Below are 1153433 nucleotides of genomic sequence, written 5' to 3' on the forward strand. Positions count from 1 at the left end.
CAGCGGATGCAGTAGATCACATTGACAGATATGCAGATGAACCCATGTCTAATGTGGAAGATTTGTTTTGTGCCTTGAATAGAGGTGATGGGGGGCGCGGTATAGGGGCATATGTAGCACTTCCTGTGGTTTCAGGAAAAGGTGCCGGGGGGGTGGGACCAGTGGGGAGAATGGCGTGGACGAGGGACTTGCAGACAGAGTGGTCCCAATGAAAGGCATTTATGGGGTGGGGAGAAATATATACCTTTGGTTGTGGGCACGGATTGTATGTGACAGAAGTGGTTGAGAATGATACGTTGGATACAAATGTTGGTGGGGTGATATGTGAGGACAAGGGGAATTCTGTCTTTATTTTTATTGTGGGGAACGGTTTTGAGGACAGAGGTGCAAAAAGTGCAAGAGATGCAGTTGAGGGCATTTTTGTTGGGCAGAGGGGATGTGAGGGCAGAGTTTGATGGAGGGATGGTATATGAGGACAGGGTCTTCACCTCCCCCCTCACCACCATTCAAGGCACAAAACAAACATTCCACATGTTATCTCTTACACATTCTTGGATATAGCTAGTACTTAATAAGGATTATTGATGTTCACTGGCATAAGTGCAGACTCCCTTCCAGTAACAACAATTTACATGATTTATGCCTTCGCAATATCAGGGAAAATGTTAGAATTTTACTGGTAAAGATGTTATGGTAATAAATTTCAATATGTTCAAGATTCAGTGCATGGTTTTGTGAAAGGGAAATCATGCTTGACCAATCTACTGGAATTATTTGAGGAGGTAAGAAATGCTTTGGATAAAAAGTGAATGTTCTCTGCTTAGATTTCCCAAAGACATTTGCAAAGTTGCCACTTCAACGGTTAATGGGAAAATAAAAGCTAATGGCGAAGGGGAAAGTAGATTGACTGGCAAAGAGGAAACAGAGGGTAGGTTTAAACCAATATTTTTCAGGTCAGCAAGATGTAACATCCTTATTCTAAGGGATCACTGCTGAGACCTCAACTGTTAACAATTTATATAAATGACATAAATGAACGGATAGAAGATATGGTTGCCAAATTTGATGACAATGCAAAGAACAAAGTAAGCTGTCAAGGGCACTCAAGGAGATTAAGGAAAAGATACAGCTAGGTTAAGTCATTCTTTATTTCTCCTGCCTTCTAGACCCCCAAAATCTTCTGAGTTCCTGTTACCAACTTTGCTTCATTCATACTTGGGTTACTCTTCAGGTTCCTATTCCCTGACAAGTTAATTTAAACCTGCCCCAACAGCACCAGCAAATCTCTCTACAAGGATATCAGGCTCTATTCCATTGTGGAGGCTCCCATATCCATGAAAATCTGATGTCCTCCTTTCTACACAAGTTCACTAACTATGTGTTCAGTCGATCGATCGGCCTGGACTTACGTTTACCAGAATGTGGCACAGGGAGTAATCTTGAGATTACTGCGCTTGAGATCCAATTTTTTGCTTTCTTTCCTAACTCCTGGAATCTTCTTTCAGGGCCTCTTCCCTGTTCCTACCAATAACTTTGTTTACAATACCACAGAAACACCCAACTGATCCCTGAGCTAAGGAATCTCCTGTCATGAATGCCCTTCCATTTTCCTTCCCCCATCAGCCCCCTCTAATTTACAGCTGAGTTGGCCATGGCATCATGAACCAGTCATTGGCTGGTCTCCTGTGAGGAACTATTGTCTTTACTGGTTTTCAAAATGGATGACCAATTACCAAGCATAGTGGTCTCAGGGGACTCCTGCACTATTTGTCTGGTTTTTGTAAACTACTTAATAGTCATCTGTTCCTTCATTGCTTGCACAATTCTAATCTGAGATGTAATCACCTCCCTATATTTGATATCTCCTGCCTTGCAGATGAACAACTGTGACTCCAGATGTTGTTCAAGTTCCATGTTGGAGAGTTCAGCTTGTACAGGGAGTGTCAGCTCTTGCAAATATATTTGTCTGAGACACATGGTATGCCACACATACCACAGGATCTATCCTCCAAATGGCCCTTCTGATCTGCCATCCCATAACTCTAAAAAACTATTTGTTACCCTTAGAATAAGGATGGACTTGCTACAAAATGTGAAAAAGACATTTCTGAAAAACAGAGAGATAAAGAAGTTTACAGACTCAAACCCAAACTAAATACCCAACTTCCACTTTAAATAAAAAGAAATGCTGACGAAACATACTTACCATCAGGCACTTTCTCTGCATTGTAACATCACAGCACAGATGGCCTCAGTTTAGGTAGGCATCTCGATTCACAGCTTATTTGCGTTCCCTTTCACCTCTTGCTCTCGTGACTGTACTTCGTGCAGGCCTGGTAGATCAGTGGTAAGCGCTGTTGCCTCACATTACTAGGGACCCAGGTTCAGTTCCAGCCTTAGGCAAGTATCTGTGTGGAGTTTGCACATTGTCCCCTAGTGTACTTAAGTTTCCTCCCACAATTTGTGTAGGTTAAGTGGATTGGCCATGCTAAATTTCCCACAACATGCAGGGTAGGTGGTTTAGCTGTGGGAAATATAGGCATTGGATCTAGGTGGGATGCTTTTCAGAGGGTCGATGTAAACAAGTGGCCTGTTCCCGCTTTGTAGGGATTCTGTGATTTTCTGAACACTTATTTGAAGTGCCTCTTTCCCCCTTTGACCCAAATTCTACTTTGACCCAAATTTCTGGTGACTCACTCTGGTGAAGTCTTCCGTACTCTGATAGTGCAGCTTAGTCTAACTATATTTTTTGTACAGACAACTCTGATAAGTCACTTTCGTCTTACCTAACTTCCTGCTATAGTAATCAACATCTAATTGAGGCAAGGAATTTCAAGTATTTGATATCTAAAGGTCACAATCAGGCTGCTATCTATTTAACTAGGCTTTTCTAACTTCTTTAAAACCTCTTGGTTTATTTGTCCGATTTAACTTTCAGTCTAAAATGAAACTTAAGAAGATGTATTAGCTGCACTCCCACTTTGACTCAAATTTCTGGTTACTGTTATCAACCAAAGAGCTGTAAGAACTGTATTGAAAATGTGACAGATGTCCTTTCTCGGAAGCTATCCAAACTTCATTAAATATAACCAGTTTCATCTCTGATCTACCTCATCAAGAGAAGCCTGGAGGATCTCATTGCTGGAAATGTTGTTCATTTTTATCGCTCTTCCTAACTCTGTGACAGTGAAACAGTGAGCGGCATGACAAAATGCCAGATATTTGGTTTACAGTTTTCGACCAACAACTTTCAAGTATAATTAACTTTACAAATTGATTTACAGTCATTTCAGAATAAACACAACTGCTTTCATTCTTTTGGTGATATATCTAAGTCTGTGGAGTAAACCATTCACTGTGCTTTGATCAAGTCCTTAATTTGCCAGTGAATACGTAGTGAAAACAAGTTTTCCATAACCTTTGAGTACGTATGGTGCAAAGAGATTGCAGAAACAAACCACTTGTTTTGTGCCCATGCATCCTATAATGAATGATTCTAAGACAATTCTGCCCATTATCATAAACTCTGGCACATTTTGAGCAACAATGCTGTGCTGTAGACTAAAAGACAAGATTGCTGAAGCCACTAGCTGAAAAGTGATATGAAGCTGTTCCTGATCTTATTGCCTAATCCATTTCCATTATTTTTGTCATTGAATGACAGAATTACAATATTGCAGAAGGATTCCAGCCCATCATGTATGTACACGCTCTTCAAATGAACATAACACCATTCTCTAATCTTTCCCCAAAAAACCTTGCACATTTTTTCTTTTTTAAATAAACATTGACTCGACTTCTTAAAGCCTCTGTTGAGCTTATTCCACCGCACTTCCAAACAGTTCACCCCAGACACAAAGAATTCATTGTGTGGAAGCATTCATTTCTCATGTCACATTTGTTACAATTTGCAAATCACTTTAAACCGGTGCCCTCTCAATTTTGATCCATTTATGAGAGGGAAACATTTCTATCTACTCTATCCAGGCCCCTCAGGATTTCAAATTCTGCCATCGGATCTCCTCACAGCTATATCCTTTCTGAGTAGAACAGTCCCAACTTCTCCAATAGATCCACAAGACTGAAGTTTCTCATTCCTGGAACCACTTATTGTAAATTTTTACCCAAATAATTGTTACTAGAACCTTTCCCACCATTGAAGTTAAACTGCTGGGTCTAATAAAAGTCGGGCTTATCTTTACCATTCTTTTGAACAAGGGCATAGTGTTTGGAAATCTCCAGTCTTCTGACATCTCCAGTGAGTCAAGGGAAATGTGAAAGATTACAATCATTGACGATGAAATTTTCAGGCTCACTTCTTTCAATATATTTGAATGTGTCTCCTCAGGTCGCAGTGTATCCTCTCAAGTGTAGGTATCAACAGTGTATCCAACATCTCCTCTTATCAATTTTAAATGTTTCCACTGATTAGATTTTCTTCCATTGTCACCACAGCCCAGCTAGCAGCTACCTCCTTAGCACAAAGAAACCAATACCTCTGGGAAATTGAACCCACGATGGCCAATGATGTCTTTCATCCATTCTTTCACTTGGTCCCTTGTTTGCTGTTCGACAGGCCTACAACTTTCATCATATTGATGATGAACGAAAACAGAACTAATTTCTTCTGGTCATTAACAATTTAGTTTTAAATTTTATGGTAGTTTTTAAAATAACAGACATTCCACGGCATTTCAAAGGAACATCTCCTGCTCCATTCATTCTGCTCAATTAGACAAACAAAAGGGCTAATCTTAATTCCACAATGGTGCTGGGGAAGGTGAAATGCTTAATCCATGTCGACAATAGCATGGGAAAATATCAGAACTCATTATGTGGAAAATGACAACCATCATGACAATCTGTCACTTTTTTGGTGCCTGTCAGAGGACCATAGTGTACCAACCAGCAAGCCCATCTTGCTGACCCATTTTTCAGAGGAAAAGAAAAGTCAGTGATTCTGTCCAGTAGCTTTCCCCTCAGGTTTCCACACCATCTGTGAAAATTTAAAAACATTTCTAACTGGCAGCTAGTGATTTAGTTGTGATTAGAGTAATTTTATTGCAGGGAAATGAATCTAATTGCATTCATTTTTCAATGCTATGCTATCAAATGGAAATGAGAGGACAGTACATTACAACTTCAATGGGTGGATATACATCTATTGGGTCCAATTTCTCATAACAAGTCACAATTGAATGAGCAAAGCCTATTTAAACTCATCTGTCTCAGAGACCATGAACAAAGTAGGCATGAATTTGACTCAAATCATTTAATCTCCAGAGGAAAGGGTGATGATGTTTCTTTCCACAATCCACAAGTAACTTCAAGAAATCAACAGAAAACCTAAACTCATATAGAAGTAAAATCCTGCAGATGGTAGAAACCTGGAATTAAACAGAACATGCTGAGGAAACTCAACAAGGTTACCAGCATCTGTGGAGAGAGAAACAGAGTTAATGTTTCAAATCCAGAATGACTCTTCCTTGGAGCTCCAAATACTGCATGAGTGGCAGATGTTTATTCATTGGCAAATGCACTTTGGCAAAACATTGCTATCGAGAATGCACCTATTAGTGCTGATTGATAGTTTAAAAACAGGATGTGTTAAATTTTAAACCAAGCAAGTTGGCTCCGATTGGTCAGGACATTGCTTTGACAAATGAACCAGGAAATGGCTGTCTCAGAGGTAGCAAGAACTGCAGATGCTGGAGTCAGAGATAATGAAGTGTGGAGCTGGATGAACACAACAGGCCAGGCAGCATCAGAGGACTGCGAAAGTTGACATTTGGGTTGGGACCCTTCTTCAGAAAAATGTCCAGCAGCTTTCCCCTGAGGTTTCCAAACCATCTGTGAAAAATTAAGAGCATCTCTAACTGGCAGCTCATGATTTAGTTGCGATCAGAGATTTTCAGAAAAAGCCAGCAAATGGCGTGTCACCTATTTTGTGTTGAAAAAGATGCAGTGCAGGTACATGATAACAAAGTGTGGAGCTGGATGAACACAGCAGGCCAAGCAGCATCTCAGGAGCACAAAAGCTGATGTTTTGGGCCTAGACCCTTAATCAGAAAAGGGGGATGGGGAGAGGGAACTGGAATAAACAGGGAGAGAAGGGAAGGCGGACCGAAGATGGATAGAGGAGAAGATAGGTGGAGAGGAGACAATCAAGTTAAAGAGGTGGGGATGGAGCCAGTAGAAGTGAGTGTAATTGGGGAGGTAGGGAGGGGATAGGTCAGTCCAGGGAGGACAGACAGGTCAAGTGGGCAGGATGAGGTTAGTAGGTAGGAAATGGAGGTGCAGCTTGAGGTGGGAGGACGGGATAGATGAGAGGAAGAACAGGTTAGGGAGGCAGAGACAGGCTGGGCTGGTTTTCGGATGCAGTAGGGGGAAGGGGAGATTTTGAAGCATGTGAAATTCACATTGATACCATTGGGCTGCAGGGTTTCCAAGCGGAATATGAGTTGCTGTTCCTGCAACCTACGGGTGGCATCATTGTGGCACTGCAGGTGGCCCAGGATGGACATGTCATCTAAGGAATGGGAGGGGGAGATAAAATTGTTTGTGACTGGGAGGTGCAGTTGTTTATTGTGAACCGAGGGAAGGTGTTCTGCAATGCGGTTGGTGGGGTCGGATTGCAGATGGCAGAAGTGTCGGAGGATGATGCATTAGATCCAGAGGTTGGTGGGGTGGTATGTGAGGACGAGGGAAATTCTCTTTTGGCGGTTATTGCGGGGACGGGGTGTGATAGATGAGGCGTGGGAAATGCGGGAGACACGGTCAAGGGCATTCTCAACTACTGCCGGGGGGGATTTGCGGTCCTTGAAAAACGAGGACATCTAAGATGTACAGGAGTGGAATGTCTCATCCTGGGAGCAGATGCAGTGGAGGCGAAGGAATTGGGAATAAGGGACGGAATTTTTGCAGGAAGGTGGGTGGGAGGAGATGTATTCCAGGTAGCTGTGGGAGTCAGTAAAGTTGAAATGGACATCAGTTTGTGGGTGGTTGCTTGAGATGGAGACAGAGAGGTCCAGGAAGTTGAGGGATGTGCTGGAGATGGCCCAGGTGAACTGAAGGTTGGGGTGGAAGGTGTTGGTAAAGTGGATGAACTGTTCAAGCTCCTCGTGGGAGCATAAGGTGGCGCCGATACAGTCATCAATGTAACGGAGGAAGAGGTGAGGTAGGGCCTGTGTAGGTGCGGAAGAGGGACTGTTCCAAATAACCTACAAAGAGGCAGGCATAGCTTGGGCCCATGCGGGTACCCATGGCCCCCTTAGTCTGTAGGAAGTGGGAGGCATCAAAAGAGAAGTTGTTGAGGGTGAGGACGAGTTCAGCTAGGCTGATGAGGGTATTGGTGGAGAGGGACTGGTCGGTCCTGCGGGACAGGAAGAAGCGGAGGGCCTTTCGGCCATCGGGAATGCAGGTGCATAGGGACTGGGCATCCATGGTGAAAATGAGGTGTTGGGGACCGGGGAATTAGAAGTTCTGGAGGAGGTGGAGGGGGTGTGTGGTATCACAGACATAGGTCAGGAGTTCCTGGACCAAGGGGGAGAAAATGGAATGCAGATAGGTGGAGATAAGTTTGCTGCCCCCTCTCTCCCTGTTTATTTCAGAACCGTCTCCCCCTCCCCCTTTTCTGATGAAGCGTATAGGCCCGAAACACCAGCTTTTGTGCTCCTGAGATGCTGCTTGGCCTGCTGCGGTCATCCAGCTCCATACTTTGTTATCTCGGATTCTCCAGCATCTGCAGGTCCCATTATCTCTGATAAATCCTGCCTGTTGTTGTTGCTATGACCAAAGTACAAGTTCAGGCCAAGAGCTTCAATATTTTTCTGAAATTAGTGGAGCAGATGCAGAACTGCTGCTGCACAGCTGCTGTCATGGTATTAGTGCAGTAATGTGTGTCAACTTGGTAGTTTTCTTTACAACTCAGTGAATCACGTTGTCTCTATTAATTTTAATAGCTTTGTGAGTACTTATGTATTAGTTATCAATGTGTTCATGTAAACTCTTTATAAATTAATTTCACCTTTTTTCTGTTGATTGATTTATTGATTTATTGTTGTCACATGTACCAAGGTACAGTGAAAAGTGTTGTTTTGCATGTTCAACAGGCAGATCATACCATGTAAAGTGCTTCAGGATAGCAGAACAGAGCACAGAATATAGTGTTACAGCAGTAGAGAAGGTGCAGAGAGACAGAGAGATCAGAATTAACATTTGAGAGGTCTGCTGAAAAAATCTGATAACTGCAGAGAAGAAGCTGTTCTTGAATCTATTTGTACGCTTATTCAAACTTTTATATTTTCTGCCCAACAGAAGAGGCTGGAAGAATGCATGAGCAAGGTGGGATGGGTTTGATTATGTTGGTTGCTTTCCAAAGGCAGCGGTGAATATAGATGGAGTCTAAATGTTTGATTTTGAGTGTATTGACTACGAATGTATTTATCAGTGAGTTATTGATCTGTTCATTTGCATATCAATTTGTCTGTTTTAAATGTAAATTTATGCCACCTTATTAGTTATTGGTGTATTTCTATGCACTTCTGCATCATTTAGAAAATTTATTCGTGTGTATTTCTTTCCTACTTTTCAACATATACACTCATTTCATAGTTAGTTCAAATCCTTAGTTTCTCCTGCTGACTGAAAAACAACAGTTTTGCACCTGGAAGAGCAGTACTTATAACAGGAGACCATTCAGCCCAGCAGGTATGCACAAGTTCTTTGATAAACACTCCAGCTTATTTCAATCCACTACCTTTTCACAAAAGTACTTCATCTTTTCCATACGTCACATTATTTATGGGATCTTGCCTCTTTATTGCAGTGTTTTCTGCAAGAATATCAAAGTGCTGGCACAATTAGAGCATCGACCAATGATCTCAGTATAAGAATTGGCAAAATGCTCCTGTAGTGGGAATGGCACCTTCAACTGCAGGCAGCTACACGTGTGCTCATTCGGGAACACGCATATGCAAATGGTTCCAAACACAATACAGCATCATGTAAACTTTACATGTGGCATTGTGGGCAAATTTAGTACTGCACATGCGCAGGGAAGTGCATGCAATTTTGCACTGGGTTTCAGTGGGGGGAGAGAGAACGCTGATTGTGGAACACTGGGGAATCCTATCAGAGGAAGAAGAGGCCCTGAAGCATGGGTGGAGGGCGAGAGAAGCACAACAAGGAGGGGTCAGGAACCAGAAACCCTCCTTCCCCTCTGTCTCCCTACTTTCCCCCCTTCTGTCCCATCCCGATCTCTCCCTCCCCCAGGCCACGCTAATCCCCGCAACCGCACAGACAGTGCTTGCACTGATGTTAGTTTAAACGCAGCCGAGTAAATTATCCTTTTTGGACGTGATCTGAGTAAACCAGCAACAGGCATTAGCAGTGAGAGATAATGGGAACTGCAGATGCTGAAGAATTCCAAGATAATAAAATGTGAGGCTGGATGAACACAGCAGGCCAAGCAGCATCTCAGGAGCACAAAAGCTGACGTTTCGGGCCTAGACCCTTCATCAGAGAGGGGGATGGGGAGAGGGAACTGGAATAAATAGGGAGAGAGGGGGAGGCGGACCGAAGATGGAGAGTAAAGAAGATAGGTGGAGAGAGTGTAGGTGGGGAGGTAGGGAGGGGATAGGTCGGTCCAGGGAAGACGGACAGGTCAAGGAGGTGGGATGAGGTTAGTAGGTAGCTGGGGGTGCGGCTTGGGGTGGGAGGAAGGGATGGGTGAGAGGAAGAACCGGTTAGGGAGGCAGAGACAGGTTGGACTGGTTTTGGGATGCAGTGGGTGGGGGGGGGGAAGAGCTGGGCTGGTTGTGTGGTGCAGTGGGGGGAGGGGACGAACTGGGCTGGTTTAGGGATGCAGTAGGGGAAGGGGAGATTTTGAAACTGGTGAAGTCCACATTGATACCATATGGCTGCAGGGTTCCCAGGCGGAATATGAGTTGCTGTTCCTGCAACCTTCGGGTGGAAATAGGCATTAGCAGTTCTCTGTTTAGCCAAATCTGTCCTATCGTTGTAATCTGGACAGATTCAGCACAATGGGAGATGACATATTACTTTCCATTGAATGCAATTCAAACATATAAAAGGGGCATGATGTCTTGACATGAATAAGAAGTGATCATGTTTAAAGGTAACAAGGTGTGGAGCTGGAATAGCACAGCAGGCCAAGCAGCACCTTAGGAGCATGAAAGCTGACATTTCAGGCCAGACCCTTCATCAGAACGCCTTCTGTGTTTATCCAGCTCTCCACTTTGTTATCTCGGATTCTCCAGCATCTGCAGTTCCTAATATCTCTGATCATGTTTAAAACTTTCTCGTCCGAGAAAACAACATCGATCCAGAATGAAATGCATTAGAATAAAGAATCTTCAAAAGACCTTGTAGGCAAGTTTTCCAGGAGATGTAACACTAAATCATGCAGAACAAGATGTTCCAAGTTTTCTTACTGATCTATAATGAATTGAGAAAATGGTTGGGATGCATCAGTTAACCTCCATCCCTTGGCTGAGAGGAATTGACAGGAAAATTGGGCAGATCCTGTTCATCATTGCATTTCAGTGACCCCTGGAATGGAGTGATGTTAAGAATGAGACCTGTGAAGCGAGCTAGCCCATTAAAGATCACTGTTTAGGCATTGGGTGAAATGCTGTGCTACTTGAACCCCGATCTCACATTCCTGCTTTCAAGTGAGATGGATAGAACCTAGGGGCCAGAGCAGACTGAGTTGGAGTAAAGTAGTGAAGGGGCAGAAAATTAAATTAGGAACAAGTACAGCAACAGATAATTGCATGTGTGACAATCTTATAGTGTTTTTTTTTGCTCAAAATAAAATGCTTCTGCAGAGCTTTGAAACTCTGGAGTTTCAAATAATGCTGCAATGGCTACCAACATTTGTTTAGGCTTAGATTCTTAAAAGGATAGACAAGGATGTGAGGTATGTGTAACTGATGACTGTATAATCTTTCATTTTGGAACATCGGTTGATCGTGAAATCGACAGCCTTCAGGAAAACGTATTGCACAACTCAAACACGCCAAGTAAAGCCTACAAAAAGAGCTGTCAAAGACTCGGTCCCCCTCTCTCCCTATTTATTCCAGAACCCTCACCCCATCCCCCTCTCTGATGAAGGGTCTAGGCCCGAAATGTCAGCTTTTGTGCTCCTGAGATGCTGCTTGGCCTGCTGCGTTCATCCAGCTTCACACTTTATTATCTATGTCAAAAACTGAGTTCACCAGCTTTCAGTTATGGCTACCACCAGATTCTTCCACTAGGGTGACGGCCAAATTGCAACCAGAATAAGAAGCATCAGTGTGGCGCCTGAGACACTGCAGGGAACCTGATGGGGGTCCTCAGCAAGAACACTGATATTGACCTGCCTGAAACCCAGGGTCAGAGCCAGGTGAGTGAGTGGGGATGAGTGGGGATTCGAGCACTGCTCTGAGGCCAGGATCCACGCACAGAGCTAATACCAGGCTTCAGGCTTTAGGCTCAGACATGCACAGGGTGACGGACATGACTTGAAAATCAAAAATGCCATAATTTCACAGATGTCTCAGGAGATCATGAATTATTTTACTTTAAATTCACATTTTTCTCAAATGTTATGGTATCTCTTGTGTTCCTGCCACCTCACTATTTACAAATTAAGTGCTGCATTTGTCTACAAAATTAAAGTCACTACACTTGAAAAGTAAATTGTCAGTTCTGAAACACATTTAGATATCCTATAGACATGAAAAAGCATTCTATAAATATAACTGCTCTAAATGTGCATTTAAGGAATTCTACCTAATGGAAAGAGAACATGAAAAAATACAATCATTTGAAAGCACATCAAAGCCACTATAACGAAATACTTCAAAGAACAATTCCTAAATTCTTACTTGGGCATTTTATTAGGATAACCAGTTCCTTATGGGATAAAACTGCAATTCAAATTCTGTTCAGCACTCCTACAAAGAACTTGTTTCTTTCTGTTCTACATAGTAAAGGATGAATATGGGACTCTACATTTTCAGTTGTTTCAATATGTATTAGTTACTTTTGATCTTCAGTGAATTCCATTTACGAGTATCCTCATGTATTTTCTTCTCTCTTTCACCTGCCTAACTCAAAAAATCATCTTGTACTAACCTTGTGATTAGCAAGTTTAAATGCATTTATACTGCAAGATTTGCAACAGTGTGAAGTGATTTCAGCTTCAAACCCACATTACGTTTATGCACTGGAAATGTAATGCCAAAGTCCAACTGTCTTTGAAGTTAGGATAAGGTTCTCATCTTCATTAAGTCCCAGTTCACTTTGCTCAGGTGTCTGGACAGGTTGCAACCCCTGTTCACCCATATTTACAGTTACAGTAGCATATGTGCTGCACACAATTGCTTCACATCAACATAACACACACTGCTTTAAAGTCTCTCATTTTTTCCCGAATACAAATTTTCAATGAGAAAGCATGATTCAAATCTCCACGGCCAAATTTCTGAGGAATAATTAAGGACTAGTTACCGTTGACTGAATAAATTAAAAAGCCAATATGCAGTGATTGTCATGTCAGTTGAAAGGCAGAAAGGAAGGGGAAAGAAAGAGAGAGAAAGAAAGAGCAAAGAGGAGGTACCCTAATAAAAATGTCCATGAACAAAATGAGCAGCCGGCAAAGCTATCCATACTTTCAGAGTCACTGGATGCAAAATGTTAACTCTACATTTTCTCTCCACAGATGTTGCCAGCCCTGCTAAGCTTTTCCAGTAATTTCTGTTTTTGTTGTTGCTGTTGGTAGCCGGCAAAATAGACCAGCCAGAAAATTTAAGTGCTTTTTTTCATGTGGCCAATGTGCAACAGTTTTGGAGACTGCGTGTGTTAAATTTCAGCAACAAGTCAAGCACCAGTGTCAATTTTGACCATTCCCATTCATATCAAAAGCCATAGAATTTCTGCTCGAGGTGGTGGTTTCATCAATGCAATTTACCCAATGCAACCAAATTTTAAGTGTATATTGTTGCAAAGTTGTGTAGACTACTTGTGAATTGGAAGTCAGGAAGTTAGAATTTGTTTGTAAAACTGATAGAGGGGGAGAGTGCATCCTCCCTTTATGAAGTAAGCTTGGAGATTTAGACAAAAATGTCTGCAAGCAACTGCAGATGCACAGACAATTCTGAAATTGAAATACATGTCTCAATTGGCTGTGTGTTTGGAAACCTAGTTTCGTTTACATAGAACATAGAACATAGAAAAGTACAGCACAGTACAGGCCCTTTGGCCCACGATGTTGTGCCGTGGAATAATCCTAATCCAAAAATAAAATTACCTAACCTACATTCCCCTCAATTCATTGCTGTCCATGTGCATGTCCAGCAGTCGCTTAAATGTCTAATGGCCCTGCTTCCACGACTACCACTGGTAAACTATTCCATGCGCTCACAACTCTCTGGGTGAAGAACCTCCCTCTGATGTCTCCTCTATACCTTCCTCCTAGCACCTTAAAACTATGACCCTTCGTGGCAGTCAATACTGCCCTTTAGATGTTAACACAACTGCATTGAATATCAGCCAATTAATTTAAGCCAGGCAGTTAGAGACAGAAAATCAATTGAATTTATATCTGATGTTATTGTCAACCTGGAAACAAGTCTATGAAAAGAAAATTGACAAGCCATCAAGGGTATATAAGAAGAGGGTTTTTGAAAATCAGGACGAGAGCGAACTGCCATCAGAAGAGTAAAACTCTAGCTCTCAGAGAAATCTTTAAGCTCTTTGATTAAGCACTGTCTAAAAGATGCAACGCCACTCTTAACGAATATTCTTGATGTCAGAATTCAACAGAGAGAGGCGTTCTTGGTGAGGTCAGTGGAGAGGGCACTGAGCTTTCCAGAAGATGCATCTTGACTGTAGTTTTGAGTGTCTAAACTCTATTTTTTTTTCTTATTACTTTGATTTATATAAGTGGTACTTATATTTGTTGGAACAGCATAACATTAGAATTTTGTTTTATTGGAGAATAGTTAGTAGTTAAGGGGGAATGGTTTAGTTTGTTAGTACTGTAAATTTGTTCACTTTTAGAGTTAGGTAAATAAATTGTTATTTGTTGATTATGCATATATATGTCAGGAGTTCATTTCATTTAAAGTCCCCTTTTGAATAGGTTATGAGGCGAGATAAGCTTCAGTTTTAATTATCAGAGGGGTTTAAACTCTTCTCTATAACAATATTAATTCCAACATAAATTGACTTCCTGCAATCTTGACAATTGATTTTACGATAATGGTTAGAAGTCAAACCCATCCACAAACTTGGTCATGATCCAGATCGAATCTGTGAGCATGGTGAATTTCAGCCAAAAGTTTAAGTTCACCTTTTCTTTTTAAGAGCAAAAGCACTGTATTCATGTCTTTTTTATGCTGTAAATACTGTACTGAAATATAATTGCTGAAGAATAAAAGTCTGGCAACTTGAACACTGCTGAGGAAAAGAGACAAGCTGTTGAAGCATTTTATCTTGCACCTAGAATGCTACCCATTAAGGTGTAAGGCCATTTTTGCATACAACTGTAGATTCAAATGTAGTAAACCTATCACCTACATGTTGGAAATATGCAATAGGTAGAAGGCTAGGAGTCACTAATCAAAAGGTTTTTTTGTGAAGACTGATGGAAATATGAGTGAGAGTTAATCATAGGGCATTCCCCCAGATCCCATCCATAAATGATACTGTGTACTTTCAAATTTACCATTTTTCAGTATGCTAACCGAGAAATCTGTGAATGCCTTCTGTACTATTGATTACATCCAGCCCACCTTGACTGATAACAACAAGATGATTTGCCAGCTTGTGTTTTTTTCACAGCAATACTGAAATATAACTAATTTATTAAGAAACTGCATAGTGTATACCAGTGAAATCAATACTTCTGTATTTAACCATTTTTAATGATTATAAATCAAGTTATTTGTATGTGGTTGATTTTATACTGCAACTAAATTGTTTACTTTTTATATTTTACCTATTTTCAGCTGTATCAATTAAACTGCCCAATTTATCACACTCTAAAACACAAAATAATTTTTGATGCAAATAAAGAAAGAGTAAAGTTCTATCCAAAACACTTGTTTCATCAAAGATGTTTTGTCCAGTAATATGCATGTAACTTTGAGTAGAAACATGAACGTTAATTGTAATTCAGACTTAGATTGCACAGAGTGCCTAAATCAGAAACACTACTGTGTAATGTTTCATGTAACGCGTGGAAGAACATCCCACCCAGACTTACCTCCTACCCTGTTCCCATAACTCTTCACTTACCATAACTAGTCCACCTAGCCTGCACATCCCTGGGCACTGTGGGCAATTTAGCGTGACCAATCCACCTAACCAATCATTGGACCTGTGGGAAGAAACCGTAGCAACTGAAAGAAACCAATTCAGACGCGGGGAGAATGTGCAAACTTCACATAGACAAGTACTGTTATCTTCAAAAACCTTCCTTCATGCTGCATGGCCTGCTGTGTTCATCCAGCTCTACACCTTGTTATCTCAGATTCTCCAGCATCTACAGTTCCTACTACCACGGAAAAATCAGTGCATTGTCTTGCAGGCAAGGTTCTGAAGGTCCTACTATACGGGGTGGCTCATAGACAAGACTTTCTGTCCCATCAGGACCAACAGTTGAGTCTATATTACCAGAACATGCCAGCCCGGTCAAACGTTGCTACCTTATACTCTGCCAGCACAAGTCACTCCTAAATCTCAAATTTACTCTATCTTTGTGACATTACCCTTTCCCCCAAGATTCATGCTCTACCTCACACTCACTCTTGCCTGCAACACCTTATATCACTCCCTGTCACCCTCAGCAACCTCCAATGCCACTAGCACTGCACACACTCTTAGCCGGCAGAGCACTTCCCCACCAGCACCAAGAGTAACAGCTGTGTTACCGGCCTTCATTTACAGAAATCTCTGTCTCTTATTCCAGGAGGCAAACAGCCAACAATAAGGCAAAAAGAGTCAAGATGAGTGGGGCATTGACTATTATTCAGCTCCTCACTCCTTATGAGGAGAGGGTCCTGACAGTGACTGCCGCATGCAACTGGTATCAGAGGCTCCTGTCAACGTACTGTTACAGGAATACAAGTAAAGGCCATTCCACTTGACTTGCTTGTGAGCTGCTAAAAACTGGCAAGTTTCCTGGTTTTGCATCTACATAAAATGACATGACAAAACGGTAATATTATGAGTTAAGTACTGTAGCTCGTAGGATTGAGCAAAAATCCCCATTATCTAAATTACTGGACAAGGCCCTGGACTTTTCTAAAATCTAAAATTATAGACAAAATCCTGAGCTCAAGCTGCAACAAATACATACATGAGCCAGAACAATTTCTCTCTGGGGCTATTGCCTAGCCTGGAAGTCCAGTTTACACTTCTACTCTAAGAGAACAATTCACCAAATCTAGCAGTCTGGACTGAAACTAACTTTTACACCTCAGGCAACCCAACACAGACTGCATGGGGCCTATACAGATACCAGACATTCAAGTTCAATCAACATTCATTCACAGAGATACTGAACATTCAACTTCAATCAAAATACATACTCTTAACTATTGGGAAGCCTACTGACTTTAAAGAGAGCACCAGCAACACAGGGCAAACCCAGATTTGGTACAAAGATAAGAGGCCCACTATTAGTATAATCATAGTGCCTGATCTCACCTGAGAGCTATCCCCACAGTATCTCTAGAAAAGGGATCCAAAGGAACTATCTCCCCAAGAACTGTCTCTAGAAGAGGAATCCCAAGCAGCTATCTTCCCAAGAGTTGTTCCCTAGCAGGCATTCCAAACAGCAATCCCCAGAAGAAGAATTATAACAGCTAACTCCAGAGGCTATTACCTCTAGAAGGGAATCCCAACAGCAATTCTGAAACCTACCAACGCAGGCTTGTTCTGAGCCAGGAGAGCCAATGGCAACTGATCACAACCAGCAGACCTCAAGAACCCACACCTTCTAAAAATCACCGACTGACAAACACCACAAGACCTCAGACAGAGATAGTGAGAACTGTCAATGCTGGAGTCACACAACAGGCCAGGCAGCATCAGAGGAACAGGAAAGCTGTCATTTCGGGTTGAATTCTTCAGAATTTCTGAAGAAGGGTCCTTACCCAAAACGTCAGCTTTCCTGTTGCTTTGATGTTGCTTGGCCTGCTGTGCTCCTCAAGGTCTCAGGCACTCCTGAGGTCAAAAGCCACCCACAGATCCATTAGGAAGTAAGGAGAGCCAAGTACTCACCTGATAAATCCACTACACATTCTACTGCATTAGCAGACTCAACCCAGGCTGTATGTCTACCCCGTCCAGAGCCTTTATTGAGGCACTGGATGCGGCAAGTGGGAACAGCCAGCAATGCTTCAAAATCATGTTTTAGGTTATTGACATACAGAGTTAATGACTCTATAGATCGCTTCAGTTTCCATTCATTTCTTTTCAAGAAGGTTTAGTCATTCCTCTTTAGGTAAATACTGTCTTCATTACCAAGGTCGAGTGCGGACTGGAGATGAGGTGCCATCATGGTCTGTAATGGAAGATCATCCTGAATTTTTATTCCTGCAACGCTGGACATTTTATATCTCTATTTTCTAAGATCTTATAACTGAAGAAGCAGTACCTATGAATCCTTGTAACTAAGATGGCACTTTAAGTTAACATTTCACTGTACTTACTTGAGTACGTGACAATAAAGATGATTCTAATTCTAATACACTTCTCTGGTGTGATGGTATCGTCACTTTCTTCTCACTCTTATCCAACATGCTATCACCATACTTTGTTTCCATTATTTTCATGATTGCTACTGTTAAACAATGCTCAGACTGAGTTTACTGTTGGTCTCAATCAACTGTGAATCAATTCCCAACCTGATTAATGGGACTGAATCCTTGTTTTAAATTTTCTGTATGGAACATTTACTATTTTATTGAACAAGTGTTGAATAGTTAACTTATTCCAAATAATTTTAACAGCTGGTTTGCAATTTTACACATAGGTTAAAATTAGCCTGAAACACGTCCATTGCACAAGTATTGAAGAAATTTTCAAGCTGGGCAATTTCATTGTCCACTTAACTCCATTCAAAAACCAAACCTCCAGTGACTAACAATACCTTTAATACTGGTACCGATAGTCCTTTTTTTTTGATACAAGTTTAAACTGAAATGGAAATATCCCAGCTGCTCAGCAATTTTTTGTTTGATTTTTATTGTCAATGGAAGATTATGAATATTTTTGGCTGATACTTTCCAACATTTCCATACCATATGCTACCAATTTTCACTAAGTCAGAATTGAATTTACACATAATTTGCTGCAATGCTAGACCTACATGATGGCTTAAGAATAAGTTTGCCATGTGAAATGAACTTTTACATTGTGGCAATGAAAAAGACGGCTTTCAAGAGATGAGTATTACAAGGGCAGCATGTATTGCCCACCCCTAGTTGTCCTTGAGAACTGGTGGTGTACTGCCTTCTTGAACTGCTGCTGTCCATCTGGTACAGATACTTACACAATGCTAATAAGAAGTGAGTTCCAGGATGTTGATCCAGGGATACATAAGGCATGGCAATACATTTCCAAGTCCAAATAGTGGGCCACTTGGAAAGGCACTTGTAGGTGATTGTGTTCGCATGTATCATCTGCCCTAGCCCTTCGAGATAGTCGCAGTTGTGGATATGGAAGGAGCTGTCTAAGGAACCATGGTGAATTTCTCCAGTGCATCTTGTAGTTGAGGCACACTGCAGCTGCTGAGTATCACTGATGGTGGCAGAGAATGTTTGTGGCTGTGATGCCAGTCAGGTGCGCCGCTTTGCCTTCTACTCTGTCAAACTTCATGAGTTTTGATGGAGCTGCAGACATCCAGGCAAGTGGGAATTATTTCATCTCTCACCTGACCTGTGCCTTGCAGATGGTGGACAGTTGGAGGTCAGTTATTTCCTGCAGTATTCCTTGGGTCTGTACTGCTCTTGTAGTCACAGTACTTATATTGCTAATCCAACTAATTTTCTGGCGAATGATACCCCAAAGAATGTTAATAGTGGGGCTTTCAGCAATGATAATGCCATTGGATGTCAAGGGGTGATGAATAGATTCTCTCCTGTTGGAGATGGTTATTGTTTGGTATTTATGTGGTTCAGATGCTCCTTCCTACTTGTTAACACAAACCTAAATATTATCCAAGTCACGCTGCATTTGGGCATGGACTGCAGTATCTGAAGAGTCACAAATGATCCTGCACACTATGTAAGCATCAGCAAACATTTTCACTTTTAAACTTATGATGTTAGGAATGTCATTGATTAAGCAGTTGCAGAAGTTTGGGCCTCATACAGGACTCTGAGGAACTTGTTTAGAATGTCCTGGAGATGAGATGACTGACTTCCAACAACCACAATCATCTTCCTATTTGCCAGGTTTGTGGCAGGACTGCAGATCTGAAACATTGGCTATGGACTCACTTGGCACTGTCTATCAGTCGCTGCTTACACGTTTTGGCATGCACGTTGTCCTGTGTTCTAACTTCATCCAGGTTGGTGTCTCATTTTTAGGTATGCCAGGTGAAACTCCTGGGATGCCCTCTTGCACTCTTACTTGAACTAGGATTGCTTTCCTGGCTTGATGTTAATGAGAGAGTGGGGGACATGCCAGACCATGAGGTTGCAGATTGTGTTCAAATCGAATTCAGCGACTGCTGACGCTCCATATCACCTCAGGGATGCCCATGAGTTTGCCAGGTCATTTCAAACTCTACACGATTTATCACAGTGATAGTGCCACACAGTATAATGGTGGCTATGCCCTGAAGATGGGACTTTATCACCACAAGGTTTGTGTGGTGGTCACTCTTATTAATATTGTTATTGACGGTGAGGATGAGGTCAGGTATGATTCTCACTCTTGTTAATTCTGTCACTACCTGCCACAGTCCCAGTTTAACAGTTATTTTCTTTGCACAGTGTACATTTTGCATCCTTACCACCATCAGTGCGTCCTCCAAGTAGTGTTCTATCTGGTGGAACACTGATGCATGTGCCAAGGGGTTGAGTGAGGTATTTGGTATTCAGGAGGCTTCCTTGACCATTTTTGACCTGAAGAGACTTCATTGGGTCTGGAGTCAATGTTGGGGAGGCCTCCTGACTGTATATACTGTCGTGCTGTCCCCTGTGCCACATGGCACAGGGCATACCAAGGTGACAGTGTTGTCTGGGGCAGTGTGTTAAGGTATGATTCCATGAATATGAACATGAAAGGCTAATGCTGAACTTTTCTGCCAGACAGCTCTCCCAATTCTCCCACTAACGCCCAGATGCTGGCCAACAGATTATTCCTCTTGCTAAAGAATATTAGTGAACCAGGTGAGTTTTCATTACAATTTTTTTTGGTTTTCATTAGATTTTTAATTCCAGATTTTTACTGAATTCAAGTCCCACAACCTGGTGTTGATTCAAACCCAGGTCCCCAGACATTATCCATGTCTCTGAATAAACAGTTAAACAGTCAAGTGAAAGTACCAGAGATGATGGGAACTGCAGATGCTGGAGAATCCAAAATAACAAAGTGTGAAGCTGGTTGAACACAGCAGGCCAAGCAGCATCTCAGGAGTACAAAAGAAAGTACCATTACGCCATCATCTCCCATGATGCCACTCAGTCGAGTGTTGCCTCGATGTCAAGGCCATCACTCTTAGCTCTTGCACTGTCTCTTTCCCTCCACCACACACGCACACGCTCACGCACACGCACACGCACACACACACGCACACACACACGCACACACACACACACGCGCACACACATATGCCACACAAACTCTCTCTCTCTCTCACACACACAAACACACACGCACACACACGCACACACACGCACACACACGCACACACACGCACACACACGCACACACACGTTAATCTATGGGATGAAGTTGTATTTACAGATACATCCTACTTAGTTCAAAAAGCACACAATTTACAGACAGTCAGTCAAATGTGGCATATTATAATTTCCTACTTTAGAAATAAAACCAGTCTGACTCCAAACCAAAACATAAACAGATTCTAGACAAGTCCTCACACCTGCCATGCATTGTCTGATCTAAAATGTCACCTCTTCTTTACACTGATGAAACCTTTAGTTTTCTCATGACAGTGACTTGAAAACAATTAGGGGATTTACATATTTTCATACTTGTCCATTAAAACCTTTACATATAAATTCTGTGACAGATATTACCTCTCTGACTAACACCTGAAGAAGGAGTGAAGCTCCAAAGCCTTTTGTTTTCAAATAAACATGTTGATCTATAAGCAGGTATCGTGTGATTTCTGACCTTGTGAATTGAAATTAGTCATCAAGTTCAGCACATAAATTACAGCATCTGTACTGTACCTCACAAGGAAGGAAAATACTCAGGAAGAGGAGAGAGTTGAAGGAAAATAGTAACACCCCTCCTGACCCCTCACAGCCTTTCCACACCATCTGCAGGGCGTAACCCAGGTGTCTGATCGAATACATAAAATACTCTCCACTTATCTTGATAACTCGTCCAATGGCTCTCATAGAACCTGACACAATCCATTAGAAAGTAACTCACGTAACTGAAACTCCATCCTTAAATATTGACAGCCACCACTACACATTAGTAGTAACATGTATCATCAGCAATAGCACTGACTGCTACAGTTCACCAAGGCATCTTCAATAGCACTTCTGAAACTGGCAACCTTTACCAGAAAGAAGGGGAAGGATTTTAGACACATGCAAACACCACCGCCAGCCTATTTACCAGCAAGCCACGATTTGAAACTATATCACCGTTGCTTGTGTTGCTGCATTAAATCCTAGAAATTCTTTTTTAACTGTGCTCTGGGTGTACATATATCAAATGGACTGAAATAACTCAAGATGTTAGGTGGTTTCAACTTTATAATATGATGGAGAATTTGACACGAACAAATAATGCTAGCCTTGACAGTGAAGCTCATAATCCATTAACAAATAAAAGTAACTTCACAGTGAATTTCACTTCACCAGATTTTCTTATGTTATGAAACAAAGAATTTCAGCCTCTCAGGAAAATGTCATGACTTTCAAAGCTGGATTTGACTCTCATTGCAAAATTGTACAAGTCCTGACATTTATCATACACAACATGTTTCTGATAGGTCCCAAGCACTATCCCTTTTAACATCGATAGAACTTTGGCTTTGGTAACCCTATATTTCCTCCTTGTGAGAATGTGTCTTGACTGTTGCCAAAACAACTCCTGCTTAAAATTAGTGAAGTTTTGTTACAGTTTTGGCTGCCAATCTTCAATTCCAATTCACATTGGACAGATGCATCTCGACCTAACTGAAATTAAGATCCAGCCAATCATGTATTTTTTGTTCTAGATTGACTCTTGTCCTTTTCCTAAACTTTTAAATCTAATAATGCATATATCATATGTTGTGTATGTACACGTATAGGTATGGTCACTTCCCCAAAATGTTCTGCTATTGACTCTTGACCCACCTCATTCCCCAGAACTAAATCTATCAATATGTCCAGAAGCATGCTGAAAATTCTTCTCAACACACTTCTTCCGAAATTCTTCCTCCTCTCTGCCCTAAAACAATCATAATCTAAATTGGTTCTGATGTAGTAGCCAATTAAAAACCCTTTCCACCTATGGAAACAGTCTGATTATTTCAGATTATTTACAAATGAGTCAACATCCATACTTTGTTAGAGCATGGTTATCTACAAATCCTGAGTTTATCACTGACATTACTCTCAGCCAAAATCAACAAGTAAACAAGGCAATAAAATGTGAGGCTGGATGAACACAGCAGGCCAAGCAGCATCTCAGGAGCACAAAAGCTTTTGTGCTCCTGAGATGCTGCTTGGCCTGCTGTGTTCATCCAGCCTCACATTTTATTATCTTGGAATCTCCAGCATCTGCAGTTCCCATTATCTCTGATACTAAGTAAACAAGGCAGCAAGGCAGACTGACCAATCATACAAAGCATTTTAAATTGAATCCTGTCCTGGTTGTGTATATTATCAGGGTATATCCAGAACAATTATCATTAAATGCTCAACAAAAGGGAAAGGTCTCCATTAACAGAGCCCTGATGCAGTTCAATCCCGGCTTCAAATAGCTGTAGAAGTCTTAATTTGCATTTACATGAAAATGTAACAAATTCTTGACACTGTTAATGGCACGCTTTGGTTCTTCTATGACTCAGTGATGAGCATCACAAATCATCCATCAATTTGTAATCATTTGCAACTCACACTGTACTTGCCTTTGATGACTGGGATTTTTAAAAGACTAATTTGGCAGAATATTGTGGACCAACCTGATAGCTTAAGAATGAGGCAGTTGAAAAACTGAAAAAACTTTATTAGAAGATCTTGCAGCAAAGAAGCCATTCTGTCCATCATGTACATGCCTGCACTTTGCAAGACTCTGCAGACTTACAACCTTTTTCTGGCTAACCCTGGCTCGACAATTCAGTCCTCTTCTTGTACATGCCCAATTGCTTTTAAAATTATTTAAACTATTTTAGAGCAACGGTGGGGTCTGACGTTACGTTATGTAGGCTGATCCCAAGATGGAAGGATGAGCAAGGGTATTCTGATATGGTGATTAGTTGTCCATTGTCCAATGGCTAGAGAACCTCAAATGGATGATTCATATCACATGAAATACCAGCCCCTAAAATATATATTTTATCAACAAGGACTCAGGGTCAAACTGCAGCCTCATCAAGTAACAGTATTTGCCAGGCAGCTGTCTTCTCCAGGTGGAAAATAAACCAGAAGAAGAGGCAAAAGATTCAGGAAAGAGATCCTAACACTTTGGCTCCAGAGCAGGATGCTGCCTTCACAATCATAATGAGATAAACTCAAACAGCGACCACAGCCTGTGTGTCTTCTAATATTAGAAAAACCATTCTCATTTATCACATAAACAAAGTGTACAGCTGGATGAACACAGCAGGCCAAGCAGCATCTCAGGAGCACAAAAGCTGACGTTTCGGAGGATGATACGTTGCATCCGGAGGTTGGTGGGATGGTATGTAAGAACGAGGGGGATCCTGTGGGGGTGGTTGTGGCAGGGGCGGGGTGTGAGAAATGTGTTGCAGGAGATGCGAGAGACGCGGTCAAGGGTGTTCTCGACCACTGCGGAGGTAAAGTTGCGGCCCTTGAAGAACGTGGACATCTGGGATGTGCAGGAGTGGAATGTCTCATCCTGGGAGCAGATGCAAGTGAGGCGGAGGAATTGGGAATAGGGGATGGAATTTTTGCAAGAGGGTGGGTGGGAGGACGTGTATTCTAGGTAGCTGTGGGAGTCAGTGGGCTTGAAATGGACATCAGTTTCTAGCTGGTTACCTGAGATGGAAACTGAGAGGTCCAGGAAGGTGAGGGATGTGTTGGAGATGTCCCAGGTGAACTTGAGGTCGGGGTGGAAAGTGTTGGTAGAGTGGATGAACTGTTCGAGCTCCTCTGGGGAGCAAGAGGCGGCGGTGGTACAGTCATCAATGTGACAGAGGAAGAGGTGGGGTTTGGGGCCTGTGTAGCTGTATAGCTTCGCAAGCTTCAAAATGTCCCCTTCCACCGCTGCATCCAAAACCAGCCCAGTTCTTCCCCTCCCCCCACTGCAGCACAAAACCAGCCCAACTCGTCCGCTCCCCCCACTGCATCCCAAAACCAGCCCAGTTCTTCCCCTCCCCCCACTGCATCCCAAAACCAGCCCAGCCTGTCTCTGCTTCCCTAACCTGTTCTTCCTCTCACCCATCCCTTCCTCCCACCTCAAGCCGCACCTCCATTTCCTACCTACCACCTCATCCCGCCTCCATGAACTGTCCGTCTTCCCTGGACTGACCTATCCCCTCCCTACCTCCTCACCTATACTGTCCTCTCTACCTATCTTGTTTTCTCTCCATCTTTGGTCCGCCTCCCCCTCTCTCCCTATTTATTCCAGAACCCTCTCCCCATCCCCCTCTCTGATGAAGGGTCTGGGCCTGAAACGTCAGCTTTTGTGCTTCTGAGATGCTGCTTGGCCTGCTGTGTTCATCCAGCTCCATACTTTGTCATCTTGGATTCTCCAGCATCTGCAGTTCCCATTATCACTTATTTATCACATGTTGTATGCTCTTTCTGCCTAACGAACTCATATATAGATCTAAATTTCTGCTTCTTAAACTTCATAATCTTTCTGGAAATTGCTCCAAAATCGTTGTTTGCTTATTTCTATGTAACTATGACACTGAATCCAAAATAGAACAAGATGAAGCAATGATTTACTTCTACATCTGCTCAGAATGCAGTCTCCACCACATTGGGAAGACCACACAAAGAGTGGAAACTGTGCTCGGTCTGCAGCACAATGCCAGCATTCTGGCTGTTTGCCATTTAATAAACTACATTACTCTCAGACTCGCATTTCTATCTGAGCTCTGCTGGAGTGTCCAGTGAAGCCCCATGCAAGCTGGATGAAAAGCACCTTACTTTCTGTTTGGGCACTTTATAGTCTTCTGAACTCAACATTGTGTTCATTAATTTCAGACCATGAAATCTCTATACCATTTTGCTACTGCAGTCCTCTGCCCTAAACTTGAAAGCATCCAGAGCTTTCAGCAGAAGTGACCTTTATTCTGCCATTAACATCTACTATTGGAAACATGGGTTCATAGAGCAGAAGCAGACCATTTAACCCTCAAACTCAGAGTTAATAAATCTACCAATCTCTATTTTGAATTTACTTAATTACTGTGCTTTTAGACAATTCTAAAGATTTATGCACTGAATGAAGAAATTCTATCAGTCTCAAATGGTTTGTCTTCATTCTGAGACTGTGACCCCTGGTTCTAGCTCTCACAGCTCCCCGTGCAAGAATCCTTTTTGCATCACCTTTGACTATTTGTCAAAATATTGTCAGTGAGTGTGCCTCTCATTCTTCTAAACTCCAGAGAATATGGGCCCAGTGTCTACCAACAGTTCTCACAGGACGGCCCCACCATCCCAGAAATCTCCTTGTGAATCTCTGCTACAATGCCTCTCTAGCAAGTATACCCTTCCTTCAGCAAGGAGATCAGTACTGCGCACAATACTATTCTATATAATTGAACCAAGACAGCTTTGCTCCCAGAGGCAAATTAGCACTCACTCTTGGAATATTTCTCTTCTCTTACCACTCCCTTTAAGTTTTATTCAGTGAAATCTGTGATCTCCAATTTCCTTCACCCTCTAATGAACCTTTGATATTTCTTTCTGTTCAATTTGCTCATCCCCATCTTTTTCTAAGGGAGGAAATCAATTGCTTTGCTCCTTCTTTCATCAAATTTGAAAGAAGAGTCACGTTGGACTTCAAATATTAAGTCTGTTTATTTTTAATCTTGCCAGAGATATTGCCAGTCCTGTTGAGTTTCTCCTGCACTTGCTGATTTTATTTCAGATGTCCAGTATTTTGCTTTTGTTTTAGAACTTATATAATATTCCTTCTCCATGTTATTTCTTCAAAAGTGCTTTAGTTCACACTCATCCATACTAAGCTGCATCTGTCATGTGTCTGCCCATTCGCTAGGTTTTCTACGTCCCCCTATGGCCTGTTATATTACCAAATTTTATTTTTTTAAAAATAAAATCATCATGAGATATGATCAACACTGATGAGAGGAGCATTTATTGCTAATCCCTACTGTCCTCAAGACGGTAATGGCGAGCTGACATTTTGAATCACTGCAGTGTGTTAGATATAGCTACACCCACAGTCTTTTGAGGGAGAGAGGCACAAAACTTAGGCCCAGGAACAGTTAAGGAACAATGGTATAATTCTATGTCAAGGTGGTGAGGTTCTTAGAAGGGTGTATGCCTGTGGTGGTGCTTCAAGTGCCAGCTGCCATTGTCCTTCTAGATTGTAGTGGTCATGTGTTTGGAAGTGGTTAAGTCTGACAAGCCTTGGTCAAAACTGATAGCCTTATATCCAAGTCCAGATAACTTTTAGAGAAGAGAATAATGATCTTCATCCCTGTATCATTAGGAGTCTTATTCAGTCAGTAAGACATCAAATCATCATACCGTTCTGACAGTTCTTCCTGAGCCAATGAATTACACTTTCCACAATACCAACTCAGTCCATTTAAATTCATTTGTTTTTATTTTGTTGTCTATTGCAACACATCAAAATCTTAACTTTATTACTGCCCTGAGTATATTTTAAGTGGTTGAAGCAATGATATTTTTATATCAATGTATGTCTGACAGAGCGCAAAGCAATCAGAAGTAATAATAATTTAAACATTATTCAAGTTTTCATCAACTAACTGCAATTTTCAAAACAAATACATTTATTTCAACAGAAAACTGTACTCATATGGAACACGGTAGCGAGCAGACAAATTAGTTTAATATTTTCTCAAGTGTTTGAACTTCATTAAGGACACTCTCACCCTGAACAGACAGAGCACATTTGGTATTCGTGCTCTTTGCCTGCGGATGTAGAAACAAAGTATTCATCGAACTACAGTGAATCAGCAAATCAAAGTGGAATAGAATTCATTCATGCCCAATCTTTGATGTTGAAAATCGGGTAGAGAAAATGGAATATACTTCTGCACTTATCATTGCCACAACTGTAGTGTGGCCCAGAACAGCTCCTGTGTGTGAGAGATAATGGGAACTGCAGATGCTGGAGAATCCAAGACAACAAAGTTGGATGAACACAGCAGGCCAAGCAGCATCTCAGGAGCACAAAAGCTGACATTTCAGGCCTAGACCCTTCATCAGAGAGGGGGATGGGGAGAGGGTTCTGGAATAAATAGGGAGAGAGGGGGAGGTGGAGCGAAGATGAAGAGAAAAGAAGATAGGTGGAGAGGAGAGTATAGGTGGGGAGGTAGGGAGGGGATAGGTCAGCCCAGGGAAGACGGACAGGTCAAGAAGGTGGGATGAGGTTAGTAGGTAGGAAATGGAGGTGCGGCTTGGGGTGGGAGGAAGGGATGGTTGAGAGGAAGAACAGGTTAGGGAGGCAGAGACAGGCTGGGCTGGTTTTGGGATGCTGTGGGGGGAGGGGAAGAGCTGGGCTGGTTGTGTGATGCAGTGGGGGGAGGGGATGAACTGGGCTGGTTGTGGGATGCGGTGGCGGAAGGGGACATTTTGAAGCTGGTGAAGTCCACATTGATACCATTGGGCTGCAGGGTTCCCAAGTGGAATATGAGTTGCTGTTCCTGCAACCTTCGGGTGGCATCATTGTGGCACTGCAGGAGGCCCATGATGGACATGTCATCTGAAGAATGGGAGGGGGAGTGGAAATGGTTCGCGACTGGGAGGTGCAGTTGTTTATTGCGAACCGAGCGGAGGTGTTCTGCAAAGCGGACCCCAAGTCTCTGCTTGGTTCCCCAATGTACAGGAAGCCACACCGGGTACAATGGATACAATATACCACATTGGCGGATGTGCAGGTGAACCTCTGCTTAACATGGAAAGTCATCTTGGGGCCTGGGATGGGGGTGAGGGAGGAGGTGTGGGGGCAAGTGTATCACTTCCTGCGGCTGCAGGGGAAGGTGCCGGGTGTGGTGGGGTTGGAGGCCAGTGTGGAGCGAACAAGGGAGTCACGGAGAGAGTGGTCGCTCCGGAAGGCAGTCAAGGGTGGGGATGGAAAGATGTCTTGGGTGGTGGGGTCGGATTGTGGATGGCGGAAGTGTCGGAGGATGATGCGGTATATCCAGATGTTGGTGGGGTGGTGTGTGAGAACGAGGGGGATCCTCTTTGGGCGGTTGTGGTGGGGGTGGGGTGTGAGGGATGTGTTGCGGGAAATGCGGGAGACGCGGTCAAGGGCGTTCTCGACCACTGCGGGGGGAAAGTTGTTGTCCTTGAAAACTTGGACATCTGGGATGTGCGGGAGTGGAATGCCTCATCCTGGGAGCTGATGCGGCGGAGGCAGAGGGATTGGGAATAGGGAATGGAATTTTTGCAGGAGGGTGGGTGGGAGGAGGTGTATTCTAGGTAGCTGTGGGAGTCGGTGGGCTTGAAATGGACATCAGTTACAAGCTGGTTGCCTGAAATGGAGACTGAGAGGTCCAGGAAGTTGAGAGATGTGCTAGAGATGTCCCAGGTGAACTTGAAGTAGGGATGGAAGGTGTTGGTGAAGTGGATGAACTGTTTGAGCTCCTCTGGGGAGGAAGAAGCGGCAGCGATACAGTCATCAATGTAACGGAGGAAGAGGTGGTGTTCGGTGCCTGTGTAGGTGCGGAAGAGGGACTGTTCCACATAACCTACAAAGAGGCAGGCATAGCTTGGGCCTATGTGGGTGCCCATAGCCACCCCCTTTGTCTGTAGGAAGTGGGAGGAATCGAAAGAGAAGTTTTTGAGGGTGAGGACGAGTTCGACGAGGCGGATGAGGGTGCCAGCGAAGGGGGACTGGCTGGGCCTGCGGGACAGGAAGAAGCAGAGGGCCTTGAGGCCGTCTGCATGAGAAATACAGGTGTATAGGGACTGGACGTCCATGGTGAAAATGAGGTGTTGGGGGCCAGGGAATTGGAGGTTCTGGAGGAGGTGTAGGGCGTGGGTGGTGGCACAGACGTAGGTTATGAGTTCCTGGACCAAAGGGGAGAAAATGGAGTCCAGATAGGTGGAGATGAGTTCGTTGGGGCAGGAACAGGCTGAGACAATGGGTCGACCATGGCAGGCAGGTTTGTGGATTTTGGGAAGGAGATAGAAATGGGCCGTACGGTGTTGGGGAATAATACGGTTGGAGGCTGCGGGTGGGAGGTCCCCTGAGGTGATGAGGTCATGAATGGTGTTGGAGATGATGGTTTGGTGCTTGGGGGTGGGGTCATGATCGAGGGGGCCATAGGAGGTGGTGTCGGAGAGTTGGCGTTTGGCCTCGGCGATGTAGATGTCAGTGTGCCATACTACCACTGCGCCACCCTTGTCTGCAGGTTTGATGGTGAGGTTGGGGTTGGAGCAGAGGGAGCAGAGGGCTGCCCATTCTGCAGGGGAGGGGTTGGAGTGGGTGAGAGGGGTGGAGAGGTTGAGGCGGTTAATGTCTCGATGGCAGTTGGAGATGAAGAGGTCGAGGGAGGGTAGGTAGCCTGTGGGTGGTGTCCAGGAGGAGGACTTGTGTTGGAGGTGGGTGAAGGGGTCAGGGGAGGGAGGGATAGGCTCCCGGTTGAAGAAGTAAGCGTGGAGGCAAAGGTGGCGGAAAAACTGCTATATGTCCAAACGTGACTGGTATTCTCCGACACCTCCTCCTACTGCCTCCTCGATCATGACCCCACCCCCAAGCACCAAACCATTAACTCCAACACCATTCATGACCTCATCACCTCAGGGGACCTCCCACCCACGGCCTCCGACCTTATTATTCCCCAACCCCGCATGGCCCGTTTCTATCTCCTTCCCAAAATCCACAAACCTGCCTGCCCTGGTCAACCCATTGTCTCAGCCTGTTCCTGCCCCACCAAACTCATCTCCACCTATCTGGACTCCATTTTCTCCCCTTTGGTACAGGAACTCCCTACCTACGTCCGTGACACCACCCACGCCCTACACCTCCTCCAAAGCCTCCAATTCCCTGGCCCCCAACACTTCATTTTCACCATGGACATCCAGTCCCTATACACCTGTATTCCTCATGCAGATGGCCTCAATGCCCTCTGCTTCGTCCTGTCCCACAGGCCCGTCAAGTCCCCCTCCACCGACACCCTCATCCGCCTCACCGAACTCGTCCTCACCATCAACAACTTCTCTTTCGATTCCTCCCACTTCCTACAGACTAAGCGGGTGGCCATGGGCACCCGCATGGACCCAAGCTATGCCTGCCTCATTGTAGGTTACATGGAACAGCCCCTCTTCCGCACCTACACAGGCCCTGAACACCACCTCTTCCTCCGTTACATTGATGATTGTATCACTGCCGCTTCTTCCTCCCCAGAGGAGCTCGAACAATTCATCCACTTCACCAACACCTTCCACCCCAACTTCAAGTTCATCTGGGACATCTCCAACACATCCCTCACCTTCCTGGGCCTCTCAGTCTCCATCTCAGGCAACCAGCTAGTTACTGATGTCCATTTCAAGCCCACCGACTCCCACAGCTACCTAGAATACACCTCGTCCCACCCACCCTCCTGCAAAAACTCCACCCCCTATTCCCAATTCCTCCGCCTCCGCCGCATCTGCTCCCAGGATGAGGCATTCCACTCCCGCACATCTCAGATGTCCAAGTTCTTCAAGGACCGCAACTTTCCCCCCACAGTGGTCGAGAATGCCCTTGACCGCGTCTCCCGCATTTCCCGCAACACATCCCTCACACCCCACCCCCGTCACAACCTCCCAAAAAGGATCCCCCTCGTTCTCACACACCACCCCACCAACCTCTGGATATACCGCATCATCCTCTGACACTTTCGCCATCTACAATCTGACCCCACCACCCAAGCTATTTTTCCATCCCCGCCGTTGTCTGCCTTCCGGAGAGACCACTCTCTCCGTGACTCCCTTGTTCGCTCCACACTGCCCTCCAACCCCACCACACCCGGCACCTTCCCCTGCAACCGCAGGAAGTGCTACACTTGCCCCCACACCTCCTCCCTCACCCCTATCCCAGGCCCCAAGATGACTTTCCATGTTAAGCAGGCGTTCACCTGCACATCTGCCAATGTGGTATACTGTATCCATTGCACCTGGTGTGGCTTCCTCTACATTGGGGAAACCAAGTGGAGGCTTGGGGTCCGCTTTGCAGAATACCTCCGCTCGGTTCGCAATAAACAACTGCACTCCCCAGTTGCGAACCATTTCCACTCCCCTTCCCATCCTTTAGATGACATGTCCATCATGGGCCTCCTGCAGTGCCACAATGATGCCACCCGAAGGTTGCAGGAACAGCAACTCATATTCCGCCTGGGAACCCTGCAGACCAATGGTATCAATGTGGACTTCATCAGTTTCAAAATCTCCCCTTCCGCCACCACATCCCACAAACAGCCCAGTTCATCCCCTCCCCCCACTGCATCACACAACCAGCCCAGCTCTTCCCCTCCACCCACTGCATCCCAAAACCAGCCCAGCCTGTCTCTGCCTCCCTAAACTGTTCTTCCTCTCACCCATCCCTTCCTCCCATCCCAAGCCGCACCTCCATCTCCTACCTACTAACCTCATCCCACCTCCTTGACCTGCCCGTCTTCCCTGGACTGACCTATCCCCTCCCTACATCCCCACCTATACTCTCTCCACCTATCTTCTTTTCTCTCCATCTTCGGTCCGCCTCCCCCTCTCTCCCTATTTATTCCAGCTCCCTCTCCCCATCCCCCTCTCTGATGAAGGGTCTAGGCCCGAAATGTCAGCTTTTGTGCTCCTGAGATGCTGCTTGGCCTGCTGTGTTCATCCAGCCTCACATTTTATTATCTTGGATTCTCCAGCATCTGCAGTTCCCATTATCACTGATACAATTTTCCCTTACACTTCTTGCTGCAACCTATACCTGTTTGCACTTACAGCTCACCAAACTTATTCATCTGTTTATATGTATGGATTCTAACCATATCTTTGTATTCCTTGAATTCCCAGTCTGTTCTGATCGCATTTTTCTAATACTTTCAACACACTCATTAATATACTTTAATTACATTCTCCTTTGCTTTATATTAGTGCCAGCCCTTCCAATTTATTTTAACTAATCTTAGCAAGATCAGTAAATTTCTCTTTGTGGACATTACCTCACCCTAGTTGGGGTGCTACCTGTCTCTTTTGAACAGATGCCTTTTGCCTTAAACTGGGCTCAATGCCCCTATAATCTAAAACCCTTTCTTTTGCATTATACATCAAGCTACATATTGATGTGCCCTATATTTGTATTTGTCCTATTACTGGAACTTGGTACTGGAAATAATCCAGCGGTTACAACCTGAAGGTTCTATTTTATGTCTTCCTTCCTAGCTACTGAAAGTTTGGCATTAGGAATTCAATACCTGAAATCGTGAATCCAGGGAGATGAAAAAGTGTGACCATGAACCTCCTGCATCCTTTGTAGCTGATTTCTCTCATCGTTCCCTCCTCTTCTACCTTTATACTTCCAGACAGCAAAGAACAATATTTTCACATTCTGTTGCAACTTCACTTGGAAGGGCAAGAAGGCCTCTCAGGATGACGAAATATCGCTCAAAACAAACACTTGCAGCCTCCAACTCACATACCGTCACCATGTGAATAAAACAGGCTAGTTCAGAGCAGGATCTGCATGTGATGAGTGACTAGCAATGAGTGAGCTGAGGGAAGGTACAGGGGTAGTTGAATTCAAGTGATGATTCCTGGAAAGTGAAGTTAGAATTCGGTTCTTCGGAGTCATTGGTGACTCAGATGCCAATGATGTTGGCTTGAACTACAGGAAACATTGATGAATATGCAAATGTTCACAATTGCTCAATGCTCTTCATGGGATTGCCAGATAAGCTCCATGCACAGATAAGAAGCAAGATGGGTCTTACAGTAAAGGATGTCACACTTTCTGAAGCAAAACTATCAGACGAACCCAGCGTCATCAGAAGAACTGCTGCTGGTCCGTCTGCTGAACTTTCTCCTGTCTATCTCACGTCATCTCTCTGGTTGCCTTGTGGACTGTCTCCAATCTATCTCACATTCTGTCTCCCATGTGTCCTGTGGATTACCTCCATTCTGTCTCTCTCTCACTGTCAACTTCAGTTTACTAAAACAATCAATTTTATTTCCTCCTTCTCAACAAATGCATTGGGTGGAATCTTATCAGGCTCTGAGTGACGTGGATTACAGCAAAATGAGTGGTAGAATTGGGCAAGATATTTGGGGAGCTATAACTCGGCGTAAATTCATCTTGCTGCTTCTTGTACACTTTTCTCAAGTAGCATGGCAAGGTTCTCACTCAGCTGTGACCAGTCGCTAATTAACATCAATTATTGCTGAACTCGCCACATGGCGCAATCTCACCAAATTCATCACATACAAACTAGCTGTTGGGTAAACTCGACACAGAAACCTGAATGGATTTTTATCAGGTCCAAGTCGCCACTTTCTCTAAAAGACCCCATGTTGGACACAGGGCGTCATCATCTTGAACATGCACCATGGGCACTGACTTACATGTATCCCACATCCAAAGACATTGGTGTCTAATATGTATCAGTCTTTATGAAACCTCTTGGGGCATTTCTGATGCACTCACAGGATGCTTGTGTACCTCCATGCTACAGCTTGGGTTGCAGCCGTTGCTATCATTGTAATGCTGCAGGGAGGACATTATGTGTGCTTATGGATTGGACCAGGCCGCATTCCCAGATTCTCTGCCTGCTGTCCTAGCACTCATCCATTCTGAGCTTACCTGGATCCTCACAGAATCTCTGATTTGCCTTGCCTTTTCAACCAGAGATACAGTCTTACATTGCTTACTGCTTTGTCATGCCCTTTAGGGCAGACATGTGATAAGGAAGCTATCCATGGTTTTAGGTAGACCTTAGTCCAGTCAAGGGGGATAGCCTTCAGACAGAGGAACTGTCAATGATAGCCTCCGATGCCAGTCTAGCACTTTTTAGAGCAGTCAGAGCCAGGATCCTTTGCTCATAAAGGGTGAGCAACAAAACAATAGGCATCATAAACTTGTCTTTTTATCCTAATACCTTTTACCTCTTGAAATGATAGAGAGAGGTTAGCATTGCGGGTGGGCAGCGCAGTAATTACAGTTGGTGCAAGTGAGGAGGTTGCCTGAGGTTGGGAGTAGGTCATGCAGAGAGCATGCAGGATTATTGATGTCACAGTTAGGGTGGGTTAGGGTGAGTGTCGAAGATGCCGCAGGCAATAATGAGATCGGCGCAGAGTGAGCATTGGTATGAGGCTGGTCCAGTAGCAGAGACAGGGTAAATGAGATGCATGGGAGACACAATGGTGGCACTTACCTTGGCCGTGTGGTGAAGGGCAATGACTTTCTTCCTATAGCGCTGGACATCCATCTCAACACGTGAAACTCCTTTACCTGGGTGGCAACTTCTGAGAGGGGCTGACATGATGTGGTGTCGTGACATCCATGTGGGCCCTGTGGAAAGACTGTGCACCACCTTGTCCAAAGGATCTCCATAAAGATTTCACGCTGCCTGGCAATGTTCACAGCAAATGTCAGAAACTGTACAAGGCAGCCTCAGACTGAGAGTGTTTGTCCAAGTATACAAATGGCCTTTAAAACAGGATACCTGTTGCAGGGATGCCAGTCAATTCCAGAATCTATAGTGTGTGGTGAGTTGCTCGGGGAATGTGTTGTAAGGTGGGGTAGAAACTGGATCTGATATTCACCATAAAAGCTGAAATGACAAAACTCACTTGGATGCATGACAAAAATCACACCATCAGTCTCAACTCACATTTAGCCAAAAAACTGTAAGATTCAACTCACTGTTAATACTTTACTACACTGTCTCTCTTTCCTACAGTTTAAAAGAGGTTGATGCTGCAGCACCTGATGTTCATAACAACTTTAATTTTCAAAGTCTAAATGCTGTTTAAGCTTTTTACCCTCATGTATTTTTCTGGTCAGCCTAGAAAACAAAGTTTTTCAAATGTAGTAATTCTTGCCTGAGAACAGTCTGCCGATGAAATCTTCCATTGAATTAATACTACTAATCAAACTCAGCCCATTCAGTAGATAATTAATCTTTAAAAACAATACAACAAAGACTACAGTCTTTCAGAATAGATGATGGATGACTGTCAGTTTGGATGATGTGTATTTCTTTGTATTTTTTCACTAACAGAATTAATTCAGTGATGCTCCAAATGCAAATTGGAAGGCACCTGCTGATTTCAGGCTTGAGGTCAAATGATTAGCTGTCTACAAGAACGTATGATAAAAGTATACATTTTGAAACCTGGCATGTTATTAATACGTGCAATTCATTAATCTTATTTCATGCCAAACAACTCCAGAGCAAGAAAATTATATAAATGCCAAAATAAATTAAGTACATAACTGTGCAAATTATAGAATAAGGTGCAAAGTTACTCTCATGTCTATAGGTACGTATATAGAAAAATAAAGAAGCTTTGTTTTCCTTGCTGAGAAATATGTATAAAGTGTTTTGCCTTTTATTAAGAGAATGCAATCTTTTAGATATGGGCACATTTTGTTTTGATAAGGAATTGGCTGAAAGAGATGGAGCAGCATGCATTAATTTAGAGAATTTTGTCAGATGGGAGATGCATTGAGTAACATATCCAATGAATCATTGGGATGCCCATAATTCTTTTCTGATCTTTGCAGATAATCTGCTTTCAGAAACCTAATGTAAATTGATTGAATGTATCACATGGCATAACATAATTCTTGTGTTGTCCATGCTTCGGACACTTTGATCAGTTTATGTATTAAAAACACTTTACCCAAGTGCTTCCATCAGTGAGACAGATAAAGGAACACAGAATCTGGTTTGAGCTTCAACTTGATTTTGTTAACAAAATATTCTTTCTTAAAAATACCATGCCAGCATTTCCCAAATTCACAGAATGTTTATCATCTATCTAGCTCTATCTGTCTGAAAAAGGATACTACCCGCAACAATCCATGTCTTTCAGCTAGCCCTTCAGAATCTCTTTCTTCTCCAGCATAAGACTTTCTCTCTTTTCCATGAAAATGGAACTGGCAGGTCAGGGCGGATCTTCTCCTGAGACTTCTTGGATTGCCACACAATCTTCTGCCATGAGTCTTCTCTGTTAGTCTACTCTGAGGGATGGCTTCCAGGTGTGTGTGTTTTTACTCCCCCTTAGCCCTGACCTTCCAGAATGTTCTGAGGCCAATGAGGTCATGAATTGAGTTCAAAACATCTAATGGGGTCACACCAACAACCCCCATTGTTGTCATCTCGTGGAGGCCTAAAGTACAGGTCTAAAGGCACAGGCTGATCAATAATTCTGTAATACACAACCCTTGGGCTGATTCTAACTGGTTCCCTGTGACCTTTTAAACTTCTGACTTTGGTTTCCATCCTTCTCTGTTGCGGATACCTGCTGGCTGCTATTTAGTTTGGCCAATTTTCTGTTAGACCCATGTTAGTCTGGTGTCAATTTAGAATGTTCACTTTTGAGCCAATAGTCACATGACCACAATTATCTTTCCATAGCAGTACTAAACATAAAATTTATCAAATCAAAGCTAGGCCTATAAAGCAAAAGACAATTTTACTGAAATAGAACAGATAAAAACAAAGTTCCTGTTTTGATAAGGAATTGGCTGAAAGAGATGGAGCAGCAGGCATTAATTTAGAGAATTTTTGTGCACATTACAGTAACTTGAAACTTTATGCTCTGCCTTGATGTATTTAAATTATTTGCCAATGTACATGGAAACCTTGAAAACAGATGTTAATTTATTGTATTGTGAACTATTGCCAAGGAGTGAAATTAGTATTGTTGCTTTCATAATGACTTCAGTGCAGGTAGCACTGTATAAATTATGTCTGAATAAATCTGGCCACAAAGAGGTCTCAGGGGAGTAAAAAGAATCAATTATTTTGCATTTAATCAGTGGTCCAACTCTTAGCTTGGCCTTAGACAGAACTTGTCAATCAAGAATCATTACAGAGAAAACAAATCCTGATTTTTGATCTGCTCCAGATGATTTCAAACTGATCATTTCCAACCTCCAAACTTTTACAGAATGTGAAACATTAAGAAACCAGCTCTTTGAAATACATTTGCTATTATTTTCAATGATCATTGACAGTGCATTTGGAATGAAGCGGAAACAGAGAAAAAAAATAACTTGCAATTGTGTGGCAATCACTACAGAATATCCCAAAGCATTTCATAATTAAATACTTTGTCCTTCATATACACTGTTGGGCAATAGAAAATGTACACATCATAGAATTTGTTGCTTATTCAATCACTGTAACTTTGCACAGAAATACACCATGGAAAGAAATTACAAGAAATCAAAAGATATCTGTTCTAGTTTGTTTTTATTAAGGTGTAAATGTTCATCAGTTTTCTTAGAGAATTCCTTACATCATTTTAAATAGCATCCGGGGATCTCTTAGGTCTGACAAGACACAAATTCTACATCTCATCAAAAGACAACAGACCCCATGCTGAAAACCTTGGTAAGATCAAGACAAGTGATAATGGGAACTGCAGATGTTGGAGAATCCAAGATAACAAAGTGTGGAGCTGGATGAACACAGCAGGCCCAGCAGCATCTCAGGAGCACAAAAGCTGACATTTTGGGCCTAGGCCCGAAACGTGTGTTCATCCAGCTTCACACTTTATTACCTAAGATCAAGACAAGCCAAGTTACCACAGTGTTACCAGACCATACAGCTGTTCTCTTATTAGAGAGAGACAACTGGTGGTAATTTAACCCGAGGGCCATCAGACCTCACGTGAGGGGAGAGGTTGAGAATAAGACAGCTTCATGGTTACCTCAGTCAGTGTGAGGATTAAACCCACTCTGTTGGCATAATGCTGCCTAGCAAATCAACTGCTCAGCTGACTGAGCTAGATTGACTCCCTTTGTTAAGGTAATTGAACCTTAACACTTTGTTCAATCAGTTCACCACTATAAATAAAAAAAACAACTATTGCATTGTTACATTATTTACTTTTGGATAACAAACTCACCATTTATTTCCACTGAAACCAGGGACATTACAGAGTTACCTCACATAATAAACTGCTTGGGTTCCTATCAAGTGCAATGGAAGCAAACAAATCTTATCGAACAAGTACTTCTTGATTCAGAGATTCCTCTGCCTTGCCTTGAAGTGTGAATATTAACCAGATCTTAAAATTAATTACCTTCCGTTGCAAACGAAAGCCAGTAATGACTGATCTAACCTTGTACGGGTATTGAGTTTAATGATAAAAAATCTAAATATTAAACTTTTCGAAGACAGAAATACCTCTGTCTTGACATATTTAAAGAATTACATCACAACTCAAACAGGAGCAGTAGACAATGTGGGATTTATTTATATTTTATTTTAATTTCAAATATGTTCATGGGGTATCTCAGCATTTATTGCCCATCTGCACTTGAAGTGTCAAAAGTGCCAGCTGTTTTCTTGAACCATTGCAGAGCTTGCTGAGACCTATAGTGCTTATGGAAAGAAAGCTCATGATGTTGAAGCACCATCAATGAAGCAACATTGATATATTTCCATGCCAGAATGGTTTATCTTGGAGGGAACTAGCAAGTAATGGTGATCCATGCATCTGGTCTTGTCATTCTAGATGTTTGAGATTGCAATTTTGGAATGTGCTGTTTGAGAAGCTTTTGAAAGTAATTGCAATCCGCCTTGAAGACGTTGTACACAGCAGACACTATGCATCAATGGTGCAGGGGGAGAACACTGAAGGTGATGGATGGCATGCCAATTCATGTAGTCTCCTTTATCCTGAATTATGTAAACTTTCTTCTGTGTTATTGGAGCTGCAGGCTCCAATGCAGGCAATTGGAGAGTATTCCATTTCACTGTTGACTTGTGACTTGTTGATAGTGTACAGGCTTTGGGAGTCAGGACGTGGGATACTTACTGCAGGATTTCCAGCCTCTGATCAGCTCTGGTAGCTACCATTTTACAACAGTTCAGTTTCTGGTCAATGGTAACCACCTGGATGATGAAGGTTGGGGATTCAGGGATGTAGATTGAATATTAAGTGATAAGATGGTTAGATTCTTGTTTGAGATGGTCATTGCCTGGCACTTGTTAGGCAAGCAAGGAACTTGCCATATATCACTGATGTCACACAGGCTTAGAGATAGGACAATAAAATGTGAGGCTGGATGAACACAGCAGGCCCAGCAGCATCCCAGGAGTACAAAAGCTGACGTTTCGGGCCTAGACCCTTCATCCTCCAGCATCTGCAGTTCCCATTATCACAGGCTTAGAGATAGGAATTGGTTCAGAAACTGAAGAGTCATGAATGGTGCTAACATTGCATAATGTTAGTGAACATTCTCAACTCTGGATCATGTCTGGAGTTCAGCTCTCCTGTCCATTTTTGGATCATGGCTGTAATAAGGTCAGGAGTCAAGTGTGCATCAATGGATAGGCAATTTCTTTGTAAGTGCTGCTTGATAGCACTGTAAATCACCCCTCTTATCACATTGTAGATGTTTGAGAGTAGACAGGGTGCAAGGTAATTGACTGGATTGGATTTGTTCTGCTTTTTGTGTACGGGACAGACTCAGGCAATTTTCAACATCGCTCAGTAGGTGCCAGCATATTGGAACAACTTGGCTCGGGGATGCAGCAACCACTGGAGCACAATTCTTTAGTGCTATTGTTACAATATTGTGATGTCCTATAGGCTTTGCTATATCCAGCTCTGTCAGCCATTTCTTGATATCATGTGGATTGTACCAAATTGGCTGAAGAATGTGATGCTGCAGACCTAGGGAAGAGGCCATGATGGATCTTTCTCTTGGTGATTCTGACTGAAGATTGGCAAAGCCACAAAACATTTATGACATACTAGGTGGAATAGGATATTATTTAATGAAAACAAAATCAGGACAAAGAAATATCATACAAACTAGTTAAAAAGGAAATCAAGTACTGAAATCAAGTTGAGCAGAAGCCCACATAAAGTGTGATAAATACTTGGAATGGTTCCTCCGAATGGGCCTGAAGGCAAAAGCTCCCATAGAATCCCTGCTGTGTGGAAGCAGGCCACTCAGCCCATCGACTCCGCACTGATCCTCCAAAGGGCATCTCACCGAGACTCACCCTCCCCTGTAAACCTGCATGGTCAATCCATCTAACCTACATATGCCTGGGAAACATGGGCAATATAGCATGGCCAAATGACCTAACACGCACATCTGTGGATTTTGGGAGGAAACTGGAGCACCCAGAGGATACTCATGCACAAAGAGAATATGCAAACTCCACACAGCCAGTCACCCAAGAATGGAATCAAACTCAGGTCCTTAGTAATGAAATGTGAGGCTGGATGAACACAGCAGGCCCACCACCATCTCAGGAGCACAAAAGCTGATGTTTCGGGCCTAGACCCTTCATCGGGGAGGGGGATGGGGAGAGGGTTCTGGAATAAATAGGGAGAGAGGGGGAGGCGGATCGAAGATGGAGAGAAAAGAAGATAGGTGGAGAGGTGAGTATAGGTGGGGAGGTAGGGAGGGGATAGGTCAGTCCAGGGAAGACGGACAGGTCAAGGAGGCGGGATGAGGTTAGTAGGTAGGAGATGGAGGTGCGGCTTGGGGTGGGAGGAAGGGATGGGTGAGAGGAAGAACAGGTTAGGGAGGCAGAGACAGGCTGGACTGGTTTTGGGATGCAGTGGGTGGAGGGGAAGAGCTGGGCTGGTTGCGTGGTGCATTGGGGGGAGGGGACGAACTGGGCTGGTTTTGGGATGCGGTGGGGGAAGGGGAGATTTTGAAGCTGGTGAAGTCCACATTGATACCATTGGGCTGCAGGGTTCCCAAGTGGAATATGAGTTGCTGTTCCTGCAACCTTCGGTTGGCATCATTGTGGCACTGCAGGAGGCCCATGATGGACATGTCATCTAAAGAATGGGAGGGGGCGTGGAAATGGTTTGCGACTGGGAGGTGCAGTTGTTTATTGCGAACCGAGCAGAGGTATTCTGCAAAGCGGTCCCCAAGCCTCCGCTTGGTTTCCCCAAAATAGAGGAAGCCACACCGGGTACAGTGGATGCAGTATACCACATTGGCAGATGTGCAGGTGAACCTCTGCTTAATGTGGAAAGTCATCTTGGGGCCTGGGATAAGGGTGAGGGAGGAGGTGTGGGGGCAAGTGTAGCATTTCCTGCGGTTGCAGGGGAAGGTGCCGGGTGTGGTCGGGTTGGAGAGCAGCGTGGAGCGAACAAGGGAGTCACGGAGAGAGTGGTCTCTCCAGAAAGCAGACAGGGGTGGGGATGGAAAAATAGCTTGGGTGGTGGGGTCGGATTGTAGATGGCGGAAGTGTCGGAGGATGATGCGTTGTATCCGGAGGTTGGTGGGGTGGTGTGTGAGAACGAGGGGGATCCTCTTTGGGCGGTTGTGGCGGGGGCGGGGTGTGAGGGATGTGTTGCAGGAAATGCGGGAGACGCGGTCAAGGGCGTTCTCAACCACTGTGGGGGGAAAGTTGCGGTCCTTGAAGAACTTGGACATCTGGGATGTGCGGGAGTGGAATGCCTCATCCTGGGAGCAGATGCGGCGGAGGCGGAGGAATTGGGAATAGGGGATGGAATTTTTGCAGGAGGGTGGGTGGGAGGAGGTGTATTCTAGGTAGCTGTGGGAGTCGGTGGGCTTGAAATGGACAGCAGTTACAAGCTGGTTGCCTGAGATGGAGACTGAGAGGTCCAGGAAGGTGAGGGATGTGCTGGAGATGGCCCAGGTGAACTGAAGGTTGGGGTGGAAGGTGATGGTGAAGTGGATGAACTGTTTGAGCTCCTCTGGGGAGCACGAGCCGGCGCCGATACAGTCATCAATGTAACGGAGGAAGAGGTGGGGTTTGGGGCCTGTGTAGGTGCGGAAGAGGGACTGTTCCACGTAACCTACAAAGAGGCAGGCATAGCTTGGGCCCATGCGGGTGCCCATGGCCACCCCCTTAGTCTGTAGGAAGTGGGAGGAATCGAAAGAGAAGTTGTTGAGGGTGAGGACGAGTTCGGCTAGGCGGATGAGGGTGTCGGTGGAGGGGGACTGGTCGGGCCTGCGGGACAGGAAGAAGCGGAGAGCCTTGAGGTAATCTGCATGCGGAATACAGATGTATAGGGACTGGACGTCCATGGTGAAGATGAGGTGTTGGGGGGCAGGGAATTGGAAGTCCTGGAGGAGGTGGAGGGCGTGGGTGGTATCACGGACGAAGGTAGGGAGTTCCTGGACCAAAGGGTTGAGGCAGCAGTGCTAACCACTAAACCACCATGCTCCAGTGATAGTGAGATGCTGTGAGAAGTGAAATTACAAATTTACATGTCAACTTGAACTAGATGAGTCAGGGAACCTACTTCATCTGCAGATATCGTTCTTCATTTATAAACAGAGATGCATGACAAACTTCCATTATTGGATCATTTGCCTGAATACCATGTGTGAAGGTTTTGTTTGACATACTCTTGGACTTAAATATACAATTCACCAACATGAAAATGTGCTTTACACTGTAACTTACTCCCTCTCATTATTTTCTGCTACTTTATTATCAGAGACCTATGATTCTCGTCATTGGTATTTATTAGCTGATTCAGTTCTTGTTCTTGAGGCAGTGAATTTGTGTAATGTAAAGATAATGTGCTTTGGATAGTCAATCACACCAACCCCTAGGCTGCTGGGTATCAAGATGAAAATTGCAGCTATTGCAGGAAGGATATAAAACAAAACTTGGAACATTAACAAGGCTTTGAGTACATTCAGTTTTCTAACAAACATGCACTTGCCAATTTACTGTAAATTTATTAATGGGTGCACCTTATTCAGGTATAAATATTTTGAAGGTTGCTTTGGGTGCCTTGAATACAAATGAGATTGTGATTGGGCTCCAGCAGACTGGTGGACCTGATTTGCAAGTTTGTCTGCAGGATTAGAGATTTCAAGACTTCCCATATATAAATCTGTCAAGTTCAACATTAAAGTTTACCTCAGGAGCACAAAAGCTGACGTTTATGGTTAAGCTCAAACAATGATAAAGAGCAATTGAGATTAATATTATGGTAGTCAAGAAGGAATAGGTAAACTTTAATGATAATGGGAACTGCAGATGCTGGAGAATCCAAGATAATAAAATGTGAGGCTGGATGAACACAGCAGGCCCAGCAGCATCTCAAGAGCACAAAAGCTGACGTTTCGGGTCTAGACCCTTCATCAGATGAAGGGTCTAGACCCGAAACGTCAGCTTTTGTGCTCTTGAGATGCTGCTGGGCCTGCTGTGTTCATCCAGCCTCACATTTTATTATCTTGGATTCTCCAGCATCTGCAGTTCCCATTATCATTAAAGTTTACCTATTCCTTCTTGACTGCCATAATATTAATCTCAATTGCTCTTTATCATTGTTTGAGCTTAACCATAGCTAGGTAAATAATTTGACTATCAGACCATTGTAATACTTTATGACTGGTTAATATTGTTCATTAACCAGAGTGATATGGAAATTTTGAGTTCCCAGCACATGGAGATTCTAAAACAGATTTAACATGACCAGTTCTCTCGGCCATTGTCTCAAAGACCGTCCAGAAATTAGCATTTTGAACCAAAGCATTATTTTGCTTTTATTTGTAGCAGTCAGATTCATAAATTGCCTCTTCAACTTCTCAGATTTATTGACTCTATTCTCTGATGGGACTGATGAATGATTCACAATTGTCTTTCACAGTTCTACTTTACACATTAATTGTTTAACTTGGCTTGCATGTCCCACTTGAATGGTTTAATGTAGCTCTGGAGACAAAGATCCTTTCAAATACTTCTTCAGGTTGAAGCAGTCTTCCATTCTAAGCCCTGGAAGGTATTAAAGGCTTTGAATAAACAATTGAATGATATTTGCTGAGTTAGCCAATACAACAGCCAACCATTTAGAATACAGAGGATGCAGGGAAGAATTGAAAAAGGAGACAAACTGGTCAAAAATCAAGAATATGAAAATAGATTTCAGGTAAAATAAAAGGAATAGTAAAGTCTTTCATAAACTTTTGTTAAAAATTACCGATAAGGAGCAAAAAGGGAAAACGTCCTTGCAAATCACATGACAAAATTAATGAAATTTAATAAAAACTGAACGAACTGCAGATGACGTAAATCAGGAACAAAAACAAAGTTGCTGGAAAAGCTCAGTAGGTCTGGCAGCATCTGTGAAGGAGAAAACAGAGTTAATATTTTGGGTCCGGTCACTGTTCCTCAGAAATTTAATGCCTGAATAAAAACTTACATGCCTTCAAACAGGAAAATTATTAACATCCTAGAGGAGAATAGGAGGTAGAGGTATTGGAGGAAGCGAAAATAGATTAAAAGATGTCCTGAGACAACAAGGTGTAGAGCTGGATGAACACAGCAGGCTGAGCAAAATCAGAGGAACAGGGAAGCTGACATTTTGGGTCTGGACCCTTTTTCAGAAGACCCCCATTTCTGAAGAAGTGTCTAGACCCAAAATGTCAGCTTCCCTACTCCTCTGATATTGCACAGCCTGCTGTGTTCATCCAGCTCTACACCTTGTTATCTCAGATTCTCCAGCACCGGCAGTTCCCATTAGCACTTAAAAGATGTCCTAAATTGATTGACATTTTTAGGATTGCTTTTTCTATTTTATTCCATTTTGTTACTTTTGATTCCAGAGCTCGGAGATATGTATGTGTGGATCTGCAAGCGGTGGATCACTGAATCCTGCTTCCACCTTAGAAAGATGCTCAGCAATGCATTTTGCAGGCAATTAACAAATGTCCACTGAGAAGTCAGTCAACAAGGAGCAGGAAGGTTGAGCACCCAATCACCAATGAGAGGTTGCTAGCCCTGGGGCACAGGGAGAAAGCAATCCATGAACCAGAACCCAGTCATGGCCACCCATTAAGTAACATCCCTGGGATGTGAAAATGCATAATTTGAAGGCACTTCTGAGGAATAGCTTAGAGTTGGAGGTAGCAGGAATTGTTGGGGAGTTGGTGTTCAGCTTCTGTAAGGTAGAGAGGTTTGCTAGCCAGCCTGCACCAGCACCTCCCAACACCTAAAACTTAGAGAAAGTTTTCAAAGAGACAATGCAAACAAGTTACTTCGGAGAATTTTCTGGATCAGTGTGTTCCTAGTGCAACAAGGAAGCAGGCTGAGATAACAAGGCGTGGAGCTGGAAGAACACAGCAGGCCAGGCAGCATCAGAGGAGCAGGAAAGCTAATGTTTTGGGTCTGGACCCTTCTTCAGAAATGGGGGAGGGGCAGCGAGCTCTGAAATAAATAGAGGGTGGGTGGTAATAGAAGGTGGTTAGTGGAGCAGATGGGTGGCAGGGAAGAATGACAGGTTAAGGAAGTGGGGTGAAGCTAGTAAACGTGAGTGTAGGTAAGAGATGGGGATGGGAATTGTTCAGTGATGAGGGAGGAGCGGATAGTTGGTAGAGAAGATGGACAGGTCAAAGATGCAGGGATGAGAGAGAGGGCTGGTCTTGGGATGAGGCCAGGGGTGTGGAGATTTCGAAGATTGTTAAGTCCACATTGAGACCATTGGGTTGTAGGATTCCAAGGCGGAATATGAGGTGCTGTTCCTCCAGTTTCTGGGTGGCATCGTTGTAACACTGGAGGGGCCCCAGGATGGACGTGTTGTCCAGGGAGAGGGAGGGGGAGTTGAAGTGGTTCACAACTAGGAGGTGTTGTTGTTTGTCGCAAATCGAGTGTTGGTGCTCCACAAAGCGGTTTCCAAGCCTCCACTTGGTTTCCCCACTGTAGAGGAGGCAACAATGGGAACAGCAGATACAATAGATCACATTAGTGGATATGCAGGTGAACATTTGTTTAATGTGGAAGGGTTTTTTGGGACCTTGGATGGAGGTGAGGGGTGAGGTGTAGCACTTCCTGAGGTTGTAGGGAAATGTGCTGGGAGTGGTGGGGCTTGTGGGGAGTGTGGGGTGGACGAGGGAGTCGGAAAGAGAGCGGTCCCTCCAAAAGGCAGATAAGGGTGGGAGGGAAACATGTCCTTGGTAGTGGGGTCAGATTGCAGGTGGTGGAAGTGGCAGAAGATGATGCATTCTGGAGGTTAATGGCGTGATACGTGAGGACAAGGGGAATTCTGTCTTTGCTTTTATTGCGGGGTGGGAGTGTGAGGGCTGAGATGCAGGAAACGCAAAAGATACGGTCAAAGGCATTTTCGACCACTGGGTTGGGAAATTGCAGTCCTTGGAAAATGAGGACATCTGGGATGTGTGGCAGTGGAAGCCTCATCTCGGGAGCAGATGCAGCAGAGGTGGAGGAATTGGGAATAGGGGATCACATTCTTGCAGGATGTTTGCTGAGAGGAGCTGTTGTCTAGGTCTTGCAGGAAAGTGGGTGAGACTTTGGGGAAACCAAGTGGAGGCTCAGAGACGGCTTTGTGGAGCACTTATGTTCAGTTTGAAAGAAGTGACAACACCTTCCAGTTGCGAACCACTTCAACTCCCCCTCCGACTCCCTAGATGGCATGTCTATCCTGGGCCCCCTCCAATGTCACAATGATGCCACCCAGAAACTGGAGAAACAGCACCTCATATTCTGCCTTGGAACCCTACAATCCAATGGTCTCAATGTGGACTTTACTAGCTTCAAAATCTCCCCACCCCGGCCTCATCCCAAGACCAGATGTCTCTCTCATCCCTGCCTTCTAGACCTGTCCGTCTTCCCACCCACCCAGACCTGTCTGCCCTTCCCTCCTCACTGGTCAACCCCCATCACAATGTCTTACATACACTCACCTTTACTAGCTTCATCCCCGCCTCCTCGACCTGCCTGTCTTTTCTCCACCTATCAGCTCCACTGTCCACCTTCTATCACTGCCTCCTCACCTCTCTATTTATTTCAAAGCCCCTTCCCCTCCCTCATTTCTGAAGAAGGGTCCAGACCCAAAACGCCAGCTTTCCTGCTCCTCTGATGCTGCCTGGCCTGCTGTGTTCCTCCAGCTCGACACCGTGTTATCTCTGGCTCCACCTTCGGCAGTTCTCTGAAGGAAGCCGGCTGTTCTGGATCTAATTCTGTGAAATGGATTGGGTTAAGCAGATTAAGTGTCGGTGAAGAACTGATTAGGGAACAATAATCATTCAGTTTATATTATGGTAGAAAAGAACAATGAGCAATTTACAATAAAAGTACTTAAAGGAAAATGGTTAATTTCGCTGGGTGAGGACTGGTCCACTACAGGATGCGCCTCTACTCACCCTGATTAAAGTGATTACGCAATGATAGCCATCTGCCTTTAATTCACAGTTAATTTGTGAATCAACATTTTTCAAATAATCTAATTCAGATATACAACAATGGAGTACCCATTAAGAATACATTGTACCCCGATTACTACTATCAATTCAACAATACTCAAGGTAACAAGGCACATGCCACTGTAGCCTCATCTTCTCCATTGGCCATTGACACAGTCCCAAGGATTTGAGGCCTTTTCGTTAGAGCTGCCATATTGAGGGTAACAACAGTAAGTCTGCCATAATTTTTCTGCTGAAGTGGAGTGAGAAAGGTGAAGAATCTGCAGAGGGTGGCTCCTGACATTTGCCTCATTTCCAAGGGCTATTTGAAGAGTTGTTTGGACCATATTATTTGAGAAAAGGATACAACACTCCAAATTCTTTATAAATGCAGCACAGTAGTTCTGTAGTGCTAACTTAAATCTGTCCTCAGTAAGGGCATAACTTGCAAATTCATCACAAAGGACCCCAAGGTTCAGCCATAGCTTCAGTTAATCTGTCTGATGTTTCTCATCGATCTGCATCCACTTTGCACAGAATGGCTGATGCTAAGGTGTTGTTTCTGGTGATACAGCTCTTCTTAGATCAGACTGGTACAAAATGCATCAGTGACAAGAAGTTACACATCCTGATGAAGAATAACAAGCAGCAACAGCTCAGCTGAAAGAAGGAGGAGGGTATTGTCCACTAAGGAGGTGCAGAGATCTGGGGAAACTTAACAGCCCACCATTTCTAGAGCTACTTAGCCAAATGGACACTTCATTTTTAAGCTCAGATTTCATATGTATAGTTGGCATCGAGCCCTCTGCTTTGCATCTTAGTCATTTCCAATAAGTGTTGTTAATTTTGCTGTGCATTACTTTTGTCATTATAAAGTTGTTGTTTTTCATGTGGATCTGATATCTCCTCCTCTGTTAAAGGTAAAATACATGTTCAAATATTCCCTACAGTAAATATCGGTGATAAATCCTGAGAGCTTCCCTTGGATTGTTTTAATGCATGTTACAAACATTATTTATGGAGCAGAGGTAGATTATTTCGTTCATCAAGCCTGCGCCACCACAAAATAAGACCATGGTTGACCTACCTGTACACTGACTTCCACATTCACCTAACCCTGAACACAAGCATAGAGATAGGTTGTTTCTGTCCACTATTGTATCCTTTTCTCTATAATATTGTCCTCAAACACCTTTGTTGAGATTTGTTGGAAATGGCAGAGTTAGAGTGAATGATACAATAATGATTATAATGAGAGGGCAGATGGCATCACTTCCCTTTTGTAGACAAAATCATTAATATTTTTACAACATAATTGTTTTATTGCAGCGGCCCACGCTGCAATCTCAATCCAGGTGCACTCATACTGATGCAGTGAGTCGGGGGGAGATTGATCCTTACTTGGTGACACCATCCAGCAGCTTTTGCAGGACAGCGTTTGCGAACATTTCAGAGTCACTGGTGGGCCTGACCAACGCACTCAAATGGGCAGTTACTGGCTTGCAGCTTCTAAAATATAGAAACATAGAAGAGTAGGAGTAGGTCATTCGACCCCCAAGTCACCCCAAGCCTGCTTTGCCATTCAATATGATCATGGCTGATCATTGAGCTCAATGACCTAATCCCACCTCCCTCCTTCTATTCCTTGATACCTTTGGCCAGAAGAGGTATATCTACCTCCTTGTTGAAAATACATAATGTTTTGAACAATCTTATTCTGTGGCAGTGAATTCCACAGGCTCAGCACTCTCTGTGTGAAGGAATTTCTCCTCATCCCATCTTAAAAGGTTTATTCTTTATCCTTTAACCATAATCCTTTGTCTGGGCTCCTCGATCCTCTGGAACACCCTTCCTACATCTGACCTTACCAGTTCTGTTAGAATGTTTCATGTGAAGTGGTAGCCAGCTGACCTTCAAATATGGTGCCACTGCCTTCAAAACCGTAAAGTCTAAAGCTGGCTTGCTCGCCATGTGATTTAACAAGTAACTCAGGTTAACAGCTTGCATTGATAATAATCTGAGAAGCACAGGGTCCAGTGAGATAACTCACTCCAGCACATGGCAGATTTGATGCTATCCAACAGGGTCACCGTTTTTTAAAATTCCAAACCAGAAAATACGGCCAGTTTGTAAGGCCAGTTCATAAAATAGATTTAAAATAGATAGTTTTCTAGATCAGCATGCTCATTAACAAAATGGGGTAGAAAACATTTTTGATCTACTATTGCACAAAAGGAAATGATTAGTTAATAGCCTCGTTGTAAGGGATCTTCTAAGGGAGAGTGGCCACAATATAACAGAGTTTTATATTGAGTTGACAAGTTATTAAGTTTAATATTAGAGTCTTAAATAAAATAAACAACACTGATATGAGGGGAAGGTTTGTTAATGTGGAATAGGGAAAAGTATAAAACAAAACTATGATGGACGAGAAACGTCTAGCATTTTAAAAATGAATGCATAAACTGAATCAAATTATGCGTGCATTAATGTTAAGAGAAAACATAAGAAAAAAAGTCCAGCTACAGCTAACAAGCATGAGTTCATGATAGCTTTAGGTCAAAAGATTATTTTGCTGTTGGAAGAGTAGGAAGCTGAAGAGAAGTTTAGAGGCTGGGAGAAGATTAGAATGCAGCTAAGACACACCAGGAAATTGACATTGTAAGAGAAAAGAGAATTTGGGACTAGACAAGTCAGACACATTTAAAGAAACTTATTTTTTCTTTAGTATGTAAGTATTAAGAGATCAGTGAAAGTAAATATGGATTCAATAGGCTCAGATGAAACTGGTAGGCTGTTGGTTTGTTCGCCGAGCTTGGCAAATGAAACTATAATGAGAAATAAGGAAATGGCAGAACTATTATACAGGGCAGCATGCTGGTTCAGTGGTTAGCTCTGTTGTCTCATAGAAACAAGGACCCCGGTTCAATTCCAGCTTTCGGTGAATGTCTGAGCAGACATTCTCCCTTTGTCTATATGGGTTTCCTCTGTGTGTTTCAATTTCCTCCCACAGTCCAAAGGTACACAGATCAGGTGGATTGGCAGTGTTATATTGCCCAGGGATTTGCAGGTCATGTAGAATAGCCAAGGGAAATGCAGCGTGATACAGTTGAGTGGGATGCTCTTTGGAGAGTCAGTGAATTGATGGGCCAAATGGCCTGCTTCCACACTGTATGAATTCTAAGTACTTTGGACTTATTGTTCAATGTATTGTCATGAACAGGAGCGAAGACTCCTCTGGGTAATAAACACTGTACACCTACAGGGCCATTTTCATCTCATTTTATGACACACTGATGTCCATTAATGGGAAATGCAATTGCTGGACTTCCAAATCTCACCTGAAAATGCTAAGGTCTTGTGAACTACCAATACTCTTGCCTGATGTGGAAGGTGCCTAATTCAAATTGTTCATTATTTAAGTGATGTAGATTTAGTAACTAGAGGGTTAACGAGAGCTATGAGTGATATGAGAGGAGAGCAGTTAAGATTTGGAACATGCTACTGGGAGAGGTGGATTCTATAGAAGCTTTCAAAGAGATCTGGATTTATGTTTGAAAGTGAGGAATTTGGAGACAACGGAGGGAGAACTGGACTAGCTGGGTAACTCTTTCAGGAGCCAGTACAGATATGATGGGTTGAGTAGCCACCTTCAGTACTATAAATTCCATGATTCTAGACAGCATACAATTTTTCGAGTCATCTTTTGCATTACTCTTGTCTGCACACTATCTCCGTGAATTTTGCATTGGTCCAGTTGATAAATGAATGACTCTCACTGAAGTCTTATATATAGAGCTTCCTTAAGAGCTCTTAATTTAATTATCTTTGGGCTATCTTATTAGATGTGACTTTGATGCTAAGTAAAGCTGACTGCCACAGTCAATAGTGCTGAAATCCTTCATGACAAATTTCCAAATTACAAGAATTTACAGCAATTTTATTAAAAGTGCATTCTCACTTATTTCTGAAAGTCTCGCAACTACCATTGAACTCAGTTTTTAGATTTTAAGGTCAAAATTGTCACCTTGAACCTTTATGATTCATCAAGTTCTATAGTGTCAGATATTTGGTGCTAGCTGCAGTATAAATTTTCTTGAAGATTACATTTAGACCTTTAAGCGTCATCCTAACTTGTTCACTGTGTCCTGGGTATATGATATGTGCAGATCTCGGACTGATTTTTCACCTATCCTTGCATTCAAAGTTATTTTGATCATCCTGCTGTCATTTTTAGGACCTCAAATCTTCATGTGCTGTATATCCCTGGCCATTCTTGTTTCAAACATGTCCGCAGGCTTTCACATATCTTACTTTGTAATAATTCTCTCAAATATTTTGCTTGAAGCGAAGGTACATTTTGGTTTGTCACAATGCAGCTCATCAGACAGTGTGCTGTGAGGAAAGCAAGGCAAGGATAATTGCACATGTGTAACAAAGCCTGCCAGATTGACTTTCCATTAATTTCGGAGGAAAAGTCCTTGGAGGGATACCCCTTTATAAGTTGCTTTCCAAGCTTTTTCTGTGACATGCACCAGACACAATACAATATGAATGGTCAGTACATTAAATTTATCATTACCATTATTCAAAATGGTTAAATTTAAGCATCCAGGGCCTGTGTGAAATGTTCAGATGAAGTAAAGTTGCTTCAAGGTAAAATATAATCAAGTGTCTTGTGGTCAAATTCTCACATCTACTTTTTGTTAAGATCATCAATAAAGTTTCCTTTTATATCCACAAGAATACAAACATATTTTAGGAGCAGAAATAGGTTATTAAGCCTCTCGAACCGACTCTACCTTTGAGTCAGATCGTGGCTGATCTGATGGCCTTAACTCCACTTTGTCCTCAATGATCTTTGGCTCCTTTCATAGTTAAGAATTTATTTACATCCATGATGAAAATATTGAACTCTGATCAATTGTCAAATGAAAAGTAAGACCTAAGGTTATAAGTCCATGTTTATTGGTGGTTTTTTAAAAATGATTTCAATTATATTGTAAAATAACCTACGCATAAATTCAAATATGTCATTGCAATGATACAAATCATGGTTGGGAATTGTCCATTCTGCTTCTGAAACTTGACTGAGTGTTGAGTAAAAGGCTTTTCATAGCCATTCCATCTCTAACATTATTTCAAACCACTTAGGGAGCCTTTGTGGAAGTATTCTGTTCAGCATGTGCATAATCTGTGACAAAAAATAGATTTTTAAACATCATGAATGGTAAGAAATATGAATTTATTCCAATTACTTCTTTGTTTTAACTAATACTGGCTGTTGAATGTTTTCAGGAATGAATCAGATTTCGTTCTTACAGCTAAAGTGATCAAACGGAATGGAGAGAAAGTTGGAATAGTGTAGTGAAATAAATCATTAGTTGTGATCATATTGAGCAGTAGCAAAGGCCCAATGGGCTGAATGGCCTACTCCTGTTCTTCTTTTCTAAGTTACCATGTTTCTATTCATTGATTATTTTAACTGTTAGAAGAAGTCAGGCTGGAATGTCAATGCTGCTCTCCAGTCTACACGTACTAATCCAATAAACAAGTTACAATAGAATGACCTTCCTGACGAACACAATTTAACTGGGCGATAGAGATTTAAAGCATACTTTCGTGCTGGGAAATAAAACATAGCTACATGAAACCGATAAATGGTTCTGTAAATAGGTTAGTAACAATAGATGGAATTAATTGTTGACGATCCGAATTCCTCAAATGCAATAACAGTGTAGCTCTATTGTGTTCTGGGCGTGGGCTGTCCACATTATCAGCTGCTTAGGCCTGCTCTGCATCACTGCATTCAGTACAATACGCGGCACTGTGCATTAGATGTGAGGTCATTAAGCTCCAGAAAAAAAATGTCAATAGTGTATGCTCCTGTGACATAATCACTACGCCTCCTGCGTTCCACAGTTTCTGAGCGCTCATGTGAAATTTGTGAACCATGTTGGACCCATTCTGAAAGGACAGTCTCACGACACTGAAAGGGAACTAGAGTCCATTTCCCAATTTTGTTTGCTTTTTAGTTGATTCATTCGGATGCTCACAATGTCTTTTTTTTATGCATGCATTGGAGATGAGCATCAGTGGCAATGCTCGTCAAGTTTTTGCCTTGAGAAAAAGGTGATGAGTCACCTTGTTGAACCAGTGCATGTGGCATGGGATAGGGACACAATATTGTTGTTAGGGAAGATTTTGACATAGCAACATTGGAAAGATAGTGACATATTTCAAAATCAGAGCAGTAACTTGCTTTAAAGTGTAGCTTGCAGATACTGCGTGCCCATGGATCTGCCCCTCTTGTTGTAGGTGGTAGAGGACACAGCTTGAAAGGTGCTGTCAAAGATGCTTTAGTGGGTTTCTGTGGTGCATCTTATGGCACATAGAGAATGTCTGCCAGTGATAAAGGCAATTAATGCTGAAGATTGTGGATGGGGTGCTAATCAAATAAGTCGATCTACTCTACGTTGCATTGAGCTTCCAGGGTGGTATTGCATTTACACAGGTATTCTATCATATTCTTGAAAAGTTCCTAGTAGATGGTGCACAGCTTTGGGGAGTAAGAGGCGAGTTATTGACTGTAGAATAACAACGCCTTAGCTGCACTTGCAACTGTTACAATTGTATGGTTTGTCCAATTTAGTTTTTAGCCAATGAGAACTCCAGGATGTTGCTGGTGGATGATTCAGTGACAATAATGCTGTAGACTATTTAGGGGAGGTATTTATATTCTCTGTTGTCTGAGTTGTTCTCTACTTGCCACTTACGTTGTGTGAATGCTATTTGATGCTTATCGGACCAGGCTTGATGCTGTTTTCTCAGATCTTTTAGCATGTGGTCAAAAACGGATTCATTTTGAGGAATCAAAATTGATACTGTGCAATCATCGTGAACTTATGATGGAAGGAAGGTCACTGATGAAGCAACTGAAGATGGTTGGACCTAAGTCACTATTCTTAAAAGGTCCTCCAGTGATGTCCTGGGGTGAAATGATTGGTCTCCAAAAAAATGCAACCATCTTCCCTAGATCTCATGAGGACTCCTACAAATTCAGAGTTTTCGTACTGATTGCCATTGATTTGCATTTTGGAAATGCAGCTTAATGGACTCCAGAGTTTAAAAAACAGGTGGGAAATACAACAGCACTTCATTGGAGGCTGCACTGATGATGTTACCCAGCAGTGTAATGATACATTTGTGGAACAACAACAAACCAGCTCGGTGAGCCAACCAATCACAATGTTGGTTTTGCACCTTGATTATCATTGTTGGTCAAAATCTGCCTCAATGGCGACTGTGCTTACTTTCACCTAACTTAGTGGGGAGGCGATGGCCTAGTGATATTATTGCTGGGCTGTTAATCCAGACACCCGGGTAATTTTCTGGGGATCCACATTAAAATCCTGCCATGGCGGATGATGGAGTTTGAATTCAACAAAAAAAAAATCTGGAATTAAGAGTCTGACTATGACCATGAAACCATTGTTGATTGTTGGAAAAACCCATCTGCATTTTTGGCACCTTTGAGGAAGGAAATTGCCATCCTTACCTGATCTGGACTCCATGCAACTCCATTCTCATAGAAATGTGGTTGGCTCTTTAACTGCCCTCTGGGTAATTACAGATGGGCAATATATGCTGGCCTAGGCAGGAATACCCTCATCCCATGAATGAATAAATAAAAAGAAAATAACTTGTGGAGTTCAGAGCATTTGACAACGTTAGGACCAAGTCTCTGGTGTTGTTTGGAGATGAGTGGCCCTCTTGAAAATCAAATTGAGCAACAGTATTACTGACCACTTGCTATTTTAAGGCAATGATGAAAACACCTTTTGTTACTTTGCCAAACCTATTCTATATCTCCCCATTTAGGGTGGTGGTACTGCACAACTCAGAATGGAGGCTGTCTTCACTGGAAAACTGAGATGTGGGTTCCATAAGCACTGCGAGGCAGATATTTATACCAATACCATCACGTACAGATGTATCAAGGAGAGGTAGCTTAGGGGGACAAGGCCTTATCTGCTGTTCATGTAGGAATTATAGGAACATAGGAAATTACCAAGGTCCAGATAGCTGGAATTCTTTGTCCAATCTACAACCTATTTCTTTTTATTTCTGCTTTAAGCCTTTCCTCAAAATCTACCTCTCCTCAATGTCCTAGCATTTCCTTCCACAGGTTGGTGTCAAACTTTGCTTCTTGGGACATCTTGTGACAAAAGTGCTGTATCTATAAAAGTTCTTGTTGATTCAGTTCTTTGCCTGAGACAAGTGGCACTGCAGGAAGAAGCAAAGGGTCAATGAAGACATGAAAGACTGACTTGGTTAGGGCTTAGAGCCTCATTCAAATCCATCCTTACAAAACAGGAATTCTTTGACTATGCCTGAACAGCTGTGACCTAGTTAACTTAGGTTTGAAAGGGAAGTTGGAGCAGGAATTTGAAGTTTGTTGCAGTCTGGAACTGACATTCAGTTTAGGGGCACAAGCAGGCACAAGGCTGTCAACACAACTGTTGCCTTGAATATTTTCACCGTAGGATCCTTCTAAGCCACAACATGCAAGTGTTACAATTCCCACATCAATTCAATGATTCATCAGGGAGACAAGATTTTGCTGCATTTTCTTAGAAAAATGACTTTGGCAATTTCCACAAGCAAATAGCCAGCAGCAGGAAGGTTCCACTTGTTTTTTTTTCGTACCTGGCTGTGTTGGGCACAGTGTAGGGAGTTATCAATGACTTTCAAGGATTTTGTCCCAATATGTAACAGCTGCAAGCTGCTTCATTGCTCACTTCCCTCAACAACTTTTGTAATTCATGTACTTTATGATATATGATAGTACCATTTATGATTGATGGTAAATAAATACTAAATGGAGAGCATCCAAGGTTTCTTACTGCTTTCCTGATTCAAAGTTTTAAGAAATGAATAACTGAGATGTTGTTAGAGATTTAACAAAATTTATACAGCTACTGAGTATTTGGTCGTATAAGTAATTAAGAAGCACACATCAATGCTTCAATATATTGGCAAACGTAACAGATATGCCAAAGGCAACCCAAGTTCTATCGTGCTCTGCTGTTTCCTGTAGACTGAACTAATACTTAAGTAGAGGACTGACCAGGAATTTGAAAATCTGAATAATAGACAATAGACAATAGGTGCTGGAGTAGGCCATTCGGCCCTTCGAGCCAGCACCACCATTCATTATGATCATGGCTGATCATCCACAATCAGTATCTTGTTCCTGCCTTATCCCCATAACCCTTGATTCCACTATCTTTAAAAGCTCTATCTATCTCTTTCTTGAAAGTATCCAGAGAGTTGGCCTCCACTGCCTTCTGGGGCAGAGCATTCCATATATCCACCACTCACTGGGTGAAGACGTTTTTCCCCAACTCTGTTCTAAATGGCCTACCTCTTATTTTTAAACTGTGTCCTCTGGTTCTGGACTCACCCATCAGTGGAAACATGCTTCCTGCCTCCAGAGTGTCCAATCCCTTAATAATCTTATATGCCTCAATCAGATCCCCTCTCATCCTTCTAAACTCAAGTATATACAAGCCCAGTCGCTCCAATCTTTCAACATATGATAGTCCCGCCATTCCGGGAATTGACCATGTAATCTGCAAAATGACAGGTCACTGCTGGGGCCTTATTTCAGACCCTAAATTATATCATGGAGAACAGGTTCTAGATGCTCCAGTGGAAAGACTATAGCTGCTCAGTTGTCTTCGGTTTTACTTACCATAAATGTCCAGAAATTTATATTTCCTGCAAACTAACCCAGTTCTTCTAACTGAGGTAATAATAAACTTCTCAGTATGCAATGTTATCATCCTTGCTACATCTGGACAATTATAGACCATAAGTTTTCTCTTTTCGTTGGCAGTTTGTTTATTTTGGTGGTCTTTCACTTGACATATTCACAAGAATCTGTCAAACTATAGATATCAGATGTAAAGCTTAAACCCTAGTGCCGTCAAAAACAACTATACATAGACACTCAAACCTCACAAAGAGTCACCTTGTTTAGGTTGCACAACTGTACTTAGTTTCTTTCCAGAAGACTTCTGCATTCACTTGATGTTATTTCCTTAGCTAATGTCTTGTTAACAAAGCTCACTCGTTTTTAAGTGTGAGCTCCATAAACTTCACTTTCACAACGTTCTATTTCTGGAACTTTCTCTTACCTGAGACAGATAAACTGCCCTGCTGCTCTTTTGTCCCAAATTACTTACTTCTACCTGAAAGAAACCTACACACGTGTCAACCTTTTGAATTATTCTGTCTTTCTAAAAGGAAAATGTTTGTCTCTGTCTCCCTGTATCATAAGACACATTGTTGCTAGGCAACAGCCTGTTTTTTTTGAGTACATTGCCTGAACTTTGTTTTGTAGTGAACTAATCATCTGAAAGGTTTTGTGCAACCTCATTCAAATGCATGCAAATAAATTATTCAATATATCCGCCATTTCCAAGAACTCCAAATTAAACAAAGTCCTTCCCTTTTTAACATACACACTATAGAGATTCAAATTAAATTCAAGTTGTAAATGATTGTGCCTACTTTAGAAACCAATTTTCCAAACAATTACGTCACGACATATCAAGAATGTTCATCAGAGTAGGAAAGGTTTAGTTAAATGTGCTTTACAGCTTTGTTTCACTTTGTTGCACCTTGCCTGTAATGGAGAATCACTATCACTCATTAACAACTGGCTGGATGGAAGGGCATTGGGCAGTCCCTCTTTTTTTGATCAAGATTGGTGTTTTTGCTGCTAGAATCGCCATGGCCTTAGAAACATCTGAACATCTAAATAAGAAAGATATCTGAACATAGGATTGTGACAATTCTCTGAAACAGCACTCCAGCATCTCAGCTAATTCTCAACATGTTCCTACTAAGAGTACTTCCTACATACAGAGGGTTGTGTAGCAACAGAACTATGGACATTATTTGCACTTCATTGTTGCTGGCTTAATTCAGCAATGCCAGCTCCAAAGAAATCACAGGATCTTTACAGCATGTTACAGAAGGAAGCCTTTCAGTCCATTGTATTTGACTTAGCTCCATGCAGGAGTAATTTAGGATCATTTAGGTTAAGCGTACAGTGGTCTTTCATATGTCTTAATTCTAATTTGTACTATGAATCACTATAATGTAAAGCAACTCTTTTTTATTCCTTGTTTTGCATCTAAAATTTGTACCGAGGTACTTTGTACCTAAAGTCCTGCTATGCGAGGCAAAATTGTAACATTTCACTGTACTCTTGTACATCTCTACCTGAGTACTCGCAACAATAAAGAATATTCTATGCTGACTGAAACTCTTTGCGCTGTCTAAATTATAAATCTCCTGTTGTTTATTTTACTCCATTGCACAATCACAAGTTGGAGTGATCTGGAAGTGAGATCAGAGAATGGGGTGGACCACACGTGTCAGTTGGAGGGTAGCAGCGATCAATGAGGGAGATTTTAATGGTGTGAAGAATTTGATAGTGGCCACTCTCTGCTACAGGGGCCAAGTTACCAAGCACGCAGTGTCGGAAGGCCTTCGCTCAAGAAAATCTTGCCTGCATCAGGTTATTCTAGATAACTCTGGCCAGACGATCAATGGGTACATGACCACAGTGACAACACTTAAAGAGCAAGGTACATCAGCTGATAGCACCTTGTTTCCTCTTCCTCATCCTCTGTTGATAACGATCACTCAATACTACCATCAAGTAGCAGCACCTTTGCATTGACAAATTTTGCAGAGCATAGGACATCACCAATGTGCACAAAGCTATTGGAGGACTATAATGGAGGGTCCCTCCGGAGCAGTCAAAGCAGTGCAGTTACATTTCTGGAGCCTTAGGGCCTATATCATGGTTGCCCTGGGCAATTAGTGTTAACGATTGTAGCTCTCCTGTACCTGATGGCGGGGTCCTGCTCTGCTGCCATAATCCAGATCTTTAGAAGATAAACTTTGTCTCTCAGGCAAAATGCAGATTGTCTGGCAGCAAGAATTGTTAAGGTATCTGAGGCTGCTTCAGATTAGAGAAGTCATGGCAGGTGCCTGAAAATATGCATGTGTTGTAGTGGTCACACAAGCCAAATGCATAGTGGAGTGGAATTCCTTCCCTACTCATGACTGTCTGGTATATTGGATCCTTGACAGCTACATGAATGCGCTCTATAGCTGAAGTAAACCTGGAGAACTTATGGTCCAACTGGCAACTTCTATGTTGTAGTGTATGTAGTCCCTGCTTGCATATTTCAGGGTATCTGTTACCTGAGCAAGGTTGTAATGGGTGACAGATTGAAAGATGCAGCAGATATTGGTTGCTGTCCCCTGAATACATCGCATACAAAGAAGGGCAGTCCCAGGGTTACTTTGACAAAAGTGGACGGCCACCTGCTCCTTCTGGTCTCAAATCCTCTTCCAATTGACTGTGGAGGTCTGTGGCTGTACGATAGCCCTGGCAAGATCAAGAAAGCTAAGCCTTTGCCTGTAGGCCCAGCTTACTGAATACCACCTTGAATACTAGTCGCTCAGTCATTCACTCAGAATTGCTTTGCTGCTTTGTTGCATGTATTGCGTTGCTTCTTTGAGGTCCTGCCCGAACCCTTTGGCAGCTGATGAGGTTCATTGCTTGAGCTTCCCTTCAATGGAGCATCTAAGCTCAGAGTGACTGGCATCCATGTCACTGTGGAACCTGAAGGGCTGTAATTCAACACTGAGTTGGCGCTTTGCAGTGAGCTTCAGCAAATTACCTCTCTGGCACAACTTTATTAACAGCAGTGTGACTGAGCTGTTGCTTCACCGACACCTCTCCTCCTGTGGTTGAACTCAGCCTAGGCAATGTCAGCCTTTACAGCTCTGAGTCACTGTCAGACTCAGCCCTCTGTGACTTCCCGCTGTGCTCTTGCCTCCCCCCCAGCTGGTGAGGCACAGACGCAGCATGCAGCCTGAAAGGTTTGAAAAGTTGTGGTGCAAAAATTGCTTGTAATTACTGCCTTAACAATCTTAATTGACTTCACTGTTGTTTTTACAAGCTCCTAACATCAGATACAGGAATTTCAGTTACATGGAGATACCAGAGAAGGTGGACACAGACTCTACTTCAGATGATGAATAGCTTGACAGAGTAAACAAGGAAAATCCGCTTCCAGTAGCAGAACCTTCAATAGCCAGATGAGACAAATGTAAGGAAATTGGCAAAATGTGAAGAAATAATTTAGTACCTGGAAATTAATTAGTGACTTCAAATGCGCCATCTGGAAGGTGGATGGAAGCAGATTCACCATTTTGAGAAGGAAATCAGGTGCAAATAAAAATCCTCCTCTATTGGAGAGAGCAAGCAGTGGACCTAATTGGCTAGCTGTACCAAAGAGAATATGCCGGCTCAATGGGTACAATCTTTTCCTTCTAGCTTTAGCATTTAGATTCTAAGTGAGGATGTTTGATTTTATTTCATTTTCAAGACCAGGAAATGTTTCCCTCACCCAGACAGAATTTTCTCTTTGCTATCTTATTAGATTAAAAAAAAAGCCACTTTTCTTAATAGGACCTCTGACAGAATTTTCAAAGCTGCCTCATGGAATGAAGTAGCTCTGCTGTCTGAGCTTGTTGCAAGTACTGTTCTGTGACTAGACTGCTTTAGCAGTATACAAGAGCTCTTTTAGAGCTGCTGCATTATATTATCTTCTCCCAGCCCTGACTCGTCCAGTGCATGAAATCATTTGCACTAGGACTGCCGTCACTTTACTTAAATGAGGTGACACCACTTTAATTCCCAATATTAGCTTATCGATATGCACAGACCAAAAAAAAAGTACCTGATTGACTAGAGGCGCCAGTGACAGCCTCATTATTTCAGTGAAAAACAGGAGCACTTTTAAAATAAAAGAAATCTGTACACTTGCGCGTACACTCTAAGGTGCTGGTTGAAATTGTGTTACAAGTGAACAATGAGTAACATTACTGAAAAATCAGTCAAGTTTTTACCTCTTGAACATTTGAATTAAAAGCAGAAGTACAATATTTGGCCCCTTGAGACTCTTCACCACTCAAGAAGATTTTGGCAGATCTGTTTCCTTTTCGAGTTTCATATTTTTCATCTGCCCATGATAATCTTCGATTCCGTTACCTTACAAAAACAATTACCTTCAAATTAAAAATATTTCACAACCTTTCTTTTACCTGTTGCTGAGGTGGGGAGTCGCAAAGTGGTGTCATCTTTTGAAAGAAAGGGAATTCTCATAACCTCTGTCCTAAAAAAGCGACCTTTCATTTTGAACTAGTGCCCCAGTATTTTGTGGTCAACCACAAGAGAAAACATCATTTCTAGAGATCCAGAATATAACTTGGATCTAAGATATTTCAAAATCAAAACCTAGACACATTTATGTAACTTTTCTGGAATCAATGTAAATAAGATTTGATACTTATAAAATTAAATTAAAATCTGCTAGCCTTCGATCTTCTTCTCTTTGTGTCACTATTTGGGAAGAGATTTTGGCAAGCTTGTACTATGATATAATTGAGATTGACTTTACTTATTTTGACATCTAAATTTTTAATCTGAAAATCTGTTGCCAGTACACAGTAATCTGGTTGGAGTATAGATGGAAGATTAAGTTTAGTTCATGCGATAGAACATGTTTGGGTTTCTGTCACTTTCCAAATTGAGGTGCCTCATCCCCATCTTGCTTGGCTATTTCTTCACTGCACTCGTGGCTAGAGTAATGGCGCACTGCAAGCACATATCTTGCTGCTACAGAGTCCTGGCCAGGTCCTACTTGAACACTTGCTTTCCTCTCCATGTGGTATGGGGATATAATGGCTCAGTGGTATTATTGACAGGCTATTAATCCAGACTCTCAGCTCATGTTCTGGGGACATGGATTCAAATCCCACCACAGCATGTGGTGGAATTTCAGCTCAATAAAAACAAATATAGAATTAAGGATCTCAAGATAACTGTGAAATCATTGTCAGGAAAAACCCATCTGGTTCACTAATGTCCTTCAGGGAAGGAAATCAGTCATCTTTACCTGGTCTGGATTATGTGTGACTCCAGATCCACAGTAATGTCGCTAAATCCTAACTGCCTTCTGGGTAATTAGGGATGGACTATAAATACCAGTTTGGCTTTTCATTTAGCATCCTGTGAGTGAATAAAAATAATCCAAGCACTCACGTGTTGGAGTTACGGCAATATTCAGAACGTAAATCAACTCATTGTGCCTTCACTCAATCTGAGCCAATGCTTGATGTCCCCTTGCCCATCTCTTACGGATGGTTCCAGAGGTTTGCCATTTGCACTGAAGCTTAGGAATGACCTGGTTTGAAGCAGTCCTCTGAATATCAGGGTCCTCAGTGCTCACGTTCTCTGTGAGCTGCAGGCACATGTCTGTAATGTGCTGACCAGAGTGTGACCTTGAGCCTAATCTAGGTCCTGTACCCATTGAGGTGAATTTCTTTATGCTGATAGCTGGTGCAGCTGAATGGCATGAATATGCTTCCTCTAACATTTTAAGCCTTCATCATCTTGAGGTGGTAGTCAAATGGAGCTGAGGAAAAGTAGCCTCCTCTTCCTGGTCATTCTTCTGAAACCTGCAGTGAAGAATAAAAAGTGTTAGTTGATGGTTCTGCACCAACCTTTTTCTCACCAATGTTTCAGGCATTAGTCCCATATGTCCCTTGATCAGCAGCAGACTGAAGCCATTCTCACTGCATTTCTGTGATTGTCCAAACTCCTAATCCATGGAGGCTTGGTCCATTTGTCCTCCTAATCACGGGATATTTCCCCTGCCCCTGACATTATGAGCACTGTTCCTGCAGATGGACATTATGATTCAATGTCACTCAAATGGATTCATAGCCACTTTATCAGCATGAATACCATTCTTGCTCCTTAGCCCACCCCTTTTAAACAATTGAGACCCACACTGCCCTGTAAATGGTACATCTTTTAGATAATGAAAGATAGTGGCTTCCACACTGTCGGGCCAATTTCCTTTCCGAAAATGTGTTTGCACGCACTTACACTGTGCAATGCTGTAATGAGTCCCACTCTGCAGTGATTGTACAGTGCCAGTTACTCTTGAGGAAGGTAGCAGGTCATTCATCCTCTTTCCACACTGCTCCCCAGGTTCTGCTGTGGACCTCACAGTTGCTAACCTGCACAGCAACGTCCTCCCAGGCAGCCTTGATTGGACAGGAGGGTGTCCTGCTGGGAAGCAGGGGTTTCTGCTTTGCCTGGATGATCTGGATCAGATCCTGCAGTGAGACATGGCTCCACTGAGCCATTCATGGGTGGGCAGTGGCAATGAATTAGATGTCCAATAAAATCCAGAGGGATGTTCCTGGCTTGAGCATAATAAATGTCTCTCTGGCTGTCCTTTACAAATGGCACCCTGTTCTTTGTCCTGTGAAATAATGGTGAAAGGTAACTACCATGCTACCCATTTTTCAAGCCTCATCATGCTTCTACTGCAAATATACCAGAATATCTGACTACTATGTAATCACACGTGAAGAGCTGTGTGGGTCTTAAATGCAAGTTACACTCACTCTTGACCCACTATCACGTTTGGATCTCATAGCAGATGGTTCCATCCTATCTTTCAGGCCAATGATTTTTCAGTAACAAATGGAAAATGTTACAAAAATGATTGATTCCTAAGCCATAGGAGAGTGTCAGAAAATGCAATAAAAGGAGATTCACTATGGAAGGCCTAATGTTCTGGCAATGGCACAAACATGGTCTATGCTTTTAGGAGGTTGAGCAGCTGCAATCTCAAAGCATTGAGAGAAAAGAAAAAATCAAAACCCCGAAAGCATAAAGAAACAAAAACGGAGCACAGGCTTCTATCCGAAATTATTGATCTAATGGTTCAGGAGTGACTAATTAAAAGATAAGTTGCTGCTTCTTGAGCTTTATAATCTTCACGTAAATGCCACAGAAGGCCAAGAGCAGAGACATCAGGATGGGGCCAAGATAGAGAATTAAAATGACAAGTGACTGGGTGTCCTGCAAAGCTGTCAGGCTAATTTAGAGGAGCCTGCAAATACATTCAATATATTAAAGGAATTATAAGCCAATCACTGGAAGGATTGTCTGGGGCTTTGGACAGTGGGAGGGACAAGGTCACATGAGAATGTGTTATAAGAGGAGTGGGTGTTGGGAAGAATTGTGGAATGCAGGAAACCTTTCATTCTATTCAGAACCACAATAGGATTCCCTTTGACCTCATCTTCACGCTTCCAAGCTGTGTTCAAAGGATCATCATCCACCAGCTACACACATTTGCGCCCATTCACTCTTCTGTACCCCCAACAGCCCCTCCTTTCTTTAGTGCACTCTTCCTCACGAATACAGGAGATACAGCACCTGCTCTACCATCTTTTAACAGACTGAGGGCACAATCGCTCCTTTCAGGTGAAACAATGAATTGCTAGTACCTTTAATTTGGTATACTGCAGTCACTACTCATAATTGAGCTCTTTCAGATTATGGAGGCCAATAACCAATCAGGTAAATGCTTTACCAAACACCTTGCACTTGTAAGCATGGATCCAAGCTTCTGACTATCACTCTAATTCTCTATTTGTTCCCACTCTTTCATCTATACACTTAACCTCCTGCACTAAACCAATGAACCTCAATGACAGATCAAAGAATGGTGCCTCATGTTTCAGTTAGACAGTTTACAGCCTTACAGTCGCAACGCTGAACTCAACAGTGAGCAATGCTAATCTCTGTGCCCATTCTGTTTCCTTGAATTTTGCTGGTTTTGCTTCACTTCTCTATATTTTCTCTTTTTTCATTTGCTTTTGAATGGAAGTTGCTCATTATTCCACCATTCACATCTCCTTCGGAGTCATCTCTGCTTCTTGACACATTTGCCATTTCTTGTGCCTTGCACAATGAGCACTAAATCTGTCACTAAACCTCTGCTGCCCTCAACTTATCATGACAGTCCCCCCAACCACCCTGACCATTGTTTTACCATCCTCCTTCGCTTTGTTTGCTTAAAACTTATCTCTAACTTTTTCTGGTTTTGTTGAAAAGCCATTGACCTGAAATGTTAGATAACAAAGTGTGAAGCTGGATGAACACAGCCGGCCAAGCAGCATCTTAGAGCACAAAAGCTGACGTTTCGGGCCTAGGCCCTTCATCAGAGAAAGGTCTAGGCCCGAAGCGTCAGCATTTGCGCTCGTGAGACGCTGCTTGGCCTGCTGTGTTCATCCAGCTCCACACTTTGTTATCTTGGATTCTCCAGCATCTGCAGTTTCCATTATCTCTGACCTGAAATGTTAATTAGTTCTACCTCCGAATATGTCACTTCCAGTTTTTTTCTCTTTTTATTTCATGTTCCCAGTATTTACCTTATTTAGCTTTAGTTGCATGAGCAATACCACAACTATACTGTGGATTTGTTGATTTGGAACGCTTGTGTGTGACATCAACATAGAATGGACCACATAAACTGAGTGTCTGGTTCAGCGTTGTACATTTAAGCGATTCAATGAAAGGAAACAATTCTTATCAAACTGGTTTGTTGCTGGAAGTGTTGATTCTGGAGGACAGAAAGGTGGGGTAACAGTCAGGAGTGGAAGACTGGAATAGAAATGGTGCCTTTAAACTAAAGAAAATGGAATTAGCTCGTTGATCTCATTGGTAAATATGGGAATGTTATACCAATAAAAGGTAGCAACTGACATGCCAAAAGGAAAGTTATAGCCTAATATTGAAAGGGAACTACAACTGGAAAGCAAAAGTAGAATCCACTTAAAACTAGCCTCTTAATTAGATGGTAAGGATAACTTTGTAAAATTGTCTCATTTCCTTGTGCAAGTGGTAATGCATTATGAGGCCAATCATTTTGTTATAATTTTGCTTCAACTGCTGATAATCTTCCAAGTGACAACAGGCTAGCTGGGTAACATCAAGGCAAGAGCTCAATCTGATGGCCATTCAGAAACAAAAATCATTTAAGTCAACTCAGATTTTGTAAATCTGTAATCAGTCATTTATTTGTTGGCAAACAAGATTCACTTTTACAACAAATATTAGTAATGAGGTCATTCAACTTGGAAACCATACAAAATGGATCATAAATTAAAAAAAGGAATGACAAATTGTGCTGCTAAGATCATTACTAAAGGGATGCCTACATCAACTAATTATCAAATAAATAAATTTCCTGTGAGGGAAGGAAAGAAAAAAAAATTGAGTTCATCTTTTTTTCACTTCAAAATAACTTTCATTTTAATAAGTCAATATTTTTTACCACCACGGTACAAGTGCCTAGTGCTTTGACTAGATTTAACACAAAATGATTCTACTTTTTATTTTTCCACATGCATGAGTTCCACTATTTTCTACCAAGACTCCTTGGTGACTAGAAGAGTACCTAGCTCCCTTTGTGGACTTTCATTGCTGATCACATTTATGAATAACATAGTGCATTGTAAACAAAAAGTACCTGCTGTAAATCCTAATTCTTAATTTTTTGTTGCTGGCAAAAAACATGACTTCACTTCAAAGTACACAGTGAGAAAAACCTAAAACAGTTTTTTTTTAAAAAAACGTTTTTTTCTTCGTATTTGTGATCACCTCACTATAAAATGAGCTTTATAAACTGTGATCTTCAGAGGAATTGTCTGGGGGGAAAAGCCCAACAGAAAGACTTATGGAAAAAAACACTGCTCCTACTAGCAAGACAAAACTTGCAAGACCAGCACAACAAAAACTGTCTTGTTCACTACATCAACAGGGACATAAGTTTGGAGGAAAAAAGCATACTACAATATATGTGCAATGTTGAGTGTCTGTACATAGAAATAGTTCAAAATTCTCTTGTCATTAGTTTTATAATCAGAATTATTACAGCGAAACATAAAGTATGTATCTAGCATATAATTTGAATAATTCCCTTTCTTGGAGATTGGAGAGGTTTCCTTTATGATTGTAGGAATTCTGCAGCTTGGTAAACTGCAGTATCTAAGTTGTGTGAGACAGTCACGACTGATATACAGTGGTAATAAAAACAAGGAAAAAAAAAGAAAGCAATCCATACCCTTGCACCAGTATAGCTGGCACTGACTTACACCAAGCCTCAGTTAGAAGTCCTCAAGAAAATAGACACTAGAGAAAAAAGGCTAAAAATTTAGCATTATTGAAGGAAGCAAAACTGAATGTCATTTCAACAAACACGTCCAACCCTCTCAATCAGTTCAGTAATTCTTTTTTGCCTTAAAACAGACTATTTCCTTATCAGTTGCTTCCCACGCAGTGCCTCACTAGGTTGGGTCTGAATATAAAATTTTTCAAAGTAGTTCAGCAGTTTATCAACAGCATTTAGATTCAAGCATACACACATTGTTTCACTTGGTTCTGGGCAACCAGAACAAGCTATCCAGGTTAGTCTTTGCCCCTATAGGCTAGTGACCAAATGTGATGGTCCTTTTGAATTCGCTTCAGGTGAGGAGCCTTCTTTGTTGGGAGGAACAATAAATCCATCACTGCTTCCACGTCCTAGCTGGTAGTAAGTATGAAGTTGCTGTTCATGGTTCCTGGAGCCCAGATTCGGCATACTTTTATAATACACATCATCACCGTCACTACTTTTAGTTGCTGGAGGAGCGCTTTGGGTCTGAGCAGCACTACCATCTGCCACGGGCACACCTGCCAAAGCAGGCATGCTGGTATACAGAGAATCCCTGTTGGGTGACTGCAGTTCTTCTGTGTGCTCATTGGTTAGCAAAGGAAAAAAGCTCTCACTGTGATCTTGAGGGATCCGTCTTCGGTTGGGATACTGGTGGGCCTGATGGTTCTCTACTGAATGCGCCCTTTGTGGCAACAAAGGGGCATCTGACTCCTCTCTAATGAGTTCCAGTCCTAGGCTTTCTTCGTGGTTAAATGAAGTGGCATCATCGAGAACAACTGCATTGTCTTCACTGCTGTTTCCAATGTTGTTCACTAATTTGTTCATGAGGTTCCTGTTCTGTTCATTGGAGCGCTCATGGTTGTTCATATAGGAAGGGATGTAGTTGGAGGTGAGTTCTTTCAGGATCTTTTTCTCTAAGGCTGTTTCATTGTGGTTGTACCCACGGTCAATAATTTGCACACAATCACTCAGGTATTCTCCACTGGCAATACTGTAGCTGTTGCCATGGTTACCATTCAGTGGTAGAGTATCCATGACACTTGTATCCCTCGCATTGTTCAGCAACACCTCTGAAAGATAAGACAAAGAACCACATTAATCATGACTATCGCTTTTGGCCTCTTCCGGGAATTAAAGGAAGATCACAGCATCTCGGGTAACAGGCTAGGTATGCTAAAACTCAAATTGTAATTGTGCAACAATCATTTCAAAGCTTCAGGAATCAATATAATCTCTAGTGAATTCATTAGTATGTTAGAAGGATGGCACACAAAGTGGACTCTAAATACAATGTAACTTCTTCACAGCATTGTTCATGGTGTTCATGATGCAATTGGGGAGTATGAGAATATGTTCCCACAGAATAGCTACAGAAAATATACTTCATTCAGTAGGAGAATCAAGAAAAGTGGGGGATGTAATAATAAAATTGCAGGTAAATAAGGAAATACTTATTCCTGCAAAAACAATTTTGAGCTCTTTGCCTCAAAGGTTGTGGATGCTTGAGGTATTTGGAGCTTCCCCCTCCTCCGCAAACATACGGTTGTTCAAAATGTAGCTGCCTATGTCTTAACTTGAACCAAGTCCCACTCATTATTGTGATCAGAGATAATGGGAACTCATCATTGCTCTTGCTGACCTACACTGGTTAAGCAACATCTCCATATTAAAATCCTTGTTTCTAAACACCACCATGACCCTAACCCCAATCCCTACCCCCTTCTCTGGAATTTCTTTCAGTGTTTCTCGATCCTCCCGGTTCTCTAATTCTGGCCTCTTGAGGGCCCTATATTTTATGTTGTGCATCATTAAACATAGTGCTAAACTCTAAATATTCCTCCCTAAGCCCTTCTAACTACCTCACTTTCTGCCTTTAAGACACTACTTTTGATCTACTTCCTTGACTATACTTTGGTTACCTGTCCGACTGTTTCCTTATATGATTGTCAATATTATCTTATGAAACCCATATGAACTGCTTTGAGTAGTTGTTCAAAAATGAACTTTTAGCAGAGTTTCATTGTATTGGGGTGAACCGGAAATGGGGAGCTGGGATGGGTAAAATGGAGTTGTCACACAGATAAGTCATAATCTATTTGGCAGAACAGGCTAAAGGAGTTGGAAGACCTCGTCCTGTTCCTCTGTTCCTAAAAAAAACTATTGCCAACCAATAAGGACAATCCTTTTCATGAAATCCGTTAAGCAAATTTAATGTTATAAATTATGTCAAGATTATGTCTTTGCACAGGGTTATCTGATGCACTGAGATATCAAAGTCCCACGATTAATTTTGGCTTTTGAGGGAAGCTCTATTAATTAGCAGCTTATATATTAATACATCAACTCAGACAGCACTTTTTAAACCTGTGATCTGCAAAGGCATAAAAAGGGAGCAGATGCATGGGAAAACCAACCCCAATCAAGTTTCCCTTCAAGTCACACACCACCTTGTTTGCATCTTTATTGCTATTCCTTCATTTTTTGCTCAATCATAATCTTGGAACTCCCCTCCTAACTGCATTGTGGGTGGTCCCATACCACATGGATTGTATTGGTTCAAGGTGGCGGCTCAAGGTGGACAGCTAATTCCATTCCAATTTTTAGGAAGGGTGGCAGGACTAAACCAGGGAATTGCAGACTAGTGAGTCTCACATCAGTGCCAGGCGAACTAATGCAGAAAATCCTGAAGGTGAGAAACAACTTTCACTTGGAAGGTCAAGGTCTGAATTGGGATAGTCACCATAATATTGTCAGAGGGATGTCAGCCTATCTCATTGAATTTTTCAAGGAGGTGATCAGATCTGTAGATGAGGGTAGTTGATGTTGTTTATATGAATTTTAGCAAAGCCTTTGACAAGGTCCCACATGGGAGATTGATAAAGGTAAAAGCACATGATATCCAGGGTAACTCGGCATGATGTCCAAAATCAGCTCGGTGGTAGGAGAGAGGGTGTTTGTGAAATCCGGTTATGCATCATAGGGATCAGTGCTGAGTTCCTCACTGTCTGTGACAAAATAGATTGGAATGGTGGGGGGGGGGGGGTTGGAGATCATCGGTAAGTTTGCAAATGACACAAAGATTGGCCAGCTGCTTAACAGCGACGAGAAAGGACTTAGGTGACAGGATAATATAGACAGTTTGTTCAGATGCGCAGATCAGGAGAAGATGGAATCTAATCCTGATGAATATAAGGTCAGCACTTTGGAAGAACTAACAAGGCAAGGGAGTACTCAATGACTGGCAGGACATTAGGAAGCTCAGAGGAATAGAGGAATCTTGGAGTGTTGTCCACAGACTCCTAAAGGTGGAAGGAAAGATTTACAGGGAGTTTAAGGTGGCATATAAGATACTGTCTTAATCAGTTGCAGCAAAGGTTATAAGAGGAAAAAGGTTATATTGAAGTTGCACAATACATTGGTCATGCCTTGTCTCAAGTACAGTGTGCAGCTTGGATCACCACACTATAGGAAGTATATGATTGTCCTGGTGGGCAGGCAGAGAAGATTCACCAGGATGTTGCCTGGGACAGTGTATTTTATATTTGACGCCAGGCTGGATAGGTTTTCCTCTTAATTGAAGTGTCAATAACAACAGAAGTTTTTTTTAAGGTGAAGGATAAGAGATTTGGTGGGGACTTTCTTTTCAGCTTGAGGATGAAAATCTGGAATCCAGGATGCACTGACTGGGAGGGTAGTGGAGGCAGGAAGCCTCAATGCTTTAAAGAAGTACATGGGCGAACACTTGAAATAGTATAAGATTCAAGGCTATGGACCAAGTGGAATGTGGGTTTAGTGTGAATAGGTCAGCACAGATTCAATGCACCAAATGGCCTCTTCTGCACTGCATGGGTCAATGGCCACCATCTTCTTCTGGGCAATTAGGGACTGGCAAAACTGTCTGATGTAGCCAATGATATACATATCCTGCAAAAAAAATTTAGAAAAAGCTTACTGCAATATTCATCACTGAAATTATAGGGCAAAACAATTATATAGTGGATTATAAAGAGGATCCAAACATAAAGTCTTATAGATGTGGCTTTTAAATAAATAGGAAATTTTGGGTTGTCATGACTTTCTCAAAATGCTATCAAGTATAGTTAGGATAATGCAGAACAAAAGTTGCATGACTGTCATTGTTATTCAATAGAATTATGTATTTATTAACTCAAATCTATATTTGCTGCATGATTTAGTTAAAAAAGACTACGTATTTAGAAATGCTAATTAAAGGATATGTATTGCATGATTTTTGACAAATTTATGTTTTGTTTTGAGAGGCAAAACCTGGACATCAGTGATTATTTTTAATTTAATTGGTTATATTGATTGCTCAGATTTCAAAGAGTTGTTGCACATCTAACTGGACACAAACGCCACAGATAATTTAAAAAGCACAATGGTGCATATATACATATATACGAAAAAAATTACAAACAGAGCTGACTGACAAAGATGAAATCCTCAATTAACAGCAAGACCATCCATTTGGAAAAAAAATAATGTACACAAAATGGTTCCAGTTGGTATAACTGAAGAAGCAAACATTTTTAAGTTTAAATGAAAAGAAATAAAATCATTTACTAAATTAAGCAGTTTCTGCTCAAGGCTGCTGCAACTATTAGACAGTCAAGGGCTGTCGTGGGAATTCTTCAAAATGTATTTCACATACTTGATCAATGCAATGAGGAGTTAATCCATTGAGATAGATATATTGTATTGGGTTATTTTCCTTAATTAAAGCATTTACCTATCCAGTAGACAGGTAATTCTATTCAATTTGAAAGGCCAATTTTGCCCCTCTTCCCTTCATCATAGAAGCTTTCCAGGAGTCTTAGCCAAACAATTCTACAGACCACCTGGGCTATGTGCAATGAACACAGAACTCAGTGCAATTAATTAAGAATTAAATTAATATCATATGAATGAGTTTACCCTAGCTCGTACTCACGTCACGGACAGATAGGAAATATTGTGCAATTTTTCACTTCAGTAATCTGATGCTTCATTTCAATTTAGATTCACCCAAGTCTAAAGTGTCTGTATGTATTGTCCACATTCTCAGGAATAGAAAATTAATGTCATAGGAATCTTCGAATATAATATTTATGTGCATTTTAGCCCTGAACAATACTGTGCTGTGTGGAAAATCTCAACTTTACTTAATGATGTGTGTGGACACATTGTGGATATTCCACTCAAGGTTAAGGCAAGAAAACTTGAGGGATAAAGAATTTCAAAATGGTTTTCATTTAATAAATGAATTGAAATCTCAAACATCTCAACCACTCTGTACATTCCCTTTGCAGAATTCATTGTTTTTCATCATTAAATAATTCAGTGACAATGGAAACCAGATTGCAACCAATCAATAATTACAGATATTCGGAGGTAATAGATGACGAGCAACACTGCAGAATAGAATACTGCCTTCCAGAAACTTCCGAATTAGACTTATCCAGACTTAATGGGATTCAACAAAGCTCATGGGAACATTAACAAAAATATATCTATAAACACTTCTGCACTTTTTGAAAAAAAAATCTCCTTGATCAACTCTCGTTATACCACAGTTATCGCCTAGATTTGGCTGGAAGAGAATGGTAACTAAAAGAATTACATTTGATATGCAATGTTTAGTTTTACTCCCATACTTGTCTCTCTGTAGGGCTCTAAAGGACAGCATGAAGAAAAGGAAAGAAAAAACACAAGTAAGCATACAGCGACAGTAGAAGAAACATGAATAAAAGCAAATAGATTGATGGTATGCAGAAAATATTTAACAAATCCCATCTTCACTACACATAATAAATGGCTAATTTTAATGTTTTTAAGCTGAAAACAAACAATAGCACAATTTTAATGATAACAAATGTGCTTGACCTACTCATATCAGAATCACTCATATATAACTGTTTCAAAAAGAGGGCAATCCTTTCACCAGCATATTGTTATCAAGTCAATAATAAAATTATGAAGCTCTGTTTGAATCTGGTTTTACTGATATTTTTATGAAACATCAATGTTGGAAAGGTAGAACTAAATTGATGATTAAATACCTGTGCTGGTGAAAGGGTTGGAAAATATAGGACCCCTTTGCTTGGCTTATAGAGGCTGTACTGAATAACTACCTAAATTTGTAGCTATCTTAAGACTAATAGTTCAGTCCCATCACACCAATGTTACCATACATATTGTTGAACATTTAGTCAGTAGTTTTCATGAACTCTCTGCACAGATTCTAGCCAGATGATCAGAGTTACTGCTACTTTAATTTACAAAAGGGTACATTTTCCACTGGCTTCCTCTGTTTACATCCAAACCTAATTTGGCTAGAAATTCAAAAACAAATGTAAAAAGATCATGTTAAATGTGTAACAATATATGCAGTCAAGCCTCCTTACCACAACAAGTGGAACATTCCAAAATACTCTAAATAATAAGTGTTCGACCCAGCTTCGATTAAGAGCTGGAAAAATGTGGTGGAAAACAATAAATTTAAGACAATTGCATTCTAAAATGAGGTTTGACTGATGGTAAACTGGTGAGAGACAGCTTTCTAGCTTCAAAGCCAAGGAGCAAATTACAGCCAAAACAAATGAATTGAAAATTGGTGAGAAATTAATGTTCCCAACAACCGATGATCATTGTCTACTGTGAAATAGAAGGATTGAATTGAAATGATCAAATATTCTGCTGTGAATTATTCTTCTTCAATCTAATTCTTTCGGAATACAGCCTCCACAGACCAGAGATGGGGTATTGCCACTATAGCTTAGTGAAACATTTGGAGTAGCACACCTTGTGTGTTGTACATGCTGACTGAGGGGTTGTTACAGACTGCTGATTCCCCAAGCAATGTGTTATAGGGATTGTTAGTGCCATGAGGACGAAGAAGAGCATTGGTTATTAGATGGTTAGCCATAGCCCCTGGAGCAGCCAGACAGAGAGAGACAAACAAAGAAAAAAGATCAATCAGGCAAATGTAGGAAAATAAAATATTCTTAATGGTAAAATTTGAAGTCACATCATTAAACAAGCTGAATAGAGTCAGACCTGAAATGTTGAAATTTACAAAAAAATTAATAAATGCTTTAGACAATGTAAATGCACTTGCAAATGGGCTAACACAATCAATGCTGATTTTCCTTATAACCTATTTTATAAAATAAACAGATTTAGCCAGAATTATTACTTGATTTCTTGGAATTACCCACAGGTAAGTTGTAATATCAAGCCCTTTGTATATAAAATAAAGCGGCAATCCAACTGATGTTTCTTTTCTGCAAAATTTAATCATTTCCATTCCAATTTGCAACAACAGCTTAAGGGTTTCATAGTTTATTACTTCAATTTTCCCAAGACCGAAGTACAGCTGAGAAATAGAGCGGTGACATTACAGAATAAATATGGATTTGCAGATAATGAAACAGAAGACAAGGAAAGCAATACTGGATATGTACTCCACAAAGTTTCAAGACATGAATCAATCTCATCCAAATGTAAACTTCAGGATCAAAAAAATGCACTTTTGGAGATAAAACTCTGCGTTAGTCACGTTCAGATTAAAGATGCTTATATTAGAATTAGGCAGTGTTTCACAGTGTGGAATTTTGCCTTTCTGCAAGGATGCTTTGCTAATATTGAATACTCTCAGAGGACTGCTGCTGAAAATCAATTTCCGTGGATGTTGTTAATTTGGGTGCACTCTGAAGATCTTATTGGCCTTGGATTCAGAGAATATTTCAAATAAATTAAATAGACCATGTTCTCTGTAGTACTGTATTGGTTGTAAATTTAAATATTGATAGGTTCTGTCTCAACCCAATTACAAAATAAAATGATGCAAGCCCAAACAAGGGTAGGTGCCCCATAATGGATTACACCCCTTCTGGTTATTTACTAAAAGTTATTTGCACAAGTACCTGACTTGAGTAGTAAAAGCCCTTTTTCCTGACTGCAAATCAAATTATTTATTATTGATATGTCACCAATTTGTGTACAGGTTTTTGACAAACTGCATTCCTCATTGGGAAATGCTTTGTTAAATTGTATTGCAAACCTGCAAACTTACCTCTTTAAATTTATCAGATTAAGTTCAAAGTGCTTGATACTTCTAAGACTATTATCCATCTTTCTGTGTTCAAAATGTTGACAATTATTTCATCCAATATGCTCCCAAATTTATAACATGCTCAAGTAAAAATTTATAAATAGTTTCCAGTATGAGTAAAAACAGATGGATGATGGCATTCATTTGGCAGTTTTACATTTACCAAATGCTACTCAGACAAAAATGAATTACTGTAAAATGTAACTTCCACTACAGGTTTTGTAACTTCAACTTGCAGCACTGGTTCTATACCAACTTGGACATTTAATAGAAAATTCACAACCAGGAAAAGTAAACTTCATTTATTTTCACATTTTCTTGATAGGTTTTCTTGAAGTTGAGCTCTCTTTTATGGAGACTGCAAATATTAGATAAATACACAATAAAATTTGAACGTTTTACGAATCTTAATGGATGTAGCAGTACATCAACAGCAACTCAGTAATGCATTAAGGCAGGGGAAAACATCACAACAGGCATTTAACACATCAAAACACGAAGTCCTTTGTACTATCACTAATCATAGTAAACACTCGGGAACAAAGGTTAGCCACTGCCATTTCAAAAAACTGTCAGAAACAAAACTTGCATTTCATGCCTATCAACAAAGAGAGTATTTGAATGCATTGAGGTCTTAGATGGCTCTGAAAATCTGCTTAATTTGTAGTGACACCAGAAAGGATGGTGCTTCATTAGTGTTGTTTGAGTGGAAGTTGTAAGACAAATGGATGTTTTAGAGGTCTATAAAATCTTACAGTACAGGAGGCTATTGAACCTATCATGTCTCGGTCTCTGGAAGAGCAGTATGTTTACTCCGCATACTTCTTGTCAAATAAGCACTAAGCTGTTCATATATTTTAAAGTCTCTTTTTGAAGTATTTATCGGATCACCTTCCACTATTTTTTCAGTATTCCAGATTCCAACAATGGTGAATAGAATAATTTCTGCTTACTTGCCCCCCTCGAGACATTTTTGTCAATGATTTTAAATCTTTGGCTGCAATTTTATCCTCCCTGGAGGTGGCGAGGCTGATGGCAAGGGTAATAACAATGCATGTAGACACTGCAGAGATACATGCTCACTTTTTGCCATTGCAACAATTAGGGTATGGAGGTCCACCTTTGGAACCCCGATTAATGTACACCCTTGAGTGTTCAAATAACAAACACTTCAGGATTTCAACCAGCCTCCCATCCAATTACTTGCCTTTCCAGAAGATGAGAAAGAAGTGATTGGTTGGCCAACTTGCCTCGATTTGACAGGGTGGAGGAGACGAGTGCTCTCCATTTGATGCAATCTGGCTTCAAGTGAGTGGCTGCTGAAAGCTAACCTCTGCTTTTGCCTCCAGTCTCCAATTTCCCCACAATGCCCAACCTGTGTGGTCTGAAAGAAAAAGGCTTACCTTCTTTGCTGTTAGACCCCTTCAAGCCAAGGCCTCATGCTGTGAACTTTGAGATCCAGAAGATCATGGCTAACATGACAAGGTGGGTTCCTATTGGCGCAATCTGTGATTCGCTGAGGGGTTCACCAGTCAGCTCTTGACAAGCTAGTTGTTCTCTGCGACAGCAAGTGTTTGAGGCCAAAATATTGAATACTTTCAGGAATTAGATAGATATAGTTCTTAGTGCTAAAGGGATCAAATGGTCTGGGCAAAAGGAGGGAACAAGGTGATGATCAGTCATGATTGTACTGAATGAGAGAGAAGGCTTGAATGGCCAAATGGCCTACTTCTGCTCCTATTTGTTAAGTTTCCACTGATATTAATTGAGCCTTGATATAGTGAGCTTTATTGTTGGAGGGAGAGGATGTCAGTGGCCACTGAACATGCCTGCTCCCATTGCTTAGGCCCAGGTTTTCCCCTTTGTTGCCTATCATTTCTGGATATTTATCTATCTGCCAAAGAGAATATAGTTTCTTTATTTAATAAAATGTGAGGCTGGATGAACACAGCAGGCCAAGCAGCATCTCAGGAGCACAAAAGCTGACGTTTCGGGCCTAGACCCTTCTTCAGAGAGGGGGATGGGGGGAGGGAACTGGAATAAATAGGGAGAGAGGGGGAGGCGGACCGAAGATGGAGAGCAAAGAAGATAGGTGGAGAGGGTGTAGGTGGGGAGGTAGGGAGGGGATAGGTCAGTCCAGGGAAGACGGACAGGTCAAGGAGGTGGGATGAGGTTAGTAGGTAGCTGGGGGTGCGGCTGGGGGTGGGAGGAAGGGATGGGTGAGAGGAAGAACCGGTTAGGGAGGCAGAGACAGGTTGGACTGGTTTTGGGATGCAGTGGGTGGGGGGGAAGAGCTGGGCTGGTTGTGTGGTGCAGTGGGGGGAGGGGATGAACTGGGCTGGTTTAGGGATGCAGTGGGGGAAGGGGAGATTTTGAAACTGGTGAAGTCCACATTGATACCATATGGCTGCAGGGTTCCCAGGCGGAATATGAGTTGCTGTTCCTGCAACCTTCGGGTGGCATCATTGTGGCAGTGCAGGAGGCCCATGATGGACATGTCATCAAGAGAATGGGAGGGGGAGTGGAAATGGTTTGCGACTGGGAGGTGCAGTTGTTTGTTGCGAACTGAGCGGAGGTGTTCTGCAAAGCGGTCCCCAAGCCTCCGCTTGGTTTCCCCAATGTAGAGAAAGCCGCACCGGGTACAGTGGATGCAGTATACCACATTGGCAGATGTGCAGGTGAACCTCTGCTTAATGTGGAATGTCATCTTGGGGCCTGGGATGGGGGTGAGGGAGGAGGTGTGGGGACAAGTGTAGCATTTCCTGCGGTTGCAGGGGAAGGTGCCGGGTGTGGTGGGGTTGGAGGGCAGTGTGGAGCGAACAAGGGAGTCACGGAGAGAGTGGTCTCTCCGGAAAGCAGACAGGGGTGGGGATGGAAAAATGTCTTGGGTGGTGGGGTCGGATTGTAAATGGCGGAAGTGTCGGAGGATAATGCGTTGTATCCGGAGGTTGGTAGGGTGGTGTGTGAGAACGAGGGGGATCCTCTTGGGGCGGTTGTGGCGGGGGCGGGGTGTGAGGGATGTGTCGCGGGAAATGCGGGAGACGCGGTCAAGGGCGTTCTCAATCACCGTGGGGGGGAAGTTGCGGTCCTTAAAGAACTTGGACATCTGGGATGTGCGGGAGTGGAATGTCTTATCGTGGGAGCAGATGCGGCGGAGGCGGAGGAATTGGGAATAGGGGATGGAGTTTTTGCAGGAGGGTGGGTGGGAGGAGGTGTATTCTAGGTAGCTGTGGGAGTCGGTGGGCTTGAAATGGACATCAGTTACAAGCTGGTTGCCTGAGATGGAGACTGAGAGGTCCAGGAAGGTGAGGGATGTGCTGGAGATGGCCCAGGTGAACTGAAGGTTGGGGTGGAAGGTGTTGGTGAAGTGGATGAACTGTTCGAGCTCCTCCTCGGCGCCGCCTCTTGCTCCCCAGAGGAGCTCGAACAGTTCATCCACTTCACCAACACCTTCCACCCCAACCTTCAGTTCACCTGGGCCATCTCCAGCACATCCCTCACCTTCCTGGACCTCTCAGTCTCCATCTCAGGCAACCAGCTTGTAACTGATGTCCATTTCAAGCCTACCGACTCCCACAGCTACCTAGAATACACCTCCTCCCACCCACCCTCCTGCAAAAACTCCATCCCCTATTCCCAATTCCTCCGCCTCCGCCGCATCTGCTCCCACGATAAGACATTCCACTCCCGCACATCCCAGATGTCCAAGTTCTTTAAGGACCGCAACTTCCCCCCCACGGTGATTGAGAACGCCCTTGACCGCGTCTCCCGCATTTCCCGCGACACATCCCTCACACCCCGCCCCCGCCACAACCGCCCCAAGAGGATCCCCCTCGTTCTCACACACCACCCTACCAACCTCCGGATACAACGCATTATCCTCCGACACTTCCGCCATTTACAATCCGACCCCACCACCCAAGACATTTTTCCATCCCCACCCCTGTCTGCTTTCCGGAGAGACCACTCTCTCCGTGACTCCCTTGTTCGCTCCACACTGCCCTCCAACCCCACCACACCCGGCACCTTCCCCTGCAACCGCAGGAAATGCTACACTTGTCCCCACACCTCCTCCCTCACCCCCATCCCAGGCCCCAAGATGACATTCCACATTAAGCAGAGGTTCACCTGCACATCTGCCAATGTGGTATACTGCATCCACTGTACCCGGTGCGGCTTTCTCTACATTGGGGAAACCAAGCGGAGGCTTGGGGACCGCTTTGCAGAACACCTCCGCTCAGTTCGCAACAAACAACTGCACCTCCCAGTCGCAAACCATTTCCACTCCCCCTCCCATTCTCTTGATGACATGTCCATCATGGGCCTCCTGCACTGCCACAATGATGCCACCCGAAGGTTGCAGGAACAGCAACTCATATTCCGCCTGGGAACCCTGCAGCCATATGGTATCAATGTGGACTTCACCAGTTTCAAAATCTCCCCTTCCCCCACTGCATCCCTAAACCAGCCCAGTTCATCCCCTCCCCCCACTGCACCACACAACCAGCCCAGCTCTTCCCCCCCACCCACTGCATCCCAAAACCAGTCCAACCTGTCTCTGCCTCCCTAACCGGTTCTTCCTCTCACCCATCCCTTCCTCCCACCCCCAGCCGCACCCCCAGCTACCTACTAACCTCATCCCACCTCCTTGACCTGTCCGTCTTCCCTGGACTGACCTATCCCCTCCCTACCTCCCCACCTACACCCTCTCCACCTATCTTCTTTGCTCTCCATCTTCGGTCCGCCTCCCCCTCTCTCCCTATTTATTCCAGTTCCCTCCCCCCATCCCCCTCTCTGAAGAAGGGTCTAGGCCCGAAACGTCAGCTTTTGTGCTCCTGAGATGCTGCTTGGCCTGCTGTGTTCATCCAGCCTCACATTTTATTATCTTGGAATCTCCAGCATCTGCAGTTCCCATTATCTCTGATAGTTTCTTTATTTACCCTTATTCATTATGTCAGCTGTTAAACTTCTCTATTTGGAGGAGATAGCACAAAAATTTGCAACCATTCCTCATAACCAAAGTCTACCATCCATTGCAACATTTGGTGTAAACCTTCCATGTAACCTTTCTAATGCTTTTTATATCTTTAATAAATTCTAGTTTGAAATGAACCGTAATAATTCAGCTGAACTGTAATCAGTAATTTGTAAAGTACTAGAATAAGCTTGTTACTTTTATATTATGTTCTTTGATTTCCAAACCAAGAAAACCATATATCTTTGTTATAAATACTTGTCCTACCACAATGTATGCACACTAAGGCCTCTGTGCTCTTCCATATTTTACAAATTCATGCAATTTAGTTGCCAATTAGTTCACCCGAATGCATTACTTAAAATCTGTTCATGGTAAATTCCAGCTGTGATGCTTCTATCAGTTTCTCCATTTCTATGTCATCCTGAAGCGTACCAATTTTCCTGATTATTATCTACAACTTTGCAAAGTGTTACATCTGCTGTTTCTGACAACTGAGTCAAGGTCACGCATATAAATTGAAAACTATATGGTCTAAAAATGACCTTTCTGATGAGCGCTATAGCAAACCATCTTTCAGTCTGGAAATAAAAACAAATCCACCACTTTCATTTCAAACTTTCACTGGTAGAGTTTGGAGTAAGAAACCGCAACTTTGATTAAAACTGACATTTTACCATAATATTTATTATTACAGCTTCTTAGTGTCCAGAATGTAACACAAACCTTCACTTGTACAAAGACAGCAATGGTAAGTCAGCAAATAAAAGAGATAAGTTTTTAATTTTTCGGAATAATTTTCAGCCTGTGTATTCAGTTGTTATATTCTTAGTCATTAATTATTCTTCAACCAAAGCTAGATTACACTTATTTATTATTTATATTTATATTTCCTAAGCCATTTTAATATAAATACAAATTAATTTCCATGTGATATTATATATATATATAGTTTATTAATTTATAGTTTTACTCCTCTATCTGACAAGCAACTTAAAAATTCAAAAGCAACAAATTATGTTTCTATCCAGAGAGGTAAAGATAAGTGATTTTTAAAAATTTAAACTTGAGAGGATTTCTACCTGTACATACAAATTGAGTAGTTCTGTTTGACTTCAACATTGAACCCCTGGTTACTGAGAATAAATTACATCTGTGTCATGCATGATTCATGCTGAATATCACATCAGCAATATCTGGTAATCACAAATTAATCCTGGGAATAGAGCTCATATGTATTAGAAAGTATTTTGCTCAAATAAATGCAACAAGGCTAAGAGAATGAAAAATATTGCATTGTGCACAAAGGTCAAGCCATAATTCCTGAAGGAACTTCATTCTATTTGACTGATCCTAAGTTTTTGTCAATCACAAACTCATACTGCCTGCAAAGGACATTTTAAGTTTCAACAAATAGGCAGTTCCTAGATAAATTGGATTTCAAAATGGTGAAAAATGGACACTATCCACTAATTATAAACAACAACCATAACAAAAACAAAGTTGCTGGAAAAGCTCAGCAGGTCTGGCAGCATCTGTGAAGGAAAAAACAGAGTTAACGTTTCAGGTCCAATGACCCTTCCCGAAACGTTAACTCTGTTTTCTCCTTCACAGCTGCTGCCAGACCTGCTGAGCTTTTCCAGCAACTTTGTTTTTGTTCCTGACTTACAGTATCTGCTGTTCTTTCAATTTTTATCCACTAATTGTTGTAAAATGCCACACAAGTGTCAAGTTTCACAGACCTTGGTTTTTTTCAATAAAATGTACATTACACCATACTCCTTATGAATATTTTTGTCAAGTAACAAATAGTCCACAATAAAGAAAATCAATACAGCACAAAGGGATGATATTCATAAATCATATAGCTTTAACTATTAGAAACAAGATGAGAAATTGCTGGAAAAATTCAGCAGGTCTGGCAGCATCTGTGGAGAGAAAGTGGAGTTAACGTTTCAAGTCCAGTGACTCTTCTTCAGAACTGAGTTTTAACTATTAGACTGTGTAGCTTAAAGCAAATAGACTGAAAACATTCCAGACTGCGTGCCAGTCTTCAAAAATTCATAAACCCTCAAATTTCTAAAAGCGAAGTGCCACAGTCAACAATGTTAATACTAGAAAGTCTTTCTTAACATACTCATTGGTAGACTAATGAACAACCTACAGCATGGCTACAGAGATTTACTGTGTTCCTGTACATGCCTAATTACAGCATGAAATATTTACAAGTGGCTTCTCTTATAAACGAGAAGGCAGGAATTTTTAATGAGAGAGTAGAAATATGATTTCATAAACTCTGAAGTGCAGACTTTTTAATACAATATGAATATACGCAAACTAGAGACTGTCTATGGGGATTACTATTTGTTAGTGAAATACAAGAAGATTGAAGTAAAATGTAAGATTTTCCTCCTGTCCATAATGTTCCACATTAACTAATATATTATGTAATCAAGAAATTAATAACCTTTGGCATTACATTTACTTTCTTTCTGATCAAGCGTTAAGTAAATCCCCGAACCTCTCAGTGAAACTATCTTACCTCAGATTCTGGCTCTGTAGCCAACACTGGGAAACTCATGTGTTAAAATCAAGAATGAATTTCTCCTAATCATCCTGTGTTTTTCACGCAATGACATATAACACAAAACCAAGATTCTTTACGTTTCTGAGACTGTATTTTTGTTATTTTATTATTATACATTTCAACAGAGCATGAAAGAGGCCATGCAGCTACCATGGCTATCTCAGTCCTTAGAAAAGGTAGAGATTGCTCTTTGCGCGTAGTCTTCAGTGTAAAATGGGTATACTGTGTTCAATCTGTGCTTGCACACAATTGAGCTAATCCAAGACAGGACTAACACAGCACGGACTTTGGCTCTGTCCCTTGGGTTACACACAATTTGTGCTGATGCATATGGGTCTGAGAATAATTGATACCTGTTCTAAAGAGTTTTCAGTCATAGACTTATCCCTGCAGTTCCCTGTATTTTCTGCAATTTTTATTTTTAAAATATTCAGTTGTTTTCCCTTTAAAAGCTAATTTTGATTTTGCTGCTATATCATTGCTTACTGTAAAGCATTTCATATACTAACATCACTTCCTGCATTGAAATTTTCCTTCAGTCTTTTCGTGATGCTGTCAGATGTATGATTTAATTATGAGGTCACTTTCTGCCTTCCATGACCTCCCTTTTTATTATTTAAAAGCTCTAACCAAACCACTCACTCATCGACTTCTACCCAATAGTCTCTTTTACTCTGGTTCTGTCCTTGCTTAAAAGTTGGACACGTCAAACAGCTTTTAATTTCTGATGAAATGTTTCAGACTTGAAAAGTGGGGCTGGACTTTTCAGCAGCCATTCAGGAATAGTGAGTGGAATTTTTGACCCCCTTCAAGGGTTTGTGATTTTTCACCCACGGCCTTTCAACTGTAGGGACTGATTTGCTCAGCAAGCCCATACCCTGCACTCCCAGCCTGGCTACCTTCATTATAGGGAAAGGTGTGCTCAAGTGATAGGATCCTTACAGTGCAGTACAGCTCATCAAGTCTGCACCAAACCTCCAAAGAGCATTCCACCCAGACCCCAACACCTCCTTCCCCACCTTATCCATGTGACTCCGCATTTACCATGGCTCATCCACCTGGATTGAACATCCCTGAACACGACGGGCAATTTAGCAAGGCCAATCCACCTAACTTGCACATCTTTGGACTGCGGGAGGAAACTGGAGCACCCAGCAGAAACCCACTGCAAACGCCATGCAGACAATTTCCCAAGGCTAGGAACGAATCCATGTCCTTAGTACTAAATACTGTGCCACCATGCCAGCCTAAATGCTGTGCTGTTCTCTGCAATCTTCAAGAATATATGACCCAGCTTTTAAAGAACCCATCCTTCAGGACCCCTTAGAGCTGTCATAAACTATATGAAGTCTATATCCATGTCAGTTATTGTACTTGTATGTCCATTCACACATTGGATAGAAATAATGAAACTACAGTGACAATGGCAATCTTAAGAAAAACACAATAGTGATTCATTCTGCTGTTTCCTAATAGCATTGTGTGTATACTACATACTATGGGCTGAAGTGGTTCAAGAAGGAAGGCAGCTTGTCAGCGGCAGATAGGAATGGCCAATAAATGGCGGCCCAGTCAATATTATTCACATTCCAGGAAAGAAAATAAAAAGAGCTTCCTCAAAGAATATCCTTTTTAGCAATGGCCAATAAGTGTCTATCAACTACACCGAAGCATCAACAGCAGAAATTGCAATTTATTTAAACTTCTGTTAAATCAGACTGAAATAAACATTATGAAGTTGATAATATATATCAGAGGACCAGAGCTGCTGAACAAGCAATATTTTCCTTGGGGCTCATGTGTTTTAACAAAGTAAGGGATATCTGGCTTGTTAGCCAAGAAACAAAATAGGGATGCTCTCTTCTGTCAGCTTCTCACAAGGTGTGCAGGATGAGTTTGCAGTTTTCCTGATTTTCATGAGTAGAAATCCAGGTGCAGTTTTCCTGACTTTTTGAGTGGAAATCCAGGTAGTGAATGTCATCTCACTCTTTACAAATGTAAATAACTGCACAAAGGCAGGTATCATATCACCATGCACGCTGTACATGGGGTGTGACCAGCCAGCTCGAAGCCGGCCCCTTGCCTGAGAAGACCTTCTGAACCTCCTGCTTATATCTGTCAGCCAGGACTCCCTGGTTGGTCCAGGTTAACATCCTCAAACAAGAATCCACCTGGTTCAAATCACTGCCTCATTTCCTGAAGATTTCCATAATTTTCATTTTATCACGTTTTTATTTCATTCAGTTAAATCTTGCCCTCTCATCACCAACTGCTTCCTCTGCAGCTCTACCATGCGCGACTTGTCAAAATATTCTTTCAGTTGTCAGCATGTCATAATATATGTTTGATAATTATGACTTGCTGGTTTGTGTTGTCTGAACTATACAGTCAGATCTGGCATAGTGGTAATTTTACTGGACTAATGATCCAAAGATATCAAAGTCTAACTCAGCAGCTGGGAGAATTGAATTCAATTAATTAAATACTGGCGGAAAATGCTAGTGTCATTAACAATGATTGGGAAACTAATGGGTTATCATAAATACTGCTTGATTCACTCATGTCCTTCAGGGGGAAAAAAATCCACCGCCCTTATGTGATCTAACTTATACATGGCTCCAGATCTATAGCACTGTGGTTAACTTTCCACTGCCCTCTGAAATTGTGAGACTAGCACCTTTTGTTGTATCAAGCCATTACAAAAAAAAGCACCAAGTGTGCCCCCTAATCTCATGAATTTAGAAATTCAAGGTGGCAGCTCAACCTTGACAGTGGCACTCAAATTCCTAGAATGAATAATGATAAAGCTGAGCTGAATCCTGTTATGACATTGATTTTTAATCTTTAATAAAAACACCAAGCTTTTTTTATGCCGACAGTTTGAGCTGTGGGTGGACTAACAGGGTTTAAGGAATGAAGTTTCATGGCTGTCAAGTTGAGCTCTATCATGCCACTGGTGTCGGTATTACAGAGGTGCCAAAATCATTCTGCATACTGCTTCTAGCACAGACTACTAGGTACCCTGTGTTGGGAAGGATGTAAGCTCCTGTGTGCTGTGCATGCACCGGCAACAACAGGAATATTCAGACTGTGAAGGCAATCAGCCTTTTTTGTTGGTTTTGAGTACAGTTGGAAACCATGTAGATCCAGTGAACTTCTATGCTAAATCCCTCAATGCACACTGAACTTCCTACGACGCTATTTGAAGGTCAAGCCAGTCAACCAATTTAGGTAAAGTCGTTTTGACCTCCACTATAGCTTGGTTTATGGAAGCACTGTGGATTTTTTTTGTAGTGTTGTGGTGAGTATGTGTGTACATGGAAAGAGGTCTGAGGTTTTGTGTAGCAGAAGCAGCGAAACTGACTTCAGACCTGTTACTACATCAAGCTTGCTAATAAGAAGACCACCACACGGCAACCAAATATAATTTGAATGGCTACAGTTCTGATCTGAAATGCACTACAAAATAATACATGTTGCTCTATCAATGCTTCTTAGCATTCCACATGTTTAACTTTCCAATATGAGCTTTTGGATGCTATCACAATGGTAGTGGTAGATCCAAGTTTCTGATGGTCTTCTGATGCAAATCCATAGCAGCTGGAACTTCCTAAGTTCTAAGATGGGCATAAGTGAGAACACTGCAGAATCAATGGTAAGATTTCTCAGCCAACTTAACCAACAACCTACACAGCAGTGTAAGATTTTAAATATTAAATGCTATATTAGGTCTTATGGGGAGTAATGGACGAGTAGGATCAGAAGAAAATACACCAAGACTAGAGAATATGGAAAAGGTCAGAAACCATAAGGCACAAGCAACTAGTATTTTGCATCACCAGTATTGTAAAGTTCTGTTGGAACGAGTACATTCTTGGACGTCTCAGGTTTCTAAAAGACTGAAATTTGCCATGACCATTCAGTTTTCTGATTCTAACTGAACAGCAGCAATGTGATGAGCAGAAAATCTATTGATAGAAAAAGCCTTACGCATTGTGGTACCTTTTTTGGAGGCCCTGGATAATTAGCTAGTTTTAATACGTAGATAACCAAGCATGGGCCAAGAGTTTTCTATTCAAATACAAATACACTTGGAGAAATAATTTAATATAATGCTGTTGTTTTAAGGTTTTAAATCTGTTGATGATGATTGACTTGAATTACAATGGCCTGGATTTTACAATGATAATGACAATGAAGCTGCAATGTTTGCAGAAATTATTCCACTGAACTGACAGCAATTTCTACATGAAACCCTCTGCTGAAAGATCATCAGAATGAAATGCTAACTGGTTCTTTTTCTCCATTCGTGCTGCAGGTCTGATGATCATTTCCAGAATTTTGTGACATTCTTTTTTTCTGATTTCCTGTCCCTATGGAATTTCCCCTTTACAGCAACTTCTGGAATGTACACACATACATGATAATGCAGGAATCCAGAAGATGCTGTCAGTGGATCTACACTTCTCCAGAATGTAATCAATGACAGTTAATAAAATTGATGAAAACTTCCATTTCTACGAGGGTTATTTTGCTGCAAGAATTCTTGAAACAGTTATTTTTCAACAAACCATGTTGAATGAAGAGAGGTAACAAAATGTGGAGCTGGATGAACACAGCAGGCCAAGCAGCATCTTAGGAGCACAAAAGCTGACATTTTGGGCCTAGACCCTTCATGAGAGAGGGGGATGGGGAGAGGGTTCTGAAATAAATAGGGACAGAGAGGGAGGCGGACTGAAGATGGATAGACGAGAAGATAGGTGGAGAGGAGAGTATAGATGGGGAGGTAGAGAGGGGATAAGTCAGTCCAGGGAGGATGAACAGGTCAAGGTGGCGGGATGAGGTTAGTAGGGAGGAAATGGAGGTGCGGCTTGAGGTGGGAGGGGGGGATAGGTGAGAGGAAGAACAGGTTAGGGAGGAGGGGACGAGCTGGGCTGGTTTTGGGATGCAGTGGGCGGAGGGCAGATTTTGTAGCTTGTGAAATCCACATTGGTATCATTGGGCTGCAGGGTTCCCAAGTGGAAAATGAGTTACTGTTCCTGCAACCTTCAGGTGGCATCATTATGGCACTGCAGGAGGCCCAGGATGGACATGTTGTCTGAGGAATGGGAGGGGGAGTTGACATGGTTCGCGACTGGGAGGTGCAGTTGTTTATTGCGAACCAAGCATAGATATTCTGCAAAGCGGTCCCCAAGCCTCTGCTTGGTTTCCCCAATGCAGAGGAAGCCACACCAGCTACAGCGGATGCAATATATCACATTGGCGGATGTGCAGGTAGAACTCTGCTTGAGGTGGAAAGTCATCGTGGGTCCTGGGATGGGGGTGAGGGACGAGGTGTGGGGGCAAGTGTAGCACTTCCTGCGGTTGCGGGGGCAAGTGCCAGGTGTGGTGGGATGGGAGGGCAGTGTGGAGTGGACAAGGGAGTCCTGGAGAGACTGGTCTCTCCGGAGGCATACAAGGGTGGGGAGGGAAAAATGTCTTTAGTGGTGGGGTTGGATTGTAGATGGCGGAAGTGTCGGAGGACGATGCGTTGTATGCGGAGGTTGGTGGGGTGGTATGTGAGGACTAGGGGGTTTATGTGTATTTTGGGCTTATAAAAAATTTTATAATTACTGTCATATTATACTCATGGTCCTGAATAACTAATTTCATATTTCTGAAGTGTGTGATTTCTCTCACGTTAAAAGAAGTTAATTTTCTAAACTTCTATCTTAATCCATCTTAATCATTATTTTGCTATCCAAAAAGTTCATTACAAGCTCTGAAGATCATCACTGGGTCTGAAATGTTATCTCTGCCTTCTGTCCTCATCTACAGTCACACCTGCTGAGTTTCTCCGGTAATTTTTGTTTTCGTTTCATATTGAGTATCCACATTTCTTTGTAATTTGTTTAACTTTAATTACAATGACAAACAATAACTTTTATTTTAACTTTGCAGTTTAGTACGTATAAATATTTCAAAATGATTAGATGATTAGCTCCTCACCCTCTCGTTAACATTGCCGCTGCTGGATGTCAACACATTCCCCAGATTTAAACAGTCATTGGACAAGGGAATAATCACACAACAGTCTTGTTGGCAGCTTTCTTCAAGGTCAGCAGCAAAATCAGCCTCTACCTGCAAAATCCAGCCTCCAGTCTGTCTTACTTTGAACCTTGTCTGGTAGTTATAGCCTCGAATCAATTTGCGAGAGAACTATTTATATTAGCTGACTGCCCCAAGCTGAAAATACGCTGGTCTTTGGTTCAAGTAGCTTAATGTCTTTTAAGGTAATTTACTTTCTGACACCTTACTGAAACTGATGGCACAATGAAAAATGAAATGCATCTGTACTCTTTAAGTATTAAAGTTTCGTACGTGGCACAGAAAATAAAAGCACCTATCAGAAAACAAATTAATTGAAAACTAAAAGTAAATGCTCCAATTAAATTTTAGGAGTTCTCAAATGGATAAAACTCACAATAAAACAAGCAACAACTATTGCAAAAATCCCTATGCATTGTTTGGAGCTAATGTGCAGCTAATCAAATTCAGTGGAAATCTACCAGAAAAAGCTTGATATTCACAAAATTCCTGACATTTCTGAAACTATACACTGAGAACATTCCTTAAGTGTTTTTTAAAAACTCTTCCCTCCTCCTAATCCATGTTCAAACATTATTTATGTTTTAATGGAAAGCAGTAGCAATTTAATAAAATTGTATCTTGACATGATATTTTGAACTGAGAATTTTAGCATCTCACTATATCATGTGTGTTTCATTAAACAGCTGATCAAGTTACTGCAGCAACGATCGACAGCAACTCCAAGTGTCGACTTGTTTTATCTTTCTCTTCTGGTCTTAAAAAGAGAATGTTTATAATGCAAGAATTTAGTACTTCACATAATTTTTGTTATTTTATCCAATGAAGTTGCCTTTTTATTTTGATTTATAATGGATCAACTCAGCAATGTCAAGTAAGTCAGAAATCCCACCCAGAACTATGACTCCACCATCAGTGGTATACTCTTTGTCTTTTTTGTCTGTAAAGGCATGTTTGGGAACGTTGGGCTGGGTACACGTAAGACGGTGACTCTATCACACAAAAACAGAGATTACAAGAGATTTATGCGTTTCTGTGAACTTAAAATAATAATGCCCTTCAATCTAGTTGCTAATGCGATTGAATGGCTTTTTTTTGTAATGGAAACTATTTGCATTTTATGTACTGACTTTTGAAATTAGCTGTAAGTGCCAAAGAAAAAAAGACATTTCTATGGCTGCGAAGTTGACATTTTTATTTTGCATTTTGCTTCAACATATAATGTATCCAAATAGATTTAGCTGTAGCCATTAAACTAATATATTCCTTTCTCCTTTAAGACTACACACAGTTAACTGATTCAAAATTAGATATATTTCTCTATTTTACAGTTGCAAGGGTAGAATTAGTGCTTTGGGCACAATCAAAAATTTAGGTGCAAATTACATTCAAGCTGTGCTACTTTTTCAAATTGAGCATTTTGGTCAGGTTTTCACTCAAAGTTACTTGAAATAGGAGACTATGTATTTCTTTTATGACAAACCAATGCAATTAGGCAGCTTTGTAGACTTTTCTTTAATTTGAGAAGTGACACTCCACAAGATGTTGACGAGTGATTTACTGATCCAGCTAGAAGTGAGCTTATCACTAAAGGTAATTATGAATATCTTCCACATGACTGGCATGAGACGCCTCAAGCAGGTGCTCGACTCCCAGCTTTAAAACAGCAGGTGAGCCCCAGATACATGGAGGGCCTGCTTCAGTGATACCCTTAAGGCTTCACTGGCAAAGTCCAGCATTCCCACTGACACCTGGGAATCACCAGCCCTAGATCGTCCAAAGTGGAGGAAGAGCATCCGGAAAGACATCGAGCACCTTGAGATTTGCCGTTGGGAGAAAGCAGAAGCCAGGCATAAACAGTGTAAGGAACGTGCTATCACACCAATGCCCCACTCAACCCTCTCCACGATCACCATGTGCCCCAAGTGTGACAGAGCCTGCAGGCTCACTTGAGAGTGGAACAGTGTCATCCCTGTGTGTGAAGGACAGCAGATGATTATGGTGAATTATTATCATCAGTATCTAACCGGCAACTTGTTTCATCTGATTTTTTGACAACTGAAAATCGCCTTAATAGATGACTGAGAACAATTTACAAGTTCACTGGGGCACAGTTGTCAGTTTTCTAACAAATTAAACATTTTTCAATATTTAAAAGCTGCCTATTGGTGTTCTCGTGCCTAATGGCTCAATTTTAAGAGCAATTTCAAAGATTAGTGAATGAATACAATTAGTAGAAACTAGCTACGGTGATTAATTCGATTTGTGAATGTGGCCACTTCTATGGCAGGACCTGCTTCCAGCACAGTCATGTTTATACCTATTCAAATGTTACAGTTTACAATGTTACAATTTGTATTAGATCTACCAAATCCGGTCACGTCGCTCCTATTCCTTCCTTCAGGAAAACAGTCCAGGCATGTTTTACTCCTTTTAGAAGCGATAACATAGGTTGATTAACTCTGGGTGGTTTTGTAACAGATGGAAATGGTTTACAAATTGAGGACAAGTGTGAAAGAACAACATTTATTTTAAGCAAATATTTGTTCATCCTCTTGAACGGAGAGTGAAATCAAAGTCCCAAGCTGTCAAAAATGACAGTGCAAGTTACTGAATGAAAACTACACAATTAAAGCACATCAATTAGAATCAGGCAATGAAGAACAACTGTGTGTGCAAACAGCTTGCTCAAATTTTCCTGAAGGATAATCTCTTCCTTTGTTTATTGCTGGGCTTCATCTGCTAAATATGTGCCAATTTATTTAAAACTAAAATGTGCCTGCTTGTTTATTTGTTTGTTTGGGAGAATGTAAAAAAAATTCACAAAAAAATGGTCCCAGCAACAAGGAACTCCGGTTACAGATTTGAAAGTGAATTCAGAGATTTGATTGACGTGTTCAAAATTAGAGGCCCAGACAGACAGGAACCATTCTTAGTGGCGCAGGAGTCAAAATTTGAGGATGTTGGTCTAAGGTGACTCAGGAAAAGAAGTGTGGTGACTTAGAAAACTTTTTTTTTCACACAGTGAGTAATTAGGATCTGGAATCTGTAATTGGGATCTTAGAGCATTGAGCCAGATTCAAATAATAGATTTTGAAAGAAAATTTAATAATTATCTTTTGAAGGGGATAAATAAATCTGCAGGACAGGAAAAAGCAGGGAAAGTGGGACTAGCTGGAAAAAATCTGAGAGGCAGCCAGAATGGACACAATAGGCCCATCAGCCTCTGTCTGTGCAGTAACAATTCTAAGATTATATTTGAGCAATTTTAGAGCTGTGCTTTTATCTACGCAGACAACCTAACTCATATCCTATCCTGTCTCACCATCAAACACGATCCACCAAACCACAAGAACTTACATCCATCTGTATAAATTTGAGGTTAATTTATGACATGTTCAAATTCAACTGGCATTAACTGAATGCCTTATTAACTGGAATGGTTTAATAATATTCTAAGTTGATGAACTCCCATGTAGATGTACTTTTGATGATACGTAATTCAACTTCAGAAACATTATGGGAGAGTCAGTTCCCCAACCCCAAACATCTCTTCCTGTTTTATGCTCAAACAGATTTACACAAATTTGCCATGAACTACCATAATCAGTCAATGTTTTAATACATAATTAAAAATTGCCTAAAAACTTTTGATATTGTTGAGATGAGTAGTATGCTATAATTTAGTTAATGTAAATAAGTTTATGATGGCAAAAACATTATCATTTAATGTTAAGCGGAGAGTAACTTTGTTTTAGGTTAGTGAAAGTGACAGATTTTAAAGTACATAAGATGACTTTTTTTAATATGTTGGTGTACAATGGTCAATTTCATTGCAAATTTAAAATTTTTCAAAATGCACTATCCTGACACCCAAATATTACGCGTTCATTTTTGGAGTCTCTTTGATTACCCTGCAAACATACATAACAGAGGAAACTCTCAATATTAATGCACCCTGGATGTATGTGCAGATGTCTGGGCAATGGTTGCCTCGTTTTAATAACTAGGGCAGTCGATTGCAGAAATCCAAAATATGTTTAATGCAACTTGCTCTGAAAAGTTAACAACATTTTCTTAGGTCTACACACACTTTGGGTGGATTGTACCAGAAAAAGAATCGTTTAATTGGACGGAAACTCTCAGCCACTAACTCTAAATTTGCTGGAAGCAAAGAAGTTACATTTTTGGCATGCTCTGAGGAGAATTATCAGGGAAAGAAATAAAATAAACACAGGTGGAAACAATGAGGGCTGTTGCTAATTGGGGGGGCAGGGGTGGGGGCACGTGAGTGGACATGGACAAAGTGCAATTCAGTCTTGCATTCCTCTACCTAAGGTCTCTCTCAGATGTAATATCGGTTGACTGACTTTTGCCACTGCTGTACGGTATTTTCTTTAGCTTAGTATTGATAATCCAATGCTCATCCAGGTTTCTTGATAAGAGAAAGCAGTTCAACTTCCTTTACAAATTATTACCCAAATGCTCAATTGTGTGTGTGACCAGGATACTGGGCTAAAAAGAATTGTGGTGCATTGACTATCATCATTCCCCAAACCCCAGCAATATTGCCGTTACAGTGTCACAGTTCCTTTGAAAGGAGGTAGTGGCAATCTATGTCTGAAAATGCAGATGCAACAGATCAAACAGCAAGTTATATGTATAAGTTGAATTATGGTCCAAGAATGGGGAAAAATCAAATCAAGGGCAGGCAACCAAATGAAGGTTCATTGTTTCTTTGACCTCAGTACATAAATAAACAAATGCAATTTGTGAAGAGTATAGTGTTGGAAAACCTTTTGGCTTAGTACATAGTATTCAATCACTTGTTTTTTAAACGGCGAGATTCACGTAAAAATACATTTCAGAGAACATAAATTATTCCATCAAGTTATCTTGATACCAAGTTGGTACCAAACAAGCCTTCAACATTGCAGGTAATCTAGACGACATGAGAGAAAATAAGCTCTTAATACTTTCTATTAGGATACTGCTGGTTAAAACCAGCGCAATACAATCCATTCCATCAATTAGTTGCACGCCATTTTGTGATAGATTTCCAACAGATTTGAAAAACAGAAGAAATTTTCAGCATGGATCATTGAAATGTCCTTGGTTCTATCTTTAAAAACACTGATGTTGAGTAAACATCAACAAAATGGTATTTCTTTTCTCAAAGCGTAGGGCATGTATTGGTATATTCAGAGATAATAATACTGAGACTTGAAACTCAAAGATTCCTCCTTTTTAAAGTTCACATGTAGTCTTGGGATTGCCTGATCTGAAAGCCAAGAAGTACCATCTGGATTCTCCAGGAAAAGTGAAGCTTGCCAAAAGTGTGAGCCCTAGATTAAGTGAGCAGCATAACAATTTTGATAGCCAGTAACAGAATGTCACTTAGAAAGGTTAAGAGACTTGAACATTTCGGCCGATTCTGATATCCCTGCAGAGTTTTAAAGTTTATATTTAAGTCACCTGCTGCATTTCTTAAATTACCCACATGAACCTAAACCGCTGCAATGATACCACAAAATATTTTTCGAGGCCTCTTCTGGAGAGTTTGCAAGGGCTACTAATTCATTTTCAGGGGTACGTTCTGATTTCTCCATAAGTCCTTCATTAAGTGAGACATAGACGCCAGCATTCCCTCTAAGCTGTGTGGCTGCACAGCCTCTCACAGATTTTCTCACAGCAATTGGCAGGCCAACACCCTTCACAGCACTAACATCGGAATCCAGATGTCACTGCTGTGCACAGACCTTGCAGAAGAAAGAAAAAAAAATCGCTAATGGGAATGTTGGCAGTCACGTAATAACACTATCTTCTGCATTATGGTGACCTGTAGGGGATTTGGACTCAGAAGCAGAATTACAAGAATTTATTAATATGCTCAATAATTAACAAACCCTCTGTTGAATATAAAGCCACAACACACAAGGAAGGCTTAAATTTCCTAGACACCACAGTGTTTAAAATGCCGCATGACAGATAGCTGTGAAGGAGCAGCAAAAGGACTTTTTCAACAAAGATATGCATTCCATAAGATGTTAATTCATTACCTGTGACTCCAATTTTTTTTTCCCAGGCTCCCAGATAGCCATTCCATTATTGAGAAGCTGTTCTTGGCAGCCTCCCTCCCTCCTTCCCTCCCTCTTTTCTTTACAACCATTGGATTATCCTCACCAACCTTGTCCCTTTTACAGTCAGTAGCTTCTTTCCTTTCCATCTCTAACCCTTTGCAGCCATTTGCTTCCTCTCTCTCTAACATCCCCTTTGCAGCCATACAACTCTCCCCATCACCCCTTCTCCCCTTTGCAATCATTTGCCTTCTTCCCCATCATCCCATTTCTAGTCTCTTCCCTTCACCCCCTCCCCTGTTGAAGTCACTTGCTGCTTCTCATCACCCATTTCCTCTTTGCAGCCATTCCCTTCTTTTCCCCAGACGCACCATTCTGTGATCACTGGTTCTGCCCTCATCGACCCTTGCTACTCTAGCTTACATGCTCCTCCCTTCCAATCCACCTCTCCCCTTCTAGCAATGTAGCTCTTGGCTTACGAAGGAGATGACCTCATTCAGCAAACTCTTTGACTATCATCCTGGTCTTGCTTAGCAGACTCACCGTCACCCTCTGGTCTACCCAGCTATGTTCATCACCACCATTCACTTTCTCATTACCCCTCCTTTTATTGGTTGGCTCCCTCCTACCCTTCCTGCAGGCAGATTTACTTGTCACCTTATCAGCAGGGAGAAGCAACCTGTAGCTACAGGAGTAGCTTCTTTCAAAATTACCCAATCCATATGTGTTGGGGGTTATCCCTGAGATTCTTTTCTCCCCATGTAACTTGCTTATCTTTGGTGGCAATGTCACCAGCCACTCCCATATACTTTCAGCACTGATAAACAAAAATACAGAATGGGATCAAAAGCATTTCTTTTCTTGGTAAGTGCACAGATATGTGAGAGGATTGGGTCGGGAGGGGGATGCCCTTCAAAGGGTCAGTGTGAACTCATGGGCTAAATGGCCTCCTTCCATATTGAATGAATTCGAACTATCGTCCTTTGTCTTTTAGGTATGATTCCACTCAGTGGTGAAAATTCCCCATGATTTCCAGTCACTGTAATTTTTCCTAGGGTTCCTTGATGCCACAAAGGATCAAATACTTTCTTAATTCAAGGCAGCTGTCCCCTTCTTGAGATCGGCTCTTTAGTCCATGTTTGGACTATGGCTATAATGAGATCAGGAGCTAAGTGGCCAGGCAGTGAGCTGGTTATTGTTGAATAAATTTCACTTTATTGCATTGTTGAAATAAAATTCTTCCATCACTTTGATCATGCTTGAAAATAGGTTGGGTTGGATCATTCTGCTTTTTACATGCAGGACATATCTGGACAATTTTGCACATTGTTAGGTAAAAGCCAGTGTCATGGAACAGCTAGGTGAGGGGTATGACTAATGCTGGAACACAAGTCTTCAGCACCCATGCTGGAATGTTGCTAGGGCTCATGGCCCATGTAGTATCCAGAGCTTCAGCCTTCTCTGGAAATGAAGTCATAGAGACATACAGCATAGAAATACTTCCTTTAGACCAACTCACTCCATGCTGACCAAGTTTCCCAAGTTAAACTCGTTTGGCTTGCCTGTATTTGATCCATATCCCTCTAAACCTTGCCTATTCATGTACCTATCCAAATACCTAATAAATGTTGTAACTGTAACTGCATTTACTACAACCTCTGCAAGTTTATTCCACATATGAACCATCCTCTCTGCGAAAAAGTGTCCCTCAGGCCCCTTTTAAACCTAGGGACCTTCTCCAAGATGAGCACTGACCTGGCACTTCTGGCTGGAAACATTTGCAAATGTTTCAGCTTTTCCTTTTGCAATGACGTTGGCAGAGTTTCAAAAACAGAAATGGTGAGCGCAGCCTAACATTTTTCTCAGCTAAGATCACCCCACCCATGTGCAAATTGGGTTTATTTTCAGTCAACCAATCCTTAGGGAAATCACTTTTGTATGTTGGAACAATACGTGTCACAGCTTGCTGGCAACAATGGGAAGCAGTCTTCCCCGTAACCTAGCAGGTCTGTCAGCACCTGTGAAGAAAACAAATATCAGAGTTTAACGTTTTGGGTCCGGTGACCCTTTCTCAGAACTGCCTCAGTTAATCCAAAACGTTAAACTCTGATTTTTTTCTTCACAGGTGCTGCCAGACCTGCTGAGCTTTTCCAGCAAATTTGGTCTTTGTTCCCGATTTACAACATGCACAGTTCTTTCGGTTTTTATTCCCCATAACTCACTCTGATTCAACTGATTACACGGAGACATTGGGATTTGGAGTGAGATAGTAGGAACTGCAGATGCTGGAGAATCTGAGATAACAAGGTGCGGAGCTAGATGAACACAGCAGGCGAAACATCATCTTAGGGGCTCAGGATCTTAGGCCTAGACCCGAAACATCAACTTTCCTGCTCCTAAGATGCTGCTTGGCCTGCTGTGTTCATCCTGCTCTACACCTTGTTATCTCTATTATTGGGATTTGGAGTTAAGGCTGCAGTATGAGGGAGAACATTTTTCCAAGTACTTTACATGCTCTCTGCCTGGCCCTTCTAAATCAGAAATGTTAATTTATGTTTGACACAAAAAAGGTTCTGGATTACCTCTAAAAGTTGTGCATAATGCATCTTTAAAAGTGCATTGATCAAAGCTCCATCACTGTTTCTCAAGACTTCTTAAAATTACTGCTTTCCTGACTTTGTCTAGAAAATCTATCTCACTGCCATGTGGACGTGTCCAGTATATTTCTCCTGATAATGTCATGGAATAGCAATTATCTGTATCACTTAACTCAGTCAGTTTAGTTAATTGCAATTCCTATGCAGAGTCGGTCTTAAATAGACATTGAAACACATAACAAAAACAGAAATTGCTGTAGAAATGCAGCAGATCGAGAAACATTTCTGAAGAGAAAACTATGTTAATGTTTCGAGAGCAGTGACACTTATTCAGAATGTTGGTTTTGGATTTCTAGCATCCACAATGATTTGTTTTATAAAAATACATAAACTTTGGATATATATGACAGTAATACACAGGACTGAAAGAGGGGTTTGAAACAAGTATCATACATCTTGTCAGGGATATCTACCACTGGGTTAACCAGAAGTCTAATCACAAAATCATGTTCTATAACTGGGAGACCAAACGTATTGGGTCTGCAAAGTTGATCTAACTTTTGCCAAGTCAGATTTTGAGAGTGCTTAGTAATGGTTTTACAAGAAGGAAGCTGAGCCCAATGTATTAACAATTTTCTTAAGAGGAGTCATGGTTTATCTGCAAGTTCTCATGCATCTAAAGAACTGATTTAAAAAAAACTTCAGACATTAGAGTTGGTCATTTTTTAAAACAGCCTTTCGGTCAAGATGTAAAGGCTGGAAGTATATATTATCATTTGTTTCCAGTTCCTAACTGCAAACGAGAAAAGTCACTTGCTTCAGCAAAATTTGAAGGTAGCCTAACACTTCTATTAATGCTTTCATCACGGGAGAAGTGATGAAGGACAGAAAACAGAGTTTTAGCCCATACCCACATCAATGGAAGGTTTATCTATGCCATAGGCATGTTCTGGTCTGTTTTCCTGTTTATTCAAAGCAATGCATTAGAAATACACACTGATGTTATAGTGTCAGAGGATTGTATGGCACAGAAAGAGGCCATTCAGCCCACTGTCTTTTTGTAACATTCACCCATTTTAATCCTGTTTTCCCATATTTGGCATGTAGCCTTACATGCTATGACATTTCAAGTGCTCATCTAAATGTTTGGCATCTGAGTTTGGCAGAGCTGCTCTGGTTAGTATTTTCAATATCAGGAATTCATGCTAATTTTTAAGGTTTGTATAAGAATGATAAATCCTACTTCCTGGAGCGGGAATCAAACCCAGGCGGCAGTGATGAAAGCAACAAACCCAAACCACTAAACCACCAGGTATACTGCTTTGATTAAAGAGGCTGCAATCAACTGACCTTCGTGCTTGGCAGTACAAACAGTACACCTGGGTTTACTCTGGGATTAGTGCACTCTCCAAAGCCTGCACTGTACAGCCTGTACATTAACAGTCTGGCAGTTCAAATTTATTTTGGAATACAACCTCAAGCTCCAGAAACAGAAGACTGGATCAGTATTGCAGCAATATTAACTTGTGCTTCCCTCTCCACCTCCTTGTATTGAAGGAATTATACATGGAATCATAGAGTATAGAAGGGGCCCTTCAGCCCGTTTTGAGTCTGCACTGATAAAAATATTCTAAATCTACACTTTCCTATTTTCCAGCACTTGGTCTCTTTCTTTGAATGTTATGACATTTCAAGTGATCATTCAATTACTTTTTGAAGGTTCTGGGGCTTTTCATGTCAACTAGACTTCCAGACAGTGCATTCCAGCTTTACAAGAAGTGCTGAATTAAAAAAAAATCATTAGTGGGAAGTGGGTGTTGCTGGCTGGCCAGCATTTCTTGCCGATCCCGAGTTGCCCATGAGCTGGTGGTGGTGCACTGCTGCCTTGAAACGCCGCAGTCCAGCTGCTGTGGGTTGACGTACAATGTTATGAGGGAGAGAATTCCAGGATTTTGACCCAGTAACAGTGAAGGAACTGCGATGTATTTCCAAGTCAGGATGGTGAGTGGCTTGGAGGGGAACTTGGAGGTAGTGGGGTTCCCAGAATTCTGCTGCCCTTCTCCTTCTGGATGGAAGCGATCGTGGATTTGGGATTTTTTGGTGAATTTCCGCAGTGCATCTTGTAGGTAGTGCACACTGCTGCTACTGAGCACCTGTGATAGAGGGAGTGACATGCTTTTGGATCCTGTGCCAATCAAGCGGGCTGCTTTTTCCAGGATGGCGTCAAGCTACTTGAGTACTGTTGGATTCTGCTCTTGAATGCTGCATGAGCCATGGCAGATCTCAATGCCTTCCATATAATCCTCTCAGACAATTTAAAATGTACCTCAATCAGTCAATGCAATCACGGAGGACCATTTCTAGCAGCAGCTCTAATCAACTTCTCAGTAATAGTTGGATTTCAGTATGTTGAGACTGAAGTTAATTTTTAACATAGAATAATAGGCACAAACAACCCTGTCAACGTATTGTTGATGTAACACCATGTTTGTCCTGAAGTAACTTTTGCATGTTTGAGTGATCGAGAGGAGCTCAGGCAGACACAAATGCCAGCTGGAATGATTTGTGTCAAGATGGATGAATCTTTAAAAAGGACATTTGATTCATGTGGAGAAATTTAGATCAAAGAAATTTAATTCGATAAGAACTCCATCTATCAACTGGATAAGTAAAAACAGCGAAAAAAAGTGAGACTGGTGGATAGGGTTTTGCAAAGTAAAAAAAAACTCAGCAACAAAAAGAATCAAAATGTATATGATGACTAGATTATGCTGAAATGTATCGAAAATAATTATCGAAAACTGAAATTTCAGTCCTTCGGTAAAATAAGCGATTTACTGGTGATTAAAAGGGGGAGAAGAAATAAGGTATATCACAAGATTTAGCAAGAGGGTATGCAGTGAAGAACATTTTGTTTTATAAAAAATGGTCAATATCGAGTTGTTAAATTATCAGACTCCTACTCATTCGTTATTCAGTTTTGAGGCTTCCAAAGTAAATTTAGAGATTGTATTGTGTTTGACAAGTGGAGAAGAAACAGATTTTTAAAAACATTACTAAGTGCTAGATAAACAAACAAAAATATCAAGTGCTAAATTGATTGTAATATTTATTTCTACTAATTCACATGGACAACTAATTGGGCAACATTGGATGTTCTGCAGAAGAAAAGGCAGAGATGGAGGCAAGCCAGTGGAAACCTAAGCCTTGAATAAATTTAGAATAAGACACAAATGTCTGCTTATTGAGGATTAGCATAACCTTTGGTTAATGAATTAATTAGATATTTCATTTTCTAATTTCTGAACTAATCCTTTAATCACTGAATTTCATTACAGTTCTCAAAATAAACATTTTTAATCATATCACATGCATGCAGTGATATTATGTTAAATTTTTTCACAGCGGTCATGGTGAAATGATTTTCTGGAATGCAAGACTTAAGGACAACTGTTCAAATTGTAACCAAGCCCACCATTTGGCTACAGATTATTTGACCACCAGCAAAAGTTCGTGAAATCTTCCTTGGATTTGACTAACCTCTGTTCAGCGATGCTGAGCTGTTGATATCTCCTGTGATAAAGGAAGATTCAGACTGTTTTCGAACTGTGTCATTCCACATCCTTCGAATTCGGCTCTAGAAGATACAACAGTCAAAAGACAAATGAGTCAGTGATTCCAATCTAGCAGGGAGATTGCATTAAACAAAGCAGCTTCAGAGAAGTCTCCAGAAACCTCTGCACACCCAATCTTCACTCACCTCTGAAATACAGATAGTACATAGTCAGAATGCCATCTCACAGGGTGTTACTTACTTCCTCGTCCCTGAAGTTTGCAAACCCAAAGAAAACAAAAGCACTTTGAAAAATCACACTCAAATAAAAACACTAAGCTGCCTCTAAATAGCAGTGTTAACATTTACTCATACAGCAAAAGTAGAAGGAACTAATTAAAAAGAAAACAAAGGTGATTTTAGCTCTAATCCTTTCATCAAACAAACAGCTGTTAAAACAGATAACGCCATTAAGCATTCCATGACAGATGAATCATTTGCAATTTTCTGGAGGAAATTTACAATGGCTCCCTTCCCAAAGATGTTTTACTCAATGGCGGTGCTCAACTGCTACAACTTTCTCCAATAGAATTCTTTCAGATGTGACTTTTACAGGTGAGTTTTGGGCAGTTTAGTAAAGCTGAGTCTGATCCTGTCCTCAGTTAATGTTTAACAGCATGAATCATTAATCAGCAGCAGCAAACAGACAGGGAAAAATCACTTCTGAACCAATCAGGGCCCGTAGTCAGGCTGAGATCAGGCTGTCACTGTAATTGTTGATGTAGTACGTTGCAATAGTTTGTTAGAAAATAATTGCACTTGTCATAAAGACAGTAACACTTCTCATATATGAAAACCATGGCCGGAGTTTTGGTAGATCAGATAGGCTGTCCAATGTTAAAATTAGCAGAAATTGTCTGAAATCATAAGACCCACCAAAAATAGCATTGTCCGTTTTTGCGGGAGTATGAATGCAGTTAAATTTGTGCACGGTAGTGTTTGGTTTGGAGGTCACTGATCACGTAAATCATAAGTTGCTCTCTCCTCTGTGTTACTGTAGTGAGACTGTGTCTTAAACTGAAATAGTGTAGATTAGACCAAGTGAGTGCAGATCTCATCGCTGGGGTACACTTTTAGAGGTGTAAAACCTGGAGTCTGAATGTCAGAAGGATGGTAATCTGCTTTTTGACAGAGATAAGGTGCTCTTCAGAGGGAGGTCCCTTTTGGTGGACATAAGATGGAATTTGGAATAGGTAAGAACCTCTTTGGGTGAGCCAATGTACCCTTTGGATTGTTAAAAGTAGCCACGATTATGCATAAAAGGTCCCCAACCTTATTGTTAGGCTGTGAAAGGGGCCTTTTAACGTAGTCAAGGCATTTAAATCTCCAGCTCTTTTAATCTTTAAAGAAAATCTGGAGAGTTAAAGCAAAATATATTGGTTTCTGTTTTAATTTTTTGAATACATTACCTTGAGAATTTCTATTAGACTGGATTTCTGCAGAATGAACAAGAATCCATTCTTACATTAAGCTTTCTTCCAGTACAGTTTGATAGCTTCAAGTGGTTTTGAACTTGAAGTGGGACTATGAATTCCACCGCTTATTTCACTTGAATGAAACATTTGTTTTTACAAGCCCTTATAGGAAGAAGGAATTGAAATGTTGTAAATGTATCTTTGTGAATAAGTCTTTTCTAGATATGGTGATGCTATTTAATGTGGATTTTGCTGGTAAAGTCAGTGTTTGCTGCTCATGCTAATTTCCCTTGAGTTGAGTGGCTTGCTTAACCATTTTGGAGGGTAGTTGGTATTTTACCATGTTATTTTAGATCTGAAGTTACATTTAGGCAAGACCAGACAAAGATGGGTAGATTTCCTTCACCACAGGACATTAATGAACTGAATGTGCTTTACAACAATCAATGATAGTTTCATAGCGACTATTACAGAGTCAAGCTTTCAACTCCAGTCTGCATTATTTGAAATGAAACAAGGTGCTGTGGTGTGATTTTAATCCATTCCCAGGTCAATAACCTGCAGCTCTGAACTACTAATCCAACAATATTATCAATAATACCCATCTTTCCCTTACTTTATTGAACTGAACTTTAATTTTTTTCACCTGTGCATGGGTCCCATGGTCTATGGATGGTAGACACTGGGTGAGTTGGCACAGAAAGTACAGGTTCTAAAAGATGTATAGGCGAGGGGTGTAGGTTGGCTTGGCTCTACAAGAATTGGTACTAAATTGGACTAGATGCTATTCAGGGCAAGATGGTGGATGCAGAGGCATGGCTTGACATGGATGTATGGCAGGCCAAGAGGATTGGAGTACAGCCATTGTGACTTAGAGGACATCTCAGGCCATGGGGTTACAGACAGGATATTATGTGCCTTCGACGGCAAAGTGTAGGGCAAGGGAAGTGAGCAATAATGACAGGAGGGGTGGCTTGTGCTTTAAGTTTTATTTTTAACTTTATAGCACGGTGCCAGAATCCCAGGACAGTGTTGTCATACATTTTGCCTACACCTTGGACATTCTCTTCAGGTATTCCGGGATCACCTCTTTCAATTTGAAATCCAGCCTGTGGTCCCTGCAGTGAAAATGGAATGCTTAGGCAGACACTTTTTTAAAAAAAAGTCGGTTCACGGAGTTGGGAATTTTCCCATCCTTATGCACACACCCTGGGAAAAAAAAATTGGACCAATGTTTCGATTAAAACTTTTAGCATGAGGGAAAAACTGTGCTGGTACTTGAGTACCGGGATGCATCACAATCTGTGTACAATTCTTTCACTTATGTAATTGGAGCTAGAGCAGGCGAGTTCTGCTTTGTTTTGTGTCTACAATGTCAAAACATAGCTGGAAGTGATGAAAAATAGCTTTTCAATGTGTTAACACTTCCTTCCGATTTTCTTTTCTCACGTAAACCACCTGATAGATCGATTTATGGCTTTTTAAAACAACAACTTATGTTTACACAGCACATTCATTTTACCAAAATGGCTCAAGGCATTTCACAGGAACATTACAAAGCAAAATACAATTCAGAGTTAGTAGGAACTGCAGATGCTGGAGAACCTGAGATAACAAGGTGTAGAGCTGGATGCACACAGCAGGCCGAGCAGCATCAGAGGAGCAAGAAGGCTGATGTTTCGGGCCTAGACCCTTCTTCAGAAATGGTCTAGGCCTGAAAGATCAGCTTTCCTGCTCCTCTGATGCTGCTTGGCCTGCTGTGTTCATCCAGCTCTATACCTTGTTAAAACAAAATATGACACTGAGTCAGGTGAGCAAATATTGGTCAGCATATGCTGAGATCTTGCAATCATAGTCAGATTGCCTATTCCAATTCCTCTTCTTTTAACGTTAGTGTTCAGCTCTATATTTCTATCCAGGAATTCCGATCCCAAATAATTCACCTGTTGTGTAGCATTGTCAGTCAGTGAGCTAGGTTTAGAGAGTTAAAATGTCTAGCAGCACAGCAAAACACTATGAGAGCTGCTGGAGAAGGGTAAGTATGGGATTAGTGAGAGTCATTTACAAGTCAGGTAGGTAGGTACCAGGTGTACAGCGTACGAGGTAAGTGGTGAGGTCCTCAGCCTAAGTGAGGGTGGATCTGGTGGGGCCAGTAGTAGCCAATGAGGAGCATGTTATGGTTTGATTTTGCCAGGGTGGGGAGGGGTGGGTGGGTTGTGGTGGTGGTGGTGTTGAGGAGTTTTGGGGATGGCTGGGATGTAATCAGGGCTGGTAGGGGACTGGAGGTTGGATGTGACGGGGAGGTGATGGTGGATAGAGACCACAGTGGCCAGGCTGGATTTTGGGGCAAGTGGCAACAAGGGAGGGGGCAGCCTTATACATTTCATAGAGTCAGACAGTAAAGAAACAGACCCTTCGTTCCAACCAGACCATGCTGACCAAAGTCCCAAACTAACATCATCCCACTCGCCTGTGTTTGGCCCATATCCCTCCAAACATTTCGTATTCATGCACTTATCTAAACGTGCTTTAAGTGTTGTAGTTGTAAATGCATCCACTATTTCCCCTGGAAGTTCATTTCAAATACAAACTCATGTGACAATGTTGCTCCCATGTCTTTTTTTTTAATCTATCTCCTCTCACCTTAAAAATATGCCCCCTTGTCTTGAAATCCACCATCCTAGGGAAAAGGCACCGGCCACTTACCTTATTTATACGCCTCATGACTTTATAAACTTCTATAAAGGCACCCTTTGACCTTCCATGCTCCAGTAAAAAAATTCCCAGCCTATACAGCCTCTTTTTATAACTCAGACGCTCCATTCCTGGCAACATTTGGTGAGCCATTTCGGAATGGGGAGGCAATGGCCCAGTGGTACTATCATTGAATGGTTAATCCAGAGACCCAGGTAATGTTCTGGGGACCTGGCTTCGAATCCCACCGTGGCTGCTGGTGGAATCTGAATTTGATAAATATTAATAATCTAGCAATGACCATGAATCTATTGCTGGCTGTTGGAAAAGCCCATTTGGTTCACTAATGTGCTTAGGGAAGGAAACTACCATCCTTATCTGCGTCTGGCCTACATGTGATTCTAGGCCCACCGCAATGTGGTTGACACATAAACTGCCCTCTGGGCAATAACTGCTGGCCTAGCAAGTGATGCCCTCATCCCGTGAATGAATAAAGGTAAAAAAATGAACCCTCTCCAGCTGGAAAATATCTTCCCTATAACAGGGCGATCATAATTGAACACAGTACCTCAGAAGAGGCCTAGTCAATGTCCTGTACAACCTCAACATAAACTGCCAACTCTGCTGGTTGTCAGTGGTCCAGCCCTGGGATGCAAGGGGCACTGTGAGGAGTAGTTGAGAGGAGGGGATTCAGCTTAGCAGTTACTTTTGGAGGTAGATTTTCAATCATCCAACTTTTCCTGGTCGGTTATTAACTTAATGGCAGTGGTACCTTCCAAATTTCTGCCTTTATTGGATTCTTCCTGCAGTTTCTACATGAAATGCGCTTGCCCAACAGAACCTTCAAATCCCTGGGCAACTCCTATGGTGCCTGATGAGCTAGGAATACACACAGTCCCAAGGTACAACTCTGGTCTTCCCTGTTCCAATGAGTATCTGGCTGTTGAATATGTGGCTAAATAGATGCAGATGCCAAGAAACATGGACAAAGAGATTGGGTTTAAGAAGTGACTAAAATGTGGCAGAGAGCATTACAGAGCAAAATACTGAACTTACAGCCAATACAACTGAAAGAACAACCGCTAATGGTGAAGCAATTATGGTAAGTAAGGAGAAAGAAGCCAGAATTAATGGAGAATGGATACCATGGACAACCTCAAAAATCATGGAGTTGGAGAAGGTTATGGAGATGGGGAGGGGCAAGGTCATGGAGGGATTTGAAAACAAAGATGCAAATTCTGAATTGAAGGTGTTGCTTGACCAGGAGCCAATGTAAATCAACAAGCCAAGTGCGAAGAGGGCATGCTGAGATTGAAGATGTAGACAGCACAGTTTCTGATGTTTTCAAATATACAGAGATTAGAATGTGGTGTATCAGACAGACATGTATTGGAATAGTTCACAGATTACTAAGGCGTCAAAGAGCATTTCAGTGGCAGAGAATCTGAAATAGGGTGAAGTCAATCTATAATACTGTCGTGAAAAAAAGGGGCTTTTTTCATTGCTCACACATGCAGTTAGAAGTTCATCTCAGAATCAAATGTGATTCAAAGTTTGCAAACAGACTGACCTAATCTCAAAGTATTTCATTGTTAGGTAACAGAGTTTAGAGTATGGAAGGGAAACACTTACTTCAGTCTTCCCAATATTTAATTGGAGAAAATACCCCCTCATCAGGTATTGGCTGTCAAATAGCAGTCTAATAAATTAGTAGGAACTGGTAGGAACTGCCAATGCTGGAGAATCTGAGACAACAAGGGGTACAGCTGGATGAACACAGCAGGTCAGGCAGCATTGGAGGCGCAGGAAAGCTGATGTTACAGGCCTAGGCCCTTCTTCAGAAGAAGAACCTGGGCCCTTCTGAACAAGTCTGAAGAAGGGTCCAGACCCGAAACATTAGCTGCCCTGCGCCTCTGATGCTGCCTGACCTGCTGTGTTCATCCAGCTGTATACCTTATTATCTCTAATGAATTAGCAACTGTGGAGGAGTCAAGAGGCTTGGTGGTGATTTGGAGCTGGACGTTATCAGTATAGATGTGAAATCTTGCATATAGACACAAACTAGGAAGGGCCTAATGACAGATACTTGGAGGACAGCAGAAGTAATGGTGCAAGAGTTGGAACAGAGTTATTGCAAGCAAGTCTCCAGTTACAATTAGATTGTTAAGTTTGGAAACAATAACATTTAGGAGAAATGAGCAAAAAAAAAGCAAATGCAAGATTGGATTGTCAGGATAATTTGCAGACATTGGCTTTTCTTTTAAATGATTTTTTCTCATTTACATTCTGTGAGCTAACTTGATTTTCAATTTTTTTCTAGGCAGCAGACTATAGTGTGAGGCAGTTAAACATTAAGATTGAGACGACTGAATTTAGGAAACTTATGTTTGGCCTCGCAGAGAAAATTGGGCTTTAGCTATGGGGGCATTAATGAAGAGTAATTACCAAAGGACAGTTTACATTTGTCGAATTGGGGAAAACCTATGGAGAATATTATCACATTGATCATAAGGAGTTGATTATTAGGGGTGTTTTGTCGCCTGATCAGAGTAGGCCAACATCACTGAGAAAGTACAGATCAACACAGAAGAGCTGTACCAATAAATTGTAATGGGGGAACATTAAACAGAAATCTGTTTAACTTGCAAAATGATTTTCAGTAAAAGGTTGCCATGACAGGACTATCTGACAATTAAAACCAGAGAGAGAGCTTAATGACGTTATGCCTACCTTTTGTCATTATTTGCTTTACCACTGTGCATAAAACTAGGTTAAGACATCAAAAGATCAATCACGAATGTGGCCTCATGGTACCATATACAAAATTTGTTGTTGTCAGCAACGGTCAGTGTCTTGTGCAAAATAATAAACAATGGCCGAATTCTTTTAGGATGGAAGGGAGGGGAGTTTCCCATTAAGGACCTTGTTTTTGTGCATAAGTTGAACCACAGATGTGTCTGGAATTCAATTAATGTGATTCATACACTTGAATGGTTGACTGTTACATTTCTAGTTCTCCAACATTTGGCCCAATAAATTAACACATATTCTACAAGAACGTAGAGAAAAGAGGCAGAGGCATTATTACTTTGATTTAATTATTCATTAGAAAATGGTGTAGTGCCACAGGACAGGCAGCCAGTGAATAGAGCCGTTGCATTTAAAATGTGGGGCAGACCATGTCCAAGGAATTTTAGATCAGTAGTAGGAAATATAATGAAATCCTGACTGAAGACAAGTAGGAGAATATCTAGAAGAAATAAATACAATAATGAAGCCACAGCATGGATTTCAACAGAAAAGATCTTGCTTGACCAAGCTTACTCACGTTTTGAGGAGAGAACCACTGATCATGGTTATACAGAAGTAATTTATATGGATTTTCAAAAAGGACTTCAAATTAGATTATTGGATGATCAATTAAAAAAAAGAAAAACAAATCATTTTGTTTCATTTGCAGAAGGATAGAATCAAGAAATAGGCAGGTTATGTCAAACCAAAAGCTAACCATAGATAGGTCTAATTTAAAGGGTACTAAACACATTTCCTGTCACCATATTACAAAAGCAATAGGGACATGAGAGGATGCAGAAAGTTTTACAAAGGTGGTACTGGGAAAATAGAAAGGCTGGAGCTCTTTTCTCGTGAAAAAGGAAGGCTAAGCAATAATCTAACAGGTGTCTTTAACATATGAACGATTTAATAGCAAGAATACAGAGAGAGAGTGTCTTCTCTTGTGAGGAGTGTGAACTAAAGGCCATCCATAGGGAATTCAGAAGAAATGTTTTTATATAAAGCATGGTGAGAATGTGGAAGTCATGACTACAAGGAATGTTTGTAGTGAATATTATAGATACATTTGGGGGAAATTAGAGAAGCATATGCGGCTTCAGGGAATAGACGGTTACACTGGTAGAACAGAAAAGTGAGAGATGGAGGCTCGTGGAGCTCAAACAGCTGCACGGGTCCGTTGGGTTGAATGATCTGTTTCTTTGTCACATATCTTACTTAACTCTATGCACACACCAAATCTTGATAATCTTGTCCTAAACTCCTAAATTGTGTTGATTATTTAACCATTTGTTAGCAAAGAAATAGAATAACTTGGATGGGGCCCTGAGAAATGTTGCTGAGTGACCATGACTGGTGTAGAGCAGGAACTTCCTGCATTCACCTGGACACCATTATCGCTTATCAGATAATCCCATAACTTGGAAATAACATGGCATTTAGGCTGGAGAAAATAAACTGTAGTATAGCCAAGTACCTTAGTGGTCAATATAAACAAACAGTCTTAAGATAAGCAGAGTCAATTACAGGAATGCATGGAGCTTTTGATAATGATTTGATTAAAAAGAAGTTGAGTAACTAGACACTTCCTCTGCTGTTCCACTTGTAGTTGTGTAGGATATAAATATGCTTTGCCGCAATCGTTCTCCTTGGAAGAAGAGACAGTGTAACAGGAGGAATTATGCATAGGACATCCAGCAATGCGGTAAAAAATGGGCCAGATTTTATCAGTAATTGCAAATTCGTGCAGATCACAATCAGGGATCTCTCATAAATGTGGAGTAGTACTTCCATTCTGACAGACCTCTTAACATGCAGAGCTGTCAGGGGGAAGACAAATTATAACCCCTTTTTCACAGCAGTCAGCTGCCATGTTCTGAAATTTAAAAGTCTAGGATCATTTTGATGGCTGAGACAAACATAAGCATGCAAGCTCTGTGTGGTTCTATGCTGTTCAGAGGGTAAGCTGCCAGATGGGTAGTGTGCCAGGTAAGAAGTGTACTGGTGAGGAAGGTATCAGGTAAGGGATACAACTTTTAAGGTGGGTCTGGGGAGGTGGGAGAAAGCAGCAGGTTGTCAGGCATGGAAGAGGAGTTGGGCCCCAGAGTTAGAGGATGCAGAGATAGACTGAGTGTGGAGCGGACAAAGGCGGGAAGGGCCTTGGATACAAAATGAGTGCGGCACGGTAACACAGTGGTGAGCACTGCTGCCTCACAGCGCCAGGGACCCGGGTTCGATTCCAGCCTCGGGCAACTGTCTGTGTGGAGTTTGCATGTTCTCCCTGTGTCTGCGTGGGTTTTCTCCAGTTTCCTCCCACAGTCCAAAGATGTGCAGGTTAGGTGGACTGGCCATGCTAAATTTCCCACAGTGTTCAGGGATGTGTAGATTAGGTGAGTTATAGGCGAATGGGTCTGGGTGGGATGCTCTGAGGATTGGTGTAGACTTGTTGGGCCAGAGGGGTTGTTTCCCATACTGTAGGAATTCTATGAGTGAGGGAGGGTAAGTTGCAGATCCCAAGCAAGGGAAGGGGGAGGCAGATCTGGAGTTGCTGGGGGCGATATCCTGTGAATGTTTGAGTGGTGTAAGTGATCTGGGGAGATGGATGTGTAGTTCAGGGTGTGAGGGAAAAATAGAGTCAGTGAAAAACTGATTCAGGAATTTATATATGTAATAATCTAACTTTCCCGACTATTTACCTGAGTTCATTGGAATCCTCTGAATTCTTAAATGGAGATTTTCAGAGAATTCTAAATGTAGAGTATCACCCAGGAGAATATTCAATTTCCTGGACAATTCCTTCAGAATCTGTGAAGATGGAGATTTCAGAGTCTCAGTGTACAACTCCCACCTATGCTATAATAATGACTGTCTGGCCAATGTGGAAATGTGGAAAATCTTGGCCACTGTGTCCAACAAGGGAGGAGTCCAATTTGAGGGAATTATTTTTTATTCTTCCTGACCGTAGTTTACCAGGATATACTTTCCAGAAACCTTGCAAAGGGAGAGTGACATTCGGCAACAATAGAAGATCCCAGGTGGATATTTTTCATTAGTTATTGCAAGTAAAGAAATTTTGGATTAGGTGAATTTCCATTTGACAAATCATTCACTTACTTGAGAGCCTGTAGAATAACGTCCAGGAGTTCGAGCACCAGATGTCTTTGCTGAACCAAGGGAGCTTTCTGTGCTTCTTTTACTGCAGCAGTGGGCACGAAAGCATTTGCCATACTCTTTTCTCACCTAGGCAGTAAAAACAACAATGAAAAAAATGGTAGCAGCATGGCTCAAACAGCGCACCAGATCTTGCAAAGCTAACTACAGCATCAATGGTTTCCATCAAATTATTGTTCATTCTACTTGTCATAAATTTAAACAGTGCTGTATTTTTGATGAAGATCAAGAGTCACAAAAGTCAAAACATATTTAGCAACTGGGATCACAATTATAAATGGACAATCATAATCAATTTCTATTGATTATTGGAACCCTAAGTCTAAGGAATTACTCGCTGTAGAGACAGACAGAAGCTTCGTTATAGTTCTTCACTGCTGTGCAGCCCCATTAGCTTGAAGATGCTATGTGACAAACTTTATGGATATTGTACACTCAGTTTAGTTTCCTCCAGTGTCATTTGTGCAGTCTTATTTATTATATTTAGACTGATGCTTGGCTGTTTGGAGACAACAGTCTAACTGAAAGATTTTTGCTGCTCCAGTTCATGATTATTAGAATTCCAAGATTACAGGCTGGTGATTACTTCCAGTTAATGTCTTATAACTCTAGTGCTTCACATTAGTCGGGTGTTCTTGTCAGCAAAAGCTGTCAACAATCATTATGCTTCACATCCTGAAAATACAATGATGCTTACAGACAGCTGTAGTATGAATGTGATGTTTTCAAATGATTACCCATAATACTAGGCAATTACACATGTTGCAAGCCAATGCTAAAATGATAAATTTCTGGAGCATAAATTCATTTATGTCATCATTTAGTGTTATGATACATTAGGTCCATGCAAAATCCACAACACCAAAAATTCAGGATTTACTTCAAAAGTATTAAGTATTTCTTCGACCAATCACCAATAAATGGGAATTAGTTAGCGTACTTAAGTCACTTTTTCCATTTCCACCCTATTTATATTTCTCCACATGTTGGAGTAAAATTCTGGATTGTTCTTCGTACCTTGCTAAAGTTTTGTTTCTAATTGAGGCGTGTCAGCATGACAGACTAATATCAGCATCCCACCAATATTTATTTGAGTAGTGTTGACTAACCAGACATAAAATGCTGAGATGGTAGTGCCGATAATGGAAACTTTTAAATAAAAATAATTTAAAGGTGGGTCATGAAAAATTCAAGTGACGGAGAAATGGCTATTTCCTTTGGCAGCTAAAAAAGATTGTTGACACACTGATTTGGAAAGGAATGATCTTTGTAGTTAGTGTCAATAACATGTTTTGCCTTGCTGGAGGGCACCGGGTACCTGTTCCTGTCAATTCCCACTAGTCCATTCTATATTTTATAGAAATGATTGGCATTTTTTCATTGACTCCTTTCCTGCAGTGGTTCCTATTCCGTAGCCCTGGTCAACTTTGATGTATTCATCAAACTGCAGAACTGTGCAACATGTCTTGGGATTCCTTCAACCTTATTAATATCTTTCACCATTTAAGAATGCCACACACGGCTTGCATACTTCAGGGATGGTCACTAAATGTTTGGCAAGCTGTAACTCTGGTATTAATGTTGCAGTACTAAGGATTCTTCCTCAGAAATCGAATAATCCTGTTGCTTTGGATGTCATCTATTGAATGTGGAATTCCCAATGAAAACTGTTGGTAAGATGAACCCTCAGGTACTGTTGTATATCTAGAATCATAAGAATCCCGACAGTTTGGAAGCAGGCTATTCAGCCCATTAAGTTAACACTGACCCTCGAAAGTGCACCTCTCCCAGACCCACCACGACCCAATCCTTGTAACCTTGTATTTCCCATGGCTAACCCATCTAGCACATCCTCAGACACTACGGACAATTTAGCATGACCAATCCACCTAACCTGCACCTCTCTGAACTGTGGGAGGAAACTCATGCAGACACAGGGGAAATATTCGACATCTCACAGAAGACCAAGGCTGAAATCAAGCTCAGGTCTTTGTCATTTTAAGGCAGCTGTGATAACAAGTGTATCACTGTATCACTCTACCTGTGGAGAATCTGATTATTTAAGTTAAAGCTACATATGTTGATGGATCCTTCTTATTGATGTTTATTGACATAACAGCTTTTGGTGATGAATGCCATCTCCCACAGGTCCTGCCACTTTCACAATCCCAGAAGATCATATTGCAATGAATTGATGTGATCATGAGTTTTCTGTGATGCATAAACCATGCAGTCATCTGCAAACAGTAGCAATATTCTTCATCTACAAAACCAGAGGCAGTGGTAAGCAGATGGCTCCATAAAATTTCACAGCAGCTCAAACCTGTTCACAACCAAAGTCCATGGCCATACTTTCTCATGCTCTCACACATACACACTCAGGGGTGATAATGCTGATTTGTTCCTCTCCCAGCCCAAGAGAACTGAAGACAATTGCACGACATCTATCAGCATCTCATTAACTTAGATCAACAATCACAGATCATGATGACTTTACTATAGTTAATAGCCTTACAATAGACTGTGAACTTTAAACATATTTACACATTGAGCATAACTGCAATACAGTATCTTTATGGTCCGCTTGAATTTTAAAAATTGAGTAAATTAATTATTCAGAAGTCAAAGAGGAGGGGATTGAGAAATGGAATCAGGCCATTTTGGTGCAAAATATTACAATGAAATTTACAAATGCAAAATTCTCTCTTCATTACAATCCAATCTTATCTGTCAGATAACAAGTTTAATCCTTATAAAAATGGTTTTCATGTTCATTGTTTAGTTTGCCGAATAAAATTTGACTACAAACAAACAAACCGATAGCAGGTCAGATATTGCTTATATCTCATTATTTAGCTGCATTTAGTTGCACAATTGCTATATTTTTGTTTTTAAGTCTGTCACTCAAATGGAAAATATTTAACTTTGTGATAAGGATAAAAATTGGATCCAATCTTGTGCAAAACTAAGTGAAGTGCTGCTTGACTGCTGAAACTTCCTGAATCCAAGCCTGAAGCCAAGTTCAGTTTGATTACATTCGATGTTAATAGCTCATGAATTTGGTCATCAGGAGCTCAGTAATGTTTATTAAGGCAAGAAATCTCTGTTCTATGTTCACCTGAATTGTGTGAAATGTCCAGCTATACGACTGCATTTCATGTTGGTCCATGTAAACTTGGGCTATGTTTGAGCAAAGAGTATTTTCAGTTTAATAACATAAGGGTAAAGTAATGTAATTTAAAAACCCATTAGTTTAGTAACAGTAAGTTGAAGTGCTAAATTAACAGGATCAGGGACCAAATTTAGGCATAAATAAAGCGTACAACAAGCAAAAGATTGAACTGGACAAGTACTAACATAGTAAGTTAGCCTAGTAGCACAGCACTTTATGTGTGTCTCCTAATACCTTAATGCATTAGATTCATTAAAGTAGTCAGTTACCTCCCAGGGGTCAACTTCATTTGGTCAAGAACATGCAGCCGATTTTGGAGCCACTGGGCTTGAGACACACAAAAGGGCTTCCAAGCCTGATTGCTGTTAGCATTGTTCTTGATGTCATTGAATGGAAGATGCTATGTATGAGGCTGGTTGAAACTATTAATATCTCCTATTTCCTATTTACAAATGAGATAAGAACATCATTTGCATAAGACACTGTCCATAAAACCACACCCTCACTTGAGTTAGTGTCTTCATGACAAAGAGAACAAGGCAAAACCAATATTTATGTTTCAACAATTTCGAGGGCAGTTCTGTGTTTAGACAAATTTGGGGAATGACCTGGATTGTGATTATTAATGCATAACTCCTGCAGTCCAAGAAATACAAGTGTCCAGTCTAGGACATTGCATTATAAGGTAGTAAGCAACAGGCTGATGTAGCGAGAGACATCCCACTGATTGGATTAGATAGCTAATTCACAGTATGGTGAATAGATTCTGATTGAAGAATGACTGTCATAATAAGCAATTTGCTAACATTTACAGAACAGTTTAGACTGCACATCAGGACAAAATCATGATTATACTTATGAATGTAAAGAGTAACATCTAGCTCCTATCTGAAACACATTCTTGTTATTTCTTCCCTTTTGGTTACATTTCATTAGATGCCTTAGTTTTTACAGTATGAATAGTTTGGTACATAAAGCCAAGGATGTGCTATTGAATTGAAGTGAAATCAGCTGAGACAGACAAGATAGTTATATCTGTTAACCTTTCAAGTAATAAACTGTAACACCTCTGTTACCATTAAAAATGATCAAATTGTTGATTAGGCTGTGACAGATGAAACTTAAGAGCCATTTAAGAGCCTGTGAGGAAGTTTCAAATATGGTTCGTTTTACGACAGAATAAGGATAAAAACTGATCTAAATTCATTCCCTCACACCTCTGGATTCTTCTCCAATCTGAACCTTTTGAGATTTCTCTGCTGCAATAATTCTTACCTCTTGCCAATTCCTAATTACAATCATTTCACCATTTGGTGTCTGTTCCGTTTGTCCTTATTTGACCCTCCAATCACAAACACTCTCTTGCTGTGTTTTCCTCCTGCATTACATTGCTTAAATCCTAGTTCCTTGATCAAGCATTTGGTGAACTGACCAAATGTGAGTCAGTATCATACCCAAACATATAATGGCCATGTGAAGTGCCTTGGGACATTTTGTTATGTTATAATATGTTATATATACAAATATAACTGTTATGACAATATGGATTTCCCTAATCACAATACAATCTGGCTCAAGAGTGGAGATAACAAAATGTGGAGTTGGATGAACACAGCAGGCCAAGCAGCATCTCAGGAGCAATTCCTCCCACTACCTACAGACAAAGGGAGTGGCCATGGGTACCCGCATGGGCCCAAGCTATGCCTGCCTCTTTGTAGGTTACGTGGAACAGTCCCTCTTCCGCACCTACACCGGCCCTAAACCCCACCTCTTCTTCCGTTACATTGATGACTGAATTGGCTCTGCTTCGTGCTCCCACGAGGAGTCTGAACAGTTCATCCACTTCACCAACACCTTCCACCCCAACCTCCAGTTCACCTGGGCCATTTCCAACATATCCCTCACCTTCCTGGACCTCTCTGACTCCACCTCAGGCAACCAGCTAGAAACTGATGTCCATTTCAAGCCCACCGACTCCCACAGCTACCTAGAATACACCTCCTCCCACCCAGCTTCGTGCAAAAATTCCATTCCCTATTCCCAATTCCTTCGCCTCCGCCGCATCTGCTCCCAGGATGAGACATTCCACTCCCGTACATCTCAGATGTCCTTGTTTTTCAAGGATCACATCTTCCCCTCCGCAGTGGTCGAGAACACCCTTGACCATGCCTCCCGCAACTCATCCCTCACATCCCGTCCCCACAATAACCGCCAAAAGAGAATCCCCCTCGTCCTCACATACTACCCCACCAACCTCCGGATCCAGCGCATCATCCTCCGACACTTCCGCCATCTGCAATCTGACCCCACCACCAAAGACATTTTTCCGTCCACACCCTTGTCTGCTTTTCAGAGGGACCACTCTCTCCGTGACTCCCTTGTCCGCTCCACACTCCCCTCCAACCCCACCACACCCAGCACTTTTCCCGGCAACCGCAGGAAGTGCTACACTTGCCCCCAAAACTCCTCCCTCACCCCCATCCCAGGCCCCAAGAAGACTTTCCACATCGAGTAGATGTTCACCTGCACATCTGCTAATGTGGTTTACTGCATCCGCTATTCCTGTTGTGGCCTCCTGTACATTTGGGAAACCAAGCGGAGGCTTGGAGACCGCTTTGCAGAACACCTCCGCTTGGTTCGCAACAAACAACCGCACCTCCCAGTTGCGAACCATTTTAACTCACCCTCCCATTCCTTTGACGACATGTCCATCCTGGGCCCCCTGCAGTGCCACAACGATGCCGCCCGAAAGTTGCAGGAACAGCAGCTCATATTCTGCTTGGGAACCCTGTAGCCCAATGGTATCAATGTGGATTTCACAAGCTTCAAAATCTCCCCTCCCCCACTGCATCCCAAAACCAGCCCAGCTTGTCCTCACCTCCCTAACTTGTTCTTCCTTTCACCTATCCCCTCCTCCCACCTCAAGCTGCACCTCCATTTCCTACCTGATAACCTCATCCCGCCCCCTTGACCTGTCCGTCATCCCTGGACTGAACTATCCCCTCCCTAACTCCCCAACTACACTCACCTTTACTGGCTCCATCCCCACCCCTTTAACCTGTCTGTCTCCTTTCCAACTATCTTCTCCTCTATCCATCTTTGATCCGCCTCCCCCCTCTCCCTATTTATTTCAGAACCCTCTCCCCCTTCCCTTTTTCTGATGAAGGGCCTAGGCCCAAAACGTCAGCTTTTGTGTTCCTAAGATGCTCCTTGGCCTGCTGTGCTCATCCAGCTCCACACTTTGTTATCTCGGATTCTCCAGCATCTGCAGTTCCCCATTATCTCTGGCTCAAGAGACGACTATGTGGAGGAGAAATGTTTGTGTCCTTTTGCTGGGTAGGAAGAGGTAGTGGTAAGGAGGAGGAAGAGTGGGGGGGGGGGGCGTTGCTGTGGCATGATCCCTGACTTCCACTTTTGCCTAAACTGTAAATGCCATTTATTTTATTGAGCGAGGTAGCAGGATTTGAACCTGAATTTATTTAAACAGGTGACTGTTTCCAAACAGGCAAAAAGCTTCACAGATTTTGATAGAAACTGGTGATTTTTTTTGCAGACATGTAAAATTAATGGCATTAGGGGTAAGCAATGTGTTCTCATTAATAAAGAAATCATTACCTCCCAGTTCTTAGTACTGAATGAGGAGTGACAAGTAGTAGGTGGAAAGGTCAATGATGGCAAGCATAACACTCATAGAAAGTGTGCTATTACATATCTGTTACTTGTGAATCATCTGTGGTGCCATCACTTCAGCTGAGGAGAGGATTTCAGAGTGTTTCTACATGATTTCTACTCGGGTAATATTGTGATCTATGCAAAATGAAAGGGAGTAGAGCAAATGAATGTGAAAATTTGGATAATCTTTTACGCTGGTTCAAAAGTTCATATGCACAAAGCAATCTAAGCCCCGAAAACTGACTTATCACTCCAAGGATGGGACAGAGAGTTTCTGCCAAGCAAACTCATTTAGGAGCATTTATCACATTATACTAAAATGGCACAGAGGTACCCCTGATAACATCAATCCATTGTTAATTACCTGCATCTGCAGTGACTAAGAGTTCACTGAAACTCTGCACAGATTGGTTTCTCAACGTGCTGCTACAGTTACTTTAAATTCAATTTAAATTAGCTCAAGTTCAGTCGATAGATCTGTCCTTGGTACATGGGACCTGTGACCAGCAGTCAATTTAAAATTATTGATTGCTATTTCTTCAGCTCCAGCAATTACCTGAACAAATTTTCAGTTTAAATTATTTAAAGTTTACACATCTTGAGGCTCCATTGACCATGTTCCAGTTAATAATCAATTATGATCAATAACCCAGGTTGATGGTGCTGAAACGGGAGATTCTCTTGTTCTAGCTTATGCTGAAGTGTTTGAGTTGAAGCGAGGGTTTAACTCTAAAACTGTTGCAGCGTCCATCAAAAACGAGGCATGGTTTGTAAAATGTCTATCTAACGGAAACGCCAGGCCCTACAATTTCCATCTGTTGTCACATATTGTGCCAGGTTCCAAAGCTACCTCTGAAGTAGGCAAATACAAGAATTGTTGTTGCTATTAAGTATCTGTTGATTTTAATGTACTGGTAATTCAAATCAACCAAAGATTTCAGTTTATCATATGGAGGATAGATCAAAAATACAAAACGACAAAATATCCTAAAGTTCTAAGTTATTTTGGTGTGAGAGAATCTTCTAGCTTCAGCTTAACCTTCAATTTATAGCTCCCACCTCCTCATAATACCTCTGTATAGAAACCAATCGTCAATGAGCAGCAACTTCACATTGTAATGATCTCATTAAGATTACAAAATACTTCAGAACAGGCAATCTTTGTGCTGACACATACACATTAAGTCATTAATAGAAAATTGATTACTCTGCAATTACTATTCCCTGACTTCAAGAGGTCAGAGTTCAAATAATAAACACTCAAATCTGAAAAGACAATTCAAGGATAGAAGAGTAAAGGTTAATAGCTGCAGATAAATAATGAACTCAGACAAATCGTTCCTGGTCCCCCTGTTGAACAATGAAGTGACTGGCTTATGGAATATTGTGACACATTAAAATCATTATTATGAAGATCACGAGGTGTCAGCAAATGTTTTGTTCCCAAGCCCCAACACAGAAGAGTTAGGAATATATTTCTTTGACATGCAAAACTAACCTTCTTCTGGAGGACACAGTGGAAAATGAATATAAACATTCCCTGCAGTGAGTTGAAAATGGTGAAGAGGTATGCCATGATAACTGTACTTTCATTAATGAACATAAGTCCAAAAGCCCAAGTTAGTCCAAGGAGGCAAAGGAGAGCTATGGCTCCTATGACCCACGATCTGCAAAGAATGGAAAACAAATGTCATTCAACATTATTGCACAATTTTCTTTCTAAGAAGTGTCTACTTTCATGAATCTTGGCTATTTTATCGAGTTGCAATTATGTAGAAAATTTTAAAGTCTGAAATCTATAACATTTTTTCCCAGAGTTCATGTTTAATTGCATGTGGATCGTTTAATCATGAGTTACAATAAATCAATGTGTATTTGTTGATCCAGAACAAATTATTTTTACCTTACACCATGGTATAAGACATGAACAAAGAAGTGACATTTTAACATATCTGGTTTTGCAAGCTACTGATGTAAAATAAAATGGAGGCAACTAAATCCAGGAATCACAGTAAGCTTAATAATTAATAATAGTACATGAATCACTTCTTAGAAGTAGCTTTCAGGTAATGAGACTACTCATTCAAACATAGTTTCCTGAATTTAGGTCTAAATCACAACAACACTGTCAGGGAACTGCAGATGCTGGAGAATTCCAAGATAATAAAATGTGAGGCTGGATGAACACAGCAGGCCAAGCAGCATCTCAGGAGCACAAAAGCTTTTGTGCTCCTGAGATGCTGCTTGGCCTGCTGTGTTCATCCAGCCTCACATTTTATTATCTTGGAATTCTCCAGCATCTGCAGTTCCCATTATCACTGTCAGGGAACACATCACTTTTCCCCTCCACAATGACCCCATCCAACACTCTCCCCAGAAATACAGGGCAGAAAAAAAATACCAAAAGAAAGCTAATAGAAGAACAAAATGGGGAAAGAAAGAAGAAATAAAAAAAATGACAGAAGAAGATTTATGGTTGGCAGTGAAAGAGAAAAACCAGCAATGGAGAGTAAAGATCATTCCATGCAGGAATGTGAATGACAACAAAGGAGAAGACTCTTCATCAGAAGAACAAACTGAAATTATTAATCCAGTCAGCATTCTATGCAACAGTTGTCACTTCATCCACAAGCTGCACATTTTGAGAGAACTGATCTCATGTTTCTACTGTATCATGTAGATTGCAAAAATTGTAAACATAATTTATTTTGTGAACTTTCAATTTTTTATACTTGATTACTGTTCAGAAATGTACATATTTATCTTAAATGCATCTTCTTCATTTTGATTCAATTATGCAATATAAGCAGGACATGATACATTTCTGAGCTGTACATAAAACGCCACAAGGTTTTAACAAAGAATTTAAATACTTTGCTGCTTAGCATCAATCACTGCAGTAAATGCAAGAAGCTTAGCAGGCTTTAGTAGTTTTATAATGTAACTATATCCAGGTGTATAACATGAAATATCAAAATGTGGAGGGAAACTCGAAACTGCTGATCCCTTCTAGACTTGTTGAAAGGTTACCATTAACCCAAAAGATCCTTAAAGGGATCTGGACATGATTCTCTGATTTGCTGCATTTATAAAATAGGTTTGCAGAACATCCTTAATAATCCATTGCTTACAAAAGCAACAGGCATATGAATATGTTGGATGGCAACTTAGAGGAATCAATCCAGGTTGCTAAGCAGCTCAGCAAATGTGAATATCTAAATAAATGTTCCCTACACAGTTTGCTCTTCCGTCTCTATGCAAATGACAAAAGCTACAATGAAGGAAAATATTACAGAAGGGGCCAAGTTTCAGTACATCTCAAAGGCCACACAACATGATGTTTGTAAGCCATTCAGACCATTCTTACTTGATGAAGGGCCTGTTATCCTCATAGCTAAAGAATGCATGGATGCAAAGACAAAAACACCAACATTAGAAAATAATGGTTTCAGCTGCAAATAATAAAAAAAGGAAGTTGAATGAACAGAACAAAACTCTTTCCAACCGTTCTACACCACCCAAGCAAATTGGCACACGGTACCAGGAAGCAGCCCTTCTTCATGATTAGCCTAGATTATTATTAGTGGTGATTACAATCAGCACCTCGACTGCTGAGTATTCCATCAGCCACCCCATAGGAAAAATGCTGTGGGCAGGCTAGAAAATGGGTTATGAATCTGGGGAATTTTAAAGTATTTCAGGAAATAGGTTTTAATAATCTTCTTTCAGTAAACAAACTCATTCAATCTCTTTCTATCAGCTTTGCTATTGTCACCATATATTTACTGCCAGTTAAGGACTCTGTGTAAGTGTGGCCTTAATGGAAGGTGCAGGGTTTCAAATCCATTGCTGACAACAAATGAAGTACTAGTTTCTGGGATAACATTTAAGTAGGATGTTCTCCTCTGGCAGGTGTGATAAATATAAAACTCACAATGCGAGTTCTGGGGATCCTTAAGACCTTCCCATAACACAAGGTAAAATACTTTGTTGTCTGTTCTAAAATATGATTAAGGCCATGGGGAGTGTTCACTTTGTGGCATGTCAGACTGAATTATCTCCTCAGAGTTTACACTTTTCTACAACAGGAAAATTCAAAGTTAGGATAACAAACGCAATGTATCATATTTGAGTGTCATTAACGTTCTGTTCTTTCTTTGTTGCATCTTAAACTTCATTTGCCATTAACTGAGTTGTGATCAAAATATACTGCTCCTAATCATCACAATTCTGAAACACATATTGGTAAATTTTCTTCAACATGTCATCAGCAGCAATGACAGGCTTTCCAGAAAGAAGTTATGTGAATCAGTCACTGATAAACAAAGTGGTAAATAAAAACTCACAAAGACCCCTTTGAAAGGGCTGTATCAATCTGCAACCTTTTCCAATGAGAAGGATAAAGGTAGCAGATTCATAGGAACATCATCACCTATTGCAAGGGTCAGTGCTTGCTCTACGCTGTTCACAAGTTATATCAATAATTTTATTGTGGTGACCAATTATAATATTTCCAACTTCGTTGATGACACTAAATTAGGTGGAAAAATAAATTGTAAGGACGATACGAGGAGCAGACAAGGACTTGGACATCTGAGTGATTGGATGTGAATATGGCAATAAGTCAAAGTTATTCACTTGGCTAGAATAAAAACAGAAAGGCAGGCTATTTCCTAAATAGTGAGATGTTGGGAAGTGCATGTTTCCAAAGGTACAAGTGTCACTATTCATGAGTCATTTCATGTTAGCATGTAATTGTAGCGAACAATAAGGAAGGAAAATGACATGTCCATCTTCGTCATTAGGGGATTTGAGTATTAGTTAAATGGTTTTGCTGCATTTGTTTAAAGCTTTGGTAAAATCTCACCTGGTGTTGTGCGTGCAACTTTGGTCTCTTTACACTTGGAGTGATATACATGTTACAGTAAGAGTACAGTGGAAGTTTACCAGAATAATCTCTGGGATGTCAGGATTGTTTGATGAGGACAGATCGATGAAGCTAGGTCTGTATTCTGTATTGTTTCAAAGAATGAGAGGCAATTTCATTGAAACTTACCAAATTTTTTTACAGGGCATCTTTGGGAGGCCAGGACAAGATACAGGGAAGCTGGTTTTCAGGCTGGTGAGTCCAAAAGCAGGGAGAAAATCACAGACTAATGGGTAGACTATTTAACTCAGTTAAACCGAGATGAGCATGAACTTTTGCACACATACATTATTTCTGGATTTCTGGATTAACGACATTAAGAGATATGGAGATTGTATGGGAAAATGGCACTGAGGTGAATAATTAGATATGACCTAACTGAATCGTAGCCTCCCTACCATGTGAAGACAGGCCATTCAGCCCACCTAGTCCATACCGACCGTCTGGAGAACGTAACGCCCAGATCCAGTCCCCTACCCGATCCCTGTAACCCTGCATTTCTAATGGCTATTACACCTTTGAGGTGACATTTATCAAACACCCTTTTGAAATCTCTTCTTGTTCCCACACCTCTGATATTCCCAAGAATTGATCATTGATGGTCTCCAATTTCTTGACTGCACGCTACCCCTCAGCAACATTATTCTCAAACTCAACCTCAAATTCCAAATGTATGTTACCAACACCTTTTTACGCTATATCACCACCACTCTTGAGCCACCACTGTTTCTAAATGATCAAGCTGCTCATTCACTAACCAGAAATGAATAAGTAGAAATTTCCCCCAATCAACTTTTAGCAGGACAGGAGCCTATGTCCCCATTTACGACCACAAACTCCACTCTCTTGTCTCTCCCGTTCTCTCCAGTCTCCTGCACCTCAAATCCCTCTGGGCTATCTGTCCTCCACTAATTCCTGTCTCTTGGACATCCCTGTTTGTCATCACTTCATTATTGCTGCTTGTCCTTTTATTTGCCTAGGTCCTAACCTCTAGAGTTTGATCCCTAAACTTCTCTGCTCCACTGAAGATGCTCCTTAAAACATACCTTTTTAACCAAGCTTTAAGACATCTGACCAAACATCTCCCTATACAGCTCATGTCCTGTTATGTTTTATAATGCTTAAGTACACAATTGTCAGCACCATTCACAATTTCTCAGATATCAAGGCAGTCTGTGTCCATTGGCAGCACAACCTGGACAATATAAGTGGCAAGTAACATTTGCATCATGTGGTCATCTGAAATATCTTCCCATGACATTCAATGCCACCACTGTTGGTGAATCTTCCATAATCAATATCCTATGGGCTACCATTGTCCTGAAACCCAACTAGATCAGCGATATAAATACTTTGGCTACAAGACCAGGTTAGAGGCTAAGAACCCTGAGGTAAGTAATTCACATTCTGTCTTCTGTTTATTGCAACAACTCACTGGATGACCTTGGCCAGCCATTTCAAAATCTGTGACCATGGCCACATTGAAGGAAAAGGGGAGCGGATGCAAGGCAGCTCTGCTACCTGCAAGTTACCCTGCAAGCTGCTCACAATTCTGACTGGGAAATATATTACCATGTCTTCAGTGTCACTGAATCAAAATCCTGTAACTTCCTATCAGCATTGTAGGTGTAAAACCTCCAGATGATTTATTGATAGAATCGGTCAAGTGGCTTCAACTGGTAAAATCATGGGCTTATTTTTGTTTTGAAACAAGATTAAATACATTTAATGTTTTATTTCATGCTCAGCCCCAGAATTCATCAAAGTAGACTGAACAAAATCAGGTTTGTGAAGCTGGATTTCCTAGAACGTCAAATGACTCATTCCACATCAGCTTAATGTTGAACTGGCGCTCAAAGTGATTTGTAAATAGCAAATGCACTGGTATATTTCAGGGCAATGTAGCATTAGCCAGAAGTGGGAAAAGAGTTAATAGGCTTCAAACTGTTGCAAAGATAAATGTCAAGTTGATAGAGTACGGAGAGACAACCATCACTGAATGACAAGAAGGTAGGTGGATCCAGCGATAAACACCTAACATGAAAGAAACAGACAGAATAAAGCATTTGCAAAGCTTTACAACTCTGTCATCTTCAACAAGCCACAGATTAAACAGTCAAATGTGACTGACAATTTTCTGGTTGAGTAATACTTTATGATTCCCTTGATATAAATCAAATTTCAAAAGCCTGAAATATACTTTCTTTTTTTGTAAATTACAGGGATATTTGACATGTGTGACAATATAATTAAACAGGGCTGCTGCAAATACATGTAATGCAATTTGGGTATAAAATCAGAAGAACCAACATTTTTCAATTACAGACTTTACTGGTCTTGAAATGGTATGAAAATAATTTTTTATGCATCTTTGATCATCAAATTTAAAATATTTGCTTCACTGTAACTGCAATTTTCAAAACTTATTCTGAGAATGTCTAATCCAAAGCCCAGTTACAAATCAGGGTTTCAGCAAAGCTTAATGGTTAGTAATAAATTTTGATACTGTGACTACCCGAACTCTGAAAAGCACTGAGGGGCATGAATACAGCTTTTGCCTTTCTAAGATTGAACTACTGGTTGCAGGCAGCATGTGGATTTAACCCAAAATTGCCACTCTGGTTAGATTTTCAAGTAATTGAAGTGCTGAATTAAGTGCATAACTTTTAGCATCTTTTCCCCAGTTGTATCATCACAACAGTTGTATGCTGGGTTTGTAATTATATAGTGCACTAAAATCACTTTAGGCAAGGTAACATGACATATACATTTGTGCACCAACTTTGCATTCATTTGGCTAAATTATGTAGAAGTAATCAGCAGACAGAATTACCAAGATGCAAATTATTGATTTTGTCAGACAACTAATAACTTTAGACAGCATATGCAAACAATTTGCATTTTTAGATAGCTTCTTCAGAGTTAACACTTCAAGGAGGTTAACAAAAGAGTCAGTAGTTGATGCTGAGCAGTAATGCCTTTCAGCTACTTGAAAGGGGTGAAAAGGAGTAATAGATCAGACTTCACCAGTAGTTGAATACTCTAGCGTGAGGAAAAAAGAGAATTTGCATCAGAACAAAAGAAGCTCTGCTAAGCTAACAAAATGAACAGCACATTAACTATAAGCTCTGAACTGGGTTTGGATGGACATAACTTACATATCAATTATTTTGAACATGTCAATTATTGTCACAAGGAAGAAAGATTAAACCCCTTCTTCTTTGGTGTCTTGGAAGAACTGTCCTTTTTCAATACTTCCATGGAATAATTGGCTGGATATAATATGTACCACGCGTTCCTGATTGTATCTAAATTTCAGTGACATTCAGCCAATCAGCTGGTGGAAGGTAAAGTATTAGCATGGCACAGTGAAGAGATAAAGGTACTCAGATTTATAAAGTGTTCAATAGTAAAGAAACATTCTCACAGTCTATTACAGTCTTATTAGTCAGGTTCATGTCAATATTGTAAATCCTCAGCTTTTCCTGACACTGTGTAATGATGCATTCCTAATCAGAAACATCTTGAAATATTCCAGACTTATTGATCAATTCAATATGGGATTTGGAGCTTCATACGTGCATTTGAAATTAAAAAGGATTTTTTTTCACCAAAGACAAGTCAATAACTTCAGCACCCTCAGAATATGAAAGTAGTGATTCTGTCAAGGATTTTCAGGCTGGTGTGCCTGATAACTGCAGGTTTGACAGAATTGACAGTAGCTGCTCAATTCCACACTTGGGAATACTTTGAGTGGTAAGCCATTTCATATAGCAATTCTAATATCAATATTTTGTAAGTGGAACTAGATATAAACCGATTTCTTATAGTATTTTGAGATTGTGCAGTGGGCGGGGGGGGGGGATGGAAGTAGAGTGCTTGGGGTGGTGATGTTGAGGGATGGGGGGGTTGGTCATGGAAGATGGGGCTGGGGAAAGGGGGGAGGAAGAACCATTACAGAGCAAGAGCCAGAGGACTGAGGTCATATAAAAATGACAGCTTGGTGCTGTGATCCGAGTGAACATGAAAGAAAATTCCAGGAGACTACATGTCAGTTAGTTTAACATCAATGGTGGGCAAGGGTTTGCAAGTAATAATCAGGATGAGAACAAATCAATGGTTGGGGAAGTTTGAGTTACTTAAGAAGGTGCAGCATGGATTTCTAAGGGGCAGATGTGTTCCACTAACTGATTTATTTTCTTGTAATTGCAGAGAAGGTTGATGAAGGGAATGCAATGGATATTGCCCGCATGATATTTTTAAAAGATCTTGACAAAATACCATATGGCTGGTTAACAAAACTGTGGCTCAGAGTAAGAAGCTGCATGTCAATTTGGATACAAAGTTTGTTTAAATTGCAGAAAAAGGGTAGGTTTTCAGACTGGAAGGTGAAAGCCGGTGGTGTTCGCCAAAGGTCTGTGCTAGGAGCACTGCATTATTGATATAAAAATACTTGAATCTCACAATCAGAATAGAATTTCAAAATCTGCAGATACTGCCAATCTGGAGGAGTGGCAAATTGAGTGTGATAGTAATCAACTGGAGCAGGGCATAGAGTGGTGGGCAGAATGTGGCAGACAATGGATTGACAAGTGGAAGATGAGACTTAATATAGCTGATGCATGAAGTACAGGGAAAGGCAGAGTAAACTTAATAGCATAGTTTGAAAGAATGAGCCAGATGCAGGGACTTGGGGGCCCAAGTGAACTGTTCCTTTAAGATGGCAGGACATATTAAGAAGATTGTTAGCAAAACATATGTGAAATTGCATTGCAAATTCATGGCATGGAGTACAAATGTACACAGGACAAGCTGAATTCTTGCAAAGTCCTGGTTGGGCCATAACCTCTGGTTACCAGGCGATGGAGCATATAAGGGTTTTTAAGGGGATGCTGAGGAGATCTAGCAGACCAGTTCCAGGGGTAACAGGATTTAACTACAATGTTGTATTGGAGAAGCTGGGCTTGTTCTCCTTAGAGCAAAGGGGGCTGAGGGTAGATCTAATAAAGACATATATGGTTATGGCAGGTTTACACAAGGTTGACAAAGAAAGATTTGTCTGATTGTGTGATTTATCAAGGACAACAGGAGGAAGAACTAAAGATTTGGGCAAGTGATACAAAGAGTAAAAGCTTTTCTTCGAGCAGTGAGTCATAACAGCCTGCAACTCAATGCCTACGTGGGAGTAGAGTGCAGATGGCAATCAATGATTTCAAAAGGAAATTGGAATGGTCTTTTATAGAAATAAATTACAGGGACAGAGCAGGGAAATGGGATTGACTGGATTTCTCCAAAGGGAGACAGCATGAACAAACTGGTCTGCATCTGCATTGCAATGACTCAATAATTTGATTCAGAGTTGGCTGCTTCAGATAGCAAGACTGCAAGGTGACTTGCTGAGCAGATGCTTAAGGCTTTTGTTAATAGGGCTAGAGTTATCATCAATCTCTTTAAATAGTTTCCCTACAAGCTCATGGAGAACCAATATAATTGGTAATCACAAATCAATGGGTTTATTTAATACTGATGACTGTCATTTCAACCCTCTTCAAGAGGATATTAACTCTTACCCTTGCCATTCCACATTAATGGAGCCATCGTAAAATCGATAGCTGAAACAAGCAAAGAGAAAAACACAAATAGAACAGAATTGTTCACATTGATTCCCAATGCATTGATACACATTAATGAACACTGTGAAATTAAAACAGAACAAAAAAATTGGACCATGAAGGAAAAAAAGGAAAAGTCACCTTGGAGAAACATTGACAAACATTTTCTTCCAGTTCCTTTCAAAGCACATTACTTTTGTGAAGAGATTTATTTTCCTGGGTTGAAGATGACCCAGATCAAAACTACATCTAATAGTTCCAGACAACGATATATAGAAAACAAAAGATAATTTTCAAAAAGGACAATGAATTCCATGGAGCTGATCTGTTTTGCTGAAATGACATTCCAGCAAGAATTTGGAGAAGGTATAATTTACAAAGTATGACAATGTCATGGATTAGTCAAAAAGTTTTGTACTACTTTGCACAAATTAACGTTTAAAGGTATTTAAGATAATGTACTCAGGCTTACCCAAAGAAATGTAGAAACTTTAACAAGATTGACAGCATTAAAAAGCATCCACATCAAGCATGGATACCTGTATTTGCTATGTAAGATTACTGGAGGCAGAAATGTACGTAATAGTGCGTTATATCAGGCATAATGCCACAATATGGGTTAAAAAAAAACCACTGTACATAATAATAGAATCAAAGTGCATATTTCTTCTCCCTACATCCTATTGGTAATTCTCCATTTCAGCATTGAGTGATAGGGACAAAACTTCATTCTGATCATCATCACTTGTATGACTACAAAGGAAATTACATTAGGTCTAAAGGAATATCAAGGGTGAAATTTTGCCCTTCCCGGTGTGGCATGAGCATGGTGAGCAAGTTGAGAAATATGGAAAAAAATGAATAAAATCAGAACTCAGAGTCGAGAAATATGTTCGCAATTTTCTTCTCAAGACGTAACTAGCAACTTCATAATCTGATCAGTGAATAACCATTATCTTCTTACAATTTTATTAAAATGCAAACACACCTTATTTCTTTGTCATTTCTTTTTATCCTCTCCTTCCCCAAAACTCAGTTCAAAATCACCTCAGCCTTTCAGTGTATGGAGCACAGGGACACTGGTATACAGCTTGAGTGCAGATACACACACGTCACATTTCTATATAGCCCTTAGCTCTTTATCCTTTCTCTCCCCAAAAATCAGTCCCAAGTTAGTGACTAGGAAGCACAGATACCTGGGAGGATTTGTAGTTTTGGAGGATGTAATAGACGACAATTATTGAGTGGTCACGATGCGTGCAATATAGAGACATGTAGCCTTCCTTGGTGAGTGATATGTGCACTGGCAAAATTAGAATGAGTGGCGAAGAGGCCACAGAAAGGTGGTGGATATACTTAACATCACACAACACAGATCAATGAATTTCTTCTGGCCCAGATCGGTATCCCACTTCAACCAAAAAGCAGCACCGACCTGGACTGTTATTTGAGGCCAGGCCGGCTTGATTTGGGGGTGTGCAGTTCCGAAGAAAGTGGACGGCCATTTTCTCCACCAGCCTGTCCATCAGCACCTCCACCCATACTGGTGCAGAACCACAGAGTGAGGGGTATTTTCTGGCTTGCACTGTTTGAAATGGTGGGCTGCTGGGTTTTAAATATGACACCAACGGTATGTATGCTGGAAGGTCCTGCCCATGGCAAGCAACACCATTTCTATGGCTGCATGGACCCGAAGAAGAGCACAAAAGAGCCCAGTGGCAAAATTAACAAAGTGAACAGCTGGAGATTGCATCAGAAAGATTAGTAAGCCATGGCATCTTTAATCTCACTCAATAAAACACCAAACAAAAACTAGAAAACTCTACACATGTTTCAGGCAGTTACATCTGCAATATGGTATGGCAACTAATCAATCTGAATGATATTTGACAGCCATATCACTAGCCCTTTCAACATCTTGCATAAAAGTAAACAGCCTCAGAAACTACCTCTTCTGAGTAAAATTCAAATCCCTTAAAGGCAGATAGCTATCTCACCCACTGCGTTGTACCACTTCAGGCTAATGGGGACTCTTCTTCCAAAGGACCATGGATAGAGCAAGTATAGCACATGAAAATGAAGTCTACGAGTTTTATAAGCACTCAGGCAAATACAACCCCAGTCAAAACATAGTTTCCAGATGAACTTGCTGGCTGGGCACCTGTATTAGTTTTGATTGAAAACCTTTTCTTTTCCACATGGGAAACTTTTACGTCTTTACAAATGTTCAGATCTTTCCATATCTGTGTTGCCCACACAGTTGATGAAAGCTTCTACTGAGCAAAAAGCCAGACTCACTGAAGTTGATCATTACATGCTAAAAGGCTATGGAGGTTAAATTTGCCCGACTAAATAATTTATTTGCTTGAAAGTGAACACAGTACAGAAAGTGCAACAAATAAAACAAAGGGTGAAAGCAGGCAAATGGCCCAGAAACTTTTCAATGTCATGTTCAGCTGAAGCCTGAGCACCTATTCTCAACCAGCAATGGTGCTTTTTTGTAAAAATGCTGAATTCTTAAGACATCCAAGTGCAACATTTTCACTGTCAAGTTCAATTCCATTAAATTAGTTTTTCTTTATCCTTCTCTCAAATGATTGCACATGAATAAAAAATAGTAATCAAATAATAATTTTCAACCCTGTGCCTCAGGCATACATACTCAATAAGCTATGGTCTGGTTATAGCAATGTCTTGATAAATATTAACTCCCAGAGGAAACAACATTTAATCAAATCCATATGCCTATCAATAAGACCAGAACAAATTAAAGAGATACAATGATTCCATCTTTCAGGACTATCCAGATGTTTGGTCAAAAAGTCACAGCTCTCTGATGACCACAACGTGTTAAATAATTGGAATGGAGAGTCTCAGTAAACTGAGATTAACAAGAAGCATCCCTGCAATTGGAAAAACAAGTCACGTCCACACATAGACGCTGACACGCACAGTTTTATGTGTATTGCTTCCCTTCTCACTGCACTCTTGAAGATGGGCTTATGCTCCCCTGAGAAGCTTGCTGGCAAGTGGATGGAGGAGTAAAAAACTGTACAGGCATTCCCTATGCCTATGTGCCTCCAGTGCAATAGTGGGGAGGCATCAGGTGGCCTGTTCACTCACCGGCCAATTAATGGACTCTCAAGGGCTGCTTCCTGCCATTGCTGTATTTTCTGTGATGCTCACTGCTGAGGCTGGTGGTGAGCAAGGTGCTAGGTACACATCTGCTTCACAGGCATCCTGTGCCTGTAAGAAAATACTTTCTTCCCCATCATTCTTCTCCAACCTTGCATTTTCTCTCTGTTTCTTCACCTCTGCAACATCAGCCAAATCCTGGCCTGTTCACTGCAACATCCCTACCTTCTTCAATAATGTCTGCCATATCTGTCTTCAGTGATACCTCTCTCCTGTATTACCTCTGTGCCCAGCTTCAGAGACAGTCACCTTTGAGCTCTGATGCAGTCCAGGCATTGACCAATGCTTCAAATGTTGCCTGCCATTTGATTAGACAGCAGCTCCTGGAGGTGGGGTGCAAACATCTCGTCTTAAACCACTGGATGGCCCTCTGAGCCATCAAATGGCTTTGGGACAAAGGTGCCAAAGTGAGGTGAGCTAATATGCTCCTAATATGTACATAGGGGCTGAAAGGTAGGTTGCTGTGGATGCAGCCATATGGGGAGAACAAGGATGAGTATAAAACTCCATCCATTGTTTTCCCAAAGGTACAGGGAATTCATCACCAATATACAGACAACTCACTTTCCTTCAAATTTCTATATAATTACTGAATTCTGAAGCATTAGAGCATATTGGTTCAAAAAAAAACCTTCCTCCAGAAATTTAAACCGGTGGAGCAGACTAGATTTCCTACAGCGTGGAAACTTTGGCCCAACAAGTCCACACTGCCCCCTGGACCATCCCACCCAGACCCACCCCGCCACAACCCACACACCCCTGAACAATACAGGCAATTTAGCATGGCTGATCCACCTAGCCTGCAAATCTTTGTCCTGTGGGAGGAAACCGGAGCACCTGGAGGAAACCCATGCAGACATGGGGAGAATGCGCAAACTCTGCACAGACAGTTACCCGAGGCTGGAATTGAACCGGGGTCCCTGTTGCTGTGAGGCTGCAGTGCTAACCACTGAGCCACTGTGCTGCCCTTAAGTAGTTGTGTAGTTCTTTATATCACATTCCATTGAATTTGAAAGGTCTATATTTCCACTGGATTTCCAAATATGTTGCAAAAGGAAATGAGCTGAGACTTGAAAGATAATAATCATTAATGTTGGTCATTAAGATTCACACTGGAGAATTATTGCTTCCAAAGGGATTCAGTGTGGGCTAACCTAACAAATAAAACAAAAGCCTCTTCCCATCTTTATTTGATGCTACGTTACGAGCTTGGAAGCAAACAGAGAAAAAAATAAGTTGAAAATAACGAAAGAAAATGCTTAATGCTCAGCAAGTCTGGCAGCATTTGTGGAGAGAGAAACAGAGTTAATGTATCAGCTCAATGACTTTCATCAGAACTGATTTTCCTTTTACAAAATATTTTAACTCTGCTTCACTCTTCCTTTGTGACCATTTTCAGAATACCATAAATTTAACTGCACACATTTGTTACTGTTCCTAGATGGGTCTTGAACATTGAGATGAACACATTTTAAACATAATATTTTAATACTGAGGTCAAGTCACGATGTTTTGTTTTCTGAATCGCTGAAAAATGTGAGAATTCTTCCATGGATACTGTGGAGAAAATCATGCTCTGACAATGCTGAGTGATGATCATATATTCCAAATGATAGTTCAAGAAACTTGCCTGATCCTCCATTTTCATTAAAAGCTCACGAAAGCAAGACTTGCTCTATGCCTGAGTGGAATTTGCTTCAAAATTCAGATTGTATTTGTGTAATGAATGGTATACAGGAATGCAGAGAGCACCCACACACATTCACAGACTTCTCTTCGACTAGCATCTTCTTTGTTCTTTTCAGAAGGACATTTCGTAAAAGCATGTGAAAAGTTTGAGAGCACTTTACATTTTAGGATCTGACTTTGCTGCTTTACGAGTACTGGGTACAGGCAATGAGAATTAATCACGGGTTTTTCATCTCTGAAATTTAAACCCAGGCTTAACTGATGGGATGGAACCCCTTTTGTGTACTAACTGTAAGGATTCTCTGAAGCTTGGATAATAGGAATTTAGTGCTTAACTCTCAGTGCAGAACTCTACTCAACTAGCCATCTAATTCAAATAAGTCAATAGGTGGCAATGGAAATGGAAACCATCACATTCATGTCAAGAGACCACTTTTCCAAGATGGAAGCTAAGTCATATTACTGGCTATGTGAAAGTTTCTTGGCTCCATAACTGTCTACGCAATATGTTAAATAAGGGTGCAAGGGTGAGAATGGGTTAATATTGAGGGCTGCCTTAGACACCACTCACTATGAAGATATTGTATGGATACATCATAAAAGAACCACTTACGATCTTGAAGGAGTAAACCTACCACCTGGTTACTTGCAATGAGTTGCTGAAAGCTAAAAAAAGCTTACTTATTTAAAACAAACGCGTTCTTCTCATGAGATTGCCTCCTGGCTTTCCTCTACCATACCAGAACTAATGCCTGCTTTTGATCCATCTTTTCCTCCAATGGATGCTGACAGCAAACTTCCTGCATGGGAGGCAATAATGCAGACTACCTCTTTGGTGAGTAATAAGGATTGCATAAACAACAGTACGCAGCAATACGGATTCCACTTAGCTGACATCTGTAAGCTGACACAGCTTTAAGAAGCCTCCCCAAACCGTCGGCCAGCACCTGGAAGAGCTGAATACTCATGAACCCTGCCGAAGGATCCTTTACGGCAAGGCAGAATCTATACTAAATAGTGAAAGCATTTTACACTTGGCTAAGGGACTTGCAACACAGGAGAGTTAGTAACTTCCTGGACCTGGAATGTTCGTCACTCCAAGACAGTTATCAATCAGAGACAATCTGTGGTGCAGTCCTGAATCTGACTTCAGCTCAGGAGTGAATGGATTTGGATCGAAAAAGGATAGATGAAGGTACTTTCTACATGGTATGAAGTTAAATGCAGTGGATCCTCAAAGAAACTTGGGGTTTCAGGTACATAGATCATTTAAATGTCACAAACAGGTACAGAAAATAATCAAGAAAGTTAATGGAATACTGGCCTTTATATGAATGATATCAGAGGCTTCAAGAACAAAGTTAGGATCTCAAGTGCATTAAGGAAAAATTAAATGAAAAGGTGCACACTGGGAGAGCTGCAAAGAAAATACTACAGCTCAACTGAACATTGTTGCCAAAATGAGTAGATATCAAATAACAATAAGGAAAATGAAGGGCCAGAGTTGCAATTCAAGCTGACGGCACAGACTCAAGAACACTGCAATGCCAGAATTAAAATGATAAAAGAGCAGATTAAAAGCCTCAGCAAACAAGGTGCAATGAACTTTCATACATATTATTGTTGTTTGGGAACGTGAGGGTTCATAAATGAAAGAAAAACGCAGTTCAGTTTTCAGTCTTGAGATTATCTGATTTGTTTTGTGATTTGTTTCGTCTAAGGGGTCAGGAAACAATTTTGTTCAGTGCGATCAATCAAACAGCAATTGTAAGAAGTCATGTGATTTTAGCAAAAAGAACATCCAGCCACAATTGCTAAGGTATTTGCTGACTTGGGTTAATGGCCCAGAAAACAAGTTGGGGGTGGGGGGGGGGGTGCAGGTAGTGAAAATAGGTTTATTCACAGAAGATGTAAGTAAGAGCGTCAGTGCTCTGAGTAGCCGTCATTGTGAGGGCATGTCCTGATCTGCTGGAAAAGAAAGCCGAAAGCAAAAGGTTGTGGGCAACAGGTAACGGGGAACTGATACCAGCTTCACAATCAAGAATTCTCACTCTTGAGTCAGAATGTGCATCTTGGCTCCAATGTTCTGCAAGGTAGAAAGAGTCAAACACAGCTAAATTGAAGAAAAAACTCAACCAAAAAATAGCAGTCATAGAATAGTAAGACAAGGAATAGATAAACAGATAAATAGATAAAGATAAAGGAATAACCAGGCAAAGGACAACCAGTTCAGGTGTCATACGGCTCCCTCGCAGCAGGAATTCATCTTGAGGAGGAGGAGGAGGAGCAAGTGGTGGAGGAAGTGGAGGAGGAGGAAGAGGAAGAAGAAACATACTAAGGGGAAGGCGAGGCAACAATGACTAAAATGGTAAGTGAGGGACAGCAAAAGAAAAAGCATGCACTGAGGTGATTATGAGTGGGAAGCCTGAGGATTGGAAAGCCTTTAAAAAATACCAGAAGGTAACTAATTCTTTGAAAATATTTTGACAAAGCAATGCACATGTTAGACAAAAGAGAGTCAGTGGACATGATCTACTTAGATTTCCAGAAGGCCTTTGACAAGTTGCCGCACTGGAGGCTGCTAAATAAGATAATAGCCCATGGTGTTAGGGGCAAGGTGCTGACACGGATCAAGAATTGTATCAGTGATAATGGGAACTGCAGATGCTGGAGAATCCAAGATAACCTAGTGTGGAGCTGGATGAACACTGCAGGCCAAGCAGCATCTCAGGAGCACAAAAGCTGACGTTTCGGGCCTAGATGAAGGGTCTAGGCCCGAAACATCAGCTTTTGTGCTCCTGAGATGCTGCTTGGCCTGCTGTGTTCATCCAGCTTCACACTTTGTTTTCTTTGGAAAGGCAAACAGTTTCTCTGATTAATGCCCAAAATTCAGTTCTTTATTCATGTGCTGGGGGGAGGGGACGAGTTGGGCTGGTTTTGTGATGCAGCGGGGAGAGGGGAAGAACTGGGCTGGTTCTGGGATGCAGTGGGGGAAGGGGAGATTTTGAAGCTTGTGAAGTCCACATTGATACCATTGATACTATTGGGCTGCAGGGTTCCCAAGCGGAATATGAGTTGCTGTTCTTGCAACCTTCAGGTGGCATCATTGTGGCACTGCAGGAGGCCCATGATGGACATGTCGTCTGAGGAGTGGGAGGGGGAGTTGAAACGGTTCGCGATTGGGAGGTGCAGTTGTTTATTGCGAACCGAGCGGAGGTGTTCTGCAAAGTGGTCCCCAAGCCTCCGCTTGGTTTCCCCAATGTAGAGGAAGCCACACCAGGTGCAATGGATACAATATCCCACATTGGCAGATGTGCAGGTGAACATCTGCTTGATATGGAAGGTCATCTTGGGGCCTGGGATAGGGGTGAGGGAGGAGGTGTGGGGGCAAGTGTAGCACTTCCTGCGGTTGCAGGGGAAGGTGCCAGGTGTGGTGGGGTTGGAGGTGAGTGCGGAGCGGACAAGGCAGTCGCAGAGAGAGTGGTCTCTCTGGAAGGCAGACAAGGGTGGGGATGGAAAAATAGCTTGGGTGGTGGGGTCGGATTGTAGATGGCGGAAGTGTCGGAGGATGATGCGTTGTATCTGGAGGTTGGTGGGGTGGGATGTGAGAATGAGGAGGATCCTCTGGGGGCGGTTGTGGCGGGGGCGGGGTGTGAGGGATGTGTTGCGGGAAATGCGGGAGATGCGGTCAAGGGCGTTCTTGACAACTGCGGGGGGAAAGTTGCGGCCCTTGAAGAACGTGGGCATCTGGGATATGCAGGAGTGGAATGCCTCATCCTGGGAGCAGATGCGGTGGAATTGGGAATAGGGGATGGAATTTTTGCAGGAGGGTGGGTGGCAGGAAGTGTATTCTAGGTAGCTGTGAGAGTCGCTAGGCTTGAAATGGACATCAGTTTCTAGCTGGTTACCTGAGATAGAGACTGAGAGGTCCAGGAAGGTGAGGGATGTGTTGGAGATGGTCCAGGGGAACTTGAGGTTGGGGTGGAAGGTGTTGGTGAAATGGATGAACTGTTCGAGCTCCTCTGGGGAGCAAGAGGCGGCGCCGATACAGTCATCAATGTAACGGAGGAAGAGGCGGGGTTTGGGGCCTGTGTAGGTGCGGAAGAGGGACTGTTCCACGTAATCTACAAAGAGGCAGGCATAGCTTGGATCAGCAACTCATATTCCGCTTGGGAACCCTGCAGGCCAATGGTATCAATGTGAACTTCACAAGCTTCAAAATCTCCCCTTCCCCCACTGCATCACAAAACCAGCCCAGCTTGTCCCCTTCCCCCCACTGCATCCCAAAACCAGCCTAGCCTGTCTCCGCTTCCCTCACCAGTTCTTCTTCTCACCCATCCCTTCCTCACACCTCAAGCTGCACCTCCATTTCCTACCTACCACCTCATCCCGCCTCCTTGACCTGTCCGTCTTCCCTGGGCTGACCTATCCCCTCCCTACCTCCCCACCTATACTCTCCTCTCCACCTATCTTCTTTTCTCTCCATCTTCGGTCCGCCTCCACTTCTCTCCCTATTTATTCCAGTTCCCTCTCCCCATTCCCCTCTCTGATGAAGAGTCTCGGGCCGAAACGTCAGCTTTTGTGCTCCTGAGATGCTGCTTGGCCTGCTGCGTTCATCTAGCTCCACACTTTGTTATCTTGGATCAAGGACTGGATGACTGGCAGAAGGCACAAAGTAAGGATATTGGAGTCTTTCTCAGGATGTCAGCTAGTGACTAGTGGACTTCTGCAGGGATCCATGTTGGGACTATAACTATTCAGGTTACACATTAATGATCTTGACAATGCATATGAGAGCACTGTTACTAAATATGCAGATGACATAATGATGGGTGGAGAGACAGGTACTGTTGAGGAAGCAGGGTGGGGGGAGGGGTGGTGAAAACACAGAAGGGTTTGAGCAAGCTAGAAGAGTGGGTAAAGCCTGACAGATAGGTGGAGAAGTGTGAAGTTAAGCACTTTGGTAGGAAAAATAAGAGGCATTTTCTCAATGGGGAAAGGCTTTAGAAATCTGAAACACAAAAGGACTTGGGAGACCTAATTCAGGATTCAGTTAAGGTTAACACGCAGGTTCATTTGGCAGTTGGAAAGGTAAATGCAATGTTAGTACATTCATTTTGAGAGGGCTAGAATATAAGAGCAGAAAAGTATTGCCAAGGCTATATAAGGCCTGGTCATACCGCATTGGAACATTATGAACAATTCTGATCTCAAAATCTAAGGAAAGATGTGCTCATGGTGGAGAGACCCAGAGGAGGTTTGTAAGAATGATCCCAGGGATGAAGGGTTTATCATACGTGGAGCAGTTGAGGACTCTGGGTCTGTACTCGTAGTTTTGAAGGATGAGGGGGGATCTGATTGAAACATAAAGAATACTGACAGGCCTGGTTTAAGTGGACATGGAGAAGATGTTTACACTAGTAGGAGAGACAAGGATCCTTTAGAATTGAGAAGAGGAGGAATTTCTTTGATTTGATTTATTATTATAACGTATTTAAGTACATCAAGGCAGCAGAACAGAATGCAAAATATAGTGTCACAGCTATGGAAAAGGCGCAGAGAAAGATCAACTTTAATGTATGAGAGGTCCATTCATAAGTCTGAGAACAGCAGGGAAGAAGCTGTTCTTAAATCTTTTAGTACGTGTTTTCAAAATTTGTATCTTCTGCCCAATGGAAGAGGGTGGAAGAGAATATAACCACGGTGGGCGGGGTCTTTCATAATGTTGGTTGCTTTCCTGAGACAGCAGGAAATTTAGATGGAGTCAATGGAAGGAAGGCTGATTAATGTGATAAGACTGGGTTGTGTTTACAACTCTCTAATTTCTTGCAGTGTTGGGCAGAGCAGTTGCCATACCAAAGTTGTGATGCATCGTATCGGATGCTTTCTATGATACATCTCTGAAAATTGGCAGTTCTTCAGCCACAGGGTGGTTAATCTGTGCCACAGAAGGTTGTGGAGTCCCAGTCATTGACTGTATTAGAGACAAAGATTGATAGGTTCTTGATTAATAAGGGGATCAAAAGTTATGGGGAGAAGGCAGGAGAATGGGGTTGAGAAACATATCAGTGATGATCAATTGGTAGAACATAAATGATGGGCCAAATGGCCTAATTCTGTTCTAATATTTTATGGTCTTATCGTGGTGGACCCAAAAAGAACACAAAATCCATTGAGATTAACTAAGTCAGCATATAAAGCTTGTTTCATGCTGATAACTGGAGAATGTATCAAGTGAGCCAAGACTGACTCTAACAAATATGACACGAGTAGAAAAGATGCACAGTAAATGAGTTGTTGGTATTGTGTGGCCAGATCAGAGGGTCAATGGCATAGTCATGAAAACATATTCTCAGCACTAACGGCATTTCATTTTCATGTACAACTTATTGGTGCATAATGAAAGACTGGTTATTCCAGCTTTGCTTTTGGAAAGGATATACATAGGACACTGGAGATTGACAGGTACACAGCCTGAGCTTGATCACTGGACTGAGGTCTTTAAAGGGAATCAAGGATCTCAAAGCTGATGACAGACATTATTACCTTACATTTTTCTCCACCAAACTGTTAGCTCAGGCTTATTCATTTCTAACCTGTTGCCAATGACTAATTCACAAGAGATAGAAGTGAAGAAATTACGTACCACCTCTACAGGTGCAGTCATCAAGGAGATGGTTACAAATGCATTGAATTTATCTTCTAGACATTCCAGACCACTGTTTGCAGCCAGTACTGAATTTGAACATGGTATGCACTTCCTGGGATTCCCAAAATCAAACAGGCAATCAAGCAAGGGTCTGGACAGCCAAGTAGCTTTGAAGAAGAATACTGGCTTCTGTACAGCGAGGTGAAATTACCGACCCAGCCAGTTTATTGTGGTTTATTACTGTCTCTATTGCTAATGGGCAGTAAGTTGAAGACTGAGCTCCCTATCTCACAAAAGAAATCGACTCCACATTTACATTCAATGGGGACTACCAAACTGTATGGAGGAGGGAATAGTGCTAACATGCACTGCATGCATACTCTATAATGTTTTTTCTGTTTTTTGTTTATTCATGGGATAAGGGGCATTGCTGGCTAGGCAGCATTTATTGCCCATCCCTAACTGCTCACAGGGCAGTTAAGAGTCAACCAAATAGCTGTGGGTTTGGAGTCACATGTAGGCCAGGCCAAGTAAGGATAGCAGTTTGCTTCTCTGAAGGGTATCAGTGAACCAGATGGGTTTTTCCCGACATTTGACAATGGTTTCATGGTCATCATTAGATTCTTAATTCCAGATATTTATTGAATTCAAATTCTACCATTTGCCACGGCGGGATTTGAACCCAGATACCCAAAACATTATCTGGGTCTCTGGATTAATAGTCCAGCAATAACACCATGAGGCCATCGCCAAACCCCACCCCTTCGGATGACCCACAGTGAGGCAGCTGATAAACTGGAGCCATTGACAATAGGTGGGGATATGGGCAGAGACAGGAACAGGAATCACAGCCCATGTGCCTCCAGCTCTGTCCGAGTACAGTGGCCCCACCCCTGATTAGAGCACAGCAGCATTGGAGCCCTGGGTTCTTGTTATTGAACTCTGGGTAACCCTCTGTCTCAGGCCCTGGTTTTGGGATTTTAAGAGAAAATCTACTCTCAGTCAATGAGCTGCAGGCATCTCAGCCCTCTGGGGATCAATTATCCACCACTGCTTGATTGGGATGGTCCCAACAAGGAACATCACAATGAAAGGGTCTCTCAGCTCTCACTCTGTCAGAAATAGCATCAAAATTGACAAACTTCAACTCAGAGACCTAACAATCCTCCAAGTCCAAACTGAATGCATTCTGGGAACAGTAAAAACTCAAAACGTGAATTTGTGAAGTATAACTTTCAATTAGTTGCTTACATTCAATAAATCACATCTGATTTAAGACAAGTGCCTCATCTTGTTAGCAAACAAGGTCAACCTACTACCTTAGATCAGTCAGGCCCTGAAGAACCCTGGCATAACAGAGGATGTAACAAACCTACCACAGGGTGAGTGACAGTGCCAATAAGCTTATATAATGTGGTGGGTCACTGGTGCGGGTTGATGATGCAACACCCCACACAGATTGAGGAATTTCGAGCGAGGGGACATAAATACATGACTAAATGGCAGGATTCTTAAAGGCAGAGCTGGAGAATTGGAGACTATGAAATGAATCACTTGATCTAATGACTGAAGCAGAGATCATGGATGGAATCTATTGAAATTTCTGGTGAGCGATAAGCAACAGAGGCGGGGGGGGGGCTCTGCAGGAGGTGAAATGTCAACCTCCTAATGGTGGGATGAAAGTTGCGAATTAAGTTGGCAGCAGATTAAAGGCCAAATGTGGCTCCTGACAGCGTTAACTGAGAAACTATGTATAATGCATTAACATGCATGCATATTCATCAAACGGCATCATCACCAGATTAAACTAGCTTTGCAATTAAGTCAGCAGCAAACAAGAAATGCATGCCTTCAGATTCATGACTGGGTAGAGGTGGCATAGAACAGAACAAAAGTTATTTTCCCAGTGAATTCAAAACGAAGAGGAGTTGCTCTGTTGGAATAAGGAACTTTGTTAGACAGGGGAGAGGAAGTTGGAGGGTTGCATCGCAGTCAGGTCGCAACTATCCAGGGAGGTGGCTACATGTGTGAGGGAGGGAGTATGTCGGTAGGTCTTGGGATCCAAGTGTGGCAGATAGGGAATAGATGGCAGTAGTTCCAACTCAAAAATCCTCTACTCAGACAGTCACAGTTATGGTGCTGGCTTTCAGAGAATTGATGCATGTGTCAGTGTCATTTATATCTGGCACCTGGACTCCTGACCCCAAGAGGTAATGATGGATATCCTGCATACCTCATGAATACAACTGGTTGAGCCACTCGACTGTACCTAGCTAATTGGCTGGCTGTAACGTGATTACTCACGGCCAACTGTCCTTCTTCTGAGTTGAAGACCTACTCACTTTAAGTCTGCACCGTTATGGCAGTCACCACTGTGACAAGATTCTGGCCCATTTCTCCACTTAAAAATGCCTAATGTGGGTTGTGAATGGAGAAACAGACATATGAATAAAATGGAGACATGGCATGAAAATTATTGCTCATTCTCAAGCGAACCACCAACACACTCTGAGAAGCTTGAATGATTTGTTACCACATTGCAAATTCTAGATATTTTCTAATCATCGTACTCAGAGATGTTATGACACATTTCTAGAGCAGATGGAACTTGAGCCCATACCTCCTGACTCAGACGCAGGGACGCTACCACTTCATCACATGGTGCAATCAGATATAACCGCCTGAAAGTACACGACACTGAGAAGTTGCAAATGGGAAACAATGCATTTCTTACTGATTCAGACAAAAACCATTGACCAAAAAGAGATGCACTAAAACAAAAGCATTTCTGATATAGAGTAAATATCTTAAAGCATTTGTCATGCGTGTGCAGATCTATTCAGTGCTCAATGGTACAGTTTGTTTGATGGAAAGTACAGGCCATGCATCACTGATTTTTTGCAACTTACAAGAGCTGGCTGTTAATGTAAAGGCAATGATTAATTTAGTTTTACATGGGTATAAAATTGAGGCATAGAAAGATATTCAAAGTCCTTTAGAAAGAGGGGCTCAATTTTATTACTGAATTTCTTTTAGCATTTTAAGATTAAATGATAACTGAATGGAATAATATATCAATGCATAGTGCAGTAAACCAAATTCCAATGAGGTTGTCCTACTGATTGGGGAGCTTTTGCAAAATTTGATTGACCTTTGAGAGTTTTATGCTGATAGTAAAACACCACCATATTCACGAGAACATACACAAGTTAATTATAATTTCTATAAAAATTTAGAACTATCCAAAGTTCCCTCAAGCTGGATGTCATGTTAATAAAGAAGAACATTCAAGTCTGATTAAACACTGTGTCAAAAATCATCCCTACGGCTCATTATGTAATCTTTAACAGACTTGCCTACTGTTTTGTAATTCAGCAACACATTGTCAGCATCATTTGTATATTTTGACAGAAATGAAAGCTTACTTCTACTCACCTTCAGCGTAACATTAGCAGAATTTTATGATGTACTGCCAGTGCGTGCCTTGGTGTGAATGCCCATAAAGTTCTCTGGGTGGTCCTCCCATCAAAACCTAGGGTCCCACCCTCATTTGGCCTCAGTCAGAGATCTTTAACAATACAGCTACTGGCAGGAGTGGAAGCAGTGCCTGTTCAGGCCTCAGGCACAAAAAAAAGGGTGGTCGGTGAGCGCCTCTCTTCTGGCTTTTTTCAACATGCAGCTGCACTAACTGAAGTGAGTAGGGCTTCAAATTAGAGGAAGAACAGTTGGCCATGACTAATCAAGTTACAGCCAGCTGAGTAGCTAGATACTGTCAAGGATCTCGCAGTGAGGCGGAAAGGTGAACCCCTCACTCCACCAGGTTTCACTTCTCCTCCTCACTGTGAAATCCTTCACATACCTGGTGCTGCACTCTGGGATTTAAGAATCTGGGATCTGCTTATAATCCCAGTCTTGCTGTTACTGACATTATTGAGCTGGTACCCAATTCATTTGCACTACAGCTCTCTGAGGTGGGTGTTCCATCTGAGTGGGGTGGGTGGGGCAACCATGCCATCTCCGGCTTATTAGCATCAGGAGAATGTTAAATGATTTTAGGTCTACTGTGATCACTAGTGATTTGTTCCCTACCCGCTCTCCGGGTGGGGGAGCATGAAAAAGTGCACCATTCTGTTCCCTATTTAAAGCTCAGGTATGGCTTCTCTTCAAACTACGCTAGCAGAATGCGAGACATCTCATTACATTTCCCAGAATACAACACAAATGTGGTTTCACGTTTTAGATCCTTTCTCTTTCTGGGAAGGAACACATTAATTGCTAGATAACAAAAGACAAAGGATGATCTTGTAAATTCCTGGTAGTCACTCGATACAGTGGCACCGGAGTGGATGACTTGTTACAACAACAAATCAATCCTTATTGATTAGTCTACAACAAATGCAGACAGCTAAAGAATAGTTGGACCAAGGACTCCAGCAGTGATACCCTGAAATAATTGGTACACAACACCCTCAACCAATTTTTTTTTTGGCTAGGTATGACTTATCCCCTTAATTCTCATCAACATTAACCGAGATGTCACGCTTCGTCAAATGCTGCCTTAATTCTCATGGGAATCCACTGTCATATCATCATTGGACAATCTGGGGCACAGTGGGCCTGGTAGAACACAAACTGAGCATTGCTGACCACATTATTAATGAGTAAAGGGGCCACCTTAAAGTGCTGTTGATAACATCTTTCATGATTTGCTGATAATCGACAGGGCTGATAAGGCCGTTATTCATCTGACTGGATTTATTCTGCTGTTAGCACACATAGCTGGAGAATTGTTAAAGTCTGTTAGGTAAATATGAATAGTGAAGATCTACCAAAATAACTAAGCTAGAGGTGTAGCTCTTTATGTTGTGAAGACTGTAGTCTTTGTGACCAGCCATTTCTTGATATGAAATGAGCTGCCTAAAGACTGGTTCCTGTGACGCTGCAGATATCAGGGGGAGGCTTATATGGATCAGCCTCTCAGTGTATATGGCTCAAGATGGCTGTGACTATTTCAGCCTTTTTGTCAGCCATTATTGGGTTGCTAACACTTGCAGCTCAGTCACAAGATTTTGCGTTCAAGTCCTACTCCACAGCTGGAGTAGAAAAGTAGCAGTTGACACCTGGGGCAATAAAGAAGTGCTGCAATGCTGGAGATGCTTTATTTCATACGAGTCATTAAACTGATGACTGACAACTTCCTCGGGTGGATGTGAAAGGCCTGGCAGCACTATTCTGAGGAAGAGCAGAAGGGCTGCCCATAGTGTCTTGACGAATATTTGTTCCTCAATTAACATCACAAGAACATTATCTGGGCAGATGCATTTGAAACAAGTAGTTTGACAAGGGTAAGATCAAGTATTTATTCCCCTCCTAAATCTGCAATCTCAGGACTTAGTCAATCAGGAAGAAGTGGTTCTCATAAGCTAACCTTGGTGACGTACACTGAAGCCCTCCACCCAGAGTATATTCTGTACACTTGCTTTCTTCCGTACTTCTTACTATTGGTGTACGACATGTTATGTGTATCATGCTTATTTGATGTAAGTATTGATGGAAAGAACAGCCACCTCCTTTAACTGCCGCAGTCTATGTAATGACAATACACCCACAAGGCTATTTGGAAGCAGGCTCCCGAATTTTAACCCAGTGACAGTAAAAGAAAAATGATGCATTTCCAAGAAAGGTTGCTGTTCAGTGTGGAGGGGAACGCGTCGATTGTGGTGCTTCTATGCAACTGCCTTTCATGGTGATGGGTCATAAGTTTGGAAAATACTGTTAAAGGAAGTTCTATGCGTTGCTAAAGTGCATCTTACACGCACTTTACTGTCTGTCATTGGTGAAGGAAGTGAATGTTGAAGGTGGTGATTGGGGTGCCAGTCAAGCAGGTTGCTTTGTCCTGGAAAGTGTACAGCTTTTTGAGTGCTATTGGAGCTACATTCAGTTAAGTGGAGAGTATTCAATTATACTCATGTCTCATAGATGGTGATCAGACTTTAGTGAAATACTGATTCATGTTTGAGGATAGTATGTTCTAATTATCAGATACTTGCATCTGGGAAATAAACACTGTTTCATCAAAGTGCCAAATTCTGATTTAAAGGAAAATGCATATAACTGTGTTAAGAGACAGTAGAAAATTCTGTTTAGCTGCTCTTTCAAAAAACATTTTAGTTGGATATTTACACGTGCATAGTATCTGACACTGGTCTGATTTCCTCAGGGCCAGCTCTCAGAGCGAACACAACCTCTGACACGCCTACTTATATCTGTCAGCCAGGGCTCCCTGATTGGACCAGATTAACAGCCTCAATCAGAGGACTCATATTCTATAAGGTCCACCTGGTTGACCTCATTACAATCACTACACAAGATGCTGGCGGTAGTGTTGGGGAAAGAAAGATTAAGTTCACCAAAAACAATTTTTTCTTTGCGTAATTTTGAAATTTAAAATTTTTCTAGCTGAGCAGAAAATAAGTGGCCATTCTTCAGATGTGGGTGGGGGTTGGGGAATGAAGGGAGCAGAATCATACACTGATGAATTTAATATTGTGCTACTCACAACCACTATAAACAAAAACAAAACAATTTCACTTGCAGGGCTGTCACACTAACCTGCCCTGAATGTGTGCTTGAATACCAAAACATCTGCCTGGCAGTCTGCTACCTGCATAAAATCCTGTTGCAAAGAAAACACCCCACAGAATCTCGCATTTTGTCCCTTTAAATTCATCGGAGCTGCTGGCTTCCGAGAGCAACGTGTTGAGATTACAGCGCTGATCAGATTCTCAAATTACAATCTAATGAACTGAACCACAATCTTTTTCTCAGTGTGTGCATGGGGCATGGAAATCATGCAAGGTCTTCTACACGTAAGAAATGTAACGAGTTTTGACAGAGTGGCCAGCGGAAGTGAAAATAAAGACGAGGGGTTGCACATCTGACAAAATGACTTGTGACATAAAATAGATGCTTGTTCAAAATTCAGGAGGAAAAGAAATGTTCAAATGGATATGATGTGGACTATCTTTCAAGTCACCCCATTTATAATCTTACCTGAAAAGGGAACTTGTGGTGACATTGCAACTGAGGAATAGACAGCTGGTTGACTGTTACTTAGCATGTTTTTTAGAGTTTGAATACAGTTCCAGCTGTTTCACAAATACCATTATCAATTCAAGGAATTGCGTGCCAAGGTGATAAAGTGCAATAAAAGCATACATACTAGATCAATAGTGAGATAGGTTTCACATCGGTGGCAAGTAACATCTTAACAGTACACAATCCTTTCTAGTTATTGAACAAAGTTCAAAGGATAATGCACTGTTCAATTCTTAAGTAACACAAAGCAGGCAAAAATCTGGGAACTACCTACTCATTTCTGGATTTTAAATTAACAACAACTTTCTTAAAGAAGAAAATGTTCATAGGAGTTGATGGTAGTAACTTACTTGATATTGTCCAAACAGCTAGATTCTGGCTTCAGCACAGTTGTATGATGGAACATCTTGTAAAGAGCAATCCCAAGAAATATCACATTTAACTGCAAATTTAAGAAATAAAACAAAATGAGGTTTCGTTTTTCATAATTTTAAAATGTCATCTCGTTTAGGGTTCCTCATGCTCTTCTATTCCTTTCAATTTTCTAGAGTAATAATCGCCATCATGGTAAGATCACTTTCCCTTGGGATTGTTTTCCTCTTCAATGGGAATATTTAAAATTAAAAATCAGTGCCATTCCTCTATCGCAGATCACAAATTTGAATGAATCTACATGCATTGATGCACTATGTATTGAGAATTCCGATGGTCTGTTGCGATTTCCAGATTCCTGGTGAACTGTTTTTTCGGAATCCAGTTGTAGCAGATTAGGAGAAACAAGGTGTTCACTGACAGCTTCAGTGGTAATTTTCAGAAATTCTGCATGAGTCAGAATTGGCATCATCATTAAAAAATTGCACAGCTATAATTAGGAGCAAAACAAACTTGAAGGGTCTACTTAAGGTCAAGGTAATCGGAGATTATAATGAACAATACTATGACATATTTTCATAAATTGGAGGTACTAAATGTTAAAACACCTTTTTTTTACATTTCTTAATTGGCTATTTCACCACAGTTATTCTTTATGGACCTATAGCTATAGAAATAACAATCATATTCTTTTTCATACTAGAGCCCTATAATTGCTCACTGTGGCTAAGTGGTCAGAGAGGATTATTTATTTTTAAAATGAATGTCTATAAATTAAGGGCGTACAGCAAAGGTCCAGTGAAAGTCTGTTTTGTGCCCTTGAAGGTGCTGTGTTAATTAGCAGCACTTACCATAATAATCAAGGTTGCAGGACCTATAAAGCTCCAAATGAAGTAGGTGTCGAGCCTCAACCAACATCTGTAATGAAACGCAAGGGACAGCATTCAAGGTCTGAGAGCAGGACATACATCAACAGCAGTGGACTGACAGAGAGGAATGTACTTTGCAAAATAAGCTGCTGAGAGCCAGGAATTATTACACCATTGTTCATTTAAATGTTGAATTATAGGCACATTTTTTGACAGCACAGTTGATGGAAGAAGATAATTAACTCTTGGAAAAGCAAGCAGAGAAATGGCACAAGAGTTGATGACAGCACATGTGCACTAGCACGTTCTTCAGCTGTCAGATAATCATCGCAGGGAAATAAAAACTTAACATAGCCATTGCATTTTCGAGCTTTAAGCTGCTTTCTCCTCCCCATTAACTACAACCTGTCAATCCTTTATTGAACGGGACTAGATCTTAGCTTTGGCCGAGTAAAACCTGATCCAAAATAAACTGAAGAACATGGTCTGAACTTTGATGAGCTGTGGTGATTCAGGTCTTAGGCTGTTAAAACTATGTCCTATTAAAAGCAGGAATAATTCCAGGCTTTAAAATATTGCGGAGTGCTCAGGCAGATATATGACCTTTAACTAAATTATTAATCACCTAATTTCCATTACATTCAGCAGGATCAAATTTGTAGTTCTCTTGAAAATTGCCTTCTTCATTCAGTTACATTTATATGATAAATGGATATAATAGGTTTGACAAGGCCAACTGAATAGAATTACAAACTTTAAAAAAAAAGAAAGGTATGGGCGTTCAAAATAAGAATGAAAATTATTAATCCCATAAACTTAGCCACATAAAAATTGCTTATATGTGCTGTTACTGGTGAGGAATTGCAGAAATATGGACAGAAGACTTCATTTATTTCAACAACGCATTCCAAAGAAGGATGTGGTAGTTGGTATTATGTGCACACAGGCAGAGTACTGCAGATATTCAAAATCTGAAATAAAAACAGAACATGCTAGAAATACTCAACAGGACAGGCAGCCTCCATGGAGGAAGAAAGAGGATTAATATTTCCAGTCAACAACCTTTCATGAGAGCTGGGAAAACTTAAGAGATGCAACAGGTTTTAAATGAAAAGTAGAAAGGAATGTATATTAAAAAATTTTTCTTGCGCAAATATTTCTATCAACTTCTGCTTTCATTCGCAAAAGATATTTTCTTTTGCACAAATAAAATTTTTTACAGTAGTACAGTTATTCAGAGATGTGTCTAGTGATTTTGATTGTGCAACAGTAACTTTAACCAGCTGCTTTTACTTGAGTACATCAGGAGTTTGAAGTTCAGAGCCTGAAAGGGCCAGGATTAGCGAGATGTAGAGAGCAGGAAAGCCAACGTTTCAGGCTGAGACCCTTCATCGGCTCCTAAGGTGCTGCTTGGCCTGCTGTGCCACCTGGTTACCTCGGATTCTCCAGCATCTGCAGTTCCTATTATCTCTTAGCGAGATGTAGAAGCAGGTCTGGTGGCTAGGCTGTCAATTTCCTCGCCCTATTCTATGGAACGCCCTGCCTGCCAATGTAGTTAATTCAGCCACTTTAGGGGCATTTAAACAGTCCTTGGATAAGCATATGGATGATGATGGGATAGTGTGGGGGAGGGGCTTAAATTAGTTCACAGGTCGGCGCAACATCGAGGGCCGAAGGGCCTGTTCTGCGTTGTACTGATCTATGTTCTATGTTCAGGCTTACTTTTCCCCTCACGGGGGAGAGGGCAAATGGGGGAGCATTGGGAAGTAATATTGGCTGGAATACAGATGATGGTTAGAAGCAGTGGGGGGGCGGTGAGGGGTAGGGGTGTGCAGGAATATAACCTTAGGCTGTGGTTAAGATGGTTGGTGTTTTTCAGTGAATTTGCAGCTCCCTGCATGTACGGCAGCCAGATAAATGAACAGAATGGATTTGACAAGTCCATCTGAACAGAATTACAACCTTTAAAAAAAAATGGTCTGGACGTGCGTTCAAATTAAGAAAGAAAATTAATTATCAATCCCGTAAACTTAGCCACATAAAAATTGCTTAAACATGCTATTACTGTTGAGCAATTGCAGAAATATGGACAGAAGACTTCATTTGTTTTAACAAAATGTGGAGGTAGCTTCTGTATTGGACCAGACCAAGCACCCTCAAAAAAAATCAACGAGATAAACTAGATCCTAAGCTTTAGATAATAAAGTGTGAGGCTGGATGAACACAGCAGGCCAAGCAGCATCTCAGGAGCACAAAAGCTGACGTTTCGGGCCTAGACCCTTCATCAGAGAGGGGGATGGGGAGAGGGAACTGGAATAAATAGGGAGAGAGGGGGAGGCGGACCGAAGATGGAGAGTAAAGAAGATAGGTGGAGAGAGTATAGGTGGGGAGGTAGGGGGGGGGATAGTTCAGTCCAGGGAAGACGGACAGGTCAAGGAGGTGGGATGAGGTTAGTAGGTAGATGGGGGTGCGGCTTGGGGTGGGAGGAAGGGATGGGTGAGAGGAAGAACCAGTTAGGGAGGCAGAGACAGGTTGGACTGGTTTTGGGATGCAGTGGGTGGAGGGGAAGAGCTGGGCTGGTTGTGTGGTGCAGTGGGGGGAGGAGACGAACTGGGCTGGTTTAGGGATGCAGTTGGGGAAGGGGAGATTTTGAAACTGGTGAAGTCCACATTGATACCATATGGCTGCAGGGTTCCCAGGCGGAATATGAGTTGCTGTTCCTGCAACCTTCGGGTGGCATCATTGTGGCACTGCAGGAGGCCCATGATGGACATGTCGTCTAAAGAATGGGAGGGGGAGTGGAAATGGTTTGCGACTGGGAGGTGCAGTTGTTTGTTGCGAACTGAGTGGAGCCTCACATTTTATTATCTTGGTATTCTCCAGCATCTGCAGTTCCCATTATCTCTTAGATCCTAAGCTTTATTTTGTTTAAAGGCAATTGTAAGACACTGTGTTCCACATGTGATTTGGTATCAAACTACCAATCTTTAACCAGAACACATTTTATTTTTACACTATAGTTATAATACAAACAAAAAGGAAAGAAGTGGTATAACTTTATTTTTGAAACACTTAACAAAACATTACTTAATTCCTACTCATCAACTATTCCAGTATAGCAGCATCCAATAAACACACCCTCGGCAAAGGCAAATTCAACAAAACAGATTTTCCTCACTTGCTATCTTCTTCAGTCCGAGAGAAAGGAAACACTGACAGTAGCAGAGTGAGAACTCAAGCTTTTGCAGCAGAGAGAGAGCTTTCTCTAGCAGCTTCAAGCCCAATAACCCCATTTTCAACAACTACAAGGAAAAACTAAAACGCTGAGTCTGAGAGAGCCTGGCTTCACCCACTCATGATTCTTTTATCTAATTTAAAATAAACTCTACTTTCTGATTTCTATGGAGCAGAGACCTCGACACCAGGACAGAAACAAGAGAAACAGGACAGAACAGATCCCTCTTAAAGGCACATTTTGTCACACTTGCCAGTAGCATAACAAGGGCCAGTGATCCAGGGAGACTGAGGGATCCTCTCTGTCTGCCTGGGCAGGTGACACAACAGCCAGAAGTCATTCTCTAGAGGACCCTATCTCCACTGCCTGTAGTGGTGACCTAATGGAAAAACCCATCTTTGAAAATGTCACAGTGAGAATTCCTCAATTATGCAGCACAGTTATTCACCTGTCATCACAGGCTGCTATTCAAGTGGAAAGTCCTCTGATTGGCCCATCAGCTTCAATTGAGTTTTAACTGAGCGGTGAGCCTGGCCATTACTTGGTTGGCCAGGTGAAAAATCACATTGGGAAACAACTTCCCACACAGTGCAAGCCAGGAACACATATTTCACACGAACAGTAGGATTCAGCAGTTTGCAGACTTAGTCCTGTTCCCATTTTTCAACAAAATGGCTGATTGCTGAAAATGACCAACTATCCTGATGTATGAAGGATGAGAGGTTTTGCCAAAATGGAGTTCTTTATTGACAAATGACAACCTGAAAATGACCCAGCTCGATGTATTCACCTCCATCTGTATTCTTCATGCAAATTTATAGCTGTGGTGTGATAAACGGTTATTAAATTATTCAAACCAAACTACTGGGAGCCCATGTTTATAAATTCATCAATAAGCCAGAAGTAATCAGCGCGTCTGGTAAGGGATTTTCAAAGCAAACTGGAAACTCACGCTGTTGTTGTCCCATAACTCCGGTAATCCACAGCAGCTGAAACAGCGACAATAAGTGCAGGTACACCATATCCAACAAGATAAAAGTATTTTTTGCGGGAGTGCTCACTTTCAAAGACCTCCACTAACATAATGTAGAGCTGAACACCCTCCAGGAACATCCATGTGAATGCAGCCAGGAAAAAGAAGTGAAGCAAAGCAGCAAATACCGCACAAGCAATCTGTAAGAAACAGATGATAGATGAACAAGATGGATTCTTTTACTACTAAACTTTTACAGTCTTTGTTAACGTCAAATATTACAATTATCACAATTTCTTCTGAATGACTAGCTGAGGTTACATGCGATAAAGTTCCTTACAGGCAGCTAATTTGCACGTTCACTGGTGGCAGAAATTTAGGACAAGTGTTTCCTTTATCTTGGTTGTTGAGTACGTAACCAACTCAAAAATCTCCATTAGTTCTATACAGGGCCACTGATTTTTGTTTTTGGTTAAAACATTTGTTTCCCCACCCGCCCCCCCCGTGCCCGAGAGGGCGTGGAGTAAGAATGATGGAAAAGAAATTTTCTCGGGTGAGAAACATACAAAGTGGTGCTTAAGGGAATACATTGGCAGACAAGGGCATTGTCCATTAAAGTTCAATTGTTGAATTCTTCTTTCTCCACCAGCATTGAGTACCTTCTTTTAATCGGAAAGCCTTTGTCTAACATAGCAAAAACAATGTTAATTGACTAGTTTTTGGCAAGGGAATGCTTATGGAATTTTAACAAATATAACGACTCAGCACATGACCCTCAAATGTCACTATAAAGATTTCTCAGTGGGCTTTGACTCACTTCACATCCAGCTTTCCAAAATCCATCAGTCATTCCTGGAATCATTAAACTTTATAGACTTTGGTTGTTTTGACTTAAAACACTTAAACACACAGTCAACCACCAAGAAAACCAACAGGATGCATCACAAACACTGGCATAAATTGACCATCAATCATTCCTTTAAGCACCAATTTGACTGCTAAGTAGACAGTTGAAAACTGCTGAAGAATTATAGGAACAAATCCTGCTGTTCACAATGCTTTACAAAAACAGTAATCTTGCCTGAAGAGTGATGGATTGGAAGGAAGGAGCGGCTACACTTTAATCATACCTACTCTGAGTGATCCTATTTGTCAAAAACAAGTGAGAAATGTTTGACAAAAGACGGACAAAATGATATTGAACAAGTTAAATCTTAGTTAAAGTACATAAGTTAGCTCATCTGAAAGTGTTCAGTGAAGTGAGGATTACAGAATGCAGAACTTTGCAAATAGCTTAATTACTGATTACGGCAAATGGTTTAGGACCATAACTTTACCTAATTTATAGCAGTAGTGTATATGAAGAGAGGAATAAAAAAAGAGGTGTAAGTGGTTCAAAAGTGGAGCAGGTAAGACACTTATAGTTACAATCACTGAGTATTATGTGATGTAATTTTCAACTTCTTCAATGAGCACCCACCGCTTGGTGTAGTACCCAACAATTTACTTCTCAGAGAAATCCAAAACAACTGAAACAAAACAGAAAATCAGGTTCCCTGGGTTTCTTCCCACTCAGTGAAGTTGGAAATTAACCCTTGTCTGTTCTGTCATATTCACTTTGGACAAATAAGGCATAAATTGGTACAAAAGAAGGTTGGGTTGCACAAGTATAGAGGGCAGTGTCTATTAAAATTTGGGCTAAGCCTTTCTGGGCTGAAATTATGAAACATTTTCTTGTAACAAACTTTGAAGGCCCCTTCTTGAATTGAGGCAAATTGTTTTAAATTAAGACTGGTTAACAAAAGTCAATCAAATGCTTTATGGAACATGGGACAAAGGTGTATTTATGGAGTTGAATTGCAGATCAGCTATGAAAGATGGAACTGATTCAAGCACTGAATCGTCTACTCCTATCACTAGCTTACTAGTGTTAAAGTTGGTCCCCGCAGGATTTGAGGCCAAGATTTTGCTTCTCAATGGAAAATTTGTCACTGCCTATTCTCTGGGGTGACAGCTCCACTAAACTGTACAAAGCAGGAAAGACGACAGTACTGTGTCCGTGTCCAAACTCTACGGTAAAATCCAAATCACCATGGTTTGGAAATTCAGTTAAGTTTGTTTTGGAGCTAAAGCTGGATGGCGATCGAATTGGAATGATTCAAATAGGGAATTGTTTAAATTATGTTCTAGGGATGTGATTTTTTCCTGGCAAGATACAATATGCCTAACTGCCTTTGAAAAGGTTCTTTTGAATGCCTTCTCAAATTACATCTGTCCACGTGGTGTAGTTGAATCACTTTGCAATTAGGAAGGGATAGAGTTCAAGGATTTGACACAGTGACAAATAAGGAGTGGTGGTAATTGTTCCAATTCAGGATGGTGAGTGACATGGAGGGCAACTTGCAGGTGATGGTAATCCCAGGTATCCACTGTCCTTATCCTTTCAGGTGCCTGACGTTCTGAGTTTGGAAAGTGTTGAAGGAGTTTTTGAGAGATGCACACATTTGTGGTTCTGGCTGGGATACTGATCAAGTGGCTTGGATTGTTTTGAATGGTGTTAAGTTTTTTTCACTGTTTTTGGAGCTGTGCTCATCCAGGTAAAGTGGACAATATTTTGTCACCCTCCTGATATCATAGAATCCCTACAGTGCGGAAACAGGCCCTCCTGCCCAACAAATCCATACCGACCCTCGGCATCCCACGTAAACCCATGCCCCTATAACCCACCTAAACTATACATCTCGGAACAATATGGGTAATTAAGTACGACCAATCCACTCAGCCTGCGCATCTTTGAGCTGTGGGAGGAAACCCACACATACACGGGGAGAGTGTGTAAACTCTACACAGACAGTTGCCCAAGGCTGGAATCGAGCCCTGGTCCCTGGCACTGTGAGGCTGCTTTGCTAACCACTGAGCCACCGTGCTGCCCCGTAAACAGTGATCAGGCATTTGGGGAGTCAGGAGGTGAGTTACTCATCATTGAATCTCCAGCATTTGACCAGCTCTTGAAGCCACACTATTTATGTAGCTCGTCTAACTAAGTTTCTGGTCAATACTGATCGCCAGCTCATTGACGGTAGTGGATTCAGTCATGATGATGCTGTTGAATATCAGGATGATTCCCTGTTGTTGGAGACAGTCTTTGCCTGATGCTTGTGTGACCTACACGTCACTTGTCACCTAGTAGCCCAAGTCTGAATGCTGTTCACATCTTGTTGCAAATGAGCACGCTTTACTTCAGTATCTGGGGAGTTGCAAGTAGGGCTGAAGATTCTGTGGTCACCAACAAGCATGCCTACTTCTGATAGACTGGAGGAAAGTTCAGTGATGAAGTAGCTGACAATGTTTGGGCCTAGGAAACTACCCTGAGGAATTCGGGCAGCAATGAACAGGCACTGCAACGTTTTCAGCAATGAGAATCATCTTCTTTCATGTCAATTAAGCCCCTAATGCAGAATCGTACCCCGCAAACAGTGTGCGCTGACTTGAAATTACAATTTTTTTTATTATGGCAAGGAAGGGCACATACTTGAGAGGTAACAAGGAAGAGAGCTTGAAGATGGGGCAGCTTGTAAGGAGTCAAGAGTGGGTTTCATTGCAGTACAGTAATGATAGGTGTTTTGCCGCCTGCAAAACTGACAGGCAGGGAAGTTGCATGACCAGGACTTAAACAGTAATGTAGTCAAGAGAACAAGAGGTGGCTTTCCTGGATGTGATGGCTTCTGATACAATATTTACGTTGCTAGGAGAGAAATTAGAAAGATAGGGAAGTTTGGCCATGGCTGGAGCAGGAAGCAATCTAGGCTGCGAATATCAGAATAGAATCATAGAATGATTCCAACACAGAAGAAAGTTATTCAGTCCACTCTGTGTGCGCCATCTCTCTTCAAGAGTAATGTCACACTGTGTCATTCCCCACCCTTTCACAATAGACCTGAAAATCCTTGCTTTGGCATGGTGAGCAAGGAGAAGGAAAAGATCCAACAGACAATGGCACCAATTCGTAGAGATTACATGAGTTCCTCAAACTCCTTTCTTAATAAAAAAAAGATGGGTGGGTACGGGGGGGTGGGGGGTGGTGGGCGCAATTTTTAGTGTATTGTAATGGGTGGTACTAGAGTAGTTTTAGCTGAGAAAAGCGAGACCTAACAGATTATGGCATGGACCAACACAAGATATCCTCTCAAAATTGTGACGTTGAGGGGAAATTGGAAGTTTTATTTACATGTCACTGGTAAATCGCAACATGACAGAAATCAACACTGGCCAAATAATCTGACTGGGGTCGAAGCACTAGATAGGGCAAGCAGTTTAGGAATAAAGTTTGAGAAAGTGTCATCCTTGCATCAGAACTAATATTTAAGTTTAGTAGCATAGTTTCTATCATTTTAAGTCATCTGAAAGAAACAGAATGCTCAAAACAACTATCACAAAAACACACACCGTTTACTATTTCTTAAGCTTTAGAGGAGAGAAGACAGAATCAATTACGTGGAACAAACTTTGTCTCCGCATTTTAACTTTTTCAACTAAATAGAGCAGCTTCAAAGTTGATAGTGAGCAAAGTTTCACGATATTTTAAATTGTATTCATTCACAGAAATATCATAAAGGTGAAACTGTTAAAGTTGTTTACATGTAGTCCTTTAAGAATGTGAATGAATGAGTTTCCATAACCTTTGACAGAATGAAACATTCCTATAAATGTTAAATTGATGTTGGTTGGTATGAAGGCACTGATCTGAGGCAGAGGCCGAGCATTCACAGAGTTTCCAGTGTAGTGAATGATGATGCAGATTCAAGCTGGAGTCAATAGTTCTGTAAAGATTGTCTGTCATCCTTACAAAATCGGTATGGCATTTTTCACGTGGTGGAAAATCAGAGAAAAAAAGAAAGATCTTTCAAGCACTTGCCAAATATATTTTGAGGGCTCAGTCCCAGGGCTATTGAGAGCTTGTTAATCTTAATCACATTGACAGTAAAGGCAATTGATGGCAATGGCTCAATGCATGAGAGACAAAACTTGATTGATAAGGGTTCTTTAAGGTTCTTCAGTCTTTAAATTTTTCAGTAGTTGGCCCCAAACATCAGCCTTGGCTGCAATGATCCTCCAAGACAGAATATCTTGCCCTCGTTCTCAAAGTTCTCGTATGCAGAACAATTTAGTTGAGAAATTGGTGGCTCATCATTTGGCAAAAGCCGATTTGTCCTCAGATATGAGTGAAAGAAACTACAAGGTCAGAAGTCACACAACTTCAACAGCTGACAAAGGGGCTGTGCTCCAAAAGTTTGCAATTTCAAATAAATCTGTTGGACTATAGCCTGGTGTCGTGTGACTTCTGATCTTGGCCACCTCAGTCCATCACCGGCACCTTTACATGATGAAAGAAACAATTGCATGGGGTTTTCTTTAACGTAAAAGGACTCAATATGATTGCCATTTTAATTAAGTCTATTAGGCCTTTAACTTTAAAACTAGACATGCTTACTGGTTGATCTGTACGATTGATTCCAATTAGGAAAAGCAACTCGGCCACAAAGAGGCTGATGCAAAGGTTTTTGTGAATAGTGTTTCGATCGCTCTGAAGTCCGTGAAAGAAACAAAAGGTGAAGATGCAGATCAGGAGGCACACAAGGGATATCAGGATTCCGACCCAGGTAATAACTTCTAGCAGCAGTTCGTGGACAGGGTCACTAAACTGCGAACACAATAAAGAAATTATCAATTAATAAACAAATATTATTTAGTGCACACAGTGCAGCAACCTATTCTTATTGCAGTCCGGCAGGATAAGCAAATAAATCATCCATCACAAATCATTGTTGCTACTTTTCATCTCAAAAACTTATTTTCAGGTTAAGAGCTACTCATGTGTGGCCTCCTAACCTTATGATTTCTTCATTGTAAATGTCTATTGTACTTACTGTACAGCACTGATTTTCACAACCATGCAGTAATGACAAGATATGCATGGAATCAAAGACTAATGAGCTATAATTGTCGATTTAAAGTTTTGTGAAGAAACAACTTGCTTTTCCATAGTGCCTTTCCATTCCCTCAGGATGTCTTCAAACATTTTACTGTAGATAATGCTTCTGAAGTGTAATTGTTGTGAAATGTCCACATTTACTTACGTAGCAGCACACTGCAAATTTTCTTTTCAGGCAGATTTGGTAGAGTTGGTCAAATTGCAAGAAAGTGCCCCACTCTCTTCAGAAAGTGCCACGGGACCTTTTATATCCATCTGTATTAGACTTGGCTCATTTGAAGCACTCCTGGCTCCAAGCCAAAGGTTTGTGTGTTCAATTTCTACACCATCAATCAATATCACTAAAATACACAGATTATCTAGTCATTATATTGAAGTTTGTGGTAGAATGCTGTACATAAATTGGCTACTTCCTTTTCTGTTTTACAGCCGTGACTACACTTCAAAAGTACTTCACAACTGGTAAAGCTTTATGACTTTGTGGGTTGTAAAGAAGTACATAATTGCAAGGTTTCCTTTTTTTTTTACCCTTTTCTTTTCCATCCCTGAAATTGTCTCATTATTTCTTAATAACAAAATATCATAATAGCTCACCAACTCTTAATAACTTGGCTCTTTGAACATACCTACAACTGCTGCCTCCTTTTCTGTCTCACCATTTTCCGAGCCCAACACCCTTGCTCCCTCCTTTTCATGCCCTCCCACCGATGCTCCAACTCACCAACATTTGCACTCATGGCTCCTTTCCAGTTTGCCATCTCTCCCCCTGATCTTTCAGCTTGCTGCCTCTCTTACTTGTCAACCATGTTCCTGCTCACTCTTTCACACTTCTTAATGCTCGCTGTGAGTGGGGGGTTTGTGGGAAGGGGCACAAAGAGGAAGGAAACGAGTCAGGGATTGAGAGGGTCTACAAGCGGCGTGTCAGGGACTGAAATGTTGAGTATGAGGGTTTTGGAAGGAAGCAGCAAATTAGATTACTGAGGAAACAAGTGCTGGGTGAGCACATACTTCATTGCTGCACACTGCAGTAGAGCCAGGTGCCAAAAGAATTGGAGAGAGAAACCAGAATTTGAGATCAGTTTGACTAACAATCAGGGGGAATGCGAGTGAAGCTTTCACTTCAGGTATGCATTCGAGTGTCCCTGACACTCCCAATTGTAGACTCTCTCAATTGCTGATTTGTTTCCTTCATCTTTGTGGCACTTCCCACGAACACCCACTTACAGTGAGATCTAGCTCTCACTTCGTAATTTCCTGTTATGGGAGAGTCCATCAGCTCTTTACCTATGGGTTAGTTTGGCAATAATCCTCATTTCACCATCAGGAAGTGCACAGATATAATAATGTAAGCATATGGCACTTGATGGACTGTTGCACCTTGAACAATGGCATACCTTAAAGGGAACTCTGGTCCTCAGTGGCAGAGAGACAGAATCTCCCCATTCTGAATCATTGCAGAGCTTTAATTTTCCAGGCATGAGGAGAAATAGGAGTTAGAGGTGGCTGCATGCCCCCTGTCAATCAGGTGGCCAACCAGTGACCTTGCAAGCCTTGATGGTGTAGTGATGAAGGGCATTGCCCCATACAACTGGGATTGAATTTCTTCGCACTTTGGCCACAGAAAGATTTACACTTACTCTTATAATTTAGAAGAGCAAAACATGGAACAGAGAGATTTCAAAGGTGCGGTTTCCAAGTATATTGAGATTCAACTGCCCATCAACCATGATCAGACAGAACCTTGCTCACCAAGGAAGTTCATTTGGACTGTGATTTTCAGTGACACCATCAGCTCAGACTGATCTGGGACACCAACACACTGCACATGAAAAGCTTGACCATCTCAATGTGCCGGACTTTAATGCTAAATAGTATCTGACTGCTCTAGAATTGCTAAGTTGCTATATTGTACAGTTTTATTCTTCTGCAAACCACGTGGGATTAGCCTGTAAAAATGATATTCCAATGACTTCTCTTACTGTCCGCAACCAAAGTAATTTATTGTACTTACATCTTTCTGTCAATGAAATGGTTTCATTTTATTAAGACATAAAACAGTAACACATGGCAGAGATCAAGGATAAGGAAATTTAAAGCTGTAGTGCAATCTTAGGTGTCCATAAACCTTTCAAGTTTTACTCTTGTGACTATGAAGTAAACTCCAACCCTCATAGCTATTTCCAACAACATTTAATCAAACACGACTTCAGTTGTTTTGCATTAAATAGTATAAATCTGCACCAGCACATTTTTAAAGAAAATACATAACCTTTCGTCAGGAGATCAGTGAAACTCCTGTGATTCATGGAACATTTGGAGCTCTACAGCAAATCTGTGCTTCACCACTGTTGTTGTATTAGCTGGCTGTTGAGATTAGCAACAGCAATTATGCTTGCAACAACATGCTACGAGCCTAACAGCTTGACTCAAGGTATATAATACACACTTCTGGGAATATATGCAAATGTGCTGCAAGCCCCTTCACCCAATAAATCGAGCATATGGATAGTGAGTTTCATTTTGTGTGTTAGAAAATTCATAACAGTGAAAGAATTGTGTCAGGATATTACACATACCAAAGTTACTATTTAGGCTGCACTGTAACAGCTGCAGTCAATGATCTATCATTGTAACAGCTAAAGTTTGGCTATTGAGACTTAACTGTACAACAGTGAAGCTGCAGTCAGCTCAGTTTTGGTGAAGTCAAAGTTTGGTTTGCTGCAGTGGGTTCTGGAGAAGAAACATTGGCTGGTTAGTTTCGGTTTGTTTGGATACTGATCTCACAATGACTTGAAACTAAGTGGACACAATAGAGAGTGATGCATGTCACCACTTTCCTGAAGATACAGGTTGATCTACGTTAGACTGCAGCTATTATCAATTCTTTTTCTTCTGACTCAGTAACTTTTAGCTGCCATGGCTGCCCAACTAACATCAGTTTTATCTTGTGGATGTTTGCCCAATGGAAGCTATGACCATGACTGACTGTTGACCTTTGTCCAACCCTCATAGCTCGCCTCCAAAAATTCTAGTACGTTGCCATTTGACTGGACTTTAAGTTAACTCTCCAGAGATAAAAAAAAGTAGCAACACTAACAGCCAAAAAAAAGTCAAGGCTGGGTAAAATAGAGAACAGCAAGGCAACTGTGGTCAATTTAACTGTTAGAATGGAGACTCGTTGATTTTAAACATAAATATTTCAGTGATTTGACCACAAGAGCAATATAGTGCTGTGCAACAGGTGCTGTACATTTGGAGACCTTTACATCATAACCGTATTATTCTGATTTTGAAAGTATACTTTATTCATAAAAATCATCCTTAAGCACAGAAAAAGTTCTGAAGAATATTTATATTCCTCAGAGCTTTCCTGCAGTTGCAATAAAAGGTGTTTTCTACTCCTGCAGAACTTTATTTAGATATATTTTGACACTCTGGGAGAGTCTAACACTGACCCTCACTGTACTTTGGTGGTAAGATCTTAGATGGTGCTCTTTACCACTGCATCTTGGTGGCAGCTTCTCTCAATTCTAGTGTGCCTCTCAACACAAAGTCCTAAACATTAGAATGTGCCAGTCTGCAATACTCAATTGAGGTCAACTCTTTACCTTAGAAGACCATCAGATTTCGGGCACACCAAGGAGTGTCATTCTGAGTTGATGGCCCTCCAGGTGCAGTTGCTGTTTGTCTCAGCATGCGTCCTGGGGAACAGTACACAGAGCACAGAGTCCTGCATCACAGAGCTGCTCAGGATGAACCTCAACAAAAACCACTGTATCTCTCTTCAGACTTTCTTTGCATCAGCACATTCCAGCAACAGATGTGTGACAGTCTTCCTACCAGTGCAGCTGCTTCAAGGGTACCATGTGGTTGTGAGACAGTGTGGATGTGCATGAAGGATTTCACAGGTTGTGCCTTCTCACCACCAGCCAAGCTACAGCTTGGTGATTGTTGGAAAATTCTAGCAATAAAGGCATTCTGCCAAATGATGTTGAAAGTCTGCTCAAGGAAGCATCTGACAGGATCAACTCTGTTCTTCTCTCACAGGGTCTCAAGTCCACTATGTGCTGACCACTTCCTGATGGACTTGTGGTCAAAGGTGTTTTGCTTTACAAAGTTTTCCGAGAGGGATAGGTAATGTGGAACAGTCCAACTACTTGCAGCCTTCCAATAACAATTGGACCCAACACCCCGCCCCCACACCAACACTGGGGACAGACAAAATCTCAGTACAGTGGCATATTGTGTTTGCACACTGAGGGTCTACATACAGCTTAACACAGCCCACATAAAAGTAACCATCAGGACAGGGTGGTGTTGGGTATATACTTCAACACCCCCACCACCCCACCCCTGCCATTTTATCCAGAGCATTGTACATGGTCCATCTTAGACCTCTAAATGAAGAGGAAAATGGTTCAGGTGACTACAGTGACGGAAGTTTGGGGAATGGGCCAGATTTACACCAATAACACCTTACACCCGGTTTTTTAACTGACATGGAAAGGTTGGGTTGCTACCATCTGCCCAGTTTCTGCCTCACCTTGATGCTACAGTCCTCCAACATTCTGCTTCAATCCCAGCCCCACCAGCCCATATGCCCAGCACCCTCAGATAAGCTGACCTGATGGTGAAGGGGATAAGTGATAGGTCAGCCCAGTTCCCAAAGAATGTGGCCTCACTCTTGCCTCGATTTACCGTGGCTCCTGAGGCCAGTTTGAACTGATCAGTCACTGATGCTCACGAATCTGTGCATTGAGCAGAAAACGGTGATGTCATCCATATGCAGGGAGGCTTTGACCTGCAGGCCTCTACAGCTTGGAATAGGCACCCCTCTCAGGCTCACATCCTCCCTGGTGGATTCAGCAAAGGGCTTTATAAAACAAACAAACAAGGCAGTAGAGGTAGAGTCAGCAAGCAACCTTGCCTGGGCCCAGACCAAATTCGGGATCCTTTCTGATGCCCACCCTTTGATTAAGATGGAACTAACAATGCTTGCATGGAGCAGTGGGGTCTAATTATGCCTTCCCTCCTCAAAACACATCCCTCATTTAGGTATGCAATACCCTGTCAAAGGCCTTCTCCTGGTCCAGGCTGATGGAGCAGGTGTCCATTCCCATTGAGCTGCGTTGTACTGAGCACCTCCTGGTTCCCAATGTCAGGAAGTGTGGTTTCACTGGACTCTTCATGATGCCCAAAGTTTCTGGATTGGCTTTGGAAGTGCTCATCTCTGTATCTTGGCTGGTGGTGAGAAGGCACAACCTGTGAAATCCTTCATGCACACCCACACTGTCTCACAACCACATGGTAGCCTTGAAGCAGCTGCACTGGTAGGAAGACTGTGGTCATCTCTTCCCCACTCTTAGCTCTTTGCCTCTTGTTCTGTTTGTGGCGATCCTCTCATTTTTCAGAAGAAGGGTTCGTGGTGTGCCCTTCGTACAACTGTTCTCTCTGCTGCTGGTCTGTGGTGGCCCTGTGTGATTGGAGGGTTTCCTTTTCAGGTTTCTCCTCACCACCTGCCACACTCTCTTCCTCACTTTGTTCAGTGCGTCCTCCTTTATTGATCTTTATTTTCAGGTGGAGGTCCAGTTAGTTTCTTTTACTCACAGACACCTTCCTTTCTCTTTCCGCAAGACTTGGCTTCCTCCTGGCTGTCCCTTTTCTCAGTTGGCTTATCATTGGAGGGTAGCTCCTTGCTATCCTTTTTGAGTCCACTGCTTGTGTTGCCACTTCTGGCCAATTGTGCTTCTGTACTCCATACCACCAAACCACCCACCCCCACCAAATAATGCAGATTTTGATCCCTTTGCAGTCCTTAGTCAGCTGTCCCTCCCATTTACGGTCATTTTGCAGTCTGTTGCCATTTTCCCTGACCTCCCGTACATTCAGCACATTGTAGACTGCCCCACAAATGTCAGGCAGCCTCAGTTCCATCTAATCGCAAAATTGGAAGGCAGGAGGACGACAGCCATGCTGACATCCACCTTCAGGGTCACCTTGACCTGCTGCTTGGTGGTCCAGATTCTGAAGAGGTCCATTCATCAGTACTGCCTCCTTAAAGCTGTATGCACCTTCCCGGGAAAGTCAGGACATCTGCGGCCAGAACATGGGAGTTGTAATATGACAGAGGGGTTGGACAAGGAAGCGGCCCTCCTTTCCCTCAAAGGACTTCAGGAGATGTGAACATTGTTTCATGCTCTGCAAAGTCAGAACAAAATACCTGGGGAAATCCTGCAGACAGAAAACATCCACTGTTTGGAACCCACAGCAATCCATGAGGATCCCCTTCATGAAGAAGATCTGATTGACCAGAATTCACTCTGTGACCTTCTTCATAGTCAGCCTGACTGTGCTTGGTCACCGTGGCCTGGGGCTTGGGCATTTGCCGAGGCCTTAATCCTGGTTGGCTGGACAATGAATTGGGATAAAGATCAATCAATTGGTGCTCAGCTCAACTGGCAATCCAATAACAAACCAGTGATGATCTCGAAATCCTCTGATGACTCGCAACTCAGAGCCTAGATTTAGTCTGAGACAAACCATTTCCCTGCAGCAATATTAAGTGACAAAGTGCCTCTCCATTCAGTGAATTCTGGTTTGTGTTTTATTATCAGGCAGAACCGTATGTATTCTTCGACTTTACATTGATGGTGACATCAGCAGAATGAAGCTATGGCTTCTCTCTTCCAACTAAATGTGATGTCACAAGTTCTGCACGCTTTTTAAAACTGGTAACATTTTACAGTTTGTATTTTATGTAGTTATAAAGCTATCAAACCATTGAATTAAAGAGGAATTTGAGGTCCATTTCAGCCAATTGGAAAGCTATGAGATATGTGTATACACCTCCTATCCCGGTCATAATCTCTTCCAACCTCTTCCATCAGGCAGAAGATACAAAAGCTTAAACACATATACCAACAAGTTCAAGAACAGCTCCTTAGGCAGGTGAATGGATCTCTCAAATTTCAAATCTAATGTCGATTGTACTGTCTGTGCACCTTCTTTGCTGTCATAAATTTATATTCCTCACTCTGTTCCATCACCCGATGATCTTTGTGTAGTATGATCTGCTTGTACTACATGCAATATGAACATTTTCACTGTACCTAGGTACATGAGACAATAATAAATCAAATCAAATGGAGAATAAAACATAACCAGGAATCAGGGCAGTAAAAGGTAAGAAAAACTGATTGACTTTACAGGAACCTAACACTATCTGTTTTCCCTAAACAACGTGTTTAGAGATATTATTACACACATCTGACACAAGAGGGACTTGAACTTGGGCCTCCCTGGTCCAGAGAAGGGACATACCAATGCACTACAAAAGGGTCCAGGAGCCTAACAGTGCAGCGTCTGAATTGGTTAAAATCAAGCAACTATTAATTGTTACCAACCGGATCAAAAAAGTGGCCTGAAGCCCTGATTGTATTGCTTTCAGCACAGGCACAGTAGTATCTGTAAATCTAGTTTCCTTAACACAAACATCACAATGAAAACATAGCAATGGCCTCAGATATATGGGAATGCATTTTTAAAAATCACTTTAAAGAAAGAGCTATCAAAGGACAAGACCAATTCATGTCAATGAAAGACCTTCTTTTTCCTTTTGTGAACATTGAAAATAAAATGCAGTTAGAGGCAAATAAAATTAAAGTGTGGGATGAGAATCTCAAACATGACTGATCAAAAAATAAAGTGAAAGGAATAAATCTTAAAGGTGCTGCTTGACAGCTTTTCCACCCTTAGAATAAACACATGGAGGGAATGAAACAATAAATAAAACAAATAGTGTACAAGTCTTGTAAGATAAACTTGCATTTGATGTCTTAAGATATTGAAATTTTTGTAGACATAGCTCTCTCACCAGTCATGTATCAACAATGCTTCAGCTTGTGGCTTTTGTCAGACTTTGCACAAGAATTCAAGCCTGGTGGAGTGTGGGGGCAGGAAAAAAGTTCCAGATCGTTACATGTTATTTGTTCATTGAGTAATAATATGCTGCTGGTGTTAGACAATCATTCAACAAGGTGGCTCAAAATCCAAGGGTTCTAACTAACTTTAGCTTCCAAACTGACTGAATTGATGGGATAAAAGAAGTTTAAACCAGACGTTAGCTCCATCTGTGGCTTAGCTCAATCTGTATATTACAAGAATCAAGAAGGGAGTTAGTGTGAAGCTAAAGACTCAGTACATGTTGAAATTTTTCACCTGCTGTCCTGTCTCCTTCACTTGGACAGACAGTGTTTTTCCATGATGCACTGTAAAACAGTTAATACTTGGCTTGATTCTTGGAAAATTCATTTCTTTTTACAGGCCCGGCAATACAATGCAAGTGGAGCCAGTTTTATTGAGACTATCTGTATTGGCAGACATTGTTTTGATTTCCACAATAAGCAATCTTCCAGAGCTTGGACATAAAGACATTTCTGGCCTGAAACTTACCTTAACATCTTTGTGTGCCATGAGGACAGCAAAGTTTGTCAGATGATTACAGGAACATGTGGTGTGCGTCCTGTTTGAGGCCAGCATTCTGCAACCCTGCGTGGACCAATATCCCGTCATTGTGCGCTTTGAGTAGCTCCAGAATGAGCAATTAGGGTTAAAATTGTTTTGGAGCTGAAACAAAAAACAAGGTAAACCTTTCAAACTGTGACAAGTACCATCTCTCCTCCTGTGAGCCAGTTCTTCAATACATTCATTCCTCAGTCAAGAAGCAATCTGTTACATGTCACATTCTCCATGCAGAAGCTATAAAATTCACATTGCTCTCAAGCACTTCACTATTACCAAATTAATTCTTTGGTTTTGATTAATTTGAAACCACAACTAGAATCAACTCTGTAACAACCATCTGCTTCATTTGCAATTCAGATCAAACAATTTAACAGTGCCTGCCAATTGTGTATTACTCTGACCCCATTTGATTATTAAAGTGGCAATGTCCACTGAACACTGAAAAAGAATTATGAGTCAGCAAGCCTGTCATTAGACCTTGATTTAATTGGAGCATGATGAACATACTACTTAGTTGAACCTAGTTGTTTACCAGGAACATTTTTAATAAGAACCTATTAAAAAAAAAACACAGGCAGCCAGCCTGAAATAAGAATGGAAAAACACTGTTGAGCAAACCTTAAAGCTCTCTGAAGGTATTACAGATACAGTGATCTAACAATAATACTGCTTGTTTGAAATTTTGGAAGTGTTTGGCAAATTTCTACATGGACATCTTCCAAATAAACAGAACATTTGTGAGTTGAGAGTAAAACCTGGGAGTGGCAAAGAGATAGGGGACTGACAACACTTTGAGAGTCACAGTAGAGGAGGGAAGGTGTCGAGAAGTGTTCTGCAGAAATTGTTACTAAATCCTTTCTTGTTTCTCATCTCCACAGTTTAGTAACTATGTCAGACTTGCAAACAACAGAAAAATGGGGAGAGCTGCGGGACACTGGATACAATGTGGACCTTTGGTGTCATTACATAATCAGGCAGACAACTCAATGTTATTAACAAGAAGCAAAAGAAGTATAGAATAAATGAAAAGTAGAAGCAAAGGGTGTATTAGACGTGAAAGATCTAAGTTGTTTGTGACGAATTTTCAACATGCTTTTATGCATGCATGCAAACAGTGTCAAGCTTTCTCTTAGAAATGACTGAGAGGAACAATAGTTTACATTACTGAGCTGACATAAAGAAGGAGCTAATGGACCTGATCAAATCTTTATAGCTGATATTGAAAACTACAATTGTTACACTTTGGGATTTCTGATAATGGAAGATCTTGATGAAATTTTAAATGAAAAACTCCAATATCAAGTTTCAAGCAGATCTCAAGAGAATAGAACATTACATTTGGGAAATCTAATTGCAGGGAGAAACTGATGTCTACACCTCAGAAAAGGCAGTGCCTTGAAAATATGTGCATCCTCCTCCTTTGTTGTGGTTATTATCTGAGTATGTGGCCCCAAACCAACTTACAGTCAGACCTGAAGGAGATTTTAAGATTTTACTGCACTTAAGAATGTCATCTCATTTTAAGCTTGTTTTGGAAAATGTGGCTGGAAAAAGAGATTAGAATAGTTAGGGGCTTGTTTTTGATTGGCACTGACTCAATGGGTTAACAGCATTTTTATGTGCTGTAGGCTTCTGTGGCTCTATGAAAGACCAATGTATTTGTCCACTATATTCATAGACTTTTTAAACTGCCATTTGTAGAATTTGAAGTAAACAGTTTGCCTGAACTTTATCACCTGATAGGTGGCACAGTGACTCAGTGGTTAGCACTGCTACCTCACAGCACCAGGGACCTGGCTTTGATCCCAAACTTGGGCAACTGTGTGTGAAGTTTGCACATTCTCCCCATGTCTGTGCAAGTTATTTCCAGGTGCTCCAGTTTCTTCCCAAAGTCCAAAGATGTGCAGGTTAGGTGGATAGGCTGTGCTAAATTGCCTATAGCGTCTAGGGTGGGTAATGCAGGGATATGGTGGGGCGTGAGTCTGAGTATCCATATCTCTGAAGACAGTGAAGTGTCTTGACTGCATTCTCCTTCTGGATTCCTCTTCAAATCAACCAGGGTCAGGCATCAGAAGGACAATTGAGCTGATGGGGTGAGGGATGGGAACATCTAGATAGAGTTGAGGAGGCTTAACAGTGACAAACTCGAATTGTTCTTGTTTGAAGTGTGGGCTCATATCATCTAGCTTATGGAGAAAAATTTGACTCCAAAGATAAGAAAAAGGCTACCATCAGAGAGGTGACTGTCAGGACAGACTGGCATGTAGACCTCAGGGTGAAGAGGCAGGTGGAATAGGTTTCTGCACAGCAAGCCCAGATCTGTCCTTGCTGTCCTGTCTCCAGGTCATGCTTTGCAACAGGTCCTGCCCTACAGATAATCTGAAAAGGTGTTGGAATTATAACAGGGCTGGGCTCTACAAATGAGACTGCCCTCACAACCATAATCACCATTACAGCCAGGCACAACGGTGCTCCCTTCGCACCAGAGATTAAACCGGTTTGTCTTCCCACTGAGATTCAGGCTGGGGGAGAAAGGTACTTTCAGAACGTGGCTTGGTCTTACGTAAAGGGAGAATGACATGACCTAGAGCAGGCATGAGATTAGGCAAATGGGAAGCACTGTGCACAAGTGACATAGGAGCAGAGGTATCAACCATTGTTCACCAGTTTTTACAGAAGCACGTCGCCTAGGCATCTGAGATGATCAATGTTTCCTCCCACAAACAGATCTCAGCTTTTCAGAGGTCAGGCCATCTCCTCTAATGGCCAAATGAGCTCTCCCTGTTGGCAATCAGATTATAGGAAACTGCCTTTTATGGTTGCTTATGACTCGATCAATGCCTAGTGTAAGTAAGGCAGTTTGGAATAATTGTGGTGTCAGAGTCAAATGTTAAAAAATATCAAAGTCTCCTAAAAAAGTAACCAGCATGAGTAATAATTTATGAGGTCAGCAAAAAGGGTCCAGGAGTCTTGCTTCATGCACACCTGGTGAGTCAGCCAGAATGGTACCCTGGAATTGTTTAATTAGCAGGGAAGTGGGCTGTTCTGTCACTCTGCTCATACCTCTGCTGTTCTTGAAGGCATCTTGTTAGCTGTCTCTTGTTAATGGTCACATTTAAACAGTGCTCTTATTGATGTTACCCTGGGAACAACCCTTGTTGTTGCGTGAGAAACATATAGCGCAGCCATTCAGATCACCAATTTCAGTGTCAAGGCTTCTTACCTCCAACACAGAATGCCCGCTGAGGTCTTTAAGCCTGCTACTGTCCTGAAGAATGGGCCAACTGGAGAAGACATCTCTGATCATATTTCAGAGATGGACCTTGGTGACTTAAATGAGGCACAGAGTGGGCAATTTGTTTCTAATCCCACCGAGTATGAGGCAGCTCTCAGTAAGGATGATGGCAACACTGCATATTTTGACCTGGTAAGCAGCAGGGTTGAGAGTAAAGGTGATTGTCCAGTAACGATTCACCACACTGGATCCCATGCTACCTCTGGGAGTAGATCCAGGACACCCTATAGAAGTCTTTGGAGTAAGGTGTCATTCAAAACTCATCAAATCCATACTCCTCTCTGATAGCCCACATGAGGAAGTAGGATAGAAAACTGAAGGTCTGTGTTAATTATTGGGCATTAAATGCAAAGAATCATAAGGATGCTTACTCTCACCTCCGACTGAGGAAGCACAGCAGGTTCTCAAGGAAGCAAGGTATTCCTGCAATCTTGATTTAACCATAGAAAATAACATTGCTGAACAAGACATTGAAATTATGACATTTGAAAAGGGCACCAGGGAATTTTACCAGAATTCAATAGTGCAATTTGGGCTCCATAATGCCGTGTCACTTTCACACATGTAATGGATAAAGTTTTTGGTGCCCTTAAATATTAGTACCTTCTTTACACCTGCAGGGGAATTGAGTGTTAAGGGAAGCTGGCAGGAAAGTGGAATCGAATCTAAGATCTTACTGAATGTTGGAGCAACTACACAGAAAGGATCAACCACTCCTGCTTCTATTTCTTACATTCCTACATCAACATGATAGATAAGAAATAACAAATTTATATTGAAATGGTGAAAAGAAAAATACTCTAATGGCAATGTGACTTCATCATATAAATGGGCTCATTGTTCAATTATCTTGCAAGTCATTATATCAAGTGTGACTAGTTGGCTGAAACGGAAACATGAAAAATATTGGCAAGTTTGTACCAACATTAAAATGAGTTACAGAGTTAATGAAAAAGTCATGCTGAAATTGAAATATTATCTCTACTTCTTTCTTCACAGATCTTGCCAGACCAACTGAGTTTTTCCTGCACTGAGATAACAAGGTGTAGAGCCGGATGAACACAGCAGGCCAGGCAGCATCAGAGGAGCAGGAAGTGTTAGGGTTAGGCCTAGACCCTTCATCAGAGTTTCTGACAAAACATCAGCCTTCCTGCTCTTATGATGCTGCTTGGCCTGCTGTATTTATCCAGCTCAACACCTTGTTATCTCAGATTCTCCAACATCTGCAGTTCCTTTTCCTGCACTGACTGTTTTTATTTCAGATCTGCAGCATTCACAGTATTTTCCTTTTATTAAGACTAGTTGACCAGTTTAATGTGCAAATATGGGGGCATTAGGCAGTGGTAGATTGGAAAGTGCTGGGGTAGTACAGGGAGACACACAAGTAGAAATGGGGTACTGAGCACAGAATGAGCTGATTTTTTTACTTACCTCAAGATGTTTTAAGGTAAAAATGACAGGGGCTGCCAAGTAGATTCGGTTGCTTTCTTTATTTATTGCTGCAGAGACGACCTGTGAGTTGACTATAACAGTGTGATTCGTTGACATTGCCTCACTTCCTAGCTTGAAGCTGGCATTCTCTGTAGAAAGATAGCTTCCCAAATTATTGTAGAGGACAAAAGCCACTCTTATCTCACCTGCAACAAAGGGATATGACATATCACCTTTACTGACATTTCAAAAAAATGGAAGTTCAGTGATTATTTAAACATAGATTGTATACTGTAATGGTGCTTGCTTGAAAGCCTGAATGCAGTGGAGTTTTACCTTACCGTGACTCAAAAGTTCAGGAAAGCTGACCTTTCTTGCAGCCAGCACAAAATATTGCAGTGTTTAAGTTAATTTGAATTCCAAAACCTATAAAGTAGTATTACATTCAGAAAGAGCCTCCTACCATGGTGAGAAATTTGCTCAAATAAAATATCTAGTCTACGTTCTACCATTTAATAAGATCATGGCTGATCTGTTTGTGTTTTGAATTACACATTCCCATTTACTGATGAAAATTGTTTATTCCTCAGTCTAAGAAGAATTTATCCACCTCCATCTTGGCAATATTAATAACCCTGCCTCCAAGGTTGAACATTCCCAAATTGAACAACCTTTTGAGAGAAACAATCCTCCACTCTGTTCTGAAAGGGCACTCCTCACTCTTCTAGCCTCCTGTGAAAACAAGCCCAGCTTGTCCATCCTTTCCTTATACCGATTCAATCTGGATATCCATTTAAGAAACTGCTTCTCAACTGTCTCAAACAGTTACATTCTTCTCTGAATAACAAGACCAAAGTACACACAGTATTTGAGATGTGGTCTCATTGATGCTCTGTGCAACTGAAGCATAAAGTCCTTACTTTTAGGTTCAATTCCTCTGGTGACGAAGGATAGCAATCTGTTAGCCTGATGTGCTGTACCTGCAAATTAACTTGTGGTGAATTGTGCACCAGACCCATCTAAATCTCGCTGCACTCTAAATTCGTTAGTCAACTGAATGATAGACTGCTTTTTCATTCTTCCTGCCAAAGTGAACTTTACATTTTCCCAAATATTTGCCTACACCCGCAACCATGTCCGTCTACATCTTCCTTTTGTCTTCTTTGTAACATAAAATCCCACCTATCTTGACATCAAACGTGAATCCAGCACTTCCTCCTCATCTAAGGTATCGACGTAAGTTATGGAAAGCTGAGGCTCTAGAAAAAAACAACTGTTGAATTCCACATGTTACATCCTGCCAATCAAAGGTCTATTTGTTCAAACTCAGGGATAGGAAGAACTGCCAATGCAGGAGTCAGAGATAACATGTGTGGAGCTGGAAGAACACAGCAGGCTAGGCAGCATCAGAGGAGCAGGGAAGATAACATTTTGGAAGGGTCCTGACCCAAAACGCCAGCTTTCCTGCTCCTCTGATGCTGCCTGGGCTGCTGTATTCCTCCAGCTCCAACCTGTTATTTTTGCATACTCTCTGTTTTTTGTCAGTCAGCCAATCTTCTGTCCATTTTAATATGTTACCCATGCAACGTGAGTATTTATATTCTGCAATATCCTTCGATACGGCACCCTATCAAATGTCTTATGGATAACCAAGGATTGTACATCTGCAGATGACCACGAAATCATTGTAAATACCTATCTGGTTCACTAATATTCTTTAAGGAAGGAAATCTGCTACCCTTACTTAGTCTGACCTACATGGACTCTGGACACAGCAACGTGGTTGACCATTAACTGTCCACAGGGATATTCAGGATGGGCAATAAGTACAGGCCGAACCAGCAATGTCCATGTAAAAACACTGATCACCCTTCCCATTAGTTAGTTTTAAACCTTCTCTACTTCATAAGTTATGTGGATCGCAAGAACCTGAACACAGTTCAGGTGTAAATGTTCCCAAGTATCACTTATGCCAATTCCAGATGCAATGGCCATGAACTCGAACCTGCTTTAGAGTCATAGAATCATAGAGTATTACAATACAGATACAGGCTTTTCACGCTGACCAGGTTTCCTTAACTGAACTAGCCCAATTTGCCTGTGTTTAACCCATATCCCTTGAAATCTTTTCCAATTATGTACCTGTCCAAATATCTTTTAAATGTTGTAACTGCACTCGCATCTATTACTTCCTCTGGCAGCTTATTCTACACCCAGACCACCCTCTGTGTGAAAAAGTTGCTCTTCAGTTCACTTTTAAATCTTTCCCCTTTCACCTTGACCTATACCCTTGAGTTTTGGACTCCCAACTGGAAGGAAAAGACCTTGGTTTTTAACTCTATCCATGCCCCTCATGATTTTATAAACCTCCATAAGGTCATCCCTCAGCCTCCTGTGGTCCAGGGAATAAAGAGTCCCAACCTCTCCTTATAACTCAAGCCTCCCAATTTCAGTAACATCTTTGTAAATTTATTTTGCACCACATCCAGTTTAATAATGTCCTACAGTAGGGTGGCCAGAATTGTATGCAGTACTCCAAATGTGGCCTTACCAATGTCTTGTACTGCCATAACATGACATTCCAATTCCTGTACTCAATCCTCGGACTGATGAAAGCAAGTGTGCCAAATGCCTCCTTTACCATCCTGTCTACCTGTGCTGCCACTTTCAAGAGACTATGTACCTGCACTCTAGCTATCTGTTGTCCCTTGACATTTCTTGTATTACTTATTCATCTCCCTAATGTGACATACCCTATGCCAGTTTAGATAAATTTCATAGATAACCCAAAGGTTATAACCTGTGAGGTTCTACCTTCCAAAATAGTTTCCAGTATCTCACATTCTCTAAGCAGAGCCTCTCTCCAGGGATGATACACTTCAGTTTTGATGATAGACTGAAGAAGTTGGGTCTGTTCCTCTTGGGAGAGAAGACTAAGTGTGATTTGATAGAGGTTTTCAAAATCATAAGTGGGTTGTATCGGGAGAACTTGTTTCAATTCAAGTGGAACAAGGACAAGAGGGCCAAGATTTTGACTTGTCTGCAAAGCAAAGTAAGTATGAAGTGAGGAAAATATTTTTCATAGCCCATAGTTAGGTTGTGGAATGCATTTCCTGGAAGTGTTGTGGAGGCAAGTGCAATTCAGCATTTGTGAGGACTTTGAACAATTAGTTGGATAAAAATAACGCACAACGGCACGGGGAAAAGGCAGGTAATTGGCACTAGGAAAAGATGTTCATTTAACGAGTCTGTGCAAGCATGATGGGATGCTGCTGGGCTGAAACGCCTATGTGCTTCTGTAGGACGAGCTGCTCCTTGTTGAAGGTATTGGTTTTGTATCCCATTTATTCAGGACTTGCTACGTATTTACATTCTCAATAAAGCGTACAATATGAAAACACTGTAACAAACTTCTAAGTATCTTAAATGTTGAATTTTTCCTTCTCTAACATGCTTGGGATAACTTAAAACTGATTTGTTACTCTCAAGAAATAATGGCTTTGAAAATGTTCTGAAATTCAATCAACTTTTCTGGCATAAGTAATATGGTACTGAAACATATCAGTATCTTTATCATCAGAGTGACATGTTGATGAAATTGATTCACTTCTATATTTCCTTCAAGTCCTAATTGAAGTTTGTATGCTGAAAACACAAAACTACAATTCCAACTTAATAAAATGCTGATTTCAAAATTATCTGCAGAATTTTTGCATTTTTATTGGACTGTCAGCTACGTCTAGATTAAATCGAGCTACACAGATGATTTACAATGATTTACTCCTATAACTAACAAGCAAGTCTGAATTCAAGTCCATAATGCAATTTCTGCACAAATCTCTGGAAATAATCGTCATGAGTTTCCTATGGTTGATCTTTAACACAGCCTCAACAAACTTTTTAGTGGTTAACTTTCAGCAATATATTTTAACATAGGCCCCAGGATTCTTGGGGAAGATCTTCATCTTCGCTTTCCATTGGAAATCAACTGGAGAACATCTGCTTTTGCCTGAACCTGCCCAGTTCTTATTCTCCTTAATCCTAAACTGTTTGTTTGTCTTTCAACTGGCTCTTGGGAGGTACTGAGGGACTCTTGCATTAATGCCAAACAGGTCCATATTTTAATGTGGGTGGTCTGCATATAAATATCATCAATGGCTACGCCCATAACAATTTAGTGATGAAATGGCACGGCACCATTGATAGCATGGACTTCCACTGTTGGTGGGAGCTCGACAATTATTCAGCCTAATGTCCACATTTGTGACCAATTCTCCTTCAGCAAGCTGCTTATGTGGAGAGAAGCGGTTATTTTTCCTTCCCAGAGTTTCAACGTTGCAAAGTTACTGCTTTCTACCAGCCCTTACTGAGACATTCGGATAGTCATGATTCCCAAATTCACATCTTTTACTTCAAGGAAATCTCACTTAGTGGAATCAATTTCAGTTAAATCTTACCATTACGACCATTCTTTTTCAGAGTGCTTGCAGAAAGTTGGATGGAGTTCCCATTCAGTCCATTTTGAGGAAATTGCAAATCTTCTGATGTTCCATCTGTGCTCAAGCGGGCAACCTCTAAAACTGTTGACATTGGAGCACAAACAAGCAATTAGTCTTGTGGAAACCAGACCTTACTAACATCCTCTACAACACACCAGATATTGATGTCTACTGATCCAGATCAGTACATTTATAACTATGTTTTCAAGTTTGGAAAAGGATATTGATAATATCTGAATAAGAGAAGGATGTTCTCTGATGGTGGCCATTTTTAAAGTGTCCTTCATAGAATATACAGCATAGAAGCAGGCCATTTGGCCCTATCTGTCCTTCTTAAAGTTTATGCTTGATTTGATTACTTCTAAATATCTCACATTATCAGTATAATTATAATATACTGATTATATACTATAAGACCATAAGACATAGGAGTGGAAGTAAGGCCATTCGGCCCATCGAGTCCACTCTGCCATTTAATCATGGCTGATGGACATTTTATCTTCACTTGCCTGCACTCTCCCCGTAATTCTTAATTCCTTGTGAGATCAAGAATTTATCAATCTCTGCCTTCAAGATATTTAACGTCCCGGCCTCCACTGCGCTCCATGGCAATGAATTCCACAGGCCCACCACTCTCTGGCTGAAGAAATGTCTCTTCATTTCTGTTTTAAATTTACCCGCTCTAATTCGAAGGCTGTGTCCATGGGTCCTAGTCTCCCCACCTAACGGAAACAACTTCCCAGCGTCCACCCTTTCTAAGCCATACATTATCTTATAAGTTTCTATTAGATCTCCCCTCAACCTTCCAAACGCTAATGAATACAATCCCAGGATCCTCAGCCTATACTAATACCATCAAATAACTCTTACATTACATTTATTTTTAGCTTCTCCTTAAATGCATCTATACAATCCACCTCAATACCTGTCTTCTCTATTATCGTGGAGGTCAGATTATCCTATTCCAGACAAAAGGCAAAGCTACATTGGCCGTTTACAAGCGGAAATGTTTGACTCCCACATGTGGAAGTGCAACGTTCTATTGCTACCACTAGATATTTTGATTGGTTCGGGTAAAGCGGGCAATCATGGGGCTGCACACAGCCCTTGCTGGCCACATTCTGGGACTGGGCATTTGAGACCTTCCACAGTCTCCATGGAATTGGCAGAATTATGAAGGCAAAATGGTTGATAATGGCTCAGAGGCATTATGGGATAGCCCTAGTCTGGAGCTAGTAACATAATTTAAAAAGAATTGACAAAGCCCTGTCATAATGAAATACTGCATGATGTGTATTAACACAATGACTAATAACAAGGTTTGGTTCTTAAGAGTTAATTGATCATTGAATTGACCAGGATTCAGTTCTGGAAGATAGCTTATACAACTGTGGGAAGTGATGAATGGGTGGAGGATCCCAGGATTAGGAGGACTTCAGATGTATTGAACTGGGCCAATGTCCAATGAACGAAGGCAGTCCTTCAAACATGGTCATCTGCATCACTCCTGCTTCAAAAGGCCATGACCCACTTTAGTCTGTCCTGGATTCTGGAAGTGGGCAGGAAGTGGTGGAATTATGGGCATGGCCATTCAAGAGATGAGACTGTGACTTCAGCAAATAGTCCAAATCCCGATGCCTGCCTCAAAGGGAATATTCGTCCAGCCTGCTCATATTTATCATAATTTTCAAAGTCAGACCAAGAAGTCTTCTCCCTGATTCTCTCTCTGGTGGTCTAAGGACAACACCAGAGTGCAACCTTGTGACTGCGACGGAAGTACATGATTGCACTCTGGTGTTTCCATTCAAAGGGACTAACTGGTAACTAATGAAGTGCATGCAGTATAAACTGTACAGGTTTCGTATTTTTACAGTGAAGGCCTTTTAAAACTTCGGCCAAACTGATTTAACCAATTTAAAAGGTTGCTCATTGCACAAAACTCAAAGCTGTGCTGGAAGGGGAAAACAACATTCGTGTATCAACACTTGCAGGTCTGTGGAGTTTAAATTTATTCAATGCATTTCTCAGAAGCCTGTGTGATAATTTTTCTGGACCAGCTGCAATTTGGTCTTTTGTTAAAAATAAAACTTAGTGAGGTAACAGCTATCCACTTAACAGAAAGCGATGTCTCCAATACTATCAAACAGCACTCACTGTCAAAAGAGAGGTTTCTTAACCTCTTTAAATATGTTATTGCGTTTCACAATGACTATACTCACGTATGTTTTCAGTGTTCTCTCGGACTCTGTCTGTCTTGAGCAGGTTGTCAGCAAGGACAAATGCGCCTTGCTCCACCGTATCAAGTAACATAGTGGCTGCTCGCAGCTGATCGCTTGTCATGAGGTCCTTCCATGCATCCAAGGCTTGAGGTTGTAAGAGATTGTTAACTGTCTCCACCATGGCCTGCGGTTCAGGGAAGAGAATAACACAGGATTGTAACTTTGCCTGTGCACATTGAGCCACGCATTCAATCCCCCACAGCCCAGCAGAAGAATCAGCCCCCACCTCTCCCCATGGGGGAGCAGAAAAGTAAAAGATGAACAGGATCCCCAAAATTAGGAAGGGCACTTGCAGCCACTCCCCTGTGTGTCTCTCGTGTCTACAGGGATCAGCAGTGAATCAAACAAAGAAATAAAGAAACCTACAGCACAGGAACAGGCCCTTCGGCCCTCCAAGCCTGCGCCGACAAAGATCCTCTGTCTAACCTGTCTGTGTCCATTTGCTCCCTGCCCATCCATGTACCTGTCCAAATATATCTTAAAAGACTCTAGCGTGTCACCTCCGCTGGCAACGCCTTCCAGGCACCCACCACCCTCTGTGTAAAGAACTTTCCACGCATATCTCCCTTAAACTTTCCTCCTCTCACTTTGAACTCATGACCCCGAGTAATTGAGTCCCCCACTCTGGGAAAAAGCTTTTTGCTATCCACCCTGCCTCTACCCCTCATGATTTTGTAGACCTCAATCAGGTCCCCCCTCAATCTCCGTCTTTCTAATGAAAATAATCCTAATCTATTCAACCGCTCTTCATAGCTAGCACCCTCCATACCAGGCAACATCCTGGTGAACCTCCTCTGCACCCTCTCCAAAGCATCCACATCCTTTCAGTAATGCGGCGACCAGAACTGTACACAGTACTCCAAATGTGGCCGAACCAAAGTTCTATACAACTGCAACATGACCTGCCAACTCTTCTACTCAATACCGTGCTCAATGAAGGAAAGCATGCCATATGCCTTCTTGACCACCCTATTGACCTGCATTGTCACCTTCAGGGAACAATGGACCTGAACACCCAGATCTCTCAGTTCATCAATTTTCCCTAGGACTTTTCCATTTACTGTATAGTTCGCCCTTGAATTTGATCTTCACCTCACATTTGCCCGGATTGAACTCCATCTGCCATTTATCTGGTCAACTCTCCAGACTATCTATATTCTGCTGTAATTTCTGACAGTCCCCTTCACTATCAGCTACTCCACCAATCTTAGTGTCATCAGCAAACTTGCTGATCAGACCACCTACACGTTCCTCCAGATCATTTACATATATCACAAACAACAGTGGTCCCAGCTCAGATCCCTGTGGAACACCACTGGTTACAGGTCTCCAATTTGAGAAACTCCCTTCTACAACTACCCTCTGTCTCCTGTTGCCCAGCCAGTTTTTTATCCATCTAGCTAGCACACCCTGGACCCCATGTGACTTCACTTTCTCCATCAGCCAGCCATGGGGAACCTTATCGAACACCTTACTGAAGTCCATGTATATGACGTCTACAGCCTTCCCCTCATCAATCAACTTTGTCACGTCCTCAAAGAATTCTATTAAGTTGGTAAGACATGACCATCCCTGTACAAAACCATGTTGTCTATCACTGATAAGCCCATTTTCTTCCAAATGGGAATAGATCCTATCCCTCAGTATCTTCTCCAGTAGCTTCCCTACCACTGACGTCAGGCTCACCGGTCGATAATTACCTGGATTATCCTTGCTGCCCTTTTTAAACAAGGGGACAACATTAGCAAGTCTCCAGTCCTCTGGGACTTCACCCGTGTCTAAGGACACTGCAAAGATATCTGTTAGGGCCCCGGCTATTTCCTCTCTCGCTTCCCTCAATAACAATGATAAATTTCAAAAATTCTTTGGTTCACTGTATGAAATCATGTTCTCTTTAATGGAAGTCCAAATTGGATGTGTGAAGAAAAGCTAGAATGTGAATACAGTTGTGACGCATTTACAGTCAATAGCTATTAATGCACTGACAGCAATCTTCTTGCATTGAACATCTGGGATAAAAGGCAACCTTGACTCTCTGTTAATCAGATTTAGCTTGAGTGAGTTTGTAAAAAAGAATTTTTTTTGCCCAAAGGTGAGAAGCTATTACCTTTGATCTATTTATTATAATTCAAGGAGGCTGGTTGAACTACAGTTTGCGAGTATTCACCACGGAACAATTTGACTTTTCCAGTGAACAATGCTACATCACACAGAACACTTGAGTGACTGAAATACATTTTTCCAGCATTTTAATACAATTTCATTTTTCTTTAAGGGGAATCAAATCAAAACAAAGACAAGAATATGGTGCAAACAGATAAGAAAGTACTACATGTATTTGCAAAATTGATAACCATAATCGGTGTAAATTTCTTTTCAACCTGTTCTCATCAATGGACAAGTAGTCTCGCTGTTCATACTTGTTTCTATGCAGACGGCCACGTCCTCACATCCTGCACAAAACTTATTACTTAAGATGTCAAAATTCATTAATTTTCACCAGACTTGAACATCCTCTTCCTGACCCTTTCACTTTCTGTGATGATAACACTTCGTGCCAATATTATATTTGCAAAGTAGTCCAATTGCCTTAACAGTTCAACATGTGAAGTCATAAATACCAGCAGCTTGCTGATACAAAATGAGATTTTAATGAGCATGAAGCATGGGAAAGTTTAAGATACAAACTTCGTCACTATGGCAAATCATTGTTTAGAATGAAAAATAATAAATAAACTATATTGGTTGAATAATAACTTCAGTTTAAGTAAAAAGCAATAACTTGAATTTCCATAACACCATTAATACAGTAAAACATATTAAGGTGCTTCACAGGAGCATTAACAAACAAAAAGGAACTGAGCCATTGGCAGAAATATTTGATAGGTGGTCGATCACTTGGACCTGTTCACTATTTTGGAATGGCTCTGGTCGTCAAATTTCTTAAGTATCACTCTCCAACATAAGTTCCTGCTGTATTTTGGGTGGGCGATGGGGTGGGGAATTGTCTCTAAATAGCACTGGTGTGGTTTACAGAGATAGTTTCCCATTTAAAACAATAGTTGAGTTCCATTTTGGCTGATTTTATTAGCTAGGAGTGGGAAACACATTATCTGTATATTACACTTCTTTGGAAAGCCCTGGACTTTGAGTTGAGGCTTGGGTATGTTGGAAAGCATCTCAGGGAGGTAGGATGCCCTTTTAATTATGTTCTGGGTGACAAAGTGTTCTTTGGGAGGGGTCAGGTACTTTAAGTGTGGTTGAAGGTGGACATCAATCTATGAATGTTCAAGAAAGTTGCATCAGAAACATACGAGAAGCAAGTATCAAAACCAAAGGACACAAGGAGCTGCCGAAAGGCACTGTCTAAAACAACTGTCCAAAATAGCTGGATAAAGAAACCACTTGACCAAAACTAACCATTAAGCAGTGAAAGCATTTGAAACCCTTGCCCTTTAAATATTTGAGAAAACTGTCTGAAATTGTTAAAGAAAAAGCTTACTATTTCACTTTTTCTGTTGACACAAGCATAAAGGCTAATCTTACTAAATTACTGATTTCATAACTTTCTATTCTCACAGTCAAGTGCCTGCCAATTCAGTTTCATTACAACTGCAAGTGGTTATAAACATTGAAACTATCAATTTTAATGATAGTTTTTTTTGTAAAGGATTAAAGGACATTAAATATAGTGAGTGGATATTTTCAATGAATGTGTCTTTTTTAGAATATATGAATCGTTCATCAGTTAATAAAGTTATTCTTAAACTTTATCTTATGACGACAGAATCCGCAGTTGCCAATGGTAGACAATTAAGGAAGTGGGAATGCAGAAGACACCACTGATAGAACAGTCAGATCACTGAGAGGTTTGAAAACAAGTGTAAACACAGTAAAGTATTGGTACAGAGGGACTGATGGAGATCTGCAAGCTTAAGAGTGATTAGTAAAAAAGGATTTACTGCAAGCTATGATGCGGGCAGCGTTGTTTTAGACAGCTCAAGTTGGAAGGTGGAAAATGGGATGCTAGGCAGGAGAGTAGTTGAATAAAACAAATGTTAAAAAAGTGAAAATTTCACCAGCAAGTGAACTGAGGGAAGGGCAAATATAATGAACTGCAGAGGTAGAAGTAAGCAATTTTATGTTGGAGCAGACGATGGTTGGTAACTCAGTTGTGGTCACCATTGTGGTACAGCTAATGTAACAGCCAATCTGTTCGCAACAAGGTTAAGCATACAATTGAGATGATTGGAATTTAGTGATGCTTACTCGCTCCCTTGGTCATGTTCCAAATAATGCCATGGTATTTTAATATTTATCGGGGAGAGCAGATTGGGCCTTGGTTCAATGTTTCATTTGAAAGCCAACACCTTTAATTTGCCTTGAAATTGTATTTGTGGCTCTGCAGTGGGACTTCAATCAGGAATACTCTTACTCAGAAGTTACAGTGCAATAGCAAGCCATGGCTGACATCTAAAGATGAGACAGCTGACCATTCCATGGCATATTGTTTAGAGTGAATAGCAAATGTTGTGCCTAATCTTTATCATGATGTGGAGGTGCCGGTGTTGGACTGCAGTCGACAAAGTAAGAAGTCACATAACACCAGGTTATAGTCCAAAGGGGTTTATTTTAAATCACAAATTTTCAGAGTGCTGCTTCTTAATCAGGTGAAGTGGAGAGAAGCGTATAGCTGCGTAATTTGTAGGTGAAGGGATCACTGCAAGGTAATTCCAGGTAATTAAGAGTGTCAATGGTGGATTCAGTCTTCACACAATAAAGTTAATGGGCAAAAAGTAAAGTTCTCAATTGATGACACTCTTAATTACCTGGAACTATCTTGCAATGATCTCTCCACCTTTAAATTTTGTACCTGTGCTCTTCGCTCCACATCACCTGATGAAGCAGCAGCGCTTCGAAAGCTTGCAATTTCACATAAACCTGTTAGACTGTAACCTGGTGTTGTGTGACCTCTGGTTTAATCTTCACCAGTTCACGTTAAGATTCGCTGACCTCGAGAATGTTCACTGTCTTGTGCATTAAAACACATTATCAAAGATGTCAATAATGCCACATTTGTGTCAGGCAGAAATAAGTGGTCACCTTTCATAGGGGAACAAATCAGATCAAATACAGGCAAATTATTTAAAATATCTGTAACCAATAAGAAATAGGAATTCAACAGACAATGGGAGACTGTTCAATCTTGCCATATCCTGAATTCAGCTGCCATCTTGAAATGCTATATCTGTTTGAAATTTACCCATGTCACTAAAATTTATATTTAAGAATTCCATAAAAACTGAATAATTCAGGATTTCATGCCAAAAATCCCAGAAAAAGGGTTTTCTAAGTCTACGTCTTGCTATGTTGGGAGTTGAGAGCTCAATATTGAGTTTTTGTCTGGAGCTTCATTTTAGGTTGACAAGCTTGGTGCATACACACTGATTTCTAGCAAGCAATCATCATCAATCACAGCAAGTTCCTTATCAATATGTTGGTTCCATGCATGGATTTGTATATGCAATAGCAATTAATTCACTCCCTTGGCTCTCGCTAACAAGCTATAGCTCATTCTGGCCTAGAAATTCTCAGCCAGTTATCGCTCAACCAAATTATCCTGTCTATTCTGCAGCTCCTTCTGCCACAACATTTTTTCTCTGCATCAAGTCAGTGTCTGTGCTGACACCTGGATTATTCCACTTGCTGTATCAGCATTCAGGACCGGCAGCACACCCGCAACTGGAACTCATATGTCTTCCCCAAGCAGCTCTCAGTATGAATTCAGAAGCTCCCAGCCATGCTCTCAGAACATAGTGCCAGTTTTCCTTTTTCGTGTTTTTAGTCCTTCCACCTTTTGCATGGCCAATATTTACCTTTCTCACTTTACGCTCTTGCATTCCTAACAGTATTCAATTTCTAGCTTCTCTGTGTACTTTTTGGCTTCAGTATGTCTGCTGCCTCCTCAGTGCTCCAACAGGACAATGCAGATACTTCCCTATGCTTCTACTCTCTAGCTGGCCCAGTGTTCCTACCAGTGAGCAACTGCAACTATATTTCTGACTACTCCTGGACACGGTGCTCCGGACTCCCACTCTCTTCCATTTTCAAAGCTTTCTCTTACTTATGGCTCCTACCCAAGGCCTCTCAGAGTTCACAGTCACAACTAACTTCTCTCTCTAAAAAAGCGATAATGTATCATTAAGGTAACGAGTCAGAATCATCAAGAAAAAAGATAGAGACGCGACAAACAAGAAGGGGCACAAACATTAAAAGAGGTAAAGATAGCTAATGAGAAAAGGCTTGACTAATGTGAGAGACAGATTTTCATTTTTGTTTCTGAGAACAAGTCAAAGGCAATCAATTATTTCCTGAGGGATATCTTTTCAATGTTGGCACATCCTAAAATTCACTGTGAAGAACACCAAGGGAAATCCACGAGTGTTGATGACAGACCAACCGTTTTAATCCTGGAGCTAAGACACTAGGGTTAAACAATGTCCTCCCTCCTGATCTACCCAGCCCAGTGAGTACATTCCTACCCTCAGACCTCTCATGATGGGTAACCTAATCTATTATATTTGCTGTTTACAAATGTGGTTTCCTCTACGTTGAAGAGACGAATTGCAGAATTGGTGACCATTTTGCCAAACATATATTATCTGCCCACAGAAATGACCCTCAACTTCCAATTGCCTGCTATTTCAACACACCACTGTGTTCCCTGGCCAAAATCTTTGTTTCGGGTTTGCTACAGTGTTTTAGTGAATCTCAGTGCAAGCTGGAAAGATGCGTCATGTTCTCCTTGAGAATCCTGCAACCTTATGGAGTCAGTATCAAACTCAATAGTTTTAGGATCTGCCTGAGCTCCTACTGTCATGTCCTTACCCCAATCCCCACACACTAGGGCTCGTCCTCACATGAGCTGCTACCAAAAGCAGTCGATTGTCAGACAATACCAATCCCCATTAACAGCTATTTATTCTCCTAGGCTGACCTTTACCCATTCCTTTGTCTGCCCAACTGTTTTTTTACTCTCTCTGGACTCTATCTCTACTCAATTGTTTTATCTTTCACTCCCCCCTGCCCCTTTCCCAGCATGCGCACCAACCTTTTCCTGCCTACAATCAATTCTGAAGAAGGGTCACGGGAGCCAAAGCATTAATTCTGCTTTCTCTCCACAGATGCTGTCAAACCTGCTGAGTTTCCCCAGCAATTTCTAATACTGATGGTTGCACCATTTTCTGGCTGGCTCCGATAAGTGTATGTGTATATATATGTGCATGTTACGAACTACAGCATTTTCCTGCACACGGGTATCTCTTGATCAATGGTTTAACATGATGTTCTGATTTTGGAAAATTTTATTAGCAAATGGGAACAATTTGGGCCAATGTAAAACAACTTCAGGAAACAGTCCAAAATGTGCCATTAGCTCTAGAAAGTGATTTCTTATTTTTACCATTTCAGATTAAAAACGGGGACTTCCAAAAGGCACAAAGAAACTCAAGACAGAGAAAAAATAACAAAATTGTAAACCAAACTGTGACAGAAACCGGTCATACTGATGGTGGTATTTGCCTTAATTACTGGACCCACAGGGAGGTTTTTTGAAATCGATCACTACCACTTTGTCTACACTGTGCCCGAGATCCATCCTATACACTGTGCCCAAGATCCATCCGAGATAACAAAGTGTAGATCTGTATGAACACAGCTGGTCAAGCAGCATCTTAGGAGGACAGAATTGCTTGTCTCAGTTAACTAAAAGGATATTTGCATGACAGTAATTAGTACATTTTACATCTCTAAATAGGCATAATCACTAAGGAACTCTCAGGAGTGGTTCAGAATACATTTAACCCATATGAAGGCTATGATGGAACTCCCAATCTCTAACCAAAGACTGTGTGACATTATCTGATTGAATAGACATAACGCAACTTCAACATGAACTCTTTCAGAGTTATCTCCTCACACAACACAGATAATCTGAAAGTAACGCCCCTTGTGGAAACACTTGACGTGGCTCTTCAAATTTCCTATTCTGTGGAACATTGCCATTCCATTGTTACTCAAAACACATTGCCATGGATGCAGCATCAATGCATAATTTCAGTGAACAGCACAAGCCTTTATTCTTTGAGACCACTGTTTACAACTTTAATATCAGCGAGATAATCAAATCACTTGGCATTTAGTACTTATAGGCTCAACAGCTGTGGACATCTGAAAATATACTCCATATTTGACTTAAACATAATTATTATTTCCAATAATTGATAAATTTATTGCCATTCTGCCTTATTCTCTGACGCAATTCCAGTTATCTTAGTAGCCAGCACGTTGGTAATGAGCTTGTCAATTTATTCCAATCAGTTTAAAAAGGATGTCAAGGCAAATGGGCCCTCACAGGATGATAGTAGAAGTCAAAAAGGCAGAGTTAATTAGAGGATTCTGAAAGTTGCTTGTCATGCACCACAGAACACCTCAACAAACAGTCAAATCAATGGCCAAACACAAAAACAGCATCCTCATTAATTTGCCTTTCATTTAATACTAAAATGATCTTTTACATCTGTCAAGGCTGAGGCACAATACAAAATGAAGATCTTTTCTGATTCAGTGCAATTTGTTCTGGTGCCTATTACACTTCAGTTTACCCCAATTAATAACTCTCTGTATTCCCAACACATTTTAAGTTTAGTGGACTCAAGTGTTACCCAAATTGGATTTTGGTGGCACTTGAGATGAGAAGTTGTAACATAAAAGTAAATAGAATCATTCAACAAGAAAATCATTTGCATTCAAGTGCTGATATGTCAATTTTAATCTGAAGAACAGTTATTTGATGATGCAGTTTCTTGCATTTGGAGTTTATTTTGATGCATTGAGGAAAGTAATAAGCAAATTCCAGCTGGATTGGAGGGCTACCTCCACACAACTCCGCTCATTCTCAGTTTTAGCTGGTTGTTAAATGACATTGTTGTAAAAGGTTACATGGCAAAATGACAGCAAGGGATCAGGCAAAGCACACTTATCAACATGTAATTCTGCTCACAGGTACTGCTGGTTAGCTCAAAAAACAGACACAAGGGATTTTATCAATAAATGCTGGAATACTGTGTTGTTAGCCTTGAGTTTGCTGATAATGTGCTATCTCCAGTGGAAATCTATAAGCAAGAAGTATACCACACTGGGGCAATCCATCTTCATTCTCTGTAGCATGCACCCTTCCCTGATGGAGAACTTTGATGTCAGTGGGCAGGCTGAAGACCATGCAAACTCAAGCTGCTCCTCTGTTCTCCTGGGAGACCATTCCTACATTTTCTCTGAATCATTCTCTCCTATTCTCTGTGCACTCAAATACAGGGCACTGGCAGGGTGCTGGGGGGTGACAAAGCAACTGTTTTAAATCCTGAATCATCAAAGTTGCCAGTGTCACTACAGCTGGACTGAAACACATCCTCAACTGATGTCCACAGCATGCAGTTTCGAGCAAGGCCAGTAGTCAACGGGTAGTGGTCAAGCAGGAATCTCTTGATTCTAATATTCCACTCCCTGTCGAAGGGCCATGGAGCTCAATAGTAAACAAGATCATCACAGAAGTAGGGCCACATCATTTCACGATAGAATCACCTTCTCTTCCCCCAACCAATCCAAGCCAGCTGATCGTGTGCAGCAATAGCTGTCACAGTGCAAAATAGCTGCACACCATCATCTTATGCTACCTTTTGCTCAATCAGCACAGCCGAAGCCATGACCACTTGTACTTATTGACTGCTCTGAGTGCTTACACAAAGAGATTCAGTGCGATGAGCCTTTTAATATTAAAGCAATTACAACAATTAGTGTGCAAATCAAGGATGGAAGGTAATTTCCCGTCTGGTATTACACCACAAAATATTTCTTTTTTTTTTCATTTTTGCACATATTTTCATGTTTAAAAGTATCCACACTTTGAAAAACCGTTCATAGTATTGACAAGCCATCATAACAGGAAACTGCCAGCAGCACCAGATGGGCTTTTGCGAACAGCGCAAATTATTTTTTTTTTTGCTGCTATGATGCCTCACTTTGTGGGACTGAAGCCATTACCGAGGGCACCAGCATGCAGAGAATGGCCTGCTTAGAGGAAGGGAAACAAACACCTTATGTCTAATTCCATGAGCCAACCTACAGTGCAATAAATTAAAGCAGATAATTTAACAGCCAGCAAGCCTCAGGGAGACACAAAGCACAGGAAAAATGCCATTGCACAAAAAGGTTCTTTAAATGGTGAATATGCACAGAGAAATAAAACAGTGGCTAAGTTACCTGAATGTAGGCCCTGCAAGAACGCTCTCTTTTCTGAAGCTGAATCCATAGAGCCAGCATTATCAATAAAACACAGAATATTGAAAAGTTAATGAAAACAGGAGGACATCTCAGGAAAAGAGTAAAAAAAACACGAGCTTCACTTTTTGAGTGCACAACAGGAAGAAAGAAAAACATTACAGAATCAATTGTAAAAACATCTCAGCCTGTGAGCCTCTACATTGTTTTTTTTCATGCTAAATTATCCTGTCTGTCATTCAACATAATTAGAAGTACTGTACATTTAATTTGCTCTTCCAATCCTAAACTTCAGTTACATGAAGAAACCTGATTATCTCAGTTTAAGTTACAGGATTTAATTCCTTCCCACTACAGAGTTCCAAAACATACTTAATTGTAGTTTCTTCAGTCCATTTAACAAAGATGGTTCAAACTACACCAAGATGTTCTCGGCTGTGTTCATCAATCACTTCAATCCGTTTGATTGAATCCTTGGCCCAGATATTTCGATCCGGATCTGCTCCCTATTTCCAACTCACATTAGACCAAAAATGCTTACCTTCCTCCGAATTTTCTGAGTGAATGGAGGGTTCTTCAGAACTGACTCACTGCTGCAAACCTCGGAGGGAACGACAGCAGAGAATCTTCACAGAAGCCATGCCCCCCTCCTACAACACTAACTTCCACATTCCAGCAACACTTCAAATGTCCCAAAGATTCTTTGAAAAGCTATGGAGAGAAGGTAAGTGTAAACGGGAATAGGTGAGTAAGGTAAGTGGGTAGAGATGCAGATAGGATTCTTTGAAAAGCTATGGAGAGAGGGTAAGTGTAAATGGGAATAGGTGAGTAAGGTAAGTGGGTAGAGTTGTAGATAATGTAGAGTGTCAGATAGGAAGAGACATAAGGTAGCAGGTGGGTCAGTTGGGAGGGTTTGTCAGACCTGTGCTAGTCAAGTTGAGTCAGGATGGAGAGATCGTGGTGGATGTTGCAAGTCGAATCAAGTCATGTAGCTATCCAGGAATTTAACTAGGTTTTTTTCCTCAGGTAAATATCCGGCTATTTTTGTACCAACTGAAGTCTCTAGCTCTGCTCAGTCTGACTCTTTCTTTTGCAGGATCGTATAGGCAATTACCACAGACTTCTTCCATTGGAACTTCCAATGAGGTGCTGTTGTGCAATCTGGGGCTGGGGTACATCCATTCTCCAACCATCCGGAAACCTGAATATCTGAGCCTTTGTCCGAGTTAAAAGAGGCAGAAGGTGCAGACATGTGGCAGGGAAGAATTTATGACTAAAGTGTAAAGTATGAAAATAGCTAAGCTGAAACAATGAACTCTGAGCACATAATTCAATGTTAACAGCTTTATTGTTAACCTTTTATGTTTGAGTAAGTTAATAGCCTTTTTCTGAGACATTCTGGAACCGTGGAATAAAAATGTCCATTAGTTGTACAATGAAATACAATGAATTCACAGAGCCTTGCAACATGGCTTAGATGAATGTTGAATTAACTAGATTCACAAGCCAATCAACTTGCAAATGGTTCTCACCAATCACAGCTCTAATACCTCCTGCACGCAATAGGCCAGTTTGGTTACTCAAGCTTGTGTCGAGTATGAAAAGGTTCAAAATAAGAAATAGCTACAAATGTAGTCAATACACCAACTAAAATGCAAATTAACACGTTAGGTTCAATGTCATTAAAAAAAGAATAATTTTGGTTTGTCATAATCCGTAGCGTTTACAGAGAATGAAGTGGAAACTGATTGAAACCATCCCATGAATTTTCTCCTCACTATTTTGTATAGCACATTTGATTAAACAGCTTTAGTTTACATCTGAAATCTTGTCATATCTCTTATGAAACTGCTAAGATGGTCATTTTGCAAGAAAAAAAATCACAGTTTGCAATGGGTTTGTATAAAGAATGTTTGTTAGTTCACGTTGCTTGTGTATATTTGGAGTTGAAACTGATATTGTTAGGAAGTTTTGCAGTAGTACACTCAATCAAATTACGGACCTCAAGTATACTGTGCACATATGGCCAGAAACAGAAATATTGTAGAAAATGTTTTCCTTATGTGCATTATGGGCCTTGTTTAGGGGCTGATGAGGACAAGGCTATCATGTAGTGTACACATGGGTTTCCAAAAGGTGTTTGATACAGAGCTGATCTAAAGACATGTAAGCAAAGTTAGAACTCATGAGATTAAATGAACAATGGCAACATAGATTTGAAATTTCCTGGGTGACTGGAAACAGTTGTTACTGGAATTTTTTTGGGATGGAGGAGGATTTTGGGACTGTACAGAAGATACCCAGGAATATGTATTAGATCCCTTGCTTTTATGACATATTTATGATTTATTTCTCGATGTGCAGTACACAGTTTCAAAATTTGGAGATGATACAAAGCTTATAAATGTTTTGAGCTGTGAGGGGTACGAACGTAGAACGTCAAAAAGACATTAGAAAGTTGGTGGACTGGGTGGACAGGTAGCAGATTCAATTTGAAGCAAAGAAATCTGAAGTGATTTGCTTTGATAACAGGAACATGGAGAGGTGGTATTAAATATAGACTTTTAAACTCTATAGGACGTTCAGGCAGACTGACCTGGATGCATTTGTGCATCAATCATTGAAAATGGTAGGACAAGCTGAGAAGGCAACAAATAAAGCTTACAGTATCTTAGCTGATCAATGACAGGACAAGATATTAGAGCAAGGAGTTCACATTCAACTTGTACATGGGACACTGGACAGTGCAGAAAAGTTGCTGGATGGGACAGCATTTCAATTTAGCATCTGGACTAATGAGTGACATCACACCATCCACAAATGTCTTGTCTGATATTCTAGACTATGAATAGGTTTGCTGAATTGTTGACGTTTTTTATGCAACTGAAAAGGCAGGAAAATAAGTGATAACTACAGGAGTCAACCCTTTGAAAACAATGTCATAACAAGGGGACCACTATACTGACCAAACAGGTCAAATTCCATTTTCATCAATTGCAATGAAAGTATTTTATAAAAATATTAACTAGTGGTATATCTAATCTTCAGCTGGCTTTTTTCATGAAAACTGTGGATTGGAACACTTTGCTATCACACACTTTGTAAGTACAATGTAAATTTCATCATGTACTTTTTTTTATTCATTCACTTTGCAATGAATGTTCAATTATTTGAAGAAAATCTTAGATTTAAAAATTGACATCACCTTCATCTAGATATCTGCTAATTCTCTATTGCTTATTGTTTACAGGCTCAGATAAATGAAAGATCTAACCCCAATTCTCCTACTCTTCTTTACCAATGCCAGGAATACAGACAACTCAATGGAAACCAGAAACTTTCCATGGAAAATGTAGCTGGAAAGGCATATATTGTTATTTCATGTTCCTGAGAACTGGCAAACTCACAAAGATCATTTAGGGCCTGTAATCTTAGACACAACTGGCACTCTGTAGTAAAACAGTCACAATATTAACTGAACAAATAAAATATCAGGGTATGATCTCAAAGCAAGTTTGGACTCAGACAGGGAGGTGTGAAGTTAAGTCAAACACACCCATATTTTAAGCAAAGTCTCATATTTTAATCATTAAGCCAGGCTCTATTGACTTGTTCATGCAGATTTAATGTTGCTCCAACATCAATTAAAGTGATAAAACATGGAGATGTTCATGGGTTGGAACATCCTAAATCATCTGCCACAATCATCTCAAGGGTTCCAATGAGAACAGCAGTCTTCTACTAACTTCAAATTGGACTGTGTAAAGAATCATATATCATGAGATTTTCTCTCATGTCTTGTTTACACCCACATTGTAAATGTGGTCACAGGTTAAACCAGGAGACAGGAAATTAAAAATATCAATCTGGGCAAGTATACTGTAATGACTAAATAACACATTGCGAGCAGAGAATGGTCTAGAGACTTTAATTAAAGTCATTTAAACAATCTTTTTTATGTTTTTTGGATCGTGTCTGTAGACAATGCCACCAGTTGCTTGACTTTCAGCTCAGGGTTTCTCAGCTCGAGGGGAAACTGTGAGTCAATGTGGAACAGTACGGAGACTGCGAGTTCTCAGCATCACATCTGTCAGGAGGCAATCACTTCACAGGCAGTGAAGGATCAGGGCACTAAGGAGGTGACCATCAGAAGATTTGAAAGAAGCAGAATGTCATCAGAGTGTGTGCCATTTCCCTTTACTTTAGCTTTAGTTGTATAGCAGCATAGGTTAATTTTGGCATCCACTAACTGTTGTCATTCCTTTCTAATTACCTTTACTTAGGCTAAAGGTTCAAATCAAAATTTCTCATCCTCAGTATAAATGTGAAATTCTCTTCCCTGGAGAACCCTTTACTGTGTGATTTTTAATTAATCCTACATCACTATACATTTCCTCATCTAAATTAACTTGTCTGGCTGGTTCCAAATGTAACTATCTAAGAAACTATCCCAGTTACTCCACATGAACTCATTATATTTGCCAATTTGCATAGTCCAATCGATATAAAGATTTTTTTCTTCTGACAAATCCATGATTCGTACTATGCATTTCTAAAAAGCCCATAATATTTTTTGATTTATACTCTGCCCCACAGCATACCCAGAGAACACAATCCAAATTAGAAAGTGCTTACACTAGTCCTGTTTATTTTCACATTGCAACCAATTCTACCTTTTGATCTTCTGAAACAAGAAATATAGCTCACTACTATACTGATCTAATCCTTGCACAGCCACACCATCTCCTTTTATTTTCTTGCCATCATTTCCAATGTCAAATATGTATTAATATTCAGTTCCCAGCTTTGGTCACCGTTCAGTCCCTTTAACTGTATGTCTCTAATGGCTACTATATCATACATATTTGGTTGTATTTATTCCACCACCTCATCTACCTTCATCTGGATGTTAACTGCATTCGGATAGGCCTCTGTTTTTTTTCCACTTTTTTCCCCCTATTTTCCAACACATTGCCATGTCAATTGGCTATTTCTTCATGATGTTTTGACTCTCAGAACCCACATTGCTACCGTCCACTATTAGGCTGAAAAAGGTATGATGACTCTAACAGCCATGTGCCCTATGAGGCAGCTTGCCCAGTTGAAGAAACTTATGTTGATCAACAACAACCTGTCTGATGGATGACAGCCTCCTTCAACATGAACTACTGAGTTGAGGTATTCAGGATGGTGACTCTTGGCTTAGAGAAACCAAGGGTAGGAGTAACTTTCTACAATATTATTCTTTATGGCCTTGGCGGCCAGGGTGTCATGTTAAGTCAAAATGACTGATTTTAATCATATTTATTTGCTGCCAGGAAGGTGATATCTTCATTTGAAGGGCTATTCTGGCTCATTATTCATCAGCCTCAACTGTTTCCAACTTATTCTTCAGCTCTAACCAAATCTATTGCAAATGAATAACTGCATTACTCTTAATGTTATTTTTTTTCAGTCTTCTAAGTATGCATCATTAAGCACCAAACTAGTTTGCTGTTGATTGTACAGAAAGTGTGTTTGTTTTAACATGCACTTAAGATTTTATAAACTTAAATGCTGACATTATGGACAATTTTAATACCTGGTCACTGAACATCAATATCATTCAGCATTGTAAATTGGATACGCAGGTTACTCTACTGCACCAAATGGTGTTTTGAGCAAACATCCGATGCAGTGTTGCAAATCAGTCATTACTTAAATACACCGTTTAAAATGGAATAACTAAAAAGGTCAGAATAAGTTTAATGAAATGCTGCAAAAAAACACTTTTTTAAAATCCACATGGCAACAAGACAGTTGAACTCGTGCCCTGAGCAAGATTGTTGAGAGCTTTTGACATTTTGCAATAAACTTCCTTGCACTGGAGGAGATCAGTGTTTCTTTGACAGAAAACTGCACCCAGAAGACTGTCATCATATCGGTTCCTCCTCAATCACAGCACTTTTATTAATGAATGTAGAATTCAACATCCTGCTTGGCTATCACAATTACAAACTCTGTTGGCATAACATATCAGTATACTTAGTCACATCCTGAGAATAAGATTCTTGTCCAAGATTTGGAACCTTGCTTAATTCTTTTGTCGCTGCATTATCTCCCCATTTAAAATCTGCAGGTTTGTGAAAGAGGAGAGGCAGTTTTTAAAAGGTATTTCCTTGACGTAGGCCAGTAGAATGGGAAATGTAGATGCATTTTCAATGCTTAACTGGTTCCTTTACCCAAAAGCACTTTGTAAATCTATGTTGCAACGTGCAGTCAGGACAGTCATAAGAGGTCTGCATTCTGCTGTGCAGGAGTCAGGTGAACAACAGACCAATATTGCTCTCCTGCTGTGTAAACTAAGCAGACCCCACTGTCATCTTATTGCAGTTAGACAATTTGCTGCCAACCTCATGGATAAGATACAGGTGTTCCACTTTAATGTGCACTGCAGTTTCATAAAAGTGATGTATTGCTATCAACTAATTATTTAAAGAAAAGCAAAACAGTTGAGCTCCCAGGAGCTTAATTTCCTCTGACACTGCATTACTTTACACGTTTTCACAAGCTTTCCTTTATGTGTTACTTTTATGCAAGTGTCGCGTAGTTTAGAGAACGCACATAGGAATTTTACATGTTTATGTTAAGTAAAGCCATCACAGGAAATTAAATCCCTGGCACCAATCTTAAATCAGAAAGATTAAAGCCCAACTCAAATATGTTTCAGCTGTATAAGAATCCTTGAATGGGCAGTGCAATTAGTTGGTTTATAGGAGACAGAAGCAGTTTGCATATAAATACAAATGACTTAAGGTGAGTGTTAACTCTAGGCCTGATTTTAAAAAGGAACTGAGTATCAGTCTAAAGTCTAAAAGCATATGAAAATTAGACAAATACAATACCTTTAAATATTGTAGCAAAGGATAATATTCAAGAAAGAAACAAACAATCTCACAGTATTTTGAATTTGCCTGAAAATTAAGCTAAATGAAAATAATATCTCTCAAGTAATTCTGCTGCATTTGTCTGAGCACATTATTACAGATTTTTCAATTAACCCATTGAACAACACATAAACTAGGGAAATTGAAGGTGACAATACCGTCCAATTACAAAGGCTTCCCCTATGTCTTTCCACCTAATGTACCAATAGTCCCGTCCAATTCAGAATGAATCACAGGATAAATAAAAAAACACGAGAACTGAATAAAGCCAATGCAAAGATGTAGATTTCCTACCTTGTTCAGGCTCCGAGCTGCACTGTCCTTTCCACCTGGAGTTAGGTTACGAAGTTGCATGTTGAGCAAATCGACTAACTGTTCCATGAGCTTGACAGAGAATAAAATATCACCAGCATGAATCAGGCTTTTTGTCTGCTCTGCAAGTTCTCGAGCAATATTGGCAGCAGCCTCCCCAGATCGAACCTGTGATTTTAAAAGGCACATCATCTTAAAAAGATACATTGCTTCCTTCCAGTCTGGAAAAAAATCATATAATGAGCCTTTTTCTATATATTTGGTCACCAATTTATCAATGCACTCTGTACAATTCTGTCTAAATGATGTTAATACTAGTCAATGAATACCAAAATTTACTTTGAATCTGAATTGGTCCTCTAATGTGGTCCATATCTGTGAAGGATGTGTTTGTTCTTTCGCTATCAATCCTCATGTGTCAAATATCTGTAGTCTTCTTTCCCAGTTGCTAAGAAAACCTTAATAGCTTGTTATTTTCTGTACTGGACACATTCAAATCTATAAACCATAGGTCTGAACATCTAAATTCTGTTTGGAGGTCTTTTGTGATCTAATTTAAACAAAGGAATTTTGTGGACATTCTGAAGATATGTCCTTTATTTCTGTTGCTTGGTATTAATCTGTTACATGCCCTGATCACATATCTTTCCCAAATGAGTTAAACTGGCCTTTCAAAAGGGATTTGTCTGCTTGCTAACAAGCTGTGTATCTTCAACACACTCTGACTCATTAATAAACAAAGATATTGAAGGAGGTCTCATGTACTCAAGCACAATTCAATCCTGCTGACCATGTATTTTACCTGCAGATTAATTGCTTGCTTACTGTTTACACATGATAGTTCTCATCAGTGTGATGCTTTCCAGGCCCATCCACCATGAAATGTTAATGATAACGGTGTAATAATAAATTTTCTCATCAGGTATTGATTAACTCCACAGGTTAGTTTACTTAAAGCAAAACAATTTCAAGTTATGAAACAGACATTACAGCAACAAACTGATTTGTGTGTGTCCAGCCTGTAGCCTAACTGGAAAGCAAAGTCACAATACCTAAAGTCTGTACTTCGAGTCCTGAAATGTGAATTTTCCTAAATCCAAGGTACACAATGCACAATTCCGACATCACATCCACAAATATTTTTCAGATTGGGGCATTTGCGGAATGAGTTTTAGCGGCAATGAGGCAGATTACATCTCTGTGCTTATACATAATCAGACCTACATATACCCAATCCCTGACGCCAAACCCACTTTATCTCCACTCCATGCTAACTAAATGGAAAATTAAATTTATTTTCTTTTTGTCTGGGAGAAGTAACACAAACATTTAAGAGCAAGCAATTAGGAAAATGTACTTATGTTCAAAAACAAACCTGTTTTATATAAAGAAGCAACAACAAAGTTCACAGCCCAAACTCTTAACAGTGTTGCAGAATTCTGTAAGAAGTAGAAGGAAGGGATCCGGATAACGTAAAAAAAAAGACCTGATTTTCCCATCCAGCGTGAGTGGGAGTTACAGATGGGGATGTGACAAAATCTTTATCGTAAATGATGCTAAGAGAATTATCTGAGAAATTGAAGATTATGCTGGACAATTCACAAAAAGTCATCATAGAATCCCTACAGTGTGGAAGGAGGCCATTCTGCCCATCGAGTCCAGGCCAACCCTCCAAGGAGCATCCCACCCAGACCCACTCCCTGCACCGTCCCACCCTAGACACCACAGGCAATTTAACACAGTCAACCTACCTAACCTGCATGTCTTTGGACTGTGGGAGGAAACTAGAACATGGGGAGAATATGCAAACTGTACACAGACAGTCACCCAAGGGTGGAATCAAACCTGTGTCCCTGGCACCGTGAGGCAACAGTGCTAACCACTGAGCAACCATGCCAGCCGTTTTGGACCCACTAAATGTCTCTGTCTATATCAGGGAATTCAAAGGGTTCTGCTGGAGTTAAGTAAATAGTTATTCAAGTGAAAAAAAAACAAACTATTAAATATCTTTGACTTCTGAGTAATGCTGAAACTGGCCCCTAACTTAGTTCATGCATTGCCAGCTCTACCTCCCCCTGCAGAGTTTGTGCACTCCTTAGACCCTGAAGTGACAACTCACTCCAACCAGGACGCATCTGTCACTGCCACCAGACCTCACCCCCTTTCACTGTTCTATACCTGGCACCTTCTTTGTCCAAGATAACAAGGTGTAGAGCTGGATGAACACAGCAGGTCAAGCAGTATCAGAGGAGTAGGAAGGCTGACATTTCAGGCCTAGACCCTCCTTACTAATGCACGTTTCGACCACAGTTCTCACAGTGATTGCGTGCAATGTTGAATGTTTAAATATCAGGGCACATCAGCTAAGATAACAAAGTGTGAAGCTGGATGAACACAGCAGGCCAAGCAGCATCTCAGGAGCACAAAAGCTGACGTTTCAGGCCAAAACCCTCTCTGAAGAAGGGTCCAGGCCTGAAACATTAGCTTTTGTGCTCTTGAGATGCTGCTTGGCCTGCTGTGTTCATCCAGCTTCACACTTTGTTATCTCGGATTCTCCAGCATCTGTAGTTCCCATTATCTCAGGGTACATCAGCTAACTGAATTAAAACAGGGACATAGTTTGCATTCTCCCAACTATTCTACTCTACAAGGTACCTGTCAGAAAGGGAGCATGCTCCTCATTGTTGAAGACGCCCTGATTGCAACCTCCTGGCAGAAATGTACAGGTCTTTTGTTGTGCCAAAACCATCAGAGTGGCAATTGCATGAGATTACCACTCCACAGAAAATCAAGCCCATTGCTTGAACAACACCATGTGAAACACAGAGGGCTGTGTTTCAATTTGAGCGATCATTTGATCGAGGGATAAATAGAATGAACTAACAGGCCTTCTTGCCCAGCTTTAATTAAAGAGAATTAGTAAAGCTTATGAAAAAGAAATTCATGCAGATGAAATTTTAGGCCTAAAAAACCATCCATATAGGATTGTAGAGTTAATTATATTGCATCAGTCCCACACAGAAGTCCTCTGTCATTCCGAAATGACTCTTCAATATAGGCAGCTACAGTTTTCCAACATCTGAATGTCTCCCATAGATCTGTCCATGCACCTGCTGACAATCAGTGGCAGCTATTCAATTAGGATTTAGGGAATTGGATCAGAGGCCCTATTTCAAACATTGATACAACATAAAAAGAACAAAAACATGTATTCTTCTGACTTTACTGAGTCATCTTCTAATGGAAGAACCTGGCCGGAGGGGAGTGAGAGGTATGGGTCAATGCGAGTGACTAAGGAGTCAGTTGTATAGTTACTCAGGAGATAAACCAGGTTTTCTTACTAGGTAAGTCAGATCTGTCTGCCCCTACCTCAGAGGAAAAAAAAAGTGCAACTCAGACCTGAACAGAGTCAGGAAAATTCCCAGCTCCATGATCTCAACCCACAATGAAATCTTCCAGAATTCTGGATTTTTGTTGTGGGGCTTCAGGAGAAAATATAATCTGTGTTGGGCAACCTTCCACACTGTTTGGAGGCAGTTGGGCATAAAGAGGTCTGGAAGAAAATGTCCCAAAGTTTGGTTTGTCGATGGGGTGGGTTTGATTATATATCCACTTGCAGCTGTCAAAGAAATGCAAACTGACCCACAAGTGAAAATGAAAGGTCAGAAATGAGTCATAAACACTAATCCCGTAATAATAACTAAAAAAAAATGAAAGAACTGCGGATGCTATTAATCAGAAACAAAACCAGAAATTGCTGGAAAAGCTCAGCAGATGTGGCAGAATCTTTGGAGAGAAATTAAGAATTAACAATTTTGGTCAAGTGTGCCTTCCTCAGAAGTAATAATCCTGTGATTATAATCCTCAGGCTCATGCCAATCCAGATTAAATACTACTTCTAAGGGCCAGAAGCGGTAAGTGCTCTGTTAGCTTGACAGTTCCAATGAATTTCAGCACCTTTTCTTTACACACATACATGTCGACTTTTAGGAATCCCAAAAGGCACCTGATGTCTCCCAAAATTTTCCTGGAGCCATGTTGTGAACTGAATCTCACCTATCAAAGGAACTCTGTTGAGTTTTGAACATTCTACTTAAGAAAGATCAGATGCATTCTAACATAGGTTGTTGTCTCTGTGAATAATGGATGCGTATGTTAGAATGCACCCATATCCCCCACTGTGAAAGCATTGAGGGCCTGTTTCAGGAATGGGACATCACAATTCTGCTGCCATTTTTGTGATAATGGAAAGCAGTTCCAATTGTGTAAATATTCAGGCCTCAGAACTGGTAATTGATAGTGGATATAAAGATGACTCTTATGAAAAAATGAAATAGCAAAGATTTAAAATGGTGGAAGACTGTGCATTTATTGTGCCTGGTTAATGTGAAACAACATAGAGTCATACAGCACAAAACAGAGCCTTCGGTCCAATTCGTCCATGCTGACCAGATATCCCAAATAAATCTACTGCCACTTGCCAGCATGTGGTCCATATCCCTTTAAAGCCTTACTATTCATTCAGCCATCCAGATACCTTTTAAATGTTATGTTGTACCAGCCTTCACCAATTCCTCTGGTAGCTCATTCCATACACGCACCACCCTCTGCATGAAAAAAGTTGCTCCTTTGGTACCTTTAAATCTTTCTCCTCCTACCTTCAACCTACACCATCTAGTTTTGGACTCCCCTGAAAAAACCCTATTCACCCTATCTATGTTTCTCATGATTTTATAAACCTCTGTAACGTCACCCCTCAGCATCTGATGCTCCAGGGAGGAAAGCCCCAGCCTGTTCAGCATCTCCCCATAACTCAAACCCTTCAGATCTGGCAACGCACTTGTAAAACTTTTCTGCAGCCTCCCAAGTTATTTAACTAAACATAAAGAAGACTGAATAAGACGGTTAAATTAGTAGAATACAAATGACAGAACATAATGGTGAAACAACGCAGAGCTTTCATCAGACTCAACCTTATAAACTGTGCTCATTTCTGATCTAGAAGCATACAAAATATATTCAAGGTCTTGTGGGGATGAGGTGTATCGGCCTAGCATCGAATGCCTAAACCAAAGGAAAGGGCTAAAACAAAACTTGAATGTGTCATCTTCAAAAACTTAAAACTGTGAGGCCTTATGGAATTATGGATGATGAAGAATTATCTAAACCTGGTACGCTAGTGTTTTAACCTTTGACATAGGGCAAGTTTAGCACAGATGCCAGAAAGCAGTTCATTGCTTGAAAAGTTATCAACATATGGAATGGACTCTCAGAAATGGTGACTTTTATTAAAAATGTGACTTAACTGAGAACTAAATTCAATCAGTGGTGATACAGCCTTTCAAGGCAACTGAAGCAAGTGAAGTTAGAATGCCTTTCTACTGTGATTGATCGGCCTTTGGCATATTTGGAATAAACAACTATGATGACCACAAAAGGGTAAACAGTTCAGAGAGAAGATCACGTTGGTCAAAGCCTGAAAACATCATGTTCTTGTTTAAGGGTGTAATAATCTTTTTTGGTTTTTACATAATTCTACTTGATATTTCTGTGCATTTTATGTATGCTCTGCTTGATTTGTTTGCTTTTCCACAATTCACATATATGCTGTTGGATACTTATCCAAACAAAATTATGCACAATGTGTTATGCATCAGTTTGAGAAAAAAGTTCTGAAGAAGGGTCTAGGCCCGAAACATCAGCCTTTCTGCACCTCTGATGCTGCTTGGCCTGCTGTGTTCATCCAGCTCTACAGCTTGTTGTCTCATTAATTTTGTGGATCGCATTGCTTTCTGGAAACTGGTCAAGTCAAGTTTTTTGCAGATCTCTAAATAACTGAGGGATTTACAAGGCTAGTGTTTTTTTAAGAAGGCAGCTCAGAATTAACCGCATTGCTCTCGGTATCGAGTCACACACAACAAGGACTGGATCTTCTTTAGCTTGCTGTGTGTTTGATCATAGACTGAAATAGAGAAAGCACTATTTCAAAACAAAAGGATTGAGGAAGGAATTGCTGTACATTCACTAAACAAGTTACTGAAATTTACCCTATTATGCTTATTCTGCTGTTTTGTTTAAGCAGTGGGGTGGGGGGGGGGGACAAGTTGTCGATGGGACACTCCCAGAGGTGTACAAAAAGTGAGATTTGGATGGCAACAGGTTGCTGATTGGTTTGAGGAGTTGTGACTAGCTGTGGTTGCTAAAGGCCACCAGCCCGACAACAACTATCTAATTGGCTTCTTGGTGACTAAACAGCTTAATAATGTGCAGAAGGGACAGATGATGTGCTTTTCTCTCCAGTAAAATACTTTAAGCCTGGAGAAAATACTTTAAGCCTGGAGAAGGCCACATTATTTCCTTCATCATTTGCTGTTGTCAGATGCTTTGACTGGTGAATAAGAGACTTTACAGTTAGTGTACCAAATGTCTGTATCTTGACCGAAGAGATCAAAAGAACCTGGAGAAGAAGGATTGAAAAATAGAGCATCCTGGCAATCTTCTTAGTGAGCCTGGTGGATGGTGTGCTTGAACTGCTTCCCCAGGTATTTTTTTTTTCTCTATCCAAAGCACTTTTTTTGTGCTGGTTCAATGAAGGTGGAATGGAGCTTTAGAAGCAGATTAGAGTTTTAACTGGAACGGTCAGTCACCAGTCCATAGTTGTTTAGCCACGGTTTGAATCCTTTTTTTTGCATTGAATAGTTATTCCTATTAAGTACAGAAATCTAGTCTGAATTTTCTGTTAGCCTAGGTCCGCACTTGGAGTATTGCGTACAGTTCTGGTCACCGCATTATAAGAAGGATGTGGAAGCTTTGGAAAGGGTGCAGAGGAGATTTACTAGGATGTTGCCTGGTATGGAGGGAAGGTCTTACGAGGAAAGGCTGAGGGATTTGAGGCTGTTTTCATTAGAGAGAAGAAGGTTGAGAGGTGACTTAATTAAGACATATAAAATAATCAGAGGGTTAGACAGGGTGGATAGGGAGAGCCTTTTTCCTCGGAGGGTGACGGCAAGCACGAGGGGGCATAGCTATAAATTGAGGGGTGAAAGATATAGGACTGATCTCAGAGGTAGTTTCTTTACTCAGAGAGTAGTAAGGGAATGGAATGCTTTGCCTGCAACAGAAGTAGATTCGCCAACTTTAAGTACATTTAAGTCGTCATTGGACAAGCATATGGACGTACATTGAATAGTGTAGGTTAGATGGGCTTCAGATCGGTATGACAGGTCGGCACAACATCGAGGGCCGAAGGGCCTGTACTGTGCTGTAATGTTCTATGTTCAGCTGACAAGTAAATGGGAAACTTTGTGTACTTTAATCATTCTTCAAAACTTTTGTGATGACTCCAAAAATGATAGGGCCTGATTTGCAGTGCAACACTCTATCCAGACATGACAACATAGGGACTAGACTGGGTACAGGCAGCAGATTTCTCTCCCTAACGGTTGTAAAGAGAAGCAGGTGTTGTTTTTGTCTATATAGTAATGGGATGGTCCCATACAGATTCACCAAGTGCCACAGTGAACAATGGCCACAACACCTCTTGATCACTAAAGGCAACACATTGGAAATCTGAAACAAACACACAGATTGTTGAAAAAACTTAGCAGTATCGTGGAGTGAGAAACAGAGTTGGTGTTTCGAGTTCAGTATGACTTCTTCAGAGTGACTTCTGAAGCTCTTCTTATTTTGAAGGAGATTCGTACTAAACTCTAAATGTTAAGTCTGTTTTTCTCTCCACAGACGCTACCAGACCTGCTGAGTTTCTCTGGCATTCTCTAGGTTTGACTTGAGATCATTCGTTCAGGCCTCTGGATTATTGGCTCAGATCAATAACATACAACAACAGCTACAGTGTTACAGCATTTTTTTTCAAGATTTTGATTGCACAGAACGTGCAAATACTGTTTTTGGGCTTGGTTGCTAATTAAGTACAGTTACTTCTGATATAGGAAATTACATAATGAAATTTTAATGAGTAAGATCCTCCAAACTATATGCATGACTCAAGAATCTGTTTTAATAATGTTGGTTGAGGCCAAATTGTTGGTAAGAACCCCTGCACCACTTTTCTTCAGAACATTATGGGAAATCCTTATACACCCTGTTGAGTGAGCAGCATTCCTAATTACTGCCCTGTGATTTCAGATCACATTTCTTGTTAAAGTTTCTGGTATGGGGCTTGAACCGACAACCTTTTGACTCCAAGGCGATATGTACCACAAAAACAGGAATGGCACTTAACCAATAAGCACTTGCTTTCCTAATGTCTGCAACTTCTATAGTATTTGCTTTAAAATAAAAATTGTGAATGCCCCTTCCAGGAGAGGATGAAAGCATATAAAAATGTTGATTTTTAACTTGCCTCCTTTAAAATAATGAAAGCAGACTCCAGTAATCTCAGATAGATAGATCTTGGCAATTTCAAGTACCAAATATAAAATAAAACTACTACTCAAGGGAATTAGAGCTAAAACAATTCAATTTATTAAAGCTGGACCACTTCCTTAAAATAAGTCAGATACACCAGTGCAGAAATATTACCTATTGTTGTAGCTTTAACACAAACATTGCAAGGAAAATACCTCTGCAACTCTATCAACAACCTGACTAACTTATCCCGCATTCAGGGAATATTTCATCATCTTGGTCGAAAAAGCGAACAAACTGAACTGACACAAATTATACCCACATTACCACAAAAGCATGCAGGCAAAACAAAACCTCAAAGTGAAGAAACTTCATGGTGAAAAGTCCCATCTGGTCTTCATTTTCTAATAAAAATCAATTTACAGCACCACTGCACATTACTAATATGGATTCAAGACAGAACAGATAGTTTAATTTTACTTCATTTTTTATCTGTGAAAAAAACTGCATCCCACATTTTATTGCCTTCTTAACGTTGATGAATGTTTATGACACATTAACATTTTTAAAAACAGCTGAAGAAGAACTGAATGTATTCAGATATCCACAAAATGAAGTGCTTATGGTACAGCTAATTAAGTTTCTACAGACTACAGCAAACCGTGACATGTATTTAAAGGGGCTCTGTTTTAGACTGAGCAACTGGCTCAAATTAATATTTCTAAATGAAGTAATACGGAAGCCACTTGTTCAAAATTTTAAAACACCTTTGTCTTTATATTTTAAGACAGACATTTAAGACTGTGCAAGGAGCAGACTACACTGAAATAAAAATAGATTTCATGTAATAACCTGCAAGTCTGCCAACAACTATGATGAGATAAAAAAAGGCTGATGACTTTTCATCTGAACTGAATCGCTTGATTTTCTGGGTTATGTTCACTGTTTTTCAGTATTTGTTTCTGACTTCCAGTATCCACAAATTTGATACTTCTAGAGTTTTCATGCTGTCATCTTGCAACTGACTGAAGCAGCAATTTCCGTGGCTTTAATCTTGCCCTCTTCAACTGGAGAAAAGGGACGGATGATGGAGTCATTCACCAGAAATCTGCTGCTCACACAGGCGATGAATGGAATCCAGACAATCTCCCAGGATGAGAAAACGAGGTGGGTGGGGCAGCTATGCGTGTGGGAGGCGAAGTATCAGTTTGCTGGTGGCGGGATGAAAGTTGGGAAGTATGTTGGCAGTCGATTAAAAGTGGAGTGTGGTTCCTGACACTAAATCAAGAATAAGCATGTAATGTATATCTATTAAAACACATGGTTACCAGATTGCAATTAAATCAATCGTAAATAAGAAACATGTGCCTTCTGATTCTCGCCTGGTTAAAAGTGGCATGCAGGGAACAATGTGGTCTTCTTGCAGAATCTGGAGGGAGTAGGAATTGCTTTCTACATATGTGGAACTTGATTCAATCAGGGGAAGAGGAGTGTGAACTGTTCCATTAATTTCACAGAATCCCTACAGTGTGGAAACAGGCCCTTTGGCCCAACAAGTTCACACCAATGCTCAGAGCATCCTACCTCGACCCGTCCCCCTGTAACCCACCTAATCCACTCATCCCTGAACACTACAGGCAATTAAGCATGACCAATCCACCTAACCTGCACACTTTTGGACAGTGCAAGGAAACCCGGAGGAAACCCACGCAGACATGGGGAGAATGTGCAAACTCCACATAGACAGTTGCCCGAGGGTGAAACTGAATCCAAGTCCCCGTTGCTGTGAGGCACTGATCTACCATGCCACCCCAATTAATCTTGCAACTAGCAGGACCAGCAGGCAAGTACAGAGCTCAATGATGACATGGTCAGGTGGCCAGGAGCAGAAATTGCTGCGAGACTGTTTAAGAGCTGCAATCAAGCATGCTGGGAACTTTGGTCAAACTAGTTTAAACTCTGATCTCAACTAAACTGCGGCCAGGACATACTGTGATGTGTAGTGTCCTGTGTTGACCAAATAAGGGAAATGTCATGACGTTCTCCAGACATACTGGCCCTACTGCTACCTTAATATAGAGTATGGAATGTCACCATTTATGGCATGGGGTACACATTTGGGACCTCTTTACCAGTAAATTCCATTGGCTGAGATCGAACATTAAGATCAGGCTTTAATCAATTCATTGGCTTAGTGCCAGAGGTCGCTCTGGAACGAAGCACATTTTAGATAAGTTAACAGAACAAAACAGACATTTGTTTTTCCCTCTCAGAGGAGGAGAAGGCTTCCAGACCACATTGGAAAGGCACGTGCGCTGAAGTTACTTTCAGAGAAGACAAAGAACCATGAGACGAGACGTGCACAGAGAACTCAGCTGGCCTCAAATCACTCAAATTAGGGTTGTGTTTAATTCAAGTGAAACTTGCATGTTTTGTATTGAGTGTTGGTGCTTAAAGAGTTAAAATAAAGAAAGGTTTGTTTAATTAAGTTCTGAATTGGTTTCATGCCTCTTGTCTGTCACACAAAGGAGCACCTGGCTGAAAGGTTTGAGTACTCCTTTTTGGGCAACAGTGACAGTTGGTGGCACTAGGTTGACAGACAGTTGATCAAGGGTGATGGATGATGGATCAAGGGTCAGAAAAGACAAAGTGAGGTAATGGAATGAGGATCAAGGATAATGGGAAAAAGGGCAAAGTTGATTGAGGGAGGATGCTGAGTGACGGCTTGCTTCTCCAGGGATCCATGTCCGGCAGGTGGGGGTGGGAGGTCAGAGCGAGCTCATGTTCCCGCTCTGAGACAGAGAGGCAGATACAATGACAATGTTGCCTGATAGGGAGTGGTGCTTGTCCTGGTGCAGTTTAAATATGGCAAACAGATCTTGATCATTACAAGGTAATAGCATGGTCTGTGGCTTTGTGTGCATTTGGCTGAGCCTTCAAATGTGTATTACTAACTGTCTGGCCACTGGTTGGATGCACATAGCCAGTTCTCCTGGCTCTAAATGTCAGTCATACTTGTTTCCAGGTCCACCATTGAGACATTCTTTGCTGCAAAAAGATTCCATTCTACAGTTACCTCCATAATTTCCCCTGCTACTTTCCCCGCAATAAAAGCTCCAAGGTCCATATTGTACAATTCCAACCATGGTGAGCAAAGGTACAAAGAAAACAACGTCAAATTGCGAATGGTTACTTAATGACAATACAAATTCTGCAGGAATGCAAAATGAAACACAATAAAACTGATTAAATTTGAAGACTTACTCTTTTTGACAGCAAGTTTATCCAAGGAGAACTGCAGTTACTTAGATCTGGACCTAATGGATCCCAGAGTCCTTCAGGTGACAAGCATGTGTAGGTGGCTATACCTGTAAACATTGAAAAATTGTCAAGTACATAATTGGAAATAGATTTCATTAGCAACTCCCTCATTTAATGAAATTTCAGGTACTTCTTTGTCATAAAGATTCAAATAATTAAATAAGAGCAAATAAGTTAGTGGCTAGCTAGTCTTTGTCCATACTGCTCCATAACTTTCTACTGGAGAACATGAAAGTCACCCTGCCCTTCCGACCTTCCTTTCCAGTCCCCAAATGCCTTGCTGCACTTGTTTTTAGACACCGAGATGGGGTAAGTGTCTCCAGAGTGCTGGCAAGTTTCACTGGAGCAGATTCCATCTGCTGGTTCACTATGGTTACTAACCCTGGAAAGCTTTTTTATCCAACAGCAATGCATATTTATATTAGTTCTTACCTTGGGATTGAACATAGAATGTGTTAGAATTCTGTCAAGTAATATAACAGGGCAACACTAGATAAGCACCCAAATTGAAAAATGTGTTGAAAATTTCTCCCCCCACCACCTCCCTCCACCTCCACATCCCCATTCCCTGATTTATTACAGTAGCAATTTAAATAGACTGACAATTTTTAACCATCTGTGTTTAATGGCTGGGACTTTTCATGGAATAAAACACTTTTTTCTAAAAGGGATAAACGTAAGATTAACACAGTGATCTCCTGACTAGGTTGAGACAACCGCATGAATCTAATGATAAGCAAGAATCTGCTTGAACTGAAATTAGTCTCATTACAAAAAAAAGTATTTAAACTTAGATCCGTATCTCCTGTTTGATTCACACCTTTCTTGAAAGTGGGACTAATGTTGATTTTTGTTGGTGCAGACTCAATGGGCAAAAAGACCTCTTCAGCACTGTATGATTCTAGGATTTTATATTGGGATGAAAGTGGTCTGCTTATTAAAAAAACACTGACGATGGGCATGGACATATTAAAGTGAACTGTATTTCAAGCAATATACTTTAAACAGAGAAAAAGAGAAGGAAAATGAATTGGGTAGCAACAGCACGAGAAGACCCTCTCAATCTATGCTCCTCTTAGCCCCTTAGAAAAGCAAATCGGAGAAATGCCCATTCACCAAGAATTCGGATATTTATACATGTCACGCTGTGAAGGATACATCAAATTGGTCATAGTCTCAAGGTAAAGCTAAGACCTCAAGTACTCTATTTTGGACCTTGTAAACTGCATATTTTATATCTTCCCATTTCTTTTATCGTACCTTCTCCCCTTTCTAACCTTTATATCTGCATTTGTGTATGCGTTTGATGCAACATTTCAGTATTTTTTGCAGGGTAAATAACAAAGCTCAATTTTCTTTCATTCAAGAAACCTCTAATTGGTTTCTTCATTTGGAACTACGATTACTTAACTGGTTTATGGCTGTGAATGAAAACAAAAAAAAACTTTGTTACAGCCAATTGAAGAGTTTGAAAAAAGAGAAGCCAGTTCACCCCTCCTTATCCAATCATAATAGATTTAACTCATCTGATTGTGGCAGACATTATTTGCTGTTCAATGTTAGCACCCCATAGATTGGTGCATGTGTCTATATTTATCAATCTCTGGTTTTCAGTACAGTTGCTGGAAAATATTATCATCTAAAATGAAAGACTACGGAAAAGGAATTATATTATATAGCTGTAATGATTGGCTAAAACTGGCCGATGGCATCGTCTGACACTAACATGAAACTGAGGTCGGAATCAAATCTGCCACAAAGTGAACAGAACTTCATAATGTGAGTCACACACACAGGCTCATAATTTGAGTATTTACAGATTGTGGAATTGATCAGATCCTAGACCAAAACTTACATCACTCTTTATGAGGGTTGAAACCCTTTTACATTAATTACAATCAAACAAACTGAAGTTAAATCTCATTAAGTTAATCATTTACAAGAAAATCACAGTTTAAAAATTTCAATCTGTTCAATAAGACCAGCATGGAGGTTCGCAGTGGGGGTGGGGTAAACATGAAATTTCAACAAGTTTCTTACCTATTGTTCCCAGAGGACATGGTCTTTTAGCCATCTCGCCTGGAGGAGTTTTGGGCCAAGATATATCACGTTTGTCTGTGGCTTCGCAACATTCAGCCCCCTCAGCAGGAAGATGTGATGCTATCGGTGTCTTCGTCGTGGTCCTAAGAATTAATGGAGGATTCTCCAATGCTGGGGTTGTTGTGGTCTTGATACTCTTTCCTGAAGCTATTGTTGTTGTGGCTATGGTAGTGGCCACCTTAACACTGGGGCTTTTTGTGACTTCCATGACAAATGACGAAGATGTTGATTCTGAAACAAGGATCCAAAATTATGGTCATCATCTGAGAACCAGCATTAGAGCACTCATTTACAGAACAGTTGGTTTTATGGTGACTAAATAAGACACATCTTATTTACATTATCTTATTTACATATGTACTTCTTATTATTGACATGGTAAACTTGCATTCACATCAAGACCATGGGCATCCCACTTCTGAATCCATACATTTTAAGTCAGACACTTAATTTTACAGTCAAGGAACAAATTGAATTCAATTTCACAGTGGAAGTAAAGTACTTTTCACACGGTAAAACATTCAAAAGTCAGACATACAAAATATAATTTGACTCTAAGCCACAAAAAGAAATGTTAGGGCAAATGATCATAAGTTTGGTCAAACAAGTAGATTATAAGGACTGGTTTAAAGAAGGAAAGAGAGATAGACAGGCAGAAAGGGTTAGGAAGGCTAATTTCGCCCTTTTGAGTCATGATATCTTCAGGCAAGGCTGCCAATGGTAGAGCAATTCAAAATCAGCATGTAACACGTTAGACCTGCAGATATCTCAAACGGATGTGGATTATAAGAGAATACTGAAAAGGGGTGAGACCACAAAGAAATCTGAAAATAAAGATGAAAATTTTAAAGTATGAGCATTGGTGAACCAGAGCCAGTGTAGGTTGGTGATCACAAGGTGGTGGGTCAATGGGATTTGGTGTAAATTAGGACACAGGCAAGGTAGTTCTAAATTATCTCAAGTTTACCGGGGCTGAGAAAGGAATGCACTGGAACACGTGCACTCAGGAAAGACTGATGATGCAAACATGTGACCGTAAACTCGTGTCTGGGTCCAGGAGTTTGAACAGTCAGACAGTCACCGAATCATGGATCTACAGCACAGAAAAGGACATTTGGGCCCACCGCATATGTACCAGTCAAAATAACCACTCAACTATTTGAATCCTGTGAACAAGCATTTGGTGCATAGAGATACTGGGAACTGCTGATACTGGAAAATCTGAGATAACAAGGTGTCGAGCTGGATGAATACAGCAGGCCAAGCAGCATCAGAGGAGCAGGAGGGTTAGGGTTGGGGTTGGTGCATATCCTTTTGTGCCTTGACATTGCAACTGCATATCTAAACACTTCTTAAATATTATGAGGGTTTCTGCCTCTACTGCCCTTTCAGGCAGTGACTTTTACATTCATAATGTCTTCTGAGTGAAAAGGTTTCTCCTTCAATCTCCTCTAAACCTGCTGTCCCTTACCTTAAATCTCTGCTCACTGGTTACTGATCTCTCCATCAAGGGGAAAGGTTTCTTCCTGTCAATCCAATTATGCCCCTCATAATTTTATACATTGCAATCACGTCCCCTCTCATACTTCTCTACTTTAACAAAAACAATTCCAACCTGTCTAATCATATATGATCTTGTTAAAATCAGTTTTCACCCAGTTGAGAACTTTGACTTCAAGCCCATCCTTTTCCATAACAGTCTAACAGAGTTTTGATTATTGGCTGCAAAATGCTCATCCATTGATACTTCAACCATTTGCCCAGCTTCATTTCTTGAGTCCAGGCTTGCCCCTCTCTTGTGGGGCATTCTACAGAGTGGCTTAGAAAGCTCTCCTGGATGCATTTTTAAGAATTCTGCTCTCTCTAAACCCTTTCCGCAATGACTATCCAGTTAATGTTGGGGAAGTTGAAATCTCCGACTATCACTAACCTATTACTTTTACGCTTCCCTGAAATTTGCTGACATATCTGCCTTGTTATTTCTCTCAGACTGTTTGGTAGCCAGGATACATTCCCAGCAATGTGACTGTTTTGGGTTTTATGTCCTACCCATATGGCTTCATTTGAGGAGCCTTCTATGTCATCTCTCCTTACTGTTACAATCAATCCCTGGATCAGAATTATAATTCTTCCTTTTTTTTCTCCTTTCCTGTCTTGCCCAAAGACCCTATTTCCTCGAATATTGAGCTGCCAATCCTGCCTCTCAACCGTCTCTCAGTGAGCAATGAAAACATTTGCCTATGTTTTAATGTCTGCTCTCAACTCATCTGCCTTGTTTGTCAGACTTCTGCATTAAAATAAGTATCATTCAACATTGCCAAACTCCCTTGTACCCTAACTGGCGTGTAATGTCTATGTCTTCCTGTCTCACCCACTGTCCCTTCTAATTTTGGCCATTCATCCTGCCGAACATTCTCTCTGGATCTAACACCCCGTCAAGTGAGTTTAAATCCTCCGCAACAGTACTAGCAAATCTCCCTGCAAGGAAATGCTCCTGTATTAGTTCAGGTGCAACTTCTCATTCTGTACAGGACCCACTGCTCTCAAAAATGATTCCAATGTCCCAGCTTTCTTCAACGTCAGATAATTATATCACTGAGGGGGATGGGGTCAATAGCCAGGGAATGGAATTTTGCGGTGATCACTGAAGACAATTGGTGTGGTGTGCTCATTGGAAGGAAGACATTGCTTCTCAATCAGATGTTGGACAATTTAGAGTCAATAACCACGGAGCACAGTTTTAAGGTAAGAAGCAGGAGATTTAGAGGGGATTTAAACCATACCCACTTTTCACATTAGTCTGCTGACACTTAAAAATCGTGGCAGTCAGTGACAATGAGGGTCAGGGTCTAGGGGAGAAAGAGGGGCTCAGATCTCAAAAGCTGTTGGGGGTGGGGGGTGCAATGCAGGAGGAGTAAGGAGGGTCTTGCCTGGGGTTTATTAGTGGTCTGGGCTAAGAATAGTTGAGGGCTGTATGCAATAAGTATGGGCTTGTTCATTAGCTCTGCCTGAATAACTACATATTTAAAGGATTCCCATGCACATATTCTATTTAACAGAGTGTGCCTGGTCAGTACAATACCTGCCCTGTAGTATCGTATATTTTATATCGCACGTTACAAGTATGGGAGAAAAAAAACTACAAAGTAATAGACGAGGGCTTATGAAGAAAAGGAAGTCTAACTAAATAATATTTTATGAACAAACGGTAAACAAAAGAAAGTGTTGTAGACATTAGTGCAGCAAAGAAAGGAAAAAAAATGGAAGAATTATGGGGCACGCAAATAAATACTGGAGTGTATGCATTGAGGGAACTACTGCTCACTGAGACCTGAGAGCAAGAAGCAAAGGAAAAAGTAATCTATTGAAGAAAAATTGACAAGCACACGATGAATTGGGGAGTAGATCTTAATTCAGATGGTATTGACTTTTGGGTTAGTTTATAATGCAGAAAGTTATCGGAACATTTGGAAATTTTTTCAGAGTGGTCAAGACTGTAAGCAGTAGAGGAATAATGCCTCAATTAAAATTCCCACTACGTCATAAATGAAAAACTGCAAACTGCCAAATATTAAGGATTTTTTTTTATGATTACAATCAGCAAGCGCCAACTGTTCAAATTACACAAGAGTTTTGAAACAGGCAAATTGATTAGTTGTGTTTCTTTGGAAGCTCTGTTTTCGGATCTAACAAGTTTTAGACAAATTCAGTTCAAGATACATCTTCCCTGATGTGATAGTCTCAATGATATACTCTCAGGTTCTAGCCAGATGGTGCAAAAAGTCGATCACCTGCAGCATCTTAATTAATCTCAAAAAACACTTATTAAAAATATATGGGTTTAATTAACTGTTGACTATGTTGAAAATTAGGCAACTCATAAACTAGACCCTGAGCACAAGTAATGTGGCTCTTCCTTTAAACTTCATATATGATGAGTAAAATATGCAACATTTCTGTCAGATTACACTGAGGATCTCACATTGATTATGTGCAACTGGATGATAAGTACAAAAATACTCCTGATCAGTGCAAAATGAAAGGATGGTCTATCAAAATTAAAAGGAACGAAAATATATTCATCTTTTTGCTGGATTGAATTGTTGCTTTGAGCCAGTTTCAGGCTTCTGTGGTGCTGTAGGAATGTTCCCACCATATTTTCTGTTTCCAAAGATGTACAAGTTAAATGGATTGGCCAGGCTAAATTATCCACAGTGTTCAGGGACGTGAAGGTTAAATGTGTTAGCCATGGGAAATGCAGGGTTACAGGGATAGGTCTGGGTGGGATGATCTTCGGAGGGTTGGCATGGACTTATTAGGTGGAATGGCCTGTTTCCATACTGTGAGGATTCTAATCTCTTCACAACCACTGGGATCATACTCAAACCATTAGTTTCTCGGAGCCCATATCCCCATCATCTCCCTGAAATACTGTTTCACTTTGGAGAATTTGAATCTCACAGAGGCTTCACTTCAGCTGACTCTCGAAACATACACAAAGCCAAGGTTATGGTGACCTTTGGAGTCTGACAAGCACAGTTAATATTATATTAATGGTTCTCGTCGACTGTACCACAATTTAATAGTTTGATGAGACAGTCTAACTGTTTTTTTGCACTTTGATATAATCCAGAATTGTTTTCTCAGTGAATGGTGTCTGTATTCAAATCTCTTTTGAAACAGAATTCATTTTTAAGCTGAGAAACAAAATACAGGAAACGCATGGGTTTCACAGTCATAACACAAGTTTTAGCCAATGATACAGTTGTCAGTGACGTCTCCTTGCTCGAAAAAGCCTTTATAACATTTGTGAAGCATTTGTCAGAAAAAGGCAAAGATTCAGAGTGATATATTTCACACGCTGAAGCACTGAGGCCGGGCAGCCTCGAACATTATAATGTCACAATGAATCCTCAAAATTATTTACCCGCTTTCAAAAGCTACGAAACTGCAGGTGCTGAATTTCATGTGACTGCACAAGATGATTAGTTAGAATCTAAAACAAAAACTGAGTTCAGGAGTATGACAGAGTTAAGCGTTGCAGCCGTTGTTGATCACACTCAGCTGGAGTCAGACACCATGCTTCTATGAAGTGGACTAAAGAGATTATTAATCAACTAAAGGTGGTGTTGCAGTTTCCCAGTCCATCTGTGGCCAATCTGTCTTGCCTGGAGCATTATGGATAAGCGTCCCATATGAAGTGAGAACATTAACACTTGGCTAGCTGTTCGATGTCAGTAAACTTTCTTAAAAAGTTAATGCTGCAATTGTGTCAAGATGCATGTTGTCTGACATTCGGAATGGAATCTTCCCAGGCCCTTTTTGACTTCGGTCCTGGTGAGAGATGCAGGAAAATTCAGTGACAGTACCAGTGAGGCACTTCCTCACATCAAGACTGAAAAGTTGGATTTTCCAACCAAGTCCGGGCCATCGCGATGAAATTCTCGCTTGTGAGTACTGAGGTGATATAAACAGGGATTATTGCACATTATTCCCTCCGTGTATTTGCTAATCTCACCTCAGTAATGTGCAGGCTCTCATTCACCCACCAAGCAGAAAGAAATTGGAGGTCGAAAGCTGCTGCATTGAAAATCAAAGCAGGTGTCTGGTAACTCCAGCTTACTGCTTGCTCCTCTGGACCTAAATCTTGGACACTCTGGAGAAGCATCTCAGAGTCCACTCCAGAGGAAACAAGTGCAAGCATTCTCATCCACTAATACTGGAACCTAACATGGACCAGCCTCACTAAATCGTCATGGCACATCTCCAACCCACTTACAGTACACCTCTTCACTACTCTGCTGCATTTTGGAGTACTTTAGCACTTATTATTGCAATGCTACCGCAAGGACACTCTATATGCTTGGACAGGTAGACCCAGGTCACAAACTGGGCCAAACTGCATGGTCTTTTGTTCTCTCAGAACTAACTCATTTTCAGCTGGATGGTCAGAGCATTTTTGCTTTGATTTTATTTTGCAATTTGGTCCCGCCCCTCGCTAAAGCCAACAGGCTCATAGTACTGCTATCTTGCCTGACCTTTTAGTGCAGACACAAAGGCAGTCTGTTTATCATGCATGTTAGCAGTGATTAATCACAGGGACGGGTATGTTGCTGTGTGGCATAGTACTATACCTGTGTTACAGCTGGCAGATAACATGCCAAGGGCACCACATGTGCTTTAGTAAATGATGTCCTTAAAAGTGAAGGGGAGTAATCTTCAGTCAAGTCAAGGGAGACCACCTTCAGTCAGTGAGTCCTGGCACATTAGGTCTAGGCCGGCCTCCTCAGTACAGGACTTGGGGAAATTCAGTCAGCTATTCAGTCACTAGTGGGTAGTCAGGGTCAGGTTCCTTCTTGTGGAGGGTGAAGAGTTCAACGTCAGGCAAACTACCATCCATCTGGGCTCTTTCTGCCCACTGCTGTCCAGGTTTAGTGGAGCTGGCCTATGAGGACAGACTGAATCAGGCAGGACTATATTCACTGGAATTTACAAGAATGAAGGGGGAATCTTGTAGAAACCTAAAAAAATTCAAACAGGCTACTCAGGGTAACCGTAAGAAGGATGTTCCTTCATAACAGGGAGTCCAGAACCATAGGTGACAGGCTAAAGATACAGGGTAGGCCACTTAGCACTGAGGTGAGGAGAAATTTCTTCACCCAGAGAATGAAATTCTCTGCCACAGAAAGTGATTGAGGTCAAAACACAGCCTGTTCAAGAAACAGATAAAATTCTAAGGGTTAAAGTGATCAAAAGTTACAGAGAGAAAACAGGGAAGATGGTATTGAGCTGTGAGATCAGCCATGATCATACTGAATGGCAGAGCAGGCTCAAAGAGCTGAATGGTCTGCTCCTACATGAGTCTGGGAGGTAGTTGCAGTAGTCAAAACAGAGTGAGGTGTGAAGTAGCAGAGAAAAGATGGTGGTACTTGCCACAGCAGATCAGAAGAACCACTGATCATCTTCCTACACTGCTGGGTGTTCTTCTAGATGGCTGAGAGTGCACTGAGGGTGGTGGTAGCCTTGTGCCAGACTGGCAAGGTCCAGTGTTGCAACCCTCTCTAATGGTCTTGGAGGTGGAGGATGGACATCCTTTGCACCAACCCATCCACCAGAAACCTCCAGGCCCCCTTCTGTGATGTGTGGAGCAATTTCATCTTATCTACCGTGTCTGGGGCAAATGTCATGATTTGTGCAGGATAGGTCTTGACCCTCAGCTCTTAGCACAACAGCCTTTTCACGACACTGGTGGCCCCAGTGGTCTCAGAATATTCCAGCATTGCTGAATGTTTTCACTTACAGTGGGTAGGAGGATTGTGTCAATGTTGTACAAAGTGAAGCACTATACAGGCATTGTACCAATTAATGTAGCGAGTTTGGAATGAAAGCAATGAAAATCTTGTCAGGTCTCACAGACAGAAACACTCCAGGAAATTTGACAAAAATATCAGCAGATTTCTGGCAAGATTCAGTCCTTAGTTTGTTATTTTGTATACTTTACTCCACAAGACCAAAATATACACCTTCATTTGCCACTGATCAGCTCATTTGGTGAGCGTCTTCATTGTCTTGCAGTCGAGCCTAACCTCCTCACTATTTATCATCCCACCAATTTATGTATCTGAGGTTGTCTCTGCTTGGAAGTACCCTCTCTCTTTTCAAGTTGAAGTCTTCTAATTGTCCCTTCAGCTCTGCGTGCTCACCTACCATCCTGAACTGCATGGCAAACATGTCTCCTGAGCGACTAAAGTGAGGGAGGCCATTCTGTGAAAATCGCAACTTGTGATAATTTGGGAGCAGGTTTGATGCACCAACCTCTTTATTTCCAATATCCGAGGGAGGAGGGGGGAAATTCAACTCTGTACCTCAACAACATGTAATCTGCTCATGATTACTGAGAGTGTGCATAATACATCACAAAATTAACAGCAGCTGGGAATTTGAGAAAATCTGATTATTAAATCTGATATTAATGAATTCACACTCAAGTCAGAGGTTTGAGGTTTTGAAATTACATCAGCTTGTGTCAATGAATCAGGGTAGTACACGAGAAAAGCTGGAAACCCAGAAAATGACAGCACCTTCTGGCATCCTCAAATAGTCACTCGGGAAATTAAAAACACTAATTTAATGGATAGGTAAATGTCAACCAGATTTACATTAGAAACCCATGGTGACAACTTTCATTAGCACAAATGAGACTTTCCTTTGCCTTCCAATGAATATATTGCTATAAAATTAGCCCCTGCAACTGACTTTTGCAGCTTCTAATACTGTGCTGCAGAATTGCTTATCTCACTTCACATAACAAAACTCACTCAATTCACATCACCAATGAATTTGTTATTTTTAAAATTAACATTGTGTTCTTTCTTAATCATTCCATCAGTAATAGATTCAATTTCTTTAATTGTTTTTACAACTCATTGACATAAAAGCTGACATAATATTCCTGGGAGAGAGATAATGGGAACTGCAGATGCTGGAGAATTCCAAGGTAATAAAATGTGAGGCTGGATGAACACAGCAGGCCAAGCAGCATCTCAGGAGCACCAAAGCTGACGTTTCGGGCCTAGACCCTTCATCAGAGCCTAGGCCCGAAACGTCAGCTTTTGTGCTCCTGAGATGCTGCTTGGCCTGCTGTGTTCATCCAGCCTCACATTTTATTATTAATATTCCTGGGAATTCATTTCACCACATCATTGTTTAAATATATTGTTAGTTCTATGTTAAATCTGGTCTCAGTGATGTTTCATGGAGGTTTAGCATATTTCTGCTTGACTTATCTTTAAGTCATAAGATTCTCTTTCCCTGTCAAACCAGTATAATCAACCATGTTAAATGACATAACTTTACGTAGCTGTAAATATACAATCAACAGAGCTCAACGGACTATGTCAGTGGAGACACCAACAAGCTCAACTCAAAAGGCTTTTTGCAGGAATGTTGTGTTCAGATTTCACAGGAGAGCTCCCCCAGTGGAAAATTATGATCTTGTGTGGAATTCAACTGTGGAGACCAGGAAGTCACAGCTTCAATCGTCTCCTCACTGAGGAGCAGAATCTTCTGTTTCTGTTGGTAGTGGGCTTGGAGGTAGAAAGGGCACTAAATGAGTTAGGATGCTGGCATACCTGAACACCACTACCTTCAAGCCTCCACCAGAATTAGGTCCGCGTCTGGATGCAAAGCTCCATAGTCAACAAGAACTGAAGTGGCAAATTAATGACGATTTAAAGGCTTAGTTTGCTGCCACTGGCATCAACCAAGCAGGAGCTGAGTCTGTTTTGCAATAAGGTGTTTGGGAGTGCTCCAGTCTTTGGACTTGTGGCACTGGCAGGGAGATGGTGGTACTGAAGGGAGGGCTTTCTCTTGATCAAAAACTGTCAGTGTCTGATTGATGGGCTAGGCACCGGGCAGTTTGGGAGTTTGAGAATCACCTCTCCTACCCTTGCTTCCACACACCCTCTCCTCAAGGCCTACGACCTGAGAAACCATCCCCACCAAATCATTTAAATTTATCCTCAGTCCTTCTTTTTCACTAATGCTTTCACTTTGGCTCTTCCTAAATCTCTTCCATCCTCCTATCCGAAGGTAGATTACATACTTATGTTCAAATATCCTCTCTGTCGGCCTCAAAGTGTTAACTTACTCAGCCTGCATGGACCTGGTGTAGCTTATTAAATTTATCTGATGTTCCCTTTCAGTCTCCTAGCTAATAATTTTATGGTACTGTTCAATTTTGTTGCAGCATTATCAAAATGCCTTGTTCTCACTTTCCTGCAGCTGAACTCTTATGTTCTTTGCATCTTCAATACAGCAATAATTCCACTTTTCTTCTACTGACCAGTTAAACTTAATGTACCTTGATAGGCCCGGTGGTTCAATACATCTCCTCGACCACTTCCTTGTTTTTAGTCTCTTGTAATGCACCTTTTTCCTCTGGTCATCATCACATGGATTTCACCCATGGATCTTTTGTTTTCACTGTAACTTAGTTATTTATGATTTAACGCTAGAAGTCAGCTGGCTATGAAAATCTTCATGAATGCTTTAAATGGTTTTCCTTGATCCCTTACCAATTCTCCAGATCCATTTGTCACTCATTTCCCCTGGCATTTATCAAATACAAGTGCTGGATGCAAACAATTCTCTCATACACTTTTAAACCGCCTTTCTTCTGAAAGTCCTACTTTCAACAATGACGTTTCAAGATCAAGACGGCCCTCTTTTCAAAACTTTATGATAAATATTGAAACATTGTAAACAAAAGACTAATTAGATTAATCAGTCCCTTTTGTTTCCCATTATTGGTTGTCACATCTATAATCGGTTTCATTTTTCATTTGTTGAGCTAGTTGGGGCAGAACAGGAGATGACCATTCGGCCCCTTGAGCCTGTTCTATCATTTAATTAACCTCATGGTTGAATGGTTTCTTAGCTTTGTCAATCTTAGTGGTGTAACCATGAATTTCTTGCCTATCAAAAATATAACTTCAGTTTTAAAATTTTCAATCAAGTGAGAGTGAGACAACTCTGAACTATTTGAGACTTGCAGAACTCTGATATGGCACCTTTTACTTGCTTTCAACCACCAGACAAAATTGCTTCTCTCTTATCTGATCAAGTCATTCACCCATTTTAGCATGTTTCAAAGGTAGATCACCCCATATCACCCATATTCGAGGGAATACAAGACACCAGTTACAAGTAACCAATTACCACAATTTAACAGTTTAAGCCGTAGTCATCATTTTGGGAAGGTTTACAGTGTAGATTTATAAAACTAACATATGTTTCTTGAGGTGTCATGCCCAGAATTAAGCACAGTCTCTAAATGGGATCTAGCAAAGGTTCACTTGTAATAACTTGTAACCCTATATGTTCCAACTTCCTTAAGAGAAAGACCAGAATTTAGCCAAGTTAGCTTAGTGATAGGCTGTGATATCAAGACTTTTAATAATGTATTTGAAAGTCAAAGGGAAACAGAATATATACCATTTAATGTAGATTCAAAAGAACTGAATTGGCATTATCCAGGACAATTCAGTGATCAATGATGCAAATCACAAAATATAGCTATTTTCTTTGGCAGCCCAAAGTACAATTTTCATAAGCAAATAGTTATTTCTAAGAATGTACGGTTAGGGTGAATATCAGAAATGGGAAAGATAATTTTTTGTTAAGGTCATGGAAAGGAAATCAGTGTTTTCAAAAAAAAACTGGACAAGAATAGGTCTGACAAAATGATATCAAGCTAAAACATCAACTCCATTACTCTTGCCATCAACTCCTTCTCTGTTCTTGGATGCCACCTGATCTGTTTTGCATTACCAATATTTTTTTGGGTTTAATGTTGATAATAGTTCAAGTACAATTTTAATTTTTTTTCAAGTTTCTATCAAACCTTCACTTTGGTTTAATTAATTAATTCCAAAACAAAAATCCAATTTTCTTGCATGGTTGCCATTCAAATTGAAAACTGTCAATTACCATTGATAATATAAAGGCATCAACAAGTGAACAAGACCATATCATTAACATATAGCAGCAGGTAATGTAAGGCTAGAAATGTAATAATTTAGAACAACTTCATTTGCTTTAAACAGCTACTTTTAAGATAATTATTAAGAGCTGATAACTCGTAGAACGATCAAGAATGAGAAGAGACATATTACCGGTAAATGATTTTTACAAGAAATAAATGTGATATATTTCATGTATGGAATGTGCTGGCTGGAGGTACAGTGTTTCCATCAAAGTATTCAAGAGGGCATTAAATAATTACTTAAATAGAAAAAGTATGGTTATGGAAGAAGGTTAGCAGAATAGTACAACATTACGATGCTCATTCGGGGAAGTAGTTCAGATAAAACAGACGGAATGGCCATCTTCTGCAGCTTAACAATTCTGGGATTGAAGACGTATTGGTTTCACGCAGCAATTGTAATACATTGCCTGAAAGGACAGTGGAAGTATACTTAACTGCAATTTTCAAAAGGGAACTGGATAGGATTTGGGACAGAACATCTTTACCCAACCATTCGGAATAAAGAGAATTAGGAATTATTGGATAATTCTCTCAAAGTGCCAGTATTGAAAAGATGTGTCAACTTCTTTGTGCATTGTATAAATTTAATTTGTATGTATGATTAGTCTCTCTAAAAGTAGTTGTTAGCTGGAATTTTATTAAAGCGTATGTGTATGTGTGTGCATCTGTGTATGTGTGTGTGAGTCAGCCACAAGAGTCAGGATAGTGACCTATACATTTTGGTAAAACTTAAGTCTTATTGGAAGTACACAGCAAGGCATGTCAGCTTTCATCAAGATAAAACAAACTATTTTTAATGCTTTGTATTGTGAATTTTGAAAGGGTTTGTATCTAAAGTACAATAACCTGCCTTTCTTTTTCAGAATAATCACTACCTTGAGCAATATCATGTCCTAGATCCACTGATTGGACATAGCCAAGTGATTCAATGCAGTTCTGTTTCACACAGATGGCTGATGATTTGTATCAATTGGAGTGTGGAGTTTCCAAATGATTTGTTCTTCTGGACATAGACCTTGCCTATGTTTTATATCAAAGAACAGCAAGTGGACAGGGAACAGCTCCAAGCCTCATGCTCGCCTATCCAAAACGTACGTAAAAGTCAACTGAGAGTTGAGCACCTAAGCTGTGGAGTGAATATGGATAACAAGTAGTCTTATAGTCACAAAGTGCTATTTGAATGCTTTTACATTTATGTTTTGGAAACTAAGCATTTTTAAAAAAATGATCTGTTAAGATATCTGGCTATTTGTTGTTTCCAAAACTATCTAGAATACATCAGTAAATACTCCAAATGAAAAGGCAACCAACAACTATTAGAATATTGCACTGCATATACCTGCCTGGTAGATTATTCAAGTCTATATGTCAAGAGGAAAAAATACTGTACATTTAGGATGCTGGACAAAGCTGTTCACTTTATCTGACACCAGTGTTCAGCTGTATAACTAGTGGTCACCCTCTAACTATCATTCTACCATCTGCTGCAGTGTTAGGTTGGAAAATCACTTCACGAGGGTTAGTTAACAGTTTCCAGCTGTCCTTCATTACACTGGGCCCAACTCAGATTCAGACCAAGGTCACAGCGTGAAACAAACCAAGCCACTGCACCACCTGAGCCCAAGCACTTCTAGCCTCCTCATTAACTGTTTGACATTGATGCAACAGGAACTTCATGAGCGTTTTCAGGCATCAGCACAACTCAGGTGGTGCAATTTGCAATATTCAGTTATTGTTTTTATTTTAAACTACATCACTAGGATGTTCAATAACTTACTCACGCAGCATCTTAAGGAAGAACTGGCTCAAATACAAAACATTTCATTTCATTAATGCTACTTGCAAGACAGAATGCCAGTGTGAAGCCTGCAGAAAGGTTACATGGTTTCCAACATGCATCCATCATCATTCAATGAGGACATACTCTGACTTATCACTTTCCTGCCTTCCTAGAAACTTGACAGAACAAAAATGCATTTCCAGTACTCTTCTTTTTAATTTAAAATTTGTTTCTCCAAATTATTGAGTCTTGCTTAAACGTCTGAGTGAACAGATCTTGAAAGCAAATCAGGCTGATGACATCGCCAATTCCTAAAGAGTTAAGTCAAACGCAGCATGCAGGCTGTACAAACCTGCAACTAGGTCACAGATTAAGAATTCTATGATGAGTAACTCATCTCCTGTCTCCTCAGCGCCTGCACATCATCAGCAAGTCAGGAGAATGATGACATATTCTCCACTTGACTGGATGAAAGCAGCTCCAACAACACACAAAAAAGTTTGACACAATCCAGGACAGAGCAAAATGTAAACCAAAAGAGCTGCGGATGCTGTAGATCTGAAACAAAACAGAAATTGATGGTAAAGCTTAGCAGGTCTGCAGCATATGTGGAGAGAAATCAGAGTTAACGTTTTGAGTTGAGTAGCCCTTCCTCAGACACTTATTGCATTCATCATTGATGTGCAAGTGGCAGCCGTGTGTACCATCATAAGATACATTGTAACGACTTACGAAAGCTCCTTTGGCAACACATTCCATACCCGTGTCCACAACCATATATGGGCAACAGATGCATTAGAGTGCCATCACTGGCAAGACAATACTATCCTAACTTAGATCTACATCACTGTTCTTTCATTGACACGGTGGGTATATCTATAGCACATGCATTACTGTGTTGTAAGAAGGCAGTTCATCACCATTTTTCCAGGATCATTATCGAAGGGCAATAAAGACTTCCATCCAGTGATGCCCGACAACAAAACCCAGGTAAATCACATAGAAAGCAGCAGCCTTGAAAGTAAGAGCTCAGAGAGACACTTGTGCTTTCATAGTTGAACTTTATCTTGCATTTTGTTACAATGCTAATAGTGACGTTTCTATCAATTCAATCAATCAAAAATATATTGCCCTCAAGAGCATAAAACTCTCCCAGCGGAAAAGCTGATAGAGACAGTGCGATAGGACACGCGAAATACATTCCACATACTACATTCCTGTCTCTGCCAGGCTGAAGGACCATTGCTACAGTAGCCCTGAGCATCTCATAAAAGGGAGAATTAGTTGGCAGTGCTGGTTAGAAACCAATTGACTTTTCCTCAAAACTGGAGGTGTGCAAGTGTTGACTAAGGGCTAAATTAGGCTTGGTGGCAGTTTCCTTCTCCTGCAACCAAATGGCTTTAAAGCACTTGCCATTCAGTCTCAGACTGAAATATACCTTCTTGGGCAAGATGCCAGAGTGAATTATAAATGCTAGGCAAGGAAAGACAAGAAATAGAAAAAAAAAATTGCAACTTTCAAATTGCACCTAAACATTCTCCATGCTTTCCCTTACCTTCAAGCACAGCCACCCTTTCAGGTGGCTCATTCTTAGTGAAACAAATACCTTGGCATCCCTAAAGTGGCTTTGTAGTTACCTCAACTATGAAAAGAAACTGCTACCAGATATATCTGAATTGCTTGGTACAGCATTTTGCAACTGTGAAATTAAATATTCAGCTTTAACAGTCAGCATTATTGAAGATGCTCCATTTGAAATATTCACCAATTCTTTAATGTTGTTAGAAAAATAAAGTGTTTTCCCAAGCTGTCTGTCTCAAACTAACCCATACGATTTGATTTTGCAGGCATCCTCTGAACAGATATCTGCCAATGAGAACATATTTTAAACCTATTTTAGATATCTCCGTGTGCCCATACATACTCCGCTGTTATTAAATCATTCAGCTTGGCTGCTTCCCCTTTCCCTCAGGGTTCTTGCAGTCTTGAAAGATCCAGTACTTTGGGGCATAGAACACCATTCTGAGCTGACAAATATTTCTGAGAAGAGGGTGCCAGTTTAATTTTTTTATTAGTAACCGGATTTGAAGTCTGTTATTAGTAGTAATTAAGCTCAAAAGGGAGCAATTACCTTTCCTTTGTAGGAAAGCAAATTGAGAATGACTTCAGAATCGGGGTGCATTTCCTTGAAGAATTTCTTGCTGTATTACTGCAATTTTGACAGGAGCCCAGTTCAACCCTTAAAAGGTGAACATTTGCAAAACCTTTGTTCAAGTTACACTGATGGAGCAGGGGAAGGTCTCAGGAAATTATCCTGAAAAGCTCAGTACAGAAATAGCATAATTCCATGTTTTGCTGCACTATAAATTGCCCTATAACGTTTCAATTTTATCTAAATGAATCACACAAATAACAGCATCAAAACATGTACGCTCATTAGGTGCCATTTTCTCTTGAGCAGTTGACAGAAGATAGCAGATAATATCACAACTGAATAAAAAGCAATATGCTTCACTAAAAACTCAAAACACCCATTTAACATGAATGTTAACTCATATGCTGTTTTTAATTCTAGTTCTAAAATGGGAATGGTAGGTGCCCAAGGAGTTTGTTCACTGGCAAATCAAACAGAGGAATTAACTGACTGAAAAAGTGAACTGTGAAAACATATTATTGCAAGAGCAAATAAACATCACTATACAAAACAAAAAATTCTCAAAGGAAATTAGAAAATCAAACCTTTCCATAGAGAGTGCATGATTGGAACATGGAATTCTTGTATCTGATGTTCATACTGTAACATTTGATGAATTTATTAAATTATTTATTCACTTCAATTGTTAAAGAAGTAATTAGATTTTGTTTGAAATGGAAAGCAGTGAAAACATCTGACAAGCAAGAAAGAGGGATTGCTAGGTGGCCATGTGAGGAAAGCACTACTGTAAATTGCAAGTCAAATGACCTGTTCTGAGAACAGCTTAATGCACGTATTTAATTTTCTTCTTTAAGAGCACTAGCTTGAACAGACCTTGATTACTTGTAGTTTTAACTAACATAACAGCAACATCATAGCTATCAATGAGAATCCACACAAGTCATGATGGGGAGCAGCAAAATTTGAAGCCACTGTACAACACTATGATACACTTACATGTCATTGCATACAATGAGTTTTCACTATTTTCAATACAAAACAAATCTTGTCATCTTCAAAAGCAAAGTCAACCTTGAGGCTCGTTAATGTTGGAACACTTAGAATAGATCGAGTGCTCATTTGCCGAAGACTACTCTGCCAAGATCGGCTATTATAAATTATGCAACAGAGGCTCAGTAATGGACAATAATATCTTACATAATTAAGTTATAATGGAAGGAACTTGCACACTGTTGGGTTATTAAATGCCCATTTATTTTCTCAGTGCCAGGTGCACAGATGATAGGGCATACAAATCATTTGGAAGATGTGCCAACATTGCTCTTTTACTCAAACAACCCCACATGCTCTGTACATTAGGAGGTAGCCACTATGCAGATAACCAGCCACCTGCTGCAAAGATTGCTCTCTGGTTAACTGCTCAGTCAGAAAGTGTAGACCAGTTATGCTCTGGTCATTGAGAACACAGAACCACACTTTAAAACAGCCTTGTACTTTGAATACCTCCAAGTAGCATTCAAATTTCCAGTCTTACTTCACATCCAAAGTGGCATAATCAATATTTCACACTGGTGACAACAGAAAAAGAAAGTACAATCCAAACAAATAAACACAGGATTACCCCGGTATCGGAAGGTTGAGAACTGTATATTCAACTGATAAATGAGCTCACCATTTTATGCTATTTCCATTTTTATTACACGCTGGCAACTTTACTAGTTTTCAGGTGACTGAGGTTAATGATTTACCAATGTTAGCAGTATACATGCCCACCATCAGCTTTTCAAGCCACAAGGCAGCTTGACAGCATGTCAGAAAAGGAACTCAACTCAAATGAGATACAGTCAGTCAGGTCAGAGGAAGGTGCAACTAGAGAAATTACAAACCATCGGTTAATACTGAAAGTGAACCTACCACTGCATTCACAGAAACCCGAGGACAAAACCTTTTAAGACAGGCTAATGGGTATTTAGAATCCGATTACCAACAATTTACAAATAAGCAGCTAAAATCAAGCTTTTAACAGACAGGTAGTTGAGATAATATTTGGAGAGATTCCAGATCACCCTTGGGGAAATTGTAAACAATAGCATTAACAGCATTTTGGTGTAATATTAACTCACAGAGCAGACAAATTCAGGTAGATCTGCATAGCTCAGCATCCCATGGCTACTTTTGACAGCCATGTCATTAGAATGGTCTGGAGAGAGATGCATTTATTTTTGTTGAGGTTCATTCTGAGCTGCTTTATGATATAGGACTCTGTGGCCGATAAACTGTTGCCAGGTTGTATACAGGGACTGAATGTCTGACAAGGAATTTTTCTAAAATATACTTTTACCATAAAATTTGCAAAAGGAAATTAAAATTAGACCTGTTTTCAAATTACAAAATAAAACTGCCTCTATACAGCATTTTCCAATCTTAAGTGCATTAAACATTTGTAATACTCCTAAAATGCACAATATACATTCTGTGCCAGGCATACAGCTCAAAGGTGAAATGTTTCAAATTATAAAATACAGGAAGTGCAGTTGATATTTTTTCCCTATGCCATGTGCTCTACTCTGAGATACCTCAATACAATAGCAAAGCTTTAATTTTTGCAAACTGTATTCCTTGTCATAGAATGTTAAATTGTGTTGTATTTTCAATCTCCTGGTCTATTACAGGATAGTGTGCAATTTGGACCGGAAATTGCAGATTGTGCTGCTCGCATGCATCTGCAGCTTTTCTTACAGGCAGTAGTGACTGAGAATTTGAAATATGTTATTGAAGGCAAATTTATCAGTTGCTTCATGCATCATGTTAACCATTGATACATAGTGTTACCACAGTGTTTTGGTGGCTGATACAGTGAATGCTTAAGTTCCCAATTAGTCAACAGCTGCAGCTAAATTTTTTATTGCTACATTTAAATCGTGGAAGTAGAGAGTTTTTCCTTGAGTAGCCAGTAATTTCAAGTTTGCTAGGTACCGCATTCGATTAAATGTTGTCTTAATGTCAAAAGCAGTTGCTCTCAACTCATTTCTAGAATTCAGGTCTTATGTCCGTGTTTGGATGACAGCTGTATTGAGGTCTGGAGCCCAGTGAGTGTTCCTGGCAGAAACCAAACTGGGCAGATTACTGGCAAGTGCCAATCAACAGCACCGTCACTGTTACTTCAGTGGCACAATTTTGGAAGGAATATAGTATCAGGAGATTTTGCAGCTTAAATTTTCTCCTTATTTTGCTGGATGTCCTTCGATGTCAGATATCAGCTTTTCTTTTCAGATCTGGCTATATTCTTACTAACTGAACCTTTAATAACTTTGTAAAAACCGAAAGAACTGAGGATGCTGTAAATCAGGAACAAAAATAGAAGTTGCTGGAAAAGCTCAGCAGGTCTGGCAGCATCTTTGAAGAAAAGATCAGATGACGCTTCAAGTCCACTTCTGAGGAAGGGTCTCCGGACCCAAAATGTTTAGATTTTTTTCTTCACAGATGCTGCCAGCCCTGCTGAGTTTTTCCAGCAACTTCTGTTTTTGTGCTATAACACCTTTGCTTCTAATCGATCCATTGTTCCTCTTCATGTTCAAGAACCTTTTGTGTCCTTTGCTTTTTGTTTATTTTTAGATTATTTCAGTGGAATTGTTCTTTTACTTTCCAGATCTCGAGTGCTTTTTCTTCTTAACCCCAACCTCCAGTCAGCAGCTCGGAGTTTTTTTTTGAATAGTACTACCTTTTAGTTTGTGATTGTTTCGTGCAATTCTGCTCCTCTTGCCTCACCCAGATTCTCATGTTGCAATGCAGTATTGCTTCCCATGCTCTGCAAATTCAAAGTGCCAAGGGGACACTTTCAGTACAAAGTTCAGGCAACCCAAAATACTAAGGCCAAATAAAGTTGGTGGGAATCCCAAAATTCTTGTGATTCTTATTCCCTTGAATAAGAAAAAAAACAGTCAATGTGACCTTGTGTGAGAATAAATTAATTAACGTTTCATGCATATAGCAGTTGCAGAGAAATCCCATTATACTTGATCTCAGAACACTCCCATGTGCTTTACAGCCAATTAACCATGATTGGAATACAGGTATTATTAGAATGGGCTAAGCATGGCAGCCAAATTACACATTGCAAAAACAGAAATGAGGTGTGTTGCAAATGCCATAGGATTACCATCATGCTGTACAACAGTTGTGCCAGCAAATTGGATTCGGCATGGTATTGAGCGAAAGAAGATAACAAAGTTGATTATTTGTTTGAGAGCTAAGTGGCCTGTGCTTTGAAGGTAGTCTATGAGCATCAGTTATTCCTTGTTGTTCTGAGCAACTAATGCTAAACGCACAAAAAGAAAGTACATATCAAGGATGAAATCTGATTTATTGCAAGACCATGAAATGTAACACAGTGCACGTGTCACAACCAGGAACTGGATAAAAGAATCAGAGTGGCAGAATATGTATTCTATTCTGAAGCTTTCTTTTGCGGTAGGTTCCTAATGTATGTAAGTGAAAACAGACAATAAAAATGGCTTTCCTGAGCAGTGGCTTTTGCTAATGGTATTAAGATGAATTGAAATCTTCAAGATTATGAAGTGGGGTTAACCATCACTGGATAGGAAACAAAACTTTTACCAACCCATACCAAACCACACAAAGCATCCAACAACATGTGTGCACCAACCACAACTGCAGAACGCAATGAGAACTGCAGCAGCTAATTAAATGCTGTGGCAACAAGAGCAGGTCAGAGGCTGGGAATTCTGCAGTGAGTAACTCAGCTCTGAAACATCCCAATGCTTGCACACCACTTACAAAGCACAAAGTAGGATAATGATGGAATATTCTTCCATTGTCTGCATGCTTCCAGCTACAACTATATTCAGGAAGCTTAACAGCATCCGGGACAAATCAACCCACTCGACTGTAACCGTGTACACCACCTTAAAGAACCACTTCCTCCACCACCAGTAAATAGTGACAGCAATGTGCACCATTTACAAGGTGCACTGCAGCAACTCACCAAGGTTCTACTGACCTCCCAAATCCATGACCACTGCTATGTGGAAGAGAAGCAGATGCAGAAGGAAAACCAACCATTACAAGCACCCCTCCAAGTCATTCACCATCCTGGCCTGAAACTGTTTGTTTGCTATTGGTTGGTTCAGAATCTTGGAACGTCCTTCTGAATAGCATCTGGGTGACCCTCCACCATGAGGACTGTAGCAGTCCTGGATTGTGGCTCACCACAGCCTTGTGAAGGGCACTTAGGGCTGGCCAAAAGTTCTGACCTCGACGGGATGTCCGCATCTTGTAAAAAATGAAACAAACACGACTGAACAGTTTCTAGAACTGATAAAATTCGACCAGCTTTTGTTCTTCCACAATACAAATGCTAGATAGGATTTTTAAAACTTCCTTCAATCACAAGCTGCACATCCAAGGCATGGCCACAGTAGTAAAATTGAGTAAAGCAGTGAATAGATACTCTGCAAGTATTTTAATTTCTCCAACATTTAGAGAGATAATACTCAGGTCAAAATTGCTTTGCATTGCAAAGTGATTTTAATACCTTTCAAGTTGGACTGAGAACATAACTGTTATTGCAGAACCTGACAGAATGCTGTATAAGTTATCACCCACCTGCTTCAAGAGATCTGCCCCCCCCTTTCATGATAATAGAAAGAAGAAGTCAAAAAGAGGACATTTGAAATGTTTTGCTGCAGGTCAAGTCAAGTTGAGACTCAAGGCATCAATTAAATAAATGATAGTACGTTGTACTGCAGTTGGAATGGTTTCCTCCCAGGCTTAAGTCATTGTAAAAGTATGTAGCTGAGGTACATGATACAGTAAGACTTAACCACTGTGGAAATATGTCAGAGTCTTGTCTGCTCACCAACAGAAGAATACCATTGGTTAATGTCTTCATTACTCGATTACCAATCTAGAGTTGTGCATTAACAATCTAGCAACACGAGTTCAAATCGCTACATGTAGCAAGAAATTTAAAAACAATTAATTAGATAGAAGCTTATATTGGTAATGTTATTCAAGGATCTCCCAGATTGTCATGTAAACTCTTCTGGTTCACAAATGTTCTTCGGGGAAGTGAGGCAATGTGCTCTCTGTGCTTGGTTTGGACAACAGGTAGAATTTTCCCTGCCATGGAAGTGGTGAGGAAGGGACGTAATTGACCCAGTTTGCTGTGAACTGTGCTCTTCTATACACTTACAGTTGATAGTTTTTGTAAAATGAAGCTGAAAGTTAGTCGAAGAACGGGTACTTTGTCAGCAGTCTCCACTGTCAAAACGCTTGGATAAGGGAGAATGGTGATGAAGTAGTAATGTCACTGGGCTATAAATCCAGAATCCTAGAGAAATCGTTTGGGAACAGGTGTTCACATCTCAGCATCCCAGCTGATGGAATATAAATTAAATTAGCAAGACTCGCAACTGTAAAGTGCATCTCAGTAAATACTTCATGAAACTACCAATGATTGTTGCAAAAACTCATCTGGTTCACTCATGCCCTTTTGGAAAGAAAATCTGCTTTCCTTATTTGGTCTAAACTACATGTGATTCGAGGCCCTCGGCAATATGGCTGTCTCTTAACTGCTTTCCGAAATGGTCCAGTAAACCACCTATTCAGGGCAATTAGGAATGGGTAGCACATTTTGGCCTTGCCAGTGATGGCCATCCCATACAAGAATAAATGAACAATTCATGAATGGAAAATGGCACGCAAGCCTGATCTTCAATTTAATGGAGTTGATTTTTCTGTAGTCATAAAATATACAATGAAAATAGCAATTGGTAAAAGCTGTGAGACAAATCTAGAAATATATTTTCAAACTTCCATCCCTGAAAGTCAACTCAGTGATGGTATTCTTCTCTCAGAAAGGGAATGTGGTGGATTCAAGCCCCACACCAGGATATCAGTACATGTTTCAGGCCAGCACATGAATACAGAACTGAATTTTGGGCATTAATCAGAAAAACTATTTGCCCTTCCAAAGAAAACAAAGTGTGAAGCTGGATGAACGCAGCAGGCCAAGCAGCATCTCAGGAGCACAAAAGCTGACGTTTCGGGCCTAGACCCTTCATCTAGGCCCGAAACGTCAGCTTTTGTGCTCCTGAGATGCTGCTTGGCCTGCTGTGTTCAGACAGCTTCACACTTTGTTATCTTCGACTCTCCAGCATCTGCAGTTCCCATTATCTCTGCCCTTCCAATGAAAACGACTTTTTTCATCTCTGATTTTCTTCGTAGAATCATAGAATCCCTACAATGTGGAAACAGGCCATTTAGCTCAACAAGTCCACACCTCCCTTCCGAACAGCATCCCACCCAAACTCACCTCCGCTACCGTTTCCCTATAACACATAATTTCCCATGTGTGATCCACCTAACATACACTCTCCTGGAGACTATGGGCAATTTAGCACGGCCAGTCCACCTAACCTACACATCTTTGGACTGTTGGAGCCAGCCCACGCAGACATGGGGAGAACATGCAAGCTCCACACAGGCAGTGACCCGAGAGAGGATTCGAACCCGGATCCCTGGTACTGTAAGGCAACAGTGCTAACCATTGAGCCACCGTGCTGCCCATTCTTATTAGAATGTATGTATATAAATGCTGGGTTCTGAGTTTCTGATGAGGCTGGAGGCTGGGAATATTGTAGCAAGTAGTTTGCATGTCTTTCCGATGTCTGTGCACAATTTGCAAGTCAGGAATACTCTCCAATTGATTAGATCTTTGCTGCTTCAACAACACTGCAGAGGCTTTGCCAACACCACCTTTAACATTTGCTTCCTGCACAACCAAGAATACTGCCACAACTAACCAAGGTGTCTTTCACATCATCACCTAAAAACAACTATCTGAATGAACAGGGACAAACTCTGTATGGGGAGACCAGTCCCAGCAGAAGCACTGTGATATGGAACAATGTAACTGTATTAGAATCTTGGAACTCCCGAACGGACAGCGCTGTTGGGAGCAATTTCGCTGCAGTGGGCTTGCAGCAGTTCAATAACGGTGCTCAACATCACTTTGTCAAGGAGTGTAAGGGACAGTCAATAAATGTTGGTCTAGCCAATAGCATGTACATTAAAACTAGCAAAAGATAAAGCTCAACGCATGAGTGTGGCCAGTATAAAGTCTGTATAAGTGTGCTTACACAATTAAAACTGCCACAAGGAGGGACTCAACTCAAACTCATGTCAGCAAGCTTCACTTGTGCTGTCGACAAAAACTCAATCTTCTTTCAACACGTCTCATTCTTTCATAAATGGACATGGCCCCATATATCTGGACTAAGTGGGGCTGGCAGCAAATTCCTTTATTTTATTTATAGAAGTTCATTCATGGTGATTCAAGAAAATGTGGTGGTCTGCAAATTCCACTGTGAGGTCTGCTCTCAATCATGTGCAGTATCTTTTTTAAGTTTGCTTCAGAACCAATTTAATTGCGGCCATTTAAAGAAAAAAATATTAAAGGCTAGGGAAATCTAGACGTACTTAACACATTAAGACTGGGATTCCGGTGAAATAAATGCCACAAGCACCATAATTATACACAGGGTAATCAATTGCAGTGTTTAGATTATTCTTTCTGCAGAACTATAAACACTTCCTCCTGAAAATTAAAAACTCAGGAGCTGAAAGTGCCTGTTAGATTGCAACTAAGCATGTTTTTGAGAGCTTGTGGAACATAATTGGAGGTTCAAATCTCTGACATAACTGAAGATCTGTGCACAACACAGACTACAGAAGGAGCTTCAGTGGTGGAGTTCGATTACAAGACAAAGCCACATCAATTATTTTGTTCCGCCTGCACAGAAACAGTTCTAACATTACACCTTGTCCTTGTTTCTACCATCCAGAGACTGCCATCTTCTTTCCCGTTCAAAAAAAAATCTGGTAGCTATGGGTCAACTAAAGCAAACCTTGTGCTTCATGATTGCTGTCTATCCATCTCCATTTTAATTTATAACAGTCTGTTTCACAATAATATGGTACCCATGTCCTTCCATTGCAGGCATTAAGCCTTCTAGCCTCTGAAACACTAAAGAGTGCTTTCTCTCTGAGCCATAATTGCGAGAGAAGATGATTCTAGAACTTACTATAGAGTGGGACTGAAAATCTCCAGAAACAGGAAATTATCATTAAAATAGCAAAGAAAGAAAAAAAAAGAATTTGTATAAACACTTTCACAACATCACAATGTGCCAGCATGCTTCACAGAGAAACAAATAACTTTGGAGTATAATCACAGCTGTAATGAAGTACGTGTTCTCGCCAAATTGCAAGCAGCCAAGATACCATGAACTGCAATGTGACTGTCATCACAGAAGCTGAGTTTGGAGGTTGGCAAGTATAAACATTGGACAAGACCTCCATGAGAATTCCCTTGTTCGCATTTGCTATCGTGTTGTGGAAATCATTACACTCTTCTGAGATGACAAATGGCCGGTGGAGGTGGGGGCATGATCTAATGTCTCATTAACAACACACCTTTGGTATTGGTGATAATGGGAACTGCAGATGCTGGAGAATGAAGGGTCTAGGCCTGAAACGTCGGCTTTTGTGCTTCTGGGATGCTGCTGGGCCTGCTGTGTTCATCCAGCCTCACATTTTGTTGTCACCTTTGGTATTGCATGGTGGTGTTAGCATTGAGTTCATGTCTCTGATTCAAAAATGACAGTGCAGTGCAGAGTTGCCATAAAGACTAGGGTGCTTTGGTAGTACCATTATTGATCAAGCTGGTCCCATGTGAAAGAAAGTGCCTGTTAGAATGGGTGTGTGGTATATGGGGAGGGAATCAATCAAAGGGAGAAAGCTGTTTAACTGCTCATGACAACATTGGTGGTCGTGGCCATTGTACTGTTCTACTGGGGGCAGTTCATCACACCGTCTTTGTGGAGAAACAGTTCTGTCTTGACATACCCATTATCAGGATACTCTTCATTATGTTGAGTGGCCTGGACACAATGCTAACTGGGAGAGATTTTGTACAGATTTAGCAACTAAACCCTGTGCATTCATAAGGCTGTGGACTACCACTAGCAGAATAGTATTCAACCACAATCTGTTTTCTCCACTCTGCCATTACCTTTGAGCCAAGGAATGAACCCTGGGATCAGGGAAGGCAGCAGTAGGGCATGCTAGGAGTAGCATCAGACAAAGCTAAAAATGGGGTGTCAACATGGTGAAGCTACAACATGCAATTATCTGCCAAAAGGCAAGTGATAAACAGTTAAGGAATCCCACGACCAATGCATCAGCTATGCAGTCCTGTCAAATCGTATCATTAACAATAGGGCAATTAGAACATCGGATTTTATAAATTAAATTTGCTCTTGGTTTATGAGTGCTGGTGGCAAGGCTGCATTATTACACATCCCTTGTTAGCTTAAGGTGGTGATGATGGGCCTTCTCCTTAAAACATTGTAATCCTCATTGGTGATGATACTCTCACAAAGGTTAAATGTAGGAAATTAACAAATGTTCTATAGGCTCAAGTATCATTGATGCAGCTTAGAGCTGTCAGCAGGAGCGCTTCGGAAATTCAAGCTGCATCTAGGGAGACTCTCAGATATTATCATGCAATCCAGCAAGGCTTAGAATGACAGACCTCAAAGACCATAAAGATAAGTGAGTCACACGAAGACTTCATTACAAAATTAAATATCAGTGGGGATAGATCTGACTGGTAACTGGTGACCAAGAAGGGGAAGTTTCCTAATAATCTGAAGAGGATATCTGGGTTCTTCCAAAAACTGAGAAGAATTTTAGTTGAGAAATGAGAAAAATTTTAAAATGTGAAGAAACAATGAACAAAAATTTGAAGAAAAGATGCATTACTATTTGTTGGTCTCTGTAGCCCAACCACACAGAAGAAAAATGGAAATAAACATTTCTGAACATACAAGAGCAGAATTATAAAATGAAAACAGTCTTTTTTTTGAGAAAACAGTTTTGCGTTCTCATTTGCTTGAATTCACAATTACTTTGGTTAGCATGTTTCAGAGTTGGAGCATTAGCCCAGTGGAAGGCCCCAGGCTAGCACTGTTATATAATGCCATGCATGCAAGAAGTTGCTCAAAATGGATGTTTTTTGGATTTGATAGGACCAATGACTGAATTAATGCAATCTGACAAACAGCTGAGCCTGGGGCACAAATCATGAAGCAGTCAGTAGCTTTTGAACTGTTTTGTGAACTATATATCTAAATTTAAACAAAGGATTTGAGAGCTGCTAATCATTTTCAGCATGTATTACCCTTTCACATGAGAGTGACAGGGATAAATGATTGAGAGAATCTCAGGTCAGTCTTAACAGAATAGTTCATTATTGTGTCAAAAGCTGAAATTAACCGATCAGAGCCCCCCTCCCTGCTGGCCTCCATCCATCCCTGAACAAGATCCAGTGGTTTCTGTTTCATTTAAACACATCATAACCTAATGGTATTATGTGAAGCTGCAGGGATTGCTTTGAGAAGGACACTGCATGCCCAAACAATCTTTTGCATTAATTCAAAAATTAAATCTTACTTTGAATCCCTACAGTGCGTAGAGCTCAGTCAAGTCTCGGCTCAATAATAGGGACGCCATTCCACACAATGCTTGCTCTGAAAGCAGTAGGTGTGGCAAACAGTTGGGGCTGCTGAGCTTGGAAGCGGTCACTGAGGTGGAAAAGTACCGAGGCAGGCTGAAGCCTGGCCACTTCAGTTCCTCAAGCTGCATCCCATTTGTTTGAGCCCACAAACCCTCAGCCTCATCCATTTTCATGGCCCTCATATCTTCCATTCCAGCTGAATGCAAACATATCTCCTCACTGACCGCCATGGCCCCTGGTGGGCTCAATGCCACCTGCACAGTCACTCAGCCAATATCTACCTCAGCAGTTTTCACAAATAAGACGAGAAAGAATAAATGAACAATCTATACAGATGTCACACCTACACACTCGAGAGTGGAAAATAAACAGACTTTAACCAACAAATCCAGTCAATGTTTCTAAATCTTTTGAAGTGGTCAATCTCACAAAATAAGAAATAACTTCATATTCAGTTGCCACATCATATTTAGATTATCTTTGAACAGCCTAATTAAGACATCAATCAAAATTTGAATTCCACGTGTTGAGATAATTGTTGCTTTTGAAATTCAACGAAACGTTCATAAATAAATTATTATAAGCCTTGGGGCAATATCAACAAGAAACTCTACTGAGATGTTCAAGTGGCACAGTGCTACTGTCCCTACCTCTATGCTAGAAGACTCAGCTAGAAGAACTGTTCTGAGGAAGGGTCACTGATCTGGAAACTCTGATTTCTCTCCAAAGATGCTGCCAGATCTCTTGAGCTTTTCCAGTAATTTCTGTTCTAGTTTCTGATTTCTTTTGGTTTTTACAGAATTTTTATTTTAATTTGTATGTTTTTCATTTATAATTGACACTGGTATTGATAAAAACTTGGATCTTAGAAGCTGCTTTTGCTAAAATAGTGTCATTGATTTGTCTGCCCACTTGTAAAGGTTGGTGTTTACAAATCTTGCTTTTTCCCTACCGCTGTATTCTTCTTGCATCTTGTCTTCAACCTTGTCTTTCGTGACTTTATTTTCAACTAAAATGTATCAAATTGACATTTCTCTTTGTTACATTTCATGCAATTTTTCTCTTCTCCACTAATCTACCCACTTTGTTTTCTAAAATATTGATACTGCAAGCAAAGTCCAGACTATTTTCTCTAATGCAGTGAGATGAGCGATGGTTTTAACACTGGTCCCTTGGGGACTAATTGGTGGGGAGTGGGAGATGGACCACAATGTTTTCAGCCCTGCGGACCGAAAAACAAGACTGAATTTTACCTGTGTTTGAGAGTGTCCCGACAACGGTGAGGCGGGAGGTGATGACCTGGTGGTATCATTGCCGGACTACTGATCAGAAATCCAGATAACGTTCTGCGGACCCAGGTTTGAATCCTGCCATGATAGATGTTGGAATTTGAATTCAATAAACATCTGGAATTAAGAATCTAATGATAACCGTGAATCCATTGTCGATTGTTGGGAAAAACCCAACTGGTTCACTTATTTCCTTTAGGGATGGAAACTGCCATCCTTATCTGGTCTGGCCTACATATGACTCCAGACCCACAGCGACTCTTAACTGCCCTCTGGGAAATTACGGACAGGTAATAAATGTTGCCTAACCAGCAACATCCTCATCCCGTAAATGAATAAAGAAAAAATAAACTTATTTTCACAATGCATTGGAGGGTGTGAAGAGCTGCTCACAAAAATATGGCACAGTGGTGCGAAAGGACAAAATAACCTGCCCACACACTCCCAATTAAGCTATTTTTACAACAGAATACCCTTTATTGTCACATGTACTCCAGTAATAGTACAGATATACAGGAGCACAGTGAAAAGTTTTTACTAATGTTTTTTATGGTGCCATCTTGGGTACAAGGACACAGGTACAAATCTTACAGAGTAAAAAGATATTGTTTTAATACAGAGTTAAAAAAAATAGATGAGCATGAACCAGTGAAGAAGTCCAGAATGATAATAAGTGACCGTAAGTACCTATGTCATCGTCCATGCCTGCAGGCCCAGAGCACAAGGCTGTGCTGCTCCACATAGTGCCATCAGTTGAGAGTTTCATCCTGTCTGAGCTGGAATTTTACCGGTAGCAGGGGAGCATGTTGCCATCTAGGAAGACTGCCAAGTAAATCCTGGCACACTGACTTGAACAGAAGGGGATGGCGAAAGGGTGGGGAAAAGGCTCCTCATCAGACACTCCCTGGCCTATGAGTAATTTCCTTTCAGCAACCTCAACCAACACCCATCCCTTGGCGTGGCCTGCCAGCCGAGATCCAGTGGCTCCCGAAGAACATGTTTTACTTTTTAAAGGTGTGCACAGTCAATAAAGCACTCTCATCCTCCAGGTGCTGCCCCAGTAGTGGTAGCAATGGTGCTCCCCAGGCTCTTCAGCTGCCAGATTTTTCATTAGACCACAACCGTTCAGGGTGGGCTGTTGTTCTGGAAATGCCAGTGACAGCCACTGACCTGAAAAATGTACCCTGACTCCAGCCACCCCACTTTCTATGCTGGAGGTAGGAAGTCTGGCTACCTCCGCATAATTTTGCCCACAATCTCTGCACATTTTTCACTGTTTAGACAACTTTATTTTTGCCATCACAGCCTCTTTGAAATCATTCATCTTAACTTCATTAATAAACCTCCTCTTCAGTATCCTATCAAAAGTCTTTAAAAATGGCAATACATTACTGTCTTCCGTTATCAATACTTATTTCCTCAAACATTCTATTCCATTTATCAAAGATAACATGACATTTAAAAAGTCTGCATCAGTATTTTTACATCCATGACTTTGTAGTTGACTGGTGCTTTTATCCTACAGTATAATCTCAAGAAGCTTATCACTTGTTGTTAGGTGATTGAGTTTGCTGGTTTATCCTTCTCTCCCCCCACCACCAACTTCCCACCCCCACAACATCCTGCTCTAGTCTTAGACAGAGGTATTGCATTGACAGAGTTCTCTTGGATAAATGCCACATCTTAGATTATGCAGCCACCTCTTCTCAAGTCTGAAACAGAGACAGGAGAATGATTATCCCTGTGAACGACTAATTGTAAGGAGGATTTTCTTCTGTATGGAGACATTGTGGGAGCCTCGTTACAGAACAAGGAGTTATGCAAGAGTGCTGTATAGGTAATGAGCTGAAGCAACATGAAAGCAATGTTAGCCCAGAGGTCTGGACCTGATTATTAGCAATCTGCTGACCCAGGATGTGGCTGGGTATGAACAAATTGATCTTAAGTTATGCACAGGATTTTACTTCTGCTTCTATATTAGAGTTGATGCCACAAGGAAAAAAATGTGGTGGATGCGGGCACAGTTACAATGGTTAGAAACATTTAGATGAATACACGAATAAGAAAATAAATAAAATTTAAAACATAAGAAATATAAAAATTAAGAAGTATGAAATGTTTGGAGGGACATGGGCAGGCAAGTGCAACTAGTTTAGTTTGGAATTATGGTCAGCATGGGCTGGTTGGACTGAAGGATCCATTTCCATAGTGTATGAGTCTATAAGGAAGTGTAGTCAGTCCCTTTCCTTTACAGCAAGAGATTAAAAACAACTCAAAGACATGTGTGGAATGTTTTATTTCTTGAAAACGTCTCAGTCAACATTTACAAGGGAAATTGCCTCCACCATCTTATCATGCAGCAATTCCATCCTCCAGCTGGCAATGAAGCTGCAACGCCTCAATTTTGTTATCCAATCCTTTAGGAAAAAGTGCAGGAAAAGTAACAAGAACAGAAATTACTGGAGAAACCCAACAAGTTTGGCAGCATCTGTGGAGAGAAAACAGAGTTCACTTTTTGAGTTTTGTAGGCAGTTCACTAGACTCGGAATGTTAATTCTGCCTTCTCTTCACAGATGTGCCAGATCTTCTGAGTTTCTGCAGCAATTTCTGTTTTTGTTTCAGATCTTCACCATCCACAGTTTTTTGTTTAATATTAATGCAGGGCAAGTTCTTCGCTCTTACTAAACTAACTTTCCGCTTTCCAATTTGCTGTGCTCTTCTTATTTTACTATTAAAATAATTTAAAATTCAGAAGTATATAAAAAAGGGTCAAATGTATACATAAGATGACAACTGAACTAAATCTACCCCAGTCCAATTATCTCCCGTATGGCAACGCTGCTTTAATTAAAATTACACTTAGTGCTAACTGCCCATATTCAACAATGTATACGATCAATACTTTAAACATATTAAAATAACCTAGTCAAATTGTTGCACAACTAAACTATTGGCAAGATATTTTCCAGAGCAAGGCACTAGAGTGCATGTGAAATGCTACCCTTAAATTATTTCCAATAGCTCAACAATTCTTTCATTAAAAGTTTCAGTTTTGAATTTGTGCTATATCATTTAACAATCAAGCACTGAGCTTGATTCACATAAAATTCTATAGTTCACTGTCTCGTTTTTAGGCTGTTTAAAATAGGCAAGCTGGTGTTTTGTTAAAGTAGAAGGCAACAAATTTTACTGCAAATTTGTTAGGCATTGCCATGCAAACATCTTATGTGAAAATAATTTTCCAACTTTTAAGGACATGAAATTAACATTCTGAATATGTAATTTGATAATCCATGTGTTTCCAGAACATAAAATTTAGTTTGGGAAAAATTTTGTTCATAAAATACGAAAAAGAGGCATAATGAGTTGGTAAACAAAACTTAGCGTAATTGCAATTCAAAAGATAGTCTGAGTTTACCCAAAAAGATCAGAGTTATTGTGTGAAAACTGTAAATAATAACTGGTCCCTTTTGGTACAGACAAGTTGCTGATATGAGTCTTCAGAAGGTTTGATTCAGGTGGAAGCTCGAGTGGAAACAGGTTTGAAAGCAAAGGACTAGAAAGGAAAGTTTTTAAAGCAACCATACATTTTTCAGGTCAAAGGACTGGTTTAAAATTGAGGTTAGTTTGCTTAAATTTCAGACATATCAGATGTTCTATATGGCTAGAAAGATAGATGATAGGAGGGTATGATTTGACTTTGGTTTTCTCTGGGTGTTTTCTGTAGCACTTATCTGGGTCCTGCAAGTAACTTTAAGAGACAGAGCGAACAATCCAATAGGTACTGTAAACCACTTTGTAAGAATCCAATGAAACACATGCCTGAGTTGGGATGTCCACTATGATGAGTTGCTTGAAGTGATTTTTACCTAGCCAAATACATGGGGTAGAAACCAAAGAAAGTTCATACTTCAGACAACAGCAAGAGCACTAAGGAGATTTAAAGAGAATGGCGGAGAGTTGGGGCACACAGCGGGTCGCTTCCAGGGTGTCACAGTGGCTCAGTGGTTAGCAGTGCTGCCTCACAGCACCAGAGAGCTAGGTTTCAATCCACCCTCGGTTGAATGTCTATGTGGAGTTTGCACATTCTTTATGGCCTTCATCCAGGTGATCCGGTTTCCTCCCACAATCCAAGGATGTGCAGGTTAGGTGGATTGGTCATGGAAAATGCATGGTTGCAGGGTTAGGATAGTGGGGTGGGATGCCTTTCAAAGGGTTGGTGGACCTGATGGACCAAATGGCCTGATTCACTCTGTAGGGATTCAATGATTCTAACTGCAGGAGCCAACAAGATCGATGTAACACATTGGGAAACTTTTCTGTGACATTAAAATCAGAACAGGAAGTGGGCTGTTGAGATTTTGAAATTCAAAATCTAAATGTTTCCAAAAGGAAAAAAAATAGTTAGTACTTGTTTGAATAACTGTGAAAATTTTTGTTTAAAATGTGAAATATTGTGGCATGGTGCTTTCGTTTAGTAGTGTGGAGTTCGAATTTCCTTTCAGAAGTTAATGGTCTCCCTTAAGATCATAATGTTAAGGTTTAAAAGGTAAAAACAAAGCAACAAAAGATGCAGTATAGTCATATGGCCAAAAGTGAATTACACGGCAGTATTTTAAGGGAAATTAACATAGAGAATCAATAGTCATGCGGTTTCCAACGGTACTAAACAGTGAAAATCAAAATAAGCTACTTGGACCCTGGGAATGAGCATCATCATTTGACACAAATGACCGTGCACATTTTTATTGCTTCCACTTTTGTTGATGATGTAAAATGATGTGGTGCATTCCAGAATTCTGGGCTCTTTTAGATGGAAATTTTCAAATATATATTGCTGCTATCCATGCACAATGGGTTGGGAGAACTTCATCACACTAACAACAGGGAAGTCCATTCAGTGGCTGGCTGGCACACAAACACCAACATTGTTAGCGTTTCTATAGAGCAGATGAAAGTCAGAAATGTCAGGGTGAAGAATAGTATGTCTATTGAATATGCTAAGTACCCGTGGGTCAGAAGTGGCAGAGGTCACAAATCCCAAGAATGAGCTCAAGCTCGGACCCCTGGAACAGCGGAGCTGCAATTCAGCTCTCCACATTCTCAGGGTAGTTACAATTCAAACTGTTAAATGAAGTGTCAAATTCAGTTCAGGTTTACACAATGCACTCATGTTCACTGGGGACAAAGACCAGAGATTGCCAGAATTTAAAATTATTTTTGCAGTCCTTCACATTCGTTAGGGATCAGAAGGTTTTCTCCTTGGATTGGATACAAGTTGGAGCTTCAGGAGGTGATGGAACAGGGCTTACTATAAAGATTAAAATACATCCACCACCTACTTTTGTGATGTTATTTGTACTTGAATCAGAAGTTATCAAATTTGGTTTACAACTGATCTGTACTTAAAAGGAAAGAACCACAGCCATATTTTCAATGACTTGCCCAATTTAGCTGCCTTTCAGAGTGTGAAATTTCACTGTATTATTTGGGAACTTATTAAGTCTACAAGCCACTAAAACTCCCTCAAACTAGCTTTCCGTCTGAAAGTAGAATTTATTTACTGAGAGCCTCAGTGGCAATTTTCAACAAACTATTTGACTCCTTGGTGTTGAGGGAAAACTAATATGATTTGCAGGTACTCAGCTACTGCCAGTGATTGTGATAAGTGCGTACATAGCTGGACACAGCTGTGGATTTCTGTTCTGTATAGCTTAGTTTTCTTTGGCTTGATACTCTTTTACATAAAGGTAATGCTACTTCAAAATGATTAGCTTTGCTATTTTACTATCAAGGCTATATCTTATCACAATACTTCCATAATTACTTTGGTTAAATATTAAAATTGACAGAATGACTGCAGAAGTAGACTACGATAACATAATTACAATTATAAAATTGGTTGAGTCTCACTCGTGATTCTCAAGTAAAATGACAATTAATTGAGAGAATGAGAGAGAGAGAGAAAGAGGCAGAATGAGAGTGAGAGATAATGAGAGCAAGAGAGATAAAACAGATGTTGTGTACCATTTTCCTGCACAAGGCTGGGTGCAAAAAGAAGCCATGACACACGTATAACGCTCTAGAAAGAATGCAATATGTAGTTTTCAACATATTGTACTCTCTATAAAAAATGTTGCATGGATGTGTTGCAACTTTTGTACAATATATGAGCAACAAAATATGTATGAAACTTAACATTATTTCTAGGTCGGCTGCTGAATGCTCACCATGTGTTTTCAGAATACATGGCTTGTAATTTTTGACTGTAAAAACAAACGTTTATGTTGTACAATCACTAACCTTCACTTCCCATCATCCAAAGGAAATTTATTTCCTACTATAATCTGAGCTACATGTTTGAGTACTCTCCAGCTCAGAGTTTCTGGTTGTCTGTGGGCATGCATGCACATACCAAAAGTGATGTAGAAGTTGATTAGTTAATTGTAATATTTCCTTAATTAAGCTCATATTGGAAAGGTAATGCTCAGTTGATTTCATCAAAAGTTTTACCAATTAAAAAATACTGAATATATAACATAGGTATTTGGATAATACAACACAATGAAATTAAATTTGTGGGAATTACTGCCTAAGTGTAAAAGCTATTGTTCATTTGGACAAATTGTCGCTGACAGTCCATGCTAATGAGGTCATTTTGAATGGTGCTTTAGAAGCAGTTAGCATAGAACTGGCTAGACCATAGGGTCATACCCCACAGACGTATTTCATTCAAAGAAGTACACATTTGGGATACTGTTACCCCTTCAGAGTGAATATAATCTGCACGCAACCTCTTACAAGAACAAGATTTGACATTGCTGTAAATAGGTGCAGTGGTACAGTTGTTACCAAACATGAGGTGAAAACAGCATTGAATGAGAACTGTTATCCACCATACAGACCTCAAAAACTGGGATATAAATCTGGAAGAGTGAAATGTCAGGGAGAGAATTTGTGTAGAGGGACTTGAAGCTTGTTTTTTTAACTTCAGCACAAGAGCACCAAATGGTAATTTTATCCCTTCTCAAATTAGAAGTGGAAATGGATGCTGACGTATATTTAAATTTGCTGCATTCAAGATGCAATGCACACTGTACTTCATCTGGGCAGAAACACGAGAATCTAGTTCAAATGTGGCATTTAATCTTGCTTCCAGAACTACTCTTTGGCTGGAGATGGCACATGTTGATTAGAAAATTACACCACTGGCTTTTTTGGGGAAGCCAAACAAAACATCGTCTTTGAATTTGATGTTGGTGTCATATGGACTTGATATCACAGATTCCTGCACTGTTCATCATATTGACTCACCTGATGCAGAATGAGCTTGCAGAGTTAAGCATATCTAGCCCATAAGCTTTAACAATCTAACTATATGGAAAGATTTTTGAAAAAAATAAACTCGCTTCAGATGCTTGTGTTTTTGGTACGAACTCTGCAGTTGTACTAACAGCCAAATTATCAGCTTTCATTTGAAACATTGATAGGACTTCTGGTATTCGCATATGGGTCATTAAACACAAAAATCCAAGAGTTGCTACCAGTGATTCTCTGTTCCTCCATGCAGTGTACTGTTGTTATTCTTGCAGAAGAAGGACTTAAATTCTTTATTTTATGTGAATGCCTGGTTGTCATACTATTAGTTTCAGTGTACAAATCATTGAAATGCCATGATGAATGAGGTACACTACAGTTTTGAACAGCATTTCCTTTTTCATTCTCAAGAGATATGGGCATCCAAGGCAAAATCAGAATTTGTTGATCATCCTTAACTGTTTTTGACCTGAATACTTGTTTATTCCATTTTTGACACCAACTAAAATTCACTGGCATTTCTGGAATCATTTGAAGGCAAAGACAGGTAAGAGTGGCAGATTTCCTTCCTTAAAGGATCTGAGTGAAGCAGATTATACACAACAAGAATTTATTGAATATTAGAAGCCCTGCAGTGTGGAAGAAGGCCATCTGGCCCATCAGGTCCACATGGGCCCTCCAAACAGCAGCCTAATTACTCTCAGTTCTCCTATCCTATTCCTGTAACCATGCATGACCCAGGAATAATCCACCTAGCCTGCATATTCCTGGACACTATGGGTAATTTAGCATGGTCAGTCCACCTAACCAGCATATCTTTGAACGGTGGGAGAAAGCCGAGGTACCCGGAGGAAACCCACACAGACACGGTGAAAATGTGCAAACTCCACCCAGGCAGTCACCCGAAGTAAGACTGAACCTGGACCCTGGCATTGTGAGGCAGCAGTGCTAATCACTGAGCAACAATGCTGCCCCGAACCCCACTGATGATTTTATCAATTCAAAATTTTGTGAATTAATACAAATCGACTAGCAGACTTGGTGAGATTTGAAATCCTGCTCCTAACAGCATTAACATGGGTATCTTGATTACAAATTGACTAACATTACTGATCAATCATTATCTTCTGGCATATTAATATTACTGCTGAACAATCACACTGGCTCAAAAAAGAATTTATAGTTAATTATAAAAATCCATAGCTTTGATACTTTAGTTTCTATCTTAATCCCATGTATAAATTTCAATCTTCATTTTGTTCTCTGTGAAACGATTAAAACATAAATATAACCAGCGCTTGTCACTTGATGATTTGCTGGCTGTGAGAATCCTTCCATGTGATTGGCTGATTAGCTTACCACTGTGGCATGCTGGAGATCATTTAGTGCTGATGCAAAAATGAAACTAAAGTCAGGAAAAATGGTATCCATGCCTTCAAAATCTCTAACTTTATAAAAAAAATTCGGTATTGAAATCACCACTTTGCCGCTTATTGTAAAACTCCAGGCCACCATTTTGCCATGCATTTTCGAACGTTTGGACTTAGGCATCTGCAGTCACACTGTCAAATGCATTCGATGACTCCCAGACTCAAAAGTTGGAGCAGCAACTACTGAGCGTCGCTCATTCTCATGGAAGTCATGCCTTGCCTTAACTCCCCAATGCGCAAAAGATCACATTCAGAACATGAAAAAAAAATTGCCGGAAGAAAATGACAACTAATATCAACTGTGTTGCAATTTTGGTGTTTTAAAGGTTTTAAGGTAAGAAGTTGCAAAAATGTAGCACTGTGGATATTTCTACCTCCCAAGGATTGCAGTGGCTCACCACCATCTCTTCCAGGGCAATGAATGGTAGGCAACAATGCATATACACACAAAAACAAATCAAACAAAAGCTGAATAAGTCTGGTCGTTTACGTTTATCATCGGAAAGTAACCACAATAACAAGGCAGATTTTTTAAAAAAATCCATAGGTACACTCATGAGCTTTGGGGAAGACAAGCTGTCACCCTTAACTGACTCCTAAAACAAAAGCAATACTTAAAAAAAAAACAGAAAAAGTGGTGTTAGAACTACCCAACAGATGTAGCAGTGCCTGTGGATAAAGAAATACAGTTAATGATACAGATTGGTGATCTTCTGACAGAATTTACCTTGTTCTCTTTTAATACGCTTAGAGAAATTAGAGACGGAGATTAAATTCTGCCTTGTCACTGTCATCCAGCTGCCACAAACACATTAAAAAACATCCCCATTTGTATGCTGGATAGCAAATGCTTACCATGATGTGCCTTAGGGCTCAGACAGTAATGGGAAAATTGTGCTCATAGTTAAATTTTCCACTGCACAATTTCTTTTCCTTATCTATTCTGTATTAATCTCTGTTTGTGGATTTTTGTGAAACAGAAGTTTTGATACTATGACATCAGCACATTCCAGGCATTACAATAGTGGATGAAACAAGAAAAACTTTGTACAATTTATATCACAGCTAGAATATCATCATCTGAGACCAGGGTGGGTGTATAGGTCGATAGTCGATTGCAGTACTGAGGGAATGCTGCACTGTTGGAAATGATGTCTTTCAAATGTAACATTAAACTGATAATCTGCTTGCCATTTCAGATTGATCTTGTCACTATTTTAAGAACAGCAGAGGCATTCTCCCTGGTGTCCTGGCCAGTAATTTCCCTCAACAACCATCATTATAACATTAATGTTGTTTGTGGAACACTGCTGCATGCAAATTAGCTTCTCAGTTTTATACATCAGAACAATTATAACATTTTCAAATTACTCCATTGGTTAAAAAAAGTCCTAAAGTCATGTAAGGCATTATAAAGATGTACATTTTTCATTCTTTAATACTAAAATTGATGCTGGATTCCTCAACACAACAATTTAATGGTTATATTGCTTTTATTTCAATAAAACATAACATTTTTACAACCAAACTGTTGAAGAAACTCAGCAGATGGAGAGAAAAAAAGAGCTGACGTTTCAATTCTAATATAATTGTTTTTCAGAACTCTACTGTAACTCTCGTTTGGGACCATTCTTAATTACAAATACTGTTTATCAACACAGAAATGCAACAGCATCAGAGCTTGATAACTGTTATCGCAAAATTAACCATATGAAACTGCTCAAATTAAAACCTCTTGTTGTTAAATCTGGTCAAGAGAGGCGAACATTTTGCTAAGTTATTCTGTGGTAGGTTCTGAACCTAAATTTTTAAATCAAATTTTCCCTGGAGATAACGTCCACGTCACCAATCACAATGCTGTCTGAATGGAACATGATAATAAATCTTTGAAAGATATTCGTTAAGATTAATTTACATAATGATCTATTGCATTATCCAATTTGTCTGAGTGACACAAATATGACGAAGAACATGTTTAATGTATATCACACAATCAATCAGAATTGTGCTGTCTGCAAAGACGGCAGTTTGGGTCCTTGTGAAAAACTGCAGTTTGCAATGTTTACAGTTTTTAAAAAGTGAAATTAGGTATTCTTACATGCATGGGAGAAGAATCACAACAACAGTAAACTAACCACGATTGTCTAAGATGGAACTAAGTGCTGGAGACAATATACATGAATGAAGAGTAACCAAATTCATCTGAGATGAAGACAGTGAAAGGGTTTGCTTATTGCCTTCATTTAAGCAACCTGAGTCAAGTTCTTCAGACCACAAGACGTAAGAGCATATGTAGGTCATTCAACTCATTGTCTGCTCTGCCATTTAATTAGATCATGGCTGATCTGACAATCCTCAACTCCATTTCACTGCCTTTTCCCCATGATCCTTCATTCATGTACTGATTAAAAGTCCATCTCAGCTTGAGTATACTTAATAACAGATTCTACAGCTCTCTGTTATAAAAGTTTTTATCCATTAATTAACGTCTGAGATGAGAAATTCCTCTCTCTGTCTTATATAGGTGACCCCTTATACTGAGATATTCCCTCTAGTCCTAAACTCTCCAACAAGGAAAAACAATCTCCCTGCATCTATCCTGTCAAATACTCTAAGAATCTTGTATGTTTCAATAAGATTGCCTCTTGCTTTCTAAGTGTCAATGAGCACAAACCTAAGCTACTCATACTCAAGTTGTAAGAAATCTCTCCACACATGGATAAACTCATGAACATTTTCTGGGCTATATCCAATGTCAGTATATATTTCCTTAAGTAACAAAACACTTCACAGTATTCCATTTTTGATCAAACTTGCATTTTTTACTGTACTTGCGTGACAATCCTACTTTTATGCTCCATTGCCTTTGAAATAAAACCTAATATTCATAAAATCATTAAATCATAGAATCTCTTCAGTGCAGACAGAGGCCATTTGGTCCATCAAGTCTGCACGACTGTCCAAAGAGCAACCCACCCAGACCCAGTCCCCCAACCAATCCCTATAATCTCACAATAAATATGGCTAATACCCCCTACTCTACACATCCCTGGACACTATGGGGCAATTTTGCATGTACAAACTACATAACCTGAACATCTTTGGACTGTGGGAGGAAATTGAATGCTAAATTCTACCATGTTATGGTCACTGTTTCCTTGGAGGTCTTTTACCCTGAGATCCTCTATTTTACATGCCTCATTACATATCATCGGATCCAAAACAGTCTGATCCCTTGTTGAACTCACAACATGTTGTTCTTGAAAACTGTCCTCAATACATCTATATATTTTTCCTTATGGCTTGCTCTGCCTATCCACTTTCCCAATCTCTATTAAAATTAAAATCACCCATGATTATTGCACAACATTTTTTACATGCTCCTAATTATCTCCTGATTTATTCTTTGCCTCACTGTATCACTACTACTAGCAGACCTATACAGTGTTCCTAGCACTGTCTTTTTCCCCTTTTTCTTTCATACTTCCACCAATATGTTTCATATCTGTTCTGATCCAAGATCATGAACAAGATCAAACTGGAGAACTGCTAAAAGTTCAATACTGGGTGGAAGTAATGCAAATTCTAAAGCACATGGCGAAACATTATCCTAAGTTTATATTAATTTCCAATAACCAACAAGTTTGCTGCAGGACCCTTTAATACCCTTTAACAAATATTATTTGTTAAATTTACCAACCAAGTCTCCTATTGGCAAATTAAAAGAAATCAGTGATGTCTAGCAGCCTATTGATGCTTCCTATCATTCCAGTTCAGGCCTGTTAGGATATTCACTCAATCTGGGGATAGCTTTTTTTGTGGGGCAATAGCAATGCCTTTGTAAATGTGATTCTAACAATGCAATATCTGGAAGAAAGTCTCATGTACTGCAGTTCTCAGTAGTTTTTGAATTAATTAGCATAACTATTGGACACCAACAGAGACCAAATTAATAGTAGAATTACTTGGGATTGGCTTTGTCACTTGAACATCAAGTTTAGTTTGTGTAAAAAAAAACATTGATTTCAATATAACAAACAACGGTATTTTCAGTGCCTAGGAATCTTTTGGAGTTGTGACAAAAGTCTATTGGGGTTTTCAGAGAGAGCGAGTCATAGTTGGCCTCTAATTTGTTACACAGCATCTGGGCTGGGAATGACAGAAAAAGTGAAACATACATTATTCCCCAACAACTTGACTAGCAGGTAAACTTTGAAAACAAACGGAGTTTAAGATGTGGACTGAAAGATATGGCTGACCGTTCACTCTGAAAATATGCACCAACTCAAATCAGGGGTAAGTTTCTGGAGGAGGGTTTTGGGGAACAGCAAATGGCCAGTCACCAACCAAGGTCAATAAATAACATTAACAATCTACTGTCAGAGATTGACTGATAGTTTCTAATCGGCTTGCAAAACCTGAGACAGGAGTGAGCAATCTGTCAACTGATCAGATTCAAAATCCTCTGGGCAGGTTTTGAGGCCTAGTTGCCTCCCTGGCGATACCTGTCACAGTAGTGATTCAACTGAATTTAGTTAAACTAATTTGAAACTGATTGAATCTGCCAGTGAGAACCTCTAGTTGAAGGTGCCCTTCCCTCACTCTCCAATCCAAAATGCAGTGTTTTGCTCTTTCCCTGCTATTGGCTCTCCAGCTGCTGGAGCCTGTCCATTACCCATGTTCTGTCTAAGCCACACAGCTGTGTGCATGTGCAACCACTCTGGAGGTCTGTATACAGAGACTGGTGGTGTCTGTGAAGGATCCTGAGCAATGGGTCTGCACCTCACAACCCACTAGTAAGCTTGCAGCATGGTGAAAATATGCTCAATACAAAGTGGTCTAGCAGTCTCCTATGTCACGTAGGAAGAACCAATAAAAACACTCAAAATTAGCATGTAGGTGATTTAGACACAGCCCTGGAAGTGGTTTTATTTTCGCTGGTATTTGCCTGAAGTTCAACTTAGTGATAGCAGATTGCTGATTGTCCCAGCTTCACAAAGAATAATACTGAGGGGCTGTCAAAATACAGCAGATGTGAGGATGTGGTCATGCAACTGATATGGTTGGAGAACTATGAGCAGTTTATTTGATATACGCAGCTAGAACTGTCTCAGATCAATATGCTACCAATGGAGCTTAAAGCTTACAAAGAGATTGCTAAAGTTTACAAGGATTTCCAGTTCAGCACATTTAAACCTTCATACTTGAGAAACTGAATCTCCCCAAGGAGAGCAGCAGCATAATTCAGGCCTTGGGGATAGGGGGACGGGCAGTTAATTCAACGTGAAGTCTTCTTTACCTAATAAAAATTCAGTGTCTGGTGCAGAAAGATCCAAATGTACAGCCTTTTATAAATTCTGCAATAATTCTTGGTAATACTTTTTCAGCATGGTGGGAGAGAGTAGTGATTTTGGAAAGATAAATTCAGCTTCAAAAAGTGTTTGAAATGGAGTTGTTAAACCGCACAATGGCACAGAATGAGGCCACTTGGCTGATCATTTCAGTGTCAGTTCTTGAAGGCTCAACTTGAAATTTTGAACACCATTGTAACCAAGTCTAAACAATTGTAGTTCACACCTAGAGGTGATTAAGGTAACAACATATTTCAATACATCCGATACTTCAACATATTGAGCACTAATTAACGCACAGCTGTAGCAGTCTGATCATCTGCAGCTCTACTTGGAAATTGTGGGAAATGAGGCACAAAGAAATTACATGGAACGGGATGAAACAACAACAGTTCAGAATGAGAATTCCAAAGCTTTGAGAGATTCTGCAGGCTGAATTTGCTGCATTCAAGCAATGGCAAAAGGAAGGAGAAACTAGGCCCAAGCTTTAAACCTTAAAGCAGTTTGAGTGTGCTGCAAGCAGTTTAGTCACCTTGACAGAGGAAAGCACACTAGAGGCTACCAAAACAAAAATCAACAAGCCCTACAAGGGACAACACATTTTTCCTCAATAGGCTCAACAAAAATAAAATTGACCTGTTTTGGACTACCAGCTTTTACTTTCAGATAACAATGCTATCTAACTGAAATACTTATCACTTTATTTTTTCTTAAGAACACTTGCTATAACTAAAACAGAAGCATGTTTTTAACCCATCAATCCCTACATTTCCATGGAACTTGCGTAAGCTGCAATGGGTAGATTCTGCTGAGTACGTTCAGCTTCCTGATCTAATATCTTGCTATGAATAGCTTATTTACTTCTTTCGTAAACGAAACAGTCATGATTTACATAACTAAAAATAAACAAAGGTGATCAAACAGGAATCAGTGATTCAGCCCTCGTGCCTGAACTGTCACTAGTCAAGTTTATAGATAATCTGTATCCCATTTCTGTCCAACTACGTTTTCTGCATCACTTAATACCTTGGACTAGCAAAAACCTATTAACTTCAGATTAAAATTATGAACTGAGCAAGCATCTACTGCTTTTAATTTGGGGTAATTACACAAATCTATCATTGTATTAGTGTTTTCTTGCTTCTCACATAAATGATTTAGTTCTGCCTTGCACCCTTGTTCTAGACTCCCTACCAGCCGAAATGAAATTTGTCTGTATCTGTGCTATTAATTTATTTATTTTTGTAGTGCAAGGTAACGAGATGAGACAGAAAATCTGAGGATCTTTTTGAGTGTGGGCTAAATTCCACAGATTTCAGATATTTTTGATCATTTTTTCTCAGGGATATTATGACACAGGTCTGAAGCAGGTCAGATTTGAACCAGGGACTTCTAGCCCAAATGTAACAACACATTCGCATAGTCTCAATAACTATGTCTATCTTGCTAATGAAACTTAGTCCTAATTGAGATTAGGGAATAAATACATGTTGTTAGGACTGACGAGTGGTTGATGCTGTACCTCTGTAAACCATATTAGGCCCTTAGAGCCAGTCAAGAAAAGAGATATGGTGGCAACATCACTCCACCTTCAAAAACCCAGATTTCAAACTCCAAAAATTTCATTCAAATCATTTCTTGAACTTTTCATCTGAGCTGAATACAAGCCAAGTTAATGTCATCTCTCCTCATAATTTAGCCCTTGGAATCTTGGTAATATTCGGAGGAATCTGCATTGCACTTTTTTTTTCAAAGCTAACATATCCTTTCGGGTAAAGGTAACGTTGCCATGATCCCAGAAGACCATAGGCTGCATTCTCAGTGTGGTTGAACCTGAGGGTCTCCACGTTCAGGTCAGGAGAGAGGTTGAGACGGAGAGTCCTTCGTGGTTACATCAGGAAGTGGAGGAATGGAACCCATGCTGTTTGTATCATTCTGCATGATAAACTAAGCAATCCAGTCAACTGAGCTAACAGAACACCTATTCTTTAGGGTATAGTGCCCAGAACTGGACATAGGACTCCCGATGTTATTTATCCCTAGTTTTATAAAGTTGGAGCAAGACATACATCCTTTTATCTTTAGCTATAATGGAGGTCCCATAACATCAGAGAATAATCAATGTTGTTGCTTTGTTTAAGAGGGAAAGCATATATAATCCAGGAAATGATATGGCAGTGAGCCTTAAATCAGTGATAGGGAAGTTATTAAAGAAGATTGTGAGGGGCAGGATTTACTTGCATTTGGAAAAGAATGAAATGACAAGGGATAGTCAGCTTGGCTTTATGGTGATCTTGCCTCACAAACATGAATAGGCTTTTTGAGGAAGTAACAAAGATGATTGATGATGGTAGGCCAGCAGATGTTGTCTACATGGACTTTATTAAAGCATTTGACTTGTTTCCTTATGGTAGGCTAGTCCAGAAGATTAACATAGGATCCATGGTGAGTTTGCAAATTGTATACAGAATTGATTTGGTCATGGAAGATAGAGTATAATTGTGGAAGGAATTTCTAAAATTAGAAACTGTGAACAGTGGTGTTCCGCAAGGATCAGTACTGGGACCACTATTGTTTGTAAGATCTATAAATGGTTTGGATGAAAATCTAAGTGATCTGATTAGTAAGTTGTTCATGACATGAAAATTGGTGGAGTTGTGGGCAGTGAGGAAGGTTATTAAAGGATACAGCAGGCTACAAACCAGATGGAAAGTTGGGCAAAGGAATGGCAAATGGCGTTTAATCCAGACAAGTGTGAGGTTACGCATTTTAGGAGGTCATTTGCAAGGCAAAAATATACAGTAAATGACAGGACCTTTAGGAGCATTGCCATACAGAGTGAACTTGCGGTGCAAGTCCATGTCTCCCTGAAAGTGGCAACTCAAGTGGATAAGATGGTAAAGGCAGCAGACAGCATGCTTGCTTCATCGAACTGAGTATAAAAGTTGGGCATAGAGTATAAAACTTGGTAAGTCACTGGCAGCTGTATAAGACTTTAGTTAGACCACATTTGGAGTACTGTATGCGATTTTGGTTGTTACACTATAACAACAATGTGGAGACTTTGAGAGTGTGAAAAGAGGTTTACCAGGATATTGTCTGAATTGAAGTCTATTAGCTTCAAGGAGAGGTCGGATAAACTCTTGGATTCATTTTGCTATAGTGTTGGAGGCTGGGGAGGTGATCATAGAAATATATAAAATTATGAGAGTCAGTGATAGAATGGATGGTCAAAGTCTTTATCTCAGGGTGGAAATATTAATTACTAGGGGACAGAGGTTTAAAGTGAGACGGGAAAGGTTGAAAGGAGATGTGCAAGGAAAGCTTTTTACACAGAGGACAGTAGGTGGTTATAATACGCTGCCAGGGGAGTTGGTCAAAGCAGATGCATTAGCAAATTTAAGAGGTATTTAGGCAGACACAAATATAGACAGGGAATAGAGGGATATGGACAATGTGCAGGCAGATGGGATTAGTTTTGAATCACATTAAGGTCGCCAACAGGCATGGTTGGATGGAAGATCTATTTCTGTGCTGTACTGTCCTATAGACTATGTTGTATTCTTGATATAAAATCTAGCCTTAAAGTTTTAAATTCCACTGGCTTTTTGCAAATTGTTTTCTTTTGTAGATGAATACAATAGTTTAGTGATCAGTACATGGACTTTGATGCTTCTTATGTTTTGACCAGTTAAAAGATACTAAGTTTTTTCGTACTGTAAAGGACAATGTATCGCCAGGTCCACACAGGAGTGATCTACAAAATGCAGATGTCAGAGTTTGTCTGCTAAATTGGGCAATATTAATCTAATTATCATTTGAAATATGGGACAAATTTCAGAAATATAACACTGGTGGTCTGCCTACACAAGAGGATGAACTGGTTTGGAAGAATCCATAATACTTCAAATTGTACAAGATCCATGATGTAAAAGGGCATAATGAAATGAATCAACAAAGTGTGGAGCTGGATGAACACAGCTGGCTAAGCAGCATCTCAGGAGCACCAAAGTTGACGTTTCGGGCCTAGGCCCTTCAAAAGAAAAGGGGGATGGGGAGACGGTTCTGAAATAAATAGGAAGAGGGGGGAGGTGGAACGAAGATGGATAGAGGAGAAGATAGGTGGAGAGGAGACAGACAAGTTAAAGAGGCGGGGATGGAGCCTGGAGAGGCGGGTATGGGTGGGGAGGTAGGGAAGGGATAGGTCAGTCCGGGGAGGACGGACAGGTCAAGGGGGCGGGATGAGGTTAGTAGGTAGGAAATGGAGATGCAGCTTGAGGTGGGAGGAGAGAATAGGTGAGAAGAAGAACAGATTAGGGAGGCGGGGATGAGCTGGGCTGGTTTTGGGATGCAGTGGGGGGAGGGGAGATTTTGAAGCCGGTGAAATCCACATTGATACCATTGGGCTGCAGGGTTTCCAAGTGGAATATGAGTTGCTTTTCCTGCAACCTTCAGGTGGCAACGTTGTGGCACTGCAGGACGCCCAGGATGGACATGTCGTCTAAGGAATGGGAGGGGGAGTTGAAATGGTTCGCAATTGGGAGGTGCAGTTATTTATTGCAAACCGAGCGGAGGTGTTCTGCAAAGTGGCCCCCAAGCCTCCGCTTGGTTTCCCCGATGTAGAGGAAGCCACAATGGGTACAGCGGATACAGTATACCACAAAGGCAGACATGCAGGTGAACATCTGCTTGATGTGGAAAGTCTTCTTGGGGCCTGGGATGTGGGTGAGGGAGGAGGTGTGGGGGCCAGTGTAGCACTTCCTGCGGTTGCGGGGAAGGTGCCGGGTGTGGTGGGTTTGTAGGGGAGTGTGAACCGGACAAGTGAGTAGCGGAGAGAGTGGTCTCTCTGGAAAACAGACAAGCGTGGGGATGGAAAAATGTCTTTGGTGGTAGGGTCGGATTGCAGATGGCTGAAGTATTCGAGGATGATCCGTTATATCTGGAGGCTGGTGGGGTGGTATGTGAGGACGAAGGGGATTCTCTTTTGGCGGTTATTGCGGGGGCGGGGTGTGAGGGATGAGTTGTGGGAAATGCGGGAGGCATGCTTGAGGGCGTTCTTGACCACAGCAGGGGTTAAGTTGTAGTCCTTGAAGAACGAGGACATCTGAGATGTACGGGAGTGGAATGCCTCATCCTGGGAGCAGATGTGGCTGAGGCAAAGGAATTGGGAATAGGAAATGGAATTTTTGCAGGAGGGTGGGTGGGAAGAGGTGTATTCTAGGTATCTGTGGGAGTTGGTAGTCCTTGAAATGGATATTGGTTTTGAGGTGGTTGCCTAAGATAGAGACAGAGAGGTCCAGGAAGATGAGGGATGTGTTGGAGAGGGACCAGGTGAACTTCAGGTTGGGGTAGAAGGTGTTGGTGAAGTGGATGAACTGTTCGAGCTCCTATCTCTAATGAAATGAATTATTTGTTTCTATTTCATTCCTAGCATTGTCTTAGAATGTTACATCATAAAAGGAACCATTCAAACCATTCTTTGTGTCCCATTCTTTGAACCAGCTATTCAATTTGTCTTATCCCCATCATCTGCCCAGTGGCTCCCTTCCCAAAAAATTTACATCTGTGACTTTTGGCTATGATCATTCCTGCCAGAGGACTATTTTCTGCTCATTTACTCTTCCATACGGCGCAAGAAGAATTAATTGTTTTGACTTGCAAGTTAATACATCATGCTGCCTGAAATAAAGCAGGGGTGTTCAGGGGATATAGAACAGTATCTGAGCACAGAAGACTTGTCATGCTGTTTCAGGTACATGGTAAAGGACAATAATCTGTAATCTGCCTCCCCTCCTGTGTGACTTACTCGCCAGAAATTTACCCAAAGCGGGTAGGTTGGTGGATGGTTCTATAGTCATCCTGTCAAAAGCAAAAAGGCTATAACTGTATAGGAATATTTTCCAAATTCCCTAGAAAAATCTTCACGAGTCCAAGCATCTCTATGACATCCCTTTAAAATTTATGTCAACTGAAATTGAATAGATGAAAGAAACTATGAATTTATGATCCAAATTAGACTTTTAGCATGAACACTTTCTCTCGGTCCTCTTAGTAAAATATCTGCAGATTGGTCAGAATGTTCTTTTCGTCTTCTGCCTCAAAGATAGCACGGAATAGGTGTATGAGCAAGGTGCACAACTGTCAACATTAATTTCATTGCAGCTGAGTTCCAGGATGACTGCCACAGGAATACTTCCAGCAAGTTATTTTGTGAAGCAATGCAAGTTGTCAGCCATGCTACAGTTTACCTGTAGCAAACAATTTACACCAATTATGGCAACATAAGACTATGCAGCACAATTGCTTAGAGCTGTGAAGCTTCAGGGTACCTACAGATGGAAAAGCAGCACAATCACTCTGTTCAAAGAATGCCACTGATTCTTTTACACCTTCTGGGTTACTATGACAAGTCATATTCACAGTTGATTTGAATACAACAAAAATGTTTATCCATCGAGTAAGTGAAGAAAGGATTTCATTGTTATTAAGGCCCCTGTTGGATTTTATCTCCATTGGCAAACTGGTTTAAGGAAGTTTCACAAAAATAATCTCTCCCCCCAGTCTGAGCCATCTTTACGTTGTAAAATAAGTAGATTTCCTTCAATAAGAAAAATACTTAGTCCCTTTACTTAATCACGAAAGAAGCACAGGAAGTTCACCAGGAGTTCTAGATACTTATTTCACTTTTGCCAGCAGAAAGCAAAGATTAACTAGTCATTTGTTGATTGGTCATTAACTGATCATTTGTTGATCTGCTCTTTGGCCTGGCTGTATTTAAACTGACTGCCAGAGTGCATCCAGAGAAGTTAGTACAAAGTAATTAAATGGTTTTACAATACTTTACACAGCCTGTAAACAGTACTTTACAATGCTTAATAGACATGAATGCCAATTCAGAATGGTGGATCAAGTAAAGATTTGTACAATGAAACATCTGATACCTGAGATAAAAAATGGAGGATCAGCATTCAGCAAGTTTGCATACTTCAGAAAGGGGTGTAATTTCATTTCAACAGGGAGCTTAAACTAAAATGGTGAATTTTAGTTCTATTCAGTTACTCAAATTCAGAGAAGGGTGCAAGGATTTTCACAATTGTTTACCCTATCAAAGGGAAACTTCAAAATGTTTTGTGAGAGAAGTGCTATTATTGTCCTAACTGAATGTGAAACACTGACAAAGTCAAGTTAGATCAGACAAATACCACATACCGTTTTCGTTGAGTGGACCAAACTCCAGTGAATACTTCAGAACATGGTAATTGTTCCACACATACAGTTTATGGTCACGAGGGTTATAATCCACTGCTGCAATATACTGGTAGGAGTTCGGAAACAATACTTCAACATTTCCATCCATGCTCAGCTCAGTGTTGTAGATGTAGTCGATTTTATTTCCAGTGGCTTCATTGTCATCATCTTCATACACTGATTTCACCACATACAGAATGCCACAAATCATGAAAGCATTTGAAGCTGACCTTTTATCATAAGCAGTATTCCAAGTACCCTCAATCCTTAATGTATAAGGATTTAACTGGCTAACAACGATTTTGCCATTGTTCTGCTCAGTTGCGTAAATAACCCACAAGCCATTTTCATCTACTGCAAGATCAATGTCTGACTTTCCTCCCCATCGGTAAGGCGATGTGTCATGGTAATTGGCATTGGCTATGATGGCCTCACCGCTCTTGATCCTTGTCCTGAGATCAAACTTCACAATGTTTCTTGTTCGCTCTTTATTAAAGAACAGTGCTCCATCATACACTACGAACCCGGTTCCATCCACTCTATGAGGAAGTTTGTAGGTGATGGTCGGTCGACCAGCAATAAAATCTCCCATTGAAGAGTATTCAGTTAATGTATCTGTTCTGTACGGGGTCCAAGGCATATAATAGACCTTGTCAGAAGCTTGAAGTGGGTCTTTGCACCAGGCACCCGACTGGTGATCAGACTCAAACAAGTGGTCCATTTGATAAACTGCTTTAAGTGTTCCAGGGCATAAGAAAACTGCGGAAACAGAACACAAGACAGAGCTATTAAAATCTTACAAAGGCAGCTCAGGTTTGTACAACAAGAGAGTTTTGTTTTCAAATTTTCCTGACGGTTATCTGAATAATTTAACATCAAACATGTCCTTCAGTGAAATTTACAAAGGAAATTACATGTACACATACAGACACAAACAGAATTAAAATTTTGAAAGTTTCAAATACTGAAGAAAATGTCTACAGTTCTGAATAGATAAATTTTGATATTTAGAAACTGATTAAAAACCAAATAAATAAGATGAGAATGGCAGTTTAGGGCTTTCACTGTGATTGCTAGATCATTATAACCATTTATCACTCATCTTGAAATAAAACTCACAGTTTAATAACAACAAACAAAAAATTGCACCATTTAGTGAAAGCTGCTAAGAACACAACAAAATGAAAGAGGCATGATATGGGTAAGTTACTTCTGGGGAAAAAAGAAAAGCAAGAAAATATGACGGTCATCCATGATCTGATATCCTCTAATGAAGCGGAAAAAAACTGAATGTGGTGAATTTAATGTGCATGTTCTGTAAGCAAGCAACAGAATGGTGGACACTGCACCAAAAACTTAGTTAAACAAGCCTCTACACAAAAGCATCAAGAGCAAAGTAGTTACATATAATATATTAATGAAGTAACTGCATAACAGTGATTGAAAATGATTAATTTCTAAGGCATTTTATTACCTTTCTGTTCCACTTCTACTCAGGCATTGGGGAAAGGAAGAAAGAAATGCAGGAGAAAAGAGAACAGATTAATGGTAATCAACCATGTGGCATTACTGTAAAAAATACATTAAAAGGTGAGAGAAAGTGGGTAGTTTGGAGAATGTATCCATCACAACTGGAACAGATAGATTTAATTATTTCATAAAAGTGTTAAGAAACAGGAAAACAATACTCAAGCAAGGCAGCTCTCTTTAAAGTGGTTGGAGGACATCTGCTGAACACCATTAGTTGAATAAATGTCACAAAATTGGTACAATTCCAGGCAACATGTGAATGTTCCAGCATGACTCATAATAACAATCATAGTCATAAAGTCATACAACATGGAAACAGACCCTTTAGTCTAACCAGCCTATGCCAGCCATAATCCCAAGCTAAACTAGTCCCACCTGCCTACTTTTGGCCTGTATCCCTCCAAACATTTCTTACTCATGTGCTCATTCAAATGTCTTTTTAACATTGTAAGTGCACCCACATCCACCACTGTTTTGCTATTTTAGATGTGTTAGACATCAATTTTGACTATTTCAGTCCATGTGAATGGGTAACTATTTGTCAAGACTCAGGATAAGAAGCCTAGCGCTGGCTTATATCCACATAAATTCTAAAAGCTGAAAGCTATGCTCAAATGTTGCTGATCTCTGCACATCTCTAGTCAAGTAAATTTCCAAAGAACAGAGATTGACAGATGACTAAAATATGTGACTAAATTGTCAACAAGGATGTTAGAGATATAGGATGGAAACAAGCAACTCTCTTCTAAAACCATTTGATCAAAACAAAACTAAGGTGCATGTCATGCTTCTGGCAAAAATACACTTATTTGGTCTTTTTTAAGATGGGTTGAAGACAGAATGAAAGGGTGGGTGGGACAGTGATTACTATAAAAATATAAGAAATCATTCAATCATTACCCATATATCATAGCACACATGCACAAAACAGCTTCACGACTGGACTGAGAAAATAATTATTAATAATGTTGCTTGTAGGACTAAAACGATTGACAAAATAAGGTAACCTTCCGGTACATGTGACTATCAACCCTCTAGCTGAGCAGTGTATGGATTAGCCCAGCCACTAGGGCTCTGAGTGAAGGTCTACAGACCAGATTCATGCACTCTCTGTGGTTTGGAGATTGAGTATGGTCTTGCGGCCACTGTGGCTCAATGGCTTCACACAAAACAGTTTTAAAACCTCTATTCCTAATACATTTGAGGTGTTGAGAGGGCAGATGAGGCAACAAATGGTTTCCAAATATACATTTATACGTTGTTTGAATTCTTCAAAGCCTACATTGGTCCGTCAGATCTTTGGTCTCCAAGGGACTCAAAGGAAATGGGGAGCAGCAGGAAAATGCAACTGAGGCTGGAGATGGGCGTTGATAATTTTAAATGGAGAAAACGGTCTACTCTAGCTTCTTATTTCTTATATTCTGGCAATAAAACACATTATTGGATAGTTCAGTTGTACCAATTTAGTTTCTGTCTAAGTATTCCAACCCCTGAATTAAGCTTTAAAATGAAATGGGAAGAAACTTCAAAGCTTAAGGCTCTTGTGAAGATCTGTAGCTCAGGTTGGGGATGAAGTTGTTGACTTCCTCGCTGAGTGGCTGGCTGTAGAGCTACTCAGCGAGCAAGTCAACAACTTCAAACTTAAAAGCTGCGTAATTTCTTTCTTTGGAAGTAAAATAAAGTAAGGACATAAAATCTGATGCATTAGCAAATGCATTTATGTTCAGCGTAATGTCTGCATTAGAAATGATATAACATACTACATTTCTATCTGGAACCTTTTACCTCAGTAATGTTTGTAATGTTGAGGTGCTAAGGTATGATCAGAAGGTTCTTGAGGCTCGTTTTCCATACTCAGTTCCAATGAGATGTACTTATATGTGGTAAATTTATGGTGCTGTGACATTCAAACTGTTATTTTGTATTTCCATGAAATTAATTGGTTTCTTTCTGCAGCTTGTCTCACCCCACTGAATACAATCAGTTTTGTATTGATTCCTGAGTTGCTGCTTATTACTCCCCCACAACCTCCCAAGATACTTAATACAAAAAAAAACACTGACAGCAAATAATAAACCAACAATTTTGACAGCAAATGTAGCTTAAAGCAACAAGGGATCATTGTGCCAAGTGTGATTTGTCTTGTGCATGGGAGCGAGGCTGTACAATTGAGCCGTGCTGAGGGGAGATTTTCACCTTCTTTGCTTGGGCACTCATTATCACAGAGGGCAATTCACGCTGACAAAAAATCACGGGGTTCACACCACCCCTCATCAAATCTGTCTGATTTAATGGAAGGGCTATCGAGCAGGTTGTGTAAAACAACTGCAGACATTCCATCTGGACTTTTCTTTCTGGGCTTCACCGAATGCTTGGACAGTTAAAGGTGAAAATCTAACTCCATTGATACCAGCTACAGAAAACATGTTCTTATCCAGTCTGAAGACAAATAGAAAAGAAGACATTTCAAGCATGGTGAGTCGTGATCTGCGATTTTTCTCAGCAATTAATTTGGTTATCAATTTCTCTTGTGCACTTTGCAAAGAAAATTTTAATATCCAGCTAAGAAATTAGAGTAAGAGTAATTGCTTTTTGAGCCTATTGAGCCATATAAAGCTAATCTTTTAACTAAAATCAATCTTCCAATATTATTTCATGCACGTTAATTCCATGTAAGAATTGGGTCTTTTTTCATTTTTCAGCCTTTAAAGAACTATAGATCGGAAGGAAAAATATTTTACTTTTTAAAAAGAAACACGATTTACCAGGATGGCTGCATTCTTTAATAGCAAAGAATTTTATACCCATTGTGAACTCTGTTTTCAAAGACTATGGGTTCCTGCAATATGCTGACATTCAGGAGCTGAGGGCTTGTCTACAAGCGAAGTTTCTCAGTTAATTGGAAGGTCAGAACTGGAAACAAGTTGCAGGGACACAGATGCAGGGGGAGAAGGAAAGGCACAGATGTGTGTGCAGTTGTTTTCCTCAGCAGAAGCAACATGCTGTCTGCAGGAAGAAAAATCACTTTAGGCTTGAAGAAAACTAGTTACTTTTCCTGCTGCTGTGGGTGTGAGTTGTGATTTTTGAATTGCTATATCAGAGGCATTTTCAAATGAGTCAGTCATTTGTTACTTCTTACAGAACAGTCGATGCCTCCAGAGTAAGTTAACTGAACACTAAGGGGCCTCGCTAGCTGAAAACAGATGATCTCAACATTGGAATCAGAAAACAAAGACTGCTGAATTGACTTTTCACTATCTCCATCATTAATTTATTTTCCCTACTTGTTTGTGTTGAAACTTAGTCCATGTTTTCCATCTGAAATTGGTCTAAAAGTCAGGCCAATTGGGATACTGCACATATTCTAAGATTTACAATTTGGTATGACCCCAGGAAGAGTGGGACTTGGTTGACAACATACTACCCAGTGGGTTATAAAGTTGCTTTGTACATGGAGCTCTACTTATATGTGTTGAATATGCTCAGGCTTGATTCCACATCCATTGCTCTCTTGGTACAGAAGTCTAAGGATCCAAATGTCCTTTTGTCTCAGTCCAAAATGACTGACCCCTTCACGTGAGATTATAGCTCCAGATTTGAGACTTCCCCAAAAGCAGGAACATCCCTTTGGTATCGACCCTATTCATGTCGTGAAGATTTTATATGTTTCAATGATATTGCATTTTATTCTTTCATGTGTGAGAATATAGGTCTATTCAGTCATTCTAGTGAACCTCTTACGACAAGACCTTCCTTAGTTAAAATGACCTTTAAAAACAGATGAAAATCTCTTGATTAGTCAGAGCTTTGTCAGAATTCTCTGCTGTTATGTACACAGCAGGTATACAGGCACAATGAGATACACATTTAACATTCAATCTGTCGCTACCATTTTCCACCTCTGGAAATAAGTGGATGGAAGACAGAGTTCAGAAATCAACTCATTTCTTATAATTACTGATGTGCCTTCAATGTTTTCACTTTTGTAACCTCGACACTAGAGCTTACCTGTTGTGCACAGTAAATTCTCTACATTGAAATTTCCCTGAAGATTATGTTTGACCTTGAACTGTTGAACACTGTCTTTAAGGCTAATGACGTTTGTCAATGATTGGATATGGTGCTGCTTTCAATTATCAAGTCTCATCGTCAGTACTGTCCCAAAAGTCAAAAATGAAAACTCTGCTTGTAAACTCATTTATGTAAATACAAGTCTTCCTGCTCTCATGGTTGAGATTCAGATCCTCAAATATTCTCTTCCTCATTTGGCTGAAGGCTGAGTTGAAACACTGAAGACAATGAAGATTTTTGCACTCAAAATCTCCTAATTCATAAAAGCTTTTTGTGCCGCACCAGGAGGCCTTACTCTTCTCTGGTGTTCATTGTGTGCGATTTGTCCATCCAACAAATATCAGTATAGACACACTGTAGCATTTCCCTCTTGCTGAGTAAGAATCAGCTTTAAGTTGAACAGTCTACTTGTTACATGTGACATTAATGCAGTGCTCTCAAGCAGGTTAGATCTTCATTAAACCAACACTACAATCAGCTCCAAACAAATTACCAGGAATAGCATGCTGCCTCCTTTAACAGGAATGGGAAGATTTGAAACCCATTAAAACAGATGCAGACCAATTATTTGTTCCCAAAGCTCATCAAGCAAATATTTAATGATTAAATGTCAATTTGTTAATTGCTGGAAATTATGCTCTCTGTCCTAGACTCTACCACTCTACCTCTATTGAAACAACCTATTTACATCTACACTGTCAAGTACCCTAAGAACCTTGTATATTTCAATAAGATCTCCTTTCATTCTTCTGAAATCCAACATGTACAGACCCAACCAAATCAACCTCTTTTCATAAAGTAATCCCTCCATACCCTGATCGGCCTAATGAATCTTCTCTTGATTCCCTCCAATGCCAGTATATCTTTCCTTAGATTAGGGGCCAAAACGTGTTCACAGTGTTCCAGTTGTTGACCAATGAGAGCTTTGTAGTAGGCAAAAATCTCTCCTCTTTTAGACTCCATTCGCTATGAAAGAAAAGCCAACATTTGTTTGCTTTCCCATTACCCACTTTGCTTGGATGCCAACCAGGTTTTGTAATTCATGCGTGAAGATTCTCAAATTCCTTTTTTCTGTAGCTTTTTACATAAATTCACATTTTCCAACATCATATTCCATCTGTCACATTTTTGCCCCCTCACTTAATCAGTCTCTGACACAGTCGCAGACTGTGTGTCATCCTCACCACTTGCCTTTCCGCTCGTTTTTGTGTTATCTGCAAACTTGGCTGCAGTACATTCCCTTTTCACTAAGTCAATAATAGATTTTGTAAATAAACGCAGCCCCTGTACAGATCCTTGTGGCATTCCACACTCATTACATGTTACCATCTGAAGATGTCCTCTCACCCCAACTCTCTATTGTCTGTTCCTTAGCCAATCCTCAATACGTGCTATTGGACTCCCTCCAACACCATGGACTCATCTTAATAAGTCACCTAATGTGTGGTACTTTTGCAAATGCCTTCTGCAAATCCAAAAAAACAAAGTATCCACTGCTTCCTATTATCTAACCTGCTTGCTATGTCTCCAAAAAATTCTAGTAAACTTCTGAGGCATGATTTCCCCTTCATGACGCCATGCTAACTCTGCTTGATCTATATAATAGTTTCTTTTTAATACTCCACTGTTACATCCTTTACAACAGACTCTCATGATTCCCCAAATTAGCTGTTAAACTAACTAGGTTGCAGATACCTTTTTTTTGGTCTCCTTCCCTTTGTAAATTATAGTGTTAAACTGACAATTTTTCAATATTTTAGATTTTTTTTTCAAAATCTCAGGGCTCTCGGATGATTACTACCAGTGTATCCACTATCTCTGTACTTACCATTTTTAATATTTGCAGATGCATCCCATCAGTTCCTGGGGACTTATCGGTCTTTAGCACCATTAGCACTTTTTCTCTCATAGTAGTCTTTGTACTTATTTCTCCTCCTGCTTTTGCCCCTTGCTTGTTTATTAAGTTTGGAATGTTATTAGAATCTTCTATGTGAATACTGATGTAAATTGTTTGTACAACTTCTCTGCCATTTCGTGGTTGTGCATTATTATTTCCTCAGCCTCATTCTCTATGAGGATAATGTTCACTTTGGCTTATCTTTTCCTTTTTCATATATTTAAAGAAATATTTGGTGTCTGTCTTAATATTACTTGTAAAACAGAACTATATGCTTTAAGGCAATGGTCTTCAGTTTATACACGCAATTATGATGTTGCTGAAAATATCCATAAGGAAATCGCAACTTCCCTATCTTTTCTAGAACAAAGATAAGTTAACCGTAAGATGAATGAATGAAGCTCTCTGATGAAGGGTCTAGGTCCGAAACGTCAGCTTTTGTGCTCCTGAGATTTTGCTTGGCCTGCTGTGTTCATCCAGCCTCACATTTTATTATCATAGATGAATGAATGTGCCTGGTTAATCCAGCACTGTGGTATAACTATTAGATGAAAAAAATAAAATTCTCCCTCAAATCATTAAGGAATATTGTTTCACTGTACTTTAAGGGACACTCCTTTTGGCTTGCTTTTAATCCAGTAACAGTCCCAAGAGTGCAGCAAGTGTCCTTCAATATGCAGCTAACTATAATGGAGAAAATAAAGAGTTATGAGAAGGTATTCATGTGGCATTCTATTACTTGGGAACTGGGAAGAACTCAACGTACAGCAGCTTTTTTTTTACAAACTCTACTTTGCTGCCGAAATGGTTCTGTTTTCTCAGCAGCTTCAAGTCATTCAGTGAGGTTGAGTATATTTATGGAAGGAGGAAATGGGCCATGTGTAAGAAATGGAATATACAGTATAGGTAAAACTGTTAGGCAAGTCAACAATAAACAGAAGATTTGCTTTTTACTATACTCAGAAGCATGAATGTGTCTTGTCATTAATGCTGAATATAGGCTCCACCAGCTCCAGGACTGTGCCACATTATTTTATTAACAGCTGTTTTATGAGGTGCGGTGGGAAAATGTTATTTGTTCTGTGGGCAGTGATGATCATCTTGCTGCCTGAACAAAGTGTTATTTCATGTGAGTGGGAGCGTAAAATAATAACTCACTCAGATGAAGTACGCTTTTCAATTACATGTGCTGACTACCAACACTAAACCCAATAACCATGCTTATTGAGAAAAGCCTATCAAATCTTAACAGCAAAACAACTCATGCGAGGGTCATTGAATACTACAGCTCACAACCGCACAGAAAATGTACTGCATTTAGCTCACTGGAGATTCTCATACACAAGAAATCAACAGGATATGCAACCATATTATAGTAAACACTCCACATACGGTACTGAATGAAATCAAAAGTTATCCAGTGTGTTAATAAGTTGATACACATATCCAACCACGGCAGTAAAAAGATATCAAGAAAGTAAACTCAATGTCACATTATAAAGGCAAAACAGTACGGGGCAAATTCGTGCTCAAACTGAAGTGCAATGATAATATCTTGTATGCTATGTCCAGTTAGAGTCACCAAGTGACAGAAGCATTGCTGATTTCTCAGAAAGGCTAACCCTTCATGTTAGATACAAGACTCAGACTATTCAGTATTAAACTGCATATGTGTAAGGGAAAAGACAGATTTGAAATATTTCAAATCAAGATGACAGCAAAACAAGGAACTGGCAAATGATCACAAGTGCATCAACTCATGATATTGCTTTTCATAGAATGAAAATATCTCGCATGGAGATGTGGAACATCTCACATGTCATTTTGCCAATGCAGTCCAGAACTAAACACACGGTCCTGCTTTTGCCCATTATTTCAAAATTAATCTGCTTCAGATATTGATCCAAATATACAAGAAATGGTGTATCAACAATGTCCTGTGGAGAAATGGGATCGGTGTTTTCTTTTCTTCCTGAAACATTTTCTGCCATGTTGTAAGGTTGAATTTATACAAAAAGCTTCTTATGAGGTTTATAATCTTGCCCTAACAGTTTTATTTCAGTAAGATTAACTGCAATTTCCTTTCTCTATCCAACCAAATGAAACTTAGGGGAGGTAGTGGTGTATTGATAATGTCCCTGGATGAGAAATTTAGGACCCTGGCTAATGGCCTAGGGACATGCATTTGAATCCGATCACAGCAAACAGTGAAACCTGAATTCAATAAACAGCAGGGGTTAAAAATTAGACTCATGACGACAGTGTAATTGTTGCTGGTTTTGGAAAAAAAATCGCTCGTTGAAGAAAATCTGTTGTCCCTACCTGGTCTGGCCTACATGTGATTCCAGACGCCAAAGCAATGTGGTTGACTCTTAGACACTTTCCCAATATCGCCCGAGCAACACATACAAATCAAGGGCAATTAGGCATCGGCAGAAAATGCTGGCCATGCAAATGATGCTCTCATCATAGGAGAGAGAATAGAAAAAGAAAGGAAGGAAATAAATGAATTCCACAAGCCCACCACTCTCTGGTTGAAGAAATGTCATCTCATTTCTGTTTTAAATTTACCCCCTCTGATTTTAAGGCTGTGCCCACGGGTCCTAGTCTCCCTGCCTAATGGAATCAACTTCCAAGCGTCCACCCCTTCTAAGCCATACATTATCTTGTAAGTTTCTATTAGATCTCCCCTCAACCTTCTAAACTCTAACAAGTACAATCCCAGGATCCTCAGCTGTTCATCGTACGTTAAACCTACCATACCAGGGATCATCCATGTGAATCTCCGCTGGACGCACTCCAGCGCCAGTACATCCTTCCTGGGGTGTGGGGCCCAAAATTGGACACGGTATTCCAAATGGGGCCTAACCAGACCTTATAAAGTCTCAGAAGCACATCGCTGCTTTTATATTCCAACCCTCTTGAGATAAACGACAACATTACATTTGCTTTCTTAATCACGGACTCTACCTGCAAGTTAACTTTTAGAGAATCCTGGACCAACACTCCCAGATCCCTTTGCACTTCTGCTTTATGAATTTTCTCACCATTTAGAAAATAGTCCATGCCTGTATTCTTTTTTCCAAAGTGCAAAACCTCACATTTACTCACATTGAATTTCATCAGCCATGTCCTGGACCACTCTCCTAAACTGTCTAAATCTTTCTGCAGCTTCCCCATCTCCTCAGTGCTACCTGCCTGTCCACCTATCTTCGTATCATCAGCAAACTTTGCCAGAATGCCCCCAGTCCCTTCATCCAGATCATTAATATATAAGGTGAACAGCTGCGGCCCCAACACTGAACCCTGCAGGACACCACTCGTCACCGGTTGCCATTCTGAAAAAGAGCCTTTTATTCCAACTCTCTGCCTTCTGTCAGACCGCCAATCCCCAATCCAAGCCTGTAGCTCACCTTGAAGACCATGGGCCCTCACCTTGCTCAGCAGCCTCCCGTGAGGCACCGTATCAAAGGCCTTTTGGAAGTCTAGATAGATAACATCTACTGGGTTTCCCTGGTCTAACATACTTGTTACCGCTTCAAAGAATTCTAACAGGTTTGTCAGGCACGACCTCCCCTTACTAAATCCATGCTGACTTGTTCTAATCTGAACCTGCACTTCCAGGAATTTAGAAATCTCATCCTTGACAATAAAAGAATTTTACCAACTACCGAGGTTAGGCTAATCGGCCTATAATTTTCCATCTTTTGCCTTGATCCTTTCTTAAACAAGGAGGTTACAACAGCAATTCTCCAATCATCTGGGACTTTCCCTGACTCCAGTGACTTTTGAAAGATTACAACCAAAGCCTCTGCTATTTCCTCAGCCACCTCCCTCAGAACTCTAGGATGTAGCCCATTGGGGCCAGGAGATTTATCAATTTTTAGACCTTTTAGCTTTTCTAGCACTTTCTCTTTTGTAATGCCTACCATATTCAACTCTGCCCGCTGGCTCTCCCTAATTGTTGGCATACTACTCATGTCTTCCACTGTGAAGACTGACGCAAAGTACTGATTAAGTTCTTCAGCTATTTCCTTATCTCCCATCACTAGCCTTCCAGCATCAATTTGGAGCGGCCCAATGTCTACGTTTGCCTCTCGTTTATTTCTTATGCATTGAAAGAAGCTCCACTCCACTCGAACACCACTCTGTCACCACTTAATTGCCATCCACATCAAAAACTGGAGGTTTGTGCCAAAATTGGGATGGGGGTTTCCAAAGATTAGTCAAACAACATCCTGACAGAGTTTCCTCATGGAATCATACCTTACCAGCAATGTCTCAGACAGCGCCATAATTATTGGATACTTCTTGTCCCATTGGCATAGCTGAGTGTTATATAGTTAAGAAGAAGTTGCTTGGGAGTCCTCAACATTAACTCCAAATCCCATGAAGTTTCATGGCAACAAGTCAAACGTCGTCCAGAAAACTTCCTACTGATTACCATCTATCTTACCCTCTCTCAGAAAATGAATCAGTACTTCTCCATGTTCAACAGGACTTGGAGGAAGCACTACGGGTAGCAAGGACACAGAAGGTTCTATGGGGTGGCGGATTTCAATGTCCATCATCAAAAGTGACTCAGGCCAGACCTATTGATCTGCTTTGTCATTCAATGAGATCACTGTAATCTTCAACTCTGCTTTCCTGTTTTTTCCCATAATCCTTGACTTCCTGACCAAAAAATATCTTGAACTGGAATACACTTAATGAGCTAGCACATTGCAGTAAAGAATTTCACAGATTAACTACACAGAGAAGCAAGACCTCTTCATCTCAATTTTAAATGATACTTACTGTGAGATCATACCCTGTGACCCAAGCTCTCTCACAAGGGGAAACTACCTCTTTGCACCTGTCAACTCTCATATTTCAATTAGGACACCCTTCATTCTTCTAAATTCCAGTCAGTAACTGCCCAACCCACTGAACTTCTTCTCATAAGAAAATCTCTCCAAATGTGGAATCAATCTACTGAACCTCCTCTGGATTGCCTGCTAAACTAGTGTATCTTTCCATAGATAAGGAAACTAAAAATGTTCAGGATATTCTAGGTGTTGACTGACTGGTGCCTATAGATTTTGCAAGCACTCATCTATACAGTACCACACGAGTCACGCCCTGTCCATCAGATAAAGATTCATTGATTCCCACTTTGCATTGCCTGCCTGTCAAGCAATTCTTGATCCATACACTTTATTGTTCACTATCCCAGGTGCTTTCATTTGCCCACTAACCTCTTACGGTCAACTTTATCAAAAGCCTTCTGAAAATCCAAACGTTCCACATTCACTGATATTTTCTTATCTACTCCATGACCTACATCCTCAAAAATTCCCAGTAAACTTCTTAAACGTGATTTGCCTTTCATAAACCCATGCAAACTTTATCAAATCCCATTAATGCTTTCCAAATGTTCTATTATCATGTCTTTTATGATATGCTTTAGTAATCTCTTTCTCTTCACATATTGATCGGTGGTTTTATGGTCAGTTTCCACATTTTCTGCAATTTTACTCATATTCTATTTCCTCTGCATCCTTGACTAAATGTTTTGTCCTCTTTCACTGAATTATAAAATGTTTCCGATCTTTAGGTTTGCTGCTTTTCTGGGCAATGTTACCTTTGTTTTTTTTGGATTCTAATACTTTGGAATTAATAAGGTTGTTACATTGGTAGTTGTCTAATCCTCTGAGACTTTACTAAAATCTAAGGATTTTTGAAGATTACTACCCATGAATCAATTTTGTCTGTATCTACCTCTTTTATGATGTAGGATGTAGCCCATCAAGTCCAAGGTATTTACTGGCCTTTAGCCCCATTATTTTCCCTAGCACTTTTCCTCTAGTAATAGTCATTGCAATAATTTACTGTTCCCTGTTGATCCTTGATTTTTTAACATTTTGCAAAGAAATTAGTGTCTTCTACCGTGAAGATGCAACGCCTCTGCCATTTCCTGGTTCCTCGTTATATTTTCTCCAGTCCTAATCTCTCAGAACCCTGTGTTCACTTCAGCATATTTTTCCTTTTCATATCTTTAAAGAAGGCTTCACTGTCTGTTTTATATTACTTGCTTGTACATCCTGAAAGTTCATTTTCTCCCTCTATTTATTTTTACTGATCATCTTTTGTTGGACTCTAGAAGTTTGCATCCTTTTGTTTACCATTAATCTTCACCATATTGTTTACCTTTTTTCTTTCAATTCATGCTATCCCTAACTTGCCTGGTTGATCAGGTTGGTGTAACCTCTTTCTAGAGTCCTTCTTTCTTACTGGGACTTATTTTTTAGGGAGCCATGCACTGTTTTCTGAAATACCTGCCATTATTTGTTGACCATCTTTGCTGCCAAGCTCCTTTCCCAGTACACTTCCACCCTCATTCATTTGTGATTACACTTATTTAAGTTTAGCACAGTTCCTTCCAACCCAAATTTGTGACTCTCAATGCGAAAGTCAAATTTTACCATGTTATCATTCGTGTATTTTTGAGGGAATCCTTTACTTGGAGTAATTCATTGTGTGATTACCTACTGTGACTCACTGCTACTGCTGAAATGACTGAGTCCTAAAGGAGGCAGCTACTTGATAAGGCCCACGACAGTTGAGATATAAACCAACAGGAAAAATTGAGCCTTTTGTCTGCATTCTCCCAGAAGACGAAACATCCTTATGTGTGTGTGTATGTGTGTGTGTGTGTGTGTGTGTGTGTGTGTGTGTGTGTGTGCGCGCGTATGCGTATCTGCGCGCGCATATGCGTGTGTGTGTATATGTGTGTGCGCACGCGTGTGTGTGTGTGACTTGAATGAAAGAAATGAATAAACTATTGCCATGTCTGTGGTTGACATGGAAATAGGTGGAAGCGAAGCAGTGAGAATGACACAAAAGGTCTACACAAGGACATGGGCTAAATGAGTGGGCAAAAACTAGGCTGATAGAGCAGAACATGGAAAAATGAGTGGCTATGCACTCTGGAAGGAAAAATAGAAGCACAGAATAGCATGCAACTGAGGGAAGACTGAAGCAAACTGAAGCGCAGAATGGTTTAGGGGTCTTCTGACACCAATCACAAAAATGTAACATTTGAGACCAGGGAGAAATAGGGAAGTCAAACGGACTGTTGACCTTTTATTTCAAAGGGAAGGGAGTAAATAACATGGGAGATGTTGTTGAAACTACACAGGGCACTAGTGAGACAATAGCTAGAATGTTGTGAACAGTTTTGTGCACCGTATCGATTAGAAAATATACTAGAATTGTTTGCTGTCGAGAGGAGGTTTCAACTGCCAAGCTTCAGATGTATGGCAAGATTCAATTGTCTCCAGTGGGATTGAAAAATATGGGCCATTGTAATTCTGTCTGGGAGATATGGTTGTTGTAAATCAGCAGTTACATTCACTTATAGAACCTAAAAAAAACAGCTCATTCTATGATCAACTGAGAAATTCTAATGAGTAGGGACATACATGCAGATATTGTTGGCCTGGAATTTCCTGATTTTGTCTTGTTCCAATATTACCCAGAAATTAATGCTGATTGTGCATTCACATGTGTTGTGAGTCTCAAATGCAGATGCAACCATGTTAAAAGCCGACAAAGATGTAGAAATTTAATGCAAGCATTATGTTTTGTGTCTTTAAATCCTTCTGCAGTTGTGAAAACTGGTTTCTGGTTAAAAAAGCATAGCTGTTGTATGCACATTGAGAGCTGATGTGCGTTTAAGAAAATTGCAACTCTGGAAGCTTTTCTCATCTTAATATTTGGTTTTCCATTTAGTGAGATCGCAATGTAATATTGGCCTTATTCATCCACATGTAATTTTAGCTAAAGAAAATGCATTATATTACTTTTAAGCAGTTTTTGATTTAAAATTTCAAGGAGGTCCTAAATCATTATTTTCAAACAGCAGGCTCAAGAACCAACTCATTACTGCAGACACTACCTATTTAGCTCTTCACTGGATTGGTGATGGAAGCAAATAACTGATGCCTAATCCACAGATAATCAATAAAATTTAACACAGTTCATTGTCAGAATGGTTGAACACAAGTGCTAAGTACCAGCATCTTCTGGCAGACTTACATATTGATAGGTATTTTACGCTAATACGAATGTTATTGTCATAGTCACCGCTACATGTTCATGTAAGAAAAAAATGTAACTGTTAACTGAAAGCTGAACTTTAAAGTTACACACAAGGCTGAAAAGTATTATTGCAAACTGTTTAAATGCTGTGAGTATTGCCATACCTTGCAGCTTCCAAGTATCTTTTACATGGAATGGAAAAAAAACCCAGAAAATTGTACATTTACTCCCAGTTTCACATATGATCAACACACTGTATAATGCAGGAAAAATTAAACAAGTCTCTGTGCTTTAATGGCCATACTTAAGCATGAAACAAGTCTGGAAGCTCAGCTGAAGCATAGAGCAGAGAACTGGGATTGTAGAAAGGGGATAAAACATATGAGGAAATAAAAGTGTAAGTAAATGGATTGCAAAAAACCCTTCTGAAATATAATTATACCAAGCAGAGAAGCAGAAACTAAATTACAATTTGCTCAGATTAAAATCAAAAATATTAAGTGCAACTGCATTTACTGAATAAGAAACAGGATTGCTGAACATTAAATATTAATACTTTGCGAGTAGGATATAGTGCTTGGAATCATTAGAAGTGGGCGCTTGAACTAAGAGCAAGCAAAGATAGTTCTTAGTTCTAAAAAGTGATTTATGATTAGTATAGGGAATTGATTTTTAATTACCAGGCAAATCTACAATGACCTGACAATATAAAAATATTCTGTACTAAGTAAGTTAATTTCCAGTTAAATAATACTCAAATCCAATTGATTTAAGACATGATAATTATCTCTATCACTTTTCCCAACATGACTGGCACCAGAAGGGATGGAAATTAGGCCAATATAAGAAATTCAGCAAATCTGTGCTGGAGAGAAGGGACAGCAGCAGCACAAATAAATTTGGCTGAGTGACAGTTAACAAAAATTGGGGCTGCACAACTGTTCTCCAGACTGGAAGAAGGCATACAGTGATGTTCCTCTGGGATACTATGGCTTATGTTTTATATATAAGAAGAAATCTGGCTTGGGTATACAGGGAATAACTTCAAGGTGTGCAAATGACAAAAGTGCACTGTGAGACTTCATGAGGACGTAGACAGCTATTGGAAAGGATGGGCATGCAGCTAGTGAACTGATGCATTTTGACAAGAGTAACGAGGACAGGCAAAATTGAGTAAAACAAACTAGTCTAAAGGAATGCCAGAACAGAAACTACTTATGCACCTCGGGCTACATCCAGCCTCAGATCAGCCAGTAGCTCCTGGTGATCCAGATCACCAGTGTCGAGTCCTGTGATAAAGGGAGATATTTGCCCTGTTTTATCTGTCAGCTCTTACTGATCTGTTAGGTATGCAATCATGCGAGTTATCTCATCAGAGGCTATGTGTTAGTCACCACCAAACAAAATCTCTCCAACACTTTAAAAGCAGGGAAGATTCTGCTCATTGGGCTGAATGGCAACACCTACGCTGCACAGAATTTACAATTCCACAATATAATTTGAATATACTGTTAAACCTCAGTTAACCTAAAGTCCACAAGGATCTCAGCAATAAAAAGTCACAAGCCACATAAACATACTTGTCAGGCCTTTGCAAGGAATGGTATGAGCAGCATTTTTGAACCACCATATTTGTTCTGGTGCGGGTGTACCCAGTTCTGTCCTGGAGGTGGTTCTATGCTCTGACAACATTGAGGCAATGATGATTTACTTTCAAGTCAGGATATGGTGTGGCTTTCAGCATATCATAGAATCCCTTTTGTGTGGAAACAGGCCATTTGGCCCAATAAGTCTATACCACCCCTCTGAAGAGCATACCACTCTGACTCAGTCCCCTATATCCCTGTATTTCCCCATGTCTAACCCAACTAACCTAAACATCCTTGGACACAACGGGCAATTTATCATGGCCAATCTACCTACCCTGCACATGTTTGGGCTGTGGAAGGAAACCAGAGTACCTGGAGGAAACTCACGCAGACACAGGGAGAATGTGCAAACTCCACACAGACAGTTGCCCGAGGGTGGAATTGAACATGGGTCCCTGGCGCTTTGAGGCTGCAGTGCTAACCACTGAGCCACTGTGCTGCCCATATATCTTGCAGTGGTCATGTTCCCATGCGCATGCCAGACAGGAATGATCCCTCCCAGTCGGGATACTCTTTAGCGCTCAAAGACATTCATCTCCAATCTTCAGGTAAGCATTCCCCAAGGCAGCCTTCGAGATACACAACAATGCAGAATCATCAGGCAGAGACCATTAGCCAAGTTCTGTACCCATGAAGACAATCTCGACCATGATCTTGGGCTCATGTTGTGCGACTTGTAGCTATACCATACTTTACTGCATTTGTAAAGTCTTCTTTACTGTCCTGTTTTGACACCATCATTTTGGTAAATTGTTATGATCTCTCTACCTTAACTAGTTTGTACAATTTGGGAATACTTAGTACTTTGGTTCGACCCTCGGCATGTGACTCTTATAGCTATCATGTTATTCCAGCCATTTGGTTTATCGGCATTTCAGCACCACCTTGTTTTTAATTTTTTTGTAATTATCTCTCTGCCTCATTTAATAGCATTAAAGATCATCCCTTCACTTATTCAGCTGTTGATGCTTTATTCCCACCGTCTGATACTATTGACTTGAGACCTATTACTCGACACTCCACTTACACCATTTGTACGATCTTTTAATCACTGTGCCCTTGATCTTTCTGCTTTTAAATTTTGTGTCTGTGCATTTCTCTCTTACTTCACCTGACAAAATGGCTACGATCGGAAAGCTTGTTTCATTTCAAGTAAACCTGGTGTCGTGTGACTTCTGATTTTTTAAAAATTGGGCAGAGTTTGTAGATTTGGAAGTTACAATCAAAAGAAACCTGGGTAAGATGCACTTGTGCACAAGAAGAATTTGTGTACATACACAATGCTACTACTGTGTATCAGTGGTGGGTTGAGTGACTGTTTATACTGGGGGATGTGGTACCATTCAAGCAAACTGCTTTGCTCTGGGTGGTATTGAGTTTCTTAAGAATTGTTGGAGCTGTATTCATCTAGGTCACTTTGAATATTTCTTCTCACTGCTGACTTGTGCCTCTAAGAGACTTCAGCACTGGTCTGATTACTTAATTCCCAGCCTCTGGCCTGCTTTTTGTCTCCACAGTATTTAAATGGCTGCTTCAATTAAATGTCTGGTAACAGCTAACATCTTGTAATGGTGGCCATGAAGGTTCATGAAGTATAATTATTATGAAATAGGGTTCAGAAGTGGACAGAACCATGTACAATTTTGTATATGATTTGAACCATATATTGTGACCTTTAAGAAGAGGAGACAGAGTTTTCAACATTAGTTTCATTTTCGAGTTTTGACAGTGTACTAGGTTGTTTTGCAAATTGGTATAAAATGAGGCTCTAATGCATTTAAATGAGGTCCTTATACAAGAAAATAAAACTCTCAAGGTGAATATGTCTGTGATTTAGAAACAAGAGCAGAAAAGAAAAAAGAATTGGGTGTCCTTTGACAGAGGGAGGTAGAAACAGAGAAACAAAAACAAAATTTAGAAAAGAGACAGTCATCCAGAGTTGAGAAGAGTGGGCTATTAGTGAGAGCATGTTTACAACAGGAAATATATTTTATATTGGCAGTCTCCAAAACAGCTTGGGCTAAAGAGAAATTGTGTGGGCCTGGAAATCAGCACAAGCAAAGCTCCAGAAACAGAAGGTTAAAGTAGTAGAATTTAAGGGCTCATGCTAAGAAATAAGTGAGTTGGTTGAGCAGTTTGTTTCATGGCCTCAGAAAGTGACATTGACTGAAAAAAATTATAGTATCAAACGAATGCAGAATTTTTCCACAAAGAAACAAAAGTACAACCATCAACTGTGCAAGGAATTTTAAACTTCATTCACTCTTTTAAAATTAGGGTATATGTTTACAACTTTTTTTTTGTTTTAATAAAAATGCTATGCTCTCAACAACAGATTGCATTGTGAGGTGGCCCACATTTGGAACATCGAACATAGAACAGTACAGCACAGAACAGGCCCTTCAGCCCACAATGTTGTGCCGACCATTGATCCTCATGTATGCACCCTCAAATTTCTGTGACCATATGCATGTCCAGCAGTCTCTTAAATGACCCCAATGACCTTGCTTCCACAACTGCTGCTGGCAACGCATTCCATGCTCTCACAACTCTCTGTGTAAAGAACCCGCCTCTGACATCCCCTCTATACTTTCCACCAACCAGCTTAAAACTATGACCCCTCATGCTAGCCATTTCTGCCCTGGGAAATAGTCTCTGGCTATCAACTCTATCTATGCCTCTCATTATCTTGTATACCTCAATTAGGTCCCCTCTCCTCCTCCTTTTCTCCAATGAAAAGAGACCGAGCTCAGTCAACCTCTCTTCATAAGATAAGCCCTCCAGTCCAGGCAGCATCCTGGTAAACCTCCTCTGAACCCTCTCCAAAGCATCCACATCTTTCCTATAATACGGCGACCAGAACTGGATGCAGTATTCCAAGTGCGGTCTAACCAAAGTTTTAAAATATAAAAGATTAATTTCACATAGGCAAACTACGATGCAGTGAGGTGATTTTTAGAATTTAATTTACTTACCTTAATCCATTTAACTTTTGGTGTTTCTTTCTCCTAGTCATTTTATTTAAGTTAGCGAGGTCAATATGTAATGTTTTCACTCTCGCTTTTTCTTCAAAGTGTACTGTTTCATAAGAAACATTCAACGGGTACACAATATTCAATATCACGCATGTATAAAATCTCACTTATAATATTTTATAACTGGAATCCTTATCCGCTACCACTGAAGAGCCAAAGATCCAGCAGATGAAGTACTTAGCAATTCATTTTAGTTACTTTACCTTCTGAACCTAAAAGACAGTATTTCCCATTCTCACCCACAAGAACTACTTTGAATAGCTGACAGAAGATTAACATCTGAAGCATTAATTAAAAAAAAAACTGGTTTCCTATACTTTGGGAGTTCAAACAGCAAGAATTCAAGTATACATTTCTCTAAATTGAGCTTTATTTGATATTTTATTTGAGCTAAAAATATTCTCTACTTTAGCATGTTGCATTTCAGTACCTAACTCCAATACACAAAAGCTATGCAGTCCAGTGTAAGTGCAATACAATTTCAAATGAACAATCAAACTTCCCAATTTCTCAGTTTCTTGTTTAGGTAGAACATCATCTCTCTGCTTTGACACAAACACCACTGAGTTCAGACTCAATGGGAACTGCAGATGCTGGCGAATCCGAAATAACAAAGTGTGGAGCTGATGAACACAGCAGGCCAAGCAGCATCTTAGGAGGTTCAGACTTATATTCACCAAGCAGGATTAGAGATAAATAAAGTTCTTCCAGATCTACTTTGATTAGCATCAAAACCAATATATTCTAAAGCTTCAGAAGCTTAATATACAATTTCAAATTCTTCCGATTTTATTAACAACATTTCTCAATTAACAGTACCACCCCATATAAAATCACCAACATGCATGATGAAGATGCCTGAAAATCTTCCTTCGTGACACCAATAAAATATCATCAGATCTGCTTTTATCTGAATGTAACTAATCATTAGCAAAATAGAGCTCAGTGTCAAAATATAGCACCTGCATCATTCAGGCCAAATACACACCTCTCACTGTTTCCATAGTTTTCCTTCTGCATCTGCTGCTTCTGTGAGAGATTCCATACATACTTCTCTCAGAGAGAAACATGACTTCTTTGTCCATTATTCTACATTCCTATGAATATGTGGCCAAACAGGTTCAGCATTTCCAAGATAACTTTTCCAGCTGTGGAACAGTTTATTCAAGGTCTGCAGCACTTAGTTGTTCTTTAAAACCCCAAGTAATTAGCCATGCAAGAAGTTTCTTGTCAGGATATTTTCAGTACAATTTCACCTACATAGCAAAGTTGATTACCCTTACGTGGTGCTTCCAAAACCTCTCGAATTGTCTAATTAACTTTGGTTTGCTCTTGTTAGTTTATATTTAATTTCCGTTTGGCAGCTACTCAATCTATTCGAGCTCTAGGCCTCAGCTGTTGGGCTCCGCTGAGACAACTGCAAGGTAACCCTATAATTTCTCCAGTTCATCAACACTTTCTGACATCAAAAACCTACTGGCACTTGCGCTGCACTTTCTTAATCTCCACTCTTTCAACCTACTTTGCCAACTAAATGTGACGTCATTTCTTGGTTACAATCTTGAATATTCAATCTATCCTTAAAGGTACCAATAGCTGGTCAAATTTATGGGATAATTGTAATGTTTTCTTTCACTGGCTGTAGGCGGAATGTTGCCCCTCTGAACAATGGACAATCAGATATTGCAGTTCTGTTCTCTGTGCCATTATCCATCTCTTGATCTAATACATTCTGTTCCTCAGGATCTCAAGCACAAATGCAAGCACTTGATGTACAATATGCCTCATTTACAACTACCAGCAACTTAGAACCCAAGGTTTTGTAATTCATTCAAATTGATTGTGAGGAGTAAAAATTGGTATATTTCCTACAAGCTTTCTTCTCATCACAATATTACCTTTCCAGGGTCTTTACATTCTCTGTTTTAAAAATGTAGCAAATCTCCTGAAGTTTGATTTTTGTGCTCTTACTTGATGCCTTGCAACTCTCTGATAATTTTCCGAGTCTTCAAACTTGATGAAAGCCGTTCTCTTTTTCTGCACATAAAGCATTAAAAGTGGAACTAACTGTCGTACCTTCTACAGCAAGTCATTCACACAATGAAGGAGATAACTAAACAATCTCTCCATAGACCGAATGATGTGGACCATACCCTCTAACCATCTGGAGTGAATCATTTGCATGAAACACACATACTGGGTGATTGTTAATTTGCAATCTGGTAGCTCAGCTACTATTTTATGCAATATTCCATCGGCCACCATATGGTTCTTTGCACAGAATCTGTTGCGAAAGGACTTTCAATTGCCTGGCATGACATTCATATACATGTCTCTGAACTTGTCTTTCATAATACAGGCAGGCAGAAACTTAGCTGGTGCCCGATTACAGTCCCTCTCAGTTTCCCTATGACCTTTCTTTTCTGCAACAACACTCCTGTTCTTACATAGTCTTGTTGTAGATAGTCAAAACCTGGTCACGAGCATGGAAAAGAACAGAAAAATATTCTTCTCTTTGTTCTATACCAATAGATCTGCAAAAGCTACCTAGTTGATGTCATATTCCAAAGTAAGCCGAACATTAATATGTCACAATGGACTTAGTTACTAATGCTGATTTCACTTTTCTCACTAATCTCCTTAATTATCCTTGTGACCACTTCATAAACCACATTTGCAACTTTAACAGGGTCATCAAATTGCCTTCATAATTACAAAGCAATTTGTTTATTTTCCCTCGTTCACTCTTCTAATATTCTGCTCAGGAACATCAGGTTTTGTTCAGGGGTTCAATAAGTGTCTCATCTGAATAAACTAGAGATTGGCTTACTTGTCAAAAATAATGGACTTTATCATACTCTCGGATCATGCTTGCCTTTTTCACAGAAGGCATTTTCAACAGCATAAATATTCACCAGTCACTTCATCAGTACTTAAAAATAAAGCTTACTTCAATTATTTTATAAGGCAATTGTACAGCACTTGTCATCACTAAACCAAGGAAAATCATTGCATTCTGTAACTTTGTTGCAATTCTTATTCCTTACTATTGTCAAAGTGCAAGTACTGTCTGCACCGCACAATTAAAAACATCCTCAATTAATATATTTAAAGCCGGACTTGCAACCAATACTATCCAAATTGCATCAGTGTCTTGATCTAGTTTAAGTTCCTCAACACTCACTTCATCGCTTGCCATGTTGTGGAGGCTATCAGTAATTCTGCAGCAAATTAAAACTGTACCTTGAGTACTCCTGGGGTACATTTGCAAATTATTACCATTCCAATTCTGTCTTGCAATAATTAGATCCACTCAAGGTGAGTTCACCCTTACTCTACCTACTTTAAGCCTTCTATTGCATTGATTCTCATGTCTAGTAGTTGGGCTGTTAGAATTGAGTCAATTGATCCTTTATGCAAATGAAGAATATTCCATAGTTTTCAAAGATAGCAACGTCTGATCAAACAGAATCAGACTCTCTAAGAGCTGAACACCAGTTATAAACAACAGACTGTCCACATGGGACACCTTTTACTTCATTCTTACTCATTCATGAGTGAGTGAGCATTGTTAATTGAGCAAACATTTATTGTCCATCCATGAATTGCCCTGTAGAAGTTGGTGGTGAGCTGAGTTTTTGATCTACTGCAGTCCTTGAGGTCCACTTACATCCACAGATGTGTTTGGGAGGGTGCTTGTGAATTTTGGATCTAGAATTTTAGATTCCCAGCAACTGAGAGGGAATGGCAATTTAGTTCAAATATCAGAATAGTATGTGGTTTTCTGAGAAATTGGGAGGTGTTTGCAGTCTTTATGCATTTGCTACTCTTGTCCTTCTGCACAGTAGGGGTTATAGGTTTGGTAAGTGCTGTCAGAGGTATCTTGGTGAGACACTGCAAAGGATCTTGTGCGTGGTACGCTCTGTGCACAGGTGGTGAACAGAGTGAATGTTCTGGATATGGTGCCAATCAAGCGGGTTGCTTTGTGGGAGAATTTGTCAATCTTCTAGACTGTTGCTGGAGCTGCCCTCATCCAGGTAAGTAGAGTACATTTCATCACATTCCTTATTCAAACCTTATTCAAGGTGATTAGGCTTTGGAGAGTTAGGAGGTGAGCCAACTGTCATTGAAATTCTAGCCTCTGGCCTGCTCTTGTAAGTGGCAGGAAACAATATGTGTCACAGATCAGCACATGTGATGGTATTGTTCAGGTCTTGCTAAATATCTGAGGGGTGATGCTGAACATTGAATAACATCATGATCATCTCCATCTTCTGAAGTTACGGAGGAGGGAAATTCATAGATGGAACAACTGAAGTCAGTTGGGCCCAGGACATTGCCCTGAGGAACACCTATAGAAATGTCCTGGACTTGGAGATGGTTGACCCGCAATAACCACAGCCATCTTCCTTTGTGCTAGGTATGACTCCATGCAGCAGAGAGTTTTCCACATAATTCCTGTTGACTGAAGTTTTGCTGTGGCTCCTTTCTGCCACATTTGTTCAAAGGCAGACATTCTTGCATGCAGCTAAAGAATTTAGCTATTGTTCATGTTTGCACCAAAGCTGGAACAAAAGTGTTCAGTAGAGGGATGCAAACTGGGTATCACTGAGCAAGCACCATTTCATAACACAGTTGATGATCAATTTCATTGCTTTATTGATGACCGAGAGTAGGCCGATGGTGCAGTAAATGGCCAAGTTAGATTTCACTTTAACAATTAAGTAATTTTCCACATCATCAGTGGATGCCAATGTTGTAGATGTACTGCACCAGTTTGACTTTATGTTCTGTGGTACAAAAGTTCACTACAATTGTCGGGATATTGTCAAGAACCACAGACGCTACAAAGTGCAAACCTTTCAGCTGCTTCTTGATGTCACATGGAGTGAAATGAATTGGCTGAAGTTTGTTGCAAATCCTTCAGTCTTTTTTTTTATTACTGATGTGCCGGGCTCTCCCACAATTGAGGAAGGGGATATTTTTGGAAACAGTCCATCTAGTAAAATGAATTGTCCACTACTGGTCATGAGTGGATGTGGCAAGACTGCAGAGCTAAGAATCATTGAATTTTACAGTACATAAGGAGGCCATTCAACCCATCCTGTCTGTACTGCCTTCTGATCCCAGTTTCCAGCCCTATCTCCACAGCCCCTTAACTTCATCAACTTTCAAATATGTAACCAGGTCTTCTTTGAAATCTCCTACAAACCCCCCCTACAATACTTTCCCACGCAAGAGCATTCTAAATTTTAACAACTGAGCAAAGAAGATTCTCCTCAACTCACTTCCAGCTCTCTTGTTGATAATCTTCAAATTATGACCCCTTGTTACTACACCATCTAGTGGAATGAGAATATCCTTCTTTGGCCTGTCCAAATTGTTCATAATTTTGAACACTTCAATAAAGTCACTTCTTAATTTTCCCTGCTCCAATGTAGTAGCTCTAATCTTTCCTTCTATGTAAAATCCTTCATTCCTGGCATTGCTCTCAAAAATCTCCTTTGAGCTCTCTCCAGGGCTTCAAATGAGATGTAATAGAATGATAGCTGCTTGAGGAATTACTAAGCTCTATCACTTGCTGCCTATGAGGTTTGGCACGTAAGTTGTTCCGTTTCCTAGCTTCACCTGGCTTGCACTTCACTTTTAAGTATGGATGGTGGTGTTCCTGGTACGTCCTCCAGGACTCTTAATTGAACTAGGGATGATGCCTGAGACTGATTGCACTGTTACCATGGGGAATATGTCAGGCAATAATGTTGTAGACTGTGGTTGAATATGATTCCATTGCTGCTAATCACCTCCAGTACCTGATGGATTGTGGTCTCAAGTTGCTAGATCTACTATTAATCCATCCTATTTAGCATGGTAACCCTGACACACAACATGATGGAGGATATCTTTGAAGTGAAGACAGGACCTCAGTTTGTTTCCAGCATTCAGTGAAAGCATTGCTGACCTAAGACCAAATTCCATATGTCTACCATGGTCTCAAATCCCTTAATAGCTTTACAGATCAAATACCCAAATTGAAAGTGAGTTCTTTATGACTACCATGTATTTTTGTGTTACAAATACTTCCTGTTTTCACTCCTGATATATATGGCTCTTAAATTTACACTGGTGCACCATGCTGTCCCTGACTTCCTTTGTCAGCTGTGGTTGCTGAAATAACTCTTGAGAGGCCAGTATCCCGTCTGCTAAGTCACCCTTTACTTACACATGGAGTGTCCTTTACACTGATCCAACTCCCTCAGAACTCTGAGAAAGGGCCACTCGACCCAAAACGTTTACTCTGATTTCTCTCTACAGATGCTGCCAGACCTGCAGAGCTTTTCAAGAAACCTCTACTTTTATTCCCTGCTAGGCTTTGTTTCCAATCCAGCCTGGCCAGCTGCCCCCTCATGTCTTTGAAGTTATCTTTTCTCATTTATAATACTGTTACATCTGATTCCGGCTTCTCCCTCTCAAACCACAGGGTGAATTCTATCATATTATGGTCACTGAAATAGTAGGAACTACAGATGCTGGAGAATTTGAGATAACACTGTGTAGAGCTGGATGAACACAGCAGGCCAAGCAGCATCAGAGGAGCAGGAAGGCTGATGTTTTGGGCCTAGACCCTTCTTCAGAAACCTGAAGAAAGGTCTAGGCCCGAAACGTCAGTCATCTTGCTTTTCTGATGCTGCTGAGCCTGCTGTGTTCATCCAGCTCTACACCTTGTTATCTTGTATTATGGTCACCGCCCATAGTGGTTCCTTCACCTCAAGCTCCCTAATCAAGTCTGCCTCAGTACACATCAACAAATACAAAACTGTCTGATCTTCAATGGAGAAACTGGAAATTGGGAAAATGTTTTCATTAGCAGGAAAGACTAGTATCCGAAGGCACAGCCTTACAGGGAAGACTCTTTAGATTGGAGATGAGGTGAACATCTTCAGCCAGAGAGTGGTGAATCAATGGAATTCACCGCTACAAAAGGCTGTGGATGCCACGTCATTGAGTAGATTTAAGACAAAGATAGACATGTTCTCGATTGTCAAGTAGATCAAAGATTATGGGGAGAAAGTGGGACAAAGGGGTTAAGAAACTTACCAGCCATGATTGAATATCAGACCAGGTTCGATGAGCCGAACGACCTAATTTCAGCTCCTATGTCTAATGACATCTACTACAAGCTGCTCCAAAAGCGAAATGTCATAGACATTCCACAAATTCCTTTTCTTAGGATCTGTTACTAACCCAATTTTCCCACTCCATCTGTACATTGTAGTCTGCCATGGTTATTGCAATAGTGCCTTTCTTACATGGCTTTTCTATCTCCTGAGTTTTTCTTTTGCCCAAATTCCTGACTGCTTCTAGGTGGCCTCAATATAACTCCCATTAGGGTCTCTTCCCTCTCCAGTTCCTCCACTCCACCTACATAAAATCTCCCCCTTCCGACTCGAGATCACTTCTTGCTATCAATTTACTTTCATTTCTGACAAAAAAGGCAACTCTTCCACCTGTCTGTCCTTTCAATAGGATGTATATCCTTAGATATTTAGTTCCCAGCCCTGATGCCCTTGCAGCCATGCCTCTATGATGCCTACAACATTGTACCCATCAATTTCAATCTCCGCAAGAAGCTCATTTACCTTGTGTATAATGTGCATATTTAAGTACAACATCTTCAGTTCTGCATTGACCAACTCCCTTCTCTTAGATGCCCCCTTATCTGCTATGCCTGAAGTTAGATTCCTGACCTCTTCCATACTCTCTATTCCATTGCATTCTGGAAACTGGATCAGGTCATTACTCAGTGACCAGCTTGCATCATCTACCAACCAATGATCATGGTTTTTCCAGTAAGCCATCATCAGCTTAATGATAGGTTTATGCTACTGGAATTAGCACAGCCCAATACCTTCTGACAGCCAGGCTATTCAGCTGTTCCATGATAAAACGCCCTCTATGGCGTTCAGAACTTCCTTGGTGATTGAGTTGTATTATGGAGAACAAAAATTAGTACTCCACCTTTCTCTCCAACAGTTCGTTGTAGATGATGAACGCCTTTATTATTTTTCTCAAGTGAGATGTTTCATTTGCTGACAGAAATAGTAACTCTTTGATGCATCCATACATGCTCCTTGCATTCCAGACTCAAATTACAATTGGATATTCTGGCCAATTTGTAATTAAACATCATTGGCAAAGCATCAACAGTCTCATCTCAGCCATCAACAATATACTAGATATCTGAGGCCTTTACATGGATCCATCTGAGACAATGTTAGCTACATTCTGTCATTCAGAGTGCTTGGCGATGCTCTGACCCCTGCCATTTGGCCAATTTCCTAGCATGGTCAATACTTTGTTTAAATTCCACATGCTGCAAGCCAGCTAACAATCTTTTACACTGTACTTTATCAAATGCCTTACGGAAAATTATAAATGCAATATTTATGGGAATTTCCATGTCTAATCCTTTAGTTCGAACAATCAGAATTGTCAAGCATGACACACCCTTTATCAATTCATGCTGGTTCTCCCGGATCCACAGAACATTTTCCAAGTATTCAGTCCCTCTGTCCTTAATTATGGAATCTAGTCATTTACTGACAACAGATGTTGATCTAACTTGTCTATAATTGACTTCTTCTCCCCTCTCATTTTTCTTGAATAGTCAGTGGCACATACAACTTTCCAATCTAAAACACAACTTCTGAAACAAGGAAACAGTGGAAAAATCTGCAATTGGGTATCTGCAATGTCGTTACCTGCTTTCAGTAATAACCTGTGATGGAAATCACGTGAGTTTGAGCATTTGTTTCTTTCTTGTACCATTATTTTATCTTTTACTGTTACTTAGACAATCACTATTATGAATTCAATACTGTTTACTTGGAATTCTGACTGGCTAATTATTCAGACCACTCTCTAGTGCTAAGACTAAAAATTATTCAATGTGTCTAAAATTAATTTAATTGACAAGATCATCTTTCACAGTGTTCAAGAGGCACACATTGCTCCTGATCATCATCTTTTCCCTATTTTTTTAACTTTTTATTAACCTTGAAAACTCCAAGTTTCCTTAATACTTTAATTTTAGAGCCAATATCACCATTCACTGTTAGAACATAGAACAATACAGCAGAGTACAGGACCTTCAGTCCACAATATTGTGCTGATCCATTATCCTAATAAGATCAAATTACGCTGCATACATTATACCATCATCCATGTGCCTATCCAAGAGCCACTTAGAAGTCTCAAAGTATCTGGCTCCACTACCACTGCTGGTAGTGCATCCCACACACCCACCACTCTCTGTGTGAAGAACCCACATCTGACATCTCCTCTATACCTTCCTCCAATCACCTTAAAATTATGTCCCCTTGTAAATAGTCATTTCCGCCCTGGGAAAAAGTCTCTGGCTATCCACTCTGTCTATGCCTCTCATCATGTTGTACACCACTATCAAATTCACCTCTCATCCTTATTCGCTCCAATGAGAAAAGCCCGAGCTCCCTCAACCTTTCCTCATAAAGCCTGCTCTCCAGTCCAGGCAACATCCTGGTAAATCTCCTCTGCACCCTCTCTAAAGCTTCCACATCTTTCCTGCAATGAGGCGACCAGAACTCAACATAATATTCCAAGTGTGGTCGAACCAGGGTTTCATGAAGCTGCAGCATAACCTCACGGCTCTTAAACTCCCCTGCCAATGAAAGCCAACACACCATACGCCTTCTTAACAACCCTATCAACCCTATTCTTTGCTTTCAGTTTAACACAGCCTTATCTTTTGAGTTAACCACAGCTAGGATAGGGGCACTTGAACAATTTCTGCGCAATCTGAGTTCAATGCAAAGACTGGAGGAAGACAGCATCAGAGGAGCAGGAAAGTTGATGTTCTGGGTCAGGACCCTTCATCAGGATTGACTTTCCTGCTCCTCTGACGCTGCCTAGCCTGCTGCGTTCCTCCAGCTTCACACTGTGTTGTCTCTGACTCCAGCGTTGGTACTTCTTGCTGTCTCTCAATGCCACTGACTACCTGCGTTGTATTTCTCTGTAACCTTGAAAAGTTTTTTTCTTTCTTTCAGATATTAATGCAATTCTCTTTTGAAAATTACAATTGAATCTACCTCTTCTACATCTTCATCAGTGTCAGCCAGATCCTGACCACTTACTGCTTATATTTCCCGATCTACTCTGTCAAGAGGTTTCACGATTTTGAAAACTTACTCTTCTCCAGGGATGTCAGCCCCACATTCTCAAATCCAACCACATAACTCACAGTCCTCATGCCTGGAATCATCTGCATGGATCAATCCTGCATCCCCTCTAATAGTTTCACATTATTCCTTCCCTGAACTGAATGCAACACTCTAGCTCTGGCATTTTACAATAGTTTTATTTTATTTTATAATAGTTTTATCACAAGCTCTTTGCCTTCGTAATCTGCACCCCTATTAATGAACACGATAATCCTGTATATTTAGTTGTTTTCTATTACAGCAAACATAGTAATTGTTCCAACGATTTGTGTTTATATACCACAGGTATCTCTGCTCCTGTCCTCACATCCCTCCCGTTACCAGAAAGTACATTTATTTAAATTGTCTCTTCTTTTTCTTCTCATCAAAATGTATCTATTCATGTTCTCTGTATTCATTTCATCTGCCAATTGTTCTCCTATTCCACTACCTAAATCTTCTTCAGATACATCACTATCTGCTCACACTGCACAAAATTTCAAACTTTTCTGTCATTAACAAATAATGAATCCATTATCAGTTGGCCAGGCCTGTTTCTGTGCTGTATGACTCTATGACTCTACATCCAGTACACCCAAAGCCGCAAAATTAATGCAGAGCCAGGATCTTGTTTATAACAGTATTCAAATTCAGGAACAATCTTTGACCACCACTCTGTTTTCTGTCACTCATCCAGTCTATTATTCTTGCTAACATTTTCTTGTCTGTGTTATTTTATCAGCCCTAACTTTGGTGAAAAGCCTGATCTGTGGCATTTTCACCAATGTATTTTGGAAGTTCATATACTGAACATTAACAACATTATCTTTATCAACCCTAGTTGTTTCTTCAGCTAAAAACTCATGCAAATTAATTAAGATTTGCTTTCAGAAAACCCACGGCAGCTTTCCTTAAATACATCACATTTAGCTAAGTGGCTGTTGACTTTCTCCAAATTATTGTTCCAAACATGTTTCCCCACACACAGGGCAATTGACTGGCCTATAATGGTTTGATTAAGCCTTACTTGCTTTTTTTGAAAAAGATGTATCATTTGTCATTCCTTAATCCTCTAGCACCACACCAAATTTAAGAGAATTGGAAAATTATGACCATATCACCAATTTCAACCTTTACTTCCCTCATTATTATTGAATCGACATCTATCAGCCCTGGCGCTGTTTAAATTTCTGCCTAGTCAAGGAGGTCAGTCGAACCGGAGGAGGTGATTTTAGTGATTAGTGTGAATTAGAGTCCGTTTTAAGTGATCTAGCGTTTCCTGGCTGAAACTATTAAACCAAGTTTGTGGGAACCATCCAAAGTCTCAGGCTTTAACAGAGTTGAGGGACCTATTTTGCTGAGTTACTGCCCTTCGAAGACTTCAACTTATTGGACAATTCCCACAATGCGGTGTTGCAAACTTATTTTGGTTCCAATGCAAAATCCCTGCCTAATCAGCTGCAATGACCATCATCCCTTTGGAAGATCTGGGTCTATTCCTTTGCTTCTCTTTTATGCTTTATTTTAAAACATCAGTTCAGAATCTCCTACAATCAGCCTGATTTTTCTATTCTTTTATCCACCTTGCACTGATCAAATGCATTCAATTGTGGCTTCCGAATTCAAACAGTCCAGTTTCCAATTTATACACTTTGTTGTCGGTTAGAGATTTTATGCAAAGTTTAAAAGGCACTGGCAACAATTAGACAAACAGTTTAGATCAAACGTATATTCCACATATTTGTATGAAAAAATTACATATTTGACAGAATCATTGTATGAAAACATTTACTCTCAAAGTTTATTCTAGAAACTCTTAATCTTCCCATCACAAAAGAAAGTAGTTAACATTTAATCATACACAACAATGATTAACTCTAAAATGGCAATTATAATAAATAAAACAGAATGAGAATACCTCAAATAGATGCCTTGCTCGAATATATCTAATTATCTTGTTTAGTGTATAATCTTAAAACAGTACAATCAAGTGTTTCCTGTATTATTAGCCCATTTTATTTTCGCATATGCATCTGTGCACAATCGAAAAACTGCAGGCTGCCATTTCTACAAAAAAAATCAACAAAAACGAAAAATTCTCAGTCCCTATGTATGGAAACTTTCAAAAACAACAATATCTTTGCACGTAATGAAGCATCCCAAGGTACCCCATCAAAGCATTATAAAGGAATGTATGATATGAAGCTATCGAGACATTAAGTCAGATGACTAAAAGGTAGGTTTCAGGAACTGTCAAGAAGGAACAAGCAGCAGAGAGGTGTAGGGAGGACATTCCACAGTTTAAGCACAAGCAACTAAAGGTATACACTCATCAGTATTGGGGTGATTAAAATTCTGATGCACAGGAGACTAAAATTAGAGGAGTACAGTTAACTTGCAGGGTATGCAGCAAACAGGTTATAGAGATAGAGAGATCCAAACAAAGATGGATTTCAAAATAAGGATGAACATTTCAACATCAACATATTGTTTGACCAGGAGCCAAATCAGGTCAGTGGGCTCAGGATGAAATAAGTGCATGACTTGCATTAATACAAGGGCTAGGCAGCAAAGGTTGACCTCAGAATTCTGTGGTGAATTCATGCAAAATAATGACATAACATGGCAATAAGCTGAGGGAACCAGGAAGTTCTAAGTCTATATCCTCTGAGTTTTGTGCTGAATTATCAACTTCGTGCAGGTCAACACTAGGAGTATACCTGTTGTTGGCATTTTTGCCCTGAGGTTGCTGACAAAAAAAGTCAAATCAAGGTTCTTGTGACTTTAATTGCAATGTGAATGCATGCCGATGCTGAACAGGCACAGAATTTGATTCAATTGATAGTCCCCTGACTGAACTGCAAACTTGCTCTGTTATTTTTCTTCAGTTCCTGAAGCAAAGAATTTTGCACATTAGAGAAACTATACATCCATCCATCCCGAATTGCCCTTGAGCTGAATGACCTGCTACTAAACCATTTCAGAGAGCAGTTAACAGTCAATCACATTGCTGTGGATCTGAAGTCATATGTGGCCATATCAGATAAAGATGGCAGGTTTCCTTCCTTAACTTCAATTGGTATCATCATGCAAATTTTGAGGTAAAAGTGGCAAAGGTGTTATCAAGATTTACTAGCAGTGGAAAACTGCAGGGGACTGGTGCATCAGATCTGGAATTCATCAGCACTGTTAGGGAAATAGTGAAACAAAACAGAGAATGAAGGGTCTAGGCCCGAAACGTCAGCTTTTGTGCTCCTGAGATGCTGCTTGGCCTGCTGTATTCATCCAGGTTCACACTTTGTTACCTTAGAGAAACCTTTGTGTCGAGCACTTAGAAAACTGATCTTTCATAGCGGCCGTCTTTTTAAATGATACTCGTCTAGAACAGCTTGTCAAAAAGTTTTGATGTTATAATGCCAGATAAAGAAAATAAAGGAATGAATCTGCCTCCTACTCCTTTTTTTTGGTAGAAACCTCAGTATTCAGTAGCAATAGCAATGTATAGCCTGAAAGGAACTGAAGTTATCAAGGAAAATTCTTATTCACTTGAGTATCTTTCCTTGAAATAGTCTTTCCTCCTCAAGGGTGTCAATGGATCTGTCTTCATGCTTTCCTGATATCTCTTCGGAATTTTTCATTCACCTATGTACAAACATCATTACTGACTTATTTTACAAATTGGTGTTAAGGCAGAATGAAATCATACTGAAGTAATCTTTTCATGCAATATATTTCCAATGTGTGCCTTTTGATTCATCACCTCAAATTGCTTTTCCTATGTCCTTCTAATCTTGTGCAACACAAAATATTCCACCTAGACCGAAAACACATTGAGGAAGATACAACCAGTGTTGTCATGCTGTGTGCTTGATATTGTACAAAAATATTTTGATCCTAGCTCTTCCCTTTCATGAAGGTGCACTGAAAGCAAAGGGTATTATATGTTGCTTTCAAAACCTGTGACTCCTTTAATTACTAAAATATGAAACGTCATTTTGAGTTCCGGTATGTTGATTGAACAGGAGTTTGAAAGCAGTCTTGGAGTAAACTACATTGAGTACATGGAGAAAAGGGATTCTTTGTCTCATTCTATACTTAGCTCAGGGGCAAAGATGAACGTCTTTCAGAAAGAAGCAGCCTTCTGAATTGACTGAGCTGAATCACGTTCACTGCTAGAGAAACAAGAGGCTAGTTATAAACAGTAACAAATACAGGACCAATCAGAGTAGTGCAAGCATCCAAGAGCCTTTAAAAAGCAAAGATGGTGTCATATTAAGACATTAAGTGAGGTTCTCTGGCATTCTCTGGTTATCGAAATCTCTCAATGTTTGAAAACTGTCAGGCAATTGGAAAGGAATACTGATTTTTTTAAAGAAATATATGCATGACAGAATATCTCATTCTACTTGTAAAACTCACTTCATTCTTTCCACTCCCAAGATTATTGTTAATTTTATAAAATAGCACTTTAATTTAAGACATCTTGAAATATGTTAATCTAGTTTATGATATTTCTGAGATACATTAAAATGTAACTCAGCAGATTTGCAATAATTTCCAGATACATTCGGAAGACTTTAGTTTACCCCTCTCAGAATCCCTCCCAAACAGCACCATATGGACTCCAGTCATTCAAGAAGGCAGTGAATTCCATTGTTAACTTTTTGATGGCAAGTTGTTAAACCAAGTCACCATCTGCCTGTTCAGCTGGATGCACATGATCCTGTGGCACCATTTCAATGCAGAATTGGGCGATTTATCCCCTCTTGTTATGGCACCCAAACAACAGACAAAAATAGATCATTGTGTTGCTCATCATGTTGCTTTTTACAGGTGTTTGCAGTGCGCAGGTTGGCTGCAACGTTTCCTAATTATAACACACTAGAAGGATTTCATTAGCTGCACAGCGCTTTGAGACATCCAGTGGTGTGAGAAGTGCTAAACATACACGTTTTTTTTGGAAACCTTCTCAAGGACAGTAAGGGATAGTCAAATCAATACTGGCTTTGCCAGCTACACTCAATTAAGAAGTGAATGAAAGAAAAGGTTTTAAGGCGTTCCCTTAAGGTGCAATGGTAGTGTCCCTACCCTGCACTGAGAGACCTGAGTTCAAGTCCCACATGCTCTAGAGGTGTGTAATGACATCTTTGAACAGGTTGATCAGAAAAAAATAGTTTAACAAAAGAAAGATCTCCAGGGGCCCTCTTGTGACACATCAGTAGTGTCCCTAACTTTAAGCCAGGAGGCTTGGGTTCACACCCCACCTGCTTCAGAGGTGCATCATAACATCCCTGAACAGGCTGATTAGAAGATATATATAAAAATTTTTCAATCCGCATTCAGCTAATAATCCATTTCAAAGCTTTCCTGTGTGATGCCTCTGTGACGGCTGACACTGCAGGTTTTGATGGAAGATAACCTATCAGAGCACGGTTCAGGAAACAGGAGACCTAAGAGCATGGGAGGGGGCAACATGGAAGTCTGGGATGTTCATTGTTGTCCAAGAGCCTGTGACCTCAAATGTCAGCTTCTGATGCCACTGTTGTAAGTGCTAATGTAGAACATGCCTCAACAACAGCTCATGAAGAACTGCTCAGTTTTCGCCAATATGATAACTCTCATATTTTGTCAATAAATGTGGGGCTGGAGAAGTACTCCGGACTTCTGATGAAGTGTTTTGGCCCAAAGCTTTGGCTTTCCTGCTCCTGGGATACTGTCTGCCCAGTTGTGTTTTTCCAGCTCCGCATTTATTGACTCTATGGTCCTTACCGTCTCCAACGCTCATATAGCTGTCTCATGCTACAAATAAATACATTAATCTTGCTAATGTTGATAAGCAGTTCTGAGTTAGGGATTACTATCATTAGAAAAGGCTCAGGTTTATTCAAAATTCATGGAGGGAAAAATCGTAGATATGATATAGATAAAATGGCAAGGAATAACTGAGAGGATCTTGCCAGTTTGGATTAAATTCAACCTTTCTTTCAGAAAGCACTAATTTATTAAAGACCCACTTCTTAGTTCATTCTTGGTGCCACAAAATAATTTAAATGAATTCTTTATGATTTCGGAATTATGATCTTGAAACTCCATTAAGAATATGCAGTGCTCAAAGAATTATCATAGTCCGATAACTAAAATGATCAACTGTAACAGAAAATATACACAAACAGAAAAAAGTTAAAAATTGACACGTTTTTAGCAATATATTAACATTTCACTGATTATGGAGGTAGGATATTTGTCAGACTTTGATAAATTACATTTGAAATCTGCTTATATTCCAGGAGCATTGAATCACCCATATGGTTTTCACTCATCAGTGAAGTGTAATGACTTCAGGATGTTTATGATGGCAGCTTATGTAAAATCTGATGGTTCAGTTAGTATGAGAGAGAAAAAAGTCATGTTTATTCAAAATTTCAATACTAGTTGTACCCCTGGTTAAATCTGAAGTGGCAAAATGGCATGCTAGTGCTAATTTCTACGTAAATCATTACATTTTGTGTTCCCTACATCTCAAGCAGATAACAATCTGACAAAGCCTTGTATCAGAGGTTTTCTATCTTATCATTTTTTCAGCTTTGACACCTTTCGGCAAAGCAAGCTGCTATTATCAACAATCTACAATATTCACAGGTCTGAGCTGCGACAAATTCAATGGAAGAGTCTGTTGGTTGAGAAGCTTGACCCATCTAGTTTAGCTATAAACACAGTGTTTGTACAAGCCCTTTTTTTTGCTGCTCTCATTACCGTGCCAGCACGCTATTGCAATTGTAATTTTGTTTATGGCACATCAGATAATGTGCTGCTTATTAAGAACACTAGCCTTATACTTTGCTCTTCCAAATGTATCATCTGGGCTACTTTCAAACAAAGTATCTCATTACTTTGAGATGCATACTGATGAGGTTAAATTTAATTGCTGAGGTTTCAATTTAAACACTAGCTTTCCTCACTATTTTGGAGTGCAACTAGTAGGGTGTCAGACATGCTGGACTAGATTATCCCTCTTGGGATGGGCTGGGAAATAAGGAGCTGTCAATGGCCCAGGAAAGCAGTGACGGAGAGTGGCAGTGGTGGCTGCATTGATACATTATCCTCCCAGTTTTCAACTTTAACTGGAAGTTATTGTCTCTCTTGGTCATCTCACAGGTCAACACTGCATAAGAGGCCACTGCATATCGGATGTTGCTGCTTTTGTCCTGGATCTTGCATGTGCCAAAGGTTTAAACTATCCACAGGTACAATTGCTAAAATGCCAGTGAATGAAGGAGATACACCACCATCAGTTAAACATGCACGTTGCTTTGTTCTTTGCTTGTTATTCATCTACATCCCAAGGAGCTTAGCTTGGTAGTAATAAAAACAGAGCGTAACAGAACAACCCAGAGTGAAACAAGTGAATAAAGTCTGTTGCAACACATTTACAACAGCAAAACAAAAACTATCAGCAATGTGATTGCTAACATTGCTGATTTGCTGGGAATGCAATTTCACGAATAAGCACAGAAATCAAGACAGAGGTTGTCTTCCTGGAATAGATGGCACTATGTTTACAAAGACAGGAAGAATACAAATGAAGTTGAAGAGCAATGAGCACATGCTAACTTTAGAAAAATGAATCTTAATAGATTTCCAAGCTTGATAGACTTGAGGGAGAGAAAAGAAAAATCACACATGGATTGAATGAGATATTACAATAGCTGCAAGTTAAATACAGGGTTAAGAAGATGTATCAATCACAGTTTAAATCTCACAACTGTGTTGAGCCAATGAATTGCAGCAATCAGTTAGAAGTTACTTAGGATGGCAGTCTCTAGGATTAAGCAAGATCATGATGAGAATTACAACATGGCCCATCAATCCTGTACTGAAGCAACCAGCACCTCAACTGGCAGGGTGATGGAATTACAGTGAGGCACATTTCTCAAGGCAGTCCCTCATAAATCTGTAACCATTGGCACAATCCATCACATGCCCAACACATAAGCAATCCATCTATTCACTTCATGTGTTTTTCAGTTTCATTATATGGATATGTCGAAGATCATATCCAATCATGCAAGTCACAACAATCAAAACTCTTCAGATGATTTATTTGTTAAGTCTCCATCAAGACACAAAAATTGAAAAACGAAATGACTGCAAATTAACACAACAATTTTAGTTTTAGCTAATGTCATGTTAAATTCTACATGAAAGTGAACTGAATATATGACCTTATTATAGGGACTAAACTGCATCTACACAGGTTCAAACAAGTCCTCCCGTAACCTCTTGGTTTTCTATGTGATTAATAAATATCCAAAAACATTCGCCAAATACCACTTGACAAGTATGGTCTTCAGGATACAGCAGTTACATAAGGGTGTGTTGGGGGTGGAGTGCATGGGGGAGTACAGCAGTTACATAAGGGTAGTGTTGGGGGTGGAGTGGATGGGCTAGTACAGCAGTTACATAAGGGTCATATTCGGGGTGGAGTGCATGGGGTAGTACAGCAGTTACATAAGGGTAGTGTTGGGGGTGGAGTGCATGGGGTAGTACAGCAGTTACATAAGGGTCATGTTGGGGGTGGAGTGCATGGGGGAGTACAGCAGTTACATAAGGGTAGTGTTGGGGGTGGAGTACATGGGGGAGTACAGCAGTTACATAAGGGTCATGTTGGGGGTGGAGTGCATGGGGGAGTACAGCAGTTACATAAGGGTAGTGTTGGGGGTGGAGTGGATGGGCTAGTACAGCAGTTACATAAGGGTCATATTCGGGGTGGAGTGCATGGGGTAGTACAGCAGTTACATAAGGGTAGTGTTGGGGGTGGAGTGCATGGGGTAGTACAGCAGTTACATAAGGGTCATGTTGGGGGTGGAGTGCATGGGGTAGTACAGCAGTTACATAAGGATCATGTTGGGGGTGGAGTGCATGGGGGAGTACAACAGTTACATAAGGGTAGTGTTGGGGGTGGAGTGCATGGGGGAGTACAGCAGTTACATAAGGATCATGTTGGGGGTGGAGTGCATGGGGTAGTACAGCAGTTACATAAGGGTCATGTTGGGGGTGGAGTGCATGGGGTAGTACAGCAGTTACATAAGGGTCATGTTGGGGGTGGAGTGCATGGGGTAGTACAGCAGTTACATAAGGGTCATGTTGGGGGTGGAGTACATGGGGGAGTACAGCAGTCACATAAGGGTAGTGTTGGGGGTGGAGTGCATGGGGGAGTACAGCAGTTACATAAGGGTCATGTTGGGGGTGGAGTGCATGGGGTAGTACAGCAGTTACATAAGGGTCATGTTGGGGGTGGAGTGCATGGGGGAGTACAGCAGTTACATAAGGGTCATGTTGGGGGTGGAGTGCATGGGGGAGTACAACAGTTACATAAGGGTAGTGTTGGGGGTGGAGTACATGGGGGAGTACAGCAGTTACATAAGGGTCATGTTGGGGGTGGAGTGCATGGGGTAGTACAGCAGTTACATAAGGGTCATGTTGGGGGTGGAGTACATGGGGTAGTACAGCAGTCACATAAGGGTAGTGTTGGGGGTGGAGTGCATGGGGTAGTACAGCAGTTACATAAGGGTCATGTTGGGGGTGGAGTGCATGGGGGAGTACAGCAGTTACATAAGGGTAGTGTTGGGGGTGGAGTGCATGGGGGAGTACAGCAGTTACATAAGGGTAGTGTTGGGGGTGGAGTGCATGGGGTAGTACAGCAGTTACATAAGGGTAGTGTTGGGGGTGGAGTGCATGGGGGAGTACAACGGTTACATAAGGGTAGTGTTGGGGGTGGAGTACATGGGGGAGTACAGCAGTTACATAAGGGTCGTGTTGGGGGTGGAGTGCATGGGGGAGTACAGCAGTTACATAAGGGTCATGTTGGGGGTGGAGTGCATGGGGTAGTACAGCAGTTACATAAGGGTCATGTTGGGGGTGGAGTGCATGGGGGAGTACAGCAGTTACATAAGGGTCATGTTGGGGGTGGAGTGCATGGGGGAGTACAACAGTTACATAAGGGTAGTGTTGGGGGTGGAGTACATGGGGGAGTACAGCAGTTACATAAGGGTCATGTTGGGGGTGGAGTGCATGGGGTAGTACAGCAGTTACATAAGGGTCATGTTGGGGGTGGAGTACATGGGGTAGTACAGCAGTCACATAAGGGTAGTGTTGGGGGTGGAGTGCATGGGGTAGTACAGCAGTTACATAAGGGTCATGTTGGGGGTGGAGTGCATGGGGGAGTACAGCAGTTACATAAGGGTAGTGTTGGGGGTGGAGTGCATGGGGGAGTACAGCAGTTACATAAGGGTAGTGTTGGGGGTGGAGTGCATGGGGTAGTACAGCAGTTACATAAGGGTAGTGTTGGGGGTGGAGTGCATGGGGGAGTACAACGGTTACATAAGGGTAGTGTTGGGGGTGGAGTACATGGGGGAGTACAGCAGTTACATAAGGGTCGTGTTGGGGGTGGAGTGCATGGGGGAGTACAGCAGTTACATAAGGGTCATGTTGGGGGTGGAGTGCATGGGGTAGTACAGCAGTCACATAAGGGTCATGTTGGGGGTGGAGTGCATGGGGGAGTACAGCAGTTACATAAGGGTAGTGTTGGGGGTGGAGTGCATGGGGGAGTACAACAGTTACATAAGGGTCATGTTGGGGGTGGAGTGCATGGGGGAGTACAGCAGTTACATAAGGGTAGTGTTGGGGGTGGAGTGCATGGGGGAGTACAACAGTTACATAAGGGTCATGTTGGGGGTGGAGTGCATGGGGTAGTACAGCAGTTACATAAGGGTCATGTTGGGGGTGGAGTGCATGGGGGAGTACAGCAGTTACATAAGGATCATGTTGGGGGTGGAGTGCATGGGGGAGTACAGCAGTTACATAAGGGTAGTGTTCGGGGTGGAGTGCATGGGGGAGTACAGCAGTTACATAAGGGTAGTGTTGGGGGTGGAGTGCATGGGGTAGTACAGCAGTTACATAAGGGTCATGTTGGGGGTGGAGTGCATGGGGTAGTACAGCAGTTACATAAGGGTAGTGTTGGGGGTGGAGTGCATGGGGTAGTACAGCAGTTACATAAGGGTAGTGTTGGGGGTGGAGTGCATGGGGGAGTACAACAGTTACATAAGGGTAGTGTTGGGGGTGGAGTGCATGGGGGAGTACAGCAGTTACATAAGGGTAGTGTTGGGGGTGGAGTGCATGGGGGAGTACAACAGTTACATAAGGGTCATGTTGGGGGTGGAGTGCATGGGGGAGTACAGCAGTTACATAAGGGTAGTGTTGGGGGTGGAGTGCATGGGGGAGTACAACAGTTACATAAGGGTCATGTTGGGGGTGGAGTGCATGGTGTAGTACAGCAGTTACATAAGGGTAGTGTTGGGGGTGGAGTGCATGGGGGAGTACAGCAGTTACATAAGCGTCATGTTGGGGGTGGAGTGCATGGGGTAGTACAGCAGTTACATAAGGGTCATGTTGGGGGTGGAGTGCATGGGGGAGTACAGCAGTTACATAAGGGTAGTGTTGGGGGTGGAGTGCATGGGGTAGTACAGCAGTTACATAAGGATCATGTTGGGGGTGGAGTGCATGGGGGAGTACAGCAGTTACATAAGGGTAGTGTTCGGGGTGGAGTGCATGGGGGAGTACAGCAGTTACATAAGGGTCATGTTGGGGGTGGAGTGCATGGGGTAGTACAGCAGTTACATAAGGGTCATGTTGGGGGTGGAGTGCATGGGGGAGTACAGCAGTTACATAAGGGTCATGTTGGGGGTGGAGTGCATGGGGTAGTACAGCAGTTACATAAGGGTAGTGTTGGGGGTGGAGTGCATGGGGGAGTACAGCAGTTACATAAGGGTCATGTTGGGGGTGGAGTGCATGGGGGAGTACAGCAGTTACATAAGGATCATGTTGGGGGTGGAGTGCATGGGGGAGTACAGCAGTTACATAAGTGTAGTGTTGGGGGTGGAGTGCATGGGGTAGTACAGCAGTTACATAAGGGTAGTGTTGGGGGTGGAGTGCATGGGGGAGTACAGCAGTTACATAAGGGTCATGTTGGGGGTGGAGTACATGGGGGAGTACAGCAGTTACATAAGGGTCATGTTGGGGGTGGAGTGCATGGGGTAGTACAGCAGTTACATAAGGGTAGTGTTGGGGGTGGAGTGCATGGGGGAGTACAGCAGTTACATAAGGGTCATGTTGGGGGTGGAGTGTATGGGGGAGTACAGCAGTTACATAAGGATCATGTTGGGGGTGGAGTGCATGGGGGAGTACAGCAGTTACATAAGGGTAGTGTTCGGGGTGGAGTGCATGGGGGAGTACAGCAGTTACATAAGGGTCATGTTGGGGGTGGAGTGCATGGGGGAGTACAGCAGTTACATAAGGGTAGTGTTGGGGGTGGAGTGCATGGGGGAGTACAGCAGTTACATAAGGGTCATGTTGGGGGTGGAGTGCATGGGGTAGTACAGCAGTTACATAAGGGTAGTGTTGGGGGTGGAGTGCATGGGGTAGTACAGCAGTTACATAAGGGTCATGTTGGGGGTGGAGTGCATGGGGGAGTACAGCAGTCACATAAGGGTAGTGTTGGGGGTGGAGTGCATGGGGTAGTACAGCAGTTACATAAGGATCATGTTGGGGGTGGAGTGCATGGGGGAGTACAGCAGTTACATAAGGGTAGTGTTCGGGGTGGAGTGCATGGGGGAGTACAGCAGTTACATAAGGGTCATGTTGGGGGTGGAGTGCATGGGGTAGTACAGCAGTTACATAAGGGTCATGTTGGGGGTGGAGTGCATGGGGGAGTACAGCAGTTACATAAGGGTCATGTTGGGGGTGGAGTGCATGGGGTAGTACAGCAGTTACATAAGGGTAGTGTTGGGGGTGGAGTGCATGGGGGAGTACAGCAGTTACATAAGGGTCATGTTGGGGGTGGAGTGCATGGGGGAGTACAGCAGTTACATAAGGATCATGTTGGGGGTGGAGTGCATGGGGGAGTACAGCAGTTACATAAGTGTAGTGTTGGGGGTGGAGTACATGGGGTAGTACAGCAGTTACATAAGGGTAGTGTTGGGGGTGGAGTGCATGGGGGAGTACAGCAGTTACATAAGGGTCATGTTGGGGGTGGAGTACATGGGGGAGTACAGCAGTTACATAAGGGTCATGTTGGGGGTGGAGTGCATGGGGTAGTACAGCAGTTACATAAGGGTAGTGTTGGGGGTGGAGTGCATGGGGGAGTACAGCAGTTACATAAGGGTCATGTTGGGGGTGGAGTGTATGGGGGAGTACAGCAGTTACATAAGGATCATGTTGGGGGTGGAGTGCATGGGGGAGTACAGCAGTTACATAAGGGTAGTGTTCGGGGTGGAGTGCATGGGGGAGTACAGCAGTTACATAAGGGTCATGTTGGGGGTGGAGTGCATGGGGGAGTACAGCAGTTACATAAGGGTAGTGTTGGGGGTGGAGTGCATGGGGGAGTACAGCAGTTACATAAGGGTCATGTTGGGGGTGGAGTGCATGGGGTAGTACAGCAGTTACATAAGGGTAGTGTTGGGGGTGGAGTGCATGGGGTAGTACAGCAGTTACATAAGGGTCATGTTGGGGGTGGAGTGCATGGGGGAGTACAGCAGTCACATAAGGGTAGTGTTGGGGGTGGAGTGCATGGGGTAGTACAGCAGTTACATAAGGGTCATGTTGGGGGTGGAGTGCATGGGGGAGTACAGCAGTTACATAAGGGTCATGTTGGGGGTGGAGTGCATGGGGTAGTACAGCAGTTACATAAGGGTAGTGTTGGGGGTGGAGTGCATGGGGTAGTACAGCAGTTACATAAGGGTAGTGTTGGGGGTGGAGTACATGGGGGAGTACAGCAGTTACATAAGGGTCATGTTGGGGGTGGAGTGCATGGGGTAGTACAGCAGTTACATAAGGGTAGTGTTGGGGGTGGAGTGCATGGGGTAGTACAGCAGTTACATAAGGGTCATGTTGGGGGTGGAGTGCATGGAGTAGTTCAAGCATCCCAAGTATTTTGCATTTGCAATTTTATCCAGGACCTGTTTCTGTACGAGGGGATGGTAAGTTTATGCTTTTATTTGGCACAGTTGTGAATGAATACATTTCGAGTGAAGCACTTGTATAAAGGAAACCAGCCACTAGGAAAAGGAGAAGGCACAGAAGCCACCAATCCCTAAGTCGCAACTTTTTGCTAACTGGATGTTGCAAGAATCCTGGGTTGCACTAGTCTATAGTGTTAGGAATTAACAGTTAACTGGCATTGTCCAAGCTCATGTGCTGACAATGTTCTACCGCTTGCTGAAACCTTAAAGTTCATGCTGACAATATACATCACCACTGTGTTTCCTGCCACCATTTTTTGTTTCTTAGAGCACATTAATACTGACAGCAGGATATGTAGTAAAGGTGGTTCTGAAGGCAGCCAGGATATTCAATGTTATCATTTGAGGCTTCGATTATAAGAGCAGGAACATTCTGCTAGAACTGTACAAATGCTTCTTAAACACATCACAGCACCAGTTCTGAAGAAGAGTCATACCAGACTTAAAACTTTGTTAATTTTGTTCCTCTCTCCGCAGATGCTGCCAGGATTTCTCCAGCATTCTCCATGTGCTTCAGATTTCCAGCATCCATAGCATTGTGCTTTTAAACACTACTCGGAGAATAGATGGAATATTGTACACTGTTCAGGCTATACCACATCACAGGAAGGTTATGATTGGACTAAGAAGGGTACTGCAGAGCTTGATGAAGACTGCTTCCAGGACTGGAGAAGCTAAGGTGTGAGAACAGATTGGATAAATGTAGATTGTTTTGTTTGAAGGGGCTGATGTTTAACTGAGATACATAAAATTATGAGGGGCCTAGAGAGGGAAGATAGACATGATCTTAGCCATTTCGCAGCAAGGTCAATAAACATGAACATAGATTCTACATTTTGTTTGAACAGAAATCTGAAAAGAGTGTTTTTATTAACCCACAAGCTGATGCGTGTCTGGAATTTTCAACCTGAAATAGCAGGAGAGAAATAACTCCTCATTATATTTAAAAAGGAACTTGGATGTATACTTGGGATGCTGCAGCTTGCAAGAGCTAGAAAGTGGAATAAACCTAGATGAGTCGTTTTGATTAACATGGGCACAGCCCCTTGTTGTATGTTGTTAATTTTTTTCTTGAATACAAGTGTGGGTGTTTTATTGCAGTGTAATATTATTTAATTTTGAGCTTAGCACAGTAAATATATATTCTTCAACCCTTTGATTTCAAAAGGATTTCAAATTAGGTATCCAATAAATATGCAAATCAAATATGGTTCTGAAGAAAAGACTGTAACTCACTCTGGTTATGACTCAAGTTTCCAGACACAAATGCAGAGACCATTTCAAACATAAAACAGAAACCTGTCAGATACAAGTAACAAGAATGGTATCTGTACTTTTGGAGGTAAGAGGAACTTAGTATCTCATGTTAATTGAGGCTTAATAAACAAAGACATAAAAAGCTCCATCTAGAACATTACCCAGGATCTAATACTCATTGACCAGTTTGGATGATAAAAAAAATGTGAAAAGGTTTTAAGCTAATTTAATTGACTTGAAACTATACTGTCAAATTCATCATAGTCAAGGTACTCACATTGATTGTTAGCACCAACTGGCAATATCTGAATATTCTTTGGCAGTTAACTGGGTGTCAGACAAATCCTATTATTCCACTCCTTTTTCCCTTAAATAAATGTCATTCAAGAACGTTACAATCTCTGATCAATATTAATATTCTCATCTCATCTACAAAGCTGCTTCTGCAGTAACTTTATTGATTTTAGACACTATCAGTTTTCTGATAAATTACTGGAAAAAAAAACTTATATTCAAGGATTGTTATCTGGATAGATGGGTGCATTATGGTCGCTAGGCAGATAGTTAAATTGTTTTCTTTTCCAGAAAGTAACATTTACTCCTTGATTGAGCAGTAAAATTGTTGATGCATCGATCAATGGCAAGGTGGGTGGATGGTTGAAGGCATATTAAGACTCCCTCAAATGAGGACCAAAATGGTCAATGATGAATGATCATCCAAATTTAGCATCATTTGCTGTCTTGTTTATTCATCATCTTGACAGGGTAGAAAATATGTTCCACCCACGTAAATAACCTTGTGCACATATATTCGGAAATTGAGGATGAGAGTTTCTGAATAACTCAAGGCAACATCACAAGCAACAGTCAGGAGATCTGAAAATTACATAGTGGAGATCTGAATAACACACTTCAAATCAAAATAATAGCAAGCAATGTCTTAAATTTTTTGGACGCTTTAATTTCAGAGTCTCCCAAATTAAAGAGCAGTTAGCATTTGAACCACAGTTCCTTAGGATCACTCATTTTGCCACTGCTGTAATCTGCACCCAGATCCTCCTTAACCCAACTGCACCTAGTTCCACTCTCCAACTTTGGCTGATAAAATTCTTCCCTTAAAAGTACATACTTGCTTTTAGTGAACACTCAGTACGTCAGCACAATCCAATGTCAAACTGTGCCCTGCTTTATGGATCGTGGAACTGGCCTAAACCAGATGGCTATCCTCATTGTACTGGGAAACTAAATTACTGACGGACTCATTCTAAGGATTTTAAATCATTTCTAAAAAATGGTCATGCTCAATACTTCTGCCAAATCTATACCCTTTCCAATTATTATAACGTTGCAAAAGAATGTGAAGAATGCCAGACAAAGAAACGCTATGCAAACTAACTGTCAAAATCAAAAGAGTCTGAAAAAATGGCTAGTCTGTGGGATGTAAACAGCAGCAATGGCTGAGGTCAATACTGAAACATTGTTCAATACAGGATTAAGGGTTCACTTAGTTGAGCACTAAATCCAAAATCCTGCTCTCAGGAGGGAGAAAGATTACACATAAACTTTGTTCGGAAGCAGCATTTGAACAATATGCCGTCCCAAAATGAAATGAAGAAATTTTGAAAACCTGGAGTTGCTGCCTTCTGCACAGGTAACATTTGATGCTGCTTTCCATCAGCAAAATATAGAGCTCAAAGTGAAGTCTCAGCAGGAAAGTATCACATCAGGAGCATAGTTAATAGCTTGAGGTGGAAAATCCACAGCATTTACCATCATGTTTGATATTTTAGCTATGGATTGCTTTCAAAAAGAACACTCACAGTTACACGCATTGTGGCCATGCCCTGTGTATCACGAATATTTGTAAGGACTTCTTTTTTAAAACAAAAGTACAAGCAGGGTCAGCAAAACTATTGACAACAATCATTATGGAAAGAATTTCAAAGGTTTGATATTAACAATTATGACACCTATAAATGTGAATTAGACTGATTCTTTGAGGATATCTTCCTGATCATACGTTCACAAATCCTTGGATAATTGAATGATATGTGTCCGTATACAGTAAGATCTGGACCCAGGCTTTTGGGAGATAAGTGTAAAGTAGCATCCGCAACACACAAGTAGCATGACAATCTCCAACAACAGAGTTTAACCATCACTTCTTAACAGTAAACGTCGTTACTATCACTGAATCACAAACTACCAATATCCTGGAATTATATCATTGATCAGAATCTGAACTGGATTAAACACTGTGGTTATAAGAACACACAACTCACCTCATTTGTCCCCAGTGCTTAATTGCCTTCTACAAGAACAAATCAGGAGTGTGATAGAATAGGCTATATTTTCCTACAAATGCAACTCCATCAACATTCAAGAAGGTCAACACCATTCAAACAAAGCAAACCACTTGACTGGTATTACATCTACAACCTTCAGTCATTCACTTCTAACACCACCGATGTTCAATGGCAGAAGTCTGTACCATCTACAAGATGTACTTCAGAACTCATTAAGACTCTTTTGAAGGCACTTTTCAAGCCCGTGATATCTATCACCAAAAAGGAAAGGTTAGAAGATGTATAAGGAACAGCCCCAAAGGAACACACCAAGCTGATTTGGAGCTACATCACCATTCCTTCACTGTCACTGTGTCAAAATCCCAGGACTCCATTTCTAACGGCACTGTAAGTTTTTCTACTGGTTCATAAAAGCAGCTCAGATTCCCCAGGGTAATCGGCCAATGAGCAATACAAAGCTCATATCTCACGAACAAATACAATTTTTAAAAATGTGCTGGATTAAAACTGATGCTTGTAGACACACAGTTGAATGTTTGGTTGTTTTTTTTAATCCAAATGCAAAAGAAAATCCCAGAAAGCTGCCATTGTGCATGAAGGAACAAGTAGTCAGTATTCAACATGTGGAACAGGCATGTGAACAAGTTGCAGTGAATAAATACTATCCTTAGGATAATGTCACACTGATCAGTCAAAATCTTCAAAAAGAACAATGTACGAACAGGTAATTGAGGAAATAAGGTACTAAAGAACTAGACAAGGGTACCCCACTAATTTCACCATCTATGTAAAGCAGAGACACTAGTTTACATTGGTCAAATGGCATCATTTTTGCCATTTCCTTTGGAATGAATTGCAAAGGGCAACATTTCTCCTCCTCAGAGTGGTGAGCAGGAAGAATAACTCAGTCATGGGCCCTGCAGAAGTTACCACCTCCAGCCGACACCAATTGATTATGGCCATATCACATTCTTTTGCATGAGTCACTTAAAGCTTCAAGAGACATTTAAACTTCTGAGGGCATTTTTAAAAATTTTAAAAACCTGCCTTGGTCTAACAGGGTGGACGAAGACATCAGAGGGAAGACATCTCGCCTGGAGAAATAAAGCACACTTCCTCAGAAAGTCACCTTGGAGAAGTGTGCTTTTCTCACACCTACAAGATTATATCTTTTCAATAAAGAGGCTCAAATACATCTTCAACGAGAAAAAACCAGAAACCTGATACCACTGTAGCCCCATTGTAAGGGCACCGCCAGAGATTTTCAAACCCCATGTCTCCTTCAGGGAGTTGAAACAGTATTTTCAGCCTGCTATGCCTCCGACATTCTTGATGAAATAGAGCAATAATGACTTCCACAGCTCGAAGTAATCCAAGCACCCAGATTGCAACTTTAAATATCATCTGCTTTGTGTGTGTAGGTGTGCATGTGCATTTGTGTGCATGAGGATTGAATATTTATTACTATTTTAACATTGTGTAAATAAATGTTTATCCCCTCTATCGATTTAAATCTACCAGAAAGACTTATTTTTTATCTGTTCCCAAAAGCCACAACTCTGAAGGAATTTAAAAAGTCTTCCTTTGAAATGCATCTTATTGCAGTCATTCAAGAAAAGAATCATAATAATTAGGACATTATCACATATCGCTTCCCTTTCGATCAGATGATGTATAAAGCATAAAAGGCAGATTTACATGAATTAATTTTATTTTATGTTGCTGACCCCTCTCATTTCTTCAGATTTATTCAGAAATGACTCATTAGCTGACAAAGAATCATCAGAGTAGATGAGTTTCATTTTTATGCTTGGTAGTTATTCAATTCATTCTCTCTATTAATGTCCCTTTTTCTTAAACATTTACAAAGTAGGCTAATTGTCTCACATTCATTCTGTGCTTAAAGGTGGAAGTCTGATATAATCCCAGACGCGGTGGTAGTGGAAATGACTAATAATGATTTAGTGAAGTGGACATTTTAAGAATGTAATGTTAACTTCATACCTTGGAACAAGTGGAGTCAAGTAGCAGCTTTCTTAATTACAGTTTGATGGTGCATGAGTTCAGTTACATAACTGAACTTTGCAGAATGCTGTCCCCATCTTACAGCTATTACAAAAAGCTTGAACAAACTTAGAAAATCAAAAGAATGATTGCTCTCTGAAATAGTCAAACAAGCCATTGCAACAAATCACCACAGAAAAGTCAAAGAATAAACTAGAGATGGCATCCACTTGGCACTGCAGTCCATCAGCTGCAACAGCAGAAATGATTTCAACCATAATCTGTAACCTCATAGCCCAGGACATCCCTCACTCTACCATGTCGGGTGTGGCACCAAATGTACAGAAAAAATAAAACAACCTGAAGCTATAACTTAGGACAATTGCATGGATCGTGAATAAGTATGAGAAAGAGATAAGCTATTCCACAATGAATAGATCAGTGCAACATGTGCAGCCACGTTACGAATAGTGAGGCAAATCAATATTCATCCAAAAGGAGCAGACTTCACAAACCGTCCATTAACAATGACGGAGGAGCTAAGAATGAGAAGGCTGATCAGTCTGATGTGTTTGTAACTATCTGGGTGGGTGGTTAATCTCTGCTTTCTTCTACGGTTCAAGTGTCATCAAGATCAGTGTTTAGTCAACTTGATGTACTCTATGCGATATCAACAAATGAACCAACACACCAGTCACAGCAAAAGTAATGGGCTCTGACAACATCAGAGCTGTACCAAAGACAGGAGCTCCAGAAGTAGCAATGTCTCAACTAAACTGTTCTAGCATAGCAACAAGTCATCTACCCGGCAATACGTAAAATTGACAATATTCTGACCACAAAAAGGATAAACCTAATCTAGACAATTCACAACTTATCAGTCCACTCTCAGTTTTCATCAAAATGATGGAAGGTTTTATTGGCAGTGACTATGAAGTAACTCTCACTCATCACTGAAGACAAATACATCTACTCAATTGGCAATACAACACAAAGAGAAAATAGATGCTGGAATTTTGAAGTTAAGAACAAAATTAACTGAAGAAACTCAACTGGTCTGGCAGCATCTCCTGAAATTGAAAAAAGTGTTAAAGTTTCAAGTCCAGTATGACATTCACTGAAAACTGAAGCAAAAGGTAGATAATTCACAGGCTTTGTACTGTCATGAAATAGAGGAGTGAGGTTTCAGAAGGGGAGAGCAGGGGAAGATTAGAAGTTGAGCAAGATTAAAGCTCAGAGATGTCACAGAACATAAAGTGAAGTGAGTGGCAATTGTATTGAAGGAAAATAGGTTCAAAGTTGGTGTAGATTCCAGAAAATAGTTCAGCTTTGCTGATTGGCTGCTCTGCTTAATCAGCACCCCAGCAATCTCCTCAAATATTCACTCCTTCAGCAATGTGTACCATCTACAAGCAAGCTGCCAAGGTTCCTTCAACAGGACATTCCAAACTCCCAGGACATTGACTTGGAAATATATTGCCATCCCTTCACAATGGCTGGGTGAAATCCTGGAACTGGCTTTCCTAGCGACTTTGTGGGTATATGTGCATCACAGAGGCTGCAGAGGTCACGGCCAGTTATGCGAAGTGTAATAAGGAGATGCAATAAAGCTGATTTTGTCTGCAACAATCAGAACTCATGAGCAAATTTCCAGCAAGTTCACTTAAAGGGAAGTGCAACTCTCTTTTGCTGAAAGTAATTTTCCTTGGATTGGGATTCTAGATTACAAATAACACTGTGTTGCTAGCTCACTGGCGCAAAGCTATTTGGGGCATAACATCTGGCCAGCTTAACACCTGCTCAGTTCTCTGCTCCCAAATTCAATAGAACAAATAGAAACAGCTGAAGTCTTCCACTGACTAGAATTAACAACAACTAGCTTGATCCTTCAGTGCTCTGAGGCTGTACGAAAGTCGAAGCCAATTTATCACACATAACATATAGGTTCTACTTAATTATCAAAAGACAACAGGCAACCTTCCTTAAACACTATAATACTGTTACAGATCGTCTGTGATGAAGCCAAGATACACTACACAGGATGCCTTGTACATTATGTTTTTTATTTGAAATGCAGCCAAATTTGAAAAAAGGAAGTATTTCAAGTTTACTGAGGTTTACTATTTCTGGCAAGAAGTACGTTGCTTCAAAAAGCCTGTACATCAATAGCGTGAAAAGCAAAATAATGCCTGCTTGGCAAGCTTCAAAAACCTACTTGGAGGATGTGAATCTGCCTGATGAACTGAGGAGAGCAGAGTAATGAAGGAACTCTCGTCTCAATCCAAGACATAGTCAATGCTACATCATTGTCAGATGAAATGAGAGCACAATCGACATGGGGCCCTTCATATTTATTATTATACCTTTATGTTATCATTTTCATGGTTATATTAGGTCCTCAGGTGATTTTCCTTGATCTTGAAAGATGACAGCATGAGCAACGTTAAAGGCTAGACTATAAACTGGTGCACAGTTATTGTGCACTAAGTGAATTTCTGAACAGAAGCAATACAATACTGAGGAGTTGCTGTGATCAAAATTTAACTGTCCCTCTTTGGATTCAATTATTACGCTCACTGAATTGAGCATCTGTATAAAATGTACTAGACACAGAAAAGTACCTGAATAATGGCCTTCTTTCTAGCAGTTAGTTGCTAACTCCCATTGGAGTCTCCTTGGCCCATTTTTTTTTGCTAATGGCTTTGATTTGACTGCACAACTTTACAAGTTATGCTTCTTAAACAATGACTGGAACAAAATTAAAGTGCAAGCCCCTAAACAGAAATGGCAGCCAAATAACTTCGATAAACAAACTAACAAAAGCAAATATATTCTAAATCTTCAGAAATCTGTAGAAATCACAGCACTGATCAGCTGGATTATGGCATACAATTCTGGGTGACACACTTTAGGAACAAAGGATACAGAAAGGAATCACCATGATGGCACGAGGGATGAGTGACTTCAATTCTTTGCAGAGACTGTGACAAAGGGACCAAAATTGTGGTCACTAAATTTCTTGACAACAAAGATAAGTGGAAATGTAAGGTGTCAAGAGTACATGTAATAAGGAGAACTTATGCAATAGCCTTTGTAGATTATTTAAATCAGTGGGCATTAGTTTGACAGGTGGAGCATAATGTGACAAAATGCGAAGTTGTTTGCTTTGGTGAAAGAACAGAAAATCAGCATGTTATTTAATTGGACAGAAATTGCAGCAACTATGAGGCAGAGGGATCTGGGGACACTGGTACATTAATCATAAGAAATTAATAAGCAAGTGCAGCAAATGATTAGGGAAGCAAATGGAATGTCGGCATTGATTGTGAGGGCAATCAAAAAGAAAGTAGTGGATGTAGCCATGTAGTGACAACATCATTGGATTAGTATTCTAGAGGCCCAGAAAAATTTACTGGGTCACACATAGAATTATGTTAGGTCAGTCCAGGGAAGACGGACAGGTCAAGGAAATGGGAGTTCGCAACAAACAACTGCACCTCCCAGTCGCAAACCATTTCCACTCCCCCTCCCATTCTTTAGATGACATGTCCATCATGGGCCTCCTGCAGTGCCACAATGATGCCACCCGAAGGTTGCAGGAACAGCAACTCATATTCCGCCTGGGAACCCTGCAGCCTAATGGTATCAATGTGGACTTCACCAGTTTCAAAATCTCCCCTTCCCCCACCGCATCCCTAAACCAGCCCAGTTCGTCCCCTCCCCCCACTGCACCACACAACCAGCCCAGCTCTTCCCCTCCACCTACTGCATCCCAAAACCAGTCCAACCTGTCTCTGCCTCCCTAACCTGTTCTTCCTCTCACCCATCCCTTCCTCCCACCCCAAGCCGCACCCCCATCTACCTACTAACCTCATCCCACCTCCTTGACCTGTCCGTTTTCCCTGGACTGACCTATCCCCTCCCTACCTCCCCACCTATACTCTCTACACCTATCTTCTTTTCTCTCCATCTTCGGTCCGCCTCCCCCTCTCTCCCTATTTATTCCAGAACCCTCACCCCATCCCCCTCTCTGATGAAGGGTCTAGGCCCGAAACGTCAGCTTTTGTGCTCCTGAGATGCTGCTTGGCCTGTTGTGTTCATCCAGCCTCACATTTTATTATCTAAGAAACAATAGTCTTCCTGGCATCATGAGTAGGTGCTTACAGTCATTGACTGAGAGGGTTTAGATAGGTATTGACACAGCACAGAGAGCCAGTCCCCAAAATAAATTATTCCAACAAGGATTAGTGGGGATTGATGAACCAGGTTGATGAAGTTGTTGTCTACTTGGGAGCAGACCAGAAATTCGCCTTCATCAGACTAAAGCAATATCAAATAGAAAGACAAAAACACTACTTCAACACCACTGCTCCTGCTCCTCCATTTTACAGGATAGCTCTGCGATCAGTGAAACAATCTCAACTGCCATAGTCATCTAATTCTTTGTCTACTTAACTGATGGGTCATAACTAAAATTGCCAAATGGATCATATGTAAACTGCTGCTTCCAAACCAACTCCTTAAACGATAAGAAGAATGCTGTAAGTGGTTGACTGGTTATATTAAATAACTGTGATCACATATCAACCACACCAAAAAAAATGTCAACAAGACCATAGTAATGTTGTTAACTCCCATATGCACTCTGAGGTGGGATGGACAAGTCAGGAGATTGGCCCTGATCTTATCAAATGGTAGAAGACACATGAGAGGTCACACAGACTCCCCTTGTTTCTGACCTTGTGTTCTTCAATCAAAGCAGATTAATGGGAGGCACAAAGATGATTCAAAATTGAGAAGTTTTAAAAGGGGAGGTAGTGAGCAACTGCTTCCTCAGGTAAACACCTTAGTAAACATAAGTCTACAGATATAAAATTACTAATAATTTTAAAAGACTACAGCATAAATGAGGTGAGATCTTTTTATACTGAATGTTGTTAAGGTCAAGAATGCAGGACCTGAACCAGTGGCAGAAGGAGATTCCAGAGATGCTTTCAAAAAGCATTTGAACAAATATTTGAAGATGACTACTTTACAGGAGTTTGCATAAAAAGTTGGAATGAATGACTAATTGGGACAGCAATTGAAAAGTGCTAGCACAAACTGCATAGCTTCCACCTGAGCAGATAATTCAACACTTACATTTAGTGCTAAGATCTGGTACCTTTACAGAGTATAGGATATATTTAGGGTGCTGACATTCTAAAGCTATTAAGGTGACTTTTAAACAATACTGCTCCATAATGCAATAAAATATAGGAGCAGAATTCAGACATTTGGCCTACTCAGTCTGCTCCACCATTCAATCATGGAAGATATGCTTCTCAATTCCATTCTCCTGCTTTCTTCCTGTAACCCTTGACGCCCATGCTAATCAAGCGCCTGTCATCTCGGATTTTAATACACCCAAAGGCTTAGTCTCCACCGCCCTCAGCAGCAATGAGCTCCACAAATTAACCACTCTTTGGCTGAAGGACTTCCTCCTCATCTCAGTTCTAAAGTGTTGTACCTTCATTGAGAGGCCACTATTAGGTCCTAGTTTCTCCTATTAGGTTCTCCATGTCCAATCTATTCAGGCATCTCAGTATTCTGTAAGTTCCAATGAGGTTCCCTCCTCCAGATTCTAAACTCATCAAGTACAGACCCAGAGTGCTCAACTGCTCTTTATACAACAAGCCCTCCATCCCTGGGATCATTCTTATAAACCTCCTTTGGATCGCTCTGAGGCCAGCACAATCTTCCTTATATACAGGGCCTGAAACTGCTCATAATATTCCAAATGTAGTATGACTCGTGCCTTAAACTGCCTCAACAGTACATCTTTTCTCCTGTATTCTAGCCCTCGAGAAATAAATGCTAACGTTGCATTCATGTTTCTGACTGCCAAGTGAACCTGCACGCCAACCTTAAGAGAATGCTAAACTAGGACTCCTAGTCATTTTGTGATTCAGAATTCCAAACTATTTCCCCACTTAGAAAATAGTCTATGCAGAAGAAACATTATCTTTCTGACTCAGTGAAGAAACAGTGGAAATTCAGTGCACAAAGTCATCACTTACATGGCATTGCCATGAATTTTCAGAGTTCAAAAGTCCTTTCTGTCTCACTTTGTTCATTCTTCAATTGTTCGGTGTCTTCAGAACATCAGCCTTAGGGCCTGTTAGAACCTACACAGCTTAGGATCTACAGGAAACTGAAATTCCTGCCCACCACCCCCACCAATCCATGTCTTTAATACCCCATATCCTCCTGTCCCCTCTCCCGTCCAATCCTGCATCTTCACTCTCTCAAGTGCTGAACCATTTTTCAAAAGCACGTGCACTTCTCGAAAGAAAACTGGTGTGGTCTTTGTGTATGACATCACGTAAAATCTTGTGTTGCGCTTCAGCTCAATTGCCCACAGTTGTAGGCATCAGCAGACGCTGCCTAAGATGGAAAAAAAAGCCTTACCTCGTTTGAAAAAAACACTTGCATTTATATGGTATTTTAAGAGTATCTCTGTGTGCTTTACAATCAATTAAATACACTTGTTTTTTTATGGATAGTCTATGTTGCAATGTAAAGTAACAGCCAATTTGTGCACAGCAGGGTCCTACAAATAGCAATTAAACACATGATTTGATCATTTTTTCAGGTTGAGGGATAATTTTTAATTATGATACAATAGAACTCTCCTGCTCTTTTGGAATTGTACCAAGATATATTTTACACTTACCTGAGAGAAGCAGATGCCAAACATCTCACTCAAAAAGGAAGTGCCTTAAAGCAACACTGAAGTGCCAGCACAGATTATGTCCTCACATTCCTGGAGTACGTTCCCACCCCAGATCATCCAAGGGCTTTGGAGTACTCCAGAAATAGCTGATATCTGGCGTGGCTGAGCTGATAGTACTCTCATCTCTAAGTCAGAAGTTTTTGAGTGTATGTATCACTGCTTAGACTTCAGCAAGAAACTGACATTTCAGTGCAGTAGTGCAGCAGTGAGTAAATGCTATCATTTGGAGAAGGCTTTCACCGTTCTTTCAGGAGAAGATGAAAGGAATCCATGGTATCATTTGCAGAGTTGAGAAGTCGTTCCTCTTGTTCTGTGCAATAGTTATTAGTTCATTAACATTGTTTAAAAAATGATGGGCAAACCTGTATCACATTGCTAGTTTGACAGGAATATGCTTCCACACTTCCTACATTGCAGCCCTGGCTATTTTTCAAAAGAAAGGACGCAATTAGCTGTAAACTACTTGGGGATATTCTTAGGTTGTGAAAATGCTGTTATAAATGTAAAGTTTACTTTGTGAAGATCCAACAGGGAGTGACAGGAGATACAATTCACCCAGCAGGGGAGCCTTGAACTAAGAGCTACGCCAATGTATCCAAGCAAGCTGGCAAAGTTTTTGAGAGTTGCCTGATTCTAAGCTTCATACAGTGACAGAAAGAAAGAACATAATAATACAGTGCAAAGGCAGAAGAATTCATTTTTTCCTACACCCATGTGATTGTTGAAGCAGATAATTACAATGTTAACCAGAAGAGACCAGTGTATGAAAGCTCAAATTACATGTAATTATGAGGAAATTATGCACTTAAGGGGTAGATCCCAGAGAGGGCAGAATTTAATGTAGACCAAGAAGAGTACTTAGTTCTTTAGAAGATGGAAACACCCCATATCCACAGAAGCCTGCAATCACTACTAGGTGTGATTCTGGATTTCCGACTTAGTGGGTGTCCAATAGGACATAATGGAGGGGGGTGTGGAGGGGTGTAAAATGAAGTGAGTCCTACTCACCACCCTCCCAACTGACTAAATAACCCCCAAAACATGCCTCGGGGAGAGATGGGAAAGAGAGGAGCAATCTGTCTGAGCACGTTCTTAACACCAAATGTCCATATCATCAAATTCTTAAGGGAAATTGTGCAATTGTTATAAATCAATACCCAGGTGATGCCAACTGAACATTTGGACTTTCATTGGAATTACTGCACATTAGTCTACCAAAAAGGCTATACACATCTGACAAACTATTGACAGTGAAGTACGTACAAGAAACACCACTAATAGTATATATTTACTGGATCTCTTCCTTTTAAGGTTGGCGTTGAGGAGAGATTGCACCCCATAATAGTCCGTTAGCAGCTCAGTTGAATTACGAACATGAAGAAAAAGAATAGATACCAATAAGAGATGACACCAAAAGGAGAGAATGCATGGCAATGGGCACAACTAGAACATAAATGAAATAAATTAATGCACAATATGGCAATGAACACAATAATAAAGATTAATGGAGGAATAATAGTAAAATGGCTGAAGAATACCAGTATTGTGGGGGAGAAAAATGTCATTTTTACCTTAGGAACATAAGGGCAGTGACAAGTTGAGGTGAAGCAAAATTCGAAGGGAGGGATTAAAGATTTTTACCACACTATGCTTAGTTACATGGTCAGAAAGTTTCAATCCTAAAGCTAACATAAATCAAAACTCCTCAATGGCAACTTGCCCTTGAGCTCGAATTAAGCAACACATGATCCATTTTATACTTTCAGCTTTTCAATTTCATCTTCTTGCATTTATGCTGTGTATACCTACTACTTAAGTTACAAAGGCAATGCAACTCAATTATAAGCTTGTAATCAGAACCATTGGAATGGCTGTGTCAACGTGTCTTTTAAAGTTGTTGATCACTGTCTGCCAACTTTCTAGCTTGGCATGTACGTAACACATTTAGCAACATGAAACTCTCAAATGCACACATTCTTCTGTGGGAACTGAAACTTAAGAGCTGAAGATTTTCTTCTCTTGCACTCTGTTCCACATTGAAGCTCCACCAACTCAGCCACCTGTCCTAACCGCACTTCTGTAAGTTGCCATCATCATTTCATCATGCAACAGAAGTGTCATGCTACAAAGTATGAGGACAGATCTTAAATGGTCTTTCTTAAAAAAAACTATAAAGGCTTGTTATTTTTAAAACGGACTGTTGCTGACTGCTACTGACCACACAACATGCCATTTGCCAAAGGCCACAAAGTTACAAAGATTTCTAGGAGAAAAAGCAATCCTACCACTTTGGTAGAGTTTCACATCTATAAATGCAGAAGTAATGTAGGCAGAGCATGACAATGAGGACACATCTTCCATCTCTGAACCTGAACTAATAAAAAGCAAGAGTCCTCAAAACTTGCTATGCCTGAAGCAGTGCTAAGGACCCCATAGCTATCACCTACAAAAACAAAGTGTTGTGAACCGGGGCATCAAAACTACTATCAAAGCTGAACTGACCCATCCAGGAATGCAATCACATGACTGAAACTCCCTCAGTCTTTCAATGGCTTTAATTATATACTTATAAAGGTTCTGGATGTGAGGACCTAAACAGATAAATAGAAAGCGGGACATAACACCAGCGCTTCGTCGGACGCTCACTGATGATGTTACCGAGGGTGGTGTGTAAACGTCTGAAAACTAACCTTCCAGCTCAGTGAGCAAACTCACATCCAGAACCTCAACCTGAGCTACAAATCTTCTCAAAACTCGCTAACTTATGAAGGTTTATTTCAGATATTTTTTAATATCAGAACACCAGAAGCTCCAGGCTTAGCTAAATTCCACATCTGGTCTGGACCCTTCTCACAACCTGCTGTCCAGGAGGAAGCCTGTATTTACCTGCATACAAGAAGCATATTGTTATACTATCAACTGTACTTACATGCATTCAAGCTCCTATGAAACGGAATTCCACAAGATCATGCAACTGCATGCATCGTCATTAGGATTTCTCTTAGCAAACTCCATGGGTATTTGAAATTGGGGCTTCTTTTCCTTCTCACTTTCCTCACTTGTGCATGTGCATCTGTGTGTGCATTGTAAACATTTCCTTCTGCGTTTTAATTAATAAACCCCTACTTTGTTTTGACCTGAAATAATTCGAAGTGGGTTTTTAAAAAAATTTCATTTCACAAACAGAGCGGATGGGGGAACACATCACTGCCTAGCACAAAAGGGAAAAGAGAAAGGTAAAAACTATCTCTGTTTATACCCAGAAAAGGAGAACCGTAAAATAATTAATGTCACCTCACCCACCTGTCTGTAATGTATTGTAAGTTAATTTGACGTGAGTCTTTGCTTGGGGCTTAGTTAGTCATTCAACAGCACTCAAAGATATTCACATCAGTATCTATTCTTTGTTCTGTATCTTAAAATGAAAATCAACTATTGATGTACTAAATGATTATAACAATGCACATAACAATATTGGATCATTGCAAAACGTCTGCAATAACGATCAATTTCCTGAAGAAGTCTGGAGTCTAGCTACGGTACAATGAAGGGATGCAGCTGCAACATCAATTGATTGCATGCATTCTCAATCCACACTGACTACATTTTTTTTGTCACTTGAGTAGTTGGAAAAAGAAAAGCAAGAAAGATGTTGTTGACATCACAATGTCAAATGTCATGTCTGTGAAAGTCCAGCACTGCTGCAACTTTTGTTGCTGAATATTTGTGCTTTTAAATCTTTGGGTTTGATGCAAGTCAATGACAATTTGAACTGGTATGAACGCTGGTTCAAAGGGAATGCGGATACTTCAGGTGACAGAGGGTTAGAAAATATTAACTGAAATAAAAACCTAAACCAATCTGTGCTTGCTGTGATGGTCTGAAGTAATACCTTAAGACGTATCTTCAAAAGATTTTACATCTTCGGTTACACAAGATCTCAGTGTCTTTCAAATGCATTAGTTTATCTAGTCAGTGCATTGAATCTTAATTTACAGAAAGATAATCAGCATTCAAGAAAAATAATTAGTTTTCCTCAAATTAACTTATGATGTGATAAGAAAGCCACACATTATTTAGTCAAGTCTACCATTATTTCAACTGTTCCTAGGATATACCATGCTGACAGAGAATTTTGATCTCTCAAGGAAATCAGGACATGGGGCACAGGTGAGATGTATGCGTATGTTCGCATGCGTACATATGTGTTCACAGTTCTTGAATCACTGGGGCATGTGGACTATTTCTGCTCTAATTTCTCCATTTTGTAAGCCTGCTACAGCAATGGACTTAAGTGTGTGGTTTAACAGGCTTCATTTTTCTTCCAACCTTTGCAATGAAAATTTCTGCAATGAGTTAAACATGGCAACTATTTAATAGATCATCATGTAGCCAATCGAATAGAAAATGTCGGAAAAAAGGCTATATAAAACAAGTGTCAAAGTGAACTGTCAAAGGCACCCACCAAGGTACTTAAAATTTCTGCCCTTTAAATATTTTTTGAAAATCTGACCGGAGTGTCATAAAAATGGTTCTATTGCATTGCGACTCTTGGCATAGGCTTGTTGCATGAATTATGTCATAACCCTCCATGAGTAGAGTGGCTTGTCTCTTAGTTCACAAATTAAATGACTGCTCCAAATAGCTATGGATTTTTTGAATTAGGACCAATAATTTCTGTGCTTGTTTCTTAAGGAAGTAAAATAAGCCAAATGTAATAAATTAGTTTTTATCAATGGAAGTTTTATTTTTAAAATAATGAGTTCTTCAAATGACCACTGAACTTACTTTGTCTCTTCTCAGCAGTATTTAATATCCAGTCCTACCTATTTTTTTGAGCGATATCCCATTTCCCATGCACTTTATGTTCACAAACCAACACAGGAAATCTAATTTAGATCTTATATTCCCTCTTGACTGACCCCAAATAATGCCTTATTTAGTCTTATCCCAGTGTTATTGTCCTTTCCAATCCTTTGTACACCTTATTTTATTCTTGCTAACATTATATGCTAACTCCAATTCCCCAAAAAGTTAATTTTAACACTCCTGGACACCACTATGCAAACCATACTCCAAAGATATTGCTGCTCTTTCTCTTCAGGGACAAACCATTCTGCCCGGAGAGATGCCATCTCCCTCAGAACTGGTCACAATGGTCCATGCATCCATAGTTCAACAACGTGCACCAGCAATATATTCATCTGCTCTGTTCCACTTCTACATTCAGTAGCATGTGATACTGGAAGTAATCAATCTTTCATGCTCTGCTTGCAAGCTTCTTCCCTAGCTCACTAAATTCTGCCTGTAGGACTTCAATCCAGAAAAAAACATTTCTATGTTCCCGTCTTTTAAATATCCTCTCACTCTTCCTTTCCCAATGATGTTCTGCCTCTCTGTATAATTGAGCCAACTGTGATGCCATGCACCAGATTCAGGAAACAATTGTCATACGAATTTTCCAAAGAATGGACATCGAGGTTTGATAACCACACTATACAAGTACTAGACATTGACCATGTCCAATGATTGAGAATCATCCTCGGCTCTACCACGTCTGGCTGGATGCCAGCACCAGAAACATATTACTCTTCTCTCCCCATTAATATGTTGCAAGGACAGTTCCCTTGACAATATCTTGACCCACTTCTCAGTCACTCCCAACAGTTCTTTTAACCCTCTCTGACACCTTCCCGTGAAATGGCAGAAGAGTATTACTGTCCTTTTATCTCCTCCTTCCTCATTGTTCAAGTCTCTGAACACGTCTAAGTAAAGCAGCACTTAACTTGTAATTCTTTCAATCTAATGTACTGTATTTGGTGTTTGCAACACCTCACCTTTGACCGCAATTATGACCCCAACCTTCTGTTTGCTTACCATTTCGATACATCATCCAGCTCTTATGCTTGTATTTGCATCCTAGGCTTGCTGCAGTGTCCAGAAAAGCTCAACACAAGCTGAAGAAACAACACCTTATTCTCCATTTATGTACTTCATAGCTTTCAGAACTCAACATTCAGTTTAACAACTTGAGGCACTGAAATTTGTTCTTCATTTTGATTACTCCTCTCTCCCCCACAACACCAGTTCCCAAACCCTGCCAGTGTCTTGTTTCTATGGTTAGGCTCTCAGTAGAACTTACCTGTTTTCTGCTGTTCACACCCAACAGTAATATCTGCTATTGCTTCTCGAAATATCATTGGCCATCGCTATTCTGTTTGCTCTGGGGCACCTTTACCATCAATTAAACTAGCTCCTCCCCTTCCCTTCCTCAGCACATAAAACCCACCACATGTCAATCCCTTTCAGTTCCAAAGAAGGATCATTTGGACTTGAATCATTAACTCTGTTTCTCTCTTCCCTATGCTGTCTGACCTGACAAGTTTCTCTAGTCTTTTCTGTGTTAAATTCATCGTTCGTGCTCATTTGCTGATATATCAGTAAAAGGTGCTTTGACTGGAGACGTCATCGGGAGGGGCTCTGTTCCTTAAAGTTATTGTATGCTGTGACATGTCACCATCGAGCTTTGAGCAATCCAGTCACGCCATTACGATCATTGGGAGAATGCAAGGAAGTTCTGAGCTGGCAGAGTCAATTCTAGTGTTCTGATGGGACAGGCAAGTGCTCAGGCAGCCGAATGAGAAAGTAGGAGATCAAGATGGAAGTAATTATATGTTGGTGTGCAACGTCACTGGGCAAGGTGGAGCTGGTAATTGAAGACCGAACCAAGTGTACTTTCTTTCAATATGTTGGGCAGATCTGTGGAAATGAGAAGGTTATATGACCAGGCATTGTTCTTTTCAGTAACGGGATCACTTGCAATATAAGCGCCACTCCTAACAAGTTTTGTTAGACCAACGATGAGAGGAATTCTCAGCAGGAAGCACCCGATTATACTGCAAGTCTTCTTGACCTATGAGGATGGGAGTTGGACACAATATCCAACAGAATAAAACTAGGACAGGTCTGTGATGGACTGGTGACACTTTCTTGTGCAAGGTACACGACATGATACATCCTCAGATATGTTATGTAATGTTCCATTTTCCCTTACATGTCATATAAAATATTAATAAATCACCCCCTGGAAGTTACAATGTATTAGATAACTCCATCACAGATCCCCTTCATTGTTAAATCAATTCCATTCATCACAATGCATTAAATTATCAATTCAAGTCTTAGAACAGATGCAATATGTTCCCTTCTATGGGACCATGAATTGTTTCTCAAGGTCGCCAAATTGAGACAACAAACAGTTTTCTTTTGATATCTGAATTATTCATTGAGATGGCCATGTTAAGCTAATTATTGCGACATCTTCTATTCCTGCGTCAGGATTCCCACTCAGTATGTGTTACTAGCAAACATGTCAGGAATTTGACAATCACAACAGGAGGTGGCTGATCACATCACTACTGCACTGAATCAGAATTGATTTCGCAAAACTAATGAAATGCAAACACAGTTTGGATTTTAAAATCGGACAAGAATACTTGGAAAATTGTAACTCCTAGGAAAATTGTAACTCCTAGTGATGGAATGGAACAAAAGGAATTTTGAGCTGCTGTAAAACCAATTTTGGGGTGACTGAATCACAGACACATTTATACTCACTGAAGAGGCACTTGGAACATTATTTGTCACTACTTTCTGTTAATTTTAACTTAAATATATCTCAGGCAACAACACATACCTTTTATCTCTCAGTGGACACAGTTGCTTGCAGGCTTGCTCATCCACAGAGCAAATTTGATGCATTGGTCAGATTTGCATTTCTTTTAATATGGTACCTTAGAGTCCATAACATGAGTTATTGCTTCTGAGCTCTAAAATTTCAGTGAGTTACAGTTACGGTGCAAAACAATGGATGAACAATTTATATGACCAGAACAAGTTTCTTTTAAAAAGAAAGATGAACTTCACTCAGTTATGTATCTGAAGTTCATTCCATCCTTCTTTTAAACACTCACAGTTTTAAGAAAAATAGCAGCAATTCACCAATGTGTGTGCCTCAATCAGTAGTGCCATTGCACTACATGATGTAGTTTTGTTGTCAGTGCTTTATTTCAAAATAGTTTCCAAGATAAGAATAATATTTTATTGAACGCTTGAGTAACGCTTGAGAGAAAAGTTTAGCAGACTGTGCAATTACAGAAGGTATTATGTATTGGAGCACACTTACTGTATGGGACACATTCATACTGAACTTCAAGATACTTGTATGTTCCTGGGCAAGGATCTGGAAACACATCGGGTCCAGCTACAACTGAGCATTGAGTACGATTATTACATCTGAAAAAGAGAGAAATAATTAATTATTGTCAAACGATTCTATCAAAACAAGTGCAAGGCACATAAATATTGGTGTGTTACATATCTGAAGGCAACATTGTTGTAATGTATGTTGTGTAATGGGTTAGCACAAACACATTTCAAAACTGTCCATTTGCAGTCTCTCACTGAATTTGAGGCAGATGCCATGAAGAAGCACAGACATCTATCCACTTGGGGCTGGGTATTTTACCCATAATCCACCCATAACCTTCTGCATTTCAAAGCTAATACTACTAGTGTATTAACTTTCCTCAAAGATTTATTGTTTCACAGCAGATACATCAAATGGAGCTGAGGAAACAGGTTATGGTTAGAGGAGATTTATCTTCAGAATACCTTGGAAAATTTGTTAGAAAGGGCTCTGTTACCATTAACTTGATTCAGTAGAGACATCATTATTAGAGCTTGCATTTCTGTTGAAACCACAATAACATCACGGTAAATCTGTTCCTAAAGTGTTTTAAGGGTCCACTTATATTTCAATTTTACACAAAACAAAGCAATTTCCATTTCTGTGTGATCTAAAGATTAACATGTAAATTTAGAACCAAGGCCCAATGTGATCTTGGTGGTACAAGGCCTCTGAAATGAGGCCGTCTCACACCGCTTGTAATTTCAAACTACATGGAATACAACATTATTAGGACAGCATTACAGATGAATCAACGGTGATTTTAATATTAAAGATGACAGACACTCTGCACCCCCCCCCCCCGCCTTTCTTCATGGCTGCATCTAAGAACATAAGCGAGAAAAACGATGAACATTTTCTGAACGCTTTTACCAAACAGGATAGAAATCTGAAACAAAAATAAAGAAAATCCTGAAAATACACTACAGCTTCTGAACACTGTGGACAGAGAAAGAGCGTTAGCATTTAAAATCAAGGGCTCTTTCATCAGAACTGGAAAAGGCTGGATGTGCACTTGGTTCCAAGTTTGTGAAGGGGTGGATTTGGGTAATGGTGGTGGGGGCCTGCTGGGGAGAGAATAGTGTTGTTAAGGACAAAATGAGAAGTTTGTGAAAAGGTAGGAGAGATTAAATGACGAACGTGTGGGTGATGCAGATCAAACGGAGTCATAAGGGGAAAGGTAAAAATATACGGTGTCTTGAAGAGGTGTGCACGAAATGTTTGAACTGTCAACAAAGGTCTCTGTGCACCAAGCAGAATGGGGTATTACATGCCAAATGTGATAAAATTAAAAAGAAGCTAAAATGAAATCTTAGAGTGTGTGTTGACTCTAAATCCACAAGTAACTTGACAGAACTGGAGCTTGTTTTGAAGATCACCGCTTTACATAAAATCTCCTCCAGCTCCACAACTCTCCAAGGAATCTGTGCTCCTTTAATTCTGACCTCTGATGATGACATGATGAACTGAACGTTGACCTCCTGCACTGTAATAATTCTTGTGCATCCCAGTTTTAACCTTTCAATCAATGGCGGTTGTGACTTCAGTTGTTTAGGTCTTAATCTCTGGAATACCCTCGCTCACTTTGGTTTCTGCCTTCAACATACATTCCTTGAAATCTTCTCACTCTGACCAATGCTTTAGGTCATTTGGCCTCATGTCTCCTTATGTATGGTTAAGTGTTCTCCTTTCTTTTATCATGGTCCTGTGAAGTTTTGGGACGCTTTATTATAATAGAAGTACAAATATGTTGTTGTTCTCTCCTTATGCACAGTCATAATGTTTTAGCAGGAATACATTTCTCAAAAGAGACACTAATGGTCACACTCAATGTGCAACAGATGAACAACATCTGTAACATTTCAGCATTGGTCTGGATATGCTGCTAAGTTAAAATGCAGCTGATATAGGTTCAAAAACACACAATGCAAGCACTTTGGGAAAAAAGAAATTTGATCCCAATGATCTCCCTGCCCAAACAGAGGTTTTTGTTTACCACATTAACTTGAGAAAATTGGTTATGTCAAGACTTGTTTTTTTATAAGAGAATTTCACACTGAACATGTTGCAGTGGTTTCATTATCCTCATTAAATAATTTCATTAAGAAAGGGACCGGAGGACAGTATCTGCCGAGGAACCCACAATTAATGAAACAGTAAACGTGCTTGTCTGGTAAATCAGATTAGCAATCACGGGCATGTGGAATTGGGAGGATTCAGAAATTAACTTTAGACTGTCTCTAGCTAGGGCAGAAACACAACTTGAAGAAACTTGGAGCAGAATAAAACTTTGTTCACATTTTAGCATTGACAGTCCAAACATGCACAGGTTAGGTGGACTGACAATGCTAAATTGCAGGGTGTGATGCTGTTTGAAGGGTTGGTAATGGGCTCAATGAGCTGAATGGCCTGTTTCTACACTGTGGGGATGCTATGATTCTATATGTGCCTCCAGGAATTCAGTTAATTAAAAGAGAGTAAACCAGTTGATGTGGTGTATATGGATTTCAGCAAGGCGTTCAATAAGGTTCCCCACAGTAGGCTATTGTACAAAATGCGGAGGAATGGGATTGTGGGAGATATAGCAGTTTGGATCAGAAATTGGCTTGCTGAAAGAAGACAGAGGGTGGTAGTTGATGGGAAATGTTCATCCTGGAGACCAGTTACTAGTGGTGTACCGCAAGGGTCGGTGTTGGGTCCACTGCTGTTTGTCATTTTTATAAATGACCTGGATGAGGGCGTAGAAGGATGGGTTAGTAAATTTGCAGATGACACTAAGGTCAGTGGAGTTGTGGATAGTGACGAAGGATGCTGTAGATTGCAGAGAGACATAGATAACCTGCAGAGCTGGGCAGAGAGGTGGCAACTGGAGTTTAATGCAGACAAGTGTGAGGTGATGCACTTTGGTAGGAGTAACCGGAGAGCAAAGTACTGGACTAATGGTAAGATTCCTGGTAGTGTAGATGTGCAGAGAGATCTCGGTGTCCATGTACACAGATCCTTGAAAGTTGCCACTCAGGGTGACAGGGCTGTTAAGAAGGCATACAGTGTTTTAGCTTTTATTAATAGAGGGATCAAGTTCCGGAACCAAGAGGTTATGCTGCAGCTGTACAAAACTCTGGTGCGGCCGCACTTGGAGTATTGCATAGAGTTCTGGTCACCGCATTATAAAAAGGATGTTGAAGCTTTGGAAAGGGTGCAGAGGAGATTTACTAGGATGTTGCCTGGTATGGAGGGAAGGTCTTACGAGGAAAGGCTGAGGGACTTGAGGCTGTTTTCATTAGAGAGAAGAAGGTTGACAGGTGACTTAATTGAAACATATAAAATAATCAGAGGGTTAGATAGGGTAGATAGGGAGAGCCTTTTTCCTCGGATGGTGACGGTGAGCACGAGGAGGCATAGCTTTAAATTGAGGGGTGAAAGATGTAGGACAGACGTCAGAGGTAGTTTCTTTAGTCAGAGAGTAGTAAGGGAATGGAACGCTTTGCCTGCAACAGTAGTAGATTTGCCAACTTTAGGTACATTTAAGTCGTCATTGGATAAGCATATGGACGTACATGGAATAGCGTAGGTTAGAAGGATGCTGTAGAAGGGGCTTCAGATCGGTATGACAGGTCGGCACAACATCGAGGGCTGAAGGGCCTGTACTGTGCTGTAATGTTCTAAGTTCTAAAAGGTGTGGTAATTTTTAAGTTGCTTTAAGAATCGGTCTTGAAATTTCTACAACAATACTAGTATGCTCACAATCCCAGACATTATTAGTGATAATGGGAACTGCAGATGCTGGAGAATCCAAGATAATGAAATGTGAGGCTGGATGAACACAGCAGGCCCAGCAGCATCTCAGGGGCACAAAAGCTGACGTTTCGGGCCTAGACCCTTCATCAGAGACTTCGCATAGACAGTAGCCTGACTTTAGGATCAAACCTAGGTTCATAACACTGTGAGGCAGCAATGCCGGCCATTGTGCCACCATGCCACCCAAATTACTATCTGTTGTGCACTACTATTAGCCTCCAAACATCTTGCGCTTGAAGTCAGGAAATTACCAGATTTAAGCCACAAACATGAATTAATCTTTCATGGTTCAAGGTTCTAATCACACTCCATGGCTTGAGAACAAAAAATATCTACTAGCAGTGAGTGAGTGCAGTGTTACTGAAGGAACGTCTTTCTGGATGAGATAATAAGCCAAGGCCCATATCTTGGCATGGGCGGATGTAAACTTCCTGAAGAGGAGCAGCCGAGTTATCCTCCATGCTATGGATCAAACATCATCTCTCAATCAAGATCAGAAAAATACAAATGTGGTCAGTATCACTTACAGAGAGATAACAAGGTGTAGAGCTGGATGAACACAGCAGGCCAAGCAGCATCAGAGGTGCAGGAATGCTGACGTTTCGGGTCTGGACCCTTCTTCAGAAATGGGGCTTTTCTGAAGAATGGTCCAGACCTGAAACGTCGGCCTTCCTGCTCCTCTGTTGCTGCTTGGCCTGCTGTGTTCATCCAGCTCTACACCTTGTTGTCTCTGATTCTCCAGCATCGGCAGTTCCTACGATGTCAGTATCACATTCATGTTTGGGGATTTTTTCTGTGGACAAGCTGTCTGTACCAGTGGCTAGGCTTCAAACAGTGTTTTATTAATGTAATTATTTCAGTTTTTCTAAACTCCCCACAAATATAGAGGGTTGCACGATATTCCAAGTTACACTGATCTTCTTAACAAGATGCTACACAAAACTGAAACAACACTGGACCACTTGTGTGTCAAACTGGGCTAATTAATCCCATAGCCAACAGATGGGGCCTGAACTCTGCAGCTCTGCCATATCCAGTCATGAATGGTGTTGGACGATTGAACAACCAACAGAGGAGGTGTCTGACAATGATGTTGAGTTAAGTTATGCAGGGCACAGGAAATGACTACTATTCTGGAGGTCCTGCCTGGAATACAATTTGTATGTGGTCCAGGAAATGGAAGTATACCTTCAAAAGACTAACTGTCTATTCAAAGAGGGGCCCAGCAGATTTTTGGGCTATAACATAGTGTTTTTAGGCATCAATGTGAGGATTTCAAACTGGATTAATTCGCTTTGCCGTTTGGGACAGTATTCCGTCATCCACAAGTCAGGCTTGGAGATGAAGTGGGTAAACGAACATTCAAGGGCCTGGAATCTAGTCAGAAAGAAACATTGTGATAGTAAACACAGCCAGGAGTTGCTGCCTGTGGTCACAAATGAATGAGACACTGAGGGAGTGAAGCTTCCAGTTCAGGGATTTGCCTGGATAATATCACAGAAATGTACTTACAATAAATACCCTCTTGCACCTGAGTGAATGCAGTGATGGCTGCAAATCGAATGGATCCGCTACTTTGACTCATTGACTCCAGAGTGAACCTATTGCTTTCCTCCAAAGGATAATCGGTGAAATCATGAGTGCCCGTATGATTGTTCAATTGGTAGCTCTTTCATGCCCAGTTGAGGTTTAAAAGCAGCTGATGGATTTAATTTCAAAGCTGCTGTGACTGTCAGTGTCACAGGCAGAGCAATGTCTCCCAAGCCAGATGGCCGCAGACCTGCTTGCAGAAGGTGGCAGGTGTGGGCAATGGGGTCTCCAGTCACTCTGATACTGCCTTTCACTCACTGGCTGATAGCAATTGGAATACACTGCTCGAAAACTCTAAGGATCCTGGTTCTTCTGTTCAGGCACCGCTTGCTCGCACGCAGCTGACATTCTCTAAGCCTCAAGTCTTTGGTTCTGTTGTGGAGGTGTCAGTGTTGGACTGGGGTGGACAAGGTCAGAAATCACACGACATCAGGTTATAGCCCCATAGGTTTATTGGAAAACACAAACTTTCAGAGCCTCACTCCGTCTTCAGGTGTTAGTGACAGAGGTGGTATCAGACACAGGATTTATAAGTAAAAGATGAAAGGGTCACACCACTGATGAGGATGTATTAAGCAAAACTAAGATTCAGTTAAATCTTTAATCAGTTAGAAGGTTTTAATTGATTGATATGTTTATGTAAATCCCCAAATTCCTTTCAATTCACTGTCCTGGGAAAACTAAAGTTTTTAATCAGTGTAAAGAAGAGGTGACATTTTAGGTCAGACAATGTATATTCTGGCGAAGGCCATGTTTAGAATCTGCTTGTATTTTGGTTTGGAGTCAGACTGATTTTATTTCTAAAGTAGGAATTTATAAAATGCTAAACTGTCTATAAATTGTGTGCTTTTTGAATAAAATAGAATGTACCTGCAAATACAAATTCAATCCATAGATTTACATCTGTGTGCGCATCCATGTATGTGTGTGTGTGTGTGCGTGCGCGCGCGCGCATGTGTGTGTGTGTGCGCATGTGTGCACGTGGAAGTGAAAGGGGGGGGGAACTGGCCATTTTTCTTTCTCCTCTTCTTCCTAAACCTCAGCAATGCTAATACAGCTAATAAAATGTGAGGCTGGATGAACACAGCAGGCCAAGCAGCATCTCAGGAGCACAAAAGCTGACGTTTCGGGCCTAGACCCTTCATCAGAGAGGGGGATGGGGGGAGGGAACTGGAATAAATAGGGAGAGAGGGGGAGGCGGACCGAAGATGGAGAGCAAAGAAGATAGGTGGAGAGGGTGTAGGTGGGGAGGTAGGGAGGGGATAGGTCAGTCCAGGGAAGACGGACAGGTCAAGGAGGTGGGATGAGGTTAGTAGGTAGCTGGGGGTGCGGCTGGGGGTGGGAGGAAGGGATGGGTGAGAGGAAGAACCGGTTAGGGAGGCAGAGACAGGTTGGACTGGTTTTGGGATGCAGTGGGTGGGGGGGAAGAGCTGGGCTGGTTGTGTGGTGCAGTGGGGGGAGGGGATGAACTGGGCTGGTTTAGGGATGCAGTGGGGGAAGGGGAGATTTTGAAACTGGTGAAGTCCACATTGATACCATATGGCTGCAGGGTTCCCAGGCGGAATATGAGTTGCTGTTCCTGCAACCTTCGGGTGGCATCAGCCATATGGTATCAATGTGGACTTCACCAGTTTCAAAATCTCCCCTTCCCCCACTGCATCCCGAAACCAGCCCAGTTCATCCCCTCCCCCCACTGCACCACACAACCAGCCCAGCTCTTCCCCCCCACCCACTGCATCCCAAAACCAGTCCAACCTGTCTCTGCCTCCCTAACCGGTTCTTCCTCTCACCCATCCCTTCCTCCCACCCCCAGCCGCACCCCCATCTACCTACTAACCTCATCCCACCTCCTTGACCTGTCCGTCTTCCCTGGACTGACCTATCCCCTCCCTACCTCCCCACCTACACCCTCTCCACCTATCTTCTTTGCTCTCCATCTTCGGTCCGCCTCCCCCTCTCTCCCTATTTATTCCAGTTCCCTCCCCCCATCCCCCTCTCTGATGAAGGGTCTAGGCCCGAAACGTCAGCTTTTGTGCTCCTGAGATGCTGCTTGGCCTGCTGTGTTCATCCAGCCTCACATTTTATTATCTTGGAATCTCCAGCATCTGCAGTTCCCATTATCTCTAATGCTAATACAGCTGCTGGGTTAAGTCAATCAAACGTCCAGTGTGGAAGCACTGAACTATGAGGAGACATTCGGAATGAAATGTTTGCAAGAATTTGAAATCTTGACATAGTCAGGTTACAATTTGGACCCCTATCACAGGTTGGACAAAAGTCTTCCCCAGACACTTCCACATAGTGGAGTGCACCTTCTTTAATGATTTGCTTCCCTCTTACTCATTCAGTTATGTACAAATGTTTGTCACATAGATTCTTTCCCCTGTTTTCCATGCATACAGCAAATAGATCCATTTGTCCCGAAATAGTATTTTGTTGGGCCAGCACAGCACAAATGATGTCTCAGAAAACTGGCATGATATCAGACATCCAGAGCCAATAACAGAGGAAGATTCAATTAACTTTTAATTTCTGCAAATGTGTGTCCAAGTAATAAAATTCCAAGAATATTTGGAACCAATTGTCAAAGACCACCATTAATAATAAATATACATAAAAATGATCGTTAGTATCAGTCTGTTACCTTTGACTTGCCACATCCTAGAATGAACTCCCTTTGCATTGGGTTGTTAAGAAAACTGCATTTAATCAAATGATAGGGAAACCTAATAAAGGATTATAAGAGATTATTCTCTCTATGCTGCACCCTTGGACAGAGTAACTTACCCTTCATCTAAATTTACAAGAGCCCAAATGTTGTGTTGTGTGCCTGAGAAAATAGTCAGCAGCTGTTACATTGGCCTGTCTATGAATATATCCATCTGAAATTCTATGATCTAAAGCTCTTTGGGTTTTGGATAGCTACCACATGGAAAATATTAATTTTTCATCCAATAAGACACACATCCGCAATCATATTTGGTGCGTCTACAGACCTTTCTCAGCCCAAACAAATTTCATGAACAATCTTTCAACAGAGAAACCCAGCTGTTCTGTGCTGTTATGACAACCCACAGGTTAAGCTTGCCAATGGTCAGAGCTCTAACATTCACTGTTCCACATTGTCTTGCCTATTATCAGCTTTGGACATGACCCAAGTTCATGAAATGCTAGACCCTCTGCTTGTTTTTGTTCACTCTGAAAATCAAGTTACCAAGTTTAGTCCTTTAAATTTAGCAACAATCCTCCATCCCACTAACATCTAATCAGATAAGAGGTTTGCACTACGGTGTTCTGTTATAATGGCCAAACAACATCCCTGATCGATTGCACAAGGCACTGCAAAATCATTGAAACTGCTACAATTGGCCTCATTGCCTTAAGCCTGCAGTTGATGGAGAACCAACCAGTAAGTCCTGAACTTGTTCAAGGGCAAGTTGTGCAACTTATTACAAAGGTTCATAGAAAACTTAGCTGTAATACCAAAGAATTGATGTAAACAAGCAAGTTATAATAAATACAATATTGGCTCAACTTCAACAGAGAACTGTGTCCAGTTCTGCATTCAGAAAAGATGCCTATCTCTGGAGAGGGTGTGAAAAAGATTTATGAGAATGCATCTAGTGGGTAGGACCTCAATTTACATGGATAGGCTTGAAAACTATGGTTGCTCTTTTTTTCAGAGATTTAGAAAAAAATTGACAGAGTTGTCTAAAATCATGATGGGGCTAAAATAAGCATAGTTAGGGAAAAGGCAACATCTATTCAAGTAAGGATCAAGGCCGGGGACACTGATTTGGCAAAAGAATCAAAGATAACACAAGGGTAAATATTTGATGCAGGGAGTGGTTACACCCCAGAATTACTGCCTGAAAGAATGTTGGACACAAACTTAATTGTGGCTTTTAGGAAGGAGCTGGATAATTATTTGAAGGCTGGAAAAAAGTGTAGTACTGCAAGAAAAGGGCACTGGGTGGGGGTGGGGGGTGAGACTAACTAGATTATTCTTGCAGAGAGCTGGTACGGGCTCAGTGCACTGAATGGCCTCCATCAGTTCTGTAACCTTCCAATGTTTTTATAGAAAAAAAAACTGCTCTTTAAGCCACACTTGTACCTCAATATCTGGACAGGTTTATTACATTCCAAACATTTATATCACTTCCAGACTAAATTTATGGTCCTTTCATGCTCAGCACATTGTACATATCAATGCAGTGATGAAATATTTCTTCTCCTCCTTCACAGATTACTTTCACCACTTTTGGACAGTAGTAGTTTCTTGTAGAATATTATTGTAGGGTTTCCTTTTTAAAGGAGCTCTATTTATAATATTTTGGGTAGAACTGCAAAGAGAAATGTTCAGTAAATATACCATGATAGGTTGCAAAAGGACATCCTGTCAGAATTTTTTCTCATACAGGTAAAACAGCTGACCATGCTACTCTAACGATTCCAACAAGCTTTCAAATTCCAGAAAAGTTCCCGGACATTATCCAATTTCAATAGAATTTGAGATTTGTCTGTTCTAGGCTTCATGTTAAGCTGGATTTTAAAAAAAAACGTTATTATCCTGGATTATTTTGGTAACAGTAGAGATTAGCCTGTTGGAACAGTTAGGATTTTTGAAATTTCTGTTGGTATTCAAATGTAATGGAAATTTAGAGAACTGCTTCTACTTTCCGAAACTTGGTCACCAACTTCAAGGTGGAAGTTAGGAATGTGGTGGTATAATCTACTCAGTTTTCCTCAATAAACCCAGGTCCAATGACACTCAAGGAGTATGAAATGAATGAGTACAAAGAAGCCTGATGAATCAACATCCTATGCACCACCTTAAATGTTGACTCCTTACATTACTGGTACAGAACAACAGTAGTACACACCATATATAACGTACACTGCAGCAACTCAGTAATGCTTCTTCAATAGCACCTTTCAAACCCATGACCATTACCAACTAAAATGGCAAGGTCAATAGATGGAAGGAAGCGCCACCGTCTGCAGTTTTCCTATCAAACCACACACCATCATAACTTGAAACATGCTCACCATTCCTTCACTGCCACTACATCAAAAATCAGTAATTCCCTTCCTAACTTCACTGTGCATGCACCTATTCCAGTGCTCATGAATGTGGCTTACAACCATCTTCTCAAGGACATTGTGACTTACAGAATCGTTACATGAAAGTTCCATCAAACAGCAATTTATCTGGCCCATTATCCCATATTTTGCAAGTACAGCAACAATTACACTTTTCTCTGGGTAACTATCCAATTCTATTTTGAAGACTTCAATTGAATCTGCCTTTGTCACTTTTGTCAATTGTCTTAAAATCACCATCCTTACACCAATCGGAACAGTTTCTGCCTATCTACTGTATCTGGGCCACTGACAATTTTGAATATCTCAACCAAATAATCTCTTAAATGACTTTTCTTTGAGACATCCCAGCTTTACCAACCTATCCTCGTGATTCAATTTCTTCAAGCCTAGAATCAGGCGAATTTGTCTGGCCTTCACTAACGAAGAAAATGGATGCGATAGGTTAGGTGAATGGGTTAAGATTTGGAAGGTGACATTTAACAGGAATAAGTGTGATGTTATCCATTTTAGTTAAAGGTGTGGAAAGGCAGATTATCTGAATGGAGAGAAATTTCAGAGTGCTTCAGTGCGGAGGGATCTGGCTGTCCTCCTGCATGAATCACCAAAAACAAATATGCAAATACAGCAAGTGTTCAGGATGGCAAATGAAATTTTGGCATTAATTGCTAATCGACTAGAGTATAGAAGTAGGGAATTGTCATGCAACTGTACAAGGCATTAGTGAGACCACACCTGAAGGATTGCAAACAATTTTCATCCCCTTACTTGGGGAGGGATATGTTCGCATTGTTGGCAGTTCAGAGGATTAGATTTAGTCCAGAGATGCACAGTTTGTTTTTGGAACAAAGATTGAGCAGTTCAAGTCTATTCTCTCTGGGGTTTAAAAGAATGAGAGAAGATCTAATTGAGGTCCATAATATGCTTAAGGGGATTGACAAAGTAGATACAGAAAGGATGTTTGCTCATGTGAATTAATCTAAAACAAGAGGTCAAAGTTTTAGGATAAAAGGTGGCAGGGCATATTAAAAAAATACATGAGGTCAAATTACTTCTTTCAATGCATTGTGAGTCTGTGGAAAAAACTGCCATAGAGTTTTGTGGATGTTGGGTCATTGGGTAAATTTGAGGAAGAGATAGGCAGATATTTAATTAGTAATGGGTTGAAGAGTTATGGTGAGTTGGCAGGAAAGTGAGGTTGAGGCCAAGGCAAGATCAGCCACAAATGGAGGAGCAGCCTGAACTGCCTATTCATGCTTCTAATTCTTATGTTCTAATGCCTTCATATGTTTCCAGGAGAGTAATGTCCAGATGTGGCCAGAATACTCCAGAGGTGACCAAAACAGTCTTTGGCACTTCTTTGCTTCTTTACTCTAAGTTCTTAACTTGCAAAATAAATGATTCCATATGCTTCATAAACTGTGCTCTCAACTTGTCCTTCACTTCAAAGATTTGGGGTGAAATAATGCTTCCTCAGGATTCTAAGCATAGACCAAAGAATTGGGGAGTTGAATGCTTGTTCATTTTCTGTTTGCATTGCAATGTTCTTGCGCAGTCAAGATAATCATAAGGAGGATTTACTGAATTGCCAATTGACAAGGTAGGTGTGTTCCAGCAAACTATTGCATACTCCAGAAAACTGATAATTAATCATATGTTCAAACTCCTGTCAGGACATTTCACAAAACAATAATAATACATATAAGAAAGAGTTACACAGAAGGAATGTGACCAACTCTTCAACAGCTGAAGCCTTCCTATGTCAAGTGGAGGACCAAAGAAATGTTGGTCCAAGCTCGCTTATCCTCATCTTAATGAGGAACAAAGATTGAAATATTTAAAAAAGAAGCTGGATAATAATTCCCTCTCAGAGGTGACTTCTTGAGATTTGTACCTATGCTGTGAATTAGGATAGATAAAATAGGATTGTACCCTTTCTTTGCTCATATTAAACATAATTCTCCGTGCTGGCAGGAATTGTGGTTTTATTGACATAAAGATGAAATAACACTGCATTTTCACAGAAACACAAGAAGCACCCCTGCAGTCGTGTCACTGCTGCATATCAAAACAGCGGCAGGCATATTATAATTTACAAGTTACCTTAGCAAGCGACTGAGAAAAATGATCATTTTATCTGCTTTGTGGTCATAATTTTTGGATAAATACTGGTCAAAAGGAACTTGCTGTTCCGAGAATCATTTGCAACAGGTTCTCATCTAAAAATTGGCATTTCCAGTCTTCTTACTTCAAGTGTCAGTTTAGGGGCGGGCTCAAGGCTCTGGAATGGAACTTAAACCTTTAACCTTCTAACTCCTATTTTAGAGAATGACCACTGAAGCGAGCTGGCAAGTAAATCACACGTTAACTTGTGCTGTGCTCCTCCAGCCACCATGGAAGGAAAACAGGCAGTTAATCTGTTAAATGTGCAAGGAAAAGAGATGGAAGTTACAGAGGTGTCACGATAGTCTGGGGTGAGGCCATTCGTAGGTCAAAGTGGGAGGAGAATACTAGTTCTCAACTTGGTATACTTAATTACAATTGGAGAATGTGACATTGTGTCAGGGCCGGCAAGCAGAGATCTCAGATGCAAAATTAAAATAGAGGCTTAACAGCATGGCAAGATTGCTGTCATTAGACACTGGCAGTTACATGGGAATAAACCATATGTCTAGCTTATTTGCTGCAGGAACAGAATGAATCAGACAAGAAAATGGGTATAGAAATACCTAAGAATGAACGACATAAGATTGTTTGTTCTCATCGTACCACAACAGCAATTTCTACAACAGGACGTTGTTCTTTAAGGTCTGAAAACATTACTTTTCCAGTAATCTGAGTGTGCAGATTGTTTCCCTAAGGGTTAGCAATTGTCCTTTCAACTCTTTTTCTTGGCATGATTAAATAGAATCCAACAGTGGACTGCCGCACACATTGGAATATCACCCATCAAAACCAGCTTAAATTTCCAGGTTAAAACAACACATTAACCAATAATTTTGAATGGAAGGAGGAACATGGTGAACTAAATTGAAGAAAACATTTTGTAAAAGATCTGCTTTCCTTTGAAAGAGCAATCAAGCCTTTAATACCTTTAATATTCTGATTCTTTTTGGAAAAAGGGTTGAGTCTCTGAATGGTAGGTTCTGCTCATTTTCACCACCATAGGTTTTGAAATATGGTAGATTCATGTGGAAATTGCTTCATGGAACAAAGTAGAGTATTCCATGTCACCAGATGCAAAAGAAACCTCAAATGATCATAAAACAGGATTAGACTCCCTCTCTCAACCCATTTATTCCTGTCAAGTCAGATATTGGGCAGACTTGCCATGTCTAACAGTAATCAACAATATACAAAATGAAAATGACATCACCCAAGGCTGGAGTACTATAGGATCCCAGGGAACAAAGAAAGATTTTACATATTTGTTAACAATCAACCCACATTAATTAACATGTTTCCAAACAACATTTCTTTTTTCAGTAAAAAAAATTCAAAACAGTTAATGCCAAAAAACACATTATTTATAGCAAGGCAAACAATGGTTTCATGGAGATCAGAAAGCTTTCTGAAATATCCTGGATTTCCAGAGTTTTGACAATCTCTCTCATGCAAAGCAGCAAGGTACAAACTTGTTGAATCAGGAGTTCAGAAGGGTGGTAAAGATAGCAAAAGACTGCAAAATCTAGCCACACCATCCTTAACATGCAGATGTAAAAAAAAGACTGCATCTTTGAGGAAAACTGAAGATCACGTTAGTCTTTTTGAAGAATAAGGCAATGTTACAACCCATGGTAAATCTGTTTGATTCTGGGCTTCAAAGAACAAGTACTGACAAGTACATCTGACAATCAAGTCACTATAAATGCTTGTTGAATGCCACATGTGTTGTACGCTTGCCATGAAGGAAATAGAGTGGTGAAACTCGCACATGTTCCAATTAGGCAATTTACTGTTAATTGTAATTGCATTGTATTGCTGCCATTTCGAGAAAGCCTTCTCCTAAGATTATTCTGCCCCTTGTTCTGTGGAGAGAAATTTTAAACTTCAGAATCAGCAGAAATGGAAAACAAAGATTTAGTCAACTTTTTATCACAAACTTACTAAAATGAAAAGAAAAACAAGAACCCCAGGGCTTTAAGAAATCACTGAAGTGACATAAATAGACATAATTACATGCATAGAGATTAATTTCACTTACTTGACATAGACTGCTTCATTTATAGCTTTACTTAATAATTAAATATTTTCTGAAGTCAGCGCATAGTTGTATAGCTCCCAGCAAAATTAATATGTTAGCAGGCAACATATGAAGCTGAAAGAATTCCTGATTCCCACTGAATGGTTGCATATTTGTGAGAAGATGACACATTTTACAGTGTTATGCTGTATCATTCATATTGTTATGGAAGTAGAGATAAAACGGTAACTGAGCTTGACCAGCACTACTGACTATCCATGACAAAGAGACTAATGTTTAGAGAAACCGAAAGAGATATCATCACATCTGAATCTTTCCAACCAATTGCCCAATCATTGCTATACAGGCAAATGCAGCAAACAGTGCAAACACTGGAAAGAACCACAGACAAAAAACTAAAAGATGAGCTTCTCTTAGATGATATTGGTCAACATCAACAGCAGGATACACAGTTTCTTTAATGTCCAGGGCCTTGTTTTAATTTCAGAAGCTCAGAGCCACACTGAAACTTATTTCGGGACCATCTGCATGCCAGGACCCTAGCTGGGAAAGGTTTGACCTGATACCAGTCTCACCCAGGATCCTCAGACAGCACCTTCTAATCCCATAACTACTACCATCTAGAAGGACAAGGGAAGCAGATACATTGCAACACTGGCACCTGTAGGTTCCTCTACAAGCCACTCACCACCTGACTTTTAAATACATGGCCGTTTGTTCGATGTCGCAGGGTCAAAATCCTTCAACTCCCTCCCTAATAGCATTGTGGCCATATCTACATCAAACAGGCCACAATGCCTCAAGAAGGTAGCTCATCACCACCTTCTCAATGGCAAGGAAGGAGGGGAATAAACACTGGCCAGGCAAAAAAAAAAGTCCACATCCACTAAAGAAATTTTTAATATAACTGATCAGGAATCCAAGGTTACCATTTTCTTTGGTTTTCCTTTAAATCGCCTCCCATTGGATAAATCAGAGTTATTTTGTGTCTGCAATGATGATGATCTGGCATGAGGCACTTGTGTAATATCGTACTGATCATGCATGTTACTTACACAAGATTATACACCAATTTTTAATGGTGTTAATTCCATGGAAAGTCCACAGAGTTAATCCACAAGGCAAGTTCATTTTATAGGCTTTGTTGGATTTGAAGACAATCAATAAGGTGTGAGAATCCGTAAATTGCCACTACAATTAACAGTGTAAATTTATGACACTTATGTCTGATTTGTACCAGGTATAAAATGACGTGGGAACAAATGCATCAATTAATGAATTGCAAATCAGTAGTGCCAACAGGGTAGCTTACAGCACTCATTCTCTTTGCATTCCTGAACAAAGATTGCTTGCGATTATTGATTTTTTTATTCATATAACTAAACCAAAACATTCCATCCCCAACAGTCACAGTGCAAATCCTAGATGATTTATAATACACCACTGGACTAACACACCAGAGGCCCAAGCTAATGCTCGAGAGATAGGAGTTCAAGTCTGACCATTGTAGCTGGTGAAATATAAATTCAACGAATAAATACAGATTTGAAAGCTAGTTTCAGGAATTGTGACCATGTGGCCATTTTGTTGTAAGCTGGTAAGAAAACCAATTTGATTCGCAAATGCACAGAGAAACACATCTGCCATTTTTACCTAGTTCGGCCTACATGTGACTCCAGACCCACAAAAATGTGGACGAATCTTAACTATCTTCAGCAATGACTTAATAAGCCACTCGGTTCAACAGCAATTTTTGGATGGGCAATAAATGCTGATTTTCTCAGTCAGAACCAACTGGCCCATTAAAGGAAAGAAGAAACAGAATGTTGGTTCTTACACCCCAGAATAGACAAAGAAAAAAGGTAAGAATCAAAATATGAGTACATCATGACTGACAATAGAAAATACTCCACTTCCTTTTGCAATTCAGAGCATGTATTCAATACATGTAGTGAAGACCTTCCTCTGATGGAATACTGGCTAAAGTTGCCTTTATGCTGTGCAACTCTGATGCTCAAATCCAGGAACTGGCAATCCATTGATACAACAAGTTATGGACGTCCACAGAGAAGTAGCAGACTTTAAGAAATTCAAACTCTTGATCGTCTCGAGAAACCACACAATGTAGCATGAATGATTCCTGTCTTTCAAACAGAAAAAGGCTAATGTTAAACACTATTAAATGAATCTTTTCGTCCAAGCCAAGGCAGATTAAAATAGTATATGGTTCCATTTCAGGGCCATGCTAAGCTTGCCAATTTCAGGATAATTTTTCGCAATTTTCTGTTTAAAGATCAGTCATGTCCTGGCAGGAGAACACGTACGGGAAAATTTAGGGTTCAGAACATCTGCAAAGTGAAATATGATATTTGCTGGTGATACTTTCTTTGCCCCTATCCTAAAATATTCAAACCAAAAATTGATTTAAAGTTGCAACTCAGCTGCATCATGGCGACGTTCCAAGTTCCTGAAGTGTATGATCAGTATAAATTTTCCATGGGCACATACCAGACCATGAACTCGACAGGTACAGTGTCATTCATCTTCAAAAGAAAAAAATGTGTTGAAGGAAGTGCTAAACTTCGAAATGCCTAACGATGTGGTTACCTTTTGGGATTAGGCTTCTCTGAGTAGGGTGGGATGGGAGCATTAGTTACATAATAGATTCCAAAAACAAAGTTGCTAGTTCAGCTGACGGCAGTCCCAGCAAAATCTGCTGAATCTGTATATATGACTTGGTCTCCTTGCCTTTATATAGAAACTTCATGCTGGCATCCTCTAGCACCCACCTGTACTTCACAAACCTCTGCCTATGAACACTTCAGGCCTGTCAGTGACCCAGGGCCTCCTCTTGCATCCACTGGGAATTTTCCCTGTGGCAGAGGTAGCACTGAATCCCCAGGACAGCCAGCAAAGGATGCTGCAACTTTTAGTCAAGCTTCAGAGGAGTGGAGCCTCCTGGGCAGACACTCATTACGTTTTTGGGCTCCAAATGGATTTTTCCTCTAACCTCTCCGCCCCATCAATTCCTGATTTCATTTCCCTCTTTCCCCATCCTCTACTGCCTTTGTTGGCACCAATAATTACATCTACCTGGACGTCTTGGCTTCTATTCTTTGGGCTTTCCAGCTATTCCAGTATTTTCAGCTGCAGTCTCTGCTCTTTAGTTGCTCATGGCGCAGGACAACACCACCTCTGGGCGGTAAGACCCCTGTTGGAGGTGAGAAGGACTGCCTCAAGCCAATTATAGACTCAGTGATCATGCAACAACAGCTGGGTTAACTGGCACTGCAGAAATGGGTTTGACCCAGATGTTAATACCAGGACGAGGGATCCTTGCTCCTTTCCCCATGTAATATCCAGCTCTAGGGGTGAACAAGATCAGATGGCCTGGATCTAGAGATACTGACTTACAACAAACCAGTGTGAAAGCAACCAACGAACAATGCTTCAGGCTGGTTGATGAAGAAAGTATAATTTACAAAAAAGTGTCCTCTAGCTCATGCAAGGAGCAAAAATCAAAACAGCATGTTGTGTTTATTGGTAAATATTGATAGCATATATGTAGAAAAATTTCGAGAAATCTTGCCTCACTGCCACCTGAACTTCATCAACCTTCTGTCAAAGAGGTAACTTTGTTCATTTTTAATAAATCCATTCACTAAATGATTTTAGTTACACAAATGGGTTATCATTTCGAAGTATGGAAGACTGTTCCCTGAGTAGTGAAGTCTGCGAATAATTGATCTTTTAAGTGCAAGAGCCTGAAAACTGTTTGAAGTACAGTTCAATAACTCTATATTCTTGGGACCTACATTAACATTTGACATTAAAAATATATGACCTGTGCTTTTTACATTCATAACCATTTTACTTTGATTTAAATAAAACATAAACAACATCAGGAGAATTAATTCCAAGGACAGAGTTCTGCACCAAAACTAACACCAATATCATAATCTGAGATAGCTAATAATCGGTTAAGACCAGCTGTTATTCTGGAAGTTCACCGGCATGGTTATAGACTGAGTTCAACAGCTCTTTGTTAATACTATTTGTCAACTTTACAATGTGAAATTTTGTCTTTGGCACAATTTGGAGATCTTTAATTTTGGAAACTGTATTTCAATAATTGCCTCGCAATGAAAGAAAACATCAACTCATCTGGCACCTTTCAGGATTTCAGGATATCCCAAGGGTCAGTAACCTACCCCTCAAGTACAGCTGCCTATTTTGTTAGAAGATGCTACTTTTCTGACAGCAAGGTCCAGGATAAAAGCTAAGTTGTTGGAAAAGCTCAGCAGGTCTGGCAGCATCTCTGAAGGAAGAAGCAGAGTTAATGTTTCAGGTCACCGAAACCAAAACGTTAACTCTGTTTTTTTCTTTCACAGATGCTGCCAGACCTGCTGAGCTTTTCTAGCAACTTTGTTTTTGTTTCTGATTTACAGCATCTGTGGTCCTCTCTGTTGTTATTGAGGTCCAGGTTAATTTTCTCCAGTAGCTAAGAAATTGGGGGGACTTTCCTGCTCTTTTTAAAGAACTACCATAGGATTTCTTAAAGGGAAAATAAGCTTCAGTTTAGGATTTCATCTAGATCTTCTCAAGACAGCACTGTAGTGTCTGCCTGACATATATACTTTTCTCTCTGGAATGGGGCTCACACCCATAACTTTCTAACTCAATGATAGGTGTACATTTGTAACAAGCGGAAAACATGCAGATTTCAGTGGTTCCTTCACTCTGTAGCTTGTTCTTAATTTTCATTCAGCATTCATGCCCTCTCCTCCCAGATCCTCATCAGCCCCGCGTGGAAACAGCACAGAACTAATGTGTCACAGAAGAGGCTCCTGTTTCCTTGATTGAGAAAGCGTTTCCAACCGGTCTCTCAGAGTATGTACGAACGAGGTTTGTATTTAATCACTTCCGATTGAATCCCTCTCACTGCATATACATAGACGCTGTCTCCGAGCTATTTTTGCATTCTTGTATGGGCTGCTGACCTTTGGCTTTTTCTCCTCATAACAGAAAATTCAGTGGAAAAATGGAATTTATTTAGGTCATGCTGGAGAGATTCAATGCTTACCTTGGGCTATGGTTTGTCAGCTATAATAAGGATTTCCATTTTCACCCATAAATTAATACTGATTCATTAGCAACTGCCTGAGGGAACATTTCTTTTGGCCCATAATTTTACGAGAAGATTAATCAGATATGATCTGATCTAAACTCATCATCTGATTCATCTGGGTGACAACTAATCCCAGGTCAAAATGTGTTTTTTTTTGTTGAGATTTATGTTATAAGACAGCCACTGTTGGAAATTGTCTTCTTTCACCTTGCAAGAGTCAATTAGAACCTCTGGCCAGTATTCCACTGGGCTAATTCTATACCGAATGCTTTGTCAAAAACTTTGATAACCTGAACAGATTTTAATGAAAAATGTATCCTTTCTACTGAAAAGACATTCAAAAATGCAATCAAACATTTGACTTAAAATTAGACCCAACTAAAGTTGCAAACAAACGAGCTGTGAATCAGTTCCCCTTGCCATTATTCTCAGCAGTGGGACATTGTACCCTGTTGATAAGAGTAGGTTGAAGGGGCCCTCTTGTGGTGCAGTGATAGTGATCCCACCTCTGAGGCAGAGGGTCTTGGTTTAAGTCCCACCTATCCCAGCCCATGCCACAATGTGTCTGAGCAGGTTGAAAACAAAAACACCTATACTGTTCCATGCTGGGCTTTCAAGGGGCCTCGTGCAACAGTCGTAGTCTCCCTATCACTGAGCCCAGAGGCCTGGGTTCAAGTCCCACGAGCTCCAAAGGTGTGTAATAACATCTTCAAACAGGTTGATTAGAACAATAGGTTAAATTAAAAGAAAAAAGAGGAAGTTGAGAAAGTCTCGTTATGCTCAGTGGTACTGTCCCTACCCATGGACCAAGAAACCAGTTTCAGTCCCCACCTCCTCCAACAATGTGCAATAACATTTCTGAGCAGGTTGGGGTGACAGTATCCCTACCCCTGGACTGGGAGGCCTGGATTCAAGTCCCACCTGCTCCAAAAGGGTATAATAACATCTCTGAATAGCCCAGTTAGAAAATTGTTAAGGTTTGGTTATTAAAAAAAACAGGGTTGAAAAATAAACTTAAGAACAAAGAGAGTAAAAACATTGAAAAATAGACTTCAAAACAAGGCCCCTGCTGAGATATAAGTCGGTTCTTTTGCACTCAGTGAGAAGTAGATAGTTTTGTAGAATACTAGGAAATTTTCTACACAGTCCAAGTTCGACTATACAATAAAGAAAATGTGATGTGTAGGATAGGATGGGTCAATTTTGACAAAAGGGGAGCAGGAAACAGTAAAACCCAACACCAACAACATTTCTGTTTTATTCATTGAATTCTAACCATCAGATGAAATTAAACATTGGTAAAAGCAAACAAGCAAGCAGCTCTCTGTAGTACAATTAAAATTAGAAATGGTCCAGCTAAAGGATGACCTGTGTACATTGAGAATAATGTTTTAACGGAAAATAATAGTCAGGGCCAGGTGATTGTGAGGTGCATGCACAATATCACTTTGCCTTCCTTCCAAGCATCAGGAAACTGCTGAAGACTCACCCAACAGCTGACACAAAAAAATTGGGGAACACTGAATTTAGAACTGGGCATCATCAACATTAGCTCTGGACGATTTTGCAAACTACTAACTCAAAGGGCACCGTGGCGCTGGTTAGAAAAGTGGTGGGCAAGTAATTGATGTTGTCTTCCTAGCCTTGACAATTTTACATCAGTCAACCAGCTTAGAACTGTTGCATTAGCTTCAGGATCCATTAATATTACTTTAGCTAACTTTCACTTCAGTTCTGTGGATATAGGTTATTTGCACATGTCCTTAAGGAGGAAGGTTATACTTTCCATCCCACGGCAAATGGAAGATCTTACTCAAGTTGATTTTTCCAGTGTCTTTGTCGGCAGATTCTTAAATTAGATTTGTCTTCCATTTTATGGACAGATCACAGCTGAGAGGTTTTCTGTTTTTTTTGGGTAGATGCCAGCAATCAAGCTCTAAAGTGTATAGTATAGAAAGATTAGAGAACTGAATGCATCATAAACAAAAAGCTTTGCTGGTTATTTAGTGAAATTAGTAAGTAGATAAGATGGGAATATGGGCCTGCTTTTAGCTTTTTTTTCTTTTTTTTCCAGTTCTTGTCGAGCATTTTCCTCTTGTGTCTAATAACTGACTTGTTTCTTTACTTGAGAAACCCAATTACTAAATAGCTAATAATTAATCAAATACCTAAGCTCAGATAGCCATGCAAAAGCAAATCACAGAGACGGAACAAGTTTCTGGAATGTATTGCAATTCTGAACAACCCTATCTCTGGTTAGGTGTCTGTAAATCAACTCAGAGTTTCTGACTTGGTGTCTGAGCTGGAGGCATCATGGGGCATCAGGGAACTTGGGATTATCAGGATACTTTGCTCTAGAATGCAGTCACACCCTTCAGGTTCAGTGGAACATTAGGGTTGATCAATGATCATAAATAGAAGGGCACGACTGGTTGTCTGGTAGGCATGGAGATTCAGAATATTGCGATGGAACTCACATGGTCCTTGATTTTATCCAATGAATCTGAAATATTTGTTAATTGTGCAGTTGAGAATGAATGGATTGCCAAAATGACCATAGCACCATAATGCAGGAAGTCAATCAAACAGGATGACTGTCGCAGTGATCACGTATAGATAGCATTGACATGGAAATGAATCCTATTCTCTGAGGCCTAGTTCAAAATTTGCCTACTGTTGGCAGCATTGAAACCCTGCGATAAGGTTAAGGTCAGGGTTAGTCTTTGGAGTTAGAAATGAGCTTGTTCTAGCAGGGAGTGGATCGTCCTGTCATGGTTCACTGGGAAACAAAGATAGAATTAAAAATGAAGATAGGGAGAGAGAGACAGAGACTAAGGAATCATTGCCCATCTTATAACACAGAAATTCAAAGGGTAATAAACTTTGGATTGTTACTTGAATCTTGTATCAATTTGGGATCAAGCAGTGAGTTTTGAGAAGATTTGTAGCTCAGGTTGAGGTTCTGGATGTGAGTTTGCTCACTGAGCTGGAAGGTTAGTTTTCAGACATTTCTTCACCATTCTAGGTAACATCATCAGTGAGCCTCCGATGAAGCGCTGGTGCTATGTTCTAAACAGATAAATAGAAAGCGGGACATAACACCAGCGCTTCATCGGATGCTCACTGATGATGTTACCTAGAATGGTGACGAAACGTCTGAAAACTAACCTTCCAGCTCAGCAAGCAAACTCATATCTGGGATCAAGCAGATTAGAAAGTCAGAAATTTCTGACTTTCTAATCTGCTTGATCCCGGATATGAGTTTGCTCAAAAACTGGCTTGGGAGGAAGTTTTGTTTAATTCAAAATGAAAGGCTGTTCCATCGGGCTAAGCTTCACTCAAACCTAGCTAGGATCAGTACATTGATGGATCAGAAAATGAGGATAAAGAATTGGGTTTTTAACTAAATTGGGGAGCAGAAGCAGTTGGCTGAAGTGTAATTTACAAGTCTGTAGAGAAAAAAAATGGTGAGGCAATAGAGATGTACAGCAACTCAGATAAAGACAAGCAGAACGGAACAGAAAGTGACAGAATGTTTAACGATAACAGGACATTAGACAATGAAGTCTGTGATAAGGTTATTAATCAGTAAAGGTTAAATTTTTTTAATGTAATGCACCAAGCTTTTGGAATATTGTAGTTGAACTAACATCACAAATCGAGGTAAATGGTTTAGTCACCATGCCAAAGATATGGTTGCAAGGTGACCAAGATTAGAAAATAAATATTTCCAGAATGGAAAAAGAGCAGCAGCCCTGAAAGTACAGGATGACATAAGGTAACACACTATTAGTAAGAAAAGGTCTTGGTTCAACTCATCAGAAAAAAATAATTACTGTGCTTGGAGTTTGTAACCTTATTTATTGCAGAGAATTGCCTTTTTTTTTTACAAGTTCCATTGTGATTATCATGGTGGATGTTAACCTTCACATAGACCAGACACATTAAATTGGCGAGTGTGATCTATTAGGTGAGTTTCTAGATTGCTTTCAAGCTTTCTGGCACAGCATTGGATGAAAACAGACTCGTAGAGTTGAGAAGAATCAATGTTAGCCTGAAATTTTAAAATGACAGAGTGAGGACAAAGCTAATAAAAATGGAAGGAATAATCTACTGGAAATATAAATATAGATTGCAAGGGTTTTTGCTAGTATATAAAAAGTCAATTTTTGAACAGATCCTGCGTATTGGAAGTTAGTAAAGAAATACCATTATTCAAGAAAGGACGGTGAGAGATAATAGACAAATACAGTTGGTTGCCCTAATCTCAATCATTCTGAAAATGCTGAAATAGATTACTTAGTAATTTTTAGCAATATGCAAAGAAAATTAAATGGCTTTATAAAACTTAATTGATATTTGACAAAATTATTATATATTGAGGATGTCAGCATTAGGCTCCATAAAATAGAGGTGATAGATGTAATATACAGAGTTTCTATAGGTCAATCAATAAAGTGTCACTCAAAATGTTGACATGAAGGTTAAGTGCTCATGAACAAGGAAGTAATGTATACAGAATTGGTGGACTGGAAGCAAAATAGTGGCACAAATGATATATTTTCAAGTTGACAAAATATAGCAGTGGATTGCTAGAATCAGTGCTGAGACCATAGCTATTTGCAATCTATATTAATGATGACTAGACCTGGAATAATATTTACTGTTGTCACAAAGTTTGATAGGATGAGAGCTGTGAGGGTACAAGACACTGTTAAGAGATGTAAACAATATAGATATATTAAGTGAGAGGTCAACAATGTGGTAAATACAATATAATGTGAGTGGAGGCAGGTATTCATTTTGCTTGTAAGAACGGAAAAGCAAAATATTTTTAAGACGTAAAAAGAGAGTCCAGGGAATACTTACGTAAGAAACACAAAGTTAGCATTGAGATACTGTAAGCAATTAGGACGGCAAATAGTACTTTGGCCTTTGTTACCAGGGAACAAGAACAAGGAATTAATGATAGAATTGCTTAGGCCTTTGGAGATTACCACCATATTAAGGGAAGGATAAGCAGAAGGCTAATCTAATTTATGTACAACTTGGTCGACAAATATCATAAATGACCAGAATGTGTCTTTTCTGATGCCGGATGAGATAAAGATCAATACAAATGGTCAAGACTTTAAGAGATTTGTCTCTCTCCCTGCCTGCAATGGGATCTTTTCCATCCACCCAACAGGATAGATGGGATTTGGCGAAGTGTCTTGTCTGAGCAAAGATGCCCCCAATAGTGCAACATTCTTCTATGCTATAACATGGTGTCAGCCCAGACTGTATCAAAATCTCTTGAAACCGATATTTTCAACTCTGGGACAAGTGTTGCCCTTGAGCCAAGGCTGATGCAGTCCCATTGACTCCTGGCATGATACATCATATCCACCATCACATCCAAAAGCAGCAGAATTCCACATTTGTTCCCTTCTCTACACCAGCAATATGTTAAGACCATAAGACATACAACACAATTAGGCCATTCGGCCCATTGAGACGGCTCTGCCATTTGATCATGGCTGATCTATTTCTTAACCCGATTCTCCTGCTCTCTCCCACTAACCTTTGATCCCCTGACTAATCTCTTAGTAACCCTTACTAATATACAAATCTCTGCCCTAAATCACTCAGTGACTTGGCCTCCACAACCTTTTGTGGGACATGAGTTGCAAGGTTTCACCATCCCCTGGCTGAAGAAATTCCTCTTCATCTCAGTTCGCAAGGGTCGTGCCTTTCCTCTAAGGCTGTGCCCTCGGATCTTAGTCCTTGATGCCCAGTACTGGAAACATCTTCTCTGTGCCCTCTTTGTTCAGGCCTCTCAGTATTCTGTAAGCTTCAACAGAACAGCTGTTTGCTTCAACAAAGCTGCATCACAAAATTAAATTTTGCTATTTAATTATAAATGTTACAAAGTCAGGTATTATGTTTTTACTCTCTGCTTGAATTATCCCTTGTCTCTGAATTCCACTTATCCTCAAGGCTAAATTTTTACCTGGACATCTCATGTGCATCAATAAAAATAACATGGAAATGGATGTATTTAAAAATGTGTGGAGGACTCAACGGGCATTGAAAACAGAATATGTAACAATGAGGTAATAACTCATGTTATAAGATGAATAAATGTTGTAACATGATTCATTCATGAGAGTCACATCTTTATTTGAGCACATTTTGAAGGCCAGTCATAAGTCATTCAGTGCTATATAATCTCCCAATCTAGGGACTAAGAAAGATATCATTAGGGGCTATTCTTACAATGTACTTTTGTATGGCAAGATAATTTATTATTTTAATAAATACTATTCAACTCACTAATATCCATTGCTATGAATTTAGCTAAAATATACATCCCTAACCATTGCATGCAATTCCACATTTAATACAAAGGTGGAACATTTGACAATCAAAGATACAACTGCACAGACAAGGGTCTGTTGCAGAACCAAAATTCATGACACTGCTGATTTAAGTTAAATCTCAAATCTACCGAAACTCAGAAGAACAAAGTCATTTGCAGTGTTCTGTATCAGATTTTGTACAGCCTATTGTTATATCAACATATAAAAGTTAAACAACTGGCAATACAAAAATAATACAATTTGGAATCTTAATTTCAATTAGGTATTACAAACCCTCTAAGCAGAATTTGCCCTTTAAGTTAACAGGAGAACTGAAAATCAAGTCATGGCATTAAGATTCCCTTCAAGAAAGCAATTGCAGGTACTACCTGTTGGCCTCACAGGAATCGGCATGAATTTGACATCCACAGAAAGAGCAACAGGAGTGATTCAGATATGATTTTGTGCAGATCCTATTCAGAAGATGGAATATCCAGACAGAAATAACAAGGTAAAATAATCTACAAGTTATACTTAAGGCATGTGGAAGCTTTGGAAAGGGTGCAGAGGAGATTTACTAGGATGATGCCTGGTATGGAGGGAAGGTCTTACAGGACAGGCTGAGGGACTTGAGGCTGTTTTCATTAGAGAGAAGAAGGTTGAGAGGTGACTTAATTGAAACATATAAAATAATCAGAGGGCTAGACAGGGTAGATAGGGAGAGCCTTTTTCCGAGGATGGTGACGGCGAGCACGAGGGGGCATAGCTTTAAATTGAGGGGTGAAAGATATAGGACAAATATCAGAGGTAGTTTCTTTACTCAGAGAGTAGTAAGGGAATGGAATGCTTTGCCTGCAACGGTAGTAGATTCGCCAATTTTAGGTACATTTAAGTCATCATTGGACAAGCATATGGACGTACATGGAATGGTGTAGGTTAGATGAGCTTGAGATCAGTATGGCAGGTTGGCACAACATCGAGGGCCAAAGGGCCTGTACTGTGCTGTAATGTTCTATGTTCTATGTTTAAGGCAAGTGATAAAGTGTTTAAAACAAAAGCACTTAAAAGCTCATGAAAATGGATTTAAAAATAGGCTCAAGAAAACAGGCTTTCGAGCCAAAGGCACTGTAGGTCAAATGGTTTCTAGCACTGCAGTAATACAGCGACTGAAGGTGCTTGGTAACCCAGTGTATCAAAAAATTCATGCACCTTAACTCACGTCCTCATTACCGATCAAGAATGAAAGTTCAGTTGGCAAAAAAAGGGGCATCAGCAAGTCACAAACTCCTCTCACGTACAACCACTTCAAGACATTTCATTCCAGAACAGTGCAACCATTTCTTTCATCATTCAAAGACACAAAGACATGCTGCAAGAAAGAGAATACAGTCACACTCTTTGTGTTGTTCAAAATGCTTCTTGCAGATGTGCAAAGGCCACTTGTGGCGCAGGAAGCAAAGAAACATTTTTTTTCCTTCCCAATGAATTTCACATCACCACATCGAAGAAACAGTGCCATTTCACCAGGACTTTACTTTCAGTTGCACTGAATCCAATGCTGACTGGCCATCATTTAATAAAAAAACAAAGGCATAATTTTCAGTGTCACGAGTTCAGCAATAAGGAGCTGGAGAAAGAGGGAGGGGTGGGGGTGGAGGGAGGGATAGGCATATGGAGATCCAAGAGGGATGGGTCCAAAATTGAAAGGTAGAGGGAAAAAAGAGAGGAATGGAAACAAATGAGGCCAGAGGAGGGAAGGGTCAGGTGGGTGAGGTGGAATATAGGGGAGGAGGAGGGTGGGCTGAGCAGAAAAGGAAGGCGGGGAGTGAGGAAAAGGAAGGTGTTGGAGAGGGGAAGACGCAGGAGGTGGAGAGGGAGGTCTAGGACAGGGGAACAGGAAGGGGAGGGGAGAGGGGAGAGGGGAAGAAGCATGCAGAGGGGAGGAGAAAGGGTAGGTTGGGAAGGGGAAAAAGAAGGGAGAGAGGGAAGGATGCATGCAGCGGAGAGGGGAAAAGGGAGGTGGGGAAGGGGAAGGCCAGGGGAAAATGTGGATGAGGCAGGACTGAAAAGCTTTGACCAATCAGTTGTTGATAGGATTTCTTAACCACCTGCTGACTGGCATACATGGAATCCTGTGCTGTAGTTTTGTGAGTTGGTAACTCATTTTTAACGACATATGACAGTGTTCCAGGCTTTCCCTCCTGCACTCTACATGAAATCAGAATTGATATGCAGTTGCATACGCTGAGAGGTTCAGGCTAAAGCTGATTTAAAGAGTACTTTGCATTTATGATGCAAGAAGGCTCTGACAACATTTTTGGTAAAAGCGCAGATGGCAGAAATAGTGAACAGTGTGAAAAATGATAGGAAGGATGTATTAGAAAGGCTGGCTATGTTTAAAGTGGATCAGTTGCTTGGTCTGAATGGCTTGCATCTAGATTTCCAAGGCAAGCATGATTGGAAAATCTGGAGGGGCTTGCCGTAATTATGCACACTTCTCAACAGGGAGGAGGTGCCAGAGAAATGGAGAGTGGCAAATGTAACACAGTTTTTAAGAAAAAGTATAAGTTTCTGGCAACTACAGGTTGGTCTGTAGAAACAATAATCATGGAAAGAATTAGTTGCACTTGGATAGGAGGAAGTTAATGTGGGCAAACCAACAAAGATTTCTAAAAGGCAGACCATGTTGTCTATTTGAATTTTGGGAAAATGTTTGAGGCTAATCACATCGGAGGGCACGTTGGGAAAAGTCAGTCAGACTTGATAAAACAGTTGTTTTATTCATATTCGAGAATGGCATACCATGACAGTTCCTGTTGATTGGTGCCAGGATGCCTGATTTTTGTCATCTGAAGAATGAACTGGATGCTGGAATCCAGGGAAATGAAATTCAAATATTTTTCTGACAACAAACCTGGAGATGCGGTAATTATTCAAATCAACTACAACAGTATATAGATAGTTAATACAAGAAGCAGACAGGATGTAAGTAAATCTTAGCAGAGAGAATTGTGAGGTGATGCATTTTTGCAAACTGGAGAAGGAGAGGCTGTAGTGAATTAATAGGGCAGTTCTAAAAAAATGGTCAGTGATACAGCAATAAGAGGATTCATGTTCTTGGATCTTTGAAGGCGGCAAAACATATTGAAAGAGAGATAGAATAGGTTTTGGGTTCTTGAGCTTCATTAATGAAAATATTGAATGCAAAAGCAATCTTCATAAAGCTCTGGTTGGGACAAAGTAAGGTTATTATATCCAGTTCTAGTCATCACAACTGATGAGTTTATAAGGTAATAATCTGACTGGGAGGTCGCTGGAAGATACAAAAGTAGTTAAACAATTATACCAGCTTTACATTAGGTAGACAAAGAAAACTTGTTCCAGTCAGCTGATGGGACAAGGTCAACGGGACACTGATTACTGTTTTTGGGCACAGGATACTATGAGAAAGATATATGTGGAAGAACCAACAAGTCTGAATGTCCTGGAACTGCCTGTGTGTGAATATGGTATAAATTGAGATAATCAATGAAGGAAATTAAGAAAATGAAAGTTGCAGCACCTTCAGAAGACAGTCAGGCAATTGGGCCGTGTGGATTGCTCCAGACAGTCTGTTTTGATCGCTTTCTTCAACGCAAGAATGGTTATGTGACTGAGAATACCTGATAATGCCAGGGTGAATGAATGATTTATCATTGCAAGCATGAACTTGCCTTTATGTGGCATGATTCATATTCTCAGGACATCCACTAAATTAAATACTCCTCGGAGAGTAATGCTATTTACCTAGGTAACTTGGGTACATCCAGTGGAGACTGGCACAACATATATGTCATTTCATCTGCCATCTCTATCCTCCTTTACTAACTCCCTGGTCTCATTTTCTATGGGGCCAACACTTAGTTTATTTATTTTCTCTTACTTAAATATCGGCAACTTTTCCATTCTGCTTTTATATTTCAGGATAACTTTCTTTCATACTCTGTTTTTTTCCCTTCCTTGTTAATCCTTAGTAATTCTTAGCTGCTTTTTTAAAATCTTAAATCTTAAGTCTCTGACCTGCTGTATATTTTTGCAGAATTATATGGCTTTTCTTTGAGTTTGATATTGTACTAGCATTAACTGTTTCAGTTAATCATGGATGGAAGGTTCATATCTTAGAATGTATCTACTCTGTGCTTTCTGAAATAATCCTATGGTCTGCAAAGACAATGGAGATGTTACCACTTGTTCCCCTTAAATATCTGTTTATCGATGCTTCCTAATTCTTACCATTCCCCTGTCCCTGACAGCCGTGTCTTGATTGTGCCTTGTTGAATAGAGATGACCAAGTCTCTCTCTTTCACTCCTTAATGTACACCCATTTTACATCTCTTTTTCTCTCCTGCCACTATCAGCTACCACCTTTGGCTTTTTTACTGGGCCTCAACATCACCACCCCATGTTCAGTCTCAGTCTTTGCCAAAAAAGTGTGTACATTTTTTTCAACTTCTTTCAGTTCTGAAGAAAGGTCAGTCTGGATTCAAAATATGAATTCAGTTTCTCTCTCTGCAGACCTGCTGAGTTTCTCCAACATTGTCTGTGTTTGCTTTAAACAGACTGAATTGTCAAACTTTGAGACCCAATCCTTGAGACTCCTAAACTTTAGACTATGCAGTATATATCTATGTTAACATAGCATAATATGCACAAGACATACCAAAATAAAATGATGGCTACCAAAAACAAACCTTCATGATCTAAGAGATAGCAGGAACTGCAAAGGCTGGACGATCTGAGATAACAAAGAGTAGAGCTGGATGAACACGGCAAGCCAAGCAGCATCAGAGAAGCAAGAAGGCTGATGTTTCGGGCTTAGACCCTTCTAAAAAACTAAGCCCGAAACATCAGCCTTCCTGCTCCTCTGATGCTGCTTGGCCTGCTGTATCCATCCAGCTCTGCACCTCCATGATCTAAGATTATTTCTTGCATCTATTTAAAAATAGTCAAGAAATTGAACAAAAATAGAATCGTCTTTTAATGTAGTTAACTAATTAAAGAAGTTAATTCTTTCTATTCCAATATAGCCTTTACCCATTTCCAGTGTTTCATTAACTCCTTTTGAGGAAGTAAAAATACACCATTCCTGTACACGAGTCCCTGTTGTAAAGCAACACGGGAATCTTTCTGAGGATTGGCTTCAGGCTAAGCCACACAACTTTCAATGAACTCTCAAATCTCAAAGCAGCCAACACTGCCCAAACTAAATGACATCATCCTTTAGGAGGTCACACACTTTGCAGCACTCCAGGGATCAGGGATTTTCAGAGCATTCCTGGAATGCAAACCATTACTTAACTCCAACCAGGCTAACACCAAGTGGAGTTCTGGATGTTCCAATCAATGGAAACTCACTGTACGGGCAATAGCAAATCTTAAATGTCAATAACTTGTTCAGCTGTCTCTATAAAGTATGAGAGATTAGGAATTTAACACTTAGTTTGAATCATTTTACACTGAATTTCCTTATAGTTTGAAATTTGTTCCACTGTGAAAGCTCTCTCTCATGTGTCATACTTGCAGATTACTACTTGACAAAAAACTTACTGAATGTGGCAGTAGTGAATTTAAGGAGACATATGTATGCAGGAAATGCAATCATCATTTATCTTCAAACAAGAGAAGGCCAGCAAAAATAATGGATGCAGTGTGAGTCTGTATATCTGGCCGCAGCAATTTTTAATACACTGGAATCCTTTTCAATTCGTACCTTGCAGATGGCAGCACTAATTATAACATGCTTCAGTTTACTGCTCAGAGAAAGAGATTCTGATGTCATTTCTTCCCCCCGAAAAAAATGTGCCAATTAGTCATTATATGTCAGTTTATTGTGGTGATGTCCAGTATTTTAAAGGACAAGTTGAAATCTAATCTCTCAATCTCCAGTTCACTTCAAACTATGATGCTGTGACATGCAGAGACGTTTAGAGGGTAAATCAGTAAAAAGAAAGATACATTGAGAGTAGTATCAACAGTGGCAGAAAAAAAAGAATGAGATGAAGAAGAGACAAACAAGAGACAAAAGATGAGAGAGTGAGAAAAATGAGGGAGAAAAGAGCAGGAGAAATATTCTTTGTTGATAGTAACATACAGGAGAGAATGAAAATCATTAGAGAACTGCAGGCTGTGTCACATAAGCAGCATACACACAATTCTTACAGTATAATTACCCTTTCAGTAAACATGTCAGTTAGCCAAACCACATTCCTCCAAGGCATTAACAAACAGCTGCCAACTTTTGTCACATCAAAAGGCAGATTTTTTTATTCTAACTTTTTCTTTCTCCAAACTTACAAACTGGTTGTACTTCGGTCAAATAAGAGTATTCGTTTGTATCCTTCACACCGATGTCCAATTCATCAACTGATACTTAAAACTACAAGTACAGAAGAGGAATTGATTAACAAGTTGCAGAGTGAATTCCAAAAGCAAAGCTTTGTGCTCTTTCTCTGCGAACTGTCTTCTACCCAGACAACCTCCAAAACTCTGGCATGTCGCCGATCCTTCACTTACATCACCTACCACTGATTACTGTGCCAACAATCAACTATATTTATAGGGCACCTTTAATGTCATGAAGCATCACAAGGTAATTCACAAGAGAATTACAATGCAAAATTTGACACCAAGAAGATCAGTCAAAGACATAGGTTTTAAGGATTGGTTTCGAGGAGGCAATTCAGATTGAAATCAGATTTTTAGGGTGAAATTCTCGAGCTGAACGCCTTTACAAGAGAGGGCATGTCCATCACAAGTAGAGAAAATGACGAGCTGAAGCACAGCTGGATTCTGGCCATGTTAGCGGGGCGGTCCTAAGTTTTGAAGTTCCAACGTTCAATCTTCCCGTCACTGCTTACTCCTTAAAGAGCCCCTCGTGAAATCAGTTCTTCTGTCCAATCCTTTGGGGGTTTCTCCTCTGAATCCTTCTTTGACTTGTTATCTATTTTTTTGCGAATAACACCCCATAGTGAAGCAACTTGGGACATTTCACTATTTCAATCTTGCTGGGTAAAACTATGTTGTCACTGTACAAAACCACTGCTGTTAGCATTTTGGGATTCTCTTCGTAGATCAGATTCATTTCTTTCTGAAGGTGATGGCTGCTGAAGGAGTAAAAGGTGCTGAAGGAATGGAGGGAGGAAATGGGAGGAACGAGGGATGGATTGAGCTAGGGAGTGAAGGAGGGAAGCCGAGAATGAATTTCATCGGCACAACTGAAAAAAAAAACAAAATACGTAACGAGACAGCCAATCTAAAAAGTCATCCCCCACGCCAACCATCCTAAGCAGTTTTACTCAAATAATTAGCACGGCCAATCCCGCTGCAGATTTTGAAGCACAGTTTAGAAAATACACGTGTTCAGTTAATTGGCAAATGTCAATGTGTTTTACTTAAATGCTCCCATGTGGTGACTGACGCTGTATGTTTTTTTTTGTTACCAGTTCTCTTGACCTGTAGAGTTTGGTATATCTTCCTAACCAAGGTTAGAAGGAAACAAGACAGTTTCCTTTCTTAATTGACATAAATGAGCCAAAAAAGTTTCTCCTACAACTGATAATGGTCAGGTTTCTATTGAATTCAAATTCCACCATCCACCATTCGAACTTGGGTCTCTAGAATATTACCTCGGTATCAAGATGAATAGTGACATTACAACAAGGCCATTATCTAGTCGTATTATCCAAGTATGATCCATGATAACAATTTTAATCCAAACATACACTGCATTTGAATAGCGCTTCCTTAGGTACACAAGAATACGTCTCTGTCTATCATCCTTACAGATAGATGAAAAAACTCACATCGAGGGCAAAAAGTCCAATAAATAAATTGTTGCATCGTGGGTGTACAAAAACTGGAAATATGGGGCATTCATCAATGCATGTATCTTCCAGTTAATCTCACACAACACACTTGGTTTCCTCCATATTGCCTTGAGCTGATCTCTTGAAATCTTTCTAGCACTGATAATGATCTTAACATTCTCTCCTTTCTAAATCCCTACTTAAAACCAACTTGAGTCCACAAAATATTTGACTCTGGATACAGCAAATTTCCCCCAGGCATCTTCCTCTATTTATTATAAGCCATGTATGTGCTATGTCCATATTGTACAGGCTGAGAGATGGGTGTCTGAATTAATGCCTCATAACTGAGGTCATGTGACCATAGTAAACTAAGAGTCATGTGGTACAACAGTGCATGGCTATTCCAACCATCCTCCTGTTAATGCAAAAAAAAGTATGTCTTATCAATTACATTGTGAGTTTCCAAGTTATCCACAATGTGCACAACTGTTTTCATGTGTTAACACGGTATGAAGCTGGATAAACACAGCAGGACAAGTCGCATCAGAGGAGCAGGAAAGTTTGATGTTTCGGGTCGAGGCCCTTCAGACATTCTCCAGCATTGGCAGTTCCTACTATCTCTGTTTTCATGTGTTATTAGTTTGCTTTCCTTTTCAGTCTTTGTATATGTATTTCATACTGCTCTTCGGCCATGCTGGTTTCACAAGGTACATGCGTGTGTTGTTGTTGGGTGTTCATTCAGGTGATGTTCCTTTCCCAGGGTGTGTCGTTCCTACACCACATGTTGTGTTGCTGCAGTGCTGGTTGTCCCATTTCTGTTTTTGGGTGTTGTGGACGTCAATGGTTTCTGGTTATGTTGTATGCAGGCATATTAAGTTCACCTGTCCATAATCAGCCAACTGCAGTGATGGAGCAGCTTTTTTTCAATTGTGCAGGTCTACCTGGGATTGCAACAGCAATGTGTAGTTGTTCACTTCGAACATGTATGATCGAAATGATAACCACTCCACACAGACCCCAATTTGGCACTTGGGCTGCCATTCATTGAAAAGGTTGAAAGCTTGTTCTCTACCTAGCCCACCAGTGCTCAACTCTTGCTTAGCACTTGCTTTGTCAAAGTGAAATTTGGCCTCCTGCCATGTCCTGCTGATTTTGTCACCCACATTTCTTACTATTCTAAATTCAGTGGCTTTACAGCTATTGGAATAGGCTTCTGATTGTGGTGCGATGTTAGTCTTTGCACTGGACTATTTTCTCTGTGTTCAGTCAGTGTACATCTTCACTGGAGATCGCCTTGTCTACATCTGTGTTGCATTTGTTTGTGTTTTTTTTTAATAATTAAATAATCATTTGTCCAGTTCAGAGTTGATCAGCCTTCTGCCTCCTGAAACATAAACTAGCCTGCTCCATCCAGAACCCACTTACTCCCTTCAGAAACCACTCCCCATCACACGTCCTTCAGAATTCACTGATTTGCACATGCCTTCTGGAAAAAAGACTGACCATTCCACTCCTGATCAATCTGCATTTTAATCATACAGAATGAATGACTGTCCATAGTGTTCTGAAGTAGAACTCTCAGGATCTGGTCAGTAGGAGACTCCCACGTCCATCGAGTCAACAGGACGCTCCTACTGATGCCCTACCTCATGACTCTATGACTCTATTGGGATCCAGTCAACAAAACGCTCCCACTGGGATCCATGCAGCAGTCCGTTCCCATGGGCTCGAGCACAAATGGCTAACACTAAGGGAATGTAGCACTGTGGGTGCAGCTATCTTTAAGATGAAGTGTTTGCTCTATTAGTCCTCTCAGGTGAATATATACAAAAAATTTATGACACTATCACAAAGACATGCAAGAAAACTTTCAGCAGTATGTGGATCAATATGTATTCTTCAATCAACATCACAAAAATGGGTTATCTGTTCAGTATCACAGAACTGGGTGAAGAAATTTAGTGAGACAAACTGCCTGCTTGTGTTTCCTGTTCTTTAATTATTACAGGATTTACCAAGGATTGCATTATCGGTAAAACTCATTGAAACATCTAATGGTCATGGAAATTGCTACACAACTGCAAAACTCTGTTTATGGCTTTCAGTGTAATACAACCACCAGCCTACTCCCACTTTAACACAGTCACCATACCTTTCCTACATTAGTGGGCAGCTTGCCTTTCTCATAAGAGTAAGTAAGTACAATCATTCCAGTCACATTGTAAATCACCTATACAATAATCACCAGACTATTCTCATTGCAATTTGGTCATCATGACTATTCACATTGCAACAAACTTACATTGTAATACCACCTTAGTTACAATACCACCACAGACTGGGTAGCTCAGTTGGTGGGAGAGCTGTTTGCGACGCAGAATGCACCAACAGTATGGGTTCAGTTCCTGCACAGGCTGAGGTTGAAGGTTTCTCCTTCTCAACCTTTCCCCTCGCCTGAAGCACAGTGATCCGCCAATTAAACCACCATGTGTCATTTCTCTCTAATGAGAGAGCAGCCCTGTGGTCTGGTAGGACGATGGTGACTATCTTTGTATTATCACAGGTTGATTCTTGCCAGCAGAAAATTGCAATGACACCAAAGTCATTTATATTGTGATGTTATATTTTTAAATTGCCAAAGAAAATAAGTTGACTTGCTGAGCTCAAATCTTGAATGTTCCAAATGCAGCATCAGGGCATATGGCCAACTAAAATTACATGGAAAAACCTCACCTTCCTCAAACTAGAACACACTTTCAAAATATAGTTCTGTAATTACCCCATGTTGATATTTTAACGCTGGACAAAGATTAAGGTTACATGCAAATGGCACTTCCTGAACATTGTTGTAAAAGGTTTTATATGGAGTGATCTCCTAATGTGGATTGCTGTCACTGGCATCTAACAGCAGAGAGTGAAAAAGGCAATGCATCCTGAAAAATTTACTGATTTATATCAGGAATCAAAACAGATTCCTTCCAGTGAGCAAAAGAAAAGTTACTTTCAAATAATTGCACCAACAGCAACATAGAGTAAGACAATGTAATTGGCATTTTGTTTGACTCAGGAGACAAACCACTCTGAGGCAAGTGAGATTACATTGCTGACACTATTAGCCACTATCTATCACATTTTTCCATTAAAGGGTGACAAAATCTGTTCTAAAGCTAGCAGAGAAACAATTATATTGTATGATTTATAGTAACTGTAGAATATTAAAGTGACATTCTATGATGAAGTCCCTGCACTCTTTAGTTTTTTTAGCTGGTAAAATGATGCATTGTCCCTCCTCAATCCATATGCATTCCCTCTCCATTATGGTTTTTATACTCACACAATGAAAAATGTATTATCCCCATTTCAGATGTAGAATTGAAAATAATTTTTAAACTCAAATTAAATGTGTTTTTATTTAAATATTCCATTGGAACTGCAGTGTCAAGTTTCAGTCAAGTGCATTACGAAATGCACAAGGTTTTTTGTGATAGGTCTATTGAACGGTTTTAAAATACATATAACAATATAATTTGAGATTCTGTAGTTAAAGACTAGCTGTGTCTGGAGCTGTCAAAAGCAGAAGATAACGTAGGTGATGAATTGAGGGCATTACACAAGATATTCAGTGTGCATGTTTCAAACAGACTGATTGGGCCACTGTTGCTTACCTATGATGTTTTGCTGTTAAATACTAAACAAACCCATTAAAAAGCACAATAGACCTCAAAGCAAAATACAACACATGTCACACCTTTCGAAATATGTTAGACACGATGGGACTGAGGTCACTGAAGATCATTGCTTCGGTTAAGACAATTTATTTAATATAATCTATTGTGTGCTTGCTAGCAAAGACCAACCATCAGGATACGGATTGGACAATTAAGCAGAGTTCATTTGTTCACAAATGACAGCATTCAATAATTCATGAGGGCACTAATTGCCTTGCACACATATTATGTGTCGTACATATACCCTAGACAGCAAGATCACCTTTCAGTTTTCTACTTATCCTTAGGGCGAAAATGCAAATTTAGGGCAAATTGAATAGACTGATTTGCTGAAAGCTGATTAGGTATCCCAAGTCCCTGTAATCAGTGACTACTGAATCAATAGGGAAAGAGCTACCTGGAAAAATGGATGAATTTAAGAAAGAAGATCGATGTCCAATCACATTTGATGCGATCCAGCAGATCTAATTAAGTAACTAAATCCGCATCGTGCCAGATACATTCAAGCATGTGCCCTCTGGAACTGTCTGGTATGAAGAAATACAAGCAGGAAGGGGAACTCAAAATATTTAGTCTTTCTTCCTTGGAACAATATACATTTAAGGCCACTGTGACACAGTTATAGAAAATTATAGAGCGTGAAGTCTCAAATAGTTCTGGTGTTTAAACTGAAAAACTATAAATGCATTAGTAAGCACAAAAAAATTTGACCTTGGAACAAAATAAAGTTATTTACATCAAGAACTGACAGGCTGTGGAATTTGATTCAAAGGTTTGGAGCTGAGGCTTAAATTACATTACATTGAATAATAAACTGGATGGATGAAAGAAAGAGAAAAAAAGGATAAAGCCCGGGTAAATGTTAGTTTGCTACATTCTCAAATGGTGGTTAAACACAGTATAGACTGGTTGGACAGAATGACCTGCTTCCACAGTAAAGCCTCGCTACATTTCTGTGAAGACAGGGACCATGTGGGCAGAATAAGACGATGGGAAAGTGAGTGATTATCACTAAGGCCCCTTGTTTCATAGACGTTTGACAATATTACTTGAATCTTTTACTCTACTACAATTATAGGAAACACATCTCTAACTTTTTTTAAAAAAAGAGAAAGGTTGTTTAGCCACTTCCACTTACAATCACAGGAAACTATGTATTTATCTCACTCAGTCTCAATGTTTACCACACTCTGCAGTATCCTTCCATTAACCGTATACTCCCATCACTTTTCTTCCAACACACATTACCTGATGCCTGTCCACACTGAATTACATATGCCACCTGTCTATCCACTCTGTTGCTGGAAGTCTTTTATCTTTCCTAACATTGTTTGCAAAACTTTCTCCTTTTGTGTCTTTGGCAAACTTTGGGTGTACTGAACAGAATCACTAGTCTGAAGCACACATCTACGTAGAGAACACAAGTGGAACCAAAACTGGCCGACAGGGTACAATGCTTACGCTATTCTGTATGTTAGCACTCTCTGGATTTCTTTCACAAGGCACGACAGATTTTCGAAGTCTCTTACTGGGAAGCCATCTCAACATTCATTCTTATGACATCTCTTTGATCTATCCAAATTTTGGAACCTTGCTCCTTCTTCAGGTGTTAGTAAGATGGTACCAGACATTCAGTCACACACGCACACACTCTCTCTCTCACACGTGCGCGCGCGCACACACACACACACACACACGCACACACACACACACACACACAAAACATACACAAGTAAATCTATGGGCTGAATTTGTATTTGCAGATACATTCTATTTTGTTCAAAAAGCACAACATTTATAGACAGTCAGTCAATGCGGCGTTTTATAAATTGCTACTTTAGAAATAAAACCAGTCTGACTCCAAACCGCAACACAAACAGATTCTAAACATGGCCTCACACCTAACATGCAGTGTCTGGTCTAAAATATCACCTCTCCTTTACACTAATAAAACATTTAGTTCTCTCAAGGCAGTGACTTGAAAGGAATTCTGAAATTTACACATATACATATCAATTAATTAAAACCTTCTAACTAATCAAAGATTTAGTGGGATTATAGGTTCCTTTAATACATCCTCATCAATGGTGTGACCCTCTGATCTTATAGTTATAAATTCTGTGTCTGATACCATCTCTCACTAAAACCTAAAGGAGGAGCGAGGCTCTGAAAGGTTCTGTTTTCAAATAAACATGTTGGACAATAATTTGGTGTTCTGCGATTTCTGACCTTATCTTTTTTGAATATCAACCATTCTTCCAATGGAAACAATTTTGTCATCACTTATTGTATCAAATTTGTCATGATTTTTGAGCACTGTCCTCTTCACCTTAACAAAACATCATTTGTATGTAAAATTTCCAGTATCTACAAACAGCGGGAAAAACTCAGCAAATTGGACAGCATCAGGACAGACACAAATCACATTAGCACATTTAATCAAATATGGTTCTTCTTCAGAGCTGAATAGTCTCCGGGAGATGAGGAAGGGAAAATTGACAAAAACGGAAGGGGAAACAGGGATAAAGTGTGTATGTGCTGAGGCCTGGCAAAATGTCATGTTTTTAAACCATCAATAAGTTACTTCTGAAATGCAGTCTTGACTGTTGTGTTAAATGCACTACGCCAAAGGTTGTCAACAAATGTCTATAATGGGGGAGGTCATTCTGATTCACCCCTGGCCATTATATTTAACTGTGAAAGCAAACAGACTAAAAGACAGATTATCAGCAGAACACACTGAAACCTGACATTAGTACAGTAGATAGAAAAAAATATACTTCTGGAAAAACAATAATTTGTGCCAATGATTTTTAATAAAGCTGCTGTCATTGTCTTTTCTTCTGCCAATTCTAAACGAGTGGGAGCGAAGGTTCTGCTTTATCACAGGTGATACTTTACCTTTATTCAACATGTCATCTGTGCCCAACACTAACAACTGCATCAAATAAGGAGCTGAGATTTACAGTTTGAGCAACGTGCTAGCAGTTTGTCAGATATTTTAGCAATTATCCAACATAACCTTTCTATTTGTCTAATATTTACTTTTTGCCCATTTGTGTTGTTTTATAAACAACTCAATTGTTTGCAGTGAAACAAAAAAAACTGTCGATGCTAGAGATCTGACACAAAAACAGAAATTGCTGGCGAAACTCAGCAGGTCTGGCAGCATCTGTGGGAAGAAAGCAGAGTTAACATTTCTAGTTTGCTGACTTCATCGGAACTGATAGCAGTTAGGAAAAGGTGGTATTTATGCTGACGACGAAGTTCGAGGGAAGTGGTGGTGAGCAGATAGATGCAGCCCAGGGAGAGATATGAAAGCTGTAACTAAACAAGGAGAGTTTGCATAGCAGGCCAGAACAGAAGAAAAGCTGCAGTCTTATTATCACTTATTCAAATTTTCTTCTGTGCTAGTCTGATATCCATAATTTTCTTGCTTACCTACTCCTTTCATATCCCTCTCTCTTTGTTTGTCACCTATCCGCTCCCCTCTCTCTTCCCCTTCACCAACTCTTCCCTGTCAACTTCACCTTCAGGGGAAATATCATGTTTTTCTTGTTTCTAACAGTCTGGATGAAAACTCAGCAAACACAAAATATTAACTCTGCTTTCTTCCCTCAGATGCTGCTAGAACTGCTGAGCACTTCCAGCTATTTCTGCTTTTATTCCAATTGTTTGCCACATGCCTTCACAATGAAGTTAAAATCAAGACACGGAATGCCTCCCAAGCATGATGTATTTTTAAATTCACTTTTCATTGGCCAAAATATGTGTCGGAGATTGGTCATATGATTTCTGCCCTTCTTGTCTGCACACATTTGAATTATTACATCTCTACTGAATTACTGGTAGGTGCATCTATTGTTAGAAGCAATGTTTGCTGCAATGATGGAATCATTTTTCCTTTGCATACATTTGAAAATATCAAGGTACAATCAATACTAATGTTTCGGAAAACAAGAACCTGCACAGAAGGATTAGCACCCATTGAGCTGGATTATGAAATGACAGAACAAGCGTTTCATATGGAACACTGGTTACAACATGAGCAAGTCTATATTCCACTCCTCACTGTTTAGGAAGCTATCAGGCACTTTGAAGAATTCTTTCCTTTCAATTTCAAATGTGGTAATGTGGATGCCCCCATCACACTCCACAACAATCTTGAAATAGATTCTGAAATAAATCAAACCCAGCGACAGAATGACAGTATTCATTAGACTAGCTAACATGTAGATGATGAAAATATAGGATTGTTGACAGTGAAACATCTGCAAAAATTGGATTATTTGCTTGAAGCTAAATTAGTCAGCATGTAATCGCAGCCCAGAAGCTTACTTGGATTGAATTATTTCCTATTGTGCTTTGTCTGCATAGAAGCTCCAGTCTGGGTCTGAGGTGATGGAGCCAGCATCTCATACCATATGGAATTATTTTTGTGTGTCTGCCTGATATCATTCGTGTTGCAAGCATACTACTGGGTCCATACCAGTCACACATCTGCTGTTTTGCTATTAGTTGGCTGACACGCAAAGCATTGGAATTAGCTCCAAACACAACATCTTGAATTCTTTTTTCCTTAATTAGGCTCGAATTTTACAGTATTTTAAATCTGGATGAGCTCAACCATCCAATAGTTTTCTGCTTCAATTTCCTGGTCAGCTATTTCTTCATATATACACATCCCTTCGCATTTATCCCCATGAACAGTCAATCCCAAATTTCCAGGCACACTTTTACAGTCCAAAGTAACGCCGAATATTAGATAAAACTTCATTTAACACATGCTCCTCTCACCATCACAGGTGCATGTTTAAACAGAAAAGCTCCATTAGGTCTTTGATTTTGACACCTCCACTCAGGCTAGTGGTATACTGAATGTCAAGAGACAAGCTGTTTGCGCTTGAGTACATCTTTACAGCTGGAAAGTGGAAGGTGCATGGCATAGAATACATCTGTGGTTACAGAACTTTCTTATGGATAGCTTTATCACGTCTGGCATCTAAAACATACAAGTTTAAAAAGGAAGCCCATCCAGCCCATTAGGTCGTCTTGCTGAAGCAATGAAAATTAATCACCACCTTCCAAACTCTTCCCACAACCTTGCATCTTTCATCTGCGTCAAACTGAGGTGACTTTTTTTTATCTTATCATTATTTATCAGCATTCTGGAATAGTAACCAGATCGTGAAGTTGTAATTAATCTGCTCACCATCATTTTCTTCCCTAGGCTGGTAAGCAGTTGCACATGTCAGGTTTGAGCTGGCTGATCAATTGATAGATTGTCTGATCCATAGCCACTTAACCTTGGACAGCAGCGACAGTACTGAAAACTTGCAGTTACCTGCCAGTATCTATTATCTATTCTCTGCTGGCAAAAGACAGGCTCCCTTCCATAATCCAGAGATTTTTTGAATAAATCACTTTTAAAATCTGTTGTGTTTTAAGCAGTCCTTAGCGGACCACTTCTTTATTTCATTCTTAACATTTAGTAATTGTTTATTCAGGGTATAGAATGCCACCTCTTTTCATCAAAGTACCCTTAGCTGACTTATTAAACCCCCATGAACAACATGATTACACATTAATCTCATGTAAACTGGGGGAGTTTCACAATCCAGCATAAACTGACCGTACCATTGGCATGATCTTTGTATAATTTGCAATTCCTTACAAAACAGTAAAGCAATAAAGCCCACCTTCAACAAACCTGCTTGGATAACAATTTCAAAAACAAAAGACGAATTTCAACACCCGCAAACCTGAGCACATTCTGACTTGTGACAGATATGATAGAGATAATGAATGAAGCCCTTGGCATGATTAAATCACATACTACTTAAATGACCTGGAAATGAGGCTTTGTCTGTCATTCTCTTTCAATGTAAAAAAAATGACTGATGGATATCGGCTAATAGAACCTTTAAAGTACATGAGCAAAAAGGTCAAAATACAATTTAGATATTTCACTTAATCGAAGACTAATTCATTTCCAAAAACATTAGAGCATTCACAGAAGTGACTATTTCCTGCCTTGTCCTCTTTTTATCCTTTTTCTCGCAATCCAATTATTCATTCAGTCTCTATTTCTCTTCTATATGCAATGACTAATTTGTCCTGTCCTGTTTTTCACAATCATTAAATCCCACTGATGATCCTGTCATTCAGCAAAGTCTCTGGCTCCTGTCGTTCCAGCACTAACAGTTCACCCTTTCACCAACTTACACGACAAAATGAACGTGAACTGAAAGGAATGGTGGAAAAAATATTGACTGTTGGGGCCCTCTGTAAGGTGGCACAGCCGAATATATATAAAACATATGTCCTGCAGGAGCTCAGGAAAAAAAAAGCTCATCTCCATTTTCTCAAGGGTGACTAGGGACGGGCAGTAAATGCTGACCCAGCCAATAACACCCAAATCCCACGAGACTATAAGGAAAAACAAAGAACATTTTGTGGAAACATGTCCTGTTAGTTTGAAAACTATTGTCAGCATGAAACAAATTTTTAGTTTATTCAGCAAATCCATCTCTTGAACAAAGAATTTATTTGCTCAAAATTAATGGTTTACTTTATTGTTCTATGGTATGAAATATTATTACAGCATCAAATTTCTAGCTCATTGTAATTGTAGATACAGTACAAAAATGCACAGCAAAGTGCAGCACCTTCTTCTAGGCACACAATTAACATGTTATTGAAATAATTCCACAAAGGCTGGTATCCTGTCACCAAGTCACGCTTTATTTACATGTGGAGAGTCCTTGACACCGATCCAGATTCCTCAGAGTCAGCTCTCAGAGTGAAGAGGATGACTGAGGCTCCAGTTCCTATCTGTCAGCCAGGGCTCCCTGAATGAACCACATTAACAGCCACAATCAGGAAACTCATATTCTGAGATCCATCTGGCTGACGTCATTACACTCACTCTAGTTATGTCTTTGCATCATTGGCCATCCAAAGGGCATTAACCTAACAAGTTTGCTCCTTTCCTACAAATTAACCCCTTTTCCCACGAATCCTTTATTTCTCCAAACTACATGGGACTCTTTCCTTTTATCTGCTTCAACTGTTTTTTCTTCACATAATACATAATTCTTATCACTGGGTTGAAAGGACATATGCAAGATCTTAAAGAAACAATGAGGATTTCATAGCTGAGACACAGCTAGCATATGAAGTAGTGCAGCTATCAAAAAAGCCTACAAATGCCTACACGATTGCACAGTTATTCAATATTACTTCTATTCTGCAAAACAACAATGCAAGGTATTTGTTAAGGACCTCATCTACTTACTCTGGCTCCATGCATCAGTTTCTCTCTTTGTCCTTGAATAGGCCAACCTTTTCCCTAGTTACATGAAATACATACTCCAGGGAAAATATTGCTTTGATTTGTATCTCTGTTCTTTATAGTCGATTACATTAAGATATGAGTTTTCAAGTACTTGCAATTTCTGCTTTCGTTACTTTAAAAGGTCTGAATAATTGATACTTTTATTGTCCTCCAGTAAACGGACATTTTGCAAAAATATGTGCAATAAACAAAATGACATTTAGAAAGCTATTTTTCCGAGGCATCCTACTGTTACTACAAGATTCATTGGTTTTACAGTATGTGCTGGGTCAATGAAAATGGAAATGCCATAGCTTAGCATAGTGGAAATGTGACAGATATGTATAAATGGGTGAGAGGTTTAGTTGGCATGGTAAGCAATTGGACAGCATGGATGAGATATGGACTATGTGTGAAAAGCGTGGGCAAAGTGGCCTTTCATTTGAACTATATCGGTGCAAAGTCCTACAGCACTGAAAGGGACCTTTTAAATTGCTTATCTCAACAACAAGCAGCACTCTTTTCCAGGTAAGCTGGCCCGACTGAAGCCCAGATGTCCCCCAGCATAAAGAAAATGCCATATTGTGCGCACTTTCTTCTGAGGTAGGCAAACGAAACAAGGAATTTTCCAGGTTCCCACTATCCTTTTGAGAATGAGACTAGAGATTTAATATCAAGAAACAGGAAATGACAGAATCTTTGAACAAGTTTTGTGCAAATTTAGGTTATAATTGCAAAATGACTATGGGAAGGGTCTAGTGTTCTGGTACGTGACATTTCAAAATGATAAGAAGGAAAATGAAGCAGGGTAGCTTTGTTTATAAAGGATGTCATTATCATAGTAATAAGGAAGTATCTTGGTTTAGACAATCACAATGCAGATTCAGTTTGTTGGATGCAAAATAGCAAATGAAAGTCAGAAGTAGGAATATGATGTCGGCCCAGTGACAATAGTTACAGTGGAGGACTGAATATATTTTTAAAAACGTTGCCTTGAAATGAAAAGTGAGGAAATTAAAATATCTATCACCAGTGAAAAACTACATGGAAAATGAATGAAGAGGCAGCTGACAAGGGCCTTAGACTTGAAGTCCTGAATGCTAGAGTCTGAAAGAAAGAGGTTCAAAGAATAATAGATTGGTTCAATTTGGAACTGCATGTAAGACTGCTTAATAAGATAAGAACCCATGAAGCCGGTGATTGTATATTAGCATGGATGCAGGATTGGCTAACTATTAGAGGACAGAGATTTGGTTTAAAGGGAATACTTTCAGAATAGCAGCCTATACCTGTAGTGCCACAGGGATTAATGCTGGAGCCACAATTATTTACAAATATATAAATGACTTAGATGAAGAAATTGAATGTAGTATAGTCAAGTTTGTGGATGACACCAAATAGGTGGGAAGGCAAGTGGTGAGGATGACTTAAGGAGTCAAGAGACGGAGAGAGACAAGTTAAGTGAATGGGCAAAACATTGGCAGATAGAATATAATGAAGGAAAATGTGAGATTATGTACTTCGGCAAGAAGAGTAGAAGAGCTGCTAATGATTTAAAAGTGCAAAGACTGTAGTGGGATTTGGGGGTCCTCACACAGTAATCCCAGAAAGCTAGCATTGAAGTTCAAATGGTAATGGGAATGGCAAATACATGTTCACCTTTATTTTGAAGAGAAATGAAGTATAGTAGAGAGGTCTTTTCAAAACACTACAAAGCACTCGTTAGACATGTCTGGAATACTGTATCAGTGATAATGTGAACTGCAGATGCTGGAGAATCCAAGATAATAAAATGTGAGGCTGGATGAACACAGCAGGCCCAGCAGCATCTCAGGAGCACAAAAGCTGACGTTTCGGGCCTAGACCCTTCATCAGAGAGGGGGATGGGGTGAGGGTTCTGGAATAAATAGGGAGAGGGGGGAGGCGGACCGAAGATGGAGAGAAAAGAAGATAGGTGGAGAGGAGAGTATAGGTGGGGAGGTAAGGAGGGGATAGGTCAGTCCAGGGAAGACGGACTGGTCAAGGAGGTGGGATGAGGTTAGTAGGTAGGAGATACTGTAAACTGTTTAGGTCCCCTTACCTAAGAAAAAAGGATACTGGCATTGGAGACAGTCCACAGAAGGTCCGATTAGCTTGATTCCAGGTGCAGAGCGATTGTCTTAAAAGGACCGGTTGAGTAGGATGGGCCTGTACTCGTGCATTGAGAAGAATGAGAGGAGACCTTAATGAAACATATACAACGTTTGGTGATTTGTGGAGAGATTGTTTTCCCGAGACGGACTTTCTGGATCAGAGGGCACAATCTCAACTATTTAAAACAGGAGCTCAACTATTTAAAACAGAGATGAAGAGGAATTTCCTTCCTTAAAGGACAGTGAATTGGTAGAATTCTTTTCTGTAAAGGTTGTCTAGGCTGGGTCATTAAGTATATTTAAGGGTGAGATGGACAGATTTCTAATTGTTAAGGTAAACAAGGGTCATTGGCTATATCAGAATATGGAGTTGAGGATTATCAGATCTGTCACGATCTCATTGAATGGCAAAAACTGAGTAATGATGATTGGGATCTTTTCAGGTTAGCAAATTGTGACTGGTCCAGTGCCACAGGGATCAGTGCTGAACTCTCATCTATTTATGCTCAAAATTAACAACGATTAAAAGGACAGAGTGTGTCACAGCTGGTGGACAAAAAGAGTCTACAATAAAGGTAATGTCATCATAGTTCAATGGAACATAGGATGGGTCTCTCACTGGAGAGCGACGACTAGTGGTAGTTTAACCTAAAGGTCACGATGCCTCAGGTGAGAGGTGAGGTTGAGAAGGCCAGTCCTTCACAGTAAACACAGCTGATGTAGAAATTGAACGCACTCTGTTGGCATCATGCTACATTTGCAAGCCAGCCATTCATCCAACTGAGCTACTTGAACCCCACGCACAGAAATGCAGATAAAGTGAGAAAGCAAAAATTTGGCAAATGGAATAATGTTCAATAATGTAAGGTAGAAAGGAAAGAAAAGCAGATTTTTTATGCAGCAAAGCAGGCTGAAGTGGCTAAACAGTGAACTTGTGCAGCTATTTATTAACATCTGGTAATCCTTGGCTATCAACTGAACCTTTTAACCAGGTACTTTTGAAAAGAAAAGGTGAGCATTTCCTATTACTGAAGCATCTTTGCTGGTTTCTGAAATGGTTATACCTTTCTCACAGAATGGGTTGACTTTGGTCGGGGTAGGGAAAGTGATTTACATCAGCAGACAACTATCCCGCTTTTGCGCTGGCATTTTATTTTCGAGTTCATGTTTCTGACGAAAGGTCATTGATCTGAAGTGTCAATCATTTCTCTCCACAGATTTTGAAAGATGTATTGGGCTCTGCCAGCACTTTCAGTTATATTTATTTAAGATTGAAGCATACTTGATGTTTTGATTTGATTTTACATATGGCTAACGTGTAGTTTGCTCTTCAGGATGGGTTGTCATTTTGCTATTGCATGAGGATCATCCTGTGCTATTTTACTCAAATAATCAACAACCTAAATTTTTAACAGTTTGACAAAAAAGGCACTAAAGGGAAATGAATGATTTTAGGTGTTGTAGAAGAGTACAAGGTGACATCATCCTCCTGACATACTGTTTCAGCATTAAGTGATATTTAATACATTCCAAACTGAAAAAAATAAAATGCATTGCAAAACACTTTCAGTGTTTTTGCATATTCTTATAGACACCAAACTGTAATGCACCTTAAGAAAATAATATGAAATTTACTGCAGATATTAATCAAGTCCCTTCACAACCTTACTAATAAGGGCTGCTTAGCTCAGGAGACTAGGGAATGTCATACTTAATAACAGAAATGATGTGGGTTCAATTCCCACAAAGGCTGAAACAATTCTTTGAACTTGTCTCTTCCAGTAACACTACTGAAGCATGATGAGCAACCCTGTGACAACCCAGGGTGTCACAAGGAGGCAGAGAGAGAGACAGAAAAGCAACAATTAAACTCCCAGTAGTAAAAAGTAAGCTAACTGAATCTGACCAGCATGCTTTTTTTTTGTGATTCTTTCAGATAATCATGACTTCTTTATTTAAATTCAATTGTTGTTGTTGGTGGTGAGCATTCAAGGAGGAAGGCTGCATGACAAGAAGTACTTTTAATTAAAATTGAGCATGGCATCAGCTTAATTAAGCATGATGAACTACCTCAGGGTTTAAGCGCCACCTTCAATCAAGGAAAACATATTCCAAACTTAAATAAAAATCAGGGTAATTAATTTTAGTTGGTTTCTGAAGGAGGGACCAAAAAATGATTTAAAAGCAAATTCCTCCTGAGATTTATTTCATCCTTTTTTAAAAAAGATCAACATTTTTAGATATAACACGTATCGATGTCAGGTGGAACTTGAACTTGGACCTTCTCACCTAGACGTAGGGACAACATGACTACACCACAAGAATTACTTTAACATATGTTAGGCAAGTTGTTTCTTTTTCAATTTAACATACTTATTTTCCATTTAGCGCACTTTGCTTGAACACAAAAATTCCTTCAAATTGCCCACCATGTGACTAGCACCAATATAGACAAATCCACAGGCAACATTCTGTCACTGACTATTCTTTATTCATCCTTACCCTCTCTTCCAGTTATTTTCACAGTTGAACATCACACTCCTCACCAATGTGCAGCTTGACTAAACTACCCTCCACTTTTTCATCGTGTCACAACCATTTGGTTCGCTCGGCTAACTGCATCTTTTTCCATCCCTTTCTCACATCAAGAGGCCCCACAACCACCTCTAAGATCTCCACAAGCTCAAAATTATCCACAAATGTGTAGTCACTTTCCATGTTTATTCCAATAAACTCAGTCTTCAGTATTTCCCTTGACCCATCCACACTGCTATCCAATCTTGTTTTGAAGCAATCCTTATCCATCAAAACATTCTGAAGTCCAAAACATAACAGTTAATTTGTTTTTGGGCCAATTTCTGTAATATCGTCCCAAACTCCAACTTTCCATCTTGGATGTTTTCTCAGTTGTTGCAGATTATTCAAAATTGCATTTTCTCTAACCCAATCTGAAATATGTCCATTCTGTCATAAAATCCTTTCACATCTTTGTCTTACAATGTTCACCTTTACCTTTACAAATTAGCCACTGAAACACTTATCCACGTTGTTACCAGTTCGAGACTTAATTAATTCTAATTCTCACTTGATCACCCTCCTTGCTAAACTTCAACGTACTCAAAGCTCCTGAATTCTATCATGAAGGATGAGTAGGAATACACATTCATCATGTGTGTTCATGCTGACCTACATTAGCTCCTACTGTCCATTGTCTCAATTTAAAACCCACATTGTTACTTTTCAATCATTCTGCAGCTTCACCCCTTCTCATCGCTGTAGTCTTTTTTAGCACAACGAAACTGGCCTTGCTCAAATTCTTATTCCGATCTGGTCCAAGTGTCCTTCCACCCGTTGCCATAGCACCGATGTCTGTGCATTCAATTGCCTTGGCTATGTGTTTTGGGATTATTTCTGCCTTCTGTGCTTACTTCTGTACTCTAATTTTGCATTTTGGATGCTCTTTTAAAACATAACTCGTTAAGCAGGTTGTTCAGGACATCTCTTCATATTGACACTGTTGGTGCAGACGCCCCTTTTCTTTCTGTGAAGTACCTAACAATATTGTCAAATGTTAAAGGAGCTGTATGGGGAATGGTTTTACAATTTCTCTTCTGAAAGCTCTGTTTCTCATTTTGTTGGATTCTCTCTCATTCGTTTATCTGTGCCACATAATATGTTGAAGCTTGAACCAAATCAACCCTTCGTGTTCTGAAGGTTAAGGAAGCCAAGCTTAAGTCCAGTGAATGGAACTCAAGCTTGTGTTATCTTTTTTACACTTAGAATCCAGATATTATCCACACTGCACTCCTCCCAAGCCCAATGCATGCTTCTTCATGTGTGGTGCCCTTGGTGCAATTTGCCAGGAGTTAGTACAACTAGTCTTCTTAATATAAAAGCCAGCATTCAATTAATTTCCTTGATCATTTACTGCATCTCTTTATGATATTGTAATGATTCACGTACTTTAAGTCTCTTTAAACCTTCATTGTTCACAGCTGATCATCATTCAGAAAGTGATCTCTTCCACCTGGTTAGGACCTTTTTTGTATTCTTTTGCGGGAAGTGGGTGTTGCAGGATGCACCAACATTTATTGCCCATCCCTTGTTACCATTCATACAACAACCTCATGTTTGCCCGCACTGAAATTCATTTGCCACATTTTAACCCATTCACTTAGTCTACTTATACGTCTCTGTGCTTTCACACACATTGCTTAGAATATTGTCTATTTTATACCATCAACAAACTTGCAGCACAGTCATTTGACAAGCAATAAGACAGATAGCGTACATGCAAAAATCTGAATTGGAAGAATCTGTGCAAGTTCATCCAACAATCAACAAAAGCATAGCCATATTAGAACGCTTCTGCCTCAGTTCATCTGCTACTAAATCCCTCATGCATACCCGTGTTACCTTCAGATGGGCTCTTCTAATGGATTTGTAGCCTGCCACAAGGTTTATTCTTCACAGACAGTGAAGAAATGAGCAAAGAACCTGCCTTAAGGCAGATCATTACTGCACAAGCTTTGTCTTCCCTATATCTCTAGTCTCATTCAGCCTCTCAATAATCTGAAATATTTACACTCCTTTGATGCTTGCGACTTCAACAACCCTAATTTTAATCATTTGGCACCAATTCATCAGACACGGGCTTAAGCTTTGAATTTCCTCCCTAAATATTCCCACCACTGTATTTGCATTCCTCCTTTAAGACCCATGTTAAAGTCCATCACTGATGCTAATATCTTCTTTTATGGTTCACGGTCATACTTTGAGAGAAATCATCAACACTAAACACAATCAAAACAGAAGGATAATTTCCAGGTTGCATACTGATTCACTCAGTGGTAAGATTCCACAAAGCCACAGATTTAAATCCTGTATCTTGATGCCCCAAGCAAACAGTTAGCAGGGATGGAATAACATGCCCCTTGTGTGTGGAAAGAACAACTGCCAAATGGGTTAGAAGTGTTTTATCTGCAAGTAGGTTATTGAGGTTCCAGAAACCTCAAGAATTCAGAGAAGTCATGGGAGAACTGTCACAACCCAATCTAACAACCTGTCTAATTCTGCAGACCTCAGTTCCTTCAATGTTTGAAGTCCAAGGGACTGTACGGAGGGGAGATCTCTGAAGGCAGCCAATACAAGCAAGTGGGCTTAAATGGGAGTCTTTGATTGTCTCACATGCAGCAGGAAGAGATCCCCAAGTTTTCGCTGTAACAGAGAGATGAATAAAAGCTTCCACATCTGGCTTCAAGACCGCACCAACTGCTGAAAGCCAGACATAATCTGATTCTGTGGAAGCTTGATCCCATCCATCAGGTTTCTTCTGTTGTTCCAACTTCAAAACAAAACCTACGGTTTCACAAGCTGTTTACTTTATTGACTTTGAGCAGACAGCTCGCTATCTCTGTCTCAAACTTTCTTCATTTAAAAAAAAGGCCAAAAACGCCTCTTAAAACCAAAGAATCATCACATGCTGACAAGTGGCCAGTAACATCCCATCACACAAATGTCAGGCAATGACCTTCTCCAATAAGAGACAGGCATTCTTTACCCCTTGACATTCAACTGCATTGCCATCACTGAATCCCTTATATGAGCATCCTGGAGAGATTCCATTAATCAAGAACTGAACTGGACTAAACAAATAAATAGCGTGGCAATAAAAACAAGTTAAAAGCTAGAACAACCAGTTAACTCATCTGCTGGCTCCCCAATGTCTAACAAAGACTATAAGACACCAGTCATAAAGTGTAATGGAATACTCCCAACTTGCCTGGAAGTATGTGGCACCAACAGCACTAAAGAAGCTTGATTATCTGTAGGACAAAGCAACCTGCTTGATTGGCAACAGATCCACAAACATCCACTCCTCTACCATCAACGCTCAGTAACAGCAGTGTGTACCATGTACAAAATGCACTGCACAAAATCACCAACTATCTTTAGACAGCACCTTCCAAACCCATGAGCACCTCCATCTTGGCAAATTACTGGCGTGTTGTGAAATGTATGTCCTGGTTAAGAAGTAAAACATTGACTGTTTAAACAGTTTTAATCGGTGGTGCATTATTTAGAATTACTTGTCCAATAAATTAGGGAAACAGAAACAGTACTATAACTGAGGAAATAATTCTATCAGTAAAGGTGTAGGAGGAGGGGGAGATGATGGCAAAGTCACTGGACTCATAATCCAGAAACCCAGGTTAATGTTCTGTGAACATGGTTCAAATTCTGCTACGGAAGATGGAGAATCTGAATTGAACACATATCTGGAATAATAAGCTTACCAATTGTCAAACATGAGAGCACTGTCAACTGAATAAAAAGCCATCTGATTCACTAATATCCTTTGCGGAATAAAATTTGTCATCCCTACCAGGGCTGACCTACATGTGACTCCAGACCCAGCAACGGCTTCGGCTTTCATTGGCCCTCTGGGAATTGGGGATAGGAAATAAGTGCTGGCCTAGCCAGAGATGCCCATTCCGCATATGCAACTGTTAAAAATGGGGCAAATGCCAGTATATGGGCTTGGGTTCCAGATCTGTCATGATTTCATCAAATAATGGAATAAGAATTGAGGGCTAATTAGCCCTCCTCTGTTCCTCACCTTAGCAATCAATTCAGTGCAACAATGTTGAGCGAGGCCATGGATTATGGCAACTGGTTTCAACACAGGGCAGAGGAAATGGCGATGTAATGATAAGTCAATTTAAATAATTAATCAGTGTCATAAAAAAACAGATTTTAACTGTGTTTTGTAGAACAAAATATGATGTTTCAATCAGTGTAGTCAATCTACCCTCGTTCTTAATGAGGTTTTAAGCAATTTTTTGAGAGTATTTGACATTAATTGTGAAGTTTTTGCATGAGTGGAAGACAAAATAATAAAATAAAAAATACTTGCGTGTGTTATTTATACACATTATACTACTTTACAGGGCCTCTTGATCCCGAATCAATTCTGTTAGTTATACTAAGAATTTCAGGCAATCAAAGAAATAGATTTTTCCTTGTTAACTAACGGTGTTAAAATTATTTATGGGAGCTCCAATTGATTTATTCTCTGGTACAGGGGCCCAAACTGATCAACAAACAATTAAGTAATTACAGAGAAAACACAAGAATAACATGATGATGAAACCACAAAATATACAACAATGTGGCAATGTTGAGGGAAGACATTACTGTAAAAAGTCCTCAGTATAGTCACATCAACACATATCACGCTTAGTTTGCTGTACTACTATGAACAAGTTGTGGTGTTTTTCTTCCCTAACTGTTGCATTTTTTTTTCGGAATTGCCTGACACAGTGTCACAGTTATGGCAACACTCTTGAGCCCAAGTCAGTTGGAGAGTGTAATGCTTTGACTGATTCTAGAAAAACTGTTACAAAAGTACAATTATAATGTGATGTAAAATTTCAGTTAGAATTTATCACCCCCACTCTAATCTAATTTTTACTAAAGTAAGAAGTCAAGTATCTATTGATGCAATTCTTGAATTGATAATGTTTGAGCAATCATAGCACAATTAAATCAGCACAACTAGTAATTCTGAAGAGGGAACTCTGCAACTATTACAGCATGCAATGATGAGTTAGTTTCCTCCCAACAGAGGGCAAAGCCACAGGCGATTTACCAGCTTATGATAATTAGTAAGGATAACATGTGAAATTTTAATGTATAGCGGTTTGAAAGCTTGAAACCTAAACAATTCAATGAGAAAACAGTGAACACTGTATACGCCATAAAAACAAACAGCAAGATATATTCAGCTCATTATAATTTACAGACAGTCCCAACTTATACACAATATAAACTACACAAATATTGCTGAGAACAGAAAAAAAATTGCTGCCAAAGCTATTGTCTTTCACTCATCAGGAAAAAAATGCAAGAGTGTCAAATTTCAAACAATCACAATTTATACTACATAAGAAAGGATGTCAATCGGCAAATTGGCTGCAATTGGTCAACAGGTTGGCTCTGAGTGGCTGGAACAAGCAATAAGGAACTATGATGAAAACCAAAAGAACTGCAAATGCTGTAAATCAGCAGCAAAAACGTTTTGGGTCCACTTCTGAGGAAGGGTCACCAGACCCGAAACATTACCTCTGATTTTTGCTTCACAGATGCTGCCAGACCTGCTGAGCTTTTCTAGCAACTTCTGTTTTTGTTCAGGAACTATGACGAACCGAGCTCCCAGACAATTCATAAATGTGTAAGTTTGAGCTTATTCCTTTTTTTTGCAGACACCAGGTCCTTTCAAATGAGTATATGTCTCTTCTAACAAATGTTAATGAGCCACATTACAAGCTTAACTGATCAACTAAACTTGTTAGTGTATCTATTCAGTCACTCTGCTAATCAGGCTTAACTTGCCATTTAATCAGCACTCTGTCGTCCTGTAGTATAAATTACTGTGATCATTTGAAACTGGCATTCTTGCATTTGTCCAGTTGAGTTCAATATTGAAAGCTTCGGTACCGTATGACATTAGGCTATGTACTAACAAGTGACTGTTTGTTTATCCCAGAAATGTGTTTTTTTTTACAGCTATACACTGTTGCATTACAATTTAAAAAGTTGTCTGAAAAATGAAAAACGCTGCACAACAGAAATCTGAAACAAGGACAGAAAATGCTGGAGACACTCAGCAGGTCTAGCATCCTCAGTGGAGAGAAAAAAACAGAGTTAATGTGTTGAGTCTAGTACAATTCTTCTTCAGAGCTGAAGGAGGTTGAATTTTCTTAAAAAAATATTTTAGACAGAGGCAGAGGAAGGCCAAAGAGAACGGACAGTAGAGAGACCCAAAGTAAAAGACAAATAGGCTGTTGATAATAGTGAAAGAGAAAAAAAAGATGGAAAATGGGTGTATATTACTGTGTGGAAGGGAGATAATGCATCCTCCCTACTGACAGCAAAGTAAACAAGACAAGTAAAATGGAGAGCAAACACTGTACCTTTGGGTTCTGAAGTTATAGAATTCACTATTGACTTCAAGGGGCTGTTATGTGCCTCAGCAGAAAACGAGGTGTTGTTTCTCAAGCTTGCATTCGTTGCAACCAGGCCTTAAAGAGTTACATTATGAGACAGGATTGCGTAAACTCTGTTTGTATTTAGAAGGTTGAATGGTGTTCTTATCAGGGTCTTGAAAATGACATAGGGATTAGATGGGAAGGAAACAGAACTATATTTCCAGTGAGAGAACCTATACAAGAAGGCATCAACAGACCATTAATGCATGAAATCTGGAACCAACTTTTCATACAAAAAAAGGGTGGAAATTTGCAATGCAGTTCCTCAAAACAGGACCAATTGAAATTCTTAAGCACAAGAGAGGATTTTGTTGTGTCAAGCTTCAAAGGGTTATGGAGTAAAGACGCGTAAATAGATTTGAGGTATAGATCAGCCGCGGTCTAATTCTTGTGAAGGGATGAATGGTCTACTTCTGTTCCTACAGAGAAGTGGCTGTGTCAACTTGAAGCACAGTCTATTGTAAAAAAAATATGCAAATATAGATCAAATGTTTCACTAGAATGGCAAAATGACAGCATCATTTACAGCAATTCAACAATTCTGAAGGCGCAGGACAACATGCTGATTACGACGTTGAAAAACAGCCACTCAAGCATTATCTATAAGGTTATTGTTTGGGTGGTTTCATGATCATTAACAACGGAAACATTTCTGGGTTGAATATTAAACATATATAAGGCAGACATATCACAATTTACATTCAGGGTGAAGCTCTGGCAAGGTGAACTACAGTGAAAATGGAAATCTTTCTGTCTGAAATTTATCCTGTTACTGGCTTGCCCTATTCTTCAACCGGGGACTAATGGGTTAAAATCAACCTCAGTCGTACAAATTACATCCCAGTTGAAATCACGGTGATGCTAAGTCAGTTGATTTGGGCAGCTGCATGAAGGAGGAGCTATGCCACTCAATTCAAATTTACTGCGTTATTTGCCTAAGTGTGCATCTAATTAGCAGCTATTTGAATTGGAAAAAAAAACAGGGATTTAAATTCTGCATCATGTCAGTCACCATTTTTGAAGATATTTATCAGTGTGCCCTTTTCAAACGAGGGAGTTATCTGAGCTCTTCAAGTGATGTGTCTCCCTGTAATGTTTGAAGTGCAGCAGTCTGGAACTTGTGAAGAATGCTAATGCAACACATATTCCAATAGTTGGTGGCGTAACATGAACAAAAGAATAATAACATAGTTCAGACAAAATGTTTTATTTATTTACATTCTGTTGCAATAACTCTTCGACATTAAAATGCTAACTGTCATTATTTGCTAATTCTATCATTTTTAATCAATTTATTTAACAACTGAAAACCAAAGTCAATGACAAAAGTAAAAACCAAAAGGAAATAAAGGATTGTTTTGCTACGAGGAAAGACGCAAGGCAGGAAAAGGTCAGAAAGGGTCACAAAAGTCATATTCCTTTTAAAACATTCAATTTCTGTACTTCCTGGAAAAACGATGAATATCTTTGAAACACCAATGAAAGTGAAGCCACTGGCTGTAATGTGGATAGAAAGAAGAACTTGCCTACAAATCCTGTCAAATTCAGACAGCTAAACTGTATAGAAAAAAATACAGGTTAGAAAGAATCTAAAAATCTAACAAGGCTGATGGCATGAATGCAGTATTTTAAACTGTGTGCAGGCATACCCAACTCCACATTGGTGAATGTAGGTCAAATTTCATCTCCTTCATACAATATTTCATTTTATGGTCAAATTAATACAGTTACAGATAAAAATCCAGCACATGGGTACATTCTATGTGAGCATGCTACGATGGATGCTCTTAATCTGAAGTAAACGCAAAAACTGTTGGAATAAGCAATTCTGTTGGCTATTAACCTAAAACATTACATAATTTGTTTCCCTACTGATGCTGAGTCTTTCCAACATTTTCTGTTCTTTATTATTGATACACTACTCCATTTGGGATTATTTTTGCTCACAGAAACTGCATGGTCGCATCTCATTAGTTGAGGTTATAGCTGAGCGATGCTCACAGGGTAGTTTTGCAATCTAACCACAATGCATTCCAGTCCAGCAAATTTGATTAAAAATAACAGGTATGAAATGTCATAACCCTTTTCCTGAGAAGGACCCAGGAATCACAATATGCAATTAACTCAGCAAGCCTACCCGGCATTCCCTGCTAATGGCTATCCATGATGCATGAAGCCAAAGTTATATGGGTTATTGAATGCTGCAAGATTCAGGAAAGCAAGCCCACTACCCCAAACCCCAACAGGTTTCTGCAACTGTTGCATGACTTAAGTTTCACTTCAAACCAGTCCTCAGCTGTTAAAAGGAAAGATGGATTCTTGGTGCAAAACTGCTGGGAGTATTTGTAGAAGAATACTGTACCAAAATGATCAAGCCTGTATCTCCATTATGGGTTGTCTCACAGTCATTGGCATAATCTTGTCAAGTGTAAAAGATGGTGATTTTGCTTTAGATCATGTAGTGGCCATAATGAACTTCCATTAATGACATAAAAAAGTGAATGAATTTATTTTTACAAAATTAAGTGAGCTGATTTTGTTCTGTTTTATTATTTTAAATTGGCTATATTAACCTGTCCCTGACAGTTGCCCATGGCTATCTCCTCATTTCTTTGTACATTCTTTTTGAATTATTGGTTACTCTCCTCCTGATTTTGGATTTAATGTAGCAAAACAGGTGTAGCAACTGGCAAACTGTGCCAAAATCTCTTGTCAATGTCCTGGTAAAAATCAGCTGTGGCACTATCCTTAGTCATCTGATACTTTTTTTAAAATTGTATAGGGCTAATAGAATTAAGGAAAGAAAATTCAAAACCAAACTCCAGCAAATTCACTGTGACCAAAACTGCACCTATGTAAGATAGCTGACATTGAAAATTTCAGGTCAGTGTCATTATGACTCGGATGAGACCATTCAGTCTATCATGCCCATGCCGGCATCCCGGAAAAATCTCTGAGCAGGAAGAAGCATGAATCACAACATGGATGGCAGCATGCTTTCAGGCCATCTAATACAGCCAGAATTGTTCAAATCTTTTTTGTTACTGTTCAGGATCTTCATACCAAATGGCAGAAAACTGCCATTAAAAAAAATCCACAACCAACAATTTGGTCTTCGAAAATCCAGAGAAGTTCTTTAGCAACCTAACTTCGACAAGTGAGAAAGGCAGGAGACATAAAGCTTGCTTGACAGGGTTTGATCAACAAAATTAAACATTGATAAGGGAAAATTTGGTGAATTCTTCAAGACAGAAAAAACACCAAACATAACAGATTGAGGGGGAAGGAGGAGTAAAATATGTCTGCCCTAGAGAATCGGAGAATAAAACAACAGTACAACATGAAAATACATTCCAATTGATTTCTGAGCATTTAAATGAGAAGTGGTGGTAAAATGTGGGGAGGTATATAGAAGGATGGTACATGATTAGAAACTAAAATATGAGTTGAGCAGTTCACAATGAGTACAATAAAAACAATATTTTCTCTTTAAGAACTAAAGAAAGCCTGTCTGATTGTATCTTTTATGGTCACAGCCAATAAACAGTTAAACACTGACTGAACTGGCAACTAAGTCCTTTCTGAAAAAACACTGTCACAAACAGATGAGTAGTGGGAAAGATGGAAATTATTTGACCCCCTCTTCAACTAATTGCAACAGTAAGTTCTAAAATAATAATTAGGGGAAAAATTCCTCAAGGATTTGGCAAGTTTGAGGTAATTAAGAACAGCCACTGAAAGATTGCGTTGACGAAACTAATTGCAATTATTTTGGATCAAGCAACAGAGAAAGCTGCAGGGAATGCAGATATGGTCTATAAGATCTAAACATGGTGAGTCACTGGGCATAAATAACCTGTGATCAGGGAAGGGGTCACAGGGACAAAGGTTACAGTTCATTAGAGGGCACATGAGCTCTGTTGCAGAGGACTTTGGTGATTAGGGGCGGCATGGTGGCTCAGCGGTTAGCACTGCAGCCTCACAGCACCAGGGACCCGAGTTCAATTCCAGCCTTGTGTAACTGTCTGTGGGGAGTTTGTACATTCTCCTCATGTCTGTGTGGGTTTCGTCCGGGTGCTCTGGTTTCCTCCCACAGTCCAAAGATGTGCAGGCGAAGTGGATCGGCCATGCTAAATTGCCCGTAGTGTTCAGGGGTGTGAGGGTTATGGGGAGATGGGTCTGGGTGGGATGCTCCAAGGGGCGGTGTGGACTTGCTGGGCCAAAGGGCCTATTTCTACACTGTAGGGAATTTAATCTAATCTACTTCAATAGGATCTTTCACATGAAGGTTGAGGCATACTTGACAGAAGTTTACAAAATTGTTAAAAATCATGGATAGAATGGATAGTTGGAGTCCATTTCTCAGGGTAAAAATGTCAATTCCTGGGGAACAGAGGTTTAAGGTAAAGGGGGTAAATTTAAAGGAAGTGTGAGAAACATGTTGTTTTACACAGAAGGTGATAAATGTCCGCAATGTGCTACCACAGGAGGTAGTGGAGGCAGATACAACAGCAATGTTTAAGAAGCATCTTGACAGATATACGAATAGAGAGATATGGACCACGTAGAGGCTAAAGGCATCGGGTGTCTATGTAGTCTTGATGGGCCAAACAGCCTGTTTTTTTATTCTTTGATTGGCTGCAGGGGAAAGCTTATGGCAATGCACAGTTTAATGTTTAGTGTACTGGCAGGCCTATCAGGAAGGCAAAGTACGAAATCAATGGCTATGGAGAGGTCTACCATCACAGGTCTTTGTACAGAGCTTGGAAATTATCCTTTCCAATGTGGGAAAGGTGGCCAACTCTTTTAAAGCATGAGTGGGCTCAGACACGTTGCCACGTCTGATGTCTCAGCTTCCTTTAGAGAAAAGCATGGGTCATTCAACGTCTGGATGCCGCAGAGGCAGTTCAGAGAATTTACATGTAAGGTCAGCCAGATACCAGGGGATCTTAGCTTCCTCTCAAGTAAGCTCAGTCTGCGGACCTCACAGTTTCAGAAAGCAAAGTTCAAACCAGGTAGTAGGGTACAGTAGCTGATCAGCAACCCATTCTCTACCAGCCTGGGAAGTGGCAGAGACTCTGTGAAGCATTAAACTATTGTCATCTCTCAGAAGAACAGCATTCATCTTGCCACCACTGCCACTCTATTCGTGACAATCCCATTGCCTGTCAACAAATCAGCATCAAAATTGCTCAGGATAAAGCATCTATTTCATAAAATTAGTTTGGAATGGTTATAAGTTGGCTCTTTACTTTTACACAATTGTCAAGTGGACTACATAATGGTCAACATTCGATGAAAGATAAAGCCACAATCAGTTCCTGGAGAGAATGGACAGAATCAGATTGAGTTGATTACTGCATCTCCTCATTTGGTTACCATCGAGATAATGGGCGGTGACTTCATTTTACAAATCTTGACATGTGCTCTGCTGAGGATAAATACCCTCAGGGCCTCACTGGTGATGTGCGGCAATCCCACAGACACCCAGAAATCACTGACCTGAGACCATCCGAACTGGAAGAGGAGTACCGGAGACGCGTCAAACACTTCAGGACTTGCTGTTGGGAAAAAGCTGAAACCAGGCAAACACAGCAAAAAGAGTGTGCTCCCACACCAATGCCCCACTCACCCTGAACCATGACCACCTTCTGCCCCAGATATAACAGGGCCTGCGGAAGCCGCATCGGTCTGTACAGCTACACACAGACTCACCTGAGAGTGGAAGAGAGAGTTCCTGATCTGCAAGGGACCGTGCATGATGATGACAGCAGGGCTTCGCCACTGCTGTTCAGGTGGCAGCGTCCGTACCCCGATGATCTGCTTTGTCGCAATTTCTTAAGGGAGCATAGCTTTTGTGCATGCATGCTGCCCAAATGTTTTCTACGCCTAAGTCTCGAACATATCATCTGAGGACAGGCCCTGTCACCACACTCTGGTTTGCCACAGTGACTCAGCAAATGACTGCCAGAAGATAAAGGCATTATGATTGCTGTCAGAATACCAGGCATCAACCTGCTACATTTCACTGTGTTCTGCAGCACACCATCTGGACGTGCAGGACATGAAATCCCTTTTGATTGATTTACTGTATAGGGAAAAGCTAACATGAGGTGCCCACACACTGACATGCACACAATCAATTGCATCCTGCACCACACAAAGTATGCAACCCTCAGGAATCTCTATGGCCAGACCACCTCTAAGGTAGGAAATATACTCATCCTCCTGTAATGCAGAGGCTGAATGATCTGTATCTCGCAAAAGGTTGGTTTCAAGCTGACAGCTGCTGTACACAGTGTTGTGGTGGGGGGGGGGGGGGGGGGGGACAAATAAGCATTAATTTTCAGAGTCACCTTCAAATAGCAATTGACTTTGCTCTGAGATAGCAGGTGGTAAACATCAGTGAAGGCATCCTTACTGATGTGCAGCCATGTGAAAACTATCCCAGGGTGAGCTTCGAACAGGAGAACTGTTTTTCAAAAATACAGTGCAGATATGGACCCCTGCTGAGAGTTCTTCTCACCCTGTGCCCTCCACATGTCTTGCTGAATGTCACCTCAGTTCATCCTTCCCATCGTGTTACATTGCAAGGGGAATCCAGTTTGCTGCACCCATGTCTCGGGGGGTGGGGGGGGGGGGGGGGGAAAAGAGGCTTGTACAGAGAAATTCATCAAGTCAGGACCAAGTCTTTCAGCACACACCACAACACTGGCTGTACATTTCAGTAACTTTAACGAACAGCAGAAACAAGCAAAATCCTCTCCAATGATAGGACAGCCAGTTAAAATCTATCAGTGACTGAAAGCAGTCCACTACTTCACCCGGCTGCTGAGCATGTTCATCTGTGCATGTTCAGAAAACAGCATGTGCTTGAATGTTGAGCTCCCAGTGCTGATGTAAGCAATGAAGCAACCCCCTAATTACCACTTTATAGCAAGCAATGTCCGTGTGAGTGACAATGTCTTCGTGAAAAAGGGGAGCGACACACACACATACAAGTATGTCGTGAGTTGTATGTCTGTTTTCCACTTGTGGGAGATGGGCATCATTGGCTTGGCCAGTATTTATTACCCATCCCTAGTTACCCTGAGGAAGTGGCAGTGAACTGTCGTTGTGAACTGCTGCAGACCATGTGCTGTAGGTAGACCCACAACGTCGTTGGTCATAGGCTAAGAAATGCTGTCTAAGGATCTTGTAGATAGTGTACACGGTTGCCATGTTTAGGGATGTGGTGCCCGTCCATTGGGCTGCTTTGTCCTGAGTGACGCTAACCTTCTTGAATGTTTTTGAAACTGCACTCGTCCAGGCAAGCGACAAGGAATGGTGCACATTCCTGACTTGTACAAGTCCAGGGCAGAGGGTATAAATGCAGTGATTATCGCAGAATAGTTAATCCCAGGATATTGGAATAATCAGTTAAATAGGCCAACAAGTATTTTGTGTAGTTGTATACAAGGGAAGGCTTCACATCTGTGACAAAAGTGCCAGTCTTGGAGGAGGAGGGACTTATTGAAGGTATGCCTGACATGCTGTCTCCAACAAAACAGAAGTGATCCTAGCAGAGTGATGGAAAAGGGCAAAGTACAAGCACAAATAGATCTAACTGGATCAGACTAATTCCAGTCAGTTCAAAACATGTTAGAGAACTCAGCCAAAAATATACAAGTTAGAGAATAGATTAGGGCCTAAATAAAAGGGAAACCAAACATCTTTAATCTGTATATATAGAGAGTAAAAGTACAGTCAAAGAAAGGGTGGACCTTACCAGGACTAGAGATGACCTCCTCTTGCCGAGATTGAGGATTAATGTGACATACTTCACAAGAGAAAATGATTTTATCAATGCAGCAAGAAAGAAGCTGGGAGCAGTAGTATTGCACAGGATAACATGGCAGCTCTGGAAGTGTCAAGATAGGATGCATCCAAACTTACCAATTAAGAGATTTAAGGTTAGGAATGTCTAGGGGCCCTGGCTCCCAATTTCAATTGTACAGGCCGCTGATCTTGCAAATCTCTCAAGGCATCAGAGGTTCTTTCAGAGATTTGAACAAGAAATTGAAACAGGAGAGATAGATAAACCAGTCAACTGCTGGTCATTTAGTCTATGGTTGGCGGTAGTGAATAATTAGAGACTGGAGACTGAGGCAACATTAATTCAAAGTTAAGAAAATATGAACAAATAAATGGAAAAGTCATCAGGGATTTGTCAATAGCAAATCTTATTTGACGAGCATAACAAGGATGAAGTAATAGAGAGGGATGATGAAGGTAGGGCAGTTGATACTGTGTACCTGAACTTTCCAAAAACATCGAGTTAAGTGCCATATGGTAGATAAAATAGAAAAAAAAGTCCATTTGAATAAAAGGACAATGACAACATGCAGATACCAGGACTAAGAGACGTAAAGCAAAGTGCACTGATAAATGCTTGCTTTGAGGTTGTAAGGATGTAGATGATGATGATGATGATGATGATGTTCCTGCAGAAGTTAGTTACCAGGGTCACCAGTTGGAACATAGCCACAGATTAGAAGGACAGTAACATATCGGTGAAATTAACAGACACGTGAGAGGTCAAACTTAATGTGGGGATATGTGAAGTAAAACATTGGATAGGGAATATAGAATCCCTACAGTGTGGAAGCAAGCCAATCAGCCCACAACAACCCTCCCAGACCTACTCTTATCACTGTAATCTGCATTTCACACAGCTAATCCACTTAGCCTACACATCTCTGGACACTATGGGAACTTTAGCATGGCCAATCCACCTGACTTACATATCTTTGGGCAGTGGGAGGAGATTGAAGCAAACACATGGAGACATGGGGAGAATGTACAAACCTTACACAGACAGTCACATGAGACTGGAATCGAGCCTGAGTCCGTGGCACTGTGAGGCAGTATGCTAATCACTGAGCCACCATGCCACCCTTATAAGGAGAGCAATTTGAACCTAAATGGCAGAATTTTTTAAAGAAAGCACATATACAAAGTGACCTGGGAGTTCATGTACAGAAATCTTTGAAGGAAGAGGGATGAGTCAATAAAGCTGTCGAAAAAAAAGGGATCTTTGATGTCATTATTAGAAGTACTCTTTTAAATGAACTTCTGCTCACAATGTCTATAATATTGGTTATGCCTCAGCTGGATACTGTGTTCAATTTTAACAACTGTTGAAAGATTGCAAGACGTTAGAAAAGATGCACAATGTATTTATTGGAATGACATGAAGGATAAAAGACTTCAGGTGATGTTGAAATTATGGATGCAGGGCCATTCTCCTCCAATGGAAAAAGTCGCTAGAAACTGATGGTCAATATCATGAATGGAATAAAGAAGAGAAAATGTTTTCAATAACAAGAGGGTCAGAAACCAGAGGTTAGCAACAGAGCAAATAATTATGATTGGGAATTCCTTGCCTGAATATGGTAGCAAAAAACAGATAGAATCATAACCTTTGCAATAAAAAACTTGTTAAATCTCTTAACAAGCTGCAACCAGCACAACGGGTTGAATGGCATGCTCACACGCTGTATCATTCATTGACCTAAATTATAACCTGGACGCCCATTCTGTGCAAGGGGGCTGTTGAGAGGTCAAGAAATACAGAAGAACAAGTTTCCCCACATGGCCGGCGGAAATTAATTACAGAGATCTTTTCATTCTTCTGTTGAGGTCACAAAGACTTGAAGGCCATCTGGTCGCAAAGTCTACATCACGAGGTCAAAGGATATGGCAGCAGGTAAGTTTATTTTGGCAGAGAGAGCGATCACCATTATGCTGTCTCTAACAAACCTAACAATGAGTATGTATGAAATAGCTTTGATTACTGTTCAAGATTTTTTTGCATCCAACCTCTGATAAGACCTCAACCCACATGTTACAGGAGATCAGATTTATCTCTGTGATTCTACAAATATCAACTCATATGAATTCCTAATCAACTAGAAACAAATAATTTCTCATAAAACAACATACAACAGTATATATTACTGATACAATTTTAGAAAACAAGATCCAAGTCCTCTTTTCCTGGGGTCTTCATGAAAAGTTAAATTGACTTAACAAATTACATAAATGTAGAAACATCAATTCACAAATCCTGTTTCATTCTGGCTGACATCTCATGATACAAAGTGAATAGAATATAAAAGGTATCATGCTGGCAGTTCCTCTTTCCCTACTGTTGTGCAGAGGTTGGCAAAATCTCTCTATGGGATCTGCTTGCTGTAATATCATCCAAACTGGAAACATCAGTTACACTTGAGTTTTAGTTGAAAATCCATAAAGTGCAGCTCTTTTTATTTTCAAGTAATGAAATGTTTAAGTGAAATGGTATCTTAGTGGGCTTCCTCCTGATCACAGTGGTCTGCATTCAATATCACTGCAATGTGCAGTAAGCTCCATTACTCTCATCCTGTGGAGAATAAATTTTAACTGCACTGGTACAGATCCAAATGATGTTACTTATTGAAACACTTGACAACAGAAAGCACCCTTGCTGTAACGTTTTGTACTGACTGACTAACATTCCACCCTCTCTCTGTTTGACAGATTCCTCCTCTACTGTATACATGTCCAAAAAAAACCATGGTAATAGGTGCCTGCCAGTTCTCCCCCTGAATCAATCCAATTATACGTTTATCACAATGGAACACTTGAAAGAGAAAAAAAAGAGTCATTTTGTGCAAACAGATCAAAAGGGAAAAAAAGTGAAAACGAAAAGGAAATGAAAGGAGGACAGCTAATCACATGGCTTTATTAATATCAATTAACAAATTCCACTTTTGCTGACATTTGCTCAGCAGGAGGGTTTGACAAGCCATGCTGCTGTAAACAGCAAGTCTAATTCCACATTGTCACTATAGCTACGAGGCTCATCAAAAGTTAAATCTTCCTCATTATGCTCCAGACACAGCTAACAAATTTGCCTCAAGTATGAACTGAATGGTGTTTACAGCATTTGAGTGGCTCCCTGTTAAGGCAACCATTGTTCTGAAAATTTAATATTACCTCTTGTCACTGAATTTACAGCAACTAATCGCCTAAATGGATATGTAGAGGGTTAGCAACTGGAAAAGAGGTGAAGTGACAAGGGAGTGAGTGCAAATAATAGATATGCAGTGAAGGCATGCACTGACCATGAAAAATGAAAAAGCTTCTATGTCCAGGACAGAACTGTCTAATCGCTACAAAGACTATGTTGAGCAGCCAGTTCAGCTGCAGAGAAAATTACTAAAAAATATTACCAATCAAACTAAAAAAAAGACAATCAAATACCAGCTTCTTGTCTGTTAAAATGTAGAATTTACTTGTGGCACAACAAGGCTCTGAAGTATAGTACAGTCTGAGTGAAATTACTGATGTTTTGGTCAACTGGCAGCACAAATAATTATACAGCGGTATTCAAATGAGATTCGTTGCTAATCTCAAAGCAGACAAAAACACGTCTGTGAATGATGTGGAATTTATTTCAAATCAGAAGGCCAAGCATTTTGGTTTGAGCACCATATAATATAAACACATATTATTACAAAGCCTTGGGATTTTTAAAGAAATCAAGTAATTGAATACACTTGATCATGAGGTTTAATAGGCAATTTTGAAATTTGAAATTGTTTCAACAGCTTATTTCTGAATTTTGTGGATTTGTATGACTGGCAAACCTCCACTGGAATAAGTTTTTCCATTTGAATGATTTATATTTGTTTCCCTCTTTACTTAGCAAGACAAGAAAGAAAATGTTTTCTGTTGAGTTCTGAATATAATAAATCAATGCAAACCTGCATTCAAATTTAGCAATGCGTACCATTTGGGTCTTCATCTGCTGATCATATTTCATTTCTTACATTCAAGCATTTGTCAGGGTTATTGACTGATTGATTGATTTGATTTGATTTTTTGTCAAGCGGTACCTAAGTACAGAGAAAAGCTTTGTTTGCGAGCAGTATAGGCAGGTCATAGGAAGCAAGGGCATACAGATCATAGGGTGAAATAAACTTAGATAGAATGAGGCATACAGGTTAAACCATACAAGGCAAGAACAACATTAACTAGATCAACATTATTTGATGTTAAGTAAAGGACAGTGAAAAACTCTCTGAACAAACTGACATCTTAAGCTGAGGTTTTCCAGTAAACATTGTTAACGTATGTAACTGAATATCAGTGTGATGTTAAATTTAAGTTACAGTCTTATTGAATTAGAGTTATACAGCATGGAAACAGACCCTTCGGTCCAATCAGTCCATGCCAACCATAAGCCTAAACTAAAATCTCCTACTTGCTAGTACTTGGCCCATATCCCTCCAAACATTTCATATTCATGCATTTTCTAATTGTCTTTTAAATGCTGTAACTGTACTTACATCAATCATTTTCTCTGGAAATTCATTCTACATACGATCCACTTTGTGTAAATAAAGTTTCCCCCTCAAATTTTTTTAAAATCTTTTTCCTCTCACCTAAAACATATGCCCCCATTTCTGAACTCTCCACAGCTTAATAATATCTTTCCTATAGCAGGGTGACCAGAACTGGACACAATACTCCAGATGAGACTTATTAATGACTGATTCCATAGAAGTAGGCAAAATGGATATATTCGGTCACAAAACATGCCCTCTCCTTTCAACTGTTGAGCAGTAAGCTCAAGTCTACTGCCAAAAGGGTTATTGCAATTTTTTGCATGTCTTGTTGGTCACAGCCACTTTTCAAGAAGTCGTCACAACAGCAATCTCAGTCCAAGGAAACGGCAGAGGCCATCATTCGGCTTCTTTCTCAATTTCACTTCCACATATTGATTTAAGGAAGATTTGGGAGATCTCTGTTTAGGCATTGAAAATCATGCATCGACGAAAATCACCACTGTGCTCAGTAAAGCACTGAGTTGTGGAATAGTGCAAAGTGAGGTTGACGATGCAGAGGCTCAAACAGCATTGACTAATATCTGGCCATGCTCTGTAACAGAACCAGTGCCTGGTGATCAGGTCACCAAAGATCACTCACTAGATTGCTTTCTGGCAGCTACTGGAGAGTTGCATTGGCAAAGGCCTGGGAACAAGTCATCCACTTGTTTAGAGAGTTATTAATAGAAAACTAAATGAAGAAAGATTAATTATGGCTTCCATATCCTACTTGCCGAATTATTTTCTGTTCAGGAATCACTGCTGGGCGTTCTCATTTTCCACTCTAGATGGGCAGATAAAGCTCTATGCAAATCTTTCCTACCTTAGCTTAGCCCTAATGATGGAACTGATACTATGCTGGAAAGCTAAAGCTGTTAGTTCTGAGATACTAAGAATGTTCTGGGCCAAGTGAAGCAAGATTCCATAAACACCACCCTTTTTATTATATTAGCATTGGCTTAGACAGCCTTATTAAATCACCAGAGGGATTCTTCTGAACTGTGGAGCTATTCTCTCACCATTTCACCTACCAAATAAAGTAATGTGTTTTTGAAATATGTGGATTTCGACCAGTTTACCCAAACACAAATTAAACAATGATCCATTAACACAGGTTTTGTTATTTCTGTTATCAGTTCTCAGGATAAATGGGACAAGACAAAGATACAGTACAACCAGAGATAGAGAGAACAGGAGATACCAGCTGAGAGGCAGAGGGAGATACAGAGAGAGAGATTCACAGACAGAGAAACAAAGAAGGCGAGAGCAGGAGAGGAAGAGAGATACAAGTAGAGCCACAGAGAGAAAGGAGTACAGGCAGGGGCAGAGAGACATACAAGCAGTGGCAGAGAGAGACAAAGTTTCAGACAGAGAAAGATTGAGATGCATGCAGTCAGAAAGAATCACAGAATCTTAGAATTCTGCTCTACAGAGGAGGCCATTTGACCCATCATGTTTGTACTAGCTCCAAAAAGAGGTACCCAGTTAGTTTCATTCTCCAGTCCTATCTCCATAGCCCTCGAAGTTCATCACTTTCAAACATATATCCAGCTCTCTTTTGAAACTTCTGATGAAATTCGCCTCCACCATTTTCCCAGGCAAAATTTTCTAAATTTTAACAAGTCTCCAAGTAAAGATGTTTCTGCTCATCTCAATCCTAGCTCTCTGGCTGACAATTTTGAAGTTGAGACCTTAGTTACTGACATACCAACTAGTGGAAACAGATTATCCTTCTTTATATTGTCAAAATTATTCACAATTTTGTACAGCCCAATAAGGTCACCCCTTAACCTTCATTGCTCCACACAAAATAAGCCCAACAGAGTATGGGTAGAGAACAGACAGAAAGAGATGTATAGGCAGAGACAGAGAGCATGAAAGAAAGAGGGAGGTTGACACAGTTGGAAGAGCAGGAATGTATAAACAGGTACATAGGTTGGAATGTATAGGCAGAGAGCAAGAGAGAGATACAGACATAAGCATAAAGAGGGAAACATGCAAAGGCTAAGAGAGAGAGGGATTAAGAGATTGAAAAAGGAGACAGATGGGCAGGGAAAGAGAGGCACAGACAGATGTTGCTAGCGAAAGGCACCGATGGAGGGAGAGAGGCACAGATAGAGAGAGAGAGAGAGAGAGGGAATAGAGACAGAGAGCCGTAAAGAGAGAGAGAGAGAGAGACAGACAGACAGACAGACAGAGAGAAAGGAGAGACACAGAGTTACACAGACCAGGTGAGAGTATAATAGTCAGATGATGGAGTGCAGGCAACTGGGAGCCACATACAAAGCGTGGTGGTTGGTTGTAAAGACAGAGAGTTAATTTTAATGGAGGCAATGGGAACTGGTCCATCCAGCAGGACAGATGTACAGTCATAAAGTCATACAGCATGGTGTACTGTTAGCTTCACCTCTTTCATGGAATGGACACATGTGTCAACCCAGCACTTAACCAAACCATAGCCAATCAATAAACTTCAGGGGCTGAAATCCTGCCTGCTTGGAGCGATTGGCCAATAAGAGATCAGCACTTCTACTGAATTCCTTCGAATGCCCATCAGAGAGGCATTAGCTTCTGCCAGTGCAACATCTATTGGAGGACACAGTAGGAAGATCATTGCTGAAACTCAGAAATGCAGGTCACTGGTGACTGACTGAGGTGGTGTGTTTGAACACATGATGGAGGCCACCACTGGTGAGGTGTGCAGCATTGTCACTGAGATACCTCATTTCAGGCCACATCTCTCTGCAATGCCGGGTCTCTGGATCAGGGACTAAGTGTCTTTGAAGGGACCCTCTGCAGGTGGGAGGCATTGACAGAGAGTGAGCAGGCAGGAGGCAGAGACAGACAGCGAGCAGGTGGGAAGCAAGGAAAGGGGGTAAGTGGGAGAGTAGACATCAGAGATAGAGAGTCAGCAAGTGAGAGACAAAGGCGGAGAGAAAGTGAGTGAGGGTGGAGTTAGAGGATGCGCAGGCTAGAGATAGAGGTGGAGATCAAGCGGGCTGGAGGAATCACAGGGCCTAACATTCAGTCTCAGTGGATAGTTTTGCAAAAGAATAAAATCTTGACCACAGAATGAGCACACAAGGAGCCAGTTTGATGATATATATAATTAGTATCTGTATGATTAGCTAACAAGTCAAAGCAAATCCTAACGGATGAAAACAGGTTTTATGAGTGAGGATTAGATGACAGCCAGTAGATTTAAAGCAGTTAAATTAATCTCCAGCTAAGAAAAACTATAGACAGTTCGAGCTTATCTGTATTTGCTCTTGTAAGCATAAAGTTATTTGTTATCCATGAACAATTCAATGTTTGTCTGTTCTATCGGTGTTGAGGGAAAATTTCCATTCATCTTATGACTTTCAGCGGTGGCTACGTTGTTGCTGTTAGGCTCGCATTTAATTTCTTTAAATCAAATTTATATCCACCGTGTGACGTGAATTTAAACCCACGTCTAAGCATTAGTCTGGGTCCCCGGACTGCTAGTCGATTAACATTACCCACTGCCTTCCCGAGACGTTAAAACCACTTCAGTCAGCACATTACTGTGGGGGAGGAGTCACACTGTCCGACCAGGTAAGGACAGCAGACCTCCTTCCTGAAAAGGACAGGCTTTTAAATTGCAGAAAGGTGTCATTCAGCCCATTTGCCGGCACTGGTAATAAAGACCTAACAACACTAATCCCATTTTTGAACTCTTCGCCCATAGCCCTGAAGGATATGGCAAGGCAAGTGAGTATCTACATCTTACTTAAATGCCACAAAAGCTTGTGACTCAGCCACCTTTTCCAACAGTGAGTTCCAGATTCCGATAACCCTCTGAAAAAGAATTCTCCTTAACTCTCCCATTAGCATTCTACCTACTACCTTCAGTCTTTGCCCCATCTACCGATGAAGAAGAGGTTTCCTATCCAGTCCAGTCTATTGTGCTCATAATCCTATACATCTCTGTTAGGTCCCCTCTCAACCTTTGTTACTCTCGGGTAAACAGCCCCAGCCAATCCAATTCTTCCTCCAACATCAGGCCCTCCAGCCAAGGCAGCATCCTGGTACATCTTCTCTGCGCCCTCTCCAATTCAATTACATTCTTCTCTCATGTGGTGAGCAGAGCAGCAGGCAGAATTCCAACTGTGGGCTAAGCAGCATTTTACTCAGTTCCAGCAATAACCTCCTCGCTCTTGTATTCTGTCCTGCATCTTTTAGATGCAAGTATCCCATTTACCTTTTAATCTCCTTATCTACCTACCCTGCTAACATAAGGATTTGTGGATAGGCATGCAAAAATCTCTCTAATCTTTAGTACTTTCCGGGGTCCTGACATTAATCGTCTTGGCAGTCCTCTTGCAGTGCGTTATCTCATGTTTATCCAGTTGAATTCCACATGATACTGCATACTGATATCGCTGTTCGAGCGATAAGTTTGTCAATACCCTCCTGCAATTTATGGCTATCTTCCTCACCACTTACCACCCTACTGATTTTCATGTCATCTGCAAACCTTTTGAGAAATGAGGCACTCTTAAACCAAATGCGTTTTCTTGACAATCTATAGCTTATTAGTCACAGTCACAGGGACCATCAATCAAGTGTTCAATTCCTGAACTGTTAGTTGAATTTAAGTTCAACGATGTGTTGAGGTGGTATTTGAACCTGTGTTCCCCGAGCATAAACATGGCACTCTGGGCTACCAGTCCAGTCGCATGACATAAATGCTTCCACTTTCTTGACTGTGTGAACTGTATGGCGACCTGAGTAAAGGAACATGGTGGTTATGGTAAGAAAAAGAAAACAAAAAAAAAAGCAGACGGATAATTGCAGTGTTCCTCAGCAACAGTCTGCATATTTTATGGTCACCAAAGATCAAAATAGGCCTTTCTTTACTATCAGCCAGTTTTTTGAACTGTAGAGACCAAACCTGCAGGATTCCAACTCTAAATCCTCCTAAAACATGCAATTTAAAGTAATTTTATTCTCCCTCAAAGCAGTACCTGTCAGAATGCATGCCTTACTTATTATCTCAAATATTTTAGGGTTACCATTTCTCTTCCGGATTTAGAAAATCAAAGATTTGCCTCCAGGAAGTCAGTTTCTAGCAGATTAACTCACCAGTCAACTAATAACACACGTGGAACATACATTTGGAAAGGGAAATGATAGAACAGGCCCTGGTATGATACTAGAAAAATGATCAGTCTCTCTAACTATCAGGGTACATATTTCTTTCCCCCATTCTTTGGCTTGAACTGAACTGTGTTTTAATGTCAGATAATAACTGTTAGTGGTGACAGCATGACTTGTAAAAGGAAAACATCATTCAGCCCTCAGTCCAGGCAACTGTGGTGTACTGTTTTTACATTTACAATTCCAAGTCCTGAAGTGTTTCACCAATTTGTTTTTTAAATAGATAAAACATCCAGTTTTGTCTCAAGTTGAGTCTGACAGGCATGCTGTGTCTGTGCAATGTTTTAGTTTCACAGTTTGAAAGATGTGCCAGCTCTACAATGTGTGTGGAAAAGTATGTTATTTGTTGTTTCAAACTCTCATTGTGCTCCAGAAAAAAAAAAGAAACAGAAGTTGTATTGAGAATGACCTTGTTCCAGAAACCTGTCATATTGATCATAAATGGCCGTCGTGAGTTAACATTTCTACAGACTTACCTTTGTGACATTATTTTGTAAGCATCTGGCAGGAAGCACCGAATATTCTCCATCTGGGCTTGGTCAGCGTCACAGATTCTGTCATCAGTCCTTCCATAATTGGCACTTTCAATCATAATGACATCAGTTCCAGGACAACGGAGTTCAATTGGATAACTTTCACAGGACAGTTCCCTCCTGATCACCGCCATTGGAACTGGAGCTCGGCTAAAGGCTGCAAAATGAAATCAGATTTAAAAAGAATGAACTTGAGTGTACTTGTAGTGCTTCAAGTTTTAGAACAGCAAACAGCATTATCTTGCTTATCTCGCCTTTGGCAAACCAACTCACTTTTCTTGCCACTATCTCAGATTTATCAATATTGTAGCTCTGAATGAACTTTTCCCAAGCTTCAATTCCCTTACCCTCCAGCCTCTATCTTGTCCCTGGATCTAGATTGTGTTTAAGTCCAGACTCACCCAATAACTCCTACACTAATCCATTTGTTCCAACAATTTTGTAGAAATTCCAAATCTCCAAGTCATCAGACATTAAAACACTAGTTTAGAGTTAATTGAATACCGCTCGACAGTTTGGAACATTGCAGTGTTAATCATATCCTAACTAAACTCTTTTCTCATTTGCCAAAATTCTGAGACAGAAAAACACGTCACATAAGAATACAAGGATTAGGAGTTGAACTAGGTCATACAGTTCCTCAAGTCTGTTCTACTTTTAAACGAAAATCATGCTTATCACCAATCTCAGCCTAGACTATACGTAACAACCAGGTGTTCACCATATCTTGACTGAGTGCAAGAATATTTCCTCAGCTGAGTCCAAAATAGGTACCCCTTTGTCCTGAGATTTATCAACTTTTGGTCCTATTAATTCTCTATTCCTTTCTTCTTTTCCATTATTAATACCTATCACTGATGATGTTGTATTATCAGGGTTACATCACCACCGTCTGTGCATACCCTACCAATTTGAATTTCAAATATTTAGCACCCAACCAATTCATTTCACCGATGACTTATGTATCAAAAACTAAAACCTAAATTGTTGGAAAAACTCAGCAGGCCTGGCAGCTTCTGTGGAGAGAAAGCAGAGTTAACGTGTTGGGTCCAGTGACCCTTCTACAAAACATGGCTAATATATCTAACCTATTCATCTCTATTATTGCCATTAACTCTCCAATCAAATCATGAATACTTCAAGCATTCAGATAAAGTGCAATTAATCTTAACTTTTTACCTAATAATGTCAAGGCACATTAAACAGAAGCAAAAAAGTATAATTCCCAAGATAAAATCATTAAAAAGCAGTGTTGTTTTTAAAACACAAACCTTACATACAAAATGCAGAGTACATTTTTTGATTGTTCGTTAATCAAACAAGCTTCTGTTTTGATGAATTATCAACTTTATAACTTATTTTTAATATTAGTTTAAAAATCAGTTGGATTTCTCAATTCTGATGCTAGCATTGGAATGAAAGTAGCACTTAGGCAAATGAATACCCAACTCTCATCAAAGTGTGAAGCTGGATGAACACAGCAGGCCAAGCAGCATCTCAGGAGCACAAAAGCTGACGTTTCGGGCCAAGACCCTTCATCAGAGAGGAAGGGTCTAGGCCCAAAACATCAGCTTTTGTGCTCCTGAGATGCTGCTTGGCCTGCTGTGTTCATCCAGCTTCACACTTTGTTATCTTGGATTCTCCAGCATCTGCAGTCCCCATTATCAGTCAACAAACTCTCATCAAGTTGTTTATGAAAAGGAATGCTGCAAGGGTTTAGTCAGAGTTTTAACAGCATCATTTCTGTAACAAAATGCAGTAAAGTGCTCCGATTGACTGACCACAATTCTGGTATCAAATGCACCAAATTGCTCATAACCCAATGACGTACTATGTCAAATACTATCATTTTGGTTTTCAATGGGATCAGGCTAGTGATCCTGAGACAAGAGAATAATTGAGAGTCTACACACTAGAGTCATTCCCCTGTGTTGTCGCAAATAAAGTGCTGAAAAATAGAACAGATACCACAGAGCTATTAGAAGTCAAAGTTACTTTAATCCAAAGTTGTTTATTTTGGTAAACCCAGCTTTGGAGACACATCATCAACCTCTCAAATGAGTTACCATTGAATAATCGATCTGTATGATAATCAGCAAGAATCTCAACCTCTAACCTGATAACATTGGGAAGGTCATTTTTCAAACAGCTGAACCAAGAATACTGCCCCTTGAGACCGCTGCAGTAATGCCCAAATGCTGAGCTGATTGGCCTCCAACAAAAATCCTCCACTGTGCTAACTATGCAAGTTTGATTCTAATCAGAGAAGAATCCCTGTCACCATCTCATCCAGAGAAATGATTTCCATCGAAATACATTTTTCAACAGCTTTGTGATGCTGCTGAGTCAAATGCTGCCCTGATGTCAAGGGCAGCCACTCTCACCCTACCTCAGAAAGCAAGTGCAAATATTCTGTTACGATGTCTGGAGCTCAATTGTGCTCTCAGGACTTGGGTTCAATATGGGCGAGCAAGTACTGCTTGATAGTATACTCGACAGCACCTTCAAAAACTTTACTGATAATTGAATGTGCGGGATAGTAACTAGTCAGATTAGATGTGCAGTACTTTGTGGACAGGATGAACAGGGGTAATTTTCCACATAATACCCAGATGCTACTGTTGTGTTGCGCCAGAATAACATGACTGGGGTACAACTGCAGGTTTTCAATATTACTGCCAGAATGATATCAGGGTCCAGAGACTTTGTTGTTCAATGTTCCTAAGCATTTTCTCAATGTTATTGTAGACTGAATCAATTAAATTGCCTGGAAACTGCAATCTATGTTGCTGGAATTGCACGAGGAGGTTGTATTGGATCATCCACTCATTATTGTTGGTTGTAGATGATTGCCAATGCTTCTCACCATCTTTTGCACACACATGCTACCTCCACCGTCAACAATGGAAACCTACATGGAGCCTGCTCCCATGTTTAGCTGTCTCATTTTCAACTTGATGCTACAATACTGTGGAATGTTTTTTTTGATTTATAAGTTATGGCATCACTTAACTCTGTCAATAGGATGCCGATTTCTCTATTCTGTATGTACGTAGCCTTCTACTGTAGTTTCATCAAGTTGACATCTGATTTTCAGGTGAATCTGTCATTGTTCTGTGCACGCAATTTTACACTCGTCAGTGGGACAGGGCTGATCACCTGACTAGATGAAAATAATATAATGAAGGTTGCACCAAGCCATGAGACTACAGATGGCATCTGTGCATAACTCACATTGTCCAGTTTGGAGCTGCTCGATCTGTTCCGAATATATCCTATTAAACAAGCTAAGAAAATCTTACAATCCACAAGATGTTTGAACATAAAGGGGGCCATTAGGTCCGTGGGATTTTTCTGAACTGTCGAGCTTATCTCACACTCCCTTTGTGTTAGAACTGCATTTTCTTTTCTTCTTCAGATTTTAAGATACTTCAGAGTTCCTTTTTAAAAGCTATATCTCAAGTGGTGCTTTCCAATCCTAATCACTTGCTGAAAATAAGATTGCCCTCACGTTGCCTTCGATTTTTCTGGCAATCATCTTTATTCAGTCCTTTGGTATTGACTCATCTATCAATGGGAGTAAACTCTTTCCATCTACTCTAATTAGGCCCTTCCCTTTTTAAAATTTGTCCATGAGATATCACTGGTGAGATTAGCGTTTGTTATCCATTCTTTACTGCCTTTCAGGATGGTAAAGAAGGCATTTAGCACACTTGCCTTCATTGCTCAGGCCACTTGAGTACAAGAGTTGGGACCTTCGTGTTGAGGTTGTACAGGGCATTGGTGAGGCCGCTTTTGGAGTACTGTGTACAGTTCTGGTCACCCTGTGATGATAAGGACATTATTAAATTGGAGAGGGTTTAGAAAAGCTTTGCCAGGATGTTGCCAGGACTAGAATGTTTAAGTTGTAAGGGGAAGCGGGGCAGGCTGGGGGACATTTTTCACTGGACTATAGGACGTTAAGGAGTGATTTTATAGAAGTTTATAAAAGCATGAAGGGCATAAATAAGATGAATACCAAAGGTCTTTTCCCTAGGGACTGTGAGTTCAAAACTAGGGGCATTTTTTTTAAGATGAGAGGAGAAGGAATTAAAATGGACCTGAGAGGCAACATTTTCACACAGAAGGTGGTTCATTTGTGGAATGAACTGCCAGAGGAACTGGTGGATGTAGGTACAGATAGAACAATGAAAAGACATTTGGACAGGTATGTAATAGGAAAGGTTTAAAGGGATTTGGATCAAGGATAGGCAAGAGGAACAATTTTAGCTTGTAAAGCTTGATTGATAAGGACGAGTTGGACCAAAGGGCCTGTTTCCATGCTGTATGGCTCTACAACACCATCTATAAGGGCCGGGATACCATCTATTCTATTCACTGATTTCTCCATATGTCTCTACCACCTTCAACAATTTGCGCACAATTACCCCCAGATATCCCTGGCCTGGCAGCTGTTTCAAATTGTACCCTTTATTTTGTATTGTGCCTTCTCTTGCCAAAACATCTGATATCACACTTCTCTGCATTGAGCATGATTTGTCATGTTCCAGCCCCTTTCATCAAGTCTTGTTAATGTCCTCTTAAACTGTACCAACATTCTTCTCACTTTACGTAATACTTCCAGGTTTTGTGTCAATTACAAAATTTTCTTTGTATCCTGTACACCCAAGCTGAGGTCATGAACATATTTCAAGACAAACAAGGCCACTAGTACTAACCCATGGGAAGCTCAACTGAATGTTTACTCCCCATTTGTAAAACAACCACACACCATTGCTTCCTTTCCCATTACTCAGTCAAATTCTAAACAATATTGTCACTCGCCCTGGTGTTCCATGAATTCAAATTTTTCTAACATGTCAATTTGTGGCACTTTACGAAACTTTTTCGAAGTCTATTTTCCTCTTTCGGAGGGAGGTGGGTGGGGTTGGGAGGTGGTGTTGGGTATTGGCTCAGTGAGGTCTTGCTGCAGGGTCTGGAAATGGAATGTCGCTGCTCGGGAGTGACCTTTGTCTCCAAGTGGGACATTCAAATCATCTCCAGCCACCCAGTGCAGGCCTCTGTCCCGCGAGAAGTCCATAAGCACCATCTGTATCTTCCAAACAAACAGCATTGGAGGGATCAAAGTGACAGACTGCTTCCATAACACAATGCCAATCAGTTGGCTTATGCCCAGCAGTTGACCCTTGAAGACAGCACTCAGAACAGTCCTGACCCACAATCTTCTCAGATGTTGATTTTGGCAGCCATCTCTTGTCAGTCTCTTCGTATATGCTGAAGCAATTACTCAACAATTGCCTTGATCTCTATACACTTATTTCTAACTTATACAACTAGCACCCCGTCCAGATGATATTTACTGCTCTGAGACCTTCAGTACTTTGTTCGACTGGTGTTCAATATGTAGGCATGCTGTTTCATCAGCTAAGGGAATGTAAGTATTTATATATATATATATATATATATATATGTATATATAATGCCACAAGGATTCATGATGTACATAGTTATTATGGAGGACTCCCAGATCCAGCCTCCCCCACCTGTGTACCATTGTGTCACTACCTCTGTTATTGTAGCAGTTTGGGCTACTGTTGAAAACTATGATTTGCATGACAATGTCAGACTGTGTCTTCACTCGACTATGGAACAGGTCTCCCAATTTCGACAAGTCTCTCCACATATTAATGGGACCAACTTTTCATGGTCAGTTGGACAAATTGTGCCTTTGTCATTTTTGCTGTCTGCATCAATACAGAGTTTTATTCTTCTTCAACTTTCAGTCACAGTTTGATACAACTGTGTAACTTATTTTGCAATTTCAAAGAAGAGTTAAGGAACAACCAGACTGCTGTGGATTTGGAGTCAACTTAGGCCAACAACACAAGATGGCAGATTTCCTTGACTAAAGGATATTAATTAACCAAATGAATTTTATCAAAATTAGGTTGTTTCATGGTCATTGGAATTAATATGTTTTTGTTTAACCACCACATGTATTTTGTTAGCCACATTTATACTCCCTCTTGGCCATGGGGGTTGGTGAGCTCAGTTGGCTGGACAGCTGGTTTGCAATACAGAGTGGGTTTACGGGTTCAATTCCCCACCAGCTGAGGCTACCATGAAGGATTCTCCTTCTCAATTTCTCCCATCTCCTGAGGCAATAACGACCCTGGGGTTAAACCACCATTAGGCATCTCATTCTAATGAGAGACCAGCTCTATAGTCTAGTGAGGCTGCAGCAATGATCAGGGCTCTTGTGGTGCAGTGGTAGTGCCTCAACTCTGAGCCAAAAGACCCAGGCTCAAGTCCCACTTGCTCCAGAGATATATAACATCTCTGAACAGGCTAATCTAAGGAAAACATCTTACCCACTGCCATAATGAGATTTGAACGAACATCTCCATAACTTATAATGCAATCATTTCAATTATTAGTCAAGTTACATAATTGATACACCAGTTAGTATATGTTACACATGTTAGTATAGAAGTCTCTGACATGGTGTCAACTGCTACTCATCAATTTACGCAATGGGATTTAATAAGAAACATTGTGAATATCCTATTAAGAAGTTTGAGATGAACACTGCAGACTTTTTTCGTCTTTGGTTCAATGGGAAAACCCCAGTTCAGCGTTTCACTTTCTGGAATTGACACTATGACTCCAAGGAGCAGGAACATTGCATCACCCACATACAACGACTTGTATTTACATAGCACCTTTAATGTAATTCAACTCTCAGGGCACTTCACAGGAATGTTTTCAAGCAAAATTAAACACTAAGATAATGTTTGGCCGCTGACCACATTGACTCCGGTTTGAAGGGGTGTCTTGCCAAAAACACAACAGGTAAAGAGATTTACAGAGTGAATTCCGGAGCTTAACACCAGGCAACTGAAGGTATGACAGCCAATTATAAATAGTGCACATAATAAAGCCCAGATATCTGAGAACTGTTCAACTGGAAGAGGTTGAGATAGGGAGCAGTGAGCTCCTGGACTTATTTGAAAGCAAGGATGAAATATTGCTCGACTCAGAGCCAATGTACACCATGAGTAATAGGAAAATGAGACTTGGTGAAGTTAAGGATATAGACCAGAGAGTTTTGGATGACCTCATTTTACAGAAGACAATATGTGGGATATCAGTCAGGGGTGTATTGGAATAGGAGAGTATAGAGGTAGCAAAAACATACATAAGGATCATGGTGGAAAACGAACTGAGGCAAAAGCAAAATTAAGATAATGCTATGGAGATGGAAATGGGAAGTTTTAGGGATGGCATAGGTAAGTGAGCAACAATTTATCATGCTGACAAATGGGTTCAGTCTTCCCAAAATTTAATGGGTGGAAATTTCTGCTCATTCAGTGCTGAATGTCAGATAGGCAGTCTACTGATAAACCTTTCTGCTGAAAGGTCACAGATCTGAAACATTAATTCTGAAACATCCATGTATCACTCTTCACAGGTCTTCTGAACATGTCCAGCATTTTCTACTTCCATGGTAGTTTTCTAGCCCTGAGCGTGTTTTGCTTTTCTAGACATGTTTGATGTTCACTTGGAAGCAATTCCCAATCTGAAACGATCAACGAAAAGTATAAGCAAGAGTTTTACCAGAAAGATTAAATCTCAGCAATGTGTCCATTTTCAATAGTCAGATGACACACTGTAGAAAGAAGCTAATTATATTTTAGCTGCCCCAAGAAATTAACATTTAACATATAAGTTTTCAATAATGGGCATATAACCTCAAAAAATAACAACTGCATCTCTTTTGTCGAAATATTTGGCACTGTATCATGTTCCTGAGCAACTCATTTGGATATATTACATGCAACTGAATTATTAAACAAAGTAACCAATACATTGTGCAGCAGTATATTGTACCATCAAAGTCAAACATTAATGCTAAAAGTGGACATAAAACCTGTTTGGCTGAAAATGCAAAAAGAATGGGAAACAACATCCTTGAAAAATCCAGATAAAAATCAGAACTGGAAATTAAACTTTGCATGTGAAACATTTGAGACAAAAAATTGAGTAATTGTACTTATTCAAGAGACCAATGGCATAACTAAAAAAGTTGTCATCAGTAAAATATAAATAGAATCCACGTACATATATAAAGATCTTTAAAAGGTCAACCATGCTAACGGGAAGCAGCCTGCAGGCTATTTCATAAGGAAAGTAAGGAGCAAGATACATTAGGCAAATGTTTCAATGGTGTCTGCAGAGAAAAGAGTGTTTACTATTGTGAGGGTAAGTAAAATGAGAGGTTACCGATAGAAGTAGGTCCAAAGAAGTCAAAATAATTCAGGAGAAACCACACAGAACATGCTGAAAATGTGGACTCACTGAACAAGACATGTTTGAGATGAATAGAATCAATACTTTTAATGGGAAGTTAGCTGAGTCTATGAGTGAGAAGGGAGTAGAGGGTTATACAAATCAAATTAGATGAAGAAGAATGGCATGAAGCTTGAGTTGAGCAGGAAAAGCAGCATGGGATGGTTGGGCCAAAAGACTTGCTTCTGTTTCTTGACTATATGTTCTGCTTGAAAACATATTCAAACACCGGGGAAAATGTAGCATAATCTACAAAAAGTGAAGTGATTTTCGTCTGCCCTCCAACAAAGTGCTAATATTTTCAATAAATGCTGCTTTGTAAGACATATGGAGCCATTCATTGGCAGACAACAGTTCTAGGAAATTCAATTTTAATTAAATGCTCAAGAAGAAGCAGGGCAGTTGAAATGCTATGACCAGGCTTCCACCCAAGGTCACCAAGAGGCAGTCAAGAGTGAGTGTCAGTTCTTGAGACTTTTAATGTACATTCTGGAATGCAGGGAGATCTTCAAACACCCTGCCTCACCATCCTAGGCAGAGTAGACAAAACAGAACTTTATGCAGTGATTCCTGCCTCATAATCTACCCTTAATCTTTACCTCATTTATCTCCACTTCCTGTTGCCCCTTGGTAATATTACAGTTTATATTGATCTGAACTTTTTTCCTCAACACAGAATGTCTTCATCTACCCTGCACTAAAATCGAGAATCATGCTGGATTTGCACAGAATTTCATAACACAAAAGCAGAACATTTAGCTCAAATGCATGCTGGTACTTATACTCTATAGAAGTCATAGAATCCCTACAGTATGGAAGCAGGCCATTCAGCCCACTGAGTCACACTGGCCTTCCAAACAGCATCCCACCCAGATCCATGCGCCAGCCCTAACTCTATAACCCTGTATTTCCCATGGCTAATCCATGTAGCCTGCACATCCCTGGCCACTATGGGCAATCTACCTAACCCATGGATCTTTGGGCTGTGGGATGAAACTGCAGCACCCAGAGGAAACCCACGAAGACACAGGGAAAGTGTGTAAATACCACACAAGCAGTCACCCAAAGGTGGAATTGAACTCAGGTTTTGAACTTTTGGAACTGAACTGAGGCAGCAGTGCTTATCACTGAGCGACCATGTTGCCCCACTGCCCTCTTGCCTTGCTTCATTTCATTTTATCAACACAACCTTCTACTGCTTTCTCCCTGTTTTTTTGCTAGCATCCTCTAAAATCATGTAATTGCTATATTGTGGAAGGATCCATTTTATCCATCATATCTTCATCAATGTTACTTATCTCAAACAATTCTGGTGGTAACGAGTTTCACATTCTCAACAAATCCTTGAGCAAACAAGTTTCTTAGTTCCTTACTGGGTTTCTTTTTCTAAATTTCTTATGTTTGTGGCCTTTAGTTTTGGAATCTTCAGTTGAATTATCTTCATATCTATGTCCATTGAATCTCATCTAAATTCTAAAGTGTTTTGACTCAATCTTCACAATAATCAAAGCTCTGCATTGCATCTATTTTAAGTCTTCCTTCCACAATCTTTAACAACACATTTTAATGGCACTTGAGTGTCATTTCCTGATTTCTACTGACTTCTTTCAACCTTTCCAAGTTTCGTGATATTCTGAAGAATTTCTCACCTAGATCTTCCAAAACTATGAGGGAGGATAATTCCTCAGTTTGGTCGAGTGGAAGGAACTTTCCATTCCTAATTATTCCGAACACAAACTAAAAACTCAACATGGAAAGCTATTCTATTCTCCCAAAGATTTTTGATTTACATCAATGGAGCACAAGATTCACCTTACGGGAAATACTTATGAATGCAGCTGGTATGCCAACAATAACTAAAATGTTAGAATATTGAAGTCAAATCATCAAGTGAATGATGATCAGGTAACTTTACTATTTTGAGTCAATATATATATTTCTTTATCTGGTCCCCCATCCAACCCAGCACACGCAATTCTTACTTCTAATTCACAGTCATGTCACCAAAGGAAAGTAGAAAAGAAAATAAGTATTTCAGACACAATCTGCATATTTAAATAAATGAAATGAAAGAAACACAGATCTAACCCTGGAAGCTAAAGAAATTGATTTGCACCTCATGAAACTGAAGGCATCAAACAACTAATTCATATGCTTATAAGTGTAGTAGCACAAAAACTGTATTAAAAGTATTTCAGAAGCAACATTTTTCTCAAAGTGCTAATATTACTGTGAAAATTGTATCAGAGAATATGTGTCCAGCCATTCATCCAAGATCAGTAACAACTATGACCCCTGCCAGATTGACTCTCATTGTTACTGCAAAATCTGGCCAGCTATCATCTTAGAAACCATCTTCTTGTTAACACTGTTGCACATTCAACCATATCTGCTACACTGCAATGTATAATAAGTGACTCCTGCCACAAAATGACTACTGATATGTAATTTGGAAACACTGTGAACTGGTTGGAAGACAGTGCAGTACTTCAAAAGGACATAAGCAATTTGATGGAATGGTTGGAAAAGTGGCAGACGAAGGCAGACAACCAGTAGAAGTGTGAAGCCATTCAATCCAGTAGCAAAAATTCAGAGACAATGCAAAATGAAGAGTACAATTTTAAAGGGGTGCAGGAGCAAAGGGTCATAGATAAATATTTGTTGAAATATTCAAAAGGTGGCCACTCAGAGAGTGGATAGTGAAGCTTAAAGTATCCAACCGGAGTGTGGAGGTCAACAGCAAGGATGTTATGTTAAACATATATAAAGCATTGGTTCGGCCTGGAGTACTACGATATCAGGAAAGATGTGATGGCATGAATGGACCCAGAAATGAAGAACTTCTTTTATGTAGATAGTCCCAAATTCAATAATCTATCTTCCTTCAGAGAAGAGGACATTAACAGGAGCTTTGATAGGAGTATTCAGAATCATGAGCTGTCTGGGCAGTGCTGCTGGCAAAAAAAATGGTTCTGCTGGCGAAAAAAAAATCAAAAATGAGGGGAGTCAAATTTAAGATACTTGGCAACAGATATAATGGAGGCATAAGGAGACATTATTTCACACAGTGAGTAGTTAAGATCTCGAATGCACCGCCCAAGGGTGTGGTGGAGGCATGTTCAATTGGAACATTCAAGAGGGAATTAACTTATTATTTGAAATGGAAGGAAGTGCTGATTCGTTGGAAAAGTCAAACAAATGGTATTAAGTACATTAGTCATTCAGAGAACACCCATGCATACAGTGGGCTACACAATCTCTAAAAAATATTTCCTTTAAAAATTCTGTGTGACCACTCTGTAATTTGATTAAACATTAATTTCAACCTCACACCACTTAAAGTAATCAAGACAAGAACTTTGGTGAATGATTATATCATGACACAGATACAAGTCCTGCTGCAAATGTATATTTACTAACATGTAAAAGAAGTTGCTTATTAACAACCTGCTTGTGTAAATGTGGGGTAGATTCAATGAAGAAGATCACAGAGAGTTAGAGAAACATGTTCAGTGTGGGCATTTGGTTTAAATTAGTACAACATATAGAGATAATCACAGGAAACATTCCAGTCTCGTACTACTGAACTCTCAAGGGCTTTTTGAGCAAATTAATGACAATTGACAACAAGGCAACGGTTGAGTTGGAAGAGGATCAGAGAATGGTAATCATTCTGACCATACTTACATCAAGTTTCTTCTCTCAATCTCCTAAATTCATTCTTTCTTATTCCTTGCTGTCTTTTACATTATTAGCCTTCATTCTTCACACATATCGCTCATGGTAAGTGAAAATAAGTTCGTCATAGAAGAACACAGTTGTTCTTTTCTGATTTAAACTCTCAAGCCTGAAACTTTAACTCTATTTCTCTCCCAAACATTGTCGTCTGACCTACTGAGAACTTTAAAAATCTTCTGTTTCATTTATCACAGATGTTGGTGTTGTCAAACAGAGAAATATTTTTGCCGAACAGACTGAACTAAGTAACTCACAGTTATTTACCATTATGTTAATAGTTGTGAATTAGAAAGCTATTAGTTAACAATACGGTAAGTTAGCATAAGTAAAAATGATTTTAAAAATACATTCATCAGGTTACCAGTGGGCTGAAAGATAAAGTGATAACATACTGGGTTACAGTATTTTATCCTCATTTTACAGATTATATTCTGAAAAGTTCACTGTCTAGCACAAAAAGCTAATTCAGAAGCATGGATTAGCTGTTTTGTTGGATTAGGATATGAATGACTAGTGTTCTTTCAGCTTCAAGAGGATAAAGTCGCAGTGAAAGTTTATTGCATTCATGGCTTCAATGAGAACTATTCATTCCAAACCTCTGAAGCAAATGCCATGACAAAGATGACAATGATTATATGATTCTATTATTCTGACAATGAAGGGCAAACTTTAGATCATGTCCAGTTTTCGGAGGAAAAATAACTTAAGAAAGTTATTGATAGCTCCGATACACACATTCTCCATACTCATAACCTTCACATGCAAGAACACTTTCCACAACATGTATTTAAATATTTTGAGCTTAAAATTAAGTCTTTATTTTATTAACCTCCAGTGGGAGAAGGGCAAAAATGGGTGTGCAGAGTTTGATCACAAACCAGAAATGATTTCATAGAAGAGCAGTGGAATAGGCTTGAAAAGCCTGTTTCAATGTTCCATTTTGCAAGCTTTATGAGCCAACCAGGTGAACCACTAGTACGCAGCTACTTTTGTAACTCCAAATCTGAAAGCCTGGATCTCACACGCCTACTGGAATTCACAAAAGGAAGCTTCCCCAGATATCATGCTGGCTCAGGCTGAAACCATGGGGCCCAGCAGGGATGGAATGGTTATATCACTGGACTGCTGATCCAGAATTCCGAGCAAATGGTCTGCTGTCATGGGTTCAAATCCCACCGTGGCAGATGGTGAAATGGAAATTCAATAAAAGCTGGAATTAACAAAATAATGACTGCTAAACCATTTGTCGATTGCTGCAAAATCTCATCTAGTTCAATAATTGGCCAATCTTAGCAGATCTGGCCTACAAGACCTAAGACCCACAGATATGTGGTTGACTCTGACCTGCCTTCTAAAGTGGCCTAAAATGCTATGTGGTTCAAGGGGTGTGCAATCCCCACATTCTGTTAAGAATGGCAAAAACTGTTCAAAATTCAACAGCTGAATGTTATAATAAGCTTAAAATATTTAATTACACCAAATGTCATTGCAGTGGTGTATTAGGTGTCATGCAAAAAAAATCACTTGAACTGAATAATCGAAACAGTCCAAATAGACAAAAACAGTGAAATGTTATTGCTTAATTAGTGTCAAGACACAGTGAACAAACTAATGTTGAATGAGGCCACCAACTTTTTAATATCTTGATAAAATAATTAACTCAAGCACCTGGTTCTGATTTAAGAACACAGACGCCCGTAATGTTATCCGTGGATGGGGTTTTCCAATTTTCTTCTGAAAGTGGGGCTGTGGGAGGAACCATTGGGTGTGGGATTTTCCCAACACCAGAAACAGGAAAATCGAAATGATGTGGCAGCTAACCGATTCCTGAGTGGTCAGCATGTGGGCTTCTTGGTACATCACTTTCTGGCACAGTGATATTTTGCGAATGCTGGCCAGCAGCTGCTGTGACCAGCAATATTGCCCCAGAAATGAAGGCCAGCTAGGGGAACTGGCAAGGCAGGTTGCTTTACATATTTGGGCAGGGATTAGTCATAGGGAAAGGGCAATCGGGAAGGGTTAGAGACAGGGAAGGAGAATGGCTTCCATCTTTGCCCACCATCCTCCTCAGTCATTCCCAGATTGGGGCCACCCAAGCAACCCTGAGCCCACTGCTCTGAACAAGCTTGAAACAAAGTTAATCACAGCAGAGACATGGAGAGAGGGGGAGAGAGAGAGAGAGAGAGAGAGAGAGTGAGAGAGAGAGAGAGAGAGAGAGAGCGCGAGAGAGAGAGAGAGAGAGAGAGAGAGCGAGCGAGCGAGAGAGAGAGAGAGAGAGAGAGAGCGCGAGAGAGAGAGAGAGAGAGAGAGAGAGAGAGACAGACAGACACAGACAGATAGATAGATACATAGACAGATAGACAGAGGGGACTGCCAATGCTGGAGAATCTGAGAGAAAGAGGTGTAGAACTGGATGAACACAGCAGGCTGAACAGCATCAGAGGAGCAGGAAAGCTGACATATCAGGTCTGGACCCTACTTCTGAAAAAAAAATTCTGAAGAAGTGTCCAGACCTGAAACATCAGCCTTCCTGCTCCTCTGATGCTGCTTGGCCTGCTGTGTTCATCCAGCTCTACACCTTGTTATCTCAGAGACATGGAGAGACCCTGAAGCAGTCATTAATTAACTGCATAAAGTCCTAAATTGGAGACAGGTTGAACTGGGACTCGGGCCTTTCTGTCGAAAAAAATAATTCCTGTGATGGTGGTAAAGTAGCAGATATCTCCCTGATCCCAATCTGACCAATTATCTTCCAGTCCCTTCACCTCCTCCGTTGTTGCTAGGAACGGGAATACTCTGTTCCTCCTCTCAGATATGCCTGATCTGAGCATTTCCAGCATTTTCTCCTTTTAATTCTGATTCGAGCACCTACAGTGTTTTTTCCCTATCTCAGATGCTCTGGTGGATTTCTTATTGCCTGTCACATGCTGGCTAATTCAAGGAGATAGCCATCAAATCCACAGGCACACATTAAGGTCATTATTTCCCTTTGAAGGTCAAGGTTAAATATGAACTCTCTTCATAGCAGAGTTTGGCAGAATAGACGTGTACAGTTGATTGTGCTCAGAGATGTGCAATACATTTGAACATCAACATTATGTTCAAATAAAAGTCTTGATTCACCAGCTACTCCCCACTTTCACAATATACTGTTGAAACAAAGACAGCTGCTACTACAATATGGATCTTGGTAACTAAGACAAATGGAATTGCCATCCACATATAAACTCTCTTTCCCATCAGAGCAGTCAATTCCTCCTTAAGTGATTTTTTGACTTCATTGCCCCGTTGGGTAGTCTGTATTGTTCGCTCTCTCCGATGTAGATCCAGGCATCAGGCTACAATTTGTCTTTTTTTCTTGTTTCAGCCTGTGCCTGTTTGTTCTAATGCCATGATATAATTCAAAGCTGTGTTTGGTATTTATTCTTTCTGTTTTACTTATTATTGCCAAAGCTCTGTAACACCACAGGAATGATCAAAGATAAACTGTAAGCGAGGAGGCGGTAGGACTGAAATGAAAAGTGGACAGAACTTGACAGGTGGAAAGAAATTGGGACCTGCAGGGACAAGCTTTACTCACTGGCACAAGACCATTTTGTGTCTGTTCACATTCCCACCTTCAACATATCAACCTCATCTTGTTACTCAACTTTGTATTTGGCTAAATACTTTGCTCACTGGGGGGCTATGAGTACTTATGTGAAACAGTACTGCAGGACTCTAATGAAGGATACAAGCCTGAGGTGGTTATTCATCCATTGGTTTGGGAATGAACTCTTACTATTCTTCACGATGTTAAACCTTTGCAAAGTCAAAGAAAAACACCAATTTGCTTCTGGTACTAAATTACCTTTTCTCTGAATTGATCTGGCCATAATTTTTATAATTCTCAAGTGCATGATGCCAATGTCTATAAAGCAAAAATCGTTTCCACAAACACTGATAATTGGTTAATTTATATAATTAAGGCAATTCAATGTGTTCTATTCTCTAATCAAGGTTCTGAACGATGATATCCCTAAACTGTAGAAATGTGTTTGCCAACAATTTGAGTCATTCCCCTCAGCTGCTTTTTCACTCTACAATTAAACTCAAGTCCACCCATTTTACTCAGTCATCTCAGAAAATTTGCGAAGGTTCTCTATTAGGGAGAGAAACAACTGAATTGAGATTGCTATAACATAATTTTTTTAAAAACTAGCAGGAATGCGATTTTTTTTATTTCACTTAAGTTAATGTTCAGGAGGAATTTAACCATTCCTCCACTCAAGACTGCCAGTAGAATGCACAGTATTCTGAGACCCGATTTCACTAAGTTGGCAGGGCCATATACTTAACTTTTAAGCCAAGTACCATGAGACCTGAAGTCCATTTGCTAATATTTCCAAAAGGGGTTTTACACAGAAGCAAGGAAGACAAAGCCATCAAGCCAAAGGAGTTGATACATGGAGTGGTGGCCAGAAGTTCACTTCAAGAGGCAGCTCTTAAGTGAAATCCACAAAGTAGGAGTGAGATATAGAGCGGTCGGCAGAAGAAATTCCACAGGAGGAAGTGGCTTAAGGCACAGGCGCCAATAGAGGGCAAAGGGAGCTTGCAAGTGGCACGGTAAAATATACATGGAGAGAGAGGAGAGGAAGGTTGGACCAATCAAGAAGGTAAGAGGTAGGGAGGAGATGCCCAGGGAAAAGTAAATAGATACAAGATTATAAAGAGAAGCTGGATAGACTGAATTCAGTGGAGCTTAGGAGGTTGAAGGTACCCTTACAGAGGTTTAAAAAATCTTGAGAGATAGAGATAAGGTGACCAGTGGGTGTCTCTTCCCTCGTGTTGGGGATTTCAAGACGAGGGGACATATTTTTAGGTGAGAGGAAAAAGATTTTAAAAAGATGTGTGGGGCCTTTTTTAAAGCAGAGAGTGTTTCACGTGTGGAATGAACTTCTAGAGGAAGTGGTGGATGTGGGTACGATTACACTATTTAAAAGACATTCAGATAAGTATATGAATAAGAAGTATTCAGAGGGATATGGGCCAAAAGCAGGGATTGTGGTCTGCCTGGACTGGTTGGACTAAAGGGTCTGTTTCCATGCTGTACGACATCATTAAAAATGTTAAAGCTTTTCAGGCCTGGGGCCTATGTACATCATTAAAAGCTGGAGTGTTGATCAAGAGGACGTACAGGTATGGGATACAGGAAGAGGTTGTTAACTTTGGTTTCTTGATTTTTAAGGCTCTGCACAGATTGACAGCATCATCTGCCTGGCTCCTTTCGCTCTAAAGTAAAAATTATGACAGCTGCATGCATGAGAGATTATTGGAACAGGAGATCAGGTGTTGCTGCACAGATCACTTTTGCCCACAGAAACTGAGCAACAAAGCAAAGTACTATCGAAAAAGACTCTGATGATATCTAAAATCCAAGTAACAACAGTTGTAAACTCCCTCCTTACCAGAGGTCTCTGTTGTCCAGGCAAGAGCAATTTCTTCAGCCCGAGAATGACAAGCAAATATGCAAATTCTATGGCAAACTAAAAATATTTCAGGAATGAGTAAATCACATTCAAATCAGCACAAATTATAATCAAAACACTGACTCTAATATGCATGTTCCATGTCAAAAATATCCTGAAATAAAAACAGGATTCAATCTAGTCTACTCTATAAGCAGCTTGAATGCTCGCTAGTTGACATTCAATCCATTCTAGTCTATTGCATTCACTGCTCACATTGTGGTTTCTTCTACACTAGGGGTAACGGAACACAAACTAAGCGACCACTTTATGAAGATTCTCGACTTTATCTGTAAGATTGGCTCCGAGGTTCCACTTGTCTGCCATTTCAACACTCCACCATGTTGTCATGCCAACATTCCTGTCCCAGGTCTGCTGCAGAGCTCCAGCGCTCCAGCAAAGCTCAACACAAACAGCAGGAACAACACCCATCTTCCACCGAGGTACCTTACCGCCCTCAGGACACAGCATTGAGTTTAACAACTCTGAATGTGATCACCTTCCTCCATGTTCATTACCCACCCCCAGGTCCTTATCTGTATGGGTTCCTCCCAGCACAACCAACCTATTTTCAACTATTCATACTTCCGTTAGCACTCAGTATTCACTTCTTCCCTGGCTTAATATCAGCAAGCCCATACTTGTCCCCCTTTCTTTTCATTCTCCATCTATTCATCTCACTCCTTCACCTCCAGACAGAATAAAGCTCCAACAGACTTTTGAATTATAATAGTGTTCACATCATTCCACTCTCATTCATTTGTCAACTCACATTTACACTGGTGTTTCCTCAGTGAAGTCCATGAGCCTCTGCACCAATCCCCTCAGGAATAAATACAATTATGTATTTTCTCCACAAAGGATATATTAAAATTTCTCCTCAGTCAGCATCCAAGCTGCTGTTGTGTCGAAAATTCCAAAGTCCCAAAATCCTTTTGCAGTCCTGGCACGAATTAAAGCTACATAATGGAAGAAGAATCATTCCAAGTCCAGGAAAGAAATCCTGCTTTCTCTTCTTCTGAATTCTGCTTAGTTTTAGTGAAAAGGCCCGGGGGAGCTGTAGTCCACAATGTTCATCAGAGTTTCCCAATGGGAAGACCAGTGTGGTTGGCTACATCTCCCAAAGCACAGGATAAGGCAACTCATGGGCTGGATGGAAACCTCCTGCAGGCCTTTTTCTAAGAACGTTTTACCAGAACATGCAATTTACTTTTGCAATTCACATGTGTTACATTACCTCATTGCTCTGTAAAGGATACACAATACATGGCAGCGAAATATACAAAGTGGAATGAGATACAGAAAACAGACATTTAAAAAATTGGTAAATATAATAACTGTGCTATGAAAATAGGATTTTATAGAACAGTTTTTAATAACGGTTTTGTTTTAAACTGTCTTCTTTAATCAAGATAAAATGGAATAGTTTGGAGAGACAGTCGTGACTTCCTTCAGAAGCTGTCCAGACAGATGCCCATGTGAACGCTTAATAAATATTTTTGGAGACAATCCAATGTAATTTGATTGCCATGTGCACAAGGTCCAGTCCAAAACCAATTGAAAATTAAGCTCAAATTTTAACATCTCCACACAAAGGAGGACAAAGCTGTTATAACCACTTTCAGACAGTATAAAAAAGACAATCAGAGGGAGAGGTTTGATGAAAAAGACCCATTACTGTGTGAGGCAAAGGAAAATGACTGTTTAGGTTAGCCAGCAAGCAGTGTACTGATGGGGACGGATTGTCTGTTTCAAGAATGACACTTGAGGAAAGTTAAAGACCAATGTGCCTTCTGGGAGTTGATCTGAGAATGCGCAGAAGGTTGAGACAAGCAAATTTCATTTTTTACAAGGCCACTGGAAGATTCACTCCAGTAATGCAAGGACATAGAAACCTGTTAATGTTTGGAGGGTCTAGGGACTTCAAACACAAAACTACACTGTACTTTCAGCACAAGTACAATGCTTTCGTGTGGTGTGTGGCTTTCAGTTATGTTGATTAGTTATTGGATAATACCATTACGATAGTTTAGCACATTAGTTGCCATTGAGTACTATTTAGTCCATGTTGATTTTTATTAAAATAAGCAAACTAAAATCAACATTGTTTAAACAATATTCACTCAGCAAATTATTCTCTAAATTTTATGGGCTCAAGTGGTGCTTTGGTAATGTCACTGCCTCTGGGTTAGAGGTCTGGGCATAAGTCGCACCTATCCCAGGGATGTGTAATAATATGTTCTAAAAAGTTGATTCAAAATACACTTATTCTAATCTGCAGGAAAGATCTCCCATTTAACTTCTGACCTATCAGAAAATACCTTCTGTGGTTATGCTTGGTCCATGGTCTTGGAAATGGACCCTTCATTCTCTGGGAGCTAAACCAGGATTTTCAGGGTTCCTTATGGCCTGCTTCCTTTTCCTTCTGATTGCATTTCCCTTTCTTCTTTCACGGGATGTGAGTTTTGCTGGTGAAGCTACCGCATACTGCCCATTCTTAAGTGTCCAGAAAGAGGGCAATTCAGAGTCAACCACAGTGTGATAGTGACTTGGGGATTAGAAGTTAACTGCATGACAATGCAGCCTGCCTGGCCTGGAAATCCTTCCCTCTCGCTAAAGCTAGGCAGTGTGTCCAACCTCCGTTAAATCCTCACAAATTTGGATTTCTTTATTTTGAGTGCACACATTCTCCTCTTTGTGAACAATAGAAGCTGGTTGCTACTCTCTCTTTCTCTCTCTCTCTCATGGATGAAGTCACCTGTGAAGTTCAGAAATATCTTAAGAAAACCCTGAAAGATGATAGCTTTCTACAGTTTGTGTCTCTCAAAATTCACCTCCATGGCAATGTGTCCAAGTATAAATGCTAACTATTATTTAAACCCCCAAATACATTCTAACTTGGAATTAAACAGGCAGTATAAAATCTCACCTTTTACGAGGCTTGACATTCTTAGCACTTCCCTGTGAATCAGACAGTAACAGTCTATGCCCCAACAGCACGGCTGCCCTGGTCATTATTTACACATGCAAATTCCTTGCACCTTCATTCCAAATCGATGACCTGCATTCCACTTTAACGACCAAATGTGTTATGAGAAAGAATTCAGAGTGGGTCATTCGGCCCTCTTTCATTCCTCCATTTGCCCAAAATTAAAGAGAGCCTCAAAATAGAACAACTTTATAACTTAAGATAATAAGATGTGAGGCTGGATGAACACAGCAGGCCCAGCAGCATCTCAGGAGCACAAAAGCTTTTGGGCTCCTGAGATGCTGCTGGGCCTGCTGTGGTCATCCAGCCTCACATTTTATTATCTTGGATTCTCCAGCATCTGCAGTTCCCATTATCACTGATACAACTTTATAACTTAATGTTTGCATGTCTGTCTATTTAACTCTAGACAGCTAATAGCATTTGCAATAAGCGAATATTTACAATATTCCTTAATACTATAACCCATTTATCAATGATTTTTGTTTTAAAAAAGCCAAGCAGAATGCAGTAAGCTCATTGAGCCAGACATGAGAATAACTCATTTATATTTTTGATGAGTTCCCACAAAAAAATTTGCATTTTCCCAATTATGGAGACATCTTCCAGTATACATTACTCTATCTACACTATTTTTATGGCCTTCTGTTAGAGTTTTTTCCTATTAGATGTGCTAATAGGCACTTTATTAGGTGATAAAGAATGCATCAAGATTGCTGATGTACAGTGAAGTATATTTTGCCAAAAGCCCCCATTTGTTTGAACTCCCCTGGCTCCAGAGTTACATTAGTGTGGAAAGTGCACTTTGTGTAATTTTTTTTAAAGGAGAATTGTCAAGACGTTTCAGCTCAACAGCATCAGCAATGCAGTGATGCAATCATATCTGCCATTCTTCATTTTCATCTTTGCTGGAAAATAAATTGCCTTTAAAGAAACAAAAGTTTGAACGACAAATGGGGAGTTTTCTTCAGAACAAAACTGACTACTCCAAACACAGTAGCAAGGTCAACGAAGCAGACTGTGTATGGTTCTTCCATGAATTGAGCATGCCTGGCATGCCTCAGCAATATCATTGCAGGGGCAACACCAGCTTGCAACACTTCACTCATGCAAAACAAAATACTTTGACAGTTAGCAGAAAATCACTAGCTCCTCTTTCACAAGGAATTTTCTGCAAGATCATTTAAAGTAAATAATTTACTGTTTTACAGTTTTGAGACTCAGCTGTCTGTAACACAAAAGGATGGATGAAACCCACAAATCAAATGGTGAAGCAAAACTAACAAATGTCATTACGGCCCTTCAATATCTTGCTTACTTGCCACATTAACCTTTTAAAAACATCCTGTAACATGAACCCAGCATCTCCTTTGTCATTTGCCTTCTAATGGAAGTTTGATTAGGCCACTGAAGATCAAGTGGTGTTCTTTTACTGCAGTGCTGTAAACTCTCTAATCCCCAAGGTAATCTATCTCATGTAAGAGTGTTTCAAAATGCCTGAGCTTTTACCGTGGCTTCCTTTTCAATTCTTCACAATAAAAAGAGGCAAAACCACACACGTGGTATATTTCTGTAATACACTGCCCATCTACTCACCATACTTTTTTTTGGCACAGGCAGTTCAACGAATAGCCCACTGCATTAAAACCATCAAAGCACTGCACCAGAATGGCAACGGCTTTGAGTGAAGAACTAATCATTCTCAAATTTCTTTCTTCTTTCTCATAAGACAAATCTGAAGCAGTAAATATCAAATCAAAAGGGAACAGCTTTTTTCTCAATGGCACATTTTGAAAATGCCCTTCTATTAAAATACAAATTGAGACTGTAATTGAATATTATAGAGTTACAGATTCATGCAGCATGGAAACAGACCCTTTGATCCAACCAGTCCTTGACAAACCAAATTAGTCCCACCTGCCTGCTCCTGGCCCATATCCCTCCAAACCTTTCCTGTTCATGTATCCATCCAAGTGCCTTTTAAGCATTGTAATTGTACCCACATCCACCACTTCCTCAGGAAATTAATTGCACGGGCAAACCACCTTTGGTGTAAAAAAATTGCCTTCATGTCTTTTTTAAATTTCTCTCCTGTCACCTTGAAAATATACCAACAAGTCTTGAAATTCCCAGCTTTAGGGAAAAGACAACTATCATCAACTCTATGATAACAAAGTGTGGAGCTGGATGAACACAACAGGCCAAGCAGCATCTCAGGAGCACAAAAGCCAATGTTTCAGGCCTAGACCCTTCATCAGAAAAAGGGCATGGGGAGAGGATTCTGAAATAAATAGGGAGAGGGGGGAGGCAGATCGAAGATGGATAGAGGAGAAGATAAGTGGAGAGGAGAGTATGGGGGGTAGGTAGGGAGGGGATAGGTCAGTTCGGGAAGGACGGAGAGGTCAAGGGGGCGGGATGAGGTTGGTAGGTAGGAAATGGAGGTGCGGCATGAGGTGGGAGGAAGGGATAGATGAGAGGAAGAACAGGTTAGGGAGGCGGGGACGAGCTGGGCTAATTTTGTAACCATCTTCGGTCCGCCTCCCCCCTCTCCCTATTTATTTCAGAATCCTCTCCCCATCCTCCTTTTCTGATAAAGGGTCGAGGCCCGAAACGTCAGCTTTTGTGCTCCTAAGATGCTGCTTGGCCTGCTGTGTTCATCCAGCTCCACACTTTGTTATCTCGGATTCTCCAGCAGCTGCAGTTCCCATTATCTCCATCATCAACTGTATCTATACCTCTTATATTATAACCTTCTATCTGGTCACGTCTCAACCTCCTACACTCCAGTAAAATAATTCCCAGCCTATCCAGCCTTTCTTTATTTTACAGACATAACATCCTTCAGTATCAGAAATTAAATGTAATGTTTATGTTGTCTAAAAAATAGAGAACCAGAACTTGTGAGCCATGAGTACAAAAGGGGATTAAAACAGAGTTTTCAGTGGGATGTCCCAGACCAGAAATAGACTGTTAAACCCTCAAACTTTGTTTCAACATTCTATCAGCTCATCACTGATCCATACTTCAATTCCTTTTTACTCACCTTTGAACAACATCCCTTGACATCCCCGTCATATTGGCGTGTGGGTATTTGAGGTAGTGCTGCTACTAATCCTGCTTTCTACCCTTTTAATCCAATCATCCTTTCTTCACTGAACCTAAAAGCCTGCTTAATTATAAGTGGTTGAGTGTAGAGCACTGTACTGAATCTTTACTAAGATTCTTAAGAAATAAGAGCTAGTTTATTACATTGCAGTAGAAGCAAATTACAATGATAAGTTATGCATAATTATTTCAGATTGTGACCAGCCAAGAATATCGCTTCTGATGTGATCAGGTTCTCAAGCACAATCTTCAGATTAAGAACAAAAACAGAAGTTGCTGGAAAAGCTCAGCAGGCCTGGCAGCATCTGTGAAGAAACTTTAAAGTCAACTCTTTCAATTCCATTACCATTCCTAATTGTTGAAAAAAAATTCATTCTTTAAACTTTCCATTGACCAGTATCAACTGACTTTTGAGAAAGGGAACCCCAGATTTCCATTGCTCTTAGGACAACTAGGTATTTTCATATATTTAGAGAAAATCGGTAGTTTGAGCTGTTTCAAAGGACTGTGCCCTGAAGGACAACATAAAACAGGGAATGTAATGAAGCAGCGATAAGCAATGTTAATTAGTGATTAGGTATTTGGGTATTCCCTCATTTAAACTTTGGCTTCTATCAATGCAACATTTACAGTGCCCAAAAGAAACCAATGACAACTCGAGGACAAAAAAATTCTTAATGAAATTTACCATTCAATACATCAGTGCACTTACATTCAGCCAATCCACATATAACAGCATGCATAATTTAAACTGACAAATCTGTGTAGCTTGTCTCTTCCCCACAGCAGGAATCCTCTCTGGTAAAACATCACACAACAAATTTGGATTTCTAGCAGATGTACTGGACATAGAGTAACACAGCATGATAATGACCAATGACTTTTTTCAGTGGAGATGACAAGGTCCCTACCATAAGGTTTCCTTCCACTTAACAAAAAGGTACTCTATAACTTTTCCATCCAAAATATGACTATTTATAGCCATATTTCACAGCCAATCTACAAATGTTCTCACTTATTACATCCAACATAATCAAAAAATGAATGACACTCAAAAGCGATTTGCAACCTCAGATGTTTCAAAATCTTATTCTTCATGCAGACCTTTCACCATTTTGAACAATAGATTAGGAATGCATCCGCTAAAGTTAACACACCAGAGGCTAAGATACAGAATTAAGCCCAATAAAAATATTTGGTGCCTTCGGTGTGGGGAAGGGTGGTGGAGGTGGGGTCATAAATGGCTACATCATTTATGCTCCAGCCCAAAAGAAGTGTACATTCCTGAGTTACCTCTTCAAGATAATGCCAACTTACAGAAGACACTGCAAAGCAAAATTAATAAGATGGTCATTCCATGCAGTTAATGAGATCAGCGCACACTGCACATGATCATATTATGAGGCCAACACACAGTTTTCTGCTTTTAACACTTCTAATAAACTATTTCCTGTGAAAGACAAATGAACAAACATACATATTTAGCATGAGTACAACTGATTTTTGTTTTAAAGACTGTAAATCAAGTAATCTGTATACAGGTTCTGATGTTGAATCAGCTTTGGCTCTGCTTGAAGGCACATAAAGGATCTTCTTTCTCAGCAACTGAGTATTTAACACGCGGAAGTCTGAACTGCTTCATGCTCTGGCATGAACTCGTGATCAAGTGGCTTGTGCCATACTCTGGCTTTGTTCTTTCTGGGATCATGTGATATACATAGACATTTATCACCTTTCTATCAATTTCAATCAAGTCTCTAAATTCCTATGTCCGACATCTGTGGTCGACTGAGAACAAAGACATATTCAGCCTGTCCTGAACTGTGCTTTCTTTTATTTGTGTCATGCTGACATTTTGACCAAGTATTTTGTATTGAACTTTCACTGACAGATTTGGCAGAATCAGATTCAAACATGTCCTTGAACTTTTTGTCAAAAGTTCAAAAGATGAATACACACTAGCCCAGTATGAATTATGCTGTACTGCAACATTTAAATAACCAGATATTGCTTCATACTTCATACATATCAATAGGTACAAAGGCAAGCACATCTGAGTTTTATTGAAGTCTATATGAAGTCTTGGAAATTGTCAATTCAACTGTGACCACCGCTGCAAGACCTCCTTTTACAGTTTTGACTTATTTTTACAGTATTTCCTCACTTTTGATTTTAGAACATTGTCTCGGCAAGGCTGAGGGCAGATCCATTTGTATGGGTTTCATACAGATTATTCTTGTATGTTCAGAACAGAATACTGCCAGAGTCTCTCCTCCTAAACAGCTGGGTAACACAATGGTGTGGCCCACTGTACAGAGCACTCCCTCCTTCACATAACCACATGTACAATAATAATGGACTGATTTCAGTTCCTTGTCTGTACACTCATCAAACTCTGTCCAACCATCAATTTGTAGGCTCTTTATAAAAAAATTTCAGCTGCAACGCCTATTGTTGTGACTTCAAAATGATCTTCTGTGCTTCTGCTGAAGATTGAACCTGCATCTTTATATCCAAGAGATCATACAGCAAATACAACCCATCATCAGACCATAAGATGCACGCGTAGAGCAAGGCCATTCAGCCCATCATGTCATGGCTGATCTTATAAATTCTCAGGTCTACTTTCCTGCACTATCTCCACAGTGTTTCATCTCTTTACTCAACAAAACCTCTGACTCAGCCTTGAATATAATTAACCACGCAGCCTGAACAGCCCTTGGTGGTAAAGAATCCTACAGATTCTATACCCTCAGGGAGAAAAGAAAATCATTGTGCGTCTTAAGTGGGCAATTTTTAAATTTTGAGATCATACTCTCTGGTCTTGGGTTCTCTCTCAAGGGGAAATAAGCTTTACACATCTACTCTGTCAAGCTCCCTAAGAGATTAAATGTTTCAATAAGATTGCCACTCATTCTTGTAAACTTCAATGAATACCAGCCCCATCTACTCAACTTCTCATCATTAGAAAATCCCTCTATATTGGAAATAAACCTGATGACCCTTCTCTGGACTGGTGCAATGCCTTTGCCATCTTTCCATAGAGATAGGGACCAACAGTTAACACATTTCCAGGTGTGGTCTGACTAGTGCTTTGTTTCGAAGAAGTGTCATTCTGGACTCAAAATGTCAACCATTTCTCTCTCCAGTTATGCTGACAGACCTATTGGGTTTTCCCAGCAATTTGTGTTTTTACTTCCTATTTATACTCCAGTCCCTTTGAAATAAAGACCATCAATCCATTTGTCTTCCTGATTTCCTGCTGAAATTGGATGCTCGTTTTTTTTTGTGATTCATGCACAAGGACATCCAAATCTGTCTGTGCTGTGGTTTTCCTTCTACATTTAAGTAACATTCAGTACTTCTATTATTTCAGCTGAAAATGCACAACCTCATATTTTCCCACAATATATTCCACCTGCAAGACTTTTTGTCCACTCATTTAACCTATCTATATCTTTCTGCAGGCCCCTTGTGTCAATCTCCCCTTGCCTTCTTGCTTATTTTTGTGTTATCCATAAACCTGATCATAGTACGTTCACCTCTATCATCCAAGTTATTTGTGGTGCTCAATGTGTTCCAAGCTGCCATCTGAAAAGTCCTCTTTAATCATAACTCCATCCCATTAGTTAGCCAATTCTCTATCCCTGCTAATATACCACCTCTAAACAGCATGGGATCTTATTAAGTAATCTCGGGTACAGTATCCCATTGAATACCTTTCAGAAATGCAAATATATTGCTTTACCATCTCAAAACTTAGGAATAAATTTGTCAGGCATGACTACCCCTTCATGAAGCCATGATTTTTTTTGGATTCTATGATGTATTTCTAAGTGCTCTCCTATAACATATTTTGTTATAGACCCTATAACAAAATATGTTATAGGAGAGCACTTAGAAGTTTTCCCAATTACATATGTTAAGCAAATTGATCTGTAGTTACCTGTTTTTCTGTCCACCCCCTTTTTGAATAACAATGTTACTTCAGCAGTTTACAGTCTTCTGGGGCTTTTCCTGAATCTAAGGATCATTGTAAGATTCATATCAGTGCATTCACTATCATTGCAGTTACTTCCTGAAAAATACTAGGATGCAAACTATCAGATCCAGGGGACTTAGCAGATTTTAGCTCCATTAGTTTCTCTAGTACTTATATTCTCATGATAGTTTTCGGTGCTTATTTTATTGTCTTCTTTTAGGTCCTTGATTATTTAGTACTTTTTAAATGCAATTAGTGTTTTCAACACTGATGTAAAGTATTTATTCAACTCCTCTGCTACACCCTGGCTCTCCATGATTATTTCCATGGTCTCATTCTGTAAGTGGCCTATGCCAGCACTCTTCTTTTTTCATGTGTTTGAAGAAGTTCTTACTGCCTTTGTAAAAAAAAAATTACTTGCACATTTACATTTCTCCCTATTTGTTACCTTTTTGTTAATCTTTTATTAGCTTTTAAAACTCACCCAGTCTTCTGAATTACCTCCAACCTTTGCCACATTTTCTCTTATTTTCTTTCAGTTTGATACATCTATAAACTGTTTGGTTAACCATTGTCAGTTTATTCCCTTCCTTTGATCCTTTTTCCTCATTGGAATATATCTTTGCTGTGAGTCATGAATGGGTTCTTACAAATCTACCATTGTTCCTCAACTATATTTTCTGCTAAAGGTTGTTCCCTGTCCACTGCAGCCAATTCTGCCCTCATTGTTTTGCAATTATCTTTATTTAAGTTTACTTCCATTGTTGAGAACCCAAATTTCTCACTCTCAAACTAAATGCTAAATTGTGCCATGATATAGTCAGGATTCCCCAGCTGATCTATTTACTCCATGATCCTTTCTGAAATCTGCCTCATCACACATTACCTCATCCAAAATAGCATGATCCCTGGCTGGATCTACAATGCAATGTTCCAAACACACACTATGGATTCTTCCTTGTAGCTACATTTGTGAATTTGATTTTCTCCAAACTGCATGAAGAATAATGGCACCTATGATTAATGTAATACCTTTCCTTCATGTCCCCACTTTCTCTGATTTATTCTGTGTGCTACCATATTGCTACTGATTTGAACCTTTAGACTGTTCCCATCATTGTCTTCTTCCCCATGATTTTTTCTTACCTGCACCCATATTGATTCTATATGCTTCCATTTCTTGGTATCATACTTACTTGTACCAGCAGAGCTATCCCACCACCCTTCCATTTATCTCTATCCCTTCAAAAAGTCACATATTCCTGAATATTTAATTCCTAGCTTTGATTTTTATGCAACGCTGTCTCCATAATAACTATAAGGTCAAATGCAATAACCTCTATCTACGCTGCTGATTCATTTATTTCGTTCTGAATAATGGATGCATTTACAATCTTTTCATTTTTCACTATGTCAGAATGCTACAGCCTTGTCACTTAAACTGTGACATACCATGTTGTGGCCATATTCTGTTAGAAACAGAGCCCATTGCCGTTAAATTCTGCCATGGTGGGTATCACAGACTTTGGTTCCAGAATAGCTACAAAGTTGATACGCTTGTACTAGCATTAAAATTCAGCTAACAAGGCCTGGTACAACATTTTAAATTGAAAAGATAATTCCAAATGTTTTCTTTTCTTTCTGCACATAGTTGCATTTGTGCAGCAGTTCGCTTAAACATCCTCCACTCCAAGAGTGATCACTGCTCCAGCTCCATAGTTTGAAGAATAATACCGCATCTTCAAGTCACAATGTCTCAGCATTCATGAATATTGCATCACTGGTCCAGCTTCCCTTACATGCATCATACACACTTCTTTTGTGGTTTAGCCCATTCCTATTACATATATTTTTTCAATAACTAATTGTGGACCTAATGTCGCTAGAAGTTCAGGCAGAAATATGTACAGTATTAGATTCTGCCCAGAAAATACCTATGCTCAGGCACATCACTTGGCTTTGGGGCATTGAGTATCGCTTCTGTCTTTCACTGGCAGAGGCACATTTTTTCATTGATTTTCAGGCTAGCAAATGTTATTTCAGATTGCATAAACACACCTCTCCCCTTTATAAGATGACATTTTGGTGACTGAGCCATTTTAACTTTATTAATTCCGCTGTGAAGGTTGGACATCACTGTCTCGGCCAGAATGTTTTGTGTGTCCATAAGTGCCCTCTGAAGGTGGCGGTCAAGTTGTGGCATTGTTTTGGGAAGGAATCTCCAGGATTTTAACACAACAACAGTAACAAAAGGGCAAAATAGATCAGGTAACAATAAGTTCCAAGTTTCAACAAGTCTCAACAAGTTTCTATATAATTGAAGTAAGTCAACTTATGCCTGGACTCAAATACTCCTGTGATAAATGCCAGCAGATCATTTTCTTTCCTAGCTGCCTGCTGCACCTACATATTACCCTTCAGTGACTCATAAACAAGGACAGCCAACTGTTTCCGGTATTAACACTTGCCGATCTCTCACCATTTAAAATGTACATCGTATCTGTATTCCTGCTAGCAAAGCGAATAACTTCACACTTATTCAAATTACATTCCACCCACCATGTCCTTGCCTGCTCATTCAGCCAGTTCATAATCACTTGTTGCCACTTTGCATCATTTTCATAATACACACTTCCACCTCATTTATGCAATCCACGAATTTGGAAATATTGTATTTAATCACCACATCCAAATTACTGTTATAGATTGAGGACAAATGGTCTGATCTTGTGGTATCCAACTTGTCACAAGCTGCCAACCTCAGAATGACCAATTTATTCCTTCCTCTTTTTTGTTCCAGCTAACCAATCATCAATCGACATCAACATATTTCTTCCTACTTCGTAAACTTATGTGTAGGAGCTCATCAAAAGCCCTCTGAAAAGCCAAACATTGTAATGTCCTTATATACGCTGCTGGTAACATCCTCAAAAGTAACTCCAACAAGTTTGTCAAATATGATATCCTTTTCATAAACCTTTAAATACCAGTCCCTATAGTTATTTGCTGCCACAATGTTTGTCCTGCAATTCCCTCTGGTTGCCAAAATTTCTTACATGTTGGGAGGCACTTGGGAAGTAAGGCAGAACTAAAATGGTCAAACCACACATTTAAATTGTGACTGCACATGGTGCGTGTTCGTCATATATGAATAAGCCTCAGTAAGCAGGGCATGTTTGCTGTTAGGACAAGAAACAGCACTGGAAAAAATATGCCAACATAAATCACGCATCTCTCTTTTTTAAACAAAACACCTGTAAGACACACATGTGTAGCTGCTTCTCTGCGTTCAAGTTATAAAAGGAAGACTAAAGGAAGGGATGTGACATTAAAAACAAATTTGCCTCTCTGACTAGCTCGACAAACAACTTCTCAGTTTGCATCTTTTGTGTAAACCAGAGCCAAATAACAAACTCGAGCCAGTGCTCAAAGGATAGAATTTTTTTCCAGTCAGGTATTGAAGTTACTGGCTTTTGATCTGGCAGACAGAGTCTAATTGTCTGGATGTCCTTTAGAGGAGGCAGCAAGAACTCTAAACATGCAAGCATCTTTTCTCTTATTTACTTTCCATCTCCACCTAAAACATTTAACGCATCATCTCCACAACTTTGAAAAGCTGTCAGAGTAGTGGAGTTTTACTTCAGTTAATGTGTACAGATGAAACAAGCTGAAGGAAAGAGAGTAGGGAATGAGAAAAGTTCACTGAAATAACATAGCTTCATAGGTGCAAACAAAAATTTAGATTTTAAAAACAATCTGATGTGGGCGAGATTGAACCAGGATGATCAGCCTGGGATCCTGGGTCAGTCATCCAATGACATTGCCACAACCTTCCCTCAGGGGGACAGTGTACAGATGGACACTATCATTTACACTGAACGATACCTTAGAGCCAATATTCCAGGTTCATTGATCACCAGTGTTAGTTTGTATATGCCACTGTGGAGCACGTATACCAGAGGTGGCAGCATAATCTCATAAAAACAAAGGGAAAGACATCGAGTTTCCAAAACATTGACTCAGAATCCATAAGGTATCAACCTATCCTCCCGAAGCTAATGAAGCATTACCTCTCCACGTTAATCATCACATTAGAAACAGCATTAGTTAAAATAGAAACAAAGAGCAGGAGTAGGGTATTTGGTCCTGTGAGTCTGTTTTGCCATTCAACGTGATTATGATTGAACCTCTATCTCACCACCACAAGTATTGATGATTTCAAGAAACACATATACTTTAAGTGAGGAACTTGAATATCCATTACTAAGACCATAAGTACCACTGCAGGCTGAGTGCTGAAGGATTTGCAGCCAGGCTGGGCAGGACAATAAGAGGGGGCAGGACAATAAGAGGACCAACACGAGAACAGGAATTCTTCAGGGCAGTGTCTGAGACCTAACTATCTTACTGAGTTCATTAGGACAAATCCCCCCATCATTGGAACATAAGTAGGGGTAAGCAGGGATATTCGCTGATGATTGTCACACTCAGCTATCTTAACAACTCCTTGGATAATGGAGCTTACTGTATACAGCAAGACCGAGGTAATATTTGAGGCTGGGCTAAAGGGTAGCATGAATACTATTTGTCTCTTGACAACCAGATATTTGTCATGTCCAAGAAACAAAATCTAATCATCAATCCTTGACATTCCACAGCAGTGCCATTGTCAAATCCCCCATCATTAACATCTCCAGGGATTACCATAAATTCAAAATAACTACAGCAACCATGGAAAGGAGGACTACTCAGTGACTGGGTAATCTGCAGTGAATTCCTCAAGCCCTCCACCATCAGTTAGGAATGTGATGAATTGCCTGGATGAGTGCACCTCCAACAAAATCCAAGAAGCTTGAATCCATTTGGACCAGCCTTATAGACACGCATTCTCACCATGACCATTACAATATCACTGCATTGAATACTATCAACAAGGTAAACTGTAATATCTCATCAAGGCTTTTCTGACCACATCTCCCAAATCCACGGCCTCTGGTCCCTACTGCAACAGACATGGCAATACTTACCACTCACATCCTGCCCATTTTGGTCTGTTTGGCCCTAATCATGTTCCATTGACTTTATACCGCCAGGCGGAATTGGAAATCCTTCAACGAATCTCAACATTGCTTCTGGATCTTTCCAGCATTGTATCTCTGTATCTTCCATCACACATATTCTTGGATTTGTATGGACCATCTTTTCAACTGTAACTTGCTGAGTACTACTTCCTCTGCTTCACTGTTGTGTATTCTTTGCCGAGCAAGGTGTCAAATGATTTGTTAAACATCAGCCTGTTTTATGCAGTCTCAATTTTTTTCTCTGTAGAAACTTATATTTAATACTTCTACTACGAGTGCCAATGTCCACATCACTTAATGTGTTTTCTGTCTTGTTATGTTAAGGATACTGAATGTGTAGAAGCCAAAATAGTAATAGTGACTCACTTTTCTAATTTCACTGCCTTGTTATTTACGCTTGGAGCAGCATGGTGGCTCACTGGTTAGCAATGCTGTCTCATAGTACCAGGGGCCTGGGTTTGATTTCAACCTCAGGTGACTGTCTGTGTGGAGTTTGCACATTCTCCCTGTGTCTGTGCGAGTTTCCTCTGGGTGCTCTGGTTTCCTCCCACAGTCCAAAGATGTGCAGGTTAGGTAAACTGTCCATGCTATATTGCCCATAGTGTTCAGGGATGTGTAGCTTAGGTGGGCTACAGGGGAATGGGTCTGGGCGGGTGGTCAGAGGTTCAGTGTGGACTTGTTGGGCCGAAGGGCCTGTTTCCACACTGCAGGGATTCTATGACGTTTGTGCAATTTTGTCTGTTTCTCAGTGTAATATTCCACAGATCTGTAATGGTCTGTATAAGGCATACAAAAACACAACCTGAAGTTGGTTCTTACCCTGACAGTCTCGTTCCCACCCCCATAGGAGGTTTTTCCATATGTGTAACATGTTGTGAATATGCACCCTGTGTAATTACATCTTAAACATTCCAAGTGCGGGAGAGCTGAAGCAGGTCTGACAGCACTAGTGGAGAGCAAAATAGAGTTTACATTGCCACCCCATATTACACCTCAAAATGTCAACTGTTTCTCTCTTCACAGCTGTTGCCAAACCTATTGAGTTTCTCCACTGCCTTCTCTTTCAAATTTCCAGTATCTACAGTGTTTTGCACTTATTTGATGTCCTACACACACACTGTCAAGTTCTTAAACAGGCTCTGTCTTTTTACAAATGCAACCCAGCTCAATGGGAGATATTTTTAAAATCTTCCTTCATAGGATGTGTGTATTAGGGGTTTAGGCTGGCATTGATTGCCTCCCCTAATTGCCTCTGAGAAGGAGGTGGTGAGCTGTCCTCTTCATCTGTCATAGTCTTTAGTGTGTAGGGAGATCCACAGTGCTGGAAGGAAGTTCTTGGGTTTCCACAAAACAACAAGCAAATGAATGGTGATATACATTTGTGATCCCACCCCACAATTAATACAAAAAGAGAGCACATCTCCCACAGCAAGGCAGGCTCTGCAATGTCAAGTAGGATGGCAATACCTTTATCATTCCTGATCCGTAAGTTAATGCCAGGCAGATCCTTCAGGTTTAGTCTTATTTAACCTTCTGTAGCAGTTTGCTGCAACAGAGTAACCTGCTGGACCATTTCAATGGGCAGTTCAGTGTCAGTCGCATTGCTGTGGATTGAGAGTTACATGGAGTCCAGCCCAGCCAAGGAGAGCAAATTTATTTCCCTAAAGGATATGTGTGAATTAAATGGGTTTATCTAATCATCCAGTAGTTTCATGATCACTATTACTGAAAGGAGTTTTTCTTTATTTCATTCCAAATTTATTTAGTTAATGGAACTTAAATTCCCCAGCTGCCATGGTGGGTTTGAACTGATGTCTTTGGATCATTAGACAAGCCCTCAGAATTATCGCTGTGCTAATAACTGTGCTGCTATATCCCTGGTGGTATAGAGGTAAGACACAGCAAAGCTTCAAGAATGTTAATGTTTACAACACAGCATACAGATAATAATTATGAAAGGGCCTGAATATTGGATATTCAGAGAAAAATGTGGGGAGAGGCATACATTTCCAGAAACATTGGAGCCTGAAAATACCATAACATGAATACCATTACAACCACAAGTTTGACCATAAAATCACCAATGGTTATTTGTATGACTGGGGGGACTGTTTACAGGTTTCTTTGGTTCAGAACTAGTCTGGCCTAACATTTGGCCTAACTAGTTCATGCCAATCTTCAAATGCCATTGCATCCCCTCCTAGTTTTTGTGCACTTCATCAATCACTGTCCATCCCAATTCCCTTCTCTCTCAGATATTACCTAGCTCACAATTAAACACATCTATAGTATTTGTTTTAACTGTTCCCTGGGAAAATGAGTTCAACAATTACACCACTCCATGAATAAAAGAAGTTTCTCCTGAATTCCCTGTTGGATTTCTTGGCGGTTATCATGTATGGACGGCTTCTTTCGTACCAGAGGAAACACTCTTTCTTTCCTCTCAATTCAAAACCTTCGCTAATTTTAAACACCTTGATTTGATCAATGCATAGCTCACTTCTACAGAAAAGAATCACAGAATGGTTACAACATGGAAGAAACCCGTCTTGTCTATGTTGGTTCTTTGAACAAGAAATTGACCTGCTCCATTCTCCAGTCTTCTTCCCTTGGTCTTGTAGATTCTTGCTTTTCTGAAAAAGTCTAGATCCCTCTTGAATTCCTTGATTGAACCTATACCCACCATATTCTTAGGCAATGCAATCCAGATCCCAGCCATTGGCTGCATGAATGCATTGCCCATTATGCCATCATCACTTCTTTTACCAATTACTTGTAATACTTCTCTGAAACCTCTCCAGTGTTGCTTACATTCCTTTTATAACACAGTGACAGAAATTGTACACAGTATTCATTGTGTTGGTGAAGCGAGGTTCAAAGTAGGTTTGTCAAAACTTCTGTACTTTTCAATTCTGTTCTTGCAAAACCAGGCCTGATGTTTAATTTCCGGCTTTTGTCTTTGATAATTTGTCTTTGATACATTGATTGGTGTATTTTTACTGAGATCCCTTTATCCCACTTACCGACCTAGAGTTGCATCTCTTCCTTCCTTCCAAAGCACACTAACTCACATTTATCTCTGTTGAGTCCCATTTTAATGCATTTGGCCATTCTGCAAGTTTATTCAGATCTTCATACAACTCGTTGCAGACATCCTAGATATTGTCTACATTCACCACTTAATTTCCCCTCCCCCACTCGCTGCCATCCTTAATAACCAACTTTTTATTCCCACACACTACCTGAAATCAATCCATTCTGGAAATCCATTCTGCCATGACTCCACATCCCATAACTTTATCCACTAATCTACTGTGGGGGACCTTCTCAAAGGCCTTTTGATAACCTCGATAAATTATGTTTATGACAATATGATTGTTTAACCTGGGTCGCTACCTCAAAATTTCACAAGACCTATGTATTTGCTATGTCTTCCATCTGTTCTTTCAAAATGCATTTATATGATCCTTTCGGAGTAGGAATCTTATCCTCAGAGTTTGTTCAGTTTACTCCATACATCCATCCTTTTTAACAGCTTTAACAGCCTTCTCCTTATCACTCACCTCATCATTCAATGCCATGTGTCTATACTTGTTTGCTATTCCCTGTAACTATTGAAATCACATAATTATTTAGTTTTACTTGCTATTTTTTCCTCCAATAATTGAGGAATAATACGCAAGTTGTTATCTTATACATCCTCCTACTCTCAAATCAGCCTTCCTTTTTTTTATTGCACTACCTCCAAAATAATTTACGCTTTTGTTTTATGTTCCTTGGTAATTTAATGTGGCAATTTCTCCCTGACTTCTGAATTGCTTTTGTTTTTGCTTCTTTCCTACTCTCTTTCTTATCTCAATTATTGCACAGTCCTCTGCTGTCTGTGCATTTAACCTATGCTTCTTTGTTAACCATCGATTGGTCTGCTATATCTTTATACATTCAAGAAGTCCCAGTAGCATTTCGTTAGTTCTTTCCTGTTGATGGAGTATGTTATCCTGGGCTCTACTTAATACCTTTTAAATGATTTAATGCTGTTTTACATTTGAAAAAACAAAAAACAAAGCTGTCCATTTTATTTTCGCCAAGTTCTTTCTCAGTTCCCCAAAATCAGGTTTTCTTCTATCTATTCACAAACTCCTACATTCTGCAATCCCATCACATCTTAAGAATAATCTTATTTAATTAATTCAGCAAATTGAGTCTTTATTTGATGATTGTTTGTAGTTATATCCAGTCATCTAAGTACTTGAACTACAATTTAAATAGTGGTTATATTTCTGTTATCCAAGTTTAAACCACTGCTCTATGCTAGAGGATAAATTACATTTAAAAATTCAGCAGCCTGCCACCTCTACACCTAATCATTGCCTGTAAGCTTCAGTTCTCAAGTCTCCACGTGCCCCATTCCATTCCTTGTACACAGTTTTGTCAAAGACTTGACAAAGTACCATTCCATTCCTTGTACACAGTTTTGTCAAAGACTTGACAAAGTACCTCTTCCTTCACTGGACCAAATTACTTCTGTAATTCTGTAATTAATTCCCCAAGTTAGCTATGCACTGAATTGAATATGTTCTTGGCTGACCTAGGCTTCTTGCTACTTTGTACACCAAGGAAAACTCCTTCATTTAAATGAGCTGAAACAGCCCTTGCTGACCAGGTAAGTAGTTTGAACCATTTACTCAATTAACTAAATATATCCAGCTTCATTCAGGAAGTAGATTGTTTACTAATGAGAGTGAAAAGAACTATGTGTTAAAACGTTATTAAATACTGAATGTACAAGATAATTCCATTTTAGGAACCCTTAAGCCTAACATTCTTAAACTCACAGAATTTCCAAAGTACCCTGTTGAAGTCATGCTTGTCAAGCTAAATTTCAGGCAACATTGTGCTCTAGTGAAACCTCCTCTTTCAAATGATTCACTATGATTTCTCACGGTACATAAGAGGTTGGCTAACCACTCTAATTTTGGATTCTGCCTGTGCTTTAAGGCTGGCATATCGTTGAGACACTTTACCACTGCCTTGTGGAGAGGTTCTCCATAGCACAGGCGCAAGAAAACACGAATGCAAAAAGCAAATGCCAAGAAATAACAACCAAAATCAAGTAAGTTTAGTCTCAACCAGGTAATTTATACACAGATGAAACAAAGCCAAAGGCATTGCTGCAAGAGGGATTGTACAAGAGAGCACAATGCAGCTAATCATGAATTAAGATAGTCCTCTAAATGAAGGCTGAGACCACTTGAACAATATCCTGATCTGTATAAAATTTGTCTACATCCCAACTGGAAATAGGCTCCGGCCAATATTGGGCCAAAGGTGTCTGTTTAGACTGCTACTGACACTTCAGGTTAAATCAGATATTTCACAAGAGAAGTGTCGTGAAGGAAATCCCAAATCATTTCTCAACAGCCAAATAACCATTCTCCATTCTTGGATCAGATTGAAAAGCAGTAGAAGTAGATCTAACGGCTGTTTAGCGTAACCTTCACCCACAGCCATAAACCCAAAGAATGGAAATCAGCCAAACATTCAGTGTTCTCCATATATACTGATTTTAAAAAAGTCTGAAAACATCAGTATTCTGATAACTGTGCAGGTGCACTCAGCATCTGAGCAGTTTGCAGATAACTCTGCTTTACAAATCTAGTTACAAATCTTTACAAATCAACATTATAACCATGCTGTAATACTTTGTACTTCTGTAACAGAGAAATGCATAATAAATACTACAAAAAAGGGGACAAATGACAAAAAGAAATTAGAAGGGTTGATTGACTACATTTTGCTCTGTAAAGTTAGTCATCTCAATGATGAAAATGCCTAGTTTCCATGGAGTATGAACACGGATCATGAAATGAATTCCCATCGCCTACTTAATCAGTATCCACGCATATGTGTGTACGCATGAACTGAGCTAGACGCAATACTTTGCCCAGAACCACAGCCTGACTACAGTCACTGACAGTCCTATGGAGAAGAACTCCTTGTGCAAAATATGAGAGATTACTCACATCTGAGAAACTGTAAACCTACATTCTTCACTGGTTTCATGACAGCAAACATGTTGACTGCCCGTGTTTCAAGCAGACAGTACAGTTGAGTCATTAAACCAGTCTAGTTTCATTCCCTTGTTCCCAAAGTCCTGCAAGATTTTCTTCCTTAAAGTGCCTATCCAATTTCCTTCAGAAATTATTGATCACCTCCATTTCCACCACCCATGTGCACCGACACAAAATATCGGCTTTCAGCACAAGTCATATTCTTTTCTTCAGAGTAAGAAGCCTATGCATTATCACATGCCCCGAATACTGGTTTGTGACTCACAGCAAGAGGCTGCTGCGAAGACCTATGCTCCTGTACATACCAATCAAAAAACTTAGCAAAGACAAAGGAGCAGCTGTTGCAAAAAGTAGTCCAATGCATTCTCTGGCTTACAACAGTAGAATGTCAACAGGGATGGATTAAAAATTGATAATTTTTTAATGTTAATAGAATGTGTTATGTTCACTGGCTGTTATGTTTGTACACATTACAGTAATGATATTCTGAGGGCAAATTACTCATCACAGAATGTACAGGATGCTACGTCACTGTCACTACACATATTTAGTTTCTTGGGACATGAAGTGCATTGGCTAATGTTATGCTGTTCGTGTGCAGTTATAATATTTTCAACATCTTCCCCACCATGGACATCAAGCTAGCTCATCTATAGTTTCCTGATTTTTGTCTCCCTCCCTTCTTGAAGAGAACATATGTTTACTATCTTCCAGCCTAATGGAACTTTTCCAGACTAGGTGGAATTTTGAAAATTGGGCAACGTCTTTCCTATCTCATTGACAATCCTTTTTTCAAGAACCTAAGATGAAATTCATCTGGGGCTGATGGCTTTCAGTACAAAGCTCCATTAGTTTGATTTTTGTAACTTTCCTTGTAATTGTCAGTTTGCTACATTACTTCTCCCTTCTACCTCCTGATTTACAGCTTTAATGGAATATTTTGTGCATCTTCTACAAAGAGAGCAGAAACAAATATTTCAGTTCATCCACTAATTCCTTCTTATTAAATATTAGCTCCCTATCCTCACTCTGTAGTGGACCAAAACTCAATTTGCTTATTCTAGGTAACCATAGAAACTGTGGCTATCCATTTTTTTCATTTCTAACTAGTTTCTCCTCATACTCTAGTGTCATCTTCCTGGTTAACCTATTGGTCATTCACTATCATTCTTCATGCTCTGACCAATCATCTGACCACACACACAAACATGTACAGTTATGTGTTATTTTTCTTAAGTTTGCTGCTTTCCAGAACTTCTTTAGTACAGGTTCTCCCTTTAGAATCCTTCTTTATTGTAAGACTGTACATATTCATATGTATTCTGAAATATCCCCCAAATACTTGCCACTGCTATATGAGTTCACTGCAAATTGGCAAATTTTCATGCCCACATAATTATTCTATTTAGGCTTAAACTACTAGCGGTCCTCTCCCTTTCAAAACTGATGCAAAATCACACATATTGTGGTCCATGCTACCTAGGGATAACTTAACTCTGAGATAATTAATCCTATCAAATGCACGATACCAACATTAATATAACCTGCTCTTTGGTCAGATCCAAGATGGGCTATGAGACCAGTGCCAGGGTTCAAGCCATCTCCTCAAGGCTGGAAAGGAACATGTTATGGCTGGGTGAAGATATCGTAGCGGTGGTCCATGTAACTGTCAGTCATATTGGGAGAAACAGGAAAGAGATTCAGCAACAAGAGTATAAGGAGTTTGGCTCTAAATTGCAAGGCAGAACCTCAATAGGTTGTAGTCTGTGGAATATTACCTGAGTCAAGTGCAAGTAGCACAGCGTACCTAAAATCAAAGAAATGAATACTTGGCTGAAAAATTATTGCAGGAGAAATGGGATTCTAAATTGTGGCCCACTGGCACGAATACTGGGGGAAAACTACATCTCAACCATGAGGGCCTGTGCTCTGATGAGACACATTATTCATAATGTAGACAAGATGTGATAGCTGCATTCGAAAGTTAAAGATTTTACACTAAAACACCTGAACTATGAATAAAGCATTCACACTTAAATGTTCCTATATTTAAGAGGGATTTTTAAAATATGTTGACTGAAAATAAGCTACGAAAAGCATCCTCCCAACACTGATTAAAACCTTCAACAATAAAAATATAATTTAAACTTACTTCACCATCTAGGAAGGTCACCAAAAACATTCAATTTTGTGAAGTGTCAGCAGATTTTTTAGCTGTTAATCAGCTTTTGATAGTTTTCTAGGTCAGCACATGTGAAAGACAATGAGGTAGGAAAAGAAAATTAGGGCCATGAAACATGTGTAGAGTCACTCAATTGTCAAAAAGGTTTGAGACCTGTAGGAAGGATGCAGCCCTCAATTTTTTTAAGCCATTAATCACACAACTTTGGCAGTTTTCTCTATCTCAGTACTTCATTTATTTTTTGTGCAGCAGTATTACAAAAAAAAATCAGTTGGTGACAAACAATAAAGCCCTAGAGGTTCAGGATGTGAGAATATTTTTTCCTGGAGGAGTGAAGACACATTGTGGTGTAAAGCTGTGGAAGCTGCAGCAATGAACAGCTAACTGAGAAAAACAACACAGAGCACAAAATTGATAAAGCCAAGGATAATTACTGTTTATACTAATTTAAAAACCTTGGCCTTCATTCTTCAAAGTTTATTCAGTCCCATTGTGCTTCTGCCGTTTGAAGCAGGCTAATTTTTTTAAGTCAAACATTGCATGCATGTTAGTTTGATTCACTTATAAATTGCTTTTGAGATTGCCAATCTTTTTTCTAATAGCATGTTTTAAATAAAATCACATCCAAATCAACATTCAATCACATTCCATTAGCTTTCAAACTAAAGAAAAATCCATGCAAATCTTCACCTCTACCATCAATGTGGGAAAATAAATAGAAGATGTAATAACAACAATGTGTAGATACTAAAATGTGACCAACTCTAATTTACAGATGGTGCTGATGACCCAGTAAAATTTATTAAATTGGCCTGGAAGTGTAAGCAACCTCAGATGATGTTTATATTGTTTTCATCCTTGTAGATTTTGTAAAAGGAGATTTGCACAGTTTGGTCTTAATGCCAATCTACTAATTTAAATTGGCACTTTTAAAGTAGTCTTTTTGCCCTGCCTCTAGACATCCCAACAGTCATTCTGTGCAAATTTAACTGTGTAGGATACCATTCACTGTCCAAGTTGACTGTTTTCCAAATATGGTTTAAATATTTTGGTCTCATTGCAAAATGTTTTAATTTTCAATGCTGAACTACCTGGACTAGTTTAACAAGACATATCAATTCATTTTCACAACTTTTGAAGCATCCTAGAACTCCAAATTTCGACAAAGAACTGCATTCTTTTATTAAACATACGCAATACAGAAAGGGTCTTGTGATGCAGTGTTAATGGCCAGAAGCTACAGGCTCAAGTTCCAGGGGTATGCCATATATGCCACAATAGGTTTCCTTCTGCAAAAAACTGTCCCATTTGGAATTTTTCACGTTGTTATTTGAAAATGGCAGCAATGGCTCCAAACGAAACTTCTCCACTCCCTCCTACACCAACCACACCTCGTAACCCTATTTTAGTGTTGTTTTTCCTTTGCTCCTGAACTCCCTTCTCAACTCTCAAAGATAACAGCTGACACCTACTCATGATCATACAACAGCACAAATGGACTAGTCCCTTTGTAGACATGCTCTCCAAACAATGTCAGTTCTTCCCAGTCATTGCAAGTGTGCTTGCCTCCAGGGTTCAAGAGAATCTCGCATAAAGACTCACACTGGATACAAGGTTGAGGGAATTACTGAACCCTTGGTCTCTCTCCTAAGAATGCATTTTCAAGAAAGACCTTACGAATAACCATTTTCTTGGAAAGCAAGCAACAGTCGGTTATTTAGCTGTGCAACCATGTCAAACCAACGTAGTTGCATCGGAGGCAGTTCAGAGAAGGTTCACTAGATTAACTCAAGAGATGAAAGGCTTTTCCTTTGTGGAGAGATTGAGCAAGTTAGGCTGATACTCTGTACAGTTAAGAAGGATGACAGGAGAGCCAATTCAGGTACATAAAATGCTAAAGGGAATTGACAGAATAAACAGAGAGCAGACGTTACCCCTTAAAAGGAAATCTAGAATGAGGTCATATTTTTTACATCAGGTTTGTGGCTGATTTAAAATAGAGATGAAGCGGAATTGCTTCTCTCAAAGACTTGATTGAATGGTGGACGTGAGAACACTGAATAAATTTATGGGAAGGATTATCAGATTTTTGCCAAGGGATGGATGAAAGGGTTATGGGGAGCAGGCAGTAAAGTGGAGTTGAGTCTGAGATGAGATCAGCCATAATCTTATTAAATGGTGCAGCAGGCTCGAGTAACTGAAAATTGGCTACTCTGCACCTAATAATAGTCAAAGAGTCATACAGCATGGAAGCAGACCCTTCAATCCCACTCATCTGCACCGCCCAGACATCCCAATCTGACCAAATTCCATTTGCCAGCTTTTGGCCCATATCCCTCTAAACACCTCCTATTCATATGCCCACTCAGATGCCTTTTCAATGTTATAGTTGTATCAGTCTCCACCACTTCCTTCAGCAGCTCATTCCATAGAAGCACCACCCTCTGCATGAAAAGCAGTGTAATCTCATTAAAAATTTATATAAACATTAACAATTCTTATGTTCTTTGCATGTTCATATGTATATTTATGTGTTCTAATGAACCTGTCATTTAAAACAGTTCACAGCAGGTGGCTCACTGCAGAGAACCACTCTAACCTATCAAACTATGTGGTCTCTGATGAATAACACTCTCCATTCCACCTTATGCTCTATAGTTACTTACTGAAAAGAACTGTAGTAATGTCCATGCTGTTGTGCTGTTGATAGAAACAATCTACAAATGATTCTAAATTTGTATCTCTGGGAGAAGATAGTCATTGCTCTTTGTCAAAGAGCAGAATTCTATGATTTATTTTTTTACCGAGGGTAGCTAAAGCTTGGAATGCACATGTAAACACAACAGTAAGCAATGCTATAAGCAGAATCCAAAAAGGCTCTTAAGGAAGAGAAGCAAATATTTGAAAACAAATTAGAAGAACAAGGAATAAGCTGTTAGCTATTATAAAGTGCCATCACAATGGGACTAATCACCTCTAAAGTTCAGTGTAATGAAAGCACAGCCATGCAACCTAGCTCACAGCATTTTCAATGCTCTTTTTCAAAGTCCACTGAATGAAGGAGCAGAGATAATGGGAACTGCAGATGCTGGAGATTCCAAGATAATAAAATGTGAGGCTGGACGAACACAGCAGGCCAAGCAGCATCTCAGGAGCACAAAAGCTGACGTTTCGGGCCTAGACCCTTCATCAGAGAGGGGGATGGGGGGAGGGAACTGGAATAAATAGGGAGAGAGGGGGAGGCGGACCGAAGATGGAGAGTAAAGAAGATAGGTGGAGAGAGTGTAGGTGGGGAGGTAGGGAGGGGATAGGTCAGTCCAGGGAAGACGGACAGGTCAAGGAGGTGGGATGAGGTTAGTAGGTAGCGGGGGGTGCGGCTTGGGGTGGGAGGAAGGGATGGGTGAGAGGAAGAACCGGTTAGGGAGGCAGAGACAGGTTGGACTGGTTTTGGGATGCAGTGGGTGGGGGGGAAGAGCTGGGCTGGTTGTGTGGTGCAGTGGGGGGAGGGGACGAACTGGGCTGGTTGAGGGATGCAGTAGGGGAAGGGGAGATTTTGAAACTGGTGAAGTCCACATTGATACCATATGGCTGCAGGGTTCCCAGGCGGAATATGAGTTGCTGTTCCTGCAACCTTCGGGTGGCATCATTGTGGCAGTGCAGGAGGCCCATGATGGACATGTCATCAAGAGAATGGGAGGGGGAGTGGAAATGGTTTGCGACTGGGAGGTGCAGTTGTTTGTTGCGAACTGAGCGGAGGTGTTCTGCAAAGCGGTCCCCAAGCCTCCGCTTGGTTTCCCCAATGTAGAGGAAGCCGCACCGGGTACAGTGGATGCAGTATACCACGTTGGCAGATGTGCAGGTGAACCTCTGCTTGATGTGGAATGTCATCTTGGGGCCTGGGATGGGGGTGAGGGAGGAGGTGTGGGGACAAGTGCTACAAATGCTACACTTGTCCCCACACCTCCTCCCTCACCCCCATCCCAGGCCCCAAGATGACATTCCACATCAAGCAGAGGTTCACCTGCACATCTGCCAATGAGGTATACTGCATCCACTGTACCCGGTGCGGCTTCCTCTACATTGGGGAAACCAAGCGGAGGCTTGGGGACCGCTTTGCAGAACACCTCCGCTCAGTTCGCAACAAACAACTGCACCTCCCAGTCGCAAACCATTTCCACTCCCCCTCCCATTCTCTTGATGACATGTCCATCATGGGCCTCCTGCACTGCCACAATGATGCCACCCGAAGGTTGCAGGAACAGCAACTCATATTCCGCCTGGGAACCCTGCAGCCATATGGTATCAATGTGGACTTCACCAGTTTCAAAATCTCCCCTTCCCCTACTGCATCCCTCAACCAGCCCAGTTCGTCCCCTCCCCCCACTGCACCACACAACCAGCCCAGCTCTTCCCCCCCACCCACTGCATCCCAAAACCAGTCCAACCTGTCTCTGCCTCCCTAACCGGTTCTTCCTCTCACCCATCCCTTCCTCCCACCCCAAGCCGCACCCCCCGCTACCTACTAACCTCATCCCACCTCCTTGACCTGTCCGTCTTCCCTGGACTGACCTATCCCCTCCCTACCTCCCCACCTACACTCTCTCCACCTATCTTCTTTACTCTCCATCTTCGGTCCGCCTCCCCCTCCCTCCCTATTTATTCCAGTTCCCTCCCCCCATCCCCCTCTCTGATGAAGGGTCTAGGCCCGAAACGTCAGCTTTTGTGCTCCTGAGATGCTGCTTGGCCTGCTGTGTTCGTCCAGCCTCACATTTTATTAACTTATGAATGAAGGAGCAATAGTGTTGTCCTCTTTGGTTACTATCATGCTATTTAAAGCATTTCTGTAAGTGTAGCAATAATGTCTGAGGATGGGGTCCATTCTAAATTTAGAGAACATAAAAAAAAGATGTTGGAGGTATTTAGTTTAATACAAATAATTCACATTATTCAGTAGGCATCAAATATGAGAATATTTAAACCCAGTAAAATTAATTGGAGAATAAGCATCCATGAGCAATGTATTTTAGCTTCGACTTCCAAAGCAGAGAACTACTGTCCAGGTAGAAAACTATTGTGCCAGGTAAGCAAATCTGAAGAACGTCTGTCAATTTGGCCATTAGTGCAAAATTTGGAATGTAATTGGCCAGCGATTTTCAAGAGATTGCACAAACTAAGTCAGGAGTGAGGAGGTTGTCATGCGTCAGTCTAGGCCACATTGTTACTTTATATTTAGAGGCATAAGATTACAGTTATAACTCTATATGTTGTGCAGCCTGAGGAGTTCCTAGTTAATTCACAGATGCCTACTCAACTGTGGATTACTTCCAGAGCAGTAGACACTTACAATCTTATGAATGAAAGACTTTAAAACTATAAAATGTTTTTGTGAGACAGACTGCAAGGGCTGTTTGACCATTGTGAGTCCAAAAAAACAAAAATATCGTCATGACATCCTTTACAAAAAGGGTAGCATTAAACTGTCAACAATTAGGCTGGCTCAGTTTTATTAACTAATCCTTCATTAAAAAGAAACTGGCCATCATTGTCACTGCAGTTCAGAGAAATGTCAGGCGGGATCATTATTGAAATTGGGCCAAGTAGATGTGAGAGTAAAGTGACAACACAATGACTGCGCCAATCAGCTGATCTCAAAAGGCACAGAATTGCACATAGTTTAATAAATAAACAGTTTACAACACAGTGCATGGATCAGTAAATACTAATTGGGTGGTATGTGTTATTACAGAGATCACAAATTATAGCAGGAGCATTTTATTGCATTGCAGACGGATGTTTTAGCATGGCCATAAATCTAATTGGTATTCAGTTCAAAACCACAAGAGCTAGTCAATATAATGACCACCAGAAGGTACCTTCTAATCACAGTGTGTTTGTTGAAGAGCACAGCAATATGCTCAGATTCACTGCATCAGAATCGGCACAATATTTGCTATTTTGCAGATAATTAAAGCCACATTCTCCAGTCATTTACTTCAGTCCCATTGAAGAGTACTCCATAAAATAGCCATTTCTTACAAACCATCATCATAAAATACTATTTGCTTGAAGGAACATTATAAACTATACAGAAACTGTCATTTCCTTGCAGGTATTGAAGTGGTGGCTCAGCGGTTAGCACTGCAGCATCAAAGCACCGGGGACCCAGGTTCAATTCAAGACTCAGGTGACTGTGTGTGGAGTTTGCACATTCTCCCCGTGTCTGCATGGGTGCGCTCCGGTTTCCTCCCACAGAACAAAGATATGCAGGCTAGGTGAATCGGACATGCTAAATTGTCCGTAGCTTTCAGGGGTGTGTGGGTTATGGGGGACAGGTCTGGGTGAGATGCTTCAAGGGGCGGTGTGGACTTGTTGGGCCAACGGCCTGTTTCCACACTGTAGGGAATCTAATCTAATTTACACTCTGCCAGACAAACTGAACAATCTAGTCATGCAGAAAATGTACATTTTAATTCTGGCTAATTAATGCTCCTACTTAACCCTACTCTTGCTTTGTCAGTTGCCCACATTCTGTTCTGGGGTCAGTTAGCTTAGTTGGCTGGATGGCTGATTTGCCATGCTGAGTGATTGCAACAGAATAGATTCAATTCCTGTACAAATTGAGGTTACCATGAAAAACTCTCTTTCTCAACTTCTCCCCTTGCCTGAGATCTGGTAGCCCTCAGATTCAACCACTATCAATCGTTTCTGTCTAATAAGAGAGTAGCACTACAGTCTGGTAGGAATATTACATCTTTATCTTTACTTTTTCTTTTATTTTTTAATGCACAGCATAACAAACTGCAAAGGAACACATTTCAACTAAGGCCTTGGAACAGTTCTACAATGGTTAACGAGCACCAACATAATAAGGAGCATTCTAAATCAGCAATTCCCTCCAATTCTGAACAAGGAACAACTTACTTTGCAGTTTCAAATTCCACAAGGGCCAAACTTAATGCTTGAAGTCAGACTTCAAACTCAGTTTGGGACTTTACTGTGCTACCATATTAAGCAATCTAACAACCTTTTAACTAAATTACAACCCAACAACTGCCTGCTTAGAACCAACTATTTTACGCCTAATCACAAAAATTTACATCATTGCAATAACACAATCTCAAGATTCAACAGAAAATGAAACTGAACCATTGTCTAAGCAATTATGCGGGGTGTACTGGAGATGATGTTCTGGTGTATTAACACAAACATTTCTGGAAAGAACAGTAATGGATTATGGAATCTGTTCCATCTCAAGTTTCAACTCTTCCTTGCATAACAGCAGCACTGAACTTAAACAATGCTTTCCAGTTAAAGATTATATTTGACGCAGTTTGAAATAGTGCAGCAGTCTTGTCACTTCGAAAAAATCAACTCGTCCCTTAAAAGTCAACTCACAATAGAAATGATAGTGCAGCAATAAAAATGGATGCAGAACTACACATGGAAGAGAGAAATTTTCAAAGTGATATGATTGATACTCTTAGGATTCCAACAAGCTACATAAGAGTAGACCACGGTACGTTTAGCACACTTTTATTAGCTTGTGCTGATGGTCATTACTGCACGCCTGCTTCTACTCAAATTTTAAGGTTTTCTCCTCTTGATGGTGATAAATAAAGAGATAGATGTGGATGAAGCAGATAATTCTGTTCATTTTAAATTATCCAGTCAAAGTACTACAAATCCCCTGTGATTACGTCTAACTTCACCAAATCCAAGATATTTGTCGATATAAGCACATGAATTAGGAAAAGGGATAGGTTATTCGGTCCTTTGAGCCAGATCTGCTATTTGATGAGATCATGGCTGATCTGATTATGGCCTCAATGTAACTTTTGTGTCTACTCTCTGTACCCTTGACTCCTCTTATCAATCAAGAATCTCACTCAGCCTGCAAAATGTTTAACAATCCTGTCTCCACTTCTTTCTGAGGAATAGAATTCCACAGCCTAGTGTCCACCAGAATGAAAAAAGAAAATTCCACATCTTCAATGGGGAACACTTTATTTTTAAATTGATCTACCAAGTTTCTCTCCCATGTCAAGTCACAAAGCAATTCTTCATTTTGAACCTGTACGTACAGCGTTGTGAAAAAGCCATTCATCTATACCGTACTTGTCACAACTCTGGAACATGCTGAAGCCCTTTGCAGTCAATGAAGTACTTTATAAGTATTTGACTGGGTGTATAGAACTTGAGCTTGTCGAAACATGACACTCTGTAGAACTTCACCTTTCACTCAGTGGGACAATATGCAAGAATACCAATTCGACAAGAAAATCAATGTTCATTCTTCATGACAGGACACTATTGATTAGATAGAAAATACAGGCTTGTAGAAGCATTAACACGGGAATTCGTCCATTAGTTCTTATGCAGCTTGCACCTATCAATCAGCATAAATGGGTGCCTTTTTGCATGGCAATACCTGTATTGAATGAGAGAACAGACCATAAAAGCATCCAGTTACCAATCAATCAGCACTGGTTGAAGACTCTGGGTCTGCACTTGATGGAGTTTAGAAGGATATGGGAGATCTCATTGGCACTTACAGAATACTGAGTGGCCTGGATAGAGTGGATGTGAAGAAAAATGTTTTCACTAGTGGGAGAGACTAAAACCCAAGGGCACAGCATCACAGTAAAGGGACAACCCTTTAGAATGGAGATGAGGAGGATTTTCTCCAGCCAGAAGTTGGTGAATCTGTGCAACTCATTGCCTCAGAGGGTTGTGGAGGCCAAGTCATTAAGTTAAAGTAGATATAGATACATTTTTGATGGGTAAGGGGATCAAGGGTTCAGGAAGAAGACAGGATAGGGTCCAGAAACAAAGCAGCCATGATTAAATGGCAGAGCAGACTCAATGGGCCAAATTGTGTAATCCTGTTCCTATCTTTTATGGTCTGTTCTCTCATTCAATACGAAAGGTGGTTTTCCCTTGAACTTGTATCCTTGTAAATTGTCCCCATAAATGCCAGATAATAAAGCTTTCACAGATTTTATTTTTGCAGCAATGCTTTGTAAGAGTAGTCGCTACAAGAATGCAAGACAATAAACCCATTCTAAACTCCACTGAGTTTCAACCGTGAGTCTTCAACTGCTCTTCATATGACAATCACCAGGTTCAATATTGTAAACATCATCTGGACCCCTCCAATGCCAGCAATTCCTTCCTTAGATATGGGGCTCACTAATGGTAACAATATTCCAAATGTGGTCTGACCACAGTCTGACAAAGAAGGTTCGAGAGAATTACCCTGAAAAAGAGTGAGCAACCACTTGCCTAGATCTTTTTGAGATAGTCTTTTTTTGGCATGGGCAAAGAGGAGTTCTCGTGTTAGTGTCCAGTCCAAATTCAAAGTAATTTTCTGGTTAGGAGACACTAGACTCTTGGGCGGTGGAAGGTTGTTGATGAAATTCCATGCTTGATATTGTCTGAGCGAAGTTTCAGATGTAAGACATAAGAAATCACGGCAGGTGTGGGCTATTCAGCCCTTCAAGGATTGGAAGACAGGGTGTCAGATTTTGATGTTCGAAAAAATGATAAGGGGGAGATTGTGTGATCCATTTAAAGGATAATGTGTTTTTTCTCGGCTTGGAGATTTAAAAAAAAATGCGCAAGTGCGCAGAGAACTCCTGAAATTAAAACACTGCATCAAAAGGGTGTGTGGTTAACCACCCAGGAGGTAGTTAGTTTTGTGAGGAGGGCAAGCAGTTTGAAAATCAGCAAATTAATTGAAACCAGACATTTAGAAACTAAAAAAAAAATCAATTTTAAATCTGATGGTTTTGACAAGATAGGACCAATTTAATTGTAAGAAATTGATAGGTCATCAAGGGTATAAAAGAAAAAAGCATTTGAAAATCAGTGTGGGAGCAACTGCCAACTTATAGAGTTAATAACAGCATCTCTAAAGAGAAAAATAACAGTCTTTCACAGAACTCTAAGCTCTCAGAAAACCATCATTAACTAAAGATACTGTGGCACAACTAATATTCTTGACAGAAGAATCCTCAACAGGAGAAAGGTATTCCAGACTGAGGATCAGCAGATAGGGCGCAGAGCATTGCAGAAGATGTACCCTGGCTGTAATTTCGAGAGACTAAGTTTTAAGCTTTTTTTTCACTTATCTGGTTTAGAGAAGTGTTACTTTATTCTATTGGAACAGCATACCATTAGAATTTTGTTTTCTTCTGGAATGATTTGTTAAGGAGGAGTTGTTCAGTTTTTTTTAGTAGTTCTGTTAACTTGTTCACGGTTACGAATTAAATAAATAAACTATTACATTTTGACTACTGAGTGAAAGAGTTTCATTTCAGTTAATGGCTCTTTTATACAGATTGGGAGGTAGAGAGCAGGTATACCATGCTTCACATTTCCTTGAACAGATTATGAGGTGAGGCAAGTTTCTGTGGGTGTTTCAGTTTGAATTGTCAGAAACGTGTCAACCACTGCATTGTGACAATGTCTACCTCTCATTTGACAATATCCTGGCTGATGAGCCACGGGTGTCAATTCCTTTTTTGTGCCCTCCCACTTAATTTGTGGCATAGCAAATGTAGATACATTGCACTCTTACAGAAGGGGCTTTTTCAGACATTCTTCATTGTGATTCTGCCCAACTCTAGATGGGATCACAAAGTAGCCACCATGATCCCTCCACATACTAACTTTATGTGACTAGTTTTAACATTGCATCACTGTTTACCATGATGAATCCTATCATAGTTGATTAGACTTCTTGTGTTGCAGTATCCGTTTTCTTCAAGATGCCTTAGGAGAACACATTACACCCAAACAAAAAAAATTTGCTTGTCGGACTCCAAACCAAAATACTACTGAAGTAAGATAACAAAGCGTGAAGCTGGATGAACACAACAGGCCATGCAGCATCTCAGGAGCACAAAAGCTGACGTTTTGGGCCTAGGCCCTTCTGACCCATCTGATGAAGGGCCGAGGCCCGAAACGTCAGCTTTTGTGCTCCTGAGATGCTGCTTGGCCTGCTGTGTTCATCCAGCTTCACACTTTGTTACCTTGGATTCTTCAGCGTCTGCAGTTCCCATTATTACTGCTGAAGTAAACCTGCCTCACTGTCTGGTAGCAAATGATTAAAAAGATTGAATATCTAAACAGAAATACAACAGTTTTGTGTCTGATTAAACCAGATTAGCCAGTGCTTGGTACAAAACAATATTTATAACTGTGACAAAATGTGTTATCATGGCCAGCAACAGAACAGAAGCACAGGAAGTCCTCTTTCCTAGTAAGACAATTAAGCATTGTTATCTTAGTATAAATACAGAATATCCCTAGTGGTGGAAACAGAAGTGTCATAGATGCAATCTGCAGAACTATGGACATCAAGCTGGTTTGGAATTCTCTTCCAAATTTTAACTTTCACATTGCTAATGCACAAGCTTCCTCAAAATGTGTTATCCTAGACACTCAAGAAACTTCTTTCAAACAGTCTACCAATGCTATTTGCATTATCCCTTTATGAGGTGCATTTTTCACAAATATTATTTAGAATCATAGAATCCCTATAGTGTGGGAAAAGGCTTTTTGGCCCATCAAGCCCACGCTGCCCTCCTGCACAGACCCAGCTCCCTACCCTATCTCTGAAACACTGCATTTCCCATAGCTGACCCACTGAACCTACACATCCTTGGTCACTATGGGCAATTAAGTATGGCTAATCCACGTAGCCTATATATTTTTGGACTGTGGGAGGAAACTGCAGCACCCAGAAGAAATCTTCACAGATACAGGGAGAATGTGCGAACTCCACACAGACAGTTACCCAATTGAACCTGGGTCCCTAGTACTGTGAAGCAGCATGGCCAACGACAGGGTCACCCCAATATAAATCGAACAAAATGGAAACACTGTGAATGTGCTAGAAATCTGGAAAGAAAACAAACAGAAGAAAAGTTAGTTGTGCCCATGTCAGTAAAACAGAAATCAATGTAACATTTCAAGTCTGTAACCTGGAGAAGATAAAGATGGTCTCGGCCCTAAACGTCAGCTTTTGTGCTCCTGAGATGCTGTTTGGCCTGCTGTGTTCATCCAGCTCCACACTTTGTTATCGAAGACAAAGATGGAACAGTTTTAACTGTGCAGGGAGACAGGGGCGAAAGAATAAAACAGCTCCGTAATAGATTGGAAGGCAATGTAAGAGGAATGGAATAAGAACCAAAACCTCAGTTTGGAGAAGCTGGCAGTGGTAACAGCAGAGCCTATTGTTAGTCAAAGAAGAAGAGTAAAGGAGTGATGGTTTAAATGTGGGAAAATGGGACAGACACAGTCGAGGACTACTAAGGCTGGGGCATATTAAGATCAGTTAGATCGCAAACAGAAGACAAGGTAGCTGTGACTTTACAACTGATACAGGGGTTTAACCAATTCCCAGAAAGGCAAATAAAAAAAATTGAGTAAAGGAAGCGCAGAGTCAAAGATTCACTACATGAAAGCAAGAGAAAGATAGAAGGAGCAAATTACTACAGATACTGGAATCTGTGCTGGATCAACTAATGCTGGAGATCGCAATGGGTCAGACAGCATCCACATATACAGAGCAAGCTAATGTTTCAAATCTAAATGACACTTCAGAGAGACGGAAATTGGAAGCAATGTTAGTGGCGTTATCCAGTTATAGAGGTAGATGCAGAAAATTGCATCAATGCAGTCAGCAATGTACTGGAAAGAGTTGATGGAGGGCCTGAATATAATTGAAACAATTAAAAAATGTACTTACTTGAAGATCTTTAACGTATCATTCAGGTTATATTCAGTATTGTTTCATTGTAGCTTTGTACATCTAACTTTGAGATACTTTTGAGAGGAGATCTTGCAGCACTGTCACAGCATACCTCAAACTGAGCCAGAAGCTCAGGGTTAAAGTTAAATGCTAGGGCTTGTTGGCCATGGAAGATAACTGAAGAGTCGATTGTTAGTCTCTCAATGCTTCCAAGACATGTAATGAGTGGTGTTAACAGCAGGAGTGGGACTCAACAGTGCCTCCTGGTCAGGCATCCAGCAAAGGCAATAGCAAACCACAGCTCTGCCATGCTCACAGACATGCTACAGTCCAAAGGTCAAAGGTCGAACTCTCATAAATGTGATAAGGAAAACAGACAGGCAGATACGTTTGAGCAGCAGATATCATTTGTATATTGCTGAATGCATTGATGTAATTTTCTGTTCCTGCCTCAAACTGGAAAATGCCGGCAGATATCCGTTGTATCAAAGAATGGGAAACAGAGAAAGTCACTAGTAAATGCCTCATAGCAATTCCTATTGTTTAAATGGCACGATTTCAACTACCATGGGGAGAATGGGTCTTGCTAAACAGATTCAGAACAGGTTTAGGGGGCCCTCTATATGGCCAACCTCCACTGATGGGGCATTAGTACAACCCCTTATGCACTTGAAGAAGCAAAAATGCTGCACATTACCTTACATTAGAGTGCCTCTTCTACAGATCCAAGTGGTCACCCAAAATTCAGCAAATAAGGAGGTTATGGCTCGGCTTCAGGGTCTTTATTTTGCGCAATGAATTTTAAGAAGATCTCCATTCAGGGTGTCCTTAACTTTCTTTCTTCCCCACATATAATGAACAAATCAGGCTAGCTGGTCAATTAAGATTTGTATTCCAGATAACCACCTTTGCTGCAGAGGGCAGATTAGCTCAAAATCTTTAATGCCACAGGCTTTATCATGCCATGAACTTGATCAAAAGATGCTTCAAAATAACCAGCGATCTCCTACTAACGATCTCCCACCTCTCTCAAAATTGAAGACATGCCTGTCAGATGCATTCACCACAAGTGCAATTACTTCCTGACTCTTAGTTAAAAAGCTGAATAATTACCTAGCTAAGAACAGAGTGAACGTTACAGGTAATAACATTAAACCCAGATGATCAAACACAAGAAAGTTGCAACTAATGTGCTATTATAATCTCTGAAAAATTCCTACGATAACCATAACTACTGAGGGTTAAAAAAAACTGGCTGTGATATTAAATAGCTATCTTGAAATTTTATTCATATGCGATTGAACATCAGGGAGGAATTTCATCATGTTTTAGCTTATTGTAAGCTGTCACTGTGGGTAGCTAGTCACATCCATCATAAGATAGGAACGGCAATGGTCCATTCAGCTTTCACGCTTCCACTAGATCACAGTTTATCTTGAGACTAACTCGATTACCATGACTTCATTATATTTATTTACATTTTCACTAGCTAACTGCATCAAATCAAAGTTGAAAATATCAATTTGCTCTACACATACTGGTTATAGTGGCAAAGGGAAAAGAGCTTCAGATTTCCCCTACCCTTACACTCTATAACTGGAATCTTTGCACCTTTGGACAAAGCCTGTCAGTGGGAGAGTTTGGAACAAGGAAAATCAATAGACTATGAAGGCTGGCAGGTCTACCAACAATTGGACACGGATGTCAGCAAGTCTTCAATCGGATTTCAGATCCAGGATAAAGAAGCCTCACTAGCTGTTGGCTAGAGGCCTGTGGAAAACTGAGGTTAACAACGCTGCAATGTTCATTCCTTACAGTCCTCAGCAACCTTGGATGCCTCGCTGCCCAACCAGGTAAACTATCCACTTTACAATACAGCCAGCCTTTCATGCATTTTTAAACTTATGTATCTCTCATTCAGTTCATGAGAAAATTTCTCTCTTATCACACACCCAGAAGTTACCTTCTGTTGTCATCACTGATGCAAAATATTCATTCAATAACTCAGCTTTGTCTCCTGTTTCCATCAACGGATCTTCAGTTTGATCCCTACTCAAAGTCGTTGACAGCCGTTTTAATGGTGATTTGTCTTTGGCAACATCTGGACTTTGTTTTATTTTAGATAACAGATAACCAGTGTACCTTCATTTCCACTTTCACTTCTCTGTGCTTTTTACATTCATTCTGATCTCTCTTGCAATAACTGAGCTTGTGTCTTTCATACATCCCTTATGCTGCCTCGTTGTAGACTTTTAAATTCTCCCAATTTGAGGAAACCTGCCTTTGGTTGGCTTAATTGTCTTTTTGTCAGAGCGAAGCCATTCTGCAATCAAACTATTTTGTGTTTGTAAAACCGACTGCCTCTTTCTGCTGGTCAGCTTTTGAATATGATTTACATAAGCCAGCTACTTCAGTTAACTAAAATTTGCCTTCCATGACCTAAGCATTTTTATTCTCGGTTGTTTCAGTTCCCAACTGTTTCAGTTACATCTTAGGCTCTGAACACTCATATATCATTACCACTACCTTCATGTCCCTTTGCCAACTCATGGCAAACTACCCATAATGCTTGGCATCTACACCCTCCATGCCAGTGTCCACCAGTTGCACACCTCAGGAGTCAAGCTGAGATGAAACACACTTTCAAAAATGAAATGCAGCAATCATTATGTTAACAACAATCTCTTATTCATGCAATCTCAAATGTTACATGTCTTATAAAAGCAAACTTCTGTTCAGAAACATCACATCAAAGGCAACTGACCCTTTAAAGGTCTCTATCAATTACTTATCAATTTATGAGCTCAGGTGCCCCCACTGAGATAACTGTGGCTTTTGGTAAACTGTCAAGCATTCATCAATAGCCCTTGGGGAAGTAACTATTGAGATTGATAGACCTGAGTTTTTTTTTAAACTCTCACAGACTATTGCAGCCATTATTGTTATTATTTTGAAAGGTTATTTAAATAGCTTCACAAGATGACAGTTATACAGATCTTTCCTATCATTCAAGAAGCTGTATATCTAGTCCATTCCATCAGTTTGTAACTCCTACACCGTGGGATATGCTCCTTGCAGCAGCCAGAATGAACACAACACTCAGTTCCAATGACCCTGTTGAGTTTGTGTTTCTCTCCTGTGTGAATCATGTCATGCTCCTTTCCCCCTACAGGCAAAAACTGGATCTTTGAAAGATGGGACAGGACTTTCACATCTGGGTCTCATCCGACATTTTGAAAGCTTTGTGGAATATCCACAACTTAATGAAAATTAATGCCATGAAATCAATTATGAAAAGTATAAGTAGATGACCCCCAAATAGTACAGCTTCAAGTTTTCTTTCCAAGTATTTGTGTGCTGAGTGTTTCCGCAATGTTTCTAGAGTTCAATGTTATCAGTTGTAATTGTTTCTCATAAAATCCTCTGTTTACCAGTATATTTTCTTTCTTGTTTTATTCTGGAAGCCTAAATTCTAGTTTCTCTTCACTGCACCATTTAGTGTTGGTCCGAGCTACTTACTATGTCGTGGCAGGGGTCCACTGTTCTGCATGGGTTTGTTCAAGCCTGATGTAATCTAGCATGGATAAGGACTGTCATCTTTTAGGTCTAACTGAAAGGATCTTGTTAAGTACATCATGTAAATTTACAGATTATGGAAAATGACCTTTATACAGTACAGAGTGTTGGGAGCACACTTGCTATAGTTCTGTTTCCTACAAACTCCATTTTTGTTCCGACTAAGAGCCCATGACATCGCAATGCATGGTGATTATTGCCGGTAACATTTTCAGACACACATCATATCTACAGGTCCTGCATTAAGCTTGATAATTATTAGATCACCATTCACTGGTACTTCTACCTGATTGGTAACAAACTGGTTAAAACAATTGTCAGTTTGTCTCCTCCTACTGAGGATAGCCATTCTAAAATCTATTATTTTAGCAACTTTGTTGGATTTCTCCTTTTCAAACCTAACATCAAAAGTGATCACATAATTTCATCATTAAATGCATGTTTCTTTACTATTAGATTATTAGCTAAATCTGTCTCATTAAATCTAATACCGCGCCTGTTTTCATGTTGGTTCAGAGTATATCACCCGAGAAAACCATTAAAGCAACGTTGCATTTGTGACGAGCCTCTCTAATCTCAATTAGTGCACTTCACCATTTCTGTGCTGTAATCAGGAGCCCAATTAATTTTAAATTACTTTTTGTTACTCAATTCTAAGTTTCAGCCTTTTTTTTAACTAAACAATATCTTGCCTTTTTGTCATAATGGCTAATAATTACCATTTTCCACCTTTTCAATGACACCAAGCAGTTTTACATACTACACTGCATCATGTGTTGAAACCAACCCCTTTATAGTTCCCACTGTTTTGCGTGAACTCTTGTTCAGCATGAGACGCTCCTTTCACTTCTTTTGCATGCCCTTACATTTAACAGGCAGCCACCACGTGGAGGCTTTTCGAACTCTTCTGGTGTGTTCACATAACAGGATTATCAAAGGCACAACATGGTTTCAGCTTTGCAGCAACACAATATTTGTTCAGTATAAATGGATGTCACAGCCCAAACTGACTCTAAAGCTACAATGATTGAGAGTTAGTGTCTGAATCCACCTTAGGTCATGTCAGGCTTAATTATTTACTAAAACTGCAGCAACTGTATTGGAGTAGGGTACAGTTGGCAGACACACTCTGCACAGTTCAAGTCGAACCACATTTCATTCTGAGAGCTACATTTGAAGAATAAGGTTGAAAGCAGTATTTTGACTCAATATTGAAGTCTAAATCACAATACTTCTCATATTAAGAATCACCTCCATGTGCAAAACTTGCTCGTAATTAAAAGGGAACACACAAGACAAGTGATCACATTGTCCCTTTACAATCGACCTATTCACACAGCACTCTAGAATCTTTAAAAGAGAACACATTAATTAATTCTCCATCAATTCACTGAGCCAAGAAGTGTTCTCCTCAATATCATGTACGTTACTTAACCCTGCAATAAATTGCCTTTTTTCCAGACAGTTTTGTTAGAGTCTAAGTATCTCATTTATGAGATGCTGTGTACAGTGATAATGGTATTTAAATTGTGTTAAAAGCACTTAGGTTTTCAATGTCAAATATGCATGCGATTATTTACAGTCAAAAGAAACATTTTTTTTTAAACTTCAGATGAAGTGTGATACTTTGTAGGTATTTCTCTTTGTATGTACCTCTCATCAGTCTTCATGATCATTAGTCTTCTCCTACAAACTTTGAAATCCTTTTGTCTAGCTTCTGCAGATTAAAGTCTAGCCTGCATTCAGCTAATTCTCACCAATTAGAGTGATCAGAGTTATTACCAACATAGTTTGTGCACCAACATGTAGCCTGAGAATGTATTCAGACACAAACAATAATGGAAGTGTTTTATTGAAAGATTTTTTTTCCAAGCAGTAAACAGCATTCATTGAGACATCTGGACAACCAAAGGATGCTTATATAGCCATGGATGGATGGATGGATCTGAAAAAGTCATTTAACCACTGTACAGTCCCTTCAGAACAAAGGTTATTTACTAATAATAACTATGAAATCCAACACTTTCACTCCACTAAGCTGAGCCACAAGAGAAATTCACAAATGGAACATTTTTCAGAGTTGTATCAGTCAAGCAACAGGTCAGTTTTAGACAATGATATTAACACATTTTCAAAGCTGGTGCATTTTTCCTCTGCACATTAAGTTCAGTTCTCAATCCTTATAACAGTAAACAAAGGTTTGGATGTGTGGTACAGTGCAGCACAGCATTGTAGCGTGCAATAATTTTACAAACACAAAGACTGAGGAGTCAATAATTTTCTTTTGCCATCCAAGTAATACATTTCAAATTCCTGAGCCATCAACACTGTGTGAGGTTTGATTTCACGAGTTCTCCATTCTTTTTAAGAGTTGCTTTCAGCTGCCCCTTTTTCTTTATTTGACATATGAAAAATCACCAGAAAGATATCTTAAAATCCAAGACACTGATGCTAATCTAAAAAATGCAAATTACATCGGTCTGCTTTCCTAGTATATTGACTCCACACAACCAACTTGCAGTGATGTAGTAATTTGTATTTAATTCATTTACATGCTTCACAGTCATGCAAATAATTGTAGAAAGTCACATGACAAATAGTAAGTCAGGTGAAGTAGGTTTTCAGAGAGAAGACAAAGGATTAGGCTGGGAATTATAGAGTTTAAATCTGAGCTGCTAAAGGCTACCAAGTGATGGCACAACTAACATCAGGGGTCCATAAGAGTCCAGAATTAAAACAGCAAAGTGATCTGAAAGAAGTGAGGTGCTGGAAGGGCATGACCAAGAAGGTATGCAAAATTAAGGATGGGTTTTTAAAAATAGGCATTGCTGGACCAGGGACAACAGATGAATGGCAGATGCGACAAGTTAGAATGAGCTCAAATTTATAAAGGGTGAAGATGGGAAGCAAGCCAGGAGAGCACTGGAATTATCAAAGGCATGGATGAAGGTTTTGGCTGCAAAATCAACATGAACAGTACATAAGGATGTGAAGGAGCCACACAAGAAGTAAGTCATAGAAATTAGCACCCAAGCTCTAAACCTAAATATCAGAATCTTAAAATAAACAACGCATACAGCTTTGTTTTTCATTTCATATGGAACACATTTTGTTTAATTATTTTAAAATAAATATGCTAAAGAGAACCCCATCTGGTTCCCATATACTTCAAATTTAAAGCACAGATTGATGACAATCTGAACTGCTTACACTAAGTTGGAAAAGATAATTGTAACACCACATCTATGGGGTGAGGGAAATTGAAAGCTTGGAGCACCTCATTGGCTGAGAGAACGAAGACACCAATTGAGTGAACTCTTCAAGCTAATGACAACAGCAATGCTACTAGTATATTCTGACCAGGCTCTCCACATTCCATAGTTATTCAATTACTTTGGTTTTGCTGCCAATATGCAAAATTAAATCTTTGCCATCCCACCCCTGTGTTAAATTCAAGGCAAAATCCAAGCATCAACTGGCAGAGACACAGCATGAAAACCATGTTAGCAATTCAGCTTGTCAAGGTCCTTGGATGAGTCTGATTACGATATATGAAGTTGGCTGTCTAATATTTGTAGTGAAAGTTTAAAAGAAGAATCTTGAATGGAACTCATATTAGCAGTGCTGCGCAGAACAGGAAAAGAGATGGTCTGTTGGGAGGCATCAGGGGAAAGCCTGCCATTCAGAAGTGAGTGCATGGGTACAAGAAAGGCAGGTGTGAGAGGTACACTCAAAAACAGAGTTAGGAACAGATGAGCATCGTGTGGGTAGGTAAGTAGCGGAGGTGGGTGGGTAACAGAAGAAAGGTGAGGAAGAAAATTGTCTTGTATACATAGCAAATCAAGTCATACTTCCACATTAATTCCAAGTTCAAGAACATCTTTGTGACTTCTCCTATTTTACACAACAGCAGGTCAGAGATCCTTACTTTAACATTCATTATTTCCTGCTTACATGTAGTTTTGTGCAGTGGGGATGAAAAATATTTGCAACTGAAAGTCGGTGTTATCGAAATACATTTGTGATAGGTCAAGCTCAAACTGCAAAAGATGGGATTTCCAACCACTCAACAGGGCACAGATTCATACCAACCACAACACAAACCAACAAACAATGTGTTGATATGTTCAGGTTTAGAACAGAACTACTCCCATCAGTGACTGGGCTTAAAAGCAAAATTGTAGGATTTTGCCAGCAAAAGGATTGCTGGGAATTTCCAATGGTCGAAAACTTTGCCAAACAGTCACCAATATTGTCTGAGGTGTCTGTATAAAAGCAAAGATGAACCGTCTAGGTTTTAAGACAGAAGTGGTCATCCCTTTGGAAGTTTCACGTTGCCATAGCATGCCAATTGGCTTCAGGGTGACCCAGCACAATGCGGGTATTTTAAAAAAAACACTTGCTATCAGCAGCGAGTCTCTTCTCTTTCAGCTACAATGACAGAGAATCAGCTGTGTCACACCCAATATATCCAATCATCAATAGCAAAGGATTACTACTAATCAAGAGTGTTTCTCAAACTGGCTCCAAAATGTCACCCATGCAACTTCAGAGTTCAATTTCTTCCGTTCAGAGGCAATGATCTATTTCCTTGTCTTACAACTAGCTGTTAAGTTGAACATATATAAAGTTCTCAGCCTGTAGTAATGACTGGAAAACTAAGCTCCTTTTTAAGGATGATCAAACAATACAAAAGTAATTATACTCTCAGATTGCTATGTACCCTGTCCCCATTAAATAAATTACAGCATCATACTTCAATAGAACTATAGTGAACAGTGGATGTGAGAATATAACACATGTTCAGGATTGAGAAATTTACAAAAGCTAACCCGTCACCTGTTAAATCATGTTTGGCTAAGGCCTTAAAAAATCAACAAAACAACCAACAGAAGGAGGAAAGGTTTCTGGAGATGTATTTTCTTACTTTTCTGATCCTTTTTTGTCAATTTTAATGTTTATACCTCAGGCTTAACACTTCCTGTGATTTTTTTTCCTATTTTATCGAAACAAGTAGTTGCTAAAAGTGTCCTCAAATCCTGTAATGTATCTTCAATTTTCAAATAATACATTTTATTCGCAAGTCAATTGCTCATGCCCTCTCTGTCACTATCTCTTTCTCCTTCTGCTCATGTCTGTGCTAAGCAGATGTGCTTGACAATTGTCACATCATTGCTTCTAATATCTGTTAAATTCATTCTACCTTTCTCATTTTCCCCAACAAGTCTCCTTTTTTCTTGCCTCGAAACATCAGCTACATTTTGGAGAAGCGCAAGATAAAACACTTGGGGAGGGCTGAAAAAGCAAGGGATTACACTATGAATAGTAGGACTGTGGATTCCCTGAAGGTAGCAGCGTAAGAAGATAAGGTGGTTAAGGTGTATATGCAATATCTGCCTTTATTAGCTGATGTATAGAATACAAGAGCAGAGATATTAAGTTGGAATTGGATAAAATGCCAATTAGGCCTCACTGGAGGGCTGTGTTTAGTTCAAGCACAATGTTACAGGAAGGATGTGGTTATGTTAGAAAGGGCTCCAAAGGGGTTTCGTAGGATCCTGCCTGGGCTGGAGAGTCTGAGCTATTTGGATGGAGTGGGGTTGTTTTCCTTGGAGCAAAGGTCGTGAGGGGATCTGATAGAGGAGTATAAGATGATGAGTAGCATATGAAAACATATGTTCCATTGGTAGAGTGGTTGATAACAAAGGGACTGAAATTGAGTTGGAAGGTTAAACAGAGAATGAGGAGGAATTATTTCCCTCTGAAGGTGATGAGTGGCTGGAACACTGCCGGAAAGAGTGCTTCAGTCAGAAACTTTCATAACGGCTTAAGCTGTACTTAAATATTCACTCGTGCTACCATAGCATCCAGGGTTTTGGTTCAAAATCTGAGAAATGGGATTACTGCAGACAAATCCTTTTTGACTGGTGTGGGCATGATGGGCCAAATGGTGTCTTTCAGTGACTGTGAGTCGATTTCCAAATTTTGCTACAGTGATCATTCTCACCCAAAGCGCAAAGCCACAGAATCATACTTGTTATGATGCAGAAGGAGGATATTCAGTCCATCATGCCTGCATGAACTCTTCCATAAGTACACAGTGCCAAGTGCCTGTCTTTTTCCCATATCTTTGCACACTACGTCGATCCAAATAATCATCCAATGCCCTCTTGAGTGCTTCCATTGAACCTTTCTCCACCATATTTCCTAAAAGTATATACCATTTCCTAACTACTCACTGTATGAAAAGGTTTTCTCTCACATCGCCTTTTATTATTTTGTACAACACTTCAAATCTATGCCCTTTTTTCTTATTATTTTTTGCAGTAAACAGCTTATCCCTAACTACTCGATACAACCCATTCATGATTTTAAAAATCTCTATCAAACTGCCTCTCAGACTTCTTGTTTTCAAAAAGAACAGTCCCAACTTCTTTTAATTTATCCTTATAACTGACGTTTCTCACTCCCGGAATCATTCTTATAAATTGCTTCTGCACTCTCTCTAATATATTCAGATCTTTCCTGTAACACGGCCCACAAAACTGTAGACAATATCCTAGCTGCAGTCTAATGAATTAGTTATACAGATTCACCTCCTTGCTCTTGTACTTTCTGTTCCCATTAATAAAGCTACACACACTGTTATTAATTGCTATCCACCTATCCTGCCACCTTCAATGATCTTTACATATATACATCCAGTCCAAAGAGAGAATTCAGAAATGCAAGTCAACACAAAGCTATACTCCTCCACATTATGCAGGTGCTTTGAACATCTTCCTGTGAAATATTTTGTTGATACTTGCATCATTATTTGATTAAGCACTCTGGCCCAGATATAAACAAAATAGTGATTGGAAAACCCAAGAAGCTGGTGGGAAAGGGGTTCTGCCAAACCTAAGCAGCAGGATCTCATTATAATGATGATCCTCTGTTCTCCAATTGCTTCCAACCTGTTTGAAAGGCATGCAGCTGGGGGGAAAAATAACAGCAACTAGAAACTGCAGCGCCAATGAATATGCAAAGAGGATGGGAACTTGAAATTGGGACCTAGCAAACAGGGCGAGAGAGAAGGTCACAGCAACCACAATGTCTTGTGCTGATGGTTGTGTTGGTGGTGATGACAGGCCGCAAGTGGGTACTCTAGGGTGGGGGCATGGCTTCTCATCCTGGTCCATAAGCAGTGTTACAGAACAGACTTATCTGTTGAAGCTGGTTTTGGCATTGTTGAATACATTATCCCTGGGCCCTGCCCACGCTCTAACAAAAGCGAAAATCATCAATTTGGAGAGTATTACCCTTTCTCATCCAGAAATGCTGAAGCGAGAACTTTTATCACAACTGAGCTGATTACCGTCACTACAAGTTAGAAAACAGGTAACAAATAGGAAATCTTCTATGGTCCGAGGAGATTAATGCTATATGGATGTGCCATATCGACCTCAAATAATGGGTCAACAGTGATTGACCTATGACATTGCGATCTAACTTTTAATTTGGATTGCTAGTATTTAACAAATTACTTCCAAAAAAACACAAAATCTCATTGTTTTAATGAGGAAAGAAGAAGGTGACCATTACAACAACAACAGAAGTGTAGTGGTGAGAGAGTCACTAAGCTTTACGACAACAAAGATATTGAAATGTTCCTTTCTCTTGTTACTATGTTAACCACAGCGAACCATTCTCTTCAATAGCCAGAACACAAGAACTTCCTAAATCAGTAGAGGCGCTAAAAAAAAAGTGGTTGCTTCCAGAACAATCCAGTCAACATTAATGTCCTTCAGAGAAGGAAACTGTGTCCTTACCTGCTTTGGCTATATGTAACTCCACACCCACAGCAATGTGGTTGATTCTTAACTGCCCACATCCTATGGACGAATTTTAAAACATTGCTTGATGACATTAGCAAAGTAATTCATGAAGTAATTTCTATGCTAGATGAAATTAGGTAAAGCCACTGTCGTGGCATTTGTGTGGGCAATGGATGATTAAGATTAGCTAGCAAGCTGAAATACAGAAGGGGATAATCACACAAAATACACTTATAGAAAATAAAGTCAGCAATGTGAACAAATCATTGTAGTCACTGTAACTGCTGCATTAGTTTGACTGCTTAGAAACCCATACACTGCCATCATTTTGGCATTTTCAGGAGTTCTTTTTTTTATGCTTTTCACTTTTCAAGAATTGAACTGAGTCTAAAATTCTCCACTGAGACCAAAATACAAATTTTATTTAGACAAGTGCCTGACAAATCTAAAAGCAATACAGCGGAATCAATACGAAGTCAAATATTTTATGACATTGAATACACACTTCACTGATGGACTTTATACTCCTCTGTAATCAAGTGCCAGTGAAAAGTAAACAATTTATACTGTTCTTTCCCTCTAGATTTCATTTATCATTCTGCTGTTTTGTAACCTTTCTGCGAGCCGGACCTCAAGTTCCCATAGTGAAGTGGTAACACAAGTACAGGCAGGTTGATTGGAAAAGAAATGGCAGAAATTGCTGTTTGTGTCCTTCAAAATGGGCTCACGACCTATGATTGCCTGGGACACCACAGTAGATTTTATTGTTACTATTGAGCCACATATTCAGTTACTTTGCTTTCCTGGTGCTTTGCAGCGTTCAGATCAATCAAATCAATAAAATATGCTCACTGTGGTTGAAAAGTAAGGATGAGCACTGCTACCCACAGAGCAGACAGCGAATGCCTGCCAACTGATCATGCTTCAAGGCATCTTTTATGAGGTTCTTTAATGGGGCTTGAACATGGTAATGTTCAGCCAATCAGCTGCTGCATTCTCAAACATGGCATATGAAATACATATTGCTATTGTTGACGGGAATTAATATAAAGGGATGTTCACATCCCCTTAACAGAGTGTTACATTCCAATGATTCAGGTGCTAATTAACACACTGGGATTATCAATGGCTTGTTATTCTTGTGTTTTGGGATCAGCAAGGGTTTATCAGGTAAGCTCCATTCCGCAAAATACCTGGTCCAAAAAAAATTGTTCAAATTGTCACCACATTTGTACCACAATGATAGCTACATTAGATCAAGATTGAATGACGCTGGATTCATTGTCAGACAAAATCACCGAGTGCTTACAGTGCAGAAGGAAAAAGCTTTCCAATCCTGTCGCATTTCTGCTTAGTCTCCATAGCAGGTATCCACATTCTAATAACTCTGTCCTTCTCCCTACTGTCTATGATATTCACCTCTAACTGTTTAAATATTTTGGGGATCCTACACCTATCACTGTTTCTGTTGGGACATTCCATATTCAACTGACCTTCGCATAAAAATACTCCTGCTCAATTTTTAATATATTCTGATCATGATGGTCTTAAACTGTCTGGCTCATAATGCAGCGGAAATACATTTCATTGATTTGCCTCATGGTAAACATCACCAATTTTGACATTTTTGGTCACATACCCTCAACACCAATTAGCAAAAATCTCTGCTTATATCTCTATCGTCTACAGTTTCATCCTGGTGAATCCCATCTACACTCCCTCCACAGTCTTGAAATTTTCTTCAAATACAGGAATCATATGTTGATAATGATCTTATAGGCACCTAACCATATATTTGTCAAGTTTACATTATGTCTAGGTTTTGTACTCTTTGAATGCACTTACTACACTCAGCTAGTTGTGATATTCATCCAAATTGTATTACCACATCCTTCCATTTTGAATTAATTGGATATCTGAACTCCAAAATGTCTCTGCCGCTCTGCCATTAGAAGAATTTGCCATTTAGTTATGCTGGCCACTCTCTATTTGCCCAAATTTCAAACAACCTGCATTTCTCCACATTAAATGTTATCTATCAATGAGCTATTTACCCATGAAGTCAGTGTCAGTTGTCTTAACTATGCATTTAGAGTTAACTTTGATAGTTTGCCTTCTCTGTCCAAATCCACACATTATATAAATTTTATATATGTTATTATATATACAAGAAATAAGTCCTTGAAAATGACTTCTGGTTACCTCAATACAGCATGAAAACTGCTGCAACTAAGCAGTTCCTTATTTTATAAAGTAAAGACACAAATTAGTAACATCAGATCTCTCACCAGTAATGCAAATAAAAGCAGAACAATAATAATAATAAAAATAGAGATAATAAAAACAGTAATAACTCTAATCTAAATAAAGTATTGTTTCAAGACTCTTCTGCTTTAATCCCACTGGCATCAAAGGGACTCTTCTATCACAGTTTCATGTGCAGCTTAATTATCAAGTCTGTGATTCACCAGTTATGTCATTTAGTATTTTTGTTCATTCATGTAATATATGGCCCAGTTATAAGGAGCTGCTGTGAATGTCCCCAAGTATAAGGTACCAAGTTCTATATTCAGAACATTAAGAACACACGGCAAGGTTGGCATGGTATGGATGTTCAACTCTATTAGGCTAGCTTTGCAAGTTACAAAAAAATGCTTTCTTAGTAGCACATTTATTAAGGAGCCAGCATTTATAAAATTTAACAACAGACTGGCTTTAAACAATGGTTAAAGAGAAGCTCTCCCATCACCTCATTTAGTTTATCGACCGACTAAATTATGCAACACAGGATAAAAAGTTCCTGATTTGTATCAAGTTCACAGAGTACTCCCAAAGGGATCTGTAATCTTCCTCCCTGAGTGATAATCTGTGCAGTAAAATATGATTCATATTCTGACTTAGAAATACATCACTGTTCCTTCACAGTCACTTGGTCAAAATCCTGAAACCCCCACCTTAGCAGCATTATACCTACTCCAAATGGATTGTGGTGGTTCAAGAAGGAAGATCACCATGAACTTTTTGACAGCAGCTAAGATGGACAATATGCTGGTCCAGTCACGAAAGCATCCATCTCCAGAATGAACAATTTAAAAAGATAACTGCACTCCTTTCAGATATATCTCATAGTCCTCAAACAAATCAGCGACTGCAGCACTCCAAATCCCATTCTGTTGAGGACAACTACCAGAGCCCAAACTGGGAAAAAACTTTCTGGTCAGTAGAGTTTAGCCAATAACATCTGCATCAAACACTTCTTACCTAAAATCGTCCTATACTTTATTAGAAGACTATACATAGATGACAGCAGCAATGTGCAAACAATGACCTGTGGGCTATAATGGGCCCTTGAATGCTGACACAGTTGTGTAAGGTAACGGTTCTGAAAAACATAAAATTGAGCTGTTCTGAACTTCACTCACTCGGAAGATATCACACAATCTTTGTGAAGAGTTTATAGTTCTACACTTGCCTCACAGGGAGTGCAGGTTTCCAATACAGCCCAAAAAAGTCCTAGTGATTATGCCTAAATTGTCAGGCTATCATGCGGTAAACCATCTTGTTAACTAAGACAAATATCTCTGCCGCTAACAGTCAATGTTCAATCATCCGTCACTGATCGTTCGATATGCCCAACATGCAAAATAGACGAAGGGGGATTGGTAGCAGTAAACTACCTCAAACAGCCCTTGCCCTGAACAACAACCTGACTGATGTAGCAGATACTCTATGGTGCTAGCAGTGACAATCAGGGCAAACAGCACAGCAATGTAGCCCATCAAATTCAAGCACTAGGATTCCAAGTTTGCTCTTTGTGGTTTGTTCTGTTTGAAATTCAAGGGATTGCACAATTGGATAGGATATTTCTTAATTCTGTTCCATCAAAGCCAGGGTCAGCTAACAAAACTGTATGCAGATTAATGGGCTGGCCAACCTAAGTAAACACTTCAGTTGAAACTCTTTGTCATTCCTACTTTGACAAATTCCATTCAATATGAATTTCTCTTCAATTTATAAACAGAGTCAACATAATTTCCTACTTCCATTCCAAACAGTTATATTGCATTTTTAGTCTAACAACTTACCAGTTACAGTGGCTGTACCAATGAGTATAGTCAGGAACCATTGGGTCCACATGGTCATTGTACAAAGTCCAGTAGTAAAAGTGTAGCAAGTGTTTTCAGGTGAGGCACAAGAACTGCTCTTACTGGACATGCCTTCAGTATCTTGGGCTTTGCATCAACTGGCTGCAGGAGTGAAAGAACAAAACTTGATTATTAAAAAAAAACACATGACCAGACTAAATTGAATAAAATTCCAGCTAAATTTTACAGAATTAAAAGTAGAAGTTGATGCATCAATGTCATAGGTTAAAAATGCCAAAAGGCTGCTCATTTCTGCTATTCTCTCTGAGCATCCAGAAATAGGAACCTTGATGACAATGAACTGCACTTCATGTCTTTGACAGGAGTTCACATGTTGCCTCAATCTCTGCAAAGGTAAATTGAGAAAAATGGTGGCAAATTGTTAAGTTGCTTGATTTTGCATTGAGTAACTATGAGTTACTTGCCAGTCCTCTATCTCTACCTAAAATATAAATGTGCCTTGCCCCTTCTTGGTCCAATTTTAAATGCTCAGCAATAACTAGAACTAGCCACTATAAACTCTTTCCTGTACCTGAGGCCTAAAACATTGCCTCATTCAAAATCATCCTGATAGGTTTCTGAAAATGTTCTTCTTGTTTTTGTTCGCTCAGATCCTGGGAAGAGTACTTGTTGACAACAACTCCACACAGGCATTGACCAACTGACATGCCAAACAAAATGGCAGCTCTTTCTCGTAGGAGGGTATTTCTTGGCTGACCACTCATGCTGCATCCAACACGCAACATTTTGGGATCTAAAATTTTTTTAAAATCCCAAACGCTCCTTGACATCTCCACTGCCTCCTTACTGTTGCAATTGGTGACTTTTAAACGCATGAATTGATTTTTATTTTCAATAAAAAGCAAAAATAACCAAAGAAGTTAAAATTCCCAAACCTTGACATTGATCCTTTCCTTGCCATTAATGATAGACCGCGACTCATTCACAACTATAACTTTGCTAAATCCTTACACCTATGTGTACAAATTTGCTCCAAATATTGAAAATGGAATAAATTCGGAACACCAGGAACTAACCTGAACTATTTATGAACTGGTCTGAAAGCTAAGTGAGATTAACAATACAAAATATTTCAATTATGTATTTTAGTTATAATTATGTTCAAAACATTTCAAGAAACAATATTTTGAGCACGTCAAGAATTTGATCATAAGTGGGCAACAGTCTAGTTCCAGCAGTATGTCTCTCTATTCTTAGTTAAGGACAGCATTTCAGCTAATTAGATACAGTGATCTGGTCCAGAAGGTGTAATAAATTGTAATTGTTCTAATGACATAAAAACCTATTACTAATTCATTGTGATAATGTCAATATACTGTCATTACAACAGTAAATTACCGAAAGACCTATAAAGGGTCAAAGAAACAGATTAAAATAACTAATTTGTAGCGTTATGTGAAAAACAGCCGTGGTGAAGGTCTAATTTGTGTGGCTCGAGCAGAGCCAATATAGGCACTTCAACATGGTACACTAATTGGCTTACTTTTATGCTACAAAATGCTCGACAATGCTCTAACTCTATCTTTGATTCAAAATAAATAAGTTGGCCTTGAATCTCAAATAAACCAACAACTCGTGAGTGAAAATATCGCAAGTCGTTCAATACTAAATCTTCCATATATCAATCTGCTAGCCAATATGAGCAAATTAAAAGTTACAATTGACCTACAGAGGCTGTATTTCTAAGCTACAACATAAATCACATCAATTTATGTCAAGGCTCTCTTGAACGCTGACCTTTTAGGCTGTGTTGCTACTATCAGCAGAGTCACTGCAAACCGCTCAGACCAGAAGCTATTTTCTGTGAGATGGAGTTAAACAAAGACAAACACCCTTCCTAATGTTTTGTAAATCATAAGCTTCAATAAAAGAGAGTTCCTTTTTGTCATTTGTTGAGAGTCAAATTGCTTTAAATTCTGCTTTATGAGTTCATCACATGCACAATATTTGGAACTACTTAAGGAAAATCATAGATGTTCACACAAAAAACATGCAATGATTTCGTTTTTCAGATGTAGCCAGTTAATTTAAAGATGTGAATTCAATTGTATTTAAAACAATCCTTACCCGCTGTTCATGTGATCACTGCCATGGTATGGGCAGTCAGAGGAGAAGAGTTCAATTCTGGGGTCCCTGCTACAGCAGAGATGTTGTTAAACTTGACAGAGTACAGAAAAGATTTACAAGGATGGTGCTGGGGTCGAGGGTTCGAGCCATAGGGAGAGGCTGAACAGGCCGGGGATTTTTTTCCCTGGAACTTCAGAGGTTGAAGAGAGACCTTAGAGAGGTTTGTCAAATCATGAGGGGCATGGACAGGGTGAATAGCCAAGGTCTTACTGTTCGGGTAGGGAAGTCTAAAACAAGAAGGCATAGGTTTAAGGTGAGAGGGGCAAGATATAAAAGCGGCTAAGGGGAAACTTTTTTCAGAGGGTGGTGCATGTGCAGAATGAAATGCTAGCAGTGGTGTTGGAGGCTGGTACATTTACGATATTTAAAAGGCAGCTGGATGGGTACATGAGTAGGAAGAGGTTAGAGGGATATGGGCCAAATGCTGGCAAAGGGGACTGGAATAATTGAGGATGAGTATGGATGAGTCAGACCAAAGGGTCTGTTTCTGTGCTATGCAATCCTATGACTCTGTGACTAGATCACACGGCATTTACAACACAACACATTAAAACTTATGACATACCTACCAGCTTCACTTTAAGACACCATGGAGTTGTAAACAAACTGCTGTGAAATATAAAAAAAAAGGCCTAATTCGCAAATTAGGCTTTCAGTTGTTTGCCTCTTTTACACACCCCAGCTCGTGGGAACATTAGACAATATTGGTTTTCTTCTACTAAAATCTGATTACTAAAAAGGAATCAATGTTGTTAGGATACCCTGCAGCCAAATTGCACATAGCAGGATTCTGTAGACAGCAATGTGATAAATGACGGATACACTGTTTTTAGTACTTGAAGGAAAAATATTGGCCATGATACCTTATGAAGCGATGTTGATTAGTTTGGGCGTGTACTCATTAGAATTTAGGAAAATGATAGGAGACTTTATTGAAACATGTAAGTTTCTTTGGGGATTTAATGGTGCAGGAACTGAGGTATTGTCTTCATGCATGAGTGTATCTAGGACTACAGGGCATAATCTCAGAATAATCGGATATCCATTTAAAGCAGAGGAAGAAGATTTTTTTTCTCGCGGAGCACAGCAAATTATGGTACTCTTTATTGTATAAAGCTATTAAGTATATTCAAGGCTGAGATAGATTTTCAATTTTAATATAAGGAAAACATACGGGGAAGTGACAGGTAAGCGAGTTAAGGATTATCATATCATCCACTGAGTGACAGAACTGACTTGATGGGCCTAAAAGCCTACTTCTGCTCTGACATGTTATCAGGAGAGCTCCACGCTCTTCTGACAATACAATAGGGCCATTTATGGTGACCTGAGGTGAAAGTGTTGGCTTCTGTTTAACATCTTAGCCAAAAATGGCATCCGTGAGTGTGCAGCACTCCTCCCACCTTCTCCAAGATATGGTACTAGACAGAAAATTATGGTCTGGACTTTCCTGGAACTGCACTATCAATAATGGACACAATGAATTGAGTTATGTTCTTTCATGCAAAGCTCAAGAGAAAATTTCCTGAGCAAACATTTTGATAATGCCACAATAATCATAAAGACTAAAATTAGGACTCTTGGGAGCAGTGATGCCAATGGCAGGTCCCATCTGCAACAATGACCAAATGGGACAGATCAATATTGGCATGATCCAAGTCACAGATGTGAAATACAAATATATTCACCATATCAAACCTGACAAATTACATAAAAAAGTCTCAGTTCACTCACTTAGCTATAGTATTCAGAATTAATAAGCATTCTTAAAAAAAAACAGTAATTGTGGACCATATTATTGTTATAAAATCTCACAAGGTGCTTCACATGAAATAAAGTATGAAAGCAAGCCATATAAAGAGACGGTTTTAGGGCCAATGTCCAAAAGCTTAGTGAAACAGATGGATTTTAAGGGATGTTTTAGAGAAAGAACACATGATCAGGAGGTTCAAGAAGAGATTTCTAGGGCTTAGTCTCTATCCATGCTCAAGTGTCACTAGCATGCAGTAACTAAAATCTGCGTTGCTTAAGAGACTACAATGAAAGGAATCGAGAAACCCCAGAGGATGGGGAGGCTGCTGGAGATTCTCAAGATAGAGAGAGAGAGAGATGAGGGCACGATGAAATTTTAAAGCAAGGGAAAATCAAGATATTGTTTGACCAGGGACCAACACAGTGAGCATAGGCACTGGAATTGTCAAGTCTAAAACAATGTCCTGCAACATGCTCACTGCTCATCACTTGCAGAATTAGCATCACGTTGCAAGTCAGTCACAGACCTGTTGAGAATGGTAATTGTTAAATATTGTTGTGGTCTATTCCATTTAGCATTCTATGGCAACATTTACAGTAGAAAATCCGAAATGGAATAAAATCCTTAACATTAAAAGAAATGTGGCCTCGTTGGATTAAGGTATATGGTAAAGATGCTGACGTAAAGGGAATGTTGAAATAATTTTGCTGTTATTCCTCAACAAGGTGCCATGTGGTTACAGGGCAAAAATTATCTTTTGATAGTTGTCACAGTGCAGTGCATTATTTCTCAGCTCTAGTGCAGTGGATTGTTACACGATTCACTATACCATCTGGTAAATACCGTAAATATTGTGATGAATATAACGACCTGATCATCACATCCTAAGCATCAAAATCCTATCGAACAACACTGGTATCAAATTAACAAAAAAAGGAATAAGGATTTCAGCAAAAGTTGACCGGAGACAGGGGTGAAGTAGATGAAAATTATGGAGGTAGAAATTCATATACAAATGTGCAGAAAATGTTGAAATTAATATTGACACCAGGGCAATGAACAATCTAGTTTACTCTTAGTTTGCAGGAAGAGTTATGGTGTTTGTAGCAAGAGAATGGGAGCTTGGAATGAGGACTGAATGAGGAGCTTCAGTTTTCCCAAAGCACAAATGACTGACATTTTTGCTCATTTAGTACTGGATGTTGGAGAAGCAGTCTGATGACTTAGTGACAATGATGGAGTTGGGAAAGGAGCAGCGGTGGTGGGTATCATCAGAGCACATATGAAACCTAACACTGCTTTTCGATGACATTGTTCACGTTCAGCTTGTAGATAAGAATTAAGAGGGGACCCAGGATAGATCCATGAGAGACGGAAATGGTATGAGAAGAGTAAGACAAGCCATTTGAAGAGATATTATGTCTGCCACTGAACAGATAACAATAAAAGCAGATAGTAGAAGTGTCACCCAGTTACAGACTTAATTTATTTTCTTATTTATTTAGAATGAGATTTATAATTCAACTGGCTTAGAAGTCTCAAGGGTAAACAAACCGTCAAGGTCAACAATGGCATGTCCACACACTTTGTTGCCTAAAACCAGGCACAGAATAACAAAGGGCACTGAAGAATCAGATTACAAGTATTTGGATGAACACTGATACAAAATTAAATATGAGCAAAGACTCAATTTTACTTTCATAAATTCTGAACGTGTCATAATATTCACCAAGCAAAATTTATTCCATGATTTTGCATTTTTCTCGAGCTCTATTTCATGGTAGCAATATTTTTACAGGAAAATGTCAACATTTACTTTAATTACATATGTATAAAAATCCATTCATGTGCGCCAGTTCCTAAAAATGAAGATGCACATTTACTTTGGTTCTTGTGGACAGAAAAATCACACAAGGGCCAAGTAATTGCCATGAAATAAAATTAACAAAAATCCAGGATTGTGGTGAATGACATCAACTGGAATGTGAGTTGTTGAGCTACTCATATTTTTTTTACAGAAGTATCTAAGCATTAAAAAAACTCTAAGAAATACAGAATAATATAAATTGTGGTAATACCCACTTGCACCATAATTTCCTCAGTGTTTTGGAAGCCTGGAAAATAAACACCATCATAGATGATAAAGTGTGGAGCTGGATGAACACAGCAGGCCAAGCAGCATCTCAGGAGCACAAAAGCTGACGTTTCGGGCCTAGACCCTTCATCAGAGAGGGGGATGGGGTGAGGGTTCTGGAATAAATAGGGAGAGAGGGGGAGGTGGACTGAAGATGGAGAGAAAAGAAGATAGGTGGAGAGGAGAGTATAGGTGGGGAGGTAGGGAGGGGATAGGTCAGTCCAGGGAAGACGGACAGGTCAAGGGGGCGGGATGAGGTGGTAGGTAGGAGATGGAGGTGCAGCTTGGGGTGGGAGGAAGGGATGGGTGAGAGGAAGAACAGGTTAGGGAGGTAGAGACAGGCTGGGCTGGTTTTGGGATACGGGGGGGGAGGGGAAGTGCTGGGCAGGTTGTGTGATGCAGTGGGGGGAGGGGACGAGCTGGGCTGGTTTTGGGATGCAGTGGGGGAAGGGGAGATTTTGAAGCTGGTGAAGTCCACATTGATACCATTGGGCTGCAGGGTTCCCAAGTGGAATATGAGTTGCTGTTCCTGCAACCTTCGGGTGGCATCATTGTGGCACTGCAGGAGGCCCATGATGGACATGTCATCTAAAGAATGGGAGGGGGTGTTGAAATGGTTCGCGACTGGGAGGTGCAGTTGTTTTGCGAACCAAGCGGAGGTGTTCTGCAAAGCGGACACCAAGCCCCCACTTGGTTTCCCCAATGTAGAGGAAGCCACACCGGGTACAATGGATACAGTATACCACATTGGCAGATGTGCAGGTGAACCTCCGCTTAATATGGAAAGTCATCTTGGGGCCAGGGATGGGGGTGAGGGAGGAGGTGTGAGGGCAAGTGTAGCATTTCCTGCGGTTGCAGGGGAAGGTGCCGGGTGTGGTGGGGTTGGAGGGCAGTGTGGAGCGAACAAGGGAGTCACGGAGAGAGTGGTCTCTCCAGAAAGCAGACAAGGATGGGGATGGAAAAATGTCTTGGGTGGTGGGGTCGGGTTATAGATGGCGGAAGTGTCGGAGGATGATGCATTGTATGCGGAGGTTGGTGGCGTGGTGTGTGAGAACGAGGGGGATCCTCTTTGGGCGGCTGTGGCGGGGGCGGGGTGTGAGGGATGTGTTGTGGGAAATGCGGGAGACGCGGTCAAGGGCGTTCTCGACCACTGTAGGGGGAAAGTTGCGGTCCTTGAAGAAGTTAGACATCTGGGATGTGCGGGAGTGGAATGCCTCATCCTGGGAGCAGATGCGGCGGAGGTGGAGGAATTGGGAATAGGGGATGGAATTTTTGCAGGAGGGTGGGTGGGAGGAGGTGTATTCTAGGTAGCTGTGGGAGTCGGTGGGCTTGAAATGGACATCAGTTACAAGCTGGTTGCCTGAGATGGAGACTGAGAGGTCCAGGAAGGTGAGGGATGTGTTGGAGACAGCCCAGGTGAACTGAAGGTTGGGTTGGAAGGTGTTGGTGAAGTGCATGAACTATTCAAGCTCCTCTGGGGAGCAAGAGGCGGCACCAATACAGTCAGCAATGTAACGGAGGAAGAGGTGCGGTTTGGGGCCTGTGTAGGTGCTGAAGAGGGACTGTTCCACGTAACCTACAAAGAGGCAGGCATAGCTGGGGCCCATGCGGGTGCCCATGGCCACCCCCTTTGTCTGTAGGAAGTGGGAGGAATCGAAACAGAAGTTGTTGAGGGTAAGGACGAGTTCGGCTAGGCGGACGAGGGTATCAGTGGAGGGGGAATGGTCGGGCCTGCGGGACAGGAAGAAGCGGAGGGCCTTGAGGCCATCTGCATGCGGAATACAGGGGCATAGGGACTCGATGTCCATGGTGAAAATGAAGTGTTGGGGGCCAGCGAATTGGAAGTTCTGGAGGAGGTATAGGGCGTGGGTGGTGTCACTGACGTAGGTAGGGAGTTCCTGGACCAAAGGGGAGAAAATGGAGTCCAGATAGCTGGAGATGAGTTCAGTGGGGCAGAAACAGGCTGAGACAATGGGTCAACCAGGGCTGCAGGTTTGTGGATTTTGGGAAGGAGATAGAAACGGGCCGTGCAGGGTTGGGGAATAATAAGGAGGCTGTGGGTGGAAGTTCCCCTGAGGTGATGAGGTCATGAATGGTGTTGGAGATGATGGTTTGGTGCTCGGGGGTGGGGTCATGATTAAGGGGGCGGTAGGAGGAGGTCAATGCGCCACTCCAGTCTCTATAAACTTATGTATTCTAATCACGGGGGTGGTTTGAAACTCTCACATTTCTAAATAACAGGTGGGAGTTCTACCACTCAGCCAAGGTTAATATCTCCAGAGTACAGTCTACAGAGAACATTAAATAAACTAAAAGTTCTGTTACACTACCAGATGCACTCAGGCAATTCACTGATGCAGATGTAATCCAACCTCAAAATGCCTACAGCCAGCATTTGGTCCAAGATCCACATTCCAGTTTCAAATGCCAACCAGTTCTGTGTTACATTTTGCACTCTCTCACCACAGTACCCCACACTTGTCTATAATCCTCATCAATCATACAGGAAAGGAAGGAGGAAGGGGAACTAAATCTTTAATGGGCCATAATACTACTTGTATGGCTTCAGAAAGTGGAAAGAAACATCTACCAATAGACCAGCATGATTGGACAAAGTCAATATCGTTTCACAGTAGGGAAATATAGTTTGGAAAATTTACTGGAACTTTTTTGAGCTTGCACCAAATTGGATCGATGAAAAGCAATCAGTAAATGTACTCATATATGGACGACAAAATAGCATTTAAAATGGGCTTCACAGCATGTTTAGTATGTAAGATACGGGTTAATGGAGTTGGATTAATATATCAAAACAGAGGGAAAGAATTAATCAGTGGACAAGGAGCAAACAGCAAGAATAAATGGGCAATTTTATGATAGCAGGCTTCAACTAATGGAGTGTCACAGGAATCACCACTGGGGCCTCAGCTATTTACAATATAATTGTAAATTATAATTATATCAATATATAAATATACAATTATAATTGCCAGAGACCTTCCAAACCTTAGGCTGCTCTCTTATTAGAGAGAAGTGGCTGGTGGTGGTTTATCCTGAGGGTTACCATGCCTCAGGCAAGGAGAGAGGTTGAGAAAGAGGAGTTTCTCTGGTAACCTCAGCAAGTAAAAGGATTGACCTCACATTGTTGACATCACTCTGCATTGCAAACCAGCTAACTGAACCTCCCAGAGATAACAAAGTGTACAGCTGGATGAACACAGCACGCCAGGCAGTATCAGAGGAGCAGGAAGGATGACATTTCAGGTCTGGACCCTTCGTTAGAAAATGCCCACTGTGAAGCCTCCTTGTTATCTCAGATTCTTCAGCAGCAGCAATTGCTACTGTCTCTAATTGAGCTTACCAACCTCTTTTTTCTTTAATTTTTTTGTAGGACTTGAGCATCATTGACTGGCTAGCATTTATTTCCCATCCCTAGTTGCTCTGGAGAAGATGGTAGTGAGCTGCCTTCTTGAACCACTGTAAACAATGTGCTGGAAGTAGACCCACAATAACATGAGGAAGGGAATTTACAACATATGCTGGTTATATAAATGGTTATATGCTCGTTTAAATAAAGAGGCAGAGAGTAATGTATTGAAACTTGCTGACAATACAAAGCTAGGTCAGAATACAAGCTGTAAGGACAGAGAGACTGCACAGAGATACAGAGATTAAGTGCCCATGTAACAACATGGCAGATAGAATATAACATGGGCATGTCGGAGGTCATTCACTTTGGTCTCAAGAAGAATAAATCAAAACTATTTTTTTAAAGGCATGACACTTATTGCATTAGAGCTGGTACAGAGAAGGTTAACTAGATTAGCTCCTGGGATGTGTTGATAATAGGATGTTGATGAGAGAAGTAAGTATATTGCATCAATATTTTCTGGAGTTAAGTAAAAAAAAAAGAGGTAGACTATGAAATTGTAGGTTTCTGAGGGAGAAAAGAAAGTTGCAAGCCTATGAGCTGGTTGGATGCCTGTCCCTCAACCTTAAGATGCTGCAGGCAGACTATACAACCTTTTAGTGGGATCCTGCCCCTCACTGACAGGAAGCTCACTCCACAGAAATGCAAGCCAATCTGCTTGGCCAGTATCTCCAACATTCCCAGAAACATCAAAAGTTCCATGGCGAGCTCTTACTGGACCGTAGGCAAACCCACAAGGGAGATCCAAAGTGAACCAGGTCCGTAGCAATGAGATTATATTCCTTTTGCAACTCAGGGAGAGGTCCAGAGGAGTAGGAGGTGTGCTTTAAAGAATGTTTGGGTAGGAAAGAAAAGGGAGTGCTATTATCTCAGTGATTTAGACCTGATGCCAAGGGACAACCTCCAATGATAGAAACCTTTTCATTCCCGCTATTTCAAGCACCTTTTAAAAACAGTTGAGAGACCCACTTCCAGCAAACCACACACACAAGACTTACAATGGACAGTGAACTATCAGAAACAACTGAGCTTTTACCATATGGAGACAAACAGGAGGCTGGAAGAACACAGCAGGCCAGGCAGCATGTGGAGGAAAGGAGCAGTCAACATTTCGGGTATTACCCTTCTTCAGGGCGTTTTTAACATGTTTAATTGACCCTTAATTCTGTATTTGCACATGATGCATGGGCTGGAGATTTCATCATCATGCGATTTTCATTCTCCCGACACCAGGGTGGGGTTCCTAGTTCAAAGACTTAGCCCTTGGTCAAGGGCTCAACTCTGGCAAGGTGTGGGGATGACATTCTGAGATCCCACCCTCTGCCTTTGCAGCTAACCCCCTTCCCCAGACTTCCACACAAAAAGAGGAACATGCCCACCCATCTGCAAATAATGTGATAGGGGTGGCATTTTGTGCTTGTTACACGGCCTTTCCCCTCCCTACTGCTGGATGAATATCAATGTTGGTGGAATGAGGCCCTTAAGTGAGCACTTGAGGGCTCAAATAGCCATTCATTCACATCATGAACATATTCGCGACGGGGATAGGAAGATAGAGAAATCCTCAGGCGCAACACTCCTCCTGATAATAACCCCCCCCCAAATCTCAGTCCCCGACCCCCAACACATCATGACCAAACACAGGTGAGGTATAAACTGTATCCCAAGGCAAGAGGGATTACACTGAGGCTCCATAATACACTGGCCAGATCTCACTCCAAGTACCATGTCGTCTCATCGCTAAGGTTCGAAAGATGCATTTATGCATTGGATAGGGTACAAGAACAACAAAGTAAAATTATCCTAAGTGCAAAATGGCCAGTTATGAGACAAGATTAGGGCAGTTCAGACACTGCAGGCAAAGAGAAAATTAAGCTAACACCCAAAACAAAGTAAAAATCAGAATCCCAATAAAACACAGGTAAATGAGGCTGAAAGGCAGATTTAAACAGATTTTAAAAAAACAAGTTTATTCAAGCAGATTTTGAAAAAAAAGAAAACTGTTTACTCTGAGAATGACCAGCTTCTAAAGTATTCTCCCAGGGAAAAGCTACAGAGTTGGATACAGCAGGTGGTTCAAAATACAGCTGTGGTACCAGTCAAGAGGTGTTAAAACACCAGACAAGCAAGGGACAACGTATGAATAAAGCAGATTCCTTCATCGAATTTATCATTCACATTTACCTCGTGTTTTAACAAGGCTCGTTCAGAACCAAGGGAGATCCTACTATTGTCCCTTTCAAACTGAGCCCACAACTGAGGCCATTAAAATTAATGAAGCTGGAACAGATAATTTTATGACTGAGTGTCAGCTGTTTATTTACAAAACAGTAATCTACCTTCCCAAATGTTCTTTTTTTGGCTTGAGTGAATCAAAGTAATGTAATTCAGCAAAACCTATCATTTTCAAACCAAAATCACAGCCAAGCTTTAAGAAAGAATGTAGAGTTACAATGTTTTTCATATTTGTCCATATTTATTGTCAGCAAAGAAAGTAAATAAACTGTAGAATTCAGAGATGAGAAAGAACTGCAGATCCTGGAATCCAAGGCAAACAAACAGAAGGCTGGAAGAACATTAGCTTCTCCTTTCCTCCAGATGCTGCCTGACCTGCTGTGTTCTTCCAGCCTTCTGTTTGTCTAAACTGTATATTTGCTGTCTTCTAGACTGTAGAGAATTCACGAGTAAAATAGGAATATAACTGTCCTTCGCTGTTCATTACTTTGCACTATTTCTCACAGTCATTTTGGACTAACCCTGAAGACAAAACAAGCACCAGAAAGCCCCAAGAGGTTGAAACTCTTTTGTCTGTCTGCGCATCCAATCACAAAACTTTAAACACGATGGCATGCAAATATTCTTGGAAATGTTGACATCAGTTCCACTCCTAAATGCTCAATTGACCTTTGCTCGGGCATTTTTTACACCTGCTGGAAGTTGGGACTTCAACCAGCACATTCTGGCCCAGAGGAAGGATTCAAATTGATAGCGGATGGAAAACACCACAACTAAGATTAATAAAATGTGAGGCTGGATGAACACAGCAGGCCAAGCAGCATCTCAGGAGCACAAAAGCTGACGTTTCGGCAGCTTTTGTGCTCCTGAGATGCTGCTTGGCCTGCTGTGTTCATCCAGCCTCACATTTTATTATCTTGGAATCTCCAGCATCTGCAGTTCCCATTATCTCCTCACAACTAAGATTAATTTGTTTTTATTTGTACACCACTGTCACAGCGGTATTAAATGATTCATTAAAAGACAGTAGTCAGTCCTTCATTCCAAAAAAAACCCTTAAGCGGCTGAAACAGTATCAATAATGCTGGCGGCAAAACAAAACCGACACTGCAAACGTAAGTAAATATGTGGTCTTCCCACTTCAAGGATTTAATTTTGTACACAAGGGAAGCAAAGTGCAAAAATTGAACATGTGTTCACATGGGTATCCAGTATCAAGCATTCCCAGCTGCTGAATAATGTGTTCTCTGGTCTCAATGATATATACAGAAATTATTTATGCATCATACTGGTGCATCTTTTTGTATTCGATTTCTGTCATGCAAAAGCCAAGCAATGACCACTGCTATGACCCATTGAGAAGAGGTGCATCGGCTCCTCTCTTATCAACCTCAAAGCTTCACTACAAAACAAGTGCAGTATTTATTCTGAGCACCAGAAGCTATATCACTCCAAGTAAAGTACAGTTAACAAATGTAAATGCAGCAGCACAAAGCTAAGTGCAAGGTTTCCCGAGTGAAGTAAGGAACAATTTTATTAGCTGTCATCTCTGAGAGAAATAACTAAGACCTGATATCAAGCACATGTGCTCTCTGAAATCACGGTGACATAAATTCTTGCAAAGTTAAGAAGGAACTGTATCCAGTATAAAAGTAAGATAATAATAACATACAGCTTAAAGTCCTTAGAATGTCCTCAAAGTGCAAGATTTTACCTAAGAATACAGGGGATCATGAACAGTCATGAATATTGCAGTTATTTTACTTGCAGTGTTCTAATGTTTCTTTTGTATCCATAATCTGACTTCAAGAGAGGGGGAGACCTCAACTTTACTGCCCTACGGTCAAAAATCCATCTCCTCCCTTTTACGACCAGCTGCTTGAAATATAAGTTTGTTACTGTATTTCCACGTCTAAATTCATGGTCTACAATTGTGATAATTGCAGGTAATGCTTTCCCCTCTAATATGCGAGCATTCTAAACATGGTAAATTAAAATAGGTGATGGGAGCCTTTTGGTGCCCAGAGACACCAAATGATAATTTTAGCTCATCAGTCTCTCGTCTAATCTACATTCCTATTCATGGTCATGTGATGTGATTGGTCAGTGTTTTAGATTCTTATTTTGATTCTTATTCTTAGTCTATGATAGGTCATTTCAGCCCATGGTAGCCCCAGGTGTTTCAATTTCAGGTATTAAATTGGATGGTGAATTTCAAAATTCAAAATACAGTCAACAATCTTGACATCATCCAGATAAAAGCAGCCCACTTGATAAACACCCATGTATCAACTTTACCATTCAAAGTCTCCATTACCATTGTATAGGTAACCACCTGCAAGGTGCACTGTATCAATACATTAAGGTTCCTTTAACAGGATTTTCCAAACTCATGACCTCCATCAACTCAGTCGAGGACAGTAGAAGCATTAGAGTACCGTGCTTTGCAAATACCCTTTCAAAATCATACACCATCCTCATCTGGAGCTACATGATCTTCCTCTGCTTCAAAATCCTGTCATTCCCTTCTACTTCATTCTTCTCTGGGTGTACCTCCACTAGATCAAGTTTATTGTTTTAAGAAGTCAGCTTACCATTACTTTCTCAAGGGCAATTAGGGATGAACAATGAATGTTGGTCTTGCCAGTGACACACAAACTCCATGAATGCATGAAACACTGACAGAGAATAAAAGTCTATGCAACTTCAAATCCCAATTCCCCCAATTTAGCCACTTAAATTCCACACTCACCTTATCCCTTCCATAATATATTTGGAACTTACAAAGTTATGGCTACTATCTCCAAAATGTTTACCCTCCGAAACTTCAACCTTCATTCTGCCTTCATTCCCCAAGATTAGGTCTTCCACTCTCCCATCTCTAGTAGAACTATCTACACACTGGTACAAAAAGCTCTCCTGGATGCACTTTAAAAATTCCACCCTAATCTTTTCACGCCAAGATGATCCCATTTAACGTCCACAAAGTTGGAATCCTCTACAATTGTAACCCTGTTTCTCTCACACCTTTCATTGATTTGCCTACATATCTGCTCCTTTATCTCCTGCTGACTGTTGGGAGGTCTGTAGTATAATCACAGCAAAGTACCTGCCCCTTTTTTAAGTTTTTGGCTCTACTCATGCAGCCTCATTTGAACACCCTTCTCGGACATACAGACGTTGAATCCCTACAGTACAAATAGAGGCCATTTGGTTCATCAAGTCTGCAACAACCCTCCAAAGAACATCCATATCCCCATTCTATCCCCATATTTAGCATGGCTAACCCACTTGGCCTGCACAATTCTGAACACTGTGCGGCAAAAGCATGGCCAATCCAAATAACCTGCATTTCTTTGGACTGAAAGAGCACCTGAGAGAAAAAACCCACAGGTATGGGGACAATGTGCTAGTTACCGAAGGCCAGAATGGAATCACTTAGCCATCATATTGCCCATTACTGCATCACTATATCCTCCCTCAAAATTGCAGTGGTGATTACCCTGATCAATATGCAATGTCCCCACCTCTGTTACATTCCCATATTGCACCTGAATCTTTCACATCCTGGAATGTACAGGTGCTAGTTCTGTCCTCCCTTCAACCATGTCTCAGTGATTACAACAATGTCATATTCCCGCATGCTGATCAATACCCTAACTTTATCCACCTTACCAGTCAAGCTCCTGGCATTAAAATAGATACAATTAGTTTTCTGGACTTCCCATGCACCTGATCCTACCCAGGTCTTTTCCACCTACTGGACTGTCCTATATCTGATTAGGCATTGCTCTTAATTTTATATCAATACTGTGCCTCATCCCTCTGTCTAATTCATTTAAAATCTCCCCGAGACAACAGCACTATCCACTACTTGCATCAATACTATTTCTGTGACGTATAATTTGGTTTACTGACATTTCCAGCTGTTTTCACAACATTAGCATACCCAACTTGAAATCATGACTTCTAACAAGGCTTTTTATCATGCTGTACATGCAGGGAACACTCCATTGACCACCACATGTTTCAGACTGTCATCCATACCCAATGGATTGATTGACACATGCCCTCTGGGAAGAGAATTTGTCAATCTTACACAGTCCAGCCTGGATGTCAGCCCAGTCTATTCTGCAATCTGAATTCTCCAACAGGAGTAAGGGATGTACAATAAATAATAGTTTTCTAGTGTTAGCCATGATTTCAAAAACAGACATTATGGATACAGATCAATTGTCCAAGCCTCAAATCCTCTGTGGTAATGCTTAGTAAAATATTTGACTACTGTACATACTTAAGACCAAGACAGACTTGTGTAGACAAATCTCAATTTCACTTTATTCCACCTAGGTTTACACAAGCCAAATTACATCAGAATTTTCCTCAAACTCAATTTCCAATCTTAGCTGGATATATGGAAATTGTTCCAAAAATATCTTTCCACAGAAGTACAGATGCTGGTAAACCTAAATGCATTTAGGCTCAGTCAGAACCATTCTCATGTCTCCAATCAAAAGGTTTGGAATTCAAATATCACTCCAGGACCTGAGCATGAGGTTAATACTTTATAGTGGTGCTGAAAGGTGTGCTGCACTGTGGAAGGTAATAGCTAATACCTTAAAAAATAACATTCCACTTTCTGGGCTTTAGTGGAAACAAAGATCTCGCTTCTACCTTCCCACCCACTGAGTCCTAATGAGAAGAGGTTCTTTCTTAAATGAGTTATTGTTTATTGCATGATGGTAATCATGTCAAAGTTAGCATTAAGGTAACCTTAGTAAATATGTCTATGAGGAGGCTGAGAATACAGAGATTGATGCTAAAAATTCCAAGCTATTCTGTCTTTTCTAACCTGAGGTCCTTTTGACGTCACCTGATCGAGTGCAGCTTAATTCAATCTCCAGCATTTTCCCTTGTACGACATGCTTTTTTAAAATGCCCTTGTAGGAGTACCCTAGCTCTGGGCCAGGAGGACTGGGTTCAAGTCTCAACCTCTCCAGAAGTGTGACATGACATCTCTGAAATAGACTGATTAGAAAATATCAACACTGATACCCTGTTCAGAACCATTCCTGTGTCTCCAATCAGAAGGCCCTGGATTATATGTCACTCCAAGACCTGAGCGTGAGGTCAACACTTTATGGTAGTGCTGAAAGGTGTGCTGCGCTGTGGAAGGTAATAGCTAATACCTTCAAATTAACATTTCATTTTCTGGACTTTAGTGGAAATAAAGATCGCGCTTCTACATTCCTGACAGAAACGAAACACTTGATAATTGAAAGTTCTTAAATGTCTGTTAGCAGCCGCTACCATTCAGTGTCAGAGAAAACAGATTTACATGAGGCATTTATGTCTCTCAAATGTCAAGCATTTCATGCACAATGATTCAGTTTAAAGTGTAGTAAATATTAAGTAAATATATATAAAATCCTTATGACATCACAATATTGGGGGGAACTTAGTGCGGTCTCTGACATCAACCCCATCTAACACATAAATTTATATATCTCCATCCAAGAGAACTGTCGGCAACTGACAGTTGTATATTCATGTAAATAATAACATTTGCAGATAATCCCATCTTCCCTTTCTGACTTTACAAATTCAAGTCATTGAGGACGTTTCCCAAGTCTTCCAAAAATGCTTTCTCTTTTGCCTTGGAAGACTAATACTTCTTCGACTTGTTAATATTGGTCCTAAACTTGATCCTGTCAAGTCCTTGCACAGGGAGGCATTTTAGTCACTTGGATGTTCTTTAACGAAGATATAGGTGAGGCAGGTAATCAGTCCATTGTATTATCTGGGGGGTTCAATCTGTCGAATTTCTTTTTCACTTGTATTCATCCCTGCTGTATGCCAACAAAAAATTTCTTCATGGAAGATGGCTGCTCTGTTCAGGTTTTCAAATTGCCTCTTTATCATCCTGATTCTAGCTTCATGGCATTACTAGTGCCATGACCTCAGTTTAAATTACCTCGATGGTGCATGGTGCCTGCTCATTACCATTATAATGTGCTTTGAGATTTGTAAGTGCTCTTTTCTTAAACTTCTAGCCTCCTCAGCTCTTCTCACATGTTCATTTAAAATCTCTTCCTTGCCAAACAGATAATTTTAAAAACTTTTCTAGGACTTATAATGCCTGTTTGCTTCTGAGCTGAACATTGTACTGGGGCAGTTCTGGCTAAGTTTTGCTTCCTGATGGAATCTATAACCGCAAGATGTGACTAGCTACTTCTTCACACTTGCTTTAGCTCATCGCTCTAAGTATGAGTGAAAGGAATTACTACAAAGTACTATTTCTCTCTTGTTGATCTTTCTACAGATTTCTCTGCAGACTGCTTCACTGCTCAAAAATTAGAGCTGCTGGCTGTCACTTAGAGTAACTATTAAAGACATAAAATGTTCTAAGGCTGTAAATGAGCAGTACAGCTCCTTGTGGTGTGAGGAAGTGATCCTATCTGTTACCATGCTGCATGCATTGCAACTAGAATGATAAACTGCTGCAGCTTGTGTTTGTGTAGTTTGCTGCCACCCACTGAGTCCTAATGAAAAGAGAATCTCACTTAAATGAGCTATTGTTTATTGCATGATGGTAATCATGTCAAAGATAGCATTAAGGTAGTCTTAGTAAAGATACCTATGAGGAGGCTGAAAATACAGAGATTGACTCTACAACATCCCAAGCTATTCTGCCTTTTCTCCACTGAGGTCCTTTTGACATCATCTGATCGAGTGCAGCTTAATTCAATCGCCAGCATTTTCCCTTGTCCAACATGTATTTTTTAAAGTGCCCTTGTGGGAGTGCCCTAGCTCTGGGCCAGGAGGCCTGGTTTCAAATCCAAAATCACCCCAGAGGTGTGACATAACATCTCTGAATAGACTGTTTAGAAAACATCAACACTGATATCCTGTTCAGAACTTAGCAATAAAATAAACCCCAGCAAGACACCAAAAGAAGAAACACCTGTAATTCTGAAATTGTCTAGATATTGATGGATCAGTTGGCAATTAAGGCTTTGGACTGATAAGAGCAGTAAGGCCCTGAAGTACTGAGAACTTGATATTTCAAATCTGCAATCCTGGAAAAAAGTTAAAGGCCTCAACAGATTTTTGGAGATCATAAAGATACTTTATTACATTTCCTGAAGCATTGCTCTTTGATAAACAGAAAACTGCAATTTACAGAGCAATTTCTGAACATTTACTGAGCACAGTAGTAGTTTTCACAGGTACAATACCACCAATAACTCCAGCTTTGCCTAATCACCATTTCACTCCACTCTCCATTATTCCTGAACTATCAGACTGCTTATCAGACATCTGGTACTGGATTAGCAAACATTTCTTTCAAATAAACACTGACAGTGCAAAGGCATTGTTTTCAGTCCCCAATCTGAATTCCATTCCAAACTCCTAAGTCCATGTCCCTCCCTGGCAACAGTTTGATAATAAATTAGCCCTTTTGCAACATTCAGTATCAAATGAGCTTCCAACTATTTACTTGCATCATCATTTAGGCTGTCTGCTTCCACCTCTGCAATATTGTTAAAACTTCATCCCTGATTCAGCTTACCTGCTGCAAACACCTTAAGCAGTTCTTCGTTGCCTTTATTCTCAAGTATTCCAACACACTTCTGTCTTTCTCCCACAGTCTCCTCTCATCAACTTGAAGTAATCCGAAACTCTGTTGTCTGTGTCTAAACTCACACAAAGTCCTCTTCATCCACCAAGCCTGTGTCCACCAGCCGACACTGGCTCTCACTCACGCAACATATTGCTTTTAAAATTCTCCTTGTTGTTTTCAAATCCCTGCAACAGTGTCAATTCTTTCTATCACTAACCTTCGCTAGTCCCAAAATGCTCTGAATTTTCCGTGCTCATCTAAGGTTGGCCTCTTGAATATTCTGCATTTTTATCATTCCAATATTGGTGGCCAACATGCTTACAGTTATCATAGTCTTGAGTGCTACATACTCATCCCATGCCTCTTGCCTCTACCTAATCTTCCTCCTTTAAGATGTGCCTTAAAAATCAAAGTTTCTGACCAAACCTTTGGTTATTTGTCACAATGCCTCTTTATGTGGCTCGGTGCTATGCCACATTTTATAAAATTTCTGTGAAGGCCTCAGAAATGCTTATTAAATTAATGGAGTTGTTGCTGTTCCTCATCCAAGTGATGCCTGCAGAAGGACTGTATCATGAAATAAAGCCTTGAATCCCACCAACAGCTTAGCTTCCACCCAGCAACACTCGTTTTTTCCAGTCTAGGCTGGAACTTTTTTTTTCCCCTGGAGCATAGGAGGCTGAGGAATGACCTTATAGAGGTTGATAAGACCGTGACAAGCATAGATAAGGTGAAGCACCAAGGACGTGTTCCCCAGGAATTGGGAAGTTTGAAACTAGAGGGCATAGGTTTAAGGTGAGAAGGAGGCAAATGGAACTGGTTCAGTTTGGGAAACCTAGTTGGCATGGATAAGCCAAAGAGCCAGTTTCCATGTGATTTTACTCCATGACTCTATGAGTTCTTAAAAAATCTTTTTGAATTTCAGATACAAATTACATGTAGAATATGTTGAGATTCTACAGTCTTTTACACCAGTTTAAAAAACATTGGATTGGAAAATATCACACCTACAGAACTGATCACATTGCAGGATCGATCTCATGTTTGTTCATTTCACATGCTTCCTGTCCTTTGTGTAGAATTTAAAATTAGAGTGTAAGGACATTAACAAGCAGCTTTCTCATTCACTAAGGAAACTGATGGACTGAATAACCCATTGTGAATATATGTGATTAGAATGCTTTCTAAAAGTCAGATTCATTTATTTCAAAAAACATCACCACTTTTAACATATATTGAATATGTTTAAATCTGATTCTTTTTAAAAAAAGTGTTGCATTCCACAACACTGCTGGATTGCACAGGTTCTTGTTGGACTTTACACTGGTGTACAAACTTAGCTGAAAAGCAACGTAAGCAAAGGAAACATAATGTTAATGGATTTTGCAACCAAACTGAGGCAAGATTCTTCACCCTTATATATGTAATTCAATAATATCCTGGATATTAGTGCTTACTAACCACTGACAAAACTCCAGATTTGGGTAATTATGTCGCTACACTGACAAACCACAGATCTCAAGATGTCGACAATTTTTCACTCCATTGCCCAAAGTGCTGTTTTCTTTTGCAATATATGCTTAAGATGCAACTGCTTTGTGGACTTTGTCTTTTCCAAGCTTGTCCTCTGAAACCATCTTTCCCCTTTTTCATACTAAGAAGTTAACAAAACAAGGTTATCATGAAATATTGACAGGAGGTGGGGAGCATTTCTGTTGTGCATGTTCGTGTACAAGCCAGCATGAATTCCCAGAGGCAATGTGGTCTCAGCTTACCTTACTCCTTGTTCAGCGGCAAGCACACGATTGTCATGATAGCCACCCTTTAGTAAATTAATGCCAGGGACAAGATTTGTTATCAAAGAGTCATAGAGTCATACAGCATTGAAACAGCCCCTTCTGTCCAATTCATCAATGCCAACCAGGTTTCCCAAACTAAACTAATCCCGTTTGATTGTATTTGGCCCCTAAACTGCTGAACCTATCCTTTTCATGTACCTATCCAAATGTCTTTTAAATATTGAAACTGTACCTGCATCTATCACTTCCTCTGGTAGTTCATTTCATATACGCATCACCCCATGTATGAGAAAGTTGCACCTCAGGTCCATTTAAATCTTACCCCTCTGACCTTACACCTACGTTCTCTAGTTTTGAATTCCCCTACCCTCAGGAAAAGATGTTTGCTCTCCACCATAATCTACACCCCTCATGATTAAGGTAAGGCTTCTGCCCCTAACGTGGGAGGGAGCTCAGCTTTAAAAAGCTGCTGCAAGTGTTGGATGACTGGTAATGCTATGGTCCTTATGGTGTCAGTGGAAACAGAGGCCACTGCTGGGCATACAGGCAGTCGCTATGAATACAGCCTGGACGTCAGCAAAGACCAGAATATCGGGAGGTCAGGCAGACAAACCCGTCAAGAGGGTGAGAATTGGTGTAGGGTTTGAAGATGCAGGGGAGATTAGATTAGCACCCTTCCCCCCACCTCTCCACTCGGCATCAATAGTAGTTAATGCTGCTGAGCTGTATGTACAAGTCATGTCATATTCCTCAGTTCTAATCACAGGGTCCTGAGAGAAAATGTTATCACATAATGTGCAAATGCAGTGGGAAAAATAGCTTTAGGAAATTATTTGAATCATATCTAATTGAAGTCAAAATCATTTCTCCAGGTTAGTAAATTAATCTGACCTTGCATTACTAATTTCAGTTCATTCAGTTAAGTTTGGTGCTCGTTGGAGCACCCAGATGTTTGCAACATGCAAAATGATATTTAAGAGATAGTGGGAATGCTGGAGAATCTGAGATAACAAGGTGTAGAGCTGGATGAACATAGCAGACTGAGCAGCATCAGAGGAGCAGCAAAGCTGACGTTTCAGGTCTCGACCCTTAAGCAGTTTCAGAAGCAGGGTTGAGCCCCGAAACGTCAGCTTTCCTGCTCCTCTGATGCTGCGTGGCCTGCTGTGTTCATCCAGCTCTACACCTTGTTATCTTAAATGATATATAAACCAAGTTTGTTGCCGACTGAAGTCCATCACATGCTTGGAATAAGATCAAGCAGGCTCTTAACACTAAGACACTTGCTTATACAAACTGTTGCTCTCAGCACCTTGCTGAGTGTCAATGAAGCTAGATAACTTACATTTATCCAGAAAGGAAGCTCAACAATACTCATCTTCACTGCTCTTGGTGCTTTCTGGGAATTTCATGACAAGTGAAAATCACTAATACAGCAGTTCTTTTAACGTTACGTTTCACAGTTATGTTGGCACTCATCAAGCAGTGCTGGTGTTACCCGCTTGGGCAAATTCAAAGGGTCTTTTGTTTAGTGGCAAGGATGCTCATAAGCTGATACATGGGTCCTGAAAATTAATCTTCACACCTGGGAGACAGCAGCCAACAAAAGAGAGAAACAATCACCTTGCCTGAGCTACCATAACAGCTGTAACCAGTTGTTACAAAGGCACCAGCATTGAGAAAACAAGTCGCAATAACACCTGACAATCACTTCATCTGGGTACATGCAGCAGAACCAGCCACTCTTGGGTTGGCCTCTTCACCCAACAGTGTAGGTGTTCAAGGAATAGGTTGAAGGAGGCTGAATGGCCTACTCCTGTCCATACGTGTTGCATGAAGTTACCCCCATCCCTGACAGATTTGATTTGCTGCATGTCCAACAACCTACCCAATTGGAAGAATGAGGTTAACTGTTCATTACGAAATGAAATGTAAGAATGTTGTCATAAACATATCAACATTTTCAAAAGATGATTTCTGAAAAAAAATTACTTAACATAGGATGATCCCAATCCCAGAACTGATAAAGGACACTGAGGTCAGGATTTTGGCTTTTATGAGGTCTGCAATGCAATATAAACACCAGGAAATTCTGGGCAGCTGGATAAAAAGCACATGCTACTCAGAAACCACTGCAAGGCAATAATCAAGCTCAGAATATACCTTTATGTCTTCAGAATATTACAAAGGTCACATGGATGGATGAATAGATAATAGGCTGATTATCATCTTCCAACTTGGCAGTTATGGCCATACTGATCCCCAAGGTGATGGTTATCACCTCAAATGTTGCAAAATTGCAGTAATGCCTCAGCGCTAATAATGGGTAATCCGAAATATAGTGATGCTTATACATTAAATACCCAAATATTATCGCAATTAAACAATCTGAATAGTCCGGAATGGAGAACAAAGGATGGTGCTTGGAAATTACTTGCATTGATTATATCATAATCAAGAATTTAACCACATTGGAAAAGCTTCATTTGTTTCAGCAATAATAGCATCTTCTTACATTTCTAATCTTTAACATTGTAAGTATACCAAAAGAATAGCCTCTATCTTAAAACACAGTAAAGACAAAAGTGTGGGCATGATAAGCCAACCAAGTATAAAATGCTTCTAATGTATCAAGAAACATCAAGATATCTTACATATGGACACGAAGAACTGTCAAGGATTCGAGGGAGGAGTGAAATCCAAAAGGTGAGCCCAGGGATGTTTTGTAAAAGGTGGAGACACAAATGAAAAAGAAAAAGGAAGCGATTTCCAGAGGGTTAGGTTGCATAGAATCAACATAGCTACTGGCTGTGCTGCTTCCAAATGGTGCAGTTAAAGGCAGGATACACACAAAATGAGAGATCAATAACTGAAGACTGAAAAAATAAAATGAAAGATTAAAAACAAAGATTTGAAATTGATGCTCTGAAAGAACAGGAGAGAGTGGAGGACAGCATGAGTGAGAGGGAGGTTAAGTATAAAATTGCAAACAGGGTTTTGCTCAAGGTAGTTTGTAAATGGTTGAAAATTACTGGAATTATCCACTTCAGAGTTGATAAAAAGGACCAGGGTTTCAGCTGAACAGACCTGAGAAATGGATAATGGCTAACAAAATTGTCACAGTGAAACTGGAAGAACTTGGCAATGGAGAGGATATATGGTGTGAGATTCTACTTGGTGTCAAGCAAGATTTTGCATGGTGTGCAGTGTGTCCCAGTGATTGACAAGTCAATAAAGAAGGGGTATAGTATCAAGAGTGGGGGGGTCAGTAAGAATAGATTTGGTCTTCCTAAATACAACTAAAATTAGTTTTGGCTCAACCTAGAAAATATTCCCAACTATTACGGAAAGAAAACTTGCTGGCAAAACTCAGCAGGTTGGGCAGCACTGTGGGAAGAAAGTAGAGCTAGTGTTTTGAGTGCGGTGACCCTTCATCAGAAAAATCTTGCACAATTAGCATATTCATAAAATTGAATACAAAAGTAAAACGCTATGGTTGTTGGAAATCTGAGATAACAGCAAATATTATAAACACTCAGCTGACATCGCAGCACTACAGGGAGGAAACAGAATTAACAATTCAGGTGTGTCACTTTCCATAAGAATTCAGTAGTCTTGTTCACAAGAAATGGTTGAAAAATGGACTATTGGTTTTCAACTTCAATCACCTGATGTTAAGACATGGGACTATTCATGCACTAAAATGGTTTTAACAAAGGACAAACTTTGACTTAAGATGGATGCAATGGTCACCCAAGTACGTTGAGGCAAATTCAAAAATAAGCGAGATAAACAAAGACAGTCTGAGCCAGAATTAGCATTTTAATCAAAAGATTAAAACTCAGTTGGAAGGAATTCATGAAGAAACCCTCAAGAAGAAAGCTTGACATCTTGTTTTGATTCAAACCTTTCTGGAATTTTGAAATTCTGGGTTGAACGTGATCTACAAATTATTAACCTCAAAAAACAACAATGTCAGATACCTGAGCATATAAATTAACCATATTTTGGGAAAATAGCTTTTGATGAGAAGAGAGAAAGCAAACGAATATCAACAGAACAACAGGCGAGAAGATTATCCCTCTCTCCTTTTCATCATCATGAAAACCAAGAGAGGTAATAAAGCAAACTGAAGAAACATCTATTTACCAAGAAAACAAGGAATTTACACATCAACTAAATCGCCATAGTTTGGATTCAATACTTACAAATCTAGAATTCCAACAGTGTGTTAAACTGCATATTTTTGTGTTTGTATTGTATCAAGCAACTTCCCCTTTTCAAGCCATAGCTAGGTCCGTGTGTGTGTGTGTGTGTGTGTGTGTGTGTGTGTGTGTGTGTGTGTGTGTGTGTGTGTGTGTGTGTGTGTGTGTGTGTGTGTTTGTGTTTGTGTGTGTGTGTGTGTGTGTGTGTGTGTAATTGGTTCCTTAATTTTGACTAGTTCCATGTTTAATTGAAATGGGATATTGCTATTGATAAATAGAAAAGCCAACATTTGATGTGACCCACGGGGTTAAAAAGAGGGATGTCAATCACCTCTCCTTGCCTGGTTTTAACATCTTCACGTGAAATGTACGGTAAAAGTTTTCACACCCAACACTGACCATGTCAAACTCTCATCCATATAATCAAAAATCTGCTTTATTAATTTTACAAAAAAAAGAATTGCAGTACAAAGACTTAAATCATGCAAGATAGTGATTCAAGTCCACATAACAATGCTATTAATGAGCAAATTAATAAAAAAACCCAAAAAATCTGCAGATGCTGGAAATCAGAAACAGAAACAGAAATTGCTAGAAAAACTCAGCAAATCTGGCAGCATCTGTGGAGAGAAATCAGAGTAAACATTTTGGGTCCAGTGACCCTTTCGGGTCTGAAGAAGAGTCACAGGACCTGAGATGCTGACTCTGATTTCTCTCTACAGGCGCTGCTCAACCTCCTGAGTTTATCCAGCAATTTCTGATTTGTTCCAAAAACAACCAACCTGACCTTTTCATGCACATGATGTTCGCTCCATATTGGTCTACATTGACATGGTTCAGTTCATTCTTATGGATTTAAATTCCACTCCAATTGCAGCCCATAATCCAAGTTGGCCATGACAGTAGTGTGATCAGAAGTACTATCTTTCAACTAAAACATGAAATCTTGGTCTCTTTTCTCAGTAAAATATTGGAATGACATCAACAATCAGAAGGTGTTCTCCCAGTATCCTGACTAACATTGCCTCCACGTATCGTAATTCAGACCAAACCCTGTACACCCAACATCAACTTGTTCGCTGACATAGATCCCAAATAAGAAACACTTTGCTTTCAAAATTCTCAGCCTTGATTTCCAAATCCCTCCATGTCTCCATAACCTCCACCAACCGAAAACCCTCTTACTTATTTGCACTCCTAAAATTCTGGCCTTCTGAGCACCCCAGATTTTAATCATTCCACCAATTATGACTGTACCTTTCTTCAGATGCCAAGGGTAGATGGCTCTGGCATTCTGTCCTGAAGCCTGTTCGCTTCCTTCTTTCTCTTTCTTTGTTTAAAGCACTTAAAATCATCCTCTGCCACCTAGCCTTTGATCATCTGCCCTGATATATTTTTGTGTGTTCTTATGCCAACTTGTTTTTAATGCTTTACAGAACTATCTTGGACATTTTATTGTGTTATAAAACACCACATAAATACAAGTATTTGTTTTCCCCTTTGATCAACTCCAGACTATAGACAGTCAATGCATTTAATATTTGCAACTGAGAAACAGAACAAAAGAACAGCTTTATCAGGCAACATCAACAGCAGCAAAAGCAAGCACATTAAATGTCTAGTAGGTTAGACTTGATTCTTACTTGACAGCTGTCTAATACTCCAATTTCTTAAAGCTCTCTGTTGCACATTACATTTATTGGCTGGTTCCTCGCCAAAGCTTGATTAAGTTTGGAATCTTAGTCTCTTACGAGTTTTGTAATACACCTCTATTATTTACTTCTGTTAAACCAGTTATGCTTCAGGACACAGACACAAAGCCATCAGTGCTGATCTGATGGTACTTGATGGTTGTGCTTGTACTTACTCCAGTCTCAGAGTACATGTGGTATCATCATGTTCATTCCACACACTTTAGGAAATAATATGACGGCTTTACAGAGAGAGCAGAAAAGAACAAGAAGCATAAAGTTTCTCAAAACCAGTCACACAATGGAGAAGCTGAGGAGCTCAGCAGGTCTAGCAGCATCTGTGAAGGAGAAAGCAGAGTCAGCGTTTCGGATCTGGTGACCCCTCGTTCCTGATTTACAACATCCGCAGTTCTTTTGGTTTTTATGGAGAAGCCGAGACTGTTCTCCTGCGATTTAAGAAACTTGAGAGGAGAATTTAATCGAGGGAGGAAAAATCATCAGGGGCCTGGGGCCAGTAAAGAGGAGAAAACTGTCCACATCAATGGAAAGATCAAAAATCAGACAACACTGATTCAATGTAATTGGCAAAAGACGCAACGGCACTTGCTGCCTGTGACTGTGGTGGAGGCAGGTTCATTCAAGCATTAATGAGGGAATTGGGTCATTGTTCAGAAAGAATGAATGGATAGGGTTACTGAGAAAAGACTTTGAAGACACACTGCAATGCTCGCTCCTTCAAATAGTCACCGCAAACAACAGGCCAAATGGCTTCTTCTACATTGTAACTATTCCATAATTTTCATGGAAACTCCAGGACCAGCAATTGAAGGCAAGATCCCAAATTTCAGTGGCCTGTATTACCAAAGACCAATAGCAGCAGCAATATTGTGGGAGCACTATCACTAGCAGATTTCACAGAAAATTATTCACCATTCTGATTGATCCCAAGGTGAGGAATTTCCTACCCAGATCTCTCCAGTTTAAGACCCTCCTTAAAAAATCCTCTGAGCAATTTCTTTTGGTCACCAACCTAATATTGTTTCTGTGGCTCAGTGTCAAATTTCACTTGGTAATTTCAGATCAGATTTTATACTGCATTAAAAAAAGTGAAATAAATATAGTCACCACCGTGGGGCTGTAATCCGTAAGAAAAATGCAATGGCTCAAGGGATTAACCATGATCTTATTGATTAGCTGAACAAGTTTGAGAGTCTGAATGACCTATTGCTGCTCCTAGTTCATTGTGCTTATGTACAGCACATACCACTGACAGGAGGCAATAAATGTGGCTTCACCAATGCTGCTCAAATCTCAGCAATAAAATTCCTTCTTCAGGTCCAACATACAAGGTTAAAATATGACAGGAATCATTATTTTGTCAGACTTCAATGCACCAACAGCTACACTGAAGTCTACTTACATCCAATTCTGTGACCACAATGTTAAGGTGCCCCTGCTGCTGGATTCTAAATGCCAGATAGTCACTGTGGCATATGAGTGTGCACACACTATTATGACCATCTCTTTGCCTTTCAGATGGAAATAGTGTAGCACTTCTGTCCCAAGAGGTTTCCATAACTAGCAATTTCATTTTAGTTCCTGAATAAATACTCAAAGCATAGGCACAAAACCAGAATGTACAACAGACAAAATATGAGCCAACACCAACAGGAGGAAGCAATAATAACACTTATTTTAAAAGTATTTCACTGCGTTCAAGGAACTTTGCGACATCCTGTGGTCATGGAAGGCATAAATGCAAGTTTCTTTCTTCTTTCATATCTCAAAATAATGCAATTGCAAGCCAAGGACTGGCACTCGTGGTAGTTGGATTATTACAGAGGTTGATCATGTGAAAGAGGACTTAAGCCATCACATTGTGTAAACAAAAAAAGATGATGGTTCTCACTGCAGCCTGCAATCTCCTCAACAGGACTAGCTTTCTGTTGATTGCAGTGACCTTGTTCCATCCTTTGTCACAATTACGTCTTACACCACCACATGTCAGAGTTCGACTTCTCTGTATGAAAAAGTTGACTAATGTAATGCAACTGTAATGATTTGAAGATCTCGCTTGATTGTACATTAATCTGAAGGTTGGGTTATATCTTCCGCTTGGGAAGCACACATGGACCTGCACAGTTCTACAAATGTTCCTTCTGACTCCTGAACAGAATGGGCCATTGCAGTCATGGAAGAACTGCATGAGGCTTCAGATGGAAACTGATGACCAACCACAAGGAAATCGAATGTTGTATTTGTTCGCAGAGTCACATAACAGTTTTTTTTGACGTGTCTAGTTAATCCAACGCAACAATCAAATGCCTAGATGAAGGCATACAGCATTATTTTTATTTGCTCAGGGAACATGGGCTTCTCTGGCTAGGCCAACATTTAGGCTTCAACTGCCCGAAGTGGTGGCAATGAGCTGTCTTTTGAACTGCTGCAGTGCATAGGGCTGTTTGGTACAATGTAGGGCTCGTAGAAGAGGAATTACAGATTCTTTTGATCCAGTGACTGATTTTATCTTCAGATAGTGCTGTATTAGCTGATTATGAATGAAACAGCACAGTAACATATGACCATGTGGACAGGAAAGGGGGCTCGGGGATAACAATCAATTATTCAGCAGCAATCCATCAATTTGAATGCATGGCACATAAGTATCAGACAGGGGATACTGTCAGAATTTTCTGTTATTTTGTCTATTGTTGAATATTCTGGGAATGCTCTTAAGCTTATTTATATGTTTTATCGCTTTATATCCCTGTCAAGCAACGGATCAGGTGATAACTGGAAGATGTGGGTGGTGAATAATTTGGACAGAACTTGATCCAAAAAAGTCAACAATTCAAAGCTGTATAGTAAAACAAACCGTCAAATAAATGCCATCAGTTTCCACTCCCAACTGATCTTCTAATTCCAGTTTACATATTTTGTGTGTTTTACTTTGTAGCTGCAAATCTCAAATAAAACATGCATTTTTTCTGAGACCGATTCGGCTATCACAAAGTTTACATAGCCTTTAAATTATCTGATATGCAATTACTCATAAAATTGCAATGCACGAGGCAAGACAGCAAATTAACCTTGAAACTTCCGACTATTCAGTTCACCCACAAAAATATTCTTTACAATTAGAAGATCATCTAATATTCTTACAGCATTGAATCTGGACCTCTGGGTTTCTGGAGAGTGGCCAATAAACACATGAGCTGTGATAAATGAAGCTGATATTCTATCTCATCTAATCCAGTCTCTACAGGTTTTCCCTTCTCTGGCTCACAAACATGCAGTTATTAGCAGCTTTTGCTAAGCACTGATGTTAAACCAGGCCTACAGTAACCTACCAGGTTACTTTGGTTCTGCATTCAATCCTCATTCTACAAAGTTGTCTTAAATACGTTTCAAATTTCTTCCTCAGTCCTGAATTGCCTGAATTCATCTCAAATCATCGCCAAAAATAAGAAACTAAAATAAGTAACTGCCCTTCAAAATGTGACATTGATGTACTGAATGCCTCAAGCTCTCAGACTATAGTCATGCAATGCAATGCTGCTAATCCACAAACGTTAAATCTGCAATCAACATTTCCTCAGGTCAAACAGGTCCAGAACTAATCAGACAAACAGCGCCGAAACAGACCAAGTAGCCCAACCAGCCAATGATGAAATTTATGTCCCATTCCAGCGTCCTCCTATCTTTTCTGATCTAAATATATCATGTATTAACTTCTCCCTCAAATGCTCATCCAGGTCTCTTAAATGCATCCGTATTCCTCCTTCATACTTTCTGTACTAACAACTACATAATTCTCATCACTCTTCCAGCAAATAAGTCTATTTTGAATTTCCAACTGAATTCTTGATGACCACCTTATATTGAGCTCAGTTGTCTGGATGGCTGCTGTATGATGCACAGTAACACCAACAGCATGGGTTTAATTCCCACGTTGACTGAAGTTTCCATGATGGACTCTTCTTCTCAAACTCTCCCCTCAACTGATGTGTGCTGACTCTCAGATTAAACCAACGTGAAATCTCTCTCTCTTTCTCTCAAATGAGAGAACAGCCCTGTGGTCTAGTAGGACTATGGTGACTTTACATTGTAACTTTTACTGATGGCCACTAGTTACATTCTTACCCACAAAAGGAAACCTTCTCTCAGTATTTACCCTGTTGAAGCATTTCGTAATTTTAAAGATGTCTATCGGGCTACTCCTTGGCCTTTTTACAAGAACAAAGACCAACACTGTCGATCCTGTGTTGATATGAATGTTTGTCAACACATTTCCAGTGGGATCCTTGTAAATCTTCTCTGCATCCCTTTTGCTGCCCCTATATTCTTTTCATAATATAATGACCAGAATTTCTCTCAATATTCTTACAGATAATGGGAACCGCTGGTGCTAGAGAATCCGAAGTAACAAGGTATGGAGCTGGATGAGCACAGCAGGCCAAGCAGCATCTTAGGAACAGTCTAGGTCCAAAATGTCAGCTTTTGTGCTCCTAAGATGCTGCTTGACCTGCTGTGTTCATCCAGCTCCACACTTTGTTAACCAAGGCTCCACGTAGGTTTTTCATAACTCACTGGTTTTCAATTCTATCTTTCTCAAAATAGAGTTGAGTGATTGAGTGTTTTTTTTAATTTCTCGCAGAACTTTTAATAATCTTTTTTGCTCTACCATATCTAAACCAGCACATTCAACACATTAAATTACCTCACTATTCTTTTGAACAAAACGTACCACTTCACATCTGTGTTGAACTTCTTTTGTCCATTATTTGGTCATTCGACAAGTCATTTAATGATTTCCTGTAATTTACTGCAGCCACCCTCCACACTGATTATGCCACCACAACAATTAATGTAAAATGTGGACCACAGTGACCTTAGTATTTACCTTAGATAATAAAATGTGAGGCTGGACGAACACAGCAGGCCAAGCAGCATCTTAGGAACAGTCTAGGTCCAAAATGTCAGCTTTTGTGCTCCTAAGATGCTGCTTGGCCTGCTGTGTTCGTCCAGCCTCACATTTTATTATCTTGGAATCTCCAGCATCTGCAGTTCCCATTATCTTTAGTATTTACCTTCCCCACTTTCTCCCATTCCTTGGGAGAAATCTTCTGAATTCAATAGGTGTCTTAGGCATTGCCTGAAACATTCGAGATACCTGCTGATTTTTAGGAGGAAGGATCGCCACCACATTTTCTATCCGGTAAGAACTCAAAAGGACCCAGCAGGCATTTGTCAGGAATCTGATCTCCAAAAGGGCAGAGGAAATGTCCATCAGAGACCATTAACTTCTGCGCTCAGGAGCATCAGGTAGGAGGCTATATCTGACACCAGTACCATAGCTGTCGAGACAGAGGATCCAGGCCACTAGCTTGTGATTTGGGAACAGGGAGGAAATTTTCAGAGTGGGAGTTTGGATTGGAGCAGTACTTGGTGGCCACGCCCCCGCCCTAGGTACATGCTTCTAACTAAATACTGAGTACCATTGCTCCATTTAACCATTTACACACCAATTCTGACCAGCGGTTCAAACTGCTCCACCCTGCAGAAGGTTCTTGTCAGCAGCTCCATTGGCTTGCAGCTAAAATAATCTCAGCAGTTGATAGGCCAAGGCTCTTCAGGGAGTGCTAATTTGTCACTTGAAGGAATCAAATAGTGGGGAGGCAGGTCTGTCAGTCATGGACCTTACTACCCATAACTTAATTCTAGAGGAGACAGAAGAATGTTAGGATCAAGGACACCTCCTCCTATATCTAATTAAATGTCCTTCCCACCTCCTGGCTTGCCTCTTCCTGGATCAGGAGCTTTTTCCCTGAATAACTGCACTTTACTCACACAGGCTGCTTTCTAACTTGAAGATAGTGACAATTCATTCTGCCACTTGCCAAACCCTCATGTTATGTTCTCTAACCTGATCTGTCAGTCATCATGATGCAGATTCACAAACACTTTTGAAAATTCAGATCAATTATATTTACTACATCATCATTTATCTTTACCTCTTTAAACAATCCAAAAGATTGGGCTCTTCTGAAATATATGCCAAATATTTGATTTTTTCTTCATTGTTGCTTTGTTCCTCCATAGGTTCCTTTTGCAAGGATTTCATTATTTTCTCCACACCAATGTTATGCTGGCTGGGCACAAATTCCCTGCACATGTTCTGTCACCCTTCTTAAATGTAGGATTTACACGAGCTATCACCTGGTCATTTGGTAACACATTTTATTTTTCATGAATGATAAAGAAATCAGCAATAATGCCTCGGCTATCTCTTCCTTAGAATTTTCCAAAGTATGTGAAAGGCAATCAATCCTCACAACTCCTCTCTGAGTTATTTAATCAGTTCAACGCATCACCTTTTTTCTGAAAGAATATGCATTTACCTCATTGCACATTTCATCATTTCGTGTCACGTCCTCCTATTCTCCCTGGTAAATACTGGAGCAAAATAATTGTTTAATATTTGTCATCTATTGTTATCTGGGGTAATGATCTGTTTGTCCTTTAGTGGTCTAATCCCATGTCAGTCTTTCATTTTTAAAAAATTGATATGCCCGTAAAACATTTTATTATCTTATTTTACATTCCTGCATGTTTAATTGTATAGTTCATCTTTGCCTTTTTTAAACTTCTCCCCTAATCTCTTTATATTCTCCCCCAGCATGCACCCCTCAACTATATACTTTGTGTTTGCCTCTTTCTTAACCCTCAATTGCACTTGTTTTTATTTATCCTTGGAGGCATGTTGGTGTTTATTTTCTTCATTTTAACAGAATTTACTTTTTTCTAAAATCTGTTAAACGTTGCTTTCAGCCTACAAAACCAAATACTGCAAATGACTGGAATGACATTATAGGGATAAGAGTCGCACACCAAGGGTCTAACCAAAGTAATAAGTAAGTTGGATTACTTATTACTTTGGTTAGACCCTCGGCATACGGCTCTATCCATGTTACTCCAGTCATTTGCTTTGTCTCCAGCACCACCTTATTTTTAACTTTTTGTAATTATCTCTCTGCTTCATTTAATCAGATTATGGCTCATCCCTTTATTTTTTATTCAGTTGTTGACACTTTACTCATACTACTCACTCACATTTTTGGGCACCTGAAGGGAATTATCATTCAATGGAGATAGTAGGAACTGCAGATGCTGGAGAACCTGAGATAACTAGGTGTAGAGCTGGATGAACACAGCAGGCCAAGCAGCGTCAGAGGAGCAGGAAAGCTGATGTTTCGGGCCAAGACAATTCTTCAGAAATGGGGCTTCGCAGTGGGGTTAAAATTGTTTCAGAGATAGTAGGAACTGCAGATGCTGGAGAATCTGAGATAACAAGGTGTCTGAAGGGTCTGAAGAAAGATCCAGATCCAAAACGTCAGCTTTCCTGCTCCTACGATACTGCTTGGCCTGCTGTGTTCATCCAGCTCTACACTTTGTTGTCTCTATCATTCGACACTCCATTCACACCATTTGCGTAATCTTTTGATCTCTCTGCCTATAAATTCTATGTCTGTGTGCATCTCTTTCACGTCACCTGACAAAGGGGCTACACTCTAAAAGCTTGTGATAGCAAATAAACCTGTTGGACTGTAACCTAGTGTGATGTGACTTCTGACATAAATGCTAAGAGGACAGCCAGCAGTGAGTTAAATGTTTAAAGAAAGCAAAATACTGTGTATACTAGCGATCTGAAATAAAGTTCCCAAGAAGAGTCATATTGGTGTTGAAACATTAATTATGGTTTTCTCTCAACAGATGCTGTCAGATCTGCTGAGTTTCTTCAGCAATTTCTGTTTTTTTCATTTTAGACTTCCAGCATCCACAGTATTTTCCTTTTCTTTCAGTATTTAACTCACTGCCACTTCTCTTCCACCTCGAAGATCTACTCAACTCTCTGGTGAGACTTCTATTATAACCTGTTGCGTTGTCCACCATCTTTCCTTTCCACTTTCCTCCTTGCAGTGTTTGCTAAAACAGTGTTCTAAATAAAAACTCAATAAAAACTGGAGGAACAATACTTCATTTTCCACAGTGGTACCTTACAGTCTCTGGAACTCAACAGTGAGAACAACTTCAGAACATGACCTCTGTCCTTAATTTTAATTACTACCTGCCACCCCAGTGATGTCTTATTTATGTCTTATTGGCTTTGCTCTCAGCAGCGGGGACCCATTCTGTCCTTTTCACACCTATTCGATATCTCTATCACTCCTTTACCACCATTAGCAGTCTCTTTTCTTTTCTCCATCAATTTGACAATCTGTTTCACTTGCTTCTCCTTCCCTCTGCGAGCAGCATACAAAATGCATTAAGTAAAAATCTAAAGAACTGTGAATGTTGTAAATCAGGAGTAAAAACAAAGTTGCTGGAAAAGCTCAGCAGGTCTGGCAGCATCTGTGAAGGAAAAAACAGAGAGTTAACATTTCAGGTCCACTAAAAGAAAAGAATCACTTCTCATTCCCCTCCTGATCATTCCTCTCCCTAGACACTTAGAGTCATGACCTAGCAAAGTGACAAATTGAGCAAAATGTGATCGCAAACCTCTGGACATCAGAAAATGCCATACATGTGCAATATCATTCTGATTTACTCCTTAATAATGACAAAATAGATAACATATGTGCATAAAATTATCAAGACAGGTTTTGGTCCCTCAAAAGGCTCCTGATCAAAACTACATATCCCGAAGGTGTTACATCCAAGCTACAGATTCAAAGTGCCAACTTCGATCACCTAAATGACAACTGGATTATTACAAGGAGCCGACAACTCAAATGGATCTTTTGACTTCAAAATCAAAGATTTTTTGTTTTCAGAGCAAGGGTCGCCAGACCCGAAACGTTAACTCTTTTTTTTTTCTTCACAGATGTTGCCAGACCTGCTGAGCTTTTCCAGCATTGTTTTTGTTCCTGATTTACAGCATCTTCCGTTATACAGATCTTTTGACTTACCTGATCCATGCCTGTGTTAGTAGCTTCCTCCACCTTGAATTAAGTTTTTCACCACTGTACTCATTTTTTTTCCCTCATAGAGTCCTACAGTCCTAGGAAACAGACCCTTGAGTCCAACTCACCTATGCGTACCAGGTATCCTAATCTGAATTATTCCCATTTGTGTGCATTTCGCCCATGTCCTTCTGAACCTTTCCTATTTACGTACCCACCCAAATGTCTTTTAAATGTTGTAATTGTACCCACCTCTACCATTTCCTCAGGCAGCTCATTACATACATGCACCACCCTCCATCTGACAAAAGTATTCATCCCTCCTTAGTCTGCCCTTAGCACCCTTATCCCAAAATTCATTTAAGTTATATGTTTCAAATCCTTAATATGACAGCAAGTTCCCCATTTTCACCATTCTGTACATTTTTAAAAATCCCTGTAAATTCTTCATTTGATCTTATGTTGATGATGTCTTGTCCTGTAATCTCCTACACATACAGGGACATATGGTTCATATTTATTCTGTCAAATTCCTTTTTAGTTTAAAATGCAACTGCCAGATTTCCTCTTAGTTGTGCCTTTTCCGGAGAAGAAAACTCTGCACAGCTTGATTATTTATTGATGGTTGTACTGAGGCCATGTGTTCCATAAGCTTTGTTCACAGCAACTTTTTTTTTCGACAGCAAATGACTTAAAACTGATTTCATTTTGTCATCAAAAAGAATTTGCATGTCATTGGCTAGGTGCTCTTTTAAAATTATCACAATATTTCAGTTGCTGTGATATAACTAGTGCCTAGGCTGAAAGCAATAATAGCTTTTATTTCCCAAAAAAGCAGAGTAAAATATGCATTTATTGCTCCACACAGCAATAAATAGCTACGTTTAATGTCAGTTTGTTCACTTTTTAACCTAATGTACATGCCAACAGCACAGTTAAATGCAAAGTCTCAACTCTGCAAAAAAAAATTGAACTGTGCAATTATACAGGAGAATGGTCTTGAAAAGCTCTCAGCCTGAGAAATCCATCAGGTTTTGGGTTTGCTAAGGTGACCACCCTGCCTGCTCTGTGCCAAATTAGATTAGGGACTGGGTCAGATATACTTAATCACGGTAAATCACCTGGACCAAATGAGAACCATCCAAGGATAATGAGAGAAGTAACGCTGTAAATTGTGGGAGCACTGTCCAAAACAACCTCCATTCCCTCTGTATATAAAGGAATGGTACCGGAGGACTGGAATAATTGAATATGCTGCACAATTTTATTTAGAAATGGCAAAAAGTTTTAAGTCCACCATGTACAGGCCAGACAATTCAATCGAGTAGTGGAAAATCTTTTAGAAACAATGAGTGACTCATTGGTTGAGTGATTGGAAATGGCAGGTACTGGTCAACGGTTGGGTTTTTTGACTGGGGAATACATCTGGTGGGGGTCCACAAGCATCAAGACTGCTCCTAATGTTTTTCTTGACATATAGCAATGAGTCAATGTATAAGGTCCAATTTCAAAATTTGAATAAATCTCAAAACTGTAAGATATTGTACCCTGTGAAGGAGCAGAGTTTAATTCCCAAAAGGACAGAGACAAACTAATGGAAGGTGTGCACATGTGAGAGGTGAAATTTAGTGCAGGTAGATGTTACATTTGGTAGGAAGAATGCAAAATGACTACATAAAGTAAAAGGAGTGACTCTACAAGGTAGTAGGAGCAAAGGGACCTGGGTATGTAAATGCATAAATAATTGAGTAGGTTCAGAAACTAACTAATAAAGCATGCAACTTATCAATAGAAGCATGAAGTTCAAAAGCAAGAAAGCCGCTTTAAACATGCAAAAAAGAAATACTGGTTTTGGCCAGCATTGGAGTATTGAGCCCAGGTCTGGGGACCACACATCAGGGAAGATGTGAAAGCATTAAACAGAGCATAAGAAAATCATAAGAACGATTCCAACAATAAGGAACTTTAGTTATGTGCATATGCTGGAGACACTGCAGCTGTTTTCCTTGGAGAAGAGAAGATTACAAAGATAAAGTGATCCAGACAGAGTCGACAGGGAAACACTGTCCCCTCTGGCAGAAGGATCCAGAACTAGAGGCCACTGACTTAATGTGATTGGCAACAGAAGCAAGGGTGACATGGTGGAGAACATTTTTTCTACATTTAACAATGTAACCTAGATTGGACTGCCCAAGTGTGTGCCAGTGGCAGATTTAATTGTGGCTTTCAAAAAAGAATTTGATCATTATTTGAAGAGAAATAAAGATAGCAACACTGCAGAGAAAACACAAAGAATGGAATTAGGTGAGTTGTTCTTACTGGAGCTAGCAGATACAAAAAGGGCCAACACTCATTTATGCTGGAACCACTTGTATTAATGAGTATGGCGCCTATAATTGTCACTTCCAAGTAAAACAAATCAGATGAAAAAAATCAACAAAACTCATGAAAGCCATGTTTTACAGTCATGTCACCATAAGGACAGGGAAGATGAGGGAACATGGGCCATCACATTAATACTTGCACTTCACCTCAGCCATTTCACCAATTTTGAACTGTTAAACTAGGCTTTTATTAAAATTTCCCTTGTGCATCCCAAAAAATATCCATACCGCTTGGAAATACAATTTTGATTGCTTTATAGAAGGGGATTAAAGAAAAATGATAAGCTGATTCTTCTTGGCTAAAAGTGATTATGTGATATAAAAGTTACAGTGCCAGGACCACAAGAAAAATAGTCTTTCCTTGGGAAGGACGCACAGTGCAGTACAACATGCATTACAGAGAAGAGATGTGAGCATTAGGCTGCACTTCACTGGCAAGAAATTTGAGTCCAAATCTATAATGAATTTGATTTCAAATTTACTTGTGATTATTTCCATACAACTGTGGAAATGAAGTGCAACTGGAATGCATATATTACACATCAAAAAGCTGATGAAAGCCAGATGAGGAATGCACAGAACTCCCAAGTGGATGATGAGGTGAGGTAGGGTGCACATTTGATGGAACATATTATGCACATAAATCCAGCTAGAATTTAAAGGTCTATGAAAACCAGAACTACCCATTCCTGAAGTATTGCTAATGTTCAAAAGATTTCTCTTCCAACACAAGTGATTGCCATCTTAGTGCCAAAATAAAATATGTGTTTAATGTTACTGTGAAGTTTACAAAAAATATCAACAATTATTTGAGTTTAGAAGACCAGACTGTAATTGTCTTTCAATTTCATTATCCTCGACCCCTGCCCACGCCCCCACCCCGATTAGATAACAGACACAAATTCCCCCATCTGCTGAAATGATTTTAAGATTACATTTCCCTGAGCATCCTCTGCTCCCAAAGCACGGAGCTGATTAATTAATCGTGCTTTGATATACCATGTGATTCCTCTGTGTGTTACCAGCAGATACTGAAGTGAAGTGGCATTTATACAGAATGTGAGTTTAATTTTGTGAGTTGTCAATGTTTTAATCAGATAAAAAAGAATACCCAGCTTCAAAAAATGCTTCCCTTGTAAACCTATATCCGTTGCATTTTCTAGACAAGTTTAAACCTCATTGCAGATAACGATGCACTACTGAAAAGTCTCCAGTTAACAGGACAACAATTTAACACAAATGCCAGGATTTAAGGTTTTATTCATTCTTGCCATGGTGCTGTAAATATTTTCCTTAAGGTATGACTATAGTAAGCTGACAGGGAAAGTGGTTTTCTATCAGCACCAATTGCACATCTCCTCGTGTCTGTGTGGGTTTCCTCCAGGCGCTCTGGTTTCCTCCCAAAGTCCACTGATGTGAAGGCTAGGTAGATTGGCCATGCTAAATTGCCCAGAGCATTCAGGGATGTGTAGTTTAGGCAGAATAGGCATGGGAAATGCACAGTTACCAAATTAGGGTAGGGGGCTCGGTATGGGTCAGATGCTCCTCAAAGGATTGTTGTGGGCTCAATGGGCCGAATTGCCTGCTTCTACGCTGTAGGGATTCTATGAGTCCTGGATCATGGGTTCACATCCTGCTACAGCATCCGCTACAGCAGTCATGTGTGCGTTTCTGTCAAACTTTACACATTAGTTTGAAATTATTTTATTATAATTTTATATAAAATATTAGCATTTGCTTCGTAGATTTATTTTTAAATTGATTTAAATTATAACCAAATGTTCAAAATAGAAAAAATTGTAGTGGGTCTGGCAGCATCTGTAGAGAAAAACTGGCCATGACAGTGTACAAAGATAATCTAGCAGTAGGGTTTCCCCTCTATCTCAATGGTCCTAGCTACATTGGGCTTCAGTGTTGAAGATATCAATGCAAGCAATAGAGGGCACCTCCATGTTGAAAGGTCCTCGCGGTCACTCACATTGACAATACTGTTTCTCCAAGTGTGCAGGACTGCTGGCCTGACACTGCTATAAGTTCACGATCCCCCACAGGACGGCAAGTGTAGAGGCAGTCGCTCAGAGGCCTCCTCCTGGATGGTTGTGGGTGTGGCAAGCTAATACTTTTATGAGCTAGGCATCAGGGTCATAACACCCACATCCAGCCCATCAGAGGCAAGGTGTGACTGTAAGTGAGGCAGGTAGGGGGATTCTGAGTTGAGGAGTGCATGAGCCTCAGCACTTGACCTTGACCAACAGGTGTGAGATTCTTGCTCCCTGTACGGATGAGGAAAAGGACTGTGGACAGGATGAGCCAGCTGACCACGGCACTTTGGTTCAGAAGGCCATTCAAGACGGGGGAGCAAAAAGACAGGTAGTTGTTATAGGGGATTCTATTATTAGGGGGACAGATAGTATCCGATGCAAGCCAGATCGGGAGTCCCGCATGGTGTGTTGCCTGCCCAGTGCCAGGGAGCAGGACATCTTCGACCGGGTTGAAAGGATATTGGAGCGGGGGTGGGAGGATCCAGTTTTTGTGGTCCACATTGGGACTAACAACATAAGCAAAGCAAGGGTAGAGGGCCTGTTCAGGGATTATCAAGCACTAGGAAAGAAATTGAAGTACAGGTCCTCAAGGGTCATAATCTCCGGATTACTGCCCGAGCCACGTGCTAATTGGCATAGGGAAAAGGAAGTTAGGGAAGTAAACACGTGGCTAAGGGATTGGTGTGGGAAAGAGGGTTTCCATTTCATGAGGCATTGACATCAGTTTTTGAACTGGGGGGATCTGTACCGTTGGGATGGCCTCTACCTGAACTGATCTGGAACCAGTGTTCTAGCGAAAAGGATAAATAGGGTGGTCAGTAGGACTTTAAACTTCTGAGCTGGGGGGAAGGGAAAGCGAAAGTGACAGGGAGTGTGGAGTTAAATGGAAGGATAAGCAACAGGGTAGCATGTGTACAGGTGGATTTAAGCTCGAGGCAGATTAGGAATACAGCAAACAGGAAGGATAGCTTAAGACATCTTGGGATTTCCAACCTGTCTAATAATGATAAGAAAGTTAGCATTAATGCACTTTACCTAAATGCTCGTAGTATTCGCAACAAAGTAGATGAATTAACAGCACAAATCCTCTTGACTGATTATGATGTGATAGGCATCACAGAGACATGGTTGCAGGGGGATGAGGACTGGCAGTTAAACATCCAAGGATTCACAACATATTGAAAAGACAGGGAGGTAGGCAGAAGGGGTGGGGTTGCCTTGTTAGTTAAGAATGAAATTAAATCTATGGCACTGAATGACATAGGGTCAGAAGATGTGGAGCCTGTGTGGGTGGAATTGAGGAACGACAAAGGCAAAAAAGCTATAATGGGAGTTATGTACAGACCTCCTACCAGTGATCAGGACCAGGGGCGCAAGATGCACTGAGAAATAGATAGGGCATGTCAGAAAGGCAAGGTCACGGTGATCATGGGGGACTTCAACATGCAGGTGGACTGGGTGAATAATGATGCTGGTGGATCCAAAGAAAAGGAATTCATGGAATGTTTGCAGGATGGCTTTTTGGAACAGCTTGTGATGGAGCCCACAAGGGAGCAGGCTGTTCTGGGCTTAGTGCTATGTAATAAGCCAGACTTTATAAAAGACCTTCAAGTAAGGGAACACTTGGGAGGCAGCGATCATAGTATGGTCGAGTTCAGTCTGCAGTTTGAAAAAGAGAAGGCAAAATCGGATGTAATGGTACTACAGTTAAATAAAGGTAATTACAGGGGCATAAGAGAGGAATTGACGAAAATCGACTGGAAGCAGAGCCTAGCAGGGAAGACAGTAGACCAACAATAGCAGGAGTTTCTGGGTGTAATTGAGGACACAGTACAGAGGTTCATGGCAAAGAAAAGAAAGATTATCCGGGATGGGATTAGACAGCCATGGCTGACAAAGGAAGTCAGGAAATACATCAAAGAAAAAGAGACAGTCTATAAAGTGGCCAAGAGCACTGGGAAATCAGAAGATTGGGAAGGCTACAAAAACAAACAGAGGATAACAAAGAGAGCAATAAGGAAGGAGAGGATCAAATATGAAGGTCGGCTAGCTAGTAATATTAGAAATGATAGTAAAAGCTTCTTTCAATACATAAGAAACAAACGAGGGGCAAAAGTAGATATTGGGCTGCTCCAAATTGATGCTGGAAGGCTAGCAATGGGAGATAAGGAAATAGCTGAAGAACTTAATAAGTACTTTGCGTCAGTCTTCACAGTGGAAGACATGAGTAGTATGCCAACAATTAGGCAGAGCCAGGGGGCAGAGTTGAGCATGGTAGGCATTACAAAAGAGAAAGTGCTAGAAAAGCTAAAAGGTCTAAAAATTGATAAATCTCCTGGCTCCGATGGGCTACATCCTAGAGTTCTGAGGGAGGTGGCTGAGGAAATAGCGGAGGCTTTGGTCGTGATCTTTCAGAAATCACTGGAGTCAGGGAAAGTCTCAGACGATTGGAAAATTGCTGTTGTAACCCCCTTGTTTAAAAAAGGATCAAGGCAAGAGATGGAAAATTATAGGCCGATTAGCCTAACTTAGGTAGTTGGTAAAATTCTAGAATCCATTGTTATGGATGAGATTTCTAAACTCCTGGAAGTGCAGGGTCAGATTGGAACAAGTCAGCATGGATTTAATAAGGGGAGGTCGTGCCCGACAAACCTGATAGAATTCTTTGAAGAGGTAACAAGTATGTTAAACCAGGGAAACCCAGTAGATGTTATCTATCTAGACTTCCAAAAGGCCTTTGATACGGTGCCTCATGGGAAGCTGCTGAACAAGGTAAGGGCCCATGGTGTTCAAGGTGAGCTACTGGCTTGGATTGAGGATTGGCTGTCTGACAGAAGGCAGAGAGTTGGGATAAAAGGTTCTTTTTCGGAATGGCAACCAGTGACGAGTGGTGTCCCGCAGGGTTCAATGTTGGGGCCGTAGCTGTTCACCTTATATATCAATGATCTGGATGAAGGGACTGGGGGCATTCTGGCGAAGTTTGCCGATGATACAAAGATAGGTGGACAGGCAGGTAGTGCTGAGGAGGTGGGGAAGCTGCAGAAAGATTTAGACAGTTTAGGAGAGTGGTCCAGGAAATGGCTGATGAAATTCAATGTGAGCAAATGTGAGGTTTTGCACTTTGGAAAAATGAATACAGGCCTGGACTATTTTCTAAATGGTGAGAAAATTCGCAACTCAGAAGTACAAAGGGATCTGGGAGTGTTGGTCCAGGATTCTCTAAAAGTTAACTTGCAGGTAGAGTCCGTAATTAAGAAAGCAAATGTAATGTTGTCGTTTATCTCAAGAGGGTTGGAATATAAAAGCAGCGATGTGCTTCTGAGGCTTTATAAAGCTCTAGTTAGGCCCCATTTAGAATACTGTGTCCAATTTTGGGCCCCACACCTCAGGAAGGACATATTACCCCTGGAGCGTGTCCAGCGGAGATTCACACGGATGATCCCTGGAATGGTAGGTTTAATGTATGATGAACGGCTAAGGATCCTGGGATTGTACTCATTAGAGTTTAGAAGGTTGAGGGGAGATCTAAAAAAAACTTTGAAGATAATGTATGGTTTAGAAGGGGTGGATGCTAGGAAGTTGTTTCCGTTAGGCGGGGAGACTAGGACCCGTGGGCACAGCCTTAAAATTAATTGGGGTAAATTTAAAACTGAAATGAGACAACATTTCTTCAGCCAGAGAGTGGTGCGCTTGTGGAATTCATTGCCGCAGAGTGCAGTGGAGGCCGCGACGTTGGATGCCTTCAAGGCAGAGATCGACAAATCCTTGAACTCAGGAGGAATCAGGGGCTATGGGGAGAGTGCAGGGAAGTAGAGTTGAAATGCCCATCAGCCATGATTTAAATGGTGGAGTGGACCTGATGGGCCGAATGACCTTACTTCCACTCCTATATCTTATGGTCTTATGGTCTTATTAACTCAGCGTCTTTCTCCACAAAGGTTGTCTGTCCTGTTGAGTGTTTCTAACATTCCATTTTCACGTTAGGTAGTGATCCTGGAATAACACAAATGACTGAACCTTCTTTTTCCTGCAGTTGTTTATGCTTACAAGATGGGTTATCTCTGACTGTGGCGAGTATAACAAGTGTCCCAGGTTCCAGCTCAAAGTTCACTCAGTTTAAAAAGACAAGTGAGACATTGTTCGTTGTATTCACTCTCATTTGCAAATAGAAAACCAGTTAATGAATATATAAACATGGAGTTTGACTTCAAAGTGTGAGCATGGCCAGGGTTTAGATCAAAGTGAGGATGAGGTCTTCAATGCTGGAGTTGAAAGGAAATAGACAGCATGATCCAACAGGGCATCAAGCTCCCAAACCATCTCTTCTTTCTGAAGGAAGGAAAGAAATGCATGCATTGACAAGGGGCTGACAGCAAGAAATAGAAATAATAACTTTGACTTTCTGATATCTGGTTGAACATCGACCTCAATTTTGACTTGATTACTCAATGTGATAGAACAGATGTTAATTTATAGTCAAAGGATAGAGTTATATGTAATCGTTATCTAAATAGAAGCTGAATCTATGCACATAGATGGAGTCTCCAAGTGGAAGATGGAGAAATGGAAAAGGGGAGAATATCTCATACCTGGGGCAATTTGGAAGATAATGGCATCCAGGCATCACTTCTCAATTGTGTTTTCAAAACTGTATACAAGTCTCAAAAAGTGCAAAATTTTCGTAACATTCATGATATCTGTGAACTATAGAAGAGAGTGCAACTCGCAACTCATTATTCCTTCACTCCTAGGACACAAATAATACCTGCACAAAAATATTTCACAGTCAAATATTGTCTCTCCTGGCTTGGACACACTCTGAATCATGCTTTACAGCTATTTTCTCAAACTCCACTTCAACCAGCCCAGGGAATGCCCTATGCCACCGTCAGAACAGATCCTGGAGAGGTGCTGACCCTATGCTATATGAGCAGAAAGGGTGTACATTGGCAACTGCAGAACTGACTCCAGACTTCACAAAGCCTCATGATAGGAACTCAAACATGAATGAGGAAATCTCATGCTGAATCAATACCATAGGTGAGGATGATCAAGGGCATAGAATTTACTCTGTACGGTGGAACATCACATTACTAAGTTTGGCTCAGCTGCCCCGCTTTTGCAATGAAGATACCACCCACTGTGTTTTATCGAATTTTCACTGTGTTACATGAGTTAGATTCAGAACAGATTTATTAGCTCAAGCATGGGCACCCATGAAGTGGTGTAGGTCATCAACAACATAATTATTTTCAAACATGATCTGTAACCTCAAAAAGCCTAACATATCACTCACTCTGACATTGCCATAAAGTTTAGGCTGCAACACTGGGTCAATAAGTATACGATGGCACACTAGGAGAACACCACATATACCTTAAAATGAGGTGCCAATCCGGTACAAATGGAACACAAAACTACAAAAAAATGTTGAAGTGTGCAAGCAGCAAGCAATAAACAAAGCTCAAAAGTTCCTTAATCAAAGGATCCAATCAAAGTTCTGTGGCACTACCATACTCAATCATGCATGGTAGTAGACAACTAACCCAGAGGAGGCGATTCCACAAACAACACAATCCTCCATGATGGCAGATTCCAGTATATCAGTACAAAAGATAAGGCAGAGTTGTCAGACATATTTTATCATTCTTCTGCGATCCCCAGGCTCTGAAATGCTGCCTTTCAATCACAGTTTTGCATTCCATGTAAAAAGCTATGGGCCACTGATAACATCTCAGCTTCTAAACTGAAGACCTGTGCTTCATGCTAGCAAATTCCCATCAGCTGTCTCATCATGAAGGTGTTTTGACTCAAAGCATAATCTAGCGTGCTGTCTACTGCACAAAGTATTTAGCAGGACTTTTGCTTGGGTGGTCACGGAGCAGGTTTCAATAAGGACACTAGCATTTGTTTGACAGTTAACAACCTCCTACTAAATCTAGAGGACGCAATGGAGATAATGCTGATAGGATTTTCTGTGCCCCAGATGGAAAGCCCAGATCTCAATGCAGAGAAAGACAGTGGTGACAACAACTGCTCTGTACACTCTGATTTTGATGACTTGTGGAGGTTCTTGTTGGCAAGCACTCATTGCTATAGTTTGTAGAAGACGAAGCTGGTGTAACTGACTCAATTTTGACTCTCATCAAAAGTTGTCTTTTGGTAGAAGTGGCTTCCCAGGTGCGTGAGAATTGCTCAATGTCTCTTTTTACATATATGTTGTCGGATGGAATATTTTCTCAGACATCCTAGTCTCTGGAGAACAATATATAGATCCTCATCTTTATTGAGTCAAAAATTTGGGTCAGGTTGAAAAATGCAATGAAAGGATCCTGGAGTTATCTCCTCAACCATCTTCTTGGATTTGGAGCTCTGGATTGATTCGGTTCTTGGGTCCCGACAGACGTCATTATAAGGTCGTAAAGAAGTAGCTGGAAATACAGTTTATGCATTGGCTTAAATTTTCCAAAATTCTTTAATTCAGGAATGTTATATTATAAAGGGCAATTATGAATATAACTCCCTTATTCAAAGAGGAGAGGAGACAGAAAGCAGGAAACTGTTGGTCAGTTAACTTCACAGCAAGAGAAGATGCTAAAAACTAGTATGAAATAGGTTATAGCAAAGCACTTCGAAAAATTCAAGGTAATTAGGCAAAGTTGGCATGGTGTTTTGAGAGGAAAATCATATATAGCCAAGATATTTGAAGGTTTTGTGGAATTAACCCTCGAGGAAACAACAAATGTACAATACTTAGATGGCCAGAAGGTTATACCAGAAAACAAATGCTCATGCTGAAGGATATAAATGTACTGACATGCACAGAAGACTGGCTAGCCAACAGAAAACAAACTATTCATGAATAGGTCACTTTCTGTTTGCAAGATATAGTGAGTGGTGAACCACAACGATTAGTGCTGTGGCCTCAATGTTTTTTCAAATGTTGTCCATAATTTGGATGAAGGTATGGTTGCTATATTTGCGGATAACACAAAGATCGGTAAGAACTTACATCGTAAAAAACATCATGAGGAAGTTTCAAAGGAATATGGATCGTTTGTGAGCAGACAAGAGTGTGGCAAATGGAGCATAACGTATGAAAAATGTGAACTTGTCCACTTAGATAGGCAGAATAAAAAAAAGCCTAAATGATGAGATTGCAGAGCTTTGAGATGAAGGGGGATTTGGATGTTCCACAGCATGAGTCACAGAGGTTTACTGTGCAGGTAAAGCAAGTAATCAGGAATGCTAATAGAATGTCATTGTTTATTACAAGAGAAGCTGATTACAGAAGTAGGTTTGTATGCTTCAAATACCAATGCATTAGTAACATCCCATCTGGAGTACTCAATATCCTGATCTCCTTATTTAAGGAAGGATGTAAATGCATTGGAAGCAGTTCAGAGAAAGTTTAGTTGACCATTTCCTGGAATGTGTGGGTTGTTCTATGAAGAAATGTAAGACTAGCTAGTTTTGTATGCATTGGAACTTAGAATGATAACATGTAACTTAATTGAAACATAAGATCTTGAGGGGTCTTGACAGAGTGAAAGTGAAAAGGAGGTCTCCTCTTGTGGAAAAATCTAGAACTGGGGTCACTGTCTAAAAATAAGATGTCCCCATTTAAGAAAGAGACAAAGAACACTTGTTTTTCTTGAGTCTTTGGAGTTTTCTTCCTCAAAAGGCAGTTGAAGAGGACACTTTGAATATGTTTAACGAAGAGGTAGATTCTTGGTAAGCAAAGGGGGATGAAGGATATGAGGAGATAGGCAGTAATATGGAACACTCATGTCAGTCTGACTTTATTAAATAGTGGAGTAGGTTCAAGCAACCAAGTGTCCTACACCTGCTCCTAAATTATACCTTTAGTTGTAACAAAGAGTATGTCCGAGGTTCCTTCCTTGCGAAGGTCTAAAGCCATGCAGCTTCTGGGGACGGATTTACAAAGACAAAGGTAACAAAGAAGAATGTGTGTCAAGGTTTTCCTTACTAAACACAAAAGGGAAACACCTTCAAAGTTTTCACAGCAAAATTTACCTACCTTCCTAAAGGTTGTTGTAATTGTAACATACCTGGGAGTCATGTATGTGGGAATTCATTTTCCTCCCAAACCCATGGAATGAGGACATGGTGCCTTGATGTGAACAAAAGCCTGCCAGCTTTGAAGACCCCCATCAGGAATAACACTGGGGTTGCAGGCTTTGTTGTTTTTCATCCTTTTGATTGCTTACAACTCTTGCATTGTGGTTCACCCATGGATTCTACCACCATGGACTGGGGGAATAAGCTGGAGAGTATCAATGCCATTGGGGGTTCACGATTAATTATTGAAAATATTGCTTTCAATTGTTAACAAATGGCATTGGCACCATTATGGACAGAGACACCATTATGTGAATGAGAGGGATTTTGTCTACTGGACTTCAGTCTATAGATGACACAGTGGTTTCAAAAAAGCTTCGCATTTCATCACCATCAGTATACTAGTTGATTCCGTGGTTTTTCACATCCCACTACATGTCACCTATTGGCTAAATTTACCTTTTCACATCAACTTTGATGTGTTGCAATGTTGCCTTCTTGACTTGGAACATTGTATCATTCTGCTAGACATTGAAGTTGCTTTGGTTTGTCATAAGAGATTACATACTTCCGCACTATCTTCATAGAGGTGTCCTGGTGACAAATACTTTCAGAAACTTAAGTGGAGCAGCCACATAAATAGAGTTTCCCAAGTCAGCCTCTGGGAATACTTCAGTAAGTGACTCATATCAAGATTCCCTGTAGTTTTCCTACCATCAACAAGGCTCTATTGTCATAGAATACTCTGTACTTGCTTGAAAGTAGCTCCTCCAACAACTTTCAGAACCTGGCCAGTATCCAGGGCAAAATAATCCACTTGATCGATCTTGCCTCTACCAGGTTGCATATTCAATCACTCTCACAAGAGCGCCGTGAGAGAAGCATGCATGTTGGACAAGATGTACTGCAACAGTTCACTAAAGCACATTCAACAGTATTTTCCAAATCTACAAAGTCTACCTTTAAGAAGAACTAGAACCATTAGAAACACCATTACCTGCAGGTAATCCTGGAGGTCACAGAGTATCTGATTTGAAAGTATGCTGCTGGTCCTTTACAATCACTGATTTGAAAATTTGGAACTTCCTCCCTAATGACAAAGCCGCACAACAAAGACTGCAGTGGTTTGACAAGATAACTTACAAGCAACTTCTCAAAGGCAATTAGAAATGGATAATGATACTGGTCTCCTCAGCAATGTCTACATTCCACAACAAACAAGAATGAAATGCTGGTCATTTCATCTTAACACTGTAGAGTTTTCGAACAACCATATGGCCTTCCACTTAACTATACAAGACTTGAACTGTCAAAGCAGAATTCCATTTCAACCTTTCTCCTCTCTTGGATGTCAAATCTCACTTTGATTCCAAAACCTTTTGCCTCCCTCACCCCATTCAAAACAGAAAACTGAATGCTCATCACACCACTAATCACTTCTGCAACCCTTGCTGGACAATTGGATCAGGAGGACTCAATTGCCAATAAGGAGAGATTTATTGAATGAAGAGATGAGCATGGCATTGTCTTCAATCGAACTGATCGTCCAGGAATGGTATATAACCAGATACCTTATCATTTGACATTTTATATCACTGCCAAAATTGAATATTATCACCTTAGCATTTTATGACTAATTTGTTTGCCATTAGTTAGCAATTCAAACCTTCCTGAAACATTTCAAAAACTGCTTTAATTTTACATTTTATTAGAAATGACTAGGACAGTAGTTCTTGTTGCTGTCTGACGTTTGGCGCATTGGCTGTGTAAGTAAGTATTTCAATGTACAGTATGCATTACTTCTAATTAAATTGTTTAAAAGATTCAGAGTATAGTATATGTCTCTAAGCAAGGCGTATGTCTGTCTTCGTGTGTGTCTAAGCCAGACAGAGAATTTAACAGCATTAGGACTTTCCAACTTCACCTTGAGTGATTGACAGGCATGTCTCTGGAGTGTGTTAACTTTTCTTCCATAACTTATCATGTGACTATGATAATGTGACAATATCTACATTTGAGAATGCACCCTCACCTATTACTGTGAAGCACAACTGCAAAATTTCGAACATGGATGTAATTTTCTCAGTCATTCCCAAAAAAAATTAAATTTCTGTTGATGCTAATCTTACATGAATCTCAACAGATAAAAGAGTATAGCTTTTCCTTTTCTCCTCGAAACTATTTTTCCGTTTGACCACAAGCAACATTGTCCATGTCAACAGAATCTCTATTAGCAAGTCAGGTAGACCTCTCATCTTTCATATCAGGTGGAGCAAATGGAGCTCACTCTTCAGATTAGCCTCCTTAATAACTGGAGTCATTAGCTTGATAATTCATCTATGCACATGTGGCAGTGTATACTGCAGGGTCAAGCTTCTAAAAAGGAAGGCTTGAAACTTTGCAGAACAGATCTCAGTTTGATGTTTAATATAAAGTGTCAAAACATTTGCACGGAATATAACTTTAAAAAAATCTTCCATTACCCACTCTTACACCTCAACTTTTAAGAACAAACGTCAATTTATCCCAAGTCATTAATCTTGGAACCTAAGGTCGTCAACACAATACAAAGATTAAAACACCTCAAAAGGACACCCGGCTACCAAACGGAATGTTGAATTGTTTTTAATTTTTGCAAGTAAAACAAACTGACTAAGATATTGATTGTTACCAATTTCACTTTTTTATATTCATTCAGGGAATGTGGGTGTTGCTGGCTGGCTCAGCATTTAATATCTATCCCTGGCCATCATTAAGGAGGTGACGGTAGGCTTCCTTCTTTGAACTTGCAAAGTTCAAAGAAGGTAGTCCACCAAAAATAGTTTGGAAGCTGCTGTCTAAACAGTCGTTGTCAACTTTTGCAGTGCATCTTGTAAATAGTACATGCTGCTGCTACTGTGCAGTGATGGTGGAGGAAGTGGAATATTTGTGGATGTGGCGCCTGTCAGGCAGTTGCTTTGACCTAGATGGCGACAAGATCCTTGAGTAATTGTTGAAGTTACACCAATCCAGGCATGGATGACAAGGCACTCATCTGGTGAGAAATTTTCCATCGCACTCCTGGTCTGAGCCTTGTACACAATGAACATGCTTTAGGGAGTCAGGAGGGGGGAGTTACTTTACAGGATTCTTCGTTTTGGGCTTGCTCTTGCAATCACCGTATTTGCATGCAAACCCAGTTTAGTTTCCAGTCAAAGATAACCCCCTGGATGTTGATAGTAGGAGCAAAGGAATATAGGAACATAAGAACAGGAGTGGACCTTTCAGTCCCTCAAGGCTGATGCACCATTTAATGAGATCATGGCTAACCTGTGGTTTTAATCTTGATACCGACATTTGGCCTTGGCCCTTAATACCTTTGCTGAGCTAAGGCTTATCTACCTCCTTTTAAAAATTCACAACCGATCCAGAATCCATCACTGTGTATGGAAGACAGTTCCAAAAATCTATCCCACTTGATATGTGGAGGTGCTTTCCAACATCTCTTCTGAATCCTCTGGTTCTAAATCTCAGTTTATGCCCCATAGTGCTAGAATCCCCAACTGGTGGAAATAGCTTATCATCATCTACCTTTTCCTTTCAATGTCTTGAAAGACTTCAAACAGATCACCCCTTAACTTGCTAAATTCTAGAGTAAACAGATTTAATTTTCCATACAATCTTTCTTTATAATTTAGCCTCTTAATTCCAGGTATCATTCTTGTTGCATTCCCTCCAAGGTCAATATATCTTTCCTATGTTGTGCTGCCCATATCTGCTGGGCACCTGTTGATTGGGGCAGATTGGGTGGAGTCAGAGATGGCAATGCCATTGAATGGCAAGACTACAGTTACATCCTCTTGTTGGAGTTGCTCATTCCCTGGTACTCACGTAGCGTGAATTTTAACTAGTCACTTACAGCCTAAGCCGTGATATTGTTCAGGTCTTGTTGCTTTTGGACACAGACTGCTTCTGCACCTGAGAAGCTGCAAATGTGTAATATTCAGCATCATCAGTGAACATCCCTCTTCTGATCTTATAACGAAGGAAATTTGACTCGTTTAGTAAGTTCTAAAATGTTCTATGATTAATTGCTTTTAAGATTGGGTGTGTGGGCCCAGAGGAGACATCACTTTGTTCAAGATAAGAGGGAGCTACTTCAGTATACAGTGGGAATTGAAAATGACAGTAACTCCTTACAATCTTGAATTAATAATACTCTACCAATATTAAGCATGGTGTTATACTCTTAGACATTCAGAATCAGTACCTTGCACAAGTTTGCTTCTCAGGTGAGTTCATCACTAACTGCACTCACATGATAGTATTTCTGGAAAAGATAAATCAAGTAAAAGCATTTTTTTTCCCATTCAGTTCAAAACCATACTTTTGTTTTATTTGTCAGAGACAAATATTTCAACACCAGAATATCAATGTAGGAGTTCCTCAGGGTAGTATCTGAGATCGAACCTCATCCAGATGCTTCATCAGTCATCTTCCCCCCATCATAAGGTCAGAAGGTGGAATTCACTGATGACTGCACAGTTGTCAGCTTTACTCCCAGATTCTCTTACACCAAAAGCAGTATATATCTGCTTTGTGGCAAGACCTGGACAAAATTCAGCCTTGGGCTTATAACTGGCAAGTGACATCCACACCAATCAAGTGCCAGCCAATGCTATTTTCTTTGCTAGCATGGACAGTACTGGCTCAATAGTATCTTTTTATGCGAAATACGGATGAACAATAAATGTTGGTCTTACCATGAGTCCATGTCCAAAAGGAGAATAAAATGACTCCAGATAAGAGATTATATTCCTGTTAAAGTATTACATGTAAAAATATAAAGTGTCCAAGGTTGAATTTGAAAAATAATTTTTATATCTCCATAGTCTGATTTAAATGACATTCCCGCTTCCGTAATTTGTGAACATTGCAACACAGAGGCACTGACTCTTCCCAATCAATACCCTTCCTCTGACTTCCAGGTTAAAAACAAACTACCTCACCTGCTTCCCTCTCAGTTATATATATCGTTACATTCTCACACGGGCCAACCTTATCATCAGAAAACCATTGTCAAGGTTCAAATTGAATGTTAAAGCAAGATGGTGATGACATTTTTTACAACAGCTTGGAGTAGAGTCACTGATCGTATTTCTCTTACAAGTTGCACAGCAGAAGTATCAGAAGAATGAATCGTTCCTAAATCATTTGTGGTTACTGGGTATCACTTCACCCATCGCTTCTAAAAGCAGACTGAGAACGTTGGTTGAATGCCATCCTGTGAGAGCAGTGCAAATATTAGCGTCAGAACAATGAGTGCAAAATATAGGTATGTAGGCAACTGTACTAACGATAATACAAATACTCAGTGGATCTGACAGAGTCTGTTGGGTTTGAAAATACTGTCAAATTTTATGGACTAAACATAGCTGCTCTTTTGTCACCTGTGATTTCAAATAAACCTACTGGACTATAATCTGATGTCATGTAACTTCTGACTTTGACCACCCTGGTCCAACATCTACATTATGGCTAGCAACTATAGGGAGAAAACAACAAAATTATGTTATCGGTCCATGTCTTCCATGAGTATACAGGTGGATGGGATAAAGAACAAAAGGGAAGGTCTACATTGCTGTGGGTTTAAAAGAGAGACTAAAATGATAAATGGTTCAAGGCTAATGGAACAAAGAATTTTAAGAAGGCATTTAGAGAAAGTGCTAATTTTAGCATTCTCTAATTGTTGCTGCCTGAATGCAAAGAGGGAGAGTAACTAGAGAAAAAATTGCCAACAAAATTGAAGTCAAATGGGAGTAGGGGCCAAGAAATATCCCCCAAACTGTTAAACTGAATGAAAAGTGCCCAATTGAAAGAGGTGGTACTGTTCCAAAAGCTTGTGCAGAGCTTAATTTGAAGGATACACTGGGACCAGAGATAGAGGTCAGAGTGAAAGCAAGGTGGAGAACTGAAATAACGATGAAAATGCTGTCAGATTATATGGACCAAACACAGGTGCTCCACAATGCAGTGATCTTTTGTTTTTATTTCAGTTTTCCAGCAAGCATGGTATTTTAGTTTTATAGAAAAACTATCAGGGTAAAAGTCAAAATATGATGTTAAATCTACTTTTGTCAATCGTTTATTAGCACAAGAACATTCTTGACAGTAAGGAATGCATGACAATCCACATTATGAAACAATGACTGATGACCAACAACATTGTGGATTTTGTCCTTTTAGTGCCTGGTTCACAGACATCAATTAACATGTGACCCCAACTTCGTCCACATTTGATTCTATGTTAATACACAAATTGCATCCCAACATAATTTTTATCATTTGTAATGAATGTGCTTGATCATCAAATATTAAGGCCGTGCCTGATTAAAATGATAACTAAAAAAAACTGTAACAAGAAGCAGGATTTAACCATTTAGATTCTTGAGCCTGCGCTGCCATTTAAATGATCATGCATGAGTTAAATGGAGCTTTCATTTCACTTTCTTGCCCATTCCCAGAACATTTAATTCTATTGTCAATCAAAAAAATACCTGAATACATTAACTAACTCAGCCTCTATTGCTGTTTGGGTAGATATTTTCAAAGATCAAGACCTAGAGTCCGAGAATCATAAAGAGGTACAGCACAGAAGCAGCCCCTTCGGTCCAATTCATCCATGTTGACCTGATATCCGAGATAAATCGAGTCCCATTTGCCAACAATTGGCCCATATCTCTCTAAACCTTTCCTGTTCCCATCCAGATGCCTTTTAAATATTATAATTGTAACAGCCTTCACCATTTCCTCTGGCAGCTCATTCCATACACACACCACCCTCTGAGCGAAAAAGTTGCCACTTAGGTCCCTTTTAAACCTTTCCCCTTTAAAATGTAAAGAAAAGAAACCTCCTCAACTCCACTTTACATAGGAAACCTTATATTTTGAAATTGTGCTTTCTCATTTTAGATTCCACCACCTGAGGAAATATTGTTTCAGCATTTAGCCTATCAAAACTACATCAGAATCTTGCAGGTTTCAATTAGATCAGCTCTCATTGCTTTCTCTCACTTCAGGGGAAACATCTGTTTAGTAACTGGGTTTTATGTTTCTGTTTGAACAAGGTGTGAAGTTTGTGTGTAAATTTTCAGTTGGGGAGAGCTTGCTACAGAACAGGCTGCTCAGCTCCAGTCTCATGTTCTAAAACACATTATCTGCCATCAGATAGAAACTGATTGTCCTTCTGGAAGAGTGGCTGAAAGAAGCTTTTATAATTTCTGAGCAAACAGTGTCTGCCAAGATGTCAGGGACAACCGTGTCCAATCCATCACTTGCCCGCATTATCAGATCTAGACACAGTCTATTGCCGTAGCATTTTATTTTTGTCTTCAAGAGTAACCATATTTTTCTTTTAGGTAAGTGAATCTCCGCAGAGTGAAATTCACTTTCTCCACACCCTTTATCTGGAGTATGCCTTTTATATTGATCAGAGGGGTAAGTATTTACATTTTCATTTAAAAACTTCATGTTAACCGATTCCGCATCTTCATCAAATGGGTTGTATTTTATAATAAATCTTTCATGTTTATAAAAGATACCTGGTTGATGCATCTTTTCATTCAAAATCTAAGAAAGTGTATGTTGGCCATGTTGGGATTTGGGTTAAATTTTTTTTATTTTAATGGTGTGATTCGTGGAGTAGTGTGACCTCATTTCAAATTGTTCATACACTTTTTGCCATACTCCAACAGGTATAGAATTGTTTCGGATGCAAGTGTGTCCTTCTTTAATTAAGGGAAACAAAACTTGGTTCAAAACTTTGTGTTGTATCATGAACGTGCTACAAACCTTTATCAAGAGTTCTCTACTTCAACTCTGCCTCCTACCACCATCCTGCAATAAATGCTAACAGTCCATTTGCTTACTTAATTACTCACTGTTCTTGCATGCCAACTCTTGGGTTTAATATACCATGACACCCAGATCTCTGAACTGTAGCATTCCTTAAACTTTCACCAACTAAATAATGTTGTATTTTTCTATCCTTTCCATTTTAATAGACCACCCCACATTTTCTCATATTCGTGTGCATTTGTCAAATTTTGTACCCTATCACGACATTCCTTTGCTGGCTCTTTGAATCTTCCTCACAGCTTGTTTTTTTTCTCTCATCAGCAAATTTGATGACAATGAATTTGATCTCTTGTTCAAGTCATTAATATAGATTTTATGTTATTTTTGGGTCCATTGCTGACCTCTGATTTACATCACTAGTTATTATTGTCATCAGTCAAGTGGCCATTTATCCTACATCTGTTCATAAGCTAATCCACTATCCATACAAACATATTGCCTGCAATATGCTCTTATCTTGTGTGATTAACTGCTTATGCGGCATCTTTAGGGATACCTTTGGAAATCCACATACTCTACATCTACTGGGTATCCTTTATCTAGATTACCTGTTTCATTCTCAAATATCTCTAGTGAATTAGACAAACACAATTACCCAAACAAAAATCACATTGACTCTGCTTGATTTTTAAACACTGAATATGTATTGTATTCAATATTATGATTATGAATGCCCTGTGACTACTTCCTTCACAATAATTTCCAGTACTTTCTAAACAATATATGTTAAGCTCACTGCCCACAGTTTTCTATTTTCTCTATCCTTTCTTGAACAAAAATGCAACTTTTCCCATTTTCTAACTTGGTGGGACATTTGCAGAATCTAGCAAATGTTGGAAGAGTAAAACCAATGATTCCAGTACGTCTGTAATTATTTCATTCAGTATCCTAGAAAGCAGATCATCAGGTCCAGGGGACTTAACAACCTTCTGTTCCATTAGTTTTCCTACTGTATTTTCCTCTGGTCATAGCAATAATTTTATTCCTTTTACCTCTAGATTTTCCGCTATTGTTGGGAAACCTTGTGTCTTCTACTGTGAAGATTTATTTTTAAAAATAACTTATTCCAAGCTCCTGCCCTTTCCAAATTCCAATTCTTAATGCCCTAGACTCATCTTCTAGGAGACCAAAGCTCACTTCCTTTCCACATACCTGTACATTTTTATCTTTCTTTCTCATTTGCCATCATATTCTGTTCTTTTCACCATTTCTTTTTTAAAAGTTAACATTTGCTGAGCTCTAAAATGTTGTCCATCTTCTGACCTAAAGTAAATTAAAATTTAACACCATCCTTAACTTCTTCTAAAAAGAACAAAATGTAGATTCTGGAAATCTGAAACAACAACAGAAATAGCTAGAGAAACTCAGCAGGTTTGGCAGCATCTATGGAGAGAAAGCAGAGCCAACATTTCAGATCTAGTAACTCTTGAGAACTTTGCTCCACTGTTGCTGCCAAACCTGATGAGTTCCTCCAGCTGATAATGGGAATTGCAGATGCTGGAGAATCCAAGATAACAAAGTGTGAAGCTAGGTGAACACAGCAAGCCAAGCAGCATCTCAGGAGCTCAAAAGCTGACTTTTCGAGCTCTGATGAAGGGTCTAGGCCCGAAACGTCAGCTTTTGTGGTCCTGAGACGCTGCTTGGCCTGCTGTGTTCATCCAGCCTCACACTTCATTATCTTGAGTTCCTCCAGCTATTTCTTTTTTTTTTATTCTTAACTTGTCCAAGTGCAGTAGTCATAGATTTTTCATGACAACCAATGACGGTCTGTTCCACTGAGAAGGATGAAGTATCTGCTGTTGCTTTCCTACTATCTACTGACCTATTTTCTCAGTATACTGTAGCCAATTGTTTTTATGATTTCCACTATTTAAGTTACAGACTCTAGTTTCAGAAACAGGTTTCTGACTCTCATGTGGAACAGAAAAATCTATTTGTTTTGTTCACTCTTGTCTTGAAGACTTTTCTTTTTACAGTGAGTTCTTTATTCATGAACAGGATGAGAATATCGCTGGCCTGGCAGCATTTATTGCCTAATTGCCCAGTATGCAGTTAAGAGTGAACCACATTGCTGTGGATCTGGAGTACCGTGTAGGCCACACCAGGTAAGTTTGGCAATTTCCTCCTCTGAAGGACATTAGTGAACCAGTTGGGGTTTTCCAACAATCAGCAGTGGATTCATGGTCATCATTAGATTCTTAAATCCAGATATTTTGTTGAATTCAAATTCCACCATCTGCAGTCGTAGGATTTGAACCCGGGTCCCCAGAACATTATCTGATCTCTGGGTTAACAGTCCAGCAATAATACTACTATGCCATTGCCTCCCCCAAGAATCCTTTACTGTGAGATCATGTGTAAATCTTATTGCATCATATACTACCGAAGTCTAAAATACACTGTTCCCCAATTTGTTCCTGAATGTACAGGTCTAAGAAACTGTCAGAAATCTATTCTATGAACTACACATCCCATCGTGTTCAGGGATGTGTAGATTAGGTGGGTTACAGAGAGATCAGTCTGGGTGGGATGCTCCGCGGGTCAGTGTGGACTTGTTGGGCCGAAGGGCCTGTTTCCACACTGTAGGGATTTTATGATTCTAGCTAGAGCCCTGGACCCAGTGGGGTTCAAGTGAATGTGCACCCATGTTACAGCACCTTTCTTTCCCCTTACTTACGGTAGAGATCCCTGATTTTGAATTTCTCCAACAGCAATCTGAGTTATAGCTTTAATCATGTTGTTTACCTGGTCCTAAAATTAATAATCCAGAGATTATCCTTTTTGTGGCTCAGCTTTTATTGTAATGTAACCCCTATCAGCTCAAACCTCCTCAACAAAACCTCTTTCCTACTGGTACCAATGTCAGTGGCATGCAAATGGAACTTTTCCTTCTCATTCCAATTTCTCTTCTGCCCTAAGGTGATGGCACCAGGCATTTCAGAATTCTCACTCTTAGATGCAAAGAATCAAATCTATTTCCCTCACTACAGTGTCTCTTACTACAGTTACACCCACGAACATGCAGGGCCTTGGTAAGGCTGCATTTAGAATGCATTGACAGTTTTGGTCTCCTTGTATAGAAAATGACACAGCTGATTTTTCTTTAATTCATCCACGGACATGGGCATCATTGGTTGGGTCAATGTTTATTGCCCATCCTTAAGAGTCAACCACATTGCTGTGGGTCTGGAGTCACATATAAGCTATACCAGATAAGGACGCCATGTTTCCTCCCATAAAAGGATATTAACCAGGTTTTTTTTTCTCCTGACAATCGACAATGGTTTGATGGTCATCATTAGACTCTTAATTCCATTTTTTTTTGCTGAATTCAAATCCCCCCATCTGCTGTGGCAGGATTCAAACCCAGACTCCAGAACATTACTTGGGTCTCTGGATTAACAGTGTAGCAACCACTGAGGCATTCCCTCCCCTTGATAAGTTAGGGGTGGTTCAGAGAATGTTTGCTCAACTTACTCTTGGCTGAAGGGTTTATCCTTTGAAGGGAGGATTGAATGGGTTACCCGGTGGAGTTCAAAAACTGAGAAAGACAGGCCATCTTATACGATTCTGAGGGAATTTGACAAGGTGGAAATTGAGTGGGGCACACTAGAACTGCCCGATATTTTGGGACTTTCAGGTCTTTTTGTCTCTCTCACTTTCTCTCAGACCCAATTCCCCTGAACTAAGTAAACAGTTTAAATCTAGCAGTATCCAGTCCTTTATTCATTCACAGGATGAGTATGTCGCTGGTTAGGCAGCATTTACCGCCTATCCCTAATTGAGTTAAGAATCAACCACATTGCTGTGGGTCTGGAGTCACATGGAGGCCAGACCGGGTAAGGATGGCAGTTTCCTTCCCTAAAGGACATTAGTGGACCAGGTGGTTTATTTTTTATCCCGACAATCAGCAATGGGTTCATGGTTATCATTAGACTCTTAACTCCAGCTACTTATTGAATTCAAATTCCACCATCTGCCATTATGGGATTCAAGTCTCCAGAACATTATCTGGATCTCTGGTTTAACAGTCCTGCAATGATACTGCTGGGCTATCACCTCTCCTATAATGGTCTCAAAAAAAATCAGTCAAGTCTGTCAGATGAAGAGGTAACTTAAGCAGTAGACTTGAATGTTTTCTAACATTACTTTTAAGACGGCATTTTATAACAGCCCTCACAAGACCATGTCAACTAAAGCTGCAGCGCATGGAACTGAAAGCCAGTTACTGATCTAGTTAGGAATTTGAATGAGTGCGCGGAGACACAGACAAGGATAATTGAGAAGTAAGAAAAAGAAACCTGAAAAGATGTAATTAATGAAGTCCACCAATGATCTGTGTGGGAACCTTTCTGATACACGGAATTTAATTATTACATACATGATCTGATATTAAGTCATGCATCAAATTTGCCCATTGAGGAAAAGAAACGCAATATTGGAAGATTAAAGCATGAAGTTACCAAAATCTTAATACTAACTGAATTAACCTGATCTGCCCCAGAGTAGGTAAATGTGAGTTATCCACTTGGGTCCTAAAACATATAAGAAAATACTTTTGAGATGATGAAAAGCTAGAATGAAACTCAGGAGTTCTATGGGCATCAATCACACGAATGTCATGAAAAAGGTGCAGAAAATAACCGAGGAGGCCAATGGAATTCTAGCATGATAGCAAAAGAAATTCAGTAAAATTGAGTGTAAATTATGCTGTAGATTTACAAATCCCAGATTAAACCACACAGAACAGCTTAGAGGGGCTCTGGACTCTACATCTCAAGAATGGTCTCCTGACCACAGAGACGGCGTGACATTAATTTAACATGCTGATTCCAAGGTTCTGGTTAAACTGTGAAGGGGCATGAAGACACTTGCCAGGGGAAGCTGGAGAAGAGAGTGGAGTTGCTCAGAAGAGGTCCATGATAGCAGCAAGAGGTTGTGAAAAGTGAATGGGGGAGGTGTTGCCTTGCCACAGGCAGAGCCTTTTGGATGAGAGATAATGGGAACTGCAGATGCTGGAGAATCCAAGATAATAAAATGTGAGACTGGATGAACACAGCAGGCCAAGCAGCATCTCAGGAGCACAAAAGCTGACGTTTCAGGCCTAGACCCTTCATCAGAGGCCTGATGAAGGGTCTAGGCCCGAAACGTCAGCTTTTGTGCTCTTGAGATGCTGCTTGGCCTGCTGTGTTCATCCAGCCTCAGATTTTATTGTCTTTTGGATGAGATGCTTTTTCTTCTGACCCTTCCCAGGTGAATGTAAAAGATCACAAAGAGCACAGGGACTTTGTCCCAGTGACCTCAACACTTGCCTTTCAGTTCGATGTCACTGAATCAAATTCGGTCTTCAGTCACTCATTGCTGTTCAAGTCCTTGCTCTGAGCAAATGGACTCCAACATTTCTTGTGTAAGTACAATGACTACATTTCAAAAAGTATGTCTTTGGTTGGGAAGCACATTCCTGAGATCATAATAAATGCACTAATTGTGCAAAAGCAGTCTTTGACTTTCACTTCACTCCAAATTGGGAGATGCCAACTTCCCATCACCACTACCACGTTCAACTTCAAAAGCAAAGGCCTGAAGTTAATTAAGTTTTTGTCAACACATTGCTGCTTGAATCAATATCTTTAAGAAGGTACAAACAGGGAGATAATAAAACGCAAAAAGACAACAGAAGTGAACTTCACCCACACAGCATGATATCTATTCATCCCCTATCATTTCTATTATGAGATGTATGGCAAAAACTAGGTCAGAAAATAGGTTTACAAATAGCAACAGATTGGACTCGAAATATTCACACATTTTTATTCATGTCAATCAGAAGGATGGATTAGAAAAGTAAATACAACCTAAGGTGTTGCTTCAGGCAGTTAGTATTCCACGTTTTGACCATCAACATAATCTCCTTTAACAATCTGTTATTGCCACAGTGTAGCATGAACTCCTATGGCTCGTATTAATCAAGCCCATGTGAACCATCACTAGGACCTGTGCCATTGCCTAAGTATCATGAACACAGTAAATATTCACCAGCTCTACAGGCATTCTTGTCACATTTTTGAAAACGATATTAGGCAGCCATGTGTTCCTACTAAAATTAACCTATGTCTGCAACATCACTCCATACACAGAGCTTTAATTACCTGCCTTCGTGAAACATTTCGAAAACACTTGAATTATCACCAAATAAACAAAGAAAATCTTCCGTTAGAAAGCTCAAAGCCTTTCCTGCAGTGGACACGTTTCCACTATCATCAAGATACTTTTGTTCCACATGACAATTTTACCCAATGAATAAAATTGATTTATTGCCTTCAATTAACTCTATAAAAGACTGAAATACCATAATTGCTGCACCGTTATGAATATTTCCCTTCTTGGCTTGTACAAATGTAATAGACCATATATTCTTCTCGTGTGTAAGTAATACAGGTCACAATTGCAACTAGTATGTCTTTTCATCAGTAATGAGCTTTCAAATATTCCTCATTAAAGGAGCAGGGCAATATTAATTGCAAATTAATTTCCAATACTGCCCTCTACTACAGTGATCATTTTCCATTTCTTTCATATCCACTGCATACTAGTGGCAATTCGCAGTTCTATGAAGCAATCACTTGAAATGAGATGATTCCCATCAACTGAATAACCTTAAAAAAAGATTCAATTATGTTAAGAGCATTTCAGAACACCAGGGCTTCACATTTAAAATTAATTAATTCTGTTGTTTTCTCCTACCCATTCCCTCTCCCTCTCCACCACCTCCCTGCCACCGCATCCCCCCTGCAACATTCTGCCTGCACAATTGAAGATCAGTTAATCAAGGTTACTTGAGTGTATACACGAAATAAAATTAAAACAAAATTGAAATTAGAAATACAGTAAAATTAATTAGTGAATTTGAATTACCTGTTTCCAATTACAAATAGTTCCACTGAATCCAGTTCAACATCATGTACCAAGTAAAGTATTGAACATGATTAAAACAATGTTAAATTGTGTATAGAAATTTGAAGGAAATAGATTTTGTTCCCACGTTGTATCTCAAATCAGAATATCAATAGCCTTTCCAGCGATACTCTGACTGTAAATATTCATGCACAACATTGCACAGCTGGAGGAATTGACAAAGTTGTCCCAATGCACATATAGTTGTAATGCTTCTGCTAAGTGCAAAACATCAACCATCTTCATACAGTAGCATAAATTATTGTGGACTTTGTGATAAAGTTACTTTCTGAGGCCAGCGGATAGATGTGGCAAGAGTGTGCAAATATCAAAAAAATATTAAGACAGCATTTTTCTTCATATTGCATTGCCAAGCGCAGTTTCTGAAAATGAACTATAGCCACCAAACTAATATAATAAAGTGTGAAGCTGGATGAACACAGCAGGCCAAGCAGCATCTCATCCAACTTCACACGTTATTATTTTGGATTCTCCAGCATCTGCAGTTCCCATTATCTCTATAGCCACCAAACAATTGGACTTAGTCAGCAGGATCATTCAGCTCTCGACTTCACTGTAACTTTGATCCAAATGTGGACAAAAATGAAAGCTGAATTCTGGAGGAATGAGTGATTGGCATGAATATTGAAGCAGCTTTTTACAAAGTACAGCATCAGGCAGAAGTAAAACCAACACAAAATGAAGTGAATGAGAATTGAAGAGAGGTGGTAGAGAGGGAGGGATTTCCACTGGTTGAAGTCATATCTAGCAGAAAGGAAGATGGCTGTTGTTGTTAGAGGTCATTATTAACATTCCTTCCATCAAAAACAGTGATATTCACTGATGATTTAAAGTGTTCAGTTCAATTCACAACTCCTCAAACAATGAAGTGTAAATGCCCACATGCAGCAAGACCTCGATAACTTTCAGACTCAAGCTGAGATACAGGATAAAAATAATTTGTCACTTAAGTGCTGGGCAATAAACATTACAAACAAGATATCTTATTAGCATTTCCCAGGTCACATTCAACAGCATTAGCACAGGGGGGCAAAGGCCTAGCAGTACGATCACTAAACTATTATTTGAGAGACTCGGGTAATATGCTGGGCACCCAGGTTGAAATCCCGCCATGGCAGATGGTGAAATTTTAAATCAATAATAAAAATATCTGGAATTAAGAGTCTAATGATGACCATGAAAATAATGACATTTGTTGGGGAAAAACCAACCGGGTTCACTAATGTCCTTGAGGGAAGGAAGCTGCTGTCCTAACCCATCCTGGCCTACATTTTACTCCACACCCAAAGTGATGTGGTTGACACTCAACAGCAATCTGGGCAATTAAGGATAGGCAATGAATGCTGGCTTGGCAACTAACACACACAATCCCATGAATGAACAAACAGAAAAAAGATTGAGGGGACAGAATACAAAGTTTAAACAGCAAAAGAACAAAAAAGGCTGAATTATCCTGGACATTTAGGGAAGGACAGAGTGAGGATTTAAGTGAGAATGAGGGGGAGTGAATCAGCGGGCGCAGGAGAGATCAATATCCCCCACCCATTCCTTACTGGGCTATGCAGGAAATGGTATCAGATTGGTGATTGTAAGCCTTCCCTACCATTGATTCAATGCTGCCCAATGGCAGAGCGGCTCTGAAATGCTCATTTGTTGCCCACTTAAAGCCTCAACTGGTCAACTGGCAGAGGGGCTACCTGAGAGCACAGTCATCACTGGTATACTGGTATACTGGTGACACATAGCCCACCCACTGAATTTAACAACGGCAGTATGGTGATTCAGTGGTTAGCAGTGCTGCTTCACAGCAGCAAGGATCCGGTTTTGATTCAACCCCCAGGTGACTGTCTGTGTGGAGTTTGCACATTCTCCCCGGGTCTTCACGGGTTTCCTCCAGGTGCTCCAGTTTCCTCCGTCAATCCAAAGATGTGCAGATTAGGTGAAGTGGTCGCGCTAAGTTATCCATAGTGTCCAGGGATGTGCAGGCTAGGTGGATTAGCCATGGGAAATGCAGGGTTACAGGTATGGGGTGTGTCTGGGTGAGACGATCTTCAAAAAGGATGGTATGGACTCGTTGGGCCGAATGGCCTGCCTCTACACTGTTGGAATTCTATGATTCTCACTCTCAGGCCCACTTGTGGGGCAGTATTAAATACACAGTCCGTTTCACAATTGGGAAATTAAAAACTTGGGCAGAAATGAATGGGGAAGACAAAAGGGGAATTAGATGGAGGAACGCCTCATTTTTAGTTTCTAACACATGCTTTATATGTATTTTTTAAAATATAAAATCTCCCTATGTATTTTCAGTACATTTATTTTTATTTTTATTTTTATTTTCCAGCATGATAACGGTCTCTTTTTTTTCTCTTGCACCTTAACCCATTTGGAGAAATTCACAACAAAGTGAGTTGGACAACTAATCTCGCCAAAATACAAAACTAGGCTTGACATAACCACGCAGTTTAAATTTCACTAGTATTATTACAGAAGCAGAAATGCTGACCTTGAAAACAAATATTAAATTTTGTTTTGGCATCTGAAGGACTGAGGGCAAATACACAGTTTTACCTCACAAATAAGCAGCTATGGTATCTTTAAACTGATCAGTTTACAGACAAGCTCCACCACTTGCATTAAACGTAATCTCATTATTTATAAAGCAAGCATTTTTCAAGTGGCTCCTTAAATCAAACATGGAACATAGAACAGATTGAAAACTGTACCATGTGTACAGCTAAGCTGTACAGATATAGTTGTTGCAACACTATATCCTTGCACATTAACTTAGTACCAATAGGACTGAAACATTCTTTTAATTCAGTATAGTCAGACAAATGGTTACTGGATAATGTTTCTGTCAATTATAGGCAGCATGGCAGAACCTAAAACAGCTGAATTTTCTGAACAAAAATGTAATAGCACAAACAAGATATGAATAATTATGAAGTAAAAAATGCCCTAAAATTTTAGGGCTTCTATCAATAAATGCAGCAGCCACCACAACATTGCTGGAGTTTTTCATTCAAAAGTGAAATTCTTAAATGTTGATCCACACCCATTATATCAACCTGTCAGATGTTTTGCTTCGTAAATGTGGAATTTAGTCTCTACTAAGCTACCTCAATTAAGAAATATGTTTCAACAGTATTCATCAACAGGAACTTCCATGTCCATTCATCCACTTTAGGCTTAACTCTAAAGTAGCATTGCAAGAGCATTATTAAAGAACATCATGATGAATGTGGGCACAGAATAATATGATGCTAACTTCTATCCATTCATTTTTTCTTCAATGGATGGTGGGGCTTTACTTCAAACATTATGATTCACACGAGCACAGAAATTTCAAATGACTGGGGTCAAACATATGTACAAGGCACAATTCCACACAAACAGACTGCTACAAAGAGCTTAGGTAATCCATTTAGCTCCCCTCCTTTAACTTCCAAACTCCTCTAAACAGTCATATAGGTCCAAGCCGCTTTTGAAATTTTACCTGAAGAGTTTCATCAGCATTGTCCTTTATACAACATTTACTATTGTTTCCCAACAAATTATCCTTGGCGTGAACTTTGCTTTAGAGGACAAATTTTGGACAATGACAGATCAGTCATATAAGGTGTCTTCTGGCTTTAGGAGTTTTACAACCTGCGTGATTGCTGCATGGCAAATTCTGGGTTTTCCTTACTCACAGACATTTGCTGCTAACAAATGAACTTCTACTATTTTGGCATCTTAAATCCTGATTCCAACACCTCAGCTCTTTTCTGAATGCAATTAAGGAGACTGTTCAATCCCACACTACCCCAATTAATCAGACACTCTGACTGTGATCACAACTGAATATGCTGGACTGTCTACATTCATGCTTCACAGGGCTGGGGGTCCTCTTTGCTGTCGAAAAGCAAAAAGTTATTGATTTGACACAGAACTTCATTTTATAAACCGATTCCGGTGACCTTCATGATAGGATTTGGACACTGGACTGGGTCAGCACACATGAAAGAAGCAACTGCAGAACCACCCATTCAGACTACCTGCCACTTTCATTCAGGGAGGTCAGACGTGGCCTGAAATTGAAACACGGAAAGCAAAATAGCATTACCAAGAACTGAAATTTCTGTTTATATGAAGTCACTGAAACACAGTATGAATAACTGACTGACTGTGGTAACTGTGGTATTCTCCAAAAGCAGAAGTAAATTAGTTTTATATTCTGCACTTCATCAAAAGATTCATCATTTAATAGAAAACGCACAATGATTTTTTTACAATGGAATAGACAGCTTGAATAAAAAGTACTCGCGGCCAAAATAATCAGGGAAGAGTATCTGCATTGTGTATAAAAGGGAAATCAATCCTGATTTCTAACTGTCAACTACATTTACACAAAGATTTCATTAAAATCATGCACACATAACACGTACATAATTTCATGGAGCCATGAATCACACTGTTGTGGATTTGCTGTAGCGGTTATGTGTTTGCTGATGACAGAAGTCATGGAGGTGAAGGTTTCATTCCATAACCATGCATGCCCCGACCTTGCATTCCAGAAAATTATGATGCATGAACTGCACTATGGCCTGCAACTGAACTGCCCTCTCACCCTTTATTACGACAGTGCTAACCATTAAACTGCCCTTGGTGTGCCAAATCTCATATGCCACAACGGCTGTCACAGAAAAAGACAGCATTTTCAAAATTAAAAACGTGGATGAGTTCATGGATCTTGCACAATCTTTTGGTCCACCTCTTCTAAAGGCCAATTTTACATCTACCTTGTCAACGTGAAGCAGCAAATTAAACTGAATATTTTTCAAGTCTGCTAATCATCCATTTTCACAATTACTGCAATCTTTAAGCAGCGATTTTTCAGAAGTTCAAATAATCTGTTATGCTCATAAAGTGGCCTGCGACTCCTGTAACAACACTCCTACCAAACCTGGCAGGCATTTATGAATACAAAGGGAAGAGAAAAGCATCAGGATACATGTGCAAATATAGCAAGCAGGTAGTGTTATCTGAGAGACACAAAACACAAACTGAATACCTCATAGCAATTGAAGTGAAGAGAAAACAAAGTCATCTGAGATATGACTTCATCACTGGACTTGCAATGCTTTTAAATGTACAATCTCCACTTGGTTCACTTTCCTGGTACAAGTAGCAGACAGAAATGAGCAAATGGTCTTCCTCTCTGGCAGCCTAAAATTCAGTGTGTTAAAACAGTATAAACCTTCTCACGTTCATTGGAAGAATGAAGTCACGACTCAGTTCTCTACAACAGTGGGGGAAAGATAAATTAGGCCTCATTGCGGCACAGACCTTCCATTTGCTTAAACTTAACTGATGCCTGCTCAACAGCCTATGATTTCTCAATAGACGGAGGGAAAAAAAAACACAATTTAGTGCATCACTCTCCAAATATCTTCACTTTCAGGTGAGGAAAACTTTGAAACGATCTGTAAACTGGAATGAAAACTAATTGCTTAAGCAGAATCACACCCAAAAATTCAGTAGAACGAGTTTGCCTCTTTTAATGTACTATTTCAAGAGCAGATTAATGGGGAGAGAAAGGAAATCACATTTGTGCCAAAATCATTTAAGTGCCAGTCATATTCTTAATTTCCCATGTAAATTTAAGCCACACTTATTGTCATCAACTGATCAGCCTTTATACCTCCAGAATTCTCCTCTAGTTTCCTGGAGATAAAGAATAATCTCTAGCACAATGCTATGAACCTGCCGGCGCGGACGAGTTGAGCCCAAGGGTCTGTTCCGGTGCTGTACAATTCTGTTACTCTATGAACAACTGGGGAAAATCAAACATCCAACTATCTAAAAATACAGTAACTCCTTGGATTTCATTTGAACTAGATTTTGTTCATTTGTGATATTTTGTTTTTGAAAACAAGTAGCTGAGGTAAAACCTGGCTGAGTTGGCAGTGACGTTGGAGGAGTGGGTTCATAAGAAAACACCTTCAGGGACACATCCAGCCAGAGCTGGCCGAACGAATGACAGATTGACAGCCATCAACAGTTCAAGTTGTGAATCAACATTCAAAACATTGGTCAGGCGATGAAAATTTTCATCAGAATTTAGCTGGTATTATGCAGCTGCATTTTTCTCCACTCTGACACTGCTGATTGTCATGCTGCAAAATTCAAATCACAAATTTGCTGATGAGACTTAGGAAAGTCATCAGATTTGGCAACTTCATGTTAAACTGGGATGGGATCAGGTAGAATGAAGGATTTGCTGTGAAAGAGACTGGAGGTACAAAGTAAACCATGAGTAAACCCTGAGCTCATCCTTTTAGAGACAAACATTTATGCACATCTTAATTCTCAGAGGTGGTTGTAATTCTTGTGTTCAACATTTTTGATGTTGATGGACTTATGCCACACATTTTTTGTTAGGGTGGTTTAAATTTTGAATTCACTCAGCATCAGAGATTGTTGCTAAATACTACAAAGTGACAGAATATTTAAATTGGTTTTGTTTCACAGGGGCAATGTAATTCATAATCTTTGCAACAGCTATGTAATACACGGAATTGTTGGCATTGCTAAACAGATGCTGTTGCTAATTTCTTCAGCTAGATTTTTGAATTTTCCAGCCATTGATCCATACGCAATGCGGGAAAAGAGGCCTTTTAAAGTAATTTATTTTTGTAGCTATTTATCTACAAGACGTTTTATAGCTCTTGACAAAAAAAGTGAAATAATTGCATTCAAGTGGAGAACAAGTTTCCCTCAATGCTTTTCAAATGGTCAAAATCTTCATAATGTAATAAGTTACAGGAAGTATGAAGTGTTTTGCAAAAGATTACAACAGTACTTCGTAGGGCTGAATACACATGGGGGCAATGGGTGAATTCACCCTCAAAAATATTCACACAAACATAATTGGCAAGGGTGACAAATCAGACAAAACATCCCTACACATGGGAAAGGAAGAACATATGCACAAGGCCTAACTACCAATGCTCACAGTAACATCACGGCTCTGTCTGTGTTCTAGGGCCTGAGCTCCAACTGCTGTCAACATGTCCAGCAAGGAGTCACAATCAGGCTTTCTTGCTAACATTCGCAGTTCCTTATCTAGATGTTCGTGACAGCTCTGAGGCACCTCAAATTAAAGTTGCAGGGTAACAGGCCATGCTTGTCACTGTTACAGAAACAGTTAGGTTACAAGTGCAGGATGCTAACGCACAACACAAACCAGCAAACACTCTTAAAACATCAAAAGCCCCAGAAACACGGTCAGGATTCCCAGAAATGGACACTAGTGGCCATTATCACTCCTCCTTGGAATCTCCGAGATTCCTTGAAAAATCCAACCCAATATCAGAGGGGTAATTAGAGTAGAATGAAGTCATCGGTAACCTCAGATAAATAAGGAATGGAAGTCCAAAGGCAATTTTAAATTCTGGGTATCAGATGGAAGTTGAAATCGATTTTAAAATGATGATTCATAAAGTCTGAAATTATTTTGACCAAAGTGTGCGGAATACCTGGCTAATAGATGAGATAAGTTGTACTTGAGGGTTATCTTTAGCTTTAAGCTTTCAAGTTTGAACTTAATTTTGCTTATGTTCAAAATACTAATTCCCTACATCTTAAACACAATGTTTTCTACGTCTTATTTCAATCTTCTCAACGAACGTCAAATGCATCAGTTTGCTTTCCTTACAATTTCAGTTGTGAACAATATTCACAGGAGAATACACTCAACTATTCTACTTTTCCTTCTGAATGAGAAGATTGTGTATTCAGAATTCATTTCAGGGACATGAATACATAATCTTTGCTGCTCTTTCAGGGTAACAGAGAGCTCAGCATCCCAGAACCTGTTTATCAGATGAGATGTTGAACCAAAACTCTCCTACTTATTCAAGTAAAAACCAGAAACTTCTCTCAGTGCCCTGACCAATGTACATCTTTGAATCAATACAACTAAAATAAATGAACTAATCATGTATCAATATTTGACCAACACCATCTCAGCATATATTGTGCTACATTAACACAACATGGCTGCATCAACTAATAAAGAAATTAGTGACAATGAGAAAGAAGCCCGTAGAAACAATAAGTTGCTCCCAAAAATAAAATAAAAGCAGTCCTCAAAGAAATTTTGAGGATAGCCGTAGGGTGGAAAAATATCTTGACCTCTGCTCCATCATCTTATTCCTTGTAGCCTATAGACCCCCCCGACCCCACCAAAAGTGATCACTGCTGATATCGGCAAAATACAAACCACGACTTGGCAAACCAGCCATGGCTTATAGCACAAGAGTGAACTTTCAGAATGAAGAATTTCTACAGAAGAGCTCAGGAAACAAAAGGAAGTAGACTGAAAGCTTCACTTCAGATTGACGCCTTCGTTTAATGAGGTTCTGCTCTGGGAGCTCAGCCTTACTAAATGTCTGAAATAAAAATAGACATTGCTGGAAAAGCTCAGTAAGTCTGGAAGCATCTGTGAAGAGAAATCAGAGTTAACGTTTCAGGTCCGGTAACCCTTCCTCAGACCTGAAACGTTAACTTTGATTTATCTTTACAGATGCTGCCAGGCCTACTCAGCTTTTCCAAGAAATTCTGTTTTTGTTTTTGATTAAAAACATGCACAGTTCTTTCGGTTTTACTTACTCAATGTTTGTTCTGAAACCCTAGTCAACAGCTGAACTCTTGGGTAAAACATAGAGGTCTATATCACTGGCAGGTTTAATCACAAGCAGAAAAGAAAGTGGCATATTTAAGTACGACTTTCCACATTTAAATTAAACAATTTTTTGAAAATGCATTTTCGCTGATAAACTGCAGAAACAAAGTAGTCACAGGAGTAAGCAGATACAATGTAATGAACCTTTTACCGAAGTTGTCATTTTTAAAAGATTTTTCATCCACCGTAGAATTTTTAGATTTTAGGAATATCATATGTAAGCTTATTGGCAAGATTTTAACTTATTCAAAGCACACTCACATCTGCAGAGATAAAATTAGATCCACACAGAGTCAACTCCCAGCGATACAAGAATACTGAAATCTCCACAGCCAACTTCTGCAACAGTGCAATAGTGTTCAATTGCCTGTCCCTGTCAATAAATGCTAAAAACTAGAACTCTGCTTTCCCCTCCCGCCAGCAGAGATTTCGCTTTCAGCCCCTTTTTTTAGCAAAGGAAAACTGAAACAGGGAAAAAAAGTGACCCGACACTGAGCAAGGGAACACAGCAAGAAGATTAACGCGCAAGAGGTTTAGAATGTACAACAAGCCAAATTCCTCAAGTTTTCATTTTATGCTGTGATTTGATATACTGTAGAAAGCTCTACTGATGTTGGTGATGGCAGCAGGGAGCATTTAACATCCTAACGAAAAGTAAATAAAATGGGATAGTGAATGCATCTCACATGGAGGTCAAACAGCAAATGGGCTTGACGTGCCCGCACTTCCAGATTGCAACTTTTATCAAAGGCAAAAAATTCTTTTAAGTTTTTTATATATAATTCTGCATGGCTCCATCTCATTCAGACTGAGCAATCTATCCAAACTGAACCACCCACTCTCCTTTTCGTATTTCTGCTCTCTTGCTAATTTTTCTACTTTGGCAGAAGCCAATTATCCAATCAGTAGTTACTGCACACTTTTCACTCTGTAAATCTTTAAAACATTTTATCTTCCCATTCCCACCACCTATTCTAAACAAAAAGAAATGCATTTATATCTTTGGAATTCTTTGGCACCTTACTAAAAGCAATCCCTTCCCCACATGAATGTCTTAGACATTATTTCACTCATTTTTTGACAACACTTTATAAATGGACTGTGGAAGTAAAACTCAACTGTGTATTCCTTAACACAACTTTCAGTTGCAACCTCGAGAAGAGTTTAATGGTTCAACATAATTTCAGAGCAGGCAAGTGAAGCTGAAGAACAGCTGTGTCGTTTAGTTAAAGAAAGCTACAGAAAGCAAACACAGGCATATTTCCTAATTTTACTTGCCTCAAATGCCCTTACAAAAAGAAAAGATTAATGAAAGGCAAACAGGAAACCTTTCTTAGTCAACACTAGTAAGTACCTGCAGGACCCATCACTCATACGGTCCTTCCACAGGGAGTAATTCAGACATTTCACAGGAGAGTATTTTATTCTTTCCCCTTACCATTTTCTCCTTCCTGGTCCTCCAAACCTCTCTGCCTTTTTCATCTCGTTCAATAAAATTTCTCATCATCCCTACTCCACAAGTCTCACAGCAAACAAGGCAGCAGAACTCACAAGGTCACTATTGATAGGGACAGTTTCTCTAATTTTGCTCAAATATAAAAATAAACTGCAATGACAACAGGGAAACAAAACTAAGTTAAGAGCATACAGATGGTGAAACAGCTCTGCCTCCCATTTGAAAGGGTGGGTTTAATCTAAAATAAAAACAGAAATTGTTGGCAAAAATCAGCAGGTTAGAAATAATGGATCTGCTCAGACAGTCACGTTTATGGATTGTGGGGAGGATTCCCTGCTACCCTTAGTTCTCCTAATCAGTTTTTCCTCTATCCTGACCTGCCATGCATAACTCCCTCATTTGTCTACCCCTTTTAGATCTATCTTTCACTGGGCTTCATCTCCACCTATCCACTCACCTTTCCTTAACATCCCACACAAATCCTTCCTCCCGCCAATCATGTCTTTAACCTGACCTTCAACATAAATACCATGTTTTTTCCGAGCTGCTATCCGATCTGAAAAAGAGTCACTGGACTCGAAAAATTAACTCTGCTTTCCTTTCACCGATGCTGCCAGGCTTGCCGAGTTTCACCAGCAATATCTGTTTTTCTTTCATGTCTCTAGCTTCCATAGTTCTTTGTTGAATTATAATCTAAAATAGCATTGGGATGGAGACCTATACAGGAGGACAGAAGGGAACCAAAGGCAAAAATAAAAGGAAGAATAGGAAATAAAAAAAGTGTTCGTCAAGAACTCAAGAGTTAATAATCAATGAGGGCAACAGTGCAAAATAATGAAGATGGGAATAAGAATATTAAAAAGTCAAGCCTTAAGGTATTATGTCTTCATGCATGGAGCATTTGCAATAAAGCGGATGAATTAGTAATACAAATAGACATCAATGGAAATGATCCAGTAGGGTTTACAAAAACATGGATTCAGAGTGATCAGGAATTAAAAATCCAGGGGAATTCAGGGCAGACAAACAGGAGAAGAAAGTGGACAGCATTGCTATTTAAAGAGGACATTAATGCAACAGTGAGGAAGGAATATTAGCTCCAGTGAAATGGGATCTGTATGGATAGAGCTTAAAAGCACTAATGAACAGAAAATTGTATAAGAGTTGTGTATAGATCTCCAAACTGTAGGTTAATGTTGGGGAAAGCATTAAACAGAAAATTAGAGGTGCAGGCAATAAATATGCAGCTCCATTTATGGGGCAATCTTAATCTGCATACATACTTTAGCAAATCAAATCAGTAACAATATCTCACAGGGGGAAGATAATAAAATGTGAGGCTGGATGAACACAGCAGGCCAAGCAGCATCTCAGGAGCACAAAAGCTGACGTTTCGGGCCTAGACCCTTCATCAGAGAGGGGGATGGGGAGAGGGAACTGGAATAAATAGGGAGAGAGGGGGAGGCGGACCGAAGATGGAGAGAAAAGAAGATAGATGGAGAGAGTATAGGTGGGGAGGTAGGGAGGGGATAGGTCAGTCCAGGGAAGACGGACAGGTCAAGGAGGTGGGATGAGGTTAGTAGGTAGATGGGGGTGCGGCTTGGGGTGGGAGGAAGGGATGGGTGAGAGGAAGAACCGGTTAGGGAGGCAGAGACAGGTTGGACTGGTTTTGGGATGCAGTGGGTGGGGGGGAAGAGCTGGGCTGGTTGTGTGGTGCAGTGGGGGGAGGGGACGAACTGGGCTGGTTTAGGGATGCAGTAGGGGAAGGGGAGATTTTGAAACTGGTGAAGTCCACATTGATACCATTAGGCTGCAGGGTTCCCAGGCGGAATATGAGTTGCTGTTCCTGCAACCTTCGGGTGGCATCATTGTGGCACTGCAGGAGGCCCATGACGGACATGTCATCTAGAGAATGGGAGGGGGAGTGGAAATGGTTTGCGACTGGGAGGTGCAGTTGTTTGTTGCGAACTGAGCGGAGGTGTTCTGCGAAGTGGTCTCCAAGCCTCCACTTGGTTTCCCCAATGTAGAGGAGGCCACACCGGGTACAGTGGATGCAGTATACCACATTGGCAGATGTGCAGGTCAGTTATTCCTTTTTCATCACATGATACCCAATCAAGGATGCTTTGTTTTCTAGTTGGTGCCTCACTATATTGATCCAGAAAATTATCTTGTACACTGAATTCCTCCTGTGAGGACTACATTCACGGGAGTTTAGAAGAATGATATGGGTCTCATAGCAACGTCTGTATTTCCAACAGGCCTAGCTAGGGTAAACACAGAAAGGGTGCTCCTGATGACCAGGGAGTCTAGAACCAGAGGTGTCAGTCTAAGGATACAGAGTAGGCCCATAAGGACTGAGATGAGAAGAAATTTCTTCACCCAGAACCTGTGGAATTCTTTTACACTGAAATCAGTGAGGCCAAAATGTTGAATGTTTTCAACCCAGAGTTAGATATAGTTTTTAGAGCTTGGGGAGAAAGCGGGGACAGGCTATTAAAATGGGTGATCAGTCATGATCGCACCGAATGGCACAGCAGTCTTGAGAGGTCGAATGGCTAATTCCTACTCCTATTTTTTGTTGTGATGCTTTTATGAAACCCATTCGCACGGCAAGTATGCTGGAGGTAAAGATAAACAAGTATAAGATAGAACGTACATATTTCTATATACTTCTACAGGGCATGTCATCAAGTCCAGCACACTAGAAATCAGGCAAGTGTCAAACATTATAACAAAGATAAAAGCAAAGGATATGACTTTTTGAACATAGCAAAGCATCAATGAACGTCACAAAGAAAGAATACTACAAGAATGGACATTATTCTAAGGACTAAATGCATTATCGAAGTGGTAGCTTTTGAAAATGCTTTAGAAAGTAGAATAAACAATTCTAGAAAACAGGCACTTCTATCAATCAACGCACAAGCTGGATGAGTAAGTAGTGTAGTACACCTGATATGAAAGAATAGTCAGTTTCAACCAAAGGAACAAACGGCTATCAAAAAGTAGGACAAGGCTATGGAATGATTTGTAAATAAAGCATCCTCTGGGTGGAGGTAGATCCAGGAGGTTGAAAATTTTCTTGCGTTAAAAGAATGGCAGCCTTGCTAATTGAGAGGACACAAATTATGAACCTCAAAGAGGTTATTATAAGAGTTCCTCATGGTTCTCCAAAGGATGTTTCCAGCTCAAGCTAAATGGAAAACAATCTACATATTCTATAGGAAAAGATATAACCATTACCAGTGACCTTCAACAGCACTGCCATCACCGAATCCTCCAGCATCATGTTCTGGTGGATTACAACATTAACCAAAACACTGATTGGACAGGTCATTTCATTACAATAACTTAATATCAGAGCAGAAGTTGGATACCGCACAGTGAACGATACCTCATATTTTCAGCCCTAAAATGGCTTTCCAACTTCAAGGTTCACTTTAGTACACTTTGGAACACTCACCTCTTGCTGCAGAAACATAAAATTATGTTTCATACAGCAAAGAACATCAGTCCACTGGATTCCTCTCCCTGTGAAACACAATCCTTCTACAGGCAATCCAATACTGCAATCTACATTTTTTACATTAGCAACTCACCGAGTTTATTTTAACCGCACTTTTCTCCCCTGTGATCTCCAAGAGGGAAAACAACGCCAATTTGAACAACATCATCTCCAAATTACAAACCATCACGATCTGGGCACGTAGTACTGTTCGATCATAGTGATTAGTTTCAGATCACAAAATTCCTTACCTAAAATCACTAATAGAGAATCACAGCAGGAAATGTAGTTGTTCAATAAAGCAGTAACAAATATGTCCCTTGGCAATGCTAAGCAGGTCCAAGAACAATTTATTTTGAAAGATCAGTTAATTGACTCATGGAATATTGACACCAATTTCAAGAGAGTTGGAGTATAAGAGCAGGGAAGTCTTTTGTAGCTGCATAACATGCTGCTGAAACTGCATATAGGGTACTGTGACCAGATTTAGTCCCTTTATTTAAGGAAAGGCACAATTTCATTGGACATAGTTCAGAGAAGGACGATCTCTGGTATGGGTGTCTCATTGGTGTGTCTGCATCAATATCATCCAGCTAGGACAGGTATCTGAATTTCTCTTCATGCTCCCCACATTTCCACTGTTTTTCCATGGTGTTATGAACAAAGGTTAAACAGGTTGGAATTCGACTCACTGGAGTTTAGAAGAATGAAAGGTGATCTTATTGGCACATATAGGATTTTTAAGGGGCTTAACAGGGTAAATGTTGACAGGAAGTTGCATTTCATTGAAGAGCCTAAGACCAGGGGGCATCAAAATTAAGGGGTGCCTACTTAAGGCTGAGACGAGGAGGAATTTCTTCTTTCACAGGATTAGAGTCTTTAGAACTCTCTGCCACAGACAGCTATGAGCGCACAGTCCTTGTGTATATTTAGGCTGAGATAGACAGATCTTTGATCAGACAGGGAATCACAGGTTACAGGGAAAATGAAGGAAAGTGGATGCGAGGAATGTTGGATCAGCTATCATCTTATTGAATGGCAGAGCAGGCCTCAGGTGCTGAATGGCCTCTTGTTCCTGTTTCTTATGTTCTTTATTTCTAATTATCTATGGAAGCACATTGAAAAATGTTTCTGATGTCCCCGAGGAAATGGCTGCGGTCAAGAATAGTCTCAAAAGAGTGATGGTGAAAACCATGATCAGAGTTCAATAAAAAGATACTGAGGACTTGTCCAAAAGCATATGGGTGCTTTTGGAAGGGAGAAAGATGGTAAACACACAGACCTGGTTGTCACCAGCGTTTAAATGGATACTATTCTGGCTAATATCAACACCTCAATCAACACCATAACATTAATTTATGCAGACATTATCATGCCATTTGCAAAACTTATGCTGTGTAAATTAAGTGTTGTATTTCATATTATTTTTTAGGCTGAGGAACATCTTGAGTTCACAAAAGACACTCCTTACTGATGTCAAACAGACAGGACATAGCCATAACAAAACAATAAAGTTTGGGCAGAATTCCCAAGGGGGAGTGTTGAGAGGAACAACAAAACATTGCTGCAATTTAGTAGCCATTCTCCCACAAGAGCAGGTGATGGCCAACTGAGGGAAGTGCCGATGGAGATCAGAATTGTTAGCATGTGTTCAACCAATACCAAGAGGATGAAAGGGACAACAACATAGTTAGATTACTCAAACTATTCATGACTTCAGTTTAACCATTTCAGAAGTGAACCCCTCCATGACCTGATACGTCCCTACTTTTGCAAACGTTTCCTGTCTCAAGATCATCTGAGCTACCAGCATTCGGCCATTTCCAGGCTTTTGCGTGTTTCTAATTTTAATCCCCTTGCCATTTGTGGCCCCAGTTTTCTGTTGCCTTCCTTACATCTCACTTTCCTACTTTAAACTTTCTTAATACCTGCTTTTTTGACCAAGCTTGTGGTCATTTGGCCTGTTAATGCCTGACACAGTACAGACCTTTTTCAATAATGCTTCTGTGAAACATGTTTGTTACATCAAAAGCTTATACAAGATGTTATTCTTGAAGCTGAGAGATTAACTAATAGGAAATTGTGAGACAGACAGACACAGAGCTGAGTACTCATACATTGAGGAAAAATGGAATATTAAAGATGGAGGCAATGGTTAGAAAGAACAGCTAGATCAAAAGTCAGTTCTTTCAGTAGACAATAAGGCAATAGCACATCTATTTTTTTTTAAAAAAGGAACACTAAAAAGGAAAACATGATCAGGAGAGGTAGGAAAGCTACCTGAATGATCATACAAGAGTGAAATAAACTTCATATTAATCCAACTTCCAGAGGATAGCTAAATGCCATTTATTTAGTTGACCAAGCTAAATCCTTTCAACAAACTAGATGTCACAATGTTCAGAATTACATTGGTTCGTGCATGGCTACATATACAGTACGATCTTTGCTCAGTTCTTATTTTTTTGTCGGTGCACTGGACATTGATTTTAGTACAGAAAGAATTGTGCAGGAAAGGCCCTGGGAATGGGAGACATCAGGAAGTGAAACACTCACAGCATGTGAATGATATCACACTACAAAAATAAAACCTCAATAATAGTCTTCAGCACATTTGCAATGTTTCAGCTTTTCAAAATGTTCCTCCTTTAAGGGTTCCCTCTCAGTTCTGGTATGAACCACCAACACCAAATGGTTATGGAACACTTCTGTGAATTTCTGCTTAATGCAGACAAGAGGGGAGTGTTTCACTAATGGTTGATCGTCTTCAAATGGGTCAGACAAAAGTTTGAATATATATCTCTTTTGACGTAATTACTACATTGATGCTTATGTAACCTGTAATATCCAACTTGGAAAAAGGACCCATAATTAGAAAACCATCAAATTCAGTTCAGTTCAATGCTGGATAAAATCAATGACAAAATGACTTCAGATGGTAATAATCTAACTTACCTAACATTCCTGAACAACAATTTGAAATAATTTGCTAGTACAGATGTGCAAAAGACACAAAAGCATTGGCTTCATTATGCAACTATGATTTACAAACAAGCCCCTCCAAAGGAGGAGAGACAGGGCAAGATGCTCATTTGCAGAGTCAGTTCAGTTGGTGTGGAGGTGAGGCATGTATTCTCGAAAGTACAGGCTGTACTCTTAACCGATACTTTCTTCAGGGAAGTTCCATCACAAAGGCATCTCCCTGAAGCAGTGTACCATAAAAATAACAATTAGCCAAAAAGGAATCTGAAGAACAAAACAGCAGTTGCTTTCTACCATCACCAGGAGTTAATCTATAACAATGAATGACACCTGCACATTCTTCCTTTGCTATGTCAGTGTCTGAAACTCAATGGAGAGGAAATAAACGCATTCAAAATGGTCTAAAACACATGACACTATTACAAATTAAACCAACAATTTCTGATGTCAGGCATTTAATGAGATTCCCATGTAAACTGTGCATAATTTCCAGTGGAGATCATCTGTGTGCCAACACACTCTCATGCTGAATGACAATGAACAAAGAGGCTTCGAGACATTTCCACTGCAGAATCGTGCCCCAGGCGGTCAGACTCCTCCTCATCTCAAATCACAAAGCCTGTGACCCCGAACTGGCAAGTGAGTCTTCTTTAAGGTTACAGCTGCACTGCAATTTTACTTCAATGGAAGTAGCCTTTAGCCAAGCTTCAATATGGACCCACCAGGTTACGGTCACATGTCTCATGTATTCTCTGGAGGCAGCAGATGGTGCTGCACATTAAAGTATTTTGGAATTAGCGATCCTTTCCGATTAGACCTACATCATACAACAGTTCTTTTAACAAGTGCATACCAAGTAAATGTGATAATGGGAACTGCAGATGCTTTAGAATCCAAGGTAACAAAGTGTGGAGCTGGATGAACACAGCAGGCCAAGCAGCATCTGGGATGTGTTCATCCAGCTCCACACTTTGTTATCATGCCAAGTAAATATTCCTTTTCCTGGGAAGCTGCTGCAGTGCTTTCAGGGAACAGTTTGTGCAGACAGCTCATACGGCTATCTTGAAATTAAGTCCTTCATTGCTAAAGACAGAATTCCAATTGCAACCCCAGGTTCCATCAGATGGCATTCTGATCATAACAACATAATGTCAGAAGCTGTAACTGATGATACCTGTAGGCAAATTACTGGAAACAGCTAAACCCAAAATGGTATACTTGAATGTGAAATGCTCTAACCGTGCAAGTTATCAACCAGCTTGCCTACAGGTGACAATATAACATGCTTTTAAGGAGCTGAAAACAAGAAGTGAGCAGGCCTCCACAAAGATAGATAAAAAGTGCTTCATCCTTATTGCCACTTATGTAAAAAGATTGTCTTTTTGGGATGAAAATTCCCTCTGATTGGGATGCTGGGTTTAATGTCTAATGCTAAGCCAACACGTAAGTAATGTTCTTCCTTCCCAACCCAATCAGCGTGCTATTGACAAGCAGGAGTTTATCATTTCAAGTAGCGAAGTACTGGATCAAAATGCATGAACTCTTTAGCTGCACCATGCATGTGGTTAAACACAGCGAGCTGCAGCGCTTTAAACAAGTGGATCACTCCAACCGCCACCTCAAAAGCAACTAGATTTGGACAGTAAATCCACGGTGCTTGCATCCCATGAACTAATAAAAACGAAATATGTATGTCAACTCTTCATAGAATCATAAGATCCCTGTAATGTGGAAACAGGCAAACAAGTCCACACCAACTCTCCAAACAGCATCCCATTCAGACTTAACCCCCTACCTTTCCCCGGTAATCTGCATTTCCCATGGTTAATCTATCTAACCTACACATACCTGGACACTTTGGGCAATTTAGCATGCCCACCCCAACCAACTTGCATATCTTTGGACTGTGGGAGAAAACCGAGGCACCCAGAGAAAACCCAAGCAGACACAGGGACAATGAGCAAACTCCACACAGACAGTCACCCGAGGCTAGAAACGAACCTGGCGCTTCAAGCAAGTTCCAAGTCTGGAAAAGAGACGGAGGAGAGGGTAGAATAAACCATCCGTGATAAGGTAAAACGACTGATAAAATGACAAAAGTGGTGATGAAGCAAGCAAAAAGGAGCAGGAATAAATCAATACATGAATAAATTTTGTGGCCTCCTTTCTTGTTCTATTGACTCCCTCCATGCCTCAGTCACTGCCTTTTCCAGACCAAGTAGCACCTACTTTCGACACTCTACTATGCCATTTCCTTAGTCATGCTATGAGTGAGAGAGCCTAGTAAGAATAGTGAATTGCAGAGGTGTACCTAATTTCATTGTCAGTATTAGCAATGGAACAGACAATGAGCTGGAACAAAGAGAAAAGAGAAAACTACTTTTTAAGTTCACCAAACCTACAGAAATGATGGAAAGCTGTTGGCCAGCAGATGAGTAAAATCTACTTTGCCTCAAACTGTAACAACATCACATTTAAGATTTCTGTTAAATACAGGAGTCCCAATAAATGTCAGATAGGTGTATTAGCAAGGGAAATGCATATATGTTGGCACTGACTTGAATCCTGTTGACCATGGACATGGAGAGGCTGTTTACCCCATTATCCTGCCAAAATAAAAGCAATTGCAACGAGCAGCTTGCAAGAGGAGAATGTAAGATGGTGTCGTAACATTTCCCTCCACATCTCATTCATTCTGTTACAAAGCGCCACATATCTTAATCTCAGGAAAAAAGCAGCCATCACATCCTAATCTATGAATAAGCAATGCTTATTCCAGAGGCACTGCCTCTCTCAGACCCATATTTATTAAAAGTTCAGTCAATTCATGTCTTATTTAAGACAAAAATTTTAAAAAGTTTGGATCATACTCACTGGAATCTGAAGGCTAATTCAAAGGCTGACATTTATAGAAAGAATTTCCACTGATTTACATGAAAAATTGACGACCAGAGTACACTGAATTCTTTGTTGAAGGCAATAGTTCCTCAGCAGCCAAAAGAAAATCAAAATCATAAATTACTTACTCCAAAGGGACAAAGAAAGAAAGAAATCTGCTCAAAAATGCTCATCAGTTACACAATATTTTGCATAAGATATCAGCACCTTATAATTTAAAAACAGCTTGGTGCAATGGTTTTCATTTAACAAAACAATCTCATATTGAGACACAAAGAATGTGAACAATCAAACAGGTCATCCCATGACATAATAAAAAAAAGTGAAAGAATCAATCAAAACAGTCATTGCAGCAAATAGGCTCTTCAGGTCAATCACAATGACCGAAAATTCAATTTTATATCTCATCCAAACTGATTGGATCAAGCTGTTTCACCATTATTGTCATTGTATGGGGATTTCAGATCACAATACATTATCATTCCCAAAGATTACACACGTAAATTCTGGGACCTGAACAGAAAGTGATGCCAAGCAGTTTGCCTTACATCATACAGAAGAAATGTTTATGTCTCGTGAAAACTCAAAAAAATACAAAATCTTTTGTTTCCCACCTTCCCCAACAAGGTTGAAAATGATTGAGACCCGAAGAAGAACCTGAGGAACAAAAAGGATTTTGAAGTATCAAGCTACCTCGTTGTTACTATATTATGTGTCAAAATGATTGCTGAGGAATAGACGCAAGTCAACATTAGAAGTTCAGATCGGTCTTTTTGGATGCAAAAATTTGCAGCAGGTTCAAACAAAGGTCTAGATTTGAATTGCTCCTCTAGTAAATCCGATATACTATTACTGTAGCATTATGAGGGGACACTTGAATATTAAACAGTACAAGATATATAATGCAAAACTTGACCAAAAAGTTTAAAATCCATTTATGCATTATAGATGTTTACTGGATACTTTAGATGCGGTGCCTGCAATAATCATTCCACTCAGTTTAAGGTGCATGTCAACTTAATGGGATCAATACCTAAAGCATAGTTGAGGAAATATGGCTGAACATATTTTCTCCAATTTTCTGAAAAGGAAATTTTCAAATCACTTCTTGAAAATCTTAGGGGGAAACTGACCTCTTGTTCAATGGTAGGTTTAACGTATGATGAACGGCTAAGGATCCTGGGATTGTACTCATTAGAGTTTAGAAGGTTGAGGGGAGATCTAATAGATCCAATAGAAACTTACAAGATAATGTATGGCTTAGAAGGGGTGTACGCTGGGAAGTTGTTTCCGTTAGGTGGGGAGACTAGGACCCATGGGCACAGCCTTAAAAATAGAGGGGAGAAATTTAAAATGGAAATGAGACGACATTTCTTCAGCCAGAGAGTGGTAGGCTTGTGGAATTCATTGCCATGGAGTGCAGTGGAGGCCGGGAGGTTAGATGCCTACAAGGCAGAGATTGACAAATTCTTGATCTCACAAGCAATCAAGGGCGACGGGGAGAGTGCAGGGAAGTGGAGTTGAAATGCCCATCAGCCATGACTTACATGGCAGCGTGGACTTGATGGGCCGAATGGCCTTACTTCCACTCCTATGACTTATGGTCTTATACTTTGCACATTTTGATGGCTGCTGGCAAAGCTGCAAGAGATATGTCAACTGAGACAAAAATTTCGCTGATTGAGAGAGATTGCAAAACTTTCGAGAACAGCGAGATCCAAGGGGCTTGACTCATGAAACACAAGAGATTAGCATGCAGGTACAAATAACAATTATGAACGCAAATAGAACATTGTTAATTACTGCACAATGAATGGTATGTGTAGCAATTTGGTGAAGCCATATCTGGAGATACATGAGATAACAACGTGTAGAGCTGGATGAACACAGCAGGTCAAGCAGCATCAGAGGAGCAGGAAAGCTGACATTTCCAGTCTGGACCCCTCACCCGAAACATCATCTTTCCTGCTCCTCTGATGTTGCTTGGCCTGCTGTGTTCAGCCAGCTCTACACCTTGTTATCTCAGATTCTCCAGCATTGGCCTCAGGGTATGTAGCAGGGTGGATGCTGAAAGAATGTTTTCTCTTACTGAAGAGACCAGGACTAGGCAACACAGTTTAAAATTAAGGGAACTTTCAATGCAAACAGAAAAGAGGAGTAATTTTCTTTTCTTCCAGAGGGTAGCTAGTCTACGGAATTCACTCCATTAGCCACAGAGGCAAGATCACTGTTTTTATTTTAAACACAAGCTACACTGATGCCCCTGTCAGTTGAGAATCTCAGGATATAGTGGCAGACAAAAAAGTAGAAGCTACAATTAGGTCAACCATGATTTTATCAAATGGTGGAGCAGGCTCAAGGGACCAAATGTCCCTTCTGCTCCAAATACGTATATTCGCTCGTTAAGTCCTACTTGATTTGCAGCTTCAAAATGTGAACAAGAAATTGAGTGGAACAATGTGGAAAGAACAGCACTACTTCTGCAGATAGCTCGAACAGAACCCTTCAAGTGAATGCTTACTTGAGAGATTTACATTCACAGAGAAAAAACATGTAGAGTCAAAAATATGCAAACATTGACACACCAAAGGCAAAAAAACTCTTGTAAAGTCCAAATTCAACACATTAGACTGATAGCACTAACATGACCATTCAGAAATGGCTTCTCACAACTGCTTTACAAACATAAAACTGGAACAGCGGTTTCAATAAGCTTTGGTTAGTTATTTACATGGACCATTTTATATGACCAAGCTCTGAGTTAAAATCTTTGAAATCCTCCAATCACGCTTTTCATTTTCTTATGTCAGTGTTGAAAACAAACTGATCTGCTTATTTGTAAGTGATTTCAGAATGGTTTTGCTTCATACAGTGAAGAATTCCTCACATATTAAGTGCAGAAATAATACTGACCTCAATCTAAATTGATTAAAATTAGTGATGAAGCTGCTTGATCAGCACCCAAGTCCTCAAATGAATTCCTCAGCAACTGAAACAAAATTGATCTTGGAATCAATGCAGAATACCTGAAAAACAAGGAAGCATTGAGTTTAATTATGTTACATTGCTGTTGTGTAATTAGGTATGCTTAAACGTGAAAAACATAGTCAATTTTGATCTTTGTTTTAAGTCAAGAAGCTGCCAATGTACACTGCAAATATCTGTAACAGGAATATTTTTCACTAGGCCCAAAATTCCAAGACCATTTTATGGGAGGACTGAACGGCTAGATTTGCTTCAAAAAGTCCATTTGGAATTCAGAAGACACGGCTCCAATCTTGCATTTGGAAAGCACAGTCTGCTTAAAGATCTTAAAGTGTTATTAAACACGGATAGAAAATAATTAACATTTAATTGCAATAAACACTGCTGGAAAACTAGTGCAGTCCATTAGAATTGAACAGGGCACATTTTCCTGCATAAGTAGAAAGGCCAGTGATATAGCTATGTGTCTTTTCACAATGTCAGCACCCATACGCATTTCAAAACAAAATGAATTTACATGACACTCAAGATTGGAACACCTAGTTTAAACTAAGTAGAACCAACTCAACATGGGTTCTTAGCATTCGACTAAGGCTTGCAGTTGGTAATGCGAACATCTCATATTTTCCATATCCGTTGCTCAAAGCAAAAACAGATTAATTTAAACAGCTGAAAAATGACCTCTTCTTGAGAAAAAAGTAGCACAACTGAAATGATTTTCTATTCTGTGAATGATTAACCATTAAATCATGATAGATCTTTGTGTCTGCCTTCAGCAGTGAATAGTGAAAGAACTGGGTTGAGAGAAAAATGAGAGCTGCAAAGGTTCTGCTAAGCACGCTCAAGGAATTAAATTCTTTGGCAAAAAGCTGAGGCAATCTTCACAATGCATCATCCATCAGGTTGTGTGCAGTAGTCAGGGAATGATCCTGCTGTGAGGACAGGTCTGATGATATTCAGGTAAATATGTCAAGCCCACGTAGGCACATTAGAAGCACGGTGTTCAGCTGCATTACCATCTCACTCGGAATGCGCAAAATAAAATATCATTTGAGTTCTACACAGATTAAAACCTTAAACATGCTTTAGCGGCTGTGGTAAATCTCCAAAGTCAGCAATCCATAGATAGTAAACAGCCATGTCTGGTTGGTAAATTTTATCCATTTCTAGCTGCGAAAGGAAGATGGAATGGATGCAGGAATGTGGGCAAACAATGGGCATCACCAGGATTCCTACCGTTACTCAACACAATGATTGGTGAAAATTTACCAACTCAAGACATTTATGTGGTTTCATCAGCTCACAATCTTTTTAAACTACTTAATCAACATTCTTAAAATTCATTGATGGAATGTGGGACTTACGAGCAAGGCCACCATTTATAGCACACTGTTACATTTCCGAGGTGAACTACCTTCTCAAGTTGGTCTGCTAGGGAATCTCATCCTATACTCACCACTTCACCAAGTAAGGTATCCTAGCAATCAGCTAAAGCCACCATCGACTAGTGGCCACTGGGAACCCTGCCAGGCAAAGTTGGTGGGTGTGTTCTTCGACTTCTCCACTTTGAAAGCAGATGCTTGGATGAAGATCAATAGGGTTTGACTCCTCTTTGTACTGATACCCATTCAATCATAAGAATAGGAAAGACTTATCTTCTTGCAACAATCTTTCGGACCCAGAAGCTACTGGCCTCTAATTGGTTGGTGATGACCAGGTCAGTGATAGGTCAAGGAACTCAGCCACACTCTGTCAGCATCTAATCAGCTAATAGGCGTGTGATGGGTCAATTATCTTTGCAGTTGGTGTGGAATGTTAGTCGCCAACTAACACAGTCACCCCATTCAACTTAAAATTGCAAGAAAGAAAAAAAATCAAGCCTTCTATAATTTAGCTTTGTAGGGTCAAAAATGTGATTGATTAAAACTACGCAATCCAATAGCTTAATGTTTCATAACAGAGTCACTGCTTAGTGTCACTAACCTTGATGGCTCACAAATATCAAGCAGCTAGCATTAATGAAGTCGCTGCATCGATAGTGAACATACACTGTAAACCAGAGGCAAGATATCTAAGCATTAATGGTGGAACTCGATCTGAAAGCAATGTGTTAAAAAGCCTGCTTTATACCTCCAATCTGTTTTGATGTTGTTTTCATGCTTATTCGTCCCCGAATTTCTTAAAATGGCACCAGCTTTATGCTTCTAACAAGATGAAGCAAGTTAATTTGACGCACTGCATGGGTCAAATGCAGTCGAACTTTTACACTGCCTTAGGTAACTCTGCCAATTCATGGCACCACTCTCTTCACAACACTATTTTTGACTTCGCAGCACTCTGGTTCAGCCACTCTACACGCTGGATATAGAAAACCAATGATTGTTAGATTTAACAATTACACCTTTTGCATCACCCAAATTTTGGCCTCCTCCAACACCACGCCCTGAACTGTTTTCTTCAAAACAATTAATTATCTATTAATGTAAATGTGAATCTTCACCAATTTCTTCATCATTCTTCTACTACCAACAGACTGATCAACCAAAGACTGTAGGTGTCCTCTCTGCCTGACATCTTGGTGAAGCAGTCACTGCTCTTGCAACAAGCTCAATAGTTGATATTGGTGATAATGGGAACTGCAGATGCTGGAGAATCCAAGATAACAAAGTGTGAAGCTGGATGAACACAGCAGGCCAAGCAGCATCTCAGGAGCACAAAAGCTGATGTTTCAGGCCTAGACCCTTCATCCCTGAGATGCTGCTTGGCCTGCTGTGTTCATCCAGCTCCACGCTTTGTTATCAATAGTTGATATTGTTGAGTTTCTGTAATACGCAATGCATCATGGCAAATTCTCTTCACTCAACATGAAGCATAAGAAATGAAGGTCAGGTACAATTTCCTCACCACTACTCTGCCACAAAGTAGTCCAAAGTACTAACTGATATACAAAATCAGATCAGAAATGTCCCACTACATCTTTCCTATTCATTTATGCCTTTTGCATATTGTAATTGTACCAGCCTCCATCACTTCATGGCTTAATGGCAAAGAATCAGAAAGAAAGTTGTTGTATTGTCTACACAGTCCATCTGATTCTTTCACGAGAAGTGACAAATCATCTTCCATACTGTTACTTTGCTCTCAGATATTGTATTCCATTGAACTTTGAGAAATTGAGATCGGAAAAACTTTATTCTGAACCTTTACCATCCTTTTCTTTTGTGATATGAGCTACACAATAACTGGAGACATTTTTGTTTCCTGCCGTCAGAACTACTGTTGAGCCTGTTGAAATCTGGAGTGCTTATTACTTATCCTTATGAAAGATAGTTATATTGACTCTTTCCCTTGAAGTCCAAGATCAGTGTACAGATGAAATGAATCATCACTGCAGCAGAGTCAACCAATCTTTCCAATTACTACGTGACCTGTGTACTTTTGCATTACATCTTTCTGGAAAATTGTCCTTGATTAAAATCTGAACGATTGTTTAAAACTTATGAAAAAGCCTCTAATCAATTAAGGCTTTTGCTGTGGCTTTTCAGCTAATAAGTGTAAGATGAGATAGTAGGTAGATTTTAAGTTCCCATTGCTCAGATGTAGCTTTTTGAATTCAATCAGAAGCTGCCACAATGGATAAGCTCCCCTCCCAACCACACACAAGAACTAATGAGGAAACATTATTGTGTTTCTTTGATGCACCATATTTATTCAGATGTGTGTTCCTCAAAAATGGTCCAGTTGCATCAATTTACAGTAAGTTCTTACATCAAGTCAACTGCTGTTGGCTGCAGATGGAGCAAGTACTGACTTTAAAACACCGGCTCAATTACAGCTTCAACAGTCGTCATTGTAGGACGGACAAAACACAAAAGTTAATTTAGATTGAAACCCTTTACATCCTTGACCAACTTAACAGCCTCAGCTTTGCAACAATCTTGGAATATTTCAGCTTAGAATATTTACCAAAATTAATCACAGACTAGATTTATTTATGATCAACCACCGCTTAAAAGTTAAGCTCTGTCTTCTATTGGCAGCGTATATTCCAAAACTCACAGTGCATCGCTATGATAGCAAACATGCATTAAATGGTGCAGATGAAAAAAAAAACATCCAAAAGAATGCAACTTCTCTGATTTTTTTCCCCTTTATTCATTCATGGCATGCAGGTGTCGCTGACTAGGCAGCATTTATTGTCCATCCCTAATTGCCCAGAGGACAGTTAAGAATCAACCACATTGTTGTGGGTTTGGAGACATATGGAGGGTAGACCAGGTAAGGATGGCAGTTTCCTTCTCTAAAGGACATTAGAGAACCAGATGGATTTTTCCAACAATTGAAAATGGATTCACGGTTATCATTAGATTCCTAACTCCAGATATTTGTTGAATTCAAATTCCACCATCTGCCATGGCGAAATTTGACGCTTGGTCCCCAGAGGATTATCTGGGTCTCTGGATTAACAGTACAGTGATAATGGCACTTGGCCATCTTCTCCTTAAAGCATAAAAAAATGAGCCCTATCAATAGAGTCACAGAGTCATAGATTCATACAGCACAGAAACAGACCCTTCAGTCCAACTCATCGCACCAATCAGACATCCCAATCTGACCTAGTCCCATTTGCCAGCATTTACAGCCATACAGTACTAGAGATATATAACAGAGGAACAGACCCTTCGGTCTAACTCGTCCATGCCAACCAGATATCTGAAATAAATCTAGTCCCGATTGCCAGCATTTGGCTCACGTCCCTCTAAACGCTTTCTATTCATATACCCGTCCAGATGCCTTTTAGATATTATAATTGTACTGCCTCCACCACTTCCTTTAGCAGTTCATACCATAAACGCACCACCCTCTACATGAAAAAGCTGCACCTTCAGTCAATTTAAATCTTTCCTGTCTCATCGTAAACCCATGTCTTCTAGTTTGAACACTTCTCCCACCCTAGGGAAAAGAACTTGTTTATTTACCCTATCCATGCCTGTCTTGATTTTATAAGCCTGTATAAATTCATGCTCAACCTTGGTTGCTCCAGGGTAAATGGCACCAGTCTATTTAGCCTCTCTCTATAGCTCAAACCCTCCAACTTTGGCAACATCACTGTAAATCTTTTCTGAACCCTTTTAAGTTTCACAACATTCTTTCTGCAGCAGGGAAGCTAGAATTGCATCCAGTATTCCAACTGTGGCCTAAATAATGTCTTGTACAGCCACAACATGACCTCCCAACTCCTATACTCAAGGCACTGTCCAATAAAGGCAAGCGTACCAAATGCCTTCTTCACTATCCTGTCTATCTGTGACTCCACTTTCAAGGAACTATGAACCTGCACTCTAAGGTCTCTTTGTTCAGCAACTCTCCCCAAGACCTTCTTTTGCATTCAGTTTTGGGATGAGGGTGTCACTGACTAGGCCAACATTCATTGCCCATCCCTAATTGCCCAGAGAGAAGTTCAGAATCAACTATATTGTTGTGGGTCTGGAGTAACATGAAAGACAGACCAGGTAAAGATGGCAGTTTCCCTCCCTAAAGGACATTAGTGAACCAGGTAGGTTTATCCAACAATCAGCAATGGATTCATGGTCATCATTAGACTCTTAATTCTGGATACTTCTGAATTCAAATTCTACCATCTGCTGTGGTGGAATTCGAACTCAGGTCCCCAGAACATTACCTAGGTCTTTGGATTAACAGTTCCAGCAGTAATACCACTAAGTCATCGTGCATATAATCCCCCCCAACCCCATTACCATCAAGTGTATAAGTACTGCCTTTCCAAAATGCAGCACCTCACATCTATCTAAACTGAACTCCATCTGCCACTCCTCAGCCCATTCCCCCATCTGATCAAGATCCCATTGTACTCTGAGGTAAACTTCTTTCCTGTCCATTATACCTCCAATTTTGGTGTCATCTGCATGCCTTCTATGTTCATCTTCAAATCATTTATATAAATGATGCTAAGCAGTGGACCAGCACCAATCCTTGTGGTACATCACTGGTCACTGGTCACAAGCATCGTCTGAAAAGCAACCCTCCACCACCACCTTCTATCTTCTACCTTTAAGCCAGTTCTGTATCCAAATAGCTCGTTCTCTCTCTATTCCATGTGACCTAACCTTGCTAACCAGTCTACCATGAGGAACATTGTCAAATGTCTTACTGAATTCCATATAGGTCATTTTTGGCTCACACCCTCTTGAACGCTTCTTATTCATGTACCCATTCAGATGCATTTTAAGTGCTGTAATTGTAGCCCTCCACCACTTCCTCTAGCAGCTCATTCCATACACAACACCACCCCTGCATGAAAAAGTTACCCCTTAGGTCCTTTTTAAATCTTTTGCCTCTCCCCCAGGTCCTCTGGTTTAGGACTCCTCTAACCTCGGAAAAAGACCTTGGCTATTCATCCTATCCATGCCCCTCATGACTTTATAAACCTCTATAACGTCACCACTCAGCCTTCGATGGTCCAGGGAACAAAAACACCAGCCTGTTCAGCTTCAACCTATAACTCAAACCCTTCAGTCCTGGCAACATCCTTGTAAATCTTTTCTGCACTGTCTCACGTTTAACAACATTGTTTCATGGAAGGGCAACCAGAATTGATCACAGAATTCCAAAAGTGGCCTCACCATTGTTCTGCACCGCTGTAACATGATGTTCCAACTCCTATACTCAATGTTCTGACCAATGAAGGCAAGCATGCCAAATGTTTTCTTCACCAACCTGCCTAACCGCGGCTCCACTTTCAAGGAACTATGTGCCTGCACCCCTGGGTCTCTTGTTCAGCATCTCTCCTTGGAACTCTGCCATTAACTGTATAAGTCCTGCCCTCACTGGCCTTACCAAAATGCAACACCTCACGTTAATCTAAATTAAACTTCATCTGCCATTTAGCAGCCCTTTGGTCCATTCGATCAAGGTTCCCTTAAACTCCGAGATAATAATCTTCACTGACCACCACACCACTTATTTTGGTGTCATCTGCAAACTTACTAACTATACCTTCTATACTCACATCTAGATCATTTATATAAATTCCCAAAAACAGCGGACCCGGCACCGATCCTTGTGGCACACCGCCAGTCACAGGCCTCCAGTCAGAAAAGCAACCTCTATTACCACCCTCTGTCTCCTATCTTCAAGACAATTTTGTATCCAATTAGCTCATTCCACTGGATCTCATGTGATGTTATGTTACTAACCAGTCTACCAGGCGGAAGCCTGTTGATGCTCTGCTGAAGTCCATATAGACAATGTCTATTGCTTTGCTTTCAGCAATCTTCTTTGTCATTTCTTCAAAGAACTCATCAAATTAGTGAGATGTGAGTTCCCAAACACAGCCACATTGTCTATTCCTAATCAGTCCTTGCCTTTCCAAATGCATGTAAATCCTGTCTGTCAGAATCCTCTCCAACAACTTGTCCATCATACTGCTCACTAGTCTATAGTTCCTTGACTTTTCCTTTCAACTTCTCTTTAATAATGGCAGCACTCTAGTCTTCCAACAATTAATCTACTATAACATCACCAGTCCACACTCCATACATACAAATAACTTGATCTCCAAAATTTCATTCTGTGGCTTTATTCATTCCCATAAGGTTTACTGTTGATTTAACACCCGAACTGCAATCAACAGAAATTCACTGAATTGATGAGAATTTCCATCTGTGTACAATGTACTAGACTCATTGTGGTAACCCTCTAAAAAGTTTCCCCTCAGTGACACATTCATTCACTTGGCATCATACCAATTAAACCAATTTACGTATTACTAAGCAACTTATTGACCCTGAAAAGAAAATTTTTTTGTTTGTGGAATGTCAAATTCATCAATAAGCACTATAATAACTACATATTTTTCAAGCAAGAAAAAAATCGATGATCTTTATTTCAAAATCATTTATTTTGCTTTCTCAAAATTTAATGTAAAAAGCAGGTGAAGGATATTATGTGCTTTGAACTTCCTAACTTGCAATGTATGAGTTCTTCAAGGTGACTGGTTCCTTACCAGCCTCCTGGCATAACTGCTATGGACAGTAAACCATTCCTCTGACTTGGCACTAGATTTCAACTGTAAATGGGGAAAATCACACCATGGATACCACAGAACTGGCAGCTTTCTCCAAGGTCAGCACTGAGTGCACTTCCACCCACGCAATCCATGTCACTATTATTCCATTAATCAGGTCTGCAAATAAAGCCATCTCTGAAATGGATGAATCCTGTGTCTTTCAATGCCTCCAGTGAAGTAGAAAACCAAAAACAAATGGTCTTTACAGAAGGTAGATATTAATGACCACATGCAAATCCAGGCCACAAGTTCAGCAGAAAAATTTACAAAAATTAGTCACAGATCAGTCAGTAGTTAGGTCATATGGAAACTGGCTGTTCATCTCAAGTAAACATCACCCCATTTTCTTAATGTAGTGTCACGGAAAGGCATCAAATTTATCATATTGTATATTTTGAAGTGTTTGGCCAAAAAAAGACAATTTTGTGCACTGAACTTTATTTGTCTTCATGTAGAGATTGAAACACACCTAATTTAACAAGCTGAGTGCGCAAAAGAAGGCATCTTCCTCATATAATAAAATGTGAGGCTGGATGAACACAGCAGGCCAAGCAGCATCTCAGGAGCACAAAAGCTGACGTTTCGGGCCTAGACCCTCTGATGAAGGGTCTAGGCCCGAAACGTCAGCTTTTGTGCTCCTGAGATGCTGCTTGGCCTGCTGTGTTCATCCAGCCTCACATTTTATTATCTTGGAATCTCCAGCATCTGCAGTTCCCATTATCTCATCTTCCTCATGTGTAGGACTGCCTGATCAACAATAGAATGAGCACAATGGTTTCAGCAACAGAGCCTCAGCTCAGCATAAAAAAAGAAACATCATCTTCATGGAAGTGTTTGGCAAACATTATAATTTGTTTGAGTGGTAAACATTTCACTTCAACAAAGTATCATATCAGACTTGAAATGTTAACTCTGTTTCTGTTATCACAGCCAGCATATCTGCTCAGTGGTTCCAGCATTTTCTGATATTATTTCAGACATTCAGCATCTGTAGTATGCTGCTTTTATTTAAACATTTCACTACACTGGCACATGATGGGATTGCAATGAGAATACTTATTAAGGGCTGGTTTTTCAAGTTTCTCCTATTTAGGAGGCAAGGGGTGAGCCAGGTGGATCTCATAGAATTTGGGATCCCTGATCGGGGCTGTTAATCTGGTCTAATCAGGGAGCCTTGGCTGAAATATATAAACCGGAGTGTCAGACACCCTATTCACTCTGAGAGCTGGCTGTGAGGGAGCTGGATCAGTGTCGAGGACTTTCCACACGTACATAAAGAGTGACTTTGGTATTGGGATACTGGCCTCTGTGGGGTTATTTCATGCCGTTTAATGTTGGCAACACAAACTGCTCCAGCATTTAGCTTTGAAAAGCAGCCAGTAATCTCGAGACACAAATGCTTGTTACTCAACAGGAATGGCACATCCCTTACTCAAGTGAGCACTGAAATACCATCTGTCATACGAGTACTATTTCATATTCAACTACAGGCAGCAGTGTGGGGAGGCCACAGACTCAAACCTGTAATTCCTCTCTCGCAGAGCTGTCAACAAAAAGGAAACATTAGCAGCCACATGCTCAGGAAGAGTGACACTGACAAATGGTCAACATGTTCTTTTATCGGCTCTGTGTAACCCCGCTCTCCCCCACTCATTGCTCTCAACTATTTTGCAGGGAATACAGTGGTGCTCTGCAATCCTGTGCAGGCAACAATTTCAAAGTGAGTCATATTAGCATGAAATAACATACACAGAGGGTAGAGGGTGGAATAGAAGTAGCACAGTCCTCTCAATTGAGGCAAAGGTGCTGCTGTGATGTGACAAATCTTAAAACTCTTGGAATGAAAACAATCTGCCACCTCTGAATGTATCTTTTTTCCAACAGGCTTCATGTCTGCATCCATGAAATATAGAATAGACCTCATCTTATGTTCTTGACTTTGTAAACTTCAGTGGGCATTAAATACAACTGAAGAAATGTGTCCTTAAATCAGGCAACACTCACCAAAACTATGGTGCTGCATGAAAGGGATATTAGCTGTTAATGCTCCACTGTTGGATTCGGGCTTAAGAGTTGCAGAGTTTATACAACATGGAAAGACACCGTTTGGCCCATCACCTCCACTCTGGTCATCAAATATTCATCTATTCTCATTCTACTTTCCTGCACTTGGCCCATAAACCTACATGCCACAGTGTGTTAATGCCATCCCAAATAGTTCTTAAATGTTTTGAGGGAGCTGGACTCATCATTTTAGGCAGTGAGTTCCAGATACCTACAACAGTCTTGGTGAGAACTGTTTTCCTCAAATCCCCTCTAAAGCTCCTGCTTTTTATCTTAAAACTGTGCACTCTGGTTACAGACTTGCTACTAAGGGAAGAGGTTGTCCCTTCCTATCCTGTCTATGCCCCACTGAACTTTGAGTACCTCAATGAGATTCCCCTCAGCCTTCTTTGCTCTAAAGAAGCAGCCAGCCTATCTAATCTCTCTTCATAACCAAATCACTCCAGCCTGGGAATACCTTGGTGAATCTCTTCTGCACTCTCTCAAGTACAGTCACATCCTTTTTACAGTGTGGTGACCAGAACTGCACACAGTGCTCCAGCTGTGTTATATACAGCTTCATCTTAATGTCCTTGCTCTTGTATTTAATGCCTTGACCAATAAAGACAAACATCCCATATGCCTTCTTCTCCACCTTATCTATCTATCCTTCCACCTTTAAAGATCACTGGACATACACACCTCAAGATCTCTGTGACCATCTGTACTTCCTAGGATCCTACTTGTTAAGGTGAACTCCCTTGTCTTCTTAGTAAAAATGCATCATCTCACAATTTTAAGGACTGAATTCCATTTGCCACTTTCAGCCCTCCTGACAACCATTTGTTCCTGTAGTCTACGGCTTTCCTCCTCACTAATTACCACATCAACAATTTTCATGTCATCTGCCACCTTACTGATCATGTTTCATACATTCATGTATAGATCATTAATATATACAACAATCAGCAAGGGATCCAGATTGAACCCTGTGGTATGCCACTGGACAGAGGTTTCCAGTCACAAAGACAACCTTTAACTCTCATCCTCTGCTTCCTGCCACTAAGCCAACTCGGAATCCAATTCCTCTGGATCCTATGGGCTCTTGGATTCTTGACCAACCTGCCAAAATATTTTCAAAAGCTTGAACCAAGTCCATGCAGGCTACATCAACTGCTCTACCCTCATCTACACACCTAGTCACCTCCTCCGAAAATTCAACTAAATTTAAGAAGAGATTCCCCCCCCTTACAAAACCACACTAACAATCCTTGATTAACCCATGTCTCTCCAAACATGGATTAATTCTGTCAGAATTGTTTCCACAAGTTTCAAAATGTTCAACTCACTAGCCTGTTGTTTCCTAGTTTATTCCTTCTTGAATGACAGTCAACATTAGATGGCCTCCAGGCTTCTGGCATCCCCAGTTTGGCCAGAGTGCATTTGCATACTAATGTTAGAGCTCCTGCAATCTCCTCCCTTGTCTCCCTTAGCAGCCTCGGATTCACATCATCTGGGTTCTGGTGATTTACCTACTTTCAAACCTGCTAAAACTGCTAATACCTCCTCTCTCTCAATGTTAACTTGTTCAAGTATACCATAGACCTCTCCCTGAATCTCCCTCCAGCACCAACTCTTCCGCCATACATACATCTCTCTGCCTATTCCTATGATCACTATCACATGGTCCTGGGAATTATCCAGAGATTACAACCCTTGAAGACTTCCATTTTAATCTGTCACCCAGCTCCCTAAATTCTTGTGCAGTACATCATTCCTCTTTCAACTGATGCAGTTGTTCCCGCTATGGACTATGTTCTGACACTGTTTGCCTTCCCCATTCAGAACTTAGATGCCTTTTGTGGCAATGGAGATCACCAAACTCCAGTTGGGATGAATCAATTCCATAAAAGCTTCAACTTAATACAAAAATTAAAATCAAAAATTTGTGGTTGTAACTTTTTTTTAAAAAGCTCCCACGTTCAACAATTCACAAAACATGCATTACCACATCAACTCCAACAGCATGATCATTAAGACTCAGGGTCAAAGGGAATGTACAGACAATTATTCAGTCAGGTTTAGCACCTCATTCACTTCAGCAAAATAGCACAGTAAACATGTTAAAGCAAAATGAATGTCACTGATTTTAACAACATGCTGATAGTATTCGACCTCTGAAGAGAAGGTTGCATGCATACCCTGTAGTTCCACTGCTGAAAGCTAAATTCTGAAAGGCAAACATATTGCACTGCATATGAATAAAACATGGACTATCATTTTATCATGTTAAATTGTAATTTATGCAATAGGTGGCAATTAAAATTCACTCCTTCTTAAAAAAGATCCTCTCCCCTTTTTGAATTTGGAACTCAAACAAGAGCAGTAGAAGGTGCAACACTTCAAAGCTGTTGTTTCACTATCTTGTCCAAGTAATCATTGTTTGAGTGACAACGTGGGCATAACATGGACACAAATTCTATTTAGGTTTTACCCAATTTCAGATTTTCACACTTATTGAGATCATCTAAAGCATCCAGCAGAGTCAGATATTCTTCAGTAATGCTGGACGAGGGTCAAAGCAAGATCAGGGTCTCATCAAATTAGAAGTCACTGTTTGCGCTCCACAATGTACTTATAAGTTTAGTATGGACTGTAGTCCATCAAGTAAATGTTAGAGCACTGGTACCACGAATGATACAACTATCACATTTGCTAAAGTAGTTTTCACTGACCCCACAAATTGGGGTAGGGTATGTGTCACAGGTCCAAGATGCAACCCTGATAGTTATGGTCCAATTGCTATTTGAAGCATTTTAGCAACAAAACTTCAAGACATTACTTCAAATCATTTGGGAATGCAATGAATAAGACAATTCACAATCTGTCTTTGCTTAACAGGATCGTAAGCACACATTGCATTGGTCATCAATCAGATTGGTCATAATCAGGCAAAGGATCCCTGGGCAAGGTCATTACTTCTTGGATTGGAAGACTTAGGCAACTGTGCCTTCCATACAAAAGGTTACACATTTAAGTGAACAACTGGCACCATTAGTTCCTCATGAAGTGGAAACAGTGTTGTCACTGAATGGACAATCTCACTCAGTGAGATTGCTCCCAATGGCTGGGTTCTTCACCACACTGCATCATTGTGGAGATAACAACACCAAAGAGATTTCAAAACCAGAGGGCATAGTTTTAAAGGGAGAGGAGAAAGATTTAATAGGGACCTGAGAGGCAACATTTTCGCAAAGAAGGTGGTTCATTTGCAGAATGAACCACCAGGGGCAGTAGTAGGTGCAGGTACAGTTACAGCATTTAAAAGACATTTGGAAACCTACATGCGTAGGTAATGTTTAGAGGGATATGGGCCACATGCAGGCAAATGGGACTAATACAGTTTGGAAAACATTGTCGGCATGGATGAGATTGACTGAAGAGCCAGCTTCTATGGTGTAAGTCAATATGAAAGCTTCTTGACAAGCAGAGTACGTTTGACAAAACATGGCCCAGGGAGAGGTGCGGCAGTGGGTTAAGAAACAAGAGAGGGATAAATCCTTTTAGAAAGCAAATGTATTTTTCTTTAAATCTCAAAGACTGACCATCCTTAAACTTTTCTCACCTATATTGCAGCCATCCAAGAGTATCGAGTCCATTTTAACTTTGGGCAGTAAGCCAGTCCCCTCAGAGGAAGGAAAAACTAATTGTGTTGCCCCTCCAAATTACTAACAATTTGCAGTATGCCTCCTTTCCAGTAACAGTGCTTTGGTAAATCACCTTCACACTTGTTTGCTTCTACATCTGCAGGTCCATCAAAGACAGAAATGTTTTCTATATTTTCAATTCAAGTTTTATATTTAATCGGATCTGGAACCATTTTCTTTGAACACGAGCAGCCCAGTTCTCATCGGTCGCTTGTAAAGTATGGTTTCAGAAAAGCATTCATCTAAAACATAGATATATTTGCCGCACCCAATCTGTCTCAAGCAATGCTCCTTTGATGGCTGCTGCATTGAGACTTTGAAGAATTTTAATGTTCATCATATGGTCTTGACACTTCATTTTCATAAGATGTGTATATCTTAGGTGGACTCTCCCCAGCTGTTGCACATATTTGGAAGCTTCTACTCTCAAGAGTAAAGGTTCTTGCTGAAGAGATTATTTCAACCACTCTGTTGTATATATCTCTTAAAAATAGGCTAACAAACTGTTTATGCAATTATCAGCTTAGTTGGGGAAGATACTACAGGTTAAATAGTATAAAATATTCACTTTTAATTTCCACAAGAATGGTCCATACAGGGTAGGTAAGGGTCAGAAGGTAGACACTGGAGAATCTGCTTAAACAGTTGAAATAACAATCATGCTATCATATTGCTAGTCAGTGTTGTAGATTTGTAAAACAAGTTCTTACTCTGGGTGCAAAAGAAGCTTTTTACTTCCATCTTGCACCTCAACCTGGGCCATCTCCGATACCGGTCTCTCCTTCCTGGACTTCTCTGTTTTCATCTCTGGCAACCACCTGGAAACTGATATCTATTTCAAGCCCACCAACTCCCACAGCTACCTAGAAAACACCTCCTCCCACCCAGCGTCCTGCAAGAATGCCATTCCCTATTCCCAATTCTTTTGCCTCCGCTGCCTCTGCTCCCAAGATGAGGCATTCCACTCCCGGACATCCCAGATGTCCTCATTTATCAAGCACCGCAACTTCCCTTCCACAGTAGTCGAAAACACCCTTGACCACATCTCTCGTGTTTCCTGCAACTCATCCCTCACACCCCCTCCCTGCAATAACAACCAAAACAGGGTCCCCTTCTTCCTCACGTACCACCCCACCAACCTCCAGATACAATGCATCATCCTCGAGCACTTCCTCCATTTGCAATCTGACTGTACTACCAAGGACATTTTTCCCTCCCCAACCATATCTACCTTCCAGAGGGACTGCTCTCCGTGACTCCGTCATCCACTCCACACTCACCATTAGCATCACCACCTTGGCTCCTATCCCTGCAAATGCAGGAAGTGCTGCATATGCACCTGCCCCTACACCCCCCCCCCTCACCCTCATCCCAGGCCCCAAGAAAACCTTCCACATTAAACAGATCTTCAAGTGCACATCTGCTAATGTGGTATATTGTATTTGCTGTTCCTGCTGTGGCCTCTTCTACATCAGGGATACCAAGTAGAGGCTTGGAGATTGCTTTGTGGAACATCTATGCTTGGTTCATGACAAACGACTGTACTTCCCAGTTGCGAACCACTTCAACTCCCCCTCCCACTCCTTGGACAACATGTCCATCCCAGGCCTCCTCCAATGCCACAAAAATGCCACCCGAAGGCTGCAGGAACAGCAAATTATTTTCCGCTTGGAAACCCTGCAGCCCAATGGTCTCAATGTGGACATCACATGCTTCAAAATCTCCCCACTCCCAACCTCATCCCAAGAACACTCCAGCTCATGCCCACTTCCTTGACTGTCTGTCTTTTCACCCACCTATCAACTCCTCCCACCTCACTGGTCAACCCCCACCCCAACTTCCTACCTACTAGCCTCATCCCCGCCTCCTTGACCTGTCCGTCTTCCCTCCCACCCACCCACCCCTGCCTTCCAACTGACCAAACCCCCATCACAACTCCCTAGCTACACTCACGTTTATTGGCTCTATCCCCACCTCCTTGATCTGTCCATCATCTCTCCACTTATCTGCTCCTCTATCCACCCTCTATCATCGCCTCCCCCACTCTATTTATTTTGGAGTCCCCTTCCCCTCCCTCATTTCAGAAGGAGGGTCCAGACCCAAAACATCAGCTTTCCTGGCCTGGCCCTGCTGTGTTCATCCAGCCCTACACTTTGTCATCTCAGACTCCAGCAGTGGCAGTTACTACTGTCTCGAAGCTTTTTATTCTGTTATGAAAAGTCAGGATCAAACAGGCAAAGTGTTCTTCAGACAAAACCGCAAACAACTATAGGTACATAAAATAGTATTAGTGCTTCAGGTCAAGTAGACTAAGAACACGAAGACCAATTCAAACAAGGTAACTTGAAAGAGATAGTAGGAGCTGCCGATGCTGGAGAATCTGAGATAACACGGTGTGAAGCTGGATGAACACAGCAGGCCAAGCAGCATCAGTGGAGCAGGAAAGGTCTTCTCCCTCCCATCTCAAGCCCAACCCCCATCCCCTACCCACTAACCTTATCCCGCCCCCCTGAACTGTCTGTCCTCCCTGGACTGACCTATCCACTCCCTAACTCCCCACCTACATTCACATTCATTGGCTGTAACCCCGTCTCTTTGACCAGTCTGTCTCCTCTCACCCTATCTTCTCCTTTATCCATCTTCTATTTGCCTCGCCCTGTCCCCCTATTTATTTCAGAATCCCCTTCCCCTCCCCTATTTCTGAAGAAGGGTCCCGACCCGAAACGTCAAACTTTCCTGCTCCTCTGATGCTGCTTGGCCTGCTGTGTTCATCCGGCTTCACACCGAGTTATCTAAGGTAACTTGAAAACTTGAATTCAAATAAACAAATAATCAAGTAGGTCAGCATGAAACAATCAGACCATCAAATGGTCCTGCCATCCCGAACTGGTCTATTCAAATGTGACTACAATCACGTGGATTTGTTTATAAAACAGAATACTTGCATTCTGCCTCAAAATGCAATTGCCAGCATTCCAAAAGACCTGCTGATGGAAAATGGTACACCAAGGAGCACTTTACTGAAAATAAAATTGGATTAATTAATATAAAGTTTTAGTGTTCCGTCAAGCTATTCAGCATTTTGTAATCAGATTTCTAGTTATCTTTTTGTTTAAAATGAAGCTTTTCCGTTATCCATCGCAAAATTCACAAGCACATGGAAGTTTTCTTTGTTTTATTTTGCACAGCATACAGATCCAATCGGAGAGTAAGTTCACATCTGTCAGCTTTTTCTTGGGAACTACCCACTTACATGTTCCTGAAAAGACAAACAAGTCTTAAACACTCCTATTCCACAGAAATGCGCATGGCATTCCAACTGGAACTTCATCAACAAACACATTGATTTGGAGCCAATCTACCATCCTCTGAGAAAAAGAACAGGAAATGACATCACCAACCCAAGGAAACCTAAACATATAAATAGAAAGAGGGACATAACACCAGCGCTTCGTCGGAGGCTCACTGATGATGTTACCTAGAATGGTGACGAAACGTCTGAAAACTAACCTTCCAGCTCAGTGAGCAAACTCACATCCAAAACCTCAACCTGAGCTACAAATCTTCTCAAAACTCGCCACAGAAATACGTTTCTGGAGATGGTCACTGCAGCTGCTTTTATACATTTGAACTTCATCTGTTTCTTCCAACAACTTTAGCTAAAACTTCATCAAGTCTTCCACACCATGTTGAATGCTTATGATGTCCTGCACTGAGAAGTTCAATGTTTTAACCTGGGTTCTCAGACACGGCTATCAAATGCTGTGAACAAAGTTCAAACCTGCTCTTTGTCAGTCTTCACACTCCTTTATGTTCAAAATTGGACAGGATTGGAGGCTGATGATGATTTAAGCAGTGAACCATACATGTGCAAATCATAACCCACTCTTGGCCAACAAAGTGGGAAGTGTTGTGTTCAGGGGAGGGGACTTACAATATCTATACTCATCCACCATTTTCACCACGCTCTCAAATCGTTATTGCAATGTTTTCATTCTTAAAGTAGAAAGTTGAAGACAAAGTATAATGCTTGGAATATTTTGCCACAATTGCATTTCTTAGCGAACTGAAGCAAGAAGTCATTAATAATTTCACCTCTCAGACAAATTACCACAGGCACTCAGGCAAAGTATACTAATTTTCCAGTTGCTTGCTAGTGCTATTCAGACACTGCTACTGAGAAGCATCCTTTCCCTTTTTTAAAAAATCCTGGCTTTCACATTCTCAATGGCACCAGTGAGCCCAAGCTGAAGCATTGACAGCGAGAGTCTTCATTCAAATCTGCATGACGCACCATTTTGTCTTTGTATCTGACTGGCATTTTGTCTGTTTAATTCAATATATTTTTGACCTTTACATCTTCTCTTCCAACATCTATGTCTTATATGCAGGGTTACAGGGAAAAAGCAGGAGATTGTAACTAAGTTAAAATGCTCAGAGAGCCGGACCAGACACAATGGGCTGAATCCTTTTGCATTGTAACACTGCTATGATTCTGTGACCTGCAATGTTTATTATATTTTCCCTAACATTTGAACAATGTTAAAGCCGTACTCAGAATACAGAGGTTTAGACTGCCTTAGCTGGAGGATCTGTACCAGAGAGAATCTTCACACTGTCCAAAATGATGCAATGGCCAGAGCTTAGAACAGTGATTCACAAACTGTGCAGTGCAACACTAATTGGTGTCACAGGAACCGCAAACAGTATCACGAGACTTCCCTCCTCCAAGACTATGTCCCACATCAGTGCTGAGGCTCAGGCAGCATGATCTCCTCATTCCTCTTTTTCGAGTGCATGGCTGTTTCAGCGTCTTAAAGCATGTCCCTATTCTGAGGTTCTGGTACAATGCCTCTGCTGAACTCTGACCTCATTGCCCTGAATCTGCTGAATGGCCTGGGCTATGAACTCAGTCACCTCAACACAATCAAACTTACAAATTAAGATAGTAAGAACTGAGGTGCTGAAGTCAGAGATAACACAGTGTGGAGCTGGATGAAGACAGCAGGCCAGGCAGCATCAGAGAAGCAGGAAAGTTTACATTTCGGGTCTGGACCCTTCTTCAGAAAGTTTCTGAAGAACAGTCCTGATCCGAAATGTCAACTTTCCTGCTCTCCTGATGCTGCGTGGCCTGTTGTGTTCCTCCAGCTCTTCAAACTTACACTTTTGCTGCTTTCTAGCCAAAGTTGACAAGCTGCTGTACCTCAGTTGATGTAATGGACTGGCAAGCAATGTGATATGGTTTTCTACATTAACTCAGGTAACATTCGAGTTCTTCATGATGTCAGATGTCTGGACATTTATTAACAAGCAACTATGTCCAAAAATGTTACATATGGGCTGCACTTATGACTACTTACATCATTACATTTCATAAATTGTTGACTGACTAGCTCACTGACTTTTATACTGTTAGCTTGACTGACTGTTCAAAGTCTAGGGGGGATCTTTTATACAGAAGTGTCACATGTCATGATATCATCTGGCTTTCTTAAAGTTACAATGCCTTTGAAGTCTGTTCAATGACACATTAGAGAGCACATAAAATAGCAACACTTTAACAATGTACTTTCAAAATATGTTTCTCTCTTCAAATTATGTTAATATTGAGACTAGATAAACTTCATAATTATATACTATGCTACTATGCAGCTTTTTTTTTGCTATTTTGTAGCTGGTCACATCCAGTTTGTGCAAATTAAGTGTTAAAACTGGGGCATATTAGAGAATAGTTTGGGTAGCCCTAGTTTTGAGCTACATGACAGTTGGCATGGCAAATATAACTGGGAAATGTTAGTTGAGTAACTTACAGCGGTAAATGTGGGCAGAGATAAATCATTAAAACTTTTAGCAGTAATGATTGTGGACAATGAATGTAGTTAATCAGGAAGGGCTTTTATAACCATATATCAGTCACTTTTGCCCAATGCAGTAAGAGGCAAGAAAAGGATAAAAGGATGGGTTTAATTGGATCAGGATTTTCAACGATATTTCAGTCCTCATTCTATTGTTATTTTTAACATAACATCCTGTATTTTTTAATAGAGAAAGACAAAATATTACAGTAATTTGAGAAATGATAATTAGATTTTTTGAAAGCACAAGAGTTAAAAAATCGAAACAGAAAATGGGTGAAACATTCAACAGGTCAGACAGTAACTTGAGGAAGTGAAACCAAGTTAACACTTCATATCCATAACCTATCAGAGCCCTCGCTTAGAGATTTAAATGCATAGATGGAAGCAAAGAGCTAGGGGAAAGGCCATTCTGGGAGGTTAAAAAAAGGAATAAAGTGAGAAATCTGTAATAAACGTGGTGGCACAAATAACTAAATGGCAAATGATTGTGCAAGACACTTGGAAAGAAACATCATTAAGTCATTTAGCTATTTAATCACTCTTACTCTCCACTCCATCATAGACCCTTTTCCTTTTGTTCCATCCTCTATTCCAGCTTTATCCCACAAAGTGTGTCTTGCTAAAACAAAGTTGGATTGACATTTCTTGAAGCTCTAATGGAAACTCCAAAAACTGCCTGGTGCTTGTGAATTGGCTAAATGTCAGCAAGTCCCAGCACAGCAGTTAGACGCAATTGATCAAATTACACATAATACATTCATCTGAAATATTATTTGATGGAGGATTCAAATCATATGGTTCACAGGCAACTGAAAGTAGCACATGCAACATTCATTTCGTTTAAGCTAGAGAAGGTATCCAAGAAAGCAATTAACTTCTAAACTTCTATACGCAACTGAATGTTAAAAATGAAGGTAACTTTTACGCTAAAATTTGGGAGAGATCTGCATTACTGCCTTTACACCAAACATTTGCAGCCAACTTCACCATACCAAAAAGTAGATTCATGATTGGCAGGATGAAATTTAGCCACAAGACAAGTGTAGTGCTCCAATCACAGGAAGGCTTAACAAGGTGATTGAAGCTGTACCAATCAGCTGCAGTGCTGTATGATGCCCTGTCAAAAGAAGGTGCAAAGTGTGCACATGTATTTGCATGTTTACATTGGCTGATCTAAATGAAAAAAACACCCAGGCAGACTTCAGACATGCATGAAAAGCAAATATCAATTGGTTTAGAGATGGTGTAGAAACTGTTCTATAGGGAAATAAACAACCTTTGTTTAATCATTCAGAAGTCATGTTGAACAAATTACCTCGCAAAAAGGCTGCAGTTGGGTTTCAAAAAAACTGCAGAGCATGCTTTGTTCTCCTTCAATCCACTGTCATGAAAGAATAATAAGCAAACTCGTGTAGCTATTTATTCCAAATCCCAACATAACCAAAATTATCACAATAGTAAATAACAATGATTGTTCTACATGAGTCTTTGGTGCGTTGAATGGGAATTATCAGTTGCGTGGGAGAGGGAAAAATTGCAACTGTGGGGATACATAGGAAGGAAAGCTACCGCCTTGTTTGCTGACCCCTGTGAAAAGAGGGAATGAAATCTAAATCACAGGTAACCCTGTAATTTTGACTTCCCAATCAGGGTAGCATTTTGAATGCAGTGAATGCCAGTGGGCTCCCTAGCGTAAAACTCAGCTTTGTGTTCGCACAAAATCCCAGTGTTTTCATGTTACATGACTTGATTTAAGCAAAGCTGCTTCGCAGCTGGCTTTCAGCATGAAGCCACTCTACTCAATTCAGTTCACACCACACATACAAACGCGTGCTTTTTTTAAAAAAAGGGTATATATTAGATAGATCACACAGCTACAGGGTGTACAATATAATAGTAATAATACCGTCCTCTGCATGGCTGCTAACTTGGACAGTCTACATGAAACAGCTGAAAAGTTTGTCATAAATGCATGGAGCACCAGTTATGAATATGAAGCATCCAACAAAATGATAAGGATCAAAGGCTTGCAGTACATGGGTTAGTGTATCAATTATAATGGTTGGTTAGAATGCTCTAAGAGATGGGATTAAAGGAAATCTGAAGAATTGTCAAGCACTACAGCATTGTCACGCTCCTGCTTCATCACCTGCCTGGCTACAGTTGAAAACTGCCGGGTACCTAGCATCTCATTTGAAAGCTACTCGCAGGACAAGTGCAAACCATGAGCCATCAACTGCCAGGATGTGCCAATAAATAAATCAGTGCTCTCCTCTCCATGCATCCCCCGCCCCTCCCCCAACTAAGGAATTCAGCGTCATTGCCACTTTCATCATCTTCTTCTGAGGCAGTCATCTAGGGCTTATGACGATTTCCTTTCACACAGTATTTATGGATCCCAAGGAGACACAACAGTCTATTGACTTATCTATGCCATAACTGGGGCACATTGTGTTTGAAGAGGAAGTTGGGTGGGATGCTCAGGTTGTGACATGAACCTCCAGTAGTTGGTACCTGGCCTCTTCCTGGACCTATTGGAGATGCTCAAAATGCCTGGCATCGCCACGATTGCTTCTTCTCCAACTGGGCTATCTGGGTGGGTGCTCCACACTTTTTATGTGAGGTTTTGAAGACAATCTTGCAGCACTTCTCCTGCCCTCTGTGGTAACCATTAGCTTTGATGAAGCTCGAAGTAGACAGTTCACTTTGGAACCTTGTGTCAGGCAAACAGACAATGTAACCTGCCCAATGAAGTTGACAGGCAGGAAGCAGTGCCTTGGTGCTGTCGGGAATGGGGCGGGGGTGGAATATCAGGTTGACAGAGGGCACTAACAATGAATTGCAATGGGTTTTGTAGAAATTTGTGAAGGCATTGCTGCTGATAGGGATTTGTGATGCCTGCTGTACATTGTCCATGTCTCCAATGTGTATAAAGAACAGCTAATAATGTTGCCCTGTCGTCAACGCAGGTCTACCACATTTTTGTATTGGGAGGATCGCAACAGGAGTAAAACACACAATTTCTGTTCCAAAAACAGGGGGGACATAGTTTATTACTCATTTCTAACATTACTTTCTCTGTCTTTACCATTGACACAAAAGATTGGAGTCACATATAGGCTAGGCCTTGTGAGGATGTCTAATTTCTTTACAAAAACAGCAATAGCTGAGCAGTTAGGTTTGACAACTACTCATTAGCTTCACTGTTATGAAAATCAGCATTTAATTTCCATGTTTCAAAAAAAATGAAATGCAAATCAAATTTTGAATTTGACAAGTTTGGCATTAAACGCGTGGGGTTGGATTTCTGATTTCTGATTTAGTAGGCCACCTCCTTTAAAACAGAATCCGCCACTATACTGTTGTTCCAAGGAAGTGATGGGAGGGTGAAGTCCTGTCTACCGCCTCCAAAGACACAGTTTGGAGGCAGCCACAGAGCTGGATGAGTGCTGAAGCAGGACAGTTAAAAGTTTCACCTCAAACTCTCAGTCACAGTCCCAGAGAGCTAAGGGCTGTTGGAACCTCTTGTAAGTCCTGATCCCACACACCCCGTTCCACTTGAATGCCACATTTAAGCCCTTCCAAAGCCCTCCCACATAATTCCTGTTTGACACGCAGACCTGAGATTTAGTTTTACCAGGCTGGCATCTCATCTTCGTGATACTTATTCCTGCACTTGGCATATCCTCCTGCACTCTTAATCAAACCAGGGTTGATCTCCCAGCTAGACAGCAACAGTAGAATAGGGTCTACGCCATAAGTTTATAAATACTGATTGAATACAATTCCGTTGCTACTGATGCACACCCAGAGCTTTTATGGATTCCCAGTTTTGAGCTGCTGAGTTTGGGGGATGTGTATGGTGGCATAAGAAGTCAGTAGTTGGCAATTAGCAATTCCATCCTCGGGTTTGACCTGTCACGACAAGATCTCCTGGGGACCCAAGTGAATGTTCAGAGCTCCTAGGACAGCTCGCTCCAGACTGTACGCCACTAGGTCACCGTTGATGGGACAGAACATACCCAGGTATGGTGATGTGTTGTCTAAGACATCGACTATAAGGTATGATTCTACAAGTATGACTGTGCGAGACTGTTTTTTCAGTTCTGAAGAACACTCATACCAGGCTCAGAACATTAAATTTACTTGTCTCTCCATAGATACTGCCAGGCCTCCTGATTCTCTCCAAGATTCTCTGTGTCTGCTTGAGATTTCCAGCAAATGCACTATTTTACATTTTTGTTTCATATCAGGCTGTTGCTTGACTGATCTCTAGGACAGCTCTTCGAATTATGGCACAAGCCCCAAAATCTTAGTACAAGGAATTTATAGGTTCAGTAGGTCTGGACGTGCCCGATTTGATTTTTCCTCTCCATTGGTTGATCTAGTTGTATTTCTTTTAGACTTTATGTCTAGGGGTTTAATATACCAGAGTGAATCACTAAGCCATTTAAGAGTTGATCACATTGTTGGTAGTCCAGAGTACCACACAGGCAAAGGTAGCACATGTCATAAGAGAATGGTAATCATCAATGGTTTCATGGCCTTTACTGAGATTTATTGCATTTAAATTCCACCCGTTATTATGGTGGGACTGAACTCTTGTCTCCAGGGCATTTGTCTGGCCTCTGGATTGTTAACATTATTGTTAGTATTATCTCCAAATCACAAACTCCCCATGAATTAAGAGAACTTCCGTCCAATTTAATCTCCAGTTACAATACATTGACTTCTTATTCAATGGGCCTGTTCGCCAAGACTTTTTTTTCCCCATTGCTTCCATTGAATACACACTGGAGTTATATTCGGCACACACTAACCCAGTCATTTTCATTCAATAACAGTTTTAAAGAAGTGACAAAGTACAAATTGCATGTCTGCAAAAACTGAAAATTCAACAACTAATGATTTTAATCCACTGCTGCATCACACACAAATTACATAGCACTTTTAGAATGAAATTCCAAGCAGCTTCACAGTACATAGTTATACAACACAGAAACAGGACATTTGGCCCAAATGATCTGTGGTAGCTTTTATACTTGACACAAGCATCCTTTCAACCTATTTTATAGCTTTTGACTCCATTCTCATTTGTACTTTCTTCTTGAACACTATTCATCTTAGCCACTTCCTGGGATAGCAATTTCCACATTCTACCAATTGTCCAATAGAGAAGGAAACAAACACCATGATTTGACGTTTTAAATCCCGAGCCAAGAGCTCTCAGAGTTGGCAAAATTCACAGCACTGCAAACCGGACAGCCTGCTTCTCGTTGCAGAGGCAAGCTTTCAAAGAAGGTCCAACTTGGTGCATTGAAAATTTATCACAAAAATTAAAAGGCCTCCAGCCTTTATTATGCACATGCCAACCTTGCCAAGTCATGCCATCTCCCATGCCATCCATCTACCCCCATAGCCCTTTAAATCACCAAACCAACCTGGTGCCAACCATTACCCCCAGTCACTACCTGCAATCCTTACACAGCTCAGACATGTTGAAAATTAGCCAAGCAGTCCAAATCCTTTAATGGAGCCCTTAGGTTTATGATAAGCAATCGTGAAATAGCAAGCAACAATGTTTTTCTAAAACTGCTCTTTTTTTTTGAAAAGGCCATGCTTAAATGTCTTGACAGTTCCCTTGCTAGCTCCAATGAAGCTATCCACTTTTTATATATGGTCATATTCAATTTCAACAAATCCAAAGGGCAGCTGTCCTCTCCCATGTTGCCCACATGTCAAATCTAAAAAAAACTCTTTATCTGTCCAAAAGTATAGTCAAGCTCTCCAAAGAACTCCAGCAGGTTTAGACCTCTTCCTGAAAGCTCTGAACCCCACAAGCTGTGTTTTCGATATTCTATGAATGGTTTTTTGATCTGAATGACAGATGCATTACCTTAACTCTTGATATGCCCTGGATGTTCAAAGTACAGCCTGACCCAATTCCACACGAACTAGTGAAAATTACAGTTGCTGAGTTTGACATGGGGCTTTTAAGTCTGGGGCTCCATGCGCCATTTTGTCAAGCTAGTGAGTAGACATCATTACAAAAAATAAGATCCAGGTGACTCTCAATGGTGATATTTGAATGGATTTCCAAAATGGTGCAGTGAAAATTGGAAATGGATTAGAGTTAGTAAGAGAGATCCATCCAGGAATACTGAGTTAGTATGAAGCAATGTTAGTTGCTTTCATTTTTTCTGGAAGTGTCAGGTTTTGTTGGACAGCAGAACTCCTCTAATTTTTTTTTCCCATTCTTGTTCAGAAAACAGAAACTGAGTGTTAACAGGTTTTACAATGTAAGCAAATTAACAGGGGAGAAGAGGATTGGACTTGGCTGAGGTTCATAAGTAGTTTTTCAGACAAAAAAAAACACTAAGCATTGAGAGAATTTTCCAAAATAGGACTACCAAGAAAATTAGCACAACGATAATGTTATCCCGGTTTATATCAACTAATTCAGCACACACCCTGTGCTAACCATACATTCAGCCCTTGAGGCAAAGTGCTCAAGTTAGCAAAGAAGATGTAAAGACAATCAAATTTGGAAACAAATTGTTTTGTTGTAAATGGCGAAATACAAAGCTAATCTTTATAATTTATCTCAATGATTTGGATGAAAGGATTGATGGCATGGTAGCTAAATTTGCTACTGACAAAGATAGGTAGGAAAGTGAGATATGAGGAGGACAGATACAGCCTACAATGGGAATAGATTGGTTAAACAAAGATCTGGCGAATGAAATACAATGTGGGAAAGTGAGAAACTGTCCATTTTGCACAAAGAATAACAAAATCATGCTAAGTGGTGTGAGGTTGCAGAGTTCTGAGATGAAAAAGAGAGCTAGGCATCCTAGTACATGAATTGCAGAAGGTTATAATGCAGGGACATCAAGTCGTCAAAGTAAATAATGTATTTTGCTATCTTTTATTATGAGAGAAATTAATCGTAAGGGTCAAGAGGTTATGCCTCAGCTACACATGACATTGATGAGACCACATCTGGAGAGTACTGTAATAAGCACTGATCACCCTACTCACAGAAGGATGTAAATGCAATGTTAAACCACTTCAGAGAATGTTTATTAGATTCTAATACCAAGAATGAATAGATTGTCTTATGAGAAAAGTCTAGACAAGCTAGGTCCATATCCTCTGGAGGTTAGAGAAGTCAGAAGTGACTTTGTTGAAACATTTAAGGGATCCTGAGGCGATTTGACCAGATGAATGTGTAAAGGATGCTTCTTCTTGTGGGAGAATCCAGAACTAGGATGCATTGTTTAGAATTATGGGGCTGCCCATTTAAGGCAGAAGTGAAGAAACTTTTTTTTTTCTCCCATCAGGTTAAGAGTCTTTGGAATTCCTTCCTCAAAAGGCAATGGATGCCTAATCTTTAAATATTCCTATGGCAGTGTTATTTGCATATCCAGGGAATGAAAGATTACAGGGGATTTGCAAGAATGGAAATTTGAGGTTAAAATCAGATCAGCTATGATATTGCTGAATGGTAGAGCAGGCTCAAATGGCCAAATGAACAACTCTTGTTCCTTGTTTATATGTCTGCATATTCTCAAGCCTTCAGAAGGTAAGTTGGATACCAATTCAATTCCCTATAACCACGCATAACAAAGCAGACTGACAGTAGATCAGGGCCCCTTCGTCAATGTTAGTTTTTCTTTTAAACCATTAAAGGATTATATTGCAAGGTTTAAATTTCTGCATGACTCAACTGGACCGGTCAGCCCTAGCGAAGTCCCTTGCGATTAGGTGAAGGGCCCAAGCAATTCTCACTGATCATTCTCAGAATGCCAAGTCCTCATATGAGAGTTTCAGATAAAAATAAGATTATGCATCACTTTGCCAAGCCCTTGTGGTTACTGGCAGCAAGAAGCTTATTGGAGCTTACTGAAGACAAACCTGTACCTACAGAACTACAAGTTGTGATTAAAAGTTAATTTATTATGTTTTAAATTGCACAAATTAATAGCACCGAGAAGCACATTTCTATGAGACAGAAGTTAGAAATCTCCATAAACATGTCACACATCTTGCTGCAATTAAAAGATCCAACACACAGGATATAGGATTCATGATGCATAAACACTTGAATATGCTGTTTTACAGATATCATCTCCAACCAAAATCTCACAATATACTGTAGTTAGTGTTGAAACAAGGAAAACAGATGTCTTTAAGAAATGCTCGTATCACATGGGAGGAAGATTATGTCCGAACACACTGAAATGCCAGCAGGAGACTCAGCTGCATGCAAACATAAATGAGACTTATGGTGTCCCGCTTTGGTACTCGCCAGCCCTAATTTTCATCCTTATTAAGACGGGTGAGAAATAGCTGCAAAATGGCACAAACATAAAACTCCATCCCAGGAGAATGAATGTATCACAATGTTATTCAAACACAGCCAGAACGTGTTTGGAAACACCTGGAAGAACAAATAAACAGCAGCATCCATGGTCTACTTTGAGTGATTCCCTTTCTCCTTCATGCTGTCAGGCAGGCGTAAGACAAAATCATTTCCTAATTTATAGAACTCGCTCCCACTTGGTCTGATGAAAATATGCTTGAATACTACAGACATTCTGCTCTTTCAATGCAATGGATTTATGTATCAACCAAAACAGATAGATCACAAAATATTTCATACAAAATGCCACAGTCTATTCACAGTTAACTTCTTCACATGAGCCTCCGAATTATTTCTTCTACTTGTAACACTCCAAAGAGCACAACAGACAATTTCCAAGCCAAATCACAAATAGTAAAAGCTGGACTTCTGCAAACTATTGGGTAACAGCATGTACAGTGTAGTGCCTAATGCGGCCTAGTGAGAGTGACGCCAAGAAACTGCAATTATAGCCAAGGAAACGCACAGGACTTAAAACATCTCCAATCTGCTGAAATCATGATCAATATCTGCACTTAAACAGGTCATCAATAAAGACCAGCCCTCAAACAATGGATCCAGTTTGAGTGATACTGGGGGAACCATTTATATTTGGCATCACTGACATACAGTGCTAGTGTCAGACTGAACACTTGATATGGAGTCACCGAAATTTGTGGTTTTAGAAAGGTGGATTTTATTTGCATTCTCACAGGTTTGGAAATTCTGGAAATGATAGCCTCTATTGATAACTGATAATTCACGATACCGTCTCACCCCACTGTCCACAGTCCAATGCCGCAGGGACTCCTTTTGTTAAATTCTGCCTCGGTACAAAAATTCCGCAGCCACCAATTAAAACAAATGCAAAAGCTGGAAAATGCACCTATTTATTGATAATGCAATGCTGGACATTCTGCAATGCAACAAGCTAAGATTCCTCGGCATCAGGATCAGATCATTAGAAATACTAAATACAGTAATAATAGTACTGAGATCTGAAAAGGAAGTGAAAGTTCACCAGGACTCACTTATGCAAACAGAGTTATGGAATATCATATAATGGGACAGTACAATTTTGGGTGATGATGTAAAACTGGCGGTAGCAGTTCCATCAAAGATAATGGGTGTTTCTCCTGATTTTCTTTGCCTTGTTACAATGTACTCTCCCCACAAGGCCAAAGCTCAAAGTATACACTAAGTGAATGGAAGCACTGTGCAATACAATGTCTATGGAACATACCAGCAAGTCTGGTTCATACTGAATACCTCTTCAGAGGTTACAACGTGGCAAATTAAACGGCACTGAGCAGTACAGAAAGAATAGTTAAAAAAAACGAAGATCTACAAGAACAATATGGAAATTCAACTGGGCTTTCTTTTAACACCAGTAACCCTCTTGGGCTCAAATCTGCATTTAGAAAATCTGAGCTAATAAATTTTGGAGACATTCCCATCCATCGTGTTCAAGTGAAAATTTCTCCACTGTTCTAAATAGGCTCAAAATTCCCGTTTTTGTGCTCATTCCTTTTAGCTGATCTACAATTTCTTTCTCTATTCAACAAATGCCTGCTGAATTAATTTTCTCCCATGTCTTGACTTCAATTCAGTTTTGCCACCCAGTGCTTTCCACTCAACCTGTGAAGGAAGTATCCCCCATGAACTATACAGTGAGTCAATTAAAATACAGCACAATAGTCATGGCTATCCAATGTTCACTTGACTCTTTGAATACCTTGGTCAAATCAGAAATTGGTTGCTTCAGAATATGCACTAAATGCCCTTGTTTTCAACAACTTCTTGCGAGAACACTTCAACTTCATGCATTAAACTTCTCCACCACTTTACTCACTTCCATTCTTGAAACTAATGGCACAGTGACCACAATGCTATGAGTGATGGGTTTCCTTCAGTACCCCACCCAGGTCTCCACTTTGTGTAAAAGAATGTGAGCAGTGAAAATTGGCAAGTTGTTTGGTCATGAAGGGAATAAGATCAAAGGCACAGGTAATTGTTCCTATTCACTTCACCAGACAGAAGGAGAGGCATGTGAACCCTGCTTAGGACACACAAAACTACATTCCTGCACTGTGCTTTTGACCTTGCTATAACCGCCTTTAAAATTTAATTTGTTTGTGCAAGATCAACAAACCAGACGAGTAGTTGCATCCAACAAAAATATATTATGTCTGACTTTGGTGTCCTTGGAGTGCTGTAATTTTTTGATTACTTTTTGCTACAGCTTTACAGTGCCAAATGAGCTGAAACTTCTTGTGAGGCTAAACCATATCAGTAAGCATTGATCAGTGAAACCATAACAGACCAGTGCAATACTAAACAAATAGCCTGCCATTACATACTGCCTATTGTTCATCACTAACAGTCTCCATCAACAAACTATTTATCCTCCTAGCCACATTGTTACAACTCCTTTGTCTATCCAACTGCTCTTCTTTCTTTTGGGCTCTGACCTATGGTTTACTCCCTACCTCATTCCCGTCCTTGCCTTCTGCATATAAACCGACATTTTCCCAGCTACCATCAGTTCTGAGGAAGGGTCATCGGATGCAAAACGTTAACGCTGACGTTTTTCTTCACAGACCTGCTGAGCTAACAGCAACTTGCTTTTTTGTTTCAGACCAGTACAGTTCTATCCTCACTCGCCATCTAACGTGTTGGTTTGTAGCAGAGCTCACTGGATGGCTATCATGTTGTTAGCTGACTTTGTTCTCGAACTGTGGAAGCCCCTTGGTTCTCCCAGCTGCAATCAGCTAACTTTGCCCAAAATGAGGGCCAAATCTGGAATAATTGCTGACAGGCTATGTGTCTAAACAAGTGAAGTTGATAAAGAGAACTGCGCCCACAATGCTGGGTTCATGTATTCAGGCAGGCCTAAAATTTAGCAAGAATGTAGAGTCAGAACACATTCCTCAGGATAATCAGAAGGGATGGAACATTAAAAGTGCTTTTATGTTAGCTACCTACTTGGCTTGGAAAATTTTAACTTGGCTTTAAACCAGCTCTTTTGCCTCAACATCAGAATTGCAAATTTCATGAATGTAGAGTTAGGCCTTCATTACAAATGACATGATATAAGTATGATAAACTAAACAAGGTGTTGTACGATCATGGACAATTGATTACCAATAATATAACAAATAGGAATGCACACATTGGATAAAAACAAAGCACAGTTACAGGGCAAAACATTCTTTAAACTTGAAAGAGTTCTTTTCCTACGGTATTAACTGCGTTTATCTAAAGGGAGTTTATCTCTTTTATTCCGTCTTCAAGCTCCTTCTGCTCTCCCTTAAAGCTGATTGCGTCATGCTGGTACAATTCCTCTCGGATGTCACAAGTGAACACTAGCCTTGTCAGCAGTCTATTCTATCAATCACACGAGCATAAGCTTATCCTTCATTTGGTAACCAATATTTAGCAGTATGGTCCTAGGGTGATTGTGAGGATACAAAGTAATTTTCTTTCTAACTACGGTAACAAAATGGAGGCTCACATAGAGTAGTCATAGTGTCCCTACCTGTCGACAGGTCTGGGTTCATGGCCCAACAGTCATTTAAGAGGGGGATGAGGAAGGACCTTTATCGCATTAGGGATCAGGAGCCTACTGAATTGTCTTTCCTAGATCCCAGGTTCACTGAATATTTTTAAGGCAAAGGTAGACAGATTATTGACCTATAGTAGTCAAAAGGTATAGGCTATAGTGAGATCACCCACATTCTATCAAAGAACACCGCAGTCACAGGGATGAAATCGCCTAACTTGCATGTTCACATTTTTTAGATCAAACTGTGACGTAGATACCACAGATTCAACTTGTACTGCCTTAAATAAAGATGATTAAGGTCCAAACTAACTGAGGTGTCTTTAGATGATCAAAGTTGATAGAAAATGAGAAACTATTTCCTCTGGGGGGGAGTGGCCAGAACAAGGGTACACAGCCTTTAAATAAGGGCTAAGTCATTCACAGGTAAGGATAGGGAACAATTGTTCATAGAAAGGGTCGCGGAAGTCCGGAATTCTTTTCCGCCTAAATACAGCAGTTCTGAGGAAGGGTCACCGGACCCAAAACGTTAACTCTTTTTTTCGTCACAGATGGTGCCAGTTTGCTGAGCTTTTCCAGCAACTTTGTTTTGTTTCTATAAACAGTTGAGGACACATCTGTCAATAACTTGAAAACTGCAAGTGATAGGTTTCTGAAGCATGGTGGGTAGATGGAGTTGAGATGCAGATCAGCAGAGATCCACTGCCTTGAGTAGCTGAATAACCTGCTCTTGTTCTTAAGCCTTCAAACAACTTGAAGGTGAAGCACAGCCTTCAAAATATATCATTGAAATTTAATGCAACATCATGTCACAAAATTGTGCATCAGTTAAGGTCTAAATGTTTATTTCACCATACAGCATTACAGCATGATCCAACACAAAGCCATAATAATTTAAATGCTCAAACAAGGGGAAGGACATTGTGAATGAATTTGAACTCCATTCATTATGCATTGGTATTTACATGCAAGAATGACCTGACAAAAACCCTCAATCATTTCAATGAGTCATTAAATTAAATTGAAGTTCTCAAATTCACAAAATTGAGTTCCAGTTCAGGAGATGACACTTCCTTCACTCGGTTCTGGCAGTCTTTAAAAATCCTGACGAAAAAAATGCACCAGTGAAGTATTCAGCATAATTAACCTTTTACAATTAAAATATTAAGGTAGTGATGAAATATTACTTCTTCTTCTGTCACATTCCTCTATTCCAGGCCTTGAATTTCATCTTTGCTGCATTTACACATACAAAACACAATATTTGCAGCTGCCAAGTTCAAAATCTGATGAAAATGCCCTCCATTATGAAATCTTTCCTAATCACAATATGTTGTGCTTCTTCCGTGCAAAAAGCACACACGCAGAAAGATGTCAACTGCCTTAAATGAATATATGCAGCACTTGTTAATCTCGGCTAAGTTTGCCACAGGGGTCAATATCTGTGCTGGCACCACTCTGCCAAGGCTGAAGGCTTGTAATGAATGCCTGCTACCTTGCAGCCGCATTTCCTGTGCTTATCACAGTGACAACACATTTCATTTTCTCACCACTCAAGCTGCTTCTTTAAAAACATCCGATAAAATTAAACATGTCAAACTGAAAAGAATTGTTATTCACTTTGTGTCAATCCCATCTATTATCTAATTGCTGACCTCAGCATTAGCCAAGCATAAACCCTCAGATGGTGACAAACGGCAATAAATTTATCAGTCCAATGATATCATTTTCAACATCAACATGATTGTTGTTGAAGGGAAGGGTGCTAAACACTGCTCCCATTAAGGTAGCTACTGTCTGTCTATTTCATAACATCCCTTTCAAAAGACGCTCTCCAATTCTACAGGGTGTCAAGCTGCAGAAGCAGTGAGTCATCAGCACTTCAATACCTGCTACAGTGCCCATTCCTAAAAGAAACAGCTCCATTCAAACTGTGGCAAGTTTGATGCAGCAATGTTCACGCTCCCAGAGACCTTAAAGTGACAACATATCACCCATTGACATGAATCCCATCATTCAATGACTGTAAATAAATTCCTTTAGACAACACACCATGAATTTGCTGTCCTGCATAACAGAGCATTTTTATGTACTTTGTTATTCAATCTGCTCGTACCAAACAAAACACTCAAATACAAGGGAAGGTATATTGATATCACTTTCTGTAACAGTAAACATTTCCTTCACTCAAAAGAAGCATCATATCATATGCGCCATCAACGATCAAGATCACACCTTAAAATTACATCATTTCCTACACCAAATGTACTTTTGGGATACCCTGAGGTTTTGAAGACACTGTCCAAATGAAAAGTCAAGTTAAAAGGGGACATAGGGGGCTCTCAGGGTGGGGGTACCTGGTGACCAGGCGGAGCTCAGTGTTGACAGTAACCTTCATAAGATGCGTTCTGGCTGGGAAAATTCCAAGGGTGGGCAGAGTCAGTAGCAGTTTGGTCAGTAGGAGTGAGAGCCGAATCTGATGGATGGTAGAATACGCAAGTGGAAAATACATGAAATAAGTGATTTGTTATGCCTTACTGCCAATGCATTGGAAATCAAGCCCCACTATTCCCAGGGTCATCACAAAAGTTAAACACTTCATAAAGTACACAGAATTCCTCAATTTACCTGACTTTTAGACTCAGATTGATCAAAAGTGTAAATTAAGTTTCTGTCCTGAACAAGAATCGCTATTTATTACAAATAATTAGATTTTATCTACAGATAAACAGTTATAAACTGTCAGCATATAATTTCCATTAATTAAACCTCTAACACCCTTCTAAAACCTTCACACAGACAGAGAGAAACAGCTATGGTTGTTTCCCCTAAGAGGGGAAAGGCCAGAGAATCCATTCAGTCATCTATGTTCCATGTAATATTGTTGAAATGATCTTTATGACTTTTCTATTAGTCAGCACATTGCTTCAGCCGTCTCTGTCAGGTTGCCTCTGCTGGTTGGTGTGAATGAAGAAAAACAAAGATGAAGAAGTGTAAGACCAAATTTGAAATGTTAACTCTGATTCTCTTGGGACAGATCCTGCCAGACTTGCTGAGTTTCTCCAGCATTCCTTGTCTTTATTACAGTGAGTACTGACTGCGGAGAACAGAGAGACTGCTCCTGAACTGGGAAGGAACTGAACACCCCTCTCTCTCTATAACTTGTTCCCAACTCCAAGCTGTTCAGTTACCTAAGAACTAATCACACAGTGTTGGCTGGAAAAAATGTCTCTTTCATTGATAACTGTTACTAGTCCATAGACCAATCAACTTGTTGTTGCCAGCAAAAGTTGTACTGGTACATCCCCTCTACTCCAAATCATTGCAACTCAAACTTCAACTACAGCTTTTCTGTTATTTCCATATTGTCTGCACAAGGTGTCAGCGTACATGTTTTCCAAACTGTAGCCACCTTTTCTAAAACAACTCTGTGCCATTCCAGTCTTTGATTTAAAATAAAATTCCAATACCTTATGGCTTCCAAACTCTAGCTGCACTTAATTTGTAATCAATTCTTCACCCTTTGCAATGCATGCAGAATGAATGTGCTTAGGCTTCAAGTGCAAGTCAAAAGCTACTTGCACAATGCCACTGGTACTTGCAAGTCTTATCAAAGTAGTGAGGAAATTAAAGGCAATGACCACACTGATGCATATGCTGCAACCAGGGACATACTGGATCAGACGATATGGCTGCAGATAAGGTCTCACTACTTGGACCTGTTTCAGATTACCTTCCAGTATAGTCCAATCAGAGTGTGCTGCATCATCTTGGCGTGCTACGCTCTGCACAACTGCAGCAGGCAATGAGGCGATGGGACGGATATTGAGAAACTGGGTAAACTATTCTTCGGAGAAGGACAAGGGCAGCAGGGAGCAGGAAGCTCTCATTGTCTATAACAGTTGAATTAGGTATCAAAAGCCAGAGAGACCCTGACTGACAGCTGGTTCCAGTATGTGAGGGCTAGGTGCAGCAGACCATTGTGGAAAATAAAATAATCATTAGTCACGTGCCAGCAATTGATGTGAATTGGTTGGGGGTTGTGAGTAACTGCAGGCTCTATTTATTTTGTTCGTGTCACCTTTTGCTTTCTGTAAACAAAGTTCAAGTTTCCAAAAGAATGATTGTTTGCCGATATCAGATGTTTCCCTATTTAGTAAAGACTAGCTATGGGTTTCTGTAAGGCAGTGTGGGCTGAATAGCAGTGAGACGGTATTTAGTTGGGTACACAGCTAAAGACAGATAAACTATGTGCCCAAGTGTTTAAGCAGTGACTAGGATGACAGAATAGTGCTGTAGCATGTAGGGTTTCAGCCTTGCCACTTATGTGCCATGAAGCGTGGCTTTTTGCCTGCTGTGCCATAATGTTATTAGCAATGGGCAATGTCTGATTGCCTATACTTGTCCAGGTGCACACGACCCTTTGAAATGTGCAAAAGGTGCAAAGGATGTTCTCTCTCTGTGGATATCTGCTGAGTGGTGAGTTGTTCTGGGACAAGGGTGTGGTAAAACAGGGCTAGAATCTGACAAAAGAGATGCCGTAGGCGTGGGTTGCGCAGTTAATGAGGTACGTTTGGTAAGCTGCAGTGATATGACCCATGAGGTCTCTTGACAAAAAATCCTCCAATAAACTCTACAAAACTGGCATTTAGCCAAACAAATGTAAATTTCAGCCCACTGAGATAAACGCTGAACAAAAAAAATGTCAAAACAATTTTGCAAGAAATCTAAGAGATAAAATGAGGACTGGAAAACATAAAGCCTGTAAAAGTTACTGTATTTACAAATAAATTTTGTCTTTCAGACCGCGAAGGTAATGTTTCTTTAGTGATTTAGATAGTATATTGGATTAACAGCTATAATGTTAACAGCTAGAGAACAATCATGTCAAATGATGTTTGGTCACATAAAACTGCATGAAACCTGCTGATGAAAGGTTCTAGCAGAATCCTCTTCCCTTATACTTTTGTCCAAGTTTACAGTTGCTAGTCTGCACTGGTGTGATATCCTTTCACCACTATTTACAACTCCCAGTACCTTACCATGATATTATTCCAAAACATTGCTTAATCCAAGTCTTTCCAAGTTTTTAGTAAAACAGAAATTTACACCAGGTCCATTTTCTACTACTGCTCAAAAAAAAGTGTTCTCCAATGCAGGGCACAAAATGTCACTTAACAAGCAAAATTAGCTTTTAGGAACTGATGCCATCATCCATTCTTCAACCGTCAATGTTCTGATCTAATGTTAGATGCTGAACATATTTCATTCAGATTAACTGAGTAATTACAGAAATAGTGGCCATTCCATCCTCAGTACCACTACCAGCATTTTCAGCACAAATTATAGATGGGTGGTAGACATGGTCACTTGTTTCAGTCAAGCGTTTATTTATATCATGCAGAGTTGGGTCCTTGCAAATATCACTGCAGACCAGTCAAAATCACCCAAGTATGATTGGGTGTGAGAATTTAATGAGCTGGAAACCAAAACTTATACACATCAACAGGAGGCAAATGAGGCCCAATCATCAAATGGTTTGAGTCTTGTGGTAAGTACTTTTGTCGCAAAATGAGACCTGATCTCAAGTGAGCCATCAACCCAATTCAGGCTGACTTTGCTTCAAAATAAGTTCCAAATTTAGAAACAAAGTTGCCCAAATAAACTGGCTATCACTATAAAACTGTTTGGATTTTAATATAATATTTATCCTATAGCATGACACAAAAGAAGCTGGATTTTGTCATATTTTTTGGGTGGATATCACAAGTGGAATGATATAGTACTCCCAAGAAAGGAGCACCAGAAAATGGTCATCATAAAATGAGGCAGATAAAGGCTGCACTCATTTCAACTACTTCCTTCCTATCACTTTAAAATTGAACAAATAAAACTGGCTGCCTTGATTCAATGAGATAACAAGGTGTACAGCTGGATGACCACAACAGGCCAAGCAGCATCACAGCAGCAGGGAAGCTGACGTTTCCGGCCTAGACCCTTCTTCAGAAATGGGGGAGGGGAAGGGGATTCTGAAATTCCCTCACAGATTTCTTTGCTTTCAAAATGATCAACTTCCAGGCAGCCCAGACTTTTAGTAAGGGCAAGGTGTTCAATTAAAACATTTTTAGAGAAGACATTAAAAGACGCCAAACTCAATGCATGTTTAAAATCCCGTCTGTTCCAACTTGAGTTTAATGGTTGCCACAAATCTCAAAGAAAAACACGTGCATGATACAAAGCCTGACAAACACTAAGGACACATTTGTTTTTCTTATACGATCCACCCCGCCCGTATTACACAACTGTCAACTTATATAAGGATCAAAGCAGAAAAAGTTGAGGCAAAAACAGGGCAGAATAAAACAAAACCTACAATATTAGTGCCCCCAAGCAACTGCAGGGATGATCACATGTTTATTTTTCTGTTCTCTAAACTGTCCTAGAACCAACGCAGCACCATTAGCCTCAAAGATAGCAAGAACTGCCGATAGTAGAGTCAGAGACAACACAGTGTGGTGCTTAAGGAACACAGCAGGCCAGGCTGCATCAGAGAAGCAGGAAAGTTGACGTTTCAGGTTGGGACCCTTCTTCAGAAATTAGCCCTAAGTTGCCAAAGGTAACTCGACAAATCGGTCTGAAGTTTCGAATGCAACTTTAACAAGCTTTTCTGCAGCTCTGACCTCACTGTCTAGACGCAAAACATCAGCTTTCCTGCTCCTCTGATGCTGTCTGGCCTGCTGTGTTCATCCAATTCCACACCTTGTTATCTCAGACTCCAACATCGGCAATTCCTCTACCCCTAGTGAATATAGGATTTGGAAGGTCATGGTGCAGTTGTACAGGACATTGGTTAGGCCACTTTTGGAATACTACATGCAATTCTGTCTCCCTGTTATAGGAAGGAAAGTTGTGAAACTTGAAAGGATGTTGCCAGGATGTGAACTATAGGAGAGGCTGAATAGACTGGTGTTATTTTCCTTGGAGCAGCAGAGGCTGAGGGGTGACCTTAGAAGAGGGGCATGAATAGGTCTTTTCCCCAGAGTGGGGGAGTCCAAAGCTATAGGGAAATGGTTTAAGATGAGAGGGGGAAAGATTTAAAAGGGACCTCAGGGGCAACTTTTGCACACAGTGGGTGGTGCGTGTATGGAATGAACTGCCAGAGGAAGTGGTGAAGGCTCATACAATTACACCATTTAAAAGGCATTTGAAGGGTATATGATTAAGAAGACCAAATGCTGGCACATGGGAATAGATTAATTTAGGATAGCCGGTTGGCATGGATGAGTTGGACCGAAGGGTCTGTTTCCATGCTGTACAGTTCTATGACTTTTTGATTCGAATAGTTAATGAAGTGAATGCAACTAGTTGTATCCCACTGCAAATCAACATCGCCCAACTGTTAGTTTTGAAATGAACAGGGTAAATGCTATTTCTTTTGAAAAGTTCAAACTTTGCAAATTTAAGGTGCAGTGGACAATGACGGATTACTTTGTCCTATACCAAGAAGAATTTGCAATTATACAGAACCACTAATATAGAAAAAAATTCCACGGTGGCGAGAGGTGCAATTAGTGAAAGGGGCCTAAGCCAAGATGGAAATACAAGGGACTGATTTGCTCAAAGATACGGGCTTCAAGCCAGGTCCAAATAAAGAGACAGGGGTGAATTGGGATATGGATAGAATCACAAAGCATACAGTCTCAGCAGTTGAAGGCACAGATGTCAATAGTGGAATAATGGGAGGATGGAGAGCACATATACTTGGAGTTACAAGAAATGTTACAGAAAATTGTTTAGAGTGGAGAGGGAAAATTGTAGGGCCAAACATAACACACAAGGAGGAGCAAATTGTCAGCATTTCTGAAGCCGGGGTTTTTTAAAGCAGAATGGCAGACGAATTGTGAATGAAAACATTTGTAGAGTTTTAAGAGCCAACAGGGTAAATATTGAGGAGCATCAACTCGCTTTCTATTTAAAAGCAAAATGTCCGATGTTCAAACTGAGATAGTTATGGAATAGGTGGAACTATATTTTTATTGTCCACTTCAAAATATTTCAAATTGTATTATTTGCAAATAACTTGGTTTACTTTATTTTTTTCTTTTCAACATTAACTTCTATTTTATTAATAAAATCAAATCTGCAAGCGTTGGGTGCTTATGTTTCAGTGAAAGACTCCCACATTAAATAAAACAACTAAAAAAAGTTCCATTCAGCCAAATTTCAGTCATGGATCTGACCTGTCCAGTAATGACTGGCATCATAACGAGATTCAGTGAAAGGCGCTATGGACAAGGGTGATGAGTAAACAGGTCCAAACATGTGCAGGCTAGGTGGATTGGCCGCGCTAAATTGCCTATAGAAGTCAGGGATGTGTAGATTAGGTGGCTTATAGGGGGATGGGTCTGGGTGGGATGCTCTGTGGGCCAGTGTGGAGATGTTGGGTGGAAAGGCCTGTTTCCACACTGCGCAAAAAAAAAGAAAAAAAGACACCACACTCTGAGCAGCGGACACAAGTAGATGAACACATGATTAGTCAAGCTTAGAGATTTCAAGGGAGACAGCCATTAGAATTTTCACAGCAAATGAAGTAGTGGCAGAGGTGGGCAATTCTGCTGACATCACAGTAGAAAGAAATTGTAATGGGAACAAAAAGGATCCGAAACTCAAGACCAAGCAACAAGCAGGGACTACTGGCACGGTCTAGTTGATGATGGTGACTGGAGAAGTGAATAATTGGTGGGAGCCAAAAGGTGTGGACAATTTCCTTCTAAAAAAGATAAGCTTGGGAAAATTGTGGTTCATCCAACAATCGGCATCAGTTAATCAGCCTGACAATACAAAGTAATTGGAAATCAAGGCAGATGCTAGCAAGCAAGAGTTGGTATTATCAGAATTCGCTGAAATTGACACCAGGTGTGTCCTTGTGCCTTTCCCTGAAGTCATTTTGATGGTGGACTGGGCGCTTTAATACTAGGAAGGTGGCATGAGTGTAGGGGTTGGGGGTGGCAGTCACCCTGCCATGTCTCCATCTCCCCCCTGCTTAATCCACTGCAGGAAGGCTTGTGGACATGTTCCCAGCCTGTCACAAAGACAGACCCTCAAGTGGGCAACCAAACAGAGAAACATGGAAACATGTGGCCCTTTGAGCCTGCTCCACTGTTCCATCTGATCGTGAGTGGAAGAGCAGTTTTTTTTTGCCACTCGCGATCAGAAGGAACAGTGGACCAGGAATTTCTCTTCCTGCCTGTTTCTGAAATTGCTGATTGATGACAGAATAGAATTTCAGAGTAAAGACTGTTGTGGCACAATGCTAGTGTCCCTACCTCTGGACCAGGAGGCCTGGGTTTAAGTCCGCCCTGTTACAGAGATGTGTCTGATCAAGTTGATTAAAAATATCTAGAATTCCAGTTGTATATCATTAGAAGCTCTAACTAATCCACCATTTTTGACATGATTTTGGATAACAATGTACTTAATTGTACAATGCATCAACAGACAATCAGTGACATTCATGTTTACAGAATTTCTAACAGGGCCTGCTGGGTAATGAGCAGAACTAGGAGCTAATTTCCAGTTTCTTACGCCAAGGTCATTGAAGGTTGTACCTCTGCCAAGGCTCTGATACATGTAAACTAACTCAGGAAAGGTCTGCAGTGAATGTATTTCCATCATTAACCCCACCTGTTGGCAAAATACCTGATCGGAAACCTCTTAAGTGGATGATAGAAATGTTCAGGTTTAGACACTTTATTAACTGAGGCAAATTAGACTCAGTTACAAGCTGCTTCATTAATCCACATGCAAATGTTGGACAAATTTCATGTTTGAATGCAAGACGGTCAAATCCATTGAGCACTGACAACTAACAATGAAGACAAAACAAAATCAAAATGATGTACAGCCAGATCTGGCCTGAATAACCAGTGCCAGCACTGGCCAGGGCGTCATGGAAACTTGCTGAAGACCTGCAAAAAATGCAATTTTCAAGTTTTCCCAATAAATGGCAACGTGAAATTGTTCCAGATGACTGCATCTAAATAAACTGTGGATAAGGGCTCAAGTGATAAGCAATTCCACAACACTGATAGGTCTGCTGTTTATTAATCTGCCAGTCAATCCTGTTTGCTGCTCTTTAAGTAAGCTGCCATCAACAATAAAATGAATGTAAGAGCCTGACTGTGGCATCACTGAGAACTCTAGCTAATAACATAACAGACGCATCAAGGTTCACTTAATATCTCAGAGAGCCACTATTCATTGTGACAAACTGCAGCCTTTGTGCATTTTACTGTACAAAACAACAAATAGCTGTATTCATTTGAACAGTTCAGCAATGTAAGTCAGTTTACCCGAAATAAATTTCACCCTAGCAACAGAGAAAGAGAAGAATTCTCCTCTCGAAGTGGCCATGCTTGCTGCTCAGTTTGGCCAATACAGATTCAAGCCACTCCTTCATTCCACTACCACAATGTTTACGGTCAATCTGTTCTATATCCTCTCTATTGTTCACTGTCAAATACATTTGCAGATACCATTCTCCATTAACTTACTTGTGTTTTTTCACCACGCTTGTGGGTGATACCAGCATTGACAAACATCTGCTAATTAAACATCAACTAGAGACTTTACTGACCAGTCTTGTGCTTAACTCTTAATTCATTAAAAATTCCAAGAACTCACAGCTGACTTGAGAAATCTTGCGAGTTAATTTGAGAAGTAATACATGAGAAAAGTTGTAACCTGTTCATCCTAAATTATTGGTGGCATCACCCATTAGCCATGTACATTCTAATTCCATTCTAACACTTCATGAAAATCTAATTATTTTGTTCGATCTTCAAAATGACAAATTTATGTAAACAGGGTTACCAAGGTGCTATTGAGATTATTTGATGATTCAAAGCCAGATAAATTTGTATTTTAGTATCTTCCAATACAGACAGCAAATGAATTACTCTTTAAATCCTCAACTTAGTTTGTGTACTTAGGTGCATGAAAATATATGTCAATCTTTATAGAAATAAAAACGGTTTTAGCTCTGTCCAATAGACTAGCAGGCAGCAAGCCTATTTCATAAATACTGTGCATGGAAAACAAGAAAGGACTCAAATCATACAGTACCACCAATTCGCCACGAGCTCTATTGTTATAATTGCCAACAAAGATACCTCAACAAAATCAAATGCTGCCTTACCTGAAGGTTTCTCTATTCTTATCATGCAAAGATATTCTCAATGGCAATTCGGATGGGAACAGGAAGAACACAGAGGCTGAACTTTTTTTTTATATTCTAGCAATAAACATTGGCGTTAGCAGCTACACCTACTGGGGCCAGAGGTAAAACCACAGTTCTTAACAACTTCCTATATATTTGCAATTCCAAGTTTAATTGATAAGCAACACAAAATAAGACAGTTTTGCCAAGAGCATATACTGCCACTTTTTCTCTTCAATGAATGCTGTTGAACTTAAATTTCAATTCTGATTGAGATAATCTAAAAAAAACTTTGAAAAGTATTTCCACATGACAAGGTAAAGAGTTAAAGGAAAGGCATTGGCTAGCACAGATTTTAATGAAAGAAACAACTGTGCTTACAAAACCCCACTGGAAGACTTAAAGCAGAAAAGCACTTCACAGAGCACACACATGCAAGTAAAATAAAATAATGCACTGTAGATAAAACAAATTCGAGAGAAAAAACAATATGTCTGGCAGTATCTGTGGGAGAAAAGAAACAAATCCAATGTCAAGTCCAATGATTCCTCTTGAGAACAATGAATTATATAGATAGATAAAATTAGTGTTATGGATGAAGGAATAAAGAGTAGGGCATCAAACATTTGCAGACAATACCAAGTTAAAATGTACAGTAAATAGTGGCTGGGAGCAGAAAGTTTTAAAAGGTTACAAATTACACGACTGATTAAAATGTGGCAGATCAAGTTCAATTAGAGAAAATGTGAGGCCATCTCTTGTAAAAGTTAAAATCTTGGAAGTAAAAGGAGCAGGATTTCCCAATTCGTCAGCAAACTAGTTTTTTACGTGACGCTCACAGTGTGCAGTCTGCCATGGCACACTTTCCCTACATGACTTTTCCCACACAACATTGTGTTCTTCATCGCATTTATTGCACAACTTCCTCTTGGATGCCAGTTTCATAGAATCGTCCAGAAGCAGGAGCTAAATCGCTGCCAAGACTTTGCAGCACGCATGCTGCTGGCATCATATTTGCGCTGCAAATCAGAAGGAGTCACTCACATTGTGGTGTTCCAACGTTATCTCCAAGGAAACAGCCAAGAAGTGCAAGTCAGCCCCTCTGTTAACCCAGGGACCTGGAGGTACTGACAAATTGGCTGGTGGAAAGGAAGACAATACTGTGTTCAGGAAAGGAAGTTGTACGACTAGACTCAGCCAGCCCGGTCTGAGATAGTGGCCCAGGTAAATGCTGTATCATAAAGGAAATACAAATGTACAACAGTTCAAGAAGAAGGTTAATAATCACCTGCACTCCTCCTGGGTAGAAGCTGCTCTCTTCTCTCTTCATCTGAGAAGATCACAGCTCACCAAATCTGTCAATGCACGTAACTCATTCTGAAGTTCATGACATTACACATCTCATATGTGCATTCAACAGCTCGCCAACTCCTCAATCTCCCAAACTGAATCCATGCTGCCTACATGATTTCTACATACTCTCCAGAAACATCTTATCACCTCTCCTGTTCCCACATCATTACAAAATGCCTCCCCCTCCACTGTCATTTTACTCAGTTACTCCCTTTTCTCATTGCAGCAAAAATTGCCCAGTCCTCTTGGGCTGACATTTCCACAGCAGCCAGATGGTAATCCCCTGACTGGTTGCATCCAACCTTCAAGAGTGACAATAAATAGCCACTGGACTGTAGTCAGATAAGCCCCTGTACTTCCTGCGACACTGTGACCAACCACTGTTCCCAACTAATCACCACTCCCCTTTGACTTACAGACATGGTGATTTTTTTGAATGTATGTTGTAAGCGTGACAATGATAATACAGGTGGCTAAATAACACCATGTCAAACCACTTGACTTGGCAGTGCTACGAACTGGGACATACCGATGCCGCTTACCACTGCCTCAGGAACAATGCACGCCACAGCTAGTAATCTCCAAGTTAGTGCAAAGTAATTGAGCATTTGGAAATTAAGCTAAAAGTCAAAAAAGTGCAGAAGATGTGCATGAGTGCCCAATGACAATGTAGCCTGGCAGAAGCATCACTTAATAGATTGAAGCCCGAAAATGAATTCTAAAGGACTGAAAGCAATCATCATGATGTGCTGAGGCTGATGGTTTGCCATTGATGGCTTGTATGGGCAAAGTGCGGAAGAGAATATTTTCCATGGAGTATGCCATACTGTTATGTGATGAAGACACAAATGGACGAAGGCCCAGAGAAGGAAGCAACAAGCTGCTGACACCAGGTAATTGCTCTGACTCTCATCTCGAGGCTTGGTGCCACTTAATTTTTTAAATTTCTTCAATCGTGGGACTGCTGGCCAGCATTTATTGCCGGTCACTGGCTTTCTTTGAGCTGCTGCAGCCCATATAGGTAGACTCACAATGCCCTTTGTAATAAAAATTCCTTGCAGAAGGAAAGTCAAATTGGGAGCTGCATGGAAATTTGCCATATTTGGTTGATAATAAAATGCAAATACAAGAAGGCAGACATCGCTCATTACCAAGGTATTCTCAGAATCAAAAAGTTGATTTTCACCGTATTTTGCCAACTTCCTTGTCAATGTCTCTGCACTTGGGTGTCTAATTGTAAAAGTCACTAAACAGCTAGAAGGACACAAAAGTGCAATGCCAAAAGGCACAAGTCAACTGAAAGCTCAAAAAAAAGTGATCAGCATACAAGAGAAAGCAAAGCTATCATGAGTTTTTGGACCAAACCTATAATGGACAGAGCTTAATGGAATGAAAATAACACCAAGCTAAGTTCTGAAAGCCCACTAGACTGGCACTCAGACAGGTTATCAGTAGGCTTTTGACCAGTAATAGGAATCCCATCAAGGTGCCCTAGTCACAAAGAGCTGCCAGCAAATCAGAGGCTGGTAGCTCAAGCACTTTGCAACGCCATGGAAGTTTGCATAACGTGTGAATGGCGTGCTACAGTTTGATACAAAGGGAAGCAAGAAGTTGTTGCAGTGGTGGTCGGGGGGAACATAGGGTGACACGGGGAGCAAGTAGAGAGTATAGAGGAACTGAGGAGTGGATCAGGGCTAGAGGGTCTCTCTATTTTAATTGGAACAAAGTTTCACAGCACCAAGGTGTGCCTGGCACTCAAAATTAGACTTTAGTTGTTTAGGAGTGAAATCACAAAGCCTTTTTTATACAATTGAGGTAGAAATTTGGTACTGTACACCTTAGTAACAAATCCAAGCCCCATCGTCATGCCCGTCCACATCGCCCCCATCAAAAAATTCAAGTTTCATAAGAATCTAAATTTTCGAGACAGAGATTGATGGGCTTTGTTAGTGATGGCTGTCAAGGAACAAGAAACCATGGCAATTTAATGGAACTGATATAAAGATTTGTGGGGTTGAATGATTCACACCTGTTGCTGTGTAAAGGCGAGCAACTCAAATCCATAGACCCACTCAAAAACAAAACTGAAATCTAGGTTTTATGTGCAGGGAAACAATATAAAAACACAACTCTAATAATAAATAATGAGCCTATATTAAGCATTGATAATGCCTCAGTTGGGATGTTCTATGAAGTATTGGGTTCCGCACCAATGGAGTCATATTGAGAGGGATAATTTAGGTATAATATTTACTGTGGTTATGGCTGAAAAGAAAGGGAATAGAAACACAAAGACGTTTGAAAGATTAAGGATGTTGCAGATTACAGATGTAATAAAAAATATTTCTAGTTGTCAAAGTCTGGGAAAGAACCGGGAGCAGTGAAGCAAGACGAAATGGAGGAAATTTTAGAACTGAAAGCAGGAAAAAGTAATCCTACAAAACAGGGTACAAACTAGTATTTAGAGAGATCTATATACTTATAAGGTAAACATAATAGCAGTTTTTTAAATGGCTTTTATATGATTTCCATAACCAACTTAACACCTACTCCTTTGGTTCTCTGCCTCAGTCACAGTCATTTGGAGCATTCATAAATGAAGGTCAAATCAATTCATGTGCAAGTCTTTTGCATTCTCCACCTGACTACATCACTGTGGTATACTCTGGCAGCTCAAAGTAAATGAAGGATATTAAATCAAACCTTGCAGTTAGTACAAATGAGTACCACACAAAAGTTTTTATGTACTGAACAAAACATCTCTGCACTTAAAATATATGAACGAAACGTGTGGTCCCATGTTAGATGACATTCTTGGCAAACAACATTGACTTTGTACATTTATGTATGACAAAGAGAAAGTCATAAGTTCAAGAGCTAGAACTAATCAAATAAATCCACATGAAAGATTAAGAGGAGTGATGTGAGATGAAAAATGGTTTCTCTCTGCTGAGAAAACCGTGCTACATGCAAAATGAGCTCAATAGAAATAGCAGTTAATGAAGCAGCAAACAACTGAGGAGCCCATTTTTTCTGAGTAAGAGTTTAACGAGTCTCTTCATGCGTCACATACATTTTGTGTGAGCAGATAGTCTATATAAGTGTGTAAATCCTGAATGCACACTTTATGTTAGCAGTAGCACAGGAATTTATGATTTCACTTGTAAGTATCACATCTCTTCCTGAAAAAATGGTCAATTTTCACTGGTTTTGGAGGGTAAATTCAGTTCTAAAATTAAAAAAAACTGAAAGAACTGCAGATGTTATAAATAGGAAAGAAAAACAGAAGTTGCTGGAGAAGCTCAGCAGGTCTGGTAGCACATGTAAAGAGAAATCAGAGTTAACGTCTCAGGTCTAGTGACCCGTCCTCAACACTGATCGTACCTTGGAAATTGTCGGTATATATGCAGAAGATAGGATGGGGGAAGAAGGTAAAAAGTAAATGATAGAGAGATGAACAGTTGGACAGACAAAGGAGTGGATGACAATCTGCCTCCTACAGTGAACAGCTATATAGATGCTATTAGTAGCTAAGAAAAGGTAGTGGATTATGACAGACTATGTAACAACAAGGCCCGGTGTGTGGGGTTGGGAGCTGGGATATGGCAGAGTTCAGGCCCGAAAATAATTGAGCTCAATATTGAAGCCAGAAGGCTGCAGGGTCCCCAAGCAGAAAATGAGGCGTTGTTTGTTTCTCCAGCTTACGCTGACCTTCGCTGAAACACTGCGACAAGTCTGAGACAGAAACGTTGGCCAGGGAACAGGGTGGTGTGTTTAAGTGGCAGGCAACTGGACGCTCAGGATATTTTTTTTGTGGGCAAAATGTAGATGTTCTGTGAAGTGATCGCCTAGTCTACTCTTTGCTTCCCCAACTTAGAGAAGACCACATTGTGAGCAGTGAATGCAGTAGACTTGATTGTGTGACATGCAGGTAAAGTGTTGGCTCACCTGGAAGGTATATTTGGGCCATTAAATACTGGGGAGGGAGCAGGTATTGCACCTTTACTGGTTACAGGGGAAAGTGCCATAGGTGTGTGTGTGTGGGGGGGGGGGGGGGGGGGGGGGAGTGTTGGGAGTTAAGGAAGAGTGGACCAGTGTGTCCTGGAGGGAACAGTCCCTATGGAAGGTAGACAAAGAAGGGGAGGTGCATCTCACTGGAGGTGGGTGAAATGGCAGGTGATGATCTTCTGAATGTGGATGCTGGTGGGACAGTAGGTAAGTACATAGGGAACCCTATCACTATTGAGGGAAGGAAGAGAGGGGGTGAGGGCTCAAGTGTAGAAAATGGGTAAGAACTAGTTGATGGCCCTGTTAACAACAGTGCTGGGGAATCCTCGGTTGTGGGAGAAAGTGGACATTTTGAAGGCTCCCTTGTCAAAGTTGGCCTCATTGGAACATATGTGGCAAAGACAGAGGAACTTCCATTACACTGTACCCCATTGTTAGCCACTAACAGTCTCCATTAACTGCCAGTCACTCTCCCAGCCAGGTGGTTATACACTCCTTTCTCTGCCCAACTGTTTTCTCTCTCTTTGGGCTCTAATCCCATCTTTTGTTTACTCCTTAACCCCTGTCCCCACCCTGTCTTCTGCATACAACCCAACATTTTCCTAGCTAACATCACGGTCACCAGACCTGAAACATTAACTCTGATTTCTTCTCAAAATATTACCAGAGCTTTTCCAGAAAATTCTTTCTGTTTCAGTTCTGAAAAACTATGTGTAACTGTTAAAAAACCAAAAGAGCCGTGGATGCTGTAAATCAGGAACAAAAACAAAGTTGCTGGAAAAGCTCAGCAGATCTGGCAGCATCTGTGAAGGAGAAAACAGAGTTAACATTTTGGGTCCGGTCACCCTTCCTGAGTCCCAAAACATTAACTCTGTTTTTTACTTCACAAATGCTGCAAGATCTGCTGAGTTTTTCCAGCAACTTTGTTTTTGTTCCTATGTTTAATTCTGTATTGGTTTTCATTCCGTTGCCTCGAATATCACGCCAAGTTTTGTTGTAGAACCTGAGCATAAAATCTAAATTGACACTTCTAGATAGCATTATTCATGTCAAAGTGTTGACATTGAGTTTCCTTCAGTTTTTTCAAAGTCAGAAACCATCAAAACCAAATTTGATTTGATTGTGACTTTCTTTAAATTTGAACAGCTGACCAAAACCTCTCACCTGACATATTTAAAGATGCATTTTTTGTGAGGATTTGCAGCATAATAATCAGTATTAAACAATGCGCACAAGTAAATGAGCTGAGTCCGGATCTTCCTGATCTGGTCAACACAATTAAATTCTGAACAAGAATAAAGGTACCACAGAGTAGCTCAGATTTATTTCTTTGAGTGTAACAGTGTTGAACCTGTGACAGTATGTATCGATCTATGCTAACCTCAAGGTTAAGTTAATAATGTTTATATTTTCAAAGCCCAAATTAGACAGACACTGTTCAATTCAATTAGGAAAGTAAAGTGATTACACTCATCCTAAACACTCACTACCTCAAATGTATCAACAGTAGTGGAGCTTGAAGATTGTTCTGTGAAGATAAAATGGCTGTCTGATATCCCTCAATTTGACCCTCGGCTATAGATAGCAATGAATTAAAGATACAACAGACTTGTGGGAAATATGACTGAATCAAAACAAGAGCATACAATCATCCAGCCAATCCTGAATTTGATAAGATACACGCTGCATGTCTTGTTACTGAGACCCAGTTTCTCGAGCAAAGCAACCTTGTTTGAGAAAGCCAAAACATTTCAAAGAGCTGTGCTTAACTTGAACATCCTTTTGCTCTTTCCTGGCTATTTCTGTTTAAAGCTGACCACAATTGACGTGAGGGGAACTGATTTAGAGCAACATCTCAGTCTAATTGTGTGAAGACGATGAATACACAGCAGAATCCCAATCATTCTGGGTTAATGACTCTCCACCAATATTAATTCAGTTCTCTTCACCCAGTCACACTCATTAACTTCAAGCAAGTTTCCCCTGATGAGGGCATCGATATGTTGGCAGGGGTAAAAATGTCCAATTTTTTTGTGATGATTTGATTTAACAGAAATTATGATGACCAAAGTGACAGAAATTTAAGACATGCAGCTGATCAGGCATAGCATAGTTCAACATACAAGGATAGGAGAACTAAACCATTTGATGGACCTTATATTATTCTGCTGCTGAGGTGCAACATGGTATGACGCTTTGCATCCCTTTGAGGATACAACAGTTGCATCTTTCTGAAAAGCAAGTAATTGTTACAAAATGGTGTGAAGCGGAGAAGAAACTAGCAGAGTCATCTCTGCTGAAAGAAATTTTAAGTTTCTGAGCAATGCCTCCAGGGGCAGTGCACTTCACAGGTTCATGACTAAAACATTATTTTCTTAGCTAGAAGGTAAATGAAGGTGTGCGAACAGTCAAAACAGAAGCATTAGTCTGAGATAGTAGGAACTGCAGATGCTGGAGAATCCAAGATAATAAAGTGTGGAGCTGGATGAACACAGCAGGCCAAGCAGCATCTCAGGAGCACAAAAGCTGACGTTTCGGGCCTAGACCCTTCATCAGAGAGGGGGATGGGGAGAGGGAACTGGAATAAATAGGGAGAGGGGGGAGGCGGACCGAAGATGGAGAGAAAACAAGATAAGTAGAGAGGAAAGTATAGGTGGGGAGGTAGGGCGGGGATAGGTCAGTCCAAGGAAAATGGACAGGTAAAGGAGGCAGATGAGGTGGTAGGTAGGAAATGGAGATGCGGTCTGAGGTGGGAGGAAGGGATGGGTGAGAGGAAGAACAGGTTAGGGAGGCAGAGACTGGTTGGACTGGTTTTGGGATGCAGTGGGTGGAGGGGAAGAGCTGGGCTGGTTTTGTGATGCAGTGGGGGGAGGGGAAGAACTTGGCTGGTTTTTGGATGCAGTGGGGGGAGGGGAGATTTTGAAGCTTGTGAAGTCCACATTGATACCATTGGGCTGCGGGGTTCCCAAGTGGAATATGAGTTCCACTCCCTCCGCTCCAACCCCAACCTCACCATCACACCCGCAGACAAGGGTGACGCAGTGATAGTATGGCACACTGACCTCTACATCGCCGAGGCCAGACGTCAACTCTCCGACACCTCCACCTACCGCCCCCTTGATCATGATCCCACCCCCGAGCACCAAACCATCATCTCCAACACCATCCATGACCTCATCACCTCAGGGGACCCCCCCACCCACAGCCTCCAACCTCATCGTTCCCCAAATCCGCACGGCCCGTTTCTATCTCCTTCCCAAAATCCACAAACCTGCCTGCCCTGGTCGACCCATTGTCTCAACTTGTTCCTGCCCCACCGAACTCATCTCCACCTATCTGGACTCCATTTTCTCCCCTTTGGTCCAGGAACTCCATACCTATGTCCGTGACACCACCCACGCCCTCCACCTCCTCCAGGACTTCCAATTCCCTGGCCCCCAACACCTCATTTTCACCATGGACGTCCAGTCTCTATACCACTGTATTCCTCATGCAGATGGCCTCAAGGCCCTCCGATTCTTCCTGTCCCGCAGGCCTGACCAATCCCCCTCCACCATCACCCTCATCGGCCTAGCCGAACTCGTCCTCACCCTCAACAACTTCTCTTTCGATTCCTCCCACTTCCTACAGACAAAGGGGGTGGCCATGGGTACCCGCATGGGCCCAAGCTATGCCTGCCTCTTTGGAAGTGATGTGGAACAGTCCCTCTTCCGCACCTACACAGGCCCCAAACCCGTTACATTGATGACTGTATCGGTGCTGCCTCATGCTCTCCAGAGGAGCTCAAACAGTTCATCCACTTCACCAACACCCTCCACCCCAACCTCAAGTTCCCCTGGACCATCTCCAACACATCCCTCACCTTCCTGGACCTCTCAGTCTCCATCTCAGGTAACCAGCTAGAAACCGATGTCCGTTTCAAGCCCACTGACTCCCACAGCTACCTAGAATACACCTCCGCCCACCCACCCTCTTGCAAAAATTCCATCCCCTATTCCCAATTCCTCCGCCTCCACCACATCTGCTCCCAGGATGAGACATTCCACTCCCGCACATCCCAGATGTCCATGTTCTTCAAGGGCCGCACATTTCCCCCCCACAGTGGTCGAGAACGCCCTTGACCGCGTCTCCCACATCTCCCGCAACACATCCCTCACACCCCGCCCCGGCGAAAACCGCCCCCAGAGGATCCCCCTCGTTCTCACATACCACCCCACCAACCTCCGGATACAACGTATCATCCTCTGACACTTCCGCCATCTACAATCTGACCCCACCACCCAAGCTATTTTTCCATTCCCACCCTTGTTTGCCTTCCAGAGAGACCACTCTCTCCGCGACTTCCTTGTCCGCTCCACACTCCCCTCCAACCCCACCACACCTGGCACCTTCCCCCGCAACTGCAGGAAGTGCTACATTTGCCCACACACCTCCTCCCTCACCCCCATCCCAGGCCCCAAGGTGACCTTCCATATCAAGCAGATGTTCACCTGCACATCTGCCAATGTGGTATATTTGTATCCATTGCACCCGGTGTGGCTTCCTCTACATTGGGGAAACCAAGCGGAGGCTTGGGGACCGCGTTGCAGAACACCTCCACTCGGTTCGCAACAAACAACTGCACCTCCCAGTCGCGAATCATTTCAACTCCCCCTCCCATTCCTCAGATGACATGTCCATCATGGGCCTCCTGCAGTGCCACAATGATGCCACCCGAAGGTTGCAGGAACAGCAACTCATATTCCGCTTGGGAACCCGGCAGCCCAATGGTATCAATGTGGACTTCACAAGCTTCAAAATCTCCCCTTCCCCCAATGCATCACAAAACCAGCCCAGCCTGTCTCTGCTTCCCTAACCTGTTCTTCCTCTCACCCATCCCTTCCTCCCACCTCAAGCCGCACCTCCATTTCCTACCTACCACCTCATCCCGCCTCCTTGACCTGTCCATCTTCCCCGGACTGACCTATCCCCTCCCTACCTCCTCACCTATACTCTCCTCTCTACTTATCTTGTTTTCTCTCCATCTTCGGTCCACCTCCCCGTCTCTCCCTATTTATTCCAGTTCCGTTTCCCCATCCCCCTCTTTGATGAAGGGTCTAGGCCCGAAACGTCAGCTTTTGTGCTCCTGAGATGCTGCTTGGCCTGCTGTGTTCATCCAGAAGTATTTGTCTATCAGTTTAGGGAACAACAAAGGACTGCTCTTCCTCTGCACTACTTAAGTCATGTGTTTGCAAAGGAAGAGGCAATGCGCTCCTCCAAAGAACTCCAACCTAAGGGAACATAAATAGTCCTCTGTATCCTGCAAGCTATTTTAGACTTTACTTCAGAAAAGTTTACCAGGTAATATCTTATTTTGTTTTAAAGGACTATGGTAATTTTTCTGCAATTCAGATTCGTGGCGAGAAAGGAGGATTGGCTTATTTCAACTGAAATGGGAAGACTGAATGGCCAATATTGCTATCCATCATCATTTCTAAAGCTATGGTCAGGCTACCTTTAGCTGACAACAGTGACACTGGGAAATAATCTAATGAATAATAACAATTGTTAATCCTACCTTAAAATAAAACATGCGGTTTAAACGAAGTTAGCACTTTTAAACAAAATGAACACGTCTATCATCGTATGAATCATATTTCCAAAGTCACGCCTGCTGAGGCTTGAACATGGGTGTTATACAGGACATAGGGTGAGGGCAAGGCATAGGAACATTCCAGCTCTTTCCTTTTAAATTGGCAGCATTTACTAACATCTCTTGGTTATTTTAACATATATTTCGCAACTTTCCATCAGGCGATATTATGTTTTCTTCAAATTGTACTTGCCTTTCCCGCTTAATTAATATTTGAGGCTTCTCAATGAACTTTTAGTCAGTCGAACAGTTGCAGGTTTGTTGCAAGTTTTTGTTCAGAAAAGTGTAACAGTTGAAGGAGTGTGTGTTAACAGTGCAGTGTGACCCTAAGGTGTACAAGTCATATATACACAAAAAAACCCCTGAATTTCAAGGGAAGATTAACCAGTGCAAAATTACCAAATTCAACCCAAACACAGATCTATATAATATCCAGAAGTATGGAACAGTATAAATAACAGTGAAACACTTTCACAAGAATTCCTATGAGAACAGTGGATCGAGGGTACAGAATGTACAAAACAATAAATCTCTTTTTCTTTGGTTGAAGCACCCCATTTCAAAATTATTACTAATGTGAATTCCCACTTTATATCCCACCCCAACACATGTAAATTAAAACAGCATGTAATATTTGTAAGTCCTGTAAGGTGTTTAAATAATACTGAAAGAAAACAAATATTTACATGCAGACAGAGATTGGTGGAGCTGCTTCTTCCTGTCAGGATGTAACTACTCACAGCGCAATGGTTGACAATCATGCATCAATTTTTCTTCTTTTTTTTAAAGAATTAACTGTTACAATGAGTAGCCAAAATTGTGAAGGGTGTTTGCTCCTGAAACTCAATTACCAGTAAGCCATTACAGGGCAGTTCCACAAGTTCCTCTCCTATTTTGGAACTTGAATGAGAGGACAACATGGTCAGTGATGACAATGTAACTTGAACTCAATCATACTTCACTGTTCAAAACAAGCACTGATGTCCTTTGTAAGTATTAAAGAAAGGCAAAGATCCTTTATTTCACAAACACACAAATTAATTAGGAACAGAAACATTTGAAATTCCACTGTTAAGTCAATTTTTTCAAGTTTCTACCCTTTTCCCATGCGTTGCCACATCTCAATCACTGAGGAGTATGACTGAATTAATAAACTCAACGTAAGTGGCAGATTAAAATTTGGTAAGGGATGTTTTTGTGGGCAATCACAGACATTGTGCAGTGGTGAACACAGAAAGAAAAACTAGTAGCCATTCAAGGTCATGACTGCAAGATATCCAATGTGTGAAACACATTTTTCATTTCTGCATCTATTTTTCAATGCAACTTTGCAAACTGTAATAAATTCACAGTTCCTGATTTCACAAAATTTATTGCTGTATTTAACACATAATTGTTGAAACAAGGGTTTAGCAATGCAGCAATTTACCTCTGTTATTCTTGCAACAACGCTGTCATTGAGCAGCAGTACCAACTACACAAACTGCAACATAAACTGTCCCAAAGTACTTGAGTATTTCCAGGAATACATGTTAATTTTTGGAATGCTTGACAAAAGAAAACCTTTTCTAACATATGCTTTGGCAGGTGCAATAAAGTAATAACTAATAATTCCATTACACTAACATCATTAGTTATTTCATCTGGGTCACCTACAATTTGCTCTCATTCATTATTTCAGTTGACATTTACATCTCCTGAAACTTCTTTCTATCTTCAGCTAAATGCTTCATTGGAAAGTAATATGACCTTCGACCGTAGTGCTGCATCTCCATTCACCATCACTTTCCACTTTTCGACAGCAGCTCAGGAAAATCCATACCTTCCTGATGTGGACTTTCTTGGTTTTAAAAATCCAAAATGTTGATCAGATGGCTCTTCAGGGTCTTTGCGAGAATCAAGGCTTTACTCGTCATATCAATGTTTTTTGCTGCATTCAAGAATATTCCAATTTGTCTTTACATTGTGAATGTCTTTTACAGTGGGGCTGCTTTCATTCTCAAGGTTTCAGTGTATCATTGGATAAAAGTTGGAAGCACATAAAACATGAGATAACAAGGTATAGAGCTGGATGAACACAGAAGGCCAAGCAGTATCATAGGAGCAGGAAAGTTGACGTTTTGGGCCTAGACCCTTCTTCTTTTTTTCTAGGCCCGAAACGTCAGCTTTCTTGCTCCTACGATGCTGCTTAGCCTGCTGTGTTCATCTGGCTCTATACCGTGTTATCTCCGAATCTCCAGCACCTGCAGCTCCTACTATCTCAGCACATAAAACATTCTATGCACTCCTGACTGTGCTGTGTAATTTTGAATTCTCCTCATACTTTCTATTTCTTCTTTGTTTGTACTCTCTGACTGCATTCAGCACAGTTCATGGCTTCAATTGAAATATGTGCAATGTTAAGTTTTTCTTCAGATCCTTCTCCCCTGTCAGTGCATGCAAAACATCAGTTTAAAGTCTCAGCATGAGGTGTGACTTCAGACTTAAGACATTCAACAGTTAGTGTTTATCTGTCCTACAACAAAGCAGATATATTCCTATAATCTGATTAGCCAACTCCTGTACCTCATCCTATTCTGGTCTCACTGCTGTCCACAGAAATGCCAATGGCTATTGTGAAATATGGCTCCACTTGCAGAAAGCACTCCTTGAATCAATTCAATGATGAGACGTTATGTGACAGTTGAACGAAAGTCATATCAGTCATTAGCTGTTGGTTCGTGTACCTCTAGCATTCCTACACAAGGTAAACTTACAGTTGCCAGTGAGGAGGCAATTACAGTAATAAAGGACGGTCACTGAAAAACACAAGTTAACTCAAACTCTTCTAATGTGCTGTGATGACTGCATGTTTCCCATGCTTCAGTTTGTGAGCTACTGGCCTAAATCTGCGGAAATAAAACCAATCTAACCTATTTTTCTGAAGGAGATGGAGTTAATGTGCGCTTGGGAAGAAAGTGAGAATTGGCATGAATAGCTTGGGCATTAATATTAATTTGTTTGAAATTGCGACTGACTGTCCTTAATACTGGTTTGCCAGTGCTTTGCAAACTCTGGGACTTGCACCAATACTAGGTGTGATGGCAAAACACCTTGTACTCAAGCACTTTGTTGCAGTTTGAAGAGAAGAAACTAGAAAACAAATTAGTGCATGGTAAAATAGAAGGGTGGATATAATCCCCACTCCACAATCTTGGCTTCTGATGCTAAATGCTTTTATACACCTAATGATGTTTTAATCATTTTAAGCATGCCCAAATCCAATAAAAGTAAACTTGAAAGGTACAATAAAATTTGTAATTTTCAGTTACATTGGGCACACAGGGCTGACTGGACCTTCACGATATTTAACACAGCCAGTGAGAAAAAACAAAGAATGGAGGTTGTCTGCTTACTGTCAGAAATTCATTGTTCGTCAATGCTTCAATACAAATTGACGCCGATCAGCAATATACTGTCATACGGTTTTATCCTCAGTTAAATCTTTGTTTCAGATCAAGCTTTTTCCATCTCATCACATACTTATTCAAGCACAATTTAATCGCCAACATTGCATCAGCAAAGTACTCTGGAGAATTCCTGTACAGAGCTTCAGATTTACCCTGTTGCCCAGAGATGGCTCTGTAATTTTCTGCATGGTTAGCCTTCATTCTAGCTGGCTATAAATCACTTTTTTTTATTAAAATCTGCCAGGATTAAAAAAAATGTTTCATTGAAATTTACATCAGATGGAAAACACCTAGAAAAACTGCATGTTCAAATCCAACACCAGAAACAGAAGTAATAAAAGCAGATGCAAATCTAGTTTATTCAATTCAACAGTGCAAGAAACAACTGGTATTTCTACACAGTCCTCTGCCTGATGCTTTTTTAAACGTACAATCAATAACAGCATGCTGTTTAAATAACTCATGCTTTATCATTAACCCACAATCTATCAGCTTAAGGGACCAGCATATCCATCCCTTGTCCAGATATTTTCTAATCAACTTGCTCAGAGATGTTATTTCACATCTTTGGACTAGGTGGGATTTGAACCCAGGCCTGCTGCCTCAGCTGTAGGACACGACCACTGTGCAAGAGAAGCCCTAGCTGCCATTATCACTGTCAAGCCACATTTTGTACAGAACCTTTCTTTACACAATACTCAAATGAACTTGCTAAATGTGAGACAACTATTTCTTGTTTGACGTGGCTGTTTGCTTTTGCACATGGCAGTAGTTGAGAATGTGAAACCTGTGTTACAGAGAAGTTTAAAAGTGTTACGATACTCAGACCACCAAATTTCTGTTATAATCTGGCTTTGATCATTAAGTCTTATTTATAAAGTGGACAAACGGAGAGATCCAAGGGACATCTTACTCCTGGAATTTTCTGAGCTCTAATCTTGCTCAGTTGAAACCAGCAAATGCAGCTTATAGACCTTTCAACCCACTGCCCCCTCTGGTCTGGACTACTAAAGACAGGTGTCTTCTTCTGACTTTCCACAAGTTCCCCGAGCCCTCACTAAATAGACCAATTTAACAGCTGAAGGACATCAGAGTCCGCACAACAGGAAACCCATACAGTTTAGCAGCACAGTTAACAACATCACTAACAAGGAGCCTTTGTCTCTGTCCCTTTCTTCAACTAATTGGCAGTGTCACTGCTTGTCCCATTTGGATTCTTTAGTGGCCCCGAAATGTCCTTAGTGACCTCGTGAAAACCTAGCCATTGGCCCCTTGTCTATCGCTGGGCAGAACTGAATGTTGCCAGTGAATAAGTCATGGATTGCTGGCTTTTCAGTACAAAAGAAAATGGATACACAGAAGGCTTCTTCACAAAAGAAACTGTTAGCTGGGGGATGGTGAACACAGACACAAACAAATTGTTTCCTCATTCAAGCTTCATTCACCTAACCCGAAATCGTGTGGAACCCATTCCTTCTCCAAAAATATTCCTCACGTCAGATTACCTTCATCTGAAATAGAATTGTAAATGTACCCCTTATTTTAATTTGTGGCACAAAGCAGCAATGCCAATAAACAAAGAGTTAGTTTAAAGTTTTAGCAAAGATCCATAGCTCGGGTTGTGGGTGAGGCTATTAACTTGTGGGACGAGCTGGCTTGTTCTCTTTCAGATTCTTCATCACCATGTTAGATGACATCATAAGTGAAGCCTCCGATGAAGCGATGTTATTCTACTCCGCTTAGAATTTATATTATTTGGTCTGTTATGGTGAGTAGTGTCATTTCCAGTTTTGATGTGTACGGGTTTCCATATGGAGTCCAATTCTATATGTTTGTTGATTGCATTATGGGTGGAGAACACTGCCTCTAGGAACTCCACTCACTCCTTGTCTATGTTTGGTTGGGGAGGCAAAGATCTGTAGCTCGGATTGTGGGTGAGGTTGTTGGCTTGCTCGCTGAGCTGGCTTGTTTTTGTTCAGGTGTTTAGTCACCATGCAAGGTGACATCATCAAACCAAACACAGACATGCACCGGAATTCCGAGAGGCATGGTTCTCCACCCATAATGCAATCAACAAACATATAGGATTGGACCCCATCTATAAACCTATCCAGATCAAAACCAGAAGTGACACTACCCACCATAACGGACCTTGCAGTATAAATTCCAGTTACAGTAGAACAACATTGCTTCATCAGATGCTCCACTGGTGATGTCACCTAGCATGGTGACTAAACGTCTGAACAAAAACAAGCCAGCTCAGCGAGCAAGTCAATAACCACAAAGAGTTCGATTGTAGAGCAGTCACAATCTGATCGAATGGCAGAACAGACTCAAGGGACTCAGTGCTTCTGTTGTTCCTATAGATTCCATGTAAGTCACAGATTTTAGATAGCATGTTACATATCAGTGAGATGGTTGGTTATACAAGTTGTTAATGAACATCCATCAGTCCAGGATACACCAGAGGTTATTTGTAAAATCTACCACCACCTGCACATATTGCCACACAGAAACATGAATTATATTTTATAGGATAACCAGCCAGCAAGTATTGCAATGACCAATCTTTCCAGGCTGATAATATTTGCTTTCCTTCTACTGATTTTTGAGTGACAAAACTATTTGTATTAGAGCATGAGGATTCACACTACCAGGGTACTCTGAAGAGACATCTCTTGTGTCATGAGCACTAAACTATGAAGGGATTCGCTGAAATTACTTCTAAATCAATTTCATCAATGGTCTGAAAATTGTGCAGAAAATATCGGCAGATACTGCCCTATGCAAACTGTTGTCTTATTTTCTATTCTGACACAAATGTCAGTCCACGGCAAGTTAATGGAGAGTGAAAATGATTTTTAAAAAATAACATTTCTCCAGCCAGGTGAATCGCCAAAAAGTACGTCCTTCTCACATCCAGAATTGTTTTCATATATTTTCTTCAGTGATCTCACTTCAGGAAATAATTCATTCAAGAAACTTGTGGCTACTTCTTAAGTGAAGACCTCTTGAGCATGTGAAAAATTCAAACTGCATAGATGCACTTTAAAGAGGGGCCTGGGAATATCCCAGATATAGTTACTAAAGCTGATAAAATGGACGCATTAATTTAGTGATGGAACTGAATCCAATTAGAAACCATTTAAAAATTCACATGAGATTCTGAGAGCCAGGGTTTCACCACTGAAGCATATAGCTCGAGCCAGATAATTCCCCAGCTTGGCAGATCCACCTCAGTTTAAAGAGCAAGTTGGATCTAATTTTAACTCAAGGGAGTTGATATCAATTTGGGCCAATCATTCCCAAATCAGATGCTGGGCTGCCATGGCGATAGATGAGTGCCAATGTGCTTCAGTTCTCTGGCACTTAATCTCACCAGTTTTAGAGGCTGTTAGACCATTGACTTCTCATTCCAGATTGAAACATCCCCACACCCAAGTCCTCTCATATCCCAGCTCACCTCCATGCAATCCCATCCCGATCATCACATCTCCTTTTCTATTAATCTCCTAGTTTCCACCACAGAAAGATCCCAGGATTCATATAGAGAGAATGAAGAATTCTAACAGTATAATACAACTCTCACTCATACACATTTAATTGTGAAAATTTCACATTCCAGAAAACCTTTCAGTTTTTACAATCTCACGTAGATCGTCTCTTAAGTGAAAAAAAACTTCTGTTCAGACTCCATAAAGACAATTAATACTTTGCCAGGTTTTGTAAGCTATTAATCAGGCAGTGAACTTTAAAAATCTCGTTGGGGGAATTAAACCTTTTGAAACTCAGCTGCACATTCACAGTGGCGAAACAAGAACCCTCGTGACAGTGTGATCAAAAACCTTTATTCCAGCATAAAGTCAGATGGCATTTTTAAAAAATAAACCTACACCAAATGTTGCATCAATCAAAGCACTCCAGCAGAGCTTTTTTTCTCCTGAAGTACTCACGCAGTTTATGCCTGTACATTTTCCCCCGTGTGTGAGGACGAAAATGTTTTCAAGACTTCAGATCCTGGCAAAAATGTTAACTGCTTTCAAACAGTGTTGACATCGACTACTTCAATTTGTGACCACTACATTGCAGCTATATTGCAATACCCAAAATGGTGTTGAGTTCAAACACATCATCAGTTCAAGTAACCCTGGTGAGTTTGCAATTGTCTCCTATATGAATTATGCCATGACCTCCTCCCCTATTGGCAGGAATTGGATCCATTATCCACATAATCGGTTCAAGCTGGTGTAACTGACACATAAAGGGCAAGTGTTTGATATCCCATCAACATTCCTGCTAGGATTATTCTCCTGAATGACTCTATTTGAAATCCCATCTTCATGGGTTTGACCCAGCAGCCATTATCATTTTAAACTGCCTCCAGCGAAATGGTGAAGGATAGTCTATAAGCACTTGGGTTTGCATTTTATTTGAGTTTTACACAAATTGCCAGGATGTGTTCATCTCTGTCTGTCCAGAAACCACAAAAGAAGCCACTTGACTTGACTCCAGAATTCATTTTGTGAAGGTATAGTGTCAACATTCCAGAATTCATAATATTTTCTAAATGGTGAGAAAATTCATAAAGCCAAAGCACAAAGGGATCTGGGAGTGTTAGTCCAGGATTGTCTAAAGGTTAACTTGCAGGTAGAGTCCGTGATTAAGAAAGCGAATGTAACGTTGTCGTTCATCTCAAGAGGGTTTGAATATAAAAGCAGCGGTGTGCTTCTGAGGCTTTATAAAGCTCTAGTTAGGCCCCATTTAGAATACTGTGTCCAATTTTGGACCCCACACCTCAGGAAGGACATACTGGCACTGCAGCTTGTCCAGCGGAGATTCACACAGATGGCCCCTGGAATGGTAGGTTTAATGTACGATGAACGGCTGAGGATCCTGGGATTGTATTCATTAGAGTTTAGAAGGTTGAGGGGAGATCTAATAGAAACTTACAAGATAATGTATGGCTTAAAAAGGGTGGACGCTGGGAAGTTGCTTCCATTAGGCGGGGAGACTAGGACCCGTGGGCACAGCCTTAGCATTAGAGGGGGCAAATTTAAAATGGAAATGAAGAGACATTTCTTCAGCCAGAGAGTGGTGGGCCTGTGGAATTCATTGCCACGGACTACAGTGGAGGTCGAGAGGTTAAATGCCTTCAAGACAGAGATTGATAAATTCTTGATCTCGCAAGGAATTAAGGGCAAGGGGAGAGTGCGGGTTTGTGGAGCTGAAATGCCCATCAGCCATGATTTACATGGCAGAGTGGACTTGATGGGCTGAAAGGCCTTACTTCCACTCCGATGTCTTTTGGTCTTATGCTTTTTGATTAAAGGCAACATGCATTTTCCAATAAGCTTTTTGGCTAGAAGATGTGACCATAAAGGGAAGGCAACAGCCTCATCATCTTATTACTGTTAATCCAGAGACCAAGTTAATCTTTGAGGGGGCTGGTTCGAATCCAGCCGTGACAGATGGTAGAATCTGAATTCAGTAAAAATCTAATGTCATTTAGGGAAGGAAACTGTCATCCTTACCTGGTCTGGCCTACATGTGACTCCAGACCCTCAACAACATGTCTGACTCTTAACTGGAACTAAATTAAGGATGGGTAATAAATGTTGACATAGCCAGCAATGCCCTCATCCTATGAATAAACAGTTTTTAAAAAAGACACAATGAAGTGACTGCTCATGACCAAATGAGGAACTGTACAGTTAACCTGTGCAATCCCCAGAAATAATAGCTTCTACAAGTATTATTTACATTGCAGCTTATGTGGTGTGGGTACAGGCAAAACCATTTGATTGAATGTGTCCTGCTGCCTTGAGAGGCAACAATAATGCCTCATTTGTACATGCTTTAGTGGTAATCCACACAGAAAGGCTGAAGCACAAGCAAAATCGACACCGCAGGAATGAGGAAATGCTGCACTGCCAAAGGTACCTCTCAAGTGGACATCAAATACTCCATGGTGCTAACTGAAGGCAGGTACAGAATTTCTCCTGGTGGCTGAAGCTATGTATATATACACACATTTATATGGCTCAAACAGCATGATCTAGTCATTTATTTCACTGATGTTTAAAAACATATGAAATAAGAACAGATGCAGACCTTTTCTTCCCCTCAAACCTGCTCCATCATTCAATAACACCATGGCTGATCAGTTTGTGTTTCGAATTATAAAATCGAATCCCCCATAATAAACTTTGGACCCCTTTCCCAAAACGAATCTATTTACCTCTGTCATAAAAAAAATTCAATGAGCCCTCCTCCTTCTGAAACAGTGATATGCAAATTTGTACACCTTCAAACAGAGAAAATATTGCCTCATCTAGTTTCAAGAAGGGTGACATCAATGTCCACCTTGTCAAGAACATTCAGGATCTCATACATTTCAATCTAGTCACCATCACCTTTTAAACTCCAACAGAAACTAAGAAAGCCTGCACATTCCAGGTGTTACTAACAGCAGCCTGCAAATCAGGAACCAAAACACATACATTTTAAACACAGAGAGCTTGGCATACTTATATTGTCTGGCATAAGGAACAGGAGATTCTGGGCTTTATAAGCAGACAAACAGAATTGATAAAATACCGTTTCAGTCTCACCTAGAATATCGTGTCCAATTCTAGCCACTACACTCTGAAATAACGCACTGTTAAGAAGAACCAAAGATAACATGAGGACAAACTTCTTTAGGCAGCATCTGGTTAGCATCTAAAATGCACTGCTAGAAAAAGTGGTGTTGTCTTCTTCCAAGTGGATTTGTGCAAGAGGAAAAAGCATTACAGGGCTTCAGGGAAAAGGCAAGCAAGTAGGATTAGATGAGTTACTTTTACAAAGATTTGGCACAGATATGTTAGCCCAAAACTATTCCACAATTTTAGAATTTCCTACATTAAAACAGAAACTATGAAGTTAAAAGTGCTTCATTGATTGTGGCACACTTTGGAATCATAGTCATGATGCTTGAGATAGAAATGCAAGTCTGGTCTTTCATATTGCTGCCAGGAAAGTTTGGGCAGTCAACCATGAGTAGCAGTACTTTCCTCTTGCAAATACTTTTCCCTCCACGGTTATTCATTTGACTCTTTGCTTTCATTTCTTGCCAACTTCATCCTTCTGGATTGAATGAAAGTAATTGACAGGTAGCCATAAATGGCAATTTCCTATGGTCCCATAAAGCTAAAATTCATAATTAAGATTTTTTTTAAAGTGGCAACAGTGTTCAAATTGCACCTTCTAAATAACCCCAAAGTGAGGGTTCGCTTCAATAAATCTAAGTTATTTTTAGTGTTCAATTTCAAAGCGATTGCTTTCTACTTAGAAAGTGCTTCCTCTCTAAAATGTCAAAAAATACAGTCAGTCATAAAAATTTTAAGTTTCAGTCAAGTACAGCTGGGGAATTGTTGCCTCAGAAAGTCTCAAGCTGGAGTTCCAGGTTTATTCAGTATTGGGAGTGGTTTTCCATGCAGCCAGTTAGCTATCATCCAAAAAAAGAATGGAAACAAATGGTAGCCCACACAGGACAGCAACTGAGTGCAGTATTCTGGTAAGACCAGGGGTACTCCAAGTCTAGGCCCGATACGTCAGCTTTTATGCTCCTAAGATGCTGCTTGGCCTGCTGTGTTCTTCCAGCCCCACACTTTGTTGTCTCGCACTCCTACACTACTCAGTTCTGCACAACAAAAGAGTCCTTATATGTTTGAAGTTAAAAAAAAAGCCTCTGCAGTCACTTTAAGATGCCTAAAACCTGGCACAGCTTTGGGTGTACATTCAACTCATTTGTGTCTCACAAATGTAGATGCAAAATAGATCTTGTATTTTCCCTTCTTATGGGCCTACCCATAAGCTGCAGAGCCAGAATATATGGGCTATGTTTGGGCTCAACACTGTCAGTCATTCACTCTTACTCTGTTTACATTTACATTTATGTTGTTTACTCCAAAGCATTTAAAAATTGGCCCCAAGTAATTTAAACTGTTTAAAGAGGTTGAACTTGTTTTGTCCTAACACTACTCACCATTGAATCACTGAGGTAATGCTGTGCCGGCAAGCTGCAAACACTTCCTCAAATCAGTATAGAGTCAAGAACACACACGTCAGTATGGCTCTGCTCCCAGTGATGTGCATCTGAGCAGTACAGATTTGACTGACAGAACCTGAATCAATAAAGTTCTTCTGATGCATGTGTGCTCAAATGAAATTACCTGGCATTGCCAGGATTTCTTTCAGACTGAGCTAATGTTCATATGCTAACTAACATGTGTCAAATTTGTAAAGAGAGAAATATGTACCATAAATTTTATACTCGAGTAAAGCAGATTCAGTTTTGCACAGTTTGTCAAATCGTGTGGCTTGCATTGATTCTGAACTGAAGCAGGACATTCAAGATTCTTGATTCAAGCTGATTTTATACAGTAACTGTAAATACTCAAAACAGATTGATGTAAGAGTTCCATTCAGCTCCCTAACAGGTTTCACTGAACAGTGCAATTAATTTCATCCTGACAGAGATGGGCTGTTGAGCTTAATATTAGCATATTAATGAGAACAGGAACATGTACATGTTTTTTTGTTGGCTTTAAACAGCCTAATCTCTACAAATGACAATTCAGACAAAACTACCAGGAATTTTCATCCCACAGTGCAATATATGCTTGATGTACATTAACCACTAGTGAACACAAATTCAAATCCCAGCAAATTGGAAATTCCTCACCATATTTCTCCAGTGTAAAACATGAACACTGGAATACAGTGTGTGCCCCTGCAGACAATCAAAGTATCAACTTAATTCCTAGCCCCAGACAATACCACTCCACAGGTATTTGAAAACTTACGGAACAAAAAAAAATCATTCACCTTATCACAAAATATATCCTTCACAACTTTTGAATGAGATCATCTGGGAGATTTCAGAAACACTGACCGGCTGGCATGAAACAAACAAGAGCCATGCACATTTTCAAACCTGACAAACACGATTTCAGTCTTCTGTTTTGCTACACATTACGGATGCTGGAGTCTGAGTGAGCAAAGAACTGCAGTAGATGTATGTTCCCCTCCATTATTTCTGTAATAAATATTTATAGAGCAATTGGAGTATTGCTTCTATTATATAACTTGTATGGCACCTTGGCACAATCACCAAAAAGCCTTTTGCACCATTGCTACAGACTGCTGCAAAATGATTGTATCTAAGAGTGTTCGAACTAACGTGAAGGCTACAGGGAAGGTAGATGATTAAAAGAATGCATCTAGGAAGTAAAAAAGATATTTTCCAGCCTTTACTTGCTCCGAAAGATCTCTTCTCTGTAGGGAGGAGATCAGAAGACCTTGAGAACAGAGAACCGTGGTAAAAATAGTTTCCCTGTAGCTTGCCTGAATGTCAGTGATGTGTCCACAGATTACATTAGGCAGGATTGAGAAATGTGTGCATGTGTAGCATTGCTAGAATAAGTTATTGCCTAGGGATGCAGTGAAAGATTCCAAAGGATAAAGTTTTTAAAATGAACAACAGGAAATGCAGGCGAAACAGCAAGTGAAACAATAAAATCAAGGATCAAATAGCACAGAGAATCCAACGTTTAGAGTCATGAAGGTATACAGTACAGAAACAGGCCTTTCACTCCAACTCATCCGTACTGACCAGATATCCTAAATTAATTTAGTCCCATTTGCCAGCATTTGGCCCATGTTCCTCGAAACCTTTCCTATTCATGAACCCACCCAGATGCCTTTCAAATGTTGTCATCATGCTCGCCTCCAGCACATTCTCTGGCAGCTCATTCCATACAAGCACCACCCTGCACGTGAAAAAGTTGCCCCTGAGGTCCATTTTACCAACGCCCAAGGGAAAACAACCCCAGCCTTTTCAGTCATTCCCTCTAGCTCGAACCACTCCACCAATCCCAACAACATCTTGTAATCAGCAAATTATAAACATTATATTATCCGCCTAGATTCAAAAAATTCTGAATATCTTTGTATCAGCTCAAAGTCACACCAGTTTTTTGTGACTCTATGTTTATTTAAGCACACATCTCATTATGGACACTGATGGGAATTAATAATAAGATGCACTGGTTAAGTTAAATCTCACTCCTAAACGGTGACGGTCAGGTATTCAGGAACAAATAGGAGTTTATAAACCACTCCCTCCTACTCGTCTTGTCCTCAGGTGAAAAACAGAAATAGCAGCACTGGGTGTGTGGCTTGTGAATAATTCTCCCTCTGTTGTTTTTGCAAGTTGGAAGTTCCTGGCCTCTAATGGCAGCTTGGCTGAAACAGATTTATGGCAAATGAAGCATACTTAACAGCGTGCAATTTTGGATATCTTGCCACTGGTTGCTTCATTTTATGTCTGGTCCGTGGTAGGATAATGAATAGAGGTCTCTGTGTTGCAAGTGTAACAATTTTTAATGCTGAATGAGATAGATTTTGCACTCATTTACCGGTTATTCCAATGTTTCTCTTTTGTTAAGAAACTACACTTGGATTCTGTCTCCACAACCATTTTAGTTATGTAAATATTGCTACATTGTGTTATTCATTGAAGTAAGTTGGCTGCCTTTTGCAACATATCAGTTTGATGTTGGAACCTGAGTTTTCACGACAAGTGATTATGCTAAACTCATAATATACAAACAAGAGCAATATACACATACATCAGTTTAACAAACCCAAATCACATGATTTACACAGATCTTACGCAGTGTATTGAATCAGAGCAGTGCAGCACTAATTAGGGGATTAATCATTTCCCGATGTAAATTTTTTTTTAGTAAATGATTCAGAATGGGGATCTGGAGGCGATGGGAAATCTGGCCGGTAGAAAGGTTGAGATAAGTCTCTCTGCTATGGAGCCAGAGTTCTGTGTAGAATTAGCCTGTGTATGTTGGTAAAACAACAGTTGCACAGATGTTCAAGTGTACTACCTCCATTAAATATAAGCCTCACAGAATATCTGGCTGTGCTTCTTCAGAGATTGCATTTACAGGATGTGGGCACTGCTAGCAAGGTCAACATCTAATGCCCATGAAGGAACTGAGTGGAGGGCTCGGCCAGTTCACAAGCAGCTAGAAATCAACCGTATGGCTTTGTCCAGATCAGAACCAGTCAGGTTTTCTTCACCAAAGGAAATCAGTGAACCAGTTGGGCTTTTGCGACAATCCAAAAGCTTGATGTTGAGCATTACAAGTCCATTTTGTATTCTGATTAATTCAGCATAAATACCCAAGGCTCCAGCTTGGGATTTGAACTCGAGTCTCTTTATGATTGGCCTAGAACTTACCATTTTTAAGATAATTGTTATTCTGGTGGTGAGGCGGGGGGGGGTGGGGTGGGGGTGGATGTCCTCTCATTGCTCACCTCTCCTCACCTCATTAATGATATAATTTGTTTCTTCAGTGCAATTCTCATGCAACTAAGCAACAGGAGAGACACTGCCATGGCCTCTGGTGTATAACATGCTGGCACTAGATTTTAAGACCCAGCTGCACATCACTTCACACACACTGTCCTCTTGGAAAACCAAAATAACTCAGAAAGGAAAAGTGACATTTTAAGGATCTGGAAGTCTTGGTGGAAACATGATCCAGAAGAGTGTCATCCTCTATATGAAGGACAATCAAATGAAGGCCAAAGCACAAAATATGGCCAACCTGGACCCAGCCAGCAACTACAGTGAGTATTATCACCAGGTTCAAATGGAATGCAGAAGAGCAGGAAAAATGTGCACGTTCTTAAGCACTCTACAAATGTACGTGCAACCATCTTCTCTCTGCTGCCTCGTAATCACTCTAACTCTGCCACAGCGCACAAGCCTTATCTACACTCATGGGCTCCCAAACTCTTTAGTGCATGCAACATCTCCACTCATCTGCTATCCCCGCAAAAAGCTCTCTCAGATTAAAACTGTTCTTCAGTACAGATGGAGAAGAAAAATCAGAGGACTGTAAGCTCAATGGGTCATAATCAAAGGTGCACAGTCCATGACTCTAGTGGCTTGTCCAAAGGTTCCAGGATCAGTGGGAGCACATCCCATTACAAATGATACAGATGGACTTCAACATCATTTCACTTAGATCTTCAGGACCTACCATGATCTGATAACTGTACACCTCTGCAATTGGGGCTGACCAGGGTACACCAGCCACCAGTATGCTCACCTCCTTTATTAAACGATCTCTGACAGAAATAACTCTTCTTTAAAAGTTCAGGCCAGTCTCTTAACCTGTAGAACACACACTGGGGCGCTATATCAATTCTTAAGGACTCCAATACACAAACTCAAATTGACAGTTCCCTGTCCACACAAACAAGGCTGAACTTCAGGGACACTGGTACTCCCTGTTGTTACATTGCAATTGTTCGCATTGAAACAGAATGACGGAGGTCCTGCCTTGAAAACCAATGAGAAGTTCTTCCCTCTGCAAAATCAATAACAATCTTCTGGAAACAGCTGAGACACAGTGCAACAAGATCTGTGCTGGTTACTGGGGAGTTCGGCAGGTTTGATGGTAGGAAAGCAGCAGGACACCTGAGAAATGTCAGGACCTTGATTTCAAACTGTTTCTACTGGAGGACTTTGGAAAAATAAAGTGAAATGCATCAGAGGGAATTATGGAGCTTCTATGCAATGTCATGAGGAGGCTTTCTAGCCTTGCATCATGTACACAATAAGGATTCCAACACAGCATCTCCCCCACAGTTCCTTTACAGTGTAGACAGCAGATCAAACACTTCTCTTTAATCACATTAATCTCAGTCAGTGGGAAAGAGCTTAGACTAATTCAACTTGCAAACACACTTCCTTTGAATCCCAAGACAAAATGAAGACAAAATGGTTGGCCTTTCTGTAAAAATAAATGCACCACAAAATGAATGTGTTTATTTAAGTTTCCAAACACAGGGAATAAAGCAAATTGAACTTCTGTGAACCTAAGGGACTCAACAAGCATGTAACAAATTAAAAATTCATTTTGTCTATGGCTAATGTCAACCTTGCAAATGAATTTGATTTGAACATTCAATATTCTTAACAAATATGGAATAACCTTTTCACTTAGCAAGTCAGGGAAACTTTTTTTATGGAATGTATGTGGGGACTGATAATTAAGCCACTACTTTCAACTCTTACTAGCAGAAAGGAATTTCAACACATTCAGATCTACGTGCAGTAACAAACGCTCAGGTTTCCACATAGCCACTAATCTACACACTAATTTTTGCTGGTATTTAATGGGAAAAAAGCTCAAATAAAATCCATTCCCTCTATTATCCACACAGATATCAAGGAGCAAGATACTTCACCAATGTGCCTTTTGCAGGACCATACCTGAAATCTGAAAAGAATCATCTGGAAATTTGGAGCAGGGCGAACACCATGGACATTTTGGCTCTGAGAAATCCAATCTAGTCAGATGGAATTAACCATTCCTCCTCCTTTGCAAGTTATGGGTGGCTTTATATGGGTAGTTTGGGAGTCTATTTCCAGTTTCTTTGAAGTTTGCCTGACTTTGGTGGAGAAAATGTTGTACTGATTCAGTGGGGAGCGATCTTCAGAGTTTCAAAATGTACTACTTTACCTGGAATGTTTTCTGTTGTTACTAGTTGTCCGAAACAGTGCCAACCTGCAGTACACCGCAACTGATGAGCATTAGCATGTATAAACTAATTGCTCAAATCATAACAGTACCCACTGTGGTTGATCTCACATGGGCATTGTATAAGATGGGAAAACAAGTTGATTAGGATGGGAAAATAGGCTGGGAAAGTTAATGGTGATATTCAACAGCTGCATGACCTTGATTGAGACCTGTAAACATTCCTTTATGGACCAAAGATGGCACCAGCAGCTTATTTTTCTGTAGCTTTTTTTCTGCATTAACTGTTTCTTACACAGTATAAGAGAGAGAGAGAGAGAGAGAGTTGCATTCCAAGAATTGGACTTCACCTCGGTCTGAGATCGTGAACTGTGCCAGGAATGAACTTAAGCCTCCAGAACAACTGTCAATTGAGCAGTCCCTGACAGACAGAAGGGCATGAGGCTTATTGCTTCTTTATTCCTTGCTTTCTTTACTCTTCCTAGTGTTATTATTATTATTTAGTGAACACCTACATTATTACTATTACTTAATAGACACTCACATTTAAGCAATTGCTGTTGTCGAGTCTTCTCTTAACTATATCGAACCAAATCCAAAAGAATCACTTGGATACCACCCTGAGATCCAAGAATGGGATAGAGAAAATGTTTCAGAGAAGGAAAAAGCAACTTGATGCCCTGGAGACCTTCTGTATTCCAGGGTGGAATGCGACACACTCTGGACTCAGCTCCATAGCTAATATGGTAGCACAATTAGGATCCCCAAAAGGATGGGTGAGTTATAACTGGAAAAAGACAGAACTTGAGGCAAGGTAAATTCACTGTGCAAGTTCACTGAACCTTGTGGAAGTGCTCCTGTTGTTAAGCCTTCTCTTAACGTGTGGAAGAAATTAGCATATTGTGGAAGGATCGAGGAAAGTCAGCAGCGAAAAGGCAAGAAGACTATGTGACAGACAGAACATTTATAGGAAGTGTCAACTCAAAGTATACAAACCTCCCCTAGTTCATAGTAACTGCTAGCTAAATAAAACCTAATCACATTTTTGCCCTAGTGAGTAAAATAAGTGCATGTTAGCTAAACATTAACAGAAGAATAAAGCCTGCAGCTCAGGAAGATGATGTGGCTTCTGGAGAACGTTAAGCTTTGGACTATGAGGTTACTGTTATCTGTTGTGTTGATTTATTTGTCTCTCTCTATATATATCTTGTAACTCTGCATTGCTGCAGTCTTTGGTATCTAACCTTTGTTAGCGTTGACTCTCCATGATATCACGAATAAGAAGTTCTCTGTCTGAAAGTCTGATAGCTGCAGTCCAGTTATTTGCGTATTAGAAGAAATTCTCTAACATTACTACATTTAACTGAATCTGAAAAGAACTAATTGGATACACCCTGTGATTCAAGACAGACATCTTTCTTCCCATATACAACTAAACTAATGATTCTCATGTTACAGTATTTTCCCTTGGCTCCTGTAGAGGTTTTAATAGGAATAAATATAAAAGGCCCAAGGAATATCTACAGAGAGATTGAGTTGGAAAATTGTGTGTGGGTGAGGAGGGTAGGCCATAGAAAGAATTTGAAATTTGGATGAAAATTTGGTTGATCTTAAGTTTATGGGAATGTCCACTGAAATAATCAAGAACAAAAGGTAGCAAGGACACAGATGAGGGCTTAGAAAAGCCAAGACAGGAGCTAAGGCAGGCAAACGTTATGAAAGTAGGAATGGGTGGTCCAAGGGCTGGTACACATCTGTAGTTGAGCTTTCATCTTGGGATCCTGACTGTGTTTGTGGCTGCACACATGTGAGAAGTTTTCCTTCAAAATCCTGAATTGTGCTTTGTCGATGAACAGTCTTTGGAGTTCAATGGTTTTTGGAGTTCAATGGTAAGTCACGTAATCAACTTCCGAAGTTTGAAAAGATATTTTGGGATGTTCTTTAAAAATAGGGAGAAATGAAGGAGGGTCATGTTACCTGTTGTGACAATGAGGCTGGGTGGTTTGATAATCTGAAATCAGGAGAGTCCCAGAATGAACCTTAAACCCAGCATCTTTACACATGAAGCTAATGACAACAGTGTGCAGGCTAACAGTGGACAGATGGTCTTTGAAATCTCAGGAAAGTCTGAGCAAAGTCAAGTTGTAAATGTATCGTGTTTTATAGGGTCCGTTTACCACTAAAAGACTAATGTGATTCACACTGCCGTGCTGTTGGTCTTTGAGATGAGTTAAGTACAGAGGGTGCCCTTGCACTATCAGGATATGGGTTTTCCCAAAAGGTCACTGAATCTAACAGACACAGGGTTAGGAGGGAAAGGTGGAGAGCATAATAAGGAGCTGAAAACCTTTACAGTCCTCCGTGTCAACATATGGATTGGAGATGAAACTCTGATGGAAAAGAAATAATTTGCAAGGAGTTAAAACATTGAGAAGTGCTAGAAGTTATTTTGGGCTCATTCTGGCAGAGATGGATATCTAGTTGATGACCATGTAATACATATCTAGAAAATGTGTTTTTTAGATTATGCTAAAGACAGAGATGTGAGGGATTCTATTCCGTAGTTACCAATAAAGATAGTGTTTCATCAATAGTGTTTTAGTCTTTTATTACAGTATATGTCTTAAAATATAACATCTTAGTCAGGAAGTCAGTTACTTTCCACAGAGTTTCTAGCACCTGATCTGATTTGTAACTATTTAATTTGTTGCATTATTTTGTAGCAATATGTGTGTACACGTGGACAGAATATTACTGAGGCTTGTCTAGTTTAGCGTATTCCAGTTTCTGGTTTAGAGTGACTTCCAGGATATTGAAGATGAAAGATTCAACAATGTTCATGCATGTGATTAGGAAGGTGGTTAAAATCCATTCTTGAGATAATCATTGCTTGGCATTTGGATGGCATGAATGTCAGTTGTCAATTATCAGCTCAAGCCTGAAGGGTTGTTGTGTTCTTCTTACATATGGGCATGGACCACTTCAGTATCTAAGAAGTTATGAAAAGTACTGAGTATTGTGCAATCATCAGTAAATAACTCCACTTCTGACCTTATGCTGGAGGAAAAGTAATTGTGAAACAGCTGAAAGTCTACGCTGAGTAAATCCTCATGCAGTGTTCTGGAACAAGGTGACTGACTCACCATAATCGTCCTTTCCCCTAAGTATAATGCCAGTGAGTTTCAACACAAACCTGTTAACTTAAATTTTATTCAGGTTCCTTGATCCCAAGCTCCATTAAATGCTGCTTTGGTGTCAAGAACAATCCCTATCACTTTCCCTGTGGAAGTCTCTTTTTGTCCATATTCAGATAAGGCCTGTAATGAGCAATGAAATAAAGTGATTTTAGCAGACTCCAAACTGAGCATCACTGTACGTGCTCATAGAGACTAAGTACCACTTGGTAACATTATCAGTATCAACTTCCATCATACTGTTGTTGATCAAGAGAAGGCAGTCAAGGCTGTTATACAATGAGTGTGGGCCAAAATAATATAGCAAGATGAATCAGCGAAGTGATATCAGATTAATATAAAATTTTCTGAGGTCCAATACCTTTCACAGTCTCATTATTAATGGCACTGAAATCATATTCCAATAGATTGTGAATTCAATTATCCTTGCAATCTCATGAATGGTGAACATTTTCATATTCTGCACAGCCAGATTAATATATTGCAGATATATAGTCACAGTACTATCCCATCAAAGTGATCTTTCCTTTTTTTATCCTTCCTATAACATCCAAAAACAGGAACATTGAGCTGCCAGTCTTGTCCACCTCTCAGCCAAGTTTCTGTAATAGCTATGACGTCCCAATCCCATGCTCTTGAACATGTCCTGAGTTTAGCAGCCTTACATGAAAGAGGCTTTGCTTTGAAATAAATGTAATTTAGTAATTCAGAGTTACTACATACTCAGTCTTTCTCTTGTCCTTTTCTGTCTAAAAGACATGCTCTCCTCATTTTCAGAACCTCCCCCAATCCTTCCACTTGCATAGCAAATCAGAATTCCTCCATTTGTCATCTCGATTAATACAAAGTCTCTGTTAATAGAATGAGCAAATATCCCTGCTAAGATATTGGTCCATTTCCAGTTGAGGTCAGACCCATCCTTTTTGAACAGGCCTTTTCTATCCCAAAAGATGTTCTAGTTGTCCAAAAAGCTGAATTGCTGAACAATACACCAGCTCTTCAGGCACTGATTTATCTCATTTAACTTTTTGTTCCTTCCCTCGTTTGAGTTTGGCATTGGGAGTAAACCAGAATTACTACTTTTAAGGTAATAAAATGTGAGGCTGGATGAACACAGCAGGCCAAGCAGCATCTCAGGAGCACAAAAGCTGACGTTTCGGGCCTAGACCTTTCATCAGAGAGGGGAATGGGGGGAGGGAACTGGAATAAATAGGGAGAGAGGGGGAGGCGGACCGAAGATGGAGAGTAAAGAAGATAGGTGGAGAGAGTGTAGGTGGGGAGGTAGGGAGGGGATAGGTCAGTCCAGGGAAGACGGACAGGTCAAGGAGGTGGGATGAGGTTAGTAGGTAGCTGGGGGTGCGGCTTGGGGTGGGAGGAAGGGATGGGTGAGAGGAAGAACCGGTTAGGGAGGCAGAGACAGGTTGGACTGGTTTTGGGATGCAGTGGGTGGGGGGGAAGAGCTGGGCTGGTTGTGTGGTGCAGTGGGGGGAGGGGACGAACTGGGCTGGTTGAGGGATGCAGTAGGGGAAGGGGAGATTTTGAAACTGGTGAAGTCCACATTGATACCATATGGCTGCAGGGTTCCCAGGCAGAATATGAGTTGCTGTTCCTGCAACCTTCGGGTGGCATCATTGTGGCAGTGCAGGAGGCCCATGATGGACATGTCATCAAGAGAATGGGAGGGGGAGTGGAAATGGTTTGCGACTGGGAGGTGCAGTTGTTTTTTGCGAACTGAGCGGAGGTGTTCTGCAAAGCGGTCCCCAAGCCTCTGCTTGGTTTCCCCAATGTAGAGGTAGCCGCACCGGGTACAGTGGATGCAGTATACCACATTGGCAGATGTGCAGGTGAACCTCTGCTTGATGTGGAATGTCATCTTGGGGCCTAGGATGGGGGTGAGGGAGGAGGTGTGGGGACAAGTGTAGCGTTTCCTGCGGTTGCAGGGGAAGGTGCCGGGTGTGGTGGGGTTGGAGGGCAGTGTGGAGCGAACAAGGGAGTCACGGAGAGAGTGGTCTCTCCGGAAAGCAGACAGGGGAGGGGATGGAAAAATGTCTTGGGTGGTGGGGTCAGATTGTAAATGGCGGAAGTGTCGGAGGATAATGCGTTGTATCCGGAGGTTGGTAGGGTGGTGTGTGAGAACGAGGGGGATCCTCTTTGGGCGGTTGTGGCGGGGGCGGGGTGTGAGGGATGTGTCGCGGGAAATGCGGGAGACGCGGTCAAGGGCGTTCTCGATCACCGTGGGGGGAAAGTTGCGGTCCTTAAAGAACTTGGACATCTGGGATGTGCGGGAGTGGAATGTCTTGTCGTGGGAGCAGATGCGGCGGAGGCGGAGGAATTGGGAATAGGGGATGGAATTTTTGCAGGAGGGTGGGTGGGAGGAGGTGTATTCTAGGTAGCTGTGGGAGTCGGTGGGCTTGAAATGGACATCAGTTACAAGCTGGTTGCCTGAGATGGAGACTGAGAGGTCCAGGAAGGTGAGGGATGTGCTGGAGATGGCCCAGGTGAACTGAAGGTTGGGGTGGAAGGTGTTGGTGAAGTGGATGAACTGTTCGAGCTCCTCTGGGGAGCAAGAGGCGGCGCCGATACAGCCATCAATGTACCGGAGGAAGAGGTGGGGTTTGGGGCCTGTGTAGGTGTGGAAGAGGGACTGTTCCACGTAACCTACAAAGAGGCAGGCATAGCTGGAGCCCATGCGGGTGCCCATGGCCACCCCCTTAGTCTGTAGGAAGTGGGAGGAGTCAAAAGAGAAGTTGTTGAGTGTGAGGACGAGTTCAGCTAGGCGGATGAGAGTGTCGGTGGAGGGGGACTGGTCGGGCCTGCGGGACAGGAAGAAGCGGAGGGCCTTGAGGCCATCTCCATGCGGAATGCAGGTGTACAGGGACTGGACGTCCATGGTGAATATGAGGTGTTGGGGGCCAGGGAATTGGAAGTCCTGGAGGAGGTGGAGGGCGTGGGTGGTGTCACGGACATAGGTGGGGAGTTCCTGGACCAAAGGGGAGAAAATGGAGTCCAGATAGGTGGAGATGAGTTCGGTGGGGCAGGAGCAGGCTGAGACGATGGGTCGACCAGGGCAGGCAGGTTTGTGGATTTTGGGAAGGAGATAGAAACGGGCCGTGCGGGGTTGGGGAACAATGAGGTTGGAGGCTGTGGGTGGGAGGTCCCCTGAGGTGATGAGGTCGTGAATGGTGTTGGAGATGATGGTTTGGTGCTCGGGTGTGGGGTCATGATCGAGGATATTCCGCCTGGGAACCCTGCAGCCATATGGTATCAATGTGGGCTTCACCAGTTTCAAAATCTCCCCTTCCCCTACTGCATCCCTCAACCAGCCCAGTTCGTCCCCTCCCCCCACTGCACCACACAACCAGCCCAGCTCTTCCCCCCCCACCCACTGCATCCCAAAACCTGTCTCTGCCTCCCTAACCGGTTCTTCCTCTCACCCATCCCTTCCTCCCACCCCAAGCCGCACCCCCCGCTACCTACTAACCTCATCCCACCTCCTTGACCTGTCCGTCTTCCCTGGACTGACCTATCCCCTCCCTACCTCCCCACCTACACTCTCTCCACCTATCTTCTTTACTCTCCATCTTCGGTCCGCCTCCCCCTCTCTCCCTATTTATTCCAGTTCCCTCCCCCCATCCCCCTCTCTGATGAAGGGTCTAGGCCCGAAACGTCAGCTTTTGTGCTCCTGAGATGCTGCTTGGCCTGCTGTGTTCATCCAGCCTCACATTTTATTATCTTGGAATCTCCAGCATCTGCAGTTCCCATTCTCTCTTACTACTTTTAAGGCTTTATTTTCTAATCTTCTACCTAACTTCTTACATTCACTCTGGGCTGCTTTAATCTTCTCCCTAAAAACATCATTCCTACCAATGTGTATAATAATCTCTGGCTTTTCAATCTCACCTGTAACAATATGCTTGAAACATTTGGAAGTGCCCTTACTCCTAGCACCAGGAAAGCAACCATCCAAATATACGCTCACTGCCACGGAAAGGCCTGTCTCCGCCCCTTACAGGGCAGTCCCTTATAACAATAATTCTATTAAATTTTGTCAAACACTGTCTAACATAAGAATCATTCCGTGTGTCCAATAACTGACTGCCCCTTCCATTTTTCTCAGAAAGACTATCCCCTTCAACAGTTCCAAAAAACTGGATATTTATTTGATGGAAGAATAGCCACTTCTGAACTACATTCTTACCTTTCCTGACAGTCACCCATCTATCTGACTGATCCTGCCGGGTAAAGACTTTTCTAAATCTACTAGTCATTTCACTTTGTACCTTACATAAGGCCTTAATAACATTATGCCTAAAAAAAAATGTTCAATAACAACATACATATAAACTAAAGTGCCTTTCATGACCTACAGTAAAGAGACTGTACACACACACACACACACACACACACACATCAAACATATAAAAAACTAAATAAAATCAACCACTTAGCTGATTACCTGAATAAAAATGACTCCTCTTCAATAAATTCCTCGAAGAAAAAAATCATCTGCAACTGACCACGTGTAGGACTCACCGGAATGAAAACACAACTCCTTATTTTTTTAAAAAACTAGTCAGTTTAAAAATCTTTGCAATGTAAATAAAAAACCCTCTAAAATACATACAGACATTTTTAAGCTTCTGAATTAAGAAGAAAAATTTCAGCCATTCACTGTAGTCCCTTAAAAAATTTTTTTTAAAAAGTCCGTTCGAAAAAGCATCTCAACTTTTTTTTGATTGTTTTCTTGTCTGTTTTTGAATTTTAATAAACCAAAATGGAAAAGAAACTTTGTATATTAGTAAAGAATACTGACTGTAATAACTGTAAAACTGTGTAAAAAAAAATCTTTAACCAAGCCTGCAATCCCAGTAGCAGCTGCAAAATCCACACTGCTCCTCCAGAGACAACAAATTTCTCACAAACTATAAAAATGTAGTCAATCACCGAAGTTTAAACAAAATCAATGAAAGCAGCTGTCATTCAAATAAGCAGGGGTCAACCACTTTATACGCAGGATTATCTCAATGATCAAGTTATTGAGCTGAACTTTGGAAAAATCAATTTCCAGCAACAGATTTGCTGAAGGCACAGTTCAATGGCCCCAAAGTCACAATTTCGGGTTAAATTGTGTGTAACAAAATCCCTTGCCCACTTATTCCTCCAAAACGACTTTAAAAAGATATCTCTTCTTCTGTAAAACAATCTAGCGCACTCAGATGTACACCTCAACAGGTCAAATTGTTGTTGAGTTTGCAGTTGTTTTATGACAATCATGCCCTGTTTCAGTCTTCTAGTTGTCTCTTCACAAGTAGCACTGTATATGAAAGTTAATCAACTGGACTGTCAGGGCCTACTATCATAGACATTGCCCGTTTCTTGTGGTGCCACTAGTTTAAGAGCTTAAGCCATGGGTGGTCAGATATGCAGAGTTCATGACTAACCACTTCGGAGCATGGGAGCAGTTTCTACTCAAGGGGTGGATGTTGAGAATGTTTAATGAGCCTTCACAACACATTGACAGCTATATAGACGTAACACAGCATATCATTCGGTGTTGAACAGGATAAAAAGTTTGAAATTCTCTGTGCGAGAGCATTGTTCTGAATATATATATTAGATGAATAGATTAAAGTAGAACAATATCTAGCATGACATTCCATTGCTCAAGGAGGACTAGAGACAGACCCTGTGAACATTGAGTAAATACTTGCAAATTTCAAATAATGGACAGACTCATCCTAAATATACGACTGAACATTTCACCTGAATGGTCAGATCAGTGAAGACATTCTCATAGACCAAAGGGGTGATGTGATGTAAAGATTGAAATGTTAAAATGATATGGAGTAATGAGATTAAACAGGAAATTCAGGAACATAACAGCACAACTCAGGTTGTACGTTTTGCACTGTTGTTGGATTACAATGTAAAAGTATTTCAGCCAGTTGAGTTATTTTCATGGGTGACCAGAGGTGACAATTTCACTGAAATGAGAACAATGACAAAGTGCACTGCTATTCATTAGATGCTGACGTCACATTATTCTAAACAGAAAGCTGAACATTACATAGAGCTAACAAGGCATAGAGCTGGATGAACACAGCAGGCCACGCAGCAAAACAGGAGCAGGGGTTCATCCAGCTCTACAACTTATTATCTCAGATCCTCCAGCATCAGCGGCTCCTGCTATCTCTGAACATTGCATAACATTTTTTTTACAAAGGCTCTGCTGTTGCAAAATGCAGCCATCAATATATGGATTTAGTTTTCCAAACTAAAATCAAGCCAACTCTCCAGTGTCCCATGCTTCTCTGGACAATGAATCCTTGCTGGTAAAGTGCTGAAGTGCCAGCTACCCAATGCAAATTGCCAAACTTGTACAGTTCATGCAGAAGCTTCAAACACACGATTCAGTTGTGTGACGAGAGCTAGAGACTGACTACAAATTTTGGCCTGGTCATGATGCTCATCCCAAGAATATTTTAATTATTCATGAGCAATAACTTTTAGCTCTATACACTCACTCTCTACACGCTGTTTAATTTCCTCATGTTAAGTCCCGTTGAGGAGGGCCAAGTCAATTCACTCTTCTCCAAATTTTTCTCCCTGTTGGTGATCGCCGTTATGCCTCACTGGGCCAGTGTGCTGGAAATCAATACTCACTATTTCCAGAGTCATCACACAAGTTAAAGATGTTAAAAAGTATGACAAATTTCCCAATGTATGTATTGTTCAGAATCAGGTTGATAGAAACCACTGACCAGGTTTCTGTACTTAATGCAAATTATTATTTATTTTGCACAAATGGTTTATAATTATTTACCTGTCATTAAAATCTGACCATAAACAACCAACTATTTTAGTTTAAAACTAACCACCTTAGAAAACAAAAATTATCTTCTGTACACATGGCACAGTTAGCAGTGCTTAGCACTACTGTCTCACAGTGCCAGCGTTCGATTCTAGCCTCGGGTGACTGTCTGCATGGAAGTTGCAGATTCTCACCGTGTCAGCGTGGGTTTTCTCCGGGTGCTCCAGTTTCCTCCCACAATCTAAAAATGTGCAAGTTAGGTGAATTGGCCAAGCTAAATCACTCATAATGTCCATGAATAAGCAGGCTAGGTGGGGTAACCATGGGCCCTGCAGGGTTACAGGGACATGGTGTGGGGGAGTGGGTCTGGATCAGTGTGGATGTGATGGGCTGATTGGCCTCTCTCCACACTGTAGGCATTCTATCATTCTATGAACAAACATACAGACATAAACAGAAAAATTGGTGTTGTGTGCAAAATACTAAGAAGGAAATTCAATGGTCCCAGTCCACAATGTTTGCTGAGATTCTTTTTTGACTCATCAGACAATGGTCCTCCATAATCCTCCTTTTCCAGGTACTTTGACTTGCTTGCAGGAGGCACAGGGTACTGAATGGTTCATTCTTATGGTTCTGACTGATTGGTTAAAAGGCACATCTTACAGCAACTGATGAAAGAAATAAAGGCTTGAAGTGTTTTTATAAGTTCCAAAGTTCATAAGAGATAGAAACAGGAGTAGGCCATTCGACCCCTCAAGTCTGCTCTTCCATTCAATAAGATCATGGCTGATCCATCATGGCCTTTCTGCATTATCCCCATAACCCTTAATCACCCGACCATGCAAAAATCTATCCAACTGTGTCTTAAATATATTTAATGAAGTTGCCTCTACTGCTTCTTTGGGCAGAGAATTCCATAGTTTCACCACTCTCTGGAAAAAGCAGTTCCTCCTCACCTCTGTCCTAAATCTACTCCCTCTAATCTTAAGGCTATGTCCCCTCATCCTAGTCTCTTCCACCGGTGGAAACAACTTGCCTGTATCTATCTTTATATATCACTTTCATAATTTTATATATTTCTATAAGATTCGCTTTCATTCTTCTAAATTCTAGCGAGTACAGTCCCAGGAGGCTCAACCTCTCCTCAAAGAGTAACCCCCTCATCTCAGGAATCAGCCTGGTTAACCTCCTCTGCAACACCTCTGAAGCCAGTATATCCTTCCTTGAGTAGGGAGACCAGAAATGAAACACAATATTCCAGATGCGGCCTCACCAGCACCTTGCACAATTGCAGCTGAACCCTTAAATTCAATCCCTCTACAATGAAAGTCAAGATTTCCGTTGCACCTGTAAACCAACTTTTAGTGATTCATGTACAAGCACTCCTAAGTCTCTCTGCACAACAGCATGCTGAAATCTTTCACCATTTAAATAATAATCTGATCTACTATTCTTACTTTCAAAATGGATGACCTCACATTTATCAACATTGTATTCCATCTGCCAGACCCTTGCCCAATCACTTAGCCTATCTAAATCTCTCTGCCGACTCTCCACATCCTCTGCACCATTTACCTTTCCACTCAATTCAGTGCCATCAGTAAACTTAGATACTCAGCCTCCTCTTCCAACTCATTTATATATATTGCGAGAGCATTAGGTTCCTATCTGTTTTCTTGTACATGCAAAGACAAGGACAGTTCCTTCCTTCTGAAAGTCCAATGCCTTCATACTCAAATATTCATACCCACAAGCTTTTCATACACTGTATAATTCAGAGCCAAGAGTATAATTGTTGTCTTTGACAATGGGTCACCAGTCTTCATACACGCTTATTGTCAGTGAAATCTATATTCATACACATCCTTCAACTTCAGATGGCACCCATTGTTTGAACAAACAGCGGCACAAATAGAACTTATGATTAGTGCCAAGTAACTTGATTTTAAAAAATCCTTTCAGCAATCCTTGATCTTAAAACAGTCCTTTTCTCATTTCACAGAAAACAAAAATGATAAGACTTTATAGGCACTACAACATTTTCTTTGCATCTCTTTTTAGTTTGCAGCTGTCACAGTTTGATTAAAACACAGCTCACGTAAAAATGAAGCAACCAATTATCAAGGTTTTCTTCCGTGAAAGAAAGAAGAATTTTACTACTAACTGCGCTGACAGAAAGCAATACAATGTGGCACATGCAAAAACACATGCAATAAGTTTAAAAGAAGCAGGGGTTCGGGGAATTGTCCAGCGCAAACAAGAATATACGCAGTCAAAAGTTTTGAGTCTCTGACCTGCAAAGGTGATTTAAAGTCCATATCTGTTTAGCTTAGTGTATGTTTCCTCAGCAATAGTGAAATATGCAGGATTTGGACTTCTCATAAATTTTGTTTGGTCAAGTTGCATTTTCACCAGGTGCTGTCTTCAGTGGATGAAAGAACCAGGGAGAAAAACAGCAAACCTTCCAGGTTCTATTGGTATGAATCCATATTCTTCCCTCTCTACTCTGCCAAGCAGGCCGCTGATACATAATTCATTTGTTCATTCCCAAGTCTAGCTCCATGTTCTTATAGTATTATGGTCTCTTTCCGAGCTCAATATACCATGGACATCTTTCCATCTCCCAATATGCAAACTTATCACACAATATGAATTAAACAAAATGCAAATTTCTTGTCATCTGTTCATGAAGGTGTCGGGAATTAAAAATCAGACAATAGAAATTTTATGTAGCTACTTCATGTTTAACATTATCATAACATTTCTTAGAGAATTATCTTGCTAGGCAGCATTGGGTCATGCTTGCATACAAACTTCAGTATCACACTTGTTTAAATTTCATGTTTATACATTAACCAAATTGATAATAAACAGCTGTGGAATCTGCAAATCAACAAACTGCAAGCAGGCATGAAAACAACCTGTCAAAATCCAAATGCTACAAATCATTATTTCCTGCATTACCCAGAAGTGTGCAAACAAGCTACAATAGTGTAGTTACACTGAGTTCAAAACAAGTAGGAACTCAGAGCCTATTATTTAAAATCGTTTTTATTGTAAAAAGGCTGGCACACTATTAAAAAGTAAAGCCACAACAGAGAGACTGAAAAAGAAATTAGGAAAGAAATTGGATGAAATCATAAAGGAGCTAAATGGATAAAATTCTGAGGTTAGGTTGCATTAAAAACTGTTTGTCTCCCATTGTGTTTAAGTTGAATATAAGTATAGAATCATCTAAAGTGTTAAAGAGAATTGCATAAAAGAAACTGTTTCCTCTGACGTAGAGGTCCAGAATAAGGTGGAGTATAAAATCTCAATATTAGACCAAGGCAGTTCATGGGCACCATCAGAAAGCACTCCGTCTCACAAGAAGCTCGTTGAAACCTGAAACTCTCTTTTTCCAAATTAGATTTCAGTCCAAAAAGAAAAGGTGAGGTGAGGTCAACTGATGCTTCTAAAACTAAAATCGAAAGCCTTTTGTTCAGCCAAAAACATAAGTGAAAACATAGTGAACAGCTGGAGTTAAGTTAAAGATCAGTCTCTTCCCCGACTTGAAACATAGGCTGCTGCTTTTTATTCATGCTTTTGTTACCTTTAGATTCAATTATTCCTGTACTTGGCCTGCAATCTTTCAATCTCCATAATCACGAATAATCCAAAACTCCCTTATTCATATTCTGGTTTATACCAAGTCCTTTTCATCTGTTACCCTTATGTAGTATCAGCTACTACAATGATTTCCCCATCACACACAAAATGTTCATCTTCCTGCTTGATTCCCTCCTTGACCTTGACCCTCTATTATTATGCTGTCAACCCTACAGCTTTCCAAGATCTGTGCTCCTCCAATTCTGGCCTCGTGCACAACCAGATGTCTATTGTTTTCTGAAGACATATCCCAGGGTATCACATTTTACTGCTGCACTGTAGTCACATGCTGAATAACAATGGCTCAGCTCACTAGCCACATGGGGAGTAGCAAGATCTACACTCAAAGATCTGGGATTTTGAGTCAAAACTGTGATTATTTCTATCTTATTTGGCATCAGGTGTCCATGATTAAAAACCCAAGCATTTAAAATGAATATAATGATAAATTAGATATTTAAAACAAACAAATCTGATTAACAGCCACAAAAAGAAAAAAAAAGTAAATAATGCCCAAAAGAAGTAGTTGCAATTACAGCAAGAAGCAAAATACGATGAACTGGTCAGACAGGTGATCTCGTAGAGGTATCTGAGAAGTTAAAACATAAATGCAGGCTGACACTCAGTCACTTCCCAAAAAAATCTTCTAGTTCAGAAACAAAGTAATACCAATATTCTTTTATGGGCAGTAGAGAATAAAATTAGAGATAATAGGAACTGCAGATGCTGGAGAATCCAAGATAATAAAATGTGAGGCTGGATGAACACAGCAGGCCAAGCAGCATCTCAGGAGCACAAAAGCTGACGTTTCGGGCCTAGACACTTCATCAGAGAGCTCTGATGAAGGGTCTAGGCCCGAAACGTCAGCTTTTGTGCTCCTGAGATGCTGCTTGGCCTGCTGTGTTCATCCAGCCTCACATTTTATTATTACAGAGAATAAAATTATATTGTTTAATAGCTAAGAACTGAGTAAAGACAGCTTTGAAAAGTCCAGCACACATATCAACTATATTCACAAATCTCCTCATCTGGGCTTTGCACTCCTGAAGAACACAAAAAAAATTAAACAAGGTCACAATGTCACAGGCCATTGACACTCCCAGAAGAAATGAAGTTGAGTAGGCAGATGACGACGCTGACAATACAAAGGACGAGTGTTCAAGTAAGGCCACAGGGCTGATGCAGTGAAACAGTGATGAAATAATGCACACCAAACTGAGGTAAAGATGAGCAAGAGATGTGAAAAACCGTAAGCTCACAGACAGGAGGAAAAGTACCACATGTGGATCAAACTGCAGAACTTGCAGAAAGCCAAACGAGAAAAGTTGTGCAAAACAAAAAGAAAAGCCGATAGTAAATCATTAAATGTGGAGCTGGAAAAGCACTGCTGGTCAGATAGCATCTGAGGAACAGGAAAGTCAACATTTCGGGTCAAACCCCTTCATCAGGACTAGGGAGGGGGAGGGGAGCCCATAAATAAATGGGGGGTTGGAGCCGGGGAGAGGGCGGGTGGGAGAGTAAGCGGTAGGTACAGGTAGGGGGTTATTGTGGTTAGTCAGTGGGAAGATTGGAGCAGATAGATGAACAGGAAGACAGACAGGTTGGGGATGGAGAGATTTTGAAGCTGGTGACACAGGTAGTGGGTTATTGTGGTCAGTCAGTGGGAAGGGTGGAATGGGCAGGTGAGTCAGAAGATGAGCAGGTTGGGGGTGGAGGGATTTTGAAGCTGGTGAAATCAATATTCAGGCCATTGAGCTGCAAGCTCCCAAGGCGAAATGTAAGGTGTTGTTCCTCCAGGTTACGGCTGGCCTCACTCTGAGAGTGGAGGAGGCCAAGGGTGGACATGTCACTAGGGGAGTGGGAGGGTGTGTTGAAGTGGATGGCAATGGGAAGGTCGGGTTGGTTGGTGTGTGCAGTGCGCAGATGCTCCACAATCCAGACCCTGAGTCTCCGAAATAGAGGAGACTACATCAGGAGCAATGCAGTAGATGAGATTAGATAAAGTGCAGGTAAGTCTTTGTCGAATTTGGAAGGGTTGTTTTGACCCTCATACAGAGATGGGAGAGATGTTCAGAGATAATGGGAACTGCAGGTGCTGGAGAATCCAAGATAACAAAGTGTGGGGCTGGATGAACACAGCAGGCCAAGCAGCATCTTAGCAGCACAAAAGCTGATGTTTCGGGCCTAGACCTGAAGGGCCCCACACTTTGTTATCTGGGAGAGGAGGTGTGTTGGGGGGTGGGGGGGTCAGGTGTAGCAATTCCTGTGGTTGCAGGGAAAGGTGTCGGGTGCGGTGGAGGGGTTGATGGGGAGTATGGAGCTGACAAGGGAGTCATTGGTTGAACGATCCCTGTTGAAAGTGGATAAGGATAGGGACAGAAATATATTTTTGCCGCTGGGGTCTGTAGGTGGCGGAAATGTCAGTGCATGATGCGTTGTAGTCAGATCAACCTCCAAATACAACACATACTACCCCACCAACCTCCAAATATACCACAAATATAAAGAGTTACAGATGCTATTTCAGCAAGTTATCCATGGATGATGCACTAAGATACAGCAGACATGGCCAACAATATGGCAGTACTGGTGTTTCAGCTCTGACATTTCATTCAAAAATGATGTCCTGCTAAATCGAGCTGGAAGAATTACATCCAAAACAATACACAACAAATTCCTCCAGAAGATAATTCACCTCTTGAGAATCTAAGGAATTGCCTGCACATTGCAGGCTCAGCAATGATCACCACATTACTCAAGCATTTGTGGGTTTACAAGAAGACAAACTCGGGTGAAGAAATCTTACAAAATGCTCAAAGATAAAGGAAGACCCAAACTGACACTTACTGTCTCTCCAATCTAAAGATCTCTGAAGACTGACCTGCAATCATCTGCAAAGATATTGAATCGAAAAAGTACAAGATAACTCTGGCAAGCAAGGTAGTCCCTCCAAGTGATCAGAAGAAAATCCCAAAAAGAACAACGATCAAACTTGGGATGCACAACGCTAACCTTGCTGCCTGACAAGAGTACATTCATAGATTGCCATAGAGTCAGTTATACAGGATGAAAAAAAAGGCTCTTCTACCGAACATGTCTGTGCTGATCATTGAGCATAGAATCATAGCAACTCAAGTGTGGAAACAGGCCATTCAGCCCATCAACTCCACAATGATCCTACCAAGGGGCAACCCATACAGAGCCACCCCCTTACCACATATCTGTAACCATGCATTTCCCATGGCCCATCTACCTAACCTGCACATCTCTGGACTGTGACAGTAAATCAGAAAACTACCAGAAACACACACAAACACAGGGAGATTGTAAGTCTACACAGACAGTTGCTCGAGGGTGAAATCAAGCCTGGGCACCTGGCGCTGTGCATTTATCTATCGATCCTCATTTCTTTTCGAGCACTTGGCTCATAAGCTATAGCATTTCAAAAGCTCATTGAAATCCAGTCAGGGATCTCCTGGCATGGTGGATAATATTCCTGCCTCTCAGCCAGAAGCTCTAGGTTTGAATCCTACACCAGGGCTTGACAACCACTGATGTGTTCATAACTTGGTCATCAAGAGGTTGGTTACCAATCCTTCCAATACAGCTATGGCAGACAATAAGCAGGAAAGTCCCCTGGTCAGGCATGCTTGAGGCAGAGTGATGTCCCTAAAGATATCAACACAGTAACAAGCTTGTTACCTGTGCTGGGACGAACTGACCATGCTAATAGACATACTTGTTAGCTTTTCTGCCTCACAAATCACTAGGCATGGAAAAATCTCAAAGTCTAACTTGTCTTTCATAATGTGGTGGTGGGCCTAGCTCTTGAACTGATGCTGCACTCATCATAAAAGTAAAACTTCAACTGAGCATCTTTTCATGCAGCAAATTACTTGAAAGCAGTCTGACCAAACACAATTAGCATTGACCATGTAAGGAGATATAAGTCTAGGTAGCCCAAAACAGTCAAACAAGTGGGTGGTGAATAGAAAAAAATCCCAGTCAAACATTTACATTTAAATGTTTCAGCAACATAAATTGACAATGTTTAGTAGAATTGTTTTGAATTGACATTATCTTTTCTCCTCTAAATTTGTTCACCTTTGCTAGAAAATCCCACCTTAAAAGAGGCAGGCAGATTAATTTAATAAACTGTGGTATCTATCTCCTTGCAGGTCATATAGAAGTAATTATTTTCCAGAGCTAAGTACTCATTATACGAGAGACTGAGCAAAATCCTTGCTAAGGTGCAGCTCCCCACCACTCAGCTCCCCTTTGCAATCATAAAACTGAGCAAGAGGAAAACTGATTTGTCATGAGCAATATCATTGATGCGTGATAATTTTGCACATGCAAAATATGCACATGTTTGGTTAAGAGTAGGTCTCCCAAGCCCTGCTGAACAGAAATATTGCCAAGATTGGCTGCTAACGCATTGCTCTGTCACATTACAACGTTTGTCATTCGCAATGCCTCGTTCACACTTTAAGGTGCCTCATACTGTCCAACAAACTAATTTGCTTCACGTTTTTTCATAAAACTACACCATGCAGTCTTTTTGGAAGAACTCCTCTTCATTAACGTCAGTTACATTCCCCTATGACTGACCCACGCCCAGCAATTAGAGAGGAGATTACAGATCAGGCATTTTAATAGCAGAATATCAGATGATGTAATGCTCATTTTATGTTATAAAATTGCACATCTCCAACCATTCTGCTGAATACTCACCTGTTTCAAATCAATACATTTCTATTAGTCCCGATCACATTACAGTCTGACTTCTTTTAAATGTAGGCACTTGATTCAAATTATCTGATCATTCATTAGTTTTATGGTTCAAAATTCTCCACTTATGTCTATCATTAGTGCTGTTTAATTCAGGTTACTAAATAATTCAATGTTCTTACTGCAAAGAACAATAACATATGACCATAGGCAATAGATATCATCAGCAGTCTGACCTTTTTTTTGTTGTTAGTTTCCACTTCCATTGAAATGGCTTTTAAAAATCGGTTTTCATGAAACCTTTGGAGAATCGAATGGCAACTCATGCAGGCCACACTACTAAGCCAGGACTCTGAGCCTCATGTGCTCACCTTAAAACAAACACCAAAGACGAAATCAAACTACAGTAAAAACATTCTAAGATGAGTAACACAATGAGTCATTATCAGCAGCAAGATAGAGTATCTGCACTTCTGAAAGTGGATATAACACAATAGATTTTATCCATGAGTTATCCAGTCTTGCCTGTCAAGACATTTATCATGTTTCCCTGATGCCCATGATATACCCTTCTGCACTTCAGTTTAAGATTTCATTTTACAAATAATCTAAACCACTTTGATGCTCAACAGAACTACAGAATGGTTTTCGTAATCTGTTGATCTGTTTGCTTAGAAGCGAAGTATTCATACAGGTGGTAAACAGCCTGGCAGAGACATGTAACATAGGGAGTGGCAGTATCTTTCTAATCTGCTCATGACATACATTTTTAAAAAATGGGCTTGAAATTTCTGCCTGATTTACATCCACCTAACAGCTTGAGCAAGGCAAATTAATCGAAATATCAGTGAATTTTAAGGTTAAGTATGTTGCAACCATACGCTGGATCATTTGCAATCTTTCATGAACATAAACAAAGTTGCTGGATACTCAGCAGGTCTGGCAGCGTCTGTGAAGGGAAAAACAGAGTTAACGTTTTGGGTCCAGTGACCATTCCTCAGAACAATCTTTCATACTCATTCGAGAGCTGGCTCTTCATCCAAATTAATCCCAGCCCATACGATGAAGATATTCGAAGAGACACTTGCTGAAATATTGTTTGAAGTTTGACACAAATAATGGCTAAACATAAGTCTAGCCTAAATTATTAACATTAACATTTAATAGAAGCATTGTTGTGCAGATCTTCATTAGTGCCTTGTCAAATCAAGTCTCAATGATCTACCTAAATAATAACAGTGCCCTCTGCCCATTCTCAGTAATAGCCAGATAATTGGTACAGTTAACTTCTTACACTACAGAGTTCATCATACTACCCCCAGACTCAGCCGCTTAGGTATCCAAGTCAGAGGTAATCTGGCATTTATCATTAGTCTGGTCAATTGCAGGCACATTTCTGTTTTGTTGCTACAGAAATATCAATTGGTTGCAAATGCTGAAGACCACAGCAGCAGATCAGCATGTTTAGGTAACAAGTCTGCTCTGCTATTGCTGAAATTAATAAACAGAAAGCCCTACTTACATGGTAGCCACTTGCCTGAACCTGCAAGAAAAGCATTCTTTTTGCGTACCTGTCATTCCCTCCCATCCAAGAACTCAGAGGCCTCAATCACCTTGTTCCAATCAAGAATCTAGTACATTTAATTCATGGGAGTGTTTAATATTCGGACAAATGCTAATGAATGCAAATGAGAACTTGGGCACATATTTATCTTGGCATCATTAGATTCAGGCTAATTCTTAGTGCAATATACCGAATGGGAAGGAGCTAATATAATATGTTGGAAATACAGACTGACGTTTCAGGATTATTTGGAAATAAATAATTTTGCACATTCTACAGATTAAGAAAGATTTCATTGTGTGATTTTGTGAAAATTGAACTCAACAGCTTAATGTGTGTTGTAAGCATCCTACACTTTATTGGTAATCAATGATTTGCCAAAATCATTAAACAAAGCTTTCAATGAGATAGAAGACAAAGTTTATTTCCTTCCTTTCACTGGGAAAACCTAGCTTTGAGAGGATCAGGGGATGTTTATGCCAATGGTAGCAAAATTGAAGGGTAGGCCATTCTACCCCTCAGGCCTGATCCACCGTTTATTTGTGATCATGGCTCATTAACTCGCTCAATAACACCATTCTGCCCTCCCCCAAAATCCTTTGATCCTTTTAGCTACAAGACTTATACCTACCCTTTAAAAACACAATGTTTTGGCCTCAACCACTTTCAGTGGTAGTGAATTCAACAGGCTTGTCACTCTCTGGGTGAGGAAACTTCTTGTCACCTCAATCCTAAAATTATCCTTAAACTCTGACCATCCTTCCTGCATTTAACCTTTCTAGTCCTAATAGAATTTTATAGGTTTCTATAAGACATCCTCTTTCTTCTTAAACTCCAGTGAATGCAATCCTAAATGACTGATCTCTCCTCAAGTATCAGTCCTGTAACCCCAGGATCAATCGGATTAACATTCACTGCACTTCCTCTACAGCAAGAACATACTTCCTTAGATAAGATGACCACACGGGCACACAGTATTCTAAGTGCGACCTCACCAATGCCCTGTATAATTGCAAAGAGACATCCTTGTTCCTGTACCTGAACCCTCTCACTATGGAGGCCAATATATAGTTTACATTCTTTACTGTCTATTGCACCTGCACGCTCATTTTCAGTGACCGGTGCATGAGGTCACTCAGGTCTTATTGAACTGGCTCATTTACTGCCATTCAAATAATAATGTTTTCCTATTTTAGTTACCAAAATGAGATTCACTCCCATTTTTGCACATTATACTACGTCTGCTATACATTTTCCCTCTCACTCAGCGTGTCCAAATCACACTGCACCCTCCTCATAGCTCAGCCTTCCATCCAGTTTTGTATCATCTGCAAACTTTGAGATTTCACATTCAGATCATCCATCATTAACGTGTATTGTGAATACCTGGAGTCCAAGTACCAATCCCTCTGGTACCACCCAAGTCACCACCAGCCATTCTGAAAAAGACACATTTATTTTTAATCTCTTTTTCCTGTCTACTAATGAACATTTTTTCCACCTCAATACACTACCCCAAACCTACTTACTTTAATTTTGCATATTAATCTCTGATGTGGGACTTCATTGAAAGTCTTTTGAGTGTCCAAATAAATCAGATCCACTGGCTCCCCTGATCAACTCTGCTACTACATCCCGAAAGAATTCATGTAGGTTTATCAAGCCTGGTTTCCCTTTTGTAAATCCATGCTGACTGTGTCTGATTCCAGCACGGTTTTCTAACTGCTTTGCCATAAAATCCTTGATAATGGATTTTAATATTTTCCCCTGAGTGATGTCAGATTCACTGGTCTATAATTCCCTCCTTTTTTCTCTACTTCTCTTTTGAAGTAGTGGGGTTACATTATCAATCCTTCAATCTGCAGCAACTGTACCAGAATCTAAAGATTCTTGGAAGGTGAGCACCAATGCATCAACTATTTCTTAGGCCACTTAGAATCACAGCACGGTCCAACTTGTCAACGTGTCCAGATATCCTAGATACATCTTATCCTATTTGCCAGCATTTGGCCCATATCCACCTAAACCCTTCCAATCCATATACCCATCCAGATGCTTCTTAAATATTGTAAGTGTACCAGCTTCCACCACTTCCTCAGGCAGCTCATTCCACACACACACCCCGTCTGTATGCAAATGTTGCCCCTTAAGTCCCTTTTAAGTCTTTCCCTTCTCACCTTAAACCCATGCCCTCTAGTTTTTGACACTCCCACCCTGGGGAAAATATCTTGTCTATTTAGCCTATCCATGCCATTCATGATTTTAAGAACATCTGTAGGGTCACTTCTCAACCAGTGATAATAGGCCCAGCCTATTCAGACTGTACCTTTAACTCAAACCTTTCAACCCTGGCAACATCCTTGTCGATCTTTTCTGAACCATTTCAACTTTCACAGTATCCTACATATATCAGGTTGATCAGAACTGCGCACTGTCCAGTAAAGGCACGCATACCAACCATCTTCTTCACTATCCTGTCTACCTGTGACTACACTTCCAAGGGATAATTTACCTGCACTCCAAGGTGTCTTTTTTCAGCTATACTCCCCAGAACCCTACCATTAAATGTATAAGTCCCACCCTGATTTGCCTTTGCAAAATGCAGCACCTCATATTGATCTAAATTAAACTCTATCTGCCGTTCCGCAGCCCATTGGCCTATCTGATCAAGATCTCATTGTATTCTGAGGTAACCGTCTTCGCTATCCACTAGACCTCCAATTTTGGTGTCATCTGCAAATTTACTAAACATACCTCCTATGTTCACGTGCACATCATTTATATAAATGATGAAAAACAGTGGCACATTACTGGTCACAGGCCTCCAGTCTGAAAAGCAACCCTTCTGTCTCTAACTTCAAGCCAGTTCTGTACCCAAATGGCTAATTTTCGTTGTATTCCATGTGATCTAACCTTGCTAACCAGTCTACCAAGAGGAATCTTCCATAACTTCTCTAGGTTGTAGATTATCAGGACCTGAGGATTTATCAGTCTTCAGTCCTATCAATTTCTCCAACACCATAAAGTTTTGCTTCAGTTTCTCCCTCTCACTAAATCTTTTATTCCCATCATTTCTGGCATGGTATTCATGTCCTTTTTTGTGAAGACAGAAGTAAGCTATGAATTTGGTTTGTCAGCCAGTTCTGTGTTCCCCATTATAAATTTTCATTATCAACTGGAAGAGACTGAGATGAGTATTCACGAATCTTTTTCTCTTTACAGGCCAAGAGAAACTTTTGTAGTCAGTTCTTATGTCCCCCCCACAGGCTTACTTTTATGCTCTATTTTTCCTTCTTAATCAAACCCTTGGATCTCCCTTTCTGACTGCTAAACTGTTCCCATCCTTAGATCTATCACTTTTTTTCTGGACTAAGAAATTCTGCTTTACACACCAAGGATTCACCCGAGGAGCTGCAGTCTCTCTCCTGAAATCCTGCTTCCCGAGCACCTAGGTACCTAAGAGTTTTCAAAAACCAGTACTTCTGTCCACCTTGCAAAACTTGAAGGAGCAAACTGTGACAAATCCTCAGCAATTTAAGCCAAGTGGACTAGAGTCAGAGCTGGTCATTTATCAATCGTCAGCATTCCAATTTCATTGCCAGGAATTTCAGTCAACATAAGAAATTATCGGTCTAACCTTCTGGTCCTGACCCTTGAATCAATAAGGTTGACAATATTTTCCCCCTTTTGCCCTTTTCAAACAAAAGAAACTCTGCGAAGGTTGTGTTCCTGTGGCTGTTCGTGAGACTAAGGGGATATGGTTTTCGTACCAGATCGTAGTCTAAGTGTTCACCAGCATTCACTACTTGTTTAACAAATAGGTTTTGGTCATAATCCACATAATTCACAGATTATTTAAGAGTTAATTGAAGACAATTGGTGAATAGATATTTTATTCTGGATAACAGTATTGAAGGACAGCAATTGACCTTCTTGGTAACTGAATCAGTACATGTACATCACTGGCACAAACTGGTGTCAGCGTGGGACTTGATTGTCAGCTCATTCCTTCAGTCACCATCATAATAACACTCATCAACTTAGATGCTTCAATTGAACTAGATCTGATAATAATGCTCCCTTCAAACAGCTGGTTTTGGGGGGGGGGGGGTTGTTCTACTTAAAATGTGGTCCAACCTTTGTGAATTATCATAAGTTATCTGAATACAATAAAAACAGTAAATTTTCAAGTCTGAACTAACTGGTACTTTATACCAAGTATATATTGCCATTCCATCATCGTCAATGGTCAAAATCCTAGAATTCCCTCCAAAAGGGGATCTAGGATTTTCCTGCACAAAATAGTTTCAAGAAAGCCGCTCACCGCCATAGAGATGGGTGTAGACCAGCTCAAGAGTGGTGAGAAGAGGACTGGTTGTGGGCTGAGCACGGATAATCAACTTTTAAGCTTATAAGAGAAAGAATTGTCCCAGCTTATCACAGAGCCTCATACAGGCAAAGAAAAGCATCCAGGAGGAGCTGCACAACAGTAATTGCATTGAATCAAAACAGAATGGCACACAACTATCCTCCACTGCATGTCTATTTCACTTCTTGTGTCCATCTTCACAATACAAAACAGCCTACAAGAAATAAGGGGAAACCAAGGAGTTTTTTTTTAATATTCCCATGTTGGATTTTAAAGGATGCATTATACAGGCCGTCACTATTTTTTCTAACCCTGTCTTGGTTTGGAACTTCGAGTTGAGGTTAAGAGTTGAATTTTGAACAGCAACTTGTTTAGAGGAGAAGAGGACAAAGACAAATGTTTGCTGTTGGGAACTTGCCTTGCAGATAACACAACTTTAATACTTTCTAAGGACACTGTTGATAAACCAGCAAAAAACTCTTGCTGTGGTCCAGGCTGACGGTTGAATGGATCTTGATCAATCAAGTTAGGGCTGGTGCTAATTAGTCAACCATAGAAAATGTTGATTGGAAAGAGAAAACAATGGTTCTGATTGGATTTTGCCAGGAGTGTGATTTTGGAAGCCCTGGAGACTGCTGTGTGTCTCACTCTCTAAATGTTCTGAGAAAATATTCTGTAATAATCCAAAAACAGTCTGTAAGAAATAAATGAATATTGATGAAGGTCTGCCAAAGCTGTCTGCATTGACTGGTGACTTCAGAATTCAAGCAAGATTACACAATTCTAATTGCCTGTGAACAAATCATTGACCAATGATTTCATGAATGTCTGGTATCTATTGTTTGAAGCTATTAATCGCACCGGCAAATTGCTAATCTTTTATTTAAAAAAGATTTATTTCTTAAGTTTGTCTGTCTTTCTGTCTGAGACAGTGGGCCTTACGCTACAAGGAAATTGGGCTTTAGATTGCAGATATTAATTAGATTAACTTAATGCCTGTTCTGCTTGTTACATTATTAATACCTGTTCATTTTTGTGGTGAGTTATAAACTTATTATGCAAAATCTGCTATTCGTAAGGTCTGATTTGAAAAAGTTGGGCAATTTTGAATGTCATTGTGTGTTTTAAATTCACTGCTTTGTGAATCCAGTGATAATGAGGTTTATTTTGTTGGGCTTGTTTATCCCTGTATCATAACATGCAATGCTTAACAACTTCTCCAAATTCCAAGGCACTAAAGAACAGTTCCAACCGATATGAACTTTCCCAAATGTAACACTGCTCGTCATGAAAGGATGGAAAGAGAAAAGAGAAAACTACACTCCGGTTAGCTTGACATCACTAACTGGAATATTGCTACAACTCATCATTCAGTAAATCTTAACAATGAACTCAAATAAAAATCAAGATACAATTAAAGTCAAAGACAAAGTTACAAAGTTTCACAAAGAAAAAATCTTGTTTAAGAAATTCATTGCAGACTTTTCAGGATTTGGCTAGCAAGGTGGATAAAAGGGAACCAATGGCATAATTGGAATTTCAAAAGCATTTAAAGAAAGGCGCCACAGAATACACAAGCAGTTCCAGGTGCAATTTCCCAAACTCTTACGCTCCCAGGCGAGGAAGTATAAGCTGGCATTCCATTCTTTATTCACCCACCTGCTCAGCTGGTTTGAACAATGGTCACCAAAACCAATCTCTTTCCTTAAGGTGCCTTTCTACCATGCCAATTTATGTTTCAAAAGGAGTCATTTTAACAGGCTTTTTGAGTTAAAGACAAAGTAACTTCATCAGTCACTGAGTGTGTGAAGTACGAATAATGTGATGCATTACACTGAGAACAGAAATGAGAAGCGTCTTTTAAAAAGATACAACTCAGAAGGTGTACAAATCACGCTCTGCATTGTTCGAGAGAAGGAGACAGTGGAATTTTGCCATTGTTATTTTGGGGAATGCCAATAGCATTGCTGGTCATTGAACAGTTAACTTTGAGATTCATAGCTTTTCACATCAGCTTAAATTTTTTGGTGTTGTTTCCTTTCAACGGTGACTGGCTTGTCGAACTTAGAACAAAAGTGTACTGTTTCTTTTCAACTACAAAGCATCAATTTTAAGGGCTGTCCTCGAGCTGTCAGCTTCATAGCACCGTTGCTCACACCAGCACATTAGGCAGAAACCCATATAGTTCAGATGTTGCAATTGTTTTTTAAAGCTCAATACATCCCTAAAAAAGTAAAACACAATGTCTTTTGGCTTTTGTCTCTTGTCTGGAATACAGTCCACAGAAAATGTTTTCTTGCTGAGAGAACGTAATTAGACTGCATTACACTTATGCCTTTTTCAGTAGATCTCTATTTTAAGCTTCCTTGGCACTCTACAAGGTGTGACATTCCAGGGGTTCACACAGGGAATCATTCTGGAGCCTGTGAATTCAATGCTTAGAAGATGCAGTACTGGTTTGCTGTCTTTGTTTAATAAAAAAAATACTGTTCAAAACTTCAATGTGTCTGTAAGTAATTCAGGGTTTTGATCAGTCAGCATGGCAATATAGAAAGAAATGTGAGCTCTGAGGCAGTCACAGAGAATGTGGAAATAGAGATTAACGTGTTAGACAAGTGGGAAGCAATGTGGTAAATGGAATATTATGTAAGGATGTTTTACGGTCATTCTCATGGCTAAGAATAAAGAATCAGAGGGTGTGAAACTTGGAAATGATATTCAGAGACATTTAGGTATTGTCATGAAAGGAACGTAAAGTTAGCAGCTATAGTAGGCAATGAGGAAGGCAAATCGAATATTCATCCTTCTTGCAAGAGAACTGTAATACAAAAATAAAGAATCCTTCCTACAATTTATTAGGTTTTAGTGTCACTACAGCTGGAGTATTGTTCAAAGTTTTAGTTTCTATAGCCAGGGAAGGATTGGCTTACAGACAGTATGGCAACGATTCACTGGCTAGGTCTCTATAATATGAGTGTTATCCTATGATGAGATTTGAATTAATTCGTTGCTTACCCTCTGCAGTTTAGAAAAAGAAATGAAAAATGATCTCACTGAAGAAAAGGTTTATAGATCTTGGGAATTTTCTATGCTAGAGAGTTGTGAATGCTCCATTGTGGAGTGCATTGAGCACTGAGATAGTTCACATTTCGGTCTCTCAGGGCATTGAGGGATATTGAGAGCTGGTGACAAACTGGGCAGAAAATCAGCCATGAACATACTGAATGGCAGTGAAGCCTGGAGGTAATGCATGAGCTACTCCTTGTTCCGTTTTCTTATTGGTTCATGAAACATTCATTTTCTTTCTGCTTTCTATCTTTAGTTGCTGCCTGGTCTAAGCATTTTCAGTGTTTTGTTTCAGCTTGAATTTGAATTACAAATGCAATATTGTAACAGTGCACACCTTAGCTGTGTTTATTAAACATTGTTCCTTTAAGACACAGGTCACAATTGAGCTTTAAGGTAACAGTCACAGAGTTAAGATTCTGTTCCACAATTTTAAGATATCTCAGAGTACAAAACAAGCCTCAGCCTGTTAAGTAATAATAGCATTGTTGTAATATCTCCACATTTAAAACTCTGCTTGTTGCCGACAGGGTCAGCATTTCCTTGTTTAATTGCAATTAATTCTTTCATGAGCACTGACATTAAACACGCGGATACTGATGATTTTCCATCTCGACTGCCCACACCCCAACTGCACTTTCAGGAAAATCTTATTTTATGTAGGAATCACAAAATGCAAGCAATCATCAGGACAAAACAGTAAATTTACTCTTTTGTGAAGTGCAACAGTCTACAGAGAGTACTTTTGACTGGATTACAGAACTGTACATTTACTGGTGTCTAAGACACTTCATGTTTACCCGCTGACTCTACAGTGTTTAAAACAGTCATACAGATCAGCAGTATACGAAAAGGCCATTCAGCCCATCAAGTCTGCACCAGTCAAAAACAACCACCTAACTGTCCTAATCCTAATTTCCAGCACTTGGACTGGAGCCTTATATGTCTTGGGTTCACAAGTGTATATTTAAATACTTCTTAATTGTTATGAGAGTTTCTGCCTTTACCACCATCACAGCATTGAGTTCCAGATTCCCACCACCCTTTGGATGTAAATCTTTTTCCTCTTGTCCCCTCTAAGCCTTCTGCTCCGTACCTTAAACCTATGTCCCTTGGTCATTGATCCCTCCACAAAAAGGACAATTTTCTTGTTGTCTACTCTGTCTTTACTCCTCACAATTTAAATAATCTTAATCATGTCTCCTCTGCTACAAAGAAAGCAACTCTAGTCTATCCAATCTATCCTCTTATCTGAAGCTCTCCAGCCTAGGTAACATCTTGGGAAGACTGCTTTATGCCCAGTGCAATCATATCCCTCTTATGATGTGGATTCTAGACTACAAACAGTACTCCAGTTTTGGACTAACCAATGTGTAATGCAGTTCCAGGCTAACCTCCCTGTTCTAAACTCTGTGCCTCTGCTAATAAAATCAAGTACCCAATATGCCATCTGAACCATTTTATCCAGCGGTCTGCTATTTTAAGGAATCAGTGGACGTACACACCATGGCCCTTTATTCCTCACTACTTCCCAGGGTCTTACTATTCATTATGTACTCCCTGGCTTTATTTGTCTTACCAAGTGCATCACTTCATGCTTATCCACATTGTATTCCATTTGCCACTGATGAATGCAGCTGTATCCATCTATAATCAGGCTACCCTTCCATTTACCACCCCAACAATTTTCATATCATTCGAAAACCTGATGAACGCTCCTACATTCTTTTTGTTTTCATTCATTCATGTGCAATTCTTGCTGCATTTGTACGCAGACCGTTTCAGTATCTGAGGAGTCACAAGAGATGCTGAACACTGTGCAATCATCGACGAACGTACTCACTTCTGACCTTATGATGGACAGAGGATGATTGGTGAAGCAGCTGAAGATGGTTAGGTTAAATTGCAAACAGCAGTTCATTAGAATTATAATAGCAACTACACTTCGAAGTTCCTCATATATTGCAGATGGCTTTCAGAACTTTGTAGAGGCATTGCTATTAAGAACAATGCATATCTTTAAGTTTCAATTATATGGTGTATGTTGTGTGATAAGGTGAGGACATGATTAGTCATTTTTTACAATTTCACTTGGAAGCTTGATGGTTGGGTGCTGAGAAGTTTGGGATTTAGTTTTATCTACATGCATTTTAATAACATTTTATAACCTTGCCTTTAAGATTGCAGAGGATTTAACAACTCTGTGCGTTAAAAATGGTAGCAACAAAAAATGAATTTGCATTCTGATTGGGGCCCAGTAACACAACATTGTCAGTCAGTGTATAGGTGGGCCAGAGAGTGAAGGGTGGACACCTAAGTTTGGGAAACTCATGGGGGTTTGCTCTGAAGCTAAAAGCAACAGTGAGTTTAGGTGGCAGTTTGTTTTCGGGCATCACAGGGAGAGATTTTAAAACTAGCTGCAATGGCCTGGTATTAGCACAAGTGGAAATCTAATGATGAAATCTGATCATGTCACAGTACAAGGACATTGATACAAAATATCTGCCACCAGGCTGCATCATTCTAAAGCATCGAGTGGAAGGAGAAAGCTAGACGTGACAAAAGCACCAGTAACTTGACAGATTCTCTCTGCTCAGCATTTGGGCGACAGCAGTAACAGGTGAAGCCCAAATTCTGGGATGCAACTTGTTATTTAATAAATGAATCCATTCATTGAAAATTTGTCCTCTGTAATTAACCAAGTCAAAATGAAACAAAAGCAAATGGCATAGCTACTAGCTTTCTCATTCTGGAATATTCAGTCAATATTCCCCTTCAGGGTTGATAAACTTGCCTTTACATTATTAATACACTATCTGAATTGGAATTGGTTTTCTGATATTGGTTTGTGAATACCACCTCAGATTATCGCACCTGAACACAGTTTGCACAGCAATAACTCAATTGGGTTGAAAGGGTGAACAAAAGGTCGACGACTTCCATTTGATTTTTTTTGTTGATTCAACAAGCAGGGAGTAGTTCCTTTTATCTTGGGTTCTGTACAGACTTTCCAGAGGCCGGCTACTCGATAACTGACTTGTGACACAGGAAGAAAAGCATGAACAAATGCAGTTCAGGTATTTGTATACATGTCTATATTAATTACATGCACTGCACATTGGACAGCTTGAATCTGTTCTGAGAACCAGGGAAGTTTGTAAAACAAGGAAACACTTCCTCATAAACATCAGTATCCACCACCCAAAAGCCGACAGCTTTAAGAGCAACAGGGAAATATTCTGCTGACAGAACATAATTAAATTGACACACAAGTGGCCATTTGTGAGGCACTGAAAACTGTCATCACTGAGAGACAACAGTCAGCACCTTCTGAAAAAGCAAGAAAACTCAACTGCAGTAAGTGCAGAATTTAAGGGGTTACGCAAAAGTGCGCAAAGAATTTTTGAGATAGGATCTTGTATTTGTCGCAATTAATACTTCGCAGAACTCCACAGCACAGGCATTAAACTTGGAAATGTAAATTGAGCGTGAAACCTTGAACTAAATTTCTCTAAGGAACATCATGAGTCTGTTTCCTCCTGGTATTAGACTGGGACCCAGGTGCAATACTGTGCAAAGCAAAACTGCTTCATCAGCGCATGAGAATACACAACAAAAGTGCAAGTAATCAGGCTTGGTTTTCAATTAAACTTAGAGTTGTGAAAATAAATGTTAACAATTCAACCAGAATACAGAAAAATGTTCAGGAAAAATAAAAACCAAAGTAATGTTCATCCATTCCTCACCACCAGTATTAAATATATTTTCATCTCAATTCTACATGGCAAAAGTGTCTTATTAGACTTCCAATAATTTGATCTGTCCCATATAAGCACACATCTGTCCTACGCCACTGGGGGAATGGGGGGAGGAGGGAGAGAGCGACTGCCACTGAACTGGAATACAGCTGCAGAATAGCAGGGGTTTAATTAAAATACTCAGTCTCAAGTACACTCTGTCTCTTGCTGCAATTATTTAACCAGCTTTCATTACAACAGCACACAAAAACAGACTAAAGGTCTCAAGTGTCAACGATGACAACCATCACAGTTAGACAGAGGTTTTCAATAAACATCAGCACTCAGGTAGAACATGGCTATTAAGAGTAAGATCTGAACATGTCATGAGACCAAGCAGCTTGAATCATGGAAACTAGGTTCAAGCATTGACCTTTTGTTTGGGGTGGCGTGGGGTAGAAAGAGAATGCCCTAGATAAGGGACTAGGCATATTTTCAAGAATGAAAACAGCATATATCCACAAGGAACTCAGCGTTCTAAATGCATATAAAATTTAGTTCAAGGTTTCACGCTTTGTCTGAAGCAGGTCAGAAGCATAGCTTTGAGTTCTTGGGGCAGTGAGAAGTTAACATTAAATGACTTTAAAAGTCGTAAATTTCCACTCAGTTGCACCAAGAAAGACATATGGACAGGGCAGTGCAGATGACAGCAAAATGGATCTGCACTTTCACTAAAAGTAACACAGGAACAGGAGTAGGCCATTCAGCCCCTTGAGCCTGCTCCACCATTCAATGAGACCACTGTAACAGAACTCCATATACCTGTCTTTGGCCCATGCATCTTAATCGCTTTGCTTAGCAAACATTCATCTATCTCAGATTTAAAATTCATAACGGACTCAGCATCCACTGCAATTTGTGGAAAAGAGTTCCAAACATCTGCTACCCATTATGTGTAGAAATGCTTCCTAACACCTCTCCTGAATGCTCTGGCCCTAAGTCTCAGGCTGTACCCCCCCATTCTAGAACCTCCAAACTGTGGACATACTGTCTTCATCTACCGTGTCGTTTCCTGTTAATATCTTGAAGACATCAATCATGATCATCCCTTAACCTTCTAAATTCCAGAAAAGACAAGCCTAATTTGCACTGACATTGAAACAAACAGTGCATTTCAGACTCTAAGAATAACATAAATAGAATCACAACCAAAACAGCTTTGCTACAATGGAGAATGATCAAACGTTTAAGTTAAAACCATAGGAACAGGTTGTGGGATTGGAGGAGCTAAGCGAATATGGATCAGGAGGGCCAAGGCAGTGCTGAAATATCTTATGTTTCTACTCCAATGTATCATGCCATTCAGATCAACACAGAGGATGGCATCTTCATAGTAGCTGTATTGACAGCCTAGAATTTCCTACACAACAACAATTGTCAGACCACCACCAAACACAAATCAATTTCCTTTTCAGAGCAAAGGGAGAAGTGAATCACTGCACAAATGTTACTGGAAATGTAATACAGATTTTTTTAACTTTATATTCACTCATGGGACATAATTGGCTAGCATTTATTGCCTGTTTCCAGTCGCCCTTAGAAGATGCAGTGATTGCCTTCCTAAACTGCTACAGTCCATGTGTTGTAGGTAGACTCGCAATGTCCTGAGAGATGGAGTTCAAAATAATGCCCCAGAGACATGATTTCAAATTCCACCAAGGAAGCGAGAGTAATTTAACGTTCAATCACTATTATTGGCAGTCATGAAATAAATAATCAGCTTATCACAAGAAGCTATCTTGCTCACTCATGTTCTTTACAGAAGGAAGTCTCCTATTCCCACATGGTCTACACTGGCCTCCAGACCCACAGCAAGACAATGACACTTTATTACCCTTGAATGGCCAATCCAGTCAATCAAACAGCAACCAACATCTGTTCTAAGGGAAATGCATATTCGAAGACCGTTCAATTTTTATTCAAAAGGTAACAGAATGTTCCAAAAACAAGATTTAATAAAAATTAGCTTAGGATTAAATATGATATTAAATGGGAGGGAAACACTCACATTATGGTCACAACAGCGAGCAAGTAGCTCAGGCGCCCAAGCAAACACTGGGGTTTCTTGGTTCAAATCCTGCCACAACAGCTGGAGAGATTTAAGTTTCTACCAATAATTCTGAAAATTAAAAAGCCAGTTTCAGTAATAAGGACCACGTTGATTATTGCAAAAACTCATCTGATTAACAAATGTCCCTTAGGGAAGGAAATCTGCCATCCTTACTTGGTAAGATCAAAGTGTCCCCAGACCCACAGCGATGCAGTTGATGCTCAAATGCCCTCTGAAATGGCTGAGCAAACCACACAATTATATAAAACTGTTTCAAGTCCAAAAGGTGACCAAACATTCAATGTCAACCTTAGGGCCAGAAATGACAAACCTAACCTTGTCAACACTGCCAGGTTCTCCTCACAAATGTGAGAGACTTGATATGTCGGCCTGTCAAGCAGCAACCTGATACAGTCACATTCATCCTTACTTTAAAGACACTGCATTCTAGACATCACCTGCTACTTGCTCGCTGTTGTGACCATAACGTGAGTGCTTCCCTCCCATTTAATATCATATTTAATCCTAAGCTAATAAACCCCAATAGAGGTGGTGGCACAATAGTCACAATTGGGAGGGAGTAGCTCTGGGAGCCCTCAAGAGTGACTCTCCACCCCTCAGGTCTTATGCCATCAAGTAACACAGTACAAGGAAATGTCCTTGTCACCCCACTCTTCTGTTGATCAATTAGTACTCCATGTTGAACAGCAATTGGGAGAAGCACTGAAGGAGGCAAGGATGGACTTGGGGTTGAGGATTTCAAGATGTGAGGTGTGAATGTTCCTTGCCACCCAAGTGTCAGGCTATTATCATCTCCAACAAAAGACAACCTAATTACCTTTTCTTACATCCAACGTCATTTGAATTGCTGAATTCCACATTATCAATATCCTGAGGTTTAGCACTGGCCAGAAACTCAACTAGACTGACCATTTAAATGCAACGGCTACAAATAGCAGGTTATAAGCTTGAAATCCTGTGGTAAGTTATCATCTGGCTCCACAAAGCCTGGTTTTGCTCACTGACTGGCACTTATTTCCTGTGCCCAGCTGTCTGTGAAAAGACAGTAATGAGCCTTCTTGAATCACTGTAGTCCATCTGCTTTGTTTGACCAACAATGTTCTTTGGGAGGGAGTTTGGATATGAGCATGATGGAATCCTCTCCCCACTTACCTGGGCAGATCTAACTCCAACAAAACTCAACAAGCTCAAAGCCATCGAGCATTTATTTTCACCACATCCAATCTCTCCAAAACTGATCATAATGGCAGCAGCTTGTACTATCTACAATTATTAAGCCTCCTTCAACAGCACTTTCCACAGTGACAACCCCCCTCACCTAGAAGGGCAATGGCAGCAGATGCAGGAGGGGACCTGCAACTCCCCTCTCACAGCCATAACCATCCTGGCTTGAGCCATGTGACCACTCTGTCGCTGATGCGGGCTCAAAATTTTGGATTCCTTTCCTAACAACCCTGTGAGATAACGTACCAACATCCTCACAAGCTGCAGTGGTACAAGAAGGTGGCTCACCGCTATCTTCTCCAGAGCAATTAGAGATGGGCTAGAAATGTTGGCCTAGCTAGTCTCACTGACATCGAATGAATTAATATGTTTTTATAAAAAGTGACGCTGCTCGCATGTTCAGTGATAATGGCAACTGCAGATGCTGGAGAATCCAAGATAATAAAGTGTGAAGCTGGATGAAGGGATGGGTGAGAGGAAGAACAGGTTAGGGAGGCAGAGACAGGCTGGGCTGGTTTTGGGATGCAGTGGGTGGAGGGGAAGAGCTGGGCTTGGTTGTGTGGTGCAGTGTGGACAGCCCAGCCTGTCTCTGCCTCCCTAGCCTGTTCTTCCTCTCACCCATCCCTTCCTCCCACCCCAAGCCACACCTCCATTTCCTACCTACTAACCTCATCCCGCCTCCTTGACCTGTCCGTCTTCCCTAGACTGACCTATTCCCTCCCTACCTCCCCACCTATCTTTTTTCTCTCCATCTTCGGTCCGCCTCCCCGTCTCTCCCTATTTATTCCAGAACCCTCTCCCCATCCCCCTCTCTGATGAAGGGTCTAGGCCCGAAACGTCAGCCTTTGAGATGCTGCTTGGCCTGCTGTGTTCATCCAGCTTCACACTTTATTATCTCTGCTCGCATGTTCAACCTGAGCAAGTGGCTAGAGGTGGGAAGTGGCACCAGTGGCAATGGGGCACGTACAAAAAATTACTTCAAAGAAGTAAATGTGCTGGAATTTGAATAGCTGTGTAAGAAACTGTTACTTTCGCTTCACAGATTCCACTTAACAAAGCAAGTGCACAGCTTAATAAGAAGGGCTCTTATGGCACAGTGGGTGTTTCCCTTCTTCTGGAACAGAATTGCCTGGCTTCAAATCCTACCTGCTCCAGAGCTGTACAAACATATGTCTGAAAACGTTGATTGAAAATGTCTACTGGTCAAGAAGATAAATGTACTGAGTCACACCAGGAAAGAAAGCTATACATAGACAATGCCACAACGTTTTCTGTGGAGAATCTTCATTCACAAAATGGACATAAAATGTTGTCATCAGATAGCTAATCATTTGAAGCCAATGCAATGTAGCAAATGTCTCGTAATGTAGTCTGGAAACTAACTTTCAAAAAGGGCACAGTCTTTAGAATTAGGGCCAGTCCATGCAGGACAGATGCTAGGAAGCACGTCTGCACACAAAGGTGTTTGGAACTCTCCGCCACAAATGTCAGTGGATGAAAGATCAGTCATTAATTTTAAATCTAAAGTGGATTATTTTTTATTAAACAAAGATATTTAGGGACATGGGTCAAAAATAGGTATTAGGCCATTGATCAGCCATATTCTCAGTGAATGGTAGAACAGGCTTGAGGAACTAAATGACTTATTCCTTTTTCTATCTTCCCGTAAAATGGTCCCCCAAAAAAATTCACTTTTTGATTTTGGCATTAGCACTAAACAAAAGGGGTGGAGAGTACTGCAACTATTTTTAGCTTGCCATAACATTGTCTTCTTTGGAAATATACTGCAAGCTATCAGTTCAGTTTCTCATATGAAACAATGGCTTATTGTGCCCTGGGTAAAGGCAAAAGAATTCAGTAGAATAGGTCATAAAATATTGAAACAGGTGGGTGTGTACAGTTACATGATCAGGACACACCTTGAGAACTGGTGAATGAGACAAAGTACAATGTATAACAGCATTCTCTTTCTCTTAAGCTCCTGATCTCTATGACCCACGGGTACTTTGCAACAACACAGTGATCAAATTATGCCTGTGCAAGAAATAATTTCACTGAAAATAAAACAGCCCACCAATCACTTTGGTCCTTTTATGGATGAATGCAGTACCAGTTATATAATGTTATTCTGAATACTGCTCCTAATTTGTTTAAACATTTTTTTAAATTCATTCGCAGGTTATGGGTGCTGCTGGCTGGGCCAGCAGTTATTGCCACTACCTGATTCCCTTTGATAAGTTGACGATGAGCTGCATTTTTTAAAACTGGTACAGTCCTTTTGGTTTTGGTAGACCCACAATGCCATTTGGGAGAGTCTTCCCGGATTTTTACCCAGTGACAGTGAAGGAACAGCAATATATTTCCAAGTAAAACTGATGAGTGGTTTGGAGGGGAGCTTGCAGGTGGCGGTGTTCCATGTATTTGCAGGTGGTGGTGTTCCATGTATTTGCAGGTGGCGGTGTTCCCATGTATTTGCAGGTGGCGGTGTTCCCATGTATTTGCAGGTGGCGGTGTTCCATGTATTTGCAGGTGGCGGTGTTCCCATGTATTTGCAGGTGGCGGTGTTCCCATGTATTTGCAGGTGGCGGTGTTCCATGTATTTGCAGGTGGCGGTGTTCCCATATATTTGAGGTGGCGGTGTTCCCATATATTTGCAGGTGGCGGTGTTCCCATGTATTTGCAGGTGGTGGTGTTCCATGTATTTGCAGGTGGTGGTGTTCCATGTATGTCCTTGTTTGTATTGATAGTAGTGGTCATGAGTTTGGAAAGTTTTGCCTGAGGAACCTCGGAGAATTTCTGCAGTATGTCTTGCAAAAGGTACACACTGCTGCTACCAAGTGTCAACATGAAGGTAGTGATGCTTATGGACATGGTGCTTTGTCCTGGATAGTGTCAACTTTCTTGAGTGTTGCTGGAGTTGCTCGCATCCAGGCAAATGGGGAGTAATCCACGACACATCTCATTGGTGTCTTGTAGCTGGTGGACAGGCTTTGGAGAATCGGAAGAATAGTTATTTGCAACAAGGTTCTTGCGCTCTGACCTAATTTTGTACATAATCTCACTGTTGCCATGCAGGATCGAGAAAAGATGTCTATCCATATTAGAGCAGGCATTTACACAAAAGTGAAACAGATAACCAACAAGCCAGAAAGACAAGGCAAGATTGGATAGCATGATTTGGAGTCAATCAGGTCTAAGCAGAAGCTCAAAATCAAAAGCACGTATCCAGAATCCTATTTTGGTCCAACATAATGATTATGCATGGAGATTTATTACTTGCAGCACAGGAAAACAAGCCTGCAAGTTAAATCAGTAAAGACAGCAGGCAAACGCTCAATGTGGATGACATTGCTCTGTCAGTGATTTTGAAGGTAATATGGTCAAAACCTTTGTTAAATACAGAAAGGGAAACACCTGGGATGTGCTGATGCATCCATGAAAGAAGTGTTGGTCAAGATTTCAACAGCTGATTTTTTTTCATCCATAACAGACCGATTAAGTCCCCATGCTGTGGGCCTTCATTAGAACTTCAATTTTCAAAAGTTTATTTTTCACACCCCCCTACAAACAATTCTGAAATAACTTGATTGTTTCCAGCAATCACCATGCCACAATCTCCAAACTGACTTTCTGGGCTGCAATGGTTAAAGAATTGTAACAGAGATGCCAGTTGTGGTATGTGTCAAGTAAATGTGAGTTTACATATAATCATCATTTATCAAATTTCCAGTTACCAGGTTAAATACCGATATTCTCATTTAAAATATCATTGAATTCTGCAGGAGATAGTCACTCCTGGCATGCAAAGTGAGAACACAGTGAGCTCAAATATATGTGAAAATTTTTGCTATGGTCTAAAAAGTATATCTTTTTCATCGTTAGGCCTCCATGATAGCCTGTCAAACGATTCCTAACGTTAGAAATTAATAAATTCAACACTCCTGTAAGTTGTCCCCTCAGGTAAGTTACACTTTGTGCTCTTTCCATCTCCAAATAAAAATCTTTTAATGTTGCACATTATTTATTGTCTAGGTTTTGGCAAATCCACTGCATTCTAACTCTTGCTCTTCATCAACAGTGTACATTCAGAGTTGCTTTTTAGCACTCAAGAGTGTTCCTTTTTTTTAAAACTATTGCTCGCAGGATGTGAACATCATTGGCTAGGTAGCATTTATTGCCCATCCCTAATTGCCCAAAGGGCAGTTAAGAGTCAACCACATTGCTGGGGGTCTGGAGTCACTTGTAGGCCAAGGACAGCAAATTCCCACTGTAAAGGATATCAGTGAACCAGACAGATTTTTTTCCCAACAATCAGCAATGGATTCACAGTGATTATTAGATTCTTAATTCCAGATTTTTTTTATTGATTTCAAATTTCTTCATCTGCCATGGTAGGATCTGAAGCCAGGTCCCCAGAACATTACCTGGGTCTCTGGATTAACAGTCTAGTGATAAAAGCACTCGGCGACTGTCTTCCCTGTGAGTGGTACAAATTCAAACAAATCTCAACACAGAACTAAAAGATAATCAATGCATGAAAAAGCTTTTTGAACACAACCCTGCAATGATTTGAAACACTTTGGAAAGACTGAATATCTTTATGGCTTTCCAATGCTGCTCAGTGTTTCATCACTCAACATCTGATATCTTACAGCTGCATTTCACATCCTGCGTTCCTCCCTTTCATCTGAGCACCTCAACAGGAAACAACACATTTGCCTGCAGCTGAGTCAGTAGTTAAATGTGTGACATTTAATGATGATCAAATTCTGGAGATAACAAAAATAGTGACCAATGTAGAAAGCCTGTGTTTCATGGTCCATTGTAACTCACTGTGATAAACTTCTCCCTCAGATATCTCAAACTCCATAACAAGCATTGCGTAAATTGATTGACGTTAACTTCTTGAACTGAAAATGAATTTTCTCACGGAAACACATCGAGGTTTGGGGATGGTTCATGCTGTTAGCTTCCAGCAAGGTAACCAGAAAATCAAAGCAATGCATAGAGGCCAAAATCAATGCCAAGATTACATTAAATGTTTCAATTCAGTTCACTGAGGACAGATGAAGCTGAGCCATCAAGCATAGCCTAAACATGGTTCCATTTACTTACTTCAGACCTGAAATCCGCATAACTAAAAACAGTGGTCGCAATCAAATTGTTAAATCACTCATTTCCATAAAACATTCCTGCTTGAGTTCAGATAATGATTGCACTCCAGATATCATGAGGTTACTGCTACGTAGTGAGAAGGATTTGCAGGGAAAGACCGGCACCAAGATGACAAGATGCTTAGTGGCACCAGTGCACACTACACATGCTCGTAAAATATAAATGCATTACACTGCACTCCCTCTCTTTTATAAACATTTTCTGAGAATCTATTTTCTGTATGATTAACTAAGCAACTTCAACCATGGAAAACAAATAAGCAAATCCTTGCGAATATCCACACTTCGCAAAATTAAACCTTCTGAAGAAAAAAATTCAGTTACAACTTTAGTTTATTTAGCAGGCTTATTCAGCCACTCTGATTTTGTTCCAAGTTTGGTGTTGACTGAAGTGTTGGACTGTTTGATTTTATTCAAGAACTCTCAGAAGATCCTGTTTCTCTTTTCTGCACATCTGGTGTAGTTGCTCTCCTTCAATCAACTTTTATATCTTTGGTGCTGGAATTTCAGGATGTTAATAAACAGCCTGCATTTTCAGTGTATGTTGCGAGTTAATTACCTTTTCAAGATTAGCTTTCATGTTTAAATCTTTCTCACTCTCTTGCTTCGGTACCAGACGAAATCCTTTAGTCATCCATTTTCACAAAAGTCTGTTAAACTGCTTGAACTGCAATTTGACCGTGTCGGCAGCTGCACAGGAACGTTTGGCAGCTTATTCCAATGGTTTTGAGAGACAGTACATTTAGCACATAGAACAGGCCCCTCAGCCCACCATACCTGTGCTGACCATGATGCTATTCTAAAATAATCCCACCTGTCTGCAGACGGTCGACATCCTTCTCTTCCCTGCTTGGTCATGTGTCTGCGTTAATGCCTCTTAAACGTTGTTACAGTATCTTCTTCTACCATCTTCCCTGGCAGCGTATTCTAGGCACCTACAACTCTCTGCTTCAAAAAAGCTTGCCTCAGACATCTCCTTTAAACTCTCCTTTTCTCACCTTGAACCTATGCATGTGTGCGCGCACACCCCACCCCTCCCAACAGCAGTTAGCACTGCTGCCTCACAGCACCAGGGACCTGGGTTCACTTCCACCCTTGAGCAACTGTTTGTGTGGAATTTGTACTTTCTCCCTGTGCCTGGGTTTTGTCCCACAGTCCAAAGATGTGCAGTTTAGGTGGGTTGGTCATGCTAAATTGCCCAAAGTAGTGGCCAGGGTTGTGTAAGTTAGCTCGCGGTATGGATGTGGTGGGATGCTCTTCAGAAGTTCAGTGTGGACCTGATGGGCCAAATGGCCTGCTTCCACACTGTAGGGATTCTATGATTAGAAAAACAGCAAGTGGTTCCCAGCACAAATTCTTATGGAACCTAAACGGTCACAGATCTCCTGTCAGAGATTTGCCCTTCCACAACTATACTCTTGTCTTTTATAACCAAGCCAACATTTTTTATCCAACTTAGCAACTCACCATCGGTTGCATGTGACTTACTCTTCTGGACAAGCCTATCATAAGTGACCATGTCTAATGCATTAATAAAGTACACGAAGTCCATCCACTGTCCAAACGTCATCCATCATCTTTGTCACTTCCTCAAAAGGTTCAATCAAATTTGAGAGGCAAGGCCTCCCCCACTACTTTCCCGTCTTCCACAGTCTGGCCTGAAGCTAAAGAGGATACAAAGGTCTCTGTCAAGGCCCACCCTTGCTTCCTTCAGTATAGATTCAGGATAGATTCCATCAGGCCCTGGTGACTTATTTACCTTCATGTTTTTTCAAGACATCCAACATCTCCTCCCTCTTAATATCAACATTCCCCAGAATATAATGTGCCCCTTTCTAATCTTACCATTATCCATGTCCTTTATTAATGCAAAGTACATTAAAAGGACTTCATCCACTTCCTCTGGCTCCTCACACAAATTCCCTCCTTTGTCCTAGAATGGTCTACACGTTCCCTAGTTATCCTGTTGGTCCTAACATACATAACTAAATGCCTTGTAAATCCCTTAATTCTACTTGCCAAGGACATTTCACGACATCTTCTCGCCCTCATAATTCCTTGTTTAAATTCTTTCCTGCTTCTTTTGTATTCCTCACGGGCTTCACCTAACTTCAGTTTCCAAAACCTTACAAGATACTTCCTTTCCTTTTTGCTTATCATTGATTCTAAGTCACTATCTCTGTCTACACTGGGTCAACAAGTGAACCCTCTTGCTATGGACATCATACGTACAATTTGTGCATGATCAGCATGGAGAATTTGATCCAAACTATGACCTTATTTGGTGCAGTCCTGTTCACAGGGCAATTTGTTACAATGACAACGGAATATTGTCAGTTCCTCATCTGCACACGAGTCAAAATCCACCCTCTGATGAATAAGAATCCTGAGACCCTCTGACAGTATGTTTTTCTTTCGGGCTCTGCTATTAATTCTACACTGCTCAATATATATCCTCTGTCAAAATGCAGTGGCTCTCATTTCACTGTGTTGAATTCCATCTGCTACATGTAAGCCCGTTCCATTACTCTGTCTAGAATCACAAAATCCCTACAGTGCAAGAAGCAGGTCACTCGGCCCATCAGGTGACCCTCAGAAGAGCATCCCACCCAAACCCACTCCCCTACCCTATCCCTGCTTGTCCCCATGGCTAATCTATCTACCCTGCACATCCCTGGACACCATGGGTAATTCAGCACGGCCAATCCACCTAACTGTACATCTTTGGACTGTGGGAGGAAGCTGGAGCACCCGGAGGAAATCCACGCAGACACAGGGAGAATGTGCAAACTCCACACAGACAGTTGCCCGAGGGTGGAATCGAACAGAGATTACTGGTGCTATGAAGACGCAGTGCTAACTGCTGAGTCACCATGATACCTAAGTGCCTGGCGGTCCATTTTCTATGACGGTCTTCCAGACTCTGGCTTGAAAAACAACCATTTACACACCTTACATTTTTTCAGTCCTTAAGCAAATTATTTTATTCAAGCTGACACTAATCATCCTATTCCACAAGAGTCTATTTTGTTAATCAGCCTTTTATATGATACTTTCCCGAACATTTTCATGAAATCATTACAGACTTTGTTAAGAAAATGGATAACGTTAGTCAAACATGGTCCATGCTGGTTCTCCTTCGTAGACACAAACTTTGTCAAGTCCCTGCTCATTCTTTCACCAGTACTTTTCCTAAAGCGTTCCCAACCACTGATGTTAAACTGACTACACTATACTGACTAAAGTGTCTTTCCCCCTTTCTTAACCAGGACATCAGGCATTTGGCACTGTACAACCCTCTGGCAGCACCCCCCAGCTGTTGAGCCGATTGTAAGATTATGTTCACCATGATATCAGGCCCTTTCACTGTTGCCCAACTTTGCATAGCACCCTGGGATACAACACATCCACAACAACTGAGTTGAGTGGCAGACTGTCATAAAAACAACAGTTCTGCTGAGAATTTGTTTCTTTCCTCAAGGAGTGGTGCTCAGCACATTAACTAACACGAGAAAAGAAAAATACTATTGGGATTTTCAACACAATCAAAATGGCCGACGCACAAATGTAGCATCTAAAGCAGAGCTGTCAGCTTCAAAAGAAACATCATTTATGATGGGCAAAAGTAGCAGAGTCAACAAGGCAATACATTTAAATATAGGCTGGCCACTTACTTTGATAGACAAAGTACAAGAAGGATTTTTTTTTAAAAGATAAATAATTGGCAGCACTAACAGTGACGGGTCAGGGATAACAGCCAAATGGTAAAGTAATCTACCCAAGGGAATCAACAGACAGATGCTGCCATATGGTCCCCGATTGTCAGCTTCATAAAGCTACCTCTTTTGACCTGAGGTGTCATTGCTCAAACTGCAGTTTCTCATTAGAAGGGAGATGCAGCAAAGACCAACATTCTACATCCCGAGATTAAAAGCAAAATAGAAACCATGTTCACCAGAGGTGAAAGAAGTGAAGAATGTACAAAAATAGCTACAAGTTTGGGCAATCAAGGCTATCAGGCCAAATGCAAAGTAATTTTATAGACTGACATGACACAAAAGGTGGCCAGGAGATAATGGGAACTGCAGATGCTGGAGAATTCCAAGATAATAAAATGTGAGGCTGGATGAACACAGCAGGCCAAGCAGCATCTCAGGAGCACAAAAGCTGACGTTTCGGGCCTAGACCCTTCATCAAAGGTGGCCACTCTGCCGTTTGAATGTGCTAGCTGTCTGACAGCAATCTCAAATTAATACAGATCTTCTGCACTTTCCCGACCATCCTATATATCAATTTATTCCAGGTATTTAACCAATTTTCCTTTGAAAGTTGCTATTCGATTTATGTCAACCACACTTTCAGGCAGGGGATTTTCAGATCACAACAACTTTCTGTGTTTAGAATGAAGGTTTCCTCATATCACCTCTAATACTTTTGCCAATCATCTTAAATTTTTTGTTTAGAGAGTCAGAGAGTTGTACAGCACAGAAACAGACGTTCGGTCCAACTTGTCCAAGCGGACCAGATATCCAAAATTAATCTAGTCCTGTTTGCCAGCATTTGGTCCAATTCTCTAAACCCTTCCTATTCATGCACCCATCCAGATGCCTTTCAAATGCTGTAATTGTAGCAAGCTTCACCACTTCCTCTAGTAATTCATTCCATCCACGCACCACACTCACACGTGAAAATGTTGTTCTTCAGGTCCCTTTTAAATCCTTCCATTCTCACCTTAAACCTATGCCCTCTAGTTCTGGACTGCCCTAACCTGCGAAAAAGGCCTTGGCTATTCATCCTATCAATGCCCTTCATGATTTTATAGACCTCTATAAAGCCACCTGTCAGCCTCTGATGCTTCAGGGACAATAGCCCCAGCGTATTCAGCCTCTCCTTATGGCTCGGACTCTCCAACTTCAGCAATATTCTTGTAAATCTTTTCTGCACTCTTTCAAGTTTAACAACATGTTTTCTACAGCAGGGAGAGCACTATTCCAAAAAGTAGCATAACCAATGTCCTGCTCAGCTGCAACATTACATCCCAACTCAAATATTCAATGCACTGACCAATAAAGACCAGTCTACCAAAAACCTTCTTCACTATCCTGTCTACCTGTGATTCCACCTTCAAAGAACCTTTGTGACACTAGAAACAGTTTCTTTCTTAGTCTAAGAACCATTCAGGGTTTCCAACACCGCCATCAATTCTCTTCTTAACCTTCTCCATTCTAAGAGATGAGAAAATCAGTGAGAAAAATGTGTTATAGACTTTTCTCAAATTTCACACTGACGCGAGACTTCCTGGGTGTGAGCTGACTTAGGATCAGCTCCTTCCAATTAATCATTAATTTCAACAAATATGTCAGGAACACTGACAGCTGAATACTTAATGCTACTTTATCAAAGAACATGACACTCTTTGTTGACCAGGTTTACCTGCAACTTAGATTCACCTGCACTTTGGCTATTTGCACAGGTTGTGTATTGGCCCTTCTAATGTTTGGCAACAACAATCAAAAAGCACTACATTTTGTACAATATAGAGATATATGTGGTGTAACATCTGTATTTGTCAAATGACATTTGTCGAAAAAGTTGAAACTGATTGCAATTCACCATGAGAAAAATTATTAGATCCTTCTTTCTTTCAATACAGAAATGGATTAGACATACTTGGCATTAATTCAATACAACTTAAACTATTATACTAACTATTTTCAACACCAAAATAACGTCAAACATGAACAGGTTTGCATAGAAATTCTGCCTGGAAATTTTTATTCAAAGAATTAGAAAATGAACATTTGTCTTTGCAGAACTACCAATTCCCCTGTAATGCAAATATTGCAAAGTATTTTTAAATTACAAAGTATTGCACACTGGAAGACAATTTGAAAAATGAATTTTTACAGCACCTATATGGCATAATGCTCCAAAGCAGTTTATAGGCAAACAAGTACCTGTGCTTTGAAAGTGTAGTCATTGGTGTTATATCAAAAACACAGCAGCTAATTTGCCTACAGCAAGGCTGCAGCAATGAGGTAATGACAACATTGTGGAGGTGGAAGGACACAGCAGGCCAGGCAGCATCAGAGGAGCAGGGAAGTTGACGTTTCGGATCGGGTCCTTCTTTGGAAATAGTAATGACTAGATAATGTGATTTTCTAGTGAAATTAGCCAAGGGAAAACTTCAATTCTTCCTTTTACTGGGAGTGTCCCTTATATAACATCTCATTAAAATTTCAAATGATGGATCACACTAAACAAACAAGGTGGCTTTTGTAACCTTCTAACACGTTTTAAGGAGTTTTGTTTCACTAATAGCAGGCAAGATAGATGAGATACTTCAACAGAGAATCTGAGAGATAGTTTACACCAAGATCACGCAGAGAGATTGTGCCCAAGTGGGCAGTGCGTTTATCTGACAGTAAGTCTTCAAGAGGCGAGCTCCAAAGTTTCACAAAGCCATAAATGTCCTGTAATAAGCCAGGTGTAGGAAATTTAATTTGGTCTCAATCCTTTGTAATTGTAGCAATTTCTAGAGTTATTTCAATGGTTACATCTTTGCAATGTAAGCCAACAATGCCTCCAGATATTATCTGTCAAGCAAACAAACTGGAAGACAGAAAACAAATGCATCTACTACAATGGCTTACAAGGCTACGATTTTGATCTCAAAGCACTATTGTGTCAAAAGGCACACCAACAGCGATAAAGATTTTCCCATTCTTCCATTTCTTCAGGAAGGCCTGGAGTTAGGCAAACAATGATCTGATCTCAAGACGTTCATCCTTGTCAAATCACACGAAATGGTGAAGATAAAACAAAGAACAATGGAATGCTCAAAATCTGAAACAACAACATAAATTATGGGAGAAACTGAGCAGGTCTGCCAGCATCTGTGGAGAATAAAACAGAATTTACTTTGAATCCTACTCAGAAGGAAAGTCACTGGGATCCAAAATGTTAACTCTCCTTTCTCTCACAGATGCTGCTAGACTTGCTAAATCGTGAAGAGTGCTGTTGCTCAAAAATAAATATAAAAATATGGAATAACGGAGCAAGTCAGGTGGAATTTTTCTGGCTATAAAGATTAGTATAAGGACAGTGGGCTTAATTACTAGGGAATGCCACTGAAGGGGGTCAATATAAGTGGGCTCAGTAAATTAGTGTTTCTGTCGAGAGGTAGTGATTATGTATCATTTAAACTTAGGATCTCGCCATCTTGCGATGGAATAAAGGATCAAACTTTATCTTGCTCAAAAATGCAAAAGACCTGGGCACCAAAATTTCTGCATCGAGGGCACAGAGCTAAGAGAAATCCTGGATCTTGACCTTTTACAAGGGCCACTCAGACTTCAAGATTTCCCATCAGTGGTGCACTGCACTGAGTGTTCAGCGAGGTGACCAGGAAAGAGCTCAAGAGGCTGCCCTCTTTGAGGCAGGCTAGGCAGACTGTCAGAGGACTCCAGCATTGTATTCAAAATGCAAAAACAAAAAAAAATTACACAGAAAATAGCTCTCCTGCTCTCACTCCCTCTTTCCCAACACTCCACCCATCAATGCCCCTCATATCCAACAAGTCCCAGGCATCTCCATGACTCTATTTAGGCCTTAGGCAAAGTCAATTTCCACTTACTCTTAGTCCTTCCCTCCCATGCCAGCTCACTTATTATCCAGCACAAGTATTAGTCAGAAGACATCAAGGCAGAAAATAAAGTCACCAGTCTATGGTTATATTTAAAGTACTTTAAAGTAAAGCACCCTAAATGGTATAAAACAAACAAAACCAAATTCTTTGTGAGAACAAACACTTCAGTTAGTTTCAATGACTTTTCTAAATGAACATTTAAGTTGTGTCTAATAGCTTACATTGATAAACATCTGTAGTACTTAAAAACCTTGAAGTCAATAAATAGTTTTGGCTCAGTAAGCAAGTGGAACTGTCCACCAAGAGGCACTTCATTGTAAAAATGGTAGTTTGAGAAATCAGGCATGCAGCACACACCCTAATATAGTTTGATATGGCTAAGCACTCTCAAATACGTTCACTGTCTTTTATTAACTGTGCAATATTTTCAGACAAGTTCTTGACAACTTTGCTAGTCCTAATAAGTTGCATGCCCTTTCACAATCCAAAGGGTGCATTACTGTTACCAAATGTGTCCCAGGATCAGATCAATGCGGTGCTTCACCTCTCCCAGGCAAGAAATATGAAACAAACCTCCAAGACATGTCTCTCATACGCCTTCACTATGACACATTCCCAAGAGCCCACCCATTTCAATTCATGCAAAATAATGCATACACTCACCACCCATCATAACGGTGGTCTATCCATGTAGCTGTTGTCTTCGTCCTTCTAGGTAGTAGAGGTCACAGGTTCAGAAGGTACTTTGAATTTTGGTATATTCCTGTGTAATATTTTGTACACAGTACACTGTACTAGCACTACGCATCAGTGGCACAGGAAAATGAATGTAGAAGGTGTCAGATGGGTGCCAATCAAGCTGGTTGATTTACCCTGGATAATGTCAAGTTTCTCGAGAGTTGTTAGAGATGCACTCTTCCAGGAAAGTGGAGGTTATTCCGCTGCACTCCTGATGTGTGCCTTGTAGATGGTGCATTTGTTTAATGAGTTACTAGCCTCTGAATTCCTCTGGTATACACAATATTTATTTGGCTGATTCATTCAGTTTCTGGTCAACAATAATCAATGCTTTGAGACATCCAGACACTTTTTTACAGATCAACTCTTGTGGACAGGTCTTGATAGAGTTAAATGGTTCCAGAGGGTTCATGCATCATTTACATACAACCTTCTCCACAGTTTACTGTGCAAAAGGACATTTGACCCTTCTCCTCTCGAACGGATCATTGACAGCCCCAACACAAAGGATATGGGGTGACCCTGCAGCCGTCCCCCAAAGGATACAGAATGCTTCCCCCTACCACTCCCACCCAAAGAACCTCTGCTAAACTCCACCAAGCTATGTTGGGACCATAGCCACATGGGTCCCTCTGTTCATCAAAGGGCAGTCTGACTATTAAGAAGAAATGCACTGAGAACAGACCTGCTCTTACTGAACTAAATTTCACATTCCAAGAACTTCAAATTCCCATTCCAGTGGAAACAGCTGGTCAATTAAAGACTAAAAGACTGTATATTTGAACCATCACACAGCCTTCAATTCTGCCCCATGAAAGTAAGAGGGATCCAGTTCATGGCAATGAGTTGTCAACAAATTCCAACATTTTTGTTCCAGCACAGAACCTCCCCAAAGCTCCTGAAATTTGAGGACTTACTGCTCGAGATTTGCGTACGTACTGATCAATATAGCTGACAGCATGTAAAGGGATAGGAGGAGGCCTATTTGGCCCACAAGGTACAGGGTCCAGGTTTTTTACCCAGTGAGGGGGAAACAATGGCAGTACAGCTCCCAGTCAGAAGTCACATGACACCAGGTTATAGTTCAACAGGTTTGTTTGAAATCACAACCTTTCTCAGCACTGCCCCTTTATCAGGTGAAGTCCAGCTTCCAGTCAAGATGGCATGTGGTCTGGAGGTCACTGCTCCCACACATCTGTTTCCACCTTCCCCCATACCCCTGCCCACCCCCACCCACCAAGGTAATAATGGTCTCATGTCTAGAAGTCGCAATGGAAAGAGCTCTGGAATGTTGCCATAGCGCATCCTGTAGATGGTGAAAGTTATCACAGTTCCAGAGGGCCATAGGCTGCTCTGTTTTTATAGCAACCAACAGGTGGTGCATTTAGCATCAAAGTCACCACAGCTCAGATGAGGAGCAAGGTTGAGAAGGCAGGACATTTCGTAGCGGCCTCATTTAGTATGGGAATTGATTTCACACTGCAGGCATTAGTCTGCGTTCGACAGTTACTCTGCATTGGACACCAGCTGTCCAGTCAACTGACCTGAGATCCAGTTCTGAAGAAGTCATTACCAGGCTCAAAACAGTCACCACTTCTTTCTCCACAGACGTTGCCAGACGTGTTGAGTTTCTCCAGCATTGTGTGTGTTTGAAGCAGGTACAATACCAAAGTAAATGTATACATTGGCAAATGGTGTCTCAAGTAACATTCTGTCCACTTCAACCATTCACTGCTGCTACGCATTCTTTCAGATTGGCTATCCAACTGAATCAGCCTGAGAAAATTGACACTTTTAACAATTACGCAAAAATTTATAAATTTGAAGAGGTTTGTTTATGAAGCAGGTAATTCCAAATAATCAAGCATTAATTTCAGACAATGAAAGCTGACTTAACGAGACATTAAAATTGGCATTTTGTGATTTTTATCATTCCAAATAAAGCTGTCTCAGCAATAAACAAACAAAACTAAACAAACTAAAATCTACACAAGATTGGACATTTTATTCTCTTAACGTCGAAGAAATAATCCAGAGTTATCCATGCTCAAACTGACAGAGGTTTACAGAATTGATAGTTTTTTCATGGTGAAAGACATCTCACACTAGCAAAGCAGTTAAGTCCTGACAATGCAAGTACAGTATGTTGGTTACCAATCAATCAATAATGTATAAGACCATGCATATTATTGATGAAGAAAGCATGCCAAAACAAACTAAATTCAGGCTCAAGGGCACTTTCTACTAATGAATTTTCTCATTTGCTTATAAACTCAGCATTCCCAAAGCCTAATTACCACAAAGCTTTTCTCAAAACACAGAACAGAGTTAGATTCTCTGGGAAGGAAAATGCAAGTCTGAAAATATGTGTGTGCATGTGTATATGTATGTGCAGGTGGGTTTTTTGGGGGAAGGCACTGCAGAATAGACAATATAATTTAGAAATACAAAGGCAGTATCTAGGCTCAAGTCAGATATTCAGACCTCACAGTAATTATGGGAATATCATGCAAGTGCAAAATCAAAGGTTAAATATGTTTTAGATATGGCATCTCCACCTTTCAAAAAAATTTTCAAATCTACTTACACGGAAATAACCAGTATTAATCCAACACCTTGGTATCAGACTAGGAATACTTTTATTCTCTGCTATTTAATTTTTAATACTGTAACTGACCATCCATCCATTATGGATAAACAATAAAGATCAAAATTCACTCTCAGCCCTTTTTTTCTGCTCCTTGTTTAATTCATACATTTCTTCTACTCCTGTAGGTTCCTGCATGTCACATTTCCTCCCTACCTCAAACTCAGTTTCTTTGCAGATACACACACTTTTGCATTTGTTTTTTTTCTCCATCTATGTCTCAAGAGTCTCTGTTTTCTCTTAACTCACAAAGAGGGACATGTACTGAGTTACAAACCTCTGATTCACACCTTCACTGTCTAATTTTTCGCTGCACACAAGGGACGGTGTGGTTGTCACAGTAAGGGAAGTGTTGGCCGCAATCTGAGACCATAAAAGAGTAGAGAATATTTGCAGCTTCATACAGGAGGAGAAAGATATTGTCCGATTGATTTTATGTTCAAGTTTCCATTCAACTAATTCAAATCATTGAAAGCATTTCATGTTTAAAAAAACGCTAAGAAAAATCCATTTGGGTCTGGAAGATTTTTCTACAGCTAGTGCTTACACATATTATTGGCAAAATATTTTATCCTTCAAATGTATTCTTGTAGGGCAGGAGAAAAATGTGCAATTGAATTTTAATGACCACTAAGAATGCCCTAGACAAAGATAACCAAAGTAAAATCAATGATTTTAATGTCCTAGGGAGGCAAAAATACTAAATGCAAATATATATCCACAGAATGCTGGGGGAGACTTGAGAGAAGACTTGAGAATAATGGCATTAAGATGGAGTTAGTACAGAGATACACCAGTACAGGAGAAATAGGTTAAATGCTAGGCTCTGCATTAGCCAAGGGACAAAACAAATAGATGCAACCATGGGCACATTGATATCTATTTCAGGCCCTTAAATAGAATTGCTGAGGAGTAAACCTGACCTTCACCTTTACAGCCTAATAAATACCAGATAAGGATTCAAAACTGAGAAAATTCTGTTTACCCAACCTCATCAGTTTGGAGACATTTTAAATTGGACTGAGGAAAGCCCTCAGATTCCAAAAGCATTTCAATCTCTATGAAAAGCCATCAGTTAAACTCAAAGCTGTAGGCATTCATGGTAAACATTAGGCCATTTTCTGCACTTGAGCTATTTCCTATGCAATTAGAACCTATTACAAGCACTAGGTTGAGGTGAGGGGTGAGCACAAAGTGCTGAGTGGATTACGCCAAAGCTTAGAAATGGCATCAGGCCCAAGTACCAGGTCAAACATAACTTAGATACAAATGGAAATGTAAGTCATAGCTCGGATATTATAATACAGGCAGAATGATGAAAAAACATTTAAACTTAACACAAGCAAGTATAAAATAATGCACATAAGGAAAGAAAAACAAACAGCATATACACTACAAGAATGGTGTTACACACATAAAGGACGACTCTGAAAGAAACCACAAAATCATTATTCAGTGCAGGTTATTTTTATTCATAAGATGAAAGTTGGTAGAAAGGCCAGCGTTTATTGCCATCTTTAATCTCCCTGAAGAAGGTCTTGGTGAGCCACTACCTGACAATGTTGCAGTCTTTGTGATGTAGGTACACCGTATGCACATGTCACTAGGTAGGGTGTTCACAGATCCTGACCAAGCACAATAAAGGAAGAGTGATATATATCTTTTTCATGAAGATAGGTGGTTGCTGCCTTTGTTTTCTGAAGGCATTAGAGCTCACTGGTTTTGAAGCGACTATTGAAGGAGCCTTGGAGACCCTCAGCAGTGCATTTTGCAAATGTTACAAATTGCTGCCTCGGAGTTCTAGTGGCTGTCTTTTTTCCTGAATATTGCAACTTGATTATTGTTGAAGCTGTACCACTCAGGCCAGTGGAAAATATTCCTCAGGCTCCTGTCTTGCCTCTCGTAGATAGTTTACAAGCTTTGCAGAGTCAGAAATTGAGTTTACTCACAACTGAATTTCCAACTTCTGGTCTGTTCTTGTAGCTACAGTGTGTCATGGTCGCAGGGTCGTTCCAGCATTCAAGCAGTGCATTTTGCCCATCGATTCAATGACAGCTCTGTGTTCAGCATCCCATTCTGTCCCATTCCCACACTGCATCTCAACAGCCTTGCAAAATTATTTCCCCTAAATACTTATCCAAATGCTTTTTAATATCATTCATTATCTCTACGTGCTTAGGCACTGGGTTTCCAGGTGCCATCCCTTCCTGCCTTAGGGGGAATGTACTATGTATTGGTGAGCATCAGTTATCTGCTAGGTTATTGTTGCACTTCAAACCAGGGAGGTTGATTCCAATTAGTCAGGGCATTTTCCTGACAAATGAATTAGCTGTCACTTATTTTGCTCAAATGAACCAGTAAATATAAATGAAACACAAACTATTAATTTATTAAACAAAACTGAGTCTATGCAGGTAAAGAATTGGGTTATTATACAGTGTGCGAGGTTAAAATATAAAATGCTTACCCCTCTAAATTATGCCGTATATAATGCACAAACACATTCCGATTCACATCAGGTAGAGGAAATAATCATTTATTTCTGCAGAGTTCACTTTGAGAAAAAAAATAAAATTTTTTTGTCCCATAATTTATCATTTCTGTTAGCAGAAAAAAACACAAGCTCGTGTGGAATGTACAGATCGCTGCTGATCTAGTATTTTTTGCATGTCTGGGCAGTTTCCAGAAATATAGGCCACTGGATTCTTGGCAGACTCGGCTTACTCAGGAAATATTTTATCAAGAAGTCTTTCAATCACTCTTGATTAGAACTTCCAGGGTTTACACAAGAATCATCAGAAACAGAGACAAAAACTGAGTAGCTTCTTTCTTTCAGCAAGCCTCCCCATTGGAAGTCCAAGCCTGCAAGAACTGTGTCCCAATTCTCCACTTACCAGTGATCACAATAATTATACATCTCAACGTCACACTCAATGAAAATATTGTCTGGAGGTCAACTGCAGCCACTCTGGCAGCACCTCCAAAGTTCACTTTTTTTTGTCTATAGTTGAACCATATATATAATGTAAACTGGGCAGTGTGTTGATGATTAAGTAAAAGCCAATGAACTGCGAATGCTGTAAATCAGAGACAAAAATAGAAATTGCTAGAAAACCTCAGCAGGTTTGGCAGCCTCCGTGGAGAGAATTCAGAGTTAACATTTTGTGTCAAGTGACCCTTCCTCAGAACTAATTTAGTACTCATGATTAAGTATCACTTGATAACACTGTTGATGATACCTTCCATTCTTTGCTGATGATTAGAGGTAGACTGATAGAATTGGTCAGATTGAATTGGTCATGTATTTGTCAACAGGGCACAACTAAGTAATTTGCAATATTGTTGGCGTTGTAACTGTTTTGAGTATTTGGCCAAGGGTACTGCTACTTCTTAAGTACACAAGTTCAGCAGTACAACCAGGGTGTTATTAGGGATTCCATGGTCTTAGTTATAGTCCAGAATACACAACTAACTCTTGATATCACAAGCGAATCAAATTACTGAAAGACTGGCATCTAACTTACTAGGGATTTAGGTGAAGGCAAAGGTGGATCATTCATTTAGCACTGCTGGTTGAAGATGGCAGCAAATCTCTTCTTTGAAATAAGCATAATGGGCTTTGCCATCCTTCACAATAGGAATATTTATGGGTCATTCTTCTCCACTTAGTTCTATTATTGTCCACATTCATTCACAACTGAATATGGCGACGCTGCATAATTTTAATCCAATTCATTCATTGCTGCTCTACTGTTTCGCATGCTGCTGCTGTGTATCAAAGCCTATGAAATGCCAGTTCATCGAGCTAAAAGAATATAGGGCACAATTCTTTTTAAATCACACTACATAGCATTTTGAGCAAAATATGCCATGAGCACACTGGTGCATTCCAATTGCTATGGCAGAAGGGAATATCAAGGACAGTGAACAGGAACCAATGCTGCCCATTACACCTCAGTCCCAGCCCTGTGACTGATAATTAATGTCAGACATTTAGAAAATAGATCCTGATTTCAAAGTTTTCCCAAAGAGAAAACAGCTTTCTTCTACGAGAAAACAGTTTGGAGATATGCAAGGTATTTAAGGGAATTAATGCGGTAGCCCTGTAATTGTACTTTAACTTGAATAGCAAGAGTATGAAAAGCAAAAACCACTTCACACAAATTTAAAACTGATGTCAGAAATTCAAAACGATAAAAAGGATTAACACATCAAATGGACCTCCTGGGAAGTGGTCTGAAGACAAAAATTCCAAAATCATTCAGCAATTAGATGCTCAGGTTTCTCAATATAATCATTCCCACTTCCTGCACAAGTGCCTCAATTACGTCTGCACCCTTCCCCAACAGAAGAAAGGTTAAATACTCTCAAAGAAGCTACAGCATTTGGTGCTGCGAATTTGAACCACATATCAATTTCGTGCTTCTTAGCTCAGCATCTGACTAGATAGTGGGCGATTCTGAAGCGAATTTGAGAGCAAGAATTCAGTACTCTCACTCATGTCAGGTTCTTTATTAGGGTATTAAGATGCAAACGCCATTTCACACAATTTCCTTGGCAATGTCACTTACAAGTTTACAAAGCAACTTCTGATCTTTTGTAGAAAATAAGTAAGTGAAAAATAATGATGTTTTGTATAAAATAACTGAAAAGCTGCAAGTTCAACAGAATGAACAGTTAAAGTTCACTGGTCCTCCTTACAAAGAATCTCAATAATCTCACACATGGGATACACAGGTTATCCTATGAAGTTTGCAGCGAAAGACTGAATAGAACAAAGAACATAGAACAGTACAACACAGTACAGGACCTTTGGCCCACGATGTTGTGCCAAACTTTCACCTGAAACCTGAGGTCTATCTAACCTCGATCCCTAACTTATATTATCATCCATATGCCTATCCAATAGCTGCTTAAATGCCCCTAATGATGTGGACTCCACTACCCTCTCTGGAAATGCATTCCATGCCCCTACGACTATCTGCGTAAAGAACCTACCTCTGACAACTCCCCATATCTACCTTCACTCATTTTAAAACTATGCCCCCTCACATTAGCTCCCTCGACCCTAGGAAAAAGTCTCTGGCATTCAACTCTATCTATACCTCTGATCATTTTGTCCACCTCTGTCAAGACACCTCTCCTCCTTCATCATTCTAAAGAGAAAAGCCCTAGCTCTCTCAACCTTTCCTCGTAAGACCTTCCCTCAATTCCAGGCAACATCCTGCTAGATCTCCTCTTCACCTTTTCCAATGCTTCCACATCTTTCCTGTAATGAGGCGACCAAAACTGGACATAATACTCCAGATGTGGCCAAACCAGGCTTTTGTATAGCTGGAGCATAACTTCACGGCTCTTGAACTCAATCCCTCTATCAAGGAAAGCTAACACACCATAAGCCTTCTTAAGAACTCTATCTACCTGTGGCAGCTTTCAGAGAACTGTGGACATGAATCCCAAGATCCCGCTGCTCCTCCACACTGCCAATAATCTTTCCATTAACTCTGTACTTTGCTTTCAAATTTGTCCTTCCAAAATGAATCACTTCACACTTTTCAGCGTTAAACTCCATCTGCCACTTCTCAGCCCAGCTATGCATCCTATCAATGTCCCTTTATAACCTAGAACAGCTCTCTGCACTGGAGATAGTGGGAACTGCAGATGCTGGAGAATCCAAGATAATAAAATGTGAGGCTGGATGAACACAGCAGGCCAAGCAGCATCTCTGATGAAGGGTCTAGGCCCAAAACGTCAGCTTTTGTGCTCCTGAGATGCTGCTTGGCCTGCTGTGTTCATCCAGCCTCACATTTTATTATCACAGCTCTCTGCACTATCCACAACTCAACCCACCTTCATATCATCCAGGAACTTATTAATCCACCCTTCCACTCCTGCATCCAAATCATTTACAAAAATTACAGATAGAAGAGGACCCAGAACAGATCCTTGTGCTACATCACTCGTAACTGAATAGTTATTGATGTTTCAGAAAAGGGAGCAAGGTTCAACTCTCTCTACAAATATTCTGTTAGTCAGAACCAAACTTAAGTTTTTGTTTAGTCCAATAGTATAAAGTCAACCGTGTAACTCTGGCATCAAGTATGCAACAAAATCAACTTGGAATTTGTTTTATTCTAAACTCTAATTTTGCAGGATAATTACATCATTATTCAGTATTATGTTTGCAGACCAGGTGTCTAGTGATGCTAGAAATCATGAAACTAGTTTGCATATATGTTACGATCTTTAATTTAAGCAGCTGAATGAGCTCTTGGTATGTGCCTAAATTAGCTGAGGCTCTGGGACTTACCTTTTGCCCAGACTAATCCCACAATGCACTGATCTGCAAATAAAGTGCACATTTAAGTTTATTATGTCTATTAAATAAACCTTTGGAGCTTCCCCACTTCAATTTGCACAGAAACAAGTTTTCAGATTAGGATTAATAAAGTGGCCATTAGCAGCTGCTGCACAATGCATAGAAGAGAATGAAAGTGATCAGGAAAGTCAATCTCATTGAAGTGCTGCAGTCATCAATCCTGTAAAACACACTAACTACTCAGCACTCTGATTGGCTCCTGTCCATCCTTTCAAACTTGATTGACGATATCCTGGACAGCAGGATGCTGCTGAGCTAATCCAACCCATAGGCAATGATCAGTACCCTTTTAATTAAAAAGTCAAGTTTCTACACCAAGTGAATAATGCCCTGTAAAATGTTGACAGGAATGATTAAATGACATTAATATACTAACAACTAGAAATGAACTGATGCACTTATTCAGCAGTCAACCTCAGTCTAGTGTGTATGTTTTGTATATTGCTACTTCTTTTTAAATGTTCTCCTCTCAACATCCTTCACATCACTTAAGCGTGCAACTTGATGGAAGATATAAATTCACATGTGGTGGTCACTGTCTGAGAAAATAGGTATTATGTAGGTCCAAATTTTGCAGCAATTGTCAGCAATCTGTTTGACTATGTACACATCACACCAGATGCCCTTGTGAGTGTACACACAATGACCAGAAACTGAATACTAATTAGCTTCAACCCCTACTCCCAAATTCCAAATATGAACAGTCATGATGCCAGCCCTAACTGCGATAATCTCACAATTATAAAAACTGGGGTTGGTCTTCAAGCTCTGAAAGCCAAATTGAAAAGTGTCTCAATTAGTTCAAAAGTTCTTCAATAAATATTCCAACATATGACAGACTGTTATCAATCAACTTCATTAACAGAGTCCACAAGATATGATTGTTTTCCATTTTAGTCATACATTTATTTAAAAAGACCCAAGTCAGCTATCTCATTCATTAAGTCTGAATGTTTGAGTGTTCTTGTTACTAAAAATTGGAACTGAACAGCTTTTTTCTTAGTAGAAACATTTTGAAAGGATTGAGATTTTGAAAACTGCAAAAAATCATTTCAGTGCAAAGAGGAATCAAGTTGCCCATAGCTCTCTTTTTTTTTATCCTTCATTCATTCATGGGATGAGGGCATCACTGGCTCAGCAGCACTAATTGCCCAGAGGACAGTTAAGAGTCAAACACATCGCTGTGGGTCTGGAGTCACATGTAGGCCAGACCAGGTAAGGTTGGCAGAGATAATAAAGTGTGGAGTTGGATGAACACAGCAGGTCACGCAGCATCTTAGGAGCACAAAAGCTGACGCTTCGGGCCTAGACTCTCCAACAGAAAAAAGCCTTTTTTCTGATGGAGGGTCTAGGCCCGAAACGTCAGCTTTTGTGCTCCTAAGATGCTGCTTGGCCTGCTGTGTTCATCCATCTCCACACTTTGTTATCTTGGATTCTCCAGCATCTGCAGTTCCCATTATCTCAGGTAAGGATGGCAGTTTGCTTCCCCAAAAGGACATTAGTGAACCAGATGGGTTTCTCCAACAATTGACAATGGATTCACATTCATTGTTGACTCTTAATTCCAGATATTTATTGAATTGAAATTCCACCTGCTGTGGCAGGATTTGAACCTGGGTCCCGAGAATGTTATCTGGGTCTCTGGATTAACAGTACAGCAATAATACCACTAGGCCATTGCCTGACCTGCACTAAATGTTTAAATGAATTCTCCTAAAATCACTCAGTATATTTAATTCATACACACTAAGGTTAGTTTAGGCAGGAGGCTGCTGTGAGCAATTAGTCTAATTCTTGCACCAGTTAACCACACTTGCTAAGGTTATCACTATCATTACAGAAAACCTCGACACCTGTGGTATCAACGCACATTAATGTAATTCTTCTGTCAATTGATCTCATCTGTATAACAATGTCACAGAGTAGATCATATAGAAACTCAGTTATAAAATGTTGGGCTCTCCCAGCCCTCCATAGAATACAAAGTTTTTGAGGCAAAATCAGGTGTAAAGTTGGCGGACAGTTATCGCATACAATATAAAACCAGCAGACCATTCAATTCCTCGAGCTAGTTCCATGGCTGATCCTCTGGAACTAGATCCTGAACCTTAAATCTTCCCAATTGGACTCTATATTTCTCAAAATGCATCGCTTGCAAGAATCCATTATTTAGCTTGTTGTGCCACAAATGTTTAATACATTTGCTAAAATTCTACTAATAATCCTTCTCTTCATCTAAGACGTCCAACTACCACCACATACAATGAAAAGGATGCACTGCAAATGGTCCTCAAGATCACTCGACAGAGCCTGCTCAAAGCTGTTCTCCATTCCCAATTAGTTCTTTTCTTGCCTTTACCAGCCAGGCTACTCTAACCCCAGAACTGACTTCCACTCTGAGGCAAAGGGTTACACTGGAGTTTTCATTCCCAACAGCTGGATGTTCCAATCATCTTCAAGTTCTCAGAAATTCTCTCTCCTCAATATGAACACAAGCTCCCATTCATATTCTGCATGCTGAATAGGGTCAGTATTTTCTCTGTTTCTAGTGCAGGGCTCCTGTCTCTGTGATCATTGGAAGACTCAATTTTCCCGAGAGTGAAATATATCTTCAAAAAGCCGTAACTTGTTGATATAATTAAAGCCCATCTCTCTGGTAATGACCTACATGATTGCTGTATTCAAGTAGAAATGCTTATCAGCGATTTTTGAGATCCCAATTATTGCAATATTAAGACAGGTTCAAGTCGAACTATTTATAAAAGTGAGCATCATTAATACCTTCCTGCAAGACTTCCAGACTAACAGTCAATCTGCACACAGCACTAATGCACTTGCCATCTCCTACAGGTGTAAATATCTTGCACGTTCTCTGAAAATCTCTTGACTTGGACTTCTCTCACCACAAAGCCCTGGCATGTTGTCATGCAACATCAGACCCACATTTTTTTTCTATTTTACTTTAAATTAGAAAGGACAGTCTCAAAACACAATCTTATAAATTTCAAGAAGGAGGTAGCTAGACCTCTTGTGACTAAAGGGACTGAGAGATACATGGAAAGGATGGAATTAGGGCGTTGAGCTCAATAAGCAACTATGATCATATTGAATGGTGGTGTAGGGTCAAGGGGTCTGCTTGTGCTCCTTGTTTCTATGTACTATAACAGAGGACTGATTCTTGGAAGAACAGATTCTCATCCTTGTGGCCATGGTGGTTCATCATTTGTTCAGGAAAATTCTAATGCAGCCACAGGTACATACAGTGCACTTTAATATATTTTTCCAAAGATTAAAGTTCACAATAGTGAGAGGAGTGCATACATACCTTTATGGGCCTTTTCTTTTTTTTAAATGAGGTGTGGACATCGCAGGATGCCACAAGCATTCTGGCCCATCTCCAAAAGCCATGAAGATAGTGGTGAGCTGTCTCCTGGGCAGCTGCTGCCTGTGCAATGGAGGTACTCCCACACTGATGTTCGGAAGGGAATTCCAGGACTTTGACCCAACAACATTGAAGGAATCACAATGTAGTTCCAAGGCAGGGAAGGGGGCAATTGGAGGTGGCAGAGTTCCCGTGGGTCCGCTGCCTTAGGCCAGACGAGACAAGAACAGCAAATTTCCTTCTCAAAACAGGGCATTGGGGTTCCAAATGGGTTTTTTTCACAATTGTTTTCATAGTCATTATTTCTAACACCAGTATTTTGTTACAGATTTTTCACCTGAATTTGAATCTCACTAGCTCCTTTCTGAAGGCTTTTCCCCATGGCCATTCAACTAAGCCTTTGGATTACTAGTCCAGTGATATTACTGCTGTGGTACCATCTCCACCTGATGATTACCAACTGCACGTGTCTGACTCCCAGAATCACACTCTCACACATTAATGGATATTTCAATCTTATTCTAATTCAATACTGATTTTAAAATTTCATACTTCCAATATGAATCAGTGTGAAATAGTAACACAGAGCTCCACGGGCTGTTCTAACAGATAAAAATCTTGTGGTTCACTTGCACTATTTGAAATGCCTCAGCAAACTGTTCATACTCGTGAAATTAAGCAATGACCTGTTGCTGCAGCAGATCATGGAGATCAGTCAGCATCATTAAGGAAAAAACTATACGCCCCAAAATTAGCAAACAGACCACAACACTTCCTCAACAAACTGGTTCAGCAGCAGCCCATAGCATAGCTTCTCTAACTGCTGAGAGAATGATGGGATTCCCCACGATTTGTCATAATAACTCCCTCTGTTGCTAATGAAGCTATGAATCTCTGATGGGGCCAGACCATGAATTGGTAATTTCAATCAGTCTATTTTTTCAAATAGCCCTGCTTTTAGGTTCAGCTCAATATGTTACAATGAAGCAGCTAATACTGCAGTATGAATCCTTTAGCGTCTATGGCAGCCAGCTCTTGATTTAGACATTAGTTCCTCCAGCAATTAAACAAAGTGCCATTTTCACTTCAAAAGAAAATGCTTAAGGCTGTTGACTGAAGTGTATGAGCCAGGTTTGGCCTCAATGGATTGTTGAAAACCCAATTCTACGTTGGAGCTCATTACTAGCTCACGCTTGTGGTGCAATAATCCTCCACATTGTCTGTAATTTAAACACATCCACTGTGCATCTTGTGCTAGTGCATATTTGGCTAGTTTTATCATACATCATCACATGTTTCAAGAACAATTTCCTGGACACTTTACATCCACTTGCTCTCCACCATTTCTGCAGATTAGAACTCAAAATGCTGAACACACATGAGCATGTATCCACTTTGGTGAATAATTCAGCTCTGTAACATTTATTTTGAACTCAGTTGTTGAGTAATCAGACAGGCTTCATCATGAATCAGGTGGAGTCACAGTCACCTTACTTTACCAGATGCTCAATGATAGCAGGTGTTCAATACTACATTCATCCAAAGAGTCTGCTTGAAAGGATTTTAATTTCTTAAATAGACACTTATTTTTGACAAAACCTATTTGAGAATCCAAGGCAAAACGCACCACAATTACTCCAATGACCAATCAAGGTTTCAGAACATTTTAAGAAAAAACTAAACCAAAGACAATACCGTAAACAAAAAATAACCAGAGTTGCGGATGCTGAAAATCAGAAACAACACCAGAAATTGCTGGAGAAACTCGTCAGTTCTGGCAGTTTCTGTGGACAGAAAGCAGAGTTAACGTTTTGGGTCCAGTGACCCTTCTTCAGTCTGGACCTGAAACCTCCACAGATACTGCCAGGCCCGCTGAGATTTTACAACAATTTGTGATTTTGTTTCAAAGACAGATCAGGTTTTACTCTGACCATTCTGAAACTGACGTCTCCTTTCCTTCGCATCTCACAAAAATGAAAAGTTGTTTAGCATATTGAATTATACATTTGAAAGCTGGAGAAATAAGTTGTTGTATCTCACTGAAATTTCAATCAAATAAACCAACCACATAAACACAGCAGGATAAAAACGTGGCAGCCTACTGAGGCTAGAAAAAGCCGAATGTTAACAGACTCAACGGCCCAATATGAGAAAACATGCTGCTAAATTAGACTTCAGCTGCTTCCTTTGATAGGTTTCACACTAAAATGTGGCAAGTATTTTCATTTGTGATGCTAAATGCACCACGAAAGGCTTTCCAAGAAAGTATGCACTGTTAAATACAAATAGAGCAATGGCCATTACCAATTCAATGAGCTCCATCAAGTTGCCTATCCACAGAATTTCACAACACAGGAGATTATGTCCACGCTGATTCTTTTTCCAAGAAAAAGTTAGATTCACTCTACTGCTCCTTCCCCCGCAAAAGGTACCAATATTTCCATTACAAACTTACATCCAGTTCTTCACGCGGTTGATCTTGCAGCTGTAAATTAACCTGCATAAGTATAAACAGTAAAAAGGAAGGCCAGGGAGGTGTTTGAAAGAAGGTACATTATCTCAGATATAACTGCCTCCCTTAACTCCTACGCTACCTTGTGCCAAGTTAGAGAGTGTGCAGTTTTAGCTGAGATGAATCCAGATTTCATCTGAGACAGAACGAATAGTACACAAGACAATAAAAAACAAACATGAGTAGCACAAATCGACAGCAGACAATGCTCCAAAACTGAACCTATTAAACCAGAGACTAACAAGCAGTGATTCACACTTCAGACCTACTTAGATGCACTTTTGAGAATCAAGAAAATTGACAAAAACCACTGAGAATAAGTAACACATTTTTTAAAAAAATTATCAGGTGCAAAGACACAACCTATATGCTGAATTGGGATGACAAAAAAACATTCGCCCACAAAATTAAATTAAACATTTTTACTCATATTACAATGTTGAGATTTAATTGCATTTCAAATGTTACGATTAAAAGCAAATACAGTCATGCATGAAGTGTTATTATGCTGATTCTTAATGTCAGCACCTGAAAACTTGCTCTGAACGTGTGCATCAAAGCAACAATAACAAATTTGATACTTACAGCAATGTGGTAGATAGACCACTTTTAAATTCCTTATAATTTTGGCTCTTCAAGTTACATATGCATTGGAAGGATAGAAAAAACTTATTCCCCTATTTAAAGGTTTGTAGACAATGATTCCAAAGATCCAGCTATTCTGACAACAGAAAGGATTTCAGTATTTTTCCACTAATTCCATGACTGACAAACAGCAACAGGCATAATAATGTATTTTGTTCCAAATAGCTGGGAGAAAGATTAACACTGTTCTTTTATTGCGAAGGTAAAGGGGCTCAAGCCTCAATTAAATTATTCAACAACTACAAAATTTTCTAAGCTGAAAAAATTCAAATAAAGTCAGAATTTTCACTGAACTCCGTGGTAGAAATACCTCAACAATTCGTAAAAGACCGATATTGTGTGTGAATCAAATGTTCATGATCTCTGTTCACCATGAATGCCACAATTATATAAATCCATCACCATCATGCCTTCATTTCAAATATCAAACGATCTAAGTCTACCGTTTACCCTGGACGTGAGTTAACAACTGAGGCAAAAAAGCATTGGTGAAGACTAGAAATAACACAGTGGAGCTGGAGGGCTCCAGCATCTGACTTTCTTACTATCTCTTGGCGAAGATTAGATTTGATTGGTGAAGAAATCTTAACCCTTCTCCTTTTTTTAGGCAGTCCCTTGGGAATGAGGATGACTTGCTTCAACTCCTGTTCACTGAGTTCTGAATGGCTGGTAAGACTCTGCCACAGGCAAGGCTTGATAGTTGGATAAACGGTGTATTTGTGCCTTCTTCTGACACTTTTCCTTCACGTCTCCGTGCTTACTGTTTGTTTAGTCTTAAGCCAGGAATTTCCATAAGTCAGTAGAGATGAGAGTGTCTTCAGGACTGCTTTTAAGATATGACTAAAGCATGTCAACTGTTTTCGTGATGGCTTTCTGCTATGACAGAATTCAGTAGCATGCAATTACTTTGTGAAACTGCGTTGGGTACACAAGCTAGATGCCCTATCTAGCGGCTTTGAGTGATTTGCATTTTGACAGTGGGCAAGTTGACTTGGGAAAGAAAGCTGCTGCTGAACTTATTTCTTGCTATGGGATTAGGAGGACTTTGCAAATACACCACCACAGGTACTTCTCCAGTGATTTGTGGAGCCTGCTGTAGGCTATGTAAGTCTTTAAATAATGTGGGAATGAGATTCTGGTCCTTATATATTCTTTTCTACATATGCACGAAGACTGAGCTGGCACACTGATAGGATAATAAATTTCATCTCTGTCAACCTTTGCTGTCTTGGAAAAATTGGTCCATATTTTTTCCAGCATCTCACTATTGACCTGAATTGATGGGAGGAAGTGTCAAGATAGCTGAAAGAGGACCTTAATTTTCTAGGTGTTTTGTGGAAGTCCCACTTCCTCAGATATGTTGAAGAAGGAATTAATAACGAGCCTGAGACCAGTTCTGAGTGAATACAAACACACAGAGCACCCTCTGCATACTGAAGCTCTTTTATTGAGACTGGATTGAAGTCTGCAGAGATTGTACAGCTTTTCACCTGTCCCATGGATCATTCCTATGCCTGTCAGTGCTTTATTAGAGGCAGGTTTCAGTATAGGATCATATAGTTTTCCTTTTAATCTGAGAGTCAGTCCCTTGAGTCTAGACTCTACTGCAAGGGAAACACCTTTCATGCATCTACTCTATTTAGCCCTTTAAGAATTTTGTAAGTTTCTACAAGACTACCTCTCATTCCTTTATACACCATGAAATGCAGTTCCAGTCTGGAATCAGTCAATAAGTTCCACTGCACTCCTTTGATCGCAAGCATATCCTTTGTTGAACAAGCAAACCTGAACTGCACACAATACTCTAGGCCTGGACTAATCAGATCTTCTTGAAATAAAGGCTAACATACCATTTGCCTTCTGAGTGTCTTCTGAAATTCTGAAAAGCACCTGCATGCTAGCTTTCAGAGATTTATGAACAAGAACACGTAGGTCTCCCTGGATGTCAACATTCTTCAATTTCTCAACATTCAAGAGACATTCTTTTCTTCCTACTAAAATTGATAAACTCAAACTTATCCACACTATATTCAATCTGCTGTGGTTTTTCACATACTTAGCCTGTCAAAGTCTCCCAAAACCGCTTTGCATACTTCTTATGAAGAACGTTTCACCAAATTATGCGCCATCTGTAAACTTTGAAAATGACAATCTATTACTAAATCCAAATCATATCAGATATTGTGAACACCTGAACCCCCAGCATTGATCTTTGTTGACCAAACTTGTGCGTTGGATTTAATCTGAAAACTTCCAAAATCCAAAAACATTCAAAGTATCAACTCTGCTAGTAACATCCTCAAAAACTCCAAGTTTGTCATACATGATTCCCCCTTCATTAATCTGTTTTGATCTTGCCCAATCGGACTACTATTTTCTAAACAGTCAATAATCATATCCTTCATAAAAGGATATGATCAAATTATTGTATTTTCCCTACTGCAGATATCAGGCAAACAAAATTCCTCCCTATTTTTCACATTACTTCCTTTCTTAAACAAAGAGTTTACATTTGCAATCTGCAGCCCTCATTGCAGAATTAATGGAATTCTGAAATATCAAGCCATATATCAACTATCACTGGAGCTTTCTTTTTCAATATTCTAAGGTGAAACATTGTATACTCAGGTTTTCTGTTGGATTTTTTGCCTACAGGAATGTATGTATTTTTTGTGAAAACCAAACAACAAATTCTTCAAATACTAGCCACTGCCTATCCAGCATCAAATTGTTTAATGTATTTTTTAAATTCACCACAGCCAACTTCTTCGTCAAATCTGAAGGAAGATAAATGTGAACTTTTAAGCTTTAGTTTCAGATTGAACAACTTTGACAAACTTAATGGAAAATTCCATCACTCAATGGTCACTCATCCCTAAATGTTCTTCTTCAACATGGCCATCCATTGGCTCGCTCTCATCACATAATACTAAATCTCAACGCCCACACTGGTTCCTCAACACATTGTTCCAAAAAAAATCTCAAGCATTTCCCAAGAATTCCTCCTCCACAGTACTGGTGATTATTAGATTTACACATAATATAAGTGAATTGAAATCACCCATGATCACTGATTTCACACAGTGAAAGATCATGTTAGTGGTTCCCCTTAGTGGGCAAAATCCACACAGACACTGGAAAGTAGTTCTTCAGCCACTGGAAGGTGGTGGAGGACGAGAATCCTTGCAACAATCTTCCCTGTGGTCGCAGTTATTGTGAATTGGGCTTGATTCATTCATTAATAAAGTCATGAGCACAGTGTGCCTAAATTAGTGGTGTGAGCCCAAATGAGGGATATGTTGTTGCGCAGCCAGGTCAGAAGTGTCTCATGGCCTTGTTTCAGAATGCCAGCAGAGATTTCCATCTAATCCAAAGGACTTATTGAATAACTGTCAAATAGCTTTTTAAACTCACTCTTGATTGCATTAGCACCAAGACCAAGCTGGAAAGGATATCAAGGAATGGAAATGGAAGATGACAAGTCAAACTCCATCTCAGTTGAGTTCTTCAAAATATTCTCTCCAGTGAATACTGACTGCCTCTCTGTCTAATTATAACTCAAATCATCCCAAAGCACCTTTAGCTAATAGCTACTCTTGAACAATAGCATGGTAGTAATGTATGGTGACAGCAGTAATTTATGCACAGCCAGGTCCTTTGAGTAGTCAACTGAAAATAAACTAACCTGTTCTTTTTCAGAAAAGGGCTGCTTGTTGAAAGATAGATAGGACAAAAACTAAAGAACTCTCCCACTTTTGATTCTTTTGTGTTTGTCCTTAAGTCAGACAGCACCTCAAATAAATATCTTGTCTGAAATATGGCAAATCAGATTCCCAGAAGTTGTCTTTCCTCAAACTTCTACAAGAAACTCCCTTGGCATTTCACCGGCGTGCCAGCATAACATTTGGGCAGAAGCTTCTGGAGTGGTTCTTATACTCACAAACATTGAACTCGGTTAGGAGATCTATCAACTGGTCCATGTCTGACATAATATTCAAAGAAAGAGAAAAAAAAGGAATGCGGTGAGCATACACTTGCATATTGATAAAAAGAGGAACAAGTTATAGAGTCATAGTGTTGCACCTTCAGGGCAAATGCAAAATTGCCAAATTTCAAAGGATTACAACAATCTTTATATCAGGTGCCGATTGAGTAGCAAATTATTGTGAGATAGCAAGAACTGCTGATGCTGGAGTCTGAGATGACACAGTGTAGAGCTGGAGGAACACAGCAGGCCAGGCAGCATCATGGAGCAGGAAAGCTGATGTTTCGGGTCAGGACCCCTGCTTCAGAAAATATAGCAAATTTTTGTATTTGGCCTAGATGTTGTTGTGCTGTAAAAAACAAGAAAACTATATGCTCCCTGTGTCTCTAGGGAATTAAAATAAAAGGAGACCTAAATATCTTCCTTTTGTTTGTAGAGCACTTGTCCCTGTGTATTAATGTGTTTCATTTCAAGCATAACGTCACATTATGACCTTGACAGGACATTTGGTTTTGTGGCTATTAGCGCAATCGAGATTGTTTCACAGGTGCAGCCTAGTTGAGTATCACACTTAACAACTGATGTTCTGCCTTGGATTTTGCAAGTACAGACTGGCTGCATTGTCAATGACGAAATGAACCTTAGCCAGTGTCAACTTATCAACCAAACAGCACTAAAGTCCACTTCACAGAATCAGAATCACAGGGTTGTTGTGGTGCAAAAGCTGGCCATTCAGCCCATGATGTCTGTACAGGATCTCTGAGCACTTTAAATTAGTGCCAATTTCCTGCTTCTTTACTGTAACCCTGCTCAAATTCTTTAACTGATCCCTTGCAAATATCAGAACAATTTCTCCATTTCCATAGCTAAAATTTATCACTGAGCAAAACACCTTGAATTGTAGGTTTACCTAGCCACATTACTGAAATATTGCTTCCTCTTGGGCTGTTGCTAGACAGTCACAATGAGAAGACATATAGCTTCACTGCCCAACTAATAGTAAGGTACAACATTTAACCAATGCCACTAGCTCTCTTCAGGTCCAGGTTAGTTCAACACAGAAGCAGAAGGAATTACATTGTAGCAACATTTCAAATATTCCCATACTCAATTGGGTAAAAAAACATAGTCCAGGAAATCCCTCCTCCTTCCATAATGACTCATCTTACAATGATATCTACATTCTTTAAAAAGATTAATAATAAGTACATTTCTTTGCATCAGAATTACACAAGTATGATTTAATGTTCCTGTGCAAAATATCACAGCGTACTGTCCAAAGATCAGAGAACTCCATGAATAGATAGATTATTAGGCAATTTGAGAACAATGTGAACTAAACTTGATTTCAGTCATCTGGTAAAAACTCTAATAATTACTGCCTTCTTCAGTTTCAGAACAGGGTTTGGAATTTTGTGTAGCTAATGTGTGTGATCCTTTTGTCAAAACTGATAGCATATGGAAGATCTCGTCAAAAGAATTTGCAGCTTTGCGGCATCACCTGAATTTAATGCTATAGCATACAACAACTGATCCTTACTTGAAAAAGTATGAACATAGAAAACCGGAAATAAATTACATAATCACTGACAAATCTTGAAACCTACAAGTAAATACTTCTCAGTAATTGTCTCGTCAGGAGTGAGGCTTCAAAATTCCCTTGCTTAATGATTGCTTTAAGGTAACATAAGTGGGATCAAACCAAACTTAGAATATTTTAAAAGAAGACGATTGGTGATTGATTGTGATTTGCAGGGTGGGTTGGGGAGGGGGTTGGGTGCTGGTGGGGGCAGGTGGTGATGAGTGGTATTTAGTAAAAGTGGAGTAAGGCATAACTCAAACTTTTCACCTGTTGAAAACCAGGAGAGAGGGCAAGTGTCATTGTAGCTTGGATTTTATTCACTGACAACTTGAAACCAAGTAAATTAATTCCAAATTAACATAGGGCACCTCACATTTATATTAAGAACCGTGGAGCTCTGCGACAGAAAGCTGAAAGAAAAACATGGATTAAACTTAGACAAACACAATTAAAAACAGAGACAAACGCGTATCGAAACAACATTGATGATTAGTTTCTCTTCCAGCTCCCTCGAGTTGGAAAAACCTTATCCACCCTGCAGCTGGAGAGTGAAAATCTTCCATTTATTACTTCCATCTTCTCCCAAAATATGTAAATCCATCGGAACGTCTATCTCTGCATACGGCTTATTACATAGAATAAACAGGTTTAAGATGTGACAGAAAAACAAATCCAATAGGGACACATCCCATTTTAAAATCACTGCAGCTCCATTTCAGTTCTTCAAATTGATAATATTCTTATCCTGTAACTAGCGAGTTTTGAGATTGACAGACTACTCTTCTGAAATTTTGTTGCTGGATCATGGAAAGGTTAGGAGAGATTGCATCAATCAATGCATTAGGATAGGGAAAAAAACTATATCTCTAAACTCCCCAATTCTTTGAAGCGTGTGCCTAAATTGAGAGAGGAGCAGACATGAAAAAATGCATTAAAGGTTATTGTCACCCCAGATATAAACACAAATGTGTCATAAACAATTGGAGTTAGGATTTGAAAAGTGCTTGGTAATATTTCGATCAAATTTTAAGCATGTCTCTATGCTGAATTTGAGCAATAAAATTCTTCGTACTTACTTCCAGAGCAAAACTACAAAACAAAGTCCGCAACAGCAGCCAAATATTTAATGTATAGTTCTTATAACAGCAGAAGGTTTGATGTAAAATCAGATTCCTCAATACACTAGAATGTCCTCTAAGCATCATAACAATAAATGAAAACAATCAACCAAAGCTACAATGACAGACTTAAGTTTATATTTTCAAAAAAAAGTTCACAATTATCAGCTCAGCTTAAATACAGTGCCATGTTGCAACCAAAGTCATTAAGCATTGTCTGCAAGAAAACAGACAATGTTTCTGTACAAGAAAACAAGGGCCCTATGATCAATCAGCTTCAACAGACTCTTTCTGTTCCGCGCCTTGTGTAAAGCTACACATCACTGTCTTTTTGTAACAATGTCTACTTTTGCTCTGGAAAAAAGTATTTCCAGTATCTACGTTCTCTAATCATTTTCAAAAATAATGGGGCCATGCTTTTAAAACTTCGGTCTTACCAAATTAAAACCAAAAGGATTTACCAAATTGTAATTATGCTGGCACTATTAAAACTCATGTGCAAATTGTCGTAGGCTTATGGTAGAGACGGAGACCAGTCACCGTGCTGAGTCCGTACCAGATTTTTGCAAGAACAACTCAATGAGTCCCACCCCTCCACCGTATCCCAGTTTTCTTTTATCTTTGGTAATTATTTTCACTGTAAGGTGGTGGTGGTGGGGGGGAGCGGTTCATTGTAATTGTGCTGAGCTTCAGCATTTTGATAAACAATTTGTCGTACACTGTTTCTGAACAAAATCCAAGTTTGGAATGCAACGTTACGTTAATGACAAAGATCATTCCTACAATGCAGAAACAAAGCTAGAAGAGTTAGATTGTCTCAGCCTGCTCCGAGAAGAAGAAAGGAGCAAGACAGAGAAGAAATTCAGTTTCTTGGCTGAGAATATTTTGGACAGATGCATTTGCCAATACAAATACTTCACACTGCTAGCACCTGACTGAGCAGACCTGGAGGCTGACAAACTCTATGGACGTAAAGTGGTTGCATATTAGAAGAAAATTTTTTTTATGCAATTCAAGTGGGCCAGCACTTCACCATTAAACTTCAACGGTAATTACAGCAATTTGCAAGTCCCATCAACTAACTGCAGTCTAATTTTCTAAATTGTACACCCAGCCCAGTTTGCCCCAAACAGATTTTAAACATCCCCAAAGGAGTCATTTCACCTCCTCAGAACCAGTACCTTTTCCCGAGGTACAAATTGAATTACAGTGCTGCGGTAACTAAATTCAGATGCAATTCAGTCCATAAAATACTTCATTTTTATGCCAGTAGATAATTTGTTACCAATGGCAAAATAAACTGACGGCCGATTCCTCATGCCCAATTAATCACCGTAAAGAACAAAATAAGCTCCTTCCTTACACAGTTCTAGTAAAAGGGTGGAATTTGCCTCCAGTTACAATCGATGGAATGACAGCTACTGCTGCAGTAATGGTGGAGAGTTTCCTTTCACAAAAAGTGCAGGGGTGGGGGGAAATACCTTCCAGCTCCCACTCAAAACCCGCTGGCTGTGAGAGCTATTCAGATCGAGTCACCAAGATCCTTTCTTTTTCCCTTCCTTAGACCCTTGCAGTAGCTTTAGAAAACAGGGTGCCATTGAAAAACCGCTAACAGGGTCAGCTGCTGATGGAATGCTTTTTAGTATTCAGGTTACCCAGCCAAGCAGAACATCAAAAAAAACTCCAGCTCTTCGCTATTCTCACAGGCTTAAGTTAATGCAGAGTTACCAAGACAATACTGTTCCTCTACTGAATAGCACATATACTCGAAACTGCTGAGCAAGTAAACACCTTATCCAATCTGCCTCCACTGGTTACTTATAAGAAGCAATTACTCCGTCATGGGCTAACAATGTTGTCAAAAAAATTAAGGTAATAAATGCAAGTGTCTCAATTTGATTATACAAGTCTCCCCTATATTTTAACATGCACATACGTTTCTTGCCTCATTCATGAAGAAAATGTCTTAAGTGACCATAAATTTCATCTTGTGGATTGGGGAAGAGCTCATTCAACAGTTGAGAAATCTAGAAAGGACAGATTACACTCCTGGAGTGCGATCAGACCATTCTAGATTTCTCCTGGAGTGTAACCCAGTCCCAACAATGTTTTAGAAGAAAACAGGAATTGAGATTTGTTTTTTTTACCAATACGGGTACTTGATGTTCAGGATCGCAGTACTGGGAATACTCCGCTATGGCACAGGAGTCAGTCAACTCAACACAATCACGATAATAACTGGTTATAGAAATAAATTGGGACTCGCCAAAACCTACAGTCTCACACGTAGCGTGTGTGGTCGACTCCCTCAGAAACCATCCCTTCCCCGAGTTCCATAATCCAACCGAAATAAATTTCCACTATCCCAGGGCTGTGAAGTAAACCTTTCGTCTTTATTACTGAGTGTCACACTCCTTCAGTACAAAACAGCATTCCGGGACTGGAATTTCTGCACAGCCGCGCTCGTCATTAGAATAAGCGAGAGATTCGAAAATAAAATGCATCGTGAATCTGAATAACTCTTTCGCATATCCGAATATATGTTTTTGCATTAGTATTCCTAACATCGTGAAGGGACGTGATTTCTGCAGCTTTTACACGGGAGATCACACAAACACCATCCAGAGGAGAAATCCGTGGGAAAGGGTACACGGTCAATTTCCATTTGGAATATCGTGGAAATTAGGAAAGCAATTTCAACGTGCATTTATTTTTTTTTTAAAAAGCCCCAGAGCGAAAAGAAGCAGCCGACATTACAAAAACAAATTATCACGGCATTAAACAAAACCTCAAACAAGCCTGGGCGATGAAGCGAAATGTAAGAACCATATGCGTATAGGAAGCATGGCGATGCTCCATAATATATAGTGCGTGAGAGTGTGCAAAATCCTAATTTCTTTCTCCTTACCACACAACTAGGTTGAGTTCTCCTTGTAGGAAGCGAGCCCCGCTGGATAAGCCGCCTTGGTTCAGAAGCAGAGAAAACGCAGGCTAAAACCAGTCCCCATTCATGCAGTCACCGAGGAACGGGGGCAGCCTCAAATCAACCTGAAAGAACAGCTCGGCTTCATTTCCCGTCTCTCTCGGTTTTTTTTCTTCTCGCCTTGGAAGAATTGTCCAAGTTGTGGAAAGGCGGTGGCTTATTGTCTGCAGTAAGTCTCCTTCAGTAGTGGAAGGTGCAGCATGATGTCCTTAGGAGCTGCCATGGGGTTGGATGGAGCCTCTGGGCGTCTCGCTGCTTTACTCCAGCATCTTCGTGTCCTCATCCCCCTCACTCCATTCCTCGGCTGGCAGCTCCGCCTAGTTCAGCCTCTCACTCCCAGGCACTTTCCCTTCGAAAGGTTAGGCGGATAGAATAGACTTTGCAGCCGCCGCCAGCACTCTGTCTCTCACTTTCTTTTCCCACTGACTCTCACATTTCATTTAGTTAACCCCGTGCCGCAGCCCAGAGTCTTTTCTTTAGCTTCTTCTTTTGTACCCAATTATTTCTCCTTGTTTTTTTTATTGCCCACCCTTATTTATCTTCCTGTCTCAGAAACTCAGCAAGCCTCAACACAATTCTATAGACCCTTCTCTATGCAGCTACACACAGATGAGGGAGAACGTCCTTGTTACACAAAGCTCTACCAGTTTTTTTTCCCTTCGTCTCTCTGTTATCGTCTTTTTCTTAACCAATGCTTTATCTCGTTTTCACCCCTCTCCTCCGATCCAAACTCCCATAGATATAGAATATATATCTCTCTCTCTTTCTATATATATATATATATATTTACAAGCACGCGAAGAACAAGCAAAATGTTTCCCTATAAACAGAGCTCCGCCAAATGGCAAACCAATTTAAATCCTGCTCTGGTGCTGCTTTCAAAAAATAAGGAGGGAGACAGTGTAAATCCTGGCAGTGGATCAGGCGAGCAGGTTGCATTTCGGAACGAGTACTGGCAAATACAGCACTCGATAGAATCTATCATTCTGCTAATGTTTGCAGGTAGCCATTTGCTTGTATACATCCTTATGCCTAGTCTCTTCTACTTAATAAACACACAGATGGGGAAATACTTTTGTTTTCAAAAGAAACAAAATGCTTTGAATCAAAACAGGCGATTCCGTTTTAGTTACCACGCAGATCGTGTCACTTTTTTGGGTAAATGTGAACACATCGTTATTCTTACGTTTTGCAGGACTATAGAGGCGATGAAATTAGCAATTTTTTTGCATTAATCACGGGAAGGTTGCAAACATGCATGGCAGGTCGACAGTTCAGACCCCGTCGCCATGGAAACGCAATCCCTCCACGCGACAATCTCATTCTGAATTCCACTCGCTTGTTTTTTTTTCCGGGGCGGGGGTCTATGAGGGGGGAGAAAGGGAGAGGAAGAAAATACCATTTTACTAAAAAGTTCTCCCAACTTTATCAGAGAATTCAAACCTCCCCAACATTTGGTAGGGACGCCAGAATTCATCACTGCTGCAACAAAAGATTGTCTAGTGGCTGCTGATGTGTTCGACATCCAAAATGCTCCAGGCACACAAAGAAAATGATTTAAATTGCAAAAGTCCAAGCACACATAAACATTTCAGGAGCCTGCTCCATTCCAGCGGCTAATCCGGTGCCGTGTGGTGGAGTGTCCCTGTACAATGGGAAAGTCAGTAAATGCATCTTTCTGAAATCCTATCCTGCACTCAACGACAACGAGAAGAGAAAAGAATACAAAATGAAAAGGACGATCTGAAACTTTGCCCGGCGATTAAAAATGAGATGGTTTCGTTTTGAGTGAATTGGTGTCGCAGAATGGTTTTGGGTGGGGGGGTTGGTGGTGGTGGAAAGGCTGTGTTTTGGCATATCCGCGTCCCCTCGATGGCTGGGCGAGAAACAGAAGGCACATCTTCGTCTGCACGTGTCTTTGATTTCCCTACTGCTAGCCTCGGCTCTTGCCTTGTTCTAATAACTCTTGTCAGTTTGCTAAACTAATGATCAATGGGGGATTTCCACAGAGGAGGAGTATCACTGGGGCTGGTGTGTCAGTGACGATGCTGCATTGAAGCCTGGACGCTTTACGACTCTTTGTCCCACAATTACCTGGAAGTAACAATAAAGGGGGGCGGGGGTGAGGTAAAACATATAGGTCACGCCTTTGCCAGTTTTCCTGTCTCTTCAGATCCCAGAGTAAAATTACCCCTCAACATTTCTTTTTCACCTGTAGGGATTCATGTCCATCTACGGGGCTCAATATGCCCTCTGCTGGAATATGATCTCCTCCGCATTAGAAAGCGTTCTACATTTTTTTAAAGCCCCCCTCCACAACCACTCCCCCAGCCTCCCCTAACCCCACCACCACAACGGTTTAATCTTATTTAGGAAAGGATGTAAAAGCAGTTCAGATTTGGTTTACACGTGTGATACTAGGGATGGGGCGGGCTATGTTCTGGGTAAAAGTTGTGCAGACTGGGCGTCCATCATTGCGGGTTTAAAAGAACGAGAGGTTATCTCAGAAATGAAACAGAAGATCCTGAGGGAACTTCCCTTGTGGGGAAGATTAAAACTAGGGGAAACATTTTGAAAATAAGGGGTTGCTCATGTCAGATGGAAATGATGTGTTTGTATTTCAGGAGTACCATGAATTGAATTGAATTGAATTAGGTTTATTGTCACATGTGCTCACATGAGAAGTGAAAATTTTACAAGTTGCCACTTATGGTACCATCTCAGGTGCAAAGGTACTGAGGTACAGGATACATGTACTCATATTCTCTGACTGGGGATCAAACCCAGGCCATACCAGTGAAAGCACGAAACCTAATTACTAGTTCACTAGGGAAAGCCTGTGAATGTCTTGTCCCCAAAAAGCATTGAATGCCTTTAAATCTGAGTTAGATCAATTCTTGATTAATTTGTAGCCACAACCAGATTGTCATAAACAAATTGAATTGTGGACCAGATTCAAAAGGGTTCGACGGCCTGCTTCTGCAACTTATATGTTGAATGTTAATTCTCATTTTCACAAATTTTTAATTCTGCTTTGTTGCAATTGGCATTTTATGTCAAATTTCCACAAATCTATCGAAATATTACCCCCAGGATAATAAAGTGTGAAGCTGGATGAACACAGCAGGCCAAGCAGCATCTCAGGAGGACAAAAGCTGATGTTTCGGGCCTGGACCCTTCGTCAGAGAGCTCTCTGACGAAGGGTCCAGGCCCGAAACGTCAGCTTTTGTGCTCCTGAGATGCTGCTTGGCCTGCTGTGTTCATCCAGCTTCACACTTTATTATCTTGGATTCTCCAGCATCTGCCGTTCCCATTATCTCCAAAATATTACCCACAACTTCCCCAATCTTCCGTAAAGTACACAACAAGCTACATTTCTTGGATGTAAATCTTTGTCATATGCCAAGAAATGTAACCCATTTTCATTAGACTAGAAAGTCGAATAAATTAAGCTGTTACAATGAATAGCACCATAATTTGTTTCTGAGGGATTTTATTTTTCGTAGGGAGAGGATAGTACTATTTGGCATATAATGTAACATGAGCTGTTGTAATGGTTGAGTTATTGGGTGCGTTATGGGAGGCAATGGTTAAATCACCTGGACCTGATGGGAGGTATTCTAGGATATTGTAGGAAGTAGCTACAGAGAGAGTGAACACAATGATAGTAATCTTTCACAAATCCTTAAGTTCTGGAAGAGCTCAAGCGGATCAAAAAGTAGCCATTGTAACATCTTTACTTAAAAAAGTGAAGAAACAAAAAAAGTTACCATTGCTTAACATCTGTTATTGGGAAAATTATAGAGTCTATTATAACAAATGTAATAACAGAGCATTTAGAAATACATAATATGATCAAGCAGAGTTAGTACAGTTTCATGAAAGGGAAATCATACCTGACAATTTTATAAGAAGCCTTTGAGGATGTAACAAAGAAGATAGATGAAGGGGAAGCAGTGGGTCGAATATATTTGGATTTTCCGAAGACATTTAATGAGGCTCCACATAGGAATGATGTGGAGGCTTTGGAGAGGGTGCAAAGGAGGTTTACCAGGATGCTGCCTGGATTGGAGGGCTTGTCTTACAAGGAGAGGTTGACTGAGCTCGGACTTTTCTCTCTGGAGAAAAGGAGGAAGAGCGGTGACCTAATCGAGGTGTACAAAGTAATGAGAGGCACGAATAGAATCACTAGCCAGAGACTTTTCCCCAGGGCAGGATTGACTGCCACGAGGGATCATAGTTTTAAGGTGTTAGGAGGAAGGTATAGAGGAGACATCAGAGGGAGGTTCTTCACCCAGAGAGTTGTGAGCGCATGGAATAGTTTGCCAGTGGTAGTCGTGGAAGCGGAGTCATTAGTGACATTTAAGCGACTGCTGGACATGCACATGGACAGCAGTGAATTGAGGGGAATGTAGGTTAGATTATTGTATTTTTGGATTAGGGTTATTCCACGGCACAACATCATGAGCTGAAGGGCCTGTGCAGTGCTGTATTTTTCTATGTTCTATGTTGGGCCACTCCAGTAAGGTAAGAGCTCATGGTGTTAGAGTGGCATATGTAAAGGATTGGCTAATAGAGAACGGAGAACTGGGATAAGAACGGAGAACTGGGATAAGGGACCATTTTGCCATAAGGCAACCTATAATTAGTGGGGTGCCACAGGGACCAGTGTTTTGACCAAAATTGTTAACAATACGTTTTACTGACTTGGACATGGAAAGTGAATGTACTTTAGTCACGTTAGCAGATAGCATAAAAAGGGGAAAGATAAGTAATTATGATGACACAAAGAGTTGGCAGAGGGACATAAGTAGGTTAAACAAGTGGGCTAAAACTTGGTAAATGGAATATATTGTGGGAAAATATGAGGTTATGCCCTTTGGTAGGAATAATAGAGGAGCTGAATACTATTTAATGGGGAAAGACTGCAGAAAGCTGCAAAACATAGGGATTTGAGAGACCTCACCCATGAAGCATAAAAAGCTAGTAGCCAATTCACCAGTTAATAAGAAAGGCAAATAGAAAGCCAGACTTTGTTTTAAAGGGAATGGAGTATTCAAATAAGGAGACTTTTCTAAAACTACACAAGGATCTAGTCCAGCTTACAGCTGGAATACTGTGAGCAGTTCTGGGGCCTTTACGTAAGGAAACTACATTGGCATTAGAGACAGCCCAGAGAAGGCTCACCACACTGATAGCAGGCATGGAAGAATTGTCTTCAGAGGAGAGTTTGACTAAGCTCGGCCTGTTCTCTTTGAAATTCAGAAGACAGAGAGGCAACTTTATTGAAACATACAATATTCTTTGGCTACTTGAAAGGCTAGATATGGAAAGGTTGTTCCCCCTTTTGGGAGAATCTCAGACCACATTCAAGACAGAGATGAAGAGGAATTTCAAGCACAATGAATCTTTGGAATTCTTTGCCGCACAGAGCTGTTGAGATTGGGTCAGAGACAGATTTTTAATCAGTTCAGGGAATCAAGGGTTAGAGGGAAAAGGAAGGAAAGTGAAGTTGAGGATTATCAGATCAGCTATGATCTCATTGAATGACTGAACATATTTAATTGGTTGAATGGCATACTTCTGTTCCTAATTCTTATGGTCTATGACCCAACCCAAAGGCAGTTCAAGATGACATCAGCAACATAAACAACAGTGCCATACACAGGATCCTTGGTGAAAGGAATGCAAGTTTGCACTCAGGAAAGCAAGGAGCAAAGCCTCTCGAGTCACCATCTGAGGAAATCATCATACTTGTGAACTTGTCAGTATCAAAAGAGTAGGGACATGAACAATATGAACAATGAGCAGGAAAGGAAGGCTCAATAACCTAAAAAAAATGGGAAAAAGAGAAATTGAGCATCTTGAGGTCGTATGAAGTATAGAGAACAGGAGAAGGCCACTTCATGTGTGATCAAGTGAGAATTTATACTGAGGAGGAGAAGGAAAAGAATTGAAAATAGCAGTAATGTTTTTCAAGGATACTGTTAAATGTGTGAGTGAAGTCAAATGAAATGCAGATAGACTGAAGCCAGTGAAACTGAAGGACAAACGGATGATATTTTCATCAGTCAGGTACTTATCCCAAATTGGAAAATCCAGATGAGGAAGTCAACTAACTGTATGCTATGACTGACAAACTAAACAAACAGTAGTGTGGGTAGAACTATGCATTTCTTAGGGGAGATTGGAACAGTATTGTTGAAGAAGAAAGAGATCATAAGGGACTAAAAACCCTGAAAAAAGAAATGGGTGGGACCAAAGCGGTTAGTTCTTTGCAGAAAACAAGATACATGATAACAAATATACGATTTATGCATTATAAAGGAAAATGAAATACATGGAAAATGTACACTTTAAATGCATATTTCAACTGGAACATACTATGGTGAGACAAATATACAGAAATAAAGTTAGAAATGAATAGTTAACAATTAACAAGCTCATCAACTAATGAGAATGGAGACAGTGCTCCAGCTGAAGGTAAATGTGTAAAGAACAGTGGAACCTAAAGAGGCTGGACAAACTAAATGAAGACTTTGTAAATTATGTAAACAAAGCACTAGACAAATGAGACAAGGATATTGTCCAACATGAATAAGCAACAGAAACAAACAAATTCATTGTCATTTGTGTTTTTACAAAAAAAACAATGAAAAGTGTTTAAGTTGCCATACTCCAGTGTTATTTTAATAACAAAATTATCTACATTAAAATAAGTAAAAAATTAAGAAAATGTTCAATCCAGGACCCCTGAGGTTGAATAAACCCGACCCGAAAGCTGATGGCCACCAGCGAAAGCCAATGCCGAAGCCACTGTAAGGAATCCCAGACTGTTGGAATCCTGGGCCCAACCCACCACAATGCCCAAAAAGCCTCCAAAACCTTGGAAGGAATCCCAGGTCGCTGCCAAGCTGATGCTGAAGCTACCTCAATGCTAGGCCGTACCCACCGTGCCAACAATGATGCTGTGGAAGCCGCCCAGGCCATTGGAATTCCAAGCCCAGACCCTGCTCATTGCCAAAAGTGCCGCCAAAGCAATCCACCATGTTGTGCGGCCACCAGGACCCGGCCGCATTGCACAAGGAACAGCCAGATCCACATGGCATTTTCTGCAACAGCTGCCTCTCAACACCTCCTTCCTCCCCTAAAGCAACCAAAAAAAGGGAAGATGAATTTTCATGTCAGAAAGTAATAATAATAAAAAAGAAGGCTGCAGCAGGTCTGATGATCAGAAACAGATGGACCAGGAGCCCGAAAACCACTTTTTTACTGTTATTAAGGAAGGAGGGCAAACAGCTCAAGAGGAAATAGAAAGCATAGATTATGACTGCAATGTTGCAAAAGGGAGGGCATAGGTCAGGACGGCCAGGTCGGGGTGGTGGGGGGGGTGGTGGTGGGTTGAGGTTTCCTACCTACTAACCTCATCCCGCCCCCCTGACCTGTCCATCCTCCCTGGGCTCACCTATTTCCTCCCTACCTCCCCACCTACACTCACCTCTACTGGATCCATCCCCGCCTCTTTAACTTTTCTGTCTCCTCTGCACTTATCTTCTCCTCTATCCATCTTCAATCCACCTCCCCCTCTCTCCCTATGTATTTCAGAACCCTCTCCCCCTCCCCCATTTCTGATGAAGGGTCTCGGCCCGAAACGTCAGCTTTTCTGCACCTAAGATGCTGCTTGGCCTGCTGTGTTCATCCAGCTTCACATTTTATTATCTCAGATTCTCCAGCATCTGCCATTCCTATTATCTCTGATACAATGGAGAGAATAAATAAGGTGCAATAATAACAAAGCCTAATGAAATAAGAAATAAAAGGGAAGAATCATATTGAAAAATTATGCGAGAAAAGAGGGAAAGCAAAACTGAAATGATTGAGCTAGAGGAGAGTAATGTCGATATTTATTCTGCTGGACCAGAAATGCAAAAAAGTATAAGAGAAGAGCTACAATAAATTTGTTTTTCAAAAAACTGGAAGAACAATTAGAATAGATAAATTTAACTTCAGTGTTTATCAAGTTGTATCAGGATACTTATTAATCAGGACAATAGCTACAGGGCTTATCCATTGCTCATGGATATGCTGAGCAAAACCAAACACCTGTTGACATTCTGGCTTTCATACAACTAGTGTGATTGCCCTTTTTTGAATGTGATATTTAGTTATAAGAAAGCAAATTCATAGGAAAGCATTGTGTGTGACCAGCTTAGATTCCAGAGGAAGAGGGGTAAAATAAACGATTTGCACATTATAAGATTAATGAGTTAAATTAGACTAGAATCATCTGCCTGTTTCATAAATTTTAAAAGACTCTGATCAGATTGAGTAGATTGTGCTCTGAACAGTGGTGTATATTGCATATATGCCAAAGACTTAAGAAATCTGTACATGGAGGAATTGTACGAGTCTGAGTAGCCAAAGGTGAGTCAGAATTATGTGTGATTAGAAGAGCACTTTGTCAGGCTGTTGTTTATCACCAGTCCCCATAATATTGATGGAAAAGCAATGATCAAAGAAGTATTTTAAGACATAGAATTTAAGATTTAAAAAACAGAATGGGAATAGGCAGATAACAAAGCACAGAAGAAGTATAACAAGAAATAAACTAGGAAAGGCAGGCAGGAACTTTGGAATAAACATGAACATTGCCAAAACCAAAGTGAAGCATTTTTTATGATCATCAAGAAAAAAGCCACACATCCATAGAAGAAAGGAAAGTAGAACTGGCTCTAAAATTCAGACCTTTAGGAAACGTAATACCTGTTAAGTGGGAGATGCAACTAAGAAATAGTACAAACACAGTAATGGAAAAGACCTTAAGCAAGAAGAGGTGCTATTCACAAAGCTTAATAAGTAACTTAAAAGCAATCAATTAAAAAAAAAACGTTGATTTGGGGTCATGTTTTGTATTGATGCGAGACATAGACTTTGCATAAGGAAGAAACCAAATTGCTGTAGACCTCTGAGTTCTGGGTTTGGAGGTGAATGCAAAGGATCAGCCGGGCAGAAAAGGTAACTAATGATGAAGTGCTGTAGAAAGTAAAACAAACAAAGGAATGTGTTGACCGAATGAGCCAAAGGCAGATAGACTGTGAAGGACACTCTTTCTGAGGAAATAGATGTGTAACGAATGTTATGGATCTGCAGTTTTAAGGAAGAAAAGAGGGCAAGGAAGTGAACATCAATTTTGGATAGCCTGAAAATTAGTTGAGAGAGATTCATCTATATTGGCTCGACATTTTTCACTTAGAAAATGGCTGCCTGAGTGAAGCTCTAATTAAATATCTGGATGTCTTCCAGGAAATTCTAGGCACTATCAAAGAAGACAAGGCCACCTTATATGTTCATCAGGAAGAAGTTCCATGATTCTGCAATGCCCGCCCAGTGCTATTTGCCCAGAGGCAGAAATCAGAATTTCTGGAAAGCCAAGGAGTCATTTAGCCAGCCCACATTGCAGAATGGGCAGCATCAGTCATATCAATTGTTAAGCCTGATGGGTCGGTTCGCCTTTATGGGGATTTTAAACAAATGGTAAATTGCTTTTTGCAGCTGCTCCTCACATAAAGGATTTATACGCAAACTTGGTAAGGAGAATTGTCCTTCACAAAGCTGGACATGAGCCGTGCGTACTTGTAGTTATATGGGGATTCCCAGAAATATGCTACAATTAGTACCCATCATGATTTGTACCAATATATGAAACTGCCATCTAGGGTATCATCAGCCTGTGCAATTTTTCAGTGGATGATTGAGAACTTTTTACAAAGTCAGCCTGAAGTTACCATTTATCTAGACGACATGCTAATAACAGGGAAGACCAATAAGGAGTACTTAGAGAACTTGGAAGTGTTTCTCTCAGGCAGGCATGTGTGTAAGAAGGGTAAAATGAATGTTCCAGGTACCCCATATGTTCTGAGTAAGGGTCACCGGACCTGAAATTTTAACTCTGTGTTCTCTGTCACAGATGCTGCCAGACCTGCTGAGCTTTTCCAGCAACTTTGTGTTTGTTCCTGATTTACAGCATCTGCAGTTCTTTTGGTTTTTACCCCATATGATCTCCTTGGGCTATAGAATTGTCAAGACCAGGTTACCCACTTTCGAAGATAAAGTGATGGTGATCAAATGTTCCTCAGACCCGACATCTGCATGAAGCTTATGTCTTGCCTTGGGCTGGTGAAAATTATTATGGAAAGTTCATACATAACCTGGCCTCCATCCTGGCACCTTTGTATGAACTGCTAAAAATGGGCCTGCTTTAGAAATGGTTGTGTGGCCAAGCCATACCTTCCAGGGAAGTGAAGAAATTAGTTTTAAAGGTGTTGGCATACTATGATCCCAAATGAGATCCGTTATTGACATGTGATGCCTCCCCATACATCATTATGGTAGTATTAAATCATAAGTGGCCCAATGGAGAGAAACAGCCAATAGAGTATGCATTAGCTTTATCTAATGCAAAGTATAAATACTCTTAGATGGAGAAGGAAGATTTGGTGGGCATATTTGGGGTTAGGGAGTTCTACCAATATCTTTACTGATGTAAATTTGTAATAATAATGGACCGCAAACCCCTGCTAGGTCTGCTGAAAGAGGAAAAGTCAGTGCCAAACACAGCTTCAGTTCAAATTAAGGGGTGAGCTCTTATGCAAAGTATGTATAATTACAAATTAGAACACTGCCTTGGAAGGCCAAGTAGCAAGTGCACATGCATTGAGCCACCTCCCGCTGGCAGGTACACCGCCAGTGGTACCGCCACAGAAGAATCTATAATGATTTTAAATTTTCTGGACACACTTCCAGTCACAGCTGACAATATCATAATGTCGATGCAGAAAGATCTGGTCCTGGCATAACTGAAACTGCTGGTGGTGATGGAGAAAACCAAAAGGACATCACAACCAGAACTGAAACCTCTTTGGACCCAGAGAGACCAGATCACAGTCAAGGGAGACATACTATTATGGGGAGTAGAAGTGATTGTCTTCAGCAAGTGTCTCCACCAGATACTGGCTGATCTCCAACAGGGTCATCCAACAGTTTCCAAAATGAAGACGTTGGTGAGAAGTTATGTCTGGTGGCCAGAATTGGATACAGACAGCCACATTGGTGGGCAGTGCTCAGAGTGCCAACAAGAACAAAAATTCAAGGGAATGGCCAAGTAAACCAAGGATTTGGTAACATGTTCACGATGCAGATCTTTTCATGGGCTCAATATTCTTAGTCATTGTGGACATCCCCTCAAAGTTATTGGATGTGCACAGAGTTCATTTGTCAAATATGGGAAAGACAACAGAAAAACTGCACGCATCTTTTGCAATGTATAGAACCTCAGAAGGGCTAGTCACAGATTGTTTACCAGCAGAAAATGTGAGTATTTCCTCCAGTCAAATGGCATTCAACATATAAGGACAGCTCCATACCATCCATCATTCAATGGCCTAGCAAAAAGAGCAATCCAACCTTTGAAACAGACTAAAAGAAACAGCTTATAGCTTCATTAAATACCAAACTGTCCTAGTTCCTTTTGGATTATAGATAGATCCAGCAGAGTTGCTAATAGGGAAAAGACTCAGCTCCAGGTTACATCTGATCTTCTCAGACCTGGGAGAGCGAATATGAAATGGCATCAGGAATGGCACCATTTCAACACCAACACTGGACACACAACTCCACTAATGAAGAGAGACAGTTTACTTCAGTGTGCTAAGTTTGGTGGAGGAGCGGCAGGAATGGTCCTGCATGGATAAAAGGTATGGTCGATGCGAAATCAGATCCAGTGACTTAGACAGCTTAGGTAGATGTGACAGTCCTGAACAAGCACTTATACCATATGAAAGCTGCAAACTTGCATACGGCATGAGAACAAAATGTGCAGGGCTCCTTGGAACAGTCGGACAGAGTGGTGGAACCTGTGGTGTCTCTCTCTCTCTCTGTCAAGAATCTCAGATGGACATGGCAGATGTCACTGCCTTGATGCCTTTGTCACCTGAAGAAGAGAATGAATTCTTCCAAGACACCCTGGGTGCAAGAAGCAAGATACTATGTGTTAGGTGCTGCCCATAATTGAGGCAGAGTTGAGGAACCTGACCAGTGCTAAAACACTCCAGAGGGCACTACTAGAAAAGAATGTGGCCTATGTCCTTGCACTCAGACGAGAAGAAATATTGTGATTGTAATTTGGTCATTCAGGTGGACTTCATAGAATATGAGGTCCCTGATTGGAGCTGTTAATCTGGTCCAGTGAGGGATCCCTGGCTGACAGATAAAACAGGTGTGTCAGACATCCTAAGACTCAGAGCTAGATCCGAAGGAGCTGAATTAGTGTCTTGGACTTTCCATGCGTTCATCAAGTGTGACATGGTGACAGGATACTGGCCACTGTGGAGATATTTCAGCATCAATTTCTGGTAAGACTATTTCTGATGAATTCATTGTGTGCTTTGTCTGAATATCCACTTCCACATCTAAATCCTACTTCCTTCTACGAACCTTGCAAAATAAAATTCTCCATTAGCTTCCACCCGCATTTCAATATCACAGTTGTCAAAAATGATATCTTTGTTCAACACAATATGTCTGCAGCTATTGCTCAGCTATACATTTGATGTCTGAGCCTCTATCAAATCCATTTCTCTCTGTCTCTCTCATCTGCAAAATCTGCTCTCTGTTTCAGGAACATACTCAATTTCAAAGACAACCCTCAGATAATGATCTTTACAATAAATCATCTTCTTATATCAATCAGCCTATTTCCTCCACCCTCCACCCTCACCTCCAAAAATAAGTGTAATAATTATGTTCATCCAGTCAATTGCATCAGGCACTTCACTGCTTTCCTATAAATTTTGGGTCCACCCTTCTTCAGTTACCTCTCCATTTGTCATAGTCTAGAACTTCATATATTTCTCCTATCTCACCAAATGACTCTGAGCTCATCTTCTGCACCAGACCCTCCTTCTCTCTTGACTATATTTCCACCCAGATCGTGAGGTCCTATCTTACTTTTTGGTTTGCATGAAGCTAACAATCTTAACTGTTCTCCCTCCATTTGCCTGTCAAGTTTGCTGTGGCTATTTCTCTAATTGAAAAAAAACAATACTTTGGCTGGCTAGACGATGTTCTTTTCCTGTTCAGAGCTAATCTCCAGCCTTCCTTTCTCATCTATTGTTCTTTAAATGTGTTGCCACCTTCTGAATCCATGGTCACTCTTTCCAGAACTCTATGTTTGAATCCTTCCAGTCAGGTTTCCTTCCCTACCACAGTAGCAGGAATATTCTCGGTAAAACCACAAAATGACATTCCCTGTGAAGGTGACTGAAATTTATTATGCTGCTTCCCAGAATATCAAAGCCTTTACTTCAGTTCTACATGGTTGTCAAATGCCTCTTCACCAGCTGGATATGACTACACTCAAGTGGTTCCATTCTTTCTTGTTTAATGGTAACCAGAGGATCATGTCTTGTGACTTCTCATTGGGTGCCTGCTGTGTTATCTCTGATGTTTCCCAAGCATCAAACTTTTTCCTTGTCTATCTCTCGTCTGTAGACTGCCCATCTCCAATATCATCTGAAGGCACAATGCCAGTTAGTGAATGTACACTGAGAGGGTGACGCTCCACTGCATCACTATGCGTTACAATCCATCACTGTCTCCAAATGTCAAACTGATACCTGATATACAGCGTTGAAAGCGCAGAAATTTCCTTTAACTTTTAAGGTAACTAAACCCCTTTGCTTGGAATGCTGACTCTGCAAAACCTCATCACTGACTCCATCGTTTTCCTTGGCAACTGCCTGAATCTGAATCATTCTCTTCCTAACTTTGATCACCAGATAGGATTCCAAGCATAACCACATACTATCGCTAAGAATGCCTGTTTTCACCACCACAGCAATAACTTGCATTAAAAATCCCATTCATTTAATCACTCCTTTACTCTGCTAAAGATGGCAAATTTTCTTTAGTTACAGTGCATTAAAGAACAAGGTGGTTTTCTTACTGAAATACTCAATGAAAGGTTATGGTGCCTTTTACTAATACTAGTTTTATATTCCATTTTTAATCGAATTTCAAGGGCAACTAGGAATAGATAATAAATAGTCTACCAACCAGTGATTCTCAAATTCCCTGAATTAATAATAATAAAAAACTGTCACCAGTTACCATGTATATCAAACCACTCAAATGTAAATTATCATGGGTGGAAAGATGAATGAATTTGCAAGGCGATGTTAAGACATTCCCTCAGGACGTAACATTACTAGTCCAGATTTATTATCACAATGTCATCATCTCACCTTAAGCTCCCGAGTATCAACTTCTCTTCCTCCATATCTTACATTACTGTTTTTAAAATGATACTCAAAACTCACATTGTTAACCAAAGCTCTTTAGATGTCTATCTTATATATCCAATGTACCTCAGTTTCGATTTTTATTTCATGATGCCTCCATAAAGCCCTTCAGGCTGTTATATTACACAAAGGCACTCTGTAAAATGCAACTTGTTATTGTTAATCTTGAAGAATGTAGCATGAGGTATTTCCATATAGTAAACCCAAGCTGTTTTCTTTTGGTTTATGCTGCTTAGATGAACAGACAGCAAATTGTAATTCAGTTCAATCTGATTTCCATGGATTGATAAATGAAAACATGATTTTGTAAATTCTCTGAAGCTGATTTGCTCCAACTAAATTACCCTACACCAGAAATTTCAAAGCAAAATGTATATCAAACCATTCAAATGGAAATTATTGTGGGTGGAAGGATGGGTATATTTGCAAGTTGATATAATGTGAAGTTCATTAAATTACCAACAGAACGATTGAAACTGAATTAGTGGGTGAGACAGCCAGGATTTTCACTTCACTGAGATCTTAAATTGAATGAGTTTCAAAGGCTAAGAAATAGCTGCACAGAAGATTAGAACAAGGCCGCTCACTATTGGTGCCAGCAATACCACTGTTTCACCAAAGCTTCAGACAATTACAACTCCTAATTACAGCTGATTTAAAATCCAGGAGAGTCCAGCAGGACAATATTGGAATTAGTTTTGTTGTTTGCATATATGTCCTCACTGGCAACAGTTTGACTTCAAACCTGCTGAACAAACTAAGTCCAACAGTACTCAGAATGATTCAATCGCCAGATTCTCCTTTAAGAACCATACAAAAAGGAGTGGGACATGGTATTAAAGCTGAAAAGAGTTGATATTCAAGACTCTGAAGAAGAATTGTGGAAAATTACAGCACAAAGGGATTTGGGAGACCTTGCTCATGGATCACCAAAAGCCAGCCTTTAAGTTCAGCAGGTAAGAAGTAAAACAAAATAAATGTTGGCCATTATTTCAAAGGGAATGGAGTATAAAAATGAGGAGGTCTCACTTAAACTGTACAAGCCATTGGTTAAACCACACCTGGAAAATTGAGCAGGTGTCACCAAGTTAGGCTAGAGATGACGAGGAACTTCTCTCAATGGTCGTGAATTTGTGGCATTCTCAATTGCAGTGGGTTGTAGAGATTAGGTTGTAAATGTATTTAAGGCTGAGGTAGACATCTTCAATCATAACGGGAGCTAACGGTTATTGGGAAAGGCAGGATATTGGAATTGAGGATTCAAATCAGCCATGAGCTCAGTGAATAGCAGAGCAGATCCATTGGCCTATTATTGCTCCTGCGTCTTATGGCCTTACATTAGAGGGTGGCCTGCATACAAACTTCATGTGCCTGAATTTGCTGATGAATCCTTAGTTTACATCATTGTACTAGTAAAGACTTTTCCAAGAAATTATGGCATTAGTTACAAAAATACATAACGTGCAATAAATTAGTCAGATTAAATTATTCAAGATCATTTTAATTGGGTTCCCCAGTTCATTCTCCATGGCAATGCCTTGATCAATCATTGTGCACATTCCAACCAATCAGCATGCCTCTCTCATGCAGAATAACTTTTCTCGTTGAAACTTGTTATTCTTGTATCTGTCCTGATGAGCGCAAAACGAAAATCTTCAACAGCACATCTATTTTTTTCAGCAATGCCCAATTTCTGTGCCATCAAGAAACAATTTCAATATAGCTCCACAAAAGCCCTTCTCAAAAATAGTTGAACATCTCGAGTAAAGAAGTCTCAGCAATTGTACAGGGACTTGGTATTATACACCTGGACTATGGGACACCAGTTTGATCTCTTTACCTAAAGGAGGTTGTACTTGCTTTAATGGGAGCACAAAAAAGTACATTGGACCAATTTGTGCAATGACTGAATTATCTTGGTTGGTTATCAATCCCTAGAATTCAATAGAATGAGAAATGATCTCATTGAAACAAAAGAAAATTCTTTAAGAATTTTATGGGCTAAATGTTCTCCCTGACAGTGAGCTAAAGGTCACTGAAACAGAATAAAAGAAAGTTGATTTTGGACTGAGCCGAGGAGAAATCTCATCACTCAATGGTTTGTCAATTTTTGCAGTTCTTTACCTTGGAGAGCAGTGGATGCTCACTTGTTGAATATATGCAATACTTTTTTTCTGGATACTAAAAACCGTGAGGTGATTGGGAAACTGAAGTAGGAGGTTTACTAAAATCATGTTGACTGATGAAGCATGCATGAAGGACTGAATGGCCTACTCCGGTTTCTTATCATCTTATCTCCCTGAACTACATTAAAATTCAGTTGTGAGAGCAAGCTAAATCATTGCCACTGTAACTGCTATAAACAGTATCATTACAGATAGGTGCTGGATGGCTCAGTATTAGTGTTCAATTGTTCAGCATTTTGCCTGAGGGTGACATTCTTGCTAACTTATTCTAGGAAATTCATTCAGATTTTAAACCTCCACTATGTAATATAGTAAGTGTTTTGGCAGACATGCACATTCTGATTGTCTTCTGATATCTTTTGCTTAATAATTATCATCAATCTTGTATGATAAGCATCAGTTGCAACCAATCAGGAAACATGGTCAGGGATCATATGTAGTTGGAAGCACAATATTATGCATCCATGTTCCTTCCAAGCAATGATTTATGTATCCATGTCAATTCAGTACAAACTAATTAAATTACACCAGACCCATAATATGACATTGGAACAGTTGCTCTTAAGATGATCCATGTTTAATAACTTGTTCTGTTCTGGCACAATAGCAGGTTTTTTGAATGCACATCAGTTGTGGGCTACACTGTGACTGAAATGCACTGTATATGTTGCAGTACTTTGAGCATTTTTGCAACAAATCTGTCACAGAACTGCATGGGAGCACAATGGCCTTTGTTAGGTTAATGACATTTGTTGCCAATGTCACCATTGTACAACATTCTGTGCCAATATCTTTACTTCCATCACCTGCAGGGATTTGCCAAGGCATGGGAACAGCCCTAAATATGAGAAAGATAGACCAATACAGCACCAAAGGCGGCTATTTGGCCCATTGTGCCTGTGGACGACACGAATGTGAAAAGAGCATGTTTCTCCCACATTACAGGATCTTCTGAGCTCCGTTCAGTGCTACAGATTTGTAAGAAATTAAATTTAATGGAGCATTCAACTCTACAAGCCACCACCTAAAACACTGCCTCTAGAAACTCACTAACAGATTAGCAACATTTAATCATTGCTTTATTGCTCCAAAGGTTCTTAAGTGAACAACAAACATTTGTCCACAATACACTCTCCTGTCAGAACTTCTCACATCATCAGAACTCAATACAATTTTAAGGATTTTAATTTGTATTATATCAGTTGAATGCAATTGTTTTCTACTATTGAGTTTTGAATTGTTATGTTTTACAGCAGCCCATTTTGGTCTGAAATTTGAACTGTTAGTTCTTGAAAGAAACAATGTAAAGAGCTGACATTGTTAAACAAACAGAAATTAAATCTATTGCTGGGAATAGTTTAGAGATGTGATTTTATTCAGTCACCACACTGTTCCATCAGGTGAACTTGACTGACTGAACATGACATTCATATTTGAATTCAGAATAACAAACATCAAAGGGGCTCAGAAATTTGGAAGTTCTGCAAATAGAATTCACAACATACTGTTTCTAATTTCTCTAACAGGTTAGAAACGAAACACTGACAAACGTCTGTTCCACACTTAGTCTGAGTACATTGCAGTTTGTGAACCATGACACCCAAGCTAGGCCTTAGGTTTAGAGAGGACCCATGATTGACTTAGGCTGGACAAAATCCTTAAACTAATGATGAGATCATGTTTCATTGAATGGAGTCATAAGAGTGTACATTTTGGATCAATACACATCTACTGACATGTAGAAATAAAATTTGGTAAAAACTACTTGGAGGTATGATATATGTTTTGTTTCATGTTTTTCATTTCAAGATTATGTTTGCTCTCATCTCATTAAAATCTAGAAATGCCACAACTGGCATACACAGAGATGATGAGTTTCACGTAATTGGGACTAAATGTTCCCATGGGCCTTAGGAAGGATCCTGACATTGGGACAGATTGGTATTTCAAGCCCATATTTATCAGCTCGCTTAATGATATAATCATCCTAGAGGCATCTTCCTAAATGAAACCTAAAAGAAACATGTAGCTGGCAGACACAAAAGAGAACTCCAAACAGCAAAGTTTGAATATGAAGGCAATCAATGCACGAAGACAAATAGAAAGCAAAAGCAGATGGAGACACAAAGATGAACACGTTAAATTGCCTCACAGTGCCAAGGATCCCAATTCGAATCCACCCTCAGGTGACTGAGTGTGGAGCTTGCACATTCTCCACGTGTCTGCGTGGGTTTCCGCCGGGCGCTCCGGTTTCATCCCACAGCCCAAAGATGTGCACACTAGGTGGATTGACCATGCTAAATTGCCTGTAGTGTTCAGGGATGTTTAGATTAGATGGGTTATAGGGGAATGGATCTGGGTGGGATGCTTTGAGGGTCAGTGTGGACTTGTTGGCCTGAGGGCCTGTTTCCACACTGTAGGGCTGCTATGATTCTTTAGTTCTAACTCACTCTCAAGAAGAGATCCATTTCATTTGTTTGGCTGAAAAGGATTTACAGATATTTTGTGAGCTGGCTAGAAAGATCCGAAACTTCTCCATCAGTGGTGTTTGCTTGGAAATGCCAGCAGGTGATTTCCCGGGAACTGGTCAAACTACAGACCAGGTTTTATTACTTGGTCAGTTTAAAAGGAGCTTGTGGAAGTTGTACAATCAGGTCTGTCATTGCCAGAAGAGAGATTTCATCAAAGTGCACCTTGTTGAACATACCCGTGAAATTCAAAGTTGAAACTTGTTGTCAGATAGGACACCTTGTTTACTCTGCGGGAATAGAGAACAGTATATTGTGGAACAGTTTGACACTTTAGTGCCACATTTGTGAGGCAGTGACATAGGTTCTTGTAGTTATGTAGGAAGTGTCATTGTTGTGGCAAATACTTAAAATGAAAGAGGTAGTAGGAAAATTGAAATACACCTTTCAGTTTGAAGCATCCTTTGTCAGTTAATTCATGATTAATTTGAATTGCTTATGATTTGTTTTATAGCAAAAATGAGTAAAAGTGGGATCTTGCTGATCATTTCTGTGGTTCTTTAGGTAAGTTTGATGATTTTGGATAGTTTCTTAATGAGTATTGAAGCAGCTGCTTGTTCTCAATGCCTTTGAGGTGTCTAATGCCATACTTTCCTAGTCCCCTTTAACAAGAGGACCACTTTCCTTCTGTCCATCTCTGGCACTAGACATTCTATCACAAAACTTTGGAGCCTCATCTCATATAACTTGTGCCAGTCCTGTCTTTCACCCAGGAGAAAATAACCACTTAGAATGACTTCAGTTACTTGCTTCATTCTCAATGTAGCTACCCTCTAACATGTGCAGGCTGACTTTAAGTAGTGTGGCTAGCGTAAACTGGTATTAGCGTCTGCTGATCTTACATGGCAAACTCAAGCATGCATCAACTCAACAGTGTGTTTATAATTGGCTATAGCTTCGCAAGACAAATGAGGTTTACACACTGCGTGAATCGGAAACAATAAGTCTGAGTTAATTGTGCATTGCAATGCTTGTGTCCATCTCGAGGCCTTAATGAATTTACAGCAACTGAGTGTTTGTAAACCAGTATTAAGAAGAGTAATTCTAATTATTAAAGCATGCACAGTCTGGACAAATTGTGTTTATTTCTACCTTTACCCAAAATTGAACCATTTATTGCAGTTTTACATCAAATGCACTGCAGGAATGCCAGTTTCTGGACAAATAATGTAATAATAACTTAGTTGCGCAACACATTACTTATTTATATTTGTGAAAAATAAAACTAAATCAAGCACCAAATTTTGGGTGCTCCTTGGTCACATGTTAATGTGATTGAGATTTGTACCTATATTGCATTTGAGGCATTAGGACCTGTTGAAACAACTATACAAAAGGCATGTAATGGTGGGCAAAAATATTATAGTTGAAAGTCAACTCAGAGGTGTATTAAAGAGCAGAGGGCTGTACTTACAAGTTCATGTTAGCTTGTTCAGGGGCAGGCCAAATGCTTGCAAATGGGACTAGATTAATTTTGGACATCTGGTCGGCCTAAACGAGCTGAACTGAAGGTCTGTTTCCATGCTGTACAGCTCTCTGACACTATGACTGTAGAAGATGCAAAAAAAAATGAGATTTATCACATCAAATCATTTGTAGTAATGCAATTAGTGAAGAATAAAGAACAAAGGTCTCCCTAGAGTTCATGGAGTGATTTTCTTTTCCAAGGTTTTGGAGGTGGGCTCGGTGACTGGAAAATTCAAAGAAATGTTGTTGGATATGGACCCAGAGATGTCACAGTGTACCAGCTTCTTTTCATCATTTCCTCGGGAAGAATGTTGGGAGACCAAACACACTCTTGCCAAGATCCCAGATTCTTCTGGTCCATGGTCTCCATTTTAAAGGGGAGCATATTTCCACTGGTGCATTCACTTCCTTCATCCTCCCTCACCTGATGAAAGATCACCTCACTGTAATCCCTCAGCTTTCCCAGGGTGCAGTCTTCTCAGGAGTCTTCACCATTCCAATGGCTATTGTAGTAAAAGGTAGTGGCTTTGAAAGGCTTAATACTAAGACTGCATTAAGCTCCCCTCAGAATCCAAAATTTTATATGGTTTTGGATGGAGAAATTCAGAGAATAGCTTTGGATCACTAAGACAAGAGCCTTCTGTAGTTAAAACTCTTGAATAGTTGTTCCTTGACTACTACAAGTTAAATAAACCATTTGTCTGAGTTAAGCAGACAAGAATGGTTGTAGTATCTTTCCACCTGCAAGTACCAGAGTTGCTGCAATCAATAATATCTAAATGCTGGTGAGTGTTTATGAAACATGCCATGGTTCCTTTAATTAAAAAGCCTTCCTCACAAAATAATGACCCCATCATCTCACCAGCCCTTCCGAATTTGTTGCAAAACCAAGAGGCCATCTCCCTTAGTTGGATTTCTTTGGCAAAGTGCACTGGAAAACATGCAACTTCCAATTATTAATTTTGTAATTTAAAAAATTGTCCTGAAGTCATGAAAATAAAATCAACTAAAATCGTAAGATCTCAGTGTCTGAAACTGAACTGCCCATTGGCTCAGCGGGAACTTGAACATTGTAATTCATATTGTAATTTTTAGTCACAAGGAGAATGTTGTATAAGGAAATTGTACTGAAAGGGTTAGTGTTCATGTTACACTGACTGCACCTGTTCAACTGAATTCACACACAGTCTGTGGCTGAAAAGAAGGAGATTGATTCCATCTTTTTGAGATAGAAAATATATTCATAACTGCTCTCTAAGGTCACAGTAATTGTGCCTGACGAAATGTAGTTGTAATTATTGTTACCATGCAAAAAAATCCTTTTGTTATCCAAGAATAACACTTCTTTTGTCAATAGTTGCCAGTGGTGTATTCTCCATCACTCATCACATGAAAGGGTCAAGACAAAACAAAAGCAAAGGAGGATTGATGGCAACAAACTATTTGAAACAACCTCTACCCATAACACATACTGGTAGTGGTGAAAAATATCACAAGATACCAGCAATGGTCATCACCGAAAATACCAGAGAACATTTTAGCAACGAAGAAGTTCTAAGAAGGAATGTAAGGTAGATTTGTGCCAAATGACTGAGGCATAAAAAGGTGAGACAAACCTATTTGTTCCATCCTCAAAAGCGGATGCAAGACTGAAACATTTGGGAATACAAGTGTTAGAATCTCAGTGCAGGCCACCAAGACATCTATTGTTTATTCTTCTTTGGAAATTTGAAATCTCTAGATGTTTCTGAAAGAATTAAAGCCCAGTGGTCAGAATTTAAAACAGAAAGATTTTAGTAAATATCAAATAAAATAAATAACAATAAGTACATTCCATCTTAGCATTTTTAGATTATGTTAAAGATAATACAAGTACAGGGACAGTCTATTCTGAGGTCAATTGCCAAAAGGAAAAACCTGTTTACATCTGCATTAGTGATATTACAACTCATTTGGGTACTGTGTATGAAATCAAGTCCCACCATTCCCAGTTAAATGATTTTTGTCAAGTACACAAAGTTCCTCAATTTACCTGAATTTCAGACCCAGGTTGGCAGAAAGGATACACAGACTTTTGGACAGAATAAGAATCATAGTCTACTACATGTAAATGGTCTGTAGCTACAAGTAAGCAGTTATAAACTGTTGGTATATAATAGCATTAAGTAAAACTTTAAACTCCTTATTAAATTCCACTTTCTTTTGGCAAATGGGAAGACATTAATTTAAGATATCTATCAGCATTGATGAGTTGGACTGAAGGTTCTGTTTCCATTCTGTACATGTCTATGACTCTGTGTAGATATTTTTAATCAACCCATCAGACATGCCATGACAGACCTCTGGGAACAGGTAGGACTTGAATTCAGGATTTCTGGCCTAAACAGACAAACTAACAAACGAGGTAAAATAGGTAATAAACAGAGGGGAAAATCTACAAGTGCAGTTCAGTAGATTTTATTGTCAGGTACTTTGGTGGGATGATCATTATGAATCATCTGATGCTTCCACTTATTAGTAAAACACACAGATAAGACATTCATAAGATATTCATAAGAAAAGGTCTCTAATTTTCTCATTAGAAGTCACATCTTACAGAAACTGTTCTGGAAAGGTAAACTGGTTGTCTTCAGGTTTACAGTGAGTTCTGCTGCAGAGAACAGAGACCACGCCTGAGCTGAGGAAGAACTGAACACTTCTCTCTTGTTCATAACTATTCCCAGCTCCAAGATGTTCAGTTACCTGAGAACCAATCTTTCATGGTTGGTGGGCAAAAACGTCATTGTCTTTGACAACTGATCATCCATAGGCCAATCAATTTTTTTGTTGCTAGCAAAAGTTGCATCAACACGCACTCAGCTGCAAATCACTTGCAACTAAAATTTCAATTACAGCTTGCTCAAACATTTGTTTAAATGATGCAAGGCATGATACAGATGGTCAGTTCACTCATAAGAAAGAGTCTCAAATTTTTTAGTTTTAAGTCACAGCTTACAACATCTGTTCTGGAAAGGTAAATTGGTTTTCTCCATGTTTACACTATGTTTTATTGGTTGTAGACTCCCAGTTCAATATAGCATCTTAAGGATGTCCGCAACAAGTCAAAACATTCCTGTTCCAACATTCTTCATCTCTGAAATCTGCTATCTACTTTTCAAACCTGTAACCATCTTTTCAAACACTAGTTTTAAAATAATTCTTCCTTGTTTCTGTACATAGTTTATATAAAAAAATCACAAAAAGAAAAATACAAAGACATTGTCCTAACAACAAGGAAGCACCTAATTTCTTCCATTTTCAGCTAAAAAAAACTGAAGACAGAAAGAAAGAAAGATTTCTCTCTTTTGGGATGCATGAGAACCCAGCAAAACAAGCAAATTTTAGAATACTGAACAAGTTAACAGAGACTTCCACTATACAATGAACATAATTACTTATATGCTAAACCAATCTTAACTCAAAAACTTTCTTCCACACCCATTTGACTTCATATGCTCCCCAAAACCCAAGTCTGGCATTCATCACATTTAGAAGATTAAGCACATTCTCTGAGTATTGTTTTAAACGTTGGCATTAGGACAAACAATTTTGGTGATTTATGCAAGTTTGTCCCTTCAAATCTTTCCCAATCATCTGCTAGTTGTAGACTCTCAGTTCAATATAGCATCTTAAGAATGGCCACTTCAAGTCAAAACATTCTTGCCCTAACATTCTTTATCTCTGAAATCTTCAGTCAGGATCTCTCTCTCTCTCTTTTCACTTTGGCTATTCTAGAAGGCCAAATCACTGTTAGTACAGCCCTACGGTTAGCTAGAGTTTCAAACCCTTTTGGTAAAAACTCAGATTTTTGACTGAATTTGATTGAAAATAGATGACCACCATTGCAGACTTGTTTAAAACTAGACTGCTTGAAAAATAGAACCAGGCAAGTGAATTTACACACACTTATAATTAACTTCCTGCTTACCTTCTGATTTATTATTCTTCATCATCTTGCAGGCAGCTTGAACGCATGATTAGTTAGTGGAAGCAACATCCCTGTGAAATAGAATTATCTTCTAGTGAAATAGAGTTCATAAAAGGATTACCACCTCAACAGAAACTACCAGTTTTCTCACAAAAGCATTGGTCATCACACAAGAAATACTAAATGGAATAGAAAAGATTACTTCTGATTATGATTTCAAGTTAAACCAGAAATTGTGGGCAAGGAATGCTAGGTATGACAAAGTGTGGAGCTGGAGGCACACAGCAGGCCAGGCGGCTTCAGATGAACAGGAAATCTGATGTTTTGGGTTGAGACCCTTCTTGAGAAATTTTCATTTTCTGAAGAAGGATCCCGACCTGAAATGTCAGCTTTCCCGCTCCTCTGAATTTTGCCTTGCTTGCTGTGTTCTTCCAGCTCTACATTTTGCTATCTCTGACTCGAGTATCTGCAGCTCTTGCCAACAGTGTATTCTAGGTAAAAACTGGTTTAACAAAACTGAGTAAAGTTAATACCAGGAAACGCAAAGAGTGATCAACATCTAGAGGATCTTTTTGATTAAGCAAGAGGAGGCAAGATTTCTGAATTCATTCAAGTTGGGCGTTGGTGATGATGACTAGATGTTGTGATGGATGAATTATAGTTTTCAATTGATGAATGAGCTGGATGGATGAACACCCGACATATTTGTATTTATCTTTGTGGCCTTAACATACCAAAGGTATCACAGTTTTCTACATATATAATTGATCAGTTAAATCGTGGTGACTGTTGATATGTAGATAAATTTGTGGACACTCACTATGAATCAAAATTTCACATACGATAATAACTGTACTTTTGGTGGGATGTGCATCTTCTTCAAACAGAATGTTTAGCTGAGACAAGTTCCTAGTATAAGATGGGAGAGAATAGTCTTTTGAGACTTAGCTTGCTCAGTCTACACTGGTTAATGTTAGGCTTCAGTTCAGTTTAGTGCTCTGCTAGCATTAAAAAGTAATTGCTTGGAAAACAGGGATTTGTATATACATGCAAAGCAGATTGTGAGGCGCCATGTACTGTAGCTGGCAGTGTGCCTCAAGCTTAAGTCACTGTTTAGTGTTAGGTTCTAGCCTAACCTGTGGTCATAGTATTTGGTTTTCACTAGATCTGTGGTACTTTGTAACTCAGGACCAGGTTTATTTGTATGGCACAGTGTTCATACTTGGTCAACCAACAAAACTATATCCTTTACATTGGTTGTAGGTTAACATTAGGTTCTGCCTCCATCTACATTGTTTGATAACAGTTTCCAACAACTGACCTGTAATTTGCCTCGTAAAGGACTCTATCCAACTTCCGTAATGTCCTGAGAAATGTGATAATGCAAAACAAAACTATCAGCAACTAAATGACTAAACTAAACTACTATAATGAAATTTCTGATTCTGCCACATGAAATTTCATCTATGATATTCCAGGAAATCAATCTAATATTGCAATTCACATTATTCACCCCTGAATGGTCTTATTCCACTGCTAAGATTTGCATGGGTTGAGCAGAACAGAAATTTTTGAATTGCCTAGGGTATTTGAGCAAACATGCCAAGGCTTATCCATATAACATTCAATTCTGCCCTTCATCAAGTATTCATCCAACTTATTTTAAAAATAGTTAATCAGCATTGTATGAACTGATCCTGAAAGCAGTCTAATGCTCTGTAGGAGAAACAATTTCTTCAACCTGACTTGAAGCGTATTAGTTTCTATTAATATTTTCCAGTTGCACACTCAAAATTTGAATGAAATACCCTTTCTGAGCCACATTATTTTATGTATCAAAAAAACTAGCTGATAACCCTCTTAAATGTGTACAAATTCAAATCTGTACCTCTCTTCATAAATAACAAGCCAACAATTGTCTTTGTCGGTATTATCTGAATTATCAATTCTAATGCAGTTTTCAAAATGAAGTTTTGAAAACAACACATACATTTTCAAAATGGACTATATGACATGTTATACAGTATTTAAAAATGTCACTTTCAAATACAGATCAATGATCTGGAGTATGCCAAACTCTTGATTGTTGCAAATAAATTCATACAGGCTGGACAGGGTTAGGGAATGACCAAATCATTTTTTTTTCCCTGTCTTTGCCAACTAACAGGCAATCACTTTTTACAGTCCATTTATGCACACAGTATAAATGTGTATTAAGTTTATTCACACCAAAATCCACGCTCTATTCTCAAGCGCATCCACTTAATTAATCCAATAAATGTGATCAATCTCACTTACAGCGGTCATATGGATCGTAGTTTAGTGAGATCAGCAAACTTCTGCTCCTTGCAGTTCCATTCCCTTTATCATTAATGAACTGAACTTTAGCTTTTTTGTCCCAGTGCACTATTGAGTGTTGGGCTTCAGTCCAAATTGTAATGTTTGAAATTAAGCTTTGATGAAATCTATACTGCACAACATTGGGATTTGACACAGCCCTGTAATTCACAATATTAGAATTTGGACAAACCCTCGGTGGTGCCTTTAAGGCAATGAACTCGTGCTTGTAAGAATATCATTAGGTTGCAGACACCAGTCTATGGAACATGATGTATACTTGAGTTATACTGCCATTTGCAAAGCACTACCTCTTGCATGTTGTTTTAGTAAAAAAAAATTCAAGGATGACTGTTTTCAAGTCCATACAAAATTCTGCTCAACAGACTTTCTTTAATGCTAAGAGAGCACAGCTGGAAGAATATGCACTTTCAACCTGTTAAAATAAACTTACATTTATATAGTGGATTTTACAGTCAGCAGAATGCTCAAAGTGCTTTATAGCCAATTAAGTTCTGTTTATTAGCAATATAGTCACTATTGTAATGTTGGAAATATGGCAGACAATTTGTTCAGAGCAAGTTGCCACGACAATGCATTAATGCTGAGATAATCTGATATTTTGATGTTGGTTGATGAATAGTATTGAGCATATTAACTCCTGTAATTTTTTTTCAGAATACTATCCCACCTCAGAACCTACCTTAGATGCCAGACTACTGTCTCAGTTTCATCTATAAGATAACATGTACATAATACAGCAATCCCTTTGCAGTGCTTTGGAGAGTCAGCCTTGATTTTTGCGCTCAAATCAAAGCGTGAGCCTTAAAATCAATAAGCTTCTGATTTAAAAGCAAAAGGTGCTACCACTGAGCCACGTCTGACACAGTCTAAACTAGTGATTTAGATCAGAAAACATCCAAATAACAACAAATAAATGTTAAATGTACTTAATTGGATGTGAGTCAGCTTGGGATGTCTGGAGGTCACCGGAGCAACGTTCTTTCTTTCCCTTTCAAGCAATTTTAAATCTTGCCTTGCACTGGGTTTGACATAATGCTAGAAAAATGCTAAGAGGCTTATGCTTACTTCCAGAGTGTGAGCTTTGTATTCACTACTTTTGGTCACTCCTGGGCTATCATGTCACTTTCAGGCCATGACTTAATTCTGACGCATGAGTGAGAGTAGAAGACCACTATTGCTGTAATCATTAGATTGCTGTGTTGCCACTTTCTGCCATGGGTTGGATGGGCTGAATGGCTGTCTTGTGAACTATAAAATACCCAGCTACCATGCAACAGATAGATGTAGAACCACTTTATATTACTTGCTGGGGAGGTGTGTTGAAATTAAATTTCTATTGGAAATAACAGGAATCAAAGGTATCCACTTATAAAGTGTTGTGAGCAGCATTTGCCCTAACCTAATTACATTTTCTGTAGTGGAGATGAATTTCAGTGACAGACAATTTGTGTATTTCAACACTACTCTTTGAACCCTAGCCCTGGATTACTGCCAATCACAGAACACAACCTCAGGGGTCAGCATGCTAAGTACACAAACTGATGCAGGAAGTTAAACAGCATTGAACTGGATGTCAGTTAGGAGGACTGATACTGGGTGTCAACACCATGGACTAGGTGCAAAAAGAATCTTGTAACTATATCTATGTTTTGGCACAACATATGGAGAGTGGATCTCCAGGTCCCTGAAGGAGAGGTGCAGGCATGGCCAACAAAGGAAAGGAACCTGGGAGGTGAGAGTGCTTCAGAAAGGAGATAAAAAGGATTTTTGAAAATAACAAGGAATATGGTAAGATAGAAGAGCTGAAATATTGTAGCCCTGTCTCCGATCCACAATCACATGCCCATGAGGCCTCACTCCAAGGAACATGTAGCTACAGGATTAAAAACAGAAAATGGTGGAAATACTCAGCAGGTTTTGAAGCACCCCATGGAGAGACAAACCACCTAAACAAGCTGGATATAATGGAGCACAAAATAGTCAAGGAGACAGACGGTAAGGCACATTGTGTGCCTACTCCCTCAAACTCTCAATTACTTGTGCGATTAAAGTTGACCAACCAATGTACGCTTAACCAGCAGGATCTGTGTCAAATAGCGGGCCTAGGATGGGATGCCCTTTGGTGGTGAGGCTAGGCCATGAACTGGAAACAGTTTCTGCTGCCTGATTCAAAGGGTTTCTGACACTGTGAGGACAATCTCATGGGCATCATTGCTGACTGCAGAGAATCCACGAGGAAAGTGTGAAGGTAGAGAGAAAATCTGGTGTCATTCTGGAGATTCTTATACCAGCTATGTCACTTGGATATACATGAAGGAAACTTCTGCTCATTGAGTGCTACAGCGCACCAATCCAAAGTGAATCACTCCTGTAGCAGTGGCTTACAGGGTCCATGGAGAAGGTAAATGGTCAGATAATTCCACAGATGATGATGATCATTTACTCATCATCTTCTAGGCTGCAACTCATTAGCACGATCTTCTCACGCTGCAGGATGATGAAAGAAGGCCTCCGTGCTAGACCAAGCAAGCTTGGATGGTGGAGGTTGAGGAAGTCAGCAGCATGGAGAGATCTGAAAGGTCCAGATCCAGAGTCACCAGACGCTGAATGTCCTTTTCCATTTTGCAAGGGAGAGAGACAAACCCAATTTGAGATTAAACACCAAATCATATCAGAGTGTTGCAGTGAGGTCTCTATCTGTAACACTACAATATTGTCATCTTTGTTGTGCGTGCCAGCATTCCAAGGGGCCTGTAGGTTTCATGGCAGCTCAGTGATCCATCTTCCAATAGGAATATTAGGATTGCAGAGAGGCTGTATTGGATGAGTGACTATTGCTCACCTTCCAGATGATAACTGACCTCTCTCTTCTTTTTACCAAAATAAGCTGTCTCACTTTTAGTTATATTGAATGTCATTTGCCAATTATTTGCTTAATCTGCGAGGTTAATAATTTCATTCTATAACTTGTTGTCATACCCTATGGAAACTGCAAATGTTGATAGCCCTGACAACATTCTGGCAACAGTACAGAGGATATACACTCCAACCTAATTAAACCACTTAATTTAGTTGTTCATGTACATTTTCATAGCTGACATCTACCCAGAAATGTGGAAATCCACCCGTCCACAAAAAAGCAGGACAAATCAAATTTGCCTAACCACAGTCAATCTGTGCTGGATCATCGAAAAACTGATGGAAGGGATCTTTGACAGTGCTAACAAGTGGCACTTAGCAATAGATTATGCACAGCTACTCAGGCTAGTTTCCAGGGCCACTCAGCCTCTGACCTCATCAAAGATAAGCATATGGGCGTACATGGAATAGTGTAGGTTAGATGGGCTTGAGATCAGTATGACAGGTCGGCACAACATCGAGGGCCGAAGGGCTTGTACTGTGCTGTAATGTTCTATAAGCCTTCTTTCAAGCGCGGACAAAATTGCTGAACTCAAGAGGTGAACAGAGAGCAAATTCCTTTGACATCAATGCATCCTTTGGCTGAGTGTGACATCATAAAATTCTCACAAAATTGAAGTCAATGGATATTGTGGGAAATCTCCTCACTGGGCAGACTCAAACTGAGCTCAAAGCTTGTGGTTTTAAAGATTACTCATCCTAGTAGCAGGACTTGACTGCAGGAACTCCTTAGAGTAGCATCCAAGATTCAGCCATCTTCAGTTGCTTCATCAATGACTTTCCTCCATCTTTAGGTGCAAAATCAGAATAACCACAGATGATTGCACAAAGTTCTGCACAGTTTGTAACTGCTCAGATGCATAAGTAATCTTTATTTTCATCCCGGGCAACATTCAGGCTTGGTCTGAAAAGTGGCAAGTAATGTTCATGCTACAAATTGCTAGTCAATAACACTCACAACTGGAGAGAGGTTAACTCTCTTTGACATTCAATGTCAATACCATTGCTGTATCATCCATATTCAGTATCCTTGGATTTACAATTGATAAGCAGCCTAACAAGACTGGCAATATACCTACATTGGCCATAAAATTAGGTGAGAGACTGGGAGTCCTACAGTGAGTAACTCACCTTGACTCATAAAATCCTGTCTCATTCTACAAGACACAATTCAGGCATGTGATGAGTACAGCCCCAACAACACCCGAAAAGCTCAATGCCATTCGAGACAAAATAGTCTCCTCAGGTGACAAATTATCCACCATCATCAACAATCACTTCCTTCAATGCTGATTGACATTCACATATGTTGTATCATCTCAAGCTGCACTGCTATAATTTTCCAAGACTCATTTGACAACATATACCAAACCTATGACCCACATTATCTAGAAAGTCATACACAGCAGATACATGAGAGCACCACGACCTGCAATTTCTCCTCCATGTCACACACCAACCTGACTTGAAATTATGTCATCACTCCTTCACTTTTGTTAAGCTAAATTCCTGGAACTTCCTTCCAAACAACACTGTCTATGAACCTACACCCCATGGACTGCAGTAATTCAAGAAGGTGGCTCACCACCTCTTTCAATAAGATGACTAGAAATGGGCAATTAATGCCAACTCAGCCAGCAATACCAACATCACATGAAGCCTGAGTTTTTTCATCTTGAATTCCAATAAAAATCTATGCTGTCACTTGTTCCTTGACTTAACACGTTCTGAACTTATTCATCAGTCTTGTAGAGGGCACCTTATCAAGGACATTTTGAAAGGTAAAATTAAAACTTTAAAATCCTCCTTAAAATAAACATTTTAATCTGTGCTAATACATCCTTGCGTAGCATGGTGTTAATGCTTTTGCTCCTTTGGAAGTTTTACTACCTTACATATAAGTTATCCTTGTATAAATAGCACAAGTCAGAATTTAATAGAATTTAAGCATATTGAAAAAATACACAACTTCCATTTACAAAACAACGAAACATCCTGAAATGTTCACATAGCATAATGAAAAGGAAAATTATCTCCTAGAAATTTTAACGTAAAAAACATCAAACTCTTCAATATAGTGAAATGTATACAGAACAATTTGAGAATCAATTTAATTTTCAGATTACTTCCCAACTCAAATTACAAGATACGTCTTTTGGCCAGAAGCCTTTTTGATCCTTCATCAAGTTACAAAGGCTAATTTTCCTGTCATTTTGCCCAGAAACTACTTATTTTTCCAGGTGCAACACAAACGGCCAGATCTTCCTACTGGGGGCAGGAAAGAAATGTTCTGACCTTTTCCCTGTCCGCATCTCACACCCAGGGGATTGGTATTGAGCTGGCAGACAGCACACCTGTTTTTTATAGGGGTAGCTGTTAATTAGTTGGACGACAATTTGTTCATCCAGTTGCGGCTGTGGGGCTGGGATAAGGCAGTACAGTAGCTCAGTAGATTGCACTGCTGCCTCACAGTGTCAGGGACCTGAGTTCAATTCCAACCCTGGGAAACAGCCTGTTTGGAGATTGCATATTCTCCCTGTATCTGCATGGGTTTCCTCCAGGTGCTCTGGTTTCCTTTTACAGCCTAAAGATGTGTATGTCAAGTGGATTGCCTATGCTAGGTTGCCCACAGTGTCCTGGGTGTGCAGGATAGGTGGATTAGGATTATAGAGATAGGGTAGGTGGTGTGGGTCTGGGTGGGATGGTCTTTGACGGGTCATTGTGGACTTGATGGGCCAAATGGCCTGCTTCCACACTGCAGGGATTTTATGTTTCTATGAATTGAGGTGGAAATGGATGTATACCTGTCCAATTTAAATTGGCCACAACACCCATTTATTTTGTGAGAGATAATGGGAACTGCAGATGCTGGAAAATTCCAAGATAATAAAATGTGAGGCTGGATGAACACAGCAGGCCAAGATCAGAGATGAAGGGTCTAGGCCCGAAACATCAGCTTTTGTGCTCCTGAGATGCTGCTTGGCCTGCTGTGTTCATCCAGCCTCACATTTTATTACCCATTTATTTTGTTGTCGTTTTACTCAAAGAATTATAGGAGTAATTATGGAATGAGAAATTGAGAAACCTGGGCAGGTTTCCCCTCACTTTACGGACACAGACCAGGATGCCTTCCTTGTGGCAGTGAGAGAGAGAGAGAGGAGGGTTTAAAGAAATAGCCAACCTCTTCAACCAAGTAGATGGGAATGACTGTGAGTCAGAGGCTGTGCAGAGGGAATGAGTTCAGGAGGATCTGGCTGTAGTAGCAGAAAAGTTTCAAGAACTATGTGCTGGAAAAGCAGAGTAAGTTAGACAGCATCTGAGGAACAGGAGAGTCAATATTTTGGGCCAAAAACATTCGTCAGGACTGGGAAGGGGAAGGGGAGCCCAGTAGTAAATGCATTTCATTCATTCACAGATTGAGGGTGCTGCTGACTGGGCAGAATTTATTGCCCATCCTTGATTGCCCAGAAGGCAGTTAAGAGTCAATTACATTGCTGTGGGCCTGGAGTCACAAGTCGGCCAGACCAGGTAAGAATGGCAGTTTGCTTCCCTCAAGGACATTAATGAACCAGATGGGTTGTTCCAACAATTGACAATGGATTCATGGTCATCATTAGGCTCTTAATTCGAGATATTTATTGAATTCAAATTCAAACCCACGACATCAGAATTTTATCTGGGTCTCCAGATTAACAGTCCAGCGATAATACCACTAGACCATCGCCTACCTATACAAAGTGTGCATCAGGATATTGTAGGCTGCAGTAATATGAAGCCTCTGTGAGACACCACCAAATTCCATAGCTGATCCTTGAATGGATTAAAGGCAAAGCATTCAATTCATCATTGTCCTACCAGACCATTGGGGCGCTCTCCCATTAAAGAGTGAGACAGCTCATGGTGATTTAACCTGAGTGCCACCATACCTCAGGCAAGAGGAGAGGTTGAGAAAGAGTGTCCTTCATATTACTCTATTTCCAGTGTAGAAATTGAACCGACACTATTAACATCACTGTGCTTACGAAGCCAACCATCCAACTGAGCTAAACTGACCCCCAATAAAGGTGTTAGAATAAAGAACATAGCACAAGAACAGGACTTTCGACCCCCTCCCTTTGTCTGTGCCTACTACGATGCCATTCCAAATTAATCCCACTGCCTGTACACAGTGCCTTCTGTGCCCTGCCTGTTAATGTGTCTCACTAAATGCCTGTTAAACATTGCCATTGTATCTGCTTCAATAACATCCCCTGGTAGCAAGTTTCAGGCACCTACCACCTTTGGTACAAAACACTTGCCTCACAGATCTCCTTTAAACTTTTCCCCTTACCTTAAACCATGCCCCATAATATTTGACATTTCACCTTACGACAAAAGAGTCTGGCTATCTACCCTGCCCATGCCTCTCATAATTTTAAATGCTTCAATTGATCGTCCCCCAGCTTCTGAGGATCTAGAGAAAATATCAAACAAACCCAGTTCAATCAAGGCAACATCCTGGTAAAGCTTGTTGGCGGCCTCTCCAACGCCCTCACATCCTGCCTATTGTGTGGCATCCAGAACTGCACACAATACTCCAAATACAGCCTGACTGCAAAATGGCTTGCCAACTTTTGCAGTCAATGCCCAACTGATGAAGGCAGGTATGTCACCTTCCACCTTTACCACTTTTACTATTCATGTCAGCATTTCAGAGGGCAGTGGACGTGCATCTCAAGATTCTTCTGTTTATCAATATGCCTAAGGATGTCCTAATATTCACTGTTTAATTTTCTCTTATGTTTGACCTCACAAAATTCATAGCCTCACAATTGCCTGGTTAAACTCCATCAACCATTTCTCTGTGCAACTTTCCAACTGATCTCTATCCTAATGAATCCTTTGGCAATCTTTCTGATTATCCACAACTCCACAAAATTTTGTGTTGTCTGCAATCAATAATCAGACTGCCTACATTTTCATCCAAGCCATTTTTAACTATTGCAAACAACAGAGGACCCAGCGTTGATCTCCAGTTGGAAAACAAAACCATCCACAACTACCCTCTCTCTTTTATGATCAAGCCAGTTTCTAGCCAACTGACCAAGACAATTTTGTATCAGTTGAAGGCCATAGTTACTTCAATAATGACTGCTAGGGCAAGACCAGCAATGCTTTGAGATCTGCTATGACTTCAGTGACTATCAAAATTAAAGACAGAAAAATTCTGCAGGTCATGCAGCATATAGTCAAGAAACAGAATTACTCTTTCAACGACCCTTTATGAGAATTATACAGACATCTCACGTATCCTAGCTCTGTGGCCTGATCAAATTTCCAGTGGGGATTTCAAATCTTTATCTTTTTACCAGTTCAAATAGCTCTCACCCCAGGATGTGTAGCTTTTCTGTTTGCTGAACTCCAGAATGTCCCTTTTCGATAACTGAGAGGTCTACAAGAGTGCTTTCAGTTCTAATGTGCTATACAAATATGAGACCAATAGTCTCCCTGATCCTTGTTAATAATCCAACAACCAGAAACTCCAGTACTCCTGGCACTTGACACAGATTATCTACTTCAGGTATGCTGGTGCTGTCTTGAGCCAGTGTGAGGAATGAGCAGGAAAGCTGACCAAGCTGTTAAACTGAATTACTGTTGTCCTTATGTTTCTGGCAATTTTTTTTTTGTGCAGGAATGTGAGAGCTCCGGGCAATTTCAGCGCTTTTTGTTCATTCCTAATTGCTCTTGAGAAAGAAATAGTGAGCCACCACAGAGAAATTCAAGCCTGTACTTGCAAAGCATTTTCTGCAAGTAACAATTTCAATAAAGTTTTCTTTGGTTGTATAACAATGATTCTGCCCTGCCAAATTTTATATTATCTTTGTGCTATAATTCTATTCAGCAGTATTGTTAACCTTTGTATTGCTAATCATCCTGCAGTCAAATACTTCTGATATTATACCACCTACTCACAGCAATTGTCTATTCATCAGCTGCTCTGCTGCCTTGCTGATCTAATACTCAATAACATAAGAACACTCAAGAGCTAGAAAAAGCTGCTCAGCCAAATTGAAGCTTATCCCTGTCAGTCTTGTAGCAAACAGCCTTGTGGCTTAATTTGCTTTTAGTGCACTAATTGTACATTAAATGACAGTTAATTGTTTCTTTTCCTTCGTACAATTTGCAGCTTCACTCAGAGAAAGTTCTTGGAGGCTGGCTGTTTCAAAATTAATTGTCAACTGAGCAGCTGCAGTAATTCTGTTGAGCTATTGTTAAGCTGATAACCAGTAACTTAATGAACTCAGATCTTCAAAAGCTGGCTAATTCTCTTGAACAATGTGCATGCCTATAATTTTTATTTGTTGTAATATTCATAATGGATAAAGGTACAAGAATGCATATCCAGGATATTAGTTCATGGCCATAGGAACAAGTATGTTTGTTTTTACTTATTAGAAGGTGTGAGCCAAGATAGAAATAAATATTTGCAAGATTTCCAGGATTGTCAGTTAAAATTGTTCAGTTTTACCAACATTTTCTCTTTTAACGAAAATGAAATTCAGTCATGCCTGTCACATTGACCTATGTATTCATTATATGGATAAAATGTTTTCTATTTTGCAAGAGAAGTCAGAGAAAGTAGCAAATCATGTAATACTCTTGAATAGGTATTATGCATTATTCAGGTCATGTGCACTATTCAGAAAGAATCATTTTCAAAAGTATCAACCATTCATCCAAAAGTTGCCTTTTCTTGGCCTCTCCCGCACAAAATCCTGATAATTTGGCATTGTCTACCCTTGCTGCCTGACATTCATATCTGGTTCCGCAATACGTTTAAATAAAATTCCTATCCCTATGTTTAAATCTCTTCACCTCCTGAATTATCAGGAACCTCCAACAATCCTAGCTGCTAGAACTCTCCATTGCTCGAATTCTGGATTGTATGTGTTGTGTTTGGTCTCACAGTCAGTATGGTAGTTCACCATCTGGACACATGCTCAAGATATCATTACTGTATGATAGGTTATGACCAGAGCTTATGAAAGTCTCTGACTTCATTTTAACACAGATTAATTGAAGCATGACATGGTGACAGAAGGACATAACTGAAGAGCTAACTGAGGTACCGTGAATGTGATATTTGTATTGTTAATGACTGACAAGAAACATCCCTTGTACCTTTCAGTATCATGTCACATGAGTTTGCAATTTCTCTTTCCCTTCACCCGATCATTGGCAAAGGGCAAACTCTTGGATGGGTTTATTGTAAGTTAAAATTCTACATCTGGGCTTTACTTTATGTAATTTTGTCCCTAAATTCACCTACCTTTCCACTTCAATTTTTCCTTTCAGATCTGACTAAAAAACCCACCTCCAAAGTTATGTGAATGCTTGTTAATTGCTCTTTTTTTGGATTAGCACTGGACTATATGTTTGCTCCCAATTTTGGAATGTTTTCTTCAGTGAAAGCAGAATATAAGAGTAAGTTTTTGTGAATTCATTTGCCATCTGTCCTCCTTTTTAAGTTTCCAATTTGAATACTAGTCTAGAACGTCACTTATAAACATGTCATGATAATGCGAGGTTAAATATCTGCATTTGCAGTAAATATCAGTTGTATTAGAAGTGACATGCTGAGCCTGAACATAAACTCACTCACCATAAATTAATTTCAGTTTTTCCATTTTCCAGCCCGTTCTTGGCTACTTTGTCAATTAAAATCTTGCCCAGCTCAGCGTTGAATAATCTAGGCATGCCAACCTTGAATAAATTCCGCTCCTCTCTCCGATGGGATTTCCATTCCAATATCTCTTCTTGCCCCCCCGACTTTAATTTCACTGTCACTCCTGGTGTTTGACCAAGTATTTGCGAAAACACGTTTCCACAGCAGTATCACATTCCTCAATGACTGCCTCCGGCTCAGACTCACCCCACGTGGATTCAGACTGAAGTTCCATCCCTCATGTTCTGAATCCTCCCCGGATTACAGGTATCTCCGTGATGTTCAACGATCTATGGACAGCTGCTCTCGCTGCATCTTGTGATCTACACTTAGTGCTATGCGGTGTCACATGCACAATCTCAATATTTCTCTCCAACGGCTTTGTAACACACTGGAACAGAGCTGCACCACTCCACAGTTTCATTTCATCCTCCGGCTCATTCGTCGCGCTAACAAGAAAACTTTTCTTTTCCTTTCAAGCATCAAGGCCCCCAAGATGCACCAATTCAAATATACTCTTGGTGGTGTGTAACCTTCCTTTCCTCCCCTTACCACTGACTCATCCCCCCGCAAACCCCCCACCACTCCCAACCTCCTGTAGGTATTCGCCAACCCTCCTAGCCTTCCATTCTCGGATGCTGAATGCTCTATACTCAGCAAAGGCCTCAGCTTTATTCCTCTGCATCCCTACCTTAACGAATTTTGGGCACGACATGATGTCGAACTCTTCTTCTGCCATCTTCACCTCCAGGCCCATTTCTTTGGACAAGAGTCCCCTCCCCGTCCCACAGACCACTTTGCCCAACTCCAACACTCTCCCTCCACCTGGACTCCTCTCTCCAGCCATTTACCTGCACTCGACCTTTTCATTGAGAACTGTCACCGTGACATTAGTTGCCTCAATTTCTCTGCCCCCTCACCAAATCCCACCTATCTCCCTCCAGACTGACTGCACTCCGATCTAACCCTGACTTTGTCATTAAGCCCGCGGTAAGGGTGGTGCTGTTGTTGTATGACATACTGACCTCTACCTTGCAGAGGCTGAGCGCTAGCTCTATGATACCTCCTCCTACCTTTCCCTGGACCATGGCCCCACAATGGCACATCAGGCCAATGCATTCACGATGGTAACTGATCTCATTTCATCCAGCGATCTCCTCCCATTCGCTTCCAAGCTAATTGTCCTCCAACCCTGCACAGCTCATTTCTACCTCCTGCCAAAAATCCACAAAGAGGACCGGCCGGGCAGACCCACTGTTTCAGCCTGCTTGTGCCCCACAGAACTCATCTCTTCCTACCTTGACTAGTCTTCTTCCCCCAGTCCAATCCCTACCCCCCATACATCCATGATTCCTCTGACACCTTACACAAGTTTCAAAGCTTCCAGCTTGCAGGATCCAGTCACCTCCTCTTTACCATGGATGTGCAATCCCTTTACGTGTCCATTCCCAACAGGAGGATCTTAGGGCTCTCCGCTTCTTCCTGGATCAAAGACCTGAACAATCCCCGCCAAACACCGTCCTCCTCCGCTTTGGCCGAGCTTGTCCTCACCCTCAAAAACTTCTTTTTCAACTCCTCTCATTTTCTTCAGGTAAGAAGGGTTACCATGGATACCCGCATGGGCCCTGATTATACTTGTCTCTTCATGGGCCACGTGGAACATTTCTTGCTCCAGTCCTATTCCAGACCCCACCCATTACTCTTTCTCCGAGAAATCAATGATATCATTGGTGCTGTATCCTCTGTCTCGTCTGGAATTGGAAAACTTCATTGATTTTGCCTCCAATTTCCACCCTGCCCTCACTTTCACCTCTTCTATCTCTGACTCCTCCCTTCCCTTCTTTGATATTTCTGTTTTCTTTTCTGGGGATAGATTGGCCACTAATATCCATTACAAACCCACTGACTCCCACAGCTACAGGGACTATACATTCTCACACCCCACTTCCTATAAAGACTCCATCCCACTCTCTCAGTTCCTACATCTCTGTCGCAAATGTTCAACTTCAACTAGGGAGCCTCCAAAATATCCACCTTCTTCCTCAACCGAGGGTTCCAAACCTCCATTGTCGACAGGGCCCTCAACCAGGTCCGACGCATTTTCCACACTTCCGCCCTCACCCCTTCTCTTCCCTCCAGCAACGGCGAAAGGGTTCCCCTTATCCTCACCTACTATCCCATCAGCATCCACATCCAGAAGATCATTGGACAGCATTTCTGCCACCTTCAGTGAGATGCCACCACCAGACACAAATTCCCCTCCCCTCCCTGGTTCGCCTTCTGCAGGGACCGTTCCCTCCAGGACGCCCTGGTCCATACTTCCTTCACCCACAACACCTCCCCACGGCCCTACGTCATCTTCTCCTGTAACCGGCAAAGGTGCAAAACCTGCCCATTCACCTCCTCCCTCCCTAGTACCCAAGGGCCCAAACATACCTTCCAACACCACCTGCACTTCCCAGAATCTAGTCTACAGCATTCTCTGCTCATAATGTGGTCTCCTCTACATTGGGAAACGAAGTGTAGACTTGGCAACCGCTTTGCAGAACATTTTCATTCTGCTCACAAAAAAGACCCTAAACTACCTGTTGCCTGTCACTTTAACGCGCCACCCTGCTCCCTGACCAACTTCTCTGTCTCTGGCCTGCTGCAGTGTTCCAGTGAACCCCAGTACAAGCTGGATGAACAACACCTCATTTTCCATTTGGGGACCCTACAGCCCTCTGGACCCAATATTGAGTTCAATAATTTTAGAGCCTAAACTCTCCCACATCCCAGCCCCCACCCCACACACCAGACGTTGTTACCACATAGCCTGCCACAAGACACCCCCTGTTGTTAGTTACTAACAGTCCCCATTCACCCTCCCAGCCTGATTGTGATCAACTCCTTTGTCTGTCCAATGGCCTTTCTCTCTCTTTGGGCTCTGTCTTATCGTTTACTCCCTACCCGGCCCACCTCCCTATTTTCTGCATATAAACTGACGTTTTTCCAGCCACCACCAGTTCTGAGGAAGGGTCACTGAACCCGAAACGTTAACTCTGTTTTATCCTTCACAGAAGCTGCCAGACCTGCTGGGATTTTCCAGTGACTTTGTTTTTGCTCCTGATTTAAAACATCCATAGTTCTTCCTATTTTTATTAAATATTTGCGATGTCACTGCTACCACTGCTCACTGGCAAGAAAATTCCAAAAAATAAATAGTAACTGCCACACACACAGCCACTTCCATTTAGAAGGATAAGGACAGCCAATACATGGTAACATCAGAATCTGCAACTTCCCCTGCAAGCCACTCACCATCTTGACTTGCAAACATATTGCTGTTTCTTCACTGTCACCAGTTTGAAATCCTGGAATTCCCACCCTTATGGCATTGTGGATCTAGCAATAGCACAAGGACTGCGGTGGCTCAACAAATCAGTTCACCATCACCTTCTCAAGGGCAACTAGGGGTGGGCAATAAATGCTGCCCAGCCAAGAGATGCCCACATCCAACGTCCCACAAAAGAATTAAAAATAACACTGTGAGCAAAGCAGTTCTTTCACATCTCCATCTTAAATTTCCACCCTTTCTTTATAAACTTTGCCAAAGAGTTCTAAATTTATCCAAGACAGAAAACATTCCCTGAGCATTAATCCTGTGCATGTTTCAATCAGAACTGCTCTCGTTCTTCTAGACTCCACTGAGTGCAGGCCCAGCTGGCTCAATATTTCCTCATTAGTCAACCTCATCAGCTCAGGAATCTGCTTTTTCCATTGCAAGCATATAATTCCTTAAGTGAGAAAATAAAATGAACACAGTACTCATAGAGCTATCTTAACAAAGTCCTCATCAACTGTAATAAGATTTCCTTATATTTAAGCATCTTTACCTTGCCAATTACGTGCTGTACTTGTTTCTGTATTTTCTGAGACTCATGCACAAGTCACCCAGATTCCTCTGTACTGTTGCAGTCTCTCTCCAAGTAAACAATGTTATGTTTTTCTTTCCCTTCTACCAAAGTGATCAACCTCACATTTTCTCCCACATTATACTTGATCTGCCAAATTTTGCCCAGTCCCTTATCCTGTCAATAACTCTTTGCAGACTGTTTGTATCCTTCTTATGACTTGCTTTCCTGCATAGCTTTGACTCATTAACAAGTTCAGTTACAGAATAGACAACATGTCATTAAAGTTATCAGCATAGATTAGAAAGAGTTGAAGCCCAAGCACATAGATCCCAGTGCTAATGCACTGAAGGGAGTGCAGAGGATGTTCACCAGGATGTTGCCTGCATTGGAGCATTTTATCTGTGAAGAGAAGCTAGATAGGTTTAGATTGTTCTCTTTAAAGCACAGAAGCTGAAGTGGGACTTGATAGATGTGTATAAGATTATGAGGGGCATGGACAGTGGATAGGGAACAGCTGTTCCCCTTGTTGAATGATCAATAACCAGGTGGGATAATCTTGTGGCACGAGACTTAAAGCCCATTTAAGTCAGCATTTTTTCACCCAAAGACTGTTGGGAATTTGGAATGCACTGCCTAGTAAAGCAGTCAAGGTGGGAAATCTCACACCTTTAGAAAGTATATGGATTAACACTTGAAATGTTATAAGATTCAAGGCTATGGGCCAAGTGCTGGAAAATGGGCTTAAAGTAGCCAGGGAAGAATAGTCTCGATAGGCCTATGAGCCCCATTATATAATTTTATTAGCCTATGACTTTAATTCCCAAGCTTACCCCTGAGCCCCAGCCTACCAGCTTAGTCGTGTCAACCATTATACTGCAATGATTGCCCCTGTTAAAGCCAGGATGATTGAAACTGTTAATGATGCCTTACTACAGTAACCCATGTCTTCCAATGTACTACTGTCTACCTCTTCCTTATAGGTTGAGTTGCCTACTTCATAATAATTATCCCCTCTGTATTTCAGAATGTTGCCTCCAGCTCTCATAATTGACTTTCTTTACTTCCCTAACACTTTAGTGGCCCCTGCTAATCCCTCTTGATGTTCGTTGAGCTGGGCCCAGGGTCTAACTGAGGCCACCCCATGTACTGACTTGAATAGACAGTCCTGACTGGTGGTTGATAGAACCCCCTATTTCTGTACAGCTCTCCAACTGACTTACCACAAATCCTGCTTGCAGTGGACCTGCAGGACTGTCCATGGCCAATCCTTTGAACTGTAATGATACAAACCCCCTGAACATGCACATCTCAAATGGCCAACTGTTCAGTTCTGAGCACCTGGACTGATATCAGATAATATCCTCGACTTACCTTCCAGAGATTTGCTGAGTGAAAGGTATCTTCCTTGATTTGAGTGAGGATTATGTCTGTTCAACATTGAGACATGACATTTTTGTAGTGTTTACTGCATAAGCCCCATGTACATGGTGCATGTGTTACGTTAATGTAGCATGGCGCTGTGCCGCAGCACTGCCTCGAGTAATCACTGCTGACAACTATGTTAATTGCCTGGTTTTTCACGTCCATTCTAAATGTCAAGACAAGACAAAAGTAAGCCTTTGTATTCTGAATAAGGGTTCAAAAAGCAAGGCAGGCCAGACAATGAACTTCCAAGTTGGTGCAATCTGAGTGAACGCTAAGAAACCAAGCAAAGAGCCCGGAGATACATCCCAGTCGAGTGTATGATATTGAGCACTTATCCTCATGTGTAAAGTGAATTGGCAGTAGCATTACCAATGAAGGGCACTGATGTGGCCCAAAATGCAGCATTAAGTTGGAGAACTGTATTTTAAGTGAATTGGAGATGTGCTATATGGATGTGGACAGGCTGGTAAGTGTTTGATGCCATTGTCTGTGGAAGGGTTGATGCAGGCAGTCAGTCTCATAGCACAAGCCCTGAGATGTTGGAGAATCTTATTCAAATTGAGAAAGCAACAAACTTCAGTCACCAGGCACCAACTTTAACTTGCATGTTTCAAATTCTCACATACAGTTTTACACCAGCTCATGAGATATTAGGAAATGCATGCCACCAAATCAAGATTGGGCACTAATGACCTATTCGTTCATGAAAATAGAGTCTTGCCACTCACTGGAAACATTGTAGAGTCATAACATAATGCAGTACGATTTTCATCTCACTATTCCAAGTTCAGTTGAAATTCTTATCTGACCATTTAAACTAATCTGGCAGGGGAAGGGGATGGCACAGAGATACATCAGGCCACAGCAAAAGAAGTAAATAATGGTGAGTTCAACTATGTTCAGTGTCAAGGGAATAAGGCAAGACTGCATGGGCTTTAGTTTAATATTAAGAGTGTAATAGGTAAGGCTGATGAGTTAATGGTATGAATTGACACATGGAAAGAGAATATTGTTGCCATCATAGAAAAATGGCTAAGGGAAGGACTAGGCTGGGAACTCAACATTCCAGAACACAGAATCTTTAAATGAGACAGAGGAGGATGTTAAAAGGGTAGTGGTATCAATTTATTAACTAAGGATTCAATTACTGCAATAAGGAGAGGTGATACCTTGGAAGGGTCCTCAAATGAAGCTTTGTGGGTAGAACTTAGAAATGTTTAGGGGGCAGCTACTTTACTGGGATTGTATTCTAGGCCCTCAAAGAGTCAGTGGGAAATGGAGGAACAAATATGTCGACAATTTGCAAAGGTGTGCATGAGTAATAAATGGATAATTATTCTTGGGGATTTCCACTTTCCCCAAAATAAATTGGGACAGTCATAGAGTTAAGGGTTTATTGGGGGGAAGTGGGGGGAGGGGATTTTTTGAAACGTATCCAGAGTATTTTTGTATCAATGTGTAAAAGGCCCAACGTGGATCAAGCACAGTGCTTGATCTGATCCTGGGGAAAGAAGCTGGTCAAGTGTTCAATGTGGAAGTGGGGGAACATTTAAGTGATAATGACCACAGCATGGTATGGTTCAAATTTGTTCCGGACAAGAAGGAAGATGGTCCTATAAAAGATGGCTTCAGCTTTGGGGAAGGCAGAATTTATTAAAGTACAGCAGGATCTGGACACAGTAGACTGGAGACAGCTCCTTCCATGTAAGACTACCGCAGAGCAATGGGAAGCATTCAAAAGGATCTGGGGAGAGTACAGGTCCAACATTACCCTTTAAATGGAAATATAGGAGCAGTAAATTCAAAGAACTCTGGATGTCTAGGACTATTCTAGATTGGCTAACGTAGAAGGTTAAATCCAAAGGGAGCAATTCAGTGTGGCCCTAGACAAATATAGGAGGAAACATAAGAAAACAACTTGAAGAGCAAAACGTGGTAATGAACAGGATTAGGGAGAATCCTTAAGGCATTTTAAAAATGTATTAAAGGGAAGAGGGTAACCAGGGAAAGAGCAGGGCCCATGAGAGACCAACGGGGACACCTGTGTGCGAAGCTGCAGAATATTGGAAGGGTGCTAAATGATTTTTCAGTCTTGAAAAGGAAAATTTAGGTACAAAATTCAGGAAACAGGGAGGTATTGGAAGCTTTGTTGGGCTTAAAAACTGCCAAATACCCTGGCCCGGATGAAATGGGGCTCAAGCTGCTATGGGAAGCGAGGCAGAAAATTGAAGGTGTTCGGATGTAAATTTTTAGTTCCTCTCTGCCCACAGGGGAAGTTCGTGAGAACTGGAGGATGGCTATTGTGGTTCCATGTTTTAAGAGGGGCAGTAGAGATGAATCAGGAAATCATAGGCTGGTGAGATGCATGTCAGCGGTTGGGAAATATTGGAGAATTCTGAGGGAGTGAATTAATACCCATTTGGAAAGCCATGGGTTAATTAGGGATAGCCAGCAATGCTTTGTCAGAAGGAGGTTATGCCTAACAATTCTTTCAGAAGTTTTTGAAAATGTGGCCAACTGTGTGGATGAGTGAAGTTCAGTTGATGTACTTTAAATGAATTTCAGGAAAGTTTTTGACAAGGTCCCACATGGGAAATTGATCGAGAAGGTTAAAGCACATGGAATTGTGGGAAATCATGCAAGATGGATCAGAAACTGGCTTAATAAGACATGAAGGATAGCTGCAGAAGGCTGTTTGAGTGACTGAAGGCCAGTATCTAGCAGTGTGCTATATGGATCAGCGCTGGTACCCTTACAGTTTGTTATATACATAAATTATACCGACGAAAATATCAGGACCATGTCAAGCAAATTTGCAGATGACACCGCGATTGGTTAATAATGAAGAAGGTGATACAGGCAGATATAAATGGATTGGTCAGATGGGCAGACCAGCGGCACATGGTATTTAATCCTAATACGTGTGAGGTGATGCACTTTGGAAGCAGAAACAAAATGAGGGAGTATTTAATGAATGGCAGGACACTGATTTATGGATTGATTTTATCCTTTATTGTTACATGTTCTGAAGTACAAGTAAAAAGCTTTGTTAACAAGTAGTACAGGCAGATCTTAGTAAGCAAGTATGCGCAGATCAAAAAGACTTGGAGGCATACAGGTTACATTGCACAGGGCATGTACTAGACAAGATCAACATTAGCAAGATCAGCATTATTTGAGTCTATAGAGTCCATTCATCAGTCTGATAACAGCTGGGAGAAAGCTGTTCCTGAACCTGCTTATGCTTATGTTCAGGCTTTTGTATCTTCCGCCTGACAGAAGAGATTTAGGAGCTCATTACCAGGGTGTGATTAGTCCTTGATGATATTGGCAACCTATCCATGGCAGTGAATCATATAAATGCAGTCCATGGATGCAAGGTTGGCTTCCGTGATGGTTTGGGCTGTTCACATCTTCTGTAGTTTCTGACAGTCGTGGGCAGAGCAGTTGCTATACCAGGCCGTTATGCACTCGGGTAGTATGTTTTTGATAGTGCAACTGTAGAAGTTGGTGAGGGACCTGATGGAAATGCCAAATTTCCTGAGCTGCCTGAGGAAGAAGAGGCATTGTTGTTGCCTTCTTGACTATCACATCTACGTGGGAACCCAGGGCAGGTTGTCAGTTATTGTCACTCTGAGGAAGTTGATGCTCTCCACTCTCTCAACCTCGGTTCTGTTAATGTAGATGGGGGTGTGTTCTCCCTCCTTCTTTCTGAAGTCAATGATCAGTTCTTTAGCTTTGCCAAAGTTGAGAGAGAGTCACCAAGCCCTCTATCCCTCTTCTGCGCTTTGACTCATCATTGTTAGATATCTGCCCTACTATGGTGGTGCCATCAGCAAACTTGTAGATATCATTCATTCAGAATTTGGCAGCAGTCATGGGGTGAACAGTAGGAGGCTGCGGACGCATCCATCGGGGACACAAGTGTTGAGTGTTATTGACGGGGAGGTGTTGTTACCTTTCCTCACTGATTGTAGTCTCTGGGTCAGAAAGCTGAGGATCCTGTTGCAGAGGGTGAGGCCAAGACCAAGGCCACGGAGTTTTGGGATCAGTCTGGAGTGAATAATGATGTTGAACACGGAGCTTTAGTCAGTAAGCAGGACTCTGACGTAGGTGTGCTTGCTGTCTAGATGTTCCAGGGATGAGTGCAGGGCAAGGGATATGGCATCTGCTGTGCACCTAATACATCAGTAGGCAAATTGTAGGGGATTGAGGCAGGCTGGGAGACTGGAGTTGATGTGGGTCATGACCAGCCTTTCAATGACCACCATGATTATTGAGATCAGAGCCACCGGGTGGTAATCATTAAGGCACATTGCACATTACTTTCTTAGGTACAGGGATGAGAGTCACCATCTTGAAGCAGGTGGAGACCGACTTGTAGGATCAAGAGGTTGAAGATGTCGGTGAATGCCTCCAACAGTTGATCTTCACAGGATCTGAGTGCTCGGCTGGGTACACAGTCCAGGCCCAATACTTTCCTTGGGTTGACTCCCAGGAAGAGCAATCAGACGTCTGTGGTGGTGACTGAGGGAACAGGTTTGTCCAGGGTGTTCGGGACAAGCTTTACCGCACTGATGGCATTCTGCTGAAAGCGAGCATAGAAAGCATTGAGTGCATCAAAGAGGGATGTGTCTTCGTCTGCTATCTTGCTCTGCTTCATTTTGTATCCTGTAATGTTGTTTAGGCTGGGTAAGAACTTTATAGGAACCGAAGGATCTTGGGATAATTATTCACAGATACCTGAAGTCACAACAGCGCATGAATAAGATAATTAAGAACAAATATGAGGCTCTTGCTTTCACCAACAGTAACATTGAGTATGAGGGCAAGGAGGTAATGTTGGAGTTGTACAGTCACAACTGGAGTTATGTGTGCAGTGCTAGTCACATTACTACAGGAAGAATGCAATAACACTGGAGGAAGTGCAGAGGTGGTTCACTGGAATGTTGCTTGGATTGGAGAGGCCGGATAGGCTCGGACTACTTACTTTAGAAAAGGGAAGACTGAGGGAGGATAAGATTGAAGTGTGTCAGATTATGAGGGGTATGGATAGGGTGAATAGAGAGCAGCTGTTCCTCCCGGTCGAAGGGTCAATCACAAGAGCGCGCAGTTTTAAGGTGAGGAGTAGAAGATTCAGAGAGGATTTTGGAAAAAAGTTTTTGCCCAACGGATCATGGGATTCTGGAATGAACAGCCTGGGAAAGCCATGGAGGCTGGAAACCTTAAAACCTTTAAAAGATGTTTGGATTAGTATTACAAATGATATAACATTCAAGGATATTGGACAAGTGCAGGAAATTGTGATAGGCATTCCTTTAGTGGTAGCTATGCCAGTTCAGATTCGATGGGCCGAAAGGCCTTTTCTGGGCTGTATGAATCTATGAATCCATGAATCTAAAACATAAGTAAATAACAGGAGCTTTCTTTCTCTTGACATTTGGAATTTCATTTTGCTGATTTTGCCAGATTTTTCCAACTACCTCACAATTCCCATGTTGTTCAGGGACACGGAAAATTCCACCTGACCTTCTGGTGCTTCAAGCCAAGATGATTTCTCCCTCATGTACTGAACGTATCCTTGACTAGCAGAGCTATCTACGTCCCTAAGATTTCTCCCTGTCCTTTCAAAATGGCACATTCATTTAAATACTTGCATTCTAGCTACTGTCCTTGAGCTACCTCCATGGAAAGGCTATTGCATCATGCTCATTTACTTCCATTTGTTCTGTTCATTGTCTAAAGTGCCTTGAGCATTCAAATAAAGAAAATTAAGTTCAATCTTTTGATCCTTTTTCCCTATTCTCACTTCATGTGCTTGGGTCTCTTCTATTTATATGCTGTGCTTCTTCCTGTCACACTCTTTTTTATCCTTACATGTACAGTAACACTGTACTATTACATTGTCTTTAGTTTTTCATCTTAAACATCATTTCCCTCGCAAATTCCCTGATCCCCACTGTTTGGTCTAATGCTCCGTCTACATGCCTAGTCATTCAATTCACCAGGACACTGGTCTGAATGCAATTTATGAGAAGATCATCTAAATGGTACAGTTTTCTCTTTAATCAGGACTAGTGACAGTGTTCAATAAATCATTACATCTACAAAAATCTTTGAGCCAACTATTCAATTCACTGATCTTTTACCCTTTTCCAATTTTAGCATGTCTCCGGCATTAATCCAGAGAAAATCATCTTTTTTAATATTGTTCCAAGCTGCTCATACTCCCTTAGCAACGCCCCTTTCTGAGTCCTGCTTAATGCTTTGATCCCCATGTGGACCACAACAACGGGATCCTTCCAAGTCCAAGCTATCTTCAGCCAGATGGAGATACCCTAATTTTGACACTAGGTGGGTGACATGGCTCTTGGGTCTCACTCACAGCTTCAGAGACCTGTATCTATCCCTTATCTATACTGAAAGGTCCCTTAACCACAATACATTTTGCTCCCCTCAATTGACTGGCCACCTGTACCATGGTACATTGGTTAGTTTTCTTCCTGTTCACCCTTGTCTCGTCTATTCCAGCTGTCAGAATTTGAACCTATTGGAAAATTTGCAAGAGTTGAAGCATTGTTAAGTATAAGTAAACTCAATACAATCTCTCCTATGAGGCTCACCTTCTTTGCCTTGAACATTGAGGGAATCTGAAGTATCTGGCCTAACTGATGTGGACCGCCTATAGGAAGAAAATCTCCAGGTAGCTGTCCCAATAACTGATGCATCATATTATATGAAACTCCCCTCCAGCTCATCAACTCAGAGCTGATTCTCCTCCAGCTGCAGATGTGGCTACTGTAGATCACACTGAGGCCCACCAGCTCCAATATGCTGTAGGAGCAACACATCACCACCCTGTCATCTTTAATTTGGTTGAATTCAACCATTTAGGTTTCAAGTTTAGACAATTGCATAATGATTAGGCATAGTTATATTATGAACTTTAAGTACCAGTATAATAAACCAAGTATGCCAATTGAGGGGAAAATAATTAAAAACTTTTATGCTTTATATTCTTACATGGGGTGTGGTCGTTTTACTGCCCATCCTGAAATGCTTTTGAACTAAAAAGTTTGCTAAGCTCTTTCAGAGGGTAATTAAGAGGAAACCCTAAACTGGAATTGCATGTTGACCAGACCATATAAGGTTGGCAGATTTCCTTCTCTCAAAGGAACTAATGAACCAGATTTTTTAAAAAAATCATTGTGTGTATGGTCATAATTCGCAGAAAAGCTTTAAGTTACAAATTTTATTGATTGAACTTAAATTTCGCTAGCAGCTGTGGCAGGCTTTGAACATTAACCTCAGCCTCTGGATTACTTGTCCATATTACCACCATCACACCTTGATTCACCAAGTACTTACCTGTACATTAGATTAATGCCTGTTCACCTCTTGGAGATCATTGCCACAGGCCCCATTTCTTGCACTGCTCCTGGGAACTTACAACTATTCTAAATGCTGTTCTGCATCTTCCCTGATGCATTTACGACCAATTGGAAATGGTGCAAGCAGAACTGCACTGAGAACTCCAAAGTTAATTGAAGCAGTGCATTACAAAGCCTCTACTTGAAAGCTTAAAGTACTTCCTCCAGAAGATGTATTTAAGCCTCTATTTCCATTTAAAATTGATTCTTCACTTTCAATCAAGACTGGAAGAGACGAATTTCCAAATATTCCTTTAATCTTTCTGTACAGCTGCCTTTTACAATGGATATCTATACTGTAGATGTTTCCTGCCGAAATGGACCTGATTCCTAATTAAAAGTTCTTTTTACTGGGATTTGAGTTGTTTTGTCAATTTTTGATTTCTCAAATGTTAGTACAACTGTCTCTTGCATTGAAAGGGCCCAACTTTAATTCTGTGCAAATGGATGAGTTCTGAATAGGTTAAATCAGGTTGGTAAACTAGATTTTATCTCAGGATACAGGCAGTACTGTACCGTTAGGTACAGCGTTCTTGCTCAATCATTAAACCAGGGTGCAGTCAGCCCATCCAGATGAACCACAAAGATTGGCGTGACAAACACGGCAAAAAAAACTCCATTATGCTAGCCAATATCTCACTTTGATTATGATCCCTTGCAATGCACCAATTCACTCCCAGGTTACTGTTTTAAGAGCTGTATATGCCAACAAACTAAGGACCAGGATACCACCACAAGACCAGCAGGACCTGAACAGCAGCATGTGAGACAGAGAATACGTACATGTATTATTACTCTGTAACTGTAAGTTGTCAGTTTGCCTCTTAAATAATGCAGTTTGAGAATTTAAAATAAATTTAATCTACCTTTTACCAACCCATTATGAGAGTGTTATGATGACTGTAAAACTATATTGGGTTTAAAAATAAAAGTAACAGTTAACTTGATAGGTAACAAATGACCCATTGACAGTAGAGCATTGTGACACGTATAAAAATCTGATAAGCTCTCTGATGAAGGGTCTAGGCCCGAAACGTCAGCTTTTGTGCTCCTGAGATGCTGCTTGGCCTGCTGTGTTCATCCAGCCTCACATTTTATTATCCTGATAAGCAAGTTAGTCTTTTTTTTCCCCACCAACTGAATGTGTTCTCTGAATTATCCTGACATTCCATGTTTTATATTGGCAAACTTTACTTCAGTTAGCACTGTGACTGATGTTTGACTTTCTACTGAAGCACAACCAAGCCAGAAGGATAAAATAGTTTCCATATTTTACATTTACTGTAATTACAATTCACATTACCGTAAATTTAGTTTTGAGCCATGAGTTTATTGCAAATAAATTTCATTTTATTTCATACATCAGATAATATTGCCAAGAAATTATTTTCTTTTTCTACAAAGGCCACATTGGAAATGTTACTCATTTTTGGTTTTGCACCTGAAAATGACTGGAATACATTATTTATTGATTTACTCTTTCAATTTATTAATTTGCATGGGGTCTTAAAACATCTTGTAGTAAATTTTAAGAAAAACGCTCTTTTAGACTACCAAATTGACAAAGTTACAGAGTTACAAATTTTACCATAACTAATCTTGTAACTGAAGAAGTTTTATTCAGGTACTTTTGCACCTAAGATAGCACTGTAAGTGGTGACGTTCCCATATCAACTTTTCACTGTATCCATTTGAGTGCTTGTGACAATGAAGCTAATTCATTCATCCATTCAAAGCTTCTTAACTTTGTAACATCCTTTGGTGTCTCCTGACCATCAAAATTTATTTTTCTTATCTGAAATATTATTCTGAACTGAGAGAAATGCTTGTTTACTTTCTTCCCAGACATAGATTTTAATCAGGAGCTGAGTGCCAGAATTTGGTTCGTTCTTCACTTTTCTTTCTCTATAAAGCAGAATTTTCAGCTAATACTCATAGAATAAGAGCAGCTTACAGCACAGAGGGAGACCATTTCACTCGATGTGCAGCATGCATTACCTTTCGAACGAGCAGCTATGGTTGCACCAGCCCTTGCTATTCTGCCTGCATGTTTTTCATTCTCAGGAACTTGCCCAAACCCTTTTAAAATTATTTTTGTAATCAACTTTCAGTATCTTTCATGTGGAATGTTTCAGATGCTTACACCTCTGAGTGATAAAAAAAATCCTCATCTCCAATTGAGATTTTTTTTGGGCGAAGAGTGTAAATACAAGAACTCTGCTTGTCACCAGTGTGAAAAGTTATTCTCTGTGAAATCTACTGTGAGGAACTTTTAATGAACCAAGTCTGGAAACTCATTGACAGTTATGCATCACTTAGTTTTGAGTTTTTCACATTCAACTGAATCTCTCAATTCATTGAACAGGTGAATATTCACAACAGGGGGCCAGTGGTACGTTGAAACAGCGGTTGCCCATGGTTGCTACAGCTGCAGGGATTGGGCATTGTGCCAGTGTGATGGCATGGCATGAAATAATGACCTCAGATCCCCAGAGCAGCATGGAAATGAGCCATTTTTCTTCTAGCCAGGAGCCGAAGAACAACCCCCAGAGGAGTGAGAGCATTAGGCTTGTGGGTAATGGTTGCACAGGGCTGACAAGGAGTTGAAAATCAGAGAAGCCTTGGAGCAGTGATTTGCCGTTTTGATCGTTGGGACATGTTTGCCTGTGCAATGAACTGCGAGGTTTGATTGCATTTGGAAAACTCAAAGCTAAGTGAGGCATGACTCTCAATGAGTCTCCAGCCTAGGTTCATTAAACGTTCCTCACAGTAGATTTCACACAGGATAACTTTGCACACTGGTGACAAGCAGAGTTCTTGGATTTACATTTATTGACCAAAAGAAAACCTCAAATTGATATTCAGAACTTTCAATAACTCAGGGGTATAAGTATCTGGAACATTCCACATGAAAGATGTTTAAAGTTTTAAAGTTCTCTATAACTTTAGTTTGTTTGTCCAAAAAACTGTTTTCCTGAATTTTGCACTTTTTTAAAAAAAGGTGCTGCTATATAATAGTTAAATAAATCACACCAGCAAGTAATATTTCAGTTATTTTCACTGCTTCCTGTGTGATCCTTATTGAGATTTCACAACAGTTGGAGCTCAGAGGAACCCAGAATCAGTTGTGTGAAGCTGCATGAAACTTGCAGTTGGCGTAAAGAAAAGACTACTCTTACATATGACGGAGCTAGGATTGTGCTGGTGATTAGATGCTAAAGGATGAAGCCTTCTCAACCCATTGTCACCCAGTCTTAGCAGAAGAGCATTTGGGGTATGAGGTATCATGAGGGCAATACGATTTAAAGTGCAAGATAATAAAATGTGAGGCTGGATGAACACAGCAGGCCCAGCAGCATCCCAGTAGCACAAAAGCTGACGTTTCGGGCCTAGACACTTCATCAGAGAGCCTCTCTGATGAAGGGTCTAGGCCTGAAACGTCAGCTTTTATGCTCCTGGGAGCTCTCTGATGAAGGGTCTCGGCCCGAAACGTCAGCTTTTGTGCTCCTGGGATGCTGCTGGGCCTGCTGTGTTCATCCAGCCTCACATTTTATTATCTTGGATTCTCCAGCATCTGCAGTTCCCATTATCACGATTTAAAGTACAGTTGCTTGACAATTTAGTTCAGGCAGAACAAACAAAATATCATCTAGGTTATGTTGCACTTAGTGTTGCAGGAAATCCATGAACATAGCCTCAAAAAAGAGGAGGTGAAATCCCTTATGAACATAGAGAGTTTGAAGGATTTTTGTGAAGGTTGATTACTGACTTCCAGGTGTATTGCTGTGAAATTCATAGAATTTGAGGAAGGATATTATTGACCTGGAGAATGTTCAGAAGATGATGTTGCCAAGTATAAAAGGCTTGAGTTGTAAAGAAAGTTTGGATCGGCTGGGACTTCCTTCATTGGAGCAGAGGAGAGTGAGAAGCAACCTGATGGAAGTTTATAAAATAATGAGGGGTATAGATAAAGTCGTCTTTTTCCCGAGGATGGGGGATTTCAAAACTAGGGCACGCATTTTTAAGATGAGAGGAGAAAGATTTTAAAAAAGACATGAGGGGCAATTTTTTCACAGAGAGGGTGGTTTGCATGTGCAATGAACTTCCTGAGGAAGTGGTGGGTATGGATACAAGTCTGATGTATAAAAGACATTTGGATAAGTACATGAGTAGGAAAGGTTTGGAGGGAATATGGTCCAGGAGCAGTCGGGTAGAACTAGTTAAGTTTGGCATTATGATAGGCATAAATTGCTTGGACCAAAGGGTCTGTTTCCATGCTGTGTGACCCTGTCTACTGTTTGATGTGCAACTATAGTTAGCCAATTAATTCGAGCTTACTTAATGTCATTTATCTAATATTTGCTTTGTTAGCTTTTGAATGGTAAAATTATATCTTGCCTGTATGTTTAAAAATTCTTGCATTTTAACAATTTATTCTCTTAGTAAAAGGGATTCCAATTCTTGCACACTTTAAACAAAAATGTTACCAACACTTTATCAACTCATAACAATATCAAAGCCTTTCTTCCTCTAGAAAAGCTCTATTAGGCCACTCTTAGAATTTAATCATAACATTTTCAATCTTTCCTAACCACAACGCCCATCATACTTTGGAACAGCCTGGTAAATCTCCTCTGGACATTCCAAAGATCTTCACATTTATCCGGATCTAGAATCAATCACAATCAAGGTCCAGATAACAAAGTGTGGGGCTGGATGAACACAGCAGGCTAAGCAGCATCTCAGGAGCACAAAAGCTGACATTTCAGGCCTTGACCCTTCATCAGAAAAGGGGGATGGGGAGAGGGCTCTGAAATAAATAGGAAGAGATGGGGAGGCAGACCAAAGATGGATAGAGGAGAAGATCGGTGGAGAGGAGAGTATAGGTGGGGAGGTAGGGAGGGAAGAGGTCATTCCAGGGAGGACGGGCAGGTCAAGGAGGCGGGATGAGGTTTGTAGGTGGGAAATGGAGGTGCGGCTTGAGTTGGGAGGAGAGGATAGGTGAGAGGAAGAACAGGTTAGGGAGGTGGGGACAGGCTGGGTTGGTTTTGGGATGCAGTGGGGGGGAGGGGAGATTTTGAAGCTTGTGAAATCCACATTGATACCATTGGGCTGCAGGGTTCCCAAGCGGAATATGAGTTGCTGTTCCTGCAACCTTCGAGCGGCATCATTGTGGCACTGCAGGAGGTCCATGATGGACATGTTGTCCAAGGAATGGGACGGGGAGTTAAAATGGTTCGCGAATGGGAGGTGCAGTTGTTTATTGCGAACCGAGCGGACGTGCTCTGCAAAGCGGTCCCCAAGCCTCTGCTTAGTTTCCCCAATGTAGAGGAAGCCACAACAGGTACAGCAGATGCAGTATACCACACTGGCAGATGTGCAAGATGAAAAGTCATCTTGGGGCCTCGGATGGGGGTGAGGGCAGAGGTGTGGGGGCAAGTGTAGCACTTCCCAATGAGAGAAGCCAATTAAACCATATGCTTTTTAAAATCACTTCATTCACTCAAACAGCCAATTTGCTCCTATATTGAAGAATTCATTTTTATGGACACGAAAGTCTCTCTCTCGTGTCTCATTGCAAAATGAGGCCCTGTTCCTCAACCTGTGAGCATAAATGGAACATTGCAGCAGGCGAAGGAGTAAAACGTGAACATGAGCACAAGATGGTGGATTAAAATGACAAACAACCAGTTGGTTAAAATCACATTTATGAACTGAGCGGAGATGTTGTGCAAAGTAGTCTTCTTTAATTTAAAGCAAGCCAAAATAAAAGAGCAACTACTGTGGGAAGCAACCATCAGCAAATCAATTATCAATCTATGGCCTGATAAGTTCACTCCCCAACATGTTATGCTGTTAAACCGTTCTACTAAATGTTTTATAGACGATCTGTCTGAGAGAGGAATTGGGTGGTTAGCATCACAGCAATGGCAGACATGCACCATGTGTCATTTCCCATAATCTTCAGTTTGATAGTACTCCACTTGTAAAAGGTGAAAGGCCTTAAAACTACCCAGATAGTAAGAACGGTGGCAGCTGAAGCCAGAGACAACACAGTGTGGAGCTGGAGCAACACAGCAGGTCAGGCAGCATCAGAGGAGCAGGGAAGAAGGGTCCTGACCCGAAGCGTCAGCTTTCCTGCTCCTTTGATGCTGCCTGGCCTGCTATGTTCCTCCAACTCCACACTGTGCTATCTGGGCCTTAAAACTACCACTGTTCTGTTAAGGATACCCAACCATGACTATTTGGGACTGGGTTGACAGTATAATGACTGCCTTTAAACGAGACTAATTTTTATTTTAAATTGCAGCTAATGGATTTAAGTACGTATGAGGTAAAGTTTCCTTTAACAGATGTGAAATATCATTATCTGTGACTGAAAAGTATCAGCAATGCCCAAAGAATAAATTAAAATTTGAAATTGTATTTAAAGTATTATTGAATAAGTAAGCTATTTGTTCTTCATCTGCAGGCACAGTGTTTAATCTTGTCTACATCTCTCAATTTTTGTAATATTTAATTCATTAAGATTTTTACTTAAGTAAGGAGTTACATTGGTTTACACTGGTAAAAAGACAGAGAGATCCGAAGCTCAATCTGGTTTGTTTCTGAATACTGAACACAAGATGCATTGCAGAAATTCACCAAAGATCTTGAGATAGCACCTTCCAAACCCATGACCATTATCATTAGAATACATGGGAGCATCGTCACTTGCAATGTTGTCTCCAAACCCTGATTTGGAAGTACATTGCTGTTCCTTCACTGTTGCTGGGTAAAAACCCAAGAATTCCCTCCTTAATAGCCTTGTGGGTCGACCCACAACGCATGGACTGCAGCAGTTCAAAAAGGAAGATAACCATTACTTTTTCAAAGGCAACTAGAGCCAGGCAATAAATGTTGGCCCAGCCGGCAATGCCGACATCCGACAAATAAATTAAAAGCCGGTCTCTTTTCCCATCTGTGATGTTATATTTGGTCTCCTGGTCTCCTGGCATGAGGCTACTGTTACCATGCAACTGATGAAGCATGGCATCAAATGTAATTTCAATGATATTTTGAAAGGTCAACATTTTCACACACAGCCATTCATTGTTTCTTTCTTCAACGGTCTTCTACTACCAAGGTACTATTTATTAATTTAATTATGAAATAATTTGCTTCATACTGATGACTGTTCTCTGATGCTGTGTGATTTTATTGTGGATATATTTTTATATCCTGACAAATTTCTGGACTCTGGAGTGACGATAATGAGTATGAATCTGATCTTTAACTTGCAGCTACCTAGAGTTGGGCTCAGATGAGCCATGATTTCACTGAATAGCTGAATATGCTAAAGGGACAAAATGGTCCACTCCCGTTCTGATGTTATTGTTTCACAAGAACAATATTTTGCTGTCCTCAGTTTGATACGCAATTTATGTTGACATATTTGATGGGTAGATAATGTCTTTCATACATTACCTGCTAATAAGAGGAAGAAATGTGCTAAGTGGTATGAAATGATACCATATATCCTTGCAAGTCTTAAGTTCAGTACCTATTCTGCTGATCCTGTTGTTCTCAACTGATCACAATGGCTTGGTTTAGAAAGGGGTAATAGTCAATCAGTAATCCTTCTCCAAATCATTAATAATGAAACGTTACCACAAAATGCTTCCAAGTAGAAGTCAGTATGGGGAAGATCAGACTTGAACGTTCATCAGGGTTAAAGAGTTTTCCAACATTAACAGTTCAATTATAACACTAGTTGAGATTTAGTTGTCCATGCATTAAGTGAGGGGGTCGATATCTTGAGGAGTGACTGACTCTCCAAACTTGCCAGTAAGAATTTTGGCTGGTTCTTGCTGCAATCATCCATTTAAGAGCTTACCAATTCTCAGCGAATCATGAGCCTCAATACTGAAGCCCTGATGTTCCAGAAGCTGCTGGTCAATCAGAGGCCCAGATTTCAGATATTTGTATTCTATTTACACGCCAACTCACCTCATTTACAGACAGCTTATCATTCTCCCCACCTCTTCTAAGAATCTAGATGATGGCAATTCCGGATTTCAAAGCCAGGATGTTCATCCCTGGCAGATGGAGCTTACTGCTAGCTTTTCCAGGCCTCCATTTCAACATCTCTTCCTCCAGGAGTCCTTGAATGTTCTGTGGATAATGTACGCTTCTACCTTCTGCTTGCCCAAGTAAACCTGGACAAATCATCAGCCACACCACATGATTATGGCTAATATCTGACCATCGCACTTCAATCTTGCAGGAGAACTTTGGAACTCAGGGCCTCCTTCACTTTGCATGCTCCTGTCAGGTCACTTTGCACACTGGTGGGGGCCACATACATCTCATGCATCTACATGGGGGTGTCTTATGGCTCTGAGCTTCTTTTTGTAGCGTTCACTTAATTGTTCATACTTGATGCCTGCTCACCCCTGTGGATCATGCAGCATGTTAGCTAGAAGGCTGAAAGGATTATTAGTTATGAAGAATGAGGTGGATAAGAACCACTGAGTGAAGAAACTGCATGCAGTGGAAAGATTGGTAGTCCATGAGTGTCAAAAACAAAGCTGCTGGAAATGCTCAGCAGGTCTGGCAGCATCTGTGGAAGAGAAAACAGAGTTAACGTTTTGAGTCCGGCGACCCTCCCTCCGAACTGGTGATGGCTGGGAAAACATCAGTTTATATGCAGAAAATAGGGAGGTGGGTGGGTTAGGGAGTAAATGATAGGATAGAGCCCGAAGAGAGAGAAAGACAGCTGGACAGACAAAGGAGTTGCTAACGATCTGGCTGGGAGGGTGAATAGTTGTTGATGGGGGCTGTTAGTGACTAACAGCAGGGGGTGTGTAGTGGCAGACTATGGTGGCAAGGTGTGGTGTGTGGGGTGGGGACCTGGGACATGGGAAAGTTTAGGCCCTAAAATTATTGAACTCAATATTGAGTCCAGAGGGCTGCAGGGTCCCCAAGAGGAAAATGAGGTGTTGTTCCTCCAACTTGCGTTGGGCTTCACTGGAACACTGTAGCTAGCCGGAGACAGAGATGTTGGCCAGGGAGCAGGGGGGTGCATTGAAGTGGCAGGCAACAGGTAGTTCAGGGTCTTTTTTGTGCGCAGAACATAAATGCTCTGCGAAGCAGTCACCAAGTCTACACTTCATTTCCCCAATGTAGAGGAGACCATATTGTGAGAAGTGAATGCAGTAGACTAGATTCTTGGAAGTGCAGGTGAAGTGTTGCTTCACCTGGAAGGTATGTTTGAGCCCTTGGATACTGGGGAGGGAGGAGGTAAATGCGTAGGTATTGCACCTTTGCTGGTTACAGAGGAAGGTGCCATATAGCTGTGGGGAGGTGTTGGGGGTGAAGGAAGTGTGGACCAGGGTGTCCCGGAGGGAACAGTCTCTGATGAAGGCAGACAAGGGAGGGGAATATGTGTCTGGTGGTGGCAGCTTGCTGGAGGCCCATGAGAGTGATTTGCAGTAGAGGTGTTAGTGTAAGTGTGAGTGAGCAGGAAGAAGACAATGATGATTATTATTGCTCACTACAAAAGACCTTTGACTTTTTCTCTGCATTCTGTCTGATCCTGGAGACAGCACTGACTCAGGTTGCTGTCTGTATCGAGTTTGAATATATTTGATGCTTTAGTCTCCTCTAATGGTCCTCCTGGCCGAGGGTGGACCTCATCTTAATCGCCTGTACCTCAGGACCTCCAAATCCTTCACTGGGAAGTGGGGTCCCAGTGTCCCTTTTTGAGACATATTGGCTTTCTCAGGGGTCAGTATGGAGGTAGCTCCCAGTTTGCAGCAGATGAAGTGGTGTGGAGCTGTGCTTTCAATGTTGTGCTTGACATCAGAGAGGCCAGATGCATAACTAATGAGGTGAGGAACAGAATGTGGGATGAGAGCAATGACAGGATGCTGCTGAGAAACTTCCTGCAAATAAAATTTAGATCAAAATGTGTGAAAATCCAGCCTTGTGGAAAAAGTATTAAATGTGAATCTTCTGTGTCCCTCGCAGGTCAAACCAAATAATAAATCCGGTTTATAAGGAAACCTAATTTACTTGGATGATGAACAGCTTTGATAAAATTTTACAAGGATATTGCCAGGCTTGGAGGGGTTGAGCTATGGGGAAAGGCTGAATAGGCTGGAGCTATTTTCATTGAAACATCGAAGGTTGAGAGGGTGACCTTATAGATGTTTATAAAATCATGAGGACCACAGATAGAGTGAATAGTCAAGGTCTTTTTCTCAGAGTATGGGAGTCCAAAACTAGATGGCATAGGTTTAAGGTGAGAGGGGAAGGATATAAGAGGGACATAAAGGGCAACATTTTCATGTAGATAGAGGGCTGTGCACAGAATGTGCTGCCAGATGAGTTGGTGGAGGCTGGTATAATTACAAAATGTAAAAGGCATCTGAATAGATGTATGAATAGGGAGGGTTTTGAGAGACATGGGCCAAATGTTGCCATATGGTACGAGATTTATCTAGGATATCTGGTCGGCATGGGCGAGTTGAGCTGAGGGGTCTGTTTTTGTGCTATACAATTCTATGACTCTAATTTTCCAAACATCACCTGTTTGTCAAAGAAGTCAGACACAACACAAAAAATAACAGGCCATAAAGACCATAAAGAAGTTCCCTTATGCTTGGAAGATCAATGATCATCTGTGAAATGAAAGCCTGTATTCATGTTTTGAACCTCCTTATTGCACAGTATGGGGGTATATCTATCCATCAGTCTTGTCTTGCTTATGGAAATCAATTGAGTTGATAACTGTGCAGGGGTTTCCTTCTTGCTGAAGCAAGAGAAATAAAACAAAAGGGACAGTGGAGCAAGGTAAAGATCATGTGAGATGAACTCAAAGGAAATTTTAAATAGGAAACAGCTAAATAATTACCCACTCTTGCAAAATACGGCTTGTGGTCATGATTGAAGATTGTTGAACTCATTGTTGAGCCTGGGAGGTTGCAAAGTGTCCTATTAAAAGATCATACATTATTTCTCGAATTTACGTTGAATATCATTGCAAGCCATTTTAAAATTTTCTGTTTAGTTTTATTTGGTATATTTATTTTATGCTGACATTAAGTAAGCTTTTTGAATTTTACTCCCATATCAAAAAATCGAGAGTTCTTTCTCCAGAGATCCAATTCTCATCATTTAAACGATCTACTGCTGAGACTTCCTAGAGAGTTCTTTATCAGTGTGGTATGCTGCATGTTATCAGATTTGTAATCTTTTGATGAGTTAACTGCACTTTTAATGAATACGTCCTGAAAATCTTGTAAAGATAAGCTATTCCATTGTACAAAGAATAGATATTTGCACAAGTTCTGGAATATTGTATAACTGGATAGCTATCAGCAGGACAAAGTTCACTAACACTTCAGCTATAAATCAGGATGTCGTCTTCATAACTTTAATGGGATCAACTGACTCTGTTAACTGTCTGTTCATTTTTTGGTATCAATGAACCACTCTGAGTTGATTCTCTTTTTTTCTAATTAACAAATGCATTGCACCTAAAGTGCTTCTTAACAAAATTGATAAACTACCTGAAAATTCCTTACACAAGCCTGACTGTTTCTAATTAATAAACGTGGTCCCAAACCCCAAAATCTAACAGGCCCTCCAGTCAAAGTTTCAGGAGCTGCCAAAAAAAGTAGTGATCCCTGGATTATTGCCAGTATATGGGCTATAACTAAAATAAATGGAAGAACAAAGCAGGTTGGAGCAGGGCTGGTAAAATGTGAAGGAGGGTGGGCTTTAATTTCTGAGGCATTGGAATCAATTCTGAGGAAAGGTTACATCATGTTGTGGGGAACAATTTAATCTGACAGAGTGATGGACGTGAGGACGAAATGTTAAGGAAACAAGGTGCGCAAAAGATGAGAGAGTCAAATAGAGACAAAGTAAAGAATAGTTCAGGAATATATGTCAATCAGCCCAAGAACCGTACGATTGCACAACATGGTAAATCTATTTGCACATTTTGACATGGTTGATTTGACTATCCTCCTCCATTGTTTCTTCTTATTTTGGCTGGGACTGCCGTGACTTCTTTCCATTTCTAGCAATTCAGCCATAGCCGAAGTACTTCCTTCAATGGCTTCTCTGCTTGCTCATGCACTGTTATCTTTGGGTGTCTATCTTTGGCTACCTTCTTATCTGTCATGTATTTGGTGTGCCTCGACTGTATCACTTGAAAGCTCAAATTTGTCCCAACTATTCACACATGCCCTTGCCAATTTATGCTGGCTATTTCACTATATGAGAACTCCTGTGAAGTAGTGTTCTGTGCGAGTGCCAATATATGATCTGGCGCCTGACAGGTCATAGAGAGCTGAGGGTACGCAATCCTCAAAAATACTGTTCTGCCCTGAGGTGCCTTCCACAGCAGCACCTTGCTTGTCAAGAAAGACCTAGCAAAAAAAAGTGATTATAGTTAGACTAGCAGATAGAAGTTGGACATTTGCAAATAACAGGCTTGAGAAGGAACCTTGAAATGAATTTCAGAGGGGAGGCAACGTCTAACAGTATTATCGCTGGGCTGTTAATCCAGAGACACAAGCAATATTCTGGAGACACAGGTTCAAATCCTGCCATGGAGGATTGTGGAATTTGAATTAAATAAAATTCTAGAATTACAAGTCTAATGATATCCATGAATCCATTTCTGATTGTTGTAAAACCCCATCTGATTCACTAATTTCCTTTAGTGGAAGAAATTGACATCGTTACCTAATCTGGACTACATGTGATTCCAGACCCACTGTAGCTGACCTCTAACTACTCTCTGGGACGGCAATAAATGCTAGCCTAACCAGCAAAGCCTTCACTCCATGAATGAGAAGAAAAAAAAATTTACATGATTGCTAAACAGTTTCTGAAGTGAAGTAAGGATTACAAATAGCACACAAGTTTCCTGTTAGCTGCTAGCCTCAACCTTATTCCTGCTATGTCCTTTGCCTGGCCATAAAGCTCCAGGAAGTGCGACAGTGCTTGGCTAGGGTGTGCGATAATATCTTGGTCCTTTCTTTGACGGTATGTGCAATAATGACATGTAGACACTCGGCATGCACTCATGTTGAGAACGTAAGTTGAGTTGAGTTGCTTTTAGCATCTAGTAAATGTGACCACGGGCCATTAAGCATAGGAATAAAAATAAGACTTATTGCCCATTGAGTCTACTCCACCACTCAATGACGTCATTGGTGATCTGATATTACTTACCTCTACTTTCCAGTTTTACCAGTAATCTTTGATTCCCTCAGTGAGAAAGCTGAAGAAGAACCAAATTGCAATGAGGACAGGAGGTCATGAATGTAAAGTCAAGAGAGTGGAATAAACCAAGTGTGTGATGATTGTTAGTCCAAAGAGCATTGTGGTAGTATACGATGTGAAGAAAGGGAAAGAAGAGTTGGGAGTAAATTAGTTGATTGAAAATGAGAAGTGGTTTAGAACAGTTTTGTTGAATTAGATAGTGGAAGAGATTTGCTGAGATAATGATAGGATGTGGTACAGGTGGAGAGACAATGTACTGTATACACCTCTATTTCTCTTAAGAATGAATTGAACATTTTGCCTGAATTGAGCACAGATCCTGGTTTAGCTGATGCTGCTGTGGCTTGCTGAAGAAATAAGAGCATGGTAAGTTGGAGCAGGAGTAGGCTATCTCACCCTTCAAACCTAGAACATGTCTAGTATTCTACCACAATACCATTTCCCCACAACATCCCGACATCTGGCGATAATGCAAAATCTATCAATCTATCTTGAATATACCTGTTGAATGAGTCTGTGGTGTAGAGAATTCACACTCTGAACAAATTCTTCTCATCTCAGTGCCACCTCTTATTCTGAGACCATGCCCAAACAGAAGAAATATCGTTCCTGCATTTACCTTGGGCACTCCTGCCCTACTGGGATATGGGACCTACAGTTTCCCACTTCTCCAACCCACAATCCCTTATTTCCTCCATTAGAACTTTCAGGCATTTAGTGAAGAGCCAGGCATTACCTACTCAGGAAGGCTGCTAAAATATTTGGAAGTATTCTTCCAGCAAAAAATTAATCTAGGAAACACAACCTTATGAGATACATCCCAGTTTATATAGATCTCATTATGAACATCAGCAATCATGTTTCACTTGAGCAGGCTACCCTATTCCTGATACATTAGATAGAACTGGAAAACATAATAATTGAAATTGTCCAGGCTGAAGACATCTTGGGTGTTTGCCGCCTGCTGCTTGGTTAGCCATCAAATCTGCGATTAAAAACGGAATTCCTGATTTGGCCCTACAAGAATTGTCAAAGAATGTCAAAGTATGTACTGATTTTCATGCAAACTTTTCATTACGTTTGTATTTCTATCGTATTTTTCATGTCTATGGATATGCATGAAAACAATTAAGCTATAATGAGGAAAGTTAGTTTATATTCAGTAATTGACATAGAAAATAATCAGAAGCTTCAATAAAGCAAGGTTCAAGTTCAATTCAGCTGTAGTGCTCAGCATGGTTCAAGTGGAAAGCTGCTCAACAAATAGATTACATTGCATAGCAGAAGAATTGCTTTGTCCAGTGTTTGTCTCCAATGTTACGCTTGTCATATTTGTACATTTGTGTGATGGTGAAACTCAGTGCTAAGCTTCGTCAGCCACTCACACTGCTCTGGACATGCTTAATCATAAATTGCAATTTTAGCAAACTAAATTTAAGCAACTTGTGTTCTTATTGCCCATGAGTAATATACATCAGGAGGCTCTAAACATGCTGTGCATAAATTTAATTCTATTAAAATTAAAATTTTCATTCTTATCAATATTAATACCTAGTGAAATATATGTATAATTGAGCTAACTGTTCATAACATTTACACTTGGGTAACAGCATTGTCCATGCACTCTCTGATATATGGTTTTCTGTAAGTTAATACACACAAAATATACCACAGAGATGCAGGTATTATCGAGGTAGAATTCTGGAAGTTTATTTGCAATTGACTATGTACACTAATATGACCTGTCAGGCTCAAACACACAATGGCCGAATGAATCTTAGTATCCTCAAAACTAAAGTTAGATTTTTCTCACCTATATTGCAGTAGTTTGCCTGATCTGCCATTTTAACTTTGAAAGCAAATGTAGTAGGCTTGTGGCTGTGTAATAGACAAGCTCCAAAGCCTTTGTGGGTTGCATCAACTTCCAACATAGGAAGGTTGGAGAATTCACAGTATTAAAGATCACAATAAAGCTGGATGATATAGCATTAGTGAGAGTTTGAAAATAGGTTGGTGATCTTCCTACTACATGTAGAGTGTAATTTTATGAAACAAATCTCAAAGAGATATTGTGATGACAAATTTGGAAGGTACCACAATAAAAAGCTTTGAAGTAACCCAGATGTCTTTGTAATGTACTGTATGCTTTTGCTGCATGTCTTCTATTTTTGTAGCATCAGATCTGATAGTGGTTGAAGAATAGATTGATCTGAAAAAGTTGACAAGTCTCCTATTGATTTGACATTTGTCTATAGACTAGTAACATTATCAATGACAAAGACGTTTTATCCTGCCAACAAATGTGTGATTTGTTTTCAGGACCTTGAAGCTGGCACAAGATATATAGAGAGAAGGGGGTAGAGAGAGGAAGGGGGTGGGAAGGTCAGTTCTTACCTAGCTCAGAGACAATCTCTCCATTCTCTGTGATTAAAACTAACTAAACCAGAAGAAAAATAATTGTTATTTCCCTCAATGATTGCTGTAAGCTGTAACTGTTAACTATTAAGCCAGAGTCTTTATCAATAAACTGGCCATCTTTTGTCTGTCATCAACCAGTGGAAGCTACCAGAGAAAGGCAACTGAAGACAACTGAAGCAAGATGTTGACCAACAACAGAAAAGCCATAAAGATCATTTCAACAACAGCACAAGAACAAAGGCTAAACAGTCTTTCCACATTTTCACTGTCTGTTTGTGCATGCTTGAAAGGGGGAGTTTATAAGAGATTTAGAGTTGTAATTAGTAATGTTATATGCCAAAGGTTTACAGTTGTTTGCCTGTAGCTACTAATTACATGTAATAAATAGCAAATTTTGTTCAGTACAGACACTTGGTCCATGCCTTTCATGAGCTTGAATTTGAAAGTAAGGTAAATTGGGGACTTTTGCAACTTTTATAAAATCTTTTACCTTTGTGACAATTCTGGGAAAAGTGGGGCTTGAGTTTCAGTGTGCTGTTTCAGTGAATCATTACAATACGTATTATTAACTGCTCTCTGAACCAGCCCTGCTAGTATTGATAATCTCTGCATGTGTACACCCAGATGACTCTGTCCCGACACCTACTTTAGAATAGTCCCTTTGCTTTAAACTCTCTTTGCATGTTCTTTCTACCAAAGTGTATTATCTCTCACTTCTCTGCATTGAACTTCATGTTCATCTATTCACCCATTCCACTAATATGTCAATGTCTTTTTTGAAGTTCAAATATGTTCAGTCTCCTTGTTCAAAGGAATTTAGATTGGAAGCGTAAGAAATATGCCTTCCTTCTCAAAATCTACTTTTGCTGTGCTGACTGTAGTTGCATTGCTTGAAGACAAACGGTTTAGAACTTAATAAAATTGCTTTCATTTGTGTTGCCACCTTTAAAGTCGGACTAATCACTTCAGCGTCTTGCCCAAATAGTTTGTTATGAACTGGATGCTCAAAATGCTGTTATTTTCTTCACAATTTTCAAAACGATGGCAAGATGGCATATGTCATCTTCCTTGTTAATCACATTATATTTGTGAATTCCCTAAGCAGTCTCTCTTTTTAATTATGCTCTGCTGTAATTACTTCTGTACTAAATCAGTTGGAGATTCACCTGGACATTATTTTAGATTCGTTCATTGGATTAGTTAAAACAATCTTTATAAAATAAAAAAAATCAAAGCTTTAAATATTTTAGTTTAATTTGTGCAAGATTCAGAGGCAAATTGACTGTCTCCCCCATCCTCAGATTTGGAACTGTCACAGCAATAGATTTGAAAATGTAAAGCTCGGAGCTCTTCTAACAGGCTGGGTCAGTATAATGTTCATTGTTAAAACAATTTCTAACAAATTATTTAAAATTTGGGTGGAAACTTCAGCTGCCTTGAGCAATGTGGGCAGTGGCTTGAAAGCTACAGGAATATGTCAAAAATGTAAAAAGCAGATTCTCTTTACAAAACACTCAGAATGACACAGCATAGCAATAGATATAGCCCAAAAATGTAGGGAAATATCATTGTGGCATCTTGTCCCCTTCAAGTGGAGGCATCAAAGAAAGGGATGGATGCAGAGCAACTAAATCAAATGCAATCCTCCAAGGATAAGCATCAGGGCATTGACTGGGAGGGAAATCCAATCAACCATGACAGAGTGTTGCACCATCGAGCAGAGGGGCCAGACAGATGAATTACGGTAATTAAAGATTGTGGTGGGGCATGTTTAGTTAGCAGGATGGGCAGATCACAAATGTAGTTTAATGTAATAAAAAACTGTAAATCAAGATATGTTGATTGGAAGAGAAGGGAAAGGAAACATTCCCCAATAGTAAGATATTGTATTGGAACTGATAAAACAACTCTGTGCATATGCAGACCCATGATTTCTTTTAAAGGTGGTATTTGATATAGCTAACAGGGCATTTTAAAACTGCGGTTTCATTTATTAAAATGTTGAACACAAGTATAAAGACAAAGTGTTAAATTAGTACATCATAATCGCACACTGAAACATATAATTGTGTTTTAAAAATCCTTGAATTAAGCATTTTTCATGGAAGACATGGTTAACATTTATCATTAATATCTACTGATCATATCTTAAATAAAGGTGATGTCATTTAAATAAATGTCTGGGAATCATGTGCCAGTACTCCAAGAAGGAAAGGCAAATGAACATTTTGGTGTAGATCGCCTTCCGCTCACTATAGATTTTTTAACTACTGTCAGGGTAGTTATTTGAGCACTTATAGTGAAATGAAGCAGTATAAAATTTAATTACTAGATATGGTACTTGGTAGAGATTTTGTTATTCTGTTATTAGGCAGATTAAACATATGGATTGATCCAATTGTCTTCAACAATTGTACCATGGTGCCAATGAATGTTGGAATCTGGCATTCTTAAAGTAAGTATAGCCCACTGCTGATGTCAGTATTAATGCCGAATGGTAAATTCACAGATATTATTTATTAAACATTTGGCTACTCTCTTACTGAAGTATCCAATCTCCAATTTCAATTCAAAAATGTAACCATTGCTGTATTCTTCATAAAATTTGGAATGTACTGAACAACTTTTCTTACCCATATGAGTCTAAGTTCATGTTTTGACTCCAGTGAAGCTCAATGCTGTTGTTTTTAAGTTGCAATTGCATCAAATCAAACCACATATTCAACTCTGTTCATCCCATCAAAATCATTTCACATAATGTTGCCACTAATATTCTACACAAGTAAATTAAGTAACAAGCAAAATATATGGTATGCATCATTTGAAGGCTGATATCACCAAACATATGCATATCTGTGAATTGAAAATCTTAGAATGCTGAGCCGATGCGGCATTAATTATGGATGAGGAAAGTAATGTTCCAAAAATTGCTGTGAATTATTATAAGTTGTAAAAATGACTTTGGAGTACATAAAAAGAATTTTTGAAAATCAACAAATCAGGCTTTGGAATTAGCACTATTAATATGCAACTTCCATGTGTGGTGTACCCGTTTTATCTGCATACAAAAAAATGGTATTTTAAGAGGGCTTTCATCTATTTCAAATAGAAAATGGTACAATATGTGCCTATGTAAATGACTGATTAATGCTAATGACTTAGTTGGCAAATAGCCATACCTCTGGGGTTTTTGAAAATGTCACACAAACGTTTAGAAAAACTAGAATAATAAATGTCTCTTTCGTGACCTGAATTTTGTTACTGGACTGCTGGGGACAAGTTGGAGAAAAGTTGAATAATTTCATTTTCATTTATTATTCCAGTCTGCTGTTAAAATATAGGGTAGAAAAGAAAGAGCTTCAGGTTTTTCAACAATTTTGAAATTCGGGTAGGAGATAAGAATTGGTAGTTGAAAATAGACAAGATCCATGTGTCTTCTATCATCCAGATTGTCACATGATATAATGTTAATGGAGTTGTTGATTATATACGGCAATCAATCTCCATCAATTTGTCTACAAAGGGCTGTCATGGGTGAGGAAATACCACATGTTAGAAAACTTTGGGAGCGATAATTCAAGTGCATGGTACAAAAATGTCCAAGGTCACTTTTATATTTGTTTCTCAGAAGTAGCTTCACTGAAGAAAATGTCAAAAGTGATTTAAATTTTAATGGATTGAATCCCACTGTATTGCTAAGGAGTCTCATCCACAGATTAACTGCTGGCTCACTATAACAATGGTTTGAATTTCAACATGAAATAAATGGGAGAGTTGGGTTCAATGCTGATGTTAAATCTACTTTGTCTACTTTCAGATTGGATGACAATCCAAGCAGGGATAGTCAACCCAATCAGACCACTCTTCCGACGTGGTTTGGTCACTTGATTATATTAATGAGGTGGTACGCCTCTAAGTAACCAACTTTTCAGTTTTGACTGGGACTGGTTGAGCGGCTTCACATTGAGCTGCCCAGCAGCTGAAGGCAGATTTAGTAGTGTTTCCTGCTGGCCACACAAGCTGTCCCCATTACAGATCCATCCTGTGCAAGGACACCCTCCATGGTATCACAGCCACCGAGATGGGTTGCTCTCCCTTTGCCAGTAAGTGTAAGCATTTTGACCTAGGCTTTGGTGTACTCTAATGTCCCATTGCCCCACATCTCAAAGCCAAATTTGCCAATTAGACAGACTTCCAAGTGCAGAACTCAAGGATGTAAAACATATACTTCCAAAACTATGGCCCAGCCCCTCACATGTCCTCATTTACATTATCTACCTCTGTTAATAACTAGGCCAATATTCTTACTGGTTACTGCTAAATTTGCCTTGCTTCAGGTGAAAGCAATCTCCTCTGATTTTAGTGTTCTCGACAAAATGAAACTGCTGGGCTTGTATTACATTACATAATCCCTTTATAGTCCTGAGAATAGCAATCATATCACATCACAACTTTCTTTTCTCCAGTGTGAACATGCCCAATTTATACAAATGCTTTTCATAATCCAATTAATTCGATCCTGTCAATTGATCGGTTTGGCCTTTTCAGTACCTTTCAGAAGTTGCAAAGGCTTTTATGCACTGTATTGACCAATACTGTACATGGTATTCTATGTACAGTCACATTGATCATATATAGTATAAAGGGGTAAGATTAAATCACGATTTCATCTTAATGTCATCTTTAATACACTTGCAAAATTTAATTTGTTTTACTCACTGGCAACAAATTGAAGCTACCACAATAATATGCATGCAGGACCCTCTGATCATTTCCATTTTCTATTTGTATTATAGTTGCTTTCTGTACATTTTTGTGTTAGTATGAAGCACTTTGTAACTTCGACTTTCATCTACCATTTTCCCTTCCTATATATTTGGAAATTCCTCAATAATGCTCCCTGTTCAGCTTTGGAGTCAACCTCATTAGATTTGCATCATTGGCAACTTTGGCTGTCATGACCTTTAATTTCAGCTTATTTATGAAATGGCCAGAAGAGATTTCAAAGCAGATCCCCACGGGAATCTACTCATAATATTCTGCTTGGCTGATGGCACAACCTGTATCACCATCTTTTGTGCTGTATCTGCCAACCAATTATGTACTATTGTAAAATGTTTCCAACTGTTCACATTTTTTATTTATTTTTAGTGCTGGCCTTTCCAGAGGAATTGAATCAATGATCTTGACCGAAATCTAATTATATGATAGCCATTATTTGACTCTTCCCAAACTCCTTCATCACAAACTTAACTAAATTAGATATTAAATCAATATTTGTTATTTTAAATGATTTTATTTCCACCCAGATGCTTAGTAGTCTTGTCTTTAATAAGGTTCCCCATAAGTTTTCCCACAAGGGACATTAAACGTCTATGGTTTCCTCACTCACTTCTGTTGCTTTTTTGAAACAAAGAACAATGCCTTTTCACAGTTCACGGACATCTTTCCAGTAATCAAGGAGTTTTGGAAGATTTAAACCACCACTCCTGCATTTCAATTCCCTCATAAGTGAACAATCCTCAGATCAAATAAGTTAACTACATTTTAAATAGTAAAAACTGAGAACAAAGCCATTAATCAACACATTTTTAACCTATGTGGCATCAATGGTCAAGCCCTCATATAATCCCACTTTCTGCAGACCCATATTTTTGTGAGTTTTTTTAAAGAAGAATATTTTGTTATTCTTCATTTCTCTTGCTCTACAAAATTAAAATATTGTTTTGCGTTTGAAGTTGTGTCTTTAATATTAAATTTGCTCAAATTCTGTACTATTTCCAAGTTTGCCAGACCCATTATGACAAGTATTCTCAGCTGCAGAGTTTTTCTTCTTAACCTGTGATAATTTTGTTTGGGTTCTTATAGTCTCATCAGTCATTGGATTGTCAAGTAGGATCCCATTATGATCACTGCTGCTTAAAGACTCATTCACCTTTGATTTGGAAAATTGATCATCCTCATTGCTCAATCAAATCACAGATGTTTTCTCCCCTTTCCTAGATCTTATACAACCTGAATTAGAAAAAAAACCTGGATTAACTCAAGAAAGCCCTTCCTTGTCAAGGTGTTGGTGCAATTTTGACCCAAATTAAAATCAGACCCAAGGCATTGTTGTAGTCAGTTATAAACTGCTACACCATGCGTTTTTCTCTGGGAAAAAAAAACTTTTCTAAACAGTTCAAATGCTTTAGAATTTACTCCCTTTGTGTGGAATCATTCTTTCCTATTCTAATAATGTCTCGTGAATCAATACTTTCGAGATGTTCCATTGGACTAGATTTTTGTGTTGAGCGAGAACCTCAACCATTGGGAAGCTAATTCAGGCCCTGAACCCACACAGTTAGAAATAGTCACCTGAAACAATTTTCAAAAGAATGGCCAATTAATCATCAGAGTTCACCATTGGCAGATGGGCTCAGGAAGCTATAGGTCTTGTAGTTGGTGATACAGGTACGTGGTAGTGACCGCTGAACACTTTAAATAACTTTCAGAAGAGAAATAGTTGCCACTGCCAAACTATCATCTGCCATGGTGTTGAGAGTATCTACTCTCAGTAAAGAGCCTGGAGTCTGAGTAGACAGCGGTAGAGGTTTCTTTATTTAAGCTTGTACCAATACAGTGTGAGAGAGCTCCCTGAGACAATCTCCAAGGCACTCTGCTGACTGAAGTTCAAGTTAACATACTTGTACATTTTGCTCCACAATGGCTGCACACAACATTGGTTAAAATGAAAGTTTAAGTCAGCTACATTGTTCATGTATCTCCTGAATGTCATAATCCACGTGGTTCTTGCAACCCCCATTTCATGCTTTTTGCAGAACCTCTGCTTTTGTGTGCTTCTTACATACTTATCTGTTTGCATCTTCTATGATCTGGACCCTGGACCTCTTCATGCTAGGTGAAACTATGTGAGGAACTGCATTTGCTTCTTGGTCTCTGTACTTTTCAAAACTGCTGACTTTTCTTCTGCGGTAATGTGGGAAAACTGTCTAGACTGTACTGGCTATTTTCATTTTATGGATATATCTTGTTCTTAGCTCTATTCTCTCTACTTCTTGCTGGAGCTTATTTTCTACTGTTAGCTTTATTTTGCAGTATTCAGTTTCTTTTCTTGTTACTTATCCCCTTTTTCTTCAAACCCGACTATTATCTTATTCCAACTTGTCCTTCCTCACACAGGATACCTGCTGGCTGATTGCCTTGATCTTTGTCTTTGGTAAACCTTCTAATTAAGAAGCTACCAACAACACAGACAAAGCTATCGAAGAGGCAGACCTTTAGGTCACCAATATTTGGCCACTTAAATGACTCAGTTAAGGCCATGGTGGGCTAATGAGCCCAGGGCGTGCCCATCCCCTGTAAAATTATGGGCAGGAGAACAGTAGGCAAGCCACTCTCCGAAATTTACATCCTGCTCTTAACTCACATATAAAACTATGCCCCATGGATCTTCTCTTTTAAAATTTATTTTGCAGTTCCTCACATAGTTTCACCTAGCATGAAGAGATCCAGGATCCAGATCAGAGATGATGCAAACAGATAACCATGTAAGAAGCACACAAAAGCAGAGGTTCTGCAAAAAGTATGAAATGGGGGTTGCAAGAACCACGTGGATTATAACATTCAGGAGATACATGGACAAAGTAGCTGACTTAAACTTTCATTTTAACCAATGTTGTGTGCAGCCATTGTGCCTTGCTGTAATGACGGGGAAGTGGCCGAACCCTGGGTGATAATTAACCTAAAACACAAGCCCCAGTTATGATGGGAGCAGGGGGTTCCCCTCTAATTATTAACCCCAAAACACCCAGAGAATCTCACCTTTCCCCTCATAATCGACTAAGAGTGGTTAAAAGAAAGAAAATCCCTCAACACCACTTTACAAGTAACAAGAAACAATTTATTTATCTAATTCAACAATGAGCTAATTAACAATTACTAACAAACCAACAATTTCCCCCCTCAGATTACTAACTACTCCCTAACTGGTCTAAATTCTACTGGAATGCTGTTTAAATAAAGACAAGTCCCACTAATATAAACCTAATTAGTAAGAAGCAATAAATTATAACTTAATCTCTCTAAATTCACACAGATTGTCTTCTGGAATATATCTTCATCTCCAGTCTCTTCACAAACACCTTTCTTTTGTAAATTTTGCTGTCAGGAATGTTTTATCTATATAATTTCTTCAATGAGGACTTTGAGCTAAAATACCGTGGTAACTTCAATTAATTGGATGGGCTTTCTCAGAGCTGAATGGTTCTAACTCTGGCAGGTGACAGACAGTTCTCCCTTTCAGATGGCAGTTGGCTCTCTCCAATTTTCCAAACGCCCTCGTCCTATATACCCATAATGACATAATCAAATTCTTACAATATGATTTGTTTCAGGTTGTCAACACCATCAGATTTAAATTTAATTGGCTTTCTTATCTAGATGCTTTGTTTTCATTAATTGGCTAAATTCAAACTTGTTGTCTTGGAAAAAATCTTGTTGCTTGGCTATTCTATGCAAAATGTTTCCATTCGGGCATTCTCCGTGCACTCACATTTATAAACCTCTCAGAGAAAGCACAAGCTCTTAAAGAGACCACAGCACTCTTTTCCACACAATCATTTTTTCCCAACAAATTCTAACTTCCTGCCTTCCAATTCAAGAATACTGCACCCAACGTTGTAAGACTATATTTGACTTCTTTCAATGTTCTGCCAAACTGGGATAGCAAATTATTGATCGCTACAACAGGGAAGCAAATACACAGTTCATTTCCTCTATCCTGTGTGTGCAAAAAGAAACAAATAAGTGGCTCTCACAATAGTACGATCCTCTTTCTTTGGTAAAATAAAGATCTGTGGATGCTGAAGATCTCAAACAAAATCAGAAATTGCCAGAGAATTTTTGCAAGCCTGGCAGCATCTTGCAATATGTTCTGAAGAAGGACCACTGATATTTAAATGTTAGCTTGCTTTCTGTCCACAAATGCTAGCAGATGTGCTGAGTTTCTCCAGAAATTTCTGGTTTCGTTTCATATTCTTTCTCTTTTTATCTCTAGCGCGCTTGCTCTCTGACAGGCTGCTTGATTTTTCTGAATACATACTCTGTCAGAAACACCTACTGAGACATGGAACCAAAGAGTCATTGTGATGAAAAGGAGAGGAATTTGGCTTATTAAGTCCATGCTGATTCTCTGTTGAGCAATCCAGTCAGTTCATTCCCCTGTTCCATCAATGTCGCCCTGCAAATTTGTTGCCCTCAAGCGTCCATTAATCTACTAATCTGGGTAGTTTTCCTCTGTCTACCTGAACCAAACCTGCTACAAACTTGTATGCACCTGTTAAATCTCCCTACTCCAAGGAGAACATCCTTAGCTTCTCCAGCCTAAACCTCTCCCTTCATTGCTAAAATAATTTTGGTAAATCTCCTCTGAAACTTTCAAAGGCACTGAGTCATTTCATTTAAAGTGTGGTGGACATCTTGTGACTTAATCAAAAGCTTCAGAAAGGTGTAACACATCTTCCCTGCTTTTGTACTTAATTGCTCTATTTCTGAAGTCCAAAGGTTGTAAGAATATAAGGCTTACGAGCGGGAGTAGGTTATTTAACCTAACTAATATTCCCATCAGGAATTGCATCCTTTATTAAATTATATATCTGAGAATAAGTACAGAAATACTCAATAGGAATTGATATGTACAGCACAAATCCAACTTATCAGAGAAATTGTTTCCTTTGTCTGTCTCAAAGTACACAAAATTAGTCTGTGGAAAGACCAAGGTTTAGGTATTCATGTACACATTGTAGGTATTCATGTAGACATTGTGAGCCCCTCTGCCCATGCGAGTGTTTAGAAATGGCCAGAAGATGACTCTCAGCACGACATCTTCTAAAAAGCTAGCATCAAACTGGAGGAGAAAGGTGGCTAACCTGGCATCTTGGGAGCTGTATAGGAGATAATGGGAACTGCAGATGCTGGAGAATCCGAGATAACAAGGTGTAGAGCTGGATGAACACAGCAGGCCAAGCAGCATCTTAGGAGCAAGAAAGCTGACGTTTTGGGCCTGGACCCTTCTTCTGAAAATGAGAAGGTCCTGGTAGGGTTGGGGTTTTGGTAGGTGAAGGAAAAGAAGGGTCCAGGCCCGAAACGTCAGCTTTCCTGCTCCTAAGATGCTGCTTGGCCTGCTGTGTTCATCCAGCTCTACATTTTGTTATCTTGGGAGCTGTCCTTTATTCAATGGTTAGGAAGATTCAAACAGCCAATTAATATATATCTTGCAGTCAACCTCTTCATAGATGTTATTATATTACAGCAAGGGCGACTTGAAGCAGTGTTTCTTAGCCCAAAGGCAGGGGCACTACCACAGTGCTGCAAGAGCCCTCAGATGATTGTTATATTGTAAACTCCTACACTGCCTCCACATTAAAGTAGAATAACAAGTACAACTATTCATTAGGGAGCAGTGCTCTCCTCAGAAAGCAGGGCTCATCAGGAAACTGTCTTCTTCAGATGGAAGACGAAACAAGAAAGATAAAGAAAGACCAGAAAAGAATCCACAAACACTCAGCTAGACAGCAGGGTGCAACCACATCAAGCTATTGAAATCAATAACTTCTCTGCCATCTGTTTGTTCATTCCCTAGTACTCATTCACAGTGGCTTAGTGGTTAGCACACTGCCTCACAGAGCCAGGGACCCGGGTTTGATTCCAACTTCGGGTAACTGTCTGTGTGAAGTTTGCACATTCTACCTGTATCTGCGTGGGTTTCCTCCCAGTGTTCTGGTTTTCTGCCACAGCCCAAAGGTGTTCAGGTTGGGAGAATTGGCCATGCTAGTTTGCCCATAGTGTCTAGGGATCTGCCGAGTAGGTGGGTCAGCTATGGGAAGTGCAGGGTAACAGGGATTGGGTACAGGGGTGGGTCTATTTGGGATCTTTTTGGAGGGCCAGTGTGGGCTCAATGGGCTTTCTAGCCTACTGTAGGGATTGTATGATTCACTGCCTTAAAAGAATTCAAAGACCGTGCTTGCACTGCTTTTTATGGAAGAGAGTTTCAAGTACTTATGGCCAGTTGACAGAGAAAAAATACTTAATCTCATTTAAATGGATGATCCCTTAATTTTTAAACAGCAACACCCTCATTCTAGATTGTCCCAAAAGAGGAAACATCCTTTCTATTTCTGCTACATCAAGACCCCTCAATATTATATGGTTCAATCAAGTCATCTTTTAATCTCGTAAATTCGAAAAAATATAAGCCTAGTCTTTTCAATCTTTCCCTCACACAAAACCCACCCATCTCTGGTATTAGTTTGATAAGCCTCCTCTGAATGTGCTTGCACCCTTACATCCTACCACGAGAGGAAGCAAATCATTTGCGTGTGCCTTTTAAAACCCTTTAGATATTTCAAACTTATCAACTACATCACTCCTCAACCTTCCAAATATCAGGGATTACAAGTTTAAATAAATTTTCTTCATAATTTATCCCTTTAAGCTGTGGTGTCATTTTGAACACTTTTTTGTCCTTTTCAAAGCCATTTTATCTTTTTCCGTTTCGATAGCCAACACTGAGCGCAATAACCTAAAAGGAGGTTTCGCCAAGATTCTTTACAAGTCATCACTTTGTTCCTTCTGTAATCTCGCCCACTGAACAGAAAAAAAACTTGGTTCAATCCAATTTCTTGAATCATTCTTTCTTTGTCTGTTATCCCTCAAGTTTGTTTTCATTCCTTGATTAATTAAGATAGTACAATCTTCCTGCTTCACCCAATTCCCATTTTGGAGGTGTTCATGTCATTTTTTTAGTTAGTTCTGCAGCAATCTCATCTTGATGTGAATTATAAGTTATGGAAAAAATCTCCAGAAAAAAACATCCTGTCTCAGTTCCTTGAGAGCCAGATTCACTTACTGAATATTATTTTTAAAATGGAGAACATGAAGTAAATCACAACATTAAAGTACACATCTGAATTTAGATTAATTACGTTTCTTTCATGGTATCTATACCCAGTCTTCCCATATTCAACACCTACATTTTATTTACTATGTGAAATATGTAACTTATACTTGGACACTCTTTTATCATTTATGACAGGATGGTGTATTAAGTTAATGCATGACACTTTTCCATGAGAATCCGCTTTTGTACATCGGTGCTATAATAAGAGTTATTTAATGAGTGCATGTTATTTAACATTGTAAAATAAATCACTGCCAGTTGCTCAGTATTACTTATCCATTTCCAAGAGTGAACTATCAGCTAAGTTAGAACAAACACCAAATAGTGATCTGAAAATATGGAACACAGATGTCAGGAAAGAAAGTACTCATCAGCAATTGTTGAGCATTAGATATCAATATTAAGCTGCTTTTACCTAGTGCTTTTAATATCAGGCATTTCATTGTAATGTAATCAACAAAAATTGCTATCAATACTGAAATGAAGAAAGTCAGCCTTGTGCAAACAACCACATTTGAAGGAACACTGTCTCAGAACATTGTTGATTTTTTAATTCAACCTGTGTGTAACAACACACCTGTGGAGCAAGTGGGAATTGAACCAAGGTCTCCTGGCCCAGAGGTAGGGACACAACCATTCCACTCAATGTTACTAACTTGGTGGAGGTTACAAACAATAGGGAAGTATAAAGCCTAAAAGGAATTTGAACTCAAGGAGATTAAAAAAAATGACAAATCAAGGCGTTTTCAGACCAAGAGCAAAATTAGTAGAGGGAGTATAGAGGTGATGGGCGAATGAGATTTTGAGTTTGAACACAGGCAGCAGAATTTGGATGACTCAAAGAATGTGTCAGGCAGAAGATGGCAAAATGCCCAGGTATGACTTCATGAAATTATCTTATTCAGTTTAATTGCCTTTTTCATTTTACATGTTATATCTATGTTTTATATGTGTATTAAATATATATACTTCTATAAATATCTATCTATATATTTTATATATAATGTTTTATGAGGTTTAATTTTAGTTTGTGTCATATTTATTTTCTGCATTATACTATTTCAATCATGTCTGTTTATCATTCCTGAACATTATGTCTATCATATTTTGTCACCACAATTTAAACAGATGTTTGCTCAATTTGCTTTTTGTCCTCTCAAAGTAGGTGATTATATGGTGCTCACACACCACCCCACCAACCTCCGGATACAACGCATTATCCTCCGACACTTCAGCCATTTACAATCCGACCCCACCACCCAAGACATTTTTCCATCCCCTCCCCTGTCTGCTTTCCGGAGAGACCACTCTCTCCGTGACTCCCTTGTTCGCTCCACACTGCCCTCCAACCCCACCACACCCGGCACCTTCCCCTGCAACCGCAGGAAATGCTACACTTGTCCCCACACCTCCTCCCTCACCCCCATCCCAGGCCCCAAGATGACATTCCACATTAAGCAGAGGTTCACCTGCACATCTGCCAATGTGGTATACTGCATCCACTGTACCCGGTGCGGCTTCCTCTACATTGGGGAAACCAAGCGGAGGCTTGGGGACCGCTTTGCAGAACACCTCCGCTCAGTTCGCAACAAACAACTGCACCTCCCAGTCGCAAACCATTTCCACTCCCCCTCCCATTCTCTTGATGACATGTCCATCATGGGCCTCCTGCACTGCCACAATGATGCCACCCGAAGGTTGCAGGAACAGCAACTCATATTCCGCCTGGGAACCCTGCAGCCATATGGTATCAATGTGGACTTCACCAGTTTCAAAATCTCCCCTTCCCCTACTGCATCCCTAAACCAGCCCAGTTCATCCCCTCCCCCCACTGCACCACACAACCAGCCCAGCTCTTCCCCCCCACCCACTGCATCCCAAAACCAGTCCAACCTGTCTCTGCCTCCCTAACCGGTTCTTCCTCTCACCCATCCCTTCCTCCCACCCCAAGCCGCACCCCCAGCTACCTACTAACCTCATCCCACCTCCTTGACCTGTCCGTCTTCCCTGGACTGACCTATCCCCTCCCTACCTCCCCACCTACACCCTCTCCACCTATCTTCTTTACTCTCCATCTTCGGTCCGCCTCCCCCTCTCTCCCTATTTATTCCAGTTCCCTCCCCCCATCCCCGTCTCTGATGAAGGGTCTAGGCCCGAAACATCAGCTTTTGTGCTCCTGAGATGCTACTTGGCCTGCTGTGTTCATCCAGCCTCACATTTTATTATCTTGGATTCTCCAGCATCTGCAGTTCCCATTATTTCTGATTATATGGTGACATGACTTTCAGAAACACCCTTTTATATTACCTCAGTGATTCTCATCTTTGGTTCCAAATGGTTACCTCCCACTGTGCATTACCTAAAAGCCAACATTCCCCTTCAGGATCTGAAAGTTAGCTTGTTCCCCTGATCAATTGCCTTCCCAGATTGATAACCCATCATTTGTTGCTTTCAGTGTTTTCACTGACTGTAGTACTTGCGAGATTTGTGCTGAGAGCTATTACTCTGGGAATATGAGATGCTAACTGGTGATAAATGCAATACAGCATTCAGACTTCAAAGATATTTTTTCTGACTGTTACATACAGATGTAACTGCATGCAGTATTAGGATGGTAATCTGTGGGGCAAATCAACTGAGTGCAATAGAATTGCCCGGAATTTCAAAGAAATGAAAATTGACTGGAATTTGACAAAAGACAGGCGTGCCACATCCCCAGATTCTCACCACACACCTCTCATTCAATTTAAAAGATTTGAAATAGTCAACCGATGGACGGTGTCATCAACAGTGCTATCAAGCAGCACCTGCTCAGCAATAACCTGCTCAGTGACGTCCTGTTTAGGTTCTGCTAGGGCCACTCAGCTCCTGACATCATTATAGCCTTGGTTCAAACATGGACAGAATGCCGAATTCCAGAGGTGAGGTGAGAGTGGCAGCCCTGGATATCAAGGTTGCATTTCCCCAAATGTATCATCAAGGAGCCCTAGCAAAACTGGGTATCAGGCGGAAAATCTCTGCTGGTGGAGTCATTGTTGGCACATAGGAAGATGGCAGTTGTTGTTAGAGGCCAGTCATCTCAGCTCCAGGACATCTCTGCAGAGGTTTGTCAAGGTTGTGTCCTAGGCCCAACCATCTTCAGCGTCTTCCTCAATGGCCTACCCTCTACCATAAGGTCAGAAGTGGGGAAGTTCACTGATGATTGCATAATGTTTAGTGAGGGGTGAAAGACATAGGACAGATGCCAGAGGTAGTTTCTTTACTCAGAGAGTAGTAAGGGAATGGAACGCTTTGCCTGCAACGGTAGTAGATTCGCCAACTTTAGGTACATTTAAGTCGTCACTGGATAACCATATGGACGTACATGGAATAGTGTAGGTTAGATGGGCTTGAGATCGGTATGACAGGTCGGCACAACATCGAGGGCCGAAGGGCCTGTACTGTGCTGTAATGTTCTATGTTCTAAGTCCATAAAGTGAAAAACAAACAAAGCTGTAGGTTTCATTTCCAAAACGGTAGGGTTGAAAAGTAGTGAAGCAATCACAAACCTAATTCGAACTTTACACTTTAATGTGATATTGTGTAGATTCCAGAACATAGCTGTACTCAGAGAATTCAAACCCATTAATCTATTTCTATTTAATGAAATGTGAGGCTGGATGAACACAGCAGGCCCAGCAGCATCTCAGGAGCACAAAAGCTGACTTTTCAGGCCTAGACCCAACATCAGAGAGGGGGATGGGGTGATGGTTCTGGAATAAATAGGGAGAGAGGGGGAGGCGGACCGAAGATGGAGAGAAAAGAAGATAGGTGGAGAGGAGAGTATAGGCGGGGAGGTAGGGAGGGGATAGGTCAGTCCAAGGAAGACGGACAGGTCAAGGAGGTGGGATGAGGTTAGTAGGTAGGAGATGGAGGTGTGGCTTGGGGTGGGAGGAAGGGATGGATGCCTTGTCCACATACTTCCTTAGCTTTTTCCTGACGCCCCACCCCGTATTTTCCCTGACCACACCTTGTTAATGAGACCCACCTCCTGTTCCCTTGATCCTATTCCCATTAAACTGCTGACGTCCCAATATCATTTCATCATCTCCAATTAGCTAATAATTTAAATGGTTATCTTTCTTCAGGTATTGTCCATTCCTCCTTTAAATCTCCATCCCTATTAAGATACAAAAAAAATTCTTGCAAATTACCATATCATCTGCAACCTCCATTTAATTCAAAAATTCTCTGGTCCTAAACTAGTGACAGCTCGACAATTAGAAGCCACAACACTGCATCTTTCCTGTCAGGCTCTCTTAGAATCTTATGTATTTCATAAGGTCACCTCTTATTTGTCTAAATTACAATGAATACAGACCCAACCTCACCTCATAAGACACCCACGATCAACTTAGTGAACCTTCTCTAGACTGCCTCCAATACTAACATATCTTTTCTTAGAAAGGGAAAACTGTTGTCAGTATACCAGCTGTAATCTGACTGTTACTTTGCAAAGTTTCAGCAAAACCTCCCTACTTTCATATCCCTTCCCATTGAATTAAAGGCCAACATTCTAATTCCCTATCACTTGCTGAAGTTATATACTAGCTTTTAATGATTTAAGCACAACGACTCACAACTCCTGACGTTTCGGGCCTAGACCCTTCATCAGAGAGGGGGATGGGGTGAGGGTTCCGGAATAAATAGGGAGAGAGGGGGAGGCGGACTGAAGATGGAGAGAAAAGAAGATAGGTGTAGAGAGTATAGGTGGGGAGGTAGGGAGGGGATAGGTCAGTCCAGGGAAGATGGACAGGTCAAGGAGGTGGGATGAGGTTAGTAGGTAGCTGGGGGTGCGGCTTGGGGTGGGAGGAAGGGATGGGTGAGAGGAAGAACAGGTTAGAGAGGCAGAGACAGGCTGGACTGGTTTTGGGATGCAGTGGGTGGAGGGGAAGAGCTGGGCTGGTTGTGTGGTGCAGTGGGGGGAGGGGACAAACTGGGCTGGTTTTGGGATGCGGTGGGGGAAGGGGAGATTTTGAAGCAGGTGAAGTCCACATTGATACCATAGGGCTGCAGGGTTCCCAAGCGGAATATGAGTTGCTGTTCCTGCAACCTTCGGGTGGCATCATTGTGGCACTGCAGGAGGCCTATCATGGACATGGACATGTCATCTAAAGAATCGGGGGGGGGGGGAGTAGAAATGGTTTGCGACTGGGAGGTGCAGTTGCTTAAAGTGAACCGAGCGGAGGTGTTCTGCAAAGCGGTCCCCAAGAATCCACTTGGTTTCCCCAATGTAGAGGAAGCCACACCGGGTACAATGGATACAGTATACCACATTGGCAGATGTGCAGGTGAACCTCTGCTTAATATGGAAAGTCATCTTGGGGCCTGGGATAGGGGTGAGGGAGGAGGTGTGGGGGCAAGTGTAGCACTTCCTGCGTTTGTAGGGGAAGGTGCCAGGTATGGTGGGGTTGGAGGGCAGTGTGGAGCGAACAAGGGAGTCACGGAGAGAGTGGTCTCTCTGGAAAGCAGACAAGGGTGTGGATGGAAAAATGTCTTGGGTGGTGGGGTTGGATTGTAGATGGCGGAAGTGTCGGAGGATGATGCGTTGTATCCGGAGGTTGGTGGCGTGGTGTGTGAGAACAAGGGGGATCCTCTTTGGGCGGTTGTGGCGGGGGCGGGTTGTGAGGGATGTGTTGTGGGAAATGCAGGATATGCGGTCAAGGGCATTCTTCAACCGGGAACCTAACCCTCCCTCCACTGACCCCTTCTCCCGCTTCCAACACAAGTCCTCCTCCTGGAAACCACCCCCAGGCCTCCTACCTTCCCTCGACCTCTTCATCTCCAACTGCCATCAAGACATTAACCGCCTCAACCTCTCCACCCATCTCACCCACTCCAAACTCTCCCCCGCAGAATGGGCTGCCCTCCGCTCCAACCCCAACCTCACCATCAAACCCGCAGACAAGGATGGCGCAGTGGTAGTATGGCGCACTGACCTCTACATCGCCCGAGGCCAAATGCCAACTCTCCGACACCACCTCCTATGGCCCCCTCGATCACGACCCCACCCCCGAGCACCAAACCATCATCTCCAACACCATTCATGACCACATCACCTCAGGAGACCTCCCACCCACAGCCTCCAACCTCATTGTTCCCCAACCCTGCACGGCCCGTTTCTATCTCCTTCCCAAAATCCACAAACCTGCCTGCCCTGGTCGACCCATTGTCTCAGCCTGCTCCTGCCCCATCGAACTCATCTCCACCTATCTGGACTCCATTTTTTACCCTTTGGTCCAGGAACTCCCTACCTACGTCCGTGACACCACCCACGCCCTCCACCTCCTCCAGGACTTCCAATTCCCTGGCCCCCAACACCTCATTTTCACCATGGATGTCCAGTCCCTATACACCTGTATTCCGCATGCAGATGGCCTCAAGGCCCTCCGCTTCTTCCTGTCCCGCAGGCCCAACCAGTCCCCCTCCACCGACACCCTCCTCCGCCTAGCCGAACTCGTCCTCACCCTCAACGACTTCTCTTTCAATTCCTCCCACTTCCTACAGACAAAGGGGGTGGCCATGGGCACCCACATGGGCCCCAGCTATGCCTGCCTCTTTGTAGGTTACGTGGAACAGTCCCTCTTCCGCACCTACACAGGCCCGAAACCCCACCTCTTCCTCCGGTACATTGATGGCTGTATCGGCTCTGCCTCTTGCTCCCCAGAGGACCTCGAACAGTTCATCCACTTCACCAACGCCTTCCACCCCAACCTTCAGTTCACCTGGGCCATCTCCAGCACATCCCTCACCTTCCTGGACCCCTCAGTCTCCATCTCAGGCAACCAGCTTGTAACTGATGTCCATTTCAAGCCCACCGACTCCCACAGCTACCTAGAATACACCTCCTCCCACCCACCCTCCTGCAAAAATTCCATCCCCTATTCCCAATTCGTTCACCTCCGCCGCATCTGCTCCCACGATGAGGCATTCCACTCCCACACATCCCAGATGTCCAAGTTCTTCAATGACTGCAACTTTCCCCCCACAGTGGTCGAGTACGCCCTTGACCGCGTCTCCAGCATTTCCTGCAACACATCCCTCACACCCCGCCCCCGCCACAACCGCCCAAAGAGGATCCCCCTCGTTCTCACACGCCACGCCACCGACCTCCGGATACAACCCATCATCCTCCGACACTTCCGCCATCTACATTCCAACCCCACCACCCAAGGCATTTTTCCATCCCCACCCTTGTCTGTTTTCCGGAGAGACCACTGTCTCCGTGACTCCCTTGTTCGCTCCACACTGCCCTCCAACCCCACCACACCTAGCACCTTCCCCTGCAACCGCAGGAAATGCTACGCTTGCCCCCATACTTCCTCCCCTCACCCCCATCCCAGGCCCCAAGATGACTTTCCATATTAAGCAGAGGTTCACCTGCACATCTGCCAATGTGGTATACTGTATCCATTGTACCCGGTGTGGCTTCCTCTACATTGGGGAGACCAAGCGGATTCTTGGGGACCGCTTTGCAGAACACCTCCGCTCGGTTCGCAATAAACAACTGCACCTCCCAGCCGCAAACCATTTCCACTCCCCTTCCCATTCTTCAGATGACATGTCCATCATGGGCCTCCTACAGTGCCACAATGATGCCACCCGAAGGTTGCAGGAACAGCAACTCATATTCTGCCAGGGAACCCTGCAGCCCAATGGCATCAATGTGGACTTCACCAGCTTCAAAATCTCCCCTTCCCCCACTGCATCCCAAAACCAGCCCAGTTCGTCCCCTCCCCCCACTGCACCACACAACCAACCCAGCTCTTCCCCTACCCCCACTGCATCCCAAAACCAGTCCAAGCTGTCTCCGCCTCCCTAACCTGTTCTTCCTCTCACCCATCCCTGCCTCCTACCCCAAGCCGCACCTCCATCTCCTACCTACTAACCTCATCCCACCTCCTTGACCTGTCCGTCTTCCCTGGACTGACCTATCCCCTCCCTACCTCCCCACCTATACTCTCCTCTCCACCTATCTTCTTTTCTCTCCATCTTCGGTCCGCCTCCCCCTCTCTCCCTATTTATTCCAGAACCATCACCCCATCCCCCTCTCTGATGTTGGGTCTAGGCCTGAAAAGTCAGCTTTTGTGCTCCTGAGATGCTGCTGGGCCTGCTGTGTTCATCCAGCCTCACATTGTATTATCTTGGATTCTCCAGAATCTGCAGTTCCCATTATCACTGACTCACAACTCCTTCTGTGTTGCAGCTTCCTGCAGTTTTTGTCCATTAAAAAAATGTTGGCTTGTCCATTCTCCCTGTCAAAGTGCAGAACATCAAGTTTTTCCAAATTCTATTCCATCTATTTAAGTTTTTGTCCATTCACTTAACCTGTTGAAATCAATAGTTAGATTCTCTTTTATGCTCACCATTTGCCTTCTCACTTAATTTTCTGTCATCCACAAACTTGGCTCAAGTTCATTCTCTTTCCTCGTTCATGTTTTTAATACATATTATAATTAATTGTGACATCAGCACACCATGTAGTCATAAAGTCTCCAACTGTGGATCTGATTAAGCACAGTCATGGTGAAGTTATTTCCTTTATTCCCATCACATTTGAATGCTGACACCAATGGCAAGATGAAGTACCTGACCCATTTATGGGGAAAAGTATGATGGTTCAATGAGAGGAAAATAGGCCTGACTCAAAGACTTTCTTCACATTCACATGAAATGATAGTTCCTTTTCTGGAAAGCAGAGGAAAAAACATCAGTAACAACAGAGCGGACAGAAATATGTCCCTTTAACATTTTTGACAATTAAGGATTGACAAAAATGTTAATTAGATTGAACGCCGATCAACAAATAACAAGAAAGATGTAAGAAATGGGGTCCTTAAAGCGATTAATAAATTTTTGATATTACAGGCATCATGGGGTATAAGGAGAAAGCATAAATATGCCTTTGAGATAAACAATCACTCATGATTATAATGAATTGCAGAGCAGTTTTGAAAGGCCAAATGGCCTACTCTTGCTCCTAGTTTCTAAGTTTCTACAATGATGTGCTGACAACTGAGAGATCTGAGGTTATTGTAAGTTGGTCTTAAGCCTTATTAAATTTCTTGTGTGATTCACCACCTGCAGTTGTGCTACTAGAAGCGGCTTGAACATTTAAAAGGATGAATGAAAGTCAGGTTACTTGTGTTGCTGACAATTGCCTGGGGGAAATGTCCTTGAAGGGAACTTGAAATGGAGAATAGTGGGGACTAATTGCAAAGGAATCATGGAAGGACTTCTATCTCTCCTCTTCTACAGAAAAGCTTTCTGACTTAAAATAAAATAAACAGCTGCTGAAGAATAATAAAATGTGAGGCTGGATGAACACAGCAGGCCAAGCAGCATCTCAGGAACACAGATGCTGCTTGGCCTGCTGTGTTCATCCAGCCTCACATTTTATTATCTTGGAATCTCCAGCATCTGCAGTTCCCATTATCTCTCAGCTGCTGAAGAATGATGAGTGCAGCAATGGCAAAAGAACAACAGAAACCATTTATCACCTTCAGACTGATCCACCATTAAATTGAATCTTGTCTATCCTGTGACTTACATCGACTTGCCTTCAACCTATATCCTTTGCAATCCATTAAGGCAAATTCAATCATTTGTCTCAACGGGAATTGGATAATTACCTGAAGAGAATAATTTCCAGGACTACCTGGTCAAGAAAGGGGCACGGGGCAAGATGTAGGCAGGAAACAAGGACATGCTAGCTGAATGGCTAGCATTTATTGTAACCTTTCTATGATCCCTTGGAAAATTTAATCAGGTTTTTCAGACTTAAATCACTCTTTATAGATCCACTGAACTCTCACAGATTTCTGTGAGATCATCTCCATCAGATGGTGAGTTCCTTAAGCACCTATATGGAGTGCCCAATGCCTGTTTTAGATGAGTGCTCGGAATAACTTAAAATGTGTTACTGACAAATTTAGCAGTTGCCCAATTGTAGGTGCAACTGAACATGAGCTGTCCCTGAGTTACATTTTCCAACGTCATACATCAAAATCAGGCCCAAGGACAACAATTTCCATTTTCACATATCAGAGAGATGTAACTATCCACAACTCCTTTCTTGCTTCCACAGCGACCTCTAAAAAGAAATTGCAGCAATTTTGAATTGATCCCAGATAGAAACAAAATTTGATGTATTAACATTGTCCTTGAGAGTTTGCGCTTTAAGTTTGATGAATAACTGTTGAAAAGGCTGATACATTCACATACTTTGGCAGCACAGTGACTATTGATATGGGTACTGGGAAACAAATTCAAAATAAAATTGAAAAAGTTCGTAGCAGCTTCAAAAATAACTGGATAAAATTTGGTGAAGTTGAGACATCAATGTTCAAGATCCTGGATGATGGTATGTAACAACATGACTGGAATAACAGTGAGATTTATGTTATTTAGCTAAGTACAAACTGCATGTGAGATAAAGGGAACTGCTGATGCTGGAGAATCCGAGATAACAAAGTGTGGAGCTGGATGAACACAGCAGGCCAAGCAACATCCTAAGACGCTGCTTGGCCTGCTGTGTTCATCCAGCTCCACACTTTGTTATCACAAACTGCATCCACTCATTTGGAGGGATTCTCACTGTTAAATGTAATGAGACTTCTCACTGTATCTTGCCAAATGCACATCAATTATTTACGACAATCCTATGGCTTTTGTCAACCAATTTAGCCCCAATATACCATATGCTGTTCCAAAAACAATTTGCTATTCAGTGCATATCCACTGAATGATTGGCATCCTTTGTGATCACACCATCTTTGGAAGCCTACTGTGCACCTGGGACGAACATTGGCAATCTGATGATGCCATTTATTAGTCATGTAATGGAACTGTAGCCAGAAAGCATACTGCCTGCAAACCTAACCGATATTACAAACCTTCTCTTGCAAATATATCACTCACCTTAGTTTCATATGGTACCAGCACATACAATTTACCTGTTGTTAGATACAAAGCTTTGAAACACTCTCCCTGAGTCCCTGATCCTCTTTCCCTGGCACCTAGTGGTCAGCTAAATCTTGTTATTGTCCAATAGGAGAACATCATGTACAAGAAGCATTCAGATGGTTCCAAATCCGGGCTTTTATAGGCAACCAGCAAAAAGGAAACCAAAGGGAATGAATTGAGGCTGCAGTCTGCCTCCTGTGCAAACAGAGCTCTGGCATCTTCACCTTGACAGTCCATGATCGCCTCCTGCACCAAGCTAGCATCAACTGGAACTGGATTTGAGTCATGTCCTATCTGCCTTGTAGTGTCTGATGCAGCTCGGCCTTGCCAAGCACAAGGAGAGCTTTTTTTTAGCTCACATCCTCATATGACAAGCCTTTCATCCCTGGGATCAGTCTTGCAAACCTCCTGTGGACCTTCTACAAGGCCAGCAAATCTTTCCTTGGAGAGGCCCAAACTGCTGACAATGTTCCAAATCTGGATGACCAGAGCCTTATATAGTGTCAGCATTACATCTCTGCTCTTATACTCTAGCCATCTCAAAATGAATGCTAACTCTCAACTTGGCTTTCAACTGCCAACTGAATCTGCACATTATCCTTAAGAGGGCCCTGTTCCTCTACACTCTTATTAGTTCCTTGCAACAACCCCCTCTGCTGTGGCCTAGTATTCTGTCTGATGCTGCTTCACATACCCGACATTCACCTTGAAATTTCGCTTGTTGCTGTCTTTGTTCCCACCTCTACAAATGTCTTTAATTCTGCTTCAGCCTCGACATCGCTATCCCTTTGTTCAGGTGATTCCCTGCACCGTTACAATCACCCTTGCACCCTCCTTACAGATCAATGTATGGATACCGGGGATCATATCCACCCCAGATCTCTGATCAACCCCACATATATGACTGACGAGACCCTCGCTGCTACCTTTGCAGCTCTTGACTGACAATATACAATTCCCTTGTCTGTTGAAGCTGGCTGCGCAGGATTCTATTATAAAGATCACTTTTTTTTGTACTGGTTTGAGAAACGCAGATAAACCAAGGAAGTTGTTTAAGCATATGTTACAGATTTAAAAACAAGTTACTGGAGTACATTGTGAGTTGCACATGATATTCCTTGTTCAAGCAGTGATTGAAAATCTCAAATAAATCAGCCCTGTCTGGTTCTGTTCAGGGCAATTCTGCCTAGAAGCAGTCTTTTGATTTGCTTTTCCATTGGCACAAGTTATTGCAGGATCAGGAGAGTTCATCAAAATAACAACCTCTAGATTGATTTCTGGACAAATAGTTACAGACCTGCATCAGGGTAATCGAGAAGAAACAGAGACAATGGTGAGGCTGTGGTTAGTATTATTGCCTCACAGCATCAGTGGCCTGTCTTCAACTCCAGCCTTGGGTGACTGTCATTTATCTCTTTCTCTCCTTTCTGCATGTGGAGAAGTAGAAGATAAAATATTCTCCCTCACCTTTCTTCTGTAAGCTGCTCCCTCTGCAAATCCCCTCTTGAAAAGTCAAAGGGGGAGAAAGAACACCTCTAGAGGCACGGAAAAGGTAAATTCTCGATAAAAGACTGCCATTGGCGTATCCACAGCATTATGCTTTTTGCAAAGAGTCAGAAAGAAGAAAGGGAACCAAAATAAAACAAGTTATTGACGTTAGAGATAACAAGGTGTCGAGCTAGATGAACACAGCAGGCCAGGCAGCGTATAGACGTGAGGTCTGGACAGCCGCTGGAACTCATTTCTCCAACTTTGGGGTTCGTTCCCCACCATAAGTCCTCCAAGTAATATTAAGTATAAAGCATACTCAAAATGTTAAGTGATAGGAGCAGGGAATACACGAAAGTCAAAAGTCAGAAGAATAGAGTTTCTGGGAGGGACATCTGACAGGGAACAGTTACTGCAGTATGTAGGTAATGAAGACATTGATGGTATCAGCCACAGCTAGGATATTGTGGGGAAAGAGATGGATGGTGTCACGGAGATGGAAGTAACATTTGTTTTTGTGATGGAGAAGGAGTGCCTTTGGAATTTGAGCTCAGCTTTAAATCAGGTATCAAAGCTGTGCAGAATCTTGTCCAGTCTAGGCAGGAGAAGGAGATGGGATCAATAGCAAAATAATAGACATTGCAATTATGTTTTGTTTGTGACTTAGGAGTCTTCAAAGAAAATAATGTGGAAGTGAAAAAGTTGCTATCGCTGTAGGTGAAATTTTTAAAGAAAAGAACAATAAAAGGTAGATTTGCAAGAGTTGTAAAAATAATTTATAATTGTTTGATAGTTAACTAAATAGAAAGATAATGTAAGCTGAAAGTTAATATGGGTCCGTTAAAACTAGAGATGTGTGAATTGATAAATATGGAATAAGTAAACCACATAGACATTAAACAAATACTTTGTACCTTTCTTCACAGTAGAAGTCATTAAAACAAATTCTGGAAATAATGATGAACCAAGCGTTATAAAATGAGGAACATAAACAAGAAAAAATCTAAATCAAGAAACAGTACTGAACTTAAGTAATAGGACGAAGTGGCAACAAATCCCCTGGATCTAGGACCTGTACACAAAATTTTAAAAAGGATAATTGCGAGATAGTTGCTGCATTGATTTTACCTTTCCTCAATTATTTCTGGAAAAGTTGGAAACATAATCCTGTTATTAAAGAAAGAAGGCAAAGAGAAACTGCTTAATTATTGGTCAGTTAGCCTCTTTCAAAGGGGAACAATAGTAGAGTTTATCATGAGGAGTATGTTAATAGGACACTTAGCAAATCATAATTTGATTTTGCTACAACAGCGTAGATTTATGAAAGAAAGCTCATGTTTGACAAGTCTGTTTGTTTTTATTTTTAAAAAATGACTAAGATGGATAGGTTCTGTGGCAATTTGTATTTTCAAAAGCAATCAATAAGATGCCACAGAAGAGGTTATGGTACAAAATTTGGAATTATAGAATTGGAAGTGGTATATTTGCACAAATTGAAGATTGGTTGATATTCAGGAACAGAAGACTGTTAATAAACAGAACATTTTTGTGAGTCTGTAATTACCAGAGATACAAGATCAGTATTAGGCTCTGAGCTATTTACAATCTAAGTGTCTACTTCTGGATCAGGATGCCTGAGTTCAAGTCCTACCTGCTACAGAGGTATGTAATGACATCTTTGACCAGGCTAATTGGAAAATATCTAGATGACAGTACCAAGTATGCAATACCCAAATTTACTGATGTTACAATTGAATAGTAAAGTAAGCAGTGAAGAGGACACACAGAAGCATTTTTTTTGATTCCCTTCCCACTAAGCAAACTTAGAAGGACAACACTTTGTTAGCAGCACTTGACCTGGTGCACAGCAGGACTTTTGAAATGGAGCTGACATGAGGAACCCTGAGAGGTTGAGACAGTGGCAAATACTTCCACCATTACTGAATAGAATAGAGTGCATGTAGGACACCATACAGTAGTGGTGCATAACTAATAATGCAACCTTAAGAAAAAAGCATGAAAAAACTGGGGACTCATGAAGAGAAATCCCCCATGTAACATACCAAAATTGGCACTTAGTTGATGTCTGGCAAAATTTAACACATAGTCTTGGAATTGAGATGTGGAAGAGTTTCTATCCTGAAATAACTCTGGAGTTTTGTAGTTCTTTCTCCCAGAAAGCTGAAATTGTTGAGCTATTAAGTTTATTCAAGGTACAGGTTGACAGAATTTGGTCTCTCAAAGGAATTAAGTGTACATTGAATATTCAAGGAAGGTAGGTTTGAAGTAGAGATTCAGCAACGTTGGGACAGGTTTAAAGGATCAAAGCATCTGCTGCTTCTTATAATGTGGTGTTTTCAAACTCTAGCTGTGATTGCTTATGTAAATATGGAGCCAGGGAAGTGCTGCCTTACTGAGCTGGATAAATGAAGAAAGATTAGCAGTTGTCAGAATGCTCAAGAACAATGGAAATAAGGAGGAGTTAAGAGACTTGGGTTAAAATGCACGGATGCAGTGTTGAGGGTGGGTCTTTCAGAAAATGGGTCCAATCGGTGTTTCTGAAGCTACTTGAGGAGAGAGATTCATTTGTAATGTCAGCAAGCATGTAACTAGGCAAGGAGATTGAACATTAGCAATTTAGAGTGAAGATAGTCAGAAGATGGAGAGACATGAAAAAAACTGAAGTGAAGTATGAATTCATAGCCAGTGTAGGAATAGATTGGTTTTGACTGGTGAACAAAGGGAAGAAGGGATGCAGCAGAAGGAGCTGAAGGAATGTTCTTTTCTTCGTGATGAAGTCATCGCGGATATGCCTAATGATGGAGGTAAAGCTGTAGACAACACTGAAACCAACGTTCAGAGATCACATCGTAATGTATGGTATCAGCTCATTGCTTGCAATTAGTACTTGGCATCTCACACTGATATCTGTACCAGAAACACAGTAGCAGGCAGGTGGCTTGCATGTTGTCATGAGCTCCAAGTCAGCTACTGCTTGTTGGAAACTGATAATAGTAAACCCCAAAAAGGTTGTGCCAAAAACAAATGCAGCCAATTCCCTCTAAAGTGCAAATACAGAATTTTGCATTCCATTCTTCTGATTTCAGAAAAGGAAAAACTGTTGATCAGTACCTGTCACATTTGTGTGTTTCTTAGCGCATCATCTGGTGTGCTGCAGGGAGTTCAAATTGCCCCTCATCATTTTCTTCGAACCTGCTTTGCTGCAGCTCTTTTTAATGAACATGCAGATGCCTCTACCGATGACAATATTTTGGCAACATGCCACCTACTAAAATCATTCTGTCAACTCATGCTGACATTCACTGCATGCCATCACCTGGGACAACGAGGTGTGCTCATTTTATTTGACTTTTATAACAGTGTATTATTGCAAGTCTTCACTTGTTTGGTCAGAAAATTTGAAGGAATGGTGTTTGTAAGATAAATTTTGTTGCTCTGCAGGCCATAGAATCATAGAATCCCAACCAGTAGGGAAAGATGCCATTCAGCCCATTAACTTCTCCCTGATCCTCTGAAGTGCATTCCACCCAGACCTAGCACCCACACCCTAGTCCCATAACCTCACATTCACCTTGGCTAACCCAGCTAGCCTGAGCATCCTTGGACACTACGGGCAATTCACTGTTGTCAATCCGTCTAACCTGCACATCTTTGGACTGTGGGAGGAGACCGGAAAACTGGCAGAAAGCCACGCAGACACAGGAAGAACATACAAATTTCACACAGACAATCACCCAGGTTTGGAATTGAACCCAGGTGTCTGGCAGCAGAGCTAGCCATTATGTTGTAGGAAATAACCCGTCACATATGATTTTCTGGAAGGTGGCCACTCAGCAGTGGGGAGATCTGGGGCTGAGGGCATGTTGGGGATGACAGAGATGATTCCTTAATAATTGGTGGTACCACTTTGAAAAGACTGTCAGTATTGGGGCATTTAATAGTGACTGCAGGGGAAGCTGAGAATTTTAAGGGAAACATTCAGCAAGAATACCTGAAGGAGAACTGCAGGCTGCTTCATGGTTCAGTGATGCCTCCCTATAGATTCTGCCTTGGGTATGAAGGCAAGGTGAGAAGTTGTCTTCCTCAGGGATTGGAGGGACAAGTTATTTGCCTGAACAAGCAAGACTGGATAGAGATCACACAGGATGTCAATAACCATGGAGTCACCCCCACCTAACAGGACCACCAGCATTGGGATCAGGCAGCAGCTAAATACAGTCAGAGGTGTGGTTGCACCTCTGTGAGAGGCACCAGGTTGGTCACTATTGACCCTCACAAGGTCCCTCAAGCGCGGTGCATCAAGGAGGGCTTCACGTGACCTCAGGCTGTCACTAGTGCTGGGAATGCACTTGTTTCTATGGGGAAGTTAACAATCTCGGGGGAGGCGATGGTATATTTGTAATGTCACTGGAGCAGAAAACTAGATTACCTAGCTACTATTCTGGGGATATGGGTATGAATATCTGATTCATTCATGTCCTTTGGGAAAGGAAATTTGTCATTCGCACCTGATCTGTCTTAAATATTGTGGTTAACTCTTAGCTGCCCTCTGGATAATTGGGGACGGACATTAACTGTTGGGTTAGGCAGTGACACCCACATTACCAGAACAAAGTGAAGTAAAATTAATCTTTTCTTTTCAGGAGAATTCAGTACATAACCTCAAAAATGGACCTAGCTGTACCATTCTGAAAGATTGCGACCCCCAAGGAGAAGGATCCCTTGGAGTTTGGACAGAAAAGTGATTGTTAAATTGCTGTTGGTGAACAAGAGTGCGAACCCCAGACAGTGAATGGGTTATTACTGGAGGCACAAGTGTGAATCTGTCACACAAGAGAGGTCATGCCCATGTATCCACAATATGCATTATTGGAAGGATGTGATGAGAAACCCATGAGTTTGAGGGTCAGATAGCTTGGTTGGCTGGACAGCTAGTTTACAAAGCAGAGTGATGCCAACAGCACATGTTCAATTCCTGTACAAGCTTGTCCATTTCCCATGTGCTGCTGTGTCTTTTAATTTTCCTAATCCAGTTCAGCCAATTTGTGCTTATGCTTTCATAATTTCTCTGTCCCAAAGTTAAAACCCTCCTTTAACAGATTTAGCATGTTGATCTATCCCATTCTCAAACAAAATGTAAGGTTTAATCATATGGTGGTCACTCATTCCTAAAGGTTCTTTTACAAGTCATTATGTAATACTAGGTCCAAAATAGCCCGTATTCTAGTTGGCTCTAGAAAACCATTCCTAAGGCATTCTAGATACCTGTCCTCCACAGCTTTAGTCTTCAGTTGACTTATCCAGTCTATATGCAGATTGAAGTACCTTTATTGCATATGCTACAAGCTGTTCTCAGCTCCTGATGTATGCTATGCCCCACGTATCACTACTATTTGGTGGCGTTTAAATAACTCCAGCCAATGTCAGCTGCTGCTCACTGTTTTATACAAATAGATTCCACACATTGTTCTTCCAATCTGAGAGATGTTCCCTTACCATCTCGTATCAGTGCAACTTCGCCTTTCCTTTTCTAACTGTCCTTCCTAAATGTGACATATCTTTGAACATTCAGTTTTGAGTCTTGGTCACGATGTAGCCATATTTCGGGAATGGTGATTATATCTTAACTATTTAATTCCATTTGGGACTTTCAGATCATCTATCTTGTTGTGAATGTCTGTTCATTTGGATAGAGTGCCTTTACTTTATCTTTTTTTTTCACATCATTCCATGTTCGAGGTGGACTTGATGTTTGGCTTTGTTTCTCCTGTCTTTGCTCTCCCTTGCAGTCCTTCTCTACTTCCTGTTAACTTAATGCCATAACAAGATAATAAAGTGTGAAGCTGGATGAACACAGCAGGCCAAACCGCATCTCAGGAGCACAAAAGCTGACGTTTCGGGCCTAGACCCTTCATCAGAGAGGGGGATGGGGTGAGGGTTCTGGAATAAATAGGGAGAGAGGGGGAGGCGGACCGAAGATGGAGAGAAAAGAAGATAGGTGGAGAGGAGTGTATAGGTGGGGAGGTAAGGAGGGGATAGGTCAGTCCAGGGAAGACGGACAGGTCAAGGAGGTGGGATGAGTTTAGTAGGTAGGAGATGGAGGTGCGGCTTGGGGTGGGAGGAAGGGATGGGTGAGAGGAAGAACAGGTTAGAGAGGCAGAGACAGGCTGGGCTGGTTTTGGGATGCAGTGCGGGGAGGGGAAGAGCTGGGCTGGTTGTGTGGTGCAGTTGGGGGAGGGGACGAACTGGGCTGGTTTTGGGATGCAGTGGGGGAAGGGGAGATTTTGAAGCTGATGAAGTCCACATTGATACCATTGGGCTGCAGGGTTCCCAAACGGAATATGAGTTGCTGTTCCTGCAACCTTCGGGTGGCATCATTGTGGCACTGTAGGAGGCCCATGATGGACATGTCATCTGAAGAATGGGAGGGGGAGTTGAAATGGTTCGCGATTGGGAGGTGCAGTTGTTTATTGTGAACTGAGCGGAGGTGTTCTGCAAAGCGGTCCCCAAGCCTCTGTTTGGTTTCCCGTGACTCCCTTGTTCGTTGTCCATCCCAGGAGGAGGACTTGTGTTGGAAGCAGGAGAAGGGGTCAGTGGAGGGAGGGTTAGGTTCCCGGTTGAAGAACGCCCTTGACCGCGTATCCCGCATTTCCCACAACACATCCCTCACACCCCGCCCCCGCCACAACCGCCCAAAGAGGATCCCCCTCGTTCTCACACACCACCCCACCAACCTCCGGATACAACGCATCATCCTCCGACACTTCCGCCATCTACAATCCAACCCCACCACCCAAGACATTTTTCCATCCCCTCCCCTGTCTGCTTTCCGGACCACTCTCTCCGTGACTCCCTTGTTCGCTCCACACTGCCCTCCAACCCCACCACACCTGGCACTTTCCCCTACAACCGCAGGAAATGCTACACTTGCCCCCATACCTCCTCCCTCATCCCTATCCCAGGCCCCAAGATGACTTTCCATATTAAACAGAGGTTCACCTGCACATCTGCCAATGTGGTATACTGCATCCACTGTACCCGGTGTGGCTTCTTCTACATTGGGGAAACCAAGCGGAGGCTGGGGGACCGCTTTGCAGAACACCTCCGCTCGATTCACAATAAACAACTGCACCTCCCAGTCGCAAACCATTTCCACTCCCTTCCCATTCTTTAGATGACATGTCCATCATGGGCCTCCTACAGTGCCACAATGATGCCATCCGAAGGTTGCAGGAACAGCAACTCATATTCCGCTTGGGAACCCTGCAGCCCAATGGTATCAATGTGGACTTCACCAGCTTCAAAATCTCCCCTTCCCCCACTGCATCCCAAAACCAGCACAGTTCATCCCCTCCCCCAACTGCACCACACTGCACCACACAACCAGCCCAGCTCTTCCCCTCCCCCCACTGCATCCCAAAACCAGCCCAGCCTGTCTCTGCCTCCCTAACCTGTTCTTCCTCTCACCCATCCCTTCCTCCCACCCCAAGCCGCACCTCCATTTCCTACCTACTAATCTCATCCCACCTCCTTGACCTGTCCGTCTTCCCTGGACTGACCTATCCCCTCCCCACCTCCCCACCTATACTCTCCTCTCCACCAATCTTCTTTTCTCTCCATCTTCGGTCCGCCTTCCCCTCTCTCCCTATTTATTCCAGAACCCTCACCCCATCCCCCTCTCTGATGAAGGATCTAGGCCCGAAACGTCAGCTTTTGTGCTCCTGAGATGCTGCTTGGCCTGCTGTGTTCATCCAGCTTCACACTTTATTATCTTGGATTCTCCAGCATGGGCAGTTCCCATTATCATTAATGCCATAACAGTTTGGATTATCTGTCATGTTCCCATTGCCCTGATGAACCAGCTTAAACCCAACCCAGCAACAGTAGCAAATATGCCCATGAGCATATTACTCCAATTGAACCTGTCTTACCTTCCCCAGAACAGGTCTCAGTGCCTCAGAAATTGATGCCCTCCCTCCTATACCAGCTTTCTAGCCATTTGTTCAGTGAGTTAGAACATAGAACAAAACAACGCAGAACAGGCCCTTTGGCCCTCAATGTTGTGCAGACCTGTGAACTAATCTAAGCCCCTCTCCCTACACTATCTCATCATCATCCATATGCTTATCCAAGGACTGTTTAAATGCCCCTAATGTGGCTGAGTTAACTACATTGGCAGGCAGGGCGTTCCACGTCCTTACTACTCTCTGAGTAACCAAACTGCCTCTGACATCTGTCTTAAATCTATCACCTCTCAATTTGTAGCTATGCCCCCTTGTACAAGCTGAAGTCATCATCCTTGGAAAAAGACTCTCACTGTCCACCCTATCTAATCCTCCAATCATCTTGTATGTCTCTATTAAATCCCCTCTTAGCCTCCTTCTCTCCAATGAGAACAGACCCAAGTCCCTCAGCCTTTCTTCATAGGGCCTGTGCTCCAGACCAGGCAACATCCTGGTAAATCTCCTCTGCACCTTTTCCACTGCTTCCACATCCTTCCTGTAATGGGGCGGCCAGAACTGCATGCAATATTCTAAATGAGGCTGCACTAACGTTTTGTACAGTAACAGCATGACATCACAGCTCCGGAACTCAATCCCTTTACAAATAAAACCTAACACACCATAAGCCTTCTTAACAGCACTATCAACTTGGGTGGCAACTTTCAGGGATCTATGTACATGGACACCAAGATCCCTCTGCACGTCCACACACCAAGAATCTTTCCATTGACCCAGTATTCTGCCTTCCTATTATTCTTCCCAAAGTGACTCACCTCACATTTATCCGCATATTGAACTCCATTTGCCACCTTTCAGCCCAATTCTGCAGTTTATCCAAGTGTCCCTGCAACCTGCAACATTCTTCCACACTGTCCACCACTCCACTGACTTTAGTATCATCTGCAAACTTACTAACCCATCCACCTATGCCTGCGTCCAAGTCATTTATAAAAATGACAAATAGCAGTGGTCCCAAAACAGATCCTTGCCGCACACTACTAGTGACCTGACTCCAGGCTGAATATTTTCAATCAGCCACCACTCATTGCCTTCTTACAGAAAGCCAGTTTCTGATCCAAACTGCTAAATCTCCCTCAATCCTGTGCCTCTGTATCTTCTCCAATTGCCTACCATGTGGAACCTTATCAAAAGCTTTACTGAAGTCCATGTACACGACATCAACTGCCCTACCCTCATCCACATGCTTGGTCACCTTCTCAAAAAACTCACTGAGGTTTGTGAGGCGTGACTTGCCCTTGATGAATCCATGCTGACTATCTCCAATCAAATTGTTGCTTGCTAGATGATTATAAACCCTATCTCTTATAGTCCTTTCCAAAAGTTTTCCTACAACAGGTGTAAGGCTCACAGGTCTATTATTACCTGGGTCATCCCTACTGCCCTTCTTGAACAAGGGCACAATATTTGCAATCCTCCAGTCCTCTGGTACTAAACCTGTAGACAATGAGGACTCAAAGATCAAGGCCAAAGTCTCCGCCACCACCTCCCTAGCTTCCCAGAGAATCCTCGGAAAACTCCCATCCAGCCCAAGGGATTTATATAACTTCACATCTTCTAGAATTGATAGCACCTCCTCCTTACTAATTTTAATCCTTTCAATTCTAGTAGCCCCTAACTCAGTTGTCTCTTCTACAATATTCTCCTGTTCCTCAGTGAAAACATATGAGAGATAATCATTTAGCACCTCTCCAAACTCCAAAGGGTCCACACACAACTTCCCACTTCTGTTTTTGACTGGCAAATTCTTTTGTTGATTCTTCTGTTCTTATGCTCACATGCATGTGGCACTGGGAGTTATCCTGAGATTACTGCTCTTGAGGACCTGCTTCTTAATTTCCTTCCTAACTGCCTGAAATCTACCTTCAGAACCTTAACCTTGTACCAACCTGTGTTATTGGTATTTCTGGCTGATCTCACTTCCCTGCAGTGACGTTGTGCAACTGCTCTACGATAGCCTTGACCCTGACACGAGGAAAGACACACACCATCCTGGAATCAAATTTCACGCGACAGATTTATCTGTCTAACCCCTTGACTATGGACTCTATAAATGTTGCCCTTCCTTTCTTCTTTCTCCCTTCTGAACAGCTGAAAGACATTAGGGAATTAGATCCAGAATTTTGATGTGGCAGTACTGAAGGAATATTAATATATTTCCAAGTTAGGATGGTGAGTAGCTGGGAGGGGAATTTATAGATGGTGGTATTCCTTGTAACTGTTGCTCTTGGCCTTCTAGTTGGCAGTGACCATGGATTTGGAATGTTCTGTCTTAGGAGTTTTGGGAATATCTTCAGCACATTTTCTAAATGGTACACACTGAGGTTACTGATCATGGGTGGTGGAGGGAGTGAATGCTTGTGGATGTGATTCCAATGAAGCAGATTGTTGTATTGTGGGTGGTCTCAAGCTCCTTGAGTGTTGTTAGGGCTGCGCCCATCAAGGCAAGTGAGGATTGTTTCATTATATCTTAATTTTTGTGACTTGTAGATGGTAGATAGGCTTTAGGGAGTCAGTGAGTGAGTCACCCACTGCAGGATTCTGAGCCTCTGACCTACTCTTGTCATCACAGTATTTACCTGACTAAACTAGTTCAGTTTCTGGTAAATGGCAACTCTCAATGTTGACAGCAGGGAAATTCATTGATGGTAATGACATTGAAGCCAAGGAAAAATGGTTAGATTGGCTCTTGTTAGAAATGGTGCAGAGATATTCCTGGCACAGTGTTTATTTGCTCTGCAGTGCTCGGTTGCCAGTGTATCTGAATTGTATTTCCAGGTAATCTATGAGATATTAAATGATCACTCATGCTAAATCCATTGAGCTTCCTCAAAATTATTTGTAGCTGAGGGTTGGTGTATTGCCCAGCATTTACCCTTGGTGGTATGTAAAACCTGTGGCATCTGGTACTGCCGAAGTATGTATGCATTTTGTCTGCTTCCCAGGAGTGCATGTAAGTCTGAAGGTTTATTTCTCAATGTTCACAGCCCAGTTTTGCATTGAACTTGTGGAGCCATTCCCATTGATGAAGACTACAAACTGCTTTGTTGGAGCATTGATGGCACGAGGACAACAATCAATGATATCTTGAACCCGAAAGAATTCAGCAATGACTATGAACCCAATATATTTTTCTGCTTAACAAAGTGTGGAGCTGGATGAACACAGCAGGCCAAGCTGCATTTCAGGAACACAAAAGCTGACGTTTTGGGCCTAGACCCTTCATGATTTGTCTGATGAACGGTCTAGGCCTGAAACATCAGCTTTTGTGCTCCTAAGATGCTGCTTGGCCTGCTGTGTTCATCCAGCTCCACACTTTGTTATCTTGGATTCTCCAGCATCTGCAGTTCCCATTATATCTCATATTTTTCTGCTTGACTGTCCAAGTCAGTTTAGCACTGCACGTGATTACTAGGCTTCATTCACTGATTGTGTCAAGCTAGGTTACCCTGTATCTACACATCTATTCATACAGGATGTAGAAGCTCAACTGAAGGTCGCATTATTTCTCACTGTAGTTCAGACAGGTACTACACCAAGGGAACATATACAGCATGGAGGTTTAGAAAGCCCAACAAATCTGATCTTTGTAACTTTGAGCCCCTTAAGCCATGGCTTCTGGCTCTGACCACCACTGAAACACTGCAATCTTCTCAGTGCTTCAATGCAGCTTTAAATAGGAAGTATTATTGCAATGCTGAAATTAACAAATGGCCTACCAAATTCATTATGTTAATTGCTGCTTAACAAGCATGTAAAAGTCAATGGATATTAATGATAGGTCTGAGCCTCAATAAGTGTTAGAAATATTTATTCCCAAGAGCAAATTTAGGAGCATGGGTAAAAATTAACAGATACTCAATTAAGATTCTCATGAAATTACTACCCCAGTAATAAACAATTAGCACAATGCTAGTTCTAAAATGTAAAGCTCCACGCCAGCCATGAACTCATTTCTGATGCAATATTATCAAAATGTGCTCCTCTACAAATTAATCCAGTGAGTGCCTAATCTATTCATACCAGGAATGATGCAGATTTAATCCCCATCATTGCTAAATTCAGTTATTGCAGAGGTACTGACAACACAGCTGGCACCTGCACCTATCTAATAAGAAGGGTGGAGATTAATCATAGTCTGATTCTTCACTGTGGTCTCATAAAACTGCTGGTAACATGCATTTGAGCCCAAGACTTCCTTAATGTTGGTCCAATACTTGACGGAGATTTGCTGCCAAGTTTCACACTCGAATAACAGGCATTAAGGTGAGTGCATGTGAGAAACCACAGTCCAATGAATTGTAACTGTAAGAAAACATGGTGAAAACCTGGGAGAAGGCAACAGATGTTAAACTGTGGGAACAAATTTCATTCTTTGAAAGAAACAAGTGTGTGCAAGGCATCTGTTCTGTTGAGTAGGAAAGTACTGGATATGCCTTACTTATGGCTCCACTGTTTTTGCTTATCAGTTAGACCCCACTGTTGCACAATTTCCCACTAAATGGGCACATACTCGTGCAGAACAACATGTAAATATGAAGCAGATATTTTTACATATGGAAAGGATTTGCTCTGACCGAGTGTTTTTGTTGCCTCTATGTATATTAGCAAGCATCTGCTTCTCATTTTTTTTCTACAGACAAGGATTATGTCATCCTTTATTATGATATGAAATAACAGTTATTACAGATACAGCTCGATTTCTACATAAACCATAGGTTTTGGCTTCATCTTGGAGCACCTGGCAGCTTTAACCACACTTTGTTCTGATGAAAACAATGATAGTCTTGAAAATACGTTATGGGATAATAGTTTATGGACATGCAAGACATCTGTCTGGAACTTTTTCCATTTTAGGAAAGACTTTTCAAATTGCCTCATAATCACAAAATAGGATTTTTTTATTTAACTTTGTGCACAGTTGATTATTCCCTGTTACTAAATAACATGTACACGATGCATTACACAACCTAAGGTCGCCGCGCAGGTTTTGTTGTGATACTGTGCTTAAAAGATGTATGGGCCACACTACCAAAGAAGTACAAAGCCATAGATATATAGTGTTCAATCAAGTATGGAGACTTAGACACAGAGGCTTTGCTATGTGTAATGATACAGTGAGGCAGACAGAGCACAAACATTTGTGTCTGTCTTCGTGGAGAGACAACAGACCTGCTCCAGAGACGGAAAAAACAATGTCCAGAGGCAGTAGTTTGAAGGGTGCCACTCTGCATCAAGCATTGTTGATCAGGAATATTTTCCACTCCACTAGGCTTATTTGTAGCTAGGTATAGATAATACATTTGGTCCTTTTATGAACACGTCTTCGGTTCACATCAAGTAGTGGAATAGCAGTTAAACCCAGAGCTTTTGGTTCAAAGGTAGAGTCCTAACTACATGCTACAAAATGTAGTCAAGTGTACTGATTTTTTAAATCTGAACATCTGAACAGCTTGCTGCTTAATAAATAATTGACCTGTCACATTCCACAGATCTATCAGATCACCATGGAAATGTCAAACAGTAAGAATGCCCCTTTCCACACCCGAAAAGTATCATTTAAAGTTTTCCCATTTTAATTAACATATTGACCATTAAGTTTATTTCATTCTGATCTTCTACTTGTTGGCTTCCTATTAATATGTCTAAATTTATTAGCAACAAAACAATTTCAAGACTGAGGTGCATCTCAATGGAATTTGAGCTCATGTGAAACAAGTTATTGCTTTCCCCTAACCAATCATCGATTGAACAGCATGGGATCAAATTCTACTCTCACTGAGCTTACCATGATGGCCCTGTTTTCTCAAGGTGACTCTAGGATTAAAATTCACCACCAACTCTTATGGGAGATAACTTCTAGAGACTACGGTTATACTAGTCTGAAAAAATGCCCGATCTTGTGTGATCTTGGAAACTAAACAGACTCAGTCCTGGTTAATACTTGGAAGAGAGACTGCCTGAGAATACATGGTGAAGTAGGCTTCCTCACTCTCAGCTGTACAATTGGTCTGTGAATTTGGCTGTTAACTGAAAGATTTAGAGTTCAAGACCACCCATGAAGAGTGCTTAAATAGCTCTTGTTAGTGTCTTTGCCTCTGAGCCAGGAGGTCTGGGTTTAACTCACTTACTATAGAGGTACCCAATAACATTTCTGAACTGGTTGATTAGAAAATATTTATTAATGCCAGTGTGCAGTGTGTATAATTTGTTCACTTAAATTTGAAAAACAGATAATGTAGTGGCAGAAGTGTGCTTTTATGGCACATGTGTTAGTGTCCCTATTTCTAAATCAGGGTGTTTGGGTTCAAGTCCTACCTGCTCCAAAGCTGTGTAATAACATCTCTGAACAGACGATTAGAAAATATTATGACCAGGTAGTCCAGGGCCTGAAACCTGAATGGGTGACTTTTGAGCAGGCGGGCTAATGGGACTTTCAGGACAGGTCAAGCACAAAGCATCCACACAAGACAAAGACAGGCATGGACAAGTCTGGGTTTGCCCTGGAAAATGAGAGTGGTTTATCTAATGGAATATGGCCAACAGTTCACTGGTGCCCTGGGTTCCACTATGACCATGTATGGAGAGAGAGAGTGGCCTTGACGCTTTGAGGATCCCATTGGATGTCACGGCCTTGGCATGGAAGGTTGATTGGCTGAGGGCCAGAGAACATGCTGGAAAAATGCAGCAGAGATGGATAAAATGGGAGAGCTGTTGGCCGTTTCCTCAGTGAAGCCTTGAACTGGCCCAGCAGCAGAGAGAGAGAGAGAGAGAGAGAGAAAGAAAGAAAAAAAAGAAAAAAGACAACCTTTGCCAAGTTCATCAGAGGTGACTACACAATGTGGCTAGTATCTTGAAGTCCCCAAAGCACAGACAACAATACCATGAATCATTGGCCAGAATCCTAACAGAAATTTCAGGGTGTTGACCTAGGAGGTGGGAAGAGTTACAAAACAAGGTGGGAAAATGTTGACCATACCATGCCATTTTGGCAGTTTGGTGAAAGATGGCAGATAACATAGGGAAGAGACTTTTTCCTCCTGGTGATAGGATCAATGACCAAGGCCAATAGATTTATGTAAAAGGCAGGAAGCTTCGTTAGGATGTGAGAAAAGTTTTTAGTTTCATTTTGTGAGGTAGGGGTTATTTGAAACTAGCTGCCTGAAAGGATGGTAGAGGCAGAAATCCTTCTAACATTGAAGAATAATTAAGATGTGCGTTTACGATGCCAAGACATGCAAGGGTATGAGGCAAGTGCTGGAAAATGAGATTAGAATAGTTAAGTGCTTCTTTGTGACTGACACAGCCTTGATGGGCCAAAGGGCCTTTTTCTACTCTGGAAGCTCTCAAACCAACTGCTCCTGACTCAAGTCAATGGCCTAATGGTATTATTGCTGGATGTTAATCCAGAGACCCAGATAGTGTTCTGGGAATCTGGGTTTGAATCCCACCATGTTAGATCGTGGAATTTGAATCCAATTCAAAAAAAAAATCTAGAATTAAGAATCTAATGATGACCATGAATCAATTGTCAATTGTTGGGAAAAACCCATCTGGTTCATTAATGTTCTTTAGGGAAGGAAATTGCCAGCCTTACCTGGGCTGGCCTACATATGACTCCAGACCCCACATCTTTTAACTGCCCTCTAGCCAATTAGGGGTGAGCAATAAATACTGCCCAGCCAGCGATGCCCTCATCCTGGGAATGAATTTAAAAAAAAGTCATTCAAGCAGCCAATTATTGGCATTCCCTGTTTCTGCAGACATTTTGTTCCTATTGGGCAGGCCTGGGCTGGGAGACTGCTTGCTGAAAGCTAGACACCATCTGGAGGCTCCAGGCAGGGTGGACCACCTTTCGTGAGTATACTGTGGCCCATGGAGAGGAGCAATGGCAGCCTCTGGGGTAATAAAACCACGTGGCTTCCCAGATCACAACCACCCTCCCCCCCCACCCCCCCCAACCCCACTGAAACTCGGTCTGTCGTGAAGGCCACATCTGAATTGTAGGTGTGCTAACTTCCAGTAAATAATACTTTCACCAGAGAAGGTTGACAGAATGATCTTTGCATTTAAAATTCTGCAAATATGACATCTGCTATGTGATGACATCTATGTAGGAAATTCATTCATCTGATATTGCAGTAAACTACAACTGTTCATTTTGACATATTATCCGATGCAGCAAAGGAAAAGAGAAAGATGTCCAGAACTAAACTCCTTTATTGAAAAGAATGGCATCATCCCGATGTTGAAACTGCTGGGAAATGCAGATCAGTTAAGCAAATAAACGCTTAAAGACACATTCTGGATAAATACGTACAGCTGATGAGTCTCAAATCAGACTAGATATTTGTGGGGAAGAGAAACTTTAGAAGATTTGCTGGGTCAGAAGGTCAGATGGGTGAAAACGTCATGAAACTAACAGGCTTGAGTTTCACAAGGGCACTGAGAGCGACACAGGATCGGTGCAGCTGGAGGTGGAGAGCACGGGTTGCCGCAGCACCTCCACATCCCTGAGTTACCACCATCACAAAAGCAGTGAAAACGTCTATTAAAATCTGTTAAGTTCAGCTAATACCTTCTGTTAAACAAAAACTGGATGAATACCTAGCTGAACATTCAGATTTAAGATTTGAAAGTGACTATAGGGGTAGTTAAAGGAAGGCTAGAAATTACTGTTGAAAGCAACTGTGAACAAATTTTAACATTGCTGACAGGTTATTCCAAAGCTTGCTAATGATTCACATTTCAGGTATTTTCATTTTCTTTTAACGGAATGAAGCTTGGGACATGTTTAAGTTGAAGTGTTACCTTCTGGGACAAAGTGAATTTGTACATATTTAAGAAGTGATAAATCACAGCATGCAGCCACTGAATATTTCTATTCAAATTAAATGGGCCAGTTTTTGAAACATTGTATGCTTTAAACAAACACAATGACAGTGAAATGTCTTATCCCAGGTTTATTAACCTAAGTGTCTCACATTCATTTTGAAAACAGCAGCAGGTGCTTTCTTCAGAACATAAATCCTAAAGTGGCAGAGGTAGCAAGAAATTAGAGTTTAAGTAAAACAGAAAGAACAGCAAATGCAGAAAATTTTAAACAAATGCAGAAATTGCTGGAAAATCTCAATGATTCTGGCAACATCTGTGGAGAGAAATCAGTTAACATTTTGGGTCCAGTGACCCTTCTTCAGCACCCGAAACATTGACTCTGATTTCTTTCCACAGATGCTGCCAGACCTGCTGAGATTTTCCAACAATTTCTGTTTTTGTTGAAGAAATCAGAGTTGTTGCCCTTTTCAAACTAGGGAACACTCAAGAATCATGTAAGCGTAGGACTGTGCTAACATTTTAACTTCTGATTGAGTAGTTAGATAAAGTGAGAAAGTTGAAAGGATAAGGGGTAAAGCTGTTGGGGAAGAGATGATGAAGAGGAGTCTTGAGTCGAAACTTATGTTGATCTTTATTCGGGGCTCTTTACCAATGTAGCATTGGAGAAGTCCTCGGAAACTTCAGACATTCTGCTTCTCTCAGCCAAATGCAGCATACTTATACATTCCACATTACAACAATCACATGCAACATTGATGTCATTGTTAGCCACAGCCCCTTAATCAACACATCCAATCTTGTAAACACATGATCATTGATTGACAACTCTATTAACAGCCCTAGGTCATCCCATGATTTTATGATGTTCGTTAGACATCGTTATCATCTATCTTTGGGATCTGAGAATACATCTCATTCAATTATTGACATTTATACCTCTTCACAGATATTTGCCAGCTGCAGCACATTCATTGCGAAGTAACTATATACTTGCTTATCACGAACGACTTCTTCAAACTCCGTTATGCAATTTATATTCCCAATTAACCTTATTCCCACTAACCCAAGAGATACAAAAGGTGCTAATTTCGACCGATTGTCGATAAATACATAAAATTTGCAATTTCAGTTCCAGGATAAAGTTTTTATTCGCACCTAATATTATGATTTTTTTTGACAAAGCTGGCAAATTGCCTCTTTGTCTGGAAATTGCAGTTACATGCTGTAAGTTTGATTCAAACAGAAGGCTGATTCTTGATAAGCCTTACTGTCTCCGTTCTAAATATTTTTCACAGTTTTCTTTACTTAACAAGACAGCATCTATTCGAATTCCATGGATGAAGGTGAAATTCAATCATTTTCACAGCTTTACCAAGTCATTAAAAGAAACGTATTTGGATTCTCAAAGTGCAACAGGACATGAGCTCACTTGTACATTTACCTGATAATTTGTCTCTGTCATTCTCCCCTTGATCTTTAGATGCAGGGATTTTCTCAAATTGTCTGTTTCTGTACTAGAATGTTTGTAAATTGTGAAGCTGCAATTATTTATTTAATTGAACTCACATTGGTCATGTTTTACAACCTCTGTATAATTCCCCACCCTACTAACTTCCTCTTAGTGCTCCGTTGGAGATTATCTGTTCACACCATTTGCCACTTCATCTTCCCTGCTAATGAAGTGGGCCTGTCTTCACTATCTAAGGTTGACTACTCATGGGAATTCAGCTAAATCCTTTCATATTGGTTTGTGGGTTGCATTTCTAATTTACAATTACCTAAAAACTTCAGAATACTGTGGCATCAGACTTTTCCTTCTACATTTTACTAAATAACAAGCTTAGGACTGTGGTTAGCGTCCAGGTGACTCTTAACTAGGTTTTTCAAAGATTCTCCTTATGAAAAATTCTTATGTGTTTAGAGTTGCCTTGTCAAATTCCCCCTTTGTTTCCCACTCTGATCCTATAATGATTCTCATGGGCTCTTTCATTATCTTATTTGGTAACTCTGTATGGAGGCAAGTCTGATTGTGAAAGTTTGCTATGTGCAGCTGCTAATTCTTTGGAGCCATCTTATGCCAGCTACAAGGCCCTGGGTGGCCATTTTATGTCAACTTTAGTCATGGACAGCTGCAACAAAGTGATATCTTTAACAAACAGCAGAAAAGGTACAAAAGTTGGAATTTGTTAATATTTGGGTATTTGTTTTAGAATAAAAATGCCAGGGTTTTCAAGAGTTTTCATCACTCATAAAGATAATTTCTGGCTCATAATACAGATCCATGTGATGATTCCACAATGTGGAATACCAGGAAGGATGTTAAATGAGGTCCTGTGGCTAGCAGAGAGACCAAGCGAAGAAAGGAGCTGAGAATTGAGGAGGTTCCAGAGAGAAGTATACTATATAGGAAAGATTACCTTGAAGGCAATCCATTTTGTGCAAAAGTTGCTGCCTAAGGTGGAATTTCCCACATTTTTGAAGGATGTGGAAATCTGTTGGAAACAACTGCGTGGTTAAAACCAGAATCACATAGGTGTTTGGCTTGCCAATAAAATTTGTGAGAAATACTTTGTGGTGTCTGCTATTCCATACATAATGGATAGTTCATACTGATCATTGCCTGTTAATTTATCTTTAAATTACTTCTGATTCAGATTAAGATGAAAGTTTCAAACAATGGAATTTTACATTGATCAGGGCATAGCTCAGCAAACTTGGTCATTTTGATTCATGGATAGCTATGGGATCATTACAGTGTGATCAGTTGTGTGAAGGGTCAACTTTGATACAAACAGATTAGGTTGAATGATCTGTTTCCATGAGGCAACTTTTCTGTATTTCTATGTGATACAGAAATACAAATTATTGTTTTGTATGTTTTCAGGGATATAAGTAGGACTGAGCTAAGTAAATGGTATTTGCCTTCTCTCACTGAAATTTCACCTGCTGTGTGCGAAGTGAAGCAGTTTAACATTGTGTGCCTCAGCTCATTGAGCATTTTAATCTATCCTGGAAAGAATTGATGAAGGACATATGAGAGATGGCAACGAAACACAGAGCTCCACTTCAGAATATGAGGATCATATTGCTACAGTCTGGATTGCTCTTCTGCACCACCTCCAATACATTGGCATTTATCTTTAAAAAAAGACCAAAGTTGCATACAATATTCAAGATTTTTTCACTGGTTAGTAGGAGATTGAAAAGTGACCATATGGGGTTTTATAACATCATGAAGGATATGGACAGGATTAATGGCAGGTGTCTTGTCCCTAGGATGGGCAATTTCAAGACTAGGGGCATATTTTTAAGCCTCTTTCTCCTCATCCTAAAAATGACAGAAGCAATTTTTTTTTCAGAGGGTGGATCGCCTGTGGAATGAATTTCCTGAGGAAGTAGTGGATTTGGGCGCAGTTGCAACATTTAAAAGACACTAGGATAAGTACATGAATAGGGACGGTTTGAAGAGATATGGGCCCAGAGCAGGCAGGTAGGACTAGGTTAATTTGGGATTATGTTTGGATCGAAGGGTCTGTTTCCATGCTGTATGACTCTATGACTCTGTATGATCTCACCAATGCCCTGTTTAACAAAATTATAAAGTTTTTACTTTGAATTTCAATTTCCCTTGTAATAAAAAATAACATTCTATTAGCTTTCTTGATTACTTGCTGGACATGCAAACCAATGTTTTGCAACTGAACCATCTAGACCTCTATGTATCGAGGAATTTTGCAATCATTTTTCCAGTTAGATCATACTGTGCTTTTTGTTTTCCCTGCCATTGTGAACAATCTCATTTTTATGCTACATTTGCCAATTTTTGACCACTTCCTCTACATATCTATATGTACTTATGCTGCCCTTAGTACATATTCCTCTCTATCTTTGTCACCTGTAAATTTAGTTACTGTGCCTTCATACCCCTACTCTAAGGCATTGATACCAATTGTAAAAGGTTGACACCCAGCATAGAACCCTGTGAGACTCCACTCATTACACCCTGCCATAGAGAATAAAGTATGGATATTCTCTGTTTTCTGCCAACCAATGACCATCCATGCTGATATGTTACCCTGTATGTCATGTGCTTCTATTTGCAATAATAATCTGTTATGTAGTGCCTTAGTAATTCCTTTATGGAAACTCAAGTAATGTGTGTCAACAGGCTTAATGGGAGCAGCAGATGCTGGAGAATCCAAGATAACAAAGTGTGAAGCTGGATGAACACAGCAGGCCAAGCAGCATCTCAGGAGCACAAAAGCTGACGTTTCGGGCCTAGACCCTTCATCAGAGAGCTCTCTGATGAAGGGTCTAGGCCAGAAACATCAGCATTTGTGCTCCTGAGATGCTGCTTGGCCTGCTGTGTTCATCCAGCTTCACACTTTGTTATCTTGAGTCAACAGGCTTCTACTTATTCATTGCACATGTTACACTTTTAAACAACTTCAATAAATTGGCCAAATATGATTCGCCTTTTACTAAATTACGTTGACTTTTTCTCATTACTTTGTGTTTTTCGAAGTATACAGTTCCCATGGCATTACGTTCCACATGCCTACTACCATCAGTGTAAAAAACACTTGTACATCTCCTTTGACTTTCCCTATCTTACTTCAAACCAATGCCCCCTAGTATTTGATGCTTCCATATTGGGGAAAAAGACTATCCGCCCTGATCGTGTCTCTCATAATTTTATATACTCTTATCAGAGGCAAGAGCCCAGTGGTATTATTGCTGGATTGTTAATACAGAGACCCAGGTAATGTTTTGGAGACTGGGGTTCAATTCCTGTCACAGCAGAGGGTGGAATTTGAATTCAATGAAGATCTGGAATTAAGAGTCTAGTGATGACAGTGAATTGATTGTCAGGGAAAAGCCCATCTGGTTCATTCATGTCTTTGAGGGAAGAAAACTGCCATCCTTACCTGGCCTGGCCTAAAAGTGACTCCAGACCCACAGCAATAAATGCTGACCTAACCAGTGACACCCTCATCCTGTGAATGAATAAAAGATAAAAGATCGGCCTTGAGCTAATGATACTCTTACGAAGCCTCTTAACTTAACTGCAGATAGTAGGTCCTTCCTTGAAACATTTTTTCTTGTAAGAATATATTGATTCTGAGTATTTTGAAATATCCTTTTATAAATGTTTATTACAGCTTCACTATTGATCTTTATCTTTGCCTAGTGACCCAAGAGGGTACAGATTTGCAAGCAACCAGCCTCATTGTGCAGAAGAGAGACTGGAGACAAGTTGACAATAAGAGGGTCAGTTGCCAGAAAATGTTGGTGCAACCGTGGAGTTAAGATTACATGTTCTTGTGGATATATTCACTGTGTGCCTTGATATAAGAGGAACTAAGTCTGATGGAAATGATAGATTCCCTTTGCCTGTACCCTTGAAGGCCACCACACCACTGAATTTTTCTACCTCTGGATCTTCTGGAAAAATACATGAGCTCTCCCAAGTGCAGCTCATTTACAACATCAAGATAGTTACAGATGCCAATTCTAACAGGGAAAGACACAGGTGTGATTCCACATTGAGCTAAGCAGTCAGGCTGAGACAGTTGTAGGGTTTATGGGCATAGGATTTGCTGGTTAACCCTAGACCAGGGTGTTAGATTCCATGATCTGAATGAGAGAGCGACAAAAAGCATGGAATATGTTTTGCAAAATAATGATCCATTGTCCTTAGTCTAGTACTCTCTGAGATGAGTAATTCCTGTGTGAAATCTAAGCTTTGTGCCTGCCGTAGGGGCTCTTTACCCCTATTTCTTAGGTCACTCACTCTCTTTGGGCTCCACATCCTACATCATTGATTACCTGGCCTCCCTCCATACTTTCTACCAAACACTGAGATAATGGATGAATGGGACTTAATATTTATAAGGACACAGGCAGCAGTTTTGGGTTACTAACTAATAAGAGTAAACTTTGAGCAGCATGCCAGTAATGCATTGAAATAATTTACTCTAGAATTTATAAAAAAGACATAGAAAAGGATTTCAACAACAGATGAGGGAGAGACACTGTCAGAAAACATAGAGTTGGACATAAGCAGCTTTTCTGGTGGTAGGGACATGTGGTCAGTACCTCATCTTGGGATTAATCAAGGAGAGGAACAGTAATGCAGTAAAGAGATTTGTCATGAAGATATAAGACAGCAGGCCAGACTTTTGTCCTTAATTTGGGAATCATGAATACAACTATTTCCCAAAGTCATGGCCCTGACATCGAAAGAGGATATCTCCCCGAGAATGTGTAATCTTTACTCCACTGCAGTACCAACATTTTCTGGAAACAATCCCTCTTATAGTCAACTTGTGTTTGGTCTCTCTTCTGCACAATAAGGCTGGTTGCTTGCAAAGCTACACCCTCTTAGGTCGCTAGGCAAGGATAATGATCCAGGCGTGGATATGGTCTGAGGTCAGGGGTGCCATTTTGGAAGGCAGACTTGAGTTGTCAATAGAGACCGCACATGGTGAGGCAAACAGGTGAGAGGGGTCAACTCCATTTATTACAACATCAACCAAAGGCCGTTGTTATGCTCGCCAGTCCTCACATCAGGCTCTAGCTTACAAACCACCACCTAACTGTATCCACAGAAAAGGGCTGAACAGATATTAATTTTTGCCAGATGGCTTCATTATAGATGCCTGGCTGAGCTCCAAAAATGGATTGTAAACTCAATTCTTCAGGCAATGTTTACACTGATGCAAAACCTAGAACTGTTTTTTTCAATGGATATACAAGTATGTAAGGAATTATTCTTTCTTTGATGTGGTTTTTCAATGTCTGTTTATTATGACAAAATTAAGAGCTATTACAATAATTACAAACACTTTGAATGGTTGTATTTGAATGGCACTTCTACCAAATTGTAAAATGACTGGTTTTCTTCTCAATGAAGACTTTGAATTTTTTGTCAGTTTTTGGAGTATTTCAAAGGATTGCTAGACTTGTTAATGACTTATTGGTTCTCTATGTAGTTGGTATTAGAAGAGTAGATATAGAAGGTTTATGACCATAATGGAAGCGATATGAAAGGGAATGGGAAATATGGAAGTGGTCCAATGTATGGAATGGATGTGAGGGTGTACGAAGAGGGCAAGAGAGTTTGAGAGGTATTAGCAATACATTTAAAATTACCTGTTAAAAAGGTTTTTGATTCCACATCAGGCTTTCCCCAAGGATTATATACCAATTTACATCTCCAAGATTCAACAGTCTTAACAATCCTCTTTGCTGACACAAAAATACCATGGGGAGAGAAATTTTCAGCAACAATTTAAACTGTGAACACCACATCACTATAAGTGAGCACTTAGTGCACAGTATGATTCTGATCTAATGGCGGATGGCTGGAATCACAAAGGATATTCTGTTTCAACCTCCTTTTGCAGGTTTGCTAAGTGTCAGGAGACAAAATTCAGCCCAATAACTTCATGAGATATTCAGACTGTTGCTATACTTCTATTGATACTAGCTGGACACATCTGTTGTTTCTTTACTATGGCCATTTCCTGTCTCTTTGGTTGTTGCACCATCAAATACTTTGTTATTTAATCTCTCCTGGCTTGTACCCATTTGTAGAGCTTCCATTTGTTCTTTCATCCATCTATCCCTTTCACTGGCTTCAAAATTTTTATTTTCTATCTTATTTCAGTTTTGATGAAAGGACTGAAACACCAATTGCTCCTTTCCAGAGATGCTGATTTTCTGAGAAAGCTTTGTCCATTGCAAATAAAAGCAGTTGCTATCCTTATAAATCTTGGTTGACTGTTTATATTTGATAAACACTGTGACATCCAGAGTATAGTTCTATCATCATAAAGCCATTCTTACCAGGAAAGCCAATCAGTTGGATGGCTTAGCAGTCTTCATTTGTGGTATTCTCAACTTAGTTGTTCATTTGAAATGAATGGAAGATTTAGAATGCTATGAGTCAGTGATATAGACCTATATTTTTCCAAACATAACCATTCCATTGAGTAAGCTCCTTATTTGGAGCACAAATTTATAAGATTCACCTCAATATGCTTTCAAAAGGGCAACACTGGAGGTGTCCAGTAAGCAATTGAACTTGATAGACCAAGATAATGCTAACTTTGGTTTGAAACCTATGCTGAGCTGGCTGTATGGGAGCTATGAACATACAAACATAAGAACACGAAATAAAAGTAGGCTATTTAGTCCTTTGAGTCTGCTCTGCCTTTCAATAAGATCTTGGCTGATCTGTTTGTCACCTTAACTCTACATTCCTACATATCCCTGATGATATTTCATCCCATCGGTAACATAGAATCTGTGTACCTACATCTTAAAAATACATTAGAGACTGTGCATCCAATGCTATTTGAGTGAAGCAATTCTAAAGATTCTCAACCCCCTGAGAGAGAAGAAAAAATGCCTCAACACTGTCTTAAATGGGTGACCCATTATTTTTATACTATGACCCCTAGTTCTAGATTCTCCGACAAGATTTGGAACCTTTTCAACATTCACCTAGTCAAGTCCCCTCAGGATCTGAGATAATTGGAACTGCAGATGCTGGAGAATCCGAGATAGCAAAGTGTGGAGCTGGATGAACACAGCAGGCCAAACAGCATCTTAGGAGCACAAAAGCTGCCGTTTCGGGCTTAGACACTTCATCAGAAAAAGGGGATGGGGCGAGGGTTCTGAAATAAATAGGGAGAGAGGGGGAGGTGGACTGAAGATGGATCTTATATGTTTCAGTTAAGTCACCTTAGATTCTCTAACCTCCAGAGGATACCTGCCCTTTTAGCTTTTCCTCAAGAAAGTAATCCACTCATTCCTGGTATTAGTCTATTACACTTTCTCTGAATTGCTTCCAATGGATTAACATCCTTCCAAACATACAGTGACCAGAACTGAACACTATTTCAGATGTGGTCTCACCAATACACTTTTTAACTGAAGCATAACCTCCCTACTCTTGGGCTTAATTTCCCTCACAAATTATAACATTATATTTGTTTTACTAATTTGTTTTCTGCATAATCAATGGAGAGAAAAGTAAAGTTATGTTTTCAGGCATTTGATTTTTTTATCTGAACTGAGAAAAATTATAAATGGTTTTGAGCTTGTAAAAGGAGGAAGAGTGAGACTGACAAAAATGGAGGTCTATGATAGGGCAGAGGGAAGGGCAAATAAAGTAAGAAAATATTTCTTTGTGCAAAAGATGCTTGGAGTGGGAATAGACAGAGTGAAGAAACAGAAGATGTATAGTATCTCAATGAATGGCTAGATGAATGCAACAAAATAAGAACATGGATAAAATCTAACCAGTAAAAACAAAATTGAGGCAGAAACTATGATCTAATATAGTTGAATGGAATTTTGTGTCTTCAATGCTGTAGGGTGCCAAGTGAAAAGTTTTGTTTCTCAAATTTGTTGTAGGTCAAAGTCAGAAAGATTAGAATGAGAACAAGATGTGTTGTAGGTACTGTAATGCCAACTTCATATGTTTGGGATATTTTGCTGTCACTACTCTCTTTTCTTGACTAGGTCTAAGGGCCTACTTAGCTTACAGTAGCACAGGAAAACACTAACAAGGAGGGTTTTGTCATATACAAGATGTAAATAATTGCACAATAAGAGCCACATATTACACCAGTAAGATAGGAATCTTTCCTAAGGCTATGGTAAAACTTAGGATCCGGGTTTTTGCTCTACAAGACTCTGAGCTGGTCTGCTTTCTCCCCTCTTAAGTAACATTACATCAAATTGGGTGGATCTCAGTGCATTGTTCCAATACTGACCCTTTCAGAACTATTATCTTATGAACCCCAAATATTTACCTTTATTGAATATTCGACATCAATTGGAATTTTTTCAATGGAGTTCCAATTTCTACCACTGTGCCGAGAAACGTTCCATAATCTCATTCCTGAAAGGGCTCGCTCTGATTTTTAAACAGTAACCTATAGACATGCCAAGTAGTGAAAAATAGTTTTGATTACTTAACATATTAAGCTTCAAGTAATAGTATATATATACTGTTATGTTGAATTTAATGTACCACGAGAGATAACTGTGTATGCCAGATGTAATTTAACTAGCTATTGTGTAATATGGAACATGTCTATTTATTATTCAAGTAGATTGAACCTTCTGTCCAGAAAACCCTGTGGGCATCCTTATCCACATGGTATCAGCAGACTATCGGCAAATCTATTCAAGGGATCCCAGATGATTCTGGTAGGATCTAACATAATAATAATGAAATTTCCCAATGACACAAAGTAACTGAGAGACAAGATGTCGTTTCTTATCAATAGTACCGTGTTCTATCTTTTTTTAGGTTGAAAGTAGAAGGCCACACACAGTTACATTGAAATTCATATCCCAGCAGTTTTCACCATTCAGTTAATCCATCAGTGTTTCCTTATAATTTTATTCTTCCATCTACATTACTTGCTATTACTTGCGATTTTGTGCACCTTGCATTATGGGCTGAGTTGAATATTTGGCTTTCTATCTCATCATTCAAGTTTTTAATAAGCACCATGAACAGTTGCAGTCCCAGGTCAGGATTTTGTGTGAATGCCTCTTGTCACACTTGCTGATTAGAGTATCTGCACATAATCAAACTCTGTCTCATGCCACTCAGTCAATTTCCTAACTCGGTCAACAATTTCAATAAAAACAAAAAAAAAGTACAATTTATCTTCGATAATAAAATGTGAGGCTGGATGAACACAGCAGGCCAAGCAGCATCTCAGGATGCTGCTTGGCCTGCTGTGTTCATCCAGCCTCACATTTTATTATCTTGGAATTCTCCAGCATCTACAGTTCCCATTATCTCTGATACAATTTATCTTCAATGGCTTGAAGTTTAGTGAAAAATCTCATATGAGGGACTGTATTGTTTCCTAGTATTCTGTTTACTAAGACCAATAGACATTCTCCTGTCCATTCTTTTAGATACCTTTTACAAAAATATAATCAGGTTCAACAGGCATGTACTACTCTTCACAAATGTGTGGCGGGTTTTTTTGATCACCTGAAAATGTTAACTTGTTAAGCTAGCCTATCCTTGGTTCAAATGTGGTAGTAATTTGCTGACAACAATTATCAGACTAACTGGGCTTTAATTGCTTGGCTTTCTTTATCATTCTTGATCAGCAATATGACATGCATAATTTTCCAATCTTTAGAACAGTTACTGAAATGAAGAAATCTACAATGTCCTTTTCTACTTTAATAGTTTGGAATAGAAACTAACTGGTTCTGGTGATTTGCTGCAATTTAGTGTCAAAATTTTCTTAACTGGTATCATTTTGCATTGTTATTGTTAGTGATAATCATGCACTGATTTAATATTCAACAGGTTCAATATTAGTTTCCTGACAATTTCTGACATGCTGACCTCTGCTTCTCTTTATCCAAAATAACTATTCTCATGGCAAGATCATTGCTTCCAGTTTTCTAGGGGCCCACAGTGCATTTGACAACTTTCTTTCTTCTAACATAATCATAAAAAATTGTGTAGATTTTTCCTTTTTTTTGTAGCTCTGTTTTGTCACAATTTGCCATTCTTTATATTCCAACAATGCTGAAAGATATTGAAGCCAAACCCAGGCTTCCTAAGTTAATAAATGAGACCGATAAGATGATAACAGAAAAGATAATGCATGACAGGTGAATTCTTCAAGTGAGAAATAATTTGAATACAATAGGCTGAAAGGGGATGCGAAGAGGAAAGAAGGTGAGCCAAGAGAAAATAATAAAATAAAATGACAGTTAACATAAAGAGAACAAAAAAATCTTCCATCAGTCTATCAATAGAAAGTGGATATTAAGAGGTGGGCCACAGGCTAATGAAGACTAAGATCTATGCCATCAAGAGTACTTAATGAACACTTTGTACAACTGATTAAGAAGGAAGAAAATTATGACAAAATATTTCAAAATAGAAATGATGGAAGTAATGGATGCTGTAAAAATTGATAGTGGCAATGCATTGGAAAGAATTACATATTTAGACAACAAGGGCTTGCATCCCAGATTGCTAAATGAAGGTGGAGTGGCGATAACTCAATGGCTTTTGAAAAGACCATATCTTTTAATTTAAAATGGGGAAAAGACTGCTTTGAAAAAAAAGGATTGTGGAAGGGATTGATGCACTTTTTAAAAGGAAATTACTGAAACTCATTGTAAGTGGTGTTTGTACTGCTGCTTTGTTCAACCAACGCACAATCTTTGTTCCAGATGGGCTGGCACCAATGGATGTGTATAAAGAGAAATTCAGCCAGCAACAGATAGCTGATTGAGTTGCTGAGTTGTGCTGATGTGGACAGAAGCCTTTGTACCTCGGAAAGGGGCGATGGTGTGTCTCCAATGTATAAAATACCTAAAGCCTGAAGATAGCCATCTATCACCTCCCATGAGTTTCTGTAAGCTTTGGCTTCAAACTAATATGTCAGACACTTTATAATTTCTGATCCAGTTGCTCTGTGGAAAAGTTACTGGCGAAGAGAGACTGATTAACAGCAACTCCCAGCAAGCAAAAAGGTCACCTCCAGTGAAGTCTGTGGATAGAGGCCATTTACTGTCTTCCCAGTTTTTCCATCCATTCATAACACCAATATTTTTTGACTGTATGCGTGTATAGCGGCAGTTTTATGATGGTGTTAGAGTTTTATCAAGTAGAGTTACAGATCCACGGTTCATAGTTGTTAACCTGTAGTTAAATCTATTTATTACAATAAATACTAATTTTCACTACGCAGAAACTTGTTTTATTTTAGCTAACCTGGATCTAAAGAGCCACGTAAATTGAGGAATTTTGGGTACTTCTTTAAAACCTGCAACTTTTGAGTCAACTCCAGAAATAGTGGGTCTTAATTTTACGCATTACCTGAGTGGGGTAGAGGGATCCAAGGAGGAGGCCAAAATGGATTGTGCACTCAGCACTGTTGTCTGAAGATGGTTGCACATTTGTGCTACCATGCACCACTATACTACTATGCTGCGGTCTCCGATCATTCTGAAAGGGAATATTTTTGGAGCCATGTCCGCTAGTTAGTTGTTTAGTTGTCAATGTTGATTGTATATGATAGGACTGCAAAGTTTTGATCAAATCAGTGGTAACATTTTCTTCTTCTGTCATGTTCCACTGTTTAGTCCTGTTTTTTTCAATTCAGCAGGTTGATACTGATGTTAGGAACTCCTGGTGCTCTCCCCAGCATGACTTCCTGCACATTTCATTGAACAGGGATTGATCCCCTGGCTTGAGTGTAATGATAGAGTGGGGGATTTACCAGGCCATGAAGTGAAAAAGATGATTGAGCAGAGTTCTGCTGCTGCTGGTAGCCTTCAGTGCCTCATGGATACACAGTCTGAGCTGCTAGATCTTTTTCCTTTCTCTATCGCAGTTAGTATTTTGCTAGTTCTGCACAACATGATAAAGTGTATCATCAGTGCAAAGATGCCCGTAACAGAGTTGTGGGGGTGATAACTGCGCAGTACTGTAAACAGTGAGGTCATTTACTTTGCCCATCATCTTTCATCAGTTGCTACAAGCCCATAATGGTAGACAATCCTTCAGTAAACAGCCAGCTCAGTCAGTAATGGTGCTACTGAGTGATTCTTGGTGCTGGACATTGAAATTGTCCAAATATAGAATATTGAGTTTTCTATCAGTTCTTCTTAAAAGTGGTGAAAGATGCTGGTAGCTAGTAATTTGTGGGAAATTCACTTGTCCAAGTTTGATACGATGCTGCAAGGCATCATGTGATCAGGAGTCAATGTTAAGGTCTTCTAAGATCACCTATTATCAAGAGGAAAAAGGGGAGAAATGGGGTCTGGGTAGCAGAATAAATAGCTAATACAGCAATGTAAGATGTCATACTTAAATAGTGAGTTTGGGCAGGGGGTATGTTGTAGGGGTGAAATTATGTCCTGATTCAATGTCAGATAAATCAGTATAACTACTTAGACTGTTGACTGCAGAGTGCAAAGGGGTTCAGCATCGTACCTTCAGCTGAAAGTCTGATTATATTCATCAAATGTGTCATCATTTCAACATTTGCTTCTGTTAGCATGAACGAAATGTGCAATGCTGTATGATGTACTAACGGTCTTTTGGTCTTTGTGTACAATCATCTTCTGTTTAGGTCCCACACTAAGCAACTCCTTTCTTAAAGGCCTGACATACGATGAATGGCTGAGGATCCTGGGATTGCATTCATTAGAGTTTAGAAGGTTGAGGGGAGATCTAATAGAAACATACAAGATAATGCATGGCTTAGAAAGGGTGGACGGTAGGAGGTTGTTTACATTAGGTGGGGAAACTAGGACCCATGGGCGCAGCCTTAGCATTAGAGGGGGTAAATTTAGAACAGAAATGAGGAGACATTTCTTCAGCCAGAGAGTGGTGGGCCTGTGGAATTCATTGCCACGGAGCGCAGTGGAGGCTGGGACGTTAAGTGCCTTCAAGGCAGAGATTGATAATTTCTTGATCTTGCAAGGAATTAAGGGCTACGGGGAGAGTGCGGGTAAGTGGAGTTGAAATGCCCATTAGCCATCATTAAATGGCAGAATGGACTCGATGGGCCAAATGGCTTTACTTCCACTCCTATGTCATGGTCTTATGGATTAAATTTCATTATCTCACAACTTCCCTTTCTCCCTCAAAAGACCCACTCCATTGATTAAGATATGAATCATGCCTCCTAATGGCTGCTTTTTTGTTTCAGGGCCTATTTTTAGATTATGTCTGTATGAATTGCCAATGGGTGTTCCACTATTTAAAGGTATTGCATAAATGTGTGTTGTTGCTGTCTTGGTTGTGTGCTGCAAATAGCTCATGCTATTCCAGCTGCGCAAGCCCGTGTGTCTCTTGTTTCTTTTGTCAATTTATAGGAAGCAAATGTTGGCAAGAGACAGATTACATCTTGAAAACTGGCTGCTTGTTCCAATGTTTTGTACATGGATTGCACCTGGGAACCAAACGTGGTCTCTGTGAGAAAAAGTTGTTCAACTCTTACAAGGTTCCTAAATTGCTCTTCTGCAGCTATCCCTCATTTACTTCGAAGTATTTCACTTCTACCTCAAAGTCATCAGCTGATGTACATTCCTAGGTGATGCTCAGCTGAAAAATAATTCCATCACAAAGTCGTCTGTCTCTTCTGTGAGCCTTTTGTTTACAGAGAGATTACCATACAGTATTGTAATCAGGGTAACTAAATAAAGAACTAGAAAACGATATGTAAATAGGTCAGGGTCAGGTAATGGTTTTCATTCCAGGCAAACCCTCCATCTTTCAAATACCTATTGTGTTTTTTTGGGATAAATAGGAAGATTCCAAAGCTAAAACACATCCAGCTGTCCTGGTGGAGGCTTGGGGACCGCTTTGCAGAACACCTCCGCTCAGTTCGCAACAAACAACTGCACCTCCCAGTCGCAAACCATTTCCACTCCCCCTCCCATTCTCTTGATGACATGTCCATCATGGGCCTCCTGCACTGCCACAATGATGCCACCCGAAGGTTGCAGGAGCAGCAACTCATATTCCGCCTGGGAACCCTGCAGCCATATGGTATCAATGTGGACTTCACCAGTTTCAAAATCTCCCCTTCCCCTACTGCATCCCTAAACCAGCCCAGTTCATCCCCTCCCCCCACTGCACCACACAACCAGCCCAGCTCTTCCCCCCCACCCACTGCATCCCAAAACCAGTCCAACCTGTCTCTGCCTCCCTAACCGGTTCTTCCTCTCACCCATCCCTTCCTCCCACCCCAAGCCGCACCCCCAGCTACCTACTAACCTCATCCCACCTCCTTGACCTGTCCGTCTTCCCTGGACTGACCTATCCCCTCCCTACCTCCCCACCTACACCCTCTCCACCTATCTTCTTTACTCTCCATCTTCGGTCCGCCTCCCCCTCTCTCCCTATTTATTCCAGTTCCCTCCCCCCATCCCCCTCTCTGATGAAGGGTCTAGGCCCGAAACGTCAGCTTTTGTGCTCCTGAGATGCTGCTTGGCCTGCTGTGTTCATCCAGCCTCACATTTTATTATCTGGTGAACATGGCGCTCTATTATTTGCAATTTGGCAAACAACTCTGTTGTCTTGATTTGCTATTTATGAAGAAGTTCAGAAAGCTGTTTCTGCACAGCTCCACACAATTCATTATTTAAGCTCATAAGCAGTGTCTAGATTGGAATTTTGCATTGCAGTGTGACAGCTCTAATAAAATACATAAACAGTGAAAATAATAGGAATTCTTGTTTAAAAACATGAGAAAACCAGCTGTTGGTGTCTTTCAATCATCCAGTCAATCAACTTCAACTCAAAAACAATAGCTGTTTTTAATAAACAGTAATCTAGCAAGTAATGTTCACATATGATGTGCCATATTAATTTCTAACCATTTTATGAATGTGACAGTATTTATTGATTAAGCGACTTGTTGAAATATATAAATGTAAATGATTTACTTGACGGAAGAAAAGTTTCAAATTTTAGTTTATGTGACAGATTTCAGTCACAAATACCCAGATTCAGAATAGTTTATTGCATTTGAAAGTTGAATGGAGCAAACATGATTAAGCAATCATTTATCGGGACTCTTGCACAATTCTGGCAAAGGCTGAATTGTTTCTGTCATTGACAATTCACACTCTGGCCAGGTGGCAGCTCTGTATGAAAAAATGGAAAAAGAGCATCATCAATATTGTTCAAAGGAATAACAGAGTTTATTATCAAAAGACACATCAAAATCTGAGGACATAGCAAGAACTGCAGATGCAGGTGTCAGAGTAATGTGGATTTAGAGGAATACAACAGGTCAGGCAGCATCAGGAGTGCAGGAAAGTCCGTGTTTTGGGTCGGGACACTTCATCAGGACTCTGAGCTGTATTCTCGAGCTCCACACTGTCATGACTCAGAATCTGAGGAGCTTCATGTAAAGATTCCTTTATTTTGTTGCCTTTTGCTCAATGCTTTTCTGGAAATTTGGACACAGAATGTGTTATCCTCCTTTGACATTGATCACAACTCAAGAAAGTGGACAAGGTCAAAAGTCACATGACACCAGGTTTTGGCCTAACAGGTTTATTTGAAATCATAAGCTTTCAGCGCACTGCCCCTTTATTAGGTGACTAATTTGATAGGGTTAGTGACCACTGTAGAGCACTTCTCATCCAGGCTATAATTTTGAGTCGTGGAGAGGTTAAGCAATGAGTTAGCACTTGGTCAGGTAAGCCTGCTTGTTTCTTGGCTGTGGAGGAGGTGTTTCCTTGCCTACCAAGGCCTGGGCCCCAGGTGCTTTGTTCCCATGTACCCTTCAAATTGCAAATCTCACTTCCCACATCTTCTTCCCCTGAAGCCTTTATTCCCAGTGCAAAGCCCCAAACTAATCTCTGTCCTATGGGTGCAGCACTTTGACTGTGGGGGCTGTTTGCAGTCCCAACATTGTGTACTGGACCTGCTATTATTGCTGGGAATACAGATCAACTGACCAATCAGATTGTCTCGCATCTTTCTGAGGTGGGATGGAAGTGGAAGTGAGTAATTTCAAAAGGGAGGCAGAGACAGTTTAAATAATAAAATGAAACATATCTTCAAGGTTATGAGGATAGAGGAATGAGGAATGCAAATTGACTGAATTGCTCCACATAGTGTTAGCATCTGTTTGATGGGCTGAAGGGCTTCCTTCTATCTCCTATTAACTCAAGCATACATTAACACTCGAGCGGAGACCGACAAATAGCAGTCAGTCTTCAAAAATGCTGAGATTGAGGTCGACTGGGATTCCACTGCACTCATCTGTGATAGACTCACTTAGTACAAACATGTGATTGAGCCCGTTACTTGCATAATCTGTGCAGCCCGATAAGAAGTTAAAATGACAGTATATTAAAATGTATTTTTTAGTTTCAAAGTTTAGACATAATTCAATGCTGACATCCTCATGGCTGGCTCATATTGCTGGCCCGATCTTTCTGACTAACAGGCCTTGTCCACCTCAAATTTAACAAAGAAAAATCCTACATCTTTGTTACAAGAGGTGCATTATCAAATCATTAGATCAACTGTCACATTCTTGTCCAGCGTATTGAAGGAAAATACTCAGCAGGGCAGAAAATATCTTAGTTCTCATTATGATTCATGACATAATGGAGGTTTGGTCAGGATATTGCCAGATTTCTTGGTCACCCTATGAGGTGAACTGACCATGTTCATCCTATGGAGTGCTTGGTAGTTCTCCATCATTCATGTATGTTACTGTTGAGGTTAATTTGTGCCCAGAGGTTCTGCAGTGACTAAAGCAGGATGCCACCATCGCTTGACTTTTGGGTGTGTTCCTGCCCTGGGATTTCCTCAATCTGCATTTCTTTTCTGCCCTTGATATTACATGTGCTTTCAAAAGCAGTCATCTTGTTTTTTTACTTGTTTTCACCAGTTTCAGCAGGCCTAAGTGAGCTTCTCCAGGCACTCATAGTTGATCCAAGACCGCTGAGGGAAACCTATGGGACCATGAGAACTCAGACTGGTCTCGTTGAGCCAGCCTACCACAGCCAATTTTTGCATACCATGGTGGACAAATTTCCAAATGACCCAGGTTAGGAAATTCAGTGGTTACTGTAATCTTTTAAACCCCACCTTTGAAGCAGTTCACTGGAGTGTGACTGCTGCCATGTGCAACCAAGAATATATAGCCCACGGTTGAATGATGATAAGATTAGTCACTCCAAAAAAATACCACCAGTCTACTTCAAAGCAGAGCTATCCCTCCTTCATAACCCTTACATCCCTCACCAGAGTACGGTAACAATCTTCCACATACTCAGCTGATACATGTCCTTGCCAATACTTACTTATCCTATGGCTTGTCTGTCAGATTCTGCATGTGGCTCCTCATTAAGAAAAATAACAAAGTTCCAACAAGTCTTGTATATTTCACGTAACATAAATAAAAGAGATCGGAATTGTTTCAAAGTGAAAAAAAAAATGTTGGAATGTAAGCCATTGTCATATCCCTGGAGTGTTTTGCATCCTGTAACATATGCCTGTGAAACTGTTTTGAGACTGGGAATTTAATGGAAAAAAATATATAAGTCTTTAAAACACTGTTGCTTCAAATAGGCATAGCTTCTGTAAAACAATATGTCTAAATATTGATCATAAAAATGTCTTCTTACCAGTGATGTCTTTAGACTGCTCGTGGTTTTGAATCCTGATGATAAATTCTCTGGCACAGCTATAGCTGAGCATGCATTTCCAGTGAATTCTGTTTTCAAATGGCGTACTCGAGATAACACAAGTGGAGTAATCTAAAGATCTCTTTGCTGGTTTTGTTCAGATCAGGGTAACACGAATTGCAATAAGTTACATTGAAGGTAGGCATTATGTTTTAAAGTTCACTTAGTGATTTCCATCAAATTAGATGTTCATATAACTGATCTGAATACTTATTTTATGCTAAGTGCAGTGAAACAGGGTAATGTCCATGGTTTCATAATCCAAAGCCCCAGGTTACTGTTCTGGGGTCATGGGCTTGAATCTGACCATGGCATTTTTGGTGAAATTTGAATTAAACAAAAAATTCTGCCCTTTTTCTGATCATGTAACCATTGCTGATTGTTGTCAAAACCATATCTTGTCCACTCATGCCCTTTTACAGAAGGAAATCTGCCACCCTTACGTGGTCTGGCTTATATATGACTCAAGACCCACAGCTATGTAGTTGACTTTTAACTGCCCTCTGAAAAGACTCTAGTGAGCTACTCAGATCAAGGATAAATTAGGGCTGACTAAAAATGTGGGCTTAGCTGGCAGCATCCATATATCATGAACGAATTTAAAAAATTCAGAGCAGTGAAGATAGATTCGATTGGCCACTTCCATTCTTGATCACATCCTATGGATAACCCACTCCCAATCAATACTATCTTTCAACAGAAAGGAAATCTCAAGATTCAAAAGTAACAATAGTTTCCTTTCTGTTAGTCTTTGAAGAGTATTCTTACAATTGCCAGGCTTGACCAGGGCTCCTTTGTAGTGAAAAAAGAAATAAAATGATAGAGTAATTTGGATGCAAAAGTAAACACAATATGAACAGATTGGCACTCTAAAATCTATTTCAGATGCAAAGTTGAATGATGGAATTTTTTTTTACTGAAGCGACAGGGTGTAGAGTTTTCACTTTGATCTTTGAAAGACTTACATAATTTGAACTTCATAAGCTTGGCACTGGAATGGTCAGTAGTCCGTTCACCCAGAGAGTTGTGAGTGCATGGAATAGTTTGCCAGTGGTAGTCGTGGAAGCAGTGTCATTAGTGACATTTAAGCGACTGCTGGACATGCACGTGGACAGCAGTGAATTGAGGGGAATGTAGGTTAGGTTATTTTAATTTTGGATTAGGATTAATCCACGGCACAACGTCGTGGGCCGAAGGGCCTGTACTGTGCTGTACTTTTCTATGCTCTATGTTCTATGCAGACAATATTGTAGTTTCATAGACTGAAGTAAATTTACCGAATATTTAAGCATCTAATATCTGTAAACTAACATTGGGCAATTTCACTGCTTGTCAAAAATATAAATGAATTACTCACATGCTAAAACTTCATTCCACCATCTCGGGTGCAAATCTGTCGAAATGACTTTTGAGGTACCCAGTATTAATGTTCTTCAAGCAGTTATTCTTCAATGAGACACTGAGGATGTCTGCTGTACCAGCAACATCTAATAAATAGTACATAACTCACAATTAGTCACAGTTATGACAATTTTATCACTTGAAGAGGCAGGTAAAGGACTCCTGTCATGCTGCAAGAAAAATATGGTGGTTGGAAGACACATGGCATATTTTATGAAAATCATTGAGTTAATAGCAAGAATAGATAATCTTCAGTGAAAAATACACTTCTTCAACTTATTGTGATCCATATGCTTTAAATACGCTCAGGAGAAAATCTAGGATGCCTTATTGCTATTTTTGCCAACTGAAGGTCTTGGCAAGAAGCCTGAGACTTGTTTAATAATATAAAAAAATAAGCGCATTAAAACAAGGTTCAGGCAATTCAGCCCCTCGAGCCTGGTCCTCCCATTTAATACAATCATTGTTTATCTCGCCTTGGGGTCAACTGCACCTTCCTGCTCACTATAACCCTTAAGTTGTTACTAATTAAATATCTGTCCATCTCTTCCTCAAACTCATTCAGTGTCTTGGCATCCACCATGCTCTGGGATAGCAAATTCCACGTATTCAATAAATTGCATTCAAGTGTGAGGCTGGGAAGAGTGCTGAGAAATGGCACAGAAACTTAAACTGCCAACTAAACTAATAAAAGATGTAACACAACCGTATGACCTCAAGCATTTAAAGAGGTGACAGAGATCTATTGAAATGGAGTATTAGTGTCATCTTAGTGCAGCAACATTATATGCGATAATGCTGCTTAGCGTATAACTGCTTGTTCTCATGCTATTCTTCAACACACACACATCGTGGACAATAGTTTGATGTGTATAGATGGAAGATCCGGAGAGTTTCTGATGACATCTGCATCCAAATTCTCAACATGTGTTCCAGACTTTCGAGGAACGTGTAAATACTTTGCCACACACAAAAGAACGTGGAAATGCTCCTCCAGTTATCTGTCTGCATATCCTGCAAATAAACTTACCTGGTGATAAGAGTGATGATGCTAAACATATGAAACAATAAACAAAGTTCAAAACAGTACTGATTAGCATTTCACAACCTTTTGTCTCTCCTTTAAGTACTTTTTGTGTTAATTCTCTTACTGGAACGGATCAGATATTCAAGTCTGGCATATGCTTTCCTTGCTAAGTTCTGCGGTTACAGTCCTTCACGTGTCTTGCTAGTCTTTCTGTTTGATGCCCTGAAGCACAATAGCTGGTAGAGCAAGAGCAAATGTCAACTTGCTTTTGTCTTGCTGCCGTTTGCATTCAGTGGAGTTGTAATAAATGTTTTTAAAAGTTATTCTTGGAGAATGAACATTTATTTAGGTCAGCATTTAGGTCATGCCTTCCCTACTTGCTTTTGAAAGAGTGATAAGGAGTTATCTTCTTGATCTTCTGAAGTCCGTATGGCATGTGTGTACCCACTATACTTTAGGGGCAAGTTCCAAGGTATTGATCCAGTGACAGTGAAGGAATGGCACTGTAGTTCCAAGTCAGGATAATGCCTGATTTGGAGCATAAGGCCATAAGATATTGCTGTAGATGAAACCTGTTGAAATAATTGCACAGAGGCTGGTATCCCATCACCAAGTCACCCTTTATTTACTTGTACACAGTACACTGGCTGTGACCTGCCAACTTGGAGTCAGTCACCTGAACTGAGGATACGCTATATTCCCTGTTAATATGGGTCAGCCAGTGCTTCCTGATTGGCCCAGGTTAACAACCCTAATCAAGGATCTCAAAAACAATGAGATCTACCTGGTCCCAATCACTTCACCTGGAGATTGGGTTGTTTCAATGTTTCTACTGCTGTAGTGATCATTAAAGTCACAGGCTTACAAAGTGCTGCCAAAGGAGCCTTAATGACACACACTGCTGCCACTATACACTAGTTGTGTTGGGTGTGAATGTTTAAACTGGCAAATAGGGTGCTGATTACACAAACTGCTTTTTCTTGGATGGTGCTGAGCTTCTTATTATTGTTGGAGTTGGCTGTCAGGCAAGTGGAGAGTATTCCATTACACTCCTGACATGTGCTTTACGGATGGTGGACAGGTTTGGCGAGTCAGGAGATGAGTCATTCAGTATAGTATTCCTAGCCTCTGTGCTGTTTTGGTATCTATATTATTTATAAGACAGGTTCAGTTCATTTTCTGCTCTGCAGTAACTCAGGATGTTGATCACGGGAAATTCCATGATTGTAATGCCACTGAATGTCAAGGGGAATTGGTTTGAATCTCCTTTGTCACCATGGCTATTTCCTAGTACAAGTGGGGCATGAATATTACTTGCCACTTCTCATCCCACACTAAATATTGTCCATATCCTGCTGCACACAACCAAGGACTGCTTCAATATCTGCATGTGATATATCATTTACTCCGTACGCATTGAACAATTATTCAGTAAGAGCAGTGGGGTAACAAATAATGGTGGCAAGCTTCATTTAGTGTTTTCAACATTTGTTCAGACGCTATTACAAAACCATTTCTCTTAGTTCATAACTTAGAACTAGATTCAACAGTCTTCACGAAAGTCCTGTGCTTACACCTACATTTCTCACATAGAGACAAAGCAAGCATTACAATTACTGACAGGTGCAATATCAGCTGTTCTGAGCCATGAATAAGGATAAGAATCATAACCACTAAAGCCAAAATTCTTCTCTATTCCCTTAAGGGCTCTTCAACAATAAATTCTGTGGTCATTGTTGCTGTCTTGTTTAGTTTTGTCATCTCAATGAGGAACCTTAGCTCAAGGTTCTGTGAAGTAGGCTATAAATTCCACTTACTTGGGGCACTGACATCTCTGACCTGGTTTATGTTGAGCTTATTGAGTGTATCTGCAGCTGAAGACACACAGCTGAGTGGTGACTATTCTGTTACACTCCTGACATGGTCCTAGCCTTAGGACAGTGAGATGCTAATTGAAACAGCTGAAGATTCCTTGGCTAAGGACATCTCCCTAAGAAACTCCTGTGCTGACAGTCTTGAGCCACAATGACTGGTCCCTGAAAACTGCACCATCTTCCTTTGCATCAGGCACGGTCCCAGTCACTATGGAATTTATCCTTTTACACACTACCCGTAAATTCCGGTTTAGTTAGAGCAGTGTGATATCATATTTGTTTGGATTTTGTCAGGATGTCTGGAGCAGCTGCTCTCATCTCTACTCTTGCATTCTATTCCTGTATCTATGGCTTGATCAAAGCTATTGTGAGGTCTGGAATATCTTGTAGAGTAAAGCCATTGCCAAGGAAATTGGTAAAATGTAGAAAATTTCACAAGTGTGAATCAATTGGAACAGAGTGATTTAGGATCAACTGTATTTGGATTGAAACATAGAACTTTTTTGTAAAGCAAACATGTGACCTGATCACAGTCATTGTTCTTCTATGTGTCTTCTGAAATAACCTGAACTGAGCATTTAACAGTTATCTGCATTGATAGGATGGAAAAAAGCCCTCAATTTCAGATTCTTCTCAATTTCATAATTTCACATTCCAGGAAGCATGCTGGTATAAAGCGGCAGCAGATGTTGCATAGGGCGATCTTATTGATTCCAAAACTATTGCATTGATAATTTCATCAAGTAAAAGAAAAAGACAATTTTGCAATGATATAGCACCTTTGATATGCCCAAAGCAATCCAAAGTATTACAATTTTCCTTCATGACCTGACTACTGTTGTGAAATGTACAACAGGACTGTGAATTTATGCATAGCAAGCTCTCACTCACATCAATAAGATATGACATGAAAGTGCTGGTTTTGGACTGGGGTGGACAAGGTCAGAAGTCACATGACACCAGGTTATAGTCCAACAGGTTTCTTTGAAACCACACAAGCTCTCAGAATGCAGCCTCTTCGTCAGGCACCTGTTGGAATATAATCTGAGACTGCTGACTTTATCAATAAGAAATTAACCATTTGTTGTCAATTGAAAGTTAAATATGTGCTAAAACAAGATAATTCACCTGTTCTTCCATCAATCATGTCAAGAGATCTTTTACAACCTGCTGCACAGAGATGGTTTTAACAAAAAATGTCACTTCCAATAATGAAACATTCTCTGAATACGGCTCTGAAGTGTCAATCTGATTATATGTGCCAATCCTTGGTTGAGGTTTGAAACCACAATGATAATTGTTAATTTTTTGGTATGTTACTTCATGGTGATTTTAATAGATTTTGCTTCGTAAAGGTACAATTCACTACCAACTAAACATTGGGCATTTTACCTAGAGCTTAGGGAGTATTTTACAGGGAAGCTCTGTCCATATGTTTGAAAGAGGAGTGGGCATGACCCAAGGAAAGCAGTGCAGATTGCTTCAGACATTGAAGATGATTGTAACATAATTCGCTTTATATTAGCTCTCCGCACTTATCAGGGAAGAGAATCTAGGTCATGTGGCTATACAAGCTTGTGAAGATATAATATGCAGATAAGAAATATTGATTGCGTGTTGAAGATTTGCTATATTTTGTGAGGCACAGGGCAGGTCATTTACAGAGCATCAGGGGAGTATTCTGAATTATATAAAGCGCTATGTATTGGGAAAATTGAGAACAGTTACCAAAACATTGTAAATTATCCTTCTTTGATGAAGAGAACAGTTTGTTTTAGTTTAAGACAATGTTGTAAAATTATGTAGAATTAAGCAAATCTCACAGCAATTCAAAAGACCATTTTGGCCCACGAGGTCCAAGCCAATGTTTATGCATCACAGACATTTCTCACTCCTACTTCATTCTGCCTCATCAGCACATTCTTTAAAAAATTTATATGGTTTTCTAATTCTCAATGCATGATTAGACAAAATATGAATGTGCTAGCCTTGATGAATTTTTGAAAGTGAGATACTTCTTCCACATCCGTTCCTAGGATCTTTGGAGAAATGTGGGAAAATAAAGTGAGAAGTCCAGTGAGGTCTAATCTTACATCAACAGAAAAAAAAATCACACTTTCCAACAGAGTTCCTGACACCAAAGAGAGATTCTGGTTAGCGCATGTTGAGAGATCTATTTTCAAGGATTATTGCACATTATCACTCTCATTCCCAGCGAATTTCACCCCATTAATACACAAGTTCCCATTCTATCCACCATCCAACAGAAATCAAGATGCCAATAATTCTTAACGTGAAAATCTGAGCAGGGACCTGGTGGTTCCAACTCACTATTTGCTCATTCGAACTTCCATTTTGGGACACCCAGTATCCATATCTTATGGCACGCTCCAAGGCAACAGCTTTGAAAATCCCATGTTCATGGATGTTTGCACACGCTAGCCTTACCATGCATCATCCTGGCACATCACTGATCCACTTACAGTAAACGTCTTCATGACCATGCTGAGAAGCTATCTGATCTCCTCAGGCTCAGGAGCTCTTTCTGCCCTCTGCAGTTGAAAAAAAAGCACTTTAGTCCTGAAGGAAACAAATTTATTTTTCCTTCAGCAGTTGCTGTATGCAGTGACTTTTAAGAAACAAATTTGAGTCCTTTCAAAACAGTCACCCCTGTACCGCTTACAAACAGAAAAGGAAGATTGAGAAGCATTCTCATCAAAAGAGAATCATCTCATCTCAAACTGCCTTCCATGTATTTCCCTCCGGCCATAATACCCATGTTTTTTTCCCCTGCTTGTTATCTGCCTGTATATGTGTGTAGAGGGGGAGTTTATAAGGCAACAAGAGTTTTAACCTGTACAGTGATACACCAATGGCTAATAATGATTTACCTATAACTAGAGTCTACTTGTTTTTAATAAATAGTTATCCTTGTTAACTACATATATCTGGTCCATGTTTTCTATCAACTTGTGTCTAAAATCCAAGTGAATTGGGAAATTCTGTGTACATTTTAAAATCTTTAGCTTTTGTGATGGTGCTGGAAATAACAGGGCTTGATTTCCAGTCCTGATGGAGCATAGCAATCAAGTCATCTATCATGGGGTGTAGATATTGTTAGGCAGTGTCATTACCACGTCACTGCCACACTTGAACCATGTGCCAGCAACATTCATGACAAAGGCACTGCAAGTGCTTCACTCACATGGCCATGTGTCAAGCCCATCTAGGAGGAGTATTCCTCAAACATGTCAAGGGGCAGAGCCTTCAGTTAGGCGGCTTCAGCATGATAAGTTAAGGGCAGACTTCAATTTCAGTCTAGTTGCTTGGTCATGGTCATTCGGTCACTGGGGACAGTCAGTTTCAGGATCCCATCCTCACTGGGGTTGAGGAGGTAAATGTCAAGCATCCCATTCACCCTCACCCAACCACTCTGCCTCAGCCCTTTCTGCCCTGTCGTGGGTTGTTTACACCTGAAATGAGATGAAATGGGGCATTGAATGAGATGAAAATGGATGACACAGCTTTTAATGATGGTGCAAGGAGGGAAAGAAGACTGTTCTGAGTGAGTGATTAGGCAGAACAGAGGCCATGTTGTGTTATTGGTGTTGGGGGGGTGTGGATTGGGTAAGACTGAGGGAATGAGAGTAGGCATTGCCAGCAATAATCAAAGTAGTGGAGCATAAACTTTGTTAAGTGGGGTATTTAGTAGCAGAGATAGGGAGAGCAAATGTATTTAGCAGGGAAAAGAGTGTGACCCTTGCCTTGGAGGTACAGTAGAGTCATTTACCTTCTTCCTACAATGTTGGGCGTTCTTTCACTTGGCAAAGACCTACTCAGGTTGTAACCTCAGACTTGCCTGGCAGAATCATGGCCTCCTTTGCCAGTCCCTGGAGAGTAAGATGTCCCTGCTCTACACCACCTCATCCATCAAGGCCTCTGTAACTCCGCTTGCAAAGCAGGTACCAATTTCCTCTTAGCTGCCATGTCTGGAGAAAATGTCACCAACCGTGCAAGGCAGCTCTGGTCTGTCAATGGGTGCACAGTGGCCTTTTAAAGATGGTATCAATGCCAAGGGTCTTGGGAAACCTCAGCAGTGGTGAACATTTTTGTCTGTGGTACCTGGGAGATTTGGGTTTGCGTTGAACAAAAGGGGCACCATAGGGGTAATTAGTTCCTGAGGCAGCCTTGGGACAACAGTGTGAGGAAACTCAATAGGCCTCACAGACATAAAACCTTCATGCAAATTGATGACAATGACACTTTGTCAAAATACGGCGAGATTCAAAACAAACAAAAACAGAAATTTCTGAAGAAACGCAGCTGGCCTGGCCATAACTGTGGAGAGAAACAGAGTTGACATTTCAAGTCCAGTGACCTACTACAGAACTAGAAGCATAAAGAAAACGGTAGTATTTTTGCTGCTGAGTGGATGTGGTGGGGTGAAGGTTGGGGAAGTGAGTAAATAGGGTCAAGACTGAGGCAAGAGTGAGGGAAGAAAGGATGGAAATTGCAAAATTGATAACATTTTCCAATTTCAGATGAGAAAGGGAAGAGGTACAGTCAAGGTGACTATGGGAGTTTGTAATATTACCAGCAGGGCAGCAAGAGTGGGCTGCGTGTGGAATGGTGGATGTAGTTTATCTTGGCAAGAGCATGTGGCGACAGTAGCAGGGGCAGCGAGGATAGTCTCCCGATGAGAAGAGGCCGGCGGCAGACATGTGTGTTCTCCTGCTATTTGGGGCTAGTGGCAGCAGCAACATAGCTACTCCAGCGGTTGGGGACAATGGTGGCAGCAGGCTCTTCAAGCTGGCGGTGCTGGTGTGGCAGTATCTGCAGCCATAGAAGGACTAGTCACCCAGTGGTGGCCTAGCCTGGCAGCGGTGCCAGGGCGAGTGTGGGTTCATTGGAGTCAGCTAAGTGGGCCAAGTAGTACAGAGACGGTGCCTAAAGTGGGATGCCTCCTACATTGGTGGGCCTGGGGCAGGTGGCAGCGAGGTGGTGGAGGTCTCCCTTTAGGCTAGGTACCAGCATGGGCTGGGTCAGGAAGGCAGATATTCCAAGCTCTCTACTGTTTTATTTTTCTAATTCAGTTTTACGGCCTATAATGCTGGACTATTTATTTCTTTATTTTTATGATTTGGTTTTCTTTCTGAATAACTTGGCCTTGAGTATCTGTACCTAGGTACCTTTGCACCTAAGATGGTGCTATAATGAGATGACTGCCAACTTTTTACTGTGCTCATTTGAGTATATGTGACAATAAAGCTAATACAGTTCAATTCAGTTCAACTCAATTAACGGATACTAATAGCTAGTCTATCCTCAGAAATGGAAACAGACATATTGGGAAAGGGAAGGGAAGAGTGAGAGCATTAACTTTGTCCATTACCTCCTACCATAACCCTAGGTCCTGTCATCAAATGGGTTGCTTTCCGCACAGCCAAAATATTTTTGACTACTCAACCTCCATTATCATCTTAGAGATAGTAGGAACTGCAGATGCTGGAGAATCTGAGATAACAAGGTGTAGAACTGGATGAACACAGCAGGACAAGCAGCATCAGAGGAGCAGGAAGGCTGATGTTTCGGGCCCAGACCCTAAGGTCTAGGCCCGAAATGCCAGCCTTCCATTATCATCTATCTAGTCTCTTCTTCCCTGATTTACTGGGGAGGCAATGGCCCAGTGGTGTTATCGCTGCACTGTTAATCTAGAGTCCCAGATAATGCTCGGGAGACCCAGGTTTGAATCCCATCATGGCAGATGGTGGAATTTTAATGCAGTAAATGTCTGGAATTAAGAGTTCAAAGATGACCATGAATCCATTGTCAATTGTAAGAAAAACTCATCTGGCTCACTAATGATCTTAGGGAAGGAAACAGCCATCCTTACCTGGTCTGACCTACAGGTGACTCCAGACCCACAGCAATATGGTTGACTCTGAACTGCCTTCTGGGCAATTAGGGATAGGCAATAAACACTGCCTAGCCAGCGATGCCCTTGTCTTGTTAATGAATTAAAAAAGAACTGCCAACATTTCCTTTGTCTGCCCACCCCTTTTTCTCTCTCTCACTCTTGGCTTCATCTCCACCAATCAACTCACTCCTCCCTGGCCACACCCCATCATTAGCATAACTACCACCTTTTCCTCTTTGTTCTAGTTCTTAAGAAAGGCCATGCGACTTGAAATATTAACCCTGTTTTCTCTCCATAGATGCTGCCAGAACTGCCAAACTTCTCCAGCAATTTCTGCTTTTGCTTCTGACAGATTTCTAGCATCCACACCTCTTTTTTGCATTGTTATGGTGAAATTCAGCCATTGGGTCATGTGCAGTGCACCAAGAATGCTAAGATCTTACGTAAAGTAGTTGACATAACATTATAGCATCCACAAACAGCAGGTGTCCAAATATTACTTTGCCCAGCTCAAATTATTGTCTTCTAGGCTAACTGCAGAAACTTATGAATTAAGATAACATTCACATTTTGTCCAAACATGGGGGAGCGGAGTGGTAGGTTTGAGTAAATTCACTCATTGCCTGCTGCTAAGTTGAAGCTAAACTTCAAGGAAACATAAATCAAAGAATCTGTGTTGTAGAATTTCAGCCTTACTGCTGATTTTCATTAAATGTGATTCCCTGCAGGGAGCTCAGAGCCAGTCAACTTCTACTTTAAAGTCTGATCTTCATTTGAAAATGAATGCATCACAGACAAGGTTGAGCATTATATACCACGGTTTGCTTAATCACAGGAACCTGCCTGTCTAAGATTCCGAGAAGGATAATAAAGAAATCAGAAATCAGGATGGTTTAAAAAGAAAATGAGAGAAAATCTTTAATTTATGCAGCACTTTTCATGGCTGCTGGACATTTCAAAGTGTTTTACAGCCAATTAAGTACTTTTGAAGTGTCTTCACTGTTAGGATGTAGGAAATCAGGTAAAAGCCAATAAGCCTATGGATGTGGCAATCACAGTACTGAGTTAATTTATGCTTACTTATTGCATCTTCGAGTGTGTATTAAGTTAGTGGTTGATTGTAGCTTATAGCCAGCACTCTGCACTGTTCACTTGCCTCATGCACTCGCAGTGTCTGATTTTGCAAGTGACAATGGTCCCTGAATCCAGAGTCTCTCCACCAAGACCTTGAGGTCATCTTCTATGGATGTTATTTTCACCTCTTTGTGGGTCAGCAACCTTTCACCCATCCACACTTACTGGGGAGGACTTTGTCACTGAAAAATGACAAGCAAAAGGCCAAGGAAAACAGGTACTAAAAGAATACATGAGCCGAATTAATTCTGTTTGCATTATTTTGTGATTGAAATTACACATTTTAATTCAAGTTTGCATTTCCAGCTGATTTTCATTTTACTGTTGTCAGAAAGAAATCATTTGGTTAGTCATTGAGGAAAGGTATGGAGTATGGAAAGTGAAGGCTGTAGATGGATAGGACGATGTAATTGCCACTGAAGTTATGGTCATTCCTCATAAACAGTTTGACCGCATTGAGAAGTGGCAGATAGGCATTGTTATCTCTCTTCACTTTACTTACCCTTCACTTTTGCTCGCACTTCCTCCTTCTCCTCTTGTTCTGTTGCTGCAAATTTATTTTCTGCTACGGTCTCCACCCAATAGTTGTTGCCTGAAATACAGTTCATTTTTATATTCCCATGTAAACTCTCTGGCTGACTGGCTAAGAGACACAAAAATAGGTGGACGGTGGCAGAGGATGACAGAAAGAGTCAGCAGAGAGAAATAGGCAGGATGAAACAATTGGGTAAAAGTGTGCAGATGAAATATAATGTGGGTAAGCATGAGGCTATTCTCTTCGGCAGGAAGAATAGGGAGGTGGATATTTTTAAAATGGTGAAAGACTGCAGAAAGCTACCGAAGAGAGAAATTTGGGAGTCCTTATCCATGAATTACAAAACAAAACAGCATCCAAATTTAGCAGGTAGTGAGGAAGGCATATAGAATATTGGCTTTTATTTCCAAGGGGATGGAGTATACAAGAAGGGAGATTTTACTAAATCTATGCAAGGCACTTGTCAGACTACTGCTGGAATATTGTGAAGGTTTGGGCCCCTTAACTGAAGAAACATACACTGGCATTGGAGGCAGCCCAGAGAAGATTGGCTGGTCTCATACCAGCTTCGGAGGGACAGTCTTGTAGGGTGAAGTTATGTTAATTGAGCCCATATGCATTTGAAACTTAGAAGAAAGAGAAGTGACCTTATTGAAATATATAAAGATCTTTGGGGGACTTAACAAGGCAGATGTGGAAAGAACATTTCCCCTTGTGGGAGAGTCTAGCAGCAGAGGGCCCAATCTCAGGATAAGGGTTTGCACATTGAAGACAATGCAGAGGAGGAGTTTCTTCTCTCAGAGGGTAGTGGGCCTGTGGAATTCTTTACACAGAATCTGTTGAGACAGGGTTAAATGTATATTCAAGGCTGAGATAGGCAGATTTTTAACCATAAAGGGAAATGAGAGTTAAAACAAAGGTAGGAAATTAGACTTGAGAATTATCAGTTCCCACATGATTTATTTGAATCTTGTAGCAGAATTGATGGACTGAATGGCCAACTTCCGTCTCCATACCTTCTGGTCTTATGGTCCTTTTGGCAGCTTAAAGCAACTGCTAAGGGGAAAATAAATTGGCCTTTTTCAGGTTTGAGGTGATTTTTACTACGTAGAAAAGAGATGGTTCCTACCTTTGCAGAGATCTGATGGCCCCTCCCAAGCACTCACACCCCAAACTTTTCAGCTACCTGGGAGACAATCATATCTTTGTTGGTAGACAGAAGGCCTGTGCTGTCAATGATTGGTCACTAGTCCTCAGGCCAAGCAGCTATTCATTGTCAGCCGACATGCTGTTTGTACGCAGCCCCTGAAACCAGCTTAGGTGTAAGCACGCAAGCTGTGTAAACAGCAGCACATGCGTTGGCCTCTTGTCACTTGCTCTTAATAAAAGCAGCGTCCTTTGATAATCCTTGGTTCCTAATGCAGCTTTCTCCCCCTTTTGGTCCACAGTCAAAAATGTTGGAAAATAAAAAAAAATGCTGTCTTTACTTTTGAGACATCTTTTGTGAATCAAAGTCTTCCCAAGCAACGATCCTCATTGAAGTTCAGTGAAGAGAATTGTAGCTTGGAAACTCCCAGAGGATATCATCATCTCCTGAATGGCTTTCGCCTTTTGCAGAAGCTCGTTCTGAATGGTGAGGCCTCTATTAAAGTTATCAACCATGTTCAATTCCTAGACAAAATTCTGCCAGGCCATCCATGTCTGGCAGAAACTCTTCACGGCAGAAAACTCCGCATGATAATAAAGTACTGAGAAGCCACCTAGACAACTCCCCGTAGATTATTTCAATCTCTACTGAGTACATAAAGCCTCCATAATATGTACAATTGTGCCAGCAGAAAGATTAAGTAGCACTGCCATAAAATTTTAAAATCTTATGTTCCCTTCAAATTGCACAATTTGAATCTTTTGTCACATGGAAGGTTGTCAACTGGATTACTTGTTTGAAGTATTGTTAGAAAGTAGCAGCGATGGCTTCAGATCAGCATTGCTCACTGATTTGTATCAACTTCTCATATTACCTCAATGTGGCAATGTTTAACAGAACTAGATTGCATCAGCTAACTTTTCAACAACTGTAGTGATCAAACAGCAATGATGATATGGAAACACGGTACATTTTAACTTGGTTAAATATGTTCCACTGATTTGCTGAGCAGCATAAATTTTATTTTATGTTCAATTTAGAATTTAAAATAGTTCATATGCGACAGATTAACAATATTTTACGAGATATGATTGAAGGCATTACTTGAAACATTATTATTGAATATCTACCCTTCATGTAATTTTAAGCTGGGAAAAATGTGTGTGTAAAAGTCATGTCATTGTTGCATAGTGAAGAAATATTGCAACATTTACATGACAATTTACTTTGCTACATTTAAGGTTAAATAATTCAATGCAAGGGAGTTGTATAAGGTGTAATTTTATAGGATTCTGTACTGTGGTGAGATTTGTGGTAGACTGATGCAAGAATTCAGTGAGGCCAGGCTGGGGAGAACTCACTGCATCTGTGTGAATATCAAAGTGTGCTTCTCACTGGGCAGCAGAGGGTTGTCCAATAAGATGGACAATTTCTCATTAACCACTGTATTAGCTGCACATCTCGCCTCATTTATATTAAACCTCCAAGCACCTTGAGCAAATTGGATGCCAACATTTCTTGATATGGAAGTTCGAGATGGAACCCGGTGACTTCACCTTGCTGTTTGCTCGAAAAGATCACCGTGTTTTTCTTCTTTATTCAGTGGAATTGGCTGTGCCAGCATTTACTCTCCATCCTTATTTGCTCTCAAGAAGTTGGTCATGAGCTGCCTTCTCGAACCACTGTTGTCCATTTGGTGTAGGTAGGTCCACAATACCATTAGGTTGGACATTCCAAGATTTTACCCCAATGACAGTGAAGGCAGAGCAATATATTTCTAAGTCAGGATGGTGGGTGGCTTTGAGAGGAACTTGTAGGTAGCAATGTTCCTTCAGGATGGTAGTGGCTGTGAGTTTGGCTGGAATGTTGGACAGCAGCAATATCTTAGGCCACCCTCCCTGGATACTGGCCACATGCACTCCACAAATGTGCACATCGGCACGCAACATGGGCTAGCTTCTAAGTGCCCTTGTGGCACATTTCTGATCCACCTACAGTACACCTCTGTACTTAAATGCTGCATCTCAGGGCATGCTGCCAACTATCATTGTAAGGCTGCTGCAAGGGCACTGTGCATTGGAACATCTTCATGGAGTGGACCAGGTTGAATGCTTGCTGTTGCTTGCTGTCATAGTGCTCACCCTCTCCTGGATGCCCTACAGATTAGAAGGCTGCTGCTGTGGGCCAATGGTTGAGGAAGTGACCAAGCACTGGCCAAGAGGTTGCTTTGCCCTGGGTTGTCTTGACCTTCTTGAGTGCTGTTGAAACTCCATCCAGAAAAGTACCAACTATGCCTGACGTGTATTAGGTGGACAGAGGTTAAGGAGTCAGATACTAAGTTCCTCGCCATGGAATTCCCAGCCTCTAATTTACTCTTGTTATCACGGTATTTATGTGACTGGCCAAGTTAAATTTCAGTCCTCTTGAGCCTTTCTTTTTACATTCAGCTATTCTTTTCCCTTCTTTCATTTATCCCCTCTGCTGCCTCCATTCTGTTATTTATTCATGATCAACAATTTAAGATATCAGCTTTGCATAAAACAAAATCAAAATAAAATATGAAAATGATATGGGAAACTAGGGCATGGTCATGCTGGAACATAATTTCACTCAGGATGGACAGAGAAATAAATGTGGTGCCTGCTTCACAATCTCTGAGCAAGCTTTATGAGCTCCTCAGAATTTTGAGAAAAGATAGGGCCAGTGCCTCGGAAGCATTCACAGGCTGGTAATAGCATGGCAGTCTTTTGGAATTTCTGCACTTGCTGAGATCTGAGAAAGGGCAAGGGCAATTGTTTTGTTTGAAACCTCTTTGAGCTGTTAGTTCTGCTAGCAGTGCAATCATTGAAGAGAGCCGAAGCGGGTGAACAAGGCTTGTTGGAATTTCTGTAACGATACAGGAAGTGGTCACCACCACACCACTGCAACCCCCAACCCCGAATTAGCATGTCCCAGGTGGCGTGAGCTGGTGCATCCCGGAGGAGCAAGCATGAGAGGCTGTGAAGGACAAAGGAGCGGGCAAATGGAACTGGGCAGCAAATACCTTTTGGCCAGCTGCAGAGGTAGCCTTGTGACGGAGACCCTGCAGAAGGCTTCAGAAGGGATCAAACACATGGACAAGGGTACCCAATGACAAGGGCATATAGACAATGGATAGCTACATCCTTATTAATGAGAATAGCCAAATGATCAATAATTTGCCAAGGATTGATTCACTCTTTGGGTTAGCTTATGATTTATGAAGGCAACATTGCAAGAAACAAACTGATTTCTGCGTGCACAACTTATAGACTCCCAACAGATGACTTGCCAGGCAGAATTGCATCATTAAATACACACAGCACATTTAATCTCAAAAGATTAACTCTCATAAAAGCTATATACAACACCTAGTTTCAGAGCCATTACAGTGTAGAGCTGGAAGAACACAGCAGGTCAGGCAGCATCAGAGGAACAGGAAGTCTGACATTTTGGGCTTCCACTGTTCATCAGGACTCCTGATACTCTCATCCATTAGCAGCTGATGTTTTTGTGATGTGCAAACTCCATAGTTAACCCAGATATCCCCTCCAAACAGTGGACTGTGAGCTCTTGTGACGACAAAGTTAACAAGGAGATGATGACCCCCTGTTCAAGAGAAAGCCAGCATGCTCCCCCCCCAACCCACACTGTAAATTATGTCCCAGATGGCACCCTCTCCATGAATTGTGTCAAAAACTGCAGACTCATTTTTCTTGCCTTTGAAAATATACTAGCTCAGGGGTACAAATCCAGGTTCAATGCTCTTGAATTGATGACTAAACACTGTCACATATGCCAGCTGGATTTGAACGTTAGCCTGGCCTTACTCCTTATTTCTAAGCAGTGTGAATGTGAATTGCACTATTCATTCCTCTCATGTTCAGTAATTAATAAGCTCACATTGTTAACTCAAGAAAGTGGGGTTAAATTGGCTCCTTTTACAACTCAAATTAATTTGGTCTGAGAAAAAGGTGTCTACAAAACAAGGAATTCTTTCTAAATGAACCTTATTGCAAGCAACTGAAGGGATGGGAACATAAAGAAATACAGCCAATTCATCCTCACTTGGGAGTCTAAACAGTTTGGAGTATCCTGTCTGGATGGGTAAGAATTTGGGGAATCTCACCAATTATCTGATTGTAACTGTTATGACATTGAATTCAATCATGAGCACATTCCTACTGTTTGAACACAGGCATCACCAACCATGTGGGAGCAGCCGCCCACCCTGTTGTCCCATCAGATCTACCTCCTCTTCCTCCATTAAGATGGGGGTTGCAAGGAATAAATGCTGCAAACAATCCATACCAGTTCCCTAAAAGTCTGGGTCTGTGTCTTCTGTGGATGCGCATAGCTGTGATACTAATGGTTGTAGCAGAGCAAAAATATAGTACCTAAAGACTTTGCATTGTAGTTACAATATCTGTCTCCAGTGGCTTGCATGTAGCATTGGGATTTGGAAACAACCTGCTTGATATGACAATGCTAAGCGAAAACGTTTTCACAGAACTGCATCCATTTGTTGCCAAGGAACTGCTACAGCCTCCACCCTTTGATACTGGTATGGTAAGCTTCTCCTCTCCCACATCCACAGCATCGGAATGTATTCATCTAGTATTACCCCATGCCCCCACCCACTAAAATGATCTGAGATGTATCACTCACTCCAGTGAAAACACTGTTGGCAAGTAGGAAGCTCTATATCCATGTTTTCCAGAAAATTCCATGGCTGTTGTTTTCATCTGTGACCTCCTGCCAAGCTTTTTAAGGAACAGAGGTCAAAGCAGGATAGCCTTTGCTACCAGTTTCCAGCTTTGTCTCTGTAATCCTGCCAATACAAGTCAAACTCTGTCTTTTATGTGCAATTTCTACAGGAAATTAATGAACAGACACTAAAAGCAGATGTTTTTATTCATTGTTATCATTTTGTTTTAACCTTATAAAATCCTGAACAATCAACTGAGAGGACAACATTTTGCATATCTTTGTTTTTATAGTATTTGCGACTATTATGTACAAGTTTGGACGGAAAAACCATGCTGGAAAATATTGAAATCAATGATGATTAATAATAATGATTAATTAGAATAATAATGTAATAATTAGAAATGGTGTGTGAAAGCAGTTATCAATATAGCCTCAAAGTAGGCCTCAATGCATTCCTCAAGCTTGGAGGTTTCTTAATTGAGAATAAAATGTAGTGGAATGTGATTATCTGTAAGCCATCATCCGCCCTAACAGAGCCATCCACCATTGAGGGTTAAGTTATATTTTGTGACCATGATTGTTAGTTTAGCCAAATAGTATGCCTTGCAGACAAACATTATCATCCTTGAAACATAACGTCCACAACTGGGAATAAAAGGTAACAGTGCGTGACTGTTGAGAGTGCTATTTCAGTTAACGATGACAGTGCTTTCACTTGGCCTACTCTATTTATAAAAGGACAGAAGTTTCAGCATGATTACATCTGAGAACCTGTTAATACACACTCCATATCTGACTACTGGCACTGAAAGAAATCTCCGTGACACTGGAGTGACTACCAGTCTGTCCACAAGCATATTTTTTTAAAAATCCAATTTAACATGACACAACCTCCGCTCACTTGCAATTTTACAGAAAATTAATGTGTAAAATGCCTTGGGAGACACAATAATATTCTCAGGATGCGTTGCTTTTGGAGAAGCCGGGAGAGTTCTGAATTCAAAATTTGGAACTAAGATTTTCGCTACTAGGAAATGGATGATCTTTTGTGAAGGAGATCATGTTATCGGGGCGGTAGGCTTGAGGAGAAAGTGTGGCGGGAAGGGGGTTGGGGGTTGATGATCATGTCCAAAGGAGAAGTCCTGATCAGTGGAAACATCAGGTTTGGCAGAACAATCATAATTGGTGTAGATTGTGGTCAGGTTGGGACAACATATGTTTATTTTCAGTATTTGGCTACTTTTAACTTCTTGAGTATCCCGCTGACCATCTAAGCTCTCCTTGATAAATACCATGGAAAAGTATCCATTCAGTTCGCTGGCTGTGCTTTCTGCTTACACTAATTGATATCCATGTCATTTTTGTGTCAAAATCTCTACCATTCCTCGAACAACCTTTTACTATTCACGGACCTGCATTAGACCTTTGGGTTTTCTTTTATTCTCTGCCACAAACTGCAGTGTTTTGCATCCAGATGAACTCACCTCCCTTCACCTGCTTGCTTTCCTGAACTTTGGACATTTACTCCCTACCCACATCAGATACAACTGCCCTGAGGGATTAAATTATCATTTAGCATTGACATTCAACAGTTTGTTAAATTTTGTAGTGAGCCTCACCTCTGAGCTATCAGTTCACCTGATATTAATTCCAGAGTACTATTGTAGGAGCTCTTTAGCCTTGTGCATTATGCCCCACCATCTCCAGCTGGTTTCCCCCTATATGTGGTAATAAGCGGGGATGTTCATTATAATAGCGGTATAATTTTTAGCATCATTCACACATCATCAGGTACTGAAACAGTCTGTGTCCATATTCAGCAAGACCTCAGGAATATCTAGACTCATGGCAAGCAACAGTAATACCAACCAAGTGCCAGGGCAATGACTGCCTCCAACAAGAGATGATCTAACTACCTCGCCTTCAGATTTGTTAGCATTTTCAATATTGTATTCCTGACTAACTAAAGCACGATTTTACTGATAACCAGAACCTGAATTAGAACAGGCATGTACAGGGTTGAATCTTGAGGTTTTTTTCGGGTAAATCTGGGTTGTGCTAAGTTTGTTTTTGGTAGGATATCCACCATGAGGCCTGGTGATTTTTCTAACCATACCTTCCCAAATTCACCTCACTATCTACTCGAGTGCTTCATGGTACTCCTTACATCTGATACCGACCCATACTTATTATGAGCTGTTCCCCGGGTAACAGCAGATATCATGAAATTCATTGGCATCTCTTGCACCCATTCTATCTTTAAAAGCTCATTTTGAACCAAGACAAGTATTGTCAGTTGGAACTGCCTCTTCTTGGTTTCTACAGTTTTCCCTCGGATATGGCAGACAGGTGGAACCAGAAACTCACTTTGTGAACAGGGACCTCGACATCTTATTGGACAGGGTTAACACAGTGTGGAGCTGGAGGAACACAGCAGGTCAGGCAGTGTCAGAGGAGCAGGAAAGCTGACGTTTTGGGTCAGGATCCTTCTTTAGGAATGTGGTAGGAGGAAGGGAGGTCAGAAATAAATAGAGAGGAGGGGTGGGGGCTGGGGAAGGTAGGTGGGATGGTGATAGGCGGTTGCAGGTAGGCAGTGGTGGGGATTGGTCAGTGAGTTCGGAGGAGCAGACAGGTGGGAAAGAAGATGGACAGGTTGTGTTAGGTTGTGTCAAGTTGTGAGATAACAAGGTGTAGAGCTGGATGAACACAGCAGGCCAAGCAGCATGAGAGGAACAGGAAAGCTGATGTTTCGGGCCGAGACCCTTTTTCAGAAAATGAAATGTGTCAGGTTGTATCAGGTCAAGGTGGGAATGAGAGGGAGAGTTGGTCATGGGATGAGGCCATATCATTCTCCGCTACTTCCACCACCTACAATCAGATCCCACAACCAAAGAGATATTTCCCTCTCAGCCTCTATCTGCTTTCCAGCCACTCTGTCCACGACTCCCTTGTCCACTCCACACTCCCCATTAGCCCCACCATCACCGGCATCTTTCCCTGCAACCACAAGAAGTGTTACACCTGCCCCAACATGTCGCCCCCTCACCTCCATACAAGGCACCAAACAAACCTATACCAGGCAGGGGTTCACCTGCACATCTCTCAACTCGGTCTGCTGCTCCCAATGTGGACTCCTCTCCATCAGTGAGACCAAGCTTAGGCTTGGAGACCATTTTGTAGAGCATCTGCAATTCTTAAGCGACAAATGACAACACCTTCTGGTCGCCAACCATTTTAGCTCCCGCTCCCAATCCTCCTGGGCGCCCTTCAGTGTCACAATGACACCACCCAGAAACTGGAGGAGCAGCACCTCATATTCTGCCTCAAGAGCCTACAGCCCAATGGCCTAAATGTGGATTCAGCAGTTTTAAAACCTTTCTACCCCTGACATCATCGCATGTCTAACCCCCCCCCCACCTCGTCGCTGCCTCCTTGACCTGACACAAACTGTCCATCTTCTCTCCCACATGTCCACCCCAACTATCCCACTACTTCAGACCTGCACTCAACAATCACCATCCCACCTGCCTTCCACAGCCCCACCCCTCCTGTCTCTATTTATTACTGAGCTCCCTTCCCCTTCCCCATTTCTGAAGAAGGGTCGCAACCTGAAACATCAACTTTCTTGCTCCCCTGATGCAGCCTTACCTGCTGTGTTCTTCTAGCTCCACAGTGTGTTATGTCTGACTCCAGCATCGGCAGTTCTTGCTATTTCTGTTAGACGGGATGATGCAGAGCCAGTACCTCCTGTAGCCCTGGACCAGCACCAGATACCACAACAATAGACAGTGCCAGCCTAGTCTGAGGTTGCCATCCAGATTAAAGCAGCCTCAGCTATCTGGAGGAATGTCTGGCTCTGTAAGAAGAAGATCAATGTCATTCTCCATTCCACCCAGCATGAGGACCACCATCTTCTGACAAATGCCTCACATTCACTCTATCTCTGCTACTATACTGACTTTCCACCAAGACTTATGCATCTGCGCTTTCATTATTGCATGCAACGTCCTTCTTACTCGCTCACAACTCTGACACCTTGAACCCTGCATGTCCTCAGCACTACCTATTCACTCACTTGGGACAACTCACCACCTGCATCAAATATAACAGCCATGCCATCCAATTTCAATTCCCTTATGAGCTTCCTGTCTCTCATTCCAGGAGAAAACCATTCCATAATAGGGAAGAAAGAGTGTAGGTGGGCGGTGGACTGCTGACATTTGGCTCTTCATTCCATATTTGGAGAGTATCATGACTGACCATCCATGGGACTGACTGACTGACTAAATCCCACCTCTTTGACTGTTATTGGATGCTGACCTTGATCTCCTGTATCAGGATTCTCTGAGTCAAGACTGTCCCGTTAGACTGACTGAGTCCTGCCTCAGGTGCATTCTCCTCCCACCTCCTCTCACCCACCTTCCTGCAAAAATGCCATCCGCTATTCCCAATTCCTCACCTCTGCTGCATCTGCTCCAAGGATGAGGCATTCCACTCCTGTACATCTCAGATGTCCTCGTTTTTCAAGAACTGCAACATCCCCCCAGCAGTGGTCATGAAATCCCTCAACTGTGTCTCCTGCATTTCCCACAACTCATCCCTCACACCCCGTCCCTGCAATAACAACCAAAAAGAATCCCCCTCATCCTCATGTACCACCCCACCAACCTCTGGATTCAATGCATCATCCTCTGACACTTCCTTTATCTGCAATCCGACCCCACCACCAAAGACATTTTTCCCTCCCCACCCCCGTCTGCTTTCCGGAGGGATCACTCTCTCCGTGACTCCCTTGTCTGCTCCACACTCCCCTCCAACCCCACCATACCCGGCACTTTTCCCTGCAGTCGCAGGAAGTGCGACTCTTGCCCCCACACCTCCTCCCTCACCCCCATCCCAGGCCCCAAGAAGACTTTCCACATCAAGCAGATGTTCACCTGCACATCTACTAATGTGGTATATTGTATCCGCTGTACCCGTGTGGCTTCCTCTACATTGGGGAAACCAACCAGAGGCTTGGGGATCGCTTTGCAGAACACCTCTGCTCGGTTCGCAATAAACAACTGCACCTCCCAGTAGCGAACCATTTCAACTCCCCCTCCCATTCCTCAGATGACATGCCCATCCTGGACCTCCTGCAGTACCACAACGATGCTTTTGGGCTTGTATACACTTGAGTTTAGAAGGATGAGAGGGGATCTGATTGAGGCATATAAGATTATTCAGGGATTGCACACTCTGGAGGCAGGAAGCATGTTTCCACTGCTGGGTGAGTCCAGAACCAGAGGACACAGTTTAAATATAAGGGGTAGGCCATTTAGAACAGAGTTGGGGAAAAACGTCTTCACCCAGTGAGTGGTGGATATATGGAATGCTCTGCCCCAGAAGGCAGTGGAGGCCAACTCTCTGGATACTTTCAAGGAAGAGCTAGAGAGAGCTCTTAAAGATAGTGGAATTAAGGGTTATGGGGATAAGGCAGGAACAGGATACTGATTGTGGGTGATCAGCCATGATCAAAATGAATGGTGGTGCTGGCTCGAAGGGCCGAATGGCCTTCTCCTGCACCTATTGTCTATTGTCTATTGATGCCACCCAAAGGTTGCAGGAACAGCAACTCATGTTCCGCTTGGGAACCCTGCTGACCAATGGTATCGATATGGATTTCACAAGCTTCAAAGTCTTGCCTTCCACTATCGCATCCCAAAACCTACCCAGCTCGGCCCCGCCACCCTAACCTGTTCTTCCCCTCACCTATACCCTCCACCCACCTCAAGCCGCACCCCTATTTCTTACCTACTAACCTCATCCCGCCACCTTGACCTGTCCATCCTCCCTGGACTGACCTATCCCGTCCCTACCTCCCCATCTACACTCACCTTTACTGGCTCCATCCCCCCCTCTTCAATTGTCTGTCTCCTCTCCACCTATTTTCTCCTCTATCCATCTTCGATCCGCCTCCCCTTCTCTCCCTATTTATTTCAGAACCCTCTTCCCCTCCCCATTTCTGACGATGGGTCTAGGCCCAAAATGACAGCTTTCCTGCTCCTAAGATGCTGCTTGGCCTGCTGTGTTCATCCTGCTCCACACCTTGTTATTGTGAATTCTCCAGCATCTGCAGTTCCTATTATGTCTAAAAAGACTGAAGATACAGCCTCGTTCAGTCCATGAGCAGGGTCCATGAGTCTAAGCATACAGTGTCCTTGTTAAAGCATTACAGTGAAAGTTGCTGGTGTCACCCAAGGTGTAGCAGTGAAGTGTAGAAGCGTCCTGTAAGCGGATTGAATGCGTGCCCTAACAATTCTTCAAAGCTGGCACATAGCAGATGCCAATATCTGTGGATATTGGGTGAATGTGGCCAGTCCCGGTGAAGTTTGCCCTGAGATATTGGTGCCTCGTGTCAGACATAGATGTGATTTAGAGAAAGAGGAGAGCAGAATTTGAATCACTCTGATTTCCATGCCAAGTTTGGTCAACCTGTAGCTCGTTTAGATCATTTGGTATGATTTTAAGCTAAGTATTCATGAGATGATTTGAGCTGCCAGCATGACGTTTCACAAGCAATAAACTCGTTGAATTGGCAACTTGCCGCTGCCCAGTGAGAAACTCATCTTGCAGTTTAGTGTCTCCTTAAAAGATGAATTGAAATGCTCTTGATGTTGATTAGTCTCATCCGATTCTGAGACAAATCTTGACAAAGCCCATGTCACTCAGACTCTGATAAAGCTCCACCCAGAATTATTGTGATTGCAACAGCAGGTAGGAAGCTGGAAATAATGTGAGAAATGATTCACTCCCTGTACACAGCACAAGCTGATGGAGCACTTTCCATTTGTCTGGATAGAGATATCTCCAACAATACACAAGGACACAATCCAGGAAGAGGTAGCCATCCGTAAACATCAAAATATAATCCCTCAACCATTGAATACACTAACAGCAGAGAGTAACATATTCAAGATGCACTGCAGCAACTCACCCAGGCTCCTTTAACAGCAGCTTCCATACCTGTGAGACCAACCAGCTAGAAGAACAGGAGTAACAGATGAATGGTATTGTCTTTAGCTGAGAGTTCCTCTCCAAGTCATGCACCATCCTGACTTCAAACTATTTGTTGCTGTTTCACTGTGTCTGGATCAAAAGCCTGGTGATCCGTAACAACACCAAATGGACAGCAGTTCACTGTGATCTTCATATGGGTAATAAATACTGGTCTTGTCAGAGATGTCCAACAGTGATGAAAGAATAAAAATAAAGTAAGAGCTTTACTCAGTGATTTTGACTGAAGAATAGGTGCTACAGTATCCTTTACATCCTCATTCACCCGAAAACGTGTCGCAGTTGATCTGGTCACCATTTTTGACACAACCATGAACACAGTAAAACACAAATTTGTAGTAGATAGAATTTACTTTGAAGAGGTGTGAACTTTTTTAGTTTCAGCCTAATAAAAATAGATTTGAGTTTTGTTTCAAATGTTGTGAAGCTATGAACTGTTGAAGAGTAGAGAGATTTAGGGGGCATGCACAGAAATCTTTAAAAACTAGGGACAGATACAGAAAATAATCAAAAAGTCTAATGGAATACTAACAATTATTTCATGGTGTCAATACAAGGTAAAAAAGCAGTCTGCATATTCTTCACAATCTATAAAGTTCTAGTGTAAATCAGTCTAAGATATTAAATTTGGTTATGGGCACCAAACAGCGAGAAGGATTGAATAGCCTTGGGAAGCTCAAATCCTGAGTCAGAAGCATCCATGGAAAGAGAGAGAGCTAACATTTTGAGTCTAGATGACTCTTCATCAGAGCCTTGGACTGGCTGCAGCACAGACCACTAGGTTTGGTCCAAGTTTGTAGTGGAAAAATAGAAAGACAGGTTACAAAAACTGCACTTAAAGTTTTTTTTAGGTACAGAAGAAGGGTTTTAGTGATTATCTAATTGTACTATGTAAGATGGTCAAAGAATTGGAAATGGTAGTTATGGAAGAACCTATTACTCTGATCAAGAACAAAAGGAACATTGTCTTAAAATTACAACTGAGCCATTTAGCATGATATCCAGAAGCATTTTTCCTGATGGTTGTGAAAATCTGAATCTCTCATTCTTAGGACATTTCTGAGCATGTATCAATTGGGGGCTTGAAGACAAAGTTTACCTGACTAACACCTGGAATGAATGGGGTGTACAGGCTAGAATGCTATCAGCTAGAGTTTAGAAACGCAAGGATTGACTTTATTGAAGCATATAAGATCTGGAAAGGTCTTACTAGGTAGATGTGGAAAAGTGTTTCCTATTTAGGGATATTTTGAATCCGGGGGTCACTTATTTTCTCTGAGAGTTGTGAGTTTTTGGAACTTCCTTCCTAAAAAGGTAGTAGAAGCAGAGTCCTTAAATATTTTGTAAGGCAGATATAGATTAATTTTTAATAACCAAGATGTTGAAGGGTTAGGTAGACATTGGATTTGAGCCTCCAATCAGATCAGTCATGATCTTACTAAATGGGGCAGAGCAGGCCTGATGGAATGAATGGCCACTCCTACTCTGTGTTTATATGTTTGCATGCCCCAAATGCACGGAACCAGAAGCATTCAGATGCATTCACAGCAGCACAGTGACCAGTGTTCCTCCTATCTGTAGCCTGCTCCACGCATTGTCTTGCCTTCCAACAAAGTGACCCATCAATGACTTACACTGGCTTTGAGCCTTGAATTGATCTGAATGGCATATTGAAAGCCGCACAAAAACCCACATCAATATTCCTTGGCAGAAGCAAATTTAACACCCAACAGTGGAACTCAAATGAAATTAATGGAACACCAAGTTCCTTCAATGTTACAATATTCTCACATTGCTGGCTTACACAGTACAAATAGATAGAATTTTTGAAAAAGGAGGAATTTATCATACAACAGAGTTCCGAAATAGGTATTAGTTCTGAAGAAGGGTCACTGGACCTGAAATATTTAACTCTGCTTTCTCTCCTCAGATGCTGCCAGACCTGTTGAGCTTCTCCAGCAATTTCTATTTTTGTTTCAGATATAGGGATTTCTGGTTACGCTTATTTGAGGCTTTGTTGTGACAGCACCTGGAGCATTTATGCAGTTTAGGAACTTCCTAACCGAGAGACGATATACTTGCCATTGAAGTGGTACAGTGGAGGTCCACTAAGCAGATACAAGAAATATCAGGACTGTCATATGAAAAGCAATTGGTTTGATTGGGCTTGCATTCACTAAAGTTTAAAAAAAATGAGAGAAGGCTTGTTTGTAGCATATAAAATTCTAACAAAAATAGACAGACTTGATGCAAGGAGGATGTCTCCCACTGGTTGGAGTGTTTGGAAACAGGGGTTGCAGTTTCAGAATGCAGGCTAGTTTGCTTAGAACTGAGATGAGGAAATATCCCTTCACTCAGAGGCTGATCAGCCTATGGAATTTGCTACCACAGAGAGCTGTGGAGGCCAGGGCACTGAGGATATTAAAGAAATAGGTTAATTTTATGTATAAACGGCATCGAGGGATTTGGAGAGAAAATGGGAACATTTGGTAAAAATAAAAGATCAGCCATGATCATATTGAAATAGTGGAGCCGGTTTGAAGGGCAAAATGGCGTACTCCTGTTCCAAATTGCTATGTTTCTGAGTTAACAGAGATCTGGGTCACTGGTTCACTGCATCAAATCTTGGAACTAAATTCCTAAAGACATTATCTTCCATATGCTAAGATGGTAGCTCATAGTCACCTTTTAAAGTTTATGAGGAATGGGCAATAAATAGTGGCCCAGCCAGGGACATCTACATTCCATGAATGAATGAAAAGTATATTGAGTTTCTTATCCATGCGATTTCCAGCCAGTATACCCTCTTTCACCACATGAGAAATCGTTGTCCCACCAGAGGTCTGTAACCCAGCAAAGGCTTTTATTCCATCAGACAGCACCATCAGTGATGTTGGCTAAATTACACTCTCTAGGGATGCTGCTAAATCTACTGCATTTTTCCTGCATTTCAGGCTTTATTTCAGATTTCCAGCATCTGCAGTAAATTGCTTTTATTCGAAGAAAGACATATATTACTCAATTTGTACTTAAATTTAGAGATTAAGAAAAATACTATTGCAGTAACTCTGTGTACCATTTTGTAATTGCATTTAACTACATTAATTGACCATATCAAGGGAATTTAAAAGGCAGGAATGCTGTATCCAAGGTTAAACTTTCTTGTTAAATACACAGACCGTTGTTAATAATTAGACAGAGATATCACACTGAGAACAGATAGCCTTGAAATCTTTTCTTCATTTACCGTAGTAGTGGAAATTCTGTACAATGTCTGTCACCATTGATTACTCACAAAGACAAGGAGCTGAACGCTAACAGTTTGGACAGACTGAGAACCAGGAAGTCTGGTGGGAACAGATTAGCAGCATTTGTGGTATTATCCCACCACAAGTCATTATGCCAGCAGTCGGGTGGTAATGGACAACATGTCACATACAGCCCAATTGAACACCTTTGCAGTTAACTTAAGGTTGCTCTTCCTGCCTCTGCTGGCATTTGACCAAAACTTGAGGGACCAGGCAAACCATAGAAACCTATCAGCTTCCTGAGGGGCTTCAGGGTGGGGCAGTGGAGGTGGGAGGGGTCTCTTTTTGGGCACACCTTAACCCTCAGAACCACGTACCCACCCACCATCCTCTGGCAGCAATGGCTACCTTGGTAGCAATGGCACTCTCTGATTCACAACCAATACCACAATCCCAATAGGACCTGTCTGACAACACCTCAGCGACCCCAAATCCCACTAACCTGACACTGAGGGCACACAGCCATCAACAAACTCTCTTCATCATGAGTGGGTACAACCTGGGAATTGTGAGGACTGCCTGTACTCTAATTCAGTCTACACATCTTGGTTGCTCCATGCCCGAGTGCCCACAAAAGCTGGGTGCGGTGGGATTTCTGAAAGCCGACACTATGTGCCTCCTTACAGCCTGAGTGCAGGGCTCATGTTGTGCAGCATCCCTGTGTTTGACATGGCACACCCACCCCCAAAGATAATCCAATGCCTTGTCCTCCTCCTAGAAGCCAGGCATCCGAGCTTGGACCTGACCAAACTGCTGTATTTCCAGCGTGATTTTCTTTGTACCCAGACCACAGTGGAGCTCCTCGGGGAGAGCTGCAGGGATCACAGAGCTGCCAACCATTTAATGGTCGGCCACCTTTAGACGTGGAAATGCCTCATAGATGGGTGTAGCACTTTCACCCAGAACCAAGCTTTTTGGGCTTGCCAAGTAACAATCGGCTTGCCCCTTGATTTAAAACATAGAACATACAACGTAGAACAATACAGTGCAGAACAGGCCCCTCAGCTCTCGATGTTGCGCTGACCCGTGAACCAATCCAAGCCCCTCCCCTACACTATCCCATCTCCATCCATATGCTTATCCAATGACTGTTTAAATGCCCCTAATGTGGCTGAGTTAACTACATTGGCAGGCAGGGTGTTCCACGCCCTTAACACTCTCTGAGTAAAGAACCTGCCTCTGACATCTGTCTTAAATCTATCACCCCTCAATTTGTAGCTATGCCCCCTTATAGAAGCTGTAAAACTAATACCCTGTTGTAAGATTCCAGTCTTTGAATCAATTCAAATGAAATCTTTGTTTTAATGTCACCGATGCATTGATAAAATGACCAACCAAAACTCACAGAACACAGGAACTCTCTAAGTCAGCATTCGACATCATACTCTAACTATGTAGCAGTGTGTGGTGCCACCCAAAAAGTTTCCAGAAGCCATGCTTATTGACAGGTATGGCTTTCTGTTGGGTGGGGAGCAGAATCGAATCGGAACCAGGTAGGCCTATGCTAGAATTGAGAATGGATGGAGCAGGATCTGATCTCAGGGGCCAGGGAAAGTCTGATTCCAGGGTCATTGGAAGGGGAGAGAATGCATTTAAGTGCTTGGCAGAGAGGACATTGGCCTGGGCAGGGGAGGAGCTGAATTGAAGCCATGGTTGTGATGGGAGAAGTAGAGGAGCGATCAGTGTGAAAATTGGAATGATCAAGGCTGGCATGTCTGGTTGCAGGTTGGTTGCTGGGTAAGGAGTCACATCAGAACCAGCAGCTAACTGGGAAGGCACTTTCTTCCTGATTCAGCACACAGCATACACACATTATAACATTTGAATTGCCAAACTATCTCCTGCTCTGCCTTCATAAAAAGACAAAAGATCTGTTGCATGTGAACTCGGATGAGGATTATTCCTCATCTGATCTAACTCTGATTATTTCTGAGATTAAAATTCTCTCCATTGTGCCAGTCTAAATTGGGTCTTTATATCATATCATATGTGTGTGTTGCATCTCCAAACTCCATTGTAACATGCCTGGTTTGCTCGCCCTAAACACCAACATTGTTCATTGTTCATCAGTCAATAGTAGCCAAATATGAACCACTGTTGTTTTACTTCATTTCAAGTATTCATAATGTTTGTAAACAGCAGAGGTTACAAAAGAAGCTCCCTGAAATTTCTCGAAGTTATATCAGTAAACAACATAAAGATGAGATTACATCTTTTGTACATGTTTGCGACACTGAATTGATGGGTTCAGCATCAATGAATTGTCAGATTGCAATGGGTGGGTCACCACAGAATAATGGAGCAGACAATGTTCCGAAGTTACCATCAATAAGCATCAATAATAAGTGAGGTGAATATCCTCTATTCTTCCTGGTGTTTGTAATCAGATACACTATTTATATGACGCATTAGCGCAGGATAAATATGCTTGAAGCCGGTAAAGGATATGTGACATTTGTGTTTCGATATGTACTATAACCTGTGATCAAATGAGTGACATGAAAGCATTCTTCCACAATCCATGTTTTATGTAGAGGCAGAAAACAAAGCTGCTATGACTGAATAAAACTGCTCAGAAACTAAAGGCCACCAAGTACGTTGTCAACAAAACAAAGTAATTAACATCCTGGAGTATAAATCTGTTCAGTGCAACATCACCTGGACTTTGAAGTGAGTCATGAGAGTATAATTAAAATATTTGATGCAGCTTTTATTTTAGACTGAGATTAAATTATTATACCATGGAACAACAAGATGGAGAAGAAAATAAGATAAGTTACAAAGTAACATTAGTAGTGCTTGGGAAAGTGGATCTATTGCTATTTTATGAGCAATAATTTCTAAAAAAATCCTTGAATGTTTGATATAAAAGTATTCAATTGTAGGCTCATCTGCTTTAGTATCAAGTAGGGTGTTGCTCCTCTCCTACTTTTTTCCTATTTACATAAAGCATATCTGAAATCAAAGCCCTCTTAATAGATTTAGATTGTTGGGGGTTAAGATGAGTTTCACTCTTTCTTTTTATGTCACTAGCTGTTGTATCCATGTAAGTGTTCATTCATTAATATTTTGGAAAGCTTTGGAATACTTCAACAGCTATTTACTGGTACTGAATCAGTGGTAGCCAATGAATGAGAGTAGGAGTGAACCCCAGAATTCAATAAGAATCTGGAAAGAAAAGATAGTCTAATGGTGACCATGTAATCACTGTTAATTATTTTTATAAAAAGCCTTGTTCACCTTAAAGAAGGAAAATCTGCCGTCCTTACCTGATCCAATCGACATGTGACTGGACCGACGCAAACACGATTGATTTTTAAAATCACTTTGGACAATTAATCAGAAATTGCTGGATCAAACTCAACAGGTCGAGCAATATCTGTGGAGAGAAGAAATGTTCTGAAGTTGGGTTACAGGACCCGAAACGTTATCTCTGGTTTCTTTCCACAGTTACTGCCAAACCTGTTGATCTTTTCCAGCAATTTTTCATTTCATTTCTGATTTCCAGCATAGAAGATTTCTGGTATTTTTTTTAAACTTGCAATTAAGTTGGCCTAGTTTATGATGCCCATATATCTTTCTTGACATGGAGGTTCCAATGTTGGACTGGGGTGAATTCGGTCAGAAATCACATGATACCAGGCTGTGTTCCAACAGGTCCATTTGAAATCAGAAGCTTTTGAAGCACTGCTCCTTTATCGGTGCACCAAAAGCTTGTGATTTCAAATAAACCTGTTGGACTGTATACCTTCCAATTAATTTTAGGATAGGGGAATGAGTAGGTAGATAAGTAGGTAAGATGTGTGAAGTAAGCAGTACATTGGTCAGGAAGGAGTCGATGGATGAGAAGGGGCTTAGCTGTAGATTTTTGAACCAGGACTGAGTCAGGGGTGAGGATTGGAAAGAGGGAGGGGATGGGGGTAACTGACTGACGGTAGATGTGGAAGGGAGGGTAATCAGGAGGTCAGTTTGAGTATTTGGGGTGTTAAATTCTGTACTTCATTATGGCAACTGAGGTTCAGCTTCCTTCTTTTATAACTCCTCTTGGTTGGTCACAACAAATAAATTTATTTCTTTTTTATAGCATGTAGCTATCAACCTCACTTAAACTGAGCTAATCAGACCAAAATTGAAGGAGGGCCAATGTCAAGGGTATCTTGAGTAAAATAAAAAGAGATTTATAAGCTAATAAGTACAAGGAAAAGATATAAACATGACACATTCCATATGCGCAGCGCAGAAATTGAACTTAAGGAGAAAAGTAGCGTGAAGGGCAGTGACTGTACAGACAAGAAACTGCAGCCACTTGGTGTTTAATATATTTAAAGTACTTGGGTTACAAGAGTGAAATTTGTGTCCCAGTGATTTAGGTGTTAACCTGTTTCTTCAGGAGTGAAGCATCCAAGTGGGATTGATTACTCACTGAATGGTGTCTTTTGCAAGTTGCTTTTGGCAGCATCAGTTTTTGAGATTGCAAGAGAGAGAGAGAGAAGCACTTTTAGTATCCTTGCTGGTATCAGTCCATGTGGCTTGTTCTCCCTTTGCGCTCAAAGAAAACTGCTGAAATGTGATTTATTTTTACTTTCAAAGTCTAGTTCCATTATATTTTTCAAGCTGCACAATCCACAGGCAACCTCCCACCTCCAAACATGCAAATTTACCATGAAAGTGAATGTAAAACAAGAAATGTGAATTTCTTGATGCGTCATTGAGTTTCACTGCCCCTGATTAAAATGATAAATCTAACATAGCCAGTTTTAAATATTTCCACACTGGTTGCCTGGGCTTGTCAGGTAATTACTTTATGAAGCATTTTCACATCAATATTAAATTCAAATGATGAAAGTTGTACTTTGGTTTTCCATTTTCATTATGAATGTAACAAATTAGCCAAGAGTTAGCCGAGGATATTCTCATTGAATATGACTTCTGGATCTGTTCTTGTGAGTATATCTGAACCATCTGAAGTCGGCAGCTCTAGCTCAGAAACATTTTCGTTACATCATGTGGAGGAGGGGAAATCCTTGTTGGAAGCTCATATTTCCCAAAGCAAACCTCATGGAGTCAGTCTGTCAGAACATCTGAGGAATCCTGATGCATGCCTGTGCTTGTATGTCTTACTATCTGGAGAATGAAAGATCTAGGTCTATCTGCTTCTTATATGGTCTTTCACATGGCATACAACCTGAAGATGAAGTTATTAGTATGCTTTAAAGCCTTCATGAAAGTGGCAGGTTTATACAGTGACAGCTATGATTTGTACAAAACATGGTCTGGGAACAGGCACCTCTAATGGCACCTATATTAGATTAAATCAACTCTAGATTGTGATCCCCATTATCTTGCAATGTTATGTCAAAAAATTGGGAGAGCAAGGGAAGAGTAATGCACTGGAGATACCTGGCCATCTACCCAATGACTAATCAGGAGTTATTGCATGAAGTGATATTATGTATTTAGTTAATGCACTGGAAAGTAGTTGAGTCTATTGTAATAGGACCCAAATAGCAATGTTATGTGACATATTTCCCATCATTTACATCCTAACAATGCTAACTGTTAAGCATATCAATGCCCCCTTGCATTGCTTTTCGATGTATTGAAGCATTATTGACTGAAAAGCAATTGATAGCCTTAGTCAAAATAGCAAGTGTCAAAATTTGAACTTTGTAACAAACTTTCATGAAGAAGTTACAAGGCTGCTTCTACTTTCCTCATTCCTCAGTGAAGCAGAAAATTGTGTGGGACCCTAAATAAATCCAACACCTACTCGTCTCAGATAATAAAATGTGAGGCTGGATGAACACAGCAGGCCAAGCAGCATCTCAGGAGCACAAAAGCTGATGTTTCGGGCCTGGAACCTTCATCACCCTCTCTGATGAAGGGTCCAGGCCTGAAACGTCAGCTTTTGTGCTCCTGAGATGCTGCTTGGCCTGCTGTGTTCATCCAGCCTCACATTTTATTATCTTGGATTCTCCAGCATCTGCAGTTCCCATTATCTCTGATACCCACTCGTCTCATGCAAGCCACTTGATACCAAGAAGTAAGTCAGGGTTGGATTACAACCATGAATAAGTGCAAAGCCCTCTCCAACTTACAAAATATTTACTACTATTACTGCAAAGAAGCAGAATCACTCTGGCCCCAATATTCTTCATATTGAAGAGGCTGACCTATTTTCAGGTCTTGTCACTGTCTTTTCTCCTGCACCTCATTTGAGCTGTTAAACAAAAGGCTATTCATGTTCCAACTTTCATGATATAAGATGTTCCAAAGAGCTTTACAACCAACAAAATATTTTTGAAATATAATCATTGTAATGTAGGAAATGTGACAGTCATTTTGCACAAAGGTCAATTAAACCTGTTTGAGTGATATTGGCTGAAATATAATCATCAGCCAAGAGAACTCCTCAGATTTTCTTTGGTAAGTGCTGTGAGGTCTTTGATATCCAACTGAGAGGGTAAATAGTGACTGATAGACTCTCTTTAAACTATCTTTCTTTTTTCACTCTTTTTCTTAAACATGTTCAACATGGCAGTGGTCTGCAGTGACAGTGGAACAGCTTTTCACTGTATTTTACTGTTTATCTCACTGTAAAATACGTGTGACAATAAAATCATTCATTCATTCAATCTCGTTGTATCACCTTAGATTATGTGCTCAGGTCTCTTGAATAAACTCAACCCTACAGTAATTTGTTATCATCTGTTTTGAATATCCTGTTTGAAATTAGAAATCTACTTGTCATGCACTTTCTGGTAGGAAGCCACAACATTTCACAGCAACTGCGATGTTTCTTGTTGCTTAAAGTAAATTTGATGATTCCACATTGACGTTCAATCATAAATCTGTTAGTTCAATGTAATGCACCAAAGAATCTTATGCACCCTATTTAGTAAATGGGAGACACGACCTTGAAATAATGCATGCTACATCAGTTTTACTATGTAACTGAGTTGATGCCATTATGTCCCTGGCTTCTGTAATTTTGAAAATATATCTATAATTTGCTTTATTTACCAGTATGATTCATTTTGGCCCTGCTGCACTAACTTTGATGCTTTTAGCAATGTGCTGTGAACTTTTAGGTTTGAATACAATGTAATGAGCTGCTTGTGTTGTGGAAAATGTTAGCCTGTAAAAAGTATAGAGGTGTGGAAGAGCTTTGCAGTGAACTGTATCTGCCAATCTAAACTATGGATTTAAAGAAAATATGAAAAATTGACTTCTGTAGAGATGCTATGACATGAAGCAAAGATCTGGAGTGCTGTTGCTTGCTGTTAACACAGTTTGGGTAACAGCCAACTGATTAGCAATGCGCTTTTCCTTTCTCCCCTTTTGAAGGTACATTTTTTATCTGGGATTTTGTTCCATGGTTGCTAGAATATTTTCTGCACATTCCATACATTTTACTAGTGTAGTTTTAGACAATGGCTGCCAGAATTTCAACATGACATAAACCTATTTATTTTCTCAAAGATTTTTATCCATTTTCCTGCTTTCCACTCTAACAAAACCAATTATAACACCTGGCATATTGCCCTGGCTGAGACCAGATAAGCTTGTTAGCACAGAACACAGACCTTTCTGCTCTGCATACTGCATGTGTATCCTTACTTTCTTTAACCCACTATTTAGAACATAGAACATAGAACATAGAAAAGTACAGCACAGTACAGGCCATTCAGCCCACGATGTTGTGCCATGGAATAATCCTAATCCAAAAATAAAATAACTTAACCTACATTCCCCTCAATTCACTGCCGTCCATGTGCATGTCCAGCAGTCACTTAAATGTCACTAATGACTCTGCTTCCGCGACCACCACTGGTAAACTATTCCATGCGCTCACAAATTTCTGGGTGAAGAACCTCCCTCTGATGTCTCCTCTATACCTTCCTCCTAACACCTTAAAACTATGACCCCTCGTGGCAGTCAATCCTGCCCTGGGGAAAAGTCTCTGGCTATCGACTCTATCCATGCCTCTCATTACCTAGCACACCTAAATTGCATTTGTGGCCTTAGCTTTCACTATTTGTGCCTCAGCTCTGGAAATCTCTTCCCAAGTCTCTGTACTATTGCATCTCCACTCCTGTCTTATTTTTTGAAGGTGCTGCTTAAAGTCTTCCTTTTTGACAAAATGTTTGGTAATTTGTCCTGATATTCCATTCTTGGGATCAGTCCATTTTCATCTGATTTTACCATGTAAAGTGACGGGATGTTTAACTTCATCATACACTCTGGGCAGAACATAACTGGGGTCTGAGTGACACGCTCTTTAGCAGGATTTGTGGCAAAATCACATGGAAAGTCTGGCAACAGTTTTCTCCATGTCCGGAAAAACTCATTGCACCTTTTATGCATGTGCCGAGAAGTGAGACAAATTGGCAGCTAAGGACATTATAGCTTGTGAAATACCTTATTGATGCCACAACTCGCATCATTGATATTCAGTATTCTATTTTATCAAACATGCTGAGCAAGCTAATCGTTGAAAATTTTCATCATGGAAGTCAAAGCCAGAACCTGGTGAAGGACATGATCCATGAGCATCAGCAACATTCTCCTCTTGTGCAGGGACATTGGCATCCAATATTTGCCAACCCTGGTGACCTATGTGGCACCTCTCTAATTGACTTGTATGTCACTTAAGAAGCACAAAACTACATTTCAGCTAGCACCAGTAACTAGCGTTGCAAGGCTGCTGCAAGGGCAGTTTGCGTACTGACAGACACCCAGCTCACAGATTGGATCAGGCTACATTTCACGGGTGCTCACTTGATCTCTCAGTGATCCTTCACTTACTTGCATTCCTCATAGTATTGATGCCTTGTCATGTTGTCTCATTCCAGTTAGAATATTCTCACGTCATCCAAAGTCCATGGCTATCATTACTGCCATTTTGACATTCTCTTTTTCACAGGCACACAGACAGGCTGATTGCCACACTCCTCAGTAAGGACGTGTCTAAGGGGAGGCATGCCTTGCTGTACAATACACCGAGATGTCACCCATTATCTATAATATGTGCCATCTGCCGGTACAGCAAACGCCTTGCACATATTTTAAATGAGTGGGTGGGGCCTAGTCATCTGTCCTGTCACTGTCTGTTACTGGAGCAGTCGGCACATGGTCACACTCAGTTATCTGCTCAGACTGCTCATGCACAGTGTTTCCGTCTGACTATAGTCTGGAGAGTTGACAACAGTCAGTCGTATACAGGGGCAGCCCCAGCAGCAAGGCAAATCTAAAATTTTCGAGAAGACCTGTAGCTTGGGCTGTGAATGATGTTATAGACATGCTCGCCAAGCCAGTGGGTTTGATTGCAAACTTTTCGTCACCCTGTTGGGTAACATTGTCACACCCTTAAACTGGCCCACAGATGGAAAACGAATTCCATTGACGATGCTACCTAGCAGGGTGTCGAAATGTTCGCAACCAACCCCACTGGCTCGGCGAGCATATCTGTAAGATCAGACAGGGGAAATCATTCCTTTGTCAGGGATCTACGAAGGCAGTGGTCAGCTGTCCGATCAGACGTGTCGAGGAGCTGTTTGTCAAATTGGTCTGAGGTCTGCAGTGAATACAGTTCTGGATTTGTGACCATTGATTATTTAGGAGAGTGGAAGAGGGCCTTTAGAGGCTGCAAGTTAGTGGGGGGCATTGTGAAACGTGTGAGGGGGTGGAAGTGTCGAGGATGTTAGGGGAAAGCAGAAGCATGTATACAGGTATAAATAAAGAAGGAAGTGGAGTTACATCTCAAGATGTGTGGGAGGTGGGTGGAACAATACCATAGGACATAGTAGACTATAGGAAGAGGGGGCTTTGGTGGCAGTGACCACAACTGTGACCATCATAGAGGGAACATAGAAGACCCAATGTTTGAGTGCTTGCTAATTGTTTTCATCGTCTTTGTTTTATTTTTTTATCAGTGTTTATTTGGAGCTGTGAACTGGAAACTGTGTGCTGAGGATCACTTTGGATTGTGTGTTACAATTTGTATTAAACGGAAATCAGACCAAGCAAGCATTTGTTTATTCATGAGGCTAGGCCTGGAAGTTAATTGCAGGTTGGTTTCTGATCAAAATGTTCCACAGATGCTTCGTAACCAAGGAAGAGATTTGTTTGGTGTTAATGGGAACTGCAGATGCTGGAGAATCCAAGATAACGAAATGTGAGGCTGGATGAACACAGCAGGCCCAGCAGCATCTCGGGAGCACAAAAGCTGACGTTTCGGGCCTAGACCCTAGGCCAAACCCACTGGCTTGGCGAGCATATCTGTAAGATCAGACAGGGGAAATCATCCCTTTGTCAGGGATCTACGAAGGCAGTAGTCAGCTGTCCGATCAGACATGTCGAGGAGCTGTTTGTCAAATTGGTCTGAGGTCTGCAGTGAATACAGCCACCAAAGCCCCATCTTCCTATAGTCTACTATGTCCTATGGTATTGTTCCACCCACCTCCCACACATCTTGAGATGTAACTCCACTTCCTTCCTTATTTATACCTGTATACATGCTTCTGCTTTCCCCTAACATCCTCGACACTTCCACCCCCTCACACTTTTCACAATGCCCCCCACTAACTTGCAGCCTCTAAAGGCCCTCTTCCACTCTCCTAAATAATCAATAGACCCTAGGCCCGAAACGTCAGCTTTTGTGCTTCTGAGATGCTGCTGGGCCTGCTGTGTTCATCCAGCCTCACATTTCGTTATATAACAGATTTGTTTAAACAGGTAGTAGATTTCGGCTAGTAACAAGGCCAGTACCTGGGAATTAATCCTGCAAGTCTGGAAATGACCTTTTGCTCAAGCAAATAACAGATGCTGAATGGTAATTGGGACCTCTTGGGGAGAAAGCCAGTCTGTCAGGGATCACTAAGTGTGGGGCTGATGAACACAGCTTTGTTATCTTGGATTTTCTAGCATCTGCAGTTCCCATTACCTCTGTAAGGGATCACCTGAGTTTAGATTTGGATTTTAGACTATGCACTCTGTGAGAAGGAATCTACTATGGATGCTACAGCATGAAGATTTGAAAGCTCTTCATTTAATGTCCCATGAGTAGTTCTTGGAAGTCTAGAGAATAGAAAGCTAAGTGATAAATATTACTGCCTTTATCTGAGTGAATTATAAAGATGACCCTGATTAAGATCTTCAGAAAATCAACCAAGAAACCGTAATCTAGGCCTGTGTAGCAATGCATCATGAAAATTAATTTTGTAATTTGGTTAGTTTTATTATTTTCTCGTGTGTATCCTTGATTTGCATTTGTTTATTGGCCATCTTTTGTGAGAATGTGCCTAAAAACAAAGAGCTTTGTGTTTATTGTGTAGAGGCTTAGATTACATTGTTGTTTAATTTTGCTCTACTAAAGTTATTGTGTTGTTAATACTTTGCTAACATTTTTGTTTAAGATGGTGTCAAAATTGACTTTAAAAGCCTTGGATTAGTTATTCGAAATTCTGGTTAGGAGCCATTGGACATTTTGAGTGTCTTTGAAGGTTTCTTTTTGACTGTGTTGTGAATACAGAGTTGGCAGGATGAATTAGTTCAACTGTCACTCCCTGGTCATCACATGGAGTGGGTAACTTTAAGGTGTAATGTTGGGGCTCAGGGAATAGGGAGAACAGGTGGAGGTGAAGTTCAATGTTATGGGTCTCCACATGGGGGGATGCATGGAATTGGGCTGTTGAGATATTGTGAAGTAAAAAGGGTATGGAGATTGTGTGGTGACTCCTCAGTCACCTGGCCACCAGGCAGAGCCTAGTGCTGATGGTGTTCTCTGTGAGCTACATTCACTGTCTTGACTTGTTATTCCCTGAATGCAAAATGCAACTGGAAAATGCAGTAATAACACCCTGGATGGGAAGAGGCACAACCAATTTGAAGGGCAATTCATATGATTCATGTCTTATGGATGCCTGGACATTGAAGGGATAAATACACAAAACAAACATTTGTAGACACTAGCTAAACTTATTTTGCAATCAATTCATCCTCCATCAGCAAAGCATGCAGAGTGAATTGGCTCAGGATTCAAAAGCTGGTCAAAGGTGATTTGTACCATTGGACATTGGTATCAAAATGATACTGAAGTTAGCAGCCAATGAAAATCCATTATTTTTGTAGTTTTAATAGGTGCTGTGTGAGATGGAGATCATTCCTTCATCGGCAAACATGTAAGTTTAAGGATGGTCTCTAATGTTTGCATTGAAAAGTTGAGTAACAGATACTGGTCTGGGATGGGAAGGGTTACCCCACTGCAACTGTGGCTCACGTAATCATTGCAAAACCTCTGACTGATGCATAGTATAGATGTAGTGCTGCCCATTTCTTGTCCAGTGTGTGGTGGAGAAGATGATTGGCCTGCTGACCTTATAATTTCACTACACGGGCCAGTTTCTGGGAGCCCTCTGGAGTGTTCAGCCTCATCCTGGCATGCTGTGCCACACACAATTGCAGCAAGTGACAACACAATGCAATGGATGCTGAGGAACTGAGATCAGGACATTGGGGATCATGAAAATCTCCTTCTCTCTGATGAAGCTGAGCTGCATTGGGTGCCAGGAGCCTAACAAAACCTGATTGATACCCAGTTTCAGTAGCTGAGAGCTGGGGACAGCATACCATTGTAGAATGTGAAATGGTCATTGGTCATGATACACACATTTAGCTTGCATTGTGAGGATAACCAGCAGCCCCTGTTTCTTTAGATTGTGTTCACTTTTGGTGGCTCCACATAAAGAATTTGTGGTATAAATTGTCTGATTTCATGCCTGACAGGATTCATGTGGTGAAGGTGCACCATTTGGTTACATTTTAAAATCAAAGTAATGGAAATGACAAAGCACTGGGCTATTCTCTGTATTTGAAACTCTGTGCAAGAAATTCTGCACATCAAATAACCTACTGCAAGCATACTTGTATTAATTATTTGACTGTTATCTTTTTATACTTTAAACTGCCTCTTCCATTTTCAGTCTGGCATGCTAATGCGCTTCGGCTTGCTCAGATAATATGACATACAGTCATGTTGCAGTTAGTTGAGCCATTAACATAATATGGGTTATTAACCTTCTTCCATCCATTTCTGTTCTCTTGGGAAATCATGCATATGAGTTGCACCCAAACTCTCTATTACAATACACATGAGTGCAATAATATTATCTTATTGAAACAACGTACAACATTAAGAATATGTTTTTAAAATATTGCAAATTTCTTTTGAAATCCCAAATTTAAAAGCATATTGTTTGTGCTGATGCTCCTGCACTAGTTTGAACCCAGGTCAAGGTCTTGCATCTCACTTACTACATTAGGTATTCTAACTATTGGAAAGGCAAATCTTATCCTGAGTGTTGGGAATACTGCCCACCTAAATTGCAATTGGTTATGCTATTAAACTTTTTTTAAACACTGGACCCAGGTTCTTCTTATCTCATTTCTGCTGCTGGTGGCGTAAGCAATCTGAACACAGGTCTCTTTAGTTTCAGCTGGTCACCTCCACCTGTTAGCCCCTTGTACAGGACTTTACGCCTCTCGCTCACAGCCTCCAATCTTACATCCAGGTCAACATGATAATGGGAGGGGCAGTTCTGCAGGCTTCCAGTTCTCCTGAGATACCTTACTTCCCTCTGCTGTAGTGGAAAGCTGTGATGCAATCAGCAGTTTTGTCCTTTCGGACAAACAGCAGCCTAAAACGACTGTTGTTGCAGAGAGTCTGAATCAGTCCCCCACTTAATCTGATCTGCATCCGTTCCTGCCCCTGTCGGTTCCAGTTGGGACAGGAAACCTGTCTCCATATTATTTAACAGCTCATCGACGTGAATGCTGTGACTTTAATCAGTTTCCAATTTGACTCAGGCTCTGACCCCAGTTTCCTGCCTCAGTGGAAAAATTCATCCTTTAGTCTTCACTTGTATATTGTCTGGGTCACACAGCCATTGCACACACTTTTGCTTGGTATCTCTTCAGTTTATGTTTTGTAACTGTAGAAGTGAAAGCAATCACTTACAGTAACTGTTATTGTGCTTCAATAGAAATGCCAATAAAAGCATACAGCAAAACCTGACTGTGATCAAAGAGCACTGATGTTCTTCTCAGTAGGAAGCTATCTGTAGCAGGAGTACTGACAACTGTAGCACATTTTGCATTGCTCACACTAATGTGCTTGTATTTATGCTGGAAACCTGGTCACTGTTGGCACGGAGTGGTGCAACGGAAGCCTGGCTGCAGAAACAAATTGGAACTGGATACTCAGTCAGAATAATCTCTTTGCTCTTCCTCATCCCCATAATACCTATTAAACCTCAGCACTGATTCACTGAGGAAATGATACTAGCCTGACAGAAACATTTAATCGGAAAGCTCACAATTGTGTTTCATCAGCTTGAACACGGGAAACATTTACGTTGGAACAGCTCAGCAGGACAAAACGCTGCAAGTCCAAGGTAATGGAAAGTGGAGTAACTCTACATGGATTCACAGCAACAAGAATTTGCATTTATATAGTACATTTAACATCATACAAAGTCACAATGTCTTCGCAGGAACATTGTGAGAAAGAAATTGTCACTGATATATCCAGCTGATTAAGAGAAATGAGAGGCAGAGAATTTTAGACTGAGAATTACAGAGTTCAGGTCAAAGACGGTTGAATGGATGGCCATGAATGGTACAGGGGTCATGAAAATTGAAGGATGCAAAAGTAGCCACTGTTAGAAAAATACAGTGATCTCAAACGATGGTAGGACTGGACAAACTTTCAGAGTTCAGAAAATGCAAGAGTATTTAAGGGTTCAAAAACATTGATTTGAAAGTTAAAATTGAGATGTTGAAGTAGGAGACAATATAGAGCAAAGGAGTGATGGAAGAATGTGACGGCTAAAGTTAAGACATTGCCAGCAGAGATTTGGATGAGTTCAAATATATGGGTGTGACAAAGTTCAGAGGCAAGCTGAGAGAGTATTGGAATAATCAGGTGTGGACGTAACAATTGTACCCATCACAGTTTCAGCAACAGACATGAGGCCACAGTCAAGCATTGCAATGGAGGTGAAAGGAGAATGTCTTGGTGATGGAGAGGATGTGTAATCAGAAGTTTACTTATTGGTGAAAAGTGACACCAAGAATGTAAACAGTCTGCTTTCGATCTTCATGACCAAGGAGGGGGATAGTTCGTTGGTTAGAGATATGTTTGATGATTGTTTAACTGGAGTAAACTCCTGTTTATTATAATCTGAATGCCTGTCAGCTATGCCACATTCTATTATGGATTTTGGTTCCCAGACATTCAATATAACCATAATTTTAGACATAATTATTGAAACTGTTATCAAATGTATTTCTTGCTGTGCTATAATGTCATGTTCATGAGGTGAAGGATCTTCCCACTTGGATCTTTTAGCCTATATTGCTCCTGCAGTGACAGATGAGTCAGGGGATCTGCTAGCAACATTTTGCTTTCTGCCTTTATTTCGCAGTGAAAGCTTAAATCCAAGGCCTCGCTAGTGATAGTTTTAGCTTTGTCTGTGCTCCACATTTTTTTTGGGGACCTGTTGGTAAGTCGATGATTACTCTCTACTGCAGACACTCTCCCATTGATGTATGGGTAGAATTTCTAACATAAACATACCAGTGCTGAAAGCTGATATTTGATGTTGACGTAGCTGGTCTCATCTGGCATTAAAGCTTTGGATGAGGATGGTATGGGTATTCCCTCCTGTACTGGGCTGCCTCCAGTCCTTTTGCAGAAACATCCATTTGCAAAGCAATAGGGTTCTTCAGTATAGTTTGGCAGATTTGTCTCCCTGCTTGTTATTTCTTAGAATTTATTGACAACTGGTATTCAGTGTCTTTTATCAACTCTTGTAGGTTTATTGCATGTTGTAACAGACATGTATGTGATTAATCCAAGGAAACTTGTTAACTTAGGTAGCTGTGACTTTTTCAGAACACACAGTGGATGAATTCACCCTGGAATGTCCCTGGACAACTCTGGAACATTCAAAGACTATGGGGACACGTGAGAGCAAAGTCACTCCATAAGAAAATAGCTAAATTCAGTGAAGAGTTGCTCTTCCAATCGCCTACAACTTCTGTTGCATTCTAGTTGCTAATATGCTTACTAGGAGAGGCTGCTGAAATGACAGGATGTTGACTGGGGAGAGGCTGCTCGAGGAGAGAGGCTGTCAGGGCAGAGAGATTTTGCAGGTAAAAGTACATCTGACAAGTGGGAGACACTGAAGAGTGTGATGACAAGAGTTTCGAGGCATTATGTTCCTGTTAGAGTGAAGGGTAAGGCTGGTAAAATTAAGGAACAATGGATGAATAAAGATGTTGAAGTTCTAGTCAAGAATGAAAAGGAATCTTACTTTACATATAGACAACTTGGTTCAATTGAATCTCTTAATCAATATAAAGAGTGTAGTTGCATTCTGAAGAGAGAAATCAGGAAGGCAAAGATAGGATATGAGTTAGGATTGGCAGATAAATTTAAGGATAATCCGAAGAGATTCTACAAATATATAAAACGTAAGAGGGAAACTAGAGAGAAGGTAAGGCCTCCTAAAGATCAAGGAGGGCATCTTTGTGTTGAAACCCAGGAGACTACAGAGACGCTAAATGAATGTTTCACGTCAAGTTTTAACTGTGGGAAAAAAAATGGACTCTAGAAAATGCAGTGAAATAAACTTTGATGTTTTAAAAAACAGTTCACATTACATAGAACATTACAGCACAGTACAGGCCCTTCCGCCCTCGATGTTATGCCGACCTGTCATACCGATCTCAAGCCAATCTAACCCACACTATTCCATGTACGTTCCATTACAGAAGAGGACTTTTAGTCTCAGAGTATCTAAAGGTGTATAAGTCTCTGGGACCTGATCTGATGTATCCCAGAACATTGTGAGAAGCCGGGGGGAAATTTCGAGACCCCTTGCAGAAATATTTGCATCATCTACAACTATGGATGAGGTGCCTGATGACAGGAAGGTGGCTAATTTTGTACCTTTGTTTGAGAAAGATTGTAAAGAGGAGCTGGAGAACTATAGACCTATGACCTGACTTCGGTCGTGGATAAATTGTTGAGTGAGTATAAAAGAAATAATTTATAGACATTTAAAGGGGTAAAACATTGATTAGGGATAGTCAGCATAGTTTTTCTGTGAGGAAAATCCTGTCTCACAAACTTGATTGACTTTTTGAGGAAGTTACTAAAATGATTGATGATGGCAGAGCAGTAGAAGTTATTTATTTGGATTTTAATAAAGCCTTTAACAAGGTTCCACATGGTAGACTAATTGATAAAGTTAGGTTACATGAGATACCGGGTGAGCCGACCAGTCAAATATATAATTGACTTATCAGCAGGATACAGAGGTAATGGTGAAGGGTTGCTTTTTGGATTGGAGGCCTGTGGCCAAGGGTGTTCCACAGGGATCAGTTCTGGATATTCTCTTTATTGTCTTTATTGATTTAGATGAGAAAGAAAAGACATGGTTAGTAAGTTTGCAGATGACACAAAAATGGATGGCATAATAGACAGTGAAGAAGGTTTTCTAAGATTACAAAGGGATCTTGATCAAATGGGTCAATGGGTTGGCAAATGGCAGATAAAGTTCAATCTGGATAAAGGCGAGGCATTGCATTTTGGTACAACAAACAAGGGTAGGGACTTATACTGTTAATGGTAAGGTCCTGGGGAGTGTTGTAGAACAGAGGGACCTCGAGATGCAGGCAATAATTATTTGAAGTTTGCATCACATACAGACAGGTTAGTTTAAAAGGTATTTGGCACGATTTCCTTCATTGCTTAGTCCTTTGAATACAGGAGTTAGGAAGCCATATCGAGGTTGTACAGGACATTGGGTGAGGCCTCTTCTTGAACACTGTGTCCAGTTCTAGTCGTACAGTTACTGGAAGGATATTATTAGGCTAGAGAGGGTTCAGAAGAGACTTACCAGGATGTTGTTGGGTATGGAAGGTTTGAGTTATAAAAAAAGACAGCGTAGGCTGGGGCTTGTTTTCACTGAAGCAAAGGAGATTAAGATAGAAGTTTATAAAATGATGGAAATGCTGATAGAGTTAATGATTGCTGTCTTTTCCTGAGGATGGAGGATTTCAAGACGAGGGGATGTATTTTTAAGGTGAGAGGAGAGAGATCTCCTAAAGATATTAGAGACAAATATTTTAGGATGGTTTGTGCGTGGAATGAACTTGAGGAACTGGTGGATGCAGGTATAATTACAACATTTAAAAGACATTTAGATAAGTAAATGAATAGGAACGGTTGGGATGGAAATGGGCCAGGAACGGGCAGGTGGTACTATTTTAGTTTAGCATAATGTCTGGTACGGACTGATTGGGCCAAAGGGTCTGTTTCTGTGCTGTATGACTCCATGACTTCCAGGGGAGAGAGTTGGCCTGGTTAGGGAGGCAGCAGGGGCAAGAAAAGTGCTGGGAGAAAGGCAGCTGAGGGCTGAGAGTTAGCTGGACGAAGAGTGGATATGAAAGGGAGAGAAGCAGTGAAAGATAGAGAACAACTTTAAAACTGTTAAAAAAAGAAATATTCAGTTACCTGGGGAGTCAGGAAAATATAGAAATCACCAAGGTAATGATTTAGTTGTAAGCAGAGTTCCTAGCTCAAGGCTGAACGAGTTCAGGAGCTATGACAGGGATGATGTAGTAGATGACATTGTATAGGAATTATTAATTAGATAATTTAAGACTGAACAGTTTTATTTCATAGGAAAGATTTGCACTTATGTTTATTACATCTTAAACTGTTGCATGTATGTGCAGTTCTCTTTAAAATTGCTCTGCGTAACATCATTACATTATCACCTTTAATTTTTTTGAGGCTTGCTTTCTCGAGTTGCATTGCCATTTTCATTTACCATCATTTACATATTTTGTCTGTGTCTATCCCCATCAGAAATCAGCATGCATTTGTGTAGTGACTGTATTCCAGGCACTTCACCCTGCTCTTGGTCTCGCTTCCAGGCTTGCACAGCTCTGCTTTGTCTCACATCAGCCTTGCTTCCTGATAGGTCGCTTCCTGATAGGTCACTTCCTGGTACCATCTCCCGGTTTACTCTGACCAGCCTTAACTTGGCCTCAGCTTGCTTCTCAACCTCTTCACTACCTGGCCTAGAGGCCGCTTGATCTTGTCTCCCCACTTGCTAGAACCTGATCTCGCAACCTGACCTTGTCCTCCCCAAGGGCATCCTTGTCACTCTGTCTGACCCGTGGCTCTCTTTTCTTCCATCTCCCCCCACCAGGCCTCATTTATTGAATGCCCAGGATCAGGAAACTTATGTGAGGAATTAGAACCAGATCTTTCAGGAGTGTAATTCTTCCACACACAAACAGTGAGAGATACTACACTTGCATCTGTTTTCTACAAATGGCAATTGATGCCAGATCAATATCAATGCCAGAAAAATTTCAGCACTGGTTCAAATGTTAAGTTTAAATCTATTTAAAATCAAATCTGACATTGAAATCTGAGATGCAGTATAAAGGGTAGTAACTGCCTTGTTAATATCTTTCAACTTTTTGCATGTATGATGAAAATGCATTAGCTGTAACATCTCCAGTCTGTGGAAGTTGCTTTTTGCATATACAAGTGTGCATCAATTACTTAAACAGTAAATTTTTGTTGATAGAGTGTACTTCTTGTCTTGTTATAATTCAATTCCTGTGTTTACCAAATTAATGCTTTCATTTTGAGTTGCACCTGTAAGCTTAATGAAGAGTTGATGAATATTGAAGATTTTGATGAATTATTCTAAATCTACTTTAGTGTGGGCCCAAATTGCCAAATATCTCGACTGAAATAGAGAAGGCTGTGTTAGCATGCATCATTAAAGGAATTAGTAAGAACATAAAAGGAATCCCAGAACATGGACGAATTACGCTGAAATACAAAAAAAACCCAAGAAACTGTCAAGAAGAGGAAAAAGAAAATTTACCACCCATCCCAGTCAGATGTAGAAGTTATTGCTAAGGACTGTTGTTTTTATGTTTCACTCCATGGCTTCATGATATTTTTCATGTACACTATAGATCTGGATGTCATTAGCTATGCTCTACATCCTATGTATACCTTCTCTATTTTTTGTGAGGACTTTATTTGCTATTGAATTGGAGCACAACCAAGGTATATGGGTTCTATTTGCTCAAAGGATTCTGTTGGAGTTTGTTTCTAACTAAATTAATATGCTTAGTACAACGTAATCACCAGGCACAGCCTGTGTCTAGCGTGATATAGAATAGAAAATCTGTGACCATGTGATAACTTACAGGTAGCTTGTTCATTTGTATGTTGAGCTCTTAAAGGGAAATCACTCCTAAAATGATATCCTAACACTTTCTGTGCAAGTACATTCTTGCTCACTTTAAGGCTAAAAGATGGATTCAGGAATTTGTACCATCCAAAGCATGCAGTGATATTGCCAACAGTGAAGATCCCTGATCAAGCTTTATGATTCAGTCCTAATTTCTAGCATATAGAATGTTGGAAATACTTGTCCTCAACAGTGCTGACATGGCCTCTTCCAATGCTTGAACAGGGTAGTGGTTTTCTTTGTCACGTATCTGTGGGATCCAGGCAAATGCTCAGATAACCATTTTTCTCCTGGGTGAATGTAACTTCTCCAATCTGTCAGCTTTGTGACCAAAGCCGTTCTTCATTTTGTTACACTTCCTGGAGCTTTCTTTTAAATTGTTTTAAAGTTCTTCTGGCACTTTAGAATTTACTTTAATTCCCTGGTTTATCTCTACCACACTTTTTGAAAAGATGAACAACATGAGCTGTCTTCCAGTCCTTTGGCACTTTCTTTGTGGCCAGACAGGAATAAGCAGAAATTGGGTCAGAGCCTCTGTGTTCCTCCTCTGCCTCCCATAGCTTTCGAATTTGGGGATTTGTCCACTTTAAAGGTGCCAAAACCTCCAAGATCCCATTACTCCCCATGTCAATCTGCTCAGGAAAGCCACAGTCATTCTGCCAAATTCTGAATTTACATTCTGCTGTTCCCCAGTGAAGATATGAAGTACTCATCCAAGACAATACTAATATTGTCCAGTTCCTCGCATAGATTGTCCTCTCGGTTCATATGGGCCTATTTTTTCCTATATTTTTTATGCTGCAGCTGTACAAAACTCTGGTGCGGCTGCACTTGGAGTATTGCGTACAGTTCTGGTCACCTTACAAAAAGGATGTGGAAGCTTTGGAAAGGGTGCAGAGGAGATTTACTAGGATGTTGCCTGGTATGGAGGGAAGGTCTTACGAGGAAAGACTGAGGGTCTTGAGGCTGTTTTCTTTAGAGAGAAGAAGGTTGAGAGGTGATTTAATTGAGACATACAAAATAATCAGAGGGTTAGATAGGGTGGATAGGGAGAGCCTTTTTCCTAGGATGGTGATGGCGAGCACGAGGGGGCATAGTTTTAAATTGAGGGGTGAAAGATATAAGGCAGATGTCAGAGGTAGTTTCTTTACTCAGAGAGTAGTAAGGGTATGGAACGCTTTGCCTGCAACGGGAGTAGATTCGTCAACTTTAAGTACATTTACGTCACCATTGGACAAGCATATGGACGTACATGGAATAGTGTAGGTTAGATGGGCTTCAGATTGGTGTGACAGGTCGGCACAACATCGAGGGCCGAAGGGCCTGTACTGTGCTGTAATGTTCTCTGTTCTATGTTCTATGTTCCATGATTAACCTCTTCTCTGAATGTACTTAAAGAATATTGCGAGATTCTTCTTAACTTTACCCTGTAATTTTCTTTTTAATAACCTTTCTTTGCTTTCTTAATTGCCTTCTTAAGATTCCTACCCCTCTCTGGACTTTCTCGCCTTCACAAGGCCTCTGCTGATTTGTTGCCACTGCACCTTCTAAAAGCGTCTCTTTTCCTTGTTATCCAGTACTAAATATTCCAAGATATCCAGTGATCGGAGTAACAGCTCCAAATTATATTCAATGAGGTCAGGCTGCCTGACCTTGTCACAATCACTACATCCCCCAAATACCAAGTGTTTTTCTTCTGCAGATCACCTCTTTCCTTTTCCATAACAAATTCAGATTGTAATGTATTACATTTTGTGCCATTAAATTGCCACCTTGACCTGCTGCCTGAATTCATTCCCGGAATTATTTCCTGCACTGCATCATTACTTGTTGGACCTTCTGCACATTGACATAATACTTCTTTTGAATATATTTCAAGAAATCCACTCCTTCTAAGTCCTTTACACTATGGCTATCCTAATTAATATCTGGGAGCTTGCTATTTCCTAATATAATTACCTTATTATTGTTATCACACCCTTCAGTGAATTGTCTCCATATCTGCTCCTCTATTAACTGCTGACTGTTCGGTGGCCTACACTACATCCCCAGCATTTTGACTGATCCCTTTTTATTCTGAAGCTTTATCCACTAAGCCTCATTTGTTCACCTTCCATGATAACATATCTCCTTTTGCAATAAGTGACTCCTTAATTGATAATGCAACACCACATCCTGCTTTACTTTCCGCTTTCTTTACATGTGTTTCTTTTCCTTTTTTATTTTCCACTTAGTATCTCCCTCAGTCATCTGCTTTTGCCTCTTCCTTGATTCTGTCTTTTCCCACTCTTTCACATCGGTCTGCTCTTCAAACCCTTCCCCCTCCCCACCTTCAGTTCTGTCTGTTCCACTCCTCCCGAATTCTACGGTCATTTCTTGTGCCTACATATTTTGGAAAAGTCTGCAATATTTTCTGTTTTCGATTTTCTGACCTGTCTATCCCTGCAGGTGCTAAAAGAATTCAATCTCAGAACTCAGCTGAGGAAGCATGTTAAAGTGATCAGTTTAAGGAGTCGCGTGAATGGGAAATCAGAACGCTGAGAAGCAAGGTTCAGACAGGCCAAAGGCAGATAAAAAATACAGGTGAGAAATTAAACCCAAATTTTATCCATTCCGTGGAGGCTGTCTTTTTAGCAGATACTTTCCCCACAGAAACACAGAACACTGAAGTAGGAATGTTAATAAACCATGTTTACATTTCTGAACAAGCAAAACCTGCCATTGGAATGTTCTGTTGGTGGGAGCAAAGGGATAAAAATAGAGAACAAGCAAACCTTCTGGTATTTTTTAGCAATTATAGAACAGGTTGATACAAGCCACAGGATCGCTTCCGACAGTATTTCTCTTTGAACTCTTTTAATCTCTTCTTATCCATTTAATACAATCCTTGTCACCAATCATAAAGCTGTCCCCTGATTCTATATAATCCTGAGAACTGATGTCGCACCATTTCCTCAGTTTCAATGTCTTTAATATATTGGGGAAGGCATTAATTGCCCATATTTCCTCTGTGCCACAATAAGTGCTTTGAACAGTTTCAGCATCAACCATTTCCTTCTGTATTTAAGCTCCTCCATATACGCACATTTAGTTTTATGGCTGCTCTCTGTGATCATTTAAAAATTATTGAACATAATCTGTACCTCTTAAACTCTTTGTTGTTCTAATTTGTTGTCATTGGCCGATATTTCTGCTCTCTTTTCTATTATTTCAATGATACCGAAATTCCTAAAAAAAAGCCAATTTTCTATGTCCAAGTTTTTCATGTTGTGTTGTTCCCTGTGCTACTTAGTTCGACATGAACAGCAAATTTTAATATTTTTGTTGCACAATCTCCCATGTCCAAGATACTGAAATGTACATGAGAAGGAGGCAAGCTATATGACAAGATTATGCAATACAATGGTAGTTACATCTGCCCAATTCACAAAATAGCCTATCTATTCTGTTGTCCCTGTTCTTTCTGTGATTTATTTTGTTTTTAAAAGCAGCACTTTAAAATCTCTAAAGGAACAGACTCATTCTGAAGTTCAGGGCCAGCTATTTTCTTCTAACAAATACAATCTTTAATCTTTGCCACCCTCTCATTACTCCACTCAGGGCTGAAACCTCTTGCTGTCTCAACGTATCTTAAGTCTACTTATCTGCTGCATAAAAGTCTGTGAACATATTGAATAAGGCTATTCCATTGACGGTAAGAGGGAAAGTATGTAGAAGGTATGGATAGAGATCCAACTAGAAAGGATGTATTGTAAGACCAAGTTCTTGGAAATGAGGATCAAATATTGGTTTGGAACATTTAGGAGCCAGTGATGAGGATAGGCTAAAGAAGCTGAAAATGTTTTCTTTGGAGAGAAGACTAACATGAGATCTGATAGAGGTTTTCAACATCTGATAGGTTCGACAGAGTAAGGAGAAATGGTTCCTGCCCATTAAAAGAGAAAGAAAAAGAGGATGTTGATTTAACATGATCTGAAAAGGAGAAAGGGTGAAGTAAGGAAAAATTTATTCACTCAGCTACGGAATATACTGCCTGGAAGTGTGGTGGGGGCAGGTTCAATTGAAGCATTCTAGAGGGCATTGCATAATTATTTGAATAAAAATAGTGTGCAAGGAAAGATAGGGAGAAAATGCAGCAGATTGGCACTAGGTAATGAAGCTCATTTAACAAGCTGGTGCAGGGATGATGGGCCAAATGGCTTCCTTCTCTGCAATAACGCTTCTGTGATTCTTCCCCTGTGTTTCCCAGGATGGTAAGTGTTGCCTGATTCTGGTCTTCTGGCCTCAGTTGTCGCTATATTCTTTCCACTTGTTCCCTAGGTTGTAAGTCGATGGAGTCTCTGGGGCCCATGGAGAATTAACAAAAAGAACTGAGTGAAAAAGGCAGACAGTGATATGAAAACCTGTGCCCAGTCATTTTATCCATTCAGCTGCTGGGTAGTCAGTTTTTACAACATGTTGCTAAGTTTTTTGTGTGTCTTTCTGCTAATCTCTGTCACTTAATTTGATGGGTTCCAAATTTCATCTTTGTAATTGCCGGTCAATATGTGATTGTGTTCACAGTGTAAAAATATGATAAAATATGGAAAAATATTTTATGATGGTGCATCGGAACCCCAAATTATTTATAGACTTTCTCTTTACTTTTAAGTTCTAAAGGTGTTGTTTTTAAAATGAAGACTGCTACAGAGAGAAAATAAAACCTGCAGGTTTAATTTCAGTGACAGCCTTGTAGAGTTCTGTGTGAAGTAAATGGAAGTCACACTTGTAAATTATCAGGGAAATTTCAAGAAGGGAAAGTCTTAAAATACGAGATAATGAGGGAGTTCATATCTCTCCCATCTCATCAAAAAAGCCACCTATTGCAGATGTGTTTTCCATCGAAGAAGATCCAAAAAAGGATGTTATAAAGCCAATTTCAACTCTACTAGAATGCATTTGAGGGACCTCTTGTGTGTACCAGGTTGGGTGTGAACATTAATGTGCTGTGAAGATCACAGTTGAAGAATGATCCCTATTTACCTATGTGTCAGAGGTAAAGATGATTTCTAACCCAGGGAATGGCTTTAGTGATTGTAACAAGGTCAGCCAAGTGGACCTCATAGAATATGAGTTCCCTGATTGGGGCTGTTAACCTGGTTCGACCAGGGAGTTCAGGCTGACATAAACAGGAATGTCAGGGGTTTTGCTCACTCGAGGAGCTGGCTCTGAGTTAGCTGGGTCAGTGTCATCGACTGTGCATGTGTAAATAAAGGATAACTTGATGACAGGATATCGGCCTTTGTCGAGTTATTTCAGTGGCGATGATAGATAACACTCCACTACAGAGATTTGCTTGCAACAATTCTCTTTGAAATGAGGTAAGCATTGCTGACATCATGCCACTGTTTGAAAAGCTTAATTCATTCAATCCTGCCATTGAAAACCAGGCGCAGTATGTAGAAAGAATGTGTTATCTTTTGAAGGCAAATGACATTCAGATAAATGAAAAAGCAGTGAGTAACTCTCCTGACAGCACGTGGACCAGCATCTTTCTTGGTTATTAGGAGGATAACATTCCTGAGGCGCTAGGTACTCCAAGGTTTCAAGAGTTGATAGATTTAGCTAAAGAACATTATGACCGCAGCCTCCACTGACTCTGAGACACTAACAGTTTTACTTGACAATTTGGGAACCAGGGGAATACATATTGAGATTTTGACAATGTTTAAGTCGACTGGCAGAGGCGTGTGATTTTGGTTTAACCTTAAGCGGGATGCTGAGCAACCATTTATTATGTGGAATTAATGATATAATCATGAAAAAGCAGCTACTAGCTGAAGCCTAACGGGACTTCAAACTGCCAGCAAATCTGGCTTTGTCATTAGGAAATGCAGGAAGTGGAGCATGTGAGTTACAGGCTATATCGATGGAAGTAGACACCCTCACCAGTCTGAATGAGCTTGGGGAACACCACACGAGTAAAGGTAATTGCATAGCCTCATTCAGGATATATCCTTGACAGAAGGACCCTAAGTGAGCCCACAGCAAAAACCTAAAATAAGGCCAATCCTCAGCCAAACAATTAAAATTTTCTTGAGGATCTGGGTCGGCAAGACATTGCAGCTGTTGTTGATATGTGGACTGGAGACATGAAAAAAGTACGAGATGGGAGTAAGAGAAGTCATGGGCCAATATCCAGGAGAGTGCACACCCTGGAAAGTCCACTAACAGCTAGTTTGGAACAGTTAAATCAATTAGCAACACCCAAATCAGAACTCATCAAAATAAATGTATGGTTAAATGGTCACCTGGTTCTAATGGAGGTGCACATTGTCTCAGCTGTATCAGTGACTGGGGAACCAGCCATCACCAAAATTCTCTGTGGACTCCAACCCTTAAGTTTGTATAAGACCTTGGCCAGACTGAGAATCTGCACCAGAGAACCCCTAACTACAACTTTGGCGCTGGTCTCTTATGAGAAGCAGCTGGTTCAGTTACCACTGGGTGTAGTGAAAGGCTTGGGCCCAAATGTAATGGAATGAAATTGTTTGAGAAAGATTCAACCTGATGGGCTCAACATTTTTTGAATAGAAAACCGCTGTTTGAGTGAAGTCCTAATCAAATACTTGGATTTTCCGGGAGGTGTAGGGATTATCAAAAAGGCCAAGGCCACCTTACATGTTGACCAAGGAGCAATCCCACAATTCTGCAAGGCACGCCCGGTGCCGTTTACCTTATGTGCAAAAGTAGAGGTGGAAATCAGGAAGCTGGAAAACGGAGGAATAATCAAACCAGCCCAGTTTGCGGAATGAGCAGCACTGATCATACTGATTGTGAAGCCCAATATGTTGGTTTGCCCTTTTGGAGATTTCAAACATGCTACAATTAATATCCATAAAGAGTTTGTACCGATAAACAAGATTGCCTTTTCTCACAGGTGATGGAGAACATTTTACAAGGTCTACCTCAGGTTGCTGTTTATCTGGATGAAGTGCTCATAACTGGGAAGACCAATGAATAGCATTCAGAGAACATAGTTCTCAAAAGTTTCTCTAAGGCGAGGGTACATCTCAGGATGGAAAAGTGTGTGTTCCAGGCACCCAAAGTGATCTACTACAACTACAGTGTCGACAAGACAAGGTTACATCTGTTGGAAGATAAAGTAAGGGCGATCAAAGATGCCCCTGCTCCCATCTTCATAACCAGAGCATAGCTCTAAGGTTAATAAATTATTATGGAAAATTCAAGTGTAACCCAGCCTCCATCCTGACACGTTTACATTTACTGTTAGAAAAGGGCCATCCTTGGAAGTGGTTTCACAGGTAAGATGTTGCTATTGGAGAATTAAAGAAGCAGGTATCACCATCTAAGGTGTTAAAACACTACTATTCTAAGCAAAATATGGTGCTGACATGCAATGGCTCCCCACACAGTATCGGGTGGCCGGGTGGAAAAGAATGACCGTAGCATATTCTTCCCGGACTTTGTCTGATGCTAAAGAAGTTCCAACAGTACCTTTACGGACTTAAATTTGTAATAATAATGGACCGAAGCCCCTGCTCGGGCTACTTAAAGAGGACACGGCCATGCCACCCATAGCTTCAGGTTGAATTCAGTGGTGGGCTCTTATACTGACTGCACACAATCCAGTTGGAACACTGTCCGGGAAGCCAAGTGGCAAATGCAGATGTCTTCAGCTGCCTCTCCCTGGCAGACACACCACCAAAGTTGCCTTTACTGGAAGAGTCTGTGCTGGCTTTAAACTTTCTGAACACATTTCGGGTCTCTGCTGACAAAATCATACCACACGCACAAAAGAGATCCGGTCCTGGCAAAACTAAAACAGCTGGTAGTGATGATGGAAACAAAAGGGCCATCACAACTGGAAGTGAAGCCTTTCGGGACCCGGCGAGACCAGATCACAATAGAGGACAGCATATTATTATGGTGTGTAATGTGATTGCTCTGAGCAATGGCTGCCTCCAGATACTGGCTGAACTCCACTAGGGTTTTCCAGCAGTTTCCAAAATGAAGATGTTGGTGAGAAGTTATGTCTGGTGACAAAGATTGGATGCGTGATGGTGGGCTCAGCGTGCCAACAAGGACCAAAATTGCCACCCGCACCTTCCCCACATCCGTGGGAATGGCTGTGCAAAAATCCTAGACCTGGTTGCACGTTGATTATTCCGGTCCTTTCATGGGTTCAATATTATTAGTCATTGTGGATGCACATTCAATGTGGCTGGATGGATATGGAGTCCATTCATCAAATGTGGAGATGACGATTGGAAAGTTACGAGCATCTTTTGCAATACATGGACTCCTGGAGGTGTCTGTAATAGACAATGGGCCATCATTTATTAGCAGGGGGTTCGAGCATTCTGTAAAGTCAAGTGGCATTTGGCATGCAAGGACAGTTCCATACCAAACATTCTTCAATGGCCTGGCAGAAAGAGCAGTCAAACTTTGAAGGCAGATGCAAAGAAACAGCTTACAGTTTCACTTGATACCAGACTCTTCCAGTTCCCGATTGATTATTGAACCACCCCTTTATGCAACTTCAGGGACAACTCCGGCAGGGTTGCTGTTGGGGAGAAGACTTACACCAGATTAAAGCCTATCTTTCTGGGCTTGGAAGAGGGAAGGGCGAAACAGCATGAGGAGCGTTAGTGCTGAACACAAGGCTCTTCTAAGTGAGAGAGAGAGTTCACATCATGGGATGAAGTTTGGTGTCAAAACCAGGGCAATGGTCCTGCATGGGTAAAAGACATGGTCGACCCAAGGCTAGGTTCTGCGGTGTTCAAAGTTCAGGTAGGAGATGCCGTTCTGAACAAGCACATGGACCACAAGAAAACTGCAACCTTACAAACTGGGCAGGGGCAAAACATACTCGGCTTCCTCAGAACATCTGGCAGGGCTGAGAGAATCCATGGGTTCCCTCTCTTTGGCTAGTATCGAGAAAACCTCCGAGGACATGATGGACGCAGCAGATGTCACAGCCTCGATGTTGTTATCACCTGTAGAAGAAAAATTTCTGCTGAGATACTCCGGGAGCAAGAGCTGAGCTACAGTCTGTAACACGTCACCAGCGCATCCAGAGCAGAGTTGGAGGAACTGGACCTGGTGCAAAAACACTGCAGGAGAAGCTACAGGAGAAAGAACAGGCCTCCTTCCCAGGACTGAGAGAGGGAGCGATGATTTGATTGGAATCAGCCAGTTAGGCAGTATTCATAGCATATGAATTCCCTGATTAGGCCTGTTAACCTGGTCCAATCGGGGAGTCATGGCTGACAGATATAAACACGAATGTGAGGATTTCTGCTCACTCTAGGAGCTGGGCCTCCTGACTAGCTGGGTCAGTGTCATGTACTATGCATATGTAAATAGAGGGTGACTTGTTGATGGGATACCGGCCTTCATGGAGTTATTTCAGTGGTAAACACGTTAAAAAAGTAAAAGGACAATGAAGGACTATTCCTCACTCTGAAAGCTGGATTTCAAGCAAGTTCAGGAGGCAGCAGAATTACTTAATCTGAACCTATTTGCAAAACCAAGGACTGTGAAGCTAACAGCTCACCTACCAATATTAACTCAACTGGTAGCCTACAACATTCAATAATCTGCTCTCTGCATATAATTTGGAGATTGATCTCTTTTTAACTTTTATCTTTACCAATTTACCATATCTTCTAAACTGTGTGTGTGCATTGCATTAATAATTCTCCTAGTGTTTTCTAATTAATAAACTTCCTCATTCTTAATTCAATAAAGCCTGGTTAAATTGGCACCTTTGAAAACATGATTTCATGGAAGTATGGGGAGAAAAGGCATTTGTCAGGGAAGGGATCCTTTCTAAATACATTTTCTCACAGCCATCAAGGTAATAAATTGGGGATTCTTACCCAGGTAACAATATTTAAGTTCAGAAGGTCTGAAAAGGAGCATTTAGTTTCTGCAGTTTAAGATAAAGAATAAAATCGCTTCTTACACACCCTAGTGACAGTAATGCAAAACGGGCTTATTTTCAGTCCAGTGGATCACACAAAAATACTGCCCACTGCTTTGAAGATAAATAGTGAAAAGGGACAGAAGCTTGTTGTCTGCTCATTGCTGTGTTTATCTGACTTAACAAAATATTGGGCCATTCAGAGGAGCCAGATCTCCATTTGGTGTTTACAGCTGTGCTCACAAGATAATGCAAATTGAAAATGTAAATTATCTCTGTGTTGTTTCCTTGAATCGTTTAATCAATGAATGCTTTACTCCATTCACTGCCTAAATACACATTTTTTTTTAAACAAAGACTTTTCTGCCTTAAGGCTCGAGGCCTGAATAGAGCAAATATTCAGAAAATACCAACTAGAAAGCAAAAGGCAACTAATTTAAATCATTCTGTATAAAAGAGAAGCTGTATTTTTAATTATTGAAATTCGGTATTCTGGAAATGAAAATCTACAAAATAAACGCTAACTACTTAATGAATCATGGAAGAGAACCTACATGAATAAAATAGCTGTTACCAGCATTGTTACTACATTTGAAACTTTATTGAAAGAACTCTTTAGAGGCATATAAGTGGAAGATAATCACAAAGCAGGGCTTTGAGAAATTTCCTTGTAATTTGTAGAAATGCACTGTATAAAAGCTCTTTTATATTCTTCAAGGTTAATAGAAAGTAGACCTTGAACCAACTAAAAGATGAGATCACTGTCTAACATCTTTGGGGACACTGCTAATACAAACAGCAGTTACCAGCCCACCTAACTAATGAAAAAGCCTCACCAGATAATCTGGCATGCAGGCAGCATCTACAAAAAATAAATGCTGCTGCTGCTGCTTTAGAAACTGAACAAAAAGGGTTCTACAAAGTCAAATTGAAAGCTGGCATGCTTCAGAGTTCTCTTAAGCTGCAAAAATGTTAATAGGCTAAAATGAATCAGACATATTCTTCTGTTCCATAGGAGGAAATCTATTTTATTTCAATTATTGATTTATCTGCGGAAAAGGTAACAGGATGTGGTAAGAGAAGGTATTATTTGTTTGTTACTGAGAAAAAGAGGTTTTTCTGCATAACTAGGGTATTTACATTTTAGGGCAATGCTTTTATGTCATTTAAAAGCAATAAGTACAATGTAATAGTTATTACATGTGACTTTAACTGGCAACACATTTAGACCTAAGATTTACTTAATGAACATATTTTGTTAGTCTTGTTTTATTATGCAATTGCTTCAGTTGCAGTCAAAGCATTCACATCACATGTTGTTTGGAAGTCAATGTGAAAGGCTGCAGAGTTTTTTTTAAATTTTATTCTCGAACATTACCGTGTAAGTTTAAATTACTGGCTTATTATAAATCCGTTTGTCATTGTGAAACTCAATGCTTGCAAAATTTACTCAATGTGTTTGCTCTCTCATGGTGAGAAAATTTAACTTCATTGTAGTGTGGATTGTATTCACACTATCCCTACATCATCTCCTGGTAATAAAAGTCACTGTGGAAAAATTGGTGGACATCAAAACTGGTGATGGGAATAATAATAGCAATTACATCATGTCCATTCATTCTATTTTAAGTAAGATGTTAGAGTGGTGTTGCACATGGTTATTTATGATTAACACGTGCTACAAGTGTGTCTATTATTCAGTGGCTGCCCCACCCACAGGGATACTTAAAATTTGCTCCTATGATGCTGCTTGGCCTGCTGTGTTCATCCAGATCTACACCTTGTAATCTTAAAATTGTAACTGGCTCACATTACCAAAGGCAACCTGCATCCTCTGGGACAATTATATCCTTCTCCTAAAGAGTCGAATATTGTACTTAATATTCCATTGTGTGTTAGGCCTACTTTAACATTTGCCTTCTTCATTGCTTGCTGTATCTACATGATAAGTTTCTGTGATTCATTACAAAGACTCCCATTCTTCTGACTACCAGCATTTACTTGTTACCCTTTTTCTCAAAATAAAACACCTGCTTTTCCAGTTTTCCTATGAAATTGGATTATATCATAATTTCCATATTATATTCCAGCTCTCACATTTTTATGCACTACCTCTGAACTGGTCTGCATTTGTTTATGTTCTGTTTGCAGTCTCTTTACAAGTCATCTTCATGCTTCACATTGTGTCATCAGCAAATCTGGACATCTGGACTAAGTCCCCTCATCCAAGTCATTTATATAGGTTATACGTATTTGAAGCTCATACATTCATCCACACAACATTCTATATCCTGTCTTCCCAAAAATGTTTAGTCTTTATTTTCTGACCATTAGCCAACCTTCAATCCACACTAACACTCTGATGTCAATCCCACAAGCCCTAATCTTTGATTACTAATTCTTTAAAAAAATCTCCTGAATGCCCAAATATCCTGCATTCATGTGCTTCTGGTCATTCTCTCCTCTCAGTTCACAAAAACTCCAATAAATTTGGTAATCACAAATTTTCATCAAATTATATTGATGTTACCTAATAAAATTGTGAAATTCCAGGTGCCCTGTTACTATGCCTTTAAAATAGATTCTGGCATTTTTATTACAAAAAATGTCAAGATACTGTTCTGTGAATTATAAAAATGCTTGTGTTTAAATATTGTATTTCATGACCACTGGATGTTAAAAGTGCCTTATTGTCAATTAAGTACTTTTGAGATGTAGGTAACACAATAGTTAATCTGCATTCAGCAAACTCCCTGAATAGAATTATGACAGACCGTAATTTGTTTGTCTAAAGTTGAGGGATAAATATTGCCTGGGACAACAGGATAGCTCCCTTGTTCTTTGAAATAGTACCACAGAACTTTTCACATCCACTCCAGCAGGGTGATAGGACCTCAGTTTAACATTACATCTGAAAAACTGCAGCTCTGTGAGCATAGCACTCCTTCTCTCCTAGTGCATCTCCCTCAATTCTTATTTTCAAGTCCTGGAGTGGAGTTTGAATCAAGAGCAGAATTCTCCTACGCTTTGAGTGACCGAGGCAATGACAAGAAATGTGGGAAATTAGCACGAAAAATTTAAAAAAAATTCTTGATGTCAAAAAAAGTTTAATTTTCCCTTTAAAGTTTCAACTGTTAGTTCAGTATCTCACTGATAAGTAATGACCACCTTCTTCCTAAGCATTTGCATCCAGTCCCTGACTTGACGTCAAAACAGTTTCCTGGCAGTCATAATTTGCCGTTCGCTTTTCGAGATCTCTATTTTAATGACCTTTCACCAACACTTCCTTGAATTCTCCATGAACAACATTCTTCCCCGATCCTCAGGGAGAGGCGATGGCCTAGTGGTATTATCAGTAAACTGTTAATCCAGAGACCCAGGTAATGTTCTGGGGACCTGGGTTCAAATACCGCCGCAGCAGATGGTGAAATTTGAATTCATCAAAAAAAATCTGGAGGAGGCTAATGATGATTATGAAGCCATTGTCAATTATTGGGAAAAACCCACCTGGTTCACTGATGTCATTTAGGGAAGCAAACCTGGTCTGGCCTACTTGTGACTCCAGGCCCACAGCAATGTGATTGACTCTGAACTGCCCTCTGGGCAATTAAGAATGGGCAATAAATGCTGCCTTGTCAATGATACCCTCCTCCCATGAATGAATAAAGAAAAAAAAACCTACATCTGGCAAAGTTGGCATCAGCAAACTATCATCCTCATCACACTATCATGGCTGATCTTGGACCAAGTCAGAATCCAATTTGGCCTTTCAGAGTTTAATTTGGAGCACGAGGACACCTTTGACATGCCTGCTGCAGCCAGGTTGCTTAGGGTCATCACATGGATTTACACAGGATGTATCTTTTGGCTGTTAGCTTCATTTCTTAATGCTGTTTGCATTTACTTGGTAGCTGCCAATCTCTGGATCACACAGCTTTTTGGCCAGCGTGTAGGTGGGTTAGTGGTTGCAGAGGTAAGAGCCGATGAGTAGTGATGCCACATCCTGAAGTGATGCTTGTACTCCGTGATCTTTAGCAAGATTTGTGCTCAGTGGAGGAGTTCAGGTGAACAGAGAGAAGAAGGCAGCTGTTATCCTTGTATAATGCATGAAATACTGACAATTTTTTGCACTGTTATCCATTCCATTTGACACTGAAGATAGCAGTGTGATGGACTCCTGGTTGTCCTCTCAGTACAGCATGACTCTCTTCTGGGCCACACTTCCATCAGGACTCCAGGTCTCTTATCTGGAAAGTGTGGTGCCCCCTTCCATTCCTGAAACATTTTGGTTGCCTAAGAGTTTTGTGTGTTAGGTAGGCCCTGAAGTGATGTGTAGGTGTATTTTTAAGGTAGTACTTGTAGCTTATATGCTAGAAGGTTACTTAGACAATTTTGCTTCTCTTGCTGAATGTTTGCAAGAAGAATGTGAAAGAGGCTAGTAACATAAACAATAATAGGGGAGCAGAAGATAGCACAAGAAAGGTTGCTATGATCCATAGTGGGACACCCACTGGGAAACTTCCCAAAGATAACACTCAACATAAAAATGGAAAATTCCAGCCCCCAGGACTTTATGATTTGTAGCAGGTGTGCTACGAAATGAGCCACTTTTTTCAAGAAATACTAATTTGTAATCCAGAAGAAGTACTTTAGACCACATGGAATCACAAAAGATCAAAGCCACTGCATTCATTATTCCTCTACCAACTACTTTTAAAATCCTGGAGTGTAGAATATCAACGAGAGGCAATTTGTCAGTTTTTGGGCCCACTAATTTCTTAGAGTTTTTCTTTACTACTCTAAATGAATTGAAGTTTCCCATTCTTGCGAGACCCCATGTGACCCATGATGTGGCTATGTTCCTTTTTCTACTGTGAAGACAAAAAAATATTTGTTTAACGTCTGTGCCATTTCCTTGTTTCCCATTATAAATTCTGCCTTTTTGTGCCTTGAAGGGATCCATGCTAATCTCTTCCTCTTTACATACTTGTAAAAGTTTGACAATCTGTTTCCACTTCAATATTGTGTGATTTCTGTCTTTATCAATTTCTTGATCATCCTTTGCTGATTTTTCGAGCCCTCTCAATCCCCAGGCTTATTATTATTTTTAGCAATATTGTAAGTTTCTTATTTTAATCTACTGTCACTAATACCTCTCATTTGCTGTGGTGGCACGGCTTCTCCAGTGGAGATAATTTTCCTTTAAAACAGAATATATTGACTGTGAAATGTGAATTATTTATTTAATTATCAGTGATCGTGTATCCATAGCCATAGCTTTTGATTTAATTTTCCAAACAGCCTGTGATATCCAAGTAGTGGCAATTGAGAGAATCAGGCTATTATGGGATGAAAGGGGTATCGAGGTATTTAAGAGGCAATTTTGGGGTAAAATGCAAGAAAACTCACTGGGCGTTATGGAATAAAGCCCTCCATGAAACTTCATGGAAATGTCATTTTTCCCAAAAATGGTAAAGTTCATTCCTATTATTTAGAAAGTATTTTATTGACTCTAAAGCGCTGTGGGATTGACAATTTTTTTGTGATAAGTGCTATTTTATGCCAGTCTTACAATTTCTCAAGATTCCTCACAGGAACCAAAATGTAACATTAAGCCATATTGAAGGTATGCAACTGATAAACAGTCAAAAACTTTATAAAAAATAAATGATTTAAAGCACAATTTAAGAGAGGAAAGCATGGTAAGAAGGCAAAGAAATTTAAGAAAGGAATTCCAGTTCTCAGAACTCAGTTGCTGAAGCGGCCACCGCCGTGATGCAGCCAGTAAAATCACGGTATGCTCTGCAACATGGAATTGGCGAAATTACACTGTCAAGAAGCTTAAATATGAATGAGGATTTTAGAAGTATTTGTTATTTGGAGCCTAATGTAGGCCAGTGAGCACGGAATGTAATTTGGTGTGAAGTGGCATGTGGGTAATAAGGTTTTGAATAACCTCAGACTTACTAAGGGTGAAAGTTGGGAAGCAACCTTTTGGAAGGCAAGCAGATATTTATTCCAATAGTCAAGTCTGTAGGTAACAGAGACATAGGTGAGTGCTGCAAAGTAGATGAGCTGAGACATCAGCACACTTGAATAATGTCACGGAGGCAGAAGAAGACATTGTGTCCTTGTGCCCGGGTACACCTCATTAATTCATCATTGAAGTGCTGCAACAAACACTTTTCTGCACAAGGGTGGGCACCCAGCTGACAGATTGGATCACGTTGCATCTCAAGGCCGCCTGCTTGCTTTCTTAGCACAGGCTTCCTTGGAGCCTATGTGCTTGCTCACAGCATCCTGCCTTGCTGTGCCTTACCATAACGTGGCAGTAAGTACTTCTGCACTTCACCCAGAGCCAATGGCTATCAGTACTGCCATCTCAATGCGTTCTTCTGTGCTGTCACACAGACAGTCCATTTGGCAGAAAGAATCTGTTCATGCCAAGACGACATATCTTGATGTAGGGCAATAAAAACTGAAAGAACTGCAGACGCTATAAATCAGGAACACAAGGAAAGTTGCTGGAAAATCTCAGCAGATCTGGCAGCATCTGTGAAGGATAAAACAGAGTGAATATTTCGGGTCCAGTGACCCTTTCTCAGAACAGTTCTGAGGAAGAGTCACCTGACCCAAAATGTTAACTCTGTTTTTCCCTTCACAGATGCTGCCAGACTTGATGTAGGGCACACTGATCAGCACGTGCCAGCTGCACACCTGGCAAACACTCTGCATGTTTACTCAACCAAATAGTCTTGTCAGAAACTGCGGGGGTGGGGGGGGCAGTCCTCAGTCCAGTAAAGTGAGGAATGCACTGTTGTTCAAGATGTCCAGGGACCATCAGTCGGGGGCACCGTCTGCGCATACTCCAGGGACTTAGTCATGATCAATCATCAGCTTGGGATACCTACGGTCGGCGTATCTGTCAACAGTTATCCTTTATGTAATTGATTTGGATGAGAATATAGAAAGGATGGTTAGTAAGTTTGCAGTCATGACCTGACTGACAACCCATTCCAGTAAATGCCAGTTTGGTGCAGAATATCATGGGCTATTGAGGTCTATAATTGGTTTGCATTTTAGAGGTGAACTGCACCCTGTATTCCTTTCAGATCACTTTAGCTATCAGTCTGTCTAACTCATGTTTGAGTTTGTCTGAATGTCTACCTGAGTGTGATGTTCCCCTACTGGATAATAAACAAGATCTGGGTGACCACTGAGCATAGGGGAAAGAGTGGTGGTGACTTGGAGTGGGTGTTTAGAAATGGTCTGGTGAAGTGATTATGGGGTATTTTCTGCAAACAAGGGTCAGTCACACCGACTGTGTGCCATGAGCAGTGTGGATTTGTGGCTGCCATACCATTATGTTGCCAATGAGGGCCAACGGTAGATTGCCATTGCTTGCCCAGCATAAAATGGCCTCTCAGAGTTTTCCTGGAATCAAGGGACGCAGGTCTTTTGGCTGATACATGGTGAATGGTGAATTGTTCTTGGTATATAATGTATTAAGGTAGGAATAGAATTGGATGTATGAGACACCAGAGGGGTAGGATATGCTGTTAACAAGGGACATTTGGTCAGCTATAGCAAGAAATCTAGTGAGGCCTCTTGGGCAAAAAACCCTCCAAATAACTTGATATAACTTGCACTTAGCTGAAAAAAATGACAGTCAGCCCGATGATTTTGATCTTGCCAATGTTGAATTTGAAGGCATTTGTGCTTATTCAGTGCTGGATGTAGGAAAGCAAATCCGAATGTCAAGACAAAGAAGGATCAAAGGGGTTCTGTCGATATAGGGCTCGGCGTTGTCAGAGTAATTATAGAAACTGACCTGTTTTTTGATAATATAATTTTTGAGAAACAGGAAATTGAAGTGGGGACCTGGAATAGATCCCAGGGTCACATCAGAAGTAATGCTGCAGAAACAGGATAAGATGATTCTCTGGTTAAGATTGAAACAATAAGAATGGAGTGAAAGAGCTGAGATGGCAGCAAAGTAGGGTTTCTGACTGGAGCTCATCTGCTCCATCTGCTTTTCTTTCTTCTTCTTTTCTCACCTTTTCCTTTCTTTCTGTCAGGTCTTTAAGCTTTTTCTTTCTCTACTCACCTTTTGGAGAGAGCTCAACCGTGGGTGGCAGTGGTGGCAGCGGCTGTTGGACTTTGATAGTTGGTCACAAGGCAGCTGGTGTGCCCAGGCGGGCCTCTGTTGGTCAGGGGCATCGCAGCTTTATTGGTGCCTGGAATGGCACCGGGGTGGGACACAGCAGTGTGACAGCTTACACTGCAAGGGAGTGTGGCAGCGGCTGGGGCCCAGAGCGAGCCCAGATTGCAGCAGCGGTGAGACGGCAGTGAAAGATGGCAGCGGCGGCTGCGGTCGGTCATGAAGAATGGCGGCAGTGGCGAAACAGCAATTGGGGCTGAAGTCTTGAGAGTGGCGGCAAAGCCTGGCATGTCGATAGAGGTCAGCGCCGGTGGCTGACGACAAATGTGGCAAGTGAACATGGGCAGCTCTTAGCCCAGCTTGGGTGAAAGCATGCCCAGCTTAAGGGAGAGTGAACCCTCTTGGCTAAGCCCAGCTTGGAGCATCTTCAGTCCCATGGCTAAAGAAAGGACTGTAATGTTTGACTTTTTTACTTCATTTCTTTATTTTTCTGCTTCTGTAACAAAGGTTTTGAACCTACGATGGCACCATGAGTACTATTTTCACTGTACTCTTGTACCCTGTACTTGAGCATATGTGACAATAAAACCTAAATCTAAATCTAAAAGAAAGAGGTGTGTTGTGTTCCATGTATTGACAGTAATTTGCACATCAGTTCTAAAGCTTCAGCTAAGGCTGAAACATTTGTAACAATTTTCAGCCAGAATCAGAATGGATGTTCTAATTCAGCCCCATCTCAAGGTCCATGGCATCATAGCTGCCAGTCTTCAGCCAATTTGATTCAGTCTAAGTAATAGCAAGAAATTATTGGAGGCATTGGATACGGTAAAGGCTATGGACTCAAAACAATATTAAATAAGACTTGGCCTTATGATCTTGCTGCATCTCTAGCTAACCTGTTACAGTACAACTCCAATACTAGCATCTAACTGACAGCCTGGAAAGTTGCCCAGGTATGCCTATACACAAACCGCAACACACTTCAAACTTACCCAGTTACTGGCGCATCAGTCTACTCTCAATAATCAGAAAAGTGACAGAAGGTGTCATCAACAGTGCTATGAAGCAGCCCCTTCTCAGCAATAATGGGCACAGTAATACCCATTTTGGGTTCCACCAGGGCTGTTCTGCTAATAACTTCATTACAGCCTTGGTCTAAACATGGATAAAACAGCTAAATTCCAGAAGTAAGGTCAAACTGCAGGCCTTTGACATCAATTGCCATTTTTGACTCTGTGTGGCATCACAGAGCTTCGCAAAACTAGAGTCAGTGAGAATCAAAGGGAAATCCCTACAGTTGTGGAGTCAAATCTGGCACATTGTAACATGATTGTGTTTATTGAAAGTCCGTCATCTCAGATCCAGGGCATCTCTTCAGGAGTTCCTCAGGCTCGTGCTCTCGACCCAACCAGCTTCAGCTGCTTCATCAATGATGTTCCCTCTGTTATAAGGTCAGAAGTGGGCAGCTTTGCTGATGACTGCATGTTGGTCAGCAACATTTACAACCAATCAGGTACTGAAGCAATCCAGGTACACATGAGTAAAATCTGGGCAGTATCCAGGCTTGGGCTGACAAGAGGCAAGTAACATTCTTGAAACTCAAATGCCAGACAATGACCATGTCTGAGAAGAGACAATCTAACCATCTTCCCTTTCCATTCAGTGGTGGCCATTACTGAATCACCACTTTCAACATCCTGGCATTACCATTGACCAGAACCTGAACTGCACAAGCCGTATACATATAATGACTTTAAAAGCAGATCAGAGGCTAGGAATGCTGCAATGAGTAATTCACTCCCCAAAGTCTGTCCATCATCTGATTGGCACAAGTCAGGTGTGTGATGGAATACTCCCCATTTGCCTGGATGAGTGGAGTTCTAACAACACTCAACAAGCTTAACTCAACCTAGGCCAAAGCAGCTCACTTGACTTGATTTAGATATTTTTTAATATTGTCACTTGCACCTAGGACCAGTGAAATGTGAATAATATTGCCATGTTCTGGTGTCATCTTAAATTGCAGAATAAATCACTGAATAAATTGTATAAGTGGTAAAATACTGAATAAAATAATATCAAATTGACATCACTAAAACTGAAACAAGTTTAAAAGTTCATCTTTTCTTCACTATAGACTCCATCTTCCCTGCTCTTCCAGTTGCCACTGTCCAATATTGTCCCTGGGCTCCTGGCAATGTGTTGCTATTCTGCTGCCACAGGCACCATCACTTCTGCATCTGCTGCCCCCTAGCTGGAGACGATCTCACTGCATGCGTCCTGTGCCTCCTCCAACACTCAACACTGACTTATAGATTCCTTGCTTCGAATCGACCAATAGGGGTCCTGGCTCGTCTTCTGATGCCACCGACCTCGATGGAGTGAAGTTGGAGATATACAAGGCCCTGGCCTGCAGAAGGAAAACATCAGGAGGATGCTCCCAGGGGCAACCAAACCAAGTAAAAGTGACTAAGCTACCGAGCTGGAATGGCAACGGTGAAGCCGTGTGGATGTGGCCAGACCTGCCGTGTGAGTCCATGAGTGGCCGAACTCTGCATTTCCACCTATGATGCTCAGGAGCAGGAGTGTGTCCACTGCACAAGATGCAGTGCAGCAACTTACCAAACCTCTTCAGACAGGATAATCCAAACCATGACCACATCCATCTGGAAGGAAAAGGACAATAGGAAGAGTGGAAGACCGCCAACTCCCTTTCAAGCCAGTCACACAGTCCTGGCTTGAAAGAGATTACCACTCTTTTTGTGTCACTGGGTCGAAATCCTGGAATTCCCTCCCTATTGTGTCTGTGTGGGTTTCCTCTACCTAACATTGTTTCATACATTAAATCAATTATGGTTTTAATTCATTCACTAGCTTTATTCTGTTTTTTTCTAAATCAAGTAATGTACCCAAAAGGCACATCTCTTTATTCTTTCTGCATTCCCAATCTCAGCAAACTCTCAGTATGTCACTCTGTGATGTATCTTGTTATGTTACAATGTGAGGTTACATTCTATGGTTCAGCTGTCTACACTCCAACACTCACTGCTGACACCTTCTCTCCTTCAGCACTCAGCCTGAACATTGATATGCTGTACTTTACCCTCTGCCACTTAGCACTGTTGCATGTCACACAACCCCAATTCACAGCTTGCATGCACTGGCGTCCATTCAATTGCATCAGCCGCATCACGCAAACACATTATAGGGCAATCACTGACAAACTCACCCTTCTCTGTAAAAATGACAAATGACTACAGGCATCAGCAAAGAGTTGCAAAGAGGACAAGAACACCTGTATGTCTCAACCCTATGAGAAGGCAGTTTAGGCTAAGATGGAAAGGGGCATTGCTGAAACCATGTCTTCTCGCTGGGGCTGAAACAGTTGATGATTCCTAATCCTTTCATCCGACTTCATCTTCATCACCTCAATTACATCTGTCTGAAAAATGACAGAAATTGTCATCTCCAGTTACACCTCTCCAAACAATGCAGTTGAATCTTTCTCCAGTTTTCATTTCAGATACCCTAGAGTTGAAACTTGTCCAACCACTGGATAAAGGGGAAGAAATCTTTGAAGATGAACAGACACTACCTTCAATATGTTATTATGAGGCCATCAGCTCAGATACTAGTACTATGTGTCTTTTTGAAGATTTTGAAGGATCCGAAAATTGTGAGACTTCAGACAGGTGCGCAGGAATCAAGGTCAGGAAAGTATCAACCAGGTGCCAGGTAACTACAGGGCAAGATCACACAATGTTTCAGATACAACGGAGTTTCTTGAAGACTTTGATGGCTTAGGCAATGGAAAAAATATTGATAGTGTAAGGAACAGCTGCAAAAAATAATATTCATTTTAACAACATCTTCAATGTAATTAAAACTGATGTTTCACAAGTGCACTTTATACCAAAATGTGACCTACAATCAGATTTCTAAATTAGGAAGATCTAACAAAGAAAAATATCTTAAAATGGAAAGAAAAGTAGAAAAGCAAGAATGGTTTTGGAGAAAAATTCAGAGCTTAAGCTAAAGGAATTGGAAACTCAAAAGAGGCAGAATTAGATGAGTGGAAATATTGTAGAGGGCTGTGGGCTGGACAAGATGTTTGGGATTTGTGAGGCCATGGAGTGATATAAAAAGAAGAATGAGAACGTTAAAATTGAGGCTTCACTTAAATTGGAGCTGGCGTTTGTCAGCAGTAATGGGGCTGAATGGTAAACAAGAATTTGGATGCAAGGGAGAACATGGACAGCAGAATTTGGATGAACCCATACTTTAAGAAGGTAGAGATAAGCCAAAAGTTCATAGGAATAGTCAAGACTGGAGGCAGCAAAGGCATGGATCAGAGACTCGGATGCAGCAGATGAGCAGTGGGAAAGTTGGACGAAGTTACTGAACTGGAAATAGAGTAAAATGGACTCGGTAGGTAGTTGGAAGCTATTCTAATGGTCAAGTTTGATGCCAAAGTTGTGAACTGTACATTTCAGATTCAGACAATTGCCATGAAAATAGATGAATCATTTGTTTGTAGTTAGTTCACAGACAATCAGAAGAATATTGCGCCCTCTGCTATAGCGTATTTAATGGCAAGATGTGAGGGGTATTTAATCAGTTAGGAGGATGTTGTGGGAAGCATCCCATATTCTTGACTCCTGATGAAGCCCATGACAGGAAGTCTTGTAGGTGGTCTACATGCCCCACTGTCAATTGAGATTTTTAAGAGCAATTAATGTCAACTTAAAAGCCTTTTCCTGTTGGTATTAGTATAACACATCATCAGGCTGAAGATTTGCCTTGCAAGGGATAGAACAAGTGACCGCTGGGTGTTTGTTTGTGGGCTCCCAGGAAGAATCTCATTGAAATGTACTCAATGACTGATCAAAGAATCTGGAATTGGGAACCTAGCACCTGCACATGCTGCTGACTTCTCCTTATCCCATTCATCTTTCCCCATTGTCTCCCTCTCCCCTGGGTCTCCCACTCAAATGTTCCAGCTGCAGCAATGTTATACCAGCAGTGGCCACCATCTTCTTAGTGGTGCTGCTGAGTACAGAAGAAGAACCAGGCTCTGCGTAATCAGGAATTGTACCATTGGAATTTTGATCTCAGGGGAAGCTTTTCAGAGCCTAAATATTTTCAAATGATAGAGGCTTTCTCAGAAAAAGGCTGTGAATTTCGCTTGCCTGTATTTAATTTGAACGCACTAATTCTCATTCACTACTGAAAAATGGGCAAAACAACTTATAGTTTAGTAACTGTGAATGAGTTATGTGAGATGGAGTATACTTGTGAAAACTGATGCTGGGGGTATAGATGATGTTGTTATGTGTCATGGGCCAGACCAGATGCCCTCAAAATATTTTAAGAAGGAAGCATAAACCCTAACTTTTCCGTAATTTAAAGGTAGAAGTACCATGTTCCAGATGCAATGTGACTGGCCAAGCAAATTAATGTTAAGCAACTCACAATTTATTTAAACACTATAGTTAGAATTCAATTAAAGAACGAGGAATTAGAATAACTTAGCTCTACTGGAAAACTTTACAGAACAATAGATACAGTAACTATTACTAATTAACTGTTCCAATATAGTAACATCCCACAAACACATCTGTTGACAAAAAGGAACATTCAGACACAAATTCTCACATGCAGTTCTCCAATGTAGGAAGAAAAAAATCAAGAGGAAATTCAGAGAGAGTAGCAGCCAGGAGACATTCACTGAAGCTTTCAATTCTATTTAGACCGCAACAGCTTCTGATGCTGTTAGAACATAGAACATAGAACATAGAACAGTACAGCACAGAACAGGCCCTTCAGCCCATAATGTTGTGCCGACCATTGATCCTCATGTATGCACCCTCAAATTTCTGTGACCATATACATGTCCAGCAGTCTCTTAAATGACCCCAATGACCTTGCTTCCACAACTGCTGCTGGCAACGCATTCCATGCTCTCACAACTCTCTGCGTAAAGAACCTGCCTCTGACATCCCCTCTATACTTTCCACCAACCAACTTAAAAGTATGACCCCTCGTGCTAGCCATTTCTGCCCTGGGAAATAGTCTCTGGCTATCAACTCTATCTATGCCTCTCATTATCTTGTATACCTCAATTAGGTCCCCTCTCCTCCTCCTTTTCTCCAATGAAAAGAGACCGAACTCAGTCAACCTCTCTTCATAAGATAAGCCCTCCAGTCCAGGCAGCATCCTGGTAAACCTCCTCTCAACCCTCTCCAAAGCATCCACATCTTTCCGATAATAGGGCGACCAGAGCTGGACGCAGTATTCCAAGTGCGGTCTAACCAAAGTTTTATAGAGCTGCAACAAGATCTCACGACTCTTAAACTCAATCCCCCTGTTAATGAAAGCCAAAACACCATATGCTTTCTTAACAACCCTGTCCACTTGGGTGGCCATTTTAAGGGATCTATGTATCTGCACACCAAGATCCCTCTGTTCCTCCACGCTGCCAAGAATCCTATCCTTAATCCTGTACTCAGCTTTCAAATTCGACCTTCCAAAATGCATCACCTCGCATTTATCCAGGTTGAACTCCATCTGCCACCTCTCAGCCCATCTCTGCATCCTGTCAATGTCCCGCTGCAGCCTACAACAGCCCTCTACACTGTCAACGACACCTCCGACCTTTGTGTCGTCTGCAAACTTGCTGACCCATCCTTCAATTCCCTCGTCCAAGTCATTAATAAAAATTACAAACAGTAGAGGCCCAAGGACAGAGCCCTGTGGAACTCCACTCACCATTGACTTCCAGGCAGGATATTTTCCTTCTACTGCCACTCGCTGTCTTCTGTTGGCCAGCCAATTCTGTATCCAAGCAGCTAAGTTCCCCTGTATCCCATTCCTCCTGACCTTCTGAATGAGCCTATCATGGGGAACCTTATCAAATGCCTTACTGAAGTCCATATACACCACATCCACAGCTCGACCCTCATCAACTTTTCTAGTCACATCCTCAAAAAACTCGATAAGGTTTGTAAGGCATGACCTACCCCTCACAAAGCCGTGTTGACTGTATTTGATCAAGCCATGCTCTTCCAGATGGTCATAAATCTTATCCCTCAGAATCCTTTCTAACACCTTGCAGACGACAGACGTGAGACTTACCGGTCTATAATTGCCGGGGATTTCTCTATTTCCTTTCTTGAAGAGAGGAATTACATTTGCCTCTCTCCAGTCCTCAGGTACGACTCCAGTGGAGAGCGAGGATGCAAAGATCTTCGCAAGTGGCGAAGCAATTGCATTTCTCGCTTCCCAAAGCAGCCGAGGACAAATCTGATCCGGGCCTGGCGTCTTGTCAATCTTAATGTTTGACAAAATTTTCAGCACATCAGCTTCGTCTATCTCTATCCATTCCAGCATGCACACCTGCTCTTCAAAGGTTTCATTCACTACAAAGTTTGTTTCTTTCGTAAAGACAGAAGCAAAAAACTCATTTAGGGCTTCCCCTACCTCCTCAGGCTCCACACACAAGTTCCCTATGCTATCCCTGATCGGCCCTACTCTTTCTTTGACCATTCTCTTATTTCTCACATATGTGTAAAATGCCTTTGTGTTTTCCCTGATTCCTTCTGCCAAGCCTTTCTCGTGCCCCCTCCTGGCTCTCCTCAGACCATTTTTGAGCTCCTTCCTTGCCTGCATGTAATCCTCTCTAGCTGAACTTGACCCGAGCTTCCTCCACCTTATGTAAGCTACCTTCTTCCTTTTCACTAGAAGCTCCACCGCTCTCGTCATCCAAGGTTCCTTAATCTTACCCCTTCTTGCCTTTCTCAGAGGGACATATTTACTCATCACTCGCAACAACTGTTCCTTAAACAGTCTCCACATGTCTATAGTTCCCTTACCATGGAACAACTGCTCCCAGTCCATGCTTCCTAACTCATGTCTAATCGCATCATAGTTTCCTCTTCCCCAATTAAATATCCTCCCATTTTGCCTAATCCTCTCCTTCTCCATAGCTATGTAGAATGTGAGGCAGTTATGGTCACTATCACCAAAATGCTCTCCCACCACAAGATCTGATACCTGCCCCGGCTCGTTTCCGAGCACCAAGTCTAGAATGGCCTCTCCCCTCGTCGGCCTGTCAACGTACTGCGTTAGGAAACCCTCCTGAACACACCTTACAAAAACAACTCCATTCAAATCTTCTGCTCGAAGGAGGTTCCAATCAATATTAGGAAAGTTAAAGTCACCCATTACAACAACCCTACTGCGTGCACACTTTTCCGAAATCTGTCGACCTATGCTTTCTTCAATCTCCCTGCTGCTATTGGGGGGCCTGTAGTAAACACCTAACGAGGTGACTACTCCCTTGCTGTTCCTAATTTCCACCCATACTGACTCAGTAGGCAGATCTTCCTCGACAAAGGAAGCTTCTGTAGCTGTGATACCCTCTCTGATTAGTAGTGCTACACCCCCCCCTCTTTTTCCCCCCTCCCTATTCTTTTTAAATGTTCTAAACCCTGGAAGATCCAGCAACCATTCCTGCCCATGAGAAACCCATGTCTCTGTTATGGCCACAACATCATAGCACCAGGTACTGATCCATGCTCTAAGTTCATCACTTTTTTTCCTGATACTCCTTGCATTAAAGCAAACACACTTTAACCAATCCCTTGGTTCCTTCCCAGGAAAATCCTTCCTACTAGCTGGTCTACCTCTTGCTACTGCCTCACCTGCATCAACGCTCACCTCTGGTATACAGCTCAGGTTCCCACCCCCCTGCCATACTAGTTTAAACCCTCTCGAACTACTCGAGCAAACCTTCCACCCAGGACATTGGTCCCCTTCCAGTTCAGATGCAACCCGTCCTTCTTGTACAGGTCCCACCTTCCCCAGAAGGCATCCCAATTATCAACATATCTGAAGCCCTCCTTCCTACACCAGCTGCGTAGCCACGTGTTCAGCTGCGCCCGCTCCCTGTTCCTCACCTCGCTATCTTGTGGCACCGGTAGTAAACCAGAGAACACTACTCTGTTCGTCCTGCTCTGCAGCTTCCATCCTAACTCCCTAAAATCACTTTTTATATCCTCAAACCTATTTCTGGCTATATCATTTGTGCCAATATGTAACACGATTTCTGGCTGTTCGCCCTCCCCTTTTAGAACTTTATACACCCAATCGGAGACGTCCCGGACCCTGGCACCAGGGAGGCAACATACCTTCCGGGAATCCCGATCTTGCCCACAAAATCTCCTGTCGATTCCCCTAACTATCGAGTCCCCTACCACGAGTACTTTTCTATTCTGCCCCCTTCCCTTCTTTGCCACAGTGTCAGGCTTAGTGCCAGAGAACTGACTACTATGGCTTTCCTCTGGTAGGTCATCCCCCCCAGCAGTATCCAAAACGGTATACTTATTGCTGAGGGGAATGCCCACAGGGGATCTCTGCACTGTCTGTCCGACCCCTTTCCTCCCCCTAACTGTAACCCATCTATCCTCGTCCTGAGCCTTAGGAGTGACCAACTCCCGATAACTCCTCTCAATTACCCCCTCTGCCTCCCGAATGATCCGTAGTTCATCCAGCTCCAGCTCCATTTCCCTCACACGGTTTTCAAGGAGCTGTTGCTGGGTGCACTTCCCGCAGATGTAGCCAGCGGAGACGTGTGCCACATCTCCCAACTGCCACATTCTGCAGGAGGAGCAAGCAACTGCCCTAGCATCCATACCCCACTTATCTGAACACCCACTCAATACTAATGTAGAAAGCTTACGTCAAATAATAATAACAAATTAATAACAAACTTATATTCAATAGAGAAAGTTTAGAATGAACCTTACCTTATTAACTAGGTTAGAGGAGGAGGGCGGGTGGGAGACTCTACAGTTGTAGAGTCTCGGGTTTAGCCGCCTTGCTGATATATATGGTCACTGCTTTCCTTCCCGGCTGCCCCTCTGGTCCTCGTCACTTCCTCCGCTGCTCCCGCTCCTTCTCTGTTGAAATATCAAAAACCAGAAATCTGGATCTATGAGAGCTGGCCCCAATCATTCAGGCTGAAAAAAAGCCCCAACATAGAACATAGAACATTACAGCATAGTACAGGCCCTTCAGCCCTCGATGTTGCGCTGACCTGTTAAACCAATCTGAAGCCCATCTAGCCCACACTATTGCACCAAGGCCTCCCAAGCTGTTTATTCAAGTGGTGTTGGTAGATTGCTCAGTGCCTCTGACTTAGAACCTCTCTTCAAAAACAAAACAGGACAATATAACCCCTTAAAACCTTAGCATACTCACATAAAGAAAACTGTGAGGGTAAGAAATGGAAGGGCCAATCCAAGATTGTTGGAGGGCATCAGAAAAAAATGCGCCAGAGTGGAAACAAAAGCCTTTTTTTTAATACTCTGGCCATGATTAGATGCAACCTGTCATAAGCAGCCCCATCCGCCTGGGTGGTGGTCTAAGGAAAATGTTGGAGTATGGTGTGATCAGCTGTGTCAAAGGCAAAGGATGGTTTGAAAAGAATAAAGAGCATCTGTTTACTATTATTGCAGTCAAATACTATTTGTGAATTTGATAAAATTTGCTTTGATATTGTGCCAAAGATAGAAACCTGACTGTAAAGATTCAAATATGAAGTTCTACTAAGAAATAGATACAGATTTGAGAGGTGACTAGCTGGAAAGCCTATACATAACATCAGGGAATATGAGGAGACCATCTCCAATTTGGTGCAGAGCCTTGCAGAGGAATGGATGGTCACCTCCTTCAGTAAATATTTCAACTTAGGCAGCATCTGATAACCAAATGCCATGACTTCCATTGTGCTACAAACATTTCCATCAAAGATTGGAGTTCTGTTTTCACAGCTCAGATAGCTCACATTAGGATTTTGAATACCATTGCTTTAAGAGTCTTTCATTGTATCAGCAACAACATTTCATTTTTCCAACAGGTCAGTAGGATTTTAAAGACACTATCCCAGGGCAATGTTCTTTGGATCATCAAGAACAAGTATATTGTCTTCCTTCAGATAATTCCCACCCTGACAACTGATCAGTGATTTTGCTGTTACCTGTTCACCAGTTAGATCAGTGTACTGCAGCCTGGGCTTAAATTCTACACTCTGAAGTTGAGTTTTCTCTGCTTCAGGTGTACTTCTAAATTTGAAGCCAATCTCCTTGCAGCATTTTTGCTGAATTCATTGGGAGAACGTCTCATTGGAGCAGGAGGAGTGGCAAAGTCACAACAGAAGACTGTGAGTCCGAAGATGACAAGATGGCTAAGGATCCTCTATTATCATGTTGTAATACTTACTTTCACTCCTGTAGCATTAGTAGGAGATATGTTCACATAGCTCTGAAGAATCCAATGAACTTTTATTGCAGTTCTCGGTATCTATGTAGATATGTACATTATAATCTTGGGCACCTTTGTATCTGGACACAAACTAAGCAGTTCGGACGTGATGTAGTGTACTTCCTTCAGCATGATGTGCTGCAAGAGGACAGAGTCTGCAAGATGGAGACTGACAGTTTGAAACGATTAGGTCAGATGCAATGATTCAGTGATGAGATCATGAGCTTGTCACTTAAAAACTTGATCACATGTTTGCCATAATTTGTTTTCATATGCAGTCAATTAAACAAATAAACTGAAAAGTAAAAGCAGAGTTAACTAGATTAATAATTCAAACTTCAACATAATATATTGGAGGTTTGACAATGTGTCCTGATCTAATGATCACATTTCCATCTGGAAAGCTGTATACTATTCTCAGTTACTTTTGGCTGGCAGCTTGGTTGTCTTGTTGCTGGTTGCTTTTGCTCAGCATCATCACACAATCATTATCATCAGAGTTTTCTTCCTCAATCTCTGCAATCATTATACATGTGTCAAACATTTGTCTGATTGGTTTCTTTTTCTTTCCAATGTACCACCATGATCAGTAAAGGTTTCATACAACCTCGACTGATTACACATCTTAGCTGGTATCCAGGTATGTGTGACTGACTTTCTGACTCACTGCCTCTGTTTGGTTCATTGTTGTAGTAAGCCTCCAGCCGCTCGCTGATCATGTCTCTCTTTCAATGTGCTTGTTGTTGAAGAAAAATGCCATGCCTCTGAAAATAGTTGGGCAACTGTTTGTAGTGCAAAGCCATTCACATTTGCCGTCAAAGTGAAATTTGTGCTGGGATAGTTAGTCCCTTCTTCATCTGTGGCCTACAAAAATAGAGTTATAGAGATATACAGCATGAAAACAGACACTTGCTGATCAACTCGCCCATCCTAAATTATTGTAGTCCCATTTGCCAGCATTTGGCCCATATCCCTCTTAAACCTAGATAACAAAGTGTGGAGCTGGATGAGCACAGCAGGCCAAGCAGCACCTTAGGAGCACAAAAGGTAATGTTTCGGGCCGAGACCCTTCATCAGGGCTCATCATCCCTGCATCATTCCTCTAAACCCTTCCTATTCATATACCCATCTAGATGCCTTTTCCATGTTGTAATTGTACCAGGCTCAATCACTTCATCAGGCAGCTCATTCCATACGCGCATCATCCTTTGTGTGAAAAAGTTGCCCCTGAGGTCCCTTTTAAATCTTTCCCCTCTCACCTTAAACATATACCCTCTAGTTTTGCACTTGGCTACCCTGCAAAAAAAACCCTTGCCCATTCACACCAACAATACCCCTCATGATTATATAAGCTTCTACAAGAGCACCCCTCAGCCTCCAACACTTCAGGGAAAATTGCCCCAGCCTATTCAGCCACTTCCTTTAGCTCAAATTCTCTAACCCTGGCAACATCCTTGTAAATCTTTTCTGAACCCTTCCAAGTTTCACAACATCCTCCCTGTAACAGGGAGACCAGAATTGCATGCAGTACTCCAAAAGTAGACTGAACAATGTCCTGTACAGCTACAACAAGACTTCCCAACTCCTATACTTAATGCACTGACCAATAAAGGTAAGCGTACCAAATACCTTCTTCGCTATACTGCCTACCTGCAAATCTACTTCCAAGGAATTATGAATCTACACTCCAAGGCTTTTTTGTTCAGCAACACTTGCCAGGGTGTTACCATTAAGTGGAGAAGTCCTGCCCTGATTTGCCTTTCCAAAATGTAGCACCTAACATTCATCTAAATTAAACTCAGTTTGTCACTCTTTATCCCACCGGGCCATCTGGTAAAGGTCTCATTGTACCCTAAGGTAACCTTCTTGGCTCTCCACTCTACCACTAATTTTGGTACCATCTGCAAACTTAATGGCTATACGTCCTGCCCATGATTCTGGGTAATCCAAGATGGAGAATGGGAAAAGTCATGGTTGTAAGAGCTGCTCCTTTCTTGAGGCATTTTCAGTGTTGGAGCTGATTTCCTCAAATTTTTTGAACAGGAGTTACTGTTTTATAAGCTTTTGCATTGTTTTGGAACTTTGGAAAAGAATCAACACAATGGCACTTTAAAAAGGAGGAAGGGAAACAAAGCTGTGTCAGTCATTGGGATTGGTTTTTTTTGTCATGCCTCACATGCATTCACAAGTCATTCGATTTTCTGATTCATCCCTGTTGAGCACATAGATTCATATATTAGCCTTCTTGTACATTCAATTCCCATGTGCCCTTAGAGCAACATGGTTATTACACATTGACATAGTGTTTTTGATGGGAAGACTTATTTGTCCTCTCTATGGTGTGGAAGCAGACCATTTGGCTCATCGAGTACACACCAATCTTTGAACAGCATCCCACCCAGAGCCGCCCCCATTCTATCCCCTAAACCTTACATTTCCTATGGCTAACCCACCTAACTGACACATCCCTGGGCACTCTCTGCAATTTAGCATGGCCAATACACCTAACCTACACATTTTTGGACTGTGGAGTGCCCCTACCATGTTCATCTTTCTGGAGCTAAGACAAGCAAATCTTATTTTCATGTTTCTGCCAGGCCACCCTTGGATAACTAGTCTTTTGCAACTCTTATAGTTGCTCCTCTTCAGCAATTCCCAATTGCAACTGTTCACACTGACTCTGGTTAAAGTGTAACAGATTAATTTTGAGAACATTTTCAATCTCACTGTCTAGAATGAAATGCATGTGTAAATGAAGTGGGGGAGCTTGGTCTTTTTGGGGTTTGGATAAACTGCCCAGTGTATATAACAATTTGGTACTAACTTGTATCAGACTTCAAAGTCTTATCCTCACCTTTTGACAAGCAATTTTTGAATTTCACACCAGGCTGTTTCTAATGGATTATGTTCTGTTTCAAAGGTGAATTTCTGATTAAATACACAAATGCAAGATTGCGTAATGCTGAATCCCAGAAGTAAAGTCTCGCGCTCTATTTTTAAAAAATTATTCATTTGTGGGATGTTGGGGGTATCGTTGGCTAGCCAGCATTTCTTACCCATCCCTAGTTGCCCTTGAGTGGGTAGTGGTGAGTTGTTTTATTGAATCATTGTGATCCACATGCTGTAGGTTGCCCCACAATTCCATTAAGGAAGGAATTCCAGGAATTTCACCCAGTGACAGTGAAGGAATGGCAGTATATTTCCAGATCAGGATCATGAGTGGCTTTGAGGGAAACCTGAAGATAGTCATGTTCCCATATAATTGCTGCCCTTGTCCTTCTTGCCAGAATAGTTTGTAAGTTCTCTGCAACTATGGTGACTTTAGCTTACTTTGGCCATGATTTGTGCTGTTTACGGCAATTTGACTCTTATTGTAGGCCTAGTGTGCACACACGTGTGTTGTGGATTGGTGTTAAGAGGCACATAGTAGGTCCTAATCATTATTTCCTGCAGGCAACCTTTGTCTGATTATAGTGAGTAAAATGCCGAAGGAACAGAGGACTACCGGAGAATGAATGAATTATGGTGGCTACAGAGATGATGTTTATCCACCTTCATGAAGTGCTGTTTATCATTATACACCAGCTGTGCATGAAGAAGTGACATCCATTTAAATTGATGAAAATTGTCATGTTCACAGTCCATGCCCCAAATGACCAGAGGTAAAAAAAACCAATAAAACCTGGGTACATTCATTTCTAAGTATTACTGTTTTTTATATTGTTTTGTCCCTCTGGGTGGGAGCTCCTCCTTTTTCCTCTTCTATTAGCCTTAAGAATTCATCCAGTAACTAATTCATAAGTAGTTCGTAATTCATTTGACTAGTGCTAATATGAGGAGAAACTCCACTGCTGTTATAATGTGCTCAAATTCATGAAGTTGGAAGAATTGAAAATTGCTATGCTAGTGCCAAAGAATACAGACTCAATTCAAAATCAGCCTGCTCCACGTGGCAATAGAGATCATTAAGTTTGTACACACTCACAATCTCTGTCCTGGGGTGACAAGACATACTGATGATCTGCAACTATTATTTTGTGATGTGATACATATGTTATCTCCCATAACATCAATATGATACGTGGATCACATAGTAGTGAATAATTCAATGAACTTTGATTACAGCTCCTACTATTTGCATACATACTTTATAATCACAGGCACTTTCATATCTGGACTCAAGGTAAGCAATTCTGATAGACTGCAACACACTTCCCTTAGCATGTCATGCTGCAAGAGGACTCAGAAGATTGAAACTGAAAGTTTTTCACTGCCAGTTTTTGAATCACAAGTCACAATAAAGAAATTATATTATGAGCATGTCTGTTAGAGGTCTTTTGCAAATATGCTGCAAGATGCAATGGCTGATATGCTTCCCAACAGAATTGAGTGCATTCATTTGAAATGACATTTTTTCCTGATAGGGAGTAACATAATACTTAAAAGGTGGATGCTATAGGCTTAATATCTCTGCATATGTTATTAAATTGCCTTTAAGATTTCCAGTTATTCCTAAAAGCTGGTCTAGTGTTTGTATGCAGGGCTGCAAGCTTTTATAGATCCCATTCTGCTGAGCTTCCTCCCCTTTTTATAGCCAAATTCATCAAAACTGTAAATACTTTAAGCCTTCTTCAATAATCAATAAAACATTGCATGCTGATTTTATTGCGAGGCATCTGTTCCGGCCATTTTGCAGGGGTTGGCTCCCCGTGTGCTGGCAAAATACAGGTAAAAGAAAACTGTGACAGAATCAACCTACATCAGCCATGTTTAAAAGTAAAGCAAATTGTGAGCCCATTCTTATCCAGCAATGTTTACCAAAATGTTTAAAATCCAGAAAAATAGTTAAGAGTCAGTGTGGGGTACAGATTTGAAAGGTATTTATTTGCATTGGTTTGTGCAATTATGCAAAAGCAGATTGCATAATAGAGGGGGAATGTTGATTGTGGTCTCTGGATAAGTGGTTGCCATTTCAGAATTCAGCAAGAGAAATTTCTTCTCTCTCTCAAAGGGTTGTGAATTGTTGGGCTCCCCACTCCAAAAAACCAATGAGTCTCAGTCACTGAGGATATCAATGTTGACATCATTGGATGTTTTGAAAACAAAATAAATAAAGAAGTTGAACTTTTATGTTTTTATGGCTAGGTCTAAAACGTGTTGAGATTTTTGAAGGTTTTTCTTTCAGTACAAGACTAATGAGATTTCTCCTCTATTTTACCAAACTGTTGTGTTGGATTTAAAAATGACACCTCCAAACCAGACCAATACATGAATGTTGTGATGGTTTAAATGGACATGATAATGAACATTTGAAGCAAAGTGAAAAACTACATGAAAATAGATTTGGTTAAAAAACACAAGAAAGTAGGAACTGCAGATGTTGGAGAATCTGAGATAACAAGGTGTGGAGCTGGATGGACACAGCAGCCCTTCTTTAGAAGGGTCTAGGTCCAAAATGTCAGCTCTCCTGCCCCTATGATGCTGCTTGGCCTGCTGTGTTCATCCAGCTCTACTCCTTGTCATCTCTGGTTGAAAAAACATGCCTGTTTTAGCTGGGAGGTAACTGCATAACCTTGATTGTCTTTGAGAACTATTCTTTCATGTAGTTAACATGAAGCCACCTGGAGATGTTTTCAATTTGTTGACTGCACAATGGACTGTCTGGAAAATTACTGAAAGTATTACAGCATGTAACCAAAATAGCATTCATATTAGGGGCTTTGTGCCACTCATTGAACTTTCCCTACAGACCTGATTCATGAGAGCAGTGCCATGGAATCTGAGACACATTTTCAAGTGTTAACCATCCAAAGCCCCCAGCCTGAAGACTGGATGAGATTCATTATTTTGTATACGTAGAAAGTACTCTGGCTAATAGATTAACTCGTTTATATATTTTCAGAAGAGTAAACTAATAAATTAGCCACATATTGAAGTGCATATATCTTCTTGTCTTCATTTTGATCAGACTTTAGTGAACTTGTTAGGTACTTTCAGTTGAACAATATACAAACTTGCTTCTTTAATTACTTATCATGGTCCATAACGTCTATCACAGTTGATTTCCACCCAATTTTACAATGTGTCATTCCAACAACAACTCACCACTCTGTGGATGGCTACTGAATCCCAAGCATCCCTTGTGCCCATGGCCTATTTTGCATCTGGATGAAAACCCAAGTACTGAAGCTATCCTTATTGGTTATGGACAGACATATTGGTGAAGGGGAAGAAGATACTGCTATCTCTACAGGAACCTGGGAGGACCTGGCAGATAGGGTGGACAAGTGAAGAGGGGTCTTATTCCCACATGACCAACAAAGATGCTACAGCACCACTCAATGCCAGCCTGGTCTGAGGTCGCCCACTCCATAGGTAAGCACCATCTCCAGAGTGAGGAGAAATGGCCAGTAATGTGAAAAGTAGGTGAGTGACCTTTTTTGCTCTACCCAGATTAAGTGCTGCCCACTTTTCTCTGCCACGTCACATTCACATTTCTGCTACTGCACCTTCTTATTGTCTGTCATTGGCCATGTGAGTAGAACATCTTTGTCCTCAACCTCTACAGTGAGAAAATCCTAGCCCTCACAGAAGAACATCTGGTCTAATTCTGTAGTGATGCCAAAATGTCCACATCCTGCCAAACTACCACTGTTCATTCCACAGTAACTTGCACAGAACTGCACTGTCACTGTCAAACTTTGCAGATGCAACTTCTAATCATTGGCCACAACACCTTCTCTCTCTTTTGTTTTGCAGGTTCCACAAGCCTCCCCATGACCTCTATGGTGAAGTGCCTGGCTCCCCCAAAAGAAGCCGCCTAGACCTCTGAGGACCAGACTTGTAACTCTTCAGAAGAGCCATTGGCAAAGCTGCCACCTGCACTCTATCAGCTCAGATATTGACACCTTGATGGAAACTGTAGGCACAGAGAGTGTATTACCTGGGGAACAACTCTCAGCAACAGCTTTATAGCCAGACAAGGAAGAAACACCTCAGGTAGATGACACTAGGAGGAAGAACTGGAAGAGTCCAAGCACTTTCTCAGCCTCAGACAGGACAGGCCCCTGTGGAGTCAGCAATCAGTAAACTTTGTCCAAATGCAGAAGGAAGAGCAGCAGTGGTAGGCAGACATCTGGGATGCAACCAGAATTAACCAGAATCTGTATCTGTGCAGGGAATGCTGCAACTGTTTGTCTGCTTCCCTTGACAGGTTGGTCAGGGTCAGCAACTGGTGGAGATGGTCTCCCTATCATCCCAGTCACTGGTCCTCAGGACTGAAGACATGGTGACAGGGGCTAGGGAACCTTGACCCCAGACCATGTGCTCCTTCCTCACAAGGAGACCAGGGATTAGCAGGAGGCACCTACCCAGAGGAAGAAGCACACATAGGCCCCTCTGCAGTTCCCTCTCACTAGATGCTAGGGAGGGAGTTGGGCCCTCCACCTTCATCATATCTACCTCCTAGAACTCCTGATCCCTGGGAAATTCAAGTTAAGAAGGATCAACTTCCCTGTGGCAAGACGATATTCAGTATGTGTGGTCGTCTTAATCAATCTGAAGGATTGCCTCTCACCAAACCTCCAGACACAACGGCCTCCACAGCCAAGCAGACTCCTCCCTCTCAGCTATGGAAACAGGGGCTGTGCTGAGACGCAGTGGGAAGGAGGGAAAGAAGACAATGGATTGACATATTTTGGTGACATGGGTGAAAAAGGCTTCAGTACATCTCTTTCAGTGCATGCACAGATGTTCCTGATGTTAAGTATTATGTTTTCGAATCCCCACAGTGTGGGAACAGGCCCTTCGGCCCAATGAGTTCACACTGAGCCTCGAAGCAGCCCACCCACACCCATTCCCCTCTAATCCACCTAATCTACACATACCTGAACACTACAAGAAATTTAACATGGCTAATTCACCGAACCTGCACGTTTTTGGACTGTGGGAGGAAACCAGAGCACTCGGAGAAAACCCACGCAGACACGGGGAGAATGTGCAAACTCCACACAGACAGTTACCTGAGGGTGGAATTGAACCCAACTCCTTGGCACTGTGAGGCAGCAGTGCTAACCACTGAGCCACTATGCTGCCTCAACAATGAGCACGCCCTGCCCTGTGTAGACACTAAATGTATTTTTGTACCATTTGGAATCTCCTCATGACCACAGATGGGGCTGGACAGCCCCCATTGTTCACTTTCAGCATCCAGCATGATGGAAGGTGACAGGGACGCTCTACCAGAACGTTGTGTTAAGTCTCCAAATGCCTACATCATCTTCCTAGTAACCTATCCCATTAATCCCACAGGCTTCACATTTCCCCAAATCCTCATTCAACCTGTCTACATATACCTACAACTGGCCACTTTTTCATGCAGCCCTTGGCATATCAGGTGGGATTGTGCCTTGTGATGTCTTATGTTGCCCTGTCTTGAAGCCAGAGTGCTCCTGACCTTATCCATTACACCCTTCCCATCCGTGCATTACCATATTCCCCACTACAACTCCTTTCACAATAGCATTGCGTCATTACCTAGAGCCTGCAGCCCAGTCCCAACTAACCTGCCAAGGCTCAGTCTTGAGACAGTGGCTGCATGTGTCCCCCATCCTCACCCCACAGCACCCACTTCTTCTCCCTTAGTTTCTGTGGCCAGATCCAATGGACAGACCTTAGTTCACCTTCCCCAACCCCAAACAACAATTCTGAACAGCAGGATGCACCCAGATTTATGATTGATACATTGACCATATCCCTCAGGCATGTTCCTACGGAAGCAATGGACTGACCATGACCTACTCCCTGGACATCAGAGGCAAGAATCCTTCGAGCAGGAACATCCAGCCCAGACACCTGACTGAGGGTAATCACCTTGACTGGCAGGTGAGTTTAAGCTTGACATGCTCTATCAGAACTCTTGACTGAGAATGCCTCCATAGACTTCAGTGAAGACCTCTCCCTTAAGATTTTGAGACATGTCTACCCGCTTGCTTTCTATAAAACCTATTAACACATGATGCAGGTGTGATATTGACACAGCACACTGCTCTACAGCAAGATGATGGCCACTAAACTGAGAATGGCCTGGCACAAAAGCAAGCTCCTCTATTTTGTGACTGCACTAACTTGTGTAGCATGGTAAGGGAAGGCAGGGATGCTGTGAGTATTCAGGTAGCCACTCAGTGAGCAAACGCTAAGGGAGCGAGCAAGCAGCTTGAGATGCAGTCAGGTCCGGTTTGTGAATGAGATGCCTGATTCAGTGTATAAAGTTTCCCCCAATGCTGCATCTTCATTTTAGTTGCTGGTACACATGCAATGAAAATCTGTGTTTTCAGACTGCACTCAAAACATAGTAAAAGTGCCAGGATGGTGGTGTTGGGTTGGCAGATGTGGATGCTGGGTGGAAATGCACATGGATAAGAGGGTGGAGGGAGTGAATATTTGTAGATGTGCTGGCAAATAAGCGGGCTGCTTTGTCATAGGCAGGTTCAGACTCCTTGAGCATCACTGGAGCTGCACTCATCAGGTAATTGGGGAGTATGTCATTAAAAACCTAACTTGCGCTTGTAGATGGCAGATAGGTTTTGAGGAATCAGGAGACAAGTTACTCACTGAAGGATTTTTCATCTCTGCTTTTATAGCCACAGTGCCTATGTGGCTTGTCCGGTTCAGATTCTGGTCAAGGTAACCTCCAGAATATTGATAGTTGGGGATTCACTGACTAAGGTAAGCCCATTCAATGCCAAGTGGCAATGGTTAAATTATCTCTTGATGGAGAAGGTCACTACTTCACAATTTTGTGGCGTGAATATTACATTCCACTGTCAGTTCCCAAGCCTGGGTATTGTCCAGGTTTTGTTGCGTTTGGTCACGAATTGCTTCAGTGTCTGAATGGCCGCAAACATGCTGAACGCTGAACATCCCCACTTCTGACCTTATGTTGTGGGTAAAAAACAAATCATTACAGTCCTCCCAGATGTTAGTGTTTCTCTCTCATTAGAAAGAGATGACTGGCGATGGTTTAAGCTCAGGGTCACCACACCTCAGGGAAGGAGAGACCTTTGTGGTAATCTTAGCCAGGGGGAGAATTGAGTCCACGCTGCTCGTGTCATGTTACATTGTAAACCAGCAAACCAGCCAACTGAGCTAAACCGACCCTGATTAAATAGGGAAGGTAGTTGATAAAGGAGCTGAAGGTGGGGCTTTGTCACTAAGCTGAGGAACTCCTGCTGTAATATCTTGGAGTTGAGATGGCTGACCTTCGACAACAGCAACAACGGACCCGGAAGACTGCAGCTGAGGTAAAGCAGTTTATTTTTAAAATTACTTACCGGTAGCGGGCAGCGGTGTTTTTCCTCTTTCAGAGAAGGAGCGGGAGCAGCGGAGGAAGTGACGAGGACCAGAGGGGCAGCCGGGAAGGAAAGCAGTGACCATATATATCAGCAAGGCGGCTAAACCCGAGACTCTACAAATGTAGAGTCTCCCACCCGCCCTCCTCCTCTAACCTAGCTAATAAGGTAAGGTTCATTCTAAACTTTCTCTATTGAACATAAGTTTGTTATTATTACTTGACGTAAGCTTTCTACTTTAGTACCGAGTGGGTGTTCAGATAAGTGGGGTATGGATGCTAGGGCAGTTGCTTGCTCCTCCTGCAGAATGTGGCAGTTGGGAGACGTGGCACACGTCTCCGCTGGCTACATCTGCGGGAAGTGCACCCAACTACAGCTCCTTGAAAACTGTGTTAGGGAAATGGAGCTGGAGCTGGATGAACTACGGATCATTCGGGAGGCAGAGGGGGTAATTGAGAGGAGTTACCGGGAGTTGGTCACTCCTAAGGCTCAGGACAAGGATAGATGGGTTACAGTTAGGGGGAGGAAAGGGGACAGACAGACAGTGCAGAGATCCCCTGTGGGCATTCCCCTCAGCAATAAGTATATCATTTTGGATACTGCTGGGGGGGATGACCTACCAGAGGAAAGCCATAGTAGTCAGTTCTCTGGCGCTGATCCTGACACTGTGGCAAAGAAGGGAAGGGGGCAGAATAGGAAAGTACTCATGGTAGGGGACTCGATAGTTAGGGGAATCGACAGGAGATTTTGTGGTCAGGATTGGGATTCCTGGAAGGTATGTTGCCTCCTTGGTGCCAGGGTCCGGGACGTTTCTGATCGGGTGTATAAGGTTCTAAAAGGGGAGAGCGAACAGACAGAAATCGTGTTACATAATGGCACAAATGATATAGCCAGAAATAGGATTGAGGATATGAAAAGTGATTTCAGGGAGTTAGGATGGAAGCTGCAGAGCAGGACGAACAGAGTAGTGTTCTCTGGTTTACTACCAGTGCCACGAGATAGCGAGGCGAGGAACAGGGAGCGGGCGCAGCTGAACACGTGGCTATGCAGCTGGTGTAGGAGGGAGGGCTTCAGATATGTAGATAATTGGGATGCCTTCTGGGGAAAATGGGACCTGTACAAGAAGGACGGGTTGCATCTGAACTGGAAGGGGACCAACGTCCTGGGTGGAAGGTTTGCTCGAGTAGTTCGAGAGGGTTTAAACTAGTACGGCAGGGGGGTGGGAACCTGAGCTGTATACCGGAGGTGAGAGTTAATGCAGGTGAGGCAGTAGCAAGAGGTAGACCAGCTAGTGGGAAGGAACCAAGGGATCAGTTAAAGTGTGTTTGCTTTAATGCAAGGAGTATCAGGAATAAAAGTGATGAATTTAGAGCATGGATCAGTACCTGGTGCTATGATGTTGTGGCCATAACAGAGACATGGGTTTCTCAGGGGCAGGAATGGTTGCTGGATGTTCCAGGGTTTAGAACGTTTAAAAAGAATAGGGAGGGGGGAAAAAGAGGAGGGGGTGTAGCACTACTAATTAGAGAGGGTATCACAGCTACAGAAGCTTCCATTGTCGAGGAAGATCTGCCTTCTGAGTCAGTGTGGGTGGAAATTATGAACAGCAAGGGAGTAGTCACCTCGTTAGGGGTTTACTACAGGCCCCCCAATAGCAGCAGGGAGATTGAAGAAAGCATAGGTCGACAGATTTTGGAAAAGTGTGGACGTAGTAGGGTTGTTGTAATGGGTGACTTTAACTTTCCTAATATTGATTGGAACTTCCTTCGAGCAGAAGATTTGAATGGAGCTGTTTTCGTAAGGTGTGTTCAGGAGGGTTTCCTAACGCAGTACGTTGACAGGCCGACGAGGGGAGAGGCCATTCTAGACTTGGTGCTCGGAAACGAGCCGGGGCAGGTATCAGATCTTGTGGTGGGAGAGCATTTTGGTGATAGTGACCATAACTGCCTCACATTCTACATAGCTATGGAGAAGGAGAGGATTAGGCAAAATGGGAGGATATTTAATTGGGGAAGAGGAAACTATGACGTGATTAGACATGAGTTAGGAAGCATGGACTGGGAGCAATTGTGCCATGGTAAGGGCACTATAGACATGTGGAGACTGTTTAAGGAACAGTTGTTGGGAGTGATGAGTAAATATGTCCCTCTGAGACAGGCAAGAATGGGTAAGATAAAGGAACCTTGGATGACGAGAGCGGTGGAGCTTCTAGTGAAAAGGAAGAAGGTAGCTTACATAAGGTTTAGGAAGCTCGGGTCAAGTTCAGCTAGAGAGGATTACACGCAGGCAAGGAAGGAGCTCAAAAATGGTCTGAGGAGAGCCAGGAGGGACAAAAGAAAGGCTTGGCAGAACGAATTAGGGAAAACACAAAGGCATTTTACACTTACGTGAGGAATAAGAGAATGGTCAGAGAAACAAACTTTGTAGTGAATGAAACCTTTGAAGAGCAGGTGTGCATGCTGGAATGGATAGAGATAGACGAAGCTGATGTGCTGAAAATTTTGTCAAACATTAAGATTGACAAGTCGCCAGGCCCGGACCAGATTTGTCCTCGGCTGCTTTGGGAAGCGAGAAATGCAATTGCTTCGCCACTTGCGAAGATCTTTGCATCCTCGCTCTCCACTGGAGTCGTACCTGAGGACTGGAGAGAGGCAAATATAATTTCTCTCTTCAAGAAAGGAAATAGGGAAATCCCTGGCAATTACAGACCAGTAAGTCTCACGTCTGTCGTCTGCAAGGTGTTAGAAAGGATTCTGAGGGATACGATTTATAACCATCTGGAAGAGCATGGCTTGATCAAATACAGTCAACATGGCTTTGTGAGGGGTAGATCATGCCTTACAAACCTTATCGAGTTTTTTGAGGATGTGACTAGAAAAGTTGATGAGGGTCGAGCTGTGGATGTGGTGTATATGGACTTCAGTAAGGCATTTGATAAGGTTCCCCATGGTAGGCTCATTCAGAAGGTCAGGAGGAATGGGATACAGGGGAACTTAGCTGCTTGGATACAGAATTGGCTGGCCAACAGAAGACAGCGAGTGGCAGTAGAAGGAAAATATCCTGCCTGGAAGTCAATGGTGAGTGGGGTTCCACAGGGCTCTGTCCTTGGGCCTCTACTGTTTGTAATTTTTATTAATGACTTGGACGAGGGGATTGAAGGATGGGTCAGCAAGTTTGCAGACGACACAAAGGTCGGAGATGTCGTTGACAGTATAGAGGGCTGTTGTGGGCTGCAGCGGGACATTGACAGGATGCAGAGATGGGCTGAGAGGTGGCAGATGGAGTTCAACCTGGATAAATGCGAGGTGATGCATTTTGGAAGGTCGAATTTGAAAGCTGAGTACAGGATTAAGGATAGGATTCTTGGCAGTGTGGAGGAACAGAGGGATCTTGGTGTGCAGATACATAGATCCCTTAAAATGGCCACCCAAGTGGACAGGGTTGTTAAGAAAGCATATGGTGTTTTGGCTTTCATTAACAGGGGGTTGAGTTTAAGAGTCGTGAGATCTTGTTGCAGCTCTATAAAACTTTGGTTAGACCGCACTTGGAATACTGCGTCCAGTTCTGGTCGCCCTATTATAGGAAAGATGTGGATGCTTTGGAGAGGGTTGAGAGGAGGTTTACCAGGATGCTGCCTGGACTGGAGGGCTTATCTTATGAAGAGAGGTTGACTGAGCTCGGTCTCTTTTCATTGGAGAAAAGGAGGAGGAGAGGGGACCTAATTGAGGTATACAAGATAATGAGAGGCATAGATAGAGTTGATAGCCAGAGACTATTTCCCAGGGCAGAAATGGCTCGCACGAGGGGTCATAGTTTTAAGCTGGTTGGTGGAAAGTATAGAGGGGATGTCAGAGGCGGGTTCTTTACACAGAGAGTTGTGAGAGCATGGAATGCATTGCCAGCAGCAGTTGTGGAAGCAAGGTCATTGGGGACATTTAAGAGACTGCTGGACATGCATATGGTCGCAGAAATTTGAGGGTGCACACATGAGGATCAATGGTCGGCACAACATTATGGGCTGAAGGGCCTATTCTGTGCTGTACTGTTCTATGTTCTATGTTTTATGTTCTAACTGTCATTCCTTTTCACTAGGTATACCTCTAACCTGTAGGGAGTTTTCTGTATGATTCCCATTGACATCTCAGTCTCAGGTCTTTGCTACAAAATATTCTCAAAACTATTTGTTAAATGCAAAGATGTTCTCCAAAGGATAAAGACAAACAGTAGGAAACAAAATCAGTTCAGACAACATCTCGCATTTAGAAAATGTTAGAATCAATTTTTAAAGAAGTAGGGCATTTAGAAATTTATAAACAAGCAAAGTCAACAGTTAATTGATAGGGAACTTTTGAAAAAATTATTAGGGAACCTTGAGAATGTATTGAGTCCACTGCGTAATATGGCTGATGTGGACTTACCAAAAGGTATTTGACAACCTGCCACGTAAAAAGGTACTGTGCAAGAAAAGAACTCATGCAATTGGGGGAAAGAGAGTAGCATGGTTGGAGGATTGGTTAAGTCACAGAATACAGAGAATCAGAATAATTTTGGTAAACTATAATGAATGGAGCACCATAACAGTCAGTGCATAACTATTCACAATAGTGATTTGAGTGAAGGGACTCAATACATTCCCACCATCCTTGCTGAAGATAGAATGGGAGGGTTTGCCTGGGGATTTAGATGAATTAAGCGAATGAACAAAAAAAAGACAGATGGAATATAATGAGAGAAATGTGGGAATGTCCACTTCATTAGGGGAGATGATGGCCTAGTGGTATTACCACTGGACTGTTAATCCAGAGAGTCAGATAATGTTCTGAGGCCCTGGATTCAAATCCTACCATGGCAGAGCGTGGGTTTTGACTTCAATAAACATCTGGAATTGAGAACCTAATGATGACCATAAATCCATTGCCGATTGTCAGAAAAACCCATCTCGTTCACTAATGTTCTTTAGGAAAGGAAACTGCCATTCTTACCTGGTCTGGTCAACATGTGACCCCAAATCCGCAGCAATGTGGTTGATTCTTTACTGCGGGATGGGCAATAAATGTTGCCTAGCCAGTGATGCCTTCATCCCATGAATGAATAAAGAAAAAAATATCTAGAAGTCAAGCATTATTTAAATGGAGACAGGCTGAAGAATTCTGCAGTACAGAGGGAAACTGCATATTGTTGTATATGAATCTCAAAATGTTAGCATCCAGTACAGAAACTAATTAATACAACAAACTGGCTTTTAGTATTTTTTGCAAGATGAACGGAGCATGGAAGTACGTAGAACATAGAGCTATATAGCACAGGAAAAGGCCATTAGGCCAATGTTGTTGTGCTGAATTTCTTTTCTATTCATTTGTGGGATGTGGGCATCACTGGCTGGCCAGCATTTCTTGCCCATGCCTAGTTGCCCTTGAAAAGGTGGAAGTGAGCTGCCTTCTTGAATCACTGCAGTCCATCTTGTGTAGGTTGACCCACAATGCCATTAGGGAGGGAATTCCAGGATTTTGACCCAGTGACAATGAAGGAATGGTGATATATTTTCAAGTCAGGGTGGTGGTGAGTGGCTTGGTGGGGAAATTGGAAGCGGTGGTGTTCCCATATACCTGCTGCCTTGTCAATCTAGATGGAAGTGGTTGTGGGTTTGGAAGGTGCTGTCTGAGGATCTTTGGTGAATTTCTGCAGTGCATCTTGTAGATAGTACACACTGCTGCTACTGAGCGTTGGTGGTGGAGGGAGTGAATGCTTGTGGATGTGGTGCCAATCAAGTGGGCTGCTTTGTCCTGGATGGCTTCAAGCTTCTGGAGTGTTGTTGGGGCTGCACTCATCCGGGCAAGTGAGGAGTATTCCATCACACTCCTGACTTGTGCCTTGTAGATGGTGGACAGGCTTTAAGGAGTCAGGAGGTGAGTTACTAGCCACAGTGTTCCTAGCTTCTGACCTGCACTTGAAGCTGCTGCATTTATGTGGTGAATCCAGTTGAGCTCCTGGTCAACGGTAACCCCCAGGATGTTGATAGTAGGGGATTCAATAATGGTAACACTATTGAATGTCAAGGGACGGTGGTTAGATTGTCTCTTATTGGTGATGGTCATAGCCTGGCATTTGTGTGGTGTGAATGTCACTCGCCACTTGTCAGCCCAAGCCTAGGAATTCTCCAGGTCTTGTTGTATTTGAACATGGACTGCTTCAGTACCTGAGGAGTCACGAATGGTGCTGAACGTTGTGCAATCAGCGAACACCTCACTTCTAATCTTATGATAGAGGGAAGGTCATTGATGAAGCAGCTGAAGATGGTTGTACCTTGGACACTACCCTGAGGGACTCCTGCAGCGATGCCCTAAAGCTGAAATGATTCACTTCCAACAACCACAACAATTTCCTTCGTGTCAGATATGACTCCAACCACCGGAGAGTTTGCCCTCTATACCTATTCATTCCAGCTTTGCTAGGGCTCATGAGAGCAAGCACTGTAACTCTCACTTCACCTCTGGAATTCAGCTCTTCTATCCATGCGTGAACCAAGGCTGTAATGAGGTCAGGAGCTAAGTGGTCCTGGTGGAACCCAAACTGGGTCTCACTGAGCAGGTTACTGTTGAGCAGGTACTGCTTGATAGCACTGTTAGGGACACCTTCTATCACTTTACTGATGATCGAGAGTAGACTGATGGGGCGATAATTGGCCGGGTTGGACTTGTCCTACTTTTTGTGCTCAGGACATTTTTGGGCAATTTTCCACATTGTTAGGTAGATACCAGTGTAGTAGCTGTCCTGGAACAGATTAGCTAGGGGAGCAGGAAGTTCTGGAGCACAAGTCTTCAATACTATTGCCAGAATGTTGTCAAGGCCCATAGCCTTTGCAGTATCCAGCGCTTCCAAATATTTCTTGATATCACATCGAGTGAATCAAAGTGGCTGAGAACTGACCTGTAATGCTGATGCTAAATTAAACTAATCCCTTTGGCCTGCCTCTGATCTGTAGCCCTCCATCCCTTAAATGCCCCTACCATATCAGCCTCCACCATCACTGCTGACAGTGCGTTTCAGACTCTGCGTAAAAACCTTGCCTTTCACATCTCCTTTGAATGTTCTCCCCTCACCTTAAATGCATGCCCCCTAGTTTTAGACATTTCAACACTGGGAAAAATGATTTTGACTATCAACCCTATCAATGCAACTTACAATCTTATCAAGCCTCCCTCAGCCCCTACCACTACAGAGAAAATAAAACAAGCTTTTCTAGCCTTTCCTTATAGCTAATGCCCTCTAATGCAGGCAACATCCTGGGAAACCTCTTCTGCACGCTTCCCAAAACTTCCACATCCTCCCTGTAATGTGGCAACCAAGTAGTGAAGTCTTGCTACAACTGTTAGTGAGATCACACCAGGAGTACTGAGTATTGCTTTCTTTATTTTTGGAGGCATTTACTGGCTCTGTAGTCCTATCCACCAGGATGCTCCCTGGGTGATTTCTTATGAAGGGTAAGCAGGTTGAAGCTGTGGCCACTGAAATTTAGAAGAATAAATAATGATCTGATGATACCATATAAGAAGCTGATGGGGTTTTACAGGGTAGATGTTGAGATGTTTGCTGGCATTAGCATGCAGTTAATGGTGCCATCTACCAGAAAGAACATCAGAGCTGAGCCTGCCTATTCCTGCTTGGAAGCTTAATTGAAGCTTAACTGACACAAGGAAATACCAAACAAGAACGGGAATTTATTGAGGCATGGTACTCATCCGAAGAAACAATAAACAAGCACATCGAACTCGGTCCAGCCTACCAACCGTTACGGACAAGGGAGCAACGAACTCGGGGGAACCGCGGAAGAGACCAAACGCCACGAACCCAAGGCGGGCAGAAACGATCCAAACAACCTCCAAACAGCCAATCAAATGGCAACTTGACAAACCATAACACAAACTTGATTTAGGTTACTAAAATATCTACCAATCAAAATCGAGAACATTAATTACTAAAATATCTACTAATCAAAATCGAGAACATTAACTACTCTTAGGCAACCTATATAAAGGTGAGCAAAAGAGGAATCACCCACCTATGCACTGATGATGTCTTCTCGACTGGAGATGAAACGTTTGCAATTCATTTGCCAAGCTGGGCGAACAAACCAACAGCCAGCTTAATTGAACTGAATGCCACCAGTCAATTATTTGTCCAATGTCATGGCTTCCATCCACTGAATCTTCCAACGTTTGCTGGCCATTCAAAAGGCTTCCACCTCAGCAGTGCCTTTGGAAGCAGTGGTCTCAAGTGCTGCAAGCCTCAGCCTGGCAATGGTAATAGACCATGAACATGATCGGGAAACCCGTTGTTGCTGCTGTGGGTGCCCTCCATGGGAGTACAGCGTGCCTGAACAGAAAGCCCTCCCCCTTGAACCTGACAGCAACCTGGCAACCTTACCACGTGACCTGGACCCAATGCCGCTGGTAGAATGCCAAAAGCAACAGAGCCGACACACTTCACTATCATCCTTCCTAATGATATGGTGCCCAAACTGCCAAACTTGGCCAACAAAATCCCAGCCCGTGCTTCCCCTTCTCAGGGTCTCTAGAACACCAGGGTCTGGTTTTCGTGAGAGAGCGTGTCCATTTAAGAGGATTTGTTTTCTTTGTCACAGCATTGTGAATATTTGAAATACTCTTTCCACGAGAGCAGTCAAGTCTGAGGGATCAGTTCAAAACTGAGATATTTCAAACGACAGGAGAATCACATTCTACGGAAAGGGCTAGGAAAATGAGACTGAAGTCAATATCAGATCAGTTCTTATTGTGTTAAATGACACGGTAGTCTTCAGCAGCTCTTTGATATATTCCATGCTGCTACTTTTCTTCTCAAGTTCAGCTACAGTACAGTTAGCTTCCCTGCATCATCAGACCAGCAAAAGGTTTGCTCATTGCACCTTATTTAACTCTGTTTGTAACTCTTCAGAGAATGATCCAGTTCTCATGCACAAATTTTTGACAGGCACCAAGAGGTTGTTTCCACTGGCTGAATAAGTCTAGAACATGGGTGGAGACAATCTCAGGATAAGGGGTTGATCATTTAAGACCTAGATGAGGAGAAATTACTTCAGTAAAAGAGTCATGAAATTTTGGAATTATTCCTTTGAAGGAGTTGTAAATGTTCTAATGTTGATGATATTTAAAGCTGGGATGGATAAATATTTGGTCTCATGAGAAACAAGTCATGCGGGCAGCAGTCCAGAAGAGAAGCTCAATCAAAAAGGTCAAACACAATTGCATTGAATAATGAAGCAGGTCTTCCAGGGTATCTAGTTGCCTCCTGTTCCTGTCTTTGTGGAGTTCTGCAGAAGTCAGTTTGGGACCAGAACTGTTCACATTATACATTAATGAAGGATGAAGGAAATGAGTGTTGTCATTTAAATGTACAAATGACACAAAGTTAGCTGGAGGGACAGGTAGAATTGAAGAAGTGGGGAGGCTGCAGAAGGACTTGGACAGGCTAAAGAGTGGGCAAAGAATGGCAGGGGGAATGCAATATGGGGAAGCTTGAGGTAATGCAATTTGATAAGAAGAATAATAGACTAATTTCTAAATGGGAAAGGCATTGCAAATCTAAAGCATAAAGGGACTTAGGAGTCTTAGTTCAGGATTGTTTAGTGCCCCATACCTAAAGAAGGGTGTGCTGGCACTGAAGGCGTTCCAGAGGTGGTTTAACAGGAATGATCCCAGGAATGTAGTGTTTGTCATATGTGGAACATTTGAAGTCTCTGGATTTGCAGGCAGTGGAGCTTAGAGCAATGGAGGGCAATCTCATTGAAACTTACAGAATACTGAAAGGCCCATGTAGAGTGGACATAGGGAAGATGTTTCTACTGGTAGGATATCCGAAGATGCAACCTCAGAGTGAAGGGTCTATCCTTTAGAACTAAGATCAGGAGCAATTTGTTCAGCCATAGGGTAGCTAATCTGTGGAATTCATTGCCACAGAGGGTCATGGAGGCCACATTGTTGAGTGTACATAAAACAGAAATAGATAGGTTCTTGATTAGTATGGGGATCAAGAGTTACGGGAAGAAGACTGGAGAGTGGGGTTGAGAAACGTATCAGCCACGAATGAATGGCAGAACAGACATGATAGGCTGATTGGCCTAATTCTGGCCATATGTCTTCTGTTCTTATGGTCACTAATGCTCCAAATACATGACATCTGCTGCCAATCAGTGGACTGGTTAGCAAGCTCAGATCATATGGAGTAGAGGGCAAACTAACCATTTGCATACAGAACTGGCTGGAAGGTGCAAGACAGAGGGTGGTGGTGGAGGATTGTTTTTCAGACCGGAGACCTGTGACCAGACACGTGCTACAAGGATTGGTACGGAGCCCATTGCTTTTTGTTATTTATATAAATGATTTGGGTCTGAACATAGGAGGCACATGTAGTAAGTTCGCAGATCACACTAAAACTGGAGGTGTAGTCGACAGTAGGAAGGTTACCGCAGAGTACAATGGAATGTTAATCAAATGGGCCAATGGGCTGAGTAGTGGCAGATAGAGTTTAATTTAGATAAAAGTGAGGTGATGCAGTTTGGAAAGGCATGTTAGGGCAGGACTTATACACTTAATGGGAGTGTTGTTAAAGAAAAAAACCTTGGAGTGTAGGCTGATAGTTCCTTGAAAGTAGAGTTGCAGGTAGACAGGATACTGAAGAAGGCATTTGGCATGTTTTCCTTTATTGGTCAGTACATTGATTAAAGGAGTTGGGAGGTCATGTTGCGGCTGTACAGGACACTGGTTAGGCCGCATGTGAAGCACTGTGTGTAGTTCTGGTCTCCATGCTATAGGAAGGATGAAATCTGAAAGGGTTCAGAAAGGATTTACAAGGATGTTGGCAGGGTTTGAGCTGTAGGGAGAGGCTAAATAGGCTAGGACTATTTTCTCTGGAAAATCGGAAGCTGTAGGGTGACCTTCTTGAGGTTTATAAAATCATGAAAGGTATGGATAGGGCGAAATGTCAAGGTCTTTTCCCCAGGGTAAGGGAGACCAAAGTTGAGATTTAAGATGAGAGGGGAAAGATTTGAATGGGACCTGAGGGCAACATTTTCATGCAGAGGATGGTGCATGAATGGAATGAGCTGCCAGAGGAAGTCGTGCAGGCTGATACCATTACAACATTTAAAAAGCATCTGGATGGGATATGAATAGGAAGGGTTTAGAGGGATATGGGCTAAATGCTGACAAATGGGCCCAAAGGGTCTGTTCCCATGCTGTGTATCTCTATGACCCCATGACTCTAGGAAGAATAAAGATTTAGCAGGCAACAGGGAAAATGTTATGTCCAAGTGCTCCTTCCAAGTTGGTCAACAAACTGACTTGGAAATAATTTTTTGTTCCTTCATTGTTGTTGGGTCAAAATCCTGGAGACTTCTGTCTCAAATCACTGGGGATTTAGCAAATACTGCAAGAATTCAAATGTGTGACTCATAGCCTTTTCTCTGTGACAATTTGAGATAGGCAATAAATGCTGGGCTTGATGTTGATGCTCACTTTTAAAAATTCTTACAGTTTGAATGACAATATGGAGGTAATAGAAATATAGAGGAAAAATGGAAAAGTCAGTTGATCTGCACTACATAAATTAGCTACTAATTCTTTACCAAATAAAATTTTCTCCCAAGTCGATGAATTTTTTTTCTCCCATATCCCACATGATCAGAATTTATTTTCCTTGTGAAATTCAAATGTTGCTGAGAGATAAGGAAGCAGTTTTGTAATGTAACACTTCTTCTTATGCAGCGTGATATCCCAGTGAAGCTGTTATTTCTGTCTAGCTCTTCAGACTATTGCACAGCTTCCCACTGTGAAGATGTAGGGAGTTTACATTCGCCTGAAAGATAATGTAAAGGGTACCATGGACAAGGCATAGAGACACAGTTCAATGCTCCGAGCTCTGGATTCTAATTACAAGTTTCCAGAAAGGGTTTACACATTTCTCTGACTCCAGAGTTTCTTTGTTTGAGAAGGTGTGTAAAAATGAAACAATAATGGAAGGAATTAACGTGATACTTACGAATTCACTGCAGTGAGAATTTCAGTGAACTCAATCAAAATGAAACATGATTGGCTATGGTTTTTAGAATAAATTTATTTTGCATGACTTTGAGCTATTAATCTTTGCAGTTTTTTTTTCCCTTTGAGGATTCCACATGATAGAAACTTGCAACGTAATTTTTAATAGGCAACCACAGTTTTTGAGATAATCATCAGAGCTTTGTATTGACTATCAATACAATTTTACCTTGCACTTTTCTGGGACATTGTCTGCTTATGTAACTCTACAGGGATGGGTTTAATCCTATCATCCTGGCAAAAAATAGGAGACTGGTGCTCTGATCCTAACTTGCGCCAAGTTCTGTTCACTCATTACTCCTGTACTTGCTGATTTATGTTGACCTCTGGTCCATCAGAGCGTCCAGTTTATAAACTCATATTCTCATCTTCAAGTCTACCTATTGCTTATCCCTCTCTTTCTCCGTACTCCATTTCAGTCATGCAATACTGTAGGATCTATGTATTAATCTCTTACCCACTTCTGTATTCCACTTCCTTTGCTTCACCATTGTCCAACCTGCTGTTATGTCCTAGGTTCTGGAATTCCTCCCCCAAACCACTTTCACTCTCGACACCCGTTTGCTCTCTTCCTTTCAAGTGTTGATTTAAGAAATGTTTTGTAGATTAGCTATCAACTGGTAAGTGGATGAAGGCTATGTGTGTTAGATTGGAGGAGGGAGGGGGTTGGTCTGATTGGCAGGAGGCAGATTGGCAGTGGTTGGACAGTTGAGTAGAAGAGGGTGTTTGGGTGAGCAGTGAACAGTTAGGTGAGAATAGATAGTCTGGGTTGGCGTTATCAGGGCGTCCAGTTGGGAGTGGGTGATTGAGTCATGTATGGCTGACAGTAGTGTTGGTAAGTGGATAAAGGTAGTCAAGTGTAGTTGGGAGTTTGAGTGTGTAGTGATGGGCAGGGAGAGGATGTATGGTTATGGAGTTACCCAGTTGTTAGGCAAGATTTTAAACTGGTTAACAGTACCTGGATAATAATCAAAGTAAATCACATGTTTCTAGCTCATTTCTTCACCCGCGCCTCACTTTCAAAGATATCCATAAAGGTTACTGGGCAGCAGGGAATTGCTCAGCAGAAATTTAAGCTTCCTGGTCAGTTCCCAAATAGGTCTGCTCAGTAGGACCTCTGCTGGGACTAAATGTCCAAATTCTGTTATGAGTCCAGAATCCAACAAACACAAACTTTGACCAAGATAACAAGGTGTGGAGCTGGGTGAACATAGCAGGCCAAGCAGCATCTTAGGAGCAGGGAAGCTGCCGTTTCGGGCCTAGACGCTCTGGACTCCAATCCTTATGCTTGTGTAAGATCTTGGCTAGGCTGAGAACCTATACCAGAGAACCTTTGCAGATTAGGGTACGACTTCAGTTTTGGTCTTTATGACCAGCAGTTGGTTCAGTTACTACCTCGGGCCAAGCCTGATGAGATGATATTGTTTGAGTGAGATTCAGAAAGGTTGGCTCAACATGTTTTCATTAGAAAATGGCTGCCTGAGCGAAGTCCTAATTAAATATCTAAATGTTTTTCAAGGTGATCTGGGCACTATCAAAGGAGCCACAGCCACTTTGTATGTTAACTAGGGAACAATTCCAAAATTCTGCAAGATCTGCTCAGTGGAGGCAGAAATCAGGAGGCTGGAAAGTCAAAGAGTCATCAACCCAGTGCAGTATGCAGAATGGGCAGCATTGGTCAGAACAATTGTGCACCTTTGTGGGGATTTGAAACAAATGGTGAACCACTTTTTGCAGCTGGCTAACAACCCAATAACCCAATTCCTCATACAGAGGATGTATACGCAAAACTGGTGGGATGGAGCTGTCCTTCACAAAGCTGGACATGAGCTATCCATTCCTGCAGTTGCAGTTGGGTAAGGATTCCCAGAAGTAATTAATTAACACCTGTACGGGTTTGTACCAACACACAAGACTACCATTTGGGGTATCATCAGCCTGCGCCATTTTTCAGTGGATGATGGAAAACATTTTGAAGGTCTATCCCAGGTCACCATTTAGCTGGATAATGTACTAATAACAGGGAAGACAAATAAAGAGCACTCAGAGAACTTGGACACAGTTCCTATTTATCTCTCAAAGGCGGGTTTATGCCTTGGAAGAGAAAAATGCTTGTTCCAGCCACCCCAAGTGACCTACTTGGGCTACTGAGTTAACAAGTCCGGGTTTGGAAGATAAAGTGTGGGTGATCAAAGGTGCCATAGGTCCCATGTCTGTAACGGTCCCTTGGATGGTTAATTAGTACGGAAATTTTTATATGTAACCTTGCATCCCTCCTGGCAGCCTTACATCTGCTAATGATAAAGGTTCTGCTAAGGAACTGGCCTCGTAGCCAAGATGTAGCCTTTTTGGAAGTGAAGAGCTGCAAGCAATATCTAAGGAGATAGCAAGAATTACTGCTCCTGGAGCCAGAGCCAATGCAGTGTGGAGCTGGAGGAACACATGTCAGGCAGCATCAGAAGAACAGAAGAGTCAATGTTTCAGGTTTACACCCTTCATCAGGACTGGGGAGGTGGAATGGAGCTCGGAAATAAAGGGAGGGTGGAGCTGGGGGATGAGAGGTGGGCTGGTGATAGGTTAATGCAGGTAGGGGTTTAGGAAGTTTTGTTAAGCAGATGAGAATGTCAGTGTAAGGGGTCTGTTTGGGTCTTCAGGAGAGGAAGAGGAAGAAACAGAGGGATTTTAGGCCCTCCTCATGGGAGAGACAGGTGTAATGTGACTGAATGTCCATAGTGAAGATGAAGTGTTGCGGGCCAGGGAATTGAAAGCCTTGGAGGACTTGAAGGGCAGGGGTAGGTTCCCAAACATAGGTGAGGCGTTCCTGGACTGGGGGTAAAAAAGGAATTGAGGTAGGAGGAAATGAGTTCAATGGGGCAGGAGCAGGCAGAGACAATGGATCAACCGGGGCTGTCAGGTTTACAGATTTTGGAAGGTGATAGAAATGGGTAATGTGGGGTTAGGGAACAATGAGGTCGGAAGATGTGGGCGGGAGGTCTCCTGAAGGTACGGAAGTTATTAATGGTTTGGGAGTTGATGGTTTGGTGATCGGGGTGGGGTCATAATCGAGGGAATGCTAGGAGGAGGTGTCGGAGGATTGGTGCCTGGCCTCGGCAATGTAGAGGTCTATGCTATACCACCGCCGGGCGACCCCCAACCCCATCAGCAGGTTTGATGGTGAGGTTAGAGTTGGAGTGGAGGGAGTAGAGGGATGTATTTTCCATTGGGGAGAGGTTGGAGTGATTGAGAGGGGTGGGGAGTTTCAGGTGATGTTTCGGCAGCATTTGGAGATAAAGAGGTCGAGAGAGGGTAGGAGGCCATGGCGTGATGTCTAGCGGGCGGGGTGTGCTGGAGGTGGGAGAAGGGGTTGTTAGAGGGTGGGTTAGACTCCTGGTCAAAGAAATAGGTGTGGAAGCGGAGGTGGCAGAGAAAGTATTTGACATTTAGATGTGTGCAGAATTTGTTGATGTGTTTGTGCAGCTCTTTGCTGATGACTGACCATTCATCTTCAGTGAGGTGAAGGTCTGGTGAATACCTGACAGGGCTTGTGGCTGGGGCTGGGTGTAAAGCTGAAGCTGGGAGAAGGGTGGCTACTGCTTGGGAGTGCGTGTATGTGTAGGTACGGTCACCTGGGCCAAAGCAAAATAGCAATGTGGCCAGAGGTGTTAGTGGAGATTATTGGCACATTATGATCCTAAGCAAGAGCTGGTGCTGGCATGCATGGCTTCTTGTACAGTATTAGATTAGTATTGGCTCACAGATGGCCTAATGGAGAGAAACCCCCAATAATATATGCTTCCCAGACTTCAAATGATGCAGAGCACAAACAAGCACAGATAGAGGACGAAGGTTTGATGGTCATCTTTGCTGTGAGAATGGTCAACCAATACCTTTACCAATGTAAATTTGTATGAGTAACAGACCACAAACCTTTGATCGGGCTCCTCAAAGAAGACAACGCCATGCTGCCCATATCTTTAGGTCAAATTCAGTGGTGGGCTCCCACTCTAAATGTATATGATTATAAGTTGGGACACAGTCTAGGAGATCAAGTAGCAAATGATGATGCCTCCCACCTGCTGGAAATTACACCATTAATGTTGCGGCTGCTGGAAGAGTCTTTTCTGGTTTTAAACTTGCTGGACATTCTTTGGTGTCCGCTGAAAATATCACACTGTGGATATAAAAAGATCTGGTCCTGGCAAAACTAAAACAACTGGTGGTGACTGGGGAAACAAAAGGGTCATCACAACCAGAATTGAAACCTTTCTGGACACAGAGAGACCAGATCACTGTAGAGGGTGACATATTCCTGTGGGGAGCAAAAATGAATGGCCTGAGCAATGGTCATCACCAGATACTGTCAAAACTCCACCAGCATCATTCAGTGGCTTCCAAAATGAAGATGTTGGTGAGATGTTATGTCTGGTGGCCAGAATTGAATGCAGGTGTAGCTGCATTGGTGGGGCAGTGCCCAGAGTGCCAACATGGACAAAAATTGCAAACGGCGCACCCCCCATTTGTGGGAATGGCCCAGGTAAACCCAATGTAAACACATTGGCTTTGCAGGTCCTTTCATGTGCTCAATACTCTTACTCATTGTGGACACCCACTCAAAGTGATTGGACATATATAGAGTTTTCATTCACCAAACACAGGGACAACAATACAAAATCTGCAAGCATCTTTGCAAGACATGGGGTCCTGGAAGTGGTGGTCACAGATAATAGACCATCCTTGACCAGCTGGGAATTCGAGTACTTGTTAAAGTCAAATGATGCTCAGCATGTGAGGACAGCTCCATTCCATTCATCATCCAATTGTCCGGTGGAAAGAGCAGTCTAAACTTTAAAAGCAGGATTAAGGAAACAGCTTACAGCTTCACTTGATGCTAAACTCTTCCAATTCCTATTTGATTATTGAACCACCTCTCATGCAACTACAAGGACAGCTCCAGCAGAGTTGCTAACTTGGAGAAGAGCCCGCACCAAGTTGAATCTAACCTTTGCAGAATTGGGAGTGGAGAGTGTGAAATGGCATCAGGAATGCCGGTGCTGGGCGCAATACTCCTCTAAGGGAGAGACACAGTTGGGGTCTAAGTGTGGGCTGAAACCACAGAAATGGCCCTGCATGGGCAAGAGGCATCAATGATGTGATGTCAAGTTCTGTGATGTGGTTTAATGGGGTGGTCCTGAACAAGCATGTGGACCACATGAAAGCTATAAGCTCGCAAATGGGACAGGTGCATAATATACCCGGGTCCTTGGAACAGCCAGAAAGCCTGTTGGATCCCATGGATTCAACCCCTCCCTCTGGCATCAAAGAAACCTCGGAGTCTGAGATGGACACAGCAGACTGCAGCCTCAATGCCTTTCCAATCTGAAGAAGATGAATTGCCTCTGAAACACTTCAGGAGCAAGAGGTGGGTTACATGCCACCTCTATCTGAGGCTGAATTGTTGGAACCAGACCTGGCGTGAAAACACTCCAAGAGAAGATACAAGAAAAAGGATAGGCCTTAGTCCCCAGACTTACAGGTTAAGGAATGCAGTGATTGTAACTTGGTTAGCCAGGTGGATCTCAGAAAATTATTTTGCCAACTGGGGCTCTTAAACTGGTCCAATCAGAGAGTTCTGGTTGATTGATTTCAAAAAAGGAATTCCAGAGGCTCTGAACTCTGGCTGTTAGGAAACTTGGCCAGTATGAAGTATCACTATGCATGTACAAATAAAGGGTGACCTGTTCATGGGATACTGGCCTCTGTGGTGTTATTTCAAGTAGCATTACTTGAGGCCATTCAGACCAACTGCTTTCTGTTATTACTTATGTTCCACAGGAGCCTCTTCTTCAAATCCTATTGGCATATGCTTCTTTTGGTGCTAACACATTACTATTCTATACTTTGCAGCAGACTTTAAAACAGCAGTGCTCTGTGATGTCCTGTAATTACATTTTTCTGATACATAGGCAGGATGTTAAAATGTTTTTCCAAGCACCATCTGTTATAAAAATATTCATGTTTTCACAGCAGAGTTGAATATCAAGAACACCATTTTTGTACTTAGACAGCTGACCTTTGCTCGACAATTCAAACTCCATCTCACTACCCTTTGCCACTGTTCCTGCCATTTACAGATTTGGTGCTCAGGTTCAGAACTGGAAGTCAAGCGTATGCTGCACTTTGCTAATATGATTGTTTCTACAAAAACGTGAATATTTTAACAATGGGCACAGATAATAGGAAAGCCTTTTTATTATGTGAACCAGTTTTTAGATTCAACCTATACATCAGGGACTCCACAAAAAATGAAGGACTGAGAGCTTTAACATCTTTTGGACTGCAATGAAACATTAAGAATACCAAATGTATTTCCTCAGATACACGTCCCTTTTCTATTTTCTTTTCATGCTTAATATATGGAAGACTTTGAAATTCTGTGAATAATTTACAACATGAGCTGTAATTTGAATACGTTCTCCTTAACAGCCTGACTGAACAAAATACATTCACAAGGCTTGAATACCATGGCTACCTTTTAACTGACATTTTAAAGTCCGTGATTGTTTATAATTAAAGGCCCTGTCATCCCATTATCAAACAGCTCTGTTGACTAATTAAAATTTAAAATTGAACAGCAATGTCAACTCAGATCCTTGTGTCTTTGGGACATTTGTTTTAACTGCGACTACAACAAGTTTATTGAAACTGTGATAGTGCAAAATATCAGAAACACCAGGGACATTTAAGTGACTGTTGGAAGAAGCACATGGATGATAATAAGATGTAGGATATGTCTGATAGTTTGATCTCAGAGTAGTATAATATGTCGGCACAACATCGTGGGCCAAAGGGGCTGTACTGTGCTGTCCTGTCCTATGTTCTCCCAGTAAAAGGGGAATTAGCTGATCATACAAACCAAAATATATACATTTTACAGGTCATCCTTAGTACTGGACTAAATGTGCGAAGCACCTTATCACAAAAAAAAGCCAGTTAAACTCAGGTATGTCAGGCCGATAGACTTCTGGTCACTTGACCCTAATATTGCTAGGGATACATTCAAATTGGCTCAGGTTGAGGACACAGGTACTAAGTTGTGATGAAAGGCTCAAGAAATGAAATGTATCCTTGCTGGAGGGGAGCAGACCAAGGGAGAGTCATGGTTACAGCTAGTCAAAATTATGATGGGTGGAGGTGGATAAACTAGTTCACGTGAACCATGACCATAGCATTTGAACACACATAGGGAAAACTTGCAAGCTTCAGACAGGTGAGGTATCGAATGGCTGCAGTGCAACTGTAAACACACATAACTCACAACTCAATCCCATTTTAAAAGTAAAACATTCTGTAGGCTGCAATTACTCAGCAACACAATAGTGGGCTTGCAGGCAGAGGGATCAGGAACAGAGGAGGGAACCATTTTGGGACAGTACCCCACTGCATTCTTGCTTCCAGAGACGTTTCACACAGTTGACCAGCATCCGGGATAGTCTGCCTGCAAAGTGGAGGACAATAGCCAATTAGTCTGATTAGGATCCAGTTTGCTTCAATTTGTTATGTTGGACAAGTTTTATTTTGTCACTAAGAGCAGATGTCCTGCATATGGACTAGCCATCAAATGGGGCACTGTTCCTGCATCAGGCTGTGCATTGCTGGTGCCTACACAAGCCCAGTGACAACACCACATATCAGAAAAGGCAGATCTGTAGCTTAAACACCTGCAGGGATACCACTCTTTTCTGACACATCAAATGGATATCCCTCACCCCCGCAGAATTTGTGATCTTTGTTTATTCGCTTAAGGGATTTGGGTATCGCTGGCAGCATTTATTATCTGTCCCTAGTGGCCATTGCAAAAGTGGTCATGAACTGGTGGTGTAATCCATTTGACAGCTCCAGAGTTGTTCAGGAGGGTGTTGTAGGATTTTGACCCAGTGGCTCTGAAGCAATTGTGACATATTTCCAAATCAGACTGGTGAATCACTTCAAGGTGATGGGGTTCCCATAAATCATTTGTCCTCGTCGTTCCAGATTTGGCGGTTATGAATTCGGAGACTGTTGTCTGAGAAGCTTTGGTGAATCTTTGCACTGCATCTTGTAAATGGTGTTCACTGTTGTTACTCTACTGAGTGGCTGTGGCCAAGGGACTGAATATTTGCAGATGTGGTGCTATTCAAATGGACTGCGTGATAGTGTCCAGCTTCGTGAAGTTGGAGGTGTATTGATCTAACCATGTGGTGAATATTCCATCAAACTCGTGCCTTGTTGATGGTAGACAATTTAAATATTCTCTCTTTTTTGACTTCACTTCATGGTGCCTTAAGGCGTTAAGGTACCATCTAGCAGCATCACCAAAAATAATTCCTCTGGTTTTGGTTATCAGAAAATCAGGCAGATCTGCAGATAGTATTGTTTGAAGCACTGAAGTGTGAAAGTTGACATGTCATTATAGATCATTTTCTGAAATTAATCTTTCATTTTTGACATTTTCAGATTGTTCTCAAATATTTAATCGGAAGAGATAAGAAACCAGAAAATGTGGACTAATGTTATCTTGGTGAGGACAGTGAGAAGTCTTGACTTTGGAAGATGATCTAATGACAACAAACAACATTACTTTGCCAAACTATGCATAATTGGCAATGAAATGTGGGCCCAGAAATTCTGATGGCCAGATTATTGCTCCAGCAACATAGATTGGAATTGTAGATCTGAACGATGTGAAAATCTCTATGTAGTTGCTTTTGATGGAATTACTTGTAAAAGTTAAGTTTAAACTGATATTTCCTCCATATCTGGAGCCCTCCAAAATTATTTCTAAAAGTCAGATATTTTCAAGAGGCCTGACTCACTCGACTTAACAGCTATACAGGAACATTTAAAAGGTTTAAAACTTAAACAAACTCTTGAGCAACTATTTAAATTAACTTCCAACTCACCACGATACCAACCTTGTTATGACCCACCATGCCCAGACCCAAAGCTTGTTCAGATATAACCCAAATCCACCTTACTACCACTGACAACCTAGACATTTGTCTCCCTATTTGATGTATTGTACTTTCTTCAGTGGCTGTCAAAGTGGGTTTATGACTGGAAATAATTCAACTCCTCAGATATGGCTGCAAGTGCCACTTCCTCGCCTTTCGCACTGATCCTGCACTAAGCAGCTTTCTCCCCAGTTTCTTGGAGCAATGCATGTTGGGCAGACCAAAAAATCTGGCCAGAAAAATCACTAACAGGTAAATAGGTAATCTGAAAGAAGGCATTGTTTACTTAAATCTATTCAGGTGGCAATTAGAAAACCTGGTCTACAGTTTCTAGTAATGTATTTACATGACTAGGGTGGCACAGTGGCTCAGTGATTAGCACTGCAGCCTCACAGCACCAGGGACCTGGGTTCAATTCCACCCTCAGGTGACTGTCTGTATGGAATTCTCCCATGTCTGTGTGGGTTTTCTCTGGGTGCACTGGTTTCCTTCCATAGTCACACAAAGATGTGTAGGTTAGGTGGATTGACTATGGGAAATGTCAAGGGTTGGGTTTGGGGTGGGATGCAGTTCGGAGGGTTGATATGGACTCGATGAGTTGAATGGCCTGCTTCCACACAATAAGGATTTTATGAATCTATGACTGCATACTGTCCTAATGATCCTGTGCAATACAAAAGGAAAGTTTCTCTACATGTTAATAATATGAATATATTTAGCAATAGACCCTTTGTTTCATGATCAAGTTAAGGAACATTATATTCCAAAGGTTATGAATAACTAAGCATATTTTTTCTATCAAAGCAGCATTTTGCTGCACCCATGGAATTAATAATTTTTTTAACAGGAAAAAGTACAGTTATGAAAATGTAATTAACACCAATGTGTTTTGGTGCAGGTGCTGGTTTATCCAAAAAAAACCTTTTCTTTTTAACACATCCTTATCAAAACAGGTCACAGAATATAAGCAGTGCATGCATGGTAGGCTACAATTAACAGCAACAGTCAAATAGTTTCCAACTGAAGGTGCACCTGCCCCACCATTAAGCAGAATTGTGTCTCTAGTAAAAGATAACTTCTCAATTCACCAGAGAAATACACATATGGCAGAATGAGCAAAAGAGAGAGACTGATAGTGTGACTGGATCTAGCTTGATATGAATGGGTCTGACAGGTTCATAGTACTCTCGCAGACTTGACAGCAATGTTGAGCTGTATATCGGCAATCCCTCATGTAAGCATTTGTTGCTAAAGTGTTTATGGAAAATCTGAAAAGGCCAAAAAGAAAGATTTATATTAAGAAATTATACATAATCGTGTGTCAACCTTTACAATGTGCTTGTGTCCACATTACCATTTACTGATAAAAAAAATGAATGCCAGTTGCATTGCCATTCAACTGACAACAGTTTATCCAGGATTGACCATTTCACTTGCATTATATTGCCCGATGCATTTTCTGTTTTTGTTGAGCAATATTTCTTTTCCAGCAGTTATTTATCACCTGGAAACTCAATGTTTAAAATACCTGGGAACTTTACCTCTATTTTTCGATAAAATTTATAGAACTGGAATACAATGGCCATTAATGAGTTGCCATGGCTACACTGGCTATCAAAACAGAAATGACTGTGCTGATCTGTTGGTACTTACACTGTCCCCATTTTTCCTGGTGCTTAACCTACATTCTAAGCAGTTGCTTTTTGCAGAAGCATCAGTTACAAGACATTTTCCTGACTAGTGTTAAGAATGGTGACAATTTGGACATGTTGAAGCCACTTTTTTATGCATTGTTTAAGTGAGACAAGATACCTTTACTTCCTTAATGACCGTGCTGCATCACAGCTTCAACAGCTCTAATAATCATAGCTTCCACAAAAATAACAAAGTTGGCTCAAATCTGGGTCATAATCAGCAAAACTCTGTGTGATTGTAGGAAGCCTTCACCATTTTCTACACAAATTCCCTTGCAGTAAAAGCCAAGGTGTGATTTATCTTCTCAATTGCATATTGCATCAATCTACTTATTTGTTTCTTTGTACGAGTACACCCAAATCTCTTGGCAAGATTTATAACTTCCATGCATTAAAATAAAATCTGCTTTTCTATTCCAGCTAAAAAGTGAATCATCTGACACTAACCCATGTTGTACTCTCTCTGTTATCTTGTTGTCCACTGACTTAACCTGGTTCCAACTATTGTATCCTCTTTATTTCCTCCTCACAGCAAAATTACCAAATAACTTGATATCTTTAGCTGTTATGTTCTATCCCTTTCTCTAAGTCATTAAAATAGTTTAAAGAGCTGAGGTTCCAGTGCTGAGTCTTGTTACATTGCACTTATTGCAACCTGACAACCTGAAATGTTTTGTCCATTGTTAATCATTGCCTCCTGTCTATTAAGCAATCTTGCATTTATGTTTATATATCTGCCAACTTATGTGAGGTTTTATCTTGTATATTATTAAATTTTTGTATTGGCCTTTATTGAAAGTCCTTTGGAAATCCAATTATACTGTTTGTACTGATACCCCTGAATCTTTCCTAGTCGTTATGTCGTCAAAAATTTGAAACTAGATTTCAATGCATTATTAGCATGACAATCGACAAGCATGGAACCATGGAATGGCTGTGCACAGCTTAGAGGGTACACTAACCATAATGTCTTTGGAAATCATTGACCCAAATCTTCCAGTTTTACATTACTGGAGACCGGATATACAGTAGAAGATATGCACAGGATCCTGTTAAATTCCTGACATATGGGAATTGCCTGGTATGTTTAAACTTCTAATGGGCTGGTTTCTTGATGCTTGGAACCTTGCATATGTGTTTCTAATTCAGCAAGAGTCCAAGACCTGGGACGGTTTTGAGTAATTTGTCTTGATATTTAGCTAAAATATATTACTTTAAAACCTGATTCAATACTTAGGTGATTCCATCCACCATAAATCATCATCCCCTGACCGTTTGATGCCACCACCCCCACCCCCAAACCCATGACCCAAGTCTGATTGCTTCTGGCCAACTGATTGTCATCCTGATCACCTACTCACACATCAACACACCTTCCCACCTACCCATCTGCACATTCACCTACCTACCCATCTCACCTACTGATGCAGTTACCTGATATCCCATCACAATGTCAACCTTTATTTATACATTTGCAACGCATGATGCTGATGCAGTTAGCACAGAGCTGGCTCCTTGAGTGAGCAGAACCCCTGACACTGCTATCTATTTCTTTCTCTTGATTGCTGTCTTCACTTGTGTCACTGCAGGGTGAGGCAAAGGTCACAACTGCCAATGTTGACTTCTATAGCTGAATAGCCTACTAACATCAATAAAGGAAGAACAACTAATTGAACAAATTGTCTGGTGGCAGTCAATTGGGACAGTGGTAGTGCAATGGTTATGTTAAAATCATAGAATCATAGAATCCCTACAGTGTGGACACAGGGACACTCCTGTTTATATCTGTCAGCCAGGACTCTGTTTGGACCAGGTTACCAGCCCCAATCAGGAAATATTCATATTTTGAGATCTACCTGGCTGATATGGTTCCAATCACTACACCTATTACATTCACTCGAACTCCTACCTTCCTTATTTTACCTACTAATTTATTCACTCACACACTCACCCATTCTGTTGCCTGCACTTAGAAGACAGGATCTTTAAGCTGATAGGAATACAGCAGCTCGTGCCTTAAAATGAAGCAAATCCCATATTCACATGAATAAGAGCAAAGTACTGCAGATGCTGGAGATATGAAATGAAAACAGAGTTCTGGAGAAACTCGACAAGTTTGGCACATTTATGGAGAGAGAAAGAGTTAATATTTTGACTCCAGCTTGACCGTCCTTTGGACCTTTGAAGTATTTATTTTCCAACCTTGATAATTTTGTACCCAGATCTGTTTGGTGTTTCCATATAAACCATTTATCTGTTTGTGCCACTAGTTTATTCCATTGCATTCCAAATACATTACATGATCAGATAAAGATCAGTTAATTTGCTTTAATTTTTTAACCACCATTATCAGAACGAACTATATTCAGTGATATACAATTACCTTTGAAATATTTATGCCTTAATGTACCACTCTGTTAACCTTAGATCCACGTCATCACACCGTTCTATTGCCTCAACCTTTCTTTTTGAATTCTAAATGTTCCCTCACCTGAACACTCGCCCATCCCTCTATTAGTTTTAAAGCCCTGCCGACAAACCTAGACTTGCCATGATACTTATCTCAGCCAAGCTTAAATAGAGCCATCCTAATTGAATAGCTCCTTCCCTGAGTACTTAAGTCGATGTTCCACAAATCAAAATTCCTTGTTCCCAAGCCACCCTTTGAACCATGCTTTTAATTTCTCATCTGTTTAACCATATGCCAATTGGCTCATACCTCATGGCTCAGCTAATAATGAAGCTATTATTTCCTCTGAATTTCTGTATTTTAATTTGGACTCTAACTTCTCAAACTCACTAGCTGGACATTATTTCAAGATTTTCCTATTGTGTTCATCCTTATGAGTGCCCTTTCCTTCCAAGTTTGTCTCCAACTCTGTGAGGATGTCCCTAATCTTGGAAATAAAAATATATATAAGGGCATTATTTCAGAGAAGTATAATTATGTGAAATTCTGGAAATATTTCCTCCTCAAAAATTGGTAGTTATTGCTTTAGTGGTTAATATATAAATTGATCATTTTAATTCTGAAATTTCAACAGCGGCTACGCTTCAAAATCACTTCATCAGCTGTGAAAGCAATTTGAGATGACCTCTAGTAGTGAACCATGCAATAGAACTGCTCACATTTCTTTAACACCTTCCACCACAGACTGCTGAAACTCTAGCTGCGTTGGTGAAAATGAACAGAGGTGATTTTGCTAGACATTTCATTGTATATTACATTCCATTGACATCTCCTTAGTTGAATAAAGCATTAAGCTTCCAATTACAAAGCTAGTCAGGAGCTAGGAATATTTTCTATCAATATATTTCAAAATTTCTACATGTCTTTATATATAATTATATTCATTTAGTGAAGAATAGTGATTGTCACTCACATGAAGTTACAATTGGAGCATACGGTTCTTGATACATTACATAACTGGATTAAAATCTACGTTTGAACAGCATTCAGAGTGATTTAGTGTAAATATGTATGTACTTCCATGAGAACAATACCGTAGTATTTATTTGTTTTATTTCATAGTACTTGATAGGGAAATGGTAAGATGAATGCTGAAGATTGTCCCTGTGATTTTTATGTGTGTGTTATACTGTCCACTATAAAAAGCAGATATATTTTAGGGTACTAACATTCCACTGTAAACATTAAGAACTGTGCCACATTATGAGGATGCAGTGTAGTTACAGAACATTGCAGAATAGAAATCCTAGCAGTTATTTATGTACGACGACAACATATCATTTTTATTTTTGTTCACTTATGTTAATATCTCACGAATGTTGGCATATTTAGACATATTTCCAGAGGTTTCACATCTCACAGACAATTTTTTTCCCAACTCCAATATATATATTAATTAGAAACAGCAGGGTTAAGAACATATTATTCTTAGAGAGAAAAGACTGTCAGATTTTCTCTCAAATTTCACGTAACTGTGTCCATAGAATTAATCTTCAATTCTGGAAGACACCAAGGAATTCCGGAAGGTTTACACATTAAGATAAATATGCAAGTGGCATTACATTCACAGCAAGTTGCAATTATTTAATTGAATATTTCTTGTTATGAGATATTTTATACACTGTTTTCTGAATGCTATTTACATATTTGTTGCTTACTGAACTTCACCAAACAATAACTTAAGATTGTTATTTGTATAAAAGCAGCCATATGCTGAAATCTTTATCGTGATTAAAACACAACAGGAGTAAACACAGCACTGTTTTCTTTTACAGTTACAAAGTGCTTGAGAAGTTCCAAAATGGAGCACTGTCTGCAAAGAGCACTAATGGTGCATTCATCCATGTGATGTGCTATTCCCTCAACTCCCTGTTTTTGAAAGTCTGTGGAAATTTCCCCTGGAGTTTTCCCAATTGGTCACTGTTACATTAGCTGTAGATCAGTCGGAACCCCAGACAGATGTGTAAATCGGATTTCCAGATGATTGAGAGAATCCCTGAGGAAGCTCATGGCAAGCATTTGAAAATACCAGCTGTTGCTTGTTATATAACCATTTATGCAGCCTAATTCAAGTTGTTTCTTTTTACCTGCCTTATTCAAGTTTATTCAAAATTGTTTGTCACTCTCATGGGATTCTCATTCCTTTGAGAGTTTCCATTCAGCCCATTGTTTTTTATAACTTGCAAAGGATGATAAAACAAAAATTAGGCTACCAACTTTTGAGCATAAGAAGCAGGATCAGGAGTATTTGGCCCCTGACCCCTGCAGCGCTATACAAAAAGCCCATAGCTAATCTGATTGTAGCATGAACTTCACTTCCTGCCTGTTCACTCTATGCCTTCACTCCTTCACTGTCTGTCAAACTCAGTCTTGAATATATCCAATGATCTAGCCTCCACTGTTCTTTGGGTAGAGAATTCAAAGTTTAGTAATATGTAAGAGAAGAAATTCCTCCTTATCTCAACCTGATGAAGGGTCTAGGCCTGAAACATCAGCTTTTGTGCTCCTGAGATGCTGCTCGGCCTGCTGTGTTCATCCAGCCTCACATTTTATTATCTTAAATAGGACGCTCCTTATTTCGAAACTCTGTCCCCTAGTTCTCAATTCCCACACAAGGAAATTTTTTCTTAGCACTTACGATGACAGTTCCCCTTCTGGTCATATGTTTCAATTTGGTCACCTCTCATTCTGTTAAACTCCAAGGAATGTAAGCCCAAGCAACTCAACCTTCCTTCAAAAGACAACAAATCCAACCAGGAACTGAGCTAACTTTCTCTTAACCATTTACCATGTATTATATGCCTCCTAAAATAAGGAAACCAAAATCGTGCACAGTATTTTCAGTGTGGTTTTCTCAATGTCCTGTACTATTGTAGCAAGATTTTCTCTACTTTTATACTTTACTCCCCTTGCAATAAAAAACAGAATCTGATTTGCCTTCATAATTATTTGCTGTTTGTGATTCATGTGAGGATATTCAGATCTCTCTGCAGCATTCTGAAGTCTCTTCTTCATCATCATTAGATTTTCACATTTTACTCATTACACAATGATGGTTGATCGTCTTTCTCCATTTCCTCCTGTCAATCACCAATTCTGAACCAATTATACTAAAGTCTCTCATCACATCTTTTCACCTGATCTCAGGTTTTTCTCTTCTCCTTCTTGGGGGCAGTCCCATGCCATTGCCCACATGCCCATCCTATCTCCACAGCAGATAACCATACCACTTCAATCTCTGCTCAGCTACATTCTTTGACACTCCCACACCTTTTACTGACCCCCTGATGGGCTGGTACCAGATCTTGTCCATTATCATTGCTCCACACATTCATTTTAGCATCCATATCTCATTTATATCCTGTTAGTCCTTTCTTCACAATGTTATCTACATGACTGTGCTCACAGTGTCCTTACTGCAGCATTACAATGATAGTTGCATTACAATGAAAGACCAGTCTCACGATTCTTATATAGATTCTTTCTACAATTTTAGTAATATTTTCCTGTCATGTTACAGCCATAGCACTTCTTTCAATTTCAACCAGAGTTAATCCATTGCTTAAACCCTATTTCCACACTTCCACCTCCTGCCCAGTTATATTAAATTGTCACCTTTTCAAGTTTTCACCCATTACCTGACACCTTCACTCTTATCCTCTCCTCTAACTTCAAACAGAGGGGTCACCCTCTAGGTCTTTGGTCGACTGACCTTCATACCTCTATTGCCCAGTGTTTTTTCCTGTTCTTCAAATACATAACCATGTTCTCATTACCCCACCACATAGCTCAATATCAACTCCAAACATCATTCCGTCCCGCTTTCTCATTTACAATGTCCATGACAACCCTATAGAGGAAGAATAGAGAAACAGGACAAATTTTGAGAGGAGTTATATAGAAATTCAGTGAAGTTTAATGCAACATGAATGTTACATTTTGAGAGAAATTAAATCAGATGCCGATGATGGCAGTCTGGAGCTGCCCTAGGATTTATGGAATCCTGAAGAAGCACGTACAACAATCACTCTTTATGAAAACAGAAGAAAGTAAAGACACAATGTGTGGGCGAATGGGACATTTAAAGGTAAAATTTGATAGCACCTGGATCAATACTGAGGCACTTTCTCTCCCTGTAATTTAAGCAATCCTGAAAAACTCATTCTGATGAATCTTACTTTTGGCTTCGTCCAAGTTTTGTTTTCATAGTTTTATGATGTGACACTTAATGGGTTCTCTCACTCTCCCACTATCGCTGCTGCCTGCAGCATTTTCTCCCTCCACTTTCACACACTCCAACCCAAACTCCAACACCACTAGCCCCGAATGCTCTGAATTGCACACTCACTCACTCACTCACTCAGGAACATCTCCCAACCAGCACCAAAAATAATAGCTGTGCCAGTCACTTTCATTTCCTGTAATACCTGCCTCTTTCTCATTCCAGCAGGAAAACAGCCCACAATAGGGATAAAAAAAACACCAAATGGATGGTGAACTAGCTTTCACTTCCCCCCGATATGTGCAAAGAATCCTACTTCTGTCCATTCGCAGTGTGCCCTGGAATTGTATCATGTACTTCACTTGGTAAACTTGGCTTAATTATTTGACTTAACTGAGGTATGCTGACAACTAGCACAAACCTCTGAGCCTTGTGTCTGCATTAAATGGTAAGGTAGGACAGTAGTAATATGAGCGTAGTATCTCTGGCTGAGGCAGCAAAGTATAGAAAGACGAGAAAAGATGCCTTGAAGAAAGGATTCTGTGAGCACCTTGGTACAGTCAAAGTGACTGTGCGCTATAACAGCAAGCTCAGAGCTCAGAAGTGCAACATGGACCAGCCAATGAGCTAGGTGCATGTCACTCAGTCTACAGTATCCTTACTGCAGCCTTACAGTGATAGTTTCCAGCACAGGCTGAGATGCAGCATTAAATGCAGAAGTATCCAGTAAGTCGATTCAAGATGCGGTATGATAGTTCTTAGAGGCTAGTGCATATTTGATGCCAATGCTCATGGACATCGGGTATCTGTGACTGGTGGCCATGGAGTGTGAACTGTGATGTTGGTGCCCAATATCCAACATGGAGATTGTTTAGTGCAAGCATTGAGCCAAATGTACCAAATGTTCATTCTGGATTTTGGCAAAAATTCCAGACTTCTCTTTTGTCTGGCAAGTTGGTACAATGGCATTGTGAATATTAGTGAAGTGAACTGGGCAGTTCATGAGGCATTTAACAATCAATAATGATCATCAATTTGTATTTCTCCACTGCTTAGTCAGAATCTTAGTGTTAAAATAGCACTAAAACACTTCGCCTCTGTGTTCTTGAAAATTTCTCTTAACTTAACATATTTGAGTAGCTATGTCAAGGCCTGAGCCCAATATTACCCTTGGCAGTTTTACTGGGTTTTTTCCTCCATTTCAGTAACATTCTACTTTTTGTATTTTCATACCAAAGTGGGCAATATTACACTTACTCCCATTGCCATTTTTTTTTGCCTTCTCGCTTAAACTATCTAAATTCCTTTACGGACACTTTGCGTCCTCCTCACAACTTGCATTCTGGCCTATCTTTGAATCATCAGAAACTTTAGCTAAGATATGTTCAATCATTTCAACCAAGTCATTAATGTAGCTTGGGAACAGTTGGGGCCCAAGCACAGCTGCCTGTGGCACTTTAACATTCTAGTTAATTAGTTCAAAAATCAGCAAGTTAACCTATTAGTTAGCTAATCCTCTATCATCCTAACATATTAACTTCTAACACAATGAACTTCCGTGGTAACCATTTATGTTAACTTGATGATAACTCATCATTTGTCATTGTGATATCTAAGTACACTACAACTACCAGTTCTCCTTTATACACCATACTCATCGTGCCTTAAAATAACTTTGATAAAATTGTTAAATGCAAACCTTGATCTTGTTTCTGGTTCAGACCAGCAGCGGTGGGAGTAATCCCAACTTCATGAAACTACGCATTAAAATTGGCTACTTGCATTTCAGGTTTATGTTTTAGAGAAGCAGAATGGATTGGAAATCAGGCTAGGTAACTCAGAAAAATCCAAACAGTCTTTACTTGTCCCAAGGCCAGTTGGGCAGAAACCCTGACTCTGGGCTCTAGCATTGTGTTAAACAGAATACACTCTGCTTGCTCTCGCCCTTCACTCCACATGCCCATCCATGCCAACATTGAGCCCTATATGCACTCCTTTTGGTCCTTCACACCCTATATCAACTTATGACCATGTACACATCTCTCTCGGCCTTCCATATCTCCTACATCAACTTAGTGCCCCTGATTCCAACCCTGTATAATCCCTGTACACTCTATGCCCAAACCCCCTACTTCTATGGTCATCAAACCTCTTTTATCAGATTTCCATGGCCTGTGTAGCCTCAGTGCTGATGACCCACAGTCCACCCACTATCACTTACCCTTTCCCGTCCACACCAAATCATGCATTATTGTGCAGGGGAATTAATTAGGAAGTATGTTGTCAGGAAACAAAATCATCTGTATATTTGAATCCCTACAGTGTGGAAACAATCCCTTCAGCCCAACAAGCCCACACCAACCCTTGGAGCATACCACCCAGACCCATCCCCCTAAACCATGGGCAATTTAACTGAGCCAATCCACTTAACCTGCACATCTTTGGACTGTGGGAGGAAACTGGAGCACACAGAGGAAACCCACGCAGATGCAGGGAGAATGTGCAAACTCCATACAGACAGTCACCTGAGGGTGGAATTGAACTTGGGTCCCTGGCGCTGTGAAGCAGCAGTGCTAGCCACCATGCCATTCTTGGCAATGTCCCCATTGAAAAGAATATCTTCTCATTGATAGAAAACAAACATACCATACATTATCAGAAGTCACATGACACCAGGTTAGTGTCCAACAGGTTTATTGGATATCATAAGCTTGCAGGTAGCCAAGGGGCAGTGCTTGAAAACTTGCGATTTCAAATAAATCATTCGGACTATAAACTGGCATTGTGTGACTTCTGTTCTTGTCCACGCCAGCCCAACACTGGCATCTCCACATCATGCATACAACATATTGAAATTCCTCCAAATATTTGCTTAAGAAAACATGCATTTCACTTAAATGCTTAATGACATCTCACTCAAGTGCTGGATTTCTTATGTAAACAAACACCTGACTTATCTGTTCAGCACCATATGGCAACAAACATTTCCATTCAATAAACATTTGGAAGTATCCATCAATAAGCATTCCATTGTGAAAATGATGATTTGGGAAATCAGATGTGTAGCCCAAAATCTACCATGAACAAGCAGTCCGGCAAACCAGACCTTGTGAGTTCTTAGCTGCACATTATTTTTTGAAGTTTCCTGATCACTTTGTCAGTCCCAATAAATTTATGCAGATTTTATGCACAAGTGTACCTTATCACAATCAAAAAGGTGGCTTAGGAACAGATCCAAAAGGGTACTCCAACAACACCACTAGGTGGACCATGATGCACACATGCACAAAATTGGAATGTTGTTTCTGTAAACCTTTATTCCCACTTTCCCTGATCCAAAGTGTTTACTCTGATATCAATAGACTGGGGAGTTCTAACATTAGGATATAACCAATGTTCTTTATAAAGCAATTGTAAGTGAACTGTTTTTATGAGCTTGTCTGAGAATTAGACCAAAACATGATCAGCCTGCTCAATAGAAACCTCCAGCTGCTGATTAGATGATCTCCTGCTAGTTAACTATGTTCTGAGGCAAGATTTCTCTAATACTGAGATTACAAAGTGTGGAGCTGGATGAACACAACAGGCCAAGCAGCATTTTAGGAGCACAAAAGCTGGCGTTTCAGGCCTAGACCCTTCATCAGGAAAGGGGGATGGGGAGAGGATTCTAAAATAAATAAGGAGAGAGTGGGGGGCGGATTGAAGATGGATAGAGGAGAAGATAGGTGGAGAGGAGAGTATAGGTGGGGAGGTAGGGAGGGGATAGGTCAGCCTGGGGAGGACGAACAGGTCACAGGGACGGGATGAGGTTAGTAGGTAGGAAATGGAGGTGACTTGGGGTGGGTGGAGGGGATAGGTGAGAGGAAGAACAGTTTAGGAAGGTGGTGACGAGCTGGGATGCAGTGGGGGAAGGGGAGATTTTGAAGCTTATGAAATCCCCATTGATACCATTCGGCTGCAGGGTTCCCAAGCGGAATATGAATTGCTGTTCCTGCAACCTTTGGGTGACATCATTATGGCACTGCAGGGGGCCCAGGATGGACATGTCATCCAGGGAATGGGAGGTGGAGTTGAAATGGTTTGCGACTGGGAGGTGCAGTTGTTTATTGTGAACCGAGCGTTTGGATTAGATTTATTATTGTTTTGTGTAATATAGATACAGTGAAAAGTGACTTCCATCCAATGAAGGCTATGTGTTCAAACATCGACACTTCAGTCTCCAACAAACGATCTATTTGACTACTGACAAAAAAACACAAAAGTGTTATGTTTTCCATTAACTCATTGGGACTTCCACATAGCTCCTTGAAAAGAGGCTTATCTCTTGGTCTAAATCAAATTTGATCTCAGGCTTAGCTTGTGTATTCTGTTTATAAAACCTATCTCCTTTCACTGGATCTAAAGAGACGCAAGTCCATTTGGGAGGTGTCACTGAGGATAGCTTTAAAAGTACTGGCTGTGTTGAAATTTTGTATGAATCATTTTAGCTGAAGTTGAATAAACTCTGTGTACTTCATCATCGTTCACCCAGCTCTAATTTGCTTCTGTAGCCAAGCTTCATGTTCTGCTATTTTTAATTGTGTTAGCAATTTAATACTCCATTAGCTTTTCTTTCACACCTGTTACTTGATGCTCTTGTGGTTTGCAGTTGTTTGGAAATTCATCAAGAGCTTTTACATTAACACCTGTCAAAAAGTCCCCTCCTGTTCATTGCTGGTGTGACTGCATCTGTGCATACAATGAATAAACACACTGGCCGTTTTTAATTGCTGAACCCTTGTTCCTGCCTTGGGGGCACAAATCTGAAATATAAACTATTTTTCCATTCCACACCTCTCACATTTCTTTTACCATGAAATAGGAATGTTGCAATTTTTTTAATGCCATCACTGCTCATCTAGCATTTCACCTTTCCATAAATTTTCCATGTCCATTGTGCTTTTGTATCTTTTAATTGCCTATATTTAAGTTCAAGACACCAGTTTTAAACCCATGTCTCTTATCTTCAAATTGAGTGTGATATTCTATCGTGCATGGTAACATACTAGACATGTCAACTCCTTGCTCAGTGACCTACAGATTAATATAAATCATGTGGCACCCTTTTAATTTGCATTGATTCAAGTAATGGTCATCCAGCTTTTCATTTAAATAAGATTTAGGCTAAGTTATTACAAATTGTTATTGAAGATTCATGAGGGATAAAAATATTAAATTATTCACAAGAAATTACACCTATCAAGATCAAAACATGTACCTATCAGACAACAGAATGCTTATTAGAAGAAAGTCTTAAAATCTCTTTATTGCATCCTGCTGAGACCAATTGCTTGAGTTCATTGTTGCTAAAATGAAGAAGTTAACAATTGGAGTCAAATTCAGCAACTGTGATGGCTTCTGTAGTTATTCGTGTCTTGCGTAAGTCAATAGATTTTTTTTGGTGGGGGGGAGTAGATTCCCTGTTCTTCAGCAGGGTTGTGGTTTTGGTACTTCCGCACAGGCTGACTTTCTCTCAAGTGAAATCTGCAAACTGTGAGACATTGCAAATATCTAATATAAACTTGGAAGCGATCAGATGCTTGAACCTCTCTGTCCATGGTCATAGCTGCTGGTAGTGTATTTCTGGCCCTGTTCTGAGTTTGTCATTATGCCTGCAGTGGGCACTAAATTGTTTATGGCAAAGGAGTTTATGTTGGTAACGTTGTTGAATGTTACGATTAAGTTGTTCTTTCTTCTTGGAGATTGCCTTTACCTGAAACATACATGGCTTGAACATACTTTGTTTCTTAGAATCACAAAATGCAACAAAATCTTTATCGTGCTATGAGCAGTTGGCATCTGCCACGTATTGTTTGAGACTATGTTTGAGGTAGCTTCAATCAAGATCTTCAGGAAGAAATTTGACTGCTATTTGAAAAGGAAGGGGTGGGAAGTAAATGCATATTTGAGAAAGTTTGGAGCTGGAACGAAGGATATTCTGCCTGCAGTAAGAGTTCTGTGATGTTTTCAGTATAAAAAAAGCACATTTGGCCCATCATATTTATGCTGGCTCTCTCAGAGCCATTCAGCTAGTCCCATTCTCCTGATCTCTCTGATTAACCTTGCAAGTACTTTCTTTTCATTTCCCTTTTGAATTGTCTTGTGAAACCCATGATTGAATCTGACCCTATCATATCCTAATTCCAGATCCTGACTATTTGCTTGGCACAGATATTCTTCCTCATTTCACCACTTTGTCTTACATCAATTACTTTAAATATTCCTGTCTCCTCTATCTAAAAATCTCATGATTTTGAGTAACATTTTCAAATCGCATCTCATTTTCTCCAAGGTGTTTGCACAGTAGTTATATCTTCCAATCATAGTACTGTTATATTCCAACTTCCTCAACATAGATACAACTGATGCTACAGCATTTTGCTTATTGTTTCAATACTTTCTAACTCCAAGCCATGATTCATGTCTCTTTGCAGGTGGTTTAAAACCTGACAGCAACCAACATTTGGGACAATGAAAATTCAGCTTAGAAAATAGGAACAATTATTTTGTACCCAATCTGTCAGTTTATAACGAGAGGTGGTACTGGGCTGTAGTATGTCATTATATTTATAATTGGCTTGAAAACCATACATGTAAATTTACTGATGGCACCAAATTAGGTGACATAGTAAATGGCTTACTTTGGAAAAGCAGGCTACAAAGGGACAGTGACAGGTTACTTTAATTGGCAAAACTATTGAAGATCAGTCAAGATCACATTCAATAGAGAAAAATGCAAGTTCATCTATATTGGAGCTATGACAGATGTACCAGCTCATTGTTAAATAGTGAGAAGTTAGGGAGTGTGGTTGAGCAGAGATCACTAAATGCCAGAGTTTATGTACAAAATATATTTGAAAAGGCAAATTGGATATTGGCTGTTTTGTCAAGTGGGTCAGAGCACAAAAAGAAGGAAGTTAAACATTGCTAAAAGTGACATGAAGTCGAAGTTTTTTTTGTCTTACGGGTATTGAGGTGAAACATAAGTAAACCAGCTTCTGAATAGAAACAGTGATTTATGCGGCATGACAAGAGTATGGTTGGACTATTACTGTCATGGTAATGCAACAAGGACTGTTAAATGTCCATTTTGGTTAACTGATTAAATCCAATCCAGATAAGTCAATTCTGATTATGTAAGGTGTTGACACGGAGATGCAGCAAGGATTGATGGTTTTCCGTGTGCTTTTCTGATTGAAAAAAAAATGTTTAAGCAGCCTGTGCTTGCAAAACTCAGAACATAATGCACAACATTGAATGTAATTTTGCAGTTAGACAACATTTACTAAGTAATCCTGACTGTAATATGGATCACAATGAATACCTATTTAAGATTATCAGATTGGGCTTGTAGTGTAATTGATTTGTGCTTGTTAGAAGCTACAGTTGTTTACACACAGGGTTTTGTTCTTTTTCAGTAAAAAGATTATGTCCATCATTGGACCAGAAATGGCAGTGTGGGGAAGGGAAGATATAAAATTTAAGTTAGAGTTGGATCATCGGGAATGGTAATAGGAACAAAAAGAACAATTGTCCAGTTGAGCTTAAGTCAGTTTAAAATTTCAAAGCTGAGAATTATCGATGTTGGGCTGGATAAAGTGTTAAGATCTTTGGAAAACAAGGTGAATAAATAAGTTTAAGCTGCAAATCAACTAAGACCTATTTGAAGAGCAGAACTGGCAAGAAAAGCTGAATGACTTTCTGTTCCTGGATTCTTACATTGCTGAATGAAATTATAAATTCAGTGCTTCAAATAGCAGATTTGGGGATGAGTTGGGTAAGGATAGCCATATTTGGGTGACAATCAATACCTGTGATGTGTCCACAGCTGTAAGTATTCTGAGGACTCAATAATCCATTCTAACATAAACAGAAATTGCTTAAGAAACTCAGCATGTCTTGCAGCATCTCTGGAAAGGAAGCAGAGTTAAGATTTTGAATCAAGTGACCCTTTTTATCCCCTTGTCCTTCCCTTTTTTGTTGGTAATTATGATGAATTTACTGATGTAACTAATACCTAATTACTGTACTGCAATAAACTATATCTTGTTTAAGATAAGAACTATTTCTCATTAAGACTCACTTGGTTCGTTTCCTCTACCAATGCAAAGCAAGTAGGCCCATAGACCCTGTCCGTGAAAAGAGATAGTGGCAGCAAAATATCTCAACCACAAGCTGGCTGTGATTGGCATTACAACATAGACAACGTTGCAGCAGCAATTGTTTAACACCACAAAGTGACAACGATATGAATCACATTGGACCCTCTAAGTGGGTACTTACAACTACTCATGCAGCCAGCCAGCAGCTGCACCGTCAAAGAACCTTCAGCAAAATTTGTGGAAATGTCAAGAAACGGCACTTAATGGTAAAGCCTTTTAGTTCAGATTTATTGAGAGGTGCAGAAAAATATGAGCTAGAAATTAATCATAAGTGACTGATATAGAGTTCGTAAGGAATTGCGAGTGTGGAGGAGAAATCCTGGTTTGAACTTCAGTTAGGAAGTAAGCTGGCAGCAGAGTTCGACTCATTAAATATCTGTGCGAGTAAAGGGAAAGATTTAAATTACTGGTGCAAAATGGATTGAGAAGGCTAGAAATTAACCATAAGTGCATACAGCTGAGAACAACTACTGCCACATAGTGAGTGGACATCAGAAGCTGAACAAGTAAAAAACACTAATGTGCTCAACAGAACCTTTGGCTGATGATGTAGAAGCCCATCAATGCATAAAAGAAAGCACAAATATTTTTGGTGTAGTTCTACAAGTTGCTGGCATTGACTTTAAGCAGAGAACAAATAAAATTCTCCAAAGAACCATGAATTAACAGAACAGTTAATCATCCGGGGAATCCATAATTAACTTCATAAATGGTCTCTATGGATTGTGAAGCTTTGAAATCAAGATTGTGAAGGAAATAAAATCGTTCCGGTAGATTGGTGAGAAATATTACTTTCAACTTTCTTATCTCCAGATTGGAGCAGATTGGTGGCTAATTTTATTTTCTGCTTTCTTATCCCCAGTTTAAAGTATGTAGTTTAGTGTATGTTTCAAGCATGGCTTTGATTGTTTATGTGGAAATCTATGTGTCATGTGGTCAATTGTGGAAATTTACTGCGACCTGGCCAATCACGTGCAGGAAATATCATAAGTTGCAACAACTTAAGCTCCAGCTTTTGGAACTTAACTGGTTACTGGAATCAAACTTGAGAAAGATATAGGCAGCATATTTAACAACATCATTTCACTGCAGATTAAGATTGGGCAGGCAGAGTAGAAGGAATGAAGAACCATCTGGCAACCTAGAAAGACCAGGAAGAGAGCACAGGAGTCTCCTGAGTCTATGTCTTCACTAACCAGTCTTTGTCTTTTGGATGCTGATGTGGGAAATGGTTCATCAGAGGCACGTAGCAACAGCCAGGTTTGAGGTACTTCAGCTGACTCAACTGCACAGTTTATGGGATCAGGGCCGGGGTTTGGAGGGTGTGATTGGAAAGGCAGAAGTGGTAGGCGATTTGATCCGGGAGCAGGCAAGGTTTTGCATTGGACGAGGACGTGGCTCAAGAATGTCATGTTCCCTCCATGGTATCAGGATCAATGATTTCACAAAGTAATTGCAGGACACTCTTTTAGGATAGATCGAAGATTTAGTTCACATTATTGCCGATGGCATAGACAGAGAGAGAGAAAGATGAAGTCTGAAAGTATAATTTAAGGAGACAGAAAAGCACCTGTAAGGCAGTAATCTCAAGATTTCTTGCAGTAACATGTGTTAGTGAGAATAGAAATAAAGTTGAGCGAATGAATAGGTGGATGGAAAAAATGGTGTAGTAAGGAGAGCTTTAGATTTCTGAGGCACTGGGACCTATTCTTGGGCAGGTGCAACCTGTAAAAGGAGGATAGGTTATGCCTAATAGGACTGGGGCTAAATTTGTTGGTGCTGTTGGATATAAGCTGGCTTGTCGGGGGATGGGAACCTAAGAGGGGATTCAGATGGAATAAAAAGAAAGCTGGTTATGAAAAAAAGAAAAGCTGTAGATGAAAGTGGAAAGTGGCAGAAATAAGTCCTAGTATCAATAAGGGTCAAATTACAGATGATTATTAAAAAGGAAGAATTAAAAGTATTGCATTTTTATACATACTACATTCACAAAGCATAGGCGAATTGATGGTACTAGTAGAAGTGAAAGGCTATGACTTAAATGCTATTATCAAGATGATGCTGTAGGGTTTCTTAGACTGGAGCTGAATATTAAAGTATTGTCGATATTTGGAAGAATAGCAAGAGGGGAAAGGAAGAGGAGTAGTGCTGATAATGAGGCAAATGCTGAAAAAGTCTCAGATCAGAAGAAGACAATGTGGAATCAGTTTGGTGAAGCTAAATAACAGCAAAGCACCACAAACAGTGGTATTTGTACTTTATTGTACAGTAACCAATACATACAAACATGAATTAGGAGCAGACGTAGGTCACAGGATCATTATACTGCCCCTGGGGAATCTCACCGCAAAACATTAATTCAGAAAATGCTCATTAACCACTACTGTCTGTTTCCAAACCCTCAGCTAATGTTGTTACTGACCTTTTATTCTATGAGCTACATTTTCTTTTACAAGACTGTTATGTGGCACTCCTTGAACATCTTCTGGAAGCCCATGCACACCATATCAACAGCAATGCCCTCATCAACGCTTCCTGTTCACTCCTTAAAGAAAAACTCCTGCGAATTAAGCAGCAGCAAAAATAACAGCACAACTCTCTGGGTCACTAATGCTTTCTCTGCCATTTAAAAAGATTATGATCAATCAGTTGGTGTTTCAAATTTCAAACTCATATTTCCGTCTATGCTTGATAACTTTAGATTCCAGTGTTGTTCTACCTCCACCTAAAAAGACCAATGATCCAATTACCACTGCCTTCTGATGCGGAGAGGTTCCAAAGTTGCACAACTTTCTGAGAGAAATAATTTCTCTTCACTCCTGTCCTAAAAAGGTCGCCCAAAGTTTGGAAACACTGCCCTCCAAGTTTTGGAGTGACTCACAAGAAGAACTGTTCCTGCCACATTCATGTTTTCAAGGCTTTTCAGGGTCTTATAAACTTCAATCAAATCATTTTTCATTCCCCATGCTTGAGTGAAATAAAGCCTGGAGTAGTGTGCTCTACTCCAGGTATCATCTGATAAACCTCCTTTGAACTACTTCCAACACATTTACGTCCTTGCGAAATAAAGAAACCAGACTGCACTCAGAGTTTGAGATGTGATCTCATTAATGGCCCAAGTAACTGACATATAACATCTTGGCTTTTCTTTTTAATTCCTTTTATAATAAACAATAATGTTCTTTAATCCTTACTAATTGTTGTACCTGCATACTGATGTTTTGTGACTCATGCACTGGAAATACCTCGATCCCTCTCCACCTCAGAATTCTGCAGTCATTCTCCATTTAGTTAAATTATCCCTTTTCATTCATCTTGACAAACTTAAAATGTAAAAGTACAGCCATCCTACATGAAACATATAGTAGGGTAAGTACACGTACTATCAAGAACAGCAAAAAGACAATAATCAATTGAGTCCCCTACCTCTCAGAGTAAATTAGAAATTGTGGGGGTTTTGGCGATGCGTTATCTCTACCACAAATTTGTACCAAATTTCAGTATAATGGTTCCACTGACGGATATATATATATAAAAGAAACAGGTATTATGGTCAAGAAAGTGCTAGCATCTTTGGAAAAGTCAGAAGTGTTTTGATCAAATTTTAATGTTATCTGCCCAAAAATTCACTCAGCACTTCAAAGCAGCAATTGGTGCTCATGACTTTCAGCTAGGTGCAGTCCTGGCCTAAGAAGTTGGGTTGGCTATTGAGAAGGCAATGAGCTAATTTTTGAGAGAGCTAAATCAACACTGGAAGAGACGCCCTCTAACTGATAAAGTTCTAGTTTTACTACTAGCTCTAAAACATTTTGAAATATATGCCTGCCATAGCTACAGGGAGACACCGACACATACCGATCATAACCTTTAACCTTTTGTGGAGAAACTTAAAAACCACACAATGCCAGGATATTACGACTGATTTTGCTATTATTGTCCTAACATTGGGGAAAAGGAAACATAATTGCTGATGCTTTATCTGGAATTTAAAAGATAACAATCTTGAACGAGCAAATTATAACAAAGGAATATAGCCAAAAGCATAATCAATAAACAATTTCGAGTGTCCGCTACATATATGAAGAAAATTCTGAATACGAAACTTTGAAATCAAAATTCACGTGACACAATTGCTGATGGAATGCTTGATGAAATTTTCTTAAATTTCCTACAGTCCAAGGAAGATTTAACATTGAAGAAAGCTATTTATATCATGTTGGAGGCAGAAACTAGAAAGCCTCTTTGACAAATCATGAGAGAAGACAAACCTCAAGAAAACAAAACAGGACACTAAGTATTCGTGTTAGCACTATATCAAATTGCAGAGTATAAGATGATCAAGTCTTTCTAAAGCTAGACAATACTCTAGACAGATCACGCCTCAAATACTATGTAAAGTTTTGTTACCTTGCTGAAGGAAAAATATTCTGGAATTGGACGCAGTCCAGAAAAGGTTCATTATGCTGATCCTTGGTCTGGAAGGAATTTGTTTTCAGGAGTGGTTGAGGACGTTGAGCTCGATTTTTATTGCAAAATATAAAATTTTAAGGTGGTTTGGCAAGGTAAATATGAAAATGTTGTTTTGCCTTGTCAGTGCATCTAGGTCATCTTTTAAAACAGAGATAAGGAGGGTTTTTGTTTTCTCGCGAAGGGTAGCAAGCCTATGGAATTCTTTAACACAGAAGGTTCTAAAGATTGTGTCGTTAAATATTTTCAAAGCTAAGACAATAAGGAAATCAAGGGTTATGGAAAAAAGATGGGGAATGGCATTGAGGATTATCTGATTTGATATGATCATATTGTATAGTGGAGCAGTCTCAATCAGATGAATGGGCTACAACCGTTCCTCAGTCTTATGGTCTCCACCTATCACTGATGAATGCTATGTTTGCAACACTGTAAACCACTTAGAACATAGAACATAGAACATAGAACAGTACAGCACAGAACAGGCCCTTCAGCCCACAATGTTGTGCCGACCATTGATCCTCATGTACGCACCCTCAAATTTCTGTGACCATATGCATGTCCAACAGTCTCTTAAATGACCCCAATGACCTTGCTTCCACAACTGCTGCTGGCAACGCATTCCATGCTCTCACAACTCTCTGTGTAAAGAACCCGCCTCTGACATCCCCTCTATACTTTCCACCAACCAGCTTAAAACTATGACCCCTCGTGCTAGCCATTTCTGCCCTGGGAAATAGTCTCTGGCTATCAACTCTATCTATGCCTCTCATTATCTTGTATACCTCAATTAGGTCCCCTCTCCTCCTCCTTTTCTCCAATGAAAAGAGACCGAGCTCAGTCAACCTCTCTTCATAAGATAAGCCCTCCAGTCCAGGCAGCATCCTGGTAAACCTCCTCTGAACCCTCTCCAAAGCATCCACATCTTTCCTATAATAGGGCGACCAGAACTGGACGCAGTATTCCAAATGCGGTCTAACCAAAGCTTTATAGAGCTGCAACAAGATCTCACGACTCTTAAACTCAATCCCCCTGTTAATGAAAGCCAAAACACCATATGCTTTCTTAACAACCCTGTCCACTTGGGTGGCCATTTTAAGGGATCTATGTATCTGCACACCAAGATCCCTCTGTTCCTCCACACTGCCAAGAATCCTATCCTTAATCCTGGACTCAGCTTTCAAATTCGACCTTCTAAAATGCATCACCTCGCATTTATCCAGGTTGAACTCCATCTGCCACCTCTCAGCCCATCTCTGCATCCTGTCAATGTCCCGCTGCAGCCCACAACAGCCCTCTATACTGTCAACGACACCTCCGACCTTTGTGTCGTCTGCAAACTTGCTGACCCATCCTTCAATCCCCTCATCCAAGTCATTAATAAAAATTACAAACAGTGGAGGCCCAAGGACAGAGCCCTGTGGAACCCCACTCACCATTGACTTCCAGGCAGAATATTTTCCTTCTACTACCACTCGCTGTCTTCTGTTGGCCAACCAATTCTGTATCCAAGCAGCTAGGTTCCCCTGTACCCATTCCTCCTGACCTTCTGAATGAGCCTACCATGGGGAACCTTATCAAATGCCTTACTGAAGTCCATATACACCACATCCACAGCTCGACCCTCATCAACTTTTCTAGTCACATCCTCAAAAAACTCGATAAGGTTTGTGAGGCATGACCTACCCCTCACAAAGCCGTGTTGACTGTATTTGATCAAGCCATGCTCTTCCAGATGGTCATAAATCGTATCGCTCAGAATCCTTTCTAACACCTTGCAGACAACAGACGTGAGACTTACTGGTCTGTAATTGCCGGGGATTTCCCTATTTCCTTTCTTGAAGAGAGGAATTACATTTGCCTCTCTCCAGTCCTCAGGCACTTACAGAAAGAGACCTACAGTGGGTAAAATGTGCTAGGTATTTCTCAGGAAAGTGTCTAAGCTAGATGAGATAGAAGTGATAGAACTTGTTCAGGTTAATAGATACCTGTTGAATGATACAGAGAATGAGTGTTATTGGCCTACCTGTCCATTTCTTCATGGTTGAAGATACGGATAATAATGATAGAGATAAGGATACATGGTACAGGTTGAACAACTATCAGAAACATAGAAATGATACAAGTTACCTTACATTGCAATGCATTTACAAGATTTAAAAATATGTATGTTGTTCTCAATCAACCAACTTCACATTTGAGCCTGCATATACATCCCTATCCCAACCTCATCAAAAGTGTTAGAGGAGATTGACAAATTTCCTAAAGAACAACAGGTCCAGAAGCAAACAGTTGTCCAAACACTGGTCCAGTAATACACCATTATTAAGCAACCAGTAGAAGAATTAATTCCTAGAATCAAGGAGGAACACAAACAGATGAAACAGTTCAGTGAGATCATTAATGTTGACGTAAGGATCTTGCTAAATGTTGTCGATGCATAGGAATTCATAACCTCACAGGAATATAGGAAATATTCAATCTTCTGTCATGTGATTGGAATAATCAATGCCTCTAACACAGTATCCATAGGTCCAGGACATGGTCAATAAAAAGTGTGGACATCGCTGACCAAGCTAGTACTTGCTGCTTCTGCAAGCCTCCTGACAAAATTTGTGAAGAAATGGACGGCTGTGGGAGAGCCATCCTCCTGCAACTCTGAGGACAAGGATATGGAGGCTTTGGGAAGGCTACCTTTCAGCATTCCCATCCCCAACAGCTCACAGTTAGTAACACTTCTGTGAGGGCTTTCGACTGCAACTGTGTGGGTACACAATCTGGTAAAGACCTCACAGCATCAGCTCCACAGCTAACAAAAAGGCAAAAAGCCCAGGTCCCTGGCATTTGGAGGCCTGCCAAAAACCAGGCAACTAATCAGCCTCACGGAGGAGAGGACCCACTTGTTACGGTATTCAAGAAATTTATCCTCTGCATTGGGAAGAACTGCAGTAGCAGGCAAGCGTATGGGCTGCTCAGAAGCTTTAGCAGTCGAGTGAGCCCTGCAAGTGTCTGGCTTCCACCATGGACATCTAGGCAGCTGGTTTGGAGAGACAAGTCCAGCTCCTTCATGGTGCACGTTCAATCCATCACCTCACCATTGGTCGTCAGCACCAAAGTCTGGTGACAGGAGCATGGAGAACCTTGGCACCACGACGTTAATGCAATCAACCACAATGTCATGGTGGCAAGGGCTTTGTTTAGCAATGAACTGATTCTGGAGGGAAATTCCAGGAGGGGCTGTGATTGTTGTTTCATTGACTGCATTTCTATACTGAAAGCCTCCTGCACCTTCTGAAATCAGGGTTCAGTGTTGGGGCTGCAGCTGTTCACTTTATATATTAATGATCTAGATGAAGGGACTGGGGGCATTCTGGCAAAGTTTGCCGATGATACGAAGTCAAGTGGACAGGCAGGTAGTACTGAGGAGGTGGGGAGGCTGCAGAAAGATTTAGACAGTTTAGGAGAGTGGTCCAAGAAATGGCGGATGAAATTCAACGTGTGCAAATGCGAGGTCTTGCACGTTGGAAAAAAGAATACAGGCATGGACTATTTTCTAAATGGTGAGAAAATTCGGAAAGCAGAAGTACAAAGGGATCTGGGAGTGTTGGTCCAGGATCCTCTAAAGGTTAACTTGCAGGTTGAGTCCGTGATTAAGAAAGCGAATGTAATGTTGTCATTTATCTCAAGACGGTTGGAATATAAAAGCAGCGGTGTGCTTCTGAGACTTTATAAAGCTCTAGTCAGGCTCCATTTAGAATACTGTGTCCAATTTTGGGACCCACACCTCAGGAAGGGCATAATGGCACTGGACCGTGTCCAGCTGAGATTCACACGGATGATCCCTGGAATGGTAGGTTTAACATACAATGAATGGCTGAGAATCCTGGGATTCTCTGTATTCATTAGAGTTTAGAAGGCTGAGGGGAGATCTAATAGAAACATACAAGATAATGCATGGCTTAGAAAAGGTGTACGCTGGGAAGTTGTTTTCATTACGTGGGGAGACTAGCACCCATGAGCACAGCCTTAGAATTAGAGGGAGGGGGTCAATTTAGAGTGGAAATGAGGAGATATTTCTTCAGCCAGAGAGTGGTGGGCCTGTGGAATTCATTGTCACGGACAAGTGGAGGCTGGGACGTTAAATATCTTCAAGGCAGAGATTGATAAATTCTTGATCTCACAAGGAATTAAGGGCTATGGGGAGCGTGCGGGTAAGTGGAGTTGAAATGCCCATCAGCCAATGCAGAGGATAAATTTCTTGAATACCGTAACAAGTGGGTCCTCTCCTCCGTGAGGCTGATTAGTTGCCTGGTTTTTGGCAGGCCTCCAAATGCCAGGGACCTGGGCTTTTTGCCTTTTTGTTAGCTGTGGAGCTGATGCTGTGAGGTCTTTACCAGATTGTGTACCCACACAGTTGCAGTCGAAAGCCCTCACAGAAGTGTTACTAACTGTGAGCTGTTGGGGATGGGAATGCTGAAAGGTAGCCTTCCCAAAGCCTCCATATCCTTGTCCTCAGAGTTGCAGGAGGATGGCTCTCCCACATTTAATCATGATTAAATGGCAGAGTGGTATCAATGGGCTGAATAGCCTTACTTCCATGCCTATGCCTTATGGTCTTATGGTCTTATATCAGAACTGACAAGGGACCTAAGATCACTAGGAATCAACAGCCCACAAGCCCACAGCCACTCTACAACAAACACTCACAAGGATTAAAGACTCAATTCCCATAACATGCAGAACAAATGAAATTTACAAAATACCATGCAACATCTGCCACAAACATTACATTGGACAATCAGGAAGGAAACTAGCCATCAGAGCACATGAACATCAGCTGACAATAAAATGGCACAACAAACTCTCCTTAATATCAGACAATGAAGGCCATAAATTTAACTGGGATGAGGTAATGATGGTAGCCCAAGCCAAACGTAGACATGCACCAGAATTCCTAGAGGCAAGGAGTTCTCCAGCCATACTTCAATCAATAAACATATAGAATTGGACCCCATGTACAAACCCATACAGATCAAAACCAGAAATGACACTACTCACCCTAAAGAACCAGACAGTATAAATTCCAGGTGGAGAAGGATAACATTGTTTCGTCAGAGGCCTCACTGATGATGTTACCTAGCATGGTGATGAAAAGTCTGAACAAAAACAAGCCAGCTCGGCGAGCAAGCCAACAACCTCACCCAAAACCCGAGCTACAGATCTTTGCTAAAACTTTAAATTGCTTTGCTTTATCTTGGAAAGTTAATGGGAGCCTGTACTCTTGTTGAGTTTTGCAAGCTTCATTAAATGCAACCTAATTGTGTCCTTCCTGCTCCACCAGCTTCTAATCTGTGACCCTTCCTCCTTCCTGATTTAAAGACTTGATTTTCAAGAATGCAACATTATCTTTAAGTGACAGCTCACTGTATTGGTGGAGGTGATAATTACTGCAAGGTGTCAGCAGTGGACATTAGGGAATGTGCAAAATGAAACTGGATGGAATTTTCCAGCGTTTTATTGTCCCTCATTAGGCTGCCTTTTTTGCTAGGAGGTCATATGGTTGTGGGCTTGGGTTTGTGTTTGGAGACCCATTTTACTTAGGTTAGGTGGGGTTAAAATAATTGAAAATTATTTTTGTGCAAGAAATTTTACAGAGTTGCTATCTAAGCTTAGAGTGAAGATCACAGCACGGAAGGAGAACCTGATCTTCTGGACTTAAACAGTGTCAATAATCAAAGCTGTGCTTGTGTCTTTCGTGTGACATTTCATGAAAACATTTCTCCTCAACAAGTGAGTCAATATTAAAATCTTTATGGATGCTTGTAGAAAATATGAAAGTTAATTCATTTTGATAAAGTGGTAGATTCCTCATGCATTTTTGGTCTTATTGGCTTGCTAATGTGTGTCAGGTTTGAACAAAATCAAAATAAGATACGTGAGATAGTTTTTGGTTCACAAGACCTAAAATTATTGAGAAAGGGCAATGACGTCAACTACTCAACTAATATAGTTTGCAGAAATGTCAATTTCAACTATAGTTTGAAGTCCTTGACTTTCAGTATTGGAATTTTCATGAGATAAGAAGAATTATGCAATTTTTACCACTTGTCATGTTTGTAAATAAAGTGACAGAGAAGGTTTAGAGCAACGTGTGTTATCACAGTTTTAAATGTGAACAGATAATATTCCAATCCAATTCTTTTTTCTACACAGAATTTAATATTAGGTATGATTTAAACAAATGTATTACGGAGAGGTGAAATAGTAAAAGTGGAATTGGGATTGGTATTTTGCAGCTTTTACTTTGACAAAGAACAAATAGCAGAGTGGTAATGTTCTCATCAATAATTTAGTTGATGAATCTGTCAGAACAAAAGAAAAATAGCATCAAATCAGTGAATTAAAAAATGAAGAATCTCAGGAAGTTTGGCTCAAATGCAACAAAACAGACATATGAGTGAGTAAGGATAGAAAGCTGTAATATAGAAATGATATCGCACAGGTTGAGAAATAACCAGAATTATATTTCCTAAAACAGGAAAACAAGTTTTGTAGAATTTTAACTTGGCTTCATTTGCAGCTTTTGTTTTGTGAGGGTGTGTGTGGAATGAATTGACACAAGAGAGGAACATGAGTAATTAATGTTATCGCGTAAAACTTTACCATTCAACATTCAATGGAATTATGGCTGATTCCCTGCAATCTAACTCCACATCACCACCTTTGCTCATATAGGTACCAACAATAAGGGCAGAATGTAAGAGGTGATCCTGCAGTCAGAATATAGGGGACATTAGTAAACAGGAATTCAACAGTGGTCATCTCAATATTACTTCAAATACAATGCACAAGTGAGGATAGAAACAGAAGCATAACATAGATGAATGAGTGTCTGCAAAAAATGTGCAGTGTGGAGGACTTTAGGTTTCTGAGGCATTGAGAATGCCTGTGAGGGAAATAGATCTGGACAGGTTGAAGGGTTGCACTTAAGTAAAGGCAGGACAGATTTCCTTGCTGGAAGATATGCTAGCACTATTGCAGACAATTTAAGCTAACTGAGGTATGGAAACCAGGCAGTAATATCAGAGAGAAATGCTGAGGTGCACACAAAACTGGGAAAGGTATATAGCACTAGTGGAGAGCAGCGAGGATAGGGGGTGTTAGATAAGTTTGGTTGATGAGAGACGGAGTTTTAGGTCTCGTAGAGTTCAATTAGTTTGGGTTCATTTTGGACAGTGTATCAGGTTGGTTGGTTGGCCATTAAGGGAGTGAGGGGGTAATCAGGGGTCGAGAGAGTGTAGTTTTAGGTGTGGGTTGGTGTTATGGTGAGCTGGGGATTCAATTTCCTTGTTTACCAGAAATTGCAGTAGGTTTTTAAATTTTCTTACTATTCCTGGGTAACTATTAAAATTAAGCCAGTTGGAATCCTTTGAGGTCTTGGAATTTCAGTTTTTGTTCCAGATGGTTAGAATGTGGAGAACTCCGCATCAAAAGTTTGAATTTTCATGGCAATTCTCATGGAACCAACTGCATAAAGAATTTTGGATAATTCTGGCACACAACTCTAGTCCATGCTACTACAAAGACTGTCTAACCATCAAAATATCCAGACCAAGGTCGAGAGAGATCAAGGACAAATCAATTTTGCTGCAGCTAAGGACCAATTATTTAGTTTGGTGTCATTCATAGGCCATTAACTGGAAGGAGGGATGCAACAAATAAATTTGCAAGGACGTTGCAGTGAGCTGCAAGAATTACAAAATAACTTAAAGGGACAACTTTTTAATTCTCCAAATATAGACTGGAATTGAAGTAATACAAAGGACAGAGAGGGTTAAGAGTGTCTGGTGAACATTCAGGAAAACCCCTGTGCCGTATATTTCCAGTTCATTGAGAAAGGTGGCCCTGCTAGACCTGGTTATTGGAAATGAGGAGTACCAAGTGGATCAAATTTTCATGGGACGTGTGCAGATTATGAAAGTTAGGACTCTGGGAAGCACCGAGGATCAGAGGAACCTTGGTGTTCATGTCCACTGATCCCTAAAGGTAGCAGAACCGATAAATAAAGTGGGTAAGATGGTAAATCAGATACCTTATTAATCAGGGGATAGAATTTAGGAGCTGGTAAGTTATGCTGGAGCAGTATAAAACTTTGGTTAGGCTGCAGCTAAAGTATTGTGTGCAGTTCTGGAAAGCACATTATAGGAGGGATAATGATTACACTGGAGAGGGTGCAGAGGAGACTTACCAAGATATGGCCTGGACTGGAGAGTTTTTGTTATGAGTTTTAGCATTTCCAACAAACTTTGCACCATCAGCATATTTGGTCCATTTTTTGAAGTCATTAGTGCAAGTTGTAAATAGCTAAGCTCCAGCACTGATTTTTGCAGCACTGCCCTTAGCACTGCCTGCAAACTTGAAAACTCCCTGCTTGTCCCTACCCTTTATGTCCTGTTAATCAATATTTTATCCATGCTAATATATTACTTGCAGATGTGTCTTGCTTACCAAGTTTTTCAGTGAAACATTAATAAATTACTGGTGGAAATTTGAGAAGAAGGGAGACAGTAATGTGATAGCTCTGTTATTGCTCCTGTATCTGTTGGTCTCATGAGTAGTAATCCCAAGGCCCAAGTGAATGCTCTGTCATGTGGGCTCACATCCCACTATGGCAGCTACTGGAATTTAATAATCAATCGCTCAGCGGTTAGCACTGCTGCCTCACAGCGCCAGAGATCCAGGTTCAATTCCACCTTCAGGCAACTGTCTGTGTGGAGTTTGTATATTCTCCCTATGTCTGCGAGGGGTTTCCTCTGGGAGCTCCAGTTTCCTCCCACAGTCCAACGATGTGCAGGCTAGGTGGATTGGCCATGCTATATTGCCTGTAGTGCTCAGGGATGTGTAGATTAGGTGGGTTATGCGGAATGGGTCTGGCTGGGATGCTCTGAGGTGTGGACTTGTTGGACCAAAGGGCCTGTTTCCAAACTGTAGGGATTCAGTGAAAAATTTGTTTAATGTTGACCATGAAACCATTGTTATAAAAACCATTCTAGTTTTCCAATGTCCTTTAGGGGAATAAAAATCTCCTTTTCTTCTTGGCCAGGCTTACATGTGACTCCCAACAGCCATCTGAGATGGCCTAGAAAGGCACTCATTGTATCAAGCTATCACAATGCCTAAAAAATAATGAAATTGTTGGATTGTTTGACATAAATCAGGCACCAAAGAGAACAACAGCAAGCCCAGTCCTGTTGACCCTGTTATGTCTTTCTCACTAACATTTGAAGTTTACGCTAAAATTGGGTTTGCTGTCCACAGACTAATCAGGCAGCAGCCTCACAGAGCCATACTCATGGAATCATACCTTGCAGACAGTACAGCAAACACACCATCACCTTTCCTGGCCACATCCTGTTCCGCCAGCAACGGCAAATCAGAGGTTTGAAATTCTGCGCTAATTCCCTGATGCCTTCTAACTCTATGAGGACTTTGCACAATCTACAAGGTACAGGTCAGAAGTGCAGTGGGATATTCCCCACTTGTCTCTATGAGTGCAGTTCCAGCAATATTCAAGAATTGAAACACCAATCAGGGAAAAGCAACCTTCTTAATTAGCACCCCATCCACCACCTCCCATGCACGACAGCATTTCTATATGTTGGATCACCAGCACCTTCTGAAGGCCAGTTCAGGATTGGCAATGAATGCTGTCCTAGATAGCAATGCCCACACCCTATGAATGAATAAAAAGAAACCAACAGTTACTGTTTCCCCTCTTGCTACCCTATTAGTCACATCCTCAAAAGCTGTAGTAAATTTCTGAATCACGGTTTAACTTTTCTGAGCTGTTTCCTTTGTTTCATCATACCGTTGCTACATCATTAAGTCTTCCTTTTCTTCATGTTGTGCTACATTTAGGAATCTGTGATCTTGCATTAAAAGATCCCTCTGGTCTTCAAAACTTCTCAGTATTTCTGTTTATTGCGTATTCACTCGTCTCATTTATACTCCCCAAAAACATTACTTCTCACTTCTGCTTTGTCACTTTCTGCTAATCAAATCAGTCATTGTTGTCTTCCTGCAGTTTGCAGCTTTCTTGCTTGCCACATGGTAATTGCTTTGTATTATTAACAGAGGTTTAATCATGAATTATGCAGTTGAATCTAAATAATTGAGACAAACTATGATACGTTAATCATGATCTATTTTTAAACTCTGCAGAACCCACGGGAACAGGTTTGTAGTGACATTAAACCAATTGAGAATTACACTTTCCTTGCTGCCACTGAGTCAATGTAATGTCCAACTAGTTACTTTCTCTTGGATCTCCTGTGTTTTTGTTCTTTTCCTCAGTTTTTGACCTGCAACACTTCACTCAAAATAAAATTAGATGTTCCCTTTCAAGACAGAGAGAGAGAGATGGAGGGAGAGAGAGACACTCTTGTTGGGAAATGGAATCAAAAGCTATTGAGGTCAGATGAAAATGTAGAATTTGAAACACAGATACCAACTGTGATCTTATTGAATGATGAAGAAGACTGAAGTGGCAGAATGGTCCACTTCTGCTCTTGTTTTGCAAGTTCATATGGTCTTGTCAAATGCCATTCTAAAATTCTTGTCAGCCACATCAGCAATGCTATCCTCATTAACATTTTTTTGTTACTTCTTAAAAACATTCAGTCTACTTAGTGCCTGTATCACTAGTATGCATGTACTCTTGGCTGATGTTTTATCTCTTTTCCAAAATTTTTAATCCCTTAATATTATCTTGCTTACTTGGCATATTTTCAGGTGCTAGCTGCCATGATCATTGAAATAATTCCACAGAGGATGGTTATCCCATCACCAAGTCACTCTCTTTAACATATGGAAAGCCCTTGACACTGGCCACCCGTATCCAACACAGAGTTGGAGGAACCTGACCCGGTGCTAAAACACCCCTTGTCATGTTATAAGAGAAAGGCTATCCTATGTTCTTGGACACAGAGGGGGAGGAATGTCGTGATTATAACAAGGTCAACCAGGTAGTCCTCATATCTGGCGCTGTCATTCCTGATGTCATTTCATTTTACCCCCAAATACCCCATCCCCCAGGTACGGGCAGATCAGATTTAACCTAGTGCGGAATCTTCTACACATTGGCAACTCTGCTACAGATATCCCTGTAGTTTCTTGCAGGTGGCCCTATAATCAAACAGGAACCAGGATAGTTTGGTATTGAGTAAAGGTGTAGGCTGTTTCTTAAGCCTGCTTCAAAGTTTGGACTGCTCTTTCTTCCAGACCACTGCATGTTGAATGGTATGGAGCTCACCCTATATGTTAAGCTGATTCCACTGTTGAAAGCACTCAAATTCCCTGCTGGTTGTCAATGGCCCGTTATCTTTGACCAACATCTCTGGGAGTCCATGTACTGCAAAAGATGGGTGCAGCTTGTCTATCATTGTTCCAATGTTTGACGAATGAACTCTTTGCAAATCTAACCATTTTGAATGGGCATCCACAAGACTGTGCCAGTGATACATCTGCCAGTGGAGGGTGGCTCAATGGATCAGTATTAGCTACATGGCGTCCCGGACGATGTTCCAACTTGTAATTATGTGCACCTAGTATTAGAGCCCACCACTGAATTCAGTCTGAAGCTATGGATGGCTTTTCCTCTTTGTGTAAAACTGATTGGGTTTGTGGCCTGTTATTATCACAGATCTACATCCACAAAGATATTGATGGAATTTTATGACTCCAAATATGAAAATCTCACATTCTTCCACAATATACTCCATCTGTGACAGGAGGTGATGGCCTCAGTGGTATTATCGCTGCACTGCTTATCCAGAGACCCAGATAATGATCTGGGCACCCAAGTTCAAATCTTGCTGTAGCAGATGGTGGAATTTAAATTCAATAAATATCTGGAATTAAGAGTCCGATGATGACAATAAATTAACTGTCAGAAAAAAAACACATCTGGTTCAGTAATGTCCTTTAGGGAAGGAAACTGCCATCCTTACCTGGTCCGGTCTATATGTGAATCCAGACCCACAGCAATGTGGTTGACCCTTAACTACCCTTTGTGCAATTCAGGATGGGCAATAAATGCTGACTGGCTGGCCAAGCCTTCACCGTGTGATTGAATAAAGAATCTGTCAACTCTTTTTGCTATACTCATTAATGTTTCTATATCTCTTTACAAAGATCGTGTGCTCTCTTCACAACTTGGTTTTCTACCAATTTTATGTCATCAATAACTTTCATAATCCTGTTAAATTCCTTCATTGAAACAATTGATATGGATTACAAATAGTTGAAGCCCCAACACTGATCCTTTGGTACTCCATTTACTACTTCTTCTCAATGCAAAATGACCCAATTATGCCTACTGTCTGTTTCCTGATATATAAAAAATCCTACCACCTGAACCACATGGTCCTGTGTTATGTAGTAACCTATGTTATGGCACTTTGTTAAATACTTTCTTGAAACCCAGATACACTACATCTGTAAGTTCCCCTTTCTCCACATTCCTCGAAGAACTTGAATAAACTATTTGAATATGACATCCCTTTTATAAACCCATATTAACTCTGCCTAATTGCATTGGATTTTTGAAACTCCATGCTATAATCTCCTTCACTTCAGATTTCAGCATTTTCATTATGACAGCTAATAACCAAACTGGCCAATAGACTCTTACATTCTGTTTCTCTCCACCCTTTTACAGAACAGTTACATACATATTTTACAATCTGACAGGACCTTTTCAGAATCAAAATAATTTTGGCCAATTAAAGCCAAAGGACCCACTATATTGGCAGTCCAATTAATTCAAGAGCCAACAGCAAAGTCAATCAGGACTTACAGTTATCAATTTGTAGTTCTAATAATTTTCTGATTACCCCAATAATCATAATCTCCCCTGTTTCATTTCTTGATGTTAAAAAAATTCTTGGAGGTTATTTGTGTTACTTTAAGTGCAAAATATCTCTGTAATTCACTTGCCATTTCCTTATCTTCAAAACTAACTTCCAAAAATCATGAATGAAATAATGTGTTATCAGCAAGATAAGTTAAAATCATGTGCATCTCTAACACCGTAATGATAAAATATGGACTGTTAATCTTGAAAACCTCATTAGAAAATTTTGGGCTTGAAAGAAAAACAATTTAAAATTAGCTACAGTACTTCAAAATGGCCACCGAAGTCAGCTGAATCCCCACATCATGAAAACCACAGTAACATAAAGAGGAATATAGCTGAGGCTCCTGATCACATCCTGAAAAACTGTCTAAAGCGCAAGTATTTAGATATAAAAAATTTTTTGGACCAGACCAAAACTCCGCAAAATATATCAAGGATTCAACTTTGCCCCTAACTTCGATCTTAAAGGCAAATACAAGGCGCTGTGTTTCAGATATGATTTGATTGGTCAAACTATGAGGCTTTAAACAAAACACACTTTAATCTTATAACCACAGAAAAATACAAGCCAAAAGAATGAATTGGCATAGCTTTAGTTCTATCAAAATGTTCAACAAAATAATATTATTTAACTACTACTCATCAACTATTCTAATACAATAACATTCCATAAATACCTTTGGCAAAGGCAAATTCAGCAAAACAAATTTTCAACGCATGTATTCTCCATTTCAGGTGAAAAGAATACCGAAAGAGGCAATCTAGCAGCAGAGAGAGAACTCAAGCTTTTTTTCTGCTGCAGCTGAAAGACAAATGTATCTATCAGATACAAAACCCCAAGTTAAACTGAAAGCAAAACGAGAACCCTGGGTTTGTGTGAGCCTGCCTCCACCCACTCATATTTCTTCTGTCTTTTTAAAAAAAAATACACAGGCTGTTTACCCACTGCTTCTGAAGCAGATATGTCTGCATCATTAGCAACACAGCTACAAGAGAAACAGCACAGAACAAATCCGTTAAAGGTACATATCATCACAAAATTCATCATCTAAAATGTATATCTTACAATGGGACCTTCAACTGTTTCTGTCTGGGGCCAAATCTTCTTGATTGCAGGTATTGCTGGACCAAAGACTTAAATCCAAATGTTATGATGTAAAGTGGAGATTTGAAAAGCCTCCTGCCTGCATCCACATCAAAGCTTATGTAGGGAGGTCTGACAATGGGCAACTGAAAGTATTTGTAAAAATGGATTGTCTTCTGGCCAATATCCTGGTTTTCATCTAAAGAAACTGACCATGGTTTCAGTGCATTATTAACAAGTACAAAGTAATGACCATGGACACAATGGAAAGATCTTCTTGGAAATATATGCTGGAATCAGTGTTTGTTAGGAGGTTCTAGGAGTATTTGGCAGGTAATTGAAGAGAGACTACATTCTCCATTTTTCCTCTGAAAAATTTGGTGTGCAGTTTCTTCAGATACCTGTACAGAGCAAAATGATCAAGGAACCAAGAATTTTCAATAACTTCCAATTCATGAGGTCCGATTACAAACTAAATCAAATCAAAATTGGCCTTACACTTCAAAAACAACTGAAGGACTATAAAATGCACATTCTTATGTCTTTATTTAATTGGGCCCTTTACCCCTTTAACTTTGATACGTGTGTGTAGGTTTGTGTCTATATACTTGTGTATGTGGTGTGCAGGTTCATGTGCATGTGCATGTGCATCTATGCCTATATTCATGTGCGTGTATGTATGTGCGTGTATGCATGTACAGTGAGTGTGTGTGTGTGTGTGTGTATACTCAAATGACTACACAAAGTCTGGATTCATCATGTTGTATTTTCATGATTTTCCTTGTGTTTAGCATTTAATAGATTTACACTTTCTTTAAGGCAAATAAGCCTTGTTGATTTGCTTCTTATTGCTTACAACAAAATATAATTAATTACATTTTTGATTGGAATGAAACATAGCCTCATGCAAAAAAAGAACAAACTTTTGTTGTGATCAACTGAGGAAGTTGGACAGACAGAATCCAGTTTATTGCTCCTCATCTGCTTATAACAACACAAGTCATGTGGTATTAGTTTGATATTGCTTGATAGGAACATTATACGTGATTTAAAATACATTGTGCTGGCATGAAAGTGAATATCATTTGTTTTATCTTATTAAGAACAAAAACCCTCTCTAAACAGTTCCTGTGTGATGCAGACAGTAGAACATCAGTGACTTTCTGACACATATAGCAATTCAATCATCCCATATAGATTAGCTGAGATGCTGTTACCAGTATGGCACACTGTCAAAACTGAAGCACACAGCGGCACATAGTTTTACAGATGAGAACCCTTTTTCTTTGTTTTGCTGTCACAGGTGCTATCTTGACCAATTTTCAGGTTTTCTTTTTAAAGAAATGTTCAATGTTGGCTTCACTTTACTAAAAGCAACAAGATTTTTGCATGACCAATAAATTTCGTTTCATTTTAAAATAACTCTGTATGGCATGCAGTGAAGCAAAAGGAGTAATTGTTAGCACTCTTTATTTTGTCTCCTGAATAAAGCAGAATACTTTTCACTGATAAAATAGGTTTTGATTCCTTGAAATTAGGTTACTGTGTGATGCTTGAATAAAAGTTCATTGAATTCATAACAGGAGTAAAATAGCAACTGGATTTTATATTTTACCAATAAATCATCCTGAAAAATCGCTTCAGTAAAATTGGAAAAACAGTTTGATTCAGGGCATCAGGAAAAGGAGAAATCAAAAATGTGGAGATTTTGTTGGAATTTAGTTTGTGCAATGTGTTACACCTCTAATAAAACTTCATGATTTTTAAGTATTATTTGGAATTATGTGTTCTAAAGTGGACAGAACTAAGAATAGCTTCAAGATAATAAAATGTGGGGCTGGATGAACACAGCAGGCCCAGCAGCATCTCAGGAGCACAAAAGCTGACGTTTCGGGCCTAGACCTCTTTGATGAAGGGTCTAGGCCCGAAACGTCTGCTTTTGTGCTCCTGAGATGTTGCTGGGCCTGCTGTGTTCATCCAGCCTCACATTTTATTATCTTGGATTCTCCAGCATCTGCAGTTCCCATTATCACTAAGAATAGCTTCATGTTTGATTTACATTTCTATAGTGTGTGTCTTAAAAAGGGGAAGCATAGGACTGAATCTTCCTATATTTTGGCTGTCAATTTCAGATAATTTCCCTCCTTGGCTCCAGGTGTGTTTTATTACGCAATCTTCCTTTGTTCACCTCATTCATCATGCATCCATTCTTAATATGCCATTCACATTGAATCATGTGTTCTCTGAGGGGGAACTGCTTGTTGCTGCTGAGATCTTTTAAGCATAGTCACCATGGCTAACATATTTAAATTCCTATTGAACACCACTTCAAAAACATCAAGCCAAGAATCACTATTCCAAGAGGTTCTTCAATTGCAGTTGAATTGAGATGGTGGAGAAAATAAAGTAGGCCCCCTGGATTGAGAATGGGCTTCTTAGAGATAGCCGTTGATGAGATGGTGGGGAGGAGGATGCCCCCTTTCCTCAAGACCACCAATGGAGATCATGACACTAGATGAAGCCTGAATGGATGGAGAGAGCCTGCTGGGTGAGTGCTGTTTCCACAGTTAGATGGAATGAACAAGAGTGCTATAAGAAGGTCAATGTTTTGCTGTGCTCCTATTTCTACAACATCTCCTGTCAATACCCTCTCTGCCACCTTATCCTCTTATACTTCTGTGCTTCCTACTCAATCAGGACCTCACTCACCTCCTCTGCTCAAGTACCACCTCTAACAGCTCTTCCAGCCACTTCACTCACACTCAATCCCTCTATTGTCTCCTGCAGAAGATGTCTCATTCGGGATCAGTTAAGACAAACACTGGAGATAGGCTGTCTGGAATTTTTCTCATCGCTATGAATGGCGAGATGATCCCTTGAGTTAGCCTTAGAGAATCAAGATCACTTGTGTGGAGAATGTGAAATTTTCAGTGTGCTGTGCTACACGGCTCTCCCATTACCTGTAATATGCTTAAGCTTTTACTCCTATTGCACAACTCGATCTGTCTCTTCTCTTATGCAGGCACCAGTAGCACCCACATAAACTTCGTCCATAAGAGACCAGCCCTTCTTGACGCAAGCTCCTTCTCCATCATTGAAGAGGAAGCCAGAGATCCTTTAGAAGATGCACCAGCAAGACTTTCTCCAGCACCCTCCACCCACTCAGTAACTTAGGCCTCAGCAGATACTTTATCTAAACTAGGCTCAGGCACACAACCTCGTGAGTACATCAGTGGCACATCTCCACCATCGGTGGAGAAAAGAAACATTACAGGTTTCTGACCCTGAGATGACTGCTAGGGATAACTCACCTAATCATCTAATCATGCCCAGGCAGAAGATGGCAAGCTCTACGGTTTTGGCCATTAATAATTTAATCCAAAAACACAGGCTATCAAAAGAGTAGAATACAGGTCGGAATGAGCTATTCAGTAAACTATCAGTTATTGTGACTTCTTTGTGATTGGTACTTGCCTCCACTAATTCCACATTCATAACAGTTTGTATATGTGGCAATATGACCATTCATGAGTGATAATGGTAACTGCAGATGCTAGAGAATCCAAGATAATAAAATGTGAGGCCGGATGAACACAGCAGGCCCAGCAGCATCTCAGGAGCACAAAAGCTGACGTTTCAGGCCTAGACCCTTCATCAGAGAGGTCATCAGAGAGGTTCATGAGTGTTCACTTGTCTGGAGCATCTTACAGGGGTGTATGTGCTCACTTGAGGAGGAGTGATATCTCATACTGCATTGTTCTATTGGAAAAGAGGTTTCAAATTGGCTGTCCAACATTAGATGTAACAATGAAATTTACCGAAACATTGCATGCTTATTCAGCAACGTATGTGAATTCACACTCACTGAAGGCTAAATAAGATAGGTGAGTGAAAAGGATCTGAATCTCCTCAGTTCATCTGTGCTCTCACTGTATGTCTGCCTCAGCAACAATACCACCAGCCACTGTTGGATTTTTTTTCGAGATATGTGCAATAGACCAATGTGTAGAATATGAGAAACAGAATGCCTGAACAGTGACAATATTCCCAAACATTTGTAACAAACACAAATGAGACTTTAAGATAGGCTGCAATTCACTCACGCTTAGAATTGTCCGAGAGAGAAGACAACAAAATGCGTCAAATGGATCATATAGATGTCTGCAGTACAATCCATGTTGTGCAAGTAGATTTGAATATTGTACTTGTGGTAGGATTACAATTACTTCCTCGCCCTTCCCCCACCAACACATGCATGAGACACAATATTGAATATAAAAGCCCATGTTCTTACCCACTTACAGTTCACTGTGAGAGGAAAGCAGTTCCTGGTCCTTGTGCAACTATTAGAACTTTGCTGAACTGAAAACAAAAAATGCTGGAAATCACAGCAGCATCCAGGGAGAGAGATGACTCTTCATCAGAGCTGATGTGAAATGGATGTTACCTGACTCACTGTGATTTCCAGCACTTTCTTGTTTTCACTACAGATTCCAGCATCTGTAGTAATTTGCTTCTACAAGAACTTTGGAATGTGTTTGAGAATTAATGAATGCGGTTAAGACTTTCAAGGTGGCCTGAGCTTACCATTGCTCCATAGAGATTAATAGGATTAATTAGTAATGATCAATTACATAGTCATGATTGCTTGTGGCCAAGATTTGTAATATGCATATCGGCCATCGTGAGGGCTGCACATGCTGAGTAATTTACTGGAAGATTTATGTTGCTGCTGAATGTATGGATGGCTGATTAATACAATTGTCATTTGAAGGGTCTCACCTCATTCACAAATGCACCCCGTGCCCACAGAGAATATCAAACAAACTTACTCTGCCCACTATCAGTGTGCTGGCAGCCAATTTTCACCCTGTAAGACAGCTGAAAATTGGTGGAAATGGAACAGTTATGTTCCTGACAGTGAATTCTTGGCTCTGCCTGAAAGTAAAGATTCCTGTTCTACTCTTTATGTAGCCTTTCGTGTAGCTATTCCTGTGAATCCTATTAGCTTTGGCGTTCCCCATATACTTGTCCAATTCTTTTATTAGGTATCAATATCTTCTATTATTTTCCTCACTCTCTTACTTCATAATCATGCCCATTATCAGAATCCACTGTCTCCCCTCTGAAGTCAGGATGATAATGTTCAAGTTGCAAAACACTCCTCTCCTCCTTCAGTACTCCACTCGATATCAACATTATATTTAGAATTGCTCCCCATTGTTGATATTATCCCTTCTGTGTCCTCGCCCAATGATTCCCATTTCTATACTTGAATTGCCCACGGACCCCAGTATGGACTCTTCCCTGATAAGTCCTCTTGATATTTATGACTAAACCCTTTTGACTCATCATCGCCCAGGCCTTGGATTAATTTGTAAGGACAGGCCTGGCTGAGAATGGCCCAAAATTCTGATTGACTTCCCTCAGCTCCCCAACTGGCTTAGTGTATTCCTTGGACTAGTTGAATTTGTCACCATGACTGACCATGGCCAATTTCTGGGCTAGAAAGACTTGAACTTGAGGACCCTTATCACACCAAGCACCCATCTGACCATGGCCAACCTCCTGGACTGAGACTAGATGATTCCTTTAATTGAGCATGGCAATGCCCCCAACTGACCATCATTGCTTTTCATTCAAGTGACGACTATTCTGTTTGGAGTGAGTTAGCTCTGTTGGTTGGATGGCTGGTTTGTGATGCAATGTGTTGCCAATTCCACAGATTCAAATTCCCAAAATGGCAGAGGTTAACATGAAGGCCCTGCTTTCTCAACCTCAATCTGGACAACAGAGACATCTACATCAGACTCCTGTTCGTTGACTACAGCTCCACCTTCAACATCATTGTGCCCTCCATTCTGATCTCAAAACTCCATAACTTTGGTCTCAGCTCTGCTCTCTGCAACTGGATCCTCAGTTTTCTGACTAATAGTTCACAATCAGTGAAGATAGATAACAGCACCTCCCCCATAGTAACGCTCAACAATGGAGCACCCCCCCAAAGATCCTCAGCCCTCTACTGTACCCCTTCTAGACTAATTACTGTGTTGCAAAATTCTGAATGAATGCCATCTACAGGTTTGCTGATGACACCACCATAGTAGGATGGATATCTAAGAACAGTGAGTCAAAATACAGGAGGACGATAGTGGGCTTGGCGAAATGGTGCAATGAAAAAATCAGTCTCTTAACGTTCTCAAAACTAAAGAACTGATCATTGACTTCAGAAGAAAGGAGGAGAACATGCTCCCATCTACATCAATCGAATTGAGGTTGAGTGAATGAAGAGCATCAAGTTCCTCAGAGTGACGATAACTGCTGACCTGCCCTAGACTTGCCACGCAAATGCAACTGTCAACAAGGTACAACAACACCTCTTCAACCTCAGGCGGCTCAGGAAATTTGGCTGGTCCATAAGGTCCCTCAACAACTTCAACAGCTGCACCATTGAAAGCACACTGTCTGGGCGCATAATAGCCTGGTATAGCAACTGCTCTACCCAGGACCATAAGAAACTACAGAAGACGATGTGCACAGCCCAGACCATCACGGAAGCCAATCTTCCATTAGACTTTCCACATCAAGCAGATGTTCACCTGCACATCTGATAATGTGGCATATTGCATCCGCTGTCCCCAATGTGGCTTCCTCTACATTGGGGAAACCAAGCAGAGACTTGCGGACACTTTACAGAACACTTACACTTGGGTCACACTAAACAACTACACCTCCCAGACGCGAACCATTTCCACTCCCCCTCCCATTCTTCAGATGACATGTCCATCCTGAGTCTCCTGCAGTGCCACAACGATGCTGCCTGAAGTTTGCAGGAACAGCAACTCATATTCCGCTTGGGAACCCTGCAGCCCAATGGTATCAACGTGGATTTCACAAGCTTCAAAATCTCCCCTCCCCCCACCGGATCCCAAAACCAGCCCAACTCATCCCTGTCTCCCTAACTTGTCCTTTATCTACCTTCCCCCCTCCCTCAAGCCACACCCCCATCTCCTACCTACTAACCTCATCCCACCTCCTTGATCTGCCCGCCCTCCCTGGACTGACCTATCTCCTCCCTAACTCCCCACCTACACTCACCTTTACTGGCTCCATTCTCTCCTCTTTGACCTGTATGTCTCCTCTCCATCTATCTTCTCCTCTATTCATCTTCTATCCACCTCCCTCTCTCTCCCTATTTATTTCAGAAACCCCTTCCCCTCCCCCATTTCTGAAGAAAGGTCGAGGCCTGAAACATCAGCCTCCCTGCTTCTCTAATGATGCCTAGCCTGCTGTGCTCATCCAGTTCGACACCTTGTTATCCCTTCCATCTGTGGACTCTATTTACATGGCTCACTGCCCCGGAAAGATGACCAACATCAGCAAAAGCCCATTACGCCCTGGTAATGACTTCCTACAACCTCTTGCATCATTTAGAACACACAGAAGCCTGAACACATGCATGAGCATGTTCAGGAACAGCTTCTTTCCGGCCGTTGTCAGATGGTTGAATGGAGTCTAGCCTCAGATAATGTAAACTGCAATGTAACCTGTATGCCTCTAAGTCTTTTTGATCTGTACATCCTTTGCTTGCTTGAATCTGCCCATACTGAAGACTTGGGTCCAGATCCTGCCATGCTCCTAGCCAAGGTGTTCCAGAACAGATACAACACTGGAATCAAATTGAAACTTTGGAAAACATCCTGCATGCAAAAAGCAGGACAAATTCAACCCAGTCAAATATCAACCAACTGTCTACTCTTAATCATAAATACAATGATGGAAAGCATCATCAACAGTGTTATCAAACAGCACAAGTCAGCAAATACCTGCTCAGTGATGCCCAGTGTGGATTTTGGTAGGGTTGCTCAGTTTCTAACCTCATTTCAGACTTAGTTCAAATATGAACAAAAATGTTGAAATCCAGCAGTGAGGTGAAAGTGGTTGCCCTTGACATCTATGCCACATTTGAATGAGTGTGACAAGTAGTCCTAGGAAAACTGGAGTTATTGGGAATGAGGGGGAAAGTTTTTTTGATTGCAAAGGAAGATGGTTGTTGTTTTTGGAGTCAATCATCTCAGCTTCAGGACATTCTTCATAATTTCCTCAGCATTATGTCCTAGTGCTAATCATTTGCAGCTTCTTCCTCAATGACCTTTTCTCTATCATAAGGTCAGAATTGGGGAAGTCTGCTGATGTTTAGCATCAATACTAACTCCTCAGATAATGGAACAGTCCATTCCCAAGTGACCTGGACAATATCCAGGTATATGCTAATGAATGGCAAGAAGTTTTGATATCACACATGTGCCAGGAAATGACCGTATATGCAGCAAGAAAGAATCTAACCACTGCTTCTTACATTCAATTGTATTATTATCACTGAATCCCCAGTACTATCAATGGAATCTTATCACTATCAGCTAGGAATTAGCATTGACTGGAAATTGGACTGGATTACTCACATAAATGCTGTTGTTACAAGAAAAGGTCAGAGAATGGGCATCCTGCAGTGGGTAACTCACATCTGACTTCACAAAGCATCTAGAAAACACAATTCCGGTGAGTGATGGAATACTCCCCACATGCCAGTGTAAGTGTAGCTCCAACAACACTCAAAATTTTGATGCCGTCCAGTCAAAGAAGCTGGCTTGAAAGGCACCAGATCAACAAACATTTACACTCTTCACCATTGATACTTAGTAACAGAGGACAATATTAGAGGAGTTGTACTTAGAATGATGCAACAAATTGCAATAGAAGTAATTGATTCTCTCTTGTGGAATGACCTGAATGGCTTAAAGAAAGTGCTGTAACAGCCAGCAGACATACAAGAAATTGAGGTACCACAGGACAAGCATCTTGGATTGTTTACTGTCTCCGTTGTGGCTAGATCTCAGGTTCAAAGAAATTGAAAGGAGAAGGAAATACTGGTGCTAAAATGAGATGATGAGGAAATGTAGTTATTTGATTCTAGTTTGAAAACTTAAGTTAAAAGATGAAAGCAAGGAGACTGAGATTGGAGTGTTTAGTCCACCTTCTTTAATGGAAATGCAACGGATGAATCCTGAATTGAGAGAGCTGTATCATACAGCCTCCTCATTAATTGCATCAAAATCAGTAACTAAGCATTATTAATAAAAATACCAAATCTTAACAAGGAAACAGAGACCACCTTAAATACCAGCCAATGAAGAATTGGCAGGACTCCATCAATGGTAGTTCGTACTGACTATTAAACTTTTACAAGTGGTTCATATAATTCCAGTAAAGGATCAACGAATATTAGGAAAATGCAGGTGAAAGTATTGAACTATTTTCTTTTATTGGACAGAACTACTTAAAAATTTCTTCAAATTTTGCCAGTTGTCCCTTACAGGTCAGGCATTGGGAAACGCAATCATTATTTGACCTATTCATTTAATTCCAGCTTTCAAAGAACCATGATCTTAATTGATTGTATGGCACTCCTGTCTGAAATTAGCTGTGTCATTTGCTACCTTTAACTAGTGTGGGTATTTCAACAATGTTTTCTGAGGCAGTGTTGTACTGTGTTTATTCGATGATATGTTCTCATATTTAGAGGAAGGGCGATGGTAAAATATGGTAAGGTTACTCAGGAGATATAAGGAAATCTGTCAAGATATTCATGAATGTATTACTTTAGCCAGACATTATGCAGTTGTAGATTCAGTTCCTTGCCAGTCGAGTCCAGGGAAACAAGCTCAGGTGGAAACAGAGATTCAGTATATAATAGAGAATCACTTGATTGAACCTAGTTAAAGAGATTGGAGTTCCCAGCGGAGTTAGTTCCTAAGCTGGATGGATCAACTAAATTTTGCATAGACTGTAGAAATGGAAATGTAGTCATGAAACTAGATTTGTAATCCATTCATAATTTAGAAATTCGTATTGATAGGGTGGGCAGTGCTTCATTTATTTCTAAAATTAATCTAGTGAAGAGGTAATGGCAAGCACCATTAACATCAATGCCTAAAGTGACAAGAATCTGTCACAACAAAACCATTTAAAATTGTAGAAGACATTGTGCTGTTATTGCAGCATTATGAAATTTTTTGGTTAGACAATAAAAAGAGCTTTTTCCTCAAACTCTGAATTTTAGTAAGCTCCTCACATGCCTTTGATTTCTTCGCTCTAATTAATCAAAATATACTGCTACTTTAATAAATGCATTTTTTGCAATTTTTTTTGTCACAATAATTTTAAATGATTATAACAATAGTTATTTACGAACATACCGATTTAAGCCTTCTTTCTGTTCCTCAGTATAGAATCTTTTCTTAAATGTAAGAATTTTCTCTCCCCTTCTAAAGTTCTTAACTTAGCTTCAGATGTTCAAAATTGACCACTATATCCAAGATTCATGATTTGGACCTTTCACCTTGCAGCTCTGCTAAGACCCACTGTGTCAACACAAGCTGCTACAATTGTTTTCACTATTTCTTGTTATTTTGACCTTCTAGAGGCAGGCTTTATACTGCTAAGAGTTCTGCAGCCTTTATTTTGCTGACTGTTGTCTTCACAAAAGTTAACAGGTTCATCCTACTTTTATGTTGCTGAATATTTAAAGATACACAATTTTCAGCTCTTTTGTTCCCCTTCTTTGTTCTCCCTGGATAGCGGTGACCTTTGAAGAGCAAAGAATTTCTTCAGGCTAACATCATCTGTTTGAAATCTGCATTGCCATTCACCATGATATATGTGACAGAAGCCATTGCAATTCTCCTGTCATAGTCACTAATCCTGTGTGAATGCCATGCATCAGCAAAATAAAGCATCGACCATTATGTTTGGAGTAACAGCCACTCTCATCTAAAATATGGATCACAATGTAAATGATAATGATCTTTGAATCAGAAACAGTATTATTACAATAACTGACATACCGAGGAAGTCCTGCAGTATTGGAGATGCCATCATTTCGATGAAACATCCTAGGAGCAGGGTCAGCTCCAGTCTTGTGTGGGAGCAGCACTGGGAGATGAGTTTAAATCATAGTTGAAGGGCAAAGCCTGCAATTACTTGGGAGCAAAGTCAACATACATACAAACAAACACACACACACACAACACACACACAACACACACACACACACACACACACACACACACACACACACACACACACGCACACAAACACATACACACACACACACACACGCGCACACAAAAACACAGTTGCAGTAGTCTGCACTGAGTTGGAAAAAACAGTCAAAGTGATTTTCACTGCTTTTCAGACTGGAGACCTGTGACCAGTGGTGTGCCACAAGGATTGGTGCTGGGTCAATTGCTTTTGTCATTTATTCAAATTATTTGGATATGAATGTAGAAGGTATGGTTTGTAAGTTTGCAGATGACACCAAAATTTGTTGTGTGGTGGACAGTGAAGATGGTTATCTTAGAGTACAACATGGCCTTGATCAGATGGGCCTATGGGTCAAGGACAGACAGATGGAGTTCAATTTAGATAAATGTGAAGTGTTGCATTTGGTAGGTCAAACCAGGGAAGGACTTATACAGTTAATGGTAGGGCCCTGACGAAAGCTGCTAAACAATGAGAGCTAGGGGTACAGACACACAGTTTCTTTAACGCAAAGTTGCAGGTAGAGAGGGTGGTGAAGAAGACTTTTGGTATGCTTACGTTCATTGGTTAAGGTATTAAGCATAAGATTTGGGGCATCATGTGGTGGCTGTACAGGACATTAGTGAGCCCACTTTTAGAATAATGCATTCAATTCTGGTCTCCCTCCTATAGGAAAGATGTAATTAGACATGAAAAGATTTTCAAAGATATTGCTGTAATTGGAGATTTTGATCTGTTGTGAGAGGCTGAATAGGTTGGGGCTTTCTCTCCTTGGAACATCAGAGACTGAGGAGTGATATTATAGACCTTTATAAAACAATCAGGGGTACGGATAGGGTATATAGCCAAGATCTTCTTCCTGAGGTAGGGCAGTCCAAAACGAGAAGACATTGGTTTAGGGTGAAAGGGGAAAGATATAAATGGGAGTGTGTATAGAACAAGCTGTTAGAAGAGATGGTGGATGTGGGCTCCATTACAACATTTAAAAAGCATCTGGATGGGTACATGAATAAGAAGAGTTTATAGGGATATGGGCCAAATGCTGGCAAGAGGTTGAGAAGTTGTTTCCCCTTGTTGGAATTAATCGAACACAAGGGAACAATCTCAGGATGAAGTCAATAATTTAGAACTAATATCAGGAAAAATTATTTCTGACAAGTTTGTGAATCTGGAATTTCCTATCCAAGGGGTTTTAACATAAATAAGACTGAAATAGTCAGGACTTTGGTCTTTCAGGGAATCAATGGGTGTGGAGAGTTGAGACAGAAGATCAGACATCTTCTTACAGAATCACAGAGTGAGATTAAGGGGTCATATAGGCCACTCCTGCTCTTATTTCTTATCCAAATAGACACTTGGTATCACAGAAATTGTGCACAAATGAAAAAAAAACATATTTTGCCAGTGGCTTTTGTTTTGTTCTCATCAGGATATTTTGTAAGAATACCAGTTCAAGGAGGAAAACAATATCGTTGGTGCATGAGAGGAGAATGCTGATTGTTTGGCATATTGGTAGAGACACTGCCAAAGAATGATTGCTTTTTCTCGATAGTACTATTTCTCACATCCTCATTTGCAGTCGAAAAAGTTGCAAGAATCAAACATTCATGCAAATCAGGTTGCCTGGTTATTTACATAATGCCTCTGCAGAGATCATCTTCTTACTTACATTTTTTTTCTCTCATGAGAAAACAATGCAGCTATTGCCAAAATGTGGTTTGTCCATATGTAGCATCTTGGCATCACATGTGATGCTTGAGCTGTGTGACATCCGCAAAGCAGCAATTTTATTGTGTGTTATCATTCTACACAGTTCTTTTCGCAATCATTTGTGAGTCATCAGGGTAAGACCAATTCTGACAACAGTGTGACCCATAGCCTGTGAGACGGCTGCATTGGCATCAGCTGGTCACACAGACTGCCACTGAATGACGTAGATGGACCTTTGCACTGACACTACAGGGATAATTATGTGACAATAACGTTTTAGTTTGAATCTCTTATTTATTCTCAAATGTGTCCAACTCTAGAAAGATATTCAGACTGTCCTTTGCTGCAAGAATTCTGACTGTTGTGTATTTTCAACAGGGGTGCGGATACTCCTAAGTGGAATCAATTAAATCAATGCGAAAATATCAAAGAACTTTAAAAGTAAGTGAAACATGCCTCACATCATCTCCACTCCTGTTTTCCAAGATTGTTTATGTTGATTAAAATTTCAATGTATCCCATTCAGGCTCTGACCCCAAGTCACCCCTAAATCCTGGTTGAGATTGCAAATTTGGACAAGCAAATGGACAAGCATATGGAAGTACATGGAATAGTGCAGGTTAGATGGGCTTGAGATCGGTATGACAGTTCGGCACAACATCGAGGGCCGAAGGACCTGTACCGTGCTGTAATGTTCTATGTTCTATTCTTTCTCATTTCCAACAAGTACACTGGTCAGGAACAGGTCTTCAGTTTGCGTTCATCTTCAAAGGCTCATGAGCATTAATAACAGTAACATCTTTTTGATATTAAAATGTTTACCTTTTTCAAAAATTAACTTATGTGCACTGATGAAATTCTGAACTGTGTGACAGTACGGTTTGCTTCAAGCCAACCTGTATGATTTTAACACAGACGGGGCTTGGGCTGTAAAATGTTTATTTAGATGCCATCAGCTGCTACAAGTAACATTGCTGCTTCAAGGCCCCAGCTGCTGGCTGCATTGCAATTCTGAAAACGAAGAGCAGTCGGACATCGGTCACTTTTTTGAGGGAAGTATTTTTAGGGGTTCAGGGGTGAAAACAGGGGAACAATTCCCAAGGCCACACCACCCCCCCCATGCATCTACCTGGTCACCTCAGGCTGGAAAAGATTGAGACCCCTCCTTTTCTCCTCAACCCAGGGCTCAAGTCAATCATTTTACCAGTCAGCAATACTGCCTCGGATCTCACCCACTCATAACTTGGTTAATTGGTGTGGTGGTGGGAAAAGCCCTTTAAGCAATCATTAATTGAACACTTAAGAGCTTTAATTGGTGGCAGGTCAGGAAACCAATCATGATTCTTCCCATCAGAACTTAATTCCTGAAGTGACAGGAAAGAAGCAAGTATCTCACTGGTGCCAAACCATCAAGTGTTTGCCCTTTCTCCAGCTTCGCTAATGCTTCAGAGAAGGCAAAATCCGAGCCAGTTATTTTCTATTATGCTGCTCAATTGGACTAGTTCATGGAAGAGTTTACATTCATGATTATGCAAATTAATTTTGGTGGAAACTTGCAATAAAGAATGAAACCTTTATGGAGGCAGTGGACTCTTGGCCTCTTGTACCACATAGAGAGTTAATAGGCAAATGGCAAAACATTCTCCAGAAACGAAGTCCATCCTGCTGAGGGCCACAGCTAATCAAAAGGTGACAACTCTTTACTCTACCACCTGAGGCATTGGATTAAGTAGGTACAATGCACAGGTAAGTGATGGTGGAAAAGGCACTAGAGAATGTGAATCACAAGGAAGGTGGGTGGGATAGGCTGGCAGTAGGGAAGTGGGAAAGAACTTCATGGGCCTTTCCTTTCTGATGAAGATCCTACAGTCAGGCACTGAGTACTTTTAACAAGGGCTTTCTTTCTCAGGAGGCTGGAAGCAAACAAGCTGGTTAAGTTTATCGATCATAATTCCTGTGTGGCATGTTTTCTGTCCACTGTTAGGATAAAACCAGCGCTGATAGGATTGAGGCCCGTCGAGTTTCATTAATTGCTCACTGAAAGGCCTCAGTTGTTAATAGATGAGAAGACCATCCATTTGCCTTCCTGTCATGGCCTTGGCTGGATATCAGTGGTGACACACGCTGCCTCAATCCTGCTCGATGACATTCCTCCTCACGGCCAAACTTCCTTTGGGGAGCAGAAAAGATTCCACATAAAAACCAAAAGGACAGCAGATGCTGTAAATCAAAGATAAAAATAGAAATTGCTGGAAAAACTTAGCAGGTCTGGCAATACTGAGGAAGGGTCACTCAACCCGAAATGTTAACTCTGATTTCTCTCCAGAGATACTGACAGATCTGCTGAGCATTTCCAGCAATTTATGTTTCTGTTTCTACTTTAAACAGCATTGTTTCAGGCCCATTTTGGGAACATCCAGCCAAAGGCAGACAATTGGGTGGCCCATTACATCAGTGGGTTAGCCCTGCTGCCTCACAGCACAGGGACCCGGGTTCAATTCACCCTCAGTTGACTATCTGTGTGAAGTTTGCACATTCTCCCTGTGTCTGCGTGGGTTTCCTCTGGGTGCTTTGGTTTCCAGTCCCACAGTCCAAAGATGTGCAGCTTAGGCGGTGTGGCCATGCTAAGTTGCCCTTTGTGTTCAGGGGTGTGCAGGCTAGGTGGATTAGCTACAGGTAATGCTTGGATAGAGTAGGGTCTCTGGGTGGTATACTCTTTGGAGGGTTAGTGTGGGCTTGATGGTCCAAATGACCTGCCTCCATGCTGTGGGGAATCTATGAAAGCAGAGATGGATATTTTAGTGTGGCTTGTGCTTAAGAATGTCATAATGTTAATCTTCACTAGGGAAACATTCTAGAAATAAATATAAATTATGGCCAGAATATTTCCGGGTATTTGGATTGCAGTGATTCAAAAATGCAGTTTACCGCCACTTTCCTGTGGAAATCTAGATTGGGCAATGTTTTCCAGCCATACACAAATCACATGAGAAAAAGAAAAGAACAGAGAGAAAAATTAGTAAGAAGAACACTGACTGAATTTCAGTCCTTCCAAGAATCCAACAAGTTTTAAATAATTTGTAGATGGATTTCAAAGAAGGAAAGTAGAAATGTAGGGCCAGGGAAACAGGGTAGGTCAAAATATATCTTACCCAGTAAATGTCCACTCAAACACAGTATTTCTTATTTTGTAAATAAGCAGGGTCACACACTTTGCACTCAGTTTGGTGTCAGAGAAAATAAATGATATAAATCAAGCTTTTTTCACTGTGTTGTGTTAGAACAGTGGGAAAAGCCTTCTCTTTCTTTCAAATGTACCATTGAGCCTTTACTTCCATCTTATCATGAATTTAACATTCCATCAAATTACAGCAATGTCAAAAGGGAGGGGAAGGTAATAATCCAATGGTAACATCCCTGGATTAACAATTCAGAATTCTATAAATTAATGCCCTGGTGACACAGCTTTAAATTCAACCACAGAACTTGGTAGGTCTTCAATCCATTTAATGAAATCTGGAATTAATAGAGATAATCTCAGTTATGAAATTGTCATTGAAAATTCTGCATTAAAACACATCTCGTTCAACAATGCCCTAAAGGGAAGGATGTCCCAAGTTGGGCCTATATATGGGTGCAAATCAACAGGATTGAGCAAATGCTAAGGGAGCAAAAGAAGATCCCTGGGATGCAGTCTAGACCAGTCCATGAGCTGGGTGCCTGGCAATGATGCACAAAGAGAACTCACTGTAGCCTTTGGAAGGAAAATGTCACTGAGCCCTGCAATGCAAGTCTGTGCCTTGTGAGCAGGCCGCTAGTATGTGAAAGACATGGCATGTTGGCCACGATGGATTGGCAGAGGCCAGGTGCCTATTTTCATAGACAAAGTATGAATGCATCTGATGCTCATAAATCATTTAGTTGTTGCCCAGTGTCTAGCATGGAGGTGGTTCAGAGCAAGCGGCATCTGCCAAAAACATACTCTAGATTCCTTGTTGAGTTTTTCTGACATTTGGTTGTTTGGCAAGTTTGATAAAATGGAATACTGAATATTAATGAGGAAGCTTGTGGCATTAAAAAGGGTATGGGAACATAGAACAGGAGTAGACTCACTATGTTTGTTCTGACTCTGATGCCATTCTAAATTAATCACATCTGCTTGGAGCAAGGTCCATATGTCTCTATTCCCTGCCTATCGATGCATCTGTCTAAATGTCTCTTAAACATTGATACTGTATCTGCTTCTACCACCACCCCTGGCAACATGTTACAGGCATCTGCCACTCCCTGTGTAAAAATCTTCCCTTGCATACCTCCTTTAAACTATCCTCCTCTCACCTTAAAAAAAATTCCCCCAAGTATTTGACATTTCTACTGCTGAATATAGTATCCAACTATCCACACTATCCATGCTCCTCATAATTTTATATACTTCTATCAGGTTGCCTCTCAGCCTCCGACACTCAAACTTTGCCCAACCTTTCCTTATTGCTCTATACTACAATCTAAGCAATATCTTGGTAAACCTCTTTATCACCCTCTCCAAAGCCTCCACATCCTTCCTACAGTATGGCATTTAATATATGAAATGTGGCTTAACTAAAGTTGTATACACCTGCAACAATACTTGCCAACTTTTATACACAGTGCCCAACATTCCATATGCCTTGTTGACCACCTTTTCCACTTATGTTGCCAAGGAAAATGGACTGGCACCCAAGATCCTCCTATCTATCAATGCTCCTAAGGTTCCTACCATTTAATGTGTACTTTCCTCCTGTGTTCAAACTCCCAAAATTCACCTCAGATTTGCCCGGATTAAACTTCGTCTGCCAATTCTCGGCCCAACTTTTGAACTGGTCAATATCCTGCTGTATCCGTTGGCAACATTCCTCACAATCTACAACTTCACCAATTCTTGTGTCATCTGCAAACTTACTGACCTGACCACCAACATTTTCATTTGAATTACTTACATAGATTCCGGGTGTTGAAGGGTCTAGGCCCAAAACGTCAGCTTTTGTGCTGTTGCGATGCTGCTTGGCCTGCTGTGTTCATCCAGCTTCACACTTGGTTATCTTAGATTCTTTCAGAATGCCATTGGTCATTGATCTCCAGTCAGAAAATTACCCCTCCACAACTATCGAAGGCCTTCTCCAAACAAGCCAGTTTTGTATCCAACCCACAAAGTCATCATGGATCCCATGTGATTTAACCTTCTGGGCCAGCCAACCATGAGGGACATTGTCAAAATGTGTTAGTAAAGTCTGTATAGACCATATCCACGGCCCTACTGTTATAAATCAACTTTATTACCTCCTCAAAAAACTCAATTAAATTTGTGAGCCAAGACATTCCCAACACAAAGTCGTGCTGACTATCCCTTATCAATCCTTTCTTTTCCAAATGTGAGTAAACCCTGTCCCTAAAAAGCTTCTTCACTAATTCACTACCCCTGATGTAAGGCTCACCACTCTATAATTTCCTGGATTTATTCCTATTGCTCTTGTTTAACAAAGGAACAACTAGGCTATTCTCTGGAACTCTGGGACTTTGCCTGTGATATAAAGATTTCTGTCAAGGCTCCAACAATCTTGCCTCTTTAAGTGTCCTGAGGTAGTTTACACCAGCCCAAGGGACTTACTTACCTTAAAGTTTTTCAAGACATCTAACACCTCCTCTTTCTTAATGTCTACATGCCTTAGAACATCAACACATTGAGCCCTTATCTTACCATCATCCATGTCTTTTTCCTTGGTGAATACTGATGCAAAGTAATCATTAAAGAACAAATCCATTTTCTCTGGCTCTACTCATAAATTTCGTTTTTTTTTGAGTGGACATACTCTTTGCTTAGCTCCGCTCTTTCTCCTAACATATGTATAAAATCCCTAAGGATTTTCATTAATCTCATTTATCAAGAACATTTCACAGCCCCTTTTTGCTCTGCTAAATCGTTGTATAATTTCTTTCTGCTTTTGTTATATTCAAGGGACTTATATGATTTCTATTTCCTAAACCCTACATGTACTTCCTTTTCCGTTGGACTATAATTTCAAGATCCCTTGTCAACCAAGGTCCTGAAGCCTGCCATCCATGTCTTTTATTCACACAGGAACATGCTAGTCATGAGCTTTGACGAACGGACCTTTAAGACACTCTTACATGTCAGAAAACAAACACAAGTAACTGTAAATACTGGAAATCAAAAACAACATCAGACATTGCTGGAAAAACTCAGCAGGTTCACTAACATTTGTGGGGAACCCCACTGAAACTTCAATCCATTGGCCAGAATCATTCCACAGCGCAAGGTCTTGTACAGCTCTTTCTTTCATTGGATGATAAAAATATTGTTTCAAGAAACAATCTGGATTCACCTAACAAATTCTGCCCCACTCATCTCCTGGCACTGAGTTAAAATCGCCCACTACAACAACCCTGTTTGCATTTTCCATGATCTACCTACATATCTGTTCTTCTTTCTCTTGTTGGATACTTTGAGGCCTACAGTATAACCCCAATATCGTGGCTGCACCATTTTTGCCTTGAATTCTGCCTTTATAGTCTCACTGGGTGAGCCAATCCATGAGGCCCCTCTAAGTGTAACCTGAGCATTATACCTCACCAGTAATGCAACTCCCCATCCCTTTTTACAACCCCCTCAATCACACCTAAAATTTCTAAATCCTGGAAAATTGAACTGCCAGTCCTGCCCTTCTCTAATCCAAGTTTCTATAATGGCAACAACATTGTAGTCCCAAGTATTAACCCAAGCTCTAAGCTCAACTGCCCTATCTGTTATACTCCTTGCTTTAAAATAAATATACTTCAGGCCACCAGTCTGGGCATGTTCATTAACCTGATCTTGCGTGTTGTTCCTATTAGACCTACTTGATTTAAACTCTACATTCTCCTCAATCACTCGAAATGCTAGCATACTGCCCTGGCTCCTGCCCCCGCTACATGAGTGTAAACCTTCCCAAGTGGCACTAAAAACCTCCCTGCAAGGATATGGGTATCCCTCCAAGTAGGTGCAATCTGTCTATCTTGCATAGCTGCCTCCCGCCTTGCAAGAGATCCCAATGATCAATGTAGCTGAAGCCATCCCACATACACTAGCTCTTTAGCCATGCATTCAACTGTATTACCTTCCTATTTCTGACCTCACTAACAGGTGGCACGGAGAATAATCCCCAGAGAGGCGCTGCTTTTCAAATTTTGACCCAACTCCCTAAAATTCCTTTGTGGGACTTCATTTCCCTTCTTGCCCAAGTCTTTGGTGTCAATATGGAGCACAATCTCTGGCAGCTCGCCCTCACCTTTCAGAATCCCCTGTGCCTGATCACAGACAAATGTTAACCCCTGTCAATTGGGAGCTCAGCACTGCCTAGCAAGAGTCTTGTCATGTTTCTTTTGAAAAGCGAAAAGGATAGAGGAAAGTGATCTCAATGTCAAAATGGGCCCTGCTGACGTCTAGTCTGATTTTGTAACCCACAATGTTATAGCCCACACTCCCTGTAAGATTCCACCCATTGTATATTTTCAGGAAGAAGCACAGCTATTCCCAACTCTGAGCTGTGCGGCTCTGTGTGCAAATGCTCCAGTGCCCAGCATCACCATGCTGTTCGTGGTATTAACGTCCACTTCCCGAATGGACCATGCACAGGCCTCAAAAGTCTATGGAGCCACCAAGAAAATTAGATGGATCGCTGGTTATAAGTAAACCAATTAGACACATTTTTACATGCAAGCAAAATGAAACTACATTGAAATATGTAATGAATGTGACAGTTTGACAAACATTTCCTAGTTTTGAACTGAAACAATTCTTTGTCAAATAAAATTTTCTTTTTACATCTACATAGCATCTTTAACATGCAATAATCACTAAAAATTCCAAAAAGAATTGATGTTGAACTAAAGAAGGATGTTTTGGAGGGATTAAAAAGAAACCCTTTTAAAAAAGCACAAACAACATTTCTTTTTCTTTTGATTGACACTTCTATTCCTACACAATGGAGAAATTTGTTCTGCTACACATCTTGATTCAAGTGAAGCTTGTGTACAAGAAAAGAAACAATGTCAGAAAGCAGATGTAACAAGAATTGAAATTCACTATGCTTCCAATAATTCCATCATGTTTTAGGATTAAAAATGATGAATTTTCCAATAACTTGAAGTAAAAATACGTTAACAGCACAAATTTAGTTCTACATATGCCCTAACAAACAAGTAATTTTATTCCAGTGATATTGAATTAAAAACAGACTGCATTGATTTTTATTTCATAAGTGTAGTTATACAGCTCTTTCTTAGGAGTTACATTAATTTTGATATTTTAATTAAAATTATCCAGTTTGCTATTTAAAGCCACACTAACTAGAACAAAAGCACTCCATTGTGTTTCATTATTTGGAAATTGCAGTATTAATAAAAATCTTCATTTAGTAATACTTTTCTTTGAAACATTTTTGACAAAGGTAAATGCTTATTTTGTTGGCCAGCATGAAATGGGTAAATTGCAGTCAAAACATCTGCTTGTATATGTGGCCCAATATTGTATTAGATACCTTGAAGTCATCCTGGGATTGTGAGAAGTCGCTGCCTGAAATTGAACCTATTGTTTTTTTTGTTTCTGTAAGACAAGCATAACAATACCAATTTCTCTCCTAGTATCTCATCATTTCAGTACGAATCATGTAATAATATTCCACAGAAATGAAAATGTAAGTTATCTGGTTTACTGATGCAACATTAATGTGTTAAATAATGAAATATAGCGGCCGCTTCAAAACAAATTGCATGACAGCAATCCAACTGAAGGAGTTTAAATACTTTCATAAAACTGCCAATGGGACTCAAGGGCCTTGTGCTGTTGCCTGAAGATTCACCGAGAGGTGCCTATTATTGTTAATTATATGCAAAGGCCAATGCTGGATTATTTTCCTTCCATATCTTTATCTTGGTACAAGCACAATAATTCTATCTACTCATGGATTTAAAACCATTTTAGACCATTTTATGACCAGAAGACATATTGGATTTCTGATTCAGGAACTGAAGTTTTACTTGGTTAACTCCCTCATTCAATGAATTTGAGAAAACGTTATGTGCTGTTATACCTTACTGGAGTAGTACACTTGTCAGGACTGATAGAATCCCCAAAGTATGGAAATAGGCCATTTCACAGAGTTGTCACAGAAGTTTCAAAGTACATAAAGGCTAACCAACTTACCTGATTTTCAGACGCAGGTTGACAGAAAGAATGGAATGGGTTTCTGTGTTTTACAAAAATTACTAGTTATTACATGTAATTTGATTTTAGATTCTACAACTTAAATTTCTAATCCTAGTATGAACTCCTATTTACACACTGTCACACACAGATGGACAGAGAAAGGAAAAGCACATAGGTTAGGGGCAGAGGGATCGCTGGAAAACCATTCAGTAGTTCCTATCCTCAAGGGTTGCTGATCTCATGCAAGTCGGAACACTATTGGAATAATAGAATCCCCAAAGTATGGAAATAGGCCATTCGGCCCAACAAGTCTTGATCGCCCCTCCAAAGAGCATCCCATCCTGACTCATTCCCCTACGTCTAACCCAAACATCCCTGGGCACTACGGGCAATTTAGTATGGCCAATGCACCTGACCTGCACATCTTTGGCTCAGGTATCTTTCTGTGGATACTACCAGTGGTTTGCAAGAAGCTAAATGGTCTCTGATCTATCACTTAAAATTCACAGCCTTCAACAACTGCAAAAGGGAAAGTAGGTTGGTTTTCTGGATGTTTGAATTGTCATTTTCTGCAGAGGGACCTCTTAAGCTGTTGATATTTCGAAAGCTTCTCTCTATTTTGTTCACATCCTCAAGCTATTCACCTACCTGAGAGCCAATCACATAATTGTTGGAAGGCAGAAGAACTTTGTCATAAAATCTTGAATGAGAAATTAGGCCACTTGACCCATTGTGTCCACACAAACCCTCTAAACCGCCTCCCACTAACACCCCATCCCTGTAACAGTGCATTCTACATGGGTAATCCACTTAGCTTGCATATTCCTAGATGTTATGAGCAATTTAGCATGGGCAATCCAACTCACCCGCACATCTTTGGACTGGGGGAAGAAACCAGAACATCCAGAGAAAACTCACACAAAGATAGGGAGAATGAGCAAACTCCACATAGATAGTCACCTGAAGGTGGAACTGAACCCAGGCCCCCGTGCTATGAGGCAGAAGTGCTAACCACTGAGCTACCATGCCATCTCATTATTGTTGGTGACTGGTCACCAGTCCGGAGACCAAGAAACTACTGGCTTCCAACCGCAGCTTGGTTTAGACACAACCCATTGGCTCCAGTTTGTCTGTAACTTTTTCCCGCCATTGCTTAAACAAACAACTGTGTACAATATTTACAATGAGTGGCAGGTTACTCACTGTCAAAAAATCTTTGCAGTCTCAGTTTTTAAAGTAATTCTTTTTCTCATTTCATTCCACAATTAAAAAATACTGATTAAATAGCCATGGTCTTTCCAATACATTTCAATGAAACACCATAAATAGATACAAAATCCAATCTGAATATGTTGTATTCAGGGAATTGAGACTAAGTGCAGGCTTCAGGTGAAGTTGGGTGAGACAGGATGTATAGTTGGACCAGTACACAGTTGTCATTCAAGTCTCTATTTCAACTGTTGTACATGCTGGCCTTATTTTTATACATTCTATTATGAATTCTTATAACTACATTTATAATGGAAGCCTCCAGGGCAAACTTGTCAAATTATAATTGCACCTTTCTTCCAATAATGGCATTGCCATGGCTTCACTGACAGGAGGGTGTAATTGTAATGTGTGAAGTTCTCAGTATAAATATGTATAAAGTAATGTGTGGTGCAATATCTGACAGCAAATGAATATATGAGAGAGTTACTGCTAACTGAATAACAGATTCACAGAATCACTCAGCACAAGAGAGAGTCAGCACTGAGGGTGTACTGCCCTGTCAGAGGGTCAGTGCTGATGGAATACTTCCCTGTTGCAAGGTCAATTCTAACATAGGGCTGCACTGTTGGAGAATCAGTACAGAGTGTTGCAATGTCAGAGGATTAGTATGAGAGAGTGCTAAACTTTCAAATGGTCAGTACAGAAGGGCTGAGGCATTACTGGAGAACCAGTTCTTAGAGAGTGATGCCTTGTCAGGGAGGCAATGCTGAGAGATACTGCACTTTTAGAGAGTTAGCAGTAAAATATTCTGCACTTTTTTTTCTGGTCAGTATTAAGGGTGTGTTGCACTATTGGAAAACCAACCTTGAGGGAACACTGCCTTGTCATAGAGTCAGTACTAAAAGAGTAGGCAACTGGTGGAGGATCAGCACTAAGGAAGCATTGTATTGGCAGATGCTCATTTACTGAGGAAGTGTTATGCTGTCAGAGTCAGCACTGAAAGAATACTTCACCATTGGATGGCATGCCCTGAGGGAGCACTGCACTCAGACAGGCAGTAGTTCGGGAATATCGCACTGTCAGTGGGACAGTTTTGAAGCAGTTTACGATTATGGTTCATCAGTATTAAGGAAACATTGCACCATTGAGAATCAATACTTGTGGAGTGCTGCATTGTTGGTGGTTAGTACTGAATGAGTGACACTCACAGAGTTAACACATATTCATCCCATTGAGCCTGTATCGGATTTTTGGAAGTGTTTCCAGTTATTTTCATTGTCCTGCTGTTTTCCTATGTCTTGGCAATATATAACCTCAATATACCACACGTATATACATTTTGTCATGGCACAGTTCTGGAACATCATAATCTGAACTTCAGCTTAATTCCAGAGTATAAAAATCAGACATAAAAAAGTCCTGAAAAGATGGCTTTCAAGATCGTCTGATATTTTTGTGATTTGTAACCAGTCCCTATCTCAAGGAGGTAAAAACAAATCATTCCGGATTGATATAAATCAATTCCACTCCCTGAAACCAATCAAAGAGGCATTATGTGATTTGAATGGATCTTTCTGGAACAACGGCTTTAACAGTTGCAGATTTCAGAAGTGCCACAATGTGAGAAGTGGAATCAACATGAACACTACAACTTAGTAGGAATATAACTTGAACTTGACGGAAGTGTTCCAATCAGGTGAGAGGGATAAATCAAATTATTTTATTTTCTTACTTTCTTTCCTGAAGAAAATTGTGGTTTCTCTTTTCCATAAACCTTTTAAAATTTTAAAAGTGACTCACAATTAATTCTCATTCAGATTAAATCAGAAGCATGTTTTAATTACGCCTGCAATTCTGGGCAATAATAATCAAAACAAATACAGCCACATAGGCGTACGGTGTAGAAGAAAAAGGAGAGTTTGCAATTAAGAATAAACTAAAAGCCAAAGGTATAGATATTAACTTGCATGATTGGCAGAGTCCAGAAAGCTCATGCCCAGTCAGGGCCTTTCCTGCAGGAGCTCAGTTTCAAGCAGTTCATCTGATCAGGGCTGGATTTGCAGAAATTTTTTCATGCTAATGAAGGTACGACAATATACTATACATGGGTTCTGAAGAAGGGCCACTGGGCATGAAACATTAACTCTGTTTTTTCCTTCACAAATGCTGCCAGACCTGCTGAGCTTTTCCTGCAACTTTATGTTCCTGATTTACAGGTCCGGAGTTCTTTCGGTTTTATTTGTGATACATGGGAATTGGTCAACTTTTCAGTCAAATACAAAGTTTCACTCAGAACTAAAGTTTTGAGGATATTTACTGGGACTTGGAGAAGGCTTAGTTATTAGCCTGAAGATTGGCTGTCTACTGATGGCCATGGTGAGAAAATTCACTCAGATGATTACAATGTCAAAAATCACACAACGCCAGGTTATAGTCCAACAGAGTTATCTGAAGACACAAGCTTTCGGAGTCTTACTCCTTCTTCAGGTGTCAGTGAGAGAGGTGGCATCAGACACAGAACTTATCAGCAAAAGATCAAAGGGTCATAGAACTGATGCAAATGTATTGAACAAACCTAAGGTGGCTGTTAAATCTTTAATCAGTGAGAAAGGAGATGCAAGTTTCGATTGATTAATGTGCAAATCCCAGAATTTCTTTCAAGTCTCTGCCCTGAAATGAATATATGGACGTACATGGAATAGTGTAGGTTAGATGGGCTTGAGATCGGTACGACAGGTTGGCACAACATCGAGGGCCGAACGGCCTGTACTGTGCTGTAATGTTCTATGTTCTAAAGGTTTTAGCAGTATATCAGAGGTGATATCTCAGGTCAGACAATACATTTTAGGTGTGAGGCCTTGTTAAGAATCTGTCTGTATTTTAACTTAGAGTCAGACTGGTTTTATTTCCAAAGTATGAATTTATAAAATGCCATGTTGACTGTCTAAAATTGTTTGCTTTTTAAACAAGATGGAACATGTCTGCAAATAAAAGTTCACTACATGGATTTATTTTTGTGTATGTGCTTGCTTGTGAGGGGGAGACAGAGTGTGTGCATGCGCACATGGGTAGTAGAATCATAGAATCCTGACAGTGTGGAAATAGGCTTCTTGGCCCAACAAGCCCACACCCAACCTCAGGCCATTCCACCTGGACCCATTCCCCTGTAACTGACTTAATCTACATGCCCCTGAACACTATGGGCAATTTAGCATGAACAATCCTCCTAACCGGCACATCTTTGGACTGTGGAAGGAAAGTGGAGCACCCAGAGGAAGCCCACGCAGACATGGGGAGAATGTGCAAACTCCACATAGACAGTCGACCGAGGGTGGAATCAAACCCAGGTTTCTGGCAATGTGAGGCAGCCGTGCTAACCACTGAGCCACATACACGTGAGGGAAGGAGTGGCGGCTAGTTCAATACCACTTTCTCAACAGCAACTAACTCAGTCACATCCCATGTGTGAATTAAAAAATATTCCTATCATAGAGGGGACAAGTTCAAAAGTTTCAATTAAATTTTCAGAGACCAGAATTTTAGTTATATGACAGGGTTTCTGGATAATTTACAAAAACAGAGCCACAAATTAAGGTAAGGAAGAAACGGTGTGCTAATGACAAATGTCATACAGAAACTATAATAAACAACCTAACTGACTGTAAAAATTTCAAAAGGGAAACAAAAAAGCAGATAAGTGTTATGAAAAAAATACAGGCAGTTAACATAGCGATGAATCACAATGTTTCCTACAGACAGATAGCTATGCCTGCCTCTTTGTAGGTTATGTGGAACAGTCCCTCTTCTGTAGCTACACTGGCCCTAAACCCACCTCTTCCTCCGTTACATAGATGACTGTATCGGCACCGCTTCATGCTCCCATGAGGAGCTCAAACGGTTCATCCACTTCACTAACACCTTCCACACCAACCTTGAGTTCACCTGAACCATTTCTGACACCTCTCTCTCCTTCCTGGACCTCTCTGTTTCTATCTCTGGCAACCTCGTGGAAACGAACATCCATTTCAAGCCCACCAACTCTCACAGCTACCTAGCATACACCTCCTCCCACCCACCTTCCAGCAAAAATGCCATCCCTTATTCCCAATGCCTTTGCCTCAGCCACAACTGCTCCCAGGATGAGGCATTGCACTTCCGAACATCTCAGATGTCCTCATTTTTCAAGGACTGCAACTTCCTTCCCACTTGAGAACACCCTTGACCGTGTCTCCCGCATTTCCCGCAACTCATCTCTCATACCCCCACCCCCAATAACAACGAAAACAGAATCCCCCTTGTCCTCACGTATCAGCCCACCAACCTTCGGATCCAACACATCATCCTCCGACACTTCTGCCATCTGCCATCCGACACCACCAAACACGATTTCCCTCCCCATCCTTGTCTGCTTTCTGGAGAGATCACTCTCTCCGTGACTCCCTTGTCCGCTCCACACACTCCTCCAGCCCCACCACACGCGGCACTTTTCCCTGCAACCACAGGAAGTGCTACACTTGCCCCTACTTCTCCCCCCTCACTTCCATCCCAGGCCCCAAGAAGACTTTCCACATCAAGCAGATACTCACCTGCACATCTGCTGATGTGGTATACTGCATCTGCTGTTCCTGTTATGACCTCCTCTATATCAAGGAAACCAAGCGGAGGCTTGGGGACTGCTTTGCAGAACACCTCCGCTTGGTTCGCACTAAACAACTGCACCTCCCAACCGCGAACCATTTCGACCCCCCCCCTCCCATTCCTCAGATGATATGCCTGTCCTGGGCCTCCTGCAGTGCCACAACGATGCCACATGAAGGTTGCAGGAACAGCAACTCATATTCCACTTGGGAACCCCGCAGCCCGATGGTATCAATGTGGACTTCACAAGCTTCAAAATCTCCCCTGCGTCTACCACATCCCAAAACCAGCCCAGCTCGTCTCCGCCTCTCTAACTTGCATTTCCTCCCATCTACCCTTTCCTCCCACCTCAAGCCCCACCCCCATCTCCTACCTACTAACCTCAACCCACCCCCTTTACCTGTCCATCCTCCCTGGACTGACCTATCTCCTCCCTAACTCCCCACCTATACCACCTTTACTGGTCCATCCCCGTGTCTTTGGCCTGTCTGTCTCCTCTCCAGCTGTCTTCTCCTCTATCCATCTTCTATCTGCCTCCCACTCTCCCCCTATTTATTTCAAAATCCCCTTCCCCTCCCCCATTTCTGAGGAAGGATCTTGGTCCGAAACATCAGCCTTCCTGTTTCTCTGATGCTGCTTGGCCTGCTGTGTTTATCCAGCTCTAGGCCTTGTTATCTCAGGTTCTCCAGCATCTGCAGTTCCTACTATCTCTGAAGCATTAGTAAAAATTGGAGTAGGGCTGAATGGAGATCAAAAAGCAGATTTACCTTGGAGGCAGGGAGATTGAGTGAGGTATGTAATGAATATTTTGCATATCTTTGCCAAGGATGCAGTTGTAATCGAGGCAAAGTCGACAGAAGAGGGAATTAAGGCATGAAAAATGTTCAAAAAATGATAAAAAGGAGATACTTAGGGTTGACAAGACACTAAGACCAGATGAGCTACATTGAATCATTTTGAAGAAAGTAAGACTGGAGTTTGACAAGGCATTGTCAATTTGTCAGTCTTCCCTAGTCAGGGGAATAATGCCAGGAGACTTGTAGTTTTGTATAAAACTTTGATTTAGTTGATCCCTTTGTTTAAAAAGAAAAGCTGCAAGCTTAAACTCAGCTACCACAGATCAATCAGGTTAACTTCATGAATGGGGAAATTTCTGGTCAAAATAATCTGAGATAAAAGCAATTGTCAAATGGAAAAATATGATTTATATATGGACAGCCAGCATGGATCTTTTAAGAGAAAATCTTGTTTTATTAATTTGCTGCAGCTCTTTCCAGAGGGAAAAAGAAAGTGAATTAGGGAAATGCTGTTGATGTGGTATATAGGGACTTGCAATAATTGTTCGATACAGGGCTGGCTGATATAATTTTAAGAAATGTTTTAGCTGACAGAATCAATGAAAAATATAAATGTAAGTACAAAATTGGCACTGAATGGTAAAGGCAAAAAGACACAGAGAGTATTGGTCAATGTTTATTTTCAGGTTTATAGCGGGTTTCCCGGGGCCGTTAGGATTCTTGCTTTTTCCAATGTAAATTAGTGAACCAGATCTTGGAGGCAGCAAACAATTTATAAGGTTGAAGACTATACAAAACTTGGAAGCGTCGTCAAATGTGGGAGTCATGTAAACTTTATAAAGTTCATTGTGAAAAATTGTGACATGATGCATTTTGATAGAAAGAACATCGAGGTACATTACAAAATGAAGTATGTAAATCTAAATGGTGTGTAGGACCAGAGGGACCTAGACTCATCAGTACAAAGTTATTAAGGGTCAGGACTGATGGAAAGCATGCTCATATGGCATACGGTATTTGAGGATTTATTAATAGCATCATAGATTATAAGAGCAGGGAGATGATATTGTGGTCAAGTGACCACGGGACCATGATTGCAAATTCTAAATTGACCCACAGCTGAAGAATTGGGGCCTGTTAGAAAATTGGCCAAACTAAATTACAAAGCAGTCAGCTGCTACCAGTTGCAGAGAATGGTGGCGGGAGAAGTGTTCACAAAGGTTCGGGGGAACCAGATACAACCAGCCCGAGGGTTGTGTTTTGAAGAAAAACAAACAGATTCTCTGGCACCTTGACATCAGCCAATGTGTGAGGCCATGCGCGTTACATCCCCCCCTCCCCCAACCCCTGACATAGCAACAGTGATGGGTGTTGGCGCCACTTTCATTGGATGCTTTGAACTCAACACATGACTCCATTAGCCAAAGACCACAGAATATTCACGAAGGTCCAGGGCGAGGCGAGATAAAATACACACCTGGAAGCCATCCCTCAGTGAAGGCTCACGGAGAAGATTCACAGCAAGGGTCAAGTAGCAAACCAAGAAAACCCAAGGAAAATCCCACCCTGACCTGATAGACCCAGCTTCGTGGAAGAGAATGAGCCCTACGTCAGAGGGCAAGGAAATTCCAACAACTCAACTTGTTGCATGTAATATAACAAAGTGTGGAGCTGGATGAACACAGCAGGCCAAGCAGCATCTTAGGAGCACAAAAGCTGACGTTTCAGGCCTAGATGTTTCATCAGAGGGGGGGATGGGGAGAGTGTTCTGAAATAAATAGGGAGAGAGGGGGAGGCCGACTGACGATGGATAGAGGAGAAGATAGGTGGAGAGGAGAGTATAGGTGGGGAGGTAGGGAGGGGATAGGTCAGTCCGGAGAGGATGGGCAGGTCAAGGAGGCGGGATGAGGTTATTAGGTGGGAAATGAAAGTGCAGCTTGAGGTGGGAGGAGGCGATAGGTGAGAAGAAGAACAGGTTAGGGAGGTGGGGACGAGCTGGGCTGGTTTCGGGATGCAGTGGGGGAAAGGGAGATTTGTTGCATGTAATATCCTTTCTCAGACAGATAGAGTTAGATAAAGATTTTAAATTGGGCTAATTTAGGAAATGCTCACATGTGTTTTTAATAAGAAATATTTTGTAAATAAAATCAATTTCAACAGCAAACCGAATTCTGTGTTCCTTTATTCAGTCCGTCAACAAGAACAGATGGGCAAAGTGTTTTTAATACATAAACTGGTCAAAGTCTCTGAAACACGGACAACAATGGTTCAAAGAATGAAAAGCTTCTGTTGTGAAGCTAGGTTCAGGGAAGTTGGGACTGCTTTCCTTGGAAAGAAGAAAGTTTGCAAAATCATGAGGGGATTGGACAGTGACATCAGGAGAAAAATGTTCTTGCTTTTAAATGGATAAAAGAACATGAGGACACAGATTTAATGTGATTGGAATGCAAATGTAAGTGAGATGTGAGAAGAAACATTTTTATGCAGAGAGTGGTTCAGGTCTAGAATGCATTGCCTGAAAGTGTGTTGGAGGCAGGATCTATAAATATATTCAAGAGGTCACTAGATATATTTCTAAGTAGAAAAAATGTGAAAGCTTACTGGCAAAGGGCTGCAGCATGGCACAAAGTCATGATGTACATTCAAGAGCTATTCAGTTCTGAGGAAGGGTGGCCAGACCCAAAACGTTACCTCTGTTTTCTCCTTCACGGATACTGCCAGACCTGCTGGGCTTTTCCGGCAACTTTATTTTTGTTCCTGATTTACAGCATCCGTCATTCTTTCGGTTTTTATTAAATGTAGCAAATAGTTAGACTCAGGAATGCACTGTCTGGAAGTGAGTTGGAGTCAGGTTCAGTTGAGCCATTCAAGAGATAATTGGATGATCATTTGGACAGAAATAACATGCGGGTATATGAGGAAATATTATGAAATTGGCAGTGTAAAATAATGCTCCTTTGGAGAGCTGGCATAGGGTCTCTGGGCCGAACGTTCCCTTTCTGTTTCATTACACTTGTGTGTGTGTTTTAGACTCAAAATGTAATAAGAAGAAAGCCTAGACCCCAACGTTTCCTCATTTTTAAAGGCAAGTGTAAGGCATTGTGTTCTGGAAGCAATTCAATTGTCAAACTAGAAGGCTTGAAGCAAAACACACTTTATTTTTACAACATAAGTTAAAATACAAACAAAAGAAAGAAGAATCGGAATAACAACTCTATAGAAAAATATAAGAGAATAATAGATTATTTAACTACTAAACAGCTACAGTTCCAATATAATAACATACTACAAGCACACCCTTGGAAAAGGTAAATTCTTTAAAATAGACTGTCTCACATGTATTTCTCAGTCCAGGAGGAAAGAACATCAGGGGAAAAGTCTGAGAGACAGAGAGAGATAGAGAGAGTAAAAACTCAAGCACTTTGCTGCAACACAGAGAGATATATAGCAGCTCCAAACCCCAACAGTTACTGGAAGTTAAACTAAAATCCTGGTTCTGTGGGAGCTTGACACCCGCCTTTCATACCGCTTCTATTGTTCTAAATGTAAATAATAAACAAAAGCCTCACAAGCGGTTTACATTACTGGATGGGAACAGACTGCTCGACAATTCTGCCTCAACCTCTCCTCCTAAACTAAACAGGACAACAGACACCTCTTAAAGCCATAGTACTATCACATATCACTCTGTAAAATGATTTCTGATTTAACTTCATGACCTATCAACATGAAAAACCCACAAGAAGACAGGTGATCGCTTCGCAGAACATCTACAATCTGCTCACAAAAAAGACCTTGAACTACCTGTTGCCTGCCACTTCAACGCAACAACTTGTTCCCTCGCCAACATCTCTGTCTCCGGCTTGCTACAGTGTTCCAGTGAACCCCAGCGCAAACTGGAGGAATAACATTTCATTTTCCGCTTGAGGACCCTACAGCCCTCCGGACTCAAAATTGAGTTCAATAATTTTAGGGCCTAAACTCCCCCATGTCCCAGCTCCCTACCCCACACACCAGGCCTTGTTAACACATAGCCTGACACTACAAACCCCCTGTTGTTAGTTATGAACAGTCCCCATTAACAACTATTCAACCTCCCAGCCAGATCGTTAGCAACTCCTTTGTCTGTCCAACTGTCTTTCTCTCTCTCTGGGCTCTATCCTATTGTTTACTCCCCACCCCATCCACCTCCCTATTTTCTGCAAATAAACTGACGTTTTCCCCCCCATCATCAGTTCTGAGGAAAGGTCACCAGAACGTTAACTCTGTTTTTTTTCCTCCACATATGCTGCCAGACCCGCTGAGCTTTTCCAGCAAATTTGTTTTTGATCCTGATTTACAGCATCCACAGTTCTTTTGGTTCTTAAGAAGACAGTCATGTTTTTTTTGTCAATTCTAAAGAACAATAAAGGCTGTATTTATAATCAGAGCCATGAAATAAGTGACAAGAATCAATTCAACCAACCTGTTGACCAGAAAGGCAAACTGGCTGCAAGGCATCAAACAATCAATATATTTAACGGGTCTAGGCCTGAAACGTCAGCTTTTGTGCCCCTGAGATGCTGTTTGGCCTGCTGTGTTCATCTAGCTTCACACTTTGTTATCTCGGATATATTTAACCTGCTTCATTTTAAAAAATCATCTGACAGCCAACCTCCCAGAAATTCAAACACATGAAATCTCACATCCTGTTTTTAATCCTTCACTTTAGTCCCTCCTTTCAACTTTCACATGCAAATTTCCATTCAAGAGACAACAAAGCTTATTCCATGGGAGACCAGATATCATAATTCAGAGATGGAGATAATTGTAAGCTGTAAAGTGCAATACCTTTATCTGCATCCTATTTTTGACTGTGCGTGGGTGCATGAGTGAGACTGAGTATGTGTATGATTTCGCATTTAATTCAAGGCTAATGTATGAGCATAAATAAACTTTATTTTTAAACCTATACAGCTTTAAACACACACACACACACACACACACACACACACACACACACACACACACATACACTCACACACACACGCGCGCGCGCACACGCACACACACAGACGCGCACGCACGCACGCACACACAATTCTGCACTGGAAATCTGGATTTCCTTTTACAAACATGTCCACATAGGGCTTGATCAGAGAAAGTCACAGGTTAGCCAGGGGAAGATCCTGCCTGACTAATTTAATTGACCTTTTGAACAACATACATTGATGGCGGCAATGCAGTTGGTTTGGCTTATATGGACTTTAGTAAGACCTGTGACAAGGTCCAACATGGAAGACTGGTCCAAAACATAAAAGCTCATAGAATCCATAGCAAGTTGGCAAACTGGATCCAAACTTAGCGTACAATTGGAGGCAGTGAGTGATGGGGAATGATTGTTTTTCTGGGCTGTTTTTGTAATTGGAAGTCTCCGACTAGTGGCGTATCACTGTGTTCGGTACTGCGACCCTTGTCAGTTCTTTTTACATTAATGCCTTGGATGTAAATGTAGAAGGTATATTTACAAAGTTTGCAGATGACACAAAAAAGTTGGTGTGATGTTGATACTGAGGACGATGGTCTCAGGCTAAAGTCAGATATTGCACAGCTGATAGATTGGACACAGCAATGGCAGATGGAATTTAATCCTGATAAGTGTAAAGTGATACATTTTGGGAGGTCAAGTAACAGACGGACACTCACAATGAATGATAAAGCCCTCAGGAGTGCTGAGGAACAAAGGGGCCTTGTCATGCAAGTCCATGGATCCCTGAAGTTGTCAGCAGAAGGGTGCTTGGTGGTGAAGAAGGCATATGGGATGCATTCAAGTTGACACATTAGCCGTGATGTGTAATATAGAAGCGAGGAAGTATTGTTGCAACTTTGTAAAACATTGGCTAGGCTACAGATGGAATACTGCGGGCAGTTCTGGTTGCCACTCCGTCAGAAGGATGGGATTGCAACAGCAAGAGGGCAGACGAGATTCACCTGGATGTTGCCTGAGATAAGGAGGCTCTGTTATGAACAAAGACTGGCTGGATGGGTTTGTTTTTCTTGGAACAGAGAGGGCTAAAGGTGTGTCTGATTGAGTTATACAAAATTATGAGACGCATAAACAGAATAGATCATTAGAATCCCTTCCTCATGGCAGACATGTCTTAGACCAGATGACATAAGTTAAGGTGAGGAGAACGTGGACTGTCAAATCTGTTGTGTAAGGGGGCATTCATTGGATCGGAATTGGGGGGTGCATCTCGTCTGATGAATTAGTCAGTGGGGTTATGTCAAATCTGGTGGGTATTAGGGGTCTAGGAGGTGTAAGGAGTTGGTGAACATATAGTTGGTGTGAAGTAGGATAGTAAAGAGTCAGGAATTCAACTGAACAGTCACCCTGAAGTTAGAGAAGGTTTTTAGTTCTTGAGCATTTCATGGAAATGTTATAAGGCTTAAGTGAGTCTGAGCTGTCTAACTTCTCTGATTTGTTGATGTACAACTGCTGTCTATACTGCTGCACTAATTATTTGACCATTTGAATTTCTGGACCCAAGCTCTGGCTGGCAGTATCTTCAAAACGTAAACAATGACCAATCTTTGAAATTAATTTAAAAACTGCAATCAGCCCAGAGTGAATAGATTTTAAGGTACATTGAATGTGTTTTTTTCTTCCCAATTTGGTGAATCTTTTCACAAATATCAGCGTACCAGTTTCTTAAGACCCAATATCATCCATAATATTGAAACCTGGCCTCTGAAGTTGTCCTGTAATATTAGCAATAATGAAGATATTAAACTTCATTTCAAGTGTTTTTTTTCACAATTTCCGTGAAGAAAAAGAACCCTTTTTGCAATAAGAACTAAGAAATTTAATTCTCAGGTGCATATTTGGTAACATTACACAGTTATTTCAAGGTTGCATGAATCTATACTGAGCAATCGGTTATTGAAATGCTTATTGCAAAGATTGTTGATTGTTTAGTAATGATTGGAAATGAGGAATTATTATTATATCTCTAAGACAAAACTTAAAAATATGTCATTTCAGTGCTGTTATGTGCTCAACATCAAACTAAGAGTTGTGATTTTGGGGGCCTGTGGAATTATAGCAGAGCAGTTATGAGTTCAAGGGTCTGAAGAGGATACTGTGTAAAAGATTCCAATGTATTTTCAGTGTTTACTGAAATAATTGTGCCTGAGCATTCAAGCTGAACATTTTGTTTGCACAATTCCTATGATTTTCTTATTCGCCCTTAAGCTGAGAATCATTGATTGGTAAAATAATGACAGCATTCTACTGGGATTTCTGTAAGTTTCATTTCTGATGACAACACCTATGAATTCAATACAAGAAAACCTACTTTATTGGCAGAATCTAACAATGCTCATAACATTCATCAACATGAGTGCCTAAGGCACTGTCAGCTACCATTAGTAACATGACTGAGGACAGAGTAGAATATTGTCAGCGAATTACTGTCATTTTTTAAAATATTCACCTCCCACCACAAACCAAGCTGCACTTAAGTAAGTGCATTCTATTTATTTCATGTATTCATGCACATCGTCACAACTACAAGCTTGGGGCATAAGGCCGATTTTAATCATTAATCTTTGTATTGCCACCTTTTATAAATGTAATGGAAGGTATTGCACAGAGCAACAACCACAACCGTTGAGTAATGATTTTTAAGACTTCTTCACAATGTAAGTTCTGAATGTACTTAAATCCACAATCGAACACCAATCGCAAACCATGCATAGAAATCGATTGGTTTGCTGCAATGACTGCTTTGTAACTTGTGATGTGTTTTACTGTTCCAGGTAAACTATCCCATGAAATTAATCATCCCTGTCAAGTGATTGCTAGTGAATCATCATCATTAATATGACATGGTGAACAGCAGTAGAAAACAAAATGATGATGAGGTGTACCATGCATGAACAGTCAACAAGCATGTTGACCTACAGGTAAAACATATGGATGACAGTCTTAAATCATGCTAAAGTTCATGAGTCAACACATAATGTTTTGCATGTTACATTGTCAAATTGTGTTGAAATCAATTTGCTGATAAGCAGACAAATCCCTACCAAAAGCTCAGTTTAACAGACTTGCGAATAAGAAGGAGTGAGGTGTCTACCAGAAAAGAAAGTAAGTCAGGGAACATCAGAGGTATATTTTCCACAAGATTCCACAAAATTCCCTAGTTTCAAGTGGGACACTGCAGACCTCATTAAAAAATTCAAGATGTTTAATAACTTTCAGGGCTATAGTTTCTAAATTTATGTGTGTATGATGCAAGTAAATAAGTAATTAACGGTTGCTTGGAAATTGGTACCAAATCTTCACAGCAACTGAATAAATTGGAAGAAATAGCTGAAGAACAAAATATTACTTAATATAAGGATCACACTAAAAGGCGAGTTCAAAATTAGATTGAACTTCTATACTCAGACTAAATTCCATATTATTTAGACAGAAGCCTATAATAGAATCCATGACCACTTCAAGTGCAGATGCAGAGAAAAGGGCCATTACATGACTTTTCATAGGAGCTGTGAACAAACTGATTTGTTGAGTTGGTGATCGCCTTCACCCCAGGATAAACTTTCCAGAAAGTTTTGCTCGGCAACCCAAAGCCTTATAGCCTGAATACCCAAGGTCCTTCTCCCGGAGTCAGGGAATCCAAAATTAGAGGGCATAAGCTTAAGGTGCGAGGGGAAAGATTTAAAAGAGACCTAAGGAGGAACGTCTTCACACACAGGGTGTATGGATTGAATTGCCAGCAGAGTTGTCAAGGATAGTGCAATTATGACATTTAAAAGACATCTGGATGGGTATATGAATGGGAAGGATTTAGAAAAAATGCACCTAATGCTGGCAAATAGGACTAGATTAGTTTAGGATGTCTGGTCAGCATGGACGGGTTGGACCGAAGGGTCTGTTTCTGTGCTGTACATCTCTATGACACTATAATCTATTCAAGAACTGATGTAAGTACAAAGTGATCCCTGAAGTGTAATGAAGGCTACAGGTCCGAAGTGTAAACCAAATGCATGATGCGATCAATACAACACCAAAACATAAAAAGACAAGTGGAAGGTATGGTCATCTGCATGTAACAAGGAAAAGACAGATTTTCAGTCAATGACGAAGTTAGCCTGCTGCGGGTCTGCAATTTGCAAACACCAAAACAAATTGATCTGCTGCAATGCCTTTTTTCCCTCAACTTATAATTGTTTTTTATCATGTTGTCAATAGTATGCCATGGAGATAGTCAATGACCTGTGTTTGGAATTGCATTCGGATGCAATTGCCCATACCCTGAGCGTACTACTGATGCTGGATGAGAATATTACTACAACATGCTCAATCATTCTTGACATTTTTTTCTGTTCTTGGAAGAAAATAGTTTCATAGAATTTTTTCCTTAATTTTGTTCATTGGAAATGGGCATCGTTAACTGCACCAACATTTATTGCACATCTATGATTATCTATGAAAATGCAGTAGTGGCCAACTTCTTGAACACTAGTAGAATGTAGATGTCCCCATAATACTGTTCGAAAGGGATTTCCAGAATTTTGACTCAGTGGCAGTGAAGGAACAGTTATACAGTTCCAAGCCAGGATGGTGGTTGTCTTGGAGAGAAAATTGGTGGTGTTCCAGTCCAGCTTCTGTCCTATTCCTTCTACGTGATTGATATCATGGGTTTGGTATACAATCAACATGCTGAAATAAGTACTGTGTACATGATGTTGGGTTGCCTCTGTTGGACTGGGTTGGTGGAGGGAACAAAGCTAGAAATCACTTGAAACCAGGTGATTTGAAATCACAAGTTTTCAGAGTGCTGCTCCTTCATCAGGTGAAATGAGTGCTGAACTATAATCGGGTTTCAAGCATTGTCTCAAAACACTAACAGAAACTGCTGGAAAAACTCAGCAGGTCTGGCAGCATCTTTGCAGAGAAATCAGAGTTAATGTCATGAGTTCAGTGATCCTTCTTCGGAAACGGTACGGTACAGTCATTTTTCAAATTTATTTTTTAATTATTGAACAGAAATTTCCATATTCAGTCTTTTTATTAAAAGACAGAATTATTTAGGATCTAAATATTGAGATTATATTCGAGCAACATTTGCCTTTTGATGTGACATGTGGAACATTCTTAATTCTAGTCTTATTCAGACACGTACCACCCCTCTCCAAATTTACTTTCTTTTTCCATTATATTGTTGAGAAGATCGGGACCACTTCTGCCTCTCGAATCGAACTGGAAAATGTCATCAGGCTTTCAATTTTAGAACATAGAACATAGAACATTGAACAGTACAGCACAGAACAGGCCCTTCAGCCCACAATGTTGTGCCGACCATTGATCCTCATGTATGTACCCTCAAATTTCTGTGACGATATGCATGTCCAGCAGTCTCTTAAATGACCCCAATGACCTTGCTTCCACAACTGCTGCTGGCAACACATTCCATGCTCTCACAACTCTCTGTGTAAAGAACCCACCTCTGACATCCCCTCTATACTTTCCTCCAACCAGCTTAAAACTGTGACCCCTCGTGTTAGCCATTTCTGCCCTGGGAAATAGTCTCTGGCTATCAACTCTATCTATGCCTCTCAATTAGGTCCCCTCTCCTCCTCCTTTTCTCCAATGAAAAAAGTCCAAGCTCAGTCAACCTCTCTTCATAAGATAAGCCCTCCAGTCCAGGCAGCATCCTGGTAAACCTCCTCTCAACCCTCTCCAAAGCATCCACATCTTTCCTATAATAGGGTGACCAGAACTGGACGCAGTATTCCAAGTGCGTTCTAACCAAAGTTTTATAGAGTTGCAACAATGTCTCATGACTCTTAAACTCAATCCCCCGTTAATGAAAGCCAAAACACCATATGCTTTCTTAACAACCCTGTCCACTTGGGTGGCCATTTTAAGGGATCTATGTATCTGCATACCAAGATCCCTCTGTTCCTCCACACTGCCAAGAATCCTATCCTTAATCCTGTTCTCAGCTTTCAAATTCAACCTTCCAAAATGCATCACCTCGCATTTATCCAGGTTGAACTCCATCTGCCACCTCTCAGTCCATCACTGCATCCTGTCAATGTCCCGCTGCAGCCCACAACAGCCCTCTATACTGTCAACGACACCTCCGACCTTTGTGTCGTCTGCAAACTTGCTGACCCATCCTTCAATCCCCTCATCCAAGTCATTAATAAAAATTACAAACAGTAGAGGCCCAAGGACAGAGCCCTGTGGAACACCACTCACCACTGACTTCCAGGCAGAATATTTTCCTTCTACGACCACTCGCTGCCTTCTGTTGGCCAGCCAATTCTGTATCCAGACAGCTAAGTTCCCCTGTATCCCATTCCTCCTGATCTTCTGAATGAGCCTACCATGGGGAACCTTGTCAAATGCCTTACTGAAGTCCGTATACACCACATCCACAGCTCGATCCTCATCAACTTTTCTAGTCACATCCTCAAAAAACTCGATAAGGTTTGTAAGGCATGATCTACCCCTCACAAAGCCGTGTTGACCGCATTTGATCAAGCCATGCTCTTCAGGATGGTCATAAATCCTATCCCTCAGAATCCTTTCTAACACCTTGCAGACGACAGACGTGAGACTTACTGGTCTGTAATTGCCGGGGATTTCCCTATTTCCTTTCTTGAAGAGAGGAATTACATTTGCCTCTATCCAGTCCTCAGGTACGACTCCAGTGGAGAGCGAGGATGCTAAGATCCTCGCAAGTGGTGAAGCAATTGCATTTCTCGCTTCCCAAAGCAGCCGAGGACAAATCTGGTCCGGGCCTGGCGACTTGTCAATCTTAATGTTTGACAAAATTTTCAGCACATCAGCTTCTTCTATCTCTATCCATTCCAGCATGCACACCTGCTCTTCAAATGTTTCACTCACTACAAAATTCGTTTCTTTTGTAAAGACAGAAGCAAAAACTCATTTAGGACTTCCCCTACCTCCTCAGACTCCACACACAAGTTCCGTATGCTATCCCTGATCGGCCCTACTCTTTCATTGACCATTCTCTTATTCCTCACGTAAGTGTAAAATGCCTTTGTGTTTTCCCTAATTCGTTCTGCCAAGCCTTTCTTTTGTCCCTCCTGGCTCTCCTCAGACCATTTTTGAGCTCCTTCCTTACCTGCATGTAATCCTCTCTAGCTGAACTTGACCCGAGCTTCCTCCACCTTATGTAAGCTACCTTCTTCCTTTTCACAAGAAGCTCCACCGCTCTCGTCATCCAAGGTTCCTTTATCTTACCCATTCTTGCCTGTCTCAGAGGGACATATTTACTCATCACTCCCAACAACTGTTCCTTAAACAGTCTCCACATGTCTATAGTGCCCTTACCATGGAACAATTGCTCCCAGTCCATGCTTCCTAACTCATGTCTAATCGCGTCATAGTTTCCTCTTCACCAATTAAATATCCTCCCATTTTGCCTAATCCTCTCCTTCTCCATAGCTATGTAGAATGTGAGGCAGTTATGGTCACTATCACCAAAATGCTCTCCCACCACAAGATCTGACACCTGCCCCAGCTCGTTTCCGAGCACCAAGTCTAGAATGGCCTCTCCCCTCGTCGGCCTGTCAACGTACTGAGTTAGGAAACCCTCCTGAACACACCTTACGAAAACAGCTCCATTCAAATCTTCTGCTCGACGGAGGTTCCAATCAATATTGGGAAAGTTAAAGTCACCCATTACAACAACCCTACTGCGTGCACACTTTTCCAAAATCTGTCGACCTATGCTTTCTTCAATCTCCCTGCTGCTATTGGGGGGCCTGTAGTAAACACCTAACGAGGTGACTACTCCCTTGCTGTTCCTAATTTCCACCCACACTGACTCAGAAGGCAGATCTTCCTCGACAATGGAAGCTTCTGTAGCTGTGATACCCTCTCTGATTAGCAGTGCTACACCCCCTCCTCATTCTTTTTAAATGTTCTAAACCCTGGAACATCCAGCAACCATTCCTGCCCATGAGAAACCCATGTCTCTGTTATGGCCACAACATCATAGCACCAGGTACTGATCCATGCTCTAAGTTCATCACTTTTATTCCTGATACTCCTTGCGTTAAAGCAAACACACTTTAACCGATCCCTTGGTTCCTTCCCAGGAAAATCCTTCCCACTAGCTGGTCTACCTCTTGCTACTGCCTCACCTGCATCAACTCTCACCTCTGGTATACAGCTCAGGTTCCCACCCCCCTGCCATACTAGTTTAAACCCTCTCGAACTACTCGAGCAAACCTTCCACCCAGGACATTGGTCCCCTTCCAGTTCAGATGCAACCCGTCCTTCTTGTGCAGGTCCCACCTTCCCAAGAAGGCATCCCAATTATCTACATATCTGAAGCCCTCCCTCCTACACCAGCTGCGTAGCCACGTGTTAAGCTGCGCCCGCTCCCTGTTCCTCGCGTCGCTATCTCGTGGCACCGGTAGTAAACCAGAGAACACTACTCTGTTCGTCCTGCTTTGCAGCTTCCATCCTAACTCCCTGAAATCACTTTTCATATCCTCAATCCTATTTCTGGCTATATCATTTGTGCCAATATGTTACACGATTTCTGGCTGTTCGCCCTCCCCTTTTAGAACCTTATACACCCGATCGGAGACGTCCCGGACCCTGGCACCAGGGAGGCAACATACCTTCCGGGAATCCCGATCCTGACCACAAAATCTCCTGTCGATTCCCCTAACTATCGAGCCCCCTACCACGAGTACTTTTCTATTCTGCCCCCTTCCCTTCTTTGCCACAGTGTCAGGCTCAGTGCCAGAGAACTGACTACTATGGCTTTCCTCTGGTAGGTCATCCCCCCCCAGCAGTATCCAAAATGGTATACTTATTGCTGAGGGGAATGCCCACAGGGGATCTCTGCACTGTCTGTCTGTCCCCTTTCCTCCCCCTAACTGTAACCCATCTATCCTTGCCCTGAGCCTTAGGAGTGACCAACTCCCGGTAACTCCTCTCAATTACCCCCTCTGCCTCCCGAATGATCCGTAGTTCATCCAGCTCTAGCTCCATTTCCCTAACACGGTTTTCAAGGAGCTGTAGTTGGGTGCACTTCCCGCAGATGTAGCCAGCGGAGACGTGTGCCACGTCTCCCAACTGCCACATTCTGCAGGAGGAGCAAGCAACTGCCCTAGCATCCATACCCCACTTATCTGAACACCCACTCGGTACTAAAGTAGAAAGCTTACGTCAAGTAATAATAACAAACTTATGTTCAATAGAGAAAGTTTAGAATGAACCTTACCTCATTAACTAGGTTAGAGGAGGAGGGCGGGTGGGAGACACTACATTTGTAGAGTCTCGGGTTTAGCCGCCTTGCTGATATAAATGGTCACTGCTTTCCTTCCCGGCTGCCCCTCTGATCCTCGTCACTTCCTCTGCTGCTCCCGCTCCTTCTGTAAAAGAGAAAAACACCGCTTAGCTGCAGTCTTCCGGGTCCATCTTACCTCCGCTGGTGCTCACCCCTCTTTTGCTTTTCAATGGCCTATCCCTGACAATACCCTTCCCTTCCTCGAGCTTTCTGTCCTTATTTCTGATGAAAGGCCATCAAAAAATGTTGGCTATGCAATCACTGAATAACTGCAAAGGTTGCAATCTCTGAATTGTATCCAGTACCATGTGCTAGTGAGTGTACAAAGTCAGAAGTCACACGATACCAGGCCATAGTCCAACTGAAATCACAAGCTTTTGTAGCACTGCTTCTTTGTCAGGTGAAGACTTCTAGCCAGTCCTTTTAGCTCATACATTCAAATCCAAGCAACATCCTGCTCCTTCTTCACTTGACAAAGGAGCTGTGCTCAGAAAGCTTGTGATTCTAAATAAGCCTATTGGTCTCTCACCTGGTAACATGTGACTTCTGACTTTGTCCAGCCCAGTCCAACACTAGTATCTCCAGACCATGGCTTTTAATAAATGCAGAAAAAGGAGGATACAACAAATGATTGCATGGCTGGATTGATGGTGTAGGAGGAAGGGCATTGGATGCTTGGAACATTGGAACAAACTCTGGGGAGAGGAGACGGAGCCTGTGCCACCCGGACTCAATACATCTCCTTGTGGCTTGCTAATACAAAATGAGCAGAACCGAAACTGAAGTTGCAAAGCAGGAGGTCACTTTGAGAGAAAAGACAAGGTCCATAAAGAGTAGAGAAAGGCAGAGTTTAAAAAATGCATTGGGTGGGGTCAACACAGGACAGCATGTACTCAAGTTTAAATTAGGCTTATTGTTTGTGAATGTGAAGATATGAAGAGTGGTTATAAGTTTGGTGATTCGCAGCAGCAGGTAACCAAGGAGGGGGTGTGGGGGTATATGATAATGTGGTGACAAGAGAAACTTGACATGAAAGATCCAGTGCTAAATCATAGTTGATGCAAGATGTTCAGAAAAGACAGAGTGGATGAAGATAGGAAGAGGGTATCTGTATTGATTGAGGAGGATATTACAGAAATGGAGAGAGAGGATACCCTAGAGTGTCAAAGACAGTAATTATTTGCTACGAAACACCAGCTATAGAAAAACATATTAATGGATAAACTTGCAAGGAAATCACAGAGTTGCATATACTATTGAGTAATTAGAGTGGGGACCCTTAATTATTCTAACATAAAGTGTGTCCTGAACCCAGCTGATGGAAATGCTGCATCAGTGTACTTTAATGAAAGAATATCAAAGTTTATTACACCCAAAAGAAATACAATGCAAACTATTTTAAAAACATAAACTATTTTAATTCACACAAAACTTGTTGAACTGGCATATTTAAACATTTCAGAAATAAACATTCAACATTTTTATCTTCAACAACAACCTTACAGGCACTTAAATGTCAGTGAAGGGTAACCCTGTCTCCACTTTAAAATTCCTTTTCAGTTCACATGTCTGTAATTGATTTCTTGTCAGCAAACCTCTGCATTCACTTGTTGTCATTTAATTAATGCCTTATCTTGAAACCATGAATAAATAGCTCATACATCTCACTTATTTTTTTAACATGGGTTGCTGCAACTTCCCTTCACAGACTTCCGTTTTTGGATATTTCAGCTTATTGACTTGAAGCTACTCAGGTTATCCTTTCTTCTGTCTTGATGGCTCTAGAGTCAGCAAACCTAACTGCTTTTATCACAGAGAATGGGAACTGCAGATGCTGGAGGATCTGTGATAACAAAGTGTAGAGCTGGATGAACACAGCAGGCCAAGCAGCATCTTAGGAGCACAAGAGCTGATGTTTTGGGCCTAGACCCTCTTCTGATGAAGTGTCTCAGCCCGAAACGTCAGCTTTTGTGCTCCTGAGATGCTGCTTGGCCTGCTGTGTTCATCCAATTCCACACTTTGTTATCAGAGATAATGGGAACTGCAGATGCTGGAGAATTCCAAGATAATAAAATGTGAGGCTGGATGAACACAGCAGGCCAAGCAGCATCTCAGGAGCACAAAAGCTGACGTTTCGGGCCTGGACCCTTCATCAGAGACACCTTGTTATCTCTGCTTTTATCACAAGTCTTATTTCCCTGAGTGATCATTTGTCCCTGAAAAAAAGCTACATACTCTGCCTGACCCTCTGGATGGTTCTCTCTTTCCGTTTCCCAGTGTCATAAGCCACCTTATTGATAGGCAACAGTGCTACTTTTATTTTCACCCTTGTTTCTAATGCACTGAGGTAGTTACCTCAAGAGTTCCAAAAACCTCATTCAGATGCATGCAAACAAAGTTTGAGGCAACCTGGCAATGCCTCAGATCTAATAATTAAACTAAAACAATGTCCTTCTGTTCTTAATACACAGAACGTATAAATGAAAATCAAATGAACTGAGGCAAAGACAATTACCATAACTTACCATGGTTTTTTTTGAGTTTCAGCCTTACCTTCAGCAGAAGTACTGCAGATGTTTTGATCTCTAGGATTTTCATTAAATCTTCTGCTAAATTTATAGCAGCTGGCTGGAATAATGCTTCCATAAATTCTAACCCAATGTCTCTAAGCATAGGTTGAGTCTTTGTGTAGATTTAATTTTCACGGGGTTGTCATGCTATCTATGATAAAATATTCTTTTGTTATTTTGCTGGAGCTTTGATATCGAAGAGTTTTTGTACCTTTTCCTTCAAGCTAGTGGAAATTGAAATGCTTTAATAGTAATGACTGTGCAATGAGGTGATCTATTATTAAAGACAGGAGCATTCAATAAACAAAATTGATAATGCACTCCTGTACTATGGCATAAAATGTATTCTGGTTGGGAAATTTCAATATTTATCATCACAAAAGTCTCACCACTACTGAATGAACATGTTGAGTTCTGAAGGATATAGCTGCCAGACAGGACCCGTAGCTGGTGGTGGGAAGACCAAGAAGATGGAAAAATGCCTCTTGATCTCATTCTCATAAATATATTTGTTGCAGAAGCATCTTTCAATGATAGCATTGTTGGGAGTGATCATCATATTGTCTCAGTGTTAAAGTAATCTCGTTTCCAAGATAAGGACACTCTCTATTTCATTCTGCGAAACTGCTAAATTCAGAACAGTTTTGGCAACTTCGTAGATCATAGAATCCCTACAGAGTGGAAGTAGGCCATTTGGCCCATTGGGTCCACACTGACCCTCTGAAGAGCATCCCACTCAGACCCACTCACTACTCTAGACACTATAGGTGACTGAGAACAGCCATTCCAAATGATCTGCACGTTTTTGAACTGTGGGAGGGAACCAGAGCCCACCTGGCAGAAACCCACGCAGACACGGGGACAATGTGCAAACTCCACGCAGACAATTGCCCAAGGCTGGAATCAAACTTGGGTCCCTGGTGCTGTGAGGCAGCAGTGTTAACTACCATGCTGCCTTAAAGTATGTCCATACAGTAGGTGTTGCGTACTGCAGCCATCAGCAGAAGAATTATGTTATGTCATACTTTATGACCTCATCATGTTAAGCCAGATTATATCTGTTTCAATGGAGAGTGCAGGTGTGCATTTCAGGAACGGCGCTAAGAATACCTAAAAATGAAGAGCCAATCTGGTGAAGCTGCAACACAGAACTGTGTGCATGCTCAATGACAGAAGCAATATCAGATAGTGAGAGTTAAGAAAGCCCATAGGCAACAACAGATCAATTCAAAATTCCAAAGAAATTCAATTATAAATGGTAGTTGACAATTAAACAGTTCATTGGAGGAAAAGACTTGGTGAAAATCACAAAATGATTTGCCACTGAGTCCAACATGAATCCAAAAGGGAGAAAAAAATGTCCATCTCTATCCCCTTAACGAGGAACATTAAGAGGATAATCCAACATGATTTCCTTCAGAGATTTCCCCTGTCATCACAGAAGCCGATCTTCTTTGATTTGTTTCAATGCATATGTTATTAATGACCCCACCAATCCTGACCGGATGTTGAAGAACTGTAAAGCTTCAATCTGATCATGTAGCCCGTGGCATTGCTCGGCTGCTTCATCAATGATTTTCCATCCATTATAAGGGGTATTCACTGGTTGTTCCACGGTATTGAGTTCCATTGATGGCTACTTAGATAATGAAGCAGCAGGACCTGGAAAATATTCAGGGCTGAAAATTCATTTTAAAAATTCTTTCTCTTATCCAAGATTGAAAAGGGTGTGATCACAACTCTTGGACCTGAGATAATTATCAATGAGAAATCATGGACAACTAATGCTTGTTGACATAAAACATGCAGCAAGATGAATACAGTGATGGATATTGTGCTGCTTTCTTGTCTTTACATTGCCCTGGGTCTTTGTATCAACATGTACGTTGCACTAATGTTCTCTCAACTTAAGGCACCTTCACAGTTGAAACAGAAGGTTACGGATCCCAGATGTACTTGTGAAATTTGTCTGCATGATTTATGCTGACACTTCAATGTGTTAATGAGGTACTTGTGGATGTGCAGTCTTCAGAATGGGATGTTCACGAAGGGCCAAACTATTTTTCCAGGTCAAAATTAAAACATAGATAGCTTCATGGTACAAAAATAGTTGGTCCACCCTTTCTGTGCTAAGTACAAAAAAGATATCTAGCATTATTTCTCCCTCTAACTCTTGGTCTGTAGTCCTGTAGGTTCTTGGGCAACTCAAGTGGTCATCCAAGTATCTTTTAAATATGATGAACTTTTTTGCCTTTGCTATTCTTTCAGGTAGCGAGTTCTAGACACCTACCAGCCCCTGAGTGAAGAAGATGATGTTTGAATATATGAGCACAGAAATCAGCAGCAGGAATAGACCATGCAAACCTTCAAGCCTGATCTGCCGTTCATAAAGATCACAGCTGATCTGGTTATAGCTTCAAATCTATATTTTCACCGACCCCCCGGTAACCTTTACATATCTTGCTTAACAAAAACCTATCTACCTCTGCCTTAAAATTATTCAAGAGCTCTGCTTTTGCCACACTGTCAGGATGAATTCAAAAGATTCACGACTCTCAGTGAGAAAAGCAAAATCATTAATATCTGTTTTAAGTAGGCAATCTTTGATTTTTGGATATATCTATGAAAGGAAAATCCTCTCCACATCTGCCCTGTCAAAAACCCTCAAGATTTTGATTATTTCAAATACCTCAACACTCCTTTAGTTCAGCTGCTAATTTCTTTAAATCAATGCCCTTTGGTTATTGACATTTCTGCAAATATAAATCTGGGCTTTTTTTTCATCTGTCCAGGCCCATCAATTTGATCCATGAATTTAAAGCAACCCTCAGCTTTCTCCTCTCTACCGAAGGTGCAAGACATTTCAAGCTCTGCTCAATTGGATATAAATTTTGATCCTCAGCAGCCATCCACTAAACCAGAAGTTGGGAATCAGCACTAGGAAATGTGTAGGCTTCCATCAGAATTTCCAGACATAGTGCACAAAACGTGCATAGAAAATTAAGAAGTCGATCGTTAGGCATCAGGGTCTTGAATCCCCTGACATTTACACTGACAATCTTCATTGAAAGAATAAGAGCCCTCCTGAAGATTCTGACATGGCAGGCACTAAATGAAAGCTTACTCACACTAAAGACCTTCAATCGATAGTTGCTGTTTCACAAAATATTGATTAAAGCACTGGTGACCGAATGCTGCACTTGTATCCAGCCATCTCACCTCATGCTCTTGATTCTCTCGGAAGTCCAGATGGGGCCTAAAAGAGAAGAAAGCACAGTTTCTAGCAGGAGTGGGGGCCCTTGTCTAAAGCCCTTGCTGTCTCACTGTCAGATAGAGTTTAACATGTTGCATCAGAGATAATGGGAACTGCAGATGCTGGAGAATCCAAGATAACAAAGTGTGAAGCTAGATGAACACAGCAGGCCAGGCAGCATCTCAGGAGCACACCTAAGCCATCTTGGGGCCTGGGATGGGGGTGAGGGAGGAGGTGTGGGGGCAAGTGTAGCACTTCCTGTGGTTGTAGGGGAAGGTGGCAGGTGTGGTGGGGTTGGAGGGGAGTGTGGAGTCGACAAGGGAGTCACGTAGAGAGTGGTCTCTCCATAAGGCAGACAAGGGTGGGGATGGAAAAATGTCTTGGGTGGTGGGGTCGGATTGTAGATGGTGGAAGTGTCGGAGGATGATGCGTTATATCCGGAGGTTGGTGGGGTGGTAAGTGTGCTCCTGAGATGCTGTTTGGCCTGCTGTGTTCACCCAGCTTCACACTTTGCTATCCTAATAAGTTGCATCGTTCCCTGATGACTGAGACACAGATGCAGGTAGAATGGTCTATGATCCCTGACATAATGGGATCCAAAACGCACAGAACATTAATCACACGCTTTTCACATATCAAAACAAAGGAATGAAAAACATACACCAGGCTTAGTTGAAGTCACGTGGACAAATGAGAAAGCATATGAGGAAAATGTCTCTATTGCACAACAAAAGGATTCACTTCAACAAAATGTGAGGCTGGATGAACACAGCAGGCCAAGCAGCATCTCAGGAGCACAAAAGCTGACGTTTCGGGCCTAGACCCTTCATCAGAGAGGGGGATGAGGATCCCCCTCTCTGATGAAGGGTCTAGGCCCGAAACATCAGCTTTTGTGCTCCTGAGATGCTGCTTGGCCTGCTGTGTTCATCCAGCCTCACATTTTGTTGTCTTGGATTCTCCAGTATCTGCAGTTCCCATTATCTCTGAAAAGGATTCACTCGACAGCTTATGGTATTGTTATTGTTTCATTCTGATGAAGGGATTGAGTCACCTTGATGAGGAGGTAAGGCTGTGAATGTGATGGATGACTGTTTGTCCAAAAGACGGTGGTTTTATGATTTGTAGTGATCGTGGGAGTTGCATAGGAGTTGTAATGGGAAGCTATTAATGGAATGACCACACTTCTCAAGTGAACTCTGCTTGAATCAAGGCCTTCTCCGGCAGCCAGCTCTGTTATGCGTGTTGCAAATGATGTTGCATATCAGGTTTCACCTTCTCTTTGCAGTATGCTGGTCCCTCTCCACCTTCAGCTAGAACCAGCTGCAGCCCTCTCTGCAGTGTTATGCTATGGAAGGTGCAGCACGCCACAACTGCATGGGAGGTCTTTGCCGGGGGTTATAATAAAGGCTCGCTATACTGTCGTGCTAATGATAAATTTTTTTGTACCTACCCTGTTCATCTATTTTGAGGTTCTCCTGAGGAAATCAGCTGGATGTTTTGTGCACAATCCTTGAAGCCAAACACTGGAACTGTCCCATGGAAAGAAGACCTCTGGAACCTGAAATTGCCATAGGATGGATAAATCATGGCGGTTCCATGGGTATTTAGTGGACACTTGCATTATTCTCTTGTGGTAATGACATTAGCAAAGTTTAAACCTTTCAATTTTTAAAATATATTTGGGTGAAGTCTATGATCCCCTGGACTTGCAGAAATTATGTGAGGGATCAAAGCCTTTGGAACAAAAACAAAGTTGCTGGAAAAACTCAGGGGGCCTGGCAGCATCTGTGAAGGATAAAACAGTGCTACCGTTTCGGGTCCGGTGACCCTTCCTCGGAACACACCCTGAGGAAGGGTCGCTGGACCTGAAATGTAAACTCTGTTTTCTCCTTCGCAGATGCTGCCAGAGCTGCTGAGCTTTTCCAGAAACTTTGTTTTTGTTCCTGATTTACAGCATCTGCAGTTCTTTCGGCTATCAAAGCATTTGGGTTTGACTGGCCTTAATATGAAATTGATACAATTGGAACCTTGCAAAAAAGGATTCTGCAACCTGGCTTATATAGTTTCTGCGACCAGTTGTGGGATCCTACCACTGTTATGGTGCAGTAAGCTGCATTCATTTCTTAGAGATCCATCTGACTTCAGAATAAGTAAACTTGGGTCACATGAGGTCTCACAGGCAACAAAGTGAGATTACCTTCGTTGGTATGTTTTGAGTTGCACAAAGCTGCTATCTTCAATGAAAAGAATGATTTTAAGCTAACTACATTGCCATGGTCAGATTAATCTTTCACTGTAGCTGACTACATTCTTCATATCAGGTCCTTTTACTCAATGGTGAATTTCCTCTTTGTACTTCACTTTCTTCAACGCACAAGTTGCAGACACAGCCTGTAATACATGCTCTATGTGGAAAAGTATTACAGCCAGTTGAGAAAGCATGAAATAGTCCCTTTGTTTCAACATTTCCAGCTGACTGCAGCAATGATTTGTTTTTCTTTGAGCCTGAAGTTGGACCTTTGACTAGTTAAAATGTATATAGCTAATTTATATGGTATTAGTAAAGAGCCAAAACAAGATTCCCTTAAGAAAAAGAAACACACACACACACACACACACACACACACACACACACACACACACACACACACACACACACACACACACACACACACACACACAAAATCACACACAATAAAAGAATATAATGCCCATTAGAAAAGAAAAATGAAGAGGTCAATGCAGTTTTAAGTCCTGAGGGCACCCCTCGGGAGAGGCCACAATAATTTAGCTCTCTACAATAATTTAGTTGTCATCTTAGATTGTCTGTCATTGCAAATTTTGCAGGTATCCTTGCAGTTCTTTATGTTTCAATGTTTCTTTTTAATCCAAACTGTGCTTGGGTATAATGCTTGCTTGAGAAACTGAGAGAGATCCAAAGCCTTTTAGTTCTGCCGTCAAAGTCCACCTTTTTCTTCTGTAATGAACAACTGCTAGGAATACAAGCCTTTTTGTGTGTATTTCCATGTTTGAGTTCATTGTCTCCAAGTTTGTTAAGTGCGGGTGATGGATACCTCTCCAACATTTGAACCTTCTCAAAGGTGTACATAAAGATAAGAAATGAGGGCCCTTCATTATCCCATTAGGTGGGCTTGCTGGGTGATTTCAGTGCCTTTGTTCATTTCACCTCAGCTGTTGTCCAACCCACCTTGAAACTTGGCCTCTTGTGGCCTTGGAATACTTATGGCTACTTTAAGTCAGTGATTTTTGCTCCTTTTTATAAATCATTTTAGTTAATGCAAATCCCAGGTATTAAACTGATGGATGGAATTTAAAAAATCAATTGTCTACATTTTATATCATCATGAAGAGGGGGATTTGATGCTTTAAAAGGCTCTTAAATGCTTTTTGAAGCAGTACAATTGGTTTCCTGCCAGACCCAAAGGAGCACTCCACTTGACTTTTCAAAAAAAAACCTTAATTTTACCTTGCCTCACACTCTGGATCCTTTCCCCACCGCGCTGATAAACTTCTGCCATACACTTGAAATAGTGTTCTGGAATAACTCATTCTTACAGTAATTTTTCCAAATGATATGGAGGGGAGAAGTAAGGGATATAGCTCAGAATGTCATCATTGTCTCTCTGGAGTAATGCTCATGTAAAGTCACAAAGTCATCACTCTATTTTTGATGCTAAAGAACTTCTGGGTTGTCATCTCAGTTCACCACTTTATCATAAAGGATAAAACACATCAGCAGCCTTTTGGATAACTTAATACTGGTTGTAATACAAGTTTATGGATGTTCTGACACTCTACTGGAGTGTGAATGGAATACAGACGTTGCTTTTCTATTCAATTTAATGGAAGTGAAATTCAATAGAGGTGTAAAATAGGCTGTAGATTTGCTATCACACCAAGTCAAAATCTGTCCAAATACCAGCACTCTGCTAAGAATCAAATGCAACTCTGCCTTCCATTTTAATTTGCACCTCAGGTTTCATACCAACACAGGCAGACTCGTACTTTTTGGCCAAGGCTCAAATGAACACAGCTTCATGCAATGTAAAATCCCTCTCATGAAGTGAACCCAAAATTCAGAAACAAATGCACGTTTGATTTCAGCCCGAATATCAATGCAGATTTTGTTAAAATGTACTAATTTCATTTAATTAGAGCTTAGGAAGATGTACTCAATTTTGTGAGATTTCTAAAACATTGAGAAAACATGTTTTGAATTTTGATCAAATTTAGAACAAAGGCAAAATGGAAACATAATATGTTCTTGTCGAAACTATTCATCTCTAAAATATAGTTCATGGTTTTGAGTGGAAATGTAGTAGTGCACTTGATTCTGAAAGTGGGAGCAGTAATATGGTTTAGTGTTTGGCTTTGTGATGATTGGATGTTAAATGACTACTGTAACAACTGCATTGTGAAAACTGGACCACATAGTTGATTACCTACTAGTAGAAGGAGGCTTTGAGATTAAAACCATCACAAGAAGCTTACATTTTCTCTTATTCTGTAATACTATGTGTGTATCTCTAACTAGGCCAACCTAATTGGCCATCTTAAATTGTTTTGAGGCAGATTTTTGTGGCTGAAGAGGTACATTGCAGGAAAATTTCCAATATTCAGGTAGATACCAGTGTTATAGTACCAGAACAACTTGGCCAGGGCTGTGATAAGTTCTGGTGCACAAGTCTTTGCTACTGCTGCTGGAATGTTATCAGGGCCCACATTCTTGGAAGTACCCAATGCCTTCAGCAGTTCATGATGTTGCATAAAAGGAATCAAATTGTCTGAAGTCTGGGTTCTGGAGGAGGTCAAGATGGATTGTCTACTCGACACTTCTGGCTAAAAATTGCTTTGAATGGTTTAGCCTTATCCTTTGCACTGGTGTGTTAGGCTCTGCTGTCAATTGAGAAATTTGTGGAACCTCTTCCTGTAGTGAATTGTTGCCAAAACCATTCATGACTGGATGTGGCAGGACTCAGAGCTTAGATATGGTCTGTTGTTTCGTCATGGGATTTCTAGCTCTGGTGATCACTTGCTGACTGTATTGCTTGGCATGCCGATAATCCTGTGCAGCACCTTCATCATGTTCTTAGGTATGCCTAGTGCTATTCCTGACATGCCCTTTTATACTTTTCATCGAAACCTTGGCTTGACAGTAATAGCATAGCCGAGGATATGCCAGGCTATGTCATTACAGATTGTATTTGAGTACAGCTCCATTGGATGTTGATAATTCACTTGGTTCATCCTCATGGATGCCTGGCCTTGAGCCTTTTGAACCATTTGAAGTCTGTCCCATATAGCATGATGATAGTGCCACACATGACAATGGAAGGTATTCTTAATGTGAAGATAGGACAACTTCTCCACAAGGATTGTGTGGTGGTCACTCTTACCAATACTGTCATGGAGAGGTGCATTTGCAGCAGGCAGATTCGTAAGAATGAGTTCAAGTATATTTTCACCTCTTGGTGGCTCCCTCATCTCATACCACAGACCAGGGTGTCCTTTAGGATTCAACAAGCTCAATCAGTAGTTCTGCTTCCAAGTGTCTCGGTGATGGACACTGTAGTGCACTGGCCTGAGTACGTTCAGCATCCTTGCTGATACTTGGGGTTAAGTGGGGTGGTCGTCTGAAGTAATCAGCTGGAGGTTTCCTTGGACATGTTTGACCTGATACCATGACAGTTCATGAGGTGCAGAGACAATGTTGAGTACTCCTAGGGCAACCCACTCCTGACTGTATTTCACTTTGTGCCACTACATCTGCTGGGTCTGTCTTGCAGGAGAGTATAGCGATGATCTATTTGGGATGTGCACAAGACACGATTCTGTAAGTATGACAATGAAAGGTTGTTGCTTGACCAGTCAGTGAGACAGTTATTGCAATTTTGGTACAATTTTGGACTTTACAGGGTTGACAGGGCTAAGTTCTCTGCTGTTAACAAAAGAACAAAGAAACAAAGAAACCTACAGCACAGGAACAGGCCCTTCGGCCCTCCAAGCCTGTGCCGATCAAGATCCTCTGTCTAACCTGTCATCTATTTTTTAAGGGTCTGTGTCCATTTGCTCCCTGCCCATCTATGTACCTGTCCAAATATATCTTAAAAGCCGCTAACGTGTCTGCGTCTACCACCTCCGCTGGCAACGCGTTCCAGGTACCCACCACACTCTGTGTAAAGAACTTTCCACGCATATCTCCCTTAAACGTTCCTCCTCTCACTTTGAACTCATGACCCCTAGTAATTGAGTCCCCCACTCTGGGGAAAAAGCTTCTTGCTATCCACCCTGCCGATACCTCTCATGATTTTGTAGATCTCAATCAGGTCCCCCCTCAATCTCCATCTTTCTAATGAAAATAATCCTAATCTACTCAACCTCTCTTCATAGCTAGCACCCTCCATACCAGGCAACATCCTGGTGAACTGCCTCTGCACCCTCTCCAAAGCATCCGCATCCTTTTGGTAATGTGGCGACAAGAACTGCACACAGTACTCCAAATGTGGCCGAACCAAAGTTCTATACAACTGCAACATGACCTGCCAACTCTTGTACTCAATACCCTGCCCAATGAAGGAAAGCATACCATATTCCTTCCTGACTACCCTATTGACCTACGTTGTCACCTTCAGGGAACAATGGACCTGAACACCCAGATCTCTCTGTTCATCAATTTTCCCTAGGACTTTTCCATTTATTGTATAGTTGGCCCTTGAATTTGATCTTCCAAAATGCATCACCTCGCATTTTCCTGGATTGAACTCTCTCTGCCATTTATCTGCCCAACTCTCCAGTCTATCTATATTCTGCTGTAATCTCTGACAGTCCCCTTCACTATCTGCTACTCCACCAGTCTTCGTGTCATCTACACGCTTGCTGATCAGACCACCTACACCTTCCTCCAAATCATTTATATATATCACAAACAACAGTGGTCCCAGCACAGATCCCTGTGGAACACCACTGGACACAGGTCTCCAATTTGAGAAACTCCCTTCTACTACTACTCTCTGTCTCCTGTTGCCTAACCATTTTTTTATCCATCTAGCTAGCACACCCTGGACCCCATGTGACTTCACTTTCTCCATCAGCCTGCCATGGGGAACCTTATCAAACACCTTACTGAAGTCCATGTATATGACATCTACAGCCTTTCCATCATCAATCAACTTTGTCACATCCTCAAAGAATTCTATTAAGTTGGTAAGACATGACCTTCCCCTGACAAAACCATGTTGCCTATCACTGATAAGCTCATTTTCTTCCAAATGGGAATAGATCCTATCCCTCAGTATCTTCTCCAATAGCTTCCCTACCACTGACGTCAGGCTCACCGGTCGATAATTACCTGGATTATCCTTGCTGCCCTTCTTAAACAAGGGGACAATATTAGCAAGTCTCCAGTCCTCCGGGACCTCACCCATGTCTAAGGATGCTGCAAAGATATCTATTAAGGCCCCAGCTATTTCCTCGCTCACCTCCCTCAGAAACCTGGGATAGCTCCCATCCGGACCTGGGGACTTGTCCACCTTAATGCCTTTTAGGATACCCAACACTTCCTCCTTCCTTATTTCAACTTGACCTAGAGTAAGCAAACATCTATCCCTAACCTCAACATCTGCCATGTCCCTCTCCTTGGTGAATACCGATGCAAAGTACTCGTTAAGAATGTCACCCATTTTCTCTGACTCAGCACATAACTTGCCTTCTTTGTCCTTAAGTGGGCCAATCCTTTCTCTAGTTACCCTCTCGCTCTTTATATACGAATAAAAGGCTTTGGGGTTTTCCTTAACCATGTTTGCCAGCAATATCTCATGTCCTCTCTTAGCCCTCTTAATGCCTTGTTTCAGACTCGCTCTACATCCCCGATATTCTTGCAAAGCTTCGTCTGTCTTCAGTCGCCTCGACCTCATGTATGCTTCCTTTTTCCTCTTGGCTAGTCTCACAATTTCACCTGTCATCCATGGTTCCTTAATCTTGCCATTCCTATTCCTCATTTTCACAGGAACATGTCTCTCCTGCACGCTAAACAACCTCTCCTTAAAAACCTCCCACATATCAAATGTGGATTTACCTTCAAACAGTTTCTCCCAATCTACATTCCTCAGATCCTGCCGAATCTTGGTATAGTCGGCCTTCCCCCAGTTTAGTACTCTTCCTTTAGGACCACTCCCATCCTTGTTCATGAGTATTGTAAAATGTACGGAATTGTAATCGCTATTTCCAATGTAGTCCCCTACTGTAATATCAACCACCTGGCCGGGCTCATTCCCCAACACCAGGTCCAGTATGGCCCCTTCCCAAGTTGGACTACATACAGACTGCTCTAGAAAACCCTCCTGGACACACCTTACAAATTCTGCTCCGTCTCGACCCCTAACACTGAGTAAATCCCAGTCAATGTTGGGAAAATTAAAATCTCCCATCACAACCACCCTGTTTCTCCTACACCTTTCCATTATCTGTTGACATATTTGTACCTCTATCTCTCGCTCGCTGTTGGGAGGTCAGTAGTACAGCGCCAACATTGTTACTGCACCCTTCACATTCCTGAGTTCTACCCATATTGCCTCACTGCTTGAGTCCTCCATGGGGCCCTCCTTCAGTGCGGCTGTGATATCGTCGTTGACCAGTACTGCAACTCCTCCACCCCTTTTACCTCTCTCTCTATCCCACCTGAAGCATCGATATCCTGGGACAACTAGTTGCCAATCATGCCCTTCCCTCAACCATTGCCTCCGTTGCCAACCGTTGTTTCCATTCCCTTGGTAGTGGTAGTCTGTCCGGTTTTATTTCTTGTTTGAGATTTTCTAGTGGCTGAAAGAAAGAAAAATGGCTTAAATCATAGAATTCTTACATGGAGGTTGTTTGGCCCATTGATCCTACACCTATCCTACAAACAGCATCTCATTCAAATCGGGCCCCCTACTCAGTCCCCAAAACCTTGCATTTACCCTGCTAATCCACCTAGTCTGCCATTCCTGGACACTACAGGCAATTTAGCATGGCCAATTCACCTGAGCTGCACATCTTTGGACTGTGGGAGGAAACCGGAGCATCTGGAGGAAACCCACACAGACATGGTGAGAACGGTCAAACTCCACACAGACAGCCACCCAGGGCTGGAATCAAACCCAGGTCCTTGGTGCTGTGAGGCAGCAGAGCTAACCACTGAGTCACATGCCTCCCAAGGCTTTCTAGGCTTACTTTAGAGTAACATGTGGGTCAGGCCAGGTAAGGGCATCAGTTTTTCCTCTCTCAACAATATTGGCGAACCAAATGAGTTTTTACAACAATTGGCAATGGCTCACATCATCGTTAGATCTCTCGGGGGTATCTCAATTCCCTCTCGAGAGTGGAGAGCTTTGACACAAACAGCATATCTCTCACAACAAGCTCCATCATTGTTTTTGGCTGCCATGGGAGTCTAAATTTATTTCAGATTTCATCAGAACTGTTCCTTTCCTGTCCCTGGTTGGGTCTCGTTTCTGAACCAAAAATACATCAATTTGACTGAACATGCTCCTATAAAAATTCCTTGTAAACACCCTCCATTCTGAGGATGAGCCACTGAACCCAAGATGTTAACTCTGATTTCTCACCACAAGTGCTGCCATAGCTGCTGAGACCTTCCGGCATTTTCTGTTTTTGTTTCTGATTTCTAACTTCTGCAGTTCTTTCGGTTTTCACTCTCAATCAAAAAGCTCAGATCCTATTTCCTACCTCCCTGGCAAAAATGCAGCCATTGCTTTAGAAAAGCCAATTATATCAGATCAATGGCTCTGCCTGACTAATCCAGCGATATTATATTAGCATGAGATCATTTGAGGGTGGTTAAATGCAAAACTTACTCAAATACAATGAATAAGATCTAATTAACTTGACCCTTTCTATCTAACAAGCGGCTTCCTTAGTTCATACTGTCCTCCTGGTGTGAAGGCCTTTTAATGATGACAAAACAGAACTTAAAAAGGTGGGATTTGTCAACTTATTTAGTAATTTTGGGACTATATGCTTGCCAAGCAATTAAAACTGGAATTTACAAGGGATTTTTAAAGGAATATGTTTAGTCAAGTTGACATTTTTAAAAATCTTTTGTTATGCATCGGGAATGGTTATTGCCAAAATTTGTCTGTAAGAATGCCATAATAATGAGCATTACATCACTGCTTATACATCACATAGAAAACTAAAGATTATCACACTACAAAATTGCTACTTTGAGTTACCATTAGCATACAATGACTTTTATTTCTGAGTTTCAAACAAATTCTACTCTATACTTGCAAGCGTGCTTTCGATCGTGTTTGACAGAATCCAAGGTGTATACTTTCTTCATTTGAAAATTTAAATGTGGTGTTTTATGACATCATCATTGCAAATCAATTATTATGGTAGTGGAATTGTTATTTTACTAGAATAGCAGTCAAAGATTGGACAAACAAACCAGAAAATGTGAGTTCATATCCCTGTATTGCAATTCATGTAAAAAAATTCTATAAATGAACAGAAGCATTAGTGACTGTGAAGTGGTTACATTCTGATTTTAAAAAAAACTACATAGTTCACCAATATCCTTCCGAGACTGAAAATTTCCGTCCTTTCCTCGTTGGACTTCCAGCCTCACGTTATAATTGATTCCTAACCTTTGGGTCAGTCAAGCAAACTCCTCAGTTGTTTCAATCAATTGCTAGGAGGCAGTAGTTCAAAAGCACACGCTATTACCAGTACAACTAGCATGAGCAAGCAATGCCCTTAACCTAAAATATTTTTCAAAGGTTTGTTTCTTCGGGCTGAGTTTTCCCATTTTCAAGCAAAGTCTTTTTACTTCAAATGAGATTCATGGCATCGAGTTCACCACAACTCATAAGGATTTTTTTCAAATAAGTGTCTGCTCCTCCCCTCATCAATTATGCATCCTGGCTCTACAGCACCCATCTCATGGAATTGTGAAGTAGGAGAGATGGAAGCCTTTGTCACCGCAAGGACTTTCCAATGGTACCATACTTAAAGCACATCTGCAGACAATGTCAGATGCTGAAAGCCAGGAACTGCCCTTCGTCCTGTGGTGCTCAAGCATCTACGCTCAAGATTTGGCCCAGAAAAAGAAATCCGATCCACATTTCACCAACATGGACCTGCAGCTGATGGTGGGTGTGTTGGATAGATGGAAAGGCTGGCAGTGCAGTACCCTGCTGACCAACAAAAGAGGCCAGGTTAGCATAACCAGCCAACCCGAACCCAGATAGCAGCTCAGGTCAGTACAGTGTCACAGGGAAATACAATACACAGTGGTGCAGGAAGAAGGTTAATGATCTATGGTGGTCCACACCATAGTCAGTTTGTTATCTCATGTTCGCAGGGCCACGACACATATTAACTTTGCCAATACATACTCATCTCAACAGCACTCATTTACACTGAACTTATGAGTAAGAGCACAGAATTAGTGATGATCCTTACATTCTATCTTTCATCTTTTCAAGGGCATGCCCAGCTGTTCAAAGTTAAGAGGTTTGCAATGGTCTCTTAAAATGCGCATCCTCTTAACAGATAGTAGTCTGCTGAGAATAGTTGCATAGAGTGCTGCCTCTGTCAGACTAGAAACTAGCTTACAGAATATTCAATCTTTTCAGCGCAATTCAGCAGTTTGCATTCACTTTAAAATGGTGAAGGCCAATTGATGATGGAAGGCTTAAAAGTAAATGCCTTAGGATTCTACTCAACACACTGTCTGTCTTGTGAGATTTCACTACACCACACTCAGATATAAAATGTTGACTGAAGCCATGAGAGCTAACCAACCATAACACCATGCTATGTTAGTTCACTGACGGACTGCAACTCTTTTCTGTAACAGTCAGTGTGCACTCTGTGGACTCTTTAAAGTGGAATCATCTCAAAATATTAAGTTTACAATCAGAGAGGTAACTAAACATTTATTTATCAGTGGAGAGGTTCGAAGGTAACTTGAAGAATATGTTTAGAAATAAAGTCAACATTTCCTTTGCACTAAGTAGGAACAACTTGCCACTTCATGAGCAGATTGTTACACAATAAAGGAAGTCTAAAGCCAAGATTTAGTTGTGAGGCATATAAACTTGCAGGAACCCATTTCTTGGGCTATATAGAAAGGCCCTGCCAGTGTGGCCCAGGCATTGGAATCACAATGGTGTAAGTTTCGGAAGAATTGTACTTTCATTCTATATCATTCTTAGGTTCTTGTAATTCTGATACCAGTTATGTATGGCGGGGTTACTTCTTGTATCTCAGCAAGCATCCACGTATGACTTGAGAACATTGATAGAAGGCAGAATCCTGTGCGTTCTCTACCATGTATGCATCATGGCAAATTCCAGGATATCTGGCATCAGCCTCCAAAATTTGACATTGGTGGTCACGTAATTTGAAGATTGATGAAATGGAATCGATTTGTATTGATGAACTCAGCAGGTTAGTGAGCGGATGCTTTTGAAGCATGGGTGCAGTCTATAGCACTCTGCACCTCAGGGAAGACAACAGGATGGAGAATCTGGCTGCCTGATTCTCCTTGTCTCGGGAGAAGCATGCTAACAGCTTTGATCTGGAGAAAATTGCATTGGAGATATCCCAAAAACATTTGAGTCTACAATTAGGAGATGTCAAACGTTTTTGAAAATGCTGTTTTAAATGTATTACTAATATCAAAATTAATGGTATCTGTAATGTTAAGACCCATCAGGATGCAATGACCAAACAGTTTATCTGAGCACAGATCCTATGCCAGCAGTTTAGTGATGAGGCCTGTGACATCTTTGTTTAGGCTTACGCCGGTTTTATAAAGAGCTGTAGAAAATGGCAGCATGGTCTGTAGATTTGGGTATGCATACTTCACGGATCTTCACCTGCCACTTCTCCCTCGAGAGGTTGTGCAGCAGCCACTGGAGATTGCTGTACTTGCTGACAACACTGAAATTGCTCTCTCCTTTGAAACTGTCTTTGCGTTTGAGGCAATGACAATGGATTTCAGCCACAACAATATCCGTTTCAAACACTTGAGAAAGAATCTGTGGGGGCTGTCAAAAAGAGAACATCTTTCCACCAGTGATACTCCTGAGCCTTACATCAATCACAATGGCGTGTCATGTTATGTCTTGGCAAAGTTTGCCATGGAGGCTTAACAAGGAAGTCAGTGTCATGGTATCATGAGCTCTGAAGTATGTAACCTTATTCACATATATGTTGCATAGCTAAAGTATTCATGCTAAACTAGGGGAGTGAAATTCTGGGAGTAAGCAACTGTGATAACCTCTGCCAGAACAAAAGCACCTTCGAACATACTTCCGTGCCATAACTTCAGATCAACATGTTGTCTTCAAATGATAATTATTGAATGTGTTTCAGAAATATCAAGCCCAGGTCACACTTTTTTGGTTGTTTGATGATGTTTGATTAGTTGACATGATACAGAGGCAATTAGTGTGAACAATGTAATGCTCATGATTGTTCGAGGCTGCAATTGTGCATTCTTAGTCAATGGATGACTTGAGGATGAAATGCATTTTGTTAACAAATGGGTGACTTTACTGAATCAGTGTATACATAATTCATGTAACTGCTCCAGAAAGGTCTCAATTTCAAACTTTACTGCACCACCGCAAAGAGAAAAATCAGTGGCGTACACTGCCTACACTGCATGTGGAGATAGCCCTTTTGTTTTAGTGCACAGTTAACTTTGGATTGCAGTGGCAAGTTTTCAAAGCCATTGCCTCGAGCATGACTTGCAGAATCTACATGAAATGCAGTATGATCTCTCCCATCCGCAGTATTTCCTATTGTGTTCCTGTGGCTCCAATGAATTTACTGCCCCTTCCCATTTCTGTTCAGCCCCTTTACATAACCAACAATTTCCCCAATTTAATCTCAGGCCACATGGCTTTGCAAATTCCCATATCCTTGTTGGACCACGCACTCATGTCCACAGAGTAATAGTGACTGTGAGAAACACCTCCTGGGGCTCATCGCCGCATTTTATGCGCTATGAATTCACCTCACTTTCAAATTCACCCCAATTACTGAAGCCATTCTGTCAGAAACCCAGGCCAATGAAACCTATTTGCAGACTTGATGTTCCCACTGACCTCAGGGTTATAGACTAACCCCTGATGAGACTCCTGGCCACTAATACCCAATCACCAGGACTGACAGTGGCCAAGGTCTTGTATTGACTTTTGAAGACACCCCGACTCAGGTACCTATAATTCCCAGTCTGGTTGCACTCGACCTGCAGTGCTTTATGTTGCCCAAGCTTTGATCTCTAAAAATCACAGATCCCCAGGCTCTGGTAGGATTAAGTGCCTGTCTGACCATGGTCAATTTGTCTGACTGGAATTGTATGTACCCCTTGAGTGGTTCTGGCAGTATCCTTGACTGAATGATTGTAATTTCTCTTGACCCTACTAAGGGCTGCTTCCCTTTGACTTTCAGAATTGCAATTTGATTCAAGAACATGCAGTAGATGTGACTTTGATGTAGCATGTTGCTAAACAGAGATGTATCTACCTCCTTGACAGTTCAGTGCTCTGAAGTAAAGCGTTTTGGAACTGAAAACTAATAGAAAATACAGAGTCTGGCAGCCTCCAAGAACATATGAATAAGGAGCTGACACAGCCATTAGACTTTCCATGACTACTCCACCATTCAGTAAGATCATCGCTGATATTTGTCTTCCAAATTCCACATTCCCATCTATCCTTAATAGTCTTTGATTGCCTTGTCTATCAAGGATGTATCTACCTTAGAATTAGAAGTATTTAAGGATTTCTCCACTACCTTCTGAAGTGGAAAGTTCCAAAGTCATACGTATGCTCTGGAAGAAAAACTCCATGCCCCGAAAGGGTGACCCCTACTTTTAAAACAGTGTCCCTTTATACCAGACTCACACAAGAAGAAGCATCCTTTTCATGTCCACCTTATCAAGTTTTTTCAGGGTTTTGTAAACTTCAATCAAATTACCCCTTGTTCTGCTAAGCTCTGATGAAAACAAGCCCATCCTATCCAATCTTTCATCATAGGACATACTGCTCATTCTATACATCAATCTGTTAAACCTTCAATGAACAACCTTCAATAAAATTGCGTTCTTTAATAATGAGACCAAAACTGCACATTATATTTAAGATGTGGTCTCATCTAAATCCTGTTTAAGTGAAGCATAACATTTATGTTCAGTTCTTCTCGTAATAAAGGTTAGTAAACTACCAGCCTTCCTGATTACGTGCTGTACCGGTATACTAACATTTAGTGAATCACACACTAGAATATGTGGATCACTTCGCAGATACTTTCCAATTATGTATAAGTCTGCTTTTATATTCTGCCTGTTAAAGTGAGCACCTCCACGTCTTCTCATATTAAACTTACCCTGCCATATTTTGCCCACTCACTCAATCGATCTATTGTCATCTACATCCTTGTTACAGCACCTTCACAACTCTGCCTAAATAAGTGCAAAGTGAATGAGTGGTAACAAATTAAACTAAGGGCCATTAGATGTATCCTCTCTCATTGCACAAGGTCCACGTGTATGCCAATCTGGCAGAAATGCGCAAGTCATTAGTATCTTTAAGTTTCAAAGTGAGGGCTTGAGGAGTTGAAGTGGTTATTTGGCAAGCAGTTATAATAATGTGAAAAGGCTGGGGGTTTCCTGAAACTGATATACATGGAAGAAGGGTGGAAGAGGGCAGAGTGCATGGAGCACACAGGGAAATGATAACAGAGGCAGCATTATCCAAAGGTCTAGAGGAACAAATGGCAAGCTGCTATTGCCTGGTAGGTTCTTTGAATTTCATGTTGGGAATTGGTTGTCATCCAGTGTCCCAGGGAAAGAGGAAAGAATTGGGAGCTGCACAGAAATGAAAAGCAATTAAGATTTGTGTAGAGCTGGATGAACACAGCCGGCCAAGCAGCATCAGAGGAGCAGGAAGGCTGACGTTTCGGGCCTAGACCCTTCTTCAGAATTGGAGGAGGGGAAGGGGGTTCTGAAATAAATAGGGAGAGAGGGGAAGGCAGATAGAAGATGGATAGAGGAGAAGATAGGTGGAGAGGAGACAGACAGGTCAAAGAGGCGCGCATGGAGCCAGTAAAGGTGAGTGTAGGTGGGGAGTTAGGGAGGAGATAGGTCATTCCAGGGAGGATGGATAGGTAAAGGGGGCAGGATGAGGCTAGTAGGTAGGAGATGGGGGTGGGCTTGAGGCAGGAGGAGGGGATAGGTCAGAGAAAGGACTGGTTAGGGAGGCAGGAACGAGCTGGGCTGGTTTTGGGATGTGGTAGATGGAGGGGAGATTTTGAAGCTTGTGAAGTTGAGGTGGGAGGAGGGGATAGATGGGAGGAAGGACAGGTTAGGGAGGTCGGGACGAGCTGGGCTGGCTTTCGGATGCAATATCCCACATCCCGAAACCAGCCCAGCTCTGACCCGCCTCCCTATCCTGTCTTTCCTCCCACCCATCCCCTCCTCCTACCTCAAGCCCACCCCCATCTCCTACCTGCTAACCTCATCCCACCTTGGCCTGTCCATCCTTCTTGGACTGAGCCATCTCCTCCCTATCTCACCACCCACACATCTTTACTGGCTCCATCCCCACCTCTTTGAACTGTCTGTCTCCTCTCCACCTATCTTCTCCTCTATCCACCTTCTGTCCAACTCCCACTCTCTCCCTATTTATTTCAGAACTCCCTACCCCTCCCCCATTTCTGCCTAGGCCCGAAACGTCAGCCTTCCTGCTCCTCTGATGCTGCTTGGCCTACCGTGTTCATCCAACTATACACCTTGTTATCTCAGATTCTCTAGCATCTGCAGCTCCTTCTATCTCCGAGATCAACAGATAGTGTGATGCAAATATGGGAATTAGTTGTGGCTGATTTAGTGAGATTCAGAACTCACCAGTTCAAATTTAAGCGAAAATTATTACTTTTCCTTTTGTGGGAATCTGATGTTTCAATTTTTGCTATAATTTCTCTTTGTAAAATAACCTGATGCTTGGTGACTTATTTTAACCCATTTTAGTTGAGAAATCACTTCTCATTGCAACTTTTCCTTTATAATGGCAATATAAATTCTAACTTCTTTCTCCGTGACACTGTGGAATAAATGTTTCCCCAAAAGAACATTTCTTTTTCTGAGATTGCCCATTATGAAGCAAATTCTGCGGAATGTTAGATGAAAATGCCTCCATATCTTTTGCTCCCACAAGCCTCTGTGTTTCCGCTGCTCGAGCGCTTTTAAACGCCATTCATTTTCTTGCCTTTGAGTCTAATGGGCAACAGACTTTATTCTTTTTGAGCCAGAATATGATAAACAGAGCAGCTTTTATATCAATTGATCTGTATTCCCAGGAACATGTTGTTAAAAGTCTGAAGAAAATCCTCAGGCTTTCTTATTTCTGCTATTGGGAAATGGGCTCTGATATTTTGATCACAAGATTCTCTTTGAAATCCCGAGCCATTAATTTGACTTCAGTTTTATATGTACCATCAGAAATTCCACTTTCTTTTCTTATCAACCTATGAGATAAGCATAGGAGATTGGCTGCCACCTATCTGGTGCCTCACTGTGTCCGCCAAGGGCTGAATTTTAACAGAAATTGGCTGTGTCAATTTTGGAAAATTTTGTGGAGGACTTTTTTTCTTTTCTCTCTGTGAGCCCTAGCAAGATTTCTCATGCTTTCCTCCACGGCTTGCCAGATTAATTATGCCCCACACCTCATCGGTGCCTCACCCTCATTGTCTTCCTTTGCGGCAGCTGCAGAAGCGTTTGCCACTGCCGAGAGTCCCTGGGATTCTGATGCCAGCACCAATTTTAAAACACAGTTGTGGACAAGGTCAGGCACGGTCAGTTGGGAACTGCTCTGTAGAGTGTGAATTGCCCCAGATATGGTGGTCAGAGGCAATTCAGCTCCCTGCTTTCCCAACTGGAAGCTAGGTGGCTCTCACTTTGATCAATCGCTGCTGATATTGACGATACCCCGCTTCATCATTAATCATTTCTCCCCTGAGCTCTGTTGTCTTTCCCTTTATATATTGAGTTCCCCTTCACAATTGTTAACCCCACTGTTCCAGTATGCTGTCCCCAATCCCCACACACGGTTCCCCAACTTCACTGGGCCCTGATACCACACCATCCCCACCTTGACTTACAATGGACAAATCCCCGGGTCTGATAATAGCCCACCTTCCTTTCCTACTTTGAGAAGCACACCTGACAGGTGAATGAACTGCTCATTGATTTTTGTGCAGCTCCACAACTATGTATTGTGAGTTCTGAAGAAGGGTCACTGGACCCAATATCTTGACTCCGCTTTCTCTCTACAGATGCTGCTAAACCTGCTAGGTTTCTCCAGCTATTTCTGTTTTTGTTTGTGACTTATCATAATTCCCTGAACTGATTGTGCTGGATCTGCAGGATAGCCCACACCTGGGCAGTAAAGGTGCAGACCGCTGACCCTGATCACCCAAGCTGCTAACTGACCATTTCCATGCCCTGGCCTGATACCATTGACCTAATATACCAGGACTCCTGACTGAAGACTGTCTCATCTGATCTAACTGAGGAAAACATCCCTTGGGGTTTGGAGACAAGGCTATTTGGGTGAAGCACACACAGTATGCTTGCTACATAAACTACTGGCACAAGTGGTGTGGTTGTGACTTGATGTAGCAGAGTGCCATGCAGCAACGTGTCCACTCCTTTGATCAATCGCTGCTGACAACTTGACAAACAGCCTTGCTTTGTGCATGCGCTAAAAGGCAAGGAAAGAAAAAGGGCTGTGCACTTTTAAGCTCTGGTTCATGGAGCACAGAACAAAACAACAAGGTTTGCAGAGGAGCTATGAACATCCAAGCAGGCATAAAACAATCGAGTGGTAGGAGAGCAAGCAAGAAGTCTTAAATGCATTTCAGAAATAGTAGGAACTGCAGATGCTGGAGAATCTGAGATACAAGGTGTAGAGCTGGATGAACACAGCAGACCAAGCAGGATCAGAGGAGCAGGAAGGCTGACGTTTCGAGCCTGGACCTTCCTGAAGAAGAGCCAGGCCTGAAACGTCAGCTTTCCTGCTCCTCTGATGCTGCTTGGCCTGCAGTGTTCATCCAGCCCTATACCTTGTTATCTCAGGCCTTAAAAGCACCCAGGTTAAATTCCAGGTGTCTGTCCCTGCATGCAAAGTGCCCTGGCAGCAGCATTACAATGACAACTATGGGTGAACTCCAAAGTGCGATATTGAAATCCAGACCACAATTTAATTGGTTTGGAGATGCACCACGAGGATGTAGAGAGGCTAGGCTGCAGTCTGATGCCAATGTCAATGGGCTGCTGAAGGAACATGCCCTGAGACCTTGGGAACTGTTGTCCATGATGGATGCTCAGCAGAGCAAGCAGAAAACTGAAATTGCCCGGTAGCCACTCTGACTTTCATGTCACGAACTGATACCATTTTGTTTCTAAGATAATAAAATGTGAGGGTGGGTGAACATTTTGTTTCTATCTGGCTTTTGAGGGAATAAATACTGTCTGACAATAAAAGGAGATTAGATTCAAATGGCATGCCAATATATGCTAATGGTTATAAACAGACCTTACCCCACTAACTAGTGAGAATCTTGTCTCCTGTCACTTTCTAACACTTGGTTTTATAATCATACTTTTTTCTCAACGTCAAGAATCTTATTTTTAAGAGCTTGCCACATCTTCCCAACTGCCTCACCAATGCCCACGTCAGTTAGGAGCTAGGATGATTCTGCCACAAGCTCTTCCAGCTTTCTAATTCTTTTTCTATGGCATCCTTTATAAACTTATCCTAAAATTTATTGAAAGTTGCCACAGCTTTTCTATCATTGGAACATTGTGTGGTGTCCTTCACGTTTCACTGTTCTTGTTCTTGCCACAAGATGAACTATGCTCACTCTTTTGTCTGCCCACTTTCTGGGCTGCTGCTATGAGATCTTCCCCTCCACTCATCAAAGTTCTTTTTACAAGTTTGTAGTCTTTAGGGCTGTGTTCATTTCCAGGCCCAATTTCAGAGCTCTTACTGAGTTTCTGTTCTTTCACATCCTGCCCTCATTTTACCAAATCCTTGTCTGTTTCCTTCAGTTCCTCTTCATGCACATGTAACAAAAGATTGTATTTGACAGTATTTTTTTTCTGCTCTCCCTAAAATAGGGATGTCCCGTTATATGTCTATTTGATATTTATCCTTGACGGTGAATAGTCTTGTCCTTTGACATTATCATCAAACTGTCCATTGTCAGTCTTTCTTCCATCAGCTGTAATTTACTCCTCCTAATAGATTAACGTGTGCATGTGCAGGACACATGGTGCCTCATTACTTACTAATACTTGTTTCAAATCTGCAAATGTCTCATCAGTGTCAATTTACCTTGAGGAATGCATTCTCATAGTATGATTTCCAAGATGTTAATTTGTTCTTTTCCCATCTCTGCCTATAACCATGACATACCCACTCTTTTTCTCTTCTCTTTTAACATACATTGCCTCTGTAATTAAACTTTATTTCTGATGGCCTTATATGATGCCATAAGCTTACCAATTTTTGTTTTGAAACCTCAGCTTTAATTAATTTTCTTCTTCTTTACTTTCAGGCCATTAAATTGCTTAGAAAGAGTGAAGCAAATTGTAGTCACTTCTCGAACTGAGGGTTGGTGACTCATTACCTAATATATTTTTGGATTTCTACCAAAAGTAAATAGATATAGCTGTAACACCTCGCTATTTGCAGTGAAATATTTGTATGTAATGCCCATGTAGATGTTAGTTTACAACTGGGTTGACCCACAATGATTTTGTGACTCATGTCATCTGTTATTTCATGACTCGTTTAACAAACTCCATTGCTAAAGGGCCTTTCTGCCACCATATGTATTACATCTTTATTTATATCATTCAAATCTTCATTGGCAAAATCCTTGTGCATCATTCACTATTTAGAGTGGGGAATTTAGCTGATGCCTCCAATCGAGCTCTTATACATTTCTGTATTATTTTGTCCGCAATCATTTTCTTCTGTTTGTATTGTTGTAGTCTTGCTAAATTTAATTGCTAGCTCTATGACATATAGGAAAAAATCAATTTATTTTTCCTTAGCCCATATATTGAAGTCCTTTGCTATAATTTCATTAACGTTCCTGACTAATGGGAGACTTATTACGAGTTATAATGATGACATTTTACATATCCTAAATATATCACGTTCAGCACTATTCTTGTCTACAAGTTTACTGCACTCATTGTTACTTAACGCTGCAAACTTTTTTTAAGTTTGTAACTTTTGAACAGATGGATTGAAAAACAGTCAATGTAGTTTTTAAGCCAATCAGCCTTTTTGTTTTGTTTAAATTCCTATTATCCCTTAATATCATTACTAATTCTTTAATTTTTGATTAGAGAAGTTATGTCTCATTAAAGGAATGTAATATCCAGATTGTGTAATTTGTAAGTCCATAGCATTGGTTCATTTTTCATTGAAAGCCTGTTCAACAGCAAGAGCATTTCACTTGATACAACATCCATGCTGGTGTATTAAAAAAAAGGACTACGGACTCTGGAACTCAGAAACAAAAAACAGAAATCACCAGATAAACCTCAGCAGTTCTGGCACCATCTATGGAGGGAAAGTAGAGTTCACATTATGTGCCCAGTGACCAATCTTCAGAACTGATCTGTGCTGATAATTGACATAAGCAGTTGTTTTACATGGAATTATGACACTTTTTAGGAACTTTAGTGTGCGGTCATTGACCAATCTGAAGCATTCAAAACTCTCAAATTCATTAATTTCTTTTCAATCATTATTATTAGAGAATCTAGGTAGCATTTTAACCAATCCACTCCAACCCAGTTGACTTACATCCATTGTAAACGCAGGACAATTGAGTGATTCTGAAACAACAGCATTCCTTACCAAGTTGTAGCTTTTTATAAACACCATGATTCCTTCTGATATTTTCCTTCTGAACCTTCTATATGATACATCGTTTAAAAATTCTGGTCATCCCAGCTAGGGCAACTCATTGCATAATGATATATGGAGTCATATCTGAAACACCTGCCCCAGGTATTCCTGGGGTGTTCATTCTTCTGTTATAGCTTCACATTTCCTTTCATCTCTCACAGGGTCTTCAGCTTCATGTCTTCCTGTTATAATTCTTCTTTTATAGTGACATATGCAGTTCACATCTAATGGCCGTAAGGTGGAGTAGGTAATGACTCCTCCATGTTTTGATAGACTGGTGAGTGTGCCAATTGAGCCATGAGGCTGATGAAAATGAGATAACAAGGTGTAGAGCTGGATGAACACAGCAGGCCAAGCAGCATCTTAGGAGCAGAAAAGCTGATGTTTCGGACCGAGACCCTTCATCAGAAATGGGTGAGGGGAAGAGGGTTCTGAAATAAATAGGGAGAGAGGGGGAGGTGGATCAAAGATGGATAGAGGAGAGTTGCAGTGGAGAGAGATCCCCTGAAGTTTGTCCACAGCGAGGAGGGTAACTTTTTCAGGTTAGGCACCCCTAGAAGAGGCTTTGCAGTGAGGTTAAAATTGTATCAGAGATAATAGGAACTGCAGATGCTGGAGAATCCGAGATAACAAGTTGTAGGGATGGATGAACACAGCAGGCCAAGCAGCATCTTAGGAGCGTAAAAGCTGATGTTTCGGGCCTAGACACTTCATCAGAAATGGGGGATGGGGAGAGGATTCTAAAATAAATAGGGAGATGATAAAAATTGATGTTTTCTCAGGTTCTTTTTTTAACCCTTCTGACATCAGTTGCAAAAATGTATCTGTTTCTGAAAATGTTATCCTAATTGATATCAGGCGTGTATCTATGTTAAGCATCTTAGCAGAGTCTAACAAACTAAAGTCTAGCACTGAGTTAAAAATCTCGAAATAATTTTCTTTTCAATCTTGAAAATCGCCTGTTAAATTTCATTTTATACTTTCCACTGGAATAACTGTCTGGCTGTTAAAATTTACCAAAGTTTGAGCACTTCTTTCATGTATTTAGCACATCAATTTTATTATAAAATTTTACATGTTAATAAATTATCCAGACTTTCCTTAGTGTCAAATTGATGAGCCTCCAGCTCTGAATATACTTTGCAAATTATACTGTTTGTTTTTGGAAATGACAGTGCCAACTCACATTTTTTTTTGAAAAGTTAAGGCTTGTGTCCTTATATCTGCTTCATCTTACCACTGGTCATGAGATTAGATTTATTGAATATCAATGGGAATTCATATCATGATATTTTACATTTGGTTCTAGCCATTATCATGTAAAGTTTCTCCAAATTATAAACTTCCATATGAAATAAACCTTAACTGCCAATGTCTACCTTTAAGCAACCATCCCTGCTGATAACATATACCCTGCAGTTGTCAAGACTCAGTGGGGCCTTAACTAACTAAGAGCAAGACTTCCACCCTTATTGAAGAGGGAGATCTTGTCTTAGAGAGCCTCCAGCCAAAATGATTTGTTGGCATCTTCATAGCCCAGGAGCTGAAGCTCAAAACCTGGCTCCTGCTGGAATTACACACAGTCCCAATGTAGGTCAGATTTAAGAGAGGTCCAGACTATATGTAGGGTTTGATTGGCAGTCCCAGTGAAGGGGCAAAGGGGTCAAGCTTGAATGGCCTTAGGGAGAGTTAATAGACCTATGATCTCACAGAATGGGATGCTTCCAATGGGGCTAAAGAGCCTAAGAACAAGTTATTTCACAAATACCAGCCCACTCATTGCTATATCATGTGCTTAAGGAAAAAATGTACTACTTGCCTAATGAGATACTGGTCTGAGTATCTTGGGATATCCATTATTACTATGATCACTATAATCACCATTCCACTGCTATTAAACTCTGAAACTCACAGGTCGACTGGATCTGGATCTCTCATAAAACATCCTAATCTAGTTTGCTGGGATAATCATGTTGTGCTATGACTGGAATTTTGTATCATTTGGTACACTTTCTGATATAGCATATGCTTGATAACTTGTACTGTGTGAGAATGATACTTCCTCTTCATTCTTGGCATAAACATAGAAAATCCCGAAGAAACTCAGCAGATCAGGCCATATCTGTGGAGAGAAAGTTAGCACTTCAAGTTCAAAGTCCGTTCTTCATTCCTGCACTTCTCAGCTCAATTAAGATCAATGTACTCCTGTTCCTGTTGTCCATTCAGATGTTCTGGGAATAGAAGACAATAAAATCTTGACTGATATGATTTTCTGTTGACCATGATTTCCCATCCCTTAAACAGACATTCTGCATTGATTTTAAGGTCACCTTATGTCTGGAGTTGTATCACCTCTGCTGCTTCTGTGTTATGGTTTCTCTCCAGTTGTTATACCTTTGCATGGTCTTCAGAGGCTATATTTGGCTTGAGGCTGTATTCTATAGTTGATCCATCTGTTTTTAACTTCCTTCCCATGTACTGTGCCACTGGCAAGCATCCATTATTCAATGGTGTTGCCCTACAACTGAGGAAGGCTAATTCCCAGTATCGATTCTTATCGTTGGGAATACATAACAATATTTATAGCCTAATTGGAGATCTGGAAGATATGGAACAGTGTGGACACTTTCTGGATTAAAAGTATTTTTTTTTTACCAAGGATTGAAACTGAATCCATGTGGATTTTCTGGAAATGAGGTCAAAATTTTAATGTGTGGGTCGAGATTCATCTGCTGATTATAGAGAGTCAAAATATTTTGTAAAGAGCCATGTGATGGAGTTTTTTGCCCTTAATTTCAAGAAAACTTGGACTTGGAAGAGACCATGGGACCTCTGTACTAATGATCACTCATCATACTTTTCTGGATATGGTTTATGCTTTCATAAATCTAGAGGTCGAGAGAAGAAGGAAGAAAACCATGAAAGCAGCAGTACAGCTTTATTATCTCTCTCGATTCATTGGTTGAAGCATCATGAACCTGATAAAGTTTCCAAACCTCAATATTTTGACGGTGTTACGAACACTGAAAAACTGAAGCCTGGCCATTATCTAAAGACTTGGATCCAGCTGGATTTCCATCTGAACAGAAAACGTCATTTGAAAGGTCTTCCATCAGTTAAAGGCTGTCTGCAATTCAATTTCGCCAACAAGAAACCCACCGAACTGTGAGAATTCAGTTAATTTGATCGTTTGTTTCTCAGACCATTGGCCGATTGTCATTCTAAAAATGATGTCTTTGTAAAATCTTTGCCTAGTTTTGTGTTATGTTTCCATTTTTAGGACTGAAAGGGTATATAATTCTAATTCTGGATTATACTTTAGATATTAAATACGTGTTGTCTTTGCAAAGTCTTTGTCAGTTTTTGTGTTATGTTTCTGTTTTAGGACAAAAGGATGTATAATTCTAATTCTGGATTATATTTTTGATATTAACCACTTGAATTGAAGATTGAGTTTGTTTTATCATAAACAGATTATTTGAGTTCATTAAAGAAAACTTGTGAAAACAACTTATAATCTGGACAGCAGTACAAAATGGAAATGATTGACCATGTTTGATGATTAAAATAAATTGCTTGTACTTATGGTGCAACTCATGAAGTAGCTGAACTTGATTGTTAACGCTTTCTTTCAATCACAATCATAACATTATGCATTGGTGATGTTTCAGTCTTGACTGTTCTTGCTGCCTATCCAATTGAGAAGACTTGAAATAGATCATAAATTGTTTTAAAAACTGTACTTTATTGCGTGCTTTCAAATGGACTTTGCAGAACTAAACATAGTTCATACAAGTCATATGATTTTTGCAAATAGGGCAAAGTCAAAATTCTGAAACATTTGGAAATCTCACACCTTCAAATGTGTGGACATTACAGTGAACAAACACAAAGGAACACAACAATAAATTGTATATCTCTCGAACAGGAATTGACAATGAAAGGGAGCTATCAAAACACATGCTTGAAGTAGTGTTAATGGTTCAACACATATTTATCTTGTATAAGGAAGAATGTGTTTTCACCAGAGACAGAGACATGTAACCCTGTTATACTTGTATAGGTACCAATGGACATATTTTTCTCCTGAAGTGAATACTCGACCCCTATCCAGAGGGATAGAGATGAAATGTTAAATTAAAACTGACTCCTTAATGCGCCTACCATGTAAGTAAAATTCCTTTAGTCTTTGAGAAAGATTTAATTATGCATTTCTGGTCCCTTGCCTTAGTTTGGTAATAAAAACTAGTCCGCAGTTAACATCACACAATGTTAAGCATCTTTCTAGTGACACCACAACTATTCACCAGGTTTAGCTAGTATTCACCATTACCATCATCATGCGATTTCAACAATATTTGAAGGAATTCTGCAACTTCAGTCAACTGTACCTACCAGAATCCAACCTCATGCAGAAATGAAGATTTATTGGATATTGAATTTCTGAGCTCAGACAGCAAAAAATGTGAATGAATGTTCATGTCTTTTACTATTGTTAATTTTAATTGCAATCTCTTGCCTTTCCTTTATTCCCCTGTTCCCTCTATGTTTTTGTGTGTGTGTTGGTGTGTGTGTGTGTGTGTGTGTGTGTGTGTGTGTGTGTGTGTGTGTGTGTGTGTGTGTGTGTGTGTGTGTGTGTGTGTGTGTTTGTGTGTGTGTGCGCGCACATGCGTGTGCATGAGTGTGTGTGCGTGGGTGTGTGTCTGCGCGCGTGCTCATGTGTTGGAACAATCTTCTCCTGAGTTCAAATAGAACAAAGAACAAAGAAAATTACAGTACAGGAACAGGCCCTTTGAACCTTCAAGCCTGCACCAACATGCTTCCATTACAACTAAAACTCCCGACCCTTCCGGGGACCGTATCTCTCTATTCCCATCCTATTTAAATATTTGTCAAGACACCCTTTAAAAGTCACTATAGTGCCTGCTTCCACTACTTCCCCCAGCAGTGAGTTCCTGACACCCTCTACCCTCTGTGTAAAAAACTTGTCTTGTACATCACTTTTAAATCTTATCCCTCACACCTTAAAACCACAGCCCCTGGTAATTGGCTCTTCCACCTTCAGACTGACCAGCCTGTCCACGCCCGTCATAATCTTGTAGACCTCTATCAGGTCACCCCTTAACCTCAGTCATTCCAGTGAGAACAACCCTACTTCTCCAACCTCTCCTCATAGCTAATGCCCACCATACCAGGCAACATCCTCGTAAATCTTTCCTGTACCCTCTGTAAAGCCACCATATCCTTCTGGTAGTGTGGCAACCAGAACTGAACACAATATTCCAAATGCAGTCTAACTAAAGTTCTATAAAGCTGTAACATTATCTGACAATTTTTAAACTCAATGCCCGGCTGATGAAGGCAAGCATGCCATATGTCTTGTTGACTACCTTTTACACCTGTGTTGTTACTTTCAATGACCTGTGTACCTGTACACCCTTATCCCTCTGCTATCAGTACTCTTAAGGGTTCTGCCATTTACTGTATATTATCCATCTGGGTTATACCTTCAAATGCATTACCTCGCATTTTTCCAGATTAAACTCCATCTGCAGTCTCTCTGCCCAAGTCACCAACCGATCTATATCCTGCTCTATACTTTGACGGCCCTCATTCGCTATCCACAATTGCACTGACCTTTGTGTCATCGACAAACTTGCTAATCAGACCAGTTACATTCTCCCACAAATCACTTATATATATTATAAACAGCAAAGGTCCCTACTCTGATCCCTGAGGAACGCTACTAGTCACAGCCCTCCATTCCGAAACGTACCCTTCCACTGCTACCTGCTGTCTTCTATTACCAAGACAGATTTTTATCCATCTTGCAAACTCACCTCTGACACCATGCGACCTTACGTCCTGCCATGAGGGGCCTTGTTAATGTCCTCACTGAAGCCCATGTAGACAACATCAACTGCCTACCCTCATCGATCATCTTCATCATTTCCTCAAAAAACTCAACCAAGTTAGTGAGACACAACCTCCCCTTCACAAAACCATGTTGCCTCTCATTAATGCACCCATTGATTCCCAGATGGGAGTAAATCCTGTCTCGAAGAATCCTCTCCAATAATTTCCCTACCACTGATGCAAGGCTTGCCGGCCTGTAATTAGCTGGATTATCCCTGCCACCCAATGTATAATGAATTATACCTCTGTTTCAAGCAGAAAATTTCATACCTTTGTACTGAGAGTACCTGGAGTGTAAATTCATATTTGGAACAGAAACTGTAAAAATGTTCCGTAGTTTGCTGGGGGTAAATGGAATTACATACACCTGATGAAGGATTTGTTCAGAGCAATTTTTATAGCTTCTCCAATAGTTTTGGAAAGGACCAAGTGGAATCAAAGAGCCAGATCAATTAAAGGAATTTTTTTCTCTATATGCAATAACCCAAAAAAATGGCTAAGCAAAATCCATCATTAGACTGGCACTACAGGGAGATGTTTGGTTATCTGAAACTTTCTTTGGGGGTTTGGATTATCTGAAAGAAAAGTTTAGTAAGATTTCTTTGCAAGACTAGAGACTAATGAGATACATGTGCCCCAATTAGCCTAAACCTTTCAATAGCGTTGGAAATTACTGTCTGAATTGTTAATTCTGCAGTATTGCTTCCAATCTCTCGAAGCCAATGAGATGAGTACATGCATTATGATTCCTCAGTATATTTCAATGTTTGTGGATGATGCAGAATTTGGTAAAATTGTAAACTGTGAGGAGCACAAAATAGAACATAAAAACAACATAGGCTGGGAGTTGGTAGAGTGGGTAGATAGGTGGCAAAAGAATTTCAATGTCAAGAACTATGATATTATATGTTTTGATTAAAAGAACATTGATAGGCAATATAAAATAAAGGGAATACTTTAAAGGGCCATTAGGAGCAGTGAGACATGGGTGTACAATTTCATAAACAATTAAAGATTGCAGGATAAGTGGAAAGGTTACTTAATATTATCACCGTTTCTCTCCCAACAGATGTTATCTGACCTGCTGAGTTTCTCCAGCATTTTCTGTCTGTTTCAGATTTCCCGCCTTGTTTTTGTTAAAGTCTGATCTGTTAGGTATAATTTGATTTCAAGCCGAACAAAACCTAGTTGAGATGGTTTGGCTTTGGCCCAGCTCCAAATCTAACCACTCTGCCTGGGGCCAGCTGTAAACATGCCTGAAGACGCAAAATTATGTAGTCTGTCTCTGAGAGGTGTTCAGAGATCCACAGATCTTCTGATTTATTGAAAACCACTTTCGACTCTGTACTAACTAACTGTTATGATGTTATCCCTCCCTACCTCGGGAATATGATTTGTTTTCACTCAGGAATCAATTATGGTCTGACTCCAGGTAAAAGATTTATGTTAACGAGGAGCTGAATTTGTTTTGCACAAGTGCTAACTTGTGCTGCAAAATTCAACTGGAGTCTAGAATTGGAGGATACTTAAGCACTGGGAAAAACAAGAAGAACACATAATTGGACAAGACAGCATCTTAGGCAACAGAGCTTAAAGGTGGCTGGCAGAATGTAGAAAAGCTCTGTCTCCACAGCTAGAAGCAATGAGCAGGTTAAGCATTTAAGCAGGTTCAGCCTAGTTTGGATCTGGCTATCATGCATTGTATGTGTTAATGAGTGAGCTAGCATTTGGTCTCCATTCTTAGTTGCTCTAGAGAAGGTGGTAATGAGCTACCTTCTTGAAATGCTGCAGTCTAGGATCACTTACAGTGCTGTTAAGAAGGCAGGAGGAGTTTGTTTCCCAACAGTGAAGGAACAGCAATGCAGTTCCAAGTCAATCCTGCACAATTTGGAAGAACAAGATAATAAAATGTGAGGCTGGATGAACACAGCAGGCCCAGCAGCATCTCAGGAGCACAAAAGCTGACGTTTCGGGCCTAGACCCTTCATCAGAGAAGGGTCTGATGAAGGGTCTAGGCCCGAAACGTCAGCTTTTGTGCTCCTGAGATGCTGCTGGGCCTGCTGTGTTCATCCAGCCTCACATTTTATTATCTTGGATTCTCCAGCATCTGCAGTTCCCATTATCACTGATACAATTTGGAAGAACAATTGCTTGATGGTGTTCTTAATGCATCTGGTGTCCTTTTTCTTCAATGTGGTAGAAATCATGAGTTTGGAAGTTTCTTTTAAAGAAGGTTTTCTGTGTTACTGCAGTGGAACTTTTCAAAGGCACACACTGCTGCTACTCTGAGCCAATTGTTAAAGGAGTAAATGCAGAATGCTGTACATAGGGTACCAGTCAAATGGGTTGCCTTATTCTGGGTGGCATCAAGTTGAGTGTTGCAGCATTAACATTTATCCAGGCAAGTTGAAAGTATCAGAGATAATGGGAACTGCAGATGCTGGAGAATTCCAAGATAATAAAATGTGAGGCTGGATGAACACAGCAGGCCAAGCAGCATCTCAGGAGCACAAAAGCTGTGATGAAGGGTCTAGGCCCGAAACGTCAGCTTTTGTGCTCCTGAGATGCTGCTTGGCCTGCTGTGTTCATCCAGCCTCACATTTTATTAAGTTGAAAGTATTCCTGATTTGCATTTTGTTGCATATGGGAACAGACTGCTTCAATATCTAAGAAGTCACAAATGATGCAGGACATTGTGCACTCACCCCCTCAATGCAAGTCCTTTACACAGCGTTCATGGATCTGTCAAATTAGAGTTTCCAGCATGACTCGTGCAATTAGCTAACTTTTCCTTTTAGTGGTGACTTGTTGACAAATTTCAAAACAATAAGTAAGTTAACAAGTGACTTAGATATGTAGATTTGACACATAAGCAAAATTGCTAGTTTTAGGTTTAGTAAGTAGAATTTCAAAACTGCGAGGCATTAAACGAGTGCTCCTGCATGTTCTTATAGTCCTGCGATAACAGGATGCTGGATTTCAAACAATATTTTAGCAGATTCGAGAAAAGAGCTTGCTGTTTCGACCACTTTACATAAGTAGAGCACAATAGGGGAGGCAGTGGCATTCTGGTAATAATACTAGACTAGTAATCCAGAATCTTAGGCCAATGTTCTGGAGATATAGGTTTGAATCATGCCATAGCATATGGTATGAATCTAATAAGAACCTGGATTAAAAATAACTAACTACTCTAATAGCAACCATGTAAGCATCCTTTTCATAAATAAAATCTGGCCCATTAATATTTTGTCAGGAAGTGAATCTACCATGCTTACCAAGTCTAGACTACATGTGATTCCAGACCAACAATAACATGGTTGATTCTTAACTGCCTTCTGGAAAACTAATGATTGGTAATGAATGTTGGCCTAACATGTAATGGTTACATCACCTGAATAATAAAAAGAACCAAGTGAAGACCAAAATGGTGCTCAGATACTGGTCAATTACTTTACAGCATAGCAACAAATAGTGTGTCTTTATTGTCTACCTTTCGAAAATGTATGCTTTTTCAAAATAGGTGAATAGAGACTTACATACAAAATAGGCAATATTTGGGAAAGTGGCAGTAAGGATATTTATGAAACATTCTCTGACATCTCTGTTTTCAGCAATCTTCACTTGGTTTGGAATGAACTCAGGCCTGCAATAAATACTGCAGATAAAAGTAAGTAACTTCTTGTTCTAACACAGTATCAATGCAAAGTTTCACAACTTCATTTCATCTATCAGTATAATTAGGTGATATTTAAGTTTAGGCAAATAATTAAGTGGCACATAGAATAAGTATTGAAAATGGACTGGTGATCTTGTTCCCATTCTGTATGAGCAAGAGAATTTTATTAGTTTGAAAATTATCCCAATAAAATATCCATCAAACTGCAGAAGAATAAAAAGGGTAAGGAAATGTTTTCATCTGTAAGACTTCAAATGTTGACTACTGGGAGGGAGAAAAGACTCAAGAGATCTGGCTGAAATCTAGAACTGAAAGAAAGCAGCTTAGTGACATAATCGATTCAATAGAGGCCAGGTTCAAGCATTTAGGAATATGATCTGTCCATCAAACAGCTGCTTGGCTTTGATGACACACCAGTATCAAATTGACAGTCCCATCCTGCACTGAACTTTGTGCACTTCACTAATCCCTACCTCATTTATGTAGGTTCCATCATTGAGCCATATCACAAGCTCAATCTCCCAAATATAGATCACATTAATGCAAATGAAGGTTCACTCAAAGCTGTAAAATGCCAAAGGTATTTTGGAACTTAGTGGTATATTGACGGCTTTTATTGCAGTGTGTTTTCTTTAACGAATTATCCAGCGACGGCATGTCATTTGAAAATTAATATTGATTCTCAATCCTGCAATGGATTTTATAATTTCAATCTTTTTACATTGCCCTTTGGGGAATGACAACTGTCCAAATTTAAAAATACAGTGATCAATGCATACCAGAGCGTTTTTGTTCTGTAGGCTATCTTTTAAGATATTTTCATCTTTTTGAAAGAAAAGTTAGCAATCAAAATAAGTTTCCTCATTCACCTTCAGTACACCACTGGCAGAAATATTAAATGAGCTATAGCAATTAATTGAAAGCCAAAATATTATGATCCTAGAAATCTGAATTTAAAGTTGGAGAGTTTGGAAATACTCAGCAGATCTGATGGTAGTATTGAACAGAGAAACTTACTTAACAGAGGTGAGGTCTATGACCTTTCTTCAGAACTTTTCTTGGTTTGTAATTTAAATATATTCAGGCACAATTAATTCTCCCTCAAAGCCAGCATACCAGCTTTAACAAACAGCACATAGGTTTCCCGAGCTGTGTGTAATTTATCAGGGTCAATAAGGTGAGAGCACAGTGGGAATTCATTGCTCTGTGAATTTGACAGCCTTTAAAGAGTAAAACTACATCGTTACTTCATGGCCTTAGAACTTACTAGAGAGTGTGATTTCAAAGTGATTTCTAATTTTTAGAAGACATTTCACTTATTTGAGACTTATCAACTTTTGTTCTGCATTTTCCTCCCATCAAACTTAAAAACACCCTGGTAGCATTTACTGCAGCTGGGCCTTGGAATTCTGCTGAGGAACAACAAGAACATCACACCAGCAACATAGCAGAGGCAACATCAAAAGCAGTGAAAGGAGCAGCAATCACTTCACCAGTGGTCATAATGCCCATCCAAAAAGACTGAAGGGATTGGTGCAGAATATCTGGCTTGAAGGAGATGATGTCCCAACACAGGACGAACAGGATGAGAATTAAGTTTCATTACATGCCTGAGCAGCAGTGTCTCAGGAGGCATAGATTTTCATGATACGTTGTTGCCTTTGTCAGTAACTGTATGGCAAAAAACCTCCATCCAATTAAAGTGGCTGGTTCCCTACTGGTACAGAAAGTCATAGACTGCACATGTATGGCAACCAAAACATCGTCAAATGACCCATCAGCCTTTGTTAATTGAAAGGGCTTTAAACCAGTTAAAGTGAAGAACTAACAGGATTCAAGAAAAAGTAAATTGGAAAGCATTCCGGGAAATATCGGAGTTCTGCAATAGAATGATGTTGTGGAGAAGGCAGCAGAATGGCTCAGGAAGGAACAATTCTGGGTTGCAAAACTACAAAATTAAGATCATTATTCAGAAAAAAAGGAGACAAAAAAACTGATGAATGTCGTTCAGCTAGCATATCATTTGTTATTGAAAAAAAAATTGGACCTATGTGAAATGATTAACAGCAGAATATTTATGAAAATGTAGTATAAACAAGCAGTCAGAATGGCTTCAGAAGGGGAAATCATGTCCGACAAAATCTATTAGAATTTTTTTGAGAAGGCTCCAAGTGCGAAGATAAAAGGGAAATAGCTAATATAATATATTTGAGTTTTCAGAAGGCATTGATACGGTACCACATGTTAGGCTGCTTAACAGGATAGGAGCCCATGGTGTTAGATGTACAATATTTGCACAGTTGGAGGATTGACTAACAAATAGAAGACAGAGAATTGAGACGTGGGGTTGGGGGGAGTGTGGCTTGGGTTGAACATGTACTAATCAGCAGGAGTCTTCCTTGCCCTTGTTTGACATTGGAGTCAATATCAAGGGCTCGCAGGTCAACTCTCCCCTGATAGTGCACTTGTACAATACTACCTTTACTGGGCCTATTCAACTGGTGGGACAGGACATACCCAAGGATGGTGATGGTGGTGTCTGGGAAATAGCCTGTAGGGCATGATTCCTTGAGAATAACTATGTCAGACTGTTGCTTGGTTAGTCTATGAGACAACCTGCCAAATTTTGGCACTAGCCCCTAGATAATTGAAAAGGGCATTTGCAGGGTCAGTAAGGCTATATTCTCCATCACCTCCAGTGTCCTAGTGCAGTCTTCAGCTGTCTGAGGAGAAAGGTGTTCACGAACAACAACATCAGATCCAACACCAAGATCATGGTTTACAGAGCTATGGTGGTTCCTGTCCTCTTATACGACGCTGAGATGTGGACTGTCTACAGCAGACACCTCAAGACACTGAAGCAGTGCCACATAGACTATCTGTGCAAAATCCTGCAAATCCTCTGGGAAGAAAGATACACCAGCGCCAGCATCATGACCAGGCCAACATCCCTAGCACTGAGGCACTGACCAGACCTTGATCAGACATGATGGGCTGGGCAGATCGCCCACATGACCGACATGAGATTCCCTGAGCATGTGCTGCACTCAGCTTCGAAATGACAGGTGAATTCCATGTGGACAAAAGAAGCTCTTTAGTGATACCAGCAAGACCTCCCTGGCAAAACATGGCGTTCCCACACACACCTGGGAATCACTGGCCCAAGGCAATCCAAAGTGAAGGAGGGCCTTGTGACTTGCCATCAGGAAAAAAATGGAAGCCAGGCGAAAAAAGCACACAGCCACACCAATGACACACACACACCTCCACACGACCTCCTTCAGCTCCAAATGTAACAGAGCCCTTGGTAACCATATCAATCTATATAACCACTCAGAGACTCACCTTATGAGTGGGAGAGAGTCACCCTTGTCTGCGAGGGACATTGATCATTATGATGGATTTCTATGGTAGTTTCTGGCCCCTTGGTCAGTGAAAATTGCTTGTTAGAAATTTTCTGGCACTTGCTGCAACTGAGTGGTTTGATAAGTCTTTTCAGGAAATATTTTAAGAGTCGGCCACATTGCTGTGCTTCTGCAGTCACGTCTCGCCCAGTTCAGACAAGGATGGCAGTTTCCTTCACTAAAGGAAATAGAGGAAATAGGTGTGTTTTTATGACAATCAACATTTTTTTTTAAAGTCACCATTAAACTTCTAATTCCACATTTTTACTGAACCTCCTATAGTGGTATCTATTCAGGTTTGCTCCAATGAAATAACACTAAAAGAGTGAAGGCATCTTTGTACAGTTATTCAGGGTATTGGCGAGGCCACAAGTCACCAATTGTTTACAGTTCAGAAGGATGATCTACATTTTTGTTTCTTTGTCCATAGGATATGAGCAGCACTGCTGAGTCAGCATTTGTTGCCCATCCCTTATTGGCCAGAGGGCAGACAGGAGTTAACCACATTGTTAAAGATGCAGTTTTCCTGGGTATCCTCTTTGTTGTTGAATTCAAATTTAGTCATCTGCCATGGCAAAATTCAAACTGATATCCTCAGAACATTAGAGACAACAACCACCTCCTCCAGGACTTCCAATTGCCCGGGCCCCAACACCTCATTTACACCATGGACGTCCACTGCCTATACACCTGCAAAGGTTACCCTCCTCAGAACATAAATCTTGTTTCAGGGTTGCTAACCCATTACGCCACCATCATTGCAAGAGCTGGAGCAAAGCAATGATGATACGCTAGGGTCATTGCTGGGATAGAGGAATTTCACTACTATGAGAGATTGAGTAGATCAGATCAATATTGATTTTGTTGATTGGTTGAACAGTGTTAAATTGCTTACTTCTGTTTCTTAGAGTCATTCCAGCAACATTCAGCTGCTATATGACCTCTACAAGGTTTTCATGCATGCCTAGGAAAAATATGCTGGAAACTACTTCAAAGCCTTCATTCTGTTTTGATCACATCTCCCATCAACATTTGCTTCCGTTTCATTCATACCTTTTGCTCATCTTCTAATCTTGTCATATAGTTCTCCTAAAAGCTAATGAATGTGGAAGGCAAAATTTAGATGACCGGAATGGAAACTTGTTATAAAATGCTTAGTTTATTAACATTTTAGCAAGTATTCTGAAATATACATTGCCAATAGCATTCAAATGTCTTTTCTTGTGTAAATAAAAGGTTTTTCTTTGTACTACGTCTTCAAGACCCTACCCTGTGCCTTCAGAAGAGCAGAACCAGACAGAATGCTTCTTCTCATGCTATGATGACTGAGATACTTGTGGCAAATGTCCTTGCATCTTTCGAGGCCATGAAAGCTTTAACAAAGTCTGTGCCACCAGCACCTGCTTAGAGGTAGACTTCATCTAGGGACAGAAAGCAGCATGTGGGATTCAGTTCTATTCCTGGGGTGCATGATGATTTTGAGGGATGAGAGAGTACAGGGCAAACATGTCACTCATTGTACACCATATCCTCTATGCGGATGGCTACACTTTCCATAAGTGAACATCCCTATTTGAGACAGCATGATACTGATTCAAGATTTTCTTTTAAATTAAATCCAAATTTCACCAACTGCAATGAGGGGTTTTGATTCCATGCACTCAGAAGATTTACCTGGCACTTTAATCTGCTAGTCCAGTGACATTGCCACTAGGCCACAGTCACCCTAGATACCTAACTCTATCAGCAGCCATCTTGGGAAACCCCAATGAGTGAGATGGCAATAAGATGAAACTGAACATAACTACTGCCTGTTTCAATGGGAATTTGAGGAGATGCTGAGAAGAATGAATGGAGTGAACTGGTGTTATGCTAAAGAATGTCAGGAAAGTGAGAGTATGAGGGGGCTAGCAGCTGAAAGTGAGACAACAGTCACCATTGAGCTCCCATGAGGAATTGAACCTCTTGTAGCACACTGTGCAGCTGTTTTTTACTGCTTCTAGCTGCTAAGTCTGTGAAAATAGCCTCATCCTGCCTGCAAGAAGCATGGATCTATATTGTGATAACTCCGAGCCTTTGACCGAAGTTCTCAACATAAGTCAGAAAATCCAAGAGCTGCCCATCCATGTTTCATTTCCATTCTTGTCCTTGGTGAAGCCTGGACTCTCAAACACATTTTGCAGTCATCAGAAATTAACTTGGTTCCCTTTGACTAGAAATCTTTCTATTGAAAGATTCAGGATATCATCCTCTTCACCTTCTATGATTGGTCAGAATCTGAGCAAAGGGATGACTACGCTTTGATGGTGTTAAACAGTAAAGCCTGCTTATCTGAATAGCAGGTTCCAAACTGCAGTAGGCCTCCACTGATGAGAGTGGGGTAGCTACATTAAAATTCTACCCAATACTTCTCATAGATGTATGCACCTTAATTAAGAACCAATTCAAATACTGTTTGCTGCTGAAGGCATGAAATCCTTTGCCCATGCAGTAAATGACCAAATTTGAAAATTACCTCATTCTTAGGTTGCACCCTTCATTACTGACTGATTTGTACATACCGGCAATCATGTTATGTGGAGTTGATACAAAGGACACTCATGACATTTCATGAGTGTTAAGCTTTCACCTGAGATGAAATGTGGTTATTGTCATTGTTTTCTGTGTCTGTAGCCTCTGAATTTTTAAAATCTTATTATAATAAAAAGCATGACATGCAAATATTCAGCTAATACAGGAATATTGAACCATTAGTGCTTGGAACTCGCTGTGCAAATCCAAGAAGATTAATGTTGATTTGGGGCTCTCGAAAGCGAAACTGAGGAGGAGTTTAGGCATGGAGACATAATCATTGCTAAAAAGGAAAATCTAAGCAAATATAGCCAAGATTCTTTCTGACACTTGGGGGATGGAAGTGGGATTAAGACTATTTTTGTTTCATTGTTCTCAATGTCAACAGTAATATATTATCTTGTGACATTGGCAATAAAGGATATTCTATTAAAAATCAAGTCCAATTATAGAACTTCAATAGTAGTATTACAAGTAGCTGATGTTTCTTGGCTAGCAGTTCAGTGAGAATAATGGCCTGGATTTTTGCTGGCTCAACAGTTGTTATGCCAGTGTAGACAATAGTTGCACATATGAATTCTGGGAAATTCCCCTTGCATCAGACTCTGTAGGAATTACCTGGGAAATTGAAGATTCCCCTTGGCAATTCAGCTAGCCCTAGAACCCTCTAAAAGTCTTCATTTCAGTTGGAGACTTCAATAGTTCTGATGACATTGAGTAAAATTGTTCCACAGGAAAGGTTACAGTTAGTTATTGAACTAACTAAGAGTTAGATATTGAGTATGTAGTCTAACTCCTGATTAGCTATCACATAGAACTCATACTTACCTCACTCATCCCCAACTATACCTTCCCCGGACCTCTGACACCTCCGGAACCCTGGCCCAACAACCCTCACCAATGACCTCCTGTAGCCACCCCCAACAGGACTGGACCAGATTTCACTGTTGTCGGACAATGCTACCCACGTTGTCAGATCGATGTCAGTGCTGTAGCTGTACTGGAACAGCTTTGGCTGGAGATGTGGACAATTCTGAAGGACAAGCACAACTTACCTAACACTCTGCACCCAACCCATCTGGTATTGTATCCTGGCACCTTACCCCCTCCCCAGTTGGTGCCATTCCTTGCTGGCATTTTACTCAGCAGGCACCCTAACTTTCTAGACACCTGGAAGCTTACTTACCTGGCAACCCACCCATGTGGAACCCAACCCTCAGAGCACACTAGCATCACATTGACCTTATGTTGTCATCCTTGGATAGCAGCTGTCAAAGTGGCCTTTAAATTTCAGAAAATGGCAGCTGATGGATGTGAAAGGTATGGGGGTTGGAGGGGGGATCCACGGAAAACTGTCAGAATGGAAATATGAGAGTGCATTTCAGAGGGAACCCTGAGCAGAATCTCCTCCCAGAAATGCAGAGTTCCACACTTCCATAAAAAAGAACCAGAGAGGCAACCTGCGTGAAATTGCATGAACGTGTCAGAAAAACCACAACAATGACTGATAATAATATCATGAATTTATCACGCGGATCACTCCTTGGATACAGGAGGTTTTGGAAAGAGGTCTGTGCTACATCTGTCTTGGGACAATAGTCCACACTGCTTCTAATTTTTTTAGTTAAATCAGTATCTTCGAACCTAAAGTTTTGCCGCCTTTTTCAGAAAACAAAGGAAATTAGCAGAACTTGAAGACAAAATAAGAAGTCAAAGATTGATATAGGCAGCTGGAAAAAAAAACTCAACTCCCAGGTGCATTTAAGCCACTTGGAGAACATATATTAAAATACTCTTCAGTATTTTCCCAGGGAAAAATACATCTATTCTCATGTTGATACTGTCATGGTGCTTGACAAGCAAACCAAAGTTCAGGCAATTCAATCTTCCTTTGGTAAGTTACAAATTGGAATTTGATTCATCTTTGCTGTGCCAGCAGATAAAGACCAACATCCCAATAGTGATTCATTAAAGTGAAGACCACCTTTAATTTATCTGGCTCCAAACCTAAAAGCAGTTAAATCAGTAATTTATAGAAGGCCCATCAACACCTTTTCAGGTTAGTTAGGGATGAAGACTAACATCACAACACCCATTTAGTTGGATCCTTGACTGATTTTGTCCATTTTCAGTTCATTTGTTTTGTTGAGTGAAGTGAACAAGTCTGCCATAACTGAGGGTGACTTTCCTCATGCAGTCGACCACTTTTCAGCATGTTATTATACCACTGGGTTATTGGGAGTCTTTCTTCGGGAATCATGCTTCCGGAAAGGGGGAATTGCTCGCTACTTCTGTGATTTCTTGGTTTTCACATTTCTGCCCCTATATTTACAGCTCAGCATCACAGGACTTCGGATGCTGCAAGCTGAGACTGGGCTTACTTTGTGGTGCATAAGCCTCAACATCCCACACATGGTTGAACAAAAAAGATTACATCTCAGGCAAGTGCTGTGGCTCGAGTAAAGTGCAATATCCAGCAGTGCCGTAAGAAAATCAACAATTTTCTGCGCTCTGCAATGGTAAGTGCCACCATCTTTTCTTTTCCGTTTCACAACCACTTTAATTCAGCCACTCCTCTCACCAATGTTCATGGATTACAACTTTCAGTATTGCATGTTTACTCAATGGCTCTCTCACACCTTCTCATCACAAATTACTAACCCGTCCTGCCATTCACTCACTAACTGGGGATACTGCACCACCTCTCCTGCCTAGGTATCACCATGAACCTCTCACATCAATTTCCACAATACTCAACCTCTCCCTTTGTCTCTTTGCAGAAAATCTAACCCATGACTAAACCAAAAGAACAAGAAGCTTGACAGGCATCAGGTTCCCTATGCCTCACAACTTAAATTTTTTGAATTTGTTTGGATATGAGTAGGACTGTTGAGATGGAGAGATTGCAACGGACAATCAACCCAATAAACTTCTTTGTCTTCTGCTGCTTGACTCTCCAAATATTGTTACCATGTTCTTAACTCGCACCAGTTATTATACATCTTCAACAGCTAGTTCTTCTACTTTTCATACAGGCATCAACAGCACTCAGAGATCTTCCACAAAGATACCAGTACCAAGGAACCTTAGCTATAGATCTACCTCTGAGAAGGATGTTACTGAACCTTTATGAGTGCGCCCGCAAGGCTTTCACCTGCATCCTTGACAAACACAGAAACTTTCGCCTGGATAGGTACTCTTTATAGATTAGACTTAGCAGTACAGTCTGGTGAGCATGTCCCTTGCATCTCTGTTACTGGCTGAGGAAGAAACCCCTAAGTGTCTAGTGCTCAGCGGACTGCAGGAGACCAGACTGTTATTCCAGTCCAGGAAAAGGATCAGTCCCTGTGTTCAGTCAGTAGTTACTTTGTCAATCAACATGGATAGGCACAGGAACAGTTTTAGCAGTCTGATTTCTGGGATGGCAGGATTGATGTACGAAGAACAAATCAATCATAGGAATATTTTAATTGGAGTTTAGATGAATGAGAATGATCTCATTTAATAAAGTATAACATCTATAATTAAATTCAGGTAAATACATAAAGGATGGTCCAATGATCAGGGAACCCAGAATCCGAAGTAAGATAACAAAGTGTGAAGCTGGATAAACACAGCTGGCCAAGCAGCATCTCAGGAGCACAAAAGCTGACGTTCGGGCCTAGACCCATTATCAGAGGCCTTCCTCTGATGAAAGGTCTAGGCCCGAAATGTCAGCTCTTGTGCTCCTGAGATGCTGCAGAATCAGAAGTCCCAGTTTAAGGATATAGGAAAGGCCATTTTGGACTGAGAGAGGGTAAAATTCCTTCACCTAAAGAGTCGTGAGCCTGTGGAATTATCTTCCACAGACAGCAGATGAGCTGAAATGTTGAATGTCTTCAAGGAATTAGATGTAAGTCCAAGAGATAAAATGATCAAGGAGGATACGGAGTAAGCAGGAACAGAGTGATGAGTTGGATGATCAGCTATGATCATACTGAATGGCGAAGTAGTCTCAAAAGGCCAAATGGCCTCCTGCTCCTGCTTTCTATATTCAGGGTATTTTGTCAGACTTCCTCACTTATCTGGATCAAAGGACAAAGGAGTCTACCACTATTACCTGTACTGAGCTGGCTCCAGTATGCAGTCATCAGGCTGACTCCAGAGTCAAGCCAGCAAATTCAGCTCCAGAATACACACACACTGTCTGCTGGACATAAGCACAGACGTGCACTCCCTCAACCTAACTGTGGGTGCTCAGCATCAATTGCAAGACAAAACAGGGACATGGGACCTAGACCTCATTCCAGGTGTACATTCCTCGGAGATAGATGGGGTAGTAGGAGCAGGCACCCACAGGCAGTAGAGCCCCACAAACAGGAACCAAGGGAGTTTGTCTCAAGAATTTCCAGAGAAACCCTCCAACTCTCCACTGCCTATGGCCCCAAAGCCTGAAAAATTCAAGACAATGAGGGTGAGTTATCAGCTAGGCTGGTGACACTCAACAAGCCTGTGACTTCTAGGGCATATTGATGCCAGGAATGACCAGTCAGGTCCTCCAAGTTATTAAGGCCAACTACAGAACAGGCTCCCTCCATTCTAGTTGCTGAATTCAGGACTGCACAGTGGTGGGAGGAAGAGAAAGAAAGAGAATTACTCAGGTCACACAAGTGGAAACAATGACACATCATTGTAAGTAACCTTTCAATTTAGTAAATATATGTTCATTTGCAAGTTTAAAATGCCTGCTACATGACAATATTCGCTGTTGGATCTGGATAAGTTGCACCAATGTGGGAGGTGAACAGCCTTTTTAGTCAAACCAAAGATGAAATAAGTTGCTGTTGCCAAGCAGTATGAATGCCATACGAGCTATCAACTCCTTTTCTGAGGGTAGTCTCCAATGTCAGGGATCCTTGAACTATGGCATTGATGATAACAACCAAGACATGGAACTTTCATGTGACAACACTGAGGTTAGACACATTATTGCACAAGTGTATGCACCTTACGAATGAGAGGATGGAATCAGTGTCAATTCTGCACATCTCTGGATAGAAATTTTCATTCTATGTATCAACTGTTAAATAAAATACATTGTTTTCAAGACTGGGAAATGTTCACTAGGCGGCTCAAAAGCCCGCTCTTTCTCATGGTATATTGGTCTGAAGAAAAGCAAAATTACCTCTTGCTCCCTGAGCAAAGCAATGCTTTCCCTGTATCATACATTTGTGGACAGTGCTCGTGGTTAGCGTTCTGTTCACCAGCTTCATCTATTTCCTCAGAAGTTTGCTGTCAATTCTACATTTCATCTGTATCTAGAATATCCATGCAACCCCCAATCCCCAACAAATGCCCATTCGAAAGCTCCAGTTGTAAAGGGCACAGTATTCCACAAAGCTGCAAGACATCTTTTTTGAGCGACAGTACAAGGCCCCATTGGAGTGGTCCAGGTATTGCATTCTTGTATTAAGAAGCCCTATGGCCTGTGTCACTACGGCCCTGGTCAAAGCAGGAACAGTATTCTATCCTCATTTATACTGGTACCATCCACCCCGTTAGGAGGGTATACAGTTTGTCTCACAGTAGGTATTCCAGTACAGTCTGAGGGCTCACAACACGTTGGTGAGGAGAGAATCCTGCCCAGTGTTTCCTTCACTTTCTACATATCAGTTGATACTCCACTGAGCAAAGTTGTGTTGCCAAGCTCCATCTTTCAAATGAAGTGCAAATATGAGACCCTAGCATTGTTATTTAGGTAGATACAGACGTTTGACAATAGCCAGACCCTTTCCCTTGACCAATATTACAAAAACTGATTTTTTGACCTTTGATGCATTACTATTGGCGTGCAAGTTTGCAGCTGGCTTTCCTAGGCCATGACAGTGTCTACTGTTATGTAGAATGTGTAATAGTACAGCATAGAAAGAGGCCTTTCAGTCCGCTATGTCTGTGCTGACCATGATGTCATGCTGAACTAGTCCTATCTGCATGACCATATTTCTCTATTCCGTGCTTGTTCATGTGTCTGTCTAAATGTCTCTTAAATGTTATTATCATATCTGCTTCTATCACCTCCTCTGGCAGTGAATTCAAGGTTACCTTGCACATCTCCTTGAAACATTCCCTGCTCAGCTAAAAACCCGAGGACTTGATATTTTCGCCCCAGGGAAAAATACTCGGAATATCCATGATATCCATGCCTCTCATAATTTTCTGTACTTCTCTTGGGTCACCCTTAATGTTTGATGCTCTAGCAAACAGTCCCAAGCTTATAGCTCTTCTTATAGCTAATGCACTTCAATCCAGACGATGTCCTGGTAAACCTTTTTTGCACACTGTCCAAAGTCTCTATATCCTCCCTACTGTATGACCAAATCTGTACACCATACTCCAAATGTGGCCAAACTTAAGTTTATGCAACTACAACATGACCTGCAAACTTTTATACTCAGTGCCCTGAATGATGAAGATAAGCATGCCATATGCTTTCTTTATCACATTATTCACTTGCATTGCCACTTTCAGGGAGCTATGGACTTCCACCCCAAGATCTTGCTGTAATTCAAAGCTCCTAAGTGTCCTTGTGTTTACTGAATATTTTTTCTCTTGCATTTGCTCTCCCAAAATGCACCACTTCAAATTTGTATGGGTTAAACTCCGTCTGATATTTCTCCACCTAGCTTCCCACTAATCTATATCTTGCGGTATTCTTTGACAACCTTCCTCACTAATGATCAATTTTTGTGCTGGCTGCAAACTTACTAATCAGACCTCCTACATTTGCATCCAAAGCATTTATATGTATTTCAAACAACAGAGGTCCTAGAACTGATCCTTTCAGATCACCACGGATCACAGATCTCCAGTCAGAAAAATACCCTTCCTCAATTATTCACCGTCTTCTATGATCAAACAAATTTTGTATCCAACTTACCATGGATCACATGTGACTTAATATTCTGGACCAGCCTACCATAATGGACCTTGTCAAATGCTTTATTAAAGTCCAGGTAGACAACATCCACTTCCCTACCCACATCATTCAACTTCATCACTTTCTCAAAAAACTTCAATAATATTTGTGAGACAAGATACCTCCTACAAAGAGCCATGCCAACTTTTTCTAACAGGTCCATTGCTTTCCAAATGTGAGAAAATTCTGTCTTTAAGAATTATCTCCAATAATTTCCCTACCACTGATGTAAGGCTCACCAATCCATAAATTCCTGGATTATCCCTGTTACCATTCTTAAACAAGGAATAGCAATGCCTTTTCTCCAGTTTCCTGTGGGTGAGGAGGATGCAAAGATCTCTATCAAGGCCCTACAAATCTCCTAAATAAAAACCAAAAGAGCTGCAAATGCTGCAAGTCAGGAACAAAAACAGATGTTGCAAGAAAAATTTAGCAAGTCTAGCAGCATCTGTGAAGAAAAAATCAGAGGTAACATTTTGGGTCCAGTGGTCCTTCCTCAGAAGGGTTCTGTGGACTGTTCTGAGGAATGGTTACCAGACCTGAAACATTAACTCTGATTTTTTCTTCACAGATGCTGCCAGATCTGTTGATCTTTTCCAGCAACTTCTGTTTTTGTCCCTGAAATCCCCTCCCTTGCCTCCCTCAGTATCCCAAGAAAGATCTCATTAGGCCCTGGATACTCATCTGCCTTGATATTTCTTTCAGGTCACTGAACACCTCATCGTGCTCACTATCAACATGTCCTCGCATATCAGCGTATGCCTCCCTAATGTAACATCATCCATCTCCTTCTCCTTAGTGAAAATGAATGTGAAATACTCATTAAAGACCTCGCCCACTTCCTGTGACTGCATTCATGAATTCCCTCCTTTATCCGTGAGGGCATCTACCCTTTCCCTAGCTGCCCTCTTGTTCATAATATATGTATAAAATGCCTTGGGATTCTGATTATTCCTATTTGCCAAGAACATTTCATAACACCTTTTAAACCTCCTAATTTCTTTGTTTAAATTATTTTCTGTTTCATTTATACTTCTCAAGGGCCTTACCTGATTTCAGTTTCCTGAACCTTACTTATTCTTCCTTTTAGAGATAGCAAGGCGTAGAGCTGGATGAACACAGCAGGCCAAACAGCATCAGAGAAGCAGGAAAGCTGATGTTTCAGGTCTCGCCCCTTCTTCAGAAATACAATAATCAGTTCCAATCCTACCACCAGTTCCTGCTATCTCTGAATCTACATGATTCCTTTTGTTTTGACTGAACTTTCAATATCTCTTGTCATCCAGGGTTCCTTGCCATTCTTATCTTTCATCCTTATAGAGACACTGTTGATCCTGAATTCTGACTACCTGGCCTTTAAAAGACTTCCACGTATCAGATATAGATTTACCCTCAAATAGTCACCCCCAATTTAATTTCTCAAATTCTTACCTAATACTGTTATACTGAGCTTTCCCCTAATTTAGCATTTTAACCTGACGATCACTCTGATTCTTATCCATAACTATCTTAAAGCTTACAAATTATGATCACTGTTCCCAAAATGCCCCCCGCTGAAACTTTGATCACTTAGCGGGCTTATTCCCCAATACAAGGTCCAGTACAGTCCTTTCCTTAGCTGGGCCATTCACACATTGTTCAAGAAATCCTTCTGGATACAGCTAACAAATTTTCCCCCATCTAAGCCCTGGTACCGAGTGAGTCTTAGTCAATATTGGGCAAGTTAAAGTCACCCACTACAACAACCCTACTGTTTTTACATCTCTCCATGATCTGCCTACATATCTATTCCTCTATCTTCTGCTGGCTATTGGAAGACCTACAGTATAACCCCATCAATTTGCTTGCACCTTTCTTATTCTTGCGTTCCAACCATAATGGCTTCCCTGTTTGAATCTCCCAAAATGCCTGTCTTAGTCCATTTCCTTAATCAATAATGCAAATTCATTACCCCTTTTATCTCCAGCTTGATCACATCTAAAGTATCTAAATACTGGAACATTGAGCTGCAGGTCCTGCCCCTCTCTCAACTTATTTTCTGTGAAGGCTACCACATCATAGCCCCATATGCTAATCCAGGTTCTAAGCACATTTCCCTTAGCTGGTATACTCCTTGCATTAAAATAAATGCACTTCAGACCACCGGTCCTGCCGTGTTTATAAACCTGGCCCTGTTCTTCCTCTTAGACATATTTGATTTAGCTTCTACCTTCTCGTCAGTCACTTCACATGTTGACCTACTGTTCTAGTCCATCCTGCCACACTAGTTTAAACCCTCCTGAGTGTCACTAGCAAAACTAACATCATTGATATAAAATATTATTAAACTCAAAAGGGTTCAGAAGAGTTTGACCAGAATGTTGCTGGATATAGAAAGCTGAGTTATAAAGAAAGGATGGATAGACTGGATTTCTTTTTTCACTGAAACATAAGAGGTTGAGAGGTGACCTTACAAAGGTGAACTTACAAAGGTTTATAAAATCATGAGGGTATAGAAAGGGTTAATATATGGTAGGTGTAGAATGGGGGATTTCAAGACCAGGGGCATATTTTTAAGATGAGAGTAGAGAGATTTTAAAAAAAAGATGTGGAGGCAATTTTTTTACACGGAGGGTCGTTTGTGTGTTCAATGAACTTTCTGAGGAAGTGACGGATATGGACACAGTTATCACATTTAAAAGACACTCAGGTAAGTATACAATTAAGAAAGGTTTTGAGGAAGATGGACCAGGAGCAGGCAGGTGGAACTAGTTTAGTTTGGGATTATGTTCAGCATAGACTGGTTGGATTGAAGAGACTGTTCCTGTGCTATGTGACTCTGTGACTCTCTGTTCCGAGATCATAAAATGCATATTTAAATCCAAGCCCTTTTACTTAAAGAAGGCAGCCACAAAAACTGTTTGCAATTGGTGCTGTCTGAGTAGCTGTGATGCCAACTGAGAAATTCGTAACAAAATAGGCCCAGTTGCAAATTTTTGTTGATTGAAGCTTTTAGAATCTGTTTCCAATTTATTTTGAAGTATTTAGAAGTAAGTAAATATTTATCTCTCAAAAAACAGAAATGATGACAGATGAAATGATCATCAACAAATTACTGTTAGTGGGACCATGCTGTGTTCAGATTGGCTGCTGTATTTCCAACAAGATTGCGGTCCAAAAATATTCTATTAGCTATAAATCTTCTTGGGGTATCTACTTATGACAAAAAAATACAATTTCTTTTTTCACACAGTGCTCCCCACAAGGTGAATGGAGACCCTATCAACTTAACTGATGGCAACAAATTGCTGAAGAAGTCTGCCACGTGCTTAGAATAAAAGCTTGCTTTCACGTTTCAAATGATCCAAGGAGATATATGCAAAGTCTAAACCAATAGCACAGAACTTGATATATAAGCTTTATGAAGGTATTCCCCAAAGATATGACGGTCAGTAAATTCAAACTAGATTATTGTGTGCGTGTCATAGTTTAACAATTTTATTTTGCATTTACTGGGGGAAATGGTGGGACCAAATGCTTTCAGAACACATTTTGAGTAATAATTTTACCGACCTTCATTTTTATATTGCTCGTTGTTCATTCTTCATTATTTCTTAACATCCTTAGTCTTTCCTTATTGATAATGTTAGGCTGCTAAGTGCACAATCCCAACTTCCTCATTTCTGATTTGATACCAAAGGCTTAATTTTACAGCCCTACATTTGAACGTTGAAATGGTAGAGAGAAGGAAATTATGCCTTGACTGTATGCATAGCTGCTGAGCATGTTGTGATTTTATATTACAGAGAACTAAGAGTCGTCTGTAGGGCTCCAGATAAGATGTACTCTCTTACTAGTGTTGGCATATACTTGGGTATAATGAAGCCTGTTAGCGTTCACTCAGATGGTTGTGGAGATCACAGTACTACGTGATGGCAATGGAACCAAAGTCAAGCGAATCAAAGGAGCCAGCCCATCAATCCAAAGACAAGCACTGGGGAAATATCCAAAGAGAAAATCAGCAGTGATCGGGGCTAAGGAGAGTGTCAGACTTCAAGACTGATCTAGGGACAGAACTGCGGAACTGGAAAGTCCACTCAAATGCTGAAAAGTGCAAGAGCATTCCCATCACAGAGCACACAATAAACTTTAGGAAAGAATCAACTGCTCACAGCCATGAATGCACTTCTACAAATCATCAGTCTACGGAGAAAAGTAAATGTACAAGAAAGAACACTCATGTAACATCAGATAAATGTTTGAAAGTGAGGAATGATTAAGTTACTATATTCCACTGTATATGTACGTTAATGATGGAAAACATCAAAACTTTCCTGGGCCTATTAGAAAATGGAGAGAGCCCCAAACAGGTTGCATATTCGGCAAACTGGCTCCAATTGTTTAACAGATGCAATATTACACCATATTCGCTAAAAGCCAGACAAGGACCATGTCAGTGTATCATAGTGCATGATCAGTGCCTGAGCAGACACCGTTCTTGCAAGCCACTTTGTTGCAAAGTTGATAGCAACACACACTAATGTAATTGAAGCCTTTGATTCTTATTTCCTTTTAAAAAAGAAACAAAGCTACGGATATCCAATGTTTATTTGACACAAACAAGTGTTAACCGAAGCTGTTGAGTGTTCCTTAAAAGATTTATGCCAACTTGTCAATGATTTCTAACATTGACATCAAAGGAAGAGTTCATGGTAGACTGCATTATAGTGAGGATACAGGATGAAAAACTGTTGGAGTTTCTGAACTGTAAAGAAGATGTTACATTCCAAAAACAGTAGAGTTGCCAGATAGGCTGAACCAAAGGGTGTTTTCTCTTTCTCTAAGGGTACAGAAAATGCTACTGGAGTCAGACCATTGACTGTGGCTCAGTTAATTCCTTAACTGAAATGTTACTAATGGGCTTCCAAGACACATACTACAATGGGAATATGGTACTGGAATCTCCGTTGCTGCTTTTCTGCTCTGTGTTGGGAGAACCCAGCTACTGATCTAGAACACTATGCATGTCATAAAATAAGCTGATTTCAAGTAGTTTGTTGAAACAAAAGATTTCAGCCATGGAGGGATTTTCTTATGAGGAGAGGTTAAATAGGTTGTACTTGTAGTCAAGTACAAGGTGCTGCTGTTCTGCAATAATAGCTTTTAACCTGCGTCCTTCATCTAACAGTGCATCAATGATATATTCTCTGGGTTTGTCTACAAGTGTGCTTCTGAAGTATTTAATAGGTGCAGAGACACTGTCGACTTCCATAAGGCTTCTAGTTAAGGTAGTTTGGGGAAATCACATTCCATACCTCTACATTGATACCTATTTAGAAATTTGTCAATTGCTCCTTGCGGCTGTTGCTAATTTGACATGACATGTGGTAGTATGGTGGCTCAATGGTTAGTGCTGCTGCATCGCAGTCCCAGTGACTGGGGTTGGATTCTAGCCTTGGGTGACAATCTGTGTGGAGTTTGCATGTTCTCCCTGTGTCTGTGTGGGCTTCTGCTAGGTGGTCCAGTTTCCTCCCATATTCTGAAGATATGCAGGTTACGTGGTTTGGCCATGAGGAATTGTCCAGGGATGTGCAGATTATGTGGAATATCCATGGAAAAATGTGGCATTCGAGGGATAGTGTGGGGTCTGTGTCTTGGTGGAATGCTCTTCAGAGGGTTGTTGCAGACCCAGTGGACTTGAATAGTCTCTTTCCACATAATAGTGTTTCTATGATCCTGATTCAAACCTGTATATTTTGAAGTTGGTTTGAACTCTAAGCTGGTCATTGGAAAGCTGGAAATAAATAGTGAGAACCTTGGCAGTCGTCATCCAAAATACCCGACAAAATAATTCATTTTAATCTTTTGTTTCCCAAAGCACTCAGGAGTTTGACTGCCTGACTTTCCTTATCAGCTATGTATAGATTCATGAAGTAACATTTCATTCTTTCTTCAACTGGAACTCTGTTAAGATACTAGCAGGTTGTCAATTCATGTTTAGCAGTTTATTTTCCAATTTAATTTTGGAATTCTGTGAGCGCTGTTCCTTTAATATGTTGTACAAAGAGAGTAGCTGAGCTGCTGTAGAAGAGATTTAAGTCAGATGTACAGCATAAATTACGACACGGATTGCAAGTTATATGCTTCTCAAAATGCTTGAAATATGAGGAATGTGATGCGGTGGAGTGTAACTCTTTTCTGATTTCTTTGACTTTAACAGTTACAGACACAGAGTGTCACCAACAGTGACACCAACAAATGCCATGCGTTTTTTTTTGTGTGGATTTTTCACAGTTTCTGAAAAACACAGCTTAGACCCTTCCTACATGGAAAGCACTTTTTTCTTCCACACTGCAGCATCTCCTGTGTTGCCCAGGAATCTTTTTAACCATGGATTGCTGCTGGGTTAGAGCTGTTTCAAACTCCTTGCAAAACACCTGTTTTGTGAAACAGGTCAACTGTGGCCTTGGGATTTTTGAACAAAGAGAGTGCTCACAAATGTTTCTTTTCGTTTGAGGTTACTATGCTTCTGAATAGTTTGGAGTATTTTTGGTCTTAGCAGTTGGTCATAAGCTTCAGCTCTGAACTCCTGCGGATGGTTAGTGATGCTTAGTAAATGTCTTCAAAATTGTCACCGGGGCACAGAGTGAACAGACTGTCATTCTGTCTGCTACCACATTATGGTTTCTCGATAAGCCACCACAGCCGATTTGATAAAGGCTGAGTATTCTTGAAATGTTAGCCCTCTGGCATATTTTAAATTGCCTGCTTTGTTTTATCATTCCATAGGCCTGTGCAATTACATCAGGGCAAATGGATTTCATTCCACCGAAAACCTTTCAGTCATTACTTTATTTTCAAAATACTATTTTGCGAGCCAAGAAAGAAAGCGAAGGGCTTTTCTTTTGCTCTTTTTAATAAAAGAAGGATATCTTGGTAATCGGGGATTATCTGCAGACAGAGAAAGATGTCACTCGCTAACAGGGTCAGATCCAACATAACATTGTCAATTATTCTTATTGCTATTTATGTCAGTAGCTCATCCATATAGAATTGCGATCCTGCTATAAAATGTCACAGAAAGTTAACAAGAACTTAACAAGGCTTGAGCGTATTGTGAAAGTGTTACCTGGGCATTCATTTATTTATTTCCCAGTCCCATTGTATCCCACATCACACATTCGCTGCTATTGCTATCTCACTGTGGCACACCTCACATCTATTTGAATGTGCCTTCTCGAAACACCTCACAGGAGTGCTGCCACAATGTTCTCTTTTTTCTGGCCAGAGAAAGTTGTGCACAATCTGTGCTATGTTGAATCCAGCGAATGGTCAGCATGTGTTCCACAGCCTGAGTCCTGTGTAAGTAAAAATGTAGGTCAACATGGCCAGGAGTACATGATGGGCATGATGAGTAACCAGGTCATAAGATAGGGCATGTAACTTTTCCAATCTTCCTTCTACTTTAACCTTATACAATCCTCAGATGCTTTCACTAGTCACTTCTTTCTCTAATCTCCATTCACACTAATATCTGGGTCTTAGCTTTCTCTTTCAATTTAGATATTGAATATATGGAGATACTTCTTCCTGTAATGACAGAAAACCTTCATTTGGTATTCCTCAATCTGATCCTAGGAAGTGGTAGCTCAGAGCCCAGTCACTCAAAAGTGCAATAGCAGTTAGTCTAATTGCAGAATTTTCATATCGTGATTAGAGGACACAAATGCCCAGCAGCAAGGGCAGAGGATAAATGCTATAGGTCATTCCTCACTGGCGGTTGAAGTTACATATCACTGATATAAATGATTCAGAAAAACATGTCGAGAGCTCAGGCTACCAAAGAATGTTTAGCAGACATGCATCAGTAAGAGCTCAGTACATTGGCCAGCCTACCAATGAGCTTGTGCAAATGGGCCAGAGCTTAAAGGAGTTTTGCATCAATTTGTATTGGGGCTTTGGCAGAACATCATGCTCTTTCTGCCCAACATAGTGTAGGTGACCAGCTCCAAGAACACAAACGCCATGATGGAATCTATGATAAGAGTTCTACAAGATCCAATGCACATCACAGCCATGAGCATTTAGATAACATTCTTCGTTGTTTTGGGGCCGTTGTTGGCAGAGGCTTTCAGAACAGCATCTCAATCTTACACACGTTTCAGGGGTTATGTGCTAATTCTGAATGGGATAACATTTGTTGCCCAAAGCATGCAAACTGACGGGCTTTTTGGCCAAAAACCTACACTGATAAAGGTTCTGAAGTTGCAACATTAATGAATTGTGACTGACTTCTGTTAAAAAAATTTTGAATTTTGAGGCAATGGAGTTCTTTAGAGAATAATGACAGGATCCTGATAAGGTTTATATAGGACAATGGACAGAAGTTAACTCACTTTTTTGGAATGAACCACAGGCTGGGGAGTTGCATGGTGAGGAGGGAAGATGGGGAAGGTGGAGTTTGCAACTTTCCTTAGTTCAGACAAGGATTAGGATGGTCAAGGACAGCTTTCATGGCCAAAAGCCAATCGTGACCCTACAGTGGCCAATTAATGACCAGTAAAATCACAGTAAAAGCTTATGCCCTAAATAGTCTTCATGAAAGGGAGGCGATGGCCTAGCGGTATTATCTGTGGACTGTTAATCCAGAGGCCCAGATAATGTTCTGAGGACCTGAGTTTGAATCCTGCCATGGCAGATGGTGGAATTTGAATTCAATAAATATCTGGAATTTAGAATCTAATGGTGACCATGAATCCATTGTTGATTGTTGGAAAAACCCATCTGATTCACTAATGCCCTTTAGGGAAGGAAGCTGCCATCTTTATCTGGTCTGGCCTACATGTGACTCCAGCCCCACAGCAATATGGTTGACTCTTAACTGTCCTCTGGGTAATTAGGGATGGGCAATAAATGCTGCTTAGCCAGCGATGCCCTCATCCCATGAATGAATACAGAAAACAAAAATAAAGCTCATACGGAAATGTTGCCTGACCATCCACTGGACATACAGAGACCTTTTTAGAATCCCTTCCCCCCTTTCTCACAGCTAATCCTTACTCATTCCAATCTTCTTTGCAGCACTCCCTCTTTTCCTACTCTTAAAGGTAGGCTAACGGTAACTATTTGTTTCAATAGTGAAAAGCTTTGCAGCAGGAAAAGTGAAACACAGGAAAAACTCCACCTAAAAAGTTAGAAATCAGCTGTAGAAGTGCAAATCTATGCCAAATATTGCCCAAAAAAAAGGAATCAACAGATTAAATGGATAACTTTTTGTTTAAAAGCTTTACTTCAGCTTCTAATGATTTTGGCCCAAATATTTTCCAAAGTTATTTGCACAAGAATTGATGACAAATTTCAAAAAACCTGGTCTTGTAAAATTTCCTGTGACTCTTTTTTTTAAAAGGCAATGCTAAGGTGCTTTAATAAATAGTGGTGTATTGTTTGAGGAAGCTTGTCTGATCCCAGGGCTCCCTGAGAAGATAATTGAACATTGAAACTTCTGTGAGTCCCATGGTTTAATTTCTGGAAATAAGCAGTTTACATTTAGAACTAGAGTCCTCTGTGCAATGTTCAGCGATAAATCAGATAAATAAGACATTCAGCTGCTAAATCCGAATATATCACCGGCGATGAGCATATAAGAGAACTATTTCAATCCAGAAGCCACAGCAACACTTTTGTTCTTTACCGGGAGAATCTTGAGATTCAAGACCTCTTTCTTCACCAAGGGGATGGACAGTTCTGAATGTAACGGTGTTCCATAAGAAAGCTCCATGTGTCTCAAAGCAGCAGGTCTGCAAACATTCCAGTAGCTATCAGATGATATGCCTATGTTTTTTTAGGGCAGTAACTGCTCTCAGCAATTATTTTAGCCAAGGGAAAGTATGATGATTGAATGATGCACATTCCTGTCAGAGATGCCAGGGAATTAGAGAAGAAAAATGTTCTCGACCCACCTGGAGCTTCTCAAATTGTGAGCAGAACTTAATTGCATGGGTGGCAAAAATTCACTCTCTTAATGACAGGTTTAAGTTTTTCTACTTAGTTCACAGAATCATTGAGGCAGGCTACCTTTCTCGACCTTGATAACCTGTTTTCATTCATTTGCATCACTCATGAAAACCCCAGCCCGATGGGATTACATTCACGGGTAAAATCCGATATGCCAAAAGCATGAAACAACTGTGCTTACAAATGCAACCTGTTATATATATATGAGGTGTGTACTTGGCAGAGTAGGCTTGCTCTAAAATCCCTTTATTACTTCGCTCTTTCATAACCAAGCCATTACTTTGTGCAATCACCTGAAGTGCACTGAGCATATCTACCAATTCATGGTTTAATTTCTGGAAATAAGCAGTTTACATTTAGAACTAGAGTCCTCTGTGCAATGTTCAGCGATAAATCAGATAAATAAGACATTCAGCGGCTAAACCCGAATATATCACCGGCGATGAGAATGTAAGAGAACTATTTCAATCCAGAAGCCACAGCAACACTTTTGTTCTCTCAGTTACATGCAGTCTTACATGTTCTGGCTCTCAGACACTGAAAGTGTAAGTGGTGAAGCCTCACTGAGGCAACCAGCTCATGGAAAGTCTCAGTCATACAGTTGTAGCTCTTACACTCTCAGAGTGAAGATTGCTGATTGAAAATTCCAAATTGACCCAATGAGGCTGTTGAATTGATTCTGCATTCACAGCTTCTTAACTGGAGGCATGGCAATTCCAGACACTAACCGTGCCAACCACATCCCCAGCTCCTCAACTGATAAACTGATTGCTTTATGGACACCATGGAATCCATTGCAATCCGATGGGAATGACACACTCATCCAGTGAATGAATAAAAGAATATTAGCATGTTAGCACTTGAACTTAATACAGAATCTTTGATAACTCTGCGTAGCTTCAGGTAATCCACTCTAAACATTAAGAATAAATTTAAAACAAAGCCGATAAGTTAAGAAAAGAATTACTAAAGTTCAGGCTATATTGAACCATCATTTGGTGCAATTTATATGTGATGGCTTTCATACTGTAACTTTTGAAAAATTAACCTGCTAGAAAACTCTATGCTGAGGAAATAACAGCTTTATGATAAAGTAATTTAAAATGTACAAGTAGCCATTAAACATACTCCTTTCATTATGTGCAAACATTTTATGAAATACTGAAATGCAATTTCTACTAAAATAGTGCTGTAAAATTGAAGTTTTGCATTGGCGATGTTGCCCTACTTGATTCGCATGTATTCTGTGATGCATTAGAAAGTTATTTTAATTCATTGAATGGAACAAAGTATATCACATACCACTGTGCTGTGAAGATTTTTCAGTGATTACCTGCCCACAATGGTGGTGCAGAATTTTGCTTTCTTTTGAAAGCCCCATCAAATATATTCAAAATGAACAGGAGATGCAGTTGGTTCAAGGCATTGTACATTTATTTCAGATAAACTGAGAGCCCAACATTGAACAATCTACCCACACTCCATAATTAAGCAATAAAGGATACCTCCATGTACTGCATAAACAGTCAGCTAGTTGAAAGATGAGGCCACAAGGTTGAGTCCTTGACTTGAACTATCTTTGCTGAATCTCTGCTGCACTGCAGGAGCAAATTCATTATTGCAATTTGATCACAGTTTCAATCAGTAGTTCCCCAGCTACAAAGACATTGCATATATCTCTGTTACTTAGTCGAAAAAGCTAAGAACACACAGCTTGCTTCAACTCTGTAACTTGAGCTCTCATTTGTAACCTTCTCAGTGGAAAATAACAGCTTCTTGTTTTCAAGATACTAAGTTTATTTTCGCTCTGGTGTTGAGCATTGAAATGATTCATAAACCTATACTCAATAAAGACAAGCCAAAAATTTTCATCTGAATATGAAGGTTTTGTGTGGTTTATACTCCGCCACAAGAGTACTGTAGTTTGTATACAGTCAGATATTGGATTCATGAAGCATCCTAGCTTATACCCTATCAAGTGCTACATCAATGAGGTACATAGCTTATACTTGATTACATACTGAGATTTTCAGGTTCCCAAGCTCATGCCCCACTAATGTGTTGCACAACGGAGAGATATCAAAGTGTGGAACTGGATGAACACAGCAGGCCAAGCAGCATCTCAGGAGCACAAAAGCTGACGTTTCGGGCCTAGACCCTTCATCAGAGAGCCCTTTGTGCTCCTGAGATGCTGCTTGGCCTGCTGTGTTCATCCAGCTCCACACTTTGTTATCTTGGATTCTCCAGCATCTGCAGTTCCCATTATCACTCACACAACAGAGAGATATGTCAGCTTTATATCTGAAGTTATACATTATATACTCTAGTTCATCATAACCATGCTGTCATTCATGAGATTCTAGTTTATATCTTTTTATAAGCTGTTTACATTAGTTGCCCAAACATCTTTTTCCCCCCATTAGACCTTGTATTCTTGAGGTGGCCTAGTTTTTATCCAATTAAATTCAGTATAGATAACACAATCCCTGTACCACAAGGTAATGGGTGCTCTTTACCTGTGAACAACTCTAGTTAAAATGAGAGCATCGTTTTAAGTGTAATGTATTAAGAACAAATCTAACAGCACAAAACTGGGCACTCAGGAGACTTCCTGCTTGTGTCTTGATGATTCATATTCGGATCCAGGAGTGTTGAGCTGGTATTTTTCTCTGACTATTACCATCTACTGGCTGACTGGCATGCACTAGGAAGACGAGAAGGATCCAGGGAGCCAAAGAAGCTGGTCATGAGTTTATTAACCCCAGAAAACATTGAATAACTCAGAAGGGATTTCAAAGATTGGAGAACTGTAATCAAGTTTGCTCTCAATGGTCTGTTAATCCTCAAGGGGGCCTAATCTGCTTTGTCTGAAGTTAATAAGCTTTGATGAGGTGCACAGCAGCTCAAGATGTGCTTGTGTTTCTTCTTACAGAAGGGAAGAAAGAACCTCTGTGATGAGCTGCCTGAGGAAGACGATGACACCGTAACATCATCACAGTCTTACATTTTGATGGTCAGTAAATAAATTTAGGCTGAACTGTGTGACATGAAGCTGAGAAAGAGCACAACCTCCCAGTTATTCCTGTCCTCTATCAATATGTTCATAGATTAAAATATGCAGGTGGATCTGGACAATTAGCTAACTCTAGGTGAGCTGACTAAGGCCCTTGAGTAAGACCTCCAGAAGCACCAGCTTACTGGCACAGTTGTATCCATCTCGGTGCTACTTTATTACCCAGGACTTGCTGAAGGTGTATAGGATCGTAAGACTATAAAATATAAGAGCAGAATTAGGCCATTAATTTCAATGAGGTTATTGGGGTTCAGGCAAGTACTGTACTAGTTGAAGTGATACTGCGCATGAAAAAAGTTATGTGCTGGAGGACACTGGGGCAGCACGGTGGTTCAGTGGTTAACACTGCTGCCTCACAGTGTCAGGAACCTGGGTTTCATCCCACCATCAGGCAACGGTCTGTGTGGCGTTTACATATTCTCTCCGTGTCTGTGTGAGTTTCTTCCAGGTGCTCCAGTTTCCTCCCACAGTCCAAAGAGGTACAGGCTAAGTGGAATGGCCATGCTAAATGGTCCATACTGAAGTATCCATGATTGTAGGTTCAGTGGATAGGCCATTAGGAATGCAGGGTTACACTGGAGGGGTATGGGGTGGATGCGCTTCAGAGGGTCAGTGTGTACTTAATAGGCTGGATTGCCTGAATCCACACTGTAGGAATTTCATGAATTATGATTCGTCTCTGCCCTAATACAGCAGTGTAGGAATTCCTTAAGGCTGTATCTAAGGGTGAATTATGTGCAGCTATATTATCACTGACCTTCTTTCTGTCACAAAATCAATTTATTTTTATTATTCTGAATTCCTCAGATTATGAAATAATCTGTGTGAGTACGTAGTAATGACTAAGCTGTATTTATCCTTAGACTGGTTTGTTGCAAGTCATAGTCAGAGCACACAAGTTTGAGGAAATGACAGTCTCTTAGGATATAACACCTCCCTCGGACATGAAATGACACTACCATCACTGAATCTTCCACCAGTAACATTCTGATTGACTCGAAACTCAACTAGGCCAAGCATATAAAGTATATTATTGGCTGTGTACACAGGACCAAACTTTGACTCTTTAAAGACTCTCCACCAGCTATGAGGCAGAAACTTGAAATTGTGATTGAATATTCTTCACTTGCCTGGTTAAGTTCAGGTCCAGCACAGAATAATAAAATTTAAATAAGCTCATCATCACCATCTCAAGGATATATTGAGATTGACAATAAATGCTAGCAATGCTGGAAACAGTTGTATCTCAATAAAGAAAATTACATGTTGTATTCATGCGGTATCCCAACGCACGGTGAAACCACGACATACACTGCTTATCTTGTCACTTGCTGTATTTTTTTACGTATAGAATTTCTATGCCCCAATAAGATGTACGTGTGACATGTCTTGGTATATGTTTCATAAAATGGTGTACTCATGATTACCAATCACATGCTGAATTTATGACCTAATTACAAAACAAGCATTATATTCTCACTCAGATAAAAGCATTGAAGATTGACATATTTGCACTCTTTGATATGGCCAACTTAATCTTTGCTCAAATTTTACATGCCAAAACACAGAACAAACTGCCAAATAATTTGTTTCAAGTAACCCCTAAAGTCGACAGCGCAGGAAGACATAAATTAATCTGTGGCACTCAAATAGTTAATATGCTGTTTCAAATTGACACTTGCCATTTGTGAAACATCTGAACCACTTGATGCTTTACTGCTCGTATCTTCGAAGTGTCAATTATCCTAAATTATACCACATGTGTGGTCTAGCAATTGTGGTATCTCTGTGCTTGTGACAGTATTACTACCCAGTAGAACAGTCATTGGCATGGATGAGACATGATAATGCTTCCCTTGTTTGGTTAGTAGAAGTATTCAGAGTTAATTGGCACACAGAAAGAGTTCAGTACAATCTTTAATGCTAATAGCAATTTAAGATGGGGTAAGGGTCAGAACATTCCTCTACATTCTTATGGCTATGTCTGCTTCTAAGTCTGACTTGCCGACCACCCAGCCAAGCACTTGTTATTTCTGCTAGGCCAGCTCCGAAAGTGGGTCTGTGCAGGCAAATTCTGAAAATACCTGTCAAATGATGTTAATTCTAAACTAATGATTCCCCAATTTTTTAGAATTATCTTTCAATGACTTGAACTTACCTTTAAATTCAGATTATGACAAGCAAATTGGTGTTAATTATGAATTCCAGTTTAAAGTTAATAAGTGCATTATTCAGTAAAATTAGCAATTCATTTGGTGTGTTGTTAACCATTTTAACAATGTACAAAATCAACAAACTATCCATTAACACTGTCCCTTCTCCTGGCTGTGCTAACAGCTTCTGGAGCACATTTTCATGGGGCACCATTCATTCCTGGTACATCTGTTCTTCTGTATGAGCTAGGTTGCAAAGGGTAGAGTTTCAATATAGTTGAGCTGTGTCTTTTCAGCAAAATTTGTCTGAAATCAACCACGGGCAGTTCAAAAGATTGAGGAGTTTTTCAAGCAAGTTATATCCAGCTCCAATAACATTTCTATGATCCTTTATGCTTGTTAAAAACATTGCATTGGAAGGCAGCCCACTTACAAAACAACATGAATTGTGCTTGTTTTCAGGCCTGTAAAAGGGTTCTTATTTTTTTTAAATGAAAGCGAGGCATTAGGCATCTTGTTTAAAAAAAACACTTTTCAACAGTAAAACAAGTTTGTTTGTGGAAAAACTGACTACAGTACAGGAATGAAATTGTCCTCTACAGATTTCAAAAGTAATTTTCTATTATTTAGACCATAGTCACTCATAAGTAGTCAACTAGACAATCTTGTGAAAACTGCTTGAATGATGAACCCATTTACAACTGTGTTAATAAAATTTCAACAGGTTGCTAGTTATGTAAAAAAAGTAAACATTTTAGAATATAATTGCTTTCTATTTTAACATGCAATACAAAAATTCAACATTGGTTCATACAAGACTATATTTGTGACTGTGGAAATTAGTTTGATTGTAATCTTGAACAACAGGTTTAATTCTCCCATATTTTCACTAATTGCCATGAGCCCTGGAGATTTTTCCCACATAATTCTCATCTGCCAACCGCATTATGTATGCATGTTACCCCATGGCACCAGTCTCACACAATCACCCTCAGCAGTGATGGGAGTGGTAGCTGCAGCTGGGACTGTAGCATTCACACTGCCGTAATTGTAATGCATCATTTCAAATACTGCAAGCCAGGAATTGTTCTTCACGGTGTACTGTTCGTTGTCATGTCTGAGACAAGTAGCCTGCTTTACCAACAGGTCTTGGTGACGGAACTGTGAAAAATAGAACAGTCCTCTTTCCTAAGGACTGGTGGAAGGGAACATAGCACCAGAAGCTGTCAGCCAGATCAGAAGTCACTTACACAGGTTAATAAGTTCCCTACAGTTCTGAGGAAAGCGCAGCAAGATTTATAACTGTCTGTGCCAAGCAAAGATAAGTGCCATCATATTCTCTGTTATTTCACACTTAGTCTACTGGTTCCAAGGCTCAGCATCTACCATTTTCACTACTGCATACAGCATCTTCATGCAATGGTTTTCACGCTCCACAATCTCCTGAACTGCTAACCTGAATTTCTTGTCCATTCACTCAAGACACCTCATTGTCTTTACAACTCCTGCACCAATCATAAAAACCCCTCCCTTTGACTCGATGCAGGAGAAAACAGCCCCGGTTAGGGCTGAAAGGGCCAAAATGGGTCACGGAATAGCAAATATTAATCTTCTCACACCACATAAGGATAGAGTCCTAAAACTTGCAGGAGGGAACACTAATCATGTTTGCAGGGATGTGGATGTTTAGCAGACCAATAACCATATGCTGAATTGGTAGCAATAGATTTATTGTATAATTATAATTTAGCACAAACACCAACTTTCACCTTTCACCTCTGGACACCTTTCCTGTGCAGAAACCAATCCCACTGGTGAAGAATCCGGTACTTAAGTACAAGATTCAGTAAACATCTCTGATTCTCAATCAATTTGGAAGCTCCTTGGCTTGATCCTTAAAGGAACACCCATTTCTAATACTGACAGCAGAGATCACCATCTCCCAGCAACCAAGTAATATTCATTTTGATGTCCTGATCTGCAATGTCATTGCCATTAGTGTGAAAGTATCGTCATTGTGCAAAATCTTACACATTTATTGTGTAACAAGTTCCCTCGCTGTTGCTCTGCCAGCCTCAGTGGCATTCTCTCAGACTTTGCTTGCAAGAGGCCAAACCCTCCAATCATCAGCCCCTTCTTCTCCATGTCCAAGGGGCAATCTTCTGATTCCCCAAGCCTTGGTTTACTAGTAGTTGGAAACCATCAGCTTCTGGAATCTAGAAAATGAAGACAACCAAATTCTAAAGCAGAAATGGGTACAACTAGTAACAATAATTTAGATGTGAGTTTGATTTGTCAAGAAATGTTAAATCAAATAATGCAGAGTAGACAATACAAAACTTCCTCAAGTGGTCACACCGTAAGCGAACAAAGGGAATTGTGAATTCGATGGATGCTGTTTAAGCAGCAGTAGGCATCTGAGGAATGGCCATTCAACACAAAATGTTAACTCTGAATTCTTTCCATAGACCAGCTGAGCTTTTCTAGCAATTTCTATTTCTGTTTCAGAAAGGTTTTCTCCGTTTATGTATTGTGTGTAATATACAGCCAGATGTGAGCTATTTGAGGTAGCTACGATCCCAGCTTTGGAATAGCTTTGAGGTTTTCTATTTCAAACTTACATTAGCCTCATACATAGGTCCAAAGTCTTATGTTCAGCATATCTAAATCGGTGGCCTGGAAGGAGCAGAGGCAAAGGAATGTTGACATGGTGGTGACTTTAGCCACCATTGGCAAAGCTCGTACAACAAGTCTAGCAGGCAACAAATCTTCATCCAGGTGCTGGGAGATGTTTGCCACCAATTGACGTGGCATCCTGAGATTTCTGGTTTTATGGTTTTCACAACTGTCAAGACAATTGGGACTCTGTCACAAATTGAGTACTAACTCCTGTGAACTGCAACCATCTCTGACTGTAGCTCAATGTTTGTGACCAACAGAGTATGGATGTTGTTGCTGGTGATAATGGCCGTCTATTCAGTTCTGATCTGAGATCAGTTCTAAAGCAGTATGAATGGCACTTATCTGCTGTGATCATGCAAATCTCCAAAATATAGGGAGTTGTTTCAAAAGCGTAGAGTGCAACCTTACAGCAAAATTACTGCGAACAAATCCCTCTCAAGTATTAAGTGGAAAAGTAGCTGTAAGCACTGATTGTTTATTGACATTTTTCACTGAGCTCGATTAGCCCTCTTGGTTATTGCTCTGTTAATTTTGTTATTTTCGGGAAACCCTTGGACCTGACTTCAAGGTCAAAAATATGTCAATACTGCTCGAATTGAACAATTAACATGTACTAATTGTCAAGCCACAGGGATTGTGTACACACTGCCTAATTTACTACAATGAAATGCGAGAAAGCAGTGAGTTGGAAGCTGGCTTCTTGACACACTGTCAATTTCCCCAGTTTTAACATGCCAACTGCATTGAAACAAAACGATTCAGATTAAAATTCATCACAAAGGCTGAAATCACTTTAAAGCCAGTTGATGAACATAGATTTTACATGTAGATGGCATGCCTTGCAGACCACAGCTAGCTTCAAATAAATATTCTGTTAATGGAACACAAAGACATAATTTAGCAAAGGTACAATTAAACAAAAATGGAGGTTTGTATTAATACTCAGACAACTGATAAGCAAAAATAAATTCAAACATAATTTCCACAAAGTCAAAGGTTAGTGTTATAATAAGAGCGTATCTGTATACAAAGAGATACAATTATGAAAATCAAATGCCATGCTAAAGTCATCCTGGAGGCATATTTCCAAACATGTTAAAATATTGTTTAATGTGACTGAATTTTTTTTATTGTTCGTGTGTTTTGGCACACTTTAACCTGACTAGTGCAGTTGTATTAACCGATCCATTTTTTGTCATCGTTCATTTGAGAACTTAAAGTTGAACGCAGGAACTTTACACATGTAAAAGGATAAGTTGCATGCCTTTGCACAGAACAGTGTTAAGTCCAAAGCATTCAGTTATGATTTCAATCCAGTGCCATCTTATTTGTGCCAAGCCCCTTATTTGAGTGTCTGCAAGATGACTGTCTCCAGTCAGTGCTTCATGGTAGAGGTCTCATGACTACTGCAAACCAGGAGCAACATTGTGTCAGTGTTGTAGTTCTGTCCCAAATATCCCCCTTTCTGAGCACTCATAAAGGATATGAAATTTTACCAGTTAACGTTTGAGTGAACCAAGTTGCCCAGCATGCACAGAACTGTTCACATATGTTAATGGTTTGTTATTTTCATCAATACATGGATTGCACATGTCAGGCAGAGTCTTGCCAGGCTCTGAGCGGCATGGGCTATATCGTGAGATGAACGGTAATGTTTGGTGAGGTGGATCTCAACATCAAGATCAACTCACTGCATCTTTTCTGAAGTGGCGTATTGAGATCCTTTCTAGGCACTGGCTAGTTCCCAACTGAAGCACATTATTGCCTGTGAAACAGCCCAACTCACCACAGTTTGCAATCTTACCAAACACCCCATTCAAACTCACAATCAGAGTAACTCAAAATGGAAATCAGAGCAGTTTCACATCAGGCTCAATTCTCCGCTTGCTCCAAAAGACCTCTGCATTGGCCTCAGATCTGTCTGCACCAACTAAGTGTGCCCTTCTATCTCAAACATTGGCATTCTCCTTTCAGGGAGGCATTGTTGCAATGCTGACATTCTCCAATGCACTGGCAGTGGGGCCTTCAAGACAGACTGGTCAGCAGGACACACCAGAAACCAACAATTTGCATATGAGAAAGGAACAAAACAGGCCACTTGGCCCTTCACTCATGGATTATCTGATTTTAATCTCAAATCTATATTCCTGAATATCCCCAACAATTGTTCATCCCCTTGGTTATCAAGGATCTATCTATCACTGCTATAAAATATTTAAGGATTCTGCATCTACTGCATTTTGGAGAAGGGAATTCCAAAAAACTCACAACCCTCTCAGAGGAAAAAAAATCCCCTTATCTCTGTTTTAAAGGGGCAACTCATAATTTTTAAACTGTGACCATTCATTTTTGATGGTCCCATGAGAGGAAACATTCTTTTAATATTCATCCAGTCAAATCTCCTCAGGATCTTATATGCTTCAATCAGGTCAGCCTTAACTCTTTTAAACTCCAGAGGATGCAAGCCTAGCCAGTCTCACTTTTCTTCATAAGGCAATCTGTGCATTTCAGGGTTTAGTCCAGCAAACCTTCTTGGAACTGCTTCCAAAGCAGTCCATGAGCTTCGTGACAGTGCTGTACACAGGACTCCAGAATAGGCCTCACCAGTGCTCTGTATGGCTGAAGCATGACTTCCCTACTTTTGTATTCAATTCCCCTGACAGTCAACTGTAATAATATATTTCCTGATTGCTCACTATACCTGAACTCTAACATTCTCTGACTTATGCACAAGGATACTACATCTCTCTCCATCTCAATGCTCTGAAGCCTCTCATGTATTTATTCTTTATACCAAAATAGACAATTTCACACTTTCCCATGACAAGGTCGTTGCCCATGAACATAATGTATCTGTATGCTTGAGAAGACTCATTGTGTCCTCTTCACAATTCACCTTCTTACCTATCTTTGTGTCAAATGCAAATTTAGCTCCCATAACTTCGATCCCTTCATCCAAATTGTTTAGATAAATTGTAAAGAATTGAGGCTGTAGCACCAATCCCTGTGGCAAACAGCTTGTGGCATTCTGCCAGCCTGAAAAATACCCATTTATTCTCCGCTTCCAGTTAGCCAGCCAATCTTAGATCTATGCCAATGCGTTACCCTCCTACAACATGAGCTTTTATTTTCAACAATAATCTTTGTTGTGGCACTTGATCAAATGCATTCTAAAAATTTAAATGCGATGCACCACCTAATTTACAGCATGAGTCTCATTTCTTCAAAGGACATCAAACATGTATTTAAACATGCTTTGCCTTTGACTAATCCATGTTGCCTCTGTCTGATTACCTTAGGCATGTCCAAGTGTTGTGTTGTAATGTCTTCAACAATAGCTTCTAACATGTTCCCTATCACAGATGTTAAACTAATTGCTCTGTAGTTCCCTGATGTCTGCCTCCCTTTCATTTTAAATAAAAGAGCATGGCTGTATTGAGTACACATACCACGCAGGGAAAGGAATCTATCACATGGCTTGGACCAGGCTCTCTGCCCATGTGCATTCCACCTGCTGCCCTATACATGCATAGCTTGCCTTGCTATACCATGCTTTGACTTAGCAACTGGCATGGCCGGGCGACCAGACAGGGTGGCAGGTCGTGCAGTGGCCCTCAGTAAAGAACATGTACAACTTGCCATGTATCACATCATTCTGGAACCTGCAGTATGTAGGATCACAGAATTCCTATAGTGTGGAAAGAGGCCATTTGGCCCATCGAGTTTGCACCAACCTTCCCACCCAGTGAGATTGTTGACTTGCTCACTGAGCTGGCTTGGTTTTATAGAACATAGAACATAGAATAATACGGCACAGAACAGGCCCTTCAGCCCTCAATGTTGCGCCGACCTGTGAACTAATCTAAGCCCATCCCCCTCCACTATCCCATCATCATCCATCTGCTTATCCAAGGATTGTTTAAATGCCCCAAATATGGCTGAGTTAACTACATTGGCAGGCAGGGCGTTCCACGCCCTTACCACTCTCTGAATAACCAACCTGCCTCTGACGTCTGTCTTAAATCTATCACCCCTCAATTTGTAGCTATGCCCCCTCGTACAAGCTGAAGTCATCATCCTTGGAAAAAGACTCACACTGTCCACCCTATCTAATCCTCTGATCAGCTTGTATGCCTCTACTAAATCCCCTCTTAGCCTTCTTCCCTCCAATGAGAACAGACCCAAGTCCCTCAGCCTTTCTTCATAAGGCCTTCACTCCAGACCAGGCAACATCCTGGTAAATCTCCTCTGCACCATTTCCAATGCTTCCACATCCTTCCTGTAATGGCGCGACCAGAACTGCATGCAATATTCCAAGTGAGGGCACACTAACGCTTTGCACAGTTGCAGCATGACATCACGGCTCCGGAACTCAACCCTCTACCAATAAAACCTAACACACTGTAAGCTTTCTTCACAGCACTATCAACCTGGGTGGCAACTTTCAGGGATCTATGTACATGGACACCAAGATTCCTCTGCAAATCCACACTACCAAGAATCTTTCCATTGACCCAATAATCTGCCTTCCTATTATTCTTCCCAAAGTGAATCACCTCACATTTATCCGTATTGAACTCCATTTGCCACCTTTCAGCCCAATTCTGCAGCTTATCCAAGTCTCCCCGCAACCTGCAGCATTCTTCCACACTGTCCACCACTCCACCTATTTTAGTGTCATCTGCAAACTTACTAACCCATCCACCGATGCCTGCGACCAAGTCATTTATAAAAATGACAAACAGCAGTGGTCCCAAAACAGATCCTAGAGACAGACCACTAGTAACTGGACTCCAGGCTGAATATTTTCAAGCAGCCACCACTTGTTGCCTTCTTACAGAAAGCCAGTTTCTAATCCAAACTGCTAAATCTCCCCCAATCCCATGCCTCTGTATTTTCTCTAATAGCCTACCATGTGGAGCCTTATCAAAGGCTTTACTGAAGTCCACAAAAATCATGTCAACTACTCTACCCTCATCCACTGCTTGGTCACCTTCTCAAAAAACTCAATGAGGCTTGTGAGACACGACCTGCCCTTGATGAATCCATGCTGACTATCTCCAATCAAATTGTTGCTTGCTAAATTATTATAAATCCTATCTCTTATAATCCTTTCCAAAACTTTTCCTACAACAGACATCAGGCTCACAGGTCTATAATTACCTGGGTCATCCCTACTGCCCTTCTTGAACAAGGGCACAACATTTGCAATCCTCCAGTCCTCTGGTACTAAACCTGTAGACAATGAGGACTCAAAGATCAATGCCAAAGGCTCCGCCACCACCTCCCTAGCTTCCCAGAGAATCCTCGGAAAAATCCCACCCGGCCCAAGGGATTTATATAACTTCACATCTTCTAGAATTGATAACACCTCCTCCTTACTAACCTCAATCCTTTCAACTCTAGAAGCCCGGAACTTAGTCTTCTCCTCTACAATATCCTCCTTTTCCTGAGTCAAAACTGAGGAGAAATATTCATTTAGCACTTCTCCAATCTCCACAGGTTCCATACACAACTTCCCACTTCTGTCTTTGACTGGCCCTATTCCTACCCTAGTCAGCCTCTTATCCTTACATACCTGTAGAAAGCTTTAGGGTTCTCTTTTATTCTACCTGCTAATGTCTGCTCATGTCCCCTCATTGCTCTTCTTAACTCTCTCTTTAAATCCTTCCTAGCTAACCTGTAACTCTCCATCGCCTCATCTGAACCATCTCGTCTCCTCGTCACATAAGCCTCCCTCTTCCACTTAACGAGAGATACAATTTCTTTAGTAAACCACGGTTCCCTTACCTTATCACTTCCTCCCTGCCTGACAGGGACATACCTATTGAGGACACGCAATATCTGTTCCTTAAAGCAGCTCCACATTTCGATTGTCCCCATCCCCTGCATTTTGTTACCCTATTCTATGCCTCCTAAGTCTTGCTTAATCGCATTATTTTTGCCCTTCCCCCATCTATAACTCTTGCCCTGTGGCATGTTCCTATCCCTTTCCATCACTCAACTAAACGTAACCGAATTATGGTCGCTCTCTCCAAAGTGCTCACCTACCACTAAATCAAACACCTGGCCTGGTTCATTACCAAGTACCAGATCCAGTGTGGCCTCCCCTCTCGTCAGCCCTTCGACATTTTGTGTCAGGAAACAGTCCTGGACACATTGGACAAAAAATGATCCATCCGACGTACTAGAGTTATAGCAATTCCAGTCAATGTTAGGGAAGTTAAAGTCTCCCATAATGACCACCCTGTTCCTTTCACTCCTGCCTAGAATCGTTTTGCCAATCCTCTCCTCCACATCCCTAGAACTTTGTGGAGGCCAATAAAAAACTCCCAGCAATATGACCTCTCCTCTCCTGTTTCTGACCTCAGCGCATACCACCTCAGTAGACGAGTCCTCATCAAAAGTTCTCTCAGCCACCGTTATACTGTCCCTGACTAACAAGGCCACACCTCCACCTCTTTTACTGCTTCCCCTTATCTTAATGAAAGATCTAAATGCTGGAACCTGCAACAACCATTCCTGACCCTGCTCTATCCATGTCTCTGAAATGGCCACAACATCAAAGTCCCAGGTACCTATCCATGCTGCAAGCTCACCTACCTTATTCTGGATACTCCTGGCATTGAAGTAGACCCATTTCAAACCAGCTTGCTGTCTGCCAGCATACTCCTGGGACAGTGAGGTCCTGTCCATGTCTTCCCTACTCTCTTCCTCCTGTGTACTAGAACTACACCTCAGTTTCCCATCCCCCTGCTGAGCTAATTTAAATCCTCCCAAATAGCACTGGCAAATTTCCCACCCCGGATATTAGTACCCTGTGGTTCAAGTGGAGACCCCCCTGTTTGTAGAGGTCCCACCCTCCCCAGAATGAGCCCATGTACCTGAAGCCATCCCTCCTGAACTGTCCCTGCAGCCACATGTTCAGCTGAAATCTCTCCCTGTTCTTTGCCTCGCTATCACATGGCAAAGATAACAAATCAAAGATAACCACTTTATTTGTTCTAGTTCTCAGCTTCTACCCTAGCTCCCTGAAATCCTGTCTGACATCCCTATCCCTCTTTCCTCCTATGTCGTTGGCACCTATGTGGACCACAATTTGGGGCTGGCCACCCTCTCCCTTCAGGATCCCAAAGATGCAATCTGATACATCACGGACCCTGGTACCTAGGAGGCAACACATCAACCATGACTCTCGTTCATTCCCAACAAACCTTCTATCTGTCCCTCTAACTATTGAGTTCCCACTGACTAACAGTCTCTTCCTATCTCCCCTTCCCTTCTGTGCAAGAGGGGCAGACTCTGTGCCAGAGACCTGCACTCCAGTGCATGCCCTGGTAAGTTATCCCCCCCAACAGTATCCAAAACAGTATACTTGTTTTACAGGGGAACAACCACAGGGGATCCCTGCACTGACTGCTTTTTCCCCTTTTAATAGTTACCCAGCTTTCTTCATGCTTAGGAGTAACTACTTCCCTGTAACTCTTGTCTATCACAGACTCTGCCTCCCAAATGATCCGAAGTTCATCCAGCTACCGCTCCAGTTCCCTGACGTGGTCTTGGAGGAGCAAGAGTTGGGTGCACTTCCTGCAGATGTACTTGGATGGGACACTAATGACATCCCTCACTTCCAACATCATGTAGTAGGAACATTCCTCTACCTGCACTGCCATCCCTGCTAGTCCCCTTATCAGAAAGTAAATTAAAAAAAAGGAAGCTTACCTGATTTGTCCCTGGTGTATAAGGTTAGAGGAGGTGGATGGGTGGGAGGCCCTACAAGGATAGGGTGTCGGGTTTAGAAAACAATCACTTATATAGCTGAGGGGATAAATAAAGCCCCACCTTTCCCAGAAACCTCTGGTCTCCGAGGTGCTGCTGCTGAAAACAGAAATTAAGGGCTCCGACTCTCGAGGTAAGATTTTAAAGAGTTAAAATCACTGACTCACCCGTTTCCCCACAGGCCCCTGGTCCAAGCTCCCACTCTTCCTGCTGCTGAAAACAGAAATTTCATTCAAATATTTTGTCACCATGCTAGGTAACACCATCGGTGAGGCCTCCGATGAAGTGATGTTATTCTACTCCACTTGGAATTTATGCTGTCCGGTGTGTTATAGTGAGTGCTGTCATTTCTGGTTTTGTTCTACTTGGGAATCCTAGAGGCATGGTTTCAACCCATAATGCAATTAACAAATATATAGAATTGGGCCCCATATTGAAAATCATACAGAACAAAATCAGAAATGACGCGACTCACCACAATGGACTGGACAGTATAAGTTCCAAGCAGAGTAGAGCAACTTTATTTCATCGGGGGCCTCACTCATGATGTCACCTTGTATGGTGATTAAACGTCTGAATGAAAACAAGCCAGCTCGACGAGCAAGTCAACAACCTCACCCATAATCTGAGCTACGAATCTTTGCTAAAACCTTAAACTTCCTATCCAGTCCCAGTTCACCCGCATGATCGTGCATTTCCCATGGTTAATCCACCTAGCATGTACATGCCTATACACTACAGACAATTTAGCATGGCCAATCCATCTAAGCTGAACATCTTTGGACTGTGGGAGGAAATCAGAGTACCTGAAAGAAACCTACATAGACATGGAGAGCATGTGCAAACTCCACACAGGCAGTTGCCCAAGACTGGAATTGAGCCAGATCCATGGCATTGTGAAGCAACAGTGCTCACCCATTGAGCCACCATACTGCCCAATGGCTATGCGATTCTCTTCTTTGATTCAATGGCCGTAGCATTTATGGCAAACACATGACATCTGCAGAAAACAATGCAACATGTGTCTGAATGTCTTAGGGTGGTAGTCTGCAGCAAAGTCCATGGGGATACCCATCAGTAGAGGGTGTCCAGCTCAGTTTTTCAAGGGAAACCTTCTATTCCGTTCCCAGCATTTAACCATGGTTAGGTGTCCAGTTAGGTTAACACAAGGGGAATGTGCCTCTATCAGTCCACTGTCTCCAAAAGGGCTAGTCCTATTCAGGTCCCTCGAGAGTGTGGGCCACATTTGTTCCATCACCTCCTTTCTCAGAAATTGTGAGGGATGGGGGCTGGGGATAGGGGGTCAGGGGGCAGGTAGGCAATCTTAGTTGCATGTACAAAGCTAGTTGATGACCAATGCTCCCTCTAAAGTGCACAGCTTCATGTACACACAGCAGCTCCAAACTTTCACACACAACAGCTGACATTAACAAGCTGATCACGCATTAACTTTTGGATATGGACGTTGAAGCTGCATACATAATAGCTCCGCTCTGTGAAAAATTAGAGGGAACGCTGGTGAAGAAGTGGGGAGGTGTGAAGTGTGAAGTGTGAATCTGTGTGGTTAACGGAATGTGCACTTGGAGAGATGAGCAAGCTGTTGGGGGCCTCGTGACACATTAACAAGCGGTATAAAAGCCATTTGCAAAGGACCACTCACTGTCATGCCAATCGTGAAGCAAACGGATAGTGCACAAGTTTAAGGATAAATGGTAAGTGAGCTAAATTGCAAGGGAAGGAGCTGCTGGAACAGCTATTCTCTGGGCCTTCACAGGGGAGCAACATTGTCCTCCGACAGGCGGCAGGTTGGCCACTGAGGGTGTCTACTCCCAACCATCCTGTAACAATGACCATTTCAGTTATACCTCCCTGTCGCTGTCATTTCTGGGGATCTCCCTGAGGCTTATGCACACAGCCAGCCAAACAATTATGGTTGGGCCAGTGGGCCTATGATTTCAAAGTGATTCAATGCCATGTACTACTGCCCCATATGAAATATCGGTGATCATCACAGACCCAAAGACACTGAGCTTCATAAATGGCCAAAGAGCAATGGTGCAGGGTGCTGTGAAGCATTGACAGCACAGCAGAGACAGAGACAATGGCATGAATGGTGAAATTCAGTTGTTAATGAGATGTTAATATAATTTCATTGTGGAAAAACTTTTAGACATGGAAGAGTTTTCTCAGCAAACAGTGGACATAATCAAAACTTTACACCAGCCTATGGGCTAGTTTACCAGCTACTGCCCACTTGTAACATTGTTATATTTTTCTCCTCCTGTCTCTCCCCTGGGCCACACTGAGCTCCCACATTCTGCAGGCACAGTGGAGAAAGCTTGCTCTGCATAGAACCGCTGCCTCTAGAGGTTTGGCCAGGCAACCCCAAAATTGACCCTTCTGGGTTGGAACTTCCAAGGCTTGGAGGAGGCTAGGTCAGATGGAGGTGGAGGGTTTGGCCACCTCAGCAGTGTCCTAAGTGGAGGCTGTCAAGGAGATGATTTTGTGTAGCTCCTCCTCCATCTTTGCTTTGTGGCACCACTCTGTCTCTTTGCAAGTGGGGAGCACGCAGAGTTAGGATGAGGCTCCTCATTGAGTCTGCTTTTTGTCCTGAGAATCAATGTGTGGGTTGATGGAGTGCAGGTATTGTGATTGTCTATAAAGCCTCTGCAGTCTGCTAAAATAAAAAGCAGTGAATTGATGGACTGCCTGCATTGCTGCAATATCTGAGCTATGACAGCCACCTTTAGCAGAGATTGACCATTTGTCTCTTGTGCAACTTTCTCCCTCTACCCACCATGGCCTTTTTATTCTGCCATGACTTGACTTGCTGCCCTCAGAAAGCCATGTTCCAAGATCACACCACAGCTGCCACTTGAATTCAAAACAATAGCTCAGCCTCCTCTTCTCTGGGATGACACTGTTTTCCATGTAAGACAAGCAGCTCCTATTCACTTCTCATAATAGCTTATAGTATCCCTACATGTAAGTAAAAATTTCCAGATTTGTGGCCCATCTAACTTTTGAGAAAAGAATGTTCATAATTTTCAATCAATACAACCAAATGTGTGCTTACATGTCAGCTGCAGAGATTAGCAGTTCTAATGTCCACTTGTTTATTTGGGAGGTTTATGGGCTCTTGGATGCAATACACATTTTAATTGTTATGGATACTCTTGAGTCCCTTTTTAAAAATTGACAAGTACAGAGTAAGCACATTAGAATGCTCGATTGACTTCGAAAGCGCAGAAATCTCCTAAATATAAACTGTGCCTCTTACACAGCAACTGTAACTACATAATTAAGTATTTATAAATTAATTACTAAACTGGGTTACTTCCAAGGGCTCATACATTCCCTTCAAAAAAGTTTGATTCTTACAAATATTTTCACAGCTGTTCTAACATGTTGTGCTGTTGATTTGGTGGATTACTGTTTTAATATAGACAAGAAAACAAGCTCCACCATCATGTGGCCTTTTATAAGAGCAAGGTCCTTTTTCAAAGAGGGATATGGTATTATGTTGATTCCAACAACATGTGCTGTACTTTAACACCTTGAAAATTTAATACAGTATGACATAAGGTGTAATATGTATAGTTGTTGGATTTTGAATTTTAAGGAAATGCATTGGATGTTGGCTATTTTTAATAAGGGGAATAAGTCAGAAACTATGAGAAACAGCGACACTACTCCTGCAGCACTCTAAGCACTGGCTACTGCAGCATCCTTTAGTGTGTTAGTAAAAAATTATTTACATTCTGGTGACTTATGACAGGTGGGTAAATATTGAAACCCATTGGCTGGTTTTCAGTTCAGGACAGCTAAGTATTGATTTTCACTTTAGATAACATTGAGATTGAAGATTTTTGAGGGTAGTTTAGAGAAGATCTGATTCTAAAAATGTAGAGGATAGCTCAAGGAAAAACCACTGTAACTCAGCAGATGTTAAGTTTGAGCAGCTTCTAGACCAGAAATGTTTGCTTAGAAAACTGAAGTAATCATAAGGTGAGAAAGAATAAGCTGTCAGTTTTGCAGGTTTTCATTTAAATAAAAGGGGCTAAATCTGCTCACAGTACTCCAGATGTGGCCTCACCAGCACCTTGTATATTTCATCCCGCTTTGGACACATCAACCAGTTTATGCTTTTTTAAAATTCATTTGTTGGATGTGGACATCACTGACCACGTCAGCACTTATTGGACATCCCTAATTTCCCAAAGGGCTGTTAAGATTCAACCACATTGCTGTGGATCTGGAGTCACATGTAGGCAAGATGAGGGAAGAGTGGCAACTTCCTTCCCTAAAGGGCTTGAATGAACGAGATGGGTTTTTTCCAAAGATTAGCAATGGATTCATGGCCATCATTAGACTTTTAATTCATGAATTTTATTGAATTCAAATTCCACTATCTGTCACCCGGGTTCTCAGACCTGGGTATCCAGAATAACCACCCAGCAATAATACCAGTAGGCCATTGCCTGTCCTGTATTAAACAGTGAGACAGACAAAAGCACTCAGAATTTGGATTACGGTTCAACTCAATTTTATTAACAAAATATTCTTTATTAAAATTACCTTCTGAGCACTTCACAAATTCCCACAATATTTGCTTTCTATCTACCTCTTTCCATCTGAGAAAGGATATTTTCTGCAACGATCCAAGCGTTTAAGCTGGGCTGTTGACATGAGTATGTCCTGTAATTAAATTGTACTTCTGTGGAGGAGACTGCTTGCTCTGTAGGCAATGAAGTCTTCTTCCTTTCTACACCTGACCCCAAACATGAAAGGTCATTCGCGCACCACGTCACCAAGAACAATAGTGACCAAAGTATAATCGCCCTGCTCTCATTATATCAAAGGCAATTGTCACAGTTTTGGACCAATGTCAGTTTTTCTACTCTTACCACTTAGATTGATGTCTGCCATGTGATTTATTGATTTAAAGTATCAAATCCACATATTCAGAGCCCCTCTAAACAGCCTGAAATTTTCAGTGAATATATCTTAAGCATGTAATAACCAGACATACTTGTAACTCTGATGTTAAAAATTATTGAATGCACTTGTCTTCCTTAACCATTTAGAATAAACAATGATATTTTCCAAAGCAACAAAAACTGAAAGATACGTCTGTTTATCCCTGGGATAATGATTGAAGCAAATTGGATACCATCAGGAGTTCGAGAATGTTGCTACCTTATTGCATATTTGACCACTTGCTGAATATCATGCAAACTTAATCACCTCCCCATTTGAGCAGAAGTCTTGCTGGAGTCTTCATCACTGCAGTATCACAAAAGGTAAAGTTTTAAGACTAACAGAGAACTGAGCAGCTCACAGGTCTCATCGAATGTTCGGCTATTTTATACTATTTGATTGTTTTATACCAGATTAAAGATCAGCAACATAATTGAGGGAAAAGATATGCCAGATAATAGAAAGAATCATTGGGCTTTGGTCAGAATATTGAAGTTAGACACTCTGAATGAAGATATTCAATGATTGGGAATGTATGGATTATCAAAACAACATGAAATTATGAAATCTTAATTATTGAAATCTAACCAACACTCCAATGAAAAAACAAACTGCAGAAAAAATGTCATCTCCCCTTATGTTAAGCCTTCTTTTCTTCAAATAGGGATAACAAAGTGTGGAGCTGGATGAACACAGCAGGCCAAGCAGCATCTCAGAAGCACAAAAGCTGACGTTTTGGGTCTAGACCCTTCATCAGAAAAAGGGGATGGGGAGAGGGTTCTGAAATAAATAGGGAGCTAGGGGAAGGCGGACCGACAATGGAGAGAAAAGAAGATAGGTGGAGAGGAGAGTATAGGTGGGGAGGTAGGGAGGGGATAGGTCAGTCCAGGGAGGACGGACAGGCCAAGGAGGGGGGATGAGGTTAGTAGGTAAGAAATGGAGGAGCGGCTTGAGGTGGGAGGAGGGGATAGGTGAGAAGAAGAACACGTTAGGAAGGTGGGGATGAGCTGGGCTGGTTTTGGGATGCAGTGAGGGGAGGGGAGATTTTGAAGCTTGTGAAATCCACATTGATGCCATTGGGCTGCCGGGTTCCCAAGCGGAATATGAGTTGCTGCTCCTGCAACCTACGGGTGGCATCATAATGGCAGTGCAGGAGACCCAGGATATACATGTCATCTCCTCCCACCTCAAGCCGCACCTCCATTTCGTACCTACTAACCTCATCCAGCCCCCTTGACCTGTCTGTCCTCCCCGGGCTGACATATCCCCTCCCTACCTCCCCACTTATTCTCTCCTCTCCATTTATCTTCTCCTCTATCCATCTTTGGTCCGCCTCCCCCCTCTCCGTATTTATTTCAGAGTCCTCTCCCCATCCCCCTTTTCTGATGAAGGGTTTAGGCCCGAAAAGTCAGCTTTTGTGCTCCTAAGATGCTGCTTGGCCTGCTGTGATCATCCAACTCCACACTTTGTTATCTTGGATTCTCCAGCATCTGCAGTTCCCATTGTCTCTTTCTTCAAATAGGGGTAGTTTTTCTCATCACTACCTCTGATTTGCAGCAATAGCGACTGCGTGTATTCTTGTTATCTATCCAAAAGCTTTAAGGTGAATTTGTCACAGAAGTTTGAAGGCACGCAATGATGGAACACTGATGGCATTCAGAGCTGATGTTTCTATTGCAGAAAAATCTATTATTGGAAGAAAACATTTTGTCTGAATAACCCTAAAAAAAAGCAATGCTACTGCTGTACTATCGAAATCAAACTTAAAACTATTTGAGGGCCCTATTGCGTTACACATTTGTCTAAATATGCTTTTGTTCATTAATAATAATTTACAATTAGATGAACAGCTATGAAGTCTCATTATAGTTTAGCCTTATGTGGCATTTTAATTCTAATGAGTTAAGTTTATTTAAGAATACAAATATTTTTAAGCATAATATATTTATATAAAGAAGTGAATTGCATTAATAATTGGGATGTTCTGATAATATTATGTGTAGACAGAAGTCTGGTAGTAGATGGCAGGACAAATTGAATTTAAAAAGACCTTAGCAAAAAAGAGCAGGTGTGAGATTCAACTGAGCGCGTGGCCCATCTGTGTGCACAAGTTGTGCATATTCATATGCACGCACGTATCCATATGTGTACGTGTGCTTGTGTTTGTAATTTTTTATGCATACCACAACAAACTGTAGAATAATTTTTAAACAAATAAATGATTGTAGCTAATGATCTGCAATAGCTAAAATAACATTACAGCTACATGAAAATGTTATGTGAAAAGATCATTCAGGATCTAGGAGCTGTGCTCAAGTAATCTACAAAATTCGAAATGTGTTCCTGTGAGTGATTGACATGATGTGGAATCACACTTGCAACGAGTTATTGGACTTTAAGGTCATTAGGACATTCTGTATTTCTGATCTGTCAGCCATCAAAGTGTTCACAGTCAGCGAGATAGTTGCATGCACCACAGAAGACGATTATTCAAAAACTAGTCCAGCAGTAAGTTATCTGACAAGAAGTTGGGCGGATTAAAAGAATGACCCTAGACTATTAATGTCGGTGATATATCATTGTGCACTGTGGCTGAATCTTCACAAGAATCAGGTTGGTTTAGTTATTTCTCCAGAATTAATTGCAAAAGTGCATTTTTCCCCTTTATGCACAGACATTTACCAAGTTTGTATGACAGTTCTCTGCTCAACTTTTTCACAAAGAGAATAGTTAATTAATTTCACATGAGTTAACTATTCGGTAATAATGGCAAATGGAGAAATACCAGATGGTTGAATTAATGTTTGGTTAATGATGTTATCAATAATTACTTTCTTTAAAAGAATATTATATATTTGAAAGTGAACTATATTAGTGCTTCCTTTCACTGTGAAGGTAACAAACTTCACGTTGTAACTTGATTCACTTTGCAACGGAAAATAAAAATGGAGGCCTCTGCTATCACCATTCTTAGAACAATGCTCAACATGCATGGAAAAGTGTATGTTGCTCCATCTGCCCAAACTCCATTGGAGGCTGGTTGTTTCAATCGGCTAGATCAAATCTACCCCTAATGGAGATTGTGATGTTGTTTATTGGACCTGTCTATGGGCAGAAGCTCAAGAAGAAGTTAACACAATGGTTTCTGCAAACATAAAACCATAAGACATAGGAGCAGAATAAGGCCATTTGGCCCATCGAGTCTTCCCCACCATTCAATGAGAACAATCCGCAAATCCACTTTCCTGCCTTTTCCCCATAACTCCTGAATCCCTTATTCATTATTAAATTCAGCCTGAAATTTACATAATGACCCAGTCTCACAGCCCTCTATGGTAAAGAATCTGAGAGAAGAATTCTCTTTTCATCACTGTCTTAAATATGCAACATCATATTCTGAGGTTATGCCTTCTGGTCCAAGACTCTCCCACAAGGGAAACAATCTTTCCATATCTACATTGTCAAGTCCTCTGCAAATCCTGTATGTTTCAATAAGTTTGACTCTCGTTCTTCCATCCTCCAATGAGTAGTCTCAATCTATTCAACCTCTCTTCATAAGACAGTCACTCCATATCTGACGTCAACCAGTCAATCTTCTCTGGACTGCCTCAGTTGCCAGGATGCCTTTTCTTAGATAAGAGGCCCAAAACTGTTCACAACATTCCAGCTATGGTCTGGCTAGTGCCTTGTACAGTTTTAGATAAACCTCCTCGCTTTCATATTCCATTTCCTTTAAAATAAAGACCAACATTCCATCTGCCTTCCCTCTGAAATACTGAAATTGCTTGCTGGATTTTTGTGATTCATGAATTAGCACTCCCAAATCTCTCTGTGTCGCAGTTTTCTGCAGATTTTCTGCATTTAAATAATTGTTAGCTCTTCTATTTTTTTCCTGCCAAAATGCATAACCTCATATTTCCCTGTATTATATCCCATCTGCTAAGCTTTTGTCCACTTGCTTAGCCTGTCTATATCTCTCTCCAAACACTTTGCACATCTTCACTATTTTCCTTCCTACCCATTTTACATCATTGAAAAACTTAGCTACAGTACATTCACTTTTCTCACCAAAGTCATATATATATAGTAAACAAGCCCCAGCACTGATCCCTGTGGCAGACTACTAGCTGTAGGTTGTCATCCTGAAAATAACCCAATTATCCCAACTCTGTTTCTTTTATTAGTTAGTCAACCTTTATCCATGCTAATACACTACCTCCAAAGCCATTGATGCCTATTAAGTAATCTAATGTGTGCTATCTTATCAAATGCTTTCTGAAAATTCAAATGTATTACTTCACTGTTTTCTCTTTATCTATACATGCTATCTCCTCAACGATTTCTAGTAAATTTATCAGGCTTGATTTTCCCTTCGTGAAGTCATGCTAACTCTGCTTGATCACATTATACATTTCTAAATGCCCTGTATTACATTCTTTACAATAGACCCTGGCATTTTCCCAAAGACAGACGTTAAGTTAACTGGCCTAGAGCTATTGGATTTTTATTTTGTCTCCTTGCTTTTTTAAAGAAAGGTGTTACATTGGCAGTTTTCCCAATCATCAGGGACTTGTCCAGAGTCCAAGGGTTCCTGAAAGATTATTATCGGTGTATCCATTATTTCTGCAGCTACTTCCTTTAATATCCCAGGATATGTCCCATCAGCTGTAGGGGACTTATCAATCTTTAGACCCATTAGTTTTCCCAGACATTTTCCCCAGTGATAGGCATTGCATTTATTTCTTCTCTTCAACTCCTTCATTATTTAATAATTTCAGGATGCTGTCAGTGTTTTCTCCTGTGAAGGCTGACGCAAAGTATTTATTCAACTTCTCTGCTCTTTCTTGATTTTCCATTATAATTTCCCAAGCCTCATTCTCTAAGGGACTTATGTTCACTTTGTCTTTTCTGTCTATTTTTATACATTTTAAAGAAGCTCTTGCCATCCTTCTTGATATTACCTGCAATTTTACCTTAAAAAAATAATTTTCCCTGCTTATTATTTTTGGTTGACATTTGTTGTTTTTGAAAACTTTCCCATCATCTATCTTATCACTTTTTTGTTCTTTCAAACTGATGCTATCCTTAATATCCCTGCTGCACTGAGGTAGGCTTATATCTTTCTTAGAATCCTTTGTTCTGAATGGAATGTGTCTTTGCTGTTAACTATGAACTATTTTCTTGAACCTCTGCCATTAATCCTCAACACGTGTTTGCTGCTAAACTCCTTTACCAGTCCACACATACTAGCTCTGCCCTCATTCCTTTGTAATTACCCTTATTTAAGCTCAGTACAATTGTTTCTGACCCAGATTTCTCCTTCTTAATCTGAATGCGAAATTCTACGATGTTACTGTCATTGTTTCTGAGGTGATTTTATACTCTGACATCCTTCTTAAGCCTGCCTCATTGCATATTATCAGATCCAAAATAGCCTGATCATTGTCTGGATGCACAACATATTGCTCTTGGAAACTGTCCTAAATACACTCGATACATTCTTCCTCATGGATTTTTCTGCCAGCCTGACTATCCCAATCTTCATGAAGATAAAGTCATTCTTGATTAATGTACTCCCTTTGTGACATGCCATCATCATCTCCTGATTTACTCTCAATCCTACAGTACAGCTACTTTTAGGAAGCCTATAGGCTGCTCCTACAGGTCTATTCTAGCACTTCTTACATTTTGTTTCTTCACACATGTGAACAATTTATTTACTGCATCTGTAACAGTGCAACCCCACCACTCTTTCATTTCTGCTTTCCCTTCAACAAGTCACATAACTCTGCATACTTAGTATCTAGTTTTGATCCCCTTGTAACCATGTCTTGGCAATGTCTACAAGATGATACCCAATAGCCAATACTTGTATGGCTAATTCATTTACTTTGCTCTGAGTATAGATGCTTTCAAGTAAAGAGCCATTAATTTTGCATTTTTATCATTATTTCTCCTTTTTACCCAATTTTCTGCTGGTTTTCTATGTATGTATTGGAAAATAAAACTCAATAGAGACTGATATCCTATCACCAAGTCATCCTTTATTTACACATGGAAAGTTCTTGACACCGAACCAACTTCTTCAGAGCCAGCTCTCAGAGTGAACAGAACCTCTGATTCTCCTCTCTAGTCCTAGCAATATCATTGATACCAATGTGGATGACGACAGTGGGGCCTCTCCACTCCCTGTCCAAGTTCTTCTTCAGTCCTGTGGATATACCCCTAACCTAACACGAGGCAGGCTTTACAGCCTTTGAGACTCCCACTGGCTGTAGAGAACAGTATGTGGATTAAGGCAACAGTTAAACAGTATACTAAACTCAGGGAATTTGCTGCAGTGAAGGAAAAATTTCAATATTTAAAATAAAAGGAGCATTCTCCTAGTCCCTGTGTGGTGTGGGTAATAATTACATGTTTGAGAAGATATGGCAAGAGTGAAAAATATAATGTTCAATTTCAAGAAAAAGACTGTTTTTCTCGTCGAGATTTAAGGAGCTATGTGAAAGAATCTAGCTAGTGAGAGGTAAGGGATAACAAGGTGTTGAGCTGGATGTACGCAGCAGGCCAAGCAGTACCAGAGGTGCAGGAAAGCTGTTGTTTCAGGCATAGACCCTTCTTCTGTGTCTCGGCCAAAATGTCAGCTCTCCTGCTCCTCTGATGCTGCTTGGCCTGCTGTGTTCATCCAGCTCGACACCTTGTTATCTCAGATTCTCCAACATCTACAGTTCCTACTATCAGTGAGAGATAAGGTCCGGATTTCTCTGGGTAAGCATCTCATTATTACTTAATCTCCCCCTCATTTATATGCAATTCCCAATTCTCCCAGCACTAGTGAGAAGCTAGATTCACCAATACCCAATTTGAATGTCAATGTAATTACCTCGTGGTTGCATCTTGCTCATGTTTTCTTTAAGTCACAATGTTTACCTTCATTCCATGCTTGGTGCACAGTGACCACCTCCACCCTTTATCCACGAAAACTGGCATCATCAAAACACCAGCCTGACCACAGCACGATGGCTGAGCTTGGAGTAGCTGAGAAAATGTTTCAGCATTTTGAGACTGCACTTTAAAGCTCACAGACACCTTACCTTGCAACAGCCATTCTAAGCTCTCCGCAGGCAGAGACAAAGACCCAGCCCATGTACCTGCACTGGGTGCATCTGATAGCTCTTAGGTTGCTTTCTCAGGATTCACTGACTTTGAGTTTACTTGGACACGCACAGCATTCCTGCTTTGCCTCGCTCTTCAGTGCATTGGCATTTCAACCAGAACTCACAGGCTTACTTTGGATTGCCTTTCTTCCTCAGGAGTACGGAAAACCAGGCAGACTATTACTGGGCAGGGATTTTGACATTCATTTGGATCCTAGTGCTCGTTCTCAGGAGTGGTGATGGCCTAATGGTATTGCTGCTGGACTGTTAACCAGAGACCCAGATAAAGACCCAGCTTCAATTCCAGCCACAGCTGATGGTGGAATTTGAATTCAATAAATATCTGGAATCAAGAATCTAATGGTGACTGTGAAACCATGCTGAAAGTCGGGAAAAAAAATCATCTGGATCTTTAACGTCCCTTAGGCAAGGAAACTGCCATCTTCACCTGGCCTGGCCTACATGTGACTCCAGACTCACAGCAATGTGATTGACTCATAACTGCCCTCTGGGCAATTAGGGATGGGTAATAAATGCTGCCTAACCAGCGATACCCTCATCCCATGAACGAATTTTAAAAAAGGAGCAGAACCTGGATAGCATGTCAGCTCCAACCAAACCAAAACTGTACACTAAGGGTAATAAATGGCTGTCAGTCCATGCACAGTGGGTGGAATAAGTGTGTTTTGTTTTGCCTATGGGGACAAGGTACATTTTTGGATGATGAGAGACTCTTCAAGGGGAAATTGCATTAATCAACCTCTACAAACTTGAAGTAACACACATCAGACATCATGTTGCACTTCATGTATAGTTTATTGATTAACCAACAAAGTGCATTACATATTTCACCAACATGGCTCACCTTTAATCTTGATGAATTAATTTTATTAATCACTATGAATCATACATTATCACAGACAAACTTAGAAGTGTCACCCAAGATTGCCAATTCTCAAACAGGTTCAAATAGTTACACTAGACTTGGAGTAACCTTCCTCTCACAGTGATTTGTAAGTATGTGAGAACATTGGCTGGTGTATTTGATGCTGCATTCCTTGGGTGGTTAGAAATGGAGAACTTGTGTTGGTGGAAAAGAAGTAGTACTCGTACCACAGTTACAATATCCCAAAGTTTTTGGGCAACATGGCTTATTCTGCACATATCTGCATAAGGTGTGAAATGGAAGACATCCATGTGGAGTCATTAGATGGCTTACCTTCTGGGAGACCTTTATGACCCACTGCTCATAGCTATGAAAAAGCCCCAGTACTGCTTAATCTGACGCTCATGAATCACTTCACTGAGAAGTTGTTCTGTTTCCCCCACACAGGATCATTGAACCTGTCCTTAAAAGATCCAGTAATGGCAAGTGCTATCATTGATGTTATCAACATACAAAGACAAGACAGAAAAATTCAGGAGGTACAAAAGTTTCTGCAAATCCAGGAACAGCAGTAAAATCCAGCAGCTGCCATGCAGCGTCCAGAGGGAAAAGGCATACTTCCAGGATTCCTGTGGGTAAACCAGAATGTCAACTTCCCTTTCTCAGCCATCTCTTCTGTTATAAAGGTCAAGCAGTGGGCAGTGAGTGGTAGGACCTGGCTTGTAGCTTTTGAGCTGTAGTGAAGCTGGGATTTAAATATGACGCCAGTGGCAAGAATGTTGGAACATTCCAGCAGTAGTGCCTCTGCTTTGCCTGTTTGAATTAAGCCTGGATGCCTACCTAATGAAATGACCAGCCGAAGACTGCAAGACACCATAGACCATGACAGGCAAGCCTGTGTGAATCAGATTCAAGGACACCTTCTTCTCTGCTGTTATCAGACTTTTGACTGAACCTCTCAAATGTCAATGTTGATCTCTCTGCCTGTACCTTCTCTGTGGCTATAATGCTGTATTCTGCACTCTCTTCTGTGATCCTGACACATTTTGTATGGTAAGATCAGCCTGTACAGCACGTAAAACAACATTTTTCACTGTATCCTGGTAGATGTAACAACAATAAATCAACCTTAAGTGGGTTAAACATGATTTTTTCAGAGGAAAACCATACTAGATTTCCTTAATTAACCCAAACTTGTTTTGAATTTTGTCCCAAATTGTTGCTTCAAGATATTTCCCTGTTGCAGAGGTAAAACTAACTGGTCATTGATTGTTTGGCTTATTTTTGTGCCCTTATTTGAACAAAGTTGTTAAGTATGGAATTCACCAGTATCTAGCACGAGTATCAATTCCCTGGCATTTTCATCTCGCCCAGTTGCTGCACCTGATTGATTTTAAGTCTATCCAATACCTTTTCCCTCAAAATTAAAAACCTTCTTGCAACTGAATTTCTTCCTCTTTCGCTGTGGCTTTGGTAGCATCTGATTCTTTGGTAAAGACGGATGCATTTATTTATAAATCAGCCATGCCACCTGCTTCCGTGTATAAATCTTTTCTTGGTCCCTAATTTGCACCATTCTGCTTTTTCCTATACATCTATTGTATATACCTATACAAGACTCTAGCACTCCCTTTCCTTTTAATAGTCAGTCTGTTTTCATTCTGCCTCTTTGATTCTCCTATTTACTTTCTCACCACCTCCTCTTTGATGTTTCTATCTTCAGCCTGAAACTTAATAGTACTTTTTTGTCTAAGTCAGAACCATCTGAGGTGGACAATTATTACAACAGAAGTTTCTCCTGCTAACATTTGACATCAATTTATATGGCCCTTTCTTAGATCACTGAACTTTGCATTTCATTAATTTATTATTCTTATCTGGATTATTTCTTGTCCTTTTCCATAGTCAGCCTAAATCTCATGATACATGAACACTATAGAATAAATTCCATTGATGCTTGACCTACTTGGCTGTTTTCATTCCCAAAAACCCAGGTCTCTCAGTACTTCGGAGATAATAGGAACTGCAGATGCTGGAGAATCCGAGGTAACAAGGTGTGGGCTAGATGAACACAGCAGGCCAAGCAGCATCTTAGGAGGAGGAAAGCTGACATTTCAGGCCTAGACCCCAGATTTTCTGATGAACAGTTTAGGCCCGAAATATCAGCTTTCCTGCTCCTAAGATGCTGCTTGGCCTGCTGTGTTCATCCAGCTCCACACCTTGTTATCTAGCAGTACTTCCTTTCTTATTGACTGGAAACATATCACTGTGGAAAATACTATGCATTTGAGAATATCATGTCCCTCCCTGCAATTCACACTTCTACTATCTCAATCTGTATCAGCATAATTAAAATCTCGCATTATAACAACACTATGGTGTTTGCACTTCCATAACGTCCTTCCAAATTTGTTTTTCTCCATCCTTCCCAGTAGTCAGTGGCTTGCAGAATACACTGACCAATGTAACTGTATCATTTTTATTCTTTGGTTTTAACCAAATCGATAACATCCTTGATACAAGGATGTCATCTTTCTCCAGCGCTGCAATGCTCTCCTTCATCAATATTATTCATACACCCCATTTTTGTCTTTTCCTATCTTTCTTGAACACTTTCTTTCCATTCCTTGAGCCAGGCCTCTGTTGCAGCCACAAGTTCAAAATTCCACATGGCAATTTGTGCATATAACTCAGCAATCTTATTTACTACACATCTGCATTCATATACATGCAGAATAACAAGTGATTTAGGTTTTATTACTTCCACACTGACTTTGACTCTATTGATCAACTTACAATTTTCTGCCCTAGAGTCAGCTGTCTTTTGAGCACCTTGGTATTACTCTCTGATATTATCACCCAGTTACCACACTCCTGCTGAGTGATTTAAACCTTCTCTAATAGCATTGACAAAGTGCTCCACAAACAGTTTAGTTCTGGCTCTGTTCAAGAGCAAGCCTACAAAATTGCACAGGTCCCAACTCTCCTGAGCCAGTTCTTAAGTCCCTAGAATCTTAAACCCCATCTAAATCCTGTCATTCATGTGACTTAGAGTCTTTTTTCCAATTCTGGTTTGCAAATGGCACTGAGAGTTTTGAGATTCTGCTTGCCAATGTCATGAAGGTGAAAGTTGCCATAGTCCTGGAGGAGTGTGCATTATTCTTGCATTAGAGAGAGGCAACTGATTGTGTTTAAACTGAGCGTCACCTTGCCCCAGGTGAAAGGTGACTTTAGGAAGGCAAGTCCTTTATGGTGACCTCAGACAGTATAGGAATTTACCCATGCTTTCGATATCAGCCTGCATCACAAGCCTGCTGCGTATTTCCTACCTAGCCGATTGCTGGATCACATCTCTCTTTCTATCCATACTGTTTGTACCAGTGTGGACAATAACTATTGGCTGCTCAGCCTCTAAAAGCACCTTGCAATTGCTCCTTGATTTTGACAACTGGTAGGCAATACACCAGATGGAAATCAAAACACAAACACGGCAGGCATGTTTTCAATGAATGTTGGAGTAGGCTTCAGGGGTCAATTGGCTTACTTTTGCTCGAATTTTGGGTGTTCATACCACTGCTCTTCTTTCTTTCTTTTAATTTTGGTCAATGAAGTCTTTTCCATTGTGTCTGTATTTCCTTTTCTGCTTTGCTTTATTACGTATCTCCTTCAATGTTCTGCATTTAGGACATTCTTCAGGACTAATGGTCAGCCTCCAACTCAAAAACCAACTGACCTGTTCTCTCAACAGATGCTGCATTGCCTGCTGTCTCCAATGATTTCTACTTGCTTTCAGATATTGTGTAGCTACAATGTTGTACCTTTTGTTTAATAGTTTGCTAATTGTTTGCACAATTGAAGCCATGTCCTTACTCTTATTCTTCCAGGGAACAAAAGCATTAGTTTCTACTGTGAAGTAGATACATGTTTTAAGCCACCATCTGTGATCAGGAATAATGGACTTACAAGAATCTTCTTGGTTTTCAAAATGTGCCTCTGAGCTTTAATTAAAGCCACATTTCTAGTTTTATTGGACTCGGTCCCTTTTAGTACATTTAATGATATTACGCTTCCATCTGCTATCCTGTGCCTGGAATAAACCATTTATAATTTGATAAAGACATAGATAAGCTATAAGCTAAGGTCACAAGTCAAGCCACATTTTAAGCAGAAATCACTACAAAAGAGCTTTTGTAACAAAGGTACTATTAACACAAAAGGGTCAATGTTATCTCTTGGTGGGAAGCCAACAGAAAAGAGGATGGCAATGTTACATAGAAATCCCAATAGAATTTAATTGTTTTTTTCTGTTAAATCAGACTGGTCAGCTGTTTATCCTTTTCCAGGAATTGTTGCAACTGGTATTGGAAACAGATGCCAGCAGGAAGGCTGTTTGTTCATGGACAATTGCTGATGACTAATATGGAGGCAGAAAAATTCTGGATAATCCTTGTGAGAGGATGGCAGAAAGCAGGAAATTACAGGCCAGTTAGCTCAATATCTGCCATGGGGAGAATGTTAGAAGCTATTATTAAAAACATATAAGAGGGCACGTGGAGTTCAAGTTCTCTGATGTAATCAGGCAGAGCCAACATGATTTTGTGAAAGGGAAATTATATTTAACTAATTTATTGGAATTCTTTGAAGAAGTAACTTGTGCTGCAGATAAAGAGGCATCAACGGATGTTTTGCATTTAGATTTCCAGAGAACATTCTATAAAGTGGCACATCAAAGGTTACTACAGAATCTAAAAGCTCACAGTGTTGGGGATGATATTTCAGCATGGATAGAAGATTGCCTGGCTAACAGGAAAGAGAGAGTAGAAGAAGTGGATTTTTTTAGGGTGACAGAATGTCATGAGCAGTGAGTCTCAGGGGTTGGTGTCATGGCCTCAATTTTTCTCAATTTATATGAATGGTTTGCATTAAGGAATAAAAGGTAGCTAAATTTGCTGATGACATGAGATAGGTGACATGGGAAGGTGAGAGTGAAGACTATATAAGGAATCTATAAAAGGATGTAAGTAGGTCAAGTGAGTGAGCAAAGATGTGACAAATGAAGTACAATGTGGGAAATTGGGAAGTTGTCCATTTTGGCAGATAGAATAAGTCATCATAGAATCCCTATAGTGTGGAAATAGGCCATTTGGCCCAACAAGTCCTTACAGCCCCTCCGAAGAGCATCCCAACCAGATCCATTCCCCTACATTTCCCTTGTCTAACCCACCTAACCTAAACATTCTGGGCATTATGGGTAACTCAGCATAGTCAATCCACCTATCCTGCTCATCTTTGGACCGTGGGAGGAAACCAGAGCACCCGGAAGACACCCACACAGACACAGACAGCCACCCACAGTTGGAATTGAACTCAGGATCCTGGCACTGTTTGGCAGCAGTGTTAACCACTGAACCGCCATGCATATTATCTATATGGCAAGAGATTGTAGAGCTCTGAGATGCAGGGAAACATAAATGTCTTAAAGTATCAAAAACAGAAAGTTAGTGTGTAAGGTTAGCAGTAATCATTAAAGTTAATAGGATTTTGTGTCTGGTTATTAGGGGAATTGAATGCAAAGGAAAAGAGGCTGTTCTTCAGTTACACAAGCCATTAGTGAGACCACGCCTGTAGTACCGTTACTGAAGGATGGTAATGCAATGGATGCAGTTCAGTGCAGGTGTCCTCCACCTTGTACACTCTTGCCTAACTAGATTCCATCCCCTCAATAACCCCCTTAGCTTCCTAGGATCTTGCTACAGAGCCTTCTCCTTGCATTCATATCCCTCAGCTCCCACCCTTCTCAACTGTTGTTCTGCCTTCTCTCCAGCATTCTTATTTTCCCCTTGGACTTCCACAACAGCTCTCTCCCACTCTTCCCAAGGGGGGGGCTGTCACACATGCTTTTCTTCCACGGCAGGTGAGGGCTTTCGCTGGGGCCAGACCCTGCAGACGGAGGGAACGTTGCTATCCTTCAAGGTTGTAGGGCTTGCTGCTCGACCACAGTCCAATGAGGCCACTGGTGCTTGGCTGTGGATGGTCTACTGGTCCTTGTTCTCCCTTTGACACTTGCTCCCTTCCTTTACCTTTTGACCCAGAGCATATGCCCACTGCTGCATCATGTAAAACTCCCCATTAGAACTGCTATGGTCAACAAGATAACCTCCTCAACAATGCTCCCAACTTGGCTCTAAGCCAAGTTACCGTACTCCAAACTCAATATGGTGGAATAATTTGCCTCCTTTTCCAGACTCGCAGGCTTCCCTGCACCAAAACGACCAGAGTTCCCGCTAGCCAAGGAATACAGGCCTGGGTCAACTACCAATCTACAGTTGGACCCCGAGTGGGCAGCAGGCTCAGCGCAGTCCCATCTGCCACACATGCACACCTTATCATGTCCCATTTTATTTCTGCAGAATTGAGATACTGGACTCTAGTGCTTGAGCCATCTTGATCTATGGCACATAGAACCATAGAATCCATACAGTGCAGGAGCAGGCCATTCTACCCATCAGGTCCACACTGACACGCTAACATCCCACCCAAACCCACCCAACAAACCAACCCCCTATCCTATCCCTATAGCCCTCCTTGCCACATCTATTCATTAATCTACATATCCCTAGACAACACGGGGAATTTAGCCTGGCCAGTCCACCTGACCTAAACATCTCTGGACAGTGGTAGGAAACCAGAAAATCCAGAGAAAAGCCACACAGACACAGGGAGTATACGTAACTCTACAGCCCAGGCCTCTGGCACTGTGAAGCAGCAGCACTAACCACTGAGCAATTGTGCTGCCCAGACATCTATAAATCCCTACAGCGTGGAAACTGGCCCTTCAGCCCAACAAGTCCACACTGAGCCTCAGAGCATCCCACCCAGACCCATCCCCGTATAACCCACCTAACCTACACATCCCTGAACACTACGGCCAATTTAACATGGCCAATCCACCAAACATACACATCTTTGGACTGAGGGAGGAAACTGGAGCACCCGAAGGAAACTGACGCAGACATGGAGAGAATGTGCAAACTCCACACTGACAGTCGCCCGAGGGTGAAATTGAACCCGAGCCCCCGGCACTGTGAGGCAGCAGTGCTAACCACTGAGCCACTACGCTGCCCTTGTTCTATCTTCTACCTGGCCAACATGGTCTACCTTCCCTACTGAGAATAATGAGGCATGTGACCAAAACCTTGGGAAAAAAATATAGGTTTAAGGTGCAATTTAAAGGAAGAGGGAAAGGTACAGCACTGGAGGTAATCCAAAAGTTCAGAGCCTAATCACTGGAGCACAAACTAATGCCAGCTTCAGATTCACCAGCCCCTCTCGAATAGGGACAGAAGATCTACAGGATCCCAAATCCTGAGGTAGGCTCACTGGTCTTCTTGGCGCAGGCAATGCACACTTATCATTGGTCCTGCATCCTTAAGGCAAGACCCCTGATGCCTGCATTAAATCTTGTCCCTACGATGGACTGTCCAAGTTAAGATAGAAATGCACTAGCTTTACCAAGCTGACTGGAAAGGCTGCCGTTTAGCAATAATCATGGAATCCCTGCAGTGTGGAAATAGGCCCTTCAGCCCAACAAGTCCACACCGACCTTCAGAGCACCCACCCAAACACATCCCCCTAATGTACAAAGCCCTGAACACTACAGACAACTTAGCATGACCAATGCACCTAGCCTGCACATTTTTGGACTATTGGAGGAAACTGGAGCACTCCGGGGAAACCCACCCAGACACAGGGAGGATGTACAAACTCCACACAGACAGACGCCCGAGGCTGGGCTGGAACCTGGGCCCCTGGCACTGTGAGGCTGTAGTGCTAACCACCAAGCCACCACGCCACCACGCTACCCTTTTTTTATTAAACAACTCGTTGGGACACAGTAATTAATTAGAGGTCCCACCGACATTCGAACTCGGATCACTGGATTCAAAACCCAGATTGCTCACCGTTAGAATCTCAACATTACCTCACAGAAGGCAATTGAGATTTTTCTTTTAAAGAATGAATTGTGCATACAGTTACCTTGTCTTTTGAAAACAAAACTCATATTTGATTTCCAAATGATAAATGACAAAAAACCTAAAGTCTCTAAATGGCCTGAAGCAACTATCATTAGATATGCTAGGTTTGAATTTCAATTAATTTCCCCAGCACTATTAAAATTGATTAGCTTCATTGCAGTGAAACTAAAGGTACCTAAAACTTATGGTTCTTAAAATTTAAATTGATCGGGTTAATTAGATTGAGAGTAGCACAGCAATCTAATCTCCTCTGTCTGAAGCTCTCCCAGGACTTCTTCTAAATATCAGGCATAGATCTCAGATATATTCAGTAAAGCTGGAAGATCATGTTGGTTGGGTTGAGTATAGTAGATTCAATCATTGCCTAATTATTTTAGTGCCATCCACACTCCAATAAATTCCCAAATAACTGCATCACAAACACATAAAATCAGTAATTATGCTGATTTGATTAGGCCGTGCCAGAAGTGTGGGGAATCAAGAAACCTGAAGACAGCTGGATGGCTACCTGGCTGGGCATTAACTTTCATGGTGAAAGGCCCAAGAGCTTCAAAATGTCATGGACAAAGCATCCTCAGTCGTTATATGTGACAAGATCAATACAACATCATAAAGCAGCTTTAAAATATCAAATTGTAAAAAACCACATCTTTCTCAGATTAAAAAAAAGTGCAGAAAAATCTCAGTAGGTCCAGCTGAGGCTATGGAAACAGGAGCAGAGTTAACACTTCAACTCTATTATGACACTACTTCGAAATCATCTTGCTGGCTTGATGAATGAAACGTATAAGAAATATTTAATGCAAGATAAACTTCCACTACAATACATAAAGATTCATTTCATACTCCCACCTGAGATTTTGATTGCTGAAAGTAAGCATCTGCTTTATTTATTGCATTTTAACAATTTACATTCTTAATCAGCCTTCTTTGAATTAATGTATGACAGAATCACATAACAGAATTAACTGTACTGAAACAGATCATATACAAACGGGAACAGTAAATCTTAGGATCTGTACTTTGATGTTTAGCATTGAGAAAAGCAGCGATTTCTTACCTATTAATATCAAATTAAATTATTCGAGCCTGGGTAATAAAGTTGATAGTGGTATTTACTGGATGCAGAGTTTCCGTGCAAGAGAATATGAATCAACTAACAGAGATAAGCTAATAGTTTCTCTATGACAAATGCTTAAAGTTCATTTCAAATCTCTTTGACTTGAAGAAATTTACCCTTACAATTAACATAGTAATTTGATTTGTTGACATGAGGTGAAAGAAAATGATTGAGAGGTATTATTGAAGGAAGTGCTGCTATGTTGTTGGTGTTTCATTATGGTTTTCTACATGTTATCCTAACAATATATATCGTAGAGACTCAGCTTCTTATTTAGACAGATATCAGGAAGTTTATTAACAACGTGCATATAATATCTCAGATTCAATAATACAGCATGGCTGAGATGTTTACTTACATTGCCATTACATTATATGTATTATCGAGAAGGTAACTAATCTGTCTAACTACACTAACTATTGTATCAGAGATAATGGGAACAGCAGATGCTGGAGAATCCGAGATAACAAAGTGTGGAGCTGGATGAACGCAGCAGGCCAAGCAGCGTCAGAGGAGCCCAAAAGCTGACGTTGTAGGCCAAGACCCTTCATCAGAAAAGGGGGATGGGGAGAGGGTTCTGAAATAAATAGGGCGAGAGGGGGAGGCGGATCGAAGGTGGGTAGAGGAGAACATAGGTGGAGAGGAGACAGACAAGTTAAAGGGGTGGGGATGGAGCCGACACATCCCTCACCTTCCTGGACTTCTCTGTCTCCATCTCAGGCAACCACCTAGAAACCGATATCTATTTCAAGCCCACCGACTCCCACAGCTACCTAGAATACACCTCCTCCCACCCACTCTCCTGCAAAAATTCCATCCCCTGTTCCCAATTCCTTTGCCTCCGCTGTGTCTGTTCCCAGGATGAGGCATTCCATTCCCGCACATCTCAGATGTCCTCATTCTTCAAGGGCCACAACTACCTCCCTGCAATGTTCAAGAACGCCCTCGACCGTGTCTCCAGCAATTCATCCCTCACACCCCGCCCCCGCAATAACTCCAAAAGAGAATCTCCCTCGTCCTCATATACCACCCACCAACCTCCAGATACAACGCATCATTGTCCGACACTTCCGCCATCTACAATTCGATCCCACCACCCAAGACATTTTTCCATCCCCACCTTTGTCTGCCTTCCAGATAGACCACTCTCTCAGTGACTCCCTTCTCCACTCCACACTCCCCTCCAACCCCACCAAACCTGGCACCTTCCCCTGCAACTGCAGGAAATGCTACACTTGCCCCCTACACCTCCTCCCTCACCCCCATCCCAGGCCCCAAGAAGATTATCCACATCAAGCATTTGTTCACCTGCACATCTGCCAATGTAGTATACTGCATCCACTGTACCCGTTGTGGCTTCCTCTACATTGGAGAAACCAAGTGGAGAATTGTGGACCACTTTGCAGAACACCTTCGCCCGGTTCGCAGTAAACAACTGCACCTCCCAGCCGCGAATCATTTCAACTCCCCCTCACATTCCTTAGATGGCATGGCCATCCTGGGCCTCCTGCAGTGCCACAATGATGCCACTCGAAGGTTGCAAGAACAGCAACTCATATTCTGCTTGGGATTTCACAAGCTTCAAAATCTACCTTCCCCCCACTGCATCCCAAAACCAGCCCAGCTCATCCCCACCTTCCTAACCTGTTCTTCCTCTCACCTATCCCCCTTTCGCACCTCAAGCCGCACCTCCATTTCCTATCTACTAACCTCACCCCTCCCCCTTGACCTGTCCATCCTCCCTGGACTGAGCTATCCCTTCCCTACATCGCCACCTATCCTCACCTCTCCACGCTCCATCCCTGCCCCTTTAACTTATCTATCTCCTCGCCACTTATCTTCTCCTCTATCCATCTTTGATCCACCTCTCCTTCTCTCCTTATTTATTTCAGAACTCTCTCCCTATCCCCCTTTTCTGATGAAGAGTCTAGGCCCGAAATGTCAGCTTTGTGCTCCTAAGATGCTGCTTGGCCTGCTGTGTTCATCCAGCTCCACACTTTGTGAACTATACTAACTATCTAGCTGACTATCTAACAGACTGGCTGACAGACTAACTGCTTGTCTGTGTTTAAACTAAGGTGAGGCCTTTTATACCAGAGAGTCACATGTTGTGATGAGTTGTTGCCTTATTGCAGAATTTGACTGAAATATCAACTACATGAATTGGTTAAGCACTGGAGAGAGCTTGACCATATAACTTCTAAGAAAGGTTTAGCTGCCAAAGTCACAAAATAAAAGCAGTGGAGAGTCTTAGCATTCAGAAGGGCTTTTTTTCTGACTTTGCACTGCTGTAAGCTGGACTTCATTAGTAATCACACATGTTAGACGTTCAACTGTAATATACATGAATTTCCAGGTATTTGAAGAGTACTTCACTGTCTCAACCCGCATTTTCCTACCTTTCCAATATTCCCGACAACGAGGCTCAGTCAGCTATGTAAAGTCAGAAATTAAGGATATGCTATCATCCTTATATGAGAAAGAATGTTTTGAGAAAAATATGATAATGATGACAGGGATGATGGTCATATCTTTGGAAGAAGTAATGCAAGTATTGCAGAAAGTGGTGGCATTTCCTTTTTGATCATATCACCTTGCCTAGGAAGGATCAGGCATTTTCAGTGGAGGTAACAAGTAATCTTCATGTTCATTGAAGAAGGTGGCCCATTTCAGTGTGATTGAATCACTGAAGCTGCCACTGTCTTTAAGAGCTGTGAAACTGATGGACTGAAATAGGCTATCAATAATTCAGCATCAAGCGTAGCATCTATATGGGCAATCATGTTACTGGTGAATTAGAGACAGAAGCAATGCTCTGAAATATGATATGGAATTTTGGAGAATTGTAACATTTTCAAAGAAGTTGTCTGCATCTTATAACTGCCTCAGAATATTTAACTTTGTAAATGATCCTGACTGGTGCATTCAGACAGTGGCTTTATAGTGGTAGAGGCGTGATCCCAGAGCTAGAAGTTAAATATGTTGCATTTCACAACATTTCAGCTTTGGAAGCTGGTGATGCTTTTTAGAACTGGTGTGGTGCACACAGTTTGGATAGCATTCCTTCAATAGCAGCAATTTCACAGAGATTGGTGAAGTGGTCCCAAACCTTGACAGTCCATGAATTCTTATTGAATCTTCATTTCATTTGCATTGCTGACAACTGCTGAATAGATTAAAGGGTGCCAAGAGCTCAATAATAATCAAAAAGGCCAATATAATCAGGGGATAAACAAGAACTGCATTGTAGCACAATATAAACAGTTTATGGCATCTGTTAAAAGAGTAGAGAGAAAAATTAATATGAGCGTTTTCACATGATCGCATCTCTTGATAGAAATTTCTGCCAATATGCTGCAGATTGATTCTCAACATGAGGCATTAACATAATGCTTGTTTTTCTCTCAGTACAACTTGTGCAAACCCCAACAACCACTGGTAAATAGGGCCCTATCTGTATCCTAAATAAAAACATCAACACAGTATTTAGAACAGACTGTATAATAACAGACTATATAAGAATAAAGATTCAAGTCACAAACTGCATGAGTCGAAAGAGAATCTTAGCAAAAAAAAATCAAAGAAATGAACTTTTAAGAGGAAGGAGGACAAGGGAGGTAGGGAGATAGAGGATTTGGAAATTGGTGCTTCACAGAGTAGGAGAAATGACTATCAAATATAGCAATGAACCCATGTTATGATGAGTGAAGCTGCTTGCTGTTTCAGGAATAAACTCTATTCTCTCAATACTGATGTGTAGGCTGCTTTCATGCTAATTGTCACTCAAATTTTGCATTCTCTTATTGTTTTAACCATTCTTACGTCATGACATTGTAAGCAGACAAAAATTGATATCAAGCCAGTGAAGTAGGCATTGGGATATTTGAGGAAAGCTAATTAAAGGAAGTAGGTTCTGAAAAGAGAGGTGGGTGGTGGAAAGTGGAGTGATTTAAAGGGAAGATTTCAAAGCTGACGGGCTGGGACAGCTGAACACGGGTCATTGATAATGGTGTGAAGGAATTCATGGTAGCAGGAGCATCATGGTTACAAGGCCAGATTTGGAGTTGTTGGAGGTCGGTCCAGCTGGAAGTGGGGACAGACAGGCCCCGCCTAGGCCCTCAAAAGATTTGTATATCAGAATGACAATATTAATATTGAGTTGTTAAGGAACTGATAGTCAAAGTAGCACAGTGTTATGAGAGAAAACGACTTGCTATGCATTAGGATATCGGCAGTACCATTTTGGATGAGGATGCTGAAAAAAATCAGCAAAAATGAAGATAGATGTAAAGGATGGGGTGATACTTAAGAAGTGGAACATACTGTGCTTAGAGTGGATAAGTTAGCTGTCTGGATGGCTTGCACCTCTGGTTGCGATAATCTTCCATTCTTCCCCAGATACTGGGGAGTTTCCAATTGAAGGGTAGCATAAACACAAAAGATTGCAATGAAATTCCCAGTAACCAGAGACCAATGGTGGGTAAGGTTTTACAACAGTAACAGGCACTTGAAGAGGATTGAATGAATAAAGCAAAGCCCGTATGGATTTGTAAAATGTAGAACATGTTTGAGTAATCTAAATTAATTTTTGACACAGTGATAGTGATGGTAAATGAAAAGAATTCAGTGCAATTTCAGGGAGCCTTTGGCAAAGCATTTCATATAAACAGATTAACAAAATTAAATCTTATTGGAGAGAAGGTCAGTGTCAGACAGGATAAAAACAAATATTGGCTGAAGGACTGGGTCATGATAACTGATTGCTTTTCGGACTGGGCAATGATGGAGGACTTGCTCCCAATGAATCAATGTTGAGTCCACTGTTAAATTACTTGGATATTGGAACGCAAAGTAAAATTCAAAATTTTCTGACGATACTAAACATGAGGCATTGCAAATCATGGAAAAGAGAGTATGTGACTGCAATAGGACATAGGTAGTCTAGCGAAACAGGCAGTCAATGGTAAATTGAATTAAAGGCATGGAAGTGTGAAGTGGTTTGTTTTGACAGAAGGGGTAGTAAGAGGCAACATAGACTAAACAATACCATTCTAAAATGCATTCAGGGACCAAAGGATCTGGGTTAGATATTTGAGGTTTTAGAGCATGTTGGCAAAAGTAGTTCACAAAGCATTTAAGATCTTGTGCTTCATAAATAAAGGGATTGAGTGCAGCAGCAAAGAAGTTATGCTGAACATTTACAAAGCTTTATTTAGGCAAGTATTGCATTCAATACTAACAAGCACATTTTAGGATGGATGAAATGGTCCTTGAGGTGGTGCAGAAATTAACCAGAATAGTCCAGGGTTGAGAATTTTTTTGACGCAAGATTTGTTTGATAAGTCAGCATTGTTCTCCTTGGACCAAGGAGATTGAAAAGAGTTTTGATTGGTGTGTGCAAGATTAGAACAGGACAAGATGAGGTAGCCATTGACAAACTGTTGCCATTGACAGATGGTGCTATGACAAGACAACACAGATTTTAAATGTTAGATAAGAGATACAGCAGAGATGTTAGGGTGAACATTTTTACACTGAGTGGAAACGACTTGGATCTTGATGTCTTTGAGGGCGAGGGAGAGGAAACAATCAACAAAGTTGAAGGAAAATTGGATAGGCACTTGATTTGATAGCCACTAGGGCTAGGGGGATAGAGAAGGGAACTGATCCTGTGAGCCTATAAGTGTGGTTGTCAAGTGGGCAAGATGTATAAGAATCTAGAGTTAATTAAATAAGCAGTTAGAGCGCTCAGGGGACAACAATCGGACAGGAAAGTTCAATTGTAAATTAGGTAGAAGAACAAAGAGGCTGTACAAATACACTAGCACCAAAAGTTGCACTAAATCGTAGCAAGCCATAAAAAACAAACTAACTATTTAATTTTGAGACAGTAGGAAGTGCAGATGCTGGACAATCTGAGATAACAAGGTGTTCAGCTGGATGAAAACAGCAGGCCAAGGAGGATCAGAGGAGCAGGAAAGCTTTAGACATTTCAGGCCTCAACCCATCTTCAGAAATGGGGGAGGGGAAGGGGGTGGCACAGTGGTTCAGTGGCTAGCACTGCAGCCTCACAATGCCAGGGACCCCGAGTTCGATTCCACCCTCGGGCGAATGTCTGTGTGGAATTTACACATTCTCCCTGCTTCTGCGCGGGTTCCCTCCGGGTGCTCCGGTTTCCTCCCACAGTCCAAAGATGTGCAGGCTAGGTGGATCGGCCATGCTAAATTGCCCGTAGTGTTCAGGGGTGTGTGGGTTATAGGGGGATGGGTCTGGGTGGGATGCTTCAAGGGGTGGTGTGGACTTGTTGGGCCAAAGGGCCTGTTTCCACACTGTAGGGAATCTAATCTAAATAAGGAGAGAGGGGAGGCGGATAGAAGATGGATAGAGGAGAAGAAAGGTGTCGAGGAGACAGACAGGTCAAAGAGGTGGGGGTGGAGCCAGTAAAGGTGAGTGTAGCTGGGGAGTTAGGGAGGTGATAGGTCAGTACAGGGAGGATGGACAGGTCAAGGGGGCAGGATGAGGTTAGTAGGTAGGAGATGGGAGTGGGGCTTGAGGTGGGAGGAAGGACAGGTTAGGGAAGCAGTGACAAGCTGGGCTTGTTTTGGAATGCGGTAGGGGGAGGGGAGATTTTGAAGCTTGTTAAGCCCACATTGATACCATTGGGCTGCAGGGTTCCCAAGCGGAATATGAGATGCGGTTCCTGCAACCTTCGGGTGGCAACATTGTGGCAATGCAGGAGGCCCAGGATGGACATGTCGTCTGAGGAATGGGAGGGGGAGTTAGAATGATTCGCGACTGGGAGGTGCAGTTGTTTACTGTGAACTAAGCATAGGTGTTCCGCAAAGTGGTCCTCAAGCCTCCGCTTGTTTCCCTGATATAGAGAAGTCCACAACAGGTACAGTGGATGCAGTATGCCACATTAGCGGATATGCAGCTGAACATCTGTTTGATGCGGAAAGTCTTCTTGGGGCTTGTGATGGGGTGGGGAGCGGTGTAGGGGCAGGTGTAGCCCTTCCTGCAGTTGCAAGGAAAGGTCCTGGGTGTGGTGGGGCTGGAGGGGAGTGAGGAACGGACAAGGGAGTACCAGAGAGAGTGGTCCCTCCTCAAACCAGGTAAAGGGTGTGGATGGAAAAATGTCTTTGGTGGTGGGGTCGGATTGTAGATGGCGGAAGTGACGGAGGATGATGCGTTGTATCCAGAGGTTGGTGGGGTGGTATGTGAGGATTAGGGAGAGTCTCTTTTGGCGATTATTGCGGGGGCGGGGTGTGACGGATGAGTTGTGGAAAATGTGGGAGACATGATTGAGGGCGTTCTCGACCACTGACAGTCGTGGATTTGCAGTCCTTGAAAAATGAGGACATCTGAAATGTTCGGGAGTGGAATGCCTCATCCTGGGATCAGATGCAGCAGAGGCGAAGGAATTGGGAATAGGGGATGGCATTTTTGCAGGAAGGTGGGTGGGAGGAGGTGTATTCTAGGTAGCTGTGTGAGTCGGTGGGCTTGAAATGGGTATTGGTTTCCAGGTGGTTGCCAGAGATGGCAGCAAAGAGGTCCAGGAAGGAGAGAGAGATATCAGAGATGGCCCAGGTGAACTTAAGATTGGGGTGGAAGATGTTGGTGAAGTAGATGAATTGTTTGAGCTCTCCTTGTGAGCACGAGGCGGCGCCGATACAGTCATCAATGTAATGGAAGAAGAGGTGCCGTTTAGAGCCAGTGTAGTTATGGAAGAGGGATTGTTCCACGTAACCTACAAAGAGGCAGGCATAGCTTGGGCCCATGAGGGTACCTGCTCCTCTGATGCTGCTTGGCCTGCTTTGTTCATCCAGCTCTACACCTTGTTAATTATTTGATTTTACTTTCACAGGGATAGAACTGAGTAGTTGGGAAATAATATGAAACCTGGATTGAATAATGGTTCAGTGACCCTGAAGAGTTTTGTGGCATTTTAAATCATCTTATTATACAGGCATTGGAAAGGGTTAATAAGCCATTTAGAAGGATGATATCAGGAATGCTTATTATCAGGATTTGTAATATATTGTCATGTTGATTTGAAAATGGCCTTCAGAATATTTACACTTCATTAACTAACTTAAAACCTTTGTTCTTTATGGTCCCTTTGAAGATGCACTGGACAGCATCACATGGTTTATGACCTCTACCTCTGGGCAAAGCATCACATTACTGCTGCTCACTCATCTGTGTGACATTTTATGGAAGATCAGTGACTGTGGCTCTCCTGCATCTTCACCACATCATGAAACCCCCCTTTGGCAAGACCTTAATAATGCTTGGCTCTACATCCATGGTGCTGACTGTGGGATTGTGATCACATTTTCCTTACCCAGTTTTGTAATGACCTCTCAGTAATGTGATCATTCAGAAATTGCTGCACAGACATAAATAAGATTTCAACAGTGTCCTTGAAACAGTGACACTTGACAAGGCAAACGCCTGTAGGTATTCACTCTACTGTCCCCCAGCACTTTTATGTTTTCGTTTTCTGCTCTCTCACTTGAACGTTTTCCGACAGCATGGTAGCATGATCTGTTTTCCCACCCACCTTGTAGTCCTTGCTTCCAGCCACTCAGGTAGAAACTCTTTCACAACCATTGGGTCAAGCTAAAGGCCGGCACTCCTTCACTGCTGTAACTTGCAACCTCATGCCCAGCTGACTCTGTGCGCAGTGTGCTATGCCCTCCACCATAATGTGTTTGGACATGAGATGGGTAACAGTTAATCAGGCAGGACAGTGGTTAATAAGGACCTCACCTCTTTCCCGATTATGCCCTTAGTGGGAAGGCCTGTGGATTGCTTTCCTGTCCCAGAAAGAAAGGGAGCCAGTTAAGAGGGCAGTTAAGCCCCTTTAAGGGTGCCATCCCCTTGCTATGGGCATTAAAACAATTGCAGGTAAGCCTGTCATCATGAAGGGAGCATGATGAGTGTACCTTGAGTAAGTTGTTTGTGGTATGCTGGGGATGGGCTCTCTCATTTCAAGGGTCTCAGTACTTGATCGAGGGGCCTGATAGTGAGGTTGCACTGGGAGCAAAAACCGCACCCTTGTTGCTGACATCCTTCACCTCCATCTCCAGCCTGTAACGACCTTCCCACCATCACTTCATCTGGCTTGGGTTCCACAATCCATTGTAGCCACAAGCCCCCTGAGCAGAAGAGATCAATCAATTTTTCCATCTATTAATTTTAAACAATCAAAATGAAGGATTAGGGCAAGAGTGTACATTCACATCCATGATCAGTGAGTTTTGTGAGTGCTTATATCGTAAGAAGGAAATTAAACTACGTTCAAAAAACAATCTTGTCGAAACCCAGGCTTCCACATTTGTGCAGCTACACATTTATTTGAAATATATTTTGTGAGCAAGATTTTCTGTGTCGTTGTGCAGATCGAGATTAGTGCACAGCTGCCAGGGTCTACCATTATCAAGATCAAAAATTTCCGTGGAGAATCCAGCACAGTTTGAGTTATGTTGCAGGTGTGTGAAAATGAATAGCATTTTGTTTACGTGGTTGCCATAAGATGCAGAAATAGTTTATAATTATTTCAAACACGACAGAGAGACTCACTTGAGTATTTTTTTAATCAGTGATGGTAATGCATAAAACCAGAAAATATTTCTTTCACTCACAGTATGTTTTGTGAGTCTAAAGCATTGCATTAAACGTTTGAAGGTCATATTTCTTTGCTCCACCTTTCTTTGAAGGTCGTGGCAACAACAACTCACACTTACATAGAAAGTGCTCAGCAGGCCTGGCAGCCACTATGGAAAGAATAGTTAGCTGCATTTAGTTTGATGACCTTTCATCAGTAATGCAAAATGTTACATATTTAATGGATTTCAAGTGGGCAAAAAAGAGTGGAAAACAACAAAGGTCAGTGAACATCTCAAGTGAATGGCAGACATTATTGAATCAGGAATTAGTTGTGTGGAGACATGGGTTTTGGATAAGATAAAGATGATTCTGGAGTGCTGCGAATGGTTGAATACTGGGCAGCTACCACCTCAAAGCAAAATTTTTAAAAATCAAAAATAACACATACAAAGAAGGGAAATAATAATGGGGGGTAGGGAGTAAATTCATTTTTCTACTATTTACACTTCATCTTGGCCTGATTGGGTTAATTGTAGATCAGATGATTTCCAAAAATAATGACCTGCATTTCAAGTGCTGTTTATACTTTTTACATGAGAGCTTTATTCAACAGCATAATTATCTCGCCACGGACAGGCTATAGTCTATGTTATACCAGTTTAGTACAGTAGAGTACAATAAAATGACTTAATTCATCGAAAAAAGACGGATGACAATTTTTCTTCATAATGTCAACATCTTGTCTTCACCAAACCTGAAACATGTACTATCTGTACATTTATTATCCAACCTTACAGCAAGCATTAGAAAAAAAAGGAAAACAAAGTTTACCTTTGCATTTCCATCTCAAATTGTTTTGCATTGTGTAAATCAAACAATACCATAGAACCCCAAAAATTCTTCCATACCTTTTCCTGTCTTTAGTTCCAGTCGTGACAAAATATTACAGAAAACAAAGATTGAAGAGTTGGCCAGATAGGGTCACTTCCTCTGTTAAACAAGATGCAGTTTGTGGTTCTGCACCAGTACGTTTTGAGTCTCAAAGGTAATCAAACATAATCCATAATATTCATCTGTCCTCATATCTTCACTGTTCAATTCTAGTATGTTGTCCTCTAGACAACATTGCAATAACCTTCTAATTGCTTCTTAGCCCCAGTGCGCATTGCAAATGTTTGACTTCATTTGCTCGATGGCCTACTTTCATATTGTACATTCATTGTACAGAACAGGAGTAATGAATAACTGTATCCAGGGGCTACTGGTATGGTACACAACCATTCCAATGTTTGGATGGTTGCATTTTATGCTCCTAACATTTACTGAATCTAGGTCATTATTTAATCCAAATAAAGCTTGTTCTACATCCGCAAAGCAAAATAACACTGGAAATCTGAAATAAAAGTGGAAAGTGTTAGAAGTTCTCATCAGGGCTAGCAGCATCTGTGGAGAGAGAAATAGAATTAACATTGTGGGTTGAACTTAACTCCACTTCAGAAGAAGATGCAATTTGTAATTCTGCAGTCATTTTTTTCAAATCCCGAAGCAATTAAGCATAATTCATAATGTTCATCCGTTCTCATATTTTCCACTGTTTAATACTTGCCAATTATCCTCTATAAAGCATTGCAATAACCTTAGTCAAATTTTAGGATAATTATGTTTGAGCTTAAGTGAGGACCTTGCAGAAAGTTACTCAATTGTGGTGGCAGGATTGGGGTGGAGTTACATCAGGATTAGACAGGAGCTAGGGAGTGTTAATTGGAGCAGCTATTTTTGGTCAAGTCCACATTTGACATGTGGGAGTTGTTTAAAGACCTACTGACCAGAATTTAGCACTGGCATGTTCCAGTAAGTAGAAATGTCAAGGTTAGCAAGGTAAGGGACTCTTGATAAAGGTGGAGGTTGTGAATGTAATCAAAAAAAGAAACAAGAAGTACATGTAAGGTTTGGTAGGCTAAAATTAGACAGGGCCAGTGAGGAATATAAAGAAACCAGTAAAGAACTTAAGCAGGGATATTAGAGAGCAAGAAGGGGCCGTGAAATGACTTTGGCAAATAGAGTTAAAGAAAATCCCAAGGGATTTGATATATACATTAAAAACAAGAGTATCACTAGGGAGAAGATCGGATTATTCAAAAATATATGAGGGAACGTGTGCAAGGAAGCAAAGGATGTAGGCTAGATCCTAAAAGAGTACTTTGTGTCGGTATTCACCTAGGAGAAGTACATGGAGATAGTGTGGAGCATGCTAATACGCTAGGGCATTTCGAGACCAAGAAAGAAGTGATGTTGCGTCTCTTGAAGAGCGTTAAGGTGGATAGGTCCTCAAGGCCTGATAGTGTCCGTCTCAGTTAATGAGAAGCATGAGGGGAGAGTGCTGGGGCCTTGAGCAAGATCTTTGTATCCTCACTAAGGAGATGTTACTGAGGACTGGCAAGTAGTTAATGTTGTTCCTCTGTTTAAGAAGAACAATAGGAATAATCCAAGAAACTATAGACCAGTGAGTCTCACATTGACAGTTGGGAGCCTACTAGAGAGAATTCTTGGGAATAGGATTTATGCACATTTGGAAGAGCATGGCCTAATTAGGGACATTCAGCATAGCTTTTCACAGAGCAGTTCATGTCTTATGAGTTTTTTGAGGAGGTGACAAAGGTTATTGATGATGGTAGAGCAGTTGGCAATGTCTATATGGATTTTAGTAAGGCTTTTGACTAGGCCCGTCATGGTAGGGCTCATCAGAAGATTGAGATGCATGCAATCCATGATGACTTGGATAGTCATAGATTCAAAATTGGCTTGCCCATAGAAGGCCAGGGGTGTGGTGGAAGGGTGCTTTTCTGGCTGGAGGTCTGTGACTATTAGTGTTCCATAGGGATCTGTACTGGGACATCTGCTGCGTGTGATATCCGTAAATAACATGGATGAAAATGTGTATGGGTGGGTTAGTGAGTTTGCAGGTGATACAAAGATCAGTGGAGCTGTGGACAGTGTAGAAAGTTGTTAAAGGATATAACGGGATATAGATTGGTTGCAAATACAGGCAGAGAAATGGCAGATGGAGTTTATTCCTGGTGTGTGTAGCATGCTACACTTTAGGACATCAAATATTAGGGAAAAATGTACAGTTACTGGCAGAACTCTGAAGAGTATTAAATACAGAGGGATCTTGGGGTTCAAGTCCATAGCTCCCTGAATTTACACATGTAAATAGGGTGGTAAAGAAGGTGAAAATCATGCTTGCTTTTATTGGTTGGGTGAATGAGTACAAGAGTCAGGATGTCATGTTGCAGCTTTATAAAACTTTGGTTAGGACACACTTAGAGTATTGCATTCAATTTTAGTCACCACATTACAGGAAAGATATGGAGGCTTTGGAAAGTGTGCAGAAGAGGTTTACCAGCCTGCTGCCTGGATTAAAGGGTATGAACTATAAGGAGAGGCAAGGAAAAGTCAGGTTTTCTCTGAAGTAGCAGAGGCTGAGGGGAGATTTGATCGAAGTCAATAAAATTATGAGATGCATAGATAAGGTTGGCGATCAGAATCTCTTTCTCAGGGTTGAAATATCTAATACTAGGGAAATGCATTTAAGGTGGGAGGCCTGGGGGAGATCAAAGGAGATGTGAGGAGTAAATTTTTTACACTGTGTAAAAGTCTGGAACACACTGCCATTGGGTAGTGATAGAGGCACGTACAATAGGGAATTTAAGGGACTTTTAGATAAGCACATGAATATGCAAAGAATGGAAGGATATAGACCAAGACCATTCAGATGGGATTAGTCTGATTTGGCATCATGTTCAGCACAACATCATGGGCCAAATGGCCTGTTCCTGTGCTGTGCTGTTCTAACCTTCAGACTGCTTCTCAGCTTTATTGTCTTCCAATCTGCTGGCCAACAAATTGTATTGGACTATCCTGGCTTGGAGGAAATCCCCTCATTTGCAAAAAACAACTAAAACAGTACAACCATATCCTGAAAATACAGCTAAGTGTAATCACTGAATTATTATGGGACAGAAGGAGACCATTTGTCAGATTCAGAGTGCGCAGTGATCCCAATTAACAATCACAGTGCAGTTTTATAAATGGATATTACTTTGTTGTACATCACATATAAAAAAAAACAGCTCCACGATTTTGAAACTTGTGTTTGAAAGTGACAGCACTCGTCACAGCACTCCAGTTTGCTAATGCTCAAAAGCATATATTCTTCCTGGCAAAGGAAATTAACTATTAAGTCCAATAAGAGTAACATCCTAATAGCAGTAAATGAAAAATCATTTTCTGAATTGTTATCAAGTAACAAGGAGTTCACTATGAAAAAGGAAGGATGAAAGGTCAGGCTTTATGTCTTGGGAAACTTTGAAAAGACTTCCTCCTAGTTTGCTTTGACCTGTCACTGCTGTCTCCAGAGATTGTGCTGTTCCATCGATTTAAGCTTTTGTGTCTCTGCTTACATGGACCCTGCCTACCATGTAGTCTGTGTATTGAGTGCGTACAGCACACTTAGGGCTATACAGCATGGAAACAGACCGTTTAGCCCAATGCATCCATGCGGACCTGTTCCTAAACTGAACTAGTCCTGCATTTGCCCGCATTTGGTCCAGATCCCTCTAAACCCTTCCTTTCCGCGTATCTGTCCAAATGTCTTTTAAATGTCGTAATTGTACTTGCCTCTCCCAATTCCCTCTGGCAGTTCATTCCATAAAAACGCCACGCTCTGTGTAAAAGAGTTGACCCTCAGGTGCCTTTTAAATCTTTCCCCTCTCACCTTAATATCTTTCCCTTTAGTTTAGGACTCCCCATCTTTGGGGAAAAAAAAAGGCCTTGGCTATTCAGGAACAAAAACAAAGTTGCTGGAAAAGCTCAGTTGGTCTGGCAGCATCTGTGGAGGAGAAAACAGAGTTTACGTTTTGGGTTCGGTGACCCTTCCTCAGGACCGGCTATTCACCTTATCTATGCCCCTACTGATTTTATAAGCCCACAAATGGCCACCCCTCAGCCTCCCACACTCCGAGGAAAACAGTCCCAGCATATCCAGCCTCTTCTTACAACTCAAACTGTTCAGTCTCAGTAACATTCTTGTAAATCTTTTTTGCTCACCTTCCAGTTTGTTAACATCTTACCTATGGCAGGGCAACCAGAATTGTATGCAATACTTCAAATGTGGACTTACCAAGTCTTGTACAGCTGTAAAATGATGCCCCATCTCCTGTATTCAATGTTCTAACTATAGAAGGCAAACATGACAAATGACATCTTCATTATCCTGTCTACCTGCGATGCCACTTTCAAGCAATCCTACTTGGCTGTTCCACGTCCAAGACTACAATATATTTCCCTGTATCTTATCTAAAAATAATAGCCTGACTAGCAGAAGTTCCAAAAACATATTTATTTACATTCTTACATCTAGAATACGGATTACAGTCCTCCAGCATATTTCTTCATTGCTCATTTCTCAGAATCTTAATAATAACTGTTGGTGTTCAAGTTACATCCAAAGGTACATCATAAACATCTTCATTCCCATTATGCAACATATTTCACATACATTGCGGGCTACTCAGGTACCAGCTGGTTCTGGTCAGTCTCACGTCCCTCCCTGTGACTCACTTTGCAAGTTCTGGTAAAGTGATACCCCAATCATTAAAGATAAAAGACTATTAAAACTTGAGGCATGTGCTTCATTAGCATACTTAAATAAACAATGTGCCTCTCAATGTTCATCACCTATATTCTATCACCCTCGGTCAAATACAGTTTCACAGCTGTGCAGAAGGTGCAGGGAGAGAAAGAGATCAGAATTAACATTTGAGAGGTCCATTCAAAAGTCTGATAACAGCAGAGAAGAAGCAATACTTCACTCTATTCACACATGTATTCAAATTTTTATATCTTCTGCCTACCAGAAGAAGGTTGAAGAGAGTATAATTGGGGTGGAAGGGGTCTGATTATGTTGGTTGCTTTCCTGAGGCAGTAGGAAGTGCAGTTGGAGTCAAGGGATAGAAGGCTATTATGCGTGATGGACTGGGCTACGTTCATGACTCTCTGCAGTTTCTTGTAATCTTGGGAAGAGTAGTTGGCAAACCATGCTGTGACGCATCCAGACAGGATACTGTCATGCTAAGGAACGTTATGTATATAAACCCGCCCCCCCCCAAAACCCCTCGATCAGATACGTTATGTAATATTGTTCTGAAGAAGTAGCTGCATGATAGCCAGGACAAGTGTTTGGGGAACTGCTGTTGCCTAGCGCATGTTCTGAATACCAGGAATTTGCCCTGGCTAATTTCTGGGTGAAAGGGAGGAGATTTGGAAGTGGCACATAAAGAAGGTGAATTGGAACATTAGGAGATGCAAATATATGGAAATAAGACCCTGCTGCTCACTGCTGAGATACTGCAAGTTGCCATTTAAGTTTTGAGGTTTCTCTACATTGCACATTTGATATTGTCATTATCACCATATTTTCCCATCTTCCTCATCATTCAGATGAAGAAGGGCAAAATTCTGTATTTAGATTGTTTTTCACAAATACCTTTTCTTTCTCACATTTAGGATGTCGCAATCTTTGGACTCATGTTCAGTTGAGTTCATTTTGATGCAAGGAAGCAGTTTATCTAGAATCCTTTTTTTTGGGCATTGTTATTTCAAACAAGAAAGGAATTTGATGCGGGGGGGGAGAAAGAAAAATAAGGATCATATTTTTATATGTTATCGGGGGAGTAGAAGCCCTTTCGAATGAATGTTATGTATTGCTTGTTGTACAGCTAGCACGATCTTGTGGTTGCATTACGGCACAACATTTTCACTGAAACGCTATTGATATTGTGATATAGTTCATGTGCTAACCTGATGGAAAACTCAAATCAATGCCACTCGGTATCTCCACAACTGAAAACCTTATACGTGCCTCTGTCACATTCACACTCAAAACCTTCACTGCTCTCTTTGGTTGTCTTCCACCTTCTACCCTTCAAAAATAATTCAAGCTGTTGAAAATCTTTATTCTGAAAAACCTCCCTGTAAAACAGCACTGTCGTCATTGACCTACACTAGTTTTCTATCCCCAGTGCTACAAATTCAATCATCTCCCACCTTCATTTTCACAATCCTTCTGCAGCTCGCCTATTTCTGAAAGCCCTCCAGGGCTGCTTACCTCCCGACTGGCCACTACTCAGATCCCAAGCTCATGTGCATTCTGCCTGCCTACTGCTTCACTGTTAGTAGCCGAAGCTCGATATTTTGCTCATAATCTTTGCAATTCCCCATTTCCCTCACCTTCTCAAAATTCATCTTTGATAGAATTCTTGATGCCACCTCTTGAACACCCTTAATCTTCCCATCTGATGTTGGCCACACATATATCCAGTGAAGAGCTCTGTGGTGATTTTTACCCTAAAGATCATTGTAATTGCTACTGCTAGCATTACTACAACCATTGAGGATTCAACTCACCTGGGTCAATGGTAATAAGCTGAAAGAAAGTGGCGATCAGCTATAAAATGAACTGAATTAGGGCACTTCAAGTCTATTTAGAGAATTCCTAAACTGAATAAATGTGGAATACGTAACCCTTCACAAGGAAGAAAATAAACATACAATGAATAAAGGAAATAACCTGAAACCCCGACACAATTAGGATCAAAGGTTAAGTGGGTAAAAATGCAAAATTTGAACGCAGCTCCCTGTGAATGTGTCTATTTCTGATTCAGCCACAGAGGGTTTAGTATCGACTGAGTAATCAGCTATTATGCCAATTATTAAATATAGAACATAGAACAGTACAGCACAGGAACGGGCCCTTCCACCCACCATGATGCTATTCTAAACTAATCCCATCTGCCTGCACATGGTTCTTATTTTACTCTCTGTGTTTTCTTCTGTCTGTCAAAATACCTCAAACTTCTACGGTTTAAATGAAGCTCCATACCTCAAACACAATCAGAAGTAGAAATTGCTGGGAAAGTTCTGCAGGTCTGGCAGCATCTGTGGAGAGAAATCAGAGTTAGTGTTTCCTCTGAATGGTTCTGGATGAGGATGACAAGCCTGTAATGTTGATAACACAGTGAGGCATCCCTGAGTGAAGCTGTTGTATAATAATGGAACTTATGCCTCTGCCAGAGAGATGACTGAACAAATGGAGAGTGTGAAGTGATTCATTTTGTTCGGAAGCATACAGAGAAACAGCACAAAATAAAGGGTGCAGTTCTTAAGGAAGTTCAAGAGCAAAGGAATCCGGGCATATATAAAACCTTGAAAGCTGCAGATTGATTGAAAATTGTTAACTAAGTATTCAGCATTTTATTAATAGGGGTAATTTGCTCAACCTCCTTTAAGTACCCAATGGCACTTCTTCTTTCCCCTGTGTTGTACTCTTCTAAGTTCTATAATGGAGAAGGGACAAATGGAGGGAGGTGCAAATGCCTAATTCCTCTCACGGCTATTTGTAAGGAGTTGTTGTTGATCTGTGGTGCTTGTCTCTAGCTAACCTCAAATTGCACCTACATGTTATGGGTGGTGCTGAATGATAAAAAGCAATAAATTGTAAGATAGGCCATGACAGAAGGTGAAGTTTTAGAGGAGGGGGTGAAGGCCATGATCCATTGCACTGAAAATTTAAACAAGTTACTCAGACAATTCGAGGTGAGCAGGAACTGTAAGGCTGTGATGCAGGGCCTCCATGTTTCTTTAGATCCCACCCATAGCCACTTCATTGTCAACTAATACCATGTTGCAAATGAACAGTTTCATTCCTTATGTGATTGTAAGTGATTCCTCTGGATCTTTTAATTTTAATTAGAATCATACTGGAGTCAACTCTGGATACATACACCATTGATAAATGCTGCCTGGAGACTGTACTGCAAAGTATTTCACTGACATTCTCACTGTAGCCAAAAGTTGAAGGTATATGGAAGCTGCAAGAGGTGGATGTGAGGCTGATATCACTGGTGGGTGTATGAGGGAGAGATAGAACATCTGAATGTTGGCCATAAGTCCTGATTGCTAATGGTTGAGTCATGGAGATGTGCCACATTGAGCAATACCAGATATTGACGTGATGGGCAAGAGATGTCATATAAAGTACATTTACCATCCATTTGAAGGCTTTTAATTTTTCTGCCACTGCAACTAAAAGCAAGCTTGGAGGTAGGAGTGAAACTAACTAGGTAGGTGGTGACAGAACAAAACCGCACCATTTTTTGACCAAGCCCTAGTTGGGAAGGCCCAAACTCTAATTTCGCAGACTGCTACAAACTGAGGGTTATATTTGCTCAAGTAATGACAACTGAGAAGCTTATTGCCACTTGAATAGCAATCATTTCAGCTCCAGGTGGACAAGGGATAGTTAATCTGACTGCTCAATTGATATAGGCAGGTTGTCTGGGGGCATGTCTCTCTCGATCTACTTTAATCTATGCGCAAATGAGAGATGTGACATAGGGGAGGGGGTTTGCTGGTGATACCCACAGCTGCACCCTTGCTGCCACCAAACCAAATCTTTCATCTCCCTCTTTCCTTAATTCTAAACCTCAGAGAACCCAACCTCTATCAACACTTAAATGAAAACAAACTACTGCAGATAATGAAGAACCGAAACATAAACAGACATTGCTGGGGAAACTCAGCAGGACCAGGAGCATCCGTGGGAAGAAAGCAAGGTTAAAGTTTCAGGTCAGGTGAATCTTCATTGGACTCGAAATGCTAACTCTACTTTCTTCCCACTGATGCTCCCAGTTCTGCTGAGTTTCTCCAGCAATTTCTGTTTTTGTTTCAGTTCTCCAGTATCCACAATTATTTGTTTTAATTTAAGTGTTGATTGAAGTGGGGTTTTCTGAAGTTATGAATTACCTTACCAGTGAATGAACCTGCATTCAGGGATTCTGGGGTTATTTTACCAACGGTTTGGAGTTTGGAGCTATTGACTTCTAACTAATCAGCAACTCCTGGTGGCAGGGTCTTCCTTGGCCCAGATCCTAATTCTGTTAGCAAGCTTGTCAGTACCCAATCAGCCGGCGTAATTGCTGGAAGATCTGACCGATTTTATCAACTTCACAGAATGAGAGTTTTCCTCCTCCAAGCTCTTCCACCTTCAGGTTTGACCCAAAAACAGGAAGGTTCCAGCCTTGGTCCTCATTGCCATGTAGCCAGGCTATGCTACTTTCCTGCTATGTATTAAATTTTTTAAAAAGTCCATCTCTCCTTTTTTATAACCAAATTCTCAATCTGCTGATGGATCTGCAAAGACTCATGTCATAGAGTCAACTAACATTGAAACAGACCCTTCAGTCCAACTAGTCCACACTGACCATGTTCCGAAACTAAACTAGACCCACTTGCCCACATTTGGCCCTTATCCCTCTAACCTTTCCTATTCATGTTGTTAACCAAATACCTTTCAAATGTTGTAACTGAATCTGCATTGACCACCTCCTCTGGCCGTTCAATCCCCACACACACTGCCCTCTGCATAAAAATGTTGCCCCTCATGTCCTTTTTAAATCTTTCTCCTCTCAACTTAAAAATATGCCCTCTAGTTGTGAACTCCCCCACCTGAGAGAAAGACCCTTGCTATTCACCTTATCTATGCCCCTCATGATTTTCTAAACTCCTATAAGGTCAAACCTCAACCTCCCACACTCCAGTGAAAAAGTCCCAGCTTCTCCTCATAACTCAAACCCTCCATTGCTGGCAACATCCTGGTAAAATCTTTTCTGAACCTGATATTAGAAAATTGTTTCATCCTGTCAACAGGATAGAAATGAGTGACTATATGGTAGTAGCGGATTTTTTTAATTTCTGTCATCACTGAAGAAAATTCAGAACACAAATATCAATGAAGTTTTTCAGCAGCAGAACATACCTAGAATAAGATCGAGCCATACAGGCAGAAGTTAAACTGATTTTTTTTCTGGGAACAGTCCGGTGAACAACCTGATAGAGCAGATTAATAACATCCTTTGTACAGCAGGATGAGTCGAACTGCACCAAAATCCTATTCGACCTCAACGTGAAATCCAACACCTATACTCGAAGGCCTGAGCAATGAAGGCAAGTGTTAAATGCCTTCTTAGCCACCCAGCCCGCCTGTGATACAAATTTTAAAACATTATGTCCCTGAACCCCTAGGACTCTCTATTCCACAACACTACCCATGGCCCTCACATTAATTGTATAAGTACTGCCCTTGTTTGTTTTACTGAAACACTATACCTCACATTCAACCAAATTAAATTCAATTTGTCACCCCTCAGCCCATTCACCCAATGGATCAGGATCTCCTCATAATCTTAGATAACCTTCCTCACTATCCACTATACTGCCAATTCTGTTACTTCAATTTATTCAGTAGATTAGCTGCCATTATTTGTTCTTTGTGATTGCCTCCCTGTTGAGCTTGATGTTTTCACATCCTTAGTGACGGTACTCGAAGTTTACTGTTCACTGAGCATTGTCTGTCACTGGTACCGATTTGTAAGGCACAGATTATGTTACTCCTGCGCGTGTCCATCATCTTGCAGGTTGCTCACCAGGCTGTTCTGCTGTTGAAACAAAAAAAAACAGTTAAGCTTCCACCTGTACTGTTCGATCTTGTTCTGAGTATTTTCTTCTGCTGGAAAACTTTGTTGATTTTTGCATTCTGAATTTTCTTCAGTGATGGCAGAAATGGAAAACGTTTCCACTACTGCTATATAGTCCCTCATTTCCATCCTGTTGACTGGATGAAACAACTTTCTAATGTCAACATAAGTCACCTCAATAATTTTTTCTTCTTTTTACAGTTTGCCTTGAGTCTGAGAAGTCCAGTGAAGGATTTAACTGGTCGGTCTTTCTCTGGTTGGTTGACAATAGTTTGTTCTTGAACTAGATTAGTTGTTTTCTGAGATCTAGTCGAACTTCTTGACTTCTTCCTTTGAGGTGAAGGCATGCATGCACTTTGTTGTCCTGGTTGTGCTGCAGGGTTATTTGGAGCATCACTTAAATCTTCAAAGTTCCACCTGGATCATCTTTGTCGGCTGTAACTTCTTTTTCTCTTCAGCCATGGTATTTGATTTATTGAGACAGTGACACTCAAATGCCAAGCTTACAATAGACATTAGCTACACAAAAACAATTATGGATCATCTGCATCTAACTCCACTACTTAAAATTCTGATTCCTTTACAAATTTATACACAGACGTACAGATGACACAGCCAAGAAAATATAAGTGTTTTGGACAAACAGGAAAGCCTCTGTTCACACAGCCTGCCGATTGGTTCTTGCACTGATCAAAATGTTGCTTCTCAGCTTCCCTTCACTGATGCTTCTGCTGGTTTGCAAAGGCAGTAGGTAGCTATTTCTCTTCTAAAAGATCTCTGACATCAATAAAATGTCACAGCTTACAGTAACCGCTGATGAAAAGATAATCTACTTTTCTTTAGGGTTAGAGTAGCTTTTAATACAGAGAACAGATAGAGTTTATAAGCTATTAGAAGTTGGATAACAAAGTGTGAAGCTGGATGAACACAGCAGGCCAAGCAGCATCTCAGGAGCGATGCTGCTTGGCCTGCTGTGTTCATCCAGCTTCACACTTTGTTATCTTGGATTCTCCAGCATCTACAGTTCCCATTATCTCTGATTAGAAGTTGGATGGTTTCTTTTGATCTTATTAACAGCCCAGATTGTTTCACCACCTGAGGACCAATCAGATAGTTATTGGCTGATAGAATGCCTTTGTCAACTGATAACCGATCATTAGTCCACAAACAGCCAACTGTTTGTTGCCGATCAAAACTCCATTTTGTGCAACGCTTTGGCTCTAGCTCACCTCCAAGCTATTGCATCGTGAGCCAGGTTACTTGCTTCCAAAACTTGCCACAATCTTCCTGCAATCCTTGATTTTCAGTCATTTCCTGATTTCACTCCACAATTTAAAAAATAACAATCTTTACAACTGCTTTCTTCTACCCTTCAAACCAAACCTGAGGTAAAGATTTTTACCTGGATTCTTAGTTTTGCCCTGCCATTCCTTCCAGAGCTATTGACTATCTGTATATTCTTGTAACAAAAATATCTATAAAGTTGTTGAGATAATTGACTTCTGTTTCTTTTTCTCTCCTTGGTCGAATGGATTTTTTCCACGACTGTTACTTTCACATGCTTAAGCAATAATCCCACCACAGAGCACCACATTATATGTGTGACAGAACCAACCACTACCCAACGAATACTATTACAGAAAATGATGGACAATCACAACAGGTCTGGTAGCATCTGTAGTGAGATGAACAGAGTTATATTTCAAGAATGGTCTGACACTTATTCAGAACTATAATGCATTGGGAATTATTTTTTAAATATATTTTTCACAGAAACAAAGGAAGAGCACTGGAACTGATTATATCAATGAAGGTGAAAAAAGAAACAATGAAAAGTGGAATTCTCTTTCGAGAGAAGAACAGAACTTCTTCAGGAGCCCACACCTGGAAGAGAAGTGGCAGTGAATTAAATACTCAAATGAAAACACACTTCAGTACATAGTTACAGATTGCATTGGCTATTTAGATGCAGTTACAAAGGCTTATGAGGAGCATGAAATGGCACATTTGACCACAAAAGACCATAAGATCAGAAGAAAAAGTGCAGAAGTAGGCCATTCGGCTGCACAAACCTGCTGCAACATTCAATAGTATTATAATAAATCTGACATTTTTCCCATCAACTTTTCTGCCCTTTCCCCATAACCCTTGATTCCCTTCTGATCAATAATCTATCTCACACTTAAACATGCACATGGACCATGCCCCCATAACTTCCTGTAGCAAGGGATTCGAAAGACCCACAACCTTCTGAGAAAAGAAATTCCTCTCATCTCAGGCTTAATTGGTGCCCCTTTATTGTGAGACTGTGCCCTCTGACCCTAGACTCTCCCATGAGGGGCAACATCTTCTCAGTATGCACCTCGTCAAACCCCTTATGAATCCTATATATTTCAATGAGAACATCTCTCATTCTTCTACATTCCAATAAGAAGAGTCCCAACCTTTAAATCTTTGCTTACAAGACAACCCCTCCACACATGAGATCATCCGAATGGACCTTCTCCGAACTTCTTCCAATAAAGCTATGCTACTTCTTAAATAAGGGGATCAAAACTGCTAACAATATTCTGAATGTGGTCTCACGAGCACCTTGTACAGTTACAATAAGACTTCCTTACTCTTACACACCCGATTCCTTGAGATAAGGACTAGCACTCCATTAGCCTTCCTGATTATCTGCTGCTCCTGTGTGCTAGCTTTCTGTGTTTCATGAACAAGTACCCCAAACCCCTTTGTGTAGCACCTTCCTGCAGACTTTTATCAGATTCCATTGGGATCTCAAGCTAGACTCCTGTTTCTCCACTGTATGATACCATTAGGTTGCTTGGAGCTGAAAGCAATTTCTAACATTAACCCTCAGCACTCAATATGTAAGCTACAGTTGATGATTCCTCAGGTACTTGGCAATCTTGCAATATCTAAATATCTTTGTTCCAGTTTCTTCAGCTTAAGATATGGAGTTGGAAGTGAACCATATGACTGAACCGAGAGAAACACCTCAACACTGTTGGCTAACTAAAGCCTGCAATGGAACTTGCAGCTGTTGAAATATGCCACTGGTGCAGAAAGTGAGTGATGTATGTATCCTCAATTGGTTTAGGCAGTATATCATTAATAGCAAATACTTGTACAGATCTTCATGTAGCCTCTCAAACTGGTCATGCTGCATTTAACATGCTTGTTAAATCTCAACCCACTGAAACAGTAAGTGTCAAGTCAGACTGTGAAACTAATCTATTTTTTCGAGGTCCTTTGGAATTGCTTTCCACAATTTTGCTGCAACTTGAGATTATGTTATTTAGTCAAAATTTTGACTTTATAAAATGACACTTGACCAATTGAAAAAATACTTTGAAAGAACTGCAAAATACTCCTCTTGATTGACACTTAGAGGAAGTCAAGTGAAAAAATATACATTTCAGAAAAATACAGGGAAGATGTGAAAATATAAACTGTTGAGAATAATAATGATTAAAGTTAAAGGAAGAATTTATCAATGCACAATTTCAAACATAATATTAAACAAGTCACAGTTAAAAGTTGTTCTATCTATGCTCCCAGTGTGATATGAGGTGCATTTGCACAATATTTATGTTAGCTTTATTGGGAGCGGTTATACACTGTATTAAGATTAAGCTGGGAGGACTGTAATCTTTTCCTCGACCCACTTCTCCACAGGGCTCACAACACAAATTTCACTGTCTTAATCAGTTCCTGATATTATCAAACGTATGGTCTCCCTGTTCTAGACCGAGAATGAAACGAACTGTGTTCCTTTAATATACACAAGTTATCTGTTTATTATAAAACAAATCCTGTAGGTGCAGAATTAGATAATACAATTCACAATATGAATCTATAAACTTCTACCTCTTAAAATAACCAAACTCTCACATACACACACGCTTGCACACGCACACCAGTGCATGCGCACACACATTGAATAAAGAAAAATAACAGATCTCCCTCTGCAGGGCTTCTGTTAAAAGAAAGAAATATCTTGTGGCCAAATGGCCTATTCTTGAAGGGAAAAAGAGCCTGGTGCATGGAAAAGTCATGAATCATTCAGAATAACAAATAGGCTTCACCTAAACTTAACAAGTTTTTTTTTCCCTCACCAAACATGAGAAATCAGCCATGCGGTTCTTCCTCAACAGCTTCTTATCCTCCACCTAATCCAGGTACCCAAAGCACTTCCCATTCTGTCAGTGTTCAATCAGCTCTGGCAGTGGCCTAAGGCAGAACAAGCAGTTATCATCAGTCATGTGAGTTCTAGGGAGCCTTGTTTTCAAAGAAAATCTCCAATGGCAATAGAGCCTCTTTTAAAGACCCAACTGTAGGAAACTATAACAAAGCTTTAATGAATCACTTTTTACACTATTCTTCAAAAATTAAATCCTGCAATAAGAAATAAACATGAAGTGGTTTTGTAGCAACGGAAACGCTGTAGCAAACTTATAAGAGATAGTGGCTAAACAGCTTGAGCCTAAGGGATCATAATGTAAATGACAATGAAACATCACATGACTAGGAAAGAGATGAATCTGGAGAGAAATTTCATAGCAGAAACAATCTGAGCTTGTGTGGATCCACGGCTGAATATATAGTTAGTATGGAACCAAAAGGTTAAATTGCGCCTGGAGAGTTGAAGACAGGATCCTCACTGAGCAATTGCTCCAGGTTGAGCCAGAAAAGAGGTGCTCTATCCTCCAGAAGAAAACCTATAAGGCACAGGTGGCTAAAAAGGTCAAGCCATGGGACTTAGTGCAGGAAGAAGTTGGCTGAGTGTTACCACCTTCTCACGGCCACCTCACTTTCAAAGGGCAGTCACTCAGTCTAACACTGCCACTGTATGGCCAGGTCTGTTGAACATCACATGGATGATATACTGAAGACCTCACACATGCTTTATGCTGCCAATTGTCTGACATTTCCCAAGCAATTTCTAGGGTGGGCTCACCACTTTGCACAGCTATACATGCTCAAAAAGTGGTCATGCAGGTGCTCCAGTCACATCCAACTGTTCTCTTTTTCTCTCACTGCAGGACAGCCTGTGACACAATGAAATATAGAAGACCCAGATTGGCGGAAGGGTAGCTGATCTCCAAATCCTCGTCAGTTTTTAACAAGAAGACACTGTCCAGTTCATAAGTGGGCACCAAGACCAGTTTTATGTCAATGGACAGATCATTGTGGCAGGAGAAACCAGTGAGCAACATTGGTAGGTCACCCTCTCACGTACATTCCTTTACAGAAATGCTGATGCATCTTCCCGAACTAATTATCTCCCATCTCTTCAACTTGTGCAAGCAGCCTCCAGATAGCTAAATACAAGAGGCCACAGTCCCAGTCCAGGCTCAACACCAATTTTGAGGATACAGCCTGTGAACTCTCATCCTAAAGACTGCCACCTCTTTGGTAGCCTAGCTAGAGTGGACTTGGGAGATAATCTGATGTGGACATCGCCATAGATGAGCTTCAGATTGGTTTCAGAGGTCATCGCAACATTGAGGGCTGAAGGGCCTGTACTGCGCTGTAATGTTCTATGTTCCATGTTCACTAATACATATCCACAGTCAATGGAGGAAATAAATACCACGAGGTCAGGCAGTCAGAGGATTGTTGGAAGTCACGCAGCTGCTAAACTTCATCTACAAGATGTAGCTCTGTAATCAGCCACAAACAACATGCTCAGCCCACATGCCAGGTGGGGACAGGTCATGTAGTGATACAGGAGATTTCATTAGAGTGCAATTCACCGGGTGCATGTCTGCCTTTTACTGTCAGGATTTTGAAGCACCAAGTTTCCCACTGCCACATGGAGGGACAAAAACCAACCCAGTAAAACAAAGGGGAAGAAATAAAATACGTAGAACAAGATGAAAACATCAACCTGAAAATATACAGTGGGATCTTAGTCCATCCTGGTGAAAAGACTGGCAGGCAAGTAAACTCAGGAGGTGAAAAATTTGCTTCTCACCTCAAAGTAAACATCAATGATTCAGTTCTCTCCCCTCAGGTGATGGTCCAGTATGTTGCCAGCAGGAGCTTAGAAGCCTATCTGCATGAATCTGCGTTTCATTAATGCTACAACTCAATGGAATTGAAACGTCAGCTTTTGTGCTCCTAAGATGCTGCTTGGACTGCTGTGTTCATCCAGCTCCACGCTTTGTTATGAATGGAATTAAGTATGTTTTTCCAATTAACTTTTACCCCATCAAGAAAAGTCTCACACCTCATTTTTTCTCGCTTGTTCCGATGAAACTTTATCATGATAACGATGACTTGCTGAGTTTTCCCGGAATTTATATTTTCCTTTCATGAAATTAAGATTTTGCAAAACTGCATGTTTTTATATAGAAAGGCCCAATTATTACACTTAACAACATTGTTTTACCTAAGCCACTAATTGTGATAATGATGTGTTCAGATTTATTCTAGTAAGCTGTTGCAATAATGAAAGAAAAACATAATGGCAAATCAACCATTAATTTTAAAGCAAAACTTGAAAATAAAAACTGAACAGAAACTGTAATATTGTTGCTGACAAATCGCTGACCCTTTGGCTCCAGATGAAGTACTCCATGAAGAATTTTGTATGTAGGTTCTTCCTTCTATCATTTTGCACAGCATCACCCTCCTGCAGCCTCAACTCCATCTTCCTGTCCTACCTCAGAAAACAAGGATTCCAACTGCAGCCCACATAATTGTGTAGCAACCTCTCTGTGGACACATCACAAAAATGATCTGAGTATCCTGCCATGATGCAGTAACACTGCCTTCCAAAACCAGCAAGTCATCAAACCTCCTCCAAGAACATGCCATTGTACTTAGCAAGTATGAAAGTAAATCAAAGGTGACTTCATTTGCCAAATGGATTGTTTGGATTGTTCATTAAAAAACAATAGGTATGTGTGCGTGTGTATGTGCACGTGTGTGTGTGTGTGTGTGTGTGTGTGTGTGTGTGTGTGTGTGTGTGTGTGTGTGTGTGTGTAACCTTATGCCCTCATGCATTAGGAGAGTGTGATTAGGAGATAATATTAAGCTCTTCCTTCCCCTCTGCCCGTGAACTCATGGTTCAATTTTCAGAAGGCACATTATATAAACCTAAAAGGATGTTTGGCACAGCAATTGGCAAACTGCATTCTTCTGCCACAGGTATGTTGTGTCTATTTTAATGCTCTTCAAACCACAGAAACCCATGGGAACACAGCAGCAGAGTCAAAAATGCTTTTGAGGGTATTTATTCCCCAGAATGGAGACACTCTATGCAGCAAATTTGTGGCCAATGCATTCATTTTATGTTCAAAAGTTCTGAACACCATACGTAAAGGTGCCCTGGCCCTCCACCTACCCTCTGCCAGTGATCCCCTTGCCTGCTGCAGATGAGGGTGTATCTACCCTGTTCAGGAGACCATCATCAACTCAGGGCCCTCTACGACCCCAAGGACAGGAATTCTTGGCAAAGCCTTCACATATCAGCAAGTAGGTGCCGCCAATTCAGGCTCATCGTGTTGCATCGAGAGACACTAGTAGGCAAAGGAAGAAACAATCATTTTGATAGGTGCCTCAGCATCACTGGTTGTTCACTTACACTGCTCTAGTGTTTGGCATGGTCTCATTTTATGGCAAAGTGAAAGCAGAGTTGTATTTTCCCTAAGACAAAGAGATGCTGCCCCCCACTCCCTCAGGACACCTTTGCCTGTTTCACTGAATATGCCACCGAATAGTTGCTGGAAAGAGTCTTTCCATTTCACAACTTTTTGGAAATTAAAACCAACAATAATAAACAAAACCTGAGCTGATATTGAAGCAAAATAGAAAACATGCCTATTTTTGAGACATTGATGACTTTACACTCCAGCCATTCCCTTTTCTATTTGAAATTTTTGAGTACAATGTCATATCAGAGGTTTGAAAGTGTCAATAAATGCAATATTAGAATCACAGGTCTGCTCAACGTTGAATCCAGCTCCAAATCTGCTACAGGTCACACCATAGAACTGGTTTGACAAGGCTCTTTCATTAAACCTTCATTGAGCTGGAAAATGGAGAGCTTGGATGTCAAGATAATTTTGGTAAACAATTACAATATTCAAAGGAATTTACTCTTACGCTTTTCAACATAGCTTTGTGAAAGTGAAATCATGATTGACAAACTTATTGGATTTTTTGAGGTTGTCATTTGTAGCAGAGACAAAGGAGAATGTGTAGATACGGTGTATTTGAATTATCAGAATGCTTTTGATCAGGGTAATTCGTATATAAAATTAGGACACAAAAGACTGGGCAAAAGACGGATTAAAGATTTGTTAACATTTAGAAAGCAGAGAGAAGTAATAAACAAATCACTTTCTGCATTATTGTCCGTTATAAGTGGGGTACTGCAAGGATCATAAGAACCACAGCTGTTCACAATCTACATCAACGTATATGGGGGTCAATTCTAATATTCCCAAATTTGTTGATGACACCAAACTGATGGAAATGCCTAAATTGTGAGAATAATGCAAGAAGACTTCAAGAGGACTTGGACTAGCTAAGTAAACTGGCAGGAATATGGCAGATCAAATCTACTGCATCAACAGAAGCTGCTGGCCAATCAGGGTGGGGATCTGGTGAATGAGGGTAAGGATTGAGGTTGTCAATATTTCGAGGCAAAGAACAGGGATGTGACTTTCAGAGAAGTTGACAAGTTGAGGCCCCTAAGTGGCCATTACTTGACCACCAAAGATAATTAATTGGTGGGGGAGCCAGAAGAAAGCCCATGGAACTTAACTGTACAGGTAGCCCACCCTTTGTCTTGTCACCGCCAAGAAGGGCAATTGATTGGTTTATTGTCATGTGCACAGAAATACGGTGAAAATCTTTGTTTATGATCGGTACAGGCAGATCACAGTAAGCAAAGGATGCGCAGATCAAAAAGACTTATGCAGAAGCATACGGGTTACGTTGCACAGGGTGTGTGCTACGTGGGAGCAACGTTAGCAGGATCAGCATTATTTGAGGCTGGAAAGTTCATTTATCAGCCTAATAATGGCCAGGGTGAATCTGTACCTGAACCTGCTTGTGTGTGTGTTCAGGCTTCTGTATCTTCAGCGTGATGGAAGAGGTTGTAGGAAATCATTACCAGGGTGTGATGGGTCTTTGATGATGTTAGCAACATTTCTGTGGCAGTGAGCCATGTACATCCCCACCCTTGTCTGCTTTCCGGAGAGACCACTCTTTCTGTGACTCCCTTGTTGCTACACACTGCCCTCCAACCCCACCACACCGGCACCTTCCTCTGCAACCGCAGGAAGTGCTACACTTGCCCCCACACCTCCTCCCTCAACCCCATCCCAGGCCCCAAGATGGCTTTCCATATTAAGCAGAGGTTCACCTGCACATCTGCCAGTCTGGTATACTGTATCCATTGTACCCGGTGTGGCTTTCTCTACATTGGGGAAACCAACTGGAGGCTTGGGGACCACTTTGCAGAATACCTCCGCTCAGTTCGCAATAAACAACTGCACCTCCCAGTCGCAAACCATTTCCACTCCCCTTCCCATTCTTCAGATGACATGTCCATCATGGGCCTCCTACAGTGCCACAATGATGCCACCCGAAGGTTGCTGGAACAGCAACTCATATTCCGCTTGGGAACCATGCAGCCCAATGGTATCAATGAGGACTTCACCAGTTTCAAAATCTCCCCTTCCCCCACCGCATCCCAAAACCAGCCCAGTTCGTCCCCTCCCCCCACTGCACCACACAACCAGCCCAGCTCTTCCCCTCCACCCACTTCATCCCAAAACCAGTCCAGCCTGTCTCTGCCTCCCTAACCTGTTCTTCCTCTCACCCATCCCTTCCTCCCACCCTAAGCCGTGCCTCCATCTCCCACCTACTAACCTCATCCCACCTCCTTGACCTGTCCGTCTTCCCCGGACTGACCTATCCCCTCCCTACCTCCCCACCTATACTCTCTACACCTATCTTCTTTTCACTCCATCTTCGGTCCGCCTCCCCCTCTCTCCCTATTTATTCCAGAACCCTCTCCCCATCCCCCTCTCTGATGAAGGGTCTACGCCCGAAACGTCAGCTTTTGTGCTCCTGAGATGCTGCTGGGCCTGCTGTGTTCATCCAGCCTCACATTTTATTATCCACGAATGAAAGGTTGGCTTCTGTGATTATCTCAGCTGCGCACACCACCTTCTGTAATTTATTACAGTCCTGGGCAGAGCAGTTTCTATACCAGGCCATTGTGCACCAGACAGTGTGCTTTCAGTGGTGCATCTGTAGACGTTGATGAGCGTTCTTATGGACATGCCAAATTTCCTGAGCTGACTAAGGAAGAAGGGGTGTTGTTGCACCTTCTTGACTGCTACATCCACGTGGAAGTTCAGGACACATTGTCGGTTATCATCATGCCTAGGAATTTAATACTTTTCACCCTCTCAACCTCAGTTGATGTATGTGGGGGTGTGTTCTCCTCGTTTCTTTCTGAAGTCAATGATCAGTTCTTTAGTTTTGCAGACGTTAGTCTGATCCGTGAATGTTGCAAGATGGAATCAACAGAATGGGAATAACAAAGGGTGCACCAATCTGCGGTACTGATATCACCAATCGAAGGTAAATGGAGAATGTGAGGGTTACAAAAGAGTATGTACTATTTTAGTTGTAGATTCATGGAATGATACCACACGAAGGCTATTGTACCAATCATGTCTGTGCTGCCTCTTTGAAAAAATATCAAATTAGCCCCATACTAGCCTGAACCATTTTCAAATATTTATACAATCCTCATTTAAATAAAGAATGACTGAATTTGCATCTATCGCCTTTTCATATGGCCCCTTAACTACAGGTTTCCATTATGCTAATGTTGTGAAATAATCTCACAGTATTGCAATCGTAGTTTTAGGCAGAATAAGCTGGAAAGCAGTCTGCCACAATGATCACCAAGCAGAACCAGGCTGGTACACCCAACCTGATGCTGTTGTCCATATTTGTCGCAATGTTTTAACTAATGGCAAAATGAGTTGATTTGACTATCACGGAATTACTGTAATATTTGCCTCCTTGGCTGAGATTCTGCATCTGCAACAGTTACAATTTGGTTGATGTTCTCAAGGCTGAAGTTATCACTAAAATATCAGAGAGCAAATGATTTTCAAGAGGAAATTTTAGTGTGGAATGCACAAAGGGAGTGTCACTAAATGGAGAGGGGGCCCCAATACCTTGAGGATAAACATGAGTTTTTATTTAAAAGGGAACCACAGGTAAAGATTGGAACAAATACCCTGATAATCTCCAACATGATTTTGTCACTGGACAGGGATGGTTTGAAGCCCTAAGGGTTGGTTACTTGTGCTCATGCACTCAAGCACAGTGTGGTGCTGGTTCTGGGGACTTTGGGTATGTGCTGCAAGCGGTGGAAACCGCACTGCCGCGGTAGGTGTGAGTGAATGTGCATATTGATTGAGGCATATCTTAAAATGAACCAAGCACACTAATTAATCAAAGTTTAATAAGTCTAATTCTAATGTGGGAGGAAAGGAAAGTCAAATGTTTATACAGTAAATGAAAAACGGAAAAGACGTTGAAGCTGCATTTGCGAAAATTCTTAAAGATGTCTAATGTGGAAGGTTTTGCAGACGATGATGAATTGGACATCATAAATTCACAGAGAGCTGAAGGAATAATTTGAGTAAATGTATCTCAGAGATTATCAATTGCAAACAAGAGACTGTATCAGGAGAGGAAGTGGTGGTGTGGCAGTGAGATGGTGAGAAAAGTTCAGGTTTGGACCCTTCTTCAGAAATGGGAGGGGGAAGGGAGCTCAGGAATAAATAGATAGAGGAGGGGTCGGGCTGAGGAAGGTACGTGAGATGGTGAAAGATGAGTGCATGTAGGGAGTAGTGGGAATTGCGTCAGTGATTGGGAGGGACAGATAGTTGGGAGAGAAGATGGGCAGGTTGTGTCATGTTAAGGAGGTGGGGATGAGAGGGAGGGTTGGTCATGGAATGAGGCAGATGGGATGGAGAGATTTTAAAACTGGTGAATTCCATGCTTATGCCATTGGGCTGTAGGGCCGCGAGGCGGAATATGAGGTGCTGCTCCTCCAGTTTGTGGGTGGTATAATTGTGAGATAGCGAGAACCGCCAATGTTGAGTCAGAGGCAACACAGTGTGGAGCTGGAGGAAGACAGCAGGCCAGGGAGCATCTGTGGAGCAGGAAAGTTGACGTTTCGGGTCTGGACTCTTCCTCAGAAATGGAGAAGGGAAAAGGGAACTGAGAAATAGATGGCAGTGGGAGCGTGGGACTGCCAAAGGTAGGTGGGATGATGATGGGGAGAACAAGTAGGGAGTGGTGGGGATTGCAGGATCCTGTGGTTCTGGTTATCAGGTTGTCTCACGGCAACAACAGACAGTTACATGGGATGTACTGACCCTCATTGACTGGAAGCACATCAGTGCATGGGTTAAACAACAGTCTGTCTGCCTCCGTTGATACATTGCTGCCTATGATGTTCTCCTTTCAAAGCCCTATGTGTGGTGTGTGCTGTAACCCCAGCCTTCATAGGTTTGAAGCACTTACCCTGCCCACTCTGAGTGTGGTCACGGACATTTTCTTCCCCATTGTGCTCTTTTGATTTCCAGAAGGTGAGAGAGTGATCACCTAGAAACTCATGCCCATTTCAAGCCCACCGACTCCCACAGCTACCTAGAATACACCTCCTCCCATCCACCTTCCTGCAAAAATTCCATCCCCTTTTCCCAATTCCTTTGCCTCTGCCGCATCTGCCCCCAGGATGAGGCATTACCAGATGTCCTCGTTCTTCAAGGACCGCAACGTTCCCCCTCCCCCCACCCCCACCCCGTGGTGGCCGAGAACGCCCTCGACCGTGTCTCTCACATTTCCTGGAAGTCATCCCTCACAGCACCCCCCCCCCGGCAATAACCGCCAAAAGTGACTCCCCCTCGTCGTAACATACCACCCCACCAACTTCTGGATACAATGCATCATCCTCCGACACTTCTGCCATCTGCAATCCGACCCCACCACCAAAGACATTTTTCCAACCCCACCCCTGTCTGCCTTCCGGAGAGACCACTCTCTTCGGGACTCCCTTGTTCGCTCCACACTCCCCTCCAACCCCACCACAACCGGCACTTTCCCCTGCAACTGCAGGAAGTGTGACACCTGCCCCCACACCTCCTCCCTCACCCACATCCTAGGCCCCAAGATGACTTTCCATGTTAAGCAGATGTTCACCTGCACATCCACCAGTGTGGTATACTGTATCCGCTGTACCCAGTGTGGCTTCCTCTACATTGGGGAAACCAAGTGGAGTTTTGGGAACCGCTTTGCAGAACATCTACGCTCAGTTTGCAATAAACAACTGCATCTCCCAGTCGCGAACCATTTTAACTCCCCCTCCCATTCCTTAGATGACGTGTCCATCTTGGGCCTCCTGCAGTGCCACAATGATGCCACCTGTAGGTTGCAGGAACAGCAACTCATGTTCCGCTTGGGAACCCTGCAGCCCAATGGTATCAATGTGGATTTCACAAGCTTCAAAATCTCCCCTCCTCCCACTGCATCCCAAAACCAGCCCAGCTTGTCCCCGCCTTCCGAACCTGTTCTTCCTCTCACCCATCCCTTCCTCCCACCTCAAGCCGCACCTCCATTTCCTACCTACCACCTTAATCCCACCCCCTTGACCTGTCTGTCCACCCCGGACTGCCCTATCCCCTCCCTACCTCCCCACCTATACTCTCCTCTCCATCTATCTTCTCCTCTATCCATCGGCAGTCCACCTCCCCCTCTTTCCCTATTTATTTCAGAACCCTCTCCCAATCCCCCTTTTCTGATGAAGGGTCTAGGCCTGAAACATCAGCTTTTGTGCTGCCAAGATGCTGCTTGGCCTGCTGTGTTCATCCAGCTCCACACTTTGTTATCTCCTTATCCAGCACTGACAGCCTCAACCTGACTAATCAGTGAACCCTCAAAAGTCCACGTCCCCTTTCTTACCGTCCATCCTGTCAACCTCCTAGGATTCAATCTTCCCCAAATCCCCACCCAATACAGCCACATTTGCTACTCTCCCCCTTCCCCAACTTGAAGCCAGGTCCTCTCGTCCCCGTCTTATGTTACACACTTCCCAGCCATGCTTCACAGTGTTGTCGCCAGCCAAATGCCGCTGCCCCCTTCACAATTGAACTGTGTTCTTACCCAGAGCCTGCAGACCCCAGTTCCAAAGGTTTAAACAGCAGAGCCACAGTGTCATGCCAACAACCACACTTGCATCCTCACCCCTATCCCCACCACCATCCCACATCCCTCTTAGTTTCTGTGTAGAGGCCTGATTGCCTTTCTTGAGTGATATAACTGGGCTGCCAGGGGTAAATGTGTCCAGGCCCCTGCCTTGCGCCCTTATATATATCCACAACTGTGTTAGAACAACCTGCTGGACTTACCACTGCTCAACGAACCGTGGCTATCTCTCCGAACTCTGGAGGCACTAACCCCGCAAGCGAGAACCACCAACCAGATGCCTGACCCTGTCCAAGGACTTTGCCTGGTGTGGGTGCCTGTCCTTCTCTTTCTGTGTTGTGTCCATCCTACTCCAGGAGCTCTGTGCTCCTGTTTGACAGCCTGAGCCTTCCAAGTCCAGGATTACTCTCGGCTGGAAATTTCAGCAGTGCCATCTTAGAGGCTGCCTCTTTCTCTTCAATTGCTATAAAGCCATGTTGTGTACTTCTTCCGAATTTCTGAATCTTCTGACATCCTGAAGAAGGGTCCAGGCCCGAAATATCATCCTTCCTGCTCATCTGATTCTGCTTGGCCTGCTGTGTTCAGCCAGCTCTACACCTTGTTATCTCTTGTGCACTTCTTCATAGTTGAGTGCTCTTAATGTCCCCTACAGTGTCAGTTACAGCCTTACCAATGTACATAACAATTGACTACATTTGAATATGCAAATCCATTTTGGGCATTTGAGCTCAGCATATTCACAGACATTGACACAGAAAATAGGTTTATAACTGCGTATATTGTGTTCGTTAAACTGCATTCATTTACTTCTAAAAGGCCGCCTTATTTGTTTGGAAAATTAAGATTTTGCATTTGATAACATACAACGGAGCTGAACAGAAACTTAGCAAAGCAAACACTGCTTCAAGCCAGTAAATTTTTCACCTAGTTAACTGATTTAACACCCGAAGTGTTCCACATGTCAGATTGATGCATTTGGTCTCTCTCTCTTCCGTCAGAGTCAGAAGGTTTATATTGCAATTCAGGACCTGAGTACATAATCTAAATTGACTCTTCAGTGCTGTGCTGAGATTGCTGAATGTTGTATTGTCAGTGGGCTTGGCTTTTTGAAAAGACAATAAAGATTCCTGTGTGTGCATTCAAGTAGATGTGAAGAATCTTCTTATCATAAAATGCAGAACAAGAGATTTCTCACAGTGCCTTACTAAACATTGCACCCTTAACGAACAACAACAAATCATGGATTAATTGCTTGTTTATCCATACGACTGTTTGTAGGTCCATGCTGTGTGCAAGTTGAATATTATGTTTACCTATGCTGCAGTAACTTGACTTCAAAAATAATTCATTCATTTTCAATGAAGTCCTTTGGAATATGATAAGAGTTATATAAATGCTAATACTTGTATCCCTTTCATGGATTGCTACTAAATATTACATCTTAAATGGCTTCTGACTGTGTTGATAGTTTACAAGAAAATGAATAAAGAAACAGTACTACAGCATCTATCAAAATATGAAATTCTCCCATTTGACTCTGGTCTTTACTTCTGACCAAAATATCACACATGGACTTCCCTGTAATTTCAGGATATCATTGGACACTGCATGTATTTCACATGCAGGGTGCTATAATTACAGACAAGTTCAACCTGAACTGTGAAAGTGCACATTGCCCATTGAACAGACTCACATCACTCAGAAGTAGAGCCTGTACAGCCACAAAAAATAACTACTTATTTTACCCACTCTGTTGTGGTCACAGCTATTTTCCATTTTGATTATGCTTTTACTCTTCAGATGGAAGGCTAAGCAGGTCACATTCGGCAATAATGAGTTGTAAGCTCAGCCAAATAAACATGGGGCACTCGCATACCTCCATGTTCCTTTCTTCTGGCTCTCCCTATTGAGACCAAGAGTCCTGAGCTTTGCACACCTATAACAATAAGGGAACCAGGAGCAGGAGTCAGCAATTCAGTTCCTGGGGTCCTGGCCTCAACTGCTCTCTATAACCCTTACTCATTAAACGTCTATCTATCTCCTCCTTAAAATTACTCATCCACCACAATCTGCGGTAGAGAGTTCAACAGATTCAGAACTCCTTGAGACAAGTAATTTTTCTTGATCTCTGTTTAAATCTGTTACCTATTATCCTAAAACAATGATCTCTAGATTGTCCAATAAGGAGGGAACATCTGCTCTTTGTCAAAAAGATGCCATAGAATCCCTAGAGTGTAGGTACAGGCCCTTCAGCCCAACAAGTCCACACCGACCATCCCATCCAGACCCATACCTTTTAACCCCCCGTAATCTAGGCATCCCTTGAACACTATGGGACAATTTAGCATGGCCAATCCACCTAACCTGCACATCTTTGGACTGTGGGAGGAAACCCACACAGACACGGGGAGAATATGCAAACTCCACATTAGACTGTGGGAGGAAACCAGATCACCTGGAGGAAGCCCATGCAGACACGGGGAGGCCGTGCAGACTCCACACAGACAGTCACCCAAAGGGGGAAATCGAACCCAAGTCTCTGGCGCTGTGAGATAGCAGTGCTAACCACTGAGCAACCATGATGTTTCAGACATCTTTGAATTCCAAGTTCATCTCTAAAACATTGCCCATAACCTCCAGCTTACAGATTAATCATACTAAGCAATTTGCAGCACCGTCCCACCCGCCACACTCCCCCCCCCCCCACACCGGTGAAACAAGATCACTCAGACCCCCTTTCACACAATAACACATGTCCTCCAATGCACTCGTGCCCCTCCCCTTATAGGCTGATTTGCTCCCTTCACAACTATTTCCCATGCCTCTCCCATGACATACTGGCCACAACAGTGGCCCCTGATAAATCCCTTGGCTTTCATTGAGCTAATCGTCAGGACAGGCCATAACCCACCCCCAAGTGGCTTGGATGCACAACTTAACCGATAGGTGGCTGGCTCTCAGACTGATTTCTGTGCAGCTTCCCAACTGATGTACATAAATCTCAGATTGCTTACACTGTTCCCACTCCAAAGTGTAGTCATACAGATCTGCTGACTTGACCGCTGCAAGTAGCCGACTGGACACTGCCCTTGACTTACTGTGCTGAGGCATCCTGACAGAAGGGTATATTGTCAGAGGTAGTTTCTTTATTAGTCAGAGGTAGTTTCTTTACTCAGAGAGTAGTAAGGGAATGGAACGCTTTGCCTACAACGGTAGTAGATTCGCCAACTTTAAGTACATTTAAGTCATCATTGGACAAGCATATGGACGTACATGGAATAGTGTAGGTTAGATGTGCTTCAGATCGGTATGACAGGTCAGCACAACATCGAGAGCCAAAGGGCCTGTACTGTCCTGTAGTGTTCTATGTTCTATATGTTCTATCTCTTGTCTTGATGAAGACTATTCCCTTTAGACTTTGAGCCATGACAATTTGTTTGAAGCTCATGCAGTTTGTTTGCCATGCCAGCTGCTGGAGCATAGAACTGGTAGAACATTGATACAGCATAGTAGCGTACAGCCACATGACTACCTCCTTGACTTATCACTGCTGACACCATGACTAGCTGCTTGGCTTTGCGTATGCACTAAATCGTAAGGCAAGACAGAAATGCCATGAGCATCCAAATAGGCACAAAGTGAATAAATAGAAAGTGACAAAGCAAGGAGCCCAGAGATGGACCCGAGTCGAATCCATGAGATCTTAGCCCCTGTAGCAAAGTATGCAATGTACTTAGAAAAACATAGCATGATTAGAACAAGGTAACATGGTTTTACAAAAGGAAAATCCTGTTTCACAAATTTATTATATTTTTAGCCATCTCATGACACGATGAAAGCTAAGCTGCGTGCTTGTAGTGTGAAAGGTGATATATTTGCATGGTTAGAGATCTTTAATGAACAGGAAGCAATACTAAGTGTTGTATGATGTCTCACAGCCTCTATGCTGTATGCCATTAAAACACAAGCACATTATATCATCACTGTAACATAACATCTTAAGTGAGGGTACAAAGATGTCAAATTCTTTAAATGGAGCCACTTGAAGCAGGACATGATGTTGGAAGCCAACTTTTTTTTAAACCAAATAGTTTAATTTTAGCCTCAACACTGAAGTCTCTATGATTGGACTAAATGTATGTCTCCGGAACTGCAATAAATGTTTGTTAATTCTATCAGAGCTATGTTACCAATGTCTGGTTATTTTCTTCCAGGAGCTAATATAAATATTACCTCATCAGGTGCTGGAGGCTGAAGCCAACACCTCAATGGCACATCAGAAATGATAAATAGAGCATTTTAAAATTGACAGTCAATGATTAATGGAGTGTCATAGGGTCAGTGTTTAGTCCTCGGTTATTGACAATGGAGAAACTTAGTAGGTCTGGTAGCATCGGTGAAGAGAAACCAGAGTTGATATTTTGGGTACAGTGCCGCTTCATCAGAACCTCCTGATCTTCTTAAATAAAGTTATTTTCACAGAACTGAACGAAATTCATCTGTCTCTTAAAAAAAGGTCCAAATTATAAAATATAACATGTTACACATTTTTCAGAAGTTCAATAAAGTCTACCTTCTTGACCAAACATTTGGTTATCAGATCTAATGTCTCCTTATGTAGCTTGGTGTCATAATATGACTCTTCTTTTAATCTGTAGCTCCTCTCCTTGGTTTTACAGAGCTGGTTTTGCAATACAAATGCCGCAAGTTTCTTCTCTGATATCACCCACTTAGAATCTGATTCAAACAGCGACAGTATAAAACGTTCCTGTACCTCTTATGAAGTGCAATATATTAATATTTCTGAAATGCAATAGGTCTCTGACATCATGGCATCCTGGCGTTTCATCTCAAAAACTTTAAGAAACAACTTTTTTTTTGTTCATTTCCAACATTTTCAGTAGATGCGTTGATTGTGGCATGGAATTTATAAATATCCCAGAACATTGAATCCTGACAAAAATAACAGAAAAATCACAACAAGCCTGAAGAACACATTACAGCCATTCACCAGTTTCCAATATAACCCACTTTAAGGTCCAAATGTGGCCTGGACACACTACAGAGAATAAACTCAGCCACCACCACTGGTTACAGACTTCAAAAGGCACTTGGAGAGCAGTAAATTGCAAGGTATCTGCTTAAGCAATTAATTACAAAGTAGTTTTAATATGACAACACACTTTTGGATATTTTGCTTAACTCCTGTTGTTACATTAAGTCTTAATCTCTATTTTTTACATTTCTCATTTATATGTTTCCACAGATATGTATGAATCCAAATCCAGTTGTGTGCGCTGAATAGATATCTCAGGCCACATGCACTTAGCAATTCCATTTTACAATTCAGGTAGTTGATTTTCCACTGATGACAATGCTTGACAATTGTTCACAGCTCAGTCCTATTTACATTTTGCGTGATTGTGAGATCACAGGTTAAAGTCAGTGAATGATGCAAACAGGTAAGCTTATGATATCAATTAATGTAGAAAAGATGAACTTCTCTGTATATTTTCCACTAGATTGTGAGACAATGCTGATTAAATGTTCAACATGTCATAACTCCCTAGGCTATTACACTGGAGATCAAGCCCCATTATTGCTGGAGTCATCATTTGATTGAACCACTGATTCACTCAATTTTACCTAATTGTCTAAATCAGGTCGCAAGAATAGGCTCGCCAGGGTTTTATCATTGAGAAGGAAGTTGCTGTTTATTTCAAATAGTTTTAACCAATGACGAGAAAGAAACAAGAATTGATAACATATAACTCTATAACTTAAACCCTTTTGAAAATTCCCATACACATCAAACAAACACACGGAGAGAAGGTAGGACATCAATATTTTGGGTCAGGAGGGAACATAAAAGTCAGGAGCACAGTTCGGGTACAATCCGGAATGCAGCAGTGAATGAGTTGTTTTCTTTTAGTTATCGTCCAGTTCTTTTTGACTCTTTAATCCAGACACAAGGTTGTGGACTCATCAGTTGTCAATCTTTCATTCTTGGGTTCATGATTGGCTCTTTCAGTGCCTCTGAGCAT

The 1153433-nt window shown here is 40.8% G+C and overlaps 1 protein-coding gene across 8 annotated transcripts; it reads right to left on the minus strand.

Annotated features, from left to right (window-relative positions):
* Positions 1-66964: 66964 nt before the first annotated feature.
* adgrl3.1 (adhesion G protein-coupled receptor L3.1) lies at positions 66965-700612 on the minus strand. Of its 8 annotated transcripts, none has more exons than XM_048527062.2 (24): positions 699679-700612; positions 555478-555590; positions 469572-469733; positions 400276-400489; positions 325886-325995; positions 260746-261543; positions 211005-211295; positions 208908-209011; positions 197259-197444; positions 190021-190059; positions 179644-179827; positions 177383-177505; positions 172926-173131; positions 168128-168301; positions 159176-159385; positions 153664-153884; positions 149459-149525; positions 148586-148677; positions 120564-120732; positions 112165-112290; positions 102079-102175; positions 74904-75032; positions 73757-73774; positions 66965-69172 (listed from the first exon to the last, which is right to left on the minus strand). In XM_048527062.2, the coding sequence occupies exons 3-24, from the start codon at positions 469699-469701 to the stop codon at positions 68370-68372; spliced, it is 4491 nt and encodes a 1496-aa protein (XP_048383019.1). In that variant the 5' UTR covers positions 469702-469733; positions 555478-555590; positions 699679-700612; the 3' UTR covers positions 66965-68369. The 8 variants fall into 8 exon arrangements, with proteins under 8 accessions (XP_048383019.1, XP_059499670.1, XP_059499673.1 ...); XM_048527073.2 differs by having other exon boundaries at positions 69005-69172; positions 73723-73774; XM_059643687.1 differs by lacking the exon at positions 190021-190059.
* Between the last annotated feature and the right edge of the window lie 452821 nt (positions 700613-1153433).

The sequence above is a fragment of the Stegostoma tigrinum genome, chromosome 3 (genome assembly GCF_030684315.1).
Source record: "Stegostoma tigrinum isolate sSteTig4 chromosome 3, sSteTig4.hap1, whole genome shotgun sequence".
Lineage (NCBI taxonomy): Eukaryota > Metazoa > Chordata > Chondrichthyes > Orectolobiformes > Stegostomatidae > Stegostoma > Stegostoma tigrinum.

Bases quoted from the DNA above. Each gene is read 5' to 3' on its own strand.
- adgrl3.1 (XM_048527062.2), bottom strand. From the start codon at position 469,701: ATGTCCAGTAAGAGCAGTTCTTGTGCCTCACCTGAAAACACTTGCTAC. The intron at 400,490-469,571 runs GTAAGTTGTTAG...TTCATTTTGCAG, and splicing joins TGGTACAGCCACTGTAACTG to CCTTTAGCCGAGCTCCAGTT. The intron at 211,296-260,745 runs GTATGTGGTATT...TCCTTGTTTCAG, and splicing joins TGGTCCACTCAACGAAAACG to AATCAACATCTTCGTCATTT.